Source organism: Mastigoproctus giganteus, chromosome 8 (assembly GCF_048544385.1).
Source record: "Mastigoproctus giganteus isolate SK-2022 chromosome 8, ASM4854438v1, whole genome shotgun sequence".
NCBI lineage: Eukaryota > Metazoa > Arthropoda > Arachnida > Uropygi > Thelyphonidae > Mastigoproctus > Mastigoproctus giganteus.
This window is the reverse complement of record NC_143582.1, coordinates 140,089,392-141,242,824: the sequence shown is the minus strand read 5'-3', so window position 1 is coordinate 141,242,824 and position 1,153,433 is coordinate 140,089,392. Positions and strand designations below refer to the sequence as shown.

Sequence of the window (1,153,433 nt, the reverse complement as noted above, 5' to 3'; positions counted from 1 at the left end):
ACGACGTCGTATTGCATGCGGGTTCTCGACCGCCCAGATATGGTCGTTATGCGTGTTGAAAATTCCTTCCCTAGTGAAGGATGCCTCATCGGAAAACAACACTTCAGCAGGAAAAAGGGGATTTGTAGCACATTTTCCAAGGTACCACTGTGCGAAAGCAATACGAGGTGAATAATCCTCCGGTTGCTGTGTCTGGACACGCTGCACGTGAAACGAATGCATGTCTTGTTCTCGGAGAATCCTCCAGACGCTGCAATGGGAAACCCCGACTGCGTTTGCTAGACTTCGTGTACTCGTTCTTGGATTCCCCTGTACATGCTGCAGCACATTCTGTTCGACGGCTGGAGTCCGTGCTGTTCTTACCCTGTCCCTGTCAGCTCTTTCAAATGAACCTCTCTCAGCTAACCTCTGGTGCAGTCTTGCAAAGAACTTATGACTGGGAATACGCCTCGTCGGAAAGAGTTCCGCGTACAAACCCTGTGCGGCTGGCCCACTACAATTTGCAGGCCCGTACGCCAAATGCATATCGGCTAACTCTGCATTCGTGTAATCATCCATCCTACTAACTTGGCGTTCTTGTTCAAGAAATTCGAAATTCGCCTGGAGTATTCCAGAATGTTCGGATGTCCATGCGTCGGAGATGTGAGGCGTGCATTGTAGCCCGTGGAAGAAACTTCGAACACTTACTTTAATCCATGTACCTTTTGCTTCTTTTCATGTATTATTAAAACGATTTCTCACTTACGGTCTCTTTTCTTTATGGTGCTTCTGTGTACAACACCGCTTCAGGAAGGCATTTCCGACCCCACATTGCTATATGATTTCGAGTTGTCAGGATGTACCCTACCCCTCTTAGAAGTTCTGAAACGTTTAACTGAAACACCCTGTATAAGTTCATGCACTCCTGCCCTAAACAGGTTGTCACCTGCTTAGCGATTGAATTCGTGCAGCGACAACGTGCCGCCGATCTCAAGCAGGCGTATAAGCGTCCTTTCAGCGAATGCTTGTGCGGTTCACGGTAGCAAGTGCGTAGCGCGCTTGCTCGTGGAGTGAAAGGACCCGCGATCGAATCCCGATGGAGGATTTGCAGATTTGTTCCTTCCACTCCACGCTGAGTTAGTCGGTCTCAGGCCGTGGACGTGGGGTTTTCCGCCGGGTACTCCGGTTTCCCCCCACGCAGCCAAAACCGACCGTAGAACACACGGAATACAGACCAAGACACAACCTTGAAAATTCATTACACCCGTTTTTGGGTGTAATAAATTTTCAAGGATGGGGGAACTACCCCCGCCCGGGAGAGGGTAGCTCCCTCATACACTTATATAATTTTAATACTTCGAAGAGAAATAACCGCTTTATTTCCTAAATTCATTTGGAGGAAAAGAACCTATTTTGAGAAATAATCAGGCATTTAATTTTGTTTTCTGAAATGTGAAAAAAAAAATTTAAATGTCTGTAGCGTTTAAAATTTAATTTCCTCCAAATGAATTTCAGTTAATGTCAATAATTTGAATTCAGAAAATAAACGGTAGGCTTCAGAAAATAATAATAATGATCATCAAATCATTAACCCAATATTTATAGCAGCGCTCAAATAATGTAAATCTTCTACAGATTTAAAAGGCAAGTACCACCAATAAATGCTAACAGATGGCGGCCCTGTGCACTGTGACTATGGCTTGATCGTAACAAACGCATTTTGTAGTTGAGCGCTATTATAATGCTGCATCTTATGCAGAATGGGTTTGTTAAGGGCATAAGTGAGATTTCGGCATTAGATGAAGTTCTGCGAGACTGGCAACGTAGTAATAACTAAACGTTACTCTCTGATAAAAATTTCAGACTACAATACAATCCATTTATTTTCTTCAAGGAAATAATCACATCTAAGCCCCATTAGGACATACATTCTATTCTAGCAAATGTGGTCGACAAACTAAGGCGGATCGTAAAGAATGCATCCGCCCGCGTGCTCCGTGACAGTATAATGGTTTTGCTACTTTTGACTCGCTTGGGGAGATCTGGGTTCAAGTCCCGGTTTTATTGGAGGAATTTTTAAAGCTGATCTCAGCCGGAAAAGGGGAGTAGAGTCATCCAGTAAACACTCCCTCGTGGGTAGCACGGTTGGTAGAATCGCCATCCACCCCACATCAGGTGTAAAAGACCACCTGGTGTGTGTTTAGAGTCCCGTCAATAACGGCAGGAATTTTTATGCGCCTTTTTCACAACGTGGCTGAGTTAGTCGGTCTCAAGCGAGTGTAACATGTTTTTTTTTTTCTCCCGGAAACTTTGGTTTTTCGTCTAGCAAACAGAAAATCGACCACAAAACTCTCCACTTGACCTTTGAATTTATTGTGCAGGCAGTTGATTGGTTTTGGTTTGGTTTTGGTTTTGGTTTTATTGGCGCATTAGCTACTAAGGCTATAATGCGCCAAGACCATGTCATTTATAAAATAATTTAAACTTTCAGTGACCTAATTAGTTAGGTCACTATGTCAAGAAGTATAAGAAAAATGTAGATTTTATAAACGAGTAAAAATATTTATTGACTTTAAAAATCTAAAAATAGCAGACACATTGTCATTGTCGGATAAAATCTGACTGAGTGTATATGGCTCAGTCAGATGATTAAAAGCGGTAAGACGGATACTGCTAAAAACTGGACATTCGATTAAAATGTGTCTAATTGATAAAACTGTGCCACAAGACTCACACATAGAAGGGTCATCAGCCCTCAGCAGGCAGTTGAGGAGGCCAGTTTGAATTTCTTCAAACGTGTGAGCCTCAAACTACCTGTGCAGGCAACCTGTTCAACCAGGTTTCTTTCACAATCAGGGACTCGCTGGCTAAAAGAAAACAAGACTTCCTACAATTTAGTCTAAAAACTCTTCCCTTGTAATCTGAATTTATGCCCACGAAAGTAAGCCACACTAAGATTTCAAATAAGCTCCACACCCTACAAACGATGATGATGTAGGAGGACCTGGATTTCATTTGCCTAATCGAAACCTGGTTGGGAAATGGAAAACAGTTAGATTGGCTAACTGCGGCAGCAAACTGCAAATGTGTGGGAACCGGAAGAACAGATAGGCGAGGAGGGGGAGTTATAATTTGCTATCAAAATAAATACCAGCCTATAAGAGAGCGAACAACCAATTCAAATAATTTTGAAGGGATTTTCGTTACCTTTTCAAAAGAGCAGGTGAAAATACAGTTTTGCATCATATACCTCCCACCTGAGCACACAAAGGAGACAAGAAACGAACTCTATGCTTGGCTTGCTGCAAATCTAAAGCCATCAGTCGACACAATAATAGCGGGGGATTTTAATCTGCCTCTTCCGAAACACAGGGAGGCCAAGAAAGAGCTGGATGCGACATTGGGTGCATTGCACTTAACGCAGCTTCCGACACCAGTGACAAGGGGAATGCAGCAACTTAACCTGTTGTATCATAGTTCCTTAGACATAACGCTAGCGCAAAACTGCATAAAATTTAAGTCGGACCACAATCCCATTGAAATAGAAGCAGCACTGAAGATACACAAATACATGCAGGGTAACCACACGAACTGGGAAAAGCAAAGTATCTTTTCTCCGTGAAGTATATTAACGCAGAGGTCATTCTCAGTCACCTGACTAGTTATAACTGGAATGACCTGCAAGAAAAGCCAGTAGACGAAGCTTTAGAAATGATCACTAAAAAGCTATACCAAACAGCATTGGAAGGAGCAGCAAAAGAAATCAAAATATCTGAGAGAACAAAAGAATGGTTCAACCCACAAATGAAAGCAAGTTTCCTCAGGAAGCAAAAACTGTATAGAAAATGGCAAAGAACGGGTCATCCTGCGGATCACATTCGTTATAAGAAGGAAAGAGCACATTTTATCAAAGCAAAACGACAGGCACACTGCAGTGTTATTCAAAACAAACTAAAACGAGCAAAAAGAATTACTAGCAATAGAAATAGCACAGAGAATATGACCGAATGCATTTTCATGGAATGGGCTGATAACACTTTTAGTAACCTGCATGGACTGAGTCAAATTGAGAACACTGATAATGGTAACAAAATTTTTGAATTCCTGAAAGATTTAAACAAGCGAATCTATTCGGCAAGAGAGGAACCAACAAGACCTCCTTTGAGTGAAATACAAATCACCAAAGTGAGCGTAATGAAAGCAATCAACGATCTACCCAATAAGGCCACTGTTGGACCAAACAAATTTCCAATGTTCATCCTTAAAATAAGTAGCCCATTTATAATAGATCTATTACTGCACATCTATCAGGAAATCATCAGGTCAGGAGCTTTCCCACAAGCTTGGAAAAATTACATTGTAACCCCAGTACCAAAGATTAAACACCCAAAATTGGCTAAGGATTACAGACCAATTTCTGTTAGTTGCACCCTACAGAAGGTATTCGAAAAAGCGCTGCTTCCCACCATCAATCAACACTGCTTCAGCCATAGACCACACCACATTTGCACTCAGTTATTTCGGGTAGATCAACAATAACAAACTTACTGGAAACCTTTTTTCGCGTGCAGAAAGCACTAAATGAGAAAAAGCAAATTGATATTATTTTTTTGGATATCTCCGCAGCCTACGACAACGTCTCAATTCCAGCGCTCATTGCGATTTTAAAGAATTATTTTAATGTAAGAGGAAATTTGTTAACTATAATAACCGGCTGCTAGAACATAGAAAACTTACTGTTAAGCACGAAAAGCTACAATCATACTTTACCATCTCGCAAGGAGTGCCACAAGGTTATTTATTTTTTTTTTTTTTTTTTTTTTTTTTTTTAGGAGCATTAGCAACTAAGGCCATATTGCTCCGGGAATATGCGGTGATCATTCCCTGATCTTTCCGCATCCCCGTATTTGGTGGTGACGGGATCGAACCCCGGTCTAATCAAGAAGCGTGCGTTACACACTGCTGCTTCTTCCCACCTGGCTACGGAGGCGCCGTGCCACAAGGGGAGTTCTTTCGGCTACCCTGGAGCCGTTTCTTGCACGGTAGTACAATTTTATAACATATGCTGACGATGTAAAATTCTTCATCACTTCCAAAGACCATGAATCAGCAGAAAGTATTTGCCAGATGGCAAATAGCACAATCCGAGAATTTGAGAGCTACCTGGATTGCATCGGGCTCCGTATTAATGCACAGAAGTCTGCCCAAATGACCATAAGTTACAAGCAGAATGAAAATGACATCTCGATCACTTTGAACAGGTCTAGTGTGGAAAACGTGCACTCTCACCTGGACCTGGGTCTTAAGTGGGATGACAGACTCACCTTTGCTCAACACTTCGCCCATATGAAGACAAAAATATTCGCCGCTTTATGGGCTACTAGACAGGAACTGGTAGGAATTAGGGATCCTCAGCTAGCGACCAAGTATATTTTAATGTGTGTCCTGCCAATTGCAATGTATGCCTCGCAAATCTGGTCTTCAGCTCCAGATTCACATTATAAGTCCGTCCTTGGGATTGAGTACTGGTTCTTGCGATGGCTTAACAGAGTTGCTGGCCACCCTTTTACTGTCTCAAGGGCCATTCTCTACTCAAACCTTAACATCACACCCTGGATGCAGCGGACAATTAACAGGAATATACACACTCTCGCACAAATGCTCACAGGCAGAGTGGATGCTCCAGTCCTGGATAATATTCTAGTCAAACCGCGTGCCACTGCTAGACGTTGCGGAGAAGTAAATAATCCATTGCGTTCAGTCCTGAACAATCTTAGTAGCCTGCAAAGGTTCTTCCCATCAAATGCAGCGAAAATATTTAACTCACTACACATAGATGCCGAAAAACTGTGTGAGGATGCAGCATACCGGAAAGAGATCTCCCAGAATTCGTACAGACTTACCGAAATATGAATCGGCTGCAAAGTACCAAAGAATTGTGAATAAAAGTGAAACTTTCTGCTTTAAGAACAATAATAATTTGTTGACTGGAAAAATATACCTTCTGTAACAGTTATGTAAATATGTAAGTCATAGATGGAATTTAGTGAATTGTAAATATATGAGTTGTAGAATGTCTGTACAGAATGATTAATGTGTAAATACCGTATATATTAAACATAAAATGTGTATATAATATTTCGGGACGAGACTACGTGTTCAGTATATGTAACCCACTGCACGTAGTATCTCGTACCCTGATATGTACTTAGCACCCTCCTAGCACTTTGCCGTCCCGGGGTGGTTTCCTTAGGGAAATGGACCATAATCTGCCACGCTGGTCCAGTGCGGGTTGGCAGATCGACCGTATTTAGCAGTCAGGGGCTTGAACCCCGGTCTACTCAAAGAGCGTGTGCCACTGCACTCCCGCTCCTGACCACTCGGCTACGGAGGCTGGACTAAATTCCGATAAATAACTGAATATTTAGCCAACAGAAACCGCTATCCTGTTCGATAAAGTCAAATAGTTCCAAAGTTAACATATAGTTTGCAATCTGTAATGAGCCAATACACCCAAACTAACATGAGATACCCGATACCTCATATACTTTTAATTCATGAGGCTAATACGGTGTCAATCCATGATCTCATGTCTTCTCACCGAAGTAAGCCCTATTACTATAGGTTAAATAACTTACACACATCAACTAGTGATTTCACTAAGAATATAATCACCACCACCAGTTCAGTTCCTTTGTAGGATATGCCCAAGAGATCATTTCTTATGCCAGCTATATAGTTTTTTTTTTTTTTTTTTTGTTAGTTGTTGGCGCATCGGCTTCTGTGGCCATAACGCACCTCCCAAGGTTTTTGCGCTACTCTCATCCAAGCCCGAGGCGGGATTCGAACCTGCGACCTTTGGGTTGCCAGAAATGTTATAACTGTTTAGGATACGGACACATATCAGCCAAATGTCTGAAGCAAAAACCGATATGCGGCCACTGTGCAGAAGCCGGCCACCTTTACAAAGGCTGCCCTAATAAAAAATTCGTCACCGAAATGCGCCAATTGTAAAGCCATCAACAAACCTAGTGACCACTCTGTGAGAAATGGATCATGCCTTGTTTACAAGAGAGCAGCTTAAATAATACGCAATAACACCAATTATGGAAAGTAGGACAGCATACTTACCATCATCCAGACTTCGCATAGGCCAAATAAATGCACAAAAATCAACTTCAGTGGATCAAGATTTAATTCCTCCTCATGGACGAATTAATCTTGATCTTCTCCTTCTACAAGAGCTCTACTGCAAATGTGGCAGGGTCTCTGGTTATCCCCTAATGTACAGAAAAATTCAAACTACACAACAGCACCGTCTAGCAGCCATCGTTGTCCGCAATCCGGATCTAATCATCACTAGAATTGATTCCCTATGTTGCCCACATCTGGCTGGGGCAACTGTTGAGGGCAACTTTGGCTGCATTACATTTCTCACAGCGTATTTCCAATTTGGCAACGAGATACGGCCACACATTGCTCGTCTTGAACAAGCCCTTGACCTCCTTGGAAATGCAGATGTTATCATAGCTGCTGACTGAAATGCTCGATCAACCCAATGGCATAATGCCACCACTGATGCCAGAGGAGACCTACTAGAGGAATTCATCGCCTCTCGTGGACTTGTAATAGCCAACCTACCTGGACAGCCAACTACGTACAGCTCGGGAAAAGGAGAGTCTAATCTGGATATCACTCTATTAACCCCCTCTCTTGCCAACAGACTAAGGCACTGCCACCACCACCACCACCAGTGATCATCGGCTAATAACACATAGAATTGAAAACAGTACCTCTTCTCGTTTGATGTATGTTCACGATACCATCAGATTCTCCACTAGAACTGCCAAATGGGATATCTTTGAGAACATTATCCGAGATTCTCTTCACCACCATTCAGCTGAGCGCTTTCGAATCATGAATAGCTACCAGAAAACTAATTTCCTGCAAGACTTACTCCATAAAGCATCACGTGCCTCGATGAAAAAAATGTACCCGACATCCAAAATCAGTTCCCTGATGGTCAGAAGAATTAACAGATCTCCGCTCCTCTCTCCGGCGTGCAAGGAAAGAATTATAAAGAAAAAGAAGAACACACCCACCGCAAACAACAGCACAGTACAAGGAAAGATACAAAAGTACAATGCAATCAGGAGAGAATACACGAACAAAATTTATCATGCAAAACAAAGTTCCTGGCGTGCCCTGGTGGAGACGGAAGGCAATAAAAACCCTTGGGGTCTGGTTCACAAGCTCATATGGAACAAAGTTGGGTCCACAGATATCACAAATTCTATCCGTTGAGGGTTCCTCGGAGACGCTTTCCTGGGAAGAGACAATGAACAAGATTCTAGACGGAATAATCTACCAAAACAGTCCTGATCATGACACTGAAGTACATAGAAACGTCATCACTGAGAATCAGGGCTACTTGCCCTCGGCCACAGAAGAACCCCTCACAGAAGAGGAGGTTGCATTAGCCATAAATAAAATCAAAATGGAAAAGCTCCCGGACTGGACGTCATCGAGGGGGAGTCCAAGCACCTTTGGTCCGTTGCACCCGATGTTCTAGTACAACTGTTCAACACGTGTCTTATTGAAGGCTCCTTTCCTGCACGTTGGAAACACGCCAACCTCAGGCTTTTTATCCAAGGATCGAAATCGTCCCATTGGTGCAGCCAAAGCATACCGTCCAATTGCTCTATTGCCAATATTAGGAAAGGTATTTGAGAGGTTACTTCTCATCCGTCTTCAGTCTGTCTATAAAACCAAAGCACTCGCCTCTACACTCCAGTTTGGCTTCAAGCAGGGGTGCTCAACTATTGATGCACTACCGAAAACCACTCAGCTGGCAGATAATTCTGATGCCCGTTACGATTTTTATAGATTTTAAGGGAGCTTTTGACACCGTCTAGTGACCAGGGATCTTGCGGAGAGCCAGAATATCTGGCTGCTCCCTCAACATCTTCAAATGTCTTACAGATTATTTCTATAACAGAAAAGTTACCATGGAAACAAAATTTCATAGTATCACCCGCCAACTCACCAGAGGCTGCCCGAAGGGATCTGTTCTGGTGCCAGATGTTTGAAATATGATTCTGGATGAATGGCACCTGCAGGACTTCCCCCACACCATAACGGGAAGACTGGCTACCTCCTAGTGGTGTGTGCGGGCAACGTGGAGTCCCACTAGGGGCCCTGCGGCCAAATGCCAGGACACACAACAGAACCTAACGCAATATGTCATATACAACACACAACACTTTTCTGGCATTTACAGTAGTACTGTATTCCTTCACAGCGAACATATGGCGCAGATGTGGGAAACCACAGGTGGCGCCTGACCCTAATACTATGCACACTATGCACACTATAGCTCTCATATGCGGATGACCTGGTTATCGTTGTTAGGGGGCCCTACTCGTGCAACTAATGAGACCAGAGCCAACACAGGCTTAAATGCTCTGTCGGTTTGGGCTGAAGAGAATAAGCTGGAAATCTCTACAGATAAAAGCAGAACCCTGCTTCTCAAAAGCCGTCTTGACATCAACAGACCACCAACCATTCGTTATAAAGGACATGCACTCAAGAATCAACGTTCATTCAAATATTTAGGCGTCACCCTAGATGATCGCAGAACTTTCATGCCACATCTAAAGTCCATGAAAGAGAAGACCAAAAATTATATCAATATGCTTGCTCACTTCACCCGCAAAGACTGGGGTCTTAAGGGACCTGCACTCCACCTTCTTTATTCAGCTGTTTTCGTACCGTTCGTAACATACGACGCTGCCATATGTTTCCATCGTTTGTCCATCATCAGCACCAGGAACGTTATTCTGCAGATACAACGGACGCAATATAATAGCGTAGCTTAATTTAATTTATTAAAATTTATTACAACGGTTGATGCCATTAAAAATGACTCGGGCTTGTAGAACGACCTCAACAGCAGCACTACAAGTATTAACAGGTTGTATCCCCATTGACTCCAAGCGGCCTTCACAGCGCTTTCATATGCCATTAGAAAGAACAAATAAACTGAATTCCTGGAAAAAAAACTATTGTCGATGCAGATCCGAAACAAGAACTGCGGCGTACTTGGCAGGAACTTGTTTCCCTCTGGCAAATCCTATGGGATGATTCCACCAAAGGCAGTACTATCAAGCTATTTCTACCTGGCGTCTCCTACCTCGACAAACAAAGACTTGGCTGGTTCTTCCCTAATTTACACGCTGCCTTTCTTCTGACAGGACATAGGTCGCTCAAAAAGCGACTTTAGGACTTTGGGTTTGTAAACGATGCCCATTGTGTTTGTGGAGAACTGGCACCACGTAATGCACTCGTGTAACATCTACCTGGACCTACCTAATCAACTGTTATTGGATATAAATTTAACCACACTCAGTCCGGAAAGCAACCTGTTAAAATCAAAAGAAGCGTTTTTAGCTTTCAGCAGGTATGCCTCAGCAGCCTTCAAGAGACATTGGTAACAACTTTCCACAACATAGACATCCAGACCAGACGTTCCTGAAAGCGCTATGATCTCTCCTCGTATATGCTCTTCTCTCATCACCGGCCACTTTCAGAACTTAATGAATACCTAACTCAGACACTTCCCGTTGCACCAACCCAACTTTGCAGAACGCACTTGTTCTGCAAGTTGTCTTCCTTTCCCTGGCCTTCGGTGGGCTCCAAAGAGCAGGGGGTGATTCCTACTTCTCCCTTCCCCCTCTTCTTTCCGCTGGAGGATGCCTTCTTTCCTCATTCTCCTCCTTTTGCCTACTTTGACTCTACCACTTCTATTATCTTCCCCACTCTCTTTCCCCCCCCTTTTTTTGGTCTCCGTCCAGAAAGCTGAGGCGACCCTGGTGGAGATCAGCCAGAGTATAAAGGCAGCCTGGCTCAACTCCCAGTGGTGGTGGTGGGCAACGTAGGGATCCACTAGGAGCCCTGCGGCCAAGTAGCCAGAGACAACAACTGAACATAACACAATACTGCATAAACCAGACCTACACTTTTTTCTGGCTTATGCAGTAGTTCTGCATTCCATCACAGAGTACATACGGCGCAGATGTGGGAAACCACAAATGGCGCCTAACCCTAAATACTATGCCACTTTGGGTTGCCAGGCAGGCACTTTACCCACCCGGCTAGCCCGGTAGGCCCAGCGATGTAATCATTTTATTTATTGCAACCTCGCATTTAGAATTGGAAAACAGAAGTAGTAATGCTTGAAGTCGCTTTGGCAATTTTGTAGCAGAAATAAGCTAATTATTTCGACATAAAATGAATATTTTCTTAACAATTGGGAAAATTAAGTACTATTGATAAGATAAGACAACCGGATGTCCAGCAGTCAGGTGCAACTGTTCTCTGAAATTCGTAATGCGAAGTACATGGATCTAGTTACTGACAAAAAAACTCGAATTGACTCACTATGCTAAATACATAGTACACAAATTACATACAAGTCCTTGTATGCTACGTTATGAAGGATCCTAAGAGTTTAGTCACACAGAGTCAATCGTGGTTAATTGTGTAATTCTTGTTAAAATGATTAGATGTATACTCCACTGATCTGTGGGTCGTATCGGAGTATTAACAAAAAGAATATTTTCTTATTAATTTGAAAGAGGAAAAAGTGTACAATTCGTATATGTGAAGAAGAAGAAATTGTTCCTTATGTTTTGATGTCTATATGCTGATTTAAAATTGGATTTAAAGACATTGGGAGATCGATTAGAAGGATGCAACCTTCCGATTCCGATTTTAATGAAGAATATGGAGAACTTGAGGTCTTACAAAATTTTCTAAAAAAAAAAAATGGCGTTGAAAATTAGGGTTAGTCGTGGAAAGGCATTAGTCATAAGATTTTATATATCAGGTTTTATTTATTGTGCCTGTAGATTGTAATTATCCGACTGAATGCGGCAAGGACGAGTACTCTGCTCTTGGGTTTGACGTTAATCAGGCTCATCAATGAAAGTTAAGTGATCAAAACACTAAAATAAATTATATTTTCGAGAATTTTTACTTTTTGTTATCTGAGTGTAAAAATGTAAAACATACGGAATACAGCATTTTCTTTTATTATATTGGACAATGTAGTGTGGAAGGGCATAATCCTGAGGCACAAGTTTTATCTTCGTGCAAAATGAACGAATAATAACTTTCATGACAGCTGTTTAGGAACTTGCTAGTCCCCTCATCAGACAAATCGCGGACCTCTATTAGCAAAATTATGCCTACTATGAATAATTGTATCGAACCTAAGCGAGCAGCCAAGTGGTAAATGGAAGAAAAATTTCCAATTAAACCCATAATGAAAGTTACCTTCAATTACCGGGCTAGATTCTACACTGCACAGCAAAGTAGTACTCGCTATAGGTTATATTTCCACTCATACAATGAAATGATTTGAAAATTCTACCCATTTTTTATTGAAAGAAATCTCATTTTTAACTTCATTAACACCTGAATTTCAAGACAAAACCGAACTCTTTGAAAACACAAAATATATAAAGTTCACTGTAAACGTACTCATTTATATTAATTTCCTTGTTCACGTGTGCATTGCCATTGTGAAATTGTTTTTCTCCTCTTCCAATAAAAATAAATGAATGGCGTGAAAGCGTTGTGCTAACCTAATATATAAACAATTTTGTTAAAGCTTCCGTTCTACATCTGTGTGCTTCTAGTTATGTTTCTCATAACGCCATTTACAAACGCCTCCGAAACCTCTTTCTGTCTTTTCCTTGACTGAACTAATCAGTCCTTTTATCTCATTTATCTAAACTGGAGAAAAGCTTTGAGATGCAGATTACTACCATTAGGATGTTTGTGCAGAACATTGGCGTACACGACGAAGTTTAGTTTGTCTCTGGCGTTATACCACATTTTTATCTTCTTTTCAGATTGCATTCGGTCGATATGTCCTCGTAGTTGAGTCACAAAAACTCCGTCCATTTCCATTTGGATCCTTGCCAACTTTTTATTACATGTCTAGAAAAAGTAACATGTCTGCTGTATTTGAGTATCATTACCCCATTACTCCAACACCTGATTCCTCTTACAACCTGTGCCCAACATTCCACTTCCATACTTTGCCTTCACATTTCTACCGCATATATTCCAACATAATATTGGCCATAATATACAAATAAACACATTAATAACTGCAATGCTCACCTTAATGGAGCCTGAATCCGTTATTCAGAAGTTATTGTCTAACTGATTATATTTCATTAAATAATAACACCAACGAGCCGATTACTCTACTGAAATTAAAATTACAACAGACGTTTCAAGAATAATTTATTTTTTTCTCATCAGAATTTGCATTGTGATGACGCATTTGTAAATTTTAGTATCATAAGAAATACCATAAAACATTAGGGATTTACTGAGTATTATCGATATTCTAGTAACCTATATTTGCGATCTAGAAAATACTTCCATTTCCTTGTCTTTCGGAGTTGTTGCAAACCTAAATTTCGAATTAACTAGAAAATGTAGAAGACTGCTCAAAGATGCCTAAATTTAAAATGCATCAATTCTTTACGAGAATGATGCGAGTGGTTCCTCGTTCTTTTATTCTTCCACTAATAAATAAATGAAAATATCCCATCAAAGGACTCGAAGAACGAATCACGATTATGCTTTGTTTACTGAAAATGTTGCATATAAATTCGGAACCCGTTTTTCTAAAAAGATTTCTTCTGGCTTTCCACTTTTCTATCTTATTCTCTGGATATTTGACACATTTCGTTCAGTTACGATGTAAGTGTCGATCCCGAGTTCAAGTTTGTCGTTAATGATCTGTTAGAATTTTAAAACTCTCGGGTTACAGTTTTTGCACTTCTTACAATTTACATTTTCGTATATATAACCTGATATAACGTACCAATATTAAAAATATCGTGTAGCACAACGAAAATTACGAGGGGCTGCAAAGTGATGGATACCATCGGCCAATGAAAATTGCAACGATCATAGGACGGTGGCATCCAAATGGGCTGAACTATGTTCGACTGACGACAACGGCCTCGAAGAAAAAAAAGAGACTCATGAATTAAATTTAAGGAGAACAAAGAGCTTAAACTGAAATTTGCTTGAAAAACGGTCCATTTTAGGAGAAACTTTTTTTCCTGGAAGGAATCAGAAGCTAGGAGTGAAGTAAAATCACCAGAATAATACTTAAGGCAATTCCCGAGAAAAGTGACGATTTTATGAATAAGATCCAGGCAAGTCATCAAAGAACGTTAAAGAAAAGGAGATTAAAATATCGACTTATCTTCCATGTTGTAGATGTAGCCAATATATTGTATAAAATAATAAGTACTTTGTGTGCACTATAAATAATAATAATCATCTAAGCAAGGACAACCCCCCCCGCTCAGACGGAAGAAACGAAGACAGAAAGATAGGCAAAGAAGGCACTCCATAGCAGACACTACAATTGTTCGCCAATTGTAGTGTCATGCTCGCCAATCATTGGGGATTCATGCTCGCCAATCAAGATCAGGTAAATAACACCAGGAACTATATATAATACATCGCTAAGGAACTTGGAGTGATAGATAACCCATGTTGACCTAGAAACAATCCAGCACATTACAGCTGGTTGCAGAGTGATCACCCAGACTGAGTACACTCACAGACACGCCCAGGTCGCCAGGATAATACATCAGAAGCTAGCAAGGAAATACCAGCTGATCAAAGAAAGTGTACCGTATTTCGAGTACCAACCTCAGGCCGTACCAGACACCTTTACTCATAAACTATACTGGGACTGTTCCATAATAGTGGACAAGGCGATCCCATACAACAGACCAGACACAACCCTCATCGACAAGAAGGAAATGGCTACCTACCTAATCGACATAGCGGTGCCCAACACCAGCAACATCCAGAAAACCTACAAGGAAAAAGATCAGAAAGTACATAGACCCAAGACAGGAAGTAAAAAAAATGGTGGCGTATGGAACAAGTAATGACCATTCCGATCACCGTATCAACCACTGGTATAGGGCCAAAGAGCCTCCATAAGCACCTAGCAGCAATAGGCCTCCCAGAGGACACTTACATGGAAATTCAGAAAGCCGTGATCCTAAACACCTGTAGGATAGCAAGAGTTCCTCAACCAACAGTAATGTTGGTTGAGAAACTCTTAACAATAATAATAGTAACTGGACACAACGAGCCGACCCATGCACTTTGTAGCAGTACCCATCATAGCAAAAAAAAAATCCCATAATGGAGAAAAAAAGTTCAAATAATAATAAAAGGATGCGGAATCGAAGTAAAACAAAACTTCAAGCAATTGTGAATTCAACTTAAGAGAAGAGATTTCAATTCCGCAAGTTGCGAAGCCTAGAAATCGGACTACGTGGAAATTTGATTACAGATCTAAGGCTAGTTCAAGGAGATGGATGAACTAAACGCCGGAGTTGTATTTCTTCAGCTCTCTGGCCGAAAGTTAGACGGCACAGATTTAAAACTAAGAATGACAACTTTTATAATTCCGTAAGTGACGTCATTAACAGCCAGATTAAAACTAAATACAAAACATTATATAATATGGAACATTTTAGACGCATTCGCATATATATAGGCGGGTTCACACACATTGCCTTCAACATGTCAGTTCGTTTGTCCGTCCGCATGTAACAGAGCCATCCCAGTGGACGGATTTTAATGAAATTTTATATTTAATATTTAATTAAATATGAATTTTATATTAAATTAATTATATGAATTTCAATTTTATATTAAAGTATGTTGACGACATCTTTAACGTGGAAGATCAGCCGATATTTCAATATCCTTTTCTTTAAAATTTTTCATGACCTGCCTGGTTCTTACTTTACAAATTCCAAATTTCATTAAAATATTATTACTTTCCTTTTAGAAATGTTACCTAAACAACCTTGCGGAGATAAGAGATACCTCTTGGATGCCCTTGTTTAAAAATTGAATAAGTGAAGGAAACATTCGTGAAAATATCATTATTGAATCTTGACATAAACAATCAGTTTATGTCAAGATTGTGCGACTGTGAATTGTGTTATGAGATCTGTATCTATTTAATAAGATTACTTGAACAAATGTATTGGAAGAATGTCGCATGTTGTTAGTTATTGAATTTTGCTGTGGTGTGTGTTAACTTGAATTGCATTATTGTATTTATTTATAAGAATAGGACTTTATACTTGTAATTAGGCCTAACCTGTCATGCGTAATAAATAAATAAATGCTAGTCTGTTTGAACAGAAGGTGATTTGCCGAGTTCGTTAAACGCTTGAGAATATGGCCACACCAATACCTATTTCCAGAGTCAACGCTGAACTGGAGTAAACTCACTGGAAATACGCGCTTCTTCCTAGAAATCTGTGCATCGCTTTCCTAGCAGAAAATATCGAATCTCCTCTTTTATCGGGCAGCAGCTACAGTTACATGTTTCCCATTTCATTCATCAACCTCCGCCTTTCCCAATCCCAAAGTCCGCGCGAGATGTTCTAAGAAGCCAACCAACAGTTCTTAATAAAAACACCTCGGTATAGTTCACATATATGTTCGCACCTCGTTATAGTTCACATATAAACGAAATATACAGAATCCTTTGCCAAAAGAGTGGATAAGTTACCAATCTGAAAAGTACTGCGTTTAGCAGGACTAGGATCCCATAGAAAACGTAAGGTTTGAAAAACAATAAACACTCCGAATATATAAAATAAATCCCAATAAACTTCATTTTCCATTTATACAAGTAGTTCCCAAACTCTGTGTCCAGGCAGCTTTGCATTAAGTAATGGCAACCACTCTTTAGATCTTCGGCGTATTAACTCAAGTGTGATTCCAGCGACAGAAGTAAGGGAACCGCTGGAATAAAGCATAAACAAATCCTCTTCATTACTCATCAGACTGCCATGATCCATGGGAGCAATAATTGTGTTCTCTTGTTTAAAGAATCTGGGATGAACCGCGTGTACGAAAATACAGATAAATAAAGATGTAAATATTTGGGTATACAAATATAAAGCAGAGTTATCTCAAATCCTCGGTTACAGAGGAATTGCTACAATATACACTATATACGTTATTCGTGAAGTTTTGATAGATGCCTTGAGTGAACACAGGTTTTAAATATGCAAAAAGGCATTCTTGCAATTATTTTAAATCTATATTTAACGAGTCCTTCCCTAAAACGTAGGTTATTCAACATATTTTATTAACAGGAGAGAGACTCTGCGAAGTGAAAGTGTACTCCGCATTTGCTTGCAAATGAAACATCGTATTATGTTCACCTCCAAATGATTTCCAACGAAACGACCATCACATAAATGAGTTCTGCGAACAACCGTGTTTCCGATTGAAGTTTAGAATAAACAGTAATCTGTTTACGGTTTATTCAGTGTGGTCAAACAATGATGGATCTTCGCAGTGATCTAGAAGAGAACGCGTGAGTTCCGCACGAAAAGTTTTGAAAGGTAACTCTACTTTTAAGTATTTCTAAGTTGTTGTTTTTTGCCCCCTCCAAATGAATATTTGTACAAAATTAATGAGGAAATAAAGCGGAAGAAAGAACTCAGAAAAAACAAGTGCTACAGAAATAGCATCAGTGTAACTTCAACTATTTATATACGTCTCTTTCGATGAAGGAAGTAATGAATCTTGAAGCCACATAAAACCGGATATGTGTCATCAGCTGTCAAACAAATGGAATCTAAGCGAAATGGCTGCAGTCAAGTTTGTATAAGCATTGACGTAAATATTCGTTGGCGCTTTTTTCCTTTTTTTTTTTCCTTCTGCTGTCTCTATGGCTGCTTGTGTCTTTGTTAGTTTGGGGTCCCCGTAATTTTTAATGCGCGTTGTTATGTACTGTATGCCGTGCCGATATTAAATATTTAAAATTTAATTACGTGGAAAATGAAGACGGCGCAGAAAAATAGCGCCTATAATTTAGTTTTTCTTAAAACCAATTTATTGCGAGAAGGTGCGGAATTATTTTTCATTTAGGGTATTAATATTTCTTTTATCAATTTCATTAAGCGCAAAACTTTCCAACAAAGTTGATTACACGTGCCCATACTAAGTAAATTATTTTGTCCAGAACTGCAACGATGTCCCTAAGGACCACAGATTACAATTAAGAAAATCTTATTTTCTTGACATTATTTCAGTTTCTTTATCACCGTATGTCATTAATGACGCGGCCAGTTTTTCTTATAATTAAAGTGATAAATCCGCCAAGTTTGTACGAAAAAAGACGTAATTACTCGAGAACTGTAGAGGAATTCTGCACAAATTATATCTTAATCTTCCCTTTGCCCGAAGCGCACTTAGGAAAAGATGTCTTAACATCAAAAAATAAAAATAATAAATTACCGTCCAACAACAATATTAATTGGTTATGAACAAAAGATTAGTGTCCTCTCACTGTCTCTTTACATGTGTATCTGTCATAATAGAAATATTAAGGTGTATAGAGGAGCTCAAGACAGCCTCATTTATCGATTCATTAAGTCAAGTTAACTTCCAGTAGCACTGCGCTAACAGTAATTAATAGCAAAATTCGCAGCATCTCCAAAATATGCCAAAAGAAACCACGTTTTTCCTCAAGTACTTATTCGGACTCTTGATCAGCATAATTTTCGAGATCAGTAAATTACACCCACTGACGAGCGCATCGAAGGGTTAACCGCTGCGTTCGATAACTGCGGTCTGGATTTTATTATTACTGGTTTTGAGAATACCAAGTTCACATCTAAGAGACCAAATAGTTTTTATAATTAAACAATATTTCGCTTGTTAATACCAACCCTTCCTACCTGCTAAGACAATTCTGTCTTGATGATGACCGGATAGCTTCAGATCGTGGCACATTGAATCTATTGGACATTTGGAGATACGAGGGGTAGGCTTTAAAAAAATATTTGTATGAAATTTTATTTGTTTGATACCTTGAAATCTCTATAGCACCCACACAAATTTTGGTTTCCATCTGACAATTCTTTTTTTTTTTCTTTTAGGCGCTGAATGAAGTGTCACAATGGATGACGTGCAGAACAGATCAGTGATTCGGTTCCTCTTTCTGCAAGGGAAACAGCCAAAACAATCCACAAAGAAATGGTCGCTGTTTATGGAGAAGACTGTCCAGGTTACAGTGTTGTGCATTAGTATAAATAATCAAATGTGGAAGTACCATAGTGCATGATAAAGAAATTCCAGGAAGCCCAGCAACTGCTGTAACAGAAGGGAGTGTTGCAAAAATTGAGGGATTAATCGTGGAAGACGGTCGTAATCGAGTCAAATAACTAGCTGCAGAGCTGCAAATTAGTGTAGGATCTGCGGAGAACATCATTCATTAACATCTGCATATGAGTCAAGTGTTTGCTATATGGGTTCCCCAGACTTACCAGAAGAACAGGTCAACCATGTGCACATGAAATGTTGTCGATGTGCCATAAAACGCGAGAAGTTTCTTCATGATTGGCTACTATGAAACTTGGACCATCGTTATAATCCCGAAACTAAACAAATGTCAAAACAATGGAAGCACGCAGAATCAACTTGCCCCTCTCCAAAAAAAAAAGCACAGATGCAACCAAGCCTGGCAAGGTGATGCTCTCAGGTTTTTGGGATCAGCATGGCATACTACTAACAGATTACCTTCACAAGGACTGGACTGTGACGGCGAAATATGATTCCAACCACCTCATAAAGCTGCTATAAAAGAAAAAAGACAGGAAAAGCTGGAAAAAAGTGTGCGCCTACTCCACGATATTACCTCTGCGCATTCTTCGAATGCGGGTTTCAAATATTGCCGCATCCTGTTAATCGCCCCAACTCTGCACTCTCGCATTTCTTCCTCTTTCCTGCCCTGACTGAAGTCCTATCTTCGTGGAAAACACTTTGCTGCTGATGAAGTGGTTTCACGAAGGACAGTCAGAGGATTCTACAAAACTGGCCTGCTGAAGTGTATCGAGAGGTGGCAAAAATGCAACATTTTGTATGGTGACTATGTTGAAAGTGTAATACATGGTATTTGTTTCAGCCTTCTGTCAAAACTACTTCTGGGTGAATAAAAATCTTTTTTGAATCCCTATCTCTTACATTTTTTGAAAAGTAAGAGATGAAGGAAGAAGGGTAGGAGAGGGGGGGGGGACATGAAGAAATAATGACTGAAAAAAGTATACTATTTTCTTCAATTTTTTTTTCAAATTCAGTAAAAGCATTTCGGTGAGAGGAGTATTTGCAAATCTCTTTATGAGTAGGAGACTCATAAAAAGATCCATACACATAAGAACAATATACAAGTAAGAATAGAGGTGCGGATTTTCGGCATTGTAATGGAGAAACCGCATCCAGCATGCGGAAATTGTCTACGTTATATGGTCCGGGATGAATGAAGAAAAATGATCCAGCTTACCGTGGCATTTATAATTTGTATAGATTTTATTTTCACTTAGTCTTTTCTGGAGTTAGCAAAAGTAGCTTTAGGTTGCGAAAGGGTCTGCTTCCAGAATATTCTGCTCTCAGAATTTTTTTAGAACGGAATATTCGGAAATTTTTGAGGAATTCAGCGGTTATTCTAAGTTGACAGCGTGCAAAAGGATGGAAAAAATAATAATAACACAATACAAGTATTATTATTTTAGTAATATATACAGTATATAATACAAGTATTATATACAAATCACATTTTAGAGTATTAAAATGTGTTTAATACAAACTAGAATAACCTGTCAGTTCTCCAAAATTCAACTGCAGTTTCTTTTGCCCATTTCATTTCACGAGGGTTACGAAGGTACTTTACATTTAATTCTTTGACGTTGGCCATCCAACTTTTACCATTCCCTCATCACATATTGCGATAGTGTTTTGGTCCAGATTTCCTCGTTTAACAGTTAAGCGACTGTTGGTTCCGCATCCATTATACAATCGATAATCCGGTAGCGGATTATCGGTCTCCCGAAGACCTGTGGAATTCACTCGAAATCGGATAGCAAAAAGAGTGTCCGTTAAGTGTTGTTTATATACATTTTGTAACTTGTCTATACACAAGACCCTTGAATTCTCAGAAAAATCATCTCCACCTTTTCCTTCCGCTGATCGCTCACTCGTCATATTTAGGGCTGCCATCCGCTCTCATTTTCCCAGACTTGTCCTCATTTTTTACGTATCATGGACCGTCCGGGAGGAATTTCTAAAATTTTGAAAATATCCGGAATTTTGGCTCTTAAAATTTGAAAATCCCCTGATACTTATTATTGGTAAAAATTTTAAGGCGTAAACCAATCAGCTTTGCGGAAGAAATCCCAAGAATCTCCACTAATGAAAATTACGATTCCACGTTGTTTTTTAAGAGATCTCACATTTTCTATTCTTCAGCAGTTCGTATAAACAATAATTTGATAAGTCCAGCTTCAATTCGTCGTATTTATTTACGAGTAAGCATAGTTTTTGTATGCAATATTTCTTAATTATCAGTTTATGAAGTAATCAGTCACTTCAAGTAATTTTTTATTTCTACTATTTAAATTAAAATAATTCTTTAATTTACATAAATTCAGGAATACCCATTATGTCAAGTACAAGTTTACAGACGACCTGAGGATGAGATGTCCAGGTTTTCGAAAGGGAAGAATAGATGAGGTGGATTGCATCGTTTGCAGTCCAGAAAGCTATCAAGAAAGCAATCGCCTGAACCCTTGTTAACAAGAGTTCAGGTGATTTGGACATCCACATGAATTCAGAGAAACATAAGAACATTAGATTTGAAAAATCTTGCAGCAAGGTAACGGACTTTTTAGTAAATGCCCCTAAAAGGCTTGATGCAGGAGTTTGTTGCTGAAGGAATCCTTGCCATCCATACAGTGGCACATCACCACAACTATAAATGGATGTCTTGTACAGCAGAATTAAAGTCGATATGCTCTGATTCAGATATTGCTATGAGGTTATCTTGTGCAAAAACAAAGACTGGAGCCATAATTAACTCTGTCTTAGCAGTGAATTCAGTTGAAGTTGTTAAACCTCTGCAAAATATACAGTTTTTTGGAGTTTCCACTGACGCCATTAATCATGGATTTCTGAAAATTTTCAGTATTTTTGTGCATTATTTTGACTGGAAAAATGGTGGCTCAACAGTTAAGCTAATAGAATTAAATAGCAAGTCAGATGAGACAGATACTATTTCTGGCAATATTTTTGAGAACTTGATTAAAAGTGGCCTGGATAAGAAATGTATTGCATTTGGTGGAGATAATTGTAACACCATGTTTGGAGGAGTGCGGCTAATAGGAGTGGGCTGCCCTGCCCATATTGTGTATAACTGTATCCAGCATGGAGCAGATGCAATTGATGTAGATAGACTCCATTGTTCTTAAGATTTTGAATTATTTCAGTGTCGACACTGTACGTGATGAAAACCAAAAAACAATTCTGTGAATTTTAAAGAGGTTACCTATAAAAAAACTTGTGTATCATAGTAGAACACGCTAGCCTTCTCTATTACCTGCAGTTGAAAGGATTATGAGTATTTATCCAGCCCTAAGGTCTTTCTTTTTGTCTCAAGAAAATCCCTCCAAGATTTTAAAACGTTTCTTTGAAGATGAGTTTAGTTATCTTGTTCATTGCCAAACTGTAATGCGAGTCTTCAATTCACATAAAATGATCATTGAAAGGAATGGCAATTCTTTGATAGAAGTTATTGAAGCTCTTGCTTCCGTAGGGGATATTCTGTCAAAAAGTTGGAAAAGTTGAATGAAATGTTGGAGAAGCGGCAAGAAGAGGAATGCACAGAGAAATGTAGAGTTTTCAGAAGAAATATTCACATCATGCACTGAATACATGGACATGGGGCTGAAACCACTGGAAGAAGTTTCTTAATTCAGGTGGATGTCTTTAAGAGAAAAAATGAACTTGAATGGGATAGCATGGTTTCAACAATTAGGTACCTTCATACAAAAGGAGTGTGTGGATGAAGTGAAGTGGTTTGATCAGTTTTGTAATTTAAAAAAACAAAATTGTAGCGGAAATTAAGGATACTGATTTTTCTGTTCCTTGTAATGTAATATGGGCTAATTATTTTAGCCACTGTAAAAATGAAGAGTTTTTCTCAGAGCTATTAATAATTGCTCAAATTTTCTTTTTCATACCACCACATAATGCATTTATTGAAACATTGTTTTCAATGACGAAGATGCAGTGGTCTAAGGATAGAAACTCGTTTACTGTGGATTCTATTAAGGGACTAATGCTTAATTCATACCATAAGTAAATTTGTGTATATTTTTTTTTTTTTACGAATTAAGCAATCCGCATAAGAATGGCAAGTGTGAATTCTGTTAATCTAAGGGATTTGAGATATTCAATTAAAATATTTAAGATGTTATTACTTCGCCAGTGACTGTGTTATTACCCTATTATCATAATAAACTGTTATTAAAGACATTTTTGAAAAGACTGTAAGAGAATGTAAGGTGTGTTTCGGTACAATAGGGAAAAGCGTCCTCAAAAGTCCGGATTTTTCTTCCCAAATGTCCTCATTTTTAAGGTTAGAGAGGTGGCAGCCCTAGTCATATTTCAATAACCATTCAATTTTATTTTACTGCTCTGCGATAAATTTTAACATTACTGTATTCTCCGAGGTTTTTTTTTTTCCCCTCAACCTGCGTTCGTCATGGTAAAATGGAAAAAGAGCTGAACGTTCCCATTGAGTTGATCTCAGTTCTTCAATAAACACGAAAACATTATTTGAAAATGAATTAATAATGCCACACTAATATATCACGCGATAAATTATTTTTTTAATTGAAATTGCCAAATTAAATTGGAAACACCCAATACCATTTCTCGAATATTAGAGACGCTTCGGAAATACGCTGTTTCCAGAAACTTCGCTGGGCCTGTTGGAGTGAATATTCAGTCACTCGACTACATTACGCAATGAGGAGAAGCCGCTCTCGCTGACAAGACGATACTTCGAAATTCAATTATCAATTGAATTTCGAGGACCCGAAAACAATGAAAAAAGTTTGCTTATAAACATGTGTCCGATTCTAAATCGTTACGGATCTATGACTGTTTAATGTTGTTGGCATTAGAGACTTAAACCGTCGCGCAATGTGTAATTACGTCTGTAGAAGCGTGGTGGAGCCAATTTGCACGTTGTTGCCAATTTGCACGCTGAAAAATCCTGAATAACTCACGGAGAAAACACTAACTTTAGTAATTCCTCCAGCCCATGACGGGACTCAACTGCAGACCTCTCCAAATGAGTGGCGAAACCACTAAACTGTCAAGGAGGTCGTGGCTGTTTGAATTAAAAAATAAATGGCTGTGGAGTTTTCAATGGCAAAAAATAATATGAAAGAATAAGTCACATACCTAGTAAAATATTTAGTTATACTAGATGCGTGTTACCTTATTTTTATTTATTTTTTTTTTACCACTGAAAACTGTATAGTCATTGATTAAAATTCAAACAGCCGTAGCTTCTTAACCGTTCAGAATTGGCCACAGGTTTATAAACTTCCTTTTCATGTCCTGAGAGTGCGGCTCGCAAGTTAGGAAACACGCTGCATATACCAAATTTCGCTGAATGACGATAAGAGTGAAACCTCCTGTTTTAATGACCGCTGAGGGGCAAAGATTTAAAAAACACGAAACTGAGATTTTTATCTTTTTAATCGCAACAACCTCTTTTTACCTTCATAAATATGGAAGTCTCTAAAAAGGTCGAACACCTTAAAGATCCCGCAAACAACGTGTTGGTGTTTTAATTGATTTTGCAACCTCCAACCGAGAAACTCGCTGCCTTCCAAAGTGCGTGCGACTTCGTTACCTGCTAACGCAACCCGCATTCTGGTCACTGCCGGCGATGACATTCAGTAGACGACCTGTTCGCTGACACTGTCTGATGATGTGCGGCTGAAAAGCGCGCGCAGGAACACGGCAAAGTTTATTACACGTAATGAAATCGAGACGTTGATTACATAGCAGGAGCGACGCACTTAATATGATGATAGAGGTAGTTTCTATTTTGTCCGCTGATCTCCACATTCGAGACCGGTGGGCTGATGTGGCATGTGCTGTGACGGAGGACAACGCTTGGCTGCTTTCCGTCAGCGCAGACGACGGGATCTGGAAATCAACATGTCAGGGCTGTGCCATTGGAAAGCAATCGGGCAATGGGATTCATTGGACCACATGCATCACTCCGCACACTGCTTGACATTTTAATACAGGGATAACCGGCACTGCGACCTCGGGTTAACTGTGTCGACCAACACCACTGCACTTTCTGCTTGGCATATCTTCATTACGGCATCACAAAGGTTGCCTTGACTGAAGCAGTCGGCCGTGCTCCGTTTGAAGGAAGAGGCTCGTTGCCTCGAGCAACTGGACCAAGGCGGCCGGTGTCCGTGGAGAATTGGCGGCAGTCCCAATTATGAGGACTGTCACATCGAGATATGTCAACCCGACGCACCTGAACTAATGCTCATCATAAAGACTTCCGATTAGCGGCGACAGCGCGAGAGTTAAATCCCTCCTGAGGTTTGGTTTCCGATCGAATTTAAATTCAATCGGGCTATTCCTTCATCGTGGATGAACACAGCACCTTAAGTCTCTGCTTTGAATATTGTTTTTTCCCCCTCCCCTCTTTTTAAATAGTGAACAGAAACAAAGATACGAGAGACATTCTATTATTTCAATAATCGTGGCTTTCTTGTGTGATTACCGATAAAAGAAAGAAAAAATCACCGAATTACAGACTTGGCCGAGAACTGAAATGAAACTGACATTGCCAGCGAAATGTGAAAATTGCTGAACCCCAATAGAAATTGATTGTTCTGTGTACCAATAGCTTCTCATATTTATTCGGAAAGTTTAGTTTTTAACTCGCGGAGAGCGACGCCAAATAAGAAATTAATGGATAAACGAGCTTTCCCTCTTTTATTGCATTCTATTCAGCAGTCATTCCAAGGCTATCAAATCGAACATCACGCGAGTCTAGCGAAGGCACTTTTTAACTTTTAATGGAGTCTACCAGGCAGAATTTATTTCCAACAATATTTCTTCGTAAAACTTTTCGTATGTTTGTTTGTAAACATATAACTGACACAACTACTTATATATATAATGGCCGATTTCGGAGATCTCAGACAAAAGTCGCCAATTCTTACCACACCCTTTCCTCGCGGAAATTCGGGATTTGCATCCAGTAAAACAGACAAACCGACCATGGAATTCAAGCTTTGGCTGCCCTCTGTTAAAAAACAGAATTCCGGATAGAAATAAAAATCATAACGCAATGTACCTTCAATCATCAACTGAATCTCAATTAGTAGTCCGCATTTAATAGAAAATGTGCTTCCCACATTTCTGAAATGCAGCAATTATGTTAAAGTAAAAAAAAAAAAAATGACAATAAAACTATTGCTTGGTGAATCAGCCTCTGTATTTTGATAAGATTCAGCTCTGAACCTTATCAAAAAATATTTACAAGTGACCACAATTCATTCATAATACGATGAGTGAATTAGTCACCTGTTTTAGATCTAGTACAACAAGAAGCTGATGACACTCGGGATGCACAAAGTAATATCGGGAGAATTGAGGGGAAGGACTCTAAGATTGTTCGGTATATGCAAACTTTACCAAAAGATCATTATCATTGGGAGAGGGGATTAAAGTAGTCCCACTGATAATTCGTATTACTTTTAACAATTTGATGACTTAACGCGAACTAAGTGGAAAGTTCATGGCCTGGTATGAAAGGTTAGTAGTAGCGTTAAAATTTCTGTACATAATATTTAATATGTATGAAACTTGCATCAAGTTTCATGCAATTTGAACGTCTTTTTTTTTTTTTAATTACAGGTCCTGAAGTCAACAAGGTTGTGTTGAATGAGGAAAGATGGACGAAATCAGTCATCCGATATTTAGGAGAAAAGGGACTTATGCCAAATGCAGCTCATGAGGATATCGTTACATTATTAGAAGATACCTCTTCTTATTTCACGGTTAATAACTGAGCAACAGAATTTAAACGAGGATGGGAAGCGTGGAAGATGTCCTACGCTGTGGAAGACTTGCAACGCCCATCACCCTAGAAATTGTTGACAGTGTGCATGTTCTGGTGACGAGTATAGTGACTAGTAACAGTTCGCTACATTGCCAGCATCTTGGGTATTTCATCTGAACGTGTGCATCAAATAATATAGGTATTTGCTTTGAAAAAATGGTGTCAGCACAACGGGTCCCAAAGTTGCTGATAGCAGATCAATAATGCACAAGAGTTTAAGTCAAGTGCCATTTGCATTGTTTTAAAGGAAGATACAGAAAATTTTATTGAAAGGTTTGTGGCAACGGATGAAATGTAGATCCACTATTTTAAGCCAGAAACAAAAGGGGCAGTCCAAACAGTGGAAACACAGCTCTTCTACCCCTCCAAACAAAGCCAAGTTGATTCCTTCTGCTGGCAAGGGGTGATGGTATTGGTATTTTGGGATGCTGATGGAGTGTTGCTAGCGGATTACTTTCAGTAAGGCCAGAAAGTCACAGGGGTATAGTATGCAGAACGTGAGGCGTTTGCGCGAAACTACCAAAGATAAACGCCCAGAAAAACTCAGCAAAGAAGTCTTGTTCCAACCAGGACAACTGCTCGCATGTCTGTCACCGCCATGTTCTTGAGTGTAGCTTTGAAAACCAAAATCATCTTTCATATCATCAGATCTAGCAGCATTGGACTACTTTTTCTTATTTCCTAATTTTAAAAATACCTCTAGAATTGATTTTTCCACCGATAGTGATGTCACTTTTTTTTTTTTTTTTTTTTGGTAGTTGTTGGCGCATAGGCTTCTGTGGCCATAATGCACCTCCCAAGGTTTTTGCAGTACTTTGATCCAAGCCCGAGGCGGGAATCGAACCCGCGACCTTTGGGTTGCCAGGCAGGCACTTTACCCACCCGGCTAGCCCGGTCGGCAGTGATGTCACTGCTGCAGTGGATGCATTCCTGGAGGCCCTAGATAAAACTTTCTTCGCAGATGGAATCAACAAATGCCAACGTCGGTATTGGACCCTTTTGAGGTTTTATTGAAAAGTAGAACGTTACCAAACATTTCATACTTAAGCCACGAACTTTTCAAACGCCTCTCGTATATCGTCGGAGGGTTTTCAGTTCAAATTAATGCTCAATTTTGAATAACTTTCGTGCCAATAAAGTATTTAGAAAGTTGGCTCATTTCTATTAAAAACTGAGCCTAAGCTCTTACAATCTGCTTCGTCCAGTAAGGTTAATAATATCTATTGGAATCCTATTTCAGGATAAAAATATAATAAATATGTTTTTTTTTTCTGCTTATACTTCGGGACGACCTCATGATCAGAGGAATTTGAGAGTGGTCTCTTTCATACTTTTCACTCGTTTGGAGAAGACCTATTCAAATCCCTTCGTCAGTTGGAGGAATTCTAACCACTTCAATTGATTTGCAGTTAGCCGACCTCAGGAGTAGAATTTTTTTTCTTCTCTATGAGTTATTCTAGGTTTAGTCGGCCGTACAACATGTAAATCAGCCCACGAAACATACAGGCACAAAACACGTTCAAACTTATAATTACACGTCGACTGCGCAAAACCAGTTTCAAATTCTCTTTCTTGGGTCCTCTAAATCTCACATTTATATTTGCATATTTAAGGTACGTACGAACTGATTTTTTTTTCTTTCGGTTTATAACACGTGGGATTGAGTGTAGCACGACATGAGAAGCTTTTAATGATGTGCAAGACTCATCCTGAAAAGGAGGTGTTCTTTGAACTGCAAACAATACAGAACTGAGTTAGTTGTTTGCTAAATCTCTATCCAACTAAGTAAGTTATTCTTCCGGTAATGCTGCGCCCTTTCGAACTACACCTTTTTGCGACTTCCATTTCCATTATAGTCAGCCGAACATTTAGCTTCTGGAACGCGAGTACTCTTTTAAAATGCCGGAGCAGAAAATGGAACGTGCGATTTACACTGTGGCAAGATAAGTGCGCATCTCCACTTGCAAATCCCGAATACTGCTGTTGAGATCTGTTGGGTGTCCTAAAATTCGCCCTCGTGCTTTAGCGAAGTCCTACCGCTGTCTTTCAGCGAGCCCTCGGAAAGGATTCCACTATCGCCACATTTTAAGAATTTAAAATGGAGTCGGAAAAATAACGGCCCTAACCCCTTAACCCTCCGACCACTTACGAGGACTCTAAAAGATTTTAAGGTTTTACACTTACACAGGGAATTGCCGAGTGCAGAGTGAGGTGGAGGGCGGAGAGAGAAATGTTCCTCGTCTGTTAGCCTGGGATGTTCATGAACCCACGATCAATTCCTAGAAATCTGGGGGAGAAGTCACGGCGAACGAGAAAGAAATCTACCGACAGAATCCAACCATCAGCTTGAATTTAGCAGGGAGAACAAAAAGGGACTCTCACTAAATCCGCGCTGTCAGTTCAGGACATTGCACACGGCCCCGTTGGTGTCCAGTGCCTTCCCAAGACGACATATACCGAACTACGGCAAACACGCGCGCACACACGACGGTATCGGAAATGGGATAATCGGAAACCGTTACGGAAGCGTCCTCTGCTCGGATTTCTGACTCTGTAAAGGTTGGGGTGTTTTTTTTTTACTACGTTTTAGCAATTTTCCTCTGACCTGACCGCCTTTAGCCTCGATCTCGAATTTATTCTTAAAGTATCCACCACCACCCCGCGTTTCAGAAGACGATTAACATCGCCCATCGATCTCTCTTCACACGCAGACACAATCTGAGAAGGCAATTGCCGAATCTAATCCCACAGCAAACAAATATTTCATTTAATTATTAAACCCCAGTCTCACGTGACATATCAGATATTCAGACTTTTGCTGGGCTACCAAACGCACACACCAATCGTCTTTATTAGAAGAACTGCTGATGTTGCATGTGCAGAAGAACAATTTACTCTCGTTTAAAATAACATTCAACCGCCATCCGATGGAGCATTAAGGGACAAAGTGGAAATATTTATTATACATTTTTTGAAATGGGATTTTGTAACTTTTTGGAGTAACCTTGACCCTTCGCGCACGTTACATATTTCTCTGGCATTCTACATTAAAAAAACAGCAACAGAAAATAGCCGGGAATGAAATTTGTCTTCGTCTTGTAAACTTCAGAGGTATTTTCTAAAAAAAAAAAGAGTTTTCAGCTTGCTAAGAAAATTGAAAAGTCTGTCCTTATTTGATTGTTGCAGTATTTCTTCGGGGAACTTTAAATCGAGTTCTTTAGGAGTAACCAGCCACGGCACACATGCCTAACAGTGACGCAATCAAAACGTTATAAAAAAAGATGAATGTTTGGCGAATGAAAAATCTCACTCGAGGGTACGTTGCCTGCTTCGACCAATCTTATAATTCAGATTTAACCGTGAATGTGTGTGTGTGGGGATGATTAATTGCTGTAATTCGCGCGAAGGAGCTGCGTCGAATTTCGTTGTAAATAACATCCGCATGGACCGGCGCATTCCTTCCGATAAAACGCCAGCGCGCAGAAAATTGTTTATTTTATTTTTGCATCCCATCCCAGCTTATCTCTTAAAAAAAAAAACACACACGAAAGCAGATTTGCAAAATTTGTTGCGAACGTGTGACTTGGGTAAAAAAGAAGACGGAAATATCGTTTCAGAATCGGTTCTCCCACGCGGAAGCCACTCTTAAAAAGAAGAAAAACAGCAACGCTTTAGAACGCTTACTAAAATGCTTGTAGGCGCTTACCAAAATGAAGAAATATATAAAATGCGCGTGCAAATAAATACCGTCGCTCACAAACTTTTCCAATCTGCATAAAAGTTTCGCATTTTGTTTACACTCCGCCGTTAAACTCCAGTTTCGAGAATAAGGGGGGGCGGGCAGGACGAAAGTGCCACCACCAGACAACAAACAGATGTAAATAATTTCGGTAACATTTCCATTGATAGATAGTGTCTTTGTGCTATTACAATAAAGGCAAAAAAAAAACAGGAACTACTGAACAAAGAATCGTCCGACTGAAGTACAAAGGGAGTCTAAGAATAAAACTCTCCTGAAAATAAAAAGGACACTGATGGATTGGTAAGTGGCTTTCGAGAGAATAAGCGAAGCCCAGGCATCAATTTCGGTTTAAAGGCAGTGGGCAAAGAACGAGAAGGGAAAGCACCCCAAGAAAAACTTCATCCTCATTGGAAGGACTGCGTTAGTCCTCCGAAGATCCACGGCGATCTGTATTCTCGTGCTCTTCTCAGCTGGAGCCGATCCGTGCTCCAGTCCCGCGCGCTTCTGCTAGTCACCTTGATGAAGATGAATGTGTTGAGCTCAGACTGGACGAGCATGTTAAACCTTGACGCAATTTTTCATGTCTTTCTTTTTGCTGCGCGAACCCTAATACCCCGTGATGTATCTGCGAGTGCTTGTTTTTCCGATATGCTCCCGTAATTTGAATAGCGTCTGACAGAATAGGCAGCAGCGTTCTTTAGTCCAAACTCTGCGAGAGATGCACACAGGTGGTCACAAAATTAATTTGCCGGAGATTACGATACCAACACAACCCTGGTGGGAGCGTGTTTTTCAAAAAGAAAAAAAAATAGAGAAAAAAATGAAAAAATCTACCTTCGGTGTTGAATAACCGAGAGGGGAAAAAAAGGCAGCAACTTAAGACTGTTGATGAAATAGAAAAGTTTTACAAAAGCATTTTTGCCATCTTTCTACTCGAAGATTTTCGCTTCTTGTAGAGTTGGGCCCGCACCTTTCAGTAGAGAAAAACACGGGTAGTCGTGTGAAAAGAGTAAGCTTGATTATATCCTTTAGTAAGAAACTTAATGAGGAAAACTGGTTTATGTTTAAAAAGCTTCTCAAAGAGATAATCTGTCCTTTTAAATCTTTTCATAATTAACCTTATTTTTTATAAAGGACACTTGATTATTCCACCAGTCATATTAAGTGAAGGATTAAATGCTCTCTATACAGTGAGCGAGGATTAAATTTTCCCTGTTAAAGAAGTATAGCCGCAGTCTGAGATAATTAAGAAATATGAAGACGTATCTCTTTTGCATTGTACACTGATAGATACAATCACTTCTGTACACACTACGCACAAAATCCATGGCTGGAAAGTTAGGCTTAGTGCACGCCTACATGGCACTTCTAATATCGATACTAAGCTCGAGAAGGTCAAAAGAAAAAATAAATAACTAAACCTTAGGCGTAGGGGCAGAAAAAAAATAAGAAAAAAAACTTCTTCAGCGGTGTAAGGATGAACATATCTTCGAAGATCCGCTGTGATCGGGTCTCCTAACCACCGGAGCCCAGGTCAGGTTAGGTCAGAAATTAATAACCAACATCAGATGTCTCTAAGCGCGCGCTTCTTTTGATCACGAGAGACTGTTCTTTTAAAATAACGTACAGATGCTGAAACCCAAATAACCATCTTGGGATCCATTGTCAAAAATATTTTCTTTAGTAGTCACTATCATTTAGAAAGTGGCCACTGAATTTTAAAAGCCAACTTTTCAGTTTTTAATATAACAAGAAAATAATTTTATGTAAAAATGCTAGATTGAGAAAAATGTGTTTGAAATACAGTTTTATCAATAATAATATCACTAAGGAATGAATATTGATTTCTTATCAAAATTATTGACACTATTGATAAGGATGTTTGTTATTATTCGCATTTTACGTAGTATGTAGATGAATCATTGATACATTTTAAGCAACTTAGAGGAAAACAAGTGGCTGCGGTTTCGGCTAATTATCATGATCTCTATTTTAACAAATATTCATCTTTAGAGCAACAATATTCGACTACGAGTTAGAAATACGAAATTCATTAATAAAAAAGTCACAATATTCTATTTTCCCCCACCCCTTTTTATTCAGCTACGTCATCCCCTGCAGTTCTCTACCAAAAGCCACAGGAACGCTAACACAAACAAGGACCCCACACTCTCCCCCAGTCATTTGCATAAATATGTCCTTTTACTGGTCCCTTTATCGGACAAATGCGAGGCAGTTAATCCAAGGGATTTGTGGGAGCTTAGATAACAGCATGCACCCATAGAACACGTGATATATAGGAAGCTGAAGAAGGATTATCTTTGTACCGTTCTGTCCACTAAACAAATGGTGGCCTCCCCCTCTCGGTCTTCGCTTGCGAAGCTTTCCCGGGACGCTGAAGATGAGCTGTTCTGGCCAGAGAAGACATCTGGGAAAGCGATTGCCCACTTTGCTTGCACAAAGCACCTTATGACTTTTTAATGATGTGGGGTGACAGGTCGCTCGAGGAGTGTTTTCCCACATGTCCGGAGAAGGCCAGGAAGGACGGATCTTGTGTTATCTGTAGGTACGCGAACAACAACACACTCAAAGAAACTATGGTTATACTCGGCTATTCATCTTCGCTCTGCAGACACATTTTCAAGCTGAATTTATGGACTGCTGATCACTTTAATAGGGAGCTCCTCGCTCCCACCCAAATATCGTTTACATGAGCAGCGTAAAAGATCTTAGAAAGACTGATATCAATAAAATAAATAAAAGATAACGTTCAGTAGTTGTATCACACTATTTATTACATTACGAAAGAAAAACAGAGCTAAGCCGAATTAATGTATTAGAATGAGTATAGTGGGTTCACACCAGATTAAACCACTCTAACCATAAGAGGGTGGGGGAACGTAATATAATGTGCAATCCATTTCACGCAAAGCACGAAACAAATGCATCCTAATCACGAAACGCAAGGTCGATGTTGCAAAGGATTGGTCAGCTTTTTATGACTATAAACTGTGTTCCAATGTCAGTGTGCCTGTTTGTGGGATAAAAATTGGAAAGAAACAACAAATATAATAACACAAAACAAAAAAATAATAATTAGGCAAAACCAAAACTTCCGAGAAAGAAAAATAACATTATACATCACCACCTGAAACCATTTTAACTCAACTGAATGAAAAAGACTTTATTAAGAACTCAATAACAAATTCAGCACTTGGAGCCCTGATCAGAAAGAACAGTTTTGGGACCGAAGCAGTGTATACACGATTTCAATACACATTTAAAATTTACTACGAGTTCTGTTTAATCCACATAATACATAACAGAAGTGCACGTGTGCCTATTCCTTAAATGTACTCACTCGAGTGGTAAGGCGCATGTGCATTGATTGAATAGATAAATTTTTTGTTTGCCTTCCAGAAGACCCACATCAGAGGATTTCGCAGGATAGCCAGAATACAAGAATACAGTATTCATACGAATCTGAACCAGACACTCAAAGCGCATGCGCTTAACTACGAAACATTGGTATACGCGTTTGGGTTGATCGTGGTTCAATTCCGCATGACAGCTGAATATGGTGACGAACCCCTGGCTTTGTGGCCGTGAAGGGCTTATTGCAATGTATCCATTGTATTATTATTATTGCAATAAAGATTTCTTCTTGTTGTTTCCCCCTCTCACCGTATATGGTAGCCCTAAAGTATAAACAGATAATGTGTTTTATTTAATTAATTTTAAAATGTACTGCAAGCAAATATGTTAATAGTGTTAGCTGTAATGTGCCACACATACTGCTTGAAATTAAGCGGCCTGTTAAAGCGTTCGACTTTGTTTTTATTAGTTTTAGAGTACATCCGCATATCAAGCGATATCGGGCCACCACTGCAGGGGCCTGAAATATCAATGCTCAATGAATAATCTTAACGTTTTTATTATTAGTTTCTTTATGATTTATACGGTATTACATGGATAAATACCGTATGGATAAAAGTACTTCTTTGGATAAATTCTTTTCAATTGCTAATATAAGTAAGATGCCAAATGCAACGAAAACTGCTTTGGTTAGATTTTTAGGTATTCATTTAATCAAGCGCATTCATCTAATTAAAATTTTGGTTCCAAAAACAGAAATCCATGTCGCGTTTCTGCCTAGTACACACCAGGTCGCATTTCTCTGTAAATTTGTTTATATAACACTTTAACCAATCAAACCATAATGCATATATTTGGTGTTGTAAAGCTATGGCGATTTTTCATCCTAAAATGAAATATGCTTATTATAAATACAATTTAAATAACTTTATTTACACATCGAATTTTTTAGCAAACAGATTTAGGGTTAACAATCCCTAATGCTTATATCGATGCCACATTGCACAAGTTCACAGAACGGTCTGTAAAATACTAAGCTTGATTTAAAAATTTTCAGTTCCAATGTAATCTCACACCGTTACCTACGTGATACTCTAGTTCTTCCCTATGCTGGAATAGGCAGTATTTAATTCGTCCATATTTTGTGCAATATAATTTACCACTTTCACCAAGTGACGTCCACATGGTCAGTAGCTATGAGATGGGATTTCTGTATCAGTAAATCTTAAGAGGAGATGACTGCACAGGAGAAATTGGCTAATCCATCTGCATAAAATTTGGTGCACAGAAGAGCAGCTAAATCTGAAATTCGAAAAATCACAGCTTCCAAATTTACAGCGACTTTTCTACAGGAAAACTGAGAAGATGTGAAATCGGAAGTGGTCCAAACACCTACCCAGAACAAATTGAACGGTGGCTGTAAGTTTTATGTAAATTTCGTGTTTATTCTCGAGTAATGGCCGAACATCTGAAACATTCTTTCATTTATAAATCAAGATAAGATAAACACACACCAGATTTCTATTTATTCCATTTTATTCATATTTAGGATGGACTGCTAGAATATTTCTGACTCAACATAAAACTTTATGAAAATCAGCCCAGTGGACGTCGAGTCGTTACACGCAGACGGATGAACACAAAGCGCCTGACAACAGGCACTTTACACTTTTTAAAAGGCACCTTAGAATGAGTGTTAGAGAGAGAGAGATAATCTTTAATGCCCTTCACGGCCAGAAAGCCAGGGGTTTACATTTTTACAGAATCCCGAAACGTCCGGGAAAATAGAACAATTAATTTACAAGAACAATTAATTTACATTTTTGTGGTATTAACCAAAATTTGAGAAGTTAGGGAAGTACACGTGCTCTAAAAAGATTTGAAAACACTACAATAGAAGTTAATGTCACATTGTCTTCTGGACTTGGAGTTCGAATCAAACACCAACACGACTGAAATATTCCACGTTTATATACACACATGACGGTACAGCTGCTGCTGTTTTATATGTAACAAATATTGCTTGCACAGTTTGTTAGTGGTCTTGGAAGTTCGTTGAAGCATCGGCTATCCTCATCATAATGTGCTGGTTCAGGTGGTAGCAGATGGGATCTCTTCTGTATGGGCAAGCAGATTCTGCTTGTGTTGGATGGAAAATGTGGAATAACTCACGAGGAAATCGTGTTCGCCGGAAGTGACGCTCAGGGAGTAGAAGTGATGCTGTCGCAGAGGAAATACTCTTGCCAACGTTTGCAAGATGTTTTCAGGAACTTCTTGCAAATTGCATTTTGGGAGGTTAAGTTGGTGGTTCTAAACATTCCATAAAAAATAACTTTCGAGAGAATCACTTTGATTCAGAACAATATCTCGTTATCTGTGACAAACTGATGGCTGTCCGTCTCCTGACCACGTTTTGGCGGCCAATTATGTAGATCTTTATTAATGTGCATGTATATTGCCTTCGCGTAGAGAAGATACTGAAGAAACTAGCTACAAAGAAGGCCATGGTCCTTAACAATGTGCTGCGTTGTTGCCCTCAGTATCCATCTGCGTTAAATCTCGATAGCTTCTTGTTGGCCGTGACTGGTTAATCGAAAGCTTATTGGAATTGGAAGGTTATTGGTCAATCGAAAGCTTATTGGAATTGCAAACATTAATTCTTTATTATTAAGCTGTCCACAAGCGTTGATCAGAACCAACCATTCCATATTCCCCCCGCCTTCTTCATGAAATACTTCTGAGATTAGCTTTAAAAATATTTCATCAGTATAACTGCATGAGATTACGTTCAATCTTAACCTAAAAATTATCAGTATCTGAAGGAATTTATTTTAATATAGTGTTTGGTCCCAACTCCATCTAGGGATAGCTGACACACCATCGTTCACTAATAATAAATTATTACGATGAACTATGAAGATAAAAATTGCGATAAGCAAGAAATAATTAATAAACGGAAATTGTAAAACAGCACTGACAATTTCTCCTTTCTTAAAATAATAAAAGCGATTTGTTTATTTGACCGCTTGGTCATTGCAGACATGAGTTCATACTGCGTGCCTTTGTTTCTTCCTTGCCACGACAACATCGAAATTTATATCAGGGGGGAAATTTATTTATTCTTCTTATATAAACAAGCGGTTCTCTTCTGCTTTAAATCTCATTTCTTAGCTCATTTGCTCGTTTCTGTGCAGTCTAAAAGTCATCGCCGCTGACACGTACACCACACTTTGCTCTCGACATGTTCTCTGTCTATTGTTGAGCCACGCGACCAACCATCCCCACCCAGCACGTCCCCAAAGCTCTCTATTCACTACCTATACGCTCCTTGACTCGGCTCTTTTGTCGGAGAGAGGATTTCGGTTTGCACGTTCGATGCGCATGGCTATTGAGCTCGCTACCACCCACGAACTACTCCATGAACGCTGACAAAGCAGATGGCACGGGGAGTGGTGAGCGGGCAACAAAGAAGGGAAGAGCATGTGACCGTGCGAGTGACGCTCCGAATAAAACTAGAGCCACATTTACAGCAGAAATTAAAAACTAATAAAGAAACGAAAATCTTGAGAAATCACACTTATGTTTCAGTACTGAAGAAACAAACGCCGTAATGGCTGGACGAAAGGTTAATATTGCGCAACATTATGGGAGTTCTGAGATTAAACATCTTTAATCCCCCCAACAGGAGGAGTAAAGATCAGTTGATACATCTTGTTGAAAAACGATGAAAAAATCTTAATTTAAAATTAAAATATGCGAAATACTATATAGCAATGTATTTATGAAAACATTTTGTATTAGCTTTTATAATTATGAAAACCAATAAAAAATATTAATTCTTGAGTCTCGAAGGTAAAAAAAGAATGGTAAAATTAATTCTTCTTCTTCTTTAATGCTGCCGAATGGCGTTTGCGACTTCGTTTTGATATTGTTCTCTGTCTAGCGCTGCGTGTAGAATTTGTGCTGTTGTCATGTGAAGCCAGGTGTTGATGTTATCTAGCCATGCCATTTTCGGTCTGCCTGGGCGTTTCTTGCCTTCGATCTTTCCCTCCAGGATGAGTGGTAGTAGGTGATATTTTTGTTGGTTCCTAGCGATGTGACCTAGGTATTTGCATTTCCTGCTGATGATGGTTTTGAGCAGGTCCCGTTCCGTGTGCATGTCCTGCAGGACCTGTGCGTTGGTTATCTTGGCTGTCCACGGAATTTTCAGCATTCTTCGGTAGAGCCACATTTCGAAGGCCTGGAGCTTTTTTGTAGTGGCTGATGTTAGAGTCCAGGTTTCTACACCGTAGAGCAGTATTGGCCAGATGTAGCATTTCAATGTGCGTAATTTGAGCATGATGTTCAAGCTTCTGTCGGTGAGGAGGGTTCTCCATTTGGTGAATGCCTGCCTGGCTTGTTCAATTCTGCTTTTGATTTCGGCCTCATGGTTCAGCTGGTCATCAATGAGTACTCCGAGATACTTGAAGCGGTGTATTTGCTCTAATTTTTCGTTGTTTAGTTTGATCGTGATTTTGCTTGCAGTCCTGCTGACCTTCATCACCTTTGTTTTCTTTTTGTTGATTCGTAGCCCCCATGCTTGGCTTTCTATGTCCACTTCGTTCAAGATGGTCTGTAAATCTTGTTCTGAATCCGCTTTTAGTGCTGTGTCATCGGCATATCTTAAGTTATTGATGTAGTGTCCGTTAACTTTTATGCCGATGTTCTTGTCAGCCAGTGTTTGGTCGAAGATCATTAATTAGCATTGCTTAATTAATTATTAGAGTTTAATTAATTTAAATTAAGTTTAATTTATAATCTTATAAATTAAATTAAATTCATAAAATAAAAATATTATCACATCAATTTTTAACAGAAACAAGAAAGCTTAAGTCAGAAAAAACTTAACTTTGTTTTCATAAAATTTGTCTCATGACATCATATCCGTGTCCTAATCCATCTAAATTAACACATTTGCTAGATTGTCCACATTTTCTGCTTTTATGAATGACTTAAATTTTAAAATATTTATATAAACATTGTATATTAATTAAGTTCTATTTAGATGCCAATGAACTTAATTTTAATTCTAGACAGGGCTGATGGGCCACAGTACGCAAGTTGCCTGTAGTTGTAGCTCAAGTGAATGCGAAATAGGGTGATGTTATTGTAATCTTTCTAACACCTCTATGTGGCGGTCACAGAGTAATTATTCTTTTGGTACCTGGAATAATGCCGTGAAGGGTTCCTGTTTTTTTACGTGGGTATATTAAAATAAATGTTTATTTATATATTTTACAAAACGAACTCTTTCTTGTCCGATGGCATTTATCAATTTAGTTCTTGAATTTTTTCTTCTTTAACGAGATATTTGTATCTGAAAGTGCAAACAGTTTCACACACGCATCGGCACAAATCGCGCAACTTGTATCCATCGTGAATCCAGATGTAAATGCAGCATAAGAATTCGTATTAAAGCAGACACGGTCGAAACTTGAAAACAAAACGCCAGAAAATTAACGATGTGATTAAAGGTAGTTTAATGAATACATTGAGAAGAGCATTTGTCATCAACATTAGAGATTTAACTCAATTAAAATGCTCACCATAATATCACTTGTCTTGTTTTCATTAGATGGGCTAAGGTTAGTGCTTATTTTGTCGGCCTCATCAAGCCTTTCTCGCTCATGGCTAATTAACATTCCTAAGTTAAAAGGGTAAAAAAAAATTCATTAAGGATAATCGTTGGTTGGGAAGAGTGAGAGACCGTTAATCAGAATTTTTATGCCAATGAGAAAGTGTCGTAATCAACTGTGTTAAGGTGGTCTCGTTACTTGGCACAACTGAAAGCATTAAAAACACCCCCCTGTAATAAATGCTACAACCCTCTCTTATAATACAAGTTCCAAAACAAGCTGAGCAACTGAAAGATATGAATCCAAGTAGAATCAGAGACGGATTTATAGTCCAGGTCAACTTTAGGCATAGAAATCACCACAACCCGAAACACAGAACTTTGTCTCAATAAGATATATCCGAAAATTCGTGAGGTGGGTACACGAGCAGTCCACTATTCCACATGAATTTCCATTCCATTTTTATATTCTAAACATGGAAGATAAAAATCTCTTCCAGTAAAAAGTCATCTTCGTGCTTTAAATCTATAAAATTAACTGATGCTTACAGAGTACTCCAGACATACCCAATTTACTTCCGATAACATTTTATGCAACGTTTTCGCAAAAATGTTAATTAAATCATGGAATATTGTGTATATTTGTAATTGACCCGAAGAACAGTTCCGCAAGACCACTTGCAGATTTATGCACACTTCTAATTTGGAATTGTAACTTAAGTGCAGTTGGGTTTGTATTAATCTCTAATTCAAACGCAACCCAGTTTGAAATACAACCGTTATTATTATTATTGACTCTATTACACAACAAGCCAAAGCATCCGCTTTACTCGTGTAGATCACGCATTCACTCCATTTAGTGTTTGATGGAATTCTGAGAATCAATGGCCCGAATGAATTTCTTAATGTTTAGTTTCACTTGCGGATATTATTGCAAAAGTGAGTTGAATGCAAAGTAATAATCGGCCGGAAACACATTCAGCAGAAAACAAATCAATGCTGTATTGCTCTTCACGTTTGTAATAACTGAGAGAAAAGTGGAGAAATTGTTGAAGTTGAACATAAAAAAAGGCATCTGGGGTGGATGGGATCTATCCAGTTATATTGAAGGAGGCAGCAAAGGAAGTAAGCAAACAATTAGCGATAATTATGAGAGCATCCTTGGATTCAGGGAAAGTGCCCACGGATTGGAGATGTGCAAATGTATCCCCAATTCACAAAGGGGGATTTAAGGGTGACACGAATGCAATTACAGACCTGTTAGTTTAACTTCTGTTCCTGGGAAAATAATGGAGTCACTGCCTAAAGATGCACTGCAGGATCATCTAGACAAAATGGCAGTAATAATGGGTTTGCTAAGAGAAAGTCTTGTCTGACAAGTTTGATTGGATACTATGATGTGGTTACAAAGGAACTGGATGCAAAAAATAATTTTGATATCATATACCTGGATTTTAGGAAAGCTTTTGACACTGTTGCGCATGGAAGACTATTGTACAAATTGGAGAAGTATAGTATTAACGGTAAGTTGCTACAATGGATAAAAGGATGGTTGAGTGGGAGAAGACAGAGTGGTAATCAATGGACGCTGCTCTTCGTGGACTAATGTTATTAGTGGAGTCTCCTAGGGTTCGGTGTTGAGGCCCGTGTTGTTTTGTATATTTATCAATGATATTAATGAAGGTATATCAGGCTTAATGTCGAAGTTTGCAGATGATACAAAGGTTGGCAGGGTTGTTAATGACAGTAATGGCAGTGTGCTACTGCAACAGGATCTAGAACATTTGGGCAGATGGGCTGAGAAGTGGCAACTGAAGTTTAACAGTGACAAATACAAAGTACTGCACATGGGTAGAAGTAACCTCAGCGAAACGTACCAACTGTGTGGTACTACACTTAAGGTGGCAGAAAATGAAAAAAACACCTGAGAGTAATTGTGCAGCCAGATATGAAATTTTCTATATAAGATGCTATATAAGCTTGCTTCTTCGCATCACTTGCCTTCATTACTACTATTATGTTCCACTGCATTCACAATGAAATTGCCTTCTACCACCTCTCCAAAAAACTCACTCCGTAACTGATGACATCGTGCTCTCTGTAGCTACCTCGGTACATACTGTTGACCAATAGGTTATGTGATAAATGGATAATCTTTTAACAATAACGTCTTTAATAATAATATTTAATCGACATCTATCATTCCATTTTTATGCCAGACGAATTTGCAGGAAAGCAGCACTCCGCGTCAGTACTTTTTGTGCTGTAATCGCAAAATTAACTGGATTCCTGTTGCTTTTATCATTTTTTTTTTTTTTTTTTTGTAGTTGTTGGCGCATCGGCTTCTGTGGCCAAAATGCACCTCCCAAGGTTTTTGCAGTATTTTGATCCAAGCCCGAGGCGGGATTCGAACCCGCCACCTTTGGGTTGCCAGGCAGGCACTTTACCCACCTGGCTAGCCCGGTCGGCTTACATTTTTGTATGACGCTCTTTCAATATTAAAGATGGAGAAGTCACTTTGTAAAATAACGAAAGTTAACACAGAAAACTAATAAAAATTTAAGTATTATTATTATATATAGATTATAAGAAACTTATTTCACACTAACATTATTATTATTATTTTTTTTTTACTGTTTTACGCGTCATCCCAATTTCGTTACAACTAAATAATTTGGCACAATTTTTTTTTCGCGAACCCTCTACATTATTTTTCGACACACACCAATGATTGCAAAGTCTAATCTTGCACACTACTGCTCCAGATAACTGAAATTAGACATATTTTTCAAGGTCCTCAGAGGACACACAGGGGTTATACCTACAACTGTATACATAATATGTACGTACACTATATATATATATTTTTTTTTTTTTTTTTTTTAAATACATTTTTGAATTCATTTTACATAAAACTTCCCCTGTTACGGATCATAACCCGTGTCAGTGACCACCATCGGCTCTTCTGATGGTACGACTTGACAGTAAAGTACTTTCGCCACTTCTCACTCAATTTGGAGACGACTGAGTTCGAACCCCGAGAAGAACTCTTCATGGCCTCAATCGGAACTGAAGTTAACTAGGTTTTCAACCTGCACAATATCTATATCAGCTCGCGATCACACGGACAAAATACATACAGCGAATATAGCCTTAGATACTAATGCGCTATTTATTTATTTTTTTATAAATAATACAACCAACGTCAGCTATTGCGTATGAAATGGCAGCATAATCAAAACAACTGTCAAGTGATGAATAAGCAGCAATATTTTTGAAAAGCGTAGGACAGGGTATAAACAGTCCAGTATGTCACGCGCTTCGTTATGGTACGCAAAACTAAAGAAAGCGGCTAATTTCGATTCAGACATTACAGAAAACCCCCGAATATGGAAGATATCTTCACCACCTCTTTAATCATTCCTTCCTCATTCAAAGCGAAATCATGAATTATGGAAACTTTAAGCGCAGAAAAACGAGAATCTGCCGCAACAATTTGTGGAATCCAAATTAGCCCAACATCAAGGAAATAATTCATAAAAGAGCTACCCCGGAGTACCAAAAATAAAATCATAAAAAAACGAAAAGAAAACAATCAGAAGGGAACCATCGCCATACCCTGCATCTATGAGGGGAAATGGAATCGGGGCTGACAAAAAAAAAAAAAAAAAAAAAAAAAAAATGGAAAAATTACCTAAAACAGCAACAAAAAAAAAAAAAAAAGAATATTTCTAAGCAACAAAAAAGGCAGTAAGGGGCGTGTAATTTAATTTATAAAAGCTACAGACGGCGCGATTACTGTGAATACCAACTGAATTATATCGGGCAAGCAAAAGAGAAATTAAACACGACAATAAAATCGCACCAACAGTGGGGTTCCGCAGAGTGGAGTGGACATCTGAGATTTAACAGCGCATACATTCCAGAACACAAATACAACTTCGGTGAGATCCAAATGGTAACCACAGAACAAAAAAAAAACTACTACTACTTACAGGTACCGCGTAATTTAGCTAATTCAAAAAACAAGATGTCTTCGAGGAAGTCTCCAACTGAACTCTCACAGCTGGAAACCAGAAAAAAAAATCAAGAAAAAAAAAATATCACTTACAAACGCCAGCAGTCGGTTCAAACAGCGAAACAAGCGTGAGGTGTTGTGTTAACTTTTCTACGATTATCTTTTACAAAGAGCGTGGCACACTACAATAAACATAGATCTAGCATTGTGTAATAAGGCAATCCCACCATATAATTATTTCAACACTTATGCGGTAAGCCTACGGTAAATTGCTTACAGACGATCGAATTCTAAAGTAATGTGAAACTCCTATAAATCCATGAAAAATATAGCCAAAAGGAAATTTAAAATTCTCCTATTTTAATGGAAGCTAAAATGGTATGCTTATTGTAGTAACAGAGAAGTTCTCTAAAAGTGAAGATTCTCCATATTAGAAATTTCGTTCGAAATGTTGTCTAAATTAGGAGCGAATGGAATTCCAATTTGTATTTTATTTACTGTCTTGGCTGCTGAAATAATCGTGGGTTTACTAAAATAACCAGGCTTTCAAATAAAAATACAAAATTCGCCTTTATTGCATTCACAGTAGTAGAAGTTTGAATAATGAGATATAGTAACGAGTTGAATCGACAAATTCGTATAAGAATCTCCTCTTGTATAACGATATTTATTTACAAATGGATATTTTTGTAATTTAAGTTCATCGAAGAATTCAACTTATCTCTCTCTAGTACTGATACCCAACCTAAAACGGCATATAAAATGATGAAATTCTTCTTGTGATCTGGAGAATTCCAATGTGAGGATACAGTAGTAATGGCTACCTGCCTAAAAAATTCACTGCCATAATTCTCCCGTCGGTCCGAAGTGAAAAGCCTTCATTCTCAAGCAGATTATTTCATAGGTCTCCACGTTTTTCCAAAATGAATGAGAGGGAAGTGCCGGGTCATCCCTAAGTGCTAGAACTGTTCACCAAGATACTGTATAATGATACTGAAAGCCTACGAAAATACATAAGAAAAAGACGTGAAGTGCAGTTCGGTTCATATGGGCAAAGGACCAATTTATCTAGCAATCAATAAGACGGTGGTGCTGTTTCAAAACAGTCCAAGTTTAATTTCCAAGGCTTTGGGACGCCACTGCTCACCCTTTCCCCGATGTCAATCAGCGAAAGGGTGAGCAATTTCAGCCTGATTCTCATTAAGAAACTAAGTTCTCGTGTGTGCCAGATGGCGTGGAGTTTTTCCAACAAGGATATACGCTGAGTACATTTTCTGGCAGGCACAATTAATGCAGAAGCTTACGATATTAACCAAGTTTAATGTTCTAATTCTTCGAGTCGCCTCCAAATATACGACATGCCATCTTTCAGAATGGATAAGGTGTTTTTTTTTAACATTTATTGGTTACATGTATATTATTACTGTCATTTTTTATAACACGGCTGGTTAAGCGCGGGAAAGCTGTAGTAGTAGTTGTGTTTCTGTTGACAGTGGATCATGCACACATGACAGCTAAATATGGTTAACGATCGTATTTATTTATACACAGGGGATAAAACTCAAGAAACTGTAGAAATAAAAATGCAGGAATAAAACTCTACAGTTTTAAGTTCTCGAAACTCGACCGTTCAGTTTAATTACAACTGTACAAATATTTTTGTTCTAATGTATATATTAGTTAGCTTTAGAAAGCGCACACTTCGCGTGTATTTAATACTCGTGAACAGATCTCTCTCTCTTTCTATATACTGTATATATAGAGAGAGATCTGTTCACGAGTATTAAATACACGCGAGGTGTGCACGCACTAAAGCTAATAATATTGCATAGTTGCCGGATTTCTATTTGTCAGTTTAATGAAATTTGGAATGATTTGACAAATATTTCTACATGAACCAAATATAAAATTTCATGAAAATGCCTGCACTGGGAGGGAGTCGAGTTGTTACATGGGGTGAAGGAGCAAGTGAACTGACAGAGGGATGGAGATGCTGAAGATAATAGGTGCTTATGCATATATCCTAACGCGCTAATAACTATTCAGCTGCAAGTTTTTTCATTATTCCGATTGCCTAATCTCGATAAGTTTTACTACTTTGCATTGTCATTATTTTAGGATAAAATAATTCGAACCACCTCAATGAATCTATAAATTATGATACTTTATACTACATTAAAGTGATTAAAGTCTGACGCGGGGTGCAGAACTACTGAGCATTAGTCGTAGACATAAAAATGCATTTTATGATTATAAAATCAAGGGCTTTATCCTAATATACTTAGACCCATCTTATAATTTGATAACGACCAAATTTGATGTTAAAATTTCGGGCTGATAAAAGGTGACAAATACTAGAAAAAAAATCGATATGTTATATTACTGATAAGCAAGGAAAATTATAGCGAAATATGAAGAAAAAAAATACTGCCCTGGAAATTACACATTTCAGGCTAATATGGCGAATGGCTCTCGTAGTAATTGAAATTATTCAGCTGAGCGCTTTAAGTAAAGATAATAAAATAAAAGCAATGTACTACAGACAAGCCTGGGAAGCAAAACTCTAGCAGAATTCCATATGTCCTAAAGATAAGAAGTGAAGACAATGCTGGTAAATGAAAAAAACGACAACAATCTATTAAAACTTTAATGATATGTATAAAAAAGCATACATCACTCTGATTCTCATTCGATAATTTTCAAAAATAAAACTTTTCGCATTATAATGCAAGGAATTTGCTTTAAGAATTAGAAATCGCGCCTCTGATTAATTAACCCATAAAACCCCGATGAATCTACGGTGTCGCCTTTGGAGATATGCACGTGCTCCAGGCGCTGTTTCAATAATTTACTGCAATTGTCGTGTATTGGCTCCAAGCAGAGAGTCTCTAAAAACTCCGTAGAGGTGTCTATCCCCGATCACTTATACCAATGAGGTTTCTTCCGCCTCCCTGCAAACAAGACACACACACACACCCAGTCAGTAATGGTAATTATGTTATCGCACAATGACCAGGACAAATAACATCTAAAGACTACCCCTCCCCCCTTCCAGTTAAACTGCAGAATAACCCCCACTTTCCACTCGAGAACAAGCGACTATCTGTTGGCTGGAGGAGAGGTGAAATCATCTGCCGGGAACAGATTACTGTGTTGACGTCCCAATCTCAGAGAAATGGTTCCCGTGTATACCTTCGCTCCACGCTAATCCATTTAATACCTTCCGATACAAGCGGCACGGACACACATTAGGTCAATCAAGCCTCGACCTCGCTTTATCTTGACAGCGTAGGGAACTGGGCACGTGCCTGCAGCCCAGGCCCTCTCTCCTCCCCTTTCGCGCCCCCGTCTGCCATCCGAGCACGTGCGACAGAGACGCGCGAGCAGAATTTCGGCTTGACCGCGCAAGGAGAGGTAATGAACATTCAACGAGACATCGAGAAGAATGAAAATGAGAAGCCGTAGGAGATGCGGGGAATGCGTTATGCGTCACGTGGTGGAGGTGTTAGCGACTGTGCTTGGAGGACACCGTGCTAGTCGGCACGACTCTCTCTCTCTCGTAGAGCTATAGAGGGCAATCTCGTTCCATCGCATCTCGTGACACCGACTAGTGCGTCAAAAACTTACCAGAAACGCTCCCTCAATTCACGCGCTTCCAGTTGGCACCGGAGCAGTTTGTCGAAAAAGAAACACCGTGCGACTGATGGGCAGTTATTGAAACGAAAGTGGAATCACGGAAACAATATTCGCGTTTATTCCACGTGGAATTAAAGTGGAAGGCGTGCGGGTGTTGCGCACGAAGAAATCCTTGAAAGAAACATCCCATTTAGCGGCAATTTAAAAGACTGATGAAAAACAGCAATTGCGCGGCCTCAATATATATCCTCCGCTCCTACGCAGGCATGAACGGAAGTTAAGGGTGAACGACAGGAATGTATCATCGTCGCTATTCATCACGCAGAGCGGCTGGGCAGCCTGTCAGGGAAAAAAAAATTCAACAAAATTCAAAGTTTGAACACGAATGACATGTCGGACCAGAAGAGAAAACGCTATGGTTCGGAGCAGAAGAATGAAGAGAACAGAAGCGTCCACAACGAGAATTATTTTCGATTAATCACAATTAATAAAAATCTCAAACCGGACTATTCTAATGCAACTGGAAACTGATGCTAATTCAATGCCACCCGAAATCTCTACTTTGCCCCATTAGATCTTGAATCTCGGCACCCGGGACATCAAAAACAATCTGTTTCTTCCCCAATCACACTTGACGCAATTTCAATGATGCAGTAATTAAATTATCATTATGCTGGCAATATCCTTGTCTAAACACATTAATTGAAGTCAATGAAATCGTGGAATCAATGCGATTTTCTGCAGTAATTATATTAAATTGTATTTATTACTTATTTTTTTGCGTGCAAGTAGATGGTGATGGGCAAACTGACTTTGTTACTCAGTGCCAGCTATAGTTTTCTTAGTATTGCACTACTCTTAATAAAAAGCAGTTCCAATGGAGAAGGTTTTCTTTTAAGTGTACGCTACAATATACATACCACAATTTCGACTCTTACTGGATTTTCTTCGGTGCGTGGACAAGCACTTGCTGTAAAGGCGTGAGCAACCTAGTTTAGAGATGTGTCCACAATATGAGATGGCACCGTAGGTGAGGGTGCAACTAAGGATTCCAATGGAAATCTGCGCGAGTTAAATGATCTCTTTGTTAGATGAGGGTTTACCGAAGCACTTGGCATCTCTTTCTCAATTACACGTTCTATGGAAATAAGCTAGCTTTTTAATGATCTGTACGGGCTTTCTTGCTTCTGTCCAGTTCAGTACCAAACCTCTTAAATGCATGAATATCTGTAACAATATATTCACCAGATAAACTGATCGATTCAAAAGGAAACTGTACTAATATAAGCGACCCATAGTTATTTCCCATCAAAAACCTGGTAACACTCAGTGTATTCTGAAAAGGAGGGCCCCTTGACACATCGGACTGAATCGCACATTAATGGGATATTTATAATATTATATTAGTTAATTTCAAAGCTTTTGATTCGGTCCGCTATGAAAGGCTACTATACAAACTGAAGAATGCTGAAAATAATGAGGAGAACAGAAATAGAAAGAGTTAATACTGCAGGTATGGAGTTGGACAGTGAATGGACACCGACTATTTGAGGAACGTGTTCGGACACATTTAGAAAAAAGAGGGGGGTGGAATTACAGACGCTAATTCGGAGGAATCATCTGTAGAAAAGGCCTGCAGTAGAAACTGAGCATCTACGTATAGGGAGTGTAGACAGTTCGTAATTATACGGGATCAGTGTATGCTGTTTTGAAGAAAAGGAACACATTCTGAAAAAAAAAAAAAAATAGTTGTGTGGATGTTTTTTTTTTTTTTTTTTTAAGCAGCAGAAGCAATATTAGTAATGTTTTTATGTCAGGAGAGATTTGAAATCGGGGTAACCCTTAATAAGTTATTTTGTATAGAAATCTCAATTACTGAAGATGGCCATAGGAGTAGCAGAAATTTTTTTTTTTTTAGCGAGATATAATACTCAGTTCAAAAGAATCAACCAGAAATCTAGTGATAGTCTCGGTAGCATTCCTAATGATGTAACAGTGGTAATGATAACTAGGGGGCTTCGCCAACTCCCGCGCACGCTTTTCTACGTAAAATAAATGTAGAGGTATGACGGAGTAAGTCAAATCTTTTCTACGTAAAAGACACCTGTCGAAACGCACAGCTGTCCTTCCTCCCCCTTTTACTCCCATCCTTCAGGTATCTCCCTCACTCATGCTTTTTTTTTTCTTTTGTTCTCCGTCAGGAAACTCAGGCAACCCCTGATGGAGAGCAGCCAGAGTACTGTGAACAGCCTGGCTCATCTCCCAGTGGTAGTGGTGGGCAACGTGGAGTCCCACTACGGGCCCTGCAGCCAAAAAGCCAGCACAAACAACAGAACCCGACACTAAACTACACGTGCAACACAAAACACTTTTCTAGCTTTTACTGAGGTCCTCTATTCATCACAAGAGTACTGATGGCGCAGATGTGGGGAAACCACACGCCTTACCCAAATACTATGATCGATATCTAATCAGGAAATGACCTATGTAATTATTTACCTGTGCATTTGTAGTGACGTACTGCCCCGCCCACTTGTACCACGTGACCCGCATCTCTCTCTCCCATTGGCTACCCCAACCGCACCAAGCGACATTCTCAAGGTGGAATAAATATCACTATGTAATTATTTACCTGCATTTACACGGTCACTTAGGAAAAGGCCTTTTGCTTCGGATTCCATAATGCATGAGGAATATAGTTGCATCCGAAACAGCAGAACTAACTATTTACAAATATACAAACTATATCGGGGCAATGGGTCCCTTCATCAGCTGACATTACAATGGAACATCAAATGATGCCGTGCGTGATCATGTATTACAGAGTGATGCACGTGCACGAGGTTGGTGACCGTTATGGAGGCGTTGCCTTTCAATGGAAGACAATGTAATAATTTACCTGCACATTTGTAGTGAGGTAATTGCCCTACCCTCTTCTCCCATTGGCTCGAATAAATATCACTAGGAGGAAAACGTTTTTAATGTATAGAGAGAAGAGATAAGATACAAAATACAGTTTATGTTGCAACCTATCAGTCATGGCCACAGGCCAGGGGTTTACATGTTTAGGGATCAATGAATTTGAATTATAAAGAAAAGGTAAAAGGTATTTACAACCATAAGATACAAATGTGTACTGCTTTGCCACAATCTTTAAAATAGCTGGATGTACACCATCCACTCACGAAGCCCTACCTCTTTCTGGGTCTCGTAATTTTTTCCAATAGTAAAAACCACTGAGGCTAAGAAGAAATGAGGTGATTGGTGTTAATCATCTCTAAAGTTTCTCAGAGATAAATATATCACTAATATTACAGCAATCTCCTCTATTGTTTCCCCCCCCCCTTCTTAAAACGTGTTTTCAGTTGTAAAAATGGATGCAAAATAGCTCATCTGGATTATCTGACTTCGCTATTACGGACTTAGCGGATCTATACGATTTACTATCCCTTTTTTTTTTTTTTTTTTTGCTTTCACATTCGATAATTCCGTATATCCCCAAATCTTGGTTCTTTTTGCCAGTAATTTTCTTACCTTTCTTTAAATATATTTATAGTTCTGAAATGTGGTAATGTTAAGAGATAATCTAAGTAAAATTCTTCCTTTTTTCTGATCGTTTAGTATGTGCCTAACCCTCATGTCATTCATTTTGGCAGTCTCCTCTTATCATATATTTACCACTAAAATAAATGTTTGCGGCTTCCCGAATAATTATCTTCCCTTCGAGACCACCATTTTATGGTATTGTGGTCGCAACATGTTACTGGTGCCTACACTGGTGTGCAAAATTTAAGGACCAGTCAGATTTTCACTGTAGTAGCCTGGATTTTCAGATTTTCACATAGTAGTAGCCTGGACATGGGAAAAGCATACCAAACGAACGTCGTGAGATACAGAAGTGATGAAGGAAACAACACGGTACAGAGGGACTTTATTCAAAACTGGCAACACAGCACTGGCTGCCATGATACAGATGCATCATTGCTAAAGAAGGAACAAAAGGAAGAGGTGGTCCTCAGTAGGCGATATGGCCACCCCTAATGTCGATGCAGGCTTTGCACCGCTTGTCCATACTTAGAACAATATTGTTGATAAGTTCTTCCGATAACATCGTCCATTCCTCTGTAAGCGCCATCTTCAGCTGGTGAAAATTTTCTGGTGGGTGTGGACGTGCCGCTAGGCGTCTCCCCCAGAGCGTCCCATATGTGTTCGATGGGATTTAGATAGATGGAATGGGCAGGCCAATCCATACGAACAATGTCCTCGCTTTACAAAAGCATATCAATGCGATGGGGTGTGGCGTTACATTCATAAACATGAACTCGGGGCCAATGGCACCTTGGAACAGATGCACATGGGGAAGAATTACTTCAGTACAGTAGCGTGCACCGGTTACAGTACCGCCTTCCAGTATCTGGAGTTGCGTACGTCCATCCAAGATAACGCTTCCCCAAACGAGAACACCTCGACCGCCATATCGATCCCATTCAGTGATGTTTGCAGGGTGATACCGTGTGCCAACCCCTCGCCAGAATCGCTGATGAGACTGAATCTACTCTCAACAGTACCTTAAGTAAAGATTTTGTGGTTTTAACCTTTAGAAATAGTGTTGGTCCTTAAGTTTTGCACATATTTGTAGATTGGTTCAAGGTATGACTTGGTAAGAACCAAGTCAAAGTTATCTGCGCCTTTCTACTTTCCCTATTGAAAATAGCGAAAGCTGAAAACTGGATTACAGTTACCTATTGAAATATATAGCTGTAATTCAGGTGGTTCAAAAAAAAATTACTTCGTGTATTGTTTGATCATGAATTCCAATCGATAAGAGATAAGTTGAGTCACCCGTAATGAGGCATTCGCCCTTTTTTGTCCATTCAAGTTGCCTAAATAGACTATCTCACGAGAAAACTTTTCAACTTTAACCATGCAGCTTTTCGATTTTAATTACGAATCTCCTAAAATTAAACCCCTAATAGTTGTTTTGTTCTTTCAACTCTGATGGTTGGTCATAGTAGAGTTTTAAGCACATCAGCAACTCAGACCATACAACACTACATATGTCTGTAAATTGCGTATATTCTGTGGTCGATTTGCTATTTTGCTGGACAAAAAAATCTGAGTTTCCAGGAGGGGGAAAAAAAACAACGTTACCTTCCATTCGAGACCAACTAAATCAAACACTTCATGAAAAAGACCCATAATTCCTCGCGTCACTGACGGGATTCGAACACAGTCCTACCGTGTATGTGGAGGGCTGATTATACCAACTGTGCTACCCACTAGGAGCTATTACCATACAACTCTCACTAGAATGTTTCTACATCCACTTGGGCTTGATCACATTTTGGTAACAATTAGAGTGATTGCAATCCACTCTTCACTAGAAGCAGAACTTTCCCTCATCCTCTTTCTATCTCTTCTGAATACACTCATCATAATAAAATTCCTCGTGTACTATCCGACTTCTTACCCTGAACCAATCTACAGAGTAGTCCTAAACTTTTCGTGTTTGTGATCACCCTTAGAAAAATAAAATAAGTAATTCTTTCGAAAGCTCAGAAAGAGTTTTGAAAATTTTTCATCAATAAAAAATGCTGGTAATAAGAGTTTTATTTGTCTATAGCAAAAATAACTCTTCTGATAACTCAATTCTGCAATTAACCTGCTATCAGATCTATTATTTTAATCATTTTAACTGGATTCTTCAAGTTAATAAAAAAATATTAAAATAATGTTTCATGAATCGGTCAGTTCCCTTCCAAATAAAAATATAGTTATATAATTTTAATGCGGTCTCTTTAGCAAGCATTGCCACCACTTTAAGCTGTTGTCTCCACAAAAAAATTAATTTATAATTGCATTAAAAAAAAAAAAACTTTTCGTTGCATAAATGTTTTGCTCGGCTAGGAAAAAAACTAATTTAACAAATTAAACATACTAATTGCACCTCTTACAAAATAAATTATGTAACAGGTGTAATTATAGTATTGGTAATTCGATGCAAGAAAATGGCAGACTAAGTGTACACAAAAAAAAAAAAAAAAAAAAAAAAACAAGCTAAGAAGCAGATCCAAACATGCCAGAACAGACACACCAGAATGGGAAAAGCCTGGTAAGTTTTTAATTTCCGCCAAACCGTTGGCCTCAACTACGATCAGAGAACGCGTCTTACATTACTTCACTTCGATCACGTCCCAACAAGAGTCCGTTTGGTTAACAGAAAAAGGACAAAAAAAATGTTAAGGATAATAAATGGACTAAAATTTCAATTTATCTAAAAAAGTTTAAAGCTAAGGATCTTTAACCAAACTTCTGGGCGTGCTGGAGAAAAGCCAAGTCAACTAACTAGAAGAGAAAGACTTATGTTCAGTTGACTGCTGCGATTTACACGAACTCCTCCAATATTTGGACTTTGCCTCCTGTTGTCTATCTCACTCAATCAGCGTTTTTCAACCTATGGGAGAGGAACGTATAATTGAATACCCCAATATTTTTTTCCGTTGTACAATTAATAGTAATTGTTGCCATCATTATAAAAAAAAACTCCTCGAAGTTCAAATAGCAATACCGAGCATCCAATTCCGGCTGACAATGTGTTTTATGCGTCCATTTATGACATTTTCATGAAATAATTCAACGAGGAAATGTTTCGTGTCCTCAATTTGACTTCTTAAGTTGACTATTATAGTTCAGCAGAAGCATTGATGGAAACCAACTGAAGCATCTGTGGTTCATCTCTAGTGAAAGGGCTCGTCACTGTTGTTATCCCTAATATTTATTAAATGTTATATTCTATCACGAATTAACAAATACTCACCGATGCCAAATTAGTTCTAGTAGCTGCCATTCCATTTGCTGGAATTAACAAATTATCTGATTTGTTAATTTATTAAGTGATTGAAAGCTGAAGCCTGAAGAAAATAGAAGCCGCCTCTAAATATCCGAAAAAGTCATCATTGCAGAGGCGTAGGTAGTGGGGGATAATTGCGCCCCCCACTACTAACGCCACTCCAATGATGACAATTTCTACTAGTTCATTATTTCGCCATGTAACTAAACTTTCAGCCGAAATACTTGCAATATGATCAAACAGTAAACCAAGTTGAATTGGCTAAGCCATATTTTTTGGATTCTTTCGCGTTTCCCCCCTTAAAGAATAAAATATTCATTACATTTTTTTAATCGATTATATTTACATCCTTAGCATTAATCAATTCACATTTTAAAAATATGAATTGATTTGTCGGGAGTAAATGCGCCTGATAAATCGTTTGTTTGTCAGCCCCATCTGTTTCATGCTGTGCGTGTTTCTACACCAATACTGCCACACCCCTCTAAAATTCGATGATAGAACGTTTCGTAGCGGTGAATGTGTAGCAAGATTACACATTCACCATAACCTTCATTACAGCTTTCGCAAGTATTTAGTAGTGATTATTCAATACTTGCAAAAGCTCCAATTAATGCAGAAACCTGACAAGGAAACGTTTATAGAAATGAGTTAACCGAAATTTCTGGCAATTACGCTGTTAATTTGACAAAGACTAGTGCATACAAATAACTAAATACGGATATGAAAATACTACAACTCTTCAAACAGACTGTTAAAAAAGGGTGGGGCAGTGAAACTCGTACACAAGAGAATAAAATTAACTAATTAATATATGGCTACCATTCTTGTGAATGGCAGCCATAAGTTATCCAATTCAGCGAATTTAAGCACAAGCGGAGTAAGCAGCGTCTCATGTCGAGTAACTTTCTCGAAATTGAGATATTCACCTGCAATGTTAGTTAATTTATTTAAAAGATACACTTCTCTTATGTCTTGTACAAGTAGGTGAATCTAAACTTATTTTACACAATTCAGGCTCCAAATGTATTAAATCCGCTACAATTGCAATAAGTTATCACATCGTTCAAAAAATAATAATGCAAATTATAAGCAATTCTAAGGTTAACGAAACAAAATTTCTTAACCACTATTATAAAAATTAAAATACTTTCGAATTCATAATACTTTACCACTTTAAGGAAGTTATTGAAGACATAAAATCATAAAAACACAGGTAAAATACAAGGTAACCGCGCACACACAGCTTCTCAACTTCGAACAAGAATGAAACGCCAATTAATTGCGCGCCACCTATCGAACAGTTATAGTTGTTTTTTTTTTTTTTTTTTTTTTTAAATTCTGACGGAAATTATGCGCCACTAATCAGCCCATTTAGTTCCATATTCTATATGTACAACACCCATATATTCAAATCAAATGACTTGTTCATATTTAATTGGGTCTTGCTTTAGCGAAGGTAAAATTCGACTGAGAGACCAGAAAGTAGCATGTTCGGGCCACGTTTGCTGTGTGCTACTGTGTATCATGAGTACGTCGGTATCCTTTACTACCCATTATCTATTAGAATGTCCACTGGTGTTTAAACAAAGGAAATCACCTAGGAATTTCACAGTTTTAACCCTTTTTCGCGATGGTATGTTACAACCTCTCATACTGATCTTGGCCTCACCTGGGATGTTGGTCTCACTTTTCAGCCTCACTTTGCCAGGATGAGGCAGAAGACGTACGCTGCTCTTTGGGCAGTGCGTCAAGAACTCGTTGGTGTGCATCAGCCAGCGCTGCTTGTTCGGCACATCCTGAGGTGTATTTCGCCGATTCCTCTCTATGCTTCAGAAATTTGGTCATCTGCCCCTGCCTCATACCTACAAAAGTATCTCAGTTTAGAGTACTGGTTGCTTAGATGGATGAACAGGGTGGTAGGCCACCCCCTAACTATCTCCAGATCTATCCTACAAGCAAATCTGGGCACCACCCCCTGGAGACATATCATCATGACAAAAAATGTCTTCACGCTCGCACGGCTTCTAACGAGGCGAATTGATGCTCCATCGGTATCCGCATTAATCTCTGGCCCGAGGAGGGCAAGGGGGGAGCACCCCGACTCCTGTCTTCCTCTACGTCTTACGCTGTCAAACATTGATTCCCTGAGGAACATGTTTCCAGCCAATTGTCTTCGGATCTTCAATAAATTTAGGATCCACCCTGATAGGTTCTGTGAAGACAAGCCCTACAGGAAGGAAATCCTGAAGAACTGCTACCAGATTATGAAATTATAATACTCACCTGCTCCTGGATATGACAGACTGTTGGTTTTTTTTTTTTTTTTTTTTTTTATATTACTGTATATCTTGTATATTATTGTATATTTAATCCTGTAAATGTCTCGGGTCGAGCACGCATGTACTCTTGTTTATTGTGCATGTGTTCCTCGCACCTTAGTCTGTAAATATTTACACCCTTCTGGCACAGAGCCGTCCCAGGGTGACCCAAGGTTTTTGGGAAATAAACTGATTTAATAAATAAAAATTAATGACGAGCATCACAAATAGAAATATAAACAAAAGATATTTATTAATAGTTAAGTCAAAGCTAAATAATATTTGACAGGTGCTCTCAAAATATTCCGAATTGAGCATTTGCAACCTTTATACAACAGTTTTAGAAAACACGACAAATATGGCTGAAATGTTATCAGAAGCCCTCAATTGCTTCAGTTTACCATTTTAAATAGAAAACAAAACGAATGTAAAGTTCGCCAGGTGCAAACTAATATTTAGTTGAACCGCCTCTGGCCCTGATGACAGCAGCACACCGTCGAGGCATTGAAAAGATCAATTTCTGAAGATAATCGACTGATAGTTCACGGTTCCAAACACGAATTATGGCTACCTCAAGTTCACGAAGGGTCGTTGGTTTCTTTTTGGCAACTGAAGATTCCACACGATGCCAACGGTTCTTCTTTAGGATTCAGGTCTGGGCTGTTTCCTGGTCAGCTAAGAGTTGTAATGGACCGTTCTTCCAACCATTTTTTCAACTGTAACAAATGTAAACACATTACTATCGAACCTCTAATGCAGAAATGAAGCTAAAGTAACTACAGAAGCGCCTACTTACACTTTTCGCCCGATAACAAGGAGCAGAGTCGTCCTTAAAGATGCAATTATTTGGCAGGTTGAAATGGTCTCTAATGGTTGGCAGCAATTTGCCTTCCAATATAGACAGGTATCCATTGCCATTTACAGAACATTTTATTAACTGCAGTTGATACGAAATGCATCCCCATAACATTTGGCTGGTAGGGAATTTCGCTGTAGACACCAACAGTCTAGATGGCATTCTTCACCACGTCTACGGCGAATCGTTTGTCTGCCATCAGAACCATGCAGGTTGAATTTCTTCTCATCCGAAAAAATAACTGACCTCCACTGCTCGAAAGGGTGTCCATTTGACATGATCCTTAATTATTCGGGCCTTTTTCATTTTTTGTGTGAGGATGGGCTTCTTCTTAGGACGACGGGCTACAAATCCATTTTTGAAGAGACGGCTTCTGACTGTTACTGCACTTGCTATCACTCCTGTATGTTCTTTCCATTCTCTTTTCAGCTCAGACAAAGAAGGTTTACAGTTTTTAAGGCATAAGCGTTTCAAAACGCGGTCCTGTTTCTCCCAGAAGAGACTCGTTTGCGTCCGGTTCCTTTTTTCTATCAGCAGAACCAGTATTCTTGAGTTTGGAAAGAAATCTACTCACTGTCGACTGATTACAAGACACTCTATAAGCAATATGACAGGAACAACATCCTTCCTCACGTAAAGCAACAATAGCACTTTCTTCGTGGCGTAAACTGCACGTAACTCGCCATCCTGACACAAGCAAGGAATGACTGCGTTCTTGCAGAGCGTGCTTATGTAGCTGAAAGTAACAGATGATGCAATAGTCGTCGGACCCTGCGTTCATCTCTAACTTCAACTTTTTGGTGACCTTTGCAGTTTTGCCGTCGGGTCGTTGTTTGACCATTTTGACGCCACTCCTCGTACACTTGAACTACGGCGGCTCTCGAACACCCCGCCAGTTCAGCAGTATGGGAAATCGAGACACCAGCTCGTCGAGCTCTCATAATCTGTCCTTTATCAAAGTCCGATAAATTCTTCCTTTTACCTATCACGCTCGGAAATTTACTACCTACTGAACCACTGACACCTTATCTATGCTACATAGGTCGACTAACTGCGCACTCTTATACCTCACGTGGTCGCATTCACTTTTCATAAAGGTGGTCATAATTCAGTGATCACTTAGTGTATTTCTGCAGTTTTACAAGTATTTTATTATGACTGAAGTACTTGACAGTCCTCTTCCATACCGGGTAGACAGGGCCTGGATTTGATCCTGTTAAAGTCGGAAGGACCATTTATGGGCTGGTTTATTTGCACACTTTGCGACTACTAAGTCGGTCCCGTTCAAGGGTTGCATTCTCCTTCCTCAAAAATTCAGGTTTTGCATCTGGGGGGGGAGGAGACCAAAGAATATACTCACTCTATTACGATTGTATTCTTTGTACAAATACAGCATCCTGCAGCTACAATACAATATTATTATACAAATAGAATATTACAGATTTATGAGTTTCAGGTTGGCGAACTTCTAACATGAAAATGTGTGCTTGAAGAACTGTGCAGTCAAGAATAATATTGAATTGGAGTAATTTGTTTCTTGATTTTAAACATATCTCACTTTACAATTTCTTTTATTTTTTTATGCTCTGTTAAGTTATCGAATCTAATATATCACGATATCAGTTGCAGTTAATTAGCTTCTCTAGAAAATAGACTGACGGTTTTCCATGAATTAGATGAAATAAATGAGTGGGGATTATACTGGTTTCAAAGGGAACGTGATCCCGCTACTTGCTAGGAAAGACATACACGTTATTTATATACAGTGGTTGATCATTTAATTCGCGAACTAGCTGCGGCGCCGTACGACCACTGACGTTTTGGCGAACTGCCGGTAGATGGCAAGAGAATGTACACAGGGACAGAAATCAGGGAATACCAACCTAGTAACGGGTAGGTCCACCTTTCGCCCGGATAAGGGTAGTCACGCGGCGAGGCATTGAGTCCACTAGTTAACGAAAGCGTTCCACAGCTATTTCCATCCATTCTTGCTGCACCGCTGTCCATAATTCCGTCGCATTCCTGGGTGCAGGATCCAAAGATCGAACGAACCTTTCCACAGCATCCCAAAGATGCTCCACAGGGTTCATGTCCAATGAATGGGGAGGCCATTCCATGGTGATAAAATCTACAGAATGCACTTCGAACCATGTTCTGGTCACCAGGGCCCTGTGAGGAGGCGCATTTTCCTGCTGGAAGAGTTCATTGTCCTGTGGGTACACGATGACCATGAAGGGACGCAGATGGTCAAGGATGCACATGTAACCTGGGCCGTTCAGAGATGCGTCCAGACATATCAGAGGTTCCAGCGTGTGCAGTTGAACACGCCCCCAGACCATTACCGATCGTCCAACTGCCTGAACATGACCCTTGTTGACATGACCGGTGCATAGCTTCGTGCAGTTTCCACCAGATACGCACCCTCCTGTCGGCCTGAAATAACTGGAAACGGGACTCATTGGACCAGGAGAACCGTCTGCAATCATCCAAGATCCAGTGCCGATGTTCTTTCACCGAGTTGAGGCGTAGAGTACTGTGTGTTAGCAATGTTGGGGTGTTAGCAATGGGACTCTGGTGGGTCGGCGGCTCTCATAAGTATTGCGGCTAATGATCGGCTGATGGTGTTGGTGGAAACATATCTGGCACCTCCCTCGTTGAAGTTGGCGATTATTTGTGCCCCTGTCGCTCTCCAGGTTGGCTGTAACAATACGAGACAGTCGTCGACGGCCACGTTCATCCACCACCTTTCTCCGCCCACAGTGCTGTCAACAATGAGATGTATTCCGGAAATGGCATATTTCCGATACATTCTTGATACTGTCGAACGGGGATAGTGCAATTTCTGTACCACGTCCGCGATAGAGTAATCCATGCGTCGGTCACCTACTATCATCCCCTTTTCAAAGTCGGTTGACTCACGACGTTTATTCATACTGACATCAATTGCCGTCTGCGTGAATTCGGTGATGCAGTGTACCTATATACCTGCCAAGCGGTGGGTTCGTCCACAAGCGAGAAGGGTGACAGCGTCGCGTTGCCCAGGAACCAGGTATTCCATGAATTCTGTCATTTCAATGTATATTCAACACTAACACAGTTATAAGTTCTGGTATGTCGTCTAGTAGTCGCAAAGCGGTCTTCAATTACGTGATGTAAGTGTGAACCGTTCTGTGAGATGCTTTTGGATCGTAATGACTGATCCATGTCTCATCACTAGCCACTTGCGATTAACAGATTCTTCACCGTGTCTGTTTAACCGTGCCCACGACGCATGGCAGCACAGTTGGTATAATTACTTTCCTCCTCGCACGGGGTGGAAATGACATGAGTTTGAATTTATAGACCTTTTACACAACTGGCTGAGTTAGTCGGTCTCACACGGTTTTTCTCGCGAATCTGAGTCGCTAAATTCCACAAATGATGTGGAATCTAGGGAGCACAGATTCGCGACATTTTTAAGATGCTCTGTAAGAATCGCTTGTGCATTTCTGTATGTGACTGACATTCTGCTGTTTAGCTAAAAGTATGATTCTCTTGTCTTCATTTACAATCTCCTGAAAAACTGCAAAGCAGTTTGCTCTGGAGTGATGGAGGTTCTCGGTTGTCCAGGCTGCGAGTTAACATCTATATATTCTCAATCTTATTTAATACACCTGTGAGACTTTAAAATTGCAGATTTCTTCACACACTTGTCTCCTTGTCTCTCTGACATTTCTCTCAGTCTCATATCACTCATACCGTCGAATACAACGGCGTGTAACAAAACGTTGCTCAATATTCAAATCTCCCATTATGCAGGTCACCAAACGGTTCAGTACTTTGCAACTACCAGAAAACCTATCACAACTTGAAACTGCCTCAGCTTATATAAACTTGGGTGGTTGTACGGTGGCGTTGCAATTCAGTGAATTAAATGATCACCCTTTGTACATTCTGATATAACTTCGTACAGCAAATATCCAAGCTTCAGTCATAGTAGCAGAACACCCAACAGAACTAAGAATGCACCAAATCCTTCAAACTTTCTCGAAGTCCCGGGCTGGTCTTAGTTTAGTTATTTCGATTTTTTTTCTATTCAAGATTAAGCTGATATCCTTTCTGTAAGTTTATCTACGAAATTAGTTAGGTATTCTCTGATATAAAATAAATTATATGTTCTCTTTTTCCTTCTATATCTTTTAAATAACTACTTAAATTTTGACTTTAAAGCTGATTTGCCCAACTAATCAACTTAACGTATGCTTGCTTGCGCATGTAGCGCATCAGCTGCGCTTTGTATCATTATAAACGAGCAAATATCTCAAGTTTTTCAAGCCTCTGCAGAGTTGTGGTGTTTTTTATAATATTGCGAAGACGTTTTTAGTAACCCTTATAGTTGCCTGAGAGGCATCTGTTCATTTATTATGCTTCGCGTATTCATATTTTTACAAAAGAATGTATATGACATCACTGTTTTATGACTCTTATAAAACACTGTGATTATAAATCACGTTTCCGTGAATAAAAGGTAGGATTAGTGGCTTTAATTTTATTGCCATTTTTTCTGCTCTCCCTGGCCAATTTAATTACATTTAATTGAAATTTTTACAGATAAGAAAAGTAAACAAAGGCAAAAATTCAAATTAGGAATCTGAAAGACTAAAAAACAAATTATTTGCAAAACATGCAGCCTCCGGAACATTAAATATGTAGTGAGCAGATCCCTTAAGCGCAAATAATATAACCACCAAAAAATAATTTAAAAACCACGTACCTATCATTGATTTTTCACAAGTATGAATTGTTTAAAAGTTAATTAAATTCCTACTTGTCTATTAAACTAGTATGTTTGGTTCCCTTTTATTCTTAAAGGACCCTTAGATTTCGTGCGTGGGGTTCTGACTTACAACTATTGTAGTGGTCCGCATGCTCCATTTCGTTATGACTCCATTACCTCAAGAAGCAGTAACGAAGAAATGTAATAGAAGTCTCTGCGACTTCTTGTTGCTAAGACGAATGGTCTAATAGAAATCGTTAAGACTTGCTTCCATGATTACCAAGTTTTACAATAATCGCATAATAAAATATTTATTCCCAACTGTACTCGACGAAAAGTCCCCCCGTGATGGATTCCAATATTTAAAGAGTTTGGTAATTATGGACTGATGTAATCCGTGTGGAAATTTTTAAAATGTGAAAGAGAGATGACATGATTTCTTTTTGTTTAATTTGTTATTGTCCTTATTCTTGGATCCATCCCTAGAACTGTTTAGTGCTGTCTATTTTAACTTCTTTAGGATCAGCAACGTGGCAGTCCCTTTTTATGACAATTTTAAATGCACATTTTTAAATTTGGGAATAAATTCAAATTTTAATTTGGAGAGGAAATTTCTAATTTGTCTTATGAATTTAAAGCGCGATAAAAATAGAGTTTAATTAGGAAACAAAATAATTCTTGAATCACGAGTCTTTATTATCCCTCTGAGAATATATTTATTTATATAAATATATAAATAAATATATTTATTTATATAAATATATTCTCAGAGGGGGTAATACGAATAACAAGGGCGAAAGTAAGGTATAGAAGAGAAATTAATGATTTTAGGGGGAGTTAATTTCTTCATATCATTTAATTTTTAATTTCTCTTTCTCTAAGAAGAAATGTTTGGCACTTTGTAAGGAAGCAGCGTTTTTATGAATTTATTTTAAGACAAGGCGGTGTTGTCAATGATTGAAGAAATTCGGTACGATTTACACAGTGCTTCTTTTACTTTTCATACCTTTCCTTTTTAATTAAAAAAAGAGTCATTAGTCTCTTTAGTTCTGCTCTTTAGTCCTTTATTTATTCTCTGAAGAAAATATCGATGATTCTAAGATAAGGATCTGATGATTTTGGTTTTGTTTCTGCCTTTCTCAGTGCAGAATTTTTTCAATTTCTGGAAAAAGAAAACTTAGTGAGAACGGTGTAGAAATAGTTCTTTTCTCTTGGAAAAATATCAGATAAAACGATTATTCAGATGATAACTTGATGATTGAAGAGTGGTAACTTTAATTTAAAAATATAAATAATTTTTAAATGATTTATAAATCAGATTTAACACCTGGTTCATTAATTTGTTTGAACTGCATTTAATATTAATTCTTAAAAGCGAGTCAGAGTAGGAGATGAAATAAAATTAAATTTTAAAAAAAATCCGTTTAAAGAAGACCAAAGAGAAAGAATTGAATTACATAAAAAATATGCAAAATGACGTTTGCTGGAGCGCTATTTGCACTCCAGCAGACACATTTTTGCCTTAATGATTTTATTTCTAGATTTGCTATACGGGAAATTATATTTAATTCCTCCTACCTCGCACGATATTGCAGAACATAACATCACCTTAAAGAGCAGAATATTTCACGCCACTCTTTTTCATCGGCCTTTTCAAGGTCTTGCAAGATCGTAAGCAACATATTGCATGTGTCTCGATACTTAAAAGAAAAAGGACTTTGTACAAATCCATCTTTCGAATATTTAAGCGAAGGGTAACGAATTGCATGAACATAGCGGACGTGTAACTTACGGTAATCCTCCCCATTCATTGCGTGTATCAAGTTTTATTGGAGATTTCCTCGGCTCTGTCGTTATTTAGAGATAAATATAGTCAGTACAAATCCATTAATGTCGAATCTGGCATTTAATGTTTTTCGCTGTTTAGCCGTTTTTCTGCTTATTTCCTAAGCCTCCGTGTTAGCTCTTAATAAGAGTACATAAACCTTTAAGCCCTGTGAGGTTCGGTAGTGAAGTTAATTAGACACTTTCAAGAAGAATTGCCCATTTGACTCGGAAAATTACTTGTAAATAAAGAAAAGAACTAAAGAGCCAAAAGAGAAACAATGAGCGATAGAATAGTTTAGCTGAAATATTCATCGGTGGAGGAAAATTATTTTGACACGCTCAAGGAGAACAAATTGCTACTGGTTTTTATGCTTAAAGTGGCGCCATCTTCCGGAAATTCAAGTAGTAGCTCAAAGCCTGAAATTGGATTTTGGTTTTTTTTTTTTTTTTTTTTGGTTCCTTTATATATTTTTTATCTATGATTACATTTTTGAGGTGCATAAGATATTCGCTGAATTTTTTAATATTGAGTAAATGAAGGAAATATTTAAGACTTATTTGCTATATGATTATACTGAAGGACGTATATTTTAAATATTCACCGTAAATATTCGATAATCTAGTACCGGGAATCGAGTTTATGATATTAATCAGAATTAAACAGAAAAACTAGAATTTAATGAGTTAATTTTAAAATAAGAAATTTAAATAATTGATGCATTTACGTATATCGCTAACTCACCTGATAAAATTATGATATTACGAATATAACAGTAACAGTTTAACAAATAGCATAAGTAAAAGGGTAACGTCTGTGCGTTTATTACTTTGGACACACTTGATGAAATCCAGACGTAGTTTTTTTTTTTCTTTTTTTCCTCTTTAACTATTTCTTAATTATTTTTCAATTAAAAATTGCATGAAGTGATCACCGGGAATAGAATTTACCCATTAAATAAACTAAGAAGCCGTCATCAAGGTACATCAACACCGAGAATTTTGTCTATCAAAAGATTTAATAAAGTAATGTATTCTAGCGAAAGTTGCTAATAAACTAAAATTCAAGCATTGTACATAAAGGTACTGCCAAATGTTATTTTTCAATTGCTTTTTTGCTTTATTTTTTATTACTTTAATTTGCTAATAAAATGTATTTGAAAATAAAATTTTACTTTATTGAAAGATATATTTGAAAATGTGTGCTGGTAAATATAAGCAGTTAGTACTATATTTATAAGTACCAATATATTTTTTTATCATTAAATCTTAAATTGTTCTCGGGGTTAATTCAGTATGTTAACAACAATATGCATTTAAGAGATTAAAAACTAACTCAGAACTTTCCAATGGGAACGGGAAAATACATAGTATGAAAGATTTCACGAAAATTTCACGAAATAAAACATACTAGTCTTTGATAATTAAAATCTGCACAATGTATTCCAATTTCATTTATGTTTTTCAGTGTTTCTTTTTACTCTGTAAACTCATTATTTTCATCCAAAGAACACGCAATTTACATACATTACATACGGCGCAATTTGGCCTAAGTTGCTGATGTGCCAACAACAGCAATAACATTTTCATCCAGCAAGCATGCAAATCTATCAGAATATACTCAATTAAGAGACGAAATACACTACATCTCCTAGGATTATTTCCTTTGGCATTAAAACAGCATTAACGAACAACAAAACCAGAGGGTCAGAATGCCTATTACTGTACTTATTTCGAGTTGTGTTCAATGCAATTATTGGAGAGTCATTATGAGCTTCGATCCTGGTGCAACATTTCTTTATTGGTTCTCCATTTTATATTTTCCTTTTGTTCCCCACCCCTGAGCTATGGATTCCAGAGCAATCTGCACCATTTGCAACATAAAATGATACCATTAAGTGCAACCCAAGTTTAGATTAGTCCTGTACACTTTCCAATGCGACTGGTATTTCTATCAGGAATTCTCAGAACCCAACTCCTAGTGCGCAATTCATTAAGGAATTCAGAAACTTTAATTTCGATATTGAATCTGATTGGGCGAAAAATTTATCAAAAAATTTATTCTGGATCATCTAATTTAAAACTTATTCGGGAAAAATTATTTTATTTAAAACTAACTCACTTTTATTTATTTTGTATTTCACCACAACCATTCATTAAGGTAGAAAATTACACTTTGTTGGATCTGTAGTGCTAAAATTAATGCTTAAATATTTAAGCATTAATTTTAGTAAAGATAAGATCTCGAAAAATTCCTGAAACATAGCTCATTGAACAATTTTGGAACTGTTGTAGAACTAGGAGAGTTATGTATAAATACTTTGCGCATTTAATTGGTTCATTAATAACATCGTTTATTCTTCATTTTTCTTTTCTTTTGTTTTTTTCTTTTGAGTTTGGGAAAAATTAAAATCCTGTTATCTCACTCTAAGACAGGACATTGCATTTTTTCAATTGTACTGAACTCCTACGAAATGAGATGAGATGTCAGAATAAAGATCCGCGACCATCCACTTTTTACAGCTGTGGGAAGCAATTGAATCAACTTGATAAGCATCTCTATGGCAACCTTTCGAATGTCATAAACGCGAAACAAAAATCTGTATACAAAAGAAACTATAAACTGCTATCATTCGAATGGCTCCAGTTTGTATTGCTTTGTGGTATCCCAAAAGAATTGTATTTTTTTTTTTATTATTTTTTTTTTTTTATGAGAACCCCAAACACGAGAGGTATTAGAACCTATAGTACTTAGTACCGTGCTTGGGTTGGAGGTTGAGAAGATGAAAGAAGATATTTGTTGATATTGGACTTGAACATCTGTAGACTGTAATTGTCAGGAAATACGTATGAAGGAAGGTTGTTCCAGAAAACGGCAGTTGAATGAATAAATGAGGAAGACGAAAAGTTGGTTCTGTGGGTTTGAAGTTGGACAGTAAATGGATGTTGGCTGGTGGCAGCACGTGTTCGGACTGTTTTGAAAGAGAGAGCAGGAATTATAGAAGCCAATTCAGAAGAACAGTGCCCATGGAAATATCTGTAGAAGAGGCATGCAGTAGAAACAGTGCGTCTATGAGAAAGCGAGTGGAGAGACTCTGTTAGAGATGAATCATTAATTAACCTAACTGCCCTCTTCTGAATGGAATCAAGAAGCCTGAGAGAGGTTTTGGGGGCACCACCCCAGATTTGCGTGGGTCGCAGACAGGTGTCGTCTCGATACAGCAACTAATACGCAGTTTCCGAATTCAGAATGCAGCACTGTATGTGCAGAAACGTGGACAGATAATCCTCAGAATAAATAGTAATTTGTACAATTGCTTATCTTGTTTTCTCTTTCGTACAAAAAAGTGCTCTTTAACTGAATTCCCGAGGAACAGAAGCATTTTCGCAACGATGTAGTTTTTTACAAAAATGGACTGCGTAGAGAACCCACTTTTTTTTTCTTTCTTTCTCACTATAAGGATTGAAGAACATTTTAAGTCTACATTACTATAACAGTAATATAGACGATGGAATTTCACAGCTCTTAATAAATCCTTTTCTTCGTGGGCGTTATCCATAAATATTGATACTAATTCCTTACACTCTTTAGATCACGATAAAATAATACATTATTCAAAAATACGTTAAGGCACCTTTGCCAGAAACGTGATCACTTGCAAACTCAAGACTCTGGTAAAGGAGGTGTAACGTATTGGCGAATTATAAATATTTCATCGTTGTGTAAAGGGTGTAAGTAATTAGTATCAAACTTATGAATTTCACAAGGCCCACAGGGGAGGGAGATTAGTAAGTAAGAGGACACAAATAGAAGCTCTTATGGAGCAAGAGTAGACTTGATCTCATGAAGTTTACCTTCGGGCAAAGTGTTGTGGAATATTGGAATAAGTTACCTATGATGGCCGAGGTGGAGAGTTTGTCAACATTTAAGGAAGAATTGGAGAGTCGTTCTTTTACAGTTAAAATAAGAGAGATTTAGGGCAGATGCAGAATCAGTTCGGTTATTTTTGCATCACTGTGCCATTTTAATACTTATATTAATACTAATTATTATAATTTTGGTCGTTCATTGCCAAGAGACCTACAATGTGGTAAATTGAAGGCTGCGTGTTTGACATTCCTATACTATTATCACAAGTATAACCCATATCACAGATATGTTATACTTTTAATAACCTTACCTTACTACTATGTTTAAATAATTTTTAATGCATAGCAGTCACAGCTATACCGTCAAGGGGTTTAACATAATCCCATAAATTAAGCTTTGCAATTAATAAGACATAAATATGAATTTAGGTTAGAAGAGTTTACGATAAAGAAATACACAAGTATAAACGACGTTAGAAATTCCGATAATCCCACAATACCGGAGAGGTATTGTGGGATTATCGGAATTTCCAATAACCATAGTCCCACCCCTCGTGAAGGTGGAGAGGGGTTTGACAAATGAAATCAGAGGTAGACACAATCTAACATTATCTCGAAATGTCACGAAATTTTACAAAGACTACTACAGAGTTTTTGCGCAGTAAATGATGTTCAAGAGGATAACGAAACTGTTTCTTGAGGCTTCGCGGATATTATTCCAGTGACGATAGCTAACTATAGCTGCAAATAAAGTTATTGAATATAGCTGCTAATCTAAAACGCTTAGGATGCTGATATCCTATTTGTGAATCGAATTTCGGCAAAGTCCACTCGTTTTACTACAACCATAGTTCCCACCCTCGTGAAGGTGTGCTTGCACCTGTAATCTTGGATACACCGACTGGCGTCGAAAGAGAGTTTTACAGGGATGCTGGTCAATATTAACCCAACGGCGATCCGCAGCTGTTGCAAATTGAAGGGCTGGATATTTCTATATAGGCGCTTCAGAGTAAAGATGTGCGAAACAGGTGCTCAGTGGGATTGAGATCTGATGATGGAGAGAGCACCGCAGCAAACTGAACGCATTCTCATGTTTCGGTAACCAGTTCTGTACAATTACGTCCTTGTGACCTGGTTCGTTATATTGTTGGAAAAATCTATTCGCAGATGGATACAGCAGCGTGAAACATCAGCAGCTGGAGTTCTTCAGACCAGAGTTGTTGTTGGTGGTGGTGGTGTTCCTGAGCCAGCTGTAACCGAACCTTGTTTTTTGCTGACAAGAGTGTAAGTCTGCGCGGTATCACAGTGGTTATAATCACCATTCTCTCCACGCCGGGTGGAAAAAGGCTAGGATTCAAGCCCCATCACATCACTGGAACTTTTATGGCTTGTTTTCACTCTGTGGCTGAGTTAGTCGGTCTCAGGTTTGAACAGCATAGGTCGCCATTCCGGAAACTACACGGCTTTTTCGTCCAGTGCAAATCGACCATAGAACATACGCAATTTATGGCTTGGCTAGATTATGTTTATGGTTTTATGGCACACTAACCAGAAAGGCTACTATACGTCAAGCCATCCCAAGACAAGCAATTTATAGACATAATACACATGGGCAGATAAGATAGCAGCCCTCGTGAGGATATCACCATCCTCCCCGCACCTGGTGCAAAAGACCTGAATTCGAATCACGTCAATGGCATGAGGTATTTTTACGGATTTTTTTCAGAAAGTGGCTGAGTTAGTCGGTTTCAGGCAAGAGTAGCATGGTTTTCTCCCGGAAACTCGACAAGTAAACAGCAGATCGATCATAGAACACACGCAATGTACAGACATAAATGTACGGCGCTATATAGCCTGAGTTGCTGATGCGCCTAAAACCCTATAACCACAACAACTAATAAGATAGCGCTTTGGTGTCCCTAACCTAATATGACAGGTTTTTTTTTTTTTTGTTTGTTTTTGTTTTTGTTTTTGTTGTCAAACATAGAAAAATCTTGGTTCGGCCATTAGCTGCCAAACCGCATCTTTAGGTACAACGAGCTTTGCGTTCTGAAACACGTCTTAATTGTTAATTAAGTCTTAGTTGTTAATTGACTGACTATAGCTTTGCTGTGACCCTTCATAAATCTTGTCATCCTCCTTCAATGGAGTTCCTGTGACTAGAAGCAGTTTCCAGTCACAGGAACTCCATTAGCTGGATGTTATTTGGTTATACACACGAGGAACAGTCATAGGTGAAAACCGTAGCAAGAATGCAGTTTCCGAGATATTCGTAACAGCGCATCTGTCACTGACAATGATGCCATGTTCAATGTTACAAATTTTTCGCCTTGTTTATTCGTACACTGAATTGCACATATATGGCGTCCTTGCGTATCTACCTCCCCTGCTTTATATCTCATGGTGCTAACACACGACGGTGTTACGCAAGAAGCGCTCCATTTCATGAAAAGGGTGGGTGCAGCTAACGAAGTGGCAACTCAGTGTATATCCCCCACGTAAAAGGTATAAAAACACTGCACTGAAGGTAACCATCGAGCTGCAAACAGAGATATGGGGAACGGGACAATATGTGTCATGTCTTTTTGAAATTACAAGCAAGCTCCATGGTGCGATCCAATATTCCTTACACTTCGATTTTTTTTTTTTTTTTTGTTATTTTTTGATTTTTAGGAGCATTAGCAACTATGGCCATATTGACCCAAATAAGGCCATATTGCTCCGGGATATGCGGTGGTCATTTCGTGACCTTTCCGCATCCTCCGTATTTGGTGGTGACGGGCTCGAACCCAGGTCTAATCAAGAAGCGTGTGCTACGCACTGCTGCTCCTTCCCACCTGGCTACGGAGGCGCCTCTTACACTTCGAAGGTACAGCTCTGAAACGGTTTTCGCAGCCTAACCCGCTAGATTAAAACACCGGAATCGTTTCAGGAAATATCCGGATCAGACAAAATATAATCTTGCTGCTTTAGTCCTGCAAACTCGTGACTAGAAAGCCTTCAAATAGCGTGTGTATTCCAAAAGTACTGTCAAGGCCATTTTATGTCAAGGATTTTGTATATTCTTGTTGTGTGCACGCCATATCCAACAAAAATTTCATCATTCTGTACAACATGATCCTCTTTCCCCATTCACCCTTAACTTTTACCACATTGTTTCGTTTACTTCAATGCATAATGAACATCCAAAATAATGGCACAAACTTGTCTGAGAAAAGAGTCAAACCTCCCAGATATTTCAGATTCATTGCACAAATATACATGGTCTCAATTTTAATCTCAAAGATAACTATTCACATCTACAGTTTGCCAAGCCCGGTTAATTTCACTCACGGAATTTCAGTTATCGTTGCCTCAACTTCCACACTCATTTTCGTAACCATTTTCTCTATGATTCCTTTCTCCTTATCTCATATCAGTTCTAACATTCTTTGTCAGAGGATTTTCTAATCTAGAATCTTCTCTCTTTTTTTATCCTCTCTGGTTTAAAATCTTGGTAGTCAATTCCGTCAAATTCACCATTACCTATATCGCCCTCCCAATTCTATAAATAACTTAGAACTTTTGACTTTCTTTCTTCCTTTCTTTGAAATCCGACTTTGGTTAATCTAACTTTCCATGCAGTGAACTGCTCTCAGTGGCCGAAAATTAGAAACCTTTATTCAATATTTGGAAGTAGTGGCGTAACTAGGGTGAAAAAAAAAAAAAAACCAAATTATTATTTTAGGGTTTCCCGTAATTAAATACATTAACCCGTATTTGTGTCTGTAAATTGCGTGTGTTCTCTGGTCGATTTGCCTGTTTTGCTGGACGAAAAAACCCCAGTTTCTGAGGAAAAAAACCTTGCTATCTACGCCTGAGACCGACTAACTCAGCCACGGAGTGAAAAAAGCCCACTAAAGTTCCTCCCGTCATCGACGGGATTTGAACCCGGGCCTTTTTCCACCCGGTGTGGGGAGGACGGTGGCGGTACCACTGTGCTACCCACGCAGACCGTAACTAGGGTGAGGCAGGTGTGGCACGTGCCCTGGGCGCCAAATTTGGAGGGTGCCATTTTTATGGTTAAAAAAAAAAAGCAATTTTCCAAGGGGCGCCATTTCTTTATTTTCCTTGGCCGCCATCAACCCTAATTACGCCACTACTTTTAAGGTCAACTTTTACCCGAAAAAAAACCCATTCATCTTCCCAGCGGTCTGTGGGAGTCTAGCTCCATATTTGACCATTCGGCAATCAGGATATTTGTCAGTTGTTGTATTATGTTCGCTAGACAACTGCAAAGCTGAACTGCCCTTTCCAATATATTCCAAACGTTATCAATTAGATTCAGATCTGAAGAATTAGGTGGCCAGGGTAACATGTTGGCAACCTCGGGAATGTTCTTCGAACCATTCAGATGCAATTTTTGCACAGTGGATAATGGTGTGTCGTCTTGAAGGAATCCATCACAATTCGGGAAAAATGAAGCTTTGCAGGATGAAGTTGGTCCGATATGACAGAAAGATATTCATTGTAGATAACACGACCTTCAAACGGTATGAGCGGATCCAGCAGTATCAACAGAAAATACCCCATTCTGAAGTCTAAATTCTGAAGTCTGACGCTCAATTCGCTTTAAATTCTTATGGTCTCGTTCTTGGAACATCGACTTTCTATCGCATTTCTTCCTTTTACAGCTGAATTTTCCATTCAGCTTCCATTCATTGCGATGTTTGGTTTCCTTTTTTTTTTTTTTTCAGTCGTGGTTCCTGCTAAATCTGCTCCAACAATAACAAATAACACCTTTCTGCAAATCAGAAAAACCACCAATCACCAATCTTCGCCATGATCGGATCGCTCTAAAAAGCCCTCGGAAAGCAAGAATATGTATCTGATATCAAGAAAACTGTGATCATACCATGTAATAACTTTCATTTACATACCATATGTTCAATTATCGTTGACGTGAATTGCAAAGGGTTTATTCATTTTTTGGCCAATGAGTGTAATTTTCGTTTGGTGACTTTAATGTTTTTAACACTCGCTGCAATCTTCTAGTTGCGCTGGCCCAGCTGAAAGAGATTAGGAGTTGTGTGTTAGCGCCAAAGCAACCAATGCTTGAGGTGTCAGGTTATTGTATCTGCAATTGCGTATATTCAAATATAAAAAATTATAAACATAAAAAATCCGAGAAAAATGTAATGCAACCATCGCCTGAGCCACAAAAACTCAGCAACATTGTAAAAGAAAGCCTATAAAAAAATTCTCTTCTCCTTGACGCACAAATTCACTTATTATTCGCGTGGTCGCGTTATCAAATACAAAACCACCGGAAGTACCATTGGGCGATAGACGCGCTTCAGTATGTGGACGTGCTGCCATCTGACGGTATAGCGTGCTATTATTGAATGGGTTTTAAGAAAAAATGTGAGATATTTTAGTAAAATAATAGTTCCACGGTGATGCGTACATTGCTTCAAATAAAATAAACAGCATCTATCCGATTATAAAAAATAGCACACGTGTCATAAGAAATTTCTTATTTATTATATATGTAATTTTTTTCTTCGTAGTTGGTATGAAAGTTAAAAACAAAGCGCTTTACAACATATTTATTTAAATGACATATATTATTACGTATAATTTAATGTTTTTTAAGAATACTTACTATAAAGAAAACACTTCAAGCATGTTGTCACCAGTTCGTTTATTTTCTGCAGCCTTCTCATTAATTCTAATAGCCTAAAACTGATTCCAAAACCTAGCTAATTAACTAACTTCAGTACGTATACATAAAAACATCGATGGACGTTAAATGCCATCAAACTTGCTGCCAAATTCTCTAAGTTGACAACAGTTGATAGCTCTTTTGACATTCGGAATTTAGTTCAATGGTATTTCTCATAGGAATGCGCGATTTCTCGTGACTGAGAAATAAACTTCATAAAAAAAAAAAAAAAAAAAAAAGAAGCTAAAGAAATGAAAAGTTGTGAAATTTAATTAGCTATTAAATATGTGGACAGCCTTTTTCTGAGAAGTCATGTATAGTTTTCTCAATTAAACTTTTATTTACGGTTAATAATATGCAATAGTAATGTGCAAAAAGACAAAAAAAGTTTTACTGGATTGTAAAAGTAAAAACAGTCATATTTCATTTTATTTTCTTATAATTAGTACTATTATTTTTCCGTTTGCATTAGTTAGACCAGGTGAAGGAAGTAAACGTTTTCTGCATGCTAAAAAATATAATACAGTCTAAGCTTTATATAACAACACCCGGAGTGAGAAAACGGTCGTTATATCGGAAGGGCATTATATTGATTATTCATAAAATAGCATTAGTTGATGAGAAATTGGCCGGGACCAACCACATAGGACGTTATAATGTGTGGGGCGTTAAAAAGAGGTCGCTATAAAGAGCTTAAATTGTTATAATAACAACAGAATCCTGTAGAGAGTTACAGACCACTTCAATCGGCAAATAATACCACATTACCTCGACAACAATGGTGCAACACGGGAGGCCTACCCACAGAGCTGTATACTGTGCTGCCATAGCAGCCACTAGGATTAATATAAAAAAAAAAAAACTATTATTTTTAAGCCACCCGAATAATTAAATTCATCTGCCGTGCTGTGTCTTATGTCTGTTAATTGCGTGTGTTCTATTGGTCGATCTGACTGTTTTGCTGGACGAAAAACCCTAATTTCTGTGGGGGGAAAACCTTGCTCTCTACGCCTGAGACAGACTAACTCAGCCACAGAGTGAAAAAAGCCCATTAAAGTTCCTCGCGTCATCGACGGGATTAGAACCCGGGCCTTTTCCACCCGGTGTGCGGAGGACGGTCTTGATACCACTATGTTACCCATGCAGACTGCTTCTAGGATTAATAGAAGAGAAACGAGAGACTAGCAGCAGAAGAAGCGAAAAAAAAAAAAAAACGGCAGGTTGGGAAAGAAGACATCAACAGAAGATAGAAGAATTAAGATAGGCCAATTGACTCACAATAACGAGGTAATACACTGGTGTGCAAAACTTAAGGACCAACACTATTCCCTAACGTTACAACCATAAAATCTTTACTTAAGATACTCTTTACTGATGAGAGTAGATTCAGTCTCAGCAGAGATTCTGGCCAGAAATTAGCACACAGTATCACCCCTTCGGAAAGGGTGTTCTCGTCTGTGGAGGCGTTATTTTGGATGGACGTACACAACTCCAGATACTGAAAGACAGTGCAAAGCCTACATCGACATTAGAGGTAGCCATATCTCCTACTGAGGACCACCTCTTCCCTTTGTTCCATCTTTGGCAGTGATGCATATGTATCATAGCAGCCAGAGCTATGTTGCCATTTTTGAATAAAGTCCCTCTGTACCGTTTTGTTTCCGTTATTTTGTTGGTGTGTTTCCATCATCATTTCTGTACCTCACGAGTTTCCTTTGGTATGCTTTTCCCATATCCAGGTCACTCCTAGGAGAAGCTACAAATGAAAACTTGACTGGTCCTTCAACTTTGCACACCAGTGTAGGAATAAGAAATTTATTGGAAAAGTGATGAACATACTCAAGAGAGACAACGTCCACAGCAAACACGAGACCAAAAATCAGAGAATATGAGAGTACTTAGACACACTGAAGCAGAACCTCCTCGTACTCAGCAAGAAACTAAGCCGATACAAAGAGCGCTCCCAGAGGAAAAAATAAACAACCGAATCTTCGGTGAGGACCAAAGAACGTTCTACAGGAGTCTCCGAGAATACGGGAAAGACGAAAACGGACCACCCGAGCACAAGACGATCGATCGAGAAGCTCTGCGGCAGCATATGGAACAGTGAAGTAACACATAACAGCCGCGCCCCCTTGGATATAACTAGAACGGAAGAAAACCAAGGACGTACAAGAGATGAGAAAATGTGAGATTTGGGAAGGCACCCAGAGTTTCTCACTCGAGGAATCACTTATCTGAAGGCTAAAGACCAAGACACAAGAAACCCGTCGAAATACAGACCGGTCACCTGTCTCCCAATGATGTATATGATATATGACCAGCTGCATAACCAAAAAGATATCAGACCACTTGGAGAGCCAGAACATCATGGCGAATAGCAGTAATGATGCAAGGAGCAATTAACCATTTATGAAACTGTTATAAAGCAAGTCTACAGGAAGCACCGCAACCTGTACACGGCTTATATCGATTAACGCAAGGCCTTTGACTCCGTGCCTCATAGTTGGCTAATAGAGACGATCTAAATATACAAAGTCAATCCGACAGTGACAAATTTACTAGAGGCAACCATAGCGAAATGGAGTATTACCGTCAAGATCGACAATATCACAACTAGACCAATCCCCACCAGGAGCGGAATCTTTCAGGGAGATGCCCTGAGCCCATTGTAGATCTGTCTAGCATTCAACCCGCTGTCCACCATGCTCAACAACATTTATTATTATTATTATGTCTAAGGTGGCACCTAGCCTTCCGTCTATCTCCACCTGATAAAGTTGACTTTGTGCAGAACCTCTGCAAAATAGACCTGTATGGAAGGTCTCTTCGCCATCAGGGAGAAGCTGTCACCTACACAGCCGCTCCCGTGGCGAAGAAACCCTAATGGCCGCCCATATTCACATGGTGCTGGGCCTGGTCTTCTATTTTAAGTGCCTCATGCACAAAAATCCCGCACCCACCGGTATAGTGCTATACCGGTGGGTGCCAGCAATCCCGCTCCCAGGCTGCCCACACCTGAGAGCCAGCAAAAAAATAATAATAATAAATAAAATAAATAAATAAAATACATATATACACACACATAATATAAACAAACTAAAAAAAAAAAAAAAAACACAAATAATCAAAATGTATATAACCAAATCTTAATTAGTAATCATTAGATTATTCCAATGTCTTCTCCGTTGAAAAACAGTTACACAGAACTCTTGCAGTGCTTGAAATTTATCCTGATTAGCAATACGATCACTTTCACAGCCTCTAACTAAATTACCAATCTTCACTTTTAGCCTTTCTCTAAGTTGAACGTACAAACTACAATCATATAATAAATGACTCCAAGTCTCAGGTTGACCGCAAGTGCATAAAGGAGAGCTGACTAGACCAAAGTAATGTAGTTTAAAATTTAATGAGCCATGGCCAGTTAAAATAAACGATGTTACCATAGAAGGAAAAAAACCATTTGTTGTTACTATCATAAGTAAATTTAACTGTTGGAATAAACAATCTAGTCACCTCCCCAGTTACACTAAGATCCCATCTCTGTTGCCACATACCAATCAACTGTGTTAGAACATTTTTCTTAGCTTTAGCTATCTCTATAGTGACATCAGATGTAATATTCATGAAAGAAACCACTATGCCTTTTTTTAAGTAATAACAAAGGGCCCGATACACAATGTACAAGTCTAGAGGCAAATGCCCGGCCAAAACCTGCATAGCATTCGTTGAGACTGTTCTGCACAAATTAGAAATAACATAAAGCATTGAGCGCTGAATCGATAACAATTTCTGTTTAAATTTAACCTTAAAAACTCTGAAGTACCACGCTGATGCTCCGTACACAACTATGGGTAAGAAGACTGCCTTGTAGTATAAATTTAAAACTTTCCTTTTCAACCCCCAATCTGACCTAGTTAATCGAATTATTGCTGTACTAAATTTTTTAATTTTTTCGTGTAAGTAATTTAAATGTGGGGAAAACGATAATCTATCATCAATTCTTATACCTAGATATTTCACCTCAGATACTAAGGGAATCTGCCTCCCCTTAATTAAAGCTTTTGGCGGTCGCGCATAATTTAGTTTCCCCTTAAGAAGCATCATAACAGTTTTAGTTGTAGATATCAATAGTTTATGCAGATCAGCCCATGACACTAGACTTTCTAATACCAGGGTCACTCTTATTTCAAGCACGGCCCTAGATTTACCAGTAACACATAAAACCAAATCATCTGCATAAGCAATCTTATGCAGATTTTCAATTGATTGTTCTAGCCATAAATTAAGTACTAAGTTCCAAAAAAGTGGGCCCAATACAGACCCCTGAGGACACCCTCTCGAAAGATTCCTATTAAACTGTAGATGCTTAGCTTTCAGTATAATTTTCCTACAATACAAATAACTCTGTATCATCCTATACAATAAGTCTGGACATTGCATACCCCTTAATGCAGACAGAATACTCTCATGCCACACCATGTCAAAAGCTGCAGTAAAATCTATAAAGATGGCTAACACATACTTATCCTCTGCCTGGTTGGTGAAATTCATGAGATCATTAATGGCATCCTCCGTAGAATGCCCTCTCTTGAAACCATACTGATAAGGCAGGGTCAAACCATTTTTATCCATGACTTGGTTCAATCTTAAAAATAACAACCTTTCAAAAACTTTGCCAAGATTGGCCAATAACGAAATTGGTCTAGACCCTCTTGGGTCATTTGGTTTTTTACCCGGCTTAACTAACAGCTTGATCAAACCAACTTTCCAGATCCCAGGAAAGGTACCTTGAAGTAGGCATTTATTATATAAGTTTAACAAGATGTTAGGATAAAGCTCGATCACTTTAAGAACAGCGATATTCTCTAATAAATCGATTCCGGGAGCTTTGGAAATGTTAATTTTCTTAGAAACGGCTCTGAATTCCTCTAAAGTAAATAAGCTAATATCAACAGACCCAAGGTATGTTACATTAGAGTCCTTGATGCCTTCTTGCTCTGTTGTCTCCCCCCCCCTTCCTCATGAGGAAACAACTCCGATGTTATTGCCTGCACTGTTGTAATCCAATCAGTTGTTTCCACACCATTGACGATTACGGTATTCATTATCTCTCCAGGTCTTACTTTATTCATACTTAGTTTATAAATTAATCCCCAAGGATCTGTATTGCCCACACTAGTAACTAGATTTCTCCAAGCCTTTAATTTACTCTCATAAATAGCCCTATAATATATATTTTTTTAATTCCTATAACATGCACGATAAAATTGAGCCTCATTCAGCCCCCACCGCCTATACCTCTGATATGCCTTCCTACATAAAAATACTTCTCTCCTTAACCTGGATAATTCCGCATTCCTCCAATTAACAACTCGCCTCTTAACTCGTTGTCTTCTTGAGGCACAACTGAGGGCTCTAAGCAATGAAGACTGAACGAAAGCAGCATACTCACAAGCATTTAAAAAATTCAAATTAACCATATTGTCTCCCGAAAAATCTAAAGCCACTGACCGTGCAAAACTAGACCAGTTAATCTTCTTATAAGTAAATCTAGTTAATTCAAAATTATCAAAATCTAAAGAAGTATTTAAATCAGCCAAATTAATATGAAAAACCAAAGATCTATGATCACTATTCGTATAGTCCGTTTTCACAAGCCAATGACAGATTCGTATGGATAACCCCTGAGTAACTAAAGTCAAATCAATATTCGACCTGCCATGAACATTATTAAAAGTATAAGGCTGACCTGATATATTGACTACACACAAATTATTCATTAAAATAAAGTCCTCCATTAAGCGACCTCTGTGATCAGTCATGCCGCTAAACCATAAGTTAGACTTTGCATTGAATCCAATGCAATAATTAAATGGAATCCAATGCAATAATTAAATTACTACAACCAATTTCACTGAAAACAGTTTCCGTATAATGGATAGAATTAACAATTTCGTGATTTGGAGGACAATAAAGAGATATTAAATTAAAAGACAACCTAGGAGTATTAATGTTCACCATGCTCAACAACAGCAAGTAAGGATATAGAATAGAATAGAATAGAATCTTTAATTGCAGCAGTGATAGACATACAATTAGTCCCGTCACGGCATGGTGGTGCCAGGGGTTTACAAAACATATTTACAAAAGTTACATGAGAAAAACATAAGTTACAACAGATTATTAACAAAGCACAGTTTTACATTTTCAGTTTGACGAGGATACTCTTCCTGTATTTTTTATTATTGATCACTTCTTGGAGGTCCCCGTCGATGGCTTGCAGTGAGGGCAGCATTTGCTTTGGCAGGAATCTGTCGGTTAGTACTAGCCGGTTGCGGTTTGCTAGCAGCTGTGCTGAAGACCGGAGATAAGGGGGAGGAATGCGCCAAAAGCAGTGATCCCAGAAGTTCGGCTCTGTAATTTTACCGGTGGCCATCTTGATGGTGAACAGCAGCCTTCTTTCTCCGATGTAGGACCGGAGCCTGCGTAGTTGAAGAGCTTCTGCTAACTGCGTTGAACCTCAAGGAAGGCAGAAAAAAACCTCTACACTCTCTCTTACCTAATGTACTTGGATGATATAAACTCTACGCGGCAACCAAGAAGCAACTCCAGCAACTACTCCGGATCATCGAACAATTCAGCAATGATATCAGGATGGACTTTGGTACAGAGAAATGCAAGACCCACGGATTGCATCAGGGGAAATTAGTCGGCCGAAACTACCAGCTACAGACTGGTAAAGAGATCAAAGTCATAACAGGGGAAGAGAACTACAAATACTTGGGGATGATGAAGTCTCAGCAGTTAGAGCACAAGGAGATCGAGGCCTGCCTGACCAAAAATACCATTAGAGTAGAGACTCAGAAGCCTGCTGCCGTAGCCCAGTGGTCAGGCGCGTGGGTGCATAAGTACACGTGCCTTGAGTGACCGGGGTTCAAGCCCGTAACTGCTGAATACGGTGCTGTTTCTTGTATTCTGTCTATCTTGTGAACTCCTCTGATCATTTGGTCGTCCCGGAATATAAACAGAAAATTTATTTATTATTATTATTACTCAAAGCAAAGCAGAATAGAGAGAACACAGTTAAAACCAAAAACACCTATTCCGTTCCAGTACTAACATTATCCTTCGAGATCATAGATTGGACTAACACTGAGCTGGAAGATATCATGAGAAAGACAAGGAAAATGATGACAAAGAGCTGCTAACACCACCGAAAGTCAGCCGTGGAGAGAGTGACAATAGCTCAGAAAGAAGGAGAAAGGGGCCTGATAGATCTGATCGAGCCTAGCCTAAAGGATTACTTCCAGAAAAAAACACAGCAGCAGGCTACTAGGCCATATGGAAGATGGACAATACCAGTTGATCAGAGAAAGTGTAACGTAGTACAAGTACGAGGCTGTACTAGAGACCCCAACCCACAAGCTGTACTGGAATCGCGCCATAATAAGGGACAAGACAATCCCGCACAATAAACCAGACATAACCCTTGTCGACAAGAAAGAAAACGATACCAATCTGATTGACATAGCGGTGCCCAACACTGGAAACCTCCATAAAATACACGAGGAAAAGATCAGGAAGTACACAGACTTAAGACAGGAGATCAAAGATATGTGGCATATGGAACAAGGTACGACCATCCCGATCACCGTGTCAAGCACCAGTATGGTGCCGAAGACCCTATATAACAGCTCAGCAGCATAGGTCTCCCAGAGAACACCTACAAGAACTCCAGAAAGTCGCAATCCTGAACACCTGTAGGATAGTAAGAGAGTTCCTCGACCAGCAGTAACTCCAGACATAACATCCACCCTGTTTACTTGGTACCAGTACCTGTCACGTGGTGGAACTCCATCATGGAGATTATTATTATTATTATTGTTATTGCTCTTATATTTTTTCTCCCTGATTGGGGAATCCACCTCGTGACGGGCACTGGTACCAAGTACACAGGGTGGATGTTAAGTCTGGTGTCATCCTAGGTCACTATGAAGCAGTGGAAGCTTAGGAAGAAAGCTTTCAGGTACCCGTCCATATCACGATGGGCGGATCACATCCTGCAACAGTGAGAAGATCCAAAGAAAACGCTCAAATTAATGTTTCCAACAGAATCCCGCCTCAAAATGTGGTCAGTCACATCGAGAATCACACAGTTTGACAGTTCTCCCATCAGAAAATAAACAGAAAAAGAAGAATTAAAAGAGAAATAGGATAACACAAAGAACCGAAATAATGACACGCCGAAGAAAGTGTTCGGTGCCAGCAGTGGTGCAAAATGGACTACACCACTCTTAGCCAGGATATAGATCCAGAAGCATTCAGAACAGTTGAGTCAGTATTTAAAGCAGGTACTTAATTATTGTACTCAGTGCAATGTACTTAATTCATTTAAATATACATTTACTGAAAGTTAAATAATTAACTTTCATTAAAACATCGCTTAACGCATCTTATTATTTTTATCTTCTCTTCTTTTTCTCCGAGAGCATGCTACTCCAATGTTTTTTTTTTTTTTTTTTTTTTTTGCCTTCTTTCATTTGACAGTGGTCATTTGTTTTGGTAAGTGGATAATTATGACGTCAACAAATCTAAAAGAATCACATGATATCATTATTTCTATGAAACAGGTAAGAATAGGTCTTGCAAAAGACCATGACCCTTTCTGTCTCGCCGTGACAGTAATGCCAAGTTCAGGTGAATTCCGTATACGTCGACGCGTGTCACTTTATTTAAGATAATGCGGTAAGGCACTCGAAACTCGTTTTCTGCATCCGTGAAATACAGAGATGATCTTGGTTACAGATACAATTTGAAATGAAAAAGGATTTCTTTATACTTTATCTACGAAAAGGATTTCTCGCTCATACTTCTGTGCCATGAATCGAGGTAACTACGGTTTGCTAATTTTGGTGAATAAATTAGTTAGGTTAGTCAAGTCCGGAAAGCTTTTTGCCTATTAAAATTATATGCTTAACATTCAGGAATCTTGTCTTAGTATTTATAAATTAGAATGCTTTAGTTTTCTTCTTCTTCTATGACAGTTCATGTAGCTATATGGACATCTTCTGATACAGAAATAGAATTAATCATCCCAATGTAAATTTGGAATATTCGTTCTATTTTATAGATTAAATAATGTATTTAAACATTCGTTCGTTTTCATTTCTGAAAGTTGTTTTTTCTTCAGTAAATTCTCTCATATTGAATACAGAGAGGCAACGCATTTTAATAAGTTACTGTAATTATTTACATTTGTTTTTCAATCTAGTCTTCACATTTATACTGTATGACAAATAATTAAATAAATAATGCAAATAAATATGTCTTGTCCTTAGCTTGTAAATTTAGCAGTTCTGTAAAACTAAAAAGAAAAGTGATTGGCGTTAGTTACAGCATATTAAAGGTGCAAAAAACTAATTAAAGGTGCAGAACTTCTTCCTTTATAAACGTTATTTTATAAAGGATGCAGCAGAAGATATTTTCAAATTTCTGTTATTTATTTATTTATTTATTTTTATAATACAGGCAGTTGTGCACTCAGGAAAAATTCCAACAATAGAAGATGGGTAATTGAGGCGTCTTATCGATTTACAAAGTTGGATAAAAGGATGAAATCAGATGAAATTATATCTCAATTTTCTTTTTTTTTTAATGAATACCCCGAGCACGAGAGGTATTAGAACCTATAGTACTTAGTTCTATCATGGGTTCAATATTGAAAAGATGAAAAAAGATACTTGTTGACATTAGACTTCAATTTCTCTAGATTGTATTTTCAGGAAATATGAATGAAGAGAGGTTGGTCCAGAAAGCAGAAGTTGAAGGAATGAGGAGGAAGAAAAGTTGGTTCTGTGAGTTTGAAGTTGGAGAGTAAAACAATGTTGACTGGTTGCGGCACATGTTAGAACTGATTTGGAAGAGAGAGAGCAGGAATTATAGAAGCCAGTTCAGAAGAACAGTGCCCATGGAAGTATCTATAGAAAAGACATACAGCAGAAACACAACGTCTATGAGATAGAAAGTAGAGAGATTCGTTAGATGGGTCATTAATTAACCTAACTACCCTCTTTGGAATGAAATCTACGACCCTGAGAAAGGTTTCAGGGGCACTGCCCCAGATGTAGGAACAATGTTTCATCCTAGGGCGAATTTGCGATTTGTACAAAGTGAGAAACTGTTTGGAAGAAAAGTAAAAACGAAAGCGAAAACTCAGTTTCCAGATACAAAGAAAGCAATATTTGTGATGTGCTTATGCCAAGACAGATTTGAACTCAAGGTAAACACTAATAGAGGTATGTGATCTTATCTAGAAATCTGAGTGTCATAAGATAAGCATAGCAGCAGAAGAAACCTTTTTTGCAAGATATAACACAGGACTGAGTTTTAGAACGATCGAAATCAACTTTAGCTTTCTTTGCCGAGCCGGAGAATTAACTGATCAGCATTTAGGGAATTGGTAGTGGATATTCGAGAAGTTGAAGCTGTTTGTGGAGGGCGAGGTTTCTCAAACTGAAGGTGGAATGCAATGTGCTGTCATCAGAAAAATTATAGCATTTACAATAAATGGGACAAGGTCATTAATATATAAAAGGAAAAGAGTGGAAGAAAAAACTGAACTTGGGGAACACCAGCATTAGTGAAGAAGTTAGAAGGTAGAGAGCCACCTACCATTATGCGAAGTGAGCGGCCAGAGAGAAAACTGGATGCCCAATCACAAAACATATTTGGCAAACTAAACTATTATATTAGGTCACCCGAATATTTAAATGTAAATACCATGCTGTGTGTCTTATGTTAATTGCGTGTGTTCTATGGTCGATTTGCCCGTTTTACTGGACGAAACACACCAGATTCTGGGGGGGGGGACCTTGCTATCTACGCTTGAGACCGACTAACACACCACGGAGTGAAAAAAAAAGCCCATCAAAGTTCCTCGCGTCATCGACGGGATAGTTGGCAAACCAGATGGAAGCTTATTTAGGAGACCTGTATTCCAAACACGATCAGAAGCCTTTGAAATGTGAAGAGCAACTGGCTGAGTTTCGCCAAAATTCTCCATTGAATTTGTTCATAAATGGGTAACATAAGTCAGTAATTTCACCAATGGATCGACACTGAGGGAATCCATACTGATGATCATTGATCAGATGGAAGGTTTTTAATAGAATAGAATCTTTAATTGCAGCATGATATACATACAATTAGTCCCGTCACGGCATGGTGGTGCCAGGGGTTTACAATACTTATTTACAAAAGAGATGCACATGAGAAAAACATATATGTTACATCAGATTATTGGAAGGCAACAAAGCACAGTTTTACATTTTCAGTTCGACGAGGATTCCCTTCCTGTATTTTTTATTGTTGACCACTTCTTGGAGGTCCCCGTCGATGGCTTGCAGTGAGGGCAGCATTTGCTTTGGCAGAAATCTGCCGGTTAGAACAAGCCGGTTATGGTTTGCTAGCAGCTGTGTTGAAGACCGGAGATAAGGGGGAGGAATGTCCCAAGTGCAGTGATCCCAGAAGTTCGGTTCTGTAATTTTACCGGTGGCCATCTTGATGGTGAACAGCAGTCTTCTTTCTCCGGTGTAGGATCAGAGCCTGCGTAGTTGAAGAGCATCTGCTAACTGCGTTGATCTGAGTGCTGGGGGAAATTGGAGTTTGGTGTTAGCCCATTTTAGAAGCCAGAATTCGGCAGAAAATATCCTTTTTAATGTTGGATTCGGCAACCGAGGCCTATATCTCGGAAGTATTGTCGGATAAAGAATTGATACGATGTATCTTTTTACCAGGTGTGGGTTGGTGGTATGGAGCAGCTGTTGTTTGGTGACCCAGCTTAGTGAATTCAGCCTCGGCTGTATGAGGTTTACATGATCGTTGAAAGATAGTTTGGAGTCGAAAACGACCCCCAGATCTTTGTGCGTTTGAACACTTGGAACTGAGGAGCCGTTAAGAACAGGCTCCAACGTTGTTGGGCTGCCCTTTAGTGAATAAATTATTTGTGCCGATTTTAGGGGGTTGATTTGGAGGTTGAAGGTATTGAAGTAGTCAGCCATGTCCTGCAGTTTGCTATTGATTTGCTGAGTGGTTTCGGCTGCCGAGTTGGATGGCGATATCCTAGTAAAGAGTTTGACATCGCCAGCATATGTGATCCAATTGCACTTGTCGGTCACAAACGGCACCATGGTCGCTGAGAAGAGAACGCGAGACAGAACCCCCCCCCCCCCCACTTGAGGCACACCGGCAGTTATGTGACGCGTGAAGGTCTTTGTTCCGATCTTTAGAACAAGGATCCTCTTGGATAGGAGAGATTCTAGGAACCAGAGAACATCGCCGCGAAAATTGAAGTAGTTTTCTAAGAGACGAATTAGATTAGGTATATAGATGGCATCAAATGAGAAATGGATGATCGTGGTGCCTCCGTAGCCAGTGGGCAGGAGCAGCAATGCAGCAATGCAGCGCAGCAACACGCTTCTTGATTAGACTGGGGTTCGAGCCAGTGACCACCAAATACGGAGGATGCGGAAAGGTCAGGAAATGACCACCGCATATCCTCGGAGCAATATGGCCTTAGTTGCTAATGCTCCAAATAACAACAATAAACAAACAGCGGAATGGATATCAAGATATATAACTGACAATTCCTGACCTTGTTCAAAGGCTTCTAAGATCGACTATTTTAACTAAGATAAACTATTTTCTAAATAGTTTAGACGTTGGCGGTTAATAGATTTCTCTATTACTTTGAAAACATGCAAGTAAATGCAATGTGGCGATAATTGGATTGGAGGGGTTTTCTTTTTAGGAACTGGCTGAATGTGCGCAAATTTCCAAGCAGAAGGGAAAATACCAGCGGAATAAGAAAGTGTAAAAATGAGACACAGAACAAGAGTAAGCTCAGGAGCACAGATTTTCAGGATAAGTGGAGAAATACCATCGGGATGGCATTTCTCCACTTGTCCTTCTTGGTATCAAGATTGTTTAAAATTTTTCTAGCATTCTTTTGACGGAAGACCACAGAAAACGAAATCAGAAACTTGATATAAATAATTTAATTACGTTTCTATCGAGGAATTCAAATAAATTGTTTTATTTATTAAGGAATTTTTATGATTAATTTCTCAACCTGGTTATAACTGGAGTATAATTTTATTATATTTTATTCCTGCTAACAATTTTGTGTACTGGACTCTAATCAAACATATAAATCTTCTCAGCAGAAATCTGAGCCTTTTCACATACTCCTGGCAATTTTTGCAGAAAAACCTATCGGACTCAGCTAACCAGGCACCAGTTATGCGTATCGACATTGCACCTGCCGTAGTACATAGGATGCAAGGAAGTAAAGTTTCACTTCCACGCTAGAGTTGAGCTCTAAACTGCGACTGCAGCAGTGTATCTCCTCTTGTGGGCTGTTAAGATAGATTTAATGAACTCCAACTGTAATTTCAGCTATTCCCAACAGGATCTTGCAACACGAGTATCGATAGTAACAAAAGCGTATACGAACCACAGAATGGCTTCACACCTACGTGAAATGGCCACCACAACAATTATAATTGGTACGCTACTTGGAAGCCTTTATAAGACGTGCGCTTGATTTATTTCCATTGCTTTTCATCAGAGCGTGGCATAATTAAATTCACTTGTAACCTGAACACTTTCTAGGGAAGTAGATTATCTTCTTGCTGAGCTCTCCCTATTCAATCGCTCTCAGTTTTAATTATACCCTGCGTTTCTATGCGTTTCTAACAGTTTGATTAACATTGATTGACATTGTTTATGCATTCTTATTTTGTCTCTTAACGTATTCGTTTGAAATACCATCTAATACCGTTGGCAAACCTACATTTTCTAACGGTATTAGTTGGTAATTTTAAACCTACGTACAGAGTTGTGTTTATCTACAATATGATGTATCAAAAGTACGTTTGATCAATACAGATCTTTTTGCCTCATTCATTGCGAAAAGTGAATAAAATTGATTACCTTTTCCAGCCCTGATTTAGCCGGGTGGTCAGAGAAAAAGTGTAGCAGACAATTTGAGTGGACCGCGATTCAGGCTCGCGTAACTGCTTGATAGGATTAACCATTGTATTCCTGATTTACTGTGAACTCCTTTGACTTGGATGTCAAAAGTCCTGCAGGGAGTGTAAACAAAAACGCATATGATTTCCTTATACTAGATGCTTTTATTGGCTACTTTAAAGTTCTTAGTTCTTATAACGATCAATCGATTTCATAACTGCCAGACTCCTTTACCACATAACAATTTCAGTTACGACTTACCACTGCCACTGGAGGAACTGTTTATATGAATGTTTTCATAAAGATTTAAGACGAGGTCTTCATGTAGGGCGATCCGCATCCCATTAACAACACCACTACCACAAATAAATAAAGCAAAACCAGCTTAAACAGAAACTGATAACCTGACACCAGAAACCCATATATATTTTACATATGAATGAAAAAAAACGTGCTTAAAACTTATTTTCAGTCAATTCTAATCTCAAGAAAGCAAAGAAGTCTGTATAATCTGGGTAATATCATCCAAAGGATCGCATATAGAAACAACTCTTGATGTTGCGTTCAGGCATTATCTTGAACGGGAGATGAAGGTTTACAACTTCAACATCACCTTAAATTGCTGCCACTCAAATGCACATTTATCAATGCTAAATCTCAGATGCCATTTTTCGTCTTATTTGCCTGGGTTACTCTGACACTAACTTCAAGAAGATCATGATAAACTCGACTAACGTTAATAGCCACCCTGTTCATGATTTATCGCCAACAAACATAAACATCAAACTTTAAAATAACTAAATCAGTATCATTAAAAATAATCAAAAAATAGCGAGGGGGTTCCAACATCGAACCTGTGATATCACATTCATAAAATTAGTCCATGACGAGAAGTAAATAATTGATGCCACCAACTCTGACCAATTATAACTTAAATAAAATAAAATAAAATTACAAATAAAATCGATTGTAAAATATAGTATAATTTAAAATACAATAAAGCATATGAATTCATATCAAATCATTTAAAAACTATTAAAATTTTACTCATTAAAAGCGTTAAACTCGTACGACAATGAAACTTTAAAATACTATGCATTAAGAGCGTTAAACCGGTACTACTTTAAAACTAAAGCTTTCAGCAGCATCGGCTGCCTTCCTCAACATAAGTAGTGCTGCATCAACAATTCATTATAAAGCACTAAGCCTTCCCAGCAGACCCAAGGTGTACTATGGTACCTGCGCTTACAACGTTTCCCGTATATCACGACCGGAAGTGGCATGGAGCTATACGACCTTAAAACGCTCATCCCTATCCAGGATAACGGACTCAAACATTACATTAATTCTACAACCCTTATCCCTATTCAAGCTATGATCACCTAAGGAACAAATCCTTAGGCTCTCCAGCCACTTCCGGTTACTCCAGCAACCCTCTACCTTATCTGTAATTACAGCTCATTCGGCTGTTATACCATGCCCGGTTTCCAGGGCATGTTCCGCCACGACCGACCTCCAGACATTAGCCAACCTAAGCGCCCTGCTATGCTCCCCCAGTCTCGTAATCTCCGCTTAGTCTCACCTACGTAACATCTCTCACAATCCGGACATTGAATTTTATAGACAAGCTCACTGTTGTCAACTCCCACCATCACCGTGCGTAGATTCCGATCCGGAAGCTGCACACAAAGTAATTAGTACGACCGTAAGATGCGGGCTATTGGCTGCGAAACGCCCGGATAGTAGGGAATGTACGCGGTGGAGCCAGGCACCCCCCTCCTCCATCTGAGTACCATGTCCACAACAACCTTCAATCACATTCCGGGGGTACTCACATCTCATAAAGTCGGCTGTGACCCATTTGATTGCTTCTTCTCTATCCTCCGAGGCAGAGCAGTGCGACCAAGCCCTGCTCATTAAAGACCTAACCACACTCTTCTTATGACCTCCAATCGAGCACAACCAAAATGAGACCCTGTAAATCCAGACATTCAAAAATAGCAGAGCGCCCCCCCTCCGCTCGACCTAGGAGGTAAACTTTATAAAGGGGGAGGCACTGTTAAGCCAATTGAGGACCTCTGGCCCACGTTCCCTACGTAGTATAGCGAACGTATCGTCCACATACCTCTTCCACGCCCACAGGGGCAGCGGACCAGAGGAACTCAACATCCTATCCTCAAATTCTTCCATTGCTAAATTAGCAATGACTGCGCTCTTAGGTGAACCCATAGCCACACCCTCGATCTGCTGATACATCACACCTGCAAATACCATAGTGGTGCCGGACATACACAAGCTAACACCTTCACATATGTCCTGTACACTCAAATTCGTCCTGTCTCTCAAGGTATTATCACCCTCCAAGGCCGTTCGAACACAATCCAAAGCATGATCCACCGGAATGCATGTGAATAACGACACCACATCAAATGATATCAAAATTTCTTCTTCTTCAATGTTCTGATCCTGGGCAAACTGTATAAATTCCTAACTATTCTTCACTGTCCAGCCATTCCGGCCCAAAATAGGAGAAACCAAACCCGCCAAAAACCTGAAAGAGCATGCGTCGGACTGCCCACAAATGATACAATCGGCCTCAACGACACACCTACCTTATGCACTTTAGGTAAACCATAGAATATGGATAATTTACAACCCGACGCACGTAACCTCCAAGAAACTTCTTCCGATATCTTGCCCGCTTTGTGCTACTTCTGTACCAGCTTATTGGTCTATTGCTCCAGCCCCCCAAAGGATTCATATTCACCACTTTATAAGTAGACGTATCATTCAATAAATCAAGGATCTTCCCCCGATAGTCCTCCATGTCTAACACTACCGTCGATCTATCTTGGTCCGCAGGCAAACCGTGATAGTCTCATCCCGCTGAAGCTTCCGCAGCGCCCTCCTCTACAATGTTAGATTAGGCGATATCCTTCGTGACCGGTTTAAACCACACACCATTTTCATCTCGATCTCATTGGCAGTAGTTTCAGGCAAGTCTGATATGGCCCTCTCCAACCCCATGACTTCCTTAGCAAAGGGAATCCTGTCCGGAACCAAGACTCAAACCTCCTTCTGTGCCACCGTCAATATCTTGCGGCTAAGATTATAAATAAAGTCACCTTCATTAGCATTAGCATTAGGAGAGGCATATGATGCAAGAAAGCAAGCTTATAGCATCAGCCACAGAAAAAAAAATTCACTCGAAAAGTTTGTCTACTTTAGCCTTGAATTTGTTTAAGCTGTCAACTTCCACAACAACAGATGGAAGTCTGTTCCAGCAATCAATTACCGCTTGCTAAAGGCAAATTTCCGCACGTCTATTCTACAACTTTCTTTCCCAATTTGAATTTATGCCCCCTCAAGTGCAGAATCTGAGCAAGAGGAAGAATCCCATCAGCATTGAACTTACTCAGACCATTTAGGGCCTTATACACTTCAATCGGATCACCTCGCAGGTGCCTCGTGTCCAGACTACCAGACTAGGCACCTGAGAGGTGATCACACTATCTGGGTAATAGCAACCCTTTGTTTTACACACTAATCTCGTTGCCCTTCTCTTCACTCATTCTAGTAGCTCAGCATCTTTCCTAAAGTGATGCCTCCAGACCTGTATGCAGTGTTCAAGGTGTGGCCAGGCCATTTCCTTGTACAAGGAAACAATCACCTTATCCCTGCTGGAAAAATGCCTATCTATCATTGACAAGACCTCATGAGCTACTCTTGCAGCCTATCTGCTCTAATCAGAAAACTTAACATCTGATTGCACAATTACTCCCAGGTCGTTTTGATTCTCCACTACCCTGAATGTAGTACCACACAGTTGGTACATTTCTCTGCGGTTACTTCTACCCATATGGAGTACTTTGCATTTGTCAATGTTAAACTTCAGTTGCATCCTCTCAGCCCATCTTCTCAACTTTTTCAGATCCTGTTGCAGTAGTATACTGTCTTTATTGTCGTTAACAACCCTGCCAACCTTTGTATCATCTGCAAACTTGGACATTAAGCCTGATATACCTTCATCAATATCGTTGATAAATACAGAAAACAGCAATGGGCCAACACGGCCCCCTGGGAAACTCCACTAATAACATTAGTCCATGAAGAGTAGTGTCCACTGATTATCACTCTCTGTCTTCTCCCACTCAACCATCCTTTTAACCATTGTAGCAACTTGCCCTTAATGCGATGCTGCTCCAACTTGTACAGTAGTCTTCCATGTGGAACAGAATCAAATGCTTTTGAGTCAAAGAACTTTTTTCACACATCTGTGCAGTTCTTGTTTGTAGCAACAAAAGCTAATAAGAGGATAAGAGGGATAATCAAAACGTTCTGAGAACGGAGAGTATAAACGATACAGATGGTGCAAAAATGTTTTTTTAAATATATCCACCTCGAAGTTCAATATAGTTATTGTATTTAATCTGCAAAGGACAATAAATTCTTCAGGTTCGGCATCAAACCAGTGTTTTTTTATTTTTTTTATTTTAACTGAACTGCTCTTCATGATCGCTCTCATCCCTATACACCCGGGCGAAAAAGACCTGAGTTAGAGTCCCGTCGATGGCGAGAGGAATTTTTATGGGCCTTTTTCCCAACGTGGCGAGTTAGTCGATCTCAGCCGAGGGTAGCATGTTTTTTTCCCTCCCAGAAACTCGGATTTTCGTACAGCAAACAGAAAATCGACCCAGAACACATGCAATTTACAGACAGTATATAGGGAGCAACATGGCCTTAGTCGCTAATGTTCCTAAAACCCAATAACAATAAAAACAAGATCTTCATATTTTTAAAATGAGTTCCACGAAGAGGAGACTTGAGATTTCTAAACAAATAATAGTACTTGGGGCCAGATCTGAGCTTTACGGGAGTTAGAGAGAAATCTTTATTGTAACACAGAGATATACAATAACATAGTAGTGCAGTTGCACCTGCCCGTCACTGAACAATGGCCAGGAGTTAACAATGTAATATAAAAACAAAGGTGCCTGAATAAAACAGAAAAATAAATAAATAAAAGAGTAAAATACCAATGAATAATTTAAATAATTATTAAAAAAATAGAGAAATGAATTGAGTATACTAAACAGTGAGTGAGTGTAGAGACCATTAGTTACGAAATATATGAGATTAGGGTACACATCGAAATGCATAATTGAGTTGAATAAAGGAATACATTGAATTGAGTAAAGGAATACATTGATCGGGACTCAAGTTATGATAGTGATGGCGTTGGCCACCCACTACGGAGTATTCTTTTTCTATATTGTGGATCCTGACTAAACTTGTTGAAGTCAACATCTAGATCTTGGACACGTGATAACAACTACCGAGAAAGGAACCCATCCGATAGATGAAGGCGTGTTTGAAGAGGGCATAGCTGCGGAGTTCCTCGCAGATGCGCCACTTGGATCCTCCATGCACAATTGAGACCAGTCATGAGCTTGACCGTAATGACGAGTCACCTTTCATCAATGAGCCGTGGAGCCTTGGGATCTTGAGTGTGATGGCGGTGGTTTGGAGGTGGTTAGGTAGGCTGAGCTTGTGGGAAGCCCACTTGAGAAGCACACAAGCTCAGCGGAACTCGGAGGAGAACATTGGTTTGGTGGTAGAGGAAGATGGGTCGGCGCGGTAACACAGTGGTATCGTTGCCGTCCTACCCACACCGGGTGGAAAAGGCCCGGGTTCGAATCCCGTCGATGACGCCAGGAACTTGAATGGACTTTTTTTCACCCCGTCTGTGGCTCAGTTAGCGGGTCTCAGGCGTAGATAGCAAGGTCCCCTCCCACGACAACTCGGGTTTTTCGTTCAGCAAAACAGGCAAATCGGCTATACAACACACGCAATTTACGGATATAATACACAATGCACGGCAGATGAATTTAATTATTCGGGTGACATAAAAATAATAGTTTTTAGTAGTTTGGTAGAGGAATATGCGGATGCCCAAATCTCTGCAGCGTAGAGAAGCGAGGGATAAACTATTGTTGAAATGTATCGGACCATGGTGGATTTGTCTGTTACATGTTGCATATCCATCTCAGTCTAGCGGATTTTGTCCGAAACATAACTACACATTGGCTGAACAGCACCTTTGGGTCGAATCTGATCCCTAGGTTAATGTGATTTGAACAATCGGATGGAAGCTCCATTGAGGGCTGGATGGATTTTTGTTGGGTTTTGTTTTAGGGAGAAACCCACGGTTTCTGACTTCTCAGGATCGATGCGTAGATCAAATTGCTTGAGGTAAGTAGATATTGCTGAGAGAGTGGATATTAGCTCTTCTGAGATTTGGTGAGGGTCTTGATTTGCCGTATTGGGAGTTATTAGTTTAATTGTTCAAATCTACATTCATGAATTTTAGCCTGTGCAGCCAGGGCTTCAAGGGTGCATTGTCAATGAGAAGAAAAATCTGATAATCCAACTTTCCTGAGTTGAAGATTTTAACTTTCACATAAAGCTGACATACTATTACACTGTTATTATGATTACAGGTTCAAAGTAAATCAGTTAACAACAATCCTTTTGTGTCCCAGAAAATTAAGGTAACACTTTTCCAGCTGATGATTAAAAGTGTAAGGTTCAAAAGTTTTTATGGGTTGATGACCCCTTATGCTTCCACTGAACCCTTTCTAATTTGGATTCAGGACCATGAAAACGTATCCAAGTCTCATCACCGATCACCAAAGAGGATAAAGAATTAGCAAAGATTCATATTTTGATGACTGACTTCTCCCTCTGATATTTATCATGATAGAAAGGTTTCTGGGAACCCCAATTCTTGCATAAACTTCGAACATTCGCAATTGCTCGTGTATTATTGTCAAAATGCTTCCAAGACAAATATTAAGTACTTTCCAAGTTCGGACACTTTAATAGTTCTGTTTTCGTGAAATATTTTCTTCAATGATGGCAGTTGTTTCAGAATTAATTTCTTCAGGTGGCAGACCGGACCATTGGAATATTCTCAAGCGATTCCCATCATTTAGTGAATTCTTTCGACCCTCATGCAACAACAGCCTAACCAGGTGATACCTCCTCAAACACTCCAGTCGTACTTTCAAGTTTTTTCTTTGGCATTTCTGCCCTTATCGTACAGTAATCAAAATTTTTATTACTTAACAATGATCGATTTGCCGGATAATCATTCTTCTCCTTCCAATTACCAACATAAAAAAAAATAATTTTAGAAACTACCCACGACATTGACTTACAAATTTGCATGTTATTTTCTAAGATATTAAGCAATCAAAAAAACCTATTCTACATCACTGAAAAATTTAGCCTTTATTCAGTATCTAGTAGGTAGGATCACCGTTTTTCCAATTACAGCCAGTACACGTCGTGGTATAGATTCCATTAGAAGGAAGGTGTCTGAAGGACTTTATTGTTCCAGATTTGACCATTCTTTCATGAGGATATTTCTCAACTGTTGTTCAACCGGATTCAGATCTGGAGAATTAGACAATCAGAGTAAGTTTTGGAAATATTTCTCCAACAAGCCATATTGTTGGAGAAATATTTCCAATATTGAAGTACTGATTTTCTGCCCCATTTCTTCCTTTTCAAGCTGAATTTGCCTTTCATCTTCTCTCCATTTTATACTTTAGAGACGGTTGTTTTCGAGATATCAGTGATTTTCTGTTTTCTTAATTGTGGCTTCTGCTAAACCTGCTCCAACACCTTTCTGAAAACTGATGAGATTATCTGTCTCCCCCATGATTCGTTTAATTCTCTGCTGACGCCAATTGCAAAAGGTTTCTAATTTTTTGGGCAGCGAATTTATGATATATTAATAAATTTTATATACGCTATTCTCAAAGCTTAACATAACAGGACTAAAGAAATGTGGTGCCGCCCAGAAATAGGATGATGAGTTTCACTATGACATGCACTGTATGTATTTAGGAAGGACAGATAAGATAGAAAGGGTGGTGGGTTATATTTTAACAAAAGCAGCCTGAATTCTACAAACGCTTTCCCGTTTTCAAAACTTATGCATGCCAGCATAGAATCCATGTGGTATGAGCCTGCACCTGCGAATGGAATGGGCAGGCAAGTGTGAATGTCTTATTATGTGTGATTTCAATTTTCCTTTAACTGATTGGAAAGGAATTCACTATGAAGGATGGATTTTTAAATAAACTAGATTATTATTATTTGCATCAGCATCAATGAAAATATAAGGGAAGAGAATATTCTAGCCTCTATCATTGCCCACGAGCATGGTTTGCCGCTGTCAGACCTGTTTAGCTGTTGGAGGAGATCATACGCCGTACTGATGTCATGTGAACATATTTTCGAGCATATTGTATAGACTTCTGTAATGTGACCTTTCTGGTAATTCTTATACAATCCCTATAAACGTCCTTTGTACCTGTCCGAAGTTTCTTGCTGTCTGCTTATTTCATCGTTATTCTATGGTACACCACCGTATCAAATTTAGTCTCCCTTCATCACAAGCTGTACGAGTTCCACCACGTTTTCTAAATATTCTGTTAATTTTGCTGAGCAGTGAATTTTACTTATCTTACTAAGTAGGAACAGTAGTTACTAAGTAGAAACATTATTACAGAAGTAATATAAGAATACTTGATTCTATGGCTCTCGCAGGTAGTAAAGTGAATAGTGTCGCTGCTTTCTCGTGCCTTATGAAAAAGATTGCATTCAATTCCGGTAAAAGTCGAATATATCTCTTCGAGTGCTATTCGACTTTCGCCGGAATCTGTCTTCAAGAAAAATAACTCTCTTCGTGCCTGAAGGAAATCTTATTGGTTTATCGCGTTAATCACTTTTGGGAGAAGGCTACGTGGTTTTTGTTCTCCGGAAATCAAGTTTTTCATCCTGGAGTGCAAACCTACCACTGTACACGCGCAGTTTAGAGTCACTATATATTGACGTTTCGTAGTCTTAGTTGCGTCTGCTGAAATTCCTAATAACTGTCCAAAGTCTATGTCTAGCCAAGTTGGATAGGAGACTTCGTGATTCCAAATAGCAAGGTACGTAATCAATGGCGACGAACAGTGTATTATAGCCTCATTTGTTTATTTTTATTTATATTTCTTATATTTTGATTTTTACTGTTTTATTTTTATTATGTTTTTTATTAATTTTTGTAATGAACCACTCTTTTTACCTTAATTAAGTGCTTTGACCTGATTTCTAAACTTATTAAAAAATTGGCTTTTTGTAATAATCAGGATCCCTGCCTTTGAAATAAGTTTAGGAATCAGGTTAAAGCAATTAATTGATAAATTAATTTTGCATTGTCAATGTGGTAATGGAGTGTTTAATTTCAAAAATTAATCCGTGGATAATCACTACATAGCGTTATTTCAAATTTATTTTTTATCCACATGGTTGCAGTGGTGTGCAAAACAGATTTTTTTAATCTTCCTTTTATTTTTGACAGTTTTATGCAGTCATTGATACTAGTGTGTAAAGCGATGTGGTCATTCGACCATTTTCTTTATATGCAGTCCTTCCTACTGTTTTGAAAAACATATATGGACAATACATTCAGTTGAATCCCTCTTACATTCTTACTCTCCTTCCGGTTTCACCGATTATGGAATCTGTGCGTGTGTAATTATTTGTGTTGTATATAGAAAAATAGACGCACGACGCAATGTTTTTTACAGTTTTGTTTTAACCTTGCGAGCAGGCAGAATTTATTTCCATTTGAAAAATCAACCATTGTTTTATTACACCTTACATAATTTCGACAGACAATCAGATGGCTTTGCCAAGACTATTTTCTCTGGCCTTGAGTAACTTTGGAAAGAATTATGACGGATGTGTGTGTTATGCAACAGAGAGGTAAATTAAGGAAAAAAACAAGTTCTTCAAGAGTAATGCCAACTACAAATCGCTTCTGGGGGAGAAACTAAATTATTAACTATTTTTCGCTTAAGGCAAGGAGGCCACTGTAGTATCTGGGTGCCAATCAGAGACGATTCTCATACGGGGGGGGGGGAATTCGTGCTAGTGTCAATCTGACTAAAATAATTTATGATTAGCTGCCGACTAATATTCTAATGAAAAATTTCAACTCCAAGAATGAGGGCTTGAATAACGATACAGTACGATTTATGCTGTATATGAATATAGAACTTCTATAAGTTTAAGCTGGAACCATGGAGTTCAAATACCCTTTCTTTAAGTACTCTACTATATACACTTTGTATGCAATAAAATTCACCTCATAAGTATTCATTGGTTTGTTTAGTGTTATGTGTACTTCATATTAATTCGTTATGAACAACCAAATGCAGTAATATCCTCTTAACACATTACTTTTATATGTTTCGCAGAATTTTCGATTTATTTTAAGAATTCAAATTTAAATTTTATGTATAATTAGTTTCTTTATAAATAGATTACTTGAGATAATTTATATTATTTGTATTTTGCAGACAATATCAGAATGGCTTACACCTTGGCAATTCTTTGTTATTGAATCCTGAATGGAAACAAACCATGCTGCTGGTTTTGGTGATGAGCGTACTCCTTCGTACCACAACAATCAGTTTATGTCAGATGGCCGAATGGCAATTCAAAGGGTTAGAATCACACCTGTCTTCCTCTCTGGACTTGGACAATGCTTTGGACCCACCAAAAATGAGTAATGGCTGTAGTATAATTTGCATCACGAAGGGCTGCCAATGTTCTGGACAGAAATGTTACGAGATACCTTCATCTCTACAAAAAAATATATCAACTTTAGTGATAAAAGAAACGAACATTAAAAATCTCCCACCTTACTCATTTAAACATTTTACTGAAGTTTGCACACTTGAAATCCTACAGAACAGAATCGAAATAATTAAAAACAGAAGTTTTCACGGTCTAAATCGACTTCAAACTCTCAATTTGGCTTCCAATGGAATCAAAATAATAGAACCAGAGGCGTTTGCTGGTTTATTTAACTTACAAGAGATAATTCTGGTACGAAATGAGATTGTTAGCATATCTGATATTGTTCTCTCACTGACACCATCTGCTGTACCATCCTTAGTTTATCTAAATCTCGGAGCAAATAGCCTAAGTAAAATCAAACAGTTTGATTTTATGCCCCTAAGTGCAAGTAAACTGAAACACATTCAACTAATTTTTTGTGGATTAAGCTTCATTCATCCACTTGCATTTTTACCCCTTGACAAACTACAAATTCTTAGTCTTCGAGCAAATGAAAAACTCAAGCCGAATAATCTTATAAACATCTTTGAAACATTTAAAAATATGTCTGTGTTAGTCTTGGATATGTCAAAATTGGGTTTTAATGATATTCCGACTTCCCTTCTAAAGATCTTGGCACAGACGTCGGTAGAAGATCTGCAAATTGCTCGTTCTGAATTCGCAGAAATAAAAGAAGGACAATTTCCTTTCTATCCGGGACTAAAGAAGCTAAGCCTAAGTTTTACTCATATTCAGTATATTGCAGAAAATGCATTTTCAAATCTAACGGGATTAAAAATATTGAAAATGTCGAGGAATCAATTAAATTCTATCCCAAAAGCGGTTCTCATTCCGCACCTTGAAGTCTTGGATATCAGCGGATTTCCAAAAACATCACTTCGGATCGAGTTTCATGAAAATCTTTTTGTAAATATGAAATTTTTAAGGCAACTGATATTATCCTATAAAACATTTCTGACAATTAAAAAGTTTATGTTTGTAGGGCTAACAGTGTTGGAAGAACTAGAGATGATAAGATGCGGTATTGAGAACATAGAAGGACATTCGTTCTTTCCGTTAAAGTCTCTCATTAAACTTGACTTGAGTGAGAACCCTATATTTTCCTTGGGAACTCATGGAATTCACCCTTTTCCCCTGTTTATGGATTTGAAGAATTTGAATACTTTAATTATTAGAAATGCTAAAATACAGGAAAGTCACATACCTTTGTTAAATAGCCTCCACTCACTGGAAGCTTTAGATTTGTCGCATAATGCAATTGGAAACTTGAACTCAGCGATATTTGATAATTTATCGCAACTAAACAAAGTAAATCTCTCAAGAAACGATATCAGAAAGTGGAACGTAGCGTTATTTGCAAATAACACTAATCTAGCTATTATGGACCTGTCCTTCAATCATCTAACTGAAGTGACAACTACGATGATAGGGGATTTCTCTCATTTAAATAATTTAGATTTGTCAGGGAATCCTTTTATTTGTAAATGCGATTTATTGACTTTCATAAGATGGGCCAATGAAACAAACGTAACAATTCATAAATTCTGGAGAAACAGACCAAGCAGAGATTACGCCTGTGAAAACCCTTCTGATATGATCAATATGCCACTCTCAAATCTCTCATTTCTTCTTGCTCAGAATTGTTTACAGAATGAATCCACATATAAACTGGGTCTGTTATCTACTTTGTCTGTCGTTCTAATATTCGTACTATTTTTAGTAGTCGGCGCATATTTCTATCGATTACGCATGCGTAAATCACTAATAGCCCAAGAATTAAGAAATTTCCAATACGATGCTTTTATTTCTTACAGTAACGATGATTCTAACTGGGTGTTCCAGTATTTTCTTCCTAACTTAGAAAACGATACCTCTGGCCTTCGACTATGTGTCTACGAACGAGACTTTGTCGCTGGTCGAGGAATCACTGACTGCATTATTGACAGCATAAAATGTAGCAGAAAAGTAGTGCTAATCGTGTCCAATAATTTCCTTAAAAGTCCGTGGTGCAAGTTTGAAACCGATTTAGCCCACCATGTGCTTGTGGATGAAGAGAGACAAGGGCTCATTTTAATAAGACTGGGGAATTTGCAAATTGCTAGTGTCACTCCCCAGTTAAATTATCTTTTTAAAACCAAAATCTACTTAGAGTGGAACGAAGATCCAAAGATTCAAGCTGCATTTTGGCGAAAGCTGTTTAAAGCTTTGGAAAATCCTCGCCAGATTCAGAAAAAAACATGTCACATTGTATGATAGATCTTTTCAGAACATAGCATTTAATTTGAATTATTTTCTGCGATATTTAACAGTAGTATTGCAGTTTTCAATTCTTCGTAAGATCCAAATTAATATATGAACAGTGAATGAAAGGTCCATAATCTGGCCACCTGCTTAATTTGATTCTTTGTGCATAATTGGGCAATCTTCAGATTTTACATATTACCCTATAACTTGATCGCGTACCTTTGTACTTAAGAGTGCTCACTGGACAATCTAGAAACACGCACAGTAGCTAATAGAGACTACAGAAGGATCCATCCAAATACTGAAAACAGAGCCATGCCAAAATCTAAGCCTGCAAAAGATAATCCTGCAATTAAAATAACATGAAATGCATGTAGTGATTTTAGGTTAATTTATAATTGCACAGTTAATTAAGGAAAGGTATTTATCAGAATTATTCCTACACTACCAGTCTATATCAATTACAGAAATTATACTAATAAAAATATCAGTATTATTCCTATAATTATATATGTCCTTATTAGTTTTTGACACAAATATCTATATTTTGTTTATGATCCATCTCCTTTTAAAATTACTAATACTGTTTATTAAAGATGATAATAAAAATTAACACTCTTTGAAACACAGCAGTAAAGTTTGGAATTCAGATAGCAAAATGCTCCGCAGTTCTTTCGACGTCCATGCTTTCGCCTTATGATAATGCAAAATTATACTTAACAGTTACTCAATTTAGCAGCTAAAAATCCTTAATTTGAAATGAGAATTTGTATTAAATCTACCTCATTTGTACGGGTGTTTTATTTCTGTATGGATCTTAAATAATAAAATATTATGAAAGTTTTTCGCCGTCTTTAAATAAGGTATTCATTAATACTTAGATTATAGAATGTATTAATGTACCGTTTGGAATTGACTCAAAGTTTGAATAGCATAAAGCTTAATGAGTGGTACTCACCTTAGATAAATCTGCTACGATACATGAAGTTAGGATGGAAGAATAATTTGAGGCTTAAGGTAGTTTAAAATAATTTAAAATGATTTAAAATAAGTTAAGATTGTGAACACGGAATTAAAATATGCTCAAGGAAGTAGAAGTGCACAACTTCAATGACAACCAGGGACGAAGGTGTGCACTTCTACTTCCATGAATATTTGGCTCTCTGGGGTAGCTTTCATCTCTAAATCCAATGCCATTCATTCAATTCGATGAAAATATTCATTTTTACGAATATTCGCAAATAACAATCGAATGCGATCAATTCATTTCCTATTTGAGAATATTTTATTATTTTTTTTATTTTCTTCAATGGATTACTTCAAATCATATTTCTCTGTGGGCTATGGTAGCATATGTGAAGCATATGGTAGGCGAGTCGTGGTTTGGTCAATCCTGGTATAAAGAAAATAAAAAGCAGTCCTCCTCTAGCTAGATGATAAACCAATATTGGTGGAAACGTTAACAATGATCACATGGAATTAGCGGACTGCTAGATATTACCCAGATTCAAAGTCAGTGGACAGCAATAGGAACAGTGTGTCCAACCTGCATTACTTTCAACAGAAAATATGCAAATGAAGAGAAGGAGCGAGTAGTATAAAAGTAAAAATACTCATTCTAATTACTAATTCAGAACCGCTCATTCAAGCAGCATATATTTCGCAAACTTTTCTTTTTCATTACATGAATTTTCTTTTATTTTAATTGTGCTGTAAGGATTTGAATTATTTTATAGATCTTTTATAGATTTTTATCATTGAGTTTGAATTATTTTATAGAATTATATTCAGAGGAATAGTATTAAGTGACTTAACAGTCGTTATTTGAAATGGCTGTTAAAAGCATTTTTTTATTTCTTTGTACTGTTTTGTTTTGTCGTGCAGATTCATGGCTTAGAGGTATGAAATACATTGAACTGTGAAGGCAACATCTGCACTTTCTCAGTTATTCAAGCTACAATACACATCTTAACTAAGTAATGAAAATCAGCATTTTGAAGAACATTTTTTAATGAAAAAAAAAACGATGTTCATCAATATTTCTAATTTTTCAGAGATGTACACGTAGACAGATTTATTCTGGAGGTTGGGGGCTCTTTTGCCTCTGTCTCTGCTGTCACGCTCTTATTTACAGAAAAAAATACAGAATAACTTATTGATTAATGGAAAAAAATATTACTTATTTTACACCGGCATGACGAGCATAATAATATGCATTAAATAAATATATTTATATGAAATAATACACCTGAATAGAAAATATGTACAACATTCTACCCAACGTTGGTAACGCTGATGCTGCTTTGGGTAGTGTAACATTCGACAATCTCGTTACATTACGTGGTAATCTGATCACTTGAGATGAGCTAGTGGTCACAAATATGGTATTTACAACCATCTATAAGCAGAACTATAGCTGGATATTTCCACTGTTAAATTAGCCGTTTCTTTGAATTCTCTCTCTCTCTCTCTCTCTCTCTCTCTCTCTCTCTCTCTCTCTCTCTCTCTCTCTCTCCTCTCTCTCTCTCTCTCTCTCTCTCTCTCTCTCTCTCTCATTTCCGCGGAGGTTCCTTTCACATGATAGGCAATGGTTTCTTAGTCCTGATGATAGCAATTCTTATCGATGGAAATTCGTTATATGTATCCAGAGCAGACATCACGAATAGATGGTCATTAGAATCATCTGAAAAGGAGATGAGAGTCAGTTTCATCACTGTGATGTAGAAAATTTATAAATTAATATTCATGAAACTTTATGAAATACTAAAGGAAATGCAAAAGTGATTCAAATGAAAACAGAAAAAAAAAAAAAACAGTCCTTGGCAAATGTGCTTTTGGCGTAAAAAGACAAACGTTCGTTGCTTTGCGTTCATTGGTACTCCTAAGTGCAATTGCTATTTTCGCAGAAGGCATCTTGCATTGCATCCTACGATAAATTTTAGTACCGACTGAAATTCATTGGATGTTTAGCGTGTATGGTCTCACCATGTCACAATGGGGAATTTATAAATGGGTCCAAATGCTTAAAATTGGAGTCCATAATCTGTAAGATTCTGCTTGTCTTAGCCATGTTAATAAGCCTTGTTACGCCAAACTAACTCTGAAAAATGTGAGCGAGGAAGCGAATATAAGCATCAAATATGTTTATCTTTTTCTCTAGGAAACTGGAATTCAGTAAAGTCGTGTGTCTATGTGCAAAATTGGTTTCTCATCGACTTAGCAGATGTGCTGAAACAACGAGTTGAAGCGCACTCTATGTTGCTGATTCGGTAAGAAGCAGAGGAAGATGAATTCCTAGACTGTAGAGTAACTGAAGATGAGTCAGGGACGCATTGCTTTCAGTATGATATCAACTGAGCTAATAAAGAGTGACGCCATTCCAAGCCAAAGAAATTCCGAACCATCCCAGCTACAGGAAAGTAGCTGAAATGGTTCGGATTCACCGTGTGACAAAAAGAGTTATTTTAGAGAGTTAGAAGAAATCAAGAAAGGAAAGAACTGCTTTCAACATCAGGAAAGGGAGTGGTCACTGCAATGTACTCATGAGCTTGAATTCTGCAATTTTAACCAAATGTCGAAGTTTGATCTCAAAAGGGTTTTGCGTACAGCATTGGAACTCGCATCCTCACAGTGTCTAAGCAACTACCGAGATCATTATCTCCGTTTCGAAGCGCTACCACCCCCTCCTTGTTCTACTGGCTTATATATAAATTATTATTATTTTTATACCACTCAAAAGAGGCATTGGTAGAAAGCTTCTACTCGGATGACGAGGTTCAAAAAGTAGCGGTTGAGTGGCTCAGACAGAAATCAAATAAATTCTTCTCTGACGACATCCCCCAACATTACTTTCTCGAGGAAAGGCAGAACTGTAAGACGCGGTGACTGTTGAAAAATAATGAATCTTCTGCATAAATAATTTTTTATGTAACTTTTCCTGTCTTCATTTGAATCAGTTTCTTTCATATTACAACTCACAGCTGCATTAATGTGGTAACACAGAAATTTGAAATGCTCAATGTAAATTAATGCAAACTGCAGTACCGTAAAAAATATGCTCAGAGTTTCATGGTTAAATGGTCATCAGTGTGCGCATTAATTAAAAACAGTGGATTCTTCCTAACCAAACGTGACTCACCTCCTCTAACGATAATGCATTCTCTTTCATCTTCTTCTCCAACGTTGTAAACCTCTCTGAAAGAAAGAAAAATAAGTAAGCTATTAAACTATTAAGTACTGAAGACTTTTACTTTGCAGGTATTCATTCTAAGGGAAACAGAAAACGAAATGAAACTATTTTTGAAATAGAATTTAAAACCAAAGAGATGCAAATAATTAAACTTGTTTTGTAGTTTTAATAATTCACATGATTTCAAATGCTATTTGTTTTAACGTTAACGATATCCTAGTATGGAATTTGTTGTAGGGTTTTAGGAGCATCGGCGACTAAGGCCACGTTGCTCCGTGTATATTGTTTGTAAATTGCGTGTGTTCTGATGTCGATTTTGTTTGCTCGACGAAAAACCATGCTACCCTCGCCTCAGGACGACTAACTCAGCCACGTTGTGAAAAGGACCAATAAAAATTCCGCGCGTCAATGACAGGATTCGAATTTCAGTTATTTCCATCCAGCGTGGGGAGGACTACCATCCTACCAACTGTGCTACCCACAAGAGCAGTACAGTATAGTATTTAGACTTAAGTGAAAGGTGAGTGTGTGCGTTAAGCGCTAAAGGAACTAAGGCTGAAGCAATAGCATATATTGTACGTATAAATTACGTATATTCTGTGGCCAAAACAGTAGAGTTTCCAGGAGAAAAATCCATGAAACCCTCGCCTGAGGCCGCCTAACTGAGTCATTGTGACAAAAGCCCAAATATTCCTCACATCATTGAAGGGATTTGAAATTAGTCATTGCTACAGGTTGTGGGAGGAAAGCGATTATAGCTGCTGCTGTGCTGTCCACGAGGAACATAAACGATAAAGCTTTTACGTCATTGGATAATTAGGAAATAAACAATTGCATCCAATTAACAATAATCGAAACCAATTATTATAAAGAAATCCGCAGTCACTTACCATGAGCAATATATAACTTGACTAGAGCCAAAAAGAAATCTTCTGTGGTAAGGAGACTGTTCTTTGTAAACCTTAGAACAAGACATTCCAAAACCTTGTTGCTTACTGTTACACCTAAAAAAGAAGAAAAGGAGAAAAGCAGTTATAAATCCATGTGACATAAAGATATTACTACATGTGTTGCGCAGATAAAAAGAACAGTTAAAGAATATGATTATAATGTTTTAATCTAGCATTATAAGAAAGTATTTTTATGGAATTCATAATAACCTACCAGCTTCCCACAGAACTGTGCGAAAGTTGAAGCTGCTTGTTCTGCCTCTATTTGAATGGTCCATTTTCATGAAAGCTGCCTGAAAATAAAAAAAATATCAACTATAATTATAAAGCTCTTCCTTTGTATCAAAGGATGTTTCAACGATTTTATAAGCAAATTAGTCATCTTTTAAACGAAAAACCGCGGGCGGTGTAACGTAACGAATAAGGTATTAACCTCATAAACCCTATCTTTATGTTCAGACCATCATTAAACATTGAGATTTTTATTTTTTTCTTACACGTGTTGTTCAAATTTTTTTTAATGGAAGGAAATATAAGTTAATTTGAGTCCGGAATATCAAAAACTTTTATCAAAAGGAATACTTTTTAAAGATTGAAATGTTTGCTGTGGTCGCTTCGCAATTTATAGAAAACGAAAAAATACATATTTTTATTTTCTTTTTGGTATATATATTAAATTTATTTTTAAGTTATAAGTTTTCAATTTCTGTTTCAGTTCCATTTTCTGAAATGATTATAAATTTTATTTTAAGAATATTCTTTAGTTCATGCTCTATCACAGCTGCTAGTACAGATTTATTATAGCTCTCTTTCTACATCGTATGAAAAAGGCCTGGGTTCGGGTTCTCGTCTAAACGAAAGGAACTATTTTGATTTTTCTTTAGCACTGTGGCTGAATTAGTTGCACACTGCTGTTTTCTACTTGAAATTCACGGGTTTTTCATCCAGAGAAACACAGACATCAACCATATAATAAGCGAGATTTAGAGAGCGAATACATCGATTCCTCACAGCCTCAGTTCCCTGGCGAAACTAAGGTTATGAAATAAAAATAAATAACAACGACCATCGTTATTCCTTCTGGAAGTGGATGGAGGACAGATCTTCACGCCACTTTGTATAAATTATGTGACTGTAGTCCGATAACGATAAGGAAATACAATCTTTTTTTTACAACTTGGACGAGTTAGCCGGTCTCAGCCAAGAGTCACGTGGTTTTATTTCCAAGAAATTCGGGTTTCTCGCCCATCATATAAACCGATCTAAGCACGATACATGAAATTTACGGATACAATTTACTGGGACTCCTGACGCCACACTCACACTCTTGGCCCAAGCGAGTAGAGTGGTTATGATCACTGTTCTTCCACGTCCACTAGGAAAAGGCCTGAATTCAAAAACTGTGAAAGAGAAAATGAATTTTTATGGGCTTTTTTTTTTCTTTCATAATGGCTGAGTCGATCTCATGTGATGTGGGTTGCATGGTACTTTCTTCGGAAAACAGCAAACCTAGCAAAAAACTCAATCGGAAACACAATATACTGACGCTTTACAGCCTCAGTTGGTTCGGCGCTTAACAAGCGCACACCTAACACCTTATTCTTGTGTCAAAATTCGTGAGCAGTACAGCGAGTATAATCACCACCTTCCCCACACCGGCTGGAAAAGGCTTGAATTCGCATCCCATCAATAACGAGAGGAACTTTTATGGTTTTTTTTTTTCACTCAGTGGCTCAGTTGGTCGGTCTTAGGCGTAGATAGCAAGGTTCTCTCCTCCCTCGGTGTTTTCTTCCAGCAAACAGACAAACTGACCAGAGAATTCACGAAAATAATAATACTTGGGCAGATGAAAGTATATTCCAAGTGGTCCTAGAGTGACATATTTTTAGTCCCCAGAACAGGCTGGATTCGACATGGAACGAACTCAACAAGATGTCGAAAGTATACCACATGGATGCTTGTCCATGTTGACTCAATTGCTTCTCACAATTTTTGCAAATTGGATGGATGCCGCTCTCTAATCCGAAGAGCTCATTCCTCTTCATCCCACAGGTTTTCATTTGGATTGATATCTGGTAATTGGAGAGGCACTGCAGTGCCTGAATTCCTACTCTGATTCCTGGAACCAGTTCTGTATAATTCTGGTCTTATGACATGGAACAGTATCCTGTTAGAAGAAAACCCATTCTTAGATGGATACGTTACAATCATTAAGGATGTGCCTTATCGGAAACTTATGGCTCCACTGGTATCAAGGATCCCAATATGCACCACTATCCACAGCATTACTCAGCTGCCACAAGCTTCATTATTGATAACCGGCAGGATGAATCCATGGACACATACACAAATCCACCTTTGTTACTCACAAGAACACCACCAGAAGGAAAATAACTTGCTACAACAATGCTTTCCATGACACGATAAATTTAAAATAAAATGAAGTGAAGCCGTTACTGATCCCTTCCCTTGGCATCTATTACTCTAAAGAAGCCTGGCAGTGAGCGCCAAGATAGTCAAGGTTGAAGAGATACCACGGGCAACGACTGGTGATGTACTGCCTAAATCCTTTATATTTTTGTACATATATTTCATATTTTTGTAGTGCGCTTTTTGATAGAATAATTTCCTTCTTAATTTTGGATACTTCGATATTCCACAATTTTTAAGTATATAAAATAAAAAAAAATTGTAAATTCTGTACGTTTCAGGTTAAGCATACGTGTGCTCCATGTAACCCCCGGACACATGTCCCTATCTTAACCTTTGAATGTAAATATCACCCCTCCCCTAGTTTACTACTGTCCGGGGAGTATCTTTTGAGCAGAGCAATAAACAGATTTAATAATAATAATAACAAATAATATTTATTATTATTCTGTTTTCGCCACATCATGCGGAGAAAACTTGCCAAATGGTTTTTCAAAATTTGTTTTAAAAATGATATCAGCATAGTCGATTTCAAGTTCAGGTGCTACCTTTTTCAGAATACATACACACATATGCCAACAGTAATCGATTTTCGTTTTCTGCTTGCAATCAGATCCGTACGAGTACAGATTCACGTTGTACAAGGATCAGTCTAAAAATTCTTCATACACTGGAGATATGTAATCCCAGTGAATACCAACAAATCCTGTACCCAGGCAGGTCAATCTGGATAACAGTAATTATTGTGCTTCTAGAAATTAAGAGGCTAGAACTATTCATTTGTATTAATAGTCATCTGAAATCGTTACTTAACAGTCGATTTTTTTATTAAATTTAAAATATCGGAATTCTAACTTATCCTGTGATAAATTAATTTTAACATATGCGAATCTAAGATACTGATATCGTGGCTTTTGAAAAAGTATTCATCACAAAGCCACGCACGCTGTATGGAGAATATTTACAAGCAGAAAATGTTTATCAATTAGCAGCATAGCAGATATTTTTTATATCCCAGTTGATGGATGCCATGACGAATGAGGAAACAACCGAAAAATATAAGCTTTCAAGAAACCAGGTTTTCTCTTCTTGAGAATGGAGAGTGTGTCAGCCAAAGGGCGAAACCTACTTGAATGCATTTTGATTATATTTGATATAATGCAATTAATTCCTTGATTACTTTTTTCATAACGGATCCCTCCACTATTAATTTTCTTTCCTTCTCAAGTGATTCTGTTGTGATGTAACATGTTTGCTTGAAACAGAGCACTGCAACATCTTTTAGGATAGTCTGGTCTTAAATAATAATAAAAGTTGATTCACGAAACGGTTATCGTACGGAAGAGTAATATAATGTCATGTATGTCATCAAAACTAGCAAATATATAAAAATCCAGCAAAGGTACAAAATACCGAGTTGACTAAACGGCAAGCAAGCCTTTGAACTTATTCTAGATTGCGGTGTTGTCATTATAAATAACAGTACAGCAATCTAGAGTAAGCTGTGCTGTTATTATAAATAAAATAGAACCTTATTTTATATTTAATTAGTAGATTGAAGAAAAAAATCTGTAGCTAGTAGTTTAAATTCGAAAACATGTGTATTTACCTTCCAGTATTGAAGAGTGTACAAAATACCCAAAAGTTCTGTTCTGTTAATTTTACCAGTTATAAGACTCTACACCTGAAGTTAAGAAAAATTTAAGTATATTGACCATTAACAAAATACTAGTAAACAAAAGTAAAGGCACAGTTTAGTTTGTAAACTTAACCTTTGTAAATCCAAAACTGAAATTATGCACATTGATTAAATAACTGATGCAAGAACTTCCCTTTCGCTTCTAAAGGATGTGTGAGTATGACATTCGTCAGATTTTTATGCTGTTACTCATCTATGGTGGTAGGCAATGGCATACCACCACATTATCTGATTCCGCAGAGACCATAACAAAACCAACTCCAAAAACTGCTGTTAAAGGAAGACCTGCAACTAGGTGGAAGGATGGGATCAGTGAACTTTTGGACGTAACATTTGGCGATGCAGCTCGTATAGCACACAATCGATGCAGTTGGAGGAATTTGTTAGTGGCCACAACATCTCCTCAGAGAACTATGTGACTGGAAGAAGACATCAAATTGGTTTTCGCTATTAACATCCGATTTTCATAGATTTATAATTAAAAACCATATAGAACAAAAAGTGTTGCTGTATCTTACTAATGAAACATATCTAAAATTGTCCTATTTAAATATTTATCAAATAAAAAAATGTTAAAGGATACATCCCGAAGCATAATGAGGTATCGACATAATTCTAAACTTGGCTTTTGAGACAGCAGCTGCAGAGCTAAAAGAACAATATCAATTGTTAAAATCAAGTGCATTCAAAGTAAAAATTTAAGATTTTTTGCTCAGTTCATCAGGAGTATATACGCATGAATATATACATCAATATCACATGTAGAGTATTTTCATAGGCACGAAGCTAATTATGGTAACTGTATTATCTACTATTAATAGCTTTAGCTATATTCTTTCCAAAATTTGCCTGACTTTCCCCAGAAGTTTATTAACTTATTTATCAGTTTAGTACAGGATTTTCACCCCCTGGACAGCAGTTCCGCTGGAAGGGTGTTCATTCTCTAACAACTTTTCAGTTATGCAATAAGTTATTTAAAGAATGTCCAAAATAACCTATTATTAATACATATACCCAATTTGCATACACGTTGTTAGATAAAAATCTCTTCAAATATTCATAGTTCATAGGAGAAAATGCATAGTTCATAGGAGATTCAGAGAGAGAAAGGGAATTCAATCAAACACGCTCATAAGTTGTAACTGGCAGAGTCGCTGGAAATAATCAACGGGCGATCTAGAGCTGGAGAAATTATATATTTCCTGCAATGCTGACATCCTATATTTTATTTTGGAACAAAAACTCCCAGGATTAATTTGAAGAAAATTACAGTATTCTAATACTTTGTTTGAGAATAATATATTTAAATACATATTATATATTTAAATATCTAAAGTTTGTAAGTCTGCTTCTAAACCGAATTCTCTCTCTCTCTCCTTGTAGGATCATAAGACACAACTTTGTTAACTGCAGGTGCATTCCTCGTTGGGAAATTAATTGCTGCAATATGTTTATGTTCCTCGAGACTACAATGTATTATCATTTTTAAATGGCAAGTGTGGCATAGAGGACTGATTTTAATATCGACTGAGAATTGCGATTCATGCTTCTCATCATCCAGTACTGCAACGCGTAACACGCTTTCGATATGTAGCAGGTGCAGATGACCAGATGACCGATGCATAAAGAATGATGACGTAAACACACGTTAAAAGCTATTGTACCAGTAGCTTTTGGTTTGTGACCGCCCTATTAATTCTTAATTAAGGCTCCAATGAAGAGAATAAAATTTGTTTTTAGGTCATTGGAGTGATAAATGAAGCTGAGGTTCATGTCCCAGATCCACATATAAAATTACCTTCTGAATTTGTGCCAGGTCGATGAAGACACAGACATAATTTTCTACACACTTCTTCGAAAACGTGATTTGTGCAGATTTTAATTTATTTAGGTGGAGTCCAATGGAACCTAGATAATTATTTAAGTCAAGCATTACTTTTTGGATCTCCAGGTTAACTTTTTATGCAGAGTCAGGAGTGTTTGGATGAACGAGGACCTTGAGGTCATCAGCATGTACGACAAAATTAGGATTTTCTGACAAGAACGGTTCATGTTATACTGCAAACAGTGTTGAGGATTAAATTCCATCCTGCAGAACGCCTCTAGTTACTTTAAAAGTTAGCTGCTCACCGTTGTGGTAAACCAGCATTGCCCAATTGGTTAGGATTCCAGACAAGACTTAAAGGAGGTTTCCAGTAATATCGAAACGAAACTGCAGTATGTGCAGAAGAGCGTTTACTGAGAGGTTATCAATGTAACCTTTATGCCGAGGAAGATAACATCTAATTGTCTTTTATTTTGGAATGCCTTTGGTATTTCAAAGAGAGTTTGGAGCAGGTTAGTGATGGCAGATCACTTACTGATGACAATATGGAAATATGCAAGTCTATGGCTGAAACTATGGCGCTACTGGCCAGTGTCTATGCTTAACGCGGTTACTGTGTGCTCCTGAATTTTATGTTAAAATGTTATTTTAAGAAGAGTTATTTGATTGTTCTTAGTGATCACCTTGTTAATGAGTTGCATTGTAGTTAGGGTTGAGTGTTTTTGCGCTATATCAGGTAGTATTCAACTACTTATAGACATGCGTTTATTTGACAGTTGAAACGTTCTTAGTTCTATCAGTCAGATGATTGTTTGCCTATGTTGCAGCATAGCGTAAATACTTAACGTTTTATCTATCTATAATTTAAAATTTATTCATTGGGACTAAGCCTGTACAAACCACCATTAAAATGTGTTTAAGAAAATTCAAAATCATTAATATATTGGACATTATTAGCTGGAGATTGAGAGAGGAAGAGTGATAATGCGCCACCTCACTGAAGATTAAAAAAAATAATATCGGGGGGCACTAAGTGGGACTTTTCTGTAGTCACCTTCCCTCTTCAAGAGCATCTCGTGGGATGCATGATGACTCTTCCTATGATTAAAGCCGGCCCCTTTCAAAATCGGCCATATGGCAGGCAATGGCGTACAATCTGATGCCACAGAGGCAATGGCGTACCATCATATTATCTGATGCCACAGAGACCATAACAAAACTAACTCCAAAAATTGATGTTAAAGGAAGACCTACAACTAGGTGGAATGATAGGAACTTTTGGGCGTGATATTTTGGATATTTTGCGATGCCGCTCGTATAGCATATGACCGATGCAGTTGGAGGATTTTCTTGATGGCCACAACAGCTCCTTAGGGAACAATGTGACTGGAAGAAGAAGATGGCTGAAACAGTGATCAACAATTCTTGGATGGATCGCTTTTTGAAAAACTTTTAGAAGCGAGCACCTAATCGAGACTGGTCTATAATCCTTCAAACATTTTGGGGGTTTGAATTTTGGAACTAGTTTGGCTTAACAGGATTTCAAGATTAAAGGCGTGGAGCCAGTATTTAGAATTTCATTATGTAGTGGAGGATATCACTAATACAAACACTATCATTTTTTAATATGAAACAGGGAAATCCATCGTGGCCAATCCTTTATTAGGAAGTTTGTTGACTACCTTTATTGTTGATTCTTTAGAAATGTGAATAGTTGCAAAGTTTGGTCTTGTAGTTTTCTTAATATTCAAATTGCTTATATTGCTTTTATCTTCAAGTCGTCTGAAGTTTAATTCAGCCTATGCATTAAACGTGAATTGACTCATATTGCACTGCTCCACATTCTTACAGCATGTCCGCTTATTTTCTTTCAAGTGGTTGTAAACTAACTTATAGTGCATAGCTCTTTTCAATTTTAGAAAATTGGCTCTCCCTGTCTTGAAACCAATGCGGTCTTGGTCGGTCCCTGTTCTTTTCCATTTTCGGAATGTTTTTGCCTTTTCAGGAAGGCACTTTTCAACTCAGAAGAAACCCAGTAGTTAGTTCTGGGAGAAATGCGCATTACTTCAGACGCATTCAGGTCAGCAAATCTTAAGAGATTGGCGGAGGGTTAGTTAACTGCTTCTTCAAGTGGAAGTTTAAAAAAGTCTTCCCAATTATAAGGTCTTAAAAGTTTGAGAATTTTTTCGAAATTCGTGTATTTAAGGGTAAAAAGTTTCCTCGAGGTCACAGCATTTGTTTCGGTACTTTCGAACTTCACAGGACATTTAAAAGCAATTTAAGTATGGTCGGAAGAAAAAGCAAAATTAGGCATTGATCTTTCCAACCGTAGGGAGTTATGGTATAGAAGTTCCAACATCTGATTTGTCTTTGTAGGATTAGTGCGTTGTTGTTCTAATCCAAAGACGCAGAAAGAGCGTCTTAAGTCAGCCTTTGCTGTTTTTTTGCCTTGTAAGAGGCATGTTAAAATCACCCATTATGAAAGTTGGAAAAGCTGGTTGCAACTTCCGTGATATCCACATATGGAATTCCATCCTAGTATCTGGGGTGTGAGCCCTCGTGGGTAGCACAGTTGGTAGAATCTCCGTTCCCCCACACCGGATGGAAAAGACCTATGTTCGAGTCCCGTCGATAAAAAAATTCCTATCTGGGGTATGATCCAGCGGGAAGTAGATAAGACATATTTGTATTTCTCAGTTTTGAAATTGAAGTTCTGCACAGATCACCTCAAAGTCGAGCCCTTCAAATCTCAATACTTTTTAAAGATCCACCTTTAAAAAGTCGACCCACCACCTTTTTGTGTTTATGCTGTTATTACTAACAAAATGATTAGTCGTAAATTTGTTCAGCAAGTCAGTGTCGCCATTAGACATATGATTGAAAATTCATCATTAAATAGCTGGGTTTGGAGGGCATGCAAATTTATTTCAGATACTCTTAAAATACTGAATCATTGCTAGATGTGCATCTTCAGTGTATCTGATCTGCTAGGGAGAAACTGCTTTATCTTAGAGCCATATGGGTGAATACAGGGATATAGTATCTCCTGAAGGTGATGTGATTCACAGGAAAAACGATGCTTGCAAATGATGCCTCGTATTCATCTTTCTAACTTGCGCGCGCACTCCAATTTTATTGGCAATTCGTTCCTTAAAGGATGTGGAACCAGTATGTGGAGCGAGCCTGCAATGAAACCTCAGCTTTCTTCAGGATAGATTTTAGAGTAGACCGCGTGCACAACCGAACAACTTTCCAGACCAAAAAGTTGAAACAGGAGTTGTTCTGCATTTAGATGGTTCAGGCTTCTTGTTACTTTCAGCCAAAGTTGTTCGGGAGCAGTTAGAGAAGGGTTACATCATGAGAGTTGTTGTCAATTTAAAGCAGCATGTTTTATAATCGGAATTTAAGTGATTTTTCACATAACTTTAATAAAACCAGTCTTTTCAGTAATCATTTAATTTAATTCAATTTTAATTTAATTTTTGATTGTGCAAATATTTTAGGAGCTGTGCGGTATCATAGAGGTATGAATGAAGCTATAAAAGCTTGAGGTGCCATTTAAAATCCATGCTACAAGGAAACAGTCTGAGCCGATTTAAATGTGGTTTGTTTTACTTGGTGTGTTGCTATAAGATGGAACTTAGCATTCTGAAAAATTTCAGGGGTAAATTCATACTCGCGTGAAAGGTGGTTGGTCACACAAAAGTTGAAACGTCGACTACGGAGACCACCTGTTTTGACAAGACCTCGGAAGATTTTATCTTGTTATCGAAGGTTCTAAAGAATTATCCAAGAAAGCCAGAAGTATTCAAGACTAGCTGTCAGTGCGCACACCGTACTCGTATACTGAATGTGCATCAGCAGTGTTTCAGGACGAGCTGACACTCAAAGAATACAGGCTGCAATGCGCACACCTCGTTGAATTAATTCCAATGAGATTTAATAATACGAAGAATGAATGCTGACGGAAGAGCTCTCCATGGCTAAAATGAACCAAAATGTCTGCTGCGGATTAATCTCTTTAATGCAAAAAGTCTTTGTACATACCAGGTTTAGATAGTATGAATCAGAGCTGTAATATGTTCTACGTTGATAATAATATTAGTAAATAAATAAGAGGAGTATACCTCTATATAGTATGTGGAACACTTCCGTATGATACCCTCCAGAAATTAAAACGGAAAAAACGAAAAAATCGGCAACTTACCGGTACATTAAAGTAAAATATAAATAATTAAATAATTAAAGTAAAATATAAATAATTAAATAATCAATTTAACACAATTCAAAATCAATTCAAAACAATTAAAATTCAAATTAACGCGATTAAAAGAATCTAACGAAAATATTCAAAACGATTTTCCTTCCTGAAGCTGACAATGCTTTTCGACCGACTGTCGTGATCACAGGAATGAAAATTACCGAATCAGGCTAAACCTGCAACTTAAATAGTGATTATATGTCTTCGCGCATGCGCGTAAAAGTCCACGCATCGGAGATCAAATATGGCCGCCGAACATTAAGAGAATTCTCGTGTAATTTAATTTCAACGGTTTCTGCAATTAATAGTCGCGTATAATTACGTTGAACGTTAAGTATTTTGGCCTCGTTAAATAAAACGAGGCCAAAATAAAAAGTTGAGGCTAACTACATCACCTTTCGAGACACGGTGTACAAACAAATTTTTGGATTACCAATGGGTTTGAGCCTGAGTGGCTTAATGTCAGAGATCTATCTCTCAACGATTGAGCAGATACATTTGACACCTTTTCGTCCCCGTATCACATACTATGGGAGGTATTTAGACGATGTTCTAGTTATTACTGATAGTAGTACTATCCAAGACATTTTACATTCGTTTAATAATATTCATTCTAGACTCAAATTTACATTGGAAAGGGAAGATACGGATACAAAGTCATTAAACTTTCTAAATTTCACGCTTACCCGGGACTCGAACAAAATACAATTTAGCATCTATCGAAAACCCACAAACACCGGTATGCTTCTACATTATAATAGCTACCACCCGTTCACCTACAAAAGATCGATTATCTTTAATCAATTTCTAAATGCCTATAAATATTCAACGACGGATTCTGCTTTGGACTCAGAAATACAAATATTAACTAGCAGATTCTTGAACAGGGGTTATCCCATTAACACAATAAATCGAATTAGGGTACAAGCTAAGGATAGGATAAAAAATACTACACCAATCAACAATAGTAATATCAAAAAATACTTTATTTCTGTCCCATATGTTGAACAGTGGCACAAACAGCTTAACAGATTCTTTAAAGATACCGAATTTAAAATTATAGCTAGGCCTATACGAAAGTTACACACTATACTGAACAATCGCTCGGTTCTTTCCGCGTTCGCAACACAAATTAATGATCTAGTATACAACATTTCTTGCGGTGATTGCGACTCGTCTTACCAGGGTTCGACGCGGTTTTCTCTTAATATTCGTGTAAATCAACACGAAGCCTCAGTTCGTGCTTCTCGTTCAGCAGCGTCAGAATTAGCCTTTCATGCCATTAACGAAAAACATACTTTTTTATTTAACGAGGCCAAAATACTTAACGTTCAACGTAATTATACGCGACTATTAATTGCAGAAACCGTTGAAATTAAATTACACGAGAATTCTGTTAATGTTCGGCGGCCATATTTGATCTCCGATGCGTGGACTTTTACGCGCATGCGCGAAGACATATAATCACTATTTAAGTTGCAGGTTTAGCCTGATTCGGTAATTTTCATTCCTGTGATCACGACAGTCGGTCGAAAAGCATTGTCAGCTTCAGGAAGGAAAATCGTTTTGAATATTTTCGTTAGATTCTTTTAATTGCGTTAATTTGAATTTTAATTGTTTTGAATTGATTTTGAATTGTGTTAAATTGATTATTTAATTATTTATATTTTACTTTAATTATTTAATTATTTATATTTTACTTTAATGTACCGGTAAGTTGTCGATTTTTTCGTTTTTTCCGTTTTAATTTCTGGAGGGTATCATACGGAAGTGTTCCACGTACTATATTGAGGTATACTCCTCTTATTTATTTACTAATAACCAGGTTTATAAATATAATGTATATGTAGTGCATCTAGACTGAAGTTTCTGTGTAGTTAGCCGAATTATTCCTCATGAGATAATTAATTAATTAATTGAAACTACTAGATATTATATCACGTGAAGATTTAAGTAATTTATTATTGGAATGCTATAGTTTGAATGATTGAAACACCTCAATGCCAAACACTTAAACAATTCTAGCTATGTTTCGGGAACTCACTGTTTCTCATTTTCAGGCGTGTGGGATTAGAACATTGGTTTGAGATACAATTTTGTAGAAAGATCTACGAAATTCTATTAATAATCTAATTATCTTAAATAAACAATTAAAGTTGTAGAAGTTACCGATGGCGTTACAGTTGCTTGGTTTCAGAATAATTCTTCTATGAGTAATTTGATAACATTCAACATTATTCAGTCTTAATTACAATTTTTATACTATATAATATACACTATCCAATTTACAATAATTACAACATTTTACAAAGACAATTAGTGTATCATAAGTATTTAATTCGTTAATCAATTCATTCATTCATATAATTTATCTGGAATCTTTAGAGTTACTCTCCTATACCAAGCTGGAAAAGCTTGGTATAGAGGGCTGAGAGAGGATTTATATATAAATAAAGTTGATTTTGGTGTAGCTAGTGGGAAGGTTTTTATATGAGATGGTTTTGGGCTCGAGTATATATATATATATTATTACTCGGGGTTTACCTCCTGGTGTGCTGGTGACGAGGTTGCGGTTCTTTTTCTTGCGATCTTTTCCACGCTTGGAATAGATTATAATAGGCGCTGTGAAAGGTGGCTCCTTGTTTCTTGTTTATTGCTGAGCTTCTGAAACATTGTATAAAATAGGCTTCCTTAACATTGTATAAAATAGGCTTCCTCTACCGAAAGTACTAAAGTGTTTGTCAAGCCCCAAGATACTCTGTAGGAAAGGGGGTGGGCGACTATTTCGGATTTGTAGAATCTGCCACGTTGGGTGTCTTTCTTGTGTCCCTGTATTCTTTTCTTTGATCTACTATATGATTCGCTGATGTAGGGTGAGTTGCAGGATTATAGTACTGTATATAGTACAACTGTATATAGTACAACTATATACAGTACATCGGACCTCTGGATTGGATGGTTAATGTTGATCCTTGGAAGGCTTCTGTTTTAGGGATTGGGTTCCAGCATAGAATATACAGTAGTTATGTTATGATTTTTTTTACTGCTTTTGCTATAATGATGCTGATTCATGGAATGTGTAGTATGATGAGCTGGTTCGTTGATTTTTTCATTCTTCAGAGGGGGTTGTAGCTATTGTTGAGAGTTCTGTTGATCATTCGGTCTACAAATGTTGGAGGATATTGCTTCTTCAGATCTATAGCCTTTATGATTACGATTTCCTGCGATCTTGTAATTAATTAGAACTGAATTATTATAACTCCCCCTTCCTTGCGGAACGGATTGTAAAATTTTTCGTGTCAATGGCTAATGTTCTTTTTACTATGGATATTAAAACGCAATTTAATATCTGCAGTGAAGTGCTTAAAATGGTATAAAATTAGAAGAAACTAATTAAAACTTCTGTAAATCGATGTATAAATATGGAAAATATTCTAGAGTACAAAATAAAGAGAACCAATCTTTAAATATCTGTCAGAACTAAACATCATATTTTCTTTCATTCTAATAAATTTTTCTCCGCTCGTTACATTAATGAGCAGAGAAAAATGCCTCGGTATATTTAATTAATGATTAAGATCAAGTTGTGTGCTACACTAGCAGTATGTAATAATAAAAGAACACTTACGTCTCCAACAGGCCCTTAAGATTTTCTGCAGAATACAAGCATCAATTTCCAAGGGTAGCTAGAGAAAATATATAAAAATTGTATTATATTGCGCCAATTTCAAACGTTGCTGCAAACATTCTAGCAGTTAGGTGATTATAATTTGTTCCTTTAATGTATAATTATTTTAAATAAACAATATTTTTTTATTAGTGTCAGGTAAGATAAATTAATTTTTGAAGTCAATAATACCAAATTTTAAGGGGGGAAATAAAATCCGCCCTGTATAAAGTAAACAGGGTGTTAATTAGAGATATTAATGCTATATTAGAATAAACAGAGTATTAATTATTAAAGATGTAGAGTAAATTAGACTAAACATGCATTAATTTTAGTCCTTCCCTCGTTTCCGGTCAGTAATTGTAAACGTCTCAAATAAAATTTCTTTAGAACTTTTTATTAAACTATAACAAAATATTAATTTAACAAAGGTGACTGCAAAAAAAAAATTAACTGCAGGCATTATCGATCCACTGCATGATGGAGACCTCCTCAACATGAATCGTTGAGGAGGTCTCCATCTTGCAGTGAGGAGGACAATGGACCATAATCTGCCACTCTGATCCAGTATGTGCTTGAGCCCCGGTATAGTCAAAGAGGGTGTGCTACTGCACTCCCACTCCTGACCCCTCGGCTATGGCCGAAGGAATCAAATTTAATTTCTGCCCTTATTATTATTTTTACCTAAAATATCTGAAGCGATTTCGTCTTACCTTTTGCATAATTTTTGAGATGACGGGAAATGCATCCTATGGAAAACAAATAAAAAAACAATCAATAATATGATATCAATAATAAGAAGAAATGTAGTTGTGTTGAAATTAATTCAATAATAAGAAGAAATGCAGTTGTGTTGAAATTAATTCAATAATAAGGAAACAATAAATATTATTATTAGTATCAGTAAGGCCAAATTATGTAAGGAAGTGGACTTTTTCTGTATCAATAAAAACAAAGCAAAAAAATAATAATAATAAAAATTAAAAATAATAATAATAATAATAATAATAATAGCGCCTCTGCGAAGTTTAGCGGCAACTTATTCCAAAATTCAACAATCCGCTGCCCGTGAGATCCAGTCATCTATTATTCTCTGACATTTTCTTTTCGTGTCCTTTTGTTTTTTGTCTCACGTACGAGTCAAAATAGACCTTCCCAATTCATTTTACACAACCCCCTTTCAGCGCTTTTTACCCCCCTCAGCGCTTTGTACACTTCAATCAGTTGTTCCCCCCACCAGATGTCTAGTTGTCAAACTTTGCAATCCGCACCATTTAAGCGTCCATTTAAGTCCATTGCAGTCCACTGCAGTCTGTACCATTTAATCTAGTTCACCCTTCTTTAAACTTTCTCCTGAAGTTCTATGTCTTTTTTTAGGTACGGTCTCCAGGGACGAATATAATACCCCAAATGCGATCTAACCATCAACTTGTGCAGAAGGATAATAATGACCTTTTCCCTACTAGCAAAGGTCCATTAAATCATGGACAGGTCACTATGTGCCGACCTAGCAACTTATTCACGGTGCATAGAAAATTTAATGTTAGACTAAATCTTTAACCTAAGTCTTTTTCGCTTTACCCGGCGACTTTTAGATTCATCCCCCCCGCCAAGTTTATATGCAGCTCCAGAATTTCTGTTCTCTAAATGCAGAATTCAGAAGTATTTGGAAAAACGAAAAATGGGAATTGATTGCTTCAATTTCCATTTTTCGGATCATATATGCATCCAATTCAAGTCATTTTGAAGCATCATGGGTTGGCAAGAACTATTAACCAAACTTCTCGCCTTCAAATCATCAGAAAACCTTTACAGCTTTCTTTAGATACCATTATCAATATCATTTATGAAGTTAAAAACAGGAGACCCAACACCAAACCTTGTTCCCTCAAGGATTGGTGTTGCGTCCCCTGACGATTTATGAATACATTCTATCTCCTATCTTTTAGTCAGCCTGGAATCGAGCTAGGATTTTACCAGTAACTCAAACTTTTTCCACTTTATATAGCAAGGAAAATCTTTACTAGTCTGTCGATGTGACCTGTTTACTTCGATCGAATTTTAGACTGGATCATTGCTCAGAATAGTATCTTGTGCTTCGAATTTTTCATACAGTATCTTATTTGTAAATAACTAACCAGCCACCAGATATTTATAAATATCTGTGGTTCGACCTATATATTGTGATGTGCATAATGAATAAAGAAATTAATTAATCAATTAACAACCAATTATTTTATAAATTCTCTTGCGTATAGTTCTCCTTGCTTTATGTTCTTGAAATAACTGTTGTTTGTCTAAATGGGTGCTTGGCTGTTGCCAAGGTCTGTTATTATTTGTACTCGTGTTCTGTCTGCGCGGTAGCACAGTGGTATCGTCACCGTCCTCCCCACACCGGGTGGAAAAGGGTTCGAATCCCGTCGATGACGCGAGGAACTTTAGTGGGCTTTTTTCACTCAGTGGCTGAATTAGTCGATCTCAGGCATAGATAGCAAGGTTTCTTTCCCAGAAACGGGAGTTTTTTCGTCCAGCAAAACAGGTAAATCGACCAGCAAACACACGCAATTTATAGTCATAATACATGTATGGGTAAGAGATTACGGGTGGCCCTAATATAATAATTTGTACTCATGTTCTTAAAGAATGTAATTCTGATTGAAGTAGCAAAAGCCTAGTTTCCTTGGATCTCGTGGCCCATACGAATGTTAAACTTGATTCTTAATGGGTTATTTATACTTTTTTAGGATTATTTATATTTCTACACTTTTCCCCTGAGACTGACTAACTTGACCACGTTGTGATAACGGCCCATGGAGATTCCTTGCTTCACTCTGATTCCAACGCTTTCTTTTTCACCCAGTATAGGAGAACGGTGAGTATAAGCACTGGCTACCATCAAGGGCTTGAGTTCTGCTTATTACAACCCCGATTGAAAAGAACTTTAGAAATTTCTCCAGTCTCCGGCGGAATTCTACTAAAACCTCTTCATGAATGACAAAACCAATATCCTTTTATGGGGGTCCACTGAAGTAGGGACAAGGCGACCATAGCAAACATGCAGTATAGAGAAGAAATACATTGATGTATCATAACTTTTGCTTTTGCAATAAAAAAAGGAATAAACTTGCATATACAAATATATATATAATAATATATATATAATAATATATATATAACTATATAATATATATATATATATATATATATATATATATATATATATATATATATATATATATATATATATATATATATATATATATATATTATTATATAAATATATATAATAAATATATATAATAATATAAATATAAATATATATATATAATATATATATATATATATATATATATATATATATATATATATATAAAATATATATATAATAAACACATCCACCTGAACAGTTACTATTTTTGAAGAGTTCTTTTATGTTATTAATTTCCATTATTCTATTTTTATTAAAATCCAAGAGGAAATAAACAAGGGGTAGTACAGTGAACATGAATGAATATTATGTTGTGAGGTATATGCGGCGAATTGAAACAATTAATTTTGTATATTATTAATAAATTAAGTAGTGAAAATTTATAGTTATTTACTTCTAGTAATCTCGGAAAATGGAAAAATTTATTTTAATGAAGCTGGTCGGAGATGTAAACTTTAGTTCGCAGTTTTGCTATGCTCTTGGGAACGGTTAAAATTGATCAATTTTATATGTTGATATCTGATATTTAATATATTGCATCCATGACATATCGTGGACATTAACTATGCTAATAGTAACTGCATATAAGGAGTTCGCTTGAAGCATTTCAGTTAAGGGTCATTAGGAGATTAAAATAATCTGTTAAAGTTTATTATATTTTTAGGCAGGAGCTCACGCGAGCCTCTCCCCTCCCCCTTCCGATTCTTCGGCACACTACAGCCCATAGATCAACTTATAGTTATTCTTATACACATCCACCCATTATGCAATCACATAACTTAAGTATCCATATTCCTTTTGGCCAAACCCAGTTCTAATATTTCCTTTTTTTTTTTTTTTTTAGGTCCTAACCACTGAAATCTCAGGAAACTAGGTGGCAGCCCCTGCCAGAGTACTATAAAAAAATTACTGGGTACCTGATCTGCTTCCACGGGGCGTAGTGTGGCAAACGGTGGGCTCCACTAGGGACCCAACGGTTAAAAGGCCAGATGAACAACGATACAAAACATTACACTCTACAATATCCATACACTTTTAAATCTCTGGCCACTACAGTTTTCTGTATCACACGACAATGTATGCTACTCGGAGATGGGGGAAAACACTAGTGCCGTTAGACCCTAAGCACATTATATAATCACAGGACTTTGTGTTCCTTCTAGCCACTTATAGTAGCCCATACAGGATCTCTAGAGTTTAAAATGGACAATGCATTTTTTGTGTCAATTTATGAATTCCATCCCGAAATATGCTAATTAACGACCACGTAAAATTTACAAAAAAAAAAAAAAAAAAGCAGCGCCTCCCGTCTTGTATGGCATAAGTTAGCGTTTTACTCAGCAACATTCGATAATTTTTCAATGCTAGTCAAATATCACATTTCGCATAATACTTTGTCTGATTTTTCTCAATGGAAAAGTTGTTCTTCGTCCTGGGATCTTCGTCCAAGAAAACTTGTTCTTCGTTCAAGTAAATAAAAATGTCATCACTATCCTTCTGAAATGAATGTTTCAGAAGTATACTTTTAAACCATTTTATTTCAATTAAAAAAAAAAAAAAGACAAGACTAGGCAGCTACTCTGTACAGCTAAACGCATGTATCAAAAAGTTCCGGCGTTTACATCACATACAACGTTTATTATTATTTTTTCTTCAAATAAAATTAGTTTACGTTCGTTTCGGAAGTACACTGATGATATTTGCAGACAAAACCAAGGACGGCGAATAACCTTCCTATTAGAAAAATGCAGGTAATCTAGCAAGTTTAAGCTTAGAAATGGTAAAAATCAAAAGAGTAATGCGTAGTCCAGTGTTTCTCAATCTTTTTACTCTCGTGGAACATTTTCCAAAGAAGAAAAATTTCGCGGCACACCTACGTAGTCATAGAAGAAGAAATTTCTAAATTAAATAAATAGAACGAAAAATAATATTAACAATTTTTTTATTTATACTTATATTATATTTGTGTTATGCAAACAATTCTTACAACCAAAATAAAATATTCGGACAATGATGTTAAAATAAAAACGACGCTAGTTTTTTTTTAAGATTTCGCGGCACACTTGGAAAATTTTGTGGCACACTAATGTGACGCGGCACACCCTTTGAGAAACACTGGCGTAGTCCAATGTCAACATTAAATTTAAAATTTCATACGAGATATAACTTAAAGGTCCAAACGAAAAATTGCCTAGACCTAAAAATAAGCGAGCTAAACTGCAAAGCCTTTTAATTGAAACGCTGTGTACAACGCGGCGAGGCAATAAAGTTCTCGGACCGGTACCGTTGGGGTCACGTTAGATGAATATGAAATAAATGGAAGTGGCATGTTGTAGTTCAAACTTTCTCCAGTCGATAGTGGTAAAGAGACTGTCCGGTAGTTAGTGGTAAAGAGACTGTCCAGTAGTTAGTGGTAAAGAGACTGCCCAGTAGGGCGACACGTTGCAAGTAACAATCAGTTTCATTTGTTGCGTTAACGTTCCGTGTCACGATTTTTCAATGGAGCAACGAACGAATATCAAATTTTGCTTCAAACAGGGAAAATCTGCAGCAGAAAGGTATGAAATGTCAAACGTTAAGTCATACTAGTGTTTGAATACTATAAAGAAACATGACGAAACATAGCATTGTACAGATCAACCATCCATCGGACTCTCTCAATCTAGCACCAGCAGGTTTTTCCCCTTTCCCGAAGTGGAAACCGCCCTCAAAGGAAAGAGATTTCAGGATGTTGAGGACGTAAAGAAAAACGCAACCACCGAACTGAACATCAGCTCTTTGAGCACATTCGCTGAAGCTTTCATAAACTTTTAGAACTGTGAAATAAGTGCATTCAATCAGGTGGTGAAGGAGTTCTAAATATTTTTTTGAACTCCTTCACTTTGTGTTCTTTTTATTGCACTAATCAGGAACGTTATTGCCACACCTCATATATATTGAGCACATTTGCTTTTACATACCTGTGCTGTGAGAGCCTCTGCGGCGTAGGTATAGGTAAGATCCCTGCAGATTACATTATCTTCATTTACTTCCCTAAAGGTGGAGACAAATCAGTAAATCTAAACAAGCTAATACAAGAATGGCGAAGATGATAAAGCTACCAGAATCCTCATGGTTGAACAATTTAATGAATCTATAAATATTCCTCCAATGAATAATCATTCCTATTAACTAAGTAATATGTAAAATTAAAAATTTAATTCATTTTAATTAATCAATTAAAATTTGAATTAGAGGAGCATTTAATTATTCTATAAATGTCCATTAAAAATTATTTAAGGAGTCACAAATTCAACTTCATGAAATAATTTTTCCATAATCTCTGAAATCGAAATTGAAACTAATGTTACAAATTTTACAAATTCAAGATTTATTTTAAATGATGATGGATTATTTATACCAGTTTCGCAGATTCTGTATTTAGGAAGATAATTCATTACATCTGTTATAAAAAGCTCATGAACTTAGTTCTGAATATCTGTACTCTGTTTCAGATAATAATAACTAAAGGTGCTTTCTCGAAAAAATGTAGAAATAAACCATCGATTTCAGTTTACTTTTTTCTTGCCTTCATGTTATTTCACAACATAAAATTTCGATCTCTGAGGGAAGTTATTCTGATTTCGTCTCATTTCATTTTTGAACTCCAAAATTTCTTTTTATTTTGGCTTGCTTCTTAATTTTTATTTTGACATTAAGCAAAATTAAAGAACTTCTGATTTAAAGAGCAAAAATGTGTTTAATATTTATGATATTTCAATTTTTTAACATTAGAGGGCATTGGCAAGCAGAGAATGCTTGTTTACGCTTGTAACCGATGTGTTCGAATGCTATAATAATTCATTTTAATATAAAGTAAACTTTTCAAATCTCTGGCAGGGTAATCGATTACCACTTCTAAAATATAAATACAGAATATATTTTCTGCTTGTTTGGCTAAGTTAATTTATTAAGCGAAAAATGTCTAATTTCTGTAATTTTAAATTCAAAAAGTTTTGTTTTATTTTCCAGTTGTTAATTTTTTAACATTAGAGGGCGGTAATTCCAAAAGCAGCCGACGGAGTGAATTGTTTGTGAGAGTACGGTGTCATTATGGAATTATCATGTATTTTAGTATAAAGTAAAATTCCAAAATCTCTGTCATGAAAGTCGACTATTCATTAGAATATACAGAATGCATTTCTGCTTGCATTTGATTAAGTAGAAGAGAAAAGTATGTATAATCCGTAACATGAATTTAGTTTTCAAACCGTATGTACATAGATAGCGAGATATTAGTGCCGCTGCAGTCCACGCTAAATGTTTTTCTTGCGAAATGTGTTTGTAAACTGAAAATCTCTGAAGAAAACAGTATGTGCCAAGGATTAAAGTGCTGCGTTTCTGAGAATAAACTAATGTCGGGGAGAAACAAACAGGTAAGATGATTCTATGCTATTAATTCAACCTTTCTCGGCCACGTCTGAGAATATGAGAACTAGCCGTTCGCCAGTTGTGGTTGAATAGTAGTATTCTTATTGATTAGAATTACTGAAACTGGTGTTTTTATTTATTATTTACAGAATACAGATTTTTGCACTCCATGTCGTTAGGAGTAATGACGTAGTTAAATGGCATGATGGGTGAATTATAAGGGAGGATATGAGAAAATGTAAAATACTGAATAGAAAAATTAGTGAAATGAATATGTTCATTATCCAAAAGACGATGATTTTGCTTACTTTTTTATAAGCATGCCTCATTCTGTAGTTGTATAAAGTGTTTTTTGTGCAAATATAAAAGCATATTTAATTTACTTAAAAAATGGTTTTGTTCAATATATATATATATATATATTTATTGAATAATGTTTGAAACAGTCGAAAATAATGTTTGAAATAGTTGAAAACTGAATCTTTAATAATAAAATATAAAAAGGTAAAGCAAACATCAGAGGCAGCAAAAAGCATATTCCTCTACACGATGCTTGAAATATTAAAATAAATTAGAATAATGATTAAAAAAATAAAAATAATGCCAGCATGACAAGACAGAAGAGCGAAAATAGTCAAAATTAAACATAACGATCAAACCAACAGGGAGGGGAGGGAAGAGAAAAGTAACAAGAATAAAAATATTGCAGCAGAAACTCTCCAATATAATTTAGAAAATCTAAATGCAAAGATAATAAAATAATAATCAATATTTAAGCCGTTAAAATAAAATTTTAACGGCTCCCACTCTGACGGGCACTAAGTCCAAATTTATGTGGAAAAATCACCACCATGTTTCTGCTGCAATATTTTTACTCTTGTTACCATTCTCTTCCCTCCCTGTTGGTTTGATCGTTATGTTTAATTTTGACTATTTTCTCTCTTCTGTCTTGCCATGCTGCTGACATTATTTTTATTTTTCTTTAATCATCATTCTAATTTATTTATTAAAATGAAATAATTCATTAATTATTTATTAGGAATCTGGCCTACAAATATATATTTACTGATTTTTTATTTGATTTGTACATGTATTTATTCGATATATTATTATTATTATTATTACAAAGAATTAACCTTAGTTGTTTTGTTATTTGATTTTTTTAAGTTTGTGCTAATGTCTGGCTTTAATGCTATGCTATATTTAACAAGTAAACATTATACGCACATTTTTAAATTAGTTTTTTTTTTGGTACAAGGTTCTGTGTAATTTAGGATCCCTGTATGAGTTGTAGGTGCATATATAACATCATTGCATTTCAGGCATTTTGGCCAAATAGTGCTGACTAACAATTTAGAGTGTTAGCGGCAACTAGTTCGCCCAGGTTTATAAGAATTAAACACTAATTCCATATAAACTTATATCTTAAATAACTAACTATAGTAATTTAACAAATATAACGAAAATAAAAGAGAAAAATAATATAACAGGGAAAAGTAAAGGAAAAAGAAAGAAGAGAGGAGAAATAGAATAGAAAGGGGGGATAAAAGCGGGGTAATTAGAAAATTCATTCATCCACGTGGCTATCCCTCCGCTACCTCGCCAGGGCTCTGAATGAATGTTCAGAGCCCTGACGAGGTAGGGCTCTGAACATTCATTCAGAAAAAGAATGTCATGCAAAAAGAATGTCATGCATATCCGTTTCTGCAGTCCGAATAACAGTTTTACTTCTTTTATATAATTTATTTTCATCTTTTCATTTTTAACATAGCCATAGCCAAAATAAATTGTGGAAAATTTGCGACCGAATGTTAATTTTAACCTATGCTTGGTATTTAACAGTACCTGGGATTGGAACCCAAGCCCAACGGGTATGTATCAGCATAAAATTCACTACAATTATATTGTAGTGACATAAAGGGAGGATTTCGAGTCTACCGCTGGATTTATAAGGGTTTCAGTGGTGGCACCTGGCCATTTGCTACCCTGCATTAGTCTGATAGTTATTGTAATTATTTTAATGATTAAATCTAAGCGTTAGCGTTCACTACTCTAAATTAATGTATTTGTTTGATGAATGGCAAATTTTGTATAGAATAGGACTCCATGCGATTATTAAATTAGTACATGTATATGTTATTTACGGTTAATTTTTAAAATACTAATGTTAATTATAAAAGTGATATTTGAATAGATAAAGACGCTATAATGTGATTAGCAGATTAAAGGCAAATGTAGAAAGGATTAAGAAAGAAATAAAACGTTATGTGATTAATTACCTAAACTGTGTAATATCAATTCTAACTTATAATGTTATCCACTGGGCAAGGACTGATATATCCTTTCTACAGCATAACAATCAACATATGCCCAGTGGGATAACTATTTACAAATATGCAGTCTCCGAACAAGATGATTTTTCTAGCCCTATAGTGATTAGAAACGTTATGTTTTTCCAAACGTCTGACATTTGGGAAAACGTAGTATAAACTGAACTGAATTGACTAGTGGGGTGAAGCAGGTATGCGTTGTACAAATGTATTTGAGATATGATCTTTGTTATAATTTGCCGTTTATGGATAAAGAGCTTTATTGAAATAATATATACTGTGTGTGTGTGTGTGTGTGTTGGTTTTTCAAAAGGGGTTCCGCAACTGGAAAACGGTCGAAAAGCATGAATCTAATTAAAAAGATGAGGAGTGAGTTTAAAATTGTAAAAGTGCCGTATTTCTCTCTCTTCCTAATGATTTTCGTTCAAGTTTTCAGTCTGATAATAATAATAAATAAATATTCTGTTTATACTCCGGCACGACAACCAAGTCAGTAGAGTTTCCAATAAATCGTCAATACAAATATTTATCGTATTTAGTAGTCACGGGCCTGAACCGCGGTCCACTCAAGGAACGTGTGCTATGCACTCTCGCTCCTGACCACTGGGCTACGTCAGGCCTTAGAGACTAAGGCGATAAAGAGACTTTACAGTCAGAAATGGATACTAATTTTTTATTAGCCGTTAATTTTATTCCAGTTAAGTTTATTCCAGCAATATGAATTGGATTGAGATTGATTAATTCGGGAAATCGATTTTTTTTAAATTCCTTTCTCCAACGTCAGTCTTCAAAGTAGTATCATTAACACCTTTATTGCTAATTTTAATGCTAACAGTCTTGTCTTTAATGAATACCAATGCCTGTTAACGTTTTATAGCGATTTTTGTTACGAAGTCAGGTTTGTGATCATTTTCTAGCACTTTAAAAACAATTACATCACTGGTATTAAACAGAACAGAAGTACTCATATTTGGATTTTGTCCCTGATATTGCTAAATGAAAGCAGTTTCCACGTCCTCACTGACCTCACAATTAAATATGCTTAATTGTTAAAATATTTTAACTGATGTAAAATAATTGATAGAGTTCTATGCAGCCCATAGAACTTTGGCAGCGCTGTCTGCCAGTTTTTGACAGGTTCCGATAATTCATTTTCTGTACCCATTGTTCCCACATTAGCAAAGAATTCCAATGGCTGTAGTTATATGCGCAGAATTACATAAAATCATGTGTATAGCAATCAATAAAATGGCTAGAAAGAATGACTAGAAGGAACTATTTGAACACACACATTTTCATAGAAATTCTAAAACCTGCAAAAAAACTCACCAGATACTGCTCTGCTCATCCGTCAAAATTCTTAAGAGGAATCTGGTTTCGCAATTTGCTTCGTTTGTAAATGGCATGATCACGTAATCTCCGGGCGACAGCGTGAAGAATGTGACAGTCTCCCTGGCGGGTGGATGTAAGGTGATATCGACAGGTTGGTGGTTATTAACAAATTGGGTTGTTAGCCGAGGCATGTTTGAGGGAACCTGAAAGCATAGCAGATATAAATTAAGTCATTCTGGTAAACAGTGAAAGTAAACACAGCGATAAAAAACAAGGATGAAAAATTTACTGAGGAGTGTTTTGTTAAGGAATCACCATTGTATTTGCTTGTCATCTTGTCGCTTTGCTCATTGTATTTGCATATCTTCTGATCACGTTGCCCATTGTATCTGCGTATAACGTCATTTACTTCCACTATCCTTGCATACCATGTCATCCTGTCCCTATGTCCTTTGTATTCTTGTAGAATAACATTTTATTATTGTTGATACAAGATATAGTTTATCATTGATGGGAACAAAATTGCAAATATTTGATAAAATTTTCCACTTTTATTCTCGATGGCATTTTCTCTCTTCGTAAGCGAAAACAAAACGAGAAAATTCCTTAATAATTTTATAAAGCAAGGGAACGATAAGCTTTGTTGATATCTCTTACATTATCACATAATGAAAGTCACATATACACGTTATAACATAAAGTTGCAGATTATCGTCTTTAAGAATCTTGTGTGAAAATGTTGTGTTCAAGAATCTTATATGCTAAAGCTCTTGTGTGAAACGTTAGATTTTTTTTTTTTCTGGAATGTGTTAAGTCCTTTTTCACGTGAATTTCTCTTCACTTCACTATTTTGTCCAGATACAGAAAAATAAGACAAATCATGAATAGCATTACAGTAATACAGTGTACAGTACATTTAACGTTAATTAAAAATGTGGATCTAAAAGTATCTACGGATGAACCGGTACAATTAACATTAGGAATTTATGACCTGTTAATTTTGTTTTATGTTTGTCTTTATATAAATGTGACATCTCTCCTGTGATCGATATCTTTTTCTTTGACCTTAGGACAGGATGCAGTATTTTTAACTGGATCACAGGCTAGACAAATTAATAATCAGTGAGCATCCTTCAGAATGGACTGATGTAGAAGTGTGATCCCCCAGGATTCTGTGCTTGGTCACCTATTTCTGATTTTTCTCTGTTAATGAGGATATACTGTACAGGGAAAGCTGTTAAAGTTTGCTGATATTTAAAGATACTGTATGTACGATGGCAAACAATCGGAATCAGGCGATGCTACTTTGCGAAAACTCAGGTCGGTTACACAAAAGGTTTAGGGGGACTCTTTTTTACAATTAATAAGTGCCTTTCTAAAGAGTTCTCTAACCTTCCTACATGCATTTGTGAAATATTCCAATAAATACAATAAATTATTATTATATTATTTCTCCCCAATTTGAGGGTTAACCCCGTGATGGTTACTGCTATCAAGTACGCAGGGTGGTTGATATCTCTAGGGTTACTGTTGTTCGAGGAACTCTCTGACTATCTTACAGGATTGCGACTTTCTGGAGTTCGTTGTATGCATTCTCTGAGAGACCTATTGCCGCTAGGCTGTTATGTAGGGTCTTTGGTACCATACCGGTGGTTGACACGATGATCGGGATGTTGGTTATTTGTTGTGTATGCCACATCCTTTGATCTCCTCTCGTGCCTTATGTTCGTGTACTTCCTCATCTTTTCCTCATGGATTTTCTGGAGATCAGAGAATAGAGGCCTATGATTTTGTTCCACGTGAATTTGTTACACGTAGGCTTATGAATTTGTTCCGCGTAGGCATGTGAATTTGTTCCCTGTAGTATTCCTGTACGAAATATGAAATTATATATACAAAGCATCTCTTAAATAAGTGCAGTAAATTGGAGGGTGTGTTATCAGGACGAAAACAACAAAAAATTTTATATAAAAATGGATACGAAAATGCTTCATTAACGAACTAGTCAGTGGAAAATTTTAGTATAATACAATCTAGACATCAACAACAGTGTTCTGTCAACGTTAGGACTAGTATTAGTATTGATAATCGTAAATGCTGCAAGCTTATACAGTATCAGCCAAAAATTAAAAGCACCAACATCATCTGTTCATCTCATCTTTATAAGAATTTGTCTAATCCCTCCTTAAATTTATTCACAATACCCAATTCTACAATACCACTTGGAACTGGGTAGTTTGAATAAATTTATGATCAGCTACTCTCTATCTGAAAGTAAATTTTCTCACCTCTGTCCTTCAACCGTTTTTCTTCAGTTTATGGTCCTTCATGTGTGTCGTGTGAGAAAGAGCAAGGATATCATCAGCATATACCTTATTTAAACCACTTAAACCCTTAAATAGCTTAATCTGGTATCCTTGGAGATGCCTGGTTTACAGATGCTGCAATCACTAACCGCAAGAGTGCCCTTGATGGCACTAACTTGTTGCTGTTTCTCTATGGTCGTTTTTTAAGAGACTTTTATTTAATACTCAAGTTGCGGTCAAAGTTGCCTTATAGAAAAGGATAATCGTCTCCTTGCCCTTTGGATAGCACGGTTGCTATCATCACTATTCTACCCATACAGTGTGGGAAAGACCTGAGTTAGAATCCCATCAGTGACGCGAGGTATTTAATGGGCGTTTTCACAACGTGACTGAGTTAATCGGTCGCAAGCGTGGGTAGGGTGTTTTTTTCTGCCAGAAACTCTGGTTTTTCGTCCAGCAAACAGCAAATCGACCACAGAAAACGCGCAATTTACAGACATTATATACGGTGCAATATAGCCTAAGTTGCTGATGCTGCTAAAACTCTACAACAACCAACCCCCCATTCTTGCCAATTTCCTGCATATCGTTGACTGAATCCCATGAAGTGCCTCAGCAGCTTCTCAGTACTGCTGGTAAAATTTCATGTTGGACTATATGTACAATTACCCATATATCTATTTCGTTCTACACAACTTAAGTACACAACTTAAGAATAACACCTAATTATGTTATTCTGGAATTACTGCTACCCATGTGTAGTACTTTGCAGTCAACAATGTTAAACCGCAACTATTACTTAGCCCGTCTGCATGTTTTTAAAGTCGCGTTGCAGTGGTATGGCTTGATTTCTCTCACTAACTGTCCTGCCATTTTGTATCGTCAGTAAACTTAGACATTAAACTTGATGTGCCTTCGTCAATACCGTTAATAAATATTGAAACAATGAGTCTCCAGCACTGAAACCCGAGGGACTTCACTAATAGCATAAGTAGAAGAAGTGCAGTACTCGTTTATAACCATCCACCGTCTGCTACCATTTAGAAATCCCTTTATCTATAGCAGTAACTCGCACTTAATGCCACACTACCCAAATTTGTATAGCGTTGTTTCTTGTGGAACAGTATCAGATACTTTACTGAAACATAAACATATGACGTCAAATTATTTTTTTAAATCCAGTTCATTTGTGACTACATCCTGGTTGCTGATCACGTTGTCAGACAAGATTTCCCTTTAAAAAATATATGCTGTGATTGCCATATAACTATTCCTGTCAAGATTATCGTGCGCTTTTTTTTTAATAACTGACTCTTATTTTCTCTGGGACAGACGTCACGGTTAGAGGTCTGTAACTCTCTCTCTCTCTCTGTCTCTCATAAGCCTCAGACTTCCTTGCACTTTATTGCCAATAATAATAATAATAATTTATCACTTTTTCTCCTTGTTTTCTTTGTGCCAGTACTATTACAATCAAAGCTATATTGTATATTTGTTTACTGCTATTGCTGCTTCGTCAGCACCAGGTGACGGATGTATTTTCTTTTAGCTTCAACAATTTTCTTCCACTTTTATCTCAGATATAAAATCATTTAGCTTCCAGTTAGAATTTGATATACTTCTGATCCCATCCCTAAGAAAACTTCTTCATGCTTGAATGTAGATATAAAATATTTACTGTTTGTCAGTAACTTGAATAGGATCATCAGTAATTATGCCATTCATATCTATTAGACCAATGTGGTTCATCCCTTTCTTATAGTGTTAATACAAGCAATGATTTCTCTGCTACTTTTCTTAGATTCTTAGCTAAAGGCGTCTTGTATTCTGCAGTAGCTTGCCTAACTATCTTAGTGACTTGATTGCAGACTAGTTTACCCAAAGCATTTTAGATCTAAGTGAATATTTGATATCCATTTAGGTCTAACTTGAATAATATCTTTTATTTGGTACAACAAGCTTAGCTTCCCTGAACACTTCTCATTTCTGTTGAAAATGTTTGATATATTATTGGAGAGCGTTTGATAAGCTCATACGAACCCATAGAGTCAATAGCGGTATGTACCCTCATTTTTGGAGCACATTTTTTCAGAGTAATTGGACACTGCTCCGTTGGATATTCGGTGAAATATGTGGTTCATACATAATGGTGCCCGAGTCCGTTTCAGTCGCCTCGCCAGAAATTTCCCTGAGGTTGCTCATCACAGACGATAGACAGGAAGGTAGGGACTGTTATCCTAGCCAAGTCACTCACCAGACCTGAATTCCCTCGATTCTTTTCTCTGAAAACATCTAAAAAATTTGGTTTATAATTCATTCGTAGATACACTGGTGAAGTTGCTACAACACAGGAACCGTTGTGGCGAATTTAAAATAACTTCACTTCAGTCTGCAACGTTCCTCAATCTATGCATCGACTGGCTGACTCTTGGTGAACACTGCAATGCCTGCGTAATACCAACAGCAATATTGTTAGTTTTAAGTGGATGTCCACAATGTTGGCATCTATTTAACACTAACAACAATTATTGCTTCCTCTTACTGAAGTAGCATAATGCCCCTTTTTTATTTTGTAAAACTACATTTTTTGTCAACTTTTGTGTAAATAACAATTTTTGGTAAATCTGCTGTTTTGTAGACGAACACTCCGAATTTCAGGAAGAAAAAAACCATACTATCCTCGCCTGAGACCACGTTGCGAAAAAGGCCCTTAAAAATTTCCTCGCGTCATTGGCGAGATTCGAACTAAGATCTTTTTCATCCAGTGTGAGGAGGACAGCATTTTACCAACCGTGCTACCCACGAGGGCAACTTTCTTTTAGTGCTCATTGTTTTAATTGTTGTATGTTAAATCAGTGCATCAGAATCTTTCGCCATATTACACTATTGTATTTATGACTACAAGTGTGTGAGTGCCTTAATTGGCTGATTTGTGCATGCTGAAAACACCCAGAATGACCGACTGTGGGAGGGGAAGCTCTACCCTCTTCACCAGAGATCGGCTAAAAACAGCCGGAATATAATATACCTTTAAAAACTCCCATGAGCTTTGTACAGTTTTTCCAGGACTGGATTGATTAGCAAAACTCTCATCGTGTTCTCTCTCCTATCGTCTGTGGACAGAATTGCAAGCTCGCGACTTTCTTTCAACATTGTCATGTGCTTTTTAAGTAAATCCTCAGATCTCCTGTTCTTAGTATCATTAGTACCAAGGTATACAAGAGTGTCATCTTTTGTGCCCTTAAAAGATGATAACTATTAGATAGTTATCTTTTAAGATGTGAACTATCTAACATTTCAATAGATGTTAATCAATAGGTGTCGTTGCGTTGTGTAATGATACTCGAGTATGGGCTCTAGCGGTATGGACAGCTGAGTGCTGGATAGATCCCCTCTTTTATTCTTCTAAGGCATCAACCCTGTTCTTCAAGCTCTCATATGTAATATACAATAATATACTGCAAATATAAACAATTTCTATCTATGAATGAATTATAAATTAAATGTTTTTGAGTCCTAATGCTATAATTCAAATAGTAATGAGAATTTCTGAAGAAATTATTTTTGTGTATCACTCCCTAAATATATTTCTCTTTCAATGTATTTAATATCATTAATATTTTAAATAACTGAGAATTTATATAAACCTGTATGTTTTACCTATTTTATATACACTCCTGTCCCACTAGCAGTACTAGTGATTGACTAATGTGGATAATAATAATAATAATAATAATAATAATAATAATGGAGTTATTCTGGAGTTAATTCTGGAGTTCCAGGAACACTTACATCGAACTCGAGAAAGCTGCGCACTGTAGGATGGTCACAGAGTTCCCTGACTAATAGTAACGATAATAATATTATAATTATTAGTAATATTAATATATACAACCAGACATAACCAGTAACTCTATGCACTTTCTACCAGTACCCTTCACGGGTAGAAAAAATCCTATAAGGAAAAAAAGTCAATATGATAATGATACAACACTGAAATGCTTCGTTAATGATTAGTTACTGATAGTAAAGAGAAAAATAGTAGGCGGCTCAAAGTCACTCAAAGTTCCCCTTCTCACTTATTCCATAGTAATAGCATGGATTGGGTGGAACTGGTTCATGAATTTGAGCAGTCTATTGTTTTTCTCCTTACTCTGATTATTATATCAAATGTTAAATTTTTTTTATCTGTTTAAATACTTAGGGCTCTATCTGTCCGTGTTACCTCAAAGACAGCAAATCCAACAGGTAGCAGTGGAAGTTTCTTCCCATTTTCTTTGGCTATGTTTGTAGACGCTAAGAAGTAGTACTGAACCAGTGACACTACCACGTGACATTTTTTAGTTCCATTTTTCGGGATGTGGATTCTGAACTGGGGATTCATAGCTGTTGTTTCTATGAAAATAGGATATAATAATATGTATTATAAATTAATGGCGAAAGCGCTACTGTTTGTTTGCACGAGGAATCAGTAAATCAAGTGAATTTCAGCTTCTTCTGTTTACTCCCTGAATATATTGTATTTATTACCGATTACCCTTGTTACTGCATGCCTTAGCCTATTTCAAAAAAAAAAAAAAAAAAACATGATGATAATGCACTTCATAAAATATGAACTGGTAATATTAATGCTAACATTGACTTCGAAATGGTAGCCATTTTTGGGACCTCACAGTGTTGAACAGCGAAGTGTCATTCAATGTTTACTCTCCGAAAGAATTAAATTATAATTCACATATAATTCATCCAGTTGTGTACTTTCGAAATGACATGCACGGATAGTGTTGGCTGTTCCGGCTTAGTTGGTCAAGTTTAGTGGATGAACATTGGTCTAGTTGTCAGGTTTGAGCAACATCTCTATACAGTTCAGCTTGTTTATGAATTTAATCAGGAGCGATCCAACGGTTTTGTTCATTTTTTTTAAGAATGGTAGGGTTCTCTGACAATAGGAATTATTCTACGAGATGGAAATTAATGCCCATATGTTGCCAGGGCTGTAAACAGAAGTCGAAATCTGACTCCCCTAACAGATCCTCCCCCCATATACATTACTAATTTTGTGTCTTCCAATTTTCAACACGTTTAGGTTACTTTAAAGATGAACTTTGGAGGTTAAGTTCAAAATGCGATCCGATCCGTGTATTGTACTGTCTGATAGAATCAAAAACTCTGTCAGTCGTTGGAATAAATTTATAAGGTTAGGAGTTTATTCCATAAACATGTGTATGTTTCCATATTTAACCGTTTTGAAGCTATACTGAAATGCACCTTATTCATTCACTCATCCTCATGTTAAAAACAGAAAATTTGCATTTATTCTAGCTACTTATTCACATGAATAGGTTTTATTATACAATTTAATGTCAGTTTTAATCATAATACTATTTTACTCCAAAATCATAATATAGTTTTAATTATATAAATCGTGATATAGTAATTTAAGGTGCTGCATGGCCTTAATGCCTCTATTAACTGTGTAGATGTCGCACAGAGAACGAATACAATTGAATTGTGGTATGCTTTTTAAACATTAATCACAGATGCTTTGAATGCGAATCTACCATTAAAAAATACTCCACGAGGAGGGTTCCAAGTTGGATGAATAGTGAGTGAACTTGCCACATTACTTGAGCGGAAAAAGGTGGCATGGAAAAGTTACAGAGCAATAAAAAGTACTGAAGCCTATAACAGCTACAAGATGATCTGTAATAGAGCCACAGAAAAGGTTCCACAGGCAAAGGCAGTTTATGCGAAATCGCTAACAAACAGAGCAAAGAGGGGGGAATAAGGAATTCTTCATATATATAAATGCTAAGAAGAGCAGGAAAAACCAGATCCGACTTTTACGTAAGGGAAAGGGGATAAGTATTAAATACACCACCTGCCGTTGCAGATGAACTCAACAGTTATTTTGCATCGATATTTACAGATGAAAAACCTTTTGTGGCAATGAGAAATTGTCGGAGCGAAGTTGAAAAATATGTAATTAATGATATTGAAATTTCGCAAGATTATTTAATGAAAAAACTTTCGAGCCTACAGGCCAGTAAGGCTCCTGGAGTTGATGGAATATACCCTATAATCTTAAGGGAGGCGGCAAGCGAGTACATTGAACCATTGAGGCTAATTATGCGAGCATCACTAGACTCTGGGGAGATTCCGTTGGATTGGAAAAGTGCCAATGCATCTCCCATACATAAGGGTGTTTCTAAGAGTGAAGTGGGAAATTATCGACCTGTCAGTCTGACTTAAGTGGTAGGGAAAATCATGGAGGCAATGATCAAGGGTGGAATTCAGGATCATTTGGATAGAATTGAAATTCTCAAGGATACTCAGCATGGTTTTGAAAAGGGAAAATCATGTTTAACAAATCTGGTTCGCTATTTTGAAAGGGTCACTCATGAGCTGGATTTAGGGAATAATTTCGACATTGTTTATTTAGATTTCAGCAAAGCTTTTGACTCAGTCCCACATGAGCAGTTGCTTTATAAGCTGGAACAGGTTGGAATCACTGGAAAAATCCTTAGATGGATAGCAGGATGGCTTCAGGGCAGGAGGCAGAGGGTTGTGATAAATGGCTATTCCTCAGATTGGGTTGATGTAAGAAGTGGGGTTCCCCAAGGATCAGTATTATAACCACTGTTCTTTTTAATTTTCATAAACGACATTGATGAAGGGATAAAGGGCGTGATGTCTAAATTTGCAGATGATGTTAAAATTGGTAGAGTAGTTAATGATCACCTGGGAAACAGTAATCCCAAAATAACTTATTTACTTGGTGGAGTTCAACTAAACCCAGTATTGGAGGAAAGGGACTTGGGTGTTACGATACGGTCAGACATGAAATTCTCTGAGCATTGTAAACAGGTTGCAAGGAAGGCCCATGGTGTCCTATCGATGATCTATCGAACTTTTGCAAGTAGAGATAGGGACGTGATAGTCCCATTATATAAGGCTTTTGTTAGACCATACTTGAAATGCTGTGTTCAAGTATGGAGACCTTCTTGAAAGGGTGCACCCTTTCAAGAAGGTCTTGCACCCTTCTTGCACCCTTTCAAGAAGCTCGATAGAGCTTCTTGAAAGGGTGCAAAGACTTCGAATATGTGGGTTGCAGAGTTTGGAAACTAGACACCTTAGCGGAGATTTCATTGAGGTGTTTAAGGCTCTGAGAGGCATCAGTAAAATGAATGAGGACGAAAATTTCAAGATTATAAATGATGCCAGAACTAGGGGACATAAATTCAAGTTACGGGGAGGGGGGAGATGTTTAGATTGAATTGCAGGAAGTTTTATTTTAGCCAGCGAGTTATAAATTACTGGAATAAGTTGCCTACATGGGTGGTAGATGCTCAAATTTTTTGTGGAAATTCATAGGACATCTGGATAGTACCTTCGGGTGAGGGAAACGCATAGGATGATAGGTTTAATTTACTTTTCTTTTATTAATAATTAGTTTTTTGGTTTTTTTTATCATTGTTTTATTCGTGTTTTTTTTTTTTTGGCTGGTGCAGCATAAGCCATAGGCTTTCTTGCACCATGCGGCCATTACTAATACTAATACTAATCGTAATACTGCTGCACTACTTGGAGACCTTTTCCACACTTAGAAAAGGCCTGGGTCTGAACCCCACCAAAAGCCGAGGATTAAGGGCATTTTTCACACGGTGGCCGAATTTGTCAGTCTCGGATGAAGGCATCATGTTTTTCTCCTTTCCCATCCGGCAACTCGAATTTTTGGTTCATCAACACGGCAGTTGTCATTGACACAGTTGATATAATCACCGTCCTCCCAAAACTGGTGTAAAAGGTCCGAGTTCGAATATTGTCAATAACGCGAGGAATTTTTATGGCCTTTTTTTCACAATATGGCTGAGTTAATTCGCTCTCAGGCGAGGGGATTGCTTTTTCTCCTTGGATACTGGAGTTTTTCGAGCAGAAAACAGAAAAATTGACCACAGAATATACTGACGCCGTATAGCCTTAATTTCCTGGGCGCTTAATGAATCACGCTCGCGCGCACGCACACACACACACACACACACACACACACACACACACACACACACACACACACACACACACACACACACACACACACAGTATACTGAGAGCGTATGAGCTTTTGCTCTTACATTCCTAAAATGAAAATGTTTGCGCCCTATGTCATTCATCTGTGGATGAATTTCAATGAAATGCGTGGAGAGATTCAAGTAGGATAAGGTAAGTTTTCTGATTATATTCCGTCATATTCATGCAGTTAGATGAGTTTACAAGATAGAGAAAATACAAGAAAGAGCACTGTACTTTGTAGTCACGTGGGCATAAATCACTCAAAGCGAGTATACCTATACATTTTCAAGCATATCACTGGGTTACGGCAGCCTACTAAAGATAAAGTGCTGTTACCATTCGGCTAGTAGTTCCGTTCGAGTAGTTTGCCATTTCAATGGTGTTTGATTGAGTTCAGCATAAAATACTAAGCAAGCTCTTTTCTTGGGTCTGTCCTCTGCTTTTCGCAACTACTTAAAGATGAAATATATTAAACAGAATGAATTATTAAAGATTTCATGTTTACTCAGTGGCTCTGAGCTCCCAAACTTCTTATCTGATTGTGGAGTACCTTCCTAGAGCAATATCCAGGCCATCGTACAAGCCTGGAAAGCGTATTCTATCGATTTACATGTTAGTATGTGGTCGATTTGTCTATTACTAGACGTGAAAACGAGTTTCTGATTAGACAATCCTGCGATGTCTCACTCGAGACAGACTAGCCGGCCACATCGATGTTACTACAGTACCTCAGATGTGACATAGCTGAGTGGTCAAGGGCTGGAGTGCAATACAGGCATTTTAGCTGACAGTAGTTCAAGCCCACGTGACCCACAAATGCGATTCGTGAGAATATTCTTGTTATATAATTACGTGTAAACGCCTCTGATCTTGGTGGTTGCATTGGAATATAAACAGAAAATATACTGTATGTTTCTAACAACATTTTTTCTTTTAGATCATGACAAATTTCTCATTTTAAATTATTGATACTTGATATTATTAACGCTTGGATTGGATATTTTGCAAAAGTATTCATCACATATGTACACTCCGCCTAAAAAGTTTGGAATCACAGCGTGTGACAACAGTTTTCGTTAACTTTTTTGTATTAGCTAACAATCTAAGTTTAATATAAAAATACACACCACAAAGTATTTTATTATTTTTTATTAAGCATTGCAAAAATTACTGCAAAAAAATTTGAAATGATTAATATTAACAATTATACTGTTTTTCACCAAAAGATCCACCTCGAGATTTTATCACTACCTTACACAAAACTTGGCATTTTGGGGATTCATTTTATAACAGTGTCTTAGCAAACATTATTCCAAGCGATCTGCGAGGTTGTTGTTGTTGGGTTTTAGGGCGCATCAGCGATTAAAGCCATGTTGCTCCATGTATATTGTCTGTAAATTGCTTGTGTTCTGAGATCGAGTTTCTGTTTGCTGGACGAAAAAACCCGAGTTTCCGGAAGAAACTCGTCGATGACAAGTTTCTTCCCGTCATCGACGGAACTCAGGTATTTTGCACTCGGTGTGAGGAGGACGGCGATCCACAAACTGTGCTGTGCTGCCCACGAGGGCTGATTTGCAAGGGTTCCCAAAAATTTTGTGAAGATGGGTAGAATTCACGGACTTAACGGCCTAGATGGTCCCATAAAAGCTCTAAGTCAGGCGATTGGGCTAGCCACACCATAATTTGCAATACCTTTCCTATTGTTCAGTTGCTAGAAACTCCTTGCACGTCTTATAGCTATGCTTCGGGTCATTGTCTTGTTGTAATAAAATATTCTTCCACACAGTCGAAGTCCAGAGGATATTGCATTATGTTCAAGAATTTTATTATACTCTTCTTTTCTTAAAATTTCTTAAATTCTGACGATATCACCCACTCCAGAAAAAGAGAAGCGACCCCCAGATAATGATGGAACCATCGTCGTGCTTTCATGTAGTCACTAAACAATGTAGCACCATTTTTTTTCAGTAGATTGTCTTACATAAACTCTACTCTCGGATCCAAAAATTTTAAATTTGGATTCATCCATCCACAGTACGTTTTTCAATTCTTTAGTTGTCCAATGTGAATGGCTCTTAGCCCAAGCCAGTCGTTTCTTTCGATTTTACAGTTTTAATAAGGGTTTTCGAACTGCTACAATACCATGAAGTCCCATTTAAGACAAAGTTTTACAGTGGATATAGACACGGGACTCTGTTTACATCCTCTGTAGACAGGGTGGATCTGTTTCCATTGAACTCGGCTCGGATTTGAGGTGGAGTAAGTTGTGGATTGCATTTAGAAATCAGTGTTATAGTTTTATGCTACTGTTGTTAGGCCTGGTCGTCCAGATTATAGTTTGTCCTGTAAACTGCCAGTCTGCTTGCGTCATCGAAAGGTAGTTTTTTGCCAGTGCCAGTACTTTTTATGGAATAACTTTCTTTATGCAGAGTTATAATAGCAGTTCTTTTATCAATACTCAGTTCCTTATTTCTTGCCATATTTATCACGAAACGCACAAAACTTACACCAAACACAATTTTTGAATGACGAGTGTTAATTTTATAAGTTACATCTCTTATTGCTCAATTTATATTAATGCAAAACACTCTAAAATCATCTACGATCTTCTATAAAAGTGAAACGATACTCCCACTTTCTAGAATATTCTAGAATCATCTACAATGTTCTGCCACATTCAGAATCTTCTGCACCTTTCTGGAAAATTACAGAAATTTCTTAAATATTATTTAAGTTTTTTACTTTTTTTTCATAACAGAAAATATTTTAATAAAAATTGGTAAACACGTTGGTCCTATTTTAATAAAAACTTTGAAAATTAAACAAAATGAAAAATGATTCCAAACTTTAAGCGAGAATTTATGTGAATATGTTTGCAAACTATATATTCTAAGATACTTTCCAACTTCCTATGTTTATAATTCAATTAGTTTATCCTAAAACAAAGAAACAAACATTTGCATATTAGGAGTTCCCTGCGCAGAATTCACTGTATATTTGCTTCTGTAAATTGGATGTCCTGTGGTTGGGTTTTGCCTTGTTGGACGAAAAAGCCGAGTTTCTAGGAGACATAAACCATGCCATCCTCGCTCCAGGTCCTCAGAGATGCACAGTTGGTATAATCACTGTCCTTCCCCACACCGGGGTGGATGGTGATTATACGTCTACCCAATACTACTCTCCACAGTTGGTGAAGACCTGAGTTCGATTCCCGTCAATGACAATTTCACAACGTAGCTGAGTCAGTCAGTTTCATGTGAGGAAAGCATAGTTTTCTCCCGAAACTCGGGTTTTGTTTTTCGTCCAGCAAACAGCAAATCGACCACAGAACAAACGCAATTTACAGACTTTATATACGGTGAAATATGGGCTAAGTTGCTGATGCTCCAGTCTTCGACGGGATCGAACCTAGACCACTCCGAGTGGCAGAAAGCAATATATCATGCCAACTTTGACCATGGAGGACCCTTAAACAAGTTAACTGAAACTAATTTCATAAACAATCAACACTTTCAAATGGACTAACCTTTACACTGCGGCGATCCTCCTGCGTTAAATCCTGACCGCCATCGTCGTCTAGCTAATACTGCTCTCCATGGTCGCTTGCTATGTAACGCTGTTTCTAGCATCCAGTCATCAGGCCCGATGTGCAAAACATCCAGGTTCGTGAAGTGCCGAAAAAAATCCTCAAAACACATCCTATGAAAAAAAAAGGTGAAGTAGTTTTTCACAGATATTCTTTTTCAGAAGGATTCTTTGAAATACTGTCAAACTACTTATGTTTATAATTCAGTTACCTTATCCTAAAACAAAATAAAGCAAAATGTATGGAAGGTATGTAAGTATGAGAGGATAGTATATATAGAAATATAAGTCAGATAGGAAATAGCGGTATCTTTTCAACTACTGTGCATTGCGTGCGTAAAATAAAGTGATTTCACTTCCAACGGTTATATGCCTTTAATCATTTATGCTTATTTCTTATTTCATATTACAGCTCATATTTTTGAATATCAGCGATTTTCAAAAATAGTAGTCCTTTGCATTTTCCTAATTACTTTTGCAGCTAAATTATTTTCATGAAATAATTAACGTTTCGTTCGAGATTTACGTAATTTACGTTTTAAAGATGGACAGTTAAACTTTATTTTTATTTCCTGACGACAAAAACGATCTTACCATACCGAATGCATATTAAGTACACGAATTTCACACCTCATCTGAGCGTCATGGAGAAAGACATTCTAGACGAACACTTTCGAGATTTTTATAATAAGAAGAGGTTGAATCAATTAATATACATAAAACGCACATTTGAAAAATTACGCATTTTAAATTCGTTACATCATAACATAATTTAAAGATCTTAATAAGAGTAATTAGATTCTTGTTTCTTCTACATTGCATTCGAAGAACACGTTGCAAACAGGATATCATCGCCACTGTGAAGTTTGAGGGAGGTAAAAAAGAATCACTTATTTCCAGTGCAGCTGAATTTGAGCACAAGACACGACCGAATGATAAATGTAATTGTTCACCGTTAAGTAGGATATTTTAATTTTCCTCTTTTTCATTACAGGGCAATACATTTAAATTTAATATTTCTAATAAATTCATTTTGAACGTAAGTACCGTAGTTCTTACATTTCCTTAAATGATGATTATGAGGCATTCAATTTTATGGTTCACCAAATTTTTGCTGAAGTTATTACAATAAAAGGTTTAAAACATTAAGTTCCCAATTTCCAAACTGATCTATCTGGCCGCAAAAATCTAAAAAATTAATAAAATAAAAAAGCGACCTTCTTTAATCAACAGATGGCGTCACATCATTGTCACAGTGTTGTACGTACACTCTGCATGTTGTTGTTGTTTTATTTATTTATTCACCTTTAAGATGTCTAATACTGTTATTTTTTTTTATTTTTTTTTAAGTATATTATACTGGGACTCCCAAAAAGTAACTGTGCTACGAATGTCTGAGATGTTACACATGGGTGTCCGTTTGATAGCCCTGCTGTTTTCTAATGGCGATTCCATCATTGAACCTTTGCAGTGTTCGAATGTTCGTTCTTCAGCACCTGATATTTTGCAGCATTATTAAAATTAAATACTTTTTTAATTTCGAAATTTTTTTGCATGATCAGTTATTCCCCAAGATATCGCAAGAATGATATCCTGCGGAATAACTGATCGTATCCAGGGTTCTCAGTAGGTTACGAAACATAGCGAGTGTTTTACACGGTTGAAAAGCCGGAGAATTTGGGAGGATTTGCTTACTTCCGCTTCACATGTGCAGTGTTTAAACGTATTAACAAGCTGATAAAAATATTTAAACAATAACATGTTTTTTTATATTTTTTAACGCAAATTTTTCCGAAAAAATTTGTGTTCTCCAACCTGGCCGCATCACAATAAATAAATAAACAATGAGTAAACCACAAACCAATAACGTGATTTCGTGGCTAAGAAAGAAGTGTAATGAAAAATTAAAGAAGCCGAAAAGTTTCTATGTGAAAAGTGAGTTTGCAACATTTTACTACCCTCACGGTTGAAGTTAATAATAACATTGATAATAATAAAAAAACATTGTAGATGCAGTTACCCCTTTGTGCACTCAATGTTAACTCCTGCCTCATGTCACCTTCATACGGCAGCTTCTTGCGACTGTTAAGTATTACGAATTGGTAACATCATTATAAGTTGATACCACTGAATAGAATTTAGAAACTATCTGAGGGTTCTGCCGTCTCCCTTATGAAAGAAAATTCCTTTACCTTTGTTCTTGACAGTAGTTACACCAGTACACCATGATCACTTCCACCTAGTGGTCCTTTAATCTGCAGATTCTTAATGTGTGAAGAGTCGTGATGACAGTCAGATCAACAGTAAACGGGTATTATTGCTTTTTCTCGTTGCCTCTCTAACATGCTTTAGTAAACACTTATCCAATAAATCCACAAATATCCTCTTACTGTGTGAGTAGCCAACCCACAAGTTCAATCAATATCCGAAAAGTTAAGTTCCCCTTTTATAAGACATTCTAATTGCTGGCGCACTCAATTTGTCTATATAATCACTCATAATACACCTTTCACTCATTAGGCCTATAACACCCCCCCCCCTCATTTCTTTTTTCCCAGTGCTTATATCACATCAAACAAATTGGCCACCCGTTGCGCACCGTCGACTAAATGTACTGCCTTAGTTTCTACTTGCTTCTTAACTAAAAGCATAATCCTGCCTTCCCCGTACTCTCTCTCTCTCTCTCTCTCTCTCTCTCTCTCTCTGTCCTTTCTGCATATAGTCCTTGCGGACAGCATAGTTATTATAATCACCACACTGGGTGTAATAGGCCCCAGGTTCGAATCTATATTTAAATATTATTATATTATATAATTTGCACGCCATGGCTGAGTTAATCGATCTCATACGAGGAAAACAACGGAAACTCGGGATTTTTTTTCCAGTAAAACAGACACGACGACCATTGAATACGCGCAGTTTATGGACATAATACACATGGGTGGATTAGTTTGTTCTCGAATAATCTACGAGATTACATTTTTTTTGTCCTTTCTGTATATATTGTACACATTGTGCTCCCTGTATTCGAATTCTGCATCCCAGATGGTTGTCAATGCCTTTGTGACAATTTACAGACAATATACACAGTTGATAGGATCGCCGTCCTCCCCACACCAGGTGGAAAAGACCTGAGTTCGAGTCCTTTCAATGACGGGAGGAAATTTTATGGGCCTTTTTCACGACGTGGCTGAGTTATTCGGTCTCAAGCGATGGTAACATGGTTTTTTCTCCCGAAAAGTCGGATTTTTCGTCCAGCAAACAGAAAATGGACCTCAGAACACACGCAATTTACAGACAATATACACGGAACAATAGCCTTAGTTGCAGATGCTCCTAAAACACTACTACAACAACAGCACTGATGACAATTGTACGGATATTGGAGATGTGGTTTATATTGATCTATTAAGTCTGCGCATCCTTCCTCCAAGGTAGCAGTTTTCTAACTCCCTATGGCACCAGAAAATATTCTTGCGCCCTCTTCTGTTCAAGTTTATCCTATTCCAGTAAAAACTCTCTCTCGTTCACAAGCAAAGACCATGCTGTGAAAAATTCTGCTGCATGAGCCGTGCGAAGTGTCTCCAGGGCGAAACTTGATTAACATGGCTCTTATCATGTACTCCCTCCTATCGTGTCTGGGGAGTTGCAAAATCTTTCAAATCCTAACTCGCAACTTTTTCTCAACATTGAATAAGTAAATCGCTTCTCGGCCTTCTGGCTTAGATCGTATTATATATCGTAGTATAATTTTATGTAAATACTCTGATCTCGTACTCTTAATATCTTTAGTACTAAGGTGTACAACAATATCATCTTTTTGCCTCTTAAAATATGATAGCTGTTCTACAGAATCATCAACTTTAAGTGTTGCCTTGCAAAGTTGAAGCAAACATACCGTAGTCCTATTCCACCTGAATATATTTCCTATTTCCCTGACAATAAAATCACCAACAACAACTCCTGTAAGACCAGTGCCTTCTGCCGTTTGTGAACATGTTGTGCTTTGTGTTGCATGAGTGTAGTCTCCAGCGTTGTGCGGGGCGGCTGAGTGCTTGAAGGGCTCCTCCTTTCAACCCTGTTTCACAAACTTTCATATTAAGCCCATCAGAGCGCTGGCTTGGTGTTTAAGCTCTTCACACTCTCCTCAACGAAGGTACACAAAGGCATCCCTTTTCTCCATATCATGTCCCACTATAGATAACCCAGCATAAATGCTGGGATTCGCAAGAGAACCGCCATCAGTGGTTCTGTCCCGAACAAAAGCATTTCCACCGCTTTGAGCTGAGCTTTTTGCTTTGCTTCTCTTGTTTGAAGCATGATTTTAAATTTAATTTAAAATTGCTACAAATTGAGAAATAAGGGTATAACAACCCAATACCATTACGTTTCTGAATAACACTACTTACTTTGTAATTTCTTAGCTTAAAGCCAAAAGGATACCAGCCTTTTGGCTTTATACGTAATAAATACATTTTAAAACAATGCAATTACTATTACGATGTACTACACCGTATCACGTAATTAGCATCACATCGTGAGTATCCTTATTCAACCTGCACGATAAGAAAATTGAATCGTGGCATGTTTCTAGGGTCATAAGACACATATGGTTATGAGAGCACACTTGTTGGGTCGTTAATACTAATATAAATAATATTATTCACTGAACAGTATCAAAATATTATGACCATCCGCTTGTTTTATGTCGGATGTTCCTCCCCTCCTGGTGGTACACATTGCTGTGAGAGCGGGTAAATGTGATACTGTTTGAAGCATGCGGTCCATATGAAATACACGATTGGCATGAACAAGGGACGTGATCAAACGAACTTCGAGAAAGGAATAATCATTCTTATAATTGATATCGAAGCAGAGACCCAACAGAATCCTGTAGAGAGTCACAGACCACCTCAATTGGCAAATAACACCACATTACCTCGACAACAATGGTGTAACGCTGGAAACCATTCACACAGCCGTATACTGTGCTGCCATAGCAACCACTAGGATTAATGAAAGAGAAACGAGAGATCAGCAGCAGAAGAACCGAAAAAAGTAGGATCCGCCAGCATGGGAAAGAAGACTAGACGTATTGAGAGTCAAGATAGGCCAATTGGCCCAGTACCAACGGGATAATAGGTGTAAGAAATTGATTGGAAAAGTGAAGAGCATCCTCAAGAGAGACAGCGTCCACAGCCAACAAGAGACCAAAAATTAGAAAATAGGAGAATACTGGGACACGCTAAAGCAGAACCTCCTCGCAATCAGCAAGAGACTACGCCAATACAAAGAGTCCCAGAGGAAAATAAACAACCGAATCTTCGACGAGGGCCAAAGAGCCTTCTACGGGAGTCTCGGAGAAGACGGGAAAGGCGGAAACGGACCTCCCGAGCAGAAGACGATCGAGGAATTTTGGGGCAACATTTGGAGCAGTGAAGTCAGAAATAACAGCCGAGCACCCTGAATAGACTAGAACGGAAGAAAACCAAGGAAGTACAAGAGATGAGTGTGAGATTCGGGAGGAAGAAGCAAAACAGTCGATCAGCAACTCCCACAACTGGCAAACTCCAGGGAATAGATAACTCCCACAACTACTGGTACAAGAAGCTTACTTGCATACACAGCAGTTCGCCCGAATTATAAGGCATCTAGAGACAATTCCGAAGTTTCAAATTCAAGGAATCACATATCTGAAGATCAAGATAAAAGAAACCCGGTGAAATTAGGCCAATCACCTATCTCCCAACAATGTACAAGATCCTGACCAGCTGCATAACCAAGAAGATATCAGACCACTTGGAGAGCCAGAACATAATAGCCGAACAGCAGAAAGATTGCAAGCAGATGAGCAAAGGATGTAAAGAGAAATTAACCATAGATGCCACAGTTTAAGAGCAAGCCTACAAGAAGCACCACAACCTGTAGATGGCCTTTGTCGATTACGCAACGGCTTCGACTGCGTGCCTCATAGCTGGTTAATAAAAGGTCTACATAGTCAATCCGACAGTGACAATCCTACAAGCAACGATGGCGATTACCATTAAGGTCGATAACATCACAACCAGACCGATCCGCATCAGGAGAGGAATCTTTTAGGGAGATGCCCTAAGCCCACTGTGGTTCTGTCTGGCACTCAACCCGCTATCCACCAGGCTCAACAGCAGCAAGTATGGATATAACCTCAAAGAGAATGTACAGGGAAACCTGTACATTCTCACCCACCTGATGTATGTGAATACATAAAGCTCTACGCGGTAACCAAGCAGCAACTCCAGCAACTACTCCGGATGACCGAAGAATTAAGCAATGATATCAAGATGGAATTTGGTGTAAACAAATGCAAGACCGACGGATTGCATCAGGGGAAATTAGTCTGCGGAAACTACCAGCTGCAGACTAGTAAAGAGATCGAAGCCATGATAGAGGGGAAAGACTTACAAATACCTGGGGATGATGCAGCTTCAGCAGTTAGAGCACAGGGAAATCAAGGCCTGCCTGACCGAAAAATACCACCAGGTCTCAGAAGCCTGCTGAAAGCAAAGCTGAACGGAGGGAACATAGATAAAGCCATAAACACCTATGCAGTCCCAGTGTTAGCATGCTCCTTCGGGATCATAGATTGGATTAACACCGAGCTGGAAAATATGATGAGAAAGACAAGGACAGTGATGACTTAGAGCCGCCAACACCACCCGAAGTCAGCCGGGGAAAGACTGACAATAGCAAAAAATGAGGAAGTTTCCTGATAGACCTCATCTATCAACAGAAACAGCGATAGCTAATCTGAAGGATTACTTCCAGAGAAAGGCAGTAACAGCTTTTCAATCTTCCTTATGGCACTCTGCGAGGCCATAAGGAAGATAGAAAAGCGGCATATCCCACTCAACATAAGCTAGGAGTCTCCTCCCACCCACACGCCACAAAGACAGAAAGTTCGGCGAAGAAGACACTCCATGGTAGACTCTATAATGACCTCCATCAAGACTACATAGATAAGATGGCCTCCAACGCTTGGCTCACGAACAGAAGGCTTCCCAAAGACGAACGGAAGGCTCAGAAACGATCCAACACATCACAGCGGGATGTAAGGTGATCACACAGACTCCCAGACTGAGTACACTAATAGACACGACCAGGTAGCCAGGATAATATATCAGAAGCTAGCAGAGAAGCACCAGTTGATGAAAGAAAGCATACTATTATAAGTACGAACCTCAGGCAGTACTAGAGACCCCAATCCACAAGCTGTAATGGGACCACGCCATAATAACGGACAAGACAATCCCGCACAACAGACCTGACATAACCCCTGTCGATAAGAAGGAAAAGACTACCTGTCTGTGTGACCTAGCGGTGCCAAACATTCACCTGAGTCATTGCACATACCGAGCTGAATGAGATTATGAGATAGACCAGAATAATGATGACCAGGAGGCGCCAACACCACCGGAAGTCGGCCATCGAGAGACTAGCCCTAAGGGATGGATGGGAATTTGTCCTGTAGCAATGTATTACTATATTTATATTTGGTAGGACAAATAAGGATGTATAGATTTATGACCTCATTGAACAAGAGAAGGAGGCGTTTAAAAACCTGCGGTATTACTTCCAGGAAAACACAGTACCAACTTACCAAGCTATAAGAAAGACAGACACACGGCACTCAACCTGAACAATGGGACTACACTCACAGAGACAGAAGAAACAAAGACAAAAAGATGGGCGAAGAAGACACTGCAATGACCGCCATCAAGACTACATAGTTAAGATGGCTTCCAACGCTTGGCTCACGTACGGAAGGCTTTTCCCCGAGACCGAAGGATTCATTCATGGTAATCAACACCAGGAACTACATCGCTAAGGACCTCGGAGTAACAAATGATACATGTCGACGATGCCACCTAGCTCTAGAAACAATCCAGCACATCACCCCGGGATGCAATGTGATCACCGAGACGAAGTAATAATAATAGTAACCGGACACAACCAACCATCCCATGCACTTGGTACCAGTACCTGTCACGGGACAGAAAAATCCCATGACAGAAAAAGGGGTTTTATAATAATAATAATGCCCTAAGGAGAAAAAATAATAATTATAAAATAATGAAGTATTCCATCATTTACCGATGAGTCGTCTCTTTCTAAAGTGATTGATATTGGGCCTTTATGTCATTTGAAAATAAACTTGTTACTAGAAAACGTATACGACTTATAAGAAATAGATTGAATTTATCAAATTATTGATCTTTCAAATGGGAAGGTTGAAGTTAAGCTTATGTAATAATTATTAGATAAATATCCTTTACCAGTTACAATTTGTGTTTTATTTCCATCTGTTAAGCATCTCTTAATGAAGCTTTGAACAACGGGCGATTCTATGTAGAAGTTTTATTTTTTCGAATTTAATCCAAACTCTTTAAAAAAAACTTCATTGAATAATAAAAAGTCACAAGAGTTGCGTATTTGTGTTTATGTGTGAGTTTGAGGGAGGTGTGGGATACGAAAAAATAACATAACTGTACTTCTCAGTTAAAAGAAACGATTATCTTTCCTCAAATGGAAATATGGATAACAGATGGCGCCACAATATATTTCTGTAATTGGTATAAATACTTTTATTGCGTTTCATTTTAATTGAAATGGCAAAAATAGAGCAAAAATAAAAGTTCAAAATATCGAAACAAAATTATATTTGAACTAACCCAGATTCGTTATAAGCTTGTTTACTTATGTGAGGGCTACAGCTTCAAGAATGTTTATTTTTATGACGAAGAATAAGACCAAGATGAGATTCTTCTTTCCCAGAGTCATTCCTTTTTATAACGAACAGCAAAGTTGTTTTTTATTGGAGGGAATAAAATCGCTTAGTCCCTTGATGTTCAGATTTCGTACTAACATTTTATTAATTAAAAAATACTGTTTTTTTTTCTATTCCACCAATAATTTTCGAGTTATTAAATTTTAAAATAGGAAAGGACTTTATAACTGCATTATAGATAAACTATTGAAGATAGGACAAAATTGAAATAAATAGTGGAGAGGAAAGATAATTTATCAATAAATAATTGATATTATCGCTTACACAGACCTATAAGTGTGATCATTTTAAAAGTGGTTTAGTTTTAATAAGTGATTTTTATATATATAATTCTGCTATGGCTATTTTGTAAAAGTGGTCTTCAATCTTTTAACGCATAAGGTATTTTTATAAATTTATGAATTTTCCGGAAACCTCCTCTGCATTTCTTTGATATTATGATGAAACCATTCCATCTTGTTAGTTGCTAACAACTCCAAAATCATCAGAAAAATAGACCAAATGTGGTTGTCAGAAATGCAGTTTCACGTCATTGCTACAACCTTACCCTTTAAATTTATTGAGCATGCTGTTGCAATTTATAAAATTTGGGTAATTGTCACTTGGAATTTCTTACACGTTTCTTAATAATATCTTTAAAATAAATCCACGCTCCTTTTTAAATAGCATTAATTGCTTTTAAACTGTTATTTCGAACTATTTTTTCTAGGTCAAGTTTTTATCTGACCCCACTAAAATCCATGACTTTTAGTTTTGATTTTGAAAGAGCAGGCAATTTAAAACATACATTGCTCATCATTGAGACTGCGCCACTAGAAGCTATGAGTTCAAAATGAGTGGGGTAAAAAACATTAATGTAGACAAGAAACAACTAAGTTTAGTGTAGAACCACTCGTCTTAAAATTATTTCAACATAACATCTTGTCGTCAAAAATAAATTTTCTGTTTATACTCCGGCACGAAAACCAAGCCAGTAGAGTTTACAATAAATCGTCAATACAAATATTTATCGTATTTAGTAGTCACGGGCTTAAACCCCGGTACACTCAAGGAACGCGTGCTATGCACTCGCGCTCCTGACCACTCGGCTACGTCAGGTCAACTTACCACGAACACAGACCAGATAGGAACGGCTATTCTTACTGGCTATTGTATTGCTACCCATACCGTGATTCTGGATGTTGGCACGGTATGCCAACACCGGGAAAGAAAAGATATTCCTTACCATAATTCTTGGTAGGATTAGCAGTTAATTGTAATAAGCAATGGTTATGTGGCTGTAAGTCTTGCGTTACATAGAGATTGTTTACAAAGAATACTGAATTTATTCGTTTAAAATTTACCTGATTATTTGTTAATATATCTATGATCAAATTTACCTAGATCCAAGTATCCTGAACTTGGTCACATGCGATCTTCACGGGTCATAAAAGTAAGATAACACCAGTTTGTCAAAAAAACATAGAACTCACTGTGAGTGATTCGAATCATAGATCCTTAAAAAAAAGGGGGGGGGGGAAATGTCATATATATATTAGGCCACCTGAGAAGGATCTCATCTACCCATGTGTATTATGTCTGTAAATTGCGTGGTCTCCGTTCGATTTGCCTGTTTTGCTGGACGAAAAACTCGGGTGGGGAGCAAACCTTGTTATCCACCCCTTACACAGACTGACTTAGCCACTGAGTGAAAATAGCCCATAAAAGTTTCTCGCGCTGTTGACTGGATTCGAACCGGTCACCTTTTCTAACCGGTGTAGAAAGGATTGTGATTATAACTACTGTACTAGCGCTGGTTGGTTGATTGGTTGTTATAGAGTTTTATGCTCTTCAGCAACTTTGGTCATATTGCGCGTATGTATAATATGTCTGTAAATTTCGTGTGTTCTGTGGTCGATTTTCTGTTTGCTTGACGAAAAACCTGAGTTTCCGGAATAAAAAAATAGCTACCTCGTCTGAGACCGACTAACTTGGCCATGTCGTGAAAAAGACCCATAAAGATTCCTCGCGTCATTCATTAGATTCGAACCCAGGTCTATTCCACCAGGTGTAGGGAGAACGGTGATTATATTAACTGTGCTACTGACGAGGGCGGTACTGCTGAGCGACGGTCATTGATCCTTGTGACGTGTTGTCTTATGTAAGGCAGCCCCTAAACGTTAGCTCCACCATGGTTCTCTGTAATGATATACAAAACTATGTACAATGGCCAGAAATGAGGTACTGCAATGTTTGTGCAGCTCTGTGTTGTTGATGTGTTGTTTAGTTGTCATAGATCTTTAAGTGTATTAGAATGTTTTACTGTTTAAGACAGTCGTTGAAAGCTTATTTCATCAATTTTATCAATGATATTGATGAAAGCTTATTTTATCAATGATATTGATGAAGGTATATCAGGCTTAATGTCGAAGTTTGCAGATGATACAAAGGTTGGTAGGGTTGTTAATGACAGTAATGGCAGTGTGCTACTGCAACAGGATCTAGATAATTTGGGCAGATGGGCTAAGAAGTGGCAACTGAAGTTTAACCTTGATAAATGCAAAGCACTACATATGGGTAGAAGTAACCCCAGAGAAACGTACCAACTGTGTGGTACTACACTTAAGGTGGTAGAAAATGAAAAATACCTGGGAGTAATTGTGCAGGCAGATATGAAGTTTTCTGAGCAATGCAGACAGGCTGCCAGGGCAGGTCATGGGGTTTTGTCAATGTATATAGGAATTTTGCTAGCAGGGAAAAGGAGGTGATTATCCCTCTGTATAAGGCAATGGTCAGGCCACGCCTTGAGTACTGCGTACAGGTCTGTAGGCCTCATTTTAGGAAGGATGTAGATTTACTTGAGCGTGTACAGAGAAGGGCAACAAGATTGGTGAGGGGAATGAAGGGATCCTCTTACCAAGAGAGGCTTAAGTTCTGCAAATTGCAGTGGATGGAGACTAGGCACCTGTGCGGTGATCTGATTGAGGTATATAAGGCCTTGAATGGGTTGAGCACGCTGAATTCTGATGGAATCCTTCCACTTGTTCAGATTACGAATCTAAGGGGGCATAAATTCAAATTAAGAAAAGACAGATGTAGAATAGATGTGCGGAAATTTTCCTTTAGCCAGCGGGTGGTTAATTGCTGGAACAAACTTCCATCTGTCGTTGTGGAAGTTGATAGGTTGAATAAATTTAAGGAGGAACTGGACAGGCATTTGGAGGGAATGGTGTGATTTTTTTTTTTTTTTTTTTTTTTTGGCTGATGCTGCATAAGCTCATACATTTGCTTTCTTGCATCACATGCCACTACTACTACTAGAAAATCATTAGACCAAAAGTTCTTAACCAGTGCGGCTCGCCTCTCTAGGGAAGTGAGGTGCGAAGGCCTCCCAAAATGCATTTTTTTTTTTGTTTTACCTGTTTCTTTAAGTGCTTTTCCGATGCGCAGACTCTGACTTTATACAGCAAGATATTTTCAAAAATTGAAGTTTACGATCATCTATATTTCATTTATAACTTTTGCAACTAGGATAAAGGAGGTGAGGTGGCAAGGCAAAGTTAGAAGTAGTAGTAATGGAAAATGATGCAAGAAAGCAAGCTCATATAGCATCAGCCAAAATAAATAAATAAATACAAGTTAACACACCCGTACCCTCCAAAAATTTGTCTAGACCTTCATTTAATTTATTCAACCCATCCACTTCCACAACAACAGATGGAAGTCTTCCAACAATCAGCCATCCGCTGGCTGAAGGCAAACTTCCGCACATCTTTCCTGAAAACAGCCTCCTTAACCTGAATTTTTGCCCTCTCATGTGTGTAGCTCAGCAAGTGGAAGATTGCCATTCTAGGTAAGAGCATCCTTTTGTTCCCTTCACCAATCTGGTTGCCTTTCCTGCACTCGTTCCAGCAGATATACATCCTTCTTAAAGTGAGATTTCCAGACCTGTATACGTACTCAAGATGCAGCCTAACCATGGTCTTATACAAAAGGATAATCACTTCTTTATCCCTGCTAGCAAAGTTTCTGTATATCATTGACAAAACCTTATGAGCTGCCCTGGCAGCATGTCTGCCCTCTCAGAGAATTTCATATCTTACTCCAAAATTATCCCCAGGACTTTTTGATTCTCCACTACCCTGAGTGTAGTACCACGCAGTTACTAAGTTACTCTGGGGTTAATGCTACCTATATGCAATAGTACCTTGCATTTGTCAATGTTAAACTTCAATTTCCATTTCTCAACCCATCGACCTATTTGTATATTAAAGCTTTATTTTATATACAAATAAAACTAGATATACAAAAAATAAAGCTAATTCTTATTTTGCTAATTACAAAACATTTTTATCATAATGTGGTGTAGTTAAGGAAAACTTGCATTCGATCTAATCAAATGATTTGTAATTATGGATGAATATTTAATTATAAAATAAAAATTGGATATCGACTCTATGCTAGAAATGCCAAAATTTTATAGAAAGCAAAACAGTTGTAATTACGTCCCCGCACAAAAGAAGAAGAAAAAAAAAAAAAAAAGCCGTAAAAGTTGGTGATAGGGTAGCACGAATACACGACCGACCATAACGTGGCAATTTTTGACACAGGTCAAAAACTGTCATTTTTTCAGAAAGCGTGCTTTAAAATTTTGAATTTTTATCCACCAGCTAAATTCGAAATATAAATTGATTTTACGATTCATTATTTTCTACAAAGCGGAGATGAAAAAACGATATTACTCATTTATAAGTCACCGCATGCGCTGAGTGGTAATATTTCTACCTGCTTTGACTTGTGTCATTTTGTTATAACTTAATGCATATTTTTTTAATTGTAGCACACCATAGTATTAAGAGAGATAGGACATTATGAAAATACTTTTTTATTATGAATGCAAAATATCGTGAATAAATTATTTCGAAATATAAGTATGGTAAATGTTATTTTAGCGTTATCATAATTTAGAAAATAAAAAAATACAAAACATAATCAAAATAATTGCAAAGTGCAAACAAAATTGTGAAAATTAGTAACATATTGGAATTTGATTTTACTTTAATAAGCTCAAAAGACCTGATTTATTTTTTTATTTTTAGTCATTGAAAACTTTGTTGTTCTCAAACTGTCGTTTGGAAACAATCTCGTTTTGCACAAAAATTTAAGTAAATTTTTTTTTATAATTTAAATGTCACCTATTTTGCATTCTTTCATAAGTTTTTAGGAAGCGTTACAGTATCTAAGGTTGAAGAAATTTCGGTATCCCATTTTTGTGGGATACCTTATAAGTTTTCGCAGCTCATGTAAGCTATATTGTGAATAGGGCTCCCGCCTCACTCCCAGTTTTACCTAAAGACTGAAATTGCAACATGATCTCCAGGTTTCAATTCCCCCCCCTCTGGTGGGGGAAAGAGAGAGAGAGAGAGAGAGAGAGAGAGAGAGAGAGAGAGAGAGAGAGAGAAGTGTAGTTACTGCATGCATGTTCACTGTAATCATATATATTTTAAAAAAAACAAAAAAATTGAGTGTAAAGTTTTTTCCTGTGCTTCCTGTATTTTCAGCTCATAGGTAAAATGACACCTGTGTTCCAATACGTCAAAATTTTGTTAACACTTCTTATTGTCATTTTTCTGAAGAAAATACATCCTTTTAGCATTATTATCATACTAATTAAGAACGAAAAAATGAGATTTTAGACTTGTATCACTTTTTCTCGTGGAGTATACAATATTATTAAGAAAATAAGGAAGAAAACATTTTTACCAGAATTCTCCATCATTCCTGACACGAACGCTTAACAGTTCCTGGTCTCTTTCTGGCAGGCTATCCCATTCCCATGAACGGTCACTCCATGCCCCGTTCCATTCACCTTTTCCCCATGGGTTTCGAAGTCGGATCAATGGAACTTCTCCCAGACGTGTTCTTACCTGTGTAATGCGAATGAAGAAAATATATTTTCTTGGTGTATTTACGAATGCTTTTGTAGTAAAGTACTAATAATAAACTACTGTAGGCTCTCGATTGTTTATCCGGGGTGATTGGGAAATAAAGTTTCCAGGATAATCCGCAAATGAAATAAAAACGAATAAAAGTGAAAAACGTAAGTTTTTCACTTTTATTCGTTTATTATTTGTTTTTTTATTTGTTTATTTATTCGTTTATTATTCGTTTATACTTTTATTATCACGCATACTTTATTCACATTTATGAAATTATACTGCAGCTTGAGAAGATTTGACACAAAATTTAATACGTACATATTATTTATTATTTATTATTATTACTTCATTGTTTTTTTTTTTTTTGAAAAAGCAATGAAGTTCTCTTTTCCCTATGTTTACTTCCTATACATGGTACTACATGAATTGCGTATTAGCATTATCTTGTCAGCTAAAGCTGTGGCATCTCCTTGGTGTTTCGTATAGTTGAATAGAGACTCATTAAAGTTGACATTTCAGCACTTTTAGTACCTTTTCATGTTTATTGATAAGCGAAAATCTTTTCTCAATAAAGAAAAATCCTTTTCTGTCTTCACATGATGGACGCACACAGGTGCAAAAATAAATAAATAAAAATAATGTAGAGAAGGTGGGGATGAAGTTTTTGAGAAAAGGGTCTTGTATACAGGTGTTTGCACAAAGTGTAAGCAAGCAACACATGTAACGGATTTCATCTATTTTTTTATTTAATTAATTTTTTTTTTTTTTTTGTTGTTGCTGTTGTTCGACTTGGACTGACTTAAAACACCCGCAGGTCATAGAGACCCAGATTAATGCACTTCCGGATAATCGAGAGTCTACTATACTAACATTAATTTATACTTAAGAAATATCGGTTCTGTAGGTATCACTAAGCATTTCTGTTTTTTAATGTAGACAATATGAAGAAGTTCCATTTGAATTCAGTTATTTACGCTCTTCAGTATGCTGGCAGTTTGGATTCATTAGATTAGAACCCAGGTCTATTCCACCAGGTGTAGGGAGAACGGTGATTATATTATTTATCTCTTCTTGTTATTGATGTACACCGAAATTTAAAAAAATAATAAAATAAAATAAAAAACTGTCTTCTTTTTATATACAAAGACATCCTCTCCATGGCATTACAATTGCAATACAATGATCACTGCACAGGATTATTTCTACTGTACCGCATATATTTGTTTGTGTAGGTTAAAATTATTTTCCTGAGGTTCGAATGTAATTAGTCCTCTTGCATATCCGCTTAATTAACACTATACTTCGGCCGTTAAAAAAATTGGGATAGGTACGAAAAAAAGTTACAATTTTAATTTAACATGTTTTTATTTCATTTAATTGTATATATATAACCTGTATACGATTAAAATTCACAATTCTTAGAATTAAATAACCAGGCTAATGCTGTAAAGATTGTTTCATCATAATTATTTCTTGCAATTATTCTAAGACACATCACATTATTAATATACATAATTATCATAAGTTGTCATACATTAAAAGGTACAATGCATACCCGAGCTATTCCTGTAATACTGTAAGCGTGCTGGGTAATGAGTCCATTTCGTAACCTCACAGAAAGTCTGTGGTCCTGCAAAGAGAAATCAAAATTCATGTGATATGTTGCAATTATAAGAAGAGAAAAGGAACTATCTAAAAGTTTCAAATGAGTCTGGTTTCCGTAAACTATATAAGGTTTTCTTATGTTTATTTCTAATCTAAATGTTGTGTGTCTTTAGGTCTTCGCGAAAAGCGCAGTTGATAGGCATTGCACTTTCACATTTGGATAGGATTCCTGTCGAATGCAGAAATTGGAAATAATTTCAAAGCGACAGGAGGATGTTTTATTTTATTTATTTTTTTCTTGTTGCAGTAGTTCAGTTAGGGAGAAAGTAATGCAAGTTGTTTGTTTTTTTTAATCCCTGAGATGAATCCTGCAATGGTGTTTAGTCTAAGCTGAACAAGCACAGCTATTGTGAATAGTTCACTAGGAATAATATCACTTAATGGTATTCTCGCAATTTGGAAATTTCTTATAAATTAGAAGTGAAATGCATGTCATTTTCTTGTGAAGATTGTTTGACAGAAAGTTTAACATGTTTTAAACATTCAGTTTTTTTAAATAGAGATTGAAAAAAGTTTTATTAATATAATGAGATGTTTGACTTTTTAAAAAATTAATTAATGTAATGAAATGTTTCATTTTTTAAAAAAATTATTTTTTATGAAAACCCCAAACGTGAATGGTATTAGAACCTATAGTACTTAGTACCGTGCATAGAGATGGGCAAAAGTTGCGGCCAATACCTTTGACAAGTCCAGAATGCTCGAGTAGCTTTTGGACAAGCAAGTTTTCTACTTTCAGCCTGTTCAAAATACAGTTTGGACCGATTCATAACTGCTTTATAATTGTTGCGAGCGTTGGTGTAGGCAGAAAAGGAATCTGAAATTTTGGATTCAAGCCATAATGATATGCAACATTCTTATCTTGAACAGCCTTAGCACATTTACTGGAAAACAAAGCTTTAGAAAAATGGTGAGATTTTAAGGTAGAATAATTTCATTGATATTACTGAGCAATCATTGACATCAGAAGAATTAAAACAGTAATCCAGCCTAGGAAAACAATATAAATGGAGTTGCGAACGTTAAATTCGCCATGGAAAATTATCCCACAGTTAGGATTGGAGAAAGTTGAACTTCAAAAAGAGGAAGTCAAAGAGTTCCAAATGATTAGTAGAATTGGTAGATCGATAGAGGCAACAAATGAATTTGACAGAATGGGATAGAGAGATTTTAAGCCAGAGAAGATCGAAAAGGGGAAATTCCAAATTACTATCTTTGACAGGGAATATCAGAACTGACACATGCACAAGTACCACCTCTGATTTTGATTTGATTTGATTTTTTATGGCGCATTGGCAGCTATGGCCATAATGCGCCAAGACAAACCACCTCTGAAGGGAAAAGATTCGCATAGTGAATAATTATGACAACAGCTGAGTTTAGCAGTGGTTGAATCAATCAATATTTGGGACTCTGTCAGAAAAAGTAAGTGGGGGGCTTGGCAGACTGTAAGTGAAAATGGACATCATTGAGATTGACATTGAGACTGCGTATATTTGTGAAATGAACGAAGAAGCGTTTCGGAAAGTTGATATATATCGGAAAGTTATGTGCATATATATATATAAATGCATCATGTGCGAATGCATCATGTCTATACGTAGTAAGTTAACCGAAGTTAATTTTAATTGGCATCGTTTCATGTACTCTTCATATTGCGAATGCCTTCACAGTGAGTTGCCGCTCCAGTTATACTTGGAATAAGTAGCGCTTCGTCAATAGAGAAGTCTATTGTTTCCTATTCTCAGTGGATACCACCAGCCAGACGGCTGTTTCAGTGCTATTTGGCCCTTCGTCGGTGGGTGAGTGGTATATTACGGCTAACTGAAAATATGAGAGATACAAAATTGTGTTTTATATTATAATTAATATAATTTATTATATATATATATATATATATATATATATATATATAAATAAATTAATTAATGTAATAAGATAACTTCCAATTAATTACACAGAAGATTAAGTTTAAATCGTTTCTAATGACTAAACTTTAGCAAAATTCGATTCTGTAACCTTGTAATGGTCTGAAGTAGAATAGTAAAAAGTAAGAGCATCTACTGAATACCACTTCTAGAAAGTAATATTCGTCATCTAGCTAATGGGAGTTTCAGTAACTCTTAATTTCTTAGCAAAGGCTCAAAATGATAGTTAAATATTACTTCAGATTTTCATACCATAAGAATACTTGCTGCAAGTAAAGACGACCTGGTGACTGCACTGCTGATTGTCTGGAGAATAACCATAGGTTCGTGTTCGGTCATCTTAAAACTCTGAGTAATTCCACCTGTAAGGTCTTGTAGAGCATTGGCTACACGTCCACTGTGGAGGTTTGGATAACTGCCATAGAACCTGAGAAACAAAGTTAACATAAGTTAAGCAGAGAATATGCTTTTCAGGTGACATATGGGAAATGTGAATATAACTGATCATGATTCAAATTATGGGTTTGAATAATTTTGATTCTCTTTTTTAAGGAAATCCCCCCCCCCTTTCCCTCAATGCGATACCTTATTAGCAGCTAAAGCCGGATTTGTTGCATTTATTTGCTAGAATAGTCACAAATTCCGATTCTCGGTAAATTGGAAGGTAGAACAGAACTCAACGCATCTATTGTGCTCCCTGTCTGTTGTCTTTTTTTAAAAAAATTTTTTTTTATTTCTTAGTATGTTAATGGTTTTTTTTTTTTTTTAGTTCTCAAGATAGGCAAACACCAATTTACGAATTTAGTATACATCTTAAAGTATAGAAACCCTCTAGTTTTCGTGAATTCTATGAAACGAATTCATCGAATTTACAATATACTGATGCCTCAGGGCCATAATTGCTTATCTGCAAATTCTAAATAACCCAATTTGTCTAGTTCATATATGACATCCTTAAAAACTTAACGAATTCTGGCAATAAAGTAACCAAACTGATTCTGTAAAAAAAAAAGAGATGATTTTTTCGCTAACTTTTAGTGGGTTTGATCACTTTCGAAGTATACTCTCCTTTGGACTTCATACAGATCTCGTCGTTTCTATCATGCTTGCGAAATTACTTTTTGTAAGCACTTTCATCAGTGCCTCAGCATTGTTCTGAATATGTTGAGTTGAATTCACAATGAGATCCGTTTAACACTGGTTAGTTGGCCGGTCCTTTGGAATCTGCGCCACGACAAGTGAAGTCATGAAACGTCGTTGTATTGATGGTAGTAAATTGCTGTCCCTTTAAGGAGTTTTGCAGTTTTTGTTAACAAGAAAAAGTTTCGTGGCATAGTATAAATGTCCGAGGCGCCTCCGTAGCCAGGTGGGAAGGAGCAGCAGTGCATAGCACACGCTTCTTGATTAGACCGGGGTTCGAGCCCGTCACCACCAAATACGGAGGATGCGGAAAGGTCAGGGAATGACCACCGTATATCCCGGAGCAATATGGCCTTAGTTGCTAAAACTCCTAAATAAATGTCCGAAGATTACAAGGGATGTTTCCACTTTTTTTTTTTTTTTTTGCCAGTTATCTCTTGGATATGTGGGATGGTACATATTCGTGCATCTTCTCATACAGATCATTCGGTAAAGCAATGTTTGGCAAAAAAAAAATGGCGTTGGAATAACCACTCGGATAGTCTGACATCGTGTGATTTGTCAATATTATTATTATTATTGTTAACAGCTATAAACAATAATAAATTTGGGGTGGTGGGAAAAGGAACTTGCCTTCAATGGATTTCATTTTAAATAACTTGAAGAGATTAAGAGTGATGGCATTACTGAAAAGACTGAGAAAATGATTCCCAGAAGTGGCAAAGTGAGCATGCAAGTGACATGTTCAACAGAATTGATCACCTCAACAAATACTAGACGCCGATTAACATGGTGTAAGGAGCGCAAATCCTGGACTGTAGAGCAGTGGAAAACAGTTCTATGGACAGACGAGTCGTTCGCACCCTACCAGTATGATGGCCATTCGTGGGTGTGGCGAATGCCAGAAGGAAAAGGAACTTGCCTTCAATGGATCTCATTTTAAATAACTTGAAGAGATTAAGAGTGATGGCATTACTGAAAAGACTGTTCCTTCCTGATTGTATTCTCCCAACAATGAAGTTTAGTGGAGGCAGTGTCATGGTATAGGGCTCCTTTCTACAAAACCATGAATGCTGTGCAATACCAGGACAGCCTGGACAATTCTGCACTTCCAGTATAATGGCAATACTTCGCGGATGGCCGATACCTGTATCAGCAAGACAACGCACCATGCCATACTGTTCGGGTCATAACAGAGTGGTTTGAGAACATAGGGTGTGGAAAAGTTGGATTGACCAGCCCAGAGTGTTGATCTGAACCCTATCGAGCATCTTTGGGATGTATTGGATCGTCTGGTTTGTGCACATCGATATCGTCCAAAGAACAAGGCCGAACTGGTGGCTGCGTTAAAGGCCGAGTGGAAGAACATATCACCTGAAATTTATAAAAAAGCTGGTTGAGAGTATCTCCCGAAGATTTAAGGCTGTCATAAATGCAAAAGGTTTCAGCACAAAATATTAAATGACACAATAAAAGCTGTTTTTTTGTCTAAAGGCAGGTCGGATATTAATGGTAGGGCAGTATGTGTGTGCGTGTGTGCTGGGTCGCAATGTAAAATGTATTTCTTACTGTGTGTCACGGTCAAAAAAAAAGGTTGCAAATCACTGTCCTAAGGGTAGTTAATTTAGGGATTTGTGTTGTAAATAACAAAATTTTAAATCAGCATAAACATTGTATTATAGTTCTTGGGCCGTAGCTTTTAAGGCACGTTAGCTTATATGCGTAAAGCGCTTATTGTCTTCACTAATTTTGTTCGTCCTTCCTCATAGAATAAGCCTACTCGCAGTAGATAAATTTTAATGAAATCTTACATTGAGCTCTTAGAAATATTTGTTGCGCCTTTCCAAATTTAGTTAAAATCGGACTAATAGCAATCTGCCAGTTATTATTTCTTTGTCCGTTCGTCTCTTCATGCAAACTCGACTCCCAGCGGATACATTTTCATGAAATTTTATATTTGGCTCTCTTTAGAACGATTTTTTTTCAACCTTTACAAATTTTAGTAATCTGGAAATTATTTTTCTCCCTACATATCATAGGATATCCATGTACCGTGTATTTTAGATAAGCACTGGATATTATGTTTGTTGCGGTGTGTGAAAGTGAAAACATTTACTTTTATATATTATTAGTTAAATTAATTAATAATTAATTCATGACAAGATAATTAGTTGTTTACTCTTCACTTCGCAGAGAAAAATAAAACGCAATGCATACATCAATTAACTTATTTGTTTGTATCCATCCGTAGCCAAGAAAATGGCGTACAGACCAGAAAACTTAAAACTGCTCATGTTTCTGAATTTGCATATTGGCAAACTTCAATGCTTTCTGTAGCACCGAAACTGCCTTAAAGCAGTTTTTACATTAGAAAATATTATCACACCCTAAATCTTTCGTCAGTGAAGGAGAACCGCTTACCATGTAAATTTTGCATTCCAAATCCTGAGCAAAATATTGTACCACCTTCTGATTAGTGATACAGACAATGAGGCCTTCCATAATGGCCGTTCAAAAAACAAAGAAACAAAAATGTGCTAGTTGATCGACTCTGGAACTGATCACGAAAATTTTGGATGGAACAGTGCAACCAATATGCTTTTTTAATTTTCACTTTATCTGGGTAACTACTTTTTTATCTTTGGGAATAGACCACAAAAATACTGTGGTTCTAATAGAGATTTCTATTATCGTGTTTCATTCATGTAGAATAATTTTTCTCCAGCGCTACAATGAATTGGTACATTGGGAAGACTTTCTATGCTTTCAGCTAGAACTTGTTACTTCTGAGTTCTTGACTAAACCTCCTATACTGCGTTTTGGATCACTAGAATCAACCCATCGGTCAATCTTACTCACAGTGACTCGAGGCTGCAACACAGTCAGCACGGTAGCCCTCAGGTGCTGGTCGGTGTCCTCCCATTGGACCTGGAGGCAGTCCGACGCGGCCTACTCTACTACTACTCCAAATGGATCCCTATCACATTCCAAGGATATACAATCGAACCGACAAACGGAAAAAGCATAGAAAAACTGCGACTACAAAAACACCTCCAACAAGAATGGCAGAACAGGTGGATGGCTTCCACCAAGGGGAAGTCACAAGGAAATTTTTACCATACGTCGACAAGGTCTACCCAAAATCACCGGCTTGTCTTCAGCCGGGACGGGCACTCACCTTTCTACTAACGGGCCATGGGCCCTTCAATGACAAGCTCACCACGCTAGGGCTCTTTGATGACCCATGCTGCACCCGCGGAGAGCTGGTCACATCTTATGTATCAGTGCCCAAAGTATGAAGATCTGCGGGAATTATTCTACACAAGATTGACATACATCCCACAGGACCAGGAGCATCACCTCTTGGACTCACACGATGAATACAAAACCCTCACAAAATACGCCCAGGACCTCACTGCGAGAAGAGGAACCCGATACGCGCTGACAAACTAGCAAGTGACTGGAACCAGTTGCACTCTCCATGCCACTGTTCCTCTAACAGAAAATGACCATTAACCAGAATGGGACATTCTTTGAAAAATGATTGCAACTCTGGACAATGCCTACAACTCAGATTGGACCTCAAACCCCAAAACCATCAAAGAAAACCAAACTTAACCCACTCAACAACCTGGAATGGATTCTCTCCGAAAAGAAAGACGGAATCCCTTCACAAGACTACAAGGTCCACTCGGAATGGACCCTGAACTCCTAAAAAGGAAAACTACAGAACTTGACCCAACTACTGGATTCCTACAACATCCCTGGTCCTGTGGGATGTATGTCAATCTCGTGTACTCAGATAGCAACTCTGCTGCACATACGTCATCGGAGATCCATCATAGCAACCACTATCTGGGACTGACCTGTGGAAAGGGATCAGACTAACCTTCTGGACAGGACATTGTCCTACCTTTGGCCAGACCATGATACTGATGTCACTGGACTTAAAGGAAACTCATCGGATTCGACCAACTGCAGCCTTGCTGCCTATGCGCTATTTGGCGATCAGTATCCTGCTTCCTTACTGGGTACCTTTATTCCCCTTTCCTGGCAAGGGGGAGGGGATCCAGTCTCCTGTCCCCACTTGCCGCTCTCTTTTCCTTCTGATGGGGCATGGGCTTTCCCCACTGTCACTAACTGGGAGCATCTTCTCTATCGCACCCAGCCTTCTGACTTTCCTCCCCCAGCCTTCAATCTCCCTCTCCCCAGTAGCGTAAGCCCTACACGTCAAAATTTAACCGTGCAAATTGAACCTCGCCCATTGACTTTCAGCCTCCAACTTAGCGGACTTTTTTTTCTTTTTTTTTTTGGTCCTAGCCACTGAAATCGCAGAACATTAGGTGGCAGGACCTGACACAGAGTATATATAAGCTACTGGGTTCCTGGTCTGCCTCCACGGGGCGTAAGTGGGGCAACGTTGGATCCCAACAGGGGTCCAGTGGCTAAACGACCAGAAGAACAACGGTACACGACACTAAACGATCCAAGATCCACACACTTTTAAATCTCTGGCATTTACAGCGTATTGTAACGCTGTAAATGCCACAACGTAAAAAACGTGGAAATGGGCGAAACCCCTGGTGTATTTAGGGTCAAGTTAGGGTGTAAGTGTATTTTGGAATAAGTTGAAGCATTTCGATATAAAACATTTTAAAATCTAAAAATTTCTCACTCTTTTTAATGAAACTACTACAAATTGAATCCGATAAAAGTATTTTCTATGTTACTCTTAATGAAACAAATTTTCTAGTCTTTTGCTAATTTTCCTGCACTAATAAACTCAGCTCTCTTTGCAAAAAAAAATCATGTTATGTTTTTTCCTTGGAAAACATCAAGTTATGCTTTTTGCAAGTTATTCTTATCCAAACAATTTTCGGTTAATAACGTTTTTGAATTATAAAATGCTTAATATTCTGAATATGCGAAGGGATTTCCCACGACATTTCTTCGCAATAGACGGGAGTGTGTACTTTCACGCAGTTTGCATTGAGATATCGATTCAGGGCTAACAACGAACACTTAATGTTATTGTAACTGAAACTAGAATGACAATGCTAGCCTCCACTTTCACATAAAACGATGATTTGAACAGAAAAATAAAAGAAAAGAGGATACATCGATTATTGACCTTTTCTTTTCTAAAACTGCAAAGAAAAGCATTTTATTTTGGAGTTGAACAACCTTTCTGCCTATTACATCCTCCAGTAAACACAATATTTCCAAGAAACTCATTTGTCTTATGCATGCAGAATCATGCATGTTTCATAAATGCATTTTTATTCCTTATTCGTAAATGTGTTTATTTTTGATTATTTCTAGAAAACAGATATTATGTTAACCAGTAAACCATGTGCTTTATCATTTCATTCTCTTTAAATGTAACTTTAGTAGTAACTAGAAAACGCAACCTGCTACCCAGGCAGTTTGCTTATGTGTAACTTAATTGTTTATGTGTTCAGTGAGCAAACTGCTCGTTCGATGATGGCTCACTGACTGCTTTGATATGATTCATCAGTCAGTTAATCTTAGGATTGCGTGCTTTTATTCTTTGGATTTCCTCCCAGAATTAACTCGCAGCACGAATTTGGGTAGGTATTTTCGAGCAGTGCAGCAGTCAAAATCAAAATGAAAGTCAATCTGAAGATCCGCATTTAAGGAATTGGTGGTGGTTATTATTGTTGTTATTAGTCATATGGCGCAAGGAAGCCTGAGGCTTATGCTGCACCAGCCAAAAAAAATTTCAAAGTTAATCTGTGTGTGTGTGTGTGTGTGTGTGTGTGTGTGTGTGTGTGTGTGTGTGTGTGTGTGTGAGAGAGAGAGAGAGAGAGAGAGAGAGAGAGAGAGAGAGAGAGAGAGGAATCACCAAGAAAGAGAAGAATCATGGTATCCAGCTCAGGACCCTGGGTGTGCCAAGCTCATACTCACCAGAACCCCTGGGGATAAATATTCCACAAGTTGAGGCTGTTTTTGCAAGACGTTTTCTCAAACTGGAAGGTGGAATGTAATGTGCTGTCATCAGCAAAACTATAGATAGTTTCTAATCAATGGAAGAAGGTCATTAATATAAAAGATTAAAAGAGTGCAAGAAAGAACTGAACCTGAGGCACACCAGAATTTGCGGAGAAGTTACAAAACAGAGAGCTGTCCGCCGTCGCCTTCAGAGAGAAAACTAGATACCTAATTATAAAGAACGCTCATCAGATGAGAGCATATTTAGAAAACCTTTATACCAAACACAATCAAGAGCCTTAGAAAATTTAAGAGCAATTGCTTCACCTGATTTTTTTATCGAATTTGTCCAAAGCTGAAAAACGTAAACGAACATATCCAGTGGACTGACACTGCAGGAATCGTATCATTGATCAGATGGACGATTTCAAGAAAGCTTAAGAATTTGTAACTGTTGGATTTCTCCATTACTTTAGAGAGTATAGGTAAGCGCAGCGGGGCAATAATTAGAAAGGAGGGATTGTCATCCGTTTTAGGAACTGGCTGGATATGAGAAAATTTTCAAGCAGAAGGAAAAACGCAGGTAGAATAAGAAAGTGAAAAAAAATAAACACAGAAGCTGAAGAGCACAGGTTTTAAGAACAAGTGGGGAAATACCTTCAGTACTGGAGCTTTCTTGGCGCCAGGATTGTTCAGAGTTCTTCTAACATCCTAATGACAGAAGACCAGTGGAGGCATTGAGTGGAGTGTGTTGGGTATGAGAGGAGGTGATTTACCAAGATCGTCGATACAAGAGTTAGAACAAAATAGATAAGTTGACTTCATCTTTAGCTGAGGATGCAGTTGAACCGGAACAGTTGTAACCAATGCAGTTGGAACCGATGCAGTTGTAACGCTGGTGGGAGTATTGACAGACAGAAGTTGCAGCCAAAAGTTTTAGCAAGAGACCACAATGATACTCAACTATAATTTGGACAAGAAACAAATACTATAGTTACTAGATGTTCCTGAAATTAGTATTGTTATTTTATTTTCGTAAAAAAATACAAATTGTTGAGAGAGAGAGAGAGAGAGAGAGAGATTCCATTTTAGTCTACTTTCCGAAAGTGGCTTATAAGATCACCATGTCGGGACTTATGATGTTTATATTGTTTCCCCCACTCCCACTGTCACTTCCCCCATCAAATTTTATTTTTGACAGTCCAGTCGAAAGCAGATTTATTCTCGGGAATGTTTTAATTTCGATCTACCAGTTTGAAACGAGATTGAAGTAGTTTCTGTGTTGAAAGAACTGGAATGTGTACTCTATTTGTTCTAGTTAGAATTTCTTCTTTAAAGTTAAAGATATCAAGTATATTTGATATCTTTCGTTGTTAAATTAATCAATCAGTGGTATTAGTGGCACAAAGGTATTAACATCCAAGTACGTAAATTTATGCGTTGGCAAAATCATTGTACAGAAGGTAATCGGATGTCTGTCGCAAAAAAGGGTTGGAATGAAGATGGGCACCAAATTACTTTGTAACTGAGAACGAAAATATACATGAATCAGAAAATTGCTACCTTTCGAATTAGTTTCTTTTATCTTTATATATCTGCTCAACAGTTACCTTGAAATGAGTGTAAAACAGCTACTTTCCGGAAGTTCTTATTTGCGCGCACACGCACACACTCCCCATTTCATACAAGTAACGTCATATTTTAGGTCAGTAATGAATGAGTAAAGTTGGATGCTTCCCGACCTCCTTGAACTTTGTAAAATTCGCAACTAACAAGCATAGTTAGATGCGTGACTTTAATGAAAAGGAAAGGCACGTCGCTGACCTGGAATCCTGCTCAGGCTTCTTTCATGTATGATGTCATGTGAAAAGAAGCTCACTGTGAATATATTATGAATAAAATAGCGTGTTAAATATTTTAACATAATGGGAATTCAGGTTAGGAAAACCAGGATTAATCACTAATTTTTTGCAGTACATCAGATCAATATTTTATAACACTAAGAAAATTTCAAAAAAGTTCATTTTAAAAAAAAAGGTGATTTTTTCCTAATCTCCTGTTTTCCCCCTTGCTTTTTCTGAAAATAATTCAAAATCTAACTTTTCTAGGCAAAAGTTGGCAGATATGCAGACTGGTAAACACACACCGAAAAAAAAAAATAATAATAAAATAATAATAAATAAAAAAAAAAATCCTTCATTTCGGAACTAAATACCTAACTTTTGTTCATACTTACTTAGCATAAGCTTTTTCTAAAAGAGCCGCCCAGAATTCCGTGGGATCAGACGACCGCAAATACAGAAGACGACCTCTGTAGGTTGGAAGGCGGTCATCAACGACTACTTCTATCCATTCACCAAACCTCCAAAGGCGGAAGCGAAAAATACCGCAATATCCTTGACCGAACGTTTGGTCAGGCGGAACTACTCGTTCAAGAAAACGCGGAGTCAGGGTGAGACACGAGATAGCCGCCAGCAACCAGCAGTCACCTGAGAGAGAGAAGGAAAATAAAAAGAAATAAATATGATTTGTTGCCGGTAGTGAATACACTGCTGTTATGATGTTGGCATTGTAGTTTTCGCCTGCTGATTGAAGGATACTACGCAGGTACCTTCCATTGATGTTGTTATAATCGACAACCAAATCTTTGCTGGTTAATTGTGCTTTCAGTAATTGCAACTGGTGCAGAACATTCCCATAGCACTATAAGTCGCGAAATAAAAGAATCAGAAAGAAAATTGTGAGATGCATTCGACGGTTATTATATTCGATACAGGTTTAGGGTGTGAACAATATAACGAAGATAAAAAAAAATGTTCGGATATAAAATTTGATTTTTAACAGAGGTTCTCAGATAATATAGTGGAAAAATGATTTAGAAAAGGTCCCTCAACCCGCTACAGGCCCTCTGAGTTTTTTTTTTTTTTTTTTTAATTTTCCTTAAAACGAATTCATAAGTGCACTTTGCGTGAACTTGTTATAAACCAGCAATTTAATTTTACATTATAATCTCAACCTGTAAAGTATTTTATAAAATTCTTCTTTCGGCTTTCTTTATGAAAATATGTGAGCAACACAACCCTCCGTAAAAAGAATTTGTCTCTAGAAGTGTGTGTGCATACCATTTTGCACGTTGTGCGGGCTGAGAAACCTGGAATAACTCACCATATAAAAAACTATAATCTCTTCGCCTGAAATCGGCTAAACTTCAGGTGCGATTTCATATGGGTCTATTCGAACACAGACCTTTCCAAACGAATTACAAGTGGAAAAACCATGATACTGTCACAATGGACGTCTAGTTGATTCATTCGTGTAGCATTATTCATCACTACATCACGTTCTGTCGCTACTGTAATGTAGTGCTTCGTTTTCTCCACCTGGATAGGCAACTTACGAACATCTATGCGACCATAGTAACCCCATTTTATGAACTGTTTTCCTGGTGGGTTTTTGGACCCAAAACTTATCCCATTTCTCTCAACTGTTTCTCGACTCTGCTCATTAAGTGTGCTATTGTGATTTCTCTCACTACCTGTTGCTACTAAAAATTCGCGTTACTTTCTGCGTTTTCCCTTGGAGTACAATGTTTAGAGTTGACTTTGAATGTCCCACTCTGTCTGCTATCTGGCGGATTGGCATGCCCGTTATCTATTTAGAACCTAGTATGATATCTCTTGTGAAGCTATCCAGCACCATGTCTACTCCCATCCTGGTCCATTTATCTGTCATTAAGTGTGCATGCCTTTTAAATCTTACAATCAACTGATGCTGCTGTCTACATGACTTGTGACCTTTGTCTGTTAACCATTACCTTCCAAGAGGTAAAATGCACCATTACGTGTTGGTGGACTGTATATAGGCTGTCCAGTCAAAACATGATGACCAACTGCCTGATAATTGGTATGTCCTTTTGCCACCAGTACCGCCACCAAACGGACAGAAATAGATTCTATATAAGGACTGTTATTCGTCAATTCAATTTCACCTCTACATAAGGACTTTGAACGTTTCAGGTGGTATGTTGTACGGTGTCGCCAGGTTTGAGTCTCATAGATCTGCAATAGTTCGTGGTGGAGAATCCAAACGCCGGATATGTCAATCCACGTAATCCCAGAGATGGTCTATGGGATTCATATCCGGAAACCAAGGTAGCACCTAGAAGTCACTTTCATGTTATGCCAGTCACCCTCGAACAATACGGGCAACGTGGCAGTGCGCATTACGCTGCAGGAACATACCTGTGCCATCCGGAAAGACAGTCTCCTTGAAAACAAGTACCGGAACGGACATAATGGATATGTAGTTTCTAGTATTCAAAGTGCGCTCTAGGGGCACGAGGACTCCAATTTCGTTGGTTGGTGTAGGGTTTTAGTCTGACGGTTATTATTTTTGTAAGGTTTCCAGACGCGTCAATAACTTAGGCCATGTTTTGCCGTATATAATACACTGGTGTTCAAAGAAAGTGAATATCACCTAGGAATTTCACATTTCCAACCCTTTTTCGCGGTGGTATGTTACATTAATGACTAGCATCACAAATATAAATATAAAAAAAGATATTTATTAACAGTTAAGGCAAAGCTAAGTAATATTTGACAGGTGCTCTCAAATCATTCCAAAATGAGCATTTGCAACCTTTATACAACAGTTTTGGTAAATACGACAATTATGGCTGAAATCTTATCAGAAACCCCCAGTTTGCTTCAGTTTACCATTTTAAATAGAAAACAAAATGAAAAGTTCACCAGGTGCAAAATAATATTCAGTTGAACCGCCTCTGGCCCTGATGACAGCAGCACACCGTCGAGGCACTGACAAGATCAATTTCTGATGGTGATCAACTGATAGTTCGTGGTTCCAAACATATGAAGTTCACGGAGGGTCTTTGGTTTCTTTCTAGCAACTGCAGAATCCACACGATTGCCAACAGTTCTTCTGTAGGATTCAGGTCTGGGCTGTTTCCTGGCCAGCTAAGAGTTGTAATGCACCGTTCTTCCAACCACTTTTTCTCATGTAACAAATGTAAACACATTACTGTCGAACCTCTAATGCAGAAATGAAGCTAAAGTAACTACAGAAGTGCCTACTTACACTTTTCGCCCCCCGATGACAAGGAGTACAGTCGTCCTGAAAGATGCAGTTACTTGGCAGGTTGAAATGGTCTCTAATGGTTGGCAGCAATTTGCATTCCAATATAACCAGGTATCCATTGGCATTTACGGAACCTTTTATAAACCGAAGGTGACCTACTCCGCGATACGAAATGCATCCCCATATCATTTGCCTGGTAGGGAATTTCACTGTAGACACCATACAGTCTGGATGATATTCTTCACCATGTATATGGCGAATCGTTTGTCTCTCATCTGTGCCATGCAGGTTGAATTTCTTCTCATCCGAGAAAATAACTGACTTCTACCGCTCGGGGGTCCATTTGACATGCTCCTTACTCCAAATTAATAGGGCCTTTTTCATTTTTTGTGTAAGGAGGGGCTTCTTCTTAGGACGACGGACTACAAGACCATTTTTGAAGTGGCGTCTTCTGACTGTTACTACACTTGCTACAACTCCTGTATGTTCTTCCCATTCTCTTTTCAGCTCAGACAAAGAAGCTTTACGGTTTTTTGGGCATAAGCGCTTCAAAACGCGGTCCTGTTTAGGCGTAAAGACTCGTTTGCGTCCGGCTCCATTTTCCTATTAGCAGAACTAGTATTTTGGAAAAAAAAATATCTACTCACTGTCGACTGATTACAAGACACTCTATAAGCAGTATGACGGGAAGAACATCCTTCCTAACGTAAAGCAACGATAGCACTCTTTCTTAGTGGAATCAACTGCACGTAACTCGCCATCCTGACACAAGCAAGGAATAACTGCAACTCTTGCAGAGCGTGTTTATATAGCTGAAAGAAACAGCTGATGCAATATTACGCCATCACCTACGCGTGTCACTCTTATGTGATGCAATCTGTAAGAAATATTGCCATATACTTACGTTATTCGGACGACAGTTACAGTTTTAAGGGGTGATGCACTTTCTTTGAACACCACTGTATGTGTGTAAATTGTGTGTGTTCTGTGATCGGTTTACTAGATGAAAAACCCGAGTTTCCGGGAGAAAAACCATGTTATCCTCGTCTCAGACTGACTAACTCAGCCACGTTGTGAAAAAGGCCATAAAAATTCCTCATGTCATCAACAGGATTCGAACTCAGATTTTTTCTACCCGGTGTGGGATGGACAGTGATTCTACCAACTGCGCTACCCACGAGAGCTACACTCGGTGTGGGGAAGTCTGCCTTTCACCATTTTCCGTCTGTCGGCTAGCATAGGGCGGATTAGCCTACTCTACTGCGACCATCGGTGAGGCGGGCCGTCCGCCATTGGCTCGGCGACTGCTGCTCTGGCTGCTATTCATCCACTCTTGGAACACCTTAAATACAACGCTCCGAGAACAGCCCACAAAATTCTTAGTTTCCGTAATACTTCCACTCTTCAACCGGTACCTGACAATCAGCCCTTTTTCGAAGTTCGTCATCACGTCCCTTGCTCATGCCGATGAACTACTTCGTATGGACCACATGCCAAGAACCTGCAGTATGACATTTATTAGTTTTCGCTACGATACGTGCGCTGCCAGGCGGGGAGGAACGGCCGATTGCCAAATGTGGAGGGGGGGATCATGATGTTTTCACTGGACAGGTACTAGGTGGATATAATTATAATTAAAAGTGTGCCAATTAGGCGGTAAACTATAAACAACTCAGAGATAAAATTCGAAGTAGACATTGGCTCTGCGGAAACGTCACACAAATAAATTTGTTCCAAAAAGTGATACCAAGTTGCGTTTGGCGCTGCATGCAGTTACTCAGCTAGCACACTACCTAATTTATATTATATAGTTACAATACAGTTTGAAGAAGCTACAAGTTTTGAAGATAAAATATGTAGTTACAAGGAAAGTACATGGAGTTAAAAGTTCAGTATGAAGAAGTGTTTTTATTAGTGAAATCACGTTATTGCACAAATAAATATGGTATGCACCACACACACATACATGGCTTCTCGGCCAGCAGCGTGAACCACCTTACAGTAAATTATTTACATAATACAGTATATTAAAAAAAACACCAGTATGTATAGTTATGTTTCATATTTTTTTCTCCCAGAAACTCGGATTTCTTTTCCAACAAACAGACCACAGAACATACACAATTTACAGACATGTTATATATGGTGTAATATGGCCTAAGTTCTGCTTTTGTACTCTGGCACGACCACCTAAGTCAGTGGAGTTTGCAACTGATCATTTTGATAACAATACAGTCAATACTGTATTTAGTAATCACGTGAGCTTGAACCATGGTCCATTCAAACGTGTGTGCTACTGCATTCCCTCGCTAACTGCGCTGCCACTTCAATTTGTATATCTACAGATTGCTCATATATGGTTGCCCGATGTAATAGTTATATGCTTAGAAAATGTGTTGAATTAAGGGCTAAAAGAAGTGCTTCTTGCCATTAAATCGGTGTATTTAATAAATTGGCCATTCAGTGTAAAAATTCATGATAATGTTGATATTTTATTCTTTAACGCTTTTTTTTTTTTTTTTCTAACCCTCATTTTCTCTTATTTTTAAAGAGGAAATTAGTGAAAAATTCATCATTCTCAATACTGTTCCTCCAAGTTCCAAGATAGTTTCATTAGACTTTTTTTTTTTTTTTTTTTTTTTTTGTGGAGGAAGGTGGGCGCAAGTATGGTGGAGGAATTGTCCTAAGTAATATGGTATTCAGTTCCAAATCCCCAAGATAAACTTGTTAATGCAATTCTTCCAGAGTTAATCATTATTCCAGTTAAAGCTGACAACGGACACCAGCCTCATTATTTCTCATACCTAACCATGAAATAATTAGGTGACATCAGTTTTACAGCACGGATAAAACCAAATGAGTGGCACTTAATTTCCGTTAAATTTTTAATGTGGTGATTTAAATTAAGTCATCATTAATTTTAACAGATGATTCCCTTCGGCAGCATGGATAGAAGAAATATTCTATCATTCAAGGCTAAATACGGTCATTCACTCTTCAGTTGTTTGGAAAGGAGTATTCAAGGAATGAAATGTGAATATGAGATGTCGCTGTAAGCTCAATAGAAAGTGAGTGCAATGTACTCTAAATAGTTACTTCGTCGGATATGACGTACTAACGCATTCTGTTACCCTTAGTATAGATGTATTATTGCATCATTAATTTGAAAAAGGTGTCGTAGTGTACATTTCTGCGTCGACTTATGCTGTTTTCCATTGTCAACACTGATGTTTGGAATTATCGTTTCTTAAATTTTTGGAAATGAGTAATGTTTTGGTTAAGTTGCCAGTATTTAGCCAGTTAGCATTCTTAATTTAATTCAAATATATGCAAAAATGCGCGTGTTGCATTGCATGTTTCATTACCAATCTTTTGACCATATTCTCTTGATTCAATGGTTGTTTAAGAGATTTCTTTGTTAACTTTTGGTCCGGAAAAGTTTGGGTGGACTACTGTCACCAGCTGAGGAACGTCAAGGACTTTTCATTCGGGGATGTGCAGCAGGTCTCGAGCAGGGATTTAGGGTTCTTCTTAAATTTTTTTCCCTCAGTTTTCATTCCTTAGATATGCATCCCTTAAATATCTGGCCCCGACACAAGCAGTCACAGAGGGATTCAAAAACCACACTATTTAATCTATGGCTATGTACGTATTTCAGCATTCTGCTGTAACATAACATAAAATGCCAGAAAGTTGACAATGGCCAGATGGTCATATGATAGAGTGCCGTGCTACAGCGTTTGAGTTGGTCGTGGTTCTAGTACAGTTACCAAATACAGTGATGTTTTTGTATTCTCTCTATATTTTAAATTATTCTGGCCCTATGTAGTTATCCCCAAGCATAAACAGAAAATTTATGTCTTTATAACTGTATTGCATTACATGTTACGTGTGTTACTTTGCATGTTTCATTACGGTGGTTAGGACATTAATTAGAGCATTAACACAGCGAGCATTCGAAGGAAGAACGAGAGAACATTTGTGATTCATCTGTTATTCTTCAGAATATATCCTCCTCAGAAGCAACTGATGTAGTTTTTATATAGTTCAATGAAATCTAAAGTTATTATTCATCCGTTTATTGATTAAACATCGCTGTACAGAAATTTATCTAGGAAGGTAGCACACTTACATCCATCAGTTTTTATACAAGGTAATAAATAACCACATATAATTTTATACATACAAGTATTATTAGAGTATCATTAATTAATTGGCTCACAAGAATTAAATCATCTTTCAAGCCTTTTATACAGTCTTTCAAGAGTCTGCAAACACTTTTCACGTGTTACAGAATATATGGACTTATATCGTTTGTTGTCTTATCTTTTCTCTTCCTGCTTCTTAAGTAAATTTGGAGTTTAGCTGCAGTAAGATCCCTATTGGTCTTTTCCTGACGCCCTCGCCGTATCACAGTTGATATAATCACCGCCCTCCCAACACCGGGTGGAAAAGGCCTGGTTTCGAATCCCGTAAATAGAATGAGGAAGTTTTATGGGATTTTTTATCACAACGTGGCTGAGTTAGTCGGTCTCAGGCGAGGGTGCGTAGATTTTTTTTCTCCTAAAAGCTCTGGTTTTTCGTCCAGCAAACAGGCAACGAATACAGAACACACACAATTTACAGTCTCTAAGTCGCTGAAGCGCATAAATACTACTACAACAACTTGTCCTAACAGTACCTGTACGAATAAGTTTATAAAGAGTTCCAGGATTATAGCAAAGAATAGTCGTTTTAATCCTTCCGTGTTCCATTGCTTGCAAGGGCTAGGAGCATTCGAAGTAACAGAGATAGCGCTTGTGATTCTTCTGTTGTGTATGATTGGGAAACGGGAAATGCATGATTATAAAATGATTAGATTCGATAAGAGAATTCATACTTAGCTCCAATAATGATAAGAATATTTTTAAAAAATGTTAAAATGACACGGAATTTATAAAACTCACCAAGTTCTCCTTGCTCAATGTCAAATCTTGTGGCATTCTCCGATATAAATTTTGGTCTGGCACAAATTTCCTGAAAAATTAAGCAGAAGAAATTAACGAACAATAGATGTAATTCATAAAACAATAAGACCGAATGAAATGTTGCGAAGAAAAAAAGTAGGTTAATATACATCGTAAGCAATGTAGTGGGTAAAATAGACACTGCCTAGCCACTTTGCTAGGTCCTGTGAGAATGAACGCATTTATTAAGTAGTACGTTCTTGTATGAGCGTATTTACATTACATTATAAAGACAGTACCACTACTATATTTTATATTTTTATGGTAAACGTACAGAAGAGTCTTCACATCCTTTTTTATATGTTCATATACAGCAGACAGTTACGCCTGTTGGATGTTCGAAGTTTGAATATTCCAAAAACGAGGGGAAATTACAAAAAAATATATAAAAAGAGACAAGGGAGACAAGGTCTGGAGTATTCTACTTTTGAAACGGATGTTAAGGTGAACTCTCGCCAAAATGTAGCCCAATTGACTAACCCCCTTCAGTGCAGAAACCTGGTGACCAATCCATTCTTCGATCCAAAATCCAAAACAATCTAAAATCCATTCTCTGAAAACTTTTCCTGATGACTTGCACCAGAAAAAAGTTTCAGAGAATGAATTTTGGCAGTCTCCACACGCCGTAAATCTGAAAAGATAACTAAGGAAAAATGAAATGGAGAGTAGAGCGAAAAGAGTGCTGTTTTAGCTCCAACTCTAGAGAGGAAAATAATGTGGTCCGATGAATATTTCTATTTTATTTCGATGTGATGGAAAAGTTCTTGTATGGAGAAATCCAACAAAGCAATAGACCTAAACATCCTGTGTAAAAAAAGTACAAGTAGGTAGGAAGGAATAGTTGTGTTTTTGTGGCATACGCATTGTCTCTTGTCTCATTGGCCAACAATGGAAATAACGCAGTTTCTTGAAAATCATCGAGATAAAGTGCATCTCATATTATTATATGTCTTCTCTTACGAGAATGGATAATTTAGGACGATAATGTTACTTCGGTAGTCATCAGCTAGTGTTACGTGGATGGTTTGAGGAAATGACGGCGACTTTTCACATGGTCATAGTAATCCCAAGATGTCTAGCCAATTGAAATTTGTCGTTTGTGAACAAACGACATTAAAAAAAATAAATAATATCGTTTGTGAACTGGAACGTCTTCCCCCTTTTACCTCCCTCGACAACAATTGCAAGATATTTTGTTGATTGAATTTTTATAGTGTATTCATTCCGCTCGACACTTTTAAAAACCTCGTAGTCTTTATGTAAGATGTGCCAGAGCTAATCTGGACGAAACGTGGCTGAACTTCCTATTAGAACGGTCCTAATAAAGTGCTCCCAGTATATCACTGTATATCTGTTAATAAACATTAGAATACTTTAATCCTCTTTTCAACTTACGTAAGGTCTCATCCAGGTAACCGCTGCAGTTGATATTTTATTCTTGGAAAACAGCACCCTATTAGTGGCAGGAAACTCGGGATCCTCAAAGAGTAGTCCTTTTTCCCTACACAATCTCCTGATGTAATGATAGCTAAATGGTGTTGCTCTTCCACTACAACAGCTTTCTGTTAATCCTGTTGAGCGGTTATGGGACAGATCTGAAGGTTCATCTCCTGCATCCCCATGTGTCTGTCCCATTTCAGTTTGAGAGACAGTAGGATGGAGGGACCTTTCTGTTAAAGAAAGAGAGAACAAATATATAGATTTATTGAGGAATAATTTAAAACTAAAATAAATAATTTATTGTATAATATGATGGCTATTTTAAAAGCAAGGTACCATATGTTTTGGGGGAGGAAAACCATGCCTTCCCCAATAGTAAAACGTTTATCTTCTTTTTACAGAGGCTGTGTGCGCTCGTGTGTAGCAAATTTCATAGAATCGCCATTCTTCCCACACCGAGTGGAAAAGAACTGAGTTCGAATCCGACGCAATAGAATTTTTATAGGTATTTTCACAAAGTGGCAGAGTTAGCTGGTCTCAGGCAAGGGTAGCAGATTTTTTTTTTCCTCCCGGAAACCCAAGTTTTTCGCCCAACAGACATAAATCGACCACAGAACACACGCAATTTACAGACATAATATATATGGCGCAAGGCCTCCGTAGCCGAGTGGTCAGGAGCGGGAGTGCAGTAGCACACGCTCTTTGAGTAGACCGGGGTTCAAGCCCCTGACTGCTAAATACGGTCGATTTACCAGCCTGCACTGGACCAGCGTGACAGACCATGGTCCATTTCCCTTAGCACGAATTGTTGAGGAGGCTTCCATCCTGCAGTGGGTTGATAATGGCTGCAGTTTACTCTTTTTTTTTTTATTTATGGCGCAATATGGCCAAAGTTAGTGATGCGCCTAAAACCCTACAGCCAACCAACATACGCCTTATACACCTTTATTGACATTAGGTGACTAAAACAGTAGGGCTGCTCTACTTGAAACTTGTACAAATAAAGAAATACAAGTAGTTATTCGACTTCTGCATGATGCTGAACGGATTAAGCTCTCAGAAATTCATCCTCAACTGAGAACAATCATGACCAGAAAAAAAGTGTTTCCACTAAGTCCACCACATAGTTCTCGAACTTTTCCCTTCTGATTTTAATCTGTCCAGACCTTTGAAAAACTTGTCAGGTTACGATTCGATGCTGATAATGAAGTTACGCAGTGCACATCGAAACCTGGTTGAATGGGACTAGACCTAAATTTCAGATCTGCGACTGCACTCACCACACGTTGGGGTAAGTGTCTGAATGTGATCAGTGCTGCCGAAAAGCAATGAACTAAAATACCTTCATTTTACATGTTATTTCATTTTTTCTGTAAGTAAAGGTCTTTCAGAAAAATGTCTGTTACTTTACTTTTTTAACCAACCGTCTTGTTATGATGAAATTATCCTATAGAGTGTTACGAAATTTATTATAAGTACTTTTTGGAAGATTTCTCGGTAGAGCTACAGGTTCAAAAGTTCATAAAAGTTTAAGAAAACACGAAATTCAGAAAATCCCTTGTATATTCATTCTAATATCCATATCACACTCTAATATCCATTCATTGAAATGATTTACTGCAATCAATTAGTAGAATCATGAAATGAATACAATTGATACGGCATTTTGCGTATGATACCATATCATACGCAAAATACCTTATCAGTTACATTCATTTCATTATTTACTATTTACTACTAGATCATGTTTACTCAAATGTATTGATGAGCTGATTTGCATATTGCGAATTTGAATACTGAATAACTCACGCGTAAAAGCCTCTGCTTCATATCAGCTAACAATAGGTCTCAACTGAAATGGCCTATCAGAATTTCTTTAGTTTCTTATGGCAGGGGTTGGTCCCAGGTAGGGTATAAGGGGGGGGTTACAGCTTCCCTTTATGGGCAAAATGATCTAGATTTTTGTAACGCTACATGAAGCTTATTGGAACTGCTTTAGCTATCCGTTTCGAAAATCCTGGGATCGCGCTGTTTGACCTTCATGATTTTGTAATAACTGAAAGCAAAGTGGAGAAGAAATTGTTGAAGTTAAACATAAGAAAAGCACCTGGGGTGGATGGGATCTATCCAGTTATATTAAAGGAGGCGGCAAAGCAACTAAGCAAATCCTTAGCCATAATTATGAGAGCATCCTTGGACTCAGGAGAGGTTCCCATGGATTGGAGATGTGCAAATGTATCCCCAATTCACAAAGGGGGTTCGAAGGGTGACACGAGTAATTACAGACCAGTTAGTTTAATTTCTGTTCCGGTTAAAATAATGTAGTCACTAGTTAAAGATGCACTGCAGGATCATCTAGACAAGACTGCAGCAATAATTCAGACACAGCATGGGTTTGTTAAGGGAAAGTCTTGTCTGACAAATTTGTTAGGATATTATGATGTGGTTACAAAGGAACTGGATGCAAAAAATAATTTTGATATCATATATTTGGATTTCAGGAAAGCTTCTGACACTGTTGCACATGGAAGACTATTGTACAAATTGGAGCAGAATGGTATTAAGGATAAGTTGCTACAATGGATAAAAGGATGGTTAAGTGGGAGAAGACAGAGGGTGGTAATCAATGGGTGCTGCTCTTCTTGGACTAATGTTATTAGTGGAGTCCCACAGGGTTCGGTGTTAGGTCCACTGTTGTCTTGTATATTTATCAATGATATTGATGAAGGTATATCAGGCTTAATGTGGAAGTTTGCATATGATACAAAGGTTGGCAGGGTTGTTAATGACAGTAATGGCAGTGTGCTACTGCAACAGGATCTAGATAATTTGGGCAGATGGGCTAAGAAGTGGCAACTGAAGTTTAACCTTGACAAATGCAAAGTACTGCATATGGGTAGAAGTAACCCCAGAGAGACGTACCAACTGTGTGGTACTACACTTAAGGTGGTAGAAAATGAAAATGACCTGGGAGTAATTGTGCAGTCAGATATGAAGTTTTCTGAGCAATGCAGACAGGCTGCCAGGGCAGGTCATGGGGTTTTGTCAATGATATATATAAGAATTTTGCTAGCAGGGAAAAGGAGGTGATTATCCCTCTGTATAAGGCAATGGTCAGGCCACGCCTTGAGTACTGCGTGCAGGTCTGGAGGCCTCATTTTAGGAAGGATGTAGATTTACTTGAGCGTGTACAGAGAAGGGCAACAAGATTGGTGAGGGGAATGAAGGGATCCTCTTACCAAGAGAGGCTTAAGTTCTGCAAATTGCAGTGGCTGGAGACTAGGCACCTGCGCGGTGATCTGATTGAGGTATATAATGGGTTGAGCACGCCTTGAATGGGTTGAGCACGCTGAATTCTGATGGGATCCTTCCACTTGTTCATATTACGAACCTAAGTGGGCATAAATTCAAATTAAGAAAAGACAGATGTAGATTAGATGTGCGGAAATTTGCTTTAGCCAGCGGGTAGTTAATTGCTGGAACAAACTTCCATCTGTCGTTGTGGAAGTTGATTGGTTGAATAAATTTAAGGAGGAACTGGACAGGCATTTGGAGGGAATGGTGTGATTTTTTTTTTTTTTTTTTTTTGGCTGATTCTGCATAAGCTCATACACTTGCTTTCTTGCATCAAATGCCATTGCTACTACTACTACTACTACCTTATTTGAAATCATACCTTTCCAAACTTAAAAGTACTGTAGTGAATTCTCTGTATTTCACGGTTGAAGAGGGAATAAATACTGTATTAAATTATTAGCCCAATATTGTATGTGCACCTACAGATTGTCAAAGATTATGGAAGGATGAATAGTAGCTAAAGCCCATTGTGGACATAAAAAAACTTTCTGATAACCCACTTTCGTCAACGAGGTATTCTGCCCGAAGGTTACTCCATAGCCTTGGGGATAGAGGCTGTATATCTTCCGTCACAGTATAATGGTTTCGCTACTGTACTGTGACTGGAGGAATTTTTAAAAACCTCTTCAGTCATGATGTTAGCTGATCTCAGGAGGAGGGAGTAAGGTTCCATTCTTCCGCAAGTTATTCCATGAACACCACTTACACGACAGACATAGTACGCGAAATATTATGCCATATTGCCACCTTAGATGCTAATGCGCTATAGGTACATAAATAATAATACCACCAATGCGTGGTTTCCCATTGCCTGCTATGCATGTGTACCGGTCTGTAGCATTCGTCTTGAAAACCCACTTACCTGTTTGCTGGGAGGAAATGAACCTCGCGGCTCAAATCCCAGTAAAAATGACCCAGAAATTTCTGCAGTTTAGTATGGTGCTCGAACTCTGACCTTTTCAAACGGGTACCAGGTCACTAGGCCAGTAGGCTAGGACTGAAGATCAAGTGTAAATGAAAAGTTTTTTTCTCTTTTGGATGATGCTATATAAGCTGCTTTCTTGGATCATATGCCTCTACTAATGCTAATTTAGGAAGGCTTCTGTCGGACGTTTGCAGGAGTTCCAGTATTACTTTTTTTTTTTTTTTTGTGGGCTTCAAGAGTTGAATGGGTGTCTTCAAGCATTCAAATACATTGTTCCAATCATTAAATTTAATGTAGTCCTCTGAAGAACGTTTTAATACTAACAGCTTCTTAAAATAGTAGTTTGAAGAAGTGATCTTTACAAAGTAGGATAGGTTACTGGGTCTTTCTCATTGATCAGCGGGGACCAGTGGTTCTCTTACGACGTTATCTCCCTTCTCTTACTTTCTTGGACGTTCTGATCATCGAGATGATCAGGACATCCAAGAAAGTCCACGAGAGGCGTTGTGCATGTGATCCAGGGACCGATATAAGTCCTGGAACATGCTCTTTATGAAAGTAATTATTTAGGGTATCAATTAGTTAAATTTTAGTTATATCTTAAATTTCCAGCTGTTTGCAAAATAATTTATTTATGTCAGCAGAATTTAGCATGTAAATGAGTCATGACAACAGCACTGCATCTAAACTTATGAGTAAAGCATACTGTCATTTCTTAAATTCAGAGATTACATCATGCTTATGCAGATCATATCATGCATAAAATGTGTGTGTCTGTCAGAGGTTGTAAACAGTAATGGAGGCTGTGATTATCTCTTTCAGCAAGGCAACACTCAGCGATCTCCAATGATTTTAATAAGTGTTTAAGTGTCCTAATGTGTTGAAGCATGCTCTTCCAGAAGAACAGTCCTAACTCTTTTGTTTCCGAGAGACAGTGACAATTCGAAATTTATCCCTCTAGAGCAGAGCTTTCCAATACGCGTCGTGTCCCAAAGGTGTCGCCAAACTATTAGCATTGTCTTTACTGATTTCCTTTCACTGATTATAATGATGTAATTGATGTATTAAAATAAAATTATTAATTAATTAAAACGTTAAGACATCTTTTTCTTTACGTGCTTTATATTCGACGGCTGGATAGCTCTTGACAGATTTCTTTCCTCTTCGAAAGTAATAACTGTCGTAGTCTATTTCAGATGACTTTGGTCAAGCTTGTGCTTACTGCCTTTAGTCTTAACAGGTATTTTGCCAAAACAAAGGAAGTTGCGTGGTGTTACATTTACTATAAGCTTAAGTCTAAAATGCAAGGAATAAAATGTGCTTGTTCACCATTACAGAATTCCGTATGATGTATCGGATTTCTTTTGAGACGTGCATGTGTGGGCTCCAAAAAAGTTTGGAAAGAACAGCACTAGACTGGGTTTTGACCTTTATTGAATTACGGAAAATTTTTAGAATATTTGGCTGAATACCAAATCTGTATAAATTTTATATCGTCCATTCAATACAAAAGCCGTTGTTTCATGATTAAGAATTGTATTGTATTGTTGTATTTGGATTTTAGGAGCATCACTGACTAAGGCCATATTGCTCGGTGTATATTATCTGTAAATTGCGTGTGTGTTGTGAGGTCGATTTTCTGTTTGCTGGACAAAAAACTGGAGTTTCCGGAAAAAAATACCATGCTACCCTCGTCTGAGACTGACTAACTCAGCTACTTTGTGAAAAAGGCCCATAAAAATTCCTTCCGTCATCGATGGGACTCTTCCACCAAGTGTGGGGAGGATGGCGATACTATCAACTGTGCTGCTCACGAGGGCGCATGATTAAGAACAAAATAATTCAAATCAATTACATCACAATAATTGAATATATTTTTTTTAATATGGATATATCGAGTATATTTTCTTTTCATTTTAAAGTATATCCGAGAAATTAAACGATAAATAAATCTTAACTTTAATCTCGCGGAACACTTGGACAATATGCGCGACACACTACTGTTCCACGAACACAACGCTATTGTTGAGCATCTCTTTCAATGGGATTCAGGTGTAGAGTAGAGTCCAGTGTAGAGTCATTATCTTCCCGAAGATAATGACTCTACACTGGCCAATGAGAAAATCAACAGTATAATGTGCCATATCACCATGCCACAGTTACTCTCAGTGTACACTGAATTTTGACCACCTCCTAATATCGTATTATAATACCGTATAATACCGTGCACAGTGCGGGTCCGATGACAAACCGTATTATCGTCTTGGACGATCCCGTTTCTGTCCGGAAAGAAATGAAACTAGGTGCACGTAGTTTCCTAAGAGTTGCCGGTAGACCTAATCAGTGGAACGTTGATCGATACGCAACAGGGCTTCCACTTCTTGCCAGAAAAAAAAACGAGCACAGATCCGTATTAAGAAACCATCGCCACCTGCCTGAATAGTGGAAAAAATATTATTTGTTAATGCGGTTCCGGGGTTCCCCCAACTCCGCGTCAAGCAATGTGATGAATACAAACTTTGTAAAGGACAGCTTTACAGTATGTAGGTTAATGAGTGTTCGTGTGGGTTATGTTGGTTGCGTTGTTCATCTGGCGTCTTAGCCTGGAGCCTGTATTTTCACGCAAAAACCTCTAGTCTACCGCTAACCGCCGCGAGGAGCGAGCCGGCAGTAGGGCGTATGAATCACTGGCCGGGCGAACCCTATGGTAGCCAAGGCTACCATAGGGTTCGCCTTGGCAGGGAGAGCCCATTAAAATAATTTTTAAAAAAATCTGAAAGTTAGAAGGTAGAGGGTAGATAGAAAGTGGGATGGGGTAAAAGTGGTAGAGAAAAAAGAGGGGGCAATATTAAGGCACACACCTGGTTGAAAGGTAGGCAAGAAGGGTGACCCTAGGTCAGGATGCCCATCCTGCTCTGAGGGTGGGAGGTTATAGTTGGCAGTAGGGTGATCTACCAGGCGAAGGGGGAGGGCGCCACCCAGTTTGGGCGAGGGATAGGGAAGAGAGAGAGAGAGAGAGAGAGAGAGAGAGAGAGAGAGAGAGAGAGAGCAGAGAACAACAGACTCAGGTGGTAAGTGTGGAGGATCATAGCGAAAGGATCCCAATATCGGAGCGCCTGTGTGGTGCTCTGTCTGACACTGGCCAAATTCCTGCTGACGAGTGTCAGCGTCCTACACCACGCCAGTTAGGTAGCCACGACATGGTGTCTGCTTGGATGGACAGGAGGCTATACTGCTCCGCATGTCCACCAGTCAATCTGGAGGGGGGATGGTCTGAGACAGGCAATTTTTTTCCACTCATAATGCTCATTCACTTTCTGCTCTCATTCTGCATTTATACAATAATTCTTTCTTATATTACACTGGTGTGCAAAACTTAAGGACCAACACTATTTCTAAAGGTTACAACCGCAAAATCTTTACTTAAGGTACTCTTACTGATGAGAGTAGATTCAGTCTCAGCAGTGATTCTGGACGTCAGATAATCTGGCGAGAGGTTGGCACACGGTATCACCCCACAAACATCACTGAAAGGGATCGATATAGGCGTTATCTTGGATGGACGTACACAACTTCAGATACTGGAAGGCGGTACTATAACCGGTGCACGCTACTGTATTGAGGTAATCCTTACCCATGTGCGTCTGTTCCGAGGTGCCATTGGTCCCGAGTTCGTGTTTATGGATGATAACGCCACAGCCCATCGCACTGCATCTGTTGATATGCTTTTGGAAAGTGAGAGCATTGTTCGTATGGATTGGCCTGCCAAACATCACTGACAGAGATCGATATGGCGGTCGAGGTGTTCTCGTCTGGGGAGGCGTTATCTTGGATGGACGTACACAACTCCAGATACTGGAAGGCGGTACTGTAACCGGTGCACGCTACTGTACTGAGGTAATTCATCCCCAAGTGTGTCTGTTCCGAAGTGCCATTGGCTCCGAGTTCGTGTTTATGGATGATAACGCCACAGCCCATCGCACTGCATCTGTTGATATGCTTTTGGAAAGTGAGGGCATTGTTCGTATGGATTGGCCTGTCTGTTCCATCGCTCTAAATCCCATCGAACACATATAGGACGCACTGATGAGACGCCTAGCGGCACGTCCACACCCACCAGAAAATGTTCACCAGCTGAAGATGGCGATGTCAGAGGAATGGACGATGTTACCGCAAGAACTTATCAACAACATCGTTCTAAGTATGGACAGGCAGTGCAAAGCTTGCATCGACATTAGGGGTGGCCATATCTCCTACTGAGACCACCTCTTCCCTTTGTTCCATCTTTGGCAGTGATGCATCTGTATCATGGCAGCCAGTGTTATGATGCCATTTTTGAATAAAATCCTCTGTACCGTTTTGTTTCCTTCATAATTTCTGTACCTCACGAGGTTCCTTTGGTATGCTTTTCCAATATCCAGGCCACTCCTATGAAAAGCTTCAGGTAAAAATCTGATTGGTCCTTAAATTTTGCACACCAGTGTATTATATTATCTATTTTGTTTTGTTGTTGGTTTGTTATTTGGTTTTTAGGAGCATTAGCAATTAAGGCCATATTGCTCTGGGATATGCGGTGGTCATTCCTTGACCTTTCCATTTGGTGGTCACGGGTTCGAACCCCGGTCTAATCAAGAAGCGGGTGCTACGCACTGCTGCTCTTCCCACCTGGCTATGGAGGCGCCCTATTTTGTTTTGGTTATTTATTTATTTTTTTTTATGAAAATCCAAACACGAGAGGTATTAGAACCTATAGTACTTAATACCATGCTTGGGTTGGAGGTTTAGAAGATGAGAGAAGATATTTGTTGACATTACGCTTGAGCTTTTATAGACTGTAATTTTCAGGAAAGACATATGAAGGAAGGTTGTTCCAGAAAACGGCAGTTGAATGAATAAACGAGGAAGTTGAAAAGTTGGTTCTGTGAGTTTGAAGTCGGACAGTAAATGGATGTTGGCTAGTGTAACCGGTGCACGCTATTTTGAAATAGTACGTGTTCGGACTATTTTGAAAGAGAGAGCGGGAATTATAGAAGCCAGTTCAAAAGAACACTGTCCATGGAAGTATCTGAAGAAAGTACATGCAGCAGAAACAGTACGTCTATGAGACAGCGAGTGAAGAGACTTTGTTAGAGATGAATCATTAATTAACATAACTGCCCTCTTCTGAATGGAATGTGTGAACATTATTCCATGGTTTGTACAGAGTTTGTACAGAACAATATTCCATGGTTTGTACAGAGTTTGTACAGAACAATATTCCATGGTTTGTACAGAGTTTGTACAGAACAATATTCCATGGTTTGTACAGAGTTTGTACAGAACAGTATTCCATGGTTTGTACAGAGTGAGCAGTTGTTTGAAAAAAAAAATAAATAAATAACGCCAAGAGCGAAAGAGAAAACCAAGTTTTTTAAATGCAGAGGAAGCAATATTTGTAAAGTGCTTGTGCCAAGAGAGATTAGAAGTCAGGGTAATCCCCAAAAGAGATATATCATTTTGCCTAGAAATCGGAGTGTCATCAAAAGATCAGCATAGGAGTAGAACGAGTTTTAGAAGAATTGAAATCAACCAAGTTGTCTTTTCACACTGGAGAATTACCTGGAGATCGGCATTTAAGGAATTAGTAGCGGATATTCGAGAAGTTCAAGCTGATTGAGCAGAGCGAGGTTTCTTAAATTGGAAAGAAGGAATGCAATGTACTATCATCAGCAAAACTATGGATAGGATTTCCAGTCAATGGAAGAAGGTCATTAATATACAAGAGGAAAAGAGTGAGAGAAAGAACTGAACTTTGGAGAACACCAGCATTAGTGGAGAAGTTAGAAGATAGAGAGCCATCTATCATCACCCTCAGGGAGCGGTCAGAGAGAAAACTGGATAACCAATAACCAAGATAATAATAATAATAATAATAATTACAAAAAACAGTTGGCAAAACCATAAGATGGAAGCTTGTTTAGAAAACCTTTATGCCAATCTCGATCGAAAGCCTTTGAGATGTCAAGAGCAACTGCTTGTGTTTCACCGAACTTTTCCAATGAATTTGTTCATAAATGGGTAATATAAGCCAGAATATCACCAGTGGATCGACACTGACGGAATCCATACTGGTGATCGTTGATCACACGGAAGGTTTCTAGATAGTTAAAGAGTTGGCGGTTAATTGATTTGTCCATTATTTAGAAAGAGTAGAAGTAATTGACTAGACGATAATTGGATGGGAGGGATTTGTCACTCTTTTTAGGAACTGGTGGGATATGAGCAAATTTACAAGCAGAAGATAAAACAACTTTGGAAAAAGAAAGTGAAAAAGGCGGTAAAGAACAGGAGTAAGTTCAGGAGCACAGGTTTTGAGAACAAGCCGAGAAATACCATCAGGACCTGGAAGCTTTCATAGCATCAAGATTCGTCAAAATCCTTCTGACATCCTTTTGTCGGAAACCACAGGAGGCTAATATTCGGGCAAAAATCAAGTTTTCTGCTCTTAGCCTGTTCAAAATCTAGTTTGGACGGATGAATAACTGCTGGCACCACCATGCCTTGACGGGACTAATTGTATGTCTATCATTGCTGCAGTTAAAGTTTCTATAAAGATTTCTGCAGCTTTACAATTGTTGCGAGCTCTGGTGTAGGCAGAAAATGAAACTGAACAAATGGAAACAAGCCAATTACGATATGGAACATTTTCTCTTGAACAGCCTTAGCACATTTATTGGAAAACCAAGGTTTAGATAAAGGACAAGATTTTAAGGTGGAGTGTGAAATAAAGGATTCCATTCCTACAAGAATAATTTCACTGACACGATCGAGCAAACGTTGGCATCAGGAGTTTTGAAACAGTAATCCGACCAAGGAAAAGAAATCTCGCAGGTCATCCCATTCTGCATTCTTGTAATGCCAAACAACACGAGGTTGGAATAGCAATGAGATAAAGGATCCATTGGAGAATAGACAATCACCAGGTTGTGATCGTAGGTGCCTAAAGGACCACGCACTTCGACTGTGTATTTAGAAGGGCTGTTTGTGAGAAAAAGATCAAGGGTGTTGGCTGCATGGTTAGGATTGTCTGGTATTCTGGTAGTTAAAAGAACAATTTGCGCTAGGTTATTAGTAATTGTAAAAGCCTCAGCATCTCGACCAGCTGTGTCTCTGTGACTAGAAAACGGAAGCGAACTGGAGTTGTGAACTTTAAAAATTACAAAGGAAAAGGAAAATTACCTCACTGTTAGGAAAGCTAGACTGGAGAAAGTCAAGTTACAAAGAGAGGAAGTCAAAGAGTTCCAAGTGATTAGTGGAGTTTGGAGAACGGCAGAGCCAACAGATGAATTTGACCGAATGAGGTAGAGAGATTTAAGCCAGAGAAGATCGAAGAGGGGAGAATCCAAATTACCAAGTCTCTGACAAGGAATATCGAAACGGACATATGCACAAGTACCACCTTTGAGGCGAAAGGAATCATACAGCGAATAATTTGGGCATCTGAGATGAGCAGTAGTTGAATCAACCGATAACTGAAATTCTGTCAGAAACAGTACTTGGGGTTTGGCAGACTAAGCGGAAAAATTACATCATTGAGATTAGAACTTAGGCCTCGTATATTTGTGAAATGAACTAGGAAGTGTTTGGGAGGTTTAGATTTTTTCGCAGATGTTTGCTCTATTACTTTGGCAGTTCATAGTGTATTGAGTTGTAAGAAAAACGGGGGGGGGTGTGGCAGAACATGTTCTATGAAGTAATGAAATTTTTGGATATGGCGAACACATGGTAAGAATATATCCAGATCCTTAACATAACGTGGCCTCGACAATTACCCCCGCATACACACTACTCGGACTCCTTCCAGTCACTATCTGGCAGAGTAGAGGCAGCAACATTATACACTAACTGATACAGAAGCCTCCATAGAGTTACCAATACGCTTGGTTCGGTGTTCTAACTAGCGGCCGGCCTGCGAACACCGTTTAGTGCTGTATCCTCGTAATGTAAGGAAGTTTGGATCTCGCCATGGTGTTCATCATAACCTCAGAGGACATCAGCCACACTGCATGATGGAAGAGATGGGGGGGGGATTATCTGGAACTTTGCTCTGGAGACTAAACATGGGTTCCACCACTTCAAGGCTCCAATAAGCAAAGTTTAGATTGGGTCACCGCATCACAGCATTCGCCTTCGACGATGAACAGCGGTGAGAAGATGTCTCTTGTATCGTCTGCTATAGAACCCCATACGTCGGAGTGTGTGTGGCCATCGTCATTTGGGACATTGTTCTTGCATTCCCCATATTGTATTGCGATGCCAACTGTTGCACTGTGACCTACCTTTCAGCCCGTACAACGCTCTGCACCCTTCGCTCACCACGAACCTTGCTTCGTCCTTTACAGTTCTGTCCGTAGAAGATGATTCGAACCCTTCGATACCATTCATTATCACTTTAACGACAGTAAACTGTTAGCAACCGACAAGATGTTCCTTTTCCAATATGGAAGCACCCGACACACGATCTCCCTCCCACGATAACGCCCTTTTGAAACTCCGTGGTATCTTTACTACGTCCTATAACTGCTACTTCATCACCTTGACTTGCACGACCAGATGCAGATTACCACTACTCTAGGGTACGAAGCCATTCGGCTTTTTATACTGCGAGCTATGCGGCATAATCCATTATAGTTGGGGTGGTCATTATTCAGTGAACACTGAGTGTATATAGAACTGGTTCCAGTAACGTTAAACTGAGTTCATTCTACTGCAGTGGTCGCGTCAGATCTCAATCTACTCGAGCATCTGTGGAACGAGGTAGCATGAGCACTTCAGAGTAAAGATTCACTACTATCCTATTTGCAACAACAAGGAAAGCAATTGAATCAAAATGGGTTCAACAGGTATCACTATACTTGTTGAACCCATGCTACGAGAGAGGCTGCTGAGGACTAAAGGAGAACCTACTCGCTGTTAGGTAGGATACCTAATAAAGTAATCACTCAATAGATATATTGTCAAAATCCATTTAATTCAATAATTAATTTAGTTTTTTTTCTCTTTGTCAGTTTCATTTTCTTTTATAAGAAGTAAGTGAGGACTGCAGTCATTAATAAGATTGTGTAAGCATTTACATATTGTTGTAACCCTAACTTGTTAATAAGGAGAGACTCCTTAACAAGTTCGTGCAATAGTATTGTAGCTGTAAAGTAATGCGCTTATTAAAAAAGTTTATTTATTATATTATTGTGTTTTATTTATTCAGTGCAGTACAATAAATATAAATACAATGAATGAACCTTGTTAAATTAATATTTTAAAAATGCATTTAAGAGAATCTAGTTAGTATTAGCCACATAGTGCGAGGAAGCCACAGGCTTTTGTTGCACCGGCAAAAATAAAAGTAAAAAAGTAGATCAATAGACAAATTATGCCTCTCCCACCTCATTTAGGTGACTATGTGTAGTCAGATATGTGTAGCAGTTGACCAATTTCTTCAAATTGTCAGCCTCCACTACCTGCGGAGGCAATTTGTTCTGAGATGTTTGATTTTGAAATTTAGTGTTACTGTTATCTTGCTAATATCTTGATTTGTATAGTTTCTGTTTTAGGTTACATTTAATTAGAGGTAGAAAATCATGAAATAAATGTAAATATGAACCTGTTGAATATACTAGAATCAAACTAAATTAAGGCTATACTAAGACTACATTCAACTAATATTTGAAATTTTTACACCATAACGAATGGTTTACCCAGGATCAAACTTAAGCTCATCATTCATAAGTAACATGTGTGTGTGTGTGTGTGTGTGTGTGTGTGTGTGTGTGTGTGTGTGTGTGTGTGTGTGTGTGTTTCATTTGGGATGATTTCTTAACGTTCTTATTAAGGCACTTTTTTAAGGAAACAAAGAAAAAAGGAATCACCAGACCAGCACAGAATGAAATGCGTTGTTCTTTTTGTAGTTGGGTGGTAATGCAACTTCTGTCAGTGCGATAGGAATTTAAATTGCCGGAAGGTGGCAACACTCTTATACGATTGCGGTTCTCAAAGAATGTGGCCTTCGTGCCACGCATGAAAACCCAGACGCTATTTACGCACCACTGTATCCTTACATACGACGATGGGACAAATGGCCACTTGGAAGCGGAAGTTTGGAGTAATAGTCTCTGTCCACTCCTTGCTTCAGCAAAAGCACAAAGCAGTTGGTAACAAGACTTTTATAAAAGTAAAGCTTTTATTACGCGATTGTGACATATTGGTATATTGGAAAGGCTTCAATTGGTATACTCACGTGTAGTATCCAAGTTTTAGAGTCAGGTAATACAGGTGCTTAGATTTATGGAAACACAAATATTAATTACTCGCGCTTGGCTGGAGCTCTTCCAACCGCGGGCAGACCACAGGCCATATACTGCCTTCTCTGATAAAAAAAAAAAAAAAAAGAAAGAAAAAAGAGGCTACTGATTGATTAAGTACTTTATGAGTACCTAATTTTTCTAACAACTTTAATGAAAAGAATTAATTGTTAACTGATTTCGGGGTAATTAATTTATGCGACAATTTTTAATTTTATATTCTAGCTATTTACAAATAATTTTAAAGCTTTATTTTACAATACTTTTAAGGATATGAGCAACTGTGTTATGCAAGGAAAAATCAATTTCCTCATATATTATTTTGAAAAAGTGATGTAGGTTTCGCTTATGTTCACCAAAAAAAAAAAAAAAAAAAAAAAAAAAACAACAGGAAAACATTTGATTACCTTTTTTTATTTAATATATTTGATAAGTGAACATTAAGGCGTAATATTTATATCTCATATTAAGTTTTCTTAATTTGGCCTGATATGGTTGGCAAAGTGTATGTTCGAAAATTGTAAGAGCCAAAGTGCTTCACGTTAGCGGATTTTCAAAACTTGGTTGTGCCGTAAAATTTGGTTGTGATTTGCTTCCAATATGAGATTGGTACATTTTGGGGCAGTCTTAATTTGCTTTTGGTAATGTACGAAATGATGTTCTGGTACTAATACACGTACCTGAAACTAACGTTCCAATATATAGCATTAGCTCCTTTTCGAATTCTCATATGATGAAAATATACCATTACCGGATTGTTAGGTCTTGACTTATGAGTGTAATTACTCTGTGATACAACAAGTAAGCACTGTAATAGCCGTCTGCATAAATACCCACATTTTAATGTCAATGTATAGCTATATAATTCTCCTTTGGTAAAGTAAAGTAGTGTAAAGTTTGGTTTTTTTTGTTGTTTGAACTGCAACTGCGACCACGAGACATGGTTATATTGATGCCTTTAAATTGCGTGTATCCCATGGTCGGTTTACTTGTTCTGCTTGATCAAACACCCGAGTTTCCGGCAGAAAGAACATGTCACCATCTCCGAGACTAACTAACTTGAGATGAATTCTTGAAGAAGAAAACCGGGCACTAGCCAGTGACTGAAGTGACGCGCTCCTGTTCAGCACTCAGGGGTAAATTGTGAAGTATGGATGTAATTTTATTGGGGTACTCTTTTGGAATGGAAACAGGTAACATATTTTTTCAATAAAGATAGATGAACCAGAACCAAGATATGTTACCCAGAGAGAAAATTTGTTGATATAACAAATGGGCTGACAGTTTTTAAAGGATTATTTTTATTTATAGTAAATAAGGATGTTACTGTAATTGTATGTAAATATAAATATAGAGGATTTAATGAACAATGTCGGTAGTTGGGTCAGAATACATTCATGTGGGCAGTTTTTCCGTGAGGGCTATATGCTTAAAGCTAATGAAAGCGAAAATCTTTTTTGCAACTAGATAAATCCGTACAGAGTATGAGTAATGTTGCAACTATCACATCATAGTCAAAAGACAGATGCTCACAAATCGGAATTAAATGATTAATTACGTACACACGTTTTAAAAGTAGAAAATAAATGTAATATGCTATCATTATTCCTTATATCATGCAAGTGTTAACTGCATTTACAATAATACATCGTGTAAGGTTATATATACAATATACATATATGAATGGTATTTTGTCGCAGATGAAGGCGAAGTGTTATCCAATACTCAATGTCTAATGCTCCTCAGTACTACCTTGGTTACAAAGCGGAGAATATTCTTATCCATTTATAACAGGTATATGGATAAGAATTCATCACTGAGTTTTGTTTTTAGCTACTACGCACAGAATACACGCGCGCCTGCACACACACACACACACACACACACACACACACACACACACACACACACACACACACACACACACACACACACACACACACACACACACACACACACACAAAGAGCTAAGTTCTGGGTTGGTATTCGCCAGTAACACGAATCCCAAATGGACGGTATAGAGATTTTGGTCTGTTACCATTTTAACTGTGGTTAACAATCGCCAGATTTCAGTTGGAGTCCCATTTACGCAGCTAAGGTTATAGTTCTGTCCCGTGGAAGCTTCCCATTGGCCCGTTTAAGGAACTAGAATTCTGAAACAAGGATTGAATTCTTTGTGGTAGTAGCTGTTTCAACGACATAGAGGAATAGAGTATAGATTACTGTTTTAATGTATTCGTAATTATTTTAGCTGTCCATCGAAGAGAGACTGCTCTGGACGTAAGGTTGTCTGCATGAGCATAAAGCCGAAGTTTTGTGTCATCAATATTGTGATTCGTGATCGGGATGTATAAGAGGGTTCGGCTGTTCTGCGGGAATGTTGAATCTAGTGATATGTTCTAATCATTGGGCTGGGTCCAGCTGAATAGGGAAGCTATGGACTCTGAAGTTATATGGGATTTTTTCTTGCGGAAGTGGGCGCCAAGTTGTGCTTTATAGATCTTGATTTTTTCCTGTTAAATTGCGCTCGTGCTCTTGAATAACATATATGGTAGGAAACCGCTTGAGTACCTCTCCAAATCTGGTGCAACTCCTGCTTTAATAGAAAAGCTATGTGCACTTATGGATCCCACCAAGCTTCGGAGTGAGACGAGGTCCTGATCTTCTTTGAAGAGCGATATTGTGCAATGGTGTTCACCCAGCTTGTTAGTAGTGTTCTAGCAACCGAGATGGCACACGTTTCGAGGACATGCCAAGGTGGCAGCTTGCAGGCATTTTTGGTTATTAAGGAACTTGGGGCTGATGGTGACGGAGGTTTCGATGTTTTTTGGGGTGAAATGAGCCCCAAGTAGGTATAATTAATGTTGTACAGATAGGTTGTTGCTCCGATTCATAATGAATCGCGTCTCTTACAATAATGACAATATTAAAAACATTTTTTATCGCTCCCAGTTTTGTTTAATTACCTAAGTACCCTTTCAAATGGATAAGGCTCCTTTACAAATTATTAATTACGACGAGTTAGTCGTAATTGATTGGTTCGTTGGTTGATATGTAGTTTTATGGCTCAGGGGCATCTGTGGCTATGCGCCAGGTCGGATTCCGCAAAAGCAAATTCCAGAAAAGTTATTAGTCATTTAAATAATGTCATCATTTGTTTTTATATTGTGTTTTCCATTTTTTTTTTTAAATTAACGTTTCAGAATGTCAAAAGTTAAAACGTTTGACGTTGTGAAACTTGCTTGAAGTGTATTTTGAAATTAATTCATCAAAACAAACAAAATAAAAACCAAAAAAAAACTTCCGTTATGTTTTGCTTAATACATAGCGTTTTGTGTGGCTGTTGAAAGATATCAGTTTAAGTTTCTCGTGCGGATAGTGAAACATAATAGTGTAGATCTTAGTAAACGATCTCATTAATCGGACAATACGAAATCCTTCACTCGGTAAATATGGAGGCAGCTACTGCTAGACTTGGCACATATCCTGATCGTAAATTTTATGTATTCTTGGTCCGTTTGGGTGCACGGAAGAAAAATTTCGAATTTATAGGAGAAAAATTATATCAAAAACCAGCCTGAGACTAGCTAAACACCTGCAAAAGAAGAAATATTTTGAGAGAATTCCTGCAGTCGGCAAAAGCAATCAAATTTCCGATCATCTTTTCCAAACGGTAACAGTGCAGCGTAACTATTGGTATGATGGGGGAAACTTTTTTGTTTGTTTGTTTTTATCTTTATGAAGGTGACTAAAGAAATTATGGCAAAGCAACTATGTAACTAAATAAAATCATCAAATGCATTTATGCATACATATAACATCTCTCGTATTTACGCTCTTGATATCGAGACATTTTCTTGCAATAGATTTTGAAGTTACTATTATTATTATTATTATCAATATCTCTGTTGAGGAAACACCCCTTGGGACAGCTATTGGCTAGAAGGGTGTGAAGAAGGCCCCATGAAAAAAAGGTTACAAAGCCCATGGGATGTTCATCCTGAAAGGTTGAATATAAAATTTTGAAATTTTATAATAGAATATTTCAAATTTTGACATTTAGAATAATGAGAAGATATAATTAAAAGGGATCAAAATTAACTGCAATTTTGAGCCGAGTGGCTGTGCGCTGAAGTTGCACGAGACGATAGGAATCGGCAAAGGCCTGCAACCTGTAGGCGTTGTCGTTCTGATTCAATTCTTAGTTGATTGAAGAGTTCTATCGTGTTTGCTGGAAAAAAAGCGACTTAGGCTGTCCAGGTTTTTGAAGTTGCTTTGAAGAGGATGTCTTGTTTCAGCCTTCCTGGGGGTTTCTCGATGAAAGCGGAACAAGCCGTCAATGCTGGGAGCGTATAATCTTCCTGTTAGCCGTTGGGCTAATGTGAAAATGTTTCTTGTGTTAATTGTCTGTTTCCAGGAAGGAATACTGTACTGAGATTGGAAAGTAGGATGGCTCTACAGTTAATAAATGTGTAATTCGAGATCCTGTTCAGCCATCTCAAGAGCCAGTATTCAATACTGAGGAAACCTTTCAGGTTGCTCGGTGGGGTAGAGGACCAAATATGTGAACCATACAGTGGGATGGGAAGTATACATTTTGACCTTAAATGTGCTAAGAATAATTGCAGTTAATTATCATACATATGTGTAACGTTGTCTGGTTGGGATGAACAGGTCATAGGAACCATTTATTAGCATTTTTTGGTTTTCTTATTGCAGTGTTATTTCCAATAAATGCATCGTATGTTACAGGAAATCCAGAAAAAAAAAGTGGAAGGCAGAAAACGTCAGTAACGATAAGTAGAATTATATCATTAAATTTCAGACTTTTAATTTTTAATACGATTTGAAACTATACGGATAACACTGTTCAGCATCAATTTCCTCCATGAAATAATTTCGACAGATTCTCGTAGAAAGTATGTTCAAAAACCTAGATATGTGCTAAAATAAAGTTCTCATCACCCTCAGTTTTCAAATATCGTAGGTTGATGACAGAAAATCAAGACCTGTAGTTGGTTTAATCGTTTTTTCCATCCTTTTATTTATTTTATTATTTTTTAGAACATTCAGGAGATTTCTAGAGCATTCCGAAGCTTTCTACAACATTTCGAGAATGTTTCGGAACGTTTTATAATATTGTTAAGTGTGAAATAAAGGTCGGTATGTTTCTGGGAGGTTCTAGAACTTTCAACAGAGTCTCTAGAAAAATTATGAGACTTCTAGAAACTTCTCTGCCGATATACACTGAGTGATCAATGAATTATGACCACCTTCCTAATACTTCGTAGATCCCCCTTTTGCCCTCAGTACAGCAGCAATTCGACGTGGCATTGATTCAACGAGATATCGAAAGCATTCGGGAGGTATGGCCAACCAAGCTGTGTGTAATGCGGTCAGCAATGCAGGTATGGAGGTGATTAGTGTATCCAGATGCCTGATATGCCTTTCCATAGTGTACCACAAGTGCTCTATGGGATTGATATCGGCGGAGTTCGGAGGCCAATCGATATGCTGGAAATCAGAACTGTGTTCCTCAAATCATTCCTACACAACAGGTACCCGATGGCTCGGCGCATTGTCATCTTGGAAGACACCATCGCCATTCGGGAAAAAGTGTAACATAGCGGGGTGTACACAGTCAGCAAGCAGTTTACGACAGCGAAGACCACTGATACGTTGTTCCACATGCACCAGGGATCCAAGTTTTTGGTAGTGAAACATACCCCACGCCATATAACCGCCTCCGCCGGCGTGCACTTTTGATACCATGCATAATGGATCAAGAGCCTCATGTTGTTGACGCCAAATCCGTACACGACTGTCCACGGTGTGGAGTAAATAACGTGACTCATCCAACCAGCACACCTTCTTCCACTCTTCTAACGTCCAACTTGCATGATCTTTGCACCAGAGGAGTCTATTACGCCGATGAACCTGCGTTAGGAGAGGATGCCGTAGGGGTCATCTGCTGGTATAGCCCGTACGTGCGAGCGTGCGACGCATGGTCCGCTTCTTGATTAGAAGGGTTCGAGCCCATGACCACCAAATACGGAGGATGCGGAAAGGTCAGGGAATGACCACCGCATATCCCCGGACCAATATGGCCTTAGTTGCTAATGCTCCTAAAAACCAATAACAACAACAACAACGACGCATGGTCTTGCCAGATATTGTTCCGGGTTGGCCCCATGTTGTATTGGGTAGTCAACTCTTTAACAGTGCTTCGCCTGTACGAGTCGTCGGACCCGGCGCTCACCTCCAACATCAGCCTTTCGCTGACCTTTGCAGTTTTGCCGTCGAGTCGTTGTTTGACCATTTTGACGCCAGTCCTGGTACACTTTAACTACGGCGGCGCTTGAACACCCCACCAGTTCAGTCGTTTGGGAAATCGAGGCACCAGCTCGTCGAGCACCCACAGTCTGTCCTTTATCAAAGTCCGATAAATCCTTCCTTTTACCTATTATGCTCAGAATTTTACTACCTACTAATCCACTGACACCTTATATATGCTACGTAGGTCGACTAACTCCTCGCTCTCGTACCTCACGTGGTCAACGGGTCGCATTCAGTTTTCATAGGGGTGGTCATAATTCAGTGATCGCTCAGTGTATATACTGTATATATACGAGTGGGTTCCACACCAAGCAAGCATTTTCGTATTTCAAAAGTATGTTTCAGAGAGCGAGTTGCGACCAAGCGTTTTACTGAATATTTGTAAACAAGTCTTGTGTAAAAAAAAAAAGATAAACTGCAGAATGGAAGTCTCCTCAACAATTCATGCTGAGGGAAATAGACCATATAATCTGCCACGCTGGTCCAGCAGATCGACCGTATTTAGCAGTCAGGGGCTTGGACCCCGGTCTACTCAAAGAGCATGTGGTATTACACTCCCGCTCCTGACCAATTGGCTACGGAGTATTGTGTACATTAGTGTAAATCGTGAACTGTGTTTAAATTAGAAATAAAAAGCTACACTTTCTTAATTGTATTCTTATGTGCGCGTTCCTCAACTGTACATGAAATATGTTGCATTTTTGCCGAAATAAGCCTGATAGTCTTTGCTACATTTCAGAGAAGTGGTATTAAAATCGCAGGGCAAGTCCACTGTCACAACTTGTGAGAAAAGACTATGAACTCTATTTTGGATGTAAGGTCACAGATCAAGATAAAGTATGAGCTCCAAAGATTTCCTATAGTTCATGTTCAAGGACAATTAATATGCTGGCTTAGAGGTAGTCATATATGGATGCCGTTTGCTGTTCCGGTGATGTGGCGGAACTGCGAGACCACACAAATGATTGTTACTTTTGCATGACAAATATTTCTGGATTTTCTGGGAAATCCAAGCATAAAGTAGAGCATCCCAACATACCTTCTGCTGCTCTAAGACTGATTCCTCACGATGATACAATGTCAGTTCCAAAGCCACCAGAAACTTATGGCCTTAACTCTGATTCAGGATCGGAAAAGGAGTCTCCAGAAGATCCCAGATCAAGGTTTAGTTGATCGGCAGCTTAAATCCCAATTCCTGATAAATGGTGAGGGTTGACGTCAGGAAAGGCATCCAGTCGGAAAAACTATGCCAAAACCAATAGACGTGTTCCTGTTAAGAAGTTAATCCAACTAGAGGAGAAGAAGAGGATGTAAAGTGTGAATTTGGAACATTGAATGCCGACCTCATATAACGTGGGCGAAGACAAAGAAGAAGAAGAAGAAGAAGAAGAAGATGCAGAACCCAGAACGAGTGCAGATCCAGACTTTTTAAATCTTGATACTGCAAAGCCACATATAATCACTCAGGCAGAATTGAACGATTTGGTCAGAGATTTGGAGATATACAAAATCAAAGCTCAGTTACTAGAATCACGGCATCAGTAGTGGAATCTTCTTGAAAAGGCTGTCAAAGTGTCTTTTTGTAGGAAGAGCCAATCTAACATAACAACTTAGTAATCCATGGATAGTGCTTTGGTTAATTGCAACAATGTTCAGGAATTAATGAAAGAGTTACATCTGGAGCCGTTCCCAAGCAGTGGAGACTTTTCATTGATTCATCCAAGGTCAGTTTGAAAGCACTTTTACTCCATAATGGAGATATCTATCTATCTATCTATACCATTAGCCCATGCAGTTCATATGACGTACGAGAGCCTACAGGTTCTTTTGCAAAAAATATGCTATCAAGAATACAAATAGAATATCTGTGCCGACCTAAAAGTGGTAGTTCATATGAAGTTGCAAGGTGGATATACATGTACTAGGTTCTACTCCGTTTTATGCTAGTGGAACAGCCGAGCGAAGGATTGCCACTACAGGGGTAAAAAATGGCCAGACCGTTCAGAAGCTATACCAGGTCAGAAAAATGTAGCACATCCTCCTTTGGTGGATAAGTCAAAAATCTGTTTATCTCCATTGTACATCAAGCTGTTTTGATAAAAAAAAATTTGTGAAAGCGATAGACAAAAAAAAAGAAGGATTTTCCTGTTTGAGGCAAAGTTTCCTCGAATCAATGAGCCCAACAGAAAAGTGGGAATTTTTGTGGATCCTCAAATCAAACTGCTATACTAAAATAAGGAATTTACTAAAATCTACAGAAATAAGAGCCTGGAAGGCATTCGAAACGTCTTTTAGGCAATGAGAAATCACAAAATTACAGTGAAATTGTTGATGAGCTAATTTTAGCGTACAGAGAAATCGGATGCAACATGAAAACTTGGGAGCCGTCTCCGATGAACACAGTGAAAGATTTTATCAAGATATTTCTCAAATGGAAAAAAGATACCAAAGAAAATGGAATCCAAATATGTCGGCAGACTACTGTTGGAATCTCGTACGGGAAGACACCAATGGATGATTATAAAAGGCAAAAAAAAAAAAAAATAAAAAAATAAAAAAAATAAGCGTTTTGTTATCAGATAAATATTTTTGTAAATAGAATAAGGTTAACAGAACTATTGTTCAATATTTAGTACTCTATATAACATTTTCTTAAAATATATGAAATATTTTTACTAGAAACTTAGTTTTTTAATTTAATCCTTTCTTCCTTAAAAATTGGTGGGTGTTACAGTAGTATGGTTGCCATATTTGAATTCAGCAACGTCAAATTTACAAGAATTACTCTGAATTTTAACAGGGAGCGAAAAAAAAAATTTTTTTTCCGACTTGTGTAATTTTGGGAGCACTCTGTTGGTGCTTAGAGTTACTTACTTCAGAAATAACCGCCTGGCGAAAGCTCAGTGGACAATAATAATACATCTCTTACCATTGTGATGACTCTTGCGACTACTGAGTGGTGATGACTGCTGTTCTACACAGTGTGTAAGAGGGCACTTTCCTGACAGAAGAAAATTAATGAAAATTCATCCATTCTGCTTCCCTCTTTCTTTCCCCAAAACTGGCTTTGATAGCATGTATTATTAGATCACTGCCTAACCACGTAATGGGCATTTTATGATGGGTGTCATTGAATAATACGTTGTTTTTTTCTACAGATCGCGCAATATTTTCATTATGCAATAATGCAGTGCGACACAATAGATGGAAAGCATCTCTCTCTCTCTCTCTCTCGCTCTCTGTCTCAGTATTTTTGTCTGTATAATGAAATTTTCATTAGCATCCAACTTTAAGATACATTTGTTATAATTTTTATTAATTTATCATCCATGATTTCTTTTCTAAAACTTGCTTCTACTCAAGCTACAGGGGGTGGAAAAAATAATAGAAACAACTGATATCACAGTAGTAGTAGTTTTTTTAATGGCTGTATGATATATAATTCTAAACATTCTAAACTGATGTTTTTTTAATTTCTTGCAAGTAATACTGTGAAAGAAAAACGATAAAAATTGATGTTTATTTAGAGGTGTTATAAAAAAAAAGATACATGAACAAAATGACCGACCTGTCTGAATTTTAAAGAGGTTAAATTGTTGGTGCGCGTTTATAAGGGGCATCGGTGACTAAAACTTCTGATTTGTTTAACCTATCCTGAGAAACGAATACAGACATCGAAAATTATGTCTATTCAAGTAGTATAGAGAAACAAAATATGATAGGACGAATTCTGGCAGAAAATCGAAGCTGGCCGAAAGAGACCACTGGACACTGAAAAGGATTGTAGCCCGAAAACATAAAAACTACTGCCTCAAAAATAACCGCACAACTTGTGAGTCTCAGCAATCCAGTTTCTAGCAAAAGAGTTCGACGAGAACTTCATGAAGCTGCAATAGCGGCAAAGCCGTTATTTCCAAGCCACGCATTACTCGTGACAATGCTAGAAAGAGGATGCAATGGTGTAAGGAACACAAAAACTGATACTTTATAATTGGAAACGTCATATTTTCAGACTAATCATCATTCACTTTTTCCATCATCGGGGAGAGTTTACGTTTGGCGGATGCCAAAGGAAACGCGTCTCCTGCCTGTGTTGTGCTAGCCGTCAAACATGGAGGAGGATCAACAGGGCAGCAATATCTTGCTATCACTCTCAGAGGTAAGTAAGCAGAAGGCCTGGGAGCACTTAGTTAGCACGACTGGAAATGCCGACCCCTAGGGAGTGGTGTACAAAGTCACCACGAATAAGCTCCCCAGGGGTGAGGTCATGACTTCCACTCGCACTCTGCAGCGTACATTGGCCACCACCTGGGGAACAGTCTATCATCAACATCCTTAATGTGAGTTTCCAAAAACCAGCACACCCACAACTACCAGAACAACTGCAGATCTGTGAAGGAAATGAAGCATATCGCACAGACCAAATGGAACCACCTTTGCCCTAGAAGAACTACAACAGGCAACGCAACAAATAAGGAATAAAAAAACGCCCAGGCCCAGATCTTCTGGAGCCGGAAATTATTTAAAAAGTAGTAGCCATCTCTCCGCAGATTTTACTAAACCTCTTCAACACATGCCTGAAGGCTGGAGTCTTTCCAACCGACTGGAAAATGGCCAACGTCAAATTAATTATAAAAAATCCTATATGAAGCCACTGGAACAACTCGAATCATACCGGCCAGTTGGCCTGCTCCCAGTTGCTAGTAAACTCCTTGACTCCTGTGCCACTATGAAGTTGCAAATCTCGTGATACCCACACAGTTTGGGTTCAAACTCGGAACCTCAACAGTGAATGCACTTCACAGCCTCCTGAGTTCGGCTGCTGCCTGCGATAGGAAGTACTTCTTGTCGATCGACCTGGACGTTCGACATCATCTAGTGGCCGAGCGTCCTGGCTAGACTGCGGAAGGCAAAAACATCCATTAACCTTTACAAAATAATGAAGTCATATTTATCCCAGAGAAAAATACAAGTAGTAACTCGTACAAGAAACTGACCAGGTCTGTTTACGTGGTCTTTCCCAGGGCTCGGTACTTGGACCGCTCCCCTGGAGTATGATATTGGATGAGTTTCTGGCCTTCGGACCTAGGGGAAATCCATTCCTAGTTCAAATTCTGCAAGACTGGATGAAGATCCATTTTCTTAAGATCTCACCAGGAAAAACCTCCTCCTCATTTGCTGCTGAGAGGAACATTAAATCTCCATAGACCACTGAAAATTAAAGTAGAAAATACAACTATCAGACTATTCAGTGAGATGAAATACCTAGGCGTTATACTGGAGAGGAAACAATCTTTCAACCCACACTTTAAACATATCCGGGAGAAAATCAGGAGATATTCTGCCCTCGTCGCAATAATAGCTAAAAGGAACTGAGGACTCAAGAGGCACACTTTGGGACTGTATTACAAAACGACATTTATACCGGCCATAGCTTACGCGTCACCCGACTGGTTCCGGAAAGCAACTACTGCAGTTAATAGATGAACACTAGATTCCATCCAGCGGACAATACTCCTCTCCAGCGGACAATACTTGCAAAAGGGCTTCCCTGCACCTTCATGGGCCATTGACCCTACAGGAAACATGAAAACAGAGAAAACAAAACTCGCCAACCACCTGCAGCAAGTCAGGCAGGACAGGTGGTCAGAATCTACAAAAGGGGAGATGACGAGGAAATTTCTGCCTAATGTCGGAAGATTGTACCCAAAAAGTACCATCATGGGTTTCACCCTGGACTGTACACAACGTATCTGTTAACAGGTCATGGGGGCCTTGAACGCCAAACTAAACAGGTTTAAATTAGTGAACGATCTCCGCTGTCTGTGGGGAAGTGGAGACATGGTCTAACATAATGTACAACTATGAAAACTGAGGATCTCCGCTGCCTTCTGACGACAAAACTGACTTACTTCCCACGCGACATGGAATCAAACCTGTTGGACGCGCAAGAGCAGTATAAGGAGTTGACAAAATTCGCCCAGGAACTGTTCACCCGAAGGAGGACACTTTTTTGCTATCTACAGGGATCAAGAATAGACACAAGAAAACTAACGATCCTTGGACCCAGCCAAACTGGCTCTCACCCAGATACAAGACTTTCCTTTGGGTCTGAACTGGCATAATAAGGGACTCACAGGACCTGACCCAAGGTAGTGTAGGAACCTGCTCAAGATTGATACCCTGGACCTGACAAACCACAGACGGACTCCAAACACCGGACTGCATGGACAGGATTTACCCCACGAATGACCTGAAAATTGGTCTGATCCTTGCTGGGATCAGACTGGGACAACCGGACAGATCGTAGCTCTGCTGCCAAATGCCATTTGGCGATCTGAATAGGGTGCTCTAACGCTATTCATTTTTAATCACCTAACCCCTGGCAGGGGGAGGAGACGGGATTTTTTTTCCTGTTTCCTCCCTCCGTCTGCACGGGTAGCACAGTCGTATTGTCACCGTCCTCCCTACACCGGGTGGAAAAGACCCGGGTTCGAATCCCGTCGACGACACGAGGAACTTTAATGGGCTTTTTTCACTCCGTGACTGAGTTAGTTGGTCTCAGGCGTAGATAGCAAGGTCCCCCCCCCAGAAACGGGGGTTTTTTCGTCCAGCAAACAGGCAAATAGACCAGAGAACACACGCAATTTACAGACAAAATAAATATGGGTAGATGTAATCATTTACAGGGGACTCTAATATCATAATTTGTTTTTTTTCCTCCCTCCCCTGCCGTCCCCCTTTTTTAGCCTGGTGAGGCATGGGCCTGCCTCACTGATCTTCTGTGGTCGCCTTCTTATTGTCCCCATACTTCTGCCTTTGTCTTCGGTCTATCCCTCCTACTCTGCCTAACACGCCAGCGTAATCCCCACACAACTTATCAAAAATTTTAAAAATGTCCAAATTTAAACTGCGCTTATGTAAACCTTTTGGCCTTCTTTATTTTCTAGCGTTTACCCCTTTCTTTCTTTCTTTCTTTCTTTTTTTTATAGGCCCTAGCCACTGAAATCTCAGGAAACTAGGTGTGAGGGCCTGCCAGAGTAAAAAAATTCCAACTACTCGGTACCTGGTTGCCTCCACGGGGCCAAGTGTGGGCAATGTTGGGCCCTAGCAGGGGTCTAGCGGCTAAATGACTAGAAGAACAATGGTACATAACGTTACACTTACAAAACCCATACACTTTTAAATCTCTGGTCTTTACAGTGAACTGTTACACAATAAAAGCAACGTGCGGATGGTGGAAATCCGTGGTGCCGTTACACACGAATACATTTTACTTTCCACTTTCCATTATCACTCTGAATGGGAGAATTACTCCCAGTGGTTATCTTGATTTCTGAGTTACTGGCTTCTTCCCATTAGGCGCATTATGGCCTTGCTGCCCTTGCGCGGTAAAGCCTACAAACAAACAAGCTTCTTCCCATGGTGCAAACATTGTTTTTCACAAACGACTCTATGTTTCAAAATTATAATACTTCAATGCACACAGCCAGATGCGTACATTCTGATGAGCAGGGAACTGAGGCTAAGCATATCCCATGGCCTGCACAGTCACTAGACATAAATATTGAGCCACTTTGGGCTTCTCATGAGGGAGAAGAAAATTTCCTCCGCCTTCAACACTCAAGTTGTTTGAAACGTTCCTCTATCAAGAATGGTCCTATATTCCTCTTAAAACAGTTCACGATTTATTTGAATCTATTCCACATAGAATACAAGTTTTAAACAAAAAGCTTTGCTGTTTTAGAAAGCAAAATGGTGGCCCAGCACCACATTAGTGCATACCTGTAACTCTTATCACAGATCTTTCCATTATTTTGTCCACTGTGTCTTCCAATAATTTTTGACTCTTTATATATGTTTAACAGGCTTGAGTTCCATAGTATAGTAGTTACCTGGTCAGTCATATCAGATTTTTCCGAAGACATGTTTAAAGGCAGCAGGTGAAAATGGAGAAACCAGTACAGGCAATGAAACGAGACCTTGTTTATAAGAAACAAATGTTGCTATTTCACTCACGACTTCCTTAATGTATAGTAGTACTCTCGATAAGAAAATACGCTCTAACCAGAACAAGTCACGTGCGAGTATTTGTGTTTCTCTTTATTTGAAAGGGATGATCTTTAAGGGCTGTAGTGTTAACAACCCAAGTCTGATCAAAATAATGCTACTTACACTACTGAATTCGTTCTGTTTTTTTTGTTTTTCCCCAAAATCATTTAAGAAGCAACATATTACTCACGGTGTGTATAATTTTCTTTCTGCTTGTTGCAATTAAAGTAAACGTTTAACTTATTTATAATCTAAGCTGTGATTATTTATAAATCACAGGTTTCATTATGAAAATTGAGTTTTCTTTATCCCCTCCCCCCCTTAACGTTGTAAAACAAATCCTGAATATACACGTGTATCTATTGAAGCACAGTAAAATACACATACACAGTAAAAGTTACAATGTATTGACTGCCATATGATACACCCCCCCCCCGTCATTGCAGAAAATTATAACTACAAAATATGTAAATATTTAGCCCTATAAAGGTGATCTGTTATTACAATTATGTTGTTATTTGTTGTTATTTGGTTTTTAGGAGCATTAGCAACTAAGGCCATATTGCTCCGGTGCGGTGGTCATTCCCTGACCTTTCCGCATGCTCCGTATTTGGTGGTGACGGGCTCGAACCCCGGTCTAATCAAGAAGCGTGTGCTACGCACTGCTGCTTCTTCCCACCTGGCTACGGAGGCGCCTTATTACAATTACAACGTAGCTGGAAAAAAAAAATAATAATAAATCATAAAAAATAAAAAAAATAAAAAAAAACTAAACGCAATTTGGAAAATGATGTTCATTTAGATGTTTTAAAAAAGTGATTTGAGACTTGTAAAAAATGTGATAAATAATGCGTCCGTTGTACATTTCAGTTCATCAAAGGATCGCTTAAAAATTTATTTCCCTAAAATATGGTAGCCTCCCAGTTATCTGAAACCATTTGGACTTATGATATTATTTCGGATTTTCAATGTCAATTTTTTTGAATAATTGATTTTAAAGGAACTCTATCTAAAGGATAAAAAAAGAAACACTTGTTTAACATCATTCAACCACCTTGAATTTTGCGGACACTCGACGAATGCCCAAGTTTGCGGGCAGAATTTTCTGGCATGACCCGTAGGAGGTTCCCACTTCATTAGTTTCTCGGATGGTTAATCGCTCATCAAAACAAATTCGCCCAAGCACTCTAGCAACCATTTAATCAAGTTTGAAGTTGAAAGGCGACCTAATTGACCGAATATAGCTTGATTTTCAGACTAACTGTACCTTGAAAACTGCCATTAGAACATTTTAAAGTAATGGAAATTAAAATGAAAAAGACTAAATAATTATGAATTAAGGTAAAATTATCATTTACTGTAGTTTTTCGTTTCGCTATTCTCAAATGTATTAATAAAAAAATTAAGTATCAAAATAAGCTTAACTTTCAGTTAAGTAATATTGTCTAGACCTGAGCCTTATCCCTAAGCAAATTATAAATACAGTATCAGTTGAAGATCGACCTTCGACAGATTCTTGACCGCTTTGTAAACAGTTCATCCATTGATAAACGGCAATCAGATTTAAACAAGCATCACCGAATGCAGTTCTTAACATTTTGATTATTTGTGCTCCGTTTAATCCCTTCTTCAGACAAAACTTGGACGCACACACGTTGTTCCGCTTTCGTATCCAAGATAGAGATCTGTGATAGAGGTCCAAGACCCGTCTGAGCGTCACAACGTGCTGTTTATTTTTGGGTTCCTAGAGCAGAAAGCAGTTCGAACGAGTAGTATTCAACCCCTCTCCTACGCTTACTCACCATCTTGGTGGCTCTACCACTACCGCTTCTTTTGTAATGAATAAAGTCTTAGATCTTTTTGATCAGATCACATGTTGCCGTTTTAATAAAAAATTACACTTCGTTTTAACCATTATCCTTTTAAAAAAAGAAATACACCAATGTGCAAAAAATTTAAGGAAATTACGTGTTATTCCATTGTTTGAGACTAAGTTTGAGAAATGTATACAGTGTATAAAACCTTATAAGTGTAGACTGGATATAATAACTTATTTCAGGAAATGTATGTTAAATTAATATGAAAGGCTTACAGAATGCTAATTCCGTATACCTAAAAATAGGCTGAAATGGCATTTTTCACTATTATTTTTGTAGAGGAAGAACGTGTATGACAAATTTCTTTCATTGGACTATACAACATGGCAAAACCATCTGGATGACTGTCAGCGATGAACAGTCGTCGTAAAAATTTAAATGAGACAACCACATGTCGAAGTTGCCAAGTTATTCAGTGTGTTCGAAATTGTTACCTCAGTGCTATGGAAATAATTCCAGGGAAGATGGAAACATATAAATGCATGATATGTGAAGAGTACCCACGATAAACTACATAGAGGACAACCAATATTCAGCTTTTAAAAGCCAAACGTAACAGAATAATTCATATAAACTGAATGATCACTGAATTTTGACCACCCCTATGAAAACTGAATGCGACCCGTTGACCACGTGACGTACGAGAGTGCGGAGTTTGTCGACCTACAAAGCATAGATGAGGTGTCAGTGGTTCAGTAGGTAGTAAAATTCTGAGCGTGATGGGTAAAAGGAAGCATTTATCGAACTTTGATAAAGGACAGATTGTAGGTGCTCGACGAGCTGGTGCCTCGATTTCCCAAACGGCTGAACTGGTTGAGTATTCGAGAGCCGCCGTAGTTAGTGTACCAGGACGCCAGTCCTGGTACACTTTAACTACGGCTCGAGGGAAAAATTGAAAGGTCAGCGAAAGGTTGGTGTTAGAGGTGAGCATCGGGTCCGACGACTCGTATAGGCGAACAGGCGCAGCACTTATAAAGAGTTGACTACCCAATACAACATAGGCCAACCCGGAACACTACGGTATCCTCTCCTAACCAAGGTTCGTCAGCGTAAAAGACTCGCCTGTTGCAAAGAGCATGCAAGGTGGACGTTAGAAGACTGGAAGAAGGTGTGCTGGTCGGATGAGTCACGTTATTTACTCCACACCGTGGATGGTCGTGTACGAATTTGGCGTCAACAACATGAGGCTCTTCATCCGTCATGCCTGGTATCAAAAGTGCAGGCTGGTGGAGGCAGTTGTATGGTGTTATTATTTGTTATTTTTGGAAGCATTAGCAACTAAGGCCATGTTGCTCCATGAATATGAGGTGGTCATTCCCTGACCTTTCCGCGTCCTCCGTATTTGGTGGTGACGGGCTCGAATCCTGGTCTAATCAAGAAGCGTATGCTATGCGCTGCTGGTTGTATGGTGTGGGGCATGTTTCATTAGCAAGAACTTGGACCCCTGGTGCATGTGGAACAACGTATCAGTGGTCTCCGCTATCGTAAACTGCTTGCTGACTGTGTACATCCCGCTATGTTACACTTTTTCCCGAATGGCGATGGTGTCTTCCAAGATGACAATGCGTCGAGCCATCGGACACTTGTTGTGCAGGAATAGTTTAAGAAACACAGTTCTGACTTCCAGCATAACGATTGGCCTCCGAACTCCCTCGATATCAATCCCTAGAGCACTTGTGAGACACTATGGAAAGGCATATCAGGCGTCTGGATAACCAATCACCTCCATACCTGCATTGCTGACCGCATTATACACAGCTGGTTGGTCAAATCTCCCGAATGCTTCCGACATCTTGATGAATCAATGCCCCGTCGGATAGCTGCTGTACGAGGGCAAAAGGAGACGAAGTATTAGGTAGGTGGTAATACTTCACTGATCACTCAGTGTATGTCAATTTACATTGGAGATCTCATGGGCAGAAAGTTTCCTGAGCTAAAATTCTACGTTAAAATACCTGCGGGCTTGGTTTCTCTTACCAAATCCTACAAGACAGCCCATTTATCATGAAATATAGATCATTACAATTAGGACTCTTGAATAGTAGGTTCAATCGATTTATTTTTGTTTTCTGAACAGCAAGATTTAGCCCGAATAATGATTCTCACCTGGAGAGAATGTAAGGAGGTAAGCGTCAGTATATGGTGAATGTAATTCCTCGGTCCTTTTTCCTTGCTGTACGAAAAACCGAGTTTCTGGGCTAACAAAAAAAAAAAAACATGCAGTTCTCGCCCGAGGACGATTAACTCGCCATATTCTGAAAAAATGCCGATAAAAATAGCCAACCTTTGAAACTGGGATTCGAAATCTGGCCTTTTACACTTTTCCGTTCACCGACTTTCCTCACCGTGGAATATGCTAACCGCAAAGTCTGGGCAGAACCCTGATTGCTTCTTGCATAGAGATTAGACATTAGACTTTTTGTGAGACTATTGCGGGGTGCAGTTAAGTCTCAGTTCCTTGGGAGGAACAATAATGCACCACCACATAGGGTTCGGTTTGCTGATGAATTTCTGGAAAGCGAAGATGTGCAGAGAATGGAATGGTCTACCAGGACCCTAGGAAAAAAAGAAAAAACTTTACAGGACATTCCCGTGGTGCTTTGTGGAGATCTGCAAAACATTCATCGTGCTTCAAGCAGCTTATATGGGCTAAAAGCTGTCTTCAATTTTTTTTTTTTTTTTTTTTTTTCACTCTGGAGAGCTCTCTGAAGTGAAAGAATGGGTTTTATTGCACAAAAACTACCTGAATAAGATTGTTGGTAGCATGAAGGACCGAGGTATAACAGTTTCAGCTAATGACAGCCCACTGGTAATTCTTTTAATGCTATATTCCTGGTTTGAATATTTGTATGATTTTTACTAGTTAGTTGTTTATGCTTTTATTTTGTGTCACGTTCACTGTAGTTTTAGTGGATTTTATGAGTAATTCATTTAAAAGTGACAGATGGTGTAGTTTTCTTTGCTTTTTTTACGTGAGTGTATTTCTGTATGGGCACGTCATTTCCCACTAAGAACTGGAATACTATCACAACTTGGGCGGTCACTAGCGTTACAAAATGATGCGTGCGACTGCTAATGAGTGTTGTAATAAGCTGATAATAACGAAACTAAGCCATGCTTAGCCAGGAATATAGTAATGAAATATAGTTCATTAGTACAGAAATATAGTAATACACCTATTCTTAATTTTTAAATGAATAATTCATAACACCCAACATGTATTGAGACACTAAGTGAAAAAATAATATGGTTAAGCGACCTTAAATATATTGAGTGCTACTGATGCCATGAAGGCCCACACGGCCTAAATGGCATCAGTAACCCGGGAGTGGCACATTGTACAAATTTTTGGTATATAAAGACTAAATCTTGCGCCATCATTTTCTTAAAGCTACCACTAGTTACCTGCTTGAGTTAGGGCTCCCTATTGTTACAAAACATTCCAAAGGTATTCATGGGGATTGAAGTTTGGACATTGGGCTGGAAAATGATTCACCACATTATTCTCCTCCAACGACTAGAAAAAAAAATGTCCGTGTCACAAACAGTGCTTTGTGACACGGAGAGTGTTATCATATGCTGGTACAAATACGCCTCCAAAAGAACTTCCCCAGTGGATAAAATCCAAGCCATATTTCCAAAGAATGAGTGAGCTCATGCTTTGTAAATAGAGGGCTGATTCCTCGGCTGTGTAGCATGATTCATCACGCCACGTGATCCAGGGTCGTCTTTTTTCATGAGTCCACCCTGCACGAACTGCAAACCTCGAGATGGTAAGGGGTGAGTCGAACAAGGGGGAGGCGTCTTTCCATCACATGACTATGGATAATACATTAGAATGTGACGTATTATTCACATCACATTCTGCCACTACTGTAATTCCGTTTTTTTTCACTAGGATAAGCAGTAACGTGTATTGCTGGGACGCAGCTACTACACCCTTTAACACTTATACCATTTCTATCAACTGACTTTCGAGTTAGCTCGTCGCCTTTTCAATTTCCTATCACTGTTCAACTGTAGACGTAATCTGAGGGTATTGATGGCGGCTTACCTGGCTTGAGATGAATGGTCATGTAATCATCTGTCTTCCATTGACATGTGAAATGTCCACATTTTGATTGGCCCACTCTTACATCCGGCTTACCCTCTCTGTCTTCACGCTAGCGAAGCCCCACACACCTAAATTTAAATACATCCAAAATATCTTCACCAACGTTCTGGCCCAACTCAAGCGACGTCAACCCCACGATTGACGTTGGTATGTGTATGCACGCATATATGCACTCAACTCAAGTGACGTCAACCCCACGATTGACGTTGGCACATGCATGATGTACATATGTGTATATATGTGCTTGTATGCACGCATATATGCATGCAATAAAAATAAAATAAATTTTTTTTTTTTTTAGGTCCTAACCACTGAAATCTTAGGAAATTAGGTGGCAGGACCTGCCAGAATAACTTAAGCCTACTGGGTTCCTGGTCTGCCTCCACGGGGCAAAGGTGGGGCAACGTTGGGCCTCAGCAGGGGTCCAGCGGCTAAACGACCAGATGAACAACGGTACACGGCACTACACATATACAATATCCATACACTTTTAAATCTCTGGCATTTCCAGTGAATTGGTACACCCACAATGAAAACTACGCGGAGATGGGGAAAACCCCTGGTGCCGTCTGACACTAAATACACCTTACACCTTACTTACATCCGGTGCACAGAGCTCAAATACTTGGGTACCCGCTTATCCTTCAAACCGCACTTAAACTACGTAAGAAGAAAATAAGAAACTGCACTGCCTTAATAAACAGAATTGCCCGAAGAGACTGGGGATTGAAACAGAGAACGATGATGTTTTATTATAAAGCAGCCTTCTTACCAATCGCAACATACGCAGCTGATGCCTGGTACAAAAAGGCCAGCACAGCTGCAAACCTAAGAATACTTCATTCCATACATGGAATCATGCTACTCACTGCTAATCGCGCCTGCAGCACAGTGAGCACACACGCTCTGCAAGTCATCACAAGAACCCTCCCCTTAGACCTAGAGGTGGTGAGAAGAGGCATCCTCATGAGCTCGCTAAAGGCAATGCTTTTACACATCTAGACTTCAACGGAGATCCAGGAAATAACCGCATTGCGGAAAAAAGAAGACTCCAGACCCACTTGCTGCAGGCGTGGCAGACACGATGGGATGTCTCCATCAAAGGTCGGATAACAAAGAAATTCTTTCCAAATATAGATAGATTCCAACCTAAATTACCAACCTGGTACGCACCTTGTCTGTTTGTGACAGACACGAACATGGTGCCTTAAACGCCAAACTAACAATTCTGGGAATAATTGAAAATCCAAATTGCACTTTTGGCGCTCCAGAAACTTGGTCGCACCTAATGTATGCCTGCCACCAATACGATGACATCCGCTGCCAGCTGGTGACAAGACTACAAGATTCACCCAAGGACCAGGAGCAATTCATTCTGGATGATAAAGGACCATATATGGCATTCACCGAATTTGCACAGAAACTGTTTAACAGACGCCGAGCCACACTAGCCCAACAAGCAAATAACAACACAACTGGAAACTAAATGGGACAAGCTACTATTCCCACAACAAATTCAATACCTCCAACGAGAATAAAAAGACATGATCTACAACTCTAGGACTGACTGAACCCTGAACCTGCAAAATGGCCACACGGACCTGAATCATGCAGCTTTGCTGCCATCAAGCCTCGTTGGGGACCAGAATCGAGCACCTGACTCGATTCCTTTCCAACCCTACCACGGTGGGGAGGACACACCTTGTCTCCCCTCGCCGAACCCCCCCCCTCCCCTTTCCTCTCTGGTGAAGCATGGGCATGCCTCACTGACCAACTGGGGGCACCTCCTCTATCGCTCCCATATTTCTGTCTTTACCCCCAGTCTTCTGTCTCCCCTCCAACTCTATCTATATACAGTTAAATTTAGTGTGTGGGGCGAATGCCCCACACACTAAATTTAACAATACTCAAAATAATCTTCGCCCAGTCTCGGCCTATCCATCTACGTAATATCAAACCCCCCAGCGGTGTGTACGGGCGAAAAACGTATGTTGTATGCAGACAAGCGAAATGAGTATATCCATGTGTGTATATATACACATACATATTATGATATTTTTGTTTAGGTCCTAGCCGCCGAAATCTCAGGAAACTAAGCGGTAGAACCTGCCAGAGTAACTAAGTCTACTGGGTTCCTGGTCTGCCTCCACGGGGCGAAGGTGGGTCAACGTTGGGTTCCATCAGGGGCCCAGCGGCTAAATGACCAGATGAACAACGGTACATGACATTACACATGTACAATACCCACACACTTTTAAATCTCTGCCATTCCCAGCAAACTGGTACACCCACAATGAAAGCAACGCGGAGATGCGCCCCTGGTGCCGCATGACATCAATATACCTTACACCTTACTTCCGAAGGCCCCCACTGTGGTTCTCACCGGGCTTCTATACAACCTTTTTACTTACCGAACACAGAGCATTCAAGACAAAACTCACAGCCCTTGGCATCACAGAGGACCCCGCCTGCTACTGTGGAGAGTCTGAGAGCTGGCAACACCTCATGTACGATTGCCGGCTCTACGATGACCTTCGCTGCCAGCTTATCTCCAAGATCACCTTCTTGCCCAGGGACAGGGAAAAGCACCTACTCAACAGTAAAGAGCAATACATTGCATTCTCCAAATTCGCAGAAGACCTCTACAAGAGGAGACGGACCCTCATCGTACAACAACCAAACAGTGATCAACAGCAATAAAACAAATTCAAGCTGAGAACTGATAACGACTAGGTGTCATGACTGTTGCATCGTGGAACCTACAAGGAAATCGACTCTACTAAGAATGAAGGACACGGCTTACAACCATTTGAATGACCACAACCCTGGACTTGTCAAAGGAACACACCGACCTGGACCGTGCAGTTCGCTGCCATCAAGCCATATTGGCGAACAAAATCGAGCACCTGACGCGATTACTTTAAACCCAAACCCAGGCGGGAAGAGGGGAGACACCCTGTCCCCCCTCTCCCCGCCGACGCTCCTTTTCCTCCTGTTGAGGCATGGACATGTCTCACTGACCACCTGGGGACATCTACTCTGTCTGTCGCCCCCATACTTCTACCTTTACCCCCAGCCTTCTGCCTCTCCTCCCCCCACTCTACCTATACACGACGCGAACGCCTACGTCCTAAATTAATCAAATCCAAAATAATTTTCGCCCAGTCTCGGTCTGTTCACAGGCATTGCCCTGCTCCTGCCGTTTGAATGCATGGACGCTATGCGCTGTATGCAAACATTCAAAGTAATTACAACTGCATGAAATCTCAGAAAATTAAGCGGCAGGACCTGCCAGAGTAACTTAAGTCAAGTGAAGTGAGTTCCTGGTCTGCCTCCACGGGGCGAAAGTGGGGCAAGGTTAGGCCTCAGCAGGGGTCCAGCGGCTAAATGACCAGATGAACAACGGTACACGACACCACACAAATACAATTCCACACTTTTAAATCTCTGGCTTTTCCAGTCAACTGGTTCACCCACAATGTAAACTCCGCGGAGGTGGGGGGAACCCCTGGTGCCGTTTGACCCTAAACACACTTTCACTTTCACTTTCTGTTATATGCCGAATGGACATGCCTGCTATGCGACAACCTACTATCACGCTATTGTGAAGATATGTAGGTCCTTTTCTTATTGTATTCATACCTTTTATGTTCTGCTTTTTAACTGCCATATTACCTATTGGTACCATTGCTTGAATTAGCATTGGGTAAAGTGCCCCAACAGATGTTTAAGCAAGTATAAAAATATAATAAAACTGATAAGACAACTCGTCGAGAATTGAGCAAGATTTTTTCGACACAAACTCATTCAAGTGTTCTGTATTGAGATAACGGATAAACAAATATTTTAATACTTCGTGTGTGAAAGCTTCAAAAATAATCATTTGTGAAAAAATGTATTATTTGTAGGCACATAAGGACAGAGGAGATTACAAGGTAGAGACTGCAAGAATATTTATCGTATAAATTCTCTATTACTTAGATTCGAACATTAGGCAGTGTGAGTAATTCTATGCAATATCCTGCTTTATTATTTACCCCCGATCTCTATATTCGGTAAGGTATTTCGGCTTCCAAATATTCATCCATCCAATAGCGTTCATAATTTTCATAAAAAAAAAGGTAATCTTCATTTGTTTTCTTTCCATCTATGTCTTCTGAAGAAGTTTCTTGTGGCTTCGCAACACTCAACCAGTCCATGCTATTTGAACGGTATGAACTTGTATAGCCTTCCATAAAAAATAATAATTCCGTATTCTTCTCCATTTACTTTCACTGTTTCTTATCACTGTGCGAATTAAGTTTATTCTGTCTACCAAATTCTCAATCTGACTTTAGTACTATACATAGTAACCTTCTTTACTTTCATTACTCTTGTTCTTTGATTTTCGTCAAGAGCGTTTCCACCGTAAGTCTTTCACAACTTTCGTCGTGAGTGTTTCCGAAAAACCTATAGTACAAGAGTACTAGAGGCTTAAAAAAGTTGTATTTTTCAAGATAACCTACCCTATTTGCTCACCTTTGTTTTTACTTCAGTGTCTGTTATTATATTCCATTATAAGCAAAACCGACTGTAGTTCCCGCACTCGGTTGTGCCCAGCGAATTTTAGAAACTTCTCTCTACCTAATCGCTGAAACGGGACTAATTATTAGATGTTTTTTTTTTTCAACTCCCTTGCCTAATTCCTTAAACGAATTCTCTTCTTCGTATTTTCATCAATTTACAATATCACAGTAAGTGAGATATTCGCTTGTACCTTCTTGTATTTTTTATACAGTAAGAGTGATCTTTTACAATTGTAAATTGTCTGTCCAGTTGTACGTTGTGGAATTCTGTTCTTTCGTTGTTATTTACATAGCGCATTACCATCTAAAGCCATATTGCAATGTGTATTTTATGTTATGTTCGCGATCCTATTTGTGCTGGCTGAAAAATTTGTGCAGGAAACCCTTCTCTATCAGCCTTAGATCGGCTAAGAATATCTCCAGTTGAAGATGCCTTTAATTCCCATTCACATATCATTTGCACATCCCTCCAAAAGAAGCGATGAAACTAATATACTATATTATCACACAAAGAAAATTTATTTGAATCTCTAATGACTGCGAAAGAAGTAGTAAAGGTTATTTTAAATTTATAAAGCAATTCGCAATACCGATGACTGCATCATCCTGAACGAAGATCTTCAAGGAGTTATTCAGTGGCTGAAGGAGAACAAAATGTAGTCAATGAAAATAAGTGCGAGCTGATGAGTTTTGCCAATGCACACAAAAAAACAAACAAACTTAATTTTTCTTATTTGGTTTTTAGGAGCATTAGCAACTAAGGCCATATTGCTCCGAGGATATGCGGTGGTCATACCCTGACTTTTCCGCATCCTCCGTATTTGGTGGTCACGGGCTCGAACCCTGGTCTAATCAAGAAGTGTGTGCTACGCACTGCTGCTCCTGCCCACCTGGCTACGGAGGCGCCCGTTTTCTTATTGTATCAATGACAGGGCAATCAAAAAAAGGTTAGTAAAACAAATATTTAGGTATTTTTACTAAAGAATCACTTTCCTTTGATGTTCATGTCTCAAACATTGTGAAGGCAGCTAGCAAAAAACTAGGTTTCCTTAAAAGAATTAACCGAGACTTCAATCAATTGGCACTTTTCATCTTTCTCTACAAAATTTATATTAGGCCAGCCCTAAAATTTGGATTACAGGTCTGCCTTGCAACTGAACCAGAACTAAAGGAGAAACACCAAGTACAAGAACTGCAACCTGGAGCAGCCACAGTAGAAACAGACGACGTCACAATATTCAGAATGGAGTGGCAATATTCAGAATAAAACTCTAGGGAATGGGCTCTACAAAGTTCCACACAATTTCGAAGCAGATACCCAACAGAAAGCTGTCGCAAGTCACAGACAACTTCAATCAGTGAATAATACTAGATTACCACAACAACAACGAAGAAACACAAGACACCATCCGCACAGACATTTACTGTGTTGCTGTAGCAGCCACCAGGATGAATTGAAGAGAAACCAGACAAACAGAAAAAAAAAAACGCAAAGCTTGGGAAAGAAGGCTACAGTATAAGATAGAAGAGATAAAAGTGAAGATAAGTCAAACCCAGTGGGGTAACAGGAGTAAGAAACTGATCAGAAAATTGAAGACTATCTTCAAGAGAGACAACATCAACAAGTGTTGTTGGTGTGGCGCATCCCAGCGTTTCCCCCATTAGCCACTATATATCATCTTGTGAAGGGGCTCATGCCAAAGCCGGCCATTTTTTTATGTAATGTTGGGTGTGTATGTATGATATTTTGTAATGTTCTAATATAGGCGGCCTGCGCCTGGCTCTCAGCTGGTGAGAGGCGACAACATCAGGTCACCGCGTCCCCCTCTTACAGTAACAGACAACATCAATAGCAAACACGAAACTTATAATCAGAGAACCGAAGAATACCTTAACACCCTCAAGCAGAAACTCGTGCACTCAGTAAAAGACTTCGCCGTTAAAAGAAGAGTGCCCAGAAGAAAACAGACAACAGGATATTCAACGGAAACTTCAGCGCCTTTTACAGGAAAATCGGACAAGAAGTGAAGGAAGGCAACGGACCCGCCCAACCAGAAGGTACTTGAGGAGTTCTGCAGTAACCTGTGGATCAGCGAAGTTAGCCATAATGGCTGCGTCCCCTGGATAGATGTGGAACGGAAGAAAACCAAGGACGTACAATATATGACAGAATGGGAAATTCGGGAGGCAGAAATACAACAATCGATCAAGAAGTCCCACAACTGACTAACCCCAGGAATAGAAAACATCCACTAGTGGTACAAGAATTTCAGCGGCAAACACAGGCACATAGTAGAGCAGTTCACCCAGATAACAAGGCACCCTGACACAATCGTTGAGTCTCTGACTCAGGGAATCGCCTTCCTGTAAGCTCCAGACAAAGGAACCATAAACCCAGCGCGAAGTACAAAGTCCAAATTATGATATTAGGGTCCCCTGTAAATGATTACATCTACCAATATATTATTTTGTCTGTAAATTGCGCGTGTTCTCTGGTCGATTTGCTTGTTTGCTGGACGAAAAAACCCGTTTGTGGGGGCGAAACCTTGCTATCTACGCCTGAGACCGAGTAACTCAGCCACCGAGTGAAAAAGCCCACTAAAGCTCCTCGCGTCATCGACGGGATTTGAACTCGGGCCTTTTCCACCCGGTGTGGGGAGGACGGTGACGATACCACTGTGCTACCCGCGCAGACACCCAGCGAAGTACAGACCAATCACCTGTCTCCCAACAGTGTACACTGAGTGGACAGAAATCATGGGATACCTTCCTAGTAATGGTTAGGTCCATCTTTCGCCCGAATAAGGGCAGTCTCATGACGAGGCATTGAGTCCACTAGTTCACGAAAGCGTTCCACAGGTATTTTCCATGCTTGCTATATCGCTGTCCATAATTCCTTTGCATTCCTGGGTGGAGGATCCAAAGCTCGAACGGACCTTTTCACAGAATTTCAAAGATGCTCCACAGGGTTCATGTCCGGTGAACGTGGAGGCCATTCCATGATAGTAAAATCTGCAGAATGCTCTTTGAACCATGTTTAGTCATCATGGCTCTATGGGGAGGCACATTGTCCTGCTGAAAGAGTCCATTGCCCTGTGGGTGCACGATGACCATGAAGAGCTGCAGATGGTCTGCAAGAATGGACACGTAACCTGGACCGTTCAGAAGTGCATCTGAACGAAATGCCTTGTTGACATGACGGGTGCATAGCTTCGTGCGGGTTCCACCAGATACGCACCCTCCTGTCTGCTCGAAATAACTGGAAACAGGACTCATCGAAGGAGGAGATTCGTCTCCAATCATCCAAGGTCCAGTGTCGATTTTCTTTCGCCCAGTTGAGACGTAGAGTCCTGTGTCGTGACATTAGCAATGGGACTCTGGTGGGTCGGCGGCTCCCATAACCTGTTGCGGCTAATGATCGCCTGATGGTCTTTGTGGAGACGTTTCTGGAACCTCGTTGAAGTCGGCAGTAATTTGCCACTGTCGCTGTCTGGTTGGTTGAAACAATGCCGCAGACGTCGATGGCCACGTTCATCCACCACCTTTCTCCGCCCACATCACTGTTCACGATGAGATGTTATTCGAGAAATGGCGTATTCCCGATACACTCTTGATACTATCTAACGGGGATAGTGCAATTTCGACGCGATAGAATGATACATAGTAGGTCACTCTATCGCGTCGAAAGTCGGTGCCCGACGCATGGGTCACGCGATAGAGTGACCCATGCGTCGAGCACCCACTATCATCCCTCTTTCAAAGTCTGTTAACTCACGAGGTTTATCCATACTGACTCGAATTACCATTTACGTGAATGCAGTGTACATTTTTACCTGCCAGGCATTGGGTTCGTCCACTAGCGAGAGGGGTGATAGCATCGCTTTGCCCAGGAACCCCGTGAATTCCATCCTTTCAGTGTACAAGTCCCTGAACAGCTGCGTAACTAAGAAGATATCAGGCCACTTGGAGAGCCGGAATATCATGGCCGAGCGGCAGAAGGGATATAAGCAGATGAGCAAAGGATGCAACAAGCAGTTGACCATTAACGCTGTTGCTTCATTTCGTCATGGTAGCGAAATGGAGCAGCAATTTGGAATGGTTTGATAAATCTTTGTAAAAGAGCTAAATATAAAATTTCGGAAAATCTGCCCATTGGAAGTAGAATGATTACATGCGGACGGACATGTCGAAGGCAATAGACACTATACACGTATACGGAACATGGCTTAAAAGAAGAACAAAGGTAATGATCAGCTGTTATAGTGGTGTTTACAGTCTGTAGGGCTTATAACCTGTAGTCAGTTATAATCAACTAATTTGTAGTTTATCGCTTAATAAGTAGGCAATAAATTATTAGAAGACTAGCGGGTGAAATCTTAATTTTATTACTGTGTAATTTTGCATAATAACAAAATTACTATTATGCATAACTGCATAATAAATCAGTTCTGATCTAAAATAAAGTTTCGATTATTTTCTCTTTGGTTTCATTTCTTTTAATTTTGCTAAACTTATTTACGTGGCCTAGTAACTTAAAAAATAACCGAATTCCACAGATCAAACGTGGACATCATGGTCTCGTTAAAGTACCATAAATACCGTATGTTAAATCGTGTTACTTGTCACCAGTATTGCTGTAATGATTGACCATGGTATGCACTGAAAATTATATAAATTAGTTAATTACATGAAATAATTGCTTGTAGCACACCCATATCTAAAACGCCTAGGTGAATTAACTTAATGAAATTCTCCGAAGGTAGCAGCTATGGCCACTAATGTGTCAAGGTTTACTAGAACCAACACCCTGCATTCTTCAACTCGCATTCAGTCAACTTGTGTGTATGTGGAAACACTGGGCTTTCTCTTCGTAATGGGTTAAGCATACTTTAGCTTGTTTTATCTCATAACAATAATACAACAGTTTTGTAAAGGAGTTTTTCTAGATTATGTTTTGAAGACAGAAAGACATAAACAAATGTGCTACATATATGGCTTGCGTGTGCTTAGTTTTTCTCTTATTTTTTTAAAAATCGGCTAGGACATACTTTTTTAATGAAAAATTGAAAGCAATCTTTGACTGATTTGCGAATAAATAGATTTTCGAAGAAGTACTTATATTTTCTATACTTATATAATTAGATACCAGATCTTCTGAGAATAGTACCGTTGTGATTTAAATTTGTCCATTAAGGGCTTGTGGATACTGGTTCCCATAATTAAAGATGAACAACTGTTATTTTATCCCTCCCCTAGTTCCAGTCTTCTGTGTTCCCACATTAGCTATTAGACTGCTGACTCTCAAAACGAGAGTGAGAAAGAACTAATAAAAGATTTGCTCAACTGATGTTTAATCTTATCGGCCATTTATCTGTTCCTAACAATAGGAATGAGTGGAATAATTTATGGCTCAACGGTTGACTGCTGATTTTCTGCTCACTATAATTAGTCTAATCAAACTGTGTAGTCGTGTTGCGCGTTCAGGCACGTAAAGAAGAGGCAGCGATTTGCAGTTACTAGTTAATAATGGCCTTCGAGCTGACTTATCTTTTGCTGAAAATTGTTCAACGATTTTAATAACGTCCCTTTAATTCTCCATTAAAGTTTCAACACGATAATTTCAAGCCAGTAACACAAATCTGGTCTTCAGCTCCCGAAAGCAGTATCAAAAACTTTCTAGGACTTCAATACTGGCTCTTGAGATAGCTAAACAGAATTTCAGCTAAGCCTTTTACCATCTCAAGAGCTATACTATACTCCAATTTAGAGGTCACACCCTGGAAACAAATAATCACGTCAAGAAACATAATGACGCTCGCTCGGCTTTTAACGGGAGGGCTGGATGCACCGAAAGCCCGAGAGTGGATAATAATACCCGGTGAAAAACCGAGACAAGTTGCAGATAAAGAACCGCAACTCAAAGCGGCATGTACGCAGTTGGATAGCCTCGAAAGATTCTTTCCAGCAAATACCATCCAGCTATTCACCAACCTTAATATCAACCCTGAAAGTCTCTGCACTTGCAAATCCTACAGAAAGGAAGTTCTCGGAAACTCCTACTTGCAAATACAGATGTAAGGATACAGTTTCAGCACCTTGTTCTGCCAGGCACGAGTCACTTGACTTTAAGAAATCCGACCACATCAAGAAATAGATGTCAGGATTGTCCTACCCACCCCACTCTAATCCCCACAGAAGAACCAGACTGCTGGAAACAGTAAATTGAACTTTCAAATTTTTATTTTGCTATATCGCGGTCATTCCTGTTGTTTCATATGCTGTCCGCTGTTTTGGCTGTAAATATTTGTGTTTATGTAAATATGGTGAAACTCCCACTTGTGTGTGTTTAAGCAGAAGGACTCCTTAAAATATCAAGAGCAGAAGGTATGCTTCAATTGTTAAGTTCTTACCAGTTTATAGTGGTTAAGTAGTAAAAGCCTTAGCTGGTAATTAATAACTCGAGTATTTTATATTCCAGATAATATGTACTTATAAATCATATAACATGTATTTTATAATTGTATGCCATCTTGTAACATAGTTGTATATGTAAGATCACCCCCTGGCCAGTGGCTGTATTCGGGTGTTCTCCTAAGAAAAATAAACTGATGATAATAATAATAACTATGAAACGCTTAAAACAAAAAAAAACACCTTTTTTTTTTTTTTTCAGTATTATAAATCTTATATTCCGTGAGTGCAACATGCCCTTACTGCGGATTGATTTTTGGTCACAAATAATTTGACTTTAAGATCACTTCAAAGAAATATTAAGCATATTAAAAATATGCAGGAAAGTAGACTTACCTTTATTGACTTCTCTAAAAGAATCCGCAGTAGCCGCCACAGGTTTGGTACTTTGTGTAAGAGGAGAATTTCTCTTTTTAGACATTGATATTTATGTGATAAAGCAAAAACTTCTTCCATAAAAGACTTTTTCAAGTAGTTATAATATAGTAACAATTGCCGTTATGCTTTGCTATAATTTTGTTTATTCGCACTACGCTGTAGTTCAAATTAATTCATCTTGACACACTGTAAATCGTATAGTTCAGCATCCTAAGAATGGAACACATTGCTTATTATCACCATTTTTGCTTCGCCACAGTACCAGACTATATCAAAAGCAAATTTAGTGTTTTCTTTCTCTATCAGATCCATGTAGGCTTCTTGCTAAAAGTTCACACGAGACAGCGATTTTGTCAGCAGTTTGAGAGAGAGAGATAATTAGTTCAATTCTCGTCATAATGCTTTTTTATAAAGGATATTTCTCCTATCCCTCCCTCTCTGTTGAAACTGGCGCACATTTTCAAATTATAGATACTGTTTTCCGATGAGAAGTATTTACATTATACGTCCAGCAACAGAGAGGCAAAAAGACGGAGAAAGTTGTGTATCCAAAAGGTCGTATGTGTTGTCGAAACGTAGACAGGAAATACGGTACAAGTGGCTGAGGGCAAGTCAACGTACGGATACTGCCGTTATAGAACACCTACAGTAAGTATAAAGCTTGGGGGGGGGGGGGGGGGAACAAGCGTTTCAGGTTTGACTGGCAGCTGTTTGACCCCTAAACCATTTCTGATCGTCCCTTAACGCGGAAGTCCTCCAGGTAAGTTGTGATAATGCTAACTAGCTTCCAGTGACAAGGAGAAATATTCCTATATCACATTACTAATATTAGTATTAGCCACAGTGCAAGGATACAATCTGCTTTTACTACACTGGAGAAATAAGAAATAAAAAAGGAAAAAATATATATAATAAATGAAATAAAATAAGAAACTAAATAAAAACAAAAACATATATGTATAAAAATAAAATAATCAAAATTAATACTAAAACAAATAATAAATTATAAAAAATGAAAAGAGAACAACTTGTTTTTTCTTTTCATTTTTTTATAATTTAGCCTGCTGACCTTTGCAGTTCCTCAAGCTGTCAGCCTAAACTACTTCCTTACGAAACTTATTCCAATAATTAACAGCACGTTGGCTAAAAGAAAACTTCTAACAATCAGTATAAATCTTTTTTTCCTGTAATTTGAATTTATGGCCTCTAGTTCTGGATTCATTTGTAATCCAGAAGTAAAGGAAACTTTCACCTTAATTCGCTGTATTAAGCCTGACGTAGCGAGTGGTCATGAGCGAGAGTTCCATAGCGCATGCCACTTTGAATGGACCGGAGTTCAAGCCCGTGACTACTAAATACTATTAATGTTTGTACTGATGATTTATTGTAAACTCCACTGACCTGGTGGTCGTGCCGGAGTATAAACAAGACATCTTAGAGCCTTATATATCTTAGTGAGGTCTCCTCTACGTTTTCTGATTGTCAAGCTCTGTAAACCGCACGTTTGAAGTCGTTCCTTATACGGGTGGCCCTTCTTCGGACCCTTAGAAACATATCGATGTTTTTTTTTAGATACTGTCTCCACCTATAAAAAGTATTCCAAATGCAATCTGACAATTTCCTTATATATAGTGGGATTATGACCTTTCCTATCTCTAAAAGCTATGTTCGATAAATCATTTATAGGATATCACGAGCTTTCCTTACCACCTCTCCACATTGAACGTAGAACTTCATGTCCAACCTTATTGTAACTCCCAAATCCCTTTTTAGCTCTATTGATTTTAATTGAATCCCACCAAATGTGTAAGTTATTTTGGGTTTGCTATTCCAAAAGTGTAAAACGTTGCATTTTGCTGTGTTAAAAAAAAAAAAAAAATCTGCCCATCCTTGAAGTCTGTCCGAGTCATCCCGAAGGAGAGCTGCATTGCACTAACCACTAACTGCTCTACCTACCTTTATATCAGCAGCAAATTGATATAAAGCCCTCTATTCCTTCGTCAATGTCATTTATGAAAATTATAAACAACAGTAGATCCAAAACCGATTATCGGAGGATCCCATTTCTAATGCATTATTTGCGCCATTTAGCCACTGTAATACTAATATTAATCGACTTCTATTGTTAGCTCAGTCCGAAGAGTAACGATTAATCACAACCTTCTGCTTCTTTCCCTGCAGCAACCTTGCGATCCATCTTAGAATCTTATCCATGTTGGTGCCAACATGTTCCAGATTATACAGTAATTTCTCCTTTTATAAGAATCACTGGTGCTTCAGATAAGAATCATAACCTCACCCCCCCTTCTATTTTGCCAATCTATTTTAAATTCATTATACGTATTATAGTGAAACTCTTCATTGCCTATTACCCAAACTATAAACCAAAGACTCCAGTATTTAACCCATTTTTCTTCTCATCCCTCGTAGTTTTTCCCTTTGTTTTTTTTTCCAAAAAAAACAAGTTATTTTATGTACACAGTACTTACATTTTAGGCGTGTTCGACTTGTTTTTTATTAAGAAAAATAAATCGAATTTCTATGATCAATAGGAGTGAAAATAAATATAGTTATCTCCTTATCAATTAATTAAAATTATAATCTTATAGAACACTATAGACTCTATAGGTTTACTTTCTATAGTTTTACTTTCTCTAAACTGAGCCATTCAGTTTGATTACAACTGTATGATATTTATTACTCACTTCTGGAATACTTTTTTCATACAGTGTATCCTTCTAATCGATGTCGATATTTATTAAGGGAATTGTTCATTAAAATACAAGAAGAAAAGTCTACGCGTAGTTTGAAGTAGGAGTAACGAGTTTTGAGTTTGCGCAATAAACAGATTACTGACGTTATTTCTGCTTCTAGCGTTTTGCCAACATCACGAAGTGTGGTTTGCAAATCAGATCGTTGCACAAAATGTTATGCCAGTTGTCGTACTGTATTTTTATAAAACGCTTGATGAAAATGTAAGGCTGCAATGAACGGTCGTTGCTGTGGCACAATAATTTCGTTACGTGTATGACGAGTAGAAGGGCATTAACGTTAGCAGAATATGCAGACGTTCACTTTGTGTATGGTGTGTGAAAGAAATTCGATAGCTGTAGCTAACAAATACCAGCGTCGTGTTCCAACAAGGCGACACCGTAATTGGCGTGTGTTTGTCAACGTCCACCGTAATTTGGGGGAATGGGGTATAGTGAAAGGGCATCATGACCGAGGCTGGCCCCGATCGTAATCTGCACAAGCAGAGGTTCCATGGAAAAACTGGGGTTTTTCGTCCAGCAAAGCAGGCAAATCGACCAGAGAACACAATACACATGGATAGTTGAAAGTATCTTTCCATGTGATCCTACTATAACAGTTTAGTTTCGTTTTTTTTTTTCTTTTTTTTTTTTTTTACACAAGCAGTGGAAGAGGTGCTGGATATCATGACATTAGATTCCTCCACCAGCACACGAAGAGTTGCTGCAAGAACGAGTCATCCCAAATCCTTCGTTTGGCACACACTGCCTGAACATAGGCTGTATGCATACCATATATAGACAGCTCAGGCATTGCAAGCAGGAGATCCACTTGCGCGTGGAGTAGTTTTGTTTATGGATACTTTATCAACAGCAGCACTGACCTGACTTTCTTGTCAATATCTGGTGGACCGACGAGGCAACATTTGCACGAGATGGAATATTCAACATGCACAATCTCCATACATGGTCATTGGAAAATCCTTACGCTATTCGGCAAACCTGTTTCCAACTTGTGTTTAGCGTCAATGTGTGAGCCGACATTGTAGGAGATAAGTGTATTCATCATGCGATCCCTGCCGAACTAACGCGGATCATTACTTACAGTTTTTTTTCAGAGGACATTGCCAACATTTCTGGAAAATGTAAGTGTACATACTAATATGTGGTTTCAGCACGAAGTAACGATCATTTTTAAATGATCGTTACTGGATTGAACGAGGAGGCCCCATTTCTTGGCCGCCACGCTCTCCTGAATTTCAACCTTAATATTCCTAGAACCACTTCAAACAATGCCCTACAAGTCTTAGGAGGAGTGATGTCCTTATATCTATACAATAGGCGCCTCCGTAGCCAGGTGGGCAGGAGCAGCAGTGCGTAGCACACGCTTCTTGATTAGACCGGGGTTCGAGCCCGTGACCACCAAATACAGAGGATACGGAAAGGTCAGGGCATGACCACCGCATATCCTGGAGCAATATGGCCTTAGTTGCTAATGCTCCTAAAAACCAAACAACAACAGTAATATTACAATATATATCGTGGAATGCTGTACAAACTAAAGAAGGGCCTTTCGATTACTGTGCACGGCATTAAGATCTGATCCTGCAAATGATATTAAACAGGAAAAGGTTAGAATTTGGAGAGAGCTAACAGGAATCTAGCAATAAAGATGGAATGAGAGTCAATATGACTTAACCACAAAGAGATACATACAACAAGCTGATTACTTAGCATCTCCAGGTATAAATTTATGGTTCACGCGTAAAATGTATACCTCCTATTTGTTAACGGTTCATGACTCCTTGAGGGCTAAGCTGTTTGAACGTGGGTTAGAGCCGGACCTCTTTTGTACTTGTCGTGGTTTCGAGACCTGGGAACATGTTCTCCCTCATTGCCCAGAGTATGTACAATTCAGGCACAGTCTATTGAGTCTGGTTCCAGAATTATCGGAAGAGAATATGTGTTCTTATAGAGAATGCTGACAATTTCAGAGCCTTGCAAGGCTTCGCTTCTAAGATCTTTAAAAAGCGGCTTCAGCTGAGGTCCCTAGCTCCTCAGGGAACTTAAAGAAAAAAAAAAAACATCCCCCCCACGATTATTTATTATTATTATTATTATTATTATTATTTATTTATTTTATTTTATTTTATTTATTTTATTTATTTATTTTTTTGCTAGCTCCCCAGGTATGGGCAACCTGGGAGCGGTATTGCTCGCACCCACAGTTATAACACTACCTCCAGCGGTGCGGGATCTGTGCAAAAAAGCACATACAGATGATAACAACAGAGTACACACTACTTATAACACTGAACACTAACTTTTTCAGGCTGGCTATACAGAGTTTCTGTACGATCACAGAGGACAAAGGTGGAGATGGGCATTTGCCTAGGAGCCACACACACACACACACACACACACACACACACACACACACACACACACACACACACACACACACACACACACACACACACACACACTTAGGATAGATATATCTGAGAATGTATATAAAATTGTATATAAATGAAATATACAATCCATTTATATACATGATTTATAAACAATTAATTTATTGAATCTCTGTAGAGTAAACAATTTGTTTCATATAACCCCACACATAAAAATCCAAAGGACCTTAACCCTTTGGATTTTTATGTGTGGGGTTATATGAAACAAATTGTTTACTACACAGAGGTTAACAACCGAGATGACTTGTTGAATCGCATCCACGAAGCTGCCACTGCTATTAAAAACAACACAGTGCCGCTCGCACGTCTACGGGATTTCTTTTTATGCCATGTTGAACCCTATCTAATATCAGACAATACTCATTTCGAACATCTTTTGTCATATTTTTTTATCATGCTTCAGTGTGAGTGCAGTACTAATAAAAGTCATTTACTCCTACTGCACAACATTATCGGGTTTCTGATTGCTTTTCATTTCAGAGCTAAATTTTAATCAACGAACATATATCGTTCTGGATTTATCGATAACCATGTACAGTACAAGTAGCATTATTCAGATACGAGGAGCTTTACGAAAGTAATGCCTCCTACTGTTTTCCTCAGAAAATTTAATTCCTACGACTATGTTACTATGCCTTTACATCATTAATCTTCAATCATTAATAAACACACTGTTATTTATTCGCAAAGTCACCATCATTTTCTATGCACTTCCACCGTCTCTAATTAAACGCTGTATTCCAATCCTGTAAAAGTCTTTAGTCTTGATCCGGAGGGCTTCGCCACATTGTGGCCGAAGAGGTGAAAGTGGGCACCTCTTCGGCCCACTGAGGACTAAGCCACTCAGTGGGCCGAAGAGGTGATAGTTGGAAGCTGCAGTTTCGGGCTATGAGATGGGTGAGGAAGAACACTGCACCCCAGTTTTGCAGTGGCTTCCATTGTGTGCAGACTGGTGTGGGGTCGTGTGTTGTCATGGAGAAGACAGTCCGGTTGAACTCTATGGATGCGGGCTTTCAACTTTTTCAACGTTTTCACATATCAATCTGAGTTGATTGTGGTGCCACGCTCCAAGAAGTCCACAAGAAAGACCCCACCTTTGTCCCAAAATACTGTCGCTATGACCTTCTGATGGTGCCACTCCATCGACTGTCTCTTCGTTTCAGGGTCATAATGGTGGACCCTGGTTTCGTCACCACTCACAAATTCGTCATATTCAAATCACCTCTCTTTGCTTGAAACATTTATCTGTAACATCCACCATTTTGAACTATCCGTGTGCAGCACTCATGAGACCGATCACAGCGCCATTCAGTATGGTGGAAATAGAGACCTCTAGTGACACGCGAAATGATCTATGGCGCCACATTTGAAAGCAAAAAATTAGGAGGCGTTACTTTCGTACGGTCCTCGTACTTGATAGTAATTAAAATAAAAACTTTGTTACATAAATAAAACGTTTCTAATTAAAGCAAACTTTTTCATAATGACTGCTTTCATAAGTTTACTGTTATACGAAAACGCTAGAAGCGGAAATGACGTCGCTAATCTGTTTAGCGCTCTAATTCAAAACCCGTTTCTCCTTCTTCTGAGTGTAGACTTTCTTCGTGTATTTCAATGAACCATTCCCTCAATAATTATCGATGCCGATTTCAAGGATGCCCTGTATCTATGCAAGCAATACGATGTTCACCAGTCTTACATAACTATACGCGAATCGTATGTGCTAATTAATTCTAGAAATTTCGTTGTTTGTCTCTTGTTAATTAATTTTCGCAAGGTGTGTGTTGCAAATGTTATAGTTTCAAATGGAACGGCGAATAAAATCAGTGATTAATTTAATGGTTCAAACCTTAATTCACAACTAATTAAGAATAAAAAAGGCTGTTTAAGCATGTGTAATGCATCACCATGCATTACTTGTTAATACCTTCAGAGTTGCCTAGGTATTGCACTACTTCGAATAAGTAACACTTCTCTGGTAGAGAAGACACTTCTTTTGTAGAGATGTTACTTATTCTCAGATGGGCACCACCACCCGACGGCACCGTTTCGAAGCTAGTTGGCTTCATCATCGGTGGGTGGGCAGGTACCCTGTTGCAATAGTGACAACCCAGTTATGAAGTATAACTCCACAATATTACAGGTGCTTGGTGGTGTACAACAGCGTGTTTTGAAGTAGTTTATAAAAAAATGTGGAAAGGTTGCGTTCTTATTTTGTTGCGAATAATCGGTAGTTAAGATTTAAACTATAAAATTATACATTAAACTGGTAGTTAATAAAACATGTTATTTTGAAATGTTTTGATCATTGGTACTGCTACTTTAAAATGTAAAAATAGTACAATATTTCATTGTAACAATATTTTAATTTTTAACTTGGAAAACAACATTGAATTTTTCAATAATTTTGAACTTAATTTGTTTAATTTAAGTTTATAATTCAGTTAATTTGTTGTCTTCGATGTAAAAATAAAATATTTAAAATAATATAATTACTTATATTCATTTGGATGTCCAAATTTGTAATCTAAATTTGTCCAGTGATTTCCGGTGCTGGATTTATTCACAACGACTGCCACTTGTGCTCCATTCTGAACAATATGTGCACTTATCGAAGCACTAAGTGGCTACTCTTACATGATATTCGCCAAACAAAAAGCGAAGGAACAGTTACACGAAACAACGAACAGATCACCTCAAATATCGACATTACGAAAGATAAGCTGTTTCGGGACAATACTCTTAAAAGAAGACATAACTCGTTTGACAAGTTGTTACAAGGTCTTGGTTATACGCAGACAGTAATTACTGGAACTAGAATCCAGAAAGTCAGATTCGTTTTACTTCCTGTTGTTTGTAGAGTTGCTTAGCGTTGACAACATCGTACGAAACAATGGTAAATTCAGTAAATTGGAATGCACTTTTGGCCAGCTGAGAGAGAGAGAAAGACACTAGAAAAAAAAACAAAAAAAAAAAAAAACAGTCCTTTCAAAACTATGCAGAAAGATATTTTAACTTGTAGTAGATTTTTATTTTACTTTAGAGTGAACCCTTTTATTTGTGACTGTTTAATCAATGGACTTAGTCTTTGTCAGGATGACAAAGACTAAGGGGGCAAAAAAAGCTGGAAGTTAAATGCGGTTATGTAAGATCTTCTGTTTACCATTTTTAACTAATAAGAATTTATATATCAAAGGAAAAATATTCTTAACTTTAAAAAAACTAATAATTAGAAAAATGTACTTTTTAATGAGATTTATATATATCGGTGATCATTTCATCGTTGATTTTAATATCAAGAGTAACCTAGCTGGTCACCATTTGTAACTATATCTGCAGAATAACACAGCTAGATTATGTGAAAATTGAAGTGCTTTTGGAATGTAGGTAATAAAAAACAAAAAATTTATAGGAAAATTTAGCACTGCTAAGGGCTTCTTTTGGAACCTACATAAAATTGCCAAACATGTAAAATTGGTGAGTGCTATTGTTGTTTTCGAAAGATTTCGTTCTTTAGAAAATAACAAGTTCAACAGAACAGAGTTGCTACTCTCCCGGTCAGTGGAGCACAGTCTGCGGTTATGTGAAATACTATGGATATACATATATGCATATGGCTGAAACGCATATAAAACTTAAGATTCACAGTAGCCTATGTAATCAAATATGTTTCTTTTTATCATGAACAAAAGCGTAAGTAGTATATGAAGGTATATCGTATATATCTCGCAAGCGATGTAGGTATATGATATAATCATTACAATGAACAACTAGTTCCTTTTTGATTTTTGGTAGTTTTAAATCTGCTGAATCTCTAGAAAATCTGACGTATATAAATCAGACAATTTTTAATAATTTTCGCACATTTTATTGAAACAACGGAGGCATTTGAAACAATAGAAGAAGAAATCGTTCTAATCTGTTACCTTGAAAGAAGTCGATTAATGAAGGGTACATACAGTAAACACCATTTTAGCCTATTCAGAGTTGAATAGACTAAAAGCCTATTCAGCTTAGAAATAAGTTTCGCAGTCGAGTATACTTCTTTGCATTTCTGATGTCAAAAATATAAATAAAGCAACCTAGTGCTTAGCACTGGAATTATTCTTTCAAGGATTATAAAGAAATTATTCTTCTGGAACGTGCAAGTTATAGCACAACAGGCCACACACAAGCTTGACGGTGACTGCACTTCTACTTTTGCAGAATAATACAGGTCAAGATGACTTTGGGGAAAGGGTCGGGGGATGAAGGAAATAAGATAAAACCATATGTAGGCCAAAATACTCTAGTGTCTTCAACCGGAAGAGTTGTCCCATTGATCTACTTAAGCAATAATCACAGAAAGCAATTTTGGGGCAGAGGAGAGTTAAAAAAAAAAGTTCAGGGACACGAATTGGGATAAAAAAGAAAACATCGCATCAACCACATGTCACTTCCACATCCGGAAGTGCAATAATTTTCATTAGATTACTTGTTGCATGGCAAGAGAACTGACGGCTCAAAATGAGAGGAGCACAGAATAATTAGTGAGAAGCCCGGGAGCCATATAATAACGAAACGGTTGAATTGCCGGCGGAGGGAGGATTAATAATAACGTTTCAGTTGAATGTCAAATTCTTCTTCGGTAGTAGACAATGGCCTATAAGTCATCTGAAGAATGAAATATTAGGAAGGTAATTTTCTTTGCGTTTCTATTTAAGCTTCAGGATAGTTTTCTGCAATGCCTAAATTGGAGAGCCCATTTTCATACCTTTCTTAGTTCTTTATGTAGCATCTCTCTCTCTCTCTCTCTCTCTCTCTCTCTCTCTCTCTCTCTCTCTCTCTCTCTCTCTCTCATGGACACGACACGCCAATAATTTGTATTATGCGTTCTACATAATTTTGAATTTTGAATTAATTTACAGCTATGAAAATTCAGAGATTTCTGAATTTATTTATTTGGAAAATAACCTATAATAGGAATAAAAACGGCTCTTATAATGAATGTACAACGGAATGCATGACAGTAATATTAATATATAATGCAGAATAAATAATACTTACTAAAATAAAAAAAAAACATCGCAAACTTACTTACTAAAATAAAAAAAGCATCGCAAACTTACTAAAATAATAACAAAAAACATCACAAATAAAGCACTATTCAGCAAAACAAAGTATAGTGCAATAAATTCAATAAAATGATATACTGTTCTAGAATTAGAAAAATTCCAGTAATCATAATTACCATTAGTGATAATCAGTGATAAATATGCTTAATAGTTTATACAATTTCTGTAATTAAACAAAAGTAGTTTCTTTCCAAAATATTTATTTCTCGACGAATAGACAAAATCAAAAACTCCGATCCTTCCCATCAAAAAAGCATTCGTTAATTTTTGACTGTGCCATAAATTTCTTCGGAATATATAAGAATTGCTAATTGAATACAAAACTGAACTAATTAATTAAAGCCACCAAATGTACAGTAACTTTATTAACACTCAACTACCAGACTAAGAGAAAGCATGTAAGTGGAGCCTCAGTGGGGAATGTCACTGCATAAAATAACTTAAATGATGAAGCTGTAATTTCCAAATAAACGTATGTTAAAGTTTGCATCCAACCCTCCTCCTTTTTGCGTTATGCCCAAATCAGAGGCTTTATTCTGTTGGTCATCATCACTTATTGTTATATATAATCCAGGAAACGCGTGAAAGCAATATTCGAGAAAAATTAAAACTTTAGATATATTTAAAGTATTGCATTGCTATTTTATATTATTTATTATAATTTTATATTTATTTATTTAAATAATATTTAAATTTTAAAGTTTTATATTTTTTATTTATAATTAAGTCCATAATTTATTTTTAACATTGACCAATTTATTGGATCGCAGTTTAGATCACTGTCAGAAAAGCACTCAGGTGAATCGCTAAGATTCGACCACTCGGCTGAATCTTAGTGATTCACCCGAGTGGTCGAACTCGGGGGTACATTTGTACACGCATTTGGGGCTGACTGGTTTCAAGTCGCTTAATGTTTTTTTTTTTTTCTTTCATTCTCTCTCTCTCTGTGTCTTCTGAACTTTAGTGATACGTGGAACTCGTCTGACCTCGTGTGGTCGTCTCAGAGTATAAACAGAAAATTTACTTGTTCATTGTAATGATGCCTGACTGAATATTTTAATTAACACTTAAATATCTGACGTGATACAGTATTTAAAAGATTCTGTATTTATCATTTTCAGTGTGTGTTTTTACATACGGTGATATTATATCTATAGTACGCCAGTAGTTATAATAGTACAGTTGATACCTACCAGCTATATAAAGTTGATACCTATATAAAAGGCGCACCAACGAAATACCTTGCTCTTCTAATATTCATATTTGACAGTTTAATATAAAATATGAATATTAATATCATATTTTAATTAAAATAAATTTTCTGGTTATACTCCGGGACGACCACACGATCACAGGAGTTCACAAGGTAGAGAGAATACAAGAAACAGCACCATATTCAGCAGTCACGGGCTTGAACCTGGGTCATTCAAGGCACGTGTACTTATGCACCTGCGCGCCTGACCACTTGGCTACATCATTAAAATGTTATATTAATATCATCCGTATTTTAATATTGATATTTATTTTGTTTTATTAATTTTTATTTCTTATTTAATTAATATTTAAAAACACACATGTCAGCAATAACTGAAAAACCAATAAAGAGTAGTACTGGTAGTAACAGACACCGTTAAATATAGCAGTGTTTAATTAGATGGGTCCTCTAGCTAATACAGCTTGTATAATTAACAAGAGTAATATCAAAATAAAGATGGTGAATAAATATTAAAACAGTTTAGGCCATTTTAAAACATACATGTTAAAAGGAATGGGGTAGCTATTAGTTTATTATATCTAAACTAATAGTTAGATATAATAAACGGCGCATCAGCATCTTTGGCCATATAGAGAAATAAAAATCATTAAATACAGTTGTGGTTTATTTGAAATGGTACCATAACATTTTAAGGACACTACTTTTATTATATCAGTATGATATTATCTTATATTTTATTATATCATATAATTATTTGTTACATTAGCTTCATGTGGCTTTATACACACCATCTTTATGGTATTTTAAGGAGTTGATGTTCCTTGTTGACCATGAAACGCCTGCCAGCAGTATAACAATTCTGGATGTTGCAAATGATCTCATGGCAACCCCGAACTCACAAAAATACTAAACGAAATGACAAAAATGATGTGAAACTTGTACCATGTATAGGAGAACGCTCAGTTCTTTTTTTTTTTTTTCAGTTAAACTGAGCGTTTTAACTGAGCGTGTATGGGAGGCTTAAGAATATCAAAAATGTAGATCTTGTACTTGTGGAACTTCCATTTTGACATTGTACTGATATATTATAATAATCGTAATACCCTTTTGCAGTTGGATACTCCCATTTCCCCACTCTTATAAGCAGGCGAAATAGTTCGAAAATTATCACTGTTTCGCCCAGTGTTATAGGGTAATAGGGGTAAAAAATAGGGGTGATCCCTGCAAATAAAGTATTTTTGCAGGGATCCGTTGTATAATAATTTTATTTTGATACTAATATAACCGTGTGAAGTGCATAAAAATATCCTTTCTCCTCCGTAAAATGTTAGTTAAATTTAAAATGAAGGAAATTACTTTGACTGGAATAAGACTCCTTCAGCTCTCATTTTTCTCATTTTTGATAATTGGACAAACCTGTCTTTCCGCGACAACAGTTTTTCCATCTTCGGTGTAATTAAACAGTTTGCCATTTTCAAGGGAAAAGTACTTTTACACACGTCGCTTGCACAAGTTTGACACCTGCACTTTCTAACAATACGTCCGGTTTCTTTCTTTCTTTTTAATGCACGATAGCCCCAAGCAGATCACGTGCCACTACCACTGACCTCTAGCGAAGCAAGGCCAATGAGCTAACATCTGTCTCGAGAAGAAGTCTACTATGAAAATTAACATTAAACTGGAGCGAAGAAAGTGGAGTGCAACTATTAGTACAAATATAGAAAATCCTTTCGCTCACCTTCCATGCGCTGCTCCTCTTTTGGATTATATTACACTTTACAGGAGAAGCTTACCTGTTGACTCATAGAGAAATGACAGCTTCTAATTTAAATAATTACCTTCCGAATAGAAATTTTACTAAGCCAACTGTGTTGGCCTGGGGGTTTATGGAAGAAGTTTTACGAACAAGTGCAATCACCTTTTTAAGACGTGATTGGCATCACTACCGATGCACTGTTTCCAAGACATATAGTAAAGGAATACTGATTTTTTATTCTGAATGCAAGTTTATATGTAGTTTCACGAGAGTACAATGGTGTGTGCGTAAAAGTTCAACAAAATATTTGTACGAGGGGAAATAAAAAATCTGGTGTCTATCTGTACACCACATACATTTTTTATTCCTCATATTTGTACACTTTTGTACTTTTGTACACTTTTGTACTTTTGTACAATTTGTACGAGGGGAAATAAAAAATCTGGTGTCCATCTGTACACCACATACATTTTTTATTCCTCACCTCTTTAAAGTCTTTTAGTTGCTGTGGATACAGTTGTTTGATGGCTTCCTTTACTTCATCGTCCATTTCAGTCCTCCAGAACAGTATAGAAACTTCGCCACTTGGCAAGAGCTCTGGAGCTGTATCCTGTCAGAGATTAGAAGAATTCCTAAAGGCCTGTTCAAGGGTATTTAGTTATTGTTATTATTTTTACGGAGCATCGACATCTCAGGCCATATTGCTCCAATCTGTTATGTCTGATGAAGTATGTTTTCACAGTCCTCTATGCATGTTGTGCCGGCTGAAAACTTTTAATATCTCAAAGAGGGGACTCTTTGTGCCTGAGATTGTCGCAGTAGAAACATTAATATCAATTTACATCCATAATTGAATATTATTTAATTTTAGACAATCAGAACCTCATTTAAATTACCCTTGAATAATGGTTACTTTTGGGAAGGTCTCTCCAAATGAAACTGTGTGAGAAGCAGTAGATTCAGTAGTGAAAATTACTGGAGGATCGATGTCTATGAGCTGTAAAGAACTATTTTCAACTCTAAAGATCGCTTGTAATGTTCGCTAATATCGTTCTTCAATGTTCAAAGACAAATTACCATTTGTTGATACAAAAGATTTTCACGATTTTTACATTTCGAGAACTTTTTCTTTTTTTCTCCCTATTCTTCGGTATTCTCTTCCGATCAAAACTGTTTGATTTGATTTCAGTTTTATTGGCGCGTCAGCAACTAGGACTATAATTCGCCAAATTAAAATTATCATATTAAGGCTATATGAGAGCGATCTCATCTATCCATGTATTATGTCCATGAATTTCGGGTGTTCTCTGGTCGATATGTCTGTGTTTGGTTGGACGAAAAACCGAGTTTCCGGGAGAAAAAGCCTTGTTATACACGCCTGAAAGTAGCACAGTTGTTATCAGCACCGCCCTTTCCACATGTGGAGAGAGAGCGGTGCGTATAACATTCTGTAGATGACGTGAGGAATTTTTATGGAACTTTTTCACAACGTGGCTGAGTTAGTCGGTCTCGGGCGAGGGTAGCATGGTTTTCCCCCGGAAACTCGGGTTTTTCGTCCAGAAAACAGAAAATCGACCTCAGAGCACGCGCAATTTACACTAAGCAATATGGCCTTAGTCACGAAGCAATATAGCCTTAGTCACTGATTCTCCTAAAACCCTACTAGAACAATAACAACCCATCAGAATGAAACAGCAAGAATCAGTATTTTCCAGGCCAAGCAACGTTTTTCCAATCAACCACTGTCCAATGTTGAGGTTCTTGAGCCTGGAGAAGTAGACGTCTCCTCGTGTGTGTGTGTGTGTGTGTGTGTGTGTGTGTGTGTGTGTGTGTGTGTGTGTGTGTGTGTGTGTGTGTGTGTGTGTGACTGACTGTATCCATTCTGTTACCCTACACAAATCTTGTCAGCCTCCTTTGGCCTCTCACATCAACATGCTATTTTCCAAGACAGGATCGCCATTGGCTTAATTCTGTTTGTTTATTGGACGAAGCTCGAGACACAGTAGTACGTGAAAAGCCATTAAGTATGCAGTTTTCGAAATACTCATAGCAGTGCGTCTGGCGTTAATTACCATGCAAAGTCCAAATTCCTTTAAATTCTTCGTCTTGACCATTCTCGCACTGAATACATCCATACGTATCTGCATTCCTTATTAGTAGCAGAATCACGTGGTACGAATGAAGTCACCACGCAATGTAATTTAAAAATATATTTCACTTCCACGCTAATAATAACTGATGATATTTTATACACACATGCAAATAATGTATGATCAGCATTTCTCTTCTGGTGTTCTCATTCTTTGGTTTAAAGCACATTTAGAATGGTTTCAGGTTGGCTACGTCTATGGTGCCTTGGAACCTTAATTGTGATTTTGAAGATGCACGGTAGTATAGAAGAAAATATCAAGCTTGGTTGGTTGGTTGGTTGTTGTATCGTTGCTACCCTCTTTTGAGACCGACTGACCCAGCCACGTTGTAAAAAAAGCCCATAAAAATTCTTCCTGTCATTGACAGGATTCAGGTCTTTTTCATCCGGTGTGGGGAAGACGGTGATTACACCAACTCTGTTACCCACGAGGGAAAAATTTCAATCATGGGAAATATTTTCTTGTGGCAGGATTTTTCACTTGAAGGAAAGGAAAAGGTGCTGTCACTTCTGTAAAAGGTGCTGTCACGGAAATACCTATTTCCGTGACAGAAAAATGGGTGGGGTGAGAGATTATACAGCAACTTGCAAGGGGGAGTTACCATAAGATGTCTTATTAGCGAACTGTTTGTGAGAGTTGCTGCAATAAAATTGCAATACACCACACAGAAACATGATGATGCTACTACAACTGTGAAAATGTTCGATAGTGCCACAGAAATTAACGCAAGGTTATCGAAAAGTGCAGAAGAGTGGTACGTATATTTTATGAGTTCTCCTCGAATACTGTCAACCGGGAATTCAGCGAGGCCACAAGAACTGATAGTAGTTACATTTACTTACATAAACACTTACAGATATAATATTATGTGTCTGCGTGGGTAGCACAGTGGTATCATCACCGCCCTCCCCACACCGGATGGAAAAGGCCCGGGTTCGAATCCCGTCGATGACGCGAGGAACTTTAGTGTGCTTTTATCACTCTGTGGCTGAGTATGTGTGCTGAATATGCATCGTTAGATAGTGATGGCCTGTGGTCAAGACAGAAGGAACTGGAAAGTTGCTGGAGAGGCCTTCATCCTGCAGTGGATTGAAAATGGCTGATGATGATGATAGATAGTGAGAGCATCTACATATGATGTAATACATCATATTCACGGAAGAGTTGCAGCACAAACAACATCACAGTATGAAGTGCATAACGCCGACTTGCGTCGATAGTATCGACGTTTGAATTGGTGCCGAGGGCGTTGGAAAACTGTTTTGGAGTGACTAGCATGGTACACAGTTTTCCGATGTGATGGATTTAGCGAATTCGAGTGAGGAGAACATCATTTACCAGAGTGTGTCGTCCCACGTGTGAAATTTGCTGTAGATGCTCTCACTGTCTGACTATATTTCTTGTGATTTGGGCTTGGACCATTGGACATCATTTCCAGAACAATGTATGCCATGTGGTACATTGTCATTCTATGGGTGTTCTGCTCTTCCTGCACTGTGGAAGTAGGGTGGAGAAGGCCCCCTCTCTGGTTCAGCATGACAGCGCGCCTTATCATATCAACTTTTCATAACATAAAGTCGATACTGACTTTCTATTATGAAACGTTTGTTCAGAGCCTCTACATATGATGTAATTACACACTAATTACACACTAGTATATACTACTTAATTACACACTACTTAATTACACACTAGTATATAGTGTGTAATTAAGCCCTAAAATGGACCAACACATTATTATTATATTTGTAAGCGTTTTCTTTGTGAAACTAGAAATGTCTGGTTACTTTTGGCAATATAGTATAAATTGTGAATGGAAAAGTAGTTCCATTAATCATGTCGTTTGGGATGTAGACTGCTGCTTCGAATCTATCAAACATTGGACTTAATGCTAATCACTGTCAATTTGTGAATTAACTGATCCATGTTAATTTAAATTACTGTGGAGCAGGCAGTGATTTATTTCATTTCCATTTCATCAGCATAACAGAATAATTCGTCACAGAGCCGCACGAAGCAAATGAATGCATTATTGTTAGCAAGATTAAAAAAACTTGACTAGACGTACACCAAAGTACCTTAGAACCGAAAATGTGCTAGCGAAAACACACTAGCTGCCACTGTCATATTGAGCGTGTTGATGCAGTGTCTGTGTTTGCAAACCTGCCCTGCTAATTAAATTCACAGGACGTACATTCAAGAACTCGATTGTGTAACATATTAGGTTTCTGTATGGAACGCGGTACACCTCTAAAACGGTGTTCGCAGGCCGGCCGCTAGTTAGTACACCGGACAGAACCTATTGGTAACTCTCTAGGAGGCTTCCGTATATCCTTGAGGTTCTTGAAGACATTCTCACAGATATGCCAGACAAGCTGTACTTGCTAAACGCTGATGGAACTGATATTCGGGTGACACTCAAGTCAAGTGGACCCAATTTCAGCGAAGTCCGGACGGTCTGTGACAGCCAAACCTTCTGCTTGCGCCTTCACGATGGTGGGACTATTAGTAATCCTGGGTATAACCTCCATGCACAAGTACATGGTGGGTGACCACCCAGGTGTGAACCAACGTAAGCAGGGGTCGAGGTGTGGTGCCCACACTACATGGAGGAACGCTGACCCTCTATGTTACCAGGCAGTACTAGGTGGTAGATGACTCTCATCAACCGGTGAAATACCACCACTTTGCTTATTGGAGGCTTGAACTGGTGGAACCTATGTATAGTCTCCAGAGCTAAGTTCCGGTCAACACTTCCCAACTCTTCCACCATGCAGTATGACTGATGACTTTTGAGGTTATGATGGAGATCATGGCGAGATTCAGTTCATTTCGAGGGTACAGCTCTAACACGGTGTTCGCAGACCGGCTGCTGGTTAGTACACCGGACCGAACGTACTGGTAACTCTCTAGGAGGCTTCCGGATCAGCTAGTGTATAATCCTGCTACCTCTACTCTACCAAATAGTGACTGGAGGGGAGTCCGAGTAGTGTGTATGCGGAGGGGGGCATTATCGAGGCCACGTTATGTCAGGGATCTGGGTATATTCTTACCAAGTGTACGTCGTATCCAAAAATTTCATTACTTCATACAGCAAGTCCCCCCCCCCCACTTTTTCTTACTGTTCGATACACCATGAATTGTCAGACTAATAGAGTAAACTTATCTGCAAAAAAGATCTAAACCTCCCAAACCCTTCCTAATTCATTTCACAAATATACGTGGTCTCAGTTCTAAACTCAACGCTGTCCATTTCCACTTGCAGTCTGCCAAACCCCATGTACTTTTTCTGACAGAATCTCAGTTATCGGTTGATTCAGCTACTGGTTATCTCAGTTTCCCATATTCGCTGTACAATTCCTTTCGCCTCAAAGGTGATACTTGTTCATATGTCCGTTCCGATATTCCCGTCAGAGACTTGGTAATTTGGAATCTCCTCTTTTCGATCTTCTCTGGCTTAAAATCTCTCTACCTCATTCTGTCAAATTCATCTGTTGTCTCTCTACCGTTCTCCCAACTCTATTAATCACTTGAAGCTCTTTGAATTCCTCTCTTTGCAACTTGACTTTCCCCAGTCCAACTTTCCTAACAGTTAGGTAATTTTCCTTGGTTATTTTAATGTTCACAACTCCAGCTGGCTTCCGTTTTCTAGTCACACAGGCCCAGCTGGTCAAGATGCTGAGGCTTTTACAATTACTAATGACCTCGCACAGATTGTTCATTTACCTACCAGAACACCGAACAATCCTAACCATACAGCCAACACGCTTGATCTTTTTTTCACAAACAACTCTTCTAATTACACGGCCGAAGTGAGTGGTCCTTTAGGCACCTCAGATCACAACTTCTTGATTGTCTCTTCTCCAATGGAGGCTTTATCTCATGGCTATTCGCAACCTCGTGTTGTTTGGCATTACAAGGATGCAAAATGGGATGACCTGCGAAATTTCTTTTCTTCTTTTCCTTGGTCGGATTACTATTTCAAAATTTATGATGTCAACGTTTGCTCAGATCGTGTCAGGGAAATTATTCTTGTAGGAATGGAATCCATTATTCCACACTCCTTTATCTAAATCTCGTCCTTTATCTAAACATTGGTTTTCCAATAAATGTGCTGAGGCTGTTCAAGAGAAGAACGTTGCATATCGTAATTGGCTTGTTTTCATTTCTTCAGTTTCATTTTCTGCCTACAACAAAGCTCGCAACAATTGTAAAGCAGTTATTAATCACTCCAAACCAGATTTTGAACAGGCTAAGAGTAGAAAATTTGCTTCTTTCCATAATGATAGCCCAGCATTCTGGTCTCTTGCCAAGCTATTGGCCGCAACTTTTGCCCATCTCTGTCAAAACCAGATGGTTCTGTCGTTACTTTAGCCAAGGATAAAGCTGACCTGCTAGCATCTCATTTTTCTTCCAACTCATGTATTAATGATCTTGGTAAAACACCTCCCACCATTCCCAACACACTCCAATGCCTCCTGTGGTCTTCCGTCAAAAGGATGTCAGAAGGATTTTGACGAAACGTGATTCTCAGAAAGCTCCAGGTCCTGATGGTATTTCTCCACTTGTTCTCAAAACCTGTGCTCCCGAACTTACTCCTGTTCTTTGCTGCCTTTTTTTCACTTTCTTATTCCAAAGGTGTTTTTCCTTCTACTTGGAAATTTGCTCATATCCAGCCAGTTCCTAAAAATGGTGACAAATTCCTCCCATCCAATTATCGTCCCATTGCAATTACTTTTACTTTTCCTAAGGTAATGGAGAAATCAATTAACCGCCCAGTCTTAAAATTACCTAGAAACCTTCCGCCTGATCAAAGATCACCAGTGTGGATTCCGTCAGTGTCAATCCACTGGTGATATTCTGGCTTATGTTACCCATTTATGGACAAATTCACTGGAAAAGTTCGGCGAAACACAAGCAGTTGCTCTTGACATCTCAAAGGCTTTCGATCGTGTTTGGCATAAAGGTCTTCTAAACAAGCTTCTATCTTTTGGTTTGCCAATTGTTTTTTGTAATTGGTTATCGAGTTTTCTCTCTGATCGCCCACTAACGGTGATGGAAGATGGCTCTCTGTGTTCTAACTTCTCCACTGATGCTTTTATTCTCCCCCAGATTCAGTTCTTTCCTCTACTCTTTTCTTCTTGTATTTTAATGAACTTATATCATTGACTGGAAATCCTATCCATAGTTTTACCGATGATAGCACATTGCATTCCACTTTCCAGTTTGAGAAACCTCGCTTGGCTCAATCTGCTTCAACTTCTTGAATATCCGCTATATATATATACCTTAAATTCCGATCTCCAGATAATTATCCAGTGGGGAAAAGACAACTTAGTTGATTTCAATCCTTCTAAAACTCAGTCTTGTCTTATATCTCGCAAAAAATCTGTAATAGAGCCACAGAAAAGGTTCGACAGGCAAAGGCAGTTTATGAGTAATCGCTAGCAAACAGAACAAAGAGGGGGGATAAGAAATTCTTCACATATATAAATGCTAAGAAGGGAATAATATTAAATACACCAGCTGTCGTTGCAGATGAACTCAACAGTTATTTTGCATCGATATATACAGATGAAAAACCTTTTGTGGCAATGGGAAATTGTGGGAGCGAAGTTGAAAAATATGTAATTAATGATATTTAAATTTCGCAAGATTATTTAATGAAAAACGTTCGGGCCTACATGCCAGTGTAAGGGTCCTGGAGTTGATGGAATATACCTTATATCTCAATGGAGGCGGCAGGTGAGTGCATTGAACCATTGAGGCTAATCATACGAGCATCACTAGACTCTGGGGAGATTCCGTTGGATTGGAAAAGTGCCACTGTGTCTCCCATACATAAGGGTGATTCTAAGAGTGAAGTGGGAAATTATCGACCTGTCAGCTTGACTTAAGTGGTAGTGAAAATCATGGAGGCAATGATCAAGGGTGGAATTCAGGATCATTTGGATATAATTGAAATTCTCAAGGATACTCAGCATGGTTTTGTAAAGGGAAAATCATGTTTAACAAATCTGGTTCGCTACTTTGAAAGGGTCAATCATGAGCTGGATTTAGGGAATAATATCGACATTGTTTATTTAGATTTCAGCAAAGCTTTTGACTCAGTCCCACATGAGCGGTTGCTTTATAAGCTGGAACAGGTTGAAATCACTGAGAAAATCCTTAGATGGATAGCAGGATGGCTTCAGGGCAGGAGGCAGAGAGTTGTGATAAATGGCTATTCCTCAGATTGGGTTGATGTAAGAAGTGGAGTTCCCCAAGGGTCAGTATTAGGACCACTGTTGTTTTTAATTTTCATAAACGACATTGATGAAGTGATTGAGGGCGTGATGTCTAAATTTGCAGATGATGTTAAAATTGGTAGAGTAGTTAATGATTACTGTCAAGCTGAGCTTCTTCAGAGAGACCTAGATAGACTTCAGGAATGGTCAGAAAAATGGCAACTATGCTTTAATCCAACAAAGTGTAAGGTATTACATCTGGGAAACATTAATCTCAAAATAACTTATTCACTTGGTGGAGTTCAACTAAACCCAGTACTGGAGGAAAGGGACTTGGGTGTTACGATACGGTCAGACATGAAATTCTCTGAGCATTGTAAACAGGTTGCAAGGAAGGCCCATGGTGTCCTATCGATGATCTATCGAACTTTTGCAAGTAGAGATAGGGACGTGATAATCCCATTATATAAGGCTTTTGTTATACCACACTTGGAATACCGTGTTCAAGTATGGAGACCGCACCTAAAGAAAGACATCAATCTTCTTGAAAGGATGCAAAGACGAGAGGCAAAGACGAAAGATCGGCAAAAGTACGTCCTTATGAAGAAAGACTTCGAATATGTGGGTTGCAGAGTTTGGAAACTAGACACCTTAGAGGAGATTTGATTGAGGTGTTTAAGACTCTGAGAGGCATCAGTAAAATGAAATTTTCAAGATTATAAATGATGTTAGAACTAGGGGACATAAATTCAAGTTACGGGGGGAGATGTTTAGATTGGACTGCAGGAAGTTTTATTTTAGCCAGCGAGTTATAAATTACTGGAATAAGTTGCCTACATGGGTGGTAGAGGCTGACAGTTTGAGGAAATTCAAAGGACATCTGGATAGTACCTTAGGATGATAGGGTTAATTTCTTTTTCTTTTATTAATTATTAGGTTTTTTTTTTTTTTTTTTTGGCTGGTGCAGCCTTAGCCATAGGCTTTCTTGCACCATGCGGCCATTACTAATACTAAATACTAATACTAATACTAAAAGAATTTTTCTGCTCCTATGCTTATCTTTGGGGGCACTCCGATTTCTAGGCAAGATAATATATCTCTTTTGGGGATTACCCTGACTTATAATCTCTCTTGGCACAAGCACATTACAAATATTGCTTTCTCTGCATCTAAAAATTTGTTTTTTCTCTTTCCTTCACGGCTTTCCTTTTCTTCCAAACTGCTGTTCACTCTGTACAAATCGCAAATCTGCCCTACCACGGAATATTGTTTCCACATCTGAAGTGGTGACCTCAAAACCACTCTCATGCTTCTAGATTCCATTCAGAAGAGGGCAGTTAGGTTAATTAATGATTCATCTCTAACAGAGTCTCTCCACTCGCTGTCTCAAAGACGTACTGTTTCTGCTGCATGCCTCTTCTACAGATACATCCATGGGCACCGTTCTTCTGAATTGGCTTCTATAATTCCCGCTCTCTCTTTCAAAACAGTCCGAACACGTGCTGGAACCAACTTTTCATCTTCCTCGTTTATTCCATTCATCTGCCGTTTTCTGGAACAACCTTCCTTCATACGTATTTCCTGAAAATTACAGTCTACAGAAGTTCAAGTCTAATGTCAACAAATATCTTCTTTCGTCTTCTCAACTTCCAACCCAAACACGGTACTAAGTACTATAGGTTCTAATACCTCTCGTGTTTGGGGTTTTCCTAAAAAAAAACTACAAAAATCTAATATGTTGCGTAATGTGGTTCGTGAATAACGCTTACTACTCTGGACAATAACGTTAAATTAACGGCAGCAGTTAGCAAGCCACACCAATATATTCTAGTGATAAAACATGCCAACTATCACTAAGTTAGCTAGCATGCTTTGTCACCAGAATAGTTTTTTCTGCGAATATACTTTTTATGAAAATTAAAATAGATTAGACTATATTACTATATGAATAGGTTAGTCGGCCTAATCTAGATTATAGTTATATAGTCTAACCTATTCTAGAATTGCAGTAAGGAATTGCTTTTTTTGCGGAATAGGTTTATCAAAAATTTATAAACCGATGTCTTTATTCAAGCACTGTAGGACTGTGAGCGACGAAGGAGATAGCGAAACTTGTGTATTGATAATCTGGCGCGGGTACTCCTATTGCTCCACATGTATTTATATTTATTCGTGTGTTATAAGAGTTATTACAATGATATGTATATGCCTGTGATAGTTCTGAATGCCTAATTCTGTAGAACAACATGTATGTGTTAACTTCTGCTCTGCGTGACATTCGGTGAAACAGCCTTGGAAACACATTAAATATTGCAAACAGCGATCGTTAAGGAGTGCACAACATCCTATGGTTTTCACGTCCAAGAAAAAAAAATAAGGCAGGTGCGATCAATTGTCAAAGTGATGGTGTCATTTTTCGATCTAGAATCACAGATTCCCTCTCGAATGGGAATCTATGAATCAGATAGTCTAATGAGATATTCTAGTTTGCGTAATTCTGTTAAAAGGAAATGCGCACAACGGTGGGAATATGGCTCCTGGCACCTTCATTATGATAATGCACGTCTCTATACTGAATTGCTATAGTTGAATATCTGGCGAAGTACAACATTCCTGCCCTTGCTAGTAGCACATTTCGTCCGCTCCCCGAGTGGGTTGAAAATACTTGAGTTCGAATCCCGTAGACAACGTGAGGAATTTTTATGCGCCTTTTTAACAACGTGGCGAAGTTAGTTGGTATCAGGCGGACATTACCAGAAGGAAAGGCGGTGACCAGGGTTTCCCCTGTACGCCGCCGAATCATCTAACGGCAAAGTGCCAAGGTCGGCATTAAAAAGAGAGAGAGAGAGAGAGAGAGAGAATTAATGAAATGTTTGTATCTTTATGTGTATATTAATGTGTATTTTGTTGTGTGTTGTATGCCGCCACCTCTCATTTAGCAGTCAGGGTACAGGAGAATAAAGGCTCCCCTACCCCCGGACTCCCATCCCAAGTCACGAGGAGGCAGCCAGGTTCTACTATCAAGAGATACGTACTGAGGTTGTCACAAGGAGAACCTCAAAATAATTTAGAAAGGAAGAAGGAAAAAGGGGAGAGAGGATGAAGGAAAAAGGAACCGAAGAGAAGAGGAATAGAAATATCCTCTAGAAATATAAGCAGAAGAATATAAAAGAGAAAAGTAAAAAGACTACAAGGAATATGTAATTAAAAACTAATTATCAACAGCTATGCATATATACAAACAATCAATTTTCCCAGTAATCACAATAAACCCATATATCAACCATTAGGGCAGATAACAACTTAAAATCAAATTTAAAACTCCAAAAACAAGGCAAGAATCATACCAATAAGCAATCAAAAGACTGCAGATCAATAAGATTACAAAACCTTGAAAAACTTACAACTAAAACTGCCAATTAAGGACATTGAAAACACGATGAGAATACTGAGAACCATTCAGAAAGAAATATTTTAAACTTTTATTTTTTACTTCTCTGATAATATAGAGCAGCCAACGAATCCAGGAAACCCAAGATAACTTTTTTATATACTTTTGTCATTTATCAGATTTCTTCGAAGCTAGATGGTTAAATTAGCAGTTACAGGCATTGTTGTTGAGATTCCGTTTGTCTTTAGGAAACACTACATTCAGCTTTTCGAATAAACAACTTATACGCGACTGAGAGTGTATCACTTTCTTACATTCAGGAAATATGTTATTCGCTTGATAATATTAGGAAAAAAGGTCGAAATAACAAGTGGACAATTAAAATACATTGTCCACTTAATACGCTACAGCTACTTTAAAAAGAAGTCATGGGATGAAATACGATATATTGACTAATCAGTTTTCAGATTTTAGCAATGAATACACCAGTTTTAATATTTTCTATAGTATATTTTTAGCAACTGTATATAATCTCTACACAGTCTTTTATTCCTTCGCTATTGAGTAAAGGCAAAGGTGTGACAGTTCTGCAGCGATGCTGGCTGTAGGATTTTCTCGATAGTCTTTACCTCTGAATAGTTCCAACAAGGAGCGCATGGTCTTTGCAGGAACAGTTCAGGCTCATTTTTTTTTTTTCAGTCATCGGATTACATAAATGTTTTTTGTATATATCTAAAAATTCTAAAAGGCAAGTTAAATCTAAATACAGTATGTGGAAACTAATTTTTTACAAGAAAATACCAATTACAAGAAAATACCTTCAACATCATTGTTTTGGAAGTGAATTGAACTTTCCATCTTCAGTTTTTTATAGCTATAAGTGTGCAGAACATCGGAAAGTAAAATTAAGTAGTCCTGCTTCTCCTTTTTGCCGTTCGGAAGGAGGATTTCGGAATATACGTTATGTCGGCAGAATGCCATAGATTCCCCTGCTACCTAATGACTTGCTCTTTTCTTCTTATTATTCTGTGTAGTGAAGGATAAAATTGTTAAGTCACCAACATTCGCACAGGATAATAAGTATTTTATGAACAAATTTCTCAATACTTCCCAAGTGTTTCAAGAACATTGCTGCGTTACTTTTTTTGAAGAATTGAAGTTGATCACATTGATCAGAATAATATTAATAATAACATAAATAAATATCAAATAATAGTTTCAGAAATAACGTTTATCGTGTTCCCCAAAACGGATTATAATACTATTAAATTTTAATTTTATTAAATACTATTAAATTAAATTATAATACTATTAAATTAAAGACTCCTTAAAAAATCAAGAGTACGATTAAATTTTTATTGAGAAAACTGTACTATTTACTTATATTGAATGAGACAAATAAGATTTCTTCTTCTTTGCCAAGAAACTTCTCGAACATGAACATCAGACTTCTTGTGTGCACGGTTGACAACTTTCATCTTACATTCCTAATCTTGCTATTACTTTTATACAGTTTGAATAACTTCAGAATATTCTGTACTACGTTTGCTAAAGCCGGATAGTTTGGCTGGGTTCTTAGCACAAATGACAACAGTTAATTTTTCATTTGTATTATTTCATATTATTATTTAACGTACAAACGTACTTGTGTTATCTCTATTAATTATCTATTCAGCTTTTCCCCAGCAGTTATGCTCATTACGCTGCATTTAAGCTGTTATTAGAATACTGTAAGATTATTTTAAACTAGGAAAATTTTGGACACCTTAATAAACGTAAATTACAAAAAAATAAGTAAATGTATTGTGTAAGAGGCTGTTTAAATTAGTGCCAGAAGTTCCCATTCCTTTCATGCACCAGGAAGCTCCATTCAATAGCACACAAACATAGAGTAGCGCGTGGCTTTAATAGCACACTTTCCTCAACTGATATGGGGAAGTGCTTTGAGTGATGTAACCTTGGATACGCCTCATTCTCAGAAAGCTTTTAATCTCGAATACAGTAAAAGAAGTAACATTTGCATATGAAATTACATTCCTCAAATAGGCAGTAACACAAAACTAAATGTCTATTAACATACCTTCTCACCTAATAGCTGCAACCATTGCCATGGGTAGATATGATACACAAAAACACTTTAGTTGTTTTACGGCACCCCCTTCTCTCTCTCTCTCACGCCGATCGTCTTTATTGCAGTCAATGTACCTAAAGGGTCGCCCGAAAACCAGCGTTCCTACTGCCCGTGGTACAGGTAAAGGTTTGCCAGCTCTACAGCGATGCTAGCTGTAGATTTTCTCGATAGGCTTTACCTCTGAATGGTTCCTGCAAGGAGCATGCGCGCCACAACTTAGAGCCACCCCATCGCCAAGAAATGTTCGTCCTCTCAGGTGGACTTAGCGGTAAAACCTGTCTGATCTCTTAACAGCCCAAGTAATGCCAACAGGCTTAGAGAGATTTTGATGGATTAGTTGGCTACATTGTTCTTTCTGATTTAGCAGCATCCACGTGTGGCGTCAAGTGTGGTTTGAAGTTTTTAAAGGTAGAAACTTCTCCGAAGTTTTGAAGGTTAATATCCTCTTCGATGCGTGATCTAGTTACTGTTGTATGTAGGAACTTCCGACAACTTCTGACATCGACTGTAGTATTAACAAATTATATCTAGCTTAACAAACTTTGATAAAAATCGTTGGACATTACACTCTCTTCCCTCAGCTCCCACCTCGGTTTTTCCGCAGTGTAATATCGGAAGATTGCAATTTTTTTGTATTTTTTCTTTCTCTTCTCTTGCACAGCAGTGCTAAGCTAAGATGAAACCTGTAAACTTCCTAATTAGATTACTTTTCTCCATCACGCATGCATAGTTCAGATATCCTCCTTTATTTCAAGTCTAAATTAGTCTCATTTCAGTTCAGAATATGTTGCTCTCCTCTTAACTTTCGAATCACTGAGACAATTAAGCTGTCTCCGATATTTTCAGTACAATATTAATAATGATAATTGATGCAAGAAAGGAAAGTAAACCTATATAGCAACAGCTAAATAAAAAAAAACATCACCTGCTCACCTCCTCTAATTCTTCCCTAAATTTATTCAACTGTCCACCTTCACAACACCAAATGGAAATTTGTTCTAACAATCAACACTACTCTCTCGCCGAAAGCAAATTTCAGACATCTATCCTACAGTCATCCTTCTTCAATTTAAATTTGTCATCTTATGTGTGCCGTCCGAGCAACAGTTAGGATGTCATCCGCATTTAATTTACACAATCCATTTAAGTCCATATATACTTCTATCAGGTCTCTTCGCAGGTGCCCAGTTTCCAGCAGAATTGAAGTATTTTATGTTAAAACTACCCTTTTTTAGCCTCTCACTAATCTCATTACTCTTCTCCGCACCGCTCCAACAGATTCATATCCTTACTAAAATGAGGCTTCCAGACCTGTATGCAGTGCTCAAAATACGGCCTAATCATTGCATTATACAACGGGACAGTTACCTCCTTGTAATTGTTCCGTTGTATAAGGCAGTTCCTTATGCATCAAAATTCCTGTATATATATATATCATTGACAGAACCTCATGAACTATTCAAGCAGCCTGTCTGCACTCTCAGAAGCTGCACTCTTCTGCACTCTTCATGTCTGCACTCTTCATGCCAAAATTATAGATAACTCTATAATTATCCCAGGTCATATTTCTTTTTACACTGTCTTCACGGTGCGGTATAACCCAATTCGTATGTATTGTGGAATGACAGGTATGTTATTCTGTTACTTCTCCTATATATTACCTTGCATTTTTCTATGTTAAATCTTAATTGCCACTTCTCAGCTCATCCAGCTAATTTTTTAGGTCTTGTTGCCGCATCATACCCCGATTTCTGTCATTAACCGCCGTGCCAACGTTCGTGTCATTTGCAGACTTTGTTATTAAACTTCATATGGTTTCATCAATATTGTTAATAAATATTGAAAACAATCAAAGGGCCAGCACTAAACCTTGATGAGGGGGCTAAAGCAGTGTTCAATGGAATCGTTAAGCTTTAATCATCATATAGCAGTAAAAAACCCACTTTATTTTGATATCATAAGTGGGGCTACAACGCCCTTTAGCTGACCTGGGTCCACCTCTGGAGAGGATATTCACGTCAGTGACGTCATACAGATTCATCATTCTGTGTACGTCAATGATAGCACACAGGGTGACAAATGCTGATTTTTCGTACATATCTCTTCTTTTTTTTTTTTTTTTTTACCTTGAGTATTTCAGGTTCAGTTTTTAAGAAGGAAAATGAAATCAGCGATTCAATTTATTTCCCTTGCATCCCAAAGGAAAAGGCAAACTTCGTTTTGCCCTCTTCAAAAATATGTGTTCGTATTAAACTTTAAAATAGAAAGCCAGAAGTTGTAAAATTTAGAGTCAGTGCAAATCGTCGTAAATTTGTCACCCATACTAATGAAATAGTTCCAATTTCCCTGATTTTTAAGTTCCTCAAATAATCTGCATAGGGATAATCGAGAATTTATTGTTTTTTTTTTTTTTTTTTTTTTTTTTTTTTGTCGCAATGCGAAGTTTCATAACGATGCCATCCCAAGAAACTATCACATTTGGACGTCAAAAAAAAAATTTTTCCCCCTTCCAGAAGGCTAGGACACTTTCTGGTAGGCACTACAACTCTTAATTGTAGCGAACGGCATCCATCACACTCATACTTCTGAGTCAATTACATTGTTTTCGTTTTTAATCTCTACAAAAATATATCTGGTCAAAAAACGAAGAAGGAGAGATTCGGTCGCCAATCCTATATCTCTTTGGGGAAAGCTGCAAGGCACCCCATCGGGCGAAGGTAGATGTAATTTTGATAAACTCTCAACCCTCAACCTTTTTACTCGCTGGAATGCCTTATAGCTTTCCCTAAACAGATAGGGCGTTTGCGACCGAACGCTTTTTTTTTCAGGTTATATTTTGCCATCTTTTCTCTGTATACATTGCGCAACTTCCGTTTTCACTCCATTAGGTTGCCCCAGGGCAAGTGTTCATTGGTTGTGGTTCTAGTGCGAAATATAAAAGTGAAAAGTGCTTAGTGACTTCAACTTTTTAAAAACTTTTTGTGTTTTGCACTCCTATAATATTGAAGTGAAGAGATCATCTGTTTTTCCAGAAAAAGGAGATCGCATAAACCTGTATGCATTAAAACTTTCTTATAAACTGCAAAGATGGTAGAGTAGATCTGTGGAGGTGTAGTATTTAGGATCATTGAGCGGTTTATAGGGTTTAAATATAATTTTTATTAAAGCTGTTTTCCAAATTGGAGAAAAATTACCAGATAACTTTTCAAGAGACATTTTTTGCAGAGTTTTAAACCAGACCTCAATCCAGTAGAGCAGCGTTTCCCAGCTGGGGAAATGGAGTTCGAGTGAAATATTTGGTTATGATATACTTTTTAACTTTCTCGTTTTAGATCTCTTAGTAGATTATAGCTTCTTACTAATTTATTTAAATATTTAAGAATAAACGATGGACATTTCGACTAATTATCGGTTGAAAACTTTGTTCAAGGCTAGGTCTACAATGAGCTTTTCATTTGGCTTGAAGAAAAATATCCATTCTGTGCGAAAGATGCAGTTATCCGCTTTTCAGATTCTGTACATTCAAGTGAAAATCTGAGAGAAAACATTCCATTTCATCTTCTATTTCATAAGACTTTCGGTTTGGGTAACCGAACCGAATCTCATACACCCATGTGTATTATGTCTATAAATTGCGTGCGTTCTGGACAGTTTTCTTTGGTGTATGGGAAAAAAAAAAACATTACCCGTGTGTATAAAAAAGCTTATAAAGTTCTTTGCGTCATTGTCCAGATCCATACTTAACCTTTTTTCACACGTGGACGGGCCCCGATTATGGTCACTGTGCTTTACCCGCAAGAAAAAGTACTTTTAATTTATCCTCCATACAGTCAAAATACCCCAAGAAACTTAATGCAGACTCAGATTTATACTTGATCGATCTGAATTTCGATACACTGTGTTTTTCAGTGCTAACAAAAATATTTACATGTTAACATTTATGTTTAATTTATATACAGTAGCTCAGAAGCCTCATTATTAGTTTTAGCTAAAATAGCTCTGTTTCCAATTTTTGAATTACAGTATATTTAAAGAATTGTATTTTAAAGCAATATTACAATTTAGCTAACTACAGACTGATGGCAGTATCAGAATTAATTTTGCTATAAGTGCATATTATGTAATAAAATAAAAATTAAAAGATTGTTTTAAAAAATTATTGACTATTAAAAACGGATGTTTTGCTAAAACAATTATTGAAAAGGTTTTCTGCAAAAACTATTATTACTGGAAGGGTTCGGTTCGCTTGAATCCCCGAGAGAGAGAGCCCACTAAGCTTACGTATGTTCTTATGCAAAGGTGGGAACTGATACCTCAATGGATTCGTGACGAGGAAAATATTAGGATCCACTGTAGCATGCCTGGAATGCTATAGACAAGAGGGTGACAAGCTTTCTCCGAGAAAGCTTACTAAGCTTACGTTCTTATGTAAGGGTGGAAATTGATACCTTGAAACTAATTAGCAGTCTCATTCTCATCATGAAGAGTTGATTGATGCCAAGCCTGCAATGCTACCCATGGAAAAACCCACCATATTAAGATATGTTTCTATAGGTTACTGACGCACCTATATATAGATAATATAAATATATATGTTGCATATATTTATGTATATATATTGGCCGTTCACCAATCAATTTCCATAACTTTAATTTCAACTCGAAATTTGTCCAGTCTTTTTTCAGTGCTAAGACACATTAAAACTAATGTTTCATTAATGATTTGTAATTATCTACTAAAAGTTTTGTATTTATTCACGTATTTGTGATAGGTTTTTAAAAATCAGCTTGTTATTCCATTTATATTTGATTTGTATAAAGTATGCATAAGTGGATGTGAAAGTTGCACAAATTGCCAGTAAGTAGAAGGGCGTGGAAAGTAGAAAAGAAGTGTAGTATATTTGTGAAAGGTGAACGAATGTTGATATCCTAAAAGTTATGATGAATTAATAGAATTATGGGCTGAATTACCAAGCCAATAGAAAGTGGGAGAAATGTAAAGTAAAATTAGTGCATCTAAATACCACTAAAATAAAAAAATAAAAATAAAAAATTCAAATAAATTGAAATTGAAAATAAAACGATAGTGTTATAGCTGTCATCAGATATGGGGGGGAAACATATTTAGAAAACGGTCGAATATAGGTAAGGCAAATATGCTTGATCTGATGTCAACTGAAATAAATAAATATTGATACATGATCAGGTATTTCATCATGGGACTACACCTGAACATGTATCGGGAACTGCGTTTCTATACTTGTCCATAATAGTAGAAGAAAAGTGATAGGCCAAAAAAGCAACGAAAATGAAATTAGCACATTCTAATATAGTATGGACAAGGTAGTCCCAACGCAGTGTAATTTATTTAGGTGAAAATAAGGATCAAGTTAGTATAGATATGGTTAATATAAATATGTGTAATATTAATATATAGAATTTAGTGTAGGACTTAATTATGTATAGATAGGATTTACATGATTTAATTAAATTTGGAACAAGCACGTGGTATAGGGTGTAGTATTAAATTGAGGACGGGGAAGGTAAAAAGGAGTGTTTTAAATAAATAAAGACGAAAAATAGCAATAGAATTAGGATAGTAGGAACGTTCCTATTACCATCGTGTACACTAATAGTTTTACGAACGAGAAGTACAGTAGAAAAAAGACAGCAGAAAGATAAAAAGCAAAGAAAAAGTTATTAAATAACACTAAGCTTGCTGGGGTTGTGAAGTTCAATCTTATAGTAAGGGCTCTGGCATTTGTAAGCATTAGTGTAAAAGGGAGCTAATACCAAATGCTTGTATTAAAATGAAAAATATGTGTCGAAACATGTCGAGAAACGAATCTAAAACGAAACCGAAAATATAATAAGAAAGGGAAAGTGAACGATACCTGGAAATTTCAAGAAAGTGAATCACCTAGGAATTTCACATTTCTAATCCTTTTTCGCGATGGTATGTTTCATTAATGACTAGTATCACAAATAGAAATTTAAACAAAAGATATTAATAGTTAAGGCAAATCTAAGTAATATTTGACAGTTGCTCTTAAGATACTCCAAAATGAGCATTTGCAGCCTTTATACAACAGTTTTGGTAAACACGACAATTATGGCTGAAATGTTATCAGAAGCCCTCAATTTGCTTCAGTTTATCATTTTAAATGGAAAACAAAATGAAAAGTTCACCAGGTGCAAACTGATATTTAGTTTAACCGCCTCTGGTCCTGAAGACAGCAACACACCGTCGAGGCATTGAAAAGATCAATTTCTGAAGATAATCAACTGATAGTTCGTGGTTCCAAACACGAATTATGAAGTTCACGAAGGGTCTTTGGTTTCTTTCTGGCAACTGTAGATTCCACACGATACCAACAGTTCTCTATAGGATTCAGGTCCGGGCTGTTTCCTGGCCAGCTAAGAGTTGTAATGCACCGTTCTTCCAACCATTTTTTTTACTTGTAACAAATGTAAACACATTACTGTCGAACCTCTAATGCAAAAACGAAGCTAAAATAACTACAGAAGTGCCTGCTTACACAATTTTTGTCCGATGACAAGGAGCAGAGTCGTCCTGAAAGATGCAGCTGCTTGGCAAATTGAAATAGTCTCTAATTGTTGGGCAGCAATTTGCCTTCCAATATAGACAAGTATCCATTGGCATTTACGGAACCATTTATAAACTGCAGGCGACCTACTCCGCGATACGAAATGCACCCCATATCATTTGGCTGGTAAGGAATTTCACTGTAGACACCATACAGTCTGAATAGTATTCATCACCACGTCTACGGCGAATCGTTTGTCCCGTATCAGAGCCATGCCATGCAGGTTGAATTTCTTCTCATCCGAGAAAATAACTGAATTCCACTGCTCATTTGACACGCTCCTTACACCAAATTAATCGAGCCTTTTTCACTTTTTGTGTGAGGAGGGGCTTCTTAGGACGACAGGCTACGTCAGTTTTTGAAGAGGCGTCTTCTGACTGTTACTGCACTTGTTGCCACTCCTGTATGTTCTTCCCTTCCCATTGAAGCGCATAAACGCTTCAAAACGCGGTCCTATTTTGGCGTAGAGACTCGTTTGTATCCGGTTCCTTTTTTCCTATTAGAAGAACCAGTATTCTTGAGTTTGGAAAGAATCTACTCACTGTCGACTGATTACAAGACACTCTATAAGCAATATGACGCGAAGAACATCCTTCTTCACGTAAAGCAACAATAGCACTCTTTCTTCGTGGCGTCTACTGCACGTAACTCGCCATCCTTACAAGCAAGGAATGTCTGCAACTCTTGCAGAGCGGGCTTATACAGCTGAAATTAACAGCTGATGCAATATTGCGTCAACAGCTACGCGTGTCAATCTTATCTGATGCAATCTGTAAGAAATGTTGCCATATACTTACGTTATTTGGACGACAATTACAATTTTAAGGGGGCGCCTTCGTAGCCAGGTGGGCAGGAGCAGCACTGCGTAGCACATGCTTCTTGATTAGACCGGGGTTCGAGCCCGTGAGCCACCAAATACGGAGGATGCGGAAAGGTCAGGGAATGACCACCGCATATTCCCGGAGCAATATGGTCTTAGTTGCTAATGCTCCTAAAAACCAAATAACAACAACAACAATTTTAAGGGGTGATGCACTTTCTTTGAACACCAGTGTTCGTAGCAGACTGAAAAAGGTGAAGGGATGATGCACACATATTCTGTAGAGTAGATGAATGAAAGTAGATTCAGTAGAGTAGATGATATATATATATATATATATCAGCACTAATTTTATATTCATCATTCATACACTTTTCACTTTCCTGAAACTAATTTTTAGTTTCAGGAAAGCCCCCCCCCCTCCGTTAGCTAAACTTTTATCACAACATAAAACATGCACACAAAATATACAGGGTGTTTCAGTTAAACGTTTCAGAACTTCTAAGAGGGGGTAGGGTACATCCTGACAACTCGAAATCATATAGCAATGTGGGGTCGGAAATGCTTTCCTGAAGCGGTGTTGTACACAGAAGCACCATAAAGAAAAGAGACCGTAAGTGAGAAATCGTTTTAATAATACATGGAAAGAAGCAAAAGGTACATGGATTAAAGTAAGTGTTTGAAGTTTCTTCCACGGGCTACAATACACGCCTCACATCTCCGACGCATGGACATCCGAACATTCTGGAATACTCCAGGCGAATTTCGAATTTCTTCGGCAGCTACTGCGATTCTTACAACCAGCTCCTCAGCATTGTCAACAGGGGTGTCATAAACTAGCGATTTCATATGACCCCAGAAATAAAAATCAAGACATGATAGGTCGGGTGACCGAGCAGGCCAACGCACGGGACCACCACGTCCGATCCACTGTTGACCAAATGTGACATCCAGGTAGTTACGAACATCTCCGCTATAATGGGCAGGGGCTCCATCGTGTTGGAACCACATTGTCTGTTGCGTCGATGCAGAAATCTGTTCATCTCTCAAAAGTTGTGGCAATACTTGCTGCAGAAAGATCAAGTAGATAGGTCCGGTTAGACGACACGGTAACAGGTAAGGTCCGATGAGGTGATCTCCCATAATACCGGCCCATACATTGACCGAAAATCGAATCTGTGCTGCACGACGTCGTATTGCATGCGGGTTCTCGACCGCCCAGATATGGTCGTTATGCGTGTTGAAAATTCCTTCCCTTGTGAAGGATGCCTCATCGGAAAACAACACTTCAGCAGGAAAAAGGGGATTTGTAGCACATTTTCCAAGGTACCACTGTGCGAAAGCAATACGAGGTGCATAATCCTCCGGTTGCTGTGTCTGGACACGCTGCCTGGAGTATTCCAGAATGTTCGGATGTCCATGCGTCGGAGATGTGAGGCGTGCATTGTAGCCCGTGGAAGAAACTTCGAACACTTACTTTAATCCATGTACCTTTTGCTTCTTTTCATGTATTATTAAAACGATTTCTCACTTACGGTCTCTTTTCTTTTTATGGTGCTTCTGTGTACAACACCGCTTCAGGAAAGCATTTCCGACCCCACATTGCTATATGATTTCGAGTTGTCAGGATGTACCCTACCCCTCTTAGAAGTTCTGAAACGTTTAACTGAAACACCCTGTATACAAGTAATATCATCGTGCTCTGTTCTTGCAGCATGACGCAAGATAAGTCAGTGGATCTGCTGAATAACAAAAACCCCATATGTATATGGAAAAATTCTTATAATTAATATATGTATAAGTGATATGTCATAGAAAGAAGAAATATAGAAAAAAAGAATAAATACATAAGGAATAGAGCGAATAAAAGAATAAATAGTGAAGAAATAACTAAGTATATTGTCGCATTTGCACAACTCTGGTGTCGTTATTTAGAGTCGACCACCAAAATTGCACGAAAAGACAACAATATATATTTTCTGTTTTAATGTAAAGCACATGCCAAAGCAAAGCACATTTAAAAAATAATGAATAAGAAAGAATTTAATAAATTTAATGAATTTGAAATATAAGTGGTAAAGTCCAAAAAGTAATAAATATGGGGGAGAAGAAAACCCATAATGGAGGCATGCGGTCCACGGAATCCAATAGCGAAAGAACTTCCATAATCAACAAAGCGGATATGTCAATGCGAAACCAAATCCAAAAGGAACGTGTAATAGAAATAGCCAGATTAAAAAAGAGATAAAGACAAAAGAGACCTCAAGCAGTAAATAAAAAAAAATTAATGAAATGAAATAAACAAGTTAAATTCATACTAAATATATAACCCAGAAGAGAAAAAGAAGCAAATAACGTGCAAAGTAGTAATAAAAGGATGCTAAAAATCAGCATTAGAATGAAAATTAGTAGTAGCATATGATGCAAGAAAACAAGCTTATATAGCATCAACCAAAAAGAAAAAAAAAAAAACCCCACTTCCATTATCCAAATACTCCAAAAGTTCGTCCAGTTCTTCCTTGAATTTATTTAAGCTATCAACTTCCACAACGACAGATGGAAGTTTGTTCCAACAATCAAACACTCCCTGGCTAAAAGCAAATTTCCGCACATCTGTTCTTCAACTGTCTTTCTTCAGTTTTAATTTATGCCCCCTCAAGTGTGTAATATGAACAAGAGGGAGCATCATATCAGCATTCAGCTTGCTCAAACCATTATTCAAAGCCTTACACACCTCAAGCGGATAACCTAGCAGGTGCCTGGTCTCCAGACGCTGCAGTTTGTAGAACATTAAGCCTTTCTTGAAAACAGCACCCCTTTGTTTACCTCGCCAATTTCTCCCACGTCTTATATATATATATATATATATATATATAAGTCCTAGCCACTAAAATATTAGGAAATTAGGTGGCAGGACCTGCTATAGTGAAATTTAAACTACTGGGCACTTCTTCTGCCTTCACGGCGCTAAGTGTGGGCAACGTTGGGTCCCACAGGGATCCAACGATTAAATGACCGGATGAACAACGATACACAACACTACACATATACAGTATCCACACACTTTTAAATCTCTGGCCTCGACAGCTGTTTTACATGACAATGTATACTAGGCGGAGACGAGGGAAATCCCTGATGTCACTTGACAAGAACACACTTTACCAAGTACACAGGGTGGTTGTTACGTCTGGTGTTGGTTGAGGTTGTTACGACTGTTGGTCGAGGAATTTTGGCTATCCTACAGGTATTCAGGATTGCGACTTTCTGGAGTTCCTTGTAGATGTTCTCTGAGACCTATTGCTGCTAGGCTGTTATGTAGTTATGTAGGGCTATTGACACCATACTGGTGGTAGACACGATCATATGGTCGTTACTTGTTGCATATACCACATCTCTTTGATCTCTTGTCTTAGGTTCGTGCACTTCCTGATTTTTTCTTCATGGGTTTTCTGGAGGTTGCCAGTGTTGAGCACCGCTATATCAATCAGATAAGTAGCCTTTTCCTTCTTGTCGATAAGAGTTATGTCCGGTCTGTTGTGCGGGATTGCCTTGTCCGTTATTATGCGGCCGCAGTACAGGGTTGGGGTCTCTAGTATGGCTTGGGGTTCCTACTTATAATACGTTACACTTTCTTTGATCAACTGGTATTTCCTTGCTAGCTTCTGATGTATTATACTGGCTACTTGGTCGTGTCTACGAGTGTACTCAAGTCTGGGTGACCTTGCATCTCGTGGTGATGTGTTAGATCGTTTCTGAGGCCAGGTGGCATCGTCGAACTGTGCCAGCTGACCCTGGGCTCCTTGGCGATGTATTTTCTATAATATTTGGGGTTGATTGCCTAGTCTTGGATGGCGAGCATGAATCATTTAGTCTCGGGGAAGAGCTTCCCGCTCGTGAGCCATGCATTGGAAGCCATTTTATCCATGTGATCTTGATGGAGGTCATTGTAGTGTCTGTCATGGGGTGTCTTCTTTGACTATCTTTTTAGCTTCGTTTGTTCTGTCTGGGCGGGAGGAGACTTCTCACTTAGGTTGAGTGGGGTATGCTGCTTGTCTGTCTTCCTTATGGCCTCGTAGAGTGCTGCTTTGCTTTTCTGGAAGTAACCCTTCTGGTTAGCTATCCCTGTTTTCTCTTCCTTGATTAGGTCTATCAGCCCCTTCCTTCCTCTTTCCGAGCTATTGTCAGTCTCTCCACTGCTGACTTCGGGTTGTTGGCGGCTCTTGGTCATCATTGTCCTTATCTTTCTCATGATATCCTCCAACTCGGTTAGTTCAATCTGTGGTCTCGAAGGAGTATGTTAGCACTGGGACTGCATAGGTGTTTATGGCTTTAACTGTGTTCTCTCCGTACAGCTTTGCTTTCAGAAGTCTTATGAGTTTCTGGTGGTATTTTTTGGTCAGGCAGGCCTTCATTTCCTTGTGCTGTAACTGCTGAGCCTGCATCATCCCCAGGTGTTTGTAGGTCTCTCCCTCTGTCATGGCTTCGATATCTTTACCAATCTGCAGTTAGTAGTTTCGGCCGACTGCCTTCCCCTGATGCAATCTGGGTCTTGAATTTGCCTAGACCAAATTCCATCCTCATATCATTGCAACACCTTGTGGAGTTCATACCAAGGCTTTTACGGATAAACGTCTTTGCGTGAACTCCACATTTTTTGGGCAAAAAGCGTCCCATGAGGTATTAGGGCGGTGTTGTTTATGTAAAGCCAACTCAGTGTATAAGTTTTGAAGATTTCAAAATATTATTTTCTCAAAAGATATTTTTAAAAAGTACTACTGCCGTATAAGAGTACACTTTTTTGTGCATGCTTTTCTGTTAAAGCGAACTACACTATCTGTGCATGCTTTTCTGTTAAAGCGAACTACACTATCTGTGCATGCTTTTCTGTTAAAGCGAACTACACTATCTGTGCATGCTTTTCTGTTAAAGCGAACTACACTATCTGTGCATGCTTTTCTGTTAAAGCGAACTACACTATCTGTGCATATTATGTCTCGAAGAGTGTATATCATTTACGTTCTTTCAATATCCAGCATTCTTGAGCATTTTTAAACTTTTATGATTTTCGATTTTCAATGCATTTTATTTCCTTCTTTACTTCTTATTCTGTATCTTGAATGTTTCTATACATTTACACTTGTTTGTTTTTGTACGAGAACAAATCAAGAGGTTATAACCCTGTTACGAATCATTATCATAGCACTGTTTTTAAAATTTCCATTTGTCGCCCGCAAGCAATACTAAGTAGAGAAAAGCTCGCACATTAGCACACAAGTTATTATTAGTTAGACGGGAGGTCTATACTTACTTTCCATCTACTTACGCATAAAAATTCCCAAACATAAAAATCAGCTTTTGGGAACACAGCTAAAGCAGGCAGCCTAAAGGCTACCAATTAGTTTTGTCTAACTAATAATAGCTGTTGTTGTTTCGTCCGAAGCTGATTTTATGTTTTCCCCTAAGCATAACTGATTAGTATACAAGGGAATGGAAGACTAATCGTTGTTTGAATTATGAAGAAAACATTCATTTACAATGTTATTACGCCTTCAGAAGAATTTGATTAAAATACCAAATTCCCAACTCTTTGCCTATTTGTGAATAATCAGGCTGAAAATTGTATAATATAACATGCAAGCATTAAGTAATAATAACAGGTTGATCAGCTACAGAAAATACACACATCCTTCAGCAACCCTAACGTCTCCGTCAAAGAAGGTAGAAATGAAAAGTGATAGCTAATTTTGCACTAGTGATAAATTATGCATATAAAATTGCATGAATTATGTTATACTTCCAATACAAACTTCAGGTTTTCATAGTTGAAAAACCAGGCATTTCACAGGAGTCGAATCTCTTATCTCTAAAAATACGAAAATAGAAATAAATCTCAAATAGCCGACACAAACAAATACTTATAATCAGCGATGCCAAAATTGCAGACAACTCTTGTAGGGTTCACAGCTTCATATCATTTTACCTCACGGCTGGCAGGACTGCAACTGGATTTTTGTCGACTTTACTTCTCGTTAGTTTTTATTATTCAGTTATTATTTAAAAATTAAAATAAATTAAATGTATTTAGATTATTAAATTAATAATAGTTGAGTATGCAATAATTGATTAGAACATCTAATTACTATAAGTGTAGGTTTTCTTTCTTTCTTTTCTTTTTTTTAATGTGAGTGCTTTTTTGTCATACTCTTATAGCCAATTCTGAAAATGTGATGGTTGCATATGTAACCATCACATTTTCAGAAATCTTCTTAGAGAATTAGCAGTGTTATCAGAACTTCATCCCATTCATTTCTAGTATCTTCTCTTAAAAGGAAAACACGTGCGCACTACCAAATCAGGTGTTGACGGTCCTAAAACTATAGACACAATTTCACGTTTACCTTCTAAACGAAAAGTAGTGTAACTTGCAGCACGAACTCCAAAACTCAGGACAATGACTGGCTGATGGGGTGTCTCCATAGCAACGCTTCATTTCCTTTGGCCTTCAACAGTTACTCCACCTCAAAGCTTTCAAACCACCTGAGCTATGCTTCAAGAGGAGAGCGCCTGTCCGCCTCGTTGCATTCATGAACTATTTTGTTCTTCTCCGTGTTGCATGGGCTTTGTACTTCCTAAAACAGGACATTACCCCTCTTCCTTTTACTTTTCTAAAGAGCATTCGGTTCGAAATTTGCAAAATGTAGCTGTAAGGCGAAAAATTAATTATGTATGTATAGTACATTTAGTCGTGGATATTTCTTTTTATCGCTGATTCATAATGTCTTTAAATTTGAACAAAGTACATCATTTATGTTTTTAATAGATTAAAGTTGATATGAAGGGGTAGCTTTTTGTGTTATAAAAACATCGAAATGACCGTTAGATGGCATTTAATTATTATTTTATTTTATATTGCAACACAATGGAAAAGGCCTGGATTCGAATCCTGTTAAGACGAGTGGAATTTTGCGGACATTTTTCAGATCGTGGCAGAGTTAATTGGTCTCGTTTGAGGGTGCATGGTTTTTAGCTTCGGAAACTCTTGTGTTTTATTCAGCAAATAGAAAATTACCATGTAACGCAATTTACAGACAAAATACGCTGAAGCTTCATAACCTTAGTTGCCTTAGTACAAAACGAACAGCATCATGTTTATTTTGCATCAAGAAGGATTATTCTTCATCCTAGTAAACGTATTACAGTATTATACAGAATAATTTTAGTTATTATTACTGTTTAATTTCTAAACATGATATTTTAATAACTTTGAAGTTAGTGATATTTTTTCGAGCAAATGGGAGAAGACTTCCCTCTCTCACACTGTGAAGAGGGAAGTCTCAGTTTCGATTCCTGTCGCCGGCCGAATCTGAAGAATACTTCCGTTACGATCTAAGTTCTGAATTCTGTTTATAGGATTTTTTTTCGTGGCGTGGTCCAGTTAATACGTGGCCATCATTACCGTAGTCCTGCTTGTGAGATTGATAACACCGGTCTGCATTTTAAGAAATATTTCTCTGATATTTTACTGCTGATAAGAAATACTGAACTATTTTTATAATAGAAATTAGGGGTCTTCGTCCCCTGCTCGCCCACCCCCGCGCACACTTTTTTACGTAAAATGTAGAGGTATACAGAGTAAGCCAAATCTTTTCTACGTAAAAAACACACCTGCCGATACGCACTAATCGATATCTAATCAGTAAATGACCATGTAATTATTTACCTGTGCAGTTGTAGTGCGCGGCATTCTCAAGGACGAATAAATATCGCTATGTAATTATTTACCTGCGGTTACATAGGTCACTTAAGAAGAGGCCTTTTGCTTTAAGTTTAATAATGAATGAGGAATATTGTTGCATCGGAAAGAGCAGGACTAAAATATTTAACTAAATATTTACAAACTATACAAATATTTAACTTAAATATTTACAAACTATACAAATATTTAACTGAAATATTTACAAACTATACAAACATTTAACTTAAATATTTACAAACTATACAAATATTTAACTTAAATATTTACAAACAATACAAATATTTAAAATATGTACAAAATACTAAACTATTTACAAATACTGTATACAATATTCATTAATATACAAAACGTTACAATGGAACATCAAATGTTAGATAGGGAAGTACGTGCACGAGATTGGTGAACGTTATGGGAGCAACTGTCAAAAATTAATTGCATTTGTAGTGACGTAATTGCCTCGCCCTCTTCTCCCATTGGTTCGAATAAATATCACTAGGAGAAAAACTTTTAAATAACCCATACAATTTTTCGTATAGGTTATTCTTATATAAAAATATATAAAAGCAGAAATATTAAAGGCTATCTGCTCCTGTCATAGATGGCCGCAAACTGGATTATTTTTACCTATACTGGTTTAAACTTGATCCTTTTTTTCACTTCCTCCGGTAGCTAGTTTCCTGGCTGGTCCTCTTTTTAGAATACAGCGGTAATCATCATCAGTGTCGGCCATCATATTGACATTATATCCTTCTTTTTCCATTTATTTTATACATTGATGAAATCTTTCCTCCTGTCTTGAGCTACCTAAATTTTCTGGGAAATAGTTGAGATGAGCATGCAAGAACTGTATCTTAACACTCATATTGCAGCCTAGTTTTCTGAATTTCGCAACATATCACTTACAATCGTCTCATAATCTGTGTTTATTGCTTCCCAAAAATATTGCGTACCACATTTTAAAGCAAGTTCAATTTTTTTCTTTCAGTTTGGTTCATGGATTCTTCAACTACAGCATTTGTGGTCCAAAAAAAAAAAACATTCCTGTTTTTGATTTTTAGGTGCGTTCGCACACACACACATATATATATATATATATATATATATATATATGCATATGCGCCTGTTGTCCATCCGTCACTCAACTCCTAATGGACGGATTTTCATGAAATTTTAAATTTGAGCCTTTTAGAAATATTTGTTAAGCCATTCCAAATTTCATTAAAATCGGAAAAATAGAAATGTGGCAATTAATATTTCATATAATTTGTATGTAAAAAAGAAATACGTATTTTAAACATGGTTTTAATGTACTACTGTTAGCTTTAGAGAGTCCGTGCACGCATCGTTTGTATTATTATGTAAGACTCTTGAACGCAGTATCCCTTGTAAAGATATATACAGGGTGGGTGAGAATTATCTTTACAATTTATTTTGAAATAACAACTTTATTGAAAGACTTGGAATTACCGTTTAGGCAACATCTAACAAAGAAAATTTCAGTTTTTTTCTGAAAGTCACAAACACCCAATGTGGGTACCGTTAGTCACGCGCAAAATATCCAAACGATATACCGATTCCTGACATGTACGCTCAGCATGTTTTCGCCAAAGTTTTCAATTTCAACTTCACAGAATCACAGTTGCAATTTCAATTGTGATTCTTTTCTTCAAATCGTTAATGTCAGCCGCCAGAGTTTTATACACACGGTCTTTAACATACATATCCCATAGAAAGCAATCACAGGACGTGATATCTGGTGATCTAGGCAGCCAAAATATGGGACCACCACGCCAAATCCATCTGTTCGGGAATTTCTCATTAAGAGACTCGTGCACAATCAAGCCCCAGTATGACGGGGCGCGATCTTGCTGAATGAAGAAATCAAGTTGTGGTTCTTCTGACTGTGTATAGACAAAGGTTTCCAGCGTGTCTAGTAGATGTTAGAGTTAACCGTTGATTCGATAAAGAAAAAGAGTCCAATCACACCATCATGAAACAGGCCACACATTAACTTTGGGGCTCTTTCTAATGTGCTCTGTCATGACATGTGAGTTTTCTGATCCCCAGATTCGTACGTTTTGTTTTTTTAACTGCCTCAAAAACATGGAATGTGGCTTCATATGTGAACATGATTTTTTACAGAAATTCATTATCCCTGTCGACTCTATCAAGCATGATGATTGCATATTCCTTACGGGAAATCATGTCATCTTGCGAAATTGCTTGCAGCAGTTGCAATTTGTAAGGGTGCAGTTTCTATTGGAACTGAGTGAAACTTCGAAAGTTTTTTTTGTAAGATGAGATCTTCAATATTGTTCTGCAACTCCTGATTAATTTTTTATTTACGATCAAAGTTGTAAAGATAATTCTCATGCACCCTGTATATAAGAGAGAAGAGAGACGAAAAAAAAAAGAAAGAGTATGAGGAGGAGAATAATCTATATTATACAATTGTAATTAAACTGAACGGATAAGTTTAGAGAACGTAAAAACTATAAATTTTTAAGAGATATTATTTTTTAAGAGCTTTATAAAGTTATAATTTTATTTGATAAAGAGATATTTGCTTTTCACTTCTGTTGATCAGAGAAAAAGAAAAAGAAACCATTAATTTAAGAAAAAGATCGAACGCGCCTGAACTGTAACGCAATTTCCTTATGTAGGGGTTGGACGAACTGTTTTTGCATATAAACCCAGCTTTATGTACAGAGAAGGTAACTGTGTTCCAAAAAAAAGTATGTGGACATGAGTTAGTTTACTTGGTGTCTCTGTCAATCACTCCAATAGCGAAAGGGGACCGTCGCTTCAAAGTGCTGTGACACACAACACTCTTCTTGGTAGGCTTTCCATCCTGGGTATAGTCGTTCATTCCCCTTGAACACTGACCAATCGAGCTACCGATATGGGTCTTGATTGACTTGCCGTCACCAGACGTTCCACTTCATCTCATAGGTGTTTCATAGACTTGAAATCGGAACTCTCTGCACCGATCGTTCCAATTTTTGTACAAATTCATGTCCACGACTATTCTCGAACAGCAATGGCGATATTGATGGGATATTATCGTGTAGAAACAAACCAGGGTGTGTGTACTCTAGCAGTAGATTTTCTCCAGGCACCTACACTAACGCCCAACCATCTGAAACAGCGTGTTGCAAGATTCCTCATTCTATATGACCGATTTCAACTTCTGTGTGGACCAATTATGGTGGTCGTTGCACAGTGAGGTGCGAGATCATGATGTTTGGCTTATGCATCACTGCTTTTCCTAGAAAACGGAAGCTGTGGAGTTCGAGACAGATCTCAGCCCATGTTGATCTCTTAAATTTCTGACTGATATTAAAACCCAAGAACACAATAATATACGCACTCCACAGGCTTTACACCATTTTCATTTCTGGCCATTTTACAGAGTTCTGTATTCATCACAGTGTACCCTGGCTGGGTTGAACTAACATTTAGGTGAAACGTTAAGACACAACACATGTCCGCATGATTTTTTGCAGGAATGTCTGATGAGTTTCTCGTACTGCACTTCCGAGTACCCTCTGGTTAACGTTTAATGAGCTGAAGTGGTCCTCTTGTGCATTGCTGGACGGCGGTAATAGTGTCTACTTCCATTTCATGGTAACATCACCGACGGTAGACTTTGGATTGTATGAATCGGACTGTATAGTAAGGAATCGTGCGGATCAATAAGCTAGTAATGCGATTTCCTATAATAACATTCTTTTAGAAATCAATCAACTCTGTCCTATATGTCTTGACGAATAAAATTAATTTCCGTGGCTCATCGGCCTACCTTATATACTTGTCTGAGTCATATTTTTATGACTCAGACGGGAAGGTCCAGTGAACTACGAAAATGTTTTTTGATAGTCTACTGGATTATCAAAAAGTACGCAGACACCCTACGAATGTCTGGGCACTCTCTGAAGAGTAGTGTAGTTAAATATATGAAAAATTTGTACACTTAGTGGAACACTCTTTATGTCTACACTCAACAGAACACATCTTTTTACCAATCCAGTGGAACACTCTTTATGTCTACACTCAACAGAACACATCTTTTTACCAATCCAGTGGAACACTCTTTATGTCTACACTCAACAGAACACATCTTTTTACCAATCCAGTGGAACACTGTTTACAGGTACGTTCGCATACTGAGTAAAGTGCCTATTGCCTTCACATTTCCATCCGCATTTAACAGCTTGACTCTCATTGCACAGATTTTCGTGAAATTTTAGGTTTATGCCTTTTAGGGAGATTTTAGCGCCATCTCAAATTTTATTAAAATCAGATCATTAGAAATATGGCAATTTTAATTTCTTTTATTTTCATACTTATTATACAGAAAAGGAATATTCTCGGTTTGAGCAGTTGAAAATTGTTTCTTTTAGAAGAGGTTTTTTGATTATCAATTTACTAAACCTAAAAATAATGAATTATACTACTTTTTGTTGTATCAATCACAGCAGAAACTTGTATTTCACTGTTATTTAATATTCAGGAATAAACATGTGAAGAGTGACATATATGTAAAATATTTCAAAAAATTGATATACTGTATATATTCAGTGAAGTTAAAGAATTACTTTTATATATTATTAGTTCCTTATTAATTTGTAACCAGTTATTAGTTATTTACTTCTCAGTTCTATTTATCACAGAAAATTAAAATTCAATTAATTTATGGAGAAAAAATATCGAATGCATCTGAAATGTAACTTTTTACCTAACTATTTTATGGTTTAGTATTAGTAATAGCCACATGGTGCAAGAAAGCCTATGGCTTATACTGCACTAGCCAAAAAAAAAAAAAATAATAATAATAATAATAATAATGATAAAAATTAAATAAATAATAATAAAATAAAATAACTAAAAATACACAAAATAAAATAATAAGAATAAAAACAAATTAATAATAATATGAACAATTTTTTTTAAAATACAATTTATTTTATTTATCAAGAGAATTCGTTTACAATAAATGAACTTGTTAAGAAAAGTAAATCTCTTGACAACAAGTTGTAATTCTTCCTTTACAACAGTTTTGTACAAATTTGTTATCTTACAGAAAAGACTATGAAGTCACTACACATAGTATATTCCACACTGTAAACAGAGGTAGTAGTTTATCTGCATATCAATTCTAATCTACTGTGTCATTGAGTATCAAGAATTTTCTTATTAGGAATTTTAATTTGGCGATGGGGTAACTTCTCCTGAGCCTGAAATCAATGCTAGCCAACAAGTTGTTTATTATATTCATTGTGTGCCTATCTCCAAATCTATTTAGTACCCTAGGGTGAGGCAAAGTAATTGCTTTTGGGTTCCTTAAATTTTGTGAGACATTTCTTTGCAGATTCGACTCTTCAAAAATAGTGTTAAGATTTTTTATGAATAGATTTAACTTCAGTTTTTGAACTGGATACAGTATTTTATGTTTCAACAAAAATTGCCTTCTCTTGTTCGGGTTATTCCAAGAGTTTGTCCCCATTAAAAGTTTCAGAATCCTATTCATTAAGTTTTTTATTGCCCTTATTTTCTGTTTTATTTGCTCGTGCCCATATATTTACTAAATAGTTTGAATCAGAGCTGTAATACTCAATATGTTCTACGTTGATAATAATATTAGTAAATTAATAAGAGGAGTATACCTCAATATAGTACGTAGAACACTTCCGTATGATACCCTCCAGAAATTAAAACGGAAAAACGAAAAAATCGACAACTTACCTGTACATTAAAGTAAAATATAAATAATTAAATAATCAATTTAACACAATTCAAAATCAATTTAAAACAATTAAAATTCAAATTAACGCAATTAAAAGAATCTAACGAAAATATTCAAAACGATTTTCCTTCCTGAAGCTGACAATGCTTTTCGACCGACTGTCGTGATCACAGGAATGAAAATTACCGAATCAGGCTAAACCTGCAACTTAAATAGTGATTATATGTCTTCGCGCATGCGCGTAAAGGTCCACGCATCGGAGATAAAATATGGCCGCCGAACATTAACAGAATTATCGTGTAATTTAATTTCAAAGGTTTCTGCAATTAATAGTCGCGTATAATTACGTTGAACATTAAGTATTTTGGCCTCGTTAAATAGAAAAGTATGTTTTTCGTTAATGGCATGAAAGGCTAATTCTGACGCTGCTGAACGAGAAGCACGAACTGAGGCTTCGTGTTGATTTACACGAACATTAAGAGAAAACCGCGTCGAACCTTGGTAAGACGAGTCGCAATCACCGCAAGAAATGTTGTATACCAGATCATTAATTTGTGTTGCGAACGCGGAAAGAACCGAGCGATTGTTCAGTATAGTGTGCAGTGTTGCCATTTTAGCGGTTTTCCCGCTAGATTTAGCGAATTGCTTCAGGTTTAGCGGATAAAAATATGAAATAGCGGATAGCGGATTTTTTAGCGGGAAGAGTATTAAATGTTTAGCATTTTATGTATTTTGGCAATGTAACATTTATATTAAGAAATATTAAATTAATTGTTTAATTAATTATTTAATTAACAATAAAAATAATTCATAATTGAAATAGTAGGGATATCATATTTCATAGTTTTTTTTTTATAAAGCGAAGAATCGGTTTTATATTATTCTGGATTTCCCTGAGGAGAACCCCAACAATTTTACGTAGTTACGCTCGCGGTCAAACGACCTGATCATTGGGTCATGGCTTTAAATTGTTGAATCAAATCTAAAAATGTGGAAAAAATTCTAATGACGCCTTTTTTTGAAACAGCGAAGGAATGGCATTCGATAATTTTTCTTCGTCGTATTTGTTTGGCTTCCAAGAAATGCGATCCGAATTACCGACATCTCTTTCAACGTTTCTAATAACCACAGAGCAATAAGTAATAAGAGTAATAAGTAATAATTATTTCTAATAACCACAGTGTAATAATATCTTAGTATAGTCAGTCCTCGTATAGCACGATAGTTGTATTCCTAGAAACTCTCGTGCAATGCAAAATCGTGCGTTTAGTAAATCCACCAGCCGACGAAATCAATTCAAATATTTATACAGGGCCATAAACGATGGTGCAGATCTGAAAAAGATAGTGCATTCGTGTCAAACAAGGTGGTTATCCATTGAAGTTGCTATAACAAGAATTTTAGAACAGTATATTGAATTAAAAGCCCATTTTGAAATAACTCGTTTGACTGACAAATGTTATACTGCAGAACTTCTTTATTCAATGTTCAAAGATGAAAGTAATTTAGCATATCTTTTATTTTAAAACCTATCTTATCTGAAGTACAAAGAGTAAACAAATCTTTTGAATCAAATACTGCCGATCCTACATTATTACTACATGATTTAAACATGCTATTGTCGATGATTGCCAATAAAATGGTTTTACCAAATACATATATTGAAAGGATAGAAGAGGACATTAATAATTATTTAGACCCTAAGCCATATTTAGGTTACCAATTTGAAAGAAAAATAAATGAATTAATAATGAATAAACTTATCACAACAACAACAGATGAAATGGCAATAAGAGAGAGAGAGAGAGAGAGAGAGAGAGAGAGATGCCGTAATTTCTTGATTTGTGTCAACAATTAAAACAACGCCTTCCGGACAACATAAAAGAATTAGAAAAAATGTCATTAATCTCAATTAACAATATATTAAAGCAACAAAAAGAACCACTGATAAATTTATTACAAAATTTAAAATTGTCTGAAGTAGAAATTGAAAAAATTGAGCAACAGTATATAAACATTACTCTCGTTAAATGGGAAAACATCAACAATACAATGAAGTTTTGGTCAGAAGTTTCGAAATATCGAGATGCAAGCGGTAAAAATCCATTTAAAGAAATTAGCGAATTTGCATTGGGTATTTTAATTTTGCCATTATCCAATGCAGATGTGGAAAGAATATTCAGCAACTTAAATCTAGTAAAAAACAAAACACGCAACAGAATGAGTGTTGGCACGGTTAATGCAATCTTATCAGTACGATACGGGCTCAAAAGAGTTGAAAAGTGTTGTAAAAATTATGTTTTACCTGAAGAAGTGCTTCGCAAAATAGGTCCACAAGAAGCATATGATGAGGCTGTTTGAATTTCGAAATTTAGATTTTTAGATATTGATTTTATATTAAAAACAGAAAAATAAATAACTATTTATATGTACTATTTGTTTGTTTTTATTCACTACAAAGTACAAACAAATGAAAATTTAAAAAATTTGGCGGGTCAAGTGCTAAAAATAGCGGATTTTGAGTATGCGGCTAGCGGGAAATATTATTAAGAGTTGGCAACACTGATAGTGTGTAACTTCCGTATAGACCTAGCTATAATTTTAAATTCGGTATCTTTAAAGAATCTGTTAAGCTGTTTGTGCCACTGTTCAACATATGGGACAGAAATAAAGTATTTTTTGATATTACTATTGTTGATTGGTGTAGTATTTTATATCCTATCCTTAGCTTGTACCCTAATTCGATTTATTGTGTTAATGGGATAACCCCTGTTTAAGAATCTGCTAGTTAATATTTGTATTTCTGAGTCCAAAGCAGAATCCGTCGTTGAATATTTATAGGCATTTAGAAATTGATTAAGGATAATCGATCTTTTGTAGGTGAACGGGTGATAGCTATTATAATGTAGAAGCATACCGGTGTTTGTGGGTTTTCGATAGGTGCTAAATTGTATTTTGTTCGAGTCCCGGGTAAGCGTGAAATTTAGAAAGTTTAATGACTTTGTATCCGTATCTTCCCTTTCCAATGTAAATTTGAGTCTAGAATGAATATTATTAAACGAATGTAAAATGTCTTGGATAGTACTACTATCGGTAATAACTAGAACGTCGTCTAAATACCTCCCATAGTATGTGATACGGGGACGAAAAGGTGTCAAATGTATCTGCTCAATCGTTGAGAGATAGATCTCTGACATTAAGCCACTCAGGCTCAAACCCATTGGTAATCCAAAAATTTGTTTGTACACCTTGTCTCGAAAGGTGATGTAGTTAGCCTCAACTAACAGTTTAATTAAGTGAAAAATTTCCTTAATAGGCAGCTTCGTATAATTAATCGGTGTCGAGTTTTTATTTAACATATCCCAAATAATATCTAATGTGTATTCAACGTTTACATTCGTATATAATGAGGTAACATCTAGTGAGAATAAATTGTCATTGTCGCCAAGTCTACAGTCTTTAAGATTATTAAATAATGTATCGTAGTTCTTAATCCCAAATTGTATAACCTGTCTAAAAGGTTTTATAATGTTATATACATGTGTGGCTAAGGCTGAAAATGCCGAGTTCCTGTAGGAAACAATAGGTCGAATAGGAAATCCAGTCTTGTGTAATTTTACCTGACCGAAAAGTGCAGGAATATTGTATGTTCTGGACTTCAATTCCTTCAACTGAACCATAGTAATGTAGTCGTTTTTACGATATGTGGTTAACGTTTTATTGTATTGATTTACCAAATTGCTAAACAATGCCGGGTCTACTTCACGATAAGTGGAGGTATCAGACACAACTGAATCTAATTTATTAATATAATCATGTTTATCTAGTATTACCACTGTATCTCTTTTATCTGCCCTCTGTATAATAATGTCCTTATTTTCCCGAAGTTCTCGTAAAGCTGAACTGTCATGTGTATTCAATTTAGGAAGTCGCGTTTCTTTTATGTTATTCACTACTTGGTTAACTTGTTGAATAAATACATCTTTTTGTGGAACATTACGAAGTCCAAATTCAATATCGATTACGCATTGTTTTTTTTGGCAGTTTTCGAGGTGGTAAATTATAATTTAATCCTTTGGATAAAAGTGAAATCTGGTCCTGCGATAGTGTACGCGAGGAAAGATTTGTAACCTGTTGATATGTCGGTTCGTTGGATACTGGGTGAGGGGGTGTTCGTGAACTAGCCGACATATTCTGTGGTAGTACGTTATGTGTCTGTGGGGGGGATGTCACCCAACTCGTGTGAACTTGGTCGCAAGCCCGCGACAATGTGTTAGAATTCGCATGAACGTGTCTTGAACTATTCGATAATGTTTGCAACTTATTAACGTGTCTGTTTTTTATTTCTGAGGCCTGTGCTTCCCGTCGCAAATCTATGGAGGTCTTCAATACAGACCAATCGTTCGGATGTAGATAATTTTTTAATTTATCGCGAAGCTTCCTAACCTGGGAAAGGTATTTTCGTTTATTCGAATATCGAGATTTTAAGGGGCAAGCTTAACAATATTACGCGATGTCGCCAGTGTTAGTTGTTTTATGCCTGAAATGTTTTGATTTAAATTCACCCTGGCAAACTTCGGAACGATGTTGTTTTGAAGGCAATTGAGTATTACAGCTCTGATTCATACTAATTAATTTTTAAACTCTTATTGACTATTTCATTCAATTCCTGTCTCTCCAGTAGTATACAATCAATACACACAATTATGGGAGATTTTTTGAATGGCTTGGTACAAAATTACATTAAATCTACACTCTGCCTTCAAAACAACATCGTTCCGAAGTTTGCCAGGGTGAATTTAAATCAAAAAGTTCGAGCCCGTCACCACCAAATACGGAGGATGCGGAAAGGTCAGGGAATGACCACCGCATATTCCTGGAGCAATATGGCCCTAGTTGCTAATACTCCTAAAAACCAAATAATAACAACTTAACATGTTATTTATAATGCTCCATTTATCCTTTTGTGTTATCTGGGACAATTTCTATACTGCCTGAAATATTTATCCCTTTGTACCATTAGTTTTTCTATTTCTTTAGTCATCCAAGGTTTCCTAAGCTTAATCTTGCTACTCCCAGTGTTTGTGTTGTTGGCTGTGTGATTAACTTTTCTCTCGGTATTAAACCTCGAATTGTTTATAATTTGTATTATCTTATTTGAAAAAAACATTTACATTTGTTGTGTAAGATGCTTGCTCTTGTATTAACATGTTTTCTATGTTCTGTTTCAGTTTACCTGTTGATAAATAATTTTTCTTCGTATCATTTGTTAATTTTATATCTTCATATGGATGTTGTTTTGAATACATATCTACTATTAGTATACATGTTCTGTGATCTGAAAGTTGATTTAATAGTATCTAGGAATTAGCGTACTTCAGCTTGATATTTGTAATTAGGTGGTCCAAACAAGAGCCGACTGTTCTATTACCCTCCATCTTTTGTTGCCTAGTTATTCCAAATAAGGTATGTTCAAATCCATAACTGTTTAAGATTGCAGAGTATCTGGGTATCACATTATCAGTTCCATCGGTTAGTAAATTAATATTAAAATCTCCTACTAGTATGGTCTTATCTGTTTGTAGGTCTTCCCATTGCAAAATAATGTTTTCTAATTCTATTAGGAAGCTGTTTATTGAATCTGATGGTGGCCTGTAAAAAGCACAAATCATGAATGTGTTTTCTGGGTCTTCTCTTAATAATTTGACACAGCAGTTTTCACAAGACTGAGTTAAGTGGTAAACCTGTATTGTCCTAAAGCATGTTCTATAGTATATTATTATTCCTCCACCCCTTCTCAACTCTCTCAATATATAGACCTTATCATAATCTTGTATGTTATAATTGGAAATTTCATCACTTTTTATGTTAACTTCTGTTAAAACTATACATGAGATATATTCTTTCATTGCATTTATATATTGCAAGAAGTAAACCAATTTTTTTCTTAGTGACCTGATATTTAGAGCTACCATAAAGAACTGTTTTTTTATCAATTATAAGAGCTTGAATATTTTAATTATTTATAAAATGTAAAAGGTTAATCGAAAATCTGTGATTCCTCAAAAAGTATACCTGATGTCTTAATTTTAACTTGCAACGATCTGGCATAGAGTTGATCAACTTCTGGATATACGGTTGCCCAATTTCGTGGTACTACACCCTTACAATGCTCTCCTGCAGCTGAATCTTACTTTTTGGCTTCTTCTGAGTAATTTTAGATGACATTATGTACCAGCAATTTTCAATAAGGTTCAAATCTGCATTGTTGCTGAGCCAATCCAATACTGTAACGCCAGCATTTCTGAAGCATGACTGCACCTTAAAGGAGAAAAACGAGGGAAAACATTTGTGTACGTATATTTTAAGCCTTGTGAGACAAGAAGACAAACTCATCATTAAATCTAAATAGCATAAAACTTGACAATTTTGCTGTGTGGCAAGGTGCTAATTCCTGTTTAAAAATGCAGTTTTGGACGTCAATGTGGTGATCCCTAATAACGGGTTTCAGCCACTCCTCCAAGATAGCAGTGTAGGTTTCTGCATTCACTATTCCGTTAATAAACTTAATTTGCCCTACCCCTTTGTTTGTTATGCATTCCCAGACCATCTTACCGGCTGGGCACTTTACAGTCGGTGTAATGCATTCAGGATGGTATGCCTCCGATTTTCGTCTTCTGACATATCCCTTCCCATCCGAGCCATGCAGGTTGAGTTTCGATTCGTCAGAAACGATGACGATGTCCCATTGCTCTTTTGTCAATGAAACATGCGTTTAGTGCCCAAACAAGTCGCTTCTTCCTCATTTGTTGGGTCAACAAAGGCTTCTTCTTCTTCTTCTTGGGCCGATAGGCATGCATACCACATTCCGAAAGCCGTGTTTGGATAGTTCGTGCACTTGTTTCAACACCAGAGGCCATCTCAAAGTCCAGTTTTAGATCAGGAGCACTAGCATGGCGATTACGAAGGTATAGCCGTTTCAAATATCGATCTTGGGAAGGCGTAGTTACTACTTTACGGCCTGATCCAGGTCTTTTCTTCACATGATCGGTTTCACGCTTTAATTTCAGCATCCGGGATACTGTTGACTGGTGACAGCCTATTTTATCAGCGACAGCACGCGTAGAAAGCCCTTTCTCGGGCAGAGCAACAGCTATACTTTTTTTTCTTGGTGGCAACTGAACATATGGAGCCATGCTGACACCTCCACAAAACAGGATACTAATTAGCATGTATACCCTTCCAACGCCGTATTTATAGAAACGGCTGATGCAAAACCTTGCAATTACTGTCTGATGCAATAGAAATGTTATCTGACGCAATACCTTAGCTTTGCGGCAAACAAAATGACTGTAATCAAACTATCTTATACGTTTCACTACAAATGTTACTTTTTTAAGGTGATGCAGTTTTTTTGTCCACCACTGTATGTACTTCACATACCCTAGATATATGTATTAAAAGACGCTATATGACTAAGGCTGTTGCATGGATAGTGTTTTCTAGTGAAACAAAAAGGATGTTTCTTTATCACTAGCTTGAGTGACTGTCAGAAAACCGGGCCTGATGTAGCTTAGTGGTCAGGATACGAGTTTACTAATACATTCTTTTGAGCTCACCATAGTTCGAACCTCATGTGACCCTAAATATGACATTTTACAAAACTTCTTACAGTTTTGTCAAATGTCTAGTTGTAGACTCTTCTGATCGATGCCGTCGTGCCGGAATAAAAGTATAATTTAAATTTATCAAGTCATACAAGAGCCAGGTCATCGGATCGAAAGCAAACAAAACACCAGCATTGATATACTAATGCTCAATAGTTAAGAAACAAAAACATAAATACATAAGAAATCTTTTATTAGATTTGTACAAAACTTCTTAAGAATCTACAAAAATTGGACAAATTTCCGCCTAAATTACAGAATTATGAAAATGAGCTTGCAGTAAAAAAGTCAAGTTGATGGTCTACCGAAGCATACGCTGATAAGATGTGCAATCTCCGTATTAGCGATACTGGCGTTTCCTCGTACTGAGAATGAGACTGATAATTAGTGTTGGAAGTATTATTTTCCATTTTTGCTTAGGGCAAGTATCTTGGGTGGCTCGCTATATTGGATTAAGTTCTGGAGATCTGGTTGCCGTTGAATACAGGCTATGCTTTTCCACTGAAGTATTGACTCGCTATAAGAGTTCTGTGAGGACATCAATTATCGTGCATTAAAATAAAGCCTGGACCAGCTGCAAAATTGCGAATATAAGGATCAAGGATCATAATTTTTTTTTCTGCGTTTATTTTAAATACCAAGCCAGTACTGGATTTAATTGGTTAAAAAATGTCATATTGAGGTTACCCGTGAATAACCTTATCACTCGTACGTATTATGTCCATAAATTGCATGTGTTCATGATCGGTTTGAAAAAACTTGATTTCCAGAGAAAAAACGTGGTTTCCGGGAGGGGGAACCTTGGTGTCCTCGCCTGAGACCGACTAACTATCCATGAGTTGAAAAATATGCCCATAAAAGTCCTTCATGCCAATAACAGGATTCAAACTGATGCTTTTTCCAGTCGGTTTTGGGAGGACGATGATTATAACCACTGTGTTGCCTGAGAGGATTGGAATGAATCATTTACAATTTGGTTTGAGGAAACTAAAACTATAAGCTGTTGGTATTGAGTTTTTGGCGCATCAGCGACTTAGATCATATTGCGCTATCATGTATTATTTCTTTAGAAGTATGTATACAGGAGCCGAGTTTGCATGCTGTGCTGGCTGAAAATACCTGAATAATTCACGAGCAAAAACCCTGCTTCTTCTTCCTAAGATTGGCTGCAGCCTCGATTGAAAAGGACTTTGGAAATTCTCCCAGTCATACGCGGCAATCGAACCCAGACCTCTCCAAAGGAGTAACAAGTGACGAAACTGTCACAATGGATGATTGGAAGGCATGAAATGTATGTGTCTCTAAATCTCTAAATTGTGTAATTGTTTGGTGGATTTTCCTGCTTTTCAGGATGAAAATCCAATTTCCAGGAAGTAAAACGATGCATCCTCGCCCAATGGCAGTTATTATGCATCAGATCCAGTATGGTAACTGAAATCTTTCGTTCTAAAAATATTGTATCAGAACAAAAGGGAAATGGCTTTTACCTGTTGGATATGTGCAGATAGTGTATAGTGTGTTTAGGGTCTAACGGCACCAGGGGTTCCCCCATCTCCGTGTAGTAACATTGTGGTGTGATAAGTGCATGGATATTATGTTGTGTAATGTTTTGTACCGTTGTTCATCTGATCTTTTAGCCGTTGGGTCCAAAATGGGACTCACCGTTGCCCACACTATACCTCGTGGAGGCAGATCAGGAACACCAATATTTTAGAGATTTACTATTTACTCTGCAGGTCCTGCAACCTAATTTCCTGAGATTTCAATGGCTAGGACCTATAGAAAAAAGGGGAGGGGGGAACGCTAGAAATTGGGTCAGGCCAAAACAGATATAAGTTATGCGGGGTATTGTTAAAAAAATTTTTAAAAAATTTGAGTGCGGAGCTTATGTAGTTTTGACAAGGGTTAAACGCTAGTCGGGAGATAGCTCACGACTAGATAGAGAGGGAAGGGAGACGACTGGGGGATGAGAGACAGAAATATAGGATCAATAGTGAAGATAACCCCAAAAGTCAGTGGGTAGGCCCATGCCTCACCAAGCGAAGATAGGGGGTGGCAGGGAGAAGGTACAGAGTAACCATCCCCCCTGCCAAGGGAAGGAATAGAAAGTGAACCGGATAAGGGTACCCACTTCAGATCGCCAAATGACGTTTCGGCAGCAAATTGCACAATGTCGTTTTCCTATGCGGGTCTTCCTATGCGATTCCTGGGACACGTTGTCCCTTCCTTGTGAGTGGTCAAGTTCAGATAATGGCTCCAGTTTAAGCCAGTGGTCAGGTCCAGGTTACGTTAACGATTTGTTGTTCTTCAGATTGTAGCTGTTAGGTTTTTGTTTGGTTAAGGCGTCTAAGGATCTTTATTCTGGATGACGAGTAATTGGTTTCTAGGAAAATTCCTGCTAATGTTGTGGGTATGTGCTTCTTTTAGTAAAAAGATCCTGCGTTAAGGCTTTATAATTGTCCTCGCTCTCCAAGAGATGTTATTCTTGGTTTATTGGCGAGAAACGTATTCTGGTTATTAAGAAGCAGCGGAAGTCTTCGTATAGTTGGTAGTGGTACATAAGGTGCTCCCACATCTCTGGCTGTCCACAGTGGCAGAGAGGGATGTCACTCAATCCGAAACTGCAGAGTTTTGCTCTTATTGCGCTGTGTCCCGTGAGTAAGTAAGATGTCAGCAGTCCCGGTGAAAACCAATTTTGGCATTTGGGAAACACTAGTTGATTATCCGGTATGAATCTTCGGATGACTTCCCCTTTTGTCGAAGTCGTCCAGCGGGTTTTCCAGGCCTGCTATAGGTGGGTGAGAAGGTGTTTTTTCTCAAGTTTACGATCGTTCACCGGATCAGTTGTATAGTCTAGGCAGTTGATTGCTCTGCCTTTGGATAGTTGATAAAGCAACCCACAGCGGACGATCTCCAGATTCAGGGAGAGAGAGCGCAGCTACTGAAACAAAATAAAAAATGTAATTGTTTGCTGCATTTCATTTCAACCAATATGCAGTATTTCAACCAAACCAAAGGGGCACCTCCGTAGCCAGGTGGGAAGGAGCAGCAGTGCGTAGCATACGCTTCTTGATTAGACCGGGATTCGAGCCCGTCACCACCAAATACGGAGGATGCGGAAGGTCAGGGAATGACCACCGCATATTCCCGGATCAATATGGCCTTAGTTGCTAATGGTCTTAAAAACCAAATAACAAACAAACAAACAAACCAAATAGATAAGTCGCTAAATAAGCTAAATATCTTAATTGGCGCATATGAATTTTATACCAAGCTTTGTACATTATCCCAATTGATCCAGGTTTCAATTGATTCAAGATTCAGAATTGATTCAAGTCAAAACCTCTTCACCCAGAATTAGCCGAATGAAGTGCATCAACTAATGTATCGCTTTTAAAATAATTTGGTTCTCTGAGTTTATAGAAATTTCTAAGTTTTTCGAACAATAATGCTGTTATTCGAGGCGCAAAAACGTGCATTCTATAAAATTCTTGATATTATCATTTGTAGCTTAACTGATTCCCCCTCCCCCTCCCCGAACTTTACTTCTATAGTGTTATCGTGATGATTTACAGTGATGATGTCATCAACTTGTACTACTTCCCGTAGTAGTTCTTTTGATATGAACAGACTTTGAATTATATGGAAATATCTATGTGCTTCACATGGAAATTTTGGTTTATTTGTTTTAAAAATAGGCTACAATAAGCAAACTAAATATAGTTCTGTCCATTTTTGACTCATATAAATGTATCAGGTACAGAATGATGTATTTGTTATTTTCTTTATCCCCTCACCGAAAATTAAATGATAGAATGATTTCAAGCATTATTAATCGTGTTTAAACTTAATAAAACCTGTTATACATAAGGGGTTTTTGTTTGTATTATTATTATTACTAGCTATATGGTGCAAGGAAGCATGAGGTTTATGCTGCACCAGCCAAAAAAAAAAAAAAAAAAAATCCCGAGTTACCCTGAGAGAGAGAGAGAGAGAGAGAGAGTGTCAAAAGGGAATCACCAAGAAAGAGAAGAATGATGATATCCAGCTCAGGACCCTGAGTGTGCCAAGCCCATACTCACCAGATGTGAGTCCCTTGGAGACAATACAATACATAAGGGTTGGAGGATTTTACAAAGTAACGAGTACGACACTGTTACCATATTTTGTAGTATCGCATGCGGAACGCGGAATATTTTTTATTTTTATTTATTATTTATTTATTTTTTTTTATATACTGCCATATATTTTCAGTAATTCCCTGCCTCTCCATGCTGCCTCCAGACTTCTAAACTGGTATTGGGACCTCTGGTTAAAAATAAAATAAATTAAAAAATAAATAAATAACTTGAGAATCAGTATTTTTGGCGATTAAGTGTAAATTGCTATTACATTTTAAAACTTTTTTAAGGAATAATTGAACTGACTTGTGCAAAATATGATTAATGAACAAATTATGGCGTAAATATTTAGTAGAATTTATATTTCAGTGTACATATTTTCCATATTTCTCATAATACAGTTATTTTGATTTCTTCATGTTCATTACTGTTAAGTCGTAGTGGATAAAAGCAGTTCTTGATTTTGATCCAGTACAGGGTATCATTCCGTGTTGAACTATGAATAAATAAGCACGAAGAGCATTTCTGAGAATAATGTTCTTTTGTGATGTGTTTTTCCATTTCGCGAAGCCATCGACGGTTCGTAGCTGCATCATCAGCATTGGCAACAATAAAAGATAATGATACGTATAATTAAACTCATAAATACAGTTTCCTGGAACGGTACGGGCAACGCGTAATTACTTTGTATCCAGTCTTGATCGCGCTGGAAATAAACTCTTTCTCTACGGGAACACCTTGGAGCGAGAACAATCTCCCGGAGAATTGAAAGTGCACCATCGTCAATACTGGTTCTCACAGGGTCGGTGGCCAACATCTCCACCTGCAGGGAGGTGGGAAGCCTACAAGTACCGTAAGCTGCTATTAAATTCTACTTTGCCTTTCATCGTAACAAATAAAAGCTGAACTCTGCGCCAACTGCCTAGTGTAGCGTCGACTTAGTGATGAAACAACTTTATGTCTGCATTATCAAGTCTTGATGATGTTTGAAATCCAGAATGGTTGCGAATTCTCGTTGATGTTGTGGCTCTTCATTAAAATTTAAAGTGAAAAAATATACACTTCTGGTGCGTCGGTTCTTCATCTAAACCTTATTTAGATGTCTGAAAAGACAAATAAAATCGTTTAGTAGAGTCAACTTTTTTTTATTTTTAATTTCGAATAGACTGTAAGATATGTACGGGTATTTCTCATTCTTTTATGAAAGATCACTACACTATATTTTATCTTAACTTCTGAAGTCCATCATTTTTAATTATGCTATAGACTTTTTTAGAGTATTTCAAAGAAATCTATAAGCATTATTGCCCAAAATGGCAGTTGTGACATTTTGTGCTCCACAAGAAGGCCACGACTACCATTAATTAGACATTAATGTATAATAATGTATAAACATTATTAAAATTGCCCACAGTGACGTAGTATTTAGGGTTAGGCGCCACCTGTGGTTTCTCACATCTGCGCCCATATGTACTCTGTCATGGAATGCAGAACTACTGCATAAGTCAGAAAAAAGTGTAGGTCTGGTTTATGCAGTATTGTGTTATGTTCTGTTGTTGTGTCTCTGGTTACTTGGCCGCAGGGCTCCTAGTGGGACCTTTCGTTGCCAGCAACCACCAGGCTGGTGAGCCAGACTGCCCTCATACTCTGGCTGATTTCCGCCAGGGTCGCCTGAGCTTTCTGGACGGAGACCAAAAAAAAAGGGGAAAGAGAGTGGGGAAGATAGTTCAAGTGGTGAAATCAAAGTAGGCAAAAGGAGAAGGAGGGGAAAGAAGGCATCCTCCAACGGAAAGAAGAGTTAGGAAGGGAGAAGTAGGAATCACCTCTGGTCTGAGAGCCCACCGAAGGCTAGGGAAAGGAACACAGCTTGCAAAACAAAGGAGGTCTGCAAAGTTCGGTAGGTGCAATGTGAAGTGTGTGAATTTGATTGCTTTCAATTCAGTGCTGTCATTCCTACGAGGAGGATGTCCTGTTGTGTTCATTCAGATCTGATTGTGGCCGGTGATGAGGGAAGAGCATAGCAGTTTCAGGAACGTCTATGTTGTGGGATCAGACATGGAGAGGTGATACCGACGCCTTTTGAAGACTGCTGAGGCATACCTGCTAAACGCTAAAAACGCTTCTTTTGATTTTAACAGGTTGCTTAAATTTCGATCCAGTAATAGTTGATTACGTAGGTCCAGATGGATGTTACACGATTGCATTATGTGGTGCCAGTCCTCCAGTTCTCCATATACACAATGGGTATGGTTTACAAGCCCAGAGTCCTGAAGTCGCTTTTTGAATGACCCATGTCCTGACAGAAGAAAGGTAGTATGTAAATTAGGGGAGAACCAGCCAAGTCTTTGTTTGTTGGAGTAGGAGACACTAAGTAGAAATAGCACGGATTTGCCAGAAGGAAACAAGTTTCTGCCAAGTACGCCGGAGTTCTCTTTTCGGATCTACATCGATAATAGTTTTTTGATCCCCAGGAATTCAGTTTCTCTGTTCTTTCTGATAGCATGGGAAAGCTCTGTGAAGGCCGTTTGGAGGTCTATGGGGATACAGCCTGTTAATACTTGTAGTGCTGCTGTCGATGTCGTTCTACAAGCCCGAGTCATTTTTAATAACAACAACCGTTGTATCTGCAGTTCCTAGTGTTCATGATGGACAAACGATGGAAGCATACAGCGCCGTACGTTACGAACGGTACAAAAACAGCTGAATAAAGAAGGTGGAGTGCAGGTTCCTTGAGACCTCCAGTCTTTGCGGGCGAAGCGAGCAAGCATATTGATATAATTTTTGGCTTTCTCTTTCATGGACTTTAGATATGCCATGAAAGTTCTCCGATCATCTAGGATAACAAATATTTGAATGAACGTTGATTCTTGAGTGTAGTGTATTGTATATTAAATATGGGCAATAAAAACTAAAAACTATTATATTTAGTTGACCCGAATAATTAAATTCATCGGCCGTGCTCTGTGTCTTATATCTGTTAATTGCATGCGTTTTATGGTCGATTTGTCAGTTTTGCTGGACGAAAACCCCCAGTTTCTGGGGGGGGGGGGGGAAAGGAACCTTGCTATATACATCTGAGACCGACTAACTCAGCCACGGAGTGAAAAAAACCCATTAAAGTTCCTCGCGTCATCGACCGGATTCGAACCCGTGCCTTTTCCACCCGGTGTGGGGAGGGCGGTGACGATACCGCTGTGCTGCAACCCGCGCAGCCTATGGGCAATTAAAGTTGCCCATATTTAATATGCAGTTTGCCCGGTTGAAGTTAGGCCGTCAAGGATCTGTTTCCGTATTTTAAAAATTTTTAGAGGTCACCGTCAATTGCTTGCCCTATGGTGAGCATTTGCCTGGGGGGAAATCGATTACAAAGGTCTAGTCTGTTAGGGTGGGCTGTAAGTGTGGGAGCTGACGTCTGTGAGGTTAAAAGATTCTACAGCCGTACGGTTCCCAGATGTTTGGCTCCAAGATCATTCCGGTACTCATTTTAGGACGAGGCGTCTTTTCATTACTAGAAATGGCAGTCGGTCAAAGTTTATTTAGGTCGCTGTCGCAGTAGTTCTTTGATGGAGTGGACGACGATATTTGTGTGTAATCTAACTAAGTACATTCGGCGTACTAGATTTGGTGGGTGGCAGACGCCCAAATTCCTGGGCGTCTGCAGCATATAACATAACATAGAGGCAAACACTGAGTGATCACTGAATTATGACCACCCCTATGAAAACTGAATGCGACCCGTTGACCACGTGAGGTACGGGGGTGCGCAGTTCGTCCACCTACGTAGCATAGATGAGATGTAAGTGGTTCACTAGGTAGTAAAATAGTAAAATTCCGAGCGTGATGGGTAAAAGGAAGGATTTATTGGATTTTGAGAAAGGACAGATTGTGGATGCTCGAAGAGCTTGTGCCTCGATTTCCCAAACGGCTGAAATTGTGGGGTGTTAGAGAGCCGCCGTAGCTAAAGTGTACCAGGACTGGCGTCAAAATGGTCAAACAACGACCCGACGGCAAAACTGCAAAGGTCAACGAAAGGGTTGATGTTAGAGATGAGCGCCGGGTCCGACAACTCGTACAGGCGAACAGGCGTAACACTGTTGAAGAGTTGACTACCCAATACAACATGGGCCAACCCTGAACAATATCTGCCATGACCATGCGTTGCACGCTCGCACGTACGGGCTATACCAGCAGATGACCCCTATGGCATCCTCTCCTAACCCAGGTTCATCGGCGTAATAGACTCGTCTGGTGCGAAGAGCATGCAAATTGGACGTTAGAAGACTGGAAGAAGGTGTGCTGGTCGGATGAGTCACGTTATTTATTTATTTACTTCACACCGTGGATGGTCGTGTACGGATTTGGCGTCAACAACATGAGGCTATTCATCCATCATGCACGGTATCAAAAGTGCAGGCCGGTGGAGGCTGTTGTGTGGTGTGGGGTATGTTTCACTGGCAGGAAGTTGGACCCCTGGTGCATGTGGAACAACGTATTAGTGGTCTCCACTAAAAAAAAAAAAAAAACTATTATATTTAGGCCGCCCGAATAATTAAATTCATCTGCCGTGCTGTGCCTTATGTCTGTTAATTGCGTGTGTTCTATGGTCGATTTGTCTGTTTGCTGGACGAAAAACCCCAGTTTCTGGGGAAAAACCTTGCTATCTACGCCTGAGACCGAATAACTTACCCGCGGAATGAAAAAAGCCCATTAAAATTCCACGCGTCATTGACGGGATTCGAACCCGGGCCTTTTCCACCCGGTGTGGGGAGGACGGTGACGATACCACTGTGCCGCGCAGACTAGTGGTCTCTGCTATCATCAGCTGCTTGTTAACTGTGTACACCCCGCTATGTTACCCTTTTTCCCGAATGGCGATGGTGTCTTCCAAGATGACAATCCGCCAAGCCATCGAGCACTTGTTATGCAGGAGTGGTTTTAGGAACACAGTTCTGACTTCCAGCGTATCGATTGGCCTCCGAACTTCGCCGATATGAATCCCATAGAATACTTGTGGGACAATATAGAAAGGCATATCAGGCGTCTGGTTATATCAATCACCTCCATACCTGCATTGCTAGCCGCATTACACACAGCTTGGTTGGCCATACCTCCCGAACCCTTCCGACCTCTTGTGGAATCAATGCCACGTCGGATAGCTGCTGGACCTACAAAGTATTAGGTAGGTGGTGATAATTCAGTGATCATTCAGTGTATAACATAATGGATTATGCAGACGTGTAAACGTACCGTCGAGTCACATCTAGATCTCTAATATGGAGCAGTTAGGGAAAGAAAATCTTTATTGCAACTAGATGAATACAATGTAGATAAATTAAAGTTGCAACCCCTCACGTTGTCCCGTCACGGCCAAAGGCAAGGGGCTCATATCAAAATTAAATGATGAATTATCTACACAACGATATAAAAAAAATGCTATTATGATTCTTCACATGATGCACGTATTAACTGTATTTACAATTCTACATCACATAAGCTTATATTGTAAATATATATAATATACACGAATGACATTCATACTTTCACTGTGGATATTCATGTAGGCGCTCTTGTTTACAAAAGCATGGGTATTGTAAGATGTAGGTCTTACAAATTAAAATAGAAATATTTGTTTTGCTAAAATAAATCGAGGAAGGGCAATGGAAAGTGAGAATTTGCCCGTGTATTAAGTTAAAGATAATAAGTATTAACATACATTGGATATTTAGTTTTAATGTAAATAAGGTTAAAGTTGAAAAAACACTGGCTTTAGGAATTGACAGTTTTAGACGTATGAATTAAAATAGCGGCTAAAGGTAAACAAATAATTTAAATAATACAAGAGAACAAACAGAGACAGCGGAATGACTAGGGAAGGGGTGCCATTTGAGAACAGGCATGAAAGGGTTGCTGAGAGCAAGAACAATAGGACCGTAAAATGGGATTACGAAGCATCTCTTGTGATCTAAGCCACCGTTAGGAAGTAAACAGGAAATTAGTGGACGTCCAGTGTTCGCATCAAAAAGAAACGGCGTCAGGGTGACTGATAAATTTGGGAAAGCTCGATATATTTAGCAGAGGTGTAAACACGAAAATGAGTGTTTTGGAGGTGACCGGTAACACGAAAGGATATTATTTATTTTTTATTTTTTTATTATTTTTTATTTTTTCGCTGGCCTCCAAGTTTGGGCAGCCTTGGAGGCGGGATTGCTGGCACCTACCAGTATAGCACTACTTCCGGTAGGTGCAGGATTTGTGCATTACAGCACACATAGAGAATGGTTGATCCAGGTGTTGGTTAATCCCTGGTGGCGAAATGGCCTGGCATAACGCTCTTTTTTCAGGCCTGTTTTGCAGACGTTCTGAGCTTTCACAGTAGTAAAAGGTGGAGATGGGCTTATGTCTAGGAGCCACCCTTCATATCAGGACACACACAATCAATGTACAGAAAGACTATAGTATATATAAGAGTATGTATATAAAATCTGTATATAAATATTGTATATGAATTGATTAATATATCTTGAGAATGTATATACAGTTGTGTGTTAATAAATAAAAAAAATAAAAAAACACGAAAGGGTTTTTTTATTTATACTGCCGTGTGTAAAAAAAAAATAAGAAATTTCTAGAGAAGGGTTGGTTTGTTCACTAGGGAGACATCCGGGGTGAGTTGTTTTAGCAAATAGGAAGGAATGAAAAATTAAGCGGAGTATGGGGATTAGTTGGAGTCCTTCAGGGTGGCGTTCCAAACTTGAGGGAAAGAGTAAAGTTCGGAGGTAGTAACTTGAGAAAGGGATTCTGTGTCTGACTTCTCTGTGGTCGAAAGGGTCGTGAGTTGCGAGTTGAAGTAGAAGTAGATTTTTTGGTGGTCAGAGTTCACATCTTGTGGTAAAAGGATGAAGAAGGAAAAGAAAAAAGAAAACGTGAGAGAAAGAAAGCCTGGTCTGGCAGCGGAAGACAGCTATAGGCAGTGAAGGTAGTGGTTAAGTTTAAGGTTAAGGTAAACGTGAGAGAGAGAAAGAAAGTCTGGTCCAGCATCGGAGGGCAGTGTTAAAGTTTAAGGCTAAGGTAAACCTGCAAGAAAGAAAACCTGGTCCGGCATTGGTAGGCAGTAATAATGGCCAGTTGTGCAGATAAGTGAGTCAAGAATAGAAAGAAAGTCTGGTCGGGCATCGGAAGGCAGTGTGCCCTAGAAATGGAAGAAAGCCTAGTTCGGCATCGGAAGGCAGTGTGCCCAAGTATTGGAAAAAGTCCGTCTGCCACGAAGGAAGCCTGAACGCAAGGAAATTGGAAGTAGTGGCCATTTCGGAACGTAAGTCTGTTCCTGTTTTTTTCTTGAATCCTGAACTGAAGGACTCATAACCTAGCTCTGTAAGGAATTGAGTGATAGTCCTTTAAAAAAAAAAGAGTATTAGGCAAGTTAGTTGCGAAGGTTGAGGCAATTTGTTATGAATGTTAATGATTATGAAATAATGTAATGGTGGTACAGGTGTAATAAAAAGAAAGTAATATTAAAAGGGAATGAGTAAAGAAATTATATTTATAGGGGTAGTACTGTAAGGATGTGTTAACCTATCTCATTAATTTAGGCCAGGTGCCAATACAAGATAACATACCAGATGAGGTGTAAAGAGAAAGAAATTTTATTTATAGAGAAACCTCAAGAGTAAACAGGGATGACAAAGATGATAACTAGAGAGTAATTAAGGTAGAATGAGTGATTTGTAGTAAATATTACTGATGTAAGTGGATACCATACCAGTTGTAATCAATTTCATGAATTAAAAGCTAAGAGGTCTAATCTAACAAAATAATAAGAGTTGAAATGAGTGTTACTGATGATAGTGATAAAAATTGGTAATGGCAGAGAATGATTGAGTAATCATCGAGGATTCATATTCAGTAAAATACAACTGATACAAACTGGTGTTAATATTTTGTAAATTGAGAGTAGTTGACGAGAGAGAGATAGTGCAGTGTACTGTAGTATGGTTCAAATATATGGAAATTGGTATTCTTGTATGTAATTATTTGTTTCTTTTATGTAAATGCTGTATATAATGTTCATTAAAGGTTTGTAAATTTTTGTAAATAAATGTGCCTCTTTAATGTTCTGCTAACACACCTTCGAATCTATAGTTTTCTGTGAATTGCAGTCAGATTTGTATAATTTGGTGTGGGTTTCAGACTTCAGTAGGGTGGAGGTCTAAGAAGCCCATGTGTTTATTGACCACTGGAATGAGAGTACCGTCTAGAGAAACTTCGATTTTAGTGTGTTGGTGCTTGAGAGAAAAGATAATTTGGTCTGATTTGGCAGGGTTAATCAGTAGTCCGAATTGATCGAGATAGGATCCTAATTGATGTTACTTTTGGTTGACCTTGTTATTGATGTTTGAGGTATGGTTAATCTGGTATGTAGCTTAATAACATCAGCATAGCAGATTATGTCGCCTCTCTCTTGCACAAATGGAATAATGACTGATGTAAATAACGCTCCGAAGAGTACTCCGCCTTAGGGAAACTCCCGCAGTGATTTAACTCGAGATCTTGATCCGTTGTAAGAAGAATAGTTCGGTCAGAAAGCAGGGTTCTGATAAACCACAACATGTCGCCTTTTATGTGGAAATAATTTTGTAGGAGATGAACAAGCGAGGGGATGCTGATCGAGTCACAGCAGCTTCTAGGTCTGCGTAGGTGATAGTAAGCTGTTTTAGCTTGTGGTGTTCTGAGAATTATGCTGGTTATGGATGTTAAATTGGTGACTGCGGATCTTCCATGAATGATGTAGTGAATTTGTGTGATTTGTGAGGCATAATTTGATCGGTGCTAGTTGAGAGCATTGTCTTCTCCATGAGTTTCAAGAAGCTGGAGGAGCAAGAGATTGGACTGAACTGTTTAATTTGGGTCGCGGCATTTAAGATGCGGCCTCACGGCATGTCTGTTCCGGGGGGGGGGGGGAAGGTAGTGGTTTGTTAAGACATGGTTAAAAATTGATAATAGTGGATCGATAATAAACGCTTATCGATTCATGATCGAGTACTGCGGCACTTGATCATGAATTATCGCACAAGGTCGGGGCCTCCACTTGCAGAGGGCGGCAAACCATTTATAGCAGTCATAACCTGCTTCTTCGTGATGCAAATGGCGGCAAGAATATCAGTTAGGACGTTGTTGACGGGTAGATTGCCTAGATACGTCGGGCCATAGTGTTCGAAAACCGTGCAATGTGGTCTTCCACAGTTCAAGGTCCAGTGTTTTAGGATTTTCTGTGTGTTGAGAATCATAAAGTGATCTGCTTTTTCTTAAGGTTGCATTTAAATGTTTATTAATTGAAACAAAAAGACCAGACCCAGACGGATTACACTCATTGCGAGTGTAATCCCTCTCGGTGATCACACTGCATTCTGCGGTGATTTGTTGGATTGTTTCGAGGGCAAAGTGGCATAGTCAACATGTTTCATCGGTTACTCCGCGAATCTTGGGGATGTATTTCTTGTAGTTCCCGGTATTGATTACCTGGTCTTCGACGGGATTCGAATCCGTGCCTTTTTCACCCAGTGTGTGGAGGATTGTGACGATACTACTGTGCTACCGCGCAGACTCTAGATCTATCCAGGGGCACAGCCGTTATGGCTAACTTCGCTGCTCCTCAGGTTTCCTCAGAACTCCTTGAGTATCTTCTGGTTGAGGGGTCTGTTGCCTCTCCTCTCCTTTTGTCTGATTTTCCTGTAGAAGGCACTAGTTTTCATCGAATATCCTGTTGTCTGTTTCCTTCTGGGCTCACTCCTGTAACGGCGAAGTCTCTTGCTGAATGTCAGAAGTTTCTACTTGAGGGTGTTAAAATGTTCTTCGATCCTCTGATTATAGGTCTCGTGTGTGTTGTGGGTGTCGTCTTTATTGAGGATGGTCTTCACTTTTCTGATCATCTTCTTACTTCTGTTACCCTGTTGGCACTTGGTCAGTTAGTCTATCTTCACTCTTATTCCTTCTGTCAATATTTCTACTTTTCATCTTCATCCAGCTATAGAGTGGACATGTTTTGCTTTGGCTTTTTATTCAGTAGTTGGAGATAGTTATTGGGAGTGACACCACATGTGTCACTCCTAATAACTATCCGATGAAGCTACTTTCGCGATTTTTTCTCTCCAGTTTTGTTTTTTTTTTCTCCTTAGCGTCTACGCGTGTTGCACAGTGGTATCGTCATCGTTCTTCTTAGGCCGGGTTGAGAAGCCCCGGGTCGAATCCCGTCGATGAGGCGAGGAACTTTAATGGGTTTTTTTTACTCCGTGGCTGAATTAGTCAGTCTCAGGCATAGATAGCAAGGTTTTTCGCCCAGAAAAACAGGCAAATCGACCAGAGAAGGCACGCAATTTACAGACATAATACACAATGCACGGTAGATGAATTTAAATACTCGGTAGACCTAATATAATAATGTAATAGTTTGGTTTTTCTTTCTTAGCACGAGATCTGGTCCATGATATTTTTGACCCAGCGTTGAAGCCACTGTGCTAATCGCGCTCCCCTTGTTATTTTTATTATTACTTTTTTACCTTATGGGAATTTTTACGTCCCTTGACAGGTACTGGTACTACCAAGTTGGGCGGTTGTGTCCTGTTACTATTATTACTGTTGATGAAGGAATTATTATTATTATTACCGTTTAATGATCAAACACCCCTATACAGGAATTTATCTTGGAGCTTAATACACTTACATCTGCAATATTTTTAATAAAAAATAAATACATAATTTTATATATACAGCTACTGGGTAGACACTATTTTTTGACACAGATGAATTAAATCTATTGTACAGTCTTTCATCAATTGTCTAAGATGAAAGACTATATTTTTTCACAATTTTAGTACATTAACAGAGTTTATTTAGAAAGTTTATAGGAAAATTTCGATTTCCCCCTTTTCTTTTCCTTTATGTTTTCTTCATTACGTTTATAGTTTGGATATATGTTTCTGGTGCTACATGATTCCTGTAGGTCTTTTCATTGAAGTACCTTTTCGGGTCAATTTTTAAGTCTATAAAAAGTTCCAGGATGTTAGCTGGGAACAGTCGCCTTAATCCCTCTGTGTAATGAACAGCGGTGTGTATGGGGAGAGTATATGCCTACTTTCAGGACGTGGTCTAACAACAAAGTTCTCAATTTGGACTGCCTGTCAGAAGTTGATCAAGGATGGAGATGTTATGTATGTAGCTGAATCTAGGGCTACGTTCAGGTTGGCATTTAATATGGCTTTTGATATTGTAAAAAGGGTTAGTATAAAAAGTTAGAACATCAGCAGGAGCAATTTTCTGTAGAATCGATTCAATGGAATCCTTCCAACATGACTAAGCGCCATTACCCCGACATCTTCTTTGGAAGAGATGTCTAAGCTCTACTACTCTGACATCTTATTTAGAGGAGATATCTAGGCGCCACTACCCTGAATAAAGGTAGTAAAAACATCAAAAGGTTTGATTTTATGCATTGCAATTCGGTACTCTAATCCGTAAGGTTAAGAATTACCCAGAGAAGTAAGTAACCACATTTAACCAGCTGCATATATAACAGCTCACCAAGACTGCACCTTTTGTAAATGAATAAGGGTAGTATTACAGGGAATTACATAATTCACACTTAGTGCTTCAATTTCAACCATTTTTCTGCGAGCGGAACAATCCGAACTTGTGAGCAAAGAGCGGAGAGTTCCGACGCCTACCAAGGGACCGATTTGCACGCCAGTATCTCAATTTCATAGAAGTGGTGTGCTGCTAAAATAAGGAATAAAGCCATCTCTTCAGTATGGTTGGTTGTGAAACGATATCTGGTTAGCCGGTGTCATCTCAATGGTGTCTGTGCGTGTAGCACAGTGGTTATAATTACTGTCCTCCACACACGTATGGAAAAGGCCCCGGTTCGAATATCGTAAATAATGCTAGGGACTTTTATGGGCTGATCTTACTCAGTGGTACAAAGTTAGTCGGTCTCAGGCGTGGACAGCAAGATCCCTACCACAGGACAAACTCAGTTTTTTTTTTATTTTTGTTTAGAAAAACAGACAATACCAAAGAACACACGCAGTATATGAACGTAATACGCATGGGTTTAAGTTCGGTTCTGGGTGGCCCTAATATGACGGTTTTTTTTTTTTTCATTTTCTTGATATATCTTGTGATACTCTACGGCTCAAAGATTTGGAGGTTAGCTGTCCTCCCCCTTCAATGTTAAACGGATTTTCGCAGTCGAGTATTGAATCAATGAAATGGGTTGCTTTCAAACTCAACTCCTTCCCCAATCCTCACTACGACTGAAATGGCTGTTTCTTTTGACATCAGGTGGCTCCCAACCTTGATTCATGAACGCAGCCTTGCGCTCCTAATAAGAAAGTTCACTGGAGAAATCACCTAAACATTTAAGGAAGTTGTTCTTGGAGAATTCTCCCGGCCGTGCCTTAGGAATAGATGATGAATAGATTCCTCTCTTACCACAGTCTGTCATTTATCAACAATCTAGATTTAATTTCGCAAGTCAAGACGTATCTACGTATGAAATCTTGAAGACGCTGTCTCTTCCATGCCACCTTAAACACCGAGCTTATATGAAGTCTATATGGACGCCTCATTATTTACTATTAATTTTAAATACAGTATTTATTATTCTTAAGCAGCCTGTCGAATTTCATTCTAAATTTGCTTTTTTTTATTGTTTATAATAGTTATTTATTCCTTGTCATCTGTTGTCCTTCTCCTGTCCTCTGCCCGTAAAGAGCATTGTATACAAGTACTTTACTTTCTGTTATCACAATAATAATAATATATTTATGTATGAAAAGGAGGTTACTCATGAGTTCAGCTGTCACAGCCCCCTGCTTGTAGTAGTTAATGTTTTACGATTGGAAAAGGCTAGTATATCATATCAACACCTTCTCGCGAAGCTTGCTTGTCAAGACTTGGGCAATGGGAGCATTCCCAAGAACACAGAGGAGGTGACACAAATTGGTGCAGACAAGATTATGGGCCTACGAGGGACAAACAACAGGACATGGACTGACAGAAGGCATTCCGCGATCAAGATTAACAATAATCTTTCCTATGATGCAAGACCAAATCGAAAGGTAATATTGTATAAACACATGGCCGTCTTCAGAGTTGGAGAGAGGTGCACTCTGGGAGCTAAGAATCACACTGTCTAACAATACATATTAAAAAAAAAAAACTATTTATTTTCATTTCTTGCCATTATTTGTGATTCTGAATATACCAATTTTGAATCTGACAGATATTTTTATTATTATTGCACCCTTTTTGGGGGGATTTAAAAATCTACTTTGCATATAAATATGCAGTATCCATGCTCATTATCAAACCTTATCCAACTGATAATAAATATGAAACATAAGAGAAAGAACGCATCGTTTTATTAAAGGAAACTTATAAATCACTTCGATTCTTATAAATCAATCACTTCATTTGACCATAATTGCTAACATATCAGATATTTTAACGTATTTTCTTTTGTGATAATATTGATCGTCTCAAAATAAATGGCAGATCTAGTCAGTCAGTCATAGCTACATCTCACTTTCCGCGATACCGAATCTTCCACTACTTGAATGTCCTTATAGAAATGTTCCCAATGCTCTTGTCAACCAAATTTGCTTAAAAAAAACACTACTGTATAACTTAAAGGAGTTACGAATTCTACTCTTCCGTATTATTTTCTTTCTATCATATTTTCAACTACTTTTTTGTAGCTTCAATTTTTGTTGTTATTTAGACACCTATACATGCCTGCCATATTCTCTTCAACAGCAATCATTTTGTTTTCCGACTCCTTAGATGCCAGCATCTGCTTAACTGTAGTCCAGTGAATGTATCACCTGGTACTCCCAAGTGCATGGGTTCACTTTTGCTCCAAACAGTTTTGGGAATATTACCCTCATGAAATGTACATACCCTCCATAAACTGCCATATTAGGCCAAAAACTATCTTATCAGTCCATGTGTATTATGTCCCTAAATTGTGTGACCTTAAATTCTGGTTTATTTGTTTAGCTGAGCAAAAAGTCCGAATTTCCGAGGGGGAAGTATCCTTGCTGTCCACGCCTGAGACCGACTAACACAGCTGCGGAGTGAAAAAGCCCATAACAGTTTCTCACGTCATTGACCAGTTCGAACCAGAGCCTTTTACACCGGTGTGGAGGTGGACAGTGATTATAACCACTGTGCTACGCACGCAGCCACCCCTTATTTGTATTTTAAAAATGTCACATTAGAGCCACCGGAGAACGCTCTCATCTGCCCATGTGTAATATAATAATAGTAGTAATAGTAATGGCTAATAATAATAGCCATATAGAGCAAGGAAGCCACAGGCTTTTGCTGCACTGGCCGAAAAAAAAAACCGAATAGATAAAAAAAAAAAAAAAAAACACAAATTATTTGCTTCTTCCCCTCAGATAGGTAACTATCCACTTGACCTTTGAATTTATTCTAACTGTTCCATCAAATCGCTGCATATAAGAAAACTTCCTACAATCTAGTCTAAACCTCTTCCCCTGTAATTTGAATTTATTCCCTGGAGTTTGGGAATTCTCTATAACAGTGAAAATTCCGTCTTCATTCATTTTACTACCCGCTCTCAGAGCCTTATAAACCTCAATCAGTTCACCTCTGAGGAGGCGCCTTCGTAGCCAGGTGGGAAGGAGCAGCAGTGCGTAGCACATGCTTCTTGATTAGACCGGGGTTCGAGCCCGTCACCACCAAATACGGAGGATGCGGAAAGGTCAAGGAATGACCACTGCATATCCCGGAGCAATATGGCCTTAGTTGCTAATGCTCCTAAAAACCAACCAAACAAACAAACAATCACCTCTGAGGTGCCTGGTTACAAAGTTCTATAGCCCGCATAATCGGAGTCTTTCCTCATGAATCGGCCTTTGGACTCTTTTAATATGCTCCATGTATTTTTTCAGATGTGATCCATCACAGTACTCCAAATGTGGTCTTGCAATTGCCTTATACAGTGGGACTATGACTTCCATGTCTCTCCAGGATAATGATCGATAATATGTCCATAAATTGCGGGGTTTCCCTGGTCGATTTGCCTGCTTCATTGATTGAAAAACCCGAGTTTCGGGGGAGGGGGGGGAGGTTCTCGCAGTCTACGCCTGAAACCGACTGACACACCACTGAGTGGAAAAACACCCATAAAGGTACCTCGTATCATTGATTTATTGCCATTATTTATTATCTCTCTATACATTAAAAAAGTTTTCTTCCTAGTGATATTTAATCGAGTCAATGGGAGAAGAGGGGGGGGGGGGAATTACGTCACTACAAATGCGCAGGTAAATAATTACGTGGCCAACAATGGCGGTTAGCCGTGATGATTGCTTTTATATGTGCTCTTGCTAAATAGTTTAAACATATGGTGTTTATTTTAAATTCTTTTGTGAAACTCGAGTCAGGTACCGGCCGACAACATAACAACAGAACACATCATAATATTTACACACCCAACACACTACATACAAATGGCCAGTTTTGGCGTAAGCTTCAACACAAGAAGTACAATAGAGGCTAATGCGGACTCTAGGGTCCGCAACAACAACAAATGAATATCCCTGAATATCCTCTGTGAAATTCTTGAAATTCTAGTATAGTGTGATAAGGTTCATCAGGTTTCACTATTTATAATCATGGAAACGTAATATTTATGCTAAATTTACAATAATTCTGTTTTGGCCGTTAGAGCATTCTTTGTTCTAACCTTCAATTCCAGCTGCCTGCTTTAGCATAGCACTGGTATTTGAAAGTTTGAAGAGCTGCTTTTTAAATTCTACAAGTTATGAATGCAGAGGACTTTAATTAGGTGGAGGAGTTTTTCACATTGATTAGTTGTATCTAATTTTGGGACAAAATATCACCTTATCGTAAAAGATAGATTTTTAAAGACTGAGTTGTAATTAGTATATAGCCTATATAGCCTATATAGCCATACAATAGCGCCACCGCTGGAGAAAGACGCGGTGACCTACTCCAGTATTTTTTACCGGAAAATTTTATGAATGAGCTCAAGAATCTCAGAAACATCACGGGAAGCTGAGATAACCAAGCTACGATTGGCGTATTTTGGCCATCTAATGCGATCAAATTCATCGGAAAAATCGATAATACTAGGAAAAGCGCCTCCGTAGCCAGTTGGGCAGGAGCAGCAGTGCGTAGCACACGCTTCTTGATTAGACCGGGGTTCGAGCCCGTGAGCCACCAAATACGGAGGATGCGGAAAGGTCAGGGAATGACCACCGCATATCCCCGGAGCAATATGGCCTTAGTTGCTAATGCTCCTAAAACTAAATAACAACAACAACAACATACTAAGAAAGGTCAGTGGAACAAGGAGAAGTGGTCGGCAAAGAACACGCTGGCTCGATAACATCAAGAGAGACACTGGCATGAGCATGGACTTGAAGAAGCTGTTGAAGACGAGACAGCATGGAGGTAGCTCGCCCATAAAGTCAGCTGCGACTGAACGGATGAAAAAAAACAAACAATGTTATTATTATTATACAAATAATAAAGGCGCCTCCGTAGCCAGGTGGGAAGGAGCAGCAGTGCGTAGCACACGCTTCTTGATTAGACCGGGGTTCGAGCCCGTCACCACCAAATACGGAGGATGCGGAAAGTTCAGGGAATTACCACCGCATATCCCGGAGCAATATGGCCTTGGTTGCTAATGCTCCTAAAAACCAAATCACAACAACATATACAAATAATAACAAAACTATACAAATATTTACAAAATACAAAACTATTGACAATCATACCTCTACTATATCGGGACGACGGGTTCTTTCTTCAGTTGACATTAATATACAAAAAACGTTACAATGGAGCATCAATGATGCCGGGCTTGGTCATGTATTATACAGTGAACTATGTATAGTTCATTTCCTGATTGAATATCGAACATGCGTTAAATGGAAGGAACACAATTGGGTCACTGGGCAGAATCAGACACTTGCTCTTGACAATGTAGAGCGCGTACGTCAGACGCATTGCAAGACAACTGCCTCCATAACGATCACTAATCTCGTGCACGTGCTTCACCGTCTAATACATGACCCGGCATCATTTGATGTTCCATTGTATGGCGCCTCCGTAGCCAGGCGGGAAGGAGCAGCAGTGCGTAGCACACGCTTCTTGATTAGACCGGGGTTCGAGCCCGTCACCACCAAATAGGAGGATGCGGGAAGGTCAGAGAATGACCACCGCATTTCCCGGAGCAATATGGCCTTAGTTGCTAATGCTCCTAAAACCCAAATAACAACATGTTCCATTGTAACGTTTTTTTGTATATTAATGTCAGCTGATGAAGGGACCCATCGTCCCGACATAGTTTGTATATTTGTAAATAGTTTATTATTTTGTAAATATTTTAGTGCTGCTCCTTCAGATGCAATAATATTCCTCATGCATTATGGAACCCGAAGTAAAAGGCCTATTCCTAATTGACCTATGTAAATGCAGGTAAATAATTACATAGTGATATTTATTCGACCTTCAGAATGCCCCGTGGTGGTGTGGGGTAGGCAACAGGAGAAGTGGAATGCGGTCATGTGGCACAAGTGAGCGGAACAGTTATGCCACTACAAATGCACAGGTAAATAATTACATAGTTCATTTCCTGATTGGATATCGATCGTGCGTTTCGACAGGTGTGCCTTGTACGTAGAAAAGTTATCACTTACTCCGTTATACCTCTGCATTTTATGTAGAAAGAGTCCGCGGGGATATGAGAGCAAAGTAAGTGTAAGTGTAAGTTTGTTTAGGGTCAAACGGCACAAGGGGTTCCCCCCATCTCCGCGTAGTTTACATTGTGGGTGAACCAGTTGACTGGAAAAGCCAGAGATTTAAAAGTGTATGGACTTTGTATATGTGTGATGCCTTGTACCGTTGTTCATCTGGTCATTTAGCCGCTGGGCCCCTACTGAGGCCCAACGTTGCCCCACTTACGCCCCGTGGAGGCAGACCAGGAACCCAGTAGTCTGTTTCACTCTGGCAGGTCCTGCCACTTAATTTCCTGAGATTTCGGCGGCTAGGACCTTTAAAAAAAAAAAAAAAAAAAAAAAAGACAGAAACGCGTCGACGTAGGGGTAGAATCGCTTAGTTTTGCTAGGCCAAGTTATGGGCGTAAGGTAATTTAGATATGTTAAGTTTTTGGGTAGGGCTTTCGCTAGCGTATAGATAGAGAGGGGGAGGCAGAAGGCTGGGGGGAAAAAGACAGAAATATGGGGCCAATAGAGTAGGTAGCCCCAGTTTTCAGTGGGACATGCCCATGTCCCACCAGAGTAGAAGATATAGGGTGGAGAGGAGAGGAGGACGAAAATGTCCCCCCTCCCCCCAAGGAAGTAGGTTTAAAGGTGAAGGGGGCTAGCAGTGGGCAAAGCCCCCTAGTTATTATTATTTTATTTTTTGCTTAAGTAAATTGTTGAAATCATCAGGAATATATGTGCGCCAAAACAACTAAGGCTATGAGGCATCTTTATACTGCATCTGTAATTAAAAAAAAAAATCTGATAAAAATTCTTCGCGTCATTGACGGTATTAGAACCCAGGCCTTTACTACTTAATATGAGGAGGACGGGAACAGGTATTCTGTGTGTTGTCAGACACTCAGTCTAAAACACTGATGGATCCAATATCTTTCTATTACAGAAGATTTAGGAGAAGTCCGGTTGGCCTGCCTCCCTAAAATCCATTCATACACGCCTTCTCGATGGTAAGCCCTGTTACGTCACTTAGGTGACGTAACAGGGCTTACCATCGAGAAGAACGTGTAGAGTGGTTCTCTTCAAGACGCCTGGTCAGCGTGAAGAGGAAAAGACCAAAACCCTCCAGCATATGACAACACGACGAAACAAATGGCCCTCAGTCCCCAGCGGCTTTCACTCCCCCTCTTACGGCAGCTAGAGGAACAGAGTGGAAGCAGAGGGTGCTAAGAATCTCTGGGTACGACCAGGCTGCCATGCACGGAAATTGAACTTGGACTGTTACAATGTAAGATCCCTCATCCGTGAAGAGATGATACTAGAGCTGGAAAAGGAATTAGAAAATGTGAATTGGAATATCATCGGTTTGGCTGAAACAAGAAGAAGAAATGAATCACTTATAAGTTTATCAAGTGGAAATCTGCTGCTGTACACCAATGGAAACAGTGGAAGGAGCAAAGGTCGAGCTGGATTTCTAGTCCATAAAGATATAAAAAACGACATTTTGGAATTCAAAACTACATCACCAAGGGTGTCAAGATTTCTAAGAGGTACAAGCTAAAGGTTACAATGATTTATGCACCAACATCGAGCCATGATAATGAAGAGGTTGAAGAAATGTACACTGAAATTGAGATTCTTCTAGATGAGCAGAAAACCCACTACACTATTATTATGGGGGACTTCGATGCTAAGGTTGGAAAAAGACAAAACAGCGCAGGAAGGGAAACTATAGAAAATTTTGGAATTGGTGAAAGAAATGATAAAGGTGAAAGAAATGATAAAGGTGAAAGACTTGTGGAATTTGCAGAATCTCAAGGTTTGTCAGTAATGAACACTTTTTTTAAAAAAAAGGGTGAACAGAAAGTGGACATGGAAGAGTCCAAATGGATCAACAACTAATGAAATCGACTTCATCCTCACTAACAGAAGATATATCGTGAATGATGTATGAATAAGGTAATGAATAAGGTAAATGTTGTTAAATAAGGTTACCGTCCTGAATAAGGTAAATGTTGGAAGTGATCACAGAATGGTAAGATGTACACTTGATATAGATGTAGGAAAGGAAAGCAAAAAACTGACTGGAGTCAATAATACGAAGGTCTTTGAGATAACAGAAGAGGAGAAAAAGCAGTATGTACTGGAACTTAAGAACAAGTTTGACTTCTGCAGACTGATCAGGACCAAGATATCGACGAGGAATATTACAACTTTCTGAAAGTGATAAAGTCCAAGAAACCTATAGGGAAAAAAGAAATCCAAAGAAGAAAAAATTAGTCAAGAAACACTAGTTATGATGAACCGAAGGTGACAAATGAATGACAAGGTAAACATTGACAAGGAGAAAATTGAGTATACTGAGTTATGTAAAGTCATTAGAAAGAGACTCAGAGAGGACATAAGCAGATTTAATACAAGAAAAGTAGAACAAGCATTAAGGGAAAATATAGGATTTAAATCAACAGCCATGAGCAGTAATACAGAAAGACAAATGATACTGAAACTGAAGAATAGCGATGGTGTACTTATAAACAGCAGAGAAGGCCTAATTCAAATAGCAGAAGACTATTATAGAGAATTATTCAAGGACCGAGGGAATGATGCCAGCAGTGGGGAAGATGGATCGTAAATTAGCAACACATACGACATACACGATATTCTTCCTGATGAGGTAGAACATGCTTTGAAGAAAATGAAGAATCAGAAAGCCCCGGTGGAAAATGAAGTTACTGTAAAGTTGCTAAAATCTTCACAAAATGCATTATAAAAGGTGTGACGCTTAAGCAGTGGAATAATGCAATCATAGTTTTGCTGAATAATAAAGGAGATAAATTAAAAATTGGAAATTATAGACCAGTTAGCTTGTTATCCCACATCTACAAGTTGTCACAAAGGGTCATTAGTAACAGATTAGAAAGAATACTTGATGAGAATCAACCAAAAGAACAAGCTGGCTTTAGGACAGGATTCTCAACTATGGATTTCCTTCATGTAATATCACAGCTAATGGAGAATGCAAATGAATATACAACACCATTATGCCTGGCATTTGTGGATTATGAAAAGGCATTTGACTCCATACAGCAGCATAAGGCAACATTTCGGGCACTAGAAAGACAAGGCATAGATACCCCATATATTATGATTTGAAGAAAATATATGAGAATTCTACCTCCTTTATTAGACTAGACAAAGACAGTAGCAATTTTAAAATAGAGAAAGGAGTTCGACAAGGAGACACAATATCTCCGAAGCTGTTTACTGCCCTTGAGGAAGTTTTCAGAAGATTAGACTGGTCGCAGAAAGGAGTCAATGTGAACGGAGAGTACCTAAACCATTTACGATTTGCAGTTGACATTGTGGTCATAAGCCAAGATCCCAAATAATTAGAGGAAAATCTTAATCAGTTATGCAGAGTTAGTAAGCATTTTGGACTAAAGATGAATATGGCTAAAACAAAAGTAATGATGAACAAGTATGCCACAGAAAGGGAAATAATGATTGAAGGAGCAGTAATTGAAAAGGTGGAGTCATATACTTGTCTGGGACAAGTTATTAGCTGTAATAATGATAAATGGCTGGAAGTCAAGAGAAGAATAAATTTTGGATGGATAGCATTCACGAAATATAGTCATATGCTGAATGGCAATATCCCAGTTTATCTGAAACGTAAAATAATGAACCAATGTATACTCCCCACAATGACTTATGGAAGTGAAACTTGGGCACTCACCAAAAGAATGGAAGAGAAGCTGACGACTACACAGAGAAGGATGGAACGAATTATAATGGGAAATCAGACTGTTAGATAAGAAGAGAAACACATGGATTAGGCAGCAAACTCTAGTAAAGGACGTTCTTATCAAAACTAAAGAACTAAAATGGTCTTGGGCAGGACACATAGCTCGAAGACATGATGACAGATGGACTAAGAAAATAACAGAATAGTACCCAAGAGGAGCTAGAAGAAAACCTGGAAGACAACATCGGAGATGGATAGATGAAATTCATGAGTTTGTGGGTAGTAAATGGATGTCCATTGCACAAAACAGAAGGAACTGGAAAGTTTCTGGAGAGGCCTTCATCCTGCAGTGGATTGACAATGGCTGATGATGATGATGATGATGAGGAGGAGGAGGACGGCAGTTATAACCTCTGTGATACCCACGTGGGCATTGAAATCACTAAGAGGAACCACCATGTGGGATTTTGAACAGATAGCAGTAGCGGAAATTGTGTCTTTGAATTTTCTATTGCAAGAAAACAATTCACCGGTTTGTGAATTGTTTTCTTGCAATAGAAAACATATTTTTGTACCAAGAAAACGATAAATAGAAGAAATAGAGAAGCTTTTAGAAGTTGTAAATATATATTTTTTTTATGTACAACGCATATAAAAGTATTTCTAAGCAACTTTCTAAAATGTGTACATTTCACTGCCGGTATTGGGCTGTACATGTGAAGAACACCGGGTGGAAAAGGCCAGTGTTTGAATCCCATCAATGACGCGAGGAACTTTTATGGGCGTTTTTTACTCCTTGGCTAAGTTAGTCGACCTCACACGTGGACAGTAAAGTTCCCATCTAGCCCTCCCCCCCCCGAAACTCGGGTTTATTCCCGAGTGGCTCTCGGGTGGCTCTAATGTAACAGTTTTGTACAGCCGAAGGAACAAATGTGATCCTGTAGTTTTTGCATTGTCTCTTTTTTTATCTACAAATTAGGCCCTGTAGCCTAGTGGTCAGGTGCGCGGGTGCATAAGTACACGTGCTTGAGTGACGGGGGTTCAATCCCGTGACTGCTGAATACGGTGTTGTTTCTTTATTCTGTCTATCTTGTGAACTCCTCTGACCGTTTTGTCGTCTCGGAGTATAAACATAAATTTTTTTTTTATTTTATTTTATTTATTTATATATATATATATCTATTCCTCCAAAACACTACATATTACTTACTGTTCTTACATAAGAATATAAGCAAGGGTGCACGGACTGTCTGAAGCCCAAATAATACCGCATTAAAACTGAATTTAATCCTTGAATTTCTTCTTTTCCATACAATCTGTATGGAAAAAAAATAATGACTGCCGGATTTCTGTTTGTCCGATTTCAATGAAATTTGGGATGGCTGGACAATTATTTTTGATGGGCGCCAAATATAAAATTTCATGAAATTCTGTACACTGATCCACATTATATTCTTGCTAAGAATATAATGTGGACCTGCACCATCTCTTTATTGATTTTAACACGGAATAGAGTGTATAGAGTGGAGCTGTATAAAACGATGAGAAGTCTAGGCATACCAAAAAAGCTCGTAAGGCTAACGAAGATCATTATGGACGGAAGCAAGTGCAGGGTTAAGGTGCAAGAGAATCTCTCCGAGTCCTTCGAAGTAAGGAGAGGGCTGAGACAAGGGGACCCTTTCTCACCGTATCTTTTTTTAACTTGGTATTGGGGATGATTATGAGGAAAGTATCAGCCACCTCCAATGGGATCATATATATCAGACTCTACCAGAACTTAGCCTATGCAAATGATGTAGTGATGACTGCAATAAACTCACATATTCTGAGGACAGCTTTTGAAGAATTTGAGAAAGAAGCAGAAAGGGTTGGGTTGAAGGTAAATGAAAATAAAATAAAACCAAGTATATGATTACAAATAGGAAGGAGAGACAAAGTACCCACCAGATCTGACAAACAGCGAAGCATAGTTTCAGTAGAACAGAATCCTTCAAATATCTGGGACCTACGATTCAACACGATAGTAGTAACACCCCAGAAATTCAGGCTCGTCTTGATGCTGGTAATAAATGATATTTTTCCGTGCAGAAGCACTTTTGATCAAGGCTGCTCTCTAGAAGAACGAAATTAGTGCTATACAAAACAGTGGTACGGCCTGTCGTGACTTATGCTAGAGAAACATGGGTGCTTAATAAGAAGGATGAAAAATCTTTAGATGTGTGGAAAAGGATGATATTAAGGAAAATCTTTGGCCCGATAGAAGTCGGAGAAGAGTGCAAAATACAGTCAAATCAAGAGCTGAAGGAACTGTATGGAGAACCTATAAAGAGGCCACGTGATACGAATGGAGGAAAACAGATGGCCAAGGAAAGCGATGGAAGGGCAACTGGGAGGAAGAAGAATGAGAGGAATAGCGAGAAGATGATGCGTGGATGACATAGAGAACGATCTACGACAGCTTAGGGTGAGACAATGGAGAACAATGGCCAGGGAAAGAGACAGCTGGAGAAAAATCATTGAGGAGATCAAGCTTCTACAAGGACCGTAGAAAGATATTTATTCGCCCAGAAGCAGTTGTGATAAAAAGATTATTTTTTTTTGTTTGATAACTTGAAATCTCTATAGCAACCATACAAATTTTGGTTTCAATCTGACAATTCATTTCTTTTCTTTGCAGCACTAAATGAAGTGAAGTGTCACAATGAATCAATTGTGATACAGAACTGTGATTCAGTTTCGTCTTCTGCAAGGGGAAATGTCCAAAACAATCCACTGAGAAATGGTCGCTGTTTATACCAATGTGCAAGAACACTGTAACTTGCCCAAGTTACAGTGTTGTAGTTACAGTATATCCGTATAAGTGCATTATGTCTATAGAAGTGTGTTCACAGCTGATTTGCATCTGTTTTGCGGGCTGAAAAATCGTCGAGAATCGAAACCAAAGGAGGGAGTAGGGGTTTCTCCCGGAATAACTCACTGAGAAGAATCGTACTCCCTCCGCCTGGGATCTTCTAATTACAGCCCTCGATTGAAAAGTTAAAAGCGGCGAAACCGCCATACTGTAACGGAGGATGGTTATACTTAGATCTTTTCATGTGGTGCTGTCAGATTAATTATCGATCTCTGGTAAAGGGTAAGGTTGGTTTTATACACTGGAAACGTGTTTTTTTTTTCAGCCTGTGAACAGCCAGTTCTTAATGCCTTTGTTTTCTCCAGCTGATGGTTTGTTTGTTCGTTTGTTATTTGGTTTTTAGGAGCATTAGCAACTAAGGCCATATTGCTCCCGGGATATGCGGTGGTCATTTCCTGACCTTTCCGCATCCTCCGTATTTGTTGGTCACAGGCTCGAACCCCGGTCTAATCAAGAAGCGTGTGCTACGCACTGCTGTTCCTGCCCACCTGGCTACCGAGGCGCCAGCTGATGGTATTTAGTAAATATTTTATAAGTGTTGTGTTTTTGTCAATTGCATCGAAAATAAATTCGGTTTTAATTACATAGTCCTTCGTTGTGATTTCTTTTAGTTGCTGCAAGTTTTAATTGAATACTCAAATAAATTTCTAACTTAATTTCTTACTTATTATTTTATCTTATTGCTTATTTACTTACTTAATTTAGGGCTTACTTAGTTAAGTTTAATTTTACGCCAGTGAAAGGTTTATACAGCTGCCTTATAATTCTCTGTATACAATGAATGAATGAAGCCGTATGTATTACCATGTATATAATCTGTTATACCATTTCCCCTGCTTCATATTACAGACCAGCAGTGTTCATCGTAGTCAGTATACATATGCGATCACTAGTCTGCATGCCTTCTATAAGCATTCTCAACTCTCCCAGTGAGCAACCGGTTAGTTCTTCCGTCACACATCATCACCCATGCATTATTTATGCAATGACAGAAGAACAAAAACTGTGCTGGAAGATAAGCTCTCCTATCTCCTGAATGAGAAATTAAAACCTGCTTTATATTCTCTGTACACTCGGAGAAGTTATTGGCCTTTCACTAGTTGGTGGCTTTTATAAGCTATTTTAAGTAATGTATATGGTATTTCACTGATCTATCAGATTTTACTGTTAACAAAAGCTAGCCTTTCTGAAACGAATGGCATAATAACGGTCTGAAATACACCTACCGAAATCTAATACCAAGTCGATTTCGATCGATGTTTTTTTTTTTTATGAAAAACGCACACACGAGAGGTATTAGAACCTATAGTACTTTGTACCGTGCATGGGTTGGAGATTGAGAAGATGAAAGATATTTGTTGACATTAGACTTGAACTTCTGTAGATTGTAATTTTCTGGAAATATGTATGAAAGAAAGTTGTTCCAGAAAACGGAAGTTGAATAAATAAATGAGGAAGAAAAAAAGTTGGTTCTGTGAGTTTGGAGTTGGACAGTAAAAGGATATTGACTGGATGCGGCACGTGTTCGAACTGCTTTGAAAGAGAGAGCGGGAATTAAAGAAGCCAATTGAGAAGTGCCCATGGAAGTATCTATAGAAAAGGCATGCAGCAGAAACAGAACATCTATGAGACAGAAAGTGGAGAGACTTTGTTAGAGTTAAAAAAAGTAAAGTGCAGCCATTATCAACCCACTGCAGAATGTAAGCCTCCTCAACAATTCATGTTGAGGGAAATGGACCATAATCTGCCACGCTGGTCCAGTGCGGGTTGGCAGATCGACCGTATTCAGCAGTCAGGGGCTTGAACCCAGGTCTACTCAAAGAGCGGGTGCTACTGCACTTCCGCTCCTGCCCACTCGGCTACGGAGTAGTAGTATTTTTTAGAGATGAGTTATTAATTAACCTAACTGCCCTCTTCTGAATGGAATCTAGAAGCCTGAGAGAGGTTTTGGGTGCAGCACCCCAGATATGGGAAAAATTTACATGATAAGGCGGATTTGCTATTTTTCCAGAGTGAACAGCTGTTTGGAAGAAAAGTAACGCCGAGAGCGAAAGAGAAACCCAAGTTTTTTAGATGCAGAAGAAGCAATATTTGTAATGTGCCTGTGCCAGGAGAGATTAGAAGTCAGGGTAATCCCAAAAGAGATATATCATCTTGCCTAAAAATCAGAGTGTCACCAAAGATAAGCATAGGAGCAGAAGAATCCTTTTTGCGAGATATAACACAGAACTGAGTTTTAGAGGGATTGAAATCAACTAAGTTGTCTTTGCCCCAATGGAGATCAGCATTTAAGGAATTGGTAGTAGATATTCGAGAAGTTGAAGCTGTTTCATCAGGACAAGATCTATTTCTTATACTGGAAGGTGGAATGCAATGTACTATCATCAGCAAAACTATGGATAGAATTTCCGGTCAATGGAAGAAGATCATTAATACAGAAGAGAAAAAGAGTGGGAGAGAGAACTGAACCTTGGGGAACACCAGCATTAATGGAGAAGTTAGAAGACAGAGAGCCATCTACCATCACCCGCAGTGAGCAGCCAGAAAGAAAACTAATGCCCAATTGCAAAAAAACAGTTAGCATACCATAAGATGGAAGCTTATTTAGAAGACATTTATGCCAAACACGATCAAAAGGCTTTGAAATGTCCAAGAGCAACTGCTTGAGTTTCACCAAACTTTTCTATTGAATTTGTCCATATATGGCTAGCATAAGCCAGAATATCACCACTGGATCGACAGTGACGGAATCCATACCGGTGATCATTGATCAGATGGAAGGTTTCTAGATAGTTTAAGAGTTTGGTTAATTGATTTCTCCATTACGTTAGAAAGGGTAGAAGTAAATGCAATGGGACGATAATTGTATGGGAGAGATTTGTCAACCTTTTAAGGAACTGGTTGGATATGAGCAAATTTCCAAGCAGAAGTAAAAACTTCTTTGGAATAAGAACGTGAAAAAAGGCGACACAACAGGAATAAGTTCAGGAGCACAGATTTTGAGAACAAGCGGAGAAATACCATCAGGACCTGGAACTTTCTTAGCATCAACATTCATCAAAATCCTTTTGACATCCTTTTGGCTGAAGGCCACAGGAGGTATTGAATGGAGCTTACTGGGAATGGTGGGAGATGGTTTACCAAGATCATTAATACACGAGTGATATAGCGTACGATATATATAAAAAAATATAAATAGACGATGATATAATGAACTGTAATAAAATTAACTTCGTTATAGAAGCATCCTTAACGATCACTTCTGATGTATGATCTCTACTCAGGTGACCCAAGGTGAAACTGTACCTGCTCGTCAAGCAATGAAACCGCACTGTTTAAAAGCTCCATGATACGTATATCATCTAAATGCAAAACTCCGTTGCAAATTCCATTTATTAGTTTAGATTCCGATTCTTATATCTGTACTCAAATATATGAGGAGCCCAATTAACATAGGATTTCCCCCGTAGTATGTATTTATTAATTCATTCAATCATTCATTCAATCAACCACACACACACACACACACACACACACACACACACACACACACACACACACACACACACACACACACCTCATACCAATAGTTGAGACTTTTAATATGGACTTATGATCCAGAACAGCCAAGATACTCTCACAATGAATTCATTCTTTTACATGACTGGCAGGAAAAGGAGGGGAAACAAACCCTGAGCACCTCGCATAAAAGGTCTCTCACTGAGCGCGAGTGCAGTGCCGCGCGTTCTTTGAGTGAAATGGGGTTCAAGCCCGTGACTGCTAAATACGGTTAACATTTGTATTGATTGATTTATTGTAAACTCCTCTAACCTGGTGGTCGTGCTGGGGTATAAACAAGAATATTCTTTTTTGAATTTAGCCAATATTAAACATATCGTTCTTGACATTTTAAAGATTCTACCTATCTACCTCAGTTTGTGACTTCCCAGTCATCATGCTATTATTACCCTATTCAACTTTATGAATTTTCCGGACGTTTACGTAGAAATACAGAAAGTGAAAATCTAATCAGAGCATCCTGTCCCATATTGGATTAGAAATGAACATTGCTTTTGTCCTATGCACCAGTTTCGTGCACCATTTTGTTGTCATATTCTGACATAATTTTTGGATTTATGATGTTAATACTGTATTTTTATTTAATTACACTAGTTTAATTACACATTAGTTTACAAATTGAAGTTTGTTCACTGGGGTTTGAATTTCAATAGATTATACTGCCGAAATATGTTGCTCTGATTTCAGATATGACTTAGATTTTTTTCTATCACATCCAGATACATCACAATTTAAGAAATAAAAAAGTAGTTTTTTACGAAAGTATATAACTTTATTGTATTTAGTAATGACAAATTGATAGGATTACATTTTTGTATATCAAAAAATACGGAAATACTAACAAGTATTAATCAAAATTCTGAAACTTTCATTAATGAGACCTTCGTCTCTTTGTTTGAAAAGAACGTTTAATCGTTTTTCTTTTATGCGAAGCTTTTCGAGCATATTTTGAACAATTTTCTCATAATCCTATGAGTTATGATTTCCTATAGAGTTTTCCATTACACTTTTAAAAGCAATCCAGGCTTCCCTTTCAATGTCAGTCATAGTAGTTTCAAACTGACCGTCTAAAACAATTTTCTAATTTGGGGACCAATGAAGATACCCTCCTTAAGTTTTGCGTCAGATAAACCGGGAAATTTACTGCAAAGTTACTTGAACATGCACAATCTGTTGTTATTTAGAGCGTTAGCAACTAAGGCCATATTGCTCCGGGGTATGCGGTGGTCATGGGCTCGAACCCCGGTCTAATCAAGAAGCTGCTGCTCCTGACCACCTGGATACCGAGGCGCCTACAATCTGTTCTATTTGAGGCAGATATTTGATACTGATTACGAATATTTGGTCCTTGAGGTTGTCACAGACATTCTCTCAGATATGCCAGACAAGCTGTACCTGCTACCTGTGAGTCTAAAACGCTGATGGAACTGATATTCGGGTAACACTCAAGTCCAGTGGACCCAATTTCGGCAAAGTCTGGACGGTCTGTAACAGCCAAATCCTTTGCTTGCACCTTCACGATATTGGGAGTGTTAGTAATCCTGGGTATAACCTCCATGCACAAAAAAAAAAAAAAAAAAAAAAAAAAAAAGAAATTACTATATTAGGATTACCCGTAAATGATTACATTAACCCGTATTCGTGTCTGTAAATTGCGTGTGTTCTCTGGTCGATTTGCCTGTTTTGCTGGACGAAGAAACCTCAGTTTCTGAGGGGAAAAACCTTGCTATCTACGCCTGAGACCGACTAACTCAGCCACGGAGTGAAAAAAAGCCCACTAAAGTTCCTCGCGTCATCGACGAGATTCGAACCCGGGCCTTTTCTACCCGGTGTGGGGAGGACGGTGACGATACCACTGTGCTACCCACGCAGACACCTCCATGCACAAGTACATGGTGAGTGACCATCCAGGTGTGAACCAACGTAAGCAGGGGTCGAGGTGTGGCGCCCACACCATACCACATGAAGGAACGCCGCCCCTCTATGTTACGAATATAGGGGTATAAAACTTGTAAACCATTGCAGAAACTATAGTTATGTACACATTTGCGTATAATACCTTGGTAATATTTTGTTAATGAATTGTGAAAAAATCTTTACGTGATGGAAACAAACGGACTTCGGTTTAGTAATCAGTAAACATGCATAAATAACTGCCACATACTTTTACTCAAACCCCAGATACACTGTAAACTAGTGTTATTGATTTTATTTTTTTAAATCTATTATTATTTTTAATTTTAAATTATAAAACTAAATTTATATTTTTATTTTCCATTAAATTCTATTTGCTCAATGGAATAGATAAACAGAAAAGCTGCGTCTTAATATTTTTCAACTTTGTAAGGTAATGCTTATTTACGAAACCCTTGCACTCTGCTATTAGGGAGAGGTAGTTATTGTTACAGCACCGGTCTTGCAGAGGGATTGTTAGTGTTAAAACAAAAGTGCTAGCATGTGCAAGTGGATGGGTTGAATAAATTCAAGGGAGGGCTAGACAAATTCTTGGAGGGTACGGATGATTGAAATGTTGTTTTTTTTTTTTTTTTTTTTGGTTGATGCTATATGAGCTTACTTTCTTGCATCATTTACCATTACTACTACTACTACTACTACTACTGCTACCACGGCATTCAGGTGTTAGAAAGCGCCGTTGTCACGGATCGCCCTCTATATTGGCCGCTGGTGCCTCCCCCCAAAAAAGTACCGTCTAGCAGTTGATAGGACACAATCTCTGTTACTTCATTATTTAAAGGGGAGGATGCTTTCCACTGAACACCACAGTTTGGATTGGCGTTTTGTTTTCATTGATGACACCACGGTGCTGGTTGCTTCATCTTCAATGCTGCGATAATCTTTTTGCTCTTGTTGCTCTAGTATTATTTGGTATCGATGAGAATTAGCAGAGAGGCGATCGTTTAGAAAACAAACAAACATTTATTTAAGACCAACCATACACAACACTTTCACAAATTACAACGTATGTAAATAATGACAGAACCCTCTCCAGAAATCATCGACTATCGGCTGATTCCAGCGCTTGGTTTAACATACATTTATTAATGATACACTAAGTTTGAATTGTATTTTGATATTGTAGTAATTACACACAAGTAAACGCATTTCGATCTTCATTACTTTAACTCAAGACATAAATATTTATAGAAATATTTCATTGTAAATATTGTTGTTGTAGTGTTGTGTTAGCCTGTAGAATCCCACTGCTGGGAAAAGGCCTCCCCCTACTTTCTCCGTTCTTCTCGGTTCAATGCCAGTCTTGTCCATGTGGGGCTTATAAGGAATGTTTTCTATCTTCCTCTATTTCTATTTTTCCTTCTCTTGGAAGCCAACCAGTTGTGAGCTTATCCCACGAATCCTCTCGTTTTCTGGCGAGATGTCCTGCCCACTTCCATTTTAAGGACTTGGATGCCTTGATGGCATCATTGATTTTTTTTTTTAATTAAATTTTCATAAAATATATCATAAAATTTTATGATAACATTGTAAATATACAAGATCACAAAATACATGGAAACAAACTACTAGGAAGAAATCATTTGGCCACTACCGTTTCTCATAGGTAGGGGTTAACATGATTATTTTCAGCCCAATTACTGTTATTTCACACATTCGCCTTTCACACTCATAAAATAGGCACTCGTAAAATAAACATCTCCTCACTTACCACATTTACTTATATGCTCAATCGCTTTCCCTTCCACCAAGGGTCTCAACGTTCGGGCTCTAGACTAATGTCAGTACCAGGCGTGACAACTTGGGCGTTGGCTTCTCTTCCTCTCTTTGTCTCAGCGATGAAACGCTTCTTCTTCCGACTGAAGCTTTCTCGACCACAAACGGCTTCAACGTCTCCTTCCTCTACCTTCTACTCTTCCAGCTGTGTGGAACTTCGTCTTGGATGAGTTATTAAACCAAGTTTGGAATGGTGTGGAGATCGTAGCTTACGCAGACGATGTTGCCGTACTGGTGTGCTGTAACTCCCGATTAGAAATGGAACGAAAAGCCAGTTGGGTATTGAGCAGGATACAGACTTGGGCCTCGGTTCACAAGCTAATAATATCGCCGACGAAGTCGCAGTGCATGATGATTAAAGGACTTCTTAATCCGAACAAACATCCCACGGTAGGCCTTGGTGGGCTCTCCTTAGGTTTTGCTCCAGTGATTAAGTATCTGGGAGTCAATCTTGATCAGAGACTGAGTTTTATTCCTCATGCGAAGCTAATGAGGAATAAGATCAAAAAGCTGTATAGGAAGCTGAGGAGAATTACCCGAACTGATTGAGGTATCAAAGGACGAAACTTAGACATCCTGTATAAGTGCCTCTTTGTCCCCATTATTACCTATGCCTGTGGAGCCTGGGGTTAGGCAGTTGACAGGTGTGTCGTGAAGCGACACTTGATGGTGGCTCAGCGATTTGCGCTGCTTTGCGTGACCAGAGCCTGCCGCACTGTCTCCACAGAAGTTCTGCAGATTATCGCTGGTGCAGTGCCAGTTTACTTGGTAGTTCTCCAGTAATTTGCTCCAGTAATTAAATATCTGGGAGTCAACCTTGATCAGAGACTGAGTTTTATTCCTCATGCGAAGCTCATGAGAGATAAGATCAAAAAGCGGTATGGGAAGCTGAGGAGAATTACCCGAACTGATTGGGGTATCAAAGGACGAAACTTAGACATCCTGTATAAGTGCCTGTTTGTCCCAATTATTATCTATGCCTGTGGAGCGTGGGGTTAGGCAGTTGACAGGTGTGTCGTGAAGCGACACTTGATGGCGGCTCAGCGATTTGCGCTGCTTTGCGTGACCAGAGCCTGCCGCACTGTCTCCACAGAAGCTCTGCAGATTATCCCTGGTGCAGTGCCAGTTGACTTGGTAGTTCTCGAGCGACTCCTGAGATACCGAACCAAGAATAACTTACCCACGGAGTTGATGGGTGTCCATTGTTGCCCCAGTGTGGGAAGAACTTACGGCAGACCCGACTTGAAGGATGAGAGCAAGCGTATATCGCTAGAGGTCCATCGGCTCTGGCAAGAGCGTTGGGCGACGTCTTCAAAGGGCAGAGTGACGTTCGAGCTATTGCCTGACGTTTCGAAGTTGGAGCAGATACGTAGGTGGCTTAAGCTTGGGGTCTTTCAGGCTATGGTTGTTACTGGACACGGACTTCGGTTGCGGCTGCATCAACTAGGCCTCGCATGTAATTTTTCAATGTCAGCTATATGACATACCAAGGCGAAGGCTTCTTAGCCGGTTAGGGGGTATCCTCTCCCCATGAAATGCAAAGGCTTTTTGACGATGAAAGTATATATAAAGTTTTCTTGACGTATCTAAAAAATATAAATATTATTCGTAGTGCTCAGGGCACTACTTGAACCGATGGGTTCACTTTATTCCCTCATGCTTGCGGATGTTAGCATTGTGTTGCAACTGCTTGTCGTTGCTTATTTTAGTTTTGTATTATATGTACATGGTACTTTTAGACTTGTAAATTGATGTATAACAATTTCTTTTGACTTCTAAATTGATATATTAGATTGTGGTTGGATCAAAGCAATCTGAATTCTGTGAACTTAGGGCTATAAAGCTGGTGTAAATCTAAGGGTAGTAGCGACCTGCCTCCACGGGGCTAGGGACGGTAAACTTCCCTGCAGCAGGGCGAGTCCTTGCCGCTCGGAAGGCCAAATAGGTCGATGTAAATACAGTAGTTAAATTGCGTTGTTGAGCTTTTGCTCGGGGAACGCTCCAATGAGTGTAAATATGATGATGATGTCCCCTTTTAAGCCACTTCTCTCTAAATTTATTGAATATCGGCATCTGATTGTATATGGTCAGGACTGATGTCGCAAGCACTTGATCAACACGTGATGGAAAAAGAATGATCCCATCACCACACGCACGTCTGACATGTCTAGCTATAAATTATAAACAAACCCTCTTTGTTGCCTTTTTCGGAATGGATGGGTGATGCCCGATACCGTGCTAAAAGTATTCACGTGAGAATTACGGTCTCTCTCTCTCTCTCTCTCTCTCTCTCTCTAAAGGAGTAGGCTCCTAAAAAAAACTTGCGAGTGGAGTTTTTCCTATATATATATATATATATATATATATATATATATATTCTCTTTTATCAGTGTATGATATTTTAAATAACACTTACTTAAAATGTCTGGTTTTTCGTTAGTTAACTGAAAGGATGCTTGTGAATATTGATTGCTACAGGTTGTTAGTAAGTGGGCTGTATATATTATAAAGGAAACAAGGGGGAAGAGCAATTAAGTAAGTAAAGGTTAATGCACAGTAGGAAAGAAAAGTTAAAAAGGAGGGAGAAGAAACTCCACTCTAACCCTGCCTTCGGAAAATCTTCGTCAGTCTGTCTGTCTTCCCTCCAACAAAGAGACAGACTGACGGGAGAATATACACAATTATAGATACTGTACTGGCTCCTCGTGGCGTGGGTGCATAATAGCAGATTCGTTTGAGTTCATTGTGATTCGAGATCATGTGACTGCTAAATGCCCCCTAATGATTTTATTCTACTCAAAATTATGAATTGTTAGCTCCTCTGACAGCCATATCAATGTCTGTTATTATTTTGCTATTGGGCTTTGGGAAATAAAACCATGAGATTAGTATACAGGGTGTTTCAGTTAAACGTTTCAGAACTTCTAAGAGGGGTAGGGTACATCCTGACAACTCGAAATCATATAGCAATGTGGGGTCGGAAATGCTTTCCTGAAGCGGTGTTGTACACAGAAGCACCATAAAGAAAAAGAGACCGTAAGTGAGAAATCGTTTTAATAATACATGAAAAGAAGCAAAAGGTACATGGATTAAAGTAAGTGTTCGAAGTTTCTTCAACCTCGTATTGCTTTCGCACAGTGGTACCTTGGAAAATGTGCTACAAATCCCCTTTTTCCTGCTGAAGTGTTGTTTTCCGATGAGGCATCCTTCACAAGGGAAGGAATTTTCAACACGCATAACGACCATATCTGGGCGGTCGAGAACCCGCATGCAATACGACGTCGTGCAGCACAGATTCGATTTTCGGTCAATGTATGGGCCGGTATTATGGGAGATCACCTCATCGGACCTTACCTGTTACCGTGTCGTCTAACCGGACCTATCTACTTGATCTTTCTGCAGCAAGTATTGCCACAACTTTTGAGAGATGAACAGATTTCTGCATCGACGCAACAGACAATGTGGTTCCAACACGATGGAGCCCCTGCCCATTATAGCGGAGATGTTCGTAACTACCTGGATATCACATTTGGTCAACAGTGGATCGGACGTGGTGGTCCCGTGCGTTGGCCTGCTCGGTCACCCGACCTATCATGTCTTGATTTTTATTTCTGGGGTCATATGAAATCGCTAGTTTATGACACCCCTGTTGACAATGCTGAGGAGCTGGTTGCAAGAATCGCAGTAGCTGCCGAAGAAATTCGAAATTCGCCTGGAGTATTCCAGAATGTTCGGATGTCCATGCGTCGGAGATGTGAGGCGTGCATTGTAGCCTGTGGAAGAAACTTCGAACACTTACTTTAATCCATGTACCTTTTGCTTCTTTTCATGTATTATTAAAACGATTTCTCACTTACGGTCTCTTTTCTTTTTATGGTGCTTCTGTGTACAACACCGCTTCAGGAAAGCATTTCCGACCCCACATTGCTATATGATTTCGAGTTGTCAGGATGTACCCTACCCCTCTTAGAAGTTCTGAAACGTTTAACTGAAACACCCTGTATATATACGGCGATAGCAGAAGTTGTTAATGTGCCTAAAAACCACCACCATCACCAACAACAACAACAGGCTCGATCTTGCAAATTTACATCCGCACTCGTTACTGGATAGTGCCTTCGCGTGTAATACAATGGATATAACACCGTCCTGTCGACACCGGGTGGAAAAGGTGCGAGTTCGAATTACGCAAGGAACTTTTATGGGTTGTTTTCACTCGGTGGCTGAATTAGTCAGTCTCAAACGAGGACAGGAAGGTTCTTTTTACCGAAAATTCGGATCTTTATTCTTTTATAAAAACCCCAAACACGAAAATTATTAGAACCTATGGTACTTTGTACGGTGCAAAGGTTGAAGGTTCAGAAGATGAAAGAAGATACTCGTTGACATTAGACATGAATTTCTATAGATTATAATTTTCAGAAGATACGTGTGTGAAGGGAGGTTGTTCCAGAAAATAGAAGTTGAAGGAATAACTCTAAAGTAGTTTAGTGAAAAAGGGAAAAACTAATATTGTTGATTATGCCCTTGATTGTTGGAATTCACCTTTCATTTCTGATTGCCTTTTCATTACCCTTTCGCTTTCTACTGTGAAAATTCAGAGACACTGTTTCAAAAAATTATGTTGACCAACAATTACTATCTGGCACCAATGTTCAATTAGCTTCTTTCTCCCCGAAAATTTTTGAATTCTCTCACTTAGCTTGTACTATTTGATACACTCATGAGCCAAAACATTATGACTATCTACCTAATAGCATGTTGGGCCGCCTTATGCCGTAAAAATCGCTTATATCTGGCTTGGCACCGACTCCAAGAGACCATAGAAGGTGTTCAAAGTATCCTGGACCACCTGGACAAAAGGACATTCCTTGGTTTCGCAGCGGAGCGAGGCATTGGCTTGGCCTGGCGAATGCTGAGTTTCACCGCATCCCATAAATATTCGATAGGATTGATGTGGAAATTTGATGGCTAGGGAAGCACAAAATGCCTGGATGATTCTGGAATCATTCCTGAATAATGCGGGCGTGTGACACAGAGTCTTATTGAAAGAGTCCAGTGCTATCTGGATACACGGTCACCATGTAAAGGAAACTTAGGTCCAGACAATGGCGGTGAGGGTGTGCTCAATGTGCTCAAAAGTCCATGAATATTCCCCCCCCCCCCAACTCATGATATCACTGCTACCACTTCACCCAACCGTGTAGTCTGGTCGCAGCTGCTCACGTGCTCGCTGTTGAATATGCACCCTTCCATCGGCATAATAGAGCTGGAACCTTAATTCATCAGAAAAGTTTAATTTTTTCCAGTTGTCTAATGTCCAGGAATGCTCTCGTGACTACTGCCGGCGGAGATGTCGATGACGGTCCGTCAAAGTGGACGGGTGAACAGGTCGTCTACTCCATAGGCCTATCCGAAGGAGCGTCCTCTGGATGGTGTGCAAGGAACGTTTCTCTGTGCGCCCTAGTTGTAGTCTGCCATAAACTGCCAGTTTGTGAGCAATCTATAGTCCAGGAAAACACGTGCCAACCGCCGTTCACTTTGACTGTTAACCAGTGGTGATCTCCCTGTCCTGGCACGTTGGATAGTTGTGTGTCCCTCTTCCGACCATTCCCTCCACACTTTCACTATTGCGGCTTTCGAACAGCCAACAATGCCAGCGGTTGCGGAGATACTGGTTTCGCCTTCCTAACGCTGCAACAGTTTCTCCCTTTTCTCAATTGCATGACCTTCGTACTGACTGGCACTACCATGTCGTTCAGAGACGTCACTCCTAGGTGCTGTGGGATGCCCTCACATTGGAGAGACAGGGATGGTCATAATGTTTTGACTCATGCATGCATCATTTGCTCATCATATCCTATTGCTTGCCCACGGTTTTCTTGTCAAAATTTCTGGCCTGCATCGCAACGCTTGCAACTTCTGAAGCAATACCTCTCATCAATTTTTTTTTTAATGAAGACGCAAGCACAAGAGGTATTAGAGGTACTCATGCATGTATCATTTGCTCATCATATCCTATTGCTTGCCCACGGTTTTCTTGTCAAAATTTCTGGCCTGCATCGCAACGCTTGCAACTTCTGAAGCAATACCTCCCATCAATTTTTTTTTTAATGAAGACGCAAGCACAAGAGGTATTAGAACCTATAGTACTTACACTGGTGTTCAAAGAAATCGCATCACCTAGGAATTTCACATTTCTAACCGTTTTTAGCGATGGTATGTTACCGTAATAATTAGCATCACAAATAGAAATATAAACAAAAGATATTTATTAATAGTTAAGGCAAATAATTCTTTTTTCTTTTATAATTCCATTCATGTCTTCCGTACGAGATTCCAGCTATAATCTGCCAACATATTTGGACTCCATTTTCTCTGGTATCTTTTTTTTTTCCATTTGAGAAATATCTTGGTGAACCTTTCATCATCTTTATCGAAGACCGTTTCCAAGTTTTCAGGAAAAAAAGTCTAAATGGGAATACAGAAAATGAAGCTTTAATGACATGTTGCATTCCAACTTTCTGTACGCTAAAATTAGCTCATCCACAGTTTCACTGTAATTTTGTAATTTCTCATTGCCTAAAAAGTTCCGGCAGACGTTTTCAAATGCCTTCCAGCTAGAAACTTTTCCAGGCTCTTATTTCTATACAATTTAATTTTTTAGTGAATTCCTCATCATGGAACAGCAGTTTGATTTAAGGACCCACAAAAATTGTGTTTTTTTATGTTGGCCTCACTGATTCGAAGAAACTTTTGCCTCTAATAGCAAAATCCTTCTCTTTTTTGTCCATAGCTTTCACAAATATTTTTATCAAACCTAGCTTGATGTGCAATAGATGTAAATAGATTATTAAATTATCCACCAAAGGAGGATACGCTACATTATCTGGCCTGGTATAGTTTCTGAATTGTCTGGCCATTTTTTTTACCTGTAGTGGCAATCTTTCCTCGGTCGTCCCACTCGCATAGAACGCAGTAGCTATCTGGTGTATTCACCTTGCAACCAGCTCAGCAAAGCTACCACTTTTAGGTCGGCACAGATATTCCATCTCTATTCTTGATAGCATATTTTTTGCAAAAGAACCTGTCGGTTCTCGTATGTTTCTTTCATGTGAACTGCATGAGCCAAGGGTATAGATGGATACTTATTTCCATTATGGAATAAAACTGCTTTCAAACTGACCTTTGATGAATCAGTGAGAAGCCTCCACTGCTCGAGGACGTTCTCCAAACGCAACTTCTTCATTAATTCCTCGAAATTATTACAATAAACCAAAGCACCATCTGTGGAATAACAGGTCGTTATGTTAGATTTCCTCTTCCTATAAAAAGACACCTTGACACCCTTTTCAGGAAGATTTCACTGCTGAAGCGGTGATCCTAGTAATTGAATCTTGGGTTTTTTTTTTCCTTTTTTCGTTTTTTTTTTTCTTTTGAAGCGGTCCAAATCTCTGATCAAAACCTTCAATTGTCTGGATCTGTACTCGTTCTGGATTCTGCGTCTTCTGGAGACTCCTTTTCTGATCTTGAATCAGAGTCAAGTCCGTAAGTTTCTGGTGGCTTCGGCACTGGCATTGTATCATCGTTAGGAATCGGTCTTAGAGCAGAAGGTATGTTGAGATAATCTACTTTATGCTTGGAATTTTCAAAAAAAAAAAAAAAAAAAAAATATTGGTCATGCAAAAGTAACAATCGTTTGTGTTGTCTCCTACCAATATCACCGGAACAGTAAAAGGCATCGATTTTATGACTCATCATGGCCAGCCTGTTAATGTCCTTGAACATGAACTACAGGAAATCTTTGGAGTGCATACTTTATCTTGATCTCCGACCTTATTTCCAAAATAGAGTTCATAGGTTTTTCTCACAAGTTGCGAGAGTGACTTCCGCTGTGATTTTAATACCATTTCTCCGTAAATGCACAAAAGCTGTCAAGCTTATTTCGGCAAGAACATGATATATTTCATGTACGGTTGTGGTACGCGCACATAAGAACACAATTAAGAAATTGAAGGTTTTTATTTCTAATTTAACACAGTTCATGATTTACACTAATGCATACAACGCCTGTTTAAAAACACTAATTCACTAAAACACTTGTTCACTTTGTTCATCACTCGCTCTCTGACACACATACACTTTTTGAAATTTGAAAATGCTTGCTTAGTGTGGAACTCAATGGTATACAGGGTGTCCAGGAAAAATGTATACACACTTTATCAGCCCATAACTCAGTAACATTTTTTCTTTTTCAGTTGGAAGTTGGTGGTAATAATGTATACACACTTTATCAGCCCATAACTCAGTAACATTTTTTCTTTTTCAGTTGGAAGTTGGTGGTAATAATGGAGAAGACTGGACTTACATTTGAACGGCGGAAATTTGTGTTGAAGTGGTATTGGAACGCGGAAAATATCAACGAAGTCTATAGACAGTTTAGGAGTGAGTACCACAATGAACCACCAACGCATCTCACAATTTCGCATATTTATGATAAGTTTGAAGCGGATGGTACTTGGCAAAATGTACACAGGCAACGATTAGGAAGATCTCGCACAACCACCAGCCCACCAGATCACAAGGGAACTTTTCCGACAAACACCAAGGAAATCTGTCCGACAAGCTGCTCGTGAAACGGCAATCCCCAAATCCAGTGTGCATAACATTTTAAAGCGTGCAAAATGGAAAAGGTACATTCTTAGATTGGTGCAGGTCCTGAAAGAAGATGATCCTGATCGTAGAGTTGAATTTTCCGAGTGGTTTTTAAGAAAATCTGCAGAGGACGCTCTGTTTGCCAATAACATCGTTTGGAGTGATGAAGCAACATTCGTGTTGAATGTTGCTTCATCGCCACAATTGTTCGTACTGGGCAATCGAGAATCCACACGTTACTGAGAAACAGCATTTCAATTTAGTGGGGGACATGGCATTACAGTGTGGTGTGGATTATCATCCTTGGGTTTGATTGGACCATTCTTTTTTGGTGCAACAGTTACTGGTGCTGTTTACCTCAACTTGCTTCAGGAATCAATTATCCCACACATTCGTGAGCTATTTGAGGATGATAATGAATTTTATTTTCAAAACGATGGGGCACCTCTCCATTTTCATCGCGATGTTAGGGCTTATCTAGAACTTTCCCAAACAAATTACGAAGAGGATTTGACGAAGAGGCAGTGTTGAATTCCCTCTGCATTCTTCAGATCTAACGCCATTGGATTTTTATTTATGGGGATACCTTAAAGATAAAGTTTATGCCACAAAACCAGCAGCAATCACAGAATTACGGCAAGCTATTGAAGCAGAATATGCAGCAATATCAAGAGATATCTTAGGTGCTGTATGCAATTCAGTTTCTCGACGATGTCACCAATACCTGGTGAGAATGGAGGACAATTTGAACACTTGCGTTAATGCATATTTTTTCTTCATTATAAAATTATTAAATTGAATTTATGAAAATAAACATAGAAGTTTATTAACAATCAAAGTATGTATACGTACATTTTTTCTGGACACCGTGTATATATCGGTAGAGAGGTTTCTAGAAGGCTCACAACGTTTTTAAAGGACTCCGTCGAAAGTTCTAAAACCTTTCAGAAACACCCCGACCTTTCTTCCGCATGTACCGATATTCTAGAACATTCGGGAACATTCTCGATTGTCGTAGAAAGCTCTCGAATGCTCTAGAAATCTCCTGAATGTTCAAAAAAATAGATAAAATAGATGGAAAAGATTGTTAAGCTAAAAACAAGTCTTAACCTACGATATTTGAAAACTGAGAGTGGTGAGAACTTTGTAAGCACATATCTGGGTTTTTGAACATATTTCCTATGAGAAATCATTTCAGGGAGGAAATTAATGCCGACCAGTGTTATTAGAACGGATAGATAGATGAGGCGGGTAGTGTTTTCGGCTGATGCTGCTCTAATTTACTTCCTTGAGTCATTTGTCACTATTGCTATTAATACCAATGCCAGCCATCAGTACTATCTTCTGCTCCATTATGATTGACAATATCAGTTGGGATCCTTAAAAGAGCCTTATGCAGATAAAAATCTCTTAATTTCACTTTTAAGTTCTCTTTTTTGGAAGATTTAGAAAAGGAATAAAGGTGATTTGCTTCTGTTTTTCAAACGGAATTGTCAAAATTCTTCTTTATTTCCTGTTTCCTCACTAGATAGGTTCTTTTCTTATTTTCCACCTCCGCATGTAACACCAACCTTTATACATTTCACCATTTTTAGTAAAACCGGCATCCAGCCCCGAGTGGTCAAACTCAACAGGCACCATCTGCATTTGAGTTGACCTTGAGTTCAAATTCACCTGACTGCTGAACACAGTAACACTTTTATATTATCTCCGTTTTTATAGCTTCTCTCCAAATATGAAAATACAAAAAAAAAAAAAAAAAAAGCTTATGAATTTTAATTTCATTTTAACTACACAGTTAAAATACTCCTGAAAACGTACGTATATTGCCTCAGTTATGTTTTATTTATATTTTGTCACCCAATGTTGCATACAACTGCTTTATTCCTTTATGTTAAACAAATAAATGCGAAATTGTACAGATAAGGTTTCATCAAAGGGGTGTTTTTTCGAATTTTAAGTGCATTATATTTTATTCTCTTCCACACAGTTTATTAATATTTTCGGAAAACCGTGTATTTATTAAGGAAGAGTTAAATTTAAATTAGTGTATACATACATTTACTGCATTTATAGTTAAAAGTGTTTAACAATAGCAGTTTAAATCTATGTTCAATGTAGCCATGTTGCTGCATTGAGTTAATTCCTGTTCCCTCCGTTCGTGCGAAGTCGGGAGTTCTTGTCAGAGGGCAAACGTTCGATTATCAAAGGCATTGAGGCTTAGGATTGTGACTGTTGACAATACGATAGCTCAAAGTGTAACGTATTTTCCACGACAGCCTTCTTGCGAACTTAACCGGTTTTGGTGAAGAGGGCATTGTCATCATTTGAGGTTCCGTATGTAGTATATAAAAATAAAATAATGAATAAATAAAATTATCTTCTGCTGCTTCTTTTCATGGTATTATGGGAGGTGTTGTAAAGAAATATGCATTTATATAAAGGTTTAAATTGTATATATATACCGCTAGGAAAAAGCTGTATAAATGATGAAAGTAATAATTTCCAAAATAATTTATATAAATATGGAGCTTGGTATCAAACAACGCCGTCTTTAGAGCGGGGAATTGCTCCCCTTATTTATCTTAAGGTCGCTCTGGGCCGCTAGGCCCTTTCTAGTGGCGATTCTGGTTTGGAAATACAGGGCGATTTTTTTTTTATTCATCATACAATTTTTTCATCTTAAAAACACAAAATATTGTTTAGAAACAGAAATCAACTCTTAAACCATATTTAGAAGTGTTGGAAAAGTGTAGGACACACATGTTCAGTGTGTCCTCCACTCCTCGATTATTATTAATAATGCGTCACAGCCGGAGTGTGAAGTTACGAAGAATGTGCTCAAACGTTTCCTGACCGCAGGAAAAAATTTCACCTATAATCGTTTTCTTCAGCGCAGGAATGGTTTGCGGGTTCTTCTGAAACACTGTCTTTGAAAATCCCCCCCCCCCCGGGATAAACTCATATGGGTGTGAATCAAGTGACACTGGAAGTCATACCAACCCTTGGCGTACACCTCAGGAGAGTGTAGAAAGTTAATGCTTGCGAAACTAACTGCAAAGAAAATAAATAGTGTGATGAATTCATTGTTATGAAGCAACGAAGTTACTTCATAACAATGCAGTTATGAATACCCGTGACTGCTGAATACGGTGCTGTTTCTTGTATTCTATCTTGTGAACTCCTCTGACCGTTTGGTCGTCCCGGAGTATTCAGGAAAATTTCATTCCTCTAAGGCAACTGCAGTATGGGATCTCGTACCGTTCTGTTGAGATCAGCTGTCATCCACATCAATGCCATAGCCATACAAAAAAGGCACAAAGTTGTGCCTTGCTGAGGTAGACGGTACTGCAATGTTTCCAACGCATCGACAGGCGTAGCACAAAAATGTCAAATGCATACACGCAGTGACCCTTTGAGCATGTAATAGACTGTACTCTTAACCCTCCTGTGTTCTGAAGAATCTAACAATAATATGTGGCTTTTACAGAGCCCACAATCTTGCATTTTCCTTATTCACATACCCAAAATGAAAGTGTGCTTCCTCAAAAAATCAAACTTTGTAATGTCAGTTTCTCGCTCTCAGAATGCACTGGATTCCATGCGAATACACCGTTCTTTAGCATTTTGTGTTAATGGTTGGCCAGCTGAATTTTGTCAAGATATGTAGAGAAGTTACGTCAATAAAGCTACTTTACTGTACTGTAAGACATTCTAATTTGTTGTGAACGTTTACGAAGCTCTTCCTTGGCTTCGCAATAAGATTTCCGAAGCTTATTAACCCTCTCTTGCGTTCTTTAATGACGGTCGACTTACATGACCTTTCCTTTCGTCTACACTGCCTATTCTCTAAAATTGATCCACTAACCTCCACACGTTTGATTTTTTGGTCCATCACTCATGCCGATATGTTATCGGTATCTTTAACCAATGAATTTCCACTTCTGTAGTGTTCCTTAACAATAAACACTTTTTACTGAATGCTTTTCGACGCTATTTTCTTCATGTCAACTGGAGAGCATTTAACGTTGCGAACCAAATCTCCAAATATTTCTCTACAGCGTAATGACCTTCTTAGTACGAAAATTTAATGCTTACGAAACTAACTGCAAAGAAAATAAATAGTGTGATGAATTCATTGTTATGAAGCAACGAAGTTACTTCATAACAATGCAGTTATGAATACCCGTGACTGCTGAATACAGTGCTGTTTCTTGTATTCTATCTTGTGAACTCCTCTGACCGTTTGGTCGTCCCGGAATATAAACAGAAAATTTATTTTATTTTAATAAAGCACATCATTTCTAAAATATGCAAAATTGCCTTATGAAGATGCGTATCTGGGGCTATAGTGGAGGGTATACGGTGTATACCCTCTGGGTTTTTTAGGTGAATAGCGTATACCTTCTGGTTTTTGAAAGACTTGAAAAAACAATATTATTAAAATATTTACTGAAAATTAAAAAGTAAATTTATTAGAATTTGATTCTTAGGCAATACTTATAATTTTATTACTTTTAATATACACTGATGAACCAAAACATTATTACCAGCGAGTCGTTATGCAAATCGAAGCAACTGCAGGTGAATTACGGCGCGTGCACAGGTCGGGACACGGTATAAAACTCACCTGATACTGAGCTCCGTTAATCAGTGTTGCTATTGTTCTTCAGATGGAAAAGGCAGCGGACTTAAGCGAGTTTGACAAAGATCAAATTGTAATGGCCAGAAGACTGGGTCAGAGCATATGAGGTATGAGGTATATTGAGGGTCTAGCGGCTCCTGGGATTTCTCCCATCTCCGCGAATGTTCTATGTATCGGTGACAGAACCCTGTCAAAGCCAGAGATTTAGAAGTGTGTGGGTCATGAGTAGTGTTATATGTTGTGCCCATTGTTTATTCGGCTTATTGGCCGCCAGGCCCCTAATGGGACCAGACGTTGTCCATACCTCGCCACGTGGAGGCTAGCCGGGTGTTACCATTGAGTCAATTGTACTCTGGCAGGTCCTGCCACTTACTTTCCTGGGATTTTAGTGGCTAGGACCTAAAATAAAATTGGAACGACCGCGGTTGATTTTAAATCACATACATGAAAGCACTAATATGGGGTTTGACGCTGAAAGCCTGTTTCTGAAGTGCCTAAAAGGTTGGGCGAAATTTTTTGGTGTATTTAAATTTGGACGTGTAGGATTATACGCTGTGCAAGAAAAAGTGCTGGGAGGGGAGAATGAAGGCTGGTGGGTGAAATAGGAAGAAGAGGGTCGATAGGGTAGGTGACCCCCAATTTTTCAGTGAGGCATGCCCATGCCCCACCAGAGGGAAGAAATGGTGTGGCAGGGGTCAGAGCATCCAAACGGCACGGCTGGTGGGATGTTCATGGTCAGCTGGGTCAGTACCTACCGAAAGTGGTGCGAGGAGGGAAAACCCACGAACCGCCGGCGAGGTGTTGGACGACCACGGCTCATCGATGCTCAAGGTGGGCGAAGGCTCTCCCGGATGTTAACAGAAGGGCGACTGTGGAGCAACTCGCAGGTAATTGGAATGGTGGTGACGGGAGTAATGTGTCAAAACACACAGTACATCGAACCCTGCTGAAAATGGGGCTGTGTAGCCGCAGGCCGCTCCGAGTGCCCATGCAAACCACGGTTCACCGGCGACAGCGCCTACAATGGGCACGCGAGCAACGAGACTGGGCCTTGAGTGATTGGAAGAAGGTCGTCTGGTCCGATGAATCACGTTTCCTGTTGCACCATGTGGACAGTCGGGTATATGTGCGTCGTTTACCTGAGGAAGCGATGGCGCTGGATGCACTGTGGGACGAAAACAAGCCAGTGGCGGCGGTGTCATGCTTTGGGAGATGTTCTGCTGGGATACCCTGGGTCCAGTCATCCATGTGCCGGCCAGTCTGACGTCTACCACGTAGCGGCCAACAGGCCGGATGAACAATGGGCACAACAAATTACATACCACATGACCCATACATTACTTTTTGAAACCTCTGGCATAGACAGGGTACTGTCACTCGATAGATAGAACATACGCGGAGATGGGAGACATCCTCAGAGCCGTCTGACCCCCCAACATACCTATACCTAAACATTATTGCTGACCAGGTACACCCTTTCATGGCAACAGTCTTCCACTCTGGTGGTGCCGTCTTTCAGCAGGATAATGCGCCATGCCAAACTGCCCGAATTATTCTAGACTGGATCGCGGAACATGGCGAAGGCCAGGGCAATATTTCCAGGTATTGCCCTGGCCTCCAAATTCCCCAGACATCACTCCCATCGAGCATCTGTGGTTTTTGTTGGAACAGCAACTCTGATCTGCGGCAACTCAACCACGGACCTTACAGGAGTTAAAGAATCTGCTGGTTACGTGTTGGTACCAGATACCATAAGACACATTTAGAAATCTTGTAGCCTCCATGCCTTGCAGGGTATGAGCTGTTTTGGCTGCAGGTGGAGGACCAACATCATATTAGGTAGGTAGTCATAATGTTTTGGGTCTTCGGTGTAAATGCCGTATGTATAAGTAAATATAACGTGTGTGTATATATATATATATATATATATATATATATAAATATTCATTTATGACAAATACAGCAGGCCCATGACAGCACTAGACTAGGGACATAAATTCGGTACAAAGGAGATAAATATAAAAACAAATACATGTACATAGCAGAAATTATATATGCCTTAACAATGAATAGGAATTACACTGGTGTGCAACATTTAAGGACCAGTCAAGTTTCCACCTGTAGCTTCTCATAGGAGTGGCCTGGATATGGGAAAAGCAAACCAAAGGAACCTCTTGAGGTACAGAAATGATGAAGGAAACAACACCGACACAACAACGGAAACAAAACGGTACAGAGGGACTTTATTCAAAACTGGAAACATAGCACTGGCTGCCATGATACAGATGCATCACTACCAAAGATGGAACAAGGGTGGTCCTCAGTAGGAGATATGGCTACCCCTTATGTCGGTGCAGGCTTTGCCTCCTGTCCATACTTAGAACAATGTTGTTGATAAGTTCTTGCGGTAACATCGTCCATTCCTCTGTCAGCGCCATCTTCAGCTGGTGAACATTTTTTGGTGAGTGTGGACGTGCCGCTAGGCGCCTCCCCCACAGAGCGTCCCATATGTGTGCTCGGTGGGATTTATATCGGTGGAACGAGCAGGCCAATCCATACTAACAATGTCCTCACTTTACAAAAGCATATCAACAGCTGCAGTGCGGCGTTATCATCCATAAACACGAACCCGGGGCCAATGGCACCTTGGAACAGACGCACATGGGGAAGGATTACCTCAGTACAGTAGCGTGCACCGGTTACAGTACCGCCTTCTAGTATCTGGAGTCGTGTACGTCCATCCAAGATAACGTCTTTCCAGACTAGAACACCTCAACCACCATATCGATCCCTTTGAGTGATGTTTTCGGGGTGATGCCGTGTACCAAACCGCCGCCAGATTAGCTGACGTCCAGAGTCGCTGCTGAGACTGAATCTACTCTCATCAGTAGAGTACCTTAAGTAAAGGTACTCTTTACTTTATTTTGTGGTTTCAACACTATTTCTAAAGGTTTGTAACCTTTAGAAATAGTGTTGGTCCTTAAGTTTTGCACACCAGTGTTTAATGATCAAGAAAAAATAATAATAAATAAAAAAAAAAATATATATATATATATATATATATTGCAGAACATTACATTGGCTCTCTGATGCAGTTACTTGGTTGCAGGCAGGCAGCTGTTTTTATTTCTCATCATTTGATTGGAGATCTGACTCCTGTAGGCTTCAGAGTTCAGTAACCTCTTGCAATCAATGTTGTGATAATTTATGAGGTGAAGGGATGCATTGGGGAATATTCTCTCCATTTGTTTGAATCTGGGGAGGTTGGATTTCAATTCTTGTTGGTTTCTTGAATTTGCTCTATTGAGAGGAGCTATTATGTTGGCTAAGTTCGATGAATCGCTTGCGGGGGTGATTAACTTTGCAAGAAGCGTGATTTCAGACTCTGTGATCATTTGTTGCAGAGGCTTTGTTTTTAAGTTTTCATAAAGCTGTTGCCTGGATGTGTCTGCGCGGGTAGTACAGTGGTATCGTCACCGTCCTTCCCACACCGGGTGGAACAGGCCTGGGTTCGAATCCCGTCGATGACGCGAGGAACTTTAATGGGCTTTTTTCACTCCTTTGCTGAGTTAGTCGGTCTCAGGCGTAGATAGCAAGGTTTTTCTCCCCAGTAACTGGGGTTTTTTCGTCCAGCAAAACAGGTAAATCGACCATAGAACATTCGCAATTTACAGACACAAATACGGGTTAATGTATTTAATTACGGGCAACCCTAAAATAACAATTTGATTTTTTAATTTGTTGCCTGGATGTATGGGGTAAACGAAGTTTACTTTTCAACCATCTAAGGGCCTAATACTGTAGGGCAGCGGTTCCCAATCAGTGGTTCGCGAAATTGTTCCAGAGATTTCGCACTAAAAATTCTGTAATGGTGTCTGCTTAGGTTTACATAGGTATATTATTGAAAACTACAAAATATAGCTAAAAATAAACAATAAAGTAAAAATAAATAAAATAAAAAGTAAAGAATTTCCAAAGAAAGAAACCACATATCCCACAATTCCTTATAATTAGTTTACTATCTTATAGTATATCATGTTAAATTAATGTTTTCCATACTAAATTTTTTTTCATTCTCAAGTACCATTGTTATGTCTAGGTACCTTTTTTTTTAAGAACGTATAGTACTTAGTACCATGCATGGGTTGAAGGTTGAAAAGATGAAAGAAGGTACAGTACTTGTTGACATTAGACTTCAAATTTGTAGATTGTAATTTTCGGGAAACACGTATGAAGTAATGTTGTTCTAGAAAACGGCAGTTGAATGAATAAACGAGGAAGATGAAAAGTTGGTTCTGTGAGTTTGAAGTTGAACAGTAAATGGATGTTGGCTGGTGGCGGCACATGTTCGGACTGTTTTGAAAGAGAGGGCAGAAATTATAGAAGCCAATTCAGAAGAACAGTGCCCATTGAAGTATCTGTAGAAAAGGCATGCAGCAGAAACAGAAATTTATGTCTATGAGACAGAGAGTAGAGAGACGCTGTTAGAGATCAGACCTTAATTAACCTAACTGCCCTCTTTTGAATGGAATCTAGAAGCCCGAGAGAGAGAGAGAAAGGTTTTGGAAGTACCACCCCAGATGTGGGAACAATATTCCATGGTAGGCCGGATTTGCGATTTCTACAGAATCAACGACTGTTTGAAAGAAAAGTAACGCCGAGAACGGAAGAGAAAAACCCAGTTTTTTAGATGCAGAGACAGCAATATTTGTAATATGCCAAGATAGATTAGAAGTCAGAGTAATCCCCGAGATCTTGCCTAGAAATCGGAGCGTCATTGGAGATAAGCATAGGAGCAGAAGAATCCTTTTTTGCGAGATATAAGACAGGACTGAGTTTTAGAAGGACTGAAATTAAGTTACTTTTGCCTCACTGGAGAAACCTGGAGATTAGCATTTAAGGATTTGTCAGTGGATACTCGAGAAGTTGAAGCTGTTTCAGCAAGGCACGGTTTCTAAAACTGGAAGGTGAAATGCAATGTACTATCTTCAGCAAAACTATGTATAGGATTTCCGGTCAATGGAAGAAGGTCATTAATATATACAAGAGGAAAAGAGCGGGAGAAAGAACTGAACGTTGGAGAACACCAGCATTAATGGAGAAATAAGAAGAGAGAGAGGCGTCTGCTATCACCAGCAGTGAGCGGTCATAGAGAAAACTGGATACCTAATTACAAAGAACAGGGGCAAACCAAAGGATGGAAGCTTATTTAGAAGAACTTTATACCAAACACGATCAAAAGCATTTGAAAAGTCAAAAGTCCTTGACTTTTCAAAAGCTTTTCAATGGCTTCAGTTTCACCAAACTTTTCCATTAAATTTGTCCGTAGATGGGTAACATACACTGCCCTACCATTAATATCCGGGCACCAGCCTTTAGACAAAAAAAGTGCTTTTATTGTGTCATTTAATATTTTGTGCTGAAACCTTTTGCTTTTATGACGGCCCTCAATCTTCGCGGCATACTGTCAACCAGCTTGTTATAAATGTCAGGTGATATGTTCCTCCACTCGGCCTTCAACGCAGCCACCAGTTCGGCCTTGTTCTTTGGGCGATCTCGACGTGCACGTACCCGACGATCCAATACATCCCAAAGATTTTCGATAGGGTTCAGATCAAGACTCTCTGTCCAGTCCAACTTTTCCAAACCCATTCCTCAAACTACTCTTTTACGACCCTAGCAGTATGGCATGGCGCGTTGTCTTGCTGATACAGGTACAGGCCTTCCCCGAAGTATCGCCATAATGTTGGAAGTGCATAATTGCCCACAGGATTCATGGTTTTGTCGATAACGACAAATGGGCCCAGGCCAAACCATGAAAGGAACCCCATACCATGAAACTGCTTCCACCAAACTTCATTGTAGGAAGGATACAATCAGGAAGAAACTGTTCCCCTGGAATTCGCCACGCTCAGGAACGGCTATCAGACTGATAGAGTGCGAACCTTGACCCGTCTGTCTACAGGACTGTTTCCACTGCTCTGCAGTCCAGAATTCGTGCTCTTTACACCATGTTAATCGGCGTCTAGCATTTCTTGAGGTGATAAATTCTGTTAAACTATTGAGGTAATTCTGTTGAACATGTCATCTTGCATGCCCACTTTTACAATTGTCTATTCGAAGCCCAATGTGAGTATTTGTGGCGGCTTCTGTGACGTGTTGCATGCATAGGACCTATTTCTCCATCCATGGAGGACTGTCCGAATATTAATGGTAGGCAGTGTAAGCCAGAATATCACTATTAGAACGACACTGACGGAATGTATACTGGCGATCGTTGATCAAATGAAAGATTTTCAGATAGTTTTAGAGTTGGCAGTTAATTGATTTCTCCATTACTTTAGAAAGAGTAGAAGTAATCGCAATGGGACGATAATTGGATGGAAGGGATTTATCACCCTTTTTAGGAACTGGCTGGATATGAGCAAATTTCCAAGAAGGAAAAACACCTTTGAATAAAAAAGTGAAAAAAGACGACACAAAACAGGAGTAGGTTCAGAGGCACAGGTTTTGAGAACAAGTGGGAAATACCATCAGGACCTGGTGCTTTCTTATCATCAGATTCATCAAAATCTTTCTGATATCCTTTTGACGGAAGACCACAGGAGGCATTGAATTTAGTGTACTGGGAATGGTTTGAGGTGATTTACCAAGATCATCAAGATTATGGGCAAAAATTGCGGCCAATAGCTTTGGCAAGAGACCAGAATTCTCTGCTACCATTTGGACAAGAAGCAAGTTTTCTAATCTTAGCCTGTTCGAAATATAGTTTGCACTGAATAATAACTGCTTTAAAAAATATAAATAATACTTAATAATTTTGTCATTGCGTGATAATTTTTATTATTACGCAATGACGCCTATAAAAACAGTACTGTAAATATTTTATAATGAAAATTCAGAAAAATTACCGGTATACGATTTCAGATAATATAGGCTTAGTGTTTCGCATTAAAAATATTATATTGAAAGGGATTCGCGATAAAAAAAAAATATTATATTGAAAGGGATTCGCGATAAAAAAAAATATATATATATTATGTTGAAACGGGTTCACGAGTATAAAAAGATTGGGAGCAGCTGCTCTGCCAGGAATTTCTTGACAGTAACTTGAGGAGCACTAGACCAGATTTCGGAGGCATAAGCCAGAATGGGAAAGATGCATCTCTGAACATGATTTTTGACTGTGTTTTTTTTTTTTTTTTTGTCGTCAATCACTGCTGTTTTTTTCTTCATTAGCCAATTTGCTTTTTGAATTTTTTTTAGCAACATATAAATAGTGAGAATTAAAGGAAACATTTTTGTCAAAAACAGCCCCTAAGTCTTTGTGAGCATATACATTTGGAATTGAAACATCTGCAATTTTAATTTCTATGTGGTTTGGTTGTTTCTGTAAAGAATAAGTTATTTGAGCAGATTTGTTTGCATTTATAGTCAGATTGAGATTCTTCAGAGACTTGATGATTCCGCATCTGTTAATTCACATCATGGCCAACCTTGCAAATGTCATCACAGGTTTTGGAAATAATAAACAACTTTAAACCATCGGCATAAGCCAGCAGATTTGGATTTTCATGTAGAATTGGTTGTAGAGATGCTAAAAATATAGTACTGGAGAGAACACCTCCTTGAGGAATGTTTGTTGTGGTTGTGACGAGAATATTATCGGTATTAGTGGGGGAGTGGAGATGTCTGTGATTTAGGCTGTACTGTAAATAGGATATAAACCATTGTGTCAATGAGGAAATGATTTTTTAGTATTTCAATGGCTTTCTTGTGATCAGTGTTGTTGAGAGCACCTTTGATGTCTAGTAAAAGGCATCGCATTTTGTTTGATCTTGAAACACAGTTTGGATGCGAACAATGATGTCAGCTAGGCTTGTTGTTGTGGAGCCCCTCTAGGACCAAAATGCATGTTGACAGGCTGGGTTGAGCTAATTTCCAGGAGCGAGAATTTAGCTTCAGTTTCTAAATCAGCTTTTAACTGTGGCTTCCAAGTAATAGTTAAAAACTGATTTGAAAAATTGGTGTATATTAAGTGCCAAAGCAACTGTAGTTGTGAGGCAATTATATATTACATCTGTAATGGTGTATATTCTTCGGTCGGCTTGTCTTTTTTGCTGAACGAAAAACCCGAATGTTCGGAGATAAATCATGCAACTCTCTCCCTAGAAACTCTGCCACATTGTGAAAACAAACACGCACAAAAAAAAAAAGCCAATAAAAATTCCTTCATCGCGACAAGTTTGAAGCGAAGCTTTCTCAATGTGCTATCCGCGAAGGTAAATATTGCACAAATAGCTGCTTTTGTGAAAGTGACTTTTCCCTTATTTTATAGTTAAAGAAGAGTTTCTGAAACTGCATCAACTCCATGGACAAGCAAGAGGAGAAGGCGTCTTTCAAATTGTAGAAAATATTTCTGCACTGACCAAAATACTCCTACAGAAACTTATTGCCATAACTCAATCATTTATTTTGTGAAGGTGGGGATTTTAGAAGATTTATTACATATATTTTATATTTGTATATCTTTTTTCTTATATACCTTTATCTATCCCCTTGTGATTAGATCCCCTTTAAAATAACTCCCCACTTGCGCATCTGACTATTGACGTCACAGAAAATTCTAAGTTCAAGGGAAAAAGCTCTTAGATGTATTTAATTCCCTTGGATAGGCTTGTCCTCAGAACAACAAAAGACACACACAAATGTTGTATATCAAAAAATCAGTTTATTATACATATTTACATGAGTATATTAAAACCAAAATAATTAAATCATACATGATTTAGTCTCACCTACATGTGCATATATATATATATATATATATATATCATAATCATACATCAGTTAAAATCATTACTAGCTGATATCAATCCTTTCCTTTCTAGATATATTTAATCCTGCATAATTTAAATACCATTATAAAATATCAATTCCATTCTATCCCTTTCTACCTATGTTTAATACTGCATCAGTTAAATACCATTAACAAGAAATATCAATTCCATTCCATTCCTTTCTACATATACTTAATACTGCATCAATTAAATACCATTAACAAGAAATATCAATTCCATTCTATTCCTTTCTACGTTATCATATATCCAACCTTCCAGAAATATCTTATATCTAATAATTTTCCCCTTGGTTAATCACTTTCCTTCCTGATTCTTCCCTAAACTATCTTTACAATTAGGTATTTCTAGTACATATCTCACAGTATATATATATTTTTAAAAGTCCTGATGACCAATTTACTGGGTTCCTAAAGTTCTTTGTTTATGTGAAGGTACTACTACAATCTAGCGACTTATTTGTAGAACTCGGCGGGGCGTCATCTTTCGTCCTTCCTGTCAGGTACAGCTTATCTTCATCTGGAGCGGCGTCTTATTATTCTCGAAGAATTTGGCACGGGTAGTAGGGCTGACAGGTAGGTTTCGGCTTCATTTATTCAGCCCGCTTGATGCACTTCTCCTGTTCCGGAATGGCTACTCTCATGTCGGTCGGGGTTCCGATTCCATCCGATCCAGCACTTTGCTTTCCACGATTTCAGGAATCTTGGTCTTTAACAGCAGATTTGATTCTACCCTTTTCTTGTGAGAGATTCGTTTTATCTCTCACTCTTTCTTTCCAACTCCTAGACTTTCCAAAGAGCCAACATTGACTATGTTCCCCTTTCTCCTCGTCCACTTACTTGTCCCAGGCACTTGCTATTGACACTTCCCTTCCCTTCCCTTCCCCTTTTTTTTCTGCTCGATTCCCAGTACACTACACTACGCTACAGTACTACACTGTCCTATACTTTTGTACACTTCTTTACACTTCTGGACTGCCCGACTTACTTTCTTAATAAAAATCATCTCTCTTCCTCTCTACCCACTCCTTTACTCAAAGAAAAACTCAGTCTTCTCGACGCCTAACCCATTCTTACTAACACCGACCAAAAAACTCAACTAAGTGTCTTCCTAAACCATTTTCACACACACCCACAAAAATCTCAACTTAGTGCCCTCCTAAACCATTTTCACTCACACCCACAAAAATCTCAACTTTTTGCCCTCCTAAACCATTTTAACTCACTCCGCCAAAATCTCAACTTTGTGCCCCTTTCCAATCCTTTCACTGCCTTTTTCCTTCATCTTACTCCCGATTTCGCCACGCCTATTCTCAGTTACTCCTTCCAATCTTATATCTCCCTTTGGATTTTTTTTTCATTCCATTTGTTGGAAAACTCTTATTCCGCCGGCCCAGTAGCACGTGATCAATATCCCCTTTTTACAACCTGCTGGATCTGCGGCCATCCGGTGTGCCCTTTGATGTTGCCGATTGTCCAAAAACAACTCTACCCCTCACATATAACGGCTTGCCTCCATAGCATTCTAAAACCACAAAAAATGACATTAGTGACCACAGTATCTATCTTTGGAAACCTGTGTGTGCTGTTTAAGAACCGACTTCCTGTTTGCGACTGTTTGAAGTAAATTGCCGTACTATTTTGACCCTGCATAAACCTTAACTTGTTTGTCGCGCCAAACCTCCTGCTGTTTTGCCGTAGTATTCTCCGTCTATTCCCTGCTTACAACGGAAGTTAATGCTAATGGCTGTGCTTTCATTTCTACTACCCACTAATTTTATAATTCCTACTGAATAATTCTTGTTATTGAAACTGCGGATATTACCATTTTATCCCACTTAACGGCAAGAATCCAAAAGGAAAACTAACTTCCAAAGTCTTAATAAAAAATTTTATTTTTGTAAGATTTTCAAATCTTACAATTTACTTTCAACCATTTATTATAGACCATTTATTCTCCTCCTTTGGCGCAAACAGTACGTCTTTTCCCAACATGCCAGTGTCGTGACAACAGTAATAAATTCTATGATCTGAAACTCGTCGGCGTTTGTTCAAAACTTATTAGAACGAGATATTGATAGGTACTGAGTACAATGACTCGTTATTTACATGCTGAGGTTAGGTGGCTGAGCAGAGCGAAAACGATAGTAAGGTTTCGCAGCCTTTGTGAAGAAGAAATTTATTGCATTGAGGAACCAGTTAGATGATAAAGTATGGTTTCTAGAACTTGCTTTTCTCTCTCGGACATTAACCAAAAGTTAAAAAAACTTAATTTGAAATTGCAAAGTCAAAATAATGAAAATCGCAATTTTCACAATAATAAATCTGAGAGTCGTTATCAGTGGCCCTCTGGCACAGTTGGCAGGATGCCGTCCTCCCCAAACCGCTTGGAAAAGACTCGAGTTCAAGTCCCGTCGGTGACGTGAGAAATTTGTACGGTATTTTTTCACAATGTGGCTGAGTTAGTTGGTCTCAGGCGAGGGTGGCATGGTTTTTTCCTCCCAGAAACTGGGGTTTTTCGTCTAGCAACCAGGCAAATCAACCCACACAACACACCTAACTTAGAGATAATATATATATACTGTATATAGTGCAATAGTTCTAAATCACTGATGCTGCATTGGCTGTTGTTATTTGGTTTTCAGGATCATTAGCAACTAAGGCCATATTGCTCCGGGAATATGCGGTGGTCATTCCCTGACCTTCCCGCTTCCTCCGTATTTGGTGGTGACGGGCTCGAACCCCAGTCTAATCAAGAAGCGTGTGCTACGCACTGCTGCTCCTTCCCACCTGGCTACGGAGGCGCCTTCGCTGATGCACCTGACACCCTAGCAACAACAACTACCTTTTAATTATCCCCCCTCTTTTCAATACAATTCATTTCAAAACGTAAATTTTCTATTTATACTTCGGCACAACCACTAGGTCTCGAAGGACCTAGTGGTTGAATATATTTTGAATATATTTACAAGTAATCATTTTGAATATATTTACAAGTAATCATTTTGAATATATTTACAAGTAATCATTTTGAAAATTAATACAAGTGTCAACCATGTTTATAAGTCGCTTGGGCTTGAACCACGGTCAGCTTAAACGCATGAACTTTGACCAGTCATGAGCTTGGACTTCAAATTTTAGATATTAATTATTTGACAGGTTTATAAGGTGAATGATATTTTAAAACACTTAAAGCGAAAGTGAGTGAGAATCCCCCAAAGAAAGAAAAGAAAAAGCGATTAGAACGACGACAAAGCTGATTTTTGCGTAAATGTACAGAAACTTGGAAACGGATAACACCTTCAAATATAGAACGAATGTCTGCTGCAAGAGAAAATGAAACCCTTGACCAGACTAGAGTCCGAGGATCACCTGACAATGGGCCCTAGTGGATAGCAGAGTTAGAATCACCGTTCTTCACACATCGCGTGGTAAAGACCTCAGTTCGAGTCGCGTCGATGACGTTAGGAATTTTTATGGGTATTTTTCACGTGGCTGAATTAGTCGGTTTCAGGCGACGGTAGAATGGTTTTTTACCGGAAACTCGGGTATTTCGCCCAGAAAACAGAAAATCGACTCCAGAATACACGCAGTTTACAAACAATATACACGGAGCAATATGGCCTTAGTCGTCGATGCTCCTAAAAACTCTACAACAACAACTTCACAATGCCAGAGGTAGCAGTGCAGTCCAGAATGGAACTTCTGAACAGTCCAGTGCAAGAAGAGATGCGAAAGCAAATGCATCACAGTCCATCGAATGCCCCTTCAATTCAATACAGATATCTAGATATATATATATATATATATATATATATCTCAACTCTCTTGATTATTATGCATCAAAAATTTTAACCAACACAGGCGACAGGGCCATGGGAATATATGAACTAGAATCTTCTTTGTCCTTATCTGGATTCTTCGTAAAATTTTTATTTGGGACTCTTTCCAGATCTTAGAATTTTCTGCACAGTGGTATCGTCACCGCCTCCCCACGCCAGATCAAAAAGGCCCGGGTTGGAATCCCGTCCATGACGCGAGGAACTTTAATTGGCTGTTTTCACTCCGTGGCTGAGTTAGTCGGTTAGTGAGTTAGTTTGGCGGTCTTAGACGTAGATTGTAAGGTTATTTTCCCCGGCAGCTCGGGTTTTTCGTCCAGCAAAAACAGGCAAATCGACCATAGAACACGTGCAATTTACGGACATAATACACAATGCACGGCAGATAAATAAAAATATTCCGATGGCCTAACATAATAGTTTGGTTGTTTTTTTAGATCTTAGAATTGTAAGAATTGTACTTTTGCAATAATTATCGCTCCATTCGTTTTTGAAAACCTTTTAACAATCTCAACTTCCAATAAATCTTTTCTTGGAATTTTGCCATTTTTACTCAAACTTACTGCTTCAATTAATTCAGCAATTGAGAGCTCCTCGACATGCTGCTCACCCACATACGCTTTATTTTGTCTAGTTGCGGCGATTTGCTAGACACAAAGTTTCTCTGATTTGCATCTGTGCCAGGCTATCCAATCCATCTCTGTCCACTTGAAATAAAGAGGTTAAAATCTCCTCGATTGTATCACTTCAACTTATTGCTCCAAATTTACCAGGCTTCTTTGTTGCTTATATGTCGTTATCTAACTTTAACTTATCAAATAAAATTTGATTAGGAATATCCTGTGGGTTTTTGCTACCTTTAATTTCAACATATTTCTGCCATGATCTTCTTTTGGCAGTCTTAATCATAGAAACATTCTCTCGCATAAACTTCATATATCTATCCTTTAAATTTTTCGCTTCTCTTTGTGTTCTTTAAAGCCTAGCTCTCTGAAACAATCTCCTAGTTCGATTCACCGCTTTTCTAGCTATAGTCAGAGATGTAGACCACCACGGAGCAGACCGGGAGCCACATCAAGATCATATGGAAGCAGTGCTTTGCAATCTCTGCCTCTTTAATCTTGTCACACAAAACCTTTTTCATGGAAATTGTTGGACAGCAGCTGCTCTAAGAATTCCTCCTCAGGCATGACTTTCTCCGCATCACATACTATGACTTTCAAACCATGTTTGAAACCAGGTTTTCTGGCATCTCCACTCTCAAGCCAATGTCTTTAATCTTCTGGCATTTGTGTGTTTTCTTTATATCTGCTTGAGAATCCGTCTCTATTAGGACGCCTTTTTCCCTTGCCTTTCTCGTGGCTTTAACTTTAACTAAAGCGGGTCTAACATTCTTCATTAATTGCTCTTCATTAATTCATGTTCGCTTGTTATACTGTCACAATCCGCTTTTATCATCACTGCAAAAGTTTCTTTTTGTTTAGCTACTTCTTTCACATCTGTAGTTAATACTGAAGCATAGGTATCCTTAACATGCTGCTATGAAATTCATAGCAGCACGTGTAACCTTATTCAAATCACAAAATAAGAACTGTTGTAAGTCTGTACGTATCCTAATGTCTCCAAACATCATCTATAGTCTTTTATTCTCTTTCTTCACTACCACTAATGTCTTTTCGTGTCCTTTTACCCATATTCTTTGAAGTTCCTCTTTGATCCTTTTAATAAATAGTATCCCTCAGTTTCTTCCATTAAACTTGGTTCCGTTGTTTCCTGTTTTTCAATTCTCATTGATGCCGCCTACATCCTGGCAGTTGCCTGTGCAGTCGTGGCCGCACTTCTATCACCAATTTCTATTTCCATCTCTATCTCACTGTCTTCCTTAGGGGAGGACATGCCCCCCCTACCTCATAGATATTGCAATCAAACAAAAAAGGTAAAAAAACCGTTACAATTACATCAAATAAACCAATACCATTTAACCTCTCTAAGCTCATATTCCTGCACTGATATATACGCACATCAATTCTCTTGATTATTATGCATCAAAAATTTTAACCAGTGCCATTTCTACCAGCAATCTTGCTGTTACGGATTAATCACAATCTGATATACTATGAATCTACATCTGCTGCTTATTACATCTGGAATAATAAACTAAAACTTCAAAGTTATTGCTATGTTTTTAAGAGATAACTACAGTTTTTCATCACGTTCCTGTGCGTGATGAAAAATTATAGTTGCACTTAATCACATGTACAACTGCTCTCGGTGGTCAGGATGATGTCCAGGCAATTGAGAAAAGAGCGATGACGTCACGCAATTACAGAGCGTATCCCCGATCAGGCATTCTCTAATGACGTCGTCTTTATTGATGAGGAGCTATCGCACTCTAATGACGTGTTTCCCTTGATTGGGAGTCAGTGATTTCATCTCCTTTATCGGGGTAAATTCAATACCCTCTGTTATATAATGGGTGTTGCTCAGTTGCATTTCCTTTCTCTTCCTTGCCTGGGCATCCTGACCACCAACAGGAGTTGTGCATGTGATTAAGAGGCCGGTATCAATTGAGGAACAGGATGTTCTTTATAAAGGCAATTATCAGCTTAAATTTTAGTTTTCTCTTAATGTAAATAACCCACGAAAGTTACAATTCGTTCAAATTCATGATTATGGCCATGCTTTATTATTTTGTTTTCTGAAGTCCAGATGGCGCCACAAGTTTTAATCCTGCAAAAATGTCAGTGTCAAATTTCAGCGTTTCCCAATCTATTTGCAAATACAGACCACTTTTATATTTGTGGTGGAAACCAGGAACCACTTTCATATTTGAGGTAGAGGCCACGGACCACAAAAAACTGTAGATGCAAATATTTTAAATACAACTACTTTTTAAATACAATGATATGTAAACACAATGTTCTTAACTTTGAGAACACGTCTGAAAACAATAGCCTACTGACTCTACTCTATTGGGGAAGCGTTACTTATTCGAAATATAAGGTTATTGTTGTTGTTACTGTAGGGTTTCAGGAGTATCAGCGACTGAGGCCATATTGCTCCTTATACTGTATACTGTCTGTAAACTGTGTATTCTCTGGTCGATTTTCTGTTTGCTGGAAGAAAAACGCGAGTTTCCAAGAGAAGAAACCATGCCACCCTCGAGCGACACAAACTAACTCAACCATGTTGTGAAAAAGGCCATTAAAAAGTCCTCACGTCATTACGGGACTCCGACTCAGGTGTTTTCCACTCAGTGTGGACAGGACGACGATTCTACCAACTGTGCTATCCACGAGGGCAAAAGTATAACGAACAAGAAACTCGTTGTCAAGGCATTCACAATATGAGATGCAAATAAAACGATGCCATATAATCAACTTTAGTTGACTTCAAGTAAAGTAAGTACAGACTTGATGCAATGCACCACAGAGTATTAACATACCCTCTTATATCTTACTTCTCTGTGCAATGCCCTAACTTGTATGTCTAGTAACTTTTCCGTAGTTTGAGGTTTTCATCCCTAAATGGCCGTCTGGGGGTGGTGATTTCCACCGAGAATGAGTAACAATAGTCTTCTCTGTTGGGGAAACGTTGAATATGACGATACCATGTAACCAACTTCGATTGACTTATTACAGACCTGATGCAGGATACCAACTTGTATGTCTATTCATTACTGTATGTAAAAACATTTCATCATAGATAAAAAAAAAGGCCTTGGAATGTTATAATTAGCACCAGAAATACCACGAGTTTTGTAAATATCAAAATATATGCAGGTGTTAGTATTAGTATTCATGTGTGAATTATGTCCGTTAATTGCGTGTGTTCTATGATAGATTTATCCGTTTTGCTGGAATACGTACAAGAAAATTTCCCCCAGTTTCTGGGGGGAAACCTTGTTATCTACGCCTGAGACCGACTAACTCAGCCACGGAGGGAAAAAAGCCCATTAAAGTTCCTCGTGTCATCGACGTTATTCGAACCCGGGCCTTTTCCACCTGGTGTGGGGAGGATGGTGAAGATACCACTGTGCCACCCGCGCAACAGATCCAAACTATAAAACCAAACTATTATTTTAAGGCTACCCGAATAATTAAATTCATCTGACGTTCATTCTGTTATGTCTGTAAATTGCGTGTGTTCTCTGGTCGATTTGCCTGTTTTGCGGGACGAAAAACCCTAGTTTCCGTGGGAGAAAACCTTGCTAGCTACGCCTGAGACCGACTAACTCAGCCACGGAGTGAATACAGCCCATTAAAGTTCCTCGCGTCATCGACGGGATTCGAACCCGGGCCTTTTCCATCTGACGTGGGGAGGAAAGTGACGATACCACTCTTTTTAATCTTTTTGTTGGGAAAAAAAAAAAAAAAAAACAAAACTATTATATTTAGGCTACCCGAATAATTAAATTCATCTGCCATGCTGTGTCTTATGTCTGTCAATTGCGTGTGTTCTATGGTCGATTTGTTTGTTTGCTGGATGAAAAACGCCTGCGACCGACTAACTCAGCCACGGAGTGAAAAGTGACGATACCACTGTGCTACCAGCGCAGACGTTACAACAGATCCGTATATTTTCCTAAATTGAGCGACTTGTATGAATTGGCGCCCTCGTGTGTAGCACAGTTGGCAGAATCACCGTCTTCCCCACACCGCGTAGAATAGACTTACGTTCGAATTCTATCAATGACGCCAGGAATTTTTATGTACCTTTTGACAGTCTGCGCGGTAGCACAGTGATATCGTCACCGTCCTCCCCACACCGCGTCTAAAAGGACTGGGTTCAAATCCCGCCGATGACGCAAGGAACTTTAATGGTCTTTTTTCACTCCGTGGCTGAGTTAGTCGGTATCAGGCGTAGATGGCAAGATTTTCCCCCAGAAAAACCTGACTTTTGTCTTGGGGAAAAAACCACGCAATTTACAGACACAATACATATACAGTATGGGTATATGGGAGAAATTCTAGGCGACCTTAAAATATAATTGTTTGTTTGTACATTTTGACAACGTGTCTGAGTTCGGTGATCGTAGGCGAGGCAGTCGTGGTTTTTCTCCCGGAAACTCGGGTTATTCGTTCAGTAAACAGCAAATCGTCCACAGAAGACACGCAAATTACAGACGTATTCCATTAGGGGCCTGGCGGCCAATAAGCCGGATAAACAATGGGCACAACATATAACACTACACATGACCCACACACTTCTAAATCTCTGGCTTTGACAGGGTACTGTCACCAATACATAGAACATTCGCGGAGATGGGAGAAATCCCAGGAGCCGTTAGCGTGGTCTGTGCTTTTTAACAGGAGAGACTGCTTCTACAGGGATAGGATACACCTAATTAGAAAGGGTACAAGAATATTTGATGATGCTATCGTGGCAGTGTTAGGTGGATCGGAAAACTGCTAGTTTCGGGGAGATACATAGATTTCATAAATTTACAATAGCCGCGAACAGATTTGAAAGTGATTCTTGCACTGTTTCTACTTGAAGGAGAAGTAGCCTTGGAAGAAAGGTGCTTGGGGATTTCAAAGACTGCATGATGAAACAAGTAAATACATGGGCTTTGTTAGGGTAACTATGAGTAAGAACAGGTACGTGTATACTTGCATGTACAGCAATACTACGAGCATTTTAAATAAATTTGATGAATTTACTTGAAGTGCTGGTCAAGATTGTTTATACCGTGGCGCTGCGGTAGTAGCTGTGTTAAAATGTACTCTCAGTTTTATTAAAATTTGGCGGTTAAAAGAATAAAAACTGAAAATACATCTTACCATAAGGAGAAGAGGTAAAGAGGATTCATTAGACACATATTTTATGTCTGTAATGGTAAATATTTAGGCTCTAATATTAAAATAAAAGTTTAACAGTTATCGCGTTCGAAGAATACAGAAGATTATGCAGCGGTTAACGCTACATGAAAGGAGTTTAAATTTTGAAATACAGGAACGAATATTTTAAAACGTAAGAAATATATTCATTGGGGGTTAAGGCTGTGCGAATCAGCATGAAAATATGTGGTAAAACATCCAGAACTGTGTACACCCTCCAACATGGCGACAAGAAAAACAGTGGGAAAGCAGTGATTGACAACTTGTGACTCCGTTATTTCGACAAACGGATAGGAACAAAACAGTGATTGGCAGGAGCCACTGCTTTCCCCGCCCACTGTCCTCCTAGGTTGATATGCTTAGGGTGTTTCCCCCTCCCCCTCCCCCAACTTGCCGCCGTTTTTAAATCGGGAACTCGTTTTCGTTTTCTGATTTTAAAATAGTGGGATAAACGCCCTACCTAAGCTAAGCATCCCTCTTCTCGACGACACAGAACAATCAGAAAGAGGAAGTGCCTTCACCTATCAGTCACAGCCGTCTTCATATATATATATATATATTTATTTCATAAGATTCGCACAATACATACACTCTCCAAGCAACTCTTGATCTGGTCCCAAAAAAATGACGTTTGATATTCATGGGTTATTTCAATGCAAAATTAGGCAAGACAGTTTCTTCTAGTTCAGAGTGTGGTCGATTTGGTCTTGGCACTAGAAATGAACGGGGTGAAAATTTAATTGAATTTTCCCATCTGTACAGTCATAGGTAACATCTCATAGGTAACATCTGCTTTCAGCAACACCCGAGATATCCGTTTATTTCCGTTTATATACATATAAACGACGACCTCTGGAAACCAGCGAAAACTAGTTGTAATCAACCTTTCTGCAATAAGCGGGGCTCTGCTGTAGTCAACTTTCTCTTCCCGTGAATCTCGGATACATGATGACTCTTCCTATGAATAAAGCTGGCCCTTACAAAATTGCCCATTTGGTAGGCAATGACATACCGTCACATTATCTGATGCCGCAGGGACCATAACAAAAATAACTCCAAAAACTGCTGTTAACCAGATCCTGGATGCCACTGTGTGCCTGCAAAATTAAATTTAAGGAAGAGGATAAACTAAGAGGAAATTAATAAAAGGAAGAAGATAAACGTGGCCACATGGAATGTAAAAAGTTTAAAAGAATACAAGATGAATATGGTAATCAATGAAATGGATAGGTATAAAATTGACATTTTAGGAGCAACTGACATGTGGACAGGACAAGGTCATTTTAAAACTGGAAATGGGTTTTTGGTTGTTTTTTCTGGAATTGACCAAGTAAAAGAACATGGTGTCGCTGTCATTTTGAATAAGGAATGTTCACAGTCTCTTCTTGAATACAATCCTATTAATAGTAGAATGATGACGATTAGACTTCAGAGCCAGCCAGTAAATCTCACAGTTTTAGTTGAATATGCACCGACATCAACATTCACAGAAGAAGATATGGACGTTTATTATGAAAATCGTAAGTCAGCTCTTGATCAGATCCCCAAAAAAAGGATGTTTTGATACTCATGGGTGATTTCAATGCAAAAGTAGGCAAGATAGTTTCTTATAGTCCGGAATGTGGTAGGTTTGGTTTTGTCACTAGAAATGAACGGGGTGAAAGTTTAATTGAATTTTGTCATCTGAACAGTCTTTTCATAGGTAACGCCTGCTTTCAGCAACACCCGAGAAGACTCTACACATGGAAATCTCCTAATCATAAAACAAGGAATCACATTGATTACATCCTTATTCAGAAAATGTGGCGTTCCAGTATAATCACAGCAAAGACAATTCCTGGAGCAGATTGTGACAGTGATCATCAGCTATGCAACATCATTCTCCTTTCATGTTTGCCTCTGATGAAGGGGTTCATTTCTTTTTAATGCGATCTTGGTTTTCAGAGGAAGTAGAGCTGGGTCCCTGGACCATTTTCCGACCTGGACTTTGCATATCTTTTATTGGAGGATTGATTTTTTGAATTATCAAAAAATTGAGGGGTGACTGCTCTTTGCAGGGATCAGTGTCTTGCAACTCTGCCCTACCTTTGAGGGTAGTCCTCCGTTCTGATTTATTGTGCGGGTTCTCCATCGGTTTCCCTCTTGGAACTTTTCAAATGCCAGCTGGGCAAGCCTGTGGGTTTTCGAGTATCGGGATATTTCGTCCGATTTTTCCGTTAATTGCACGTAGTTGAGTTAGGACTGTGTCTAATTTACCATAAATTAGTTTCTGCTTGGCTATTAACGTTCTATTCTGTTCATGCAATTCATGGTTCTCCTGTTGGATTTCTTGCAGAGTTTTGTAGATCGGAAGAAGGAGTTCCTCGAGTAACTCTTTTAGCATTTGTGACTTATGATTAGAGTAATCCTGATCTGTTTTGCTTTCTTGATCATTCCGAGCCCCACTACAGCCTATTTCTTTCATGTAGTAAAGAGTATCATTTCCATCATCATATGTTTTCTTGTGCTCGCAATCGTATGGGCATGCGTCATAACCTAAGATATCAATTAATGAGCCACTAAGCTTCCCGTTCAGCTCAGTTACAGTGAGGTTGTCGGAAACATGTGGGTTAGATTCCTCAGTTTCTGAGTCGCCGCTGTCAATGACGTGAGATTCCGCTGCATTTATTTCTTCCCATTGTTCTGCGCTATTGTTCTCATTGTGGGACCTGCATTTTGAGCAGAGGAACTTCTTTCGTCTGCTTTCATTTAAGCGCACGATGTCAACTTGGGAACAGCAGCTCCCAATGAAGCTTCCACATCGCGAGCATTTAATGGCGTATTTCTTTACAACGTTACATATGCTGCATACTTGTTCCATCATATTAGATGGGTTCTTTTCCATATTTGTAAGGATTGAGGCCGGAGAAGCGTTACTTATATGTTTGACTTAATTCTCGAGAGTTGGCCAGATAATTCACTTATGTCTCGATGAAAGGTGTGGTAGTGTGGTAGTGGGGAAGCTATACACTTCACACCCAGTTACGGTTAAATTGGATACCTCGATGTAAGGGGCGACCTTGAGGGAGGATTAGTGGTGGGGAAAGCTGAGTAGTTGAACTTTCCGCCGACAAGAAAACTTATCTATGGCTGTACCACATATAGCAAAGTTCATGCATGAGGCCAAAAAACAATAATCATAATTTACCTGACTGTGTATTTGTTGCTTAGTTGGAATATTGAGAGAGAGAGAGAGAGAGAGAGAGAGAGACTTCCATGTTGGTATTAGGTTACATAAAAATATTAAGATGACAAAAAAATTACATTAAATGAAATACTGGTGTAACATAACATTTAGATTAAATTAACAAAATGACACTTGAAAGTCCCGATTTTAGTCTTCGCAACTCTTGTGGGGAACAGCATGAACAGAAGCAGTTGATGCACACACAGCTGACTCCTATCCCGGTATGCTCAGTAATTAATCAGAGCATTAAAGTGGCGAGTGCAGGGCATGTTGGCTTGGATGCGATGACGAGAAGGCGTTTCATTATGCAGACTGTCCGGACAGTCGTTGACTATTCCTTATTGGAGGGAACCTGGGGTGAATTTGCATGTCACTAGGTTGCTTCGAGGACGCCCTCTGTCTATTATGAGTGATTGGAGGGAATGGGAAGTGTGGGATCCAGAATCATCTTCCTATAGTGTCGGTTAACAGCAAATTTCTCTAAATCGGCATCGATGCCCTGGATTCTTCCGAGCATCTGGTAGGGTAGGAAGCGTCACGGCCCTCCCCATACCGCATGGAAAAGACCCGGGTTCGAATCCCGTCCATGACGCGAGGAACTTTAATGGGCTGTTTTGTCTGATAAGTGAAGGTGTGAGTGAAGAGGGCAAATTGTTGGGTGGCTCGGAGCTGGGCAGGTGTAATCCTCCAGCCACAGAGATCCCAGAACGAAGGAGATGTGATGAGACCGGTCAGCATCTTTATCGTGATTACCAGTCTCCTTTGTTCAATGAGAGAGGGCAGCCTGGGAATTTCCTGGGCCAGGGCCATTTCAGTCGTATGGGCTTGGGGTGGTATCCTGTATTTGTAGGTTACCCACTTGAGGAGCCAATACTCTGCTGCTCAGATGGGTTTTGTGTTCGTGGGTGCTGCCGACGCCCAAATTTCTGCTGCATAAAATAGCGGGGAGTATATGATGGTGCTGACATATTTTGTTGCGGTAACCTTGTCTGAGACGTAATGAAGGTGGTGCTTCACTCTCCATTTCAGGTGCGCCGCTCGCCTGATGAGTTTTTCGATGTGATGATTAAATGTCAGCTTTGTGTCAAAACCCACCCCCAAATCTAAATGACATGAAACGGGAAGTATGGATACTGCATTAATCTTTGGCGAGATGATTGTGGGCTCTTTCAAGGAGTAGAGCATGCATTCAGACTTTGCTGGGTTGATATTAAGGCCAAATTGTTTGAGGTAGCCTACTAGTGTGAGGAGTACACTGTTAATTTCCTCGTGATCATGTTGGGGTCTGCATATGTTTGTATGGTGGTCAGTATTTTTAAATCGTCAGCATAAGAAAATATATCTGGTCTCTGGATTATAAAAGGGGAAATAATGGCAGTAAAGAGGAGGCTGGAGAGGACTCCCCTTGTGGTACTCCTGTAGATATTTGCTTAGTATAGCTTTTTTCAGAATTATGGAGTATAGTTGTACGGTTCTGAAAGAGTGATGAGAGGAAATTCAAAGCATCCTCCCCTATGGAGTCGTGGTCTTCAAGCGGTCATAGGAGGGCAGGTACTTGAACGGCATCAAATGCTACTTCGATGTCGAGGTAGGTTGTGAGGAGTTCTTTCCTCTCAAAAGCTGTAAGGATGCTGTGGGTGGTGGTGGTGGCAAGGAGATTAGTAATGGTGGACCTGTTTGGTAATGATGAATGAATTTGTGGTGGAGCATCTAGAAGTATGTGAGCTGTTATAGTTGGCAGTAGGGTCTTTTCTAGTAGTTTCAGGAGATATGAGGAGCTGCTGATGGGTCTGAAGTGTTTCTCTAATCATGGCATTCTTATTTTTGGGTGCGGCCTTACCAGATAGACATTCCATTGATGGGGAAAAGTGTGTTTGGTTAGTACTGCATTGAAGATGCTAACAAGGGGCTGGATGACATATGGATACAGGCATCTCAGCATCAACTGGGGAATTCCATCTGTACCCATAGCTGTAGAGGATGGGGTTGAGTTCAAGGCTGCTATGATTTGGTGTTTAGATATATAATGGATGTCAGCGAGTCCTGTCTACTACGATTGAATATGTGGTCGAAATTATTGTTGGATGCTGCAACATCTTCAAATCGGATAATGAAGTCAATCCATCTCTAGGGGTCAAGTTGTTCAGGGAAACTAGTAGTTTCTTCTGTGTATGGTGTCTTTCTCGCTGTTAGCAACCGTTAAAAATAGCTCTTGATGGACTGGGATTTTTTGTGGTTGAAAATGGCTCTTGCTCTTGAAAAGACTATTCTATCATTAATTTCGTCAGATTGCTTCCATTGCTTATGGAGTTGCTGTTTTAATTGAAAGCTGAAGTTTAGATGTGGAGTCCACCATGCTCTAGAGTGCGGAGTGATTGTGACTGTCTTTAAGGCTGCGTATTGAGCTACCGTGATAATTCATTTAGTTAACAGATCGACCGCTAGAAGGGTATCACATGACTCAAGAACATACCATGGGATGAGAGATGCTGCTGTAATGCATTTGGAAACATCGAGATATTTGGGACTGTAAATTGTTCTCCGTATCACCAATTTTGCGTTAAAAATTGGGATTGGTGGTTCCAGTTGTATTAGGATTGGGTCATGGTCTGAGTTAAAATAACCATCTTGTTAATTTAAAATCAACTTAAAATAACCAAAAAGATGTCCTTTGTCAACCAGATTGACAAAATCAATACCAAATTTTCTCATATTAGGTGGATCTCAAAGCAGCAGCTGCTACACGTTCGACATCCCCTCCCCTTGTTAAAAGATTCATCATCTCCACCATCTACCTCCCCATTCTGTATGGTGCAGAAATATGGACCTCATCTGCAAACCTTAAGCGAGTGTACACTGCTACTAAAATGGGCCAATACCAAGCCCCCAGTCAGTTCTCTCCAGAGTCATGACACCCCATTAGCTCTAGCCCTTTGCTTTGCTGCTCTTAGGCATGATTTTCCTTAAAATTCAATGTAATTAAAAATACTACACTAAAGAAAAATATCTAATGCAGTAATAGACTTTGGGTCAGGTGCATCTTCGTTGAACACACGCGTAAATTACCTTTGAACCATGAAAACAGATTTGCTCTGTGCAAACAGCACCACTTCCTGCACTCTTGCTTTTGAACTGACACCATTTTTTTTCACAAACTACAGCAGCTCGGTCAAAGCACGTTACGAAACATCAACAATGAACTTGACCATATCCACCTCTACTGGCTTCCACTATGAAGCTATGTACATCATATGAATTTTAACGAAGTTTTAAAATCAAGGACGTTCAAGAGGAACACCATGTATAAGATATAGAACATCGGTGTACCTGCACAACGAGATACCAGAGAAGCGTTACTTATTCGAAGTAGTGCAATATCTGTATCTCGTTGTGAAGGTAGCCACAATATGAGATACAATTAAAAACGATGCTTTTACACTACGTACGTAGTTTAATTTATGGGTAAACTATGGGGTATCTACACCGATATTATATAGTTAATTTAAACCCATATCATATTATGCCTCGCTCATTGAATCTTCAAATATTGTATCATTCTGTACACCATTTGGCATCTCTCATATTCTGAAACCACTTCGAAACCGTGATGGCATGTTTGCATTATCAGAGTACCCACCCACCGATGATCGGCCAACAGCTTTTAAATGGTAACCGTCTGGGTGGTGGTATCCACTGAGAATAAATAACAGTAGTCTTCTCTACTAGAGAAGCGTCACTGATATTATATAGTTAATTTAAAATCATATCATATTATGCTTCGCGCATTGAATCTTCAAAAGATATCGAACAGAAAATTTGGCGGCAGTTGCGCCAGTCTCTTTAGGAGAAAGTTACAAAGCATTCCAGCGGACGAACTATTTCTGTGACTACTCAACCCAAATGAGCTATTTAAGTTAAGCCTGTACACTACAGACACCAGAAGGCAAACACATTTTAATTTTAAAATAAAAATATTATTTTGGTAAAACTTTAGAAATTACATGGCAGCTTTGTGGTATCAGTATTTATATTCGTGGTTTTTAAGGAATTTTATTGTGGCTTAAACACAGAGCGTACAGATAAAGTAGAAATATATATATATATACACAATAAAATTCCTCAATGAATCCAGAGCGCGTAGGCCTGTTTCGTTATGTTCGTGGTTTTTAGTTCATATTTCACAGATTCGGTTGCTTTGATGGAAAAGAATGGGCTTTCATATGGCAACTTGTTTCTTGGTGTAACTGTATCATCCATTCTATAGGCTGCCACTTTACATATACCTTTAGGCCAATAAAGTCCGTGAAATATTGAAAAAAAGTCGCGAGTTAGGGTTAAATTTGAGTGTGTCTGCTATTTTGCTCAGACATAATAGGAGGGACTATATGATCAGAACCTCGTCAATCAATTCGGTCCTGGAAAATTGTCTAAGGCTCACAGGGTAGAATGTTTCTCCACGTGGTCTGTGCTTGTTAACAGGAAAGACTGCTTCTATAGGGGTGGTATACACATCAATATAAAGGGTGCAAGAATATTTGCTGATGCTATCGAGGTAGTGTTAGGTGGGGGCGGAAAAGTGCTAGCTTGGGGGTTTCACAGACTAATAGATTAATATAACAGTAGCCGTAGGCAGAGAAGAAAGTGATTCTTGCAATGCTTTTATTGGAATGAGCAGCATCCATTGAAAGCAATGTGCTGAGGATTTCAAGGACTGCTGGGGGTCATCATGAAACAAGTAAATACGTGGGCTGTTTTAGGGTATCTAAGAGTCAGAACAGGTGCATGTATACTTGCATGTACACCAATGCTAGGATTATAGTAAATAAATTCGATGAAGTTGAAATGCTGGTGAAGACATCAAAGGCAAATATTGTTGGAATATCAGAGACGCTATGTCACACAGATATAAGGAATGTAGAATGGAATTTGGGGCAAACGATGTGTACAGGAAGGATATACAGGATAAGAAGGGAGGAGGGGTTATGCTGTTAGTTAAAAAAACACATAAAATCTAAGGCAGTACATTCAGTTGACATTTTGACAGCGCAATGTTAAGTCAGTTTGGTGTAACATAAGCACTGGGGAAAACAAAAATGAGAGTAGTTTTTATAGGCCTAATGACGCTGATGCAGTGGTGGGCAACCTTTTTCAATGGTAGGTCAAATAAAATATCTATGAGGTACACGTTCGCCAACTTTTTTTTAATTTCTACGATTTTTAGGATTAACAAGTTTTATGTTATTTATTTTAATATTAAAAATACTCGTATATACAGGGTGTCTCAAAAATATTGGTACAAACGTTTAGGGGAGGTAGGTAACATCTAAAGGAATGTGAACCGCATAGGAACCCATAACTGGAAACATCACGGGAAAGTAGTAGCAGAGGCACAAGAAGCAGAAATGACACAAGACAGTAATTAGTGGCAAACATTTATTTGACATAATATTAACAATGGAGTACGAGATGGATGCATTTCATGATGTTAAAACAGATGCTCGAAGGTTTCACCTTGAGACGCGATGCATGCGTGACACCGACGCAGCATGGATTGGCGGACACGGTCGAATACACCTAAAGTTTCTTTGACAGTAGCAGCAGCGCAGACGAGTCTCGCCACGAGATCCATTTCCATCTCCACCGGCGATTCATACACGATAGATTTGAGGGCCCCCCCACAGAAGGAAATAAGGCTCGATAAATCAGGTGAACGTGGGGGCCAGGCAACGGGTCCACCACGGCCAATCCATTGACGCCCAAAACGTCTGTTCAAATGGTCACGAACACACCTTCCATAATGGGCAGGCGCCCCGTCATGTTGAAACCAAATGTTGCGTCTCACATTTGCTGGAACATCGTCAAGTAACCCTGGTAGAACTTGTTCAAGAAAGATCCGATATTTAGCGAAGTTCATGCGGGATGGTAACAGGTATGGGCCGACTAAGCAGTCACCGACCATACCTGCCCGCACATTTATTGCAAAGCGATGTTGTGCCGGGGGCGCACACCGTGTGGGTTGTTGTGAGCCCACACATGCGCATTGTGCTGATTGAATAAGCCTTCCCGAGTGAAATAAGCCTCATCCTTGAACAAAACATAGGCTGGAAAATTCAAGTCTTGAACACTTTCTTGGAGAAACCACTGCGCAAAAGCCACACGTGCAAAATGACCTTGGGGGAGCAGTAACTGAACCCTTTGGAGAGGCCTGACGTAGCCCAGTGGTCAGGAGCGAGAGTGCATAGCACACGTTCCTTGAGTGGACTGGGGTTCAAGCCCGTGACCACTAAATACGATAAATATTTGTATTGACGATTTATTGTAAACTCTACTGACTTGGTTGTCGTGCCGGAGTATAAACAGAAAATTTATTTTTATTTTATGAAAGGGGTGTACGGAATCGTCGTGTCAGACACACTGTACACTGCAACGAGACACTCCTAAGGCAGAGGCAATGGCACTTGAGCTGGTAGTAGGATTATTCTGGACGGCATTCAACACACTTTCTTCCATGGTGGGAGTTCGCGTCGAACGTGGTCTGCCCGCACTACTCCTGTTACCTCTAAATGACCCAAAATCGCACAAATTTTGATGCACACGCGCAAACAAACGGTGGTTCAGTACATGTCTGTCTGGGAAGCGTTCTCCATAAATTCGTTGAGCGGCTCGTCCATTGCCCTCTGCTAATCCATACACTAGGTGCATATCTGCCAGCTCACAGTTCGTATATCGATGCATGCTCTTCGTGCGGCGACTACTGCTTGAATGAGTAAACCATAAATTTTCCTTCTCGCGAACTGATGAACAGCGCCGTCTACCGACTTACGGCGGCATTTCCGGTTATGGGTTCCTATGCGATTCACATTCCTTTATATGTTACCTACCTCCCCTAAACGTTTGTACCAATATTTTTGAGACACCTTGTATAATAAATTTTATTAATAAGAAAAACGAAATACAAATTCAAGATAAAATTACAAAAATACAATTATAGTATACAATTATAAAAAAAATTAAATCGAAAATTATTATAATTTCTAAAATTTTATAAAACCTTAATAATCTTAGATTTTCAATTATGCATTGCTATAGGTTTCAATAAATGCCTTCATAAAAATAAAATGGTATATCTTTTCCAAATTATTTACTTTAATCCGTCGATTATTCACAGATACATGTGGTTGAACCCCACAATACACTTGCACTGCAATCACATTCTACAGAGCCAAGAGTCCGGACATTTCAGACCCTGCAATGCTATGTGATTCCGATTCGTCTTTGTGCCCCCTACACCTCCTGCAAGTTTGTCGTCGCACTGGTAGTGAATCACCCTGTATACAAAGTCCATACACTTTTCAACCTCTGGCTTTTCCAGTCAACTGGTTCACCCACATTGTAAACTACGCGGAGATGGGAGAAACCCCTGGTGCCGTTTGACCCTAATCACACTTTACACTTTACCTCCTCCGCAATAGAGTGACCCATACGTCGGGCATCCACTATTATCCCTCTTTCAAAGTGCATTAACTCACAATGTTTATCCATACTAACATCGATTTACCGTCTACGTGAATGCAGTGATAAAGTGTACCTATATACCTGCCAAGCGGTGGGTTTGTCCACTAGCGAAAGGGGTGACAGCGTCGTGTTGCCCAGGAACCAAGTATTCCTTGAATTCTGTCCTTGCAGTGTACGCTTGCTTTGTTATATCATATTCCTCTACTAATGCTAATGTGATTTTCAGTCTCTGATCTAAGACGAAGTGTTATTCATCATCAAAGAGAAAGACTAACAACCCACTCTTTAGATGTAAAATTAAAATGCTAAAAGAAAATTTAAGGACAGAAACGCGACTGACAATAGGGAACCAACTAGGAATGGATTAGGGGAAACTCAATATAACAAGAAAAGGGTAAGAACTGTACGAACATGCAATGCAAGGAAGGCCTTTTAATAGAAAAGAAGAAATAGTGGGCGAATTAGAAAAGAGAAAAATTAAGATGTGCACTAACATAAACTGAAGAGAAGGGTGTAAAAATGTGGGAAATTATAAATTAATATACAGTGGGGTACAGAAAATTCAATGATCTACATAAGGCGTAGGGTGCGGAAACAATATAATTTATACACCCTAAAAGAGAGAAATTCAAAGTTATAATATAGCTAACGGTACATATCCTCAGAGAAGTTATAATTTGTTTTGTGGGACTCTTGTTCTTTCATATACTTTTGCTGACAACACGATATGAACTGTATGTATTGTGTAAAGTAAAGTAAAGTGTGTTTATGTTCAAACGGCACCAGGGGTTTCCCCCATCCCCGTGTAGTTTTCATTGTCATGTGATAGAGTATGCTGTAAAGGCCAGAGATTATAGCGTGTGGATCTTGTGGTGTGTAATGTCGTGTACCGTTGTTCTTCTGGCCTGTTAGTCGCTGGGTCCCCGATGGGGCACAACGTTGCGCACACTTAACCTCGGGGAGGTTGACCAGATAGACCAGTTTTAAATTTTTACTCTGGCAGTTCCTGCCACCTAATTTCCTGAGAATTCAGTGGCTAGGACCTAAAAAAAAAAAGAGCACTCTGTGAGGGTTGTACTCTGAAAGTGAATAGTGCCGAAAGGTTTGATATTTTAATTTTTGACGTGTGGGACGTCCGCTGTTGGTTTATACAGAGTAGGGGGTAGACTGAAGACTGGGCCGAAAGACAGAAATATGGGGACAATAGAGAAGGTACCCTCAAGGGGTCAGTGGGGCAAGCCATGCCCCACCAGGAGAAGAAAAGGGGGGTATACGGAAACCGTCGCTTTCCCCCAATCCCACCGGGAAGAGGGAGAGAAAGAGAGACCAGACAAGGCACCCGGCACAGAACGACAAAATGACATGTAGACAGCAATCTGCGAATGGTCTTGTGGAGGTTGGTCAAATCCAGGGAATCACAGATAAGGTGTCTCAGTTTAGGTTGAAAGTGGCTATGCATGGGAGCGGAGACCCATCCACGGTTGCATCCAATCCAGTTAAGTCCACAGTAGTTAGTATGGTCGTGTCGTCGTCTCAATCGGAGAAAGGTCGATCGCATTATACAGAAGTGGTCATTCATTGGACAGTTGAGACTGCTTTCCGGTCCGAGGTAAGGTTCAGATGTCATCCTCGGAGTCCTGTTGCACTAGGATCCAGATAGTTTCCCAGAGGTAGTAGGTCAAACGATCCCTTCTCTTGGTTTGCGCAGGTGTCATAATCGGTCTATGGTTCTAATGTCTATGATTCTCAAGGGAGTGGAAGGTTTCTGTGCCTTGCGAAGAGATCCTGTACAAATTGGGTAAATGCACGGTAGTAGTCCTCATTCTGTATAATCTAATGTTCTTGGTTTCTCTGCAAGAAGTGTATTTTCGTAATTAATATGCGTCGCAGATCCTCATATAAGGGACAATCGTGGATAAGCTGGTCCCAAGTTTCATCCTGTCCACAGGAACAACGCGGAGTCTCAGAGATACCGAAGGCGTAGAGCTTTCTTCTGAAGGAGCCGTGTCCAATGAGGAGAAACGTTGTATGGAAGCCAGGTGAAAACCAGGCTGGGGACCGTGGATAGACTTGTTGAATTTTGGGGAAGAATTTTCGTGTCACTGCCCCTTTTGCCATGTTTCCTGCAGGTATGCGGTAAGCCGTTGTGCCTCAGATTTTCTGGTGTTCGCAGGGTCGGATGTGAAGCCAATGCAGGTGGCAACCCTTCCTTTTGATAACTGGTAGAGCAGCCCACAGCACACAATTTTCAGACCCAGGGGAGGAGATCCCACAAGGACCTGGAGCATGCCGTATGGTCAGCACCCACGTGCTCCAGGTCCTTGTGCTCCAGATCCCACAAGGACCTGGAGCACGTGGGTGCTGACCATACGGCATGCTCTCGAGGTTGTTAGTAAAATGGAACGCTGAATTTCATCCAATTTACGCTTGTTCATGGCCGTTGTTGCTTTCTTATATCAAACATTAGCGGCATAGGATAAAAGCGGAATGAAGAAGGTCTTATAGAATAGGGCTAGTGTCCTTTTCTTCAGGCTCCACTCCCTCCTGGTGACCCTGGCTATTAATGCAAAGTAATTCCTGATCTTTGTTCTGAGGTGTGAGGTAAAGGAGAGATTGTGTAATGGTCGTAATTCTCACAGCAGGCCAAACTTGCATTTAGAACGAGTTGTTCTGGTATTGCACTACGTTGAAACAGATGGCCTCGCCAAAAGAAACAAAACAAAAGGTTAATTTACAAAACAGAATAAAAAAAAAAATACAAATAGATTTAGCTATAACTTGGAAAACTGATTTCGTATACGGCATTGGCAGCTTACATTGAACAATTTCTTCTTTACAACTGTTGATGGCTGTGTGTTGCCACTGGAGACCACCTGCCATTTGATAAGGGACAAGTTAATCCTGATACAGGCTGTCATAGCTGTTTCATTAGCATTAGCATTAGCATTAGCATTAGTAGAGGCGTTTGATGCAAGAAAGCAAGCTTATGCAGCATCAGCAAAAAAAAAAAAAAACCCACTTCCACTTCACCCCTCTGTTCGTTCAAAATACCTGTCCAGTTGAGCCTTAAACTTATTTAGGCTATCAACCTCCACCACAAGGGATGGAAGTCTGTTCCACCAACCAACCACCCGCTGGCTAAAGGCAAATTTCCGCACGTCTATCCTACATCTGTCTTTCCACAATTTGAATTTATGCCCTCTCAGGTGATTTTTCTGAGCTAGAGGAAGAATCCCATCAGCATTGAGCATGCTTAAACCATTCAAGGCTTTAATACACCTCTATCAAATCACCTCGCTGGTGCCTAGTCTCCACACACTGTAATTTGCAAAACTTAAGCCTTTCTTCGTAAGAGCACCCCTTTGTTCCATTCACTAATCTTGTTGCCCTTCTCTGTACTCGTTCCAGCAGCTCTACATCCTTCTTGAAATGAGGCCTCCAGACCTGTATACAGTACTCTAGGTGTGACCTGACCATTGCCTTATACAATGGAATAATCACCTCCTTATCCCTGCTGGAAAAAATTCCTGTATATCATTAACAATACTCCATGAGCTACTCTTGCAGCCCGTCTGCACTGTTCAGAGTACTTCATATCTGCCTGCACAACCACGCCCAAGTCCCTTTCATTCTCTACCACTGTCAGTGTAGTACCACAGAGTTGATACGTTGCTCTGGGGTTGCTGTTTCCCATGTGTAGTACTTTACATTTGTCAATGTTAAACTTCATTTGCCACCTCTCAGCCCATCTGCTCAACCTTTCCAGATCCTGTTGCAGCAGCATAGTGTCAGTAGTGTCCTTGACAACCCTGCCAACCTTTGTATTGTCTGCAAACTTGGACATTAAGCTTGATATACCATCATCAATATCATTTATAAATACAGAAAACAATAATGGACCCAACACTGAGCCCTGAGGGACTCCACTAATAACATCAGTCCACGATGAGCAGTGTCCATTGATTACCACTCTCTGTCTTCTCCCCCTCAACCACCCCTTTATCCATAGCAGCAATTTGTCTCCAATGCCACACTGCTCCAATTTGTGCAGCAGTATCAAAAGCCTTTCTAAGATCCAAGTATATAATATCAAAGTTATTCCCTGCATCCAGTTCTTTTGTGACTGCATCATAGTGTCCAATCAAGTTGGTCAGGCAAGACTTTCCCTTAACAAAACCATGCTGTGTCTGAGCTATAACTGAAGTCTTGTCTAAATAATCCTGCAGTGCTTCTTTAACCAGTGCCTCCATTAATTTTCCTGGAACAGAAGTTAAGCTCACAGGTCTATAATTACTTGTGTCAGCCTTTGATCCTCCTTTGTGAATTGGGGTCACATTTGCACATTTCCAGTCTATGGGTACCTCCCCTGAGTCCAAGGAAGCTCTCATAATTATGGCTAAGGGTTTGCTTACTTCCTTTGCTGCCTCCTTTAATATAACTGGATAGATCCCATCCACCCCGGGTGCCTTTCTTGTGTTTATCTTCAACAGTTTCTCCTCCACTTTACTCCCAGTTATTTCAAGATTCTGTAGCTTACTGCTAGAGTTAAATACACCTCTGGCATTCCCCTCGCTGAATAACTCCTCATGTGTGAATGTCGATGCAAAATATTCATTTAGTTTGTTAGCTACCTGAGCAGGATCATGAACAGTTGACCCATCAATATCAAGCGGACCAATCTGATTCATCCCCTTCCTTCTAGAGTTTACATAAGTAAAGAACTCTTTGCTGTTTTTCTTTGCATCCCTTGCCAAGGATTTCTCGTAATCTGCCTTCCCCTGCCTAACCTCCTTTGTAACTTGGTTGCATATCAACCTGTATCTATCATAGGCTTCTGTGTCATGTGTGTTAATTTGTAAGTATCCCATGCATTTTTCTTCTCTGCCATATGCCTCATTAGTTCATCTGACATACATTTTGGCCTAAACCTTGAACAATATTTCTTAGTTGGTATGTTAATCCTAGTAGCTTCCAAGATAAGTTCTTTGAATGCTTCCCATTTTGAATTTGCTGTTGGTAACATCATCAGTTGGTCCCACTGTATAGAATTTAAATACTGTCTCAGTCCATCGTAGTCGCCTTTACGGAAGCAATAACCCTTCCCTTTACCCCTAATGGTAGTTACCTCTTTGAGTAAATCCCACTTCAGCACACTGTGATCACTGCCACCTAGTGGTTCATTTATCTGCAGATTCTTAATGCATGAAGAATCACTGCTGATAATCAAATCAAGAGTATTACTCACTCTAGTTGCCTCCCGAATATGCTGATGTAGAAAACAATCATCCAATAAATCCACAAAAGCCCTGCTAGTGTGTGAGTAACCAGCCCCCAAATTCCAGTCAATATCTGGGAAATTAAAATCTCCCATTATAAGACTCTCTGATTTACTGGCCCACTCTATTTCCCTGTACAGTTCCTTATTATACTCATCAGAGTCATTAGGCCTATAGCACACTCCTACTCTCAATTTTGATCTCCCAATGTTTATGTCACACCAAACTGACTCAACACTGCACTGTCCAGCGATGTCGACTGGCTTCACTTCCTTGGTTTTTATGTGTTTCTTAACTAATAGCATAACCCCTCCCCCCTTCCTATCCTGTCTATCCTTTCTGTAGACGTTGTACTCCCCAAATTGCAGTTCTGCATCCCTTTTATCTGTGTGACACCACGTTTCTGATATCCCAACAATATCTGCCTTTGATGTTTTGAGCAATACCTCAAATTCATCAATTTTATTTACTTAACTCCTAGCATTGGTGTACATGCAAGTATACCTGCACCTGTTTCTATTCTTAGCCACCCTAACACAACCCATGTGTTTACTTGTACCGCAATGGCTCCCAGCAGTCTCTGAAATACCATGCATCTTGTTTTTCAGGCTTCTGCTCATTCTAATAGAAGCAGTGCAAGAATCTCTTTCACCTCTGCCAGTGGCTACTCTAAATCTATTGGTCTTTGTCTCCCCCCAAGCTAGCAGTTTTCCGACCCACCTAACACTGCCTCGATGGCATCAGCAAATATTCTTGCACCCTTTCTATTTAAGTGTATCCCATCCCTGTAGAAGCAGTCTCTCCTGTTAACAAGTACAGTGCAGGCTGAAAAAAATTCTACCCCTTGAGCCTTGCACAATCTTTCCAGGGCCGAATTGATCGACAAGGCTCTCATCATATACTCCTTCCTATCGTGTCTGGGCAGAATTGCAGACACTTTCAAATTCAATCCTAATTCTCGGCTTTTGTTCAACAGTGACGTGTACTTGTTAAGTAATTCTGCCGGTCTCCTACTCTTAATATTATTAGTGCCAACGTGTACAACTATACTTTGTATCACCTTTTGTGCCCTTAAAAGATGATATTCGCTCTACAACGTCAATATACGGCATTAGCAGCTTACATTGAACAATTTCTTCTTTACAACTGTTGATGGCTGTGTGTTGCCACTGGAGACCACCTGCCATTTGATAAGGGACAAGTTAATCCTGATACAGGCTGTCATAGCTGTTTCATCTTTTAGAGAAATGGCTGATTAGCGTTTTAGCATGATCAACTGTTTGAAAGTAGTGCAATACCAGAGCAACTGTTGCAAAGGTAAGTTTGTTCTATTGTAAGAATTAAAACCATTACATTATATAATCAATGCGGCTTAAATCTTGCTGCCTGCAAAAACATTTTAAAGGACAAGATAATCCAGTAAACATCTTATAAAGAGAGAAATGTCACCTTTTTTTGTGTGCGCATAGGATTCTTAAAGTTAAATGAGGTTGTTGATACGAGTGCTGGATTGCTTTATTGTTTCTTATTATTAGCCATATGGTGCAATGAAGCCTGAGGCTTATGCTGCACCAGCCCAAAAAAAAAAAAAAAAAAAAAAATGTCTGAATTACCCCGAGAGAGAGAAATAGAAATAGAAGGGAATCACCAAGAAAAAAAGAAGAATGATGATACCCAGCTTTCTTAACATCTCTTGATATCTTTTTCTTTATTTTACAGAGTGCTGAATTATAAAATGCCAGCTTTTACTTATACTAAAATTATAATAATTTTAATAAATTTAATCAATCTTTATTAAAATTTGGTTGATTTGGCGGCTCGTTACTAGCAAGCTCATGTAATGGATTTGCTGTTATATGTAGGTGGTAGATGACTTTCATCAACCGGTGAAATACCACCACTTTGCTTATTGGAGGCTTGAAGTGGTGAAACCCATGTTTAGTCTCTAGAGCAAAGTTTCCGGCACCCCCTCCCCCCATACTTCTCTATCAACCCATGCATTGTACTATAGGTTTTGATACCTTTTGTGTTTGGGGTTTTCATAAAAAAAAAAAAAAATTATGGAAATTTCGTATTAGGGAAACGGCCAAAACCTCATTGGCTTAGTAAAGTCAGCAAGTGAACACGGAAGAGCGACACCGCATTGATTCCTGCTACTTCTAAACACTACAGATTTCCACGACTCTTATTTTTTTTTTTACTTGTACGTATGAATGACTATTATTGATTGATGTTATTGATTGTTCCGATTAATGATGTTATTGATTGTTCCGATTAATGATGTTATTGATTGTTCCGGTATGAAAATGATACTGTATCAGTGTTGATTCATTACAATACAAGGTCAGTGAATGAGGTTGACGGTACCAAAATATGAACGGTATTTACAGATGGCAACTTTATTATTACTTACGATATGCATATGCGAAGAAATATAAAGTTACTATGGAATGTAAGCTTATAATAAAATTAAGAATATGCAGATCCTGATATACAGATAGTGGCAACCATTTATGAAATCATAATACAGTTCTTTTCTATCACAAAAAAATTGTGGTTTATTGTGGTACTTAATCTTGCACAACAAATCTTGTATCTCCTTCCATTTGATATATTCGTCTATCAGCTGCATTCCTCATGACGTCATGTTTCCCTATACGCCCCTCTAGTAAGGGAAATTTCTTCAGAATCGTTCGAACAAACCGGTTCTAAAAACACTGCGGCCACGTCTACAGTGTCAACGAATTCTTTTTGCTCTGCCCTCAGGTAAGTAAACTGTAAGTTGTACATGGACAGGGATTAGGCTAGGTAGTTTCTCACCTGCCCTCGTTCACTTCGCCTATTTCTAATGTATGCCCTTGGATATTTTGATCTAGGATAACTTTGCTACTATAATAAAATAGTTCTACTTTGCTCTAAGGTTAATTAGCATAGCTGACGATGTATTGCTAAGAAGTTAATGATATTTGAGTTAAACCAGCAAGTTTTTAAAGATAATATCTGGATATTCTTTAACAGCTGGCTTTTGTAAATAGTGGTATGTATTGAATTAAATTCTCAGTTTTGATAGTACACTAACCCAGGAAGGCTTCGGCCTATTACGTATGAAATTGTGTTTGTATTTTGGATCCAGAATTATAAACGAGTTTCGGAATATGCGCGGGAAAGCAAGAATGTCGTACTTTGTTCGTCATATTCATCGATAATACCATATGCAGTACTGTATACGCTTTTATGCTCATCACTTATATTCACGAGCGTTCCCTTTCGTAAGATTTTCTATTTCGAGTCCTCATAAATGATCTCCTCTTGGTTTTAACTTAATGTCGTTTCACAATGTATTCATTTTTCCACAGCCTTACGCAAGAAGTAAATCATGGGGCGTATAATTTCACCCCAAATTCCACGAAGATGAAAATCCTAAAATATTTACTTTTTATTTAGTTATTTAAAGAATTTAAGCTCTCCAGTTAGGAGCCTTTACTTAGGATTCTAGCATAAAAATTATGCAACAGCTTCTTATTTCCAAGAATTCCCCTACTAAAGGCCGCCGTAGCCTAGTGGTTAGGCGCGCGGGTGCACAAGTACACGTTCCTTGAGTGACGGGGGTTCAAGCCCGTGACTGTTAAATACGATGCTGTTTTTTGTATTCTGTGTATCTTGTAAAGTCCTCTGGCCGTTTGGTCGTCCCGGAGTATAAGCAGAAAATTTATTTATATTTTTTTTACTCGTCAAAATATTCCCAAGAACTGCTTTTTAAAAGTATATTCTGCTGGTTGTGATCCAGCAGAATGTGCACAAAAAATAGGGTTGCGAACTCTTTCACAGACTTGGGCCGGAGATTTACGGGAGGAAGAGGGGAATGGCTTTTGAAATTTGAAAGTAATATTTTATATACAGACAGATAAATAATTTTAATAAAATTTTAAAACTTTATTTCATAAAGTTTCATAAAACATAGTTACAAAAAAGTTATTTATTTTTTTAAAATTACACTTTTTTTGATCCTGTGTAGTCTCTAAGAATGGCTCTCAAAGATCGTAAGTTAAGGTTGTTGCTAGTGAGTTGTTACCGTTGAGGTACATTTGATACTAGTCAAAATGTCTATACATGTAGTAAATTCAAGTTAAAGATGAAGTGGAAGTAAACATGCGCCTGCCGACCAATAGGAAGTTCGTACACGTATGGTTAGCCCAGAAAAGTAGTTTGGTACTATTCGTAGGAAGAAAGTTTTATTGTATGCCGCAAATTTAACTTTTTTTATACTTGAACTTGGCCCTTTGTTGGGCCGGCCGGAGAACTTGAAACCTGAGCCGCAGCACGGAGAAATTATAGGAAAGCTGGAGTCAGCGGCCCAAAAGTACAGTTTGCAACCATAACAAAAAATTACGTAATAACCATACCGTTTTCCTGGGATAAATTATTATTATTAGCCATATTGTGCAAGGAAGCTTGCGGCTTATGCTGCACCAGCCAAAAAAATTTGAGTACCCTGAGAGAGAGAGAGAGAGAGAGAATCAGCAAAAAAGAGATGTGATGATATCCAGCTCAGGACCCTGGGTGTACCAAGCCCATCCTCACCAGATGCGAGCCCCTGGGGTTGATATATGGTTATTGTATCATTTACTATTATAAAATTAATATCCATTGTTATTTTCTTATATTTTATTACACGTTTGAATCCATAAGCTGCTACCAAAGGACCGTGAATTCTTTCACGGTCCTTTGTTAACTTAGCACTATTATATCGATTGCTGTAAGAACATTGAAGTTGTAAACCCCAACTTGTATCGGGTGGCTGTTTATAAAAGGAAACGTGTTTCTTGATTGGAGCCCACTCTTTGTTTCGGGAGTGGGGAAGAATAATTGCGGTGGCGTTACTAGTTTATAAATTTCAGAGTGCTGAAACAAAAGTTACTTGAGTTATGCATTGCGTGGGCTTGATGAAAATAAGTACTTATTATTTATTTTTGAATTTTTTTCTTATTTCATAAGGCTCTCTTAGATCAGTGCCAGCTTTACGCTGGTGCTACTATGGTGTGATTTAGGTATTGCCAAGCGCCTTAATCCCACCCCAATTACGATTAACCAAAATAAACACGTCGGTTTTAAATCGCCTCACTACTACCCAGTTCAATAACATGTCAGTGCCTTTCGGCCGCTGTGGCCTAAGTAGCCCTTGCGCCAGAAAACACCACAACAATCACTGCGACTCACCCCCCCCCCTCCGGGTAGGCTCACCTCTAACAAACGATAGATTGCAGGGGTGTAACCCCGATTACTCCTACAGAGCAACGACCAGTTGAGCTACCTTTGTGGTACATGGTAGCCTGGCCCTCACCTGACGTTTCAGTTAATTCCGTAGGTGTTTCATAGGATCAGTGGCGTAGCTAAGTTTTTTGGGCCCTTATTTTTATTAAAATAAATTTTAATTAGGTATAATATAAAAAAATTGAATAATTTTAATAACATAAATATGTACTTTATTTACGATTTCTCTATAATTTTACAAACATCAAAAACACGAAAATTATTATTACAATATTGATACTACTTATTAAAAAAAATTGACAAAAATAAAAAAAATATATACTATAGTTTACGGAAAAGGTTAAAATGTTACTTTTAGCGCTTTTCCATTTGCGAAATCATTAATAAAATTCATTTTACTGGCATATTTATGCTCAATAGCCAACATTGTAAGATTTCACAGTACAGTATACTTTGACCAATAGCATTTCTTTTATTATTCGTAATTTACTAAATGATCTTTCGGTAGAGGCAGCTGGCAGGGTAAAAAATAACATAAATATAGGAAAAATTTCTGTAAAGTCAAATAAAAAATTGTCTAATAGAAATGTCTGCTGATAAATCGTTTAATAAGTGTTATTAAATTACAATATTGAATCGGCAGTTGGGGAAAGAAAGTACAGACGAATATTTTTTTATGAGTTTTTCACTTTATATGTATATCAGCATTTGACATATTATTATTTTTTCCGGTTCTGGTATTGCAACATAATTTTTTACTAACTCCATACTTTCAAAACGATTTTTAATTTGTATCATAATTTTGTCTAACACAGTAAAAAACACTCATTTAAAAAAAAAACACAACTAATCTATATCATCAAACAAAAAATCTGAAGCTAATTCATCGTACTGTCTTTTAGTTCTTGTCGTTTGTCTTTAAATTTAGGATCTACCCCGAACTCCTTGGAAATTTGCTCAGATTCGTATTTAATTTGATCGTATGAATTTCGAATGTTTTGTAAATTTTTACTGACTCGATCCAATACAGAAGTACATTCATCAGTCTGTAGCATGCTTCTGTAGAGTTTTTGAAGCATAATTAATTTTCCACATCACGTTATTCAAAAATATACAAATGAAAATAAAATCAAATGTCATCATTTGCTTCATTATTCTACGCGCTTCGGCTCGGTCTGCTTTTTTAGTTGATTTAAGATTAATTTCTGTCAAAGCTTTTATAATACCTGCAAAACTAACTTTCACAGCTGTTATAGACTGTAATCTACCAGACCAGCGAGTAGAGTTGAGTTTTTTTTTTAATGTAACTTCAGATTCCCCAGTAAATTTAAAAAGAAGATACCATCTTTTTTTACTATTTCCAAAACAGTTATACAGAATTTTTGAAGAATGTAAAAAAATGATGAAACGTTTTTACAACAATTTACGCTATAATTATAACAAAATTTAAATTGTGACTTGCACAACGAATGTACTCTGCATTTGATAGGATCCTTTTAATGCTTGACTGCACACCATTATAAACCCCACTCGTAGCATTAGCCCCATCATATCCCTGACCATAACATTTTTCAGTGGGAATATTTAGTTTGTGTAATATTTTCATTATATTTTCCGTCATCATTTCTGCCGAATGATCATTCATGTCATAGAATCCTAAAAACGTTTCACAAATTTCAAAATCTTTGGATTTTTCATTTTCGTCGCGAATTATGTGAACATGTCGTACAATAAAACTTAATTGATCTTTTTTTGTGAGATCTTGAGTTTTTTTTTTTTTTTTTCTGTGAGTTTGAAGTTGGACAGTAAATGGATGTTGGCTGGTGGTGGCACGTGTTTGGACTGTTTTGAAAGAGAGAGCCGGAATTATAGAAGCCAATTCAGTAAAACAGTGCCCATGGAAGTATCTGTAGAAGAGGCATGCAGCAGAAACAGTACGTCTATGAGACAGCTGGTGGAGAGACTCTGTTAGAGATGAATCATTAACTAACCTAACTGCCCTCTTCTGAATGGAATCAAGAAGCCTGAGAGAGGTTTTGGGGGCACCACCCCAGATGTGGGAACAATATTCCATGGCAGGGCGGATTTGCGATTTATACAGAGTGAGCAGCTGCTTGGAAGAAAAGTAACGCCGAGAGCGAAACAGAAATCCAAGTTTGTTAGACGCACAGGAAGCAATATTTGTAATGTGCTTGTGCCAAGAAAGATTAGAAGTCAGGGTAATCCCCAAAAGGGATATATATCATTTTGCCTAGAAATCGGAGTGTCACCAAAGATAAGCATAGGAGCAGAAGAATCCTTTTTGCGAGATATAAGACAAGACTGAGTTTTAGAAGGGTTGAAATCAACTAAGTTGTCTTTGCCCCACTGGAGAATTACTTTGAAGATCGGCATTTAAGGAATTGGTAGCAGAGTTTCGAGAAGTTGAAGCTGATTGAACAGAGCAAGGTTTCTCAAAATGGAAAGTGGAATGCAATGTGCTATCATCGGCAAAACTATGGATAGGATTTCCAGTCAATGGAAGAAGGTCATTAATATACAAGAGGAAAAGAGTGGGGGAAAGAACTGAACCTTGGGGGACACGAGCGATCAGAGAGAAAACTGGATAACCAATTACTAAAAACAGTTGGCAAACCATTAGATAGAAGTTTGTTTAGAAGACCTTTATGCCAAACACGATCGAAAGCCTTTGAGATGTCATGAGCAACTACTTGTGTTTCACCGAACCTTTCCATTGAATTAGTCCATAAATGGGTAACATAAGCCAGAATATCACCAGTGGATCGACACTGACGGAATCCATACTGGTGATCGTTGATCAGACGGAAGGTTTCTAGGTAATTTAAGTGTTGGCGGTTAATTGATTTATCCATTACTTTAGAAAGAGTAGAAGTGATTGCAATGGGACGATAATTGGATGAGAGGGATTTGTCACCCTTTTTAGGAACTGGCTGGATATGAGAAAATTTCCAAATAGAAGGAAAAACACCTTTGGAATAAGAAAGTGAAAAACGGCGGCAAAGAATAGGAGTAAGTTCAGGAACACAGGTTTTGAGAACAAGTGGAGACATACCATCGGAACCTGGAGCTTTCTTAGCATCAAGATTCGTCAAAATCCTTCTGACGGAAGACCACAGGAGGCATTGAATGGAGCGTGTTGGGAATGGTGGGAGGTGTTTTACCAAGATCATTAATACATGAGCTGGAAGAAAAATGGGATGCTAGCAGGTCAACTTTATCCTTGGCTGAAGTGACAACAGAACCATCCGGTTTGGACAGAGGTGGGAGCAGTGATGGGCAAAAGTTTCGGCCAATAGCTTTGGCAAGAGACCAGAATGCTCGGCTACCATTAGGGCAAGAAGCAAGTTTTCTTCTTTTAGCATGTTCAAACTCTAGTTTGGACTGATTAATAACTGCTTTACAATTGTTGCGAGCTTTGGTGTAGGCAGAAAATGAAACTGGAGAATTATGCAACATTCTTTTGAACAGCCTTAGCACATTTATTGGAAAACCAAGGTTTAGATAAAGGACGAGATTTTAAAGTGGAGTGTGGGATAAAGGATTCCATTTCTGCAAGAATAATTTCACTGACACGATCTGAGCAAACGTTGACATCAGAAGTTTTGAAACAGTAATCCGACCAAGGAAAAGAAGAAAAGAAATCTCGCAGGTCATCCCATTTTGCATTCTTGTAATGCCAAACAACACGAGGTTGGGAATAACCATGAGATAAAGGTTCTATTGGAGAGGAGACAATCACCAAGTTGTGATCTGAAGTGCCTAAAGGACCTCTCACTTCGACCGTGTACTTAGAAGGGTTGTTTGTGAGAAAAAGATCAAGCGTATTGGTTGTATGATTAGGATTGTCCGGTATTCTTGTAGATAAATGAACAATCTGTGCAAGGTCATTAGTAATTGCAAAAGCCTCAGCATCTCGACCAGCTGGGTCAGTGTGACTAGAAAACGGAAGCCAGCTGGAGTTGTGAACATTAAAATCACCAAGGAAAATTACCTCACTGTTAGGAAAGTTGGACTGGAGAAGGTCAAGTTGCAAAGAGAGGAAGTCAAAGAGCTCCAAGTGATTAGTGGAGTTGGGAGAACGGTAGAGACAACAGATGAATTTGACACAATGAGGTAGAGAGATTTTAAGCCAGAGAAGATCAAAGAGAGGAGATTCCAAATTGCCAAATCTCTGACGGGGAATATCAGAACGGAAATATGCACAAGTACCACCTTTGAGGCGAAAGGAATCATACAGCGAATAATTTGGGCATCTGAGATGAGCAGTAGTTAAATCAACCGATAACTGAGATTCTGTCAGAAAAAGTACATGGGGTTTGGGAGACTGCAAGTGGAAATGGAGATCGTTCAGATTAGAATTGAGACTACGTATATTTGTGAAATGAATTAGGAAGTGCTTGGGAGGTTTAGATCTTTTCGCAATAAGCTTGTTCTATTAGTTTGACAATTCATGGTATATTCAATAGTAACAAAAAGTGGGTGGGATATGCTGTATGAAGTAATGAAATTTGTGGATATGGCGTACACGTGGTAAGAATATACCCAGATCCTTGACATAACGTGGCCTCGATAATGCTCCCCGCATACACACTACTCGGACTCCCTCCAGTCAGTATTTAGCAGAGTAGAGGTAGCATGATTGTACACTAGCTGATTCGGAAGCCTCCTAGAGAGTTACCAATAGGTTCGGTCCGGTGTACTAACTAGCGGCCGGCCTGCGAACACCGTTTTAGAGCTGTACCCTCGAAATGTAAGGCATATTGGATCTCGCCACGATGTTCATCATAACCTTAAAAGTAATCAATCATACTGCATGATGGAAGAGATAGGGAACGGTTGACCGGAACTTAACTCTAGAGACTAAACATGGGTTCCAACACTTCAAGCCTCCAATAAGCAAAATGGTGGTATTGCACCGGTTTATGAGAGTCATCTACCACCTAGTACTGCCTGGTAACATAGAGGGGCGGCGTTCCTCCATGTGGTGTGAGCGCCACACCTCGACCCCTGCTTACGTTGGTTCACACCTGGGTGATCACCCACCATGTCTTGTGCATGGAGGTTATACCCAGGATTACTAACAGTCCCACCATCGTGAAGGTGCAAGCAGAGGATTTGGCTGTCACAGACCGTCCGGACATCGCCGAAATTGGGTCCACTTGACTTGAGTGTCACCCGAATATCAGTTCCATCAGCGTTTTAGACTCCCAGGTAGCAACTGCAGCTTGTCTGGGATATCTGAGAGAATGTCTGTGACAACCTCAAGGAGTAGTATCAAAAATTAGTGAATAGAATGGCACTGAATTAATTTTGAGTGAAATACTTTTCTTTTGTTAATTTGGTACCTAAACATTTTATTAACTCATTTTGGACAGTGGGTTTTAAATAAGCTACTGAATCAGATGGCTTATTAATAAATTGGTTCATTACGTTATCATAGTAGGAAAGTAAACGGACTTGCGATAAAAAGTTGCTGTTGTAATTTTCCGAAAATCCTTCCCGAACACCGCGAAATTCTAAAGAATTTTTAGCCAACATAAGCGTTATCCGAAATAACTGTTCTAGTACTATTTTCCAAAATGAGGATGTGTATCTTACTTGTTTTTTCAAGATCTTTATCAATCGTTGCGTTCTTTGCTACATTTCATGTATAGCACATGCCTCGATATGATGTTGAAAACACAGAGTTTTTATCCGAAAAGATAGATTTTTCCAATTGCTTAGTCCGGAGTAGCACAGCCACAACAAGGAACTGTGGGGGGGGGGGATGTTTTCTTCTACTTATTATTATTATTTTTTATTTATTTTGATATTTTTATTAAATATCTTATTTTGTTCCCTGATAAATATATAGACCTATATCCTCACTTACACATCTGACTTTGGATTCACAGGAGAATTCAGGTTCAAGGGAACTTCTCATTTATGTAAAATTCCTTCCGGAAAGGCTGAGTGTTCAAGAATGACAAACTCACTAATTAATAAATAACATAGTTTATTTACATATATATACAACATGATAAAGTGATCAAAACTCAGGCATATACTAATATTATTCGTAAATTAATCAGAGGAGTTTACCTCAATATAGTACGTGGAACACTTCCGTATGAAACCCTCCAGAAATTAAAACGGAAAAAACGAAAAAATCGACAACTTACCAGTACATTAAAGTAAAATATAAATAATTAAAGTAAAATATAAATAATTACATAATCAATTTAACACAATTCAATTCAAAACAATTAAAATTCAAATTAACGCAATAAAATTTTAATTGTTTTGAATTGATTTGAATTGTGTTAAATTGATTATTTAATTATTTATATTTTACTTTAATTATTTATATTTTACTTTAATGTACTGGTAAGTTGTCGATTTTTTCGTTTTTTCCGTTTTAATTTCTGGAGGGTTTCATACGGAAGGTGTTCCACGTACTATATTGAGGTAAACTCCTCTGATTAATTTACCAATATTATTATCAACGTAGAACATATTGAGTATTACAGCTCTGATTCATACTAACTAATATTATTCAAATTTGCCTATGTAGCATCAGATATATATGCAATTAAGTACATTGGGTTTACACTAGAAGGGTTATTTCTTTCTACACAACATACTTAATATCCTTACAGAAAACTGCTAAAGTTTCTTCTTTCTTCACACATGATCAATAAATACTTAAAAGGTTTAGTTAACACCCTTTCTCCTATGTAAGTCAAATTCTTACTTTATAAAGTGATTTAGGAATTTCACTCTTAACTTCTGATTTATTTAGTGCCCCTTTTTGTCTTGGGGAATAAAATTTTACAAACTTTCTCTAATCAAGATAAATCGTACATTTGACATCAATTTCTGGACTAATGCTTGTCCCAAGGTTAGCTACATTCAGAAGGCTATTCCTTTCTCTGTATTTCTTTACCCTTCCCTTCCAATTTATCATACATATATGTTAGACAATAACTAATAACAAATATCAAATTTCTCTCCTTTACCTTTCTACATATGTCTAATTATACATTAATCAAAACCCATAACTATTATCTGACTTAACCCTATATTTATGTATATATTTATATTTTTGTACATCCTTCCCTTAGTATCTTTCTAAACTTCTGCTAATCTGACTAGGGTTCCTACAGTCCTTTATAGGTAAGGGAGAACACTATACAGGGTGATTCACTACCAGTGCGACAAACTTGCAGGAGGTGTAGGAGGCACAAGGACGAATCGGAATCACATAGCATTGCAGGGTCCGAAATGCCTTCGTCATGCGGTAGAGGACGTTGAACGAGAGGATGCGTGAACAGCGATCCCGCTGGAAGTCAGCATTTGCGACCCGTTTCTGTTGAAGAAACCAAGTAGCAAAAGTCCTCCGGAGTGGATAATCTGCAGTCTCCAAAGATTGGACGCGTTGCAGATGGTATGAACTCATTTGGTTTGTTGACAGTATCCTCCATACAGTGGATTGGGAAATACCCAATCGTTGGCCTATCGTTCGAGTACTCGTACTCGGATTGCCTTCTTCAAGACGTAAGGACATTCTCCTCATTGTCTGGCATCCTCGTAGTTCGCTCTCGATTCATGGCACCTCTCGTGAAACAACCAGTCTCACGTAACCTTCTGTGCACACGTGCGAAAATCGTATGATGAGGAACACGCCTGTGTAAGAAACGTTCCTGGTACAACCGCAGAGCGGCGCACCCGTTACAGTCCGGAGCTCCATAAGCGAGGTAAGTAAGTGTAAGTGTAAGTGTTTTCAGTGTCAAACGGTACCAGGGGTTTCCCCCATCTCCGCGTTGCTTTTATTGTGGGTGTACCAGTTCACTGGGAAGGCCAGAGATTTAAAAGTGTATGGATTATGGAAGTGTGGTGTTTTGTACCGTTGTTCCTCTGGCCATTTAGCCGCTGGACCTCTTCTGAGGCCCAACGTTGCCCCACTTACGCCCCGTGGAGGCAGACCAGGTACCCGATAGTCTTTAGTTCACTCTGGCAGGTCCTGCCACCTAATTTCCTGAGATTTCAGTGGCTAGGACCTTAAAAAAAAAAAAAAAAAAAAAAAAATTTTTTTTTTTTTACACATATATGTATAGATATATGTGTGATATCTCTCGATTGCGTAGGGTGATGTCGCTTCAATAAGGATAGACCGAAATATGGGCGTCAGTTAATTTGGATTCATTGAATTTATGTGTTTGGGGGAATTCGCTTGTGTAAAGATAGAGAAGGGGGGGAGAATGAAGACTGGGGGGTTAAAGGAGGAAGGATAAGGCCAATAGAGTAGGAGGCCTCAATTTGGTGTCAGCAGGGCATGCCCATGCCCTGCCAGAAGGAAGAATGGGGGTGGCGTGGGGGGGAGGAAACAGTATGACCGTCTCCTCCTCCCCTGCCGGGGTGGGATAGAAAGGGCCGGACAAGGGAGCCGGCACAGGTCGCCAATATGGCGTGTGTGCAGCCTGGCTGCAGAGTGGTGGCTAAGCCAGCAGGTTCAGGACAGCATCACAACACTGGCCCCAGGAGGTACATACAGGGACAAGGTCTCTACCGACTTGTTCAGAGATCGGTTGAATGCCGGCGTTGGTCATGGGATCAAGGTCTCATCCAGTTTGGTCGTGGTCATGGTCCTTCTATTTCCATTTTGGGTGGTCATTCTTGGTATGTGGTCACTTTTGGGTGGTCATTCTTGGTATGTGGTCACTTTCACTGTTTGTTCTGTTATCTGGGCGTCGATGCAGTGTTGTCACTCCTGCATATGGTGATTGTCACATTCTAGGGTAGTTCGTTGGGTAAATTACATGCACTGTCGGTCCAGTTGACAGGGTGTCCGTGTTTGATTGTGATGTTCGTGGGAGCAAAGTCCCGTCCGATATCGTGGTACTTTGAGCTTTCTGGTACAGTTGACAAAGTAATGGCACTCATGAGAGCAGAGTCCCGTCCGATGAGTTGTAGTTGTAGTCAGGTCCTGCATCAAGCCTGGGGAGGTTGGGTCATTGCCCTTAGCCGGGTAAACAGCTCATGTGCAAAGCACGAGAGGGCCTTGTAGTGCTCCTCCTCATGTAATATAAGTTGCTCCCGTTCCTTCGGATTAAAGCGTATCTTTGTGATGAAATGACATCTGATGTCCTCAAAGAGGGGACAATCGTGCATTAGGTGTGACCATGTTTGGTTTTCTCCGCAGTGGCATAATGGGGAATCCCTGATGCCGAAAGTTGACAGCTTGGCATTAAAAGAGCCATGCCCTGTTAGAAGAAAGGTGGTGTAGAGCCCCGGTGAGAACCAGTTTGGCTGTTCGGGATACACTTGGGTAATGTCCGGGATGAACTTCCGGGTTATCTCACCTTTAGTTGAGTCCGCCCATCGGGACTGCCAGGTTTGTTGAAGATATTTGGTTAGTCGTTTCTTTTCTGCGTTGCTGTTGTTGGTCGGGTCTGTGGTGAAGCCAATGCAAGTTACACTGTTCCCTCTTGATAGTTGATATAGCATGCCACAGCGGACAATCTCCAGGTCCAAGGGTAGGAGCCCTACAAGGGCCTGCAGTGCGTGTGAGCTGACCGTGCAGCATGCTCTGGAGACAGTGAGTAAGATGCTGCGCTGTATCGTTTCTAGCTTTCTTTTATTGACTGCGGTGGTTGCTTTTTTAAACCAGATCCCTGCTGCATAGCTGATGGCTGGAATGAAGAAAGCCTTGTAAAAGAGGATCAGGGTTCTTTTCCTTAAGCCCCAATCCTTTTGCGAGACTCTTGCTATGAGGGCTGAGTAGTTTTTGATCTTTTTTTGTAGATATACGAGGTGTGGGGTGAATGAAAGATTTTTGTCAAGGATGATTCCTAGGTATTTTAATTCGGTGGTCAGTTTTATGGTTTTTCCTTCTATTTTTATTTGAGGTGGCCTCCTGATATCAAGGGAGCCTTTTAAAAGTATTGAGGATGTCTTATAAGGTGATATTCTTAAGTGATGATTTTTTGACCATTCTTGGAGGGTATCTATGGCCCTGTTTGCAATAGCCTCAAGTTGTGCACGATTGTCCGCCTCCAGCATCAGGACCAGGTCATCTGCGAAGGCTTGAGCATCTGCTCCGTTTAGATCCTGGTTGAGGAAGCCGTCCAACACCAAGTTCCAGAAGAGAGGCCCCAGGACTGATCCCTGTGGGCATCCCCGGAACACCGGCCGGGTGAGTTGGCTATAGGGTGTAGATACTGAGATCCTTCTGTCCGAAAGATAGGTTTTGATGCATTGGTATAAGTTGCTGGGAATGTTTGCCTCCCGGAGTCTGCCGAGGACACTTGGCCACCAAAGTGAGTCAAATGCCCCGGCAAAGTCAATGGAGATAATAAGGAAGTATTTACTATTGCTGTGTGTAGCTGCATTTATTATACGTTCCAGGGCATCCACAGTGGAACATCCTCGTCGAAAGCCAAATTGCTTGGGAGAGGGGAGGCCTGCTTCTTGGTAGTGAGCTTGTATCCTGCTGTGTAGTAGGTGTTCATACAATTTACTTAGTACTGGCAGTAGGGCTATGGGTCTGTATGACTCCGGGAGTTCCTGTGGTTTCTTCGGGTTCTTCAGTATTAGTCTAATTCGTGCTGCTCTCCAATCATGGGGAAAATATCCTGTAGATAGGCAGTGGTTATATAAGTTTAATATAGTTGTTGGGATATATTCCACGGTCTTCTTTACAATTTCTGGCTCCAGGTAGTCTTCGCCGGGTGTTCGCTTATTTCTTATTTTTGCTGTTGCCAGATGGAGGTCTTCAAGTGTGAACGGCTCCTCCCGATGTGCTGGGCAGTAGTTAGTATTTTCCTCACAGAGCAGAAGTTGCTCAGGAGTGTGGTCTGAGGGCAGTTTCTGGAAGATGGTATTCAGAATATTGTCTATAGATTGGTGCCAGGATGTGGTATAGTGGCCATCGGGTGTCTTTGTTGAAGATATTACTTCTCCTTTTGGTAATTTATTAGTTGCCACTTTGTATACAACCCCCCAGGGGTCCTTATTCCCTGTTGTTGACACTAGTGTCTCCCATGAACATTTTTTCCGGGTTCTTATTAGGGCTGTGTATTTGTTTCTGACCTCACGGTATTGTTGTCTGAGGACTTCTACCTCTGCCGCCGGCCAGGATCTTCTCGCTCGCTGGAAGCTTTTACGGCGTGTTTTTACTTCATTCCGCAGTCTCTGAAGCTCAGGGCACCACCATGGGACTGAACCTGCGGATGGTTTCTTTCTTTTTATAGCTATGTTTGAAGCCTCTGTGATTAGACTTACTATAGCACGCTGGTGCTGGTCTGGGGTGAGGTTTGTGCTGTCGAATGCTTCAACAGAGTATGTCAGTGCCTCCCGAAATTGTTCCCAGTTTGCCTTGGCTATAGCAAATCTGTTGAGGATTGTTCTGGGTGTGGGTGGTCTATTGAGGGCACGGTGCATCTGGAAAGTTATTACTCTATGGTCAGAGGTTGTCCAGTCCTCTCTGACCTTCCATGAGGATATGTATCCTGCTGTGGAGCGAGTGGCTAGGCTTATGTCTATTGTTGCCTCCCAAAGAGTACTTGAGAAGGTCGGTAGATTATTTGGCTGATTCAATACTGTGAAGCTGCTGTTGGTCAGGAATTCTTCCAGGCGCTGTCCATTGGCAGTTCCTCGTCGATCAGGAGTTGTACTGTGCCAGGCTGGTGACCTGCAGTTTGCATCTGCACAGACGATTATTTTAGTATTAGGGAGCTCGTGGAGGACATTTTGCAGGTATTGGGTTGCAGGGAGAATATCTTCGCCGGGTCGGCAGTATAGCGATATGGCATAAAATTCTCCCAATGGAGAGATGATCTGGGCACAGGCAGCCCATTCGTTGCAAAAGTGGGTTATTTTAGTAACCGTGAGGTCAGGGTTGCAGACGACCAGGGCAGCCCAGGGGGTATTGCCGTTATGTTGTACAATTTTGTACATGAGTGGGTACCCTCTCACCTCTTTCTTGTGTGTGTAGGGTTCCTGGAGGAAGAGGATGTCAAGGTTGTCCTCGTCTACCTTTTTCTTTAGTTGCGCAGTGACTGCAATTGCCCGTTGTGCATTATGCTGTGCAAATTTCACTGTGTTAGAATCTTTATATTTACAAAGAGTTCCCATAATCTGTTCTTTGTTGTTGAGTGCTTTTGGCTTTTAAGTACACGGGACAGTTACTGTCTCTGACAGAGTGGTCTGCTGGTAACTTTAGGGCTTTGCAGTTTGCGCACACTGGTGGAGCGGTTTTGTTTGGGCAGGAATTGTAATTGTGGCCTACTTCTGCGCAGTGCCCACAGGTTGGAGAAGTTTGCGGTTGAGTACACGTGTGTGTGGTGTGGCCAAATCGGCAGCATCTAAAACACTTTGGAACAGCCACGTGCTCTCTGAAGCGATGACTGCCCCAATCGATGTAGATTCTTGCCTGCTGCCTTAGTACTTTCCACGCTCTGGGAGCTAATTCTACCACCCAGTTAGTTGAGTTATTTCTGGGTTTTGTCTGATATCTGGGTGTTATCAGATTCGATGGGTCCGTATCCGGGAATGCTTGCTGCAGGTTTTTGCGATATATCTCACCTTGCAATTGTGTTGGGGATAGGTCATTTCCTGTATTAAAGATTACAATGCTTGGTCCTTTTTTCTTGGGAGTTTCTGCTTGTAGGCCCAGGGACGGCACTTTCGGATTTGCTATAATTTTGTTCGCCTCCTCCTGTGTTTCTGTCTCGATGATGACGCCGACGTTGCGGGTCTTCCTTATCGATTTTATTCTGGTGTGTTTGAATTCATCGCTAAGGTTAGTAATTACAGTCTTCTTTACTTCTTCACTTGTGTGAAGAGTCTCGGTGTTTGTTGGCTTCAGTATGACCAGGTTGGGTCTTGGTAGTAGTGGTACTTTCTTTTTGCTGGGAACAGCAAGGGTTGGTGGTCGCTCCGTTGTCATTGTGGTCCTCAGCGCATGGGCATATGTGGGCGCGCGCTGTTGCATTTGGTTTGCCCCACATTCCATGTATGCCTGGAGCTTAGCATTGGCTCTCTCACTCTCGAGGTAAGTTTCCGTCAAGAGAGTGTCCAGCTTGTTCCACAGGTTCACGATTTGTGCCCTTAGCCCTGTGGTTACCCTGTTAGATTGCTCCTTAAATAATGTTTCCAAGGCAGCCTTGAGGAATAAGCGAGGTGCATGTCGGCCAGTTCAACGTTTGAATACTCGTCCATCCTACTGCCTCGGGAACCGGTTCGCAAATGCTGACTTCCAGCGGGATCGCTGTTCACGCGACCTCCCGTTCAACGTCCTCTACCGCATGTCGAAGGCATTTCGGACTCTGCGATACTATGTGATTCCGATTCGTCTTTGCCCCCTACACCTCCTGCAAGTTTGTCGCACTGGTAGTGAATCACCCTGTATAACTAGTCACTTACTTAATTTTACGAATCGGACTTCTCTGTTTTTGGGCCTTCCGCTCCTTGTTTGGGACTGTCATCATCGTTTGCCAAGGGCATTCATCTCAGGACTTCCAGAGGATTTTCTGGACTTCCTGGACTGACATTTCGACGTACGGTCCTACTCCGTCGTTATGGGGACTGCTATCTTTCCTTCTGCTTTGCTCCGTCCGCTCTAGGCTGGTACTTTGCCTTCCCCGCCTGTTAGTTTCGATACAGGGGCTGCTTCATACCATCTGGGACATGGGAACTCGATGCCTTCATCAAAAGGGGCTTCCTCCTTTTCCAGGCACTTTTTCCTTCACTGATTTCTATCATTCCATTCCTTTACTTTCTCCGTTACCCCCCCCCCCCCCTCTCTCTCTCTCTCTCTCTCTCTCTCTCTCTCTCTCTCTCTCTCTCTCTCTCTCTCTCCCAATTCTCCGCTCCACCTTTTCTTTAGAAAACTGATTCACAAGAAGAAAATTTCACAGGGCGCTTCTCTCACTCCGGTTCTCTATTTTTGTTCATCTCAATCCCGTACCGCCCCCATATGTAAGGCGCGCCCTAGTTCTGGGTCTTAACCAGTCTTCTCATTTTATCAAACCTTTCTCTCTGTCCTATTAGCCCATGTTATCCTTTCCCATGGTGTTCCCTTCAGTGCTCGATCCGACCTCTCATTTTAATAAATTTGTAAATTTCCCAGGCTGTCTGCTCCTTTAAAGGCGACCGACTATTTCCGCAACCACCTGGTTCTGTCTTAGCACCTTTACTTCACAAGATCCATAAAACTTGCCATCACTGACAGCCAGACGGCAGTCTTAATTCTAATCCGAGCATTTGTCAAGTATTTACTTTTCGTCTCGTCTCCAGGTATTACCGATCAAAGGAATGTTCCGACAATATGGTCCTCCGCACTATTGTTTTCTCAGAGTTAGTACCCCTTTCACACCTATTTACCAACAGCCGTTGCTACCTTTCCTGTTGCTTTGGTTTATTCCCGTCTGCTACAAGTCTTTCTCATGCTTACCCCTCCCTTCTTGTAACCTTGTCTAATTTAATCCCTAGCGAGTGACCATTATCTTAAATAATATTTGTGACTGGTAAGGTTTTGCCGGAAAATTCTTTTCCGATATTATTATAACCAGAAGCTTTACTTTTAATTAATCTCTCGTGTGTATAAAATATTTTCTTGTAATATTTTATATCTTACAGAACTGGACCATATATTGAAGTAGAATAGTAGTACTTGCCACTAAAACTTCTATTTTGTAGTTTAAAGAGTTCAGGAACCCTTTGAAATGGTCATTTAGGTCTCTGAGGTGACAAACTCATAATGTTTATTATTATTGTTATTATTATTAGCCATATGGTGCAAGGAAGCCTGAGGCTTATGCTGCACCAGCCAAAAAAAAAAAAAAAAAAGAATCTGAGTTACACTTGAGAAAGAGGAATAGAAGGGAATCTCCAAGAAAGAGAATGATGATATCCAGCTCCAGGACTTTGGGTGTGCCAAGCCTATACTATTTGGGTTGCTTTTTTTTTTTTTTAGGAGCATTAGCAACTAAGGCCATATTGCTCCGGGGATACGCGGTGGTCATTCCCTGACCTTTCCGCATCCTCCGTATTTGGTGGTCACGGGCTCGAACCCCGGTCTAAACAAGAAGCGTGTGCTACGCACTGATGCTCCTGCCAACTTGGCTACGGAGACACCTCCAAGCCCATACTCACCAGATGTGAGCCCCTGTGGGGTAATTTTTGTTGAATTGTTTTCGTTTGATGACCCTGCTTGATTTAAATGATCTGCAGATATATTTACAACAGCAGCATTCTTTTCCGCATTTTTCGATTCATTAATGGTCTTTTACTTATCTCCTTCTAGACATAATTCATTACTGTTTGTAAAGAAATGATATAATTTAGGTAATTTATTGACTGCTTGTTTTTTTTTCTCTTTCCTTGTTGTTCTTTTTTGGGCTCCACTCTTTCCCTTTTTTCTTTTCATCCATTTTTAACCAAAAAAATTAATTTAATTTTAAACTCTATATTTTAAATGCAAATAGCAATAATAAACAAATACATTTTTGTATGTGAATTGCTGTTTTGATAATGACTTGAACTTTAACAAACTTGAATTGAAATTAAACAACTAACAACTTTTGACCAGCGTATATGGGTTAAATGTTGGTATACGGTGGGAACTACCCCCCCCCCCCCCCCGTGTCAAGTTGGGGAATCCTGAACACCATACGATATGACGCATACAGTAACCGAACTGGTATCTGATCACTATACAAAATTGCATTTGTAAAATCAAAATAAAGACTGCGCCGCCTGGGTTTGTTATATTTTGTCAATAAGATATAAGAAGAATTCCTTCCTTATTCTAGATGTATAACATTGTTGAGGAGCTCGGTGAGAAAAATATTTTAATTACATGTTGCGTCTTTCTATAGACCCTAGCGTAGCAGGGGCGACCCCACTTCCAGTTTATATTCCCAATTTAAGCTTCCATGTCACCCATTAATTTATATGTATCCCATGCATTTTTCTTCTCTGCCACACGTCTTATTAGTTCATCTGAGATCCATTTACGCCTAAACCTTGAACAATATTTCTTAGTTGGTATGTAAAGCCTAGTAGACTCCAAGTTTAATTCTTCGAATTCTTCCCATTTTCAATTTGCTGTTGTAACATCAACAGTTGGTTCCACCGTATAGAATATAAATACTGTCTGAGACCTCTGTAGTCACCATTACGAAAGCAAAAACCCTTCCCTTTACCCCTGATGGTAGTTACCTCTTTGAGTAAATCCCACTTGAGCACATATGATCACTGTCACCTAGTGGTTTCTTAAAATGCAGATTCTTAATGCATGAAGAATCACTACTGGTAATCAGATCAATAGTTTGTGCCTCCCGAACATGCTGCTGGACAAAACATTCATCCAGTCAATCCAGAAAAGCCTTGCTAGTGCATGAATGACCAACCCACAAATTCCAAGCTATATCTGGGAAATTAAAATCCTCCATTATAAGACATGCTGAATTATTGGCCCACTCTATTTCTCTGTACAGTTATTTGTTACACTCATCAGGGTCATTAGGTCTATAACACACTCCTATTCTCATATTTGTTTTCTAGTGCTTATGTCTCCCCAACTGATTCGACACTGCACTGTCCAGCCATGTCGACTGGCTGTACTTCCTTGGATTTTATGTGTTTTTTTAATTAATAGCCTAACCCCTCCTGTCTTCCTGTGCTATCTATCCTTACTGTACACATTGTACTCCCGAAATTCGAGTTCTGCATTCCTTATATCTGTGTGACATGACGTCTTTGATATCCCAATAATATCTGCCTTTGATGTTTTGACCAACACCTCATTATCAAATTTATTTATCAAACTCCTAGCATTGGTGTACACTCAAGTATAGATGCTCCTGTTCCTATTCTTAGCTACCCCAACACAACCCATGTGTTTACTTGTACCGCAATGACTTCCAACAGTCTCTGAAATATCCTGCATCTTGTTTTCCAGGCTGCTGCTCATTCTAATAGAAGCAGTGCAAGAATCACTTTCACCTCTTCCAGTGGCTACCGTTAATCTATTAGTCCTTGTATTCCCCCAAGCTAGTAGTTTTCCGACTCACCTAATTCTGCTTCGATAGCATTAGCAAATATTCTCGCACCGTTTCTATTTTAGTGTATCCCATCCCTGTAGAAGCAGTCTCGCCTGTTAACAAGCACAGACAGAGGCGGATTTAACGGCGGGCGCGCGCCCTGGGCCCCGACTTCTGAAGGGCCCACGCAAAGCCCCAACTTTATACGCATAACCCATTAGTTGAACATATTAGTTCAACTAATTTGTTGAACTAATATGTTCAACTATTAGTTCAAAACTTTTTGATTATTATTATGCTATTATTAATTATATTATACATATATTATATTCAAATTTTATTGGAAATAAAACATTAATAGTACATAATATTTTTTATTTATTTAAAAAAATGGTTAACATGTATTTTTATTTTCCCTGTTTCTCTCTGTTTTTTAAGGGTCCCAATATTTTCTTCTGTGCCCGGGGCCTCAACCGACCTTAATCCGCTACTGAGCACAGACCAACCTGTGAAAAATTCTACTCCTTGAGCTTTGCACAATCTCTCCAGGGCCGAATTGATCGACAAGGCTCTCATCATATACTCCCTCCTATCGTGTCTGGCAGAATTGCAGACACTTTCAAATTCAACCCTAATTCACGGCTTTTTTTCAACAGTAACCTGTACTTGTTAAGTAATTCTGCCGGTCTCCTACTCTTATATCATTAGTGCCAACGTGTACAACAATATCACATTTTGTGCCCTTAAAAGATGATATCTGCTCTACAACGTCATCAACCTTTGCCCCTGGCAGACATACCCTGGTCCTGTTCCACCTATCCTTTTTACACAATATGTACCTCGTTTCCCTGACAATAGTCACCGACAACTACTAGTTTCTGTAGAACCAGCGCATTCTGCTTTGGGGATTGGCGTTGATGTGGGCAGCTGAGAGCTTGCTGGGCCCCTCAATTTAGATCATTCGAGCGCGTCCACCCTGTCCTTCAGGCTCTCATATAGACACATAACGCTGGGTTGTCGCCTGATTTCCTCACACTCCTTACATTGCGCACCTGCAATGACATTCCCCTTGGCAATATGATGTCCTGTACCTGATTGCCCACAAATATCAAACAGGCAGTGCATTTTTAAAGGCTGTGATTCAGGGGGAAACTGCCCCCCCCTCAGTTCTCCCCTGAGCCACAGCACTCCCATTAGCTTGAACCTTTTGCTTTGCTGCTCTGGTCTGAGTCATGATTTCGATTCAATTTCAATTTCAGTACAAAGTTAAAACCCTAACTTATATCCCAATACAGTTATAACACCATATATATATTTCCCCCCCCCAGGATTGACATTATCTCCGAGTTTCGTTATATAACTTCCGTGTCAAGTTATGTATTAATTAATAATGTTACGTTTGTAAATCTAAGTCGTTATATGTATTTAGTTAAAAAAGTAAAATTTAATTGAGAATGAAGTTTAACAAGATTAATAAATTTTACTGATTAATTGATAATATTATATACTATAATATACTAAGCTAACTCTATCTAGTATGAGATATAACTTTGTATCGTATAACAATGGTGGCAAGTTACGAACGGTAAATCTATGGACACTAAGTATTAATTAACTTCCAAAATCTCGCTATCTAAATTCAGAATAAACCAAGGATCTTGACATCTTCATCTTTGTTTCTGTTCTTTGGTGGCCCCAAGACTCTCGTCCAAATCCACCTAGAACTATAATTAAACGTGTATTCTATGAATATTACAGGTGGCCTGAACATTATATTCAGGCCACCTCACCACCAGGAAGCAATCACGCCTGGGCAGCTGCTTCCTGGCGCCCGTCCCAGGCACGTTTTCCAACCTGGGTCTACTAAAACTCTCATTGTGCGAATTGGCACCAATCCCAGACCCACCTGAGGTAGTGCTATACAGATGGGTGCCAACAACCCGCACCCAGGCTGCCCAAACCCGAGTGCCAGCTTGGCAAGGATGTTGACAAGGTCTATAAGCTACTTATAGAAAATAATTTAATATAACAGTTAAATCAAAGAAGCGCTAAATATAGCTAAAAACTTCGCGTTCGCCGGAGCTGCAAAACTTGTAAAACACGTGGATTGGATACCCTTACCAATAGTAAGTAATAACCTACAAAATCTCTATCGAAGTTAAAAATTAATCTAAGTATCGTAACTAGGAATATAAACCTACTCTATAACAAATTAATATGCCAATTTAAGTTAATAAAACAGAAAAAAAAACAAAAAACTTCCCTATTAGCCAAAAACTACGATGAACAAGGCTACTCTCCTTCCCAAAAAAAAAAAAAAAAAAAAAACCAATGAAGTGAACTTGGTAAAATGTTTTATCAGTTTTGATCCATGTGTGTTTATTATATTACTGGGTGATTCACAGAGATGTACTGTAAGGTCCTTGCATATTTCGTCTTATAGGATATAAAATGTGTTTTATAGGATATAAGATGAAGTATGGAAGGACGTATACTTTCTAATGTACCCCAAAGTAATGTTTCCACTACAATCAGGCTAGTGGAAAACGAAAAAGAGCTGGGGTAATTAGGCACTGGCCCTAGGGTCTACGAAGTTTTCAGGGTCTAAGAGAAAACAACAGATACCCGAAAAAAATTAATTCAAATATAATTTAACGATTTTATTCCAACAATAAAATTCTGCAAACTAATTCTGTTAGTAAAATCGTTGAACAATGTCGTCAAAGATGATTTCGCGAGTTGTCAGTGCTGGAATAATGTTGTGGAAATAACTTCAAAACCAAATATATAGAAATGCTTTCGAAATCTTTAAAAACCAAAAAAAAAAAAAAATTGATTTAACGCTAGAGCATTTTATTGTTTGATATAATGCAGTGAGGCCTCGATGAAGAGTACCTGGGCTCTACGAATACCAGTAGACTTCCCTGGGTGACTGAGAAGACCAAAACGATTTCGTAGAAATATCAAGATCTCATAGATATGAACATAGAAGTGACTTGGTAAAATGTTTTATTAGTTTTGATCCATGTGAGTTTATTATATTACTGGGTGATTCACAGAGATCCATGCATACTTCGTCTTATAGGATATAAGATGAAGTATGGAAGGACGTATACTTTCTCATGTAACCCAGAGTAATGTTTCCACTATAATCAGGGTAGTGGAAAATAAAAAACAGCTGGGGTAATTCGAGGGCTTAGTGTTAAACAACGTTAACTACAAAATTTCATTTTTGTTTTGAGACTGCTTTAGTTTTACTTTATACAAATAACAATGCATATCATGTTATAGAAATGTATTTCTCTAGTAGTTTATTTTATCTTTTCTTTTATTTTATCTTTATTTTATTTTGTCTTTTCTTTGTTAATTACAAAAGCGTTTACTACAAAATAATTTTGTAGTTAACGATGTCTGACACTAAACCCTCGAATTGTGCAGTGGGACTTGAAATTGTAGACATTTTGAGCAATGTAAGCAGGCTGTCTGGACAGCTCATGTGGTTTTGTCAGTGATATACAGAATCTCCAAGTTTGCAGAAGATACAACGGTTGTCAGGGTGGTTAATGACAGGACTGACGATATGTTACTGCAACAGGATCCAGAAAAGTTAGGCAAATGAGCTGAGAAACGGCAGTTGAAGTTTAACATTGACAAATGCAAAGTACTGCATATGGGTAGCAGTAATCCCACAGTAACTTATTAACTGTGTGGTGGAAAAGGAAAAAGACCTGGGGGACGGTAATTGTGCAGTCAGATATGAAATTCTCTGAACAGTGCCCAGCTTGCTGCCAAAACAGCGCACGGGGTTGTTGTGAAAGCTGATAGCTTAAATGAATTCAAGGAATTATTGACGTGGAATTATCTTCTATGGAATAGTTCTTCCCGTCAATAGTTCTTCCTTGAATGAAGAACTATTGACGGGAATGAACAGGTGAAATGAGTGGTGTCGTTTTGTTGTTGTTGTTGATGCTGTACTGCGTAAGCTTGCTTTCTTTTATCATTTGCCGCTAGTAATAATGTGAGTGAAGAAGAACACCTATGAGCAAAGGCATTTCAGTAACTTCCATTGTATTTTCTTTTTTCTTTTTTTTTTTAAGTGAAACTTCTTTAGATGCGCTCCAGGCAGTTTTCAGATGGGAGTAACTTGCGTTCGTGGGTTGACAAAAACGGAACGAAAATGCGACCATTTCCATAAGTAAACGCATTACAGGTACTATGAAGAACTAATTATTGTGCTTGGATAAATTCCCCTGTTCTCGTTTGATCATGGAAATTGAACAGCGTTAGGATTGGTTAGTAATTGTGAGGGTGACTACGTGGCAGTACTCGGTGTAACTTCTTTTTGCCTTCCTTTCTTTTTTTTTTTTTTTTTTTTTTTTTCATCCAAGTTGCAGCGACGATCGACGAAGTAGTTAAAATAAATTTATTAAAATAAATAAATGATATATACATAAGATAAAACAAGATAAAGGCGTTAAAATACAATAAAAGTGTTAAAATATAATACAGGGTGCCCCAAAAAGATGTAACCAATTTTAAATGTTTGTAACAAATGTAATTTTAATGATACAAACACAAAACCTGCGTTAATGTGAGAAAAACAGTTGAAATTTTTATTGACATTCAACATGTGCAGCACTTGTCACACGAACAATATCTAATCGGTAATAAAGTTCATCCCATGTTTTTCAAGGATGTCACGCTTAATCATGGTAATTGCATTTGTAATCCTGCGCTATAAGTCTGCGATGTCTGCAACAGGGGTTTTGTAGACTGTGTCTTTGATGAATCCCCATAAGAAGAAATCACAAGGAGAAAAATCTGTTGAATGTGGTGGCCACGCAATGGGACCATCATGCCCAATCCAACGGCCAGGAGACCTCCTCACACTCAAAGCCCAATGTGGCGGCGCTCCTTCCTGTTGGAAAATAACCCCATTTGGCAGTTCATCCAATTGAGGATACACATAAAGCCCAAACATGTCCTGGTAATTATCCACTCTCACAGTCGCTTCTTGAAAGAAAAAGGGTCCAATAACACGGTCAACCATGATGTCACACCACACATTCACCTTTGGGCTATCTCACTGATACTCCTGTGCACAGTGTGGGTTGTCAGTCCTCCAAATTCTGACGTTTTGCTTATTCACCTTCCCGAAACATGAAATGTGCACTTGTCCGTGAAACGAATCTGTGTTATTACACGTTCATCTTGTTCCATTTTCTCCACATGTCTTCTGCGAATTGTTTACGTTTCACACGGTCATCCCGGGTTATGTGCTGGAGAATCTGCAGTTTATAAGGGTGCATTTTCAATTTTCTTTGCAACACTATGCACTGAAGTCTTGGCGATAGCCAGTTGCTGTGCTGCTGTTCTAACGGATTTTCGAGGACTACGAACGAATGCATCTCTCACAACTTCCACTCTTTCCTGCATCAATGCTGGTCGCCCAGGGCTTTTCTTAGGATGGACGCTACCTGTTTCCTTGAATAGCTGACACCACTTTCTGATGCTGTTACGGGTTGGCGGCTTTATCCCGTATATATTCCTGAAATTATGCTCAACCTGCGTTTCAGACCGGGTTTCAATAAACCACTCCACTACCTGTGCTTTGGTCACGGGATCCATTTGTTACCGCTCCACTTAAACTTCAGGACAACCGTCATAATCTGCAAAAGAAAAGAACGGATTATTGAAGTAAACACTTCAACTGTTTTTCTCACATTTATCGCAGGTTTTGTGTTTCTATTATTAAAATTACATTTCTTTCAAACATTTAAAATTGGTTACATCTTTTTGGGATACCCAGTATAATAAAACCGTTAAAATACATAGAAGCTTTCGAAACGAAGTGCCTCAGCCGATCCGGCTAGCCAGGTGGGTAAAGTGCTTGCCTGGCAACCAAAAGGTAAAGTGTAAAGTATGTTTAGGGATCAAACGGAACCAGGGGTTTCCCCATCTCCGTGTTGTTTTCATTGTGGGTGAACCAGTTCGCTGGGAAATGCCAACCAAAAGGTGTGTAAGTGTGTGTTGTTGTCTTACGGCACCAGGGGTTACCCTCATCTCCGCGTTGCTTTCATTGTGGTGAACCAGTTCACTGGGAAATGCCAGAGATTGAAAAGTGTGTGGGAATTGTTCATGTGTTGTGTTCTGTACCGTTGTTCATCTGGTCATTTAGCCGTTGGACCCCTATTGAGGCCCAACATTGGCCCACTTACGCCCCGTGGAGGCAGACCAGGAACTCAGTAGCTGTAGATTCACTCTGTCAGGTCCTGCCGCTTAATTTCCTGGGATTTCGGCGGCTAGGACTTTAAAAATAATAATAAATAAATAAAATAAATAATAATAAAAACAAAAATAAAATAAAAACAAATTAATAAAATAAAATAAAAACAAATAAATAAAATAAAAAATAAAAAAATAAATGAAGAAAGAAAAAATATGAATAAGTGAAAAATCTGCGCTATCGTAGGGGTAATATCGCTTTGGTTTGCTAGGCCGAGTTTTGGGCGTAAGGTAATTTTATCATATTAAGTTTTTGACGTGTGGGGCTTTCGCTATGATGAAGGTAGAGAGGGGAGGGAGACCGAAGACTGGGAGGAAAAGACAGAAATATGGGGCCAATAGAGTAGATAGCCCCAGTTTTCAGTGGGGCATGCCCATGCCCCACCAGAGTAGAAGTTTGGGGGTGGAGGAGAGGGAACAAAAAACGTTCCTCCCCCCAGGAAGTGGGAATAATAGGTGAAGAGGGCTAGGGTGTCCTCTTCAGATCGCCATCAGGCTGTTTGCAGCTGTGCTGCGTTTAGTCTGTTCTCTACTGTCTGTGCTGCAATCTGTTCTGTTTTGTCACACATGGGGCGAGCCCCATCCTTGCTCTTCTTTTCCGTGTGAACAGCACTTTTCTTGTCCAGGTACTGGTCCTCTGCGGGGTTTCAGTTTTCTGCCACATTTGGCGGCGATTTTTGTCAATCTCTGTGTACATTGCTGTAGATAGCTATTAGTGTTTATCTCCTGGTGAATAGGTCTTGCGCATACTGGGAGAGCGCCCTATATTCATCCTCGGTGTCCAGGAAGTGATACTCCAGTCCTTTTGGGAAGTATCTCAACCTTGTTATTCGTAGCCCTCTGAGGTCTTCATAGTGTTGACAATTATAGACTATGTGGCTCCAGCTTTCACTTTCCCCACATATGCAGTTGGGGTCCTCAACGAGTCCGAAGCCAAACAGCTTCTCCTTGTATGGTCCGTGTCCGGTTAATAGTGTTGTCATATGGTACCCTGGGGTGGCTGCTTTGGGTATATTTTCCGGAGGTCTGGCAAAAATCTTTTTGTTACTTCGCCTTTTGTAGTCTCTGTCCACCTTCTCTGCCAAAGATCTAGGAGGTGGGTCTGTAGCCTAATTTTTTCGTGTTTTAGGTTGCCCGCCGGGTCAGTCGTGTATCCTTGGTGGGTAGCGGCCACTCCCCTGGCCAGCAAAAACAGTAGCCCCGCCCGATCTGCCTCCAGGTCTAGAGGGAGCGCTCCAGCAAGTACCTGCAATGCTGGGGTACTTACCGTGCTGCAATCGCGCATTGTTGATAGCAGTATGGTCCTTTGGGTCATTTCTAGTGTTCTTTTGTTGACTACCAGTGTCGTTTTTGGATACCACACCGCTGCTGCGTAGGTGATTGCTGGCAGGAAGGTTGTTTTATAGTAAAGCATCAGTGTTTTTTTCTTGAGTCCCCAATCTTTCCTTGTGATTCTGCTTCCCAGTCCAGAGTATCCTCTGATTTTTCTTCTTATGTATTTCAGATGCGGCTGGAACGTCAGGTTTTTATCTAGGATAACGCCCAGATACTTAAGTTGGCTCACAGATTTGATTGTTACATTGCTGATTTTAATTTGCGGGGGTCATCGTAGTTGTAAAGTCCCCTTTAGGAGGATCGATGAGGTCTTGTCTGACGATATTTTCAGCTGGTTCTTTGATGCCCATTGCTGCAGCCGCTGTAGTGCCTGATTTGCCAGCGTCTCCAATTGGGCCCTGGAATCCGCCTCTACCTTCAATGTCTAGTCGTCCGCGAAGGCGTGTGCTGCCACAGAACCCAAGTCCGTTCGTCAGGAATTCATCGAGGACCATTGTCCACAGGGGCGGCCCGAGCACCGACTCCTGCGGACATCCTCTGTGCACCTTTCTTGTTATTTTTTATAGTGTACGTTGATTTCCACTCTTCTTTGCGTTAAATAGCTTTAAATGACTTTATAGAGGTTAAGAGGCACCCCAGCCTCCCTCAACCTTGTCAGGACGCTTGCCCACCAAAGTGAATCAAACGCCCCAGCAAAGTCAACAGAGATGAGCAGCAGATACTTTCATCTACAATCCTGGAATATCCTTAGCAAGTTTCCCAGTGCGTCCACAGTTGAGGATCCTGGTCTGAAGCCATACTGATTTCTGGCATGTAGGCCTGCCGCTTCATAGTGTTTTTTAACTCTGACATGGAGTAATCTTTCAAACAATTTGCTTGCCACTGGGAGCAGTGCGATGGGTCGATATGAATCCGGAAATTCTGGATTTTTGGTAGGATTTTTCAGTACAGTATTAGTTTTAAATTTGCTATTTTTCATGCAGTTGGGAAATGTCATGTTTCCAAGCATCTATTGTATAGTGTGAGGAGTAGGTGCGGCTTGTATTCCACAGTTTTCTTGAGTATTTCAGGCTCGATAAGATCGAGGCCCGGGCATTTTCTATTTCTGACGGTCGTGGGTTCGAATCCCGCCTCGGGGCTTGGATCAGAGTAAAACGCAAAAACTTTGGGAGGTGCATTATGGCTACAGAAGCCGATGCGCCAACAAACTAACAAAAAAAAAACAAAAAAAAAAAAAAAAACAAAGTGCCTCTTCATCAGCTAGTTGGTGACAGGTGTACTTCAGTATACTGTATATTGATGGTTACAATAGCAAAATTCAGCTGGGTATGATCATGTATCACGAGTCTGGTGTCGGTAAAACAGAATTACGTACACGTGATGACTGCCAGTGCTCATCGCATTGCAATACAGTATATTCTATAATAGGGTGTAAGCAGTGCTTCAAGCCATGAGTGCTGGCCGTAATCACTTGAATAGTCGACGATTTCAATATCCCGTCGGCGATCAAGATTGTGCTGCTCAACCCAATAATGCTCGGCAACTGCGGAGCATTCAAAATTAGTGGTTCTGAGCATGAGGTCGCTCATGGCTTGAAGCACTGCACATAGCTACCAATAATAGTTCTATGAATCGCACGAGGGGAGTGAATTTACACCCTATTATAGAATGTACTGTATTGCAGTGCGTTTAGCGCTGGCGGTCATCACGTGTACGTAATTCTGTTCTACCCACACCAGGTCCGTGATACATGATCATGCCCAGCTGAATTTTGCTATTGTAACCATCAATATATACTGAAGTACACCAGTCACTGACTAGCTGATGAAGAGGCACTTCGTCTCGAAAACTTCTGTGTATTTTAACGCTTTTATTATATTATATTTTAACACTTATGATATGTATATATCATTTATTTATCTTATCTCTATATTTATTTTATTAAATTTATTTTAACCAGTTAGTCGGTCGACGCAAGAAACTTGGATGATATGCAACCCGATGCTGCAAGGTTTTCTGATTTTTTTATTTTGTTAACCTGTGAAAATATTCTTCCAATTTTCATGAATCATTTAATTTTGTTAATTGATAAGGTAATAAATATGGAGGAATATTATCCTGTGGATAATATTCCTCCAAATTTGCTTTTTAGAATCGCCATTAATACAATTAAAAATACAATTCCTAAACGTGATTACAATGACCGGCACTTACTACCTATTGTATAGGGAACGCTATTTTGTTATAGTGTTCATCGTAAAGTGATTTGGGTCATACATAGTGTTGGTGGAAAGGTGCCTCCGGTGATTTCCCACATCTGTGCCATACAAAATTCTAATCGAAATCAAATTATTATTTTAGTGTTACCTGTAATTGATTACATAAACCCGTATTTATGTCTATAAATTGCGTGTGTTCTCTGGTCGATTTGCCTGTTTTGCTGGATGAAAAAGACCTTGCTATCTATGCCTGAGACCGACTAACTCAGCCACGCAGTGAAAAAAAGCCCATTAAAGTTCCTCGCGTCATCGGGGATTCGAACACGGGCCTTTTCCACCCAGTGTGGGGAAGACAGTGATGATACCACTGTGCTACCGTGCAGACAGTGAGCCAATCGTAAAGCGAGGGTCCACTGTAATGTGTACAGTACACGTGCAATTCGTCCGTAGATTGACAAACATCGCCAAGAAAATGCGACACGAAATTTCACCCCCCCCCGACATTGTACCAGGCACGAGTGACTCATGACCCAGTCAGTCAGTACTTCTACAGATTGTGTCATTCTCCACTGTATTTAATAAAAAAAATTCAACGGAAAAAAATTTATAATTCAACATGTCGAAGACTAATTATGAGCATTATAAGGCATACAGAACACATATACATATGTGCCCATCACCACCAAATACGGAGGATGCGGAAAGGTCATGGGAATGACCACCGCATATTCCCGGAGCAATATGGCCTTAGTTGCTAATGCTCCTAAAAACCAAATAACAACAACAGCAACAACGTATAACATGTAATGCCACCACTGGAACTACCTCCATTAAGTACAAAGTAGAGATCTACTATTTCAAGAGCAGAAGAAATTACAGCGTGTGATGGAGTTGAACAAAGAAGCCGAAGAAGGTCCATCCACATCTTCAGAGCATTACATCTTCTCCGGAAATGTTAGAAGTGAATTTGGAAGAAGGAGTCATGGAAGTTGATACTGTAAATGAAAACGATGAATAGTCCTTGAATGACGGTCATAAACGAAAAATGAAGGAGCCAATTTCGACTGCCGGAAGCATTCCATCAAATCGTTCAACACGTAATACACGATTTGATTTGAGCAGCAACAGGATTTTAAGAAACACCAAAGCATCCACGAACAGTATAAATGTACATTCCTGGATAATGATTTTGCTTCAGTCTGTTCCGTGTGTGATTGGCTTTGGTTAAAGAACGATGTGAAGATTGTAGCTACTCGTGATCATGCCCTTCTTCAAACACACTTCCAAATGAGGACGTAAGTCAAATGTCAGCCTGTACAGCTGTCGTGGCTCTCTCAAGAACAAAATGATTTCAGCTCTATTGAGTCAAATAGTTTTAAATATCAACCAATGCCACAGCCCTTGTCTAAACTAGATTTGGTAATGGAATGTCTCATATCTCTGAGGCTCCCATTCATGCAGATTCATTATTTAGAAGCATTCATATGGTCAATACGGGATCCCTGAACAAGTGATAAATGTTTGCTTAAAGATGTTTCACTTAACTTCCACTACGCGTGCTTGGCACACAAATTTTTTTTTTTTTTAGTGTCTGTGTTTTCCCTATTTCAGAACACTGGTATCATCAAAATCTAAGCAATTTATTTCTCATTTCTGTTATATTTGTATAGCAGACCTCTGTTATATTACATGGATGTTGTGACTGGAAATACAACGTGAAAATAATATGATAATACGAAGTAATCGTATCAAACTGGCTTGATTTGGAACGTCGGTATATTAAAAAAAAAAAAAGTCAATCACGAGACCATTTACTTATTAAAATGGGAGAGCAGTGTGGGCAATAACTAGTAACATTTACTGGATTGATAAGTATTAAGCAATTGGATATGTGGAGGGTCTAACAGCTCCTAGGATTTCTCCCATCTCTGCATATGTTCTCTGTATTGAGTGTCAGTGCCCTGTCAATGCCAGAGGATTGACAGTGTGTAGGTCATGTAGTATGTTGTGCCCATTGTTCATCCGGCCTGTCAGCTGTGGGCCCCTAGTGGGGCCCAATGTTACCATACCCAGTGACGGGGGACACCAGCAGGGTGTTCCAATAAGACTAATTGTACTCTGGCAGGTCCTGCCACCTACTTTCCTGATATTTCAGTGGCTAGGACCTAAAAAAATTTTTTTCGCAGTTTGCTTAATAATACGATTTGTTTAAACATTGAATTGGGTTTCGCTGAATGAATTTCTCTAGAGGTCTAATAGTTCGGGCAGTAATTTTGCTGTATTAGATTTGGACCTGTGGGGTAATATGCTGTGTAAGAAAAGTTTTGGGAGGGGAGGCAGAAGACTGGGTGGTCAAAGTAGAAGAAAGGGACTGATAGGGAAGGTAGTCCCTCTTTTTTCAGTGGGCATGCCCATGCCACACCAGACAGAAAAGTGGGGTGGCGGGAGACAGCAAAAGCATCGCCCCCTTGCCTGGGAAAGGGGGAAAAAGCAGGCTGGAACATATTACAAAATTTTGGCATCACATTGCTCTTAGGAAAAATGGCGAACAATCAGGGGCAGGCTGTCCCGAGTGGGAAAGGGGTACATTGCACCCAGGTGCAAACGTTCCAGGGGTGCTAAATTTCAATTGCCACCCGGGTGCCACATGCCATAGGAATGCCTCTGCAAACAATATTCTTAGATGCAGCTCGAAATTCAGAAAACTTTTTATCTGTTTAGTGAAACTTATTTCTTAATATTAAGACTCCAATTGGCTCCACAGTAACAATGAGTTCAAGCCACTGCCACCCTAGCCAGGTAGTCAAGAGCCAACGAACACTAATACGCACATTTGGTTTACCGTGATTCTATCCCACGTGAGTTACAAATACAGTAAAAGCAATAGTATTTTACTACTCTGTAGTACAAGCCATGATATCCAGCTACGAATGATCCGGAAAGCTTCTTTTAACGAAATTGACCAAGAGGCTCAAAGTCTACTCGGCCCAGGAACTAATGCAGTTACATATTTTGTACTGTAGAATTTTCTGCAGAGGCAAAATGAATGTACCAAGCAAACAGCCATTCACCAGATGTTCAGAATAGCTTTAAAGTTGACATATGAAGTGCAGATTTTTCCGATCGTATCCAGTGCCAGATTAAGGCATGGTTAGCAGGGCTCTTGCCCGGAGCGACAAATTTTACAAATCATGAAAATATACACTGTTGTTCAATGAAAGTGCATCACCCATTAAAATTGTAATTGTCGTCTGAATAACGTAAGTATGTGGCAATATTTCTTGCAGATTGCATCAGATAAGATTTACACACGTAGGTGATGAGGTAATATTGCATCAGCTGTGGTGCCTCCGTAGTAGCCAGGTGGGCAGGAGCAGCAGTGCAGAGCACACACTTCTTGATTAGACCAGGGTTCGAGCCCATGACCACCAAATATGGAGGATACAGAAAGGTCAGGGAATGACCACCGCATATCCCTGGAGCAATATGGCCTTAGTTGCTAATGCTCCTAAAAACCAAATAACAACAACAGCATCAGCTGTTACTTTCAGCTGTATAAGCATGCTCTGCAAGAGTTGCAGTCATTCCTTTCTTGTGTCAGGATGGTGAGTTATGTGCAGTTGATGCCACGAAGAAAGAGTGATATTTATTGTTGCTTTACGTGAAGAAGGATGTTCTTCCCGTCATATTGCTTATAGAGTGTCTTGTAATCTGTCGACACTGAGTGGATTTCTTTCCAAACTCAAGAATACTAGTTCTACTGACAGGAAGAAAGGAACCGGACACAAACGAGTCTCTACGCCAAAACAGGTCCGCGCACTTATGCCTTAAAAACAGTGAAGCTTCGTCTGAGCTGAAAAGAGAATGGGAAGAACATACAGGAGCGGTAGCAAGTGCAATAACAGTCAGAAGATGCCTCTTCAAAAATGGACTTGTAACCCGTCATCCTAAGAAGAAGCCCCTTCTCACACAAAAAATGAAAAAGGTCCAATTAATTTGGTGTAAGGAGCATGTCAAATGGATCCCCGAGCAGTGGAAGTCAGTCAGTTATTTTCTTGGATGAGAGGAAATTCAACCTGCATGGCTGTGATGGGAGACAAACGATTTGCCGTAGACATGGTGAAGAATACCATCCAGACTGTATGGTGTCTACAATGAAATTCCCTACCAGCCAAATGATATGGGGGTGCATTTTGTATCGCGGAGTAGGTCACCTGCAGTTTATAAAAGGTTCTGTAAATGCCAGTGGATACCTAGCAATATTGGAAGGCAAATTGCAGCCAACCATTAGATAGTGATCAGATAAATGCACACATGAAAAAAGCCCACACGAAAATTCCGCATAGAAAAAAACCCACTGTTATAAATGCTCACATTATTTTTAGTTTACAAAATATAAATTATTTCGTATTTCAAAACACAACAAAATGTTAAATTTATATATTTTATTTCTACTTCTATACGATGTATTTTAATATAACTTTTGATATAAAACTTTTCATTTTAATATAAAATGGAATATTTCTATGTAAATGTTTGTAAGGGGAATTACAGGAAATAAAATGCTCTGGTTTTATTTCAACTAAAGTATTGTATTTTATTTTTAAAAATAAATTAGTTTTTCTCTGTCTTACAAAGTGAACAGTCAACACTTTTTGGTTTTTTATCAACAAACAACTAATTCAGACATATGTCAGTGATTTATTTATTTGTCAAGGATTTGAATAAAATTTTCATTACTGTAAGTTTGCCGATCTCTGCAAGTATTTCTGTTTGTCTTCTACCAAGAAATTTTGTTTTTTGTAAACTAAAAATGCTCATATTCCTGCACAAAAGGGACAACCAAGTCATGCAGTGCATCATTAGCCAGTGTCAATCTGTGGCAAGCCAGATCCCTCTTCAGCCCATCAAACAAAAACCACATGCTGGGATGACTGCAGTGGAATAGGGAATTAAGTGCATTGTGAAATCCCTCACAGCAGTTTGTAGTTTTAGGCGACCATTCAAGATCTGTATCATGATGATTCCATATTGTTATTGGAAACTGGGGATCTGCACCCTCAATGTATGTGGAAAAGAAATACGTGAGCACCTCATTATAGCTATCTTGGTCTGGAAATGTGGTGGCTAGCTCACCAAAGCCACTCCTCACATCAGGGACTGGGACAAAGGTTAATGCAGCAAGAGACTTCAGCTTGAGTTTTATGTTTATGTCAGTTTCAAATTCAGTCTTCAAGCCAACATTGCTGAGTTTCCTGATCAGACTCTGACACAGATGGAAATAGCACCCTTTGACCTCAGCATGTGGAAAGGCAATCCGCTCTGCATTTTGCAATCCTTATCAAAATCCACTAAAACCATTTGAGGCACCAGATTTGGAATCAACAGCTTCATGATTTCAAATATTCTGTTATAAGTATTCAAGTTCATTTTTTTGTAACAAAATGTAAATACATGGCAGATATGGGTTACCCATTTTGGCATGCCACATATACAGTTGGTAAAACATGTTTTACCAACTGTATTGTTTAGAATACAGTTCTAAACATGTATAAAACATGTTTAGAACTTTATCAAAGGTGCCATCTCCATAAATTGTATCTTTGTTCAATTCAACCAAGAGTTCTTTATCACCTAAAACCAGAATTCTGTCTGGATCAACCACACCTGAATCATGAAGTATCAGTTAATGGTACTTCTCAGGAATGTCAAAATTTATTGTTATTGGATTAGGCAAATGACCATATTTTCTGTGATTGAGATTTCTCGCAAGGGATGATTGTTTGGTCATATAGGCCAGTACATCGTTACTCAACTGTGACAACACATTCCCCATCACATTGCGAGGAGTAGAACTAACTACTCTCATGTATTGCCTCATTTTGCTTCTGGCAACTTCTGCTTTTTTGAGGAGAGGAATCATGACAATGTTCGGTTGGTTGTTGTACTATGTTGCCTACTATAACAAAAAAAATTATTATAGTCAGGTCCTCTGTAAATGATTACATATTCCCATTTATGTATTATATCTGTAAATTGTGTGTGTTCTCTGGTTGATTTGCCTGTTTTGCTGGACGAAAAAACTTGGCTATATACACCTGAGGCCGACTAACTCAGCCACTGAGTGAAAAAAGCCCATTAAAGTTCCTCGCGTCATTATTATTATTATTATTAGCCATATGGTGCAAGGAAGCCTGAAGCTTATGCTGCACCGGCAAAAAAAAAATTCCCGAGTTTCCCTGAGAACGAGAGAGAGAGAGAGAGAAAGAGTCAAAGGTAGAAAGGAATTATCAAGAAAGAGAAGAATGATGATATCCAGCTCAGGACCCTGGGTGTGCCAAGCCCATATTCACCAGTGTGAGCCTCCGGGGTTCGACAGGATTCGAATCCCGGAGGCTCACTTTAGATTTTTTATGCAATTTTTTTTTTTTTTAATTAGTGCCTGTATGTCATTATATTTTAGAACATTTTCTACACAGTGGAAGGCTCGACAAAGTTTCGAAATCTGCCAACATTTCATCTTTGTAAAGTTTATATAATATCTTAGTTGCCCCCCCCCCCACGTTGCTACTGTCACTAGTTGCTTGAATACTGTGCAAAATGTCGGAATCACACGAACATTCAGCTACTGTGACCAAATAAACATAGACAAGAGAAATTTACTGGAAGGTGTGGATCACTCGCTTCTCTAAAAAACATATGCCCATTTGTCAGAGTAAAGGGGAACCACAACACAGGTTGACCAGAGGCTATCATCCATGTGGAGAATCTTCGTAATCCTCCGACTGGCTATGGAAATTAGATTAACGAGTGGCTTCTCGCTATGTGACTGCATAGGTTTTATGGACACCACTAACAGCGGTAATCCCCTTCACCCTCAATTCACGCTTTCTAATTGCGTAAATTGCCTAAAGGCCAGAGGTGAGAACAATGCATACAAAGTTGTCTCCCCTAATCCGTTTGTTACATGGAAATTTTCTTCATTCAACGGAAACTATTTTAAATGTAATTATCAAGGGGAATCAACAAAATTTGCTATAAAGAAGTTCGTTAAACAGAGGTCTGACTGTAATTAAATCAAAAATGAAGCAATTTTAAAATACATAACCGATTGATTGCACCATTCAAATGCTGGGAATGGGGTCCCATTTGTCCCACTGTAGTATCGGCTCTGGATACTCAATAATTGCATTCAGGATTTCATTTGTAAAATAAATGATCGTCTCAACAATAGGCTCGCAAATTTTCAAAAAAAATAACAATGGGCTCTTGCAAGCCCACTATAGCTCACCACTGTGTTTATTTATGGTTTCTACAAAAGCGAAGTCAAAGCGAACCTATTTCTAGACCTCTGTTATGCGAAAAAGCATTACAATTGAATCAAAATTTCAAAAGCCCATCTGAATTTAAAGCCAGTACAGGATAGCTGAAAAATTTCAAATCTCTTCACGGTATAAGGGAGCTTGAAATTCAAGGAGAAGCTTTATCAGGTGATGTCCCAGAAGCAGAAGCTTTTAAAGAATCTTTTCTGGAAATGGTGGAGGAAGAAGGTTTTCCAAGGATGACATTTACAATGCAGATGAAACTGGTCTTAATTGGAAGCCTCTCCCTCGTAAGTCATTTGCATCACAATGCAAAATGGCTACTCCTTGTTTGGAAGTTAACAAACAGCTTGTTACTGTTATGGTGTGTCCAGTGCAAGTGGACAGCATGTTTTACCATTGTTGGTGTTGGTACATTCAAGATGCTTTAAAGGTGTAAAGTGCCTACCAGTATGATATAATGGTAAAAATCTGATGAATTTTTTTTTGTAATGGTAAAAATCTGATGACTTTTTTTGGATTGGTTTAGCCAAGATTTTAGTCCAAATGTGAAGAAGCATCAAGAAAATGAGGGTAAAGCTGGTAAAGTTTTGTTTATTATCGGTAATGCACCATCCCACCCTCTTGAAAAAATTAATTCAATTGACAAGAACTTCATTATCAGATTTTTACCATCAAACATTACAGCCCTGCTGCAGCCAGTGAATCACGGTGTTATAGAAAAACTAAAAAAGATTTACAAAAAACAAGTCTTGCATCACTTGCTGCTATCAGAGGGAGATGAAGAGTGTGCGGTTCAGTTTTCAGAGAAGCTTAACATTAAGGATTGTTGCTACATGTTAGAAGATGCCAGGAACATTTTGTCGGAAGGGAAAAGAGGTATAGCATAAACTTTGGGGTGCTGCCGAAGAGGCAGTCACACATGTGCAAGATTTGAATGAACACTTAGGTGAGATTGTAACTTTATTTCAAGGGATTTCCAGGTTTTCTGAATGTGGGCAAGATGATGCAGAGGCATGGTTAAACAATGATGCTGATGATACTGGTTATCCATATTTTAACTGAATAAGAAATTGTCGCATTAGTTCAGGATGAAGAATGTGCTGACTTTATCAACAGAATCACATTCATCAACAGAATCACCTTGGTGATTCTGTTGATGAAAAAGAAGAGGGAGTGGGCCTGCTCATGCGGAGGCCTTCATTGGCTAGAAACTGCAATGGTATGGTGTGAGCAACTGTCTGAATGCAGTTCTATGGAGATATTGCTATTAAAGAGGATGAGAGACCTTGCTCTAAAAAAAAAGGCAATCTTGCATGGTTCAAAGAAAAATTCAAGATTACATATTTAAAAATAAACCTTCCCAAGATTCATTATACTCTTATTTGTGTGCAGTTATTGTGTTTGTTTATGTAAAAAAAAGTGTGATTTATAGTTAAAACCATGGAAGCCAATTCAAAACTGGTACTTGTGCATATGTCTGTTCCAATATTCCCTGTCAAAGACTTGGTAATTTGGAATCTCCTCTTTTCGATCTTCTCTGACTTAAAATCTCTCTACCTAATTCTGTCAAATTCATCTGTTGTCTCTACCTTTCTCCCAACTCCACTAATCACTTGCAACTCTTTGAATTTTTTTTTTTTGCAACTTGACTTTCTCCAGTACAACTTTCCTAACAGTGAGGTAATTTTCCTTGGTGATTTTAATGTTCACAATTCCAGCTGGCTTCCATTTTCTAGTCACGCAGCCCCAGCTGGTCAAGATGCTGAGGCTTTTGCAATTACTAATGACCTCACACAGATTGTTCATTTACCTACAAGAATACCAAACAATCCTAACCATACAGCCAACACACTTGATCTTTTTCTCACCAACAATCCTTCTAAGTACACGGTCGAAGTGAATGGTCCTTTAGGCACCTCAGATCACAACTTGGTGATTGTCCCTTCTCCAATGGAGCCTTTATCTCGTGGCTCTGCTTTTCTTGGTCGGATTACTGTTTCAAAACTTCTGATGTCAACGTTTGCTCAGATCGTGTCAGTGAAAATATTCTTGCAGGAATGGAATCCTTTATCCCACGCTCCACTTTAAAATCTCGTACTTTATCTAAATCTTGGTTTTCCAATAAATGTGCTAAGGCTGTTCAAGAGAAGAATGTTGCATATCGTAATTGGCTTGTTTCTAATTCTCCAGTTTCATTTTCTGCCTAAACCAAAGCTCGCAACAATTGTAAAGCAGTTATTAATCAGTTCAAACTAAAGTTTGAACAGGCTAAGAGTAGAAAACTTGCTTCTTGCCCTAATGGTAGCCAAGCATTCTGTTCTCTTGCCAAAGCTATTGGCCGCAACTTTTGCCCATCTCTGCTCCCGCCTCTGTCCAAACCGGATGGTTCTGTTGTCACTTCATCCAAGGATAAAGCTGACCTGCTAGCATCCCATTTTTCTTCCAGCTCATGTATTAATGATCTTGGTAAAACACCTCCCACCATTCCCAACACGCTCCATTCAATGCCTCCTGTAGTCTTCCGTCAAAAGGATGTCAGAAGGATTTTGACGAATCTTGATGCTAAGAAAGCTCCAGGTCCCGATGGTATGTCTCCACTTGTTCTCAAAACCTGTGTTCCTGAACTTACTCCTATTCTTTGCCGCCTTTTTTCACTTTCATATTACAAAGGTGTTTTTTCTTCTGCTTGGAAATTTACTCACATCTAACCAGTTCCTAAAAAGGGTGAATTATTGTCCCATTGCAATTACTTCTACTCTTTCTAAAGTAATGGAGAAATCAATTAACCACTAACTTTTAAACTATCTAGAAACCTTTCGTCTGATCAACGATTACTAGTATGGATTCTGCCAGAGTCGATCCACTGGTGATATTCTGGCTTATGTTAACCATTAATGGAGAAATTCAATGGAAAAGTTCAGCGAAACATAAGCAGTTGCTCTTGACATCTCAAAGGCTTTCGATCGCGTTTGGCATAAAGTTCTTCTACACAAGCTTCTGTCTTGTGTAGAAGAACTAACCGCTCTAACCGCTCACTGAGGATGATGGTAGATGGCTCTCTGACTTCTAACTTCTCCACTAATGCTTGTGTTCCCCAAGGTTCAGTTATTTTCCCTCACTCTTTTCCTCTTGCATATTAATGACCTCCTTCCATTGCCCAGAAATCCTATCCATAGTTCTGCTGATGATAGCACTTTGCATTCCACTTTCCAGTTTGAGAAACCTCGCCCTGCTCAATCAGCTTCCATTTCTCGAATATCCGCTACCAATTCCTTTAGTTCAAAATACAGTGGCAATAACCTTGCGCGCAATAACTTAATTGTAGGCCTTATTACACTTTCATATAAAATGGGTATTCTCATGTATGTTTGATTGTCCCAGCTATTTAATTAACTGAACCAACCTTGGTCCCAATTTGGATAATCGTCGTTCTACCGTATTACATTAGGGTCACCTTGTAAGTTATTACATATATCCATGTATATTAAATTGTCTGTAAATTGTGTGTTCTCTCATCAATTTGCCTGTTTTGATGAAAAAACCTTGCTATCTACACTGGAGGCCGACTAACTCAGCCATGGATTGAGAAAAGCCCATAAAATTTCCTCATGTCAATGACAGGATTTGAACATGGGCCTTTTCTACTCAGTGTGAGGAGGATGGTGAGAATACCACTGTGCTACCCCCACAGACTAAGGTTGTGCATGTGGGAATAAATCGTTTGTTCAACAAATTTTTGAGTACATGCAATATCTTAATTAAGTCAAGTTTGACTGATTTACATGTACAACTGAGCAAACATTTTGTGATCGGTTGGGAAAGTACTGTGCAGACTGAGTGCTTTCCAGCAAAGTGAAAAAGAAAAAGGTGCAAAATTTCATCATTGGAAATGAAGATTTTATGAATGCAAACTATATTCGCTGAGAAGATTGTAATTTTTATTTAAAGATAATGTTGAAAATTAACTAGGTCTAATTCTGCTTTGCAAGAGTTATTTTGTTCTTGTTTTAATATATTAATTGAATTAATATTACAGGTTTTTTTGTAGAATTTGTATTGTTTGATTGTTTCAGTAAATTAATGAGAATATTAAAAATTGTTTATTACTTCAACATCCAAAGGTGGTGCACTTGCCCCACTTTGCACCATGCTGCTGGCATCCATGGTGGATACAAAGACTAAAGAAATCACAAGTGGAAGTACAATTGATTTTTGCCCTGCTTCTATTTGATCATGCAGCAGCTTGAAAGCTAAGAGTTGGGAACTACAAGATATGCTGGGACAAGCAAAAACATGGGCTGTGAGAGGACTAATAAGATTTAAGAACAGGTGCATGTATACTTGAGTGTACACTAATGTTAGGAGTTTAGAAACAGATTAGATGTATATTAACACAGACATTGTAGTGATATTAGAGGCGTGTTAATACTCAGACATGATGGATGCAGAATTTGAATACTGGTAAGCAGCAGTGTGTAGCACACGCTTCTTGATTAGACCGGGGTTCGAGCCCGTGACCACCAAATATGGAGGTTGCAGAAAGGTCAGGGAATTACCACCGCATATCCCCGGAGCAATATGGCCTAAGTTGATAATGCTCCTAAAAACCAAATAATAACAACAACAACAATACTGGTAATACAATGTGTGCAGACAGGAAAGGATTTAGGGGAGTTATCTAGCAGTTCACCAAATTGATAGTAGACAGAGGGACCAGTGCAGGCGCCTCCATAGCCAGGTGGGCAGGAGCAGCAGTGCGTAGCACACGCTTCTTGATTAGACCGGTGTTCGAGCCCGTGCCCACCAAATACGGAAGATGCGGAAAGGTCAGGGAATGACCACCGCATATCCCCGGAGCAATATGGCCTTAGTTGCTAATGCTCCTAAAAACCAAATAACAAACAAACAAAGGGACCAGTGCAATTTTGAGGCACTCTGGTGTGATGTAAGCAATGAGAAAACAAAAAGGAGTTATACACCTGATGACTGTGATGAGTATAATGAACAACTAAACAGAAAAATAGTTGGACCAGTAAATTAGAATGTTTTATAATGGAGGATTTTAACTTTCAAGATATTGACTGGAACTTGTGGGTTGATCACTCAAATAGTTGCGAGACTTTTCTGTATTTAGTGAATAGCTGTTTTCAATACTAGCATGTTCGAGTGGCAATGACAGATAGCATTACTCTTGTTTTTATTATCAGCATTCACCTCTTGTGCATTAAAAATCTGCAGATAAAGGAATTACTAGGTGGCAGTGATCAAAGTATATTAATGTGGGATTTATTTAAAAATTTTAACTACTGTCTTTGGCAAAGGCAAGGGCATTTGCTTTGTTTTTAAAAACCTCACAGTTTTTAAATCTATTCATTAGGACCAGCAACATTTTATAAATGGGAAGCATTCACGAAAGTAATTGCAGAAGCTACTAGCCTTTTTATACTACAAGATAAGAAATTGGAGATACTGTTCAAGGTTTACAGCTAAGTTGTTGTCAGATGATCTGATGAGACATGTGGTACAGAAAAAAATGTATAGGTTACGTATATAAATTATCAGGTGATACAGATGCCTACAGTACGCATAAGCTTGTTTCGAATCAAATTGCAGTGGTTTAGGCCAGCTAACGCAGATTACGAGAAGTCTCCGGCAAAGTTGCCTCCCGAAGATGAGCATGTTAGGGAGGTAACTAGAGGGAGTAATACTCTTGATCTGATTATCAGTAGTGATTCTACATGCATTAAGAATCTGCATTTTAAGGAACCACTAGGTGGCAGTGATCACAGTGTGCTCAAGTGGGATTTACTCAAAGAGGTAACTACCATCAGGGGTAAAGGAAAGGGTTTTTGCTTTCGCAAAGGCGACTACGGTGGTGTGAGACATTATTTAAACTCTATACAGTAGGACCAACTGATGATGTTACCAACAGCAAATTCAAAATGGAAGGCATTCAAAGAATTCATCTTGGAAGCTACTAAGCTTTACATATCAACTAAGAAATATTGTTCAAGGTTTAAGGCCTAAATGGATTTCAGATGAACTAATGAGACATGTGGCAGAGAAGAAAAATGCATGGGATACATATATATTAATGGGTGACATGGAAGCCTATGATAGATATAAGCTGGTCTGTAACCAAGTCACAAAGGAGGTTAGGCAGGCAAAGGCAGATTATGAGAAATCTTTAGCAAAGGATGCAAAGAAAAACAGCAAAAAGTTCTTTACCTATGTAAACTCTAGAAGGAAAGGGATGACTCAGATTGGTCCACTGGATATTTATTATTATTATTAGCCATATGGTGCAAGGAAGCCTGAGGCTTATGCTGCACCAGCCAAAAAAAAAAAAAAAAAAAAAAAAATCTCTCTCTCACTCTGAGAGAGAGAGAGAGAGAGAGAGAGAGAGAGAGAGAGAGAGAGAGAGAGAGAGAGAGAGAGGGGGGGGGGGGGGAAGTAGAAGGGAATCACCAAGAAAGAGAAGAATGATGATATCCAGCTCAGGACCCTGGGTTTGCCAAGCTCATACTCACCAGATGTGAGCCCCTGGGGTGAAATTGATGGGTCAACTGTTGATAAATGAGTATTTTGCATAGACATTCACACATGAGGAGTTATTCAGGGAGGGGAATGCCAGAGACGAATTAAGCTCTGGCAGTGAGCTAGATGATTTTGTAATAACTGAGAGGAAAGTGGAGGAGAAATTGTTGAAGATAAACATAAAAAAGGCACCTGGGGCGGATGGGATCTATCCAGTTATATTAAAGGAGGCAGCAAAGGAAGGAAGAAAACCCTTAGCCTTAATTATGAGAGCTTCCTTGGACTCAGGGGAGGTACCCATAGTCTGGAGATGTGCAAATGTGACTCCAATTCACAAAGGAGGATCAAAGAGTGACACAAGTAATTATAGACCCGTTAGTTTAACTTCTGTTCCAGGAAAATTAACGGAGGCACTGGCTAAAGAAGCATTGCAGGATCATCTAGACAAGACTTCAGTTATAAGTCGGACGTTCAGTTATAAGTTATAAGTTCAGTTAATTTTGTTAAGGGAAAGTCTTGTCTGACCAATTTGATTGGATACTATGATGTGGTCACAAAGAAACTGGATGCAGGGAATAACTTTGATATCATATATTTGGATCTTAGAAAGGCTTTTGATAGTGTTGCATTTGGAAGACTGCTGCATAAATTGGAGCAGTGTAGCATTGGAGGCAAATTGCTGCTATGGATAAAGGGATGGTTGAATGGGAGAAGACAGAGAGTGGTAATCAATGGACACTGTTATTAGTGGAGTCCCTCAAGGTTCAGTGTTGGGTTCATTGTTGATTTCTGCATTTATAAATGATATTGATGATGGTATAATAAGCTTAATGTTCAAGTTTGCAGACGATATGAAGGTTGGCAGTGTTGTTAAGGATACTAATAACAGTATGCTGCTGCATCAGAATCTAGAAAAGTTGAGCAGATGGGCTGAGAGGTGGCAAATGAAGTTTAACATTGACAAATGTAAAGTATTACATATGGTAAGCAGTAACCCCAGAGTAACGTATTAACTCTGTGGTACTACACTGAAAGCGGTAGACAATGAAAAGGACCTGGGGGTAATTGTGCAGGCAGATATTAAGTTTTCTGAGCAGTGCAGATGGTCTGCAAGAGTAGCTAATGGTGTCTTGTCAATGATATGCAGGAATTTTTCTAGCAGGGATAAGGTGATTATTCCCTTGTATAAGGTAATGGTCAGGCCACACCTTGAGTACTGTATACAGGTCTGGAGGCTTCATTTTAAGAAGGATATAGAGCTGTTGGAACGAGTACAGAGAAGGGCAAGCAGGTTAGTTAGGTTAGGTTAAGTTTTGCAGATTACAGTGTCTGGAGATTAGGCACCTGCGAGGTGATCTGATTGAGGTGTATGAAGCCTTGAATGGTTTGACCATGCTCAATGCTGATGGGATTCTTCCTCTTGCTCGGAATAATCACCTGAGAGGGCATAAATTCAAATTGAGGAAAGACAGTTGTAGGATAGATGTGCGGAAGTTTGCCTTTAGCCAGCAGGTAGTTGATTGGTGGAACAGGCTTCCATCTTTTGTTGTGGAAGTTGATAACCTAAATAAATTTAAGGCTGAACTGAACAGGTATTTGGAATGAATGGAGGGGTGAAATGGGAGCTGTTTTTGTTTTTTGTTTTTTTTTGGCTGATGCTGCATAATAAGCTTGCTTTCTTGCATCATATGCCTCTACTAATGCTAATGTACAAAGAAATGCAGCAAAGATTACTTTAGTTATGTAAACTTTAGAAGAAAAGAGATGAAATACATTGAACTGCTAGACATAGATGATATATAACTGTTGATGATTTAGCACTGATTGCTAACAAACTGAATAGTTTTTTTTCATAAAAATTTATACACATAGAGAATTTCTTAGTAATGGCAGAAGCATACGAACTTACAGGAGTTCAGTGATTTTGTGATAACTGAGAAGCAAGTGGAAGAGAATTGTTGAAGCTAAATATAAAAAAGTCACCTTGGGCAGATGGGATTTATCCAGTTATATTAAGAAAGGAGTAAAATAGGTCAGTAAAACATTAGCCATGATTATGATCATCCTTTGATTCAGGGAGGTCCCTGCGGAATTGGATATGTGCGGATTATCCTAAATTCACAAAGTGGGATCAAAAGTGAAGTGATGATTACAGACCTGTATGTTTAATTCTGTTGTATGGAAAATAATGGAATTGCTGATTAAAGAAGTAATTCGGTGCCATCCAGACAGGGAATGCAGTTATTCAGCAGTAACAGCATGGATTTGTTAAGACACAACCTTGTCTGATCAATCTGATTGGATACTATGTTGAATTAACAGTAACTGAATGCAAAAAATAATTCTGATACCCATATACTTAGAATTCAGAAAAGGTTTTGTTACTGTTTCACATAAAAGACTGCTGTACAAATTGGAATAGTGTGGCATTAAGGGTAAGTTACTACTGTAGATAAAGAGATGGTTGAGTGGGAGAAGACAGAGCAGTTATCAATGGACATTTATTTTCTTGGACTAATGCTATTAGTAAGTTCTCACAGGGTTCAGTGCTGGGTCCATAGTTCTCAATATTCATTAATGAAAGTATATCAGGCCTAATATGTAAGTTTGCAGATGATACAAAGGTTGTCAGGATGATTTTTTTTTTTTTTTTTTTAAGCAATTAAGGTATGCTACTGCAACAAGGTTTAGAAAGATTAGGCAGATGAGCAAAGAAATGACAATTGAAGTTTAACATTGATAAATGCAAAGTGCTGCATATGGGTAGATGTAATCCTAGATTTATGTACCAACTGTTTGGTACTACATTAGGATAGTGGGAAATGAAAAATACTTGAGTTTAATTGTCCAATCAGATGTGAAGTTCTTTGAGCAGTGCAGACAGGCTGCCAGGACAGCTCATTGTATATGATATCAATGATATACACAAATTTTGTAAAGGATAAGGAGGTGATTATCCTTTTGTATAAAGCAGTGGTTAGGCCACGTCTTCAGTGCTGCATACAGGTCTGGAAGGCTCAATTTTATGAAGTATGTAGATCTGTTGCAAAGGGTGTAGAGAAGGTCAGTGGGATTAAGGAGGAGAACAAAAGGGTACTATTTCGATGAAAGGCTTCACTTCTGAAAATTGTAGTGTCTGGAAAGTAGATATCTGTGAGGAGATATGATTGGGGTGTTTAAGGCTTTGAATGGATCAAGTAAGCTAAGTGCTGATGGCATCCTTCTTGTGCAGACACACTTGAGAGGGCATAAATTTAAAATGAGGATGGGTGGATGCATGAGAAATGTGCAGAAATTTTCTTTCTGCTAGCAGGTAATTGAGTGTTGGAACAACCCTCTATTTGATATGGTGGAAGTGAGTAGTTTCAATAAATTGAAGGAAGAACTAGGCTGTTTATTAGAATGGTTGGGCAAGTGATGTGGAAGTGTTTATTATTATTATTATTATTAGTAGTATTTATTTATGACTAATTTTATAGCTGAAAGCTTGAAGTACTATTGATTATTTATTAAGATAATTAGCTTTGCTAAGAATCTTAATATTATTTATTTATTATTTTTTGACTGATGCTGTATGAGCTTGCTTTCTTGTATTGTTTTCTATTAATACTAAAACAATTTCGTTGTTTCATAATTTGTGGAGTCATACCTGACTGATTATAACATACCTTTTTGTGCATGTCAAGTCAGAGTTTTCATAAGATATGGTAAATATTTCCATTTCTCCAGCACCATTGTTTCAGACAGTAATTTCAAGAGCTAACTGAAATTTAGTAAAAAGTAAAATGATGCAGTATTTGTTAAATGTTAACTTTTTTTTTTTAATACTGAGAATTTTTGAAAAATAGATACAAGTTTAAGAAAGGCTGCCTCGTATTGAATACAAATGTGAATTTATTTCTAACAATATATTATTTTCATTTCAAATTATTGTTTATTAGTTTTATTTTTTGCAACAGGTTTAGGTCAAGGCAGTGATGCTGTTTATGCTTCTTCTCTGTATATCTGTCCACTGTAAGTATTTCTTATAATTCTGACTTGAATTTTGTAGGGCCTGAGATAGGCGATTAATTTATACAATTTGAGTTGTAATCAGTTTTTATCATTGGCATTATCAAAAAGTAAATTAGTTCTACAACTAATACAACCAAAGATGAAAAAGAAAGAAAGGAAAAAAAAAAAAAAAAAAGAGAGATTATACAGGCTAGGGCAGATTATGATAATTCCTCTGCAAAGAAAAGCAGCAAAGGCTTCTTTATGTATGTAAACACTGGAAGGAAGAGGATGAATCATATTGCTCTGATAGATATGAATAGTTTGTTTTAATGATCCTGCTCAGTTTTGCTGACAAAAGAATGGATAATTTTTATCTTAGTTTACAGATGAGGACTTTTTAGGGTGCCAGAAGTTTACCTAATTCTACAGTGAGCTAAATTATTTTGCAGTAACTGAGAGGAGAGTGGGAGAGAAATTTTTGAAGCTGAAAGCAAATAAAGTACCTGGGGTGGATGGGGATCTCTAATCTTTGCTGCCTCTCCTAATTATATTAGGAGAGGCAGCAAAAGAGATAAGCAAACTTTTAGCAATCATTATAAAAGTATTGTTGAATTCAGGCACTCATCTGAAGTGCAGCATGGACTGCAGATGAGTGAATTTATCATCAATTCAGAAAGGGTGGGATCAAGGGACAAAGCAAATAATTATGTATCTGTTAGCTTGACTTCTGTTCCATGGAAAATAATGGAGTCACTGGTTAAAGAACCCCAGGGGCCCACATCTGGTGAGTATGGGCTTGGCACACCTAGGATCCTGAGCTGGATACCATAATTCTTCTCTTTCTTGGTGATTCCCTTTCACCTTCTCTCTCTCTCTCTCTCTCTCTCTCTCTCTCTCTCTCTCTCTCTCTCTCTCTCTCTCTCTCTCTCTCAGAGTAGTTCAGAATTTTTTTTCTGAACTATAGAACTCAACTGTATCTGCATAATGTCAGGAGTGTTGTCAATAAAATGGCTGAATTTTAACTCCTGGTTAGGACAACTAATGCTGATATTATAGGGTTAACAAAAACATGATGCCACCCAGAAATTGGTGATGAGGAGTGCCACTATGGTATGTATAATATATTTATGAAAGACAGGAATGATAGAAGGGGTGGAGGGGTCATGCTTCTTATCGAAAGCGGCATGAGCATGAAAAGAGCTTTTGCTGAATCTGAAGTTATGCCTGCCAGCGTAGAATCTGTGTGGTGTGAGTTAGTCAGAAGCAAAAGAACAACGAGAGTGGGAGTAATCTACAGACCAGGAGATTATGGAGAATATGACAAGTGTCTTTACATGAATATGGAATGGGCAAACAAGCATGAATGTCTTATTATTGATGACTTTAATCTGCCCCAGATTAATTGGAATAAGTGGGAGGAGAAATTCACGATGGGGAAAAGCCTTTTTAAATAAACTAGATGATTATTATTTGTACCAGCATGTTAGAGAAAGTACTAGAGGCAAGAATATTCTTGACCTCATCATTACTAATGATTCAGATGAAATCACAGGACTTAAAATGCAGGAACCATTGTCAGGAAGTGATCATGCAATCATCAGCTGGAAGATGAAGAAAGGTGTTGCAGTAGTTAAAGTTAAAGGCATGGATTTTAACTTGAGAAGAGTGGGACTTTGACAGTTTAAGGCACTATATGGTATCTGAACTGGGTAGATTGCGGGGGGGATGGCAAATACTTTTAAAGCAAAAATCACAGAATCCACGAATGCATACATACAAGAGTGGGACTTTGACAGTTTAAGGCACTATATGGTATCTGAACTGGGTAGATTGCGGGGGGGATGGCAAATACTTTTAAAGCAAAAATCACAGAATCCACGAATGCATACATACCTTTAAGGAGGAAGATGCTGAAATCGTTGACTGCAGAGCTGGCTGGTCAAATAGAGCAGATAAAGAGAGCATGGGACAGTTAGAGAGCAATCAATTGAAGCCTACAACAGGTATGAGTTGATCTGTAATAGTACCAGCAAGTGGAATTCTCAACAACCCCTGGAGTTATTTCATGGTTTAGGCCTTCTATGACAACTTCTTGTCTGCTAACAGGGCATGGGTCCCTCCGGGCTAAGTTATTTGAGTGGAGCCTGATCCATACTGCACGTGTGGGGAATATGAAATGTGGATTCATGTACTTCTGAACTGTCCATTGTACTCTCAACCTAGAGCAGATTTAATGTCTGCAGTTCCAAACTTATTGGAGAACAATGTAAATTTCTTAGTTGAAGACCATAATAACTTTACTGCTCTGCAAATCTTCTTAAGAACAGTTTTCATATTGAGGACTCAGCTAAGAACCTCAGCTTCTTCTGGGAATTGACTTCACAAATGACCAAAAGACAAAAGGTTTATGTGTAAAGAGAAGATATAAAGTAATTGTTATTGTGTTGATTTATGTTAATTAATGTTGCATTGATTTTTGTAAATTGTTATTATAAAGATTGGTTTCCTGTGTAACACAAGGTTTATGAGAATCATTTAGTAGCTATCTCATTGTGCTTGTTGACAGGTTCGAAATTTCCAGCAGACAGACTAGACAGTGTGGTTAATTGTCCACTGTATGTTTTATATTATTTTATTGGTTCTCAGGAATTCAGAGACTCTGAGCATATTTAAAAAAAGTATTGTATATATCTGTTTAATATAATAATTATTGTTTCTCGATGGTAGTGAGGATAATTTGTGGAAGTTCTCCACTAGTAATTCACTTGTCGACACCCACTGGTATTGCACAACATCCAGTGGGTGCGGGACTTGTGTATTCGGCACAAATACATAATGTAAACCCGGGCCTAGAGAAGGGCACTGGGCAGCTGTCATATATTGGCAGTGGTAAAATACCTCACACATGTTTTTAGACTAGATTTGTTGAGATTCTACGCAAAACAGATGAACTAGGTGGAGATGGGCTTTTGCCTAGGAGCCACCCTTGACTCCGGGACACACGTACGCAATGCACCAGGAGGTCAAAAATAACATGTCCAATATGTGTGTAATGAGAATGTTCATGTATATAAAACTGTATATACATAATCTTTGTATAAGTATAATTGTGTGTACAAATAAATGGAATGGAATGTAATAGTACCAGATAGACTAATGAAGGATACTGATGCATATCGACCGATTGCTCTCCTTTTGGTTCTCGGCAAAGTTTATGAACGGATCTGTGTGAGCTGATTGATGATTAAATATAATGAAAAATCTACATCCTCAGAATTTCAATATGGCTTTAAAAATAAAAAGCTTATGTGATGAGGATGCAGTACATAGTGTAGTCCGACTGTAGAGGAGATCAATTCGAGATATTTACTAGCAGTCTATGTTGATTTCAAGGTTGCTTTCGACTGACTCTGGTAGGAGAGTATTATAGCAAAAATAAGAATAACTGAATGTTCTAGTACCTTATATTCAGTGTTTAGAGACTATTTTAGTGATTGAAGAATTGTTTTTTTTTTTTGTTTTTGTTTTTGTTTGTTATTTGGAGCATTAGCAACTAAGGCCATATTGCTCCAGGAGTATGCGGTGGTCATTCCCTGACCTTTCCGCATTCTCCGTATTTGGTGGTGATGGGCTCAAACCCTGGTCTAATCAAGAAGAGTATGCTACGCTCTGCTGCTCCTTCCCACCTGGCTACGGAGGCGCCCTCGAAGAATTGTAGTTAAGACACTATATACTGAAATTACAAGAAGTGTATTATGTGGATGTCCTTGAAGGCTTGGTGATAGAGATTCCTTTGTCTGGAATATTGTCTTAGATGAATTCTTAAACAGGGACATAGAAGGAACAAGATATATAGCCTATGCTGATGATTTAAAAATTCTGATTACTGGGAATTCTCGTTCTCAATTAGAGAACAGAGCTGAAAGTGTAGTAACGGAATTGTACAAATGGTCAAGAATAAATAAGTTGCAGATGCCACAAGAAAAGCTATTGAAAAAGCCTTTGCAAATGTTATTGAAAGGTAAGTTATTATTATTAACTATATGATGCAAGGAAGCCCGAGCCTTATGCTGCACCAACCAAAAAAAAAAAAAAAAAAAAAATTTCCCTGAGAGAGTCAAAAGTAGAAAGGAATCACCAAGAAAGAAGAAAGAGAAGAATGATGATACCCACTCAGGACCCTAGATGTGCCAAGCCCATACTCACCAGATGTGTGAATAGAGCACAGACTATCAGCCTGAATGGTGGAGCAGTTCGGTATATCAAGGTCACAAAATATTTAGGAATACAAGTTGAAGAAAGGTTGTTCTTTAATGAGCATGCTAAATATCTTAAGAATAAGAATGAAACATTGTACTCCAAGCTTTGGAGGGTTATAAGGTCTGATTCAGGTATAAAAGGCTGGGCAATAAACCTTTTGTATGAATGTCTATTTGTCCACATCATCACATATGCCTCAGGAGCTTGGGTACATAAAACAAGTCAGGTGGTAATGCAAAAATATACTTTACAGGCACAGAGATTTGCCTTATTGGGTGTGACCAGGGCATGCAGTACTGTCTCCTCAGAGGCTATACAGATAATATCTGGGAAAATGCCTGTTAAGTATGTTATACTGCTCAGCGGTTTATTATATTGTACGAAGAAAAATATAAGAAAGACTATTCTGGGAGTGTCATCTTGCCTAGATGAAAATAATGTGCAATCAGATTTTAAAACTGAGAAAGCATGAATATTGCAAGAACTGATGGCTTTGTGGCAAAATGACTAGCAAAATTCTACTAAAGGAAGTTAGACATATCTGTTCTTCCTCCAAGTTGGGTTAGTAAATAAAAAAAAGCCTTCACTGCAATTCAGCCTAAATGCAACATTCCTAATAACAGGACATCGCTTGACATACAGGTTGTTCCAACTAGGTTTAAAAGAGCAAGAAACTTGTCAATGTGGACAGGAGAAAACTTCTCAACATATGTTGGAATGTGGAAATTATGTCAATTGAAGACTGACTGTGGAGATGTCTTCTGGTGTGGACTCTCTTCTAGCATGTGCTCTCTGGGTATTGTTCACAGAGAAAAGATTAAGTATTTTAATGACTTTGTAAGTGCTGTGTTTAGAAGATGGAAAAATTTATTACTAGATAGTAGAAGCCAGCCTCCTCGCAGAAGGGATGGAAACTTCTTTGACTAAAATACGTGGATTAAAAAGTTGTCAAGATATATTCTCTTCAGAGAAGGCTAAGTGGTAGTAACGAATTTTTGTTTCATTCGTTTATGTTAAAATTTTTATAGCTAACCATTTTTTAACTTAAAGCTCGAACATTAAGAAAACAGTCCCAAGCTCTGAGAGGGATTAATAAAATGAATGAAGGTGGAATTCTCACTGTTCTAAAGAATGCTTCAAGTGTTATAAATACAGGCATACAATGCACACCCGCACTCAGACTGACCCCACGTGCGGCCACTGCTTGGCAAAAGGCCACATTTACAGGGATTGTCCAAACAAGAGTACTTACCCAATCTGTGCCAACTGCAACTGCAAGAGTCTGAAGTTGGACTGTGCCCACTCAGTCAGGGTTAATAAGTGCCCCACCTACCCGAAAGTTAAGAGCTCATTCCAATCCAGGCTGGATTATGGAGATGCACCTTAGAGGATACAACACTACAGAGGTAAAATTTCTGCAGATCAACGCAAAGTGCCAGAGCAGTGGCAGATCAGATCCATATGAAGGCTGAAGAGGAGAATGTAGATGTCATGATAATACAAGAGCCATACTCACACATGAAAGTAGTCAGGGGATATTCCCTGATCTACAAGATAGTACAATTTGAGGATGGCACCCTGTGTGTTGCATTTGCAGTCAGAAATCCAGATATTACCGTGACTAAAATTGCACAGCCTGGGCTGCGTGTGCCCACCTCACCACAGCTCTGGGGGCATTTTATGTTATTGCCTCTACTGTTGCCAGGGCAAAGACATCACCTTCGCCACAAGATACCTCCAACTGGCTGCTGACACCCTTCCCAATGCTAAAATTATAGTCGGTCACCAATGTGGCATAGTCACACACCAGACAGACAGGGCATCAGAAACGGAACTAGATTGGAAGAGTTCCTTACAAATTCAGTGTTGATAGTTTTAAACCAACCAAATAATTTGCCCACATTCAGTAATACACTGTGGGAGGCCACCATAGATGTCTCCTTGGCTCCCAGGAACATAGCTAATAATATTACCGACTGGTCCATCCGAGAGGTCTGGACAATGTCCGATCATCGAGCCATTACGTTCCAACTCAACAAATCACTGACTAGGGTACCTGCAGCTAGACAAACCACTCACAGATATGCCATTTCCAAAGAAAATTGGGAACTCTTCCAAACTACCTTAAAAACCAGCATACAACAGAGACAGAGGGAGCTTGAGTGCCTCAAAGATCCAGATCACTTCCAAAGAAAGATAACAGAGATCATAATGCACACAAGTGACATCGCTATTAAAAAGAAAAATCCAACCCCTGGGGCTATGCCTTGGTGGAACCTAGAACTTCAGTGACTCCGGAAAGAATCACAAACCAGAAGAAAGGCTTTTCAGCAGGCCAGGCACTCCTGGCCAGCGGCGGAGATCGAAGTACTCTAACAATGCTACAAAGAAGCAAGGAACACTTCATCATCATCATCAGCCATTTTCAATCCACTGCAGGATGAAGGCCTCTCCAGCAACTTTCCAGTTCCTTCTGTTTTGAGCACTGGCCATCCATTTACTACTCAAAAACTCATGAATTTCATCTATCCATCTCCGCCTTTGTCTTCCAGGTTTTCTTCTAGCTCCTCTTGGGTACCATTCTGTTATTTTCTTAGTCCGTCTGTCATCATGTCTTCGAGCTATGTGTCCTGCCCAAGACCATTTTAGTTCTTTAGTTTTGATAAGAATGTCCTTTACTTGAGTTTGCTGCCTAATCCATGTGTTTTTCTTCTTATCTAACAGTCTGATTCCCAATATAATTCGTTCCATTCTTCGCTGTGTAGTTCTTAGCTTCTCTTCCATTCTTTTGGTGAGTGCCCAAATTTCACTTCCATAAGTCATGGTGGGGAGTATACATTGATTCATTATTTTACGTTTCAGACAAACTGGGATATTGCTCTTCAGTATGTGACTATATTTCCTGAATGCTGTCCATCCAAAATTTATTCTTCTCTTGACTTCCAGCCATTTATCATTATTACAGCTAATAACTTGTCCCAGATAAGTATATGACTCCACCTTTTCAATTACTGCTCCTTCAATCATTATTTCCCTTTCCGTGGCATACTTGTTCATCATTACTTTTGTTTTAGCCATATTCATCTTTAGTCCAAAATCCTTACTAACTGTGCATAACTGATTAAGATTTTCCTCTAATTCTTTGGGATCGTGGCTTATGACCACAATGTCATCTGCAAATCGTAAATGGTTTAGGTACTCTCCGTTCACATTGACTCCTTTCTGCGACCAGTCTAATCTTCTGAAGGCTTCCTCAAGGGCAGCAGTAAACAGCTTCGGAGATATTGTGTCTCCTTGTCGAACTCCTTTCTCGATTTTAAATTTGCTACTGTCTTTGTCTAGTCTAATAAAGGATGTAGCACTCTCATATATTTTCTTCAAAATCATAATATATGGAGTATCTATGCCTTGTCTTTCCAGTGCCCGAAACATTGCCTTATGCTGTATGGAGTCAAATGCCTTTTCATAATCCACAAACGCCAGGCATAATGGTGTTTTATATTCATTTGCTTTCTCCATTAGCTGTGATATTACGTGAAGGTGATCCATAGTTGAGAATCCTGTCCTAAAGCCAGCTTGCTCTTTCGGTTGATTCTCATCAAGTATTCTTTCTAATCTGTTAGTAATGACCCTTGTGAACAACTTGTAGATATGGGATAACAAGCTAATTGGTCTATAATTTCCAATTTCTGATTTATCTCCTTTCTTATGCAGCAAAACTATGATTGCATTATTCCACTGCTTAGGCATCACACCTTTTCTAATGCACTTTGTGAAAAGCCTTGCCAGTTTTTGTGTTATGTCTCTTCCTCCCAATTTTAACAACTCTACAGTAACTTCATCTTCCCCCGGGGCTTTCCGATTCTTCATTTTCTTCAATGCATGTTCTACCTCATCAGGAAGAATATCGGGTATGTCGTATGTGTTGCTACTTTGCAATCCATCTTCCCCACTGCTGGTATCATTCCACTGCTCCATGTATAATTCTCTATAGTAGTCTTCTGCTATTTGAATTATGCCTTCTCTGCTGTTTATAAGTACACCATCGCTATTCTTCAGTTTCAGTATCATTTGTCTTTCTGTATTACTGCTCATGGCTGCTGATTTAAATCCTTTGTTTTCCCTTAATGCTTGTTCTACTTTTCTTGTGTTAAATCTTCTTATGTCCTCTCTGAGTCTCTTTCTAATGGCTTTGCATAACTCAGTATACTCAATTTTCTCCCTGTCAGTGTTTTTCTTGCTCTTCATTTGTCGTCTTTGGTTCATCATGACAAGTGTTTCTTGACTAATTTTTTCTTCTTTGGATTTCTGTTTCCCTATAGGTTTCTTGGGCTTTATCACTTTCAAAAAGTTGTAATATTCCTCGTCGATATCTTGGTCCTGAGCAGTCTGCAGAAGCTCAAACTTGTTCTTAAGTTCCAGTACATACTGCTTTTTCTCCTCCTCTGTTATTTCAAAGACCTTTGTATTATTTACTCGAGTCAGTTTTTTCCTTTCCTTTCCCACATCTATATAAAGTGTACATCTTACCATTCTGTGATCACTTCCAACATTTACCTTATTCAGGACGGTAACATCATTCACAATATATCTTCTGTTAGTGAGGATGAAGTCGATTTCATTAGTTGTTAATCCATTTGGACTCTTCCATGTCCACTTTCTGTTCACCCTTTTCTTGAAAAAAGTGTTCATTACTGACAGTCCTTGAAATTCTGCAAATTCCACAAGTCTTTCATTTCTTTCACCAATTCCAAAATTTCCTATAGTTCCTCTTTCTGCACTGTTTTGCCTTTTTCCAACCTTAGCATTGAAGTCCCCCATAATAATAGTGTAGTGGGTTTTCTGCTCGTCTAGAAGACTCAATTTCAGTGTGCATTTCTTCAACCTCTTCATCATCATGGCTCGATGTTGGTGCATAAATCATTATAATCTTTAGCTTGTACCTCTTAGAAATCTTGAGTATTAGTCTTGACACCCTTGGTGATGTACTTTTGAATTCCAAAATGTTGTTTTTAAAATCTTTATGGACCAGAAACCCAACTCCACCTTCACTCCTTTCACTGTTTCCATTGGTGTACAGCAGATTTCCACTTGATAAACTTATAAGTGATTCATTTCTTCTTCTTGTTTCAGCCAAACCGATGATATTCCAATTCACATTTTCTAATTCCTTTTCCAGCTCTAATATCCTGTCTTCACCGATGAGTGATCGTACGTTATAACAGGCCAAGTTCAATTTCCGTGCATGGCAGCCTGGTCGTACCCAGAGATTCTTAGCACCCTCTGCTTCCACTCTGATCCTCTCGCTGCCGTAAGAGGGAGAGTGAAAGCTGCTGGGGACTGATGGCCATTTGTATTGTTGTGCTCTCATTGCTGGAGGAACACTTACACAGCCCAAATCAGAAGCTGTAAACAGCAATGTTGGGAGTGCCATCTCCACTACAGGAAATGAGAACCCCTGGTGAATCATCTACAAATTGACCACGAATGAACTCCTCCAAGGGGAAGTCATTGCTGCCACCATATTGCCCCAAGGTGGCATGTCCACAACCTAGGAGCAGATCATTTCCAATATCCTGGACACAGTTTTTCACCTGGCTATACAACTGACAACAATGGAGCAGATCCAAGTCTGCTTAGAAAATGAAAGCTATCAAACAGCAATGACAGAACCTCATTTCACAGTGGAGGAGCTCAACAGTGCTGCAACCCTCATCTGGGGAAATAAATGCCCTGGATTGGACCTTTTGGAGCCCAAAATCTGATTGTTTTCTGGTCAACCTTGATTTGTGGAGGCCACCTGAGATTGAAGCACCCCTTGAGAAGAATGGAGTTCATCTTTGCAGGGGATATTCTAAGTTGCCCATTCCTGAAGGGTGGCCAGAGCCTGGTTTGCCAAGGTCTCTAGTTGTGCCTTTGAGTCCACTGACACTGTTAGTATGAGGTTGTCAGGAAAGGCCTGTGATTTTACCTCATTAAGGTCTATGGCTAGGAAGGAGTCCATTACAATCAAGTGTGCTCAACCTTTTCAACCTCTATCTTCACCCTGGCACCTTCCCGACCTCATGGAAGAAAGAAAATGTCAAACTAATTCTGAAAATTCCAACCAAACTACCATACCTCCCAGCTCATACAAACCGATCGCACTTCTCACAGTTGCAAGTAAACTACTCGAACGCCTCCTCTATGGATAAATGCAGCAATATTATGACAGGGCTGGTCTGGCCTGGCCTCACCCAACCAATTTGGCTTCAAGCGGGATCGCTCAACCGTGGACGCCTTAACGCACCTACAAGAACAAGTAAGATGTACCAAGAAGTATTTCCTCGTGATTGCCTTGGACTTTGCTGGGATGTTTGACTCACTTTGGTGGCCGAGCGTCTTGGCGAGGTTTCGGATTGTTGAGATCCCAGGCAACTTCTACAGCGTCATCAACAGCTACCTCACAAACAGATCCATCGGGATTGTTGCTCCCTATGGGACCCTCTCCAAGAATACATTTCACAGCTGTCCGTAGGGTTTGGTCCTTGGACCACTACTGTAAAATGTAGTAATGGACTCCTTCCTAGCCATAGACCTTAATGAGGTAAAATCACAGGCCTTTCCTGACAACCTCATACTAACAGTTTCAGTGGACTCAAAGGCACAACTAGAGACCTTGGCAAACCAGGCTCTGGCCACCCTTCAGGAATGGGCAACTTAGAATATCCCCTGCAAAGATGAACTCCATTCTTCTCAAGGGGTGCTTCAATCTCAGGTGGCCTCCACAAATCAAGGTTGACCAGAAAACAATCAAATTCTCAAAACAGCTAAAGTACCTACATGTGATCCTAGATCCGAACCTATCATTTCAGAACCACCTGAAATACATGCGCACAAAAGTCAGACGGTACGTTGCATTAGTTTCCAGAGTCACTTGCAGAGACTGGAGCCTAGACAGATGGGTGGGCCCTGGGTGCCAAGCATATTTCGAGGCCAAACGATATTCTTGCAATTCATAAAGTGCTCTTGATAAGTGACTGAAATTATATTTTAAGTTCACATTTCTTTTAACAGTTTTACTTTAAAAACAGTTCTATACTTGAAAAGCCACAAGGTAGAACACAGAAAGGAAATACACCTTTCTTTACATTTTCCTCTATTTATATTTTTGCTAATTAACTAACACTTCAACCGCTTGGTCTCCGAGCGAAAAGGAGTAACCATGGATATAAACGACTATCCACCACGAGAGCCTTCAAATTCAAGGCCAGACAAACCAGATGATAATGATGACCTGAACAAACCAAAACGGCTCTGAAGAGAAGTGCAGTGCAATGATATGCCAAACTTCCTTGTAATACATTCGCTCTCCAACCAGCCTGTCGGCAAATTATCACCATTTGTCATCCAAAGATTTTTGGAATCCATTGCTGGAACACCAAAAATGGTTAAACAACTGCAATCTGGAGACCTCCTAATCGAAACAGCCTCCTCAAAACATTCAGAGTGGCTGCTTAAAACAACAACTTTTGCTGGGCTACCTGTATCTATCACTCCCCACAATATGTTAAATTCATCAAAAGGTGTCATCACAGAGTGGGACCTGATTACAGTATCTGAAGAGGAATTAGTGCAGGAAATGGGCAATCAAAAAGTAATTAGTGCAAAACGTATAAAGACCAAAAAAGATGGAAATCTTGTTCCAACTTGATCCATAATTTTAACATTCAACACCCCAGATTTACCATTCTCAGTAAAAGCTGGCTACTTAAACTGCCGAATACGGCCTTATATACCTAATCCTATACGTTGCTTTAAATGCCAAAAATATGGACACTCGCAACAAGCATGTAGAGGTGATGCCATTTGTCCAATTTGTGGTTCCAAGGAGCATACACAAGCAGACTGTTCAGCCTCAAGTCCCATTTGCTCCAACTGCAAAGAAAGTCACTCAACCTTTTCCAAATCTTGTGAAATGTGGAAAACGGAAAAAAATCCAAAAATATAAAATAGAGCACAAAGTCATGTACCCCGAGGCACGCAGACAGGGTATGTCTACCATGCCCAGTCATTCATATGCATCTTACACTCGAAGCTTTCATTCAACAGCAGCTCAAACAGATGCATCAATACCTCCCAGCACATCTCTAGCTAACTGGGTTAAAAACACATTATCAAACTCTGTAAAAGACACACATCAAGTTAAAATCAGTGAATTGACCAACACTCCAATCAGTATCCCAATTGAGACTCGGACAGTCCCACATGACAAAGAAAAACTAAAAACTACCAAAGACAACAATAAACCTGAATCATCCACCAGTAGTATGGAAGTAGATGTAAACCCAGATCATGAAGAACCCATACTAGAACTTTACGCAAACGACACTATGGATACCGGACACCCTACCTTCCCGAAAAAAGACCGAAAAAAATCCTCCTCAAACAAAAAACAGTCAGATGAATCATCCTCAACTAAACCAAAATGAACCACAGCATCTTACAATGGAATTGCAGAGGCTTTCTTTCCAACACAGACGATATTTAATACCTAATTAACCAATATTCTCCAGTTGCCTTTTGTTTACAGGAAACTAACCTAACCTCACAAATTTCTCCTTTGATAAAGAACTACTGCATTTATTGAAGAGTTCGAAATACTGCTAACGCTGCCCATGGTGGTGTGGCAATCCTAGTAAATTCAAAGATCCCAACTAAACATATCCCACTTCAAACTGAAATAGAAGCTGTTGCTGTTCGTATAACTCTCCATAGTGCAATAACACTTGTCTCAGTCTACCTACCACCAAACCGTACTTACTCTTTAAAAGATCTTGAAGACCTCTTTATACAGATACCTCCACCTCTCTGTATATTAGGGGACTTTAACGGGCACCATTATGGGGCTCTGCTAAATTGGATAGACAAGGCCAACTAATTGAAAGCTTTTTGGAGGCACTAAATCTCACTATACTCAATACACGTGCACTGACACACGTGCAGCTCCCAACAGGACACACCTCAGCAATAGATCTCTCAATTTGTTCACCAGTACTAGTCCCAACCATAGAGTGGTATGTAATAAATGATCCCACGGGCAGTGAACACTTCCCAATAGTATGCAACTTTTTGAAAGCAAAGACGCCTTCAATTCAACCCTGCAGAAAATGGAAATTTGTCCGAGCTGACTGGGAAAAATTTCAGTCATCAATTGACCTTGATGAAGAAAAAATCTGCCTCGAGCATATTGATAATGTGACAGATTACATCACGTCACATCTTCTAAATGTGGCTAAAGACGCGATACCACTATCAAATCCCCCGGGCCGAAAGCATTATAATTACTGGTGGAATGACAAATGTACCACAGCAAAGAGAGCAAAAAATAAAGCCTAGAATTTGTTTCGGCAGTGCCCGAGCACAGTCAATCTCATTAATTATAAGAAATTAAGGGCAAAAGCACGCTTCATACAAAGGCAAGCAAAGAAAGAATCCTAGACCCGTTTTGCATCCAGTTTTCACAGAAATACTGATCCCAAAATAATATGAAAAAAAAATTAGACAGCTGTCTGGTAAGTTTCCTACCATACCTTCTCCAATTCTCTCCTGGAATGGGAAAGATCTGTCTAATCCTGTAGATATAGCCAACGCTTTGGGCAATACTTTTGCAGAAATCTCAGCAACATCAGCCTATACTACCTCATTCCAACGAATTAAAAACACTAAAGAAAAGCATGGTATTAATTTTGAAACTTCCCGCCTTCTCCCATATAACAAACTTCTGCTATATTCTGAACTGTTACATGTCATTACAACAGCCCGCAATGATGCTGCTGGGCCAGATGGGATTTATTATGTCATGCTACAACATCTTAATGACAAAGCTTTGCGCCTCCTCCTAATCTTTTACAATCACATATTTTTAGAAAATGTTCGGGAGGCAACTAGAGGGAGTAATACTCTTGATTTGATTATCAGTAGTGATTCTTCATGCATTAAGAATCTGCAGGTAAATGAACCACTAGGTGGCAGTGATCACAGTGTGCTGAAGTGGGATTTACTCAAAGAGATAACTACCATTAGGGGTAAAGGGAAGGGTTATTGCTTTTGTAAAGGCGACTACGATGGACTGAGACAGTATTTAAATTCTATACAGTGGGACCAACTGATGATGTTACCAACAGCAAATTCAAAATGGGAAGCATTCAAAGAACTTATCTTGGAAGCTACTAGGCTTTACATACCAACTAAGAAATATTGTTCAAGGTTTAGGCCTAAATGGATGTCAGATGAACTAATGAGACATATGGCTGAGAAGAAAAATGCATGGGATACATACAAATTAACACGTGACACAGAAGCCTATGATAGATACAAGTTGATCTGTAACCAAGTTACAAAGGAGGTTAGGCAGGCGAAAGCAGATTACGAGAAATCTTTGGCAAGGGATGCAAAGAAAAACAGCAAAGAGTTCTTTACTTATGTAAACTCTAGAAGGAAGGGAATGAATCAGATTGGTCCACTTGATATCGATGGGTCAACTGTTGATGATCCTGCTCAGGTAGCTAATAAACTAAATGAATATTTTGCATCGACATTCACACATGAGGAGTTATTCAGCGAGGAGAATGCCTGAGGTGTACTCAACTCTGGTAGTAAGCTAGAGAATCTTGTAATAACTGAGAGTAAAGTGGAGGAGAAATTGTTGAAGATAAACACAAGAAAGGCACCTGCGGTGGATGGGATCTATCCAGTTATATTAAAGGAGGCAGCAAAGGAAGTAAGCAAACCCTTAGCCATAATTATTGAGAGCTTCCTTGGACTCAGGGGAAGTACCCATGGACTGGAGATGTGCAAATGTGACCCCAATTCACAAAGGAGGATCAAAGAGCGACACAAGTTATAGACCAATTATAGAATTATAGACAAATTATAGACCTGTTAGTTTAACTTCTGTTCCCGGAAAATTAATGGAAGCACTGGTTAAAGAAGCACTGCAGGATCATCTAGACAAGACTTCAGTTATAGCTCGGACACAGCATGGTTTTGTTAAGGGGAAGTCTTGCCTGACCAATTTGATTGGATACTATGATGCAGTCACAAAAGAACTGGATGCAGGGAATTACTTTGATATTATATACTTGGATCTTAGAAAGGCTTTTGATACTGTTGCACATGGAAGACTGCTGCACAAATTGGAGCAGTGTGGCATTGGAGACAAATTGCTGCTATGGATAAAGGGATGGTTGAGGGGGGAGAAGACAGAGAGTGGTAATCAATGGACACCGCTCATCGTGGACTAATGTTATTAGGAGTCCCTCAGGGTTCAGTATTGGGTCCATTATTGTTTTCTGTATTTATAAATGATATTGATGATGGTATATCAAGCTTAATGTCCAAGTTTGCAGACGATACAAAGGTTGGTTGGATTGTCATGTACACTACTGACACTATGCTACTGCAACAGGATCTGGAAAGGTTGAGCAGATGGGCTGAGAGGTGGCAAATGAAGTTTAATATTGACAAATGTAAAGTACTACATATGGGAAACAGCAACCCAAGAGCAACGTATCAACTCTGTGGTACTACACTGATAGTGGTAGAGAATGAAAGGGACCTGGGGGGTGGTTGTGCAGGCAGATATGAAGTTCTCTGAGCAGTGCAGATGGGCTGCAAGAGTAGCTCATGGTGTATTGTCAATGATATATAGGAATTTTTCTAGCAGGGATAAGGAGGTGATTATTCCCTTGTATAAGGCAATGGTCAGGCCACACCTAGAGTACTGTATACAGGTCTGGAGGCCTCATTTCAAGAAGGATGTAGAGCTGCTGGAATGAGTAGAGAGAAGGGCAACAAGATTAGTGAATGGAACAAAGGGGTGCTCTTACGAAGAAAGGCCTAAGTTTTGCAAATTACAGTGTCTGGAGACTAGGCACCAATGAGGTGATCTGATTGAGGTGTATAAAGCCTTGAATGGTTTGAGCATGCTCAATGCTGATGGGATTCTTCCTCTTGCTCAGAATAATCACCTGAGAGGGCATAAATTCAAATTGAGGAAAGACAGATGTAGGATAGATGTGAGGAAATTTGCCTTTAGCCAGCGGGTGGTTGGTTGGTTGGTGGAACAGACTTCCATTCCTTGTCATGGAAGTTGATAGCATAAATAAGTTTAAGGCTCAGCTGGACAGGTATTTTGAATGAACAGAGGGGTGAAGTGGAAGTGGTTATTTTTTATTTATTTATTTATTTATTTTTTGGCTGATGCTGCATAAGCTTGCTTTCTTGCATCAAATGCCTCTACTAATGCTAATGTTTTTCCAGTTTCTTGGCATCACTCTACAGTTTTGGCATTCCTGAAACCTGGAAAAGATCCATCCAACCCCTATAGCTATAGACCCATATCTTTCAAGCTGCCTCAGTAAAATCCTTGAGAAAATTATCCACAGAAGGCTCATCTGGATCATTGAGTCAGAACAACTAATGAGCCATATTCAATATGGCTTTCGTCAAAACAGGTCATGTTTAGATCTTATGGTCAAGGTTGAATTTGGCATCCGTAATGCTTTTGTCAAACATGAACATCTAGTAATGGTTTCAATTGACATAGAAAAGGCTTTTGATACCACCTGGCGGCATGGTATACTTAGTGATCTTTATTTTCTCGGAATACGTGGCAACCTTCCTATATTTATTAAGAACTTTCTACATACTAGATCATTTCAAGTTCGATACCAACATGCCCTCTCTTCAACTTTCATTCGGGAAGAAGGTGTCCCATAGGGATCAGTATTGAGTGCCACTCTTTTTGCTATTAGAATTGATTCCATCACCAAACATCTTCCAAACACAATTGAGACTTATCTATATGCAGATAACCTTTCCATCTCCTGCCATTCCCAAAACATGAGATCTATTGAAAGACAGCTTCAAATATCACTAAATAAAATACAACAATGGGCCAGCCTCAACGGCTACCAACTCTCTCAGCAGAAAACAGTTGCTATTCATTTTTGTAGACAACACAAACTTCATCCAGATCCTGAACTTCAAATTTCTAACGTCTCCGTCCCGGTCACCAGCAATGTCCGATTTCTAGAATTAACCCTTGACAACAAGTTAAATTTCCTAGATCATATTAAAAATGTACAGACTTCCTGTCTGAAAAAGTTAAACATACTCAGAGCTTTATCCGCCCGAACGTGGGGTGCAGATCGTACCTCCCTGCTTCGGTTGTACAAGGCATTAATCAGATCCTGTCTCGATTATGGTGCTCCCATCTATGATTCTGCCAGAAAGAGTGCATTACGCTGGCTTGATCCCATTCAACACAGTGCTTTGAGAATTACAATTGGTGCATTCAGAACGTCGCCAGCACAGTCTCTACATTGATGCTCACGAGCCCCCCACTAACTTTATGCAGGAAAACACTGTTACTGAAATATGCTGTCAAGATACAAAGTTGTGTCTCTCATCCCGTTCAGCCATACCTTTTAAACCCACCGCTAGAAAACCTATACAGAAACAAACCCAGCATAGTTAAACCAGCTGGTCTTCGCCTTCTTGAACTGGCGCAGGTTTGGAATATTTCCATCCTTTCCGTACAGCAGATACCAACCTTTACTCAACCACCAAGAGCTCAACCAACATGTGACACTTACCTCTGCCAGTGGAGAAAGAATATGTTGCAAGCAACAAATGTCAAACAAATTCATGATGTTCCCATTCAAAAATATATATATTTCTACCAAATTTATACAGATGGCTCTAAATCTAATTCAAATATTGGAGCAGCTGCAGTGTTTCCAAATACAGTTGTATCAGTATCCCTTCCATCAGAATTTAGTATCTTTTCTGCTGAACTATGTGCAATAAAACTAGCTTTAGAAAATCTCTATTCTGACTGTTCTTTAAAATCTGTTATATTTACTGATTCCCTCAGCTCAATCACGTCAATATGTAATACAGCAGATAAAGTTCACCGTATTCTAGATGAAATCAGAAGCTTGTTACTTGAAATCAGAAGCTTGTTACTTGAAATCAGAAGCTTGTTACTTGAAATCAGAAGCTTGTTACAAAAAACGCCACTAACTGGTCACTTTTTGTTGGATTCCAGCCCATTCTGGTATTTTAGGCAATGAACTGGCCGATAAAGCTGCAAAAAATCCAACTACCTTAGATTTAACCAATATCCCTGTTCCAGCATCAGATTATGCACTAACCGTTCATACTGCTTGCCTATCACAATGGACAGCACTCTGGCACTCTCAGACTAATAATAAACTCTTTCAGTTTAAACAAGATCCAAAAATTTGGCACACCAGTGTCTGTACATCAAGACCAGAAGAAGTAGTCCTTTCAAGGGCAAGAATAGGTCATACCCATCTGACACATCTTTATTTACTCACAGGAGATGATCCACCACAGTGTACACATTGCTCTAACAATTTGACTGTAAGACATATTCTCATTGGCTGCCCCTACTATAAACAACACAGAGCTTCATCCTTGATCCCACTGATAAATCTTCATAAACCAATAACTCTTGAAAATCTCATTGGTGATAAGGCAAACATTTCTGAATTTTTTGACTTCCTCAAGCAAACTGGACTTTTTAATAATTTCTGATTTCAGATTTTCTTTTGATTTTATGGAACTTCCTCATCTCTTAAAATAATAAGTGAATAGGCACATTATAGCCATAGCTGCTTATGTGCCATTAAGCCTCCATAACAACAACAACAGACGGGTACTACATCTTTTCTATAAAACCATCTTCACCCCAATAGTCATGTATGCATTTGGTGCATGGTATCACAAAGCCACAACTTTTGTCAATAAACGAATCATTGACTTGATTCACCGATCAATTCTTCTGACCAGTACTCGAGCTTGCAGCACAGTGAGCACTCATGACCTGCAAGTCGTTGTTGGCGTCCTTCCACTGGACTTAGAGATCATTCAACGGGGCCTCGCACACTACCTGGACACAGGTATCCCACAGACATGTTTTGGATTCATCACTGACATCACCAATAGCAAGTGTATGGAGAAGAAAAAAAGCTGTTTGCTCACCTGCTGCAGGTGTGGCAGGATAGATGGGCCACCTTGCAAAAAGACGAAATCACCAGATATTTTCTGCCCAACATTGGCTGGGTTTTTCCAAACCCACCCCGGTTCTCCCGGGCCTACAAGTAACATCATACCTTCTGACAGGACATAGAGCTTTGAGTGCAAAGCTATCCCTACTTGGAATACAGGAAGATCCAACCTGCACCTGTTGGGGGCTGAAGGGCTGGCAGCACCTCATGCATGATTGCCAGCTCTATGACAACCGACACAGTGCATTCATCACCAAAATACAGTATCTGCCCTACAGCCAGGTGCACCACATCTTGGACACCAGGGAGGAATATCAGGCTTTCTCCAACTATGCAGTGGCCTTTTCACTAGATGGAGGGCTCTTATCACAGTGAAACACAACCAACCACTGACACAATAAGGAAATGAACAAACCTCGAAGGATATCGTCCCACAGAAGACACCTGGAACCCAATGGCCTCCGATGATCAAGGCACAAAACCTTGAAGTGAATCTGAAGTTGAATCAATGAGAAAAACTCTATAAACAACAGTGATGCAAATACCACATGGATGGGAAGTGACCCAAGAAAGACCCCACAAATGCTGACAAGCGAACCTGGACCTTTTGACTGTAAAGACTGCAAAATGGACGGGAACCATCCCATGAACAATCCCGCTCTGATCTCTGCTGGGAATGGACTAGGACCACCAGCAGCTCTGCTACCAAACGCTGTATGGTGATCCGGATGAGGTACCCTAACCCTATCCATCTTTAATTCCCTATTCCCCAGCAGGAGGGAGGAGAAGACAGATGCTCTGTTTCCTCCCTTCCCTGCCAACCCATCTCTTCGCCTGGTGAGGCATGGGCCTGCCTCAGTGACCACCTGGGGTCGCCTTCTCTATCCCCATACTTCTGCCTTTCATCCCCCTAGTCTTCAGCCTCCCCCACTCTACCTGTACGCCAAGACACGTCCCACACTGAAAAATCTAACTACAGTAGACTCTTGATATTCCGGGATAGATGGTAAAAAAGAAATCCCGGATAATCGATTTCCCGATTAATCCAAACATACAGAAGTCCCCGACATATGCAAGAGATACGTTCCAGGACTTCTTACTTCGTCGAGTTTTACGCAACTTGGGATTGACTAGTAACATATTGCTGCTATATTATTATTGGGTAGAGATTCACTATCGGGTACAGCTGCCAAAAATGGTGGCGAGGAGAGGGTGGGGAAAGCATTGATTGTTGGGTTTGACTCCGCCCACTCACTGCATTCCCCCTCCTCTCCTCTCCTCTCCTCTCCTCACCCAGTGGATGTCAAGTGACATGCGGATGGCACGTGGCACACAGAACAAATATGGCGGCTAAAAACAAAGGATAAATCCAATAAATTTAAAAGTTCAAGTTACAAAAATGCACATTTTTTGCGATCACTAATTTTTGGTGGGGGCTGCTGCCCCCTAACTCCCGCTGTTTTTTTTTTTTCTACAAAATTGAAACCAAAAAAGAAGAGGGGAAAAGGTAATTTAAGGGTAAATAGAACGCTGTACCCGATACTGAATCTCAACTGAATTTTATGATTTCTGGTTGTTGTTTTTTTTTTTTTTAATTTGGAGTCTTGAAGTGTCACGGTTAATCCAATCCCTGTAAATCCAGAGTCTGCTGTCATCATCATCATCATGATGATGCTGTCTGCTGTACATCCAAATTAAATCACATTCTCAAAAAAAAAAAAATTATTTTTTTTTTTAATTTTTTATTTTTAGGCCCTAGCCACTGAAATCTCAGGAAACTAGGTGGCAGGGTCTGCCAAAGTAAAATATAGAGCTATTGTGTACCTGGTCTGCCTCCACAGGGCTTAGTGTGGGCAACAGTGAGTCCCATTAGGGGCCAAATGGCTAAATGACCAGATGAACAACGGTACACAACACTACACCTCCCAAAGCCCACACACTTTTAAATCTCTGGCCTCAACAGAGTACTGTTTCACTTTACAACGTATATTCCACTGAGATGGAAGAAATCCCTGGTGCCATTAGATATGAACACACTCTACACTATACACTGTTCGAAAGAACTTCAGGACTAGGGTTCATAAATTCAAATTACAGGGATTGACGTTTAGATTATATTGTAAGAAGTTTTCTTTTAGCCAGTGAGTTATTGATTTCTAGAACTAGTTGCCCTTGTAGTTGAGATTGACAGTTTGAATAAATTCAGTAGTGAACTAGATATTTACCTATATGAGGACGGAAGCATGTAATTTGTTTTCTTATCTACTTGGGAATTATTTATTTATTTTTATTTTTTTTTTTTTTGCCAGTGCAGCAAAAGCCTGTGGCTTCTTTGCACTATATGATGAATACTGTTACTGTCACAATCTACATTTATTTATTTTTATTATTATTTTTTAATCTGCTTTGTTTATAGGGTTTTTGTGTGTTTCATGATGAGTTAAATTAATTTGTAAAGTTATGTAATTTCTGAAGAGGTGAAGAAAAAGAACAAACAGAAATTTATTTGTGAATTTGTAAATTTATTAAATATTGAGTTTCATTCTACACAGCTCTGGTGATATAGTCTTCAAATCTTGAAATGCATATACACTTTCACCATTAGTTTAGTACTATAGCTGGGGTGTTGCTTTGATTCACTTTATTTTTATATATGTATTATTTTAAAAGTGTTGCCTGCTGGCAACACTTAAACACTTTTAAACAGTAGTAGCATGGCTATGGTTCTTGCATGAAAGTGATATATTCACTTGGAGCCCAGTTGCTGCCTACAATTAAGGCTGGCTCTGGAAGACCAAATATAGGCATTGCTGGCAATGTTTGAATTGGAAGCATGGTAGCCAATTTGCATACTCTTCCTCATGCTCTCTTTTAAGAAGTGTTATTATGCTGACATGAAAGAACACTCATTAGAATACTTTGATTGCAATAGGGATAAATAATTAAAACAATACTAAATGAGCTAACTAATTATATATTAATAATATACAATTAAAATAATCCTTATTTGTGCACTATGCAGATGCTGCATCCAATAGTCCTCCAACATTCATAAAGAATATAGATCTTGCTGTAATTAGCGAAAATGTTCCTATTGGTAAGTATTGTTGCACTTAAAATCAGCAAAAATTTTTCTTATCTCCAATAAGATATAATGGAATTAAAGGAATTTTATAAAATTCCTGAAAAAAACTGGATTATTAGAAATTAAGTATACTTTTGAAAAAAATATATCATCTTTAATTCTTGTACACATTAATCAATGTACTACTTTTACCAGAAAACAAAAATAGTTCACACAATTTGTCAATTATATTTGGTTATATTTCAGCATGCACTAGCCATTGTATGGGACCAAATTTTTGTTCTCTGTTAAGTAGACTCTTCTGTTAATTAACAAATGTGTTATCTTTTTAGTTTAAATTAATAATGTGTTGTGTTTACCTTATAAAGCAGACAAAATTATTTCTTACTTGTTCTTGGAAATTACTGAAAAAGGCGAGTCGAAGTAGAAAATTATTGTGTTAATAAGAATGATATAATATACTTTTCTCTTGAGTATATAAGAATGATTTAATATACTTTTCTCTCTGAGTATAATTAATATTAAAGGTACTTACTTTTATTAAGTCTCTTAATTTATAAAAATATGAAAGTGACTTTATGATCTAATTACACACACACACACACACACACACACACACACACACACACACACACACACACACACACACACACACACACACACACACACACACAACACACACCAGACATACAGAGAAATGGAGTGGGCCAGTAAAATCACAATGTCTTATAATGAGGGATTTTAATTTTCCAGATATTGATTGGAACTTGTGGGTTGATCACTCATGCACTAGCAGGACTGTATTGGGTGACTCTTTTCTCCAGCAGCATGTGTGAGAGAGAGAGAGAGAGAGAGAGAGAGAGAGGGGGGGGTGCAACAGGAAAGCAATATTCTTGATCTGATTATTATCAGTGTGCCTTCATGCAAGAAGAATTTGCAGATAAAAGAACTACTAGTGGCAGTGATCACGGTGTATTGATGTGGGATTTACTTCAAGATGTAACTACCATAAAGGGTAAAGGAAGGGGAAAGGTGACTATTTGTTGGTTCCACTGTATAGCATTTATAAACTGTCTGAGAGGTCTCAGACAGTTTATAAATTCTATACAATGGAACCAACAAATCATATTATCAAGAACAAATTCTAAATGGGAAGAATTCAGAGAAATAATCATAGAAGCTATTCATACCATCTAAGAAATACTGTTCAAGGCTTAGACCTAAATGGATGTCAGATTAACTAATGAGACATGTGGCAGAGAAGAAAAGTGCATAGGATGCATATAAATTATCAGGTGTTACACAAGCCTATGGTAGATATAAACTACTCTGAAATCAAGTCACAAAGATATTCGGCATGCCAAAGAAGATTATAAGAAATCTTTGGCAAAAGGTGCAAAGAAAAACAGCAACAACTTCTTTTCTTATGTAAACACACAAAGGAAGAGATTGAATCATATTGGTCCACTTGATATTGATGGCTTAACTGTTGATGATCCTGCTCAGGTTGCTGACAAACTGAATGGGTATTTTGCATCTACATTTACACATCAGGAATTTTTTTAGAGAAGTGGATGCCAGAGGTAAACATATTCTTATAGGGAGCTGAATGATTTTGTAATAACTGAGAGGAAAGTGGAAGAGAAATTGTTGAAGTTAAACGTAAAAAAAAAAAAAAAAAAAAAAGCACCTGGGGCGGATGGGACTATCCAATTTTATTAAGGGAGGCATCAATGGAAGTAAGCAAACCCTTAGCCATGATTATAAGAGCACCCTTGGATTCAGGGGAGTTCCCTATACTCTGGAGATGTGCAAATGTATCCCCAATTCACAAAGGGTAACATGAATAATTACAGATCTGCTGGCTTAACTTCTGCTCCAGGGAAAATAGAGTCACTGGTTAAAGAAGTAATGCAGGGCCATCTGAACAGTTGCAGTTATACTTCAGTCAGAGCATGAGTTTAAGGGGAGATCATGTCTGATCAGTATGATTGGATAGAATGGTGCAATAACAAATGAACTGGATTCAAAAAATAATTTTAATATCATATACCTGAATTTCACTAAAGATTTTGATACTGTTGCACATAAAAGACTGCTTTACAAATTGGAGCAATTTGCATTAAGAGAAAGTTACTGCTATGGATAAAGGGATAGTTGAATGGGAGAACACAGAATGGTTTTAAATGGAGACTACTCTCCACTAATGTTATTAGTTGAGTCTCCTCCAGGGTTCAGCATTGGGCCCATTATTGTTTTCTGTATTTATTAATGACATTGATGAAGGTATATAAGGCTTCATGTCTAAGTTTTAAGATGAATCAAAGGTTGGCAGGATGGTTAATGACAGTAATGAAGGTATGCTGCTGCAACAAGATCTAGAAAAATTAGGCAGATGGGTTGAGAAATGGCATTGAATTTTGGCATTGCATATGGGTTAGCACTAAACTCAGAGTAATTGTGTGGTACTACACTTAGGGTAGTGGAATATGAAAAGGGCCTGGGGTAATTGTTCAGTCAAATAAGTTCTCTGAGCCTGACAATGAGAATAAGTTCTCATTGTCAGGCTAAAATCTGAAGTACTGCATACAAGTCTGGATGCCTCATTTTAGGAAGGATGTAGAGCTTCTGGAATGTGTTCAAAGAAGGGCAACACGATTGGTGAGGGGAAGAATGGTGCTTTCCACAATTTTTAGAACTGAGAAAGGCTTCAATTTTGCAAATTACAGTGTTGTGTCGACTAGGCACTTGCAAGGTGGTCTCATTTAGGTGTTTCAGTCTTTGAATGGCTTGAGCAAACTCAGTGCTGATGGGATTCTTTCTCTTGCTGAGACTATGCAAATGAGGGGGCATAAATTTAAACTGAGGAAGGATGGTTGCAGAATAGATGTGCAGAAGTTTGCCTTCAGCCAATGGGTGATTGATTGTTGCAACAACTGCCATCAATTGTTTTGGAAGTGGATTGTTTCTTAAATTCAAGAAAGAACTAGACAAATTGGAAGGAATAGATTAGTGAAATGGTTTTTTTTTTTGCTGTTGCTGTATAAACTTGCTTTCTTGCATCATTTTCCAGTACTAATATTTGTATATATTTTTATACACACTCGCACAATAGTATAAGGGGTGTACAAAATAAGGGAAACATTAGAGATAATAATTATGTGTATACACTAATATGGTGTTGGGCTACCCTTTGTTTTTTAAAACTGCTTATATTCTATATGGAATAGATTCTTGATCAAATGTTGAATAAATCTTGAACTTTCTTAAGAGGAATATTGATCCATTCTTTGTGGAGGAATTTTTCAAGTTCCTAGAGTGATGCAGATGGAGGAAATCTGCTTTTCACTCTCCTTCCGAATATGTCTATAGTAATGTTTAAGTTTTTAAGTCTATGGCTTCAAGTCAAATATATGCACTAAGGAAAATAACTATTCAGTAGAAATCAGTATAGACAAATGTCTAATTGCCATCTAAGTTGACTTTGAGGGTGTCTTTGATGGTGGGGAAGCATCCTCAGAAGATTCAGACATATGAAACTTCCAGTGAAACTATTCAGATTTCTCAGGAGTTACTTCCAGAATAGAGCAATCATAGTCAGAACCAAACACAGTAGTTATATCAAAGAAGTATAGAGGGAGCTGCTCACATGGATCTGTGTTGGGCCCTTTCTGTTAGAATGTTGTACTTGATGAATTCCCAGGAAAAGATCTAGATTTCATCAAAATGGTCGGCTTTGCACACGACCTCGTGGTAGGTGCAAATCCTTGATGGAAACTGGAAATCAAAGCAAACGCAGTCCTGAATTGAATTTCACAGTGGGCTAAAACACACAAGCTAAAGATATCACCCAGCAAGACAAAGGCCATACTCATGAAAGGTAAAAACTCCACGTAGTAAAAGAGTGGTTATTTATATCTATTAATAATTCTTAATGGATAACAACCACTTAACTTCCTTCCCCAACTATATACATGAAAGGTAAATTAAGTGGCAGTGGACCACCAACCATAAAATTTGAAAACAAGCCTATAACACTGGAAATACTTTGGACACTCATTGTGGATACTACAGCATATTCAGTATACTAGAAACAAGTTACGGACGTTTGTTGGTCTTATTAAGAGGGTGACCTGCTCAGATTTGGGGGTTGAGAGGTAAGGTTTTATCAACTGTTTAGAAAAGCATCTTTCTCCTCATGGCGCCTCCGTAGCCAGGTGGGCAGGAGCAGCAGTGCGTAGCACATGCTTCTTGATTAGACCGGGGTTCGAGCCCGTGACCACCAAATACGGAGGATGCGGAAAGGTCAGGGAATGACCACCGCATATCCCCGGAGCAATATGGCCTTAGTTGCTAATGCTCCTAAAAACCAAATAACAACAACAACAACAACAACTTTCTCCTCATGGTAACATATGGTGCCGGTGTATAGTGCCACAGAGTAGACAAACTACTAATCAGAAAAAAAAATCAAATTGCCTTCAAAGGTGGTTTCTACTGACCCATTACATGAGCATCCATTGATATTGATATTTATTAGTTAAAGTGGTTACATGAGCATGCAAAACCACTTCAACTTGTGTCCTGCAGGTCATCACAGGTAACCTCCCACTGGATGTAAAAGTTGTTTTTAAGGGATTATCCTATCGCCTAAGGAAACGGTTACCTGTAACAAACCTGAACATCATAATCAACCCAAGTAATAATATAAAACAAGAAAAGAAGCAAGTGCTTCAAGATCTCTACCAAGTGTGGCAAAGCAGGTGGGATCCACTACACTGGGTAGGGCAACTTTTAGATTTATTCCCGACATCAGGGTCTAGATGTAAGGAAATGTCCCTGGTTGCTATAGGATTGAATGTCACATATTTGATTACAGACCGTGGACCCTTTAACCAAAAATTACACTCCCTTGAACTGGTAGGTAATCCTCATGTACTTATGGAGAGGATGAGACATGAGAGCATGTCTTATCATCATCATCATCATCAGCCATTTTCAATCCACTGCAGGATGAAGGCCTCTCCAGCAACTTTCCAGTTCCTTTTGTTTTGAGTACTGACCATCCATTTACTACCCACAAACTCGTGAATTTCATCTATCCATCTCCGCCTTTGTCTTCCAGGTTTTCTTCTAGCTCCTCTTGGATACCATTCTGTTATTTTCTTAGTCCATCTGTCATCATGTCTTTGAGCTATGTGTTCTGCCCAAGACCATTTTAGTTCTTTAGTTTTGATAAGAATGTCCTTTACTTGAGTTTGTTGCCTAATCCATGTGTTTTTCTTCTTATCTAACAGTCGGATTCCCAATATGATTCGTTCCATTCTTCGCTGTGTAGTTCTCAGCTTCTCTTCCATTCTTTTGGTGAGTGCCCAAGTTTCACTTCCATAAGTCATGGTGGGGAGTATACATTGGTTCATTATTTTACGTTTCAGACAAACTGGGATATTGCTCTTCAGTATGTGACTATATTTCCTGAATGCTATCCATCCAAAATTTATTCTTCTCTTGACTTCCAGCCATTTATCATTATTACAGCTAATAACTTGTCCCAGACAAGTATATGACTCCACCTTTTCAATTACTGCTCCTTCAATCATTATTTCCCTTTCTGTGGCATACTTGTTCATCATTACTTTTGTTTTAGCCATATTCATCTTTAGTCCAAAATCCTTACTAGCTGTGCATAACTGATTAAGATTTTCCTCTAATTCTTTGGGATCGTGGCTTACGACCACAATGTCATCTGCAAATCGTAAATGGTTTAGGTACTCTCCGTTCACATTGACTCCTTTCTGCGACCAGTCTAATCTGAAAACTTCCTCAAGGGAAGCAGTAAACAGCTTCGGAGATATTGTGTCTCCTTGTCGAACTCCTTTCTCGATTTTAAATTTGCTACTGTCTTTGTCTAGTCTAATAAAGGATGTAGCACTCTCATATATTTTCTTCAAAATCATAATATATGGAGTATCTATGCCTTGTCTTTCCAGTGCCCGAAACATTGCCTTATGCTGTATGGAGTCAAATGCCTTTTCATAATCCACAAACGCCAGGCATAATGGTGTTTTATATTCATTTTCTTTCTCCATTAGCTGTGATATTACGTGAAGGTGATCCATAGTTGAGAATCCTGTCCTAAAGCCAGCTTGCTCTTTCGGTTGATTCTCATCAAGTATTCTTTCTAATCTGTTAGTAATGACCCTTGTGAACAACTTGTAGATATGGGATAACAAGCTAATTGGTCTATAATTTCCAATTTCTGATTTATCTCCTTTCTTATGCAGCAAAACTATGATTGCATTATTCCACTGCTTAGGCATCACACCTTTTCTAATGCACTTTGTGAAGAGCCTTGCCAGTTTTTGTGTTATGTCTCTTCCTCCCAATTTTAACAACTCTACAGTAACTTCATCTTCCCCCGGGGCTTTCTGATTCTTCATTTCCTTCAATGCATGTTCTACCTCATCGGGAAGAATATCGGGTATGTCGTATGTGTTGCTACTTTGCAATCCATCTTCCCCACTGCTGGCATCATTCCACTGCTCCATGTATAATTCTCTATAGTAGTCTTCTGCTATTTGAATTATACCTTCTCTGCTGTTTATAAGTACACCATCGCTATTCTTCAGTTTCAGTATCATTTGTCTTTCTGTATTACTGCTCATGGCTGCTGATTTAAATCCTTTGTTTTCCCTTAATGCTTGTTCTACTTTTCTTGTGTTAAATCTTCTTATGTCCTCTCTGAGTCTCTTTCTAATGGCTTTGCATAACTCAGTATACTCAATTTTCTCCCTGTAAGTGTTTTTCTTGCTTTTCATTTGTCGTCTTCGGTTCATCATGACAAGTGTTTCTTGATTAATTTTTTCTTCTTTGGATTTCTTTTTCCCTATAGGTTTCTTGGGCTTTATCACTTTCAAAAAGTTGTAATATTCCTCGTCGATATCTTGGTCCTGAGCAGTCTGCAGAAGCTCAAACTTGTTCTTAAGTTCCAGTACATACTGCTTTTTCTCCTCTTCTGTTATCTCAAAGACCTTTGTATTATTTACTTGAGTCAGTTTTTTCCTTTCCTTTCCTACATCTATATCAAGTGTACATCTTACCATTCTGTGATCACTTCCAACATTTACCTTATTCAGGATGGTAACATCATTCACAATATATCTTCTGTTAGTGAGGATGAAGTCGATTTCATTAGTAGTTAATCCATTCAGACTTTTCCATGTCCACTTTCTGTTCACCCTTTTCTTGAAAAAAGTGTTCATTACTGACAGTCCTTGAGATTCTGCAAATTCCACAAGTCTTTCACCTCTTTCATTTCTTTCACCAATTCCAAAATTTCCTATAGTTCCCCTTTCTGCACTGTTTTGTCTTTTTCCAACCTTAGCATTGAAGTCTCCCATAATAATAGTGTAGTGGGTTTTCTGCTCGTCTAGAAGACTCTCAATTTCGGTGTACATTTCTTCAACCTCTTCATCATCATGGCTCGATGTTGGTGCATAAATCATTATAATCTTTAGCTTGTACCTCTTAGAAATCTTGAGTATTAGTCTTGACACCCTTGGTGATGTACTTTTGAATTCCAAAATGTTGTTTTTAAAATCTTTATGGACCAGAAACCCAACTCCACCTTCACTCCTTTCACTGTTTCCATTGGTGTACAGCAGATTTCCACTTGATAAACTTATAAGTGATTCATTTCTCCTTGTTGTTTCAGCCAAACCAATGATATTCCAATTAACATTTTCTAATTCCTTTTCCAGCACTAATATCCTGTCTTCACCGATGAGTGATCTTACGTTATAACAGGCCAGGTTCAGTTTCCGTGCATGGCAGCCTGGTCGTACCCAGAGATTCTTAGCACCCTCTGCTTCCACTCTGATCCTCTCGCTGCCGTAAGAGGGAGAGTGAAAGCTGCTGGGGACTGAGGGCCATTTGTTTCGCCGTGCTGTCATATGCTGGAGGGTTTGGTCTTTTCCTCTTCACGCTGACCAGGCATCTTGAAGAGAACCACTCTACACGTTCATTGCCACCTAAGTGATGTAACAGGGCTTACCATCGAGAAGGTGTGCATGAGTGGATTTTAGGGAGGCAGGTCAACCGGACTTCTCCTAAATCTTCTGTAACAGAGAGATATTGGATCCATCAGTGTTTTAGGCTGAGTGTCTGATAACAGACAGGATACCTGTTCCCCTCTAAGCCCCTTAGCATGTCTTATACTCCCTCCCAATTATGATCACTACAGGATTCTACTGATTTCCAGAATAGAACCATTATATTGAAGAGATGTACAATACCTGCTCACTGAAAAGGATAAATACAACAACCTGTCTGCTTATTCAAGGAGTATTCATTATAAGAAACAACAGACTAAGGCAATGTGCAAGCTCAGCTACTCATCAACCAGCAAGACTACAACAAAAATGATGAATATCCACTCCTTACCTGAAGGATGGCAAATTCTAGCAGAGGAAAACTTACAATAGCCAGGGAATCCCTGCCTTAGCCAACATTTTTGTTATTTTAATTAATTTATTTTTTAAAATTATTTATTGTTCTTTTACTTTTTTAACTTTATTTTTTAAAAAAATTTATTTTATTTATTATTATTATTATTATTTATTTTTTTTTTTTTGTGTGTGTGTGCCCTCCCCTGGGAAGTTCAGGTGATTCTAGGGTTGGTATAGCCAAAGTAATGATTCTAGACTGGCCCAGCTCACCATGCTATGGATAGTAACTAGGGGTCTGTGATGCTCCATGAGTCTCCTAGGTTAAGAAGCCAGAAGTATAACAGAACCCAACATTACATGACATTAACAACACATCACTCACACTTTCTCACATTTACAGGGAATAGTATCTCAACACAAGAGAACTGTTAGCAGAGTTGTGGGCAATCACCAGTGTCAGTTGACCCTCAACACTACACAGGATGCCATCTAGCTGTCATATGGGACACACACAGTTTGCCCATATCTTATCCTCTGGGTATCCCTTCTCTCTGCTTCCCCCATTCCTGCTCTACCTTGCTTGACTACCTCTTAGGGTGGTTGTCTACTCTGCAACAGCCATACTATCCTCCTGTGCTTGTTCCTCTACCTATTCTTCTGTGCTCATTCTTCAAACAATTTTATTTTAAAGGACCTACCATGGAAAGCTTAGGTAACTCTGTGTTGTGTCTTGCCAGAGTACCATTGCTTCTCCTCTACTGCCTAGCCTATCTTCATGTGGTGAGTGACAGAAAACATAGGACCCATGGCTAAACTTCCAGAAGAACAACACAGCCCCAGACCATGCTGATATAAACCACACTTTACACACATTCTAACCTCTACAGAGTTCTGTACATTTCACAGAGAAACAAAGTTGTGGGTAACCAACAGTGCCACTTGTCAAACACAAACTACGTCACTATGTATATACCAGTGGCAGAAGGTGCTGGGGAGTGATGAATTAAACAGCACAACATTTTTCTGGTGGATGTGTCTAGTTCTGGGGAGCACTTCCTATCAGAGGGTTTTATCTCTATCATGAAGTTTGGTGGAAGAAGTCTGATGGAATGGAGATGTTGCCACTGATTTTGGCTTTGACCCTTGGTGATAATCCTGAAACTGTTGAAGTCTGTGGCTTACATAGACAATTATATGTTATGGAAATGAGTTCTGTCAGTATCAGTTACAAAATTCCATGTTATACAATGCCAGTCATACAGGATTAGTTTGTGAACAGCGACGTTGAAAAGCTGGAGTGATCAACTCAGAACCCAGACCTCACTATTGCTGAACACCTGTATGATGAACTGGAGTGCCAGAACAGGCTATGGCCAAAGGGCCTTCTATCACACTGGCTCTGGCAGTTGTTTAGAAAATAGAAAGGAGGCAAATTTTCTACGAACAAAAATTGGTCCTATTTTTATTGGTCCTCTCAGAAGTTGATAGAAAGCCCCCTGTCTTCCTGAGATTTCTATTGTACAGCCCAAATGATGGCTGAACTATATATTAGTTTTTTTTTTTTTTTTGTTTTAACTAAAAGCCCTTTTTATAACTAATCTTGAATTCTCAAATGATTGTTTGGTTAAATAGTGCCTGAGCATAATTAATGTGAAGCTTTAATTCCAACTTCCCCATAAATAAAAGGAAGAAGACAAGGGATCACCTAGCCCAATTTCTCTACTGGCTATTTCCAGTACCAGCACGAGGCATACCGAATAAAGTAAGCTCCTTTACAATGTGTGCAGAGAACTCAAAATTTTATAAAAAAATAATAATAAATAAATAAATAACCAATTTTTATTGGTCCAATTTTAATGAAATTATGGAAAACTTGTTAAATAAATCTTTCTAAATAAAAGAAATATAAAATTTCTATATCAGGAGATGATATAGCCAAAGAGGATGTATTTGTGAGTTTGCAATGTAAGGAGATTAAGCAGAAATTCAGTGTTCTGATGAGCAAATATATAAGTGCTTGAAGAACAGGTCATTGCCTCATCAACTATTTGGCTGCTAAGCTCAACACTACAACTTATACTGTTGCATCAGACAACATAGTAAAATCCACCACTGTTGTGGAATCTACTATGAAATTAAGGTAGAATCTTGTTGTGGATTACAATAGCAAGAAGAGGCCACAGAATATAGCTATGGTTGGTGACTCTTGTCAGGGAAATGTGAAATATATTATTCAAAAAGGATAGGTGAAATAGAACCAAGAGGTATCTGCCAGGGGCAAAAATTTATGATGTTATAGAACAGTTATATTTTAAGGGGCCAAAAGTGATAGTGTTGTACACATTAGTACAAATGATATTAAGAACAGGAGATATAAGGATTTACTTAGCAGGTAGAGAGCAATGTTGGAAAAAAAAAATGATATTATTTAGGATGAAATATGAAATTGGCTGAATTTTGTTTAGTCATGATAGAAAGAAGTAAATGATGAGAGCCTTTGTCAATCATTTCCACACTGGAGAGATTGTTCAGGGCTCTCATCATTTATTTCCTCCTATCATAACTAGATAAAATTCAACCAATTTCTCTCAGCATGGTCTATACTTAAATAGGGGATTCTATTATTATGGGGATGGGATACATTTAATATAAAGGGTTGAAGAATATTTGCTGGTGATATTGAGGCAGTGTTAGTGGATTAGAAAACTGTTAGCTTGGGGGGGGGATACAGAGACCAATAGATTAACAATAGATATAGGCAACAGTGAAAGTAACTCATGTACTACTTCTATTGAGATATGCAGAACCCTGGAAAACAGGGAGTGAAAGATTACAGGGCCTGCTGGGGAAGGGTTCTTATGGGACAAGCAAATATATAGGCTCTTTTAGGGTTACTCAGAACAGAGGCAGTTGCATGTATACTTGTACACTTATACTAGGAGTATAGTAGACTTCACATTTGATGAATATTAAGTACTCATTAGGGCATCAGATGTAGACATTGTAGGGATCTTAGAAATATGGTGCCACTGAGACATAACAGATGTGGAATTTAAAGAATATGTTGATTACGTGTACAGAAAGGGCAGACAGCACAGGAGGGGTGGGAGTTTTATTCTCAATCAAGAAGCACACAGAAGCTAAGTCAGTACATCCAGTTGATTTAGTTGGCCAATGTAGTGTTCAGTCAATTTGTTGTGATATAAGCAATGGGAAAATAAAAATAAAAGAGTAGGAGTATTGTTATAGGTCAAATGACTGATGATAATAATGAACAACTATACAGACAAACATATCATAATGTCTTATAATGGGCAATTTTAACTTCCCAGATATTGACTGGAACGTGGTTTGATCACTCACATAATAGTAGCAGGGATTTTGAATTTATTGGATGATTGTTTTCTACACCTGATTATGAACAGTGATAAAGGAACCACTAGGTGGCAGTGAACGTAGCATATTAGTGTGGGATTTACTTGAAGATATAATTACTGGCAAGGTTAAAGAGAAGGGATTTTGCCTTTGTTGAAGGTGACTACAGTGAACTTGGACAATTAAAATTCTTTTCAGTGGGATCAACTAGGGATGTTAACAACTGAAAATTCTAAATGGTAAGTATACAGTGAACTAATTGCAGAGGATACTGAGGTTTTATACCAACTAAGGGATGTTGTTCAAGGTTTAGACCTAAACAGATGTCAGGTGTACTGATGAGACTGGTGGCAGATAAGAAAAATGCATGGGATGATTATTCTGCAATGAAGCCACTAATTCAGCAGGTTATGAGTGGCTAAGAATATGAAGACAAATTGCAAAGGATCCTTTGTTCCTGTTACTACTAGAAGAAAAGGGATGAATCACATTGGTCCACTGCTATGAATGAATAACAGTTGATATTCTGTTTAGGTTGCTGACAAACCGAATGTGATATATCTTTTCCTGCATGAAGTGTTTAGAGATTTGGATACTGGAGGCTCTATCCGGCTTTTACTGGCTAAATGATATTTTGATAACTGTGATGAAAGTGGAAAGAAAATTTCCAGAGCTAAAATTAAATAAATCACCCGGGGCTGACAGAATATATCCAGTTATATTATATTAAAGGAATTGGCAAAAGAGGTAAGTAAACTTTTAGCTATAATTATGAGAGCATCCTCTATAATTATGAGGTGCCTCCGTAGCTGAGTGGTCGGGAGTGGGAGTGCAGTAGCACATGCTCCTTGAGTAGACCGGGGTTCAAGCCCCTGACTGCTAAATATACGGTCAATCTGCTAACCTGCACTGGACCAGTGTGGCAGATTATGGTCCATTTCCCTCAACATGAATTGTTGAGGAGGGTTCCATCCTGCAGTGGGTTGATAATGGCTGCAGTTTTTTTTGTTTTTTTTTATGAGAGCATCCTTGGATTCAGGGAAGGTCTCTACAGATTGGAGACATGCAAATGTCTCTTCTGATCACAGAGGTGGGAGATCAAAGGGGATAATTACAGAAAAGTAATGCAGAAAAAAATTCCAGGAAAAATAATACATTCAATGGTTAAAGAAGTAAGGCAGAATCATCTTCACTTTGCAGCATCGATTTCTTAACCCAAAATGTAGCAAAAACAAAATCGCAGGTAAACTCACAGGTGTCCAATTTTCTTTTTAATATTTGGAAGATGTGTTTTAAATTCTACTTAAACAGTGCCAACATTTCATCTTTCCTTAATGGATTACAGTACTTATTGTATACTGTATATATTTTTTTAGCTTTAATAAAAAATAAAAAAATTTAAAACATGCTATGCGTTTTACACCTTTATTTCTTCTTCTTCAAGAGTAGTGTTTCCATTTACAATGGATTTCCTCAGCCTACAAGTTATTTTTTGGTAGGAATTTTTTCCCGCCATAAAGTGCGGTTCAAGGTGTCTTGGTCAGTTAAACCTCGGGCTGTCATGCATTCCCATACTCCATCCATCCTTGTCCTCCTAGGTCTTCCTCTTCTCCTTCTTCCAGGAGGTATCCATTCCAGGATAGCCTTTGGATATCTGGTTTCTTGCATCTGTTTTGTATGTCCATACCATGTTAAATGCTTTTCTTTGATAGTGTCAATAATATTCTTTTTCACTTCCATTTGCCCTCTTATCTTCATTCCGTTTTCTGTCTCTTCTAGAAGTTCTTGCTGAGCGTCTCCAAAAATCCATTTCTGTGGAGAGCAATTTGTTTTCCCCTCGCCTATTCAATGTCCAGGTTTCCACTCCATACAATAGTAGACTTTGTATAGTCATTTGAAATATAAGTTTCTTTGTTTTATTTAGGATATTTCTGCTCCATAGAACAGAATTTAACATGCTTATAACCTTTCTGCAGTCTGCAATTCTCTTATTGATCTCTGCTTGGGATGATCCATTACTGTAAGATTGATCCCAGATTTTTGAATTTATCGACTTGCTTGATTTTAAAACCTTCAGTATTTAGAACATATCCTGATCCTGAAGACAACATCTCAGTTTTGCTAAAATTGATTTTTAGATCCCATTATTTATATTCCTCAAACAATTTACGACATGCATAGTTTGCATCTTCTAAGTCTTGTACTGTCGCCACCTGATCGTCTGCAAAAAGTAAATTGTGAATATAGACATTCTTATTGATCACCAATCCCATTTTATTGCATTTTTTTGACCAGGATCTTAGGCAGATGTCGATATAAATTTTGAAAAGTGTTGGTGACATGCAACAGCCTTGTATTAAGCCTTTTGAAGTGTGGAATTCAGGTGACAAAGCTTATCCCACTTCAATTCTGCATCTGTTATTTCTGTAAATTGTCTTAATAATGTTAATCAATTGTCCACCAATATTTGCCTCTTTCAGTGCTTTCCATAAGAGTTTTCTTGAAACATTGTCTTATGCCTTTTCAAGGTCAATGAAAATCTTAAAGATTTCTTTTCCTTTTGATTGGCATTTTTCAAAGAACTCTCGTACTGTTGAGATATGGTTCATACATGACTCCTGGCTGAAAAATCACTTTGTTCTTCTGACACCTCGATTTGGGCCTCTAAATGGTTCCTGATCCATTTATCAAGAATATTTAACAGTGGGTTCAGAATGAATATTCCGCTGTAATTTGAACAGCTTTCCTGATCACCCTTCTCATAAATTGATGTAATATATCCTGTTATCATTTCTTTTTGTATTTCTTCTCTTCTCAGTATACCATTTAACAGTTTTTGTATCAAAACAGCCATTCCTCTTCCTCCATATTTCAGAAGTTCCATATAAACTCCTCCAGGTCCAGGTGATTTGCCATTCCTACTACTCCTTTAGTAAGAGTTCCACTTCCCTAACAGAAATTTTTAAGCATGAGCCTTCCACACCGAAATCTTCCACTATCTTGAAGTCTTCCCAGTCTTCTTTTAAAAGTCCTTCATAGTACTTCATCCAGTCTTTCAAAGGTATTGATTGCAAACCAGCATGTGTTTATTCTGTTTTCTCAAATCTTTAAGGACCTTCCATGATTCCGCTGATCGTTTGAAGCCCAATTTACTATTAATAGTTGTGCATTTCCTTTCCCATTCTTCATTTTTCACTTCTACTACCAACTGATTGGCTATTTTCTTCTTTTCGAGATAAATGTTCCTATGTGCATCATTCCTTTCACCCAGCCATTTCTGATATGCAAGTTTCTTTTCCTCTGCAGCAGCTCTTACTTTCGATATAATCCAGATTTTTTTTTTGTTCCTTGGCTCTTCTTTTTGCCTAGGATTTCATGGGCTATTTTTTTTTTACAATATTTTTTAAATATTCATAGATTTCTTCAGTATTACCTTTTATCTCTGTGTTAATTGCAGCATCCAATCTCCAGGTGAAGTTGTTTCTAATGCTGTCATCCTGAAGCTGTTTCTAATGCTGTCATCCTGAAGCTGTTTCTAATTCTGATGCCATTTCTCCTACCCTGCATTGTTGGTTGTCCACTCTTATTTTCTTGATCCAGTTCCACCTCAGTGTTGTTTTAACAAGAAAATGGTCAGATCCACATTCAGCTCCTCTATTGACTCTGACATCTTTCAATATGTATGTCCCTGAATGTTTTGAAATAATGTAATCTATAACTGATCTAATTTGTCTTGTCTCCCACGACCAAGTATATTTATAGATATCCTTGTGTTGGAAAAATGTGTTGCTTATTCTCAAGTCGAACTGTTCATGACGATTGAATAGTCTATTTCCGTTGCCATTCCTCTCTTTCTCACCAAATCTTTCAATAACTTTGCTATTTTGTTTAGTTCCTACTCTTGCATTGAAATCCTCCATTAAAAATATCTTTGTTCTTAGGAATTTTTTCTATTAGTTCTCCCGGATCCTCTCAAAATTCATCCTTCAAGGTATCAGCAGTGTCATTAGTCGGAGCCTATGTTCCCAAAATACATATTTCTCTCCCATACATTGTCAATTCCAATGAAATCATTCTTTCATTAATAAATTGCCAGTTTTTGATGTTGTCTCAATTTCTTTTTAACAGCAATAGAAACTCTTGCTCTTTCACTCTTATTGACTCCACTCCAAAATTGGTAGTATTCTCCCATTATTTCCTCTCCACATCCCTTTTTCTTTGTCTCCGATGACACAATGTCTAAATTGAATTTTTGTAGTTCATCCGGAAGAAAGTTTCTTTTAGTTGAAAGACCTTGAATGTTCCAGCATCCCAAAATCATTGTCCTTTTCTGTTTGCCGAGTTGCTTCCAAAAGTGCAGTCCGTTTTCATTTCCACTTGTAGGTCATTTAGCATTTGTGTATTTTTTACACTGAATGAGGAGCTAGCCCATTGCAGCAACCCCCAACCTGGAGGACCAAGGTATTTCTCTTAGTCTGGCCCCTATCCTTTGACCTGTCCAGCTTTGAAGGCCCTACCAGTAGCTAAGCTAACTCCGACTTAGTTCTCCGGGTCATCAGGACATACAAGCCCCCCACCATGAGAATACCACTGGGAGAGAGACATTTTATTTTTAAAAAAAATTCTGCCGAAAATGAACATTTTAGAAGTGAAAGAGAAACACCACTCTCTTATTCTCTTCCATTTTCCAATTTAAAATACTGTTAAGTGTGTGAAATTTCAAACATGTGCATGCACATGTATTTCTGCTTGTTTATAAATATTATTAAAATTGAAAAAAAAACATTTCTATATTATTAGTCACTTCCATATACAGGTTTTTAAAAATTTGAAACTGCATATCTTATTTCCTGTAGTCTAGTGGGTCACCTGGAGAGAATATTGGGTTTCATGTTATTGTGTTTACTTTGTGAAAACAATAATAAATCTTTCAAAGTCATTTAGGGTAAGATTGTAAATGTTTATTGAACTAGTGTGAGAAGGAAAACACGTAACTTTAGATTTTAAATGAACACAGCATCACTATGTGGAGCCACGAACACAGCATCACTATTTTTTAATTAAGGTGTAGCATCATCATGCTACTCCTTAAGTCAAAAACCAAATAGCTGGGTGTGTGCAGTGAATTGAAGTGAAATGAGAGTGCTAAGACACTACATGGTCTTATGATTTGTTTTTAAATATTGTTTGTAAATTGCATATAATAGTTTGTTTTTTTGCTGCTGAGTTTTGGTTATTAAAATGGGCCAAAAACAAACATAAACTTTCTCCACAGTTAAGGACAGCTGCAATGGCTAATTTTCTACAAATTCAAAGATGGGTCGAATACAAATTCTAATTGGGTTGAAGCATCTTACTATGACAATAAAATGATCATTCGCCAGATTTCTGCACCACCATCATTTTGGGACCCCAACTTTGTGCTCGCACCTCAGCCATCTTCACTTGCCTGATAGGTTTCTGCTCTTTCATATGCTGTCACATGCCCAGTCATTGGATGCTGACTGTAGTTTATTATTATTATTATTATTATTATTATTATTATTATTAGCCATATGGTGCAAGGAAGCCTGAGGCTTATGCTGCACCAGCCAAAAAAAATTTTCTGAACCACAGAGAGAGAGAGAGAGACGTAGAAGGGAATCACCAAGAAAGAGAAGAATGATGATATATGTTTGTTTATGACATATTTCATTAATTTTTCTGAATTTTTAGGCATGAAACTCAGAAATGGGATTTCAATCATTGAAAATATCTCATTATTACAATGTCAGTGGTGGACTAAGGAAAAATCAGGCCCTAGGCAAGATTCTTATTTCGGGCCCCACCTAGGATTGCCACTTTTCAGAAATTGTAATGGTGGACACAGATGAATGGGTTAAAAAAGGTCTTCTATTACTAAATATAAAAATACATTTGAACTCTATTATTGAAGTTGCCAACTTAAATCAAATCAAATAGTTCATACCAATGTACAACAGAGGCATTGATTAAGTAACTAAATCTACCCTAATCAATGTGCGACTAGCGCTATCTGGCGAATCATTGTGTATACAGTGCCTGGCGCAGTATACACGATGATTCACCAGATAGCGCAGTGTGCAAAGATGCTTTGATTGATTGGCACGAAACAAGCGGAACATTATAAATTTATTTAAAATAAAATAATGAAAAAATGTATAATAAAACCGTTTCACGGGCCCGAGGCAGTTGCCTAGGCCAAAGTCCACCCCTGATGTTAGTGTGGGAAAACAAAACATAATTCAGAGAATATAAAATACAATACTGGCATCTATGATGAACTATTTTCTGTGATTGGCAATCCAAGATTATACAAGTTTAGCAGCAGATTTGATTTTTGGCATTTTGAGTGAAAGCGTGAACTGTATATTCTGTAAATTTTTGATAGCAAGACTGAACTGTTATATTACATATTCAGAGAATATACTCTCATCTGGTGTTAATGGCACAATTATTAAAGTTTTCTTGTAAAACAGTATAGACTCTAAATCCTCAAGTCATACATGTCTTGATCTTTCTCCTCCTCCTCCCTGACCATATCAAACCAATGCTGATATTTTCTTGACATCTTTATGTGGTTAATCTCTCATTTTATGCTTCCGTATATATGTACTTCTTTATGCTTTATTTATTTATGCTCTCTTATTATTATTATTCATTCATTTTTACTTGCATTTCTTTGACATATTATCACTATCAAACCCTGGCCTGATGGCCATGTAAGGCAATATTGCAACACTTGTATCTATTAGTGTTATTATTGCAATAAATATTTCAAAAGAATAAATAAATAAACCACACCACCACATCAGGCTGGATTTTGGTGTTCATAGGCTCTAGGTACTTTTATTCCGAAATGTTCTAAAACAAAAAGGAGGTAAAATTTTTCTTCTATTTTAACACTTTGACTGCGAATCACGTCAATTAATGTAACTCAAGTTTCAGCTATAATAATTGATAAACCACCTCAATTGACGGAGCGACTATCACTTGGATTCTTATAATTTCAAGAACTGTCAGTAGATAGCATATGCATATTGAATTGAAGCTCTAAGAGTCGATTGTGCACGTTTTCTCAGTGCATTTTTCATTAGTCACAGTGAAAAGAGTGAAGCTATTTGTTTTTTTATTTTTACCTTCCTTCGTAGGCTCTAGGTACTGTGCCTATGGTGCCTAATGAGAAATCTGGCCCTCCAACACGCTGCTGCTGCCAAGATCGCAGTTTTCGGGAAGGCACAAATGCCAGGGATTGCGGAGACATTACCTCTGAAAGCACTCAGGCATTTAATGCCTAATTGCTTTCAGAGCACTTAAGCAAAGCACTCAGCACTTAAAGCAAAGGTGATTGAATTAAATCATGTCCACTATCTTCCTTTTATCAAAATTTATTACTTACTCCTAATATAATATACCTGTATGTTAGAAATCAGTTGTCTCAGGGGAAAGAAAACTCAATGAAAGAAATTAAATATTAAGGAATAAGATGTCGTCGGATAGGGATGAACTTTGGAGGGACAAGAAACCATTGTAACAAATTTTAACCAATGAATTTTTTAGCCCCAAAAAAACAATTTTCACCCCCATTGAGAATCCCTGGTCTAGTTCTTTTTTGAATTTACTTAAATCATATACTCCACAACAACAGATTAAAGCCTATTCCAACATACAACCACCTGCTGACCAAAGGCAATCGTCCACATTTCTGTTCTGCAACCTACATCCATCCTTCCTGAACTTAAATTTATGATCCCTCCAGTGTGTGTGTGGGCGCCTCCATAGCCAGGTGGGAAGGAGCAGCAGTGCGTAGCACACGCTTCTTGATTAGACCGGGGTTTGAGCCCATCACCACCAAATATGGAGGATGCGGAAAGGTCAGGGAATGACCACTGCATATTCCCAGAGCAATATGGCCTTAGTTGCTAATGCTCCTAAAAACCAAAACAACAAACAAACAAACTTCCAGTGTGTGGTCTCAGTAAGAGGAAATATGCCATTCACATTCAGCTTTACCCAATCCATTCAAGGCTTTAAAAACCCAATCAGATCACCCCGCAGCTACCTAGGCTCCAGAAGCTATAATTTGCAGAACTGAAGACTTCCTACAAAAGTGCACCCTTTTGTTCCCTTCACCAATCCAGTTGCCCTTCTCTGCACCTGTTCCAGCAGATCTACATCCTTCCTAAAGTGAGGCTTCCAGACTTGTTTACAACACTCAAATGCAGTTTAACCATGGCCTTGTTCAAAGGGATAATGACCTCCTTATCTCTGCTAGCAAAGTTTCTGTGTATCATTGACAAAACCTCATGAGTTGTTCTGACAGCGTGTCTGTACTATTCAGAGAATTTCATATTTGACTGCACAATTACTTCCAGGTGTTTTTTTTATTTTGAACTACCCTGAGTGTAGTACCAGTAATCTCACATTAATGTACCACACAGTTGGTACATTAATCTGGAATTACTGCTACCCATGTTCAGTATACCTTGTATTTGTTAATGTTAAACTTTAACTGCCATTTCTCAGCCCATCTGACTAATTTGTTTAGATCTTATTGCAGTAGCTTATGTTGATTACTGTCATTAACCACCCTCCCAACCTTTGTATCATTAGCAAACTTTTACATCAAGCCTGATACATCTTCATCAGTATCATTAATAAATATTGAAATCAACAATGTGATCAAGATCAAACCTTGGGGGAGAACTATACTGATAACATTAGTCCACAAAGAGCAGTGTCCATTGATAACCACTTTCTGTCTCCTTTCACTCAACCATCCCTTTATCCATAGCAGTAACTTTTCCTTAATGCCACTTTTGCTCCAGTTTATACAGCAGTCTTTTATTATTATTATTATTATTGTTAACTATATGGTGCAAGGAAGCTTGAGGCTTATGCTGCACCAGCCAAAAAAAAAAAAAAAAAAAAAAGAAGGCGCCTCTGTAGCCAGGTGGGAAGGAGCAGCAGTGCGTAGAAAACACTTCTTGATTAGACTGGGGTTCGAGCCCATCACCGCCAAATATGGAGGATGTGGAAAGGTCAGGGAATGACCACCGCATATCCCGGAGCAATATGGCCTTAGTTGCTAATGCTCCTCAAAAACAAAAAAAAAAAAATTTCTGAATTATCATGAGAGAGAGAGAGAGAGAGAGAGAGAGAGAGAGAGAGAGAGAGAGAAAACAAGAGTCAGAAGTAGAAGGGAATCGCCAAGAAAGAGAAGAATGATGATATCCATCTCAGGATCCTGGATGTGCCAAGCAGGCACATCCAGGATATCATCAACCAAGTTTTCATGGTTACTGCATCATACTCACCAGATGTGAGCCCCTGGGGATATATGCAATATTATCAAAAGCCTTGCTGAAATCCAAGTATATGATATCAAAATTATTTTTTTCATGGTTACTGCATCATACTAAAATTTTGACACTTTTGGGGGACCTCTTTATTACAAAAAGTGAAATTGTTGGTCTCTTGAATTGTGTATTAACAAGATTCAACTGTAGTAGCAAGTTTGATAGGCTTAAACTCATAAGAAATTTCTTTCAGCTGCAAAATGTTGATGTTCTTCCAATATTTAACCAATTTCAATACTTGTAATGTTTTTTTCAGTTAATGGTGCTAGAAGAATTACTCTATTAATCACGGAATCAAGTGATGACCAGTGGGTTTCGAAATCCAGTTCAAGTTATAAATTTCCTCCAATCTGATTTATCACCTCCTTTTGCAAAAGTTTCATGGTTTGGTTTTGGAAACCTTGATTTCCTTGTAAAGTTCATTTTCTGTCACACACTTCTTCAAAAATAAAAGTTTCATCAGTATTTTCGTTGTCCGAAAATTCTTCACCACTCTTGTCGCTTTCTAATTCATACTCACTTTTCTCAGCTTTGTTTTGCTTCTTTTTCTTCTCATGGAAAACATTAGTTACTCCAAGATGTAGTCTGTGGTTTAAGCATTACTGGTGTTTGGAAATGCAAAATTCTGTTCCATATTTTACCACGATGCTTTCCCAGTGCTTATGTCACACCAAACTGACTCATTATTGCACTATCGCCCAATGTAAACTGGATGCACTTCCTTAGATTTTGTGTTTCTTAACTAATAGCATAAACCCCTCCTCTCTTCCAGTCCTGTCTATGTGACACCACGTCTCTGATATTCCAACAGTATCTGCCTTTGATGTCTTGACCAGCACCTCATATTCATCAAATTTATTTACTAAACTCCTAGCATTGGTGTATATTCACCTGTCGTTACTCTTAGTTATTCTAACACAGCCCATGTATTTACTTGTTTCATGATGACTCCCAGCAGTCCTGGAAATCTGCAGTACCTTACATTTTATAATAACTAGTTGAAAAGTTTCTGTTATCAACTGAGTTGCATGGAAAAATTGCATCAGTTACCTCTTTCGAATCTAGATTCTAAAGAGGTAACCTCAAATCATCATTAATTATTTTTAGCCATGTGGCTGGATCATCACTACTAAATACATCTTTATCTTCTGAAAGTGCTATCAAGTCACTATTACAAAAATTATTTGAGACCTGTTGATGATCTTCAATGACATTTGCTACAGAAGTTGCTGAATCGCTCTCTTGTTGTTCTTCACTTCCTTTTGCTATTTTTTCACACTGTTCTTTATTTTCTTTTAACTCATATTCGAATGCTTCATTCATTTGCTCTTCATAAATGAGCATTTATGATGATGTGGATGCTCATTGCCCTTCATTTTCTTGCACAGAAAATTACCAATGTGACATACTGTGGTATATTTTTTCTTCTACATATTTCTTTATTCTTCTCTTTTTTTGCTCCAAAAAGACATACTTGTTTTGTAGTAATTTTTTCACAAATCTCTATTAAATAAAATTTTAATTATTTGTTAATGAAAATATTGAAAAGTAATATTATACGTACCCAGTGGATAACCTTAGTAAAAATAATTATTACTCGCATTTGTGTTTCTAATGATAGGTGTGGTGTCCAATTGTTAATGAAATAATTAATAACAAAAAAGCGACATGGAATATTTTCAAATTCATTTTATTAATTCACAAAGATATGCGAAAGTTTTAATGAATTAAATTGTTATTAAAAAAAAATAAAAACAAAAACATTTCAACTGTTATTTTAAGGCTCCAAGGTACTTATCAAAATTGTATTATTTTATTTTCTAAATTTTTTAAAAACATTTAAAATTCTATGCTCCCTCGATTGGTGCCCCCTAGATCGTGGGACCTGGTGTGGCACATCCAATACATCTCCCATTTGCATGGCTCTGCCCTGCCCTAACTTGCATTACTCCCTTAGTGATATGATTGTAGATTAGTTTATTTAATCTAGGTTTGTGACCCTGATAATTTATAATCATCCCACACATTTTTCCTTTCTACTACTAATTTCATCTGACTTACATTTAGGGCTAAACCTTGAACAACATATTTTAGTTGGTATAAAAATCTTAATAGCTTAATCTTAATAGAATGTGATTACTTTGTACAATTTCCATTCAGCATTTAGAATTTGCATTTGACCCCATGATTAGTTGACCCACTGAAAAGAATTAACTGTTTAAGCTCATTGTAGTTGCCCTTCCTTTTACACAGCGCAGTGAAAGGGGTATACTGGATGTGATTCACCAGGCCCTGACACAGAAGGGTGGCAGACTCAAAGTGTTTCTTAAATGTTATAACATAGATATAACATAGGACAGTTCAGTGTCGAGTCAGTTTGGTGTGACATAAGCATTGGGAGATCAAAATTGAGAGTAGGAGTGTGCTATAGGCCTAATGACTCTGATGAGTATAATAAGAAACTGTACATAAGAAATAGAGTGGGCCAGTAAATCAGAGAGTCTTATAATGGGAGATTTTAATTTCCCAGATATTGACTGGAATTTGGAGGCTGGTCACTCACACACTAGCAAGGCTTTTGTGGATTTATTGGATGATTGTTTTCTACATCAGCATGTTTGGGAGGCAACTAGAGGGAGGAATACTCTTGATTTGATTATCAGCAGTGATTCTTCATGCATTAAGAATCTGCAGATAAATGAACCACTAGGTGGCAGTGATCACAGTGTGCTGAAGTGGGATTTACTCAAAGAGGTAACTACCATTAGGGGTAAAGGGAAGGGTTATTGCTTTCGTAAAGGCAACTACGATGGACTGAGACAGTATTTAAATTCTATACAGTGGGACCAACTGATGATGTTACCAACAGCAAATGCAAAATGGGAAGCATTCAAAGAACTTATCTTGGAAGCTACTAGGCTTTACATACCAACTAAGAAATATTGTTCAAGGTTTAGGCCTAAATGGATGTCAGATGAACTAATGAGGCATATGGCAGAGAAGAAACATGCATGGTATACATACAAATTAACACATGACACAGAAGCCTATGATAGATACAAGTTGATCTGTAACCAAGTTACAAAGGAGGTTAGGCAGGCGAAGGCAGATTATGAGAAATCTTTGGCAAGGGATGCAAAAAAAAACAGCAAAGAGTTCTTTACTTATGTAAACTCTAGAAGGAAGGGAATGAATCAGATTGGTCCACTTGATATCGATGGGTCAACTGTTGATGATCCTGCTCAGGTAGCTAACAAACTAAATGAATATTTTGCATTGACATTCACACATGAGGAGTTATTTAGCGAGGGGAATGCCAGAGGTGTATTCAACTCTAGCAGTAAGCTAGAGAATCTTGTAATAACTGAGAGTAAAGTGGAGGAGAAATTGTTGAAGATAAACACAAGAAAGGCACCCGGGGTGGATGGGATCTATCCAGTTATATTAAAGGAGGCAGCAGAGGAAGTAAGAAAACCCTTAGCCATAATTATGAGAGCTTCCTTGGACTCAGGGGAGGTACCCACAGACTGGAGATGTGCAAATGTGACCCCAATTCACAAAGGAGGATCAAAGGCTGACACAAGTAATTATAGACCTGTGAGTTTAACTTCTGTTCCAGGAAAATTAATGGAGGCACTAGTTAAAGAAGCACTGCAAGATCATTTAGACAAGACTTCAGTTATAGCTCGGACACAGCATGGTTTTGTTAAGGGGAAGTCTTGCCTGACCAATTTGATTGGATACTATGATGCAGTCACAAAGGAACTGGATGCAGGGAATAATTTTGATATTATATACTTGGATCTTAGAAAGGCTTTTGATACTGTTGCACATGGAAGAACGCTGCACAAATGGAGCAGTGTGGCATTGGAGGCAAATTGCTGCTGTGGATAAAGGGGTGGCTGAGGGGGAGAAGACAGAGAGTGGTAATCAATGGACACTGCTCGTCGTGGACTAATGTTATTAGTGGAGTCCCTCAGGGCTCAGTGTTGGGTCCATTATTGTTTTCTGTATTTATAAATGATATTGATGATGGTATATCAAGCTTAATGTCGAAGTTTGCAGACGATACAAAGGTAGGCAGGGTTGTCAAGGACACTACTGACACTATGCTGCTGCAACAGGATCTGGAAAGGTTGAGCAGATGGGCTGAGAGGTGGCAAATGAAGTTTAATATTGACAAATGTAAAGTACTACATATGGGAAACAGCAACCCGAGAGCAATGTATCAACTCTGTGGTACTACACTGACAGTGGTAGAGAATGAAAGGGACCTGGGGGTGGTTGTGCAGGCAGATATGAAGTTCTCTGAGCAGTGCAGACGGGCTGCAAGAGTAGCTCATGGTGTATTGTCAATGATATATAGGAATTTTTCTAGCAGGGATAAGAAGGTGATTATTCCCTTGTATTCCCACACCTAGAGTACTGTATACAGGTCTGGAGGCTTCATTTCAAGAAGGATGTAGAGCTGCTGGAACGAGTACAGAGAAGGGCAACAAGATTAGTGAATGTTACAAAGGGGTGCTCTTACGAAGAAAGGCTTAAGTTTTGCAAATTACAGTGTCTGGAGACTAGGCACCAGCGAGGTGATCTGATAGAGGTGTATAAAGCCTTGAATGGTTTGAACATGCTCAATGCTAATGGGATTCTTCCTCTCGCTCAGAATAATCACCTGAGAGGGCATAAATTCAAATTGAGGAAAGACAAATGTAGGATAGACGTGTGGAAATTTGCCTTTAGCCAGCCGTGGTTGGTTGGTGGAACAGACTTCCATCCCTTGTCGTGGAAGTTGATAGCCTAAATAAGTTTAAGGCTCAGCTGGACAGGTATTTCGAACGAACAGAGGGGTGAAGTGGAAGTGGTTTTTTTTTTTTTGCTGATGCTGCATAAGCTTGCTTTCTTGCATCAAATGCCTCTACTAATGCTAATGCTAATGAGCTGGTGTAGAAAACAGTTATCCAATAAATCCCGAAAGGTTCTGTTACTATGAAAGTGACCAATCCAAAAAGTTCCAGTAAATATGTGGAAACGTAATATTTTCTATTTTAAGACATTCTGATTTGCTGGCTGATCAATATAATTAACCATTCTGGTTTATTATACAGTAAACCCCCGCTATTCGCGTGGGTTACGTTCCTGAGAAATGTCGCGAATACCGAAAACGTGAATACCGAGTTATGGCTCCCATAGTAATAAAGGGGTTCCGTTCCAAAGTATGAAATTTATAAGAAAAACTAGTCTAAAATTTTGTCTATGTATGTATTATATGTACCTTCATAATATGACTATGTGCATAAACAGTACATAGTGAAATGCAAGCATATGGCATCGAAATGAAAATAAGAAACAGTTTAATATTAAATGTAATATTTATTAGAAATTTCAAACAAATCTTTCAAACCAGTGCCTTTGCTAGCAAAAAAACTTATCCCGCTAGTGCTATCACCAGTTTCGCTAAAGTGTTGATAAAGGAGTTTTGCCTTTTCACGAATGATGAGTGAACTTAACGTAATTTTATTTTGAGTTCGGTCTTCTATCCACAGATTTAAAGCGTTTTCCATTTTTTCTAATTTAACATCACGAGTTACAGAGCAAAGTTTTGAAGCAATTAGCGCGTTTTCATGGACACTACGGCGGATTTTTTCTTCCAATTTTTTGATTGATCATACCGTTGTCTCACTGATTTTATAATGTTTTGCCACTGAGACACTTTCACCATTAGAAATTTTATCTAATAACTCAATTTTATTTGCTAATGTCATCAGCTTCTTTGATATTTTCACATTTCTCTTGTTATTCGTAGCCATATTTTTGTAGGGGTTAGAAAGAACTTGTCCACAATAAAGTCACTTTCTTCCGTTAACACACTCGAAAAAGTCTGTTTTACACTGCAAAACGGTAGATTTATCATTTTTGTAAGCATATCAATTTATAAATTGATAAATTTATTCAATTTATAAGCATATAAATTAAAAGCAAACGACGAAACCTTCCATGACAAGCGCATAACACATACTGAACAAGGATTAGCGAGAAACATCCACGCTCACGATTTTGTCATCCCTCTCCCTCAACCCACTGAGCACTGTTTTGACCGGGAAAGATAATTCTAGAGACGCTCATGTTTTTTTATGGCGGAGAATATTCACGGCGCTTTAAAATTCACATTTTTTTAGGTTTCATTTTATATTAAATCGGCGTACGCGAAACCGCGAATACAGATACCGCGAATAGCAGGGGTTTACTGTATATTGATCAGTCATTTGGCTTATGACATACAACTGCCCTAATTTTTTCCAATGCTTATGCCACCAAACTGACTCACACCACCCTGGCCACCCTCATGAACTGGGTGCACTTCTTTAATTTCTATGTGCTTTTTAACCAAGTGCATTAACTCTTCCATCTCCTGTGCTGTCTATCCTTTCTGTACACATTAAATTTGAATATGTATTCACCATATTAAAATTATAAATCTGTTTTGTCAAAGTGACACTGTTTCAGAGATTCCTACAATGTCTACATTTGATGATTTAACCTATGCTTCATATTCATTAAATTTGTTTACTATACTCCAAGTATAGACAAATGTGTGTAACTGTTTTTTGGTCTTAATAATTCTAACAAAATCCATGGATTTTATTGTCTTATAATGACAACCCCCCCCCCCCCTCCAGCAGGCTAAATATTCCTCCAGTCCATGTTTTCCAGGTTACTGCTTGTCCCAATAGAGGTAGTGAAGAATCACTTTCACTCCTACGTGTGGTTGCTGTTGATTTATTAGTCTGTATATTCAAAGCTAGCAGTTTTCCGACCCCACTTAACACTGCTTCAGCATCAGCATATATTCTTGCATATCTTATATGCATCCCATGCATTTTTCTTCTTTGCCATGAGTTTCATTAGTTCATCTTGCATCCATTTGGGATGTCAGATGAACTAAACCTTGAACACTATTGTAGTCACCTTTACAAAAGCAAAAACCTTTCCCTTTACCCCTGATGGTAGTTACATCTTTATGTAAATCCCACATCAGTACACTATGATCACTGCAACCTAGTACATAGGACATGAAGTATATAACAGGTAAAATGTTGGTTTTATTTGCTGATTATCTACAACATACAAGTTTGCATTTTCAATGAACATGTGATAATAAAATAGTGGTGGCAATTGATGCAGAGAAGCAAGCTTATACAGCATCAGCTATGAAAAAAAAAAAAAAGAAAAAAAAGAAATGTTAAGCATTCTTCTTTAAATAACTTATTTAAGATATATAATAATGCAATAAATTATTTTTAAAAAGCTTTTTCTTCTTCTCTCTCAATAGGAAAATCTATTTTTCAACTAGTGGGAAGTGATCCAGAAAATTCATCAGTATATTATGGCTTGGAAGGAACAGATAAATTTACAGTAAATCGCACAAGTGGCATTGTAATTGTTGCTTCTAATATTGATAGAGAGGTAAATAAATATACAGCAAGTAGCTGTGAGCAGTGTGTAGTCATTAGCATATTTCCAGTGATAATTAAGGTTTAACTTGATTGAGTGATTGATTGACTGACTGTTTACTAGGATTTCTTTTATTTTTTACAATTTTCAAAAGTTAAGCAATATTTCTTTAATAAACTTTATAGAGTGACAGAAGTAATAAAAGGCTGAACATTTATAAGAAAAATTGAGTATGCCAGTTTGTTAGCTTTGAATTGGAGATATATGAAAGTGCCTCATTAAAATGAATGTGAATGGACTTAAATCTTAGTTTTTGTATTTTGGATAAAATTATTTATGCATATTAATGTGTCCAATCATGACAATTAAATGTATTTCAAAATCTATTCCATTATTTTGCAAGAATGCATGCCTCTCACTGCAATGTTTTTATATACCAGAGATAAGGCTAAGTAACCCATAATACTACCAAGTGTGGGTGTGATTCTGTAGGTAGGAAACTCCTCTGAGCTGATTGTTAAGTGCAGTGCCCATGGTTACTTTTCTTGAAAGTTTGAAAAGTAATTCTTTATTAAGTACCATAAAAAAAAAAAAGTTGCAAAACTATATATACAGGGTGTTTCAAAAGTGATGGACAATAATTTAAAGGTGAACTGTACAGACTGCAATATGCAAAAAAAAGCCTAGTAAACATGGGTCCTTAAGTGAATCATTTTTGAGATATTGCAGATTTCTAGTTGGGATCCACCACTGATTTTTTTTTGTTTAGGTTAGGTTATGCTCATTCTCTCCCTTTCCCCTTTCTCAATGCTCTGAGACGTAGCGGGCATACTAGTACTTGTGAAAGGATAGTCAACATGGAAAGAGGTTATAGCAACAAAGAGTATGCGGACATGCACTTCATGTATGGTAAAGCCAACAGCAGTGCACTCGAGGCTGCACATTTGTACCAAGAAGCATTTCCCTGCTGTGAAGGCAGCCCAACAGGCACACATTCATCAGGGTACATCAACGCCTTAGAGAACATGGGCGCTTCACATATGGAGTGCAAACAGCTGTGCTCAGGAGCATAACACCTAATGTTGAGGAAAGGGTGTTAGAAAGAATAGAACAAAATCCAGGAATTTCGACAAGGATGGTTGCTCTGCAAGAGTGTGTACTGAGTCGTAGCAGTGTGTGGTGACTTTTACATCACCAGTTACTGTATCCCTACCATATCCAGCGTGTACAAGGTCTCAGCAATACAGACTACCCTCCCAGAGTGCTCCCATAGTCATTGGCAGATCTTAACAGAAAATGTGCATTATCTCAAAAATGGTTCATCATCTGCGGCCTGATGTTCACTCGGACTTTTCTGCTTATTTTAGTTTGTACATTTCACCTTTAAATTATTGACTATCCTTTTTGAAACATCCTGTGAAAATTATTGAAACACCCTGTATGTATATATATATATACTGTATATATAAAAAAAGCAGTTGTAAAGTTTGAGTATATCGATCATTTGGTAGAAAATTTTGATTCCTAGCAACTGAAACATTTAATTTCAACCATTGTAAATGATAAGAAGCTATTAAGCTTTTAAACAGCTGCCCTGGTGGTAACTCAGATTTTTAAATATGTAATGGATTCATCTAGGGAGAGGGTCCCTTATCTTGGTACTAGACACTTGAGATACTGCCAAGTCCCCAGATTTGTTGCTTTACAGGGAAACCACTCATTGTCTCAGAGACTGTCTTTGTGTTATCCATTAGTAAGCCCCAAGCCATAATGTATCATTGTCACCTATTGACAGTTCAACATATTTGTGACAGTTTGTATAAGGAAACATACCGTAACTGGCAGGTGAATCACAAATGGCAGTTATCCTAAGACATGTCATGCATGCCTTTTCTTGTTAAAACATTCTAGACAAACTTTGAAATCACGAAATTAACACAATATTATCAATAAAATACTTTTTATATAATAACATTTATAACATTTTGTCTTATAATGGGGGATTTTAATTTCCCAGAGATTGACTGGAATCTGTGCGTTGGTCACTCACACACTAGCAGGACTTTTGTGGATTTATTGGATGGTTGTTTTCTACAGCAGCATGTTTGGGAGGCAATTAGAGGGAGTAATAATCACTACTGATTATCAGTAGTGATTCTTCATACACTGAGAATCTGCAGATAAAGGAACCACTAGGTAGCAGTGATCACAGTGTGCTAAAGTAGGATTTATTCAAAGAGGTAACTACCATCAGGGATAAAGGGAAAGGTTTTTGCTTTCATAAAAGTGACTACAGTGGTCTGAGACAGTATTTAAATTCTATACAGTGGGACCAACTGATGATGTTACCAACAGCAAATTCAAAATGGAAAGCATTCAAAGAATTAATCTTGAAAGCTACTAGGCTTTTCATACCAAGTAAAAAATATTATTCAAGATTTAGGCATAAATGGATGCCAGATGAACTAATTAGACATGTGGCAGAGAAAAAAAAATATATGGGATACATATAAATTAACAGGTGGCAAAGAAACCTATGATAGATATAAGCTGGTCTGTAACGAAGTCACAAAGGAGGTTAGGCAGGCAAAGGCAGATTACGAGAAATCTTTGGCAAAGGATGCAAAGAAAAACAGCAAAGTTCTTTACTTATGTAAACTCTGGAAGGAAGGGGATGAATCAGATTGGTCCACTTTATATCGATAGAGAGAGAGGGTCCCTTATCTTGGTACTTCAACTGTTCCAAGTTTATCAACTTTGATGATCCCACTCAGGTAGCTAACAAACTAAATATTTTGCAACTACATTCACACATGAGAAGTTATTCAGGGAGGGGAATGCCAGTTATATTAACGGAGGCAGCAAAGGAAGTAAGCAAACCCTTAGCCAAAATTATAAGAGCTTCCTTGGACTCAGGGGAGGTACCCATGGACTGGAGATGTGCAAATGTGACCCCAATCCACAAAGGAGGATCAAAGGGAGACACAAGTAATTATAGACCTGTTAGTTTAACTTCTGTTCCAGGGAAATTAATGGAGGCACTGGTTAAAGAAGCTTGCAGGATCATCTAGACAAGACTTCAGTTATAGCTCGGACACAGCATGGGTTTGTTAAGGGGAAGTCTTGTCTGACCAATTTGATTGGATAACTATGATTTAGTCGCAAAGAAACTGGATGCAAAGAACAATTTTGATATCATACATTTGGATCTTAGAAAGGCTTTTGATACTGCTGCACAAATTGGAGCAGTGTGGCATTGGAGGCAAATTGCTACTATGGATAAAGGGATGGTTGAGTGGGAGAAGACAAAGAGTGGTAATCAATGGACACTGCTCTTCGTGGACTAATGTTATTAGTGGAGTTCCCCCAAGGTTCAGTGTTGGATCCATTGTTGTTTTCTGTATTCAATAATGATATTGATGATAGTATATCAGGCTTAATGGCCAAGTTTGCAGATGATATGAAGGTCGGCAGGGTTGTTAATGACACTAATGACAGTACACTGCTGCAACAGGATCTAGAAAAGTTGAGCAGATGAGTTGAGAGGTTTCAACTGAAGTTTAACATTGACAAATGTAAAATACTGTGTATGGGAAGCAGTAACCCCAGAGTAACATATCAACTGTGTGGTACTACACTGACAGTGGTAGAAAGTGAAAAGAACCTGGGGGTAATTGTGCAGGCAGATATGAAGTTTTTTGAGCAGTGCAGATGGTCTGCAAGAGTAGCTCATGGTGTCTTGTCAATGACATACAGGAATTTTTCTAGCAGGGATAAGGAGGTGATTATCCCCTTGTATAAGGCAATTGTCAGGCCACACCTAGAGTACTATATACAGGTCTGGAGGCCTCATTTTAAGAAGGATGTAGAGCTGTTGGAACGAGTACAGAGAAGGGCAACACGATTAGTGAAATGAACAATGGGTTGCTCTTATGAAGAAAGGCTTAAGTTTTTCAAATTACCATGTCTGAAGACTGTCTACCTGCGAGGTGATCTGATTGAGGTGTATAAAGCCTTGAATGGTTTGAGCATGCTCAATGCTGATGTAATTCTTCCTCTTGCTCAGAATAATCGCCTGAAAGGGCATAAATTCAAATTGAGGACAGACAGTTGCAGGATAGAAATGCAGAAGTTTGCTTTTAGCCAACATTTGGTTGATTGTTGGAACAAACTTCCATCTGTTGATGTAGAAGTTGATAGCTTAAACAGATTCAAGGCAGAAATAGACAAACATTTGACATTTGGAGCGAGTGGATGGGTGAAGTGAGAAGGGTTTTTTTTTTTTTTTTTTTTTTTTGGATGATGCTATATAAGCTTGCTTTCTTGTATCATGTGCCCTTGCTAATGCTAATGCTAACATTTATAACATTATGTATACCTTAATGAAGTGTCTTATAATATGATATCCTAATTATGGTTTTGTTCTGAATGATTCAAAAGTTTGTAACAAAAATTCTGGTTTTAAACATAGGAATAATAGGTATAGCAACTGTGTCCTTGGCCGCAGGTGCCAATCCAGCATAAATACTGAATGGAGTTAAACACTTGAGACAACTGAATTTATTATCTAAATCATTTACTATAAATGCGTTTTTTTTTTTTTTTTTTTTTTTTTATGAAAGTACCATCTTACAGATAATTTCATAATTATAATTTTTTATGATTTAGTTAATATTATTATTAATTAAAATTTATTTCATTAATATTATAGTATAATTGTGTTTAAGAGAAAGGAGCATTTCTGATAACAGGCCAAACATGTGAATTCCTAGTTAAGCGTCTTGTCTTTGTTAGCAGTTGGATCTTCTGCTGCTGATTATTGTAAGATAATGCTAACTACTCTGATTTAATGGTTCATATAGCTAAATGAATCATTAAAGTGCTAAATGAAGTAGATTCATTAACACTGAAGCTACTAAACTAACAATCTACAAAATAGCTAAAATATTATTTACAGTGCTGTTTATATTCAGTTGTATATGTAATCTTGTCGTCCCTCAACTTAATGTAAAATATCACAAGATTTATGTAATTTGTTTCCCATAAATCGGCAGGTTCAAATTTCAGTTATCTTATTAATATAAATCATCCTTTAAACAAGACAAAAGGAGAATTTAAACATTTATTTTCTTTGGATAAATCAGTAATAAATTTTTTTTTTTTTTTTCTTCTAATAATAAAATTTTTATTTTTTTTCTCTAAAGTTGATTCCGTATAAAACAGTTTCTTCCCTTTTTGGAATGACCGTATAATGATCAATTAAATTTTGACTGTTCTTGGTCAATTTCCTAATCTTTAGAAATACAATTACTCATCCTTTCTTCGACCCTTTCTTCTGCCATTTATGTTTCTTTTATGAGTAGCATTACAGTGAGGTTATCTCCACAATCATGATTCTGGCTCTCATATTTTTATTACATTATTTACCACTTAAAAACTGAAATGTGTTGAGCCTTATCCTTAATTGTAGCTAAAAGGGTTCTGCTTTGCAAAATTTAGGTAAATTATCTTGCTTATCCTTAGTTTGTAACCAATTTAAAATTCATGGTCATATCATAATCCAACTTAAAAGTATTTAATGATTAAATTATATCACAAAATAACTGGGCTAAATCCATAGGAAACTCCAACTCTGTAAAAAAAAAAAACATTTAGTCACGTTTGTTCTGTTTTAGAAACACTTTCTAACATTCACAACTGCAAACAAACTTTAAGCTTCATCTCAATTTCTGGTAAGCTCTGATTCCTTTCTCATTCTAAGGAACTAAGGAATTAGTATGGAACAGAGAGTTTTCTGTTCCATACTAATTTTCTCCCTGAGAAAAATTTTCACATTCCATTGCTAGCAACAGATGCCAAGACATTCAAACACTTCTTAAGTTGATTATGAAACTTAAGAAGCATTAGACAGCTGTTGCAATCCACTTGTCTCTTTAATCAATATTACCATCCTGAGTGTTACATAACTATCCATTGTCCAGAGGAGTCATTTTAAGTTCATGGTTGATCTCAAACTTTTGTCAGATATAAAAAGTTATAATTGCATAGTCGGCATTGTAGCAGGATGTGTTGGTACATCTGTTTCATGATTTGTCTCCTGTTTTATCAGGTTCTGTCCATACAGAGTTTCTCTAGAATGATGTATTTAATGTATTAAACATATGGACTGTGTTGACTGTAAACATCCTGTTGAAGTACTCCATATTAGTTCATTAACTAATATGGAGTACCCAACAGTGTTCGGTGGGTTGGGTAACCCACCGAACACTGTTGGGTGGGTTGCTAGCTTTTGGGGAGATACCCTGACTAATAGTTTTACAGAAGCCATGGGCAGAAGTGAAATTGATTTCTGCACTGATTTATGATTCAAAACAAATATTGGGACACATAGCAGCCAGGAAAACAAGATATTGGGAGATTACAGGGTAGAAATCACCTTGGTAGAAGTAATTGCAATGTGTTATGGTTATGTGGAGCAAAAACAAGTGTGCATATACTTGCATTTTATAATAATGCTAGGAGTATAGTAAATAATTATGAGGAATTTGAAGTGCTGGTGAGGTTATCAAATGTGGACATTGTAAGAATTTCAGAAATGGTGCCACTCAGACATAGATCTGGAATTTGAATATGGAGAATAAAATGTTTACAAAGAGGAGAGGATGAGGGAGGGAGGAGTAATGCTCATGGACTCTAAGGCAGTGCCCTCATTTGACATAGATGACCGTTGTACTGTTAAGTTTGGTGGATATGTGGCTGGTAAAAACAAAAATATGTGTAGTGGTGTTTAAGGTTAAATGTGACTGTGATGAGTATAATGAAGAGCTGTCTAGAAAAATAGAGTAGGATAGTAAATCAGAATGGCTTTAAATTTCTAGATATTGAATTGGAACTTGTAGACTAGTCATTTGCACCATTAGAACTTTTCTGGATTTCTTGGATTACTGCTTTTTACACCACATGATGTAGATGCAACAAGGGAAAGTAGTAATACTCTTGATCTGATTATTAGCAGTGCCTTTTCATGCATTAAGAATATATAGATAAATCTGTTAGGTGGCAGTGTTCATAATATTGATGGGAGCTATTTAAAGATAACTTAAAGCTATTTAAAGAATAAAGAGAAGGGATTTTGCTTTCTTAAAGGCACCTATAGTGGTTGTAGACAATTTTTAAATTCAAAACTGATGATATTACTAGCTGCAAATTCTAAATTAAGCATTTTAGGAAGCGATCGTAGAAGCTACTAAGCTTTTTATACCAACTAAAGGATATTATTCAAGGATTAGATCTATATGAATGAGAGATGAACTGATGAGACTAGTGACTGTGAAGAAAAATGCATGGAATGGTTATAAATTATCAGCAGACACACAAACATTTAGTATCTACAAAATAGGCTTCAATCAAGTCACAAGGGAGGGGGTTGGTAGGGTAAGGTACATTACAAGAAGTTTGGCTAGGAATGTGAAGAAGAAAAGTAGCAAAGAAGTCTTTGTTTTTGTTATCACTAGAAGGAAAGGGCTGAACCACATTGGTCTGTTGTACATGAATGGCATAATTATTGATGGTCCTGTTTTGGTTGCTGACAAAAGCACATTTGCACACAAAAGTGTTTACTGATGAATATAACAGAAATATACCAACTTATAATCAGGAGCTAAATGATTTTTTGATAATTGAGAGAAAAGTGGATGACATTGTTCAGGCTAAAAGTCTATAAGGATCTGGGCTCATGGAATCTATCAAAATTTTTAAAAGGAGTGGCAAAAGAGGTAAGTAAACTTTTAGCCATAATTATCAGTGCATTCTTGGATTTGGGGAGGGGGTTTCTGATGGATTGGAGATGTGCAAATGTCTCTCCTATTTACAAGGGGATCAAAGGATAATTGAGACAATTATCCTTTGATCCTTTGAGGCAAAAAGTGAGTTATTACAGACCTGTAAGTTTGACTTATGTTCCAGAGAAAATAATGCAGTCAGTGGATGAATTATTCATAGTTGTATTCATAATAGATTAAAAATAAAAATCTACAGGGGTAGCATACTACACAAATGAGCAATTCTAAATTTTTTATGCACTTTTAAGTTTATTATTATTATTAGCCATATGGTGCAAGGAAGCCTGAGGCTTATGCTGCACCAGCCAAAAACAATTTCTGAATTACCGTGAGAGAGAGAGTCAGAAGTAGAAGGAAATCACCAAGAAATAGAAGAATGATGATATCCAGCTTAGGACCCTGGGTGTGTCACTCACCAGATGTGAGCCACTGGGGTTATCAAATGGTATACCTGCTCCCAAGGTGCATCTGTGGGTTAGAAAGAAATTTTTGTGCCCTTCAGATGGTTAATAATAACCACAGAGTAGTTGCAAACTTTTCTGGAACATAATTGAGCTGAATGGTATATAAATGTATATTTTAACACCCAAGAAATGGCACATGTAACCATAGTGTTTTACAGCCATGGACACAGGAAACTTGTATCAGTACAAACAGCTACAGAAAATTAACACACTTGTAAATTACTCATGGGGATGAAAAATACTTTTGGTCAATAACCAGGCACTTTCAAAGTTGATATGTTGTAAATGCTTCGCAGAATTTCTAGTTTGGCCATCTCAGCTGTTAATTATAATAGCAGTTAAAAGTCACTTTTCAATAGCAAAATCAAAGCCCATACCTTTGAAGGAATGCACTGTGAGGTGTGACTGTAATTTGATGAAATTGCAGTCAATTTCAGAATCAATTGAAGAGCATTAAATTTCTGTTTGACAGGGTCTCTAGCTCTGTCAAAAAGAAAACCTTTCAGGCACCCAAACAGCTGTTAATGGGTAACTTCAATTAAGGCATTTGGAATGAATAGCTCTGGTGAAAAATAGAACACAATTCTGGTGAAGGGTATCAAAATACACAGAGCATTACAGCAAACAAGTGCTGAGTTGAGGAAGTAACAGTTTTCAAATTCTTTAAATGGGTTATTTTATTTTATTATATATATATATTTTTTGTTAGTTGTTGGCACATCAGCTTCTGTGGCCATAATGCACCTCCCAAGGTTTTTGCACTACTCTGATCCAAGCCCGAGGCGGGATTTGAACCCGCGACTTTACCCACCCGGCTAGCCCAGTCAGCAAATGGGTTATTAACAACTGCAAATTCTAATGGGAAACATTCAGGGAAGCAATCACAGAAGCTATTAAGCTTTTTATAACAACTAAGAGATATTGTTTTACCCCTTGTCTCATCAGATGAACTGATAAGAAAATGTGCAAAATGATTATAAATTGTTAGGGACATTGGACACCTACAGTAAGTACAAAATAGTCTAATCAAGTCACCAAGGGGGGGGGTAAGCAAGCTAAGGCAGGTTACAAGAGGTCTTTTAGTAAAGAGAAGTAACGAATAATTCTTTGCTTATGTTAATTCTAGTGGGCCAATGTGGTTCATCTCTTTTCTTCTAGTGTCTACTAATGATGCTGTTCAGGTTGCTGACAAACTAAATAAATATTTTGCATCCTACATTCATCATGAAATTTTAGGGGTAGGAATACTAGATGTATAGCAAGATGATTTTGTGATAACTAAGAGGAAAGTGGGAAAGAAATTGTTGTAGCTAAAAATAAATCAAGCCCTTGGGGTTGAAAGAATCTATCTAGTTATATTAAAAGAAGCACCAAAAGAGATAAGCAAACCTTTGGTCATAATCATGAGATCATTCTTATGTTCAAGAGAATTCCCCACAGATTGGAGATGCACAGATGTCTCTTCTATTCACAAAAGGAAATCAGAAGTTAAAGTGAGTAATTACAGACCTGTGAGCTTGTCTTCTGTTCTAGAAAAAATAATGGAGTCTGCATTTGAATTAATAATGCCATATCGTCATGACAGGAATGAAGTTATAGCAATTGTAACACAAGGGGAGATCTTGTCTGACTAATCTGATTAATTACTATGGCACAGTAACAAAAGAACTATATACAAATATAATTTTGACATCATATACTTCTGTTCAATAAAGATTTTAGTACTTTTCCATGTGAAAGACTGCTGAACAAATTAGAGCAGCATTGCATTATGGTTATTGGTATAGATAAAGGGATGGTTATTAATGAACACTGTTTGTCTTGGACTAGTGTTGTTAGTAGCATTCCTCATGATTCAGTGCTGGTTTCTTTATTGCTTTCGATATTTATTAACAAAGACATTTCAAGTTTATTGTCTAAATTTGCAGATGATACAAAGGTTGACAGGGTGGTTAATACAGGAATTAAGGTATGCTATTTCAAAAAGACCAGAAAAGACAGATTTGACAGATGGGCTGAGACGTGGCAGTTGAGGTTTAACATTGATAAATGCAAGATACTACAAATGGGTTGTAATAATCCTGGAATAATACCAGTTGGTTGTTATACTCAATATAGTGAGGAGAATGAAAAAAGACCTATGGTTAATTTGTACATTAAGTCTGACATCAAGTTATCTGAGCAAAGGTTGCTAAGAGAATTTGTGGAATTTTGTCAATGATATACAGAAATTTTTACAGCAGAGACAAGTAAGTGATTGTTCTGTTGTACAAGGCAGTGGTTAGGCTACATCTTGAGTACTGAATACAGGAGGGCCCTGTTTTAGGAAGGATGTGGATCTGTTGGAATGTATGCAGGGAAGTGCAACAAGTTTAGTAGAACAGAAAAGTGTACTCTGACGAAGGAAGGCTTCCACTGCACAAATTGCAGTTCCTGTAAGGCAGGAATCTGCAAGGAGACACTGATTGATTAAAGTGTTTATGACTTTAAATGGATTGAGTTAACTAAATGCTGATGTTATCCTTACTCTGTTTCTCAAAAGCAAAATTTGCTTTCAGCCAGAGAGTAAAAGACTGTAGGAAGATTCTTCTATCTATTCTATTTAGTTTGGAAGTGGGATAGTTTGAATAAATTTAAGAACAATTTAGGCAAATTATCAGAGGAATGTACAGATGAGGTGTAGTTTTTTTTTTTTTTTTTTTTTTTCTTTTGCTGCATAATCTTGCTTCCTTATGTCATTTATCATTACAAATACTTGAAGAAATTTCCTAGATGTAAATTTAGTAATAAAGAAATAAATTTTCTGATTATACTCTGGGATAACCACATAGAATTAGAAGAGTTTACAATTTAGATAGAATTCAAGAACATCACCAGATTTAGCGAGCTAGAACCACGGTTAACTCAAATGCTTGTTCTATTATTCCTTTATATGGCTACAGCACTGTGACTACTTGGGTACAGCAGCCATCTTTCTGAAGGGTAGAAGGAATTGAAGAGAACTTAGAAACAGTAGAGAGCATCAATGTTGAGTTGGGGATGTATGACTCTTTTGATTTAACCACTTGAATTGTGAAACGCCAACCTCAAATATGTTTTTACAATTATATTATTATAACTGTAAACCTTATTGTGATTAAAAAAATAATTAATAATAACAGTTTCAGCCCTAGGCTCTTTCTCACTTCCACTTTTTTTGGACCTGTATGTTGGCTATATAGGTGAGGAGGTTCATGGCCAGATTGGGGAGGAACTGAGCAATAGATAATCAATCTGCAGTGTTATTTTGTTACAAGTGGCAAAACTACTATACCATCAATGAAACTTGGAAGATTGCTTTGGCATAGTTGTTAACAATCATGGGGATAGGGTGAATAGGCCTAGGCCTAGATTTGTAGTTTTCTTATTGTTTTTCTTATTTGCATAGGCCTAGATTTGTAGTTTTCTTATTGTTTCAATGCCTTACAAAGATATGTGATGCAGTTAATAATTGCTATGACCCTAATTCTTGATGTATTGCTTTTATGAATACAGCAGATCATCATCCTGAACATTATATCAAAGTGTAAAGTCAAATACATTTTGATTTATAATAATGAATAATTGCACTCAGCCTTGACATCTCATATACACTGAGTGATCACTGAATTATGACCACCCCTATGAAAACTGAATGTGACCCGTTGACCACGTGAGGTACGGGAGTGTGGAGTTAGTCGACCTACGTGGCATAGATAAGGTGTCAGTGGCTCAGTATGTAGTAAAATTCTGAGTGTGATGGGTAAAAGGAAGGATTTATCGGACTTTGATAAAGGACAGATTGTGGGAGCTCGATGAGCTGGTGCCTCGGTTTCCCAAACGGCTGAACTGGTGGGGTGTTCGAGAGCCACCATAGTTAAAGTGTACCAGGACTGGTTTCAAAATGTTCAAACAAGGACCCGATGGCAAAACTGCAAAGGTCAGCAAAAGGTTGATGTTAAAGGTGAGCACCAGGTTCAGTGACTTGTACAGGTGAAAAGGCGCAGTGCTGTTGAAGTGTTGACTACCCAATACAATATGGGCCAACCCAGAAGAATATCTGGCATGGCCATGTGTTGCATGCTCGCACATATGGGCTATACCAGCAGATGACTCCTATGGCATCCTCTCCTAACCAAGGTTCATCGACGTAAAAGACTCGCCTGGTGCAAAGAGCATGCAAATTGGATGTTAGAAGACTGGAAGATGGTGTGCTGGTCGGATGAGTCACATTATTTACTCCACATCGTGGATGGTCGTATGCGGATTTGGTGCCAACAACGTGAGGCTCTTCGTCCATCATGCATGGTATCAAAAGTGCAGGCCAGTGGAGGCAGTTGTATGGTGTGGAGCATGTTTCACTGACAGGAACTTGGATCCTTGGTGCATGTGGAACAATGTATCAGTGGTCTCCACTATCGTCAACTGCTTGCTGACTGTTTACACCATGCTATGTTCCACTTTTTCCTGAATGGGGACAGTGTCTTCCAAAATGACAATGCACTGAGCCATCGGGCACTTGTTGTGCAGGAATGGTTTGAGGAACACAGTTGTGACTTCCAGCATATCAATTGACTTCCGAACTCTGCCGATATCAATCCCATAGAGCACTTGTAGGGCACTATGGAAAGGCATATCAGGTATCAGGATACACCAATCAACTCCATACCTGCATTGCTGACTGTATTACGCACATCTTGGTTGGCCCTACCTCACGAACGCTTCCGACATTTTGTTGAATCAATACCACGTCGGATAGCTGCTGTACTGAGGGCAAAAGGAGGACTTACGAAGTATTAGGTAGGTGGTCATAATTTGGTGATCACTCAGTGTATAACACAATGTAACAAAATTTCAATAAAGATTCTGTTTACCTGCGTTTCCTGTTGATTATTTTTAAATTTGGGTACGCTAATTCCAATATGATCATAATTATTTTATAGCATCATGGTTTGCCTAGAAATGAAAGGAAAGTAAATATTCAGCAATACTGTATATTTACTCTCCTTTCTATTAATAAATTTGATACTGTATATCAGATTTATTAGCAGTATTTAACTCCTGTACTGAATAGAGTATTACTAAACTACAAACATTACTAAACTAAACACAAGCTGAAAATTCACAAATTAAAAAGAAGCCTTCCTTGAGTTAATCAAAAAAATAAAAATAAAAAAATCCTGAAAATTTACATTTGAACATCTTTGCCTTTTGTGGTCAGTGCAGTCCTCCCAGACCAAGAATATGATATAATTGACTATCATAGCTTCATGATAATTTCCTTTCTTTGTACCTCTTATCCACTGACTGTATATTTTGACTTAATCTCTCCCTGTGTTCTTCGCCAACAGTGTCCAGATTTGTTCTGAAAATAATGTTGGTGAGAGTGAAAGTAATGGAGCTTGATTGATATTGTGTATCCCATTTTCCTGCAATTTTCAATCAACTTTTAAATTAGTTCTTTGTAATTTTCACTATTAATGGTACTGAGAAAATCATTCATTACAGGGCAAAACAACTGCCAGGCATTTAACTCAGCATAAGTCATTTTGTATTTTAGTTCTCATAAGCCAACATCTGCTCAACTTGTGGACCAATTAATGTCACCTTTTCTTTCACTCAGTTTTAGAAACATATATTGTTTATGCTTGAAGGCTGTGAATTTCCAGGGAGTGCAATTTATATAACTTCAATCTTCTCCAGTAAGAATATCCATATTTTTCCACATCTAACTTTGTTGCTTTTCTCTGCATCTTTCTAACAGATCCATATCCTTCCTGTGTAGCTTAACCATCACCTTATAAAGTGGGATGACACCTCTTTATCCTTGCTGGCAAAATTCCTGTATACAAGTATCATTGACAGCAGCCTGTTTGCACTGCTCAGAGAATTTTATAGCACACTGTATAACCACCATAAGGTCATTTTTCTTATCAAATTCCTTGATTTTGATGCCACCAAAATGGTATTCCATTCTGGGATTACTGCTATCCAGATATAGTACCTTGCATTTATCAGTGTTAATTTAACAATTGCCATTTTCTAGCTCATCTGCTTAGTTTATTTAGTTTCTTTTGAGGTAGCCTCCCCTGATTACTGTTATTAACCACTGCCCATCTTTATATAAAACCTGCAGACAAACTTGAAATTCCTACATCACTAACGTTAATAAATATTAAAAAGAGTAAGGGATGCAGCACAAACCTCTGTGGAGCTCCACTCATCACATTAGCCCTTGGAGAGTGGTGGCCATTTATAACTGCTCTAATGCATGTCACTTAGCCCTTCCTTTATCTGTGGTAGTCTTTTGGCTTTGGTTTTACCCAAATCCTTCACAGGTTCTTATTGATTAAGGAAATGTGGTGTTTTACTTGGATATGGTTGTGAGATGTGATCCCAATTATTCTGTTTACCAGCTTTATCGTCCAGTTCTGAAGAATCTTCTCTCGAGGTAGATTGAGAATTGGCAAGTCTTCATTATGCAGCACTGAAGCCATGGAGGATGTTATGTTGTAAAATATGCTGCAACTTTTTAATCCACATACTTTTTAAACTTTGATATCTATCATAACAAAAGTATCAGTCATTGTGATAGTTTGTGTACTCTCTCCTCATTTAAAGTTTTGCAAAAAGCACTTATGACTACCATGAAATCATCTCCCTAATATCATGTCAAATTACTGCAGCAGAAATTGAGTGCCCCCACAAACTGTCTTGAGCACCTTTAGACATACCAAAATTGGCTTTAATATGCATTGAAAAATTATCCACCAACAAGATCATGTGAGGGGCAGCTGATTTAGTATCTGAATACTATGCTTCACACGCTTCAGATTTATATGATATCCACATGCATAGCAGATTGAGTCTGGCGATAATTTACACCTTTGTTTGGTGGCTATTAAAAACTGCAGCCAAAAAAAAAAAACCCTTGATTATATGAATACTACAGAAACTTATATATCAGTACTGGTGCACATAAGTAATATATAAATGTCACAAAATCATAAAACCTTCAATTGCTACTAAATTATTAATATTAGAGAACAACAGGAATTTTGGCCTCTGCTCACAAAATGCATATAAGAAACAGTTAAATATGAACATAACTGTTTTGTTATGTAGTTATATTTAAAATATAAAAATTTTAGAGTTGAATAAATATTCAGCATTGCATAGCTCTGTGTAATGTTGAATATCACGAACTCATGCTTATTGTAAAATGATGTATATATCTGCAGAAAGCAAGTGATTATATGTTAACAGAGATGGTAAAATGGTGTGTGTGTGTGTGTGTGTGTGTGTGTGTGTGTGTGTGTGTGTGTGTGTGTGTGTGTGTGTGTGTGTGTGTGTGTGTGTGTGTGTGTGTGTGTGTGTGTTGATGGATGTATGTTAAGTGGACATTGCCCATATGTGTTACCATCTATAAAACATAAAGCAGGTTCACTGAAAATGGCAGGTGTGTGTGTGTGTGTGTGTGTGCTACAGGAAAAACAATCCCACTAGGCTTCAGGAGCCTGGTGGTGTTGTTTTTCCTGTAGCCACAGCTGGTTCTCAACACTACTCATTATATTAGTAGAATGCTATTAGAAGAAGAAGAAGAAGAAGAAGGTTTTGAATATTAGAAGAAGCTCCTTGTGGAAACATTATTGAAATGACCTGACTTTAGATAAAAGATAGAAAAATATTGACAGTTTGAAAACTGGGTGTCTTTTCTAGGTGTGCACTGCTAAAGTGTTAATTACAGGCAGAATCCAGTTATTTACTGGATTTCAAAATTATGTCATTTTGATATAAAGCTTTTAATTTTAAATTCTAAATTTATAATCTTTCAATTCTTCTCCTTCCACGTCGAGGTATGGAAAACCTAAACAACAAGGCCTTGCTTATTTTCACATGTCTAGCCATCATGTTAATACACTGAGATCCTTGATGACAACTTATAAGTTGTTTTCTTGCAACAAATGCAAACTTACTAAGAGACAAGAATGTGACATTATTTCTGGTGGACTATGCAACAACCGAACACAGAGACAGATAGCAAGGACCAGCCATCATTTTAAAAGTTATAGTGGGGATACAATATTAAAAAATCTGTAGACAACACTGCAGCATCATGGGAGAAAGTCACTCAGGCTACAATGAGTACTGCTTAGCAGAATATATGGCTAGAGTATTCACAGTATTTAGAAACTTACCAACATGACCAAAATTTAATTACAGATTGTGAGATTGCCTTCAAACTGAATATCAGTAACATGCTGAAGGTGCTGGATCATGTGATGCAGAGTTGTTCAAAAAGAATCTGAGGTGGAATAAGAAAGGGTAAGAGTGCAGGAGGAAGTAAGAGGAAATGCAGCTGGCACCGCAAATAAAACAGCCTGCGACAAAAGGATGAGTCCTCAAATTGTTTGAAAAAGGGATAGCTGTCTCATTTTAGCATATCCAAACATGGAATGGAGCAGCAAGTTCAGTTTAGGATTGAGTAACCTTTGCACTGTATAATACGAATAGTAATAGTAGTAATGGCAAATGATGCAAGAATGCAAGCTTATATAGCATCAGCAAAAAAAAAAAAAAAAAAAAAAAACACAGCTTGCCCATCTGTACCCTCCGAAAATTTGTCTAGTTCTCCCTTGAATTTATTCAATCTTGCACTTGCACAACAACAAGGCGCCTCCGTAGCCAGATGGGCAGGAGCAGCAGTGCGTAGCACACGCTTCTTGATTAGACCGGGGTTTGAGCCCATCACCACCAAATACAGAGAATGCGGAAAGGTCAGGGAATGACCACCGCATATCCTGGAGCAATGTGGCCTTAGTTGCTAATACTCCTAAAAACCAAACAACAACAACAACAGATGGAAGTTTGTTCCAACAATCAACCACCTACTGCTGAAGGCAAACTTCTTGTGTGTAGTCTCAGCAAGTGGAAGTATACCATTAACATTCAGCTTACTCAATCCATTCAAGGCTTTAAACACCTCAATCAGATCTCCTCAGAGGTGTCTAGTCTTGAGATGCTGCCCTTCTCTGCACCTGTTCCAGCAGATTTACATCCTTACTAAAGTGAGACCTCCAGACCTGTATACAGTACTCAAGATTCGGCCAAACCATGGCCTCATACAAAGGGATAATCACCTCCTTATCCCTGCTAGCAAAGTTTCTGTATATCGTTGACAAAACTCCATGAGCTGTCCTGGCAGCATGTCTGCACTGCACAATTATCCTCAGGTCTTTTTCATTTTCTACTACCCTGAGTGTAGTAATAGACAGTTGATAAGTTACTCTGGGGTTACTGCTACCCTTGTGCAGTACCCTGTACCCTGCATATGTCGATGTTAAATTTCTCAGCCCACTGACCAAATTTTCCTAGATCTTGTTGCAGTAGCTCACCCTGATGGCTGTTGTTAACCACCTTGCCAACCTTTGTATCATCTTTCATCAGCCTTTGTACCATCTTTATAATGAACTGTATCAAGAGAGGAAGCAAAATTCTATTCACATTTCTATCCTTGACTTCTCAAAACATGTATAAATTTTGCATAAGTATTTTGCATTTATTTATAAAGTATAATACGTATTAGTGTATTTTTATTGGTTTTTCTTTAATATTGATTTATTTAATTTTTGTATTTAATGAATAGTTAAGTAAAGCTTTAATGCATTCCCTATATTGGGGGGGAGAGAAAGAGATTTTGGTTTTGGAATGTTGAGAAACATTCCAAAATTACAGTAACATTCTAAAAATGTTGCTGTAATTCTAAATATCTGCAACATTCTAAAAATGATTGAAAAGTAAAAGTTTGGAATTCATAGCTAAACATGAACACTTACTTTTGTGCCAAGATGTAAATCAGTAAAACACCTCAAACTTCAATCAAAAGTTTATTTGTAAACAATTTTGCTTTGTACATAAACTTACCCCAAAACAAACAAACAAAAAAAATAAAACTTGTACCAAGCTATAAACAAAAACCAGGCATTATTGGTAATAGCCCAGATTTCAATCAGTGTGCTGACAGAATCCAGCAGTTTTTAATTTCATGGGTCTTTACTTTTACAGAACTCATTTATTGACTGCTTAAGAATGACTGCCTGAAATGCATTACAGCACTTGTAGCATCAAATGCCACTTATAGTGCAATTTGATGCTTATGTGTTGGAATCAGTTTAAAAGTCCAAAATTTGACTCCAGGAATGCATTTCCCCTTCATATCATAAATGTACATATGTAACAAAAACATGTCCAATTTATGATGTTTTGATATGTGTTGATGTTTGTAGGAGCACATCCATATCATAAATTGGAGACCATCTGTATTAGTATTCACCCTATGGTGCAAGCAGTCCAAAGGTTTTCTGCAATAGACAAAAATAATAAATAAATAAGATAAATAATATCTATGCATTTTCCTTTTTCCATAGATATTTAATAGTATTAGTATTTAGCCACATAGTGTTTGTGTGTAGATTCCTCTGTCTCCTGCTACCCCAGCCAAAAAAAAAAATAAATAATAAATGAATGAATAAACTACTTATGTCATTCACCCCTCATATACATACCTGTTAAATAAATTTTTAATTTTCCTAAGCTGCCAGCCTCAACTACCCATGGAAGCAGCTTATTCTGGTGATTAGCAGCTCATTGGCTAAAAAAAAGAAATTTCTTGGGATCCAGGCTAGATCTCTTCTGCCCTATGAATTTATGGCCCTTGGTTCAGAAATCATTTAAAATTTTCAAAATTTCATCCTCATGCATTTTATTTTCTCCTTTCTGAGCCTAATAGACCTCACTTATGTCCCATATAAGGTGTCTAGTTACCAAGCTCTGTAGTCATGTATTCACAGTCGTTCATTATTATGGGTGCAGTTTTCCAATCTCAAATAACATTTTGCCCATTTTTGGATCCTTTCAAGGAGCTTAATGTATTTGGTTACTATTCCTCAAGTGTAAGTCTTGCAATTTTCTGCAAGACTTACACTAAATTGCATTAAAATATTGCCCACTTCTCTGACCATTCATCCCTAAGCTCCTGTTCATCCCAAAGAAGCACAGTTTAGTGCTGGCTGTCAATAACTCTCCTCATCCCAATGTCATCTGTAAATTTTGGCATTATGCTCTCTATCCCTTTGTCAATGTCATTTAAGAAAATCAGAAACCGTGGTTATAATATATACCAGTCTTTGGGGACTACACTTTTAACATTAATCGAATCTGAAGAGTAACCATTAATCATAACCCTCTACCTTCTGCCCTGCAACCACCCTTCATTCCATCTGAGAATCTACCCTGTGATTCCATCATGTTCCAGTTTATATAATGATCTCCTGTAACAAAATGGTCTCTTGTAACAAATGATCTATTTTAACAATATCAAACTTATTCCCTACATCCTGATCATGAGTGATTCTGTAATACTGCTATATTCAGATTGGTTAAGTATGATTTTCCCATTGCAAAATTATGTTGTTTCCACCAGAATTCCATTTCTATCTTAGTGGCCCTATATTCTTCTCTTAATTATAGAAACCCTCCCCTTATGTATTGGCAAAGCTAGGACTTCTTCAATCTGAAGGAATTACTCTCCTGCATCAAGTGATGCTGTTGTTTTGGATTTTTGGACATTAAATCTTAATGGTTTGGTGCATTCTCTAGTCACTTCCCTCAGTATTGCTAGGTTTATGCCATCAACTCCAGGTGCCTTACTTGCCATTAGTCTTGACAGTCTTTCTAATAAACAGTCTTCAGTAATATCAATATTGATTATTTCATGCTTCCTAGCTTTGCTTTCAATTTTTTTCTTTCATAATAATGAACAAAAAAAGAAACTGATGTGCTGTGAGTCTTGGTTAGTCTTATCTTGAAATATAGTACATTATTTTAGCATTTTAGCAATTCTTCATAAAAATGCTGAGTGCAAAGGAATATTTAGCAAGGTGAAAATAAAAAAGGGAGTTCAGATCTCTTTACGGTGAAGCTTTGGAAATAGCCTTGACAACAAGTCTAAAATCCATTGTTATAAGCAAACAGTTTACAGCAATATCTTTTTTGAAGCAATGATAATCAGTTGGTGTCTAACAGACAATCCAAAATCTAAACAGAAATCCACATTAAGAAAAGTACTGAGTAAATGCAGTTTGAAAGTATACTTTATTGATAAACAATTCCATTTTAATATAAAATGTGTTTCTGAGTGAAATTTAATTTTCAGTGTAGTGTGGACTTTAAAATCCTCCTGCTTTTTAAGGAAAATGCCTTTTTTTTTTCCATATTTTTTATTTAGAACTCTTTCCTTTTGTGAAAAAGTTCTATTTTGCCAAAAACATTTGTTTTCCTCATTTATACAGTTACCCAAGCTCCACCTTTTCAAAAGTTAGCATTAGCACCCCTAATGTGCTGATACAAATAATCATCTAGTTCAGCATTTCCCAAACTGAACATCAAGTCTGCAAAACATCAAGTAATATCTGTTATTTATATATATATATTATAATGCATAAAATGTGTAAAATTAATATTAAAGATAATAATATAGAAGGCAAATCAGTCAAATAATACCAAATGAAATCGTAAATGTAAGCATATATAGATCATCGTTGACCCGACAGAGAACGTAATTTAATAATTAAAAATTAAAATAAGATTAGACTATAGTATATAATGCATATCTACCGTATCCAGGACATAATGTAATAACAACAATAGTCGTCAAAATAACCATCCCGCTAGTGAGTTAATATGTGGTGCCCCCTATGTGATGGATATGGTAAAAATGTAAATCAAAATAAATAAAAATGATTAATTAATTTTTAATCAACCAATCAATCAATTAATTTAATTAATTACACATATGTGTGTGTGTGTGTGTGTGTGTGTGTGTGTGTGTGTGTGTGTGTGTGTGTGTGTGTGTGTGTGTTCACAGATCTCAGTCGTTTGGAAGCCACTGATCTAGTTGATTTAACAATTTTATTCCCCATGGTGTGTCCCTTGTTCTCCACCACTTCTCCAATCAGTATGGGGCAAATTGAAATAACCCATAATAAGACATTCACCTTTGTTCACCTATTCCATCTGCATGTAGAGACTCTAACCATAATTTTCACAATATTCTGGCCTGTAGATTACTCACACCCTCTTTGTAACTTTGCTTCCAACCACCTCACATAACACAGATTCTATACTACTATGCATAACTTTTAAATCTGTGAAGGCTTTTTTGTCACTCTGGCAGCTTTTGCTAACAAGCCTGATGTCACTCCTTCTATTTTCCATATCCTTCCTAAATATAATGTACATACCATATTGAAACTCAACATCCCCTATTTTTGGGTGACACCACATTTATATTAATCCTACTATGTCAACACTAGTTTTCCTAACCTTTAGGACAACTAATGTTCATATAGGAGTTTGAATTCTATAATGTTATTGATATCATTCCTGATATTACTGTAGATGTTTAATACAAAGAGTTCTTGTACTGCGCACTACCCTGGCACATATCCTATCCTTGAAGTTATTTAAACTTAATTCACTGGCATAAGCTTCCCATTTGTTCTGAATGTTCCTACCCATAGTAATTTTTGCCAATATTGGCTTTTCCAGTAACAAACTCCTGAAATCTGTGTAAGTGTTTATTTGACCTATATCATCAGAAAAATGTGAACCCTTAAGATATCCTCAATGATAATGGCAAAGATCCTTGCACCACCTTTGTTCAAATATACATATTTTCCTTATATAAAATAGGTTCTGTCTTCTAACAACTGCAGGTAGCACTGATAAAAATTTTACTCCCAAAAGCATAGTGGATCAACTCAGGCTTTCAATATGTACTGCATACTTTCTATAATGACCGACAAACTGATTTAAGCTTAACTTTATTAAGATAAATAAATATATACATAAAAGAAATACTAAAATGGATATAAAATAAAAGCTTTAAAATACATAAATGCATAAAAATATATAAGTAAAAAAGCAATAAGATATAAAATAAAATAGTAGCTTTCAGGGCAAGGTGTCCCTTCTTCAGCTAATTGGTGAATGGTGTACTGTGTGTATATAAAATAACAGGAGTTGACTGGGTGTGATCACAAATTTGGTGTCAGTAATGCAGAATTATGTATATGTGATGAATGCAAGTGCTCATTGCACTGCCACTGCAGGATGATGGACTCCATAATGGGGTGCATATGCGTTCCCCTATTTCAGTTGACTATGTGCAGTGCCTCAATGCATGAGTGCGGGTGGTAACCATGTGAACAGTCGATGATCTCAATGTCTCGTCGGGAATCAAGGTTATGTTGCTCAACCCAATAATGTTCAGCAACAGCGGAGCGTTCAAAGTTAGCAGTTCGGAGAGCCCCCTCATGCTCTGAAACACAATCTTTCAACCTGTTGGCAGTCTCACCTACATAATATCCCCTGCAATTTGGATGTGTAATGTGGTAGACGGAACTGCTCCATAGAAAAGGAGGAATGGGTGTTTTTACCTTAGAAATAATGGAATGTAATTTCTTACCAGGGAGTTGCATGCAGGTATAAAGTAGGAGCGCAAAATCTTGGTAAGATGTTCTGATATGCCCGGATATACTTTATACTTGTGTGCAACTCCCTGGTAATAAATTATGTTTCATTATTTCTAAGATAAAAACATCCATTCCTCCTTTTCTATGGAGTGGTTTGTTTACCACATTACATGTCTGGATTGCCGGAGATGTTATGTAGGTGAGACTGCCAGGAGGTTGAAAGATTGTGTTTCAGAGCATGGGGGGGGGGCTCTCCAAACCATTAACTTTGAATGCTCCGCTGTTGCTGAACATTATTGGGTTGAGCAACATAACCTTGATCCACGATGTGACATTAAGATCATTGATTGTTCACATGATTACCACCAGCACTCGTGCATTGAGGTACTGCATATAGTCAACTGTAATAGGGGAATGCATATGCACCTCGTTATGGAGTCTACCATTCTGCAGTGCAATGAGCGCTTGCATTCATCACATATATGTAATTCTGCATTACCCACACCACGAATTCATGATTCATGATCATGCCCAGACAACTCCTGTTATTTTACCTGACATACATATATATATATACACATGCAATTTTAGTGATTTTATTTTATATCTGTTTTAGTATTTATTTTATGTATATATTTACTAATTAATGACCGACAAACTGATTTAACTTAAATCAGTTTGTCGGTCATTAATTAACAGTGATACGCAACCCGAAACTCAAGGCCTGTTTTCCAATTTCAGCATGTAGTCAAATTCTGTTCAGCTTCTTAAAATGAATAATTTTTAATGACTAATATTATTTACAGTATGTAATAAATGTCAAGGTATATAATATAATACTTGTATGTGTATTTTTATTGCTTTTCTCTTTTAATATTGATTTGATTTTTTTTTAAAATTTTTGTATTTGAGTGTTTTGTCAGTCCAAAATTTTGACCACAGGAATGTATCTCCCCTTTACATTATAAATGTAGATATGTAAAAACATGTCTGATTTAATACTTGATATATGTTGTTGTATGAATAACATATGTGGCATAAATTGGAGACTACCTATATTAGAATCAGCCATATAATATAAGGATGCCAGAGGTTTTTGCTGCACCAGACAATTGGGGGAAAACTGCTATATATGTGTGTCTACCCCCGCTTTTCTTAGAAGGTAGAAGTAGGCCTTTGGATTTCTCCAAGCCTCAGCACATTTCAGTGCTTAACAACCTGCTGGCCAAAGTAAATCTTCCTATAATCTTTTCCCCCTTTCTACAATGGGTTCCCTTTTGCGATTTCACCAGGCATATTTCCTGTGTTGGGCATTTTCAAGAAGCTCAACTGTTTTTTCAGGTGTAGCTCCTGTTCCTGGTATTCTAAGTATATTCTTGAAATTTCTGTGCATAGTGTAGTTATAACTTTATCTGTACAGGCAATTGTTCAATATATTTAATATACACATATTGGGGAAGTGCTGCCATCCCTGTTTGACATATATTAAAAGTTACAAGAATTAACTCTTACATTCTTACTTGTTTAAAACAATTTAATCTATTTTCAAGGTGTGTAATCCTAGCTGTTAGTGTTTAACGAAAATTTCTTCAATTAAATCATTTAGTTAATCATTTCACTTACTTATTTATCATATGTAAAATGTAGAAATGAATGTAGGTTTGAAAGGTTTTTTAAAGGGGGATTCAAAGCTGTTACTGTTAAGTATTATGGAGGGAGGTTATTATGTGATTAGTGAATAGCCTCTCAGAATAAAAACTTCATTGACCTTTTTACTTTCCTATAGTCACCATATGTCAGCTTATTTCATTGCTTTTACAGAAATTTAATATCCATTAAAGGTTGGCAAGGACTTAATAGGAATGGACTTGAAGTTTTTAAGTAGAAAGGGTTTAAAAATTAAGGAGGTAATTACTCTTTGTAAGTAATCTGTGTACTTTGAGGAGATTTAATTTAATTTCTCTTGAAGATACACACACTCTTATATACATTGTGAGATAGTGTCCATAAACTGTTGCAAAAAATATATTGCCCAGAGTTAGATTAATCATCTGCAATAAAGGAGTATGGTGAAGTTGGGAAATACTGTTTCTTAACACTGAAGGGAAGTATAAACAGAATTCCCTTTATTCTTTATTTATTCTGTCTAAATTGTATTAATATGTTATATAGTGTGGGTTTCATTTTTCACTACAATATCTAATGAAAGTTTTTGATTAAAGACATAAAAGTGGACTTCCTTCATTTCCACCTAATTAGGTAGAAAAATGTCTTCCATAATAATCTATGGTAGAGCTTTGAAAAGCCATGTGTCAAATTCCTTTGGTAGTATTCCAAAATAATTGAGTAACGTTATTTGGTCTGGTACAGTAGTGGTAACAGAGGATTGGTAATATTGTTTTGTGGAAGACAATAGTAACAATCCTTGCCGTGTTGAAGAAATTTTTTCTGTTCTTAATACTCTTTATTAACCCATCAAGCTATATTTAAAATTGCATCAAATTTTTATTTATAAATACTTATAAAATCCCATCAAATTCTTGGAACGTAACATTTTTTTTTCTCTCTCTCTCTCTCTCTCTCTCTCTCTCTCTCCCCCCCTCCCTCCCTGTAGCGGAATGATAGTCTTCATTTCTTTGTCACTCTGGAAGATGTTGTGGGAGGAGGAAATGACAATAACTTGGTATGTACGTACGCAAGATAGGATAAAAACATTGAAGTACTGAATTTGATGTTTTTTTTTTTTTTTAAATATCTGAACATCAAGTAAGAAGAAACTTTAATTTTGTAACCCTAGAATTTCTAGAATTTTTTACAGTAGGTGATGGTTTGGTTTCACATGTGCAAAAGTTTATTTTTATATTCCATTGATAGTATGTAACATTGTATCATCATTTTTTAGAATGTCTCATTTTGAACCAAGATCTATATTTTGCTTCTTGTTGAAGAAATTAATTTCACAGATTGTAGAAATGATTGCTGAAGTATACAGTGAAAAGATTTATCAACAGGTAGAATATTTGAATAAAAATACATATTTGAATCAGATGTGTGTGGTATCATTGAGGATGATCAGACTTGTGGGAAACCTTTCATATCAATGAATTTGTCTTTCTCCATGATAAGTTGTAAGTAGTCTTGAACTTAAATGAGTAATTTAATTTTGACGCTTTGCCTCTCATGCTAGAATCTTTATTCTGACCAGCTTTAAATAAGAATTGAAGCCACAGCCTCTCAAGTTGTAATATATAGTAGTTTCTATGCCATCATATCTGATATTTTTAACATTCCACTGCTAATATGGTACCTGACAGACATCACATTTTTTAATATATTTCTGTTATTTTTTAAAATTTATATATGAAATCAAATCATCTTGTTTACCTTTGCCCACCAATGCCCTCTAATTGGTTATAGAGTATTTTCTGCTTTTCTGCTTTTATATACTATGAATTAACATCAAATTTTTGTTTGGCATTTAAGCACCAGGTGAGTAAAAGCATCTGTCTTTCTTTTAGGCAATTCTCATTCCCATGTGGCATCTGTGAGATGCCAGCAACAAGTGCCTAATCTTGTTATAGAGCTTTGGTTTTCCCAGCTGACAAAAATACAGATGTTCATGTTGCATCTGCCAGATGTCAGGTGAGCATTTGTGTTTCAATTAAGGGGATGAGCGACCTTAAATTCTAAAATATATGATACACAAACTTTATTATTATTATTGTTTTCTCTCACTCGTTCATTTTTGTCTAATATTTTTTAATTGAGTTTGGCAGATCATAATTAATAGATCGCCTTTTTAAATTCAATAAAAAAGCTAAAAAAAATCATTTTTGTAATTAAAACAAAAAGGGGTATTTCACAGATGCCACATTGAGTGTCTTTGTTAAATTGAGGGTGCAAGTGATGGAAGGCTAATTTGTGAAAAGGTTATGCTTCTTTCTTCCCCAAGTTCTTAACGTCAGATCAAATGGAAACAGGACTTTCAGAAGAAGTAAATGAAATTTGTGATCATGATCCAAGATTTCTGAAAATAATAGTGGCATGAGGTGAAACATAGTATTATCATTATGATCTGGTGACATAACATTAAGCATCTTAATGGAAGTTTCTGATGTCTTCCAGAAAGAAAAAAATAAATTGGAGTGACAGTTCTAAAGATAAATTTATGCTATAAATAATATCTTCTGGATTATAAAGACATAAATTATTATAATATACAAGGTGCTACCCAAAAGTTCCCGAAATGTATTTATAAAATAAATTAGACTCACCCTGGGTCTTATTCGCCACCATCACCTTCGAAGTGGTCCCCCTTGAGAGCATAAACACTGATCCCAGCGCTTCTCCCATGATTTGAATCCATCCTGAAAGTTCTTCATCATAGTGTTCAGCACCACCTGCAATTCGATTTGGATATCCTCTACGCTGTCAAATCTTTGACCATTCAGCTTGATTTTCATTCTTGGGAAGAGGAAGACGTTGCAGGGGGCTAAGTCCAGTGAATAAGGGGGTGGATTATGGTTGTCATGTTGTTAGATGCCAAAAACTGCACCACAGAGAGAGAGAGAGAGAGAGAGCACCTGCGCGGTGATCTGATTGAGGTGTATAAGGCCTTGAATGGGTTCAGCACGCTGAATTCTGATGGGATCCTTCCACTTGTTCAGATTACGAACCTAAGGGGGCATAAATTCAAATCAAGAAAGGACAGATGTAGAATAGATGTGCGGAAATTTGCCTTTAGCCAGCGGGTGGTTAATTGTTGGAACAAACTTCCATCTGTCGTTGTGGAAGTTGATAGGTTGAATAAATTTAAGGAGGAACTGGACAGGCATTTGGAGGGAATGGTGTGATTTTTTTTTTTTTTTTTTTTTTTTTTTGGCTGATGCTGCATAAGCTCATACACTTGCTTTCTTGCATCACATGCCACTACTACTACTACTACATTGTCACAATGAAGGACCCAGTTCTTTGTGTGCCACTTTTCTGAACGTTTCCTCCTCAGCTTCCCTTAACCACCTCAGGACGTTGCAGTAGAACTTTGGATTGATAGTCTGGCCAGGAGGGATGAATTCCTTATGAAAATCCCGTCAATGTCCAAAAAACAGGTCAGCATGGACTTCACATTGCTCTTCACTTGTCAGTCTTTCTTTGGTCGGGGCGAAGATGGGCTCTTCTACTGGGATGATTGTTGCTTGGTTTCTGGGTCATACCCATATACCCAACTCTCGTCACCAGTGACAACCATAAAAAGGAAGTTTTGATCACTCCTGGCCCATTCTTGAAGATCTCTGATAACTTCCATGCAATGCTGCTTTTGGTCTTCACTCAGTAACCTTTGCACGAACTTGGCTGCAATCCTTCTCATGTTAAACTTGTCTGACAAAATCTGCTGACACATGTTGTACGATAGTCCTACAATGCCACAAATGTTGTGGATGGTCCACCTGCAGTCTTCATGGATCTCTGCCTGAACTTTTGCAACATTTTCCGGGGTTGTGCTTGATGACGCCCAGGGCAATCGTCGTCATCAACTGATATTCAACCATTTTTAAAATGGTTAAACCAATAGTAGGTCTGCATCTGGCCTAAAGCGAAGCATTGTCACCAAAAGCTTGTTTCAACTTCTTATGGGTTTCTGCTGTTGCTGTATCATTAAGAAGGAAACAAAACTTGATGCAAGCATGTTTCTCTCTCTCTCTCTCTCTCTCTCTCTCTCTCTCTCTCTCTCTCTCTCTCCTCTCTCTCTCTCATTAGCCATCACAACAATCGCAAACTATGCAAAACACATCGCCAAAGAACTGCACATAAATATTCAATGACTCTATCCAGCCTGACGCCACATGGCACACTGATTCACAAAGGATGCATGCAGTATTACCTAGTGCCACAAGTCTGTACTAGGCTTAGCTCTCCTCGCAACATTCAAATTTCAATTGGGGTAGTACCTCATATTAGAAGGTCATACTGTTAATAAGACTATATACTTTGAAATCATTAAGTGTTTGAGAAATGCAGTCCAGGAGGAGAAGAAATGTCTGTGGACAAGAAAACATTCATGGAAATTATTCCATGACTATTCTCTGTTAATTATGTAATAGTTATTTTTGAATACCTTGCCACTCTGTAACTTTTACCTCCTCCTTATGCCAATGTGATTTTTATGTTTTTTTCCAAACTAACAGAAATTGTTAGAGATGCTAATATTTCAGTGAGGCAGAAGCTGTGGCAGATATGGCAAACATGAACAAGGAACTTTCAAAAATAGACTTCAAAAAAGATTTTGCAAGGATATAGTTTATGAGAAAATGTGCAATTATCTGTAAATAATATATTTGTTTAAATAAAAAAAAATAAATATATATATATATATGTTTTAAAGGTAGCAACAGTTTAAAATATTATTAATAATAGAAATAAAAATAATAGTAATGGATAATGGAAATAAAAATAATAATAATGGATTTTCACTCTACTGGTTTGTCATGCTACTGGCAATATTTAATTCTAATTTAGCTTATATATATATTTCACAATTTCATCAATCCACCTCATCTTTGGTCAAGCAGTATCCATTCCACAATTTTTGTCTGTTTTTCATCAGTTCTTGATATGTGATCTCTCTATTCCATTTTAAGTGCTTAGTTCTTTCAGTTATTTCACAGACCTTGGTTTATTGGTGAATCCATGCATGTTTTTTGATCTCTCTCCCTCTTGGTTCTGTTCAAAATTCGGCACTCCATACTTCTCTGTGTGACCCTCAGTCTCTAAAGCTTTGGCATTTGATATCCATGTTTTACAACCAAATATCAGGACAGGAGAATATCAGGACATTGATCAAAAACTTTTTGTTTGAGACAGAGTTGCAAGTTTGTCTTGAGACTATATGAAGCTTTTCAAATGCTTACCATCCCAACTTTATGTGCTGTTCAATTTCCATCATGATATTTCCATCTGTTCAAATTTCTTGTCCAAGGTAAACATACCATTCCACTTCGTTGAACATAACCTGTGTTTTCTTGATATTCATCTTCAAACTGAACCTCTTGCTTTCATGTTGCAATTCTTCCAGATCATTGGCAAGGAGTATAGAGAAGGGTAACAAGATTGGTGAGAGGAACAAAGGGGTGCTCTTACCAAGAAAGGCTTAAGTTCTGCAAGTTGCAGCATCTGGAGACTAGACACCTGCGAGGTGATCTAATTGAGGTGTATAAGGCCTTGAGTGATTTGAGCAGGCACAGTGCTAATGGGATACTTCCGCTTGCTCAGATTAAGAATTTGAGGGGGCATAGATTCAAATTGAGGAAAGACAGTTGTAGAATAGATGTGCAGAAGTTTGCCTTTAGCCAGTGGGTAGTTGATTGCTGGAACAGGCTTCCATCTATTGTTGTGGAAGTTGATAGTTTAAATAAATTTAAGGCTGAACTAGATAAACATTTGGAGTGCCAGGATGGGTGAAATTGGAAGGGTTTTTTTTTTTTTTTTTTTTTTGGCTGATGCTGTATAAGCTTGTTTTCTTGCATTATGCGCCTCAACTAATGGTAATGCTAAATCAGTCGTGACCCATTTGATGTTTTTCAGCTCTTGTAATCTATATATGTATAAAGTGGGGGAAAAAAAAAAACAGCAAAGAGCTACAAGACAGTGTGATACTTATAAATTGGTGCCTTCCTCTTCTAACATTATCCCTAAAAAATTATTAGCTTTAAATAAGGTGTGCTTGTGTTGTTTAATTTTAAATTTCCATTTGTTTATTTTTATCTCCTATCTCTTGTTATACATTTTTTTGTATCCTTCTATCACCTTCATTTTTTTTTTCTTACTTTTATTGCCCATGCTCTGCATAGGTTTTCTGCTTTGACTGCACTAGTAAAATTAAATTTTTATATATTACCTGGTCTTGGTGCATTATAGCCTTAGTTGCTAATGCACCAATAAAATCCAAACCAAACTGCACTAGACTACTTCCTCTTTTTTCCATTTTCCATTTGTGTGTGTGTGTTTTTATGTAATGTTTAATATAATTATATGATGTATTATTTTATTAACTTATATAACGTCTTAAGTTTAAAGGGCCGACCGGGCTAGCCAGGTGGGTAAGGTGCCTGCCTGGCAACCCAAAGGTCGCGGGTTCGAATCCCGAATCGGGCTTGGATCAAAGTACTGCAAAAACCTTGGGAGGTGCACTATGGCCACAGAAGCCGATGCGCCAACAACTACCAAAAAAAAAAAAAAAAAAAAACTTAAGTTTAAAGAAACTTTCTATGGGATCATTATCAAACTATTTTTTGGACTCAAACTTCATTTTCTGCTTTTTTATGCGATTACTGAAGCAGGAATTTGTGATTAACTAGGTTTTAAAAAAGTAATTTCATTCATTGCATAAAATATTTTTATCATTATCAGAGTTGAAAATAAAAAATAGTTAATAAAAATAATGTTATTAAAGTTCTTTATTATTTTAGAGCTAAAAATACAGAATAAAATATATTATAAATTAAATTTACCCAAAACTAAAACCATCTAATGTGAATGCCCAACTGTTGTTATTTAATTTTTGAAAAAAAGATTATCTTAATTGTAGGCAAGTAGTACAGAGCCTGAGTAAAACTAAAATTAAAGTGATTATACACTTCAGTTTTGGATTTTTAGGTTGCTCTGGTGTGTCTTTGACTGGTTGGGAAATTTTAATTGAAAAATCATATGAGTTTTACAGTTTCATCTTGTTTCATCAAACTTATGCTCAAACTGTGACTAGCCATCTAGACAAAATACATTATTTTCAGTTTAGCATACATTTCCTAATTGAGATCCCCAGCAGCTGATGAGATCCCCAGCAGCCTGTAAGCTTCAAAATAGCTGCTATAACAGTGTCTCATTTTTAAATGCATAATGAATTTGCTTTCCCTGGTGATGTTATAAGATTTAAAAAGATATTAATAACTAAAGCAGAACCATTATGAATGGTATTTGTCTATAAATTGAACATACATCCAAGTCTTAAGGTTGAATTCTAGATTGGGAGCAAAGATCTTCCCTTAATCAAAATTGAACACAGTGAGTCATATGAATTTTATTTTGAAATAAATAAAATTCATATGCATAACTTTTATTTAATAGTAATAGTTCATCATTTATACATTTGGTAACTTAATAATGAAGAAAAAGAAGTGCTTGAAAATGCAGCCACTTTAATGTATGCAGTGTTTGAACTGAGAATTTTTCTTTTCTTTGCATCTTCTGTATTACCCATTCATTTTGATGATTTTCTGGTTTTCCAGTGAATGGTTCTGCACTGAAGGTACCATTCCAGAGTTATTAGCATTACCATTAGCATTAGTAGAGGCATTTGATGCAAGAAAGCAAGCTTATGCAGCATCAGCCAAAAAAAAAAAAAAAAAAACCCACTTACACTTCACCCCTCTGTTCGTTTAAAATACCTGTCCAGCTGAGCCTTAAACTTATTTAGGCTATCAACTTCCACGACAAGGGATGGAAGTCTGTTCCACCAACCAACCACTCGCTGGCTAAAGGCAAATTTCCGCACGTCTATCCTACATCTGTCTTTCCTCAATTTGAATTTAGGCCCTCTCAGGTGATTATTCTGAGTGAGAGGAAGAATCCCATCAGCACTGAGCATGCTCAAACCATTCAATGCTTTATACACCTCTATCAGATCACCTCGCTGGTGCCTAGTCTCTAGACACTGTAATTTGCAAAACTTAAGCCTTTCTTCGTAAGAGCACCCGTTTGTTCTAATCTTGTTGCCCTTCTCTGTACTCGTTCCAGCAGCTCTACATCCTTCTTGAAATGAGGCCTCCAGACCTGTATACAGTACTCTAGGTGTGGCCTGACCATTGCCTTATACAAGGGAATAGTCACCTCCTTATCCCTGCTAGAAAAATTCCTATATATCATTGACAATACGCCATGAGCTACTCTTGCAGCCCGTCTGCACTGCTCAGAGAACTTCATATCTGCCTGCACAACCACCCCCAGGTCCCTTTCATTCTCTACCACTGTCAGTGTAGTACCACAGAGTTGATACGTTGCTCTGGGGTTGCTGTTTTCCATATGTAGTACTTTACATTTGTAAATGTTAAACTTCATTTGCCACCTCTCAGCCCATCTGCTCAACCTTTCCAGATCCTGTTGCAGCAGCATAGTGTCAGTAGTGTCCTTGACAACCCTGCCTACCTTTGTATCGTCTGCAAACTTCGACATTAAACTTGGTATACCATCATCAATATCATTTATGAATACAGAAAACAATAATGGACCCAACACTGAGCCCTAAGGGACTCCACTAATAACATTAGTCCACGATGAGCAGTGTCCATTGATTACCACTCTCTGTCTTCTCCCCCTCAGCCACCCCTTTATCCACAGCAGCGATTTGCCTCCAATGTCACACTGCTCCAATTTGTGCAGCAGTTTTCCATGTGCAACAGTATCAAAAGCCTTTCTAAGATCCAAGTATATAATATCAAAATTATTCCCTGCATCCTTTGTGACTGCATCATAGTATCCAATGAAATTGGTCAGGCAAGACTTCCCCTTAACAAAACAATGCTGTGTCCGAGCTATAACTGAAGTCTTGTCTAAATGATCCTGCAGTGCTTCTTTAACTAGTGCCTCCATTAATTTTCCTGGAACAGAAGTTAAACTCACAGGTCTATAATTGCTTGTGTCAGCCTTTGATCCTCCTTTGTGAATTGGGGACACATTTGCATATCTCCAGTCTGCGGGTACCTCCCCTCAGTCCAAGGAAGCTCTCATAATTATGGCTAAGGGTTTGCTTACTTCCTCTGCTGCCTCCTTTAATATAACTGGATAGATCCCATCCACCCCAGGTGGCTTTCTTGTGTTTATCTTCAACAGTTTCTCCTCCACTTTACTCTCAGTTATTACAAGATTCTCTAGCTTACTGCTAAAGTTGAATACACCCCTGGCTTTCCCCTCGCTAAATAACTCCTCATGTGTGAATGTCGATGCAAAATATTCATTTAGTTTGTTAGCTACCTGAGCAGGATCATCAACAGTTGACCTATCTGACTTATCCCCTTCCTTCTAGAGTTTACATAAGTAAAGAACTCTTTGCTGTTTTTTTTTGCATCCCTTGCCAAAGATTTCTCGTACTCTGCCTTCGCCTGCCTAACCTCCTCTGTAACTTGGTTACAGATCAACTTGTATCTATCATAGGCTTCTGTGTCATGTGTTAATTTGTATGTATCCCATGCATGTTTCTTCTCTGCCATATGCCTCATCAGTTCTTCAAATAGGCCTCTGGGGTTGGGTATACTCATACTATGATTTTTAGTGTTTCTCACCAACCATGGAATAAAACGAAAGACGAAAAACCCAAATTTTTAAAATATTTAATATTTACAATAAATTTATTTACAAACAAAATACCATATTACTGATAGTAATTTTAAAATAAGACAACTGTGATATACAGGATAACAAAATACCGAATTTAAAATCCAATAAAATATACTAGGTTAAAAGCGCTAAAATACTAACTGAAGCTTTAAAAGGCTTCTGCCTTCTTTCTCAACAGTGTAATTTCTATTCTGCGGTGCATCATTAAATACCAGCAGGTTCACGGTACGTCTCACGTGAATGTGTACTGTTCCCGTCAGAACCGGAAGTGGCTTGGGAGCGTTTCAGGCAAAAACGTTCATCCCTTCTAAGGATTACCGCCTCAAAGAGGGGATGAATGCGTGTGCCCCTATCTCTATTTATATTTTTCTCAGTAGAACTAATTCGCAAGCTCTCGAGCCACTTGCGGTCCCAAAATCTATGCGCCCTATCAGTGATGACCGCTTCATCTGGGGAGAATTTGCTTCTCCCAGAAATGTTCAGCTACGGCGGATTTACCATAGTCTGCATTTCTTATCGCATTTGTGTGCTCCCCCAGACGATCTTTGAGACGCCGTTTTGTTTCTCCCACATAACACTCCCCACATTCCGGGCATTTAATATACGACCCCACTTATATTTTCATTTAAGACAGGGTCCTTTACCTGTGACACGATTGTGTGCAGCTTCCTGCCTGGGAGCTGCACACAACGTGTCTGGTAATTCCTTAATATGCGAGCTAAACGCTCGGATAAACCCGGATAGTAGGGAATGTATGCGGTGGCTATTGGCGTGAAGGACTCACTTCTACTCTGCCCTCCACTAATGTATTTCTCGGTATTGGGCATTACATGCCACAGGAAGCCAGATACCGAGATTTTACGGTTTGCCAAAAATACATAAAGTGGGTGTGCCACTCAGACCGATAGTCTCATTTATTGGCAGCCCCATGTACGCATTATCTGGTTTCCTAGCCAAACTACTGTCACCATTAGTTGGACTCTCTGAACATAGTATCAGAGATAGTAAAGAATTTGTACAGTTCATAAGAGGACAACGTATAGAAGAAAACGAGGTTATGATATCCTTTGATGTAACATCGTTGTTTACTTGCATCCCAATTGACCATGGGATACATTGTGCGTACATGGCTTTAGAAAGAGACACCACCTTGAACAATAGGACGCAACTAAACTTAGAGGACATATGTAAAGGAATAGAGTTATGTCTTTCGAGTATTACCATGGTGTTTAATAACACCATGTACAAGCAGGTTAACGGTGCAGCTATGGGCTCCCCAATCAGTGCCATCATAGCTAATTTAGCGATGGAGGAGCTCGAGTCCAGACTATTTAACCCTACAGTTCTCTCTATGCGTCCGTGGAAAAGGTATGTTGATGATATGTTTTCAGTTATTCGGGAAGGGAGTTAGGATGATACGTTGAATTTTCTTAACAGCTTCTCCCCGTTCATACAATTCACCTCTGAGGTAGAGGAAGGGGGGGGGGGGTTGCCGTTCCTGGATGTGCTGATTTGTAGAGAAGGCCAGCATTTGAAAACAAAAGTATTTAGAAAATCTATGTGCAGGGGCCAATATTCATCTACAACTCAGCGCAGACTAATTATCACAGGAACAGTGTAGTAAGAGCATTAGTGGATAGGGCAAAATCCCATTGTAGTACCTCAGAGGATAGAAACTTGGAGTATGAACGTGTTACGGCGGATCTTTTGAAGTGTGGCTACCCCCGGAGGATCATAGAGAAATACATTAGTGGAGGGCAGAGTAGAAGTGAGTCCTTCATGCCAATAGCCACCGCATACATTCCCTACTATCCGGGTTTATCCGAGCGTTTAGCTCGCGTATTAAGGAATTACCAGACATGTTGTGTGCAGCTCCCAGGCAGGAAGCTGCACACAGTCGTGTCACAGGTAAAGGACCCTGTCTTAAATGAAAATATAAGTGGGGTCGTATACAGTATTAAATGCCCGGAATGTGGGGAGTGTTATGTGGGAGAAACAAAACGGCGTCTCAAAGATCATCTGGGGGAGCACACAAATGCTCCCCCAGAGCATTTGTGTGCTCCCCCGTAGTAAATCCGCCGTAGCTGAAAATTTCTGGGAGAAGCAACATCAAATCTCCCCAGATGAAGCGGTCATCACTGATCGGGCGCATAGATTTTGGGACCGCAAGTGGCTTGAGAGCTTGCGAATTAGTTCTACTGAGAAAAATATAAATAGAGATAGGGGCACACGCATTCATCCCCTCTTTGAGGTGGTAATCCTTGGAGATGATGAACGTTTTTGCCTGAAACGCTCCCAAGCCACTTCCGGTTCTGACGGGAACAGTACACGTTCACGTGAGACGCACCGTGAACCTGCTGGTATTTAATGATGCACCGCAAATTGAAATTACACTGTTGAGAAAGAAGGTTGTTGTTTGTTGTTTGGTTTTTAGGAGCATTAGCAACTAAGGCCATATTGCTCCAGGATATGCGGTGGTCATTCCTTAACCTTTCCGCATCCTCCGTATTTGGTGGTGACGGGCTCGAACCCCGGTCTAATCAAGAAGCGTGTGCTACGCACTGCTGCTCCTTCCCACCTGGCTACGGAGGCGCCTAAGAAGAAAGAAGGCAGAAGCCTTTGAAAGCTTCAGTTAGTATTTTAGCGCTTTTAACCTAGTATATTTTATTGGATTTTAAATTCGGTATTTTGTTATCCTGTATATCACAGTTGTCTTATTTTAAAATTACTATCAGTAATATGGTATTTTGTTTGTAAATAAATTTATTGTAAATATTAAATATTTTAAAAATTTGGGTTTTTCATCTTTCGTTTTATTCCATGGTTGGTGAGAAACACTAAAAATCATAGTATATGCCTCATCAGTTCATCTGACATCCATTTAGGCCTAAACCTTGAACAATATTTCTTAGTTGGTATGTAAAGCCTAGTAGCTTCCAAGATAAGTTCTTTGAATGCTTTCCATTTTGCATTTGCTGTTGGTAACATCATCAGTTGGTCCCACTGTATAGAATTTAAATACTGTCTCAGTCCATCGTAGTTGCCTTTACGAAAGCAATAACCCTTCCCTTTACCCCTAATGGTAGTTACCTCTTTGAGTAAATCCCACTTCAGCACACTGTGATCACTGCCACCTAGTGGTTCATTTATCTGCAGATTCTTAATGCATGAAGAATCACTGCTGATAATCAAATCAAGAGTATTACTCCCTCTAGTTGCCTCCCTAACATGCTGATGTAGAAAACAATCATCCAATAAATCCACAAAAGCCTTGCTAGTGTGTGAGTGACCAGCCCACAAATTCCAGTCAATATCTGGGAAATTAAAACCCTCCATTATAAGGCTCTCTGATTTACTGGCCCACTCTATTTCTCTGTACAGTTTCTTATTATACTCATCAGAGTCATTAGGCCTATAGCACACTCCTACCCTCAATTTTGATCTCCCAATGCTTATGTCACACCAAACTGACTTGACACTGCACTGTCCAGCGATGTCGACTGGCTTCACTTCCTTGGATTTTATGTGTTTCTTAACTAATAGCATAACCCCTCCTCCCTTCCTGTCCAGTCTATCCTTTCTGTAGACGTTGTACTCCCCAAATTCCAGTTCTGCATTCCTTATATCTGTGTGACACCACGTCTCTGAAATCCCTACAATATCTGCCTTTGATGTTTTGAGCAATACCTCAAATTCATCAAATTTATTTACTAAACTTCTAGCATTGGTGTACACGCAAGTATACATGCGCCTGCTCTTCCTCTTAGCCACCTTCCTTATATGACATCAAAATCACAGCTCTGTAAAAATCTTCTAAGCTACACTTCAGCCCAGCACTTGGCATATGTGTGAAAGCTCACAGTGGCACTCAGTGTGTGTGTGCCGCTGTTCACAACTTCATTAACATCTGGGAAATTTGGGCTGGAGAATCCTGGGTAGAACTCTCAGACACCCTCCAATGCTCTGCTCAAACCTGCAGAAGCTCTCGCCCTTCAGTCGGCACTTTCTCAACAGCATCATCGGTGCACTGAGCTCCACCGAAATTGATTTTGATCTGTGGTCCAGTGATTTGGACTACAGAGGAAAATAGTGCAAGTCCATATTCACTTGCCATCAGCCACCACTGGGAACGATCACCCTTGGGGCATTGTTTTCAAAATTGTTACAAATCAGCTCCCAAGAGGTGAGGTAGTTGACACCACACAGAAACCAAATGTAACGTTTACATGCTCCTGGGATGACTTCATCCAAAATATCCTTGACTATATTTATCCAAATGAGCTTACTGCAATTACCCAAGAACAACAAAAAATCATAGACGACAACCAAGCCTACCACCCGGAAACCATCATACTCCCTCTCACCCTGATGGAGATGAACCTGGCCCTCGCCAAGACTAAGGAGGGTAAGATGCCAGGTACCGACCCCCTCAAGGTGGATGTGGTTAAGAAATTTGTCAAAGCCTGCCCAAATATGCTGCTAAGTCTATTCAACAGGTGTCTCATGCAAAGAGTTTTCCCTGAGGTTGGAAGACCGCCTCCCTGAGACTGATCTTGAAAAGCCTTAACAAGAACCCACAAAACCCTGCCTCCTACAGACCAATAGCTCTCCTTTCTGTATTAGCTAAACTACTTGAATGACTCCTTGCTCCTTTTAAGCTCCCCCCCCCCCTCTACACAGAACAGCAACTTGCCTCACCAGTTCAATTTGGCTTCAAACTAGGGTTCTGCACTGAAGATGCCATACATTGCTTAACCAACCAGGCCATGCAACAAACCTTGAAATATTGTCTAGCAATCATGGTGGACTTTGCCGGGGCTTTTGACCGCCTATGGTGGCCCAGCATGCTATGTAGGCTCAGGAGGGCAAATGTCCCCAGCAACCTATACAATTATCTGTGGACATACCTCAATAATCGAAGAGTCCAGGTTGTCAACAAATATCAACTGCTGCACAGATACATCCACTAGGGCTTGGTCCTAGGACTCTTTCTCTGGTCCATTGTCTTGGATGAGTTCCTGGTAATGGATCTGGGTGTGGTTTTACTCCTGACCTTTGCTGATGATTTAGTCCTGATCGTAGGAGCAGACACTAGAGCAACACTTGAAATCACAGGGAATGCTGCATTACAAGATTAGTGAATGGAACAAAGGGTTGCTCTTACAAAGAAAGGCTTAAGTTTTGCAAATTACAGTGTCTAGAGACTAGGCACCTGCGAGGTGATCTGATTGAGGTGTATAAAGCCTTGAATGGTTTCAGCATGCCCAATGCGGATGGGATTCTTCCTCTTGCTCAGAATAATCGCCTGAGAGGGCATAAATTCAAATTGAGGAAAGACGGTTGTAGGATAGATGAATCAGAATAATCAGTTCTAAATGTAATTATCTATAATTAAAATCTGTTTAAGTTAATTTCATGTTGGAGAAAGCAATGTTTTAATAGTGTTCTATGGACTTTCTATGTATTCTGTGTAGTTTTCTATATATTAGCAGTTTTCAATGTAAGGTATATAAAGTCTCCAGTTAGATTGTTAGATTCCTGTAACTGGAATTGTGTACTTGTGCAATTTTGTGAATAAAGAATTTTCTTATTATTATGTATAAATTAAAGTATATGTATATTAAAATTCGTAATATATAATTAAAACCTGAGTCACAATAATGTAAGTATGGCTTTTGATGGTGATATCCTTTAACAGCCTTGAACTGCATGGCCTTTTGCAGAAACCATATATCTGTGTGGCATATCCTAAAACAGCCTGTTTGGCACGCATGGAAATTATTTGCTGCTTCCATTGTTAAAGATCTCCTTCCATTCTCCAACATTGAAAAATCACTTTCAAACAATAAGATCTTCAAGATCAAGTGGATTCTTCTCTCCCCCATCTCTGATGTTGAGCTGTGTATTGTGGATATGGAGAGCTTTAAATCAACAGTGACTGCTGGTTACTCACAGCATCTGTATGATGGGGAAGGATTAACCTAATGATCCTTCTGTCAAAAGTGCATGTCTACTATTGAATCTGTCAATTCAGATCTGTGAATAGTAATAGCATGGTTTTGTAGATGCTCCTTTAACCTTTCCTTTGCCTTATCGACAGCTTGCATCACAATTCTAGAATTGTGTGCTATATATTACCCTACTCCTTTTGTCTACAGTGGCACTCCCTGTTTGGAAAGAGGGTGGATCAGTGTCCACTGCCTGCTCCTGCAAAACTTCACCCCCTCCCTAAGGATTCTCTGGGTAACCACAAGTGTTTGATTGACTCTGATTCTGACAGCTTCCCATCCTTCGTCTCATACATCACTACAACGTGAACAGGCTGTCTGTTAAAAGTACATGCTGTGTTATCTCTATATGCTGTTGATTGGCAGTATGTGCAGTTTGTAAATTCACACACACACACACACACACACACACACACACACACACACACACACACACACACACACACACACACACACAACTTTCTCATATATTGACCTATTCAAATGTTAATCATCCTTGGATGTCAGCACATCAAGGAATGACATATCCCAATATAGCTCAACCTCTAATATTAATTTCATTAACGTAGACAAGCCATGTAAATATTCAAGAAGGTACTCTTTATATTCATATGTTATGTATAAAGATATCCCATCAAAGAAGCATTTCTAGATGTTCAACTAGTAAGAAAAATTAGTGCTACTTTCATATTCTTTGGTAAAGATACAAACATTTGCACACATCTGAAATGCTGAGTACAGTTCTAATCTTGAATATACTGTAAGTTTTCAATCCACCTTACACAAATTCATAATATATCAGCCAAAATCCATGAAAAACTTAAACACTTCTGAGTAGAATTCACCAGTTTATATGTGGGAGATCTGAAGTAGGAATATATTCAGCTTGTGGATTTTCAGGACTTCATGGAATTATGGTAGTTGGTGTCATAGTATGTAATTTTCAGTATGTTTTTTTGCTAATATATTGTAATATGAGATGTGCCATTGGGACAAAAAGAAGGTGCAATGGTCATCCCGGAAACTGCATAAGTTCTATTTTTAGAGTGATTTGCAGAATCAGCAGGTAGCTGTATTTTTCTCTATTTGTAGTATGATAAACAAAATATGAAATGTGTAAAACAGTTACCCTTTTAATTTAAACACCCTTGATGATTTGTTCACTCTTTATTTAACCTCTTTTTTGAAGTTTTGTGAAAAATGAAAAACTATATACTAAATGGTTTTAAATATTAATATTACTATTTTTACATTATACTCAAACATCAAGAGATATCATTGTCAAAAATAAAATAAAAATTTTATTTTATTATTTGGTTACTTTTTTTGATGCTAGACATGTGCGAAATTATGCCTTTGGGAAGATGTAGATGAAGTAGTTTTTAAGTGGATGAAGTTGATTCGAGACCAAAACATGCCGACATCAGGGCTATTAATAAAAGAAAAGGCTATAGAGTATGCATCTTTTCTGGGGCACAAAACATTCCAAACCAGTTCTGGTTGGCTGGATAAATTTAAAGAGTGTCATGGCTTACTTGAAAAAGTTATTTCTGATTAAAGTGGAGTTGCAATTGAAGAAGACTATACCCATTGGAAAGAAAAAGTTTTGAAAAAAAATTATGGAGGACTATGAGTCCAAAGACATGTTCAGTTTGATGAAACATATCTATTTTTTAAAAGTTTGCTGAACAAGACACTGACTTTTAAAGGTGATAAATATTTAGGTGGTAAAAATAGTAAGGAGAGAATTACACTCTTGGTTGCAAATATGGCTGGTAATGAAAAACCGAAGATTTTGGTAATAGGCAAAAGTAAATAACCCCAATGTTTCAAAGGAGTAAAGTCATTAGAGTTGGATTACAACTACAACAAAAAACCATGAATGACAAGCGAAATTTTTTAGTGCATTTTAAATTTTGAAAGAAAAACATGACAAAAGAAAACAGAAAAATCATGTTGATTGATGACAACTGCCTTGCCCACTGTCACTCAGTAATTTTGAATCTTACAAATCTGAAGCTCGTTTTCTTCCTTCTGAATAATTCATCTTAACTGCAGCCAATGGACCAAGGCATTACGAAGAATTTGAAAATGCACTACCGAAGGTGCATGCTGATAAAAATTATACTGTGAATAGAAACCAGTCAAAGTATGCATTCTGTTATTGATTTGTGGATGTGCATATCAGAGTTGGTAAAAGTGTGGAGTCAAGATGCGACAGAAACAAAGATTAAAAATTGTGTTGCAAAAGCAAGTGTTGCTAAAATGCTAATTAACAGAGATGAGAGAGATGAACTACTAGAAAATATTGAGCAATCTTGGGAAGAGTTCCAAGCAAGGTTTGATCAGTGGAGAAATTGTTCTTGACATATTTTTAGGAGTTGATAATGATGTCATAGAAGCTGAATATCCAAGTGACTTCAACATTTCGGAGGGTATTTAAAGAACTAGTGACAATATCGATGATGAGTTGCATGAAAATGAGGGCAATATCAAACCTTTGCATCGAGGCCTACAGTGGGAAGAAAATATACTGAGTGTTTCAAGTTTAAACAAATGTGAACATTTTTATGAACAGTGTACAATAGAATCCAGTGTACAACAAAACCTAATATTTTTCAACATAATTCTTAAATGTGTACTAATATATTGTGGGCATCATGTAAGTAGTCATTTCTTAATATGCATGTATTAATAAATTGTTTTAAAATATTAGAAAATTTATTCATTCCCATCTTTTACTATATTTTTGAACTTACAGTATTTTTCATTGTTGAAAAGGTCATATTTCTTTATAACGAAATTTCTGTATAACGAATTTTTTCAAGGGAACAATTGATTTCATTATATAGATGTCCAACTTTATATTTCCCATCTTCATGACAATAGAGTCACCAACAATAACTAGTTCCTGTGAGGCCAGAGCATTCTGCCTTGGAGATTGCCTCTGTGTTGCCTGATGCACAGGAGTGAGCTCTGCTGTTGAGCTGGGCAGCTGAGAGCTTGATGGATCCCTCGTATTAATTTCTTCGAGGGTTATATTATTTGACTAAGTTATATTACAGTGGACTGATGTCAAAATACAAAATGCAAGAGCCAAATATAAAAAGAAGAAAAGAAAAGAAAAGACTAAAACATTTGGAGATGGATGAACTAAAAGCCTTTATTGGAATGCTATTTTATACAGTGATTTTCCAATCTAATCACAAAAAATTTGAACAAATTTTTTCTACAGGTAGAAGTGCATGTGAAACCTTCCTTTGCATTATGAGCAAAAATAGATTTGTCATTTTATCGATTTGTTTACATTTTGATAATCCCATCAGTCAAGCAGTAAGGTGACAAGAAGAATTTATAGCTCCAGTTTCTGAAGATTTTGATAAGTTGGTTACTAATTCTCAAACTGTGTATTCCCCTGGTGCATTTATGTGTATTGATGAAATGCTTGCTTTATTTAGAGGCAAATGCCAATATTAAATGTGCATGCGAAATAAACCTCATGTGCAGGTTTCACATGCACTTCCATCTGTAAAAAAAATTTGTTCAAATTTTTTGTGATTAGATTGGAAAATCACTGTATAAAATAGCATTAAAAAAAAAAAGTGGCCTAAAACTTGTGTGCATGACTGACACTCAAAACCGTTATTGTAAAAACTCCTATGGAATTGGCATGACCAATGAGGAAACGAAATTGCCAAAGCCTGCACAAGCTGTAATAGGACTGACACAAACAATTCAGAATACAGACCGTTTCAGAATGTAAACCGTTGGTTTACATCTATTAAATTAGTGGAAAAACTGAAACATAAAGGACTAATATATGTTGTTACAATTAAAAAATAATAATAAATAGTGAGAAATTACTCAATTTTTTTTTTCCCAACAGAAATAGAAAAGTTAGACTGACTATGTTTGGTTTTACTCAAAGTACAACACTTGTTTTTCTTGTGTCTAAAAGAAACAAGGCAGTTATCCTGGTATCTTCTATGCATCATTCAGTCATTTGATGATGATACTGGAAAACCAGAGATAATTGCCTTCTACAACATAACAAAAGGAGGCATTGGCGTGCATGATGAAAAGTGTGCTAAACATGTAACAAATTGTATTCAGGGATGGCCAATGGCAATATTCTGTCAACTATTTGATATTAGCAGCATAAATCCTCATGTTCTTCATTAGTTATACAAAGATATTCCAAGACTTGAAAAAAGAGACTTTATAGGAGCAACTTGCAGATCAACTAATATGAACTCAACTTGAAAAAAAAAGAGGATAAATTTACAACTAACATGTAACTTATGCTCTACTAGTCAAAGAACGCTGGTGATTCTTGATGAACTGTCTCAGGTAACTAGAAAAATGCAAAACATGCTAGACTTGCTCATCAAGAATTAAAAGAAAAACTATCCATCTGTGTTTTTATACCATAAGCCAATGTGTCTTGAATGTTTGTCAAAACTCTGTAAAAACTGTAAGCATGATTTTTGACAAGTTGATATGATTTTTGTTAACTCTTGTGTATTTTAAAAAATTTATGATTTTATTGTGTTGTTTTTGGGTCATTTAACTTTTGCAAATCATAGTTTTTTTAAAAAAATAATTAGATTTAAGTACATACAAAAATGTTATGAATTTTTTATGCTGTAAGCAGTAATTTTTTTAGAATTAATAAAACTGATTTTCTTTAAGTTGCTTTGATTTTTTTTTGTCCTAAGGTAACCTCATTGTATACACTTGGTAGGTTGACCCTAACAAAATCTCATTTAATTGTTGTGACTATAAAATACCAGTGGTCACCATGACTGCATGACTGTGAGATTAGGGCTCACAATACTGGTCAAAATCTTAACACTGGTATTTTGGTATTTTTAATTTATGAAACCAGGGTATCGGTATTAATACCAGCACTCCAAAAACAAAAATTTTTTTCAATAAATTTTGATGATATTTAGGCGCAATAAAGTAAGGAAGAAACAAGTACTATAATTACTTGAATTCATGTTTTAAATCAAACTTTTATTGCAATAATAAATATTCTGAAAAATATTATTAAAAATAAAGTTATTCTAAAAAAAAAAAAAATACATATTGTTACTACAAAGTTTAGTTATGTTTAAGCATCCATACTACTTGCCCAAATAAAGTGAGCTCTTCAGAAACATAAGCAGTCAATAGCGTTATCGTTTAAACTGGATCTAATTTTAGTACATATTTGATTAGTGGCAGAGAACACCGTTTCGGGAGGGCTGATGACTCTCCTATGTGCGAGCAATGCGACACCGTTTTATCCGTCCAACACATTTTATCCGATTGTACCAGTTTTATAAATGCTCGTTTTAGCTCTTTTACCCATCTGACTGAGCCATATACACTCAGTCAGATTTTAAATGACAATGACAATGTGTCAGCAGTTTTTAAATTTTTAAAATTGATCAATATGTATACACTCATATGAAATATACAATTTGCTTTTATCATTGTACTGATTTTATGTATTGATATGTCTGTATATATATGCAACTTTAGACGAAGTAACCTTTTTAAAAGTAACCAGTCTAATCTTTTTTGAATTTTAATCTTTCAATGCCGCACTATAACCTTGCTGTTTTTGCGCCACAAAAAATCAAAATCAATCAATCACCGTTTCAGATTCTATGCTGGATGATGCTATTGAGAAATATGTAATTAATGACATTGAAATTTCACATGATTATTTAATGAAAAAACTCTCGCGCCTACAGGAGAGTAAGGCTCCTGGAAGTAATGGCATATACAGTCAGTTCTCATAAAGCACAATAGTTGTGTTCCTAGAATCCCTTGTGCAATGCAAAATAAAATATGTATTTTATTACGACTATTACGTAATAAAATATTAGCATTAGCATTAGTAGAGACATTTGATGCAAGAAAGCAAGCTTATGCAGCATCAGCCAAAAAAAAAAAAAAAAAAACCCACTTCCACTTCACCCCTCTGTTCGTTCAAAATACCTGTCCAGCTGAGCCTTAAACTTATTTAGGCTATCAACCTCATATTGCTATCAACCTCATATCAAAAGCATATTGCTAATGCTTTTGTAAACAAACTTGTTCTTTGTTTGATCTATCCAAACAGATGACAGCCGTTCCATCTCTTCCAATTCTTTGTGTCTTGATGTAATGGATTTTGTTACACTTTGAGTTGTTCCTGCTATGAAAGTTGTTTTTATTTTCTCTGCATTTTCTAATTCTTGGAGTTGCCTCATTTAGGCCTATAGGATGTGCAATATTACATGGTCTTTCATTTCGCTCAAAATGTTTCTCACAATTTCATATTTTTTCCTCTATCAACAGAAGCAGACTGGCTATAAGCATTATCAGGGGAAACCTTGGTGGACCTGAGGCCAGAAGATGATGGAGGCCGGTGTGATTTTGGCCATAAACGTTAGTATGATGCCGCTACAAATTTTCCTGGGTAAGAATTTTTAACTCTTTTTCTCTCTGAATCCGTAGTGTCAATTATTATTATTATTATTATTATTAGCCATGTGGTGCAAGGAAGCCTGAGGCTTATGCTGCACCAGCCAAAAAAAAATTTCTGAAATACCCTGAGAGAGAGAGAGAGAGAGAGAGAGAGAGAGAGAGAGAGAGAGAGAAAGAGAGAGAGAAAGAGGTAGAAGGGAATCACCAAGAAAGAGAAGAATGATGATATCCAGCTGAGGACCCTGGGTGTGCCAAGCCCATACTCACCAGATGGGAGCCCCTGGGGTTAAATATTAGAGTGTGGAGTACTGTGACCCTACAGTACTGCCTCCTTACAGTACACTGCCTCCTTGTGGTTCACTAATCTGCAAATTCTTAATGCACGAATAATCACTGCTGATAATCACATCAAGAGTATTACTCCCTCTTGTTGCCTGTCTAACATGCTGCTGCAGAAAACAATTGTCCAATAAATTCACAAAAGCCTTGCTAGTGTGCGCGTAACCAACCCACAAGTTCCAGTCTATATCTGGGTTGTTGTTATTTGGTTTTTAGGAGCATTAGCAACTAAGGCCATATTGCTCCGGGGATATGCGGTGGTCATTCCCTGACCTTTCCACATCCTCTGTATTTGGTGGTCACGGGCTCGACCCCCAGTCTAATCAAGAAGCATGTGCTATGCACTGCTGCTTCTGCCCACCTGGCTACGGAGGCGCCTCTATATCTGGGAATTTAAAATCCACCATTATAAGACACACTGATTTACTAGCCCTCTCTATTTCTCTGTATAATTCTTCATTGTACGTAACAGAGTCATTAGGCCTAAAACAAACTCTTACCGTCATTTTTGCTTTCCCAGTGCTTATGTCACTCCAAACTGACTCAACATTGCACTGTCCATATATGTCAATTATTAATTGACATATATGGACACATATATAGTGTCTTCATGAGGACGCTTCCTTTTCACACCTTTTAAGTGTTTTACTGATTTTTAGGGAATAAAGCACAATTACAAAATGAGGAGGCACGCTTGATACACAAACAAAGCTGCGTGCATGTAGCAACTGAATAAACAACACCATAAAGGCAGAGACACACTATTAACACCTCACTAGCTCACATTTTACTAAAGCACATTTCTGGGGGTTACTACCATAAAATAATAAAAACAATTTGCAGTTGCGTTTCTGCTAGTGGAATCTGTTATAAACTGGTAGTAAACTTGACCTAATTGCATTTGCGATGATACCAATAGCTGGAATTGTGTGGGTTTTTATGTTATTATGGTGAAATGTGTTTCCCCTTCACTGATATAAAAAACATAAATACATTTTCAGAATCTTCTCTTCATTCCTATCGTGTTGCTTTCAGTTGGAGTGATTCTGCGTTCAACTGCCATTTCTTGTAAACACAAAGGCGAATCGTGCTTAAGCGAATTCGGTTCATGTTATATATGATATTGTTCTCCTATTTATAAATAGTGTATGATCGAATTTGTGTAGTGTAAATATGTGTTATACGAGGACTAACTGTACTCTATTCAAGTGAGGCTGCAAGTGAATACATTGAACGATTAAGGCTAATTATGAGAGCATCACTGGACTCATGAGAGATTCCATTCGATTGGAAAAGTGCCAGTGTGTCGCCAATACGTAAAGATGGCTCTAAGAGTGTAATGGGAAATTATCGACCGGCCAGTCTAATTTCAGTAGTAGGGAAAATCACGAAGGCAGTGATCAAAGGTAGAATTCATGATCATTTAGATAGAAATGTAATTCTGAAGGATACACAGCATGATTTTGTAATGAGAAAGTCGTGTTAGCATTAGCATTAGTAGAGGCATATGATGCAAAAAAGCAAGCTTATTCAGCATCAGCCAAAAAAAACAAAAAAACACACCACTCCCATTTCACCCCTCCGTTCGTTCGAAATACCTGTCCAGTTGAGCCTTACATTTGTTTAGGCTATCAACTTCAACAACAAGTGACGGAAGTCAGTTCCACCAACCAACCAACCAACCACCCGCTGGCCAAAGGCAAATTTCCGCACATCTATCCGACATCCATCCTTCCTCAGTTTGAATTTATGCCCTCTGAGGTGATTATTTTGAGCAAGATGAAGAATCCCATTGGCATTGAGCATGCTCAAACCATTCAAAGCCTTATACACCTCTATCAGATCACCTCGCCGGTGCCTAGTCTCCAGACTCTGTAATTTGCAAAACTTAAGCCTTTCTTCGTAAGAGCAACCCTTTGTTCCATTCACTAATCTTGTTGCCCTTCTCTGTACCCGTTCCAGCAGCTCTACATCCTTCTTGAAATGAGGCCTCCAGACCTGTATACAGTACTCAAGATGTGGTCTAACCATTGCCTTATACAAGGGAATAATCACCTCCTTTTTCCTGCTAGAAAAATTCCTGTATATCATTGACAAGACACCATGAGCTACTCTTGCAGCTCATCTGCACTGCTCAGAGAACTTCATATCTGCCTGCACAATTACCCCCAGGTCCTTTTCATTCTCCACCACTGTCAGTGTAGTACCGCAGAGTTGGTATGTTGCTCTGGGGTTACTGTTTCCCATATGTAGTACTTTACATTTGTCAATGTTAAACTTCATTTGCCACCTCTCAGCCCATCTGTTCAACCTTTCCAGATCCTGTTGCAGCAGCATAGCATCAGTAGTGTCCTTAACAACCCTGCCAACATTTGTATCATCTGCAAACTTGGACATTAAACTTGATATCCCATCATCAATATCATTCATAAACACCGAAAACAACAACGGACCCAACACTGACCCTGAGGATCTCCACTAATAACATTAGTCCACGTTGAGCAGTGTCCATTGATTACCACTCTCTGTCTTCTGCCACTCAACCATCCCCTTATCCATAGCAGCAATTTGACTCCAATGCCACACTGCTCCAATTTGTGCAGCAGTCTTCCATGTGCAACAGTATCAAAAGCCTTTCTAAGATCCAAATATATAATATCAAAGTTATTCCCTGCATCCAGTTCTTTTGTGACTACATCATAGTATCCAATCAAATTGGTCAGGCAAGACCTGCCCTTAACAAAACCATGCTGCGTGTGAGCTATAACTGAATTCTTGTCTAGATGATCCTGCAGTGCTTCTTTAACCAGTGCCTCCATTAATTTACCTGGAACAGAAGTTAAACTAACAGGTCTATAATTACTTGTGTCAGCCTTTGATTCTCCTTTGTGAATTGGGGTTACATTTGCACATCTCCAGTCTATGGGTACCTCCCCTGAGTCCAAAGAAGTCTCATAATTATGGCTAGGGATTTGCTTACTTCCTTTGCTGCCTCCTTTAATATAACTGGATAGATCCCATCCACCTCAGGTGCCTTTTTTATGTTTATCCTCAACAATCTCTCCTCCACTTTCCTCTCAGTTATCACAAAATCATCCAGCTTACTGCCAATGTTTACTTTACCTACATCATTCTCCTTCCTGAATAACTCCTCATGCGTGAATGTAGATGCAAAATACACGTTTAGATTGTTAGCCACCTGAGCAGGATCCTCAACTGTTGAACCATCAATATCCAGTGGACCAATCTGATTCATCCCTTTCCTTCTTGAGTTTAAATAGGTAAAGAACTCTTTTCTGTTTTTCTTTGCATCCTTTGCCAAGGATTTTTCGTAGTCTGCCTTTGCCTGCCTAATCTCCTTTGTGACTTGGTTACAGACCAACTTTATCTATCATAGGCTTCCATGTCACCCATTAATTTGTATGTATCCCATGCATTTTTCTTCTCTGCCACATGTCTCATTAGTTCATCTGACAACCATTTAGGCCTAAACCTTGAACAATATTTCTTAGTTGGTATGTAAAGCCTGGTAGCCTCCAAGATTAGTTCCTTGAATGCTTCCCATTTTGAGTTTGCTGTTGGTAACATCATCAGTTGGTCCCACTGTATAGAATTTAAATACTGTCTCAGACCATCATAGTCGCCTTTACGAAAACAAAAACCCTTCCCTTTACCTCTGATGGTAGTTACCTCCTTGAGTAAATCCCACTTCAACACACTGTGATCACTGCCACCTAGTGGTTCATTTATCTGCAGATTCTTAATGCATGAAGAATCACTACTGATAATCAGATCAAGAGTATTGCTCCCTCTTGTTGCCTCACGAACATGCTAATGTAGAAAACAATCATCCAATAAATCCACAAAAGCCTTGCTAGTGTGCGAGTGACCAATCCACAAATTCCAGTCAATATCTGGGAAATTAAAATGCCCCATTATAAGACTCTCTGATTTACTGTCCCACTCTATTTCCCTGTACAATATCTTATTATACTCATCAGAGTCATTAGGCCTATAGCACACTCCTACTCTCAATTTTGATTTCCCTATGCTTATGTCACACCAAACTGACTCGACACTGCCCTGTCCATCAATGTCGACTGGCTTCACTTCCTTGGACTTTGTGTTTCTTAACTAATAGCATAACCCCTCCTCCCCTCCTGTCCTGTCTATCCTTTCTATACACATTGTATTCCCCAAATTCCAGTTCCGCATTCCTTATATCTGTGTGACACCACGTCTCTGATATCCCAACAATATCTGCCTTTGATATCCATCTAAGGATTTTCCCTGTGATTCCAACCTGAGTAGTTAATGATCAGCAGCAAGAAATGTCTTCAGAGTGACCTAGATAGACTTCGGGGATGGCCAGAAAAGTGGCAGCTATGCTTTAATTCAGCAAAATGCTAGGTTTTACACCTGGGGAACAGTAACTCCAAAATAACTTATACACTTGGTAACGTCAGTTAAGGATGTCTTAATACCATTACACACTGATTGAATAGAAATCATGGGATACCTACCTAGTAATGGGTAGACCCACCTTTTGCCCCGATAAGGGCAGTCAAACAGTGAGGCATTGAGTCCATTAGTTCATGAAAGCGTTCCACGGGTATTTCCATCCATCCTTGCTGCACAGCTGTCCATAATTCCATCGCATTCATGGGTGGAGGATCCAAAGCTCGAACGGACCCTTCCACAGCATCCCAAAGTTGCTTCTCAGGATTCATGTCCGGTGAATGGGGAGGCCATTCCATGGTGGTAAAATTTGCAGAATGCTCTTCGAACCATGTTCTAGTCACTACAGCTCTGTGGGGAGGCACATTGTCTGTTGGAGGTGAATTGACCTGTGGTTCACGATGACCATGAACAGATGCAGATGGTCTGCAAGGATGGACACTTAACCTAGACTGTTCAAAGATGCATCCAGGCATACCAGAGGTCCCAACATGTTCCAGTTGAACACTCCCTAGACCATTACTGACCGTCCATCTGCCTGAACTTTCTTTGCTGACATGACAGGTTCATATCTTTGTGCAGTTTCCGCCAGATATGCACTCTCTTGTCCTCTCAAAATAACTGGAAACAGGATTCATTGGACCAGGAGACCTACCTGTAATCATTCAAGGTCCAGTGCTGATGTTTTTTCATCCAGTTGAGGTATAGAGTCCTGTGTCATGGAGCTAGCAATGGGACTCTGATGGGTCAATGGTTCCCATAGCCTATTACGGCTAATGATCACCTGATGGGGTTGTTGGAGTTGTTTCTGGCACCTCCCTCATTGAAGGCGGCAGTGATTTGTCACTCTCGTTCTCCAGTTGGCTGAAACAGTGTGAGACAGACTTCAATGGCCACTTGCATCCATCACCTTTCTCTGCCCATAGTACTATCCACAATGAGGTCTTATACCAGAAATAGTGTATTCCCGATACATTCTTGATACTGTCGAATGGGGATAGTGCAATTTCTGTACCACCTCCGCAATAGAGTGACCCATGCATTGGGCACCCACTGTCATCCCTCTTTCAAAGTCGGTTAACTCACGACATTTATCCATATTGACATCGAATTACCGTCTATGTGAATGTGGTGTACCTATCTACCTGCGAAGCGGTGGGTTCGTCCCTAGTGAGAGTGGTGACAGCATCATGTTTCCCAGGAACCAGGTATCTCACGAAATCTGTCCTTTCATTGTACTATTGTTAGACCTCACTTGGAATTCTGTGTTCAAGTATGGAAACTGCACCTACAAAAAACAACATCATGCTTCTTGAAAGGGTCCCAAGACTGGTAACTCGCTTGGTGAGATCGGCAAAAGGGTGTCCATACAATGACTTTGAATATGTGGGTTGCACAACTTGGAAACTAGGCACCTGAGAGGAGACTTGATTGAGGTGTTTAAGGCTCTGAGCAGCGAAAGTAAAGTGAATGAGAATGAAATTTTCATGGTTATAAATTATTCTAAAACTAGGGGCCATAAATTCAAGTTACGGGGGAGAAGTTTAGACTGGATTGCATGGGTGGCTGAGGCTGATAGTTTGGGAAAATTCAAAGGTCAGCTGGATAGTTACTTACGGGAGGAGGAAAATGCATAGGTTTTGTTTGCTTTTCTTTTATTATTTATTAATCATTTATTATTATTTAATTTTTTTTATTATTATTTTACTCTTCTTTTTTTGGCTGATGCAGCATAAGCCTTAGGCTTTCTTGCACCGTATAGCCATTACTAATACTAAATAATTTGCTATCATATTGTGTTCCACTTTGCAAATTCTGAAGAACCTGTGATAAATTTGTATGCCTCTGTGAAATACAGAGTTAAATTCTGTATCCATTTCTCTAGCTATTTCAGAATTTTGATTGCAGAGTTTTTATCATAAATTTTATGACTATTCCATTGTATAAGGCAATGGTCAGGCCACACCTAGAGTACTGTATACAGGTCTGGAGGCCTCATTTCAAGAAGGATGTAGAGCTGCTGGAACGAGTACAAAAAAGGGCAACAAGATTAATGAATGGAACAAAGGGGTGCTCTTACGAAGAAAGGCTTAAGTTTTGCAAATTACAGTGTCTGGAGACTAGGCACCAGCGAGGTGATCTGATAGAGGTGTATAAAGCCTTGAATGGTTTAAACATGCTCAATGCTGATGGGATTCTTCCTCTAGCTCAGAAAAATCACCTGAGAGGGCATAAATTCAAATTGAGGAAAGACAGATGTAGGATAGACGTGAGGAAATTTGCCTTTAGCCAGCGGGTGGTTGGTTGGTGGAACAGACTTCCATCCCTTGTGGTGGAGGTTGATAGCCTAAATAAGTTTAAGGCTCAGCTGGACAGGTATTTGGAACGAACAGAGGGGTGAAGTAGAAGTGGGGTTTTTTTTTTTTTTTTTTTGGCTGATGCTGCATAAGCTTGCTTTCTTGCCTCAAATGCCTCTACTAATGCTAATGCTAAAATGCTAATCTGCAGTTGAATGATTTGCTTCTTTGTGGCATAGTGCATCTACAGCTAACTTTATAGGTGGTGTAGATATAGCCACAGATAATAAATTAAATTCATCCTCACAGAAATTAATAAAAAAATAAAGCTTTCTGCACAAAAAATCTCAACTGAAAAAAGCTTTCAAGCATGGGCAGACCTTTCCAATGAATCTTGGAATCTAATGCATGATAATTTATTTGCCAAATTCTACTGCAATATACCTTTGTAAATATTTATAATTTTTGGTTGGTGGTTATAAAATCTTATAAGGTTATAAGACTAAAGTTATAAAATCACATAAAGGTGATTTTCTAACCCTTATGGAATAAATATAAACGATTATTTCTTTTTAAATTAGTACCGAAAAACTGGTATTTTTGTTTCAATACTGGTATTTGAATACTGGAAAAAAATTACCAGGATTATGGGATCTTGGTATTTGTAAGCCTTAGGTGAGAGTGTGACCATTATTTGACGATTGTGGTTAAGGATGGAGAGATTGTGTTAGTCTAAAGTTAAATCACAGTTATGGGGGTGGGGGTATGAAGGGAACCAGTTCTTCATTTATTAGTTTCTTATAATCTTGTAATCTCTGATACCAGTATTCTTGTAAACCCTTTTGTAGGCCTAAGTTGAGATTTGATTAAATCTTAAAACATTATCAGTTTGCATTAAGTGTATATATTGAGATAATATCAATTTTATTTTAAAATTTCAATAAATATCTTAATTGTATCATATGGTATGAGTATTTATAATTATAACTAAAGTAATAACTAAATTATAGCTATTTCATAATTAATTCTTTAGGATGAATAACCATGTATTCTTCCTCTTTACTAATTTGAAATAACATAGCATTACAGTCGTATGTCTAGGCTGCTTGATGAAAACTCCAGCAATCGCTGTCTGTTAATAAAATTGTTTTTGCTTAGAATACAAAAGTTATGTGATAATGGCGATTATACTAGGAAAGTAAAATCTACCTTTTAAGGCACTATATGTATATCAATGTTTATATTTTGCTTATAAAAAATGTAAATGTTTTCCTGTAGGTAAAAGTTCCAGTCACTGTTATTGTTTTGGATGAGAATGATAATGTGCCCCAGTTTGAAAATACACCTTATGAAACAAGTGTTAATGAGGTAACTGTTAGTTATATTGTAAAGTTAGAAACTTTAAATATTTACTCTTACAATATAGTGATTGAATAAATTCGTTTCCAGTGCACTTAATACTCTGGGAGCCTTCTAGAACTGTATTTCCCAACCTGTGATATGTGGACTTCTTGGGCCATGTAAACTTATGAAAAGTGGATGGGACTTGACAATAAGATAATAAGTTTTTTAATTAATTAGACAAAAGTTTTTTTTCTTTTTTTTTTTTTTTTTGCAATAGGCAACAGTCCTATTAATAGTGATGAGAGATATAGGTATGCGTATAACAACCTAACGTATACTACATATGTTAAGTACATATCATTCTATTTCAAAAATAGTTATTAATATATTTGCATGTGTAGTTAAATATTTTTTGTGGTGTGTGGCCTCTACCACAAATATAAACATGGGTGTGGTTTCTGCTTAAAATATAAAGTTAGTCTGTATCTGAAAAAAAAGGTTGGGAAAAAAACTTCTAGAGGACTATCACTAGTCTGAGAACAGTATTTGAACAAGGCCTCAAAATTCAGATGATTATACATATTCATTGCTTGAATATCTTGGTTATGTTACTGCAACTGAAATAACATGACAGAAACTAAAAAGTTTACTAAAGCAATCACTTTCACATACCACATTACAATGAAACAATACAAAATAAGACACAATGCACTGGCATAAAACTGAGCATTAAAGCTTTCAGTGACCCAAGTAGTCTTGTAGAGTAGTGTTTTAAAACTTCTACAGCCTGATACTCTTTAAATACTGTCCCTCTATTCCACTCCACTCTCCCCTCCTTCCTATCAAGTCTGCTTCTGATGTTCCATCACGGGGCAACATTATAATATTATTGTTTCCCATGCAGGATGCATAGAAGCTCCTCCACTCTATTCATAGTGTATTCATATTTATAATCAGCATACTTTCTAACCATTTGTGATGTTGCCACATACATTCTTTCCCAAAAATCTGGACAACACTGGATTCAAATGATGCAGCTCCTCCAGTAATTTGCTACAACTGTAGAGCAGTCCCATAAAGCCTGCCATATTTCATCATCATATATCCTATCCATCCCTGTATCCTCCCGGCATTTCCCCTAATTGCCAATATAATGACATTCAGAGCCAAAACACTGAATGAAATACATCATTCCACTTTAAGTACAGGAGAGGTAGATTAGATGTGCAGAAATTTGCCTTTAGCCAGCGGGTGGTTAATTGCTGGAACAAACTTCCATCTGTCGTTGTGGAAGTTGATAGGTTGAATAAATTTAAGGAGGAACTGGACAGGCATTTGGAGGGAATGGTGTGATTTTTTTTTTTTTGGCTGATGCTGCATAAGCTCATACATTTGCTTTCTTGCATCACATGCCACTACTACTACTACTACTACTACTGCGAGAAATCTTTGGCAAAGGATGCAAAGAAAAACAGAAAAGAGTTCTTTATTTATGTAAACTCTAGAAGGAAGGGAATGAATCAGATTGGTCCACTTGATATCGATGGGTCAACTGTTGATGATCCTGCTCAGGTAGCTAACAAACTAAATGAATATTTTGCATCGACATTTACACATGAGGAGTTATTCAAGGAGAGGAATGCCAGAGGTGCATTCAACTCTGGCAGTAAGCTAGGTAATCTTATAATAACTGAGAGTAAAGTGGAGGAGAAATTGTTGAAGGTAAACACAAGAAAGGCACCTGGGGTGGATGGAATCTATCCAGTTATATTAAAGGAGACCGCAAAGGAAGTAAGCAAACTCTTAGCCATAATTATGAGAGCTTCCTTGGACTCAGGGGAGGTATCCATGGACTGGAGATGCGCAAATGTGACCCCAATCCACAAAGGAGAATCAAAGGGAGACAGGTAATTACAGACCTCTTAGTTTAACTTCTGTTCCAGGGAAATTAATGGAGGCACTGGTTAAAGAAGCATTGCAGGATCATCTAGGCAAGACTTCAGTTATAGCTCGGACACAGCATGGGTTTGTTAAGGGGAGGTCTTGTCTAACTAATTTGATTGTATACTATAATGTAGTCACAAAGGAACTGGAAGCAAAGAATAACTTTGATATCATATATTTGGATCTTAGAAAAACCTTTGATACTATTGCACATAGAAGGCTTCTGCACAAATTGGAGCAGTGTAGCATTGGAGGCAAATTGCTGCTATGGATAAAGGGATGGTTGAATGGGAGAAGACAGAGAGTGGTAATCAATGGACACTGCTCTTTGTGGACTAATGTTATTAGTTTAGTCCCTCAGGGTTCAGTGTTTGGTCCATTGTTGTTTTCTGTATTTATAAACGATATTGATGATGATGATATATCAGGCTTAATGTCGAAGTTGGGCAGGGTTGTTAATAACAGTACACTGCTGCAAAAGGATCTAGAAAAGTTGAGCAGATGGGCTGAGAGTTGGCAAATGAAGTTTAACATTGATAAATGTAAAGTACTACATATGGGAAGCAGTAATCCCAGAGTAACGTATCAACTGTGTGGTACCACACTGACAGTGGTAGAGAATGAAAAGGACCTGGGGGTAATTGTGCAGTCAGATATGAAGTTTTGTGAGTAGTGCAGACGGTCTGCAAGAGTAGCTCATGGTATCTTGTCAATGATATACAGGAATTTTTCCAGCAGGGATAAGGAGGTGATTATCCCTTTGTATAAGGCGATGATCAGGCCACACCTTCAGTACTGTATACAGGTCTGGAGGCCTCATTTTAAGAAGGATGTAGAGCTGTTGGAATGAGTACAGAGAAGGGCAACAAGATTAGTGAATGGAACAAAGGGTTGCTCTTACGAAGAAAGGCTTAAGTTTTGCAAATTACTGGAGACTAGGCACCTGCGAGGTGATCTGATTGAGGTGTATTGAATGATTTGAGCATGCTCAATGCTGAATGGTTTGATTGAATTGAGCATTTGAATTGATTTCTTTGATTTGAATTGAGCATGCTCAAACCATTCTGATTGAATGGTTTGAGCATGCTCAATGCTGATGGGATTCTTCTTTATTTTGCTCAGATTAATCGCCTGAGAGGGCATAAATTCAAATTGAGGAAAGACGGTTGTAGAATAGATGTGCGGAAGTTTGCCTTTAGCCTATGGGTGGTTGATTGCTAGAACAAACTTCCATCTGTCGTTGTAGAAGTTGATAGCTTAAATAGATTCAAGGCAGAACTTGACAAAAATTTGGAGCTAGTGAAATAAAGGTGGTTTTTTTTTTTTTTTTTTTTTTTTTTTTTTTGGCTGATTCAATATAAGCTTGCTTTCTTGCATCATGTGCCTTTGCTAATGCTATAAAAGTGGCATCATTATAATATCTCTTATTGTGAAATTCTTCACAAGTTGCCTATCTATGCACTTTTGAATGAATAATGCTTCCACTGTAGAGATACTATTATTATTTGCATCTGAGTTTTGAGTGCCACCGAAGAGATGGCACCATTTTGCGAATAATTTTTCCTTCATCAGTGGGTAGATAGGCACCCAGAGTGAATGGGTATGCAACCCAGAAGTGAAATATTTGCATGATATGAAAGATGCCAGGTGTAGGAAATTAAATGAAGCATTTTATAGTTTTTAAGACCTCATACTGTAAAATATTTTACACATATTGCATAGTTTTTATTGTACCTTTATCAATATGCATTAGTAAATTCTTCTTGTATGAGTCTTTAAAAGGCATAAACTACTTCAGTTTTTAACTTTTTTATATATGTCTAGATACATTGTGATCTTTGTTTAGAATGTAAAATTAAGTTATTATATGAGTAAATTTATATTATATGAGTAAAGTTACTTTTTTACATAACTTTATTAAATAATTGTGATAGCATCACAAAAAAATAGAAATGAATAAGTAATTGAGAAGTTATTTTTGTTTCATTGTAGGATGCTCTTTTAGGGACTACTGTATTTAGTGGTATAACTGTTACAGATGCTGATGATGTGGGTAACATCCTACAGATTCGCTGTGCCTTTCATTCTCAGGTATTATTACTTGATGTTTTTTAAAAGCATGATTAAGTACAGATAAAATTGTCTTTTAACAGTTATGATCATTACATCTATGAATTATGAACGCAATGATTTTTCCCCAGTTTTCAAAATCTTCATTGTATTTGGCTATTTGGCTGTGTATGTGTCCATTTCTAATATGTGCTTTTCTTGTGTAGACCCTATGTTATTCTACCATATAAAATTTTCTTTACACAGTAGTATCACTAATGCATTTGTTATACATTTATTTCTTTAAATATTCTTAAAAAAATAAATAAAATAATAATAATAATAATAATAACTAGTAAAATTCATAGAAAGGGCTGCAAAGCCTCAAACTATGAAAATTTTAAAATAAGTACAAATTAGTGCATTGGATCATTTTACTAGTACATAAAATTGAAACAAACTAACCCCAGGGGATCTCATCTGGTGAGTATGAGCTTGGCACACCCACAGTCCTGAGTTGGATATGATCATTCTTCTCTTTCTTTGTGGCTGGTGCAGCATAAGCCTCAGGCTTCCTTGCACCATGTGACTAATAATAATAAGTTAATTAATTAATTAATAAGGCAGATAAGGCATCATTTTAAGGCATATTGTGAACTTCTCCTATTCTTATATCATGAATGAGAAATGCTTCCCATATAAAGAAGCATATTGTTACTTGTTCTCACTTTACCACCCAGATGGCACCATTTTGGGATAGCTATTACACCCACAATTGGGCAGGCGTGTTTGCATGCACCAAATAACCAAAAAACCAAATGAGCTGACAACCCAGTTGCGACTTATTTCCATGGATGTGCTGGGCAGTTCACACAAGCCCCTTGTTAAATTTTTGGGATGATTTTAGTCCCTTTTGAAGATTATTAGATAAGATATGAGATATATTAGATAATCCTCAAAAATTGGGGATTATATAATCCCTCTTGTTAAAATATTTATGATAAAATTTAACAGACTATTTTAACCAGGAATGATCCTTTATCTGAAATTCTTCTTGTTCAAACCCCATGTAAACAAATTAACAGCGCACCCTCTGCTTATTTCCACAATATGAGAGTGCCAAAAGGTTTCAATTTCAAACTCAGAATTTTAAGAACTACAAAGCCTCAAGTTTTGAAAATTTTAATCTAAGTACAAGTTAGGGCATTGCTTTGTGTCTGTACACAATGGTGAGCTGTGAATATTTTAACAATGGGCTCGCAATTTTTCCGACTTTCTATCCAGTAAATTTAATTGTCACGGAAGTGACGTCATCCGCGGCTTCCACCAGAGGCGCTTTCCACACTCACACTACTAGTAGTGTGATTAGAGCATGTGACACATTTTTCGTGACCGGCATGATGTCTCCAGTTAGGGGCTGATTTAGGGGGGGTGGACAGATGCAGCTTATTACCTCCTTAATCATGTGTATAAGTGAATGTGTAAAACATTCCTAGGTCTATCTAAAAAAAAAAAAAAAAAAAAAAACTTAAAAACCTGGTCTTTATGCCTCACCTAATGATGATAACTGGATACGACAGTGTCTGGAGTTCTAAATTTTTAGAATTTTGCTTCCTGAAGTTACTACTGCAGTAAGTATGATTGCAACAATACAAATATTTGTCAACAATTTATTTTTTTCGTCTTGCATTTTTGTTACATTCCATTGTTAAGTGCCCCTAACAGCTGCGTATGTTGCTTCAACTACAAGATCGGTACATCAATCGGTGCTGTTTTACACATATATTTAGATACGTTGCACTCACAGGTATACATCTCTTACTTTAGTTATCATAAATCCATTGTATCTTGTCTTCTAGAAATTATGAAAACCTGTGAATGATTAATAAAATATTTACAATAAAAATCTCTTATTTCGTAATCAATATATATAAATCAAAATACCTAAAAGAAATGTGAAGGATGTTTCGCATAAACCATCTACCACGCGTGCTCGGCACTTGTGCAACTTTTTTATTCGTCTTTTTTTTAACAACTAGGGAAATATAATGGATACATTTTTTTCAAGATAAAATTTTAATATTGGGAATAAAAAATAACATGAAATATTTCCCATATCACAAATAACATAAAAACTATCACAAAACATGCCACAATATAAAAACAAATATTACATAAAAAAACAAACTTTCTAGAAAAAGTACACAAAATATCACAGATTACGTGAAAAAAAATTATTTCCCAAATATTCCAGAAAAATTTATTCTAAAAATTGCCAATTTACTTCTTTATTAATATTTGTTGTCGATCTTCTGCTTTGCTCAATAGCTGAGCGATAATTATGGAGGAATGATTTGATGTAACGATCCGGATCAAATTGAAGCAATGGTTTTCCATTTAGATGATGGTCATCATAATCTGGAACGTGTTTAATTGTCACAATATTATCCTTTAAGGATAAAACAATGCATTAATAACTTGTCACAAGGTAATTTTTTTACTATCGATTTTGATTCCTTCAAATTCTTTCCACTTCAACATGCTCTCAATTTTAGCTTCATAATTTCCTTCAGAATTTTTCAAATTAGCAATAGCATTGATAGTTCAAATAATTAATTTATATGCTTTTACCATTGTAATGACTGGACCAGCGTGGTAGATTATGGTCCATTTCCCTCAGCATGAATTGTTGAGGAGGCTTCCATCCTGCAGTGGGTTGATAATGGCTGCACTTTACTTTTTTACTTTACCATTGTGATTCTGTAAAGCTTCTGAATGGTAAGAGAGCTCCTGCAAGATGTTGATCATTCATGCCAAATTTTTAAGAAATTCCAAATTTAAAAGGCAATTTAATAATCCCAAATATTCAACTTCTGATTCAAAATGTTTACACAAAGCGGGATAATTCCTCCAACCCGCAATTGACGTCTGCAAGCTACAAGCTGCCCATTGTGGCCCAAGCACACGACCGATCTTTATAGTTTCCACATCAATTTCTTTAGCAATCATCCTTAATTCGTACTAGTTTTTTGTAGATTGGTAATACAGTTTTTTTGGTTTTTTTTTAATTGCCTGTATGCCATTATATTTTAGAACATTTTCTACACAAAGAAAGGCATGACAAAGTTTCAAAATCTTCCAACATTTCATCTTCGTAAAGTTTATATAATATCTTAGTATATTATATAAACTTAGGGATATTATATATAATATCCCTCCCCCAACGTTGCTACTGTCACTAGTTCTTTGAATACTGTGTAAAATGTCAAATTCACATGAATATTCATCTACTGTGACCAAGTAAACATAGACAGGAGAAATTTACTGGAAGGCATGGATCACTCACTTCTCTGAAAAACATATGCCCATATGTCAGAGTAAAGGGGAACCACAACACAGGTTGACCAGGGGCTATCATCCGTGTAGGGAATCTTCTTAATCCTCTGACTGACTATGGAAAGCAGATTGATGAGCGTGACTTCTCGGACTGCATAGGTTTTGTGGACACCACTAACGTTGTGAAACGGTAATCCCCTTCACCCTTAATTCACGCTTTCTAATTACCTAAAGGCCAGAGGTGAGAACAATGCATACAGAGTTGTCTCTCCTAATCCATTCATTATACCTGGGAATTTTCTTCGTTCAACGGAAACTATTTTAAATGTAATTACCAAGGGGAATCAAAAAAATACGCTATAAAGAAGTTCGTTAAACAGAGGTCCAACTGTAATTAAATCAAAAATGAAGCAATTTTAAAATACATAACCGATTGATTGCCATTAAAATGCTGGGGATGGAGCCCCCTCTTGCCCCGCCATAGTTTCTGCTCTGGATACTCAATAATTGAATTCAGGATTTCATTTGTAAAATAAATGATTGTCTCAACAATGGGCTCGCAAATTTTCAAAAAATATAACAATGAGCCCACTATAGCTCACCACTGTCTGTATACATAGACAAAATTGTTTCAAATGAAAAGTTTATACAATATAAAAACAATATTATCGAATGCACTCATACTTCAGAACTATTAAAATTAAGATATTATAATTACATTTCATTATTCACAGCCAGTTTAAAAATCCAATCTTTTTTTGAAACAATCTTTGTAATTTATGATAATTTGTGAATAAAATTCTATGTAAATTTATTTTATATATATATATATATATATATTTATTATTTATTTTTTTTAAATAGGGGATTCATCTGAATTCAAGGATAGCCTCGTTATAATAAGCAAAAAGTTTGCCAACCTCTTTTGCCACTCCTTTCAATATAATTGGATAGATTCCTAATGGCCTGTTTACCTTAAATATAATAATTTTGCTTCTAGACCCTTTTCAGTTATTATAATTATTCAACTCACAAATGTTTTAGGTTAGTATCCTCAAGTTTAAACATATCCTCACATGTGAATGCGGATGATGATAGTTATTCATCTTATCAGGAACTGGTACAGGACCATCAGCACTGTTACCTTGTTCCATAGATATCAAGTGGCTAAGTATAGTAGATTCCTTTAACTGCTGTTCAGGGTTCTTTGAACTCTTTGCTAAAGTTTTCTCATAATCTGCCTTATCAGGCCTAATCCCATGAGTAAATTTATATTATGGACTGATTTATATTTTTAGGCCCCTGCTCTGATAATATACAATTTTTCATGCAGTTAAGATTTTTATACAATGTCTTTTCATTGGAATTAAATTTTGTGATGAAATTATTTGAAATGTGAATAATACAAATTATATCATGTGAAATTTCGTTATCAAGTAAAGTTTATTGTGTACAAAGCATTACATTAAGTAATTTAAATTCCTGCACAATAGAAGTACTTGAAAATTGGCAACATTTCTGGATTCAATGTTGAATCCTGTCATCAGACAAAAAATTGAGATATAAATGAAATCAAAGTTGCAAAAAAGTTAGTTTAAATATGGATTATGCAAAGAATTGCATAAGGAGAAGGGAAGAATATAGCCTTGTGTTCCTGTTGATCAGTGTTGTTTCTATAATCAAATAATAGTCAAAGGAACCAAAGGGTGATTGGGAAATATTTAGTAAGTAGTCTTTCTCTGTTATCCCTCCCCAAGAGGGAGAACACCTACTAAATTTTAAAATTTTGGCTCCCCTTTTACACACACACGCACACATGCGTGGTATTAGATGTGGTACTGTGTATCTCATATGGTTTCCTAGGTGGATGGCTGAGAAGACAAAGGTATTAGAAAATTGTATATGTAATGAAATAATCAATAATAAATGAAGATAATACATTCATATACTTACATGGTATATAACTATTTGATAAATAGTTCAGTATAGACTATTAATTAATATTTTGTAGTTAACACACACACACACACACACACACACACACACACACACACACACACACACACACACACACACACACACACACACACACAGTTTATTCATCTTCAGATGGCTATAAGTGGAATTACATTAGCAAAAACAACAAATATATTTTTTATTCTTATTGCATTTCATTTTCCAATTCTTATTAATTAATATATATTGATTGTTATTGGAGTCTGTTGAACATTTCAACATTTTCAGTGGGAAAGAAGCACACCAGTGTACCTGTATGTCATTTATACCAGTTAAAGATTAAATGACATTCAACCTTCCACTGGTGTCAATGGCCCAGTCTATGCAAACAAAATGTTCCCTGTACATGGATACAGTTAAGATAATCCAAGCAGATGCTTGGATTGTCTTAACAAGGCAAGCAGAGTCCATTGCTGTGTGAGATTCTCACCACACTCTTTGCCTACCTTCAGTGCAAAACCAAGTGTAACATGATTTGTCTGACCACATGACTTCTGTCCATTCTTCTGCTGTCCAATCATGATATTCTTGGCACTACTGCAAGTGGATTTTTCTGTATCTTTGAAACAGTTAACTATATGATTAGCTCAGTTGTCATTTGAGCCAATCATAGCACAATTGACAATTCTTTGTTCCAGATTTGAGATTGGAGAGTAAGAATCTCAAATTAAAATTTGGTGTATTATTAGAAGAATTTGAATCACTGAAGAAATCAGTGCTTCCTCTAGAGACAAATGTTACTGGGAAACTTGTCATGGACTCAAGATTCTAGATCTGCCAAGCGATACACTTTGATGGAAGCCTCAGAATAAAATAATCAAGTGCAAATTCCTCTGGAGTTCTTTTGGGAGAATCCATTGTCGAGGAAATGGGCAACATTTTTTGCAATAAATTTAGGTGGACTAGAACTAGGGTATGTTTGCCAGGAGCAGTGATTAATGATGTAGTAGTAGTAGTAGTGGCATGTGATGCAAGAAAGCATGTGTATGAGCTTATGCAGCATCAGCCAAAAAAAAACATCATCCCCTCCAAATGCCTGTCCAGTTCCTCCTTAAATTCATTTAACCTATCAACTTCCACAACGACAGATGGAAGTTTGTTCCAGCAATTAACCACCCGCTGGCTAAAGGCAAATTTTCGCACATCTATTCTACATCTGTCTTTTCTTAATTTGAATTTATGCCCCCTTAGGTTCGTAATCTGAACAAGTGGAAGGATCCCATCAGAATTCAGCGTGCTCAACCCATTCAAGGCCTTATACACCTCAATCAGATCACCGCGCAGTGCCTAGTCTCCAGCCACTGCAATTTGCAGAACTTAAGCCTCTCTTGGTAAGAGGATCCCTTCATTCCCCTCACCAATCTTGTTGCCCTTCTCTGTACACGCTCAAGTAAATCTACATCCTTCCTAAAATGAGGGCTCCAGACCTGTACGCAGTACTCAAGACGTGGCCTGACCATTGCCTTATACAGAGGGATAATCACCTCCTTTTCCCTGCTAGCAAAATTCCTATATATCATCGACAAAACCCCATGACCTACCCTGACAGCCTGTCTGCACCGTTCAGAAAACTTCATATCTGACTGCACAATTAATCCCAGGTCTTTTTCATTTTCTACCACCTTAAGTGTAGTACCACACAGTTGGTAATTTTCTCTCGGCTTACTTCTACCCATATGCAGTACTTTGCATTTGTCAAGGTTAAACTTCAGTTGCCACTTCTTAGCCCATCTACCCAAATTATCTAGATCCTGTTGCAGTAGCACACTGCCATTACTGTCATTAACAACCCTGCCACCAACAGACTGTCACATTTCAAAGGTAGGATAAAGCAAGCATTATTATTCATGTACCGACTGTTGATATTAAACACACATCAACTGATGATTTGTTAAACATGGTCCCATGCTGGAAAAAAAAAAAAAAAAAAATGGCATGAGCTAGTGGAATGTATGTGTGTTTAGAATTCTGCCCAGACACGATATTAGGGACTATATGCCAAAAGCCATGTAGATTAACTTAAGTAGTGAGGAAATTCCTGAAATTAAAAGCTTCCTTTGCCTTTAACAGCTACTCTCTCTCTCTCTGTTTTCCTCTCCCCATCATCCAAATTCGAACTCATCGATCACTTCCTGCTAATGGTTCTTGTACTGTCAACTCTATGATGTCATCTGGGCTATGGGTGATGATCAAGTCTAGGATATTCTTGCCCCTAATACTTTTTCTAAGATGTTGATATAAATAACAGTGATATTTGATTTAAATTTTTTTTTCCCCATGGTGAGTTACCCTTCCTCTTTCTCAAATCCATTAGGGACAAATTGAAATCACCCATAATATGGCACTCACACTTGCTAGATTACTTCTACTCTCATTATATATTTGCTTCCAACTATCTTACACTATGTAGATTCTATACTAATGTGCATAATTTCTGAATCTAGGAAAGCTTTTGTCATGCTTAGGTTGCTTTTATAGCATGAGGAGAATTCCACAATGGAAGAGTAATGAACTCGCCAGTTTAATAGAAAAGAAAAAAGGTGGCATAGAAATGTTACAGAATGATTAAAAGTACTGAAGCTTAATAACAACCACAAACTAGTCTGTTAACCACACAAAAGGCTAGGTTGGCAAAGGCAGATTATGAGAAATTGCTGGGTAAGAGAGAAGTAAGGAAAAGGAGTTTTTCACATATGTGAATTAGTAAAATAATAAGAGGAGTCTACCTGAATATAGTACGTAGAACACTTCCGTATGATACCCTCCAGAAATTAAAATGGAAAAAACAAAAAAATCGACAACTTACTGGTACATTAGAGTAAAATATAAATAATTAAATAATCAATTTAACACAATCCAAATCAATTAAAACAATTAAAAATCAAATTAACACAATTAAAAGAATCTAACGAAAATATTCAAAACGATTTTCCTTCCTGAAGCTGACAACGCTTTTCGACCGTATGTCGTGATCACAGGAATGAAAATTACCGAATCGGGTTAAACCTGAAACTTAAATAGTGATTATTTGTCTTTGCGCATGCGCGTAAAGGTCCATGCATCGGAGATCAAATATGGCCACCAAACATTAACAGAATTCTCGTGTAATTTAATTTCAACGGTTTCTGCAATTAATAGTTGTGTATAATTACGTTGAATGTTAAGTATTTTGGCCTCGTTAAATAAAAAGTTATGTTTTTCGTTAATGGCATAAAAAGCTAATTCTGACGCTGCTGAATGAGAAGCACGAACTGAGGCTTCATGTTGATTTACATGAATATTAAGAGAAAATCGCGTCGAACCTTGGTAAGACGAGTCGCAATCACCGCAAGAAATGTTGTATACCAGATCATTAATTTGTGTTGCCAATGCGGAAATAACCGATCGATTGTTCAGTATAGTGTGTAACTTCCATATTGGCCTAGCTACAATTTTAAATTCGGTATCTTTAAAGAATCTGTTAAGCTGTTTGTGCCACTGTTCAACATATGGGACAGAAATAAAGTATTTTTTGATATTACTATTGTTGATTGGTGTAGTATTTTGTATCCTATCCTTAGCCTGTACCCTAATTCAGTTTATTGTGGTAATGGAATAACCCCTGTTTAAGAATCTGCTAGTTAATATTTGTATTTCTGAGTCCAAAGCAGATTCCGTCGTTGAATATTTATAGGCATTTAGAAATTGATAATCGATTTTTTGTAGGTGAACGGGTGATAGCTAACATAATGTAGAAGCATACCGGTGTTTGTAGGTTTTCGATAGATGCTAAATTATATTTTATTCGAGTCCCGGGTAAGCGTGAAATTTAGAAAGTTTAATGACTTTGTATCCGTATCCTGGATACAAAGGGAGGATACGGATACATACGGATGAATATTATTAAACGAATGTAAAACGTCTTGGATAGTACTACTATCGGTAATAAATAGAACATTGTCTAAATACCTCCCATAGTATGTGATACGGGGTCGAAAAGGTGTCAAATGTATATGCTCAGTCGTTGAGAGATAGATCTTTGACATTAAGCCACTCAGGCTCAAACCCATTGGTAATCCAAAAATTTGTACACCTTGTCTCAAAAGGTGATGTAGTTGGCCTCAACTAACATTTTAATTAAGTGAAAAATTTCCTTAATAGGTAGCTTCGTATAATTAATCAGTGTCGAGTTTTTATTTAACCTATCCCAAATAATATCTAATGTGTATTCAACGTTTACATTCGTATATAACGAGGTAACATCTAGTGAGAATAAATTGTCATTGTCGCCGAGTCTACAGTCTTTAAGATTATTAAATAATGTATCGTAGTTCTTAATCCCAAATTGTATTACCTGTCTAAAGGGTTTTATAATGTTATATACATGTGTGGCTAAGGATGAAAATGCCGAGTTCCTGTAGGAAACAATAGGTCGAATAAGAAATCCAGTCTTGTGTAATTTTACCTGACCGAAAAGTGCAGGAATATTGTATGTTCTGGACTTCAATTCCTTTAACTGAACCATAGTAATGTAGTCATTTTTTCGATACATGGTTAACGTTTTATTGTATTGATTGACCAAATTGGTAAACAGTGCCGGGTCTACTTCACGATAAGTGGAGGTATCTGACACAACTGAATCTAACTTATTAATATAATCATGTTTATCTAGTATTACCATTGTATCTCCTTTATCTGCCCTCTGTATAATAATGTCCTTATTTCCCCGAAGTTCTCGTAAAGCTGAACTCTCATGTGTATTCAATTTAGGAAGTCGCGTTTCTTTTATGTTATTCACTACTTGGTTAACTTGTTGAATAAATACATCTTTTTGTGGAACATCTGGAACAAGTTGGAGTCAGACGGGATATCCCTAGCTGGATTGTAGGATGGCTGCAGGACAGACAGTTATGATTAATGTTTATTCTTCAGACTGGGCTAGCATAAGAAGTGGGTTTCCCCCAGGGGTAAGTGCTGGGTCACTGCTGTTCTTGATTTCCCTATGCGACATTGAAAGAAGAATACAGGACATCAAAATTTACAGATGGATTGGTAGAGTAGTTGATCATCAGTGCCAAGCAAGACTTTTTTTAAATGACTTGGTTAGACTTCACTGATGGTCATGATAGTGGCAGCTCTGTTTTAAAGTTCAAGGTCTTACATTTGGGAATGGTGGCCCCAAATTGGATTTTACACATGATGGGGGTTGAACTAAAAACAATACAGGAATAAAGGGATTTGAGATTTATGATACAGTCAGACATGAAGTTCTCTTAGTTTGAGGTGTATAAGGCTCTGAGAGGTGAAAATAAAATGAATGTGGAATTTTCACTGTATAAATGATTCCAGAACCGGGGACCATAAATTCATTCCAGAAAAGATATTTAGATAAGTTGCTACAAAATGGTCAAGGCTCACAGCTTTGGGGAAGTTCAGGGTCGTCTGGATAGACATCTACGTGAGGAGGGAGACAAATAGGCAATTTATTTTATTTTATTATTTACCTTCTGTTATTTTTATTTAAAAAATTTTTTTTAGATTGCCATTATACTTTACTGAGATCTGGTTCATAAATCCTTAATTGCTGATCTTGTGGGATTTATGGACCATGGCAATCAGAAAATGTTTCATTATACACAGAGTTGGCCGCAAGCTTTGTGCGACCCTGTGCAAGGTGAGACAAACAGTATAGGAAGTTCGGACTAAAAAGGGGGAGGGGATTAATCAATGTTTCAAACTTTTTTATACTTATTACATATTTATTTCATGCAAGATGATCAATATTAATATACTGATAAATAATAAACAATTGACTAGTAATATCACGTGCATTTCCATTACAAAAACAAAAATAAAGAAAGAAAAACGATCAGTAATGATCCAAACAAACAATTATCCAAAAATATCAATAAATTAGTTTTTTCTACACCTGAGATAAACAGTACCTTATATTTCATTCATATGCATGTTTAAAGTAGTGGCTTTTCTAACATTTAAAAAAAAAAAATAAGGAAGAGTGCAATAAAAGTCCATTACATATCATTATTTCACTCTTACGCACTGATTGTCATGGTTATGAGTAATTTTAAACCAATAATTTTCAACTTCGGGAAATAGTAATGACAAATGGTAGAATTCATATTATACAGTTTTCGTTAGGTTATGCCATTCCATTACAAATGTCAAATATTCCTTTCAAACTGTTTTAATTACGGGCATAGAAAAAATATTATATGCAACTCAAGTAAAAAGTGTTTTATAGATTTATATGAATTCGTGAAATAATACACCATTTATGCAACTCTTGTTGCATAAATAACTACAGGGTTATCAAAACTTATTGAAGTGTGCCGCTTCATAGAAATATGACGTGTGCCGCCAACTTGATATAAATCCATTATTAATTAAGAATTATAGTCATAAAAATGACTGATAATTGTTATAAATTAAATAAATAAAAGAACTCTTCTAAATATACCCAGTAACCAAAATTGTAAATGATGTAACGTACAGCCAAAGTTGAATGATAAAATTAATTCTTGACATTACTTTGATATATGCTGTCATTTTAAGAAATAGTTTGGATCAACTTTAGGAAAACAGAATATAGTTTTAATAACATTGTGGATAATTTGTTGTCACCTGACTATCATTCATTTATGATCACCTGTATTTATTTATCAAATATTATTGCACAAAACAAGGAAATAAATAAAATTACATATACATTTTGCTGGCCCCTGCCGCAAAATCACTCACTATATCATCGTAATTTATTTTATCTGCCAATTCATGCTCAATTTATATTAATGATAATGAAGTAAGCCTTTCTTGACAGATTGACGATCTCAGGTAGTTCTTTATTAGTTTTAATTTTGAAAATGATCTTTCGCTTGAAGCTGCTGTCACGGGACTTGTTAATATTATCCTTAAAGCTGTTGTAATATTAGGGTACAACTCAATTAAAAACGTGGAGTATATGTACTGCAATACTTCAAGACGTGAAATTGATGGGTACAATGGTTCTGAACATTTTAATTTCCTCATAAAAAAATAATTTTGTTAACGTCTGTATTAAATATTGAACAAAAATTTTCTAGTTGTTGTTTTTGGTCAACTTCAGGCATGACTCACAATTTTCTGAGATCATACAAAAAACCAAAGTTATCTTCTTGTTCTTTATACAATTTAAAATGTTTTTCAAACGATACTATGGCAGCATCAACAATTAATGAAAAGAAATTGATTTTATAAATTTCTTCTGGGTTTAATCATATGGGATCATCTCTACCTTCATGATCGAAAAGTCTTCTTTTTCGACCAACACACTTTTCCTTGAAGGAAATATCAATGTTTAGTTCCTCACACATAACTGTTTAGCTGTTGCTAAACAAGAGACATATCCATTTTCCCTATACAGTAATACCCCGACTTACACGAACTCGGAGTTACGCTGTTCTTGATTTTTTCATTTGGTGTATATCTAAAATTAGCTTACGAGTGATTTGGAAGTCAAATCATAAAGCTTGGGTGACAGCTTCCGTTTTTGAGGACTGGTTTGGTCACCACTTCATACCCGAAGTTGAACGTTATTGCAAGTCTAAACAGATTCCATTTAAAGTGATGCTTCTTATTGACAATGCACCCGGTCACCCTCCTGCCACCCTAATTAATTTCGATCCATGTGTGAAAGTTGTGTTTTTGCCTCCAAACACAACTAGCTTGCTTCAACCGATGGACCAGGGAGTCATCAAAACATTCAAGGCTTACTACACGAGGCGTTCGTTTGCACGTCTGAATGAAGCTATGAGACAAAAGTGAGATATCTGTTAAAGACTTTTGGAAACAATTCAATGTTTTAGATGCCGTAAGAATCATTGAAGAATCTTGGGATGAAATTCACAAAAACAACATTGAATGGTCTCTGGAAGAAACTTTGTTCATTTTTTTTTTTCAAAAACGAGATGAAAACAATGCCAGAAACTGATCATGTCGCTCATGTGATAGAAGAAGTTGTTAATCTTGCCAGGCAATTAGATTTGGAAGTCAATCGTGATGATGTCAACGAGCTGTTGGATTCACATAGTCAGGAGCTGACAATGAATGAGCTCATAGAGATGCGTGAGCAAAACGTCACTGAAGTATCTGACACTTCAGACCCAGTTCCACCAGTAGAGCACATGACAATTGCAAGTTTGACAGAAGGTCCTCAGCTCAATTGAAAAGGGCTTAAAAATTTTAGAACACAGACTCCAACGAAAAACGCGTTATAGCTACAAAGCAAGGAATAAAAAAATTAACTTGCTACAAAGAAATTCTGCTTGAAAAAAAGAAGGCGCTGTGTCATCAGACGAATTTGTTAGATTTTATGAAGCCATCGACATCGAAATAACTTTTTTATGTAACTCATTTATTTTTTTAATACATATTTTGTATTAATATGTATAAATAACTGCAATTTTATTAATTATTTTTCTTCTAAACTAGTGTTTTTGTTAGTCCCAATTAAACAAAATTTATATGTATTTATATGCAAAGTTGTAGCCCGGCTTAAGCGATTTTCGTCGGACCCACCTATCACATAACTTCGGGTTATTACTGTACTTTAGAAATGAATTAACTCTTCCAAATGCCTCACTGCTATATCTATATGCATTGTTGAACTTTGCAACAATTTACTAATGAAATTAACTTTTTTAATTCATACCAAATTACAAGACTTAAAATAAATTCAAATTCATGCATATGTTTCTCAGTGCTCCTGATTTCTACTTTTAGATCATTGTCGGAAACTTTTTCTTGAATTTCATTCAATGCTGAAAAAAATTCCACCAGTTGAAGCCATATTCTTTAACACTATTCATACGACACTCCCATCTAGTGTCTGACAAAGGTTTTGGTGTATACTGTGTTATGTGTTTTTTCAATAGATCCCAATGAGATGTCGATGAGGAAAATAAAGTATATATTTGTTGTATTGTCTTGAAAAATTTACTCCAAGTTCGGAAGATTTGGCAATATCACCTAAAACAAGGTTTATATTGTGGCATGCACAGGGAGTATATATTGCTTTAGGGTTTTCCTTCAAAAACTGTGCCTGAACTCCTTTATTGATACCTTTCATGTTTGACCCATAATCGTATCATTGTCCTTGACAATTTTCAATTGGTATGCATAATTCTATTAATAATTCTTAGCATAATTCTTTTAATAATGCTTCCAATCTGTCAAATAAACCGTTTCCATTTGTATCGTTAACAGTTAAAAATGTGACAAAATTTTCACAAATCTCAACTTTAGCATCAAATATACACAAATCTGAATGTAACCGATAACTGTTCTTGTTGACTTACGTCTCCAGTAGAGTCAAGTAAAACAGAATAGCATTAGTAGAGGCATATGATACAAGAAAGCAAGCTTATGCAGCATCAGCCAAAAAAAAAAAAAAAAAAAAACTTCCACTTCACCCCTACGTTCGTTCAAAATACCTGTCCAGCTGAGCCTTAAATTTATTTAGGCTATCAACTTCCACAACAAGGGATGGAAGTCTGTTCCACCAACCAATTACCCGCTGGCTAAAGGCGAATTTCCGCACATCTACCCTACATCTGTCTTTCTTCAATTTGAATTTATGCCCTCTCAGGTAATTATTCTGAGCAAGGGGAAGAATCCCATTAGCATTGAGCATGCTCAAACCATTCAACGCTTTATACACCTCAATCAGATCACCTCGCCGGTGCCTAGTCTCCAGACACAGTAATTTGCAAAACGTAAGCCTTTCTTCGTAAGAGCAACCCTTTGTTCCATTCACTAATCTTGTTGCCCTTCTCTGTATTCGTTCCAGCAGCTCTACATCCTTCTCAAAATGAGGCCTCCAGATCTGTATACAGTACTCAAGGTGTGGTCTGACCATTGCCTTATACAAGGGGATAATCACCTCCTTATCCCTGCTAGAAAAAATGCTGTATATCATTGACAAGACACCATGAGCTACTCTTGCAGACCATCTGCACTGCTCAGAAAACTTCATATTTGCCTACACAATTACCCCCAGGTCCTTTTCATTCTCTACCACTGTCAGTGTAGTACCACAGAGTTGATACGTTGCTCTGGGGTTGCTGTTTCCAATATGTAGTACTTTACATTTGTCAATGTTAAACTTCATTTGCCACCTTTCAGCCCATCTGCTCAACCTTTCCAGATCCTGTTGCAGCAGCATAGCGTCAGTAGTGTCCTTAACAACCCTGCCAACTTTTGTATCGTCTGCAAACTTGGACATTAAACTTGATATACCATCATCAATATTATTTACAAATACAGAAAACAATAATGGACCCTGAGGGACTCCACTAATAACATTAGTCCATGATGAGCAGTGTCCTTTGATTACCACTCTCTGTCTTCTCCCCCTCAACCACCCCTTTATCCATAGCAGCAATTTGCCTCCAATGCCACACTGCTCCCATTTGTGCAAATATCAAAGTTATTACCTGCATCCAGCTCTTTTGTGACTGCATCATAGTATCCAATCAAATTGGTCAGGCAAGACTTCCCATTAACAAAACCATGCTGTGTCCGAGCTATAACTGAAGTCTTGTCTAGAGGATCCTGCAGTGCTTCTTTAACCAGTGCCTGCATTAATTTTCCTGGAACAGAAGTTAAACTCACAGGTCTATAATTACTTGTGTCAGCCTTTGATCCTCATTTGTGAATTGGGGTCACATTTGCACATCTCTAGTCTATGGGCACCTCCCCTGAGTCCAAGAAAGCTCTCATAATTATGGCTAAGGGTTTGCTTACTTCCTTTGCTGCCTCCTTTAATATAACTGGATAGATCCCATCCACCCCAGGTGCCTTTCTTGTGTTTACCTTCAACAATTTCTCCTCCACTTTACTGTCAGTTATTACAAGATTATCTAGCTTACTGATAGAGTTGAATACACCCCTGGCATTCCCCTCACTGAATAACTCCTCATGTGTGAATGCCGATGCAAAATATTCATTTAGTTTGTTAGCCACCTGAGCAGGATCATCAACAGTTGAACCATCGATATCAAGTGGACCAATCTGATTAATCCCCTTCCTTCTAGAGTTTACATAAGTAAAGAACTCTTTGCTGTTTTTCTTTGCATCCTTTACAAAGATTTCTCATAATCTGCCTTTGCCTGTCTAACCTCCTTTGTGACTTGGTTACAGACCAGCTTATATCTATCATAGGCTTCTGTGTCATGTGTTAATTTATATGTATCCCATGCATTTTTCTTCTCTGCCATCTGTCTCATTAGTTCATCTGACATCCATTTAGGCCTAAACTTTGAACAGTATTTCTTAGTTGGTATGTAAAGCCTAGTAGCTTCCAAGACAAGTTCCCTGAATGCTTCCCATTTTGAATTTGCTGTTGGTAACATCATCAGTTGGTCCCACTGTATAGAATTTAAATAGTGTCTCAGACCATCGTTGTCGCCTTTACGAAAGCAGTAACCCTTCCCCTTACCCCTGATGGTAGTTACCTCTTTGAATAAATCCTACTTCAGCACACTGTGATCACTGCCACCTAGTGGTTCATTTACCTGCAGATTCTTAATGCATGAAGAATCACTACTAATAATCAAATCAAGAGTATTACTCCCTCTAGTTGCCTCCCGAACATGCTGATGTAGAAAACAATCATCCAATAAATCCACAAAAGCCTTGCTAGTGTGTAAGTGACCAACCCACAAATTCCAGTCAATATCTGGGAAATTAAAATCTCCCATTATAAGACTCTCTGATTTACTGGCCCACTCTATTTCCCTGTACATTTTCTTATTATACTCATCAGAGTCATTAGGCCTATAGCATACTCCTACTCTCAATTTTGATCTCCCAATGCTTATGTCGCACCGAACTGACTCGACGCTGCACTATCCAGCAATGTTGACTGGCTTCACATCCTTGGATTTTATGTGTTTCTTAACTAATAGCATAACCCCTCCTCCCTTCCTATCCTGTCTATCCTTTCTGTAGACTTACTCCCCAAATTCCAGTTCTGCATTCCTTATATCTGTGTGACACCACGTCTCTGATATCCCAACAATATCTGCCTTTGATGCTTAGAGCAATACCTCAAATTCATCAAATTTATTTACCAAACTCCTAGCATTGGTGTACACGCAACTATAAATGCACATGTTCCTATTCTTAGCTACCCTAACACAACCCATGTGTTTACTTGTACCGCAGTGACTCTCAGCAATCTCTGAAACATCTTGCATCTTGTTTTCCTGTCTTCTTGCTCATTCCGATAGAAGCAGTGCAAGAATTACTTTCAACTCTGCAAGTGGCTACTGTTAATCTATTAGTCTTTGTATTCCCCCCCCCCCCCAAAAAGGCATTCCGTAGCCAGGTGAGAAGGAGCAGTAGTGCATATCACATGCTTCTTGATTAGACCGGGGTTCGAGCCCGTCACCACCAAATACGGAAGATGCGTCAAGGTCAGGGAACGACCACTGCATATCCCGGAGCAATATGGCCTTAGTTGTTAATGCTCCTAAAAACCAAAACAACAACATCCTCCCATGCTAGCAGATTTCTGACCCACTTAACACTGCCTCGATAGCATCAGCAAATATTCTTGCACCCTTTCTATTTAAGTGTATCCCATCCCTGTAGAAGCAGTCTCTCCTGTTTACAAGTAAAGTCCAGGCTGAAAAAAATTCTACCCCTTGAGCCTTGCACAATCTTTCCAGGGCCGAATTGATCGACAAGGCTCTCATCATATACTCCCTCCTATCGTGTCTGGGCAGAATTGCAGACACTTTCAAATTCAACCCTAATTCACAGCTTTTTTTCAACAGTGACCTGTACTTGTTAAGTAATTCTGCTGGTCTCCTACTCTTGATATGATTAGTGCCAACGTGTACAACTATATCACCTTTTGTGCCCTTAAAAGATGATATCCGCTCTACAATGTCATAAACCTTTGCCCCTGGCAGACATACCCTGGTCCTGTTCCACCTATCCTTTTTACAAAGCATGTTCCCCGTTTCCCTGACAATAGAGTCACCAACAACTACTAGTTCCTGTGGGACCAGTGCATTCTGCCTAGGGGGTTACCGCTGTGTTGGGTGATGACCAAGTGCAAGCTCTGGCATTGATGTGGGCAGCTGAGAGCTTGATGGGCCCCTCAATTTAGTTCCTTCGAGGGCATCCACCCTGTCCTTCAAGCTCTCATATACACCCATAACGACGCTGAGTTGGTGCCTGATTTCGTTACACTCCTTGTATCGCACACGCACACAAAGACATCCCTCATGGCAATATCATGTCCCGTACCTGAATGCTCCACAAAAATCATGCAAGCAGTGCATTTTAAAAGGCTGTGATTCAGAAGGCAACTGCGCCCCCTCAGTTCTCCTCTGAGACACAGCACTACCATTAGCTTGAGCCTTTTGCTTTGCTTCTCTGGTCTGAGTCATGATTTCGATTAATTTCAATAAAATTTCAATTTCAGTTCAAAATTATAACCCTAAACTTGTATCCCAACACAGTTATAACAGTATATATATTTTTCAGTGTCAAGTATTAATTATCTACGAGTTCCCTTTATATAACTTCCGTATCAGTTATGTATTAATTAATTATGTTACGTTTGTAATCTAAGTCGTTATATGTATTTAGTTAAAAGTACAATTTAATTGACAACGAATTTAATAGATTCTACCGATCAACTGACAATATTATAACCTATACTATACTAACGCTATCTAGTTCGGTATATAACGTATCGTACAACAAAGGCGGAAAGTTACGAACGGTAAATCTACGGACACTTAAGTATTAATTAACTTTCAAATTTCGCTGTCTCAATTCAGAATAAACTAACGATCCTGACTAGGTCTATAAACTACTTATAGAAAATAATTTGATGTAAAAATGGTCAATAAAGCGGCTAAATATGGCTAAAAAACTTCTCGTTCAGCGGATCTGCAACTTGTAACACGTGGATTTGATACCCTTACCGGTACTTTTATGCAATTACAAGGCCGAGTAAAGAAGAAATACACCAGATTAATCAGAAAATCACAAAATAATGCTTTACTACTAAATTTAAATCAAAAGTTTTAGAAAAACAATAATTTCAAATCAATAAATAAGAAAAATCCACTTAGCGGCTCTGAACACTTCTTTATATTAATTTGCCTTCTCCATTAGCTGTGACATTATGTGAAGGTGATCCATAGTTGAGAATCCTGTCCTAAAGCCAGCTTGCTGTTTTGGTTGATTCTCATCAAGTATTCTTTCTAATCTGTTCGTAATGACCCTTGTGAACAACTTGTAGATGTGGGATAACAAGCTAATTGGTCTATAATTTCCAATTTCTGATTTATCTCCTTTCTTATGCAACAAAACTATGATTGCATTATTCCGCTCCTTAGGTGCCACACCTTTCTAATGTATTTTGTGAAGAGTCTTGCCAGTTTTTGTGTCATGTCTCTTCCTCCCAATTTTAACAACTCTACAGTAACTTCATCTTCCCCCGGGGCTTTCTGATTCTTCATTTTCTTCAACACATGTTCTACCTCATCAGGAAGGATATCAGGTATGTTGTATGTGTTACTAATTTGCGATCCATCTTCCCCACTGCTGGCATCATTCCCTCGCTCCTTGTATAACTCTTTATAGTAGTCTTCTGCTATTTGAATTATGCCTTCTCTGCTATTCATAAGTACCCCATTGCTGTTCTTCAGTTTCAGTATCATTTGTCTTTCTGTATTACTGCTCATGGCTGCTGATTTAAATCCTTTGTTTTCCCTTAATGCTTGTTCTACTTTCTTGTGTTAAATTTTCTTATGTCCTCTCTGAGTCTCTTTCTAATGGCTTTGCATAACTCAGTATACTCAATTTTCTCCCTGTCAGTGTTTTTCTTGTTCTTCATTTGTCATCTTCGGTTCATCATGACAAATATTTCTTGACTGATTTTTTCTTCTTTGGTTTTCTTTTGACCTATAGGTTTCTTGGGCTTTATCACTTTCAGAAGTTGTACTATTCCTTGTCGATATATTGGTCCTGAACAGTCTGCAGAAGCTCAAACTTGTTCTTAAGTTCCAGTACATACTGCTTTTTCTCCTCTTCTGTCATCTCAAAGATCTTTGTATTATTTAATACAAAGCATTTACCTCCAGCATTTACCTCATTCAGGATAGTAACATCATTCACGATATATCTTCTGTTAGTGAGGATGAAGTCGATTTCATTAGTTGTTAATCCATTTGGACTCTTCCATGTCCACTTTCTGTTCACCCTTTTCTTGAAAAAAGTGTTCATTACTGACAGTCCTTGAGATTCTGCAAATTCCACAAGTCTTTCACCTCTTTCATTTCTTTCACCAATTCCAAAATTTCCTATAGTTCCCCTTTCTGTGCTGTTTTGTCTCTTTCCAACGTTAGCATTGAAGTCCCCCATAATGATAGTGTAGTGAGTTTTCTGTTCATCTAAAAGACTCTCAATTTCAGTGTACATTTCTTCAACCTCTTCATCATCATGGCTGCCAACCAGGCTAGCCGGGTAAGTAAAGTGCCTGCCTGGCAACCCAAAGGTCGCGGGTTCGATTCCCGCCTCGGGCTGGAAAGCACGAACCAACCGGTTGGTTGGATATCCCGGCCACAATACATGAAGGAAGTAAGAAAAAACTGGTTCCTTCGTGTATTGATCACATCATACGAAATAAATAAATCACCATGGCTCGATGTTGGTGCATAAATCATTATAAACTTTAGCTTATACGTCTTAGAAATCCTGAGTAGTAGTAGTCTTGACATCCTTGATGATGTACTTTTGAATTCCAAAATGTTGTTTTTTATATCTTTATGGACCAGAAAGCCAACTCCACCTTCACTCCTTTCACTGTTTCCATTGGTGTATCAGCAGATTTCCACTTGATAAACTTATAAGTGATTCATTTCTTGTTCTTGTTTCAGCCAAACCGATGATATTCCAATTTACATTTTCTAATTCTTTTTCCAGCTCTAGTTTCATCTCTTCACCGATGAGTGATCGTACGTTGTAACAGGCCAAGTTCAGTTTCCGTGCATAGCAGCCTGATCGTACCCAGAGATTCTTAGTACCCTCTGCTTCCACTCTGATCCTCTCGCTGCCGTAAGAGGGGGAGTGAAAGCCGCTTGGCCATTTGTTTCGTTGTGCTGTCATGTGCTGGAGGGTTTGGTCTTTTCCTCTTCACGCTGACCAGGCATCTTGAAGGGAACCACTCTAACATTCGTTGCTACCCAAGTGACGTAACAGGGCTTACCATCGAGAAGGTGTGTATGAGTGGATTTTAGGGAGGGGGGGTCAACCAGACTTCTCCTAAATCTTCTGAAATAGAAAGATATTGGATCTATCAGTGTTTTAGACTGAGTGTCCGATGACACACAGAATGTCTCCCTCTAAGCCCCCTCTGCTTGATATAGGAAGCAGTTATTCCAGCAAATCCATGTAAACACTAAATATTGTTATATGATAATAAAAATTTTTAAAAATTAGAAACCTTTTATTAGGAAAAATTAGAAACCGCTATTCAATATCTAGTAGGGCTACCTTTTACCTGAATTGTAGCCTGTACATATCACAGCATGGATTCCACTATGTGTCTGAGGAATTTTAATTCTGGATTTGACCATTCTTGCATCAGTATATTTGTCAACTGCTGTATTGTGAACAGTAGAAAAGTACAAAGTGGAACTGCACTTTCTAACATGTTCCAAAATTATCTCAATTGGATTCAGATCTGGAGAATTAGACAGTCGAGGTAGATGTTGGAAATCTTGGAAATGTTCGTTGAACCATTCAATGAACATCCATTCTATCCTGGGTTTGTGATGGATTCTTTCATGTCTTGAAAAAATTAGCATGGTTCATGCTACACTTTCACCACACCATTGGTGCAAAAATGTGTGAATCACGTTCATCAGAACACATGATATTTTTCCACTGTTCTACAGTCCAGTCTCTGTATTGGCAGCAATAATTCAGTTGAATCTTTTGATTTTTTATAGAAAGAAGTTAGGCACAATATGGCCCAAGAGACCCTTGTGCCAAAAAATCCAAATACAGCAACAAATTCAACAATATAGTAAGAAGTGGTTTTTTTATAAGCCACATGACTACCAGATCCCAAATTTTTTAACTCTTTCCACATAGTTTTGTTGGAAATGGGTCTTTCTTTGCTCTTTATTCTGATACACAATTCGCTTTAATTTCTCATGGTCTTGTTCTTGGGGTTCACACTTTCTGCTGCATTTCTTCCTTTTAAAGCTACATTCCCTTTTTATATTCTACTAATTGTATGCTTTTGGATTGGTTGGTTTTACCACACCAGTGATTTCCTTTGTTTTCTCAGTTGTAGATCCTGCTAAATGTATTTCAGCAATAACCTTTTGAAAATTTAAAAGATCATATGTCTTCCCAATGTCTGGATTGGCTAAAAAGCTCAAGGAAAGCATACAGCATTTATCTGATCCCAGATCCTAACAAGGAACTTGTGATCATACCATGTTTTTTCCTTCTTAAATTTGTATACTGTACATTTAATTATCTATTGACACCAATTGCCTTCTGCAATTGGTGTCAATTGCCTTCTGTAATTTTTTGGCCATTTAGTGTGTGTGTGGGTCATGCCAGAATATAAACAGAACACTTATTTATTAGTGCTTGGCCTCTTACTGTTTTTATAGTAATCTTGATATATATATATTTCAAGTTTAATATCTAAGTTTGTTAATGATACAAGGGTAGGCAGCATTGTTAATGACAGCAGTCGGAGTATGTTACACATGGCTTACTTGGATTGGCTGAGAAATGGCTGCTAAGTTTTAATACTGGAAATGCAAGGTCATGCATCTGGATATCAGTATGCCTATTGTATTTCTTGGGTTATACTAAACTCAAGCTGGTTAATAGTGAAAAGGGCTTGTCAGTAACTACATGAAGTTTGCTGAATATTGTAGATAAGTTGAAAATCAAGAATCAAGTTGAAAATCAAAGAATCAAGTTCTGCCAATAATATATAAGAACTATGCCAGTAGGGACAAACAGTTGATTATTCCAGCCAACGAATTAGCTGAAAACACTGCAATATCAACTGTCTCGCCATGCGATTACAGGTAGAAAGTTCCATACCAAGATTATGCCAGTTATCCAGAAAAAAACGCATGTCTCAATCTCAGTGGTAGTTTATCTGTTCAAACCAACATAACAACAAGCATCAAAATATCTGCAGTAGATATTTTGATATTTTAGATGCCATTTATTTCTTTCCAAAAATTGAACATTTTGTGGAGGTATAAACTGGCAGAAGAAGCAAGATGGTCTATGCAAACATACCATTTCCTTTTGCAAGTGCTTTCAATATTATTTAGAATTTTATTTAACCCAGATTGGTGCCATACTAACAAAAAGCAATTTGCATTAATATTTTTCTGACATGGTATAATGAATACATTTGCCACAAGAATTTTTTTTTTGCAGTTTACAGATGCTTGTGAAAAATTCTCTGTTGTATCTCAAAATGCAACTCCTCACCATACATCTGCATCATTAGTTTTGAGAAGAAATCTTGATTATTCTGAAAGACATATTTATCAAGTAAAATTAATTGCTGATGTAAGTATGTTTTTATATATCAGTATTTTTTATGTACAGCGTGTCCAATAAAAACACATTGGATTCAACCTTTATTAATAATAATAATGTTATTATAAAAGTTAAATTTACAGAAGGTCTAGTCAGATTGAGATGTATTAAATATACACATACTTTAACATACTCCATGTGTAACACATAAAATGCCCACATAGTACCTCAGTTTTTGCAGGGTTCTTTCTAACATTTCTGATATTATATGGCTCATAACACCAAGCATTTGATGTTACCAGTTACAAAAATTTTCAACTTTGTATGTTTAAACTTTGCCTTTCTATAAGCCAGTTGGTGAATATTTTTGATCACAGCAAAATCTTCATTAATTTTGACTGATGGGTAATCTAAATTAGGGAAAAGGCCATATTATAGAATATAATTAATTTTATGTATAAATATTTTTAAGTCATAGTTCATAAAAACAAGTTTATTCATAATTCAGCAAAATATATTAATTTTGATCTTATTAGGACACAAGTACTTGAGCATACAAGTACAATGAAAGAAAAGTAATAAAATTTTGTGAAAATGTTTACATTTGAAACAATCGTGAATATAAAAATTCAAATCAAATGGAACACAAATAACTTAGTTTGTGTTACATATTAATAAAACAATAAATTTAATGAATTTATAATTTTTTTCAATGTATAACACAATTAAAGATTAATTAATACAATTAAAAATATGTAACACAATGTATAATACAAATAAATTAAATTTAATCAAATAAAACCATCCTTTCCCAGTCATATTCTTTTTTTTGAAGAAGAAGAAATTGGAAATGTTCTATTCAGTAAAGGTACTATTTGTATTTAATGTTATCCTTCATTTCTCTTATACATAGAAATATTTTTGGAATTTTGAGTGAATTTAAAAAAAATTTCAAATTCCACTCAAAATTATCAAACTAGATAAATTATCCAGGCAGTTAACTTGCATCCATATGTAATTTAACATTTTCTTCTTTACTGTGTTCTTTTACTTCATTTCCTAAATCACCTATAGAATTCTTGAAATGGTGTTACTGTTGCATCTTCTTCTAGTCATGTTCTTACATAACCAAGATTAATTTCTTTTTCATTATGTTGACACTATTTGAGTCAATCGAATAAATAACAACATTATCATTGTTTAATAGCTTTTCCATGCACTTACTATTCTGCTTTGCTTTATATAATTCTAAATTGCAGACAAGATGTAATTAGCACAAGGCAGTTGTGAAACCATTCTAAAAGAAGTTTGCAATAAGAAGTTCATATAATTAAATTCCTGTTTAAGAAGAGTCTCATTCTGCAAAAATAAAATAGATACATAAAAAAAAAAGGATAGAGGGCTTGTATTAATTGAAATTTTACTGTATATGAATTTTTTAGACATAAAAGAAACCATTAGCAAGGAATTTTAAGAAATGTTAAGTGCATCATTATCAATTCTCTGTTCTTATGTATCACTGATTTTGCTATGTCTAAGTGACTAAAATGTTTGCCATTAGCACAGGCTGAATTAGCAGCTAACTTATGACTCACAGGGAAAATCACTTGTAGTCACTTCTGTCTATTATCATGATATTAAAAGAACAAAGCATTTGAAGTGGATTTGTAGCAGCCATTATGAAGTTATAATCTTACCTAGATTTCTGCATATTTACAATTTCCAAAAATTGTTCTTCCCAATGATAAATGGATTAAAAACCAGGTGGATCTTTTTTTTTGTTTGGAAGACTTGGCTATTAATTCTGAATTTGTAATTAACCCCATCCATATTTCTAGGAACTATATACGTTCAGTGATTGCTAAATTTTGACCATACCATTAGTAATGGACTATGCTCATAGCTCACAATATAAAATGCCCAACAGCTTTGTATGCTAGAGAGTGGTAATTTACAGCTAGTCATGCAAGTCGAAGTGATAAAGTTATGGGAAGTAGAAAAATATCACGGCATTTCAAAAGGGCATGATTATGGGAGTTTGCACTATATCAGAAACAGCATATATTATTGGTTGCTCACTGCCCATTGTGGTTGAGGTGTACAAAGAATGGTGTTGAATGGGTCAAGCCACCTCCTACCGATATAACTGTAAAGGATTATGTAAGGTGGATGTTAGTGGTAGTGTATGCATGCAAAGGCAGTCCACTCTTCAACAACATGCTGGTTTGGATGCTTTTGTGTGTGATTTAAGCAACATGAATCAATAGGCACAGTGCCCACTATCCAGGCAGGTGATGATGGTTGCTTAATATGGGGCATGTTTTGCTGGCAAGAACTAAAAATGTACAGACCCTTGTGTGTATGGATAATTGTTTCACTTGTGAGATCTACTAGCAGCTCTTAAGAGACTGTGTGCATCCTGAAAAGTTGCATTTTTTTCTAGACAGAAAGGAGATCTTCAAAGATGATAATGTGGTGTGTCATCAGGCTGCAGTGTGCACAAGTGGTTTGAAGAATGCAGTGAAGATATCACCCATCTTGATTCACTTCCAAATGTGTCTGAACTCAATCCAATTTGAACACCTGTGGGATGTGTTGGAATGGGAAGCAAGGTGTATGAACTGTCATCTATTCTGACATTGTGAAAGCCTTGCAAGCAGCATAGCTGCAGATCCCTACAGATGTTTTGAGATATCTAGTGGAATCAATGCCTAGGAGAATAGTGGCTGATATCCATGCAAACAGTGGCCCATCATAGTATTAGGTAGTTGCTCATAATTCAGTGATCACTCAGTGTATGCATGTGTGATTGAAATTATTCTCAGAATGTAACAGTCCTTTGGGGGAGGTGTATTTTCCTTCCAAACCAATTTGAAGGAGAACTAAAATAAACACCAAGGATTATTTAAATGAACATATTTATTCATTCTATAGGATGTGAAGGGCATTATCTAACAAAAAAAGTATATGATATTAAGCACTCAGATAAAAGAACCACCAGATGAAAATGATTACAGTGCATTGATGTGAAATTTGTAAAATAATAAGAGAAGTTTACCTCAGTATAATACGTAGAACACTTCCGTATGATACTCTCCAGCAATTAAAATGAAAAAATCGAAAATATTACATTACAGTAAAAAATAATTAAAAATCAATCTAATGCAATTAAAAATTAAATTATTTAATTAAAAGAAATTTAATGAAAAAATTGCAAAACGATTTTCCTTCCTGAAGCTGATAACGCTTTTCGACCACATGTCGTGATCACAGGAACGAAAATATTGATTTTTAATTGTGTTCAATTGATTTTTAATTATTTTTTATTATAATGTAAGATTTTTGATTTTTTCGTTTTAATTTCTGGAGAATATCATACGGAAGTGGTCTACGTATTATATTGAGGTAAACTTCTCTTATTATTTTACAAGAGATATCAAATATTGATATCAACATAGAACGTATTAAGCATTACAGCTGTGGTTCATACTATCAAATTGATGTAGAATTTACTTAAAGATGTAACTACCATCAAGAGTGTAAGGATAGTCTCCTTTTGTAAAGGAGACTACAGTGGTCTGAGGCAGTGTTTAAATTCTATAGTGCAACCAACTAAAATTGTTACCAACAAAAATTCTAAATGGGAAACATTTGAGGATTTAATCATAGAAGCTAGGCTGGTCATAGAAACTAAGAAATACAGTTCAAGGCTTACACCTAAATGGATGTCAGTTGAATTCTTGAGACATGTGGCAAAGAAGAAAAATGCATATAAATTATCATGTGATACAAAACCTATGGTAAATGTAAACTAGTCTGCAATCAAGTCACAAAGGGGGTTAGACAAATGAAAGCAGATGTAGAAAAGTAGCAATGACTTCTTTGCTTATATTAATAGTAGAAGGAAGGGGCTGAATCACATTGGTCCACTTGATGTTGATGGCTTAGCCATTGTTGATTCTGCTCATGTTTCTGATAGACCGAAAAGCTATTTTGCATTTTTTATGGAGGGGGATGCCATAAGTTTATCAAACTCGAACAGAGAGATAAATGATTTTGTGATAACTCAGAGGAAAGTGTGTGAGAAATTAATGACGATAAACATAAAAAAGGCATCAGTGGATAGGATCTATTCAGCTATATTAGGGGAGTTAGCAAAGGAGATAAGCAAACCCTTAGGCACAATTATGAAAACATCTTTGGATTAAGGGGAAGTCCTTGTGGACTGGAGATTAGCATTAGCAGTGGCAAATGGAAAAAAAAAAAAAAAAACACCTCCCATTTCACCTATTCATTCCCTCCAATACTTTGTCTAGTTCTTCCTTGAATTTATTTAAGCTATTAACTTCCACAACAACAGATGAAAGTTTGTTTCAGCAATCAATGATGAGCTGGCTAAAGGCAAACTTCTACCCATCTATTCTGCAACAATCTTTCCTCAATTTGAATTTGTGCCCCCTCATGAGTGTGGTCTGAGCAAGATTAAGAATCCCATCAGCATTAAGCTTGCTCACTCCATTCAAAGCCTTAAAACACCTCAGTCAGATCACCTCACAGGTGCTTAGTCTCCATTTCTCTACAATATGTCATTAACCATCTGCGGACTTGTACTTTAGCCTGATATGCCTTCATCAATATCATTGATAAATACAGAAAACAGCAATGGGCTCAACACTAAACCACGGGGGACTCCACTAATAACATTAGTCCAAGACGGGCAATGTCCATTGATTACCCCCCTCTCTCTCCCCTTCCACTTAACCATCCCTTTATCCATGGCAGCAACTTGCCCTACTTGTCACATTGTTCCAGTTTGCACAACAGTCTTTTATGTGCAACAGTATCTTTCCTGAATTCCAAGTATATGATATCAAAATTATTTTTTGCATTCAGTTCCTTTGTGACTACATCGTAGTATCCAATCAAATTGGTGAAACAAGATTTCCCCTTAACAGAACCATGCTGTGTCTGAAGTATAAAGACTGCTGTGCAAATTGGAGGAGAGCAGCATTAATGGAAAATTTCTGCTTGGATAAAAGGATGGTTGAGTAGGAGAAGACAGTGAGTGGTTATCAATGGGCACTGATTTTCGTGGATTAATATTATTAGTGGAGTTCCGTAGAGTTTGGTGCTGGGCCCATTGTTGTTTTCTGTATATATTTATGAGATATATAATATCGGTGTGTAGATACACCATAGACAACTCTTAAGAAACTACAAAGTAGTTGTTGTTGTAGGCATCATTTGCTCTTTCTCATATTGTGCTCTGCCTTCATGACGAGTTGCCTTGAAACACGTCTGGGTGGTGGTACTCACTGAGAATAAGGAACAATAGTCTTCTCTATTAGTGAAGCGTTACTTATTCGAGGTAGTGCAATATCATGGCAACTCGTCGTGAAGGCAGAACACAATATGAGAAAGAGCAAATGATACCTACAACAACTACTTTGTAGTTTCTTAAGAGTTGTCTATGGTGTATCTACACACCGATATTATATAGATATTAAACTCTTAATGTATTATGCCTTGTGCATTTAGTTATTTTAAATATTTATGAGAGTATATCAGACTTAATGTCTAGGTTTGCAGATGATGTGAATGTTCGCAGAGTGTTTAATGACAGTAACAAAGGTATAGCTGCTGCAACGTGGTCTAGAAAAATTTAGTGAATGGGCTGAGATATGACAATTGAAGTTCAACATTGACAAATGCAAGGTGCTGTATACAGGTAGTAGTAATCCCAGAGTAACATATCAACTGTATGGTACTACACTCACTGTTGTACCACACATTTGATAGTGGAGAATGAAAAGCACATGGGGGGGGGGGAGGATAATTTTACAGTTTTATATGAAGTTGTCTAAGCACTACAGAAAGGGTGTCAGGACAGTTCGTGCAGTTTTGTCATTGATATACAGGAATTTTGCTAGCAGAGATAAGGTGGTGATTATCCCATTCTATAATGTAATAGTCAGACCACATCTTGAGTAATGCATACAGATTTGGAGGCCTCATTTTAGGAAGGATGTAGAGGTGCTGGAATGGGTACAGAGAAAGTCATAAAGATTGTTGAGGTTAAAAAGGGGCGAGTGCTCCTACCAAAAAAAAGGCTTCAGTTCTGCCAACTGAATGCAGCATCTGGACACTAAGCACCTGAGAGGTGATCTGATTTAGATGTTTAAGACTTTGACTGGCCTGAAAAACTCAGTGCTGATTGGATTTTTTCTCTTGCTCAGATTATTTGCACAAGGGGGCATAAATTCAAATTGAGCAAGAACGGTTGTAGAATAGATGTGCGGAAGTTTGTCTTCATCCAGTGGGTAGTTGTTTGCTGGAACAAGCTTCCGTCTTGTTGTGGAAGGGGATTTTTGAATAAATTCAAGGTAGAACTAGACAAACTATTGGATGCAGGATAAGTTTGCATCCCCCCCCCCCGAGACTCAGCCTGGTATTGTTCTGTATCATTTTATGAATCTATAAAGTACTAAAATTCATAACTTATTTCTGTTTTCTTAAACAAACTTGTAGTTCATAGTTCACTTTATTCCATGTATTAGTATACCATTATACTTGATATACATGTACTGGCTGAACAGTGCATGTATATTAAGTTTTGCACGAGGGGGCATAAATTCAAATTAAGGAAGAACCATTGCAACAACAGATATCCAAAATTACAAAATTTGTTAAAACAAACAAACAACAACAAAAAAAAAAAACCCCTCAGTTTCTTCCTTGCTATTATTAGTCTAGGATATAGTGGTGCAATTTAAGTCTCAAATTGCCCTGCTGTTAGATGCATCATCACCCTACAAGTTCCAGTCGGTGTGTCTCTTTCTCTGTAATTGGAAAATCTTTGAATCTGCAATGTTTTTATGTTCTAAAAATTAATGGTTAATTAATTACCTGTCTCCTACAAGGTCTCTATGCTCTCTGTCTCAAAGAAGTTCTGTTACTGCTGCATGCCATTTCTATAAATAATTCCATGGGCACTGTTTTTCTGAATTGGCTCCTGTAATTCTGCCTCCCTCTTCCAAACCACTTCAAATGCAACATGTTATAAATCTTTATTGGATTACTGCTAAGTTTTTAGTTAAGTGGCGAATGAAGTTAGATTTCATCATCATGATGCAATGAATGCATCAAAATGTATTGATTGCTGTATAAGTTAAATTTTTGCCTCCAAATGCTAAATTGGAGCTGTGTGGCATTGGAGGCAAATTGCTGCTATGGATAAAGGGATGGTTGAGTGGGAGAAGACAGAGAGTGGTAATCAGTGGGCACTGCTCTTTGTGGACTAATGTTATTAGTGGAGTCCCTCAGGATTCAGTGTTGGGTCCATTGTTGTTTTCTGTATTTATAAATGATATTGATGATAGTATATCAGACTTAATGTCCAAATTGGCAGACGATACGAAGGTTGACAGGGTTGTTAATGACAGGGTTGATCACAGTGCACTGAAGTGGGATTTACTCAAAGAAGTAGCTACCATCAGGGGTAAAGGGAAGGGTTATTGCTTTCGTAAAGGTGACTACGATGGTCTGAGACAGTATTTAAATTCTATACAGTGGGACCAACTGATGATGTTACCAACAGCAAATTCAAAATGGGAAGCATTCAAAGAACTTATCTTGGAAGCTACTAGGCTTTACATATCAACTCAGAAATATTGTTCAAGGTTTAGGGATAAATGGATGTCAGATGAACTAATGAGACATATGACAGAGAAGAAAAATGCATGGGATACATATAAATTAACACGTGACACAGAAGCCTATGATAGATACAAGTTGATCCTTAACCAAGTTACAAAGGAGGTTAGGTAGGCGAAGGCAGATTACGAGAAATCTTTGGCAAGGGATGCAAAGAAAAACAGCAAAGAGTTCTTTACTTATGTAAACTCTAGAAGGAATGGGATGAATCAGATTGGTCCACTTGATATCGATGGGTCAACTGTTGATGATCCTGCTCAGGTAGCTAACAAACTGAATGAATATTTTGCATTGACATTCACACATGAGGAGTTATTCAGCGAGGGGAATGCCAGAGGTGTATTCAACTCTGACAGTAAGCCTGAGAATCTTGTAATAACTGACAGTAAAGTGGGGGAGAAATTGTTGAAGATAAAGAAAGGCACCTGGGGTGGATGGGATCTATCCAGTTATATTAAAGGAGGCAGCAAAGGAAGTAAGCAAACCCTTAGCCCTAATTATGAGAGCTTCCTTGGACTCAGGGGAGGTACCCACAGACTGGAGATGTGGAAATGTGACCCCAATTCACAAAGGAGGATCAAAGGCTGACACAAATAATTACAGACCTGTGAGTGTGACTTCTGTTCCAGGAAAATTAATCCTCCATTAACTCCACTGGTTAAAGAAGCACTGCAGGATCCTCTAGACAAGACTTCAGTTATAGCTTGGACACAGCATGGTTTTGTTAAGGGGAAGTCTTGCCTGACCAATTTGATTGGATACTATGATGCAGTCACAAAAGAACTGGATGCAGGGAATAACTTTGATATTATATACTTGGATCTCAGAAAGGCTTTTGATACTGTTGCACATGGAAGACTGCTGCACAAATTGGAGCAGTGTGGCATTGGAGGCAAATTGCTGCTATGGATAAAGGGGTGGTTGAGGGGGAGAAGACAGAGAGTGGTAATCAAAGGACACTGCTCATTGTGGACTAATGTTATTAGTGGAGTCCCTCAGGGTTGAGTGTTGGGCCCATTAGTGTTTTCTGTATTTATAAATGATATTGATGATGGTATATCAAGCTTAATGTCCAAGTTTGCAGACGATACAAAGGTTGTCAGGGTTGTCAAGGACACTACTGACACTATGCTGCTGCAACAGGATCTGGAAAGTTTGAGCAGATGGGCTGAGAGGTGGCAAATGAAGTTTAACATTGACAAATGTAAAGTACTATATATGGGAAACAGCAACCCCAGAGCAACGTATCAACTCTGTGGTACTACACTGACAGTGGTAGAGAATGAAAAGGACCTGGGGGTGGTTGTGCAGGCAGATATGAAGTTTTCTGAGCAGTGCAGACGGGCTGCAAGAGTAGCTCATGGTGTCTTTTCAATGATATACAGGAATTTTTCTAGCAGGGATAAAGAGGTGATTATTCCCTTGTATAAGGCAGTGGTCAGGCCACACCTAGAGTACTGTATACAGGTCTGGAGGCCTCATTTCAAGAAGGATGTAGAGCTGCTGGAACGAGTACAGAGAAGGGCAACAAGACTAGTGAATGAAACAAATTGGTGCTCTTATAAAGAAAGGCTTAAGTTTTGCAAATTACAGTGTCTGGAGCTTTGGAAACCAGCAAGGTGGTGATCTGGTAGAGGTGTATAAAGCCTTGAATGGTTTGAGCATGCTCAATGCTGATGGGATTCTTCCTCTTGCTCAGAATAATCAGCTGAGAGGGCATAAATTCAAATTGAGGAAAGACAGATGTAGGATAGATGTGCAGAAATTTGCCTTTATCCAGCAGGTAGTTGGTTGGTGGAACAGACTTCCATCCCTTGTCGTGGAAGTTGATAGCCTAAATAAATTTAAGGCTCAGCTGGACATGTATTTCGAGCGAACGGAGGGGTGAAGTGGAAGTGATTTTTTTTTTTTGGCTGATGCTGCATAAGCTTGCTTTCTTGCATCATATGCCTCTACTAATGCTAATGCCAACCCTGCCAACTTTTGTATCATCTGCAAACTTGGACATTAAACTTGATATACCATCATCAATATTATTTATAAATACTGAAAACAATATTGGACCCAACACTGAACCCCGAGGGACTCCATTAATAACATTAGTCCACGATGAGCAGTGTCAATTGATTACCACTCTGTCTTCTCCCCCTCAACCACCCCTTTATCCATAGCAGCAATTTGCCTCCAATGCCACACTGCTCCAATTTGTGCAGCAGTCTTCCATTTGCAACAGTATCAAAAGCCTTTCTAAGATCCAAGTATATAATATCAAAGTTATTCCCTGCATCCAGTTCTTTTGTGACTGCATCATTGTATCCAATCAAATTGGTCAGGCAAGACTTCCCCTTAACAAAACCATGCTGTGTCCAAGCTATAACTGATGTCTTGTCTAGATGATCCTGCAGTGCTTCTTTAACCAGTGCCTCCATTAATTTTCCTGTAATAGAAGTTAAACTCACACGTCTATAATTACATGTGTCAGCCTTTGATCCTCCTTTGTGAATTGGTGTCACATTTGCACATCTCCAGAATATCGGTACCTCCCCTGAGTCCAAGGAAGCTCTCATAATTAAGGTTAAGCATTTGCTTACTTCCTTTGCTGCCTCCTTTAATATAACTGGATAGATCCCATCCACCCCAGGTGCCTTTCTCGTTTTTATCTTCAACAATTTCTCCTCCACTTTAATTTCAGTTATTACAAGATTATCTAGCTTACTGCCAGAGTTGAATACACCTCTGGCATTCCCCTCGCTGAATAACTCCTCATGTGTGAATGTCGATGCAAAATATTCATTTAGTTTATTAGCTACCTGAGCAGGATCATCAACAGTTGAACCATCAATATCGAGTGGACTAATCTGATTCATCCCCTTCCTTCTAGAGTTTACATAAGTAAAGAACTCTGCTGTTTTTCTTTGCATCCTTTGCCAAAGATTTCTTATAATCTGCCTTTTCCTGCCTAACCTCCTTTGTGACTTGGTTACAGACCAGCTTATATCTATCATAGGCTTCTGTGTCACGTGTTAATTTATATGTATCCCATGCATTTTTCTTCTCTGCCATGTGTCTCATTAGTTCATCTGACATCCATTTAGGCCTAAACCTTGAACAATATTTCTTAGTTGGTATGTAAAGCCTAGTAGCTTCCAAGATAAGTTCTTAGAATGCTTCCCATTTTGAATTTGCTGTTGGTAACATCATCAGTTGGTCCCACTGTATAGAATTTAAATACTGTCTCAGACCATCATAGTCACCTTTACGAAAGCAATAACCCTTTCCTTTTCCCCTGATGGTAGTTACCTCTTTGAGTAAATCCCACTTCAGCACACTGTGATCACTGCCACCTAGTGGTTCCTTTATCTGCAGATTCTTAATGCATGAAGAATCATTACTGATAATCAAATCAAGAGTATTACTCCCTCTAGTTGCCTCCCGAACATGCTGGTGTAGAAAACAATCATCCAATAAATCCACAAAAGCCTTGCTAGTGTATGTGACCAACCCACAAATTCCAGTCAATATCTGGGAAATTAAAATCCCCCATTATAAGACTCTCTGATTTACTGGCCCACACTATTTCCCTGTACAGTTTCTTATTATACTCATCAGAGTCATTAGGCCTATAGCATACTCCTGCCCTCAATTTTGATCCCCCAATGCTTATGTCACACTAAACTGACTCGACACTGCACTGTCCAGCGATGGCTACTGGCTTCTCTTCCTTGGATTTTATGTGTTTCTTAACTAATAGCATAACCCCTCCTCCCTTCCTATCCTGTCTATCCTTTCTGTAGACATTGTACTCTCCAAATTCCAGTTCTGCATTCCTTATATCTGTGTGACACCACGTCTCTGAAATCCCCACAATATCTGCCTTTGATGTTTTGAGCAATACCTCAAATTCATCAAATTTATTTACTAAACTCCTATCATTGGTGTACATGCAAGTATACATGCACCTGTTCTTTTTCTTAGCTACCCTAACACAACCTATGTGTTTATTTGTACCCCAATGATTCCCAGCAGTCTCTGAAATATCCTGCATCTTATTTTCCAGGCTGCGGCTCATTCCAATAGAGGCAGTGCAAGAATCACTTTCACCTCTGCCAGTGGCTACTGTTAATCTATTATTCCTTATATCCCCCCAATCTAGCAGTTTTCCGACCCACCTAACACTGCCTCGATAGCATCAGCAAATATTCTTGCACCCTTTCTATTTAAGTATATCCCATCCCTGTAGAAGCAGTCTCTCCTGTTAACAAGTACAGTCCAGGCTGTAAAAAATTTTATCCCTTGAGCCTTGCACAATCTTTCCAGGGCCAAATTGATTGACAAAACTCTCATCATATACTCCTTCCTATCGTGTCTGGGCAGAATTGCAGACACTTTCAAATTCAACCCTAATTCACGGCTATTTTTTCAACCGTGATATTGACATCAGCAATTATTCAAAACAGTTATTCAAAACTTTACTTATGGACCACCCTGCGTATAATTATACACATGTGTGCATAAGCAGCATTAATTAAAATTTTTAAAATCAATCTGTACATCAATATTACAAGTGTAAAACACATTTTTAAATTTGTCCTTAATCAATAGTTGCGCTTGCGAGGTCTTTGTGAACTTACATGGTTTCAGAGATTTCTTGCTGTTTATCGACTTTGGTCTACATTTCTGGAATTACATTTCAGCAAATGTTTTTTCCTTTAATTTATATTTTGAAAATTCCAGAAATTTCTGTTAATTATCATGCAAAAAATAAAAATGCAGGATCCAGTTAAGCCTATTCTCTATAATGCATATGTTGAAAAGCATGAATTTAAAATTAGTTCATCTCTTGAATACAGTTACCGAAGCCTACACTCTCTGTTTTATGGCAACACCTCCACCTGTTACACTCTCTGGCTTCATATTATGGAAAAGTCTGGCTGGTATCTAATTGTTAAAAAATGTTGGGTTTTTTTTGATGGACATTTAACTTGATGTCCATTAGTATAATAAAGAAGATAATATTCAAAATTATTTGGATACAGTAGGTGATAAAAATGTCTAAAGCACTGCAGAGGATGTTTTTTTTTTTTTTTTTTCCCCAAAATATAATTAAAAACATGTTTTTAATATAAAGAAATAATACTTCATAGTTTTATGAATAGGTTGAAAATAAAGGTAGTATCAAAAAATTTAACAATTTTAATTATTTAATGCTGAGTTTTAAAGGTATAAATGGGAAATTACTAAAAATTATAGAAATCTTATGATACCGTAAATAATCAGACTAAAATATGAAATAGCAAGTGCTTAAAAAACAGTACTCGCCTTTGAATAAATCTGCAATAATTTTTAAAAAAGGAATGGTAATTAAATCATTTAAGTGAGAAGATAGAGTAAAGGAATTAAGGGGGTGTTAAAGGTGATTTAACGAATTTTAAAATGGGCCCAAGGAAGTTTTTTTTTTTTTTTTTTTTTTTTTTTTGATTTGGTAGTTGTTGGCGCATCGGCTTCTGTGGCCATATTGCACCTCCCAAGGTTTTTGCAGTACTTTGATCCAAGCCCGAGGCAGGAATCGAACCCGCGACCTTTGGGTTGCCGGGCAGGTACTTTACCCACTCGGCTAGCCCGTTCGGCTCCCAAGGAAGTAGAAGTGCGCATCTCTAATCCTAGGTTGTCATTAGAGAAGGGAGAAATCATTGAGTAAATTAAAATTGAAATTTAAAAATGGATAATATAGTATGACGGAGCCAATATTCATTACGAAGGACTTTCATCAATTATAACATCTTCAGTTGACAAATTAGGCGGGAAGTGAATGCGTGCTGTATTTTAAAGGTTGTCTGTGCTTCCCATGATGCTCTTTTGGACATGTGGGAACTTTAGCCGCAAGAGGTTCCAAGCCGGGGAAATGTTGAAGGGAAGTTTCATGATTATGATGTTGAGGTTAGAATGGTGCCAGAACCATTTGATACTAAGTGCTTCATAGTGAAGAATTTTGTGGCTGGATTTGAGTTTAATAATGGTGATAGCGGAATCGACTAGGGGTATGAGCATGTATTGTAAGTTCTGTGCTGGATTGGCCTGTTCTAAAACTGTTTTGGTGGTAGTATGCATGGGTGTTGGTGGTTTTAGTAGAGCCAAATTTTGTGGTGGTGCTGCCGATGTAGCAGGCGTCGTAGTTGGGCTGGCATTTAATAAGATATATAATATTGTTGAGGTCACTAGTGGGGTATTTATGTATGTCTTTATAGGAATTAAAAAAGAATCCTAGTTTATTGTACCCGGAAAAGGTGATCGAAATGTTTTGACCTTTAAATACGGTGGAATTGTCCTGCAAGTTCACCATGGTGGGGAGAATTATGCATGTGTTTGTTTTTTTATTATTATGTTTAGATGGGTTATTAATTCTAATTTTAATGGTAGAAATTGTATGAGAAATGAGTTGGGGAGGATAGTTTCTAGATATGAATTTCTCCGTGAGATATTGAAGTTCGTTTTGTAAATCATTTTGTGAGGAGCTGAATTTGATGGCATTATGGATTTAGTTGAATAAACCAGCTTTTTTTTTTTTGTGCTAAGGGGGTGGTGCAAAGCGAAATGAAGGTATTTTCCGGTATGTGTATTTTTTCTGAAAATTTTTGTGCTTAATTTTGTATCTGTTTTGAAGATAATAAGATTAAGAAAATTGAGATCTGGTTGTTCAAGCTGAGAGAGAGAGAGAGAGAGAGAGAGAGAGAGAGAGAGAGAGAGAGAGAGAGAGAGAGAGAGAGAGAGAGAGAGAGACCCAAAGACTGTGCTGTGTATAGCTAGTCTCTGCGTAATATCATTTGGTTAACATCATTTTACATTAACATTTTGGACCAATTCATATGATATTAAATGTTCTTTATTATGCTAAGCTTAGATTAGAAAGCTTCATAATACTTTTGTAGGATTTTGTAGGTTGAAGGCATATATACTAAAATATTTCTGCATATTTTTCTTTTTATTCTGTGTGTGTGTGTGTACACGTGTATATATATATATATATATACACGTGTACACACACACACACAGAATAAAAAGAAAAATATATATATATATATATTTATATATATATATATATATATATATAAATATATAATATATTATAAATATAAAAATATATAATATATATATATATATATATATATATATATATATATATATATATTTATTTATTTATAATTTTAACTTATGAATATTTTTTTTACACAAAAGGATGGAGAGCATAATGCTAGCACAGCAGTTGTAATCACCATAAAAGATGTACAGAATCGACCACCAATATTTATTGGTTCTCTTACAGGCATTGTAAATGAAGATGATCCAATTGTAAGTTAAGAACTTTTGTTGACTATACTTTATACATGATGATTTCTTTAAATTAAGTCCATTCTTTTGGGAATGATCATACAAGACAAACCTAATTAAAATATTTAATTAATATTTTATCAACAGGATTGACCTCAGGCAGGTGTGAAAATCATGCTACACCATTCCCATACCCTAGCCAGCTTAAAAATTATAACAAAAACTGTAGACAGATCAATTTTAAAAACTTTTTTGAACTGGATTTAAAACCTATGGACGCTTTGTCTATGAAGCAATATACTTATAATTTAACTAATATTCCTATTTCTAGATTAACACACATTACTTCAACCAAATTTTTGTATTATATTTTATGGTTTGGAAAGATAATGTTTAAAGTAATAATTATTCTAGTATCTGACATCATCTCTCAGATATTAGAATGGCAGAATGAGAAACTCCTGTAACATGGTGTAGTAGTTTATTATTTCTACATGGTAAAAGAATGCCCTGCACTCGTAGGTCTTTTTTTACCAGTTTTCTTGGCTTCCTGTGAAAATGTGTTAAATATTATTTGTATTGTTGCGTAATAATAGATTAATAGATAATAGATAAATTAATAATAGATTGTGTAATAATAATAATAATAGAGCTACGGGACCATCTTAGTGTGTGCATTCCTGTGTCACATACAAATGCTTTCAGTGGTTCAACAACTAAAGTCGACAGCGTTTCCCCATTCAGTCTACACTGAGGAGAGCACTGGGCAAATAATGATTGCACCAGCTGATCAAAGTGCAATAAGTACAGTATAATGCATATGTTATACTGTACGATTAACTGCATATGTTTTCCGATTGGGGAAATCTGTCAGGATTGTTTGTTATGTTTGTTTGTTATTTGGTTTTTAGGAGCATTAGCAACTAAGGCCATATTGCTCCGGAGATATGCGGTGGTCATTCCCTGACCCTTTCCACATCCTCTGTATTTGGTGGTCATGGGCTCGAACCCCGGTCTAATCAAGAAGAGTGTGCTATGCACTGCTGCTGCTCCTGACCACCCGGCTATGGAGGCACCATCTGTCAGAAATTTGGGTAGTATTATACAAAGTGCCTTTTGGCATTCTGTAAGATGGTTAATACCAGTTTATACTATCATCGGCTTTCTTTTAACTAAGAGGTGTAAACTTATTAAGATGTGATTGTATTCTGTTTCTCAACTAAATTCCCACATATAAAATATAAAAGTGCAGAGATAATTTTTACAGTTTACAGACTTACTTTAATCAGTGGAAAAAAAACAAACTATATTGCATCCTTTTTAACTTAATTCAAAGAACTTAAGCCTTTACCTTGCATCATATGCTGCTACTAAGAGTAGTAATAGTAAACAATAACTCTACATCAGTTGGGAAGTGATGTAATGTTAGAAATAGTGTAATAGAATTGTACATTGTGAAGGACAAGGGATCTGTTGAATTAAAGGGAAAATTATGCTTTTTACCACCTCTTACTAATGTTAATGGAAGATCTCATTAATAAATATCTTTAAATTGATTGTAAGAAAGATTATCTAATGGTGAATAAATTATTTGTCAAATGGCAATATTATTTATTGAAGTAGCAATATACCAAGGTGCTGTTTATTGTAAAGGTAGAGTATACTTCATAATCTTAAACAGTGACCAAGGAGGGAGTATATGATGAGAGCCTTGTCGATCAATTCAGCCCTGGAGAGATTGTGCAAGGCTCAAAGGGTAGAATTTTTCTCAGCCTGGTCTGTGCTTGTGAACAGGAGAGACTGCTTCTACAGGGATGGGATACACTTAAATAGAAAGGGTGCAAGAATATTTGCTGATGCTATTGAGGCAGTGTTAGGTGGGTCAGAAAACTGCTAGCTTGGAGAGATACATGGTCTAATAGATTAACAGTAGCCACTGGCAGAGGTGAAAGTGATTCTTGCACTGCTTCTTTTGGAATGAGCAGCCGCCTGGAAAACAAAATGCAGTGTACAGTCAGTTTGGTGTGACATAAGCACTGGGAGATCAAATTTGAGAGTAGGAGTGTGCTATAGGCCTAATGACTCTAATGAGTATAATAAAAAACTGTACAGGGAAATAGAGAGGGATAGTAAATCGGAGAGTCTTATAATGGAGAATTTTAATTTCCCGGATATTGACTGGAATTTGTGGGTTGGTCACACACACTAAGGCTTTTGTGGATTTATTGGATGATTGTTTTCTACATCAGCATGTTCGGGAGAAAACTACAGGGAGTAATACTTTTGATCTGATTATCAATAGTGGTTCTTCATGCATTAAAAATCTGCAAATAAAGGAACCACTTTTTTGGCTGGTATGCACATGTTCCATGTGAGTCCAGTCTGTTAATCATGACATTGTTTGTTGTCTTTGTCCACATTGCATTGGAATTGTTGAACATGTGCATAAAAGCAAGCGTTTCTGGAATGCCTTGTTAGGAATGAAGGACTTGATCTTTTTCCTGAAACCATTGTAGATTCCTCATTTGAACACACTGAAATCACTGCATCCATCCACAGAAATTCCTCTTAACACAGTTAGGCTGAACCTAGCAGTAATACTTTGGGACTGGTCACAAAATATTTGTGGAATGTGACTGACCTCCATTGGGTTTTGTGTAGTAAACATTGCATGCCTCAGTAGCAAATGATTTGATAAAGCCAACATAACACTAACCTTTTAAGTATCAAGCAGACCCTCAAACAAGTCTTCAACAGGAGGTAATATTAGCTTGCTATACAAATATCACCTATACTTATTTGTTAAGAGCAGAGGCTGCCTCTCAGTGTAATCACCATAATGCAATGCTTACAATTAGGCATCCTCATCAAATGTACAAAATATGGAAGGAAATATTAGAACTTCCTTACTCCAAATATAAAGAAAGTCACACTTATCTTACTTTTGGTTAATAAAACAAATGTCTCAAACAATTTCACTTTTTTTTTTTATAAAAACAGTTACTGTATATTGCCTCCTTGAAGTAGTGATAACCCTATCCCTGAACTTGATAATTTACTAGTTACCCTATTTATGGCACATTATGGCCATAGATGCCAGTGCTCCCAAAAATTCTCAAACAAACAAGAAGTTTCTTCATCATCAAGATACAAGGAAGGTGAGAGTATTTTCTCTTTTTAGTGTCTTTGAATCGGCTGGTAAGGAGCTAGGCAGAATTCTGCATTCTTCTACCGCATTAGCATTAGTAGAGACATTTGATGCAAGAAAGCAAGCTTATGCAGCATCAGCCAAAAAAAAAAAAAAAAAAACCACTTCCACTTCACCCCTCTGTTCGTTCAAAATATCTGTCCAGCTGAGCCTTAAACTTATTCAGGCTATCAACTTCCACGACAAAGGATGGAAGTCTGTTCCACCAACCAAACCACCCGCTGGCTAAAGGCAAATTTCCGCATGTCTATCCTACATCTGTCTTTCCTCAATTTGAATTTATGCCCTCTCAGGTGATTATTCTGAGCGAGAGGAAGAATCCCATCAGCATTGAGCATGCTCAAACCATTCAAGGCTTTATACACCTCTATCAGATCACCTCGCTGGTGCCTAGTCTCCAGACACTGTAATTTGCAAAACTTAAGCCTTTCTTCATAAGAGCACCCGTTTGTTCCATTCACTAATCTTGTTGCCCTTCTCTGTACTCGTTCCAGCAGCTCTACATCCTTCTTGAAACTCATTTCAAGAAGGCCTCCAGACCTGTATACAGTACTCTAGGTGTGGCCTGACCATTGCCTTAAACAAGGGAATAATCACCTCCTTATCCCTGCTAGAAAAATTCCTATATATCATTGACAATACACCATGAGCTACTCTTGCAGCCCATCTGCACTGCTCAGAAAACTTCATATCTGCCTGCACAACCACCCCCAGGTCCCTTTCATTCTCTGCCACTGTCAGTGTAGAGCCACAGAGCTGAAACGTTGCTTGGGGTTGCTGTTTCCCATATGTAGTACTTTACATTTGTCAATGTTAAACTTCATTTGCCACCTCTCAGCCCATCTGCTCAACCTTTCCAGATCCTTGCAGTAGCATAGTGTCAGTAGTGTCCTTGACAACCCTGCCAACCTTCGTATCATCTGCAAACTTGGACATTAAGCTGGATATACCATCATCAATATCATTTATAAATACAGAAAACAATAATGGACCCAACACTGAGCCCTGAGGGACTCCACTAATAACATTAGTCCCCGATGAACAATGTCCATTGATTACCACTCTCTGTCTTCTCCCCCTCAACCACCCCTTTATCCATAGCAACAATTTGCCTCCAATGCCACACTGCTCCAATTTGTGCAGCAGTCTTCCATGTGCAACAGTATCAAAAGCCTTTCTAAGATCCAAGTATATAATATCAAAGTTATTCCCTGCATCCAGTTCTTTTGTGACTTTATCATAGTATCCAATCAAATTGGTGAGGCAAGTCTTCCCCTTAACAAAACCATGCTGTGTCTGAGCTATAACTGAAGCCTTCTCTAGATGATCCTGCAGTGCTTCTTTAACCAGTGCCTCCATTAAGGCGCCTCCGTAGCCAGGTGGGCAGGAGCAGCAGTGCGTAGCACACTCTTCTTGATTAGACCGGGGTTCGAGCCCGTCACCACCAAATACGGAGGATGCGGAAAGGTCAGGGAATGACCACCGCATATCATGGAGCAATATGGCCTTAGTTGCTAATGCTCCTAAAAACCAAATAACAACAACAACAACAGCCTCCATTAAATTTTCCAGGAACAGAAGTTAAACTCACAGGTCTATAATTACTTGTGTCGCCCTTTGATCCTCATTTGTGAATTGGGGTCACATTTGCACATCAGTCCATGGATACTTCCCCTGAGTCCAAGGAAGCTCTCATAATTATGGCTAAGGGTTTGCTTACTTCCTTTGCTGCCTCCTTTAATATAACTGGATAGATCCCATCCACCCCAGGTGCCTTTCTTGTATTTATCTTCAACAATTTCTCCTCCACTTTACTCTCAGTTATTACACGATTCTCTAACTTACTGCCAGAGTTGAATACACCTCTGGCATTCCCCTCGCTGAATAACTCATGTGTGAATGTCGATGCAAAATATTCATTGAGCTTGTTAGCTACCTGAGCAGGATCATCAACAGTTGACCCATCGATATCAAGTGGACCAATCTGATTCATCCCCTTCCTTCTAGAGTTTACGTAAATAAAGAACTCTTTGCTGTTTTTCTTTGCACCCCTTGCCAAAGATTTCTCGTAATCTGCCTTCGCCTGCCTAACCTCCTTTGTAACTTGGTTACAGATCAACTTGTATCTATCATAGGCTTCTGTGTCACATGTTAATTTATATGTATCCCATGCATTTTTCTTCTCTGCCATATGTCTCATTAGTTCCTCTGACATCCACTTAGGCCTAAACCTTGAACAATATTTCTTAGTTGGTATGTAAAGCCTAGTAACTTCCAAGATAAGTTCTTTGAATGCTTCCCATTTTGAATTTGCTGTAATTTGCTTTGTTGGTAACATCATCAGTTGGTCCCACTGTATAGAATTTAAATACTGTCTCAGTCCATCGTAGTCGCCTTTACGAAAGCAATAACCCTTCCCTTTACCCCTAATGGTAGTTACCTCTTTGAGTAAATCCCACTTCAGCACACTGTGATCACTGCCACCTAGTGGTTCATTTACCTGCAGATTCTTAATGCATGAAGAATCACTACTAATAATAAAATCAAGAGTATTACTCCCTCTAGTTGCCTCCCGAACATGCTGATGTAGAAAACAATCATCCAATAAATCCACAAAAGCCTTGCTAGTGTGTGAGTGACCAGCCCCCAAATTCCAGTGAATATCTGGGAAATTAAAATCCCCCATTATAAGACTCTCTGACTTACTGGCCCACTCTATTTCCCCATACAGTTTCTTATTATACTCATCAGAGTCATTAGGCCTATAGCACACTCCTACTCTCAATTTTGATCTCCCAATGCTTATGTCACACCAAACTGACTCGACACTGCACTGTCCAGCAATGTCGACTGGCTTCACTTCCTTGGATTTTATGTATTTCTTAACTAATAGCATAACCCCTTCTCCCATCCTATCCTGTCTATCTTTTCTGTACACATTGTACTCCCCAAATTCCAGTTCTGCATTCCTTATATCTGTGTGACACCACGTCTCTGAAATCCCCACAATATCTGCCTTTGATGTTTTGAGCCATACCTCAAATTCATCAAATTTATTTACTAAATTCCTAGCATTGGTGTACACGCAAGTATACATGCACCTGTTCTTTTTCTTAGCTACCCTAACACAACCTATGTGTTTATTTGTACCTCAATGATTCCCAGCAGTCTCTGAAATATCCTGCATCTTATTTTCCAGGCTGCGGCTCATTCCAATAGAAGCAGTGGAAGAATCACTTTCACCTCTGCCAGTGGCTACTGTTAATCTATTAGTCCTTGTATCCCCCCAATCTAGCAGTTTTCCGACCCACCTAACACTGCCTCGATAGCATCAGTAAACATTCTTGCACCCTTTCTATTTAAGTGTATCCCATCCCTGTAGAAGCAGTCTCTCCTGTTAACAAGTACAGACCAGGCTGAAAGCCAAAAAAGCCAGGCATAAAAACAAAACCAACCAACCAGGCTGAAAAAAATTCTACCCCTTGAGCCTTGCACAATCTTTCCAGGGCCGAATTGATCGACAGGGCTCACATCATATACTCCCTCCTATCGTTTCTGGGCAGAATTGCAGACACTTTCAAATTCAACCCTAATTCACGGCTTTTTTTGAACAGTGACCTGTACTTGTTAAGTAATTCCGCCGGTCTCCTACTCTTAATATTATTAGTGCCAAATTAGTGTCTTTGGATTGTAATTCTCCATAATTTTTATCAAAACTGTTTCTTTCCGATGGGTATAGTTTTCTTCAATTGCAACTCCACTTTAATCAGAAAAAACTTTTTTGAGTAAGCCATAGCACTCTTTAAATTTGTCCAGCCGACTAGAACCTGCTATGGAGCATGTGCCATAACCTTTCTTTTGTTAATGGCCCTGATATCAGTTTTGGTCTCGTATCAATTTCATCCACTTAAAAACCACTTTATATACATCTTCACACAGGCATGATTTCTTACGCAGTTGACTGCGTCCCGTTTGAAAATCAAAACAGTTTTTCAGAATGGTTAACATACTACTGGCAGGAATACCAAATTTTAAAGCAATTTTTTTTTTTAATGACCCGATCTACACTATTAAGCACTTCCACTTTTTCACATTACACTCTAGACCGGGATTCGAGCCCATTACCACCAAATACGGACGATGCGGAAAGGTCAGGGAATGACCATCACATATTCCTGGAGCAATATGGTCTTAGTTGCTAATGCTCCTAAAAACCAAACAACAACACACTACACCCAAGGATTTTCTCTTAGGCACTCTTAGGTTACTTGCACAGCAGCTAAAACAAAACTGATTTAGAGACCACCTGTACCTACCATGTAAACAGAGACAGATGAAATTTAGTGAAAGTGTGGATGTTCATTTTTTCGAAACAACAGATGAATTTCCAGGATAAAGAAAAATCACTCTCTCTCCTAATTTTCTAATACTATGCTTATAGTAGAAAACAGATTGACTAGAGCCAATGTCTGTGTTGGAAATATGCCTTAATCTTTGCCAATGGCTCTGGACACGTAGATAGAAGTTGACCAGCACCACTTCTTGGTACAGTAGTGTATAGGTTTTCCTTCTTCTTTTTAGCCATTGCTGACCCGCTACTTGGCAAAGGCCTCTCCTAAAACCCAAAACCTTTCATCTTTTTCTATCCCGCACCATGGTTGGCCAATTTCCTCCTGCAGGGTTTTACAGGCACCATTAAATTGTAGAATGTTTTAGCTCTTTAAAGCTAAAGAGCTTAATTCTTAATCCTTTTAGCTCTTAATTTGTGCTTTTTACATCATCAACTTTAGAACAGCATCATGCTACATCGTACTTTCTACAGCAATGCCTAAAGGCCAGAGTGCAAACAGTGCATACCCAGGTCTCTCTCAAAATGAGTTCATTATATGGAAATTTTCTTCGTTATACGGAAACTATATTCAATGTAATGATCAAGGGGAAATCAAAAAAGTTTGCAACATGGAAAAATTCACTATATGGAAGTTTGTTAAAGAGAGGTCCAGCTGTATATATTATCCTTCACTTACAAGGTGTCACAATAAAGTTCTTGGACTGATGCAACAAAAGAACACAAAGCGTGAAGGAGCTTAAAAATGGTTTTATTTTTATTCATAATAATCACCACCTGATTGAATGCACTTATTACACCATTCTAAAAGATTATGAAAAGATTCAGTGAAGGCTTCTAAAGAAATGATGTTCAGTTCAGTGTTTATATTTTTTTACATCCTCAACATCGGCGCCTCCGTAGCCAGGTGGGAAGGAGCAGCAGTGCTTCTTGATTAGACCGGGGTTCGAGCCCGTCACCAGCAAATACGGAGGATGCGGAAAGGGAATGACCACTGCATATCCCGGAGCAATATGGCCTTAGTTGCTAATGCTCCTAAAAACCAAATAACAAACAAACAAACAAACAAACAATCCTCAACATCCTAAAATCTGTCCTTTGAGGACTGTTTTCCTCTTGGGAAAGAGGTTGAAGTCTGTTGGTGCTAGATCGGGAGAATAGGGTGAATGGTTGATCTGTACAGTACCATATTTCAACAGAAATTTCTTCGTAAGGCATTACAAAAAAAAAAAAAAAAAAAAAAGCAGGCTCTTGGTGCCCTTCGTGCACCAACAGTCAACTGCCTTTCTCTCGAAATTGTGGTTTCACCCACGAAATGTGCATCAATAGTCTTTGAATCAGTTCTATGTAGAATTCAACATTGACTCTCTCTCTTTCAGGTACAAATTCCTAATGAAAAACATGATCATCATCTTGATCCCGCACTTCTGTAAATGAAACTTTTTTTGGGCCTTGCTGATGATTTTGAAGTTGACTGCATGCTCTTCGTCCCTGGGTCATACTGAAACACTCAACCCTCATCTCCAATGACAATGCAGTTGTTTGTTATTTGGTTTTTAGGAGCATTAGCAACTAAGGCCATATTGCTCCGGGATATGCGGTTGTCATTCCCTGACCTTTCTGCATAACAATGCAGTCAAGGAATTAGGATTGTCTTGAGAAGACTGGATGAAGTCTTCATATTATGAAACTCTCCATTGCTTTTGCTTATCCATGAGGCTGTTTTGTGAAATTTTGCATAGACCTTCCTTTTCCCTAAATCTTCATGCAGAATTTGATGAATCACCTCCATATCCAACTCATCAGGCGCCTCCGTAGCCAGGTGGGAAGGAGCAGCAGTGCATAGCACACGCTTCTTGATTAGACCGGGGTTCGAGCCCGTCACCACCAAATACGGAGAATGCGGAAAGGTCAGGGAATGACCACCGCATATCCCGGAGCAATATGGCCTTAGTTGCTAATGCTCCTAAAAACCAAATAACAAACAAACAAACAAACCAACTCATCAGCCATCATTCTGTGAATGTCAAATGATGATTTCTTGCCACAATTTCCTGAGCTTTTGCAATTCTGTCCTCGTTTTGAGAGGTTTATGGACACTTGCTGTTATCATCACAAACATCCTCATGTCTGTCTTTGAAAACTGCTTATGTCATTCAAACACACAGATTTTAGCACTTCATATGTTTCTGTTTCAGATTTTCCCAGTTTAAAGTGAAGTTTGATATTTGTTCACTGCCGCATTGAAAAATTGTGACACAAAACGTTAATGCTAACGAAACTGGTTACTTGCAACATGTCAGCCTCTTGGACGATCTGTACTACTATCTGTTCAACTATAATGTACTGCTTCCAATCATTTTCAAACTCTATGAATGTGACCACAACAGCACTAGTCCAGGAAATCTATTGCCACCTCTCATATATATATATTATTTATTATATATTAATATATTTTAAAGTATAAGTTTAAGAAATTATAAATTTTATAAAAAGAAATAAAGTTAATTTAAATTACAATTTAAAAATTTCATTTATAAAACCAATTGTGCAGCATATAGCTTGCACCAATAGTGAGAGAATACTTGTTATTTGATAAAAATGTGGCCATACTTTTATAATTCTGACACAAGCAGGTAGGGAAGATTGAAATGAGAATAATTATGTATTAGAATAATGTCAAGTATTTGTAGAAATTTTCCTAATAGATATTTATTCCTGCTCCTTTGCTCCTTCAGAGTAGCCAGCATTGCAACATATACATTGGGGTAGGGGTTCAGTATTGCAATAAATCTATTGGTGTTGGCATTGTTGCAACACATCCATTGGATAATATCTTCAAGCTGGGAGATTTATATAAATAATAGATATTGGATAACTACTTGATTAAATAACTAAATTAATAATAATTTTATATATTTATTTATTTTTAAGAATTTTCCATCTTGCATTGTTTTGTCTATACTAATATTAATGCTAAATGTATTTGAATTTGAACTGGTGCCATTTTTACATAGTGAAAATTTCTGTCTCTTTGTTTACTAAATAAAATAAACAGAAATAGTAAATAAATGGAAATTTCTTGAGCAAGTTTGATAAACAGAAATTTCTTGAACTTTCTTGAGCAAGTTTGATAAACAGAAATTTCTTGAACTTTTTTGAGCAAGTTTGATAAACAGAAATTTCTTGAACATGCTTGAATTTATAATAACCTGAACTTGCAAGACTGAAGAACATAATTCTTAGTTTATATAGGTAAAATTTGTTATACCACTGTTTTACTCTGGTTTTTCTCTCTCTCTCTCTCTCTCTCTCTCTCTCTCTCTCTCTCTCTCTCTCTCTCTCTCTCTCTCTCTCTTGAAATATGATGATTGTTTTAGTGCAAGGGTCAGCAACCTTTACTGAGTGAAGAACCATTTTTGATCTAATTAAAAAAAAAAAAAAGAGAGAGAATCCGAAGAGGCGCACTTCAGCTCAAGCCGGGGGAGGGGAGTTTTTAAGAAATAGAATAGTGGGAAAGTGTTTTATTAAAAAAATATATATTTTGAAATATTATTTATTAGTACTGAAAAAAACGTAACAAACATCCAGTTAGGTATGAATTAATGTGACTTTTCCTACTGAACTTTTTGGGCAAGTCTCTCAGCATCAAGCGAGTATGCTGTGATTTATCTTTAAACATGCTGAGAGACTCACATTGTTCAGACAGTTTTTTGATTTATTTTTAATATAGTTCTTGTTCAAAAATATTTTCCTGCACTAATTACGTCGAACCAAAAACTGAGAGAAATCCAAGGCAAATATTTTCAAATTTATATACTTGTCCGGTAAGCTACTCCATGCATTGAACACAATTTGGTCTTGCTTTTTCAACTCATCTATTGCCATCAAAAAATTTGTGTAGAATTGCAAGGGCAACCTTTTGCCTTTCCAAATCCTTAATTTCAGTTTTAAAGCATTTTAGTCTTGCACTCCATGTCCTTGATTTTTAAGTCCTCTAACCTCATTTTAAATTGTGTTTCATGTGGGCTAAAATTTAAAGAGCAACAATTACATGTTCAAAGAGCCACATGCAGCTCGTGAGCCTCAAGTTGCTGACCCTTGTCTTAGGGTAATCCTTTTTTTGTATGAAGTTTGTCTCTGTTATAACTTTTTTTTTCCAATTTTTCTCATTTGCTAAAATGAATCATGAATTTACACAATACTGTTTTGTTCTAGTATTTGATTCAAAGTGCTACATTTCATTAGATTGCTTTAACACATGACATAATCAGTGGTTGTTGATTATAGAATTTATTGAGTATTTTTTTATTTTATTTTATTATTATTATTTTATTACTAGGGAACCTTAGTAATGATTATAAAAGCCAAAGATGGTGATATAGGTATCCCAAGAGAAATAATGTATGAATTAATCACAAGTAAGTACTAATTCAATAGTAAGATTGTAAGGAGGAAATATTTATATTTCACACAGTTCATGCTATTTGATTTTCAAATGCATTAAAACATTTTTTTAATGCTTGCAAAAAACAAAATCATTAAAAATTGTTCACAATTTTTTGCAAACATTAACTAATAGAGACCTCCCACCAGCTGATGAGAGACCATTAGCTGCAAAAGTGTTTTCCTTGCAGAATCTCAAAATTTAAACATATATATATATATATATATATATATATATATAGAGTAAAGGTTTATATATAGAGTAAAAGTGTGTATATGTATATATATATATATATATATATATATATATATATATATATATATATATATATATATATATATATATATATATAGAGTAAAGGTTTCTGAAGTGTGGGGTGTGTGCCCTCCACACTTTAGAGTGTTTTGTAAAAACCAAGTGCACTTCTTTAGACTTCATAAAACCATGTGGGGGGCACCCCAAAAAAAAGGGAACCCCATGGACAAACCATCCCACTAATCCAGGTGTGAAGCATATTTTATTTCAGCCTTTGAGATTAAATGTGTCGAGGTGTATATTAATTTATAAAAATATGTATACTAGGCTAAATTTTATGTCACATCTGTTTATTTACAGTTGTTCTGGAAGATGGGGTAGCATGTGAAATTTAGGACTTATTTTAAGAAGGCACAAGGTATAAAAGTTTGAGAACCACTGGTGTAGAGGATTTGCCTGGTCAGATGATGCTGTAAAGTTTTAAAAAGATATTCCCTGGAATATTCATGAATAGTGGTATTTGTCTCTAAGCCTCATTTGTCTCATAACCTTCGTTTTGTCTTCACTGGGAGCAGAATGGCCCTTCTCCCATGATTAAAAAAAAAAAAAAAAGAAATGCAGTACAGCATAAAAAATTTCATTTGAAGTGCTAGTTCAGCTTGCTGTTTTAATCACAGGTGTTTTAATGGGCAATGTAGTTAATTGAATGTTGTTAGAAATTAATGGAACTTGTTACTCCATATAATGAAGAAAAAAAAGAAAACTTTAATACTGTACATTACAACAGTTGTAGTTGATGTTTTTCACTAGCATTAGAAACAATTGCTAACAACAGAATCATTTGCATTATAAAAGAGACCCAAAAAAAAAAAAAAAACAGCCAAAAATTTTAAATTTCTGCACTTTCACTTCACTCTGTCACTGAAACAAACTAGAACTAAAGTTGATCATGCCCTCCTGTACTGATTTATGTGCATATAAATGATGGAAGCCAAAAGAAAGGAAGTCACAGAAGGAGCAAAAAAAATTGTTTACCTGATCACCACACTTAAGCTCTGCCCTGAATGTCTCAGTGACATTTCCAGATCCATGTTTCCTGCCATGATGAAGCGCCCTGATTGTACCAAAATATGATTTATGAGTTGAAACCAGCTGGCAGAATGAACAGGGAATGTATCATTTTTAAAATGAGAGAGAGCGGATGATTTATGATGATGGTTCACACTTTTTATGGTTCCCTCAAAGGGTGGATTCTTGGGCTTTTGACTCTGACTTAAGTTTTTAGGAATAATTGTGATCTTGAAAGGTTTCCTTGAATCTGTGGATCTTGAAAAAAAAATTGTTTATAAAGTTGGGAAAACCTTTTATTGAAGAGAATGTTTATTTTCTTAAAGTCTATCAGGTGGTCTATACCAATACAGTGGGGGGGGCGAGCAGAGTCCTTGCAAGCCTGATGTTGTCATTCCCAATGGATGGTGATGTTTGCTCAAAAGACAATAATTCTGTTCTGTGTAGAGCTGATCATATTAGCATTTGAGTTTGTATATATTAAATTTTTAAATATATTAAACTTTTAAATATATTAATAAACTTTCAAGGAATGTTTCCCTTTCAGTTATGAATTAAGATTTCTATGGGAAAAAATTGCCACTGCACATTTTAATTTTTTAAAAGAAAAGGTATTTTTTAAACTTTTTTTTGTGCAGCCAATTTTGCTTTCTCCAATGTAAATGCAGGTTGACATGCCTAAGTTATCTCTTTCTATTTTCTGTTGCATGTTTTTGAATTTAGACAACCTTATAAAAAGAAAAAAGGTTTTTATATATTCTGCAATAAATCTTGTATACAACAAATAGTAATGTATTATACAGAACATTTAACCTAAATAATAAATAAATTAATTACAACACCAAGCTAAATTTAAAATTCAAGGTAATAAATTTTTGGCATTGAATTAATAGTCCTCCAAACAGAATTCCAAAAAGAAGCAACTAAATGAAATTCTGTTGTTTGTAGCATGTCAAGACCTTCCATATAAAGGTCTTTTCCGCTGGTTTAGTCCATGAGAAAACAGTATCTCTCCAGTGAGAGATTATAGTTCTGTCGGTGGGGGGAGTTCATGATTAAACCTGTTTCAGACATTAGTGGACTTTCAGTTATCATTAGTGTTTTCTTTTAATTAGTTAGCTCTGTCCACAATATATTACACTGTTTCATGTTTCTTGCTCATAACTTTCAATAGAGAATGTGATATTGACAAGTTATGGGTGTAAATATTAAGAAAGAAATATATAGTATGGCCAAAACGAAGTTAAAAAATTGTCAGTAACAGTTAAATGAAAGAGATGCAATTCATGGATTTTGGGGATAAAATGGTTTCGGAAGAATTGAAGCATTTGATGAATGCTCTGAGTATGATACCAATTTTCATCAAGTGAATATGAACGAGGATTTTCACAAATGAATCTGATCGTCAGCCCAACCAGAGCTTTGTTGATGACAAAAACAATTTCTTCACTACTCTTTCTTAAAACTGTAGGCCCACTGCTGATATGCTTCGATTCAGCAAAATATGTTGATTTGTGGCTGCTTTGGAAACGTCATTCAGCAACCGACACAAACAGTAAGAAAAGAAGTTGGCATAGTGTGTCAGATGAGAACTTAATAAAAATTTGGAATATTCTATAAAAACTTAATTATGAAATTATTTTTATTTATTTTTTACTTATTACTTATTTTACTCACATTTTACTTATTTTTTTTTATATACTTGAATAATAAATTTATGCTTAATAAACTGTGTTAAAACGTGGTTCCTTTTAATCTTTTTATTTATCCTTTTAATTTTCAATTTTTCCTGATAGCAAAGAATGGGCACCTTATATTAATTGAAATAGTGTTCTTGTCTACAATCACAAATCACACTTGTACTTACAACTAGCAATTGAAATGGTCATGGCATTACTGACTAGAACATTTGTACTATGAATGTCATTGTTTATTCACATTTTCCATGTCACAGTGTTTCCATTGTGTATTATCACACCCATTGTATATTCTTAAAACAACTGACTGACAGCAGCTGTAGTTTGGAATAGGAAGAACTCATCTTGGATGGAGGAAATATTATTTATTGAGAGAAGCATATGAAAAGCTGTGGAATAAGTATTAAAAAGCAGTGTCTGACTTATATTGTTCTGAATTACATTGCTTTGATATAAAGTTGTTTTTAAATTTATAATTTAAAATATTAAAGTTAAAATCTCTTGATTCTCTCATCTCCCCTACTCTCTCCCAGAAAACCTTGTCAAGCAGTTTTCCAAAGAACACAATATCAACAACAGGGCCTTGCTCATAATTGACAATACAGGCAGCCCTCATATAACACAGTAGTTTTGTTCCTACAAAATCTCGTGTAATGTGAAACCATGTTATAAGGGACTAAGAACTAGTACAGAAAGGGGGGGTTTGTGTTTCAGAAACTTAATTTTTATAGTAGCAATAACTTAATATTTTAACTTTATTTTTATAATAGTAGTAACTTAATATTTTAACTTTATTTCTATAATAGTAGTAACTTAAATAGTAATAACTCAACAAACATCTTACCTTACAAACTGTGATGCACATTTCACCATAATTAATGTGAAAACCTACAGAATTCCAGCTATCGGTGCTATAGCAAATGCAAGAAGATCGAGTTACTACCCATTTATAATTGATTACACTAACAGAAAAGGCCAATAAACTGGAAACTGAAAATTGTTTTTATTGTTTTATAGTAGTGACCTCCAGAAATGTGCTTTAGAAAAATATCACGAAGGTAATAACGACTAGCGAGTCAACAGCGAGATTTACAAAAAGGAATGGAAATATTTAAAATTACACTAACATAATAGCAGGGTTTTCCCAGCATAAAAGTTCGAAAATACTGTGTTATGCAAGATTTCCCGCAATTCTCAAATTGTATTGTTGTTGTTGTTGTTGTTATTTGGTTTTTAGGAGCATTAGCAACTAAGGCCATATTGCTTCGGGATATGCGGTGGTCATTCCCTGACCTTTCCGCATCCTCCGTATTTGGTGATGACGGGCTCGAACCCCGGTCTAATCAAGAACCGTGTGCCACACACTGTTGCTCCTTCCCACTTGGCTACGGAGGCACCGTCAAATTGTATTAAAGCAAAGTATTTCGCTCTAATGCAATTTATCAATCACATTAGAGTGAAACCGTGTTGTAGAAGTACCGTGTTATATGGGGGGTTGCCTGTATATCTGACCATGTTAATAACATTGAAGACCTAGAAGACAACATACAAACCAACAAATATGACCTAACTGTTACAGTTGATGAGAGTGACATTCAAAGCTTTTTATTACTGGTGGACAGCAATTGATCGCTGAGACATAGACAGCAAGGACTAGCCTTTGTTTTGGAAGTTCTGAAGGCGATACAATATTAAAAATTCCACTGCCAGTGTTGTGGCTTCATGGGAAGAAGTCACTCAGGCTATTGTGAATGGTGTATGCAGAAAAATGTGGCCAGAGTGTGTTCATGGTGTGCAAGAATTCACTAGTGTAATTAATTTCAATTACAGATTGCAGAATTGGCAAATGAGATTGTCAACAAAGTGGATGAGTGACATGTCGATCACATTACTTAATTGCATAATGCTGAGCTGATTCAGTTTGTGCAGCAAAGTCAAGGGTGCAAGAGGAAGAGGAGGAAAATGAAGTCAGCACAGAAAATAACATGGCTTGTGACAAAAAAGGAGGTTAAACAAATTAGCTTGAGAAATATATGATCATTCTTTTTAAAGATGTCTCAGACATGGAATAGAACAGCATTCTTAATTAAGGATTGATTGATTTTTTTACACTGCTGTATGTGAATTGTATCAAAGAAGAAGCAGAAAATTTCTGTTTCGACTTCCATACTTGTTCAAAACATGAATAATTTGATATTACTAATATATTATGTAAATAATAAATGTTTATGCATACAGTATATTCGTGTTTTAATACTGATTTGTTTCATTTTTGTGTTTAATGAAATAGTTAACCGAAGCTTAAATTAAGTTGATAAGCCTAAACATTTAATCACGGGAATGCATCTGTTCTATATCTCACTTAAAATATATGTGTAAAAGACATCCAATTTATATTGTTTTGATATAGTTACCATTTATAGAAACACATCCCCAAATAAAATTCCCTGATTAGTTAGCATTAGCAAAGTCACATAATGCAAGAAAGAAAGCTTATATAACATCAGCAAAAAAAAAAAATAAAAAACCCTTATTTCACCTATCCACTCGGTCCAAATGTTTGTCAATTTCTGCTTTGAATCTATTTAAGCTATCAACTTCTACAATGACAGATAGAAGTTTGTTCCAGCAATCAACCGCCCGCTGGCTAGAGACAAACTTCCGCACATCAATCCTACAACTGTCTTTCCTCAATTTGAATTTATGCCTTCACAGGCGATTATTCTGAGCAGGAGGAAAAGTCCTATCTGCATTGAGCATGCTCAAACCATTCAAGGCTTTATACACCTCAATCAGATCACCTCGCAGGTGCCTAGTCTCCAGACAGATGATGGACTCCACTAATAACATTAGTCCACGAAGAGCAGTGTCCATTGATTACCGCTCTCTGTCTTCTCTCACTCAACCATCCCTTTATTCATAGCAGCAATTTGCCTCCAATGCCACACTGCTCCAATTTGTGCAGCAGTCTTCCATGTGCAACAGTATCAAAGGCCTTTCTAAGATCCAAATATATGATATCAAAGTTATTCTTTGCATCCACTTCCTTTGTGACTACATCATTAGTATCCAATCAAATTTGTCAGACAAGACTTCCCCTTAACAAACCCATGCTGTGTCCGAGATATAACTGAAGTCTTCTCTAGATGATCCTGCAGTGCTTCTTTAACCAGTGCTTCCATTAATTTTCCTGGAACAGAAGTTAAACTAACAGGTCTGTAATTACCTGTATCTCCCTTTGATCCTTCTTTGTGGATTGGGGTCACATTTGCACAACTCCAGTCCATGGGTACCTCCCCTGAGTCCAGGGACGCTCTCATAATTATGGCTTAGGGTTTGCTTACTTCCTTTACCACCTCCTTTAATATTACTGGATAGATTCCATCCACCCCAGGCGCCTTTCTTATGTTTATCTTCAACAATTTCTTCTCCACTTTACTTTCAGTTATTACACGATTATCTAGCTTACTGCCAGAGTTGAATACACCTGTGGCATTTCCCTCCCTGAATAACTCCTCATTTGTGAATATAGATGCAAAATATTCATTTAGTTTGTTAGCTACCTGAGCAGGATCATCAACAGTTGAACCATTGATATCAAGCAGATCAATCTAATTCATCCCCTTCCTTCTAGAGTTTACATAAGTAAAGAACTCTTTGCTGTTTTTCTTTGCATCCTTTCCCAAATATTTCTCGTAATCTGCTTTTGCCTACCTAACCTCCTGTAACTTGGTTACAGACTAGCTTATATCTATCATAGGCTTCTGTGTCACATGTTAATTTATGTGTGTCCCATGCATTTTTCTTCTCTGTCACATGTCTAATTAGTTCATCTGACATCCATGTAGGCCTAAATCTTGAACAATATTTCTTTATTGGTATGAAAAGCCTAATATCTTCCAAATTAATTCTTTGAATGATTTCCATTTTGAATTTGCTGTTGGTAACATCATCAGTTGTTCCCACCGTATAGAATTTAAATACTGTCTCAGTCCATCGTAGTCGCCTTTGCGAAAGCAATAACCCTTCCCTTAATCCCTAATGGTAGTTACCTCTTTAGTAAATCCCACTTCAGCACACCGTGATCACTGCCACCTAGTGGTTTCTTTTTTGCAGATTCTTGATGCATGAAGAATCACTACTGATAATCATATCAATAGTATTACTCACTCTAGTTGCCTCCCAAACATGCTGCTGTAGAAAACAATCATCCAATAAATCCACAAAAGCGTTGCTTGTGTTTGACCAACCCACAAATTCCAGTCAATATCCTGGAAATTAAAATTCACCATTATAAGACACACTAATTTACTGGCCCACTCTATTTCTCTGCACAATTGCTCATTATACTCATCAGATTCATTAGGCCTATAACGCACACCTACTCTCATTTTTCCTTTCCCAGTGCTTATGTCACACCAAACAGACTGAACATTGCATTGTCCACCTACATCAATTGGATGCACTTCCTTAGATTTTATGTGTTTCTTAACTAACAGCATAACCCCTTCTCCCTTCCTGTACACATTGTACTCCCCAAATTCCAGTTCTGCACTGCTTATGTCCGTGTGACACCATATCTCTGATATCCCAACAATATCTGCCTTTGTTGTCATGACTAGCACTTCAAGCTCATCGAATTTATTAACTATACTCCTAACATTGGTGTACATGCACCTGTTTCTACTGCTAATTACCCTAACACAGCCAATGTATTTACTTGTTCCACTATAACTCCCAGAAGTCCCGGAAATTCCCATTACCTTGGTCTCCAGGCTTCTGCTAAATTACATTTCATAGAGTAGTGCAAGAATCGCTTTTACCTCTGCCAGCGGCTACTGTTAATCTATTAGTCCTTGTATTCCCCCCAAGCTAGCAGTTTTCCGACCCACCTAACTCTGCCTCGATAGCATCAGCAAATATTTTTGCACCCTTTCTATTTAAGTGTATCCGATCCCTGTAGAAGCAGTCTCTTGTGTTAACAAGCACAGACCAGGCTGATAAAAATTCTAATCCTTGAGTCTTGAACAATCTCTCTACGGCCGAATTGATCGACAAGGCTCTCATCATATACTCCCTCCTAGCGTGTCTGGGCAGAATTGTAGACACTTTCAAATTCAACCCTAACTCACGGATTTTTTTTCAGCATTGTCTTGTACTTGTTAAGTAATAATGCCAGTCTCCTACTCTTAATATCATTAGTACCAATGTGTACAACAATATCATCCTTTTGCCCTTAAAGGATGTTATCTGCCATATGTCATCAACCTTTGCCCCTGACAGACATACCCTGGTTCTGTTCTATCTATCCTTTTTGCACAATATGTTTCCTGTTTCCCTGACAATAGTCACCTACAACAACTAGTTCCTTTGGGACCAGCGCATTCTGCATTGGGGGTTGCCGCTGTGTTGCGTGAAGTTCAAGTGCAAGCTCTAGCATTGATGTGGGCAGCTGAGAGCTTGATGGCCTCTTAATTTAAATCTTTCAAGGGCATCCACCCTGTCCTTCAAGCTCTCATATAAGCCCAGAACAATGCCGAGTTGGCGCCTGATTTCCTCACACTCCTTACATCGCACACACACAAAGACTCTTGGCAATATCATGTCCCATTCCTGATTGCTCCACAAACATCAAACAAGCAGTGCATTTCAATAGACTGTGATTCAGAGGACAGCTGCCCCCGTCGGTTCTCTCCTGAGCCACAGCACTTCCACTAGTTTGAGCCTTTTGCTTTGCTGCTCTGGTCTGAGTCATGATTTCTATTCAAGTTCAACAAAATATAACCCTAATCCTATATCTCAATGCAGTTATAACAATATACAGTGGATTCCGGTTATTTGGGCCACCGGTTAATCGGGGCAGCTGTTTATTTGGGGCAAATCTTAAAAAACAAAAACCAATCGAGAAAATAGCCAGGGTTTACTTCGCTTAATTGGGACAAAATGCCGTTTAATCGGGGCAGTAGACCTCAGCACTGGAGATTACCCTACGATTATCTCCGACCGTACCACGTAGTTCGGTCGGATTTTTGGAGGTCACAACCATAAAACAATAAAAACAATTAGCAGTCACCTGTTTATTGGGCTTTTCTGTTAGTGCAATCTATCATAACGGACAGTAAACTCGATCTTATTGAATTTGCGATAATACCGGCAGCTGGAATTCTGTGGGTTATTATGGTAAAATGTGTTTACACTTCCATGAAATCTTCAATCAAATAAAAAAAATTAATTTTCAGATCTTCTCTTCATTCCTATTTTTAAAGCTTCCTAATTTGTCACTCCGTTCTAACTTGCGCGTGTTGTGTTACTTGCAATTTGTGTGCCCTGTTCTTTGTTATTGATTGCTTATCTTTTTACTGTTTTAAATTTCAGTCCCCACCAACAAATGTCAGCGAACAGAAATGTCAACTAGTTTAGTTAGTATGTACATATTACAGTACGTATTAATTATTCCGATTATCACGTATATTCTTCCGATTTTCACGTATCATTTAATTTTTTAATTGGTAAGGTAATAAAGGGTAAGTTTGTGCTTAATATATCTTTACTTTTATAGCCTGTGGATAATATTCCTCCTATTTTCGCTAATTAGAATCACTGTTTAATAGAATTAAAATTCAATTCACAAACGTGATCATAATGACCGGCGCTTACTGCACATCGTATAGTGAACGGTACTTTACTATTTTGAGTTCGTCGTAACGTGATTTGATTGTACAGTGAACTAATTGTAAAGGGGGGGGGTAAATTGTATTTTTAACTATTTACGTGAAACTTCGGATAATTGGGGCAGCCGCTTAATCGGGCCAAAATGCACAGTCCTGATGTGTCCCAAATAACCGGAATCGACTGTATATATGTATTTCGGTATGGGATATTATCTCCAAGTTATGTTATATGACTTTCTTATCCCCTGTCAACTTATGTATTAATTTTTGTTATTACAAATTAATTAAGTTATTACAAATGTAATAACTAGATCGCTATATTTATTTAGTTAAAAAAGGATAATTCAATTGACAATGAAATTTAATGAGATTAATAAATTTTACTGATTAATTTATACTACTATACTCGCTATCTAGTTTTCCATTAAACCTTACGCTAGCTCACAATGTATCGTATAACAATGGCAGCATGTTAGGAATGGTTAATCTATGGACACAAGCTATTATTTACTTTCCAAATCACGCTATCTAAATTCAAAATAAACCACAGAGCTTGACTAGGTCTATAAGCTTCTTATAGAAAATAATTTAATCTAACAATTAAGTCAATAAAGCAGTTCAGTTTTATGTTATGTCAATAATCAAGAATTATGTCAATAAAGCAGGAGCTGCAAAACCTGTCCATACGTAGTTTTGGTGATACTAAGTAATAACCTACAAAATCTCTATCTAAATTCAATTTAAACTAAAGTATTATTACTAGGAATATAAAGCAACTCTAAAAAATAAATTAATATGCCAATTTAAGTGAGTAAAAAAGCAAAAACTTCTCTAGTTGCTGGAGACGTAAAACTTCGCCTGTTCACATGTACTCTCGCACCTAATCTCGGTAGTTGGTTTTAAAAGCTTAATTATTATTTACCAACTAATTGTTCTTAGAGTACTACTATACTTCAAAGCTTTTTCTGTTATTTAAATATTGTTTTAGTAGTAATAAATTAAAGCAGGAACATTTGAGAATATTTTATTTTTAAAATTTATTTATAAAATTCTTTTGTGATAGATATAGTTACTTTTGAATAAGAGCTTGACTTGATTACATTCCATGTAATCTTTCTTACAGATCCAGAAGAATTTTTCTCCATCCATCCAACATTAGGAGAGTTAAGAACAGCTAGGAGATTGGACAAGGAGATATTTGGCACTTCTAATGGAGTTATCACTGTTAAAATTAAGGTAGCTCAGCACTTTAAGTTTTCCTCTTTTTTTTTTTTTTTTGTCATTGTGAGAAAATAATAAAGAATAAATAGTATATTTAACAAACCAAACCTATTATTAACCCAGCAGCAGTGGCAGATCTGGTCTGACAGACTCCTTAGCCAGTTCAAGATTAATGGCTATACTCTGTCTCCTTAATTACACATATAGACTTATTTTCGTAGTTTTGAAAATGACATGGAATTATGGGTGAAGAGGATCTGACAGACCCTAGCATCTTTTTTGTTACAGTTATTGTCTTTAGGTTTGTCTAGACAAATACAGTTATTCTTGTTAGATAATTCATGCTATTGCTACATTAGCAATTTGGCTAGTGCCAATAGCAATGGCGCTAGCCAAAAAAATAAAAAAAAAACATCCCACATCACCTCTCGTCTCCTCTAATAATTTGTCTAATTCTTCCTTAAATTTATTCAACCTACCCACTTCCACAATAAACTTCCAGATGGAAGTTTGATACTAAGTAGGTAGTTAGAATTGAATTGATTATTGGAACAAATTTCCATCTGGAAGTTTGTTCCAGTAATCCAACTAAATGGCATTTATTCATTGATTTTTGAAAAGTGAGTTTGAATGCAGTGTTGCTCTATCACAGCAATGCATTACCATCAGTACCCTTAGCACAAACAAAATATATTGTGCACAAATGAAAGAAACTTATGACAACATGAAACTTCTCTTGACAAGTAGCAAGTATGAGCAGTTTTCTTGGCATATCTTCAAGTGATATTAAAGGTTATTGCTCTTTGACTGGGCCTACAACTTGGCTATACCACATATTTCTACTTTATTTGTGAATGGTAGAGATAAGAAAAACCATTATGTTAAAAAAACAATGGTTGCAAAAAAAAGAACTGATTCCCTGATAAAATTTTACTACCACCATTGCATATTAAACTTGGTTTGATGAAAAACCAAGTTTTCTTTATCTGAAGATAAATTTACTGGAGTCAGTGAGAAAAAAATCAAAGAGGCATATTTGTGGGACCTCAAATAAAAAACTGATAAAAGTTAAATGAGCTTGAATGAATTGCATGTAACTCACATAAAAAAAGTTATTTAAAATTTTTTTTTTTTGGAAAATTTAAGGCTGAAAATTACCAAGAAATAAACACTGAGCTTCTCAAGGCCTACGAAGTTACAGGATGCAATATGTCCATAAAGATCCATTTCTTGGATTCACATTTGGACTTCTTCCCAGGAAACCTAAGAGCTGACAGTGATGAGCATGGAGAGCATTTAAATTAAGCTATTTCAGCAATGAAAAAGAGGTACCAGGGCAAGTGTAGCCCAGACATTTGGATGATAACTGTTGTACACTGAGAAGGGATGTTCAACAGGAGAAATACAATAGAAAATCATCAAGAGCTACATTATAGTTCACTTAAAGATAACAAGTTACTAAATCTTTAAAAAAAAAAATTGTTCTAGTGCACTTATATTAATTTTGTATAAAAACTGAAATCACATTAAAACTGCTGTGGGTGACTTACAAAAACTGATTTAATATTTGAAATCAGCACAAAAAATACTTTCAAATTCACTTCTTCAATATGTATGACAGAAAAAAAAGTATTCTTTTGTTTATCAGTATAATCAGATAGAGTACTGCTTTCTCTCATTGCATCTGTAATATGCTGGTGTACACTGAAAGGACAGAATTAGTGGGATTCCTGGGCAACGCGACACTGTCACCCTCTCGCTAGTGGACGAAACCACTGCTTGGCAGGTATATAGGTACATTGCATTCATGTAGATGATAATTTTGATGTCAGTTTGGATAAATGTTGTGAGTTAATCGACTTTGAAAGAGGGATGATAGTGGGTGCTCGATGCATGATCACTCTATCGCAGAGGTGGTACAAAAATTGCACTATCCCCATTTGAGAGTATCACGAGTGTATCGGGAATATGGCATTTCCGGAATAACATTTCATTGCGGGCAGAGAAAGATGGTGGATGAACGTGACCATCAATGTCTGTCTCGCATTGTTTCAGCCAAGCGGAGAGCAACAGTGGCACAAATCACCACCGACTTCAATGAGGGAGGTGCCAGAAATGTCTTTACCAAGACCATCAGGCAATCATTAGCTGCAATAGGTCATGGGAGCTGCCGACCCTCTAGGGTCCCATTGCTAACACCGCGACACAGGATTCTACTCCTCAACTGGGCGAAAGAACATCGGCACTGGACCTTGGATGATTGGAGACAGGTCTCGTCTGAAGAGTCCCGTTTCCAGTTACTTTGAGCAGACGGGAGGGTGCGTATCTGGTAGGAACCACATGAAGCTATGCACCTGTCATTTCAACAAGGAACTGTTCAGGCAGGTAGACAGTCAGTAATGGTCTTGGGGCATGGTCAACTGGCACACGTTGGGACCTCTGGTACAGACGCATCTCTGAATGGTCCAAGTTACGTGTCCATCCTTGCAGACCATCTGTATCCCTTCATGATCATCATGCACCCACAGGGCAATGAACTCTTCCACAGTTATTAGGCCTATAACACACTCCTACTCTCATTTTTGTTTTCCCAGTGATTATGCTACATCAGATTGACCTAAGATTGCACTGTCCACCTATGTCAATTGGATACACTGCCTTAGATTTTATTTGCTTTGTAACTAAGAGCATAATTCATCCTCCTCCTCCTCCTGTCCTGTCCTGTCTGCTCTTGCTGTACATATTGTACTCCCCATATTCAAATTCAGCATCCTTTATGTCTGAGTGAGAATATGTCTCTAGTATTCTCACATTTGATGACTCAGCGAGTACTTTAAATTCAATGTGCGTGCGTGCGTGCATGTGTGTCAGTTTTAATTAATGATACCCAGGTTCTCAGCAGATTAGGACTATTCTTTCTTTCTTTCTTTCAAAAGTTTTCAATATTCTAGGTGGTAATTTCAGATATGAAGTTTTTTTAGCAGTGCAGACAGTTTGTTAGAGCAGCTCATGGGGTCTTGTCAGTGATATACAGGAATTATTTTGCTAGCAGAGAAGGAAGTGATTATCCCCTTCTACAAGGAAGTGGTCAGGCCAAACCTTTAGTACTGCATACAGGTCTGGAGGCCTCATTTTAGGAAGGATGTAGAGTTGCTGGAACAAGTAGAAAAAGGAAATGAGATTGATGAGGGGAACAAAGGGTTACTCTTACCAAGAAAGGCTTAAGATCTGCAAATTGCAGTGTCTGAAGACTTAGGCACCTGTTTGGTGACCTGAAGAAGCCCAATGCTAATGGGATTCTTCCTCTCGTTCAGATTGTATACCTGAGGGTGCATAAATTCAAATTGAGGAAAGAGACAGTTGTAGAATCTATGTGCGGAAATTTGCCTTTAGCCAGAGGGTGATTGATTGCTGGAACAAACTTCCATCAGCTGTTGTGGAAGTTGATAGCTTAAATAAATTAAAGAAAGAACTCGGCAAACTTTTGGAGTGAATAGATGGGTGAAATGGGAAATTTTTTTTGACTGATGCTGTATAAGCTTGCTCTCTTATATCATATGCTCTGTTAATGCTAATGATAATATTTTGGAGATTAGTTTAGTCTTCATATGCCTTACGCTGGGTTCAATAATAATAGTAAGAAGTACTTTTATTATTTCAAGCAAAAACATGTTCGGTATATGATTCTTGTGTAGCCAAGTTATATACCATAACTGCAGCCAGGGTTCTTGCAGCAGTACTTCCCATAGCAATTGTGATTTTGCCTTTCAGTTCTTCAGTGATATGTGGTTATTATTTGTAGACTTTGTCTTTTAGGAGTCCCAAAAGAAATAATCACAGGAATTCAGATCAAGCAGGGATGGTTATCAACACTGCCCAGTCTCATATGTTTTAGGATATCAACTGGAGATGATCCTATCATTAAAATCTTCATTTTGGAAATGAATAACTGCATTTTCCCCATATGTGGTTTCATCCAATCTTTTTAAAACAATGTTGCTTCCATATGCACCCTCCTACCACCAGCACCATTTCCTGAAGAAATGGAACAGGGTGGGCATGAAATGGGTTCAGGTAGTATTTGGCATTGATATTTTGAAAGAAGTCATTATTATCTTGTCTTATGGGAGGATAATGGCTTCTTTCAAAATGTCAGGTAATTCCAGCTATTGAAATTGCACACCATTCTATTTATTTTTCAGGATGCAAAGAGCTCTTCATGACTGCATATCAGTTATCATTGTCTCATCAATGCCCATTCTGTTTATTGATGTAGCACTAAGTTCGAAGTGTGCATCAGTATTTTAGAAACAGCTGTCGTTTTCCCAAATATTGATGAAATGAATCACAAAAGGTGAATTGCCTTTCTTTGTCATGGTCAGTCATGGATTCTTGCATTTGTTTTTTTATGTAAGAAAACAGTTTTAAGTCATCTTGAACAATGCTTAAAGTGCTTGTTAAAGCCGAATTATTGCAGCAATCATTTCACAGAATTCCTATGGCAATGAATAATTGCTTCTTGTTTATTATACTCGGACTTCTTTCAAACTTCCTTACTAACCTAGAAATTATTGATCTTTCTGGACCATTTTCCAACTAAAGCTTGCTTTAATTTCATTCTGCAATCTAACAAAATTGCAAATGTGATAAAACCTCTTCACAGAAAAAACTTGCTACTCAGTAATGTACTTCCATCTTGTTTACAGAGGTTTCCTGATAAGTTGCATTAGGAAACGGATAAAACTAACTGATAAAAAAAAAAAAAAACATCCCATGTATTGTGTGTTTATTTACACCAAACTCACCTATGCCAGCACAATACATCAAAAATTATAGCATTCAAAACTGTTTCATCTTTTCTTCATAACTGTTTAAAAATTACAAAAGAGTTACCTCAATCTCTTCATAGGGTGACTTCTATACACAACTCTCCTAAAGCGACTTATTTAAACACTATTTGAAAATTATTTAAAATTCATTAAACTTCGTTAAAATTCAATTAAATGTGTTCAGTCCTCTTAGTCTATGAATGATCAGACACCTTTGGGATCACAGTCGAAAGCCCCTACCCGACTTTATATCTATCCAATTCACCAAGAAACCTTGAGTGACTGAAAAAATTATGTCAGAAATTAAAAATAAATGCCGCTAAAAATATCATGGCATATACTAAAACAAAGAAAGGAAGGAAACTTTTTGAAAATAGTTTTCATTGTAATTTATTTATTTTCAAATAGATATTTATTTACAGTATACCCAGTATAAAATAAAATATAAGTACAATTTCAGTAGCTTTCGGAACTCGTGTCCCTTTATCAACTGACAAATTTGAATACATTACAAGCAAAGTGTGGCACGTTACTCATTCGTCATTGTTGTAGCACGGACGTGTGCTGCCTTGCGCCAGTGATCATCCATCAATAAAACGGTTGTCTCCAGGATTGGATGTATACGCATGCCTTTCTGGTGATTTAATGCCTTAGGGTTGTTCATTATGTTTAGTGACTCTAGCCATAGGCGGTGGCGAAAGTGTTGCGCGTGGTCCACTATCTCAAAGTTGCGCTTGGGGTCAAGATCGTGGTTGGTAGCCCAAAAATGTTCTGCAAGCGCGGACTGGTCAGTTTCGGCAAGCCGGATTGCTCTGTCGTGTTCCGTGAGGCGATCCTGGAGACGTCTCGATGTCTCACCTACGTAGCAACTGTTACAGGCCCTACAGGTGATACGGTACACTACATTGCTGCGTAAGACAGGTGTGACAGGGGTCTTCACGCTGGAGACAAGTGAACGTAGGTTCCTACCTGGTAATTGTACACATTTGATGTTGTAACTTCTCAGGATCTTCGAGATACGTCCTGACACTCCTGGATAGTACGGAATGTAGGCGGATGATATGCCGACTTGCTTCGGAGGTCTTGGGTTGGAAGTAAGTTCTTGTGCCTGTAACAAGCATCTGTTTAGTACATGGGATGGATAACCGCATCTGGTTAGGTCCGCCTTCACACGGGAGATCTCGTTACGTCTAATTGTGTCGGTGCTGGAATGGCTCCAGGCCCTGGAGAACAGGGTGCGGGCAGTGCTATTGAGATGGCTTGGAGCATGGTCGGACCCGTAGTTGGTGAATTGACCGCACCACATGGGTTTGCGGTATACTGAGGTCTCTAGATGTGGGCCTACGCGATGCACTAGCACGTCCAGAAACGGGAGCGAACCGTCCACCTCTGATTCTACAGTAAACTTGATGAAATTGGATAGAGAGTTGAGGTATTCTAGTAGTACCGTTTCAGAACCACGTGGTATTATGGTAAAAATATCGTCGACATATCTACACCACGTTGTAATAGGTGTAGGTGGGTTCTGGTGTATCTGCTTCTCCAGATCTTCCATGGCGATGTTAGCTACTACGGAACTGACAGGGGCACCCATAGCAGTGCCATGTACTTGTTTGTAGAGTGAGTCTTCAAAGGTGAAGATGCTGCTAGAGAGGCATAGGTTGAGGGCGGTACAGATGTCATCAGTGGATAGTGACGTCCTGGATTGGAGGCTTAAGTCGCTCTCAAGGAGCCTTCTGGCGCAGTGCACGGCCTGTTGGACGGGAATCGAGGTGAATAAAGAAACCACGTCAAATGATGCCATGACAGAGTTATCAGGGATTGAAATGTCCTTAATGGTGTTAATGAATTCACTGCTGTTTTTAACGGTGTGAGATGTATTACCTATAAGAGGCGAGAGGAGGCTGGCGATGTGTTTGGACAGTTCATACGTTGGGGCACTGCAGCAAGACACTATAGGTCTGAGAGGAATACCCGGTTTATGGATCTTTGGTAATCCGTAGAATTGCGGTAGTTGGCAGCCAGTAGCACGCAGAAGATGGTGAGAAGATGGTATTTTACCATAATACCACGTGGTTCTGAAACGGTACTACTAGAATACCTCAACTCTCTATCCAATTTCATCAAGTTTACCGTAGAATCAGAGGTGGACGGTTCGCTCCCGTTTCTGGACGTGCTAGTGCATCGCGTAGGCCCACATCTAGAGACCTCAGTATACCGCAAACCCATGTGGTGCGGTCAATTCACCAACTACGGGTCCGGCCACGCTCCAAGCCATCTCAATAGCACTGCCCGCACCCTGTTCTCCAGGGCCTGGAGCCATTCCAGCACCGACACAATTAGACGTAACGAGATCTCCCGTGTGAAGGCGGACCTAACCAGATGCGGTTATCCATCCCATGTACTAAACAGATGCTTGTTACAGGCACAAGAACTTACTTCCAACCCAAGACCTCCAAAGCAAGTCGGCATATCATCCGCCTACATTCCGTACTATCCAGGAGTGTCAGGACGTATCTCGAAGATCCTGAGAAGTTACAACATCAAATGTGTACAATTACCAGGTAGGAACCTACGTTCACTTGTCTCCAGTGTGAAGACCCCTGTCACACCTGTCTTACGCAGCAATGTAGTGTACCGTATCACCTGTAGGGCCTGTAACAGTTGCTACGTAGGTGAGACATCGAGACGTCTCCAGGATCGCCTCACGGAACACGACAGAGCAATCCGGCTTGCCGAAACTGACCAGTCCGCGCTTGCAGAACATTTTTGGGCTACCAACCACGATCTTGACCCCAAGCGCGACTTTGAGATAGTGGACCACGCGCGACACTTTCGCCACCGCCTATGGCTAGAGTCACTAAACATAATGAACAACCCTAAGGCATTAAATCGCCAGAAAGGCATGCGTATACATCCAATCCTGGAGACAACCGTTTTATTGATGGATGATCACTGGCGCAAGGCAGCACACGTCCGTGCTACAACAATGACGAATGAGTAACGTGCCACACTTTGCTTGTAATGTATTCAAATTTGTCAGTTGATAAAGGGACACGAGTTCCGAAAGCTACTGAAATTGTACTTATATTTTATTTTATACTGGGTATACTGTAAATAAATATCTATTTGTTAAACTATGGACCCCAGTACTCCAGGCCCATTTGTCATTATTTATTTTCATCCTCCAAGTTTTAGTATATTCCATGATATTTTTAGCGGTGTTTAGTTTTAATTTCTGACATAATGTTTTCAGTCACTCAAGGTTTTGTGGTGAATTGGATAGGTCTGGGGTTGGGTTGGGGCTTTCAACTGTGATCCGGGGGTGTCTGATCATTCATGGACTAAGATGATTAAACACAGTTAATTGAATTTTAATGAATTTTTATGTATTTTAAATAATTTTCAAATCGTGTTTAAATAAGTCGCTTTAGGAAAGTTGTGTATAGAAGTCAGCCTATTAAGATATTGAGGTAAATCTTTTGTAACTTTTAAATATGATTAAAACCTAGGATATATTGAGCCTTTGTTGCCCTTAGATTTATAATAGCCTTGATGACTGTATACAGTGGATGGAAAGTGTTATACTTATATCATATATGAGTAAGCTACAACTAATTTTTAAAAAAAAGTAACTCAATTAGAATAATACATAACATTTATATGTCAGCTAATATATTTTTGATTTGATTATTTTACTCAAAATTCTCTGTCAGTACATACTTCATTTTGCATTTCTTTAGGCTGCTGAACTAGTAAATGGAACACAAAAAGAAGATGTCGACACCACTTCTATAGCAGCTGTTACAATTACAATTAAAGATGTTAATGATGAAGCACCTATGTTCAATAGAATCAGCTATACAGTAAATATTAATGAGAATGTTCCAAATGGAACCCCACTTCCTAATCTTGACATGTTTGTAGAAGATACAGATGTTGTAAGTATACAAAAAAAGTTGATAAAAATGAAATTTCATATATTGAATTTTATAAAAGTTTAGATATTTTATAACTTCATATCTGATTTTGAAAGGAATAAAGATGAGCGAATATTGAAAGTTGACGTACTCCTTTATGTGATTAGCTGTATAAAGGTGATTATAACAAAAACTAAAAAAAAATTGTATAAAATTGTTTTATTCACATAAACACTTTAATTACACCAAGAATGATATATCTGTATCATTCTTGGTGTAATTAAAGTGTGGGCACTAGTTTTTAGTGGCTCCCTTTTTTCTGTGTTTCATTTGTAATCTAATATAATTTAACTTAAGTGCTGGTTCAATTCTTAATCATGGTTGGTTGTCACTATGCTGCATTTCTATGAAATGCTTAATAGTGTATTGAAGTGCTTAATGGACTATTATGTGAGTCATGCTTTTAACTTTCTCTTTAAGTTCTATCTGGAATGCACTTACTACTTGCCAATAGTGGTGATTGAGGAGGTGATGATTGACCTCCCAGAGCTTGAGCAAATTTTAAAAAATACTGTTATGCTTTTTGATATTAAGTTATATGGTAACTATTCATGCTGTATGTATGTTATGTAAAAAAAAATATATATATTAAAGATTGAAGATAAATTCAAGTTAATTTCAAACTTAATTATTAGTTACTATCCATCATCATCATTAATGCCATCCAAGGGTGGAGAGAGAGAGAGAGAGAGAGAGAGAGAGAGAGAGAGAGAGAGAGAGAGAGTGTGTGTGTGTGGATCTGTCCCTGAGTGCCAACCTTAATGCTGTGCTGCCTATAATTAAAAGACCAGCAACATTAATCAGTGTTTCTAGATTGTAAATTTTTCTATAGTCAGTATATTCTTTCAGCATAATTAATCACATTGCTTTTCTCTCCTCACTGCAATGCTAATTGCAACAGTCACAAATTAAAGTCTATAATAAAGAGCAGGTTCTAAAACTTCAGAAGTACCTATGGCTCTCACGCATATCAAACAAGTAGGTCTAATAAAAAGACCACATGGAAAAAAAAAAGCTAATGGAAAAAGTAGAAGTTAACATCTACATCACAGAAAGGTGAATTACTCTGTAACAAAATTTAATGATTATAAACAGAATCTGCCTCTCAGTTAATGAACATCCTATTTTGTTTAATATAACCAACTGTGATCTGTTAACTAAAATTTGTTTGGGTCTGTTTTTTTTGCAGTCTCTCCTCCCACGCATCTCATGATCAAGTTCATCCCAGAGGTTCTCTATAGGATTGAGGCCTGGCCAATCCAGCTTTCTGATGCTCATGTCCTCAAACCAGTCTGTCTCAATGCCAGCAGTATGACACAGAGCATTGTCCTATTGATAGAGATTTGGTCTTCCTAATGTATTGCCACAACACAGGTAATGCATTATTATCCAGGGGATAAACCTCAGCATTCTTGACTTTGTCCAAAGCTGTTGCGAATTAAGTCAGAATGTATGTGTCTGCAATTCTGCCCAGATATGATAGTAGGGATTATATGCCGAAAGCCTTGTGGATTAACTCAAGACTTGAGGGAATCTGAAGATGGATGTGGTAATTTTTATCAGCATGGCCTGCACTAGTAGGTAGAAGGAATGTATTTTGTAGAGATGGTATTCATTTGAACAAACAAAAGTGGTGCAAGAATTTTTGCCAGTATAATTGAGAATACGTTAAGGGTTTAGGTTTTAGGGAAACTGCTAGTTAGGGTGGGGAGGGTAATATAATCTGCATTTATATGATGATATGGGTCAAAGTAATGCCTGCACCCACCTCAAGAATTCTTGTTTGTTGCCACAACAGCTGATGTTGGCAAGGTGTTCTGAGTTTAACATTTCAAATGAGTTGGAAGTGAAAGATAAGGAAACAAGCCTAAATAACATCAAGGGTAGTAAACTATAGAAAAATACTTAGTCTTAACTGTGTCTGCAGTAATGTCAGGAGTCTTGTCAATAAAATGGCTGAATTTGAATTCCTTGTTTGGACAACTAATGCTGACATAATAGACATGAAACAATCTGGAAATTGGGGATGATGAGTTCCACTGTGGTATATATAATGCATTTAGGAAAGATAGGATAGGCAGGAGGGGTGGTTCTTATCAAAAGCAGCCTGTTGTGGAGTTGGACACAGAGATATAATTCAAATTGGAGTAATCAATAGACCAGAAGACTGTGAAAAATATGACATGAGCCTTTACATGCAAATGGAATGGGCAAGCAAGCACTAATGTCTTATTATGGGTGACTTCAATCTGCCCCAGATTGATTGGAATTAGTGGGAGGAAGACTCACAGTAGCATAGAAATTGGGGATTCTAGCACAAAATATATACTTTTACAAAAAAAAAAACCTTCCCTAAAAATATACCATTTTCCCTTAAAATTGTTAATTTTCCTAAAATAATCTACAAAAATCAAACAATTAAAATTATTTATTTTTAAGAAAATAATTCATGTAAACTGTTATAACTCCTTAACTAATTTCCAATTTTAATACAGCTTTCAATAAATAACATATCAGAATAAAACTATTTTCTATAATCAAAATCAAAAAGATGTTCAGTATTATTTTGTAACTCATGGTAAATTACTTTTAAATTTAATTTTTTGTTATCAATATCAGATAAGGTCTGATTAAACTTTTCTGGCGTATAAATTTGAAATAAATTTCTTTCTTCATCATAAACTTCCGCTATGCGATGAATACTGGTGCCTTTTATAATAGTTTTATATATTTATTTACATTGTATTCAAAGTCAGTTATACAATGAATACATTGTATTCAAAGTCAGTCTTAATCAGTTATTTTGTTTAGTAGGAAGGATTTGTAATTTTGTATTAAGAATATCTACCATTTAATAGCCATAATTTTTTTTCAAGCAATTTTATTTCTTATATAATTTTGCTAGCATATATAAAACTACCCTTTTATAATTTTTGTTTATGAATTCATCACTTAATGAATGATTTGAAACAACATCACATCAGTTTATTTTCATTTTATGTGTATTTATGAGTACTTCACTTAGCGACTGGAACTTTGTCGTTTCCAGTCTAATTTGTATAGTAGTTGCTCAGTTGAGGTCTTATGATAACTGTTGATATTTATAAGTTGCATATCTAGTTCATTAGCAAATTCAAGGATAAAAATACTACTAAGTGTTTAAAATTGAGTTACTCTTTTCATGTTTAATTTCTCTTTGAATTCCCAAATAAATTCCTCAGATAATCTTTGCAACTCTGAAATTAATTTCCTATTTAACTTATCTGCATGTTCTTTAATAAATTCTTCAGAGATAGCTTGATGTTTCAAAATTAGATTCCAGTCAGTCTTTTCATGAAATTCTTCTGTAAAGCTCTATGAGAGTTTTTGTTCTTTAAAAATAATATAATATTTCAATTGAAATAATCCTCAAATTATTTAGCTAACTGTTCAGAGAGGGTAGGATCTCTAGATACTTCATCCCATTTTACAGTATTAAGTTTAAAGGTATCTTCAGGAATTTTCATTTAATTAATAAGTATTATTTTTCAATTAAATAACAACTGTCTTTTTTAGTCTTTTATCCACTAGTTGTAATCTTTTCCCTTCCTTTCCAGATAAAATTAAACACTATGTTCAATAATTTTCATTGTTTTTTAATATTTACTGAAATAAAACTTTTATAGATTTGATGTTTGCACAATCAGAATGTATACTCATGTCAAAATGTATTATTGGATATATGTTTTTATATCAAAAATTACACCTTAATCACAACATATATTTTATTCCTTCAGCTAAAAAACTTGTATATAATCTTACATATTCATTTTATTCGTAATTTATTCTAAATTCTTCATATGGATATCTTTTTCCTGACACCTCAACATAACATGATTCTAAATTCAAATGATCAAAAATCATATTATTTTGTTTTTGTATATTTCTGATTTCTGAAACATTTTGAAAATGTGAGGGTGATTTCTCTTTTTAGAAACTAACCAATTATCCCCATTATTATTCATTACATTAGATCAGGCATGTCAAACTCATTTTGCACCACGGACTGTATAAGCTGTTTTGCATTAGGCTGAGGCCACATGCCTTCAATACTCAAAAATAAACAAATGCAATTTTTAGAATTACTGTTTTTAGTATAGAGATAACCTGTTTTGTATCCTACGTTAGTTTTTAAATTAAAAATACTTTACAATATTTAATAAAAAATAATCAATAAAACCACAATTTATTATTATATAATTTTTTAGAGGACACTTAGCATTATTTTCCACAAAACAGATCATCAAAATTTGGTTGAATGTCTTGAGCTGATGTAATCTTTAAGATTGATGATAGATAGTGATCGGTTAATCTTGACCTTTCTGGAGTTTTGTTATATTTTATCGAAGAAAACAGTCGCTTGCATAAGTATATGCTCCCGAACATAGCCAGTATATTCTTAGCGAAAGATAACATTTTTGGAAATCAATCAATGATTAAGGGTCACATTGGATTTCAATTAATTCCATTTATAAGCCCTCATCAACAATTTAAATATCAATAGACATAGGCAAAGTAAAAAGACGAAACTGTAATTCATAGTTTTTGAAATCAGAAAAACTTCTATCGAACTCCATTTCTAACAACTTAATTTGGTGTGTATTCTATAAATTTTAAGTCAGGTGATTTTAACAACAGAGATTGGCAACTTTTAAAATGAGATAAGTTTTCTTTTTCTATTTGTTTGTGGCGCCTCCATAGCCAGGTGGGAAGGAGCAGCAGTGTGTAGTACAAGCTTCTTGATTAGACCGGGGTTCGAGCCCGTCACCACCAAATACGGAGGATGCGGAAAGGTCAGGGAATGACCACCGCATATCCAGAGCAATATGGCTTTAGTTGCTAATGCTCCTAAAAACCAAATAACAACAACAATCTATTTGTTTGTACCAAAGTAATAATTTTGCTTTGAAAACATTATTATCATCAAATAACATTGTAACAATGTGACATTTTCCTTGAAGTTTAGGATTAAGTTGGTTAAGATGACTTGATCCATTGTACATCTTTTTAATTCAGTACATTAATAATTCTTTGTTTCCAAGAACATTACGATTTCATCCAGCAGCTGAAAGAATCATTTTAAGACTTTATGACTCGAAATCCATTGAACTTCTATATAATAGGGTAAATCAGTGTGTTCAGTTTCTATATCTTCCAGAAATGAAACAAATTGTCGATGATTAAGTCCACATGCTGGAATAAAATTTATAGTTTTGGAGACTTTTTTTTTTTTAGCATATGTCCGATATTTAAAACCTTAGAACATGATACTTGCTGGTGAATAATGCAATGAAAATGTTCAAAATGATTATTACCATGTTGTTTGCATGTTTCTTTTAGTTTTGCAATGACGACACCTTTAGTAATACCCATCATGGCAGGTGTGGCATCAGTTGCAAGACAAACCAACGTGTTCAATGGTAATTTATATTTATTCAGAATTTCCATGAGTGCACCAAAAATATCAGCTCCCGTGGTTGTATCATGCATAGCAATAATTTCTAAAAGCTCTTCACTTATTTTCAAGTTCACATCACACCCACAAATAAAAAATGGCCAGTTGAGCAATATCTCGAATGTCTGTACTTTCATCAATTGCAATAGAATAAGCTTCAAATGTGGATATCATTGAATTGAGCTGATTTCTTAAATTCGCAGCTATTTCATCGATCCTATTAGCTACTGTGTTTCTACTTAATCTTACACTTTTGAAACTTTTTACTTTCTCTGGACACAACACTTCTGCTACTTTAATTAAACACTCACTAATAAAATCTTCTTCTGTAAAAGGTTTTGATTTGCTTGCAGTTAAATGCGATAACAAGTAACTAGCTTTTACAGCTGCTATATTTTCCTCAGAAGGTTTCGTAAACAAGTTTTGCTGTTTTTTTAAGAATTGATTTCAATTTAACAACTTACTTTCATGATATTTCTCAACATATTTATCGTAGATTTCTTTATGATGTGTATCTAATGTCTCCTGATATTGTATATTTTGCAGACTGAAATAGATTTACTACATATTAAGCATACTATTTTGCTCTTTTTCTGGATGCAGTAATAGTCTAGCTCCCATTTCTCTTGGAACATGTCCCCTCTTGCGTTGCTTTGAAAATTGCTTAAATGTAAAATTAGAAATTAATTATGTGAAAATAAAAATAAACTTGATTAGTATTTTTTTCCATTTCTTTTAATTAAAAAAAAAGATTTTCAAGAAATCTGGGCGGGCTGCCGCAGCCTTTTTGTTGGAGGGCCGCCCGCGGGCTGCATGTTTTACATGCTTGCATTAGATAAATACACATTACCATGCTCCCATAAAAAGTTAACAGTTTCTCTTGATATAAGGTTTGTAAAAGTTTACTGTCTGTGGTTAATGAGGGTTTAACTTGTGGAAGCCATAAAGTTGGCTTTTCTAACCGAAATTTATATTTCTTATAATTTTCTGTGTAGTAATTAATATATTTTCATCTGAATTTCTCACTAATTCAAATCTGATTTCAACTTCTGTGAAAACGTTTTTTGATATCTGCACAAAACCCAAAAACATACATACTTACTTTTTTTATTTTTAGTTAATTTAAGAATTCAGAATCCTTCATTGAAATTTTCATTATTTTTGATTTTTGTAGCTATTTGTTCAACTGCCAAGGCTTTAGATGGATCTGTAGTACATTTAAATCTATTCAAATCAAAAATATTTGAGGTATCAAGATATCAAAACATATTAGTAGCACTAGATCGGGAAAATCATCTGAGAAATTCACAAAATTTTCAACTAATGTTTTTATACCAACATATGAGATGTCAGCTAAGGTTTTATTATTTATGATAAGTTATATCCATGAAAAGGTATTAAAATCATTATTTTCTAATGATACAATTTTATTTTCATTAACTATGATATTATCAGGGTTTAATATACATCTTTGTATGTGAAAGTACCCTCCATGAAGAAAAAAATACTAATCAAAATTAAAATTTACATTTCTTTTTAGATAATGATCATTCATTGTATTCAGTTGATATCTTTATAAGAGTCTATTTAAATAAATTCCACATAGGATATTTCACTTCCATTTAATAAGAAATTAATATATAAGTAATTTCAACAAATCATCCTTTTAAATTTATTAGTCAGTTGTTTATCTTTAACTATTTCAAGTCCTTTCTTCCCAAGTATTAATAATTCGAGGGCAGCCATAAATCTGGGAATGAGACTAGGTGTCTAGAGCCTGTGAACAAGACTATAGGTGTCTAGAGCCTGGAAACAAGACTATAAGTGTGAAGACATTGACTTCTTGAGCTTCTGCAAATGGTTAAGTTTTCTTGGAAAATTTATCGTGTTTTTGATTAACATATTAATTTGGGGGTTAATTTTTAAAAGCTGGTACCCTTCCGGTTGAGTTTCGTGTAGGTGTGACATCACTGCATATGCCTAGCCTGCTATGGTTAGTCTTAGTTAGGGGGTTTATTCCTCCCTGCTGTTTAAAATTGGGAATTTTTTCAGATTTTAAAACAGGTGGGGGGGGGGGGTAAAAGTCCAGTTTACAGTAACCCCTGGCTGTGGCCAATGACTGGTTTTTGCTTGAATCCCCCTGAAGTCATGGTCATGTAAAAACCTAACCTTTTTTTTCACTAAACAAAAATGAAAGTTAATTAAAACATGCCCCTCTTATAAGTGGTTTGTTTGTTTTTTTTTCTTTCTAATTACAACTATTTTTCTCAGTTCACAACCTTCATGCAACCTTCTGTTTGTCCCATAGCATAACACAAGGGGTACTGTAAACTGGAGAGGGGGGGATTAAATACCTTAACTAAGACTAACCGTAGCAGGCTAGGTATATATGCAGCAGCATCTTGCCCCCTCAAACTCAACCGGAAGGGTACCAGCTTGTAAATATTAACCAATTTGTGTTTTATAAATAGATTAAATAGGCATTTGTTAGTTTATTTTTAAATTTAGCTAGTGATTTTGTAAGTTACAACTCTCTACTCATACGCCATTGTTATGGCATGAATATTGCAGCGTAACCAGTAGCGGAGAAGGATATTGGGTTTTAATTGTAAAAAATAAGTAGTTTGAAGGTTTGTAATCACTTTTTGGGCATATATCTCTTGTTTAGCTAAGGATATAAGCTAAGCTATACATACAATCTAAGGATATAACTAATTTAACATTGTGATCATTACGGTGTAGCATATATCTTGAACTTGATAGCGTAAGGTATAACGTAAAACTAGATATCATAATATGTATCACTGCATTAACTTAGTATAGTATTATATAGTCAAGTATAGACTAGCATAGTCAATTAATCAATTAAATTTATTAACCTTATTAATTTTCATTGTTATTGAATTAAATCGTATTTAAATGGAAATCATACCCCAGATTAGAGCAGCAAAGCAACTTGCACGAGTAGCGGGAGTGCTGTGGCTTGGGGAGAACTGAAAGGGGCGATTTCCCAACACATCACAGCCTAAAAAAAATGTGCAACTTGTGAAATGTTTGCGGAACTTTCTGGAACAGAACATGATCTGGCCAAGGATCTTTGTGTGTGCTCGGTGCAGAGAGTGTTAAGAAATTAGGTGCCAACTCAGCATTATGATGAGCATCTATGAGAGTTTGAGAAGTCGGGTAGATGTCCTCAAAGGTATTAAAGTGAGTGAACCATCAATCTCTCAGCTGCTAAACTTAACATCAGAGCTGCTCACTCTTGTGCATCAGGCAACACAGCAGTAATCTTCAGGGCAGAATGTGTTGGTCCTACAGGAGCTAGTTATTGTCAGTGGCTATTGTCAGGGAGACGGAAAATATATTATGCAAAAAGGACAGTGAAAGAGGACCATGGTATGTCTGCCAGGAGCAAAAGCTGATGACATTGTAGAGCAGATGTCATCTTTTAAGGGCACAAAAGGTAATATTGTTGTACACATTGGCACTAATGACATAAAGAGTATGAAATCTGCGGACTTACTTAAAAAATACAGGTCAATGTTGAAAGAAAGTTGCGAGGTAGGGTTAAATTTGAAAGTGTCTGCAGTTCAGCCCAGACACGATAGGAAGGAATATATGATGAAAGCCTTGTCAGTGATTACAGCCCTGGAGAGGTTGTGCAAGGCTTGTGGGGTTGAATTTTTCTTGGTGTGGTCTATGCTTGTTAACAGGAGAGATTGTTTCTACAGGGATGGGATACACTTAAATAGAAAGGGTGCAAGAATATTTACTGATGCTATCATGGCAGTGTTAGGTGGGTCGGAAAACTGCTAACTTGGGGGGGTAGGGATTCACAGACTAATAGATTAATAGTAGTCATAGTAAGAGGTGAAAGTGATTTTTGTGCTGCTTCTATTGGAATGAGCGACAGCCTGGGAAGCAAGGTGCTGTGGATTTAAAGGATTTCCGGGAGTCATCATGGAATAAATAAATACATGGGCTGTGTTAGGGTAACTAAAAGTAAGAATAGGTGCGGTATACTTGCATATACACCAATGCTAGGAGTACAGTAAATAAATTTGATGAATTTGAGGTGCTGGTCGAGACATCAAAGGCAGATATTGTTGGGATATCAGATACGTGGTGTGACACAGATATAAGGAATGCAGAATTGGAATTTGGGGAGTACAATATGCACAGGAAGGAGAGACAGGATTGAAAGGGAGGAGGGGGTCATGTTGTTAGTTGAGAAACACAAAAAATTAAGGAAGTGCATCCAGTTGACATGGGTGGACAGTGCAGTGTTGAGTCAGTTTGGTGTGACATAAACACTGGAAAAGCAAAATTGAGAGTAATATTGTTGAGAAATTAGGTGCCAACTCAACATTATGATGAGCATCTATGAGAGTTTGAAAAGTCGGGTAGATGTCCTCAAAGATATTAAAGTGAGTGAACCATCAATCTCTCAGCTGATAAACTTAACATCAGAGTTCACTCTTGTGCATCAGGCAATACAGCGGCAATCTTCAGGGCAGAATGTACCGGTCCCACAGGAGCTAGTTATTGTCAGTGGATTTTAGGATTTTAGGAAGGCCTTTGATACTGTTCCACATGAAAGACTACTACTGCTATACAAGTTGGAGCAGTATGGCATTAAGGGCAAGTTGCTGCTACGGATAAAGGGATGGTTGAGTAGGAGAAGACAGAGAATTGTGTGTTATAGGCCTAATGACTCTGATGAGTACAACGAATAACTGTACAGAGAATAGAGTAGGCCAGTAAATCAGCATGTCTTATAATGTGGAATATTAACTTCCCAGTTAAACTGGGAAGTTAAATACTGGAACTTGTGGGTCGGTCACACACACACACACACACACACACACACACACACACACACACACACACACACACACACACACACACACACACACACACTAGAAAGGCTTTTGTGGATTTATTGGATGATTGTTTTCTACAGCAGCATGTTCAGGAGGCAACCAGAGGGATTAATACTCTTGATCTGATTATGGGCAGTGATTATTCTTACATTAAGAATCTACAGATAAAGGAACCACTAGGTGGCAACGATCAGTTTGTACTGATGTGGGAGTTACTCCTAGATGTAACTACCACAAGAAGTAAATGGAAGGGTTTTTGCTTTCGTAAAGGTGACTGCGGTGGTGTGAGACAGTTTTTAAATTCTGTACACTGGGACCAACTTACCATGTTACCAACAGCAAATTCTAAATGGGAAGCATTCAAGGAATTAACTTTGGAAGCTACTTTCTTTTTGTCCCAACAAAGACATGCTCTTCACTGTTTTTCGGCCTAAATGGATGTCAGATGAACTAATGAGACTCATGCAGAGAAGAAAAATGCATGGGATACATATAAATTAAGCCTATGGCTGATATAAGCTAGTCTGTAATCAAGTCACAAAGGAGGTTAGGTAAGTGAAGGCAGATTATGAGAAATCCTTGGCAAGGGATGCAAAGAAAAGCAGTAAAGACTTCTTTATGTGTACTTTGTATCTACATTGACACATGAGGAATTGTGTAGGGAAGTGAAAGCCAGAAGCTTATCAAACTTTAACAGGGAGTTAAATGATTTTGTAATAACTGAGAGCAAAGTGGAGGAGAAATTGTTGAAGTTAAACATAAGGATCCCATCCACCTGTGGTGGATGGGATCTATCCAGTTACATTAAAGGAAGTAAACTGGCCCTTTACTTCCCTTTGCCATGATTATGAAGGCATCCTTGGACTAATTGAGGTCTCCATGTGCATGTGTCCAAAATTCTCAAAGGGTAACACGAGTAATTACAGACCTATTAGTTTAACTTCTGTTCCAAAAAAATAATGTAGTCACTAGTTAAAGAAGCACTGCAGGATTATCTAGACAAGATTGCAGTTATAGTTCAGACAGCATGGGTTTGCTAAGCAGAAGTCTTGTGTGACAAATTTGATCAGATAATATGATGTGGTCACAAAGGAACTAAATGCAAAAAAGAATTTTTATATCATATACTTGGATTTTAGGAAGGCCTTTGATACCGTTCCACATGGAAGACTACTATTACTGTACAAGTTGGAGCAGTATGGCATTATGGGCAAGTTGCTGCTATGGATAAAGGGATGGTTGAGTAGGAGAAGACAGAGAATTGTATTCAATGGACACTGCTCTTCGTCGACTAATTGAAACAGAGTTTTCAATGGTAAAAAAATAATAAGTATAGAGAAACATGTTTCTTGTGTAAACTTCGTAGCCATTTTTTAAAAGTCAAACAGCCAACATTTGGAAATTGTTCAGAATCACGTGCATATTTATATACTTTTTCTCATTGTTTTCCGGTCTTGAATCAACCTTGAGAGTATGGCCCACATAATATGAAACACCGTGTATATAACATATCTTCTATTAGAATGAGCAAAAGCCTGGAAAACAAGATGCAGGATATTTCTGAGACTGCTGGGAGTCATTTCAGTACAAGTAAACACATCGGTTGTGTTAGGATAGCTAAGAACAGGAACAGGTTCATGTATACTTGCGTGTAGACCAATGCTAGGAGTTTTGTAAATAAATTTGATGAATTTGAGGTATTGCTCAAAGCATCAAAGGCAGATATTGTTGGGATATCAGAGACGTGGTGTCACACAGATATAAGGAATGCAGAACTGGAATGTGGAGAGTACAACTTCTACAGAAAGGATAGACAGGATAAGAAGGGAGGAGGGGTTATGCTATTAGTTAAGAAACACTTAAAATCCAAGGAAGTGAAGCCAGTCGACATCGCTGAACAGTGCAGTGTCGAGTCAGTTTGGTGTGACATAAGCATTGGGAGATCAAAATTGAGAGTAGGAGTGTGCTATAGGCCTAATGACTCTGATGAGTATAATAAGAAACTGTATAGGGAAATAGAGTGGGACAGAACATCAGAGAATCTTACAATGGGGGATTTTAATTTCCCAGATATTGACTGGAATTTGTGCGTTGGTCACTCACACACTAGCAAGGCTTTTGTGGATTTATTGGATGATTATTTTCTACATCAGCATGTTCGGGAGGCAACTAGAGGGGGTAATACTCTTGTTTTGATTATCAGTAGTGATTCTTCATGCATTAAGAATCTGGAGATAAAGGAACCACTAGATGGCAGTGATCACAGTTTCCTGAAGTGGGATTTACTCAAAGAGGTAACTACCATAAGGGGTAAAGGGAAGGGTTGTTGCTTTTCATAAAGATGACTACGATGGTCTGAGACAGTATTTAAATTCTATACAGTGGGACCAACTGATGATGTTACCAAAAGCAAATCCAAAATGGGAAGCATTCAAAAAACTTATCTTGGAAGCTATTAGGCTTTACACACCAACTAAGAAATATTGTTCAAGGTTTAGGCCTAAATGGATGTCAGATGAACTAATGAGACATATGGCAGAGAAGTAAAATGCATGGGATACATACAAATTAACACGTGACACAGAAGCCTATAATAGATACAAGTTGATCTGTAGCCAAGTTACAAAGGAGGTTAGGCAGGCGAAGGCAGATTACGAGAAATCTTTGGCAAGGGATGCAAAGAAAAACAGCAAAGAGTTCTTTACTTATGTAAACTCTAAAAGGAAGGGGATGAATCAGATTGGTCCACTTGATATCGATGGTTCAACTGTTGATGATCCTGCTCAGGTAGCTAACAAACTAAATGAATATTTTGCATCGACATTCACGCATGAAGAGTTATTCAGCGAGGGGAATGCCAGAGGTGTATTCAACTCTATCAGTAAGCTAGAGAAACTTGTAATAACTGAGAGTAAAGTGGAGGAGAAATTGTTGAAGATAAACACAAGAAAGGCACCTGGGGTGGATGGGATCTATCCAGTTATATTAAAGGAGGCAGCAGAGGAAGTAAGCAAACCCTTAGCCATAATTATGAGAGCTTCCTTGGACTCAGGGAAGGTACCCATAGACTGGAGATGTGCAAATGTGACCCCAATTCACAAAGGAGGATCAAAGGCTGACACAAGTAATTATAGACCTGTGAGTTTAACTTCTGTTCCAAGAAAATTAATGGAGGCACTGGCTGAAGAAGCACTGCAGGATCATCTAGACAAGACTTCAGCTATAGCTCGGACACAGCATGGTTTTGTTAAAGGGAAGTCTTGCCTGACCAATTTGACTGGATACTATGATGCAGTCACAAAAGAATTGGATGCAGAGAATAACTTTGATATTATATACTTGGATCTAGAAAGTCTTTTGATACTTTTCCACATGGAAGAATGCTGCAGAAATTGGAGCAGTGTTGCAAATTGCTGCTATGGATAAAGGGGTGGTTGAGGGGGAGAAGACAGAGAGTGGTAATCAATGGACACTGCTCATCATGGACTAATATTATTAGTGGAGTCCCTCAGGGTTCAGTGTTGGGTCCATTATTGTTTTCTGTATGTATAAATAATATTGATGATGGTATATCAAGCTTAATGTCCAAGTTACCAGACAATACAAAAGTTGGCAGGGTTGTTAAGGACACTACTGACGCTATGCTGCTGCAACAGGATCTGGAAAGGTTGAGCAGATGGGCTGAAAGGTGGCAAATGAAGTTTATCATTGACAAATGTAAAGTACTGTAAAGTGACAAATGTAATATGGGAAATGGCAATCCCAGAGCAACGTATCAACTCTGTGGTACTACACTGACAGTGGTAGAGAATGAAAAGGACCTGGGGGTAATTGTGCAGGCAGATATGAAGTTTTCTGAGCAGTGCAGATGGTCTGCAAGAGTAGCTGATGGTGTCTTGTCAATGATATACAGGAATTTTTTCTAGCAGGTATAAGTAGGTGATTATCCCCTTGTATAAGGCAATGGTCAGATCTCACCTTGAGTACTGTATACAGGTCTATAGGCCTCATTTTGAGAAGGATGTAGAGCTGCTGGAATGAGTACAGAGAAGGGCAACAAGATTAGTGAATGGAACAAAGGGTTGCTCTTACGAAGAAAAGCTTAAGTTTTGCAAATTACAGTATCTGGAGACTAGGCACCGGCGAGGTGATCTGATAGAGGTGTATAAAGCGTTGAATGGTTTGAGCATGCTCAATGCTGATGGGATTCTTCCCCTTGCTGAGAATAATTACCTGAGAGGGCATAAATTCAAATTGAGGAAAGACAGATGTAGGATAGATGTGCGGCAATTCGCCTTTAGCCAGCGGGTAAAGTTGATAGCCTAAATAAATTTAAGGCTCAGCTGGACAGGTATTTCAAAAGAACGGAGGGGTGAAGCGGAAGTTTTTTTTTTTTGGTTGATGCTGCATAAACTTGCTTTCTTGCATCATATGCCTCTACTAATGCTAATGCTAATAAGGCCTAGAATATGATACTAGTAATTGCTGTGGCATCTTCGTTGCACATTCATTTTCTTGAATGTAGGTGTATTATTTGCGCTGTACTGCAGATTACCTTTTGATTGCCACAACATAGAAATACTCTGCATATAGAAATATAACTTAATGTTAAGCAATTTAAAAGCCTTCAAATTTTTATTACAAAATTTTAATATTCATTGGTGATTATTAATGAAAATCAGACTTGTGGGGAAACAAAAATGATAAGGCCTAATCAGGAAATACATATATACATTAAAAATTTTTACTACTGGGCTGTCTGTGAAAAGTTTACCATGTAGTTTGCAGTGAGAAACAAAGTGTTTCTCCTTGCTTATTTAGTTCTCAATTCTGTTATAATCAGCCGGGAACATTAACATTGATTACATTCATCAGTTCAGCATCATTGATGCTTGCATAAATTATACTATGATGATATAAAATTCTGTTTTTTGTAGCAGCTTACATCTTAATAGAATGCATTGATACTTGTAGAAAATAAAACATTTTTTTTTTTATCATATAAGCATATTACCCAATAAAATTCACTTGAAACATTTCATACATGATAATTTCACCAATCTAGAGTGACTCTGCCTAGCAGAAAAGGAAGGGTTGATGGCATCACATCACATATTCTGATTTCTGTCTTCATCTGACTACCATTCTTTCCTCACAACTTTCTTTGTAAAAAAGTAAAATGTTTAGCCTCACACAAATAATTTAAGTTATTCTATTTTTGCTCTTTTTCTCAGTAAAGCATATACCATATGCATTAAAAACATGAAATTTTGTGGTTTGTAACAATATCTTGTTTCTGCCATTACCAATTGTTCTTTATTTATTTATTTTTTTTACTGTAGTCATGAATTTGCTATATTCATTGGTAGTTATATAATTGAGTTCACGTGTGTTTTTTAATAGTATAATCACTGTTAATGTCTTTATAAAATAAAAATTCAGACTAATAAGCCTGCTATGCAGTTTTACTATATATTTCTATACTATGAACTATACACTATAAATTTTAGGGCTCAAACTCAGTATTCAATATTGAAATGGTAGATGCTTCAAATATATTCAATGTGGAACCCCCATTAGCTACCGGATCAACATCAGTTAGCATTAGAGTTGCAAATGGTCCCCTAGACTATGAGAATCCAAATCAGAGGAAATTCATTTTATTGGTGAGTATCAAAAAAATTTATTATTATTAAGGAAAAATGCTTTCTCTTTTATTAATATTATAGCAAAATATTAGACAGAAATTCATTACTTTCTTGATGTAATTGAGGAATAAAAATATATACCTTTTAATGAAGACTGAAATTCCTTTCATTCTGCTGAAGGCCTACATAGTGGGAGTTTGCATTGAGAAAAATCATGATGAAAGGCATGAGGTGGTGAAGTTGTTTTTAGATTAATGAACTGGATTTGCAGATCTGTCAAAAACCATTTAATATACAAAACTGAAGAAACATTTCATTGTTGAGACTTTTACAGAAAGTCTTATCTTTCTCAGAAATATTCATATCTTTCATTCAACATTTAAAAGTCCTGTTACCAGAGATGGGTTATCACATATTGACAAATGAACTTATGTCACCCAAACTTGATACTCACACTCTGTAGAAAGAGAATTTGTTGTTCCTGTATTTTAGTTGGTTTGTGGTGGGTGAGGGCATTCATATGTTCTGTTTATACTCTAGCATGACTGCATAAGTCAGAGGAGTTTTCAGCTAATAATTTTGAGAATAATACAGTCATTAACAATACAGTAGACTCTCGATTTTCCGGGCCATATTGCTCCGGGATGTGGAAAGGTCAGGGAATGACCACCGCAGTGGTCATTCCCTGACCTTTCCACATCCTCCGTATTTGGTGGTGATGGGCTCGAACCCCAGTTTAATCTAGAAGCGTGTGCTACGCACTGCTGCTTCTTCCCACCTGGTTACGGAGGTGCCATATATACATTCCAGGACTTCTTATGCAAGTCGAGTTTCACATAACTCAAGAATGACTAATGAAATATTGCTACTATATCCCCAATCTGCCAAAATTATAAAAACCACATAATATCCTCAGAAGAATGAAGAAAAATAGTTATATATTTTTAATTAGTTCAATTAAAAACTTTATGTGGGGACAGCGGTGAAGTAGCCAGAGTGGCACATAAGAAAATAAAACATAAAAGAAAGAAAAAACACGTTATTGAACTGTAAAAACTGATATGTATTTTGTAGCATTGGTTATTATAGTTGACCTTCATTGGTGCCGACCGCTTCTCGTATTCTGTCTTTCTCCTTTATTGTGTTCACCGTTGCCGCTGACAAATCTGAATTCCATGCGATACTTGATGTTTGGCCATTTTCATACATCCTTATTATTTAAATTTTCTGATCCAAATCGATCGCTTTCCTTTTCTTGATAGACTTACTAGTACCACTGTCACTTATTCTCTTAGTCGGCACCATGATAACGATCAAAATTAAATTTTCTGAAAAGAATGTAACTGGGTTAAGGCAAAAACTCACTATTATCACCTCATACCAGCTCACATTTTACTAAAGCACATTTCTGGAGGTCACTGCCATAAAACAATAAAAACAATTTTTACTTTCTGGGTTACTGGGCTTTTCTGTTACTGCAATTCATTATAAACTGGTAGTAAACTCGATCTTATTGCATTTGCGATAATACCAATAGCTGGAATTCTGTGGTTTTTTACGTTATTATGGTGAAATGTGTGTCCCCTTCACTGAAATCTTCAGTCATATAAAAAAAATATATAAATAACATAACGTAAGTCCGAAGCTACATAAGTCGGGGACTTACTATATCGAAAAATGTTCAGCAACCTACGTGAAAAGTATGGCGATAGATAAAAAACAAAAAAACTTACCACGCACTACTTGCATGTCCAATATGATGCTTCCGTTTATTTTTTACAATGTCATGTATGGTTTGGTCACGAACATTATAAGAGTTCTTTAGAGATTTAACGGAATCACCCTTTTCAAACTTTTAAATAATTTCAAGTTTTTTGTTTAAATGAAAGCACAACTCTTGCATTTGCCCATCATTTTCACAATTTCTAAACACAAAAAAAAAAAAAAAAAAAAAAAAAATAGTTACTATAAAAAAAAAAAAAAATTCCGACATCCCTGACATAAATCACAAAACAAAATTTGCCCTTTTGCGCTGCGACGGAACACAACAATAGATGCGACATACTAAAACAAACTAAACATTTGGTCTATCTTTTTTTTTTCTTTTTTTTTTGCAGCAGGTGTGAAGACAGCAGGGGTTGCAAGATAATAGGTACACTAATCTCCAAATGACGACCTATAACGCCACTTATTTAGCTTCCCGGTTAATCCGATCCCTGTAAATCGAGAGTCTGCTGTATTTAGCTCTCACATAGGCTTAAACCACAGTGATTTCTAATGCGTATTTGTGTGTGTGTGTGCGTGTGTGTGCGTGCATGCATATGCTACTACACTTCTGAACTGACCACTCAGCTGTGTAACTCAGATTTTTGATACTAAAGGCAGAAAAGTAATCATTAGTTGCTGCTGGCTTAAGATGGTGTGGAAATGTTACAGAGCAAGATAAAGTACTGAAGCTTTTACAAATTATAACAATATCACAGAAAAGGCTGAGAGTGCAAAGAACAGGGACAAGGTATTTTTCTTGTGTGAATACTAAGAAGAAAAGAGAAAATCAAATTAGACCCTTGTATAATGGTTTCCAAAAAGTTATAGATAACCCTGCTCATGTTACAGATGAATTAAACAAGCACTTTGCATCTATCTACAGGACTCTTTGTCGTGAGGAAAAATGTGCAAGTGAAGCTGGAAAGCATGAGATTAGCAATATTGAAATTTCAGATGATTATTTATTAAAAAAACTTTAAAGCCTAAAGGCAAGTAAAGCCCTAAAGGCTGGATTTGATGGCACATGTCCAGTGATTTTGAGGGACATAGTAAGAGAGAGTGCATTGAACCATTCAGGTTAATTATGGGGTCATCGCTAGACTCAGGAGTTATTCCTGTAGATTGGAAAAGTGTCAGGGTATTGCCAGTGCATAAAGGTAGCTCTAGGAGTGAAGTGGGTAACTACCAACTAGTCATTCTGACTTCGGTGGTAGGAAAATCATTGCAGTGACAAAGAATGCACTATAGAATCATTTGGATAAAAATGGTATTTTGAAGGAAAGACAGCATGGTTTTGTAAAGGGAAAATCATATTTAACCAACCTAGTTAGCTATTTTTAAAAGAGTCACTCATGAGTTGGATGTAGGAAATAATTTTGACATTGTTTACCATAAATTTCAGCAAAGCTTTTGACTCAGTCTTGCATCTCAGGAATCACAGGAAAAATCCTTTGATAGATTACAGGATGGCTGCAAGGGCAGGAGGCAGAGGGTTGTGATTAATGACTAATCTTTAGGTGGCTAATGTAAGAAGTGGGGTTCCCAAGGTTTGGTATTGGGACCACCCTTTTTTTTTTGATTTTCTTAAATGAAATCAATGATAATTAATTTCAGATGATATCAAGGTCTGTAGAGTAAATGGTCAAGCACAGCTTCAAGGTGACTTGGATAGATTTCAGAGATAGTCTGAAGAGTGAAGGCTATCTTTTAACATAACAGAATGCAAGTTCTAAACCCTTGGAATAGTAACTGCGAAACTTACACTCTTGAATCTGAACTAAAAGCACAATAGAGGAAGAAAGAGATTTGGGAGTTATGATACAGTTGGATGTGAAATTCTCTGAGTAGTGTAGACAAGTGAAAAAGAGGGTCCCTAGAGTCCTATTGATGGTTTATCAAACATCTGCTTGTAGAGATAAGTAGGTCATAAATACCTCTGTATAAGGCAATTGTAAGACCACACTTGAAATACTGTGTCAAGTATGGAGACCACACCTAAAAAGCCATTTAGATTCTTGAAAGGGTCCAAAAATGGGCAACTCAATTTGAGATTTTCAAAAGAACCATATGAGAAAACACTTTGAATATGTGGGCAACAGAGCTTAGAAACTCTGTAGAAGAGATTTTATTGAGATTTATAAGGCCCTGAGAGATGAAAGTAAAATGAATGAGGGTAGAATTTTCACTGTTATAAATGATATGATTTCAGAACTAGGTCCATAAATTCAAATTATAGGGAGAGAAGTTTAGACTGAACAGCAGGAAATTCTCTTTTAGCCAGCAAGTTATTAATTACTTGAATGAGTTCCTCCACAGGTTGGTGGTTGAGGCTGATAGCTTTGGGGAAAATCAGAGTTCACCTAGATACCTCATGTAAGGAAGGAGTCAAATAGTTGGTTTTTATATATACAGTAGACTCTCGATTTTTTGGGATAGATGGTAAAAAAAAATCCCGGATAATCGATTTACCGGTTAATCAAAAAATACAGTAAGTCCCCAACATGTTCCAGGACTTCTTACATAAGTCAAGTTTTACTTAACTCAGGAATGACTAATAAAGTATTGCTACTACACTAGTGTGCAAAACTTAAGGACCAACGCTATTTCTAAAGGTTACAACCACAAAATCTTTACTTAAGATACTCTTTACTGATGAGAGTTAATTCAGTCTCAGCAGTGATTCTGGACATCAGTTAATCTGGTAAAAGGTTGGCACACGGTATCACCCCACAAACATCACTGAAAGGGATTGATGTGGCGGTCAAGGTGTTCTCATCTGGGAAAGAGTTATCTTGGGTGGACGTACACTACTCCAGATACTGGAAGGCGGTACTGTAACCGTTGCACACTACTGTACTGAGGTAATCCTTCCCCATGTGCATCTGTTCCGAGGTGCCATTGGCCCCCGAGTTCGTGTTTATGGATGATAACAGCACACTCCATCGCACTGCAGCTGTTGATATGCTTTTGGAAAGTGAGGACATTGTTTGTATGGATTGGCCTGCCTGTTCCACTGATCTAAATCCCATCGAAAGATTCCTTTATTTTTTACGACGTTGCGTATGGTTAGGCCATCAACATTATAATGGCTCATTAAAGATTTAACAGATGCACTGTTTTCGAACTTTTGAATAATTTCAAGTTTTTGTTTAATTGAAAGCGCAATTTTTTTTTGTACTTGCCCATCATTTTCAAGATTTCTAAACAAAAAAAAAATTTCGTTATTCCTGACATAAATAACAAAATCAAATTTTTCTCTTTGCAGTGCGACAAAACACAACAATCAAAGTGATGTACTAAAAACAAACTAAACATTTGTTCTCTCTCTCTCTCTCTCTCTCTCTCTCTCTCTCTCTCTCTCTCTCTCTCTTTTTTTTTTTTTTGCGTTGGGTATGAAGACAGTGGGGATTGCAAGATAATAATCTTCCAATTATGACTTTATAACATCACTTCTTGTCGCTGATTTACAACTTGCAAAACATCTGTTTATACCTATTCTAGTTATTACTTGAATTTTATGATTTCTGGTTGTTTTTTTATTTTTTATTTGGAGTCTTGAAGTGTCCCGGTTAAACCAATCCTGGTAAATCTAGAGTCTTCTGTGTGTATATATATATATATATATATATATTTTTTTTTTTTTTTTATTTGTTTCTTTGGATGATGTTATTTTATTTGTACTATTTTCAACTAAGTCAGACTTGACTTAGTTGAAATATAAATCATTTATAAATCATTCTATTTCTTATGATTTTCTCAGACATTTTAGAGCTTGGACTGTTAGCTTGTAGAGCTGCTTTGTTTCCTTTTATTTTGTACTATTTTAGGCTTATTTAATATTAGCTTTGATTAACATGTTCGCTGCCTTTTGTATTTGTGAAGATCCTTTGTGTGCCTTGGGATGCTTCTGTGGGGTACATTAAAAATGGCACTGTTTTGGAGCTTATTGGCTCCTCATCAGTGGGTAGGCAGGTACCCTGGTGTTGCAATGATGACAACCCAGTTGCGAAGTATAAATCTACAATATGAGAGATGCCTGTTGATGCCTGGATCCTGGAGAGTTCTGAAACGGTGACATATGGGTGATGGCATGCGATGAGAATAAGTAACAATAGTCTTCTCTTATGATGAAGTGTTACTTATTCGAGGTAGTGCAATACCATGGCAACTCATTGTAGTATTCACAATATGAGATATACTTAATGATACCAATTTACAACTACTTATGTAGTTGGCTATGTACAGAAATGATGCAAATGCACTAACTTGTACTTTAGTTAAACTATTTACGTAACCTGAGGCTTTAGCCCTAAACTATACCGTAATCTAAATTACTCCACACCATCAGGCATCTCTCATATTGTGGATTTATACTTCGCAACTAGGTTGTCATCATTGCAACACCAGGGTACCTACCCACCCACCAAAGAAGGGCCAAATAGCCCTGAAATGGCACCAGGGGGAGCCTGATGATGTCCGGAGTTTCCAAGAATAGGTAATAACAGCCTTCTCCACTGGGGAAGCGTTGCCTATTCGAGGAGTTTGAGTTTTTGAGTGGTGTGAGTTGAAGAAGTTACTGTCCCTTTCATTCTTCTACACCGTTTCTTTTCCCCTTCCACTCCTACTATTACTTTCCCTCTATCTTTTTGCTTTTCTAAGTCTAATAGGGACAACTGGATAGTCGATTTATTATCCCACACAAATACAAAATAGCCCTGAAATGGTGCTGTCTGGGGGGGGGCCCTGATGGCCACTGACTTTCCTCTAATAGGTAACAACAATCTTCTCTACTGGGGAAGCGTTGCCTATTCGAGGAATATATGAGCTTTGTGTGTGTGTGAGTCTAAGGAGCTGAGTTTCCTCGAATAGGTAACAACAGTCTTCTCTACTGGGGAAGCGTTGCCTATTTGAGGAATATATGAGCTTTGAGTGTGAGTTGAAGGAGCAACTGTCCCTTTCTTCCTTCTGTGGCATTTCCTTCCTCTACCTCTCGTACTATCACCTTCCTACATCTTTATCTCTTTTCTAAGTCTAATAGGGATAGTATGAGGATAACCGAGAACTTTATCCCATACCATATTTCAAAACGGTGCTGTATGGGTGATGGTATCTGATTAGAATAAGTAACATTAGTCTTCTCCTTAGGTGAAGCGTTACTTATTCGAAGTAGTGCAATATCATGGCAACTCGTTGTGAAGGTATTCACAATATGAGATATACTTAATGATGCCAATTTATAACTACTTATGTATTGGCTATGTACAGAAATGATGCAAATGCACTAACTTGTACATTAATGTTGACAGTTAAACATGTTGCAGATTATGATGGTCATACATCTAAATGAAAAACCATTGCTTCAGTTTGATCCAAATCATTATGTCAAATCATTCCTCTGCAATCATCGCTCAGCTATTGAGCAAAACAGAAGATCGACAACAAATATTAATAAAGAAGTAAATTCTATATGGAAATTTTTAAAATAAATTTTTCTTGAATATTTGTGTAATAATTTTTTTTCATGTAATCTGTTATTTTTATGTACCTTTTCTAGAATAGTTTGTTTGTTATGTAATATTTTTTATATGGTGGAATGTTTTGTGATAGTTTTTATGTTATTTGTGATTAGGAAATATTTCATGTTATTTTTTATTCGCAATATTAAAATTTTATCATGAAAAAATGTATTCATTATATTTCTCTAGTTGTTAAAAAATAAATAAATAAAAAAGTTGTGCATCTGCCAAGCACACGCGGTAGATGGTTTTATGTGAAACATCCTTCGTGTTTCTTTTAGATATTTTGATTTGTATGTATACTGATTATGAAATAAAAGAGCTTTTGTATTGCAGATATTTTATTGATCATTCACATATTTCCATAATTTCTGTTAGACAATATACAATGGATTTATGATAACTAAAGTAAGAGATGTATACTTGCTACTGCAACGTATCTAAGTGTCTCTGAAAACAGCGTCAATTGAGGTATCCAATCTTAGTTGAAACGACATACGCAGCTATTCAGGGCACCTAACATTCCATTGTTAGGTGCCCTGAACAGCTGTGTATGTGAAAATGCAAGATGAAAAAAGAAATTGTTGACAAATTTTTGTGTAGTTGCAGTCATATGACAAGTACTTGCAATCATACTTATTGCAGTAGCAACTGCAGGAAGTATGATTGTGATATCATACTATTCAAAAATTCTAAAAAGTTAGAGCTAGAGATATACACTGGAAAAGAAATATGCATCACGTGCTCTAATCATACTATTAGTGAGTGCTCCACACAGACTAGAGGTGTAAACATGGGAAGCACCTCTGGCAGACGCAGCGGTTGATGTTACTTCCTTGACTGGTCAGATTTACTCGGTAGGTACCCCCCCCCCCCAAAGGATATTTCATATCAAAAAGTTGGAAAAAGTGCAAGTCCATTGTTAAAATATTCACAGCTCACCCCACTGGGTGGAAAGAAGGCCTCCCTTGTACAACACGTCATTAAAAGACTACTCCAGCAAAGAAAAAAAGGCAAAGTGTTGTATTGAAATTGGAAAATAAAGGTTTCCGAACTGAGATTAACTATGTAATGATGAGAAGATTCCAAAAGCCCAGTTCTGAACCTTATATTTATTGTAAATATTACTTCTATTTTAGTACTGTTTCATTAGTTAATGAGCAGCAGCCTGGAAAACAAGATGCAGGGTATTTCAGAGATTGCTGGGAATCATTGCGGTACAAGTAAACACATAGGTTGTGTTAGGGTAGCTAAGAATAGGAACAGGTGCATGTATACTTGCGCATACACCAATGCTAGGAGTTTGGTAAATAAATTTGATGAATTTGAGGTATTGCTCAAAACATCAAAGGCAGATATTGTTGGGATATCAGAGACGTGGTGTCACACAGATATAAGGGATGCGAACTGGAATTTGAGGAGTATAATGTGTACAGGAAAGATAGACTGGATAGGAAGGGAGGAGGGGTTACGCTATTAGTTAAGAAACATAAAATCCAAGGAAGTGAAGCCGGTCAACATCGCTGGACAGTCCAGTGTCAAGTCAGTTTGGTGTGACATAAGCATTGGGAAATCAAAATTCAGAGTAGGAGTGTGTTATAGGCCTAATGACTCTGATGAGTATAATAAGAAACTGTACAGGGAAATAGAGTGGGCCAGTAAATCAGAGAATCTTATAATGGGGGATTTTAATTTCCCAGATATTGACTGGAATTTGTGGGTTGGTCACTCACACACTAGCAAGGCTTTTATGTATTTATTGGATGATTGTTTTCTATATCAGCATGTTCGGGAGGCAACTAGAGGGAGTAATATTCTTGATTTGATTATCAGTAGTGATTCTTCATGCATTAAGAATCTGGAGATAAAGGAACCACTAGGTGGCAGTGATCACAGTGTGCTGAAGTGGGATTTACTCAAAGAGGTAACTACCATCAGGGGTAAAGGAAAGGGTTTTTGCTTTCATAAAGGTGACTACGGTGGTCTGAGACAGTATTTAAATTCTATATGGTGAGACCAACTGACGATGTTACCAACAACAAATTCAAAATGGGAAGCATTCAAAGAATTTATCTTGGAAGCTACTAGGCTTTACATACCAACTAAGAAATATTGTTCAAGGTTTAGGCCTAAATGGATGTCAGATGAACTAATGAGACACATGGCAGAGAAGAAAAATGCATGGGATTCATATAATTAATGGGTGACACAGAAGCCTATGATAGATATAAGCTGGTCTGTAACCAAGTCACAATGGAGATTAGGCAGGCTAAGGCAGATTATGAGAAATCTTTGGCAAAGGATGCAAAGAAAAACAACAAAGAGTTCTTTACTTATGTAAACGCTAGAAGGAAAGGGATGAGTCAGATTGGTCCACTCAATATTGATGGTTCAACTGTTGATGATCCTGCACAGGTGGCTAACAAACTAAATGAGTATTTTTCATCTACATTCACACATGGGGAGTTATTCAGGGAGGGGAATGCCAGAGTTTTTTTTTTTTTTTTTTTGTTAGTTGTTGGCGCATTGGCTTCTATGGCCTTAATGCACCGCCCAAAGTTTTTGCAGTACTCTGATCCAAGCCCAAGGCCGGATTCGAACCCACGACCTTTGGGTTGCCAGGCAGGTACTTTACCCACCAGGCTAGCTCGGTCGGCATGCCAGAGGTGAGTTAAACTCTGGCAGTGAGCTAGATGATTTTGTAATAACTGAGAGGAAAGTGGAGGAGTAATTGGTGAAGATAAACATAAGAGAGGCACCTGGAGTGGATGGAATCTATCAAGTTATATTAAAGAAGGCAGCAAAGGAAGTAAGCAAACCATCAGCCATAATTAGGAGAGCTTCTTTGGACTTAGGGGAGGTACCCATGGACTGGATATGTGCAGATGTGACCCCAATTTACAAAGGAGGATCAAAGGGTGACACAAGTAAAATATAGACCTGTTAGTTTAACTTCTGTTCCAGGAAAATTAATGGAGGCACAGTTAAAGAAGCACTGCAGGATCATCAAGATAAGACTTCAGTTATAGCTCGGACACAGCATGGTTTTATTAAGGGAAAGTCTTGCCTGACCAATTTGATTGGATTCTACGATGTGGTCAAAAGGAACTGGATGCAGGGAATAACTTTGATATCATATATTTGGATCTTAGAAAGGTTTTTGTTACTGTTGCACATGGAAGACTGCTGTGCAAATTGGAGCAGTGTGGCATTGGAGGCAAATTGCTGCTATGGATAAAGGGATGGTTGAGTGGGAGAAGACAGAGAGTGACAATCAATGGACACTGCTCATCGCTGACTAATGATAATCATCAGTATCATCGCTGACTAATGATACTGATGATGGTATAACAAGCTTAATGTCCACCTTTGCAGATGATACAAAGGTTGGCAGGGTTGTTAAGGACACTACTGACGCTATGCTGCTGCAAGAAGATCTAGAAAAGTTGAGTCGATGGGCTGAGAGGTGACAAATGAAGTTTATCATTGACAAATGTATAAAGTACTACATATGGGAAACAGTAACCCCAGACTAACATATCAAATCTGTGTTACTACCGAAAAGGACCTGGGGGTAGTTGTGCAGGCAGATATGAAGTTTTCTGAGCAGGGCAGATGGTCTGCAAGTGTAGCTCATGGTGTCTTGTCAATGATAGGCAGGAATTTTTCTAGCAGGGATAAGGAGGTGATTATCTCCTTGTATAAGGCAATGGTCAGGCCACACCTTGAGTTCTGTATACAGGTCTGAAGGCCTCATTTTAAGAAGGATGTTGAGCTGTTGAAACGAGTACAGAGAAGAGGCAACAAGATTAGTGAATGGAACAAAGGGTTGCTCTTATGAAGAAAGGCTTAAGTTTTTGCAGATTACGGTGTCTGAAGACTAGGCACTTGCGAAGTGATCTGATTGAGGTGTATAAAGCCTTGAATGGTTTGAGCATGTTCAATACAGATGGGATTCTTCCTCTTGCTCAGATTAATCACCTGAGAGGGCATAAATTCAAATTGAGGAAAGACAGATGTAGGATAGATGTGCAGAAGTTTACCTTTAGCCAGTGGGTAGTTGGTTGGTGGAACAGACGTCCATCCTCTTGTTGTGGAAGTTGATAGCCTAAATAAATTTTAGGCTAAGCTGGACAGGTATTTGGAATGAATGGAGGGGTGAAATGGGAGTGTTTTTTTTTTTTTTTTTTTTTTTTTTTTGTGAATCTGCATAAGCTTGCTTTCTTGCATCAGATGCCTCTGCTAATGCTAAATACAAGTTTGTTCACTTGCAGAGACAATTTATTGGTATATTCCTCTGGTTATCTTTGTAAGGAATCAGAAATGTATATAATTTAAGTTAATAAAGAACCATATCATTATTCAAAAAGATCAAAATAGTAATCGGGAAAACTGCCAAAGAATATCCACTGCAACAGGACAACTAAAGATGGCATCAACAAAAAAGAATCATGTGCGGTCTCTGTATTCTTCCAAAATGAATTTTGAATCTTTCGTTTCAAACATAACTTCGGTGTCTTTCTTTTTTGAAAACTATTGTGAAAGCACGCAGTAAGCTGTAATTTACAGAGTTGGTGCCAGCGTGACACAGGGGGAAAAAAATGCATGCAACTGTTTCTTGGCATAAAAAAAATGACCAAAAGAATTGCAATAGATTGTTTTTGAAAATCGAAAAGACCGTACTTCATTTCTTCAATGTGTATTACATCTACTAACACAAAATTGAGGAAATTCATCTATTGGAAGCCACAGTGGAAACAGGAAAAACTGGTGTAAAACCGATAACACTGCAATGCACATTTGATAAAAAAAGGTTTGCTTTATTGTACAGTGTGGTTAGTGGAGAATGTTTTCTGCTTCAAATGGATGGAAAGTACTTATCAATATTCCATCTGGAAATAATGTCAAGTGGTGGGAAGCCAGTAACATAAGTGTTTTATTCTGAGAAGTCCCATGTGGTAAAATCAAATAGGAAGTTACCTTTTATGTTACTGAATGTGATTCTGTAAGATAAAGAGTCTTACAAATACTTTAATATTTGAATAAGAATATCGGGTAGAAATAAAATAATTTTACAAACAAAGAAAACAACATTTCAGAAATATTTCAATTAGTGGGAGTTGACCTGTCGGTATAGCACGTAAAACATAGATGTAAACATTGGTATTGATTTCTGCATCACAGTATCAAACTTTGCAATTTTTTCACTAATTAACATTAGAAGTTCATCAAAACTCTATCAACATTCTGTAAAATAAAAAAAATAAAAAAACTGCTTGGGAGACTTCCTGCATGTTTCAAACAATATAAAACTTTTCTGCTTTTAACCTATTTAAATTTTCTGGATGAAGCCACCATCGTTGTTTTCTCTTTCTACTCCCAATCAACATTACATAAATGCACAATACATCCAACTTTAACAGCATCCATCTTGAAACAGGGAATAGAAAAAGTGAGTCGCTGGTGATATCCAATGAAACATTAGGAGCACTCCATCTATTTTGAAACAATCTGATGTTAGGAGCACTACATAGTTTGCTGTTTTGGAGATATTCGTGATGCCAGCTGATGCTTGTACTTCAATGCTCATTGAAGCACAAGCTTCAATGATCCCTCTCAGGTGATTATTCTGAGATTAATCACCTGAGAGGTGATTAATCCTTGTTTTCAGATTCTGATTTTTTGATATGGTTGTGGATGCAGGATTTATCAGAGTATAATGTGACTTCTGTTTGTTTTTAAATGTTTTTGAAATTAAAAGATTAGTTATCATCGACTATATCTAATAGGAATATATTTTAAATATTCTCTTTCAGATAATTGCAGAAGAAGCTTTTACACAATCTAAACTTTCAAGTACTGCCACAGTAACCGTGAATATTATTGATACAAATGATAACTCACCTCAATTTGAAAGGATTGAATACAAAGCATCAATCATGGAAACTGCTACACCTGGAAGTGTAGTTTCTACAATTACAGTAAGTGTGTATTTAATGTCAGTGTGATATTAATTTTCTTCTTTGAAAGTATTTTATCAATAGTATAAATGCATTATATAAAACAAACCTGAAAAACCTTAAATTCCCAGAAAAGAAGCAGTTGTGTCTTGGGAACATATAAATATATTACAATAAACTGAAATAATGTGAAAAAAATTATGAATTTTTTTTTATTGGTAAGAAATCTCAATATCGGTAATGCATACTAATAGGGTTCATCCTAATTACATGCCAAAACCATTGAAGTTGCTTATTCAGCATTTATTTCATATCAGATTGAATTATTGGTGTTCTGCTCCGTCAAGATTGTTCACCTTTTTTGTATAAACACTAAAGGCCTTTCTTCTTAATAATTGAAGCCTTAGCCCCAATCACAGATGTTGTAATTGAGTTAAATAGTTTCAGATTAGACAGTTCTGAGATTTCTGAGCTCTTACGAAGAAAGGCTTAAGTTTTGCAAATTACAGTGTCTGGAGACTAGGCACCAGCAAGGTGATCTGATAGAGGTGTATAAAGCCTTGAATGGTTTGAGCATGCTCAATGCTGATGGGATTCTTCCTCTTGCTCAGAATAATCACCTGAGAGGGCATAAATTCAAATTGAGGAAAGGCAGATATAGGATAGATGTGCCGAAATTTGCCTTTAGCTAGCGGGTGGTTGGTTGGTGGAACAGACTTCCATCCCTTGTCGTGGAAGTTGATAGCCTAAATAAATTTAAGGCTGAACTGGACAGGTATTTGAAACGAATGGAGGGGTGAAATGGGAGGAGTTTTTTTTTTTTTTTTTTTTTTTTTGGCTGATGCTGCATAAGCTTGCATTTCTTGCATCAAATGCCTCTGCTAATGCTAGTTTATTTAAAAAAGTTTTTCCCCATCATCAGTTTTGCACCCACTTATTCGAATCAATCTGGGGCAGATTAAAGTCATCCATAGACTTTAATAAGACATTCATACTTGCTTGCTCAATCCATCTGCATGTAAAAGCTCTCATCATATTCTTCATAATCTTCTGGTGTGTAGATTATTATTATTATTATTATTATTATTAGCCATATGGTGCAAGGAAGCCTGAGGCTTATGCTGCACCAGGCAAAAAAAAAAAAAAATTTCTGAATTACTCACACTCCCATTGTTCCTTTGCTTGTGCTAACTCACACCACGCAGATTCTATGCTGGCAGACTGAACTTCAGACTCAGTAAATGTTCTTTTCACACTCAGGCTGCTTTTCTTTAAGAAACATGACCATCTCCATCCCTTCTATCATTCATCTCTTTCTTAAATACATTATAGATACTGTAGTGCAGCGGCTTCCAACCGATGGTTTGCAATCCCCTGGGGATTCGCAAAACTTTTAATGTAAACCAGGGGATTTACATTAAAAATTCAGTAATGGCATCTGCTTAGATTTACATAGGTATATTATTGTAAACTACAAAATATAATCAATAATACACAATAAAGTGAACTAAAATTAAATAGAAAGTAAAAACCAAAGAAAGAAACCAGATATCCCACAATTCCTTATAATTAGTTTACTATCTTATAATATATCATGTTAAATAAATGTTTTCCATGCAATTTTTTTTTCATTCTCAAGGACCATTGTTATGTATAGGTACTTTTATTTTTTTTAAAGAACATATAGTACTTAGTACCATGCATGGGTTTAGGGTTGAAAAGATGAAAGAAGATACTTGTTGACATTAGAATTGAACTTTTGTAGATTTTAATTTTCAAGAAATACATATGAAGGAAGATTGGTCCAGAAAGCAGAAGTTGAATGAATAAATGAGTAAAAAGAAAAGTTGGTTCTGTGAGTTTGAACTTGGTCAGTAAAAGGATGTTGACTGGTTGCAGCACGTGTTCAGACTTCTTTGAAAGAGAAAGAGAGCAGGAATTATAGAAGCCATTTCAGAAGAACAGTGCCCATGCAAGTATCTATAGAAAAGGGATGCAGCAGAAACAGAAATTTGTGTCTATGAGACAGAGAGTGGAGAGACTCTGTTACAGGTGAGACGTTAATTAACCTAACTGCCCTCTTTTGAAGGGAATCTAGAAGCCTAAGAGAGGTTTTGGAAGTATTGCCCCAGATGTAAGAACAATATCCCATGGTAGGCTGGATTTGCGATTTCTACAGAGTCAACAACTGTTTGGAAGAAAAGTAACACTGAGAACAGAAGAGAAAACTCAGTTTTTTAGATGCACAGAACACAATATTTGTAATGTGCTTTATGCCAAGAGAGATTAGAAGTCAGGGTAATCCCCCAAGATCCTGTCTAGAAATCGGAGCATCATAGGAGATGAGCATTTTGCAAGATATAAGACAGGACTGAGTTTTAGAAGGATTGAAATTAAGTTTTCTTTGCCCCAGGGGAGAATTAACTGGAGATTAGCATTTAAGGATTTGGCAGTGGATACTCAAAGTTGAAGCTGTTTCAGCAGGGCAAGGTTTCTCAAACTGGAAGGTGAAATGCAATGTGCTGTAGTCAGAAAAACTATGGATAGAATTTCCGGTCAGTGGAAGAAGATCATTAATATATACAAGAGGAAAAGAGTGGGAGAAAGAACCGAACATTGGGGAACCAGCATCAATGAGAAATTAGAAGACAGAGAGCCATCTGCCATCACCCAAAGTGAGGGGTCAGAGAGAAAACTGGATACCCAATTACAAAGAACAGTGGCAAACCAAAGAATGGAATTTTATTTAGAAGGCCTTTATGGCAAACATGATCAAAATCCTTTGAAAAGTCAAGAGCAATGGCTTGAGTTTCACTAAACTTTTCCATTGAATTTATCCATAGATGCGTAACATACACTGCCCTACCATTAATATCTGGACACCAGCCTTTAAACAAAAAAAGAGCTTTTATTGTGACATTTAATATTTTGTGCTGAAACCATTTGCTTTTATGACAGCCTTCAATCTTCGTGGCATACTCTCAACAGCATTTTATAAATATCAGGTGATATGTTCCTCCATTCGGCCTTTAACGTAGCCACCAGTTCGGTCTTGTTCTTTTGGACGATCTTGACGTGCACATACCCAATGATCTAGTACATCCCAAAGATGCTCGATAGGGTTCAGATCCAGACTCTGGGCTAGCCAATCCAACTTTTCCACACCCATTCCTCAAGTCACTCTGTTTCGACCCAAGCAGTATGGCACATTGTCTTGCTGATACATAATATTGGAAGTGCATAATTGTACACAGCATTAGGGTTTTGTCAATAACGACTAATTGACCCAAGCCAAAGCATGAAAGGAGCTCCATACCATGACACTGCCTCCACCAAACCCCATTGTAGAGAGGATACAATCAGTAAGGAAGTGTTCCCTTGGCATTCGTCTTACCCACGAACGGCTATCAGACTGGTAGAGTGTGAACCTCGACTCGTCTGTCTATAGGACTGTTTTCCACTGTTCTACAGTTCAGGATTTGCACTCCTTACACCATGTTAATCGGCATCTAGCATTTGATGAGGTGATCAATTCTGTTGAACTATTGAGGTAATTCTGTTGAACATGTTTTCTTGCATGCCCACTTTTGCAATTGTTTGTTCAAAGCACTGTGTGTATATTTATAGCAGGTTCTGTGACGTGTTGCATGCTTCGGACCTGTTTCCCCATCCATGGATGGGTATCTGGATATTAATAGTAGGGCAGTGTAAGCCAGAATATCACCAGTGGAACGACACTGATGGAATCTATACTGGTGATCACTGATCAGATGAAAGATTTCCAGATAGTTTAAGAGTTGGTGGTTAATAGATTTCTCCATTACTTCAGAAAGAGTAGAAGTAATTGCAATGGAACGATAATTGGATGGAAGGGATTTGTCACCCTTTTTAGGAACTGGTTGGATATGAGAAATTTCCAAGGAAAAACACCTTTGGAATAAGAAAGTGAAAAAGACAACACAAAACAGGAGTAGGTTCAGGGTCACAGGTTTTGAAAACAAGTGGAGAAATACCATCAGGACCTGGAGCTTTCTTATCATCAGATTCATCCAAAATCATTCTGATATCCTTTTGGTGGAAGACCACAGGAGGCATTGAATGGGGTGTACTGGGAATGGTTGGAGGTGATTTACCAAGATCGTCAATACATGAGTTGGAAGAAAAATAGGGTGCTAGCAGGTCAGCTTTATCTTTGGCTGATGTGGCAACAGAACCATCTGGTTTTGACAGAGGTGGGAACAGAGATGGGCAAAAATTACAGCTAATAGTTTCCAAGAGACCAGAATGCTCTGCTACCATTTGGACAAGAAGCAAGTTTTCTACTCTTAGCCTGTTCGAAATCTAGTTTGGACTGAATAATCACTGTTTTACAAAATATAAATAATACTTAATAATAATATTTATTATTACGCAATGTTGCTTATAAAAATGTAGTACTGGAAATATTTTATAATAAAATTCAGAAATATTATACGATTTCAGAGAATATAGGCTTAGTGTTTTGCATTAAAAATGTTATGTTGAAAGGGGTTTGCGAGTAAAAAAAAGGTTGGGAACTGCTGCTGTAGTGGAACTCGTCATCACCAGTTTTCCGGTGGCACCACTTTTCTGTTGGACCTTTTATATCAGCATTAGTTGTCCTAACCAGGAGTTCAAATTCAGGCATTTTGTTGACAACACTCATGATATTACTGTAGACACAGTTGTGTCTAAGTAATCTTCTGTAGTTTATTACCCTGACACACTCCTTGAAGTTATTTAGGTTTGTATCCCAAGCTGTATCTTCCCTTTCATTTGAAACATTACTACCCTCAGAAGATCTCATCAACATCGGCTATTGTGGCAACAAACAAGAATTTATGAGGCAAGTGTAAGCATTACTTTGACCCATATTGTCAGATAAACGCAGATCTAAATTACCTTTCTCTTCCTTAACTAGCAGAGTCCCTGAACCTTTAGGGTGTGTTAGTAAATCTGACATCAGTACACTACTACCTGGTTCTTTTATTTGCAGATTATTTATGCATGAAGAGTCACGCTGAAAATCAGATCAGGAATATTGTTTCTCTTGTTGCCTCTCTAACATGCTTATGACACTGGCAAACATTCTTGCACCACCTTTGTTAGATTTTCAGAGTGCAAGAATTTGTTACGCTTTTTTCATCCCCATCACTAAAAAGATCCTGAAGTGTGATTCTACATGCATAATATCTATTCAGTTTATTAGCAACCTGAGAGGATCATCCATAGTTAAACCATAGTTATTACTTAGTATCGGTAAGGGTATCAAATCCACATTGGGACAGGTTTTGCAGCTCCCGCAAACGGAAGTTTTTAATTATACTTAGCCACTTTATTGACTTAATTGTTAGATTAAATTATTTTCTATAAGTAGCTTACAGACCTAGTCAAGCTCCGTGGTTTATTGTGAATTTAGATAGCGCGATTTGGAAAGTAAATAATACCTCATATCCGTAGATTAACCGTTCGTAACTGGCCGACATTATTATACAACACAATGTATGCTAGCGTAAGGTTTAACGGAAAACTAGATAGTGAGCATAGTAGTATCAATTAATCAGTAAAATTTATTAATCTTATTATATTTCATTGTCAATTGAATCATACTTTTTTTAACTAAATAAATATAGCGACCCAGTTATTACAAACGTAAGATCATAAATTAATATATATAAGTTGACAGGGGATAAGAAAGTCATATAACATAACTTGGAGATAATATTCGATACCGAAATACATATATATAGTGTTATAACTGCAGTGGGATATAGGTTTAGGGTTATATTTTGTATTGGAATTTTATTGAACTTGAATAGAAATCATGACTCAGACCAGAGCAGCAAAGCAAAAGGCTCAAACTAGTGGAAGTGCTGTGGCTCAGGGGAGAACTGAAGGGGGCTGTTGTCTTCTGAATCACAGTCTATTGAAATGCACTGCTTGTTTGATGTTTGTGGAGCAATCAGGAACGGGACATGATATTGCCAAGGAGAATGTCTTTGTGTGTGCATGATGTAAGGAGTGCGAGGAAATCAGGCACCAACTCGGCATTATTATGGGTTTATATGAGAGCTTGAAGGACAGGGTGAATTGAAGGATTTAAATTGAGGGGGCCCATCAAGCTCTCAGCTGCCCACATCAATGCCACAGCTTGCACTTGAACATCACGCAACACAGAGGCAACCCCATGGCAGAATGCGCTGATCTCAAAGGAACTAGTTTGTTTATTTGTTATTTCATTTTTAGGAGTATCAGCGACTAAGGCCATATTGCTCTGGGAATATGCGGTGGTCATTCCCTGACCTTTCCGCATCCTCCGTATTTGGTGGTCACGGGCTCGAACCCCAGCCTAATCAAGAAGTGTGAGCTATGCACTGCTGCTGCTGCTCCTGCCCACCTGGCTACAGAGGCACCGAACTAGTTGTTGTAGGTGACTCTATTGTCAGGGAAATGGGAAACATATTATGCAAAAAGGATAGATGGAAGAGGACCAGGGTAGGTCTGCCAGGGGCAAAGGTTGATGACGTATGGCAGATATCCTCCTTTATGGGCACAAAGGGTGATATTGTTATACACATTGACACTAATGATATTAAGAGTATTACTTAACAGCAGAATTACTTAACAAATACAAGACAATGCGGAAAAAAAGCCATGAGTTAGAGTTGAATTTGAAAGGGTCTGCAATTCTGTCCAGACACGATAGGAGGGAGTATATGATGAGAGCCTTGTCGATCAATTCGGCTCTGAAGAGATTGTGCAAGGCTCAAGGGGTAGAACTTTTCTCAGCCTGGTCTGTGCTTGTTAACAGGAGAGATTGCCGCTGGCAGAGGTAAAAGTGATTCTTGCACTACTTCTATTGAAATGCAATTGAGCAGCAGCCTGGAAAGCAATGCAATGGAAATATCCAGGACTGCTGGGAGTCATAGTGGAACAAGTAAATACATGGGTTGTGTTAGAGTAACTAAGGGTAGAAACAGGTGCATGTATACTTGCATATACACCAATGCTAGGAGTATAGTTAATAAATTCGATGAGCTTGAAGTGCTAGTCAAGACATATTGTTGGGATATCAGAGACATGGTGTCACACAGACATAAGCAGTGCAGAACTGGAATTTGGGGAGTACACTGTGTACAGAAAGGATAGACAGGACAGGGAGGGAGGAGGGGTTATGCTGTTAGTTAAGAAACATAAAATCTAAGGAAGTGCATCCAATTGATGTTGGTGGACAATGTAATGTTGAGTCTTTGGTGTGACATAAGCACTGGGAAAGGAAAAATGGGAAAAATGAGAGTAGGTGTGTGTTATAGGCTTGATGAGTATAATGAGCTATTGTGCAGAGAAATAGAGTGAACCAGTAAATTAGAGTGTCTTATAATGGGGGATTTTAATTTCCCGGATATTGACTAGAATTTGTGGGTTGGTCACTCACACACTAGCAAGGCTTTTGTGGATTTATTGGATGATTGTTTTCTACAGCAGCATGTTCGGGAGGCAACTAGAGGGAGTAATACTCTTGATCTGATTATAAGTCATTAGTACCACATCTCTCTCTCTCTCTCTCTCTCTCTCTCTCTCTCTCTCTCTCTCTCTCTCTCTCTCATTTCAGGTGGTAGATGACTTTCATCAACCAGTGAAATACCACCAATTTGCTTATTTGAGGTTTGAAGTGGTGAAACCCATGTTTAGTTTCTAGAGCAAAGTTTCCGGCATCCCCCTCCCCCATACTTCTCCTTTAACCCATGCAGGGTACTAAGTACTGTACGTTTTGATACCTTTCGTGTTTGGGGTTTTCATAAAAAAAAAAAAAAAAGTAATGATTCTTCATGCATCAAGAATCTGCAGATAAAGGAACCACCAGGTGGCAGTGATCACAGTGTTCTGAATTGGGATTTACTCAAAGAGGTAACTACCATCAAGGGTAAAGGGAAGGGTTTTTGCTTTCGTAAAGGTGATTATGGTGGTCTGAGACAGTATTTAAAATCTATATGGTGGAACCAACTGATGATGTTACCAATAGCAAATTCAAAATGGGTAGCATTCAAAGAATTAATCTTGGAAGCTAGCTACAAGGCTTTTCATACCAAGAAAGAAATGTTGTTCAAGATTTGGGCCTAAATGGATGTCAGATGAACTAATTAGACATTAGTATTAGTAACGGCTGCATGGTGCAAGAAAGCCTATGGCTTATGCTGCACCAGCCAAAAAAAAATATATAATAAAATAAAATAAAATAAAATAAATAACTACATAATAATAATTAAAAAAAGAAAAAAAAAAAGGAAATTAAACCTATCATCCTATGCGCTTTCCTTACCCAAAAGTACTATCCAGAAGACCTTTGAATTTCCCCAAACTGTCAGACTCTACCATCCATGGAGGCAACTTATTCCAGTAATTTGTAACTCGCTGGCTAAAATAAAACTTCTTGCAGGCCAATCTAAACATTTCCCCCCGTAACTTGAATTTATTTCTAGTCATTTATAGTCATTTATAATCTTGAAAATTTTGTCCTCGTTCATTTTACTGTGACATGTGACAGAGAAGAAAAAATGCATGGGATACATATAAATTAACATGTGACACAGAATCCTATAATACATATAAGCTGGTCTGTAACCTAGTTACAAAGGAGGTTAGGCAGGCGAAGGCAGATTACAAGAAATCTTTGGGAAAGGATGCAAAGAAAAACAGCAAAGAATTCTTTACTTATGTAAACTCTAGAAGGAAGGGGATGAATCAGATTGATCCACTTGATATCAATGGTTCAACCGTTGATGATCCTGCTCAGGTAGCTAACAAACTAAATGAATATTTTGCATCGACATTCACACATGAGGAGTTATTCAGCGAGGGGAATGCCAGAGGTGTATTCAACTCTGGCAGTAAGATAGATAATCTTGTTAGCATTATATATCAGCATTAGCATTAGCATTAGTAGAGGCATTTGATGCAAGAAAGCAAGCTTATGCAGCATCAGCCAAAAAAAAAAAAAAAAAAAAAAAAAACCCACTTCCACTTCACCCCTCTGTTCGTTCAAAATACCTGTCCAGCTGAGCCTTAAACTTATTTAGGCTATCAACCTCCACCAAAAGGGATGGCAGTCTGTTCCACCAACCGACCACCCGCTGGCTAAAGGCAAATTTCCGCACGTCTATCCTACATCTGTCTTTCCTCAATTTGAATTTATGCCCTCTCAGGTGATTTTTCTGAGCTAGAGGAAGAATCCCATCAGCATTGAGCATGCTTAAACCATTCAAGGCTTTATACACCTCTATCAGATCACCTCGCTGGTGCCTAGTCTCCAGACACTGTAATTTGCAAAACTTAAGCCTTTCCTCGTAAGGGCACCCCTTTGTTCCATTCACTAATCTTGTTGCCCTTCTCTGTACTCGTTCCAGCAGCTCTACATCCTTCTTGAAATGAGGCCTCCAGACCTGTATACAGTACTCTAGGTGTGGCCTGACCATTGCCTTATACAATGGAATAATCACCTCCTTATCCCTGCTGGAAAAATTCCTGTATATCATTGACAATACTCCATGAGCTACTCTTGCAGCCCGTCTGCACTGCTCAGAGAACTTCATATCTGCTTGCACAATCACCCCCAAGTCCCTTTCATTCTCTACCACTGTCAGTGTAGTACCACAGAGTTGATACGTTGCCCTGGGGTTGCTGTTTCCCATGTGTAGTACTTTACATTTGTCAATGTTAAACTTCATTTGCCACCTCTCAGCCCATCTGCTCAACCTTTCCAGATCCTGTTGAAGCAGTGTAGTGTCAGTAGTGTCCTTGACAACCCTGCCAACCTTTGTATCATCTGCAAACTTGGACATTAAGCTTGATATACCATCATCAATATCATTTATAAATACAGAAAACAATAATGGACCCAACACTGAGCCCTGAGGGACTCCACTAATAACATTAGTCCATGATGAGCAGTGTCCATTGATTACCACTCTCTGTCTTCTCCCACTCAACCACCCCTTTATCCATAGCAGCAATTTGCCTCCAATGTCACACTGCTCCAATTTGTGTAGCAGTCTTCCATGTGCCACAGTATCAAAAGCCTTTCTAAGATCCAAGTATATAATATCAAAGTTATTCCCTGCATCCAGTTCTTTTGTGACTGCATCATAGTATCCAATCAAGTTGGTCAGGCAAGACTTCCCCTTAACAAAACCATGCTGTGTCTGAGCTATAACTGAGGTCTTGTCTAAATGATCCTGCAGTGCTTCTTTAACCAGTGCCTCCATTAATTTTCCTGGAACAGAAGTTAAGCTCACAGGTCTATAGTTACTTGTGTCAGCCTTTGATCCTCCTTTGTGAATTGGGGTCACATTTGCACATTTCCAGTCTATGGGTACCTCCCCTGAGTCCAAGGAAGCTCTCATAATTATGGCTAAGGGTTTGCTTACTTCCTTTGCTGCCTCCTTTAATATAACTGGATAGATCCCATCCACCCCAGGTGCCTTTCTTATGTTTATCTTCAACAGTTTCTCCTCCACTTTACTCCCAGTTATTTCAAGATTCTCTAGCTTACTGCTAGAGTTGAATACACCTCTGGCATTCCCCTTGCTGAATAACTCCTCATGTGTGAATGTCGATGCAAAATATTCATTTAGTTTGTTAGCTACCTGAGCAGGATCATCAACAGTTGACCCATCAATATCAAGTGGACCAATCTGATTCATCCCCTTCCTTCTAGAGTTTACATAAGTAAAGAACTCTTTGCTGTTTTTCTTTGCATCCCTTGCCAAGGATTTCTCGTAATCTGCCTTCGCCTGCCTAACCTCCTTTGTAACTTGGTTGCATATCAACTTGTATCTATCATAGGCTTCTGTGTCATGTGTTAATTTGTAAGTATCCCATGCATTTTTCTTCTCTGCCATATGCCTCATTAGTTCATCTGACATCCATTTTGGCCTAAACCTTGAACAATATTTCTTAGTTGGTATGTAAAGCCTAGTAGCTTCCAAGATATGTTCTTTGAATGCTTCCCATTTTGAATTTGCTGTTGGTAACATCATCAGTTGGTCCCACTGTATAGAATTTAAATACTGTCTCAGTCCATCGTAGTCGCCTTTACGGAAGCAATAACCCTTCCCTTTACCCCTAATGGTAGTTACCTCTTTCAGTAAATCCCACTTCAGCACACTGTGATCACTGCCACCTAGTGGTTCATTTATCTGCAGATTCTTAATGCATGAAGAATCACTGTTGATAATCAAATCAAGAGTATTACTCCTTTGTAATAACTGAGAGTAAAGTGGAGGAGAAATTGTTGAAGATAAACACAAACAAGGCAACTGGGGTGGATGGAATCTATCCAGTTATATTAAAGGAGGCGGCAAAGGAAGTAAGCAAACCCTTAGCCATAATTATGAGAGCTCCCCTTGACTCCGGAGAGGTACCTATGGACTGGAGATGTGCAAATGTGACCCCAATCCACAAAGGAGGATCAAAGGGAGACACAGGTAATTACAGACCTGTTAGTTTAACTTCTGTTCTAGGGAAATTAATGGAGGCACTGGTTAAAGAAGCATTGCAGGATCATCTAGACAAGACTTCAGTTATAGATCGGACACAGCATGGGTTTGTTAAGAGGAAGTCTTGTCTAACTAATTTGATTGGATACTATGATGTAGTCACAAAGGAACTGGATGAAAAGAATAACTTTGATATCATATATTTAGATCTTTGAAAAGCCTTTGATACTGTTGCACATGGAAGACTGCTGCACAAATTGGAGCAGTGTGCATTGGAGGCAAATTGCTGCTATGGATAAAGGGATGGTTGAGTGGGAGCAGACAGAGAGTAGTAATCAATGGACACTGCTCTTTGTGGACTAATGTTATTAGTGGAGTCCCTCAGGGTTCAGTGTTGGGTCCATTGTTGTTTTCTGTATTTATAAATGATATTGATGATGGTATGTCAGACTTAATGTCCAAGTTTGCAGACGATACAAAGGTTGGCAGGGCTGTTAATGACACTAATGACAGTACAATGCTGCAACAGGATCTAGAAAAGTTGAGCAGATGGGTTGAGAGGTGGCAAATGAAGTTTAACATTGACAAATGTAAAATACTTCATATGGGAAGCAGTAATCCCAGAATAACATATCAACTCTGTGGTACCGGCGCCTCCGTAGCCAGGTGGGCAGAGCAGCGGTGCGTATCATGTGCTTCTTGATTAGAATGGTGTTCGAGCCCGTGCCCACCAAATGCAGAGGATGCGGAATGGTCAGAGAATGACCACCGCATATCCCTGGAGCAATATGGCACTAGTTGCTAATGCTCCTAAAATTCAAATAACAAACAAACAACTGTGGTACCACACTGACAGTGGTAGAGAATGAAAAGGACCTGGGAGTAATTGTGCAGGCAGATATGAAGTTTTCTGAGCAGTGCAGATGGTCTGCAAGAGTAGCTCATGGTGTCTTGTCAATGATATACACAATTTTTTTCTAGCAGGGATAAGGAGGTGATTATCCCCTTGTATAAGGCAATTGTCAGACCACACCTTGAGTACTGTATACAGGTCTGGAGGCCTCATTTTGAGAAGGATGTAGAGCTGTTGGAACGAGTACAGAGAAGGGCAACAAGATTAGTGAATGGAACAATTCCATTCCAATGTTCTTTTGTTATTTGCTTAAGTTTTGCAAATTGCGGTGTCTGGAGACTAGGCATCTTCAAGGTGATCTGACTGAGGTGTGTAAAGCTTTGAATGGTTTGAGCATGCTCAGTTCTAATAGGATTCTTCCTCTTGCTTAGAATAATTGCCTGAGAGTGTATAAATTCAGATTGAGGAAAGACAGGTGTAGGATAAGTGTGCGGAAATTTGCTTTTAGCCAGCGGGTGGGTGTTTGATTACTGGAACAAACTTTCACCTGTCATAGAAGTTGATAGCTTAAATAGGTTCAAGTCAAAACTAGACAAACATTTGGAGCGAGTGAATGGGTGAAATGAGAAGGGTTGTTTTTTTTTTTTTTTTTTGACTGTTGCTATATAAGCTTGCTTTCTTGCATCATGTGCCTTTAATAATGCTAACATGCTTATATTTACTGCATCAGCATATTGGATAATTGGCATCCAGTAAATATACAAAAGTCTTGTTACTTTATAAGTGACCAACCGAAATTCCAGTCATCTGGAAAAACTAAAATTTTTTAGTTAAAAACAAAAAAAAGTATGCTAACTTACATGATTAGTCCTTCAAGCTATTTATTTATTACAATTATTTCACTACAAATACCATACCATACAAATACGAGAAATGATATTTGAGCCGAAATCACTAATACAAAAGCTCTTTGAATATTAAGTCATGACTTACTAAATCCCACGTAAATTTAAAAATAAGCTAACAAATATGACTGGGGCTATTAAAAATATTTTCTAAACTCAATTTCTTATGATAATTACGTAAAAAAATGGCATATTATTTCAGAAATTTATCCATTTAAAATAGTTTGAAATTATCAGCATTTACTTTTCTTAACCCTCTCAAAGCCCTGTAGTCTTCAGTTAAGTCAATCAGGTGTCCAGTTCCCAGGAATTACGCTTTACAGAACCTCAGTCTGTCATGGTAATGATATGCCCCCATCCCAAGCTAATCTTTTCTTGAAGTATCTGTTCTTGAAGGGGAAATCTCCTAAAGAAATCCACGAGGAGATGACTGCTGTATATAAGGATGAATCCCATCCTATGGCATTGTGAAGCACTGGCATTGACAGTTTAGGTGTGGTCAGACATCGGTAGAATCTGAGCCCATTCCAGGTCCTTCCCATTCAGCCATTGATGACAGCACGATCAGAAAAGTGGAGTGGTTAATCGTGGAAGATCACCGGATATCTGTGTGTGAATTGTCCCAGGAGGTGAAGATTAGTGTGGGTTCTGTTGAAACAGTCCATAACCAACTCCATTTATGGAATTTGAGTGCAAGATGGATTCCCCGATTATTGACTGGTTTCCAGAAGGCTGATCGACAACAGAAATCACAATGGTTGTTAGCCCTGTGCCAAAAAAAATGAGGAAGACTTTTTCTCTCGTCTAATCACTCAGGATGAAAGTTGGATACACCATTTCGACCCTGAAAGTAAAAAGCAGTCCATGGAATGGTGACATCATAGTTCCCCACCCCCCAAAAAGGCAAGGGTCCAAGCGCGAGCAGGAAAGGTCTTGCCAACAGTGTTTTTGGACGAGAAAGGCATAATAATGACTGATTACCTGCCGAAAGGTAGGTAGTCATTATTACGCCTTTCTTAATCAGTTATTATTACGCCTTTCAATTGCAGATGCCTATTATGCCAACTTACTCACAAAATTACAGGAGGGTGGTTCAGCTCTGGCTTCAACTTTGTCCATGATGCTACTTCGTCACACGTTCAGCTCTGTAAGAGAAAAACAAATTAAGACACAGGGCTGAAATTTTCACCTTTAGTACAGAGATATATATGATGCTACATACAAAATATCATGACTCTGCGGTATATGGAAGTAGGTGAAGGCGATTCTTTATTGAACCACCCTCGTATATGGTAAATTGGATTCATCATTCAGTATTGAAGTCTCTTTATTGATGTTAAAGTTATCACTAAATTTTCTAGAATTATGTCAGGCCTGGCCTACCATTAACAAATCCATGCTATAATTGTCTTATGTCTCCACTTCTCTCAAGATGATCTTGCATTACTTCTTTAACTGTTGACTACATTATTATCTATGGCACGGAGGTCAGACTTAGAAGTCTGTAGTTGCACATCTCCAATCTCTAGGGACTTTTGCTGACTCTAATGATGCTCTCATTAGTGTGGCCTAAAGGTTTGACTACAAATTCTATTCAATTCCATCAGATGTGGCAGGTGCTTTGTTCATTTTTAGCTGCGGCAGTTTCTCTTCCATCTTCCTTCCTTCCTTTTCATTATTATAAAATCATTTAACTTGCAGTATTAGATAAAGAAGACTTCTAACGCTTCTGCTAACGCTGTGTCTAAAAACTTCATGTTTGAACATAGATGCAAAATATTTATTCAGATTATCACCAATCTCTACTGAATCATCAATACTTCAGCCATTTGAACCTTGTGATTCATCCCTTTCCTTCTACTTTTAACATAATAGTTAATTTAAAATAGATGAAAGATAATCATCTAAATAAATTTAAGTTTTTAATTATCATGGTTTAATTATAAATGTTCTGTCCTATATCATAGTATGATATTATGTTATCCAGTAAGACAGTGTTGTCCATAGTATGGGGCTGATTGATATTAGCCTTTTTGGGATGTTAGCATTTATATGAATTTGAAGCTAACAAGCAAGGGGAACACTAGTATTTTTACTTCATCATGTGACTCAACTTTACTGCATAATGGCTGTTCCGGAAGCCTTTTTTTTTTATATCCACCCAAGCTGTTGACTAGCTTTTGGCAGTGGCAACTAGAATTTGAAAAATTTTGTTGAGGCCTGTTAATGGCCATTATACTTACATTTTTAATACCTGTATGATTTTTAATGTATTTTTATCTATTTCCTTTTAATTTCATTTAAAAACCAATTTATTTAATATAAAATTTAACTTTATATTTAATATGAAATGCATATTAAATATTTCTTTTCTCACCTTTTTTTTTATTGGTTTTCTCATCTTTTTATTGGCTTGGCTTTTAGTTAAATTTAGTGTTGTAGTATGATTGTCTTGTTTCATAATGTATTTAATAATGTTATTGGATAACATAATATTTTGAGCTTAACTTTTATAATTTTCATTAACTTACTCTGCAAATAGAATCAGTAGTGTTATTTGGTTGATTTAGCATTATTTTCTGAATTTGTTTCTTAAGCTTGTTTTTCTATATGTTTATAGGCAACTGATAGAGATACCGGTTCATATGGTGAAGCTGGAATTTTATATTCATTATTTGGTAATGGAGCTGAGAGGTAAAACATTGCTCTTTTTTTTAACTCATAAAAAGTAATGAGAAAACATTTTTATGTGAGTATGTGTTGTGCCGGAATGGAACAGTGTTGCCATTTACTCACATGCTCAGGTTTGAATATATTTCGAATCACCATTTGTCTCTGATCGTTCAGCTTTGCTGCCTTACTCTATAATGTTTTGCAGTCATCTCCCGTTAACCTTAATTCTGCTGATTTCATCAGCAGGGCTTCTTCCCTTCCCAAATGTAGGAATGAGTTTCTAGTTCCTGGTTTTCCATTGTCAAATCTCATTTTAATTGCTGAGTTTCAGGCCATAAAGTAAAGTGCAGCCATTATCAACCCACTGCAGGATGGAAGCCTCCTCAACAATTCATGCTGAGGGAAATGGACCATAATCTGCCACGCTGGTCCAGTGCGGGTTGGCAGATCGACCGTATTCAGCAGTCAGGGGCTTGAACCCCAGTCTACTCAAAGAGCATGTGCTACTGCACTCCCGCTCCTGACCACTTGGCTACGGACGCTTTGTGTAAAACCTAGTAGAAAAGGATTTTCTCTCTTTCAGTGGATGTTTAATTTCCAATTTTAATATAAATAGATGGATGAATGAGATTGTAAAACTAAATCCTAAGGTTTGAGTCTCCCCATCCCCAAGGACTCCTCCTTTTCCCTGTCACAAATTTCCATGTCCCTAGTCATTTAAACTTATTAACCCATGTGTCGATGTTCATGCTATTTCTTCAAAACAGGTATTCCTAACTTACTTTTAATATTGTGTACTTTGTTTTCTTCTGGTGTAATTTTTCCCTTAATTTCTAAAAATATCATGTTGCACCTGTTCTGAAAATCTGTGATCTTCTATCAATTTCCAATTATCATCTGACTTCAGTTTATTCTCCTTCACTAAAAATAATTAAAAAAATATTCTCAAAGCTTTTATTGTTGCAAGTTTTCGGTCTTAAACTGTTGGTTGATTGTAGTCTCTTCTCTTGGTTAATTTGAACCTTCTCTAATGAATTTTGTTTCTCTAAATATATAAAGCATGGAAATTTCTTTTTTATTCAGTTTTTCTTGTTATGCTGCTGCTGTTTTTTTATTCAGTGTGTCTTTGTTATTATATGTAATTGTTTCTATGAATTTAATTTCTAAGTATTAGTTTGGTTTACCACAAGCTAGTATTATTTCTGTTTTTTCTCTTTTGTATTATTTCTTTCTATGCATGTGCAAATTTTTTTTGTCTTATTGTGATGAATGTTTTTATTTTACATCACCTGTTTGTTTATTAGATGTGGACTCCTTTTCAAAGGGTGTAAATCTTTCATTCAGTTCACTCTTAGTGTATCCGTCACTTTTTTGGTTGTCCTATCAATCCAGTTAAAGATATAAAGTTTTATTTCTGCCCATTCTTAACATTGAGATTAATTCAAATAATTTACTTCCCCTGCAGTCTTACTAATTTCTTTGTGTAGTTTTTAATATTAAGCTTTCTTTTCATTTTCATTGTACTGAAGTTACTTAGAGCTTTTTGATCATTAAAGGGTAATCTTTTGATCTCTAATCCTAGGGCCACTGTGAAATGTTTCAGACTGTACATAATTCCTTATCACTTTACACTTCTTTGGTTGGACCATTCATCAGCTAGTCTGCCATAATATTGACAATGCAACATTTTTTTTAGTGGTTTTATATTTTCAGGATTAATTTTAAAATCAGAAAAGTTACTGTATTCTACAGACATTCTTTATACCTGAACATAAACATTGTGTTGCTGAAATCACTGTGGCCATATAATGTAGTAGAATCACATTATTTGCTTGTCACTTTACTGTTGTCATTTTGATTTCTTTAGTTTATGGACTTTTTTTATCAAAGAATCTCTCCTTCAAGTTCAAGAACTATGCCACCAAAACTTGCCTGCATTTTATCAAGGATCACAGATAGTTAATCTTTCTTAATTCCTAATTAAGATCACACATTCTGGATTAATCCATGTTATGAAACCAGTTTTTCTGGTTATTGTGAACAACAGTGACTGGAAAGGAGAACAACAATTTCAGAACACTCTTTCTAAGTCAGTAGGAAACAAATATTTTATCTTTTTATAATTGAAATCATGCTATCAATATGATTATTATTATTAAACCTCACTAAATTGTTCTGTGGGATTGTTTTTTTTTTTTAAAGAATGTTATGGATATAAAAGATTAGTATTAGTAATAGCAAAAGATACAAAAAAGTAAACTTATAAAGCATCAGCCAAAAAATATATAAATGAAAAATAAAAAATTTCCTATATCTGTCCATGCCCGCTAATAATTTGACTAGTTCTACCTTGAATCGCATCATAGGTAACAATGCAAATCTCTCCGAATTCTTTTTGTATCTAAAACGAATTCAAATGTATAATCAATTTTAACTGCTCCCAGAGCAGACATCACATACTGCTTCACTACCTCTGGTATGTGCAATACGGCCAAAGTAGCCCTTGCACCAGAAACTCCCATTACAACAACAACAACAACAAAAAATTACCTTGAATTTATTCAAACTACCTACATACAGCAGATGGAAGATTAATCAAATAATCAACCACCCACTAGCTGATCCCATACTTCTGCACACCTATCATGCAACCATCCTTCCCCAATTTAAATTTATTCCCTTTGTGTGTAGTGTGAACAAGAATATGGCGCCTCCGTAGCCAGGTGGAGCAGCAGTGCGTAGCACACGCTTCTTGATTAGACCGGGGTTCAAGCCCGTGCCCACCAAATACGGAGGATGCGGAAAGGTCAGTGAATGACCACCGCATATCCACGGAGCAATATGGCCTTAGTTGCTAATGCTCCTAAAAACCAAACAGCAAAATGAACAAGAATATCATCAGCATTAAGCTTGCTCAATCCATTCAAAGTTTTAAACACTTCAGTCAGATCACCTTGTAGGTGCCTAGTCTCCAGGTTCTGCAATTTGCAGAAACTGAAGCCTTTCTTGGTAAGACCACCCTTTCGTTCCTTTACCAATCTGGTTTTGTCACATTATAGCCTCAGTTGTTAATGCGTCAATAAAACCCAAACCAAACTTTCACCAATCTCATTGATCTTCTCTGCACCTGTTCCAATAAATCCACAACCTTCCTGAAATTAGGCTTCATAACCTGCATGCAGTACTCAAGATATAACCTAACCATTGCCTTGTGAAAAAGCATGACCACTTCCCACTGTTAGTGAAGTTCCTAGCAGGAATAACTGTCTGCACTGCTCAGAGAACCTCTGATCTGACTGCACAATTACCCCCAGGTCTTTAATTTTCCACTAGCTTGAGTACAGTACCACATAATTGATATGTACAGTACCACATAACTGATATATTAATTAATAATTGGATTACCATTTTGCAGTACCTTGCATTTGTCAATAATAAACTTTGACTGCTGTTTCTCAGGCCATCTGCTTAATTTTTCTAAATCCTGGTTGCAGTAACTTACCTTGATTACTGTCATTAACCACTCTGTCAACCTTTGTATCATCTGAAAACTTAGACATTAAGCCTGATATACCTTCATCAAAAAATAAAAAACAACATTGGCCCAGCACCGAACCCTGGGGGATTCCATGAAGAACTTTTGTCTACAAAGGGCAGTGTCCATTAATAACCGATCTCTGTCTTATCTCATTCAACCACAGCTTGCCCTTAAAGCCACACTTCTGAAATATGATATCAAAATAATTTTTTTGCATCAAGTTCCTTTGTAACTGCATCATAGTATCCAGTTAGATTGGTGAGACAAGATTGCCTTGTCTCACCAATCTAACTGGATAATAAATCCATGTTGTGACAGCAGTATAGATAGTCCTGCTACTTCTTTAACACTACTTCTTTAACCAGTGATCCATTATTTCCTTGTGAGTTGGAGATACATTTGCACATCTCCAGTACATAGGAACCTTCCCCGAATCCAAAGATACTCTCATAATTATGGCTAAGGGTTTACTTACCTCCCTTGCTGCCTTCCTTTATATAATTGGATAGATTTCATCCACCCCAGGAAACTTTTTATGTTTAGCCTCAATAATTTCTCTTTCACTTTCCTCTCAGTGATCACAAAATCTTTTAACTCCCTGTTAGAGTTTGATAAACTTCTAGTATCCAACTTCCCTAAAGAATTCCTGATATGTGAATATAGATGCAAAATACCTTCAGTTTGTCAACAACCGTAGCATGATCAACAACAGTTAAAAGCAACATTATGTGGACCAAAGTGATTCCACCCCTTCCTTCTACTATTAATATAATTTTTTTTAAGACTAAATGTACAAGGCATAATATGTTATGGGTGAAATTAACTATATAATATCGGTGTAAATACACCATAGTTTACCCATAAATTTAACTACATAAGTAGTGTAATGGCTTCGTTTGATTTTATCTCATATTGTGGCTACCTTCACAATAAGATACCAGGTATTGCACTACTTCAAATAAATAGTGCTTCTCTAGTAGAGGAGACTACTGTTATTAATTCTCAGTGGGCACCACCACCACCACCCAGAAGCATTTCGGAACTTGTTGGCTCACTCATCGGTTGGCGGGCAGGTATCCTGATAATGCAGAATGCCATCACGGTTGCAAAGTTAATTCCACAATATTTCTGCATTATTAGGATACCCGCCCACCCACCGATGTGAAACTAAAACTACTGGGTTCCTGGTCTGCCTCCGTGGGGCAAAGGTGGGGCAGCGTTGGGCCTCAGCAGGGTTTCAGCGGCTAAACGACCAGATGAACAATGGTACATGACACAACACATATACAATATCCATACACTTTTAAACCTCTGGCATTTCCAGCAAACTGGTACACCCACAATGAAAGCAACACGGAGATGGGGGAAACCCCTGGTGCCATCTGACACTAAATACACCTTACACCCACCGATGAGTGATTTTTTTTTTTTTTTTTTTGTTAGTCGTTGGTGCATCTGCTTCTGTGGCCATATTGCACCTCCCAAGGTTTTTGCATTTTGTACTCTGATCCAAGCTTGAGGTGGGATTCGAACCCGCAACCTTTGTTTTGCCAGGCAGGCACTTTACCCACCCGGCTAGCCCGGTCGGCCCGATGAGTGAGCCAACAAGCTCCGAAACACATCTGAATTGGTGGTGCCCACTGAGAATAAATAACAGTAGTCTCCTTTACTAGAGAAGCGTTATTTATTTGAAGTAGTGCAATACCTGGTATCTTACTGTGAAGGTAGCCACAATATGAGATAAAATCAAACGATGCCGTTACACTACTTATGTAGTTAAATCTATGGGTAAACTATGGTGTATTTATACCGATATTATATAGTTAATTTCACCCATAACATATTATGCCTTGTGCATTTAGTCTTCAAAATATTATCATTATCTTCACCATTTGGCATCTCTCATATTGTGGAATTAACTTCGCAACTGTGATGGCATTCTGCATTATCAGGGTACCCACCTGTCCACCGATGAATGAGCCAAACAAGCTTCAAAATGCATCTGAGTTGGTGGTGCCCACTGAGAATAAATAACAGTAGTCTCCTCTACTAGAGAAGCATTATTTATTCAAAGTAGTACAATACCTGGTATCTTGTTGTGAAGGTAGCTACAATATGAGATAAAATCAAACAATGCCATTACACTACTTATGTAGTTAAATTTATGAGTAAACTATGGTGTGTTTACACTGATACTATATACTCTTAATATAAGTAAAGAAGTCTTTGCTGCTTTCCTTTGTATTCTTTATCAGAAATGTCTTGTAATCTACCTTAGCTTGCCTATCCTCCTTTGTGACCTGATTATACAATAGTTTATACCTAACCCCGAGAAAGTAAATGCATCCATGCATTTTTCTTCTTTGCCAGAAGTAGGATGAGTTCATCTAACATCCATTTAGCTCTAAGCTGAACAGTATTTCTTAGTTAGTATGAGAAGCCTACTAGCTTCTACTATTACTTCCCTGACTGCTTCCCATTTAGAATTTGTTGTTGGTAACATCATCAGTTGGCCCCATAGAATCTATAAACTTTGAGACCACTGTGGTCACCCTTACGAAAGCAAAAGCCTTTCCCTTTATCCTATAGTTATGTTTTTAAGTAAATCCCATATAAGCACACTGTGATTTCTGCCACCTAGTGAGTCTTTCACTTGCAGATTCTTAATGCATGCTGATAACCAAATCAAGGATATTGCTTCCTCTTGTTACCTCTCTAACATACTAGGCGCCTCCGTAGCCAGGTAGGAAGGAGCAGCAGTGCGTAGCACACGCTTCTTGATTAGACCGGGGTTCGAGCCCGTCACCACCAAATACGGAGGATGCGGAAAGGTCAGGGAATGACCACCGCATATCCCGGAGCAATATGGCCTTAGTTGCTAATGCTCCTAAAAACCAAATAACAACAACAACTCTAACATACTGATGAAGAAAATAATCATCCAAGAAATCTACAAAAGTCTTGCTAGTATGTGAGTGACCAACCCACAAGTTCCAGTCAGTATCTGCAAAGTTAAATTCCTCCATTATATAAGACGTTCTGATTCACTGGCCAACTCTGTTTCTCTATACAGTTGTTTGTTATGCTTATCACAATCATTAGGCCTAGAACACACTCCTACTCTCAGTACTTATGTAACATGTATACACACATACATACATACATACATACATACATGCATCCATACATAGCCGAAGCAGAGACTAAAATGGATTAGGGCTGGGACCGATACCGAACCCTAACACACTAAACAATAACTGAGAGCAAAGTGGAAGAGAAATTGTTGAAGTTAAACGTAAGAAAAGCACCTGGGGTAGATGGGATCTATCCAGTTATATTAAAGGAGGCGGCAAAGCAACTAAGCAAACCCTTAGCCATAATTATGAGAGCGTCCTTGGACTCAGGGGAGGTTCCCACGGACTGGAGATGTGCAAATGTATCCCCAATTCACAAAGGCGGATCGAAGGGTGACACGAGTAATTACAGACCAGTTAGTTTAACTTCTGTTACTGGTAAAATAATGGAGTCACTGGTTAAAGATGCATTGCATCATCTAGACAAGACTGCAGCAATAATTCAGACACAGCATGGGTTTGTTAAGGGAAAGTCTTGTCTGACAAATTTGATAGGATATTATGATGTGGTTACAAAGGAACTGGACGAAAAAATATTTTTGATATCATATATTTGGATTTCAGGAAAGCTTTTGACACTGTTGCGCATGGAAGACTATTGTACAAATTGGAGAAAAATGGTATTAAGGGTAAGTTGCTACAATGGATAAAAGGATGGTTAAGTGGGAGAAGACAGAGGGTGGTAATCAATGGGTGCTGCTCTTCGTGGACTAATGTTATTAGTGGGGTCCCACAGGGTTCGGTGTTAGGTCCACTGTTGTTTTTTATATTTATCAATGATATTGATGAAGGTATATCAGGCTTAATATCTAAGTTTGCAGATGATACAAAGGTTGGCAGGGTTGTTAATGACAGTAATGGCAGTGTGCTACTGCAACAGGATCTAGATAATTTGGGCAGATGGGCTAAGAAGTGGCAACTGAAGTTTAACCTTGACAAATGCAAAGTACTGCATATGGTTAGAAGTAACCCTAGAGAAACGTACCAACTGTGTGGTACTACACTTAAGGTGGTAGAAAATGAAAAAGACCTGGGAGTAATTGTGCAGGCAGATATGAAGTTTTCTGAGCAATGCAGACAGGCTGCCAGGGCAGGTCATGGGGTTTTGTCAATGATATATAGGAATTTTGCTAGCAGGGAAAAGGAGGTGATTATCCCTCTGTATAAGGCAATGGTCAGGCCACGCCTTGAGTACTGCGTACAGGTCTGGAGGCCTCATTTTAGGAAGGATGTAGATTTACTTGAGCGTGTACAGAGAAGGGCAACAAGATTGGTGAGGGGAATGAAGGGATCCTCTTATCAAAAGAGGCTTAAGTTCTGCAAATTGCAGTGGCTGGAGACTAGGCACCTGCGCGGTGATCTGATTGAGGTGTATAAGGCCTTGAATGGGTTCAGCGTGCTGAATTCTGATGGGATCCTTCCACTTGTTCAGATTACGAACCTAAGGGGGCATAAATTCAAATTAAGAAAGGACAGATGTAGAATAGATGTGCGGAAATTTGCCTTTAGCCAGCGGGTGGTTAATTGCTGGAACAAACTTCCATCTGTCGTTGTGGAAGTTGATAGGTTAAATAAATTTAAGGAGGAACTGGACAGGCATTTGGAGGGAATGGTGTGGATTTTTTTTTTTTTTTTTTTTTTTTTTTGGCTGATGCTGCATAAGCTCATACACTTGCTTTCTTGCATCACATGCCACTACTACTACTACAATCCATCCCATTTTCTGGGTTTTCCTGTGTTGTGGGATGCATTGCTGCAAACATCACATTCCAGTGATATTACTCTCTAACCAAAGTATGGGCATTTGATTCCAGTGATTTGATTCTAGTCTGGAGTGCTAATAGCACCAGGAAGGTGTCCTCACACAGTGCAGTTAGCCATTGAGAGGTGCAATTCTCAATAAACTAGAGAAGTTAGCAGGTGTATCAGTATCACTGTATTTTGTATATATTAAAAGAAAAGAAAAAAAACAAACAAATACAAAAAAAAACGTGGATGCAATTTGTAATGAAAAAAATTGATAAAAAATTATTTTTAAACATTACAACATTGCAAAACTTGCTGCTAAAACGACAGTAGTTCTTTTCTTGACACTTTGTAGTCTTTATCCATGTACAAAAATTATAAAAAACACTAGTATGAATTGCTTATTAAGCAGTTAACTTGGCATTACAGAAGGCAGTTTCTCATTCTAAACTTTTCATTTCATTTCACAAATATATGTGATCTCAGTTACAATCTGAATGATGTCCATTTCCACTTATAGTCTGCCTAACCTAGACTTACTTTTTCTGACAGAATCCCAATTATTGGTGGTTTCAACTACTGCTCTTTTTCAGTTGTCCCAATTATTCACTGTATGATTCCTTTCACTTTCAAAGTGGTACTTATGAATATGTCTGCTCTGATATTCTCTTTCAGAGACTTGGTACTTTGGAATCTCCTCTTTTTGATCTTTTCTGACTTAAAATCTCTCTACCCTATTTCAGCAAACATTACACATTGCAAAAAATATTCTACTCATATGCTGGCCTCTCTGTTTTTTTTTTTTTTTTTTTTTAACAGATTTCTTGTAACGTCAGAATTCGCTGGTGGAGTTGAACTGCAGTTCCAGGTACTGCCCCATAACCAATACACACATACAAGTCCATATGCCACACCAAACTGATTCAACATTGAACTGGGTGACTCCCATGTTAAATGGATTCATTGCCTTAGATTTAATATATTTCTTAACTAAGAATATACCCCCCCCATCCTTTTTGTATGTATTGTACTCACCATATTCAAATTCTGCATCCCTTATGTCTGGCTTACACCATGTCTCTGATTTCCCTACAATGTCTGCATTTGGTAACTTAATCAGCACTTCATTAAAATTTGTTTACTATGCTCCTATATCTGTATATTTATTGGTTTCAATAGAAGCAGTGCAAGAATCACTTTTTCCCCTTCCTGCAGCTCTAGATAATCTATTAATCTGTGTATTTCCCCAAGCTAGCAGGAAAACTGCTAGCTTGGGGAAATACATTTAACATTGCCTCGATAGCATTAGCAGATATTCTTGTATACCTTAAGTGTATCCCATCTCTACCCTGAGAAAAATTTCTACCCCTTGAGTCCTGCACAGTCTCTCCAGGGCTGAATTGATTGATACGGCTCTCAACATGTACTCTCTTCTGTTTTTTTTTTTTCTGGCAGAATTGCAGACACTTTCAAATTTAATCCTCAATTGTGACTTTTTCCCAACATTTCCCTGTATTTGTTAAGTCCCCAGCTCTCCTAATGTTTAGTGCCACACACATGCGTGCGCGCGCACACACACACACACACACACACAGCCTTCTAAAAAAATAATTCATATATGTCATATATGCATTCTAATTTAGAATGCATGTATGACACACTGTGCAAATAGCTGCTTTCTTTAATTTATTAAAAAGTTAATTGGTTTATTTGTTTCAATTTAATAATTATTCTTTTATCAGTTTGTGATACTAATTATATATATATATATATATATATATTTTTTTTTTTTTTTAATTTATTATATTATATTGTTTTTTTGACAAAGGTAAAGAAAGCCTACACAAGAAGCACACAAAAGTTTGATGAAATTTACCTGAAAAAGTACTTTGCTGTAACGGCATTTGTATTGTTGCTTGCTCAGTAAACATACAGTGGGTGTTATCGTTCAGGAGTAGAAATTGAATCCCATGGAAGATTGAAACCCTCCTGAAGTGGAGGGGGGTAACCTGACCTTTTTTCTTTAGAATCACTGGTGGACTAGTGGATAAAGGCACCTCCGTAGCCAGGTGGGAAGGAGCAGCAGCACACGCTTCTTGATTAGACCGGGGTTCGAGCCCGTCACCACCAAATATGGAGGATGCGGAAAGGTCAAGGAATGACCACTGCATATCCCGGAGCAATATGGCCTTAATTGCTAATGCTCCTAAAAACCAAAATAACAACAACAACAACTAGTGGATAAATTGTTTATTAAGAAAAAAAAAAAAAAAAAGGCAAAGGAAGCAAGCCCACACAAGAAGCACAGCAAACTTCGAAAATGTTTACCAATGAAACTACGTTATGAACATTTTTTAAGGCACCAGAACTTCCAATATGACTGTTTGTGATTAAATTAGTGATTCTAAAGAAAAAAGGTCAGGTTACCCCCTCCACTTCAGGAGGGTTTCAATCTCCCGTGGGATTCAACTTCTACTCCAGATCGATAACACCCACCGCCTATTTACAGAGCAAGCAACAATATAAATGCTGTTACGGCAAAGTACTTTTACCAGTAAATTGCATCGAACTTTTGCATGCTTCTCATGCAGGCTTTCTTTACCTTAGCCGTTTTTTCTAACAGAGCCTAATTAATATAAAATTAAGTCTAGCAATCACATACTAACATAAATTGGCTGTCAACCTATTCGGATGTTGTGCTTAGCCTATGCACATTATTAAAATTAGAATATAACTAAAAATAAAAACAAGATTAATAAGAAAATACTAAATAAACAAATAAAAATATACCTTTATTCATGGACATGGGCCACACTTATCAGTGACTTTGGATCAATGTTCAAAGGAAATGAACAAAATATATGATGCATATACGTGTCTGTTCATATCCAGTATTATGCATTAGGTGTTCATTTTAATTTAGATATTGGCTTTAGATGCTTAATTTAGCAGTGCCTAGTAATTATATAGCTAATTTTGTGTGATCCATTCCAACAAAGTTCTTAGCAAAACATTCTCTGCAACAAAGGAACAATGGCATGAAAATTGCTCCCTTTTATTCAGCAGACAATGGTGCCTCTTTTTGTGTTAATTAATGATTTTGAGATAGTCAATACCATCAATAGTTTTACCTTCAACCTGAAGTGTATAGTTTATCCTAACTTAATGTTGGCTATTCAGAAAAAGATTAATATTAAAAACAAAAGTATAAAATTTCCTATATGTTTACTGGATACCAAATTTCATGAAACAACAACAGGATATAGGTTCTTTACCTCATGAAAAGATAGATAAAAGTGCACCCAGTAAATGCCTAGATAAAAAACTAAAACTTACAGTAGAAAAACTTACAAATGCCAAATTCATTGGCATTTGTAAATTTAGGTTATTGATAATAACTCTAAGGTTACTGAACAGATCAGGGAATATAGACAAAAAATTGGTATGTGCATTTGACTTCAAAAACCTATTTTACCACATATCATGTGACATTTAAAATTGGCCCTAAATTACTGTTATGGCCATTTCCATGATAGTTTAGCAAACGTTTTTGAAGATAACATCTATATACAATCTGGAGGAATAGCAATGGGTGCTACCAGTTTATGTAATCTGGCAAATTTGTATCTACATTTCATGAAAGACATCTAGACCTTAGTGTTAAAGTATTGTGATTCATAGATGATGTTATAGAATTCGATTGCAATGAATATGAGGACATTTCTAATGGAATCTATCCAAGCAGTCCGAAAATTGAACGTACAAACAACAGCAATACTCAAAGTACCTTAAATTGGAAATAGACACAACTAACAATGTAGCACACACAAATTGTATGACAAATGAGATGAATTCAGCTTTAATATGGCTAATAATAATAATAATAATAATAATAATTCAGCTTTAATGCTATATGCCTCATAAATTGGAATGCTAATATTTCTAAAAAAAAAAAGTGCATGCTAATGCAGTAAGAATGCAAGAATATAGTAGAATTAAAATAAGTAGCAACAAAATACACTTAATTAGTAGCTTGAACAAATTAAAACAGAAACTGATTATCAATGCCCAGAAGGATATATAAAATACCATATGGCTGTAACCATTAAAACTTCTTCTTGTATTTCATGTAGATGCTACAATCTGGATGATATTGACCAAATTTGGAACAAATAAGTATTCGACTTTATTTTTAGATAGCACTCAATGTCTAATGGTATTCAACATCAAAATGATATACAAAATTGTCACCAAAATTAGCAGAACAGTGTCATCTGCAAGAAATTTGAAAGTGGTAAATTAATAAATAATTTAAATAAAATGTATATCAAATGCTATTGCACTTTAAAGTATACACTTACAAAGTTAATATCTGTTGATTTGCATGCATTGAAAAGTTGTAAAAATGGATATAGGCTATTAAACTAGACCACCTGGACTGTTATGCGGTAGAAAGGTTATACCAGTCCAGTCAGAATAATAGCATTCATTTTAATTTGATTTTTAGTTTTAATTTCATTTTTGGTTTTAATTGCATATTTAGTTTTAGTATTTCGATGTATTAAAGCCTCAATTATTTTGCACTCTGCTTTACATTTTGTTTTCAAAATTCCTTTTCAAAAAAATGCAACCTTAAGTTAGGATAAACTATGCATATCAGGTTCATTATAAAGCTATTGCTGTATTGGCTATCTCTAAATTGTTAATTAAAAAAAAAAGGGGTGGTATTGTATGCTGAATAAAAGGGAACAATTTTTGCACCATCATGCTTTTGTTGTGAAGAACAGTTAAAGTTATGATGTTTTTTTTGTTTCAGAGAATGGTTGGAATGATGATGTTCTTTTATTGTGGAGGCTGGTTGGAGCGATGGTTGGAATGAATCGGGTAAAGATATTAATGTAACATAACTATGCATATACGTAGCACTTTGTTTCTTTAGTCCAGTATATGGTAGTATGGTTATTAATATTATAGTATGTACAAATATTGGCTATGCAATTAACTACTAGGCACTGTTAAAATAAGCAAGCATCTAAATTAAAATGAACATCTAATGTGTAATACTGGATAAGGAGAACAGAAGTGTATATGGTATATATTTTATTCATTTCTGTTGAATATTGATCCATTCAAAGCCCCTGATGACCAATATTCATGTGAATGAATAAAGGCAAATTATTACTTTCTCATTTAACTTTATTTTCTTCAACATTACTTTAAAATCTCAAGTCCTCTACTCCAGATCCTTATTTCTTTGCTGGAATCGAAGAAGTTAATTATCTCACGTGGCCCAAACTCAGCGACCATCAATGTCATACTTCTTGACATTGATGGTCGCTGAGTTTGGGTGAAGTGACGTTAGCTATCCTCTTTGCTGCACTTTTAGAACCATTTCTCAAACCACATCCATACTTCAGTTCCTATGCAGATGACCTAAAGCTATTTGTCACTTCTGATAGTGCATCAGAAATTGGCCAAAATCTCTCTCTGGAAATAGATCTCCTTGTTAAATATCTTGCAATAGCTAGACTGCAACTGAACCATGATAAAATGGTGCAGATGACTTTCACAAAGAGGCACTACAAAAACAATATCTAGACATTCATCAATGGTAAGTTAGGAAAAAAAAGGTCTCATCCCAAATAGACATTGGCCTTACTTGTGATGAGAACCTTATATTTCAGGAGCATTTCCACCAAAGTAGGAACAAAACATATGTGGCATTTTGGGCAATCCAGCAGGTCCCTAATATGTCCCTGATATGTCAATATATAACAAGATGTCTCACACCCCATACCTCTGTATGCTTCAGAGATCTAGTCCTCTGCACCGGCATGCCAAAAAGAAAAGATATTTGGCATTGAATATTGGATTTTTATATGGCCCAAACACGAATGAGGGATGCAGTTCACTATATCCTGGATGAAATTACATGTCAACTTCGCCATGACACCTTGGAAGTTCCTCATCCTAGAAAAAACCATTGTCACTCTGTCGAAATTACTGACAAGAAGAGTTGATATTCTCAACACACACAAAATTGTTAGGTCCCAGATCCAGTCACAGAATGCTCTGTTTCCCTTAAGAATGAAACTCTAAAAATTTGCCTGCCTAATATGTTTTCAGCAAACACCTTAAATTATTTTAATGAACTTGAAATTTACTCATTTAAAGTAACTGAAAATAAGACACAAAAAAAGCAATCTGGGAGAACCTTTACCACAGCCTTGAGCAAGCCACATCTAAACCCTTTTGGGGATGTCTAGTATGAAAGAACCAATTGTGTATTTTCACTTGATCCAAGGAGCCAGTGAACTCTCCTATCAAAAGTCCAGTTTATCCAGTTCCTTATATTTATGTAAATATCAAATAACAATTATAAATATTTCTGTAGAACAACATTATCATTGTATATATTATTGTAATTATATTTTGTAAGTACCCTTCTTGTACCCTTCTAGCTTGCATGCTGTTCAGGAGGTGATTAAAAAAAAAAAAAAGCAATAAACTGAATAAAATAATAAAAGAATATATTTTCTTATTTAGTATTTTTCTTTTTATTATTTAGTTATATTCTTATTTTAATAATGTGCATAGGCTAAGCATAGCATCTAAATAGGTTGACAGCCGATTTATGTTAGTATGTGATTTCTGTACTTTATTTTACATTAATTAGGCTTGGTTAGAACAAAAAATAATATAATAAAATTAAAATAAATAATGAACAGGTGTTGTTTAATTGCATAAGCAATGGGGTAAATGTTACTTATGCATTAAAATGGGTTTAAATTAACTATATAATATTGGTGTAGATATACCATAGTTTACCCATAAATTAAACTACGTATGTAGTGTGAAAGGCATCATTATTTTATTGTACCTCATATTGTGGCTATCTTCACAACGAGATACCAGGTATCGCACTACTTCAAATAAGTAATGCTTCTCTAGTAGAGAAGACTAATGTTATTTATTCTCAGTGGATACCACCACCCAGATGGCACCGTTTCAAAGCTGTCGACCTGTCATCTGTGCGCAGGCAGGTACCCAGATAATGCAAACATGCCATCGCAGTTGAAAAGTGGTTCCACAATATGAGAGATGCCAAATGGTGTACAGAATGATACAATATTTGAAGATTAAATGCACAAGGCATAATATGATATGGATTTAAATTAACTATATAATATTGGCGTAGATACACCATAGTTTACCCATAAATTAAACTACGTCTGTAGTGTGAAAGGCATCCTTTTTTTTTGTTGTACCTCATATTGTGGCTACCTTCATAACCAGATACCAGGTATTGCACTACTTCAAATAAGTAACTCTTCTCTACTACAGAAGCGTTACTTATTCAAATATGTTACTATGTCTTCTCTACTAGAGAAGCTAGGTATTGCATTACGAGATACCAGGTATTCCACTACTTCGAACAAGTAATGCTTGTCTAGTAGCAGTCTAGAAGACCATGTATTGTCTACTAGAGGAACATTACTTGTTTGAATATGTTACTATGACTTCTCTGCTAGAGAAGCATGACTTATTCGAAGTAGTGCAATACCTGGTATCTTGTTGTGAAGGTAGCCACAATATAAGGTACAATAAAAAAAAAAAAAATGGTGCCTTTCACACTACATACATAGTTTAATTTATGGGTAAACTATGGTGTATCTACACTGATATTATATTGTTTATTTTTATGTATATATATGTAAAGACATAGCTTCCTTAGCCAAGTAGTCAGAAATGGGAGTGCATTAGCACACGCTCTTTGAGTAGAATGGGGTTCAATTCTCTGACTGCTAAATATGGTTGCAGCCATGTTCAGTGAGTTTGAAAATAAATGGAAGCGGTATGTTGTAGGTCAAACTTCCTCCAACAGATGGAAGTATAGAGATTTCCATGTAGGCTAACAGGTTATAAGTAACAACCAGTTTTGTTAGTAGTGTTAACATTCTATGTAATATTTTGTAATGGACAACTGAATGAATATCAACTTCGGTTTAAACTCAGAAAATTTATGAAAGTAACATGTGAAATGTTAAAAACTGTTTATGATGATGATGAAACATTATGTCATGCCAATTATATTTAAGTGATATAAGTAGCTCAAAGATTGTCATGAGGATGTTCACCATGACCCAAGAAGATGGCATACATCAGCCTCTCAAAGTGAAGAAAGGGTTGAAACAGGTTTGGAAATTGTGGCAAATGATTGTTGTTTGATGCTCAGTATGATGCTGATGAGTTGGATGTGAATAAGGAGGTGATTTTTCAAATTCTGCGCATAGATTTTAGGGAAAAGAAAGGTCTGTGCAAATTTTGCCCAGCAGAGCCTCACGAATGAGCAGAAGCAACGAAGAATGTCATCATCCAAAGACTTCATCCAGACTTACCATGATAACCCTAATTTCCTTCATTGTATTATCACTGAAGATGAATGTTGAGTGTTTCAGTATGACCCAGAAATTTCAGATTATGCTGTGGACTTCAAAATCACCACCAGGGCCCAAAAAGCTTTGTTTACAGAATTCTAGGATCAAGATGATGCTGATCATGTTTTTCGATAGACAGGGTGTGATTCACAAGGAATTTGTACTTGAAGGGAGAGAATGTCAATGTTGTATTCTACATATAAGTGCTTCAAAAGAGAAGTACACTATGGATTTGTGGAAGTGTGCTTCTATTGAAGTACATTTCCTGGGTGAAGCCACAATTTCAAGAGAAAGGCAATTTGTTCTTGTTGCACGACAATTCCCCTGCCCACACTGCACTTGTTGTGAAGACATTTCTGATGAAACATGACATTGTACAGATCAACCATCCAACCTACTCCCCTGATCTAGCACTAGTAGTCATCTTCTTTTTTTCGAAGGTTTTTGAAAACTGCCCTCAATGAAAAGAGATTTCAGGATGATGAGGATATAAATAAAAACGTACCTGCCAAACTGAACATCATCTCTTTGAATGCCTTTGTTGACTCTTTTCAGAAACTTTTAGAACAGTGTAATAAGTGCATTCAATCAGGCAGTGATACATAGATTAAAAATAAGCTATTTGTGAGCTCCTTCACTTTGTATTCTTTTTATTGTGTCAGTTGCTGAACTTTATTGCCACACCTGTGTGTGTGTGTGTGTGTGTGTGTGTGTGTGTGTGTGTGTGTGCACGCATGCGTGTGCTTTATTTTCATTTTAATCTTTTTGTTTCTTTTCTTTTAATTTATTTTATAAATAAAAGAAAAGCTAAACAAAGCGTGTTTTTCTTTTTATTATCGGACAAAACTTTTATTATGGTTTTTATTTTTTATTTTATTTTTATTTTTTAATTTATTTAATTTAATTTTATTTATTTTGTTGTTATTATTTCTTATTATTGTTAGATACATGTACCAAAAAAATGATAAAGTTGTTCCAGTACTTGGCTATTAAAAAGCATGAAAATTTATGCATCTTGAACTTTGCATTAATGAGAGTCTACTGTGTGTGTGTGTGTGTGTGTGTGTGTGTGTGTGTGTGTGTGTGTGTGTGTGTGTGTGTGTGTGTGTGTGTGTGTGTGTTATTTATGAGGTTTTTGTATAAGTAATTTGCAAGAAACTACTTGCCTAACTTGCGACTGGCTGCATAGATAGAGCTAATAAGTATATATATATTTTTATGTAAATGTTGTGTATTATGGTTTTGTATTATTTTAAATAAAGCTGGTGCTCCGGTTATCCGGGAGTGCAATTTCCTGTCCATGTTAGTAACAGCCCTGGACATGGTAGATATATGCATTCAGAAGTGTTGTCTGTGTGTATATATATATATATATATATATATATATATATATACACACAGACAACCACCAAAATCAAAATGCACCAAAATCTTATACTTATAATTAAAATTATACTTCAAATTAAAATTCTATTTAACATTACTGTATACTCTTATAGTTATGTTGTTATAATTTTAAACTAAGGTTTTAAACTTAAATTAATGGGTAATTGGCTGATATGTGAAATAGTATCACTTCAGGATGCCACACTATTTAACTATTTCAGCATATTTTGCTGAAATAGTTATATCGACTATTTCATCATATGGGTATGTGCTGCATATGGAGTAGCAGTAACCCCAGAGTAACATATCAACTGTGTGATACTACACAATCAGGGTGGTAGAGAATGAAAAGGACCTGGGGGGTAATTGTGCAGTTAGATATGAAGTTTTCTGAGCAGTGCATACCATCTACAAGAGTAGCTCATGGTGTCTTGTCAATGATGTACACAAATTTTTTAGCAGGGATAATGAGGTGATTATACTCTTGTATAAGGCAATGGTCAGCCCACACCTTGAGTACTGTGTACAGGTCTGGAGGCCTCATTTTAAGAAGGATGTACAGCTGCTTGAATGAGTACAAAGAAGGGCAACAAGATTAGTGAATGGAACAAAGGGTTGCTCTTATAAAGAAAGGCTTAAGTTATGCAAATTACAGTGTCTAGAGACTAGGCACCTGTGAAGTGATCTGATTGAGGTGTATAAGGCCTTGAATGGTTTGAGCAGGCTCAGTGCTGATAGGATTCTTCTGCTTACTCAGATTATTCACCTGAGATGGTATAGATTCAAATTGAGGAAAGACAGTTGTAGAATAGATGTGCAGAAGTTTGCTTTTAGCCAGCAGATAGTTAATTGCTGGAACAGACTTCCATCTGTTATTGTGGAAGTTGACAGCTTAAATAAATGCAAGGCAGAACTAGATAAACATTTGGAGCAAATGGATGGGTGAAATGGGAAGGTTTTTTTTTTTTTTTTTTGGCTGATGCTGTTATAAGCTTGCTTTCTTGTATCATATGTCTCTATTAATGCTAATGCTAATTCTAATATTTTGCTGAAATAGTGAAACTGTGGCATCCTGAAGAGATACACATATATCAGCCAGTTACCCACTAAGTTTAAAACCTTAATTTAAAATTATAACAACATAAGTATAAGGGTATACAGTAATGTTAAATAGAATTTTAATTTGAAGTATAATTTTAAATATAAGATTTTGTTGCATATAGACATACAGACAACCACTTCTGAATGCATATATCTACCATGTCCAAGGCCATTATTAACATGGATGGGAAATTGCACTCCCAGATAACCTGAGCACCAGCTTTATATTCTTCAGTCATATACTGTTTACTTTCCTACAACTAAAATTCTTCCACACTGAGCTATTAGTGTAATGCGAGGGCAGGATTATCTATTTCTGTCCGAATTATCTTCCTAATTTTGCCTTCCATTAGCTAAACAGCCAGACAATGTCTTTTAACCATAATACACAACATTTACATAAAAGTATATATATATTTACTATTTTTCTGATATGAAATGTTTTAGTAAATGAAATATTTACAAAATAGTTAAATAATTTAAATAATTATTTTTCCTGTAATTGCTTTAATCTAATTTTTACATGTAATCGTTAGATTTCATGTAGATCCAACATCAGGAGTAATCAATGTTGCTCATTGTGAGACTCCTGGATCAGGAAATTGCCTGGATTTTGAAACCCGTCCTACTTACTATTTATCATATCAAGCCGCAGATGATAAAGGTAGAGGTCAAACAGCAGTTGTTTCACTAATTATCTCTCTTGCTGATGCTAATGACAATCCTCCAGTGTTTCTTCAAGAAAGTTATACTGGAATTATTGATGAAGGAACCACAAAATTTGATCATCCTTTAAAAGTTGAAGTAGGTTGTTTTTTGTTTCCCTGATATTTGAACACCATGATTCTTTATTATTTTATGTAAATTCATTACTGTATACTGTTAGTAAATTACTCTCTTTGTAATATATCATTCAATCACAAAACATTTCACTCCCCCATCTCGTTAAATACCTGGTGATTATAAATTATAAAGTTTCCTAATAATTTGGAATAGATATATAACAGGACAAAGGGTGGGTTAAAGAAATATACCAAGTATAAAAAATGCAGAAGTATAAAAAATTACCTGGGGTTTTAATTTAAAACAAAAGAAATGGATGATTCCACTAATGGCCTTAAAACATTACTAACATCAGTGACAAAATGCAATGAAGTTAGAGGACCTATGAGCACATCTATTCATTGGGGAGCCCTTCTTTTTCCTGGAAAATATGCAGCCAAGTTAGTTTTGGTCACTGTATGGCACAACATTTTGGCTGGAATTGATGTTACTTCATGTTGTGTATGGCTTTTAAATTTAAAACAGTAAGAGGATTTTTGCAGTACACCGTTACTTTGAACTATACCCAAAAAAGCAAAAATTGCAGGGCATGGAGTTTGCATCTGTCCATAACCACAACTGATAGTTTGATTGTGGCAGGGATTGAAATGGAAAATTTTACGAAATTGCATATAGATTAATAAATTATCTTATCAAATACACATTATCAAAACCATTCTTGAACATATCTTTGTTCATTATATCTGCCTTCAGTTTTGATTCTACAAAGTTTAATCATATGTCATTCAAAAGTTATATCAGTGTTAAGATAATCACTAGAATTTAATTAATTAAATTGATATTCATTTAAGTAACATGGTGCAAATGATTAATTGACATTAGAAATCAGGATATATTGTTGTTGTTATTATTATTATTATTATTGTTGCTCTTATATTATTTCTCCCTGATTGGGGGATTCCACTCCGTGACTGGTACTGCTAACAAGTACACCTATTGCTGCTAGGCTACTGTGTAGAGTCTTTGGTACCATACTGGTGGTTGACACGATGATTGGGATGGTTTATACTTCTTGCATATGCCACATCTTCTTGATCTCATGTCTCAGGTTTGTGTACTTCCTAATTTTTTCCTTGTGGGTTTTCTGGACATTGCTAGTGTTCGGCACCGCTATGTCAATCAGGTAGGTAGCCTTTTCCATCTTGTCCACAAGGGTTATGTCCAATCTGTTGTGCGAGATAGTCTTATCCGTTATTATGGCGCGGTCCCAGTATAACTTGTGGGTTCAGGTCTCTAGTACTGTCTAGGGTTTGTACTTGTAGTATGGTACACTTTCTCTGGTCAACTGGTATTTCCTCGCTAGCTTCTGATGTATTATCCTGGCTACCTGGTCGTGTCTATGAGTGTATTCAGTCTGGGTGATCACCCTGCGGTGATGTGTTGGATCATTGGGCATCTCCGTAGCCAGGTGGGCAGGAGCTGCAGTGCGTAGCACACACTTCTTGATTAGACCAGGGTTCGAGTCCATGACTACCAAATACGGAGGATGCGGAAAGGTCAGGGAATGACCACCGCGTATTCCTGGAGCAATATGGCCTTAGTTGCTAATGCTCCTAAAAACTAAATAACAATAACAACACCGTTGGATCATTTCTGAGACCAGGTGGCATCGTCGACATGTGTCATCTGACATTCCGGACTCCTTTGTGATGTATTTTCTATAGTTTCTGGTGTTGATTACCTGGTCTTGGATAGCCAGCATGAATCCTTCAGTCTCGGGGAAGAGCGTCCCGCTTGTGAGCCATGCATTGGAAGCAATGTTATCGATGTGATCTTGATGGAGGTCATTGTAGTGTCTGCCATGGAGTGTCTTCTTTGCACATCTTTCTAACTTCGTTTCTTGTACCGTCTGGGTGGGAAGGGTTTCCTCGCTTAGGTTGAGTGGAGTATACCACTTATCTATCTTCCTTATGGCCTGGTGGAGTGGTGCTGTGTTGTTCTCGAAGTAATCCCTCAGGTTAACTATCGCTGTTTTCTATTGTTCTATCAGGTCTATCAGGCCCCTTCCTCCCTCTTTCTGAGGTATTGTTATTCTTTCCACTGCTGACTTCAGGTGGTGTTGGTGACTCTTGGTCATCATTGTCCTTGTCTTTCACATGATATCTTCTAGCTCGGTGTTAGTCCAATCTATGACCCCAAATGTGTATGTTAGTACTGGAGCTGCATAGGTGTTTATGGCTTTAACTGTGTTCCCTCCGTTCAATTTTGCTTTCAGCAGGTTTCTGAGTCTCTGATGATGTTTTTCGGTCAGGCACTTCTTGATTTCCTTGTATTCTAACTGCTCAGCCTGCATCATCCCTAGGTATTTGTAGGTCTCTCCTTCTGATATATAGTTTCAATCTCTTTACCAGTCAGCAGCTGGTAGTTTTGGCCAAATAATTTTCTCTGGTGCAGTGTGTGGGTCTTGTATTTTTCTAGACCAAATTCCATCCTGATATCCTTGCTGAATTCTTCAGTGATCCGGAGTAGTTGCTGGACATGGGCGTCCACAGAAAATTTTCCGGGGGGGGGCAAAGCTTGAAGACAAATAATTACATCAATAAATTTTTATTTAATTTTTTACATAATTATTTAATTAAACAAGTATTTATAGAATACAGTATTGCATCAATACAAAAACACATACATAATGTATATAAATTTACAATATAAAGGAAACAAGAATTAATAAATATATATATATATATATATATATAACAGTTTTTTTAGTTTATAATACCAACTAGATAAATTGGAGAATTTAGCATAAAAGTATTAAGGATGCAAACTATACTCATTTCTGTTTGCCATTTGCCAGATGGCAAACAGAAACAGATAGCTTCAGCTAATTATTGATGGGATATATTGAGTGGAGCTAGCCTTAATGTTCCATTCAATGTATCCATATATCTATAATTAGTTATATTATCATTTTAATGTTTTAAAATGATAAAATTTAAAATATAAAATTTTACTATTTTATATTATTTTATTTTATGTGTTTATTTATAGGGTACAACAAAGAAGTCCAATTTAGGTTACCCAAACTTGGCCCTTTTAAACTAATGAGTATAGTTTGCACCCCTAATATATTTATGCTAAATTCTCCAATTTATCTAGTTGGTATTACAATTAACTAAAAAATTGTTATATATACAGACAGATGTAATGTACAATCATAAATTTGATGGCATTAATCTGTTCTGTCTCTTTCTCTTTTTCTATTTCTTATATTCTTTTACATACCTTCACATATATATAGATAATAATTTCAATAATCACGTATCTTATAAGAAATGAATTCTCCATCAATAATAAAATCAATCGCTTGCAAACCTATTGATGACATTTTCAATAAATTTCTTATTTACCACTTTCTCTTCTAGTTTTTTCCTGTGCACACTAATCATACATAAACCTTATGGGCGAGTTTCTGAGATAGTGGAAACCTTAACCATGTTTTCACACGTCTCAAGGTGCTAAAACTTCTTTCAATGGTACAGGTTGTAACAGGTAATATCATACCAATAGTTATTGCCGAATTAACAGAAGGGAAATAGTCGCAATGTTCCAAAACTTCTGGTAAAGTTTGGGGAATATCAGTCGATGAACCAAAAACAGGAACTCTGTTTTATTGCTGCAATAGATGAAACACGTATTCTATGGTTACCCCGCAGAGGGCCGAAACCGGCCAACCCGTAATAAAATTTTAAGGCAGCCAAAGCATCCCATGGTCGAGGGTGTAAGGTTACGTATCTCAATCACTTTTATGATTATAATTTGTGGAATTTTTTACTCGATCCCAGGGAGGGGCAAGTACCCCATTTGTCCCCCTCTGTGGACGCCCATGTTGCTGGAGTTGCTTCTTGGTTGCCATGACTTGATGTCATCCATGTACATCAGGTGGGTGAGGGTGTACAGGTTCTTTCTTCCTAGCCGAGTGGGTAAAGTACCTGTCCGGCAACCCAAAGGTTGCGGGTTCGATTCCCGCCTCGGGCTTGGATCAAAGTACTGCAAAAACCTTGGGAGGTGCAATATGGCCACAGAAGCTGATGCGCCAACAACTACCTTCTTTGAGGTTATATCCATACTTGCTGCCGTTGAGCATGGTGGATAGCGGGTTGAGTGCTAGACAGAACCATAGTGGGCTCAGAGCATCTCCCTGAAAGATTCCTCTTCTAATGGGGATTGGCCTGGTTGTGATGTTCTCGACCTTAATGGTGGTACCCCATTTTGCCCTTGTTGCTCCTAGGAAGTTTGTCACTATTGGATTGACCTTGTAGATCTTCAGGGTCTCTATTAGCCAGCTATGAGGTACGGAGTCGAAAGCCTTGTGGTAATCTATGTAGGCCATGTATAGGTTTCGGTGCTTCTTGAAGGCTTGCCCCATAACTGCGACATGTATGGTTAATTGCTCCTTGCATCCTTTGCTCCTCTACTTGCATCCTTTTTGCTGTTCGGCCATTATGTTCTGACTCTCTAAGTGGTCCGATATCTTCTTAGTTATGAAGCTGGTCACAATCTTGTACATCATTGGGAGGCATGTGATTGGCCTGTATTTCGCCGGGTTTCTTGTATCTTCATCTTTAGGCTTCAGATATGTGACTCCTTCAGTGAGAAACTTCGAGATTGTCTCCGGGTGCCTTATCATTTGAGTGAACTGCTCTGCTAGGTGCCTGTGTGTGTGCAGGTGAGCTTCTTGTACCAGTAGTTGTGGATGTTATCAATTCCCGTTGTGGGTGTTCCTCTTGCCAGTTGTGGGTGTTCCTGATCGACTGTTTTACTTCTTCTTCTCGAATCTCCCACTCTCTCATCTCTTGTATGTCCTTCATTTTCTTCCATTCTACTTCTATCCAGGGTGCTCTGCTGTTATGTCTTACTTCACTGCTCCAGATATTTCCCCAGAACTCTTCGATTGTCTTCTTCTCAGGTGGTCCATTTCCTGCTTTCTCGTGTTCACCCAGTTTCCTGTAGAAGGCTCTTTGGTCCTCATTGAAGATTTGGTTGTTTATTTTCCTCTGGGAGCTCTCTTTGTATCGGTGTAGTCTCTTGCTGAGTGCGAGGAGGTTCTGCTTCAGTGTGTCCAAGTATTCTCCTATTCTCTGATTTCTGGTTTCATGTTTGCTGTGGACGATGTCTCTCTTGAGGATGCTCATCACCTTTCCAATCAATTTCTTACTTCTATTACCCTTTGGAACTGGGTCAACTGACTTATCTTGACTTAATTCTTCTATCTTCTACTGAAGTCTTCTTTCCCAAGCTGGCAGTTCCTTCTGTTTTCGGTTCTTCTGCTGCGTCTCTCGTTTCTTTTCCATTAATCCTAGTGGCTGCTATGGCAGCACAGTATATGGCTGTTTGGATAGTCTCCAGCATTGCACTGTTGTTGTCAAGGTAATGTGTTAGGTTATTATTATTTGCCAATTGAGGCAGTCTGTTACTCTCCACAGGATTTTATTTGGCCTCTGCTTAGGTATCACATGGGTTTTTGTGGGGTCCATTCCTTTGAATTCTGTTAGGGCCTTCTTCCACTTGTCTTCTATTCTGGATAGCATGACTTCGTCTCTTTCCACTTCAGCTACTCTGGGTTGTATTTCTTCTTGCTGTTCCTCCTTTGGTTCCATGGTATGCTGTTCCTCCTCTGGTTCCATATTGACCATATTCTTTGTGCTTTGTAGCAGATCGCTAACATCCTGCTTGATTTTTTTCCAAGATGGCAGGAACTATTAGGTTCTTCGTGATGATGGTTCTTCTTTGATCTGCTAATCGCTGTTCGGTGACCTGAACAACCGAGTATCATTTCAACCACTTGGTATGTAGTTGCGATTTGTACATTGTCATATCGGTCTCTAGCCTGGTTATTTCATAGTATGCTCACATGATGTATGTATTCATTTCAATGCTCCACTTCCTGCGTTTGCATTTTCTTCCTTCCTGGGTGGTCACTAGCACAGGAAACACTTCCAGTTGGTGGGGCTGGATGGTCTTGCCCTTCTCTTGTGGTATCCTTACGGGGGACAGCACCACTTGCTCCACTGTCTTGCTCAGGAGACTGTCTCCAACTTTTCGAACTGACCCCTCTGCCTAAGACCTGAACATGAGTGACTTTATCCTGCGCCACACTTGATGCAGTATGAATAATATTTATCTGTGACATCATCCATCTATGGAGGTGGACTTGTTTAGCTTCAGCTTATGTCCAGTGGTTTATTTATTTATTTAGTTCTCGCGAGCGACACCAGATGGCTCCACTATCTGCCTCAGCCATCACTTCGACGTTGGGGAAGGTAAGTCCAATGGGGTAACTTTCACAATGTTTTTTTTTTTTTTTTTTGTTTTTTTTTATCTTTTAATATTATTATTATATCTGTCTCCCAGTGTAATAGAGCAGCGTTCGCTTCCACCAATGTGGGATTCGAACCCGGGTCCATCATCATTATTATTATTATTAGCTATATGGTGCAAGGAAGCCTGAGGTTTATGCTGCACCAGCCAAAAAAAAAAAAAAATTTTGAATTACCCTGAGAGAGAACGAATAAGAGTCAGAAGTAGAAGGGAATCACCAAGAAAGAGAAGAATGGTGATATCCAGCTCAGGACCCTGGGTGTGCCAACCCCATACTCACCAGATGTGAGCCCCTGGGGTTAATATATAAGCACAATTATAACAGTTGAATCAGTAGTGTAAAAGATAATTGATTTTCATATGTGTTTTTATTACTTTGGACAAATGTAATTAAATTCAGATGTGCCCACCCCAGCTTCCTTTATTCTTTTGACAAAAACATTGAACAAAGTGATGCAAATGACATACATAAAAGAAAAACTGTGCTGCCAGGAAGGGAATTTATTGATTAAATAAACTGACCATTTAATATTAAATTGGAACCCTATTTTGTGATCTTTATATTACTTATGTTTAATTTGCTAATATAATATTTTTGAATATTTGACTTTATTGAATCATATTTAATAATTTAATAATAATGTTAAGACTTAGTACTGTAGTTATTATAAGTTTGGTATCCTTTTTAAAACAGCTATGCAAGAAAGACTACAGCCTCCGTAGCCGAGTGGGCAGGAGTGGGAGTGCAGTAGCACACGCTCTTTGAGTTAGACCAGGGTTCAAGCCCCTGACTGCTGAATACTGCCAACCCACACTGGACCAGCATGGCAGATTATGGTCCATTTCCCTCAGCATGAATTGTTGAGGAGGCTTTCATCCTGAAGTGGGTTGATAATGCTTCACTTTTTACTTTTTTATGCAAGAAAGTGCAAATATGTACGTGATATTAAAAAAAAAAAAAAAAGTGTTCTTGTTTATACTCCAGTTTATTTGTCATAATATCCAGTCACATTGATCAGACAAGATCACCCCTTAACAAATCTGTGGTGTAATGGCAGTATAACTGCATTTCTGGCTAGATGGTCTTGCATTACTTCTTTAACCACGACTCCATTATTTTCCCTGGAACAGAAGTCAAGCTTACAGTTTTGTGATTATTCATTTCAACCTTTGATCCTTCATTGTAAATTAGGAATATATTTGCAAATCTTCAGTCTGTAGGGAACTCCTCCCCTGAATCCAAGAATGCTCTTGTTGGATTTGCTTACCTCTTTTTTTTCCAATTTGTTTATTTCTCTATACAAATTTGTTGCTCAGAGTTATATTTGTATATAACTGGGAACAACAAATGATACATAAATATAATACAATTTCTCTTCCACTTTCCTCTCAGTTTATCACAATCAGCTTCCTGTTAGAATTTGACACACTTCTGGCATCCCCATTACTAAAAAATTCATGTGTGAATGTAGATGGAAAATACCTATTCAGTTGCTAGATACCTGAACAGGTCATCAACATTTAAACCATTGCTATCTATTGAAGACCAATGTGATTCATCTTCTTTTTTCTAGTGTTTACATAAGTAAAGAAGTCTTTGCTGCTTTTCTTTGCCTTCTCTGCCAGAGTTGTCTCCTCATCTGCTTTTGCCTAACCTCTTTTGTAACTTTATTGCAGACTAGTTTATATCTACTGTACACATCTGTATCACCTAATAATTTATATGTATCCCATACATTTTCTTCTCTGCTACCAGTGTTATCAGTTCATCTGACATCCATTTAGGTCTGAGCTTTGAAAAGTGACTCTTAGTCAGTATAAAAAGCCTAGTAACTTCTACAGTTGCAACGTGAATGCTTTCCATTTAGAATTTGCCGTTGATAACTTCATTAGTTGGTTCCACTGAAATGTTATTTCAGTGGAACCAACCAATGACATTTCCACTGAAATGTCATTGGTAAAGGTGTCACCTTTACCAATGACCTTCCCTTTACCCTTGACAATTGTTACAGTTTAAGTGACTCCCATGTCCATACACTGTGATCACTGCCACCTTGTGGGTCTTTTATTTGCAGGTTATTAATGCGTGAAGGGTTGCTCCTAAAAATTAGATCAAAAGTATTGCTTTCTCTTGTTCTATTGCTGATGTTGAAAACAGTCATGCAATAAATCCATAAAAGTCTTGCTGCTGTATGAGTGACCAACCTCCAGGGCCCAGTTAATATCTGGAAAGTTAAAGACCCCCATTATAAAGCATTCTGATTAATTAGTCCACTGCCGACCGGGCTAGCCAGGTGGGTAAAGTGCCTGCCTGGCAACCCAAAGGTCGCGGGTTTGAATCCCGCCTTGGGCTTGGATCACAGTAAAATGCAAAAACTTTGGGAGATGCATTATGGCCACAGAAGCTGATGTGCCAACAACTAAAAAAAAAAAAACTAGTCCACTCTTTATGTCTATACAGTTCTTCATTATGTTCCTTATAATCATTAGGCCTATAATACACTCCTAATCTCATTTTTGTTTTCCAAGCTTTTATATATACCACCTTATGTGAGATAACATAAAATTTTTAGTGAATTCGGGTAATTTTAAAGTTCTGCAATAAATTATTGGGAGCAAAGAATTCTTATGTAATTATTATTATTATTATTATTAGCCATATGGTACAAGGAAGCCTGAGGCTTATGCTGCACCAGCCAAAAAAAAAAAAAAAAAAATCCCGAGTTACCCCCTGAGAAAGAAAGGAGAGAGAGAGAGAGAGAGAGAGAGAGAGAGAAGTACAAAGGAATCACCAAGAAAGAGAAGAATGATGATATCCAGCTCAGGACCCTGGGTTTGCCAAGCCCATACTCACCAGATGTGAGCCCCCGGGGAAAACTACAATTGTAAACTCTGGGAAGATTAGCATAGAAAATATCCCTAAAGGCATATAATAGGTAATTCTACCTTGCATAAGGTCCCAGACATATAGTGATACAAGCTATATTAAGAATTCCCAGACATATAGTGATACAAGCTATATTAAGTCAGGGAAACGGGAAACATGCTTTGTAAAAAGGATAGGTGGAATAGGACCAGGGTATGTCTGCCAGGGGCAAAAGTTGATGACGTTGTAGAGCGGATATCATCTTTTAAGGGCACAAAAGGTGATATAGTTGTACACGTTGGCACTAATGACATTAAGAGTAGGAGACCGGCGGAATTACTTGACAAGTACAGGTCACTGATGAAAAAAAGCCGTGAATTAGGGTTGAAATTGAAAGTGTCTGCAATTCTGCCCAGACACGATAGGAGGGAGTATATGATGAGAGCCCTGTCAATCAATTCGGCCCTGGAAAGATTGTGCAGGGCTCAAGGGGTAGAATTTTTTTCAGCCTGGTCTGTACTTGTTAACAGGAGAGACTGCTTCTACAGGGATGGGATACACTTAAATAGAAAGGGTGCAAGAATGTTTGCTGATGCTATCGAGGCAATGTTAGGTGGGTCGGAAAACTGCTAGATTGGGGGGATACAAGGACTAATAGATTAACAGTAGCCACTGGCAGAGGTGAAAGTGATTCTTGCACTGCTTCTATTGGAATGAGCCGCAGCCTGGAAAATAAGATGCAGGATATTTCAGAGACTGCTGGGAATCATTGGGGTACAAGTAAACACATGGGTTGTGTTAGGGTAGCTAAGAAAAAGAACAGGTGCATGTATACTTGTGTGTACACCAATGCTAGGAGTTTAGTAAATAAATTTGATGAATTTGAGGTATTGCTCAAAACATCAAAGGCAGATATTGTGGGGATTTCAGAGACGTGGTGTCACACAGATATAAGAAATGCAGAACTGGAATTTGGGGAGTACAATGTCTACAGAAAGGATAGACAGGATAGGAAGGGAGGAGGGGTTATGCTATTAGTTAAAAAACACATAAAATCCAAGGAAGTGAAGCCAGTCGACATCGCTGGACAGTGCAGTGTCGAGTCAGTTTGGTGTGACATAAGCATTGGGAGATCAAAATTGAGAGTAGGAGTGTGCTATAGGCCTAATGACTCTGATGAGTATAATAAGAAACTGTTCGGAGAAATAGAGTGGGCCAGTAAATCAGAGAGTCTTATAATGGGGGATTTTAATTTCCCAGATATTGACTGGAATTTGGGGGCTGGTCACTCACACAGTAGCAAGGCTTTTGTGGATTTATTGGATGATTGTTTTCTACATCAGCATGTTCAGGAGGCAACTAGAGGGAGTAATACTCTTGATTTGATTATCAGTAGTGATTCTTCATGCATTAAGAATCTGCAGATAAATGAACCACTTGGTGGCAGTGATCACAGTGTGCTGAAGTGGGAGTTACTCAAAGAGGTAACTACCATTAGGGGTAAAGGGAAGGGGTATTGCTTTCGTAAAGGCGACTACAATGGACTGAGACAGTATTTAAATTCTATACAGTGGGATCAACTGATGATATTGCCAACAGCAAATTCAAAATGGGAAGCATTCAAAGAACTTATCGTGGAAGCTACTAGGCTTTACATACCAACTAAGAAATATTGTTCAAGGTTTAGGCCTAAATGGTTTTCAGATGAACTAATGAGGCATATGGCAGAGAAGAAAAATGCATGGGATACATACAAATTAACACGTGACACGGACGCCTATGATAGATACAAGTTGATCTGTAACCAAGTTACAAAGGAGGTTAGGCAGGCGAAGGCAGATTACGAGAGATCCTTGGCAAGGGATGCGAAGAAAAACAGCAAAGAGTTCTTTACTTATGTAAACTCTAGAAGGAAGGGGATGAATCAGATTGGTCCACTTGAGATCGATGGGTCAACTGTTGATGACCCTGCTCGGGTAGCTAACAAACTAAATGAATATTTAGGATCGACATTCACACATGAGGAGTTATTCAGCGAGGGGAATGCCAGAGGTGTATTCAACTCTAGCAGTAAGCTAGAGAATCTTGTAATAACTGAGAGCAAAGTGGAGGAGAAATTGTTGAAGATAAACACAAGAAAGGCACCTGGGGTGGATGGGATCTATCCAGTTATATTAAAGGAGGCAGCAAAGGAGGTAAGCAAACCCTTAGCCATAATTATGAGAGCTTCCTTGGACTCAGGGGAGGTACCCATTGACTGGAGATGTGCAAATGTGACCCCAATTCACAAAGGGGGATCAAAGGCTGACACAAGTAATTATAGACCTGTGAGTTTAACTTCTGTTCCCGGAAAATTAATGGAGGCACTGGTGAAAGAAGCACTGCAGGATCATCTAGACAAGACTTCAGTTATAGCTAGGACACAGCATGGTTTTGTTAAGGGGAAGTCTTGCCTGACCAATTTGATTGGATACTATGATGCAGTCACAAAAGAACTGGATGCAGGGAATAACTTTGATATTATATACTTGGATCTTAGAAAGGCTTTTGATACTGTTGCACATGGAAGACTGCTGCACAAATTGGAGCAGTGTGGCATTGGAGGCAAGTTGCTGCTATGGATAAAGGGGTGGTTGAGGGGGAGAAGACAGAGAGTGGTAATCAATGGACACTGCTCATCGTGGACTAATGTTATTAGTGGAGTCCCTCAGGGTTCAGTATTGGGGCCTTTATTGTTTTCTGTATTTATAAATGATATTGATGATGGTATATCAGGCTTAATGTCCAAGTTTGCAGACGATACGAAGGTTGGCAGGGTTGTCAAGGACACTACTGACACTATGCTGCTGCAACAGGATTTGGAAAGGTTGAGCAGATGGGCTTCGAGGTGGCAAATGAAGTTTAACATTGACAAATGTAAAGTACTACATATGGGAAACAGCAACCCCAGATCTCTGTGGTACTACACTGACAGTGGTAGAGAATGAAAGGGACCTGGGGGTGGTGGTGCAGGCAGATATGAAGTTCTCTGAGCAGTGCAGACGAGCTGCAAGAGTAGCTCATGGTGTATTGTCAATGATATATAGGAATTTTTCTAGCAGGGATAAGGAGGTGATTATTCCCTTGTATAAGGCAATGGTCAGGCCACACCTAGAGTACTGTATACAGGCCTGGAGGCCTCATTTCAGGAAAGATGTAGAGCTGCTGGAACGAGTACAGAGAAGGGCAACTAGATTGGTGAATGGGACAAAGGGGTTCTCTTACGAAGAAAGGCTTAAGTTTTGCAAATTACAGTGTCTGGAAACTAGGCACCAGCGGGGTGATCTGATAGAGGTGTACAAAGCCTTGAATGGTTTGAGCATGCTCAATACTGATGGGATTCTTCCTCTAGCTCAGAAAAATCACCTGAGAGGGCATAAATTCAAATTGAGGAAAGACAGATGTAGGATAGATGTGCGGAAATTTGCCTTTAGCCAGCGGGTGGTTGGTAGGTGGAACAGACTTCCATCCCTTGTCGTGGAAGTTGATAGCCTAAATAAGTTTAAGGCTCAGCTGGACAGGTATTTCGAACGAACAGAGGGGTGAAGTGGAAGTGGTTATTTTTATTTATTTATGTTACTTTTTTTTTTTTTTTTTTTTGGCTGATGCTGCATAAGCTTGCTTTCTTGCATCAAATGCCTCTACTAATGCTACTAATGCTAATGCTAATTTAAATCATTATAATATTCTGCTGTTGTTTTAATATATTATTTACTATATTATTATAATATCAATTGTAATCTATAATTTTATTAAAGAAAACAATGCATTAAATTGCTTTATCCAATGAAAATGTATTGTTTAATGCATTAAACAATGCAGAAAACAACGTTCAATAATAAAAAACAATGCATTAAATAGTTTTAATGCATTGTTTTCTCTTATCAAACATAATTTCATTAATATAAGATTAGTTTCTTCGACTTTATAGGTGGAGAAACTAATTTCCATTTTTAATGTCATTACTGAAAATGGAAACAATGCTGATCCCTATTTACTAAATACTCTCACCAAAATATCACACTGAATTTACTTTGGTTGCTACAAGCTACTCCTTAAGGGTGCTGTAGAAGGTAATTCTACCTTAAAAGTATAAGATAATATACCTATTTTAACCTCTCCACATAATCCCATTTTAACCTGAATCAAGTTATCTTGTGATTAAATCACAATAATTATTGTAACCTATGTAACTGTACTTGTCCTTCTCAATATATGAATGGAAACAAATTCCTCTCCTCCCACTGGCTTTTACTTTTCCATTTGATGCAAGTTAACAATTTTTTAGTGTTGATACAAAAATATCAACATTGGCATACCTTTTGTATGCTTTTTATTCATTTTTCAAGACTGTTTGGAGTGGGACTTGAACGGCAACTTAAGTAATATCATTTAAGCATATGCATAATGCACCTGTTAGCATATGTGGTGAAGGTAAAGAAAGCCAACACGAGAACCATGCCAAACTTTGGGAAACTTACACTGGACAAACTGGTTTCCCGCTAGCGCAGTTTCTCCCTGCATTCTTGGTAAACAGATGGTGCGTGTTATCGGTAGTGGTAGTAGAAGTTGATAATGATGTATTGATTAGTTTTTTCTCATTATTAAAAGCAGATTATTGGAGTTCATGAGTTCATGGAGTTCATGGAGTTAATGCCTTCACGGCTGAATTACTTACAGGTACACCCTCCAGACTGCGTCAGTCTTAGGGTGTTTATCCCCTCCTCCTGCTGTTTTAAAATAGGAAAACGACTTCTACAGAAGTGGGTGTTATCAGTAGTGGCAGTAGAAGTCGTTTTCCTATTTTAAAACAGCAGAAGGGGGGGATGAACACCCTACAGTCTGGTGTGTATACCCCTAAGTAAATTTCAGCTGCAAAAATACTCATAAACTCCAATAATCTGCTTTTAATAATGAGAAAAGCTAAACAACACATTGTTATCGACCTACTGCCACTACTGATAACACACACCATCTATTTATCGAGAATGCAGGGAGAAACTGCGGTAGCGGGAAACCAGTTTGTCCGGTAAGTTTCCTGAAGTTTTCCGTGGTTCTCATGTTGGCTTTCTTTACCTTAGTCCCATATGTATAATGCACCTGTTTTTTTGTTACCCCATTCATCCATACATCCATCTGTGTGTCTGTCTGCCCACATATAACAACTCGACTTCTAGTGGATGGATTTTCATGAAAGTTTATATTTGGACCTCTTAACAATATTTATCAAAATCAGGTGAAAAAGAAATCTGGCAATTATTATTGTTCTTGGCTTCTCCCCATCTGCATGTAATAATTCAACTTCCACTGGATGAATTTTCATGAAATTTTATATTTAGTCATTTTAGAATTTAAAGCCATTCCCATTAATCTATAATTTTATTAAAGAAAACAATGCATTAAATTGCTTTATCCAATGAAAATGTATTGTTTAATGCATTAAACAATGCAGAAAACAACGTTCAATAATAAAAAACAATGCATTAAATAGTTTTAATGCATTGTTTCTCACAGTTACTGTTTCTTTGTTGTTTTAACCCATCCACCTGTAATAAACCTGATTTCCAGAGAATGGATTTTCACGATTTTGCATTTCACTTTCTTAGAACAATTTGCTGAGCCATTCCAAATTTCATTAAAACCAGATCAATAGCAATCCAGCAGTTATCATTTATTTTTATAATACATATCACATAGGCTATTTATATACCATATATTTTAGCTGAAGCACTATATATTATGTTTGTTGCCATGTGCTGGTTGTGAGAATGAATAGGCAATACATTGAATGCACAGAAAAGAAATTTTCTAAATCCTTGTTTCAAAGTCGTTGCTTTTTGCTAATTTTTTTATTATAAATAATGAATTACTACTATTTTCTAATATGCCTGAAATTGAAATGTACTATCTTGTTTTCTTTCCCAGGGGCATGAAATAAAGGAAATGTTTAAATTATCATATTTGTAGACTGGATATTAGAAAATTCTCTTTCAATCAAAGAGCCATTTGATGTTGGAATTAAATTTGGTGCACTTACATGTATGTCGATGACTTCACCATCTTCTGCCATTTCCCTAATATGCGAATGGTGGAAAAACAGTTGCAAGGTGCCATCAAAAAAAATTGTTAAATGGTCCCAAAACAATGGTTTTTGCCTTATACCCCAAAAGACCATTGGGATACACTTCTGTAGGAAGCATAACCTACAACTATAACTTTACAGACCTGGAACTTCGACTATAAAATAAAATTATTGCAGTGGTTCCTAGTGTCTAATTTTATGATGTGGTATTTGACCAAATATTTACCTTCTTTGAACATAAAGCACTTTAGATTAATTGTCTTAAGTAGCTAATCATTTTAAGAATGCTATCTGGCACAACAATGAGAGCCGACCATTACACACTACTGCATTTGCACCATGCATTAATATTATCATGTCTAGACAACGGCTCTGCAGTCTATAACTCTGTTAGACCAAGTGCTTTATTTTATCTGGATCCTGTATACACCACATTACTCTTTTTTCTTGCATTAAGGGATACCATATATTGCCAGTTCAGAGCTTATATGCCAAAAAAAAAAAAAAACGAAGCCTCCTTACATCTACACAGACAAATACTTTTGTTAAACTACACAGGAAAACTCAAAGGGCATCCAGACCACCCAACTTGGAACATACTTTTCCTCATGACGCATTCAGAACTCAGCATGCATAATACACACCAATCTACATGGATGGATCCAAAACTGACAGTCATGTTGGTGCAGCAGCATTATTTTCCAACAATACGATAGCCAAAAAAATCTCTATTGAATGTAGCAGCTATGCTCAGAGCTCTGTGCTATTCGTGTAGCCTTAAATTTCACACTCTCAACCACTACACTGCATAGTGTTGTATACAGTATACAGACTCCATTGGCGCCTCCATAGCCAGGTGGGCAGGAGCAGCAGTGCATAGCACACGCTTCTTGATTAGACCGGGGTTCGAGCCCATGCCCACCAAATACGGAGGATGCGGAAAGGTCAGGGAATGACCACCGCATATCCCCGGAGCAATATGGCCTGATGCTAATGCTCCTAAAAACCAAATAATAAACAGACTCCATTAGTGCTATTCAAGCTTTACTGCAGAATATGAAGAATGACAACCTCTTATTCAGGCAGATCTGGAATACCCTAACTAAGTTAAATCAGTTCTCCTTTGTTGAATCCGTGGTCATAGTGGAATTTCTGGAAACAAACATACTGACTAGCTGCCAAAACTGCTACTTTATATTACTCCAATCCTTTAGTACACCACTATCAGACAACAGGTCCATTATAAAGAAACAACATCTTGAATAGTGGTAACACATCTGGTAAAATCAAGTTGATAACAAGCTACTCCATATAAAGAAAGAACCTAAACCATGGAAATCCAGTATACTTGAGAACAGACATGACATGAAGTACTAGTCTGACTATGAGTAGGTCATGCACTCACCTAACACATCTTTATCTGTGTTTGGCCAATGTTCCACCACAGTGCACAAACTGCAACATGCAGCTTAATGTCAACATATGCCCATTGAATGCCCCATGTACAGTAGTGACCAACAAACTATGTTTGCCTCATTTTCCATGACAAACACTTCTGTCAGTATTGCCTACATACTAGCAGATATGCCACACATGACCAAAATTTTTACTTTCTTCAAATGGATAGAACTCTACAACACAGTGTAAACTTTAACCACATTTTGTATAGATAAAACTATGCATTTAACTTTATCATATCTTGTTTTCCTTGCATCATAAAGCCATTAACAGACAATTGCCTTATTTTTAGATCTCAATGGACGTAGTACCCTTTGGGGTAGTGCAGATACTAATCCAAAGGGCTATATAATAGAGCTCATGCTTGAAAATAACAAGTTCTTTACCGGGAACAAACACCTTTTTTCACATGGCTACTCATATCTTTACCGTCATCAATCTCTCTATCTGCTCTCATGCTCATATCAGCTATCAGCTATCCCTCTCCTATCAGCTTGTTTGTGTGTGAAGTCGAAGAAAGTCACCATGGGAATGATGCAGACTGATCAGGTGCAGACTGATCACTGCAATACACTACCTCCCCAAGAACTTGGAATCACATCTATTGGGAAGGAGCAGCAGTGCGTAGCACACGCTTCTTGATTAGACCGGGGTTCGAGCCCGTCACCACCAAATACGGAAGATGCGGAAAGGTCAGGAAATGACCACCGCATATCCCGGAGCAATATGGCCTTAGTTGCTAATGCTCCTAAAAACCAAATAACAAACAAACAAACATCTATTGGACTCACTAGAGGAATACAGGGAGCTAAAGGAATATGCCCAAAAACTATTTGGTAGGCGTAAAACACTGATAGTCATCTACAGAAGATAAAAATAATAAAATAAAATAAATAAATAAATAAATAAAAAGAGACACAGAACACGCGTGGAGAGGATTCAAGGAGAACCTCCCTCAGAAACCTGCTCACTACTAATCATCTAAAACCAGCGATCGCAAGAATAACCCCATGGAGATGCGGATCTTCCCATGATGAAGAGAACCACAGCCATTGCTAACAGACTAACAACGGACTTGACCAGTGTTCATAGCTGTAGGACAAATCTGGATACCAAACGCTACCAATGACAGAGAAGACCGACGAAGATAGAGAAACTCCAAGTTGCTGCCTCAATGGAGCCATATTGGCTCAAGGCTCTGCACTCTCTTGTGCAATGCAATTCTTTTACTCCCACACTCGGCAGGGGAGGGAGGTGACGGCTTGCTGTCTCCTCTCTTCCCTGCCACACCATTCCTTCCCTCTGGTGGGGCATGGGCATGGCTCACTGAATAATTGGGGGTTACCTACCCTATCGACCCTCTTCTTCCTATTTCACCCCCCAGCCTTCACTCTCCCCTCCCAGCACTTTCTCTTGCACAGTGTATAGCCCTACACGTCCAAATTTAAAATACACCAAAAAAATTTCGCCCAACCTTTTAGGCACTTCAGAAACAGGCCTTCAGCGTCAAACCCCATATTAGCACTTTAATGTAAGTGAATTAAAATCAACCGCGGTCGTTCCAATTTTATTTTAGGTTCTAGCCACTAAAATCCCAGGAAAGTAAGTGGCAGGACCTGCCAGAGTACAATTGACTCAATGGTAACACCCGGCTAGCCTCCACGTGGTGAGGTATGGGCAACGTCGGGTCCCATTAGGGGCCTGGTGGCCAATAAGCCGGATAAACAATGGGCACAACATATAACACTACTCATGACCCACACACTTCTAAATCTCTGGCTTTGACAGGGTACTGTCACCAGTACATAGAACATTCGCGGAGATGGGAGAAATCCCAGGAGCCGCTAGACCCTCAATATACCTCATACCTCATGGGAATGATCACTTCCTTGTGATATCTATTCTGACTGAGAAAGGACCATGTCAGCCATCAGGGATATATCACAGTAGAAGTTTGATAAGACTGATTGGCATGCCTTACAACAGCTTTCACAGTTTGGTATCACAAGAGTCTGGTAGAAATGTCAGTGATGCAGTGAGGTACATTATTGAGGGTATTGTTCATAGCAATTGTAATTCCCAACACATCTGCACAGTTTTCACCATTTACAAAATGGTGGAATTCAGAATGCCTAACAAGCAAGAAAATCCCCAGACAAGGCATAGGGGATGTTCTGCTGATATCCCACCACTGAAAATTCAGTATCCTTTAAATGTGAAGTACATTACATGCCAAAGTATTTCATATTTGACATCAGAGCCAAAAGGAATCTTGGATCCTTTTCACTTCATTTATATCCCAGTCTGGGAAAAGTAAAAAGTAGTCTGGGAGAAGATCCAAAAAATGAAGGCAAATTATCCACCATGCCCTTCAACTGATTGTAGGGCACAGTAGATATCCAATTGCAGATCCAGCTGCAGTTGGAAATACTTTATGGCAGAAGTTCCCAAACTTTTATGCCTTGAACCTACCCCCCCCACCTTCAAATTCCAGAACTAGTGCAAATAAACAGATTCGACTCAAAATTTAGCTATGAATATACATGTTTATAAATTAATACTCAATACATTTAATCTCAAAGAAAAAAAAATGCTAATAATAGAAATAAAAAAAAAAAAATGCTTATTACCCAGATTAGTGGGATGATTTGTCCCTATTTTATTAAAAACATGCTTTGTAAAAAAGGTACCCCCACCCAAAAAAAAAGTGTACCCCCAGCACTTCTGTAAAAAATGCCTGAAATGACATCATCATCCTCCTCCTTCCCTTCAGAGTTTCTCTCCATAAAGACAAGTGTGAAGCAGACATTAAACTTCCTCCTCAAAGGGGCTTGATCCATATAACACACCCTTCACATATGAAGAATTAAGTACAACACCCTTTGTCTTACACGAGCAAAAAATCCACCATGAAATGATAAAACACCTTCCAATACAATCTGAAAATCATCTTTAATTTTTTTTTCATAGAATCTTTTTTGATACAGAATTTTCCAGATGCCTGGTGAAAGGCAGTTGTTCCTTGCCTTCCCAAAGCCAGGAATAACTATTTTCAGGAGCAGCCATTTAAATAACCAAATTAATTTCAAATTAGCAGTACTCCTTTGAAAGTAATGCAAATTATTTGACTGTTTTATGAAATGTTGCTTAACAATCATGTTATCCCAGCAGTTGTAACATCTGTTGTAACATCATGAAATGTATCCATCTCGTACTCCATTGTTAATATTATGTCAAATAAATGTTTACCACTAATTACTGTCTTGTGTCATTTCTGCTTCTTGTGCCTCTGCTACTACTTTCCCGTGACGTCTCCGGTTATGGGTTCCTATGCGATTCACATTCCTTTAGATGTTACCTACCTCCCCTAAACGTTTGTACCAATATTTTTGGGACACCCTGTATAGTTATGAAGGTAGAAAACTTTTCAGTCAGAAAATAATCTGCATGCAGGTTATTTTCATGAGGAAACAATTTCTATACCTTTGCACTAATGCATGTTTAACCTGTAAATGTGTTTCAGTGAATGTTGAGAACTTTATGTGGAAAATTTCTCCTTTAACATGTGTAAGAGATTAATTTAATAACAAGTCTAAAATAAGATAAGGAAATACAATTTCAAAAATAAGAGCATTATTAGCTTCATAAAATTCTCTGATTTCAAAAATAGAATTTTTATTTAATAGCAACAGATTCTCTGATTTCTATGTTTAAAATTGATCTTTTGGCTTAATAAAAATTCTTACAACTAAGAAGGGAATGCTCAAATAGCAAAATATCAAATTGAAGTGTTATTGTTGTCTCTAGTCAATGTCTTAATATTATGAGTGTTTTTTTTTTTTTTTTGTTTTTTTGTTTCTTTTTTTTTTCAATGATAATTAATATCTTCATTATTTTATTTTAAATCACAAAATAATTGAAACTAATATGGTACACTGAAGCCCCTTCAGTGTACTGATGAGTTGTAGTAGTCTCATTTAGCTAGGCTGTTTTTATTATTTTATATGGATTTCATAATAAAGATTATTGATTGATTAACTGAGAATTGTTAAAGAAAAACTGAAGGTAAATTCTTATTTTATAATGTCATAAAGTAAAATTATTTATTTTAGGCTAAAGATGCAGATATCACATCCATTCCGGTATATAGCATTATAGCAGGAAATAATTTGAACCTTTTTACAATTGATAGTCGAACTGGTGAAATTGCAGTCACTGATTCCACAGGACTAGATGTTTCAGCTTTAAAAACAGACTTGTAAGTATCTTTTCCATTAATATATTTATTTAACTGCAAATTATTACCTGTGTCAGGTGTTGTGATTTGAATTGTTCTATTAAAGAATTCAAAATTTTCTTAATAAATATCACAGCAAGTATTATACTGTAGAACTTCAGTAATTCACACTAATGGGGGGATAAGCAAAAAGTTAGAATTATAAAATAAAATTTTATGTAAATATTTTCAAATCATAGTTGATAAAAACAAAAAAATTTATCCCAAATCCGGCAACCTATATTATAGTAATTTAGATGATATTAGGACCAGAATATGATCAAAAGAAAATTTTATGAAAATAGATTTAAAACAAAATAGAATATAAAGGGTCCAAATTGTATTAGTATTGGCAGTATGATGCAGGTAAGCAAGGCGTACAAGCAAAAAATAAATAAATAAATAAACCACACTTCATTTGTTCTTCATTGGAGAGGGCGCTGACTCTCTTTAAAAATTACAGCTGTGAGTTACAGGCTCCGAAAAAGCAATAAGTGTTTGCTTTTTTATTTACATAATTGTTATTTTATATTGTATTTAATACGTAGTCTTATAGTTATGGTTACGCTGGTTATTTTTATTTTAATTTAGATAAAGAGTTTTTGTGGATTACTACTTAATTTACATAAAACCGCTATTTCGTTCGAATCTTGCAGCCACTGTTTTTGTATATAGTGGTAGGGAATTCAGATTTTTCATTGAGATAGCCAGGTAGCTCTAACGCATGATTATATAGATTAATACACTTCACTGTTTCTATTAGATAGTGTAGTATTGACATTTAATTAATATAATTTTTTAATCTTATTAATTTAAAACAGCATGCCCAAAACTAGAGCAGCAAAGCAACGGGCACAAAGTGGCAGGAGTGCTGTGACTCGGGGGAGAACTGAGGGGGGCGATTCTCCAATGCATCACAGCCTAAAAAAATGTGCAACTTGTGAAATGTTTGCCGAACTCTCTTGAATGGAACATGATATTGCCATGGGGAATGTCTTTGTGTGTGTGTGCGCGCGCAATGTAAGAAGTGTAAGGAAATCAGGCAACAACTCAGCGTTCTTATGGGCCTATATGAGAGTTTGAAGGACAGGGTTGATGCCCTCGAAAGATCTAAATTGAGGGGCCTATCAAGCTCTCAGCTGCCCACATCAATGCCAGAGCTTGCACTTGGTCATCACGCAACACGGCGGCAACCCCCAAGGCAGAATGCACTGGTCCCACAGGAACTAGTAGTTGTTGGTGACTCTGTTGTCAGGGAAACGGGTAACATGCTTTGTAAAAAGGCTAGGTGGAACAGGACCAGGATATGTCTGCCAGGGGCAAAGGTTGATGACGTTGTAGAGCGGATATCATCTTTTAAGGGCACAAAAGGTGATATAGTTGTACACGTTGGCACTAATGATATTAAGAGTAGGAGACCGGCAGAATTACTTAACACGTACAGGTCACTGTTGAACAAAAGCCGAGAATTAGGGTTGAATTTGAAAGTGTCTGCAATTCTGCCCAGACACGATAGGAGGAAGTATATGATGAGAGCCTTGTCAATCAGTTCAGCCCTGGAAAGATTGTGCAAGGCTCAAGGGATAGAATTTTTATCAGCCTGGTCTGTACTGGTTAACAGGAGAGACTGCTTCTACAGGGATGGGATACACTTAAATAGAAAGGGTGCAAGAATATTTGCTGATGCTATCGAGGCAGTGATAGGTGGGTCGAAATAGTTTAACAGTAGCCATAGGCAGAGGTGAAGGTGATTCTTGCACAACTTCTATTAGAATAAGTAGTGACCTGGAGCGAGGGGTGTTGGGGATTTCAGGGACGGATGGCAGTCATACTGAAATAGGTGGGTATATGGGATGTATTAGGGTAACTAGGAATAGGAATAGGAGCATGTATGCTTGCATGTATACCAATGCTAGAAGTATAGAAATAAATTTGATGAATTTGAAGTGTTGGTCAAGACATCAAAGGCGGATATTGTTGGGATAGTAGAGACATGGTGTCACACAGATATAAGGAATGCAGAACTGGAATTTGGGGAGTACAATGTGTACAGAAAGGATAGACAGGATAGAAAGAGGAGGAGGTGTTATGCTGTTAATTAAGAAAAACATAAAATCAAAAGAAGTGCACCCAGTTGATATAGATGAACAGTGCACTCTTGAGTCAGTTTGGTGTGACATAAGCACTGCGAAAGCAAAAATAAGAGTAGGAGTGTGTTATAGGCCTAATGACTCAAATAAGTACAATGAACAATTATACAGAGAAATAGAGTGGGCCAGTAAATCAGAATGGTTTATAATGGGGGATTTTAACTTCCCAGATATTGACTGGAACTTGTGGGTTGGTCACTCACACACTAGTCAGACTTTTGTGGATTTATTGGATGATTGTTTTCTACAGCAGCAGCATGTTCGAGAGGCAACCAGAGAGAGTAATACTCTTGATCTGGTTATCAGCAGTGATCATTCGTGTATTAAGAATTTGCAGATAAAGGAACCACTAGGTGGCAGTGATCACAGTGTACTGATTTGGGATTTACTTAAAGATATAATTACCATCAGGGGTAAAGGAAAGGGTTTTTGCTTCCATAAAGGTGAGTACAGTGGTCTCAGAAAGTTTTTAAATTCTGTTCAGTTGGATAAACTGACGATGTTACCAACAGTAAATTCTAAGTGGGAAGCATTCAAGGAATTAATCGTGGAAGCTACTAAAAGTTTCATACCTATTTAGAAATATTATTCAAAGTTTAGACCTAAATGGTTATCAAATGAACCAATAAGACTCGTAACAGAGAAGAAAAATGCATGGGATGCATATAAATTATCAAGCAACTCAGAAGCCTATGGCAGATATAAGATAGTCTGTAATCAGGTCACAAAGGAGGTTAGGCAGGCGAAGACAGATTACGAGAAATCCTTGGCAAAAGATGCTAAGAAAAACAGCAAGGATTTCTTTACTTCTATAAACTCTAAAAGGAAGGGGATGAATCTGATTGGCACTTGATATCGATGGATTGACTGTTGATGATCCTGCCCAGATAGCAAACAAACTGAATGAGTATTTTGCATCTACATTCACACACGAGGAGTTATTAAGGTTTAGAAATGGTAGAAGGTTATCAAATTGTAGCATGATACTTAATGATTTTGTAATAACTGAGAGTAAAGTGGAGGAGAAATTGTTGAAGTTAAACATAAGAAAAGCACCTGGAGTGGATGGGATCTATCCAGTTATATTAAAGGAGGTGGCAAAGCAACTAAGCAAACCCTTGGCCATAATTATGAGAGCATCCTTGGACTCGGGGGAGGTTCCCACGGACTGGAGAAGTGCAAATGTATCCCCAATTCACAAAGGGGGATCGAAGGGTGATACGAGTAATTACAGACCAGTTAGTTTAACTTCTGTTCTGGGTAAACTAATGGAGTCACTGGTTAAAGATGCATTACAGGATCATCTAGACAAGAGTGCAGCAGTAATTCAGACACAGCATGGGTTTGTTAAGGGAAAGTCTTGTCTGACAAATTTGATAGGATATTATGATGTGGTTACAAAGGAACTGGATGCAAAAAATAATTTTGATATCATATATTTGGATTTTAGTTAAGCTTTTGACACTGTTGCGCATGAAAGACTGTTGTTCAAATTGGAGCAGAATGGTATTAAGGGTAAGTTGCTACAATGGATTAAAGGATGGTTAAGTGGGAGAAGACAGAGGGTGGTAATCAATGGGTGCTGCTCTTCGTGGACTAATGTTATTAGTGGAGTCCCACAGGGTTCGGTGTTGGGTCCACTGTTGTTTTGTATATTTATCAATGATTTTGATGAAGGTATATCAGGCTTAATGTCAAAGTTTGCAGATGATAGAAAGGTTGGCACGGTTGTTAATGACAGTAATGGCAGTGTGCTACTGCAACAGGATCTAGATAATTTGGGCAGATGGGCTAAGAAGTGGCAACTGACGTTTAACCTTGACAAATGCAAAGTACTGCATATGGGTAGAAGTAACCCCAGAGAAACGTACCAACTGTGTGGTACTACACTTAAGGTGGTAGAAAATGAAAAAGATCTGGGAGTAATTGTGTAGGCAGATATGAAGTTTTCTGAGCAATGTAGACAAGCTGCCAAGGCAGGTCATGGGGTTTTGTCAATGATATATAGGAATTTTGCTAGCAGGGAAAAGGAGGTGATTATCCCTCTGTATAAGGCAATGGTCAGGCCACACCTTGAGTACTGCGTACAGGTCTGGAGGCCTCATTTTAGGAAGGATGTAGATTTACTTGAGTGTGTACAGAGAAGGGCAACAAGATTGGTGAGAGGAATGAAGGGATCCTCTTACCAAGAGAGGCTTAAGTTCTTCAAATTGCAGTGGCTGGAGACTAGGCACCTGCGCTGTGATCTATTTGAGGTATATAAGGCCTTGAATGGGTTGAGCACGCTAAATTCTGATGGGATCCTTCCACTTGTTCAGATTACGAATCTAAGGGCGCATAAATTCAAATTAAGAAAAGACAGATTTAGAATAGATATGCGGAAATTTGCCTTTAGCCAGCACGTGGTTAATTGCTGGAACAAACTTCCATCTGACGTTGTGGAAGTTGATAGGTTGAATAAATTTAAGGAGGAACTGGACAGGCATTTGGAGGGAATGGTGTGATTTTTTTTTTTTTTTTTTGGCTGATGCTGCATAAGCTCATACACATGCTTTCTTGTATCACATGCCACTACTACTATTACTACTCATTCTTTCCTATACATTTGTCTGAATCTTCCTGGGAAGTTCATTCCAACAATTGATTAAACTCTGGCTGAATACAAGTTTTGATTCATTTATTCTGTAGCCATCATTCTCCAGTCCCCTTGCACATTTTCTCTGAGAAAGAACAACAATGCCATGAGCGTGTAGTACACTTAGACCTTTGAAAGTCTTATACACTACAGTTAGGTGTATAACAGATGCCTAATTTACAGAGACTGCAGTTTACAAAAAAAAAAAAAAAGTATTTCTGGCCAAGAATATCGAATTTATTCTTTTCTGCCATAACCAGTCTTGTTGCTCATCTCAGGACTCTTTTCAGCATATCCTTCCTAAAACGAGGTTCTCAAACCTGTATGAACTATTATAGACGTGGCTTCAAATGAATTGAATTTTATCATATGAATTTTTATTTTAACTTTATTTTTTTCGCACTTGAATTTTATCTTATTCTATTGAATTCTAATGAGATGCAATAGAATATGATATTTTACACAATAAACATCTATTAAATATTAATAGAAATCAATTTAATCAGCTATAGATAGAGTCCCTCAAATCATTTTATTTATTTTTTCTTCTTTCTTCATTCTACTTTTTTTTAAAGTATAGAAATATCATTCACATTCCCCATCAGAATTAACAAATTTAATGAGTTTGAGACAACTTTGCATTTTTTGAAATATAACTTTATTTTTCACTTCTTACTTCACCTACAGGTTTTATTTTGAAATACCATTATTATTATTATGACTTTTTTTTCTTCTTATGGCATTTTTCCACCCCATCACTGGTATGTATATGGCGGTTGGTTGCATCTGGTTACTATTATTATTATTATTATTATTACTGTTAGTTGATGAAGTTTCTGACTATTCCTACAGGTGTTCAGGATTGTGGCTTTCTGTAGTTCCAACTAAGTGTTTCTGGGAGGCCTATTACTGCTAGGATGGATTCTTATGGAGGCTCTTTATCACCATGTCAGTAGTTGACACGGTGATCAGAATGGTCATTTCTTGTTTTGTATGCCATATTCCTTTGATTTCCTCTCTTAGGTCTATGTACTTTCTGATCTTCAGAAAATCTGAGTTTCTTATGTGCTATCTGAAGGTTGCTTGTGGATAGGAAAGGACAGCTATCTACTGGATCACCACAATGTCAATGAAGTTGGTAGCCCTGTCTTCTTGTCGATGAGGGTTATGTTTGGTCTGTTGTGCAAAATTGTCTTGTCCATTATTATAGCAGTGTCCCAGTATAATATGTTTGGAGTTGCTAGTATGGCTTGCAGGTTGTACTTGAAATAAGGTACACTTTTTTTAACTAGTTTTTGATTATTATCCTGTCAGCCTGGTCATGTCTCTGAGTGTACTTCATCTGGGTGATCAACCTGCATCCTTCAGTGATGTTCTGGATTGTTTATAGGGCCATTTGGAATCATCAACATTTGGCATCTGTCAATCTTGGATCATGGTGTTGATTACCTGGTCTGGGATGGTGAGTATGAATCATTTAATCTCGGGAAAGAGCCTCCCACTTGCAAGCCATATTTTGGAAGCCATCTTGTCAATGCAATCTTGATGAAGTGTCATTGTAGCCAGTGCCAGTTTTACCATTAGGTGACCCTAGGCAACCACCTTGGGGCACCAGAACAATGGGGCACTTGTCCGTCAGATGAAACTGCCGTTCATTCTTCGGATTTCTGCCCCTGAGCTGCTCAGGCATGAAAGAAACCGAAAATTCCTAATTCGCTTATTTACCGGTCGATTTTTGCATTTTCTTTACTTTTGAATAGGACTGTACTGAATGCGCGTGCCATCCGCTGTGCTGCTACTGTTGTCATCCGGCTACAAGCGTGAGGCCTGTAGTATATCTACTCTCTTTTCCACGATCTTTTTGTATCAGTCAGTCTCATATTATTCGTGTTGTCTTGTGTTGATATCAAACAAATTGGTAGGTACCTATAAAAGTTCAGGTTCCAGTACTGATTTTTTTTAACGTAGAATATGTTGTATCGGAGGACCATCGACATATAGAATGGACTGTGCATCATGCGGTTTGTCCGCGGCTTAGATAAAGAGGGTAAAACTGTGGGGCACATACCACTCTTTTTTTTACGTCTTTTGATTGGTGCATATCGTATCCAGGGTCGCATATTATCAATGTACGGTACTGGAGAAGAGAGCGACATATGCTCCACTGTTTTACCCTTTTTATCTAAGCTGTGAACAGACCAAACCGCATGATGTGCAGTCCATTCTATATGTCGATGCGGAGGACCAACCTGGAAAATTCATTACGTTATGTTTTTCGCATTATATTTTTCTTTTTTATAATTGTCCATATCTAGTAACAGCATATATGCGGCGATGAGGTAGGCATATGCAATCTTCAATTAATATTTAAATTAAACAGTTCAAGTTTTTGATTGTGTAGATAGCAGATCTTCCCTTGCATGTAATCTGAAGTTATATTGCTTATATGCTAACTGCATACAGCGTGCGGCGTAAGACTTTTAAATTACTTAAAAATTGTCAAATTAATTTTTATCTGTCAAAATTTGTAAAAATCTTCTACAATATTGATTAACATAGTAACATATTTAATCAACTACACATCTTAATTATTATTACATTAATATAAACTTAACTTAAATATTTTAATATAAAAATAATTGTAAAAATAAAATAATACATACCGGGTCGCGGCCAGCTGATAGTGTAATCAGTAATCAGTTATATAAAATAATCTCAGTTCGAATCTCGCATCTGTTTAATTTTTTTAATTTTTGTTGATTCTCTATTATTTTACAATAATTATATCTCAAAAAATATTTTTTTACAGACCTTCAAGATGAATAAAAAAACCATCTGGTTACCAATATAGGCCGACCGGTCTAGCCAGGTGGGTAAAGTGCCTGCCTGGCAACCCAAAGGTCACGGGTTCAAATCCCGCCTCGGGCTTGGATCACAGTAAAATGCAAAAACCTTGGGAGGTGCATTATGGCTACAGAAGCTGATGCACCAACAACTAACAAAGAAAAAAAATATATATACCAATATAGAAAACGAAAAGCTGAAAAAGACGATGTTTTGAAAAAACAAGAAGATGCTCTCTTAAAATACTTATGTCAAGAAGATCGTCAAAAAGAAAACGTTGAAACTCTTAATACAATATCTAAGGAGACAGTGACCAAAACAACAACTGAAGAGGTGAAATCTTCATCAACTGTTCTGGATATTGTCGAGGTCGATTCCGAAGCTGAATATTCGGCAGGTGGTACTGTTGGTACTGAAGAAATCAATTTTCAAAATTTAAGTTATGATGATCCAGCAACATGGAGTAAAGTAAAGATTTTAAATGTTGATAAAATATATCAACTGTTAGTTGAACATGGACCAAAACAAATTTATAATTTCGACTTTCCAAAAGATAACAACAGTCGAAGATTTTCAACAACACACTATACTCGAAAGTTATTTAACGGCGAGACAATACAGTGTTCGTGGTTAATGTATTTGAAATCCACAGATTCTGCGTTTTGCTTTTGTTTCTTGTTATTTGATCATTGGAATATTAGCATTGCTGATTCTGGCTTAAAAAAACTGGAAAAATATTTCGTCAATTATAAATGCTCGTGAGAAAACCCAAAGGCATGTCGAAAATTATCATAAATGGAAAGAACTGGAGATAAGAATTAAAAAAACATACAACCATTGATGAACAGAACTTAAGAGTTATTAAAAAAGAAGAAAAACATTGGTTGCAAGTTCTAGAACAACTGTTTATATTAGTTCAAACATTGGCCGTACAGAATTTGTCTTTTCGAGGAACAAATGAAACATTATTTGCTCGTGGAAATGGAAATTTTTTGAAATTCGTTGAATTCTTAGCGAAATTTGACCTGATTATGAATGAACATTTGAGAAAAATAAAAGTTAAAGAAACATATCTGCATTATCTCAGAAAAGATGTGCAAAATGAAATAATAAAGATTATTTCTGATGCTGTGAAGAAAAATATTTTGGATTTTGTTATTTCTGTCGTCAGATACTTTTCTATTATTACAGACTGTACTCCTGATATTGCTCACACAGAGCAAATGAGTATAGTAATACGTTTTGTGGACACCACTAACAATAAAGTTTCCATAAATGAGCACTTTTTGGGATTTGTAGACGTACAAAGTACTACTGGAGAAAGTATGGCAAATGAAATAATATGTTTTTTTGAAAATTTATCTTTACCTATCCAGAATCTACAAGGTCAAGGATACGACAACGCCAGCAATATGAAAGGAGATATAAAAGGTGTGCAATGATGAATTTTAAATATAAATCTAAGAGCGACATACGTACCTTGCAGTTCGCATTCACTGAATTTAGCAGTGAATTGTACTGCTAATAGTTTAGAGGCCACTGTATTTTTCGATACAATACGTTGTTTGTATGTATATTTTTCTGGCGCGACTTGTCGACGGGAATACTTGAAAAAGCACATAACTAATTTTACTCTTAAACCAGTCTGTGACACATGATGAGAAAGTTGAATTGAGTCACTGAAACCTTTGAGATATAATTTGTCCGGTGTTTGCGATGCATTGGAAGAGATATCTCAAGATGATCGTTTGTCGGGGTTAAATGGTAATACTGTGAAAGTAGAAGCAAATGGACTTCATAAAAATATTATGAAATTTAAATTTATTGCATCTTTAATTATGTGGTATAATATACTTTTTGAAATAAATGTAACAAGTAAACAACTTCAAAATAAAAGCACTGATATGAGTAGTGCCATGAATTGTATAAATGACACAAAAAGATTCTTAATGAGGATTCGAAATGATGATGAGTTTGAAAAATTGTTGGTTGAAGCGAAAAAAGTTGCTGAGATTTTAGGTGTACCGCCTAATTTTGAAGAAGAACAAGAAACAGTTTGACTTAGAAATAAGAAGAAGCAATTTATGTACGAGCAAGAGGATCAACCTATTAGCGATTTTAAACAAAAATTTAAGATTGATTTTTATTTTTCAATCATTGACATTGTTATTGCAGCTGTGGATGATAAATTCAAACACATGTCTGTATTAAATGAAAATTTTGGTGTCCTTATAAATATATACGAATTGCAAAACATTTCTTCTGAAAAGCTGCTCCAAAAATGTTTAATTTTAGAAAGATATCTTATGTAATAATTCTCGAGATATCGATGGAACAGATTTAAGTAACAAATTGCAAGTAATAGCAAAATGAATTTCCGAAAACACTTCAGCAATTGATGTCTTCTCGTATACAGGGTGTTTCAGTTAAACGTTTCAGAACTTCTAAGAGGGGTAGGGTACATCCTGACAACTCGAAATCATATAGCAATGTGGGGTCGGAAATGCTTTCCTGAAGCGGTGTTGTACACAGAAGCACCATAAAGAAAAGAGACCGTAAGTGAGAAATCGTTTTAATAATACATGAAAAGAAGCAAAAGGTACATGGATTAAAGTAAGTGTTCGAAGTTTCTTCCACGGGCTACAATGCACGCCTCACATCTCCGACGCATGGACATCCGAACATTCTGGAATACTCCAGGCGAATTTCGAATTTCTTCGGCAGCTACTGCGATTCTTGCAACCAGCTCCTCAGCATTGTCAACAGGGGTGTCATAAACTAGCGATTTCATATGACCCCAGAAATAAAAATCAAGACATGATAGGTCGGGTGACCGAGCAGGCCAACGCACGGGACCACCACGTCCAATCCACTGTTGACCAAATGTGACATCCAGGTAGTTACGAACATCTCCGCTATAATGGGCAGGGGCTCCATCGTGTTGGAACCACATTGTCTGTTGCGTCGATGCAGAAATCTGTTCATCTCTCAAAAGTTGTGGCAATACTTGCTGCAGAAAGATCAAGTAGATAGGTCCGGTTAGACGACACGGTAACAGGTAAGGTCCGATGAGGTGATCTCCCATAATACCGGCCCATACATTGACCGAAAATCGAATCTGTGCTGCACGACGTCGTATTGCATGCGGGTTCTCGACCGCCCAGATATGGTCGTTATGCGTGTTGAAAATTCCTTCCCTTGTGAAGGATGCCTCATCGGAAAACAACACTTCGGCAGGAAAAAGGGGATTTGTAGCACATTTTCCAAGGTACTACTGTGCAAAAGCAATACGAGGTGCATAATCCTCCGGTTGCTGTGTCTGGACACGCTGCACGTGAAACGGATGCATGTCTTGTTCTCGAAGAATCCTCCAGACGCTGCAATGGGAAACCCCGACTGCGTTTGCTAGACTTCGTGTACTCGTTCTTGGATTCCCCTGTACATGCTGCAGCACATTCTGTTCGACGGCTGGAGTTCGTGCTGTTCTTACCCTGTCCCTGTCAGCTCTTTCAAATGAACCTCTCTCAGCTAACCTCTGGTGCAGTCTTGCAAAGAAATTATGACTGGGAATACGCCTCGTCGGATATCGTTCCGCGTACAAACGCTGTGCGGCTGGTCCACTACAATTTGCAGCCCCGTACGCCAAATGCATATCGGCTAACTCTGCGTTCGTGTAATCATCCATCCTACTAACTTGGCATTCTTGTGCGAAATTAAGATTCCCTGCACTAAAGCTCGGAATTTTCGATTCTGCCCATTGGTATATGATTTCGAGTTGTCAGGATGTGCCCTACCCCTCTTAGAAGTTCTGAAACGTTTAACTGAAACACCCTGTATATGTCAACATAAATTAGAAAACAGTGTTCCAAATTTATTTATTGTGTTGCGCATATTCGCAACTTTGCCAGTATCAGTAGCCAGTTCAGAAAGGAGTTTTTCAAAATTGAAATTTATAAAAGCATACACTCGATTTACCATGGCTCAAGAAAGAAAGGCTGACTGGTCTGGCAATAATATCAATTTAACACGAAATTGCAGTTAATCTTGACATTGATACATTAATTCAAACATTCGCAAGAGCAAAAGCACGAAAAACTAATTTCTCATAATAAATATTAAATTGCAATATGTATTTAACCTTAACTGTAAATGTATTATAAGTATGTTAATGAATTATTGATGTTTAAAATAAGAGTTAATGAAAATTATTGAAAAAACTTTTTTCTTTTTTTTGTGCAATTTTAATACTGTTTTGTTAATTTAAAAAAAATCAATAATATATTTTTTTATATCAAATTTGTTTATATTTGGCTATGTTATGTTTGTCTATGCATGTGAATATGTAAGTACATATTGATAAGGGGCGCATGAATTTTTATTTGCCTAGGGGCGCCAGGTACTCTTTCACCAGCCCTGATTGTAGTGTCTTTCATGGAGTGCCTTCTTCGCCCATCTTTCTATCTGTGAGAATAGGTTGTTCTTGCTGAGGTTGAGTGGTATGTGTGTGCCATTTGTCTGTCTTCCTTGTGGTTTGGTAAATTGGCGCTGTGTTTTCTTGAAAGTAAACCCTCAGGTTCTTAATTTCCTGTTGTTCAATGACGTCTATCAAACCCCTCTCTCTTCCTTCTTTCTGGGCTATGATAACATTCTTAATAGGCGACTTCAGGTGGTGTTGGCAGCTCTTGTTCATCATTATCTGGTTCAATCTCATAATCTACTCCAGCTCAGTGTTGGTCCAATGTATGATCCTGAAAGAGTATGTTGATACTAAGACTGGGTAGGTGTTTATAGCTGTGATCATGTTCCTGCCATTCAGCTTTATTTTTAGCAGGCTCTTCAGTCTCGGATGGTATTTCTCAGTCAGGTGGACCTTAATCTCCTTGTGTTCTAACTGTTGAGCATGCATAATCCCCAGATATTTGTAAGTCTCTCCCTCTGTTATGGCTTTACTCATTTCACTGTTCTTCAGCAGATTGGTTTCAACAGAATAGAATTCCCTGATGCAATCTGTGGTCTTGCATTTGTGTGGGCTAAATTGCATCCTGATGTCAGTGCTGAACTTTTAGTGATCTGAAGTAGCTGTTGGAGTTGATTTTCTTTTGCCACATAGTTTGATGTCATCCATGTACATCAGGTGAGAGAGGGTGTACAGAGTCTTCCTCTCTTCTTTAAGGTATGCTCTTGCTGTTTTTGAGCATGGCAGACACGGGGTGAGGGCTAGACAGAACTATAGTGGCTCAGGGCATCTCCCTGGAAGATTCCTGTTTTAATGGGGATCAGTCTGATTGTGATGTTCTTGATCTTGGTGGTAGTACTCCAATTCACCACTTTTGCTTCTAGGAAGTCTGTTAGCGTTGGGCTGACTTTGTAGATCTTCAGTGTCTCTGTCAGCCAGCTATGAGGTATAGAGACGAAGGGCTTGCAGTAGTCGATGTAGGCTGAATAGGTTGCAGTGCTTCATGCAGGCTTGTTCCATAATTTCTATATCAGTGATTAATTGTTCTTTGCATCCTTTGCTCATCTGTTTACATCCCTTCTGCTCCTTGGTCAGGATTTTTGATGTGAAAACAGCTATGGCAGCACTAGAGTAAAATCGATTGGTAACAAAATTTTCTTACAGTAATGGAAATGACGCAATTGATTTGTTAACAAAATTTTTTTATGGAAATGCTGTTATCACTTCCTATTAGGTGACGTTACTTCCTAAATGGTGCTAACGATGCTAACACAGTCACTAACATTGATTCGGTAGAGTAAGTTCATAATAAGATATGGAAAATGACATCACTTCCTAAATGATGCCAGTTCAGTCACTAGTGTTGATTTGGTAGAGTAAGCAGTGGATAGTAATATTATGCAAGAATAAAAACAGAATATTATTCAAGAAAGTGGGTAGTAATATTATGCAAGAATAAAAAATATTATGCAAGAAAGTGGGTAGTAATATTATGCAAAAATTAAATGCAGACTTTAATAAAATCTGATTCTCAAGATTTTGATCAATATCAACCCGCTAAGTAGCTTAAGTAAATAAGTAAGTTTCAATCAAACCGTTCAAAAATTTAAATGGTTTTACTCTAGTGCCACCATAAATGTTTTCACATAAAATAAAACATCTTTCATGTGTACAGGGTACACAAGCTGCTTTTTTTTTAACATTGTTAGGAGATTAGGCTATACTTTTTTGGGGTTTGTGATATCTTTTTCCTTAACTTTCAGATTGGTGATTCCTTGAGACTCTGGGATTGTTTCACAAAGCCTAATCATATATGTGAACTGCTGCATTACGTGCCTGCATGTATGTGTTGTATGTGTGTGCACTGCTCCACTTTGCTATATCCCTGGGGTTCTCTACCTCATCAACTATTTTACTCTCTCTCTCTCTCTCAGGGTTACTTGGAAATTTCTTTTGGCTGGTGCAACATAAGCCTCAAGCTTCCTTGCACTATATGGCTAATAATAATGAAATAATAAATATTGTGCAGGATGTTCTTGTCCATTATTATGACACTGTCCCAGTGTGGTTTTGTATTATTATAAAAAAAAATCTCCTTTATGGGGTAAACCCCCCCCACCTCATGACAGGTATTGGTACCAAGTGCATGGGGTGGTTTGTTATGTTCGGTTACTATTATTATTGTTATTATTTCACAATAGTGATATATCACTATTGTGAAATATCTTTTTGGTCTTGGCACAGTCAAGTGGTATTGGTCTAAATTTATTAGTTATTGGCTTTTAAAAAACATTGATTATATTTGCCTCTTACTTAATATTTTTCAAAAAGGTTTTACACTTATTTCTTCCACTTTCCTTCCATTTTTACTTCTGCTTTCATTTCTTTACTTCTTAGCTCATTTCCAGCTTTTTATATATATATATATATATATATACAAATTTGTATATATATATATATATATATATATATATTACTTCTTGTTGTTGCATATTGTTTAATATAGCAGCTACTTATGTTCATGGTGTTCCTTGTTTTGTGTTTGTTTTTTTTTTTTTTTCATTCCTCAAACTTATTTTTACAGTTTTATAATGTGCTGAAAAGTATCAACACAAAGGTTCCTAAGAAAGGAAAGACACCTTTCTTTTATTTATAAGCTGTCTGTACTAATTACTAATCTACTTCTGCTTGATCAATAGGTTATATGGCTCCTACCTCCCTGTGGTGAAGCACGAAACCTGGGAGGTAAAGCTCTCGCTCCCCAAGGCTAAAAGGAGCAAATATGAGTGATCCAAATATCACAACCATGGATCCCAAAGATCCAAATTGAGTTGGAAAAATGAGGATCATTAGCATTAGTAGAGGCATTTGATGCAAGAAAGCAAGCTTATGCAGCATCAGCCAAAAAAAAAAAAAAAAAAAAAAACCACTTCCACTTCACCCCTCTGTTTGTTCGAAATACCTGTCCAGCTGAGCCTTAAACTTATTTAGGCTAAGAACTTTCCACGACAAGGGATGGAAGTCTGTTCCACCAACCAACCACCCGCTGGCTAAAGGCAAATTTCCGCACGTCTATCCTACATCTGTCTTTCCTCAATTTGAATTTATGCCCTCTCAGGTGATTATTCTGAGCGAGAGGAAGAATCCCATCAGCATTGAGCATGCTCAAACCATTCAAAGCTTATACACCTCTATCAGATCACCTCACTGGTGCCTAGTCTCCAGACACTGTAATTTGATAATAAGATGATTGTAACTAAGAGACAAAAAAAGGACATGACATTGCTTCGTGCACTTAGAGTTATAGTCCTTCATTCTGCAATGTTCTATTGCAGAATGAAGGACTTAAGAAAATTAGGAAAATTATCACCATTTGTCATCCAGAAATGTCTAGAAAATGTGGCCGGAACACCTAAAAATGTCAAGCAACTGAAATCAGGTGACATCCTAGTTGAGACAACAAATGCAAAACATGCAGCAATGCTGCTTCAAACGATTACTTTTGGTGGGATCCTGGTAAAGATTTCTCTCTCTCTCTCTCTCTCTCTCTCTCTCTCTCTCTCTCTCTCTCTCTCTCCCTCCCTCCCCATAATACCCTAAACAAATTGAAAGGGCAATTTCTGAATGGGACCTTATCAGCATCTCTGAAGAAGATATTAAAAATGAGCTGGAAGATCAGTGTGTTATAGCTGCGAGAAAGATTAAAGTAACTAGGGATGGGATACGTACCCAACCAAAAATCCCATACTGACCTTTAACACTCTCAAACCACCTGCATCAGTGAAGGCCGGATATCTGAATTGTAAAATCAGACCATACATTCCAAATCCTCTCACACTGCTTTAAATGCCAAAATGATAATTCACGAATGGCGTGCTGTAGAGTTTCTCTCTGTTCCAACTGTTGACCTCAAGAACACACCAATTAGAACTGTCCAGCCGAGCAACCAAAATGTCCAAACTGCAAGGGGGACCATTCTGCCTATTCCAAAAATGAATATTGGAAAAGAGAAAAGCAGATACAATGATATAAAGTAGAACATTGTGTCACATACCAATAAGCCAATAATTACATCCCAGTAAAAACATCAAGAGAAACTCACAAACACACCACTATTTGTACCTCTTGATGCAAAACACTCAGAAACAAAAACTCCATGAGAAGAATGTAATAATTAATCCCCAAGAATTTTTTAATTTTTTTCATTTCTTGGGGAGCGAGAAGAAGAAAGTGAGAATGTAATAATTACTTAACAAGTACAGGTCACTGTTGAAATAAAGCCGTGAATTAGGGTTGAATTTGAAAGTGTCTGCAATTCTGCCCAGATGCGATAGGAGGGAGTATATGATGAGAGCCTTGCCGATCAATTCGGCCCTGGAAAGATTGTGCAAGGTTCAAGGGGTAGAATTTTTTTCAGCCTGGACTACACTTGTTAACAGGAGAGACTGCATCTACAGGGATGGGATACACTTAAATAGAAAGGGTGCAAGAATATTTGCTGATGCTATTGAGGCAGTGTTAGGTGGGTTGGAAAACTGCTAGCTTGGGGGGGGGACAAAGACTAATAGATTAACAGTAGCCACTGTCAGAGGTGAAAGAGATTCTTGCACTGCTTCTATTGGAATGAGCAGAAGCCTGAAAAACAAGATGCAGGATATTTCAGAGACTGCTGGGAGTCACTGCAGTACAAGTAAACACATGGGTTGTGTTAGGATAGCTAAGAATAGAAATAGGTGCGTGTATACTTGCATGTACACCAATGCTAGGAGTTTAGTAAATAAATTTGATGAATTTGAGGTATTGCTCAAAACATCAAAGGCAGATATTGTTGGGATATCAGAGATGTGGTGTCACACAGATATAAGGAATGCAGAACTGGAATTTGGGGAGTACAACATCTACAGAAAGGATAGACTGGATAGGAAGGGAGGAGGGGTTATGCTATTAGTTAAGAAACACATAAAATCCAAGGAAGTGAAGCCAGTCGACATTGCTGGACAGAGCAGTGTCGAGAATTTGAGGGCTGGTCACTCACACACTAGCAAGGCTTTTGTGGATTTATTGGATGATTGTTTTCTACATCAGCATGTTCGGGAGGCAACTAGAGGGAGTAATACTGTTGATTTGATTATCAGTAGTGATTCTTCATGCATTAAGAATCTGCAGATAAATGAACCACTAGGTGGCAGTGATCACAGTGTGCTGAAGTGAGATTTACTCAAAGAGATAACTACCATTAGGGGTAAAGGGAAGGGTTATTGCTTTCGTAAAGGTGACTACGATGGACTGAGACAGTATTTAAATTCTATGCAGTGGGACCAACTGATGATGTTACCAACAGCAAATTCAAAATGGGAAGCATTCAAAGAACTTATCTTGGAAACTATTAGGCTTTACATACCAACTAAGAAATATTGTTCAAGGTTTAGGCCTAAATGGATGTCAGATGAACTAATGAGACATATGGCAGAGAAGAAAAATGCATAGGATACATACAAATTAACACGTGACACAGAAGCCTATGATAGATACAAGTTGATCTGTAACCAAGTTACAAAGAAGGTTAGGCAGGCGAAGGCAGATTATGAGAAATCTTTGGCAAGGGATGCAAAGAAAAACAGCACTTGATATTGATGGGTCAACTGTTGATGATCCTGCTCAGATAGCTAACAAACTAAATGAATATTTTGCATCGACATTCACACATGAGGAGTTATTCAGCGAGGGGAATGCCAGAGGTGTATTCAACTCTGGCAGTAAGCCAGAGAATCTTGTAATAACTGATAGTAAAGTGGAGGAGAAATTGTTGAAGATAAACACAAGAAAGGCACCTGGGGTGGATGTGATCTATCCAGTTATATTAAAGGAGGCATCAAAGGAAATAAGCAAACCCTTAGCCATAATTATGAGAGCTTCCTTGGACTCAGGGGAGGTACCCACAGATTGGAGATGTGCAAATGTGACACCAATTCACAAAGGAGGATCAAAGGCTGACACAAGTAATTATAGACCTGTGAGTTTAACTTCTGTTCCAGGAAAATTAATGGAGGCATTGGTTAAAGAAGCACTACAGGATCATCTAGACAAGACTTCAGTTATAGCTCAGACACAGCATGGTTTTGTTAAGGGGAAGTCGTGCCTGACCAATTTGATTGGATACTATGATGCAGTCACAAAAGAACTGGATGCAGGGAATAACTTTGCTATTATATACTTGGATCTTAGAATGGCTTTGGTACTATTGCACATGGAAGATTGCTGCACAAATTGGAGCAGTGTGGCATTGGAGGCAAATTGTTGCTATGGATAAAGGGGTTGTTGAGGGGGAGAAGACAGAGTGGTAATCAATGGACACTGCTCCTCGTGGACTATTGTTATTAGTGGAGTCCCTCAGGGTTCAGTGTTGGATCCATTATTGTTTTCTGTATTTATAAATTTTATTGATGATGGTATATCAAGCTTACTGTCCAAGTTTGCAGATGATACGAAGGTTGGCAGGGTTGTCAAGGACACTACTGACACTATACTGCTGCAACAGGATCTGGAAAGGTTGAGCAGATGGGCTGAGAGGTGGCAAATGAAGTTTAACATTGACAAATGTAAATGGGAAACAGCAACCCCAGAGCAACATATCAGCTCTGTGGTACTACACTGACAGTGGTAGAGAATGAAAGGGACCTGGGGGTGGTTGTGCAGGTAGATATGAAGTTCTCTGAGCAGTGCAGACAGGCTGTAAGAGTAGCTCATGGTGTATTCGCAATGATATACAGGTGACCCCCACTTAATGCTGATAATGCTTTCTGGAAAAACAGAGTGCAAAGTGAATCCGCGCTAAGCGAGTACCACATTCCCATAAGGTAACATGTATTTGTGAGTTGTGGTCGGTGCCATAGGATATTTCCTAATCAATAATAAACGGTAGTGAAAAGATGCACAAATGTTGGTCAAAATATTTAATATTCAAATATTTGTACATATAAAGTATTCTGTATTACATACGTATATAATTATATGGTAACTACTTACGTATCAAAATTAAACTTAAAATTCTAATTAAAATCATGAATTTAATTGATCTAAATTGATTTAATTTAATTGATGAATTTAATTATGAAAAATGTGTTGATTTTGGGTTGAACTTTGGCCCTCTTCCAAATAAACTAAAAGGGGTATTAATTTTAAATCCCCCGCAGTTTAATTACCACCCAACAATAAAGTCAACTGATCCTTTGCCGCTTTGAAACCTCACATGTTTTTTTCTTCTTTCAATATGAAACCTCTTTTAGGCATTCGTTTCCACAAAAGTCCTGCTTCATCTATGTTATAAACTTGTTGAGAAGTATAACCCACAATACCCCTCTTCAATAATTTTAACACTTTCTTTTTTGAAAGTTTCGGCTCCTTGATCTGCACTTGCGGCTTCTCGCTGGATTTTAAATCTATTCAACCAGCCCTTACTAGTTTTAAATGGTTTCAATTTTTTTTTTTTTTTTTTTAAGTGAGTTTTCTTCAGATCATCATATAGGCTAATCTCTCTCTCTTTTTTATTATTTATAATATTTAACTTAACTGAATTCTGCACTGGATATTATCTTCAATAAAATTAGTTAGTCTTTCCATTTCAATCCTAATTGCCAGCCTAGCCCTAGTTGCTTGCAGTGGAACAGCTATCTTTCCCTCTGCTAAAATTAATTCTTTATTTTTTTTCATAATTCTTCTTACAGTTAAACTTGCAAGTCCTAAATTTTGGCACACATCCACTTGTCTTTGACCGGAATCGATTCGCTTCAGAACGTCTCATTTGATTTTCAAATTCAGTCTTTTTCCTTACATTTATAATCTTCGTATTGCACTCAGATGTTGTTGCTTTTTCGTTCTTATCAGCCATTATTAACTCTTCGAAAATGTAACTGCATTGGTTGCATTAATTATGATACAATGTTCAAGTAAACTGTCCGTTTCGCACGATGCCTAATACGGTACTGAGTGATCACTAGACTTCGGATAAATGCATATAACGCAAATATTACAAGCACTATACATGATCATTTATTAAAATGTTGATCTCTGAACTACGTAACAAGTCACTGTACTACAATTAAATCAGCGCGCGAGAGAATTTCACTGAGCTTGGGAATATTTCTCAGGTCGGTGTAGGAAACGTTTTAACCGTATTTTTCTATTCATTTTCAAGCTATCGACTCCATCAAATGAAACAATTTTCGTTAAATATGCCAAAAATGCAATCTGTAAAAGAGCGTTATAGTCAGATATGGGTTATAATATAAGAACAGCGTTATAGCGAATCAGCGTAAAGTGAACCGCGTTATAACGGGGGCCTGCTGTATAGGAATTTTTCTAGCAGGGATAAGGAGGTGATTATTCCCTTGTATAAGGCAATGGTCAGGCCACACCTAGAGTACCGTATACAGGTCTGGAGGCCTCATTTCAAGAAGGATGTAGAGATGCTGGAACAAGTACAGAGAAGGGCAACAAGATTAGTGAATGGAACAAAGGGGTGCTCTTACGAAGAAAGGCTTAAGTTTTGCAAATTACAGTGTCTGGAGACTAGGCACCAGTGTGGTGACCTGAGAGAGGTGTATAAAGCCTTGAATGGTTTGAGCATGTTCAATGCTGATGGGATTCTTCCTCTTGCTCAGAATAATCACCTGAGAGGGCATAAATTGAAACATAAGTTTAAGGCTCAGCTGGACAGGTATTTCGAACGAACAGAGGGGTGAAGTGGATGTGTTTTTTTTTTTTTTTTTTGGCTGATGCTGCATAAGCTTGCTTTCTTGCATCAAATGCCTCTACTAATGCTAATGCTAATGTAATATCATAAGCCAGAAGTCAGCTGAACAAACGGAGACAGAAGTGACCAGTGAAGCAGCAGACGTTCTAGAAATTTTTGCAGATGAAAATATGAATACTGGTAAACCATATTTTCCAAAAGAAAAACCTAAGTTTGAAAAGTTTAAAACACTGTCTAGAAAATAGTCTAAAACCTTCTCCAAAACCAAACAATGAAAGCCATTATCCAATGGAACTGCAGAGGATTCTACACTGATATATAATCTGATTGAACAGCATGTCCCATTGTGTCTTTGCCTACAAGAAATTGTCTTTGCCCAATTGTGTCTTTGCCTCTCATACCTCAAAACTCTACCACAATAATTAACTCTATCACATATCAAAAGAGAGGGCACTGACTCTCTTTAAAAATTACAGCTGTGAATTACAGGCTCCGAAAAAGCGATAAGTGTTTGCCATTTTATTTATCTAATTGTTATTTTATATTGAACTTTATAAGTAGCCATATAGTTCTAGATACTGTGGTTATTTTTATTTTTAATTTAGATGAGAGTTTTTGTAGATTACTACTTAATATACGTAAAACCATTGTTTCATTCGAATCTTGCAGCCACTCTTTTTGTATAGAGTGATAGGCAATTCAAATGTTTAATTACTACCTAGTAACTAGGTAGCTCTAACATAAACTTATATAGCATAATTCGCATCCCTGCATTTAGTATTCTGTTAGATAGTGTAGTATTGGCAATTTAATTAATTAAATTTATTGATCTTATTAATTTAAAATATCATGCCCCAGACTAGGGCAGAAAAGCAACGGCACAAAGTGGCAGGCGTACTGTGACTCGGGGGAGAACTGAGAGGGGCGATTCTCCAACGCATTAAAGCCTAAAAAAATGTGCAACTTGTGAAATGTTTGCCGAACGCTCTGGAACAGAACATGATCTAGCCAAGGAGGATGTCTTTGTGTGTGCCAGGTGCAGAGAGTGTCTAGAAATTAGGCGTCAGCTTAGTGTTCTGATGGGCGTCTATGAGAGCTTGAGGTGTAGGGTAGATGCTCTCAAAGAAATTAATATGACAGGCCCGTCAAGCTCTCAGCTGCCCAACTCAATGCCAGAGCTCACTCCTGGGCATCAGGCAATACAGCAGCAACCTCCAAGGCAGAATGCGCTGGTCCCACAGGAGTTAGTTATCATCAGTGATACTATTGTCAGGGAGATGAGGAATATATTGTGTAAAAAGGATAGATGGAATAGGACCAAGGTATGTCTGCCAGGGGCAAAAGTTGATGACGTAAAGCATATATCATCTTTTAAGGACACAAAGGGCGATATTGTTGTACAGTTGGCACCAATGACATTAAGAGTAGGAGATCTGCAGATACATAACAAGTACAAGTCAACGTTGCAAAAAAGTCTTGCATTAGGGTTAAATTTGAAAGTGTCTGCAATTCTGCCCAGACACGATAGGAGGGAGTACATGATGAGAGCCTTGTCAATCAATTCGGCCCTGGAGGAAATGTGCAAGGCTCAAGGGGTAAAATTTTTTTCAGCCTGGTCTGTGCTTGTTAACAGCAGAGACTGCTTCTACAGGGATGGGATACACTTAAATAGAAACGGTGCAAGAATATTTGCTGATGCTATCAAGGCAGTGTTAGGGGGGTCGGAAAATGGATAGCTAGTGGGGGGGGATTCACAGACTAAAAGGTTAAAAGTAGCTGCAGGCAGAGATGAAGGTGATTCTTGCACTACTTCTATTAGAATAAGCAGTGGTGTGGAGCAAGGGGTGTTAGGGATTTCAGGAACTGATGGCAGTCATCATGAAACAGGTCGGTATATGGGATGGGTTAGGGTAACTAATAATGAGAATAGGTACATGTATACTTGCATGTATACCAATGCTAGAAGTACAGTAAATATATTTGATGAATTTGAAATATTGGTCAAGACATCAAAGGTGGATATTGTTGGGATAGCAGAGACATGGTGTCACGCAGATATATAAGGAATGCAGTACTGGAATTTGGGGAGTACAATGTGTACAGAAAAGATAGACAGGATAGGAAGGGAGAAGGTGTTATGCTGTTAATTAAGAAAAACAAAATCAAAAGTGCATCCAGTTGATATAGATGAACAGTGCACTGTTGAGTCAGTTTGGTTTGACATAAGCACTGTGAAAGCAAAAATAAAAGCAGGAGTGTGTTATAGGCCTAATAACTCGAAAGAGTGCAATTAACGATTGTACAGAGAAATAGAGCAGGCTAGTAAATCAGAATGCCTTATAATGGGGGATTTTAACTTCCCAGATAGAAAGTGGGAAGCATTCAAGGAACTCATGGGTTGGTCACTCGCATACTAGTAAGACTTTTGTGGATTTATTGGATGATTGTTTTTTGCAGCAGCATGTTCAAGAGGCGACCAGAGAGGGTAATACTCTTGATCTGGTTATCAGCAGTGATCATTTGTGTATTAAGAATTTGCAGATAAAGGAACCATGAGGTGGCCGTTATCACAGTATACTGATGTTGGATTTACTTAAAGATATAATTACCATTGGGGGTAAAGGAAGGGGTTTTTGCTTCCGTAAAGGTGACTATAATGGTCTCAGGCAGTTTTTTAAATTCTGTACAGTGGGACCAACTGATGATGTTACCAACAGCAAATTCTAAGTGGGAAGCTACTAAATGTTTCATACCTATTAAGAAATATTGTTCAAAGTTTAGGCCTAAATGGTTGTCATATGAACTAATGAGTCATGGCAGAGAAGAAAAATGCTTGGGATGCATATAAATTATCGGGAGACGCAGAAGCCTATGATATATATAAGGTAGTCTGTAATCAAGTCACAAAGGAGGTTAGGCAGGCGAAAGCAGATTATGAGAAATCTTTGGCAAGGGATGCAAAGAAGGATTTCTTTACTTATATAAGCTCTAAAATGAAGGGGATGAATCTGATTGGTCCACTTGATATCGATGGTTTGACTGTTGATGATCCTGCTCAGATAGCAAACAAACTGAATGAGTATTTTGCATCTACATTCACACATGAGGAGTTATTAAGGTTTGAAAATTCCACAAGGTTATCAAATTGTAACAAGATGCGTAATGATTTTGTAATAACTGAGAACAAAGTGGAGGAGAAATTGTTGAAGTTAAACATAAGAAAGGCACCTGGGGTGGCTGGGATCTATCCAGTTATATTAAAGGAGGCGGTAACGAAAGTATGCAAACCCTTAGCCGTAATTATCAGAGCATCCTTGGACTCAGGGGAGTCCAAGGATGGACTGAAGATGTGCAAATGTGTTCCCAAATCACAAAGGGGGGGATCGAAGGGTGACACGAGTAATTACAGACCAGTTAGTTTAACTTCTGTTACGGGTAAAATAATGGAGTCACTGGTTAAAGATGCATTGCAGGATCATCTAGACAAGACTGCAGCAATAAGTCAAGCACAGCATGGGTTTGTTAAGGGGAAGTCTTGTCGGACAAATTTGATTGGTTATTATGATGTGGTTGCAAAGGAACTGGATGCAAAAAATAATTTTGATATCATATACTTGGATTTCAGGAAAGCTTTTGACACTTTTGACTTTTGCAGAATGGTATTAAGGGTAAGTTTCTACAATGGATAAAAGGACGGTTGAATGGGAGAAGACAGAGGGTGGTAATCAATGGGTGCTGCTCTTAGTGGACTAATGTTATTAGTGGAGTCCCACAGGGTTCAGTGTTGGGTCAAAAAAAAAACCCTGATCTTTCTGCATCCTCCATATTTGGTGGTCACGTGCTTGAACCCCGGTCTAATCAAGAAGTATGTGCTATGCAGTGCTGCTCCTGCCCACCTGGCTACGGAGGCACCAGTTTCATCTTTCTTACACATGGTCCAAGCCTCACTCCACATAAGTAATGGTCTTTTTGTTCCTTGTAATTCTGTCTTTCTGTTGTTCGCAACGATTGGTCCTTGAGGCTTGTCACAGACATTCTCTCGGGTATGACAAGATGGGGCTTGCTATCTGGGAGTCTAAAATGCTGATGGAACTGATATTCAGGTGATACTTGAATCAAGTGGACTAAATTTTGGTGACATCCAATCATTTTGCAACAGCCAAATCCTCTGCTTGCACCTTCAAATTGGGGAGACTGTTATTAACCCTGGGTGTGACCATCCACGTGTAAGAGCAACTAGATTGGCTAGTACTGTTAACTATGTGGAGCATCTTAAAAGATATGGACTTTTGAGCCTGATACCAGAATTATTACTAAATATGATATGGAATGAAACCCATCACTCCGATATTAATATGGTATTATGTTGTTTACAGTGAGAATAGTTCACATTGTGACCTTTAAAATGTATATTTCTAATAATATGTAACATATATAATTTCAGGATTATACTGACTGTTCAGGCAAGTGATGGAAAAGGAGCAACAACAACAACAGTAAAAATTACTGTCAGGGTAAGTAATGTTTTCTGTAATGTTAGTCATAACATGCAGTGATATTTATGTTTTCATATTAAGATTATATGTTGGACTAGGAAGAAGTTAAGACCTATATCATTAATTTTTTATTATCATAATCATCCTAAACATTCTGAGATCTGTTACCCATTCGAGACTTAGGGTAATACTAGATGAGTGCTTAAAGTGCGGCGTTCCAACTCCCAGTTTTACAGTAAAGGCATGCAAACTAGACAGGTGCTTCGAATGCCGCAGTGGACGATGTTAGCTAGCGTTGAACGCCTGCCAATGCCTTTGGAGACGTTGCAAGCATGAACGCCTTGGTGTTTGAATAACCTGAGGAGACCTTCTCCCTGTGCATGGAGGTGGTTGGCCTTATTTGGTTTGTTTATAAACAAACCTTACAATTAAACACTTTGCCTCCCTTGTACAACACACCATTAAGAGACTACTCCAAGAAAGAAATAAAGGCAAAGTGTTTTATTATAATTGGAAAATAAATGTTTCCGAACTGGGATGAACTGTGTAATGATTAGAAATATCAGAAAGCTCAGTTCTGAACCTTATATTTATTGTAAATATTACTTCTATTTTAGTACTGTTTCATTAGTTAACAAAATACAGTTAGTAAATAAACGAAATTCACTTGCAGAGACAATTTATTGTTAGACTTCTCTGGTTATCTGTGTCCGGAATCACGATGTATATAATTTAAGTTAATAAAGAACCTTATTATTATTAAATAAGATGAAAACAGTAATCGGAGAACTGCTGAGGGATATCCACTGCAACAGTACAACTAATGTTGGCGTTAACAAAAAAGAATCGCTTGAGGTCTCTTTCTTCTTCCAAAATAAATTTTTGAACTTTTTGTTTCAAACGTAACTTTGGGGTCTTTCAGTATCTGAAATAATTTTACCCACCCCCTCCTCCTCCTCCTCTCTCTCTCTCTCTCTCTCTGTCTCTCTCTCTCTCTCTCTTTTGAGAAGTATTATGAAAGCAATGAAAGGAAGCAGTAAGCCACAAAGTACAGTGTCATTGCCAGCATGATACAAGAAACTGTTTCTTGGAAAAAAGACATGACTGAAAGAATTGCAACAGATTGTTTTTGAAAAACGAAAAGATCGTATTTCGTTTCTTCAATGTGTATTGCATCTACTAACACAAAATCAAGGAAATTCATCTGTTGGAAGCTGCACTGGAAACAGGGCGCATCCGTAGCCAGGTGGGAAGGAGCAGCAGTGCGTAGCACACGCTTCTTGATTAGACCGGGGTTCGAGCCCGTCACCACCAAATACGGAGCATGCGGAAAGGTCAGGGAATGACCACCGCACAGAGCAATATGGCCTTAGTTGCTAATGCTCCAAATATCAACAATCAACAACTGGAAACAGCATAAACTGGTGTAAAACTGATAGCACTACAATGTGCATTTTATAAAAAAAAAAAAAAAAAGTTGTTTTATTGTAATTGTTTTTTGGGAGCACATTTTCTGGATGTATATTTGATCTTATAACGAAATTTCAAGAAAATATTTCTATTGATAGCTACATTACAAACTTTGAAAACTGGTGTCTTTGCTTGGGCATTCGTAAAATCAAACAACACTAATTCTTTATTGCACGGAAAGTAATCCGTTACAGTGTGGTTAGTGGAGAATCTTTTCTGCTTCAAATGGATGGAAAGTACTTGTCAATATTCCATCTGGAAATAATGTAATGGTGGGAAGACAGTAACATAGATGTTTTATTTTGAGAAGTCCCATGCAGTAAAATCTAACAGGAAGTTACCTTTATGTTACTAAAAGTAATCCTGTAAGATACCTTAATCTCTGAATAAGAATAGCGGGTAGAAATAAAGTAATTTTACAACGAAAGAAAACAACATTTCAGAAATATTTCAGTTAGTGGGAGTTAGCCTGTCAGTATAGCACATAAAGCATAGATGTAAACATTGATATTGATGTATTGATTTCCACATCACAATATTAAATTTTACGATTTTTTCACTAATTAACATTAGAAATTCATCAAAACTCTGTATCGACATTCTGTAAAATAAAAAAAACTTCTCGGGAGACTTCCTGTGTGGTTCGAATATAATATAAAACTGTCCTGTTTTTAACTGGGAATAGAAAAATTGAGTTGCTGGTGATATCCAATGAAACTCTAGAAGCACCCTGTCTAGTTTGAAACAATCTGACATTAGGAGTGCTAAGTGTAGCTTGCTGTTTTGGAGGCATTTGCGATGCCAGCTGATGCTCACACTTCAAGTGCTTGTCTAGTATAGCCCTTACAGGTTAACTTCATTATTTTGAAACAGAATGGTTCAAAATTTCATAACATGAATTTGAATGTGTTTAAATAATCTTATATTTCATTTTAATGCCCAAAATTTCAAAACTATTATTAGTAATGCTGAATTCCCATATATATCAATATTCCCAAATAAATATATATAATTAGAAAATTTTCATATATAATGAAAAAAATGAGATTCAATAAATAAAAATAAAAAAGAATAAAAAAATAAAAAAACTATAACACATACTGTGGTGTAGTATGTGCTATCATTTTTAGACAAAGTATTTCTCTGACCGGGCAGTTTAATTTTATGGATTGAATGGCAATTAGTATACTGAAACCTACATACTTTACTCACCTGAACCCTAGCATTCAAAAAAACAAAAACTAAAGAAATAGTTAATGCCAATTTTAATATAATTCTATTGTGAATATGTTACAATTACTGTGACACATTCACATGTAATCTCATATATATAACATTTAACAAATATATATAACAAACTAACATTTTAACCTGAACCTCACTAGAACTCTGCTTTTCTCAAGGAAAGATCAATAAAATTCTACATCCTTCTATAAACCTCAAGCCTTTCAAGTAATATGAAATCAGCAGTCCCCTTTATATCATTGAAGGCTATTATTATATGCCTATTTATCCGTTTAAAGAAAGTGGAAGGTCAGATCATTAATGAGTAGTGTGAGAATAGTGAGCTTTTTAGAATTTCACTTTTTTTTTTTGTCTCACAAAATATGAGTGCATTTTATAGTCTGGAAATATGTTTATTCTTACTCTGATTTTTCTTCATAACACCAGAATAATTCAATATTATGACGCAACCCATATTAATTGAGTTGCATCATCATTGGGTTGTTAATTATGATTTCAAAATCTATGTTCTGCTTAACCAAGAGCATAACTCCCCCATCTGTCCTTTCTGCACAACCATGAAAGCTTGATTGACATAATAGGCCTGATGTAGCCGAGCGGTCAGGAGCATGAGTGCAATAGCACATGCTCTTTGAGTGGACCAGGGTTCAAGCCTGTGACTACTAAATACGATTAAAATTTGTATTGATTGATTTATTGTAAACTCCGCTGCCTGGTGGTCATGCCAGAGTATAAACAAACATCAACATTTGTCACTCATTTGTAGGGATCTGTGATCAGTTACTATCAACAACTAAATTTTTAAAGTGCTCTTCAGTTGAGGCATCAGTTTCCTGATCTCTGGCAAATCGAGTAAGGTTTTTTTCTCCATGAGTAATTCTATATTTTTAACACACATAACTTGCATATTGGCCTGTGATCACTTACTTTTTCAAACAAAGTAAACTGTCTGACAGTTCTGCTCCTGTTAAAAATAACAATTCACTTTCAATATGGCAAGTAAACATACTCAATGTGTTGAAATTCTGCATTCGCTGAGTCAAAACATATCATATAGAAGCTCTACAATAAAGAATTTCTGCTTATATCTCTTATTACACTATTATTCTATGTATTGCAACAACCAGCAGTTTTCTAACCCACTTAATGCTGACTTGATAGCATAGCAATTTTTTTAAAAATATTACTATGTTTCGTAGTTGGCACGTGCCATTGAACATTAAACACTAGAAGGCCAATGGAGGGGACACCTTCATGTTGGTGTGCATATATACACACACACACACTCTCTCTCTCAGTGATCACTGAATTATGACCACCCCATTCATAATGGACTATGCCACATAGCTTTCAGTATAAAATGCCATACAGCTTTGTATGAAGTGCATTGGTAATTTGTATCCGGTCATTCAAGTCTAAGTGATAAAGTAGTAGTTATAGGACATACTGAGTTTCAAAAGGGCATGATTGTGAAAGCTCCTACAATCATGCCCACAATTGAGTGCTTCTATATCAAAAATGGCATATCTTGTTTGTTACTCATTGCCCATTGTGGTTAAGGTGTACAAAGAATAGTGCCAAACTACCGACAGAACTGTAATGGCATTATGCAAGGTGAATGTTTGTGGTGAACAAAGGGTGCAGCACATTGTACCGGCCCAACAGCGGGTAACTGCGTGACAGTTGACATCGCATTACAATATGGGGAATGCAAGAACAATATCCCAAATGATGATGCACTGCACACTCAGACGTATGGAGTTCCACACCAGATGACTGAAAAGATACCCTCTCCTCACCTCTAATCATCATCTACAGCAAATATTGTGGTGTCAACATGCTCGTTGGACACTAGAGAACTGGAAATGAGTGTGCTGGTCAGATGAGTCCAAATACCTGATGCAACATGCTGATGGACACCTTCATGTGTGGTGCAAGTAACAAGAGTCCATGGACTCATTATGCATGGTGCCCAACATCCAGACAGGTGGCGGTTGTTTGTTTAATATAGAGCACGTTTTGCTGGTAAGAACTAGGACCCCTGGTGCATATAGACCAATGTTTCACGGATAAGGTGTATGGAAGCTTTTAGGAGACCATGTGCACCCTGTCACGTTGCTTTTTTCCACCCCACACAAATGGGATCTTCTAAGAAAGTAATCTGCTGTGTCAACTGGTCTGCACAGTGCATGATTTCTGTTATTTGAAATTATGTCAGAAATGTTAGGCTTGGCAGAACATCGAGATTGGAACTGAGGCCACATAAATTATTGAAATGAATGTTAAAAATTTTGGGGAGTTTAGATTTTTTTGGCAGATAAGTTTGTCTAGTTTGTTTGCATATTCACAATGTCTTCAGTAGGTATATAAAAGTAGATGGGGGGAATGTATGTATAAGTGGCATTTTTGTATATGGTAACAGACAGGAAGAATATATCTCAGCTTGTTGACATAATGTGGCCTCAACAGTACATCCTGCATAAACACTACTTGGATACTTTCCAGTTAGAAGGTGTGCAGAGTCCATATCAATTATTGCAAGGTTATACAATAATTGATATGGATGCCTCCTAACATGTTACCATTAGGCATGGCCCAACAAATTGCCTTGTGGCCAGTCTGCAAAGACCATTTTAGATCTCTACCCCTAGAAATGTAAGAAATGTTGTATCTTACTATGATGCCCATCACAACCTCAAAAGACTATCATTTTGTACTGCTTGGTTGAAGAGATGCTCTGGGGCTAAGCTCTGTCAGCCCCATCTCTTCTACAATGGGTTTCACCAACTCAAGCCTCTAATAAGCAAAGATATCATCGAAGTTTGGTCCACTTGAGTCACTTGTCATGTGAATATCAATGTTTTAGACTTTCAGATAACAAGTGCAGTTTATCATATCTGACACAATGTCTGTGACAGCCTCAACAATCAAAGCAGGCAAAATTTTAAATTTGGTCATTATGAACCAAATTTAAAAGGGAACAGAAACATTATAAAAGCAGATAAAGGCAGTAGAGCCTAGTTTCAAATAAAATGACTATATTAAGTTAAATAATCTTATTGGACTCAATGTGTTTTTTTTTTTACATTAATCTGACTGCTAGTCTTGAGAGAGAGAGAGAGAGAGAGAGAGAGAGAGAAGAAAGAAATCACAAAGGCTATGGAAGACTGGCTAAGTAGACCATTTAAAAAATAAATAAAAATAAAAAAATTCATAATATTATTGGGCCTACCAGCAACGAAGCATTGATTTTATTTGGAAACAAAAATTCATAAGGAATGTTAGATCCATCTTTAGCAGTAATTACAGTCCAAGCCCAAATTTTTCAAAATGGTTAGCTTACTTGTTAAATCCACTTAATCACTTAAATTCCATTGACTTCAGCATTATTAAAAAGGAAAAATTTAATAACAGCACTATCCTGGTATGTATGGATGTTGGAGACATGTTTATGAACATTACAGTGGGAGAAGCAATATATACAATAAAAACCAAAATAATATGTTGGGAAGTTACTTAAACAAACAAATAGGATGCTTTTTATGTTATGATAATTAAATTATTACAAATGGTTTTACAACCTGGATATTTCTAATTTGAAGGAAAATTGATATACAGACTTAGAGGTTAAGTATGGGGAACTTACTCTCTTCTTTCATGGCAGATATATTTATGAGGATTTTGAGATGAGAGCTATTGGTTTAGTCTTTACAGGATTCACAATGTGGATCAAATATCCTAAAACCAATTTTTTGAGTTCATAAACAATATACATAAAACTATTAAAGTTATTATTATTTTACGTACAAGTTAGTGCAAATGCATCATATTAGTACACAGCTAAACTCTGAATCAGTAAAAGTTTTGCAAAAGCGGCATTGTTTAAGTTATATCTCATATTGTGAATACCTTCACAACAAGCTGCCATGATATTGCACTACTTCGAATAAATAACGCTATATCATGTATGAAGTAGTGCAGTATCATGTAACTTATTGTGAAGGTATTCACAATATGAGATATAACTTAAATGATGCCGATTTTGCAAAAATTTTGCTAATTCAGAGTTTAGCTGTATATTTATATGATGCATTTGCACGAACTTGTACGTTGTCTAATTCTCTTTCAGCCTGAGGCATAAGCCCTTAATCCATCTTAGTCTTGGTTATTATTATATTAATGCCACTCTTATACCACGTGAAATTAATAATATAGTTTATTGGGCTGTTTGCCTACATTACTATACATTAAAATGACATTTCGGGTATCTTACTGGTACCCATCATCAGACCATGCTGTTTGGGAAACAGAAAATAGAAAAGGTTACAAATTTTGAATATTTTAGAATATTACAGTTACAATTACTAAAATTTTTTTACAATTACAGTTGCAATTACCAAAATTTTTTACAATTACAGTTATAATTATCAATATAACAATTACAGTTGCAACTATCAATATTGCAATTACAATTTGCAAATTATGATTCTTAAGTTTTTGAATTGCCATTATGATAGAAAACAGGAAATCTAAGGTAAATACTAAGAGATTAAATTCTTACTTGTTGACCGACTCCTTTTGCCGATGCTTCCAGGAACCTGATGTGTGTATAGGGCAAGAGGAACTGCCAGCAGTTAATTTATAGGATTGTAATTAACTCCATTAGCCAATAGGATAGTGCAAGTTTTTATCCTGGATTTGAGATTCTTGTGTAGAGGGAGCCTGGGGTGACCTTTGCTCCTATACTCTGTACATCAGGGTTGGTGTGCAGGCTGGCTCAGAATCTTACTGATACCTATCATCAGACCATGCTACTGGTGCCAAGTTTTTATCCTGGATCCAGGGTTCTTGTGTAGTGGAAGCATTACTTATTTGCTCCTATACTCTGGACACTATTTCTTGATGATTTGGTGGAGAAGGAACAAATTAAATTATTTTGGTTTGAATTGAGATGGTACAAACTAGATGTATTATTACTAGTAGTGGCCACAATCAGATTTCCTTGCAGGTGCCTAGTTTCCAGACTGTGGTTTGCAAAACTAAAGTATTTCATGATAAGAATATCCTTTTATTACCCTCATGATTCTTTATCTCCCTAACTAATCTCATTGCCCTTCTCTGTATACATTCCAATAGACCAGCATCCATCCTAAAATGAGGCTTCCAGACCTGTATGCAGTATTCAATGTGTATCATCCTAACCATTGCCTTATACAATGGTATAATTGCCTCCTTATCCTTTCTGGCAAAATTCCTGTACATCATTGTCAAAACGAAGTGAGCTGTCCTAGCAGCTGGTGGGCTATAACTCTTTTTCATTTTCCACTACTATCAGTATTGTAGCACACAGTTGATATATTATTCTGGGATTACTGCTACCCATATGCAGTACTTTGAATTTGTCAGTTATATTTCAATTGCCACTTCTCAGTCAATCTGCTTAATTTTTTTAGATAATTTTTCAGAAGCATACCTTAATTACTGTCATTACCCACTCTGTTGAACTTTGTATCATCTGAAAACTTACATATTATGCTGGTAGATTCCCATGGTTCAGTTCTTTCTCTCACTCTTTTTTTCTCTTGTATATTATTGACTTTCTTGCCTTCATCAGTATCATTAATAAATGTTGAAAACAACAATTGGCTCGGCACTAAACCTGGAGTATTTCACTAATAACATTCGTCAAAGAAGAGCAGTGCCCATTGATAACCACTTTGTCTTCTTATGCTAGACCATTCCTTTATCCACAGCAGTAACTTGCCCCTAACGCTGCATTATTCCAATTAGTACAGCAGTATTTTATGTATCAAAAAACTTTGATAATCAAAAAACAGTATCAAAAGCTTTTCTGAAATCTATGTATGTGATATTGAAATTATTTTTTCCACCCAGTTCCTTTGTTACTACATCATCTATTCAATCAAATTGGTTAGACAAGATTGCCGGTTGATAAAGCCATGCTGTGACTGCAGCATGGCTCCATTCCTGTTTAGGTGGTCCAGTTTTTTTATTGCTTTAATCAGTAACTCCATAATTTTACCTGCAACAGAAATCAAGCTAATAGATCTGTAACTACTCATGTCTCCCTTTGATCCCTTTTGTAAATTGGAGATACATTTGCACATCTCCATTTCATAGAGACCTCCTGAATCCAAGAATACCCCCATAATTATGGCTAAGAGTTTGCTAACCTTCTCAGTATAATTAAATAGATTCTGTCCACCCCAGGTACCTTATTTAAGTTTAGCTTCAACAATTACCCTTCACGTACCTTTCAGTTCAGTTATCACAAAATCATTTAACTCCTGTAATTTTGTGTACTTCCAGCATCCTTAAGAAATTACTCATGTATGAACATTAATGCAAAATAATAGAATAGAATCTTTAATTACAGCATGATATACAAACAATTAGTCCTGTCATGACATGGTGGTGCCAGGGGTTTACAATACATTTTTACAAAAAAGATGCACATGAGAAAAACATATGCTACATAAATTCAGATTATCGGAAGGCAAAAAAGCACAGTTCTACATTTTCAGTTTGACGAGGATTCCCTTCTTGTATTTTTTATTGTTGACCACTTCTTGGAGGTCCCTGTCGATCGCTTGCAGTGAGGGCAACATTTGTTTTCAGGAATTAGCTGGTTATGGTTTGCTAGCAGCTGTGCTGATGACTGGAAATAAGAGGGAAGAATGCGCCAAGAACAGTGATCCCAGAAGTTCGGCTCTGTAATTTTACCGGTGGCCATCTTATAGTGAACAGCAGCCTTCTTTCTCCGATGTAGGATCAGAGCCTGCACAGTTGAAGGGCATCTGCTAACTGCATTGATCTGAGAGCTGGGGGAAGGTGGAGTTGGGTGTTAGCCAATTTTAGAAGCCAGAAATCAGCAGCCGAGGCCCATATCTCTGAAGCATACAGTATTTTCGGGTATAGGTTTGATACAATGTATCTTTTTACTAGGTTTGGGTCAGTGGTGTGGAGCAGCTGTTGTTTGGTGACCCAGTTATCTATTATATATCTGTTATATAGATTGAAGAGTGGATCGATGATGAAGGTGCTTAAGCATTTGATGATGAACTGGGGGATGCCATCGCCACTGGTGGTTGCTGTGAGAGGAAGAGTGTTAATGGCCTGCATCAGTTGTTGCTTGGAAATTCGAATCGTAGCGAGACTATCAGTGGGATGAGAGTGGCTGAAGAGTGGCAGGTTGGGTAGAGCTGGAGGCTGCTTAGAAAATCTGGCAATGTAGTCGAGCCGGTCAACCAAGTCGATGTTGCTGTAAGAATGCCTTTGTTCTGTAGAATGGTTCCTTCCCCCCTTTTAATGGTTCTTTCGAGGTGCTTCTTAATTGCAGCTGATTTGTTTCTGTTCAATTCGGCCCTGGCTTTGGAGAATGCAATGTGATTTTGGATATTGCCAGAAGCTTTCCATTTGGCGTGTAGTGATTGTTTGTAGTGGAAACTTTGGTTGAGTTGGGGGAGTCCACCACGCTCTGGACCTTGGAGTGATGGTGACTGTCTTGGTAGCAGTGTGAAGGGTGATGGTATTGATCCATTTGGTCATTAGGTCGATTGCGAGGCTCAGTTCACATCCATCTAAGATGTTCCACGAGACTGTGGATGCAGCTTCAATGCAGCGCATTGGATTCAGAAATTTTGGGGCAGTGACCTTTCACACAGATTTGGTTTTGGGGATATTGAAGTATTTTTTGGGTAGAAGAGCTGTAAATATGATTGGTTGGTGGTCTGATTGAAACATGTCGCCTGTGGTTTCTTCGAGTTGACATATCGCTGAAGAATAGACTTATGTTTAATCTATATCGCCAAAGAATAACTATTCAGTTTTCAGCAATCTGATCAGGATTATCAACTGTTATACCATTCATGCCTAGTGGACAAATGCGATTCATCCCTTTCCTTCTAGTGTTCACATAAGTAAAGAATTCTCTGCTACTTTTCTTTACATTCTTTGCCAGAGAATTTTTGTAATTTTCCTTAGCTTGTCGAACACACTTTGTGACTTGATTGCAGACTAGTTTATACCTACTGTAGGTTTCTACATTTCCCAATATATAAGCATCCCTTGCATTTTTCTTCTGTGTCCAGTGTGATTAGGTCATTATCCATTTAGGTATAAGCCTTGAATAGTATCTCTTAGTTGGTATAAAAGCCTAGATTCATCAAATTCATTTATTCATATATATAAATAATATACATTCAGTGATCACTGAATTCTGACTACCCCATCTGTAATAGACTATGCCGTATAGCTTGTTAGTGAACAGCAACTTGTCAAATGACAAATTTATAGAACCAAGACAAACTTATAGTATACCAAGGAAACAACCCATAATCACAGCTCTGCCTGACACCCAAATGTAAATGCCCAAGGAACAGGCAAAGCAGAAATGTTAGACACTCAAAGGAGCGAAAATGCCTTCCACAACATGCTGAATACCGATGACAAAACTAATGTAAACAAAGTAGACTCAAGTGAAGTTCCAGAACATTGGAAATGTGAAAATATCTTCTTCCATATACAATGGGGGATTCTAGGAGTGATGTGTCAATACACACCTATATCTGGTCTGACTTCTATTTTGTAGGAAAATTATTGAATCTCTGATTAAGGTCACCTTGATGACTGTTATAAGAAAGTCACAATTTTTTAAATTTTATTTTTTTATTTTCTTTTCCCAGAAATACCTTGACTGACCAATCTGGCAAAGTATTATAAAGCAGTCACAAAAGAACTGAATTTGGAAATAATTTGGAAGGTTGGCAGGGTTGTTAATGACACTAATGACAGTACATTGCTGCAACAGTATCTAGAAAAGTTGACTAGATGGGCTGAGAGGTGGCAAATGAAGTTTAACATTGACAAATGTAAAGTACTACATATGAGAAGCAGTAATCCCAGAGCAATGTATCAACTCTGTGTTACCACACTGACAGTGGTAGAGAATGAAAAGGACCTGTGGGTAATTGTGCAGATAGATATGAAGTTTTCTGACCAGTGCAGACGGTCAGCAAAAGTAGCTCATGGTGTCTTGTCAATGATATACAGGAATTTTTCTAACAGGGATAAGGAGGTGATTATCCCCTTGTGTAAGGCAATGGTCAGTCCACATCTTGAGTGGCCTGACCATTGCCTACAGGTCTGGAGGCCTCATTTTAAGAAGGATGTAGAGCTGTTGGAACGAGTACAGAGAAGGGCAACAAGATTAGTGAATGGAACAAAGGGTTTCTCTTATGAAGAAAGGCTTAAGTTTTGCAAATTACAGTGTCTGGAGACTAGTCACCTGCGAGGTGTTCTGATTGAGGTGTATAAAGCCTTGAATGGTTTGAGCATGCTCAGTGCGGATGGGAGTCTTCCTCTTGTTCAGAATAATTGCCTGAGTGGGCATAAATTCAAATTGAGGAAAGACGGTAGAATAGATGTGCAGAAGTTTGCCTTTAGCCAGCGGGTGTTGATTGCTAGGACAAACTTCCATCTGTTGTTGTAGAAGTTGATAACTTAAATAGATTCATGGCAGAACTTGACAAACATTTGGAGCGAGTGGATGGGTGAAATAAGGGTTTTTTTTTTTTTTTTTTTTGGCTGATGCTATATAAGCTTGCTTTCTTGCATCATGTGCCTTTGCTAATACTAATGCTAATAACTAACACAAATTTACCTAGATTTCATAAAAGCTTTTGACACATACATGATAGTCCCATGTGAAAGTTCTATTCATAAGTTTAATAGTTTTGTTGCTAGAAGCGAATAAAGGGCTAGTAGAAACTGGTTGAGGACAATGGTGATGAATATACAGTATATCAGAATGAATCAGTATTATAGATTATGACAGACCAAGCTGTTAACATTGAGAATCATATGTTGTTGTTGCTACATCAAAGCTTGAACAAATTATACACTTGATCTAAAAAAAATGCAATTAAGCTTTAATGTGGCAAATGCAAGGTACTTTTAGGACAGTATATAGATCAGTGATATTTGAATTAGTATTAGTAGAGGCATAAGATGCAAGAAAGCAAGTTTATACAGCATCAGCCAAAAAAAAAAAACCCATTATATACCAGAATTTTGCTGTATGAGTTTGTACAAATCAGTGTTCAGACCACATCTTGCATATGCAGGGCTGAAAGAAGTCTCATTTCAGGAATGATATTGTCTTGCTTGACAGGTAAAAAGGAAAATAAAAACTGTTAATTCATTTAGCAGTTATTCAGCCTTAAATGAATTTGATTTATGAAAATGTTTCTCTGCAGGAAAAATTATTAGGTTTAAAGGTGAGTATTATCAATCAAAATATTGCAAGAAGAAAGATTAGTTATGTTGAAAAGAGATATCCATATAGGAAGAGGTACCAGTTTTGTCAGCTGCAAAGTTTAGAAACTAGAATTCCACATAAGGATCTGATTGAAGTGTTTAAGGTCTTATCTGTTTTTTTTTTTTTTTAACTGTGGCGTTGATGCAAATAAGTGCACACAGATTCTAATTAAGAAAAGATAATGGTAGCTGGACATAAGAAAATTTTCCCCTAGTCAAATTGAAAGTTTGGTAAAGGGTAACCAGATATTGGAAAAATATGCCATATGGCTGTGTGAATTCAGAGAACTAACAGGAGAAACTGCTTCTACAGGGATGGGATACATTTAAATAGAAAGGGTGCAAGAATATTTGTTGATGCTATCAAGGTAGTGTTAGGTGGGTTGGAAAACTGCTAGCTTGGCGGGATACAAGGACTAATAGATTAACAGTAGCCACTGGCAGAGGTGAAAGTGATTCTTGCACTGTTTCTATTGGAATGAGCAGAAGCCTGGAACAAAGATGCAGGGTATTTCAGAACCTGCTAGGAGTCATTGTGGTACAAGTAAACACATGGGTTGTGTTAGGGTAGCTAAGAATAGGAACAGGTGCATGTATACTTGCATGTACGCCAATGCTAGGAGTTTGGTAAATAAATTTGATGAATTTGAGGTATTGCTCAGAACATCAAAGGCAGATATTGTTGGGATATCAGAGACATGGTGTCACACAGATATAAAGAATGCAGAACTGGAATTTGGGGAGTACAATGTATACAGGAAGGATAGGAAGGGAGAAGGGGTTATACTATTAGTTAAGAAACACAAAATCCAAGGAAGTGAAGCCAGTCGACATCGCTGGACAGTGCAGTGTCGAGTCAGTTTGGTGTGACATAAACATTGGGAGATCAAAATTGAGAGTAGGAGTGTGTTATAGGCCTAATGACTCTGATGAGTATAATAAGGAACTATACAGGGAAATAGAGTGGGCCAGTAAATCACAGTCTTATAATGGATGGGAGATTTTAATTTCCCAGATATTGACTGGAATTTGTGGGTTGGTCACTCACACACTAGCAAGGCTTTTGTGGATTTATGGATGATTGTTTTCTACATCAGCATGTTTGGGAGGCAACTAGAGGGGGTAATACCCTTGATTTGATTATCAGTAGTGATTCTTCGTGCATTAAGAATCTGTAGATAAATGAACCACTAGGTGGCAGAGATCACAGTGTGCTGGAGTGGGGTTTACTCAAAGAGGTTTTTGCTTTCGTAAAGGTGACTACGGTGCTCTGAGATAGTATTTAAATTCTATATGGTGGGACCAACTGATGATATTACCAACAGCAAATTCAAAATGGGAAGCATTCAAAGAATTTATCTTGGAAGCTACTAGGCTTTACATACCAACTAAGAAATATTGTTCAAGGTTTAGGCCTAAATGGATGTCAGATGAACTAATGAGACATGAGGTAGAGAAGAAAATGCATGGGATACATATAAATTAATGGGTGACATGGAAGCCTATAATAGATATAAGCTGGTCTGTAACCAAGTCACAAAGCAGATTAGGCAGACAAAGGCAGATTATGAGAAATACTTGGCAAAGTATGCAAAGAAAAACAGCAAAGAGTTCTTTACCCATGTAAACTCTAGAAGGAAAGGGATGAATCAGATTGGTCCACTTGATATTGATGATCCTGCTCAGGTGGCTAACAAACTAAATGAGTATTTTGCACCTACATTCGCCCAAGAGGAGTTATTCAGGGAGGGGAATGCCAGAGGTGCTTAAAACTCTGGCAGTGATCTCGATGATTTTGTAATAATTGAGAGGAAAGTGGAGGAGAAGTTGTTGAAGATAAACATAAAAAAGGCACCCGGGGCGGACGGGATCTATCCAGTTATATTAAAGGAGGCAGCAAAGTAAGTAAGCAAACCTTTAGCCATAATTATGAGAGCTTCTTTGGACTCAGGGGAGGAACCCATGGACTGGAGATGTGCAAATGTGACCCCAATTCACAAAGGAGGATCAAAGGGCAACACAAGTAATTATAGACCTGTTAGTTTAACTTCTGTTCCAGGAAAATTAATGGAGGAACTGGTTAATGAAGCACTGCAGGATCATCTAGGCAAGACTTCAGTTATAGCTCGGACATAGCATGGTTTTGTTAAGGGAAAGTCTTGCCTGACCAATTTGATTGGATACTATGATGTGGTCACAAAGGAACTGGATGCAAGGAATAACTTTAATATATCATATATTTGGATCTTAGAAAGGCTTTTGATACTATTGCACATGGAAGCCTGCTGCACAAATTGGAGCAATTGGAACAGTGTGCCATTGGAGGCAAATTGCTGCTATGGATAAAGGGGTGGTTGAGTGGGAGAAGACAGAGAGTGGTAATCAGATATAGATAATTTCCCAGATATTGACTGGAATTTGGGGGCTGGTCACTCACACACTAACAAGGCTTTTGCGGATTTATTGGAAGATTGTTTTCTACATCAGCATGTTCGGGAGGCAACTAGAGGGAGTAATACTCTTGATTTGATTATCAGTAGTGATTCTTCATGCATTAAGAATCTGCAGATAAATGAACCACTAGGTGGCAGTGATCACAGTGTGCTGAAGTGGGATTTACTCAAAGAGATAACTACCATTAGGGGTAAAGGGAAGGGTTATTGCTTTCGTAAAGGCGACTACGATGGACTGAGACAGTATTTAAATTCTATACAGTGGGACCAACTGATGATGTTACTAACAGCAAATTCAAAATGGGAAGCATTCAAAGAACTTATCTTGGAAGCTACTAGGCTTTACATACCAACTAAGAAATATTGTTCAAGGTTTAGGCCTAAATGGATGTCAGATGAACTGATGAGGCATATGGCAGAGAATAAACATGCATGGGATACATACAAATTAACACGTCACACAGAAGCCTATGATAGATACAAGTTGATCTGTAACCAGGTTACAAAGGAGGTTAGGCAGGCGAAGGCAGATTACGAGAAATCTTTGGCAAGGGATGCAAAGAAAAACAGCAAAGAGTTCTTTACTTATGTAAACTCTAGCAGGAAGGGGATGAATCAGATTGGTCCACTTGATATCGCTGGGTCAACTGTTGATGATCCTGCTCAGGTAGCTAACAAACTGAATGAATATTTTGCATCGACATTCACACATGAGGAGTTATTCAGCGAGGGGAATGCCAGAGGTGTATTCAACTCTATCAGTAAGATAGATAATCTTGTAATAACTGAGAGTAAAGCGGAGGAGAAATTGTTGAAGATAAACACAAGAAAGGCACCTGGTGTAGGATGGGATCTAACCAGTTATATTAAAAGAGGCAGCAAAGGAAATAAGCAAACCCTTAGCCATAATTATGAGAGCTTCCTTGTATTCACGGAAGGTACCCATAGACTGGAGATGTGCAAATGTGACCCTAATTTTTCTCTGCGCAGTGCAGACGAGCTGCAAGAGTAGCTCATGGTGTCTTGTCAATGATATACAGGAATTTTTCTAGCAGTGATAAGGAGGTGATTATTCCCTTGTATAAGGCAATGGTTAGGCCACATCTTGAGTACTGTATACAGGTCTGGAGGCCTCATTTCAAGAAGGATGTAGAGCTGATGGAATGGGTACAGAGAAGGGCAACAAGATTAGTGAATGGAACAAAGGGTTGCTCTTACGAAGAAAATCTTAAGTTTTTCAAATTACAGAGTCTGGAGACTAGGCACTGGCGAGGTGATCTGATAGAGGTGTATAAGGCTTTGAATTGTTTGAGCATGCTCAATGCCAATGGGATTCTTCATCTTGCTCAGAATAATCACCTCAGAGGGCATAAATTCAAATTGAGGAAGGACGGATGTCGGATAGATGTGCAGAAATTTGCCTTTGGCCAGCGGGTGGTTGTTTGGTGGAACCGACTTCCATCACTTGTTGTTGAAGTTGATAGCCTAAACAAATTTAAAGCTCAACTGGACAGGTATTTCGAACGAACGGAGGGGTGAAATGGGAGTGGTGTGTGTGTGTTTTTTTTTTTTTTTTTTTTTTGGCTGATGCTGAATAAGCTTGCTTTCTTGCATCATTTGCCTCTGCTAATGCTAATTCACGAAGGAGGATCAAAGAGCGACACAAGTATTTATAGACCCGTTAGTTTAACTTCTGTTCCTGGAAAATTAATGCAGGCACTGGTTAAAGATTTTTTTTTTTTTTTTTTTGATTTGGTAGTTGTTGGCGCATCGGCTTCTGTGGCCATATTGCACCTCCCAAGGTTTTTGCAGTACTTTGATCCAAGCCCGAGGCGGGAATCGAACCCGCGACCTTTGGGTTGCCGGGCAGGTACTTTACCCACTCGGCTAGCCCGGTCGGCACTGGTTAAAGAAGCACTGCAGGATCATCTAGACAAAACTTCAGTTATAGCTCAGACAGAGCATGGTTTTGTTAAGGGGAAGTCTTGCCTGACCAATTTGATTGGATACTATGATGCAGTCAGAAAGGAACTGGATGCATGGAATAACTTTGATGTTATATACTTGATTGTTAGAAAGGCTTTTGATACTATTGCACATGGAAGATTGCTCCACAAATTGGAGCAGTGTGGCATTGGAGGCAAATTGCTGCTATGGATAAAGGGGTGGTTGAGGGGGGGAAGACAGAGAGTGGTAATCAATGGACACTGCTCATCGTGGACTAATGTTATTAGTGGAGTCCCTCACGGTTCAGTATTGGGTCCATTATTGTTTTCTGTTTTTATAAATGATATTGATGATGGTATATCAAGCTTAATGTCCAAGTTTGCAGACGATACGAAGGTTGGCAGGGTTGTCAAGGACACTACTGACACTATGCTACTGCAACAGGATCTGGAAAGGTTGAGCAGATGGGCTGAGAGGTGGCAAATGAAGTTTAACCTTGACAAATGTAAAGTACTACATATGAGAAACAGCAACCCCAGAGCAACGTATCAACTCTGTGGTACTACCACAGGGGGGAAGACAGAGAGTGGTAATCAATGGACATTGCTTATCGTGGACTAATGTTATTAGTGGAGTCCCTCACGGTTCAGTATTGGGTCCATTATTGTTTTCTGTATTTATAAATGATATTGATGATGGTATATCAAGCTTAATGTCCAAGTTTGCAGATGATACGAAGGTTGGCAGGGTTGTCAAGGACACTACTGACACTATGCTGCTGCAACAGGATCTGGAAAGGTTGAGCAGATGGGCTGAGAGGTGGCAAATTAAGTTTAACATTGACAAATGTAAAGTACTACACATGGGAAACAGCAACCCCAGATCAACGTATCAACTCTGTGGTACTACACTGACAGTGGTAGAGAATGAAAGGGACCTGGGGGTGGTTGTGCAGGCAGATATGAAGATCTCTGAGCAGTGCAGACGGCCTGCAAGAGTAGCTCATGATGTCTTGTCAATGATATACAGGAATTTTCCTAGCAGTGATAAGGAGGTGATTATTCCCCTGTATAAGGCAATGGTCAGACCACACCTAGAGTACTCTATACAGGTCTGGAGGCCTCATTTCAAGAAGGATGTAGAGATGCTGGAACAAGTACAGAGAAGGGCAACAAGATTAACGAATGGAACAAAGGGGTGCTCTTACGAAGAAAGGCTTAAGTTTTGCAAATTACAGTGTCTGGAGACTAGGCACTGGCGCGGTGATCTGATAGAGATGTATAAAGCCTTGAATGGTTTGAGCATGCTCGATGCTGATGGGATTCTTCCTCTTGCTCAGAATAATCACCTGAGAGGGCATAAATTCAAATTGAGAAAAGACAGATGTAGGATAGACGTGAGGAAATTTGCCTTTGGCCAGCGAGTGATTGGTTGGTGGAATAGACTTCCATCCCTTGTCGTGGAAGTTGATAGCCTAAATAAGTTTAAGGCTCAGCTGGACAGGTATTTCGAACGAACAGAGGGGTGAAGTGGAAGTGGTTATTTTTTATTTATTTATTTTTTTATTTATTTATTTTTTTTTTTGGCTGATGCTGCATAAGCTTGCTTTCTTGCATCAAATGCCTCTACTAAAGATAATGCTAATCAGTGGACACTGCTCATCGTGGACTAATGTTATTAGTGGAGTCCCTCAGGGTTCAGTATTGGGTCCATTGTTGTTTTCTGTATTTATAAATGATCTTGATGATTGTATATCAAGCTTAATGCCCAAGTTTGCAGAAGATAAGAAGGTTGGCAGGGTTGTTAAGGACACTAATGACAGTACGCTGCTGCTGCTGCAACAGGATCTAGAAAAGTTAAGCAGATGGGCTGAGAGGTGGCAAATGAAGTTTAACATCGACAAATGTAAAGTACTACATATGGGAAGCAGCAACTCCAGAGTGACGTATCAATTCTGTGGTACTACACTGACAGTGGTAGAGAACGAAAAAGACCTGGGAGTAATTGTGCAAGCGGAAATGAAGTTTTCTGAGCAGTGCAGACGGTCTGCAAGAGTAGCTCCTAGTGTCTTGTCAATGATATACAGGAAAATTTTCTAGCAGGAATAAGGAGGTGATTATCCCCTTGTATAAGGCAATGGTCAGACCACACCTTGAGTACTGTATACAGGTCTGGCGGCCTCATTTTAAAAAGGATGTAGAGCTGTTGGAATGAGTACAGAGAAGGGCAATAAGATTAGTGAATGGAACAAAGGGTTGCTCTTATGAGAAAGGCTTAAGTTTTGCAAATTACAGTGTCTGGAGACTAGGCACCTGCGAGGTGATCTGATTGAGGTGTATAAAGCCTTGAATGGTTTGAGCATGCTCAATGCTGATGGGATTCTTCCTTCTGCTCAGAATAATCACCTGAGAGGGCATGAATTCAAGTTGAGGAAAGACGGTCGTAGGATAGATGTGCGGAAGTTTGCCTTTAGCCAGCGGGTGATTGATTGCTGGAACAAACTTCCATCTGTCATTGTAGAAGTTGATAGCTTAAATAGATTCAAGGCAGAACTTGACAAACATTTGGAGCGAGTGGATGGGTATAATAAGGGTTTTTTTTTTTTTTTTTTTTTGTTGGCTGATGCTACATAAGCTTGCTTTCTTTCATCATGTGCCTTTGCTAATGCTAACTTATGTATATTTAAAAAGGGATTAGTTGAATATTTGAAAATAAATAAATAAAATATAAAACTAGTGAAAACGTTTATATATTTTTATTTGATTATTTATTTTATATTTTTTATTTATTAATTTTAGTTTATTTTATTTTTCGTGACAGATTCTGCCTAAGCTTTGCTGTGCCATTTTAATACTAAATCCCCCTAATCACAATTTGCCTAGAGAAACATTAATTTTTTATAAATAAGATTACCTAAAGGCTGATCTGTTTTTTTGTATATAATACGGGACCCAACTATACCATGTGCTATCTGATGAGAGACACAGATTAGTTACCTCTCACTGCATTGCACATGGTTTTGCTTAGTACATCTCTTGTGAGTAATGAAGCAGTTGTATTGGAGTTGCCATGTGAAATACAGAAGTTAACACTTTGAATATTTTAATATAATATGTACTATATGGCCTGTGAAACAGATTAACAAACTGAGTATATTCTTGTGTATTTTTCATCCAGGAGAAATTTCCCTTAACCACAAATTTCCTAGAGAAGCATTACTTTGAAACAAAGAACATCACTGAAAGGCTAGTCCATTATTTTGTTAAAATTCAAGACACTGTTTGCCTCTTACAAGGCTTACTTGTTTCTCATCAGATAGTGCAGTGTTTCCCAAACTTTTTTAGTCAATTAACACTTTTCATCTCATTTTCATGGAACACTTACAAAAACACAAGTTTAGGTATAAGGTATAAGGTATGTTCGTGTCAGACGGCACCTGGGATTTCTCCCATCTCCGCGTGTGTTTCGCTGTATCGAGGACAGTACACTGTCAAGCCAGAGACTTGAAAGTGTGTGGGTCGTGTCCATGCAGTGTGATATGTTGTGCCCATTGTTTATCCGGCTTATTGGCCGCCAGGCCCCTAGTGGCCCGACGTTGCCCATACCCTGCCACGTGGAGGCTAGCAAGGTGTATCCAGTATCACAACAATTTGCTCTGGCAGGTCCTGCCACCTAGTTTCCTGGGATTTCAGTGGCTAGGGCCTATTTAAAAAAAAAATAAATAAATAAATAAAATAAAATAAAAGTTTATGCATTTGACATTAATGCTTAATGGGATTGCTGTTAGGAAATCGCTGGTTAGGGTTGAACACTAAAGAGATGTGTTAAAGGCCAAATAGGTCGGGCAAAATTTTGATGTTATTAAATTTAGACATGTAACGCTAGATAAAAGCTGATAGTGTTAGATATCTTAGAGATTTGCACAAAACGGTAGAATTTAGACATTGGTTATAATTTGGCGGCATTGTTAAGGGATGTACTCGGTCGATTTAGTGAGAGAGAGAGGGGGGGAGATTGAAGACTGGGGAGGAAACAGATAGAAGAATACGGATGGATAGAGTAGGCATCCCCAAAGAGGTCAGTGGAGACGAGCCCCACCAGGTGAAATATGGGGGGTAGGCAGGGAGGAGAGGAGACAGAGATCCGTCTCCTCCATTCCCTGCCTGGGGATGGGGTTTTAAAGGGAACCAGGTTAGAGTACCCAGTTCGGATCACCAATGGCGTGTTGGCAGCAAAGCCGCAGAATGTCTTCGTCGGTGTCTTGTCCAAGGAGTGTCGAATCCGGTATGAAGGTCCAGCTGCCCATCCCGCTCTGGGGGTGGGATATGTTAGCTGGCAGTGGGGAACCTACCAGGTGAAGGGGGAGGGAGACGCACACATTTACTTCATTCGTAATGTGCATTCTCACTCTACTTGCATTCTTTTTTTTTTTTTTTTTTTTTTATACTTTTTTTCTTATTTTATAATTTTTTTTTTATTTATTTATTATATATTTTTTTTATATTTTATTAAATATGATGCATTGTGCATCAGGAGCATCTTTATTTCCAACACATTATAAAGCCAAAATTCAAATAACTGTCATCATACTTTCGTTTTGGTCCTTTATTAGTTGGTTCCTGTTTTTTTACTTCTAATTTTTGGGGAACAAAAGGCTGCAATTTTTCAACCTCGTTTTGACATGTGACAGTATTGTGTTAATTTTCATCGACCACAGTTGCACTACTAGAAGCACTTTGCTTCTCATTTTAAAGTTCTTTTTTTTCAACCACAAATTTATGGTCACATATTTTAATAATAATATTTCAAAATACTAATAATTATCAAAAAAAATTTATACAAGGAAGTGAGTTTAGTTATGATATTGGTTCGCTTCCTTTCCTCCTCTCCTTCAACCTGTGTACTTCAGGCTAAATTGCATATGAATGGCATACTAGATCACCACATTGCTACTTTTTTTATAGGTGTTATTGCCTCTACACATACTTCTCTATGCAAAGCCCGTGAAAATAAAGGGTTCTTCGGTCTATTTGATTATTAGTCTATGCCAGTATATTAATAACTGAAAAAAAATTATGTTAAATATTACCGTATTTCCCCATGTGTAAGACGCACCTTAATTTTGGGCCTGAAATTTGAAAAAAAAAAAAAATGTATTACATAAAGTTATTGAACTCAAGTTTTATTCATCATAAAATTCATACAACTCATCACTGTCAAAACTCCATCCATTAGCTTGTCCTTATCTGTGTCTCATCCTCAGTTCCATCTATGGCATTTGAAATGCCACACTTCTTAAATGACTTGACAACGATCTCAATCTTGATATTATCCCAGGATCTTTTCACCCAGGTACAAACTTCTCCTATAATTGGTTTCTTCACTCTTCTGCTGGTGTCAAATTGTCCCCAGAAGACTTCATCCATTGGTTCCATTCATCTCTCATGACAGCTTTGAAGGGTTTGTTAATGCTGACATCAAGTGGTTGGAGCTGGGATGTCAAGCCTCCGGGTATGACGGCAAGTTTTGTTTTTTGCTCTGCAGCAATCTTCTTTGTATTTTTTGTTATGTGTGCCCTGAAATGATCAAGCACCAATAGGGCAGGTTTGCGTAAGAGCCCACCTGGTCTCCTGCTCCAAACTTTCTCAAACCAGATCTTCATCCCATCCTGATCCATCCAACCATGAATGTGGACAATCACTCCTCGAGGAATGTCTTCTTTTTGCATTGTTTTGCGTTTGAAAATCAGCATAGGGAGGCAGCTTGGTTCCGTCGGCACAACAAGCTAGAACAACTGTATAATGGCTCTTTTCATGTCCACTTGTCTTCACAGTTAGTTTTCACCCCCCCTTCTTATCAACAGTTCTGTTACTTGGGACATCAAATTGAAGGGGCACTTCGTCCATATTTGCAATCTGTCCCAACTGAAACTGATGTGTCTTCAGACATTGAATGACAAAACGATGAAATTCAAGGACCGTCTGCTCATAGCTTTCAGGCATCTTTTGGGAAAGTCTGGTGCATGTACGCATGCTTAGCCCACTCCGTTTCATGAACCTGAAGCACCAATTGTGCCCTCCTTTGAAATCAGTAACTTCTTTTTCATCAGCAATTCTTCTTGCCTCATGCTGAACCATCTTTGTGGACACAGGAATTCCAATTGCCCTTTGCTCCTCAATCCATATCTTCAGTTCCCTCTCTAAATTAGGCCATTTTGCTGACTTGCCTCTAATGGCCTTCTTCTGCCGTGTCATTTTCAGTAGGGTTTCTTCTTCCTGTAGCCAGTCTCAGATTGTTTTCTCAGTTGGAGGAGGACCAAACTTACATTCAGCAGCACGATTTCCATTCACTTTTGCAAACTGGATCACTTTTAACTTGAATTCAGCACTGTACAAAAATCTTTTCTGAGCCATTTCTTGGCAGAACGGGCAAAACGTAACCTAATATACCGGTAACAAGTGCGAAACAATGAGCGCAAAGACAACAAGTGCGAAAAAGTGGGAAATGCAAGTAAAAAAAATCTACAACCACTATATAAGACACACCCAGTTTTTAGACCCCAAATTTTTCGAAAAGGGTGTGTCTTATACATGGGGAAATACGATATAATGATACAAAAGTGGTGTACGTTACAAATATGCAAAATTTATTTATTTTATTATTTTTTAATTAATAATTAAGATTTTTCATGGAACGCTTGTTCACATCTCACAGAACATTAGTGTTCTGTGGAACACAGTTTGAGAAATGCTGAGATAGTGGATGGTCTCATTAGCAACTACATATATGACATTTTAATAAGATTATCTGCTATTTGAAGAGAAACCATTAAGTCCTTAAACACCGTATCATAGTGTTGCCTTTTATTTTAAAACATAATAGATTAGCCTTTTGCTGATTTTATTTTATTAAAAGTAGTGCTTCTCTAGGAATTTCTTGGGTATGGGAAGTTTATTCTGTGTGAAATATAAGACTACAGTATTTAATTGTGGCACATAAGACAGGCTACTGGCTGAAAAATATATGTGGATCTGTTGGAACTTGAGCAGAGAAGGGCAATGAAATGTAGAAGGAAAGGCTAACCCAGTTTGCTAATGTACACCATAAGTAAATATTTTAGTACAGAAAACACCATAAGTGTTGCCGACCAGGCTAGCCGGGTGGGTAAAGTACCTGCCTGGCAACCCAAAGGTCGCGGGTTCGAATCCCGCCTTGGGCTTGGATCAAAGTACTGCAAAAACCTTTGGAGGTGCATTATGACCACAGAAGCCGATGCGCCAACAACTACAAAAAAAAAAAAAAAAAAAAACCATAAGTGTTTGTTGTATTAAAATATTCTAAGTTTTAATACTGTGCCAATAATAAGTTTCTTATTTTCATCATTAATGAAAGTCATTATGGTCTTGTCCTATTATGTTATGTCAGCTATTCAATAATTTGGTTCCTTTTCAGGATGCCAATAATAATAGCCCAGCCTTTCAGAAGTATTCGTATGTAGCATCACTTCCTGAGTCATCTCTTCCAGGTAAGCTTTTCTTCTTGATAAAATAGTATTATATTTAAAAAAAAAAAAACTTAGTATTAGTAGTGGCAAATGATACAAAAAATCAAGCTTATAAAGCATCAGCCAAAAAAAAAAAAAAAACACCTCCAACATCATCTGTCCATACCCTCCAATAATTTATCTATTTCTTCCTTGAATTTATTTAAACTATCCATTTCTACAACAACAGATGGAAGCTTGTTCCAACAATCACCCACCTGCTAGCTGATTGCAAACTTCCACTCAATTATCCTGCAACCACGCTTCCTCAATTTGAATTTATGCTCCCATATATGTTTACTTATGGCAAGAGGAAGAATGTCTGTAGCAAGCATTTGGAAACTAGGCACCTTGTAGGAATTTTCAAAACTGGAACCTTTCTTAGTAACACTTTTGTTCCCTTCACCAATTTCATTGCCCTTCTCTGCTCAAGTTCCAATAGATTCACATCCATTACTAAAATGACCTCCAGACCTGTGTGCAGTAATCAAGTTGCCACCTGACATTTCCTTGTACAATGGGATAATCACTTCCTTATTCCTGCTATAAAAATTCCTGTATATTATTTACAAAAAAAACCCCATGAGCTATCCTGGCAGCTTGCCATTATAGCTCATAGTTTTCTCAACCACCATGATAGCTCATGGTGGCTGAACCCTGGGGAACTCCACTAGTAATATTAGTCTAAGAAGAGCATCATCCATTAATCATCACTCTATCGTCTTCCACTCAACCACCACTTTATCTGGAGCAGCAAGTTGCCCTTAATGCCACACTTCTCCAATTTGTACAAACACAAAAGTATCAGAAGCTTTCTTTAAATCTGCATATATAATATTAAAATTATTTTTTGCATCCTGCTCCTTTGTTATACATCATAGTACCAATCAGATTGGACAGATAAGATTGCTCCCCTTAACAGATCCATTCTATGAATGCAGTATAACTGCATTCCTTTCTAGATGGTTCTGTATTACTTTTTTAACAAGTGACTATTATTTTTCCGGGGAGAGAAGTTAAGCTAACAGCTCTGTAATTAAGAATTATTAATATGTATAATTAACCACTCTTTTAACACATGGAGCTTTTAATATATATTTTATTAAGCAAAGCCTAAACTATTATATATAGAATAGTGTGACGTTTCTGGTACCTTGCCGATACCCATCATCAGACCGTGCTGTTTGGGAATAGAGATAAAAAAAGGTGAAGGTTACTAATTAGATTTACATTGAGCAATTCTAAATTACAATCATAATTTTTAACAAAGGATTAGTTATAAGATATATTAACAATTGGTCATTTCTAATTTTCAGTAATAATGGCAGTGAGTAGATAAATAATTCTAAGTTATAATAACAAATTGAGCACCTCTAAGATTAAAGTTATGACATAAAGGAGCAATTCTGTGTTACTATTACACAATTATATGAGCAGAACTTGGTTACACTGAGCAATTTTTAAGTTATTTTACTTTTAGCTTATTTTATAAGATGAATTAAGACAAACAAAACAAATCTTACCTGCTGACCACCCTCAGACCTGAAGAGAAATGGGAAAGAGGATCAGTCAGCAGTGTCTTATATAGGCCAGGGATTCTTATAATTAGCCAATAGGAATAGTGTTAGGTTATCCTAGATCCTGCGAGCTTGAAAGCTGACCTTTGACCTCCTGCTCTGGTTCCAGATTTGTAGGAGAACAGAACTGCCCCTTCTGTCCAATGGATGCAAGATGTTCACCCAGATGGAGTAAACTCATAGACACAATGAGGTGAACAGGATAATACATCAGATGCTAATGAGGAAATGCCAGTTGATCAAAGAAAGTGTACCATATTGCAAGTAACCTCAGGCCATACTAGAGACCCCAACCCACAAGCTGTAGTGAGACCATGCCATAATAACAGACAAGACAATCCTACACACCAGACTGGACATAACCCTTGTGGACAAGAAGGAAAAGGCTACCTATTTGATTTACATAGTTGTGTCCAACACTGCCAACCTCCAGGAAACTCAAGAGAAAATATCATGAAGTACTGACTTAAAACCCCAAGGGCTCACATCTGGTGAATATGGGCTTGGTACACCCAGGGTCCTGAGCTGGATATCATCATTCTTCTCTTTTTGGAATTTGGAACTGGAATTTGGGGAGTATAACGTCTACAGAAAGGATAGACAGGATAGGAAGGGAGGAGGGGATTATGCTATTAGTTAAGAAACACATAAAATCCAAGGAAGTGAAGCCAGTCAAAATCGCTGGACAGTGCAGTGTCGAGTCAGTTTGGTGTGACATAAGCATTGGGAGATCAAAATTGAGAGTAGGAGTGTGCTATAGGCCTAATGACTCTGATGAGTATAATAAGAAAATGTACAGGGGAAATAGAGTGGGCCAGTAAATCAGAGAGTCTTATAATGGGAGATTTTAATTTCCCAGATATTGACTGGAAATTGTGGGTTGGTCACTCAGTAGGTCACTAAATCCACAAAAGGCTTTTGTGGATTTACTGGATGATTGTTTTCTACATCAGCATATTCGGGAGGCAACTAGAGGGATTAATACTCTTGATTTGATTATCAATAGTGATTCTTCACGTATTAAGAATCTGCAGATAAAGGAACCGCTAGGTGGCAGTGATCACAGTGTGCTGAAGTGGGATTTACTCAAAGAGGTAACTACCATCAGGGGTAAGGGAAAGTGTTATTGCTTTCGTAAAGGCGACTACAATGGTCTGAGACACTATTTAAATTCTATACAGTGGGACCAACTGATGATGTTACCAACAGCAAATTCAAAATGGGAAGCATTCAGGGAACTTGTCTTGGAAGCTACTAGGCTTTACATACCAACTAAGAAATACTGTTCAAGGTTTAGGCCTAAATGGATGTAAGATGAACTAATGAGACACATGGCAGAGAAGAAAAATGCATGGGATACATATAAATTAACACATTAGCATTAGCATTAGCATTAGCATTAGCATTAGTAGAGGCATTTGATGCAAGAAAGCAAGCTTATGCAGCATCAGCCAAAAAAAAAAAAAAAAAAAAAAAAAGTAACATAAATAGATAAAAATAACCACTTCCACTTCACCCCTCTGTTCATTCGAAATACCTGTCCAGCTGAGCCTTAAACTTATTTAGGCTATCAACTTCCACGACAAGGGATGGAAGTCTGTTCCACCCACCAACCACCCGCTGGCTAAAGGCAAATTTCCGCACATCTATCCTACATCTGTCTTTCCTCAATTTGAATTTATGCCCTCTCAGGTGATTTTTCTGAGCTAGAGGAAGAATCCCATCAGCATTGAGCATGCTCAAACCATTCAAGGCTTTGTACACCTCTATCAGATCACCCCGCTGGTGCCTAGTTTCCAGACACTGTAATTTGCAAAACTTAAGCCTTTCTTCGTAAGAGAACCCCTTTGTCCCATTCACCAATCTAGTTGCCCTTCTCTGTACTCGTTCCAGCAGCTCTACATCCTTCCTGAAATGAGGCCTCCAGGCCTGTATACAGTACTCTAGGTGTGGCCTGACCATTGCCTTATACAAGGGAATAATCACCTCCTTATCCCTGCTAGAAAAATTCCTATATATCATTGACAATACACCATGAGCTACTCTTGCAGCTCGTCTGCACTGCTCAGAGAACTTCATATCTGCCTGCACCACCACCCCCAGGTCCCTTTCATTCTCTACCACTGTCAGTGTAGTACCACAGAGTTGATACGTTGCTCTGGGGTTGCTGTTTCCCATATGTAGTACTTTACATTTGTCAATGTTAAACTTCATTTGCCACCTCGAAGCCCATCTGCTCAACCTTTCCAAATCCTGTTGCAGCAGCATAGTGTCAGTAGTGTCCTTGACAACCCTGCCAACCTTCGTATCGTCTGCAAACTTGGACATTAAGCCTGATATACCATCATCAATATCATTTATAAATACAGAAAACAATAAAGGCCCCAATACTGAACCCTGAGGGACTCCACTAATAACATTAGTCCACGATGAGCAGTGTCCATTGATTACCACTCTCTGTCTTCTCCCCCTCAACCACCCCTTTATCCATAGCAGCAACTTGCCTCCAATGCCACACTGCTCCAATTTGTGCAGCAGTCTTCCATGTGCAACAGTATCAAAAGCCTTTCTAAGATCCAAGTATATAATATCAAAGTTATTCCCTGCATCCAGTTCTTTTGTGACTGCATCATAGTATCCAATCAAATTGGTCAGGCAAGACTTCCCCTTAACAAAACCATGCTGTGTCCTAGCTATAACTGAAGTCTTGTCTAGATGATCCTGCAGTGCTTCTTTCACCAGTGCCTCCATTAATTTTCCGGGAACAGAAGTTAAACTCACAGGTCTATAATTACTTGTGTCAGCCTTTGATCCCCCTTTGTGAATTGGGGTCACATTTGCACATCTCCAGTCAATGGGTACCTCCCCTGAGTCCAAGGAAGCTCTCATAATTATGGCTAAGGGTTTGCTTACCTCCTTTGCTGCCTCCTTTAATATAACTGGATAGATCCCATCCACCCCAGGTGCCTTTCTTGTGTTTATCTTCAACAATTTCTCCTCCACTTTGCTCTCAGTTATTACAAGATTCTCTAGCTTACTGCTAGAGTTGAATACACCTCTGGCATTCCCCTCGCTGAATAACTCCTCATGTGTGAATGTCGATGCAAAATATTCATTTAGTTTGTTAGCTACCCGAGCAGGGTCATCAACAGTTGACCCATCGATCTCAAGTGGACCAATCTGATTCATCCCCTTCCTTCTAGAGCTTACATAAGTAAAGAACTCTTTGCTGTTTTTCTTCGCATCCCTTGCCAAGGATCTCTCGTAATCTGCCTTCGCCTGCCTAACCTCCTTTGTAACTTGGTTACAGATCAACTTGTATCTATCATAGGCGTCCGTGTCACGTGTTAATTTGTATGTATCCCATGCATTTTTCTTCTCTGCCATATGCCTCATTAGTTCATCTGACAACCATTTAGGCCTAAACCTTGAACAATATTTCTTAGTTGGTATGTAAAGCCTAGTAGCTTCCACGATAAGTTCTTTGAATGCTTCCCATTTTGAATTTGCTGTTGGCAATATCATCAGTTGATCCCACTGTATAGAATTTAAATACTGTCTCAGTCCATTGTAGTCGCCTTTACGAAAGCAATACCCCTTCCCTTTACCCCTAATGGTAGTTACCTCTTTGAGTAACTCCCACTTCAGCACACTGTGATCACTGCCACCTAGTGGTTCATTTATCTGCAGATTCTTAATGCATGAAGAATCACTACTGATAATCAAATCAAGAGTATTACTCCCTCTAGTTGCCTCCCGAACATGCTGATGTAGAAAACAATCATCCAATAAATCCACAAAAGCCTTGCTACTGTGTGAGTGACCAGCCCCCAAATTCCAGTCAATATCTGGGAAATTAAAATCCCCCATTATAAGACTCTCTGATTTACTGGCCCACTCTATTTCTCCGAACAGTTTCTTATTATACTCATCAGAGTCATTAGGCCTATAGCACACTCCTACTCTCAATTTTGATCTCCCAATGCTTATGTCACACCAAACTGACTCGACACTGCACTGTCCAGCGATGTCGACTGGCTTCACTTCCTTGGATTTTATGTGTTTCTTAATTAATAGCATAACCCCTCCTCCCTTCCTATCCTGTCTATCCTTTCTGTACACATTGTACTCCCCAAATTCCAGTTCTGCATTTCTTATATCTGTGTGACACCACGTCTCTGAAATCCCCACAATATCTGCCTTTGATGTTTTGAGCAATACCTCAAATTCATCAAATTTATTTACTAAACTCCTAGCATTGGTGTACACTGGTACATTGGTGTACACACAAGTATACATGCACCTGTTCTTTTTCTTAGCTACCCTAACACAACCCATGTGTTTACTTGTACCCCAATGATTCCCAGCAGTCTCTGAAATATCCTGCATCTTATTTTCCAGGCTGCGGCTCATTCCAATAGAAGCAGTGCAAGAATCACTTTCACCTCTGCCAGTGGCTACTGTTAATCTATTAGTCCTTGTATCCCCCCAATCTAGCAGTTTTCCGACCCACCTAACATTGCCTCGATAGCATCAGCAAACATTCTTGCACCCTTTCTATTTAAGTGTATCCCATCCCTGTAGAAGCAGTCTCTCCTGTTAACAAGTACAGACCAGGCTGAAAAAAATTCTACCCCTTGAGCCCTGCACAATCTTTCCAGGGCCGAATTGATTGACAGGGCTCTCATCATATACTCCCTCCTATCGTGTCTGGGCAGAATTGCAGACACTTTCAATTTCAACCCTAATTCACGGCTTTTTTTCATCAGTGACCTGTACTTGTCAAGTAATTCCGCCGGTCTCCTACTCTTAATGTCATTAGTGCCAACGTGTACAACTATATCACCTTTTGTGCCCTTAAAAGATGATATCCGCTCTACAACGTCATCAACTTTTGCCCCTGGCAGACATACCCTGGTCCTATTCCACCTATCCTTTTTACAAAGCATGTTTCCCGTTTCCCTGACAATAGAGTCACCAACAACTACTAGTTCCTTTGGGACCAGCGCATTCTGCCTTGGGGGTTGCCGCTGTGTTCCGCGATGACCAAGTGCAAGCTCTGGCATTGGTGTGGGCAGCTGAGAGCTTGATGGGCCCCTCACTTGTAATCCTTCGAGGGCATCCACCCTATCCTTCAAGCTCTCATATAGGCCCATAACAACGCTGAGTTGTCGCCTTATCTCCTTACACTCCTTGCATCGCACACACACAAAGACATCCCCCATGGCAGTATCATGTCCCATACTTGACTGCTCCGCAAACATCAAGCAAATAGTGCATCTTACAAGGCTGTGATTCAGAGGACAACTGCCCCCCTCAGTTCTCCCCTGGGCCACAGCATTCCCATTAGCTTGAGCCCTTTGCTTTGCTGCTCTGGTTTGAGTCATGATTTAGATTTACTTTCAATAAAATTTCAATTTCTGTACAAAATTAAATCCTAAACTTGTATCCAAACACAGTTATAACGCTATATTTATGTTTCAGTAACGAGTGTTATCTACGGAATATTTACGTTTCAGTAACGAGTGTTATCTACGAAATATTTACGTTTCAGTAACGAGTGTTATCTGCGAAATCCCTTTATATAACTTTCGTATCAAGTTATGTATTAATTATTTGTTTTTACTAATTATTTATGTTACGTAACCTAAGTGGTTATATGTATAATTAATTATGTTAAATAAAATTAATTATATTACGTTTGTAATCTAAGTCGTTATATGTATTTATTTAAACGTACAATTTAACTGCTAACGAAGTTCAACTAACGCTATCCAGTACGGTATATCGTATCACAAAGGCGGGAAAATTACGAACGGTTAGCGGAGTTGAAACACGTGGAAACACATGACAGAGAAGCCTATGATAGATATAAGTTGATCTGTAACCAAGTTACAAAGGAGGTTAGGCAGGCGAAGGCAGATTACGAGAAATCTTTGGCAAGGGATGCAAAGAAAAACAGCAAAGAGTTCTTTACTTATGTAAACTCTAGAAGGAAGGGGATGAATCAGATTGGTCCACTTGATATCGATGGTTCAACTGTTGATGATCCTGCTCAGGTAGCTAACAAACTAAATGAATATTTTGCATCGACATTTACACATGAGGAGTTATTCAGCGAGGGGAATGCCAGAGGTGTATTCAACTCTATCAGTAAGCTAGAGAATCTTGAAATAACTGAGAGAAAAGTGGAGGAGAAATTGTTGAAGATAAACACAAGAAAGGCACCTGGGGTGGATGGGATCTATCCAGTTATATTAAAGGAGGCAGCAAAGGAAGTAAGCAAACCCTAAGCCATAATTATGAGAGCTTCCTTGGACTCAAGGAAGGTACCCATAGACTGGAGATGTGCAAATGTGACCCCAATTCACAAAATAGGATCAAAGCTGACACAAGTAATTATAGACTTGTGAGTTTAACTTATGTTCCAGAAAATTAATGGAAGCACTGGTTAAAGAAGCACTGCAGGATCATCTAGACAAGACTTCAGTTATAGCTCAGACACAGCATGGTTTTGTTAAAGGGATGTCTTGCCTGACCAATTTGATTGTATACTATGATGCCGTCACAAAAGAACTGGATGCACGGAAAAACTTTGATATTATATACTTGGATCTTAGAAAGACTTTTGATACTGTTGCACATGGAAGACTGCCACACAAATTGGAGCAGTGTGACATTGGAGGCAAATTGCTGCTATGGATAAAGGGGTGGTTGAGGGGGGGGAAGACAGAGAGTGGTAATCAATGGACACTGCTCACCGTGGGCTAATGTTATTAGTGGAGTCCCTCAGGGTTCAGTGTTGGGTCCATTATTGTTTTCTGTATTTATAAATAATATTGATGATGGTATATCAAGCTTAATGTCCAAGTTTACAGATGATACAAAGGTTGGGAGGATTGTTAAGGACACTACTGATGCTATGCTGCTGCAACAGGATCTGGAAAGGTTGAGCAGATGGGCTGAGAGGTGGCAAATGAAGTTTAACATTGACAAATGTAAAGTACTACATATGGGAAACAGCAACCCCAGAGCAAAGTATCAACTTTGTGGTACTACACCGACAGTGGTAGAGAATGAAAAGGACCTGAGGGTAATTGTGCAGGCAGATATGAAGATCTCTGAGCAGTGCAGACGGGCTGCAAGAGTAGCTCATGATGTCTTGTCAATGGTATACAGGAATTTTCCTAGCATTGATAAGGGGGTGATTATTCCCTTTTTTAAGGCAATGGTCAGGCCACATCTTGAGTACTCTATACACTTCTGGAGGCCTCATTTCAAGAAGGATGTAGAGCTGCTGGAATGAGTACAGAGAAGGGCAACAAGATTAGTGAATGGAACAAAGGGTTGATCTTATGAAGAAAGGCTTAAGTTTTGCAAATTACAGTGTCTGGAGACTAGGCACCAGCGAGGCGATCTGATAGAGGTGTATAAAGCCTTGAATGGTTTGAGCATGCTCAGTGGTGATGGGATTCCTCCTCTTGCTCAGAATAATCACCTGAGAGGGCTTGTTGTTTTTTGTTGTTTGTTTGTTATTTGGAGCATTAGCAACTAAGGCCATATTGCTCCGGGATATGCGGTGGTCATTCCCTGACCTTTCCACATTCTCCGTATTTGGTGGTGATGGGCTTGAACCCTGGTCTAATCAAGAAGCATGTGCTACGCACTGCTGCTCCTTCCCACCTGGCTATGAAGGCACCTCCTGAGAGGGTATAAATTCAAATTGAGGAAAGACAGATGTAGGATAGATGTGCGGAAATTTGCCTTTAGCCAGCGGGTAGTTGGTTGGTGGAACAGACTTCCGTCCCTTGTTGTGGAAGTTGATAGCCTAAATAAATTTAAGGCTCAGCTGGACAGGTATTTCGAACGAATGGACGGGTGAAGTGGAAGTTTTTTTTGGCTGATGCTGCATAAGCTTGCTTTCTTGCATCATATGCCTCTACTAATCAAGGCTTTATACACCTCAATCAGATCACCTCGCTGGTGCCTGGTTTACAGACACTGTAATTTGCAAAATTTAAGCCTTTCTTAGTTTTTCACTTAGCGGCTTTGAACAGACATGTTTAAAGCTGCTACAAGAATGGAACAAAGAGTTTCTCTTATGAAAAAAGGCTTAATTTCTGAAAAATTACAGTTTCTGGAGACTAGGCACCTGCAAGGTGATCTGACTGAGGTGTATAAAGCTTTGAATGGTTTGAGCATGCTCAATCCCGAAAGGATTCTATCACTTACTCAGAATAATTGCCTGAGAGTGCATAAATTCAAATTGAGGAAAGACAGTTGTAGGATAGATGTGCAGAAGTTTGCCTTTAGCCAGCGGGTGGTTGATTGCTGGAACAAACTTCCATCTGTTTTAGAAGTTGATAGCTTAAATAGGATCAAGGTATAACTAGACAAGCAGTTGGATCGAGTGGATGGGTGAAATGAGAAGGTTTTTTTTTTTTTTTTTTTATAAATGTTCTGTTATAAGAATCAATTTTGACTGCCTTTGTGAGATTTTTCTAAATCACTTAACTGGAGGTTGGGCTTTTCTGTTAGTGTAATCTATTATAAACTGGTAATAAACTCGATCTTATAGCATTTGCAATAATACCGATAGCTGGAATTCTGTGGCTTTTTACAATATTATGGTGAAATGCGTTTCCCCTTCCATGAAATCTTCAGTTCTATAAAAAATGGAAATAAATTTTCAGAATCTTCTCTTCATTCCTATATTTCAAGCTCCATAAACTTATTACTCCTTATCTCACTTGCATGTAACGTGTTAGTTGCAATTTCTGTATGCTGTATTCTTTGTTATTGATTGCTTATCTTTTTTATTTTTTTATATTTTACAACTCAAAAAAAAAAAAAAAATCTCAATGAACAGAAATATCAATTAATTAGTATGTAAATATTATAGTATTAATTAAGGTATGTACATAAGCATAAATTTAGTTTAAATTTCTTACATGTAGAAAATATTCTTCTGATTATAACGTATCATTTAATTTTGTTAATTAATAAGGTATTATACTGTAAATTTGTGCTTTATATCTTTACTTTTATAGCCTGTGGATAATATTCCTCCTATTACTGCTTATTAGAATCACTGTTTAATAGAATTGAAATTCAGTTTGCAAATGTAATCATAATGACCAGCACTTACATATTTTATAGTGAACAGTATTTAATTATGGAGAGTCCATTGTAATATGATTTGATCGTAATGTTGGGGCCCACTGTATCTTCATCCTGAGGATCATCCTCATTATTTCATGGAAAAAAATTCAATTTTGAATAAGAAAGTTCCTTAGTATGGTTGACATTTGAATCGTTTTGACCCTGACATTTTTGCAAATCTGCATCCTTTTGTAAAGTGCCTGGATGTGCCCCAAATAAAACAGGTTAATTTTTTTTCCATTTTTTTAAAGCTATTCATAGAGTATGGTTTTCTGAGTAGTTTGAACACCTGAATATGGGTTTTACAGGTAATGAATCTTTTTTTGTATGCAAAATTTTTCTGTTGATCTTTGCATTGCTCATAAATTTCTTTAGAAAAATGTGCCCTCAGTTGTTTAGTCTTTCTCTGTAATCATAAATGTTATAAAGTAAATTCTGACATATCTGGATCATTGCAATCAAAAGGAGAATAAACTCTTTCACTAAATTTTTCTTAGCTGTTGTTTTAGGATTATTAACTATATTTTCCATGCTTTTGGCTAATTTTTGAGATGGTTTAAAAATCTTATCTTATTTTGGAAGATGGCCTTTCTGATTTCTTATGCCCTTGACAAAGTGATGTTAAATTAAACTGTCATTGAAAGGGTCTTCCAACCGATCCTACTCAAATTGGAACTAGTTGGATGATTAAAGAAGTGCTGCATGCTCTCATCTGATCTTTCTGTGTAACAGAGATTTTTCTAAATGAGTCGTTATTATTATTGTTATTATTTGGTTTTTAGGAGCATTAGCAACTTAAGGCCATATTGCTCCGGGATATGCGGTGGTCATTCCCTGACCTTTCCGCATCCTCCGTATTTGGTGGTGACGGGCTCGAACCCCGGTCTAAATCAAGAAGCGTGTGCTACGCACTGCTGCTCCTTCCCACCTGGCTACGGAGGCGCCAAATGAGTCGTAACTGTCAACTTTCTAGAATGCTTTTTTGTTTAGAAGACAATCATTTAAGATGTGAGTTGATACTTTTTTAACATACAAGAATTATTAAAAAAAAATTACATGCCATTTCCTTGGAAATGTGCTTAACTAGATAATGTGACCTTCTGTCCACAGACCTGTGTGTTGTTTTTGCCCTCATCACTTAAAAAAATGTATGTAGTGTAACCATCATCAATGTCTCCAGTAAAGGTGCCTAAAAAAACATGGATTTTAAAATAGAGATGATGCATTTGTATTTGGAGCATTATAATCAGCTGCATTTGGTATATCAGAATTCATTTTGTTTATACACATATTTGTTTCAAAAATTCCAGTTGTTCAGTGGCATATAACGTCATTTGATATGGTTTTTTTTTCTGATCTCAGAAATATGAAAGGTACTATGTGTCAGCCTCTTGTTTGGCACTGCAAAAATTGTCACATTGCAAAATATTTTTACAAGCATTTTTATTAATAATTTCCTTTTCTCCAAATATTCTTGTGTTTCCTTTAACTTTAAAATCGAGAAGAGTATTTCTAAAAAATGTTGGAAAATACTTTTGCCAAATCTGGTTTACCATGAAACAAACAGGTCAAGCAACTTGAATGTCATTTAGAAAGATCTATTTTCATTAACTGTGCAATGCTCTTTTCTTAATACACAAAGACAACTTCTAAGAAAATAAAAAGGGTATATTTTGGTATGTAATATTTACAAGATTTAGCATACAAACAAATAGATTCAAAGCATATAAATGTATACATTCTGAAAGGAACCTCATCTTTTATCACGTTTCGTGGCCACCTTTAATGCTAAAGCTGAAAATATAATTGCATTTAAATAAAATATTCTTGATCTTTTGCATCACAGCTTGGATAAATAGAGTAACTAAAGAAAAGCATTGTCTTTCTCAATTAAACTCTTTTAGATTGAAAACATAATGACATCCATTCCTACCTGTAAATTTTTCCATAAATGCCTGGAGCTTAGTTTCCCAGTTAAGAAGACAATTTTTCAGAGAATTAATTATCTCTGGCCCAATTCAATTGTTGTGTGATGAAGAAAAAGAACGGAAAATTATTTTGAATGTAATACAATTTCATTCACAAATAAATGATGAATAATTGACAAGCTTGGATGATATCCATGTCTAAACTGAATGATTTATTTGTTCCTGTATACATTAACTTTAGTTGCAAATATTCAAATATGATGAAATAATTTCATGTAATTTTTCCTTTTCATTACCAATAAAGTTACAACATTAATTTTTTATTCAAAAAAAAAAAAAAAAAAGTCCTCTCTTTCTCTCTCTAAAAAAACTCTAGCACCCCCACTAACTATATATTCCCACCTAAAAGTTTGGAATCATGTTTAATTTTTCTTAATTTTTAAAGTTTTCATTAACATAGGACCAACTGGTTTACCAATCAATTTTTATTAAAATATTTTCTATTATGTATAAAAGTCAAAAAACCTGAAATAATATTTAAGAAATATTTAAGAATTTTCTAGGATATTCAAGAATTTTCTAGGATATTCAAGAATGTTCTAGAAAAGTGTAGAAGACTTCTGAATGTAGAACTTTGTAGAAGATTCCTGAATGTGATAGAATATTGTAGAAATTTCTGGAATATTCTTGAAGTGAGAGTTTGTTTCAATATTATACAAAATTGCAGATGATTCTAGAGAGTTTTGCAATAAAATAATTTGAGAAGTAAAGAACTGTAACTTATAAAATTGAACACATGTCATTCAGAAAGAGTGTTTAGTGTGTGTGTCATGATAAACATGGCAAGAAATATGGAAATTACCATACGACAATTCAAGGTGATTGGCAGTTTAAAGGACAAACTATGATCGGGACTACTGCATGTAACAATGGAAGCACAAGATAACACTGATTTCTAAATGCAATCTACAACTTATTGCACTTGAAATCTGTCTTGAGTTCAGTAGGGACAGAGAAGCTCCCTGGTCTACATTCAATGTAAAATTTAATCTTAAACAAGCAGGATTTCATGGTCATGTAGCAGTCTGAAAATTCTTGTTAAAACCTAAAAATTGAAAGAAATGGTTGGCTTGAATTAGAGCCATCAACTTTGGACATTTGAAGAGCAATAAAATGTGGTGTAGATGGGTGAATTCAAATTGTAATTTTCAGATCCAAATGTAGTTTATGTGAGACAATGAACTGAAGAGAAAAAATGGTGCAACATTGTTTAGTGCCTGCAGTCAAGCAAGTTGGTGATCTTGGGTTTCTTCTGTTTTTCTGGAGTGGGTTACACTGTCAGAATTGAAGGAATTTTAGGAAAAGAAAGGTTATAAAAACATTCTCGAACATAATGCAATATCCTCTGGACTTCGGTTTTGTGGAAGAAATTTTATATCACGAGAAACGGTGGTACTAATCTATTCAGAGACTTTCTAGTAACTAAATAACAGGACAGGTATTAAAAATTATGGTGTGGCCACCCCGATTGCTTGAATTAAACCCAATAGAGCTTTTGTGGGATAATCTAGACTCACATCTGCAAAATTCCCCATTTTCACAAAATTTATGGGAACCTTGCAGATTGCTTGGAAGAATGTTTGTCAAAGTCATTATAAAATTAGTTATTATAAATGTAATCACCAGAATGCTGCATATCTGTGAAAGGCAGTGATAAAAATTTTCATGAAAAATCAATATAGTTGATAATCATTTCAGTATTTTTTACTGTAAATTTTTCAGTTCTTAAGAAAAAATCTTAAAATACTTTGTAATGTGTTGTTTTTTTTATACTAAACATTGTTGTAGCTAATTAAAAAAAAAAAAAAAAAAAAAAAAAAAATGAAAACTGTGCCATACACTGTGATTCCAAACTTTTAGGTAGGAGTATAGATTACAGTATTACAAATGTGAAAGCAAATGTTTCAGCATAACAATGTTTAAACATTAACAAGTAAAGTTTAATAATAAAGCAAGCATTTTTAACATTTGATAAACAGTGAAATTGTTAAAGATATGACTGAAACAGCATATTTCTAATACTAAATAATGCTAACAAATACTTATTATTATTATTTTATTTTGTTTATAAAATGACAAAAATAATAAAGGTTGCAGTTCTCAAGATGGAAATCATATGGAAACAGTTCAATTTTTGATAAAGCTATTCATTCTACAAGTGGTCATAAGTCTGGAAAAATGAAACAAATATACTTCTGCAAACAGGATCTTCAGCAATGGAAGTCATATTTTCATATGAATTGGCACAAACAAGTCCTAATACGATTACATATTGGACATTCTCATCTCACACAATTATACTTGTTCGTGAAAAAACAGTCCTCCAGAATGTTTCTACAAAGAAACATGTCCTTATGGGATGCCCACTGCATCATGACAAACAGCCTTCCACCTCAATTTGAGATCTTTTTGGCCATATCACAAGTAGGTGACAACTCTAACTTTGACAATCTATTCTTATAAATCTACTAGGATAATTTAACAATGCACAATTGTGGCTAATTTAAAATGAATTTATTTTATAACATTTTTTTTTTTTTTTCAAGCCAGTTAGATAATTTATCTGGAGCAGCATGCTTTTGTTACTGTTATGTTTCCAACTTTTTTATCACTAAGTTTCAATATCAAATCTTTTTTTTTTTTTCTGCTTTCTTCAGTATCATTAACAAATACTGAAACAAATAACCCATTGCTGAATGCCATGGAACTCCATTCAAGACACTAATCTAATGAGAACAATGACTATTAAAACCCACTGTTTGTCTCCAGTCATTAAGTCATTATGGCAAACCATAAGATGAAAGTTTGTTTAGAAGACCTTTATGCCACCAAACACAATCGAAAGCCTTTGAGATATCAAGAGCAACTACTTGTGTTTCACCGAACCTTTCCATTGAATTAGTCCATAAATGGGTAACTCTTCTTCTTCTTCTTTGTCTTCGCCTTTTCCCACGTTATATGGGGTCGGCATTCAATGTTCCCAATTCACACTTTACATCCTCTTCTTCTCCGCTAGTTGGATTAACTTCTTAACTGGAAAACATCTATTGGTTTTGGCATAGTTTTTACAACTGGATGCCCTTCCTGACATCAACCCTCACCATTTATCTGGGCTTTTATCCCAAGCCCGGATAAATGGGATACAAGCCCCGATAGCATACAGCTGGTGCTGGTGGCACCAGCTGTATGCTAGCTAAATTAGTGCGCTATTAAAAGTAATTAATTAAAAAGGTTTTCGGTAGTGTTGCTCAAAGAAGAAGTTATATTTTAGATAAAATAAGTGTGGGTGAGTGATAGGTTAAGATTTGGGACCTAAAGGTGGTTTCATTTTTCGGACTGTGAACTTTTTTAAAATGGCTATTATTATTATGTTCGGACATAGGAAAACATTGGTCTTTGCGGTTGTCACAGACATTCTCTCAGATATGCCAGACAAGCTGTACTTGCTATATGGGAGTCTAAAACGCTGATGGAACTGATATTCGGGTGACACTCAAGTCAAGTGGACCCAATTTCGGCGAAGTTCGGATGGTCTGTGACAGCCAAATCCTCTGCTTGCACCTTCACAATGGTGGGACTGTTAGTAATCCTGAGTATAACCTCCATGCATGGTGAGTGACCACCCAGGTGTGAACCAACGTAAGCAGGGGTCGAGGTGTGGCGCTCACACCACATGGAGGAACGCCGCCCCTCTATTTAACCAGGTAGTACTAGGTGGTAGATGACTCTCATCAACCGATGCTATACCACCACTTTGCTTATTGGAGGCTTGAAGTGGTGAAACCCATGTTTAGTCTCTAGAGCTAAGTTCCGGTTAACCCTTCCCCATCTCTTCCATCATGCAGTATGATTGATGACTTGAGGTGATGATGAACAATACGGCAAGATCCAATCTTCCTTACATTTCGAGGGTACAGCTCTAAAACGGTATTCACAGGCTGGCTGCTAGTTAGTACACCAGACCGGACCAGACCGAACCTATTGGTAACTCTCTAGGAGTCTTCGGGATCAGCTAGTGTATAATCTTGCTACCTCTACCCTGCCAGATAGTGACTGGAGGGAGTCCGAGTAGTGTGTATGCGGGGAGCATTGTCGAGGCCATTTTATGTCAAGGATCTGGGTATATTCTTACCATGTGTATGCCATATCCAAAAATTTCATTACTTCATATAGCATGTCCCACCCACTTTTTCTTACTATTGAATATACCATGAATTGTCAAACTAATAGAGCAAACTTATCTGCGAAAAGATCTAAACCTCCAAAGCACTTCCTAATTTATTTCACAAATATACGTGGTCTCAATTCTAATCCCAATGATGTCCATTTCCACTTGCAGTCGGCCAAACCCCATGTACTTTTTCTGAAAGAATCTCAGTTATCGGTTGATTCAACTACTGCTCATCTCAGATGCCCAAATTATTCGCTGTATGATTCCTTTCACCTCAAAGGTGGTATTTGTGCATATGTCCATTCTGATATTCCCTGTCAGAGACTTGGCAATTTGGAATCTCCTCTCTTTGATCTTCTCTGGCTTAAAATCTCTCTACCTCACTGTGTCAAATTCATCTGTTATCTCTACCATTCTCCCAACTCCACTAATCACTTGGAGCTCTTTGACTTCCTCTCTTTGCAACTTGACTTTCTCCAGTCCAACTTTCCTAACAGTGAGGTAATTTTCCTTGGTGATTTTAATGTTCACAACACCAGCTGGCTTCCGTTTTCTAGTCACACCGACCCAGCTGGTCAAGATGCTGAGGCTTTTGCAATTACTAATGACCTTGCACAGATTGTTCATTTACCTACAAGAATACCAGACAATCCCAATCATACAGCCAATACGCTTGATCTTTTTCTCACAAAAAACCCTTCTAAGTACACAGTCGAAGTGACAGGTCCTTTTGGCACTTCAGATTACAACTTGGTGATTGTCTCTTCTCCAATGGAACCTTTATCACATGGCTATTCCGAACCTCGAGTTGTTTGTCATTACAAGAATGCAAAATGGGATGACCTGTGAGACTTCTTTTCTTCTTTTCCTTGGTCGGATTACTGTTTCAAAACTTCTGATGTCAACGTTTGCTCAGATGTGTTAGTGAAATTATTCTTGCAGGAATGGAATCCTTTATCCTACACTCCACTTTAAAATCTCGTCCTTTATCTAAACCTTGGTTTTCCAATAAATGTGCTAAGGCTGTTCAAGAGAAGAATGTTGCATATCATAATTGGCTTGTTTATAATTTTCCAGTTTCATTTTCTGCCTACACCAAAGCTCGCAACAATTGTAAAGCAGTTATTAATCAGTCCAAACTAGAGTTTGAACAGGCTAAGAATAGAAAACTTGCTTCTTGCCCTAATGGTAGCCGAGCATTCTGGTCTCTTGCCAAAGCTATTGGCCGCAACTTTTGCCCATCTCTGCTCCCACCTGTGTCAAAACCAGATGGTTCTATTGTCACTTCAGCAAAGGATAAAGCTGACCTGCTAGCATCCCATTTTTCTTCCAATTCATGTATTAATGATCTTGGTAAAACACCTCCCACCATTCCCAACATGCTGCATTCAATGCTTCCCATGGTCTTCTGTCAAAAGGATGTCAGAAGGATTTTGACGAATCTTGATGTTAAGAAAGCTCCAGGTCCTGATGGTATGTCTCCTCTTGTTCTCAAAACCTTTGCTGCTGAACTTACTCCAGTTCTTTGCCGCCTTTTTCCTCTTTCTTATTCCGAAGTTGTTTTTCCTTCTACTTAGAAATTTGCTCATATAGCCAGTACCTAAAAAGGGTGACAAATCCCTCCCATCCAGTTATCGTCCCATTGCAATTACTTCTACTCTTTCTAAAGTAATGGAGAAATCAATTAATCGCCAACTCTTAAACTACCTAGAAACCTTCCGTCTGATTAACAATCGCCAGTATGGATTCCATCAGTGTCGATCCACTGGTGATATTCTGGCTTATTTTACCCATTTATGGACAAATTCAATGGAAAAGTTTGGTGAAACACAAGCAGTTGCTCTTGACATCTCAAAGGCTTTCGATAGTGTTTGGCATAAACGTCTTCTAAAGAAGCTTCCATCCTATGGTTTGCCAACTGTTTTTTGTAATTGATTATTCAGTTTTCTCTCTGACCGCTCACTGAGGGTGATGGTAGATGGCTCTCTGTCTTCTAATTTCTCCACTAATACTGGTTCTCCCCCCCCTTTCCCTCTTGTATATTAATGACCTTCTTCCATTGACCGGAAATCCTATCCATAGTTTTGCTGATGATAGCACATTGCATTCCAAGTTCCAGTTTGAGAAACCTCGCCCTGCTCAATCCACTTCAACTTCTCGAATATCCACTACCAATTTCTTTAAATGGTGATCTCTAGGTAATTCTCCAGTGCGGCAAAGACAACTTCGTGGACTTCAATCCTTCTAAAATTCAGTTCTGTCTTATATCTCCCAAAAAGGATTCTTCTGCTCCTAATCTTATCTTTGGTGACACTCCGATTTCTAGGCAAGATGATATATCTCTTTTGGGGATTACCTTGACTTCTAATCTCTCTTGGCACAAGCACATTACAAATATTGCTTCCCCTGCATCTAAAAAATTTGGTTTTCTCTTTCGCTCTCGGCGTCACTTTTCTTCCAAACAGCTGTTCACCCAGTACAAATCGCAAGTGCGCCCTTCCATGGAATATTTTTCCCACATTTGGGGCAGTGCCCCCAAAACCTCCCTAAGGCTTCTAGATTCTATTCAGAAGAGGGCAGTTAGGTTAATTAATGACTCATCTCTAACAGAGTCTCTTGCTCACTGAGGGTGATGGTAGATGGCTCTCTGTCTTCTAACTTCTCCACTAATGCCGGTGTCCCCCAAGGTTCAGTTCTTTCCTCCACCCCACTCTTTTCCTCTTGTATATTAATGACCTTCTTCCATTGACTGGAAATCCAATCCATAGTTTTGCCAATGATAGCACATTCCATTTCACTTTCCATTTTGAGAAACCTTATCCTGCTTAATCAGCTTCAACTTCTCAAAAATCTGCTACCAATTCCTTAAATACCAATCTTCAGGTAATTCTCCAGTGGGGCAAAGACAACTTAGTTGATTTCAACCCTTCTAAATCTCAGTCTTGTCTTATATCTCGCAAAAAGGATTGTTCTGCTCCTATGCTTATCTTTAGTGACACTCCGATTTCTAGGCAGAATGATATATCTCTTTTGGGGATTACCCTGACTTCTGATCTCTCTTGGCAGAAGCACATTACTAATACTTCTTCTTCTGCATCTAAAAAACTTGGTTTTCTCTTTCGCTCTCAGCGTTACTTTTCTTCCAAACAGCTGCTCAACTCTGTATAAATTGCAAATCCGCCCTGCCATGGAATATTGTTCCCACATCTGGGGTGGTGCCCCTAAAACTTCTCTCAGGCTTCTTGATTCCATTCAGAAGAGGGCAGTTAGGTTAATTAATGACTCATCTCTAACAGAGTCTCTTCACTCGCTGTCTCACAGACGTACTGTTTCTGCTGCATGCCTCTTCTACAGATATTTACATGTGCACTGTTCTTCTGAATTGGCTTCTATAATTCTCGCCCTCTCTCTCTCTTACAAAACAGTCCGAACATGTACCACCACCAGTCAACATCCATTTACTGTCCAACTTCAAACTCGCAGAACCAACTTTTCATCTTCCTTGTTTATAGTTCAAGTCCAATGTCAACAAATATCTGCTTTCGTCTTCTTAACCTCCAACCCAAGCACGGTACTAAGTACTATAGTTTCTAACACCTCTCGTGTTTGGGGTTTACATAAAAAAAAAAGGAAATTTAAAGGTCATTAAATTTTTAAGGAACTATAATCAGTCACTGGGAATTCTTAGTAGAATAGTTGTGCTACCTGATAGCTTTGATGTAGAAGTTTTCAGGATACCAAATTGTATTTAAAAATACTCACATGTTGCTGAGTTATACATTATTGGTATTTTCATGGTCACAGTAATTCTACCGAGTCAGCCATTTGGATGTTTCCAGGAGATAAAAGAACTACAGCAGTGCTACCTGCTTGTTCAGTGGTGACTAGAAATTCGGCATAAATTGCGTAAAATTATTAAATTGTGACATCACGAGGAATCTTCATCACTGAATAAGAGCTACTCCATTTATATGGCTGTGGCAGGTTTAGTAGATCGGCAGCTTAATTTCCAAGCCCGGATAAACGTGTGGGGGTTGATGTCAGGAAGGGCATCTAGTCGTGAAAACTATGCCAAAACCAATAGATGTGTTCCGGTTAAGAAGTTAATCCAACTAGAGGAGAAGAAGAGGATGTAAAGTGTGAATTGGGAACATTGAATGCCGACCCCATATAACATGGGAAAAGGCAAAGACAAAGAAGAAGAAGAAGATGTTTCCGACTTTTTTTATCACTAAGTTTTGATATCAATTTTTTTTTAAGTTTTTTCTGCTTTCTTCAGTATCATTAACAAATACTGAAACAAATAACCCATTGCTGAATGCCATGGAACTCCATTCAAGACACTAATCTAATGAGAACAATGACTATTAAAACCACTGTTTGTCTCCAGTCATTAAGTCATTTGTTTCCAGCATTACTAAGTCTAAGTATACTAGGTATAAGATTATTTTTTGCATCTATTTCTTTCACGATAACATCATAATTTTTTATCAGATTAGTCAGCTGTGACATCCCTTTAATAAACCCATGCTGCATATTTAGCTGTTCTTTTAAGTGGCATGAACTAAGGATAATTGGAAATATTGATGGAACAAAATGAAACTTTTCCTTGTGTAGATTAAAATCTATTTTATTTCTCAAAGAGAACAGTTGTATACATTGATACTTTTAAACAAACACTTCACAAAATATTTCTGTGTCACTTCATCAGAATTGAAAGATATCTGAATAGGAATTCTCCTACAGTATATATCATGAAATTAATTACATTATAAAAATGTTTTAAAAGTATAACATTTCAACAAACTTATTGCCCAAATTGTGGAAATTTGTATCACTATGAACTCCTACAACATTGATGTCAATGTTTGTAATACTTTTGTCAAAAATCAAGAAAAGTTTGTTTTTTTAATTAGTTTTTAAATAATCAATTTTTTAATTTTATTTTTTTCTCCACTTAATCATTTTACAGAAAACCAATTTACTCTATATTCTATGAGAATATTAAATTCATTAATTATAAAAAAATAAAATGTATTTCAGTGTTCATCCTGTTTTTTTTATTTTGGGTATATCAGAAAGTATGCTTTTTTTACATTTGTTTTTAAGAAGCAGTTTTTAATTTTATTTTTATCTCTGCTTAATCATTTTAAAGAAAACCAATTTACTTTGTTTGATGAAAATATTAATTCATTAATTAAAAAAATATATTTCAACATTTATCTTTTTATTTTAATTTTTTAGGTACAATAGTTGAGCAGGTCTCAGCTAGTGATGCAGATACAGGTCTTAATTCTGTCATTTCATATCGTATCCAGAGAGGTGGTTTTGATAATTTTTTCATAAATAGTACAACTGGAATCATTACTGTAGCATCAGATATAAAATTAGATTATGACCAAAAAAAGGAATATGCAATTGAAGTAAAATTCTTTTTATATTTTTAAATATTGTCAATTTTTAACTTATGAGTAGATAATCCCTCTGACTTTATTAATGACTTTGGTCATTAATAAATAATACTTTTTTCCCTTTATGCTCTACAGAGTATAAAGAGAAAAGGTATTCATTAATTCATTTCAAATTTTTACCTCTTTTTAAACTGTTTTTTTCATTCAAATGTTTTTTTAGTGTGAATTAAGTACTTTAGGAAAACTTTATTTTTTAAATAAATCAGAGGTGAATCAAGAAACAATGCATTTATTATATTAATGTAAAATTCAGGTTTACAGGTTTATATTTAAAAAATTGCAAACATTGTCCATTAAAATTGATGCTCATCTTGCAACAACCCATAATACTGTTCATTACCGCCTGTAGTTAAGTAGTAACACCATTCTCACTTTCTCTCAGTTTTCTTTAGGAATTACTGAAGAGTCAGGCATACAAAACATATCCCAATACTAGATATGGACAGAAATTCAAGAATATTAGCATTAACATATTAGCATTAGTTGAGGCATATGATGCAAGAAAGCAAGCTTATACAGCATCATCAGCCAAAAAAAAAAAAAAAAAAAAAACCTTCCCATTTACTCCATCCAGTCACTCCAAATGTTTATCTAGTTCAGCCTTAATTTTATTTAAGCCATCAACTTCCACTCCACAACAGATGGAAGTCTGTTCCAGCAATCAACTACCCACTGGCTAAAGGCAAACTTCTGCAAATCTATTCTACAACTGTCTTTCCTCAATTTGAAACTATACTCCCTTAGGTTCTTAATCTGAGCAAGCAGAAGTATGCCATCAGCATTGAGTCTGCTCAAACCATTCAAGGCCTTATACACCTCAATCAGATCACTTCACAGGTGCCTAGTCTCCAGATGTTGCAACTTGCAGAACTTAAGCCTTTCTCTGTAAGCGCACCCCTTTGTTCCTCTCACCAATGTTATTGCCCTTCACTGTACTCGTTCTAATAACTCTATATCCTTCCTAAAATGAGGCCTCCAGACCTGTACACAGTACTCAAGGTGTGGCCTGACCATTACCTTATACAGAGGGATAATCTCCTTGTCTCTGCCAGCAAAATTCCTATATATCATTGACAAAACACCATGACCTGCACTGCTCAAAGAACTTCATATCGGACTGCACAATTACCCCCTGGTCTTTCTCATTCTCCACCTCCCTGAGTGTAGTATCACACAGTTGGTACGTTTCTCTTGGGTTACTGCTACCCATATGCAGTACTTTTCATTTGTCAATGCTAAACTTCAGTTGCCACTTCTCAGCCCATCTGCCTAACGTTTTTAGATCCTGTTTCAGTAGCATACTGTCTTTACTGTCATTAACAACCCTGCCGACCTTTGTATTATCTGCAAACTTGGACATTAAGCCTGATATACTGTCATCAATATCATTGATAAATACACAAAACCACAATGGGCACAGCACCGAACCCTGGGGAAGTCCACTAATAGTATTAGTCCACGTAGAGCAGTGTCCATTTATTACCACTCTCTGCCATTTTTCACTCAACCATCCCTTTATCCATTGTAGCAACTTGCCCTTAGTGCCATACTGCCCCAGTTTGTACAGCAGTCTTCCATATGCAACAGTATTAAAAGCTTTCTTGAAATCCAAGTATATGATATCAAAATTATTTTTTGCATCCAGTTCCTTTGTGACCTCATTGTAGTATTCGATCAAATTGGTCAGACAAGACTTCCCCTTAACAAACCCATGCTGTTTCTGAACTATTACTGCAGTCTTTTCTAGGTGAGCCTGTATCACCTCTTTAACAAGTGACTCCATTATTTTCCCTGGAACAGAAGTTAAACTAACAGGTCTATAATTATTTGTGTCACCCTTTGTACCCCCTTTGTGAATTGGGGATACATTTGCACATCTCCGGTTTCTGGAGACCTCCCCTGACTCTAAGGATGCTCCCTTAATTATAGCTAAGGGATTGCTTACTTCCCTTGCTGCCTCCTTCAATATAACTGGATAGATTAGAGCTGCCCCAGGTCCCTTTTTTATGTTTAACTTCAACAATTTCTCCTCCACTTTGCTCTCAGTTATTACATTATTACATTATTGAAGCCATTGTTACTATAGGACAGGTGTGGCCAACAAGTCGATCACGGCTTTAATTTCAGTCGATCACGACAAATTTTAAATATATATAAAAAATAGATTAGTCAAAATCTAAATGTTATTATTATTATGCGCCCCACTGCATACACTTATTACAAATCCGTTCAGCCACATGACCACTCTTGTCCCCGCACAGCCGCTAGGCTTGTCTAGTGAAAATTCACGCAGTTACTTTGAGGAGAGCATAGCATATGTGTTGAATTCTTATTTGGCTTACTTAATATTAATAACTAGACAGTGCTTATACGTTAACTTAATACCCTTCGACTTAAAATGAATACTATGAAAAAAAGTAAAACGTATCATTTTCATCAAGCGTGGGAACTAGAATACTTTTTTGTAATGATGAAAGAAAAGTGCACCATGATAAATACCAATTGGATTTTTTGCCTAATAGTGACTTTAGAAAAAATAAATTAAAAGCACTTAAATCCAGATTATTTGCACAACAAAATTTCTTCGTGACACCTAATTTACAATCTAAAGCAGTAACTGTAGCATCATTTAAAGTGAGTCATCTTCTTGCAAAAAAAAAAATGCAAACCATTTTCTGATGGTCAGTTCATCAAAGACATGTTTTTAGAAATAACAGATTCTCTTTTTGAAAATTTTAACAACAAAAATGGAATTAAATGTGCCCTTCAAGATCTGCAATTATCTCAAAATACTGTGATGTGACGCATCGAAAAAATGAGTAAAAAATGTGAGCGAACAATTGCATGCTCATATTGCTAATTGTGTATCCTTTTATCTACAACAGATGTCAATGATATAGCTCAATGGCTCTTTGTTATTCATATGGTTTTTGATGAATCTGCCACTAGAGAAGAACTGCTGGGTATGGTTTCATTAAAAGAAAGAACTAGAGGTCTTGATATATTTAACGCATTCAAAAATTTTATTGAAAAAATTAAATTACCACTATTTAAGCTCGTATCAATAACAACAGATGGATCTAAAGCAAAGACAAGGCATCTTAACGGATTCATCGCATTGTGCCAAAAGGATGATGAATTCCCAGATTTTTTGAGTTATCACTGTATCATCCACCAAAAAGTATTAGCCAGCAAAAGATTAAATACTAAAAGTATTATAGACATAGCTTTCAAAATCATGAATTCCATTGGAGGACAATCTCTTAAAAGGACACTGTTCAAAATGCACCTCGATGAAAATGAACCAGATCTGATACTACATACAGATGTGAAGTGGCTGAGTTGCAGTAAGTTTCTACAGATTTCGAAATTTGCTGAATAAAATTAAAACATTTGTCGATAAAAGTGGAGATGATTATCAGCATCTGCAAGATATGGTGTGGTTGTGCGATCTGGCTTTTTTGGCACATTTTACCAGTGAATTAAGTGATCTGAATTTGGAATTACAAGGAAAAAATAAAACTGTGGGTGACATGATTAGTAGTACTGTATTTCTCAATATAAATATCAATTTTTGGCAATGGCTAAGAATCTCAAAGAAAAAAAATTTGATCATTTTGCAAATATGCAAGATCATTTGCAAAAGTGTCCTGTTTTTGAATTTAATAGTGAGAAATATGTTTCTGAAATTGAGAAAGTTGTGGATGATTTTGAAACCAGATTCAGTGATTTTAAAACAATTGCAGACATTGTTCAATATATTTCTTGTCCATTTCAGGTCAACAAAGATATGAAACAAATTGCAGAAAAAAATTGCTGAGATTTTTCACACAGAGAAAATATTACTTGAAAAGGAAATTATTACATTGCAAAACAATATCTTCCTAAAAGCAAGATCACAGAAAAAGACTTTTGGAAATATTTTTGCTGAGAAAAGTACTGTAAAAAAATACAGTGAATTTTTAAATTCCTGTTTTGGTTCCACATATCTATGGGAATCGGCCTTTTCGTATTTGAAACAAAAAAAAAAAAAAAAAAAATGAAGAACCGCTCTACTCTAACAGTTGGCCTTATCACAGTATATCCCCGATTTTGAAAGCTTGGCAGATGCTTCACATAAATTAAAAATTTAAATACATATGAATTTAAAATAAGAATTCTGAATTGTATTTAATTTTAAAATTCATAAATAACATTTTACAATACATGTTGATTGAACTTCTTGAGATGGTAGATCACAGCATATTTTGAAGAAAAAAAGTTGATCACATCACAAATTAAGTTGGCCACCCCTGCTATAGCACATAGCGCAAGCAGTGAAGCATTCTTCATTGCACGATCTGCATATATTTTAATGGGTGATATATTTAGTACTAATGATATTAAGAGTAGGAGATCTCAAGAATTTCTTAACAAGTATGGGCAATGCTCAGAAAAAGTCATGAGTTAAAAGTAAATTTGAAAATATATGTAATTCTGCCAGATACATTGGTGGAGTACATGATGAATGCCTTCTGAATCTATTCAGCTCTGAAAAGAGTGTGCAAGTGGGATAGAGTTTTTCTCGCCATTGTCTGTGCTTGTTAAAAGGAGAGACTGTTTTTATAGTGATAGGATATACTTAAATAGAAAAAAAGAAATCTCCAAGTAATTCTCCAGTGGGGCAATGATAACTTAGTTGATTTAAATCCTTCTAAAACTCAGTCCTGTCTTATATCTTGCAAAAAGGATTTTTCTGCTCCTACGCTAATCTTTGATAATACTCAGATTTCTAGGCAAGATCATATATCTCTATTGGGGATTATCCTGACTTTTAATTTCAGGAGAGGTACCCATAGACTGGAGATATTCACAAAGGCTGACACAAGTAATTATAGACCTGTGAGTTTAACTTCTGTTCCTGGAAAATTAATGGAAGCACTGGTTAAAGAAGCACTGCAGGATCATTTAGACAAGACTTCAGTTATAGCTCGGACCCAGCATTGGTTTTGTTAAGGGAAAGTCTTGCCTGACCAATTTGATTGGATACTATGATGCCGTCACAAAAGAACTGGATGCAGGGAATAACTTTGATATTATATACTTGGATCTTAGAAAGGCTTTTGATACTGTTAAACATGGAAAACTGCTGCACAAATTGGAGCAGTGTGGTGTTGGAGGCAAATTGCTGCTATGGATAAAGGGGTGGTTGAGGGGGAGAAGACAGAGAGTGGTAATCAATGGACACTACTCATCGTGGACTAATGTTATTAGTGGAATCCCTCAGGGATCAGTGTTGGGTCCATTATTGTTTTCTGTATTTATAAATAATATTGATGATGGTATATCAAGCTTAATGTCCAAGTTTGCAGACGATACAAAGGTTGGCAGGTTGTTAAGGACACTACTGATGCTATGCTGCTGCAACAGGATCTGGAAAGGCTGAGCAGATGGGCTGAGAGGTGGCAAATGAAGTTTAACATTGACAAATGTAAAGTACTACACATGGGAAACAGCAACCCCAAGCAACGTATCAGCTCTGTGGTTCTACACTGACAGTGGTAGAGAATGAAAGGGACCTGGGGGTGGTTGTGCAGGCAGATATGAAGTTTTCTGAGCAGTGCAGATGGGCTGCAAGACATACAGGAATTTTTCTAGCAGGGATAAGGAGGTTATTATCCCCTTGTATAAGGCAATGGTCAGGCCACACCTTGAGTACTGTATACAGGTCTGGAGGCCTCATTTTAAGAAGGATGTAGAGCTGTGGAATGAGTACAGAGAAGGGAAACAAGATTAGTGAATGGAACAAAGGGTTGCTCTTACGAAGAAAGGCTTAAGTTTTGCAAATTACAGTGTCTGGAGACTAGGCACCTGGAGGTGATCTGATTGAGGTGTATAAAGCCTTGAATGGTTTGAGCATGCTCAATGCTGTTGGGATTCTTCCTCTTGCTCAGAATAATCACCTGAGAGGGCATAAATTCAAATTGAGGAAAGACAGATGTAGGATAGATGTGTGGAAATTTGCCTTTAGCCAGCGGGTAGTTGGTTGGTGGAACAGACTTCCATCCCTTGTTGTGGAAGTTGATAGCCTAAATAAATTTAAGGCTCAGCTGGACAGGTATTTCGAACGAACGGAGGGGTAAAGTGGAAGTGTTTTTTTTGTTTTTTTTTTTGGCTGATGCTGCATAAGCTTGCTTTCTTGCATCATATGCCTCTACTAATGCTAATCTCTCTCAGAATAAGCACATTACAAAAATTGCTTCTTCTGCATCTAAAAAACTGGAGTTTCTCTTTCACCCTTGGCATTACTTTTCTTCCAGACTCTTTACAAATCTCAAATCCGCCCTACCATGGAATATTGTTCCCATATCTGGGGTGCTGCACCGAAAGCTTCTCTTAGGCTTATAGATTCCATTCAAAAGAGGGCAGTTAGATTAATTAATGACTCATCTCTAACAGAATCTCTCCACTCTGTCTCATAGACGTTCTGTTTCTGCTGCATGCCTTTCTATAGATACTTACATGGGCACTGTTCTTCTGAATCGGCATTGCCACAACTAATCAACATCCTTTTACTATTTAACTTGAAACTCACAGAACCAAATTTTCTTCTTCCTCATTTATTTCTTCAACTTCCATTTTCTGAACAACCCTCCTTCATATGCATTTCTTGAAAATTACAATTTGCAGAAATGCAAGTCTAATGTCAACAAGTATCTTCTCTCGTCTTCTCACCCTCCAACCCATGCACAGTACTAAGTGCTATAGGTTTTAATAACTCTCATGTTTAGGATTTCATAAAAAAAAAAAAAACAAGTTTTGCAGGAATATTTGCCCATGCTGTCAAGACAGCGTTAGGTGGCTCAGAAAACTGCTAGCTTGGGATGAAGGGATACACAGACAAATAGATTAACAGTAGCTGCAAGCAGAGGTAAAAATGAGCCTTACATTGCTTATATTAGGATATACAGCAACCTGAAAAGCGAGGTCTCAGAGATTAAAAGGTCTGCTGGGATCATTCTGTGACAAGCAAAAACATGGGTTGTATTAGGGTTACTAAAAGAAAAAACAGGTACATGTATACTTGCCTATACAGTAATGCTTGGATTATAGTAAACAAATTTGATAAATTTAAAATACTGGTTAAGTCAACAAATGCAGACATAGTAGGGATATTGGAAATATCATGCCACTCAAACATAAGTGAATGTGGAATAGTGACTGCAATGTGTACAGGAAGGACAGGGCAAAAGGGTAGTGGAAGGAGTTATGCTCTAAGTTAAGAAGCATGTAAAATGTAAGGTAGTGCATCCAGTCAATATAGGTGGCCAGTGTAATATTGAGTCAATCTGGTGTGACATTACACTGGCAAAGCAAAAAGAAGCATGTAAAATTTAAGGTGGTACATTCGGTCAACATGGGTGACCAGTGTAATGTTGAGTCAATTTGGCATGACATTACACCAGCAAAACAAAAATGAGAGTAGCAATGTGTTATATGCCTAATGACTGTTACGAATATAATAAACAACTATGCAGATAGAGTAGGTAGTAAATTAGAATGTCTTATAATTTGGGATTTTATTGGTTTGGACTTGTAGGTTGGTCACTCACATAGTAACAAGACTTTTGTGGATTTATTAGATGACTGTTTTTTTATATCAGCACATTAGACAGTCAATTAGAGAAAGCAGTGCACTTGACCTGATTATGAGGAGTGACTCATCATGCATTAAGAAAATCAAGATAAAGGAATCACTAGGCGACACTGATCATAATATATTGATGTAGGATATAGCTAAACATATAACTACTGTCAAGGATAAAGTAAAGGGATTTTTCTTTCATAAAGGTGACTATAGTGGTCTTAGATAGTTTTTAAATTCCTTTCAGTGGGACCAACTGCAAATTCTAAATGGGAGGCATTCAAGGAAGTAATTATAGAAGCTGCTAAGATTTTTATAGCAACTAAGAGATATAGTTCACAATTTTTACCTAAACGAATGTCAGATGAACCAACGAGACTAGTGGTAGAAAAAAAAAATGTTTAGGATGGTTATAAATTAGCAGGGGATATGGAATTACTACAGCAAGTACAAACTAATCTGGAATAAGGTCACATTAAGTGAGAGGGGATGTTAGACAATCTAAGCCAGATTATGAGAAATCCTTGGCTAAAATGCAATGAAAAATAGCAAAGAATTCTTTGCTTATTGTTAACATCAGAAGAAAAGGGATGAATAACATTGGTTCACTAGATATGAATAGCACAACTATTTGATGATCCTGTTCAGATTTACTCCAATCTGTAGAGTATTTACAGATTGGATGTGTAAATTAGATGTGTACAGATTGGATTGGATTTGTGACATAAGCATTAGGAGATCAAAATTGAGAGTAGGAGTGTGCTATAGGCCTAAGGCCTAATGACTCTGATGAGTATAATAAGAAACTGTATAGGGAAATAGAGTGGGCCAGTAAATCAGAGAGTCTTATAATGGGAGATTTTAATTTCCCAGATATTGACTGGAATTTGGGGGCTGGTCACTCACACACTAGCAAGGCTTTTGTGGATTTATTAGATGATTGTTTTCTACATCAGCATGTTCGGGAGGCAACTAGAGGGAGGAATACTCTTGATTTGATTATCAGCAGTGATTAGCATTAGCATTAGTAGAGGCATTTGATGCAAGAAAGCAAGCTTATGCAGCATCAGCCAAAAAAAAAAAAAAAAAAAAAAAAAAACACTTCCACTTCACCCCTCTGTTCGTTCAAAATACCTGTCCAGCTGAGCCTTAAACTTATTTAGGCTATCAACTTCCACGACAAGGGATGGAAGTCTGTTCCACCAACCAACACACGCTGGCTAAAGGCAAATTTCCGCACGTCTATCCTACATCTGTCTTTCCTCAATTTGAATTTATGCCCTCTCAGGTGATTATTCTGAGTGAGAGGAAGAATCCCATCAGCATTGAGCATGCTCAAACCATTCAAGGCCTTATGCACCTCTATCAGATCACCTCGCTGGTGCCTAGTCTCCAGACACTGTAATTTGCAAAACTTAAGCATTTCTTCGTAGGAGCACCCCTTTGTTCCATTCACTAATCTTGTTGCCTCGTTCCAGGCAACAGCCAACTGTACTCGTTCCAGCAGCTCTACATCCTTCTTGAAATGAGGCCACCAGACCTGTATACAGTACTCTAGGTGTGGCCTGACCATTGCCTTATACAAGGGAATAATCACCTCCTTATCCCTGCTAGAAAAATTCCTATATATCATTGACAATACACCATGAGCTACTCTTCATGCATTAAGAATCTGCAGATAAATGAACCACTAGGTGGCAGTGATCACAGTGTGCTGAAGTGGGATTTACTCAAAGAGGTAACTACCATTAGGGGTAAAGGGAAGGGTTATTGCTTTCGTAAAGGCGACTACGATGGACTGAGACAATATTTAAATTTTATACGGTGGGACCAACTGATGATGTTACCAACAGCAAATGCAAAATGGGAAGCATTCAAAGAACTTATCTTGGAAGCTACTAGGCTTTACATGTCAACTAAGAAATATTGTTCAAGGTTTAGGCCTAAATGGATGTCAGATGAACTGATGAGGCATATGGCAGAGAATAAACATGCATGGGATACATACAAATGAACACATGACACAGAAGCCTATGATGGATACAAGTTGATCTGTAACCAAGTTACAAAGGAGGTTAGGCAGGCGAAGGCAGATTATGAGAAATCTTTGGCAAGGGATGCAAAGAAAAACAGCAAAGAGTTCTTTACTTATGTAAACTCTAGAAGGAAGGGGATGAATCAGATTGGTCCACTTGATATCGATGGGTCAACTGTTGATGATCCTGCTCAGGTAGCTAACAAACTAAATGAATATTTTGCATCAACATTCACACATGAGGAGTTATTTAGCGAGGGGAAAGCCAGAGGTGTATTCAACTCTAGCAATAAGCTAGAGAATCTTGTAATAACTGAGAGTAAAGTGGAGGAGAAATTGTTGAAGATAAACACAAGAAAGGCACCTGGGGTGGATGGGATCTATCCAGTTATATTAAAGGAGGCAGCAGAGGAAGTAAGCAAACCCTTAGCCATAATTATGAGAGCTTCCTTGGATTCAGGAGAGGTACCCACAGACTGGAGATGTGCAAATGTGACCCCAATTCACAAAGGAGGATCAAAGGCTGACACAAGTAATTATAGACCTGTGAGTTTAACTTCTGTTCCAGGAAACTTAATGGAGGCACTAGTTAAAGAAGCACTGCAGGATCATTTAGACAAGACTTCAGTTATAGCTCGGACACAGCATGGTTTTGTTAAGGGGAAGTCTTGCCTGACCAATTTGATTGGATACTATGATGCAGTCACAAAGGAACTGGATGCAGGGAATAACTTTGATATTATATACTTGGATCTTAGAAAGGCTTTTGATACTGTTGCACATGGAAGACTGCTGCACAAATTGGAGCAGTGTGACATTGGAGGCAAATTGCTGCTGTGGATAAAGGGGTGGCTGAGGGGGAGAAGACAGAGAGTGGTAATCGATGGACACTGCTCGTCGTGGACTAATGTTATTAGTGGAGTCCCTCAGGGCTCAGTGTTGGGTCCATTATTGTTTTCTGTATTCATTAATGATATTGATGATGGTATATCAAGCTTAATGTCGAAGTTTGCAGACGATACAAAGGTAGGCAGGGTTGTCAAGGACACTACTGACACTATGCTGCTGCAACAGGATCTGGAAAGGTTGAGCAGATGGGCTGAGAGGTGGCAAATTAAGTTTAACATTGACAAATGTAAAGTACTACACATGGGAAACAGTAACCCCAGATCAACGTATCAACTCTGTGGTACTACACTGACAGTGGTAGAGAATGAAAGGGACCTGGGGGTGGTTGTGCAGGCAGATATGAAGTTCTCTGAGCAGTGCAGATAGGCTGCAAGAGTAGCTCATGGTGTGTTGTCAACGATATATAGGAATTTTTCTAGCAGGGATAAGGAGGTGATTATTCCTTTGTATAAGGCAATGGTCAGGCCACACCTAGAGTACTGTATACAGGTCTGGAGGCCTCATTTCAAGAAGGATGTAGAGCTGCTGGAACGAGTACAGAGCAGGGCAACAAGATTAGTGAATGGAACAAAGGGGTGCTCTTACGAAGAAAGGCTTAAGTTTTGCAAATTACAGTGTTTGGAGACTAGGCACCAGCGAGGTGAACTGATAGAGGTGTATAAAGCCTTGAATGGTTTGAGCATGCTCAATGCTGATGGGATTCTTCCGCTCGGTCAGAATAATCACCTGAGAGGGCATAAATTCAAATTGAGGAAAGATAGATGTAGGATAGACGTGCGGAAATTTGTCTTTAGCCAGCGGGTGGTTGGTTGGTGGAACAGACTTCCATCCCTTGTCGTGGAAGTTGATAGCCTAAATAAGTTTAAGGCTCAGCTGGACAGGTATTTTGAACGAACAGAGGGGTGAAGTGGAAGTGTTTTTTTTTTTTTTTTTTTTTTTTTTTGGCTGATGCTGCATAAGCTTGCTTTCTTTGCATCAAATGCCTCTACTAATGCTAATGCTAAAGATGTGTTTTTTATTTGCAGGGTGGGGGGTCAAAGGGTGACATGAGAAGTTTTAAGCTTGACTTCTGTTGAAGGAAAATAATGGAGTGAGTGGTTATTGCAGGATCATCTCTTAACAGGAATGGAATTATATGAAATCATAGCATAGATCTGTCTGACCTGATTAGTTACCATGATGCAATAACAAAGAAATTGGATGCAAATAATAATTTTGATATATATTTAGATTTCACTAAAGCTTTTGACATTTGTTCTACCCAAAAGACTGCTGTACAAATTGGAGCAGCACTTTTGTTTTCCACCACCTCGAGTGTAGTGCCACCTAATTAGTATGTTATTCTGAATAACTGCTGCCCATATGCAGTACCTTATATTTACTAATGGGTAAATTTCACTTACCAATTTTGAGCCCAACTAACTAATTTATCTAGGTCTTGCTGCAGTAGTAGACCTGCAAATAGGATGTATAGTTCTCTGAGCTGTCAGGGACACTAGGTGATTATCCCATTGTATACTGCAGTAGCTAGGCCACAACTTTGAACTACATACAGATCTCTGGAAGCCTCACTTTAAAGTATGGATCTCTCAGATCTCTCTCTCAGTGCAGAGAAGAGCAACCAGCTTTGTCTAGAACACAAAGGGAAATACTTACCACATAAGATAAATTTCACTGCTTGGAAAAACGGGCTGTTGTGAGGAGACCTGATTTGAAGTGTTTTATGGGTTTAAATGGAATGAGTAAACTTAATTAATTGATTGATGGTATTCTAATTCATTTTTAGACAACACATGCAAGGGAATATAAATTGAAAAGGACGGCTGCTGGACAGATGAGTGAAAAATTGCATTCAGCCATAGATTGATTGTTGGTACAAATTGCCAACTGGTATTGTGGAATGGAAGTGGGTACTTTGAATTAATTTAAGGTAGAATGAGACATTATTAGAGAGGATGGAACAAATGAAATGTTTTTTTTTTTTTTTTTGGCTGATGCTGTATAAGCTTGTTTCCTTGGATCACTTGCTAACATTAATAATTGTAATGTAAGAAGGTGTCATTTTTAAGAGTTGATACAAAACTCAGATTTTTACACTTCTCTGTAATGTAGTAAATGCCTGGTTTTCATGATCCACTTGAATTTTTTGAAATCAGATATAAAAAAGTATAATTAAGAAAATGACAGTCACATTATCAAGAGGAAGCTGAGTTGGGGGAGACAAGTTCCAACCCAACCTAGTTAATAATACTGATCATGTAATCTTATAGAAGTTTTTCACTGACCAGACATAAATTATTCATTGAGCCAGCTGACATTGCAGTTACTAGAAGATGATATGATGCTCATTGAGAAACCAAACACTTGGTGGTGCAGCAACCTACTATAACTATAACTCATTTAAACACATTTTTGCCACATCCAGCATTTTATGATGCAACCCTCATTTCCCGTTGAAGAATTCCCAAATGTTTGTTTTAATATCAATCTATCCTCCATATCTGAACTGAGAGATAATCTCAGAGACACTACAGACTGGTGTAAATCACCTATATCACAAATCAATAAAAATCATTATCATTTATGAGTATTTTAATCTTACACCTCGGTATAATGTGCCATAGCTGACTGATCACAGTTTGAACAGCATGGTAACATTAAGTTCTTTAAACTTGGGAAAAGTGCTATGGAGATGCTGCAAGCATTACAGAAAGATTATGGAGATTATGCTTTGAAGAAAACAGCACTTAATGCATGGTTTCATTGATTTAAAACCATCAGGGAACACTAGGAGATGAGTATTGCAGTAGATGTCCTTCAACTTCATGAAATGATGAAAATGTCATGAAGGTGAAGGAACTAGAGCAAAATGATAGGTGAATGACTGTCGTTGAAGTTGAACTGTCTGTAGACTCAGTACACAAGATTTAGGGGTGGGTGGGTGCGTGTTCATGCACGTGCACAAAGTATGTTCCATGCTTACTATCAGACAATCAAATGCTGCAGGAAAGCCATCACAGGTGATTTATTTGAAAAATCAATGTAGATCTGAGCTTCCTAAGAAAATTGGTCATTGGGGATGAGAGTTGGGTGTTCACCTGCGACTCCGAGACTAAGGTAGACTCATCCAAATGGCACACAAAAATGTCTCAAGAAGTCTTGTGCAACAAAATCCAATGTCAAAGTTATGATGAGGGCATATTGCACCACGAATTTGTGACTAGAGGAGAAGAATTATTGCTGCAATAATTCTTCTCCTCTAGTCACATACATTAAACGTTGAGGTTTTGACATGTTTGCGTGAAAATGTGAGGTGACGTGAAGTATAATTTTTGATGGGCTTACTAACCTAATCACCTTGAAGGTAATTAGCTTAGTAATCCCAACTGTTCACTCAAACTTTTATAGTAGAATTCCAGGAACTTCTTGAATGTACCTCATATATATATCCACAGCAGTTTGCCCACTCACACAATGGAAAAACTTTATCAGTCACAGCAGCATCTAAAACAGTACAATTTTGTCAAGAACAAATACTTGGTGGACAAGTAATCTAACACCCCCCTCTTAAAAAAAAAAAAGAGTACCTACACTGATTATGGAAGATATCAAATGATTTTGAGTAACACATAAATTTCTCAAAAGTGAAAGCAATATTCAACACAGAAAAGTTAAGGACAATCAAGTGCTACCTCGACACCACACTGAAGAAAGGAATCTTGCACTAAATCACCAAAAAATCCAACTACTGGACAACATAAATCAAGTACACTGGTTGGAATATATTGCACAATTCAAGAAAAAGGTTCCTACAGCCCTTCAATTCCCATGTTGTCCAAATAAACAAGATGTATTAGCTAATTTTACATCACAAAAGAACTGATAACAGTAGCCATAAAAAGTCCGCCACTATGAGTATTCTCAAGACTCATTTGCTGCAATTCATAATAAAATGCCTGAATTCTTTCCTAATTGTTCCTCTGCTGACAATTTATAATGGAATGATCCAAAAAAATGACTTTATGCCAGAATGGTACACTTACAGCCAATACCAAAACAGCAGATACCCAGTGAACTTCAGACTGGTAGCAAAAGCATCCAACCCCCTTAAACCTTGTGAGAAAATAGTATTACTGATCTATACTACATACTTACTTCCATTTCAACCACCAAATATCATTCACCCACTAAAAAACAAGTCAACTACAACTACAACAACGATACTTAGATTAAAGTAACTTAGATAGAGATTTTGTAGGTATTACTTAGTATCGGAAAGGGTGTCAAATCCACGTGTTTACCGTTCGTAAATAGCCGCCATTGTTACGCGATACATAATATCTCAAAATAGATAGCATAAGCTTAATATAGTATAGTATAGTACATAATATTGTCAATTAATCAGATAATTAATCTTGTTGAACTTTATTGTCAATTAAATTGTACCTTTAACTATACATATAACGACTTTGGTTACGTAACATAAATAATTAGTAAAAAATAAATAATTAATGCTTAACTTGATACGGAAGTTATATAAATGTATTTCGTAGATAACACTCGATACTGAAACATAAATATAGCATTATAACTGTGTTGGGATATAAGTTTAGGGTTTTAATTTTGTACTGAAATTGAAATTTTATTGAAATTAAATTGAAATCATGACACTGACCAGAGCAGCAAAGCAAAAGGCTCAAGCTAATGAGAGTGCTGTGGCTCGGGGGAGAACTGAGGGGGGGCAGTTGCCCTCTGAATCACAGCCTATTAAAATGCACTACTTGCTTGATGTTTGTGGAGCACTCAGGTACGGGACATGACATTGCCATGGGGGATGTCTTTGTGTGTGCCCGATGCAAGGAGTGTAAGGAAATCAGGCGACAACTCAGCATTGTTATGGGCCAATATGAGAGCTTGAAGGACAGGGTGGATGCCCTTGAAGGATTAAAAGTGAGGGGCCCATCAAGCTCTCAGCTGCCCACACCAATGTCAGAGCTTGCACTTGGTCATCACGCAACACAGCGGCAGCCCCCCAAGGCAGAATGCGCTGGTCCCAAAGGAACTAGTAGTTGTTGGTGAGTTATTGTCAGTAACTAGTAGTTATTGTCAGAGAAACGGGAAACTTGCTTTGTAAAAAGGATAGGTGGAACAGGACCAGGGTATGTCTGCCAGGGGCAAAGGTTGATGACGTTGTAGAGCGGATATCATCTTTTAAGGGCACAAAAGGTGATATAGTTGTACACGTTGGCACTAATGATATTAAGAGTAGGAGACTGGCAGAATACAAGTACAGGTCACTGTTGAAAAAAATCCGTGAATTAGGGTTGAATTTGAAAGCGTCTGCAATTCTGTCCAGACACGATAGGAGGGAATATATGATGAGAGCCCTGTCGATCTGAGGGCGAATGACCCTCCTATGTGTGAGTCTTGTGGCACAGTTTTATCAATCAGACACATTTTAGTCGAATGTTCAGATTTTAGCAATATCCGTCCTACCGCTTTTAACCATCTGACTGAGCCTTATACACTCAGTCAGATTTTATCTGACGATGACAACGTGTCTGCTGTTTTTATCTTTTTAAAATTAATAAATATTTTTACTCATATATAAAATTTTTACATTTTTCTTTTATATATTTGTTATACATTTTGACATAGTGACCTAACTAATTAGGTCACTGAAAGTTTAAAAATTTTCGTTTATAAATGACCTGGTCTTGGCGCATTATAGCCTTAGTAGCTGATGCGCCAATAAAACCAAAAAACCCAACCCAACCCTGTCGATCAATTCGGCCCTGGAAAGATTGTGCAAGACTCAAGAGATAGAATTTTTTTCAGCCTGGTCTGTACTTGTTAACAGGAGAGACTGCTTCTACAGGGATGGGATACACTTAAATAGAAAGGATGCAAGAATGTTTGCTGATGCTATCAAGGCAGTGTTAGGTGAGTCGGAAAACTGCTAGATTGGGGGGGGATATAAGGACTAATAGATTAACAGTAGCCACTGGCAGAGGTGAAAGTGATTCTTGCACTGCTTCTATTGGAATGAGCCGCAGCCTGGAAAATAAGATGCAGGATATTTCAGAGACTGCTGGGAGTCATTTCAGTACAAGTAAACACATCGGTTGTGTTAGGGTAGCTAAGAAAAAGAACAGGTGCATGTATACTTGCATGTACACCAATGCTAGGAGTTTAGTAAATAAATTTGATGAATTTGAGGTATTGTTAAAAACATCAAAGGCAGATATTGTGGGATTTCAGAGACGTGGTGTCACACAGATATAAGGAATGCAGAACTGGAATTTGGGGAGTACAATGTCTACAGAAAGGATAGACAGGATAGGAAGGGAGGAAGGGTTATGCTATTAGTTAAGAAATACATAAAATCCAAGGAAGTGAAGTCAGTCGACATTGCTGGACAATGCAGTGTCGAGTCAGTTTGGTGTGACATAAGCATTGGGAGATCAAAATTGAGAGTAGGAGTGTGCTATAGGCCTAATGACTCTGATGAGTATAATAAGAAACTGTACAAGGAAATAGAGTGGGCCAGTAAATCAGAGAGTCTTATAATGGGGGATTTTAATTTCCCAGATATTGACTGGAATTTGGTGGCTGGTCACTCACACACTAGCAAGGCTTTTGTAGATTTATTGGATGATTGTTTTCTACATCAGCATGTTCGGGAGGCAACTAGAGGGAGTAATACTCTTGATGTGATTATCAGTAGTGATTCTTCATGCATTAAGAATCTGCAGGTAAATGAACCACTTGGTGGCAGTGATCACAGTGTGCTGAAGTGGGATTTACTCAAAGAGGTAACTACCATTAGGGGTAAAGGGAAGGGTTATTGCTTTCGTAAAGGTGACTACGATGGACTGAGACAGTATTTAAATTCTATACAGTGGGACCAACTGATGATGTTACCAACAAAGCAAATTACAGCAAATTCAAAATGGGAAGCATTCAAAGAACTTATCTTGGAAGCTACTAGGCTTTACATACCAACTAAGAAATATTGTTCAAGGTTTAGGCCTAAGTGGATGTGAGATGAACTAATGAGACATATGGCAGAGAAGAAAAATGCATGGTATACATACAAATTAACACGTAACACAGAAGCCTATGATAGGTACAAGTTGATCTGTAACCAAGTTACAAAGGAGGTTAGGCAGGCGAAGGCAGATTACGAGAAATCTTTGGCAAGGGATGCAAAGAAAAACAGCAAAGAGTTCTTTACTTAGGTAAACTCTAGAAGGAAGGGGATGAATCAGATTGGTCCACTTGATACCGATGGGTCAACTGTTGATGATCCTGCTCAGGTAGGTAACAAGCCGAATGAATATTTTGCATCGACATTCACACATGAGGAGTTATTCAGCGAGGGGAATGCCAGAGGTGTATTCAACTCTGGCAGTAAGCTGGAGAATCTTGTAATAACTGAGAGTAAAGTGGAGGAGATATTGTTGAAGATAAATACAAGAAAGGCACCTGGGGTGGATGGGATCTATCCAGTTATATTAAAGGAGGCAGCAAAGGAAGTAAGCAAACCCTTAGCCATAATTATGAGAGCTTCCTTGGACTCAGGGGGAAGTACCCATGGACTGGAGATGTGCAAATTTGACCCCAATTCACAAAGGAGGATCAAAGGGCGACACAAGTAATTATAGACCTGTTAGTTTAACTTCTGTTCCTGGAAAATTAATGGAGCCACTGGTTAAAGAAGCACTGCAGGATCATCTAGACAAGACTTCAGTTATAGCTCAGACACAGCATGGTTTTGTTAAGGGGAAGCCTTGCCTGACCAATTTGATTGGATACTATGATGCAGTCACAAAAGAACTGTATGCAGGGAATAACTTTGATATTATATACGTGGATCTTAGAAAGGCTTTTGATACTGTTGCACATGGAAGACTGCTGCACAAATTGGAGCAGTGTGGCATTGGAGGCAAATTGCTGCTATGGATAAAGGGGTGGTTGAGGGGGAGAAGACAGAGAGTGGTAATCAATGGACACTGCTCATCATGGACTAATGTTACTAGTGGAGTCCCTCAGGGTTCAGTATTGGGTCCATTATTGTTTTCTGTATTTATAAATGATATTGATGATGGTATATCAAGCTTAATGTCCAAGTTGGCAGACGATACGAAGGTTGGCAGGGTTGTCAAGAATACTACTGACACTATGTTACTGCAACAGGATCTGGAAAGGTTGAGCAGATGGGCTGAGAGGTGGCAAATTAAGTTTAACATTGACAAATGTAAAGTACTACACATGGGAAACAGCAACCCCAGAGCAACGTATCAACTCTGTGGTACTACACTGACAGTGGTAGAGAATGAAAGGGACCTGGGGGTGGTTGTGCAGGCAGATATGAAGTTTTCTGAGCAGTGCAGATGGGCTGCAAGAGTAGCTCATGGTGTATTGTCGATGATATATAGCAATTTTTCTAGCAGGGATAAGGAGATGATTATTCCCTTGTATAAGGCAATGGTCAGGCCACACCTAGAGTACTGTATACAGGTCTGGAGGCCTGATTTCATGAGGGATGTAGAGATGCTGGAACGAGTACAGAGAAGGGCAACAAGATTAGTGAATGGAACAAAGGGGTGCTCTTACGAATAAAAGCTTAAGTTTTGCAAATTACAGCGTCTGGGGACTAGGCCCCCAGCGGGGTGATCTGATAGAGGTGTATAAAGCCTTGAATGGTTTGAGCATGCTCAATGCTGATGGGATTCTTCCTCTTGCTCAGAATAATCACCTGAGAGGGCATAAATTCAAATTGAGAAAAGACAGATGTAGGATAGACATGAGGAAATTTGCCTTTAGCCAGCGGGTGGTTGGTTGGTGGAATAAACTTCCATCCCTTGTCGTGGAAGTTGATAGCCTAAATAAGTTTAAGGCTCAGCTGGACAGGTATTTGGAACGAACAGAGGGGTGAAGTTTAAGTGGTTATTTTTTATTTATTTATTTATTATTATTTATTTTTTTTTTATTTTTTTTTTTTTTTTGGCTGATGCTGCATAAGCTTGCTTTCTTGCATCAAATGCCTCTACTAATGCTAATCTCCTCTGTGTTACCAACAGGGTAATACAAGACTAAAGCCAACAACAAAATGGCTATAATATATCTGTACATACAAACAGCCTTTGATTCCATCATCATGAGTTCACTGTTACAGCTATTGAAATATTATTTCAAAATTAAAATAATTATGCTGAGATGATAATTATAATTATAATAGAGATGATAATTATAATTATCATCTCTATTATCCATCAGAAGGTTAACTATGACTGCAAACAAAAAACAGAGAATATTCAATTAAAACTCAGGTGGAAGTGCATTCTCTCCAGACAGCCATAATTAACCCATTCTCAGCAAATAAAATCTGATTTAGATGATATATAAAAGAGGATCCTGTGATAGTTGTGAATGATTTGAACATTTCACATTGCCAACTAATCCTCTTAAGTTAGCTTAAAGAGGGTCACTATAAAGAGCATTGGTTGTATCCCCATATGTTGATGGGAAATAAAAGGAGTTTACTCCTCAATGTAAGCTCCTGGTCAGTTAGTTGTGAGTAGTAAATGTATAACTGAACCAGTGTGCAATAAAGATTATATATAGTTCATATATATATACACACTAAATTAAAGAGAATTTTGATGTAGACAATTCTTATCTGGTTATATAATTATGACCACCTACCTAATACCTGTGTTTGGCCACTGTTCAGATGGATAACAGGCACTATTCACCTTGGCATTGACTCCACTAGATGTCCAAAGATGTTTGTAGGGTTCTTCAGCCATGCTGCCTGCAAGGCAGCATGGCATCACACAGTGTCCGAGTAGATGGTGGTTGTGATGATGGATGATAGTTAAGTTCATATGCCTCACTTCCCATTCCAAGACATTCCACAGGTGTTCAATTTAATTGAGGTCAGATGGATTTTGAGACCAACCAAGGGTGAGTGATATCTTCACTTTTTCCTCGAACCACTTGTGCACAGTGCCAACCCGATTACATGGTGCATTATCGTCTTGGAAGGTTCCATTTCTGTCCAGAAAAATGCATCATGGCAGGGTGCCCATGGTCTCCTAAGAGGTGCCTGTAGACCTCACCAGTGAAACATTGGTCCACATGTACCAGAGGTCCTAATTCTTAACAGCAAAACATGCCTCATGTTAAGTAACCACCTGCCTGGATAGTGGGCACACACACACATTAGCATGTTGCACCAGGTATTTGGACTCGTGCAACCAGCATACTCATTTCCAATCCTCCAGTATCCGACTAGCATGTTGTCCCTACTGCATTCACCATTGATGATGATCAGCAGTGAGGAGAGGGTGTCTCTTTGGTGATCTCTTGTGGAATTCCATACATCTGAGTGTGTGGTGCATCGTATTTGGGATATTATTCTTGCATTCCCCATGTTGTATTGTAAAGTTAACTGTTACAGAGTGAACCCTTTGCTAACAACAAACATCCATTCACCTTTCATAATCCTTTACAGTTCTGTTGGTAGGAGGTGGTTTTTACCCATTCAACACCATGTTTTTGTACACCTAAGCTACAGTCAGCTATGAGCAACCAACAAGATATGCCATTTCCATTAGGGAAGCACCCGACATCCAAGCTCCCACAGTCATGCCCTTTTTAAACTTCATGATATCTTTATTACATCCCATAGCTGCAACTTTATCACTTTGACTTGCACATCCAGATGCAAATTACTGCTGCTCTAGTGTATGAAGCTGTTTGGCTTTTTATATTGTGAGCTGTGCAGCATAGTCCATTATGGATGGAGTGGTCATAATTCAATGATCACTGACTGATATGGATAAAACCTGGATATTTATGTGTCTGCAGCCCAAGAAAGGTTGGCAAGGTGATTCTGGGAAAGTAAACCTTAACATAACATGCAGCATAGGTGCACAGTTTAATCATGTTACATGGTAAAATGAAAATGGGTGGAACAGTTGTTCCATTTTAGCAAGCAGATGACCACATTTCTCTGATTGCTGAAATAACTTTTAGTTAGTAGACTAAATACTGACATACAGTATTCTACTTGCTGTCCAGTGATAATATAAGAAAAGGGAAAAAAAACTGCTCATCTTTATCAGATACCATTGAATATCATTGAAGCATGCACTTCTCAAGCAACTTCTGAACTGATGGTGCTGCTTAAGACCAGAGCATCTACCATAGTTTTGAAATGAAAATAAACCTGCTGGAATCAGACTATGAGATCTAATAAATAGCTGGAGTGCCCATCTTGACAGTATCCTCCAGGAAGCATAACAGTCTGTGGGCACCTCCCCATTCTAGGATGATTGCTTTGAATGTTGGTTAAAAAAATTCACTAGTTACTTGTAACATTTAGCATTCAACTTTTTCCATAGGCAGTTCTCAAATTTATATTGTTATTTATGAGATGCTGCTACTGCTGTGGGAGTAGCAGTGTCTTATTCATTACACATCTCTCTCTTTACAGGACTACAAAACCAAGAACCTGTCAGTCAAGTTAGATTGGATCCCAGAGCATTCTGGTTTGCTGGGAAATGAATTGGCAATCTCCTCAAATACATCAGAAATACTGGTACCATACAGAGGTTATAAAATAAATAGAATATCCATGACAAATATTTTGCCAAAACTGTTTCAGAGAAGAAATAAAGATTACTATTGAAATAATTACAAAAACTTGTCCCTTGGCTCCCTTGACTGCTATCTAAGATTTCAGTGGGACGAACTTGGGTAAAAAATGCAATTTGATAATTTTTTACACATGACTATATAATCCTTTAAAAAAAATTACAAGTATTGCTCAGAAATTAACTGGACCTGTAAACTGCTATAAATAAAGTTGTCCATGAGTAAAAATGGCAAATTTAACAACCAAAAGATTTGTTGATTGTGATGACAAAAGCTATGAAATTGTCTTCTCTTTAAACTAAGTTAGTTTCACTGGGATCTTGGGATTTGAGAATTGATCAGAATTTTTTTTTTTTCTCAGTTTTACTGCTAAATAAAACTTGTTCCAAAAGGAATCAGGTCAAAAGCTTGTTTATTCTTTGAGTTATTCAACTTCAAAGAGTGTTTCAGACAGAGGGACATAAGCAAATTATTATTATATAGATATATATGCAAAACTTGTAAAGATAAATGGCATGAAGTTTGTGAAACACAAATCAATAACAAAATGTTCTAGATTAAATAAAAACTGTTTGGTCTGGCATATTTTTATCTGTTAATCAAATATAATTCTCTAGTGTTCTAGGAACCAATGACATATAGGAACCAATGACATTAACATCTCACCAAAAATTATATGAACCTAAATGGCTTTCTCAACTTTTTAAGCAGATTCATATATTAGGGCAGATTACAGCTTAACATAATCTTCAAAATGCTCTTCTGCAGCACAGGCTTGCAATTTGAATAGGCACATCTTGGCCTTAGTAGCCCCTTTATTAATATACCAAACACGTATATGATATCAAATAATTTTGATATCATATACTTGGATTTCAGGAAAGCTTTTGATACTGTTGTACATGGAAGACTACTGTACAAATTGGAGAAGTGTGGCATTAAGGGCAAATTGCAACAATGGATAAAAGGATGGTTCAGTAGGAGAAGACAAGGAATGGTCAATGGACACTGCTCTTTGTGGGCTAATGTTATTAGTGGGAGTCCCCCAATTATTTATTAGTTTGTGTTGGGCCCATTGTTGTTTTGTATATTTATCAGTGATATTGATGAAGGTTTGGCAGGGTTGTTAATGATGGTAATGACAGTATGCTACAGGATCTAGAAAAGTTGGGCTGATGGGCTGAGAAATGGCAACTGAAGTTTAACATTGGCAAATGCAGAGTACTGCATGTGGATAGAAGTAACCTCATAGAAATGTACCAACTGTGCCGTACTACACTCAAGGTGGTAGAGAATGAAAAAGACCTGGGAGTAATTGTGCAGTCAGATATGAAGTTTTCTGAGCAGTGCAGACAGGCTGCCAGAGCAGGTCAATTGGGTCTTGTCAATGGTATACAGGAATTATGCTATTAGGGATAAGCAGGTGATTATCCCCTTGTATAAGGAAATGGTCAGGCTACACTTTAAGTACTGTGTACAGGTCTGGAGGCTTCATTTTAGGATAGATTATTATTATTATTATTATTATTATTATTAGCCATATGGTACAAGGAAGCCTGAGGCTTATGCTGCACCAGCAAAAAAAAAAAAAATTTCCGAATTACCCCAAGAGAAAGAGAGAGAAAAGTAGAAAGGAATCACCAAGAAAAAAGAAGAATGATGATATCCAGCTCAGGATCCTGGGTGTGCCAAGCCCATACTCACCAGGTGTGAGCCCCTGGGGTTAGGTGTGAGCCTGGTGAGGGGAACAAAGGAATGGTTTGAGCAGGCTCAGTCAGTGCTAATGGGATTCTTTCTCTTGCTCAGATTACGAACCTGAGGGGACATAAATTCAAACTGAGGAAAGACATTTGTAGAATAGGTGTGGAAATTTGTATTTAGCCAGCAGGTAGTTGATTGCTGAAACAAACTTCCATTTGTCATTGTGGAAGTTGATAGCTTAAATAAATTCAAGGAAGAACTGGACAAAGTTTTGGAGCGAATGCATAGGTGAAATGGTAAGGGTTTTTTTTTTTTTTTTTTTTTTTTGGCTGATGCTGTATAAGCTTGCTTTCTTGCATCATATGCCTCTGTTAATGCTAATGCTAATTTCTAGGCCTTACCTACATTTTATACATTGAAGCAAAAATGATTCCAAAATACTTTTGCAAAAAACAAAAATATAGTAAAAACACAAATTTACAGAGTGGCTGTGACATATTTGCATGCCATGCAGCATATGTAGTACTGACAAATGCATCAGTGCGAGGGCAGACTGTAGCAGTTTCCAAACTGTGTGTCATGGCACCTTGTCATGCTATGGAAAAATTCCATGAGTTTGGTGGCAATCATTATGGACGTGACATGTGAATTATGTGCCACACTTATAGTGAATACAACCAAAGTTTGGGAATCACTGGAATAGAGCATAAACTCCCTCATGAATTGTTGGATGCAGGAGCAATATAATTGTCAGTTCTTTTGTTTAAGGAGACTGACTGAACCACATATACATTAGGGGAGGGAAGCACAGAATAAAATATTGGTATAAAAATATAAAACTGTTATATTTTCAAATCCCCAGTTTCAGTTATATAGTCAACCCCCCAGTTCACTAACCCATAGTTGGGAAAGGATTGTTGTATTTATTTTTAAGACATTACCTTTCCTTTGTCCAACCATTTTATTATGTGTGCTTGTGTGCATACGTGTGCACACCTGCACATTCCTTTTATATATTTTATTAATATATAAAATATATAAAAGGATTTTATTTTATATATTTATATATGCTTATTAATGTAAATTAAATATTTCTTCTACATGTTTGGAAAACCTTAATTGTTTTTTTTTTTTTAGATTATTGCTGTGGATGGAGGCAGCCCTGCTAGAACTGGAACTACAACACTAAGTGTGCACATTCTAAATAACAATGACAAAGCTCCATATTTTACTCCTTCTACACAAAGAACGCAAGTTTCTGAAGGTAAGAATTTCTTTCTTGTATACTAGATTTTTTATATTCAAAATTTGAAACAATAAAGGAAATGAATTGAATTAAATATTTGCTATATAAAATCCTATATAATGTCATCCACCCAACATTCTATATTTTATAAATTTTATGAATCCACTATTTCCATAATTAATTCTGTTAAATATTAAAACAATTAGCTTATCTGATTTATGATAAATTTTGTAACTAAAAAGATGAATTAAATATTCTAATGAGTTAAATAAAATATTCTTCATATCATAATCTTTAGATATATTCAGTTAATATTTATATATAAATAAAAAGAGCTCTAATAAATTAAGTAAATTAAGAGAATTGCATACACGTAAGAGAATTGCATACTCATATTCATCGTACATAACAGAATTAGATTTGAGAGTCATAACTTGACTGCTACAGTTGTTTGGCATGGAGAACATATATGAAATGACAATTTACATGACAATGAGCAGAATGGCTTCTAAATTTTTCCTGTTGTGGTAGTGCTAAACTATGTACTAAACTCTGTTAGTATTAAATTAAGAACAGATTGTTTGTAATCTTTGTTGGAGATCTGATATAATAATATTTACTTGTATTTTTCATTCCAAGTACTTCTTTCTGAGTAACCAAACATTTAAACATGGAATATTATAAATGTAATGTGTAAGAGACATACCAATGTTGAATTGTAAAAAAATTCAGTTTAATCACCCTAATACAGGTACCAAGCACACAATGAGATCTCAGAGATCACCAATATTGTCGATAAAAACATGTTGCATGGACTCACTCAGTCATTAGCATTAGTAGTGGCACACGATGCAAGAAAGCAAGCTTATGCAGCATCAGCCAAAATAAAAAAAAAAAAAACACACCTCCCATTTCACCCCTCCATTTGTTCCAAATGCCTGTCCAGCTCAGCCTTAAATTTGTTTAGGCTATCAACTTCCACAACAAAAGATGGAGGTCTGTTCCACCAATCAACTACCCACTGGCTAAAGGCAAATTTCTGCACATCTATTCTACAACTGTCTTTCCTCAATTTGAAAAGAGTAACTGGGAACCTCTGAGAAGATAAGACTAAAGTTTAAAGCTTTAAATGGATTGAGTAAATTAAATGTAGAAGCCATTCTAACTCTTGCTTTGATGGTACAAGTAAGGGAGCAAAAATTTAAAAATGATGGTTGTAGGATAACCGTGTGAAAATATGCTTTCAGCCAAAGCTTTTTTTTTTTTTTTTTTCTAATGCGATACAGGCTTGCGATACAGACATCTGATATAAGGAGAGAAAAACTTTAAAAATTTCCTTTTTTTAAAGAAAAGATTTTAAAATAAAAACTACACAAATATCTTTAAAGTCTTCCCCTTCTAAAGGGAAGGATTTAAAGTTTTTATTTGTCTGTCAGACATCTGCTATTGCTATAGTGAGTCCATACCATACTGTTAATGCTGGTATTGATGATGGGAATCAGTGAGATGTCACTGACTACATACTTGGTAGCAGTATAATGGCAGTTACGCTTAATTTTTTTTGGAATTTCACTTTTGCATACCTCTTGCACATTTGTAAGTTTTTATCTGAAATATTCCCATGTTTAAATGTATGGTTATTTAAAGGAAGGCTCTCAGTAAAAAAAAAAAAAAAAAAAGTCCTTTGAACAAAATACAAGTAAATATTATCATTATTAACATATATTAGTATCAGTAGTGGCAAATGATGCAAGGAAGCAAGCCTGTATCACGTTAGAAAAAAAAAAAAAAAAAAAGCTTTGGCTGAAAGCATATTTTCACAGTTATCCTACAACCATCATTTTTAAATTTTTGCTCCCTTACTTGTGCCATCAAAGCAAGAGTTAGAATGGCTTCTACATTTAATTTAGCCAATCAATTTAGTCAATCCATTTAAAGCTTTAAACTTCAGTCACATCTTCTCAGAGGTTCCTAGTTACTCTTTTCTGCACCTTTCCACCACATTTTTCATGAAATGAGGCCTTCCAGACTTGGATGCCATATACTCAAGACATATCCTTACCATTGCCTTATATAATGGGATAGTCTCCTCCTCCTTTTCCCCTGCTGTTAATATTCCTCTATCATTGATAAAACCAACTGAGCTGTCCTAGCAGCCTGTCTACAATGTTCAGAAAACTTCTTCATTGTGCAGTTGCCCCCAGGTAAATTGTTCAGTGACATTATTATTTTGGAATTACTGCTTCCCATATACAGGGTGTTTCAGTTAAATGTTTCAGAACTTCTAAGAGGGGTAGGGTACATCCTGACAACTCGAAATCATATAGCAATGTGGGGTCGGAAATGCTTTCCTGAAGCGGTGTTGTACACTGAAGCACCATAAAGAAAAGAGACCGTAAGTGAGAAATCGTTTTAATAATACATGAAAAGAAGCAAAAGGTACATGGATTAAAGTAAGTGTTCGAAGTTTCTTCCACGGGCTACAATGCACGCCTCACATCTCCGACGCATGGACATCCGAACATTCTGGAATACTCCAGGCGAATTTCCAATTTCTTCGGCAGCTACTGCGATTCTTGCAACCAGCTCCTCAGCATTGTCAACAGGGGTGTCATAAACTAGCGATTTCATATGACCCCAGAAATAAAAATCAAGACATGATAGGTCGGGTGACCGAGCAGGCCAATGCACGGGACCACCACGTCCGATCCACTGTTGACCAAATGTGACATCCAGGTAGTTACAAACATCTCCGCTATAATGGGCAGGGGCTCCATTGTGTTGGAACCACATTGTCTGTTGCGTCGATGCAGAAATCTGTTCATCTCTCAAAAGTTTTGGCAATACTTGCTGCAGAAAAATACAAGTAGATAGGTCCGGTTAGACCTATCTACTTGATAATCCATGTACCTACGGTAATCCCTGTACCTTTTGCTTCTTTTCATGTATTATATTAAAATGACTTCTCACTTACGGTCTCTTTTCTTTATGGTGCTTCTGTGTACAACACCGCTTCAGGAAAGCATTTCCGACCCCACATTGCTATATGATTTCGAGTTGTCAGGATGTACCCTACCTCTCTTAGAAGTTCTGAAACGTTTAACTGAAACACCCTGTATATTACTTACATTTTTTCAGTGTAAAATTTCCTCAATTTCCACTTCTCGGCTCATCTGCCAAATTTTTCTAAGACTTGTTAAGCACCGTGACCCGATTTCTATCATTAATCACCCTGCTTACCTTCATGTATTATCATATTATCTTCAAATTTTGACATTAAATTTGATGTCTTCATCAGTATCATTAATAAATATTGAAAACAATAAAGAACATAGCACTAAACTCTAAGGGATTCCACCTGTAATAGTTGTTCAAAAGCAGTGCTCATTAATAACTTTGCTCTGCAATCTGCCACTCAACCTTCCCTTTATCTGTAGAAGTAATTTGCCTTTAATGCCACACTGCTTTAGTTTTTATAGCAGTCTTTCATGTGGAACAGCATCAAAAGCTTTTCTGAAATATAATTATCTGATGTCATAATTATTTTTTGCACCAAATTACTTTGTTAATACATCTTAGTAGCCAATCGATTGGTCAGACAAGATCTTTTCTTAATGAATCTATACTCTGATTGCCATATAACTGCATTCCTGTCAACACAATCCTATATTACTTCTTTGATCACTGATTTCATTATTTTCTCAAGAGTGAAAGTCATGCTTCAAGTCCAAAATTACTCACTTCTTCCTTCGATCCCTCTTTATGAATAGGGGAGACTTTGCACATCGCGAATCCACAGGGAATTCCGCTGAATCCAAGAATGCTAATACACAAAAAGTTAAAACAAGCATTTTAGAATTTTTATTTTGCTTCTTCTGTTTTATTTTTATTCAAGATCAAAAGTTCTTCAAAAGATTTAATTCTTTCTAATACACATTTCCTTGATTTTTAAGTCAGAAAAATTATATATCATACTGGTAAAATCAAGTTTTAAACTACGGTGGAATCTGGATAAGAAATTCCTGCATAAGAAGTTTTCCCCTGTACAAGGTTTTGGTACTTAATTCCCAATTTCAACTCTATATATTGCAATATTTTATTTTCCTGCGTGAGAAGTTTCCCAGCTAAAAAGCTTTCCCACATAAAAGTACATGATAAAGAAGTAGAAGAATACAGTGTATTAATATAATGATGTTTGGAAGTGATATATTGCAACTGTTTTCATCGCTATTCATAATTGGATAGCATCGACCACATGAAGCAAGTGAAGTGTTTGCTGTTAAATTCTGATGATTCTGAACAGTTCTGAATTACTTAGTGGATTGTTGATTATATTAATTATATTAATTCTACTGATTATACTAATTACATATATTTTTCTTATTTGAAGGGTTATAGTTGAAAAGATAAACTCCAAAGGAATAAAAAGAAAGACTTTGACATTAAAAGAAAAACTCGATGTCATAAAAATGGTGGAATCAAATCCCTCTTGCACATGAGTTGAGGTGCCAAAAAAAACAATGCAGTTTCTGCAGTAAATGGAATTATATCACGAAAAGAAGTGTTGAACTTAAATACCCTTAACGCATCATTAAAAGTTAAAAGGAGATGAAATGGAAAATATAAGGATGTGGAGAAGGCATTATTGGTTTGATTCAAGCAGATATCTGCTGTATATATTCCAATTAATGGTAATTTATTGAGGGAGAAGGGCATCAAAATTGCTGATAGGCTTGGAGTGGACTTCATTCCTTCCAGTGAATGCATTGATAGATTTAAGAAGAAATATGGTTTAGTTTACAAAATAATTTGAGGAGAATCTTCTAGTGTGAATATGTTACTAGTTGATGAGTGGAGGTAAACTACATGTTTGATCAAACAATACAGAAAGTGTGATATTTTTAACATTGATGAATTAGAACTTTTTTATAACCTACTTCCTAATAAGACATGCATTCAAAAGACAGAATTGCCATGGTGTTAAACTGAGTAAGGAGAGAATTACAGTGCTAGTGGAGGCTAATATGGATGGCTCAGAGAAACTACCATTGCTTGTGATAGGAAAACCCAAGAAACTATGCTGTTTCAGTAATGTGGAAACACTTTCAGCAGTGATGACACATGCATTAGGAATTTTCAGATAAAGGAACCACTAGGTGACAGTGATCACAGTGTACTGATGTGGGGTTTACTTAAAAATGTAACTACGATCAAGGGTAAAGGAAAGGGTTTTCATTTTCGTAAAGGTGACTACTGAGGTCTCAGACAGTTTTTAAATTCTATACAGTGGGATTAACTGATGATATTACCAACAGTGAATTCTAAATGGGAAGCCTTCAGGGACTTAATCTTGGAGGCTACTAGGCCTTTCATACCAACTAAGAAATACTGTACTGTTCAAGGTTCAGGCCTAAATGTATGTCGGATGAATTAATGAGGCTCGTGGCAGAGAAGAAAATGCATGGAATGCATATAAATTATCAGGAGACACAGAAGCCTAGAACAGATATAAGCTAGTCTGTAATCAAGTCACAGAGGAGGTTAGGCAAGTGAAGGCAGATTATGAGTAATCTTTGGCAAAGGATGCAAAGAAAAACAGCAAAGAGTTTTTTACTTATGTAAACTCTAGAAGGAAGGGGATGAATCAGATTGGTTCACTTAACATGGATGGTTTGACTTGATGATCCTGCTCAATTTGCTGATAAACTGCATGAGTATTTTGCATCTACATTCACATATGAGGAGTTATTCAAGGAGGGGAATGCCAGAAGTTTATCAAATTCTAACAGGGAGTTAAGTGGTTTTGTGATAACTGAGAGAAAATTGGAGGAGAAATTGTTGACATTAAACATAAAAAAGCACTTGGGGCAGATGGAATTTATCCAGTTATAATGAAGGAGGCAGCAAGGGAAGTAAGCAAACTCTTAGCCATAATTATGAGAGCATCCTAAGATTCAGGGGAGGTCCCCATGGATTGGAGATGGGAGATGTGCAAATGTATTCCCAATTCACAAAGTGGATTCAAAGGGGGACACAAATAATTATAGACCTGTTAGTTTAACTTCTGTTCCTGGGAAAATAATGGAGTCACTGGTTAAAGATGTGATACAGGATCACCTAGACAAGACAGCAGCAATAGTTCAGACACAGCATGAGTTTGTTAAAAGGAAGTCTTGTCCAACCAGTTTGATTGGATACTACGATGTGGTTACAAAGGAACTAATGCTAAAAATAATTTTGATATCATATACTTGGATTTCAAGGAAGCTTTTGATACAGTTGCACATGGAAGACTGCTGTGCAAATTGACTCAGTATGGCATTAAGGGCAAGTTACTGCAATGTATAAAGGGATGGTTGAGTGGGAGACAGCAGAGAGTGGTAATAAATGGACACTGCTCTACGTGGACTAATGTTATTAGTGGATTCCTCCAGGGTTCGGTGCTGGGCCCATTGTTGTTTTGTGTATTTATCAATGATATTAATGAAGGTATATCAGGCTTAATGTCCAAGTTTGCAGATGATAAGGTTAGCATGGTTGTTAATGACACTAAAGACAGTATGCTACTGCAACAGGATCTAGAAAAGTTGAGCAGATGAGTTGAGAGGTGGCAACTGAAGTTTAACATTGACAAATGTAAAATACTGTGTATGGGAAGCAGTAACCCCAGAGTAACATATCAACTGTGTGGTACTACACTGACAGTGGTAGAAAGTGAAAAGAACCTGGGGGTAATTGTGCAGGCAGATATGAAGTTTTTTGAGCAGTGCAGATGGTCTGCAAGAGTAGCTCATGGTGTCTTGTCAATGATATATAGGAATTGGAGGTGATTATCCCTTTGTATAAGTCAATGGTGAGGCCACACCTGGAGTACTGTATACAGGTCTGGAGGCCTCATTTTAGGAAGGATGTAGAGATGCTAACGTGTACAGAGAAGGTCAACAAGATTGGTGAGAGGAACAAAGGGGTGTGCTTATGAAGAAAGGCTTAAGTTCTGCAAGTTGCAGCATCTGGAGAGTAGGCACCTGCGAGGTGATCTGATTGAGATGTATAAGGCCTTGAATGGTTTGAGCAGGCTCAGTGCTGACAGTATACTTCGACTTGCTCAGACTAAGAACCAGAGAGGGCATAGATTCAAATTGGAGAAAGGCCATTGTAGAATAGATGTGCAGAAGTTTGCATTTAGCCAGTGGGTAGTTGATTGCTGGAACAAACTTCCATCTGTTGTTGTGGAAGTTGATAGCTTAAATAAATTTAAGGCTGAACTAGACAAACGTTTGGAGTGACCAGATGGGTGAAATGGGAAGGGTTTTTTTTTTTTTTTTCTTTTTTTGGCTGATGCAAGAAAGCAGGCTGTATAAGCCTGCTTTCTTGCATCAGCTTTCTTGCTGTATAAGCCTGCTTTCTTGCATCCTATGCATCAACTAATGCTAATGCTAATACTTCCATGTAACTACAGGAACAATTAACAGCATGAATGACCTGTGCTCTTTTTGATGAATATTTAAGAGTTATAGATTAAAAGATGGCAAGAAAGAATAGAAAAAATTCTTTTATTTGTTGATAAGGGCTCTGCTCATTGAAAAAACATTAAACAATGTCCATGTGGAGTTCTTCCCCAGAGGATTCCATTTGTGAAACCAATGGATCAAGGAGTGATCAACATTTTAAAGATGCATTTTCTTAAATACCTTGTACATAAATTGCTTACCCTGATAAAACTGAAAAGTTCAAAATTTCTGTGCAATGCATTATTTATCAGCATCATGGGATACAGTGAGCCCTACACTGTTATTATTAATTCCTTTAAAAAGCTGGGTTCTATAATGTTATAGAAGAAAATGTTGATAGTGTTGAAGATTGGGAAGTGATTCCTTTGATGAATGGGATTTCCTACAGACAATGATATTATTACATGTGAATTGCAAAGTATTGAAGGTATTTGCAATGAAGATAAAAAAATGATTGACAGTGAGTCTGAATAAGATGAGCCTGCTGTACCAACATTCTGAGATACAATGATCGACGTCTCTTCATTGTAACGGCCGACCGGGCTAGCCTGGTGGGTAAAGTGCCTGCCTGGCAACCCAAAGGTCATGGGTTCGATTCCCACCTCGGGCTTGGATCAATGTACTGCAAAAACCTTGGAAGGTGCATTATGGCCACAGAAGCCTATCACCAACAACTACCAAAAAAAAAAAAAAAAAAAAAATTTTTCAATGCGACAGTTTATTTATAGCGTGCCCAATGTTCCCGAGTCATTGTCGAAATGTGTTAAGGAAATTGATTTATTCTGTATGAAGTTCTCCCAAAATATTTGAAGCGGTCTTCACTGGATAGCTACTTGAAAAAATTATAATCGATTTTTAGTTGGTTTTTTTTTTGTACTTATTGTAATTGATTTTTATTATTCTCATTACCTTTCTTCTCATTACATCCTCTTAATTTTGAAATTTTATTAAATCATGACTAATAAATATTGTTTTGCATTAAATGACAATAAATTCTGAAATAGCACTTAAAAATCATCTTTAACTTAGGTATGTGTATCTTTTCCTTTTTATTTGTGTAATTAATATTTCATACCCTTAGGTCATTTTCCCTTGTAAGAAGTTCTAAATCTCCACTCCCTTGGAAAACTTCTTAATAGGATTCTACTGTGTATCATTTTAATATGATAATCATGCCTATGACATTGATGACTGCTTATCATTGGCATTGGCAGTAACATTACCCAAGTATGAGCATATAACCATAAGTGTACAAGAAGCAGTACAAAAGTAATGCCTTCTATTTTTTTTTTTTTTTCAGAAAAATTTAATTCCTACAACTTTGCCTTTTACATCAATTAATCCTCAATCATTAATAAACACATTTTTCCACAAAGTCACCATCATTTCCTATGCACTTCTGTGATCACTGAGTCAGACACTATATTTCTACCATGTAAAAATCCTTACTCTTGCTCTGGAGGGCTTTGTGAACACTGTGCTTGAGCTAGTTATTGTCCCAAAATGGGTTCTGCAGAGTGCACCCTTCAGCGGGCTGAAGTGATGATAGTCAGAAGGTGCAAGATCCGGGCTATGAAAGGGGTGAGGAAGAGAACAGTGCACCCCAGTTTTGCAATGGCTTCCATCATGTACAGACTAGTGTGGGGCCGTGTGTTGTCATGGAGAAGAAGAACCTCAGTAAGGTTTTTGTCTGGTCGAACTCTGTGGATGCAGGCTTTCAACTTTTTCACTGTTTCCACCTATCGATCTGAGTTGATTGTGGTGCTGTGCTCTAAGAGCAAGACCCCATCTTTTTTCCAAAACACTGTCGCCATGACTTTACCAACAGAAGGCTGTCTTTTGAACTTCTGCATGGTAAATTTTGATGGTGCCACTCCATCAACTATCTCTTCATTTCAGGGTCATAATGGTGGATCCAGGTTTTGTCACCTGTGACTGTGCATGAAAGAAAAACCTATCATTCACTCTCATAGCACTGGAGAAGTTCTGCAGATGACTTTCTGGGCCCACGTGCCAGCATTTTGGGGCCCATTGGGTGCAAAACTTGTTGTTGTCTAGTTCCTTTATGATAGAACCACAGCAGTAGAACCATCTATACCTACTGCTTTGCACAATTTGCATGTTGTGATGTGGCGGTCCTCTTCAATCAGTGCATCGATCTGGCTCTTGTCTGTTGTCACTAACATTACTGGCGGCCACCTTGTGGCTTGTCAACAATGTCACTTTCCCCACTCTTAAAGTGTCTTGCCCAACATCTCTCTGTACTGACATCTACAGTATTGTCACCATAAACCTTTTTGAGACGTGTGGATTTTGATAGGTGTCACTTCTTCCTTGGTAAGAAATTCAATCACCACTCTTTGCTTGATATGTATATCTGTAACATCCACCATTTTTAACTATCCGTGTGCTGCACTCACAAGACCGATCACAGCTCCCCTCAGTATGGTGAAACTAGAGACCTCAAGTGACCACTCAGTGACACGCAAAATGATCTACAGCACCACATTGGAAAGCAAAAAATTAGGAGGCACAGCTTTCATGCCGGTCCTCTTACGTCTATAGAAGCATGTGTTCACAATTGATTTGCATGTTGTGCAGGCTGAAAAACTCAAGAAATACATGGTGGAAAGAGGGAACCCTACACTCTAACCTAAACTTCTCCAAACAAGCAGAAAATAGTATTGTATCATGCTGACATAGATAACTGCAAGTCATTGGTATTAACAGGACCCCCAAAGGTGTGCTCATAAACAAGTGTATGTTTGTAAAAGCATGGATTTATGACCAGTTTGCATATTGTGCACACCAAAAAACCTAGAGTAACATGGGAAAACCTTACACCTTCCTCCTGAGTTTGGATAACTACAGCCTCAAATAAAGAAGACTTGAGAGATTTCTCCAGCTTTCAATGGGAATCAAACCCAGATCTCTCTCTCTCTAAATGAGTGGCAAACTATGTATTTCCAAGTAGACTGCCATGGAGGGCATGATTGCAAGTAAGTTCTGATAAGCTTTAGCTTGCCAAAACTTTTTTCTTAACTTTTTATAGTTAGTGAAATTGTTAGTATAGCCCTCATTGAGAGCTGTAAATTTCATGATATACTTGTAATTTGTTAATATTTATAAAGTCAAAATACTTAAAGCATTGTCAGGTACATTTTTAGGCAACAGTCATATTACATCTCATTTCCTTAACATCATTAAGTTTAATTTTAGGTACATTATTTTATTTTTTATTTTTTTTAAATCCTCATGATTTACATTTTACTTGATGTGCTATACAGAAAAACCCAGCAGCATTAAATCCATTAATTTGCTTAATTCTCGGAAAGGCAGAAAAGTTTTGCATTGCAATTTATGTATTTTTTGTGACTGATGCATTTGCAAAGGTTTTTTTATATTATAAAGATATAAACAGGGGACTTTGTTAAAAGTTTAGTTTGATAAAAAATTTAACAGATTATTTTAACCATGGTTGACCCTTAGCTGAAATTCTTCTTGAGAAAGTACCATGTTAATAAATTGGCAGCATATTTCTGGATAAAAAGGATAGTCAAAATAGCGTTTGGAACTTGAGTAAACCTGGTGGTATCCTGGTGAGATGTTTTGCTGGAGTAACTAAATATTGCAATTACCATTTGCTGTCTGAAAGTCATTTAACTGAGCTGGAATGATAGTTAATCTGGAAAAAAGCTCTGAGAAAATAAAGTATACACAGGTAAAATGTGACATTACATTTGCATAGTATTAACTTTACAGTTTATAGAGATAACAGCTACAGCTTTAGGGCAAGAACACAGAAAGTAGGTTGGCCAATTTCAGAGTAACCAGTGCAATAGCAGCCTTCAGTGACTCACAAGTGAATAGGAGGAACGTATATAAGACACTCAATATTGGGACAAGAGACAAAAAGAACTCAGATAGGAATACTGTAGAGAAATGTTGGCAAGAAAAAATATACATTAATACTATTAATTTTGTTTTCACAAATTAACATCAGATCTTTCCTCTTGTAGTACTGGCTGCTTATTCCAGTTAGTTTGCTTATTTTGTTAGTTGACATGGAGTCCATTTCTGATGCACAGTATACTACCTTTATAAAATCTTTTATCAGCAAGAAATAGTTCAAGGTTGTTCCCATTTTGATGCTACCATTTTCAATGCATTTTCAATCTGTTGTGAACACAACTGAATTTTTTTATATTGAAAATGTATATTTTTAAGTATTTTTGATATATGTCCCAAGGGCATATTTTGTTCATATTCAAACTCGAATCCCTTCTTTGGGTGTGGCATAATTTTTTGCTATGGGAAGAAGACGACGATGATGACAGAGAAGAAGAATGCCTTGCTAAAGCTCACACTGCTAAGAGTAGCAGCATGCATCACTTATGAAAATGAAACTAACACAGACTTCATTATTGGTGCTTGTTGACTTGGTGCATTATGGCCTAAGCATTATGTGCCATAAAAAAAATAAACCAACCAACCATTATTGGTGCTTGAGTTGTTTACATGACCACTTTTCATTTACTGTGAAAGCAAATCATTTGCAGTCTTCATTATTGGTGTGCTTATTGTTTACTTGAGCTGGCATGTTTCAACAATTCGAGCTGCTCCTAAAGCATGTGATGATAGTGTGCTGCCAGAATTGGACAGAAAGACCTTGCTAATTTTAAATTCATATTTTTTAATAATTTCATATATTTGCTTTAAACAAAACATGTTGTTTTATTTGTTTATGGCAAAACTTTTCATTAACAAAACAATTAGTGATGCAGATTGAAAGGAATCACAATAATTGAGGAATACTGAAACTGATGTGGATGTAAATTTTAGTAATTATTTTATTTACATTTAATGGCTTTTATATCACTTAGGGTAAGGCATGCTGGTTTCTGGGTTAAAAGTTAACTAAAACTTCAGTTACTCCTTTATTCTAATATATTAAAAATCACTCTATGTTATTTTTGCTACTACATTTTCATTATAGTAGAAAAACATTTCTCAATTTGCTGGATAATGCTGCTTTCTACACCAACTTGTTATATATGCAACAAGAGAAAGCATAATTCTTGTTCTGGTTATCAGCAATGATTTGTCATACTAATATATTAAGACTCTTTAAGTAAAGGAACCTTTAGGTGACTGATTGCAGTGTATTGATGAAATTTTTATAAAGAAATAAAGGGAAGGGATTACTACCGTAAGTTGCAAGATTGTGTGGCTGGTTTAAAACTTTAAATAGTGAAGTAGCAATGAAGTCCTTCAAGTTATGGCCATTCTTAGTGCCTACTTTGTCTGAATTAGGTCAGTTAGAGTTGTGGCCATGCCATAGTGGAGATATGGAGTTGGTATCCACGGACACCAAGATTTTTCTATCAGGTAATGGATAGTAAAGCTGTTTGCAAATATTGTAAGGTTGGTCCTATATTTTGTCCACGATTGCAGTATAGTGATATAATATGGAAGCTTCCAGAGGAGGGGGATAATTTGAGTACATACTGTTAAAGGGTTTCAAGTAATTTTAGTAACTGTTAAACTAGGATTTCTTATTATCAAGGCAGCCCACAAGGTGTCTGTAGTGGCCTCAACATTCTATATGATCTAGGATATCCTTGAACCCTACCCCCCATGGATATAGGTCTCTTGGATAATGTCTATTTCTTTTTTCTTCCATAATTTTGACTTGGTCTGCTACTGCATGGCCCTTTGGGCATTTAGTTGCAAGAACCTGAAGGCTTGCCCATATTATGATTATAGAAATGTTCCATAATTAATTTTCTGCTTCAATTGGTTGACTGCTCTGATAGGTAGGGTAACAACACGTTCTGGATTTTAGATTGTTGTTCCGGAAAATTTAGTATATGTCCTGGTTAAAGATATTTTTATTTCAACTGTTAATTTTTTGTTGTTCTAATTTCTATACCATAGAGATTAATTAACACTAACTTCCTAAGGAATTTATAGCTTCTGAGTTGCTTAATAATAGAATTATACACAAATGTAGAATCTTCTGCAAACAGTAAATATGGAATAAATAAATTATCATGCTATACTAAATCTCAAACACAATAGTGCTATACATTACACAACCAGACGGTGAACTAGCTAAACTGTCTGGCAGACTGCAAACTTTTCTTTAGCTACCCTCTTACTTAACTATAATAATTATAGAAGGCTGGAGAAGGCTTAACTTAACTATAACAATCCAGCACTATAATCCTGGGTTGCATTTGCCCATGTGGTGGCTGCTCCCTGATGGCAAAGTGACCTTCCATCAGACAACTAACACACTAATGCACTACACCTTCACACACACATTTGCACTTTTCAGATCAGAATACTGAGGTTCTTTTGCCAACAGAATACACAGGTGGAGATAGATGTAAGTCTGGGAGCCACCTAGCAACATGAATACAGTGAAACTTCCCTTTAACGGACAGCCATGGGGAACGAAAATGTGTCCGTTAGAGAGAAGTGTCCGCTAACAAGTCTGAGGGAAAAAAAAAAAAGAAAGAAAGAAAAATCGTTAAACTTTTAATGTAAAATTAAATTAAAATATATACAGATTTTGAACAATATTTTTGTAAATAATATACAATTACATACACAAGAGATAAAGAAAAATCGTTAAACGTTTAATGTAAAATTAAATTAAATTATATACAGATTTTGCACAATATTTTTGTAAATAATATACATACAATTGTGCTATGCATATTATGACTTTATCTTAAGAAAAATACATACAGTAATCACTTATTTTCTTCTGCACCTTCTTCCGGCTGATAATTCTGTTTTCAACATTTGTTTGGAGTGAAGAAACCATCAAAAGTCCTTCAGTATCTTCTTCAGCGGCGAAAAACATTTTTAAACAATTGATTCGTATGAGCGCTTCTTCTATTTTCATCGGTGGTTCGTCGTTAATATGTTCTTCGACAGAATGATCTCCTTCCATTTCTTTATCCTCGTGTGGAACTTCTTGAAAAATATCGATGATAATGTCATTGATATTTTAGCCAGGGTCACTTGTAGCTGAAGTATCATACATTATCAATAGATGTTGAAGTTCTTGTTCTTCTTGGTGCTCCACATTGCTGTTCACAACTTCAATTTTTGCGTTTGAAAAGCCAGACTTTACAAAACAGTTCACGACAGTTTGTTTTCTAATTGCATTTACTGAAGAGGAAATCCATTGAATCGCATCTAGGATGCTGATTTTCTTTGCAAGGTCACTCACACATTTTACATCATTCATGTTTGTAATGAGATGTCTTAAAACACGTTTTCTGTAGTGAAGTTTAAAATTTTTTATTATCCCTTGATCCAAGGGCTGACACTCTGCAGATGTGTTTGGTGGCAGAAAAATGATTTGAATGTTGGACAATTCAATGTGCGGGTGAGATGCAGCATTATCCATGAGAAGAATAATTTTTCTGTTTTGACGAATCATGTTTTGGTTAAAGTGACTTATCCATTCGCTCATGATATCTCGTGTCATCCACGCTTTTTTATTAGACTTCCAGTCAACATTCAAAAGATTCAACTTTATGCCCTTGAAACAACGAGGATTTTGTGGTTTTCCCATAACAAGTGGTTGTTCAGAGTCTCCCAGCATATTTGTACACAATTGTACAGTCAAGCGTTCCTTAGAAATTTTTCCGCCCTGGCACTTTTCGTTTTTTAGACTCATTGTTTTTTCAGGAAGAGCTTTAAAAAAACAACCCTGTTTCATCACAGTTGTAAATATCCTTAGCTTCAAAATCACGACATAAATCTTCCAATTTGACGGTCCACTCTGTTACAACCCCAGTATCAACAGATCCACCTTCACCACTTACGGTTTTCCAAGAAATTTTATGTCGAGTTTTGAACTTGTCTAGCCATCCCACAGAAGCTTTGAACTCATTTACTCCCATAGATTTTGCAACCTCCAAAGCCTTTTCCCTAATAATAAGCCCATTAATGGGAATTTTTTTAGCACGTTCGCGACAAAACCACTCATACATAACATTGTCAATTTGAAGTCCAACAGTTTTCGGGAATGATTTTTGAACCTGATCATTTCCGTGTTGCCAAAACTGTTTGAGCAGTTCATTTTTTTTCTTTAGGATGTCGCTTACCTGCGTCTTCCCGATTTTGAATTTTTCAGCGAGATTGCTAACACTATTTTTTTGCCGATCATACGCATTAATGAGTTGGAATTTATCTTTTAAAGTTAAATGTTTGCGAGAAGACATTGTGCACTTCACACGACACTGAAAAAAACTGAAAACTGAAACTGAAAAGACGAAAGGCCGACAAAATCCCCCCCCCCCCCATCTGCACACACACTGAATTCATCAGAAGTTTTACACGTGCCTTAAAATTCTTGAAAAAGGGTTTAGAACAGCGACGTAAACCTTGATAAAATTCAGAGAATCGGAAATAGAAAATAAGCACACGATTGAGGCAATACATAGAAGAAAAGTTCCTAGAAAAGGACCATGAGCTCTCCCGCAGTCCGTTGTGGGGAGATCAAATTAAGTGCTAATCTAAACGAAACCGTGCAGATTGCCTGTCCACGTCCGTTACAGAGAATGTCCGCTAGACAGAAGCTGCAAACACGTTAAAACCAATGGAGGTGAGTTGGGGAATTTGAAAATGTCCGTTGTAGAGAGATGTCCGTTAACGAGAGGTGTCCATTAGGAGAAGTTTCACTGTATACAGTAAATACAATACTAACTATAATAATTAATAAAATAATTTTTATTTTCAGCCCTGTCAACAAAAAAATGAAAATGCACTTTTAATGAACAGCTATGTGCATATAATTAAAAAGACTCGAACACTAACACTGTCCCAGTTTTGTCCCGGATTTCCTTCTTTCAAACAGTCACATTGTCCCGGTTTGTCCTGGATTTTTTTCTTTGGAACATGTTTTGTCCCGGTTTTGCTCCAAAAGTATATGGTCACCCTATATATAGGGCACTCTGAATTCCTAAGGGAATGATTGTAAGACAGCCAGCAGTTTTACAATTTATGCACTTTGCCTCTTGGGTCTTTCTACATTCCTTGTAGTTGTGGCCTCCGACAGCACAGTGGCCACATGTTTGCTCTTTTTGGGAGCAAGTGTGTGAAGTGTGTGCCCAAACTTCAAACACCTGTAGCACTTGGCTATTGGGAAATGTTCCCTATACATGTAACTTCCCCAGCCAATGTATATTCTCTGTTGGTTGCTAAGTAATTGCCATATTCTAGGTGAGATTTCAACAATCCAGTTGGTGGATCGTGCTGACCTGGCTTTAGAGTTATCTTATTGTAAATTCACTGTTAATTTCTTCTTGAAATCTTGGAAGTTCTTTTCATAAATTTCTGCAGTGATATCACTTTTGGTTTTGTTTTTGTCAATTTCAAAGATTAGCATTAGCATTTTAGCATTAGTAGACGCATATGATGCAAGAAAGCAAGCTTATGCAGCATCAGCCAAAAAAAAACAAAAAAAAAAAAAAACTTCAACTTCACCCCTCCGTTCGTTCGAAATACCTGTCCAGCTGAGCCTTAAATTTATTTAGGCTATCAACTTCCACAACAAGGGATGAAAGTCTGTTCCACCAACCAACTACCCGCTGGCTAAAGGCAAATTTCCGCACATCTATCCTACATCTGTCTTTCCTCAATTTGATTTATGCCCTCTCAGGTGATTATTCTGAGCAAGAGGCAGAATCCCATCAGCATTCAGATGCTCCAAACTATTCAAGACTTTATACACCTCTATCAGATCACCTCACCGGTGCCTAGTCTCCAGACACTGTAATTTGCAAAACTTAAGCCTTTCTTCGTAAGAGCACCCCTTTGTTCCATTCACTAATCTTGTTGCCCTTCTCTGTACTCGTTCCAGCAGCTCTACATCCTTCTTGAAATGAGGCCTCTAGACCTGTATACAGTACTCTAGGTGTGGCCTGACCATTGCCTTATACAAGGGAATAATCACCTCCTTATCCCTGCTAGAAAAATTCCTATATATCATTGACAATACACCTTGAGATACTCTTGCAGCCCGTCTGCACTGCTCAGAGAACTTCATATCTGCCTACACAACCCTCCCAGGTCCCTTTCATTCTCTACCACTGTCAGTGTAGTACCACAGAGTTGATACATTGCTCTGGGGTTGCTGTTTCCCATATGTAATACTTTACATTTGTCAATGTTAAACTTCATTTGCCACCTCTCAGCCCATCTGCTCAACCTTTCCAGATCCTGTTGCAGCAGCATAACATCAGTAGTGTCCTTAAAAACCCTGCCAACCTTTGTATCATCTGCAAACTTGGACATTAAGCTAAATATATCATCATCAATATTATTTATAAATACAGAAAACAATAATGGACCCAACAGATAATAATGTATGGACCCCTGATTTTGGGTTTGTTCATTTTCAGGCCCATCTCATTTACATTGGTATTATTCCTGATTTTGTCTGCATCAGCTTTAGTGGCTGCCTCAGTTACTAGTCCAGTCTGTCTGGTGTTCCTGCGTCCCTTGATTTTTATCGACTTAAACTAATTTTTCAAGTTTTTTGTGATGGCGTTAGGCCTCACTTGTGTTAAGTTTTATGGCCTCACTTGTGTCAGGTTTAGAGTCATCAGAAGATCTTAATATGACCATATTTTCATCTTTGTTCTGTTTAGGTGGAGTTAGTTGTTTCCCAAATTTACTGGGAATCTTGTTGTTCTTTAATGCGTGTGCATAAGATTGAGTTTCTTGCTCCTGTCTTTCAATTTCTGTCTCTCTTGTGTCTCAGAATTTGATTTTCTATGTGCAGGCCAGTCACTGCCCATTCAAGTATTGTCCAGTACTGGATTATCTTTTCTCTAGTTGTAGCTGTGATCCTGCAAGTTTTCTTTGTCATTAAGCGTTGTATTGAACTTGAGCCTGGTCATGATAATTTTATCTAGGGTAAGTGCCGGCTGCCTGGAAGGAAGTATCTAAGGCCTCTATATTGACTTCATCAGAATCCTGGGTATTTTCCTCAGGTTTTGGGGACTCAGTGCAGATCTGGTTTTCGTATTTTGCTTCTTTTTTGAAGCAGAAGCTGGAGGGATTTCTTCATCCTCTGAGCTGATTTGCACATTTACTGGATTGTGTGGGCAAGTATGGTGCATTTTAGTTTGCAGATTATGACTACCAGTGTCTCAATCTGTCCTCATTTCTTTGTAGAATTCCTTGCTATTTTTGTTTATCAAATACTTATAACTAATCAAAGATTGGTTCAGCTTAAGCCTAGCTTCTGAACTCCCAGGGTCCAAAGAATTCAGAAATAAGTCATAAATAAAGTAGCTCTTTAATCTAGGATCAGTATAATAGTGTAAGCTTAGTTCTGCAAACAGGGGAGGGGAGGAATTGAGCGGTAAAGTCAAGTGAACAGCTGATTTACAAATTTCAAATGTTTTGGCACACTTAAGTCTTCCATAAATTACATGTTGTTTTAGTAGGATCTATGGTAATCTTACACTCACCTTTGAGGTTCAGCCAGATGTTGAGCATAGGAAGAGAATCCTTCCAAAAAGCAGATAACTGCTAAACAATAGCAACAGCAATTGCAATTGAGATCACCATTATTAGTGCTCAGAAAGTTGAAGTGGTCAGATCCAGCAAAAAACCTCAGAAATATTGTTAAAATGAATCTAAGTAATGTATCTCTAATTTCCTGCATTTAAGGAAATAACACATTTCATTTCTATAAAATAAATAAGTAGAAATCATGCAAGAAAGGCTTGATTGCCAGTACTTGCCATGATTGTTATCTTTTTTTTTTTTTTTTTTATGAGAACCCCAAACATGAAAGGTATCAAAACCTATAGTACTTAGTACCGTGCATGGGTTGAAGGAGAAGTATGGGGAGAGGGGGATGCCGGAAACTTTGCTCTAGAGACTAAACATGGGTTTCACCACTTCAAGCCTCCAATAAGCAAAGTGGTGGTATTTCACCGGTTGATGAAAGTCATCTACCACCTGTATGTCTTCCGCTGTATACGGCGAAATTGTCTTTGTTCTCTATAGTGGAGATATTCAACTGTCTATATCAAGCACAGCCTGGCAGCAGCACTCAACTGTTTATCTTGACACCCTCTAGGGAATCCATACAGAAATGACATGTAGACATGTATAGTATCTTATGTAGGACAGCACCTGAACATCAGTTCAACTCCGCATTGGTACACTGTGATAAATACAGAACTCTGTAAAAGGCCAGAAATGTATCTAGTGTTATATTAGTGTAGTTTATTGTCTGGCCATTTTGTCACCAAGAAGTCAATCACCTGGAAAGCCTGCCCAGTGCACATGTACCATGGCTAACTTCACCAGTCATGCACTGAACGTCCAAAAGGGGTTTGGAACCATTCAAAAGCACCCTTTGCCAGTAAGTCGGCATCAGCATGCATATGCCCACAATCATCACTTTCACCCATTAGACAGGATAGCAGAAGATGAAGAAATAAAGAAGAACATAACACAAACGGGAAAAAAACTTTAGCATATAAAAAAATAGTGTACAGAAAGGACAGATAGGATATAAAGGGTTATTCTGTTAATTAGGAAACACAAAATCTAAGGCAGTGCATCTAGTTGTCATGGGTGGCCAATGTAATGTTGAGTCAGTTTGGTGTGACATTAGCACTGGGAAAACAAAAATAAGAGTGGGAGTGTGTTATAGGCCTAATAACTCTGATGAGTACAACTAACAACTGTACAGAGAAATAGAGTGGGCCAGTAAATCAGAATTTCTTATAATGGGGGATTTTAACTTTCCAGATATTGACTGGAATTTGTGGTTTGGTCACACACACACACACACACACTAGCAAAACTCTTGTGGAATTATTGATGACTGTTTTCTACAGCAGCATGTTTGAGAGGCAACTAGAGGAAGTAATACTCGTGATCTGATTATCAGCGGTGATTATTCGTGCATTAAGAATCTGTAGATAAAGGAACCACTAGGTGGCAGTGATCACAGTGTACTGATGTGGGATTTACTTAAAGATGTAACTGCCTTCAGGGCTAAAAGGAAGGATTTTTGCTTTCGTGACTGTGGCAGTCTCAGAGTGTTTTTAAAATTCTATACACTGGTACCAACCGATGATGTTACCAACAGCAAATTTTAAATGGGAAGCATTCAAGGAATTAATTTTCTTACAAACTAAGATATATTGTTCAAGGTTTAGGCCTAAATTGATGTCTCATATCAACTAATTAGCTAAGGCATATGAAGCAAGAAAGCAAGCTTATACATAAACCAAAAAAAAATAAATAAATAAATAAACCCTTCCCATTCATTCACTCCAAATGTTTTTCTTCTTCTTTGTTGAATTTATTTAAGCTGTAAACCTCCACAACGACAAATGGAAGTTTGTTCCAGCAATCAACTACCTGCTGGCTAAAGGAAAATTTCCGCACATCTGTTCTAAACTCTCTTTCCTCAATTTGAGATTATACCCCCCCCCCCTCAGATTTTTAATCTGAGCAAGAGGAAGAACCCCATCAGCATTGAGCCTGCTCAAACCATTCAAAGCCTTATACACCTCAATCAGATCACCTCGCGGGTGCCTAGTCTCCAGATACTACAATTTGCAGAAATTAAGACTTTCTTCGTAAGAGCACCCCTTTGTTCCCCTCTCCAGTCTTGTTGGCATTCTCTATAATATCTAGCAACTCTACATCCTTCCTAAAATAAAGCCTCCAGACCTGTACGCAGTACTCAAGGTGTGACATGACTATTGCCGCACATTTCATAAGGGGATAATCACCTTCTTTTCCCTGCTAGCAAAATTCTTGGATATCATTGTCAAGACCCATGACCTGCTCTGGCTGCCTGTCTGCACTGCCCAGAAAAGTTCGTATCTAACTGCACAATTGCTCACAGGTCTTTTTCGTCTTTTTCATTCTTTCCTACCCTGAGTGTAGTACTGCACAGCTGGTATATTTCTCTGGGGTTACTACTACCCATATGCATTACTTGGCATTTGTCAATGTTAAACTTCATTTGCCACTTTTCAGCCCATCTGCCCAACTTTTTTAGATCCTGTTGCAGTAGTGTGCTGTCATTAACAACCCTGCCAACCTTTGTATTGTCTGCTTTGGACATTAAGCCTGATAAACCTCCATCAATATCATTGATAAATATACAAAACAACGAGCCCAACACCGAACTCTGGAGAACTCCGTTAATGACGTAAGTCCACAAAGAGCAGTGTCCATCGATTACCACTCCCTGTATTCTCCAACTCGACCATCCTTTTATCGATTGTAGCAACTTTCCCTTAATGCCGTACTGCTCCAATTTATACAGTAGTTTTACGTGATCGAAAGCCTTCCTGAAATCCAAGTATATGATATCAAAATTATTTTTTCATCCAGTTCCTTTGTGACCACGTCATAGTATCCAATCAAATTGATCAGACAAGATTATTATTTTATTATTATTAGCTATATGGTGCACCAGCCAAAAAAAAAAATTCCCGAGTTACCCTGAGAGAGAGAGCCCTGGGTGTGCCAGCCCATACTCACCAAATGTGAGCCCCTGGGGTTATGTTTGAGTACAGTTTGAGACACCCTATATATATATATATATATGCAGGGTGTCTCAAAAATACAAAATATTTTATACAATAAAAATAAAAATTTTAAACAATAAAAATATTTTATATCAACATAGTTCCGGAAATGCTTGGTTCCCGAGTTATTAACCGAAATGTCTTATCTCCCGCAGGTGATTTCCTTCATCACAAGGTACTGACAGAATCTGGTGGTTTTCCATCCCGACCATGTACTCAAATCAGGAGCAAGCAGATATGCACTTTATGTACGATTTGGCAGACGGCAATGCTCTGGAGGCTTGTCGTTTGTACCACGAAAGGTTCCCAGAACGAAGATGTCCAGACAGGAAAACATTTGAAGGTATCCATCGCCACCTTTATAAACATGGGACCTTTACACCTCATGCTGCCGACAGAGGATGACCAAGATCTACGACTCCTGAAGTAGAGGAGGAGATTTTGGGTGTTGTGCCTGCCACTCCTGGAATCAGCACACGCAGAATAGCACCGCAACTGGCTGTTCAATGTTAGAATATTTGGAGAGTGTTGCGAGAACACCAACTGTATCCTTACCATCTGCAACGGGTTCAGGCCTTGTCACCAGCAGATTACTCTGCACGAGTGATGTTCTGCCGGTGGTTCTTGCAGCAGTGTGGTACAACTCCTCACTTTCCTGCCTTAGTGATATTCACAGATGAAGCACAGTTCACATGAGACAGAATCCAAAACTTTCACAATCAGCATGTATTGGCTGAGGAAATCCCACACGCAATTCTTCCATCACATCACCAACAGTGGTTCAGCCTCAACATCTGGGTGGGCATTTTTGGTGATAAGTTATTTGGCACTTCTCCAGTGTGAAGTCACCCCTAGTTTAATGAAGCCCTTTGTGATTGTGAAGCCCTTTGTGATTGAAATTTGGCAACAAGATTAGTGAATGGAACAAAGGGGTGCTCTTATGAAGAAAGGCTTAAGTTTTGCAAATTACATTGTCTGGAGACTAGGCACCAGCGAGGTGATCTGATAGAGGTGTATAAAGCCTTGAATGGTTTGAGCATGCTCAATGCTGATGGGATTCTTCCTCTAGCTCAGAATAATCACCTGAGAGGGCATAAATTCAAATTGAGGAAAGACAGATGTAGGATAGACGTGCGGAAATTTGCCTTTAGCCAGCGGGTGGTTGGTTGGTGGAACAGACTTCCATCCCTTGTAGTGGAGGTTGATAGCCTAAATAAGTTTAAGGCTCAGCTGGACAGGTATTTTGAACGAACAGAGGGGTGAAGTGGAAGTGGGTTTTTTTTTTTTGGCTGATGCTGCATAAGCTTGCTTTCTTGCATCAAATGCCTCTACTAATGCTAATGCTAATAATGCTAATGCTAAACAACTTTCTGTGATTTACATATTGCTGATTTCATATTACTCCCACTAATCAGAAAATGAACTTGAGCATGCAAAGTACTCATCAGTTATCAGTGACTATCTAAATTCATTATGTAATGTTCTTATGTGATCTGTTCTTTTCTTGTTTATATTTTCATATGTGTAAGACTCCTTACAATAGTTAATTTGTTGTACTCATCCTTTACCAGTCTAGCCATAACTGTAATATTATTACAGATCAACTTATAACTATTATATAGGGTGGCCATTGAAAGACTGAAGGGTTTGAAAAAGTCATAACTTGTTCATTTTTAATCTTTTTTATTTTCTTTTTTTACAGGTTATAGAGCATCCCTTGGAAATTAAAATGTGGCCACTGAAAGACTGACCACCCTTTCAGAATCTTCTGAAGCGATGTTCTGGCGATGCCCAGTTGAGCAGAGCAACGACAGGTAGAGGCAGATAGATCCTCAAGGACACTCTGCCGTACAGCTTCCACTGCTACGTCAGTGCACACAGTGAGCTTAGGACCTCTTCCCGGAAGATCGCCGACTGATCCAGTTCTTTCAAACCGGGCGATTAGGTTCCAAATCATGTTATCGCTAGGAGAACTTTAAAATGTTGCCGGTATTTTCTCTGTGTTTCAATAATTGATCTTTCACTGGAATAGAAAAACCCAACGAGTTTTACTCGTTGCTGGACATCATACAGCCATTTTAATCTCCAGGGGATGCTCTATTACCTGTAAAAAAAAGAAAATATAAAAGATTAAAAAATGAACAAGTTATGACTTTTTCAAACCCTTCAGTCTTTCAGTGGCCACCTTGTGGCCACTGAAAGACTGAAGGGTTTGAAATGTGACAGTAACACAATGACAGAAAGCCCATAGCTTTCTGTCACTGTATTACTGTCACATCACGTGCTATATTTTTAAGCAGCCAGTTCCTTATTCATCTGCCTCATCATTTTCTATATGCTATATTTTTTTTTAACAGCGTATATCAATTTTTTTAACAGTGTGTGTGTATATATATATATATATATGTATATATGTATGTATATCGACAACTCAGATTGGGTTGACATAAAAAAAAAAAAATGGGTTTCCCAAGGGTCAGTATTGGGACCACTGTTGTTTTTGATTTTCATAAATGACATCGATGAAGGGATAGAGGGCATGATACGTAAATTTACAGATGATGTAAAGATTGGTAGAGTAGTTAATGATCACTGCCAAGCAGAACTCCTTCAGAGTGTCCTTCGGAGTGTTCTGATGATTCCTTCAGGAATCATCAGAAAAATGGCAGATATGCCTTAATCCAGCAAAGTGTAAGGTATTGCACCTGGGGAATGGTAATCCCAAAATAACTTATACACTTGCTGGACATCATACAGCCATTTTAGTGGAAGAAAGGGACTTGGGTAGTGTGATACGGTCAGACATGAGGTTCTCCAAGCATTGTAGACTGGTTGCAAGGAAAGCCCATGGTGACCTGTTGAAGATTTATCGAACAATTGCAAGTAAAGATAAAGAAGTCATAATCCCATTATAAAAGGTTATTGTTAGACCACACTTGGAATACTGTGTTCCAATATGGAGGCCACACCTAAAGAAAGACATTGTGCTTTTTGAAAGAGTCCAAAGACGGGTAACTCGCCTTTTGAGATCGGCAAAAGGGCATTCTTATGAGGAAAGACTTCAAATATGAGGGTTGCAGAGCTTGGATTGGATTGGATTTTGGGTTTATTGGCGCAAAAACAACTAAGGTTATACTGCACCAGGAAACCCAGAGCTTGGAAACTAGGCACCTTAGAGGAGACTTGATTGAGGTGTATAAGGCTCTGAGAGGCATAAGCAAAATGAATAAGGATGAAATTTTCACGGTTATAAATGATTCTAGAACAAGGGACCATAATTTCAAGTTACTGTGGGGGGGAGGATGTTTAGACTGGATTGCAAGAAGTTTTATTTTAGCCAGCGAGTTAAAAATTACTGGAATAAATTAGCTACGTGGGTCGTAGTGGCTGACAGTTTGGGGAAATTCAAAGGTCAGTTGGATAATTACCTATGTCAGGAGGGAAATGCATAGGTTGTCTATTTCATTTTCTCTTATTATTATTTTTATTCCTATTATTTTATTTATATTTTTTGTTATTTTATTTTAATTTTTTTATTTTATTATTATTATATATATGTTTTTTTTTTGGCTGGTGCAACATAAGCCATAGGCTTCCTTGCACAATGTGGCCATTGCTAATACTAATACTTCAGTCACTTCCATTATGGCTTAAAGATTTAAAGTTATTCTCTTCACCTCTACTTTCCTTATCGAGTTTTTAGTTACCTTAGACTGTCAATCCCCTTTCCTTAAATTTAAAATCACAGCCTTTATCATTAATAATTGAAATTTTACAAAATTTAATATGACGCTGTCGGAACTGCTGGTGGTGATCAGATCCAGAATATTCACATTCATAGTATTTTTGCTAATATACTGAAGTACATTATAGTCATCTAATTGATTTTAAAATTTTTCATTCCCCTCCCCATGGTGAGCTTCACTACCATATACCAGAGACTGCTGGGAATCATTGGGGTACAAGTAAACACATGGGTTGTGTTAGGGTAGCTAAGAAAAAGAACAGGTGCATGTATACTTGTGTGTACACCAATGCTAGGAGTTTAGTAAATAAATTTGATGAATTTGAGGTATTGCTCAAAACATCAAAGGCAGATATTGTGGGGATTTCAGAGACGTGGTGTCACACAGATATAAGAAATGCAGAACTGGAATTTGGGGAGTACAATGTGTACAGAAAGGATAGACAGGATAGGAAGGGAGGAGGGGTTATGCTATTAATTAAGAAACACATAAAATCCAAGGAAGTGAAGCCAGTCGACATCGCTGGACAGTGCAGTGTCGAGTCAGTTTGGTGTGACATAAGCATTGGGAGATCAAAATTGAGAGTAGGAGTGTGCTATAGGCCTAATGACTCTGATGAGTATAATAAGAAACTGTTCGGAGAAATAGAGTGGGCCAGTAAATCAGAGAGTCTTATAATGGGGGATTTTAATTTCCCAGATATTGACTGGAATTTGGGGGCTGGTCACTCACACAGTAGCAAGGCTTTTGTGGATTTATTGGATGATTGTTTTCTACATCAGCATGTTCGGGAGGCAACTAGAGGGAGTAATACTCTTGATTTGATTATCAGTAGTGATTCTTCATGCATTCAGAATCTGCAGATAAATGAACCACTTGGTGGCAGTGATCACAGTGTGCTGAAGTGGGAGTTACTCAAAGAGGTAACTACCATTAGGGGTAAAGGGAAGGGGTATTGCTTTCGTAAAGGCGACTACAATGGACTGAGACAGTATTTAAATTCTATACAGTGGGATCAACTGATGATATTGCCAACAGCAAATTCAAAATGGGAAGCATTCAAAGAACTTATCGTGGAAGCTACTAGGCTTTACATACCAACTAAGAAATATTGTTCAAGGTTTAGGCCTAAATGGTTGTCAGATGAACTAATGAGGCATATGGCAGAGAAGAAAAATGCATGGGATACATACAAATTAACACGTGACACGGATGCCTATGATAGATACAAGTTGATCTGTAACCAAGTTACAAAGGAGGTTAGGCAGGCGAAGGCAGATTACGAGAGATCCTTGGCAAGGGATGCGAAGAAAAACAGCAAAGAGTTCTTTACTTATGTAAACTCTAGAAGGAAGGGGATGAATCAGATTGGTCCACTTGAGATCGATGGGTCAACTGTTGATGACCCTGCTCGGGTAGCTAACAAACTAAATGAATATTTTGCATCGACATTCACACATGAGGAGTTATTCAGCGAGGGGAATGCCAGAGGTGTATTCAACTCTAGCAGTAAGCTAGAGAATCTTGTAATAACTGAGAGCAAAGTGGAGGAGAAATTGTTGAAGATAAACACAAGAAAGGCACCTGGGGTGGATGGGATCTATCCAGTTATATTAAAGGAGGCAGCAAAGGAGGTAAGCAAACCCTTAGCCATAATTATGAGAGCTTCCTTGGACTCAGGGGAGGTACCCATTGACTGGAGATGTGCAAATGTGACCCCAATTCACAAAGGGGGATCAAAGGCTGACACAAGTAATTATAGACCTGTGAGTTTAACTTCTGTTCCCGGAAAATTAATGGAGGCACTGGTGAAAGAAGCACTGCAGGATCATCTAGACAAGACTTCAGTTATAGCTAGGACACAGCATGGTTTTGTTAAGGGGAAGTCTTGCCTGACCAATTTGATTGGATACTATGATGCAGTCACAAAAGAACTGGATGCAGGGAATAACTTTGATATTATATACTTGGATCTTAGAAAGGCTTTTGATACTGTTGCACATGGAAGACTGCTGCACAAATTGGAGCAGTGTGGCATTGGAGGCAAGTTGCTGCTATGGATAAAGGGGTGGTTGAGGGGGAGAAGACAGAGAGTGGTAATCAATGGACACTGCTCATCGTGGACTAATGTTATTAGTGGAGTCCCTCAGGGTTCAGTATTGGGGCCTTTATTGTTTTCTGTATTTATAAATGATATTGATGATGGTATATCAGGCTTAATGTCCAAGTTTGCAGACGATACAAAGGTTGGCAGGGTTGTCAAGGACACTACTGACACTATGCTGCTGCAACAGGATTTGGAAAGGTTGAGCAGATGGGCTTCGAGGTGGCAAATGAAGTTTAACATTGACAAATGTAAAGTACTACATATGGGAAACAGCAACCCCAGAGCAACGTATCAACTCTGTGGTACTACACTGACAGTGGTAGAGAATGAAAGGGACCTGGGGGTGGTGGTGCAGGCAGATATGAAGTTCTCTGAGCAGTGCAGACGAGCTGCAAGAGTAGCTCATGGTGTATTGTCAATGATATATAGAAATTTTTCTAGCAGGGATAAGGAGGTGATTATTCCCTTGTATAAGGCAATGGTCAGGCCACACCTAGAGTACTGTATACAGGCCTGGAGGCCTCATTTCAGGAAGGATGTAGAGCTGCTGGAACGAGTACAGAGAAGGGCAACTAGATTGGTGAATGGGACAAAGGGGTTCTCTTACGAAGAAAGGCTTAAGTTTTGCAAATTACAGTGTCTGGAAACTAGGCACCAGCGGGGTGATCTGATAGAGGTGTACAAAGCCTTGAATGGTTTGAGCATGCTCAATGCTGATGGGATTCTTCCTCTAGCTCAGAAAAATCACCTGAGAGGGCATAAATTCAAATTGAGGAAAGACAGATGTAGGATAGATGTGCGGAAATTTGCCTTTAGCCAGCGGGTGGTTGGTGGGTGGAACAGACTTCCATCCCTTGTCGTGGAAGTTGATAGCCTAAATAAGTTTAAGGCTCAGCTGGACAGGTATTTCGAACGAACAGAGGGGTGAAGTGGAAGTGGTTATTTTTATTTATTTATGTTACTTTTTTTTTTTTTTTTTTTTTTTTTTGGCTGATGCTGCATAAGCTTGCTTTCTTGCATCAAATGCCTCTACTAATGCTAATGCTAATGCTAATATGTTTTAATCATCAAAGAGCTAATTGAAATCTCCTATAATAAGCCTCTTGAATTTACCTACCCATACTGTCTACATAGAAAGTCATATCATATTCATTGGCTTCATATCATCTTGGTCTATAGCATACCCACTCTCATACTCTCTCACAGTCTCACACTTGCTTTCTGTTACCTTACACTATTAATACAATATGGGTTAAGGTTTTGATGCACCATGGCATTACTAACAACCACAACCTCACATGACGGACTCAATGCCAGCATATGTTCATACTGAACCTGAGAATGTGCTTGTTGATTTGTTGAACACAAGGTACTTTGACAAATGATGTGATGTAACTGTCTGTCCCTCCTAAATGCCATAAACAATTTTTTTTTTAATTCCTCAATGAGACCAAGTTTTCATTAGCCTATTATATCAGTGTTTTTTGTTCTTACGAAGAGTACAGATTTATTAATTTTATTAGCAATACTCCTAACATTGCTGTAAACTTAGACTAAGTAATTTTTTTTGTATTGTTCACTACCTGAATCTTAAAGTTTTAAATGTATTGGCCTAGCTTTCGCTTCCAGTTCATTTGGAAAGTCATTACTGTCCTCACAAGAGAATCATTGAGATGTGTGCAAGTGCTGCCTTGATTCACATCATCAATAAAATGCATATCTGCATTGTCTCAATCTGCCCTGACTATCAGTTTCCCTGAACACCAAAAGCCTCCTCAGTGACATTAGCATATACCATTATGTCATCTCTGTTCAAATATATATTTGATCTATGGGGAAGGGAGGTAAATTTTCTATCTAATAGGGTGCTCAACCTAATTGATGTTCTCAGTTGGGCTATGCACCCTTGATGAATAAATATTGAGGAACCGAAAACATGCCATCTAATATGACATGGACATCTTTTTAATTCCTCAATATTTATTCATCAAGTCATCAGTTCGTGCAGTTAATGATGACTACAGTTAATAATAATATTGTCTTTAGCGCATCTTAGGAACTGGCATGCTGTTTGTTACATTATCTATCTTTGCTCTTGGCAGACAGTCCATCTAACTTTATTGCTTGAAATGTTACCTTTTTATCTTACAATAGATTCCTTCAGTGAAACTGCATGCTTTTGAACCTTGTGCAGTCTTTTGAGTCTTGTGCTTTCTCTTTTAAGAAAGAGCTTTCTCTTTTAAGAAAGAGAAACTTTCTCTTTCTTTCTCTCTCTTTCTCTTTTAAGAAAGAGAAAGAGAGTTGATGCTAAGGCATCAATTCTCTTTCTTAAAGGTTCAACATTCAGCATTTCAAGTTTTTCCATACATTTGGGACATAGATAATCATCAGTTGAACTAGGATTATCTACAAGAATGATCTTGAAATACATGCTCTGTGCCATACAAGTAATAGAGCCTGTGGTGCATTCTAAGAGGTCAACCTTAAAAATGATTCTAGTTCAACTGATTTTCTTCTCATGGAGGAATTGCCTACAGCAATTTCTGAGTCATGCAGCCCTGTGTTATAGCATTTCTAACTTGCTCTTGTATTAAAGTAAAAATTATAATAAAGAAATACAATATACCCAATATTATATAATTATAATAAAATGATATACTTCTTAAAATATCTCAAGCTGTAATTTATAATACTGAATTTTGCACTAATTAAAATTTACAAAAAAGTTTGCAAAAGACCTGATCTCCTGAACCTGAAGTGCAGACATACTTAAAATGTGAGACTAATTATATCGAGTTGAAGAGAGCAGGAAAATAATTCTGCCCTTTAAAAGCTAAGGCAAGAATGAAATATTTTTCAAATGAATTTTTTTTTTTTTGTATGAACCCTACAGAGTACTTGTTTGGGAATCAAAGTAGAATACCTGTTTAGGGTTCAAAATGGAATGCTTGTTGATAAAGTATCTTATTTTGAATAATCAAATATGCACATGCCATTACCTGTGCGTGCGTGCGTGTGTGTGGTCCATTCTGAGCCTTGTGCTTGGTTTACCTTATGCAAAAAAAAAATAAAAAAAGAAATAAGTTTTAAATGGGACACTAATTCTGTTCCTTATCCTGATACTGCTATACTGGATAATAATACAAATATTTCAGTAATAGTAACATTATTATCCAAAAATAATTGTTTTTGAATGACCTCAACTTCCAGTGCAGAGTGATCCAGAGAGGAAGAAATCAATAATGAAACTGACACTCTGCAAAAAAATTGCACATAAGCAACTGAAGTACATTTTTATGCCAACATTCATTCTTTATGGATTTCTCACAGCTATTCTTCTCAAATTAACAAACAATCAGTGATATAGATCAAAAATGAACACCTCACTGGAGGCATATTAAAATTCACACTCCAACATAATTATATTCGATATTTTAACATTTAAATGAATAATGATGAAATGAGTTCAAAAACATGCCTACTGTTGGATTAAAAATTAAAATATCGATTAGAATTAATTGAGTTTAGCATTCCATCAATTGTTCTGCATCATTAATTATGTTAGAATTAGGAAAGTGTGACCACAAATAAAAACTTTCTCTCTTCATGCTGGAGCAAACACATGCCCACTTGTGTAACTGGTTTTTGCAGTGGCATTCTCTAGTATTCATTTAGAATTTGATTTTGGGTTCAATTTGTCTCATTGCCTAATGTAAGAAATTAGGTAAACATTTTTCATCGATTGATGGACTACTGTTACTAAATGTTTTTCATTATTTCATCCAGTGTAGTGGCAAAACAAAGAGTAATTTTAAAAACTGCACAACTTTTGAAGTCCCTCTTAACACTTTTGCTGCTGGCTTTTCCGACAATGGTTTTTGATCCAGGATTGAAAACTGTAGGATTAAGTCAATCTGGATTTGAAAGGTCAGAAACATATTTGTGCTTTCTTCTCACAATGACTGAATTAATCAGCCTTCGGTGAAGGTTGATTAACAAAAATATCTGGTTTTTCTACTTTCAAAGTATAAGAGAATGTTTTAAAAGTAGTGGTCTTCCCTCCAAGTGGATTAAAATCCAAAACCACTTATTTTCATTCAGGAAGCAGTGATACAAAAGCACACCCTGCGATTTTTTGTTTGTTTTTTGTGTACCCATTACTGAGGTAGAAATCTTTCCATGTATTATGAAAAACTAATATAAATGGCACATAATATTTTTTCTAAATTTTAAAAATTCATAAGCTGAAAGTATTTATTATATAAGATCTCTCTCTCTCTCTCTCTCTCTCTCTCTCTCTCTCTCTCTCTCTCTCTCTCTCTCTCTCTCTCTCAAGAGGTGCATGAATTTATATTTTGTTGTATTATAATAATATAGCCTTATCACAAAAATTTTATACTATTTTACCATCATTCCAGATGCTGAAATTGATTATATATTCTACAAGTTGGTAGCTAAAGATTCTGATGTGATTTCCCCAGATTCTCTTAAATTTGCTGTAACTGAACCAATTACTGCTATTGATAAGGATGGACAACAAGTAGAAAATTCTGATAAAGCATTTAAAGTAAGCTTAATTTTGATTAAGTGAAAGGCATATACGGTTATTAACTTCTAAACATTTGGATAACGTTAAGCTTAAGACACTAAAGAAACTAGAATACCAAAATTTTTAGCTTTTTTTTTGGAAATCTAGATATAATTTACAAAATGTAATGAAGTTATATAAGTCAATAATACAGCACTCAACTACCCTACAATCCTTCTGTACTTTAATGATGTTTCATTTCCTCTTTTGGAATTGTTATCAAGTCTGGAAGAGGCTTCCTACATGAGAAGAAACTGTTCTTGTCTGGCTTCACCAACAAATATGAAGTTTGCTGAGCAGCGCAGATGGGCCACCAGAGCAGGTCATGGAGTCTTGTCAATGATATATAAGAATTTTGCTAGCAGGGACAAGGAGGTGATTATCCCGTTGTACAAGGCAAGGGTCAGGCCACACCTTGAATACTGTGTACACGTCTGGAGGCTTCATTTTAGGAATGATAAAGAGTTGCTAGAACAAGTACAAAGAAGGGCAACAAGATTGGTGAGAGAAACAAAGGGGTGCTGTTACCAAGATAGGCTTAAGTTCTGCAAATTGCAGCACCTGGAGACTAGGCACATGCGAGGTGATCAGATTGAGGTGTATAAGGCCTTGAATGGGTTGAGCAAACTCAATGCTGCTGGAGTTCTTCCTCTTACTCAGATTAAGAACCTGAGGGGGCATAGTTTCAAACTGAGGAAAGACAGTTGTAGAATAGATGTGTGGAAATTTGTCTTTAGCCTGCAGGTAGTTGATTGCTGGAACAGACTGTTGTTGTGGAAGTTATTAGCTTAAATAAATTTAAGACTGTGTTGGACAAGCATTTGGAGTGAATAGATAAGTGAAATGGGAGGGTTTTTTTTTTTTTTTTTTTTTTGGCTGAAGCTGCATAAGCTGGCTTTCTTACATCGTATGCCTCTGGTAATGCTAATGCTAAATGTATGGAGCAACTACCTGTAAAAATAAATTAAAATAATAAAATAAACCTAGAATGATATAGTCTTCCTACAGACTATAGGAAGACTATCATTTTTCCTACAGTCTGTTTCATGGCGCCTCCGTAACCAGGTGGGAAGGAGCAGCAGTGCGTAGCACACGCTTCTTGATTAGACTGGGGTTCGAGCCAGTCACCACCAAATACGGAGGATGCGGAAAGGTCAGGGAATGACCACCGCAATCCCGGAGCAATATGGCCTTAGTTGTTAATGCTCCTAAAAACCAAACAACAAACAAACAGTCTGTTTCATTTATCAAACATGGCTGGCTCTATTAGGAGCAAGATGCTGTTATTGAATTCTCAGTGTGTGAAAAGGAGACTGTTGGAACTACCCATAAGTAACTACTGAAAGTGTATGAGGAAAGTGCTGTTTACTTCCAAATAGCTGGTTTGTAACCAAGTGATAAGTGGCCATGCCAGTATAAATGGTTAGCAATGATCAACAGGGACGGATACTACCCTTAAAAAAATTAACATCATCATTTGACAGACACATGTGTAACTGTTACGGAACTGTCACTATTTAATTGAACTCCAGTGAAGAAATATGTTCAGAATAGTTGCATGAATAGTGAAACAGAGGAAAGGAATTTTACTGCAAATGTATACAGATTCTTGTTCCGAGAATGCCAAAGGCATTGATATATTCCTAGGAATACATCCATACCATTTACAACTAACAACTGTAGAATAAATATATCTTTTTAAAAAAATTGGAAAGGGGGGAATGTAATAATTTTAGAATAGTAAAAAATTGTAGTAAAAGGTAGGTAAATTGTAGTAAAAAGCCTAGACATGGTGCAATATTGTATGGAAATTTTCTTCAATAAAAGCTAATCATTTACATAACCAGAATCAAAGATATTTAAATTAGCCAGAATATCAAGATGGAGTTGCACTGCTGAATAGAACTGCCTTGTGTAAAAAGGTTCAAGCTGGCAGACTGTACAGTACAGTACTTGTATAGTACAGTACTGTACAGTACAGTACAGTACAGTACTTGTATACTCTAATTTAAACTTATTATGTATCGACCTGCCAATTCTTGAGATTTATAACAGAGATTCCTTTTTTCTTTTCCTTTTTTTTTGACCCTTTCTACTTACCATTCTAACAGTTTTTCTGTTGTTTTCACCATAAAAAATAGTAAACTGAGCCACTAATTTTGAAGTGTGTTAAAAAGTTGTGTGAACATGCTTGTTTTGTTCTTGGATGAAGTTCCAAAATACCATTCTGACCCCCCCCCTCCAAATGCAAAAAGGAGACACATTTAAATAATTTCAATTAAATAATTGAAATCATTTAAATTAATTAAAATCCTGGCATGAATAAAGCAGTATGCTTGTTTATTTTAAACATTATGCCAAGTTTTTAAAATCTGAACATGACTCTTCAGTTCAATATTCCTCACATTCATATACTGAATGATGTAAATGATGTAAGATAGCAAGTTTACATACCCTGAAAGAATTTGTCCATTTCTTCTCTGGATTGATTCATCCCAATAGATAGAAGCCTGTTTCAACAATCAATAAGTCTCAGGCAGTGGAAGAATGCCATTAACATTCAGCTTAATCAATCCATTCAAGGCTTTAAACAGATCTCCCCACAGTATCTTGTGCCTGGACACAAGATTCTGCAATTTGCAGAACTGAAGTCTTTCTAGGTAAGAGCACCCTATTCCTTTCACTAGTCTGGTTGCCCTTCTCTGCACCCTTTCCAGCAGATCTACATTCTTCCTAAAGTTAGGCCTCCAGACCTGTATACAATACTCAAGATGTGGCCTAACAGTGGCCTTATAGAAAGCAATAATTACCATCTTATTCCTGTCAGCAAAGTTTCCGCATATCATTGAAAAAAATCACATGAGCTGTCCTGGCCCCATGTCTGTACTGCTCAGAGAATTTCAAATCTTTTTTTTTTTATGAAACCCCCAACCATGAGAGTTAAAAGAACCTATAGTACTTAGTACCATGCATGGGCTTAAGGTTGAGCAGGCAAAACATGATATTTGTTAACATCAGACTTGAACTTCTGTAGATTGTCATTTTCAGGAAATATGTATGGATGAAGAAGAAAAGTTGGTTCTGTGAGTTTGAAGTTGGACAGTAGAAAGATGCTGATTGGTTGCCACATGTGTACAGACTGCTTTGAAAGAGACAGCGGTAATTATAGATGCCAGTTCAGAAGAACAGAGCCCATTGTAATATCTATAGAAAAGGCATGCAGCAAAAACAACATCCACGAGACAGGGAGTGGAGAGACTCTGTTATAGATAAGTCATTAATTAGCCTAACTGCCCTCTTTTAAATGGAATCTAGAAGCCTGAGAGTGATTTTGGGGGTACCACAACAAATGTGGGAACAATATTCCATGGTAAGGCAGATTTTTCAATTTGTGCAGAGTTGAACACCTGCTTGGAAGAAAAGTAATGACAAGAGTGAAAGAGAAAATCCAGTTTTTAAGATGCAGAGGAAGCAATATTTGTAATGTGCTTATGCCAAGACAGATTTGAAGTCAGGGTAATTCCCAAGAGAAATATATGATCTTTACTAGAAATTGAAGTATCATCAAAGATAGGCATAGCAACAAAAGAATATCATTTTGGTGAGACTTAAGACTTTTTCCTTGGACTCAGGGGAAGTACCCATGGACTGGAGATGTGCAAATGTGACCCCAATTCACAAAGGAGGATCAAAGGGTGACACAAGTAATAATAGACCTGTTAGTTTAACTTCTGTTCCTGGAAAATTAATGGAGGCACTGGTTAAAGAAGCACTGCAGGATCATCTAGACAAGACTTCAGTTATAGCTCAGACACAGCATGGTTTTGTTAAGGGGAAGTCTTGCCTGACCAATTTGATTGGATACTATGATGCAATCACAAAAGAACTGGATGCAGGGAATAACTTTGATATTATATACTTGGATCTTAGAAAGGCTTTTGATACTGTTGCACATGGAAGACTGCTGCACAAATTGGAGGAGTGTGGCTTTGGAGGCAAATTGCTGCTATGGATAAAGGGGTGGTTGAGGGGGAGAAGACAGAGAGTGGTAATCAATGGACACTGCTCATCGTGGACTAATGTTATTAGTGGAGTCCCTCAGGGTTCAGTATTGGGTCCATTATTGTTTTCTGTATTTATAAATGATATTGATGATGGTATATCAAGCTTAATGTCCAAGTTTGCAGACGATACAGAGGTTGGCAGGGTTGTCAAGGACACTACTGACACTATGCTACTGCAACAGGATCTGGAAAGGTTGAGCAGATGGGCTGAGAGGTGGCAAATGAAGTTTAACATTGACAAATGTAAAGTACTACATATGGGAAACATCAACCCCAGAGCAACATATCAACTCTGTGGTACTACACTGACAGTGGTAGAGAATGAAAGGGACCTGGGGGTGGTTGTGCAGGCAGATATGAAGTTTTCTGAGCAGTGCAGACGGGCTGCAAGAGTAGCTCATGGTGTATTGTCGATGATATATAGGAATTTTTCTAGCAGGGATAAGGAGGTGATTATTCCCTTGTATAAGGCAATGGTCAGACCGCACCTAGAGTACTGTATACAGGTCTGGAGGCCTCATTTCAAGAAGGATGTAGGAGGCCTCATTTCAAAAGGGGTGCTCTTATGAAGAAAGGCTTACGTTTTGCAAATTACAGTGTCTGGAGACTAGGCACCAGCGAGGTGATCTGATAGAGGTGTATAAAGCCTTGAATGGTTTGAGCATGCTCAATGCTGATGGGATTCTTCCTCTTACTCAGAATAATCATCTGAGAGGGCATAAATTCAAATTGAGGAAAGACAGATGTAGGATAGACGTGAGGAAATTTGCCTTTAGCCAGCGGGTGGTTGGCTGCTGGAATAGACTTCCATCCCTTATCGTGGAAGTTGATAGCCTAAATAAGTTTAAGGCTCAGCTGGACAGGTATTTCGAATGAACAGAGGGGTGAAGTGGAAGTGGTTATTTTTTATTTATTTATTTATTATTGTTATTTTTTATTATTTTTTTATTTTTATGGCTGATGCTGCATAAGCTTGCTTTCTTGCATCAAAGGCCTCTACTAATGCTAACGCTAATGCTAAAGACAGGACTGAGTTTTAGAAGGATTAAAATCAGCTAAGTTATCTTTTCCCCACTGAAGAATTATCTGGAGATTAGCAATTTAAGGAATTGATAGTGGATACTTGAGAAGTTGAAGCTTTTTTGTGTAGGGCAAGGTATCTCAAGCTGGAAGGTGGAATGCAACGTGCAATGTTTGCTCTGATATTCCTAAATCTATGGATTCCATTTCCAGTCAATGGAAGAAGGTCATTCATATACAAGAGAAAAAGAGTGGGAGAAAGAACTAAACCTTGGGGAACACTAAACATTATGGAGAAGTTAGAAGACAGAGAGCCATCTACCATTACCCATAGTGAGCGGACGGAGAGAAATCTGAATACCAAATTACAAAAGAACAGTTGGTTAACCATAAGACGGAAGCATATATAGAAGGCCTTTATGCCAAAAATCAAAAACCTTCAAATGTCAAGAGTAACTGCTTGAGTTTCACCAAACGTTTCCATTGAATATTTCCATAGTGGGTAACATAAGCCAGAATAACACCAGCAGAACGACATTGATGGAATTTCTACTTGTGATAGTTGATCAGATGGACAGTTTCTAGATAGTTTAAGAGTTGATGGTTAATTGATTTCTCCATTACTTAAGAAAGAGTAGAAGTAAGTGCAATGGGACAATAATTGGATGGGAAGGATTTGTAACTCTTTTTAAGAACTGGCTGGATATGAGAAATTTCCAAGCTGAAAAGAAAACACCTTTGGAATAAGAAAATGAAAAAAGGTGACACAGAAGCACAGATTTTGAGAACTAGTGGAGAAACCCCATCAGGAAACCCCCACCTCCTATCGTGTCTGGGAAATTCTGCCCAGACACTATAGGAGGGAGTATATGATGAGAGCCCTGTCGATCAATTCGGCCCTGGAAAGATTGTGCAAGGCTCAAGGGGTAGAAATTTTTTCAGCCTGGTCTGTACTTGTTAACAGGAGAGACTGCTTCTGCAGGGATGGGATACACTTAAATAGAAAGAGTGCAAGAATGTTTGCTGATGCTATCGAAGCAGTGTTAGGTGGGTCGGAAAACTGCTAGATTGGGGGGATACAAGGACTAATAGATTAACAGTAGCCACTGGAAGAGGTGAAAGTGATTCTTGCACTGCTTCTATTGGAATGAGCCGCAGCCTGGAAAATAAGATGCAGGATATTTCAGAGACTGCTGGGAATCATTGGGGTACAAGTAAACACATGGGTTGTGTTGTGTACTTGCGTGTACACCAATGCTAGTAAATAAATAGTTTAGTAAATAAATTTGATGAATTTGAGGTATTGCTCAAAACATCAAAGGCAGATGTTGTGGGGATTTCAGAGACGTCGTGTCACACAGATATAAGGAATGAAGAACTGGAATTTGGGGAGTACAACATCTACAGAAAGGATAGACTGGATAGGAAGGGAGGAGGGGTTATGCTATTAGTTAAGAAATACATAAAATCCAAGGAAGTGAAGCCAGTCGACATTGCCGAGAATTTGAGGGCTGGTCACTCACACACTAGCAAGGCTTTTGTGGATTTATTGGATGATTGTTTTCTACATCAGCATGTTCTGGAGGCAACTAGAGGGAGTAATACTCTTGATTTGATTATCAGTAGTGATTCTTCATGCATTAAGAATCTGCAGATAAATGAACCACTAGGTGGCAGTGATCACAGTGTGCTGAAGTGGGATTTACTCAAAGAGGTAACTACCATTAGGGGTAAAGGGAAGGGTTATTGCTTTTGTAAAGGCAACTACGATGGACTGAGACAGTATTTAAATTCTATACAGTGGGACCAACTGGGAAGCATTCAAAGAACTTATCTTGGAAGCTACTAGGCTTTACATACCAACTAAGAAATATTGTTCAAGGTTTAGGCCAAAGTGGATGTCAGATGAACTAATGAGACATGGCAGAGAAGAAAAATGCATGGGATTCATATAATTAATGGGTGACACAGAAGCCTATGATAGATATAAGCTGGTCTGTAACCAAGTCACAATGGAGATTAGGCAGGCTAAGGCAGATTATGAGAAATCTTTGGCAAGGGATGCAAAGAAAAACAGCAAAGAGTTCTTTACTTATGTAAACTCTAGAAGGAAGGGGATGAATAAGATTGGTCCACTTGATATCGATGGGTCAACTGTTGATGATCCTGCTCAGGTAGCTAACAAACTGAATGAATATTTTGCATCGACATTCACACATGAGGAGTTATTCAGCGAGGGGAATACCAGAGGTGTATTCAACTCTGGCAGTAAGCTAGAGAATCTTGTAATAACTGGGAGTATAAAGTCGAGGAGAAATTGTTGAAGATAAATACAAGAAAGGCACCTGGTGTGGATGGGATCTATCCAGTTATATTAAAGGAGGCAGCAAAGGAAGTAAGCAAACCCTTAGCCATAATTATGAGAGCTTCCTTGGACTCAGGGGAAGTACCCATGGACTGGAGAAGTGCAAATTTGACCCCAGTTCACAAAGGAGGATCAAAGGGTGACACAAGTAATTATAGACCTGTCAGTTTAACTTCTGTTCCCAGAAAATTAATGGAGGCACTGGTTAAAGAAGCACTGCAGGATCATCTAGACAAGACTTTTATAGCTCAGACATAGCATGGTTTTGTTAAGGGGAAGTCTTGCCTGACCAATTTGATTGGATACTATGATGCAGTCACAAAAGAACTGTATGCAGGGAATAACTTTGATATTATATACTTGGATCTTAGAAAGGCTTTTGATACTGTTGCACATGGAAGACTGCTGCACAAATTGGAGCAGTGTGGTATTGGAGGCAAATTGGTGCTATGGATAAAGGGGTGGTTGAGTGGCAGAAGACAGAGAGTGGTAATCAATGGACACTGCTCATCGTGGACTAATGTTATTAGTGGAGTCCCTCAGGGTTCAGTATTGGGTCCATTATTGTTTTCTGTATTTATAAATGATATTGATGATGGTATATCAAGCTTAATGTCCAAGTTTGCAGACAATACGAAGGTTGGCAGGGTTGTCAAGGACACTACTGACACTATGCTACTGCAACAGGATCTGGAAAGGTTGAGCAGATGGGCTGAGAGGTGGCAAATGAAGTTTAACATTGACAAATGTAAAGTACTACATATGGGAAACAGCAACCCCAGAGCAATGTATCAACTCTGTGGTACTACACTGATAGTGGTAGAGAATGAAAGGGACCTGGGGGTTGTTGTGCAGGCAGATATGAAGTTTTCTGCCTGATATGAAGCTCATGGTGTATTGTCGATGATATATAGGAATTTTTCTGGCAGGGATAAGGAGGTAATTATTCCCTTGTATAAGGCAATGGTCAGACTGCACCTAGAGTACTGTATACAGGTCTGGAGGCCTCATTTCAAGAAAGATGTAGAGATGCTGGAACGAGTACAGAGAAGGGCAACCAGATTGGTGAATAGAACAAAGGGGTGCTCTTACGAAGAAAGGCTTAAGTTTTGCAAATTACAGTGTCTGGAGACTAGGCACCAGCGAGGTGATCTGATAGAGGTGTATAAAGCCTTGAATGGTTTGAGCATGCTCAATGCTGATGGGATTCTTCCTCTTGCTCAGAATAATCACCTGAGAGGGCATAAATTCAAATTGAGGAAAGACAGATGTAGGATAGACGTGAGGAAATTTGCCTTTAGCCAGCGGGTGGTTGGTTGGTGGAACAGACTTCCATCCCTTGCCGTGGAGGTTGATAGCCTAAATAAGTTTAAGGCTCGGCTGGACAGGTATTTCGAATGAACAGAGGGGTGAAGTGGAAGTAGTTATTTTTTATTTATTTATTTATTTATTTTATTTTATTTTTTTTTTTTTTGGCTGATGCTGCATAAGCTTGCTTTCTTGCATCAAATGCCTCTGCTAATGCTAAAGGTCTTGGAGCTTTCTCAGCATCTAAATTGTTCAGAATACTTCTGACATCCTTTTGACAGAATACCACAGGGAGCATTGAATGGACTGTGCCGGGAATTTTGGGAGGTGGTTTGCCAAGATCATCAATTCATCAGCTGGAAGATAAATAACATGCTGGAAAGTCAGCTTCATTTTTGGCTGGGTGGTAGTAGAACTATCTGGTTTTTACAGAGGTGGGAATAGGGGTGTACAAAAGTTGCAGCCAGTAGCTTTGGCAAGAGAGCAGAATGCTCAACTACCATTTGGACAAGAAGCAAATTTTGTACTCTTAGCCTATTTGAAGTCTGGTTTAGAGAGATTAATAGCTGCTTTACAATTGCTGCAAGCTTTGGTAGGCAGAAAATGAACTTACCCTATTTTGAATTCTTGTAATGCCAAACAACATGAGGTTAAGAATAACCATGAGAAAAAGTCTTCATTGGAGAAGAGACTATCATGAAGTTGTGATCTGAGGTACCTACAGGACCACTCGACTGTGTACTTAGAAGGGTTGTAGGTGAGAAAAGGATCAAGTGTGTTGACTGTGTGGTTAGTATTCTTGTAGGTAAATGAACAATCTGTGCAAGGTCATTAGTAATTAAAAAACATCAGAATCTCAACTAGGTGGGTCCATGTGACTGGAAAACTGAAGCCACCTTGACTTGTGAACGTTAAAATTTTCAAGAAAAATTACCTCACTGTTAGGAAAGTTTGACTGGAGAAAGTCAAGTTTCAAAGACAAGAGGTTAAAGAGTTGTAATTGAATAGTGGAGTTAGGAGAATGATAAAGGCAACAGAATAATTTGATAGAATGTGGTAGAGAGATTTTAAGCCAAAGAAATTACTAAGCCTCTGATAGGGAATATCATGGACATATGCACAAGTACCACCTTTGAAGCAAAAGGAATCATAAAGTGAATAATTCAGACAACTGAGATGAGCAGTGGTTGAATGAACTGATAACTGGGATTCTGCCAGTTATTGTTATTGTTGTTATTTGGTTTTTAGGAGCATTAGCAACTAAAGCCATATTGCTCCGGGGATATGCGGTGGTCATTCCCTGACCTTTCCACATCCTCTGTATTTGGTGGTCACAGGCTCGAACCCCGGTCTAATCAAGAAGCGTGTGCTATGCACTGCCGCTCTTGCCCACCTGGCTACAGAAGGCGCCTATTCTGCCAGAAAAAAAACAATGGGATTTGACAGACTGTAAGTGGAAATGGGCATTATTAAGATTAGAACTGAGACCACATATATTTGTGAAATGAATGAGGAAGTGTTCGGAAGGTTTAGATCTTTTCATAGATAGGTTTGCCCTATTAGTTTGACAATTCATGATGTAATCAGTAGTAAGAAAATGTGGCAAGTATATGCTGTGTGAGGTAATGAAATTTTTGAATATGGCATAAACATGACAAGAATATACTTAGCTTCTTGACAAAATGTGGCCTCTACAATTCCCCTGCATACACACTACCCAGACTCCCACCAATTACTATCTGGCAGAGTAGAAGCAGTGAGATTATACACTAGTTGATCTACAAGCTCTTATAGAGTTACCATTAGGTTCGGTCTGGTTGATTATCTTGCAACCAGCCAGCAAACACTGTTTTAGCTTTGCCCTCAATATGTAGGGAAGATTGGATCTTATCATTTCAGATGTCCATCATAACTTCAAAAGACATCAATCATCCTACATGATGGAAGAGTGCTATCCCCCCATCCCTAAAGCATTTCTCATGTGTATGTAGATGCAAAGTGGTGGTATTGCATTCGTTGATCGAAGTCATGTGCCACCTAGTATGGTACCTTTGTGTCTGACTGCACAATTACCCCCAGATCTTTTTCATTCTCCACTACCCCTAAGCATAGTACCACACAACTGTTACTCAGGGTTTCTGCCACCCCTATGCACTAACTTGCATTTGTCAATGTTAAAATTCAACTGCCATTTCTGAGCCCGTTGACCCAATTTTTGTAGACCTTGTTGCAGCATCTCACCCTAATGACTGTTGTTAACCACCCTGCCAACCTTTGTATTATCTGCGAACTTAGGCATTAAGCCTGATATACCGTCATCAGTGTCATTGATAAATATTGAAAACAACAATGGGCCCAGCACTGAACCCTGGAGAACTTCCCTAATAACATTAGTCCACGAAGAGCAGTGTTCATTGATAACCACTCTCTGTCTTCTTCCTTTTAACCATCCCTTTATTCATAGTAGTTTGTTATTTGGTTTTTAGGAGCATTAGCAACTAAGGCCATATTGCTCCGGGATGCATATCCCGGAGCAATATGGCCTTAGTTGCTAATGTGGTCATTGAGTGCCTTAGTGGTCATTCCCTGACCTTTCCGCATCCTCCGTATTTGGTGGTGACGGGCTCGAAACCCAGTCTAATCAAGAAGCGTGTGCTACGCACTGCTGCTCCTTCCCACCTGGCTATGGAGGCGCATTCCTAGTAGTAATTTGCCCTTAATGCTGTATAAATTTGAGCCCTTATGGCTCAAATTTATACAGCAGTCTCTCCAATTTCTTTGTTATTGCACCATAGTATCCAATCAGATTGGTCAGGCAAAATTGCCTCTTATCAAATCCAGCCTGTGACTGCAGTACTTCTGGATGGTCTTACATTACTTCTTTAACCAGTGAAATCATGATTTTCCCTGGAACTAGCTTAAGCTAGCAGGTCTATTAATTACTCATGTCACCTTCTTCCCCCCCCCCCTTGTGAATTTGGGATACATTCGCACATCTCCATAGGGACCTATGGAGATGTGGATTTTTGTCTCTCCTTGAATCAAAAGATGCCCTCATAATTATGGCTAAAGGTTTGCTGCCTTCCTAAATATAATCAGATAGATTCCATCCACCCCAAGTGCCTTTTTTATGCCCCTCTTCAAGAGTTTCTCCTCCACTTTCTTTCCAGGTATCACAAAGTCATTTAGATCCCTCTTAAGGTTTGATAAAAAACTTCTGCTATCCCCCCATCCCTAAAGCATTTCTCATGTGTATGTAGATGCAAAATACTTATTCAATTTGTCTGCAACCTAAGCAGGGTCATTAACAGTTATTCCTTATATATCAAGTGGCCCAATGTGATTCAACCCTTCTACTGTTAATATAAGTATAGAAGTCTCTGCAATTTTTCTTTGCATTCTTGCCAGAGACTTCTCATAATCTGCCTTAACTTGCCTAACCTTCTTTGTGACTTGATAACAGACTAATTTATATCTTCCATAAGCTTCTGTACCACCTGATAATTTATATGCATCCTGTGCACTTTTCTTCTTTGCCATGTGTCTCAATAGTTCATCTGATATCCATTTAGATCTAATCTTTGAATAGCATTTCTTCATTCATATGAAAAACCTAGTAACTTTGATTACTTCCCTGAATACTGCCCATTTAGAATTTTCTGTTGGTAACATCATGAGTTGGTCCCACTGCACAGAATTTAAAAACTGTTTGAGACCCCTGTAGTCACTCTTATGAAAGTAAAAGCCTTTATGTCTAGTAGTTATGTCTCTTAATGTAGATTCTTAATGCATGAAGAATCAGTGCAGATAACCAGATCAAAAGTATTGCTTCCTCTTGTCGCTTGTCTAACATGCTGTTGCTGCTGCAGAAAACAGTCAACCAAGAAATCCAAAAAACCCATACTAGTCTGTAAGTGACCAAGCCACAAATTTCAGTCGGCATCTGGAAAATTAAAATCCCCCATTATGAGATGTTCTGATTTACCATCTCACCTTATTCTGATTTACTGTCTCACCCTATTATACTCATTACAGTCATTAGGCCTATAACACACTTCTGCTCTCAATTTTGTTTTCCCTGTACTTATATCACACCAAACTGATTCAACTGGATGCACTGCCAGAGATTTATTGTTTCTTAACTAAGATCATAAAATTTATTGTTTCTTAACTAAGAAGAACTAAAAAATGCAGGAGGAAACTTGAAATATAACAAATGATTTCAAGTCATGCTTAGTATATTAATGGTTCCTCATTGTAATAATTGAGTGTCAGAAGAGGTATTGAGCTAGTTAGAAAATAAAAATAATAAATATAACTCAGTTCCATTCCTTTTGTAATAAAACTTTGAAAATGCTGTTGACAACCAAGTCTAGACAGCTGAGCCACTAATGTTATTAATGAAACTTTGACACAGTATTTCTGACGAAAACATTTGCTGCAGTATTTTCCTTGAAGCAGTAAAAATATGTTTGAAAGCATACTATAGTAGTAAACAATGTTATGGCTGTACCTTAATATAAAATGTTTACATTGTCAGAAATTTAATTTTCATTTTAATTAAGCATGCTCTGATATTCCATTTTTATGTTATTTCAGTATTGAAATAACATAAAAATTTCTTATATTTCAGTATTGAAATAACATAAAAATTTCTTATATTTCAGTATTGAAATAACAAAAATTTCTTATATTTCAGTATTGAAATAACATAAAAATTAATGTTAATTAATAACATAAATATTTTGAACACATTTTGTATTTTACAGCCTTATTTAGATGCTGTACCTACTAAAAATCTTAAGCATCAGTGCTGGTGATTTAAAATTTATGTAGATATTATTTCTTTCATATTAATTTATTATATTTTCACCTTATTTCTGCCTTTTAACTTTTCTTTCTTTCTTTCTTCAGTTCTTCACTGTAGATTGGCATCAAAATTGATTGCACAACAAAACACCTCAACCTTCCATGCTCACTTGCATAGACTTTAGTTTCATACACAATAGATATTGGTATCAATATAGAATGATCACAACCCCCAAACTAGCCTTCAAACCTACAGTTCAATTAAGTTTCCAGAGCCGAGCCAAAGCCAAGTTGGCAGTTCAACCAAGGGCAACAACACAGCAGCATTTCACAAGCAACTTTCCCTTCCCCTATGGCTTTCAGCATGGCCTAGAAGTGAAGAGAAGCCTTAATTCTGATCAAGGAGGTGTAAACTGGCCACCTGCCCTTTCTTTTTTTCTGGCCTTCTTTCTCCAGACACTCTTCTTGGCTTCATTGTGTTTGTGTAGCATGACCAGAATCATGCTACACAAACACAATTTTAGGAACAAGTGTTTCATATGTTTCCATGGCTGACTTTCCAAGCATTACAATTTGATATTTACATGTTAATCAGATTTGATCATTTTCAGTATGTTTGGCAGATAGTGAAAACATTTTGTTCACTAAATGTTGCTTTCTGTTAACTTAGCAGAGCATGTAACAATAAGTTAAAACATGATGTATTCATGTTCAGAAGGTGTATGTGAAGATATATTTTTTAATAAAATTTTTATCTTTTCTTATATTTAGTTGTTTTTTTGTCAGTACTGTTAAACTTCATGATGAAATAATGCATACTAATTTCTCAATTTATCCATAAAGATTTTTTATGCATTTTTTAAAGTATTTTTTTGATGTTGATGCAAACACTGGAGAAATAAGAGTAGCTAGAAGACTTTTAAGAAATACAGCAGCCATCATAACCATGACTGTTATTGTTACCGACGTCAGTGCTAATCCAAAACAGACAGGAATAGGTAAGTCTTTTTTGTTAAACTAAATAAAGAATTCTTCTGTTTACTGCATGTTAACACTGAAAAAAATTATTTTAGAACTTACAAAAGCACATCAAAGCTTCTTGAAATGATCTGTCTCCTCTGTGATTAATGATTTGAAATTTTCTAGATTTATGAAATAAATGCAAATCATACTCAGATTAAATGCAATAAAAAAATCTACTTGAGGCAGTTAACTATTGTATAATGAATACAATATTAATGGATGACAAAGAAATGGGGGGGGGGTTTGAGAAACCAAAGTAGCAAAGAATTTATTAAATAATAAGAAAAACAGGGAATGAGTTTTCCAGTACTGCTTTGTAAAAGTGAATATTGCATTCACTTTCATATTGTGTTTCATTCCAGATTCCAACATTACTGAGACACACCTAAAGAAACATTTAAAATTGAATTAATATATATTTACTTGTATACCATTGATATTATTTGTTAGAACCATTCCTTTGACCTGTAGCAAATAAAATTATTGCGGTATCAATTTTTCTGTTTCCTAGACGTCCTTTATTCATTCTTCCTTTGAACACGAGTTGTGATCAGAAAGTTTATAGACTGGACTAATTGGGAAATGATGAAGCTTATCTCTATTCAGATTGAAGGATCCTTAGAAGTAGCTTCTTCACACTTATTTGCTGATTCTTGCATTTCTGATAGAGTTATTTTGGAATTTCTAATAGTTTTCTGGTTCGCATCCTGAACAGTTTTCTGTCACACACCACACAGTCAACACTTTGATATTTTTCTTATGAAAAAATCCTAAGTATACAGCTGAGGTTTCATGGCCCTAGAGGCACCTCAATTCGCAATATGGTGATGGTTTCTTCTCCAATGACCTTCTCTTGTGGCCATCACTACCTTGGGTTTTTTGGCATTACATAAATGCAAAATGGGATGATCTACAAGATTTCTGGTGCCTCCGTAGCCAGGTGGGCAGGAGCAGCAGTGCGTAGCACACACTTCTTGATTAGACCGAGGTTTGAGCCCGTGCCCACCAAATACGGAGGATGCGGAAAGGTCAGGGAATGACTACCGCATGTCCCCGGAGCAATATGGCCTTAGTTACTAATGCTCCTAAAAACCAAATAACAAACAAACAAGATTTCTATTCTTCTTTTATTTTTGTGGATTACTGTCTTTAATCTTCCTTTGTCAGTTTTTGTTCAGATCATGTCAGTGCAATTATTCTTGTAGGGATGAATCCTTAATTCGACACACTTTTATCTCTTCATCTAAACCTTTGTTTTCCAGTAAATACACCATACTTCTCGCATCCTAATCTTCAGGTTCATTTTCTGCCTACACCAAAGCTCGCAACAATTGTAACACAATTTTTAATCAATCCAGACTACATTTTGAACAGACCAAGAATAGAATTTGTTTCTTGTTCAAATGGTAGTCGAGTATTCTGGTTTCTTGCCAAAGCTATTAGCCACAACTTTTCCCATCTCTTCTCCCACCTCTGTCTAAACCTGATGGTTTTATTGCAGTGTCAGCAAAAGGTAAAGGTGACACATCATCCTACTTTTGTTCTAACTCGTGGGATAATCTTGGTAAACCATCTCCTGCCATTACCAGTACACTCCATTCAATGCTTCCTGTGGTTCTTCCAAGACATAAGAGGAGAGTTCACTGTGTACCGTGGTGGACCACACAAATCACCAACCTCAGGAATGTGATGAGAACACCAGGAGACAATTTTAATGAGCCAGGAGGGATAGAAGACTGGCCGGAGATGTGGAAAGACTACAGGAAGAATGTAGTCTTTCCATATCTTTCCACTACAGGAAGTTTGTAGAACAAACCGTAAATTAAGACCCATGAGGTCTGATCTACAAACTTGTGATGGATAAGGTTATTCCAGGAGATATATTATATACTACTTCATCAGGGTCCTAAACCAGACAGAGCCAACAACCTGGGCCAAATCAGTAGAAGCCATCCTCGACTCTGTGGTCCATCGAGACCCCCAACCCACACACAAGAGAACACTTTCCAGACTAACCTTAGGCTTGACCACCTTGCATATGCAGGCATACTGTGTGAAGAACCTATCACCAAAGATGAAATTGGGGAGGCCATCCTGTCCACCAAATCCAGGAAACTTGGAGCATGTCAAGGCCCTGGCCTTGACATGCTCAAAGCTGAAGTCATAAAAAGAATATGGGCTGTGAAACCAGAGGTCATAGTAAACCTGCTGAATGCTTGCATCAAGGATGGATTCTTTTCAGCCCAATTGAAAAGGGTCCTTCTCAAGATAAGTATCAAAAACCCCAAAAAGGCGCCCAACCAACCCGACTCATATAGGGCATTTGCCCTTTTACCCATTATAGGTAAAGTACTGGAAAAGATCATAGCCAAAATATTCCTCACACTCTATCATTCAAAGGGCCTCCACTCTGAAAAACAATACTGCTTCACAAAAGGAAAATGCACCGAAGATGCCATTCGGGTCGTGATGCTAGCCAGTTACACCGAGAGGAAATATGCCCTCGGCTTCTTTGTGAATTTTAAAGGGGCCTTTGGTGGCAAAGTGTCCTGGAGAGATTCCAAGAGGCTGGGGTGTCTGCACCAATGTATCGCCTAGTGTCCAGCTACCTGGACAACCGCTACCTCATGGTCAAAACATCCACTGAGGAAGTTATCAGACCTTCAACTAGGGGTTGCCCGCAAGGATCCATCCTGGGTCCCCTCGAAGTGTTAGACACCTGTCTATCAAAACACCACCCCAATATCATAAAGATAGCTTATGCTGATAATCTGGCTATGGTCCTGCATGGGGATTCGAGACCACAATTGGAAGAAGCAGCCAACAACATTCTAGAATATCTCTCATATTGGTGTGAAAACCACAAACTTACAGTCTCAGCTGCTAAAACTCAACAGATGCTCCTCAAAGGACACCTAAACCCAACCAGGTCCCCCCCAGATTAATTATCAGGACAAACAAATAAACCTTGACTCTACCTACAAATATCTTGGCGTCCTGCTGGATGAGAAGCTATCCTTCAGAGAACACGAAAACTACATCAAGGAGAAGATCAAAAAATATGCTGGCAAGCTCCTGAGGGTCACCAGGAAGAACTGGGGTCTGAAGGGGTGAAGCTCTACTATGAATGTATTTTTCTCCCAATAGCCACCTATGGGACTGGAGCCATAGGGCCAACTACACCATAGTAAAACGACAGCTAGACCATGCACATCGCACCATCCTCCTGATGACCTCTAGGGCCTGCAGACTAGTTTCTACCCTTGCACTGCAGGTTCTATCCAGCAAGTTACCTCTTCATCTCAAAATGGCATACCATTATCTAATATACCATAAGAGATGGAAACTCCCATGCAGCAGCAGCAACGACATAGTATTGGATCTAAACAACACCATCCAAGAAGAGAAGAAAAGAATTAGATGTGAACTGATCTCCATCTGGCAGAATTCCTGGGCCACCAATCCACTTGGACAAACCACCCATAATTACATGCCAGCAGTGCAGGAGCACCCCAAACAGTTCAACAACTGGTTCATACCAAGCTTACACACCACTTTTCTACTAACTAGACATGGAAGCCTTAACGCAAAACTTCATGTGTTGCGACTGGTACAAAATCCTGCCTGCACCTGTGGAATACCAGTGATGGCCCACCACATCACCTTCACCTGTCCGATTTACCAAGACCTGCAAATGCCTCTTCAAACTCTCATGGAAGCATATGCACCAGAACAGGCACCTCTGCTTATACAAACAAAGGAAAACTTTGCAGCATTCAATGAATTTGCAGAACATGTCTTCAAATGGCAACAACATCTGATGGCTCACTCGAACTAGTATCCTGCTCAGACATGACCAGCCACCTGTGAGTTCCACCATATCCTAGCAGAATTCCCGACAAGAGGAACCCACTGACAATGACTACCAAACTCAGAAGACACTCCAGACCATGACAGCTAACCCCATTTGGAGGGATTACACAATCTGACTCAGTCGCGCTGAGTGGTAAACAGGTCTCGGCCTAGTAGGCTCCTACCAGAGAACCACCACCACTTGCTAACCTTTAGAGGGTAGGATATCAACCCCTTCTGGGACTCACCACTAGGTGGATGCTGACCCCTTTCTGGGGTGGGATTGACTCACAGTCCATCACTACAATCTGTATTCTTTTACTACTTTCATCACTTAGTTTTCTAGGGAATGCCTTCTCCCATTCCCAACTTACTATCCTCTTATCCCCCCCCACCCAAACATCCCAAACTTCTCCATCACCAACTCCTTTCACTTATTACTTGGAGCCTCTTCCCCCAGCTACCCTGGGACCCCAGTAAAGAATCATTGATAGTAGAACCTGCTGTGCCTCCATTCAGCTAGGGATGGGAGTCAGGGGGTGCTCGACCTGGTGTCTGGTGCACCCTGGCTGCTATACGCCTGTTGGGTCTAGCCAATGGCAGAACATGTTCAGTTGTTTGCTGGAAGTAATGGCTTGGGCTATGCCCAGTACTGAGGATTCAGCAGAGAATGGGGGAACCCTGGAACCTGCAATAATGATACTAGACAACTGAATCTGAATCTGTGGTCTGTCAAAAGGATGTCAGAAGAATTTTGAATAGCCTTGATGCCAAGAAAGCACCAGGTCCCGATGATATTTTTCCACTTGTTCTCAAAGCCTATGCTCCTGAGCTTGATCTTTTTCAGTGCCTATTTACACTTTCTTATTCCACTGACATTTTCCCTTCTGCTTGGAAATTTGCTCATATCCAGCCAGTTCATAAAAAAAAAGTGACAAATCACTCCAATCCATTTATCATGCCATTCCACTTACTTCTACTCTTTCTAAAGTAATGGGGAAATCCAATAATTACTAACTCCTAAACTGTCTAGAAATCTTCCATCTGATCAAAGATCACCAATATGGGTTCAGTCAGAATCGATCCACTGGCAATATACTAACTTGTGTTACCCATCTATGGACAAATTCAGTGGAAAAAGTTTGCAAATTCAAAGGCTTTTGTTCATGTGTGGCATAAAGATTTTCTAAATAAGCTTCCATATTATTGTTTTCCATCAGTTTTTTTTTTATAATGGGGTATCCAGTTTTCCCTCTAACCACTCACTGTGGGTTATAGTAGACAGCTCTCTGTCTTCTAACTTCTAATGCCAGTGTTCCCCAAGTAAAACGACTTTCTCACACTCTTTTCCTCTTATGTAATGATGACTATCTTCCATTGATTGGAAATCCTATCCATTTTTTTGCTGATAATAGCATGTTGCCTTCTACCTTCCAGCTTGAGAAATCATGTACAACACAGTTTCTCAACCTGCTTTCTCAAAGTGGAGCAAAGATAACTTAGTTGATTTCAATCCTTCTTAAAACTTGGTCCTTTCTTATATCTTGCAAAAAAAAACAATTCTTCTGCTCCTATACTTATCTTCAACAACACTCAGATTTCTAGACAAGATCATATATCTCTATTAGGGATTACTCTGACTTATAATCTCTTTTGGCATAAGCACATCACAAATATTGCTTACTCTGCATCTGAAAGACTGTGTTCTCTTTTGATCTTGGCATTAATTTTCCTCTAAACAGCAATTCACTCTGTACAAATTTCAAATCCAGCCTGTCATGGAATATTGTTTCTTCATCTGGGTAAGTGTCCCCATAACCTCTGTCAGGCTTCCAGACTCTATTCACAAAAGGACAGTTAGATTAATTAATGACAGATGTCTAAAAACGTCTCTGTACTGTCTGTGTCATAGACATTCTGTTTTTGCTGCATGCCTTTTCTGTAGCTACTTCCATGGGCGCTGCTCTTCTGAATTGGTTTCTATTATTCCTGCTCTCTCTTTCCAAACGAATCCAAACACATGCTGAAACTAGTCAGCATTCTTTGTTATCCAACTGCAAACTCACAAAACCAACTTTTCTTCTTCCCCATTTATTCCTTCAACTTCCATTCTGTTATGTTCAAAAGGCAACCAGAAGGAGTAATACTCTTGATCTGATTATCAGCAGTGATTATTCATGCATTAAGAATCTGCAGATAAAGGAACCACTTGGGGGAAGTGATCACAGTGTACTGAGTGGGATTTACTTAAAGATGATGTAAGTACCATCAGGGGTAAAGGGAAGGGTTTTTTTCTTTTGTTAAGGTGACTACAGTGGTCTCAGACAGTTTTTAAATTCTCTATAGAGGGACCAACAGATGATGTTACCAACAGCAAATTCTAAATGGGAAGCATTCAACGAATTAAGCTTGAAACTACTAGGCTTTTCATACCAACTAAGAAATGCTATTCATTGTTTAGGTCTAAATGGATGCCAGATAAAATAATGGCACTCGTGGCAGAGAAGAAAAATGCATGAGATGCATATAAATTGTGAGGCCACACAGACTATAAGCTAGTCTGTATCAACACGAAGGGGGATTAGGCAAGCAAAGACAGATTACAAAAAATCTTTGGCAAAGTATGCAAAGACTTCTTTACTTTTGTATACTCTAGAAGAAGAAAATGAATCAAATTGGTTTACTTGATATTGATGGTTCGATTGTTGATGATCCTGCTCAGATAGCTCACAAACTGAATGAGTATTTTGCATCTACATTCACACATGAGGAAGTCTGTAGGGAAATGGAGGCCAGAAGCTTATCAACCTCTGACAGGAAGCTAAATGATTTTGTAATAACTGAGAGCAAAGCGGAGTAGAAATTGTTGGAATTGAACATGAGAAAAACACTTGGGGTGGATGGAATCTATCCAGTTTATTAAAGGAGGCAGCAAAGGAAGTAAGCAAACCCTTAGTCATAATTATGAGAGCATCCTTTTATTTAGGGGAGATCCCCCCACAGACTGGAGATGTGAAAATGTATCCCCAATTCACAAAGGGTGACATGAGTAATTACAGGCCTGTTAGTTTAAGTTTTGTTCCAGGAAAGTAATGAAGTAACTGTTTAAAGAAACAGTGCAGAATCATCTAGACAAGACTGCAGTTAAAGTTCAGACACAGCATGAGTTTTTAAGAGGCAATCTTGTTTGACCAATTGAATTGGATACTACAATGTGGTTAAAAAGTAACTGGATGAAAAAAATAATTTTAATATCATATATTTGGATTTCACAAAAGTTTTTGATACTGTTGCACATGGAAGGCTGCTGTACAAATTGGAGCAGTATGGCATTAAGGGCAAGTTGCTGCTGTGGATAAAGGGATGGTTGAGTGGGAGACACTGCTCTTCATGGACTAATTAGTGGAGTTTAGTGTTGGACCCATTATTGAGATCTTTTCTCAGTAATGAGCCCAAATTTTCTAGATCCTTCAATGATATTGATGAAGTATATTAGGTTTAATGTCTAAGTTTGCAGATGATATGAATGCTTGCAAAGTTGTTAATGACAGTATGCTACTGCAACAGGATCTAGAAAAGTTGTGCTGATCAGCTGAGAGGTGGCAACTGAAGTTTAACATTGGCAAATGCAAAGTACTGCAGTGGCATAGCAGTAACTCCAGAGTAATATACCAACTATGTGGTAGTGCAGTCAGGGTAGTGGAGAATTAAATAGACCTTGGGGGTAATTGTGTAATCAGATATGAAGTTTTCTGGGCAGGGCAGACAGGCTGCTGGAGCAGCTCATGGGGTCTTGTCGATGATATACTGTAATTTTGCTTTCAGGGATAAGGAGGTGATTATCCCTTTGTATAAAGCAATGGTCCAGCCATACCTTGAGTACTGCATATAAGTGTCGAGGCCTCATTTTTGGAATGAGTACAGAGAAAGGCAACGAGATTGGAAGAGGAACAAAGGGGTGCTCTTATCAAAAAAGGCTTAATTTCTACAAATTGGAGCATCTAGAGACTCGGTACTTGCAAGGTGATCTGATTGATGTGTATTAGGCCTTGAATGGTTTGAGCAAGTTCAATGGTGATGGGATCCTTCATCTTGCTCAAATTACACATCTGAGGGGACATAATTTCAAATTGAGAAAAGACATTTGTAGAATAGATGTGCAGAAATTTGCCTATAGCTAGTGGCTGGTTGATTGCTGGAACAAACTTCCATCAGTCGCTGTGGAAGTTGATAGCTTACATAAATTCAAGGAAGAACTGGACAAACCTTTTTGAGCCAATGGATGGGTGAAGTGGGAATTTTTCTTCATGTTTTTTTAAAATTTTTTTTGGCTCATGTTGTATAAGCTTGCTTCCTTGCATCATATTTGTTGTATAAGCTTGCTTTCTTGCATCATATTTGTTGTATAAGCTTGCTTTCTTGCATCATATTTGTTGTATAAGCTTGCTTTCTTTCATTTTGTGTTGTGGAGATGGTTTGTGTTGTGGTTCAATAAATAGAAGGAATGACCAGAGAAGATGTTAGATGGGGGATGGATGGATGGGGCTCTATTTTTGTGTTTTTTTTCCCCCTTGGTTGATGTTGTATAAGCTTACTACCTCACATCATTGCTGCTACTAATATTAAGTGCCATTTACTTAATTTGCAAATGAACCTATGTTACTTTGCTTAAGAGTTCATTATTACAGATACCAAACAAAATATTTACACTTCTAATCTTTTTTTCAGGAAAGTAAGTTCCATGAAATGTCAATTTTCTTTTTTAATTCTTCTTTAATTTTAAAAAAAAAAACTAATTTTTTTTTTAGTTCTTCAAATATAGAATTTATTTGAATAAATTCTATAGAATGGTCATAGAATTTATTCTATGACCTTTGTAAACATATAAAGGTGTATATGTAAAGGTGTATCTTATATATAAAGGTGTATATGTAAAGGTGTATCTTATATATAAAGGTGTATATGTAAAGGTGTATCTTATATATAAAGGTGTATATGTAAAGGTGTATCTTATATATAAAGGTGTATCTTATTACTCCATTTTCAAGAAATGTACTTATATTCATTCTGGCTTATTCTCTTAGGAACCCTTGTGGTCACCATAATAGATGTGAATGACTTTCCACCAGTATTTGGACGACCTTGGACACCACAGCATCCGGAATTAAGTATCAGTATTATGGAAGAACAACCAGTTGGCAGTGTGGTTTATACATTGATTGCAACTGATGCAGATTCTAATATAGCAGCTTATGAAATTGATCCTGAAAATGATTACTTTAAAATAGATAAGTCATCAGGTCAGATATTCTTATATTTAACAATAAATAGGGTCTAGTATAGTTCAAGTTAGTTCTCATATACATATTTTTTTTCGTTACACAGGTTTCAATCTTTTCTGGAATGCATACTTTCTTCAGAATTGGGTTTAAAGAGATGTATATATACATTTATAGATTTTTAAAAATCACAATCTTGAAAACATATATAGTGAACTCCCATTACATCATCCCTAATTTTTTGTTCTATTTTCTTCTGGTTCCATGATTAATTCTGTGAAGTGGAGATCTCACTTATAACAGTTTCCTGTTTATAATATTCTTCGGGACCAGTCCCTTTGAAAGCATTATAACAGTAGTTTACTCTATATGTGGTTTCAAGTATTTTTTAAATAATGTGTCCATTTGAAATCTTCCAATAAGTGCTGCCATCTCTTACCAGTCTCTAAGTAATTGCAGACATAGTTTATCATTGGTGGCAGCATGAAAATAGATTTTAAAATTGGGGATGGAGTCCTCCAATTTTAAAATCTGTTTTTACTGTTTGCAACCCAGACATGTTCAGGAAAGTTACTTTGAAAAAGTTAATGATGATCCCCAAACAGAAAAGATGTTAGAACCTACTGTAGAAGGGATTGTGTGCATGTGCCCATGTTTGGAAAGACAGTAGATGACATCAGGAAATGTATAAGGAAAAAATGTGTTGCAAAAAAGCATAAGTATAAGAAATAAATAAGGAAAAATTATTTCGGTGAGTTTGGACTTTAAGTGAATTGATGTTGACTTCTTGATGCATGTCTGGACAGATGTGTAAGGGGGGGAAATTATAGTTGATCATTCAAAAGATAAGTATTCATGGAAATACCTAGAGGAAAGGGAAGAAGTTGAATATCAATGTGATTACTTTGAGAGCTGTTGTTCCTAGATGTGGGAACAGTATTCAGTGGTAGATTAGATTTAGAGCTGCTTATAGGAAAGGTAATACCGAGAGCAAAAAGAATGTCATTTAGTTTTTTTTTAAATGCAGTAGATGCAATATTTCTGATTTACTTATGTCAAGAAAGGTTATGAGACAGAATTTTAAGTAATAAATTTATGTTATTGCCTAAAAATATGTTTGAAATGATCATGAGGACAACAGATTGTGTTTTTGCAATAAATAAGACAGACCATGGGTTTAGAAGGATATCGAGATTAAATTTTCTTTTCTCTGCTGCAGATGATCATATTTAGGGAATTGATGATGGATATCTGAGAAGTTGTAGCTGCCTTTGCAGAGAAAGTTTTGTTAAACTGGAAGGTGGAATGCAGTGTACATTACATTCCACCTTCATTGTCATTGGCAAACCTATGAACAGAATTTATAGTCAATGGAAGAAGTTTATTAATAAATAGGAGGAACAGAGCAGGTGGAAGAAAAGAACCTTGAGAACTCTAGCTTCAGTTCACATGTGCTGGCAGATTCATCTGCCAGCACATGTGAACTGAACCATTCCTCAGCCAGCATAGGGCTGAACCTCCACAAGTAGAATCAAATGCATAATGCAAAACAAAATGAACTGTAGCACCAGTTAAATCAGACATCAAAATTACATACAGATATTATTATATTACTTAGTTATTTCATTTCCTTAGAATATGAAAAACTGTTATTTTTATTTATTTATTCTATGTTTTTATTTAATAATGTAAATCAACCCTGCAAGGTTTTGAGTCCCTACACTGTTTCTTCTTTGCCACTTCAACCTTTGAGCACCTTTAAGTTATCGAGTGGGATCTTCCAGTGATGCTGCTGGTCATTTGGATTAGCATCATTGGGATCCAACATCCACTGCCTAGGTTCCAGGCTAACACCATAGGAAACAGGCATGTTTGCTGCACATTGCTACCTGTGGAAACTCAGAAAGGGTGATCCCAGTGATTGAGGGGGCCCAGCTTCAATGCACCACTTTTCCCCCTGCTTTGATATGACAGGTTGGCTTCAAAGGCTTGGCCAGGATCAATCAGCTAGTAGCTTCTCCTGCAATGGTCAGCCGTGTCAATGCCATGCCCCTACCCTTGTGGTCCAAGGGAAAAGATTCAGACTGGTAGTGGTGCGAGTATTGTGTCTGGATAGCCCTGGAGTCCCACACCCAAATTGCATCTGTTGATTTCTAGGTAGTGGGCATCCCATTTTGCCTTTGTGGTGGGTGGGGAGCCTGGGCGCTGAACAAAAACAGTAAACAATTCATGAATCCTGATAAAGTTATTTCTTCTAGGGGCAACTTCTAATCTGAAAAATTAGAAGTTGACCCCACTGATGTCACTTCAGCAAAAAGACAGTTATATCAGGTGCAACACCTCATTTGTAGGTCTAACACTCCATTGTGATAGGTATTGCTACCAAGTACACAGGGTTGTTGTTGTTATGTCTGATGTTACTGTTGGTCGAGGAACTCTCTGACATCCTACAGGTGTTCAGGATTGCGACTTTCTGGTGTTCCTTGTAGGTGTACGCTGGGAGACCTATTGCTGCTAGGCTGTTATGTAGGGTCTTTGGCACCATACCTGTGATTGACACGATGATCGGGATGGTCACTACTTGTTGCATATGTCACATCTCTTTGATCTCCTGTCTTAGGTTCGTGTACTTCCTGATTTTTTTCCCCATGGGTTTTCTGCAGGTTGCCAGTGTTGAGTACCGCTATATCAATCAGATAGGTAGCCTTTTCCGTCTTGTCCACAAGGGTTATGTCTGGTCTGTTGTGCAGGATTGTCCTATCCATTATTATGGCGTGATCCTAGTACAGCTTGTGGGTTCAGGTCTCTAGTACTGCCTGGGGTTCATACTTGTAGTAGGTACACATTCTTCGATCAACTGGTATTTCCTTGCTAGCTTCTGATATATTATCGTGGCTACCTGGTTGTGTCTATGAGTGTACTCAGTCTGGGTGATCACCTTGCAACCCACGGTGATGTGTTGGATCGTTTCTGAGGCCAGGTGGCATCGTTGACATTTCTCATCTAACACTCCGGGCTCCTTGGCAATGTATTTTCTATAGTTACCTGGTCTTGGATGGCGAGCATGAATCCTTCAGTCACGGGGAAGAGCGTCCCGCTCTTGAGCCATGCATTGGAAGCAATTTTATTTGCTTTATTTGTTTGTTCTTCCTGGTTGGGGGAGGACTCTTTGCTTAGGTTGAGTGGGGGTATACTGCTTGTCTATCTTCCTTATGGCCTGGTGGAGTGCTGCTGTGTGTTTCTGGAAATAATCCTTCAGGTTAATTATCACTGTCTTCTGTTGCTCAATGAGGTCTATCAGGCCCCTTCCTCCTTCTTCCCGGACAATTGTCAGTCTCTCCACAGCAGCTCTCAGGTAGTGTTGGCGGTTCTTGGTCATCACTGTCCTCGTGATATCCTCCAGCTCAGCGTTAGTCCAATCTATGACCCCAAAGGAGTATGTTAGCACTGGGACTGCATAGGTGTTTATGGCTTTAACTGTGTTCCCTCCATTCAGCTTTGCTTTCAGCAGGCTTCTGAGTCTCTGATGGTATTTTTCAGTCAGGCAGGCAGGCCTTAATTTCCTTGTGCTGTAACTGCTGAGCCTGCATCATCCCCAAGTATTTGTAGGCCTCTCCCTCTGCCATGGCTTCGATCTATTTACCACTCTGCAGCTGGTAGTTTCAGTTCACTAATTTTTCCTGATGCAATCCGTGGGTCTTGCATTTGTCTAAACCAAATTCCATCCTAATATCCTTGCCGAATTCTTCGGTGATCTGGAGTAGTTGCTGAAGGTGCTTCTTGGTTCCCATGTAGAGCTTGATGTCATCAATATACATCAGGTGGGTGAGGGTGTACAGGTTCTTCCTTCTTTGAGGTTATATCCATACTTGCTACTGTTGAGCATAGTAGATAGTGGGTTAAGTGCTAGACAGAACCACAATGGGCTTAGGGCATCTCCCTGAAAGATTCCTCTTCTGATGGGGATTGGCATGGTTGTGATGTTTTCGACCTTAATGGTGGTACTCCATTTCACCATCGTTTCTTCTAGGAAGTTTGTTACTATCGGATTGGCTTTTTAGATTTTCAGCATCTCTATTAGCCAGCTATGAGGCACAGAGTAGAAAGGAATCACCAAGGCGCGGCCTTGGTGATTCCTTTCTACTTCTGACTCATGTTTTCTCTTTCTCTCTCTCTCTCTCTCTCTCTCTCTCTCTCACTCTCTCTTTCTCTCTCTCTCTCGCTCTCTCTCTCTCAGGGTAATTCAGAAATTTTTTATTTTGGCTGGTGCAGCATAAGCCTCAGGCTTCCTTGCACCATATTGCTAATAATAATAATAATAATAACAAACTCCAGAAGCCTTACTTGCCTGTATGGTCAAATTTTTTTCTAACAAACAATCATCTGTAATTATGAAATCACTAATTTCTTATGGCTCAGCCTCTCTCGCATAGCCTCTTCTCAGCATGAGGGTCTTTTGTAAGTAAAAACAGGTGCAAAGTACCCGTTCAATTCATCCGCAACATTAGCTGGGTTGTCTAAGACTTTCCCACACCCAATGCACAAGGGTGTGATATAAGTAGCTTTTTCTTCCTTGTATTCACATACATGAAAAATTCCTTGTCCCCATTCTTTGCTCTCTGAGCTAATGCTTTCTGATACGCAGCCTTGACATCCCTGACCTTATTTGTTGTATTATTACTGATCAAATTGCACCTTTTATAGGCTTCAGTACATTTCATTGCCCTGTAACTGACCCATGCTATCTTTTTCTGCTCTATTTGACCAGCCAGCTGTGTAGTCATCCATTTCAGCATCCTCCTCCTCTGCAATATTTTCTTAAAGGTATGTATGAATTTGTGGTGGCTTCTATGATTTTTGCTTTAGAGATATTCCATAGTTAAAATGTATTCACCATCCCTTGGCAATCCATCCAGTTCACAGATGCTATATAGTGCCTTAAACTGTCAAAGTCGCCTCTTCTGAAGATAAAATCCTGTGCCTTTACCCCTTTATCTATTCAACATCTTTCTTCATCTTCCAGCTGACGATTGCATGATCACTTCCTAACAATGGTTCCTGTACTTTAAGATCTGTGATGTCATTTAAATCGTTAGTAATGATGAGGTAAAGAATATTCTCACCCTAGTACTTTCCCTAATATGCTGGTACAAATAATAATCATCTAGTTTATTTAAAAAAGTTTTTCCCCATCATGAGTTTCCCTCCCATTTGTTCCAAACAATCTGGGACAGATTAAAGTCACCCATAATACGACATTATCATTATCATTATTATTATTAGCCATAATGGTTGCAAGGAAGCCTGAGGCTTTTTCTGTACCAGGCAAAAAAAAAATTGAGTTACCCTGAGAGAGAGAGAGAGAGAGAGAGAGAGAGAGAGAGAGAGAGAGAGAGAGAGAAGGGAATCACCAAGAAAGAGAAGAATTATGATATCCAGCTCAGGACCCTGGGTGTGCCAAGCCCATACTCACCAGATGTGAGTCCCTGGGGTAATCAGTTTGACAAATGGAAGCATCTGGAAACTAGCCACCTGCAGAGGGGGGGGGAACCTAATTCATGGTTGCTTGCCCATGTAAAGACTGTCGTCATATTCTTCACAATCTTCTGATCTGCAGATTAGTCCCACTCTCATTGTTCCTTTGCTTATGACTAACTCACACCACACAGATTCTGTACTGGCAGACATAATTCAGACTCAGCAAAAGCTCTTTTTGCACTCAGGCTGTTCTTGATAAAAAGCATGATCCTTTCTGTCTTCCCTTTCTTTTATAAAGTGGAACTCATCATCACCAACTTCCAGGTGGCACCACGTTTTTCTTAGCCCTATTATATCAGAATTAGTTGTCCTAACCAGCAGTTCAAATTTAGCCATTTTATTGACAACACTCCTGACATTACTGTACACACACAGTTGAGACTAAGTAATCTTCTATAGCTTACTCCCCTGACACACCCCTTGAAGTTATTTAGGTTTGCTTCCCAAGCTATATCTTTCCTCTCGTTTGAAACATTGCTACCCTCAGAACATCTGATCAATATTGGCTGTTGTGGCAACAAACAAGAATTCATAAGGTGAGGACAAGCATTACTTTGGCCTTTATCATCAGATAAATGCAGATCTAAATTCCTTCTTCCCCTAACTAGCAGTTTCCCTGAAACCTTAGGGTATCCTCACTGATAATGGCAAAAATCCTTGCATCATCTTTGTTCAAATGAATACCATTTCTACAAAATAGATTCCTTCTACCTACAAATGCAGACCATGCTGATGAAAATCCCCCCCCCCCCCCCAGACACATTCCGATCTAACTCACAGCATTTTTTTAGCAGCAGAATGTCAACCTTTTTTATCCAGAAGGGTTTGGAAGGGTTGGTCTCCTAAATCAGTAAAAAGGGTTCACTCAGGTGACATCCTTGTGGAGACAAAAAATGACAGACTTTCAGAACAGCTCCTCTGGGCCACATCTATCAGGAGAATGCCTATCACAGGTTCTCTCCCCCCCACAATACACTGAATTCATCCCATGGTGACACTGCAGAATGGGATCTCCTTGAAGTGTCTGAAGAGGAAATCTGTTGTGAATTAAAACTGCAAGGAATTGATAGCTGTAAAATGAATATTCATGCAAAGGGCTGGCAAACTTGCTCCCACTAGAAACATCATCCTGACATTTACTTCACCGGTGTCTCCTTATGAGATCAAGGCTGGCTACATTAACTGTCTAGTACATCCATATGTTCCAAATCCTTTAAGGTGCTTTAAGTGCCAGAATATGGACACTCACAAACAGCCTGTCATGGAGCCCTTCCATGCACTTGATGTGCTACAAAAGACCACAAAACTACACCATGTTCGGCTACAAAACCCACCCATTAACTGCCAAGGAGAACACCCTGCATAATCATAGGCATGCCAGAGGTGGAAGGTAGAAAAAGAAATACAAAGACTTAAGGCAGAGCTGAACATATCAGAAGACAAGAAAGCCTTGCAATCTATAAATGTAAACAAACCTACCTATGCTCAGAAAGTAGCTGGGAGGTGTTCCATTGGAACTCAGACTGAAATGAACATCCCACCAAAAGCGGCATTCACTCCCATCGCATGCTACCTGTTAAGCTCAAAAAATACCTGCACAGAAGGATTCAGCTGATGCTCCTATATCTGTACTTCTTAATGCCATACCATAATAAAAGAAATTGCTGGAGAAAAGAATAAGCCTGAAGTACCTCCTATTTCTTAAGAAAAAATGGACCCACCAAGTATTTCAATTGGCAGGTACTTTAATGGACCCATCAAGCCAAAAGATAGAAATCACCAAGAAAGAGAAGAATGATGATATCCAGCTCACACCTAGGGTTCTGAGCTGGATATCATCACTCTCAATTCCTCTCTCTCTCTCTCTCTCTCTCTCTCTCTCTCTCTCTCTCTCTCTCTCTCTCTCTCTCTGGGTAACTTGGAAATTTTTTTTATCTGGTGCAACATAAGCCTCAGGCTTCCTTGCACCATATGGCTAATACTACTGCTAATAATAATAATAATAAGGTCAATCTGATAGTGACAAACTTCCTAGGAGCAACAATGGCGAAATTGAATACCACCATTAAGGTCGAGAACATCAAAACCAGGCCAATCCCCATTAGAAGAGGAATCTTTCAGGGAAATGCTCTGAACCCACTGTGGTTCTGTCTAGCACTCACACTATCTACCATGCTTAACAGGAGCAAGTATGGATATAACCTCAAAGAAGGAAGGAAGAACCTGTACACCCTCACCCACCTGATGTACATGGATGACATCAAGCCTACGCGGCAACTGAGAAGCAACTCCAGCAACAACTCCGGATCACCGAAGAATTCAGCAAGGACATCAGGATGGGATTTGGTCTAGACAAATGCAAGACCCATGGATTGTATCAGGGAAAATTAGTCAACCGAAACTACCAGCTACAGAGTGGTAAAGAGATCGAAACCATGGCAGAGGGAGAGGCCTACAAATACTTGGGGATGATGCAGGCTCAGCAGTTAGAGCACAAGGAAATCAAGAAGTGTCGGACTGAAAAATATCATCAGAGACTCAGAAGCCTGCTGAAAGCAAAATTGAACGGAGGGAACACAGCTAAAGCCAGAAACACCTAACATACACCTTCGGGGTCATAGATTGGACTAACACTGAGCTAGAAGATATCCTGCAAAAGATAAGGACGATGATGACCAAGAGTCGCCAACACCACCCGAGGTCAGCAGTGGAGAGACTAACAATAGCTCAGAAAGAGGGAGGAAGGGGTCTGATAGAGCAACAGAAAACAGCGATAGTTAACCTGAAGGATTACTTCAAGAACAACACAGCACCACTCCACCAGGCCATAAGGAAAATAGATAAGTGGTATACCCCACTCAACCTAAGCGAGGAGCCCCTCCTGCCCAGATGGCACAAGAAACGGTTAGAAAGATAGGCAAAGAAGACACTCCATCGCAGACACTACAGTGACCTCCATCAAGATCACATTGATAACATTGCTTCCGATGCATGGCTCACAAGTGGGATGCTCTTCCCCGAGACTGAAGGATTCATGCTGGCCATCCAAGACCAGGTAATCAACACCAGAATCTATAGGAGCCCAGAATGTCAGATAACACATGTCGATGATGCCACCTGGCCTCGGAAACGATCCAACACATCACCGCAGGATGATGTGTTAGATCGTTGGATCACCCAGACTGAGTACACCCATAGACACGACCAGGTAGCCAGGATAATACATCAGAAGCTAGCAAGGAAATACCAGTTGACCAAAGAGAGTGTACCATACTACAAGTACGAACCCCAGACAGTACTAGAGAACCGAACCCACAAACTGTACTGAGATCGTGCCATAATAATGGATAAGACCATCCCAGACCGGACATAACCCTTGTGGACAAGATGGAAAAGGCTACCTACCTGATTGATATAGTGGTGCCCAACACTAGCAATGTCCAGAAAACCCATGAGGAAAAAATTAGAAGTACACAAACCTGAGACATGAGGTCAAGGAGATGTGGCATATGCAAGAAGTATCAACCATCCTGATCATCGTGTCAACTACCAGTATGGTGCCAAAGACTCTACATCAGCCTAGCAGCAATAGGTCTCCCAGAGAACACCTACAAGGAACTCCAGAAAGTCGAAATCCTGAACACCTGTAGGATAGTCAGAGATTTCCTCGACCAACAGTAACACCAGACGTTACAACTACCTTGTGTACTTGGTAGCAGTACCCATCATGGAGTAGAATCCCCCCAATCAGGGAGAAATAATATAAGAGCAACAACAACAATAATAATAATAACAATAATTATTAATAATAATAATGGCTATATTCCTACAATGTTGTGGAATTGTTGTGGATTCCAGCAAAATACTGATGACATCAAGGCCCTCCTGCAAAAGCACAAGCCAGTTTGCCTTTGCTTGCAGGAGACATATTTGAAGGCAAATGAAACCCTTCCTTTCATAATAATACTACTATCATATGTAAAGACAGAACTAGGGATGGATCTGCCTATGGAAGAGTTGCCATCCTTGTGGGCAACCTAACTGCATTTCAACCTGTGCCACTTTTCACTAACTTAGAAGCAGAGCAGTCCACCTCTGTTCCCTTTATTTGCCACCAGGGGCTGATATCTCCCATACAAACCTTAGTGATCTGATAGTACAACTGCCTTCTGCTCTATTTCTCAGGGATTTCATTGTTACGTTACCGTAGAGTATTATGTTTCCACTTCTTAAGGAAACATAACACTGTGGGGTAATGCTGATATTAATTAAAGGGGACATGTCATAGAGCATATACCCACTGACAATATCCTCTCCCTTCTAAATGTGGGAACTAACATCTTCTTCCGCACTTACCTGTAACCACCAAATATGGAGGATGCGGAAAGGTCAGGGAATGACCACCGCATATCCCCAGAGCAATATGGCCTTAGTTGCTAATGCTCCTAAAAACCAAATAACAAAACAAACTTACCTGTACATTTTCTGCAGATCAGTGATGTTGATCTTTCCCAAGAAAGATCAAGAGGAGAATCCGTACAGAAGTGAACACTTCTCTGTGATAACTATACTAATTAGTAGACTTTGTCCTCCTTTTAGGTTACCATGGTGGAGGATTGATCACACTGACTAGAATGCCTTTCAACTTTGCAGAATTTGACATCACTACAGTCAGTCAGGAGCTTATCAATGATGCAGTGACATACATCGTGACGAACAATACACAAAGTATTGTTCGTTTAGCTGCATCTATCATACCTAAAACATCTACCTGGGTTTCACCTTTCCCAAAACCATGGTAGACTGCTCAGCAGCAAAAAAAAGGCTCAAAACAAAGATTGGTGGATATTTCAACAATATACTGCCATGGACAATCTGAATGCCTTTAAAATTGAACACGCCTAAGCATGCCACATCTGCCATCAGAGTCAGAAGGATTCATGGATCTGTTTCACGTCTTCAATTACCCATCAGTACTAAAGTGCTCTGGGATAAAATACAGAAAATGTAGTGAAAACATAAACCCCACCTTCCTTCAATCTGAATATAATGGATGTACTATTGCAGAGCCAACTATTGCAGTAGCCAATACTCTTGGGGAAACATTTTCTGACATCTCTACAATATCATCCTTTTCCCCATAGTTCCTGATCCTAAAACATAAAACTTAAAAACAGTCACTTAATTTCACATTAAAAGGCCTTTATCCCTACCATGAGCCTTTCACCATACAGGTGCTTAAAAGAGCTCTCACTCTTTCTAAAGTAAGTGCTCTTGGACCAGATGGCATCCATTATGAAATGATTATGCACCTTTCACCTAAACCTGTGGATCACCTGTTCTTTCAGCAGAATATAACAGAATCTTTATTGAAGAGCAATTTCCAGATGCCTGGCAAGTGGTAATTGTTCTTGCCTTTGCAAAGCTAGGAAAGGAGGAGTCTAAAATTTCTACTAATTATCATCCTAGCACTTTGATTAGCTGTTTGTGCAGAATTCTGGGGAGAGTGGTTAATACTTGTCTTGTCTGGTATTTGGAATGAAATTACCTCTTTTATCCTCTCCAGCATGCAATGTAGCTTCCAGAGAAATCAGTCCACTCTGGAACATTTAATGAGACTGATAACATCCATCCGGGAATGGTTTCATAAAACAAGAACATCTAGTATCTGTATTTTTTGACATGGAGAAAGTGTATGACACAACTTGGAGATTTGGCATTTTAAAAGATATAGCCTCAGTCTTAGAGGACATGTCCCAGTTTTTATTAAGACCTTTTTTAGCCAATTGGTTTTTCCAAGTTTGTGTAGGATCATCATTCTCTCGTCCCTTTTACCAAGAGGAGAAAGTACCACAAAGATCAGTATTAAGAGTTGCACTTTTTCCATCAAATTAATTCCCTCACAGATCAATCTCTTCCAACTGTAAATAGTGCTGTCTATGTTGTTGATTTAGCATTAGCATTAGTAGAGGCATATGATGCAAGAAAGCAGGCTTATGCAGGCCTATTTCACCCTCTGTTCGTTCCAAGTACCTGTTCGGCTCAACCTTAAATTTATTTAGGCTATCAACTTCCACAATAAAGGATGGAAGTTTGTTCCACCTACCAACCACCTGCTGGCTAAAGGCAAACTTCCACACATCTATCCTACATCTGTCTTTCCTCAATTTGAATTTATGCCCTCTAAACTGATTATTCTGAGCAAGAGGAAAAATTCCATCAGCATTGAGCATGCTCAAACCATTCAAGGCAAAACCTCAATCAGATCACCTCGCAGGTGCCTAGTCTCCAGACATTGTAATTTGCAAAATTTAGCCTTTCTTAATAAGAGCAACCCTTTGTTCCATTCACTAATCTTGTTGCCCTTCTCTGTACTCATTTCAACAGCTCTACATTCTTCTTAAAATGAGGCCTCCAGACCTGTATACAGTACTCAAGGTGTGCCCTGACCATTGCCCTATATAAGGGATAATCACCTCCTTATCCCTGCTAGAAAAATTCCTGTATATCATTGGCAAGACACTATGAACTACTCTTGAAGACCGTCTGCACTGCTCAGAAAACTTCATATCTGCTTGCACAAATACTCCCAGGTCCTTTTTGTTCTCTACCACTGTCAGTGTAGTACCACAGAATTGATACGTTACTCTGGGGTTGCTGCTTTCCATATTTAGTACTTTACATTTGTCAATGTTAAACTTCATTTGCCACCTCTCAGCCCACACACACACACATATATATATATATATATATATATAAAATAATGCATATATTTTTATTATACGGGGTGTCTCAAAAATACAAGGCATAACTTCAGGAATGAGTTCCTCATATGTGGACAATAAAAATATTTTATATCAACATAGTTCTGGAAATTCTTGGTTCCCGAGTTAACCAGAATGTCTTATCTCTTGCTGGTAATTTCCTTCATCACAAGGTACTGACAGAATCTGGTAGTTTTCCATTCCGACCATGTACTCAAATCAGGGCAAGCGGATATGTGCTTTATGTACGGTTTGGCAGACAGCAGTGCTCTGGAGGCTCGTCGTTTGTACCACGAAAGGTTCCCACGAGGTGTAAAAGTCTCATGTTCACAAAGGTTCCCTTTGTGAACATGCCACCTTTACACCTCGTGCTGCCAACAGAGGACAACCAAGATCTACGACTCCTGAAATAGAGGAGGAGATTTTGTATGTTGTGCATGCCACTCCTGGAATCAGCACACGCAGAATAGCAATGCAACTGGCTATTCAACGTTCGACTATTTGGAGAGCGTTGCAAGAACACCAACTGTATCCTTACCATCTGCAACAGGTACAGGCCTGTCACCAGAAGATTACCCTGCGCGAGTAATGTTCTGCCGCTGGTTCTTGCAGCAGTGTGGTACAACTCCTCACTTTCCTGCCTTAGTGATATTCACAGATGAAGCACAGTTCACACCAGACAGAATCCAAAACTTTCACAATCAGCATATATGGGCTGAGGAAAACCCTCATGCAATTCTTCTATCACATCACCAACAGCAGTTGAGCCTCAACATCTGGGTGGGTGTTTTTGGTGATAAGTTATTTGGGCTCCATGTACTTCCAAGCAAACTCACAGGGCAGGCGTACAGAAACTTTCTGGAAAACAACATGCCTGATTTCTTGGACGACACACCATTGATCATTCGTCAACAAGCACACTTCATACACGATGGCACTCCCACACATTTCAGCCACCTAGCTCGCAATTACCTGAATCAAAGGTTTCCTGGTCGGTGGATAGGTAGAGGTGGACCAACTGCCTGGCCTCCATGCTCGCTGATTTAAACCAACTAGGTTTCTTCTTGTGGGCCCATTTAAAGTCATTGGTGTATTCGACTCCGGTAGCTGATGTGGAAACTCTCCGCAATCGAATTGTGGCAGATTGTGAGACAATATGAAACATGCCAGGAATTTGGCATCGTCTTCGCGAGTCCACGAGACATCGATGTGAGGCCTGTATTCAGGCAGAAGGTGGACATTTTGAACAATGACTATAAGGTGATGTGAACAGTGAAGTGTCATAGACAGACCTTCAACACTTGGAAACCAAGCATTTCCGGAACTATGTTGATATAAAATATTTTTATTGTCTACATATGAGGAACTCATTCCTGAAGTTATGCCGTGTATTTTTGAGACACCCTGTATATACCACCATTTAAACATATACTTATATAATGTTTTGATCAGGTAACTTCTTTTAAAGGTTACTTCTTTTAAAGGTTACCAGAACCTATTTTTAAATGCTATAACCTTGTCTTGGCACATAATAACCCTTGCTGCTAATGTGCCATTTAAATCATACACCGAACCAAACCAAAACTTCTGTGCCTGTTGACTAGTCTGGCACTGTACTGATCTTTGGTTGATAAAATGCACCAAATGTACCCTCTATAGCAGTGAGCTTCTTTGAATTGCTTCCACTGAATCATCAGATCTTCACTAAAACTTTCACTGTCACCTCACTAATTACAGCGAGCGAACTTAAAAAAAAATTTTTTTTCATCAAAGGTGTAAACACACTTTTCTAACCAAGTTTTTGATTTCACTTATGTTTTCTTTTTCTTTTTTCCCTCCCCTAATACATATATAATTTTTGTTATACAGTTTCTGATTATATCAGTACAAGTTAACACAATTTCATTACAAAATACATGTAATTGGTTACAATTACATTTTTATCACTTTCACAGTTAAAAGTCAATATATATACTCAATAGAGTTGGATGGAAAGTTTTCACTGGACCAACTATGGAACATATTGCACAGTACTCATTCCTGGCTCATATTTGTTTCTTCGAGACCAGTCCCCTCTGATGTAATATTCTACAGTAGAATGGCTCTCCCATAGGCATAAGAAACAATATTTTGTAAACCCTCCTTACATGCTGTTAACATACTTATGAATTTGAGGTCACAGGATCTTCCACTGAGTGCTATGTTGAATTGCTTTGAATGGTGTCTTTATGTTGTGGTGTGTCATCTTTAGATGAATACAGGAGCAATGGGAAAAATGGATAGCTTTAATATCCCATTATGCTAGAGAACAGCTTTCTAAGTTCACTGTGAGAAGTCAATGAAGAGGCACCATTTAGATGTAATGTGTACTTTCAACAATTCTTTAAAAATCCCACTGATATAATGGCATCACATTCTATTTCATTTTCTAAAGATGCACTGTGCTGTAGAAGTACCAGAAGTAGCATACCTCTGAGCATCAGAGATTGGTCTCATCACTGAATCAATGTTCAGATAAACAGTCTGATGCTTATTCTTCACTGAGAATCCAGTTATACAATCACATTACAAAAGTAATAATCACTATTGTGGTTTTTTGTTCCCTCCATATTGTGGGTATGGCAACTGGCATCAACTGTCTACTTTTGTTCAACAAGTCATAATCCATTTGAACAAGTGGTACGAATAACATGTGGTGCTCACACCTACCTAGGGAACAGCCAAAGTATAACAGCTAAATTTTCTGAATATTTGTCACGATTGTATGCCACTGTGATTTAGTTAAGAAAGTGCGGCACATATTGTAGAATTTGTATACTTTCGAGGCATAATGATTTAGGCCTCAAAATGCATAATGAAATTCATTACTGAAACATAATGTTTCAGTAATGAAACATAATCATTGAAACTAATTCACTGGATCTTACTTGAAACAATTTATAATCAATTAAATTATAAAATAACAGGGATTTAGATATATTCAAACAGTTACAAGAAATGAATATATAAACAATAATAATAAATGAACAATACCTAAACTAATATACATTGAGTAACGTTTCAGGTATCTTGCTGATACCCATCATCAGACCTTGCTGCTGACCGATTCCTCCTCCTGCTGGACATACAGCAAATGAATAATAATTATGTTCATCTAGGTTTGCTGAATAAGTATGTAAATGGTATAGTCAGGTCATCATGTTCATCTAATGGGTCTCACCACAAAAACTAGACATCCTAAAGGAAAACTAAAAGTAGATTTGGAATCAATGTCCAAAGAATCTAGTGCACATTTTTTTCTGATGGAAAATGCTGTTCACCTGTGTTACATCATACCAATATTGGTTTTTAGTATTAGCATTAGTTCAGGCATATGATGCAATAAAGCAAGCTTATACAGCATCAGCCAAAAAAAAAAAACCACCCTTCCCATTTCACAAATCTGGTCACTCCAAATGTTTGTCTAGTTCAGCCTTAAATTTATTTAAGCTATCAACTTCCACAACAACAACAACAACAAATGGAAGTCTGTTACAGCAATCAACTACCCACTGGCTAAAGGCAAACTTCTGCACATCTATTCTACAACTGTCTTTCCTCAATTTGAATCTATGCCCCCTCAGGTTCTTAATCTGAGCAAGTGGAACTATCCCATCAGCATTGAGCCTGCTCAAACCATTCAAGGCCTTATACACCTCGATCAGGTCACCTCGCAGGTGCCTAGTCTACAGATGCTGCAACTTGAAGAACTAAAGCCTTTCTTCGTAAGCATACCCCCCCTTTGTTCCTCCACCAATCTTGTTGCCCTTCTCTGTACTCGTTCTAGCAACTCTACATCCTTCCTAAAATGAGGCCTCCAGACCTGTATACAGTACTCAAGGTGTGGCCTGACCATTGCCTTATACAAAGGAATAATCACCTCCTTGTCTCTGCTAGCAAAATTCCTATATATCATTGACAAAACTCCATGACCTGCTCTGGCAGCCCATCTGCACTGCTTAGAGAACTTCATATCTGACTACACAATTATCCCCAGGTCTTTTTCATTCTCCACCTCCCTGAGTGTAGTACCACACAGTTGGTATGTTTCTCTTGGGTTACTGCTACCCATATGGAGTACTTTTCATTTGTCAATTTTAAACTTCAGTTGCTACTTCTCGGCCCATCTGACTAACCTTTCTAGATCCTGTTGCAGTAGTATACTGTCTTTGCTGTCATTAACAACCCTGCCAACCTTTGTATCATCTGCAAACTTGGACATTAAGCCTGATATACCTTCATCAATATCATTGATAAATGCACAAAACAACAATGGACCCATCACTGAACCCTGGGGCACCTCCATAGCCAGGTGGGAAGGAGCAGCAGTGTGTAGCACACACTTCTTGATTAGACCGGGCGGGGTTTGAGCCCGTTACCACCAAATACGGAGGATGCGGAAAGGTCAGGGAATGACCACCGCATATCCCGGAGCAATATGGCCTTAGTTGCTAATGCTCCTAAAAACCAAATAACAAACAAACAAACTGAACCCTGGAGGACTCTGCTAATAACATTAGTCCACGTAGAGCAGTGTCCATTTATTACCATTCTCTGCCGTCTCCCACTTAACCATCCCTTGGTTAAGTTTTAAAACAGAACATCCAACGTTTTGATTCTGTACATTGCATGCTCAGTTTTTTGCCAGTTCTCTGACCTTTTCTGAAAGAACTGTTTTGTTTAGCATAATATTATGATCTGTTGTTACTGCTCTTTTATTGTTTTGCAGTTATGCAAGGTATAATTGCTGCTCATCAAATTTCAGCAAATTTTGCCAATACTGTATTCTCAAAATCAAAGTTTTCCATAATTGTAGTTTTAGCTTTTCACATTTATGTAAGACTGGGATTAGGTTCATCTTTCCTAATGATTTATTGTGCTCTTAACTAGAAACACATTTTATTTAATTAATACCTTCATTAAAATTACCAATTAAGCAGCTTGATGTAACAAAATTCATTAATAAATTGCAGTGAAAGAAAAAAGCATGCAAATATTATTTTGTAATCAAATAATTAGAATGATAATTCAAGAGTATTTGTAATAACTAACAATGCATTGGTAACTGGAAGAAGAGCTTTCTGTTAAGATATTATGCTCAACTAGCATGATGACCTTAAGACTAGTCATTCCAAAGGCATATTTTTCTTGCTTTGAGAGTCATAACAAACATTGCAGAACCTTATTTATTCCTCCTCTTGTTTTTTTCAGCAACTCATATCAAAATATTCTCCAAAATACTTGTTGATTTGTGTTATATTGTGCAGTATACGAATATGGGTTTTAAAGCAGAGATATCAATATAAATATCAGTATAACTGATATTTATATTTGTATTGATATAAATATCACTAAATCAGAGACATCAGTATAATTTTAATACAGAAGGAGAGCTTTCTGTTAAAATATTATGCTCAACTAGTTCAATCAATTCCAATGGCATATTTTTCTTGCTTTGTGAGTTATAAAAAAAATCCCAGAAACATTAATTCTTCCTTTCTTATATTCCATTAGCATCCCACATCAAAACATTCTCAAAAACTACTTCTCTTATTAAATTTTTATTTTATGTATTATATGTAATGATCAGTATATATGAAAAAATAATGTACATTTTTACTAAATGAGAAGGTAAAAAAAAAAACAACGTATGGTGCGAGGAAATATTTTATGCTAGAAAATTCCATTAGAAGCTACATTAACCACCAAGCTCAACTTGCACACTAGTTGAGTTTATATTAATAAAAAATAGTTGTAATTTTTTTTTTCATTTATGTCTTAATGCAGGTGTTATCACTATAAAAAGTCCAGTTGATTATGAACAAGTTCAAGAGGTCAAATTTGTAGCTGTAGCATATGATACAGGAATCCCCCAGCTCTCAGCATCTGTCTTGCTTACAGCAAATATAATTAACATCAATGATAATGATCCAGTTTTTAGTCAGGTAGGAAAAAAAATAGCAGTATTAAAATTTGTAATTAGAATATATTTAATATGTATTTTTTAAAATTATTTTAAGTAAAACATTGTTTATTTATTTTATTGTTATTATTTTCTCTTGCAATATGTTTTCTAGTATCTTTGTTATAGCCATATTTTGGCTTTTAGGCCAATCAAAGTTATCTTACCTTAATTTTATTTTCAGTACATAGACATCACATGCAGAGCCCAAAATAATTGTGCGTGTGTGTGACTATAAAAATTATTTGAAAAGGAAGAAAGGGGGGGGGGGAACTTATGGAAAAGGGCCACTGATAGAAACACTCAACGACCATAATTTTATTATATATAGATAAATAATAACTGCTGAGAAAAGAAAAGAAAATGAAAAAAGGGAAAGATGAGAGTAGGTAATATTACTACTAAAAAGGCAAAATAATAAAAAATAAGAATTAATGCATTTTAAATACCACATAGAAATAAATACATTTTTATAAATATATTAATCGCATGTTGTACAATCCTGGTATCTCTTCAAGTCAATAATTGCAGGACAAAACAACAGTATAGTATCTGTCTCTAACATAAAGTACATGCCGTGGAAAAGTAAAATTAATAAGTAGAATTAAGGGAAAGAAGAGAGGAAATAAATTTAAGAGATGTCCAAAGTAAAAATAAGGGTATAAAGGAGGATATATATATAGAAAGCCGGCATGTAATTTATGTTTGACACAATAGAGGATCAAAACAAAATATATCAAACAAACTTATTTTGGCCATGGCACTTGGCCAGGGTGCCAGCCTAAATTATCACTCCTTTTTTGGCTTTGATTTCAGAATAATTTTGCCTTACTTTTATTTTATTCAGATTTTAATTTGGATTCTTTTTCCTCTCACACACATTTTTGACCACCTGAGATCACTACTCTCTACATCCGTAAATATCCTTTCTCCGAGGTTCTTTTGCCTCTTGTTCCCGTCTTATGGTCAGCTTCTATCATACTACGTAAGTAGTCCATATTTTCCACGTTCAGTCCATATTTTCTTTAGTTTAATTATCCATTTCACTGTCTTATTTGCACATTCTATCTACTGCATTCTACATTAGCATTAGCATTAGCATTAGTAGAGGCATTTGATGCAAGAAAGCAAGCTTATGCAGCATCAGCCAAAAAAAAAAAAAAAAAACCCACTTCCACTTCACCCCTCTGTTCGTTCAAAATACCTGTCCAGCTGAGCCTTAAACTTATTTAGGCTATCAACCTCCACCACAAGGGATGGCAGTCTGTTCCACCAACCAACCACCCGCTGGCTAAAGGCAAATTTCCGCACATCTATCCTACATCTGTCTTTCCTCAATTTGAATTTATGCCCTCTCAGGTGATTTTTCTGAGCTAGAGGAAGAATCCCATCAGCATTGACCATGCTTAAACCATTCAAGGCTTTATACACCTCTATCAGATCACCTCGCTGGTGCCTAGTCTCCAGACACTGTAATTTGCAAAACTTAAGCCTTTCTGCGCCTCCGTAGCCAGGTGGGAAGGAGCAGCAGTGCGTAGCACACGCTTCTTGATTAGACCGGGGTTCGAGCCCGTCACCACCAAATACGGAGGATGCGGAAAGGTCAGGGAATGACCACCGCATATCCCCGGAGCAATATGGCCTTAGTTGCTAATGCTCCTAAAAACCAAACAACAACAACAACAATTAAGCCTTTCTTCGTAAGAGCACCCCTTTGTTCCATTCACTAATCTTGTTGCCCTTCTCTGTACTCGTTCCAGCAGCTCTACATCCTTCTTGAAATGAGGCCTCCAGACCTGTATACAGTACTCTAGGTGTGGCCTGACCATTGCCTTATACAATGGAATAATCACCTCCTTATCCCTGCTGGAAAAATTCCTGTATATCATTGACAATACTCCATGAGCTACTCTTGCAGCCCGTCTGCACTGCTCAGAGAACTTCATATCTGCCTGCACAATCACCCCCAAGTCCCTTTCATTCTCTACCACTGTCAGTGTAGTACCACAGAGTTGATACGTTGCTCTGGGGTTGCTGTTTCCCATGTGTAGTACTTTACATTTGTCAATGTTAAACTTCATTTGCCACCTCTCAGCCCATCTGCTCAACCTTTCCAGATCCTGTTGCAGCAGCATAGCGTCAGTAGTGTCCTTAACAACCCTGCCAACCTTTGTATCGTCTGCAAATGAAGTTTAACATTGACAAATGTAAAGTACTACACATGGGAAACAGCAACCCCAGAGCAACGTATCAACTCTGTGGTACTACACTGACAGTGGTAGAGAATGAAAGGGACTTGGGGGTGATTGTGCAGGCAGATATGAAGTTCTCTGAGCAGTGCAGACGGGCTGCAAGAGTAGCTCATGGAGTATTGTCAATGATATACAGGAATTTTTCCAGCAGGGATAAGGAGGTGATTATTCCCTTGTATAAGTCAATGGTCAGACCACACCTAGAGTACTGTATACAGGTCTGGAGGCCTCATTTCAAGAAGGATGTAGAGATGCTGGAACGAGTACAGAGAAGGGCAACAAGATTAGTGAATGGAACAAAGGGGTGCTCTTACGAAGAAAGGCTTAAGTTTTGCAAATTACAGTGTCTGGAGACTAGGCACCGGCAAGGTGATCTGATAGAGGTGTATAAAGCCTTGAATGGTTTGAGCATGCTCAATGCTGATGGGATTCTTCCTCTTGCTCAGAATAATCACCTGAGAGGGCATAAATTCAAATTGAGAAAAGACAGATGTAGGATAGACGTGAGGAAATTTGCCTTTAGCCAGCAGGTGGTTGGTTGGTGGAATAGACTTCCATCCCTTGTCATGGAAGTTGATAGCCTAAATAAGTTTAAGGCTCAGCTGGACAGGTATTTCGAACGAACAGAGGGGTGAAGTGGAAGTGGTTATTTTTTATTTATTTTTATTTATTTATTTTTTTGGCTGATGCTGCATAAGCTTGCTTTCTTGCATCAAATGCCTCTACTAATGCTAATGCTCATCCACGGTGTGGAGTAAATAACATGACTTATCCGACCAGCACACTTTCTTCCAGTTGTCTAATGTAGCATTATTCATCCAGGGGTACCTGTACCACTGGGGGTACTCGGGAGCTCCCCAGGGGGTATGCGAGAGATTAACAAGAAACAAAAATATTTTTTACTTAACCATATTCTGTAGTAATTACACCATTGCCATTATTAAGCTAAGTGATGATTCATCAGAATTGATAATTTATCTAAATTCACGGCTTTTTAATGCAATGTGCGAAGAGATGGGTTCAGCACACACTCATCTATTGTTGCATACCGAGGTGATGTGGCTCTCCCAAGAACGTGTTTTAACTCACTTGTTTGAACTGAGGGAGGAAGTGAAGTGCTTCCTAGAAAAAATAAAATATGACTATGTATCCAACTTCGAAAGCATTGAGTGGCTTTCACAACTCAGTTATCTTGCAGATATTTTCAGCAAGATAAACGAACTTAATCTCCAACTTCAAGGATTCAACAGTAATATTTTTTGTAGATGCATAGTAAAATAAAAGGTTTCTATAATAAATTATTATTGTGGGCAAAATGTATCAAGGATGGAAATATCGCAGCTTTTCTGAATCTTAACGAATTCACTGTTCAGAATGGAGTTCCTGTAAGTGTCAGTGTGACTAAAATAATTAAATGTCACTTGATGTGTCTCAGTGAAGCCTTCACACAATATTTTTTCATATATCAAGAATGAAGAAAAAATAAACGATTGGGTATTAAATCCTTTCGTCACAGCCAATGCCATAACTGCTGACATGCCAGTCAATTTAAAAGAGAGTTTATTAGAAATTGCAGCCAATTGAAAACTCATTGAAAACAATTTTTGAAAGCCTGACAATATGCGATTTTTGGTCCAAAACCTGAAAACAGTTCAAAGAAATTAGCGATGAAGCTCATATTTCCCTCAACTTATTTGTGTGAACAAGGCTTCTCTGCCTTAACATCAATAAAAGTTAAGGACAGAAACCATTTGAATCTAGAGTCAGCGATCATTCTTGCCCTAACTTCTACTCGGCCACAAATTGAACTGCTGGCTTCAACAAAACAAGCTCAACAATCTAACTGAGTTTTTGATATTTTATATTTATATTTATAATGCGAATAAATGTTTGTATTGTTTTTAATATTTTTTATTTATAATGAGAATAAATGTATGTATTGTTTTTAATATTTGTTATTTATAATGAGAATAAATGTTTGTATTTCTTTTAAACACTGTTTTTGTAAAAGCGATATTATAATGAGAATAAATGTCTGTATTTCGACAATTTGCCACACAACACAAAATATGTGTTGCGCGACATTCCATTCAAAGCCTTAAGCACCTCCATCAGATTTCTCACAGGTGCCAAGTCTCCATCCAGGTACTGCAGTTTACAGAACTAAAGCCTTTCTTGGTTAGAGTACATTTTCATTCCTTTCTCTGATCTCTTTGCTCTTCTATGCACTTCTTCCAACAGATCGGTGTCCTTCCTAAAATGAGCCTCCAAAGCTGTATGCCACACTGACGATGTAGCCTTACAACTGCCTTATACAATATGATAACCACATTGACAAAATCCTATGAGCTGTCTTGGCAGCCTGCCAGTACTGCTAAGAGAACTTCATATCTAACTGCACAGTTACCCTCAGGTGTTTTTCATTCTATACTACATGCTATCCATAGGAAGTACCTTGCATTTGTCAATATTAAACTTTAATTCCCACTTCTCAGTCTCAGCCCATCTGCTTAATTTGTATAGATCTTGTTGCGTCAGCATACTGCGATTACTGTGCTTAACCACTCATCCAACTTTCATATCACCAGCAAACTTAGACAATAAGCCTGACATATCTTCATCAACTTCATTAATAAATATTGAAAAAAAAACAGTGGACCCAGTACTACACCCTTGGAGACTCCATTAATAACTTTAGTCCAAGAAGAGCACTGACCACTGATAGCTATTCTGTCTTCTCTTACTCAGTAATCCCTCTATTTATAGCAGCAACTTGGCCTTAATGCCACACTGCTCGGATTTGTATAGTAGTCTTTCATATGCAGCAGTATCAAAAGCTTTTTCGAAATATCAGTATATGATGTCAAAATTATTTTTTGTATCCAATCAGATTCGTTAGACAAGATCACCTCTTAATAAATCCATTCTGTGATTGCAGTATCAATGCATCTCTGTCTAGATGATCCAGATTATTTCTAGATCTTGTCTAGATTACTTCTGTAACCAGTGACTCTATTATTTTCCCTAGAACAAAAGTCAAGCTAACAGGTCCATAATTATCCATGACACCCTTTGATCTCCCTTCTTTCATTTGGAGATACATTCTCACATCACCAGTCCATAGGGACCTCCCCTGAATGCAAGGATGCTCTCATAAGAAGGCTTGCTTACCTCTCTTGCTGCCACTCTTTATAAAATTGGATAGATTCATCCACCCTAGGTGGCTTTGTTTAGCTTCAGTAATTTCTCTTCCATCTTCCTTCCAGTTATCACAAAATCATTCAGCTGTTAGAATTTGATATACTTCCAGCATTCCCATATCTAAAAAAAATTCCTCCTGTATGAATGTAGATGCAAAAGATCTACTCAGAGTGTCAGCAGCCTGAAAAGGATCATCAACAGGTAAACCATTCAATCTAGTAGACCAGTGTGATTCATCCCCTTTTTTCTAGTGTTTACATAAGTAGTCTTTGCTGCCTTTCTTTGTATTATTTTCAGAGACTTCATGTAATTTGCCTTATCTTGCCTGACCCCTTTGTGACTTCATTGTATGCTGTGTATATTACTTTTGATATCCAATTTTTATAATATATTCTGCTTAAATTTAGATTTCTAATGTTGCATTTTTAAAATACTTCCAAAAAGTTTTAAAGTTAAAATTATCCCTCATGTTACTCCATTATACAATGGATAAAATGTCTTCTACACTAGGTTTGAAAATGTAAAAAATTTTAATCTTATTTCCTAATTAGTCTTTCTTTTTTTTATTTCTGATATTATCTGACTTCTTTAGTTCTTCATGCTGCCCATACATTAGAAACTTACATCGTCAGGTATGTCAACCAACTTTTAACTGCCTTAGGGCTATCTTGTCTGGGTCCTTAACCACTCAGCCAGATAACCCTAAGGCAGTTAAAAGATGGTTGACATGGTTAGTTGGTTAGATGATACTATAAAAAGTTAGAAACTTACATAAAAGGTAAACTGCAGCCATTATCAATCCACTGTAGGATGGAAGCCTCATCAATGATTCATGTTGAGAAAAATGGACCATAATCTGCCACGCTGGTCCAGTGCTGCTTGGCAGAGCAACCATATTTAGCATTCAGGGGCTTGAATCCCAGTCTACTCAAGAGCACGTATTACTGCACTCTTTCTCCTGACCATTCGCCTATGGAAGCCACAGAAACTTACATACACACTCCCTAATCTCTTAGTTAACCTGATTGAAAAACCCTTGGAAGTCAATCACTAGATACATGAAAATTCTTGCCCAAACAGATTTGACAATATACTTATAAATATTTTATTATACAAATATACATTGAAAATATATTACAGTGAAGCGTTTTAATTTTTAACCTTTAAATTTTTAATATATTAAAATGTTTAATATACAAGGCTTAAATTTCTATAATGAATTCTGAAAACACAGACACTTTCAGCATCTGTACAGTGGTGATGATGATGATATGATATATATATTATTAGAAAATGGTGGGAAGGGGGAAAAATAAAGTAGGGATGAAGGAAGGAGTGGCACATGAACAGATAGAATGAAAGTGAAGAGAATGGGGAGAGAGATGGGAGGGGATGAAGTAAAGGAAGTAGTTTCTGAATGCCCTGAGGCTTAAATGACCTTCTGATTATTCACCAATTATTGAATGAAATCTTGTGCAACGTTTGATAATTTGAATGTTCCATCGTGCCAGTAGTGCACAGCTATCACTGAGTGGGCAAAATCAGCATTCTAAATAGGGATAATACGGTATTTTAAGCAATCCTCCAAAAAAAAAAAAAATCACACCATTTGGAGGGAATGGTGTGATTTTTTTTTTTTTTTTTTTTTTGGCTGATGCTGCATAAGCTCATACATTTGCTTTCTTGCATCACATGCCACTACTACTACTACTACTACTATGGTGTATTACCTTGCTGTTATAGCTCACATTGCGATCTTTACATGGTATGCTATAAATCACCCCATTTTTTTCCATTATTTCTTATGCTTTTTTTGATACATTCAGAAGATCCCTCTCCTCTTGAGCTAAGTTGCCTACTGATTACAGGCAGTGTACTGTTTTTGGTGTTCTTATTAGTCCTTCCAAGCTTTTTTTTTTTTGGTCAGGATTGGAGCTACTTTTCTTACTGACTGATCTCCTATGGAATGTATGACCAAATAGGCTAGTGCTGCTTATGTGTTTGTCTATTTATTATTATTTTTATTTTTTTTTTTGCTGCACTGCTTTTTAGGTTATCCATTTTTTTCACTTTGGTGTGAAAAAAAAAAAGTGTTGCACTGGAGGTCAATTAATATTTGCAAGAGAATTTGTTTTCCATGTAGTTTCCTTTTAGCCCTTGCCAGTTGAACTTTTTTGCCAAGTTTTATATCTCCACTATGTGGAGATAGGAGTAGTAGGGGGCTAGAAATTAGTCTAAATCGTTGTGTTGATAGTTGTGCTGAATAGTTTTGTTGATAAGAGATAAAAAAAAAAAAAGTAACTTTCCTTTCTGAAAACTTTTCTTACTTCTTGTTGCAAAGAAAACCTTAAGTACAGAAATAAAGAACAAGCACTGTAAATGTAATGAAATATTACTTGGAAGTGCACTATGAAATCAGTGAGGATTGCCTGATTACACGAGAAAATACTTAGCATTTGAGGATTTTGATAACTACTGCTGTCATTTTTGCATTCTAGGAATTTAAACATGCCGTCAAACTAGCTGTCTGTTCTCCAGTTTTCTTTTCCCTGTTCTGCAGTAGAAAACAACTAATGCTATACCCACTCCATAGTGACCACTTTCTGAAAATACATAAGCTACGAGACAATACTGCACACATCCATGATTTATCCTTGAAAAAGCTTACTACTGAAACTTATAAATAACTATCAGTGCCAGGCCCGAAGTTTATCCAGAAATAGCAACTAAATGACTGTGTAACCCCATCCACTGCATTGCTGTTGACTTAGCAGCTTTTCATATCTCTCCAGTTTATAGTTCATATGCTAAAACATATGAACTGCCACTTTACATAAGGTAACTACTGTGAAATGTCTGCAAAATCAAGTCATGCCTGATCACCCAAATTGGCTCATTATTTTTCACTCCACAGGGGAGACCTTACACCAAAATTGGCTTTTCAGTACACATCTCAGATGACTGCTTCCTAAACTTTCTGAACTGGAACAAGTATGCTCCACCTAGGAAAATATACTGTAAATGGATCAAGCTACTGATACTTATTTTGATTATATCCTAGTATATGTAGACAGATCAAAAATGAAGCTCATGTAGGGATAGTAGCAGTGTTTTTACTGGTGCTGAGTGCTAAGCAATTAGTGATATAAGATTCTAAAACTGATATATCAGTGATCTTACATCTTGTACTTATCCTTTTGTACTACTTGCCTATACATATGTCTTACCTATACATATGTGTGCGTGTGCGTGCACACACACACACACACACACACACACACACACACACACACACACACACACACACACACCTTTTTATAATAATTTTATATAAAATGTTAATATATAACATTTTATATAATGTTTTAAATGTATATGTAAAAAATAAACTTTAACTAAATAATGATGAAGAAAAAAAATAATAAAATCAGTATATCAAACATTTCTGGCTGTAAAGCATTACCACATGTTGCAGGAACATGATTTAAATATAAATAAAGAATATGCCAGTGTATGGTAGCCGAGTAAGTGGCAAATAGAAAGTAAACCGGTACATAACTATGGCAAAAAATGAAGAAAGTTTGAAAATAATTAAAATTTAGCAACACTCCCTTAATGGCACCAGGTCTAAATTTTATGAATTATTACTAAAAAATGGAGATGAAAACTAACCACAACAATAAAATAGGCTGACCATTGTACCCTAACTTGTAAGAAGCCACAAGGCTAACAATAGCTATGGAATCACTGCATTCCCAACCTGACAGATACCCTAATCAACTCGCCAATACAATAGGTTTAAATAATAATAATGGTGGTCCTTATACAGTGAAAAATTATACTAGAATAGAAATAGTTCCCTCACAAGGCAATACTATACATAACATACAAACTACTGAGAGAATAACAGTTAAATAACAGTACATATAAAAGAAATTGAACTGTAAATGGCAGTACAAGCAGTGCATTAGCATTTAAGCTCACTGCTAACCATGTATCATAAAAATAAGCTTTAACTAAATAAGAATAAAGAAAATAATAAAGGAAATAAAAAATATATATATAATAACAGTTCACATAATTTGGATCTGGTGCCATTGAGGAAGGAAAATGAAATTATAATACTATATAATAATATAAAATATTATAAAATATAATAATATAATAGTATGCCTTTAGAAATATAAAGCTCAACATAACTTTCACATACCAAAAGGCCAAAAAAAGCAGATACCTTTATCCCCAACAATGAAAATGCATGCAGCAGCACACAGATCAAAAGCAACTGGAATATGAACTGACATCGCAGTCCCTCAAGATGTTGGGGTACTGAGGCTTGGACACTTCTTACTCAACTGAAATAAAAAGTTGACCAAGCAAATAACACACCCATCATGATTTTACCAGATACTGAAAACTCAACACCACTAACAGGCAGTTCAAAAACCACAAAGCTGCAGACAAGAAATTACAAAATACTGATTCTGTGAAAATTGATGACAAAAAGCAAGAAGGTGAAACAATCCTAGAATTTTCTGTAGCAGATGATATGAACACTGGTGGTAGACCAACTTTCCCAAAAAGCATGAAAGTCAAAACAGATCAGGCACACCGACTGGGCTAGCCGGGTGGGTAAAGTGCCTGCCTGGCAACCCAAAGGTTGCAGGTTCGAATCCCACCTCGGGCTTGGATCAGAGTAGTGTAAAAACCTTGGGAGGTGCATTATGGCCACTGAAGCCGATGCGCCAACAACTAACAAAAAAAAAAAAAAAAAAGAGATCAGGCACAAATAGACAACAAATCATAAATCATCCAAAACAACTAAATAATGAGTACAGTCATTTGATGAAATTGTTATGATCTCCAAATTAACCTAAATGATATCAAAAATCTCAAAAATAAGATCTTTGATATAAAGAAACCTAACTCTGCAAGTTGAATATAACTTAGGTTTTGTTTCTTTACAATGAAATAAACCTAACTCCACACATGAACGACTAAATTAAACATGGCAGTGTGTTTAATTTAGTCGTTCATGTGTGGAATGATAGTTTCATCCTTTTTTCCACCTACTTATACATATGCATTGAAAGACATTGAAGATTTAGTAAATTAGTTACTCTCTCATTTTTTTTTTTTTTTTTTTTTGATGGGGAACCTATGGGGGTGCCTCCATCTGGACAAAATTACACTATGTCACAAACCAAATCTCTGCATCAAATATTGCAATACCAAAGGCATTCAAGTTGATACTATAAACAGTGGTAGAATGAAAAATGCAGTCCAAATCCTCCTGTATGGGAAAGAAAAAAATAGGGCTTAGAGTCAATTCTCAAAGTTCACCACCATTTTCAGTCTAATAAAATATAAAAAAAGCCAGAGCCAAGTTATATATAGTGAAGTTATATATAACTTGGCTCTGTTATATATAGTGAAGCAAGGAAGAGTGCTGGATATCTTTTGCTAGCAAAATTAATAAATTCATAGACACTAGAATCATCTGGAAGAAGAAGATTCAACAAATTTCAGGCAAATTTTTAACAACTCCTATGCTGATAATGAGTTGGAAAGGACATGACATAGCTGAGCCAGAGAAAATTGCAAAAGCTATTTAGGAGAAACCTTTGCAGAATTGTCATCATGATACAGTCCAATTTTTCAAAAATATAAAGCTTGAATTGAAAAATATAAAATTAATTTCCATACAACTCATGCGATACTATACAATCAACCTTTTACTTGCATAAAGGGCGTGGCATATAAAGGCATTTGATTTTTGGCCAAGCCTTGGCCAAATCAAAACCAAGTGCAAAAGATCCATATGGGATCCATTACCATATTATTAAATATCTCACTGAAAAGTCCTTATGTACCCTCTTTCTACTTTATAATATAATCTATCTTGATAACACATAGTGGTGCTGAATTGCACTAATTTTTCCAAAATCAGGAAGGATTACTCAAATCCAAATAACTACTGCCCTCATAGCTGTCTTTAGAACCAAATCCCGAATAAGTGTACACCCAATACCCCACACATAGATGATTTAAGCATCTTCTGCCTTCCTACGTTATGCCTGAAACATCCGAATAATATAATATAATATAATGAGAGTAAAGAGTAGCTGACAAAGTCAACATGTGGGCAACCCAAACAAATGGTTTCAAATTACCTATACAAAAAAATGGTTTTATATGTTTCACAGGAAACAGGCTATTACTAGTAGTACCAAGCATAAGATTCTTTGATATAATTCTAAAAAAAAAAACCTAACCTTTTTTGAACATATAAAACAGCTTAGGACAGCTTGCTGAAAAAATTAAGTATTGTAAACATTGTCTGCAACAATGTGAGTAGAAAATGGATGCACACTTATAAGACATTGTAGAGCACTGGTAAGATCTTGACTTCGTTATGGTCCATTACTATGTAACTCAGGAAAAGCAACTATATTAAACTGGCTAAAGCCTGTGCACTCTTCATTACTCATGAATGGGCAAGCAAGTTATGGTCCATTACTATGTAACTCAGGAAAACCAACTATATTAAAATGGCTAAAGCCTGTGCACTGTGGCATACTGCACACAGCAGTTTAATTTATAACATAATGAATGTTATAAATTAAAAATTCATGTGTAGAAGATTGAATCATATCTGAGTACCTCAGATGAAAACCTACTATTAGACATTGGAAGCAAAGCTATAATGAGAGTGGGAGTAATCTGAGACCAGAAAATTGTGACGAGTACGACAAGTGTCTCTACATGCAGATGGAATGGGCAAGCAAGTACGAATGTCGTATTACGGGTGACTCCAATCTGATTCAGATTAATTATAATGTGGGAGGGAAACTCACCATGGGGAACAAAATATTTAAATAAACTAGATGATTATTATTTGTACCAGCATGTTGGAGAAAATACTAGAGGTCAGAATATTCTTGACCTCTTCATTACTCATGAATCAGGTGGCATCACTGGACTTAAAGTACAGGAACCCTTGACAGGTAATGATCACACAATCTTCAGTTGGAAGATGGAGAAAGATGTTGCATTAAAGGTAAAGTCACAATTGTTAATTTCAGAAGAAGGGACTTTGACAGTTTATGGTGCTATATGGTTGTTGTTGTTATTTGGTTTTTAGGAGCATTAGCAACTAAGGCCATATTGCTCCGGGAATATGTTGTGGTCATTCCCTGACCTTTCCGCATCCTCCGTATTTGGTGGTGACGGGCTCGAACCCCAGTCTAATCGAGAAGCGTGTGCTACGCACTGCTGCTTCTTCCCACCTGGCTATGGATGTGCCTGGTGCTATATGGCATCTATTAATTATGCAGCGTGAGAGCAAATACATTTGAATTATGGAATACCTTTAAAGCAAAAATCACAGAAGCCATGAGTGCATACATACCATTAAGAAAATCTTGCACAAGGAGGATGCTGAAATAGATGAATGCAGAGCAGAAAAAGATAGCATGGGATAGTTACAGAGTGTTGAAAAGTACTGATGCCTACAACAGGTACAAGTTGATCTGTAATAATAGCACAAATAAAGCTGCATATGAGAAAGTAATGGCTAAGAGAGTGGAGAATGGGAACAAGAAATTTTTCATGTATGTGAATACAAACATGAAAGCTAATCAGATCGGACCCTTGTGCATTGGGTGTGGGAAAGTCTTAAATAACCCAGCTGATGTTGCAATAAATTGAATAGGTAGTTTGCATCTGTGTTTATTTATGAAAGACCCTTTTTGCTGAGAAGAGGCTATGCGAGTGAGGCTTAAGTCATATGAAATTAGTGATTTTGAAATTGCAGATGATTGTTTATTAGTAAAACTTCTGAGCATAAAGGCAAGAAAAGTTATCAAAGTTTATGGCATATATCAAGTAAATTTGAAGAATGCCACCAGGCAGTATATTGAACCACTGCGGTTAATTATAAGGTTATTTTTAGACTTAGACACCGTAAGTGGTTCCTCTGGACTGGAAAAGTGCCAGCATTTAGACATTGCATAAAGGCAGTTCTATGAGTGAAGATGGGAACTACAGGCCAGTTAGTTCTGACTTCAGTGGGAGGGAAAAATCTTTAAGATGATAATGATTAAGAGTACAATCCAGGGACATTTAGACAGATAGATATGGTTTCGTTAATGGAAAATCATGTTTAACTAACTTAGTATGCTAATTTGACGCAGTTCCTAATTAACCAGATGTAGGTGACAATTTCGAATTAGCCTAGCATTAGTAAAGGCACATGATGCAAGAAAGCAAGCTTATATAGCATCAGCCAAAAAAAAAGAAAAAAAAAATTCACCCATCCACTCGCTCCAAATGTTTGTCTAGTTCTACCTTGAATCCATTTAAGCTATCAACTTCTGTAACGACAGATGGAAGTTTGTTCCAGCAATCAACCATCAACCACCTGCTGGCTAAAGGCAAACTTCTGCACATCTATCCTACACCTGTCTTACCTCAGTTTGAATTTATGTACTCTCAGGTGATTATTCTGAGCAAGAGGAAGAATCCCATCAGCATTGAGCATGCTCACACCATTCAAGCCTTTATATATCTCAATCATATCACCTCTTAGGTGCCTAGTCTCCAGACACTGTAATTTGCAAAACTTAAGCCTTTCTTCATAAGAGCAACCTTTCTTTCATTCACTAATCTTGTTGCCCATCTCTGTACTCGTTCCAGCAGCTCTGCATCCTTCTTAAAATGAGACCTCCAAACCTGTATACAGTACTCAAGGTGTGGCCTGACCATTGCCTTACACAAGAGGATAATCACCTCCTTATCCCTGCTAGAAAAAGTCTTGAATATCATTGACAAGACACCATGAGCTACTCTTGCAGACCTGTTTTCATTGTTCAGAAAATTTCATATCTGTCTGCACAAATACTCCCAGGTCCTTTTCATTCTCTACTACTGTCAGTGTAGTCCTACACAGTTGATATGTTACTCTGGGATTACTGCTTCTCATATGCAGTACTTTACATTTGTCAATGTTAAACTTCAGTTGCCATCGCTCAGCCCATCTGCTCAACTTTTCTAGATCCTATTGCAGCAGCGTACTGTCATTAGTGTCATTAACAACAATGCCAACCTTCGTATCATCTGCAAACTTGGACATTAAGCCTGATATACCATCATCAATATCATTATTAAATACAGAAAACAACACTGGAAACAACACTGAACTCTGGGGGACTCCACTAATAACATTAGTCCACGAAAACCAATGTCCATTGATTACCACTCTCTGTCTTCTACCACTCACCCATTCCTTTATCAAAACAGCAATTTTCCTCCAATTCCACCAATTTGTGCAGTCTTCCATATGCAACAGTATCAAAAGCCTTTCTAAGATCCAAATATATGACATCAAAATTATTCTTTGCATCCAGTTCCTTTGTGACCACATCATAGTATCCAATCAATTTGGTCAGACAAGACTTCCCCTTAACAAACCCATGCTGTGTCTGAGCTATAGCTGAAATCTTGTCTAGATGATCCTTGCAATGCTTCTTTAACCAGTGCCTCCATTAATTTCTCTGGAACAGAAGTTAAACTAACAAGTAACCTTTGTCCTCCATTGTGAATTGGGGTCACATTTGCATATCTTCAGTCTATGGGTACCTCCCCTGAGTACAAGGAAATTCTCATAATTATGGCTAAGGGTTTGCTTACTTACTTCCTTTGCTGCCTCCTTTAATATAACTGGATAGATCCCATCCACCCCCAAGTGCCTTTCTCGTGTTTTTCTTCAACAGTTTCTCCTCCACTTTGCTCTTAGTTATTACAAAATCATCTAGCTCACTGCCAGAGTTTGATTCACCTCTGGAATTCCCATCCCTGAATAACTCCTCATGTGTGAATGTAGATGCAAAATACTTATTCAGTTTGTTAGCTACCTGAGCAGGATCATCAACAGTTGAACCATCGATATCAAGAGGACTAATCTGATTCATCCCCTTCCTTCTAGACTTTATATAAGTAAAGAATTCTTTGCTGTTTTTCTTTGCATCCTTTGCCAAGGATTTCTTATAATCTGCCTTTGCCTGCCTAACTTCCTTTTTGACTTGGTTACAGTTCAGATTATATCTGTCATAGGCTTCCGTGTCACCTATTAATTTATATGTATCCCTTGCATTTTTCTTCTCTGCCACATGTCTCATTAGTTCATCTGACATCCATTTAGGCCTAAATTCTGAACAATATTTCTTGGTATGAAAAGCCTAATAGCTTAGGCGCTTCCGTAGCCTAAGCTATTAAGCTGGGAAGAAGCAGCAGTGCGTAACACACGGTTCTTGATTAGACCGGGGTTCGAGCCCATCACCACAAAATACGGAGGATGCAGAAAGGTCAAGGGAATGACCACCACATATTCCTGGAGTAATATGGCCTTAGTTGCTAATGCTCCTAAAAACCAAATAACAAACAAACAAGCCTAATAGCTTCCAAGATTAATTCTTTGAATGCTTCTCATTTTGAATTTGCTGTTGGTAACATCATCAGTTGGTACCACCGTATAGAATTTAAATACATCTCAGACCACCGTAGTCACCTTTATGAAAGCAAAAACCCTTCCCTTTACCCACGATGGTAGTTACCTCTTTGAGTAAATCCCACTTCAGCACACTGTGATCACTGCCACCTAGTGGTTCCTTTATCTGCAGATTCTTAATGTATGAAGAATCACTACTGATAATTAGATCAATAGTATTACTGCCTCTAGTTGCATCCCAAACATCCTGATAACAATCATCCAATAAATCCACAAAAGCCCTGCTAGTGTATGAGTGACCAACCCACAAATTCTAGTCAATATCTGGGAAATTAAAATTCCCCATTATAAGACACTCTGATTTACTGGCCCACTCTATTTCTCTGTACAGTTGTTTATTATACTCATCAGAGTCATTAGGCCTATAAAACACATCTACTCTCAATTTTGCTTTCCCATTGCTTATATCACACCAAACTGACACGACACTGCTCTGTCCAGCCATGTCGACTGGCTGTACTTCCTTGTATTTTATGTTTCTTAACTAATAGCATAACCCCTCCTCCCTTCCTCTCCTGTCTATCCTTCCTGTACACATTGTACTCCCCAGTTTCCAGTTCTGCATTCCTTATATCTGTGTGACACCACGTCTGATATCCTAACAATATCTGCCTCTGATGTTTTGACCAACACCTCAAATTCATCAAATTTATTTACCAAACTCCTAGCATTGGTGTACACGCAAGTATACATGCACCTTTTCCTATTCTTAGCTGTTCTAACACAGCACATGTATTTACTTTTTCTGCAATGACTCCCAGCAGCCTCTGAAATTCCCTGCACCTTGTTTTCCAGGCTGCTGCTTATTGCTATAGAAACAGTGCAGGAATCACTTTTACCTCTGCCAGCAGCTACTGTTAATCTCTTAGTCCCAGTATCTGCCCAAGCTAGCAGTTTTCCGACCCACCTAACACTGCCTTGATAGCATCAGCAAATATTCTTGCACCCTTTCTATTTAAGTGTATCGGATCCCTGTAGAAGCAGTCTCTCCTGTTAACAAGCACAGGCCAGACTGAGAAAAATTCTATCCCTTGAGCCTTGCACAATCTCTCCATGGCCAAATTGATCAACAAGGCTCTCATCCTATGCTCCCTCCTATCGTGTCTGGGCAGAATTACAGACCATTTCAAATTCAACCCTAACTCACGGCTTTTTTTCAACCTTGACCTGTGCTTGTTAAGTAATTCCTTTGGTCTCCTACTCTTAATATCATTAGTGCAACAAATATATTTAGATTTTAGCAAGACATTTGACTCAGTCCCTTGTGAGAGGTTACTCTATAAGCAGGGACATGTTGGGATTACTGGAGAGATTCTAAGATGGATTGCTGGGTGGCTGTAGGGCAAAAGGCAGCAGGTTGTGATTAATGGATATATTTCAGATTGATGTAATGTCAGGAGTGGGGTCCCCTCAAGGATCGTTTCTTGGGGCACTGTTGTTTTTGATTTTCATAAACAACATCAAGAAGTGATAGAAGGCATGATGTCAAAATTTGCAGACAATGTAAAGACTGGTAGAGTCGTTAATGATCAGTGCCAAGCAGCACCCCTTTGAGATGACTTGCTTGAACAAACTTTAAAAATGGCCAGAAAAGTGGCAGCACTGTTCTAATGCAGCAGAATGCAAGGTTTTACACCTGGTAATAGCAACCAAAATTAATTACACACCGAATGGGTTTGAATTAAAAACAGTAGGAGAAGAAAGGGATCTGGGGGGGGTTTCCACACAGGCAGATAGAAGTTCTCTGAGTGGTGTAAACTGGCAGTGAGGAAAGCCCTGATGTCCTATCAATGATTTATTGAACATTATCATGTCTTTGCTGTTCATAATTCCAAGGCAATAAAAGACAATTGTAAGACCACATTTGGAATATTGTGTTCCTGTATACTGGCCTCCTCTGAAATAAGACATTGAGCTTCTTGATAGGGTCCAAAGAGAGGCAACTCGCATAGTGAGATCGACAAAAGGGCACCCGTATGAGAAAGACTTCACTTATGTGGGATGGGGGTACAGTGAGATTGTCAGCCAGGCACCTCAGAGGTGACCTTATTGCGGATTGTAAGGTCACCTCTGAGAGGGGGGCTAGTAAAATGAATGATTGAAGGCAGAATTTTCAGTCATAAAGTAGACCAGAACTAGGAATCATAAATTCAAATTATATGGGATGAGGCTTAGACTATTTTGTGGAAGTTCTCTTTTAGCCAGCAAGTTGTTGATTGCTGATACAAGTCGCCTTTGCAGGTAGTTGAGGCTGACAGTTTGAAGGGAAGCATATAATTTGTATTTTCTTATCTACTTACTTTTTATTTTTTTTTATTTTATTTTTTATTTTTGGCCAGTGCAGCAAAAGCCTGTGGCTTTCTTGCACTTATGGTGAATACTATTACTATTGTAAAAACAAAATTCACACTAAACTTTATAGGAAATATCTTATGTACCCAAAAATAAGAAGACATACACTGACCACCTGCTTCATTAGTCATACTTATCCTTTTTATAAAATGTAACATTTCTTCAGTAACAGCATCATGTGTGATTTTTACCATGCAATATAAAACAGGTGGGCAGATATGTAGAGATGTATGTCTACAATTCACTGCAAGAATGCAAGACAGAAGATTTAAGTAACTTTAAATGTGGCATAGTAGCTGCCAGTAGGTGTGCCATTATGCGTATCTTGGAAACTGCTGGGATTTTTACATAGGCTATGTGGGTGTATCAAGATTATTCCAATAACCAAATAACATCCAGCCAGTGTCAATTCTTGGAAATAGCTCATTGATGTGAGAGGCCAACAGAAGCTGACAAAATGTGCAGGGTAAGCAGAAAGGCTACAAGCAGTCTTATAACAACCCAGTGGAGAAGAAAAGAAATCTGTTCTGGATTTCTTCAAATAAAAATAATTGAATGTAAACTAAAAAAAAAAAAAAATAGTTAAATAATATTGATTATCCAACCACCATTCAGCACTATCAAAAAGCTAGCAAGCGGTTTAAAGTAGATTCTCATTTTTTAAATAATAATAGAATATTAATACTAATCTGAATTTAAATATATCATTTAATCAGTCTTAAAATTATCTATACATATAAAAAAACTTTTCCTTCAAAATGGGATGGAACAAATCAAAGAAATATTTAACTTAAACATTTTTATGGTGCCATTTGGCATCTGCTAAAACTTGATTTAGTAACACTGGATGACTGTATCATTAATATCAATAACTTAATAATAATATATTGCATGATTTTAATATCTCATTATTTCTTCTCCTGTATATTATAGTCAGCTTATCGTGCACTTTTACAAGAAAATTCCCCTCAAGGTACGGTTGTTACAGCTGTGAAAGCTACTGATGCTGATGCTGGTGATTTTGGAGTAATAAAATATTCCCTATTGGGTGAAAGAAGTTCAGATTTTACAGTTGATAATGAGGTATTTATATATATAAACTACTACTATACTATAATGTTTGTTTTAGCTTAAGATTGGTGAAAAATATTTCTGATTAAGCATTTTGGAACGAAGTTACAGTTTGAGATTCATAGTCCAATTCTCATATTAAAGTAGCATAAAATGCTAACTATGCCATTGATTTGTAATAATTAATACGATTTTTAGTTAATTGCATGTTTTTGAACTCAAATGCAAAACATTCTTTCTCCCTTTTTTTTTTTTTTTTGTTTTGATTTAGCAAGGGTAATTTTAAAATAGGATCGTTTTCTTCTGCTTATAAAAATTCATTTCTGTTTATAAGTAGATTGAGTAATCATATGAAGCCCCTGGAGGGTAGAACTTTAGGTAATTCCAAATATAATCTGTAATTTTGGATGAAGAATTTATAAGAACATGCAGCTAGTACCTTTTATGTAGTAATTAAACTATTTTTAGTAATCTTTTGCACTGATAAGGATAACAAATTTTATTTCCACCCACTCACTGCACGTTGATGTTTTTTAACTTCCCAAATAATGCTTATCTTCCCCAAGGTTCATTTATTTTTCCCATGTTTTCCTCTCATATCATAAGAGGAATCTTCCACTGACTAGAAATCCTATACATAGTGTTTTGCCAATAATAACACATTATTTCACTTTCCATTTTGAGAAATCTTGCTCTACAAAAACAGCTTAAACTTTGCAAATATCCACCTGCCAATTCCTTGTATGCTGATCTCCAGGTAATTCTTCAGTGTGACAAAGAAAACTTAATTAGCTTCTCCTTCTTATTGCTTCTCTCAATCTCCTAAACTCTATACAGTGAGCAGTCACGTTAATTAGTAACCCTTCTCCTACAAACTGCCTTCACTCTGTCAGGAATTTAGTTTCTACTGCATGCCTTTTTTATAGATATTTTCATAGGCTTCTGTAATTCCATCTCTCTCTCTCTCTCTCTCTCTCTCTCTCTCTCCCGTATAAAATCTGTGACTAAAATGCCCCTCAAGGTGCATTTTAGCCACAATAGCTCTTGCGCCAAGAACTCCTAAATCAATCTCTCTCTCTCTCTCTCTCTCTGAAACATGTGCCTCAACTAGCTAATATCCATTCATCTAATCCAAACTCACAGAACTGTTTTCTCTGTTTTAGTCAGCTCTTTCAACCAACCTTCCTTAGCTCATACCTCCCAAAAAATTGCAGCCTAATTCAAATCCATTATTGATAAATATCTTTTGTCTTCTCAGCCTTCAATCTATTCACAGTACTATGAAACTATAGGTTCTTACTATAGGCTTTTAAAAGGATGTTATATCAATAGTTCATAAAATCAGCAAAAATAAGTAATGCTTTACCAATGGAGAAGACTACTGTTACTTATTCTCGGTGGATACCACCACCCAGACGGCACCATTTCGGAGGCTCCTTCCTCATCAGTGGGTGGGCAGTGCAATTCACCATAGTGCAATATCATGGTAACTCATCGTGAAGGTATTCATATTATGAGATATACTTAAATGATGCTAACTCCTAGTTACTTAGTAGTTGGCTGCATGCAGAAATTATGCATTTGCACTAACTTGCATGTCAGTTAACTATTTTGCAACCTGAGGCTTATAACCCTAAAGTGCTCTATGATCTTAATACAGTATAATATAATTCAGGATGTGTACTTTTAGTATTAGATAAGAAATTGAAGATTATTTGGTGTAGCAAGATTGATTTGTAAATTATATAAGTACAGTAATTGCTGTGTACAGTAGTATATATCTACAGTATCCTATTTATCAATGTATATGTGTACATAATTACATATACAGTGGATTCTGGTTATTTGGGCCACCGGTTAATCGGGGCAGCCGTTTATTTGGGACAAATCTTAAAAAACAGAATCCAGTTGAGGAAATAGCCAGGATTTACTTCACTTAATTGGAACAACATGCCATTTAATTGGGGCAGGAGACCGCAGCACTGGAGATTACCCTACGATTGTCTCCGACCGTACCACTTGGTTCGGTCAGATTTCTGGAGGTCAAAACCATAAAACAATAAAAACAATTAGCAGTCACCTGTTTATTGGGCTTTTCTGTTAGTGCAATCTATCATAAATGGATAGAAACTCAATCTTATTGAATTTGCGATAATACCGACAGCTGGAATTCTGTGGGTTATTATGGTGAAATGTGTTTACACTTCCATGAAATCTTCAATCATATAAAAAAAATAATTTTCAGAATCTTCTCTTCATTCCTATTTTTAAAGCTTCGTAACTTGTTACTTCATTCTCACTTGCACATATCGTGTTACTTGCAATTTGTGTGTGCCGCGTTGTTTCTTATTTATTGCTCATCTTTTTACTGTTTTAAATTTTAACCCCCACCCGCAAATGTCAGTGAACAGAAATGTCAACTAGATAGTATGTACATAATACAGTACATATTAATTATTCCAATTATCATGTATATTCTTCTGATTTTCAGGTATCATTTAATTTTTTAAATGGTAAGGTAATAAAGGGTAAATTTGTGCTTAATATATCTTTACTTTTATAGCCTGTGGATAATATTCCTCCTATTTTTGCTAATTAGAATCGCTGTTTAATAGAATTAAAATTCAATTCACAAACGTGATCACAATGACCGGCGTTTACTACACATCATATAGTGAACGGTACTTTACTATGGTGAGTCCATCGTAACGTGATTTGATTGTACAGTGAACCAATTGTAAAGCGGGGGTCCATTGTATTTTTAACTATTTACGTGAAACTTTAGATAATTGGGGCAGCTGCTTAATTGGGCCAAAATGCATTAGTCCCGATGTGTCCCAAATAACCGGAATAGACTGTATATCAAGGTCTAACTACAGAAAGGAGAATCAGTTTCAAACTTTAAAATAATCTGTCAAAATGCAGATTTTCAGTGATATTTATAAAAGAAAATTGTGAAGACAAATGATAGCAGTTAATGCACTTGCAGTTAGATGGCACTTGGAAAAAAAAAAAAAAAGCCAGTTCTAATCCTTGATGAAAATTCTATTAGACAGTTCTAATCCTTCAATGAAACGTCTTTCTAAACCACAATGGGTTTCTCTTCTTCATCATTACAAATTTCAAGTTCTGTTACATCTGTAATGAGTTCTTCATTCATTCATTCATTCATTCTTGCATATCCTGAAACATGCATTGACCTCATACACTTCAGCATAGTCTTCAGAACACATTTCCCTCAATTTAGATCAATGTACATCCTCAAAAATTTCTTCATTATTATCAGATTGTTCTTCACGATTAATAGAGGAAGAATCATGCAAATCTTCATTTATTGCATCATTCAAGGCAATAAATGCAGCATGTTTGAAGCAGTTGGCGATAACCTTTTCATCAACTTCACCCCATGCAGAAGCACATCAACACATCGCCTGCTTGTTGATTTCACACATTATGTTTTGCTTTTGAGATGCAGCACAATTTTGTTTAATACCATATTTTGATAGTTTTCTGAAAGCACTGAATTACATTCTTGCATGACTAAAGAACTGATGTCATATTATGTGGCAGGTACTTGACAGTCATTGCATGTAGGCCATTCACTTCACAATGAGAAATACAGTTATCCACACACACAGCAAAATTTTTCTGTTCCCTTGCTGATCTTGCTATCTAAGCCTCTGATCCATTCTTTGTAGATTTCTGATGACATCCAAGTCTTTTCATTTGCTTGACATAGTTGGCAATTTCTTCAAACCTTTAAAGCATTGGGGCTCCTGGGCTTTCCTGGTGATTAAGAGAGGAAGTTTCTCTATGTGAAATGTGACTGTTTCTCAAAGAATAGTAAACATGCCAACCATGATGAGTCTTAAATTTCCAGAACCATCCATTGGAAACATGAAATCTTATGGAAAGGTTTTTTGCATGCATCATCATTAGCCATTCCAGTAGTACCTTTTTCAAAAGTACTTTACCTTTCATGCTGTGAACCAACCTGGTGCAGCAGATTCTCTAAGTTTTCAATCTTTCAGAATGGTGAACAGTGTACTCTTAAGAATGCTGAGCTGTTTCTGGTGGACTTAGAACATGCTATTATCTACAGTTCATAAAATGTTAATTTTATTTTTGTTTAGCAAAGCTACTTGCTTCATGGGAACCATATTAATAAACATGCAGTCTGTACATATTGTATAATGAATTTCTAATTGAAGTTATTCACTTACATAATTCTGTTATGCTAGTGAGTAATTTCTTGCAGTCAGCCTGAAAGATTCTCATTAGCTTTATTAAATGACTGTTCTGTCATTTTGAAATATGAATATTGTAATAAAAAAAGTAAAAAATAAGATGGAAATTTTTGGATCGTTATAGAGTATTTGTAAGTTTTCCAAGGTCATTATAATGAATATACTGTTTTATATTAAAACAGTATTTGGTTTATGAGTAATCAGCCAGGACCTACCTCGCAGGTCATTACACCATGCTAGGATTTAAAAAGAGGCATGCTGTTGAGAGCCGCAGTTTATAATGGAATATACAGTGTCTGTGAAGTCCTTGTGCACTTTAAAACTCCAGTAACTTAGGTTCTGTACAAGATAAAAACAGTCTTTAAATTCATTGTAAAGATAATTTATTCTAGTTTTTATGCACAAAAATAATTACTTAATTTACTCTAATTTTATGTTTCAATTTTTTCAGATAATGTCCTATGAGAGATGGCTTCAATAGAAGAGAAAGTGAACTGTATCCTCTGGCTAGTAGAGCTTAAATCCATAGCAGTTAAAAGAAAATTTATGATGCCTTATGCAAAGGAAACACTGCACAGTAATTTGATTTCAAACTGTATGAAGTTAAAGAGACTAGTTCCATTAATGATAGGTTGAACTGGAAGGCCTGGAGGCTTTTCAGCAAAGTACACAAAATTCTTAGAGTGAAATTGCACAAAGCAACCCTAAGATTCAAATGTTGATGGAAGGGCTGCCATGTAAAATTAGGTTTCTGTCATAAGTTTAATAAAAATGCTGAAAGCAGCATCTCATCTTCCAGTTCACACTTAATAAGGACTTCCTGACAGTCATGGAACATGCCATTCTGCAAATGAATCCAGTACCTTTGGATAACTATAAACTGTGGGATGCAGTGTGGTCAGCACAAGTTACTATACTTATGTGTGTCTTTCAGCACTTCATGGCAGCAATATCATGATATATGAAAGGTAGCATAGCGAGATACTAGGTGGGTAGGTAGGTATGTTCCTAATGCAAAGTTCTCTCAGTTCAGGTGTGGAGGGAGTCAAGGGAAGTCTTAAAGGTCCTTTCAGTAGAAGTTGTAGTTACTCAATAGTTTCAGCCTGCAATATGCCTTTAATATTAATACAAATTATATATATAATTTGTATTAATATTAAATTAAATTGGGTAAGTATAAATGGGTTTTTAATGTAACTCTTTAAAAGAAAAGTTTAAAGAGTCACATAGAAAAGAGGTAACAGTAGATGAAATGGTTTCAGTGAAAGCAAGATTAATAAATTGGGTATGACAGATGCACTTAAAAGCGCAAAGCAGCATTAAAGGATGCAAGAGTATATTGTAATTTGTATTAATATTAAATTACCATACTTAATTAATCTTCTTTCACCAAAACCATTTCATCTACTCTTTACTATGTGACTCTTTAAACTTTTCTTTTAAAGAGTTACATTAAAAACCCATTTATACACCGGTGAGTCAAAACATTATGATCAGCGAGTCGCTATGCAAATCGAAGCAACTGCAGATGAACCTGATACTGAACACCGTTAATCAGTGTTACTCTTGTTGCATCATGTGGACGGCTGGGTACGTGTGTGTGTGTGTGTTGTTTACCTGGGGAAGTGATGGCACCTAGATGCACCATGGGATGAAAACAAGCATGTGGCAGCAGTGTCATGCTTTGGGCAATGTTCTGCTGGGTTACCCTGGGTCCAGTCATCCATGTGCTGGGCACTCTGATGTCTACCACCTACCTAAACAATATTGCTGACTAGGTACACCTTTCATGGCAATCGTCTTCCTCTCTGGCAGAGAGAAAGGCAGCGAACTTAAGCGAGTTTTGACAAAGGCCAAATTGTAATGGCCAGACGACTGGGTCAGAGCATATCTGAAACAGCATGCCCACAGCTCATTGATGCTCAAGGTGAGCGAAGGTTCTCCCCGTTGGTATGTGGCAACAGAAGTGCGACTGTGGTGCAACTCGCTGGTAATTGGAATGCTGGTGACGAGAGTAATGTGTCACAACACACACACACGCACGCGCACACACACACACACACACACACAGTACATCGAACCCTGCTGAAAATGGGGCTGTGTAGCCACAGGCCACTCTGAGTGCCCAGGCTAAACACGGTTCACCGGCGACAGTTCCTACAATGGGCACGCAAGCATCAAAACTGGACCTGTGAGTGATTGGAAGAAGGTTGTCTGGTCTGATGAATCACGTTTCCTGTTGCACCATGTGGATGGCCGGGTACACGTGCATTGTTTACCTGGGGAAGTGATGGCACCTAGATGCACCATAGGATGAAAACAAGTGGGTGGTGGTGGTAGTGTCATGCTTTAGGCGATGTTCTGCTGGGATACCCTGGGTCCAGTCATCCATGTGCTGGGCACTCTGATGTCTACCACCTACCTAAACATCATTGCTGACTAGGTACATCCTTTCATGGGAACGGTCTTCCCCTCTGGCAGTGCTGTCTTTCAGCAGGATAATGTGCCATGCCACATCACCCGGATTGTTCAACATTGGTTTGCAGAACATGAGGAAGAATTCCAGGTATTGCCCTGGCCTCCAAATTCCCTAGACATCAATCCCATTGAGCATCTGTGGTTTGGGTTGGAACAGCAACTCCATCTGCGGCGTCTGAACCATGCACATTACAGGAGTTAAAGGAGCTGCTGGTTACGTGTTGGTACCAGATACCACAAGACATATTTAGAAATCTTGTAGTATCCATGCCTTGCCGGGTACAAGCTGTTTTGGCTGCACATGGAGGACCAACATCATATTAGGCAGGTGGTCATAATATTTTGGCTCATCGGTGTGTGTATTTATATTTTTTTTATTTTAATATATTTTTTTTTCATTCACTGTTATTAGGGTGTGATTCACGTTGCTGCTGCATCTAATCTTGATCGTGAAGAAACTCCAACTCTAACTCTTCAGGTTGTAGCCATGGATCAGGGAAAAGATGATTCTACTCGACGAGCTATATCAGTTCCAGTAAGATGAAGTTTATTGAAATAATTGTCCATTAATACTACAGATATTTATGTAGAATTAATTTAATAATACATTTTATGGTGAAACTTCTGTTTTGAAGTAATTAATTATATTATAGATAATTCTCTTTTTCCCATATGTAAACAATATGCAAACTTGTAAAAAATAATGAATGTAGACTTTAACTTCATTTATTTAAAGATGATATTTGTAAGAATGAAGAATGAATGATGTTAACAATAGAAAATTCTAAATACAAAGCCTTCAAGGAATTAATCTTGGAAGCTACTGGACTTTTCACATTAAAAAATACTGTTCAAGATTTAGACTTAAATGTATGTCAGATGAACTATTGAGGCTTGTCACAGAAAAGAAAAATGCATATAAATTATCAAGCAACATAGAAGACTATGGTAGATATAAGTTAGTCTGTAATCAAATCACAAAGCAGGTTAGGCAAGCGAAGGCACACTACAAGAAATCTTTGGCAAAGAATGCTAAAAAAAACAGCAAAAACTTCTTTATTTATATAAACTCTAGAAGGAAGGAGATGAATCAGATTGGTGATGGACCTGCTCAGATAGCTGATAAACTGAATGAGTATCTTGCATCTACATTCACATATGAGGAATTCCGTAAGGAAGGGGAGGATAGGTTTACTGAACCTTAACAGGGAGCTAAATGATTTTGTAATAACAGAGAGCAAAGTGGAGGACAAATTGTTGAAGTTAAACATAAAAAAGGCACATGGAGCGGATGGAATCTATCCAGTTATATTGAAGGAGGCGGCAAAGGAATTAAGCAAACCCTTAGCCATAATTATGAGAGCATCCTTAGATTCAGGGGAGGTCCCCATGGACTGGAGATGGGCAAATGAATCCTCAATTCACAAAGGGGGTTCAAAGGGGGTTCCACAAATAATGGAACAGAAGTTAAACTAATAGACCTATTAGTTTAACTTCTGTTTCGGCGAAAATAATGGAGTCACTGGTTAAAGAAGCATTGCAGGATCATCTAGACAAGACTGCAGTAATAGTTTAGACACATCATTCGTTTGTTAAGGGGAAGTCTTATCTGACCAATTTGACTGGATACTATGATGTGGTCACAAAGGAACTGGATGCAAATAATAATTTTGATATCATATACTTAGATTTCAGGAAAGGTTTTGATATTGTTGCACTTGGAAGACTACTATACAAATTGGAGCAGTATGGTATTAAGGGCAAGTTGCTACAATGGATAAAGGAATGTTTGAGTGGGAGAAGACAGAGGTGGTGATCAATGGGTACTGCATTTCATGGAGTAATGTTATTAGTGGAGTCCCCCAGCATTCAGTGCTGTGTCCATTCTTGTTTTCTGTATTTATTAATGATATTGATGAAGGTATATCTGGCTTAATGTCCAAGTTTGCAGATGATACAAAGGTTGGCAGGGTTTGATCTTTTTGATCCTCCTTTGTGAATTGGGGTCACATTTGCACATCTCCTGTCCATGGTTACCTCCTCTGAGTTGAAGGAAGCTCTCATAATTATGGCTAAGGGTTTGCTTATTTCCTTTGCTGCCTCCTTTAATATAACTGGATAGATCCCATCCACCCCAGGTGCCTTTCTTATGTTTATCTTCAACAGTTTCTGCTCCACTTCACTCTTAGTTATTACAAAATCATTTAGCTCACTGCCAGAGTTTAATAAACCCCTGGCATTGCATTCCCCTCCCTGAATAACTCCTCATGTGTAAATGTAGATGCAAAATACTCATTCAGTTTGCTAGCTACTTCAGCAGGATCATCAAAAGATGAACCATCAATATCAAGTGGACCAATCTGATTCATCCCCTTCCTCTTGAGTTTACATAATTAAAGAAGTCTTTGTTGTTTTTCTTTGCATCTTTTGCCAAGAATTTCTCGTAATCAGCCTTCACTTGCCTAACCGCTTTTGTGACTTGATTACAGACCAGCTTATGTCTACCCAAGTCTTCTGTGTCACCTGTTAATTTATATATATCCCATGCATTTTTCTTCTCTGCCACATGTCTCATTAAGTCATTTGACATCCATTTCGTCCTAAACCTTGAACAGTATTTCTTATTTCGTATGAAAAGCCTAGTAGCTTCCAAGATTAATTCTTTGAATGCTTCCCAATTAGAATTTGCTGTTGGTAACATCATAAGTTGGTCCCATTTAACCCCAGGGGCTAACATCTGGTGAGTATGGGCTTGGCACACCCAGGGACCTGAGCTGGATATCATCATTCTTCTTTTTCTTGGTGATTCCTTTCTACTTTCACTCTCTCTCTCTCTCTCTCTCTCTCTCTCTCTCTCTCTCTCTCTCTCTCTCTCTCTCTCTCTCTCACAGGGTAATTTATTCAGAAAATTTATTTTTTTTGGCTGGTGCATGCATAAGCCTCAGGCCTCCTTGCACCATATGGCTAATAATAATAATAATAATTTAAAAACTGTCTCAAACCATTGTAGTCACCTTTACGAAAGCAAAAACCTTCCCTTTACCCTTGATGGTAGTTACTTCTTTGAATAAATTCCACATCAGAACACTGTGATCACTGCCACCTAGTGGTTCCTTTATCTGCAGATTCTTAATGCATGAAGAATCACTACTAATAATCAGATCAAGAGTATGCCTCTTGAACATGTTGCGGTAGAAAACAATCATCCAATAAATCCACAAAAGCCTTGCTAATGTATGAGTGACCAACCCACAAGAGAACATTACTCCTCCCCTCTCCCACTAGGGCACCTCCATAGCCAGGTGGGAAGGAGCAGTAGTGCGTATCACATGCTTCTTGATTAGACCGGGGTTCGAGCCCGTCACCACCAAATACGGAAGATGCGGAAAGGTCAGGTATATGACCACCGCATATCCCGGAGCAATATGGCCTTAGTTGCTAATGCTCCTAAAAACCAAAGCAACAACAACTCTCCCACTCCACTCTTGTGCACATTTGTGCTCACCATATTCAAATTCGGCATTGTATATGTCTGAGTGGCACCATGTTTCTAATATCCCTACTATGTGTGCATTTGCTGACTTAACCAGTATTCATCACTAATGTTAAGAGGATAGTGAACAAATTCATCAAATTTGTTAATCATTCTTCTAACATTAGTGTAGAAACACAATATGGGTTTGACCCAGAGACACTTTGGTTTAACCATAGCATGTTCAGGTTTGGTTGACTGGTATTCTTCACAATAAAATCCAAATGGTAGACTAAAAATAAAATTCCCATTCAGTTAATTAAATGTGATATTATTATATATTTTTATATGCTTTTTTTTAGAATGTATATAGCTTACAAAATTATTTATTACTTCTGTGTGTCATGATATTTTAAACTATGGCATTGATATGGTCTTAAACTGGAGATTATAAATCTACAAGTAATTATCACATTCATATTAACCCGGCAGTGGTACACTCCCATTTGAAGTAAAAATAGTGGTGGAGCTTTGGCAGGTGCCCATTTTCTTTTTAATTTTTTGAAAACCTTTTGAGGATTTTTTGAATTCTTATTAAACAATGTCCATTCACCATTTCTTAATGGATTGCAAATGCTTATCCTATATAACTGCAAAAAAAAAAAAAAAAATAATAATTTTGTTAAAATTTATAAATTAGCATATTAAACATAAAATAACCTTTCTTAACCAGTCTCTTAACCTCTTCCATTTTCAAATATAAAAGAATGTTAAGTGTGTGAAATTTCAAACTGCAGATGGACATATATTTCTGCTTATTATGTATGTAAATTTTATTTATTTACATACTATTAGTTACTTCAGTTTTCAGCTTATTTCAAAATTTACATATATTGCTTCCAGCAGAGTAGCAGGCATTTTGAAGAAGATCAGATTTTCTGTTATTTTCTTTATGCTGTGAAAACAATAATAAATCTTTCAAAAACAACAAGGAAAGATGGTACATGTTTATTGATCTAGTGGAATAGAATAAACTACTAGTAATGAAACTTTAAACAAATACTGCATCAGTACTTGTCCGATACCATGCCATTCTTCAAGAAAAATCCAAATAGATGCAAAAATGGTCTTAGGGAACTGGTACTTGTACCCAATTTCTATACAACTATAAGAAAATCTTCAGAAACTATTTCTGTAAAAGTTCAACTGTATTTAGGAAGTTATAAAAAAATTTAAGATTTTAAATTATTGATTAACAGTCAATGCAGAACATTATTGTCAAGGGGCACCTGTGAAGCCACTACTGCTAAATTGTTTTTTGAAACAAAAAGAGGAATAAATAGCTAAATAAATAATAATGGAAGCAAGAAAGTATTTTACACCAATAAAATTAATAACTGAGACAAAAAACAAATTTTGTACAACAGGTAAACATAAAGAGGAACAACTTTCCTTAGCCCATGCTTCTATGGCACATTAGCCATCATGTCAAGTTCAGACAGCCTGTGTGAGCCACATGTGTTGTTTACAAGACATGAACTAACACATAGAAGTGAAAGACAAAAATAGTAAATAAAGACAGAAAACCTGACAGGTTCTTTGCATTTTTAATTTCAAATAAATAATCATTTTTCATTTTCAAAACATCTCAAATAAATGCTTGACAAAAAAAAAATTTGATTTTTAATCATTAATTAACAATTAATGCACAGCAAATATTTTTTCAGAGTCACACAGCACCTGTCAGGTTATGTGTGCTTAGCACTTGGTTAATAAATAACATTTAACAAATTCTTAAGATGCAAAGTAATCAAAAATCTGTATTTTTCTATAAAAAAATTTTAGGGTTGTTTCACTAAGCAACTGTCACTGCAGATGTTGGTATCTCCTGCCTTGTGTTTTCCTCAAAAAATACAAGAGTTTTTTTAAGGCCCATGTATGACATATCTAGGTGTTGACAGCACTGATTAATGTAAAATGTGCCTTGTATGAAAAGAACTCATTAAAGACATAGTCATCATCATTAGCAGCTGTTGATAGCTTTCAGGCACACTGTTTTCTGGAAATCAAGTGATGTCACAGTACATCTTTCTCAATACCCTGCAGCTTGTGGATCATCTATTGATACTAATGAAAGGTAATGCTCCCTATTTCATGTAGTGTTGTATACACCCCCAGGGGCTCACGTCTGGTGAATATGGGCTCAGCACACCCAGGGTCCTGAGCTGGATATCATCATTCTTCCCTTTCTTGGTGATTCCTTTCTACTTCTCTCTCTCTGGGTAACAGGGAAATTTTTTTTTTTTTTTGGCCAGTGCAGCATAAGCCTCAGGCGTCCTTGCACCATATGGCTAATAATAATAATAATAATATTATTATTATTATTATTATTATTATGTATTGCCACTGATTATCTTGCACCTGTCTTGCAGTGCCCATTCCATTGGTTTATGAATAAAATCCCAAGTGTGTAGACATTTTATTTTATTTCTTTCCCCTTATGTCCACTGATTGTACTGTTTTTTAAACATTGGGTATTTTATAATTATCCTGTATGGAATAGAAGGTAAAATACAACCATACAAAACTAATTAGAACCCAAATTGCCCATATTCTACCCCACCCAGTATTGTACATATTATATTATTGATTTTAACAAAATTTAATTTATTTGTATGTATCAGATGCCAAAATATCTGATACATACAAATTTGTTTTATTATTTGCTATAAAGTTAAGTTTGAAGTGGGTAGTGGTAATAATAAGGCTCTGTTTGAAATCATCCATTGAAATAGGAATATAATAGTGCAAGTAGAGGAGATATGCCATTAATTTTCTATTCAGTCACTATCTCAGTTCTTGTCACATTGAGAAGTGCATGGATATCTACTACAGAAAATTATGGTCAAGTAACTGCAGCAATTCTATCACTACTCATATGACATCATCATCATCAGTTGCAATAATATTGTTCCCAACAGTTCATTTCAACCCCAAAAGATAATTTGGACTGTACAGAGGATACACCAAATCCTCCTATTTATACTGTTTAAATCATTGCTAGGTATGCATGCCCATGTATGACATAGCATGGTCAGAACTTATTTGTAGTTCTCCAGACTCCTTTCACTGAACAGCATTACCCAATAACTATTGCTTTTCCTTTTAGGAGGAAGTTCACAAGCAAAATGCCTGTGTATCATCCCCAAACACCTTTTCGGACTTTTTTTTGGCAGAAATGACAGTCTTGAATTTTTTCATAGGTATTAATGATGGCTATTTCTATATCATGAGGAGTTCACTTTTGCTTGGGGAACAACCTCACTTGTCTTATTACCAGAAATGATGTGGTCCATGTTTGGTTTGCCTGAGCCCATCCACATGGATTTGCAAAACATAGAATTGTTTGAGCATTCAGCATATTTCAGTATTCAAGGTCAGTATCTAAGGTCATAGACAATTTCAGAATTTCGTGGATAGTTTAGGATAGTTAGTCATAAAAAAGTTTAACTTCTGAAGATCAGATTTAGCTGTAGCCTATCAAATTTTTAGCAATCCTTGCAGATATGAACTTTTATTTCAATAAGGTTGTCATCTGTTATAGATAAATATGGTTTTCTGTGCTTGTCTCATCTTTATGTCATATTTTGAGTAATGCCTTATGTATCATGCCCCCTATGTGCATTCAACATGAAAACACTACATATAGCATGTAATCACTACTGTTTTTGTAACTGCTATCATAAATATATTTTAGTTTTCATTGCTCTTACTGTTTCTGACTTGGAAAAAGATAAAACTTTTAGTCTCCTTGATAGTTGCATGAAATCATATACAAGATATTGCCAACTTTATAGCACATTTTCATCCAAGTAGAAACTTCTAAAATTTTCAACAGAGAAACTGCAAAAAATTATCTTGGAAAGCATTACAAGCTTCCAACAGAATGTTTTTCCCAGTAAAGAAAAGAGAAATAGGAGCCAAAATGGCCTCTATGCATCTGCCAAAAGTTTAATATTAAACTTATATTTGCAGTTGTTAAATTAAATTTAAACTAAATATACATTACTAATTTGAATGGGTTCAGCACGCTGAATTCTGATGGGATCCTTCCACTTGTTCAGATTACGAACCTAAGGGGGCATAAATTCAAATTAAGAAAGGACAGATGTAGAATAGATGTGCGGAAATTTGCCTTTAGCCAGCGGGTGGTTAATTGCTGGAACAAACTTACATCTGTCGTTGTGGAAGTTGATAGGTTGAATAAATTTAAGGAGGAACTGGACAGGCATTTGGAGGGAATGGTGTGATTTTTTTTTTGGCTGATGCTGCATAAGCTCATACATTTGCTTTCTTGCATCACATGCCACTACTACTACTACTACTATTTGTTGACAGTACATTCAGTTGCCATTAATAAAAAGGAAGCTCTAAAACTGTTAAAACATTAACACAATAGTAATTAAAGTGTTTTAATGAAAAAAAAGCTTAATACATAATGTGATTGTGTATTAAACTTTATAATTTTATGCTTTAAATTTTTATTTGTGATTTAAAAAAATATGTGATAAAAGAAAAAAATTAATCGATTACTTTCTTGATAAGGATGCATAATTGCAAAATATGTGGGCCACTTAAAACTATGATTTTCAGATGAGATGTAAAATTGATTATGAGTTGAAGGAATGTCTGCAAGGTCCTTTATAATTTTTATATGCAAAAATATCCTTTGCTTTTATTTATTACCATTATAATTGAAAGGTTCAAAAAACTTAATGCTGAACCTTTCTGGATAAATTCATAACTAATGGATAAAAATAGCTTAAAACTTTCAGGTATATATTACTTTAGAGGATGAAAATGATAATCCACCAGTTTTCACAAAGAAAGAATATGAAGCATCAGTAGTAGCTAACATACCCCTGGATCCACCAAGCCCTGTTTTACAGGTGTCAGCTGTTGATGCAGATGAAGGGAACAGTGCAGAATCACTTTACACAATACTTGCAGGAGATGATGATGGTAAGGTCTGATTTTCATAATTTTAGAATTACGGCCTTCATATACAGAATGTCACAATTTAAAGTTACCCAACTCTGTCTCACTTATTTTTAGGTTGAGGATATGTATTATCTTTTTTGCAATATTGGGGCTATAATTTCGAAGGTAATATAAAATTTTGATTGGAATGATAACTAAATAAATGGTTATCCCAATCAGTATATACAGAGTGATTCCCAAAAATATAGCATAACTTCAGGAGCTGATTTCTGAGGTGATTTTGAGTTAAAAAGTTCATATAAACTTGGATCTGATTCCAAATGATTAATGGAGCTATGCCAGTTTGAATCCTAGAAAAAAACAAAGCAATTATGAGTGATATAAAATAAAAATAACAGTAGACACGTAAACATGTCTGATAAAGTGTTGATTTATTTTTAGGAAAGTTAGTCTGTTTACCTGTACATGTGTGTATGGTTAGAGATTCTCAAAAATGCTACCTTCAACCTGAATGCATATTACCACTTGTGTGTAAATCACCTAATCCCTTTATAGCTTTCTTTTATGCAGGCTGCATCATTCAATTCATAATCAAATAATGCACCTTGTGTTTGCACTCTTTTGTATGGTTTACAAGATATTTCATCCATCCCCACAGGCAAAAATCTAAAGGGTTTAGGTCCGGTGACTTAGGTGGCCAGTTTTGTGGATCGCTCAGGGAATTGGCTATTGAGATGAGTGACTGCTACACAGAAATAATAAGGAGGGGCTCGATCATGTTTGAAATGCACTTAATGTCATATAACAAAGGTACATCTAACAGTTGCAGCAAGTTGTGCAGTGAGACCTGACTAGTAAAATGACTCTCAGAAATAAGTGGACCAATCAACTGATCATACATTAACACCACACATTAACACTGAATCAATATTGAAAGTTACTCTGCATAGTGAAATGGATATTCATTTCTGGCCAAACATGGGAATTGTATGTGTTATTCGATCTTGTCTCAGGTGAATTGAGCATCATCACTGAATATGATATAATAATGCAAACAGCAATTGTCATTCAGTCAACTAAAAAAATTCAGCCACTAGGCAAGGTTCTTCAAGTTTAAGATGTTGCATATGCTGCATATGGTATGGATACATGCCTTGCTGTTGTTGTTGCAATAGGGTTTTAGGAGCATCAGTGACTATGGCCATATTGCTCTGTGTATACTGTCTGTAAATTGTGTGTTCTTAAGTTTGATTTTCTCTTTGCTGGACGAAAAACTATAGTTTGATAAAAACAATGCTCCCCTTGCCAGAGACCAATACATGCTTTCTTTATGCTGTGTTCTTCATACTCTTAATTGAAAAATTCTGAGATGCATTGATATCCTTTGAATACTAACATGAGGGATATGCTGTACTGCCTCAATAATATTCTCTTTCTCAGCCACTTTGTGTCAAACTGCACACTGATATGGGATGTCAATGTCAGAAAATGAACCAGTATATCACAATTTTCAGACAACCTTAGCTAACAACTTGTCAATTCAGAACTCTGTAGGTTGGAAAATATCACTGATATTCAGTTACAGCAGCAACAGCTTCATCGCAAAATCCATAAATATACACCGTGTTGGCATATTTGGCACTTGTAATATAAAAGGCATCTTGAAGGTAACAATGGAATGACACTGCTCTACTGATGGCTGCATTTGATCATGATCGCATGGGAGCACAATTCAGTGTTGTGTAGCTGATAACCTACATAAATCTGTAATCATTCGGAATCAGACCAGCTGCAGGAGTTATGCCATATCTTTGTGAATCATCCTGTTTACACACACAGTCTCTCTCTCTCTCTCTCTCTCTCTCTCTCTCTCTCTCTCTCTCTCATATATATATATATATATATATATATATATATCTCATATGTTATCTTAATGATGTTAACCATCTATTTTCATTTTCTACTCATATGAGAACTAGGTACAGATGCAGTCTGTAAATTCCAAAAATTAGAACATTCTAATAAATAAACTAAAATTAAATGTAGATAGTCTTTGATTTTTAATTAACTGCTGCAACAATTACATAGTACCTAACAGCCTAAAACTTAAAAAACCTTAAAACATAAAGAATTCAATTTAGACTATATGATATGCTTAGCACAAAAAAATTAAGCTTCTTTGCAGTGCAATTATAAAAGCGAGAATTGACATCTCCAAATTAATTTCCTCCAATAATGCAGTATTTAATAAATTTTGCAGGAACTCTGTTTTGGTGCAGGAATCCTGCTCAGGTTGTTACAAGATAGAGCTACAGTGTTCCTGTTGCCTTATGCTCTGGATGTCCAATTTATATAACTTTATATATTTTTTATTTTTATCTGGGGTATATTCATCCATGTATTATTCTATTTTGATTGTTTTCTGAGTCATATAATCCTTGCTAAGTGTTCTCTCACAATACGGTCTCTGTGTTTTCTGGACGCATGTCTAAATTATCTTATATATATTTTTATATTTTTCATCCTTGCTTTATTATTCTACTTTAATTATTTTTCTATGTTATATCATCCTTGCTAAGTGATCTCTCAAATTACCGTCTTGTCATTTCCTGGGTGCATTTCTAAATTATTTCTTATTTATTTATTCACTTATTCTTCCAGCTTTTTGATATGGAGGTCACTAGTGTACACATTGTGTACCTGATTACTTTCATTGTTATACCTACCTTATCCTATTTGATCATTTCATATTGATATGATTGTCACATATATGTATAAGGAGTTCGCATTTAGTTAGTTATATTTAGTCAGTCTCATTCTTGCATTTAGCTTTATCACCATTCATTTGAAATATATTAGATACTATAGTTACTGTTACTTAGCTTACAGCTGTTTTCTACTTGCTACCTTATATTTATGTCCAAGGCCATCACTAGTATGGATGGGAATCACGCTCCCGGATAACCTGAGCCATTACTTTATATTCTTCATTCGTATAACAGTTAACTTTCCTGTATCTATCATTTTTCTACACTCTGTGCTATTAGTGTAATACGAGGGCAGGAGTGTCTATTGCTATCCTATGAGCTACTTTATTTCGCCTCCAGTTAGCCATAATATTGCTTATAAACAGCTGCATGATAATTTATAATTTTTTTATATTTTATATATCTATATACCTTTCAACCATTAGTCTTAGTCCCTCTATTCTATATCCTTTGTCTACTCTCCACAATAGCCTTTGTCTACTTGCAACATTGTGTTTAGTATACAGTAGACTCTCGATTTTCCGGAATAGATGGTAAAAAACAAATCCCGGATAATCGATTTCCCGGTTAATCCAAAAATACAAAAGTCCCCGACGTATGTAAGAGATACGTTCCAGGACTTCTTACTTTGTTGAGTTTTACGTAACTCGGGAATGACTAATAACATATTGCTACTATATTATTATTGACAAATCTGAATTCTGCGTGATACTTGTTAATGTTTGGCCATTTTCATACATCCTTATTATAATGATTCCTTAGAGATTTAACAGATGCACCGTTTTCAAACTTTTGAATAATTTCAAGTTTTTGTTTAACTGAAAACGTAACTGTTCTGCGTTTACCCATCATTTTCGCAATTTCTAAAAAAAAAAAAAAAATTACTATAAAAAAAAATTCCGACATCCCTGACATAAATAACGAAACAAAATTTGTCCTTTTGTGCTGCAACGGAACACAACAATCGATGCAACTCACTAAAACAAACTAAACATTTGGTTTCTCTCTTTTTTTTTTTTTTTTTTGAGCGGCGGATGTGAAGACAGTGGGGATTGCAAGATAATAGGTACACTAATCTCCCAGTGACGACTTATAATGCCGCTTGTTGCTTATTTATGACTTGCAAAATATCTGTTTATACCTATTCTAGTTATTACTTGAATTTTTTGATTTCTGGTTGATTTTTTTTTTTTAATTTGGAGTCTTGAAGTGTCCCGGTTAATCCGATTCTGGTTAATCAAGAGTCTGATGTACTTGTTTTAGCTTTAGCTTTATTTTCATTTTTCTTTTTCTTTTTCCGGGTCCTCTGTTGTGTCAACCTTAAATTACATGCCGGCAGTCTTTATATCCTCCTTTATAACCTAAAAAGTTTTTACTTTACATTTTTTTAATTATTATAATTTTACTGCTTTTTGCTATTTTTTGATATAATCCTATTTTGCCATGGCATGCACTTTATGTTAGAAACAGAGGACACTATATTTTTGACACTTGAAAATGACACCAGAATTTTATTTATTCACTTACTTACGTATTATACTATTATGGTCGTGAAGTTCTTTCTGGCTATCAGTAACACCATGAAATCCTTAGGTGAAAATGCTGGCAAGAGCAGACTGTTTTATCTGCATGGCCTTAATAATAAATACTTTAACAAAATTTGTTATGTAATAGCTCTTTAAATGCCAAACGCTGCATATATAAATTACTCAACCCTGCTCATATTTTGAAGACTCCTAAATGCAGACACTCACGTGGAAATGGAAAATACAGTCCAAAGACTGTTTTATCTGCATGGCCTTAATAATAAATACTTTAACAAAATTTGTTATGTAATAGCTCTTTAAATGCCAAACGCTGCATATATAAATTACTCAACCCTGCTCATATTTTGAAGACTCCTAAATGCAGACACTCACGTGGAAATGGAAAATACAGTCCCAGAAAAATATCAAATTCGACTTTAAAAATATCTTAAATTCTTGGGATAACACAATTCTTGATATACTAAAAATTAACCACTTTCTTTTTAGCATTAAAAAAATACATACTTAAAGCTTTGGTTTCATTTTGTCATAAATGTATATTTAATAATATCCAACTTAAGCACATTATACAGGATATCAGCCTTTTACACAATTGGCAACATTATAACTCACTGTCTTGAATTTTTGACAAAATATCTTCTTTCCTCAACAAACACAATAACTTACTTCCTTCACACAGCTTGTACAATTTTAATATACATCACTGCTTTAATTATGAATTTCCTGTAGGTCTTAAAATTTGAAATTAGTAGTAGTAGTAGAAAGAGAGACATGTGATGCAAGAAAGCAAGCATGTGAGCTTATGTAGCATCAGCCAAAAAAAAAACAAAAAAACAATTTCACACAACCATTCCCTCTAAAAGTTTGTCCAGTTCCTCCTTGAATTTTTTAAGCTATCAACTTCCACAAAGACAGATGGAAGTTTGTTCCAGCAATTAACCACCTCGCTGGCTAAAGGCAAATTTCTGCACATCTATTCTGCAACTGTATTTCCTAAATTTGAATTTACGCCCTCTCAGGCAATTATTCTGAGCAAGGGGAAGAATCCCATGAGAATTCAGCATGCTCAACCCATTTAGGCCTTATACACCTCAATCGGAAGAGGCTTCCATAGCCGAGTGGGCAGGAGCGGGAGTGCAGTAGCACACGCTGTTTGAGTAGACCGGGGTTCAAGCCCCTGACTGCTGAATACAGTCGATCTGCCAACCCGCATTGGACCATCGTGGCAGATTATGGTCCATTTCCCTCAGCATGAATTGTTGAGGAGGCTTCCATCCTGCAGTGGGTTGTAATGGCTGCACTTTACTTTTTACTTTTACACCTCAATCAGATCATCTCACAGGTGCCTAGTCTCAATCAATTATTCTGAGCAAGAGGAAGAATCCCATGAGAATTCAGCATGCTCAACCCATTTAGGCCTTATACACCTCAATCGGAAGAGGCTTCCATAGCCGAGTGGGCAGGAGCGGGAGTGCAGTAGCACACGCTGTTTGAGTAGACCGGGGTTCAAGCCCCTGACTGCTGAATACAGTCGATCTGCCAACCCGCATTGGACCATCGTGGCAGATTATGGTCCATTTCCCTCAGCATGAATTGTTGAGGAGGCTTCCATCCTGCAGTGGGTTGTAATGGCTGCACTTTACTTTTTACTTTTACACCTCAATCAGATCATCTCACAGGTGCCTAGTTTCCAGCCACTGCAATTTGCAGAACTTAAGTCTTTCTTGTAAGAGGACCCCTTCATTCCCCTCAACAATCTTGTTGCCCTTCTCTGTACATGCTCAAGCAACTCTACATCCTTCCTAAAATGAGGCCTCCAGACCTGTATGCAGTACTCAAGGCATGGCCCGACCATTGCCTTATACAAAGGGATAATCACCTCCTTTTCTCTGCTAGTAAAATTCCTGTACATCATTGACATCGCATGACCTGCTCTGGCAGCCTGTCTACATTGCTCAGAAAACTTCATACCTGACTGCACAATCATTCCCAGGTCTTTTTCATTTTCTACCACCCTAAGTGTAGTGCCACACAATTGGTACATTCCTCTGGGGTTACTTCTAACCCTCTGCAGTTCTTTGCATTTGTCAATGTTAAACTTCAGTTGCCACTTCTCAGCCCATCTGCCCAAATTTTCGTTGCGATCGTTGCAGTAGCACACTGTCATTAACAAGCCTGATATACCTTCATCAATATTGTTGATAAATATACAAAACAACATGGGTCCAACACCAAACCCTGTGGGACTCCACTAATAACATCAGTCCACAAAGAGCAGCAAGTGGTAGGAACCTATATGAATGAAAAGATGTGTTAATGCAAGTAAAAGAAGTTTGTTAATGAAAAAAGGAAAATGCTATCCTCTGAGCTTTGTTTTGCCTATCCTAGTTTACTGATTTTGACAATAATTTTACAAAATTTAACATGTTAACATTTCGCATTTATTTCCTTTACAATTATCTATTCAAGCAAAACTGGTATGGGGCAACAGAAACGGGTATGTATGAGACATTCTCTTAGTCTGGCTATCGGTCTGCTCAAAGCCTCTGATGAAGTAGCAGACCGATGACCAATTGGAAGAATGTTATATTCATTATTCTAAATTATATTTTCCTTTACATTCTATTATTAGCTTTCACCTTTAGAATATAGGCTATCCAGACAAAAACTAGTTTTCTTTTACTAACTTATTAGTTTGGTCCTTATATACCTAATTCCCTACAGATAGATGCCATATAATAAAATTAACTAATATATATATATATATATATATATATATATTTATATATACAGTGAAACTTCCCTTTAACGGACAGTCATGGGGAACGAAAATTTGTCTTGTAGAGAGAAGTGTCCGCTAACAAGAAGTCTGAGGGAGAAAAAAAAAAGAAAGAAAGAAAAATCGTTAAACGTTTAATGTAAAATTAAATTAAATTATATACAGATTTTGCACAATATTTTTGTAAATAATATACATACAATTGTACTATGCATATTATGACTTTATCTTAAGAAAAATACATACAGTAATCACTTATTTTCTTCTGCACCTTCTTCCGGCTGATAATTTTGTTTTCAACATTTGTTTGGAGTGAAGAAACCATCGAAAGTCCTTCAGTATCTTCTTCAGCGGCGAAAAACATTTTTAAATGATTGATTTGTATGAGCGCTTCTTCTATTTTCATCGGTGGTTCTTCGTTAATATGTTCTTCGACAGAATGACCTCCTTCCATTTCTTCATCCTCATGAGGAACTTCTTGAAAAATATCGATGATAATGTCGTTGATATCTAGAGCACCATCTTCTGTAGTGAGGTTCGAGTCTATATCTTTGTAACCAGGGTCACTTGTAGCTGAAGTATCGTACATTATCAATAGATGTTGAAGTTCTTGTTCTTCTTGGTGCTCCACATTGCTGTTCACAACTTCAATTTTTGCGTTTGAGAAGCCAGACTTTACAAAACAGTTCACGACAGTTTGTTTTCTAATTGTGTTTACTGAAGAGGAAATCCATTGAATCGCATCTAGGATGCTGATTTTCTTTGCAAGGTCACTCGCACATGTTACATCGTTCATGTTTGCAATGAGATGTCTTAAAACACATTTTCTGTAGTGAAGTTTAAAATTTTTTATTATCCCTTGATTCAAGGGCTGACACTCTGCAGTTGTGTTTGGTGGCAGACAAACGATTTGAATGTTGGACAATTCAATGTGCGGGTGAGTTGCAGCATTATCCATGAAAAGAATAATTTTTCTGTTTTGATGAATCATGTTTTGGTTAAAGTGACTTATCCATTCGCTCATGATATCTCGTGTCATACACGCTTTTTTATTAGACTTCCAGTCAACATTCAAAAGATTCAACTTTATGCCCCAGAAACAACGAGGATTTTGTGGTTTTTTGTGGTTTTCCTATAACAAGAGGTTGTTCAAAGTCTCCCAGCATATTTGTACACAATAGTACAGTCAAGCATTCCTTAGAAATTTTTCCGCCCTGGCACTTTTCGTTTTTTAGACTCATTGTTTTTTCAGGAAGAGCTTTAAAAAACAACCCTGTTTCATCACAGTTGTAAATATCCTTAGCTTCAAAATCACGACATAAATCTTCCAATTTGACAGTCCACTCTGTAACAACCCCAGTATCAACAGATCCACCTTCACCACTTAGTTTTCCAAGAAATTTTATGCCGAGTTTTGAACTTGTCTAGCCATCCCACAGAAGCTTTGAACTCATTTACTCCCATAGATTTCGCAACCTCCAAAGCCTTTTCCCTAATAATAGGCCCATTAATGGGAATTTTTTTAGCACGTGCGCGACAAAACCACTCATACGTAACATTGTCAATTTGAAGTCCAACAGTTTTCGGGAATGATTTTTGAACCTGATCATTTCCGTGTTGCCAAAATTGTTTGAGCAGTTCATTTTTTTGATTTAGGATGTCGCTTACCTGCGTCTTCCCGATTTTGAATTTTTCAGCGAGATTTCAAACACTATTTTTTTGCCGATCATACGCATTAATGAGTTTGACTTTATCTTTTAAAGTTAAATGTTTATGAGAAGACATTGTGCACTTCACACGACACTGAACAAAACTGAAACTCAAAAGATGAAAGGCCGACCAAATTCCCCCCCTCCACACACCGAATTCATCAGAAGTTTTACACGTGCCTTAAAATTCTTGAAAAAGGGTTTAGAACCGCGACGTAAACCTTGATAAAATTCAGAGAATCGGAAACAGAAAATAAACACACGATTGAGGCAATACGTGGAAGAAAAGTTCCTAGAAAAAGGGCCGTGAGCTCTCCCGCAGTCCGTTATGGGGAGATCAAATTAAGTGCTAATCTAAACGAAGTTTGCCTGTCCGTGTCCGTTACAGAGAATGTCCACTAGACAGAAGCTGCAAACACGTTAAAACCAATAGAGGTGAGTTGGGGAATTTGAAAATGTCCATTGTAGAGAGATGTCCGTTAAAGAGAGGTGTCCGTTGGGGGAAGTTTCACTGTATATATAAATTTTCTGTCTGATCAACGATCGCCTGTATGGACTCCGTCAGTGTTGATCCACTGGTGATATTCTGGCTTATGTTACCCGTTTATGGACTAATTAAATGGAAAGGTTCGGTGAAACACAAGTAGTTGCTCGACATCGCAAAGGCTTTCGATCGTGTTTAGCATAAAGGTCTTCTAAACAAGCTTCCATCTTATGGTTTGCCATCTGTTTTTAGTAATTGGTTATCCAGTTTTCTCTCTGATCGCTCACTGAGGGTGATGGTAGATAGTTCTCTGTCTTCTCCGCCTGTATGGACTCCGTCAGTGTTGATCCACTGGTGATATTCTGGCTTATGTTACCCGTTTATGGACTAATTAAATGGAAAGGTTCGGTGAAACACAAGTAGTTGCTCGACATCGCAAAGGCTTTCGATCGTGTTTAGCATAAAGGTCTTCTAAACAAGCTTCCATCTTATGGTTTGCCATCTGTTTTTAGTAATTGGTTATCCAGTTTTCTCTCTGATTGCTCACTGAGGGTGATGGTAGATAGTTCTCTGTCTTCTAACTTCTCCACTAATGCCGGTGTTCCCAAGGTTCAGTTCTCTCCCCTACTCTTTTCCTCTTGTATATTAATGACCTTCTTCCATTGACTGTAAATCTAATCCATAGTTTTGCCGATGATAGCAAGTTGCATTCTACTTTCCATTTTGAGAAATCTAGCCCTGCTCAATCAGCTTCAACTTCTCGAAAATCTGCTGCCAATTCCTTAAATGCCGATCTTCAGGTAATTCTCCAGTGGGGCAAAGACAACTTAGCTGATTTCAACCCTTCTAAAACTCAGTCTTGTCTTATATCTCACAAAAAGGATTCTTCTGCTCCTATGCTTATCTTTAGTGACACTCCGATTTCTAGGAAAAATGATATATCTCTTTTGGTGATTACCCTGACTTCTAATCTCTCTTGGCACAAGCACATTACAAGTATTGCTTTCTCTGCATCTAAAAAACTTGGTTTTCTCTTTCACTCTCGGCATTACTTTTCTTCCAAACAGCTGCTCACTCTGTACAAATAGCAAATCCGCCCTACCATGGAATATTGTTCCCGCATCTGGGGCAGTGCCCCCAAAACCTCTCTCAGGTTTCTAGATTCCATTCAGAAGAGGGCAATTAGGTTAATTAATGACTCATCTCTAACAAAGACAGTAGCGGATTAAGGTTGGTTGAGGCCCCGGGCGCAGAAGAAAATATTGGGTCCCTTAAAAAAAAGAGAGAGACGGAAAATAAAAATACATGTTAACCATTTTTTTAAATAAATAAAAAATATTATGAACTATTAATGTTTTATTTCCAATAAAATTTGAATATAAAATATATGTATAATATAATTAATAATAGCATAATAATAATCACAAGGTTTTGAACTAATAGTTCAACATATTAGTTCAACTAATTTGTTGGGGTTTTGCGTATAAAGTTGGGGTTTTGCGTGGGCCCTTTAGAAGTCATCGCCCAGGGCACGTGCCCGGTGCGCCCGCCGTTAAATCCGCCTCTGAACAGAGACTCTCCATTCGCTGTCTCATAGACGTACTGTTTCTGCTGCATGCCTCTTCTACAGATACTTCCATGGGCACTGTTCTTCTGAATTGGCTTCTATAATTCCCGCTCTCTCTTTCAAAACAGTCCGAACACGTGCCGCCACCAGCCAACATCCATTTACTGTCCAACTTCAAACTCACGGAACCAACTTTTCATCTTCCTCATTTATTCATTCAGCTACCATTTACTGGAACAACCTTCCTTCATATGTATTTTCTGAAAATTACAGTCTACAGAAGTTCAAGTCCAATGTCAACAAATATCTTCTTTCGTCTTCTCAACCTCCAACCCAAGCACAGTATTAAGTACTATAGGTTCTATTATCTCTCAGGTTTGGGGTTTACATAAAAAAAAAAATATATATATATATATATATGTGTGTGTGTGTGTGTGTGTGTGTGTTTTTTTCTTTTTAATGGCACTTTGACAAGTATTATTGTGCTTCCGAATCTGGTGATCAAGTTTGCCCAACTAGGTTAACTTAATCCAGCATAGCCTATACCTATTAATTTTATGAAGTATATTAGTATGTGATAATGAATTTTCATTACCTTCAGCTAATATTATGTTTAATTCAGTACTAATTTTAATTCAATATTAATTTTAAACATCAATACATTTACTTACATATATTATAATATAGTACATTCCATGACGTGGCCTTCAATCTCCTACTGCTTCGGGGGCTTTGAGTGGATTGACAGCCCATCTGATCTAATGTCTCATACCTACTCGTTTCTGTTGTCCCTATACCAGTTTTGCCTTTTTGTTATATTAATTTAACTTCCAATTTTACATTTAAAATTTTCAATTTCCAATTTTAATTTTCATTTTCAATTTTACATTTTAAATTTATTATTTTCAAATTTACTTTTTAAATTTAAAATTTTCAATTTTACATTTTAAATTTAATATTTTCAAAAAATCTAACCTATTATGCATACTAATAATAATATATATATACATAATGCCTTCTCCCCTATCCTGGGACACGTGGCCTCATTGTGTTTAATCTCCCCGTCAACCCCATGCGTCTTACTGCTTTCGAATGCTTGAGGTCGCTTTTACACACATACCATATAGTCATTGAAACATGCACATAGCATTCTTTCCATTACTGCAGCACACCGGATGACCATCCCCTCTTCTCCGGCTTGCAAAATCAGTAAGTACGACTCCTGACCGTCTGCTCCATCTTGTGATTTCGACTTTCAATGATTTTTAGTATTGCTTTACTACCTATCTTCTTCTTCTTTGTCTTCGCCTTTTCCCACGTTATATGGGGTCAGCATTCAATGTTCCCAATTCACACTTTACATCCTCTTCTTCACCTCCTCTAGTTGGATTAACTTCTTAACCGGAACATAATTGGTTTTGGCATAGTTTTTACCACCAGATGCCCTTCCTGACGTCAACCCTCACCATTTATCCGGGCTTGGGATTTAAGCTGCCGATCTACTAAACCTGCCGCAGCCATATAAATGGAGTAGCTCTTATTCAGTGATGAAGCTTCCTCGTGATGTCACAATTTAATAATTTTACGCAATTTATGACGAATTTCTAGTCACCACTGAACAAGCAGGTGGCACTGCTGTAGTTTTTTTATCTCCCGGAAACATCCAAATGGCTGACTCGGTAGAATTACTGTGACCTTGAAAATACCAATAATGTATAACTCAGCAACATGTGAGTATTTTTAAATACAATTTGGTATCCTGAAAACTTCTACATCAAAGCTATCAGGTAGCACAACTATTCTACTAAGAATTCCCAGTGACTGATTATCGTTCCTTAAAAATTTAATGACCTTGAAATTTCCTATGTTTTCCTATGTCCGAACATAATAATGATAGCCATTTTAAAAAAGTTCACAGTCCGAAAAATAAAACCACCTTTAGGTCCCAAATCTTAACCTATCACTCACCCACACTTATTTTATCTAAAATATAACTTCTTTTTGAGCAACACTCCCAAAAATCTTTATTAATTAATTTTAATAGCGCATTAATTTAGCTAGCATACAGCTGGTGCCACCAGCGCCACAGCGTAGTTATTGCTTTACTACCTATATTCCTTATTATCTATCACTTCTCTGCCTCTGTCTGGTCAGCCATGATATATATGTTAGCATTACGATTAACATGACTTCAGAACATCAACAAAAACTAAAAAGCCTGGTATCTTTTTACCATGTGCTACATATATTTCATGTTAGAAACAGAAGCATTACTTTTTGCTGCATTTTGATTGCTTTTGACGGCTGGTCCTCGTTAACAACGTTGAACTCATTTGAAGTACAGCACTCAGTACTTATAATATAATATTTTTGACTTTTTGTTGCAGGATCAAATTGTGTTATTTTATGACTGCCTTTCTATGTTATCTAACCCGTTGGTTGATTACACTACCTGCCGTTCTCTCCACATTAAAAGCATAACCTACTAGCATTTATTTATTTATAGCTGTTGGGTGCCTTCTATTCTACTTAGTAGTAACCCAGCTCTATATTCCATCATATATTTCTCTTATTACCACTCCTGTACCTATTACTTATATTCTCTATATATATATATATATATATATATATGTGTGTGTATATATACACACATATATATATATACTCATCGAACCAACTATGGAATTTTACAGTAATGAATACTGTACTATTAAATTTATTCATAGTTGGTTCGATAAAATTCCTTGGCATTATTTACTTAATAATCGTAATAATTTTCTCCCATTTTATAACAATTTCAAGTTCAAGATTCATCACTGCTTCAGCTATGAATCTCCTATTGGACTCAAAATTTGTAATTATAAAACTTTAGCTACTAATTTAGGCAACTTACAAGCTTTAGATCTCCCATGTCATTGTGATGATCCCATATATGCTCCTTACGTTGATCAACATCATAGACATATTATTACTGGCAACCTGGACATTATTAACAACATTCCACTAAAGTCTGCTATGGAAAAAGGTTTTAAATTCAGACCCGTCCATAAGGCCAACCTCAATAATATATATAAAGATATTTATCTGAATATCTTAAACTTTTGCAACAATTTAGCATATAAATATACAATACTCCACGAAGCTTTTTATAATTGGATAAATGTTACATATCAAGACAATAAAAAAATTATTTCTAAGATTTACTACCTTTACAATAATTCACATATCAAGTACTCTAACCTGAAAAAAGCCATCTCAGATTTACAACAAAAATTTATTATCGCTCCGGTAGATAAGGCTTCTAATAACTTTGCTATCTTTTGCAAGCAATTTTATTACACCACCCTCAAAAAGGAAGTAGAAAGTAGTTCCACCTTTTTACGCTGTAATCTCGGCATTAATACAATCATCAAAAAAATTATAGCCTTGCATAAAAAATTACATACTCGCAATTCTACTTTGCCTTTCTTGTATATGATAGCCAAATTCCATAAACATCCAGTTGGCTTCAGATTCATCACTAGTGCCAAAAAAAGTGGCTGTTATCAACCAGGTAAACAGTTTTTCAAATTGTTAACTACCATTCTTATTAATATCCCTTCCACTTGGATCCCATTAACAATAACCATAGTATCATTAAAATTTTTAATTCCAATACCTATTCCAGCATATTTAGTATTGAAACCTATGACTTCACCAACTTATTTACCTCCTTACCATATCACTTGATTGTTAATGTACTTCATCAATTGTTCCTCAAATACAAAAACATTATACCAACAGATGAGGTTACTTGGAATAACTACATCAACCTCTGTATTCTAAACAATTATATTTACGATGGTAATACGCTTATAAATAATCCATGGGTTCACAAATTTCTAGTATAGTATCCAATTTATTTCTTCATTATTACGAACATCTATATATTCATAACAACCCGAACCTTAATTTTTATGCATTCCGCTATGTTGATGACATTCTTATTCTCAACATTCATTTTGAAAATATTGCAAAATCCATATATCCCACTGAACTCACTCTCAATAAAGAAAACATTGGCAACCAACATGCAAATTTTCTTGATTTAAGTATTACTCTAAACAGTCCTCCTCTTCGTCATAATTTGGACCTATTCGACAAAAGAAGCGAATTTAATTTTAATATTATCTATTTAACAAATTGGAACTCGAACATTTCGATTAAGGTTCATAAAAATATAATCTACACACAAATTATCCGTTTGGCTAATATTAGTAGCAATCAATCACTTTTCGCAGGTGCTTTAAATGATCTCTATACCAAACTTCACAATAATGACATTCCTATTAATTTCTTAAATTTTATTATAAAAAATCTCTCTGATTTCTTTAAAGAAAAATTCGGTTTCACCATGTTCCACCTTGATTAGGGTTAATTCGATACCTGTATAGTTGTACAGTTGTACATTTGAATGGTGGTATTTTCACTGCTTGGAAAGTGATCACACATAATGACTTCTATTAGAATGATGTTCGTGTTCTTTCACTTCCTAAGTTTTTCTTTTCATTTTTCGTAATTTAATATCAGTAATTACTTATGTCCAATCTTATTTTCTCTATTTTATTTTGACCACAGAGGGCTCCCATAGTTCTTCTCTTCTGAGCAACTCCACCATCGTTGTCATAGTTTTCCCTCTGTTTGCATTCCATTCTTATTAATCATATTCGCATAATTGTACCTTATTAATCATGATCGCATATTTGTATCTTCATTTCTTGATTATATTCCACTCAACTTGTTTCTGCCAAATATCATAGGTATTTATTTTTTCTCCTCTTCATATTTTATATCATATTTCATATATCTATCACTCAAAATATACACTACAAGCTAGCGGTATTAATTTTCACTTCTACTAACACTCTCACAGCCAAGGCCCTCTCTATGAGATTGGGTACTTACACACCCGGCTTGCCTAGTATCCTTTAAACTCTTTTCCTTCTCTTTACATCTTTCTACTTTCTGCTCTTCGTTTTTCCGTCCGTTGAACTATTAGTGTAATACGAGGGTGATTCGGACATTCTCACTTTTCTTATTCTCACTATCTTTGCCTCTATATTTTTAACTTCTTTTCCCTCCCCTACCTTGCATTGCTTCCTTTTTCTATACCGCTACCTTGTTATTTATTATTATTATTATTATTTAACTTACATACTTTTGATTTAAACTTACGTTCTTACATACTTTCTACTCAATTTATTAAACTAAACATACTGCGTTTGCGTTCTTACATACTATAAACTCAATTTATTAATCTAAATACACTGCGTTACTTAATTTATTAATCTAAATACACTGCGTTGGGGGCTACCTCACTCATGTTTCTGGAGATTAAAAAAATTTTAAAAAATTAAAAAATAAAAAATAATTTTTTTTTTTTTTTATCTATTTCATTTTAATAGCTTCTCCATCAGCATGAGTTTGCATAGAAACAGTGTTTGGTACATGATCAGGTGTAGCCCCCCCCTGATGAAATACCTGATCTATGTACCAATTTTTAATTTTTTATAATTTTTAAAATTTTTAATTCTTTAATTTTTATTTTTGGATTTTATAATTTTTATCTCTATTACCCTCCCCTCTTTTTCTTTCAGCTTTTGTACATATGATTAGCCTGTTAATTCGGCATTAATTCAGACTTTTAATGATTCTACTTAATGATTTTTTTTTTTTTTTATATATAGGTTCTTAACATTCTTTCTCTCTTTTTTCTCTTCAACTAGGCTTGGCATTTTGTGATTAAACTTTTCCATCTATATTTATTTTTATTTTTATTTTATTTTACTTTCATTTGTGACACTTATATATATATATATATATATATATATATATATATATATATATATATATATATAATCCAATTAATCCAAAAATTAAATAGAGACATAGAAATTAATAATTTCTATGTCTCTATATTTACCGCCATCTACAGCCTAATTTGTTTCTATATATTTTCAGTTTAACTATTGTTTTGTCAGTGGTGTGATTTGGCTAGGCTTTCTGTTTTATTATTTTTGCTGCATAAGGACCACCGCTATGGAAATCTATTGCATTGGTGGTCTGATCTTAGTATCATTCCATCGTTGCGTGGATTTGTTTAGCGTTCGAAATGCAGTGATTCCCTGACTATTATTAGTCTCGTGGGCCTCTGTCAAGATGGGGCATAATGGTCAGTCTATTATATTTCATTTAATTTCATTTTATTAATTGATCATGTAATGTTGTTAGTCTACGTTTCCACCTTAGTGAGATTTCACATAATTCGGAAATGGGTGCCTTCGAGGGGGAGCTGCTAAATTTCTTTTAATTGGCTTAATTTTCTAAATTATTTTAGGAACATTGCTTCAACATACCCTCTTCTTCTTTATCCCCCCCTATATATTTTTCTGTTGTTGTTGTGTTATTTTATTTGGCTAAGTTCTTTTTCACTATACTGGTTTGCCATGCTACTGGCAAATATCCTATTTTAATTTAGCTTATATATATATATATATATATATATATATATATATATATATAATTACAACAGTATTTAAGATAAGGATGAATAAGAGTGTATTAAGTACAATAAAAGGATTCAAAGTGAGCTTTTAGGCCAATACAGCAGATGTAAGATGTAAGAATTTAGCATAAGGATTTAGAATAAAAGTATTCAATGTATTCAAAGTGAGCCATGAAGCCAAAAGAATCAATAAAAGCTAAAATATCCTGAGTTGGTTTAATGCATTATACCCTATAAATAAACAAATAATTATTTGTTTATTTATAGTAATAAAATTATTATTACTTATTAATAAAAAAGTAAAATGATTGAGGCAAATTATTTATAATAGAATACATTGAATAGTACATTGATGAGGACTAGCACCATTTAATACATCCAATCAATAATTAGCAAAAGTTGTCTGTTTTTGTCTGTTATCTGCCAGTTTAGCTAGGTCCTTGACAGAATAACAGCTAACCTGACAGATCGCACTGAAGCAAATAATACAGAAGTGAGAGCCAACAATAAATTACATGTGGCATGAGAAGTAGTTGAGCTATTTACCAGAAAAAAAATATTTAAGCTATTTACCATTGAAAAAGAAGTATTTGAATTATTAGTAATGAAAAAGAATTTTAGTAACTAATGGGCCTGGTGTACTGGGGTCCATGGTTGAGAAAAATAGTTACATACAATGATAACCCAGTTTAATGTAATATAATAAAATATATAATAATAAGTAGCAGGCAGTAGCGTTCAAGACTAACGAGTCTCTTTTTCAACTGAATTTAAATACAACGTATAAGTTGTATCACTCAGCTCATTGCACTTATCCATTGTATTTAAATTGATATCGATGGGTCAACTGTTGATGATCCTGCTCAGGTAGCTAACAAACTGAATGAATATTTTGCATCGACATTTACACATGAGGAGTTATTCAGCGAGGGGAATGCCAGAGGTGTATTCAACTCTGGCAGTAAGCTAGAGAATCTTGTAATAACTGAGAGTAAAGTGGAGGAGAAATTGTTGAAGATAAATACAAGAAAGGCACCTGGGATGGATGGGATCTATCCAGTTACATTAAAGGAGGCAGCAAAGGAAGTAAGCAAACCCTTAGCCATAATTATGAGAGCTTCCTTGGATTCAGGGGAAGTACCCATGGACTGGAGATGTGCAAATGTGACCCCCAATTCACAAAGGAGGATCAAAGGGCGACACAAGTAATTATAGACCTGTTAGTTTAACTTCTGTTCCTGGAAAATTAATGGAAGCACTGGTTAAAGAAGCACTGCAGGATCATCTAGACAAGACTTCAGTTATAGCTCAGACACAGCATGGTTTTGTTAAAGGGAAGTCTTGCCTGACCAATTTGATTGGATACTATGATGCAGTCACAAAAGAACTGGATGCAGGGAAGAACTTTGATATTATATACTTGGATCTTAGAAAGGCTTTTGATACTGTTGCACATGGAAGACTGCTGCACAAATTGGAGCAGTGTGGCATTGGAGGCAAATTACTGCTATGGATAAAGGGGTGGTTGAGTGGGAGAAGACAGAGAGTGGTAATCAATGGACACTGCTCATCGTGGACTAATGTTATTAGTGGAGTCCCTCAGGGTTCAGTATTGGGTCCATTATTGTTTTCTGTATTTATAAATGATATTGATGATGGTATATCAAGCTTAATGTCCAAGTTTGCAGACGATACAAAGGTTGGCAGGGTTGTCAAGGACACTACTGACACTATGCTACTGCAACAGGATCTGGAAAGGTTGAGCAGATGGGCTGAGAGGTGGCAAATGAAGTTTAACATTGACAAATGTAAAGTACTACATATGGGAAACAGCAACCCCAGAGCAACGTATCAACTCTGTGGTACTACTCTGACAGTGGTAGAGAATGAAAGGGACCTGGGGATGGTTGTGCAGGCAGATATGAAGTTTTCTGAGCAGTGCAGACGGGCTGCAAGAGTAGCTCATGGTGTATTGTCGATGATATATAGGAATTTTTCTAGCAGGGATAAGGAGGTGATTATTCCCTTGTATAAGGCAATGGTCAGACCACACCTAGAGTACTGTATACAGGTCTGGAGGTCTCATTTCAAGAAGGATGTAGAGATGCTGGAACGAGTACAGAGAAGGGCAACGAGATTAGTGAATGGAACAAAAGGGTGCTCTTAGGAAGAAAGGCTTAAGTTTTGCAAATTACAGTGTCTGGAGACTAGGCACCGGCGAGGTGATCTGATAGAGGTGTATAAAGCCTTGAATGGTTTGAGCATGCTCAGTGCTGATGGGATTCTTCCTCTTGCTCAGAATAATCACTTGAGAGGGCATAAATTCAAATTGAGAAAAGACAGATGTAGGATAGACGTGAGGAAATTTGCCTTTAGCCAGCAGGTGGTTGGTTGGTGGAATAGACTTCCATCCCTTGTCGTGGAAGTTGATAGCCTAAATAAGTTTAAGGCTCAGCTGGACAGGTATTTCGAATGAACAGAAGGGTGAAGTGGAAGTGGTTATTTATTTATTTTATTTTATTTTATTTTATTATTATTTTTTTTTTTTGGCTGATGCTGCATAAGCTTGCTTTCTTGCATCAAATGCCTCTACTAATGCTAATGCTAATTCAGTTGAAAAAGAGACTCATTAGTCTTGAAAGCTACTGCCTGCTACTTATTATTATATATTTTATTATATTACATTAAACTGGGTTATCATTGTACGTATCTATTTTTCTCGAAAAAGAATTTTCTTATTTTTATTTATTTTTCACTGATAAATAGCTTAAATATTTTTCACTGGTAAATTAGCTCAAATACTTCTCATGTAATTTATTGTTTACTCTCACTTTCTGTAATAATTACATGCTTCACTACTATCCATGGGCTACCTCTTATTAGCATTAGCATTAGTAGGGCATATGATGCAAGAAAGCAAGCTTATATAGCATCAGCCAAAAAAAATAAAATAATAAAATAAAATAAACCCCTTCCCATTTCACCCATCCATTCACTCCAAATGTTTATCTAGTTCTGCATGGAACTTATTTAAATTGCTGACCTTCACTATGACAAATGGAAGTTTGTTCCAACTATCAACCACCCGCTGGCTAAAGGCGAATTTCTGCATATCTGTTCTACAATTGTCTTTCCTCAATTTGAATTTATGCCCCCTCAAGTGAGTAATCTGAGCAAGAGGAAGAATCCCATTAGCATTGAGCATGCTCAAACCATTCAAGGCTTTATACACCTCTATCAGATCACCTTGCCGGTGAACACTCTCCAGACACTGTAATTTGAAAAACTTAAGCCTTTCTTTTTAAGAGCAACCCCTTGTTCCATTCACTAATCTTGTTGCCCTTCTCTGTACTCGTTCCAGCAGCTCTACATCCTTCTTGAAATGAGGCCTCCAGATCTGTATACAGTACTCAAGGTGTGGCCTGACCATTGCCTTATACAAGGGAATAATCACCTCTTTATCCCTGCTAGAAAAATTCCTATATTTCATTGACAAGACACCATGAGCTACTTTAGCAGCCCATCTGCACTGCTCAGAGAACTTCATATCTGCCTGCACAGTTACCCCCAGGTCCTTTTCATTCTCTACCACTGTCAGTGTAGTACCACAGAGTTGATACATTGCTCTGGGGTTACCGTTTCCCATGTGTAGTACTTTACATTTGTCAATGTTAAACTTCATTTGTCACCTCTCAGCCCATCTGCTCAACCTTTCCAGATCCTGTTGCGGCAGCATAGCGTCAGTAGTGTCCTTAACAACTCTGCCAACCTTTCTATTGTCTGCAAACTTGGACATTAAGCTTGATATACCATCATCAATATCATTTATAAATACAGAAAACAACAATGGACCCAACACTTGAACCCTGAGGAAATCCACTAATTCCACTTATTCTGCCAGTATGCTGCTAAATTTGAATATAGTTTGCTGCTAATTATTAATTGGGTGTATTGAATGGTTCTAGCCCTTGTCAATATACTATTCAATGTATCCCATTATCAATAATTTGCCTCATCATCGTTATTTTACTTTTATTATTTTATTAATAATTATTTGTGTATTTATATGGTATAACGCATTAAACCAACCCAGGCTATCTTAGTCTTTATTGGTTCTTTTGGCCTCATACCTCACTTTGAATACATTTAATACTTTTATTCTAAATCCTTATGCTAAATTCTTATCTTACATCTGCTTTACTGGTATAAAAGCTCACTGATATATAAGTTTTATTGATATATAGATATATAAATTTGATTGATATATGAGTTTTTTATATATAACAATTTCAGTTTTAATAAAGGGCATATGGGGATGAATACTCCTTTACCCATATCTCTGTGTTAGCAAATCAAGGAGGGATATAAAAGGATACTTCTTCATTACAGGCTAACCTTCACTGCTGCCTCCCTTAATATAATTGTATAGATTTTATCCATGCCAGGTACCTTTTTTATGTTCGGCTTCAAAAATTTCTCTTCCACTATCCTTTCAGTTATCACACTCATTTAGCTTCCCACCAGAGATTGATTAACTTCTTTACATCCCCTTCTCTAAAGAATTCCTGTTGTGTGAATGTAAATGCAAAATACCTATTCAATTTGTCATTAACCCATAAAAATCAAGTAGCCCAATGTGATTGAATCCCTTCCTTCAACTCTTAATATAAGCATATGCTTATATTAAGAATTTCTACTCTTAATATAAGCATAAAAGAATGCAAATAATGCATTCTTTTCCAGGTTCTCATAATCTGCCTTAGCTTGCCTTTGTGACTTGATTCTTCATTACAGGCTAATTTATACATATATATCATTGGTTTCTGTATCTCTGTATCCTGCACACTTTTCTTCTCTGCCATATGGTGCATGTACACCAATGCTAGGAGTATAGTAAATAAATTTATAAATATATTTATATAAATAAATACAGGCAGTTCTCGCTTTACGAGTTCTCGGGTTTACAAGTTCTTTTTTTCTTCAAGTATCAAAGTATCAACAATATTGAAAATATGAAAATTAATTGCAATAAATGAATGTTAAACATTCATAAATACAGCATTTCAAACCATGCTCGTAGCTGTACGATACAGTGTACCCCCGCTTTACGATATTAATTCATTCCAGAGACATCATCGTATCATTAAAATATCATAATGTGATTGGGATATCAAAATATCCCAATAACACATTAATTATTTATTTATTATTATTATTTATTTTTTTTTTTGATAATTCGTTCCACGACCTCGGAAGTTGAAATTTTCGCTATACGTATAACTAAGCTATTTATCTCTCCAAAAGGTCATTTTTATAATGGAGTGCTATCCTTTCATCGTTATCATATGTTCCGTTATAAGAATCGATTTTGAATGGTTTGTTGATATTTTTATAAAGCACATTTCTGGAGGTCACAAACCATAAAACAATAAAAACAATTTGCACTTTCTGTGTTATTGGGCATTTCTGTTAGTGCGTCTAATTATAAACGGGTAGTAAACTGGATCTTCTTGCATTTGCTATAGTACCGATAGTTAGAAATGTGTGGGTTTTTAATGTTATTATGGTGAAATGTTTCCCCGTCCACGAAATCTTCAATCATATAAAAAACGTAAATAAATTTTCAGAATCGTCTATTTATTCCTTTTTTTTTAAGTTTCGTAAACCATTTACTAAGAAAATAACAGCATGGTATCCAAGAGGAGCTAGAAGAAAACCTGGAAGACAACAATGGACGTGGACAGATGGAATTCATCAGTTTGTGGGTAGTAAATGGATAGCCATTGCACAAAACAGAAGGAACTGGAAAGTTGCTGGAGAGGCCTTCATCCTGCAATGGATTGAAAATGGCTGATGATGATGATGAAACCATTTACTCTGTGTGTATCGTGTTAGTTACAATTTGTGCATGCCGTTAATTTTGTTAATTGGTAAGTAATAAAAAGTGTAAATTGTTAAACAATCATAAAAAATTAAAAAATCATACCACACTGATGTTACAAAGATTGGTCGTGATTCTCTTCTCATTTTTGCTGTCTTTTCTTATTTGAAAATTATCTCCCTTATTATTGTACAGTATGCCAAAACAAAGTAATACCATGGAGAGTGATTTTAAAAGAAAGAAACAGCAAAGAGGAATAACATTGGAAGCAAAATATGATATCATAAGCAAGCATAAGGCCAGAATGACTGTTAAAGATCTTTGTGCGAAATATTACCTTAGCTCTTCAACTGTGTGTATAATTCTAAAGGATAAAGAAAAATATTTTAAGGAAGTTAAAAATGCGCAATCCATGCAGTTTACATGGTTACGTACTAAAGAAGTTGACAGCATTATTCCTCAAATGGAGAAACTTTTAACTACGTGGATAAGTGATCAAACACAATGATTGAATATGCCTGTTACCTATGCTACTATTCATGCAAAAGCTTTATCCGTTTTTTAAATGCTTAAAGACAAAAGGTGGGGCAACTGTGAAGAAACTTTCACTGCGAGTAGTGGATGGTTTGAGCGTTAAAGGAATTGTGAAAGCTACACTTCCAGTCATATGGAAATCTAATAAGAAAGCTTGGGTTACTGCTTCACTATTCCAAGATGGTTTTCGCATCACTTTGTGCCTGAAGTAAAACAATATTGTGAACATAAAAATATTCTTTTTCGAGTGATTCTGATTTTAGATAATGCACCTGGCCACCCACCATTTCTGAAGCATCACCACCCTAATGTTAAAATAATTTTTTTGCCACCAAATACAACACCACTTTTGCAGCCAATGGACCAGGGCGTTATTTCAGCGCATTATCTTTGGGAGCTGTTTGATATGCTAATTAATGCAATGGATAAGGAGGGAGGTCCAACCCTTAAAGAATTTTGGAAAGAATTCCATATTTTAGATGCAGTTTAGCATTAGCATTAGCAGAGGCATTTGATGCCAGAAAGCAAGCTTATGCAGCATCAGCCAAAAAAAAACAAAAAACTCACTTTCACTTCACCCCTCTGTTCGTTCAAAATACCTGTCCAGCTGAGCCTTAAACTTATTTAGGCTATCAACCTCCACCACAAGGGATGGAAGTCTGTTCCACCAACCAACCACCCGCTGGCTAAAGGCAAATTTCCGCATGTCTATCCTACATCTGTCTTTCCTCAATTTGAATTTATGCCCTCTCAGGTGATTTTTCTGAGCTAGAGGAAGAATCCCATCAGCATTGAGCATGCTTAAACCATTCAAGGCTTTATACACCTCTATCAGATCACCTCGCTGGTGCCTAGTCTCCAGACACTGTAATTTGCAAAACTTAAGCCTTTCTTCGTAAGAGCACCCCTTTGTTCCATTCACTAATCTTGTTGCCCTTCTCTGAACTTGTTCCAGCAGCTCTACATCCTTCTTGAAATGAGGCCTCCAGACCTGTATACAGTACTCTAGGTGTGGCCCGACCATTGCCTTATACAATGGAATAATCACCTCCTTATCCCTGCTGGAAAAATTCCTGTATATCATTGACAATACTCCATGAGCTACTCTTGCAGCCCGTCTGCACTGCTCAGAGAACTTCATATCTGCCTGCACAACCACCCCCAAGTCCCTTTCATTCTCTACCACTGTCAGTGTAGTACCACAGAGTTGATACGTTGCTCTGGGGTTGCTGTTTCCCATGTGTAGTACTTTACATTTGTCAATGTTAAACTTCATTTGCCACCTCTCAGCCCATCTGCTCAACCTTTCCAGATCCTGTTGCAGCAGCATAGTGTCAGTAGTGTCCTTGACAACCCTGCCAACCTTTGTATCGTCTGCAAACTTGGACATTAAGCTTGATATACCATCATCAATATCATTTATAAATACAGAAAACAATAATGGACCCAACACTGAGCCCTGAGGGACTCCACTAATAACATTAGTCCACGATGAGCAGTGTCCATTGATTACCACTCTCTGTCTTCTCCCCCTCAACCACCTCTTTATCCATAGCAGCAATTTGCCTCCAATGTCACACTGCTCCAATTTGTGTAGCAGTCTTCCATGTGCAACAGTATCAAAAGCCTTTCTAAGATCCAAGTATATAATATCAAAGTTATTCCCTGCATCCAGTTCTTTTGTGACTGCATCATAGTATCCAATCAAATTGGTCAGGCAAGACTTCCCCTTAACAAAACCATGCTGTGTCTGAGCTATAACTGAAGTCTTGTCTAAATGATCCTGCAGTGCTTCTTTAACCAGTGCCTCCATTAATTTTCCTGGAACAGAAGTTAAACTAACAGGTCTATAATTACTTGTGTCAGCCTTTGATCCTCCTTTGTGAATTGGGGTCACATTTGCACATTTCCAGTCTATGGGTACCTCCCCTGAGTCCAAGGAAGCTCTCATAATTATGGCTAAGGGTTTGCTTACTTCCTTTGCTGCCTCCTTTAATATAACTGGATAGATCCCATCCACCCCGGGTGCCTTTCTTGTGTTTATCTTCAACAGTTTCTCCTCCACTTTACTCCCAGTTATTTCAAGATTCTGTAGCTTACTGCTAGAGTTGAATACACCTCTGGCATTGCCCTTGCTGAATAACTCCTCATGTGTGAATGTCGATGCAAAATATTCATTTAGTTTGTTAGCTACCTGAGCAGGATCATCAACAGTTGACCCATCAATATCAAGTGGACCAATCTGATTCATCCCCTTCCTTCTAGAGTTTACATAAGTAAAGAACTCTTTGCTGTTTTTCTTTGCACCTTTTGCCAAGGATTTCTCGTAATCTGCCTTCGCCTGCCTAACCTCCTTTGTAACTTGGTTGCATATCAACTTGTATCTATCATAGGCTTCTGTGTCATGTGTTAATTTGTAAGTATCCCATGCATTTTTCTTCTCTGCCATATTCCTCATTAGTTCATCTGACATCCATTTTGGCCTAAACCTTGAACAATATTTCTTAGTTGGTATGTAAAGCCTAGTAGCTTCCAAGATAAGTTCTTTGAATGCTTCCCATTTTGAATTTGCTGTTGGTAACATCATCAGTTGGTCCCACTGTATAGAATTTAAATACTGTCTCAGTCCATCGTAGTTGCCTTTACGGAAGCAATAACCCTTCCCTTTACCCCTAATGGTAGTTACCTCTTTGAGTAAATCCCACTTCAGCACACTGTGATCACTGCCACCTAGTGGTTCATTTATCTGCAGATTCTTAATGCATGAAGAATCACTGCTGATAATCAAATCAAGAGTATTACTCCCTCTAGTTGCCTCCCGAACATGCTGATGTAGAAAACAATCATCCAATAAATCCACAAAAGCCCTGCTAGTGTGTGAGTAACCAGCCCCCAAATTCCAGTCAATATCTGGGAAATGAAAATCTCCCATTATAAGACTCTCTGATTTACTGGCCCACTCTATTTCCCTGTACAGTTCCTTATTATACTCATCAGAGTCATTAGGCCTATAGCACACTCCTACTCTCAATTTTGATCTCCCAATGCTTATGTCACACCAAACTGACTCAACACTGCACTGTCCAGCGATGTCGACTGGCTTCACTTCCTTGGTTTTTATGTGTTTCTTAACTAATAGCATAACCCCTCCCCCCTTCCTATCCTGTCTATCCTTTCTGTAGACGTTGTACTCCCCAAATTGCAGTTCTGCATCCTTTATATCTGTGTGACACCACGTCTCTGATATCCCAACAATATCTGCCTTTGATGTTTTGAGCAATACCTCAAATTTGGTATTGCATTGGTGTACACACAAGTATTTTCTGACTTTCGTATCCTTCAACTTAATGCACATAAGTCTCGTCTAGTCGAAGATGAAGTCCGGCAATACATCTACATCTGGATGTTCACTAATTTGACATACTGGCCCTTCAAGAACCATATTATCATCAAGGCAAAGTTTCTGGTTATTATCTGTCCGTGCGAGTTGTTCAGCCCGATCATGCTGAGCCACGCTCTGCATTTGTTATCACAAACGCTAATTCATCAGGTTTATTTATTAAACTCCTAGCATTGGTGTACACGCAAGTATACCTGCACCTGTTTCTATTCTTAGCTACCCTAACACAACCCATGTGTTTACTTGTACCGCAATGGCTCCCAGCAGTCTCTGAAATACCATGCATCTTGTTGGAAGCCTTGGAAGCCTAGTAGCTTCCAAGATTAATTCTTTGAATGCTTCCCATTTTAAATTTGCTGTTGGTATAAAATTTAAATACTGTCTCAGACCACCGTAGTCACCTTTACGAAAGCAAAAACCCTTCCCTTTAAACCTGATGGTAGTTACTTCTTTGAGAAATCCCACATCAGCACACTGTGATCACTGCCACCTAGTGCTTCCTTTATCTGCAGATTCTTAATGCATGAAGAATCACTACTGATAATCAGATCAAGAGCATTATTCCCTCTAGTTGCCTCCCAAACATGCTGCTGTAGAAAACAATAATCCAATAAATCCACAAAAGCCTTGCTAGTGTGAGAGTAACCAACCCACAAATTCCAGTCAATGTCTGGAAAATGTGGAAAATTAAAATCCCCCATTATAAGACACTGTGATTTACTGGCCCACTCTATTTCTCTGTACAGTTGTTTATTATACTCATCAGAGTCATTAGGCCTATAGCACACTCCTACTCTCAATTTTGCTTTCCCAGTGCTTATTTCACACCAAACTGACTTGACCCTGCACTGTCCAGCAATGTCTGTACTTGATTGGCTGTACTTCCTTGGATTTTATGTGTTTTTTTAAATAGCATAACCCCTCCTCCCTTCCTATCCTGTCTACCCTTCCTGTACACATTGTACTCCCCAAATTCCAGTTCTCCATTCCTTATATCTGTGTCACATTATGTCTCTGTTATCCCAATAATATCTGCCTTTGAAGTTTTGACGAACACCTCAAATTCATCAAATTTATTTACCAAGCTCCTAGCATTGGTGTACACACAAGTATACATGCAGCTGTTCCTATTCTTAGCTACCCTAACACAGCTCATGTATTTACTTGTTCCGCAATGACTCTCAGCATTCTCTGGAATCCTCTGCACCTTGTTTTCCGGGCTGCTGCTCATTTCAATTGAAGCAGTGCAAGAATCACTTTCACCTCTGTCAGTGGCTACTGTTAATCTATTAGTCCTTGTATACCCCAAGCTAGCAGTTTTCCGACCCACCTAAGTCTACCTCAATAGCATCAGCAAATATTCTTGCACCCTTTCTATTGAAGTGTATCCCATCCCTGTAGAAGCAGTCTCTCCTGTTAACAAGCACAGACCAGGCTGAGAAAAATTCTACCCCTTATCTGAGCAAGAGGAAGAATCCCATTAGCATTGAGCTTGCTCAATCCATTCAAGGCCTTATACACCTCAATCAGATCACCATACAGGTGCCTAGTCTCCAGAAGCTGCTATTTGTAGAACTTAAGCCTTTCTTGGTAACATAACCCTTTATTCCACTCACCAATCTCATTTCCCTTCTATGTACTCATTCCAGCAGTATATGAATGAATATGATTATTCATATTCATTTATTTTATTCATTATTATGCATTTAATAAGTAGATTCATCTTTAGGTAAGTGAAACGCAAATAATATGATTTCTTTTAACATTTTATTATAAATGCAATCTGGTCATTTTAATAAACAGAAGTGTTTAGGCTTTAAAATAGATGTAATTTTATGTAAATAATATATAGATGATTAATATGGTATATGTCACTATTAAACATTAATTCATCAAGGTTCTCTGGTGGGGCATCACACTCTGCTGCTTAAGAACACTTATAAATAAAGATCCACTAAGACATGATTTTATCTTTTTATTGATATGAATTGAGATTGCTGTTTTTAAATTAAAACATTCACATTGTTTTTAACTCTACGAATGATTTTTTTTTTTTTTTAAATTTGAAAGGTATATTTGATATTGATCCAGAAACAGGAGTAATTTATCCCTCCCGGCCATTAGATGACAATATTAAGCAGTACAGGTTGAAAGTGCAAGCCCAAGATGAGTATGGAGAAGGACCTCATGTAGATGAAGCATTGGTTACTATAAAAGTAGTTGAAGTAAATCAAGATAAGCCTCACTTTATTGCCCCTTCTATGCCAAATACTACTGTTGAAATACCTGAGGTGATTGTATATCTTTATTGTAACATATTTAATAAATATTTTATTATGGTCATGTTTACAAAGGTTGTATAATTTAAGAAATATGTAAGTTGATATATATTTGTCAAAATAACTATAAAGAATATTACAAAAGAGTATGATCATAGGGAAATGTGTTACTCATTACTCTGTGTTACTCTACTCTGCCATCTACATTCATATGCAGCAAGTATCCAAAGAGGAAGCTGGTTACCCAACTGCAAACATCAGATGACGGACTTTAACATATAATTTTCCTTTAAAGGCCTTTATGACAAAAACAATCAAAAGCATTAAAAATGCTAATAGTAACTGCTGCAGTTTCTTGAAACTTTTTCATGGCATTTTTCCGAAGATGAACAACATATCTCAATATTAGCAGTGGATTGGCACAGATTTCGAGGGTACAGCTCTAAAACGGTGTTCGCAGGCCGGCTACTAGTTAGTACACTGGACCGAACCTATTGATAACTCTTTAGGAGGCTTCTGGATCAGCTAGTGTATAATCTTGCTACCTCTACTCTGCCAGATCGTGACTGGAGGGAGTCCGAGTAGTGTGTATGCAGGGGCATTGTGGAAGGCACGTTATGTCAAGAATCTAGGTATATTCTTACCATATGTATGCCATATCCAAAAATTTCATTACTTCATACAGCATGTCCCACTCACTTTTTCTTACTATTGAATACACCATGAATTCAATTTTTGGGTGGTTTAAATCTTTTCGCATGAATGTTTGGGAGGTTTAGATCTTTTCGCAGATAAGATTACAGATCTAAACCTCCCAAACACTTCCTAGTTCATTTCACAAATATACGTGGTCTCAATTCTAATCTCAACGATGTCCATTTCCACTTGCAGTCTGCCAAACCCCATGTGCTTTTTCTGACAGAATCTCAGTTATCGGTTGATTCAACTACTGCTCGTCTCAGTTGCCCAAATTATTTGCTGTATGATTCCTTTCGCCTCAAAGGTGGTACTTGTGCATATGTCCATTCCGATATTCCTTGTCAGAGGCTTGGTAATTTGGAATCTCCTCTCTTCGATCTTCTCTGGCTTAAAATCTCTTTACCTCATTCTGTCAAATTCATCTGTTGTCTCTACCATTCTCCCAACTTCACTAATCACTTGGAGCTCTTTGACTTTTTCCAGTCCAACTTTCCTAACAGTGAGGTAATTTTCCTTGGTGATTTTAATGTTCACAACTCCAGCTGGTTCACAACTCCATTAAGAAAAGATAAATATTAACATTTTTTTAGTTGAATTCAAAATATTTTTCTGGAAATTAACAAGAAAGTTTCACACCTGTTAGGTGATCCACCACCTTTTTTTGGCTACACTTTGGGATGACACCACTACCAGGTTGGGGGAGGGTAATAAAATTTCTCAGGTAACACTATGCCAAAGTATGGGATGTACAATCTAGTTGACAGTAGCTGTCAGTCAGACTTACTAAAAAAATATCTTAGAGTTTGATTGTCAAGGAATTGGTGAATTGGAAATCCACTACAGGAAAGCATACAGTAAAACGGCCGAAAGTATTTTTTATCCCCACTTTATACAGATGGTAAAAATTTAAATGTAAAAAAAAAAAAAAAAATATCCTTCCCTTTTATTTATGAAACTTCAGAAAAGTGCCAAAGAACTGATAAGATTAAGAACCGACTATGGGTAATGCATCTCATAATCATTCTGCTACTGCAAACAGCTCTATTACTTCTGACTTTCGTATCCTTCAACTTAATGCACATAAGTCTCGTCTAGTCGAAGATGAAGTCCGGCAATACATCTACATCTGGATGTTCACTAATTTGACATACTGGCCCTTCAAGAACCATATTATCATCAAGGCAAAGTTTCTGGTTATTATCTGTCCGTGCGAGTTGTTCAGCCCGATCATGCTGAGCCACGCTCTGCATTTGTTATCACAAACGCTAATCTGAATATTGTCAAAATCAATAGCCTTACCACACAACATGCTGTTTGCATTCATCTTTCAACCTCTAGCACTTCTTATTTCTTGGTTTCCTTATACTGTCCACCTACTTCTGATATCACTGTTTATCTTCAATACCTTGATAATGTTATTGCTACTGTTGGTTCTACAAACCTTTTCATCATGTTAGATGCCAATGCAAAGTCTCTACTCTGGTTCTCATCTTCTTCTGGCACTAAAGGCACACTTATCGAAGAATTCTTACTCTCTTATCATCTTGTTACTCTCAACCAGCCTTACGTGCCGTGTACCTTCAGCTCTACATCTGGAGAGAGCAATATTGACATGACTGGTCTGTTAACTGTGGCATTTGCTCTAGTGAACACAGAGCTATTACCTTTGTGATTAAGCCTTCCTCTCCAGACACTTTGCAGGACCTTCGCCGTTTCTCCCTTAAACGTATATTATAGCCTCGTTTTGATGATGCCTTCAATTCTCATTCATGGACTCTATGATGAATACTATTGCTAATTACTCTACATCTGACTATGCAAGGTATGTCCAGGATGCTTTGTTTAAGGCCTGCTCTCGTGCTGCTAAGAGGAAAGTGCTGCCTAAACATCCAATACTGTGGTGGAGTCACGACGTCCATCTTACGCCATCGTGACGTGTGTTTCATGCTCGCCGGTCCTTCCAATGACATCGTACGAGCTGGCCAACTGCAGATATTGAGCAGCTAAAAAATGAATATCGCAACCTCAAAAGGCAATATTCCAAGGCCATAAAGGACAGTAAAAGATCCACTTGGAGAACATTTGTTTTAACCTCAGGTAACTTTGACCCTTGGGGGTCTGGTTCACCCTCCAGAAATTTACCAGTCTGTTGATTATCACAATGCTGAAACTCTGACTTGGACTTGCACTGTCAATGCCATATTTGATGTACTTCTTCCCTCAGATGACCCCTGCTGTGATCTTCCTATTCATCAACAAATTAGATCTCTCAACAGTGCCTATCTTACTTCTGAATCCACTCCTTGCTTCAACCAGGCAGAGGTTGATTTGGCAATCTCCAAAATCAATAATAATAGCTGTCCTAGAATTGTTAACCTCGAGGGCATTTTTATTAAGTGACTACACAAACTCTATCCATCTGTCTTTGTCACAATGTATAATAAATGCTTAAATGAGGCAACTTTTCCTGTCCTTTGGAAGATGGCATTGTTAAAATTAATTTCCAAACCTGGTACTTCTATTTCTGCTAAGGCCTATCATCCTATTGCATTATTTTCCAACTTGGGTAAAACTCTTGAGTGACTTATTGCTGCCCGTTTACATTGTCTATTTACTGAACGCTCATTAAAGTCTTCTGACCAGTTTGGCTTTCATCCAGGCCATGGAACTGAGGAGGCCTTGGTTGAACTTCTCTCCAGAGTAAACAACTACACTTTTAAATATGCTGTGGCTATTTTCATAGATTTCTCTGGAGCCTTTGACTCCCTTTGGTGGGACAGCTTCTTTGCTTGCCTCAGGGCTGCTCAATGCCCCTCACAACTCTACAACTTAACCTGCAACTACTTTCTCCACTGTTCTGTACAAGTCATTTCTGGAACTCAGCAACTTAGTCATTCTGTCTCTCGTGGATGCCCACAAGGTTCAGTGCTTGGTCCACTCGTCTGGGATTTGGTTCTAGATGAGTGGCTCCTCCGCACAACTCCCAATGCTTCTAAAATAACATATGCCGATGATCTAACCCTTCTTTTCATTGGTAATTGTCATGCTTCTTTGGAAAGTACTGCCAGTAGCATTATGAATGATCTGTGCTCTTGGTCTGTTATTAATAAACTTACCATTTCTCCTAACAAGACTAAGCTTCTTTATCTTAAGGGCAACCTTAACATTTTCAGGCCTCCAACTGTTAAACTTTTTGGTTGTTCTCTCTCCATGGCTGACACACAAATTTTTGTCTATAGCTAAATCCTTAGATTTAGAGCATTCGATGTGCGTACCTAAAAAAAAAAAAAAGTTAGAACTCAAGGAGTGATGATTCAGGGAGGAAAAACACCATAGAAGTTCCTTTTTCTAAAAAAAAAAAGGCAATCATTCTAGATCGTAAGTTAAACTTCCAGAAACATATCTTGCACCTTCATGATAAAATAGCCAAGTATACATCTATGCTTGTACGTCTTTCACATCAATCCTGGGGTATTAACCATCGTACCCTTTGTCTTTTGTACAAAGTGATGTTTGTTCCGATTTGTACCTGTGGCGCCTGGTTCTGGTATACTAAAAAGATTGCTATCCAAGAGAAACCCTCCTCTATCCAAAGACGTATGCTCTTAATGATGAGTCATACCTGTCACACTGTCTCGACAGCTGCGCTCCAGGTTTTAAACAGTTGCTTACCTCTGAATCTCCAAATCGCTTAGTGAGGTTTTTGCTATTACCTTAGACATGCCATTCCAGTTGACTTTTTAGACTTCACTGTTAGTATCCACTGCAATCCTAAAACCAAAAAAACTCGTTGCTGGAACCAACTGGTTCAATTCTGGCAAGATCAGTGGTCTTCTTCAAAAGGTATGGTCACAATAAAGTTCATTCCATCTGTGTCCTTTGCCTTACAAAAGTCTATTCTAAAATGGCTCAGTCCGAGTCTCCGCACTCTTTTTCTTCTAACTGGCCATGGTTCCCTTCGTGCTAAACTTGGTATGTTTAATCTGTCTGATTCTCACCTCTGTAACTGTGGCAGCCCAGAAGACTGGCAGCATGTTCTTTTCACCTGTCCATATTACTTGGAACTTCGTCAGCCTCTGTCTACTGTGTGTGTGTCAACCATTCTCCCCAGGCAATGAGTCATCTCTCTTGGACTCCAAAAAAAAATTTCATCTTCTGCAAGATTTTGCACATAAAGCCTTTGCCAGACGTGGTCAAATCATCAGTAGTGCCCCAATTTCAGGAACTACTCCTATTCCAGCTCTACCTCCAGTCCAGACCAGCATCTCCTCTATCATCGCCATCTCATGATACCATCATCACTACCACTATTTTTTTAGCTCAAGTACCATCTTCACCACCATCTTCAACTTGGACAGTTGGGAAACAAACTTGTATGACGGCGTGTGACATCACTGTGTCTACTTGATTTCTATTTCCTGCTAAACTCAGACTGGTCCTGAGGCGGAGTCATCTGCTGGCACCACCTTACACTAGTGTGGGATGACTTTTTTTTATTATTTATTTATTTATTTTTATTTTATTTTTTTTTCGATTTTATTAACTTATTATCTTTATTTTTTCTGAATTTTATTTTATTTACTTACTTATTTTTATCTTTAATTTTTCTGATTTTCATTAATTTATTATTAAATTTAAAATTTTTTGCTCATATTTTGAATGATTTCGATATTCAGTACCTGACACTCAAAGTTTACTGCAGTTCGTGCTCAGTTGTGGCTCACCTCCTCACGGCATAGACGGGTATCAGGATGCACCACCCTGGTGCTTGTTGTTTCCTGATAGCAAAGCGGCCAGAAACAACTAAACAACACAACAAACACATACACGGCACAAACATAGCATTACACACATTTCTGGCCTTTCTGCAGAGTTTTTGTAACATCACAGTGTACCACGGCGGAGTTGAACTAGCGTTTATGAGCCGCCTTACATAAGATACTATACACGTCTACTTGTCAGAAAAGTGCCATGACTACTGCGGTAAATAATTAATTTCATGATAATTTTTTACTGTTCCCATGAATCTCATTATAACTAAGTTCAACTGTAATTATTTATTCCTGTCCTATAATTGGCTTGGTTTACTATCGAAAAAGGGAAAAAAAAAAAGTAAAAAGTATAAATTTTGTTGCTTATAAATGCAGCATTGTAAATTGTGAATTTTTTTTTTATAGAATCAGAGCATCCCTAACTTTCTTGTACTAAGGGTAGAAGCCGAGGACAAAGACAGAGGGGAAAATGGTCGAATATCATATTATCTTAAGGTTGGAGGAGCCAATGTAGATGAAACAGATGAATTTCAGATTAATTCACACACTGGAGAATTAAGAACCAAAGTAATCATGGACAGAGAGAGAAAATCAAAGTACGAGGTATGTCATTTGTTTATTAGTATACAATCACTGGAATATATTAATTATTGTAAACAAATATGTAATTATAGACACAAAGAATTCAGAAGGTTCTACAGCAAAATTTGAGCCTGTGAAAGCTCTATTGGCAGCCTGCCTTCCATATTTTTATTTTTATGTTTTTCAAAGAAAACCTCAAACATGAAAGGTTTTAAAACCTATAGTATTTAGGTTCTAAATACCATGCATAGATTGAAGATTGAGAAAACAGTATAAGTTAATTTTTGACTAGACTTGAATTTCTATAAATTATAATTTTTAGGGAATACATATGAAGGTAGGTTATTACAGAAAATGGACGTTGAAAGGATAAATGAAGAAAAGTGGTCCTAAGAGTTTAAAGTTGGGCAGTAAATGGTTATTGACTTGTTATAGCACATGTTTGGACTGGTTTGGAAGAGAGAGAGAGAGGGGGGGGGGGGATTATAGAAGCCAATTCAGAAGAACAGTCCCCATGGAAGTATCTATAGAAAAGGAATGCAGCAGTAACAGAATGTCTGTGAGACAGAGTGGAGAGACTTTGTTAGGGCTCCGTCATTAATTAACCTTATTGCCCTCTTTTGAATGGAGTCTGAAAACCTAAGAGAGGTTTTAAGGGCACCACTCCATGTGTGGAAACAATATTCCATGGTAGGGTAGATTTGAGATTTGTACAGAGTGAGTAGTTGTAGTTATTTAGAGGAACAGTAAAGCTATTCACAGTAGAGCAAAGAAAAAAATTCAATCTTTTAAATGCAGAGGAAGCAATATTTGTGATGTGCTTATGCCAAGAGAGAGATTAGAAGTCAGGGTAATCCCCAATATGTGATCTTGATTAAAAATCTGAGTATCATCGAAGATGAGCATAGGAGCAGTAGACTCCTATTTGTGACAAATAGTCACTCCTTTTTGTGACAAATAAGACAGTAACAGTACTAAGTTTTAGAAGGATTGATATTAACTAAATTATCTTTGCCCAGCTGGAGAATTACCTGAAGATCGCCATTTAAGGAATTGGTGCTGGATATTTAAGAAGAATATGAAACTGTTTATATAGGGCAAGTTTTCTCAAACTGGAAGGTGGATTGTAGTGTGCTGTCATCAGCAAAGCTATATATCGATAGGATTTCCAGTCAGTGGAAGGAGGTCATTAATATACAAGAAGAAAAGAGTGGGAGAAAGAAATGAACCTTGAGAAGTTAGACAACAGAGAGTCATATGTATATTGTCCAAGAAAGAGTAAGGATGCCATTAGTCTTTAATTTACTCAGTCCATATAAAACCTTAAACACACTCCAGTCAGGTCTCTTTGCAAGTGCATAGTTCCCAAGCACTGCAATTTTCAGAACTTAAGTCTATGGTAGGGTAGATAATCTGTGGTAAGAGTAACCTTTTGTGCCCTTGATTAATCTTGTTGCTCTTCTCTGCACCCTTCCAAAAGATCTATATCTTTCACAAAATGGGGCTGTGAAGCATGTATGCAGTAGTAGTAGCAGCATGTGATGCAAGAAAGCAAGTGTATGAGCTTATGCAGCATCAGCCAAAAAAAAAAAAATCACACCATTCCCTCCAAATGCCTATTCAGTTCATCCTTAAATTTATTTAACCTATCAACTTCCACAACAACAGATGGAAGTTTGTTCCAGCAATTAACCACCAGCTGACTAAAGGCAAATTTCCACACATCTATTCTACATCTGTCTTTTCTTAATTTGAATTTATGCCCCCTTAGGTTCATAATCTGAACAAGTGGAAGGATCCCATCAGAATTCAGTGTGCTCAACCCATTCAAGGCCTTATACACCTCATTCAGATCACCGCGCAGGTGCCTAGTCTCCAGCCACTGCAATTTGCAGAACTTAAGCCTCTCTTGGTAAGAGGATCCTTTCATTCCCCTCACCAATCTTGTTGCCCTTCTCTGTACACGCTCAAGAAAATCTACATCCTTCTTAAAATGAGGCCTCCAGACCTGTACGCAGTACTCAAGGCATGGCCTGACCATTGCCTTATACAGAGGGACAATCACCTCCTTTTCCCTGCTAGCAAAATTCCTATATATCATTGACAAAACCCCATGACCTGCCCTGGCAGCCTGTCTGCATTGCTCAGAAAATTTCATATCTGATTGCACAATTACTCCCAGGTCTTTTTCATTTTCTACCACCTTAAGTGTAGTACCACATAGTTGGTACGTTTCTCTGGGGTTACTTCTACCCATATGCAGTACTTTGCATTTATCAAGGTTAAACTTCAGTTGCCACTTGTTAGCCCATCTGCCCAAATTATCTAGATCCTGTTGCAGTAGCACACTGCCATTACTGTCATTAACAACCCTGCCAACCTTTGTATTATCTGCAAACTTCAACACTAAGCCTGATATACCTTCATCAATATCATTGATAAATATACAAAACAACAGTGGACCCACCACCAAACCCTGTGGGACTCCACTAATAACATTAGTCCACGAAGAGCAGCACCCATTGATTACCACCCTCTGTCTTCTCCCACTCAACCATCCTTTTATCCATTGTAGCAACTTACCCTTAATACCATTCTGCTCCAATTTGTACAATAGTCTTCCATGCACAACAGTGTCAAAAGCTTTCCTGAAAACCAAATATATGATATCAAAATTATTTTTTGCATCCAGTTCCTTTGTAACCACATCATAATATCCTATCAAATTTGTCAGACAATACTTTCCCTTAACAAACCCATGCTATGTCTGAATTATGGCTGCAGTCTTGTCTAGATGATCCTGCAATGTATCTTTAACCAGTGACTCCATTATTTTACCCAGAACAGAAGTTAAATTAACTAGTCTGTAATTACTCGTGTCACCCTTCGATCCCCCTTTGTGAATTGGGGATACATTTGCACATCTCCAGTCCATGGGGACTTCCCCTGAGTCCAAGGATGCTCCCTTAATTATGGCTAAGGGTTTGCTTAGTTGCTTTGCCACCTCCTTTAATATAACTGGATAGATCCCATCCACCCCAGGTGCCTTTCTTATGTTTAACTTCAACAGTACACAATATCTGGCCTATTATTGCTTAATAGCTATTGCTTTATACATTATTAACTATTACTTATACATTGGAATAAATACCTCCTTCACCCTATTGGAAAAAATTTCTGTATTTCATTGACAGAACATGAGCTGACTTAGCAGTCTTTCGAACCACTCAGAGAACATTATGTCGGACTGTACAATTGCACCTAGGTCTCTTTTTATTCTCTACCACCTTGAAGTGTCTCCACCCACTTGGTATGTTATTCTGGTGTTACTACTACCCCTATGCAGTAACTAATTTATTCAATGTAGCCATTTTTCAGTCCATTTCCTAAGGGTCCATTGCTTTGGTAATCTTTGATTCCTACCATTAACCAGTCCACCAAATTTTATATTATATGCAGACTGACATTAAGCTTGATGCGCTTTCATTAGTACCATTAATAAATATTAGAAACAGCGAGGGACTCAGTTCTGAAAACTGAAAGACTCCATTAATAAAATTAGTTGAAGATCAGTGCCCTATTATTACCACCACTTGTTTTCAGTTACTTATCCATCCCTTTATACACAGCAGTAAATTTCTGCCAATGCCACAATGTACTGCTTCAATTTGTACAGAGTATTTTTCAAACTTAACAGTATCAAAAACATTAAATCTGAGTATATGATGTCAAAATTGTTTGTTGTATTCAGTTCGCTTGTAACTGCATCATAATGACTAATCATATTGGTGAGACAGGATCTTCCATTAATAAATCCGTGATATCATTTCTCTAAAACTGCATTCTATCGAAATAATCCTGCAGTAATTCCTTAACGTGGACTCCTTCATTTTCCCAATTCAGAACAGGAGCCAAACTTACAGGTTTGCAATTATTTTTTTCCCTTTGATCCACCTTTGTGAATAGGAGAGATATTAGCACATCTAGTCTGAGAGATGTGCTCCTCCTCTTTTAATATAACTGGATACATTATATCATCCAGGTGCCTTATTTAATTTTAGCTTCCACAATTTTCTCTTCCCTGTTCTTCTCAGTTATCACAAAATCATTTCACTCCCAGGTATAGCTTGTCATACTTCTGGTATTGCTTTCCTTAAAGACTTCTTCACATATGAATTTATATGCAAAATGTTTATTCAGTTTGTTAACAATCATAACAGGATCATAGTTATGAAAGTCATATCTAATTGGCCAATATGGTTCATTTCTTTCCTTCTACTATTAACATAAACAAAGAACTCTTTGCTACTTTTCTTTGCATTCCTAGCCAAAGACTACTCATTATCAGCCTTAGTCTGCGTCACCCCCCCTCCAACTTGATTGATTGCAGACTAAATTTGTACTTGCTGTATGTTTTGGTCTCCCCTAAAAATTTATAACAATTACAAGTATTTTTCTACTCTGACAGTAGTTTCATTAGTTCATCTTACAATAATTTAAGGTTAAACATTGAACAATATCTTTTTGTTGGTATAAAATGCTTAATATCTTCATTGATTATTTCCCAGAATATTTCACATTTAGCAAATACTGTTATTATTGTTATTATTATTATTAGTAGTAGTAAATGCTGCTACTAGGTTAGTAGTAGTAGTAAATGCTGCTACTACTATTACTAGTACCAAATGATGTAAGAAAGCAAGCTTGTACATCATTAGCTACAAAAAAAAAGTCAGTATTTCCCATTTCACCTATCCAGTGACATTTTTAATTGAATCAGATATACTACATCCCTGGAACTGAAGTCAAGCTGAGGTCTTTAATTACTCATGTCTTCCTTTGATCTCCTTTGTAAATTGGGGATAATTTTCACATCTTCCATCCATAGGGACCTTCCCTGAATCCTCATAATCATAAAGGTTTGCTTACTCTTTTTCTGCCTCTTTAATGTCACTGGAGAGTGGAGGAGAAATTCAACAATTTCTCCTCCACTTTCTCTCAGTATCACAAAATCATTCAGTTCCCCAGCAGAATTTCACTTGCTTCTAGCATCCCCATTCTTAAAAATTTCTTCGTGTGTAAATGTAGATGCAAAATACCCATTTGGTTTTTCAGCAACCTGAGCAGGATCATCAAAAATTAATCCAGTCATCTAGTGAACCAATGCTATTCAGTCCCTTTCTTGTATTGTTTACATAAGTAAAGAAGCTTTTGCTGCTTTTCTTTGACAGAGACTTCTTGTAATCTTCCTTAGCTTGTCTACTTTGTAATCTCATCAGTTTATCTTACTGAAAAGAATTTAAAACTGTCTAAGACCATTCTGCTCACCTTTAAAAAAGGGAGAACCTCCTTTCCCTTACTGTTGAGAGTAGTTCTATCCTTAAGTAAATCCTGCATCAAAAATCTTCCTATTGTTACCTCTCTAGGCCTGCTGGATTGCCTCGTGGAACGAACATATACACGGGCTGTGTTGGGGTTACAAAGAGTAAAAACAAGTGCATACTTGTGCATATGCAATAGGAGCATAGAATAACTGTGATGAATTATCAAGTGTACTGGTTAAGTTATCATATGCAGACATTGTAGGGATATGAGAGATATGGTGTCACTCAGATGTAATTGATGCAGAATTTGAATATGGGAGGTAGTGTGTACAGAAAGGATAGAGAGGACAGGACAGTATGGGAGGGTTATGCTCTTGATTATGAATCACATAAAATTTAAGGCTTCCAGTCAACGTGGGTGGCCAATTCTGTGCTGAGTCAATTTGGTGTGACATAAGCACTTGTAAAACAAAAATGAGAGTCGGAATGTGTTATAGGCCTAATGATTGTAACAAACAGCTATATGACTAATAGAGTGGACCAGTAAATCAGAATTTCTTAAAATAGGGAATTTTAAATTCCCCATTATAAGGTGCAAATATCGCATTTTAAGGGCACAAAAGGCGATGTTGTTGAACATGTAGGTTCTAATGATATTAAGAGTAGGAGATCTGAGGATTTACTTATCACATAGAAGGGCAATGTTAAGAAAAAGTTGAGTTAGGATTGAAATTGAAAGTGCCTACAATTCTGTTTAGCACAGTAGTAGGGAGTACATGATGAGACATTGAATTTTTTCTCAGCGTGGTCTGTGCTTTTTAACAAGAGAGACTGTTTTTATAGAGATTGGGATATACTTAAATAGAAGGGATGCAAAAATATTTGCTGATGTTTCTGATCCACTTAGGTGGATCAGAAATATGGTATTGGGAGGATACATAGACTAATAGCTTAACAGCAGTTGCAGGTAGAGGTTCAGTGATTCTTGCACTGCTTCCATAGACAGGATAGGAGGGTTATGCTCTTAGTTAAGATGCACATAAAATCTAAGGCAGTGCATCTAGATTACATTTGCCTGGGCCATGTTAAGTTAATTTGGTGTGAAATAAACACTGGGAAAACCAAAATGAGCATAGGAGAGTGTTACACGCCTAATGACTATAATGATTATAATGATCTGCAGTAAAGACAAATAGAGTGGGCCCATAAATCAGATTGTCTTATAATGGACAATCTGAACTTTAGATAATGAGTGGAACTTTTGGGTTGGTCACTCACACAGTAACAAGCCTTTTGTGGATTTATTGGATGACTATTTTGTACACGAGCATATTAGAGAGGCAACAAGAGAACATAGTACATTTGATCTGATTACCACAGCAACTCTTCATGCATTAAGAATCTGCAGCAGAATGATTTACTAGGTGGCAATCCTAAAAGTATAATTTATGTGTAGTAGTAGTAGTAGCAGCAGTAGTAGTAGTAGTGACATGTGATTCAAGAAAGCAAGTGTATGCTTATGCAGCATCAGCCAAAAAAAAAAAAAATCACACCATTTCCTCCAAATGCCTGTCCAGTTCCTCCTTAAATTTATTCAACCTATCAACTTCCACAACGACAGATGGAAGTTTGTTCCAGCAATTAACCACCCGCTGGCTAAAGGCAAATTTCCGTACATCTATTCTACTGTCTTTTCTTAATTTGAATTTATGCCCTCTCAGGTGATTATTCTGAGCGAGAGGAAGAATCCCATCAGCATTGAGCATGCTCAAACCATTCAAGGCTTTATACACCTGTATCAGATCACCTCGCTGGTGCCTAGTCTCCAGACACTGTAATTTGCAAAACTTAAGCCTTTCTTCGTAAGAGCACCCCTTTGTTCCATTCACTAATCTTGTTGCCCTTCTCTGTACTCGTTCCAGCACTCTACATCCTTTTTGAAATGAGGCCTCGAGACCTGTATGCAGTACTCAAAGAGTGGCCTGACCATTGCCTTATACAGAGGGACAATTACTTCCTTTTCCCTGCTAGCAAAATTGCTGTATATCATTGACAAAACCCCATGACCTGCCCTGGCCGCCTGTCTGCATTGCTCAGAAAACTTCATAATCTGACTGCACAATTACTCCCAGATGTTTTTCATTTTCTACCACCTTAAGTGTAGTACTACACAGTTGGTACTTTTCTCTCGGGTTACTTCTACCCATATGCAGTACTTTTCATTTGTCAAGGTTAAACTTCAGTTGCCACTTCTTAGCCCATCTGCTCAAATTATCTAGATCCTGTTGCAGTAGCACACTGCCATTACTGTCATTAACAACCCTGCCAACCTTTGTATCATCTGCAAACTTCAACACTAAGCCTGATATACTTTCATCAATATCATTGATAAATATACAAAACAACAGTGGATCCAACACCAAACCCTGTGGGACTCCACTAATAACATTAGTCCACGAAGAGCAGCATTCTGCTCCAATTTGTACAATAGTCTTCCATGCGCAACAATGTCAAAAGCTTTCCTGAAATCCAAATATATGATATCAAAATTATTTTTTGCATCCAGTTCCTTTGTAACCACATCATAATAACCAATCAAATTTGTCAGACAAGACTTTCTCTTAACAAACCCATGCTGTGTCTGAATTATTGCTGCAGTCTTGTCTAGATGATCCTGCAATGTATCTTTAACCAATGACTCCATTATTTTACCCAGAACAGAAGTTAAACTAACTGGTCTGTAATTACTCGTGTCACCCTTCGATCCCCCTTTGTGAATTGGGGATACATTTGCACATCTCCAGTCTGTGGGAACCTACCCTGAGTCTAAGGATGCTCTCATAATTATGGCTAAGGGTTTGCTTAGTTGCTTTGCGGCCTCCTTTAATATAACTGGATAGATCCCATCCACCCAGGTGCTTTTCTTATGTTTAACTTCAACAATTTCTCCTCCACTTTGCTCTCAGTTATTACAAAATAATTAAGTACCCTGCTACAATTTGATAACCTTCTGCCATTTTCAAACCTTAATAATTCCTCATGTGTGAATGTAGATGCAAAATACTCATTCAGTTTGTTTGCTATCTGAGCAGGATCATCAACAGTCGAACCATCGATGTCAAGTGGACCAATCAGATTCATCCCCTTCCTTTTAGAATTTATATAAGTAATGGAATACTTGCTGTTTTTCTTAGCATCTTTTGCCAAGGATTTCTCGTAATCTGCCTTCACCTGCCTAACCTCCTTTGTGACCTGATTACAGACTAGCTTATATCTGCCATAGGCTTCTGAGTCGCTTGATAATTTATATGCATCCCATGCATTTTCTTCTCTGTTACGAGTCTCATTAGTTCATTTGATAACCATTTAGGCCTAAACCTTGAACAATATTTCTTAATAGGTATGAAACTTTTAGTAGCAGCCACGATTAATTCCTTGAATGCTTCCCACTTAGAATTTACTGTTGGTAACATCGTCAGTTGATCTCATTGTACAGAATTTAAAAACTCTGAGACCACTGTACTCACCTTTCCAAAGCAAAAACCCTTTCCTTTACCCCTGATGGTAATTAAATCTTTAAGTAAATCCCACATCAGTACACTGTGATCACACTGTGTGTGATTTACTTAAAATTGCAACTCCTATCATGAGCAAAGATAAAGAGTTTTGTTTTGTGAAAGTGAATAGAGTGGTCTCAGATGGTTTTTAAATTCTATGCAGTGGAAATGACTGATAATGATGGGATGCATTCAGGGAAGTAATTATGAAAGCTCCTAGGTATTGATGCTAAATATGTGTGTGTGTGTGTGTGTGTGTGTGTGTGTGTGTGTGTGTGTGTGTGTGTGTGTGTGTGTGTGTGTGTGTGTGTGTGTGTGTGTGTGTGTGTGTGTGATAATGTTCAATGCTGAGACCTAAATGGATCTCAGTTGAAGTAATGAGACCCATGGCAGAAAAGAAAAATGTATGTGATTCGTATAAATTATCAATGAATATAAAAGCCTGCAGCAGAAGTGGTAGTGGCAAATGATGCAAGAAGGTTTAGCAAGTTTTACCTTCTACCATCAACCAAAAAATACACACTTTGCCCATCCATACCCTCAAAGAATTTGTCTATTTGAATTTATTTAAACCATCCACTTCTGGTTTAAAAAGATGGAAGCCTGTTCCAACAATCACCCACTGGCTGGCTGAAGGCAAACTTCCAGACATCTATCCTGCAGCCATCCTTACTCAACTTAAATTTGTGCCCCCTCATGTGTGCAGTCTCAGTAATTTAAAGCATACAAGTGTGTTTTAATAACTTAACTTTATCATGTAGTCCATAACATACAACATTAATATTCGTAGAGCATTTAGTATCAGTGATTTGGCGTAGATATAGTATCACAAATAGGTCGCGTGACAATTCAAATCACGTACGTTGGAAATAGATAGTTAAATTTATCATCTATTATAACTTAGAATTTACAACGTAACATTACAGTGTAATGTTACGTTGTAAATATAACTTACTCTTGATAGGAGATATGGAATTCATATAACGTAAACTTGGTAGTAGATACAAAAAATGATATGAAAAGCTTGATATTGAAATATATATATTTATTCAATAATGTAAATTTCATAGCATAACTGGTGCATAGCATAATTACTGCATTGGGATATAAGTTTAGTGTAGTATTTTTAAAACTCAGCAGTCTTTTGCTATGCTGCGGAGGCAGCAAAGCAAAAGACTGCTGAGAGGAGAACTGAGGGGGGGTTGTTGTCCTATGAATCACAATCTTATGAAATATGCTGCTTGTTCTGCTTGTTTGATGTTTGTGGAGCTTTCAGGAATGGTCATGATATTGCCAAGGGTCTTTGTGTGCTTAATGTAAAGAGTGTGATTATATTACGTGGCAACTAATTGTTTCTATGGTATATGAGAGCTTGAAAACAGAGTAGATGCCCTCGAAGGATACAAATTGGGTGCCCATCAAGCTCTCAGCTGCCTACATCAGTGCCAGAGCTTGCACTGGATCATCAGGCAACTCAGCGGGAATCCCCAAGGCAGAATGCACTGGTCCCACAGGAGCTAGTTGTTGTTGGTGGCTCTGTTCTCATGGAAACAGGAAAAATATTGTGCAAAAAAGATAGTGGAATAGGATAAGGGTATGTCTGCCAGGAGAAAAAGTTGATGACTCAGTAGAGCAGATATCATTTCTAAAGCACACAAAAGGTAATATTGTTGTATATGTTGGCATTAATGACATCAAGAGTAGAAGATCTGCAGACTTACTTAACAAGTACAGATCAATGTTAAAAAAAAAGTCACAGGTTAGGGTTAAATTTGAAAATGTCTGCAATTTAGCCCATACGTGATAGGAGGGAGTATATGATGAAAGCCTTGTCAATCAATTTAGCCCTGGAGGGCTCATGGGGTAGAATTTTTATCAACATGGTCGGGTGCTTGTTAACAGGAGAAAAAAGTTAATAGAAAGAGTGCAAGAATATTTTTTTTTTATTGAGGCAATGTTAGATGAGTCTGGAAACAGGAAAAATATTGTGCAAAAAAGATAGTGGAATAGGATAAGGGTATGTCTGCCAGGAGAAAAAGTTGATGACTCAGTAGAGCAGATATCATTTCTAAAGCACACAAAAGGTAATATTGTTGTATATGTTGGCATTAATGACATCAAGAGTAGAAGATCTGCAGACTTACTTAACAAGTACAGATCAATGTTAAAAAAAAAGTCACAGGTTAGGGTTAAATTTGAAAATGTCTGCAATTTAGCCCATACGTGATAGGAGGGAGTATATGATGAAAGCCTTGTCAATCAATTTAGCCCTGGAGGGCTCATGGGGTAGAATTTTTATCAACATGGTCGGGTGCTTGTTAACAGGAGAAAAAAGTTAATAGAAAGAGTGCAAGAATATTTTTTTTTTATTGAGGCAATGTTAGATGAGTCTGGAAACTACTAGCTTGGGGGAGGGGATACACAGACGAATAGATTAACAATAGCCACAGGCCAAGGTGTAAATGACTCTTGCACTGCTTCTATTGGAATGAGCAACAGCCTGGAAAGTAAGGTGCTGGGGATTTCTAGAACTGCTGGAGATCATGGAACAAGAGTAACAACAGGTGCATGTATACTTGCATCTACACCAATGCTAGGAGTATAGTAAATAGATTTTATGAATTTGAAGTGCTGGTCAAGACATCAAAGGCAGATATTGTTGGGATATCAGAGACATGGTGTCATACAGATGTAAGGCATGCAGAATTTGAATTTGGGTTCAAATTCTGTTCAAAAAAGGTCAAATGTGTCGGTGGATCTCAGGGTTCCCCCCATTCGCTGCTTAAGTGCACTTGCCTGTGATAAGGCATTTGCCCTGGTCGTGTGTGTGTGTGTGTGTGTGTGTGTGTGTGTGTGTGTGTGTGTGTGTGGAGCATAGGGTGTGTAAGAGTTGTGAACACCAGGTCAGGTGTTGGATGTGGAGGTGTGCCAGCTTGTAGTAAAGATGGGGCATAAATACAATGCTCCACCCAGAAGAATTTAGGAGAAGAATAGAAGATAAGACAGTGCAATCTCACCCTGAGTGGCCCTTCAGGGTCAGCATAAATCCTACCCTGTCAGCAAGCTTCCAAGGACAGTGATATCCACCCCCCCCCCAAAGGAGATCAACAATAGGCATCTTGTCCTGGTACATGGGTAAAATGGTGGTGATGTGATCCTGCCTCTGGATGAGGCCATCATTGATTCCACCCTGCATAGCAGGGTTATCTAGTTGTATTGGTTGTGCAGACAGTTCTAAGTTGTTTTCTTAGTAGAGTTTATTCTTTCTATCTTTCATAGTTACTTGTCTGGGGGTTTGCCCCCCCCCCAACCTAATTGGTATCCTGGCAAAGATCTTATTGAAGGGGAGTTCTTGATAAACTTCACTCCTGCTGTCCAAATGTTCTTCTGAATTTATATAATAAATGTCTAAAATAGTCTGTTTTTCCAAATTCCTGGAAATCTGCCATCTTGAGAATGCTGTTGAAACGTGTAAAATCTTCTAATCTTCCCCAGTCTTACACCTATTGCTTTGTCATCTAATTTTGGTAAGCTCCTGCATGGATCTTATATGGAATCCTGGCTTCAGGACACAGACGGCTATTCTAGTAATTAATATGGTTTTTGTTCCAGAGTTGGTGCTGAAGATGTCCTTGTTACTCTTCTGAATCTAATTAATGAATTGTATTCTAAATAAGTCCTGGCAATTTTTATTGACTTCGAGGATGCCTTTGGCTCTCTCTGGTGGGAGAGTGCTCTTAAATGTCTTAGAACTGTGAACTGTGAATTGGTTCTTAACCAATGGTTGCTAAAGATTTCCCAAATTATTCATCAGTTGCATATGCAGATGATTTAGTTCTTCTTTTTTATGGAAATTAGCATTAGCATTAGTTGAGGCATATGATGTAAGACAGCAAGCTTAAACAGCATCAGCCAAAAAAAAAAAAAAAAAAAAACCTTCCCATTTCCCATCCAGTCACACTAAATGTTTGTCTAGTTCAGTCTTATATTTATTTAAGCTATCAATTTCCGCAACAACAGATGGAAGTCTGATCCACCAATCAGTTACCCTCTGGCTAAAGGCAAACTTACACATGTCTATTCTACAATTGTCTTTCCTCAATTTGAATCTATGCCCCCTCAAGTTCTTAATCTGAGCAAGTGGAAGTATCCCTTCGCTATTGAGCCTGCTCAAACCATTCAACCTTTTACACCTCATTCAGATCACCTTGCAGGTGCCCAGTCTCCAGATGATGCAACTTACAGAACTTAAGCCTTTCTTTGTAAGCACACCCCTTTGTTCCTCTCACCAATCTTGTTGCCCTTCTCTGTTCATTCTAGTTCATTCTAGCAACTCTACATCCTTCCTAAAATAAGGCTGCAGACCTGTATGCATTACTCAAGGTGTGACCTAACCATTGCCTTATACAAAGGGATAATCACCTCCTTGTCTCTGCTAGAAAAATTCCTATATACCATTGACAAAACTCCATGATCTGCACTGCTCAGAGAACTTCATATCTGACTACACAATTACCCCCAGGTCTTTTTTATTCTCCACTTCCCTGAGTGTAGTATGACACAATTGTGGTACTACACTCAAGGAGGTGGAGTACCACACAATTGTTACTTTTCTCTTGGGTTACTGCTTCCCATATGCAGTATATGCAGTACTTTGCATCTGTCAATGTTAAACTTCATTTGCCACTTCTCAGCCCATCTGCCTAACTTTCCTAGATTCTGTTGCAGTAGCATACTGTCTTTACTGTCATTAACAACCCTGCCAACCTTTGTATCTTTGTAACCCTGCAAACTTGGACATTCCTGATATACCTTCATTAATATCATTGATAAATACACAAAACAACATTGGCCCAGCACTGAACCTTGGGGAACTCCACTAATAACATTAGTCTACATAGAGTAGTGTCCATTTATTACCACTCTCTCCCATCTCCCACTCAACCATCCCTTTATCCATTGCAGCAACTTGACCTCAATGCCATACTGCCCCAATTTGTACAGCAGTCTTCCATGTGCAACAGTGTGAAAAGCTTTCCGGAAATCCATGTATATGATATTAAAATTATTTTTTCCATCCAGTTCCTTTGTGACCACATCATAGTATCCAATCAAACAAGTACCTCTAACAAGTACCTCTTCATTAGATGATTAAAATGTATTCCAGGGCACACTTTGCATTATGGATGTCATGTGCTGTTGTTTACAAAAATTTGTAACTGAATATATCAGAACTGGTAGCTTATTTTCATTTCCTGTCTCAGAGGAAAAAAATATTTACTTTTTTTAGGAGTTTCCCATGTGCAATTGCCACATCGGTGACATAACTATATATATTTAATTGAGACAAAATAGGTGAAAAACTGAACAGCTGCAGTGATTAACCTTTGAATAAGTCTTGTTATTTATAAAAATTTAATTGTTAATTGGGAGAATATATCGCACAAGCATTTGTATACCAGTAGTTAAATGGTCCACATTTGAAAATCACTGCTTAAGCTGGTTCTCCCTTTGTTAGGCATGGAATTTGCTTTTGTCAGTGTCTATTGTGTGTTTGCCATGAACTGCATTATTTTTTATATTCCTTTTTGGGGACAAGACTCATCTTCTTTAAGATGAGTCTTGTCCCCAAATATTTGGATAGACTTTTTTAATCAACACATTTTCTTTTTTCCTAACAATAGAGTCAGCGACAAGGTTACTTGGTATTGGTAAATTTATTTAAATTAGAAATTCCATATTAAACTAAAGGATATGCAAATGCAATTGTAACTACACTATTCCCAGGTTATGCAACAATAGCATGTACTACACCTATTGTAAAATTATATTAGGTACTGTGTTATATCATTACTTTATCAAATCACATTCTTAGCATTATAAATATATAGTTTACATATATTAAATAAAAACATTTCTAATTAATTATACTTGTGCAACATTACAAGAGTATTAAACAGTATTTTCTTCCCACTTAGACACAATTTTTGAGCAGTTTGCAAGGCCAAGTAAGAACCAGTTTCACTTATCAGATAAACACAAGTAATAGTAACTGCACTATTCCCAGGTTATGCAACAATAGTATGTACTATGCCTATTTTAAAATTACATTAGGTATTGTGTTATGTAGTTTACATATATGAAATAAAAACACTTCTAATTAATTATACTCATGCTGCATTAAAAGAGAATTAAACAGTATTGCCCTGTTACTTAGACACTCAATTTTTAAGCAATTTACAAGGCTAAGTAAGAACCAATTTCACTTACCTATCAGATAAACACAAGTAATAATAACTGCACTACTAATTCCAGTTAGAAGATAACATAAAACCAATAATATTTATGTAATAAAAAAGTGTACTTAGCAGCATTCAAAAATATTGCTAGCTGACATGCTTGTGCAGTGTTCTCATTTCCAGCCTAAAGAGAGAGAGTTCAAGTCTCTAGAGGTAAAATTTCCCTCATCATGGCAACACTTTTTTGACAGGGAGGACTACTTTTGTAGTGATGGAATACACTTGAGTAGAAGAGGTGTAAGAATATTATTAACAGGCAGTAATAGGTAGGAGACCTAGCCGGAAAAGAAACAGACAATTTTTACTGCAGATAAAAGCAGGGTCAGGGAATATGGTTAATAAATTTGATGAATTAATTTGAAGTACTGGTTAAATCAACAAATGCAGACTAATATAAATATCAGAAACATGCAACATTTTAATATACTCCTGTAGGGCTTGAATATGGTAAATTTATAGTGTCTAATTAAAAAAAAAAAAAGTAGAAAGGAAGGAGGGTTGTGCTCTTAATTGCAATCCACTTATATTTAAGATATTATCAGTCTGATTTGATATAAGTGATGGAGGAAGCAAAAGTCAGATTGAGAATATGTATTAGACCAAATGAATGTAATTAACATAATGACAATTTATGATCAAGCAGATATAAATGCATTATTCATGATTAACTTTAATTTTTCCCTGAAACATTAGAATTTGTAGTTGATCAATCACAAAGTAGAAATATATTTCTGAATCGATAAGATGATTGATTTTTATATTGAAACTTTACAGATGGTAGGGAACAATACTCTTGACCTAATTTTTACCAAGGTATCAAATGATATTGAAAATTTTTACATTAAGGAACCATTATCAGTTAATGAAATATATTAATGGATCAAAACTAAAGGGATAACTGTTATCAGTGGTAAAGGCAAAGATTTTGGTATTTCCAAGAAGAAAATTATGATGTCTCTGTCATTATTTGAACTATTTTTCATGCCAAATGAGAAAAGTTCAGAGAAAATAATTTTGAGAAATATAATTAATTAAGCTACTTATCTTTATATAGCTTTAAATAAATATATATTTTTTTTGGATGACTGCTAAACTGATGAAGTTATTAACAAAAAAGAAAATTACATGGAATGGATACAAATCGGGGGTCCCCAAACTATGGCCCGTGGGCTGGAACCAGCCCATGAAAGAATTTTATCTGGCCTGCAGATATTTCAATTAGATCATAAAAATTAATGTTTATATTAGATAACTATTTGATAAATAGTGATCTAATTTTATATTAGATAAAATTCCAGCAACTGTACAGACGATCAGTAAGTAGGTACTTACCTGACTACTTTTTATCTGACATTACATTTTGATAGTAATTAAAATTGCATTACCTGTCATACGAAAAGCCACGGAAACGATTTGCCAAAAATCAACTTTTCTAAAAATTAATTTTTTTTAATAAACCTAAAAATTTATTTAAAATTTGTAAATAAATTTATGTTAAAATCTTTCATAAAATTAAGACACTTCAGTGCTTGCTTACTTCAATATTTACAAGTATTTTGGTTTTTTTTTATTTTAGTGACCCCATAAAAATCATGTTGAAGTTAATGTCTAAAAAAAAAGTTGATGCTAAGTGTCACGTTTTTAATGAGTGGTGGCCAATTAATTACTTTTTTGCACTACTCAATGATACTTTCACCGTCTTATTTGCAATGAAGCCTTGTTGGTGTTCAAGGAATATAATGTAAAACGTCATTACACCACAAAACATGCCTCAAATTATGATAAATTTCAAGAAGCTTTGCGACAGAAAAAACTCCAAGAATTAGCCCAAACTTTTCAAAGTCAACAACAGAAGATTAGAAATTTACTCATCAAAATTTATCTGAAGTTAGAGCTAGTTTTCAAGCCTCCCAAATCATTGCTGAAGAGGGAAGGGCCTTTATGGATGGAGAATTTGTAAAACGAATATGTTTGGCAATTGCAGAAGAAGTATGTCCTGAGAAAGTTTATCTTCAACTGTAACGAAAAGAATTGAAGTTTTAGGAGCCGATGTTCAAAATCAATTCGTAGACAAAGTTCGTGAATTCACAAATTTTTCAATAGCAATTGATGAGAGTGAAGATACAAGCCATACAACTCATTTACTGATTTATATCTGAAGTGTAAATCAAAGTTTTGAAGTAATTGAAAAGCTGGTTGCATTAAAAAGCTTGAAAGATACAAGTGAAAATCATGAATACTGGATTCTGAGGCCTTTTTAAAGAGAAAATATATTTTTGAGTGTCACAAGCAATTGAGGACCTCAAATTGAATTGGGATTTACTATCAGCAGTTATGATGGAAGGCGCTAAAAATATGGTTGGTACTAAAATTGAGTTCATGGCTCAGCTTCATAAATATATTGAGAGTAAAAATATTAAAAAACCAATGCAATTTCATTGTATAATTCACCAGCAGTCTTTTTGCAGAAAATATTTGGGTGTAGATTCAGTCACATCAACTGTTAATTATCAACAGTAAATTTTATTTGCAATCATCAGCAATTCAAAAATTTTCTTGAAACAATTGAGGCCGAATATGGTGATTTGTTATACCACACTGAAGTACGATGATTGAATCGCAGTAACGTGTTTAAGTAATTTTTTTTTTTTTACTTAGGATCGAAATTGATCTATTTATGAGCAAAAAATTGAAACCTGTTCTGGAACTGTCAGATCCCAAATGGTTGTGGAACCATGCCTTTTTAACAGCTATATGTGAACACCTGAATTTTCTTAATATGAAACTAAAAGGACGAGACAAACTTGTCAATGAATCATATTATAATGTGAAAGCATTAGATTCAAAACTAGAGATATTTAAACGTCAACTACTTCGGAATAATTTTTTTACATTTTCCATGTTGCGATAATTTATCTAAAAATATGCCTAGTAGTAAATTTTTCTACTGAAAATTTTGTTAAAAACGTTAATTTGTTGTAGGAAAATTTTGCGGATAGATTTTCTGATTTTATAAATAATTCAAAGGAGTTTGAACCTTTCAAAATCCATTTAATGTACCTGTCAACGATGTTGATTAGAATTTACAATTAGAGTTGGTAGACCTTCAATCTGATGATGCACTGAAGACAATATTTAAAAATGGAAATCTAATTCAGTTTTATTCAACATTATCTGAGTCAGATTATCCAAAAATTAAAAATTTTGCAAGAAAGATTACATCAGTTTTTGGAAGTACATGTATATCTGAGCAGACCTTTTCAAAAATGAAATATGTAAAATCAAAAATACGATCACGTCTAACTGACCAGCATTTACATGACTTTTTAAGAATTGGAACTAGTTCTTTAAAACCCGATATTGGGAAACTAAGTCGCAGTCTACAACCACATTCATTGCATTAATTATAATTTTGTTGTATTACTAACTGTATTTTTGTGATTAGTTGAATAAGTAATAATTAAAATTTGATATAAACAAACTGGTATATTTTATATTACATATCCATTGATTTATTTTTGAATCTGTAAATATAGGTAGGTATAAAATTTGTTTCTCTGCATAACTTCAATCGAATGTAGTTTTCAGTAATTAGGAATTTTCTCCCGCCTGCCAAATATTCCAAAAATTGATATGTGGCCCACTTTTCTAAAAGTTGGGGACCCCTGATATAAATTATCAAGAGCCATATTAATAATCGGAATAAATCATATGGATCCATTACAGATAGTTTTGGTAATATTATCTCTTACCCTAAACTGATGTGATAAGATCCAAGATACATAGAAAAAAAAAAAAAAAAAATATATATATATACAGGGTTGGACTCAAATTTGAATTGCAAAGCTTAATAAACGGTACGCAAATAGCAAAACTTAATAAATGGTACGCAAATAGCAAAGCTTAATAAGCTTTGCAATTCGAACTTGCGTCCAATCATATCGGTACTTTAAGAAATTCTATAACTTATCTAATATACAGAGTTGTTAAAATTAAAGTATCCCTATGTAGAGGACTCTGGAGCGAGTTCTAAAACTTGTACTGAAGAGAAATTTGGACAACAGGTAGAATAAAGAATGTGCTTGCCATTTATTGGGGAAAAAAGTTTTTTACAAAATTTATCACTCTATGGCATGTAACTATCTTAGTTATGATTATGCAAATAACTTACGTTATTTGCATAATCATAAGTTATTGCCACAGCGCCACTACTCAGCTCTACGTACTGTACTGTATAAAAGCAAAGCAGTCTCTTCAAAATCATACAGTAGATGTTTGCCTGCAGTACAGCAGCAATGCCAACAACATTGCAGGAAAAGGTGCTATTAGTGAAGCTGTACTATCAGAACAGCAACAATGTAGCTGTGGCTATCAGAGAATTCTGGCATCAGAAGCACATAAGGCATGGACCTATGACTGTTTGTGCTGTCCGCAAAATGATTGCGAAATTTGAAGCGACAGGACATCGTGGTGTCCAACCAGGTAGAGGTCAAAAACAAGTGGAATCCTGTTTGGCTGTGGCTATGGCTGTCATGGATTTATCAAGTCAATCTCCATGTGGTATTGCAAGTGTGCCAGCTGTTTCTCATGAAGTGGACATGCCATATTCCACTGTAAAGCTAGTAATGTGTTAGGTGTTGCGGTACTATTCTTACAAGATGCACATGCTAAAGCATGGTGACACAGATATTCATTTTACATACGCACTTCAGTTTCTGGCGCTAATGACAGTGGATATCACTTGGCCATGGAACATCCTTTGGAGTGATGAAGCCCACTTCTGCTTAAATGGCCAAGTGAATACACACAACTATCGCATTTGGGCAACAGAAAACCCTCGAGTTATCCAAGAGGTCCCATTGCATTCTCCAAAAGTGACAGTGTGGTGTGGATTTACGGCCAAATTCATGATTGGGCAATATTTTTTTTTAACAGGTAACAACGACTGGACCCCACACCTGTTCCGTCACTGGACAGCGATATTATGAAATGTTGGCAAATTTTGCAATACCAAAGCTGCAACAACGTGGGTGCCTTCAGGATACCATATTCATGCAAGATGGTGCACCACCCCACATCCACTGTTGTGTCCAAAGATTGCTAAGGCAACACTTTACAGACGAACGGGTCATCAGCCATGGTTTCCAGACATCTTGGCCACCCCGATCACTGGACCTCACCCCATGCGACTTCAGGTTGTGGGGATGAACCAAGTGTATCGGGAAGGATGTTAAACTGGCAGATTTGAAGGACAGCATTAGACGTCATGAGTTGGCTATTCCAGTTGGCATGTTATGTTCTGCTGTAGAAAATACTGTTTTTCGAATGGAAACTGTTGACCAAATTGGAAGATACATTGAACAATTGTAGCACTGTTCAAGTGATTGGTATTTCCACAGCGCCATATAGTGACAAATTTTGTAACTAATTTTTTTTTTTCCAATAAATGGTGAGCGCATTCTTTATTGTACCTGTTGTCCAAATTTTTCTTCAGTACGAGCCTGACAATTCGCTCCAGAGCCCTCTACATAGGGATACTTTAATTTTAACAATCCTGTATATACATATATATATATTTTTTTTAAGACTGCCCGCTACAATTAGTCCAGATAACAGAAACTACACAATTGTGATCACTGTAAGTGGAACCTGGACTGGAAAAGAAATTTTCACATATGAATATGAAAAAAGCATGAAGTGCTGATGTAGTTCGTCCAGAGATATTAAAAGAGGCAGCAGGACAGATTGCCAAATCCCTGGCTGTTGTAATGGGTGTATCCCTGACCTACTTAAGTTCCAGAAGATTGAAATGTGCAAATGCAATCTTCAGTTTACAAATGTATTCTAATGTTATAGGTAATTTAGCCCCATTTTTCACATCAGTTATGAATAAAGTTTTAATTATGAGGGGTTTGCTGCTGACCATATTCACTGATATTTGGAGATCTTGCAGATCCGAAAAAATTCAGTTTGATGAATGGATGCAATTACCAACCTTGCAGTCCCTGCAAGACACATTCTCTGATTTTGATATCCAGTGGCATTTTAAAACCTAAATGTTATTTAATATTTATTTTCACTGAATATAAATAGAATAGGCATATGAAAAGAATTCCAGTGACTGAAATTTCTAAAATAAAGATTTCAAGAAAAGAAAAGAGTTTTGTTATACCACTGTGATTGAGATTTAACTTATGAAAACTCTAGTTTTTCATAACATTTGAAATATTTTTTATCTGAAATTTAAATTCTCATTAAATATTTTAGTAATATTTCTTATTTATACTTGAAGCACTTTAAAAAATAATATAATCACAACTGGCAGTAGAATTTTGTTTATCTTATAAGCTTAAGTGGTTTTTTTTTTTTTTTTGCTGATTCTGCCTGCCTGCCGGAAATATGAGAATAATATATATTATTCTCATATTTCCCCTGTCATATTATGGCTATCAGATTTAGCCAATTGATTGAAGATCTGAATTGATAATGGTTGTTATTGGCCATTTTGCTAAATGATATAGAAATCTCATCTTACTGCTTAGTTTCTACCACTTACATTTAAATTTCTCATCGTTAATAGTCCATTGAAGTTGTCCATATAATACACAAACTTTTTCTGTGCAGAAATAATTCAGGCAAACAACTTAAGAGAATTTTTTTTGTTGGGGCATTTTTTATTGATATATTAGTAAATAGTATTATAATTTAAAAGCAGTAAGTGCAATAATTACTGAAATGAGAAAATTTAGCCAAAAATAATTTTGAATTATGAAAAGCAGTAATCATACTGAATTAGTTTGATTTTTGGATGAATAAACATTACTGAATTTATATTACCCCTTGCATTTTTAAACATTTCTAAAGCACACTCACAAGATCTCCCTGTCCCACCCACCTACAAATGAATTTTTTTTTTTCCATAAGTAAATAAATCCTTAATCTCTCAAATATGTTATTATTTTATTTTTATTTATTTATTTTTTTGTATTTGTTTCTTTATTTTATTCTAATGATTCCATATTTATGTATAGCTTGTATTAGCAGCCAGAGATAATGGATCACCTATAGCTTTTGAAACATTAAGATTTTTAACTGTTGTTTTAAAAGATATAGACGACAATGTTCCAGAATTTCACCGTTCACAGGCAAGCAATTTTTTGTGAATATGAATATTATAAATATTTATAGAAAGATTTTTGCTAAAGATTAATAGTTTTGACTTTGTATAACTCTGTTATACAAAGTTAAAAATTATATGTTAGATATTTTGGAGAGGTCATTACTGGTGGTATATTTTTTCAGTTTATTGAACATTTTCATTTTTAGCAATGTTTTACTTTAAACATTCTGAAAAAGTTTGATATTCCAAAATAATTTTGATTAAATATCTAAATAAATCCTGTTACTTTGTTTTGCATGTGCTTCCATTATGCTAGCATTATTATAAATTTGATTGAAGGCATATTTTTGTTTATTACTCATTTTATAAATTTTGACATTCTGAAGTAATTTAAAAACTGCAGTTATAACTGACTTATCATGGAATGAACAGAGACTAGATTGACTGTCATTTACAGGCAAACACCAAAACCATTTTAAAGTGTACAAATTAATAAAGGAGCTTACGTTTTAAATACCATCTTGATAAAATCATAATCAGCAAAGGCCATGTGAACAGCGAACACAGTCGAAAAAAGTGACTGACTGACCAACTTGAGAGCACCTTAAAATTGTTTTAGCGAATTGGGAGCATCACGATGGATCATGAGATACTTGACTCTCTGATGTGTTTCTAGGGCGAGCACCCATTTCTTCAGAGACTCAAATTCTTCTAATAATGCACCAAGTTTCAATTTGATATCGGTACACTGCTAACATTGGGTGCAGAGAATAGAACTGCTAGTTGAGCGTGGTTTGTCTGCTAGACCGACCCTTGAATACATGCCATGGGCTACACAAGAAACAAATTCATTCATGATGTCCTTGGACTTTCTATTGAAGGGGTTTTCTTAATGAAAACCCCAAGCACAAGAGGTACCAGAACCTATAGTACTTAGTACCATGAATAGGTTGAGAAGATGAAAGAAGATACTTGTTGACATTAAACTTGAATTTCTGTGAATTTTAATTTTCAGGAAATACATATTATTATTATTATTAATAACCATATAGTGCAAGGAAGCCTGAGGCTTATGCTGCACCAGGGAAAAAAAAAATTCCCGAGTTACCCTGAGAGAGAGAGAGTCAAAAGTAGAAAGGAATCACCAAGAAAGAGAAGAATGATGATATCCAGCTCAGGACCCTGGGTGTGCCAAGCCCATACTCACCAGATGTGAGCCCCCCGGGGTTAAGAATGATTGTTCCAGAAAACAGAAGCTGAAAGAATAAGTGAGGAAGAAGAAGAAGAAGAAGAAGAAGAAGAAAAAAAGTTGGTTCTGTGAGTTTGAAGTTGGATGCTAAAAGGATGCACAGTGGTTGTGGCACTGGTTTGGAAGAAAGAGGGAGAAGTATAGAAGCCAGTACAGAAGAACAGTGCCAATTGAAATATCTATAGAAAAGGCATGCAGCAGAGACAGAATGTCTATGAGAACGTCAGAGAGTGGAGAGACTTTGTTAGCCATTGGTCATTAATTAACCAACCTAACTATCCTCTTTTGAATGGTATCTAGAAGCCTGAGAGAGTTTGGGGACACTGCCCCAGATATGAGAACAATATTTCGTGGTAGGGTGGATTTGAAATTTGTACTGAGTGAACAGCTGTTTGAAAGAAAAATAATGCTGAGAGCAAAAGAAAAAACCCAGTTTTTTTTTGATGCAGAGGAAGCAATATTTGTGATGTGCTTATGCCAAGAGAGAGAGAGAGAGAGAGAGAGAGAGAGAGAGAGAGAGATCATAAGCCAGAGTAATACTGAATAGAGAATATGAACTTGTCTAGGAATCAGAGCATCATCGAAGATAAGCATAGGAGCCAAAATATAAGACATATCTTATATCTTGCAAACATATCTACAGTTTGTCAATGGAAGTTGGAAGATATGTTCACCAAACTTTTCCATTGAATTTGCCCATAGATGGGTAGCATAAGCCAATATATCACCAGTGGATTGACACTTATGGAATCTGTACTGGTGATTAATGATCAGATGGATGGTTTGTAGATAGTTTAAGAGTTGGTTGTTAATAGATTTCTCCATTACTTTAGAAAGAGTAGAAGTAATTGCAATGGGATGATAATTGGATGGGAGGGATTTGTCACCCTTTTTAGGAACTGGCTGGATATGAGCAAATTTTCAAGCAGAAGGAAAAACACCTTTGGAATAACAAAGTGATAAAAGGTGATACAGAGCAGGAGTAAGCTCAGGAGCACAGGTTTGATAACATGTGGAGAAATACCATCAGGACCTTGTGCTTTCTTAGCATCAACACAGTTCAAAATTCTTCTGACATTCTTTTAACGGAAGACCACAGGAGGAATTGAATTCATCTGGAAATGGTAGGAGGTGGTATACAAAGATCATCAATACACAAGATGAAATAAAAATAGGATGCTAGCAGGTCAACTTTATCTAGGAGGTGGTATACAAAGATCATCATTACACGAGTTGGAAGAAAAATAGGATGCTAACAGGTCAGCTTTATCTTTAGCTGAAGTGACAATAGTACCATCCAGTTGTGACAAAGGTGGAAATAGAGATGGGCAAAAGTTGCAACCAATGGCTTTGGCAAGAGACCAGAATGTTTGGCTACCATTTGGACCAGAAGCAAGTTTATCCTTAGACTATTCAAAATCTAGGTTTGACTGATTAATAACTTCCTCAATTTCTGAAATTTTATCTGCACATGCACTATTGTTACCTGCTACTTTCTGTTGCAGCACACTGTTCATTTCTTGAAACTGTTTCAACCATTGCCTCATTGTTCCACAGGTGGATCTTTCTGAAATTCCCATTGGAAACTTGTCTTTACAGTTTGGAGACTGTAATGCTGTACTGTTGTGATGCTTACTGGGATCAAGGCTGCCAGCTGCATGAGAAAAAACTCATTGAGTTGCTATGATAACTGCAGCAAACCATTTTAAGATGTTTATTGCAATAAAATTGTAATCACACTTCATAATCAGGTGAATAATTTATATACATTGTGTGTGTGTGTGCGTGTGCGCGTGTATGTGTAATATTGATAAAAATAATAGGATATAATCACATTACTGAATGGCTAAGCAAGCAAGAAAAAGTATTAAATTATTAAACTGGGTTATGGATCCGGGGCTCTACTAGTTATCGCAGAAATACCCTGCAACTACTAGGGGCTCAAGGGCTTTGGGGTGCCAACATTGTAAAAAAAAAAATAATAGTATTAAAGAGGAACAGAGAGTCGAAGCGTTGGTGATACGAGCAGTGCTCCCCAAAAGCCGTATTGCAAGGGGTGTCATTTTTAGCATTTTTTGTTTTTGGTTTGCCTATTTGATTTTTCGTACCAGGCACCGTATTACATGGGGATCTGTTTTGATCAAATATGTCTGGACAAAATTCTGTTCAAGAGTCTGCAGAATTATGAAGATGTTGGTGTATGGCCAGAAAATGTGAAATCTATTACAGACATTCTTGTAAAAATTGGACCGAAACAATTAACAAATTATACATTTCCTGAAACGTTTAAAAATGATAAAAATAGAAAATTTAGTCCAAGTTTCTACTATCAAACACTTCCAAATAGTGAAAGGTATCATTGTGATTGGTTAATTTATTTGAAAACAAAGGATGCAGCCTATTGTTTTTCTTGTAAATTATTTTCTGAATTAAAAATTGCATTAACAGTTGAAGGTGTGAATGATTGGAAAAATATACACAGTAGATTAAATGCTCATGAAACATCTAAGGAACACTTAATTGCTTATGCCATGTGGAAAGACTTTATAAAAAAGAATTGAAAGTTGTACAACTATTGACAGCGCTTTTCAAAAACAGACTAATGAAAATATAAAACAATGGGTCATAGAAAGGATTATTTCAATCATAAAGTTTCATGAGACATTACGCATTACGTGATGTATATTACGCATTACGTGATAAATATCGCATTACGTGGATCATCCGACAGATTGTACAAAGATAACAACAGAAATTTTTTAAAGATGGTTGAACTGTTAGCGGAGTACGACCCTGTTATGAAAGAACACTTAAGGAAAATCACGAATAGTGAAATTCATCAACATTATTTGGGAAAAAATATTCAAAATGAAATTATTAATCTGCTAAATACTGCAATTAAAGAAAGAATTGTAACAGAGTTGAAAAAAAGTAAATATTATTCTATAATTGTCATTTGCACGCCAGATCTCTCACATACTGAGCAAATGACAATAATAGTTCGTTTTATAAATATACTACCTTTTCCAAATCAAGAAGGAAAATATATTGAAATATGTGAACATTTTTTAGGATTCATAGCACAGGTAAAGGAATGCCAGAAAAAATATTTGAAGTTTTACAGAAGTATGATCTTTCACTTTGTGATCTAAGAGGTCAAGGATATGACAACGGCTCCAATATGCGAGGAAAACATAGTGGTGTTCAGAGTCACATATTGTCCTTGTATTCAAGAGCATTCTTCGTTCCGTGTTCCTCTCACACATTAAATTTAATGGTTAATGATGCAGCTACCTGTTGTGTAGAAGCTGTGTCTTTTTTTGATATTGTACAACATCTTTATACTTTTTACACGTGTCATCTACACAGAGATGGAATGTTTTAAAACAACATATTAAAGGATTAACCTTAAAACCTCTTAGTAATACTCGATGGTCCAGCCGAATAGATTCACTCAAATCATTAAGATATCAACTGGAACAAATAATTGAAGCTTTGGAAAGTTTTGTGAATGTGCAACAGCCAATCGAAACTTCAACAATTGCCAAAAACAAATCTGAAGCAAACGCCTTGCTCAAGAACATTTCAAATTTTAAATTCATTTGTTCATTAATTATTTAGCATGACATATTAAACAACATAAATATAACAAGTAAAGCTTTACAAGAAGTCGGATTAAATTTATAAAATGCAAATTCACTTATTGCTAGTTCATTGCAATATCTTCATGATTATAGGCGCAACGAAAAGTTTAAAAATATTTTGCTGGAAGCAGAAGATATTGCAATAAAATTAGATGTTGAAAAAATTAGAACAGGGAGACGAAAAGTAATGTTTCCCAATGAAAATAAAGATGAAGCAATATGCGATGAAGAAGAAAATTTTAAAATAACTTTTTTTGGAACATTTTAGACCACGCCATCACTGCTTTGAAGGATCGTTTTGATTTGTTAGTGAAACACAATAATAATTTTAATATTCTTTTGAATTTAAATAAATGTAAGTCTATGAATGACATAGAACTTTTAAAACAGTGTATGAATTTAGAAATGCTTTTAACAGCAGAAAAATAAAAAGACATATCGGGAACGGATTTGCTTCACGAAATTAGATATCTTCACTATTCATGTTCAAATGAAGAAATGTCACCTGGAAAATTCTCCAATTCATTTGTGATCAGCAATTAACATCTTCTTAACCAAACTTATTCATTGCTATCTGCATTTTCCTAACTGCCTGTCTCTGTGGCTAGTGCGGAAAAGAGTTTTTCGAAACTGAAATTTATTAAAACTCATTTGAGAAAAACTATGAGTCAGGAAAGATTAGATGGTTTAACAATATTGAACGTGATATTTTAAAAGAACTTGATTTGGAAGATAACAAATTTTGTGACAGTAAAAGCCAGAAAAGTTTTAATTTAGTTAAAAAATTCATTTTTTGCTACGATTTTGAATGATTATTCTTATACTTTATAGACACAGCTTATATACTTTATTTAAGAAGATTTTTTTGCTTTGTTTTTGCAAAATTATTACATTTATTATTATTATACACCCATTTTATAAGTATAATTTTAAATATTTTATTCAAGAATTTTTTTGTTTAGTTTTCGAATAATTTACTGTTGTTATATACCTTTTGTAAAATTTATAAAGCTTAAAAATTTTAATAAAAAAAAAAAATTATCAGTCGCTGGCCTAGGGGCACCACATACCCTCAAGCAGGCCCGGGCAGCAACCATAATGAAATATAGACAAATGTATATTTTCAGTGTATTGGATAGGGGTGCTGACCTGTCAAGTGTAATTACCATGGAAAAAATTGAGAATGCTTGCAAGGTAAAAGCAGATAACCTGAAATTAAATTAGATTAACATAAAAAAAAATAATAATCATAAAAATAATTAATGATAATAATAATGATTGTATCATTATTATTATTATTAACATAATAATAATAATGATACAATGATGGGTCCAAGGGCTATAACTACTTCTTCACAGGGTCGGCAGCCAAAACCATAGGAGCCATTGCAATAAGCAGGGTCTCTGTTTCTGTTACATATGTATATGTACGAAACGTATACATCATAGCTGACCCGACAGAGACCAAAAGGAAGGAATAAAATTCAAACATAAATATAAAATAGAGTTAGAAAGCTAAAATAATGCCTATTAAATCTTGTTAAAGGAAAAATGAATGAAAGTTTGAATTCAAAAAGGAGGCAAAATACAGTATGAAATTTAAACAAGAGAGAACTATCAGCTTTCATCTTTGGGTTTCCAAATGTTGCTCTGTAATCACAACTTGCAGCTAATTTCAGCAATTCTGGTCTAAGCAGTAAGTTGGCATAAACTTGACTTTATTCCATTATCTTAAGTCACTTTGTTTAAATTTCATACTGTATTTTGCCTCCTTTTTGAATTCAAAATTTCAGGTTTGCTTTTACCTTTCAGGCATTCTCAATTTTTTCCATGGTAATTACACTTGACAAGTCAGCATCCCTACCCAGTATACTGAAAATATACATTTGCTATATATATATAGATAGATAGATATTTTTATTTCATATTATCTTATTTTATTTTTTCATATGCTGTTATGCAAGATTCAGTTTACATGCTTACTTTGCTTCTTCATAACAGACTACCAATCCATTTGTTTTCACAATACAAGAGAATTTACCTCCAGATACAATAGTAGGCCAAGTTAAAGCTGACGACAGAGACGTTGGGCAGAATGCTCTTGTATATTATTATATTATAGGTAAGATATGTTAATCTTTATTAATTTATGGAATGTAATCAGTATGCATATCCTTGAGAGTGTAATATATGGGGTGCTTTGTAATCTGTGGGCCATAATTTCAGGATTGATTCAGGACCTTAAATCAATGAAAAAAAGTTCATATAAACATATATGTTTATTTCTTAATGGTTATGGTATTATGGATGTTTCAATTTTTAAAAAAGGCTGAGTTTTCAGTAGTAAAAAATAACAAAAATAATAAAATAATTAAAAATTAATAAGCAGACACCGACTTAGTAAAATGTTTTTTCATAGTTATAGTGATAGTAAAAGCTATACCAGAGCAAGGAAACTAGAGGCTTTTGCTCCACTGGAAGCAAAACTTTATTTGGATCTACCAGAGGTTCAAATGCTATGTTCTTCATTCCAGGTGTTAATGATTTTCATTAAAGCCAACTCCTCTGCTCATAATGCATATCCTTGTCACAACTATCCAACTCACAGAGAAAGAAACAATACTTAGTGTAACCCTTTTGTAGTCCTAATAAAATGCCGATTACCATTTTATTAGGACTACATCCTCTGAGGTGTACATACATATCTGTCACTCATTGTAATGTACACCTCAGAGGATGTTCATCATGTTTGCATATGTATCTTTTTTGTGTACTTAAGAGATGTAAGCAGCATATTTCCACTGTGTAATAACACAGCCTTAAGGCGAACCTTAGAAGCATCTATAAATAGTTGCCATTCTTCTGGACATGCCTCATGTTCATTGCTGCCATTAGACCATCAACATCCTTACAAACAGTGAGTTCACTGAAAGATCTAGACGATTCCACTGCTTCTTGATTAGACCGGGGTTCAAGCCCATGACCACCAAATACGGAGGATGCAGAAAGGTCAGGAAATGACCACCGCATATCCCCGGAGCAATATGGCCTTAGTTGCTAATGCTCCTAAAAACCAAATAACAAACAAACAAACAAACAAGATTCCACTGTTGTAGCCTTGAGGCCAAAAGCTCTGCCTTATTTTGCCTTATAATGACCTGTGAGGTCATTAAGCTCACTTTCTGTGATGTTATGTTGTTCAGAAGGATAAAGATTTGGATAAAATGGTGATAAATGTAGATGGTTGCTGTACTTCTTCGTGTATCTCAAGTTGATCATCAATGTCTTCATCTTCATGAGAGCATACAGAAAAATGGTCGGGTGGTTCGTGAATAGGTAGTCCTTCACCGTGAGGTGTGGGACGAATTGCAGATGGTATATTTTGGTATGTCACTTCCACTCTTTCTTCATTGTCATACATTTTCTAATAGGAGGTACCATATAGAAGTAACAGTCTGTGACGTGATTTGTTGGCTTCCTCCATATCATGGGCACTGCAAAGCATAAAATGCTCCTTTTGATTCACCCATGTGTTGAGTTTTGATGAACAAGTATTGCAGCATATGTGTGGAGCCCAGTTCTTGCCCTAGTCGTCTACTTTACACCAAAAGTACAAGAAGTAAGCCTTTTTTAAGGCTTGAGTTAGCCTTCTTGAAGCTAACATGACTTCTCCACATATGTAACAGAAGTCATCCAGACTATTCACACAATTACGGGGCATAGTAATTTTACATGACACAAATACCACGCAAAAAGTAGAAATCTCACAGATAACTGCTAAGTGAGAAAAAATCATCCAGTATACAGCTGTATTCGAGGATTACTACAACAAAGTTGAAGATGCATTTGAAGCAACAACAACTTATCACGTGATGCAGAGCAAGGCGACAGTTGCCAATCATGTGATAAGAATGTTGTGGTACTGAAACTGCAGTGTTGTCACATGTTTTGCCAAGAGCCGTATTTGAATGTAGAGTAACTTGCTAATATGAGACCTCAACTATAATTTGAAAACAAGGGCCAATCACAAATTCTAATGTGATTTTCATGTTCAGAAGCATAAAATTTGTCAAAATTGGGTATTTTGGTTTTCGTAATATTTTTTACCACTGTTATATGCCATCAACTTGAGAAGCCCTTTATGCTCGATAGTTTCTCTAATAAACACTCATCTGTAATTTTAAAATCACTAATTTCACATGGCTCAGCCTCACTTGCATAGCCTCCTTTCAGCATGAAGGATCTTTCTTTAGTAAAGACAGATGCAAAATACCTGCTTATTTTATCTGCAATATCAGCTGGGTTGTCTAAGACTTTCCCACACTCAGTACACAAGGGTCCAATCTGATTCACTTTTTTTTCCCTCCTTGTATTGACATCCATGAAAAATTCCTCCTCCCTATCCTTTGCTCTCTTGGCCAATGCTTTCTCATATGCAGCCTTGGTCTCGCTAATTTTATCTGTGGTACTATTATAAATCAACTTTTAGCTGCCCTCACACTTCAATCCACCAATTAATAGCCTCATAGCACCTTAAATTGTCAAAGCTCCCTCTTCTGAAATTAAAAACCGTGCTACCTTTAATTACTGCAACAATTTTCTTCATATTCCATCCGACGATTGCACGATCACTACTTGTCAATGGTCCTTGTATTTTAAGCCCCATGATGTCATTCTTGAGTAATGATTAGGTCAAAAATATTCTCGCCCCTTGTATTATCTCTGACATGTTGGTACATATAATAATCACCTAGTTTATTTAGAAAACAATTTCCTCAAGGTGAGCTTCCTTCCCACTTATTCCAATCAATCTGGGGCAGATTGAAGTCACCTGTAATAAGACATTTGCACTTGCTTATCCATGCCATTTCCATGTAAAGACTCTCATCATATCCTTTGCAACCTGATCTGTAGATTACTTCCATTCTCATTATTTATTTGCTTCCAATTACCCCAGGGGGCTCACATCTGGTGAGCTTGGCACACCCAGGGTCCTGAGCTGGATATCATCATTCTTCTCCTTCTTGGTGATTCTCTCTCTCTCTCTCTCTCTCTTCTTGGTGATTCTCTCTCTCTCTCTCTCTCTCTCTCTCTCTCTCTCTCTCTCTCTCTCTCTCTCTCTCTCTCTCTCTCAGGGTCTCAGGGTAATTCAAATTTTTTTTTGGCTGGTGCAGCATAAGCTTCAGGCTTCTTTACACCATATGGCTAATAATATAATAATAACTAACTCACACCACACGGATTCTCTGCTGGAAGATATAACTTCAGACTCAGCAAAAACTCTTTTTGCACTCAGACTGATTTTGATAAGCATGACACCACCATGCCTCCTGTCTTTTCTAAATATATTATACATACCAAGGTGAACACATTATTCCCAGTTTCTGGGTGGCACCACATTTCTGTTTGGCCTGTTGTGTCAGTAATTAGATGTCCTAATCTGGAATTTAAATTCAGCCATTTTATCTACAACACTCCTGACATTACTGTAGACACAGTTAAGACTAAATATTCTTCTATAGTTTACTACCCTGACACACCCATTGAAGTTATTTAGTTGTGTATCCCAAGCTTTATCTTCAGAGCCAGAACTAGGCAACCCTACACCTTGGGCAAAAGTAATATAAGTACAGTCAATCTTTATGAATTTATAAAAATTACTATTTCAACGATCTGTGATTTTCCTATATTTATTAATAAAATAATTTAAATAATACAATGAATATAACAAAACAAAAATATCAAAGCATATCATTTGTTTCTCTATAAACTGTAAAAAAATTAAAAAATCACAGATATCACAGATGGTTTTATGTTTATATATCTAGTATAAAATCATAGAAACAAAAATATTTTACTTTTAACATTATAACATAAACTAAAAATATGCATTGAAGATGTATTATTTTAATTGAATTTTTCTCATTTTTTGCTGAAGCAGAATCATCAGTAATTTTATCATAATTTATGTTTTGTGAAATGTGATTTTCAATGGATATAACTGATATGTTGGTTAATCATTCTTGGCTAGTTGTTGATCTAAGGTAATTTTTAATCAATTTAAGATTACTGAAGGTCCTTTCAAAAGAATCTATTGTTGTAGGCAGGGTAAGAAAAATTCATAATGCTCTTTCTATATTTGCATATGATTCTATTAGACCAGGGGTCTGCAAACTTTTAGAGAAGTGGGCCACATATTAATTTTTGGAATATTTGATGGGCTGGAAAAAAATTCCTACTTACTGAAAACTACATTCTCTGCATAACTTTAATGTTATGCAGAGAAACAATTTTTAAATTGATGGCTATGTAATATAAAATATACCAGTTTGTTTATATCAAATTTTAATTATTACTTATTTATTGTAATAATCACAAAAATACAGTGATTAATACAACAAAATTAATTATTACATATTTATTGTACTAATCACAAAAATACAGTTAGTAATACAACAAATTATAATTAATGCAATGAATGTGGTTGTAGAGTCTGACTAAGTTATGTAATATCGGGTTTTAAAGAACTAGTTCCAATTCTTAAAAAGTCATGTAAATGTGGGTCAGTTAGATGTGATCGTATTTTTGATTAAACAGATGTAACCTTTCTCCAAAATTTTTAATTTTTGGATAATCAGACTCAGATAATGTTTAACTCTTCAACATCGTTGACGAGTACATTAAATGGATTTTGAAAAGTTCAAACACCTTTGAATTATTTTTAAAATCAGAAAATCTAGCCGCAAAATTTTCCTGCAACAAACGTTATTTTCATTGTAAAAATTACAACTAGGCATATTTTTAGATTAATTATCACAACATGGAAAATGTGAAAAATTATTCCGAAGCAGTTGACTTTTAAATAACTCCAGTTCTGTTTCAAATGCTTTCACATTATAATACAATTCATTGATAAGTTTGTCTCATCATTGTAGTTTCATATTAAGAAAATTCAGGTATTCATTTCAATCCTAAGTTCAAAAAATCGCTTTAACACATTACCGCAGCTCAACCATTGTACTTCAGTGTAGTACAACAAATCACCATATTCAGCCTCAATAAAATTTTTCATGATTCAGACCAGTCTTGCGAATAAAATTTACTGTTGATATTAACATTTGACATGGCTGAATCTACGCCCAAGAATTTTCCGCACGAAGACTGCTGGTGAATTATACAAATAAAATACATTGGTTTTTTAATATTTTTACTCTCAAGATATATATGAAACTAACCCACAAACCCAATTTTAGTACCAACCATATTTTTAGTGCCATCCATTGTAACCGCTGTTAGCAAATCCTAATTCAATTTGAGCCATCAATTGCTTGTGACACACTCAAAATTATATTTTCACCTGTTGTTGTATCTTTCAAACTTTTTAATGCAACTAGCTCTTCAGTTACTGCAAAATTTTGATTTACATCTCTGATATAAATTAGTAACTGAACTGTATGGCTTGTATCTTCACTCTCATCAATTGCTATTGAAAAATGTGTGAATTCAGGACTTTTCTATGAGTTGATTTTGGACATTGCTCCTAAATCTTCAATTCTTCTCATTACAGTTGAAGATAAACTTACAGATGCAAAATTCTCTACTTTCTCAGGACATACTTCTTCTGCAATTTCCAAACAAATTCATTTTGCAAATTCTACATCCGTAAAGGCCTTCAGCAATTATTTGGGAGGCTGGAAAGCTAGCTCTAACTGTAGATAAATTTTGATGAGTAAATTTCTAATCTTCTGTTGTTGACTTTGGAAAGTTTGGAAAGCTTGGAGTTTTTTCTGCTTCAAAGCTCCTTGAAATTTATCGTAATTTGAGGCATGTTTTGTGATGTAATGACGTTTCACATTATATTCCTTGAACACCAACAAGGCTTCATTGCAAATAAGATAATGCAAGTATCATTGAGCAGTGCAAAAAAATAATTAATTGGCTACTGCTCATTAAAAACGTGACACTTAGCATCAACTTTTATTTTTTTTGATATCAACTTCAACGTGATTTTTATGGGGTCACTGGAATAAAAAAAAATACTTGTGAATATTTAAATAAGCAGTCACTGACGTGTCTTAAAGTTTTATGAAATATTTTAACATAAAGGTTATTATTATATTCATATCACGTTTATATCATATGAAATTTATAATATAGTGTATTGGGTTGTTTGCCTAATAAACTACATTATCATAATATAAAACTTATAGTTTTATATTATAATATAAAACTATATTGTTAATTATGATATAGCTTAATAACATGATGTTTCGGGTTTCTTACCGATACCCATCATCAGACCATGCTGTGGGGAGAACAGAAAGGGTTACAAATTTGAATATTTTAGGATATTACAAATATTACCAATATTACGATTTGCAAATTATGATTCTAAAGTATTGTTTTGAATTGCTGTTACAACAGAAACAGGAAATCTAACATAATACAAAGAGATTAAATTCATACCTGCTGATGCTACCAGAAATATTATGTGCACACAGGCTGCCAGCAGTTAATTTATAGCAGAGGGATTATTTACATTAACCAATAGGATAGTGTCATGTTTTTATCCTGGATCCAGGGTTCTTGTATAGTAGAAGCCAGGGGGGGGGTGACCTTTGCTCCCATACTCTGAACATCAGGTTTCACATGCAGCTGGTTCAGGATCTTACCAATACCAGTCATCCGACCATGCTGCTGTTGCCAGGTTATATCCTAGATCCGGGATTCTTGTGTAATGGAAGCCTAGGGTGACCTTTGCTCCCATACTCTGAACATCAGGTTTCACATGCAGCTGGTTCAGGATCTTACCAATACTAGTCATCCAACCATGCTGCTGGTGCCAGGTTATATCCTGGATCCGGGATTCTTGTGTAATGGAAGCCTAGGGTGACCTTTGCTCCTATACTCTGAACATCAGGGTTGTTGTGCAGGCTGGCAAGGAATTAGGAAATCCCTAATTACTGTCTCTAACACCTATTTATATTGGCAGGGTCAAGATTAGCAGATTATTTTAACGATGTTTCAAAGAATAGCTTTGAGTGGAAATAACAGATTTAATATCTAACAGACTAATACGACACACAGAGGCATCAACACTATTAATCAACCGACGAATGTTAAAATAATCTTTAAAAGCTGTTTTTCATCAATTTTATTGTGATCTAATATAAACATTAATTTTTACAATCTAATTGAAATAACTGCAGGCTGGATAAAATTCTTTCATGGGCTGGATCCAGCCTGTGAGCTGTAGTTTGGGGACTCCTGTATTAGACAATACTCATGAATGAATTAGAGATGCAGTAAAGGAGTTACAGATTTTATATCCTGCAGAATTGATAAAACATAATATTTGGAACTTTAAATTTCTGTTGAAATATCTGACGCGTTTAAATCTTTGTTGTATTTTAATGCAGAGTCAGAAACAGCCTTCTGCAAGTCAGATTTATTAATGCCAGTGAAGTTTCAAATAGAAAATCAAAATCTGAAGAAATAGTATTCAGTTTTTCAAATCTAGTGCTTAAGTCATTCATAAGAACATCCAAAATGTATTTAATTTCAATAAAAAATTGTTGTTCAGCAGATAAATTGAAATCGTCCAAATATTCTTAGTGTCATTCTCTTTTTCTTTCTTCTTCTTTCATCTGGAAATACAGCTGGTATATCCATTTTTTTTCTGCTGTGATAGTAGCATATCTTGAAATTCACTTTCCTGTATTTCTTGGAAATGTTTTATCAATCCATTTATTAATTGGGAATAGTTACTTATGCTAAGCTTTTTAGCTTACAATGCTTTATTTACACAGTCAATATTATGAAGAATTTTATTCCTTATAGCCAGTCTGCATAAAAATGAATAGTCTATTTGTAAAAGCAGACTTGAGCAATACTGATAGTTTACACATTTGCAGACGTATCTTCAAAATTCATTAAGACTTTATGAACTTTTGTTAGTTGGAAGCATGAAGATTTTATAGCTTGTTCTTTGGACAACCGTCTATGTCCTTTAAGTGAAATCTTCAAAGTATTCATTAAAATTTTCCAGTGACTAGTGGAACCAGGAAAAAAAAGAAATATTCTCTGAACAACTCCAAAAAAACTTATCAACACAGACATTATTGATGCTGCACATACACCAGCTAAATTAAGACTATGTGCTGAACATGGCACAAATGTTGCAAATTCGTTTTTTTTTTTTTTTTTTTTTTAATTATTGCCTACGCCATTATATTTTCCTACCATATTGGCCCGTTATCAAATCCCAATCCCTGCCCCTTACATTTTTAATGTCAAGTCCATCCTTTTCTAATTTGGTAAGAATTTCCTTCACCAATCCAATGGCAGTCTTTTATTTACTTTCTCTAAAATCAATGAAACTCTCTTCTGTTGATATTTTTCCATCAATAATTTGCACGTATTTAATTATTTGGAAATTTATTCATAATGTGATAAATCGGGTGTGCAATCATTTAAAAAGAAGTACTTAGCTTAATTTTTGAAATAATACATGAATTTCATTTCTAATTAAACATATAAATTCATCTTGAATTTTATGTTATAAATAATTCACAGTTCTTTTTCGATTATTTGAAATTTGTTCTGCCAGTTCTTTATTATAATGACTTATAAGTTTGATAATATTGAGGAATATTCCAGCTTTTGGATTTCCAATTATCTTATTTGAACCTCTTAATTCAAGATTATTTTTTGCACAAAATAATATTGCATCCAGAATAATTTTTAAAATTTGTCTCCATTTTTCTTTCTCTGTTAAAATTGTTTTTTTTTTTTTTAGAACATCGTCAATAAGTCCAGAATTTTTTAGACTCTTTTTCTATTGATTTCCATTTTAGAAAATGATTGTGGTGTTCTAATGAATTTTTTTTCATGATTTGGAATACATCAATATAAGTGTTTCCAAGAGAAAAAGCCTTTTTTTGAATTGACTAAGTGAAGGCACATTGGTAGTATTTTTATTAGTTCCAAATAAAATGCATAGAAAACAATACAAAGATTTAGTAGTTTCTTTGGAGTAAATCAGCCAATATCTGTCTACAAATTCACCATTAGCAATTTTTTTTTTTTTCCAAAATACTCTACAGAAAATCGATGTCCATCTTTGGATAAAGAATAATGAAAATCCACATCTTTGCCTTGATCTCATCCATTTTCTCTTAAAAAGCATCTTATTTTATCAGAAATATTCGATGGCCAAGATGCAGGACTATTTAAGTTCTAACAATTATACCCTCTAATGTCATCAATATTTTGAGATACTTTAAAAGCTAATTTAAATGTCTCAGCCTCACTTGCATATCTTGTTCTCAGCATGAAGGGTCTTTCATCAGTAAAGACCAATATAGAGTACCTATTGAATTTATTCAAAACATCACCTGGGTTATCTAACAATTTCCCACCCCTAGTGAACAAAGGGTCCGATCTCATTAGCTTCTTTTGTTGTATTCACATACCTGAAAAATTCCTTGTCTCCATTCTTTGCTCTCTTAGCGAAAATGCTTTCTCATACCCAGTCTTTGCCTCCCAAACCATATTTGTGGCATTCTTACACATCAGCTGGCCTCTGTAGCTGAGTGGTCATGAGCGGGGATGCAGTAGCACGTGCTCATTGAGTAGATCGGGGTTCAAATCCCTGACTTCTAAATACGGTCGATCTGCAAACCCGCACTGGACCAGCATGGCAGATTATGGTCTATTTCTCTCAGCATGAATTGTTGAGGAGGCTTCCATCCTGCAGTGGTTGATAATGGCTGTAATTTACCTTTTTTTTTTTTTTTCCATGCTACATTTTCCTGCTTTCTCATACCCAGTCTTCACTTCCCAAACCTTATTTGTGGTGCCCATACAGATCAGACTGTACCTCTTGTAGGCTTCAGCATTTTTAATCGCTATAACTATCCCAAGCTACATTTTTGCGCTCTTTTTGACCAGCCAGTTCTGCAGGCAACCATTTCGGAATCCTCCTGCAATATTTTCATAATGGTATGTATGCATAATATCAGTGGCTTCCACAATTTCTTCTTTAAAAGTATTATATAATTCAAATGTATTTGCCCTCTCTCAGCAATCCACCCAGTTCATAGATTTAAGGTGCCATTTAGCACCTTAAATTAGCAAAGTCTCCTTTTCTGAAATAAAACCCCGTGACTTTTCCCTTAACTACTGCAACATCTTTCTTCGTTTTATAACTGATGATTGCATGATAACTTCCTGACAGTGGTTCCTGTATTCGAAGCTCTGTGATGTCATCTGATTCGTTAGTAATCGTGAGGTTAAGAATATTCTTATCCCTAATACTTTCATGCTGTTGCAAATAATAATCATCTAGTTTATTTTTAAAAAAATTTCCATGCTGAGTTTCCCTCCCACTTATTCAAATCAATCTACAGCTGATCAAAGTCACCCATAATAAGACATTGATTTTTTTTTTTTTTTGTCTATTTTTTTTGCTTGCCTTGCCTATTCCATCTTCATGTAGAGACTCTCATCATACTCTTCAGAGTCTCCTTGTCTGCACATTACTCTCTCTCTCATTGTTCCTTTACTTCCGACTAACTCACCACACAGATTCTATGTTGGCAGAGGTAACTTCAGGCTCAGCAAAAGCTCTTTTCATGCTTAGGCTGCTTTTGATAAGAAGCATGACACCCCCTACACCCCTTCTATCTTTCCTTTCTTTCTTAAATACACTATACATACTATAATGGAACTCATCATCATCATTTTCCAGGTCAATGTTTTCACTGCAGAACTGTATGCCATTTAGATGGTTTTGACATTTCTTCATAATGATTTCACTCGGAAGACTATAATCTTTACACTCTTTGAGTGCAGTGATAGTCCTCCATGGCTGTAACTGCACTCAACATCTTGCTCTCCACATCCATTTATAAATCAAATAAGATAATATCAGAACTTCATAACAGTAGGCAGACTATCACTTTTTGTTGTATCCCAGGAAACACTGGAACACCAATATATCAGAACCTATGGTACTTAGTGCCGTGCATGGGTTGAAGGTGGAGAATATTAAAGAAGATATTTGTTGACATTAGGCTTGAATTTCTGTAGAGTGTAATTTTCAGGAAATACATACGAAGGAATGTTGTTCCAGAAAACAAAAGATGAATGAATAAATGAGGAAGAAGAAAGGTTGGTTCTGTGAGTTTGTAGTTGGACAGTAAAATGATGTTGACCGGTTCCAGTATGTGTTCGGACTACTTTGGAAAAGAGGGCAGGTATTAAAGAAGCCAATTCAGAAGAACAGTGCTCATGGAAGTATCTATAGAAAAGACACGCAGCAGAAACAGAATATCTATGAGATAGAGAGTGGAGAGACTTTGTTAGACATTGGTCATTCATTAACCTAACTTCTCTCTTTTGAATGTTATCTAGAAGCCTGCGAGAGAGAGATTTTGGGGGCACTGCCCCAGATGTAGGAACAATATTTCAGCTGGGTGGATTTGTGATTTGTACAGAGTGAACAGCTGTGTGGGAGAAAAGTAGTGCCGAGAGCAAAAGAGAAGCAGAGGAAGCAATTTTTGTGATGTCCTTATGCCAAGAGAAGGGGATCGTAAATCAGAGTAATACTGAACAGAGAATGTGAACTTATCTAGGAATCAGAGTGTCATCAAAGATAAGCATAGGAGCAGAAGATTCCTTTTTGCAAGATATAAGACATAACTAAATTTTAGAAGGATTGAAATCAACTAAGTTTTCTTTGCCCCAATGGAGAATTACCTGTAGATCAGCATTTAAGGAATTGGTAATGGATGTTCGAGAAGTTGAAGCTGTTTGTGCAGGGCAAGGATTCTCAAACAGGAAGGTGGAATGCAATGTGCTATCATCAGCAAAACTATGGATAGGACTTACAGTCAGTGGAACAAGGTCATTAGTATACAAAAGAAAAAAAAAAATGGGAGAAAGAACTGAACCTTGGGGAACACCAGCATTAGTGGAGAAGTTAGAATACAGCCATCTACCATCACCCACAGTGAGCAGTCAGAGAGAAAAACTGGATATGCAATTACAAAAAACAGTTGGCATACCATAAGATGGAACCTTATTTAGAACACCTTTAAGCTAAACAAGATCAAAAGCCTTTGAAATATCAAGAGCAGCTTCTTGAGTTTCACTAAACTTTCCATTGAATTTGTCCATAGATGGGCAACATGAGCCAAAATATCACCTGTGGATTGGCACTGAAGGAAAACTGGCGATCGTGAATCAGATGGAAGGTTTGTAGATAGTTTAACACTTGGTGGTTAATTGATTTCTCCATTACGTTAAAAAGAGTAGAAGTAAGTGCAATGGGATGATAGTCCCATTGCAATTACTTCATTGAGGGCGCCTCTGTAGCCAGGTGGGCAGGAGCAGCAGTGCGTACGTTTCTTGATTAGATCAGGGTTCAAGCTCGTGACCACCAAATACGGAGGATGCAGAAAGGTCAGGGAATAACCACCACATATCTCCGGAACAATATGGCCTTAGAGTTGCTAATGCTCCTAAAAACCAAATAACAACAACAACAACTTCATTGAATAAAAATGTCAAAAAAAGGCAACACCGAACAGAAGCAAGTTGAGGAGTAGAGGTTTTGAGAACAATTGGATAAATACCATCAGGACCTGGAAATTTCTTAACAAAATCAGCGAGGGTGCAATGGAACTGGTTTCAGGAAGTTTCACGTGAAGCCTAGAGAAATCCATATGATGTGCTAGTCATAAGCTTAACTTGTTGAAGTCAACTTGTCGATGACTACTTCACTGTGTGAGGCTGAAATCATACAAGTTAGTTTGTACAGAATCTGTAGATCTGTGACAAAAACCAAGAGAATGGAATTTCATTGATAAATTGCTCCATCATTACAGTTTTATGATTATTCTGCCACCTACTGTAGTGCTCATTTTCTGGTTAGCGAATAAAAATTTGAAGATATCCCTGTCACCTGGAAGTGGTTTCAAGTTTATATCATATGCTCTGTTCATGCAAGAATAGTTTTCTAAAGGAGGTTTGTGGGTATCCTGCACACACATTATTTAAATTATTATTTAAACTGTTTTCAGTAATTTATTGTTCTGTAAAGAGTGGGCGATGTGTCAGTAAACTGACATTTGACCCACCCTTTATTCAAATACTAGTGCACTAAATTGAGTGTAAAAATGCAGGCAGTAATACTCACCAAGAGCAGCAGACCAAGCTGAGTATTAATATGGTAGGTATAATTTTTTTATAAACATATGTCATGGTTAAATTAGTCCTTAAAACATTATCAGTAACTAGACTAGCTAGCCTGTGTCACTGTCGACTACACTATCTACTTCTTTTTAAGGATGCAAATGTGACCCCAATTCACAAGGGAGGATCAAAGGGCAACACAAGTAATTATAGACCTGTGAGTTTAACTTCTGTTCCAGGAAAATTAATGGAGGCACTGGTTAAAGAAGCACTGCAGGATCATCTAGACAAGACGTTAGTTATAGCTTGGACACAGCATGGTTTTTTTAAGGGAAAGTCTTGCCTGACCAATTTGATTGGATACTATGATGCAGTCACAAAAGAACTGGATGCAGAGAATAACTTTGATATTATATATTTCCATCTTAGAAAAGCTTTTGATACTGTTGCACATGGAAGACTGCTGCACAAACTGGAGCAGTGTGGCATTGGAGGCAAATTGCTGCTATGGATAAAGGGACGGTTGAGGGGGAGAAGACAGAGTGGTAATCAATGGACACTGCTCATCATGGACTAATGTTATTAGGGGAGTCCCTCGGGGTTCAGTGTTGGGTCCATTGTTGTTTTCTGTATTTATAAATGATATTGATGATGGTATATCCAGCTTAATGTCCAAGTTTGCAGACAATACAAAGGTTGGCAAGGTTGTTAAGGACGCTACTGATGCTATGCTACTGCAACAGGATCTGGAAAGGTTGAGCAGATGGGCTGAGAGGTGGCAAATGAAGTTTAACATTGACAGATGTAAAGTACTACATATGGGAAACAGAGCAACGTATCAATTCTGTGATACTACACTGAAAGTGGTAGAGAATGAAAAGGACCTGGGGGTAATTGTGCAGGCAGATATTAAGTTCTCTGAGCAGTGCAGACAGGCGACAAGAGTAGCTCATGGTGTCTTGTCAATGATATACAGGAATTTTTCTAGCAGAGATAAGGAGGTGATTATTCCCTTGTATAAGGCAATGGTCAGGCCACACCTTGAATACTGTATACAGGTCTGGAGGCCTCATTTCAAGAAGGATGTAGAGCTGCTGGAACAAGTACAGAGTAGGGCAACAAGATTAATGAATGGAACAAAGGGTTGCTCTTACAAAGAAAGGCTTAAGTTTTGCAAATTACAGTGTCTGGAGACTAGGCTCTGGCGAGGTGATCTGATAGAGGTGTATAAAGCCTTGAATGGTTTGAGCATGCTCAATGCCGATGGGATTCTTCCTCTTGCTCAGAATAATCACCTGAGAGGGCATAAATTCAAACTGAGGAAAGACAGATGTAGGATAGATGTGCGGAAATTTGCCTTTAGCTAGTGGGTAGTTGGTTGGTGGAACAGACTTCCATCTCTTGTTGTGGAAGTTGATAGCCTAAATAAATTTAAGGCTCAGCTGGACAGGTATTTCGAAGGAACGGAGGGGTGAAGTGGAATTTTTTTTTTTTTTGGCTGATGCTGCATTAGCTTGCTTTCTTGCATCATATGCCTCTACTAATGCTAATGATGCCCCACATTTAAGAGACCTTGGAAAGTGCTGGGTAGGCCCAGCACTTTCCTGGGTAGGCAGAAATGTGGCTCTGCTGCTAGTTGTTTGTTGTTTGTTTGTTTGTTATTTGGTTTTTAGGAGTATTAGCAACTAAGGCCATATTGCTCCGGGATATGCGGTGGTCATTCCCTGACCTTTCCGCATCCTCCATATTTAGTGGTGACGGGTTTGAATCCTGGTCTAATCAAGAAGCGTGTGCTACGCACTGCTGCTCCTTCCCACCTGGCTACAGAGGCGCCCCTCTGCTGCTAGTACTGGAATGAACAATAATATAACTGTGTGTATATATATATATATATATATATATATATATGCTGAAAGAGCTTTGAAGAAGGATTATCCTCCCATTCTTATGAGTACAATATCTTTCTTTTCATTCTGTTCATTTTAATATCAAATTCAGTCTCTCCATTTCTTTGACTAGCCTTTGTATGTGGACCGACTATTGTTTCCAATTGAAACAGGAACCAAAATTTTGGCACTCAAGCATCCAACCAACTAGAAGGGAAGAAGTGGTACTTGCATGGGCAAGAATAGGACATACTTATCTGACCCACCTGCATCTACTCACAGGTGATGATGCTCCTCAGTGTCCATACTGCTCAGTACATCTAACAGTCAAGCATATTCTTGTTGACTGCCCTCAATATAACCAAGACAGAACATCAGTCCTGCTTTCTCTGAATAAACTACAAGAATCAATATCACTAGAGCATATTATAGGCAACAAGGCAAACATTAGTGAACTTTTCTGTTTTCTGAAAAAAACTGGAATTTATCATCCCTTCTGAATAGTTTCTAAAATGACATTCTAAATTATTTCCTAACACATCTCTATGGACAGGTGCACTATAGCCAGTGTAGCTTATGTGCCATTAAATACCCATAACACACACACACACACACACACACACACACACACACACACACACACACACACACACACACACCTACTATTGTAAAGAATGAAATCTTTTAATTTCTTTCTTTGTTAGTGACTTTGGAAAGTATTTGAAAAAGGCTATCCGTCAAAAATTGTTATATCATTATAATAAGTGACAATCATTGTTAATAATATATAAATGTTTTATGGATTTAATATTTGCATTTATTATATAATTTCTTTTTCTGTAGATAGCAATTCAGAGGGATTGTTTACTGTAGATAAAACAGATGGTGTAATAAAATCTAATGTGTCCTTTGATAGAGAGAAAAAAGAAGAATATGAACTTGTGATTAAGGCATTAAGCAATCCAGGTTACATAGTTTATGAAGTAAGTTATTTCACTTTATTAATAAGTTCTCTAAGGGCATATTAATACAGCAATACCCCACATACACTGATAATTGGTACCAAAACTGTTATGTGAAACCATGCTGATTGAGTTTTAATTATAATGGGTTTTAAATTAATGCATATCAGAGAAACAGTCTATAAACAAATTATAATAAATCGATAAACAATTTGCACTTGATAACCAATTAAAAGGATTTGAAATAAAAAATATTGCAAATATTTTATTAATCTCATCATGAGAGATGAGAAAAAAGCTTTATTGTTTATTTAGGTATTTCAATAATGAAGTCTGGTAAAGTCGTCTCTTCTTTCTCTCGGCATACAAGTCTTTGTAGCATCGAATCCCATCTTGTAAAATTTGCCGTATCGTGATGCTACATTCAACATTCAGATCACCATTCATAATCGCCTTTTAGGCCTTGGCAATCCCCTGAAAAACTTTCTCCAATTCTTGTGTTGAAAATTCTTTTGGTGCCGCTTCAGAATTGTTTTCCTCTTCTTCATATGCAGTTTTCTCATAAACTTCAAGGAGAGTTGCATCATCTAAGTCATTTGCATGTGAGTTAGTGCAGGCATGTATATTGGCAGTATCCAAAGTTTCGAATCCCAAGTGTTTTCTGATCTTCACAATGTCTTCAGCAGTTGTCTGAACTTTTGATTCAAAACCAGTGAAATCATTTGCCAAATGGGGCAAATCATGCTGCCAAACAGAACGCATGTGGTTGGCATTAATTTCTAGCCAAGATGCATATATATTTTCAATCGCATTCTGGATGTTATAATTTTTCCAAAATGTTTGTAAAGATGATGATCCCACTCATGTTGAAACTTCAATTGCTTGAGAAAAAGTTCACCGCAGATAATATGCCATGAATGTGGCAATTACGCTTTGATCCATGGGTTGTAAGAGACATTGTGTTAGGTTGACAAAAGCATATTTTTACATTTTCATTGAGATCAAAAATTTCAGGTGGATGGCGTTGGTGTTTTATCTAAAAAGAAACAAATTTTGAACTCCATCCCTTCATCTGTACAGTAACATTCAACCATCGGACAAAAATAATTTGTGAACCAATCTGTAAACAATTCTCTTGTAATCCATGCTTTCTTATTGGATTGCCAAATTATGGGTAATATGCTTTTTACGCAACCATTTAGAGCTTGGGTTTTCTGCTTTGAACACGAGTAGAGGTTTCAATTTAAAATCCCCAGATGAATTTCCAACCAACAAAAGTATTAAACGAACTTTTGATGCTTTATTCCTTTTCAATTTCAGCTAAAAAAGTTCAGGAGGGCATTTTTTTTTAGAACAGTCCAGTTCCATCGACGTTGAAAATTTGTTCGTCCTCATAGCCACCTTTTTCAATGATGTCTTTCAATTCACAGGGAAATCTTGCAGCAGCATCTTTGCTTGCATTTTCACCTCAGATACATTAGCATTAGCATTAGTAGAGGCATTTGATGCAAGAAAGCAAGCTTATGCAGCATCAGCCAAAAAAAAAAAAAAAAAAAAAAAACCACTTCCACTTCACCCCTCTGTTCGTTCAAAATACCTGTCCAGCTGAGCCTTAAGCTTATTTAGGCTATCAACTTCCATGACAAGGGATGGAAGTCTGTTCCACCAACCAACCACCCGCTGGCTAAGGGCAAATTTCTGCACGTCTGTCCTACATCTGTCTTTCCTCAATTTGAATTTATGCCCTCTCACGTGATTATTCTCAGCAAGAGGAAGAATCCCATTGGCATTGAGCATGCTCAAACCATTCAAAGCCTTATACACCTCTATCAGATCACCTCGCCGGTGCCTAGTCTCCAGACTCTGTAATTTGCAAAACTTAAGCCTTTCTTCGTAAGAGCAACCCTTTGTTCCATTCACTAATCTTGTTGCCCTTCTCTGTACCCGTTCCAGCAGCTCTACATCCTTCTTGAAATGAGGCTTCCGGACCTGTATACAGTACTCAAGATGTGGCCTAACCATTGCCTTATACAAGGGAATAATCACCTCCTTATCCCTGCTAGAAAAATTCCTGTATATCATTGACAAGACACCATGAGCTATTCTTGCAGCTCGTCTGCACTGCTCAGAGAACTTCATATCTGCCTGCACAATTACCCCCAGGTCCTTTTCATTCTCCACCACTGTCAGTGTAGTACCGCAGAGTTGATACGTTGCTCTGGGGTTACTGTTTCCCATATGTAGTACTTTACATTTGTCAATGTTAAACTTCATTTGCCACCTCTCAGCCCATCTGTTCAACCTTTCCAGATCCTGTTGCAGCAGCATAGCGTCAGTAGTGTCCTTAACAACCCTGCCAACCTTTGTATCATCTGCAAACTTGGACATTAAACTTGATATACCATCATCAATATCATTCATAAACACCGAAAACAACAACGGACCCAACACTGAACCCTGAGGAACTCCACTAATAACATTAGTCCACGTTGAGCAGTGTCCATTGATTACCACTGTCTGTCTTCTGCCACTCAACCATCCCTTTATCCATAGCAGCAATTTGCCTCCAATGCCACACTGCTCCAATTTGTGCAGCAGTCTTCCATGTGCAACAGTATCAAAAGCCTTTCTAAGATCCAAATATATAATATCAAAGTTATTCCCTGCATCCAGTTCTTTTGTGACTACATCATAGTATCCAATCAAATTGGTCAGGCAAGACCTGCCCTTAACAAAACCATGCTGCATCTGAGCTATAACTGAAGTCTTGTCTAGATGATCCTGCAGTGCTTCTTTAACCAGTGCCTCCATTTATTTTCCTGGAACAGAAGTTAAACTAACAGGTCTATAATTACTTGTTTCAGCCTTTGATCCTCCTTTGTGAATTGGGGTTACATTTGCACATCTCCAGTCTATGGGTACCTCCCCTGAGTCCAAAGAAGCTCTCTAGGGGTTTGCTTACTTCCTTTGCTTCCTCCTTTAATATAACTGGATAGATCCCATCCACCCCAGGTGCCTTTTTTATGTTTATCCTCAACAATCTCTCCTCCACTTTCCTCTCAGTTATTACAAAATCATCTAGCTCACTGCCAATGTCAACTTTACCTACGTCATTCTCCTTCCTGAATAACTCCTCATGCATGAATGTAGATGCAAAATACTCGTTTAGATTGTTAGCCACCTGAGCAGGATCCTCAACTGTTGAACCATCAATATACAGTGGACCAATCTGATTCATCCCTTTCCTTCTTGAGTTTAAATAGGTAAAGAACTCTTTTCTGTTTTCGTTGCATCCTTTGCCAAAGATTTTTCGTAGTCTGCCTTTGCCTGCCTAATCTCCTTTGTGACTTGGTTACAGACCAACTTATATCTATCATAGGCTTCCATGTCGCCCATTAATTTGTATGTATTCCATGCATTTTTCTTCTCTGCCACATGTCTCATTAGTTCATCTGACAACCATTTAGGCCTAAACCTTGAACAATATTTCTTAGTTGGTATGTAAAGCCTGGTAGCTTCCAAGATTAGTTCCTTGAATGCTTCCCATTTTGAGTTTGCTGTTGGTAACATCATCAGTTGGTCCCACTGTATAGAATTTAAATACTGTCTCAGACCACCATAGTCGCCTTTACGAAAACAAAAACCCTTCCCTTTACCTCTGATGGTAGTTACCTCCTTGAGTAAATCCCACTTCAACACACTGTGATCACTGCCACCTAGTGGTTCATTTATCTGCAGATTCTTAATGCATGAAGAATCACTACTGATAATCAGATCAAGAGTATTGCTCCCTCTTGTTGCCTCACGAACATGCTGATGTAGAAAACAATCATCCAATAAATCCACAAAAGCCTGGCTAGTGTGTGAGTGACCAACCCACAAATTCCAGTCAATATCTGGGAAATTAAAATCCCCCATTATAAGACTCTCTGATTTACTGGCCCACTCCATTTCCCTGTACAATATCTTATTATACTCATCAGAGTCATTAGGCCTATAGCACACTCCTACTCTCAATTTTGATTTCCCTATGCTTATGTCACACCAAACTGACTCGACACTGCCCTGTCCATCGATGTCGACTGGCTTCACCTCCTTGGATTTTGTGTTTCTTAACTAATAGTATAACCCCTCCTCCCCTCCTGTCCTGTCTATCCTTTCTATACACATTGTATTCCCCAAATTCCAGTTCCGCATTCCTTATATCTGTGTGACACCACGTCTCTGATATCCCAACAATATCTGCCTTTGATGTTTTGAGCAATACCTCAAATTCATCAAATTTATTTACCAAAATAAATTTTGGTAAATAAATTTGATTCAAAAGTTTAATTCTAATGTCTCCTCTTGAACATAATATCAATTCTGTTTCTTTCCTTTGTTAATATTTTATTTACTGAACTAAAACCACTTTCAACCATATAAGACTGTCTGACCATCTGAAATGGCCAAAGAAGTACTTTGGCCATTTCAAACCACTTTGTTGGATAAAGAAGTTTAGTTGTTTTTGATCCCCACAACTCAGCCATTCACCTTTTTCAAATTTATATTTGCATTCTTCATTACATTTTAATTCAATGAGTTCTTGAATTTCTTCACTAGCCGAACCGGCATCACATCCAATGTGAAGCCGACCCGGCATCACATCTAACAGCCATGGCCTCACTTCAAAAGAAAATAAATCTGAAAATCTATTTTTCATTTCACCTTTTAAAGAACACAAAGAATCTGAATAATTCTTAAGATCATTCTCAGTGAGCGATTCATTGATCTCAGCTAACTCTTGCATACCATGAAATTGTTTTCTCATTAAATTGCTTTCAAATATTTCCAGGTTTTCAGTGAAAGCTTTTAATGTGCGTTTGCAGTCTATCTCCTTAATTAATTTTCCTTGAAGTTGAAGTGATACTTCTTTAAGTTTTTGAAAAATCCAATCCATATAGTATATGTTGTTTTTGTGTTTGCTGATCTCCTTTGCTAAATCTGTCTCCCCTTCGCTTTCTAAAAAACTAATTATCATATCAAAAAAAGTTTACAAATCTTGTTAAACAGTTTCCTTTAGAAAGCCATCTGACTTCTGTATGTAAAAGGAGCCTTGCATACCGTTCTTCATTATCAACATAAAATTTTCTGGGAAGGTGATCATATTTGCTATTTGACTTTATTTTATTGATGGTTTTAATAACTATACTGAGAGATTGATAAAGAACCGGACTAATATTTTTTGCAACCAGATGATGTCGGTGCACAGTGCAGTGTATTGCAAAAATTTTGGGACATTCTTCCTTTAGTTGGGCTATAAAACCTTTGTCTTCCAACGATGGAGGTTGGAAGACATAAAGCACGGGATGGCAAATTTTCCAATGGTACTTTATTTTCATCAAACCATGTTTTTTCAGTAGCAAAAATGGATGTCGCAGTTCAATCAGTTTCTATAGATTTTGCAAACAACATCTCTTTCTGCAATTTACGATCATCATCGAAATAACGAACATATGCCATTAAAAGGGCATTATTGTCAGTAACTGTGGATTCATCAATCTGAAGGGAAAATTTTCTTGTTTTTAATTTGTCAGTTAGCTGGGCTTTAATGTTAACTAACATCTCATCGATTCGTTTGAATTGAATTGTTGCTCACTGGCAGTGCTTTTACAGTGATGTAATTTCAACAGTGATGCAGTGTTGCTCACTGCATCACTGTTGAAATTACAGTCTCAGCAACTGTATGAGCATTACTGATTTTTACAATTATTTTTGCAATTTTATAAGATGCAATTATTCCATCGTTATGTGTTCTTCTTAAATAAGTGTTATGGTACTCAAAATTCAGTTTTAAAATTTTAAAATATTCAATATGTTTACCAACTTTATCAGGATGTTTCCTTTTTAAATGAACTAAAAATCTTGTTGGTTTCAAAGCCTCATTTGAAGAAAAAAAAACTATTACACATAAGATACATAGGCTGTCTTGATTCAAATAGGCTTTCAATAAAACCATAAGTTAGATATTCATCACACTACTGATACTTTTTCATTTCAGCACTTGACATGATTGATGATGAGGTGAATAACTACAAAGAATTAAATAATAAAATATAAACTATTTTTATTTAACTCTCATAGCCCCATGTCACTCACAAAAGCACTGTAGATCAAAAATAAACAACTTCTACATCACAATAAATCAGTACTAATTGTTGCTTAGAAATTAGAAACAATAGACTGAAACATTTCCTCATCCCATCCATACCTGGTATATTGACCAATGAAACAAAAGAATAGATAAATAAACCACGGCCACCACACCGCCGCCAAGGTCGCAGCTGTTGGAAAGGCATAAATGCCGAGGATTGTGAAGACATTACCTCTGAAAGCACTTAGGCATTTAATGCCTATGAAAAGCAAAGGTGGTTGAATTAATTATCTTCCTTTTATCAAAATTTCTCACTCACTCCTAATATAATATACCTATATGTTAAAAATCAATTGTCTCAGGGGAAAAGAAAACCCAATGAGAGGAATTAAATATTAAGGAATAAGATGTCATCAGGTAGGGTTGAACTTAGGAGGGCCACAAACCATTGTAATACCCATAATTTTTTCGCCCCATTGAGAATCCTTGCAACAGATCTGTCCTTCTTAAAATGAGGCATTCTGCACTGCCCTGTGTGTAATACCTCACAGCTGGTGCATTAATCTGTAATTACTGCTCCCCATACCTTGCATTGTCAATGTTAAACTTCAATTACAACTTCTCAGCCCATCTGCCTAATTTTTTTAGATCTTGTTGCAGTAACTACCTTGCCAACCTTCGTGTCATCAGCAGACTTAGATATTAAGCCTGATATGCAATAAATAGGAAAGTATTGATATAATAAATAGGAAAGTACTGAAGTTTGAGCCATTAGCTTTGAACCATCACTCTTGTATCTTCACCTGATGTGATGATACAAGATTGTTGACTCCCTACTAATGTTTGATCTGCTCAACAGGTTAGTGAAAGGTGATAGCAAGGAAAATTCTAGCATCCTGGATGCAAAAATATTTTAAATGATGGTAAATGCTGTTAATTGATTCAGATCACCAGATCTGAATATGAAAATCCTAGTTTAGTGAACACCATTATTTCCAAAGTCCGTTCAATTGAGTTTGGTTAAAAATGAGGGTTTATAGTATTTTTTTTTCTTTTTTTCATATTATTATATTCCTTAGTGGAAATGCATATACCTTGCTTCATTAAAATACTTTTGAGATTATAACCTGGAAGTGTAGGAACTGGGGTTTTGTTTTTATTTTACTTATTTATTTATATAACTATATGTTTCTATACCCTTTGTACTTTGGAACCCAAATTGGTAGTTATAATATTTCAAAGGGTACCTCACTCTTCCAAAGCCCACAAGCTATCTGACTGCTCTAAATTTTAAATCCTGCTCTTTTTCTTGTCTCAGAAGATTCTAGATTATAAGGTTTTTCTTTTATTTTCCCCTATCAGGATAATTCTCAATGAATTTTTAGAGGACTGTGTAAACTTCTCTTGAATAAAGACGTATAGTATTTATTACAAACATAACAGAGGTTTATTTCAGTATTTAATTTTACACAAAGTAATACAGTATTCTGAGAAAATTACATAATATATATACATATTTACCACTTTTCTTAACAAAAGAAATTTGAATACACCTTCTCTACCTCAAGTTAAAGGGTAAACTCCAGTGCTAAATCCTTCAATTCCTTTATATATATATATATATATGTGTGTGCGTGTAAGTTAGTATTCACAATCTTTTATCCCTTTTTCCTGACTGTCCCTGGCTATATGACCAACATTAATTCTATACATCTCATTGACTCCTATTTTCCTAGCTCAAGAACTATTTATCTTCCTTATACACTGCTATACATAATTTAATGAGCACTTATTTATATTACCTTTATACATTCTTATAGACCTGAACATACAATCTTCACATACCCTGACATCTCTTTATAAACAATGAGCAATACACTTGCATAATGTAAGATTGAATTAAATATGTACATATATACTCACATAACCTCGCCTTAATCACATCAATATTAAACTAGAACATAAATCCTACACTTTACCTAATATTCCTTTTGGTAATCTAAAAATTTCCAAACCTTTGTTCCTACAATCTTTTGAGTTAGAGCAAGTTAACCCATTCTCTCTCATCGCTCTTTCCTTTTAATTAACACAGTCTCTCCATTTTATTTTTCTATTTTTAGTTAGTTATTTTTACAACGCTACCTAACTCACCACTATTTATAGATGAAGTTATATCTGTCAGTCCTATTCGTACTTTGGTTTCTAAACAAGGTCAGTACTTGAGGACTTCCTTTTATTTGCCTTTCTCTTTCCTCTGCCTCCAGTTGGCGATAATTTGCTTTTGGTCTTTCTACACTGCTGTCTTCCTTGGTCTTGGCTTACTGCCGCCAGTCGTTCATTTCTGTAGTCGCTCTTGCATCCTACATTTAGGGAAGTCAGTAAGCTATAATCATCATTCTTCCACTGGTTCTCACATTAAGGCAAGGCTCCTGCTTCTGAAACTTTCCTCTGGCCATCTATTCAGACTGTCTTTTCCCTTCCCTTCAACTCTCTTCACTTCTCTGCACTTTCACCTCAAAACAACGGCACTCCAACATAACTTGTTTTACCAAACCTTTCCCTCCACTGGTCTCTGTCACCCCCACGCCAATATTTTCTTCTGTCACTCCCTCACATAACTTTCATAACTTCTCTCCTCTCCTCTCCTTTTTCTCCTCGCATTACTCCCTTTTGTTCAACCTCTCCCTCCTTTTTCTTGACCAATCATTTCCATTTTCTCTTTCTGCATCTCTTTTCTAATTTGCCCATGCCTCAGTCTTTGTCCATGATGTGTCCTGTATGGACAAGCCACAATTCTCCAGAAGTACAAGTGTCAGTACAGAGATGCTTCCCTCTTGCAACTTTCCTGTAATGGTAACTTTTAATCCTTTTCATTCTGCTCCTTGCCAGAAACAGCCATCCTTCAGTTTTCAGATGACTTTCAGAGTCCATTTTCTATAGATAAAGTTAAGGTATCTGCCATTACCAGGGTCATGGGTCGTTTCTCCCCTGAAGTACATAAAATGTTTCGGCAGAGATGTTTTCCCATGGGCTGCCATTTCTTAACTCTTCTCTCCCTACATCTTCACAGTACTACGCATTTGCTTAACTCATGCACTTACATTTTTGGAAAAATTTGAGCACTGTGCCTTTATTCCTTCTCCAACTTATCTTATCACCCATTACCTGTGTACAGAACCATTACATTTACAAGTAAATGGACCTGTCTCCCACTGATAGTGCTCATCAGCACTCTACTTCAAACAAACACCTGTGATAACTTTAGATGTACACGCCTTTATCCCAACCCTGTCATTTTATATAATTGATTCTACAAAAAAAATATTTAAATTCCATCAAGGAAAATTTTAAAATACTAGCAGTCATGCCCCTCTTTGTAACAACCACAGTTGTGTGGTACCTGACAGGTGTTCAGCTTTTGTTTTATTTTTGGAAAAAGTTTTTAGTTTATTTAAATTCTGTCTGAAATACACCTATGCTTGATCTTTTACTAATTTCTGTATGGAACCTGACAGACCCTCTAATTGCATTGCAATATGTATTAAGTGTGGTTTTTTAATGAAATTTTTAAAACTTTACAAATGTAGTTTTTTTCTATGTTATTTTCAACAAAACTTTTTATTCTCTTCTGAAAAAAAAAAGAAGAAGAAAAAACCATTAATCATAAAATATAAACTGAAAACTAATAACTGCTTCCATTTTCAAGCTCCGAAAACTGTTATGATCATGAGAATTCAAACTTATGTATGTGCACATATTAATATGTTTTGTTAAATAAATAAAAGAATAAATAGTAAATAATAATAATAATAATCAAACATTAAACATAATAATAATAATCAATAATAACAAACAAAAAACTATTTTACATGAACAATAATATTTGAGACAAAAAACAAATTTTGTACAGTAATTGAAAACAAACAGGTATCCAGTTTTTGTTGAGGAAGTGTCAGCTATGCTTGCCAGTTTTGGTTTCAGCAACATATTTTTTACATTAAACTAAAACCAAAAATAGCATGTTGAAGTGGAAGGCAAAAATAGTAAATAAGATTTTTTATCTGCAAACAGGTTCTTTGCACATAATTCCAAATAAACAATTTTTCACTTTCAAAACTGCTGAAATGAAAATGTGACTATATTTAGGGAGGTACTAAAAGTTTCAACTATTAGCATTGATCAATAGTTAGCGTGCTATAGTTATTTTGTAGAGGGTCTTCAGGTTCCATTCAGAAATTGTTGGGTAAACTCTCTGTCTTTAGCTTTACTATATCAGTTTACCTATATAATGTACTTTGACAAATCTTTAAATTACATCTTGTTAAATATTTTAAAGTTCTTCCTTATTGTCAGTGTTAATTATTTGTATTGTTTAGTAATTCATATTTCATGTTTTATAGCACAAAGGTGCTTCAGAAATATCAATTCAAACTCGAAGCTATGATGAAAAGGATCCATCACTTGCACTCGTCAAAATTATAATTACTGATATTAATGATAATGTTCCAGAATTTATTAACAGCCCATATTTTGCAGGTAAATAACATTATTTCTTTTTGTAGGCATGCACTAAGAAATATTTGCTGAAAAATTTGAAGTCATGAATTAATTTACTCATATATTCATGCTATTAATTTCTAAAGTATATTTGTGATATATTGTAAATTTTACTGCAAAAAAGTAAAACATTTATATGATGATATACAGGGTCACTTGAAATTCACTCTCTGTTTTAAAATTTGCAATACTCAATGTATACCATGTTTTCAGCATTCTATAGGTAATTTAATATGGTTTAGTATGGGCTGTATCACAGTTCAACATATTCACAAGTTTTGCATAATTGGATGGCTACATTGTCCACAAAGTGTGAAAGTAATAGGTGAATAGTTTTGTTCCCCTCTTGGGGAGAAAAACTAGCGAGTAGCAAACAAAGTGAGTAGTTTTGTTCCCCTCTTGGGGAACAAAACCTACTCACCTCCAAAATGGTTTTCCTCCCAACTCATCCACAGTCAATGGTTTTTTCTGTAAATGCTTTCCTTCACTGAGCCCTACAAAAAGAAATCCATTGGGGCAAAAATCCTAACCAGCCACTTTCTTGGCCTATGTTTACCAGTCATTCATTGGGAAAAGTAATATATAGTTTTCAAAAATGAAGGGTACCATCCACCATAAAATGAAGCTGATATGGATTTGGCCAATTTCCTACTACATCAGGAAGGAAAATATGTCTGTGGCATGTCAAAATATTAATCATATCATTATTAATCATATCACACAAAATGAATGGACTAATAAGTCTGTCACAAGTCATTCCACATAAGTTTTTCTTAAGTTCTTCTTCTTATTATTTTCTTAAATTTTTGTTTTTTATTGACTTAAATTGTCATATTAATTTATTTTCTAGAAGTGCTTTATATTCCTAGTAACAATATTTTAGTTTAATTTGAACTTAGATAGAGATTTGTAGGTTATTACTTTAGTATATGTAAGGGTATCTAATCTACGTGTTGGACAAGTTTTGCACCTCCCACGAATGCCAAACATTTTTAATTATATTTAATTGTTATATTAAATTATTTTCTATAAGTAGCTTATAGACCTAGTCGAGCTCCATGGTTTATTTTGAATTTATATAGCGCAATTTTGAAAGTAATTAATACCTTGTGTCCATAGATTTACTGTTCATAACTTGCCACCATTGTACATGATACAACATATACTCCGAACTAGATAGCGTAAGGTTTAACGTAAAACTAGACAGATTTTAATCAGTAAAATTTACTAATCTTATTAAATATCATTGTTAATTAATTTGTACTTTTTTAACTAAATGCATATAATGACCTAGTTTTTACAAACGTAACATTATAAATTAATACATATAACATGACAGCAGATAAGAAAGTCATATAAAGTAACTCGGAGATAATATTCGATACTGAAATACATATATATTGTGTTATAACTGCATTGGGATATAAGTTTATGGTTATATTTTGTATTGGAATTGAATAGAAATCATGACTCAGAACACAGCAGCAAACCAAAAGGCTAATGGGAGTGCTGTGTCTCAGGGGAGAACTGACGGGGCAATTGCCCTCTGAATCACAGCCTTTTGAAATGCACTGCTTGTTTGATGTTTGTGGAACAATCAGGAACGGGACATGATATTGCCAAGGGAATGTCTTTGTGTGTGCAAGATGTAAGGAGGGTGAGGAAATCAGGCACCAACTCAGCGTTGTTATGGGCCTATATGAGAGTTGAAGGACAGGGTGGATGCCCTCGAAGGATTTAAATTGAGGGGCCCATCAAACTCTCAGCTGCCCACATCAATGCCAGAGCTTGCACTAGATCATCACACAACACAGCCGCAACCCGCAAGGCAGAATGCACTGGGCCCAAAGGAACTAGTTATTGTCGGTGTCTCTATTGTCAAGGAAATGGGGAACATATTGTGCAAAAAGGACAGGTGGAACAGGACCAGTGTATGTCAACCAGGGACAAAGGTTGATGATGTTGTAGAGCAGATATCATCTGTTAAGGGCATAAAGGGTAATATTGTTGTATACGTTAGCACTAATGATATTAAGAGTAGGAGACCGGCAAAATTACTTAACAAGTATAGGTCAATGTTGAAAAAAAAGCTGTGAGTTAGGATTGAATTTGAACATGTCTGCAATTTTGCCCAGACTCGATAGTAGGGAGTATATAATGAGAACCTTGTCAATCAATTCAGCCATGGAAAGATTGTGTAAGGCTCAAGGGGTAGAATTTTTTTCAGCCTGGTCTGTACTTGTTAACAGGAGAGACTGCTTCTACAGGGATGGGATACACTTAAATAGAAAGGGTGCAAGAATATTTGCTGATGCTATCGAGGCAGTGTTAGGTGGGACGGGAATCCACCATTTTTCCAGAAATATTGGATGACTGCATGGTGACTGATTTTGTCCATCTTTCCGCATTAACACACATTTTTTGACTTCAGGACCTGTAATCAAAAAAAAAAAAGAAAAAAAACCACAGTTGAAATTGCATGAAACTTGGTAAGTTGTCATATGAAGTGTTATACATTAAGTACAGAAATATTTATCTCTGTATCTCTACCCTTTCATACTCGGGTGATGACCTTTTCAAATGACCCTCATACAGTAGGATGCAGAAAATTGAAAGCACTGCTAAAGGCATAACGATCTTAATACATGAATCATTGAAACAAAACAAAATATGCAGCATCAGCCAAAAAAAAAAAACAATTTCACACAACCATTCCGTCTAAATGTTTGTCCAGTTCCTCCTTGAATTTATTTAAGCAATCAACTTCCACAATGACAGATGGAAGTTTGTTCCGGCAATTAACCACCCACTAGCTAAAAGGAAAATTTCCGCACATCTATTCTAATTGTCTTTCCTCAATTTGAATTTATGCCCCCTCAGGTTCATAATCTGAGCAAGCAGAAGAATTCAGAGTGCTAAACCCATTCAAGGCCTAATACACCTCAATCAGATCAAATTGTAGTGGCTAGAGACTAGGCACCTTGCAGGTGCCTAGTCTCTAGCCACTACAATTTGTAGAACCTTTCTTGGTAAGAAAACCCCTTCATTCCTCTCACCAATCTTGTTGCCCTTCTCTGTATATGCTCACGCAATTCCACATCCTTCCTAAAATGAGGCCTCCAGACCTGCACGTAGTACCCACAGTGTGGCCTGAAAATTGCTTATACAAAGGGATAATTACATCCTTTTCCCTGCTAGCGAAATTCCTGTATATCATTGACAATACCTCATGACCTGCTCTGGTAGCCTGTCTGCATTGCTCAGAAAACTTCATATTTGACTGCACAATCACTCACAGGTCTTATTCATTTTCTACCACCCTAAGTGTAGTACTACACAGTTAGTATGTTCCTCTGGGGTTAATTCTACCCATATTCAGTACTTTGCATTTGTCAATGTTAAACTTCACTTGCCACTTCTCAGCCCATCTGCCCAAATTTTCTAGATCCTGTTTCAGTAGCGCACTGCCATTACTGTCATTAACAACCCTGCCAACCTTTGTATCATCTGAAAACTTTGACACTAAGCCTGATATAACTTCATGAATATCATTGATAACTATACAAAACAACAGTGTACCCAACACCGAACCCTGTGGGACTCCTTTAATAACATTAATCCACGAAGAGCAGTGTCCATTGATTACCACTCTCTGTCTACTCCCACTTAACCACCCTTTTATCCATTGTAGCAACTTACCCTTAATACCATACTGCTCCAATTTGTACAGTAATCTTCCATGCGCAACAGTGTCAAAAGCTTTCCTGAAATAAGGTTACAAAATTATTATTTTCATCTATTTCCTTTGTAACCACATCATAGTATCCAATAAAATTTGTCAGACAAGTCTTTCCCCTTAACAAACACATGCTGTGTCTGAATTACTGCTATATTCTTGTCTAGATGATCCTGCAATGCATCTTTAACAAGTGACTCCATTATTTTACCCGAAACAGAAGTTAAACTAACTGGTCTGTAATTACTCGTTTCACCCTTAGATACAACTACAATATTTAACTAATAAGTTGATAATAAGAACGAATTAGTAATAATAGCAGGTAACTTAAATACCCAAACAGGAAATAAAATAATACCAGGAATGTTTGTCGATGATTTAATGAATAGACAATGAACCAAAATGGAAATAAATTATTACAGTTTTATACAAACTGTGAATATAGAATTAACAGTACTTTTTTTAAACATGAAATACAACACAAAATAACATCGACAAATAATAGGGACAGTAAATCAGTAACTGATTACATAATCACTAATAGAAATATAAAACCAGTAAATATAAAGGATTTAAAAGCAGCACCATCAGTATTGGAAGATATTGGAAGTGATCATAAATTAGTAGAGTGAGAACATTCATGTTTAGAGTACTGAGAGAATAGATAATTGAGAGAATATTTAGAACTAAAAGAACCTAAAATTAACCAGAACTAAAAGTGAAATATGAAAATCAGTCAATTGAAGAAAAATAGAAAAGGATTAAAATTTGTATAAATATATCAGCATATGAAACATTATGAGAACAAATTATATAAGAGGATAAAAAATGGACAATATGGTAGAAAGAAGAAGTAAAAGACTTGGCTAAGATCAAAAAAGCATTTCCGAAACATTTATAAAATTAAACAGATGCACAGATATACCATGAATATAAGGAGATAAGAAAAATAAAACAATAGTTTAGGATAGGTTTTCCAAAGTAATTAGAACATGATTGCAAATATTAGAAAATCAAATAAAACAATTAAATGAATATTTAATTGAGGACACCTTAAGGTTCAGGGTAACTGCTAGCTTAGTGTTTAGAAGGGCAATATAGACATGTGATTATCTGATGATATCAGCCGAAGTAATGCTTGCACACATCTCAAGAATTTTTGTTTGTTGCTGCAACAGCCAAAGTTGGTAAGATGTTCTGAAGTTTCAAACGAGTGGGAAGATATAGCTAAGGAAACAAGCCTAATAACATCTATATCAGGTATATAGGGTATATCAGGGTAGTAAACTATAGGAGAATACTTAACTGTGTAATAAATTCATAATGACAAGAGTGTTGTCAATGAAATGAGTGAATTTGAACTGGTTAGGGCAACTAATGCTGACTTAATAGGGCTAACAGAAACGCTGTGCCACCAGAAATTCAGGATGACAAATTTCATTACGGTACATGTAATGTATTTAGGAAATATAAATAAGATAGAAGGAGTGGTGGGGTCATGCTTCTCATCAAAAGCAGCTTGAACACAAAAAGTGTTTTTGTTGAGTCGGAAGTTACTTCAGCCAGCATGGAATCTGTGTATAGTGAGTTAGTTGGAAGCAAAGGTATAATGAGAGTTGGAGTAATCTACATATCAGAGGTTTGTGAAGCATACGATGTGAGCTTCTACATGCAGGCAAAAATTGCAAGCAAGTGCAATTATCTTAATATTGATGACTTCAATCTTTCCCTAATTTATTAGAATAAGTGGGAAGGAAACACACCATGAGAAACAAAATTTTTAAATAAACTAGATGATTATCATTTGAATCAGAATTTTAGAGAAAATAATAGGAGTAAGAATACTCTAGACCTCATCATTCCTCATGAATCAGTTGACATCACAGAGCCTACAGTACAGAAAGTGTTGTTATGCAGTGATCACATAGTTGGAAGATGAAAAAAGATGTTGCAGTAGTTAAAGGTAAACACACAGATTTTATTTTCATCAAAGGGAATTGTTTGCTTCTAGGTGGATGACTTATCCTGCTGTGGTGTTATTGTAGTTCCAGGGACTGTATGTGGAAACTGATCAGATATTATTCTTTACTGTAAACTGCCGTGCTGTTGGGACTGCTTAGGTTTGAGAACAGAGTTGACTTCTTCATTGTGACCACAGTTCCTGGTTTAGATTTCTCCTTCCTGGATTGGACTTCTTCTAATGAATTTGAGTCTTTGTGGTGGTGGAAATACAAGTGTCAGTTGGATCCTTGGAAGTCATCACAATTTTATGCAGGGACTTCTAAGGTTTCAGATACCTTAATGATATTGCATTGACATGGAAATAACACTGAAATTTTAAAACTTGTACATCTATTTGTTCAGTGGTTATATATAATTCAAGCCAGCTTTCCTGGCAACCCCCATCCTCTATTTACAGCATTGTATATTGGGAGCAGGGTTTTCAGGAATCTGGCTAGGATTGCCTAGTATAAAAAAACAGTGTATACCCTGTACTCACGAAATAAGTTTTTCGTGTGAACATCTTTGACGACACCTACTAAATTTCAAACAGCTATAACTGAAATCATGAACAATGTAACGTTTTATGCTCAATGTTAGTGACATTAGCATCATTCCTCAGTCTGAAATATTTAATATGAACAATGTAATGTTTTATGCACATGCCTGCTGCTTACTCTACTGAATCAATGTTAGCATTAGCATTAGTAGAGGCATTTGATGCAAGAAAGCAAGCTTATACAGCATTAGCCAAAAAAAAATAAAAAATAAATAATAATAAATAAATAAATAAAAAATAACCACTTCCACTTCACCCCTCTGTTCGTTCGAAATACCTGTCCAGCTGAGCCTTAAACTTATTTAGGCTATCAGCTTCCACGACAAGGGATGGAAGTCTATTCCACCAACCAACCACCCGCTAGCTAAAGGCAAATTTCCTCACGTCTATCCTACATCTGTCTTTTCTCAATTTGAATTTATGCCCTCTCAGGTGATTATTCTGAGCAAGAGGAAGAATCCCATCAGCATTGAGCATGCTCAAACCATTCAAGGCTTTATACACCTCTATCAGATCACCTCGCTGGTGCCTAGTCTCCAGACACTGTAATTTGCAAAACTTAAGCCTTTCTTCGTAAGAGCACCCCTTTGTAACATTCACTAATCTTGTTGCCCTGTATACAGTACTCTAGGTGTGGCCTGACCATTGCCTTATACAAGGGAATAATCACCTCCTTATCCCTGCTAGAAAAATTCCTATATATCATTGACAATACACCATGAGCTACTCTTGCAGCCAGTCTGCATTGCTCAGAAAACTTCATATCTGCCTGCACAACCACCCCCAGGTCCCTTTCATTCTCTACAACTGTCAGTGAAGTACCACAGAGTGATACGTTGCTCTGGGGTTGCTGTTTCCCATATGTAGTACTTTACATTTGTCAATGTTAAACTTCATTTGCCACCTCTCAGCCCATCTGCTCAACCTTTCCAGATCCTGTTTCAGTAGCGTAGTGTCCTTGACAACCCTGCCAACCTTCGTATCATCTGCAAACTTGGACATTAAGCTGGATATACCATCATCAATATCATTTATAAATACAGAAAACAATAATGGACCCAATAGACATGAACCCTGAGGGACTCCACTAATAACATTAGTCCGCAATGAGCAGTGTCCATTGATTACCACTCTCTGTCTTCTCCCCCTCAACCACCCCTTTATCCATAGCAGCAATTTGCCTCCAATGCCACACTGCTCCAATTTGTGCAACAGTCTTCCATGTGCAACAGTATCAAAAGCCTTTCTAAGATCCAAGTATATAATATCAAAGTTATTCCCTGCATCCAGTTCTTTTGTGACTGCATCATAGTATCCAATCAAATTGGCCAGGCAAGACTTCCCCTTAACAAAACCATGCTGTGTCTGAGCTATAACTGAAGTCTTGTCTAGATGATCCTGCAGTGCTTCTTTAACCAGTGCCTCCATTAATTTTCCAGGAACAGAAGTTAAACTAACAGGTCTATAATTACTTGTGTCACCCTTTGATCCTCCTTTGTGAATTGGGGTCACATTTGCACATCTCCAGTCCATGGGTACTTCCCCTGAGTCCAAGGAAGCTCTCATAATTATGGCTAAGGGTTTGCTTACTTCCTTTGCTGCCTCCTTTAATATAACTGGATAGATCCCATCCACTCCAGGTGCCTTTCTTGTATTTATCTTCAACAATTTCTCCTCCACTTTACTCTCAGTTATTACAAGATTCTCTAGCTTACTGCCAGAGTTGAATACACCTCTGGCATTCCCCTCGCTGAATAACTCCTCGTGTGAATGTCGATGCAAAATATTCATTCAGTTTGTTAGCTACCTGAGCAGGATCATCAACAGTTGACCCATCGATATCAAGTGGACCAATCTGATTCATCCCCTTCCTTCTAGAGTTTACATAAGTAAAGAACTCTTTGCTGTTTTTCTTTGCATCCCTTGCCAAAGATTTCTCGTAATCTGCCTTCGCCTGCCTAACCTCCTTTGTAACTTGGTTACAGATCAACTTGTATCTATCATAGGCTTCTGTGTCACGTGTTAATTTGTATGTATCCCATGCATTTTTCTTCTCTGCCCTCTGTCTCATTAGTTCATCTGACATCCATTTAGGCCTAAACCTTGAACAATATTTCTTAGTTGGTATGTAAAGCCTAGTAGCTTCCAAGATAAGTTCTTTGAATTCTTCCCATTTTGAATTTGCTGTTGGTAACATCATCAGTTGGTCCCACTGTATAGAATTTAAATACTGTCTCAGTCCATCGTAGTTGCCTTTACGAAAGCATGTGTGGAAGAGGTTAGGCCAATAGTCTCCCCATTTGATTGTAGCCATTTGTTGATCAGTATGATTGCAACAATACAAGCATTTGTATTGTTGCAACAATACAAGCATTTGTATTGTTACAATCTGCATTTTCAGTACATTCCATTGTTAGGTGCCTAGATATTTTCACATCAATAATTTTCTGAGTAGTGAAAGGGACTGAATTTCACTCGTCTATAACATAGTTAAAGTTGGATTTAGTGACAGAGAGGCTTTTTATCTCCTCGCTTAGGGTTCATACAAATAAGATGCCTGAGACATGCATATGGATAATAACGGCATTCTGGGCCAAGTTATCAATGTGCCTGTTTCAGGCAACACAATGGTCCATCGCTTGCCAAGGGAAGCCACTTAGTACTTGCTATGTCAGCCCATGTTAGAGAGCTCTGCGGTGATAATTTAAAGTACCACTGTTTGGTCAATCAAGTGACAGAGAGTGAGGATGTCTGACAAAGAGAACCTTCCAGAGGATTCGTGACATATGGAAAGAGAATTGGTTTGACAAATATGAGAAGAGACCACACCACTTGGATCATGTTACTCTGTCATGCTTTGTCACAAATTACACATGCAGCGCTAATGAGATCTGCAAGAAATGACAGTATCCATGCATAATATGCTATGAAAACTATGATTGGCTTAGGATCTCAATGATTACAAGTGTGAGATAGTAATGCTGCACATTCCATTCGCAATGAGGAAACAGACATACTGTCAGAGATGAAATATATCAAGATCTACGATGACAATGAAGAGCTCATACTAGAACAGCGTAAATTGTATGAATCGGACTTGACCATTCGCAAAATGATTGAAATATGTAAGATGATGTGTCAAGACAATGACTCTGACAAAGCCTGCAGTAATGCTTTGCATAGCCTTGTAACATGACTGCGAGAAGAAGACTCCTTTTGAACTTTTACAATCGTGAAAACAGCAAGATGAAAGAGTATCTAAAGTTTGCCACGCTCAACCGACTCGGCACAATTGCAAAGAAATGCAAAAACTTGATGACCAACAAGAACTTCTGCAACTTAATGAGAATGGCCAGTGACAAGCAAAAGATTCTATTCACGCATGTAATTTGGAGTCTGGGCTAAGGTAAAGAAAGCTTGCATGAAAAGCATGCAAAAGTTCGATGAAATTTTCCGGTAGAAGTACTTTGCCGTAACGGCATTTGTATTATTGCTCGCTTGGTAAACAGACGGTGGGTGTTATTGGTCTGGAGTAGAAGTTGAATCCCACGGAAGCTTAGAAACCCTCCCGAAGTGGAGGGGAGTTAACCTGACCTTTTTTCTTTAGAATCACTAATTGAATTAACTAATTGAATCACGAACAGAGTCATATTGGAAGTTCTGGCATCGTAAAAAATGTCTGTAGTGTAGTTTCACCGGTAAACTTTTTTGAAGCTTGCCGTGCTTCTCGTGTGGGCTTCCTTTGCCTTTTTTTTTTTCTTAATAAACAATTTATCCACTAGTCACCCAGTAATTCTAAAGAAAAAAGGTCAGGTTACCCCTTCCACTTTGGGAGGGTTTCAATCTCCCATGGGATTCAATTTCTACTCCTGACCAATAACACCCACCATCTGTTTACCGAGTGAGCAACAATACAAATGCCGTTACAGCAAAGTACTTTTGACGGTAAATTTCATCGAACTCTTGCATGCTTCTTGTGCAGGCTTTCTTTTCTTTACCTTCACCAAAGTCTGTCATCTCGCAATCGCAAACCGATTCAAATATTCTTGACTGCCCAGCTGGTTGCTGAAAAACATGATTCGCCTCTTGTTGGAAATATACAACCGCTTCACAGGTATTGTTACACTACATGTGCTTCAACTAAGGCTGCCATTGTGATAGACGGAACTGCTGTGCACACTGCCCACAAGATATCCATATCTCTGGTTACCAAAAGGTTTCTGACACAGGCAGCAATGGTTAGCCCAAAGCCACCTGAGTGGTATGCCCCGAACCATAAACACGATCTCCTCTCCCAACTCCATTTTTTTGCCTTTCCCATGATGCATTGCACTGGTTAAACCATGGAAAAGGCAAAAAGAATGCGTGATTGTTAGTGTCAGACCCTATCCAGAAATTAACTGACGCCATTTCCATTTCATAAAATTGTAACAAACTGATTTTACTACTGTCCGAAATTTAGTAGGTGCTGCCATAGATGTTTACACACAAATAAATAAAGGGGAGAAGGAAGATGACAAATTAAGGTGCTGTGTGGCATCTATTGGGTGGAATTTTCTGAGAGAGAGTGTATGTTAGAATTATGAGATTCATAATTGAGCATTAGCATCAGGTGAGACATAATGCAAGAAAGCAAATTTATACAGAATCAGCCAAGAAAAAAAAATCTTTCCCACTTCACCCATCCAGTCACTCCAAATGTTTGTCTAGTTCAGCCTTAAATTTATTTAGGCTATCAACTTCCATGAAAACAGATGAAAGTCTGTTCCAGCAATCAACTACCCATTGGCTAAAGGCAAACTTCCACACATCTGTTCTACAACTGTCTTTCCTCGATTGGAATCTATGCCCCCTCAGATTCTTAATCTGAGCAAGCAAAAGAATCCCATCAGCATTGAGCCTGCTCAAACCACTCAAGGCCTTATACACCTCAATCAGATCACCTTGCAGGTGCCTAGTCTACAGATGCTGCAACTTGCAGAACTTAAGCCTTCTTCGTAAGTGCACCCTTTTGTTCCTCTCACCAATCTTGTTGCCCTTCTCTGTAGTCATTCTAGCAACTCTACATCCTTCCTAAAATGAGACCTTCAGCCCTGTAAGCAGTACTCAAGGTGTGGCCTGATCATTGCCTTATACAAAGGGATAATCACCTCCTTGTCTCTGCTAGCAAAATTCCTATATATCATTGACAAAACTCCATGACCTGCTCTGGCAGCCCATCTGCACTGCTCAAAGTACTTCATATCTGACTGCACAATTACCCCCAGGTATTTTTCATTATCTACTTCCCTGAGTGTAGTACCACACAATTAGTACATTTCTCTTGGGTTACTGCTGCCCGTATGCAGTACTTCGCATTTGTCAATGTTAAACTTCAGCTGCCACTTCTCAGCCCATCTACCTAACTTTTCTAGATCCTGTTGCAGAAGTATACTGTCTTTACTGTCGTTAACAACTCTGCCAACCTTTGTATCATCTGCAAACTTGAACATTAAACCTTCATCAATATCATTGATAAATACACAAAACAACAGTGGGCCCAGGACCATAGCCTGGGGGACTCCAATAGTAACATTAGTCCACATAGAGCAGTGTCCATTTATTACCCCTCTCTCTCTCTCTCTGCCATCTCTCACTCAATCATCACTTTATCCATTGCAGCATCTTTCCCTTAATGTCATACTGCTCCAATTTGTACAGCAGCCTTCTATCTGTAAGAGTATCAAAAGCTTTCCTGAAATCCAAGTATGTGACATCAAAATTATTTTTTGCATCCAGTTCCTTTGTGACCACATCGTAATATCCAATCAAATTGGTCAGACAAGACTTCCCTGTAACAAACCTGTGCTGTGTCTGAACTATTACTACAGTCTTGTGAGATGATCCTGTATCACCTCTTTAACCAGTGACTCCATTATTTTCCTTGGAACAGAAGTTAAAATAACAGGTCTATAATTATTTGTGTCACCCTTTGAACCACCTTTGTGAATTGGTGATGCATTTGCACATCTATAGTCCATGAGGACCTCCCCTGACTCTAAGGATGCTTCCATAATTATGGCTAAGGGTTTGCTTACTTCTCTTGCTGCCTCCTTCAGTATAACTGGATAGATTCCATCTGCCTCGAGTGCTTTTTTTTTATGTTTATCTTCAACAATTTCTCCTTCACTTTGCTCTCAGTTATTACAAAATCATTTAGCTTCCTTTTAGAGTTTGATAAACCTCTGGCATTCCCCTCCTTTTTAACTCCTCATGTGTGAATGTAGATGCAAAACACTCATTCAGTTTATTAGCTACTTGAGGAGGATCATCAATCATCAAATCATCCATATTAAGTGGATATATCTGATTCATCCCCTTCCTTCCTTCTAGAGTTTACATAAATAAAGAACTCTTAGCTATTTTCCTTTGCATCTTTTGCCAAAGATTTCTTGTAATCTCCTTTTGCCTGCCTGACCTCATTTGTGACTTGATTACAGACTAGCTTATATCTGCCGAAGGCTTTTGTGTCGTCTGATAATTTATATGCATCCCATGCATTTTTCTTCTCTGCCACAAGCCTCATTAATTCATCCAACATCCATTTAATTGCTTAGTTGGTATGAAAAGTCTAGTAGCCTCCAAGATCAAGTCCCTGAAGGATTCCCATTTACAATTCACCATAGATAACATCATCAGTTGATCCCACTGTACAGAATTTAGAAACTCCGATATCCCAACAATATCTGTCTTTGATATATTGATCAGCACTTCAAATTCATCAAATTTCTTTACTATACTTCTAGCATTGGTGTACATGCAAGTATACATGCACCTGTTCTTACTCTTAGTTACCCTAACACAGCCCATGTATTTACTTGTTCCATGATGACTTCCAGCAGCTCTTGAAATTCCCAGCAACTTGCTCTCTAGGCTGCTGCTCATTACAATAGAAGCAGTGCAAGTATCACTTTTGCCTCTGCCAGCAGCTACTGTTAATCTTTTAATGTGTGAATCCCCCAATATCCTCTGGTGGCCAAGCATCTTGGCGAGACTCAGAGCTGCCAACCTTCCATTGAATCTTTATAAATGAATGAAGGATTACCTGGATGATAGAGTGGTGCAAGTTACCACACCATATAAAAGCCTCAGTCGCCCAGTCCGCAGGGGCTGCCCCCAGGATTCTGTCCTGGGGCCGCTCCTGTGGAACTTGGTCTAGACAAATTCCTTGCCATGGATCTGGGTGGTGACTTGGTCTTGACCATCGAGGCTGACAGCAGATCTTCCCTAGAAATGCAAGCAAAAGCTGCTAGATTGGATGAAGCTACACTTGCTCAAACTAGCATCCGACAAGGCAAAATCGGTGCTGCTAAAAGGTACGCTAGACTTAAGAAGACCACCATAAATTAAGATTGAGAACAAAACAGTTAAGCTGTGCGAACAGATTAAATACCTAGGAATAATCCTGGACAGAAAATTAAATTTCAAGCCACACCTAGAATATATTAAACAAAAGATAAGAAGATACGCGGCCCTTGTCGCTAGAGTCACTCGCAGGGACTGGGGACTCAGACGTACTACCCTGTCTCTATTCTACAAAGCTCTCTTCATCCCTGCCATCACATATGGCTCCCCTGTCTGGTACGCGAGGGCGGGACTAGAAGTGAATAAACGGATACTCGAAACCATTCAGAGGACCATCCTCCTTACCATGTCAAGAGCAACTAGAACGACTAGCACGGCTGCTCTCCAAGTCCTGGTAGGAGTTCTGCCCCTGGATCTCGAAGCTACTCGCTGTGGTCTGCTCTACCATCTTTCCAGAAACACATCAGCTACAATGTATGACCTCACCACTGACATCACTAATGACTGCAACTATGAGAAGAGAAGAATCACCGACCACCTCGTCCAGATTTGGCAGAGGAGATGGAGAAACACAAGAAAAGGTGCAGTGACCAGAAGATTCCTCCCCACTGTCACCAAGCTGTACCCTAAGGCGACAGCGTGGTTTCACCCTGGTCGAAATACCACCTTCCTCCTTACAGGACACAATCCATTTAAAGCTAAACTTCACCAACTTGGCATCATAAATAACACCACTGTCCCTGTGGCGACCCGGAGTCCTGTAAACACTTAATGTTTGAGTGCGATTTGTATGACGACCTACGACTACACTTAATAACGGCAATCCAATATATCCCAGACAACCAAGAACCCAGACTGTTAGATACTCAAGAGGACTACAAGGCACTCAGTCAATATGACCAGGATCTATTTTCTAGAAGGAAAACAATGATAGAAATATACTAAAGGCAACCCGACTAGAAAGAATGCAGGAAGTCAAACAAGTAAAAAAACTCACCATACCACAAAAAGACAAAACTTTTTGTCATTTGGATGGCCTACTTTCAAACCAAAACTGCACTCCCTTGCGCATGTTTTTTTTTTTTTTTTTTTAGTTTTTTTTTTTTAGGGGAGGGGGTATTTGTTTGCTCTTCTCCTCTCCTCGCCTCCCCATATTTTCACTGTCGTGGGGCATGGGCATGCCCCACTGAAAATGGGGGTCACCTTCCTATCCGACCCCTCTTCTTCCTATTTCATCCCCCATCTTCACCCTCCCTCCCATCACTTTCTCTTGTACAGCGCTGCCCCACATATCCAAATTTAAATCACATCAAATTTTGCCCGACCTTTTAGGCTCTCTAGAAATAGTTCTTTCAGTGTTAAACCCCACACAGTGCTTTCTAAATGCAATTTTACTTAAATCAACAGCAATAACTCCAACCTTTATTTAGGTCCTAATCACCGAAATCCCAGGAAAGTATAAGTGGCAGGATCTGCCAGAGTATAATTAGTCTCTTGGTACACCCGGCCGGCGTCCCTGTCACTAGGTATGGTAATGCCGGGTCCCACTGGGGAACCCGGCGGCCAACAGGCCGGATGAACAATGGGCACAACAAACTACATACCACATGACACTCATACATTATTTTTAAACCTCTGGCATAGACAGGGTACTGTCACTCGATACATAGAACATACGCAGAGATGGGAGAAATCCCTGGAGCCGTCAGACCCTCAACATACCTATACCTACTCCTTTGTGACTTGATTATGGATTAGCTTATATCTACCACAGGCTTCTGTATCACATGATAATTTATATGCTTCCCATACATTTTTCTTCTCTGCCACAAGTCTCATTAGTTCATCTGACATCCATTTAGGCCTAAACTTTGAATAGTATTTCTTAGTTTGTATGAAAAGTAGTATAGCTTCCAAGGTTAATTTCTTGAATAATTCCCATTTAGAATTTTCTGTTGGTAACATCAATAGTAATCCATTTAGGCCTAAACTTTGAATAGTATTTCTTAGTTTGTATGAAAAGTAGTATAGCTTCCAAGGTTAATTTCTTGAATAATTCCCATTTAGAATTTTCTGTTGGTAACATCAATAGTAATCAATTAATTATATTGAATTAATTAATAATGTTTTTAAATTGTTTAATGATATATTATATATTAACAAGCAGAAATATATGTGCAGTTTGAAATTTCACACATTTCTCAATCTCTTAAATTGGAAAATATAAAGTACTAAGTCTGATGTTTACATTTTAAAAAGTATTTTTAAAACAAAGAACTTTTTTTTTTTTTTTAATTTTGATATTTTTTTTAAACTTCAAAACTTTCATAAAATAAACATTACACTCTAATCAGAAAACATGAAATATTGGCAGTTAAAGCGAAATAAAAGAAAAAAAAATTCCAAAAATTAAAAGTAGAATGGTAATGCCCATCTTCTTTTTAATTTCACTGTTAGGTTAAGCAACAGATCTTCAAGGTATTGCAAAAAAATATATATATATCCTGAATGTCTGCCACAAAATATACTTCTACCTAGATTCCATATAAATGGGCAGAAAAACCCAGGTTAGCATTGATGCATACATCTGGAAAACTATTAGGCATGCACTGCAGTATAATAGTCACCTAATTCACCTAATAAAAAAAAAAAAGTAAATTGCAGCCATTATCAACCCACTGCAGGATGGAAGCCTCCTCAACAATTCATGCTGAGGGAAAATGGACCATAATCTGCCAGGCTGGTCCAGTGCGGGTTGGCAGATCGACCGTATTCAGCAGTCAGGGGCTTGAACCCCGGTCTACTCAAAGAGCGTGTGCCACTGCACTCCCGCTCCTGACCACTCGGCTATGGAGGCCTTCTAATAGAGACTATTAATTCACAAAATGCATTCTAGGAACCTGCTTTTCCACAGATGAAATAAGTTACTTATAAATGCATTATTTTATAGGTAAGTGAAAAGCCAGATACAAAGCTGGATGAAAGATTATAGCCATAGTGTTGTCTGCACATTTGTGAAGGATTTTTATTTATTTTTAATAACAACTAGGTGGTTCCATTCCCTGCTCGCTTTGCTCACCAACCCCCACCCACGCTTTTTTACATAATATGTAGAGGTACGACAGAGTAAGTCAAATCTTTTCTACTTAAATGGCACACCTGTCAAACACACTGATCGATATCTAATCTAATATATAAAAGAAAATATAAAGTATAATAAAAAAACTATAAAAAGTAAAATTGTGTGAATGTTAAGTGAATGAAAGTTATTATTAATTGCATATTCTATCTTAGCCTCTTCACCAGACAGACTATGCAGGCCCTCAAGGACCTCATGGTTATCTAAGCTGACTCCATGCTGTAGCTTTTCCTAGCTGGCATGAGTGTGATGCTGACACTGGCCATTATGGTAACCCCCAGGCCAGTGTGGGACAGAACTGCAAAAAGCACAGTCCACCATATGAATCTCTTTCCCTATGTTCTTTTATTCCTATCACCTGGGTGAGACATTTGTGCCCTGCAGAAGCATTAGCCTGTCTTTTGCAGCCTTGAAACCTGCTCTTCATGGGCAATAAAAGTTCGTGAGGGCAGTTTCTTGCAATAAAGCCCAGTCTCCTCAGCATTAAAAATGAGATCAGGAGGTTAATTACCCTCCTTTACAATGGCTTGGAACTGTGCAGGAAATGCTGCAGCTGCCAAAGCATCTGCACTTGCTGTCATGCCACTTAATTTCACACAGCAGCACTTACTTTGAGAATAAATCGCATGAACCATCCCTTTTTACCTAAAAATGTCTCATCACCACCCTTTGTTTTCTTAAAATCTTAAAAAATTAACTTTACCTTTTACCTTATCAGTAATAACAGCTTGAGTCAACGGAATGTTTTTTTGATTTAAGTCATCCATCCACGATGACAATAGTTTCTCCATGTTTTTTCTAAAAGTTCACTTCTGCTATAACTCACTTGTGTCACACTTACTCTTGTAGCATGTTGCATTGACTATTTTATTTTATCTGCATTTTTCAGTATGGTACTCACAGTTGATGGAGGCAATCTCATACTTCTACACACATTAGGACATGTCTGACATCTTCCATTCTATGAATTACCTCCATCTTTTTTTTTTTTTCCAACGTGATAGATTTATGTGACTTTTTAGTGACATTTTCACATTCACTTGGCTCTACTATACTTCTCTTACTAGACATGTCAGCTCTTATTTTATTAATTTAATCAACAATTTTTAATTAAAACTCACAAATTTACAGTGTAGAATAGTGGCCAAACAACAGTACACCAATATGCAAACTGAGTGTCCCTCTCCTCATCCCTGATTGGCTTAGATGGTAGATGGGGATAGTTCTCATATTTGATTGGCTATGCTGTTTTTTTACATTATATCTGGTATTTATAGTTGCTCATTTTTGACATTTTTTATGGTTTTTTGATATTTTTAGCCTTCTGGTTTCAAAACCGCCGTTATTGTGAATTGTTGAAAAACAAACTGTCATAAACCAAGGGCTACCTGAACTATTAGGTTTCTGTTTTTTTTATCTTTGTTATTCATAGCCCCTTGAGAAATTCTTGTTAATTAAGGTTAACCTTTCCATATTTGTTCAATCATAATTGTTTCTCTCTCTCTCTCTCATGACATTAATTTTCTCACTTGCCTTCCCCTTCCATCAGTTATTTTCCCTTTATAAAATATGTGCATTTTAAACTCTAGGTGTTCCTTATACTACTCAGGTTGGGGATGTTGTTATCTCGGTATCTGCAACTGATCCTGATTATGGACCGAATGGAACTATAAACTATCGCCTGGAAAATATTAATCTCTTTCATCCTGGTGTGACTGGAAGTGTTAGACCTATTCCATCTCCATTTAATATCTCTAGTGATGGACGTATTACATCCACACAGCTGATGGCCCAGTATGAACGTGCCCGGTTTCAAATATCAGTAGCAGCTAGAGAATCTGCTTATCCACATAGAGTAACTCGTACATCAGTAAAAGTAAGTATTATATAATATACATAACTGTAAATTTAGTGACATGTAATAATAGTAATGATTTTAAAATAAAGTAAATATTATACAATAATACTTATTTTAACTGTAAATTTATTATCATTATTTAGCCAACACCATTCTTTAGCATAATAAACCACATTGGTCTTCAGCATAATATATTTTTCACTTAAAAACTCATTCTTTTTAAAAACTTAATCCTCCTTATCCCCCACCACCACAAGTCCTGACCTTAACTTAAAATTACTAATAAGAAATAGGTTTCTCAAGCCCTACCTGATGTTATCCTACTTAGCTAATCCTGTTTTAACGTAGGGTGTTTTCATCTGGATCCTTTTTTACTAGTGTAATATTTACACAAAATATCGAAGAATGACTGACAGTGGTTTTCAGTGATATGGAAAATTTCCCCATCACAATTGGCCAGTTAACTGAAAAATTCATATCTAAAAGTGATGGAAATTGAATATATGAATTTTATTCTTCATATTCTTTTTTTTTTTGAACAGTTCAGACCCATCTGTCTGATAGCCAGAAAGGTCCTTCACCAGGATTTAATGTTTTGCATTCACATGCAGAATTTAAGATGTTTTGATAAAATATTTAGGTATAATTGTATGCTTTAATGTGGCAATAACTGTGTATTAATTTAATTTTCATTACATGAATGAGATTTTTCAAAGATTGTAGGTTTAAACGTTTAAAACACTATATATGTAATGGTGTCGGCCAAAGTGTACTTTTATTCCAGTGTAAATAAAAATGTAAAATGTGTGAAATTCATCTCATTTCTAATATTCAGTATTGAATGCCAATGTACAGTAAACTGTCAAAATAACGGCACAGTGAGATTGGATGTATACATACAGCATAGATGTCTTGCAGTGCCGAAAAAAAGATTTGTTTACGTTCACCATTTTCAAAGTGAATTCTGTACTGATATCACGGATTATACCACTGTTTTACATTTATTTTAAATTAAAAACCCCTCACTATGGCTTCTAAAGTTAATAAATCTTAATAAACTATAAACTTACAGAGAAGGAAAGAAGAACAACATTAAAGCTTAGTAACAAACTTGATATAATCAAAACTATTACATTAGGGTCACTCGGAATGTTAATTCATATACCCATGTGTATTATGCCTGTAAATTACATGTTTTCTGCTCGATTTCCCTGTTTTGCCAGACCAAAAAACCTTGCTATCTATGCCTGAGACCCACTAACTCAGCCTCAGAGTGAAAAAAGCCTATAAAAGTTCCTCGCATCATCGATGGGATTTAAACCCAGATGTTTCTACCTGGTGTGGGAAGGATAGTGACGATACCACTGTGCTACATGCACTGACTAAACTTGACACAAGAAAAAAATAGAATGGGGCGTAAGCAGAAGTGTAATGAGAGAATATAACATTGGATCGTCTACATTTTATGTTCTTTATGTGCATTTAATAAAATTGCATTCTTATTCTCTCAATTTCTTATTTGGACTCATTATTTCTGCATTAAACACATTAAAAATAGATAACGGAAAAATCGAAATAACGGCACCTTGACTCCCCGAAGGTGCCATTATTTCGAAAGTCTACTGTACATATCAAGTGTATTAGCATAACTTGTGCACAAAAGATTTTGATGAATCTTGATGCTAAGAAAGCTCCAAGTCCTGATGGTATTTCTCCACTTGTTCTCAAAACCTGTGCTCCTGAACTTACTCCTATTCTTTGCTGCCTTTTTTCACTTTCTTATTCCAAAGGTGTTTTTCCTTCTGCTTGGAAATTTGCTCATATCCAGCCAGTTCCTAAAAAGGGTGACAAATCCCTCCCATTCAATTATCGTCCCATTGCAGTTACTTCTACTCTTTCTAAAGTAATGGAGAAATCAATTAACCGCCAACTCTTAAACTACCTAGAAACCTTCCGTCTGATCAACGATCGCCAGTATGGATTCCGTCAGTGTCGATCCACTGGTGATATTCTGGCTTATGTTACCCATTTATGGACTAATTCAATGGAAAGTTTCGGTGAAACACAAGTAGTTGCTCTTGACATCTCAAAGGCTTTTGATCGTGTTTGGCATAAAGGTCTTCTAAACAAGCTTCCATCTTATGGTTTGCCAACTGTTTTTAGTAATTGGTTATCCAGTTTTCTCTCTGATCGCTCACTGAGGGTGATGGTAGATGGCCCTCTATCTTCTAACTTCTCCACTAATGCCAGTGTCCCCCAAGGTTCAGTTCTTTTCCCCACTCTTTTCCTCTTGTATATCAATGACCTTCTTCCATTGACTGGAAATCCTATCCATAGTTTTGCCGATGATAGCACATTGCATTCAACTTTCTATTTTGAGAAACCTTGTCCAGCTCAATCAGCTTCAAGTTCTCGAAAATCTGCTGCCAATTCCTTAAATGCCGATCTTCAGGTAATTCTCCAGTGGGGCAAAGACAACTTAGTTGATTTCAACCCTTCTAAAACTCAATCTTGTCTTATATCTCGCAAAAAGGATTCTTCTGCTCCTATGCTTATCTTTAGTGACACTCCGATTTCTAGGCAAAATGATATATCTCTTTTGGGGATTACCCTGACTTCTAATCTCTCTTGACACAAGCACATTACAAATATTGCTTCTTCTGCATCTAAAAAACTTGGTTTTCTCTTTCGCTCTCGGCGTTACTTTTCTTCCAAACAGCTGCTCACTCTGTATAAATCGCAAATCCGCCGTGCCATGGAATATTGTTCCCACATCTGGGGTGGTGCCCCCAAAACCTCTCTCAGGCTTCTTGATTCCATTCAGAAGAGGGCAGTTAGGTTAATTAATGATTCATCTCTAACAGAGTGTCTCCACTCACTTTCTCATAGACGCACTGTTTCTGCTGCATGCCTCTTCTACAGATACTTCCATGGGCACTGTTCTTCTGAATTGGCTTCTATAATTCCCGCTCTCTCTTTCAAAACAGTCCGAACACGTGCCGCCACCAGCCAACATCCATTTACTGTCCAACTTCAAACCCACAGAACCAACTTTTCATCTTCCTCATTTATTCATTCAACTGCCGTTTTCTGGAACAACCTTCCTTCATACGTATTTCCTGAAAATTACAATCTACAGAAGTTCAAGTCCAATATCAACAAATATCTTCTTTCGTCTTCTCAACCTCCAACCCAAGCACGGTACTAAGTACTATAGGTTCTAATACCTCTCGTGTTTGGGGTTCTCATAAAAAAAAAAAAAAAAAAACACAGATAAATACATTGTAATATTTATAGGTTTTCCTTTTGTTAGTTGTTGGTGCATCGGCTTCTGTGGCCATAATGCACCTCCCAAAGTTTTTGCATTTTACTCTGATCCAAGCCCGAGGCGGGATTCGAACCCGCAACCTTTGGGTTGCCAGGCAGGCACTTTACCCCACCTAGCTAGCCCGGTCAGCCTTATAGAAGGTGAACTGCGAACTTACCAAAGCAATGCATGCAACCGACTGCAGGCATTGCTTTAGTAAATTTGTGGATTTGGTGAAAGTGCTTAAAGTAACTTAATGTTGGTCACAGAAATCATTCAGAATGTTTATATGAGGATGGTGAAAGACAAATTTTATTTCTAAGTAATACAATAAGATACATTAGCATTAGTAGACGCTAATGACAAGAAAGCAAGCTTATACAGCATCAGCTAAAAAAAAAATATATTACCATTAGCATTGGCACATGATGCAAGAAAGCAAATTCATTTAGCATCAGCCAAAAAAAAAAAAAACCTAATTTCATCCATCCACTCGCTACAGATGTTTGTCTAGTTCTGCCTTGAATCTGTTTAAGCTATCAACTTCTACAACGACAGATGGAAGTTTGTTGCAGTAATCAACCACCCACTGACTAAAGGCAAACTTCCGCACATCTATCCTACATCTGTCTTTCCTCAATTTGAATTTATGCCCTCTCAGGTGATTATTCTGAGCGAGAGGAAGAATCCCATCAGCATTGAGCATGCTCAAACCATTCAAGGCTTTATACACCTCTATCAGATCACCTCGCTGGTGCCTAGTCTCCAGACACTGTAATTTGCAAAACTTAAGCCTTTCTTCGTAAGAGCACACCTTTGTTCCATTCACTAATCTTGTTGCCCTTCTCTGTACTCGTTCCAGCAGCTCTACATCCTTCTTGAAATTAGGCCTCCAGACCTGTATACAGTACTCAAGGTGTGGCCTCACCATTGACTTATACAAGGGGATAATCACCTCCTTATCCCTGCTAGAAAAATTCCTGCATATCATTGACAAGACACCATGAGCTACTCTTGCAGACCGTCTGCACTGTTCAGAAAACTTAATATCTGCCTGCAAAATTACCCTCAGGTCCTTTTCATTCTCTACCACTGTCAGTAGTACCACACAGTTGATATGTTACTCTGAGGTTATTGATACCCACATGCAGTACTTTACATTTGTCAATGTTAAACTTCAGTTGCCACCACACAGCCCATCTGTTCAACTTTTCTAGATCTTGTTGCAGCAGCATACTGTCATTAGTGTCATTAACAACCCTGCCGACATTCGTATTATCTGCAAATTTGGACATTAAGCCTGATATGATCATCAATATCATTAATAAATACAGAAAACAATAATGGGCCCAATACTGAATCATGGGGGACTCTGCTAATCACATTAGTCCACAAAGAGTGTGTCCATTGATTGCCAGTTTCTGTCTTCTCCCACTACACCATCCCTTTATCCATAGCAGCAATTTACCTCCAATGCCACACTGCTCCAATTTGTGCAGCAGTCTTCCATGTGCAACAGTATCAAAACCTTTCTAAGATTCAAATATATGATATCAAAATTATTATATGCATTCAGGTCCTTTGTGACCACATCATTGTATACAATCAAATTGTTCAGACAAGGCTTCCCCTTAACAAACCCATGCTGTGTCCAAGCTATAACTGAAGTCTTGTCTAGATGATCCTGCAGTGCTTCTTTAACCAGTGCCTCCATTAATTTTCCTGGAACAGAAGATAAACTAACATGTCTGTAATTACTTGTGTTGCCCTTCGATCCTCCTTTGTGAATTGGGATCACATTTGCACATCTCCAGTCCATTGGTACCTCCCCTGAGTCCATGGAAGCTCTCATAATTATGACTAAGGATTTTTTGCTTACTCCCTTTGCTGCCTCCTTTAATATAACTGGATAGATCCCATCCACCCCAGGTGCCTTTCTTATGTTTATTTTAAACAATTTCTCCTCCACTTGCTCTCAGTTATTCCAAAATCATTTAGCTCACTGCAAGAGATTAATTCACCTCTGGCATTTCGTGAATGTAGATGCAAAATATTCATTTAGTTTGTTAGCTACCTGAGCAGGATCATCAACTGTTAAACCATCGATATCAAGTGGATCAATCTGATTCATCCCCTTCTTTCTGCAGTTTGCATAAGTAAATAACTATTTGCTGTGTTTCTTTGCATCCTTTGCCAAAGATTTCTTGTAATCTGCCTTTGCCTGCCTAATCTCCTTTGTGACTTGGTTACAAACCAACTTATATCTATCTTAGGCTTCTGTGTCACCTGTTAATTTATATGTATCCCATGCATTTTTCTTCTCTGCCATGTCTGATTATTTCATCTGACATCCATTTAGGCCTAAACCTTGAACAATATTTCTTAGTTGGTATGAAAAGCTTAGTAGCTTCCAAGATTATTTCTTTGAATGCTTCCCATTTTGAATTTGCTGTTGGTAACGTCATCAGTTATTTCCACAATATAGAATTTAAACACTGTCTCAGACCACCGTAGTCATGTTTACGAAAGCAAAAACCCTTCCCTTTACCCCTGGTGGTAGTTACTTCTTTGAGAAAATCCCACTTCAGCAAACTGTGATCACTGCCACCTAGTGGTTCCTTTATCTGCAGATTCTTAATGCATGAAGAATCACTGCTGATAATCAAATCAAGAGTATTACTCCCTCTAGTTGCCTCCCGAACATGCTGCTGTAGAAAACAATCATCCAATAAATCCACAAAAGCCTTGCTAGTGTGTGAGTGACCAACCTACAAATTCCAGGCTATATCTGGAAATTCAGATCTCCCATTATAAGCCATGATGAATTATTGGCCCACTTTATTTCTCTGTACAGTTGTTTATTATACTCATCAGGGTCATTAGGCCTACAACACACTCCTACTCTCAATTTTGTTTTCCCGTGCTTATATCTGACCAGACTGACTCGACACTGCACTGTCCAGCCATGTTGACTAGCTGTACTTCCTTAGATTTTATGTGTTTCTTAACTAATATCATAACCTCTCCTCCCTTCCTGTACACATTGTCCTCCCCAAATTCCAGTTCTGCATTCCTTATATCTGTGTGACACCACATCTCTGATATCCCAACAATATCTGCCTTTGATGTTTTTACCAACAACTCAAATTCATCAAATTTATTTACCAAACTCCCAGTGTTGGTGTACCCACAAGTATACATACACCTTTTCCTATTCTTAGCTACAATAATACAGCCCATGTATTTACTTGTTCCGCAATGACTCCCAGCAGTCTCTGGAATCCCTTGACCCTGTTTTCCAGGCTGCTGCTCATTCCAGTAGAAGCAGTGCAAGAATCACTTTCACCACTGTCAGCGGCTACTATTAATCTATTAATCCGTGTATCCCCCCCCAAGCTAGCAGTTTTCCAACCCATCTAACACTGCCTCAATAGCATCAGCAAATATTCTTGCCCCCTTTCTATTTAAGTGTATCTCATCCCTGTAGAAGCAGTCTCTCCTGTTAACAAGCACAGACCAGGCTAAGAAAAATTCTTCCCCTTGAGCCTTGCACAATCTCTCCAGGTTCAAATTGATTGACAAGGCTCTCATCATATACTCCCTCCTATCGTGTCTGGGTAGAATTGCAGACACTTTCAATTTCAACCCTAACTCATGGATTTTTTTTATCATTGACCTGTACTTGTTAAGTAAATCTACCAGTCTCCTACTCTTAATATCTTTAGTGCCAACGTCTTAGGGCCAAATTAATAAATAAAATCAAAATAATCCAATTTCACACATCCATTCGCTCTAAATGGTTGTTCAGTTCTCCCTTGAATTTATTTTAGATATCAAACAACAGATGAAAATTTGTTCCAGCAATCAACTACCCACTGGCTAAAGGCAAATTTCCACACATCTGCAATACAACCGTCTTTCCCTAATTTGAATTTATGCCTCTCATGTTTGTAATCTGAGCAAGAGGAAGAATCCCATCAGCATTGGGCCTCTCAACCCATTCAAGGCCTTATACTCCTAAATCAGATCACCTCGCAGGTGTTTAGTCTCCAGACCCTGCAATTTGCAGAACTTAAGCCTTCCTTGGTAGCAGCACCTCCTTTGTTGCTCTTCTCTGTAGTCATTCTAGCAACTGTACATCCTTCTTAAAACAAGGCCTCCAGACCTGTGTACAGGTCTGGAGGCCTCATTTAAAAAGGATGTAGTACTCAAGGTGTGGCCTGATCATTGCCTTATACAAAGGCAATGGTCAGGCCACACCATTAGTAGGGATAATCACCTCCTTATCCCTACTAGCAAAATTCCTGTATATTATTAACAAGACACCATGACCTGCTCTGACCTGCTCTGAAATTTTCTGAGCAGGCCTGCACTGCTCAGAAAATTTCATATCTGACTGCACATTCCCCCCAGGTTTTTTTCATTCTCTACCACACCGAGTGTAGTACCACACAGTTGATATATTCTCATTGAATTTGTCAATGTTAAACTTCAGTTGCCACTTCTCAGTCCACTAATGTTTTAAAAGCATAATGTTTTCTGAGAACAGTGAGGAGGGAGGAATAAAATTTATTCCTGCAATCTCTTAACCATCTCTTACTGACACTAATTTGCTTGCATGATATCTGTCAAACATTTTTTTTTAGTTATATCAAATTAATTTTTAATTTTTTAATTTAAAATGGTATTTTAATATTTGCAGTTTACAAAATTCATTTACAAGATATTGACTAAAAATAATACAGTTTTTGCTTACATTGCATATGTCAGTATTGTTTTTTTTGTTTTCTTTTTAATTATAAAAAAAAAATATTTTAAATTTTTTTGAATTGAGAATTGCATTTTAATAATTACTATTCACAAAATAGTGACCAAAGATACGCAAGAGAAATTGTTAATAATAAGAATTTTATGTATTCTTTAAGAAAGGTGCACTTTCCTTTCTTAGAAAAATGTTTAAAACCCATAAGTTAGTTTTTAAATTTATAATCCCCGTAAGTTATTAGAATCTCTTAACCCCTATGCACATGGCAAAACTTTCAACCAACTAAGCGAATTACTATGAGGTGAGTGCTGAAAAATTAAGCTAAGCTATATCTACGATCTAGTCATTACATCACAGCACATAAGGACAACTTAAAATATCATCAGTATTCTTTAAATTTAAAGGTTGTTTCTCCCCTGAAATAAAACACAGATGATTATGTGGTATCTTATTTCCACAGTTAGTGTTGTTATTATTTCATTTCTCAGAAGCCACATTTTTTTTTTTTTTTTTGTCTTGTTTTGTAATTTCAGTTGAATATTGTATTTATTTGCAATATCCACAAAATACAGAACAGAAATAAATGTATAGTAACAAAAATGAATTAGATGGTATGAACCAGAGCTCTAATGCTCAATAAAAAAGTATTGAGCATTATATTTTGTATTGTATAGTAACAAAAAGAATATTTATAGCCTTAGAATTTCAATGGGAAGGAAATTTGAATGACCAATGCTAGTCAGACTGCCATAATGAGCAGCACTTTCATTATCATTACAATTATTACCAGGGGTGGCTTGTCCATAGGCACTGCGGCACTTCCAGCTATTTAAATCTTAGATATACAGTGAACAGAGTTATATGAAATTTTGTGAAGAACAATGCAACGCAATGAATATTTTTATTAACAGGACCGACATATTGTACGCACATCCTCTATTTCCAGTAATCATTTCAATAATAAATGAATAAAAACACGAAATCATTTACAACTTTGCAGTTTAATTAACCATAGGACTCACTGTGTGCCATGCAGTGACACCTTTTGCATTCCAGTGAATATCTTGTAGTTGGTTGCCATTGGCAACCAGCATATTGGCAATTTGCCAATATACATTCTTTATAGGTGAAATGAATCAAAGTCATTGTAAAGCATGCAGTGCAGATTTCATCATTGACCATGATGAGTGTCTAGCCACCGTGTCGGTGTCTTTTTGTTATTCGTCTGAATTCCCATTAGTAACTAAATAATATCAGGGTTAAGTCATTATTCAATTCAACAGTGTAATTATGTGATTACAGCTTAATTGCGAATTGAGCTTGAACTTGGTAAGTTGAAGTTATATTATGAGGTGATGTGTAAGTAAAACATTATTTCTACGACACACGATTTTGTGAAATTTGATTCGATCATGGCCTCCATGCTTTCCCGTGAAGTAAATCGCGTGATGGTGAATAAACTTCATCAACTTAGTTTTTCACAGTTATCTCTCCAAACAAAAAAAATGCGATTAAAAAAGAAGGCTTCTCCACACCAAAGATTCAAATTTCTCAGCGGGGAATAAGTAATAATAGAAATATATTCGCAGTTTTAAAACTGAATGGTACCAAAGGAAAAGTTGGCTTTATGGTTGTGAAGTTAAAAATACATTGTTTTGTTTTCCACGTTTACTGTTTGGAGGTGACGTAACGTGGACAAAAAGTGTCTTTACAAACATAAACAGAATGAAAGAAAAAACTCTAAAACATGAGAATTCAAAGAAACATATTGATAATGTGATTTCACTATTACTTTTAGGAAGCGTGATGAAAGGCAGGAAAGGGGAAGTTCAGGCTAAAATAAAAGAAGTGTACAAAAATGCACATTTTATTCACTGCTATGCACGCCAACTGAATCTGATGATGAGAAATCCAGTAAGTAGTACCTAAGATTCAAGAATATTCTTTTCAAACCTCAGTTCAATACTAACATTTTTCTCAAGATCACCACAGCATCTCTGTGTTCTCAGAAAGCATATGGACAGCCGTGTTGCCCGACCTTCTCTCTACAAGATGGAACTTCAATATACGCACCATGAACAGCGTTTATGAAAATTTTGAATCCTTAAAAAAGTGCAGGGAGGAAATACAAGCAACAGCAAATGCAGGTAAGACGATTTCAGAAGCAACTGGAATTTTGCACATCTTGAGTAATGAAATTTTCGAGTTCTGGTTAGGACTTTTCCATCAGATAATGCCTCATGTGGAAGTTATTTATAATCAAATGCAATATCAAGAAATTGAGGCAGTTAAAATACATGAATATATAGGAAATTTTAAGAATGCCATTCTAAAAATCAGGAATTCAATGTACTGTGAAAATCCTTCAAAATTGAAGTGAAGGAAGTATGCGACTATATAAGTGTTGACAGAAGTGAGAGATATCCTTTTACAAAGCAATTAATTGTTGCTAAATTGTTTAACAAGGAAAATTTTGTTATTTTTCGTACAAAAATACCCATGGAAGAGGTACGGGAGACTACTGAGTGATTTTCTTTTTCAATCCCATGATTGAAAAAGAAAAACTTCTTAGAGAATTACAAGATTTCTATAGCAAACGTGATCTACACAATTATTGCAAATTAACTGACTTGCTGAAATTTATTTCAGAAAATAATCCAGCTGCAGTTCTTGGTGAACTTACAAAACTCATAAAAGTTCTTTTGACCATTCCGATGACTACTTCAGAACCCAAATGCTGTCATTCAACATTAAAAAGAATAACAATATTTTTAAGGAGCACTGTGAATCAGGAAAGGCTAAATGTTCAAGCAATGCTTTCAATAGAGAAATGCTTGGTCAACAGTGCACCAAATGCTGTCATTCAACATTAAAAAGAATAACAATATTTTTAAGGAGCACTGTGAATCAGGAAAGGCTAAATGTTCAAGCAATGCTTTCAATAGAGAAATGCTTGGTCAACAGTGCACCAAACTTGAATGAAAAAGTTATTAATCTATTTTCAACAAATAAAAACCAAAGATTGGATTTTGTTTTTAAATAAAAGTTCAAGTGCAGTTCTTGGTGAACTTACAAAACTCATAAAAGTTCTTTTGACCATTCCGATGACTACTTCAGAACCCAAATGCTGTCATTCAACATTAAAAAGAATAACAATATTTTTAAGGAGCACTGTGAATCAGGAAAGGGTAAATGTTCAAGCAATGCTTTCAATAGAGAAATGCTTGGTCAACAGTGCACCAAACTTGAATGAAAAAGTTATTAATCTATTTTCAACAAATAAAAACCAAAGATTGGATTTTGTTTTTAAATAAAAGTTCAAGTCTGTTAATGGTAAATGTTTAGTTAATGTTTTGTAGTATTTTTAATTTGCTTATTATTATTACTGTGTATATCTACATGTCTTATAACCAAGGCAATTTAATGTAACTTTAAGATGCAGCACCCAAAACATTAGTCACGAGCCACCACTGATTATTACTAGCCACATGGTGCAAGGAAGCTTGGGGGGAATAGACAGACTAATAGTTTAACCAGAGGCACAAGCAGAGGTGAAGGTGATTCTTGCATTGTAACTATTGGTACATGCAGTAACCTAGAAAGTAAAGTTCTCAGATTTAAGACCCTGCTATGGGTCATCATGGAACAAATGAATACATGGGCTGTGTTAGGGTAATGAAGAGTAAGAACATGTGCATGAACAGCAATGCTAGGAACATTGTAAATAAATATAATGAATTTGAAGTACTGATTAAGTTGTTGAATGCAGGCATTGTAGGAATAGAGAAGACATGGTCACACTCAGACATAAGTGATGCTGTATTTGAATAATGGGAGTACAGTGTATACAGGAAGGACAGACAGGACAGGAGAGGTGGAAGGGTTATGCTCTTAGTTAAGAAAAATATTAAATCTAAGGCAGTGCATCCAGTTGACTTGGGTGACGAGTGCAATATTGAGTCAGTTTGGTGTGCTGGAAAACAAAATTGAGAGTAGGAGTGTGTTATAGGCTTAATGACTGTGGTGAGTATACCAAATGGATATGCAGGGAAATAGAGTGGGCCAGCAAATCAGAATGTCTCATAATGAGGGATTTTAACTTTCCAGATGTTGACTGGAATTTGTGGGTTGGTCACTCACACACTAACAAGAGTTTTATGGATTTCTTGGATGACCGTTTTCTAAAGCAGCATGTTAGAAAGGCAACACTCTTGATCTGGTTAACAGCAGTGAATCTTCATGCATTAATAATCTGCATTTAAAAGACCCACTGGGTGACAGGGACCACAGTGTATTAATGTGGAATTTAATTAAAGATGTAACTACTGTCAAGGTTAAAGGGAAAGGCTTTTGTTTTCATAAAGGTGACTACAGAGGTCTCAGACAGTTTTTAAATTGCATGCAGTGGGACCAACTGATGATATTACCAACAGCAAATTCTCAATAGAAAATATTCAGGGAAGAATCAAAGAAGCTGCTCGACCTTTTCATACCAATAAAGAAATACTGTTCTAAAACTTATTCCTAAATGGATGTCAAATGAACTACTGAGACAAGTGGGAGAGAAAAAAATTGCATGGGATGCATATAAATTATCAGATGATTCAGAAGCCTGTGGTAGATATAAATTACTCTGTAATCATGTCACAAAGGAAGTTAGGCAAGCTAAGACCGATTATAAAAAATCTCTGGCAAAGAAAAACAGCAAAGACTTCTATGCTTATATTAAGAGTAGAAGGAAGGGGTTGAATCACATTAAGCCACTTGTTGTCTATGGAGTAACTGTAAATGAACCTGCCCAGCTTGTGGACAAATTGAATAGGTATTTTGCATCTACAATCACACATAAGGAATTCTTTAGGGAATGAGATGCCTGAAGTTTATCAAACTCAAATGAGGTGCTAAATGACTTTGTGATAACTGAAAGAAAAGTGGAGAAGAAATTGTTGAGGACGGACACAAAAAAGGCATCTGGGATGGATGGATGGGATCTATCCAGTTATATTAAGAGAGGCAGTAAAGGAGGTAAGTAAACATTAGCCATAATTATGAGAGCATCCTTGGATTCAGGGAGGTCCCTATGGACTGGGGAAGTGTGATCGTATCCCTAATTCATAAATGAGGATCAAAAGGCAACATGAGTAATTACAGATCTGTTAACGTCTGTCCCGAGAAAAATAATGGATTCGCTGGTTAAAGAAGTAGTTGTAATGCAGGACCATTTGAACATCAACACAATTAAACTGCAGTTAAAGCATGGATTTGTCATGTGGTCTTGTCTAACCAATCTAATAGTTTACTGTGATGCAGTGACAAAGGAACTGGATGCAAAAAATTGTTTTGACATCATATACTTGGATTTCAGGAAGGCTTTTGATGTTGTTGCACATAAAAGACTTCTCTACAAACTGGAGCAATGTGGCATTAAGGGCAGGTTACTGCCATGGATAAAGGGATGATTAAGTGGAATAAGACAGAATAATTATTAATGAGCACTGCTCTTCATGGACTAGTGTTATTACTGGAGTTCCACAGGATTCAGTGGTGGGCCCTTTGTTGTTTTCAATATTTATTAATGATATTGATGAAGTAGTGATGATGATGAAGTAATATTATCAGGATTAACTTTTTTAGATGATACAAAGGTTGACAGGGTGGTTAACGATGGTCATCAGGGTAAGCTAGTTTAACAAGATCTAGAAAAATTGAGTTGATGGTTGAGAAATGGCAGTTGAAGTTTAACATTGACAAATGCAGGTTACTGCACATGGGTAGCAGTAACCCCAGAGTAACTTATCAACTGTGTGGAACTCACTCAATATATTTGAGAATGAAAAAAATTTGGAGTAATTGTGCAGTCAGATATGATATTATCTGACAGTGCAGACATGCTGCCAGGACAGCTCATGGGGTTTTGTCAGTTATATGCAGAAACTTTGCTAGCTTGGATAAGGAGTGATTATCCCTTTGTATAAGGACATGGTTAGGACAGCGCCTCCATAGCCAGGTGGGCAGGAGCAGCAGTGTGTAGCACACACTTCTTGATTAGACCGGGGTTCGAGCCCGTGACCAACAAATACGGAGGATGCGGATAGGTCAGGGAATGACCACCGCATATCCCCGGAGCAATATGGCCTTAGTTGCTAATGCTCCTAAAAACCAAATAACAAACAAACAAACATGGTTAGGACACATCTTGAGTACTGTATACAGGTGTGGAGGCCTCACTTTAGGAAGGATGCAGATCTGCTGGAATGGGTGCAAAGAAGGGCAACCTGATTGGTGAAGGGAACAAAAGGGTGCTCTTACCTAGAAAGGCTTCAGTTATGCAGATTGCTGCATCTTAAGTTCAGGCACCTGCTGGGAGATCCCATTGAGATGTTTAAAGCCTGGAATGGATTGAATAAGCTGAATGTTAATGGTATTCTTTCACTGGCTGAGACTACACACGAGGGGATATAAATTCAAGTTGAGGAAGGCTGGTTGCAGGACAGATGTGTGGAAGTTTTTCCTTCCGCCAGCAGGTGGTTGATTGTTGGAACAGGCTTCCATCTGTTGTTGTGGGAGTGGGTGGGTTGAATAAATTCAAGGGAACAAACTAGACAAATTCTTGGAGGGTACCGATTGGTGAACTTGATTTTTTTTTTTTTTTTTTTTTTGTTTTTTTTTCCTTTGGCTGATGCTATATAAGCTTGCGTTCTTGCATCATTTTTGCTTTTACTACTACTTTCTTTTCCACATTAAAATGAAATCTTTACAGAAATCTAAATACATGATGTCAAAATTATTTTTGTTTCTACTTCCTCTATGATTACATTGTAGTAGCCAAGGAGATTAGTCAGACGATCTTTTCTTAATGAACCATTACTGTGATTGCCTTATAACTGCATTCCTGTCAAGATGGTTCTTCATGACTTCTTTAATCACTGACTCCAACTAAAAATGAATAGCAAGTGCTTAAAAAACGGTACTCACCTTGTATAAATCTGCAATAAATTTATTGGTAGATGGTGGCTAAATTTAGGTTGGAAGGTGCATTAAAAAGAACTAAGGCAGAGAATGGGGTGAAAATATTTTAAACAGATTTTAAAATGAGCACAAGGAAGTAGAAGTGCAGATCTCCAATCCTTGGTTGTCATAAAGAGGTTAAAGGACGCAAATGAAAAAAAGAAGAAGACCGGTGATGCCAATAGTCGTTATGAGGGACTTTCGTTGAATAAAACGTCATCAGTTGGCAAATGGGAAAGAAATGAGCGCATGTTGTATTTAAAGTTTATCTATACTCTCGTGATGCTCTTTTTGACACATGGGAACTTTAGCCACGAGAGGTTCCAAGCCGGTGAGAGGTTGAAGGGAAATTTAGCGTTAATAATATTGAGATCGGAATGGTGTCGGTACCATTCAATGGTGAGGGCTTCATACTGAAGAATTCTGTAGCTCCATCTAAGTTTAATAACGGTGATGGCAGAGTCAACAAGGGGGGGGGGGTGCTGGCGATGTCTCTGCCATCACCGTTATTAAACTTAGATCGAGCTACAGAATTCTTCAGTATGAAGCCCTCACCATTGAATGGTACCGACACCATTCCGATCTCAATATTATTAACGCTAAATTTCCCTTCAACCTCTCACCGGCTTGGAACCTCTCGTGGCTAAAGTTCCCATGTGTCAAAAAGAGCATCACGAGAGTATAGATAAACTTTAAATACAACACGCGCTCACTTCTTTCCCATTTGCCAACTGATGACGTTTTATTCAACGAAAGTCCCTCATAACGAATATTGGCATCACCGGTCTTCTTTTTTTCGTTTTTTTCATTTGCGTCCTTTAAACTCTTTATGACAACCAAGGATTGGAGATCTGCACTTCTACTTCCTTGTGCTCATTTTAAAATCTGTTTAAAATATTTTCACCCCATTCTCCGCCTTAGTTCTTTTTAATGCACCTTCCAACCTAAATTTAGCCACCATCTACCAATAAATTTATTGCAGATTTATACAAGGTGAGTACCGTTTTTTAAGCACTTGCTATTCATTTTTAGTCAGATTTATCACGGTATTATAAGATTACTATAATTTCATTATTGTCACTGACTCCATTATTTTCCCCCCCCTCTTTTGCTGCTTCTTTTTGATGTAAATGGATTCCACCTGCCCCAGGTTTGTTATTTACTCAATAATTTTTCTTCTACTTTCCTCCCAACACAAATTATTAATCTCCTAGTTATAAATTAATATACTTCTGGTATGCTCATCCCAAAACACTTCCTCATGCATGAATGCAGATGCTAAATATTATTCAGATTGTCAGCAACCGGAATAGGATCATCAATAGATATTGCTGTAGATAACTGGTGGACCAATGTATTTCATTCCATTCCTTCTAAAGTTAACATAAGCAAAAAAGCTGTTTACTATATTTCTCTGCATTCCTAGCCAAATATTTCTCATAATCTGCCTTTGTCTATATAACCCTCTTTTTGAATTGATTGTAGACTAGATTGTCCAGGCTGATGCTATATAAGCTTGCTTTCTTGCATCATTTGCCATTACAACTGATAAACCAGTCTGTATTCTAATAAAATTTTCTGAACTTTTACTGCAGATAAGTAATCTCAATAAATTTTAATATAAATTTTGAATTTACTTGAAATTTGCTCTCTATCAAGTCAAAATATTTTGTAAATAAAAAAAAAAAATAAGCTGAAATATTGGTGGTAGTACTTCCAGTTTCTTTTGTATTTTTATAGATTTTACAAATACTTTATTGTTATATAAAAGTACTGATAAAAATACATAAAAACAGAAATATCAAAAGAAAAGCTATGCCCTCCTGTTAAACATAGATGGCCACAAATTGGACTTTTTACACACTAGACTGAGCTAAACTTGCCCCTCTTTAACTTCCTCAGGTAGCTAATTTTGATAGCTGTTGCTGTTTTTAGCATCCAGCAATAGATTCCGCCATCATATTGACATCCCATCCCCATGGTACCTTTTTTCATTTCTGTTATATCGTAATGGAATCTTTCTCACTGCCCTTCACTTATAACCAGTGCATGGTGCTATTACTCCTTTAGGATATAAGTTTAGGATATACATTTATTTTTAATTATATTGAATTAGAACCGAAATCATGCCTCAGACCAGCGCACCAAAGCAAAGGCTCACTTGTTACTTCCCCCTGTTACTTGGGGGAAAACTGAGGGTAGGTTGTTTTCTGGAACACTGCCTTATGAAATGTATCGCTTATTTAATGTTTGTGAACTTCAGGAATGGGACATGATATTGCCAAGGAGGATGTCTTTGTGTGTGCTCGATGTAAAGTGTGAGGATGTTAGGCACCAACTTAACAGTGTTATGGTTCTTTATGAGAGTTTGAAGAACAGGGTGGATGCCCTCGAAGGATTTAAATTTGGGGGGAGCACATAAAGCTCTCAGCTGCCTACATCAATGCCAGAGCTTCCGCTTGATCCTCAGGCTACACAGTGGCAATCCCCAAGGCAGAATGCACTGGTCCCACAGCAGCTAGTTGCTGTGGGACCAGTGCATTCTGACAGAAATGGGAATATATATTGTAAAAAGGTGGAATAGGACCAGGGTATGTCTTTCAGGGGGCAAAAGTTGATGCTGTTGTAGCACAGATATCATCTTTTAAGGGCACAAAAGGTGATATTGTTGTACACGTTGCACTAATGACATTAAGAATGGAAGATCTGCAGACAACTTAACAAGTACAGGTCACTGTTGAAAAAAAGTTGCGAGTTATGCTTAAGTTTGAAAGTGTCTACAAATCAGCCCACACATGATGGAGGGAATATACTATGAGAGCCTTGTCAGTCAATTTGGCCCTGTAGGGAGTGTGCAAGGCTTATGGGGTAGAATTTTTCTCAGTGTGATCTGAGCTTGTTAACAGGAGCGACTGCTCTTACAGGAATAGGATACAATAATATTTTCTGATGCTATCAAGAAAGTGTTAGGTGGGTTGGAAAACTGCTAGCTACACAAACTAATAGATTTACAATAGTTGCAAGCAGAAGTAGAAGTGATTCTTGCACTGTTTCTATTGGACTGAGCAGCAGCCTGGAAAACAAGGTGGGTGCGGGGGATTTCAAGAACTTATGGAAGTCATTATGGAACAAGTAAATATGTGGGCAGTGTTTGAGTAACTAAGAGTAAGAGCCGGTGCATGTATACTTGCATCTACACCAATGCTAGGAGTACAATAAATAAATTAGATGAATTTGAGTGCTAGTCAAGACATCAAAGGCAGATATTGTTGGGATATAAGAGACCAGATGTCACACAGGTAGAAGGACTGCAGAATTTTGGAGGACAATATATATCATCATCATCATCATCAGCCATTTTCAATCCACTGCAGGATGAAGGCCTCTCCAGCAACTTTCCAGTTCCTTCTGTTTTGAGCACTGGCCATCCATTTACTACTCAAAAACTCATGAATTTCATCTATCCATCTCCGCCTTTGTCTTCCAGGTTTTCTTCTAGCTCCTCTTGGGTACCATTCTGTTATTTTCTTAGTCCATCTGTCATCATGTCTTCGAGCTGTGTCCTGCCCAAGACCATTTTAGTTCTTTAGTTTTGATAAGAATGTCCTTTACTTGAGTTTGCTGCCTAATCCATGTGTTTCTCTTCTTATCTAACAGTCTGATTCCCAATATAATTCGTTCCATTCTTCGCTGTGTAGTTCTTAGCTTCTCTTCCATTCTTTTGGTGAGTGCCCAAGTTTCACTTCCATAAGTCATGGTGGGGAGTATACATTGATTCATTATTTTACGTTTCAGACAAACTGGGATATTGCTCTTCAGTATGTGACTATATTTCCTGAATGCTATCCATCCAAAATTTATTCTTCTCTTGACTTCCAGCCATTTATCATTATTACAGCTAATAACTTGTCCCAGATAAGTATATGACTCCACCTTTTCAATTACTGCTCCTTCAATCATTATTTCCCTTTCCGTGGCATACTTGTTCATCATTACTTTTGTTTTAGCCATATTCATCTTTAGTCCAAAATCCTTACTAACTGTGCATAACTGATTAAGATTTTCCTTTAATTCTTTGGGATCGTGGCTTATGACCACAATGTCATCTGCAAATCGTAAATGGTTTAGGTACTCTCCGTTCACATTGACTCCTTTCTGCGACCAGTCTAATCTTCTGAAAGCTTCCTCAAGGGCAGCAGTAAACAGCTTCGGAGATATTGTGTCTCCTTGTCGAACTCCTTTCTCGATTTTAAATTTGCTACAATTTATATATACAATATATATAGAAAGGACAAAAATGTAAAAATATGTTTGTTTTGTGGCGGTCTCCAGGGTTACCCCCATTAGCTGCACTGTAGCATCTGTATAAAACATGCCAATGCTGGCAGTGTGCTAAGAGTAGATGTGTAGGGCGTGTGTTTGTTGGTTGAGTGTTTGCCAGCTCCTGGCAAACACTCAATAGAACAAACTTAAAAAATACTGGCATCTTCGCAGGCATGGAGCATAGAATGAGTTTGTTCGCTGCTTCCTGCCTTCCATCCTTTGCCATGTGGAGGTGCAGTAGGGTTCACATTGTACTGGCAATATGGCCAGGAAGAGGTTCCTCCAGAGAGGAGACTCCCCCTGGGTCCCAAAAAAAAAAAAAAGTGAAAGTGAAAGTGAAAGGAAGATGGTACGTCTGTGGGAGAAGGCAGGTTGCAGGGAGGGGAAGAATAAAGTTTTAAGCAAGGGAATGGAAGAGAGAGGCATCCCTTGAGAAAAGTTGAGTTAGGACTGTGGAACCCTCTGGTTCCAATCAGGATTCTTCAGCTTGATGTTGTGCTGTGGTCTTTGCCATTGTTAGTGAGCATCCAGTTTGGTGTCCATCTGCACCTGTATTCTATTTATTATTATTATTATTATTAATATCCATATGATGCAAGGAAGCCTGAGGCTTATGCTGCACCAGGGGAAAAAAAAAAAAAAAAAAACAGTTCCCAGCAACCGAGAGAGAGAGAGAGAGAGAGAGAGAGAGAGAGAGAGAGAGAGAGAGAGAGAGAGAGAGAGAGAGAGAGAGAGAGTGTGTGTGTGTGTGTGTGTGTGTGTGTCAAAATTAGACGGGAATCACCAAGAAAGAGAAGAATGATGATATCCAGCTCAGGACCCTGGGTGTGCCAAGCCCATACTCACTAGATGTGAGCCCCCGGGGTTAGAGTAGTAAGGATTCTTCTCCTGCATTTGAAGAGGCTGTCTGCAAAGTCAGCAAACAAGGTGAACCTTTGAGGAGTCGAGATGAGATTTTTGATATTTTCTTGATCATATACTTCAGTGATTATTTGTAGTTGAGCTCTTAGATCCTGATAAATGTAGCATTGGGAGATTAGGTGATTGACTGTCTCTGGTGATCTGCAGGGGCAGAGAGGTGAGTCTGTTAGTCCAAGAGAGTACAACTTGGAGTTTATATTGCCATGTCCAGTTAGCAAAAAATATAGGTGAAGTCTAGGCCTAAACCACGTAGCGTATTGTTTGTCGAATATTTTAGATTCTGGTAGGAATTCATATGTGGTTCTTCCTAGCGCCGAGACAGTCCACTCCCTTTTCCATTCATTTGTCATTTCTTTGATTATTCTCTTGTCGTCTTCTTTAGTTGACTTGTTCACGCTTATTGCTATAGGTTTGTAAGCCCTCTACTGCTACAGTTTTGACTGACATTGTCATTTAATTAAATAACTGCTAGGACTGTTTAATCCTGCATTCCAGGTTCATACTGTTGGTGTATGAGAGTATTGGCAGAGGGAGTAAAGTAAAAGAACATGGTAACATATAACAACATTTATTACAAATAGAAATAATCATATACACAGTATTCTCTCATGCTATCTGGTCATCATTATTACTGATGTTGGTAATGAGTTTGCACCCGGGATAATCATAAGGACTTTTGCCATTTTGAATATTTTTATAATGCTTTTCTTTCTTATGGCATTTAACAAATAAATTCAACAGAACTGATCAATTGTATTCATTTTAAAGAGAATTGTCAGGAGGATTTCATACTATTAGGAAGGAAGCATTTGGTTTTAACACATTTATTCTGTCTTAACGTTCACCATTCACACAGAAAGAAAAGAAACTGCATGCTTACCAGGACCAATTGTTATCTTCGAGGGCTGATGGTTTGACTGTCTCCCTGGTCTTCCCGCATTGAATAGAGGCGTTGTAACAGGCTTCTGTTACAACATCTGAAAAGGCTTTGGTGCTACGACGACAGTGACAACAATATCAACAACCGCAGTAACTCTGCACACTCTGTTGATGTCTTTTTGGGCCTTTTTATATTCTTTACTTTCCTTTCCCCCTCCAAGACCAGCTCTCTTTCATTAGCCACTATGAGTCACGAGTTTCCTGTCCATGAGGAATGACATAATCCAAAAGGAGTCCCTTTGTGTCTGGTTGTCTTATTTGGTGCCACGATGTCAGAGATATTAATAAAACTGCCCACCTACTTTCCCCCACTGGCTTCCCTTTTGGCCAGACTCCCACGGCATCCTTTCTGTTCCCGTCTATTTTCCGGTCATAAAATCTCTTTAAGTATCTTGGCTTGAGAAACCAAGCTTCTGCATTCTTTTTTCCTTGCACATTAATTAATTAATTTCTAGATAACATTTCCCCCTGGTTAATGGTTTCCTGTGGACAGTGTTTTGCTGTGACTGTTGTGTTCTTTGGCCTGCATGCACTGATAGGAACTAGGGAGACTTTACCTTACTTCTTATCAGATATGGGGAGAGAATCATGCAACCCAGTTAGAGCGAGAGGTTTTTACATTCCCTGACATCCATATGTTTGCTAGCTACTTTGGGAATATTTTCTCCATTTTTCCATCTGGTACTGAGTTCCCATTAGCTTCATGATTCAGGCTTAATGTTCCTCTGGTACAATATTGGCAAGGTAGTAATTAATTGGATTCGACAGGTTCACAGGGAAAGTAAAACTCTCGGGCTAACAATTATCACACAACTAAACTTCAGTAAACTTACAGATTTTTGTGAGGAACAATGCCAATATTATTGGCATTGTTCCTCAGAACAATGTGCATAAAATGCTGTGTCCATAATAATTTTTTTGGCTCAGGGTCTTCAGACAAATTTCATACAATTTCCACAATTTTTGAAACCAAACGCTTGTTTAAAATGCATTGGCAAAACCAATAATCAATCAGCATTTAGTTATATTTAAAAATTTAAGATATTGCAAATTGTTTCCCTTACCTTTAAGAGAATGGTTTACCTTTTCCAGAGCAAATTTTTTTGAAAATGTCTGAGCCCTGAGCAGTGAGCTATGTGGAGTTGAGTATCTTCACAAAATCTTGAAAATTTGTAAAAATGAAAACTCTGTACATAATGCTTTTGAGTGAAAATAAGAACAGGTTCATCTTCTTTTATTTTGACTTAGTTGCTCAGTGTTAGTGTGAAATTATTTCATATATCATATCAGAATTTAAAAAAAAAAAAATGCAAAAATATTTTAAAATATTCCGAAAAAATAGTAAAAATCTGTAAAAAAAAGTTGCCATTACTTCCTTTTTTGATGTAATATTATCTTCTACATCTATTTATGCATCACTTCATGAATTTCATCAACTGCTCTATTTACATATCATGAACAAAAGCAGAAAACAATGACTGAAAACAAGCATAACTCCTCCTCCTCCAATTTTAAAATCTGTTTTTAAATTGGAAGAGGAGGAGTTGATGCTTGTTGCAATTATTAAGAAACTGAGATAAGATGTGGCAGCACTTCCTGGAAGTGTGTGTGTGTGTGTGTGTGTGTGTGTGTGTGTGTGTGTGTGTGTGTGTGTGTGTGTGTGTGTGTGTGTGTGTGTGTGTGCGTGCGTGTGCGCGTGCGCTCTGTACCATAATCTGATTCTGTTTATGTTATAAATACTTTAATTCTAGCTTTGGGTGTATGAACCTCATCAGCTTGTTCGAATTATTATTACTCAACCTCCAGAAGAAGTTAATAAGCATAAAGGACAAATTGTTCAGTAAGTAACAGGAAACTAGTTAATCAATTTAAGTTATAACTAATACTTTATTTGAAAATAAATTACCTTTATATAATAGGTGTGCTTATTTCAACACTAATATATGCAATTTTTGACATGCACAGGTATCCTATAATCAATCATGAACATCCCTGATTGTGGCTTTGTTTATTTGTAGTTCTTTTCCTTTTACTTCCCAGATTTTAAATACTGAACTGTAGACTATAAATAATAATGACTTATTTCAACCACTGCTTATTTGCAGACAGTTATTACCTTTTCCTTTAAATAAGGTGATTACTTTTGATATACTGCATTTAATGTAAAATTTAAAAAAAAAATTAACATATATAGTCAAAGTTCTTTTATAATGATTTCCCAAGAAAATGAGGAAAAAGGTTGTATTGATAGTTCATAAAATCAGCTAAAGTTTGAACATTTAATGTAAGTCTGCTAATACAATGTAATATAGTCTGATTCAGAATATATACTACAGCATGAAACAAGAAAGTCATGACTACATTTTTCTTTGGTTTTACAGTTAGGAAGATTAATTTGTAAATTGCATATGTACAGTATTATTTATTACATACTTACATATGTAACAAGGCCTAACCATAGACAGGGAATTCCTTTCGGAATCAGTAGGCTCCTCTTCTTTATCACTACTAATTTCAGGTTTCTTTGTGTCTGCAGCCCATAATGAGACTTAAATTTCTAGACACATCCACCAGAAGACTTAAAATCTTTAGTATTCATCCAGTACAGAAATGATTCAGCTTTACTTTTTAAAAGATTTCCATCTATCGGAATGTTTTTTGCACGCATCATCATTAGCCATTCCAGGAGTACCATTTCTCAGGTTCCTGATACATCTTTCATGCTTCTCTCCTATGTGGCACAGCATTTTCTCCAAGAGTCATTTTTCAGTCTTTCAGAATGGCAAAATGTCTTAGAATGTATGTCATTATCTACATCTTGTAAAATTTTAATTTTGTTTGCAATTCGCAAAGCTACCAGCTTCATAGTGAGTTGTAGGAGGCCAACAATGAGTGATTTCTCGCAGTCAGCCTGCAAGTTAGTCATTAACTTCAAAATGTTTTTTTTTTATTTTTAAATGTGAATGTTGTAATAAAAAATAAATAGAGTCACAAAATTTTTGGGTTCTTGTAGAGCATTAATTCACCTTTCAAGGTCATTATAACAAATGCAAAATAGCATTAGGTTCATGGGAAATCAGACAGGATCTGCCACAGGACCTACCTCATTGTAACATGTTGGGACATTAAAAAGAGGGTCACTATAAAATGCTTTGACTGTATATAATAAATAAATAAATTTTTTGTTTATATTCTGGGATGACCACACGGTCAGAGTTCAGAAATAGAGAATAGAAGAAACTGCACTGTATTTAGCAGTCATGGGCTTGAATCCCACTTATTCAAAGCACATTTACATATGCACCCTTGTGCCTGACCACTCGGCTACAGTTGGTGTGTGTGCATGCGCAATCAATAATACATTATATGCATCATACATAAAACAGTAATGCTTATTTTTAAATTTACTTGTTTAATTTTTCTACAAAACATTTAAAAATTTGTAAGACAGAGATGTTTCTTTCCTCCTCAAACACTGCTTTGATTAGACTACATTTGTTTCATGTAAGTACTCACACACTAGCAAGGCTTTTGTGGATTTGTTGGATGATTGTTTTCTACATCAGCATGTTCAGGAGGCAACTAGAGAGAGTAATACTCTTGATTTGATTATCAGTAGTGATTCTCATTAAGAATCTGCAGATAAATGAACCACTAGGTGGCAGTGATCACAGTGTTCTGAAGTGGGATTTACTCAAAGAGGTAACTACCATTAGGGGTAAAGGGAAGGGGTATTGCTTTCGTAAAGGCGACTACGATGGACTGAGACAGTATTTAAATTCTATACAGTGGGACCAACTGATGATGTTACCAACAGCAAATTCAAAATGGGAAGCATTCAAAGAACTTATCTTGGAAGCTACTAGGCTTTACATACCAACTAAGAAATATTGTTCAAGGTTTAGGCCTAAGTGGATGTCAGATGAACTAATGAGGCATATGGCAGAGAAGAAAAATGCATGGGATACATACAAATTAACACGTGACACAGAAGCCTATGATAGATACAAGTTGATCTGTAACCAAGTTACAAAGGAGGTTAGGCAGGCGAAGGCAGATTACGAGAAATCTTTGGCAAAGGATGCTAAGAAAAACAGCAAGGATTCCTTTACTTATGTAAACTCTAGAAGGAAGGGGATGAATCAGATTGGTCCACTTGATATCGATGGGTCAACTGTTGATGATCCTGCTCAGGTAGCTAACAAACTAAATGAATATTTTGCATCGACATTCACACATGAGGAGTTATTCAGCGAGGGGAATGCCAGAGGTGTATTCAACTGTGGCAGTAAGCTAGAGAATCTTGTAATAACTGAGAGTAAAGTGGAGGAGAAATTGTTGAAGATAAACACAAGAAAGGCACCTGGGGTGGATGGGATCTATCCAGTTATATTAAAGGAGGTAAAGGAAGTAAGCAAACCCTTAGCCATAATTATGAGAGCTTCCTTGGACTCAGGGGAGGTACCCATGGACTGGAGATGTGCAAATGTGACCCCAATTCACAAAGGAGGATCAAAGGCTGACACAAGTAATTATAGACCTGTGAGTTTAACTTCTGTTCCCGGAAAATTAATGGAGGCACTGGTTAAAGAAGCACTGCAGGATTATCTAGACAAGACTTCAGTTATAGCTCGGACACAGCATGGTTTTGTTAAGGGGAAGTCTTGCCTGACCAATTTGATACTATGATGCAGTCACAAAAGAACTGGATGCAGGGAATAACTTTAATATTATATACTTGGATCTTAGAAAGGCTTTTGATACTGTTGCACATGGAAGACTGCTGCACAAATTGGAGCAGTGTGGCATTGGAGGCAAATTGCTGCTATGGATAAAGGGGTGGTTGAGGAGGAGAAGACAGAGAGTGGTAATCAATGGACACTGCTCATCGTGGACTAATGTTATTAGTGGAGTCCCTCAGGGTTCAGTATTGGGTCCTTTATTGTTTTCTGTATTTATAAATGATATTGATGATGGTATATCAAGCTTAATGTCCAAGTTTGCAGACGATACAAAGGTTGGCAGGGTTGTCAAGGACACTACTGACACTATGCTGCTGCAACAGGATCTGGAAAGGTTGAGCAGATGGGCTGAGAGGTGGCAAATGAAGTTTAACATTGACAAATGTAAGGTACTACATATGGGAAACAGCAACCCCAGAGCAACGTATCAATTCTGTGGTATCTAACGTATCAACACTGACAGTCGTAGAGAATGAAAGGGACCTGGGGGTGGTTGTGCAGGCTGATATGAAGTTCTCTGAGCAGTGCAGACGGGCTGCAAGAGTAGCTCATGGTGTATTGTCAATGATATATAGGAATTTTTCTAGCAGGGATAAGGAGGTGATTATTCCCTTGTATAAGGCAATGGTCAGGCCACACCTAGAGTACTGTATACAGGCCTGGAGGCCTCACAAAGGGGTGCTCTTACGAAGAAAGGCTTAAGTTTTGCGAATTACAGTGTCTGGAGACTAGGCACCAGCGAGGTGATCTGATAGAGGTGTACAAAGCCTTGAATGGTTTGAGCATGTTCAATGCTGATGGGATTCTTCCTCTTGCTCAGAATAATCACCTGAGAGGGCATAAATTCAAATTGAGGAAAGACAGATGTAGGATAGATATGTGGAAATTTGCCTTTAGCCAGCGGGTGGTTGGTAGGTGGAACAGACTTCCATCCCTTGTCGTGGAAGTTGATAGCCTAAATAAGTTTAAGGCTCAGCTGGACAGGTATTTCAAACGAACAGAGGGGTGAAGTGGAAGTGGTTATTTTTTATTTATTTATTTTACTTTATTTTTTTTTTTGGCTGATGCTGCATAAGCTTGCTTTCTTGCATCAAATGCCTCTACTAATGCTAATGCTAATGTTGTTACAGTCAGACATTACAGCATTTAATGTTAATTTTTATCCATTAAAATATCATTGATCATAGTAAAGAATAAAAATATTAGTACACAGAATTAATGCATACTAATATTTAGAAATGGTTCAGCATAATATTATAACTTTTCCTTACTTTTATGGAAAAAAATAAGAAAAAATTATAACATTAGAAAGAAAGATACTTATATTACATAAATTAAATAGAGAAATATTGTGTTTTCTATTATGTGACTATGATACTCTTAATTACAAAAAAAAAAGACCAAAGATATAATTGGAACAATTTCATTTGGCTAATGTTTCTAACTTGTAAATTTTATATGTAACTAATTTTGTGATCATTGAAGGATATTTCTAAGGCAAGCTTCTAATAATCAGTAATGGGAAAGAAAAATTTCTGCATTCCAAATGATTTATTAATTTAAAAGAATTTTACATAAATTTTGGCTACTAAAACCATATACAGTTTCAGAGCTTTTCAGAACTCCTTCCACAGTAAGAATGATAGATATAGCCTATGATTACATACTGGCTCTCTTCCCTTCCAGCTTTGTAACTGACTGATTGCCATACATTGCCACCCAATTTGAATAAAAATACTGTGCTTACATAAAACTGAAAACTGACTTTTAGTCAGATTTTGGTTTTAGTACATTTATTTTTATAAGTGTTTCAATATTTTTATTTCAGTTTGGTGTAACCACAGTATTTTTTGATTGATTAATCTGGAATCTTGGTTAGGTCATTGCTGTTATCAATAATCAGTTACTTGAATCATCTGGAAACTAAGCATCTGCAAAAAAAACCTAACTGAAGTGTTTAAGGCATTTAGTGGGTTGAGTAAACTAAATGCTGATGGCATCTTTATCTTGGATGATACACACAAGGAGACATAAATTTAAATCAGAAACACCACCACTTCTCTGATATCCCAATGATATCCACATTTTATGTCTTAACCAGCAGTTCAAATTCATCAATTTATTTACTATACTCCTAGCATTGATACACGAGCACCTGTTCTTACTTATTGCTTACCCTAACACAGCCCATGTATTTACGTGCTCCACAATGTCTCCCAGAAATCCTTGAAATCCCTGGCACCTTGCTTTCTAGGCTGCTGCCTGTTCTAATAGAAGCAGTGCATGAATCACTTTCAACTCTGCCTGCAGTTATTGTTAATTTATTAGTCTGTCTATCCCCCTGAGCTAGTAGTTTTCCGATTCGCCTAAAACTGCCTCAATAGCATCAGCAAATGTTCTTGCACCATTTCTATTTAAGTGTATCCCATCCCTGTAGAAGCAGTCTCTCCTGTTCACAAGCACAGACCAGGCTGAGAAAAATTCTACCCTTTGAGCCTTGCACAATCTTTCCAGGGCCGAATTGATCAACAAGGCTCTCATCGTATACTCCCTTCTTTCTTTTCTGGGCAGAATTGCAGACACTTTAAATTTAACCCTAACTTGCAAATTTTTTTCAACATTGTCCTGTATGTGTTAAGTAAGTCTGCAGATCTCCTTCTCTTAGTGTCATTAATGCCAACGTTCACAACAATATCACCTTTTGTCCCTTAAAAGATGATATCTGCTATACAATATTGTCAACTTTTGCCCTGGCAGATATTCACCTGTGCTATTCCACCTATCCCTACTGCACAATATATTTCCCATTTCCCTGAAAATAGAACCACCAACAACTAGCTCTCGTGGAATCATTGCATTCTTCTTTGGGGATTGCCACTGTGTTGCCTGATGATCAAGTGCAAGCTCTGGAGTTGATGTAAGCATCTGAGAGGTTGATGGGCCTCCAATTTAAATCCTATGAGGGCACCCACCCTGTTCTTTAAGCTGTCATAAAAGCCCATAACAATGCTGAGTTGGCACCTAATATCATCATACTTTTTACGTCAAGCACACAAAAACATCCCCTCTGGCAATGTTATGTATCATTCCAGATAGCTCTGCAGTCATCAAATAATCAGTACATTTCATATGGTTGTGATTCAGAGTACATCCACTCCCTCAGTTTTCCTCTGAGCCATGGCACTCCCACTACCTTGTGCCATTTGCTTTGCTGCTGTGTTTTGAGGCAAAGTGTGAGGTCTTAGACCTTATGCTTTGCCTCAGACCAGAGCAGCAAAGCAAAGGGCTCAAGACCACATAGCATAACCTGTGCATTGTGTAAGGTCTTAAACCTTACACTATGCACCAGTTATGCAATGAAATTTATGTATATATATACATATATTGCAATATCGAGCTTACGGAATATATATTTCCGTAGGCGTGATATGCCCTATCAAGTTTATGTTATGTGTATTACACTATATGTTTGTAAGTAGTTATAATAGATAATAAATTTATCTAACTCTAACTTACATGATTCAAACTATTGAGCTACTGATTTGCCACAATTAAAAATTAAACAATTAAATTAAGAGTAAAACAAACACACATTTAAAAACATATTTTTTTTGTTTTAGCTAATAAACTTATTTATTAGCTAAAACAAAAAAAATGCACCAACCAACCTGTGATTAGAGCTTACAAGCTACTTGTTTACCATGATTTAAAACTTACAATTCCACTAATATGCACTATACTACTAGTTAACTGATACTATATTTAAGCCAAATCGCTGATACAAAAAAGCTCTGCAAATATTAATGTCACACATTATGTAATACAGGGGGTCCCTGGTATCTGAGTACCCACAGTTACGAGGATTTGAAAATTAAAGAATTTTAAGGAAGCCCTAGAGAAAATTGACCAAACACTTAAATATTTTTATGAGAACGACCCTCTTCATGATCATACAGCAAAAGTTAAGCGCAAAGTTAAAGACATAACTAAATGCTACAACACAATTTTATCTGAAAAAATATGGTAAAAAAAAAAAAAAAAACAACTCTGGATTCATTATTTGTAAAACTGAAAAATAGTGGTACTTCAATAAACTTTACTTAACCTTACATTGTTCAACATATTGTAATAAAAAATGTCTAATAAAATAATTGTCTCACTTTTCAGTTCCTTCAATCCATTTTTTACTATGTACAAGTACATAATACACATTATGAAAATTTGTCCCCGTTTAAAGTGGAATTTTCTGGAACCAATTATCCTCGGATAACGAGGACCCCTATACTTGATAAAGTTAAGTTATTAAAACACGTATGTATTTCTATAAATTATAGTTTATAAGCTTCTTATAATACTGATTACACTAATACAAAGCTATGTATAAACCTCCAAGTACTTCTATATCAATACTAAAATGAAGACCAATAGTTTTCTTCTGTGCAGAAAATGTTTTGTCATTCATTAAAAGTTTGTTTGTCTTCCTAATTCTTTAGGTTTGAATGGCATCCACATTCAGTTATAGCTAAAGTCAAGTCCTGCATTCCTTATGTGTGAGTGACACCATGTCTCCAATATCCCTATAAATCTTCATTTGATGACTACTTCAAATTCATCAAATTTATTTACAATGCTCCTAGCATTAGTGCACATGCAGCTATATATGCACTTGTGTTTATTGTTTGTTACCCTAACACAGCCCATGTGTTTACTTGTTTCTTGATGTGTGTGAAATAGTGCTTGAAATTCCCGACACCTTGCTTTCAGGCTACTACACTTTCCAATATAAGCAGTTCAAGAATCATTCATGCGTACCTGTGCCTCTAGTTAATCTGTTAGTTTGTTTATCTCCCAAGTTAGCAGGTTTCTGCTCAATAGCATCAGAAAATATCCTTGCACCCCTTCTATTTAAGTTTATCCCATCCCTATAAAAACACTCTCCTGCTAACAAGCCATGGCCAACTTGATTGACAGGGATCTCAACATGTACTCTCCCTCTTATCATATCTCTCCAGAATTGCAAACACTTTCAAATTTAATCGTAACTCACAACCGTTTCCCAATTTGTCCTGTAATTATTAAGTAATTCCTCAGATCTTCTATTCTTAATATCATTAGTATCAGCATATATAACTATATCACCTGTTGTGCTCTTTAAATATCATTTCTGTTCTATAACATCATCTGCATTTGCTCCTAGTGAGAACGGTTCTGTTCCACTTATCCTTTTTTTGCACAGTATATTTCCTGTTTCCCTGACAATAGAGTCACTGACAGTATTTTAACCATATGAAGTATTTCTATATTTCTCTATTACTGTAATGATTAAAATACTGATTTACTTTCTTTCTGTTATTTTAGGATATTGTCCAATGCTACCAATGGCATTGTCGTAATAGATGACATTAGATATCATGTAAATGAGAAGAATAAAATAATTCGAAAATGGTGAGCTATCATTATGTTATCTCAGAATATTTCTTAATTCCCAGTTCAAAATTTTATTATTATTTTACTTTTTTCAAATAAAAAAAGCATTTATTTTTATTTTAGGACAGATTTATATATTCATGTGGCTAATGAACAAGATGATATGCTTCCCATCACCCAAGTATTGGAAGCTGTGGATTCTAACTCAAAACTGCTTAGCTTGCAGTATGATGATCTCCACATTCACAGAGTTGTGGTAATTATTAAATAATTATTTATTAATCATTTTGTATTAAATAAAATATTACTTCTCTACTATAAAAATGATCTTTCACTTTTCACAGCCAGTGTACGTAGGCTTCATCCAAGAAGATTTTGATTTGGCTTTAACTGTTCTGATTGCCTTGCTCGTTGTGATATTTATTGGATTCATTACTGTTGCAGTGTGCTGTCTCTGCTTGAAAAGGTGGTATGTATAAAACTTTACTAATGTGATCTATTATTGAAAAAAAATAATGCTTAAAATAATGATGGCCCAAAATAACCATTGTCTTAAATGTCAAAAATTATATGTGAATTAAAAATTCTGCATGCAGAATAAAAATATATCTATTCAATACTGGTTTAACAATGAAACAGCATATGAGCAAGTGAGTGTCAATGATTAAAGTAAAATTAAAAATTTAAGAAACTATCCAAATCATGGCAAGAGGCAAAAATTAACATAAAATATTTAGATAATATAATGTATTCCAGATCATATAATGGAGCCATCCAAAAAATGGTATAAGTAATATTAAATTTAATATATGATAATAATACTTGTTGACCTACATTACTAGCAAAAATAACCAAAGAGGCTTTGGTTACTTTTGCTATGATAGTATCTGTATGTATACATAAAACTGTGAGGCTCTAATAGAGACTTCAGCTAGTATTTTCAAGTAAGCAAAAAAGCAACTTGTTTCTGTTTTAATGATTATACAACTCATGAAATCAACACTGCCATTTCTGTATTTTTACCTTTATTTAAATATAGAGATCTGTCAAGAGACTGTTATGCACTCTTTCTCTGCTTCCTGTTGAAGACTTTTTTTTGCCAATTTTGTCTGAAGAACCATTATTATGATCAACCAGTTAATCTTTTTTATATGTACAGGGTGAGTCACTACCAGTGCAACAAACTTGCAGGAGGTGTAAGGGTCACAAAGACGAATCGGAATCACATAGCATTGCAGGGTCCGAAATGCCTTCGTCATGTGGTAGAGAACATTGAATGGGAGGTCGCGTGAACAGCGATCCCGCTGGAAGTCAGCATTTGCGAACCGTTTCTGTTGAAGAAACCAAGTAGCAAAAGTCCTCCGGAGTGGATAATCCGCAGGCTCCAATGATTGGACGCGTTGCAGATGGTATGAACTCATTTGGTTTGTTGACAGTATCCTCCATACAGTGGATTGGGAAAAACCCAATCGTTGGCCTATCGCTCGAATACTCGTACTCGGATTGCCTTCTGCAAGACGTAGGACATTCTCCTCATTGTCTGGCATCCTCGTCGTTTGCTCTCGATTCATGGTACCTCTCGTGAAACAACCAGTCTCACGTAACCTTCTGTGCACACATGCAAAAATCGTATGATGAGGAGCACACCTGTGCGGGAAATGTTCCTGGTACAAGCGCAGAGCAGCACGCCCGTTACAGTCCGCAGCTCCATACGCGAGGTGCATGTCGGCCAGTTCAACGTTTGAATACTCGTCCATCCTACTGCCTCGGGAACTGGTTCGCAAATGCTGACTTCCAGCGGGATTGCTGTTCATGTGACCTCCTGTTCAATGTCCTCTACCGCATGACGAAGACATTTCGGACCCTGCAATTCTATGTGATTCCAATTCGTCTTTGTGCCCCCTACACCTCCTGCAAGTTTGTCGCACTGGTAGTGAATCACCCTGTATATAAATCTTATGACAATAAATACATAATTTTTCTGCATACACTGGTCAACACATAAAATGTTACGAAAATGAAAATACCTGATGTAATTTTATGCTGCTGAACATGAAAATCATATTAAAATTTGTTGACTGGCTCTTGTTTTCAAATTACAATTGGGGTCTCATATTAGCGAGTTAATCTACATTATCAACTATGGCTCTCGGCAAAATGCATGGCAACACTGCAGTTTCAGTACTACCACACTCTTTTTACGTGATCGGCAACTGTCGTTTCACTCTGCATCAAGTGGTAAGTTGTTGCCTCAAATGCATCTTTAACTCTGTTACAGTAATCCTCGAATACGGCTAGGTACTTGGTGATTTGTTCTGAGTTAACAGTTGTTCTCTGTGAGATTCCTGCTTTTTGTGCAGTTTTTTGTGTCATGGAAGATTAATATACCCCATAATTGTGTGAATAGTCTCGATGACTTCTGTTACGTATGTGGAGAACACGGTAGATCCATAATCTGAGATAGATGCATTAAACAGTAAAGTAGCAATTAAAAAATCTAGTTTTTTTTATTGCTACAAACATAATGAGGCTGTGCCCTTCTTGTGCTGTATAGCTCTCATTTGCCCTAAATTACTTGAGTTCCATAATTCTGCAGTGGCCTATTTCAAAAATAATGTGAATTGGATTAAGCATTTTCTCTAAATAAAAAATGCATTTTCCATTACAGTGACATCTTGATTTACAAACTCCATTCAGAGATCAAAAGTTTGTGTCAAGAGAAATTTTACCATAGATATAATGTGAAAATGTGCATTAGAATAATTTTGTCCCTCTTAGAATGTTATTAGTGTTTGAGTTGTTAAATGAGGCATAGAAACTATTCATTGAATGATGCATTTTTTATTTAATGTGCATATTGCTTTATTTTCTAATTTTCTATATACAGTAGAGCATTATAACTTAGTAAAAACAAAGTCCCAAAATGCCAGATTTGAGAGTTCATACTATATTTATTTTAAATTTATTTCCTTTTTAAAAGTTCCTGGTTGTAATAAGGATTAACAGTACCACACTATAAATCTTGGGAAAAGAATTTTCTATCCCAGACAGACAACTGGTAAAGCCCTTGCCCTGGTCTGACATTAAAATAGTTGTATGTACATTATTAAATAATACTGAATAAATACTTAAATTGTTTATTACTTAAATGATGCAAGAAAGCAAACTTATATAGCATCAGCAAAAAAAAATCCAACAGCAGCTCTCCTTTCCCTCCAATAATTTGTCTAGTTCTTCCTTGAATTTATTCAAACTACCTACTTCTATATCAACAGATGGAAGTTTGTACAAAAAATAAACCACCCTCCATAACCCCACCCCACTCTTGTATTGTCTATCCTTTCTCTACACATTGTCTCCCCATATTCAAATTCTTCATCCCTTATGTCTCAGTGACTCCACATCTCTGATAAACCTATAATGTCTGCATTTGATGATGACTTAACTAGTACTTAAAATTCATTAAAATTAGTCACTGTGCATTTACATAATGCTAGGAGCAGGGGTGTAGCTACCATATAGCAAAATAGGCAAAGACTAGGGCCCTACTACGCTAGTGTCTATAGACAGACGCTACATGTAATGAAAATATTTTTCTCACTGAGCTCTTCAACAATGCAATACATCTAGAATAAGGAAGGAATTCGTATATCTTATCGCCAAAATATAACAAACCCAGGTGGCAGCTGTCTATTTTTATTTTACAAATGCAGCTTTGTATAGTGATCAGACACTTGTTCGGTTACAGTATGTGTATGCATCATATTGTATGGTGTTCGGGATTCCCCAACTTGACGGGAGGATGGGGGGATTGGCCCATGTATACGAACATTTAGCCATTGATTAATTTCAATTCAAGTTTGTTCAAGTTCAAGTCATTATAAACAGCAACTGACATACAAAAATGTATTTGTTTATTATTGCTATTTGTATTTAAAATATAAAGTTTAAAATTAAATTAATAAAAATTTTAGTTAAAAATGGATGAAAAGAAAAAGGGAAAGAATGGAGCCCAAAAAAGAACAATGAAGAAAACAAAAGAACAAGCAGTCAATAAATTAACTAAATTAGATCATTTCTTTACAAAACACAGTAATGAATTATGTTCAGAAGAAGGTAAAGAAAAGACCAGTATTGAATCGGAAAATGTGGAAAAGAATGCTGCTGGTGTAAATATATCTGCAGATCATTTAAATCAAGCAGGGTCATCAAATGAAAGCAATTCAACAATCATAGATATTAGGGCTTACAATACCGGGATACCGGTCATTTTTTTCCCGTATTCAAATAAAAATACCGATTTTTCAGTACTAATTAAAAAAATATATAGTTTATAATGTAATCATATAAAGGTTATAAAATCACCTTTATGTGATTATGATTTCCTTATCTCTACTAGCAAATGTTCGATAAATCATCAATTGGACACCATGCAACATTGCAACCTGGCAACAATTCTCAGACAACTTCATGTCTGACCGTATCATAACTCCGAAGTCCTGTTCCTCCACTACTGACTTTAGTTCAACTCCACCAAGTGTATGTTATTTTGGGGTTGCTGTTTCCCAGGTGTTAAGACCTTGCATTTTGCTGAATTAAAGCATATTGCTGCCACTTTTCTGACCATCCCAGAAGTCTATCTAGGTCACTCTGAAGAAGCTCTGCTTGGTAGCGATCATTAACTACTCTACTGATCTTTACATCATCTGCAAGTTTAGACATCACACCCAATATCCTTTCATAGATGTCATTTAAGATAATCAAAAACAACAGTCTGCATGGGTAGCACAGTGGTATCTCACCGTCCTCCCCACACCGGGTGGAAAAGGCCTGGGTTCAAATCCCGTCGATGACATGAGGAACTTTAATGGGCTTTTTTTCACTCCATGGCTGAGTTAGTCAGTCTCAGGCATAGATAGCAAGGTTTTTTCCCCAGAAACTAGGGTTTTTCGTCCGGCAAAACGACCAGGCAATTTACAGACATAACACATAAACAGGTATATGTAATCATTTACGGGAGACCTTAATATAATATAATAAAAAAAAAATCAAAAACAACAGTGGTCCCAGTACTGATCCTTGGGGAACCCCGCTTCTTACATTAACCCGATCTGAGAAATAGCCATTTATCACAACCCCCTGCCTGGTGCTATCCATCTAAGGATTTTCCCTATGATTCCACCCTGCTCCAACTTATAAAGTAACCATTCATGTGGGACTGAGTCAAATGCTTTGCTGAAATCCAAATAAACAATGTCGAAATTATTCCCTAAATCCAGCTCACAAGTGACCTGTAAAAATGGCTAACCAGATTTGTTAAACATTATTTTCCCTTTACAAAACCATGCTGTGTATCCTACAGAATTCCATTTCCATCTAAATGATCCTGAATTCCACCCTTGATCATTGCCTCCATGATTTTCCCTACTAATGAAGTTAGACTGGCCGGTCGGTAATTTCCCGTTACACTCCTAGAACCACCTTTATGTTCCAATTTACACCAATCCAACGGAATCTCTCCTGAGTCCAGTGAAGCTCTCATAATGGTTCGGTGCACTCACTTGCCGCCTCTTTTAAGATTATAGGGTATATCCATCAATCACAGCAGCCTTACTCGCCTGTGGGCATGAAAATTTTCTCATTAAATCAACATATGAAATTTGAACATCATTAATTACATTTCTTTCAATTTCACTCCCATAATTTCTCATTGATGTGAAGGGCTTTTCTTCTGTAAATATTGATGCAAAGCAACTGTTGAGTTCATCTGCAACATCAGTTGGGGTATCTAATACTATCCCATGCAATTACATATGCATCTGATCTGATTTGTCCTTCTCTTCTTTGCATTTATATATGTGAAGAATTCCTCTTTGCTCTCTTTATTCCTTATCCGCACTCTTTGCTCTCTCCCAGACTCAGCAAATATACTATAATGAAAATTATACTTTGCTGAATAAAACGTCTTTCTCCTTCAGAAAATGATGAACATAATTCAACCATGGAAGACCAACATGGAACAGAACATCAGTGTTCCAAATTCTTTCCAAAATAAGAAATTGCCCTACTCCAATGAGATTTTAAAAGATGAACTTGAGTCGGAAATTAATGAAATACTTTTAACTATTTTTGCTAAAAAAAGTTCAGAGCCTAGAAAATATGAACTGAGATCGTCTATGATTATCTCGTACCAGAATAGAATCCGAAAGGGCGTTTTCTGCTGCTAATCAAATATGTACCAAAATTAGATCAATTTTAAATGATCATACTATTGATTACTTATGGTTCTTAAGAGCTCACTTTATTTGGACAGGTAGTGTGGATGCTTAAACATAACTAAACTTTGCAGTAACAATATGTATTTTTTTGTTTTTAGAATAACTGTATTTTTAATGATTTTTTTCCGAATATATATTTAAAACTTGAATTCAAGTAATTACAGTACTTATTTTTTCCTTACTTTATTAACTGTCATCAAAATTTATTGAGAAAAACGTTTGTTTTTGGAATACCAGTATCCCAGTTTCATAAATTAAAAATACCGAAATACCGTATTACAATTTTGCCAGGTATTGTAAGCCCTAATAGATATGCCTTCTTCAGAAATTAGTGTTGAATGCACTGCACCGTTTATTCCCTCAAGCAATCTTGGAAAATACATGGACATCAACATTTCCGATGAAACAAAAAGAAACGAGAGAGAGAGAGAGAGAGTGTGCCAAAGTAGAAGGGAATCATCAAGAAAGGGAAGAAAAATGATATCCAGCTCAGGACCCTGGGTGTGCCAAGCCCATATCGTTCAGTTCCTCATTTGTGGCTGTGCTGCTCATGAATTTTTAAATGCTGCATATTGCCAACCATGCTGGCTGTTTTCAAATATTAAAAGTCAGTGGCATTCCAGACTACAAGATTGGAAAAATCTATCTTTTCGGATAAAAACTCAGTGTTTCTCAACATCATATCGAGGCATGTGCTATGCATGAATTGTGGCAAAAGAACTCAACAATTGGTAAAGATCTTGAGGAACAAGTAAAATACAGATCCTCATTTTGGAAAATGGTACTAGAAGTTATTTCGGATAACGCTTATTGCCAAAAAATTTTTAGCATTTCATGGTCATTTCATTTCAGCAGACATGTCTAGCAGATAATTTTTTATTTGTTAATTTCAAAATATAGTGCCCTAGAAAGAGACTTTTCAGAAAATTTTTACTTTATGTTATTTTTTACCCTGCTGTGTCAGCTGTCTCTGCCAAAAGTTCATTTAGTAAATTATGATAATAAAAGATTGTAAGAGAAATGCTATTGGTCAAGATAGACTGTGCAATCTTGCAATGTTGGCTATTGAACATAAATGTGCCAGTAAAATGGATTTAAAAGATATCTTTAATAATTTCGCAAATGTAAAAGCGCAAAAAGTAACATTTTAACTTTTTTCGTAAATCTATTAGTTATAGTATAATTTATGTTTGTCAAATTGTATTTAATAAGTAGAATCATATTGTAATATTAATTTTCATGTTTTTGATGTTTGTAAAATTATAAAGAAATCGTAAATAAAATACATATTTATGTTATTAAAATTATTCAACATTTTTTTTTAATATTATACCTAATTAAAATTTATTTTAATAAAAATAAGGGGCCCAAAATGATTTCTTGTTAAGGGCCCAAAACACTTAGCTATGCCACTGGCTAGGGGCATTAGTGTAAATGCAAGTATATATTTGCTTGTTCTGTGAGGACCCCACCAACACTTTGCTTTCCAGGCTGCTGCATATTCCAATAGAACAGTGCAACAATCATTTTCACTTCTGCCTGTGTCTGTTTTTAATCTATTAGTCTGTGCTCCCCCCCCCCCAAGCAATTAGTTTTCTTTCAACCCACCTAACACTGCCTCGATAGCATCAGCAAATATCCTTACAGCATCTTTTCTACTTAGGTGTATCCTATTCCTGTAAGAATAGTCTCTCCTGTTAATAAATTGATTGAAAAGGCTCTCATCATATACTCTCTCCTCTCATGTCTGGCAGAATTGCAGACTATCAAATTTAATCCTAACACGCAACTTTTTTCTTAACATTGTCCTCTACTTGTTGATTCACAGATGTCCTACTCTTAATAACATTAGTGTCAACATATACAGCATCACCTTTTGTGCCCTTAAAAGATGATATCTCTGCTATGCTCTCAACTTTTTGCCACTAGCAGGTTCTACTCCACCTATCCTTTTTTTCACGATATATTTCTCGTTTTCCTGACTTTGCGAATTTTCATGCCCATCACATTGGCTATGATTAAAGCTGCTATAGTGAAGTGGCCAAGCATATGATGTGCATTAATGGTTTTATAGCCTACCACTGTATGTGTAATCAAGTAAATGCAAAATTGCTGATTATATGTAACCATAGTTCCCCAGAGGTCCATCAGTGAAATATTTTCCCATATATTCTCATTTTTCCAAATTACTGATCCTTAAGTGAGCTGAGGAACAAAATTACATAAATCAAATTTACCTGTGAGTAGGCTGTGTTTTCTAGTATATGTAAAATCCACATTTTTGCTATTGTTAGTAGCTGAGTATGAAAATTGTTTAGCTTAATAAGCATGAAATAGATAACCAGCAGTGTTTTAGTGTATTTTATTCATTGGTGTAATTGATTTATATTTTTTCTGTTATCTTCTGAATCTTTCCAAATATTTTGGAAAGTCAGAAGGAAATTTGCCAGATTCATAATTTACAAATTATGTATTGAAACAAGTAATTTTTAATTATTAGTAGACTATCTTAGAATACTTTAGAGGCAGCTTGTTTATATATAACTAAATCCTTTACAGCTATGCCAGAAAATTTCTTTTTCCAGTAATTTGATACTTAGCATGAGATTAAAATAATAATAAAAAACTATTTGCTCATTAAGGGAGCAGAAGTGATGTTTAGTGCTGTCATACATTAAACACATATATATGTGCATATACCACAATTCTGACTAACAACTGCTGATTTCTTTAACTCTTTAATCCTGACCAACAATCACCAGGTATTGGTTGGAATCATAGTATAATATTTTTAGAATTAACCATGATCCTTACTTCCATTGAGACTGTCTTACATTTATTTGTTATTGTACTTGAACACTTTCACAGTCGCCATTGTTGTTTCAGCAAAATGCTTTCCCAATAATGTTATTCCCGAAATAGTATTAGTAGTAGCAAATAATACAGAGAAGCAAGCTTATACAGTATCAAAAAAAAAAAAAAAAACCCTTTCATATCATCTTTCTACCCCATCTAATAATTTGTCTAGTATTTCCTTAAATTTATTAATTTTAACTGCTACAACATCAGATGAAGTTAGCTCTAACAATCAACTATCCGCTGGCTGAAAGCAAATTTCTGCACGTCAGTCTCGGTTTATTCAAAGTTAAACACCTTGATCAGATCTCCTCGCAGAAAAGCAATCTTGGTAGGAATATCTTTTGTTCCTCTCACTGATCTCATTGCTCTTCTCTGCATCCAATCTGACAGATCCACATCCTTCCCAAAATAAGACTTCACCTTATACAGTATTGGGGGCAGTAACTTACCCCAATGCCACACTGCTCTAATTTGTAGAGCAATATTTTGTATGGAACAGTAGTGTCAAATGCTTTCCTGAAATCTACATATATGATGTCAAAATTATTTTTTTGCATCCAGTTCCTCTGTTACTGTATCATAGTATCCAATCAAATTCATCAGGCAAGATCACCCGTTGACAATTCTGCACCATGACTATTGTATAGCTGTATTTCTATCCACATGGTCCTGTATTACATCATTGAAGAGTGATTCCATTATCTTCCCTTGGAACTGAAATCAAGCTTACAGGTCTGTAATTTGTGGTCCTACGAACCTGAACTCCAGGTCCGTAGGACCACAGAGTTCAGTGTTAGGCCTATTGTTTTCAGTATTTATTAATAATATTGATGAGGGCATAGCAGGCTTAATGTCTAAGTTAGAAGATGATATGAAGATTGGCAGGGTAGTTAATGACAGTAATCAGAATATGTTACTGCAACAAGATCTAAAAAAATTAATCAGATAGGCTGAGAAGTGTCAATTGAAGTTTAACATTAACAAATTTAAGTACTTCATATGGGGAGCCATAATCCTAGATTAATGTACCAACTGTGTGGTGCACTCAGAGGAGTGGAGAATGAAAATGACCTGCAGGTAATTGTGCATTCAGATGTGAAGTTCTCTGAACAGTACAAACAGGTATAATGAAATGATTATTCTGTTGCATAAAGCAATAATTAGACTACATCTTAAGTAGCCTAATTATTGCTTTATGCAGAGAAGAGCAGTACGATCAGTGAGGGGAACAAAAGGTGCTTTTACCAAGAAGTCTTTTAGTTCTGCAAATTAATGTATCTGGAGATGATCTGATTGAGGTGTTTAGGGCTTTGAATGGATTCTGTAAGCTCAGTGCCAGTCCTTTAAATTTATTACTGTCACTGTTTATTCTGAGCAAAAGTACAGATGCAATCTGTACTTTTGCTCAGAATACACAGTTAGGGTCATAAATTCAAAGGATTGCTGCAAGACAGACAGAAGTGATGGTGAATTTGAGTATGGAGAGTACAGTGTATACAGGAAGAACAGACAGGACAAGAGAGGTAGAGGGGTTAAGAATAATATTAAATCTGAGGCAGTGTATCCAGTTGACTTGAGTGACGAGTGCAGTATTGAGTCAGTTTGGTGTGATATAGGCACTGGAAAAACAAAATTGATAGGAGTGTGTTATAGACCTATAGGACTGTGATAAGTATACCAAACAGCTATAGAGGGAAATACAGTGAACCAGCAAATCAGAATGTCTCATAATGGGTGATTTTAACTTTCCAGATGTGGACTGGAATTTGTGGGTGTCACTCACACACTAGCAAGACTTTTGTGGATTACCTGGATGACAGTTTTCTACAGCAGTATGCTAGAGAGGCAACAAGAGGTAGCAATACTCTTGATGTGGTTATCAGCAGTGATCTTCATGCATTAAGATTCTGCAGGTAAAAGACCTACTGGGTGGCAACAATAACAGTGTAGAATATAATTAAATACATAACTACTGTCAAGAGTAAAGGGAAAGGCTTTTGTTTCCTTAAGGGTGGCCACAGAGGTCTCAGACAGTTTTTAAATTGTGTGCAATGGGGCCAACTAGTGATGTTACCTATAGTAAATTCTAAATGGAAAGAATTCAGGGAAGTAATTAAAGAATCTACTAGGCTTTTCATACCAACAAAGAAATACTGTTCAAGGCTTAGACCTAAATGGATGTCAGATCAACTATTGAGACAGTTGACAGAGAAGAAAAATGCATGGGATGTATATAAATTATCAGGTGATACAGAAGCCTGTGGTAGATATAAATTAGTCTGCAATAAAGTCACAAAGGAGGCAGATTATGAGAAGTTCTAGAAGTTCTACTGTTCAAGCCTTAGCCCTAAATGGATGTCAGATGAACTATTGAGACATGTGGCAGAGAAGAAAAGTGCATGGAATGCATATAAATCAGGGGCATGTTATCCTATAGGCAAAAGAGACATCTGCCTAAGGATGCAAAATACTCATTCAGTTTATCAGATACCTGAGCATGATCATCAATATTCAAACCCATCTATGTTAAGTGGTCCAATCATCCCTTTCCTTCTAGAGTTTACATAAATAAAGAACTCTTTGCTGTTTTTCTTTGCATCCTTTGCCAAAGATTTCTCGTAATCTGCCTTCGCCTGCCTAACCTCCTTTGTGAGTTGATTACAGACAAGCTTATATCTGCCATAGGCTTCTGTGTCACCTAATAATTTATATGCATCCCATACATTTTTCTTCTCTGCCACGAGCCTCATTAATTCATCCAACATCCATTTAGGCTTGCACCTTGAACAGTATTTCTTAGTTGGAAAGAAAAGCATAGTCGCCTCCAAGACTAAGTCCCTGAAGGCTTCCCATTTAAAATCCAACATTTGTAACATCATCAGTTGATCCCACTGTACAAAATTTAAAATCTGTTTGAGACCCCTTTAGTTACCTTTATGAAAGCAAAAGCCCTTCCCTTTACTCCCGATGGTAGTTACCTCTTTGAGTAAATCGTAATCACTGTCATCCAGTGGTTCCTTTATCTGCAAATTTTTAATGCATGAATAATCACTGCTGATAATTAGATCAAGAGTATTACTCCCTCTGATTGCCCCCTCAAACATGTTGCTGTAGAAAACAATCCTCCAGTTAATCCACAAAAGTCTTGCTAGCGTGCGAGTGACCAATCCACAAGTTCTAGTTAAAATCCTCAATTAAAAAACATTCTGATTTACTGGCCCACTCTATTTCTCTGCAGAATTGCTCATTATACTTATCACACACACACACACACACACACACACACACACACACACACACACACACACACACACACACACACACACACACCTTTTCTCATTTTTCCTTTCCCAGTGCTTATGTCACACCAAACAGACTCATTCCACCAACATCAGGATGCACTTCCTTAATTTTATGTTTCTTAACTAACAGCATAACTCCTCCTCCCTTCCTGTATACATTGTACTCCTCACATTTCAATTCTGCACTGCTTATATTTGTGTGACACCACGTCTCTGATATCCCAATAATATCTGCTTTTGATATCTTGACTAGCACTTCAAGCTCATCAAATTTATTAACTAATACTCCTAGCATTGGTATACATGCACCTGTTTCTACTCTTAATTACCCTAACACAGCCCATGTATTTATTTCCACTATAACTCCTGTAAATCTCCATTGCCTTGCTTTCCATGCTGCTGCTCATTCCAATAGAAGCAGTGCAAGAATCACTTTTGCCTCTGCATGTGGCCACTGTTAACCTTTTAGTATGTGTATCCCCCAAGCTAGCAATTTTCCGACCCACCTAACACTGCCTCGATAGTATCAGCAAATATTTTTGCACCCTTTCTGTTTAAGTGTACCCCATCCTTGTAGAAGCAGTCTCTCCTGTCAACAAGCACATACCAGGCTGAAAAAAATTCTACCCCTTGAGCCTTGCACAATCTCTCCAGGGCTGAATTGATCAACAAGGCGCTCATCATATACTCGCTCCTATCGTGTCTGGGCAGAATTGCCGACACTTTCACATTCAACTCTAACTCGTGACTTTTTTTCAACATTGACCTGTACTTGTTGAGTAAATCTGCAGATCTCTTACTCTTATTGTCATTAGTTCCAACGTCTACAACAATATCACCTTTTGTGCCCTTAAAAGATGATATCTGCTCTACATCATCAACTTTTGCCCCTGGCAGACATACCCTGGTCCTGTTCATAGTATATTCCCCATCTCCCTGACAATAGTTACCAACAATAACTAGTTCCTTTGGGACCAGTGCATTCTGCCTTGGAGATTGCCTCTGTGTTGTCTGATGCACAGGAGTGAGCTGTGCCATTTAGCTGGGCAGCTGAGAGCTTGATGGGCCCCTCATATTAATTTCTTAGAGGGTATTTACCCTTCACCTCAAGCTGTCATAGATGCCCCTCAGAATGCTGAGTTGCCACCTAAGTTCTTGATGCTCTAGGCATCTAGCACACACAAAGACATCCTCCTTGGCTAGATTATGACACGTTTTAGAAAGTTCAGCAAACATTTCACACATTTTTTGAGACCGTAATGCATTGGAGAACCGCCCCTTCTTTTCTCCCCCCGAGTCACAGCACTCGCTAGTCTGTGATTTTTGCTTGGCAGCTCTAGTCTTGGACATGATTTCTGTTTAAATACAGTTGAATTATCAATGGAATTTAATAAGATTAATAAATATTTTTGATTAATTGATAATACTATACTAAGCGTTTTTCAGACTGTGTTCTGCGAAAAATCGTAATTAATAATTAAAAATAAATAAATAAATTTTGCATATTTGTAGCATACACCACTTTTGTATCATTATAATGTTTAACGTAATTTTTTTTTTCAGTTATTAATATACTGGCATAGACTAATAATCAAATAGACTGCAGAAGAACTTTATTTTGTCGGGCTTCATATAGAGAAGTATGGGTAGAGGTAATGACACCTACAAGAAAGTAGCAATGTGGTAATCTAATATGCCATAATGACACCTCCAAAAAAAAAAAAAATAGCAATGTGGTAATCTAGTATGCCATTCATATGTGATTTAGCCTGGAGTACAAGAGTTGAAGGAATGGAGGAAGCGAACAGATATGATAACTAAACTCACTTCCTTGTATAAGGCGCCTCTGTAGCCAGGTGGGCAGGAGCAGCAGTGCGTAGCACACGCTTCTTGATTAGACCGGGGTTCGAACCCGTGACCACCAAATACGGGGGATGCGGAAAGGTCAGGAAATGACCACCACATATCCCCGGAGCAATATGGCCTTAGTTGCTAATGCTCCTAAAAACCAAATAACAACAACAACATCCTTTTTTTTTTTTTTTTTTGATAATTATTCGTATTTCGAAATATTATTATTAAAATATGTGATCATGGATTGGTGGTTGAAAAAAAGAACTTTAAAACGAGAAGCAAAGCACTTCTAGTAGTACAAACCAATAAAAGACCAAAATGAAAGTATAATGACAGTTATTTGAATTTTGGCTTTACATGTGTTGGAAATAAAGATGCTCCTGATGCACAGTGTGTTGTATGTATGTAATCAAGTATTGGCAAACAGTTCTTTGGCTTCCGCTAAACTTGTGTTTCATAAGTGTTCTGTGAATATGTTGTGATATGAAAAGCGTTTCGTGACTAAAAAACGCTAAGGTAAAGAAAGCTTGCACGAGAAGCACGCAAAAGTTCGATGAAATTTACAGGTAAAAGTACTTTGCCGCAACGGCATTTGTATTGTTGCTCGCTCGGTAAACAGACGGTGGGTGTTATCAGTCTGGAGTGGAAGTTGAATCCCACATCAGCTTGAAACCCTCCCAAAGTGAAAGGGGGGGGAACCTGACCTTTTTTCTTTAGAATCACTAATTGAATCACGAACAAAGTCATATTGGAAGCTCTAGCATTCGTAACGTAGTTTCACGGGTAAACTTTTTCGAAGTTTGCCATTCTTCTCGTGTGGGCTTCCTTTGCCTTTTTTTTTTCTTACTAAACAATTTATCCACTAGTCCACCAGTGATTCTAAAGAAAAAAAGGTCAGGTTACCCCTTCCACTTCAGAGGGTTTTAAATCTCCCATGGGATTCAATTTCTACTCCTGATCGATTACACCCACTGTCTGTTTACCAAGCGAGCAACAATACAAATGCCGTTATGGCAAAGTACTTTTACGGTAAATTTCATCGAACTCTTGTGTGCTTCTCGTGCAGGCTTTCTTACCTTCGCCCTAAAAAAGCTTGGGAAATGCTGCATTATGCTATCAGTTCAAGATATATACGTTGCACAATTTCTTATCAATTACAATATGGCAGCTAATTCAACAATATTGGCCCCAACACTGGGAGTCGTAACTTCCAAAAATCACTAGTTAAATTCAAAATAAGAAGCTAATGAATGCCACCAAACCTATTCAATATCTTTACAAAACACAATGTAGTATGTTAATTAATGAAGAATACTTATCCCTTTACAGCAGCCAAAAATCCAAAGATTTGAATGGATACTGTGTACATCAAGCATTCCTGATATAACTCTCCAGCAGACCTTGAAATCCTAGACACCCTCTTTCCAGACTGCTGCATGTTCCAGTAGAAGCAGTATCAATACAGAACAGTATCTATTCATTTTCCAAATTAATGATTATTTCCGAATAGAATGGGAGAACAGTTAAGTTACATATGCCAAATTTGCCCACATGGGTATCAAGGTTGGGTTTTTGACTAAATGTGAATTTGGATAACAATCACAGTATATGTGTACATGAGCAGGGACAATAATAAAACTCAACTGATGCCTAAACATTGGTGGAGGAAGGCTATCCTGCAAAACATAGTTGATTATATGATAATCACACTAAGTTCCCTTGTTGGGAACTTTTTTTCTTTTTTAATATGAAATTCTAGATAAATTGTGTTTTTCCAAATGGTTTTATTTGAGTATATTTACTATATAGTTTGTACATTTCTGAAAAATCAAAAAATTTGCTACCACAGTGCATAGATTTTCCTGGCTGTTTCTGGTTCATTCATTGTATAAGATGTGATTAAAAAGTTCAGGGACTGATATTTGATATAGAAATGATAAAGCTTACTAGCTCTTTGAATGGATACGGTGTACACTAAAGTGTACATCAAGCATTCCTGATATAACTGTTGTTATATCAGGAATTCTTAGTGTATTGGTTTCTTTTGGTATTTCTAATAATCCTGTGTTGTGTTCTGAATAATTTCCTGAGTTACTGAAAATCTGTGACCTTTCAAGGATGCTTTACATTTGAGAAACAAAATTAAAATAATGACAAAAAGCTAAATCCAGTGAGCTAGATGGATTGGGAACTACAGTGATGGAGTGCTTGGTAAGAAATTCTTGAATGGAATGTTTGAGGTGGGCATTGATGCATGTACCAATTCCTTAAAGCCCACTTTGCCAGCCATTTTCTCTGAACAGCATCACACATTTGCTGTTGAACTATTTAATAGTAGTAGTCTTGGTTAACTGTTTGATCATGCAGTACAAATTCATGATGAACAATGTTGTGCGAGTCAAAAAAAAAAAATAGAATAAACACGATCTTTACATTTGATGCCTTGCTTCTTTTTTTTCTTTTTTTTTTTGAGCCTTGGAGAAGATGGAGTATCCCACTGAGAGGACTAAGGGTTTGTTTCTAGATCATAGCCATACACCCACAACTCTTTACCCAGAATGATGGTAGAACCTAAGTGTGGATCAGCTGCAACATGTTGACAATAATCCTGACTGGTTAAATCCACCTCATTCTGTGATCATTAGTGGGGATGCGAGGCACAAACTTGGCTGAAATATGCTGCATTTCCATATTTTGCATTAAACTCAATTGTCATATCCCATAAGAAATGAAAATTTCACTACGAACTTCAGATAACTGAAGCAATCACTTTTGACCAAATTATGAAAACAAGTGATTGAATCACTAGTGTCTGAAGTTGAAGGGCAGCCAACTTGAGATTATCATTGATAGATAGATAGCTCTCTTTAAACTTTGCAGCGTCTTCAAAACATAGCATTATCTTTGAAAGCTGTTTTTAACATTTTGCGGGTTTTTCTTGCACTTCCCCTGATATGAAAAAAAAATTGATGCAAATTTACTGCTCATTAAAATCATTCATTTTAAAATATGATGAAACGCCTATTCAGTGCACTCTAATTCAGCCTGACTACAGATAAATCAGTAGTTTGTGCATTTTTCTATGTCATGCCTCTTACAAATCTGTCAAATTTTGATATTTTAAAAACTGGAGACTGATTAAGCGTAAGCAGATTTTTAGAAAATCCAGTGAATTTATCTGACACCATACCACTTCAGATTAAAATACAGCCATAGTGTTAATTATTAGTACAGTATACTTTCAAGCATTAGTTTACCTAGGAATTTTTCCATTTGAATTTTTTTTTGGATTGCTTATTATATACCAGCCTATTATCTGGTATTGTCAAGATAGATACTTTCCCTCTTCAGAAATGTTGTGTCAAAGTTTTGTTTATAACGGTGACCCTGCTGGGTAGTCTTTTCTGTTAAGGGCATTTACAGTGCTTCTGGAGCACTGGAAGCTACTAAATGAAGTAACTCATTCTAAAATGCAACAAAAGACATAAAACACCTTCTGTTCAGCACATGCTAAATCAGACTGCAGATAAATCGGTGATTTGAGTTCTCTATCTAGACGAATCACTGAATGCATTGTGACAGATTGCAACTTGCTATGATGCTACAATTTAAAGATAGAAAGTCAGCCCCAAACTTTTTGATTGGACAGTAGGTCAGTGATCAAATGTGTATAGATCTGAGAAATAATCAATTTTAATACTATATTACAATCCAGGTAATCACAAGAAAATATATTTAGTTCCAGATCCATTCCACCGTTCTATATGAAATTTGGGCATCAATAGCCTCAACAACTTTGAAACCTCATTTTGCAGCAGAATATTATCCATTAGTCCACTTTAAAACACAATTATCCTCTGGTCAGAAGCACCACAAGGCCTGTGTAATGTGAAACGTTTACATGAAAAAGTTTATGAGATCAGAAATACCACCTTGAGCCAAGCTGCTCTCGATATTATTTCTGAGCCTAATATTTAGGAAATCTGAGCATAGAGAATCCTGGAGCATCACAATACCACTCTCCCATCCCATTCTTGTCACTGATAGTTATCATATGAACAACTCTCAGCAGTGCAGCAAGTGGATACCTACTTTCTACAATTTTCCAGAAAAAAGAATTATCAGAAAAGCATTCTCAAGTTGGTCAAGAATATCTCTCCCACTAACAGCACTCCTTCGTGGTGCTGCTCATGGAACAGAACGGAACATATTGTATAGAAGTAGCATGTAGCTATTACTTCTCTCAGCTTTTGCTCTTCCCTTTCCTTATTGTGAAATGACCTTAATATTACTAGTACATGTGAATATTTGTAACAATGTCCAACTTGCTCAACCTCACTGTTTACCCCACAAACTTGAGAAATGAGATGTTCATTACTTCAGTTTTCCAGTTGTGTTGGCCAGACTTCTTCCAATTATTAGTTGTTTCTGTCTGTAAGTTTGCGAAACTTGATTTTTTTTTACTTTACAATAATTTGCACTACTTTTGTCTGGTTTTTCTTTTTAATGGTATAAATTGTATCTGTTTCTTATAGTTATATTTGTTTTATCTTTTTTTATATTTCATAATACCCTATCCTAATAATAAAAAGTCTGAAATTATGATGTTTAGATTATTTAGTATCAGTGACCATGAAATTAGAATACCTGTACATCCCTTGGTCTGCTATGAAGAGAAAATCATATATGCATATTGTTATTTGAATACAGTACAGTAAAGATTTCTATGACAGAGTTGCTCTGAAGAAGTCTATAAGCAATAGACTATAATGATGAATATAATGATGAAAGAATATTATCTGGGATAACATTGCCTTTCTGAAGTAAGGAATTAATTCCGTTTGGATAAACTTCATAATGTGTTCAATCCATTTATTTAGGCTAAACTGTGATGGAAGAGAAAACTGCTCTTTGTGCAGATTCTTGAATTAGTTTAATTTATAGTTTGAAGTGGCATCTCTGAAGTTTATTAAATTCTTTCTAAGATTGAGGGGAAAAAAATGATTTCATGTTCAGAAGAGGAACATTTAAACTATGCCAAAAGTTCTACATAATTGTACAGCTTACCATGCCATAGAATAGTTTGACAGGCAGGAAAGATTTGATGCAAAAAATTATACTATAGACTTAACAAAGTAGTAAAGAATAATATGAAACATCCAAGGGAACTAATAGGTGGGTGTACTAAGGATACAGCTATAATAAGGTAACATACAATTCTTAGTTTTTAAATCAAGAATTGTGTGCTAACTTTTTTAAAGTATTATAAAACTATATTTCATATTAAACCATATTTTAGGTACATTCACCTATATATTGTTCAAGGTTTAGGCCTAAATGGTTGTCAGATGAACTAATGAGACATGTGGCAGAGAAGAAAAATGCATGGGATACATATAAATTAATGGGTGACATGGAAGCCTATGATAGATACAAGTTGATCTGTAACCAAGTTACAAAGGAGGTTAGGCAGGCGAAGGCAGATTACGAGAGATCCTTGGCAAGGGATGCGAAGAAAAACAGCAAAGAGTTCTTTACTTATGTAAACTCTAGAAGGAAGGGGATGAATCAGATTGGTCCACTTGAGATCGATGGGTCAACTGTTGATGACCCTGCTCGGGTAGCTAACAAACTAAATGAATATTTTGCATCGACATTCACACATGAGGAGTTATTCAGCGAGGGGAATGCCAGAGGTGTATTCAACTCTAGCAGTAAGCTAGAGAATCTTGTAATAACTGAGAGCAAAGTGGAGGAGAAAATGTTGAAGATAAACACAAGAAAGGCACCTGGGGTGGATGGGATCTATCCAGTTATATTAAAGGAGGCAGCAAAGGAGGTAAGCAAACCCTTAGCCATAATTATGAGAGCTTCCTTGGACTCAGGGGAGGTACCCATTGACTGGAGATGTGCAAATGTGACCCCAATTCACAAAGGGGGATCAAAGGCTGACACAAGTAATTATAGACCTGTGAGTTTAACTTCTGTTCCCGGAAAATTAATGGAGGCACTGGTGAAAGAAGCACTGCAGGATCATCTAGACAAGACTTCAGTTATAGCTAGGACACAGCATGGTTTTGTTAAGGGGAAGTCTTGCCTGACCAATTTGATTGGATACTATGATGCAGTCACAAAAGAACTGGATGCAGGGAATAACTTTGATATTATATACTTGGATCTTAGAAAGGCTTTTGATACTGTTGCACATGGAAGACTGCTGCACAAATTGGAGCAGTGTGGCATTGGAGGCAAGTTGCTGCTATGGATAAAGGGGTGGTTGAGGGGGAGAAGACAGAGAGTGGTAATCAATGGACACTGCTCATCGTGGACTAATGTTATTAGTGGAGTCCCTCAGGGTTCAGTATTGGGGCCTTTATTGTTTTCTGTATTTATAAATGATATTGATGATGGTATATCAGGCTTAATGTCCAAGTTTGCAGACGATACGAAGGTTGGCAGGGTTGTCAAGGACACTACTGACACTATGCTGCTGCAACAGGATTTGGAAAGGTTGAGCAGATGGGCTTCGAGGTGGCAAATGAAGTTTAACATTGACAAATGTAAAGTACTACATATGGGAAACAGCAACCCCAGAGCAACGTATCAACTCTGTGGTACTACACTGACAGTGGTAGAGAATGAAAGGGACCTGGGGGTGGTGGTGCAGGCAGATATGAAGTTCTCTGAGCAGTGCAGACGAGCTGCAAGAGTAGCTCATGGTGTATTGTCAATGATATATAGGAATTTTTCTAGCAGGGATAAGGAGGTGATTATTCCCTTGTATAAGGCAATGGTCAGGCCACACCTAGAGTACTGTATACAGGCCTGGAGGCCTCATTTCAGGAAGGATGTAGAGCTGCTGGAACGAGTACAGAGAAGGGCAACTAGATTGGTGAATGGGACAAAGGGGTTCTCTTACGAAGAAAGGCTTAAGTTTTGCAAATTACAGTGTCTGGAAACTAGGTACCAGCGGGGTGATCTGATAGAGGTGTACAAAGCCTTGAATGGTTTGAGCATGCTCAATGCTGATGGGATTCTTCCTCTAGCTCAGAAAAATCACCTGAGAGGGCATAAATTCAAATTGAGGAAAGACAGATGTAGGATAGATGTGCGGAAATTTGCCTTTAGCCAGCGGGTGGTTGGTGGGTGGAACAGACTTCCATCCCTTGTCGTGGAAGTTGATAGCCTAAATAAGTTTAAGGCTCAGCTGGACAGGTATTTTGAACGAACAGAGGGGTGAAGTGGAAGTGGGTTTTTTTTTTTTTTTTTTTTTTTTTGGCTGATGCTGCATAAGCTTGCTTTCTTGCATCAAATGCCTCTACTAATGCTAATGCTAATGCTAATGCTAATATATATATATGTGTGCACTTAGTGTCTTCAGCATGTCCATCTCTCCTTCTGCATGTAAAAGAGGAGCTCCCAGTAGTTGGATATTCATGATGTATTTGAGCCTTTTTATTATTATTATTAGCTATATGGTGCAAGGAAGCCTGAGGCTTATGCTGCACAAGTCAAAAAAAAAAAAAAAATTCCCGCGTTACCGCGAGAGAGAGGGAGAAGGGAATCACCGAGAAAGCAAGAAATGATATCCAGCTCAGGACATTTGTCAAGCCATTCCAAATTTCATTAAAATCAGACAATTATTTGATTTGAAATTAATTTTAATTTTAATGAAATTAATAATTTCATTAAAATCAGACAATTTGATTTGAAAAGAATATTATTATTATTATTTTTTACATACTATTTGTATCGAAAAGTCATAGATTAAATGTAGTTTTAATTCAGTATTGTTAGCTTTAAACAGTCTGTGCATGCTTTGCTAGTATTGTTATGAACATGAACATGTTATGAACTCATGAACATGGTGATAGTATTATTATGAACATGGTGTTGCTTGTGAAGAGATTTATGTCTATTTACTTATATTAGCTTATGGTTCATATCGTTGACATTCACTATCAGAAATGGTTCAAGTTCCAACAACTTAAACAATCAAATACCATATATAAATGGTAGTTGATTGTTTGTTAGTATCAATATAAAATAATAAAGATACATATGTAATCTACTACCTTTCCAGTATCACAAAGGTGTAGAAATGGGACCAGAAGACATCTCAATAAATTATATATATAGAGATTTAAATATACAATGGTATTACAGGGTGGTGCACAAATGCTTATACAAAATTTGTACATTTAAATATTTTCTAAGAAACTTGCTTATTCATTAATTGTTACAAACATTATGAATTTTAATGTCAAGATTCTCCTAAAACATTCTTATTTTACCATATGTTCATTACACTCTCCATTTTGATGAATCTTCATCAATTTTTAGGTTCCTAATGGCATATACAAATGTTTTGATGATACAAGAACACATCTTCATAGTTTTTGCAACATAACTGAACTCATAGCTCTCAAGTCCACAAGTATAGCAGAATTCCTTCAGAACAACTTATCTTTCAAGAAACTCCACAAGAAAGTCACATCTTTACTCAGAAGCGGCCAAAAATACTTGCAAATTTTGATGTTCAGCATAATAGTATGACAATATATGAGAGTCAAAAACTGTGTGCACAAAATCCAACACAACATTAGCTGTATATGGTATGGTAACCATCTTGCATAAACCACTGAGTTTCCACAGAAGCAAAGTTCCCATGAGCTGGGGCAAAAGGTTATTCTACTGCAGCTTCTCGGAACTGCAGCAAAAAAGGTCATTCCATTGTGAGTTAACAGTTTCATTGAAGAAGAAGAAGAGTCTAATTAAACCATGACTTGACAGAACCACTGATGCAGTCACTTCCTGCTCCATGGCTACTTTTCTAATGAAGCTGTTTGGGAAATTATGTTGCCTAATACTATATTTTCTGCTTTTTCACAATCCTGTTCAAATGAAAATATGCTTCATATGAAAACTCTGTGTGTGTTCCTTAACACTTCATTTCACGGGGAGAAAACTGAAATCTTCTCTGATTATTATTTTCAGAAAGTTTATGCAGTACTGTAATCTTGTATGGGAACATTTTCAAATCCAGTTATATTCGTTTGGTAGAATGCCAAGTTATTCAAAGTTCACAAATTGGTTTTCTTTGCCAAATGATTTTCCTGGACTGTGCTGCATTGTAACTTGCAGGGCTTCAACATTTTCTGGAGAACAAACTTGATTGCTTTCCTCTTCAAACTGGTGGGATAAACAATATACAATCGAAGCTCTATTATAACGATCCCATAGGGGGAATGAGAAAAATAGTCGTTATATCGGAACGACATTATATTGATCATTCATAAAATCAGAACAAAACAAGATATTCATATAATCAGAACAAAAGCTTGGATATTTAATGGTAATGATTCTCATCAACCGGCAATACCACCACTTATGGTGGCATTGCACCAATATTGGCTTTATTGGAGGCTTGAAGTGGTGGAACCCATATTTAGTCTCCAGAGTTAAGTTCCGGTCAGCCCTTCCCCATCTCTTCCATCATGCAGTATGACTTTTGAGGTTATGATGAACACCATGGTGAGATCCAAATTTCCTTACATTTCGAGGGTACAGCTCTAAAAGGTGTTCATAAGCCAGCCGCTAGTTAGCATATGGGACCAAAACTATTGGTGACTCTCCAGGAGGTCTCCGGATCAACTAGTGTATAATCTTGCTACCGCCACTCTGCTAGATAGTGACTGTAGAGAGTCTAAGTAGTGTGTATGCAGGAAGCATTGTCGAGGCCACGTTATGTCAAGGATCTGGGTATATTCTTACCACGTGTATGCCATATCCAAAACTTTCATACAGCATGCACCCCTACTTTTTTTTTTACTATTGATACACCATGAATTGTCAAACTAATAGAACAAGCTTATCTGCAAAAAGATGTAAACCTCACAAACACTTCTTAGTTCATTTCACATCTCAACGATGTCCACTTACAGTCTGCCAAACCCCATGTACTTTTTCTGACAGAATCTCAGTTATCGGTTGATTCAACCACTGCTCATCTCAGTTCCCCAAATTATTCGCTGTATGATTCCTTTCGCCTCAAAGGTGGTACTTGTACATATGTCCATTTCATTCCCTGTGAGAGGCTTGGTAATTTGGAATCTCCTCTCTTCAATCTTCTCTGGCTTAAAATCTATCTACCTCATTGTGTCAAATTCATCTGTTGTCTCTACTGTTCTCCCAACTCCACCAATCACTTGGAGCTCTTTGCAACTTGACTTTCTCCAGTTCAACTGTCCTAACAGTGAGGTAATTTTCCTTGGTGATTTTAATGTTCACAACTCCAGCTGGCTTCCATTTTCTAGTCACACAGATCCAGCTGGTCAAGATGCTAAGGCTTTTGCAATTACTAATGTCCTTGCACAGACTGTTCATTTACCTACAAGAATTTACATAAAGACAATCCTAACCATACAACCAACACGCTTGGTCTTTTTCTCACAAACAACTCTTCTAAGTACACAGTCGAAGTGAGTGGCGTTTAGGCACCTCAGATCACAACTTGGTGATTGTCTCTTCTCCAATGGAGCCTTTATCTCATGGCTATTCCCAATCTCGTGTTGTTTGGCATTACAAGAATGCAAAATGGGATGAACTGCGAGATTTCTTTTCTTCTTTTCCTTGGTCGGATTACTGTTTCAAAACTTCTGATGTCAATGTTTGCTCAGATCATGTCAGTGAAATTATTCTTGCAGGAATGGAATCCTTTATTCCGCACTCCACTTTAAAAACTCTTCCTTTATCTAAACTATAGTTTTCCAATAAAAATATGCTAAGGCTGTTCAAGAGAAGAATGTTGCATATTGTAATTGGCTTGTTTCCAATTCTTCAGTTTCATTTTCTGCCTACACCAAAGCTCGCAACAATTGTAAAGCAGTTATTAATCAGTCCAAACTAGATTTTGAACAGGCTAAGAGTAGAAAACTTGCTTCTTGCCCTAATGGTAGCCGAGCATTCTGGTCTCTTGCCAAAGCTATTGGCCGTAACTTTTGCCCATCTCTGCTCCCACCTCAATCAAAACCAGATGGTTCTATTGCCACTTCAGCCAAGGATAAGCTGACCTGCTAGCATCCCATTTTTCTTCCAACTCATATATTAATGATCATGGTAAAACACTTCCCACCATTCCCAACACACTCCATTCAATGCCTCCTGTGGTCTTCCATCAAAAGGATGTCAGAAAGATTTTGACAAATCTTGATGCTAAGAAAGTTCCAGATCCTGATGGTATTTCTCCACTTGTTCTCAAAACCTGTGCTGCTGAACTTACTCCTGTTCTTTGCTGCCTTTTTCACTTTCTTATTCCAAAGGTGTTTTTCCTTCTGCTTGGAAATTTGCTCATATCCAGCCGGTTCCTAAAAAGGGTGACAAATCCCTCCCAGCCAATTATCGCCCCATTGTAATTACTTCTACTCTTTCTAAAGTGATGGAGAAATCAATTAACTGACAACTCTTAAACTATCTAGAAATCTTCCATCTGATCTATGATCGCAATTATGGATGGATTCAGTGTCGATCCACTGGTGATATTCTGGCTTATGTAACCCATTTATGGACAAATTCAATGGAAAAGTTCGATGAAACAAAAGCAGTTGCTCTTGACATCGCAAAGGCTTTCAATCGTGTTTGGCATAAACGTCTTCTAAACAAGCTTCCATCTTATGGTTTGCCAACTGTATTTTGTAATTGGTTATCCAGTTTTCTCTCTGACCGCTCACTGAGGGTGATAGTAGATTGGTCTCTGTCTTCTAACTTCTCCACAAATGCTGGTGCCCCCCCCCCCAATGTTTAGTTCGCTCTCCCACTCTATTCCTCTTGTATATTAATGACCTTCTTCCATTGACCGGAAATTCTATCCATGGTTTTACCAATGATATCACATTGCATTCCACTTTCCACTTTGAGAAACCTTGCCCTGCTCGATCAGCTTCAAAATCTCCAGGTAATTCTCTAGTGGGGCAAAGACAACTTAGTTGATTTCAATCCTTCTAAAACTTAGTCCTGTCTTATATCTCACAAAAAGTATTCTTCTGCTCCTATGCTTATTTTTGGTGACACTCTTTTGGAGATTACCCTGACTTCTAATCTCCCTTGGCACAAGCACATTACAAATATTGCTTCCTCTGTATTTAAAAAACTTGGTTTTCTCTTTCACTCTCAGCGTTACTTTTCTTCCAAACAGCTGCTCACTCTGTACAAATTGCAAATCTGCCCTACCATGGAATATTGTTCCCACATCTGGGGCGGTGCCCCCAAAACCTCTCTCAGGCTTCTAGATTCCATTCAGAAGAGGGCAGTTAGGTTAATTAATGACTCATGTCTAACAGAGTCTCTCCACTCTCTGTGTCATAGACATACTGTTTCTGCTGCATGCCTTTGCTACAGGCGTCTCCATAGCCAGGTGGGAAGGAGCAGCAGTGTATAACACACACTTCTTGATTAGACCAGGGTTCGAGCCCGTCACCACCAAATACAGAGGATGCGGAAAGGTCAGGGAATGACCACCACATATCCCAGAGCAATATGGCCTTAGTTACTAATGCTCCTAAAAAAAAAACCAAATAACCAAAATAACCTTTCCTACAGATACTTTCATGGGACTGTTCTTCTGAATTGGCTTCTCTAATTCCCTCTGTCTCTTTCAAAACAGTCCGAACATGTGCCGCTGCCAGCCAACATCTATTTACTGTCCAACTTTAAACTCACAGAACCAACTTTTCATCTTCTTCATTTATTCATTCAATTGCTGTTTTCTGGAACAACCTTCCTTCATATGTATTTCCTGAAAATTACAGTCTTCAGCAATTCAAGTCTAATGTCAACAAATATCTTCTTTCTTCTTCTCAACCCCCAACCCATGCACGGTACTAAGTACTATAGGTTCTAATACCTCTCATGTTTGGGGTTTTCTTAAAATATATATATATATATTCTGCTAATACAATATAGTATAATCTTATTTTTAATATATACTATAGTTTTAAAGAAGAAAATTATGATTGAAAATTTTGCGTTGATTGTAGAATACAGTAAGGTTACAATTAAATTGTAAATTTCACTATATAGGCTACATACCTATCAAGATTAACAAGAGAATTGCTTCATATTTTAAAATAATCTGTCAAAACACACTGTTTCAATGGTAGGGAATAAAAGAGAATTATGAAGGTGCTTGATAGCAGTTATTTCACTTTTGCAGCTAGTGACAAGTTGTAATCCTTGATGAACAGCTTTCACTGAAACTTCTTGATCAACCACAGTAGGTTCTTCATCTCAGATTTCAGACTACAAATTTCAGATTCCATTGCATCTGCAATGAGTTCCTCTTCATGCAAATCCTGAAACATTCAATGTTCGCATCCACTTCTGTGTAATCTTTAAAGCTTAAGTATTCCTGTAAGTTTAGGTGATGAAGCACATGTTCAAATATTTCTTCCCTATTATCAGACTGTTCTTTTCAATTCTTAGAGGAAGAAACATGTGAAACTTTACACATTTCATTATTCAAGACAGTAAATCCAGCATGTTTTAAGCAGTTGGTGATCACTTTTTCATCAACTTCATCCCGTGATGAAACATATTGCCTGCAGGATGTCGCCTTTGCATTGAATTTTGCTTTCAAGACATAACAGAATTTTGGTTAATAACATTCTTCGGTAGTTTTTCTTAAAACAATTTTCCTTCCATTCATTCGTAGCATCAGTGTTCATGCCTTCATTTTCACCACACTTTTTTGAAAGACAGGCCATGATGAGTCTTAAATATCTGGAACCATCCATCTGAACTTTTAAATTCTTTAATATCCATTCGATGTGCAAACAATTCAGCCTTAGTTTTTAAAAGATTACCATCTATATTGTTCTATGTGCTTTCCCTCATTCAAAATGACATTCCTAAAACAGAGGACTGTGTGTGACAGTTTTGCGTAGCATCTCATTGGGGATGTTGGCTACATGCTGTTTAATGTTTGCTTTCAAATCGACAAGCGTCTGTATGCCGCCACGGTAAACTTTGTCTTTCAGGTATCCCCATAGCCAGAAATGACAGAGATTCAGATCTGGTGATCGGGCTGGCCAGAACTGCAGAACGTCTCTAGAAATGATGCAATCATTTCCAAATGTTGAATGGATCAGTTCCTTCACTTGTCAACCAATGTGGGGAGGGGCACCATCTTGCATGAACACTACGGTCAGCAAGCTTTGCCTTTCTTGTAGAGCAGAATAATGTGATCTTTTAAAAGAGCGCAGTACTGTGCACTAGTTACCTGTACGGTAACTAGTGCCATCTTACAGGGCCACGAGGTGTAGACTCTTCAAAGAAAAATGGTCTGATTATAAACTCTGCTGTGAATCCACACCATATTGTAACGTATGGACTTTGTAGTGGTCTTTCATGCACAGCAGATGGATGAGAAGTTCCCCCATATTCGGCAGTTTTGTGCATTTACAGCCCCATGGCACCTCCGTAGCCAGGTGAGCAGGAACAGCAGTGTGTAGCACACACTTCTTAGATTAGACCGGGGGTTTGAGCCCGTGACCACCAAATACGGAAGATGCAGAAAGGTCAGGGAATGACCACATTCTTAGATTAGACCGGGGGTTTGTGCCCGTGACCACCAAATACGGAAGATGCAGAAAGGTCAGGGAATGACCGCCGCATATCCCCGGAGCAATATGGCCTTAGTTGCTAATGATCCTAAAAAACCAAATAACAATAAGAACAGCCCCAAGAGTGAAATGTGCCTCATCAGACCACAAGATTATTCCAGCCCATGTATCATCAAGTTCCATACAAGCCAGAAATCGTAGAGCAAAGTCTGTTTGTTGTTGCTGATCACAAGACTTTAGTTCTTGCACTATGTGAATCTTGTACGGGAACCAGCTTAAAATTATTCGAAGCACTTTATGTACAGTAGACCAAGGAAGGTTCAAGTCTCTTGGCACTACTGATTGGTAGGCCGACTGGTCTAGCCAGGTGGGTAAAGTACCTTCCTAGCAAACCAAAGGTCGTGGGTTCAAATCCCACCTCAGGCTTGGATCAGAGTAAAATGCAAAAACTTTGGGAGGTGCAATATGGCCACAGAAGCCAATGCGCCAACAACAACAAAAAAAAAACCTGACTGGTAGTGTTTCACATTCTGACCATTGCAACCACCACTTCATCTACTACCTCTGTTCCAATATGTGGTTGTTCCCTGCCTGGAATTACACCTACCTCCCTGATTGCTTCAGATTTCTTTATTAGTTTTCAAAGCCCACATCAAAGGTCCTTTATGCAAACCTTTAAGTTTCCAATATTTACGCAGTTCTGCATTAGCTTTACTATTACTCTGGTAGAATAGTTTTACTAAAAGAGCACGTTCTTTTTTTGTAAGAGCCATAATGGTTATTGACGGTGGCATTGGTATTTCTGTTTTTATCTAACAGGATGCCATTTGCATAAGCAGCATGTCTTGAAGTAAATGACAACTTTTACATATGTGCAGTGCCGTTTTACTCCTAGTGGCAGAAATTTGAACTTTTTTTTTTTTTTTTCTACAAATTGCTTTCCCATATCCTAAATGACATACCCACCGATTTTTGCAGTGCCAACTTTAACCGTTTTGACACTAGGATCTCCTGAATTGGGAAACTTATTTTATAACCACCTAGCAGGAATCAGCAACCTGCGGCTCTTTAACTTTTAGCCCACATGAAGCAAAGTTTGAAATGGAGTTAGAGGACTTAAAGATCAAGGACATGTGGAGTGCAAGACTAAAATGCCTTAAAACTGAAATTGAGGATTTGGAGAGGCAAAAGGCTACCCTTGCAATTCTACATAAATGGATGCCAATAGATAAGTTGAAAAAGCAAGACCAAATTGTGTTCGATGAGTGGTACCGGACACGTATAAAAATATTTGCGTTTGGACTTCTCTCAGTTTTTGGTTCGGCGAATTTCTGTGGGCAAACATTTTCGAACATGAACTATATTAAAAATAAATCAAGAAACTGTCTGAACAATGCGAGTCTCTCAGCATGCTTAAAGATGAAAATTACGGCATACTTCCCTGATGTTGAGAGACTCGCTCAAGAAGTTCAGCAGCAAAAGTCACATTAATTAGAAATATTATTAATAAATAATATTTAAAAATATATATATATTTTAATAGAACACCTTCCCATTCTATTCCATTTCTTAAAAAAACTCCCCAACCCCTCCCCCAGCTTGAGCTGAAGTGCAGCTCTTCGGATTCTCTCTTTTTTTTTTTTAATTAGATCAAAAATGGCTCTTCACTCAAAAAAGTTGCCGACCCCTGCCACCTGGTATATTTATATATCTCAAGCCCATTTGTGTGACTTAAAACTGCCTCATCATTACTTGACTATGTGGATGTAAACTAGATAATCATATATTTTGAAAGTCTTGGTAGGTTATAAATTAAATATTTTACAGGAAATAGTGCAGCAAGCACAGTACAAGTAGACATGCTTTTTCCCCTTAACCTATAAACGTAATATCTAATATTTATTCGTAAATTTTATTACATTCAGTTAATATATGCAGTTGTTTGTTTCTCTCTATATTCACTCATAATATAAATAAATTTAAAAATATTGCTGTACTTTGTTATATAAACTGAGAAAGCTTTGCACTAGGACACTTGCCTAGCACCAGGTAATGCCACCATCAGTGCACAGCATGGCCTGGATACATTGTGGCATAGACTCCATGGAGGGTGTCCAGAACTCATGCCACACTGCATTCCTCAGCTGCTGGGGCTTTGATCATACTAGATCCAGGTACCAAATGGCCTATACTATGACATCCCACAAATGTTTATTTGGGCTGAGAATGGGCAAATTTATCAGCCATGGAAAGGCAGGGAACTTGCCTACATGCTCATTGAACCAGTTCAACACCACTATATTTTGATACAAAGCTTGTCCTTGTTGAAACTGCTGTGATTGTCACTACTGAACAAGTGTGTACAGTCCAAAATAATATACCCATATCTCCAATAAGTATGGGGAGGGGGGGAGTTTCCCCTTCAAAACATACTATAGACCATTATACTGCCCTGTACCAAGCTGTACAACACTCTTCATGCGCCGACCGGGCTAGCCAGGTAGTGCCTGCCTGGCAACCCAAAGGTCGCGGGTTTGATTCCCGCCTCGGGCTAGGATCACAGTAAAATGCAAAAAAAACTTTGGGAGGTGCAATATGGCCATAGAAGCTGATGCGCCAACAACTAACAAAAAAAAAAAAAAAAAACTCTTCATGCAAAGTGGTTCTGGAGCTTTATGTTCAGTAGGCCATATCCACACCAGTCTGTCTGCATTGCATTTGAAAACTAAGTACTCCATTTCTTATTATTCACTGTCCAGTAGCAACACTTCTGTTCCCACTGTAGATGCATGGACTATGATGAAGTGGCTCATACCACCCCCATATTGCATTCTGTGGTCAGTTGATCCATGCATATCTGTTGTGTTGAATAGTACATTGGATTCTCTTCTAATCCTTTGGTCCATCACAATGCATGACTGACATGGGAACTCTGGCTGGTGGTTCATCTACAAATGTTCTACTCTTGATCCACTGCTATATAGGAACACTAGACATAAGTGGCCATGAATGAGAGTACTTGTCTCCCCCTCCCACCAATCTGGTTCTAATGATCATTCTCTTCCCTAACCTAACCAAGTTCTCATTGTAACTTGGTTTGGTCATGTTTCTTTTTGCAGAATGCAATAAAGCCAGGCTCTGCATTTATATGAGACTGTTCAGCATGTGCACACAGTCTCTATACAGGGTGTCTCAAAAATATTGGTACAAACATTTAGGGGAGGTAGGTAACATCTAAAGGAATGTGAATCGCATAGAAACCCATAACCGAAAATGTCACCGTAAGTTGGTACATGGCACTGTTCATCAGTTCGCGAGAGGGAAAATTTCTGGTTTACTCATTCAAGCAGTAGTCGCTGCACAAAGAGCATGCATTGGTATACGAACTGTGAGCTGGCAGACATGCACCTAGTGTATGGATTAGCAGAGGGCCCACACGGTGTGTGTCCCCATGCGGCACATCGTTTCGCAATAAATGTGTGGGCAGGTATGGTCGGTGACTGCTTAGTCGGCCCATACCTGTTACCATCCTGCATGAACTCCGGATCTTTCTTGAACAAGTTCTACCAGGGTTATTTGACGATGTTCCAGCAAATGTGAGACGCAACGTTTGGTTTCAACGTGACAGGGCACCTGCCCATTATGGAAGATGTGTTCGTGACCATTTGAACAGGCGTTTTGGGTGTCGATGGATTGCCCGTGGTGGACGCATTGCCTGGCCCCCACGCCCACCTGATTTATCGAGCCTTGATTTCTTTCTGTGGGGGTCCTCAAATCTATCATGTATGAATCACCTGTGGAGACGGAAATGGATCTCGTGGCGAGACTCATCTGCGCTGTTGCTACTGTCAAAGAAACTCCAGGTGTGTTCGAGTGTGTCCGCCAATCCATGCTGCGTCGGTGTCATGCATGCATCGCGTCTCATGGTGGACTCTTCGAGCATCTGTTGTAACATCATGAAATGCATCCGTCTCTTACTCCATTGTTAATATTATGTCAAATAAATGTTTGCCACTAATTACTGTCTTGTGTCATTTCTGCTTCTTATGCCTCTGCTACTACTTTCCCGTGACGTTTCCGGTTATGGTATGCGATTCACATTCCTTTAGATGTTACCTACCTCCCCTAAACGTTTGTACCACTATTTTTGAGACACCCTGTATAAGTCACACTTCATGCATGAAGTCACAGTGGTGGGTTCCTAATGTAAAGCTATCTCAGTGTATTTCATGGAGCAAAAAAATCTGCGTGGATTTTGTTGCTTTTATTTTAAGTAATGTATGTTATTTGTGAATAACATTTTATGTTGTTAATTTTATTAACAGGTACACTGCGAAGATTCATGATGCCCTAGGTGAGTAAGTTTTGTATTTTCCTTTGCCATTACTTCATATTCTACTATTTGCATATTGCCATTGGTGTACTACAATGGAGAATTGGCAGTTGTACTGGATGTGGTGTACCTTTCTAATGGCACACCTTTGGGTCATTAGTAGCTTAGATATTAAATTTGAAATAACTATATTATTTCCTGACATATCTACAATTATTCCCTGAGAGGGAATAATTGTAGATATGTGTGAAAATTTTTCTTTAGTCAAAGAGTGATTGACCACTGGAATAATTGCCCAACTAAAACACTAGCCTAGAACCTGGTAAAGCCACCATTAGTGCACAGCGTGGCCTATTCTTGTAGAGCTTGGAAGTTTATCTAAATTTAAGGAGTAACTGGGTAAATGAAGTGAGGGAAGGAAACAGTGGTTACTTTATATATTTATTTTTTGGTTGATACCACACAAGCCTGCTTCCTTGCATCATTTTGCCAATACCAATACTAATAGTAACATTTCTTACACATAAGAACATAAAACATAAGAGCTAGTGCTCTTATGTAAACATAAGAGCTAGTGCTCTTATAAAAACATAAGAACTAGTGCATTTGAACCAAAGTAACAGTGAAAAATACAAGATACCTTTATATTCATATATGTCAGGTTAACATCTTCTGAGAATAAAGTGATATATTTGAAGAGTTTAGTGATTCTCTGTTAGAAATTTTCAGGGAACAGTTTGTTATTTACTTGTAATTAACTGAAAATTTTCTTTTCCAGAAATAATTATACTATCAATTTTTATTGAATTGTTAAATTGAATGGTAATTACTGCCAATTCTTTCATTATTAAAGTAGGTTAAACAGTATATTTATTCATTGTGGGTAGATGGATTTTCATGAAATGTCATCAGAATTTTTAATATAAATAATAGTGAAGAGTTTCAGTTAAAGAATATGTCCTAAATTAAAATTTACAAATTTCTGGGGTAGGATCTACTAATTTGGAAGCCGAAGTTTTTTTCCTCATAATTCATATGAACTTTTTTTTTTTTTATTTTAGTTCGTAATGATGAAGTAGATCCAGGTAATACCACGTGAGTAGTCTTTTATTCTATATGAAAAAAACAGTAACATTTCAATTGTAAAATTTATGCTGAAACTCATCATTAATAGTAAAAAAAAAAAACTGAATTCATTTGGAAGTTTGGACATTAGATATTTTAACAGAAAAATAAAATTAATCTCAGTGCTATGATTCTAGACAACAGGAATGGCCAATACATTTACAAATATAAAATGATACTAAGTTTTAGCTTTTGATTTGCTTTCTTAGCATATAAAAACAGTATTCGTAGTTTAACAGGTGACCTTATTTTGAACAATGCAAAGCTCCTGAAACTATGCAATTTTTTTGTTGATGATGCAACTTGATAATTCTCACTGGTTAAACCAACATAATCAAAAATAGTTTTCAAGGAAACATTGGACTATAAAACAAAAAAAAAAAAGAACAGAATATCTCTTGTGATAAAATAGTTTTACAAATGAACTTCTCTGTCTCCCTTAAGTATATACACTCACTTAGAAACTGCTACCTATGTTATTATGCAAACAATCTAACTTGCACTTAGGACAAACCTGTTTTTTTTTGTTTTTTTTTCCTTTCGTTATATTTTGCCACACAGTACAAACATAAGTACTGGCAAAATAATCATACAATTTACAGACATGAAATCATTTAAAAAAAAAAAAAAAAATCAAACCTAAACAGATATGTTTCTGTAATACTGTTGTTACAAAACTTGTATCTTACAGCTAAAAACATTTATGTAAAAATCAAACCTTTGTTTTTTAATTCACAAAGTAATTCTTTAAAAGTTTTTACATACACATTATGGAACATTGCTGACTCAAATTTCACTTCTAGTTTTGTACACAAAGAAATGTTATGCTTTCAGTACTCTCCAGCATATGTTTCTTGAAAATCACCAAGAAATATACATAGTGTATTTCTTTTTAAGTATGTTGATAAATTCATCCTGAAAATGGCTAATAAAAGGAAAAGTCACTGTTAAGTGATAATGAGTAATAAAAATATAGCAGGATGGCCATTATTTATTTAATCTATGTAATCAACTAACATTATATATGTTAGTTAATTACATATGCTCTTTTCATTGATATTTATAAAATTTTGCATATTATGCTCTTAATTCAGGATGTCATCCTATTATACCATTGATCTTATATGGGAAAACCGATTTTAATTTTCATCATATTGACCATACTTTTTTTTAGGAATATAACCCCCTCGTGTTCTAAGGCCTACCTGTACATAAACAGTTAGAGGATGTGTTAAGTCTCTTGATCTTTATTAATAAAGATTAATAAAGTTACCCATAATAATGATTATGGGTAACTTTAATTTCCTTCTTATAGATTGTGGATAATGCAGTAGTAGACATAATGGGGATAGATTCTTGAATCATTTAATTGATTATCCTTGACCTGGTTCTTACCAAGCTGTATCAAAATATAGCAGTTCAAGAACCGATAGTGGGAAGTAATCATGTCATAAAAACAGGTAGTATCCAAGGAGATTTCAGTAATCAAAGGGAAAGGTCAAGGCTTTATTACAGGTAAGAGGAGTACTGAAGTTATTACTGTATGCTGCTATTTGATACTGCCTTACTAATGCATTACGGGAAGTTTTCTTGGCCTCCATGGATTTATCCTGGAGGGCACAAGCAAATTTGTTCCAAATGAGAGCACAAAAAAAAAAAAAAAAAAAAAAGATTTCAAAATGGACGAAAAACACAAATGAAACACTTAATTGAGCAAAAAGTAAAAAGCATGGAATAAATCACACATAAATTAACTTTCGTTGAATAATTAATAAGGTAATGAACATACTGTTCTTTTATTTGTTTATTTTATTCAACTTGACTGAGAGGTTCACTTCTGAAATCAGAATTTTCTTGAGTTCTAAGATATTCTTCTTGTCCATCTACGTGTCATAGGTCATCCTGCATACAAGTCAAAACCATTGCTGCTGTCTGTCTTTATAATTTTGATAATGGATTCTGTGTAGTTCATTTCTCTTCTTATTGTGCCATTAATTTTCTTCTGTGTCCAGCTGGTTCTCTTAATTGTTCTGAGACATCTAATCTTGAATTTTGTTTTATTTTTTTCATTAAAGAGCATTCTGATATGCTGACTGACTGATCTGTAGAGTTTCAGTTCTGTGGTTATTCTGTTATTCTTCCAGATTTTCAAAAGTTTTCCCATAGCCATCCACCCCTAATTCTGTCTTTGAATGATTTCATCATTACAAAGATCATTAAATTCATGATCTTTGTTTTGTTGAAGTTCGTGTGCATGTTGAATTGAGGCTATTTACGGCTTTTTGAAGGTTGGTCATGTTTTCTGCTGCAACTGCTGTACCATCTGTATATTTTATGTGGTTTATGTTGGTTCCATTGATCATTATTCTAGGGGCAGATCTATTCCTTTTTTTATATTTCCTAGGAAGATGTAGAAAATGGGTAGGAGAAGGCACCTTGCATTACATCTTTTATGATGGGATTTTATCAGAGTCAATATTCTAAACTTTACTACTCCAGTAGTGTTTCTATAAAATTCCATTAGAAATTTAACATAGTAGCATCTCTACCAATATCTGCTAAGTTCTTAATTAAATGATTTCTGTACACAGAATCAAAGGCCTGTTTGTAATTTACGAAGCAGCAATACAGATATATATATTTTTTTTAATGTAAACCCCAAACATGAGAGGTATTAGAACCTATAGTACTTAGTACCATGCTTGGGTTGGAGGTTGAGAAGACAAAAGAAGATATTTGTTGACATTGGACTTGAACTTCTGTAGACTGTAATTTTCAGGAAATGCGTATGACAGAAGGTTGTCCCAGAAAACGGCAGTTGAATGAATAAACGAGGAAGATGAAAAGTTGGTTCTGTCAGTTTGAAGTTGGCAAACCATTGGATGGAAGCTTGTTTAAAAGACCTTTATGCCAAACACGATCAAAAGCCTTTGAGATGTCAAGAGCAACTACTTGTGTTTCACTGAACCTTTCCATTGAATTAGTCCATAAATGGGTAACATAAACCAGAATATCACCAGTGGATCGACACACTGACGGAATCCATACTGCAGTTGGATTGTTGATCAGATGGAAAGTTTCTAGATAGTTCAAGAATTGGCGGTTAATTGATTTCTCCATTACTTTAGAAAAATAAGAAGTAACTGCAATGGGACGATAATTGGATGGGAGGGATTTGTCACCCTTTTTAGGAACTGGCTGGATATGAGCAAATTTCCAAGCAGAAGGAAAAACACCTTTGGAATAAGAAAGTGAAAAAGGCGGCAAAGAATAGGAGTAAGTTGAAATACTATCGGGACCTGGAGCTTTCTTAGCATCAAGATTCTTCAAAATCCTTCTGACATCCTTTTGACGGGAGACCACAGGAGGGATTGAATGGAGGTTGTTTTACCAAGATCATTAATACATGAGTTGGAAGAAAAATGGGATGCTAGCAGGTTAGCTTTATCCTTGACTGAAGTGACAACAGAGCCATCTGGTTTGGACAGAAGTAGGAGCAGAGATGGGCAAAAGTTGCGGCCAATAGCATTGCCATTAGGGCAAGAAGCAAGTTTTCTACTCTTAGCCTGTTCAAAATCTAGTTTGGAATGATTAATAACTGCTTTACAATTGTTGCGAGCTTTGGTGTAGGCAGAAAATGAAACTGAAGAATTAGAAACAAGCCAATTACAATATGCAACGTTCTTCTCCTGAATGGCCTTAGCACATTTATTGGAAAACCAAGGTTTAGATAAAGGATGAGAATAATTTCACTGACACGATCTGAGCAAACGTTGACATCAGAAGTTTTGAAACAGTAATCTGACCAAGGAAAAGAAGAAAAGAAATCTCGCAGGTCATCTCCCATTTTGCATTCTTGTAATGCCAAACAACACGAGGTTCGGAATAGCCATGAGATAAAGGCTTCACTGGAGAAGAGACAATCACCAAGTTGTGACCTGAAGAGCCTAAAGGACCTCTCACTTCGACCGTGTACTTAGAAGGGTTGTTTGTGAGAAAAAGATCATGCGTGTTGGCTGTATGATTAGGATTGTCCATTATTCTTGTAGGTAAATAAACAATCTGTGCAGGGTCATTAGTAATTGCAAAAGCCTCAGCATCTCGACCAGCTGGGTCAGTATGGCTAGAAAACAGAAGCCAGCTGGAGTTGTGAACATTAAAATCACCAAGGAAAATTACCTCACTATTAGGAAAGTTGGACTGGAGAAAGTCAAGTTGCAAAGAGAGGAAGTCAAAGAGCTCCAAGTGATTAGTGGAGTTGGGAGAACGGTAAAGACAACAGATGAATTTGACATAATGAGATAGAGAGATTTTAAGCCAGAGAAGATCGAAGAGAGGAGATTCCAAATTACCAAGTCTCTAACAGGAAATATCAGAACGGACTTTGAGGCGAAAGGAATCGTACAGCGAATAATTTGGGCATCTTAGATGAGCAGTAGTTGAATCAATCAATAACTGAGATTCTGTCAGAAAAAGTACATGGGGTTTGGCAGACTGCAAGTGGAAATGGACATCGTTGAGATTAGAATTGAGACCACGTATATTTGTGAAATGAATTAGGAAGTGCTTGGGAGGTTTAGATCTTTTCGCAGATAAGCTTGCTCTATTAGTTTGACAATTCATGGTGTATTCAATAGTAAGAAAAAGGGGGTAGAACATGCTGTATGAAATAATGAAATTTTTGGATATGGCGTACACATGGTAAGAATATACCCAGATCCTTGACATAACGTGGCGTCGACAATGCTCCCCGCATACACACTACTCGGACTCCCTCCAGTCACTATCTGGCAGAGTAGAGGTAGCAAGATTATACACTAGCTGATCTGGAAGCCTCCTAGAGAGTTACCAATAGGTTCGGTCCGGTGTACTAACTAGCGGCCGTCCTGCGAACACCGTTTTAGAGCTGTACCCTCGAAATGTAAGGAATATTGGATCTCGCCACGGCGTTCATCATAACCTCAAAAGTCATCAATCATACTGCATGACGGAAGAGATGGGGAAGGGTTGACCGGCACTTAGCTCTAGAGACTAAACGTGGATTCCACCACTTCAAGCCTCCAATAAACAAAGTGGTGGTATTGTACCGGTTGATGAGAGTCATCTACCATCTAGTACTGCCTGGAGCATAGAGGGGCAGCATTCCTCCATGTGGCGTGGGCGCTACACCTTGACCCCTGCTTACATTGGTCACCCACCATGTGTGCATGGAGGTTATACCCAGGATTACTAACGGTCCCACCATCGTGAAGGTGCAAGCAGAGGATTTGGCTGATTGTAATTCGGCTGTTGAAAAGGTGCAGGTGAGAGAGGAGACAGATAGGCTGTAGTTTGAATACAGTTTATCAGTCTCCTTTCTGATAAATGAAGATAAGGATCCTTTTCTCCATGTGATTGAAAAGTTGGCTGTTTTTCCCCTCCTTCCTTTCCACAGTTCTATAGGTATTGCAGTACTTGTGGAATACTTCACCTGATGTATCTCCATGTGGATTTCCTCCAGGAAAATTTTGAATTTTGTTGCAGTCCCTACAAGTGGATGGTGGGGGAGAGTGCTTCTTTAATCTTTTTTTATGTTCCCTGTTATATTGTTGCTCAAGTAAAGTAACAGGATCCCCCCCTCCCCATTCCAAATTCTTTAATTTTAATTTTCAGTAACCATTAACCACTGATGGTTATTGAATGGGAGGATAAAGGCCCTGGAGATTTCTTTGTTTTTAGTTCAGTAGTCATCTACATTGCAATCTTATGTCTTCTTGTCCATCTAGTTGTTCTTACTGGAGATTGCTGCCACTTGTCCAAGTAGGAGTGATCTGGTGCAAAAAACTAGATTATCTTTATCATTTCTATTCTTTCCTGTTTTCTGCTGAGTTTGTCCATGTCAGTTCACTTTCCACTTTCTGTCCTCAACTTGTGCTAATTTCTGCTTTCCTCTTTTCCTCCAAAATTTCCATTATCTCAAGTATTGTCCATTTGTCCATTCACTATTTATTCTCTCTCTCTAATCTTTTATATTTGTTTGGCTGTTTTCTCCACTGTGTCTTTCTCCCTTTCAATCAAAGGGTGCTCACCTATTGTATCAGACTGGAGTTTAATCTATTTAATTTCCTCAATGTATTTATTTTTGTAGATCTTTATTCTGAGTTTGTCCGTGTCAGTTCACTTTCCACTTTCTGTCCTCAAAAGGCTCGTGAATGTTAATTTATCTTTAGGACAGGAAAATAATTTGTAGTCTTAGTCCACATCTACTTTTTTACATGAGAATAAAGGATCCCCGGCCCTTTCTAACCAGAATGTAGCTACCATGTTTAAGCAGTTTTTGATGGTGCCATTATGTCTAAATGTATTTGTGTTTGTGTCTATGGTAGAACAAAATGTTGGCAATTATTAGTTTATTTTTTATACAGAAGCAGAAAGTCTTTTCCTCTTTAATTTCCTGCTATTATTCTGCATCTGTCGAGAAACTTTCTGTTTTTGCATTGAAGGTGGGAACTACACTGCCCTCCCTCCCCATAATTATTAGGAAGTCTCTGTTGTTCAATACATCCAGTCATTGGAGTAGGAAGATAATAAGATGTAGATGTGGATTATCTTTATCATTGACTTCTGTTCTTGGGTTTATGTCTTATTGATATTATGCTTGGGAAGATTAGCATACCTCAGTTACATCAACCCAGCTAGTGTTTTATGACTGATGCTACTCCTCTGTGATGGGCATCTTTTTTACCAGAGAAAAAAGAAATTCTTGCTCCTTTGATGTCTAGCAAGCCCTTGTTGATCCAGTGTGTTTAAGCCAATCCCACAATGTTCCATTCAAAGGTATCAGGTTCTTTTTCGCACAACCATCAGGTCAGAGGAGTTTAAATAAATCATGGATATAATAATCGTTAATCATATTTAGCAGTCACACAGGCTTGAACAACAGCCCAATCAAGGAGCATGTGCTACTGCACTCTCTTGGCTATCTTTTGCCACTTGGACCACTTAGCTATCTTTTACTGATCAAGTAGATTATTTCTTGTCTACTCCCCATGGTTTTAGGGCAACTATGTTGGTTTCCCCAGGCATGATAGCATTGTTCTGAGAGCTTTGAGATTTCATATTCCATTGGAATTTTAGGCAAAGTAATTCAACCAGCTTGCCATTCCTCTGTTGCACAGCCTGCAATTAGAACAGAGCCATTATCCTGAAAGAGGAAAAACAGACTTCCACTGTTTCACCTATGATCTTAAGCAGGGAACCTGGCCAGGTGCTAACAGCTTTTCAGGCCAAGCACTTGGCTGGGTCTCCTCTTGTGAATCTGCTGTATTTCTTCCAGTTTTCAGCTAAGCTTAAGGTTTTGGGTGGGGAACGATCTTTGTAAAGCTCCATTAGTATCCAAAATAGAAGATCCCAAGGGCACAGCGAGGATGTGAATCTTGGCTCATTCATTCAATATATTTTTGGGGATAAATTATATTGTTTAAACAAAATGTTGTTCACATCCATTTAATTCCAAATATTTATGACTTCACATGCATTTGGAAATCATAACAAATGAAAAATGGACTTTTAAAGTTTTCCTGCCAGTTTGTTTGAACAAAAGTACCATTATTATGCTCTGTAAACAATGTTTGTTTTGATGTAGTTCCCATATTTGTAGTAGCTTTAAAGATACAATACATAATCTATGTATTTATAAGATAGTTATATAGCTATATAAGATAGTTGTGCAAAATCCAGCTTTTAAATTCTATTATCGTGTTAGTTAATGTACTATGTCATCCAGAAAATAACTGGATTAATCTCTTTTCCTTAAGTTTTCTGCTAGGCCTAATATGATATGTACATGGGAATATGGATTTCTGTTAACAATTTTAGCTATGACTCACTAATGGGCTTCCATTTCTGAACCGTTTTCTGCTATCACCTGAGTTGTTACTGTTTATCATGAAATAACAAAACCCTGCGTAAGTCACAATAAGTCAGAAATCTTGAGCTGCATTTTCATTTTAAGTTTTTATACCTGATATTTAAAATTTTTGATTAATGTCAACCTTCCTCAGGGTTTTGTTAGACGCAGTGATTTTTTTCCTGCACAAATGACTTTACTTCTACCTGTAAGTGCAAGAATTTTTGTCTGGATCCTGAAAATAGTCTTTTCAGCTGTCTTATTTTAATCCACATGATTGTGTTTATTTTAATTCAACAGAGTTTAGAATTTAACAAATCTGTGTAGACTTCTCTTTACATTATCATGACTACCACAACAGAATTGATTTAGACATTACTTTCTGTTAACTGGTTTTATAAACTTGCTTTATATTTTTATGCTTAGTGCTTATATCCATTGCACACATAAAACACATTATCACTGACATACAAAAATATTTATAATATATATAAGATATTTTATACATTTATTTAAGCTTTATAATGTGCTAAGGTTATCACAATACAGCCTGCACATTTTGCTGAATTAAGAGAATTTGATTTTCTATTCCGACTGCTTCAGTTGCAGTTGTTGTTGTTTAAAAAAACAACTTCTAATTCTCTAAACAAACTACCCACTGGCCGAAGGCAATTTGCTGCATATCTGTCCTTTCTAAATTTTAAATTATTATGAATCCCTCTCCCATCTGTGTTGTCTGAGCAAGAGATGCCATCAGCATTAATTTCATTAGAATATACAGAATAGAGAATATTACGATATACAGAATACTCAGTTATGTAAGCTTTAGTTAAATTCTTATGTATGTTAGATTGAATTTATAATTATATGTCCCTATTACCCTTGCATAGTTTAGCAGGGCAGGCTGCTCTTTATTATTGCAGTCTCTCCTCAACTTATAATGTATGCAGCTTACCACAATCCAAAATTACAAAGGTTGTTTCCAGAAAAAAAAAAATTTTAAATATTTTTTTAAAGAGTTGTGAAGCTGCTGTACGACTACCTCAGCTATCTAAACAGTGGTATTAGAGGGAGCATTGAAATTGCCCAAAATCATCAGTTTCAAGTTAGATGCATTTTCTAACAGTTAATTCTATGTAACTGGATTCGAAAACCCATCTATTTTTGTATGTAAATCATGCTTACAGGGTCAAAAAAAAAAAAAACTGAAGAAACATCATTCCACTTTGAAGCCGAGCAACAAACTGAGACAAAATACGAATCTCAAGTTTATTAATTGTTATCAAGGAGACGTGCAGCAAATTATTTAATGCATATAACATGAAAAACCATATTAAAAGTAAATACACATTACTTATACTGTATTCCTTTTTATTTTATAATTTCTATGTACTACTTTGTTTAAAGGCAAATGCACACAACTTTTGCTGTAGTATTGAACCATAAATAATGTAGAAAACAGGCTTACAACTGAGTCAACTTATGACTTGGTCACTGGAATGGAACTTTAGAAGTTGAGGAGCAACTGTATTAATATTAGTATTAGTATACTAATACTGATATTAGTGGTAAATGACACAAAACAAACGAGCAAGCTTATAGCATCCCCCCCAAAACATAAAAAGTATGCTTCCCATATCACTGTCAATCTCTTCTAACAGTTTGTCTAATTCTTTCTTGAATTTATTCACTTCCACAACACCATAATGGAAGTTTGTTTAAACAATCAACTACATGCTTGCGAAGGCAATTGCATATCTATCCTTCCTCAATTTGATATTATGCTCCTTCACTCGTGCATTCTGAGCAAGAGGAAGGATGCCAACAGCATTAAGCTTACTCGGTCCATTCAAAGTCTTAAACTTCAATAAGATCTTATCACACAGCTACCTAGTCTCTAGACAGCAATTTGCAGAATTGGTAAGGGCACCCTTTTGTTCATATCACCATTCTTGTTGCTCTTCTTTTCACCCATTCCAAATGATCCACATCCTTCCTAAATTGAGGCCTCCAGACCTGTATACAGTACTCCAGACATGGCCTGATACATAGCGGCATAATGTTTGGGTTGGGGGAACCTCCGGTGGTTTCCCACAGCTGCGCCGTATATTCTGTGTGGTAAAACAATACTCTGTGAAAGCCAGAAGTGTGAGTAGTGTGTTGTTTTAAGAAGTGTGGTGTTATCATATGGCTTTTCGCTATGGGACTCCACGTTGCCTAACACTAACCTCTGGGAGATAGTCCGAAAATCTCTGGCTGGTTTCTGACAGAGACCACAAAAAAAAAAAAAAAAAAAAAAAAAAAGGAGAGAGAGTAGGAAAATGAGGATATAGTTGAGGGGGAGAAAAAAGGGAGATAGGATGAGCCTTTAGTACGACAAGGGTAAGAACCAGATCATCTGCACATGCCTGAGAAGCAAAATAATCTTGTAGGTTCATGGTTAGCAAGCCGTCTGGTTCTATATTCATAGGACGGGCCCCAGGACTGAAGTCTGAGAGCATCCTCTGTGCACTTGTCAGGAAATCGAGCTGTATGGTGCTTTAACTGTTATGCTTCTTTGTGAGAGATAGTCCTTGATGCAACAGCAGAGGTTTTGTGGCAGGTTGGCTGTACAGAGTTTTCCCGATGATGCTTGGGCACTAAAGATGATGTTTTCCAGTGCATCCAGAGTGGAAAAGCCATTTTTAAATCCATATTGGTTTGGTGATTGTAGGCCTGCATTGTTATACTGGGTGACTATTCTGCAGTAGGTGCCAAAAAAGTTTACTAAAAGCTGAGAGAAGTTCTATGGGCCTGTATGAGTTTGGCTCGTCCTGTGGCTTATTCGAGTTTTTCAGGATGAGGCATACATTGGCTTCTTTCCAGGCAGATGGGAAGTGGCCAGTATGTAGGCAGTGGTAAACAGTTTTAGTATGTGATCTGAGATGTATTCTACTACCTTCTTTAGTATTTCGGGCTCTAATAAGTCCAGTTCAGGCACCTTGCCGTTCCCAATCTTGGCAGTTGCAGGAGCCAGTTCTTCCAGAGTGAAGGGAGGCTTGGTCTATTGAGTTGAGCATGCTTCATTTTCTTGGCAGAGCTGAACTTGGAGCTGGCCATTTGTTGAAAATAGAGTCAAGGATATTATTTATTGTGCTTTGCCAGGTTGTTGTCATTGTGCCGTCCGGTAATTTAGCTGTTGGGATTACTTCACCCCGGAAAAGTTTGTTGGCAGTCACTTTGTAGACCCCCCCCCCCAGGGATCCACATTGCCTGTCATGAAAACGAGGTCCTCCCAAGATTTCTTCTTTCTCTTCTGAATGAGAGCAGTGTATTCGTTTTGCACTCGTCTATATTGTTACCGGAAGCATCTGCAACATCGGGCCCCACCAAGGGACAGCACACAGCATAGGGTTCATCATCCTAATTGCTGCATTGCAGGTGGCTGAAATCAGGTTTGTGATTTCACAATGATGCTGATCAGGTTCTATTTGACTTGGGTCTTCCAGTTGAAGTCTGCTTGCGTGGGCGAGCACTTCATGGAATAATGCCCCGTCTGGTTTATTAATAACATATCTATGCACCAGCTGTTTTTGAATTGGGGTACACGAAATAGTGTCTTATCTGAAAGACAATCACACTGTGGTCAGAGGTTGTCCACACTTCTTTCACTTTCCAATCAAGTAGGTAGCCAGCTGGAGATCTAGTGGCGAGGGTGACATCAATGGTGGCCTCCCACAGGGTGCTTGAGAAAGTTGCAGGGTTATTTGGCAGATTGTGGCAGGTTTGAGATGGCCAAAAATTCCTCCATGCGTTGGCTGTTATGAGTCCCACAACGACTGTCCATGTCGCTGTGCCATAACTGAGAGTAGAAGTTTAGGTCAGCACAAATTACAATCTTCTGGTTTGGGAGTTCCAGCTGGGTTGTTTGGAGATATCTAGTTGCTGGCGTAATATCATCCTGGTTGCAGTAAAGTGAAATGTCATAGAGCTCCCCCAAGGGGGGTGATCAGATGCACACATGCAGCCCAGGCCGTGCAGAGGTGGTCTATCTTCGTAAGTGACGTTCAGATTTTGCACCACGATGGCAGCCTAGTGGGTGTCACCTTCCTTTTGTGTTATCTTATATGCAAGGGTATTCTTACCTTTTTGTTATGTGCATAGGGTACTTGCAACATTATCACGTCATGATTCTTCTCGTCTACCTTTATTCTAATCTGACTGGTGGCTTCCCCACTGTATGTATATCCTATTCTGGTTGCTAATTACGGGCCATGCTGAGGGGGCAAGCTCTACAATCCAGTTTATGGCATTTCCACTTGTAGTTTTCGTCTGATATTTTAGAAAGATTAGAGTTTCTGCTTCACGATCTGAGAAATGGTTCTGCAGATTTCTGGGGAAAAGCTCTTCCTTGAGTTTGTCTGGTGAGAGTCCTCTGTCAACATCATAAATGATAATTGAAGGTCTTCTTTTTCTGGGTGTCTCAGCTACCAGTCATAGTGATCTATTGTATTAGTCAGTATGTGGGCTGCGTCCTCCTTGGTCTATGCTTCGATTATTATGCAGATATTTCTGGTTTTCCTAATCGATTTGATCTTGGTTATTTTAAGGTCTCCACTCAAGTTGTTTATAACTGCAGTCTTAATTTCTTCACTCATCTTTGGAGCACCATCTGTGGCAGGCTTCACGATCACAAGGTTAGGTTTTTGAAGGAGCACCTTTGTTTTCTGCAGTGGTTGTTTTGAGGTGAATGTGGAGTTTTGTGCCAGATTCCCCAGCATGTCGGCGTAGGTAGGGGTACACTGTAGCATTTTGTTTCCCTTACCATCCAGATACACCTCTAATCTTGCTGCATTTTTCTCTGCCTCAAGATGTACATTCAGTAAGACTATCTCCACTTTAGTGGAGACAGGCTTACTGAATCCACTAAAGTGGAGACACTTAACTTCAAAGGCCTGTTATCTATCCACTTACCTCCAAAGGCCTATTATCTCTTCACGCAGCACAGTGATGATTTGCCTGCTGGACTTTTTCATTATGTTTTCTACTTTAACATTAGTAAAGGTAAATTATATGATGAAAGAAAGCATGCTTATGGCATCAGCCAAAAAACAAGCTTCCCATTTCACCTATCCATTCACTCCAAACGTTTGTCCACTTCTTCCTTGAATTTAAGCTATCAACTTCCTCAACGTCTGTTCCAGCAATCAACCACCGACTGGCTAAAGGCAAATTTCCGCACATCTACTCGACAATTGTCTTTCCACAATTTCAGTTAATGCCCTCTCAGGTTTGCAATCTGAGCAAGAGGAAGAATCCCATCAGCATCGATCCTGCTCAATCCATTCAAAGCCTTATACACCTCAATCCGATCACCTCACAGGTGCCTAGTCTCCAGACGCTGTAATTTGCAAAATTTAAGCCTTCCTTCATAAGAGCACCCCTTTGTTTCCCTCACCAGTCTTGTTGCCCTTCATGTACTCATTCTAGCAATTTTACATCCTTCCTAAAATGAGGCTTCCAGACTTGTACGCAGTACTCAAGGTGTGGCCTTGTACGATAATCACCTCCTTATCCCTGCTAGAAGAATTCCTGTGTATCATTGACAAGACCCCATGACCTACTCTGACAGCCTGTCTGCACTGCTCAGAAAACTTCATGTCTCACTGCACAATTATCCCAGGTCTCTTTCATTCTCCACTACCCAGAGTGTAACCACCCAGTTGGTACATTTCTCTGCCGTTACTGCTACCCATATGCAGTATTTTACATTTGTCAATGTTAAACTTCTCAGCCCATCTGCACAACTTTTCCAGATCCTGTTCCAGCAGCATACTGTTATTAACAACCCTTCCAACCTTTGTATTATCTGCAAACTTTGACATTAAGCATGATATACCATCATCAATAAATATACAAAACAACAATGGGCCCAACACCAAACCCTGTTGGACACCACTAATAACGTTAGTCCACGTAGTGTAGTGTCCATTGATTACCACTGTCTGTCTTCTTCCACTCAACCATCCTTTTATCCATTGTAGCAACTTGCCCTTAATGCCATACTGCTTCAATTTGTACAGTAATTTTCCATGTGCAACAGTATCAAAAGCTTTCCTGAATTCCAAGTATATGATATCAAAATTATTTTTTGTATCCAATCAAATTGGTCAGACAAGACTTCTTTCAACAAACCGATCCTGTGTCTGAATTATTACTGCAGTCTTGTCTAGATGATCCTGTAATGCTTCTTTAACCAGTGACTCCATTATTTTCCCCTGAACAGAAGTCAAATTAACAGGTCTGTAATTACTTGTATCACCCTTTGATCCTCCTTTGTGAATTGGAGATACATTTGAACATCTCCAATCTGTGGGGGGCTTCCCCTGAGTCCAAGAATGCTCTCATAATTATATCTTAGGGTTTGCTTACTTCCTTTGCCACCTCCTTTAATATAACTAGATAGATCTCATCCACCACAGGTGCCTTTCTTATGTTTAACTTCAACAATTTTCCCTCCACTTTTCTCTCAGTTATTACAAAATCATATAACTCATGTTAGAGTTTCATAAAAATCTGGTCTTCTCCCCTTGAATAACTGCTCAAGTATGAATGTAGATGCAGAATTCTCATTTAGTTTGGCAGCTAAGAATGATCATCTACAGTCAAACCATTGACATCAGTTGGACCAATCTGATTCATCCCCTTCCTTTCAGAGGTTATATAAGTAAAGAAATCTTTGCTGTTTTTCTTTGCATTCTTTGCCAAAGATTTCTTATAATCTGCCTTCGCTTGCCTAACCTCCTTTGTGACTTAGCATTAGCATTAGTAGAGGCAATAAAGCAAGCTTATGCAGCATCAGCCAAAAAAAAAAAAAACACAACCACTCCCATTTCACCCCTCCGTTCATTCGAAATACCTGTCCAGCTGAGCCTTAAATTTATTTAGGCTATCAACTTCCACGACAAGGGATGGAAGTCTGTTCCACCAACCAACTACCCGCTGGCTAAAGGCAAATTTCCGCACGTCTACCCTACATCTGTCTTTCCTCAATTTGAATTTATGCCCTCTCAGGTGATTATTCTGAGCAAGAGGAAGAATCCCATCAGCATTGAGCATGCTCAAACCATTCAAGGCTTTATACACCTCTATCAGATCGCCTCGCTGGTGCCTAGTCTCCAGACACTGTAATTTGCAAAACTTAAGCCTTTCTTTGTAAGAGCACCCCTTTGTTCCATTCACTAATCTTGTTGCCCTTCTCTGCACTCGTTCCAGCATCTCTACATCCTTCTTGAAACGAAGCCTCCAGACCTGTATACAGTACTCTAGGTGTGGCCTGACCATTGCCTTATACAAGGGAATAATCACCTCCTTATCCCTGCTAGAAAAATTCCTGTATATCATTGACAAGACACCATGAGCTACTCTTGTAGCCCGTCTGCACTGATCAGAGAACTTCATATCTGCCTGCACAATTACCCCCAGGTCCTTTTCATTCTCTACCACTGTCAGTGTAGTACCACAGAGTTGACACGTTGCTCTGAGGTTGCTGTTTCCCATATGTAGTACTTTACATTTGTCAATGTTAAACTTCATTTGCCACCTCTCAGCCCATCTGCTCAACCTTTCCAGATCCTGTTGCAGCAGCATAGTGTCAGTAGTGTCCTTGACAACCCTGCCAACCTTTGTATCGTCTGCAAACTTGGACATTAAGCTTGATATACCATCATCAATATCATTTATAAATACAGAAAACAATAATGGACCCAACACTGAACCCTGAGGGACTCCACTAATAACGTTAGTCCACAATGAGCAGTGTCCATTGATTACCACTCTGTCTTCTGGATTGGTCCATTGATTCCACTCTCTGACTTGATTACAGACTAGCTTATATTTACCACAGGCTTCTGTGTTTCCATTTATATGGATACCATGCATTTTTATTATCTGCCAGGAGTTCGATTAGTTCATCTGGCATCCATTTAGGCCTAAATCTTGAACAGTATTTCTTAATCGGTATGAAAAGCTTCCACGATTACTTACTTGAATGCTTCCTATTTAGAATTTGCTGTTGGTAACATCATCAGTTGATCCCACTGTACAGAATTTAAAAACTGTCTGAGACCACTGTACTCACCTTTACGGAAGCAAAAATCCTTTCCTTTACCCCTGATGGTAATTATATCTTTAAGTAAATCCCACATCAGTACACTGATCACTGCCACCTAGTTGTTCCTTTATTTGTAAATTCTTAATGCATGAATAATCACTGCTGATAAACAGATCAAGACTCTTACTCTCTCTGGTTGCCTCTCTAACATGCTGCTGTAGAAAACAATCATTCAGTAAATCCACAAAAGCCTTGCTAGTTTGTGAGTGACCAACTCACAAGTTCCAGTCAATATCTGGAAAGTTAAAATCCCCCATTATAAGACACTGATTTACTGGCCCATTCTATTTCTCTGTATAATTGTTCATTGTACTCATCACAGCCATTAAGCCTATAACAAACTCCTCTGATATCCGAACATTGGCCTGATGTAGCCGAGTGGTCATGAGCGAGAATGTAGTAGCACACGCTCTCTGAGTGGACCGGGGTTCAAGCCCATGACTACTAAATATGATTAAAATTTGTGTTGTTTGATTTATTGTAAACTCCACTGACCTGGTGGTTGTGTCGGAGTATAAACAAGAACAATATCCACTTTTGATGTCTTGACAAGCACTTCAAATCGATCTACTATACTCCAAGCATTTGGTGTACACACAAGTGTACATGCACCTGTTCTTACTTGTTTCATGACTCCCAACAGTTCCTGAAATCCCAAGCAAGTTGCTTGCAGGGATGCTGCCCATTCCAATAGAAGCAGTGAAGAATTACTTCTACCTCTGCCTGTGGCTACTGTTAATCTATTAGTCTGTGAATCCCCCCCACCTAACATTGCCTCGATAGTATCAGCAAACACTCTTGCACCCCTTCTATTTAAGTGTATCCCATCCCTGTAGAAGCAGTCTCTCCTGTTAAAAAGCATAGTCCACACTGAGAAAAATTATACCCCATGAGCTTTTGTAATTGTATGCTTTTATAATTGATTGATTGACAAGGCTCTCATCATATACCCCCCTCCTCAAATTTCAAATGCCTAATCATGTATCAAATTTTACTTTGGCTGATATCAGATTTATTGCATTTTCGCTTTATTTCCTCTTTTTGAATCTTAGTCAAATTAGCCTACCCCTATCTGATGCCAGCTTCCGTTAACTTATTTTTGATGTAATTTTATTTTACAGGTTACTATATTTTGGCCATATTTTCCTTTTGCCTGTCTGTGTAACTTATTATTATTATTATATATATATATATATATATATATATAATAATTTTTTAGTTAATAATAATACCAACTAGATAAATTAGAGAATTTAGCATAAAAGTGTTAGGGGTTGAAAACTATACTCATTAGTTTAAAGGGCCAAGTATTTAGGTAACCTAAGTTGGACTTCTTTGTTGTACCCTATAAACAAACACATAGAATATAATAAAATAAAAATGATAATATAGCTAATTATAGATATATGGATACATTGAATGGAACATTAACAAGGGCAACATTAACAACTCCACTCAATATATCCCATCAATAATTAGCTTAGGCTATCTGTTTCTGTTTGCCATTTTCCAGTTTATCTATGTTCAAATATACTGAGAATTTACTGTGAATATATAAACAAATTGGCTTAAATATTTTAATATACCTTAAATTTAGCAGAAAACTGGCAGAATAACCGCTAGCCCAACAGATAGCTGGGAAAATTAATAATATGGAAGTGAATAATGAATAATATATGAGTACAAACTATTTATTTATGTAGTGAAAAGGAAGGCTTATGCCTAAAATTAAGGCAAATATGAAGAGGAATAAGGATAGTAATAGACCTCAATCTCCCTCGAATTGCTCTAATAGATTTTGAGGTATAAAAAATTAGGGTTAGCAAGCAGAAAGCAAAAGCGTAGAAACAGCATATTATATAGATACTTGGGATTTACCGGGAGTGTAACTGCCCGACCTTTTAGTAAGGATCCTGGTATTATAGTATGTAGTGATATTTGATATAATTAGAAGAAATTTTTTAGAATACCTAATATATCATAAATCCAATAATGATAAGAAAATTATCTGATATATTAGAAGTCTTTTGAATAAGATCAAGTAAAAAAGGAAAATACCCAATATATTAGAAATTATAAGGATAAGTTAAAAATATAGAAGCTCCATGGGAAACTTTCAGAAAGATATAGCAGTATCCTCAGGAGTTACAACTGGAAAGTACTAATAAAGATAGCACTTCAGCTGCAACCTATCTAGATATAGATATACATAAAGTTGATAATACAGTAATTGGTATATACCAAAGTATATGATACACATAAAGACTTTGAAGCTATTAGCTTAATGCATTGGCATTCCAATATTGCAAAAATAATTCATAGTAACATTATTATTTCACAGAGTTTTTCAGATTAATAAAAATAGGTAATAACAGCAATAGTATAATAGAATCACTAAAAGTCAAACTGATTAGGAATGAATTCCCAGAAAAATTCATAGAAAAATATCTTAACAGGGCTATAAATATAGCAATTAATAAATGGCATGAAAATATTAACCAAAAATTAGTTATAGCTGAATTACATAATTAAAATATAATATCTTGCTAAGGTTATTCTGAGAACTTGTACTTTGTACATATGTATATATTAGGCATTTCCCTTCAGGAGCGGATTAAGGTCGGTTGAGGCCCCGGGTGCAGAAGAAAATATTGGGTACCTTAAAAAAAAGAGAGAGACAGGGAAAATAAAAATACATGTTAACCATTTTTTTAAATAAATAAAAAATATTATGTACTATTAATGTTTTATTTCCAATAAAATTTTAATATAATTTCTTATATATCAGATAATTTTCTTATCATTATTGGATTTATGATACATTAGGTATTCTAAAAAATTTCTTCTAATTACATCATATATGTATAATATAATTAATAATAGCATAATAATAATCACAAAGTTTTGAACTAATATGTTCAACTAATTTGTTGGGGTTTTGTGTGGGCCCTTCAGAAGTCAGGGCCCAGGGCGTGCACCCGCCGTTAAATCTGCCTCTGCTTCCCTTGGTACATATAGCTTACACTGTAGAAAGGTTTGTACCTATATTTGTTCTAGGGGCAGTGATTAATTAATTTTTGAAATATTTAGCATTATTTACTCATCAGGTACTAGCTAATTTCTTTTTAAAGTGAGTTAAAATATATCAGCATTTGCAGTTGTTTTCCATAATAGATACAGTTCTTCATTCCACATCTATTATATACTTTTACTGTTATATTTTGCTATTATTTTTCCAACATTTTGTTTGGTACAAACTCCAGCATTTTTCTATCATTATCTTCCATGGAAATAATTGTTTAATTATTTATTCAAGTTGGTATTAAAGTAACCAATAACAAGAGGGCGCTGCTATCCTTCTTGGCCTTAACCTACAGCATTTTCTTATACTGTATTTACAAAATTTCTAATACTTATTTAGGTTTTCAATTTTTAATTTCTAATTACTATTTTCTGCATTATTCAAAAATCTAATTTTAATTATTTCATTTTCCCAAAATTCAGCTATTAAATTAATTAAATATTTAGTTGTTCACATAATAACCAAAAGTGGGAGGGCACTGCTGGCTTTCTTCATCATATATAAGGGCAGAAACTTGGAATATATATTCCTTTTAGTATGTAGTCCACAAGAAGAAGGTATAGTTAATTTTCTATTTATTTAATTTCTGTTTTTGCAAAAAACTAGTTTTGATTAACTAATTGAACTGCTATTTAAGCAAATGAAGATTTATTTTTATAATTTCCCAAGGAGCTTCTATACTTTTAGCTTATCCTTATAATTTCTAATATATCAGATAATTTTCTTATCATTATTGGATTTATGATACATTAGGTATTCTAAAAAAATTCTTCTAATTACATCAAATATCACTACATACTATAATACCAGGATCCTTTCTAAAAGGTCGGGCAGTTACACTCCCTGTAAATCCCAAGTATCTATATAATATGCTGTTTCTATGCTTTTGCTTTCTGACCCTAATTTTTTATACCTCAAAATCTGTTTGAGCAATTCGAGGGAGATTGAAGTCTATTACTATCCTTATTCCTCTTCATATTTGCCTTAAGCCTTCCTTTTCACTACATAAATAAATAATTTGTACTCATATATTATTCATTATTCACTTCCATTATTATTAATTTTCCCAGCTATCTGTTGGGCTAGCAGTTATTCTGCCAGTTTTCTGCTAAATTTAAGGTATATTAAAGTATTTAAGCCAATTTGTTTATATATTTCACAGTAAATTCTCAGTATTTTTGAACATAGATAAACTGGCAAATGGCAAACAGAAACAAATAGCCTCAGCTAATTATTGAGTGGAGCTAGCCCTTGTTAACGTTCCATTCAATGTATCCATATATCTATAATTAGCTATATTATCATTTTTATTTGATTTTATTATATTCTATGTGTTTATTTATAGGGTACAACAAAGAAGTCGTCCAACTTAGGCTACCTAAATACTTGGCCCTTTGAACTAATGAGTATAGTTTTCACTCCTAATACTTTTATGCTAAATTCTCCACTTTATCTAATTCGTATTATAATTAGCTAAAAAATTGTTATATACAGACAGATGTAATGTACAATCATAAATTTGATGGCATTAATCTGTTCTGTCACACACTCTCTCTCTCTCTCTCTCTATATATATATATATATAGGATGTTAGCTTTCCTACTATTTTTTTCTTATTTATTTTTAATATATATTTTATTAATTTCTATTTCTTTATTTAATTTTTGGATTAATTTGATCATACATTTTATATATATATATATATATATATATATATATATATATATATATATATATATATATATATATATATAAAATAAAAGAATAACAGCATTAAGAAGCTAAGTAATCATGGAGGGTGGAGTGTAACAGTACGAAAAGGAAGATATCGTTGATTATGGATCAGGGACACTGCATTAGTAAAACGTACCCTACAGCCATAATGTGTGTGTATATATATCGTATGTAGAAAGTGTGAAGAAGATTTTTGTTTAAACCTATTGAATCTATGGTATACACCAGAAGTGAACTCGACTAAATGGATAAGGAATGTAGCGATATATGGTAGGATGAGGTGACCAGGTAAGATATGAAAAAGAAATACAGATAGTTGACAAGAAATTAAAAATAAGAAATGAAAGGCGACCAAAATAAGATTATATTGCAGTGTTTTTCACAATTTCAACATCTTCATCAGCAATGTTCTGTATGCTATGGTACAAATGTTGAGAACGAAATTTTGCTGAAATTTCGTTCTCAACAGCGGCAAGAATAAGGTCTAATAAATTGTGCCAATAAATGTAATTATATTAAGTAGGGCATACAGATAATGGATGGGTAACGGGACCAGTGGTCATTATAACCATGACGGTTTTCTTATAAATAAAATATGATTTAAAAATTATATATATTTTTTTGTAATGTGTATTTTGTCATGTTATTTATTTTTAATTTTTAAAATTAATATTTATGTAAAACAGAAGTTATTACTACTTCTGTAGTAACTTCCACCGTTTTACATAAATATCAATTTAATATAAATTTCTACTTCTGTTAGAAAACTGCAGCAGAACTTACAAGTAAAATAATTCAATGATTTTATTTAGAATAAAATTATTCATGTTTGTGAGAAGTTTAATATAACAGGATTTTACTCAATTTTATGTTTAGTGATTACAGTTAATTATATTACGGCATGCATAAATATAGTTTTGTTTGCTATTAAATTTTAATGCAGAAGTATAATCATAAAATTTGTTCAAAATATATTTTTGAAGCAATTTGAAAAAATTAAAACTTTTTTCCCCCCCAGGGAGAATCCATTATGGACTGAGCAGTAAGTGTCTTTATTTATTATTACATTTTCTTTAAAAATATATGAAAAAACAGAACTTTGGTTATATGCTACTGGGCTAAAAGTGAGCTAATAATATTAGGTTTTCTATAGTGCAGTAATAAAGTTACTGCATTATAGTTTCTCTTGGGAATTTGGTACAAGAATATATTAGAGGAATAAGCATAAATGGACATAGTACACATAGACACAGGGCATTACAAAAGTTTGTTGCTATGAGAAACTTTAATTAATTTGTGGTATGGTTATCCATCGATGACCACATCACTGTTAAACAAATTTTAAGCATTTCATTTTTTAATCCTGAAATATGATGTATGTCATGGATTTTCGGGAGCTGAATCCACATTTGATGTTACTCTGGGGCAAAGTGACAAATTCAGAACCTTGCATTTTCAATGTTAAACTTCGACTGCCATTTCTCAACCTATTGACTCAATTTTCCCAGATCGTGTTTCAGTAGCTCACCTAATTACTGCTCTTAACCACCGTGCCAGCCTTTGTATCACCTGCCAACTTAGACATTAAGCCTGACATACCTTCGTCAGTATCATTGAAAACAATGGGCCCAGCACTGAATCCTGTGCCAACTGGGCTAACCAGGTGAGTAAAGTACCTGCCTGGCAACCCAAAGGTTGCAGGTTCGAAAACTTTGGTTCGAAAAATGCAAAAGAAAAACTTTGGTACGCACATTATGACCACAGAAGCTGATGCACCAACAACTAACAAAAAAAAAAAAAAAAAACTGAACCCTGCGGAACTACACTAATAACATTAGTCCATGAAGAGCAGTGCCTATTGATAACAACTATGTCTTATTACACTTAATCATCCCTTTATCCATAGCAGTAACTTACCCTTAATGCCACACTGCTCCAGTTTTTACAGCAGTCTTTTATGCACAACCATATTTTATGCAGAACTAGGAAAAATATGCTGACGAGGCTAGTGGGAGTCAGACGTATTCAACGCCGCTAAGTGGATTTTCTTATTTATTGATTTGAAATTATTGTTTTTCTAAAACTTTTGATTTAAATTTAGTAGTATAGCATTATTTTGTGATTTTCTGATTAATCTGGTGAATTTATTTTTACTCGGCCTTGTAATTGCATAAACGTATCGGTAAGGGTATCAAATCCACGTGTTACAAGTTGCAGACCCGCTGAACGAGAAGTTTTTTAGCCATATTTAGCCGCTTTATTGACGAATTGTTACATCAAATTATTTTCTATAAGTAGCTTATAGACCTAGTCAGGATCCTTAGTTTATTCTGAATTGAGACAGCGACATTTGGAAGTTAATTAATACTTAAGTGTCCGTAGATTTACCATTCATAACTTGCCGCCATTACTATACGACACAGCGTTATATCCCAAACTAGATAGCTTAAGCTTAGTATAGTACAGTATATAATATAATATTGTCAGTTAATCAGTAAAATTTTGTTAAACTTCATTGTCAATTAAATTGTACTTTTAACTAAATACATATAACGACTTAGATTACAAATGTAACATAATTAATTAATACATAACTTGATATGGAAGTTATATAAACGGAACTCGTAGATAATACTTGATACTGAAAAATATATACAGGGTGTTTCAGTTAAACGTTTCAGAACTTCTAAGAGAGGTAGGGTACATCCTGACAACTCGAAATCATATAGCAATGTGGGGTCGGAAATGCTTTCCTGAAGCGGTGTTGTACACAGAAGCACCATAAAGAAAAGAGACCATAAGTGAGAAACCGTTTTAATAATACATGAAAAGAAGCAAAAGGTACATGGATTATCAAGTAGATAGGTCTAACCAGACCTATCTATTTGATCTTTCTGCAGCAAGTATTGCCACAACTTTTGAGAGATGAACAGATTTCTGCATCGACGCAACAGACAATGTGGTTCCAACACGATGGAGCCCCTGCCCATTATAGCGGAGATGTTCGTAACTACCTGGATGTCACATTTGGTCAACAGTGGATCGGACGTGGTGGTCCCGTGCGTTGGCCTGCTCGGTCACCCGACCCATCATGTCTTGATTTTTATTTCTGGGGTCATATGAAATCGCTAGTTTATGACACCCCTGTTGACAATGCTGAGGAGCTGGTTGCAAGAATCGCAGTAGCTGCCGAAGAAATTCGAAATTCGCCTGGAGTATTCCAGAATGTTCGGATGTCCATGCGTCGGAGATGTGAGGCGTGCATTGTAGCCCGTGGAAGAAACTTCGAACACTTACTTTAATCCATGTACCTTTTGCTTCTTTTCATGTATTATTAAAACGATTTCTCACTTACGGTCTTTTCTTTATGGTGCTTCTGTGTACAACACCGCTTCAGGAAAGCATTTCCGACCCCACATTGCTATATGATTTCGAGTTGTCAGGATGTACTCTACCCCTCTTAGAAGTTCTGAAACGTTTAACTGAAACACCCTGTATAGCATTATAGCTGTGTTGGGATACAAGTTTAGGGTTATAATTTTGTACTGAAGTTGAAATTTTATTGAAATTTAAATCGAAATCATGACTCAGACCAGAGCAGCAACGCAAAAGGCTCAAGCTACTGGGAGTGCTGTGGGGGAAGCAGTTGCCCTCTGAATCACAGCCTTTTGAAATGCAACGAAACACATGGATTGTGTTAGGGTAGCTAAGAATAGGAACAGGTGCATGTATACTTGCGTGTACACCAATGCTAAGAGTTTGGTAAATAAATTTGATGAATTTGAGGTATTTCTCAAAGCATCAAAGGCGGATATTGTTGGGATATCAGAGATGTGGTGTCATACAGATATAAGTAATGCAGAACTGGAATTTGTGGAGTACAGCGTCTACAGAAAGGATAGACAGGATAGGAAGGCAGGAGGGGTTATGCTATTAGTTAAAAAACACATAAAATCCAAGGAAGTGAAGCCAGTCGACATCGCTGGACAGTGCAGTGTCGAGTCAGTTTGGTGTGACATAAGCATTGGGAGATCAAAATTGAGAGTAGGAGTGTGCTATAGGCCTAATGACTCTGATGAGTATAATAAGAAACTGTACAGGGAAATAGAGTGGACTAGTAAATTAGAGAGTCTTATAATGGGGGATTTTAATTTCCCAGGTATTGACTAGAATTTGTGGGTTGGTCACTCACACAATAGCAAGCCTTTTGTGGATTTATTGGATGATTGTTTTCTACATCAGCATGTTCAGGAGGCAACTAGAGGGAGTAATACTCTTGATTTGATTATCAGTAGTGATTCTTCATGCATTAAGAAACTGCAGATAAAAGAACCACTAGGTGGCAGTGATCACAGTGTGCTGAGTGGGATTTACTCAAAGAGGTAACTACCATCAGGGGTAAAGGGAAGGGTTTTTGCTTTCGTAAAGGTGACTACGATGGTCTGAGACAGTATTTAAATTCTACACAGTGGGACCAACTAAAAATTAAATTCTACACAGTGGGACCTTAGCCATAATTATGAGAGCTTCCTTGGACTCAGGGGAGGTACCCATAGACTGCAGATGGGCAAATGTGACCCCAATTCACAAAGGAGGATCAAAGGCTGACACAAGTAATTATAGACCTGTTAGTTTAACTTCTGTTCCAGGGAAATTAATGGAGGCACTGGTTAAAGAAGCACTGCAGGATCATCTAGATCCTGCAGTGCTTCTTGTAAAAACAGTCTTTCCTGTTAACAAGCACAGAACACACCAAGAAAAATTCTACCCCATGAGCATTCTGTGCAGAGTGCTTTCTGAAATGATTCAGAAAGCACTCAGTAGGTACTCTCTCCTATCATGTCTGGGTAGAATTGTAGACACTTAAATTCAATCCTAACATGTGAATTTTTCCAACATTGCCCAGTACTTTTTAAGTAAGTGCTCTGGGCTTCTACTCTTAATATCATTAGTACCAACATGTACATCACCTTTTGTGGCCTTAAAAGATAATATCTGCTCTAGAACATCATCTATTTTTGCCCCTGGCAGAAGTACCTTGGTCCTATTCAACCTATCCTTCTTGCACAATATATTTCCCATTTCTCTGACAATAGAGACACCAACTATAACTACCTCCTGTGGGACCAGCGCATTCTGCCTTGGAAATCGCCCTTGTGTTGACTGATGTACGAGTGTGAACTCCGGCATTCAGTTGGGCAGCTGAGAGCTTGATGGGCCACTATTTTAATTCCTTCTAGGGATTCCACCCTACTCTTCAAACTCTCATGAATGCCCATCAGAATTCCAAATTGGCACTCCTAATATCCTCACACTATCTGTACAAAGACATCCCCCTTGGCTGTATCCTGTCCTTTTCCAGAAAGATCAACAAACATTGCAAAAATTTTTACCCCCTTCAGTTCTCCCCGAGCCACAGTACTCCTGCTACTTTGTACCATGATTTCCATTTAAATACCAATTAATTTAATTAATCAACAATAAAAATTAATCAATTTAATTGATTAAATGACAATACTACACTAATATAGTCTTGATTTAGTTGCTATATGGTGGTATGGAAGGTATGTTCTTTAGCTTAGTATCTCAACAGAATATACTGTACAATGATCTAAAATCATCAAAATGTTCCTTTTCTGAAGACATTTTTCCGTCTATCTCAATAATCAAGATTGAAAAATCTTAAATGCAAGTGAAACAACTTTTGTTGGCCTCAATATTACATGGAAGTTGGTTAAATACCCTTAAACATATTGGTTTATGTTCCAATTGTACTCACTTGTGATTGGAAAATTTTCCAATCACAAGTGAGTATATATACGCTACAAATTTTCAACAACAATTTGCCTTGGCTGGTAGTGGATTTCATAGGTTGCTTATTAATGGATTCTATAATGTTTTCTTTGGTAAGAGTGAAGTGCTGCAGTTGAGGTTGTTAATTGGAACTTCTAGATTTTGAAAATCGCGTCTTTAAAATGATGTTTTCCAAGCCCTGTTTCTCTTTGCCATTTGCCCAATTATGCCTGATTAAAATATTATGCCAAAGCTTTTTATATTCTATAACATTCTCATCAGTCTGATTCTATTTCCATTTTCTGAAGGATTTTTGTTTCTGAATGAAAGCATTATTAATTTTGGTACTGAACTAGGGTTTGGTTTTAGGCATACTTTTTATTTCTTTTGGGGCTCTGATGATGGCAATTTTATTGCAGCTTGTTGGCCACTTCAATTCCTGATTTGTTAAATAGCTACTCCCATTATGAAGGATAACTTAAATAAGAGGACTATGAGGGCCTTATATCCCTGAAGTGGATAACTTTATTTATAAGTAGGCATTTATTTTTACTTTTATTTTTTAGGTGTGGTATTTTGTCCATATGGACAAAACGCACACTAAAATTACATTAATTTTAGCACTCAAGAAACAAGATATAAACCATGCAACAACAAAATTACGTCCATCTGTCATTCACATGAGAATGCAAAAATATATAACATTTCAGACAAGCCAGATAAAATCATAAAACTGCATACCCCCTAAGCTGGACAGCACTTGTCAACAAGTTGTATTCACAGGTAAGCTTAACTTTAAACCTAATCAAAGAAGACAAAATGTGCTGCAACCAGTAATCAGATAAAGGATAGACATCTCATATCAATGCAATATCTTAACATATCATAACTAACCAACACATGAATATTATGGAAGTACCAAATAATGTGTGTAAGTTAAAATTTAACTTGAAGAATCTAATTCTACTATTAATTTTCTGTCTTACACTAACTATAATAGACAGTTTAATCCAAATTAAAATATAACGTAAACCTACAATACGGACATATTTTTCCACAGCGATAGTTACTATCCATTTGCTCACAAATGTTTAGTGGTATTGAATCAGTTTTCAAATGCTTATATATGCTATCGTATAAGTTAGTGCTAGTTATTGCATCATTTTAATACACAGCAACCTACTAAAGCAGTACATAATTGGCATCATTTAAATATATCTCATATTGTGAATACCTCCACTAGTTGCCATGATATTACACTACCTCAAATAAGTAACAATGGAGAAGACTTGTTATTTATTCTCAGCGGTTACCGCCACCCAGATGGCACCATTTCAAAGCTTGTTGGCTTCTGATGCCAATTATGTACTACTTCAGTAGGCTGCTGCATATTAAAATGATGCAATAGCAGTAACTTATATGTCAGTAAATTTTCTCACAACATGAGGCTTTAGCCCTAAAAGGTTTTCAGTCTTATAAATACTATACAACAAGATTTTGACATATCAGTTTATAAAATCTATGAATTTGAAAGAATTAATTTTATCTATCAAGGATAAATATATAAATAAAACCATGCTAGGATTAAATTCCACAGTTACTCAATTTGACTGATTACAGAAGAAACATTTTTTGCATTCCTTGCATGGAACAGTGGTTTCATCCCTCATACAATTATTTGAAAAATACAGGATACAATTACAGAATACAAGTATTGGTAGCAAGCTGACTTTACTGATGTGCACTTTCTTCCAATCAGTAAAGTCTCTAGCTTCATAACATTGATGTGTCACCTGAAATCAAACTGTTGACACAATGTGTTCACATTTCATACATAGTGTTTTGTGGTTTCCCACAGCTGCACCATAGTATTTTGTGAAGAAGTGCTGAAACTCTGTAAAAGCCAGAAAAGTGGTTTATGGTTTAGTCTGATTTATGCTACTCTGGCTACTTGTCCATAGAGCCCGTAGTGGGACCCTCCGCTGCTTGCCACCGCCACTGGGAGGTGAGCCAGGCTGCCCGTTATACTCTGGCTGGCCTCTGCCAGGGTCACCTGAGCTTCCTGACAGAGACCAAGTTAAAAAAAAAAAGTTAAAAGATGTAGGAAAATAGTGAAGAAAGGTGGGTCAGAATGTGGTTAAATAAGAGTAGGCCACGGAAAAGGGGCTTATTAGAGATGGAAAACAAGAGGAAGGGGACTGGCTCCAGTCAGTGGAGGCAGATGCTCCCGTGGGAGTGCCATATGAGGCCCACATGTCAGGTATTAATCCTATCCCAGAAGGAGCTTGCAGTTTATCCCACCCTGGAAGGGGTCAGCAACTGAAATTACCCCATATCCTACCTTGGCTGGGGGTTGGCAAATGGAGTCTGAATTATGTGTGGAAGGGAGGGGGATTTGAAGTGTCAGCAAGTTTCATGATTAGGTGGGTAGTACCATTGTCTCAGAGTTTTTCCGTACTCCAGTTGGTCTTAGTTGAGTCAAGATCCCATCACAGAACTTGATTCCTGTTTGCACTTTGGATATGTCTCAGGCAAGTAGTTTGTCTCCGTTGAAAAACAGATTGAGCTTAGAGTTTAGGTGCTCAGAGTTTTGTGGGTTATTTTGGATTCTGGTAATGAGTCTGGTCCGGTATTCGTTGTATTCAGGGCAGAGGTGTATGACATGCTCCAGGTCTCATCTTCACCGCAAGTGCACAGTGAATCATTGTCAACTTGTGTCTAAAAGGGCCCACGCCCGGTAAGGAGAAACGATACCTGGACACCTGGGATGTACCAGGGAGGAGGCTTTGGGCTAGTGAGAGTCATGGGATAAATTTCTTGGTGATAGAACCTTTAGCTGTGGAATCCCTGGATTCTTGCCATGTTGTTTGTAGCTTGTACAAATTTTTTTTCCTCTCACATTTGGGATCTTTTTCCAGGTCCAGTTGGATACCAGCAACCTCAATAGGAATGTCTTTCTTCATTCTGTAGGAAATTCTTTGTTTTATGACTTCAAGGTACAAAGGCATAAACCCAGCTAGGACTTGGAGGGCTGGGATGTTTACGGTGCAACAAGCTCTTGTGATTTTAAGAATCATAAAAGCATTATATCGAATCAAGCTTTCTTTGATTTCTATCCAGGGTACACCAAACCCCTGCACCATAGCAAACTATTGGCAAGAAAATTGCCTTGTATAGTAAGTGCTCTTCTCTTGAGTTACCAGTCTGCATTGCTGATCAAGGAAATCATAGCCGTATACTTTATCTTAGTGGATAAATATATCAGGTGTTGGTGAAACATCTGCTTCATATCTATTACTATGCCAAGGTATTTGACTACTGGGTATAATCTGATTGGGGTATTATCTATTTTGATTATTGGTGGTCTTCTAAGTGGAGAGATCCTTTTAAGAGAATTGATTTGGCTTTCCTCCCCAGAAATAAGCAGCCAGTGCAGTGAGGATCATTGCTGTAGTTTGTTTAGCGTTTGGTTGCTGCAAGTTCTTGTGTCAGTGTGGATGACCAGGACTAGGTCATCAGCAAAGGCCAAGGATGTCATCCAGGACAACAGACCAGAAAAATGGTCCCAGGACTGAGCCTTGGATCAACCAAGGGGCCTAGAGTCGCTGGAATCTAGCAGCCACGGTACTAATCTATGGGTAAAGTATTGCTTGATGGTAAAGGTTTCTGGGGATCTTGGAGGACTGGCTTACTTCTGTAATCTGTAAAGCAGTAACCTCTCCATAAGCTTTGCTAGAACTGGAAGGAGGGCAATCGATCTGTATGATTTCAGGTTTTCTACTGGCTTTTGTCCAGGCTTTTTAGAATTAAATTAAGATGTGCATGCACATTTCCAGATTGTGGGATATGTGGGATATATACATCTCCAAGAATTTGTTGAAGGTGGCCAGCAACCACTTTGGGAAATACTCGGCAAATATTTTAATAATGTCAACTTCAAGCAGATCCTTACCAGGCACTTTGTTGTTCCTGGTCTTTATTGTCATTAGTGGTTATGATTTGTTGCTGTTCGTTGGCAAGTAGCTCACTGTCATTTGGAAACAGAGCATTTAGCATATTCTCTACAGTTTCTTCCCAGGTCAAGGTTGTTGAATTCAGCACTTCGTCTCTTGGAAGCTTATTTGTTACTATTCTTTACACTACTCCCCGGAGGCATTGTTACCAGTTGAGGAAGCCAGTTCCTGCCACGAGGCTTTTTTTTTTACGCTTGCAAATGACATCAGTGTACCTATTTCTTTGGATTCTATAGGCTTCTCTTGCTGCTTAAACCTCATTTGGGGCTAGGGGTGCTCGAACCCTCTGGAAGACATTTTGGAATGTATTCCAAAATCAGTGGCCCATCTTTTGAAGGTTTTCAAGATCTGGATTCCATCACGGAACTGTGTTTTGTAGTGGTTTTCTTTTAGGTATAGCTGCTTTTCAGGCTTCCTGAATTATTGTGGTCAACCATACCGTGCTATCATCTGGTGTAGTAGCGGTGGTTGTGGGAGGGTCAACTTGGAGCTTTCTTATCAGAGTCTTTTGGAAGTGGTTCCAATCTGCCTTCTTTGTACAATAGCATACAATATCTTGGAGGTCTAGGAGGAGCATTGTCAAACCAGTGACCAAGAGAGGTGATGATCACTCGGTGATCAGACGTTGCCCAAGGTTCTTGTATAGTCCACTTATTGAATTTCAGACTATTGCAGGGGAGGATAGTGAAATGTCAATTGTACTCTCCCAAAGAGTAAAACTGAAAGTGGGACAATCACCTGGTTGATTTAGTATCTGCAGATTGGAGGTAATGATGAAATTTTCCAGTTCCTGTATGCCACAGTTCCCAGCTCGGCCAGGTAATGTACTATGCCACAGACATGAGTGGCAATTTGCATCCATGGCAACGAGTTTATTTCTTGCCAGAGTATTCAATGCTGTCTGTAAGAGATTTATGACTATAGCAATGTCTGCACAAGGTCTGAAATAAACAAAGGACATGGAGAGAGCCCAGAGCAGTAGAGAGCTGGGCACAAGCACTGATTGTGTACATAGGGATGTGGTTTTTGTAACAGTAACTTTGTGTTCTTGACTTCAATGGCAGCCCACAGGGTCTCAGTGGAGCATTGTACGATCCTTTAGAAAATAGGATAACCAGCAACCTTTCTCTTGCAGGTGTGAAGTTCTTGGTGTAATATTACATCAATATTTTCCTCGTGTGCCTTTAGTTTTATTTGATCCACCATTGCTTTTGCACAGGCATTAATTCACAGAAAGTGAAGCTCTTGAGTTAATCTAGGTAACTGTTGTCTATCCATAATTTCTTCTAAACTGATTATTATCAGATTATCAGCTCTTGGCTTTAAGATATGTTGTGCAATTTGGATCCCTAATGGAGTGTTGGTGCGGAAGTTTGTTGCTTCTGCAATTTGCACACAGGGCAGGCTAGTCCTTGTTTGGGCAAGCATTGAACTCATGACCATGCAGGTGCATTGACCACAAGTTGATTCCTGTTGGTTATACGTATGACCGAATCTTAGGCATCTATAGAACTAGAGCACTGGCACATACATATTCTCTAAAATGATGGATCCCCAGCCCACAAAAACTCACTCCTGCAGGAGTGAGGGGATAATTCTGTGACCCAATTTACTGACATTGGTGACCTGGTCTTTGTGCTGTACTCAGGATTTAAGTGTATGTCGAGGTCCTCTTCAATGGGGAGGACATCGACATGTAGGTGGAGGTATTTGTAGATTTCTTTTTTTAGTTCACTCACTGTCATGGTCTTGTCTAAATCAAACAGGACAATAGATGGTCCTTTATGTTTTGCTGTTTCCACTTTGAGCCGAGGCCCCAGGTGCCAAGCGATTTTGTGATCAAGTGTCTCTGCCAGTAAATTAGCGCTCTTTCTTGGTGAAATAAAATAGTTTTCTTATTTTCAGCATTACATTAACACTCAATTCATTCAGTAAAGAAAGCACTTTACTAGATCAGAAGGAAAAGTAACCTTCTTTCTTCCTTCCGTTTATTGTTTTATTACTAACCCACTACCGCTTGGTCACAAAGGTGGCACTGCTCCTGCCTCCACGTGGTGGGGCCGGTAACCTGGAGGGGAAAAGCTCTCCCTTCTGGGGCAAAATGGAGCAAACAGATCCTAAGACCCAGAAATCCACTGGGTGCATGGATGAGACCCTTACAGGACGAAAACAGTCAGAGCCTGATTTTGTTGCAGCTAAATGTCAAAAGACTGACGTAGCCAAAAAAAAAAAAAGTTGCCACTGCTCGACAGTCTGAGCAACTACTAAAACTAAAAACTTTCGGTAGCACTTCCATTACCGTTTCACCACACATTTCCCTGAACACGTCAAGGGGTGTCATCACCGAATGGGACCTCATGAACGTATCAGATGAAGAGTTAAAACAGGAATTACAAGATCAAGGAGTAATCAATGTAAGAAGAATAATGACAAAGAAAGGCGGCATACTAGTTCCCACTCGGAACATAATACTCACTTTTGATAACACTAAACCACCAACAGCAATCAAAGCAGGTTATCTTAATTGCCATGTTAGAGTGTACATTCCAAATCCCTTATGCTGCTACAAGTTTGGGCACCCATAGACAGTCTGCAGAGGAGCAGCTGCCTGTGCCACATGTGGGTCCACTGCGCACATGAACACTGAATGCGCAGCTACAACACCTAGTTGTCCAAACTGCAGAGAAGCACATTCAGCATTTTCTAAGGAGTGTCCTCTTTGGAAATGTGAAAAACACATACGATACAAAACTGAACACAATGTCACCTATCAAAAGGCCAAAAAATCTTTACCAGCCCTGAATAATAATGAACCAACCTATGCTCAAGCAACCAAAAGACATATATCAATTGCAACCCAAACGGTGGTAACCATACTGCAAAGAAAATTGCTATCTCAATGGGCAAGGTCAGTATTGACCACCGTACCAGTAAACCAAACGACAAGCAAACAAAGTAAAGCCATAAATACTCCAATTACTGTATAACCAGATGCCTCCCCACGGCAAAACACTAAAGTAACTACCTCTCCTGATGCAAACCAAATAGATTGCATGGGCTTAGAAGAAGATAGCTCACAGCAAGATGAGCATGTACTAGAACTATTTACTGATGAGGATATGGACACGGGAAAACCATACTTTGCAAAGAAGGGGAAAGGGAAACTTGAGCGAAACAAACCTTCAACCCCTTCAACATACTAAATCCAAATATTGCTCACATTTCTGCAATGGAACTGTAGAGGATATAGCAGTAATTTAAATGATATCTGAGATCTCCTCACACAATACGATTCTATCGCTTTCTGCCTTCAGGAAACCAATCTGACCCCATATAACTGTTTCCCTCCAGAACTATATAATTCATCGGCAAGATCGTGTTGTACACAACCCTAACAATCAGGCGCATGGAGGTATGGCATTGATAATCAACGCTCAAATACCCTCTAAACCATCCCCCATCAAAAACAAACCTTGAGGCAGTTGCAGTGCGAGTCAACGTTAATTTTGATTTGACTATCATCTCGCTATACTTGTCGCCTATTCAAAATATAAGCTACACCGACCTAGAAGAACTAGTGGTACAACTCCCTCAACCCTACTTCATCTTAGGGGACCCCAATAGTCATCATCCTTTATGGGGAAATCAAAATATGGACAAACGAGGACAAATTATAGAAAAGTTACTTGACCAGCACAATTTTACTCTCAGTAATGGCTCACACACCTATACGCATTTACCTACAGGATCTACCTTCAGCTATTGATGTCTCACTGTGCTCAGCATCCATATATCCTATATTTGGATGGACTATTCACAGCAATCCACTGGGTAGTGACCATTACCAAGTGATATGCCGGACTGATACAAATATCCCCCACTTTTCTAACAGAACTGTTAAAGGAACTTTTCCAAAGTGAAATGGGATATATACAAACAACTAGCAATACTGGAAGAAAAGCAGGTCCAGCAAGCAGCCATAAACTCAGCCACAGAATATATATCTAACAAAATACTAAAGGCAGCAGACCAAGCGATTCCAAAGCAATCCAACAAAATATCAGCACACTCAAAATTTTGGTGGAATGATGAATGCAGCATGGCTAAAAAAAGAAAAGAACAAAGCATGGAACATCTTCAGGAAGTTTCCAACAACTGCAAATCTTTAAACAGGCTCAGGCAAAAGCAAAACGTATTAGACAGACTAGCATGGAGACGTTTTGCCTCCACAATTACAAGAACTACAAAAACACAAACGATGTGGAACAAAATACAACGTATGTACTCTAAACATCCACACATCAATCTTCCCATACTAACTGTAAACAGTTGTGATGTACAACACCAGTGGAAATTGCAAATGCATTGGGCAAATCGTTCATGAAAATCTCAGCCACGACGTCTTATACACCTGATTTTCAGGTACGTAAGGCTAAGAAATATTTTATCAACTTCAAATCAGCATCTAGTGCTGCATACAATCTCCCCTTCACAATGGCAGAATTGCACCATGCTTTAGCCACTCAGTGCAGCAGGACCAGATGGAATACATTACATAATGATAGCACAATTTACTGAACCAGCCCTTAAGACATTGTTACTTTTTTTTTTTTTTTTTTTATAACAGAATACCTTCCCGGACAATGGCACCACACTTATGTTTTGGCATTTCCAAAACCAGGAAAAGATCCTACAAATCCACAACATTACCGACCAATCGAACTCACTTGGAAAAAATGATAAATGCCCGCCTAATCTGGTTTCCAGTCCAAAACAAGCTTCTTAACCCGGTACAATGCAGTTTCCGTCAAGGCAGATCCACTCTTGATTTACTGATCCGACCAATCGAACTCACTTGGAAAAAATGATAAATGCCCGCCTAATCTGGTTTCCAGTCCAAAACAAGCTTCTTAACCCGGTACAATGCAGTTTCCGTCAAGGCAGATCCACTCTTGATTTACTGATCAGGGCAGAAATAAACAACCATGATGCTTTTGTACGAAAAGAACACCATGTCATGGTTATGGTTCTTTTTGACATAGAAAAAGGATCTGACACAGCTTGGAGGTATGGCATAATTCGAAACCTATACGATCTAGGACTACGTGGACACCTGCCAGAGTTTATCAGAAATTTCCTACACCATCGCTCATTCCAAGTTACAGTCAACAACCAGTTATCTTTAAATTTTATCCAGGAAGGAGTTCCACAAGGTTCAGTACTGAGTGCCACCTTATTTAACATAATGAACTCCATAACACAGGGTCTGCCACTGACAGTGTCCACTACCCTCTATGACAATGACTTGAGTATCTCCTGCCATTCGCCTAATATGCGAATGGTAGAAAGACAGTTGCAAGATGCCATCAACAAAGTTGTAAAATGGTCACAAAACAACAACTTTCGCCTCTCGCCCCAAAAGACTGTTGGGATACACTTCTGTAGGAAGCATAACCTACACCCAGACCCAGAACTTCACCTAGAAAATCAAATGATCCCAGTGGTTCACAGTATCGGCTTTCTTGGTGTGATTCTAGACCAAAAACTTACCTTCCTCAAACATATAAAAAAAAGCTCTGGTTTATTTGCCTTAAGAAGCTAAACATCTTAAGAGTACTATCTGGCACAACATGGGGAGCCAACAGTTACATGCTACTGCATTTGTATCATGCATTAATACGGTCACGTCTAGACTATGGCTCTTTGGTCTACAGCTCTGCCTTACGTTGGCTTGATCCCGTACACCACAGTTCTCTTTGTCTTGCACTAGGGGCATTCCATATATTGCCAGTTCAGAGCTTATATGCTGAAGCAACTGAAACCTCTTTACATCTACGCAGACAAATGCTTCTGTTAAACTATGCAGCAAAAGTCAAAGGGCAATTGGACAACCCTACTCGGAATGGACTTTTCTCGCCCAAATGAGAAAATCTTTACAGAGCCTACCCATCAACTGGGATATGCCTGCATTCCCTGCTCAGTGATTGGCAAATTGACCTTAGCATGATACAGTCGGCCACTTCACGTACAGTTCCACCCTGGATGTATAAGGTATGTTCCCCCACATTGTTGGGGGAACATACCTTATCCCAGCAGAAAGTACTGCAAATTCATGCCGCATTGAGAACCCAGCACGCAGAGTACATGCCAATCTACACGGACGAATCTAAGACTGACACCCATGTTGGTGCAGCAGCAGTATTTCCCAACCTTACCATTGCCAAGAAACTCCCCATTGAATGCAGTAGCTACACTGCAGAACTCTATGCTATCTACATAGCATTAAATTTCACCTTCTCAGCAAATATTTTGCACAGCGCTATCTACACAGACTCAATTAGTGCTGTACAGCAGAATAAAAATCATCATAACCCCTTACTCGTACACATTTGGAACACCATGACCAAGTTAAATAGGAACAAACAACAAATTCTCTTTTGTTGGATCCCTGGTCACTTTGGAATTGTTGGAAATGAACGTGCTGAGCTAGCTGCCAAAACTGCTGCAGATCCTGTAGATCAACCACTTTAGCATACCACTCTCTGATTTCAAATTAATTATAAAGAAGCAAAGTATTGAGCAATGGCAACATATCTGGCAAAACCAAGTTGGTAACAAACTGCTCCGTATAAAGAAAGATCTCAAGCCTTGGAAGTCGAGTACACGTGAGAATAGACATGAAGAAGTAGTACTAGCTCGACTACGAATAGGTCATACGCACCTGACTCATCTCTATCTTCTTGCAGGCACTGGTCCACCACAGTGCACAGGGTGCAACACACAGCTCACTGTTGAGCATGTACTTATTGATTGCCCCAAATACAATACTGATCGGCAAGCTATGTTTACCTCATTTTCCACTACAAACACCTCTTTCAGCATTTCTGACCTCCTAGCAGACAACACATATATAACCAAAATTTTTGGTTTCCTCAAACAGATAAAACTGTATAATGCAGTATAAATTTTAATAACATCTATACAGATAGAACTATGTATTTAACATTACCATAGTTAGGCGCATTATGGTAGTTGCTGCCATTGCACCTTAAAGCCTACATACAAACTTTGAGCCGAATGGTTGGAATACGGAGATTGTCCAGGATAGAAATTGCCTCCTCCCTGGTGGCTATCTCACTAACCTGTCATGGTCTTCCTAATCCTTTAGTTTTGATGTTAGAATTTCCATAACTGCATCGCTCATTTAAGTTCTGATTTAAGGCAAGTTTGAGGAGGACTTGGAACTCTGTTTTTCCCCCTGGCTTTTTAGCCTGCTGTCTTTGATCCTAATTTGTCACGGTTGGGTTGGGTTGGGTAGGTCATTCTTCAACACCTCTGAGTACAAATGGGGGAAATAAAATGCAGTGTTGTTGCACTTTATTTCCCCCATTATATAAATAAAATGCAACGTTGTTGCATTTTATTTTCCCATTCACAGATAAACATTTCCAGCCTGGCATTTAGATTTTCATTGTCTATGTGAAGGTGTAGAATAACACTCTCCATCCTAGACTGAATCCCATAATGTCAGCTCTCGTGGCAGCAAAAATACGGTTCGTTTGATTTGCCATATACTTTTTCAGGAATTTATCTATTGGCTATGGTGCTGTTAGGGTCATTATCGCATAAGTCTTCAGAATTAGGTTCTTCTGGAATGCCCCTAAGGGAGGGAGATTCCATACCAGATCAGTGGACTTTTCTTTTGCTCTTTCATTTTAAAGACCGTTGGGCCTTAGTCAACTCTGGAGTATTCCAAGTCACGTGCCGAATATTCACTGCACTCAGGAGGATCAGCACGATCCCTCTCCATGTCTGATTCTGACATTTCTTGTATCAGTAAGGCAGGTATCTAAAATAGGGATTATCAGTAGACTTGGATAATCAAATCAACTAGTGCACAGCCCTCTAGAACACTTCACAAAATGGATAGTTTAGATAATCAGGTTAGAACGTATGCAGCCTGTAGAGCTCCACTAAAAAAGAACAACAGTATATCACACATTACTTGTAGAATAATTTATTGCCAGAAGAGATGTAGTCAAAGTCACTATATGTAGAACATAACATAGAGACGGAACTACTTTCAATGGGTTTTTAAGAACAATCAAGAGTTTTTACTCCAAGGCATGGTTCCTGAGATAGCAACAAAGGGGACGAAAATGAGGGAAATGCAAGAAAGGTAATTTTCATGAAAACACTGGAGATAATGGAGAATGAATGAACAGTCTATCCATTCAAGGTCACTCAGACAGGCACCCCTCCCCAGTCAAAGCAGGGGAGGGGTACCTGTCTGACAGCTAAACATTACTCTCTCCTATCTATGGTAGCATGTTTCCCTAACCCATATACAAAGACATTGGATAAATAACACTACAAAACAGGCTAGATATTCTTAGAAACTAAAATATTTTCTTACCAGGTAAAAACAAATCTGTTGACACCAAATTCCACAGACAAACAACAATATATCTGTACTAAAGAAGTGTACGGAGCTAAAAATGTGTCTAGTCCGTTTACCGGCTCCTCACACTCTATGCTCACATTTCATAACATGTAGACATGTATGGTATCTTATGTAGGATGGCACCTGAACATCAGTTCAACTCCACCGCGGCACTCTGTGTGAATACAGACGTGTGTGTGTGTTGTTTAGTTGTTTCTCGCCATTTTGTCGCCAAGCAGGCAATCACCTGGAAAGCCTGCCCAGTGTCCGTCTAAACCATGGGGAGGTAGGCCACAACTACATACATAACCATGGCCGCCCTCGGAACCCTCTGGTTTACATCACTTACTGCCCTAATATCAGAGCTAAAAATTAAATAAGTAAATAATAAAATCCCATCCCTCAGGCAGCCAGGGTACCAGAAAAAAAATAAATAAGTAAATAAATAAAAATAAAAAGAGAAATAAAATGAAATAATAAATAATAATAAAAAAAAGTAGTGCCTTATATATATATATATATATATATATATATATATATATATATATATATATACACCGATGAGCCAGAACATTATGACCACCTACTTAATATGATGTTGGTCCTCCATGCGTAGTCAAAACAGCTCGTACCCGGCAAGGCATGGATGCTAAAAAATTCTAAATTGTCGTGTGGTATCTGGTACCAACACATAACCAGCAGATCCTTTAACTCCTGTAAGGTCCGTGGTTGATACGCCACAGATCGGAGTTGCTATTCCAACACAAACCACAGATGCTCGATGGGATTGATGTCTGGGGAATTTGGAGGCCAGGGCAATACCTGGAAGTCTTCATGTTCTGCAAACCAGTCTCGAACACCTGGAAGTCTTCCTCATGTTTCGCAAACCAGTCTCGAACAATCTGGGCAGTGTGGCATGGCACATTATCCTGCTGAAAGACCATTGCCATGAAAGGGTGTACCTGGTCAGCAATGATGTTTAGGTAGGTGGTAGACGTCAGAGTGCCCGGCACGTGGATGACTAGACTCAGGGTATCCCAGAAGAACATCGCCCAAAGCATGAGACCATGCTTTGGGAGCGGCTTGCTTCTACCAAGCCCCTTTTTCAACACGGTACTGTGTGTTGTGACACATTACTCCCGTCACCAGCATTCCAATTAACAGCGAGTTGCACCACAATTGCCCTTCTGTTGCCACGTAGTTGCCTGGGAGAGCCTTCTCTCACCTAGAGCATCGATCAGCTGTGGTCGTCCAACACCTTGCCTGCCGGCAGTTCGTGGGTTTTCCCTCCTTGGACCACTTTCGGTAAGTTCTAACCATGGCTGACTGTGAGCACTCCACCAGCTGTGTCGTTTCGGATATGCTCTGACCTAGAACTGGCCTTTGTCAAACTCGCTTAAGTCCGCTGCCTTTCCCATCTGAAGAACGAGAGTAACACTGATTAAAGGAGCTCAGTATCAGGTGTTTTTTATACCATGTCCCGACCCGAACACATGCCATAGTTCACCTGCAGTTGCAGCGATTTGCATAGCAACTTGCCTCATCGGTGTGTGTGTAATCCCATACTGGCCAAAGACCAATGCCAGCAGGAGTCTCCACTAGGAAGTATTTTGTAGTTGAGTGAGAATGCATCTCCAGTGATCAAAAGCATGATGAGCAAATTCTTGCAGGGACTGGAAATTTTCACTGGTGCTGAAGAAAGTCCGGCCCATTGCCAGGGACAGTGACACTAGTGGAGAGAAGAAGGTTCTATCGAAGATCTAGGTATTAATGGCAGTGTTATAAAATATGTTCCCAATCTTCTAGGGTGGTGAATAGAGTGGTGATTCAGCAAGGTTGAAAGTTGCAAGTTTGGCATTAAGGGAGCCATGAGCAAGAACGTAAGTAGAGAGTGTACAGAAGAGAGGGTGAAACCATTTGTGAGTGGACTCTAACGTGGCAAAGGTGACGTTAGGGATGAAGTTTAAAGTAACAAACCCTTAAAGGTAGCAGACCATCTGTCTTGCCAATGCTGGATCAAAAGATTCCAACAGCGTGTTTTCTCTGCCATGGGATCCATAGTGACAGCATGCCTGATGTAGAAGAAAGATCGGGAACAGACAGCTGTTAAGGACCTGCAAGGAAGGAGTAGACAGTCTTACAGGCCCTACACATTGCTAAAAGCATTTGACGAATGCTATGAAGGACTGAAACCTTCTTAACGTACCAGAACCAGGCATGCCAAAGGAACAAATTGGTAGAAACAGCTTTGTAATATAACCATAGATAGCGTGAATTAAGACCCCAAGACTGTTTAGAGATACAGAAGTGGGAAGGTAAATTTTTTGACTTTCTCTGAGAGATGTTCCAAGTGTTTAGTAAACGTAAGTTTACTATCAATGATCAGACCAAGAAATTTTAGAGAAGAAACCATGGACAGTGATTTGTTTTGAAGTTTTTGTCTGCCATGGGATCCATAGTGACAGCATGCCTGATGTAGAAGAAAGATCGGGAACACATTTCAAAAAGCAGGTCTTCCTGTTATGGACAGGCTGGCAACCAACTGTGTGTTTGTTGAAGCACACGAGTTTTGCAATTTGCATTTTTGCTCGCCAACAGGTCTAAAGAGTTTTAATTTCAAAAGTTAATTAAAATATTAAAATTCGTAAAATTAAATATTATAATTAAAATTTTATAATTCATAAGGGCAAATCTATGCTTGTTTCGTGAATGTTTGTTAATATAAAAAGTGTGATTTTCACTGTTGTGTTCAGAAGAGATTGAAAACAAAGGCAGCATAAAAAAAGTGAACAATTTTGAATTATTATTTGCTGATTTTTTGATCAATTTGATGTGCATGGTGCTGAAGCAATACCATGCACCTGAATTCTGAACAATCCATTTTTGCAACTGCTGACCGGTTTAAGGATAAAAAAAAGTGTCAATGGATTGTTTACAGTTGCGCTATTTTCCATATCTAAGCATATTTATTTTTTCATTAAACATATTCCGGTGTGTATACACACTGGAATATGCTTACTTCTATTTTTTGCCATAAATTCATGCCTAACCATATTTGCTGTATAAGTCAACTCCCCTTCTCTTATACTCATCTCACACAGTGGTATATGACAGCAAAATCCATATTAAGAATAGCTGTCCACTTTTAAATTCAAAATTATTTGCATAATTTTGTTTAAAAAGTTACATTTTATTTTTTTAATTTCATTCTTTTAACAACATGAAATTGTGCAAAGGAAGCATTAAGCAAATGCAATTAGACATAGTGAAACCCTATGCCAGAGAATTTGAAGCCACAAAATATAAAAAAATGGATTATATAAAGGTGACCAGTACTTCATCTTCAAGGAAATGGTGAGGCCTCAAGCCATAACGTATTTAGCTTATGCCTAAATCTGGCCTTGCATATGGGTTTATGTGACAAATGGGATATTGCTCTTATGGATGAATTAAACTCAAATGTTAAAATTACTCATATGATTCAGTGATATAGTGACAACTGCAACTGCCAACTGCAGTTTGGCATTAGACGTGGAAAGGCCAATATGTTGAGTGGTGCTAGATTTGTAAAAGCAAATCTATGCTTGTTTCGTGAAAACACTGTATGTAAATGCATCTCATAAAAACAAAACTCCATATAGCAAGGAATGGATGTACATCCTGTTGATGGATTTCTAATGTAATGTTGATTCAGTCTGATCCAACAAATAATGGGAAAACAAAAATGAGCCAAATGATAGCAATGAGAGAGGAAAAAAAACTATATAGCATGGAATGGGTAAATAAATTAGAATGTCTTATCATGAAAAATTTTAAGTTTATGGGTGGTGATTGGAACTTGTGGGTTGGCTGATTTCTTAGCAGCCAAAATTTTCTGGATTTATTTAATAATTATTTCTCTAATGTTAGAGGGGCCACAAAAAAGTGAAGTACTCTTGGCCTAATTATTAACAGTGATTCTACATGTACTAAGAATTTACAGGTAAAGGAACCCAAAGATGGTAGTGATGATCAGTGTACTGATGCAGGATTTATTTAAAAATATTACCATCAAGCATAAAGTGGAGGGACTTGATTTCCTCAAAAGTGTTTACAACAGCCATACACAGTTTTGAAATTCTTTTCAGTGGAACCAACCAATGTTTGTAGCAAATGCCAAATGAGAGAGGTAATCATAGAAACTATCCTTTTAATATTAACTGAGAGATACTATTCATTGATTAGACCTAAATTAATGTCAGATGAACTGATGAGACTGGGGGGGGAAGAAAAATTCATGGGATTATCATAAATTTTCAGGTAACACCAAAGCATATAGTAAGTATAAACTACTGCATAATTAAATTACCCAGGGAGTTAGGCACACTAAAACAAATTATGAGAAGAATACAAATGCTAAGAATGTGAAGAAAAGCAGCAAGAATTTCTTTGTGTATGTTAACAATAAAAGGAAAGGGATGAATCAGATGGGTCCACTGGATATGAATGGTATAAATGTCAACAGTTAATATTCATTTTTGCATCTACATTCACGTGTTAAGTTTTTAGAGATAGAGTCATCAGATGTCACACTGATTGGGGATAAAATCACTTTATAATAACTGATAGGAAGCTAGAAGATAAACTATGAAATATTTCAAAAGAATTAAGCAAACCTTTAGCTTATAATAAGGAGAGTATCCTTGAATTCAAGTGATTTTTCTCACACTAGAGATGCAAATATTGCTCCTATTCACAAAGAGGGTTCAAAGGGCAAAGTGAGTAATTACTCAGAATGATGATATCCCACTCAAGACCCTGGGTGTGCCAAGCCCATACTCACCAGATTAGCAACTACAATGTTATTTTATTAATTATTTTTTGCATCTAGCTTCTTTGTGACTACAAAAAAAAAAAAAAAAAAAAAAATGTTGTGGAACTGGGCAGTTTAAGTTGATAATTTAGGTGGCACGTTGTATTGCATCATTTTGCCACATACATATGGTGTTGTGTTTTCTGAGTATGGTGAAAACCCAATTCCTGATCAGCCATGAGCCATGTTCTTTACCTGTTCTGCTCATGCTGGTTCATACGCCCCCCAAGTTGAAGCATAAACTAAAAAGTTGCTCTGGACTGACCAGTATTTTAATCCTCCTTTTGGCATTCTTGAACATTCACTGTTTTGATCCATTGTTTTCTAGAAACTGTAGATATATATGAACACAGATATTACAACAATTCTCTTTCCATTACAGAAAGTTGAAGCTTTATGAAGAACAGGTAAGACAATTTCAAGTTCCTACTATAATAACACCTGAATAATAAGCTTAAATTTTGTTCTAGTGAGACATTTAATAATATTGCTTCCAAAGATAACATATTTTGTGATTATTTGGACTGTTCATTCTTTACCCAATGCTACATGTGCAAAAACTAATGGTATGCAGGGGTGTGAACCTATTAATTGAAGATTTCTTAAATATTATGGGGAAAATGTTCTTGAAAAGAATTTCATTTACTACAGTATAAACACAAGAGGTTTTAGAGTTCAAAAGAACTGAAAGGAAAGAAAGTATCAAAAACGACTTGCACATGATTTACAACATTTTAAAAAATAATAAAATTTCCACATTCATGCTACTAACTTTATTTTCCTGTATCAAAGCAGAAAGAGAAAAAGAAAGGGAAATGAAAACATGAAAAAAAAAAAAAAGACAGAAGGAAATGCTTTAATATAGGAGAATAAATAATAATACAGTCAGTGCTAGTATAGCACGTGTTTACACTACACGAATTCGATCATACACGATTTATAAATAGGTGAAAGATATCTTATATAACACGAACCGAATTTGCTTATGCATGATTTGCCTTTGTGTTTACAAGAAATGGCAGTCGAACGCAGAATCACCCCAACCGAATGCAACACAATAGGAATGAAGAGAAGATTCTGAAAATGTATTTATGTTTTTTATATCAGTGAAGGGGAAACACATTTCACCATAATAACGTAAAAACCAACACAATTCCAACTATCGGTATAATTGCAAATGCAATTAGATCGAGTTTACTACCAGTTTATAACAGGTTCCACTAGCAGAAACGCAACTGGAAATTGTTTTTATTGTTTTATGATAGTAACCCCTAGAAATGTGCTTTAGTAAAATGTGAGGTGTTAATAGTGTATCGCTGCCTTTACGGTGTTGTTTATTCAGTTGCTACACGCACGCAGCTTTGTTTATGTGTATCAAGCGTGCCTCCTCGTTTTGTAATTGTGCTTTATTCCCTAAAAATGAGTGAAATACTTAAAAGGTGTGAAAAGGAAGCATCCTGGTGAAGACACTGCAGATTCAGAGAGAAAAAGAAAAGCAATATTGATAAACAGAGGCGGACTGGGTCAAAAATTCTTCCCCGGGAAAATTTATAGTGGCCTCATACTATGGTTTATGGCCAAAATCACACCGGCCTCCGGCCCACCGTGGTTTCCCCGGTAAGGCTTATGGCCAGTCCGCCTCTGTCGATAGAGAAAAAATATGGAATTGTGAAACGCTTTGGGCGAAATGAAAGACCATGTGATATTGCACGTGCTACAGACCTAAATGAGGCAACGCCGAGAATTACAAAGAATGCAGAGAAAATAAAAACAACTTTCATAGCAGGAACAACTCAAAGTGTAATTAAAATCCATTAGATTAAGACACAAAGAATTGGAAGAGATGGAACGGCTGTCATCTGTTTGTATAGAAAATCAAACAAAAGACAAGTTTGTTTACAAAAGCATTAGCAATATTTTATTACGTAATAGTCGTAATAAAATACTTACGTATTTTATTACGATTATTTATTATGTTTGGTAATGTTTTGGTTACAAATGTGTTCAAATCTTGGGTGGTCGGCGCCTAACCCTATTTTTCCCATAGGGCCTGTTGTTTATATTGCACAATTTTGCATTGCACGAGGATTTCTAGGAACACAACTATCGTGTGGAGCAATATGGCCTTAGTTGCTAATGCTCCTAAAAACCAAATAACAAACAAACAAACAACTATCGTGCTATACGAGGACTGACTATATAACAAAATAAAATAATCTTAACAACACAGACATTCCACTCAGTGCTCTTTCTTATGTAAGGGGACATAAATGTACGTTGAAGGACAGTTACCCATAGCTGTGTGAAAATTTGCTTTCAGCCTAGAGGTTGAATTGACTGTTTGAAAAAAAAAAAAAAAAATTTCCATCCGATGTGAAATGGGTTTTTTGAATAAATATAGGGAATGATTAGAGGTGTTTGGTGGTGAGGTATGGGATAAGTAGTGTTTTTTTTTTGGCTGAAGCTATATAAGCTTACTTCCTTACATCATTTGCCACTAATAGTAATCCTGTGCTTCAGTTATAAACCTTGCCAAGTCTCAAAAGTAACATTAAGTAACATATTTGGTTATAGAAAACTCAATGAAATAATGATTTATTTATTTATTTTTGTAAATCAGTTTGTCATCTGGGAATATATCGGCTAAGGTAAAGAACGCCTGCACGAGAAGCACGCAAAAGGTCGATGAAATTTACCGGTAAAAGTACTTTGCCGTAACAGCATTTGTATTGTTGCTCGCTCGGTAAACAGATGGTGGGTGTTATCAGTCTGGAGTAGAAGTTGAATCCCATGGGAGCTTGAAACCCTCCCGAAGTGGGGGAGATAACCTGACTTTTTTTCTTTAGAATCACTAATTGAATTAACCAACTGAATCACGAACAGAGTCATATTGGAAGTTCTGGCGTCGTAAAAAATTTTCTTAACGTAGTTTCACCGGTAAACCTTTTGGAAGTTTGCCATGCTTCTCGTGTGGGCTTCCTTTGCCCCCTTTTTTTTTTTCTTTTTCTTAATAAACAATTTATCCACTAGTCCACCAGTGATTCTAAAGAAAAAAGGTCAGGTTACCCCCTCCACTTTGGGAGGGTTTCAATCTCCACTTGTATTGTACACATTTGTGTACAATACAAATGCCATTAAGGCAAAGTACTTTTACCGGTAAATTTCATCGAACTTTTGCGTGCTTTTTGTGCAGGCTTTCTTTACCTTCACCAATATATCAAAATCTAGTAAGACCATTTAGATTATATACTTAGAATGAATAAAGAAAGCATAAAGAAATCACAACCTGAACTTTACTATACTTCTTTACCATATATGTTTGCCAATACTATTTAAATGTCTCGTTATCCTTTCCGGATAATTTCAAAACTATCAACTATGTTATGAATTAATGTTGGAAAAAAAAGCCACTCATGCCTTTTTTTTTTTTTTTTTTTCAAATTACCTCATAACTGCAAAGAAAATAAAATTTCTAGTCAGTAGTGGAAAGTTATACAAACCTTAGTGCCCTCAAAAGGTGATAATCATTCTACAGTATCAATAACTTTTGCTACTGGCAGACATATCCGGTCCTATTCCCCTATCCTTTTTTCACAAGTAGCTATTATCAGTGACTCTGAAAATAGTCACTGATGATAGATATTTATGTGACCCAGCACATTTTAGCTTTAGGGAATCTTATGTGATGTCTGAGTGTAGGCTTAAGTATTAAGTTCAGCAGCTGAGTGCTTGATGGATCCCTCATTTTAATTCTTTCAAGAACATTACACCTGTTTTTTTAGCTGTTATACTCACCTATCAGAATGCTGAATTTGCACTTAATCTCTCCATTCTTTGCCTTAAGAAAACATGAGGGCATCCCCTTTGACTTTATCTTGTCCTGTTATAAATTGTTCCATAAAAAAGCAACACATAATGCACATTATAAAACCATCATTCATAGAAGAACTGCCCTTGGCATTAGTTGAGGCATATGATTTAAGAAAGCAAACTTATATAGCATATCAGTAAGGATATCCAATCCATGTGTTGGACAAGATTTTGCAGCTCAAATGAACGCTAAGTTTTTAATTATATTTAACCATTTTATTGGCTTAATTGTTATATTAAATTTTCTAAGTATAGTCATAGTCAAGCTCCTTGGTTTATATAGAAAGTTAATGTCTGTAGATTTACCATTCATAACTTGCAGCTATTGTTAGACAATACAACGTATATCCCAAACTAGATAGCGAAACGTAGCACTGTATTAGAAATCTGTTAGCTTAGTCTTAATCACTGAAATTTATTAATCTTTTTAAATTTCATTGTCAATTAAATTGTACTTAAATGCAATCATAACCTAGACTAGAGCAGCAAAACAATGCTCACAGATTACCCAGAGTGCTGTCGCTCAGGGATTCTTTAACACCTCACAATCTAAAAAAAATGCGTGAAATGTGAAATGTTTGCGGACCTATCTAGAACAGGACATGATCTAGCCAAAGAGGATGTCTTTGTTTGTGCTCGGTGCAGAGACTGTGAAGAATTTAGGCTCCAGCATTCTGATGGGTGTCTATGAGAGTTTGAGGTGTAGGGTGGATGCCCTCGGGGAAATTAATAAGAGGGGCTCATCAAGCTCTCAGCTGCCTAACTCAATGCCAGAACTCACTCCTGTGCATCAGGCAACACAATGGCAATCTCCAAGGTAGAATGCGCTGGTCCCATAGGAATTAGTTACTGTAGTGATTCTATTGTCAGGGAGACGGGGTATATATACCGATGAGGCAAAACATTATGACCACCTACATAATATGATGTTGGTCCTCCACGTGCAGCCAAACCAGCTCATACCCGGCGAGGCATAGATGCTACAAGATTTCTAAATGTGTCTTGTGATATCTGGTACCAACACGTAACCAGCAGATCCTATAACTACTGTAAGGTCCATGGCTGAGATGCTGCAGATCAGAGTTGCTGTTCCAACACAAACCACAAATGCTCGATGGGATTTATGTCTGGGAAATTTGGAGGCCAGGGCAATACCTGGAAGTCTTCCTCATGTTTCGTGAACCAGTCTCAACCAATCCGAGCAGGGTGGCATAGTGCATTATCCTGCTAAAAGATGGCACTACCAGACGGGAAAACCATTGCCATAAAAGGGTGTACCTGCTCAGGCAGAGGCGAAAGCGATTCTTGCACTGCTTCTATTGTAATGAGCAGCAACCTAGAGATGGGTGGTAGACATTAGAGTGACCGGCATATGGATGACTAGACCCGACGTATCCCAGCAGAACATCTTCCAAGGCATGACACTGCCAGCGGCTTGTTTTCGTCCCACGGTACATTCAGGCACCATCATTTCCCCAGGTAAACGACGCAGACGTACCTAGCCGACCACGTGGTGCAACAGGAAACGTGATTCATCGGACCAGACAACCATCTTCCAATCACTCAAGGTCCAGTTTCGATGCTTGCGTGCTCATTGTAGACACTGTCACTGGTGAGCCATGGTTAGCATGAGTACTCGGAGCTGCCTGCAGCTATGCAGCCCCATTTATTTCAGCAGGGTTCGATGTACTGTGTGTTGTGACACATCATTACTCCCATCACCAGCATTCCAGTTACCGGATAGTTGCGCTACAATCACACTTCTGTTGCCACATACCATCCAGCAGAGCATTCGCTCACCTCAAGCATCGATCAGCCGTGGTCGTCAAACACCTCGTGGGCGGTTCGTGGGTTCTCCCCTCCTCGGACCACTTTCGGTAGGTACTAACCAAAGCTGACCATGAGCATCCCATCAGCCATGCCGTGCCGTGCCGTTTTCAGGTATGCTCTGACCCAGTCATCTGGCCTTTGTCAAACTCGCTTAAGTCTGCTGCCTTTCCCATCTGAAGAACAAGAGTAACACTGATTAATGGAGCTCAGTATCAGGTGTTTTTTTTTTACCATGTATCAACCTGTGCACGTGCAGTTCACCCGCAGTTGCTTCAATTTGCATAATGACTCTCTGGTCATAATACTTTGGCTCATTGGTACATTATGCAAAAAGGATAGGTGGAACAGGACCAGGGTACGTCTGCCAGCGGCAAAAGTTGATGATGCTGTACAGCAGATATCTCTTAAGGGCTCAAAAGGTGATATTGTTGTAAAAGTTGGCATTAATGACCATAAGAGTAAGAGATCTTCAGATATGCTTAACAAGTATATGTCAATGATGAAAAAAAAGTCGTGAGTTACGGTTGAATTTCTGCACTTTTGCCAAGACACGACAGGAGGGAGTATATGATGAGAGCCTTGTCAAGCAATTTGGCCCTGGAGAGATTGTGCAAGGATAATGGGGTAGAATTTTTTTTAATTGTGGTCTGCACTTGCTAACAGGAGAGACTGCTTCTACAGGGGTGGGATACACATAGAAAGGTTGCAAGAATATTTAATGATGCTATTGAGACTGTGTTAGGTGGGTCGGAAAACTGCTAGCTTTTGGGGAATTAACAGACTAAAAGATTCACAGTAGCCGTAGGCAGAGGCGAAAGCGATTCTTGTACTGCTTCTATTGTAATAAGCAGCAGCCTAGAGAGCAAGTTGCTGGGGGCTTCAAGAGCTGCTGGGATTCATCATGGAACAAAAAAAAAAAAAAAAAAACATGGGCTATGTTAGGGTAGCCAAAAATAGGAACAGGTGCATGTATACTTCTGTGTACACCAATACTAGGAATTTGGTAAATAAATTTGATGAATCTGAGGTGTTGGTCCAAACATCAAAGGCAGATATTGTAAAAATATCACAATTGGTGTCACACAGATATAAGCAATGCAGAAGTGGAATTTGAGGAGTACAATGTGTACAGGAAGGGAGGAGAGGTTATGCTGTTATTTAAGACACATAAAATCTAACAAAGTGCACCCAGTTGACATGGGTGGACAGTGCAATGTTGAGTCAGTTTGGTGTGACAAACACTGGGAAAGGCAAAAGGAGAGTATGAGTGTGCTATAGGCCTAATGACTCTGATGAGTACAATGAACAATTGTGCAGAGAAAGAGTGGGCCAGTAAATCAGAATGTCTTCTAATGAGGGATTTTAACTTTCCAGATATTGACTGGAACTTGTGGATTGGTCACTCGCACTCCACCAAGACTTTTGTGGATTTATTGGAGGATTGTTTTCTACGTGTTTGAAGGGGCAACCATATTACTCTTTTTGATCTGATTATCAGCAGTGATGACACATGCATTAGGAATTTGCAGATAAAGGAAACACTAGATGGAAGTGATCACAGTCTACTAATGTGGGATTTATTTAAAGATGTAACTACCATCAAGGGTAAAGGGAAAGGTTTTTGTTTTCATAAAGGTGACTACAGTGGTCTCAGGCAATTTTTGAAATCTATACAGTGGGATCAATTGATCATGTTAAAAACAGTGCATTAAACTTGGAGGCTACTGGGCTTTTAATACCAACTAAGAAATACTGTTCAAGCCTAAATGGACGTCAGATGAATAAATGAGGCTCGTGGCAGAGAAGAAAATGCATGGAATCCATATAAATTATCAGCCGACACAAAAGCCTGCAGCAGATATAAGCTAGTCTAAAATCAAGTCACAAAGGAGTTTAAGCAAGCAAAGGCTGATTATGAGAAATCCTTGGCAAATGATGCAAAGAAAAACAACAAAGAGTTTTTTACTTATGCAAACTCTAGAAGGAAGGGGATGAATCAGATTGGTCCACATGATGTTGAGCAAAGTGAAGGAGAAATTGTTGAAGTTAAACATAAAAAAAGGCACTTGGGGCAGATGGAATCTATCCAGTTACATTGAAGGAGGCAGGAAGAGAAGCAAGCAAATCCTTAGCCCATAATTATGAGAGCATCTTTAGATTCAGGGGAGGTCCCCATGGACTAGAGATGTGCAAATGTATCCCCAATTCACAAAGGGGGTTTCAAAGGGTGACACAAATAATTATAGACCTGTTAGTTTAACTTCTGTTCGGGGAAAATAATGGAGTCACTGGTTAAAGAAGTGATGCAGGATCACCTAGACAAGACTGCAGTGACATTAACCCTTAACAAACCCATGCTGTTCAGACACAGCATGGGTTTGTTAAGGGGGAAGTCTTGTCTGACCAATCTGATTGATACTACAATGTGGTCACAGAGGAACTGAATGCAAAAAATAATTTTGATATTATATACTTGGATTTCAGGAAAGCTTTTGATACCCATTGATAAAGGTAAAGTGCAGCCATTATCATCCACTGCAGGATGGAAGCCTCCTCAACAATTCATGCTGAAGGAAAATGGACCATAATCTGCCACACTGGTCCACTTCGGGTTGGCAGATCAACCGTATTCAGCAGTGAGGGGCTTGAACCCCGGTCTACTCAAAGAGCGTGTGCTACTGCACTCCCGCTCCGGAGGCCTGCACATGGAAGACTGCTGTACAAACTGGAGCGGTATGGCATTAAGGGCAAGTTGTTGCAATGGATAAAGGGATGGTAGAGTGGAAGATGGCAGAGAGTAGTAAGAAATGGACACTGCTGCTCTACGTTGAATAATGTTATTAGTCAACCAGCCCCAGGGTCAGTGCTGGGCCCATTGTTGTTTTGTGTATTTATTAATGATATCGATGAAGATATATCATTCTGTTCTCCCCTTCCTTACAGAATTACTCGCATGTAAATATAGATGCAAAATATTCATTCATTTTGTCAGCTATCTGAGCAGGATTATCAACAGTCAAACCAGCAACATCAAGTGGACCAACCTGATCCATCCCCTTCATTCTAGAGTTTACATTAGTAAAGAAGTATTTGTTTTTCTTTGCATCCTTTGCCAAGGATTTCTCGTAATCAGTTTTCGCTTGCCTAACCTGACTTGATTACAGACTAGCTTTTATCTGCCATAGGCTTCTGTGTCACCCGATAATTTATATGCATCCCATTTTCTTCTCTGCAATGAGCCTCATTAGTTCATCTGACATCCATTTAGGTCTAAATCTTGAACAGTACTTCTTAGTTGGTTTGAAAAGCTTAGTAGCTTCCAAGATTAATTCCTTTAAGGCTTCTCATTTAGAATTCTGTTTTTAACATCATCATTTGATTCCACTGTATAGAATTTAAAAACTGTCTGAGACCACTGTAGTTCCCTTTACCCTTGATGGTAGTTATATCTTTATGTAAATCCCAGATCAGTACACTCTGATCACTGTCATCAAGTTGTTCCTTTATCTGCAAATTCATAATGCATGAATAATCACTGCTGATAATCAGATGAGTATTACTCCCTCTGGTTGGCCCCTTGAACATGTTGCTGTAGAAAACAATCCTCCAATAAATTCACAAAAGAATATTCACAAAATAAATTCACAAAAGAATAAATTCTTGCTAGAGTGTGAGTGACCAATCCACAAGTTCCAGTCAATATCTGGAGAGTTACGATACCCCATTAGAAGACATTCTGATTTACTGGGCCACTCTATTTCTCTGCACAATTGTTCGTTGTACTCATCAGAGTCATTAGGCCTATAACACACTCCTACTCTCATTTTCCCTTTCCCAGTGCAGTGTCTACTCATGACAACTAGATGAACTCCCTTAGATTTTGTTTCTTAACTGACAACCCCTCCTCCCTTCTTACCCTTTCTGTACATATTGTACTCCCCAAATTCCAATTCTGCACTGCACTGCTTATATCTGTGTTACACCACATCTCTGATATCCCAACAATATCTGCCTTTTATGCCTTGATCAGCACTTAAAATTCATCAAATTTATTTACTATACTTCTAGCATTGGTGTACATGCAGGCATACATGCACCTGTTCTGACTCTTAGTTACCCTAACACAGCCCATGTATTTACTTGTTCCATGACTCCCAGCAGCAGCAGCTTTTCAAGCCCCCAGCAACTGCTGCTCATTACAATAGAAGCAGTGCAAGAATCACTTTCGCCTCTGCCTGCAGCTACCGTTAATCTTTTAGTCTGTGAATCTCCCCAATCTAGCATTTTCCGACCCAACTAACATTGCCAACTAAATTCTACCCAACGTGCCTTGCACAATCTCTCCAGGGCCGAATTTATTGACAAGGTTCTCATCACATACTCCCTCCTATCTTATCTGGGCAGAATTGCAGGCATTTTCAAAGTTAACCCTAACTCGTGACTTTTTTTTAACATTGACCTTTGAACATTCATTCCAAAGCATTCCCACCATTTTGAGCTGTTTGCTTTGCTGCTATGTTATACTATACACTTATGTATAGTGTAACTTTAAACTTACTTTATAAAATCATGTTCCTATTGTTAAATTTATAGTTTATAGACAATAAAAACACTTCTAATATTATTATACTTCAACAGAATTACATAATATAAAAGTTTGGAGCCTAAGTATGAAGGGTTATTTGAGAAGTTTGGTTACTTTTTTTATTTTGTTATTTTTCAACATGGAGTAAATATACTTTTGTCAATGGTGCTGCAATACACTGATTCCAGCAGCAAAGGAAATAGATGAAAGTCCATTGGTGCTAGATTTGGTGAATATGTCAGATGATCCAAAATTTCAAAACCGCACTCACACAGTGTAGTTGTCTTTGTTTTCACACCAGTGCCTCACAAGGTCTGTGTAATATGCCCCTATAACCATCTGGCCTTTTTGAAAGTAAACCACTAACAATACTCCATCAGAATCCCAAGAAACCAATGCCATCACCTTACCAACAGAAGGGATTACCTTGGCTTTCTTTGGAGGTGTGTTTATACTGTTTGGACTTGTCCTTTGGCTCTTGCTGAAAGTTATAGACCTACATCTCATCCCTGTCACAGACCTTGCAACGAAATTTGCTAGACCTACTGTCAACAACTTCTGGAGTGATGGATGTTGCACTACATTTAAATTCTGCTGCCCATTTCTTAATCATGGAATAGGAAGAGACATCCTCCTACAATATTGTAACCATACCCTCATGAAATACCTTTGTCGTTAGTCCCTTTATACCTAAATATTTGATGACTGCACAGTGACTGATTTTGATCATCTCTTCTCATTCACACGACTTTTTTGACTTCAGGTACTGTTATTGAAACTGCATGAAACTTCATAAGTATTTGAAGTACATAATTTTTCTGGACAAGGCATATTATTGCCACACCTTGTGTGTGTGTATATATACACTGGTATGCAAAATTTAAGGACCAGTCAGGTTTTCACCTATAGCTTCTCATAGGAGTGGCCTAAATATGGGTAAAGCATACCAAAGGAACCTTGTGAGGTACAGAAATGATGAAGGAAACAACACCGACACAACAATGGAAACAAAACGGTACAGAGCGACTTGATTCAAAAATGGCAACTTAGCACTGGCTACCATGATATAGATGCATTACTGCCAAAGATGAAACAAAGAGAAGAGGTGGTTCTCAGTAGGAGATATGGCCACTCCTGTCCATAATCAGAACAATGTTGTTAATAAGTTCTTGTGGTAACATCATCCATTCCTCTGTCAGCACCATCTTCAGCTGATGAGCATTTTCTGGTGGGTGTGGACATGCCGCTAAGCATCTCCCCACAGCATCCCATGTGTTTGATGGGATTCAGATCGGTAAAATGGACAGGCCAATCCATATGAACAGTCTCCTCACTTTCCAAAAGCATATCAACAGTTGCAGTGTGATGGGGTGTGGCGTTATCATCCCTAAACACAAACTCGGGGCTAATGGCACCTCGGAACAGACGCACATGGGGAAGGATTACCTCAATACAGTAGCGTGCACCGGTTACAGTACTGCCCTCCAGTATCTGGAGTTGTGTACATCCATCCAAGATAAAGCCTCCCCAGATGAGAACACCTCGACCGCCATATCGATCCCTTTCAGTGATGTTTACGGGGTGATACCGTGTGCCAAGCTCTCGCCAGATCAGCTGACATCCAGAATTGCTGCTGAGACTGAATCTACTCTCATCAGTAAAGAGTACGTAAAGTAAAGATTTTGTGATTGTAACCTTTAGAAATAGTCCTTAAGTTGGTCCTTAAGTTTTGCACACCAGTGTATATACTGGTGTTCAAAGAAAGTGCATCACCTAGGAATTTCACATTTCTAACCCTTTTTTGCATGTTACATTAATGACTAGCATCACAAATAGAAATATAAACAAAAGATATTTATTAATAGCTAAGGCAAAGCTAAGTAATTTTTGACAGGTGCTCTCAAAATATTCCAAAATGAGCATTTGCAACCTTTATAGAAAAATTTTGATAAATACGACAATTATGGCTGAAATGATATTAGAAGCCCTCAATTTGCTTCAGTTTATCATTTTAAATGGAAAACAAAATGAAAAGTTCACCAAGTAGAAACTAATGTGTAGTTTAACCGAATCTGGCCCTGATGACAGCAGCACACTGTGTGGCACTGACAAGATCATTTTCTGAAGATAGTCAACTGATAGTTTGTGGTTCCAAACATGAATTATGGCTTCCTGAAGTTCAAAAAGGGTCTTTGGTTTCTTTCTGGCAACTGCAGATTCCACATGATGCCAACAGGTCTCTATAGGATTCAAGTCCAGGCTGTTTTCTGGCTAGCTAACAGTTGTAATGGACCGTTCTTCCAACCAATTTTTCACCTGTAACAAATATAAACACATTACTGTTGAACCTCTAATGCAGAAATGAAGCTAAAGTAACTACAGACCTGCCTACTTACACTTTTTTCCCAATGACAAGGAGCAGTCATGCTGAAAGATGCAGTTACTTGGCAGATTGAAACGGTCTCTAATGGTTGGCAGCAATTTGCCTTCCAATATAGCCAGGTATCCACTGGCATTTACGGAACCTTTTATAAACTGCAGGTGACCTACTCCGCTATACGAAATGCACCCCCATATCATTTTGCTGGTAGGGAATTTCACTGTAGATACCGTACAGTCTCGATGGAATTCTTCACCATATCTACTGCCAATTGTTTGTCTCCCATCAGAGCCATGCAGGTTGAATTTTTTCTCATCCGAGAAAATAACTGACTTCCACTGCTCAGGGCCCATTTGACATGCTCCTTACACCAAATTAATTGGACCTCTTTTCATTTTTTGTGTGAGGAGGGGCTTCTTCTGCATGTTCGGGAGGCAACTAGAGGGAGTAATACTCTTGATTTGATTATCAGCAGTGATTCTTCATGCATTAAGAATCTGCAGATAAATGAACCACTAGGTGGCAGTGATCACAGTGTGCTGAAGTGGGATTTACTCAAAGAGGTAACTACCATTAGGGGTAAAGGGAAGGGTTATTGCTTCCGTAAAGGCGACTATGATGGACTGAGACAGTATTTAAATTCTATACAGTGGGACCAACTGATGATGTTACCAACAGCAAATTCAAAATGGGAAGCATTCAAAGAATTAATCTTGGAAGCTACTAGGCTTTACATACCAACTAAGAAATATTGTTCAAGGTTTAGGCCAAAATGGATGTCAGATGAACTAATGAGGCATATGGCAGAGAAGAAAAATGCATGGGATACTTACAAATTAACACATGACACAGAATGCTATGATAGATACAAGTTGATATGCAACCAAGTTACAAAGGAGGTTAGGCAGGCGAAGGCAGATTACGAGAAATCCTTGGCAAGGGATGCAAAGAAAAACAGCAAAGAGTTCTTTACTTATGTAAACTCTAGAAGGAAGGGGATGAATCAGATTGGTCCACTTGATATTGATGGGTCAACTGTTGATGACCCTGCTCAGGTAGCTAACAAACTAAATGAATATTTTGCATCGACATTCACACATGAGGAGTTATTCAGCGAGGGGAATGCCAGAGGTGTATTCAACTCTAGCAGTAAGCTACAGAATCTTGAAATAACTGGGAGTAAAGTGGAGGAGAAACTGTTGAAGATAAACACAAGAAAGGCACCCGGGGCGGATGGGATCTATCCAGTTATATTAAAGGAGGCAGCAAAGGAAGTAAGCAAACCCTTAGCCATAATTATGAGAGCTTCCTTGGACTCAGGGGAGGTACCCATAGACTGGAAATGTGCAAATGTGACCCCAATTCACAAAGGAGGATCAAAGGCTGCACAAGTAATTATAAACCTGTGAGCTTAACTTCTGTTCCAGGAAAATTAATGGAGGTACTGGTTAAAGAAGCACTGCAGGATCATTTAGACAAGACTTCAGTTATAGCTCGGACACAGCATGGTTTTGTTAAGGGGAAGTCTTGCCTGACCAATTTGATTGGATATTATGATGCAGTCACAAAAGAACTGGATGCAGGGAATAGCTTTGTTATTATATACTTGGATCTTAGAAAGGCTTTTGATACTGTTGCACATGGAAGACTGCTACACAAATTGGAGCAGTGTGACATTGGAGGCAAATTGCTGCTATGGATAAAGGGGTGGTTGAGGGGGAGAAGACAGAGAGTGGTAATCAATGGACACTGCTCATCGTGGACTAATGTTATTAGTGGAGTCCCTCAGGGCTCAGTGTTGGGTCCATTATTGTTTTCTGTATTTATAAATGATATTGATGATGGTATATCAAGCTTAATGTCCAAGTTTGCAGACGATACAAAGGTTGGCAGGGTTGTCAAGGACACTACTGACACTATGCTGCTGCAACAGGATCTGGAAAGGTTGAGCAGATGGGCTGAGAGGTGGCAAATGAAGTTTAACTTTGACAAATGTAAAGTACTACACATGGGAAACAGCAACCCCAGAGCAATGTACTACACTGACAGTGGTAGAGAATGAAAGGGACTTGGGGGTGGTTGTGCAGGAAGATATGAAGTTCTCTGAGCAGTGCAGACAGGCTGCAAGAGTAGCTCATGGAGTATTGTCAATGATATACAGGAATTTTTCCAGCAGGGATAAGGAGGTGATTATTCCATTGTATAAGGCAATGGTCAGGAGGCCTCATTTCAAGAAGTATGTAGAGCTGCTGGAACGAGTACAGAGAAGGGCAACAAGATTAGTGAATGGAACAAAGGGGTGCTCTTACGAAGAAAGGCTTAAGTTTTGCAAATTACAGTGTCTGGAGACTAGGCACCAGCGAGGTGATCTGATAGAGGTGTATAAAGGCTTGAATGGTTTGAGCATGCTCAATGCTGATGGGATTCTTCCTCTAGCTCAGAATAATCACCTGAGAGGGCATAAATTCAAATTGAGGAAAGACAGATGTAGGATAGACGTGCGGAAATTTGCCTTTAGCCAGCGGGTGGTTGGTTGGTGGAACAGATTTCCATCCCTTGTAGTGGAGGTTGATAGCCTAAATAAGTTTAAGGCTCAGCTGGACAGGTATTTTGAACGAACAAACAGAGGGGTGAAGTGGAAGTGGTTTTTTTTTTTTTTTTTTTTTTGGCTGATGCTGCATAAGCTTGCTTTCTTGCATCAAATGCCTCTACTAATGCTAATGACAGGCTACAAGCCCATTTTTGAAGAGGCGTCTTCTGACTGTTACTGCACTTGCTGCCACTCCTGTATGTTCTTCCCATTCACTTTTCAGCTCAGACAAAGAAGCTTTACGGTTTTTAAGGCATAAGCACTTCAAAATGCAGTCATGTTTTGGCGTAGTTTGACTTGTTTGCGTCCAGTTCCTTCTTCCCTAACAGCAGAACCAGTATTCTTGAGTTTGGAAAGAAATCTACTCACTGTTGATTGATTTCAAGACACCCTATAAGCAATATGACAGGAAGAAGTAGGTAGTTGGTTGGTGGAACAGACTTCCATCCCTTGTTGTGGAAGTTGGTAGCCTAAATAAATTTAAGGCTTAGCTGGACAGGTATTTTGAACGAACGGAGGGGTGAAGTGGAAGTGTGTGTGTTTTTTTTCTCTTTTTGTCTGATGCTGCATAAGCTTGCTTTCTTTCATCATATGCCTCCGCTAATGCTAATGTAAAGCAACAATAGCAGTCTTATTTCGTGGTGTCAACTGCACCTAACTCGCCATCCTAACACAAGCAAGGAATGACTGTAACTCTTACAGAGCATGCTTATATAGTTGAAAATAATAGCTGATGCAATATTACACCATCAACTACGCGTGTCAATCTTATCTGATGCAATCTGTAAAAAAATATTTCCATATACTTACGTTATTCGGACAACAATTACAATTTTAAGGGGTGATGCACTTTCTCTTTTGTTGTTTGTTTGTTTATTTGGTTTTTAGGAGCATTAGCAACTAAGGCCATATTGCTCCGGGGATATGCGGTGGTCATTCCCTGACCTTTCCGCATCCTCCGTATTTGGTGATCACAGGCTCGAACCCCAGTCTAATCAAGAAGTGTATGCTACGCACTGCTGCTCCTGCCCACCTGGCTACGGAGGCGCCTGCACTTTCTCTGAACATCAGTGTATATGTACGAGGTTGCAAAAAAAAAGAACACAAAGTAAATGAGCTCAAAAATAGTTTATTCAAAGTAATCATCTAGTGTGAAGTATGATTTTCCATTCAGCAGTTACATTTTTTTTTTATGTCCTCAACAACCCGAAATCTCTTTGTTTTGAGGGCAGTTCTCATCTTGGGAGAGAGTAAAAAGTCTGCTGTTACTAGATCAGGAGAGTCGGGTGGATGGCTGATATGTACAATGCCATGTTTCATTAAAAATGTATTCACAACAATTGTGGAATAGGTGGGGGGGGGACATTGTCATGCAGCAAGAACCAGCTGCCTTCTTCTCTGAAATTGCAGCCTCACCAAGAAATGCATTTAAATTGTCTTTGAAGCACCTAGAATGTAGCATTGTTTTTCTCCCTATCTGTACAAATTCCTTGCAAATCATACCCTGAATGTCAAGAAACATGATCAGCACCATCTTGGTCCTGGAATTCTGTAAACTAAACTTTTTGGGCCTTAATGATTTTTTTGTAGTCTACTGCAATTCATTTTTGGATTGTACTGAAGCACTTATCTCAGGTGACAATACAGTCGAGAAAATTAGGTTGTCTTGACAAGTCTGGATGAAGTCTTTGCATGATGACATTTCATTGCTTCTGCTCATCACTGAGGCTGTGCTGTGTTGTGCATATTTTGCAGACCTTTTTCCCTAAATCTTCCTGCAGAATTTGACAAATCATCTCCTTATTCATATCCAACTCATCAGCTCATTTGACAATCATTTTTGATGGTCAAATGATCTCTTGCCACAATTTTCTGAGCTTTTGCAACTCTGTCCTCATATTGAGAGGTTGATAAACTCCCACTTCTTGGGTCATTGCAAACATCCTCACATCCATCTTTGAACTGCTGATATGACTTAACATTTCATCACCATAAACAGTGTTTAACATTTCATACATTTCTGTTGCAGATTTTCCCAGTTTAAAACAAAATCTGATATTGGTTCATTGCTCATTTGCAAAATCATGATATGGAACATCAATACTACTAACAAAACTTGCAGCCTGTCATCGTATAAAAATGGCAGTTTTATTATGTGTGTTTACAAGCCAATTGGCATGTTGTGTGGTCTTAAAAACCTAGAATAATTCAAAAGAGAAAAAAAAAAACCTTACTCCTTCCACATCAGATTGGCTGACTATATCCCTGACTTGAGGCCTTTATGAATTCCTATAATTTGTGAACAGACCTCTCCAAATGAGTGAAGTGTGACAAATCCACTATACTGTTGCTGAGGGCTATTTTAGCACATTTATTATTATAGAAATACTTGCAATAACTGATATCTTCATAAGCTGGCACATAGTTACTGGTAAATGTATAAACACATATTAGTTAATGTTGCAGCATATTACATCCCACATGCATTAGATTTTTATTACGTTAACTGAAGGCATTAGTAAATAAAAATTATCTTATTACCAATTAATTAGTAAATGATTAAATAATAATATATAATGAATATATTATATTCATTATATATGAATATTCCCGATGAATATTCACTACACATTTTGTAATACTTTACAATCAATAGCACGCGAAATGCAAACATAACAATAAACATAGTATTTAGTGCTTCATCTACAATATATGGTGTATATGTAAATATACATTGAGTGATCACTAAATTATGACCACCCCTATGAAAACTGAATGCGACCCATTGACCACATGAGGTATGGGAGTGCAGAGTTAGTCGACCTACATAGCATAGATAAGGTGTCAGTGGTTCAGTAGGTAGTAAAATTCCGAGCGTGATGGGTAAAAGGAAGGAGTTATCGGACTTTGATAAAGGACAGATTGTGGGTTCTGGTGCGAGCTGGTGCCTTGATTTACCAAACGGCTGAACTGGTGGGGTGTTCGAGAGCTGCCGTAGTTAAAGTGTACCAGAATTGGCTTCAAAACGGTGAAACAACGACCTCCGGCAAAACTGCAAAGGTCAGCAAAAGGTTGATGTTAGAGGTGAGCGCCGGGTCCAACGATTCGTACAGGCGAACAAGCATAGCACTGTTCAAGGGTTCACTACCCAATACAACATGGGCCAATCCAGAACAATATCTGGCGTGACCATGCGTCACATGCTTGCACGTATGGGCTATACCAGCAGCAACCCCTATGGCATCCTCTCGTAACCAAGGTTCATCAGCGTAAAAGACTCACCTAGTGCAAAGAACATGCAAGTTGGACGTTAGAAGACTGGAATAAAGTGTGCAGGTCGGTTGAGTCAAGTTATTTACTCCACAGCGTGAATGGTCATGTACGGATTTGGCGTCAACAACATGGGGCTCTTGATCCATCATGCATGGCATCAAAATTGCAGGCCGGTGGAGGCAGTTGCATGATGTGGGGCATGTTTCACTGGCAGGAACTTGGACCGCTGGTGAACAACGTATCAGTGGTCTCCACTATCATCAACTGCTTTCTGACTGTGTACATCCCCCGCTATGTTACACTTTTTCCCAAATGGTGATGATGTCTTCCAAGATGACAATGTGCCAAGCCATCAGGCATTTGTTGTGCAGGAATGGTTTTAGGAACAGAGTTCTGACTTCCAGCATATTGATTTGCTTCCGAACTCCCGCGATATCAATCCCATAGAGCACTTGTGGGACACTATGGAAAGGCATATCAGGCATCTGGATACACCAATCACCTCCACAGCTGACTGCATTACACACAGCTTGGTTGGTCATACCTCCCGAACACTTCTGACATCTTGTTGAATCAATGCCACATCGGATAGCTGCTGCTGTACTGAGGGCAAAAGGAGGACCTACGACGTATTAGGTAGGTGGTCATAATTCAGTGATCATCCTGTACTGAGGGCAAAAGGAGGACCTACGAAGTATTAGGTAGGTGGTCATAATTCAGTGATCACCCAGTGTATATAACCTATGTGATAATTACAGGAAAAAAATAATAAATAAATACAAAGTTTTCCGGATTTCTAATTGTACTCAAGGAACAAAATATGAAATTTATAAAAATTAGTCCATTGGGATTTGAGTTATTACATTTGGATAGACAGACAAAGAAATAATAACTGGCAGATTTTTAATGATTCAACTTTAAACCTGCAGTGATAACACTGCACTTAACAGATATAGTTCCAAAATAATGATTAAAAATCTGAAATTTTTTCTAGCTTCCTAAATATAGACAAATTTTAACTGTAATTCTAGATTTTTTTTTTTTTTTTTTTAACTTTTTCTGTAGAATCTAACACACATTTTTATTTTTAAGTAAAATTTTAGTATTTGTATCAGTAAAAACCTTCTAGTGGCAGACAGCAAGCTTATACAGCATTAGCCAAAAAAAAAAAAAACTCTCCATATCACTTGTCTATCCCATTCTGATAGTTTGACTAGTTCTTCCTCAAATGTACTGAAAATACCCACTTCTACACTATCAGATAGAGGTTGCTTCTAGAAAACTACCCACTGGCAAACATCTGTGCATCTATCCCACAACCATCCTTTCTTGATTTGAATTTATGTCCCCTCTTGTATGTAGTCTGAGCAAGAAGAAGGATTCCATCAGCACATTAAATTTACTCAATCCATGCAAAGCTTTAAATGCTTCAATCACATCTCAACACAGGTACCTAGCTTCCAGATGCTGAAATTTGCAGAAATGAAGCCTTTCATTGATAAGAGCATCATATTGTTCTTATCATTAATCTTGTTCTCTTCTCTGCACAGACATCCATTCCAGTAGATCCACATCCTTCCAGACTAGTATGCAATACCTAAAATACCTTACATAATGGAATAACCTGCTTTCTCTTGCTGCATACCATTATCAATACCTCATCAGCTGTGTGCACTGCTCAGAGAACCTGACTGCCCAAATACCCACAGGTCTTTTCCATTCTTTGCTACCCTGAGTGTGGTACTACACAATTGGAACATTAATCTGGGATTACAGCGAGTCTTCAACTTACACAGTTAATTCATTCTGAATGTTTCTGTTTAAGTTGAAAACTGCATTGGTCAAGCAGTGCTTAAATACAAATATATTTTTGACATATGCATTTTTTTCATAGGATAGTTAAACAGGTACTGCTTATGAAAAGAAAATGTTAAAGAAACTGAAAATTTACAGTATGCATATAGAGTACATATATAAAAACATAATTGTAATAAAACTAATACATAATCATTAGGAATACATATACATACTATTCAATTATTATGTGCTCAAATTATATGCCACTGTTGAATTTTTTTTTTTTTTTTTTTTTTTGGTAGTTGTTGGCGCATCGGCTTCTGTGGCCATAATGCACCTCCCAAGGTTTTTGCAGTACTTTGATCCAAGCCCGAGGCGGGATTCGAACCCGCAACCTTTGGGTTGCCAGGCAGGCACTTTACCCACCCGGCTAGCCCGGTCGGCACCACTGTTGATGATGTTGGACATTTTTTCTCTGATTTATGGAAGTACGTGTACCTATCCAGTGATGTCATTACTTCTTGTCATAAATCAGTTTATAGCATGTAATAGCATCATGCACTGCTCTAAACACTTTCCCAAACTGTTCGGTGTGTGGATCCTGAGCCTCTAAAGCCAGCCAGTTCTTTGTTGATCATATTACAGCATTCTGCCATCTGCTTAGTCTCAAATCATTTTGGTGGTTCAAGCTTCTTGCTCTTCCTCTGAAACATCATCATTTCTCTAGTCTTCAAGTTCCATTGCTCATTTCCTTTGTATGACTTTGCAACAATTCAATAAAATTATTTTCCTCTAGATTTAATTCAGATTTCCTGGTCATTTCCACAAAATTGCTAATTACATCTTCATGTTCTTCAGATCCTGTAGCATCTTGAACAAACTGGTTGATGAGTTTCTTCCAATTGTTTTGTAAATGTCATACTCTTTCCAGAACTGTTTCAATGATTTGCCATTCTTCCTTTGGTGGCCCTTACTGTCTTGTCTAAATGTTGTTCATAGGTAATACTTTTTAAAAGTCTGTATGGGACATTGATCCATGGGTTATATGAGGAAAGTTAAATTTGGAGGCAAGAATATACCTTTATGTTTTCATTATAGTCACATGCAGTTGTTAGGTGACCTGTTGCTTATCAACCAACAGCAATATCTTAAATGATAGGTTATTTACCTTTTAATGTTTTGAACCTCATGCACAAAATGATGAAGAGACCAGTCTTAAAAAATTTCTTGAGTCACCCCTGGATTGGATTTCCATACATAGTGATGTCTTTGCAATATTTTTGAAGGCCCTTGGGTTTTCACTATGGTAAACTAACAATGGTTTTATTTTGAAGTTCCCAGCAGCATTTCTATCAAGTAGAAGCATCAGCCTGTCCTTTGATACCTTAAATCCTGGCAATTTTTTTTCCATCTTGTGCAGTGTAAGAATGAGCTGGCATTTTTTTTATAAAATAACTCAGTTTCATACATATTAAAAACTTGTTGTGGCAGGTAATCCTTGTTTTTGATAATTTCTGCCAAAGTCTTAGGGAACTCTGTAGCTGCTACTGTCTGCACTAGCAGCCTCACCAGTCACTTTGATGTTATGTAGTTTAGCACATGACTTAAATTGCAATGTATATATCACCAGCAACACCTTCACCATGTTTACACTTTAGTTCTTCAAAAAGACTCAAGGCTTTTTCTTGTATGAGCATAAGACTTATTGGCATTCATTGTTGTTGCACATCTTCAATCCAAATCACCAATAATTTTTCTCCATATCTTAAGCACATGGGGAAGGATTACCTTCCCCATGTGCTTAAGATGCACATTTTAATATGCCTGTTTTCTTGGAAATGATTGTCGATTGCAAAATTCGAACTTTATCTTTTATAATAGTTCTATCAGTGGATTCATTATTTTGTAAGTGCATCCAAAATGCTACTTAATTATTTCTACTATAGTTTCTATACTTATAATGTGCCTCTTCTTACCACTGTGAACATTTTCACCACTTTTAAGTTTCTCAGACACGTTTAGGATTTATATTATTGTTTATAATAAGCACTATGTCGATTCACTAACAAGACACAATTTGCATCAAGGTAGAACTGAATAAAATGGCAATGACACTATCAGCCATGCATCATCTTACCATCTATTAAGCACCAAGTGCCGTTTTGGCCTCATGAAGTATACATATGTATACTTCATGAAGTTTATATACATACATTATATATGTCTATACATATATATATATATATATATATATATATAACATAAATAAAAATAATAGGATGTATTGATAAAACAATGTCTAAAAAAAAAAAAAAACGAAAAAGTTATTAATTTATTTAATCAGATTATGGATCCAGAACACTACTAGTTATAGCAGAAATACCTAGCAACCATAATGAAATATAGACAAATGTATTGAGTAGGGTTGCTAACCTGTCAAGTGTAATTAAATTGGAATAAATTGAAAAAATGCCTGAAAGGTAAAAGCAGATTACCTGAAATTAAGATTAACTTAAAAATAATAGAAGCTAACATTATTATTTTTATGTTATTTTTAAGTTAAATCTTAATTTCATTTAATTTCAGGTAATCTGATTTTATCTTGCAGGCATTCTTAATTTATTCCACTGTAATTACACTTGACAGGCCAACAACCCTACTCAATATATATATAGGCCCAGCACTAAATCCTGGTGGACTCCATTTAATAACATTGCTCCAAGAAGAACAATGCCCATTGCTAACCACTCTGCCTTCTCTCACCCTTTATCCATAGTAGTAACTTGCTCTTAATGCTACAGTGCTCCAATTTATATAGTAATAGTTTTATGTGCAACAGTATGAAAAGCTTTTCTGAAATTTCAAAATTATTTGTTGCAGCGTAAGCTTCCTTGACAAATCTCTCGGAAAGAGCCTAATAAAAAATCCATTAACTGAGTTGAGTTATTTTATGCAGACAAACAGACACTTTACACATGTATGCTAACACATCTAAAAACATATGGAATAAAAAGAGAAAGAGTGCATTTGAAATGAAATCAGTAAATGACCATATATAACAGGGATATCAAATAGTACTACTTATAAGTGTTCTGAAAAATATTTACATGCTAAAATTATAGAAATATTATGAAGAAAGACAATATAGTCACATAAAAGTAACTGCAAAATTAAAACCTCTCTCTCTTTCTCATATACAGCAATACCTCGCTTAGCTTCAAACAGCACAGTTTTCAATTAGGTTTAAGTCGAAAATTTACTGTACATATTAAAACTCATTCAATAGCCTAGACATGTATTCTACATATATGCTGCATTGTCATAGCCTAGGTACATGTGCATATATGCTGTGGTGCCAACTCTATTGTCTCACATGCACATGTGCCAATAGCTCCCCTCAGGCAGTCAACAGCAATGTGCAACAGTGTTCAGTATTCTTAATTCCATCCTGACGAGATGACATGATAGCTTTTCAAACTTTTCATTTCACAATTTATTTTTTACCCCTTTAATTAAATACGATCAAAAATATATCTGCATCGTGGTTATAAATCACTGCCAACAACATGGTTTGGGAGCATGTGCCCCATTTGGCAAATGATTTCACTGGTTTTGAATCACAAGTTCAGACAATTACCGAAGACATTGTGAAGATCGGAAAAGACTTGGGATTCGAAACTTTGGACACTGCCAATGTACGTAACTGCACTGACTTACATGCAAATGACTTAGATGATATAACTCTCCTTGAAACTGACAAGCAAACTGCATAGGAAGAAGAGAAAAACAATTCTGAAGTGGATAACACTGAAGTGGCACCAAAGAATTTTCAACAGAAGAATTGGAGAAAGTTTTTCAGGGGGTTGACATGGCCTGCGAGGGGATTCGATGCTACAAAGGCTTATATGCTGAGAAAAAGAAGAGATGACTTCATCAGACTTCATTATTGAAATACCTAAATAAACAAAGTTTTTTTTCTCATGATGCAATAGTTTTGCAATATTTTTTTTTTATTTCAAATCCTTTTAATTGGCTATCAAGTACAAATTGTTTATAGATTTATTATAATTTGTTTATAGACTGTTTCTCTGGTACACATTCAATTATCATTATTAGCTATATGGTGCAAACTGCCTTAAGGAAGCCTGAAGCTTTTGCTGCGCCAGGCAAAAAAAAAATTTCTGAGTTACCGAGAGAGAGAGAAAGAAGGAAATCACCAAGAAAGAGAAGAATGATGATATCCAGCTCAGGACCCTGGGTGTGCCAAGCCCATATTCACCAGATGTGAGCCCCTGGGGTAAATTAAAACCCATTATAATTATACCTCAATCAGCATGGTTTCACATAACACGGAACAGTTTCGGTACCAATTAATAGTGATATGCAGGGTATTGCTGTACTTCAACATAATGCACAAAGTAATTATTTACAAATAACAGCATATACTTAAAATTATATATTTTTTTGTAGCTTATATTTCTAAATTTCTGGAAGACAAAAATATCAAAAAAAAAAAATATATATATATATACAGTGGAACTTCTCTATTACGAAATTCTATTTAACAAATTTCTCTATATTGCGAATTTTTCCACAAAACATTGCACCTTGAAACGAAATTACATGTAAAATTAACCCCATATAGCGAAGTGTTAGTCTCTCTATAATGAATTTTTTTAAAAAATTAGCAATTAGTAAAAGCATTTTTGAAGATTTTCAAGCATTTACTACTAAACAGCCACTCAAATATATGACCTCCTTCCCTCCGAAATTACGCATTAGCATCTAGAATTAATCATCCTTTTAGTGAATACTTGTGGTCATTGACGCCTGTAGGAGGGTCTTTGTTTCATTTTTGTTACAGTTATAAAGCCAAATGGGTTTCCTTAAAAGGGTCATAAACTTTACAATAAATAGGATAGATTTGTAAATTGATGTTGGCTCACGGGAAAACGAAATTCGCTGCGGTAAACCTTTAGCATGCAGCGGCGGCAATACATAGAATGCTACCATAGTCGATTTTTAGTAAAGCCTACTGAGTGACATTCGCTTCTCACCTCAACCGTACCACGCGACTTTCCTGTCAATCATTATATGATATGTCCATTCTCATCTAATTGGACTCCTAGTAGATGGTTTTCATGATTTTTTTTTTTTTTTTTTAATTCCGTTCTTTTAGAACAATTTGTCATCAATCACATAGGCTATATGCTCTTGTATTTTTTATGTATTTTTTCTGAAAAGTAACATACAGCATACATTAACCGTAAATTTTTTTTCGTGTATATATGAATGAAAGTCGTATATTTCTTCAAAGTGATTGATAGGAAAAGTCACGTGATACTGTTGAATTGGCAAGTGAATGTCATTGAGTATGCGGTACTAACAATTCACTATATGGCCAGCGCAGCGAAGTGTGCGGTGTATGTATCGGCAAGAGCTGTAGTCCAGTAATTTTTACATTTGTGGAAACAATGTCGAAGAGAAAGTTTTTAAGCATTAATGATAAAGTAAAGATTCTTCATGATACTGACAAGGGTTTTAAGAAAACAGATATTGCGGAAAAATATGGCATACCTGCAAGCAGTTTATCTACGATTTTAAAAAATCGAGAATCAATTTTAAATGCAATTGAAGGAGGAGCAGACAAGAAGCGAATTAAGTTGTGTATATACGAAGATGTTGATAAAGCTGTTGTAAAATGGGTGCAAATGATACGTGAAAAGAATATACCAACATGGGGTCCAATAATTAAGCAACAAGCTCTGAAATTTATTCAGAGTAGGGTTGACAACAAGCTCATTAAATTCTGTATGTCCCAGTCCCTGGGACATACAGAATTTAATGCGAGCACTGGGTGGCTAGATAAATTTAAGAAGCACCACAGAATTGTGGAAAAGGTTATTTGTGGAGAAAGTGTTAGTGTAAGTGAAGAAGATTAGCATTAACATAAGTAGAGGCATATGATGCAAGAAAGCAAGCTTATGCAGCAGCGACAAAAAAAAAAAAAAAAACCCTTCCACTTCACCCCTCCGTTCGTTCGAAATACCTGTCCAGCTGAGCCTTAAATTTATTTAGGCTATCAACTTCCACGACGAGGGATGGAAGTCTGTTCCACCAACCAACTACACGCTGGCTAAAGACAAATTTCCACACATCTATCCTACATCTGTCTTTTCTCAATTTGAATTTATGCCCTCTCAGGTTATTATTCTGAGCAAGAGGCAGTATCCCATCAGCATTGAGCATGCTCAAACCATTCAAAACTTTGTACACCTCTATCAGATCACTTCGCTAGTGCCTAGTCTCCAGACACTGCAATTTGCAAAACTTAAGCCTTTCTTCGTAAGAGCAACCCTCTGTTCCGTTCACTAACCTTGTTGCCCTTCTCTGTACTCGTTCCAGCAGTTCTACATCCTTCTTGAAATGAGGCCTCCAGACCTGTATACAGTACTCAAGGTGCAGCCTGACCATTGCCTTATACAAGGGAATAATCACCTCCCTATCCCTGCTAGAAAAATTCCTGTATATCATTGATAAGACACAATGAGCTACTCTTGCAGCCCGTCTACACTGCTCAGAGAACTTCATATCTTCCTGCACAATTACCCCCAGGTCCTTTTCATTCTCTACCACAGTCAGTGTAGTACCACAGAGTTGATACGTTGTTCTGGGGTTGCTGTTTCCCATATGTAGTACTTTACATTTGTCAATGTTAAACTTCATTTGCCACCTCTCAGCCCATCTGCTCAACCTTTCCAGATCCTGTTGCAGCAGCATAGCGCAGTAGCGTCCTTAACAACCCTGCCAACCTTTGTATTGCCTGCAAACTTTGACATTAAGCTTGATATACCATCATCAATATTATTTATAAATACAGAAAACAACAATGGACCCAACACTGAACCCTGAGGGACTCCACTGATCACATTAGTCCATGATGAGCAGTATCCATTAATTACCACTCTCTGTCTTCTGCCACTCAACCATCCCTTTATCCATAGCAACAATTTGCCACCAATGCCACACTGCTCCAATTAGTGCAGCAGTCTTCCATGTGCAACAGTATCAAAAGCCTTTCTAAGATCCAAATATATAATATCAAAGTTATTAGCATTTTTAGCATTAGTAGAGGCATTTGATGCAAGAAAGCAAGCTTATGCAGCATCAGCCAAAAAAAAAAAAAACCACTTCCACTTCACCCCTCTGTTCGTTCAAAATACCTGTCCAGCTGAGCCTTAAACTTATTTAGGCTATCAACCTCCACCACAAGGGATGGAAGTCTGTTCCACCAACCAACCACCCGCTGGCTAAAGGCAAATTTCCGCACGTCTATCCTACATCTGTCTTTCCTCAATTTGAATTTATGCCCTCTCAGGTGATTATTCTGAGCTAGAGGAAGAATCCCATCAGCATTGAGCATGCTTAAACCATTCAAGGCTTTATACACCTCTATCAGATCACCTCGCTGGTGCCTAGTCTCCAGACACTGTAATTTGCAAAACTTAAGCCTTTCTTCGTAAGAGCACCCCTTTGTTCCATTCACTAATCTTGTTGCCCTTCTCTGTACTCGTTCCAGCAGCTCTACATCCTTCTTGAAATGAGGCCTCCAGACCTGTATACAGTACTCTAGGTGTGGCCTGACCATCGCCTTATACAATGGAATAATCACCTCCTTATCCCTGCTGGAAAAATTCCTGTATATCATTGACAATACTCCATGAGCTACTCTTGCAGCCCGTCTGCATTGCTCAGAGAACTTCATATCTGCCTGCACAACCACCCCCAAGTCCCTTTCATTCTCTACCACTGTCAGTGTTGTACCACAGAGTTGATACGTTGCTCTGGGGTTGCTGTTTCCCATGTGTAGTACTTTACATTTGTCAATGTTAAACTTCATTTGCCACCTCTCAGCCCATCTGCTCAACCTTTCCAGATCCTGTTGCAGCAGCATAGTGTCAGTAGTGTCCTTGACAACCCTGCCAACCTTTGTATCGTCTGCAAACTTGGACATTAATCCCGATATACCATCATCAATATCATTTATAAATACAGAAAACAATAATGGACCCAACACTGAGCCCTGAGGGACTCCACTAATAACATCAGTCCACGATGAGCAGTGTCCATTGATTACCACTCTCTGTCTTCTCCCCCTCAACCACCCCTTTATCCATAGCAGCAATTTGCCTCCAACGTCACACTGCTCCAATTTGTGTAGCAGTCTTCCATGTGCAACAGTATCAAAAGCCTTTCTAAGATCCAAGTATATAATATCAAAGTTATTCCCTGCATCCAGTTCTTTTGTGACTGCATCATAGTATCCAATCAAGTTGGTCAGGCAAGACTTCCCCTTAACAAAACCATGCTGTGTCTGAGCTGTAACTGAAGTCTTGTCTAAACGATCCTGCAGTGCTTCTTTAACCAGTGCCTCCATTAATTTTCCTGGAACAGAAGTTAAGCTCACAGGTCTATAATTACTTGTGTCAGCCTTTGATCCTCCTTTGTGAATTGGGGTCACATTTGCACATTTCCAGTCTATGGGTACCTCCCCTGAGTCCAAGGAAGCTCTCATAATTATGGCTAAGGGTTTGCTTACTTCCTTTGCTGCCTCCTTTAATATAACTGGATAGATCCCATCCACCCCGGGTGCCTTTCTTGTGTTTATCTTCAACAGTTTCTCCTCAACTTTACTCCCAGTTATTTCAAGATTCTGTAGCTTACTGCTAGAGTTGAATACACCTCTGGCATTCCCCTCGCTGAATAACTCCTCATGTGTGAATGTCGATGCAAAATATTCATTTAGTTTGTTAGCTACCTGAGCAGGATCATCAACACTTGACCCATCAATATTAAGTGGACCAATCTGATTCATCCCTTTCCTTCTAGAGTTTACATAAGTAAAGAACTCTTTGCTGTTTTTCTTTGCATCCCTTTCCAAGGATTTCTCGTAATCTGCCTTTGCCTGCCTAACCTCCTTTGTAACTTGGTTGCATATCAACTTGTATCTATCATAGGCTTCTGTGTCATGTGTTAATTTGTAAGTATCCCATGCATTTTTCTTCTCTGCCATATGCCTCATTAGTTCATCTGACATCCATTTTGGCCTAAACCTTGAACAATATTTCTTAGTTGGTATGTAAAGCCTAGTAGCTTCCAAGATAAGTTCTTTGAATGCTTCCCATTTTGAATTTGCTGTTGGTAACATCATCAGTTGGTCCCACTGTATAGAATTTAAATACTGTCTCAGTCCATCGTAGTCACCTTTACGGAAGCAATAACCCTTCCCTTTACCCCTAATGGTAGTTACCTCTTTGAGTAAATCCCACTTCGGCACACTGTGATCACTGCCACCTAGTGGTTCATTTATCTGCAGATTCTTAATGCATGAAGAATCACTGCTGATAATCAAATCAAGAGTATTACACCCTCTAGTTGCCTCCCGAACATGCTGATGTAGAAAACAATCATCCAATAAATCCACAAAAGCCCTGCTAGTGTGTGAGTATCCAGCCCCCAAATTCCAGTCTATATCTGGGAAATTAAAATCTCCCATTATAAGACACTCTGATTTACTGGCCCACTCTATTTCCCTGTACAGTTCCTTATTATACTCATCAGAGTCATTAGGCCTATAGCACACTCCTACTCTCAATTTTGATCTCCCAATGTTTATGTCACACCAAACTGACTCCACACTGCACTGTCCAGCGATGTCGACTGGCTTCACTTCCTTGGTTTTTATGTGTTTCTTAACTAATAGCATAACACCTCCCCCCTTCCTATCCTGTCTATCCTTTCTGTAGACGTTGTACTCCCCAAATTGCAGTTCCGCATCCCTTATATCTGTGTGACACCACGTCTCTGATATCCCAACAATATCTGCCTTTGATGTTTTGAGCAATACCTCAAATTTATTTACTAAACTCCTAGCATTGGTGTACACGCAAGTATACCTGCACCTGTTTCTATTCTTAGCTACCCTAACACAACCCATGTGTTTACTTGTACCGCAATGGCTCCCAGCAGTCTCTGAAATACCATGCATCTTGTTTTTCAGGCTTCTGCTCATTCTAATAGAAGCAGTGCAAGAATCTCTTTCACCTCTGCCAGTGGCTACTGTCAATCTATTGGTCTTTGTCTCCCCCCAAGCTAGCAGTTTTCCGACCCACCTAACACTGCCTCGATAGCATCAGCAAATATTCTTGCACCCTTTCTATTTAAGTGTATCCCATCCCTGTAGAAGCAATCTCTCCTGTTAACAAGTACAGTCCAGGCTGAAAAAAATTCTACCCCTTGAGCCTTGCACAATCTTTCCAGGGCCGAATTGATCGACAAGGCTCTCATCATATACTCCCTCCTATCGTGTCTGGCCAGAATTGCAGACACTTTCAAATTCAACCCTAATTCTCGGCTTTTGTTCAACAGTGACCTGTACTTGTTAAGTAATTCTGCCGGTCTCCTACTCTTAATATTATTAGTGCCAACGTGTACAACTATATCACCTTTCGTGCCCTTAAAAGATGATATTCGCTCTACAACGTCATCAACCTTTGCCCCTGGCAGACATACCCTGGTCCTGTTCCACCTATCTTTTTTACAAAGCATGTTCCCCGTTTCCCTGACAATAGAGTCACCAACAACTACTAGTTCCTTCGGGACCAGCGCATTCTGCCTTGGGGGTTGTCTCTGTGTCACGCGATGCCTAAGTGCAAGCTCTGGCGTTGATGTGGGCAGCTGAGAGCTTGATGGGCCCCTCAATTTAGTTTCTTCGAGGGCATCCACCCTGTCCTTCAAGCGCTCATATAGGCCCATAAGAACGCCGAGTTGTTGCCTGATATCGATACACTCCTTGCATCGCGCACACACAAAGACATCCCCCTTGGCAGTATCATGTCCCGTACCCGATTGCTCTGCAAACATCAAGCAAACAGTGCATTTTATAAGGCTGTGAGTCAGAGGACAACTGCCCCCCTCAGTTCTGCTCTGAGCCACAGCACTTCCATTAGCTTGAGCCTTTTGCTTTGCTGCTCTGCTCTGGTTATTCCCTGCATCAAATTCTTTTGTGACTACATCATAGTATCCAATCAAATTGGTCAGGCAAGACCTTCCCTTAACAAAACCATTCTGTGTCTCAGCTATAACTGATTTCTTGTCAAGATGATCCTGCAGTGCTTCTTTAACCAGTGCTTCCATTAATTTTCCTGCAGAAGTTAAACTCACAGGTCTATAATTACTTGTGTCAGCCTTTGATCCTCCTTTGTGAATTGGGGTTACATTTGTATTCTCGAGTCTGTGGGTACCTCCCGAGTCCAAGGAAGCTCTCATAATAATGGCTAACGGATTGCTTACTTCCTTTTCTGCCTCCTTTAATATAACTGGATAGATCCCATCCACTCCAGGTGCCTTTCTTGTATTTATCTTCAACACTTTCTCCTCCACTTTACTCTCAATTATTACAAGATCATCTAGCTCACTGCCAGTGTTTACTTCATCTATGGCATTCCTCTTCCTGAATAACTCCTCATGTGTGAATGTAGATGCAAAATATTGATTTAGTTTGTTAGCAACCTGAGCAGGATCATCAACAGTTGAACCATCGATATCAAGTGGACCAATCTGATTCATCCCCTTCCTTCTAGAGTTTACATAAGTAAAGAAATCCTTGCTGTTTTTCTTAGCATCCCTTGCCAAAGATTTCTCGTAATCTGCCTTCGCCTGCCTAACCTCCTTTCTAACTTGGTTACAGATCAACTTATATCTATGACAGGCTTCTGTGTCACATGTTAATTTATATGTATCCCAAGCATTTTTCTTCTCTGACATATGTCTCAGTTCATCTGATATCCATGTAGGCCTGAACCTTGAACAATATTTCTTAGTTGGTATATAAAGCCTAGTAGCTTCCAAGATAAGTTCTTTGAATGCTTCCTATTTTGAGTTTGCTGTTGGTAACATTATCAGTAGGTCCCACTGTATAGAATTTAAATACTGTCTCAGACCATCGTAGTCGCCTTTACGAAAGCAATAACCCTTCCCTTTATAAGGCGGTAACTACCCCTGATGGTAGTTACCTCCTTGAGTAAATCCCACTTCAGCTCACTGTGATCACTGCCACCTAGTGGTTCCTGTATCTGCAGATTCTTAATGCATGAAGAATCACTACTGATAATCAAATCAAGAGTATTGCTCCCTCTAGTTGCCTCCCGAACATGCTGATTTAGAAAACAATCATCCAATAAATCCACAAAAGCCTTGCTAGTGTGTGAGTGACCAACCCACAAATTCCAGTCAATATCTGGGAAATTAAAATCCCCCATTATAAGACTCTCTGATTTACTGGCCCACTCTATTTCCCTGTACAGTTTCTTATTATACTCATCAGAGTCATTAAGCCTATAGCACACTCCTACTCTCAATTTTGATCTCCCAATGCTTATGTCACACCAAACTGACTCGACATTGCACTGTCCAGCGATGTCGACTGGCTTCACTTCCTTGGATTTTATGTATTTCTTAACTAATAGCATAACCCCCTCCTCCCTTCCTATCCTTTCTGTAGACATTGTACTCCCCAAATTCTACTTCTGCATTCCTTATATCTGTGTGACACCACGTCTCTGAAATCCCAACAATATCTGCCTTTGATGTTTTGAGCAATACCTCAAATTCATCAAAGTTATTTACTAAACTCCTAGCATTGGTGTACACGCAAGTATACATGCACCTGTTCCTTTTCTTAGCTACCCTAACACAACCCATGTGTTTACTTGTACCCCAATGATTCCCAGCAGTCTCTGAAATATCCTGCATCTTATTTTCCAGGCTGCTGCTCATTCCAATAGAAGCAGTGCAAGAATCATTTTCACTTCTGCCAGTGGCTACTGTTAATCTATTAGTCCTTGTATCCCCCCAATCTAGTTTTCCGACCCACCTAACACTGCCTCGATAGCATCAGCAAACATTCTTGCACCCTTTCTATTTAAGTGTATCCCATCCCTGTAGAAGCAGTCTCTCCTGTTAACAAGTACAGACCAGGCTGAAAAAAATTCTACTCCTTGAGCCTTGCACAATCTTTCCAGGGCCGAATTGATCGACAGGGCTCTCATCATATACTCCCTCCTATCGTGTCTGGGCAGAATTGCAGACACTTTCAAATTCAACCCTAATTCACAGCTTTTTTTCAACAGTGACCTGTACTTGTTAAGATTACAACAGTTGGAGGAACAATACCTTAAAGAAGATTTTGAAAGAATATGAACCTAAGGATGTTTTTAATGCTGACGAAATCGGTTTATTCTTTAAATGTTTACCGAATAGAACACTTGCTTTTAAGGATGATAAATGTTTTGACGGAAAACAAAGCAAAGAAAGAATCACTGTGCTAGTTGGAGCAAATATGAGAGGAAGTTAAAAATTAAGGCTTTTAGTCATTGGAAAATCAAAAAACCCAAGATGTTTTAGAGGCACAAAATCTTTGGAAGTTGACTACACCTTTAATAATAAAACATGGATGACCAGTGATATCTTTGAAGACTGGATATTAAAACTAGATAAGTTTATAACAAAAGAAAAACGTGACGTCAAAACTCCAGCCAATGGACCAAGGCATTATTAAAAATTTTAAATTTCATTATCGAAAAAGAATAACAATGAAGATTGTCAATACATTATTAGAAAATAGAAACTTGGAAGTTACAATTAACCTTACAGATTGCATCTCTGAACTGGCAAAAGTTTGGACAAACGATATCACTGAATATACTATTCAAAATTGTTTTTCGAAAGCGGGATTTGCATTGAATACAGAAGTTGAACAACTGGATGAACAAGATGAATTGCCCCTTTCACAACTGAAAAACTTTTGGACATTATTAGAATCGTCCAGAAACATCAGAAATGAAATATCACTGGATAGTTATGTTTATGTAGATCAAGATCTGACTACAACGGAACATCCAAATGAAGATGAAATACTGCTGAACAGTGTTAGACGCGACCATGATCACGAAGAAATTAACGATGACGCTGAAGACACATTACAACAACCCGTAGAAAAGCCAACTCGTGAAGAAATGATTAACGCTTTTAAAACGGTGTATGGGTCTACAGTTTTGTGAAAATGTTCCTGATAATGTTTTTAATGCTCTGAACAAATGAGAGATTTTTTTTGAGAATCAGACATTTTTTAATTATACTGTGCAAACGAAAATTACGGATTTTTTTAATTTGTGATACTTACCGGCGAAAATTGTGTAAAAGTAATTTAAATAAGTGTTTTTGATATAAAATACATTAAAAATAAATGTAGATTCATTTTCATTTTCTAATTAAATAACAATTTCTAATAAAAAAAATATTCTCTGTATAACGAAATTTCTCCATAACGGATTTTTTCGCTGGATTTATCAAATTCGTTATAGGGAAGTTCGACTGTATATATATATATTTTTTTTTTGTTAGTTGTTAGTGCATCAGCTTCTGTGGCCATAATGCACCTCCCAAAGTTTTTGCATTTTACTGTGATCCAAGCCTGAGGCAGGATTCAAACCCATGACCTTTGGGTTGCCAGATAAAAAATGAGTGTATTTATGTCAACAGTAAATTCTATCTAGAATTTTTGTATAAACTTTTAAATATAGTGATTTCATATAGTGAATTAATTTATACTTATTACTATAAATTCTATATATTTCCTATATATTTATTACTTTATATAGGAACTGAGCATGAGTGTGGCTCCTGATCATGAAAACATTGTTACGACAGAGGCAGATGTTGCTGCTATAAATTTTGGAGATGACAGTGAGAGTGCCGTTTATGCGACCTTAAGAAAGAGTACAGTGGGAAGCATCACTGGTAGCCAAATGGGGGTATTACTTCAGAATGGAAGAAATGAATATGCAACATTAAATGAAAGGTCTAGCATAAGTGGTAACACTAGTACCTTTAGAAGACAGAGAATGCCAACAACAGATGTAAGTTTCTAAAATTAAATAATAGAATAGAAGGAATGTGCCACATAAAAAAGTATTTTATAGTATGTAATATGAACCAAAAGGTCACAGCATATTCCATGCTAGAAAATACTGATCAGTCTTTGAATAAATACAGGGTGTTTATAAATGGTGGGAACACTTTCAGTAATTTATTGCACATGGAATAAGAGAGATACCATTTACTTATTTATACCACATGAAAGAGAAAACATGAAAGTTTCCCAGTTGTTACTACCGAGGCGTGTAGTTCCATCATTCACTGCCAGTTGGCATTACCTGTCGTACCTCTACTACTGGGAAATCCTACCTCGATATGCTGCGGCAGTGGTTGATACGTCAAGTTCAGGAAGATAGTGATGACTTTATTTACCAGCAAGACAGGCCCCCCCCCCCCACTTCCATAATGATGTTCGGGCCTACCTGAACAAGTGCTGGATCAGATGTGTTGGAGAAAGGGATGAATATTTTTTGAAATGGCCACTGAGATCACCGTACTTAACTCTGTGTGATTTCTTCTTGTGGGGCTACATAAAGGATCGTGTTTATGTACCACCTTTGCCACGTGATGTCCAGGAACTAAAGCTGAGAATTGAAGAAGCTACCACCACGGTCACACAGTATATGCTGGACAGGGTTAAGTCAAGAGTTCAATTACTGTGTGGGCATTTCCGTGGCACGTGGTTCCCATACTGAATTGTTGTCAAGTGATGTGATGTAAAAAAAAATTGACATTTTCTCTTTCACAAGCTTTGTATACGACACTGATATCTGTCCTAGTCTTTGCGCAGTAAATCACTGAAAGTGTTCCCACCATTTATGCTGACATAGAAAACAGTGATTCAATATGACCTAGTTCATCCACCTTTTTTTATCCAAAATGAAAAGCACTGTTTCAGTCTCAAGATCACTTTTAAGAAATGTTACTTCAGTAGAAAATTAAATATTAGAACATATATTCCTTAATCTCTCTCTCTCTCATATGAATTGGTTTCTCAGTGAGAAACCAATTCATGTTAAAGAGATTTCTCACTTTCTTTTCTTTTCTTTTTCAGGGACATGAATACCATGAACTTCACACAAAACAACTATATGATAACAAGTCCATTAGAGACCTGCCTGCTGTAGCTGCAGCGGTGGATGAGGATACACATGAAGAGAGATATCAGTCAAATCTCACAGTTAGCAAGGATGGAGAACCTGTGCTCATTGCTGAATTACTGTAAAAAAAAAAACCGCCTACGATTTAACAGTTGTATAGTTCCTCACTAGTAAATTATTTCTGTAAAGTCTGATCATTCACAAATCAGTGAGTCTAGTTTTAAAAGACAGTAACACAGCTGGTCTGCTGTTGTGCACGAAGGTTGGATCTGCACATGTTATAAAATCGAAGCTCAAAAACTAGAAAATTAATAATCATCATTGGCTGTTTTGCCTATGTTTAATCAAATGCAAAATATTTTGCTATTTCCAATAAAGTGCCTTAATTTTATCTTTATTTAAATATTGTGTGTGTGTGTATGTATGTATGTATGTATGTATGTATATAACATTATGTATCATGAAATAATAACTGTTAAGTTCATTTTGATTTATGTGCTGTAAATAAATAAATTACAACTCTATTTTCTTTGAATCTTATTAGCATTAGTAAAGGCACATGATGCAAGAAAGCAAGCTTATATAGCATCATACAAAAAAAAAAAACCCTCATTTAAGCTATCAACTTCTACGACAGATGGAAGTTTGTTTCAGCAATTAACCACCCACTGGCTTAAGGCAAACTTCCACACATCTATCCTACAACTGTCTTCTCAATTTGAATTTATGCTTTCTCAGGTGATTATTCTGAGGAAAAATCCCATCAGCATTGAGCATGCTCAAACCATTCAAGGCCTTATACACCTCAATCAGATCACCTGTGAGGTGATCTGATTGAGGTGAAGTAGTCCCCAGACACACTGTAATTTTGAAAACTTAAGCCTTTCTTCGTAATAGCAACCCATTGTACCATTCACTAATCTTGTTGCCCTTCTCTGTACTCGTTCCAGCAGCTCTACAGCCTTAAAATGAGGCCTCCAGACCTGTATACAGTACTCAAAGTGTGGCCTGACCATTGCCTTATACAGAGGGATAACCACCTCCTTTTCCCTGCTAGCAAAATTCCTATATATCATTGACAAAACCCCATAACCTACCCTGGCAGCCTGTCTGCATTGCTCAGAAAACTTCATATCTGCCTGCACAATTACCCCCAGATCTTTTCATTCTCTACCACTGTTAGTGTAGTACCACACAGTTGATATGTTACTCTGGGGTTATTGATGCCCATATGCAGTACTTTACATTTGTCAAAGTTAAACTTCGGTTGCCACCTCAGCCCATCTGCTCAACTTATCTAGATCCTGTTGCAGCAATGTGCTGTCATTATTGTCATTAACAACCCTACCAACCTTCGTATTGTCTGCAAACTTGGACATTAAGCCTGATATACCTTCATCGATATCATTTATAAATACACAAAACAACAATGGGCCCAGCATCAAACCTGGGGAACTCCACTAATAACCTTAGTCCACATAGAGCAGTGTCCATTTATTACAACTCACTGTGGTCTCCCACTCATCCATCCCTTTATCCATTGCAGCAATTTGCCTCCAATGCCACACTGCTCCAATTTGTGCAGCAGTCTTCCATGTACAACAGTATCAAAAGCCTTTCTAAGATCCAAATATATAATATCAAAATTATTCTTTGCATCAGTTCCTTTGTGATCACATCATAGCATCCAATCAAATTAGTCAGAAGACTTCACCTTAACAAACCCATGTTGTGTACAAGCTATAACTGAAGTCTTGTCTAGTGATCCTGCAGTGCTTTAACTAATGCCTCCATTAATTTACCTGGAACAGGAGTTAAACTAACAGGTCTCTAATTACCCGTGTCTCCCTTTGATCCTCCTTTTTGGATTGGGGTCACATTTGCACATCTCCATTCCATGGGTAACTCCCCTGAGTCCAAGGAAGTTCTCAAATTATAGCTAATGGTTTGCATACTTCCTTTGCTGCCTCCTTTAATATAACTGGATAGATTCCATCCACCCCAGGTGCCTTTCTTATGTTTATCTTCAACAATTTCTCCTCCACTTTACTCTCAGTTATTACAAGATTATCTAGCCTACTGCCAGAGTTTAATACACCTCTGGCATTCCCCTCCCTGAATAACTCCTCATGTGTGAATGTAGAATATTCATTTAGTTTGTTAGCTACCTGAGCAGGATCATCAACAGTTGAACTATCAATATCAAGTGGACCAATCTGATTCATCCCCTTTTTCTAGAGTTTACATAAATAAAGAACTCTTTGCTGTTTTTCTTTGCATCCTTTGCCAAATTCTTGTCACTGTTAATTTGTATGTATCCCATGCATTTTTCTTCTCTGCCATATGTCTCATTAGTTCATCTGACTTCCATTTAGGCCTAAACCTTGAACAATATTTCTTATTTGGTTTGAAAAGCCTAGTAGCATCCAAGATTAATTCTTTGAATGCTTCTGATTTTGAATTTGCTGTTGGTAACATTTTCAATTGGTCCCACCGTATAGATTTTAAATACTGTCTCAGACCACCGTAGTCACCTTTACAAAAGCAAAAACCCTTCCCTTTACTCCTGATGGTAGTTACCTCTTTGAATAAATCCCACTTCAGCACACTGTGATCACTGCCACCTAGTGGTTCCTTTATCTGCAGATTCTTAATGCATGAAGAATCTACTGATAATCAGATGATCAAGAGTGTTACTACCTCTAGTTGCCTCCCAAACATGCTGCTGTATAAAACAATCATCCAATAAATCCACAAAAGCCTTGATAGTGTGTGAGTGACCAATCCTCAAATTCTAGTCAATATCTGGGAAATTAAAATCCCCCATTATAAAACACTCTAATTTACCAGCTCCTCTATTTATCTGTACAGTTGTTTATTATACTCATCATAGTCATTAGGACTACAACAGACTCGTACTCCCAATTTTGCTTTCCCAGTGCTTATGTCACACCAAACTGACTCGACACTATTATCTAGCCATGTGACTGGCTGTACTCCCTTGGATTTTATGTGTTTCTTAAGTAATAGCATAATCCCTCCTCCCTTCCTACCCTGTCTATCGTTCCTGTACACATTGTATCCCCCAAATTCCATTTCTGCATTTATTATATCTGTGTGACACTACGTCTCTGATATACCAACAATATGTGCATTTGATGTTTCAACCAACACTTCCAATTCATCAAATTTATTAACTATACTTCTAGCATTGGTGTACAGGCAAGTATACATGCACCTGTTCCTATTCTTAGCTACCCTAATGCAGCCTATGTATTTACTTATGATGCAATGACTCCCGGCAATCTCTGAAATCCCCTGCACCTTGTTTTCCAGGCTGCTGCTCATTACAATAGAAGCAGTGCAAGAATCACTTTCACCTCTGCCAGCAGCTACTGTTGATCTATTAGTTAGTGTTTTCTATATTATAGTTATTATAGCAGTTTTCCGACCCACCAAACACTGCCTCGACAGCATCAACAAATATTCTTGCACCCTTTCTATTGAAGTGTATCCCATCCCTGTAGAAGCAGTCTCTCCTGTTAACAAGTACAGACCAGACTGAGAAAAATACTACTCATTGAGCCTTGCACAATGTCTCCAGGGTAGAATTGATAGACAAGGCTTTCATCATATACTCGCTCCTATCGTGTCTGGGCAGAATTGCAGACACTTTCACATTCAACCCTAACTCGCAACTTTATTCCAACATTGACCTGTACTTGAGTAAATTTGCAGATCTCTTACTCTTAATGTCATTAGTTCCAACGTGTACAACAATATCACCTTTTGTACCCTTAAAAGATGATATCTGCTGTACCTTTGCACCTGGCAGACATACACTGGCCCTATTCCACCTATCCTTTGTGCACAACTTGTTCCCCATTTCCCTGACAATAGAGTCACCGACAACTAGTGCCTTTGGGACCAGCACAGTCTGCATTGGGGGTTGCCACTGTGTTGCGATCTCACAAAAACAGTTTTCAAAATTAAGAGTATGCACAATATTTTAACATTTCAAGTACCTCAACACTGCACTTTTGTATAGTTCAGACATTGACTTTTTTAAAACTGGCTTTCTTATATGGAGATTATATGTTATAATTGTATCCATTTATTTTTCTTTAAAAACTAAATGCACAAGGCATAATACGTTAAGAGTTTAATATCTATATATAGTATCGGTGTAGATACACCATAGATTACTCTTAAAAAACTACGATGGTAGTGGTGGAGGCATCAATTGCTCTGTATCTCATATTGTGCTCTTCCTTCACGAGTTGCCATGGTATTGCACTACCTCGAATAAGTGACGCTTCACTAATTGAGAAGACTGTTGTTACTTATTCTCAGTGAGTACCACCACCCAGATGGCACCATTTCAAAGCTATTGGCTTATCATCAGTGGGTGGGCAGGTACCCTTACTACTAAACTCTTATTCTTAACATATTATGCCTTGTGCATTTTGTTATTTTTAAAGATTATCATATAAACCTTTTGGTATCTCTCATATTGTGTGATTATCTTCACAACAGGGTCATCCTGTATACAATACCAGGGTACCTGCCCACCCACTGAGAATAAGTAACAATAGTCTTCTCTATTAGTGAAGCTTTACTTATTCGAGGTAGTGCAATACCATGGCAACTCGTTGTGAAGGAAGAGCAAATAGTTTCTTAAGAGTTATCAATGGTGTATGTACACCATTTATTTTTCATATAATTTAATTTAATTACTAAATCCATATTTCTGAGAATTTCAGCCATTTTCAGCCCAAATCAGATAATAATGACCTAAAAGGTATGATCTCCTCCATTTATTTTCAAAGCTATTTTTGTGCTGTCATTCATCTATTAAATTG

The 1,153,433-nt window shown here is 37.6% G+C and overlaps 3 protein-coding genes across 5 annotated transcripts; 2 read left to right on the top strand and 1 right to left on the bottom strand.

Annotated features, from left to right (window-relative positions):
• The first annotated feature begins 98,926 nt into the window (after positions 1-98,926).
• On the top strand, positions 98,927-100,636 carry LOC150081861 (uncharacterized). Its single transcript, XM_090380347.1, has one exon. It carries the CDS (start codon positions 98,927-98,929, stop codon positions 100,634-100,636), a length of 1,710 nt encoding a protein of 569 aa, XP_090236473.1.
• Positions 100,637-103,199: 2,563 nt separating this feature from the next.
• LOC150081860 (calpain-9-like) lies at positions 103,200-255,579 on the bottom strand. Of its 3 annotated transcripts, none has more exons than XM_090379769.1 (19): positions 255,427-255,579; positions 181,812-182,086; positions 180,357-180,426; positions 172,553-172,805; positions 163,477-163,651; positions 161,187-161,261; positions 159,456-159,619; positions 144,831-145,003; positions 137,460-137,629; positions 130,926-131,131; positions 125,817-125,889; positions 120,362-120,397; positions 119,610-119,667; positions 110,479-110,543; positions 109,806-109,874; positions 105,981-106,059; positions 105,707-105,820; positions 104,766-104,821; positions 103,200-103,310 (listed from the first exon to the last, which is right to left on the bottom strand). In XM_090379769.1, the coding sequence occupies exons 2-19, from the start codon at positions 182,049-182,051 to the stop codon at positions 103,284-103,286; spliced, it is 2,103 nt and encodes a 700-aa protein (XP_090235895.1). In that variant the 5' UTR covers positions 182,052-182,086; positions 255,427-255,579; the 3' UTR covers positions 103,200-103,283. The 3 variants fall into 3 exon arrangements, with proteins under 3 accessions (XP_090235895.1, XP_090235896.1, XP_090235894.1); XM_090379770.1 differs by having other exon boundaries at positions 255,435-255,579; XM_090379768.1 differs by lacking the exon at positions 255,427-255,579 and adding an exon at positions 254,165-254,262.
• A 114,934-nt stretch (positions 255,580-370,513) lies between these two features.
• Positions 370,514-1,148,947, top strand: Cad87A (cadherin 87A). The gene is made up of 45 exons (XM_090378948.1): positions 370,514-370,569; positions 417,783-417,837; positions 440,182-440,256; positions 468,774-468,907; positions 494,367-494,435; positions 523,980-524,069; positions 527,982-528,080; positions 551,874-552,008; positions 566,925-567,038; positions 578,916-578,994; positions 589,835-589,947; positions 598,505-598,702; positions 614,629-614,784; positions 627,866-628,030; positions 643,901-643,974; positions 663,833-664,100; positions 685,018-685,163; positions 710,463-710,532; positions 735,420-735,492; positions 757,653-757,831; positions 782,953-783,079; positions 815,447-815,595; positions 830,048-830,180; positions 839,142-839,357; positions 857,465-857,622; positions 876,945-877,094; positions 884,220-884,342; positions 892,115-892,301; positions 921,564-921,784; positions 927,649-927,846; positions 950,037-950,150; positions 957,020-957,140; positions 972,946-973,085; positions 983,598-983,733; positions 1,002,123-1,002,409; positions 1,025,406-1,025,494; positions 1,033,755-1,033,841; positions 1,033,947-1,034,079; positions 1,034,168-1,034,292; positions 1,067,060-1,067,088; positions 1,068,129-1,068,162; positions 1,090,067-1,090,090; positions 1,112,532-1,112,556; positions 1,147,195-1,147,452; positions 1,148,526-1,148,947. The coding sequence occupies exons 2-45, from the start codon at positions 417,801-417,803 to the stop codon at positions 1,148,694-1,148,696; spliced, it is 5,709 nt and encodes a 1,902-aa protein (XP_090235074.1). The 5' UTR covers positions 370,514-370,569; positions 417,783-417,800; the 3' UTR covers positions 1,148,697-1,148,947.
• Positions 1,148,948-1,153,433: the final 4,486 nt, after the last annotated feature.

Excerpts from the sequence above, each read along its gene's own strand:
- LOC150081860 (XM_090379768.1), bottom strand. The coding sequence starts at position 254,204 with ATGGAAAGTTCAATTCACTTCCAAAACAATGATGTTGAAG. Across the intron at positions 161,262-163,476 it reads TTGCAGCAAGTATTCTTATG|GACCACAGACTTTCTGTGAG; the intron begins GTATGAAAATCT and ends TTCTCTTTGCAG. Across the intron at positions 131,132-137,459 it reads TTGGATTTGCTGTCTTTGAG|GTTCCCTCAAACATGCCTCG; the intron begins GTAACACGGACA and ends CTATGCTTTCAG.
- Cad87A (XM_090378948.1), top strand. The coding sequence starts at position 417,801 with ATGCTGTTTATGCTTCTTCTCTGTATATCTGTCCACT. Across the intron at positions 735,493-757,652 it reads TCCTGAGTCATCTCTTCCAG|GTACAATAGTTGAGCAGGTC; the intron begins GTAAGCTTTTCT and ends TTAATTTTTTAG. Across the intron at positions 1,025,495-1,033,754 it reads CATAAAGGACAAATTGTTCA|GATATTGTCCAATGCTACCA; the intron begins GTAAGTAACAGG and ends CTGTTATTTTAG.
- LOC150081861 (XM_090380347.1), top strand. The coding sequence starts at position 98,927 with ATGTCTGTGTTAGTCTTGGATATGTCAAAATTGGGTTTTAATGATATT.